At 35.8% G+C, this 1153433-nt stretch overlaps 2 protein-coding genes and 1 pseudogene across 15 annotated transcripts; all 3 read left to right on the top strand.

Annotated features, from left to right (window-relative positions):
• Positions 1 to 101908: 101908 nt before the first annotated feature.
• Positions 101909 to 124754, top strand: LOC118900551 (annotated as a pseudogene).
• Positions 124755 to 183147: 58393 nt separating this feature from the next.
• DGKB (diacylglycerol kinase beta) lies at positions 183148 to 889411 on the top strand. 6 transcript variants are annotated; one of them, XM_036862742.1, is made up of 26 exons: positions 183148 to 183301; positions 241843 to 242102; positions 341348 to 341424; positions 344857 to 344877; positions 356649 to 356802; positions 377001 to 377141; positions 388414 to 388463; positions 391690 to 391764; positions 395821 to 395940; positions 404195 to 404312; positions 406672 to 406760; positions 406843 to 406959; positions 417508 to 417606; positions 442847 to 442879; positions 450923 to 451039; positions 459472 to 459545; positions 462914 to 462988; positions 486562 to 486647; positions 488109 to 488198; positions 493734 to 493894; positions 579608 to 579672; positions 697555 to 697645; positions 707676 to 707871; positions 852663 to 852783; positions 853860 to 853920; positions 888488 to 889411. In XM_036862742.1, the coding sequence occupies exons 2-26, from the start codon at positions 242033 to 242035 to the stop codon at positions 888593 to 888595; spliced, it is 2409 nt and encodes an 802-aa protein (XP_036718637.1). In that variant the 5' UTR covers positions 183148 to 183301; positions 241843 to 242032; the 3' UTR covers positions 888596 to 889411. The 6 variants fall into 6 exon arrangements, with proteins under 6 accessions (XP_036718637.1, XP_036718638.1, XP_036718641.1 ...); XM_036862743.1 differs by lacking the exon at positions 344857 to 344877; XM_036862746.1 differs by lacking the exon at positions 406843 to 406959.
• A 168056-nt stretch (positions 889412 to 1057467) lies between these two features.
• ETV1 (ETS variant transcription factor 1) lies at positions 1057468 to 1153106 on the top strand. 9 transcript variants are annotated; one of them, XM_036863919.1, is made up of 14 exons: positions 1057468 to 1057720; positions 1057819 to 1058013; positions 1058160 to 1058291; positions 1059091 to 1059178; positions 1060556 to 1060603; positions 1069879 to 1069932; positions 1108475 to 1108604; positions 1112863 to 1113051; positions 1117399 to 1117646; positions 1134457 to 1134525; positions 1136120 to 1136188; positions 1139600 to 1139769; positions 1145381 to 1145482; positions 1150355 to 1153106. In XM_036863919.1, the coding sequence occupies exons 3-14, from the start codon at positions 1058247 to 1058249 to the stop codon at positions 1150574 to 1150576; spliced, it is 1434 nt and encodes a 477-aa protein (XP_036719814.1). In that variant the 5' UTR covers positions 1057468 to 1057720; positions 1057819 to 1058013; positions 1058160 to 1058246; the 3' UTR covers positions 1150577 to 1153106. The 9 variants fall into 9 exon arrangements, with proteins under 9 accessions (XP_036719814.1, XP_036719815.1, XP_036719817.1 ...); XM_036863920.1 differs by having other exon boundaries at positions 1058133 to 1058291; XM_036863922.1 differs by lacking the exon at positions 1057819 to 1058013.
• Positions 1153107 to 1153433: the final 327 nt, after the last annotated feature.

The following is a 1153433-nucleotide window of genomic DNA, read 5'->3' as shown; positions in this document are numbered from 1 at the left end:
GGAGAGATATACCATGTTCTTGGATTGGAAGAATCAACATTGTGAAAATGACTCTACTACCCAAAGCAATCTACAGATTCAGTGCAATCCCTATCAAACTACCACTGGCATTTTCCACAGAACTAGAACAAAAAATTTCAACATTTTTATGGAAACACAAAAGACCCCGAATAGCCAAAGCAATCTTGAGAATGAAAAATGGAGCTGGAGGAATCAGGCTCCCTGACTTCAGACTATACTAGAAAGCTACAGTCATCAAGGCAGTATGGTACTGGCACAAAAACAGAAATATAGATCAATGGAACAGGATAGAAAGCCCAGAGATAAACCCACGCATATATGGTCACCTTATCTTTGATAAAGGAGGCAAGAATATACATTGGAGAAAAGACAGCCTCTTCAATAAGTGGTGCTGGGAAAACTGGACAGCTACATGTAAAATAAGGAAATTAGAACACTCCCTAACACCATAGACAAAAATAAACTCAAAATGGATTAAAGACCTAAATGTAAGACAAGACACTATCAAACTCTTAGAGGAAAACATAGGCAGAACACTCTATGACATAAATCACAGCAAGATCCTTTGTGACCCACCTCCTAGAGAAATGGAAATAAAAACAAAAATAAACAAATGGGGCCTCATGAAACTTAAAAGCTTTTGCACAGCAAAGGAAAACATAAACAAGACAAAAAGACAACCCTCAGAATGGGAGAAATTTTTGGCAAATGAAGCAACTGACAAAGGATTAATCTCCAAAATTTACAAGCAGCTCATGCAGCTCAATATCAAAAAAACAAACAACCCAATCCAAAAATGGGCAGAAGACCTAAATAGACATTTCTCCAAAGAAAATATACAGATTGCCAACAAACATGTGAAAGAATGCTCAACATCATTAATCATTAGAGAAATGCAAATCAAAACTACAATGAGATATCATCTCACACGGGTCAGAATGGCCATCATCAAAAAATCTACAAACAGTAAATGCTGGAGAGGGTGTGGAGGAAAGGGAACACTCTTGCACTGTTGGTGGGAATGTAAATTGATACAGCCACTATGGAGAACAGTATGGAGGTTCTTTAAAAACTAAAAATAGAACTACCATATCACCCAGCAATCCCACTACTGGACATATACCCTGAGAAAACCATAATTCAAAAAGAGTCATGTACCAGAATGTTCATTGCAGCTCTATTTACAATAGCCAGGACATGGAAGCAACCTAAATGTCCATCAACAGATGAATGGATAAAGAAGATGTGGCACATATATACAATGGAATATTACTCAGCCATAAAAAAGAATGAAACTGAGTTATTTGTAGTGAGGTAGATGGACCTAGAGACTCATACAGAGTGAAGTAGTCAGAAGGAGAAAAACAAATACAGTATGCTAACACATATATATGGAATAAAAAAAAAAAAAAAAAGGTCAGAAGAACCTAGGGCCAAGACGGGAATATAGATGCAGACCTACTAGAGAATGGACTTGAGCATACGGGGAGGGGGAAGGGTAAGCTGGGACAAAGTGAGACAGTGGCATGGACATATATACACTACCAAACGTAAAATAGATAGCTAGTGGGAAGCAGCCGCATAGCACAGGGAGATCAGCTCAGTGCTTTATGACCACCTAGAGGGGTGGGATAGGGAGGGTGGGAGGGAGGGAGATGCAAGAGGGAAGAGATATGGGGACATATGTATATGTATAAATGATTCACTTTGTTATAAAGCAGAAACTAACACACCGTTGTAAAGCAATTATACTCCAATAAAGATACTAAAAAATAATAATAATAAAATTTAAAAAAAAAACAATCAAAAAACATACCTAAAGCAGAGGTATGTTTGCAGGTATGGCTTCAATGTGATCAAGTAACCTCAAAATCCTTTTTGGAAAGAAATAGGTTATTTATAATTTTTAAGAAACAGAATAATCATGTTTAGCAAGATTACATCTCCAAAAATGTAGTTTTTAGGCCTAGAAAATATTGATGCCCAGCCCTTGTTTTAAGATAAAATTTTGTTCTCCCCTCGCCCCAAATTCTTAAAGCCAATTATTTAAATTCATGTGAATATTCAAGAGATATCTCTGGCATATAGGACTTAAAAGAATGGAGGTACTTTCTTTTTTTTTTTTTTTTTTTGGCTGCATTGAGTCTTTGTTGCTGTGCGTGGGCTTTCTCTAGTTGTGGCGAATGGGGGCTACTCTTCGTTGCAGTGTGCAGGCTTCTCATTGAAGTGGCTTCTCTTGTTGTGGAGCACGGGCTCTCGGTGCGTGGGCTTCAGTAGTTGTGCTGCATGGGCTTCAGTTGTTGTAGCTCACGGGCTCTAGAGCCCAGGCTCAGTAGTTGTGGCTCACGGGCTCTAGAGCGCAGGCTCAGTAGTTGTGGCTCACGGGCTCTAGAGCGCAGGCTCAGTAGTTGTGGCACGTGGGCTTAGTTGCTCCACGGCATGTGGGATCTTCCCCGATCAGGGATCGAACCCCTGTCGCCTGCATTGGCAGGGGTGATTCTTAACCACTGCACCACCAGGGAAGCCCTGGATATACTTTTTTTTAAAGTAAAAAGTAATTTCACAGCTATCAAAAGATTAGAAATCCTAGATAAAGTGAAGTTAATACCAAAAGTAATAAGCTTTTCTGCTTGTATGTCCAATATGTTTAAATTGATTCAGGTAGTATGTAAGACTCCTCTTTACAGCAATCTAAATCAAGAAACTTTCCATCTTGATGAGCCCATCTTTACAAATGGCCTCAGGTTTTCAACCTCCCACTCCAGACCTTTCTAATACATGCTAATAATGTGCAATACTATTATATCATATCCTAGATACATAACGTCATGTTGTGTTCATTCACATGAAACACGAACCCTTATTTTGATTAGATATTCATCAACTACTTTAATGTGTACTTTTAAATGAAATCAGTAATCTACTTGGAAGAGAGAGATAAATATATGTCATGATTTATGAGTAGTAAAATGATACCTTGACTACAAAACAATTGCATCCTGATACTGACATGATGAAAATTGCCACTAACAGCAGAAAAACAAGATTATAGTATTATTAGAAAAAAAAAGTCGATGTTACCCAAAATACCAAGAGAAAAGGCAAGAAAGTATTCCACTACTCTGAGTCAAACACTGATAACACCTGAAGTATTTACATCAGCTTTCCAGTAATAAGCAAAGTTGCTTATCCATGGCTTTCAATAAAATACACAATTAAAAACCATGCAGGGTTTAATTTATTTGGCCTAAAGTGCAATAACATTTTTGGCCTTCTTTTTAAGGTGGAGCTAGTTTAAGTAGATAGCTCATTTAGGCTGAAAAGTAAATATAAAAAGTAGAACATACTAGATGTCTTAAGAGAATAACAAAGTTCTCTGAGGATCCTAAGGAAATCACATAATTGCAATTACATAATTGGAATAGGAATTGAAAAGTTTTTGTTCTTGTTTTCAGCATGAGTTTAAGAGTTGTGTGTCTTACTGGTAATGTTTCGACCAGTTAAGTTGGTGGAATGAGAGCATTGCAACCTAAAGAAACAGTGAAGAATGCCGTAGATTTAAGAGGGGGGTCAGATCAGAAAAGAGGAGGAAGTTAGACTCGAAGATTGTGTGTGTGTATGTGTGTGTGTGTGTTCATGTGTGCATGCAATGGAAATTCAAATAGTAATGTATATTGAAGCAAATAGGAGGAAAGCAGGAGAAAAACACTGATAGGTAAGTCTTAGTTTGAGAGAGTAAATGAATTTCCCCCTCTGTCTTTGGAAGATCAACTCCAAAATAATGTAGAGGTACACCAGACAAAGGAGAAAATAGAGAACATAAATTGGGAGCTGATGCATATTAGTGGCTTCAGAAGGAATTAGGATTGGATGTGTAAGTCACGGAGAATGTTACATCTGTAGATTTTTGTAATAATTTGATGTAGTTTGTTGGAGACAATAAGATCAAGGATAACAAGAAGTCTTTACAAAAAGAATGCTGAAAAAAATAGCATTCATTTCCCATCCATGTATGTTTCAGCTATGCCTAAGGCACCGTGCAAGGACTAGAGATATGAGATATACATAATGTATAGTCTCTCCACTATGAAGCATAATGTTTACTTAGGAAGATGGACAGTTAACTACAAGACAATGACGTGAATGAGAGAGGTACGAACGAGGTGCTTTGGAAACACAGAAGCACGCATGGATACTGGGGGAACATGGAGAGCTTCCCAGAGGAAAAGATAACAGGTTTTCTTCAGGTGAAGATGAGATTGTGGCTGGATGGAATTTTATGTTAAGCAGTGCTTGCACTTCTGAAACACCTGGAATATAGTGTTTTTAATAGTGTCTTTAATAGATGGATTATGTGAGATGAGTCAGGTGAGACACATAATGATCAAACCGTCAAAACTTGTATATTCAAGAGGTGGGTTTTGCTACTGATATATTTTAAGTAGGGGAGAGACATGATCAGTTTTCATTAAAAATTACTTTCAAAGAGTGATAAGTTTGAAAACAGGAAGGCTAATAGGAACGTGTCATATCAGCCAAAGGTCAGCAGCTAGAGATTGGATTAAGACAGAGGAAGTGTGAACAGAGAGGTAGGAATAGATTCAAAATGATGATTATGATAATGATGATGGTGCTGATGATAGTGATGCTGATGAGGGTGGTGATGCAGTTTCTGCTGCTCTTGCTGATGATGATTACAGATAACACTTTAAGTACTTATTATTTGATCTGTTCGGTGGCAGATTTATTACAGAAATCATATCACATAATCCTATGACAGCCATATAAGGTTAGACCTATTTTTAATCTTCATTTGAAAAAAAAGAGGAAATTAATCTTTACAAAGTTTGAGTAACTTGTTCAAGATTTTAGAAACACTAAAAATTAGAGATGGCTTTTTAACCAGGCAACCTAAAGCCGCTGCTTTAGGGTCACTTTATTATTTCATGTCTCAGCAAACACTTAGGAGTTAAAATGGTGAACTGGATGGTAGGGGATAAGTTGAATTAGGGAAGAATCTAGGATTTCTCCCAATATTGTAACTTAGGTAAATAGGGTAATGATAGTCCCATTTGTTGAGGCAGAATGTTGGTAAAAATACCAGATTTTCTCAACTATTATTAGTTTGGGGAAGAACTGTCTAGTAAGATCTAAGCTGAAAATAAATTTGGATTTTTCTGTCTACAGAGATAACCAAATCACACATTTTCTAAAGAGAGACTGTAGGGTGAAGAAAAATATTTTGCAGATGTGCATAATAGGACCAGGAACTGCCCATTACTGTATTGACAATATATTTTTTGGGTTTTCCTAGTCTTCCTTTTTTTCAGTGACACATGATTTTTTCTTATTCTATTGGTAATTTAATTTATTTTAAAAATAATCTGAAGGAATTTAACTCAACATTGCTTTATGAGTAGCTTCACTAGTAGCTGCGGTGTTAAGAACGAAATTGTTATCCAAATCCCTGAGACCTATATGTCTTCAAAGAACACATATTTGAAGAATAACTTCCCCAGTATAATGATGATAATGCCTTCTCATCCTGCAGTTCCACCTGAAATAAAAGATCCCTGCCCCTTCTCATCTAATTTCGATGCTCATCCCTGCTTTTGTACTGACATGCTGTAATAAGGGTGCCATCTCTAATTTTTACATCTTTACTAGCTTTCATGTGTGAGGAGGTGGACTGATAATTATAACTCTATTGCTTCTTTCATGGCATCAATTTTCATGTTAAAAAAGAAAAAAAACTGAGAACATCCCTTGAAAAGTACCTCAAGTACATGCAATTTTTTCCTTGTAACAAATTTATACATTATGATGATTTTTATTATTAAAATTTTTGGTGATCAATCTATAAAAGAAGAAAGCCAGTGCTTTATCAGGTAATCTTTCCATCATGCTAAAAACCTAAAGAGACTGATAATTAAGATTCAAGACTTGCACAGGAAAACCAATAATTCCGCAGTTTTACTTGAATGGCTTCTTGCATTATCAGGAACACCTTTTTGGCAGTGTAGCTAAAGAACTGTGCATCCCTGCAAGCTTGATAACGACATTCTGTCACCATGGAGCACACAGGGTGAACCACCTGGGGGGAAAGATAATGTCTTATCCTAAATGGACAGCTAATGAGATACGTAAAAGCACAGCCAGTGAAATGTGTTACTGGAACAAGGTCTATACAAATTTGCTTGAGTCCTCCGGTTCATTGATTTGTTTATGGAGATGTCTTAGATTAATATATCCTTTACTGCTGTTGCCGAGTATACATTGAAGACATATTGAACACATCTTATTTGGTGAGAGTTCCCAGAGGGAGTATCCGAATTAGCAGCCTCCATCAATAATATCTGAGGGTATCCTGCTTGAGTTTCAAAAAAAAATTAATTGTATAGTAATTGCTTCACTGATGTTTTTATGTTGCAGCCAATTCTGAATGTCAGTAATTTACCCTGAAGAAACAAACAAAACCACATGTCCTTAACATGGTCATGACTGTCCGTCTCATTTATGTGTAATTTAGCTGTGTCTAAACAAAGTAAATGAAGAATTAAGCAATTAAGGAGGGAATTTGTTTTCCACCAGCCAGACTGCATTACCACATTGATTCTCCACTTCCATTTCCTATGAGTATAAGTGAAAACACAAATTAAAAGTGAAGCACATATTATACAATTTGTAATCTTGCATTTGAGAAGAAAGCTGATTAAGATAGAGTAGGCAACGATATTAACACTCCTAGAGGAGAGTAAGTACAGCTCAACATACGTACATGTCCTTTAAATGAGGAACTGTGAGAAAACGGATATTTTCAATAAAATTTTTCACGTAAGTATTCGGATGTAGATTTACCAGAATCCCACAAAAACATTGAAAAATCGAGTTAACTACAGAGTCTGTGAAACGAGTCTAAAATGAAAAAATATAAAAATCAGTAGGAACGCAACAAACACATTTAAATATACTACAATGCTCATATCCCTAACTAGTTAGTAAAAGAGAACATTTACTGTATTCACCACATCATATATATTTCAATGTAGTAGGAAATTATTAATGGCAGAACAGATGAAAATTTCAGTGACTCACATTTTCTTCAACATATCACCTTATAGTTTAACTATCACAGTGATATACCTTTGGCCAGGTGGCTAAAAATTGTAATGATTTGCAGTTTATAGCTGGAAATTACAGAATATAATAATATAAACATTTAGAATTATTTAGAGATTATAATCTCTACTACAGATTTAATTAACGTACATTGATGATGAAAATTGGACACTTAGTTACACTTACTAAAAGTACGACTGTGTACACACCTATCATTCTGTATCTCGTTTCACCTTTGGGATCTCTGTGTTCTTCTTACTGTTCAGTTTACTTTATAAAGTGTTTCCACCAATTCACACTCTCATTTTTATCATGCAGGACACAGTGGGTTATGCTGACTTTAAAAAAATGCCAAAATCTCAGATTAAAACTAGGTTTATTTCTCATTCACTATGCATTTCTTTGGTGGGTTACTGAGGCTTTTCCTCTAGCTCTCCTCACTACAGGCCCAGGCTAGTAGGGAAGTGGCGAGCATCTAACCCATGCTTTGACAAATCACAGCCCACAGGCCACATACAACATGCTGTCTGTTTTTGTAAATACACTTTTATTGAGATTCAGCCATACCCATCTATTTACATATTCTTTCTGGCTAATTTTAACTAAAACAGCACAGTAAAATACTTGCATCAGAGACCCTAAAGCCTGCCAAGCCTAAAATATTTGCTATGTGACCCTTTTCGGAAAGTTTATTGACCCCAATCTGGTACATATTTTTGGCTGAATGTGGTAAATGGAAAGAAATTGGGTCTGGTGAGCCATTCTCTGGCTCTTAAAGTTTAATTCCTAAATTGATTGAATTTCATCACATTTTATCTTTTAAGTAAGGGATCATATGTTCTATTTACCTTGACTTATTCTCAGTTTAGCAGTATCTGCCTATTAATTTTATACTGTAAGGACAGCTAAACTGAGGATAAAAAAGTTGGATCACGTTATTTTTCCCCTGGAATATTTCAGTCTTTAGTCTTTTGTCTCATGATATTGGATACTGATGAGAAGGCTTAGACTAGTCTGATTTTCTCTCTCCCACTCCCCACAACCTCTCTCCCTCTTACTTTTGTGTGCAGTGAGCTGAAAAATTATTTTCTTTTCTTGAAAATAACAGCATTTTAACCAGGGTGTGTCTCAGTATGTAATTTTTCCTCAGTAATCCAATCAGTTTTTTTTAGTAACACCACATGCCTTTTCAATATACTTATTTAATTCTTCCTTCATTGGAAGAAACTGTTATTCTGTCATAGCCTTTAATAATTTTTTTCTATTCCATGTGTTGGGTGGTCTACCAAAGAGCGACAAATTATCCTGATATTTGATAATCTTTGTCCTCCTTACCCACTATATTCTTTCTAGTTATCTTAATTAGCTCTTTTTCCACTATTTGGCATTCACTGTAATTTTTAAGTCCTTTCTCTGGGCCATTTTATTTCAGCCGTTTTTATTCACTTTCTTGTCTCAGGCTCATTGCTTTTGTAGTATTGTTGGCTTGGTTCATGATTTTGTTCCTGTAAGTCTAAAATCCTCCTATTCATTTAATTTTGCACTTTAATCATCTCATGTTTAGTATCTCATTTCATTAAAAGTATGCTGTCTTTAAATTCTTCTATGGAAACAACCATAACGTTAGTAGGGTTATTTTTGTGTGTCTGGGTTTTGTTGAATCTCAAAATTGACTATTTCATCACTCTGTGGTCTTTAGTTTACCTTCATAGAGTGTTGTGCGTAGATGTCATTCTGCCTCTTTTCTCCTTTCACTCATTTCTAACGCGAACAATTTTATTAATGTTTTGTTTTCCTGATATGGTATGGTTAAATTCTCCTTAACTCTCTTTACTACATTATCTAAGACTTGTTTGTATCTAACATTTTATCTGAGAGATACAAATTTTATGTTCTCTTTGGTGTTCCAAGAACCTGAGCATGTGCCAGCATTTGTGTAGGGGAAGGTGTGAGTGGGTTAGGGTCAAAAGTGCTAAGTTAGAACTATGTATTCAGTTTGGGAACTGGCACGTTTTCAGGAGTTCTGTTACAGGGCTTACACCACCTGGTTGGAATATGTTCTATCCTTTTTTGAGATATTTTTGAGCTTGGAATTTTCCCCCAGTGCATTTGGATCCTTTTGCTTCTGGAAAACACACAACCCAGATATCCTCGTCAATTAATTTTGTTAGTTTTTGAGTTAGGAAATTCCAGGATCAGCCAGTCTTCACTCTGCCACATTAGTTAGGATGTTAAAAACTATTTACAAATGTCTTAGTTTTGTCAATTTTAGAAATGCCTCAAATTATTTTTGGAGGAAAGCAATATATAAATAATAAATGATAGAAATGTTAGCCCTGTATAGCTGGTTCTCTCGTATAAAACCTCTATCAATAGTTTGAGTGTGGCTTCACGTTATGCCCACAAAATATTTTGAATGAAATTTAAACAAAGCCTCTTAAACAGATTTCTAACATAACTTTTTTTCTTTTATAATCCATTACATTGCTTGATATGAAAGTGGCAAGAGTATTCGCTGGCAAGGTGATACATAATTACTCTTGAGAGTACAAAATGGAATCAAATAGACTTGGGTTCAAACTTGGTTGTTTCCGACCAACGGAATGACTTTGGGTGAATTACTTTACCTCTCTGATCTCTAGTTTCCTCTTACATTATCCACATCATTGGTTTGTTGTGACTTCAACTGTAGGTGAAGTACCTGGTATAGTCTGTCATAGAATATCCTCAATGAATAGTAGTTATTACCGTTAGTTAATAATTTACAGTTTTATTCAACTTAATAAAAGCATAAAATGACAACTATACTGTGGCTTTGCCATAAATGTAAAAACACATAGATTTATATAAATGTTGTAGCTACATCTTGCCACAGTAAGATATGAAGAATAATTTTTGAAAAATTTGAAGACCTGGAAAGCAAGTGTATAAAAATTTTTCCATATGTTTTCTTAGTATAATAGAACTGAAATAGTTCAAATAAATCTCATCTATATTAGAGGGTAAACGATTCTTTAATTATTTAATTTTCAGTTATTTTAAAATAACTTGATTCTTATTTATTGTGATTCTTTTCCATTTGGAATAGTAATTTCAGTTAAAAATCTCATAACAATTTTATATACATTTGAATTATTTAGAAAACTGAAATGTTAACAAAATGTCTTTTGGAGTCACATGTTTTCCAGCTTTTCTTCTTTGGTAGTCAGTTCTCTCATATCTTCTTTGGTGAGGGAAACCTCCATTTGTGACTTATGAATGAACAAGTGAAGTACATGAATTGATAAGTGTAAATTAAATTAACTGAGTTTATTGACTGCTGATCTTTTCAAAACCCTCAACATCTACCAAAGAAAATAATTTATAAAAAACCCCACATGTTTGGATAGAGCAGGCTTCTGCCAAAACAAAACAGTAATGGTTAATAATGTTACATTTTTCTTAGTGCATTTTTCAGTTTCCTACAGGATAATCAGAGAAAAGACAGTTTTTCAAATACTGGTTATGGGTGATTCATGTTTTCTTCCTTAGATTTATTTGTTACTTCTACATTTTAAAAAATCAATAGAAAATATTTTAAAAATCAAAAGCAAAGTTAATTTAAAACTTTTTATGGGAAAAGTACACTTAAAAATCAGAACATTTTGATTTACAGAAACCTTTGATTTTACAGAGAAAAAATGTTTTATAAACAAACCCCACCTAATTACGTTATTTCAATGTTCATAAGAATTATGTTTGTTTATTCATTTATTGCTTTATTTTGAATTTTTACCTTTTTTTAATATATTGACTTTCCACTTGTATATACATCAACAAATCCACTTGAATTCTTACAATATACACCTAGTGATCTGCTAAATCAAACTCAGAAGGACAACTCGATTTTGTTGAACTTTAATTACCTTTTTAGTATGGCCATGGCCCTCTAGGCCTGTGACCTTTAATCTGTTGTGTAAAACAGGAATACTACTTTACCTTCATATTTACAATTTCCTGTAAATTTTTTCCTGAAAATAACTTATTTCTGCCTAATAATGCAGTCATAAGGCTTTGTTCATTATAAAGTGTTATTCATCATTTTATTGAGGAACTTATTTTCAGGATTCTAATAAATCATTGTTTCTGTACAGAAAAGTTTTATAGGCGGTTCTTAATCCATTAGTGCAGATTTTTCAAGGTGCATAACTTAAATCCATAAGTGCAGATTTCACAAAGCAAGACAACCTGTCTTTAACCCTCTGAGAAATGCTTCCAAGTGATAATAGTCCACCCTTTGGTATTATTTTGCCAATGTGTATCACTTGTCTTGAAGCACTAGGTTCTACTAAGGATGTGCTATCCGTGGCAGGTTGACCTTTCACAGGGCAGTTGAGCTTCTTTAAAAATGCAATCACTAAATAAAATAAAATAAAATAAAATAAAAATAAAAATGCAATCACTATATATTAAGCAGTATAAATAATGAGATAATGCATACCTGCTGATCTAGAGAGTCTTCAGATTTTTTCATTACCTCTGTCTTTGTCTTTTCCCCCACTTTCAGAAACTGTAACATATTAAATGCATTCCATGATGGAGAGGTTAGAAGCAGCGTTCTCATAGCAATTACCCATTGACTTTAGACTTTGACACTAAGGGTAGAACTGAGCCCAACTTATGGGACTAAATGCAACCTTTCATATTGCATATGTTCAACAAAACATAACCCAAAATACAAAATAAACAAACCCAAAATACATCATCAGAAAACTGACATATAGTAATCCATTTTTTAGATCCAAGAGCCATTGCCCTTTGAAGGATCAAGTAATCACTGTTTTTCCCATTCTTTGTCTCCCTCATAGGACAATTATGGTGTCGTACTTGGAAAAACCAGAACCCTCTCTAAAATGGCTTATGGCATTTAATAATATAAACCTCCATTTTCAGTGCTTGCATAAATCTAATGATTTTTTTTCTCTTGAGCAAAGAGACTTTAATGCCTTCCTGGTGTGTTTTGCAGAGCACTGGATCAACATCACACATGGAATATATTTGTAAAGAGACAGACAGAATTATGTCATACCCAGAAGGGATAATAATCAGGTAACAAGCCTGCATTTGCTGCATTAATCATATTTTTGTGACAAAGAGAATTAAGAATAGAGTTGGTTATTATACTCAGGTTGACCTTATTCTCAGTCTCCAGTTTTAGTGTGGCAAATCTGTTGCCCTGTGTCACTGATAAAGTAAGGCTAATAATGCTTAATACCTCCTCATTGGCTTAGGGCTTTGCTTTGGAAAGTAAAATTTCACATTTCGCATGTTACTTGAAAATTTTTATGCTATTCAGGTGCTAATGGCTCTCCTGGCAAAGAAAACTAAGGCGAACTCTCTTATGATGATTTGAAGAAGATTTTAAGTGAATAATTGCATTAATATTTTAAGTCAATTGCGCTTCATATTTAAATCATAGGATTTAGGGTTATTAGCATTAAGAAAAATTAAAATGTAGATCTTAGGGGTATTAGGATTGAGGGAAGTGATAAAATGGAATTTTAAGGAGAAATCTGGTTTTAGGTAAGATAATGTCACACCTGGTAAAAGATAATTTAGTAAATTTTTGGGGTACAATTTAGCATTCAATTGCAAATGAGAGTGACTGGAAATGTCATGGTTTATTAATAAGCTTTTGGGATAAATTTGGTGGAATAAACGTATAAAACAGGGTGATTGCAATACTCGTCAACAAACTGTCAGTTGAACTAGAGTTATAAGCACTGCACTAATAAGATATTAATCATATTTGTTAATCTAAAGTCATATAATAGTGATGCTCATAATTGATAAAACTCAAAAGCATTTGAAAAGCCATGGATGAAGAGTCTTCCTATTAAGAGATGGTCAGTTTCCTAAATGATGTCTCATTGCAAAGCAGTTGCACATGTCTGTCAATGTCAGCTTGCATAGAAAGAAGAATACAGAATGGGGTAGAACCTGTGTAGACTTTATAGCCATTTCTCATTTTTCTTGTTAACAGAACTCCAATTCTGCTTAGGCACTGGATAGCCATATACTAAAGAGAAGGTCATATATTTCAGAATGTACATACCAGGGGCTAATTTTGTTCAGCTAAGCCTATGATTATAATTCAGTTTTCATGCTGATGGCTCAAACATGTGGTTCACTTCTGGCTCAATAGAGATGAGGAAAAATCTGCAAGGAGGATTCTGGAAAAGACTGTAATTCTCACTGATAGCAAGGAAAAGTAGATGCAAAATAAAAGTCTTCTCTCTGATGGTTTCTTTTGTGACACCTGAAATTTTGGCACTCATTTTGGGAACATGAGTTGAGCCAGCATGAAAGAATTGGTCAGCATACCTGTAGGCAGAGAAAAAGCATAGAAAGACTGACTCATTATGATGTTATGTATCCACTAAATAAGCCAATCATTCTGCCTCTGATCTTTTTATATGCAATATGAAATTTCTATACTGCCAAGTTAGCTTGGTTTGGTTCTTCTCTAACTTCCATATAGTTGATGCTCAATATTCAATATATTGAAGCAGTTATTTGTGTTAGACATTCTTTCTGAGTGGATTTGAAAGCATTGAAAGTTTATATCAATGGCATGGGTATGTACATTAGGGTTGCATTCATCCAAGTTTATAGGACAACTTTTAGGTAATATTATTCAAGTTTAGAGCAGAGAGGACCTAAGATAACATTTCCTGAATTTTCTTTCCATCTCACCATTTTACAGTGAATACAGTGAACTCCAGAAATGTTAATTGGCTTACCAAAGATAGCCTAGCTTTCTGTATTTAGAACTTTATTTAGATCTATGTTTAAATACTTGTCTTTATTCCTGGTTCAATTTTCTTTACATTATACTATGCTTTTTCTTGAAGCTTAGGAACTAAATCAAATGTCTGATTTTAATTATTGCCTCAAAACCTGTAATGTAGTTGAGTCTTCTTTAAAAATCTTGGTGGTATTTATAAATTTTCCATATTAACCAACAGACTGGGCTTAACTCTTGGTGTTGGCTAGCCACTGTCCATGGTGCTATCATAGTGGAAAGAAGAAAAGAACTTCCTAATAATGACTTGATTCTTACTTTTTGATATTAGACAGTCATATTCCTATGGTATCATTTATATTAAATTTATATGCTAATTATTGCCCATTTTAAAAATAACTTACTCACTGTATTTGTCTTGAAATTAAGATTTTTAAGTTGTCTTTATTATATTGGTAAGAGTTTCGATGAATTTCTTCTTAGATTCTATATGGTCTGTAGTAGAACAGTTTAAAATTATAACAGGATAATATAGTAATTACGTGATTGAGTTTTACTTAGAAGTTTTCAGCAGTGGTTTAGAAGTGGTGATTTAATATATTTTCTTTAATTTTTTCACATGTATATTGACATCTCATGCTGCCATAAATCAATTATTCATATTAAGTTTAAGGAAAGTTACATACTTTCCTCAAAGTATTGTAATTTCCTTACCGAGGCCAATGAGACATATATGATCTAGCCTCCCTAGCCTCTTTCATGTCCTACTAAGCTCCTCCTCTTTTACTTGTTCCAGCAACAATTGACTTCTTGCTGTTCCTGAAATACACCAGCATGCTCCAGTTTAGTCTTAACTCTAAATTGTTCCCCCTCATAGAGGGCTCTTTTCTTCAAGTATGCGTGGACTCACTCACCTCCTTCCTTCTGGTATTAGTTAAAATGTCACTTTCTCTGAATAGATGGCAAAAAACAGAGAATTAAAATTGATTAAAAATATTGACAACATTGTTATAAGTCATATGATAAAAGGCCCAATAAACTGTTTTCATAAACCCCCTAAATTGTTTTCATGTCGCTGATAATAGATGCACCATAAGTGCTTCTTTGACCCTAATAGCACAGAACAGCTCTCTTTGTAGTTATTTATTCAGCTCAAGTACGAAAAATTTCATGTGTAGTTTTTTATTTATACACCTCGATGTGAGAACCCACTTTAGAGATAAAGAAGAGGACAAGGTAACTTTCCCAAAGCCATCTGGCTTGTAAGTAATATAACTGGGAGTATACATGTTTTTAAATAATAGAGATTTTTCAATTTCTAAAAAGCATAATATTTATTTTAAAAATTTATAAAAGTTATAATTGAACTTTCCTTCTCTTCAGCAAACTTTATGCTTTTTTTTTTTTTTTTGGTAAGAGCATTTTAGTGCTTTTCAAAGATAGGTTACATTATTTTGCTTCAAAATGTTTTCTCTTTTTTTCTTAAACTATTTTCAAGATAAAAAAATCTTTATCCAGTCATATGCAAAATTCAATAAAGCATAACTTTACATAAAAATGTAGAATTTTGGGATTTCCCTGGTGGTCCAGTGGTACAGAATCCGCCTTACAATGCAGGCATTGCGGGTTCGATCACTGGTCAGGGAACTAAGCCCACGTGCCACAACTGCTGAGCTCACGCGCCTCAACTAGAGAGCCCACGTGCTGCAAACTACAGAGCCCATGCACTCTAGAATCCATGCACCACAACTAGAGAAGAGAAAACCCGCACACCAGAAGCAGAGAGAAGCCAGTGCACCGCAACGAAGAGCCCACACCACAACAAAAGAGATCCCTCATGCCTCAACGAAGATCCCCCGTGCCGCAACTAAGACCCTACACAACCAAAAAATAAATAAAAATAAATAATAAATAATAAATAAATCTTTAAAAAAAATGTAGAATGTTATGTCATCCAGATCTTTAAAACTCTATAGAATTTAAGCCAGCATTGTTGAGTCCCATAAACATTAAAGTTCTCACCTTGACCCTGGACTCCAGCTCAGTTTCAGATATGGCTCTATTTTTTGTAAAGGATATGAGCAAGACAATGATTTAAAAGAGAATACACTGCAAGAATCTCTAATAATGCTAAAAGAGGCAGTAAATAAACCATGAAGATCATGTCTGAGTATGACCCCAGTGGATCCAAGAAAAGATTCATGGTAACATGGGAAATTTTGAGTATCTCTGTTTCACACGAGCAAAGTGGTAACAGCCCAGATAATTTAGAAACATCAAATGAATTGAATCAACTGACTTCATTAAAACATGACAAGTTTGTACTCTGATAATTCAAGTCTACCATTAAAATGACTTACATTAGTCCATGACCATGTATTCTGTTTGCCCACAAATGTAAATACAGTTATTTGAAACCCTGTTATTTATGAAGCCTGAAATAAACATTTTTAAAAATCAAAATGAAGAAGAGTGCTTGAAAGGGAATTTTAAAAAAAACTTAGAGAATTATGATACTGGGGCAAGCAGGGAAATAAAAGGAGGAGTGGTGGGGATTTTTTATAGGAAGGAATTACTGAGGAGCATATGCATAGGTTGTTTTCCTAAATTCCATCATTATTTGATCTGAGAGACAGTTAACAGTAGTTCTTCCACATATCTACCTGTTTTGACACATTGCCTATTGAATAAGCCAGATATGTGCCAGATAAATGGTTTTCTGACCCTGAATCTGCTGGCTTGGGTGTAATTGCCCTGCCACAATTTGTTTATGTATTTCATTCTACACTTTCCTTTTTCTACTGCCTCTTAACCTTCCTGCTTCAATTTGCAATAGTGGTTGATGCTAAAATGTGCAGCCCTGAGGAGACAATCCCAAAATGAAATAAGACAGTTGGAGCCTGATAACCATCAAGTAAAACAGACTCCTAATACTTGAATTGCCTCAGTCTAAATGTAATGAAGGTTGCAGCTTGTCCTAAAACAAAAATTTAAAAAGCTGTTTTAAAAACCTGTATTAAACTGACTAAAAAGGAAAATGGCTTGATTATTCTGATAGGATATTGGACAGAAAATGTTGCCCAAGACATGGTCTCTCTGTCTATTAGCACTGATGGCAAAATGACCTTCTCTTTGATTTAAGAGATCATGTGTCTCAACTTGATGCTTCAATAATTTCTCATCTACCAGCACTTAATGGTGTTCCCAGAGTCTCCCAACATTACTAGAACAGTGTAGGTGAGACCAGATAGATATTGAATGGGAACTGACATTTTAGTAAAATCTTTAATACCACTCAGACCTAGCTAGCTATAAAACTACCTTTTCCTTTCTTTTCATCTCTTTTGCCCTTTCTTTTTCTTTTGCATTGTCATGAGAAAAGATGAGGTCACTTAATTCCATAAATACAAAAGCTTTCTGACTTCTCTAATTTTCAGAACATCATACTTTTCTGATTTTCTTCTTACTTCTCTGACTTTTTCTTCTCAGCTTTTTGTTTTTTTCTGATTTCTGTTCCTTATTTTACTCTCTAGATGGAATATATTTGGCTATGTTTTGAATCTCTCTTTTCTATATACATAATAATGTATACATGTTATATTTTCTCTCCATATGCAATGTGTCATCTCTGTATAATGCATCTCTATATCTTCTCTACATACACACAAATGTATCACTCGTTAAAATGCTATTGAAAAAAAAAGGAATATTTAATTATAGCCAAACAGATTCATGGCATATTAGTTTCTAAAAACTTGGAAAACAGTTGTGATCAATCAAATAGTATGTTATATAATAGAGAATATGCTTTCTAATATTAAGGTTGTTTATATTTTAAGAGGTTGGATAGTAATTTTTTATCATTATTATCTTATGCTATTTATTTCATTTTCTATATATGTATACATATATAGTATATGTGTATCATAATTCACATATATTTGTATACAGTAGAATAGCAAAAATATTATTCTTAAAACATAATAGATAAATGAATAAAATGATTCTTAAAACTTTTACACATTACCCCATTGTTTATTTAGCTGATTTTTAGATACCGATTTTAGCCGTTTTTTAGATACAGATTTTATTATACTCAACGGATATTCTGTGGCATTTATGATGGAATGATAAGGGATTAAAATTTTTACCATATGTATCATGTGTTAATCATATTTGGTGGTTCAAATGATCAAAATCACTAAGTTAAAATATTTCTCACTAAATATACTCATCACCTAACTATATTTTCTATAACTCTCCTACACTACTTTGGTCTTTTCCAAAGAATTGTAATTGGAGCTATAAATTGGAATCAAGCTAAAATAATTTATTGCTTAAAATGGTATATCAGCTTTCTTTGGACAATCTAATGCTGAATTATCAAATACATGAAAACTCAATGGCTTAAAACAATAAGCATTTATTAGACCATGAGCCAGCAGTTCAGTGATTTAGCTGGGGTTAGCTGGGGAGTTCTGTTCATTTTGGCTGGACTTATTCTCAGGTCTGGGAATCAACCAGCTATACTGGTGCAACTGACTCTGCTCCATGTGCCCTTAAATGTCTGGGTTGAGCATATTCTCTTAGTGAGGACAGAGATGCAAGGGCACAATTGAAAGCTTGGAAGTACTTCTCAAGCCTCTGTTTTTAAAACACTTGCTAATATTCCATTGGCCAAAGCAAGTTTTATGCCCAAATCCATAGTAAGGGTGGGAGAGTACTATTTGGTTTTAGGTCAAAAAACATGGACACTGGGTGGGGAGTAGAATAAGGTCAATAATGAAAACAGTCTACCACCTATGGTATGAACACATTGGATAGTACTATAAGGGATTATAATTATCTGTGAAACATATTAACCTAAACATACATAATATCTCTCCCTCAAAAATTCTCATTCAAAGTATATATGTGTTCAAAAATCCATACAGATGATTGAAATGTATAACCTGATTGGGAATCACTAGCCTAATAAAATTAATACCAAGAGATGAGGTGTGGCAATTTGATTGGCCTTAAGCAGAATATACTTAGATTTTTGGAATTGTCAAGCAGTTTACCAGGTTCAGGGCATCCACAAAATTTTTAGGAGAAGTAAGCCATGGATACAAGGGAAACTTTCTTCCTTATGGCTTGTGATTTATCCCTTGTGCTTTTCAAAATATAAAAATCAAGAACAGTAATATATCTAATATCAATAAAATGTTCCTCCTAGATACCTTGTTTCATGTTTTCACTTGGTTTTACTACCTACTTCATTTTATTATCCAGTTTTTTCCTTTATCCAGACTTCCCAAAGGATCTGTCTTCATTCTATGACTTGCTCTGATTCAATAGACTATTCTAATAATAACTTAGTAATAAACTCTGACTCAAGTCTGTGCCACAAAATAAATTTACCTTTAGTATTTTAGTGTCACTCGAATTAATAATATGAGAATGTTATTTTCCGATTCCATCATAAAATGTTATTTTAGTACAAATATCTTGGTATGCCAGAAGTCAGGTTGAAAATACAGAAATAAGAAAAAAATATATAAAATTGATTTATGAATACACATAATACATGCCAGGATTCCACTAAGTTTTAACATAGGAAAAAAAAAAACATAGACTGTTTTCTCTTTTAATTTTTCCATTTTTTAATGTACTTCATTGACTGGCTTTAAAATAATCTATAATCAAGAAACTTCAATTCTTATGAAAAAATAAGGTTATTTTTCGTGGTCAAGAATACTGTTGGTGTAGTTCCAGTTTTTGCCTATTTTTGCTTTTGTTGCCTGTGTGTTTTATCTGTGAAATCATTGCCAAGATGTCATGAAGCTTTTCTGCCTGTGTTCTCATCTAGAAGCTTTATAGTTTGGGGAGTTATGTTTAAGTTTTTAATCAGTTTTAAGTTGATTTTTGTTTATGGTGGATGATCAGGGTCCAATTCCACTTTTATGCATGGGGGTATCCATTTTTCTAAACACCATTTATTGACGAGACCAGCCTTTCCTCATTGTGCATTCTTGGCACCCTCGTCGAAGATCAGTTGACCATATGATGTGTGGATTTATTTCTGGGTTTTCTGTATTCTGTTCCTTTGGTCTAAATGTCTTTCCTTACACTAATACCATACTGTTTTAATTACTGTAGCTTTGTAATATATTTTGAAACAAGGACATGTGATGCCTTCAGCTTTGTCCTCCCTTCTCCAGGTTTTTGGGTTATTTGGGTCTTTTGTGCTTCCAAATGCAGATTAGATTGTTTTTTTCTACGTCTATAAAAAATGCCATTGGGATTTTGATAGGGATTGCATTGAATCTATAGATTGCTTTTGGTAGTATGGACATTTTAACAATATTAAGTATTCCAATCAAACTAAAAATCTTCTCCACAGAAAAAGAAACATGCAATAGATTGACACAACTAACAGTAGCATTAAAAAATGAACTAAGGATTTGAATAGACATGTTTCCAAAGAAGAAATACAAACGGCCAACAGGTTTATGAAAAGATGGTCAACATCATTTATCATTAGGGAAATACAAATCACAACTACAGTGAGGTATCACTTCCTACCTGTTAGGATGGATATTAAAAGAAAAAGACAATAAGTGTTGAGGATGTGAAGAAATTGGAACCCTTGTACCAGTTTGCATTTTTTGCATTTTTTGGAATGCAAAATGGTGAAGCCACTATGGAAAACAGTATGGAGGTCCCTCAAAAGATTAAAAAGAAAACTACCTCATGATCCAGCAATCTCACTTCTGGGTATTTATCTAAAATATTTGAAATTAGGGTCTCAAAGAGATAGTAGCACTCCCATATTGTAGCACTATTCACAATAGCCAGATATGGAAACCAATCTAAATATCCATCAGTGGATGATTGGATTAAGAAAATGTGGTATAAACACACAATGGAATATTATTCAGCCTTAAAAAAGAAGGAAATTGTGCAATATGTGAAAACATGGATGAACTTTAATGACGTGCTAAGTGAAATAAGCCATCCACAGGAGGATAAATACAGCATGATTCCACTTTTATGAGATATCTAAAGTAGTCAAACTCACAGAAGTAGGGAGCAGAATGGTGGTTGCCAGGGACAAGAGGGAAGAGAAAATGGGAACCTTCTAACCAATGGGTATGAAGTTTCAGTAATGCAAGCTGAATACATTCTCGAGATCTGCTGTACACTCTCATGCCTAGAGTTAACAATATTGTATTATACACTTAAAAATCTATTAGGAGGACAAATCTCATGTTAATTTTTACAGTAATTACCACAGTATAATACAAATAAAAAATAATATTATTGGGTAAATTAGAATTAAATGCCATATTTGAAGAAGCTATTTAAATGCATGATCTACAAGGCCTGGTTTCAGAAAGATGGACCAGAGAAACCCTAAAGTGCTTGAGGCATGTTTCCTGGCACCATCTTCCGTCACCTTTTTGGAGGCTGAAGCCAAGACTCATAGCTTAAAGGGTGGGATGTTGATTGTCAATGTGTTACTAATCAAAAGCTGAGCCCCTAGATTTCCAAACCAGACATATTTGCAAAACCATTGCAATTTCTTGTTTTTCTTCCTGTACCAGCTATTCATCTCATACTCCTGAAAAGCAACGCATGACTTCATTCATTATGATCTATGCTTTGGTTTGAACAATTCAGGAATATTCATCAAGATTTACCATTAATCAGTTAAAGATGTTCATAAACAAAGCCAATGAATAATTCATATTTAATCAAGTACATGTGCTCTCATGATGAATAATCATGAACTGATCTGGAATTTGTTAATGACTTATGAATATTTATCTCTCGATGGTACTCCTGTGCAATTCACAATTCCATGAAAACTGCCTCCTTTTAGATTTCACCTTGTACTTTTGCTGAAGATGCCTTTGGGACCATTAAGTATCTTTTCTAAAGGATTATAATACAATAAAAATTGTGAATGTGCTGTCATCTGCAGGACGTACTAAACAAACAAAAAATCTAATTTATTTCCATAGTCTCAATCTGGCAGATTTTTCTCAGATAATATTGTGTTTCACCATATGATCTTCTTATATGACAGGAAGATTGCTATGTGAGGCTCACTTAACTAGTCAGATGTGAAAAATGTGAAAAAATAAATCAAACTGAAAACCAAATGCCGGAAATAACATTTTCCTTAAGCAGCTGCTAATCTTATGCCAGGTGCAGAATGTGCTGCTCTTCAGTGAATGTCTTCTTCGTGTGCCCTCTGGCCACTTGCAAATTGGAAATTTCACAACAACTTTGGATTAGGTATTTATGTGACATGAGATACTTCAGCCTAGAATTGTCATCAGCTGGCCCTTCTCAGGACGAGGAAAATTAACAAGCAACATTTTTGGAACACTTCAAGTGTTCCAAGTGCTTGGCAATCATTTACCAGTTAATCCTCCTTTGAGGGAGGTCAGCCCTCTGCCCGAATTTTCGCATGAAGTATTTCACGCAGATGTGAAATAATCTCTAAAAAGGCCACAGTGCAGCAAATCTGGGGAAAAAGAAATAATCGGAGACAGACCTGGGCTAAATTGAGGAGCAAGAAAATTACACCTTTGGTCGCCCATGTGGATGTTCTTTCTGAAAGCTTCTCTTATTCTAAACACAACCAGGAGTCAATTTATTCTTCACTGCAATCCTAAGAAGTTGGTACTAGCATTGTCTCTATTACACAGATGAGTAAACTCAGGCACACGATGGGTAAATCAACTGTTCAGTACACCGCTAGTTAGTGACAGAGCTGGAATTCAAGTCCATGCAGCAGGGCTCCAGACTGGGCTTGTAACCATTCTGATATGCTTTCTCTACTTCCCTGTGATGCCTCTGCTCTCCCATTTTGTGTCCTACCAATCAGAATCATCCCACCATATCTCGTCCACCCTAGCAATCAACTGTATACACATTTCTGCAAAGTTTTCCCAACAAAGCTTGTTTTATGTCCAGTTACTCTCTTTTCTCTGTTAGGGAACTACTAAATTATCCCTACTATGCCCCTCTATTTGCTCCTGAAGTGTTTTGAAAAAGAAACCTTTGGAAATGCTTTTAAAATACCATATAAGTAGGTATGTACTGTGTCTGTTTTAAAAGACTAGCTATTCAGAAAAAATGTGGAATTTTATATCATTGTTTTCTCCAGAAAATCCTAAAATGTATCTGGCTCCTTAGAATGGTGGGGTGCTTTTGCAGTTAAGCCAGGGAGGGAATCATAACTAACTGGGTGTGCACACAGTAGTGATGAGGGCAGGATTGAACCAGCAAAGAAGATCACGTGTTCTTCCAGACCTCTTATCCATGATGCCAGGACATTTTTATAAGTGTAAGTGCGGTATTGTTGGGTGTATTCAGGCAAACTACTTTGAGACTGTAAATCCCACTGATGTCACACATTGGGTGGTTAAATTCCTCAATTTACAATGAAAGTTAATGGTTGCTATGAGGTCAGTCTCTATTCATAATTATTATTCTATTTGGAGGGAGAAGGGGGAGGTCTATGGACTATTTTGCTTTCCTTAGAGTTCAGGACAATTTCACACACTTTTAAGTGTTATCTCTGGACCAAGCTTTTAGATATGTATACACATTTTAAAAACACTTCTCCCCCATTTCATCAAAAGGTTAGTAGTGTTTTTATAAACAATAATTTTTAATGAATATTCATGGTACAATGGGAAGGATGTCTTATTGTTTCAAAAGGGCTGTTAATATACAGTGGTCAATATAATGCTATAACAAAGAAAGTATGAAGTCTATTTAAGAGGCTGAATTGAAAAAACTAGGTTCTTAGAAACATTTCTAAAGTTACCCAAAATGCTGATCTTCATAGAGTCTCTTTTTTTTTTTTTTAACATCTTTATTGGAGTATATTTGCTTTACAGTGTTGTGTTAGTTTCTGCTGTATAACAAAGTGAATCAGCTATATGCATATGAATATCCCTATATCCCCTCCCTCATGCGTCTCCCTCCCACCCTGCTTATCCCACCCCTCTAGGTGGTCGCAAAGCACTGAGCTGATCTCCCTGTACCATGCAGCTGCTTCCCACTAGCTCTCTATTTTACATTTGGTAGTGTATATATATGTCAATGCTACTCTCTCACTTCGTCCCAGCTTACCCTTCCCCCTCCCTGTGTCCTCAAGTCCATTCTCTACGTCTGTGTCTTTATTCCTGTCCTGCCCCTAGGTTCTTCAGAACCATTTTTATTTTTTTGGATTCCATATATATGTGTTAGCATACAGTATTTGTTTTTCTCTTTCTGACTTACTTCACTCTGTATGACAGACTCTAGGTCCATCCACCTCACTACAAATAACTCAATTTCGTTTCTTTTTATGGCTGAGTAATATTCCATTGTATATATGTGCCACATCTTCTTTATTCATTCATCTGTTGATGGACACTTAGGTTGTTTCCATGTCCTGGCTGTTGTAAATAGTGTTGCAGTGAACATTGTGGTACATGACTCTTTTTGAATTATGGTTTTCTCAGGGTATATGCCCAGTAGTGGGATTGCTGTGTTGTGTGGTAGTTCTATTTCTGGGTTTTTAAGGAACCTCCATACTGTTCTCCATAGTGGCTGTATCAATTTACATTCCCACCAACAGTGCAAGAGGGTTCCCTTTTCTCCACAGCCTCCGCAGCATTTATTGTTTGTAGATTTTTTGATGATGGCCATTCTGACCGGTGTAAGGTGATGCCTCATTGTAGTTTTGATTTGTATTTCTCTAATGATCAGGGATGTTGAGCATCCTCTCATGTGTTTCTTAACAATCTGTAGATCTTCTTTGGAGAAATGTCTGTTTAGGTCTTCTGCCCATTTTTGCATTAGGTTGTTTGTTTTTTTTTTGATATTGAGCTGCATGAGCTGCTTGTATATTTTGGAGATTAATCCTTTGTCCGTTGCTTCATTTGCAAATATTATCTCCCATTCTGAGGGTTGTCTTTTCATCTTTTTTATGTTTTCCTTTGCTGTGCAAAACCTTTTAAGTTTCATGAGGTCCCATTTGTTTATTTTTGTTTTTATTTCCATTTCTCTAGGAGGTGGGTCAAAAAGGATCTTGCTGTGATTTATGTCATAGAGTGTTCTGCCTGTGCTTTCCTCTAAGAGTTTTATAGTGTCTGGCCTTACATTTAGCTCTTTAATCCATTTTGAGTTTATTTTTGTGTATGGTGTTAAGGAGTGTTCTAATTTCATTCTTTTACATGTAGCTGTCCAGTTTTCCCAGCACGACTTATTGAAGAGGCTGTCTTTTCTCCATTGTATGTTCTTGCCTCCTTTGTCATAGATTAGGTGACCATATGTGTGTGGGTTTATCTCTGGGCTTACTATCTTGTTCCATTAGTCTGTATTTCTGTTTCTGTGCCAGTACCATACTGTCTTGATTACTGTAGCTTTGTAGTATAGTCTGAAGTCTGGGAGCCTGATTCCTCCAGCTCTGTTTTTCTTTCTCAAGATCGTTTTGGCTATTCAGGGTCTTTTGTGTTTCCATACAAATTGTGGAATTTTTTGTTCTAGTTCTGTGAAAAATGCCATTAGTAGTTTGATAGGGATTGCATTGAATCTGTAGATTGCTTTGGGTAGTAGAGTCATTTTCACAATATTGATTCTTCCAATCCAAGAACGTAGTACAACTCTCCATCTTCTTGTATCGTCTTTAATTTCTTTCATCAGTGTCTTACTGTTTTCTGCATACAGGTCTTTGTCTCCTTAGGTAGCTTTATTCCTAGGTATTTTATTGTTTGCTGCAGTGGTAAATGGGAGTGTTTCCTTAATTTCTCTTTCAGCTTTTTCATCATTAGTGTATAGGAATGCAAGAGATTTCTGTGCATTAATTTTGTATCCTGCTACTCTACCGAATTCATTGATTAGCTCCAGTAGTTTTCTGGTAGCATCTTTAGGGTTCTCTATGTACAGTATCATGTCATCTGCAAAACAGTGACAGTTTTACTTCTTCTTTTCCGATTTGGATTCCTTTTATTTCTTTTTCGTCTCTCACTGCTGTGGCTAAAACTTCCAAAACTATGTTGAATAACAGTGGTGAGAGTGTGTAACCTTGTCTTGTTCCTGATCTTAGAAGAAATGGTTTCAGTTTTTCACTATTGAGAATGATGCTGTCTGTGGGTCTGTCATATATGGTCTTTATTATGTTGAGGTAAGTTCCCTCTTTGCCTATACTTAGAGAGATTTTTTCATAAATGGGTGTTGAATTTTGTTAAAAGCTTTTTCTGCATCTATTGAGATGATCATATGGTTTTTCTCCTTCAGTTCGTTAATATGGTGTATCACATTGATTAATTTGCATATATTGAAGAATCCTTGCATTCCTGGGATGAACCCCACTTGATCATGGTGTATGATTTTGTTACTGTCGATTTCCCCTTTTATGGCTGTTAGCATTTGCCTTATGTATTGAGGTGCCCCTATGTTGGGTGCATAAATATTTACAATTGTTATATCTTCTTCTTGGACTGATCCCTTGAGCATTATGTAGTGTCCTTCTTTGTCTCTTGTAATAGTCCTTATTTTAAAGTCTATTTTGTCTGATATGAGAATTGCTACTCCAGCTTTCTTTTGATTTCCATTTGCATGGAATATCTTTTTCCATCCCCTCACTTTTGGTCTGTATGTGTCCCTAAGTCTGAAGTGGGTCTCTTGTAGACATCATATATACAGGTCTTGTTTTTGTATCCATTCAGCCAGTCTTTGTCGTTTGGTTGGAGCATTTAATCTATTTACATTTAAGGTAATTATTGATATGTATGTTCCTATTACCATTTTCTTAATTGTTTTGGTTTGTTTTTGTAGATCTTTTCTCTTGTGTTTCTTGCCTAGAGAAGTTCCTTTAGCGTTTGTTGTAAACCTGGTTTGGTGGTGCTGAATTCTCTTGACCTTTGCTTGTCTGTAAAGGTTTTAATTTCTCCATCAAATCTGAATGAGATCCTTGCTGGGTAGAGTACTCTTGGTTGTAGGTTTTTCCCTTTCATCGCTTTAAATATGTCCTGCCACTCCCTTCTGGCTTGCAGAGTTTCTGCTGAAAGATCAGCTGTTAACCTTATGGGGATTCCCTTGTATGTTATTTGTTGCTTTTCCCTTGCTGCTTTTAATATTTTTTCTTTGTATTTAATTTTTGAAAGTTTGATTAATATGTATCTTGGCGTGTTTCTCCTTGGGTTTATCCTGTATGAGACTCTCTGCACTTCCTGGACTTGATTGATTATTTTCTTTCCCATGTTATGGAAGTTTTTGACTGTAATCTCTTCAAATATTTTCTCAGACCCTTTCTTTTTCTCTTCTTCTTCTGGGACCCTATAATCCGAATGTTTAATGTCCCAGAGGTCTCTGAGACTGTCCTCAATTCTGTTCATTCTTTTTTCTTTATTCTGCTCCCTGGCAGTTATTTCCACCATTTTATCTTCTAGCTCATGTATTCGTTCTTCTGACTCAGTTATTCTGTTATTGATTCCTTCTGGAGTATTTTTAATTTCAGTAATTGTGTTGTTCATCACTGTTTGTTTGCTCTTTAGTTCTTGTAGATCCTTATTAAATGTTTCCTGTAGTTTCTCCATTCTGTTTCTGAGATTTTGGATCATCTTTACTATCATTACTCTGAATTCTTTTTCAGGTAGGTTGCCTAGTTTGTCTTCATTTATTTGGTGTTATAGGTTTTTACCTTGCTCCTTCAACTGTAACATATTTTTTTGTCATTTCTTTTTTTTTTTTTTTTTTGATGGGTGGTCCTGTATTCCTGTCTTACTGGTGGTTTGGTCTGAGACATCCAGCACTGGAGTTTGCAGGCAGTGGATAGAGCTGGGTCTTGGTGCTGAGTTGAGGACCTCCGTGACTCCTCACTCTGATTGATATTCCTTGGGGTCTGAGGTTCTCTTTTAGTCCAGCAGTTTGGACTCAGAGCTCCCACCACAGGAGGTCCAGCCTTTACTTTTTCTCTGCCTTCTCTCCTTCCCACTCCCTCAGGACCTGTGCAGCTGGAGGAGTCCTCAGTGGGCAGAGGATCAGGCCCAGTATCTCAACAGGTTCCTGGGGGCCCAAGTGGGCAGGGGAAACCTGGCCACGCTCCCTTTTGATCCTGTGCCCTCCCAATGGTTCCCCAATTTCCCCTTCAGGCGTCGGATCCCTTCTCCTCCCCCATCCACCCCTCAGGGACGCTAGTCCCGTTCTGCCTCCACTTCTCCTCCTCCTTCACTCCCCCCACGCCCCACGTCCTACCCAGTTGCTGGTGGTTCCTCCCGTCCCCTTAGGTGTCTGTGGTCCCCCACTTGTGCCTGATAGGTGCCCTAGTTCTCTTTCTTTTATGTATTAGTTTAACATTGTCTCCCTAAGAAAGAATATGTAAGGGCCAGTGGTCTTTTTTTTTTTTTTTTTAAAGAAATTCACGTTCTTTTATTTATTTATTTATTTATTTATTTATGACTGTGTTGAGTCTTCGTTTCTGTGCGAGGGCTTTCTCTAGTTGCGGCAAGTGGGGACCACTCTTCATCGCGGTGCACGGGCCTCTCACCATCGCAGCCTCTCTTGTTGTGGAGCACAGGCTCCAGACGCGCAGGCTCAGTAATTGTGGCTCACGGGCCTAGTTGCTCCGTGGCATGTGGGATCTTCCCAGACCAGGGCTCGAACCCGTGTCCCCTGCATTGGCAGGCAGATTCTCAACGACTGCGCCACCAGGGAAGCCCACCAGTGGTCTTTTAAATATCTATAAAATTTTATGAAAATTGTTCTATTCACCTTCTTCATAAAGATGTTGTGTGCAGTTTTCTCCAAATAAAATAGTTTGATTCAGCAGCGTGAAAAAATAGCTTTTATTATTAGAATTAATAATAATTTTAAATAGACTGATTTCATATTCAGGATTTTTCAAAATTCTTGTCTTTCAGTTTGGTAACACTTTGTATAAGTCTTAGACATTACTAATACAGATTATTCGTTTGTAAATCTATTGTAAAGATATTGTTTTCTCATTTATATTTATTAAAAACTGTAATTGCTATTTTAGCAAAGTAAAATATGTTTTTAAAATAAATGTCTTACTTGTATTAGTTCATTTACCCTCTATTATGTCTCACATGTAGTTACTGTTATTACTATACCTATATTAAGTAGGAAAAAATTTGACACAGATTTATTAATTACCCAGAGTTGCAGTTAGTAAGTGGCCAAGTTCAGGTTATACATAGGCCTTTTAAATATACAACTTGCATTCTTAAGCAATAATAGGTTTTGGTTTTATTTTATTTTACATTACTTTTTCTCCAGCTTTATTGAATCATAATTGACAAATTCTCTTTTGTTTTTAAATCTCTAATAGTAATACACAGCTGGTAATAAAAATGCCCCTTTTTTTTCCGTTCCCAGTTACTACTTCCTTTATGCCTCCATCTTCCTCTTTTAAAAACTGTCTCCACTCTTCTAACTAATGTAGTTTATAGAGCTCTGTCTTTATTTTTCACTGTTAGACATTACTTACTGACTTACATTATAGAAGAGGATTTAGCTTGTAGAGTTCGTCTTGCCTTTGGGACTCTACTTCTATAGCCATATTCCTAAAATACTAATATCCAACTTCCTGGTTAAGTCAGATTTCAATGTTTACATTTTTATGGTTTTGCAAATATTGCAGTTGAGCCATTGTCAGAACTCTCACACTTCATTGATATACTAAAGATACTAACACTTCATTTTTTTAATTGATACATTTTATTACAACAAAATTAATGATGTCTGTTCAGTGAAGGATACCATCAACAAATTTGCAGTACATCACAAAACACATTATCCTCAGAGTCCCTATAGAGTGTGAAAAGTAAGAGCAATCTGACAAGATTTTTTACATCTAAATGTAAGCATCACAATTGTCAGTTTAACACTTCATTTCTTGTATGAGTTTTTCTTTATCTTGGAGTTACTTCATTCACTTCAGTTGCTTTTTTCTATATACTTATCACTAAGTCAGCACCCAGATGCTTACAAAGAACTGTAAAATTATTTTCAGTATGGCCCAATACTTCATATACATCTATAAGTTTTATTGTTTTTCCCTTGCTGTGTCCCTCTGGGACCTCTCTGTCCCCCTGCTCCCATCAGACCTGGGTTTTCACAAAGCCTACTGCACATATGGCTTTGAAATGTTACTGTTTTTTCGTCATCCTGAGAATTTTCTTCCTCTGACTTCTCTGTTGGATCTCATGTCTTCCTTTTTGGTGCTTACTTCCTAATTTTGGTGGAGTATATTCTCTAAGAGATCAGAAGTAAAGCATTTAAAGACCTTATATGTCTAATCATGACTTGACTTTACATTAAATATATAGAGTCATAGGCTGGAATTTTTTCATCGGCTTTTAGTTTTCTATGTTTATCTTCAGAAATGTCCTGCAAATTTTCTAGGTAATCTTTTTCCTTCTCTGGAAAGGAGATCTGAATGTAGGTCTAAAGTGTCACTATGATCTTGCCGGACTTGCTGTGGTGTTTTTCTTCCTGTGTTATGTGGAATAATCAGAGAGCCCTTACAGTCTGAAAACCCATAGGTTTCAAGTCTGAGAAATTTCCCTCCCTGTATCTTTCTTTGTTATTTCTTTCTGGAACTGTTAATTGCTGGTTAAAATTTTTGATGATCAAATATTTTCTCTTGGTCAGGGGTCAGCAAATGCTTCTGTAAAGGGCTAGATATTAATATCTTAGGCTTTGGCAGGCTGTAGAGTCTCTGGTACAACTACTCTAACTCTGCCTGCAAAAGCAGCCATAGAAAACACCTGAAGGAATGGGCATGGCTATGTTCCAACAAAACTTAACAAATACAGTCAGTCGGCTGATTTGGTTTGTAGGTAATCATTTCCCAACCCTGATCTTGATCCACATCCACTTTACTGAAATCATTAATTTTAATTTTTATAATTTTCCAAATTATTGCCTTGGATTTACTAGGCAAAATAACTCAAATATAGCATTTGCATAAACAAAACAGAACAAAAATATAGATTCTTTCTTTTCATTGGTACAACACTCTTTTAAAACAACATTTTTTTTTGGCCAGATGTACCAAATGAAGGACTTAAAAATAATATTGACAGCAACATTCTAATTTCAATGTGAATGATTCTAGTATCATATTAGCTCGTAGTTTAAGGGGATTTCTTTTTTATTTTCTAAATAACTTCAAGTACAGTTTAATTGAATTCCCTAGAGACAGGCATCTATTAAGGTAATCATGATCACTTTTTCCTAGTCACCTGGGATATAATGTAGTGATTATATAACATTATTATTTAATTGATAGGCTAAATCTAGGTTAATCATGGTGTTTGATTTCAGTTGCCTAGAATTTAAGATTTTAACTTTTTTTTTTTTTTAAACATCTTGCCTGAGTTAGAATTCAGGCTTTTTTTTTTTTTTTGAAAGTTTAATTTTTATTTATTTATTTATGTATATATGGCTGTGTTGGGTCTTCGTTTCTGTGCGAGGGCTTTCCCCAGTTGTGGCAAGTGGGGGCACTCTTGCATTGCGGTGTGCGGGCCTCTCATTATCGCGGCCTCTCTTGTTGCGGAGCACAGGCTCCAGACGCGCAGGCTCAGTAATTGTGGCTCACGGGCCTAGTTGCTCCGTGGCATGTGGGATCTTCCCAGACCAGGGCTCAAACCCGTGTCCCCTGCATTGGCAGGCAGATTCTCAACGACTGCGCCACCAGGGAAGCCCCATAAGATTTTAACATATATTTTTATCTTACTATTCCTATACAATCTTTTTTAAACATATATGTAATTGATTGATTGAATCCATGCTTTGTGCATATGGAGCCTATAAGAAAAAAATTTACTCAACCTAGGTGATCAGTAATGGATGTTGACTTACCCCAAATAGTTTTACGTTTTTTTATCTCTTCTCACCATGAGACATTTGAATTCAAAGCTTACAAAGAGAAAAGAAGTCATTAAGACAAAAGTAGATTAAAAATCCAAAAGTGGTCTGTGTAAATAAGAAATGCTAGATTAGATAATAATAATAAATATCTGCCAAGGATAAGGTAAGATACATTGGTCAATTTTATGCTGAGTAGTCTACCGGTTCTTATTTTGTGAGGTTTGATTGTTCAGCTATTTCAGTTTTTAATTTCTTTATACATACATATAATAAATTCCCATCACCCAAATTAGGTTTTAGACATACTGTTAACGTAAAGAAACTTTAAAATGCATGTATGAATTATATAATGTGCAATTAGCTGTTCTTTTAAAGCTTGAAAGAACTCACTGGTGAGTTATATTATCCCAGAGCTTTATTTGGATGTAATTTTTTAATTCTTTCAACATTTTCTACAGTTATTGATTTATTCATATTTTCTCTTTATTGAGTCAATTTTGTCTTTATATATGTTTAGAAAAAACATTAACTTAATGAGATTTCAAATAAATTAACCTATGTGTGGGCATGGTATTGATATTTTCTTAAAATATTCTAAATCTCTTTTAAATATGTTAGAAATGTTTAACCATGTAAACTCTTCAAAGCAAAGATGTGTTATAGGACGTAGGGATCTAGAATGACCATGGTTTTTAATTGTCTCTGAAAGTTAAAATGTTCAGTCACCTGGAAACATTGCAAAACTCTTTTGAGGGTTGCCTGCTCAGATTACCTCACACTTGAAGGTGGTTTCTCAGTTGTTTCTTTGCAGAAATAAATAGCACTTTTCAAACCCAGATAGGTATTATTTAATTGGCATAAGTACAAAGGCAATTATAGCATAAATTCACCTTGAAGATTATTTGGAAATTCTGATATTCCTCAGTTTAGACCTCTTTGGCAAAGAGAGCCTTGATATTTTTTGTTCCCATATATATTTGTGAGTATGAATTTGCAGCACGTATGGCCATTGAAATAAAAATAAAACTGGTTAAATAGAAACAATTACATGTGCATTATCATTTTTCAAACTCTTCCACATTTTCAAATACTTACTTAAACTTCATTTTAGCATATTCATTTTGAAAATCACTTTTGACTATGATTAAATTTTACTTTTGCTTTATTGTATAACTTGTATTAATTTCCTTTTTTTCTGATGTGGTAATCAACTTTTTGATAAAAAAAATTGTAGGAGAAATATGTCTTTGTAATACTGTTTCTGTATTATATATAAATAATAACTGAATTTCAAAGGGATAAAATATGTTTCATGCAAAATTTTGTAACTTTGAAGATTATATGGCATTTTTTCCCCAGGAAAGAATAATAATTATCAGATTCCCAAAGAAAACTGATGCACAAAAAAGTTTTAGAATCACTGATTTACTTTGTGAGACTTTAATAATGTTCCCATTGATTAAATATTTTAGCTCTTATTTTTTCCTCTAATCTATATTAGCTAACACTTTTCAGGTAAATAAAAGTATTCCTAGCAGTAGTTATTACAGTACTTTTTCAGTTAATAGAAATGTCTCTGTTTTTTACCATTTAGCATAATTTTTATCATCTGATTATACATTGTGTTAAGTAATATTCTTCTACTGATATTTTAATAAGAGTTTTATTTGTTTTGTAATCAGGACTGGACAGTGATTTATATTATAGAATTTGACATTTCTTTAATTCATGATTTTTTTCCTCCTTTGAACCATGTTAGCAATGAAGCATATTCATAGATTTCCTGGTAGAAAATGAATTTCTAGATTAAAGAAGCACACAATGATCATAAGGCAAATACAATAAATTTTTCATTCATGATGGATATATGGTATAAAACAAACCCACCATTAGCTAAATTGATGAAGAGAAAACAGAAGAAGGCATAAATATTCAAAATAAGAAATACCAAGGATAACCATTGAAACATAAGAAATTTAAAGAGACTGCTTTGCAGACCTCTATGCAAATAAATTTGAAAACTTCAATGAAATGGGTAATTTCTTAGGGAGATACAGATTAACAGAATTAACCCCAAAAGAGTTAGACAGCTTCAATAAGGCAATTTCCTAATCAAGAAGATTATTAAGGAACTATCACCAAAGTGCCAGGCCCAAATGGTTTCACAAAGGAATTCTACCAAACCTTCAAAAACCAGATTGTCTCATTGCTCTATAAATCATTCCAAAGCAATAGCAATGAGGAAAAATTTTAAATTCCTTTTAAAAAGCAAGTATAACACCAATAGCTTAGGCTCCTTCTTCTCTTTGCTGTGGTTTTTCATCCTTTGCTTTCGTTCCCATAAGCCTCTTGACAGGGAGGAAGTGACATGATAGTGTGAGAGATCATATGCTGCTATGTGGTGAATTTTTTTTTTCTTTATTCAAGTTATTTTAAAGCCTCTGCATTCTCTGTCATCAAACTATAGTGAGGGTGTTATTTGTGTAGAATGTGATTTTTCATTTTGGTTTGTTGATACTTGATTATTAGTGGTTAGAGGTACATAGACTGAATTTGGGCTCATTTTCACTAGATGTATAATGTTATTGCTCCACTGTTGGCACGTTTTTAATCCTTATGCCTTTGTAATGTACACACTTGCTTATATTAGAGTGTGACTTCTTTTCACATTTATTGCTTTTTGCTGTGAATGCTACTTTGCCTGAAAATTTTAATTCACCATCTTTATTTTTCATGATTTTCTCATGTAGCTTTTTCTCTCCTTTTATTTTAAAACTTCCTAAGTCATAGTATCTATGGCATAAGGTTTGATGTGGAGTAAATGATTTAATGTATGTAATTTTCTTGTGCTTTTTTAGAACTTCCTGAGTTCTGTCCTGATTAATTGATTTCCATTGCATGATGATTTTCTGAAATAACCCATGATCACATGACTTAGTAACTCAGTAACATATAGCTTATGGATGGCAGTTTAGAACTTGCTGCAGATCCCTCTTTTCCTTTGGGATCTACTCTCAGCTAGCAACCATTCACAACTTGTGATAAATGAGCTAGCATATTATTCTCAAGTGTATTATATGCTACTTTGGAAATCTCAAAAGACCTAAAACTGTTGTCTTAGTTTTTTGTAGCAGGAAGTACAATGTAAAGGACTTGCTTTTTATCTTAGATATACCAAAGCATCATAGAACGTTGTCATCCAGACCCCCGAAATTTCACCAGTGCAGTAAACCCCTTAATATCTGTAGAGTTTCTCCAGTAGTGTACTGGTAAATGTTTAACAATCAGCTCTCTAGGGAAAAACAAAAAGTAGCGGTTTTTAAATATGTAAATTCTTTCATGGAAATACTCCCACCATGGCTGATTTCAAATTATCAAAGGGGCATTCCAAAATGTGTACTTGTGAAGAGCTATGCACATTTGGATCTCACAAGCTGTTGCAAGCCAGCTCCAAGAAATATCTTTTATATTCTGACAATGAATTACTAGGTTATCTAGGATACTTGTAGCATTCTGCTCATCAGGGTCAATGTGGTGTTATTGAGAGTAGATTGTGTGTGATATTCTGTAGACCACATGTAAGAACATCATGTGTGATTTTGTGTGGCATATCAAAGAAAATCAAAGTCTGTGTGGATATATTATGATAGAAGAAGAGATTTAATCTGGGTTCTACATTGAAGTTGTACTGCTGGCCTTAACATATAAAAACAAACTGCTTTTGGCCTCCCCATCTTGAAGTTCAAGAAGGAAATTTTTGCCAAATGAATTGCAGCATGCTAAGTGCCAAAGACTGTGCTAATCTGAGTCATTCCATATGGGGCACGGCAGTTTTAATTAAGATTACCATTTTGATAACACTGTAATTCTTTACATCGTCATCCACCATGATTCATATGGTTTTAACCAGAGGCCGTATAAGTGAACTGAAGGGGATATAATGGGGCCAACCACAATGAATCCTTCAATTTTTTTTTTTTAATGTAGGTACACTGCTAATTGCTATATTATATATTGATATATTTTATAACTAAAACCAAATACAGGTACAGTAAAACTCTGATTTTTATTTTAATTATGAATGATAATTATTTGGAAAGAAACCTATGGTTCAAAGAAGTCTATCATAGAGCTATCTTTGAAATAGTAAGAGTTACAAACAAATAGTTTTATATATTATCTTTTCATAAATATAATTCTCTCCACAATATTTTGTCTTTCTTCATTCTCATAGAAGTGTTCAGAAGACAAACTTTCATTTTTTTAACTTTCATCAAGCAAAGAACATATCTCAAGGGTCAAACTCAATGAGTATTCACCAAATTGAACACAGTACTGGAACTAGCACCCAGGTCAAGAGACAGGGCATTACTAGGCTACCAGAAATCTTTCTTGGGTGCCGCATTACACTTAATACCCCCAGCAATAAAGATAACTGCTATCCTGACTTTTAAGAGCTTAGATTAGTTCTGCCTTTTTTGTTATTAATAGAATCATACATTATGTACACTTTTGTTTCTGACTTCTTTGTCTCAACATTTTACTTGTGAAATTTATCCATGCTGTTGCATGTATTAATAGTTGCAAATCATTCATTCCTGTTACTGTGTAGTATTTTTCTGTAAGGATGTTACATTTTAGTCAATCTAGAGATTTATAAGTAACAATAAGGAATAACTTTTCAGATATTTATTGGCTTTTTAAATATCTAGTACCTTTTGGGAATATCTGCTTGAGTCTTTTGTGCATTCTTCTGTTGGATTTTCTTTCTTTCTTCTTTAGTAAATTTATTTTGGATGTCATTTTTTTGTTAGATATATATACTGCAAATGTTTTTTCTGCTCTGTGGGTTGTGGTATCTTTTGCCAAGTATTAAGATGGTAATAAAAGTTTGATTAAAAGAGGAGCTCTTAAAAAATTGTATTTACATGTATTCCATCCTTCCCTATTTATTTTCTTAAAGAGATGATTTTATCCCTTGATATATTCAAGAACGAACATATTCTTTTCACCAGTATCTAAAAGAAAAGCTTTTTCCCCATTGCCTCTCTGTTATCTGAATTATCAGGCTATTTTGCCCAAGAGAGGCCATTAGTATACTAAGTAGTTTTTTACCAAATAGGTAAAATTGAGATATATTAATTTTTAGTAAACCAGCATATTGTTGATATTGTTATCAGTAATGGTACCAACTAATTCCTAAATGTCAACACTTCAGGCAAATTATTTCATATGTTAGATTCCGTTTCCCCAAGCAAATTATTATAATTGTCTCCTCACCCTTGTTTTTTAGTAGATGAATTGAGAATTCTGTCATTTTATGGTTGAATGCATATACATATGTGTCTGTATCATGCAGTGACACACACATACATATAATTTAAAATAGTGATTTACTAGAACTACCATATGACCCAGCAATCCCACTACTGGGCATATACCCTGAGAAAACCATAATTCAAAAAGAGTCATGTACGAAAATGTTCATTGCAGCTCTATTTACAATAGCCAGGACATGGAAGCAACCTAAGTGTCCATCAACAGATGAATGGATAAAGAAGATGTGCCACATATATACAATGGAATATTACTCAGCCATAAAAAAGAACGAAACTGAGTTATTTGTAGTGAGGTGTATGGACCTAGAGACTCATACAGAGTGTAGTCAGAAGGAGAAAAACAAATACCGTATGCTAACACATGTATATGGAAATATAAAAAAAAAAAAAAGGTCAGAAGAACCTAGGGCCAAGACGGGAATAAAGATGCAGACCTACTAGAGAATGGACTTGAGGATACGGGGAGGGGGAAGGGTAAGCTGGGACAAAGTGAGACAGTGGCATGGACATATATACACTACCAAACGTAAAATAGATAGCTAGTGGGAAGCAGCTGCATAGCACAGGGAGATCAGCTCAGTGCTTTGTGACCACCTAGAGGGGTGGGATAGGGAGGGTGGGAGGGAGGGAGATGCAAGAGGGAAGAGATATGGGGACATATGTATATGTATAAATGATTCACTTTGTTATAAAGCAGAAACTAACACACCATTGTAAAGCAATTATACTCCAATAAAGATGTTAAAAAAAATAAAAAATAATAAAATAGCGATTTATTTGAGGATAAGTGCAAATAATATTTCAGGCCTGTAAAATATTTAATTACAGGTATGAGTTTGACAGCATTTATTACTGTGATTTGCAACAAGTATGTAGGATTGAAATAAAAGATGTTAAATTTCCTCTAAGCAAAGGCATTGGTCTTAAGACTTTTAACTTCTTATATCCATAGATGCATAACTATTTTCCGCTTGACAAAATAAATTGGAAAAGTGTAGGAAAGGCCATATGGAGCTATTTGCTATTAAATACTTTAAGGCACTAAGTTTTTTTCAAAGTATGCCTTAAGAATAATCATTATTAAAAGAAATCATTAAATAGAAGTATAAGTAAGAGTGAGAATAAAACACAATAGGGAATTAGTAATACCAGGATCATTTAGATTTTGCAAATTTAAAATGTCTAGTCTTTGAAAGTAGCCTAATATTTCCTGCAGATTGCATTAAAATAATTGTACAAATTATTTTCTTCTACATTGACTTCTTTTTTTGTGTGACTAAGTGATCTAAGAACCAAAACAAACGTTCCTTTGAACTATTTTTCAGTTTCAATCCATTCCTTAGGGGCCATTTTTTTCTTTCTTTCTCTATTGCTTTAATTGGGAATTTTAAATCTAAGGCCAAAATGTTCTCTGATGCATTAGAAACATATTTTCCCCCTATGCTTTTGAGTTTGCCTAGATGGATAAGATAAAGTCATAAAAGAATGGAGGCATAAGATGTTTTTAGAATTGTCTAACATACAGCTACTTCTCTAAATTGAAGAAGTACTCTTTCCAAGTAAAATTCTCTTCATATACACACATACACATATTCATGCATAAAAATCAGCTAAATAAGTCACATGAGACATTTTCTTTCTTAGAGTTTTATTTCAGAAAACATAAAAACCAGCTGAAAGGAAATGGATTGCAGAAGATATACAGCTTATTTATTGTCAAATTCATTCAAGTTAAAGGGCTCAGTGGAGCCAGCAGTCATCAAGAGGAAGGAGGGAAGTAAAGTAACAGAAATATCTACAGCGTGTTATTTAACCAACAGAGAAATGTAATGGAAGAAAAGTATTGGAGTTCTGATTGGGGGGCTCCCTCTGGAGTGTGTTAGGGCACTTGTTGTCCTTCTATTTTATAGGAGAATGCAACTGGGCCTCCAGTCAATTCATTTTGTGCTTGATCTTTTTGGGGGTGGAATGCTTCCTAATCTCTGTGATATAAAAATACCTGTGATAGTGTCCTGCTGAGAACAAATGTATACAGTGTCCAAAGGACTATACTAATCTTCATGTTCTCACATCTCGCATATTTTTTGGACATTTCATTCTAGTCATTTTGTTAGAATGAATACAGCTGGTTTTTATTCATTTAGCTAATGAATCAGCACATTTAAATTAATCTTCTTGTAGTTTAATAGCTTCCTTCTCTAAAGTTCCAAACAAGAATTTCTTCATCTCAGAATTTATTTCAGAAACTTTTAGCCCTTTAGAAACAGGCTAACCAATATCTTTGAAACATCAGAACAATTTACAGTTTCAAAAACAGCATCAACATATTATGATTTCACTATTCAACACAGCCTACTTTTCTTTCCTAAGTTTATCCTTTGAAGGTAGGATAGACAATTATCTTGTGTTTTTCTTCAAACTTTTAAATGCTGTATAAAGATCCTTCCATAAAAGACTGCTAGGCCTAACACTAATTTTTGGAAATCCTTAAAATTTCTCTAATGGTTGGTACAATTTGTGCAAACTGAAAATGTCAGCAAGGAAAAAAAGAATTACTAGAAAGAATTAGAAACTCTTCATAACCAAAAAGCAACTTAAGATACATTTTCTTTGTCTAAAAATTGAGTTCTCTTTATTTTAAGTGACAAATTTCATTGCTACAGAGAATTCATATTAAAAGCTTTTTTCTTCAGTCTTATACTCACAAACCCAACAAGCATGTAGCAAAAGATGAGGTTTCTTTTTCCATTTAGGAAATCCCTTACTTGAAGTAAAATTCTGATAAATCCATTTTTATTCAGAGTTTTCTTTTCTGCTTCACCCAAAGTAACATAGAAATAAAGTCTAAAATTGTTTCTAAGAAAATTTTTATTGCCTTTATGCAACTGGGCTTCCATTGTAATAGGGTATTTTGTAGGACAATGGAATGTAGCCCTTTCCTTCAAGGGAATGTTCAGGGTGTGGGTAGGAAAAGGTGGAAAAGTGGTGCTGAGTTTCTATTTTCAGAGTGTTTAGGATATAGCATTGATCTGTCTGTTCTTCTCCATCATTGACTTACAGACTGCCACTATCTGACAGACCCAGTCCACGTAACTTAGTAAGAAGACATGACCAATAGTGTCAGGGAGGGTAAAAATACTTCTGGTCAATGCAAGAGAACAGTAGTGCCCTTGAGCATATCTGAGAGATCGCCTGATACCACTGTATCTTGAATCTCTATTCTGTATTTCAGATATATTGCGGGGGGACTGGGTGCTCAATACCAAATAACTGTGACTATTTTTAGATATGAAAGAACAAAAAAAATGCAATTTCCTCATCTTAAAATATTATAACAAGAGAGAATGTATACCCCCTCCCCGCAAAAAATAGCTTTGCTATATCAGATACAATATAATTTAGTTCTTTGTGACTTCTTTTCTGGTAACAAAGTAATATAAAATCAATGAAAACATTAAAAAATACAGAAATTAGTAGGTCAAATTCACCTTCTCAAAGCATATTTTTCGAAAACTTGACTCTTGTACGTGTATAGAATGAACATGTCAAAGAATTTTTAACTCATTAATGAAGGAACCAGTAGGAGTTAAACTGTAGTTACCAGTGTAACTGAGTATTTTTTTACATTTTTAAAAAGAGAATATTAGAAGATTTCTAGTTTAGATATAAAACTTGTTAATGTTTTACAGGGCAATAAAATCCCACTGGGCATATCTTTTCTCCCAGACAGAAATCTCCAAGTGACCATGTCACTTCTTAGTTTTTTGAGCTCAAATTAGATGGTACATCACAACATCAAACACAGGTACATTCTTCTAGAGAATTTAATAACCCTTGACTGAAACTATGATAACAGTACTCTGGTACGACATTGAAAGAACATCATGTACTTTCTTTTGCCTTTTTTCCGAATTTTGGATAGTTTTTCTTAATAGTCCCCCCATTTTGCTAAATAGTCTCTAAAGAATGTTCTTGGTCCCAAAAGTTGACCACAAGGGAAGAAATATGGGAACATATGTATATGTATAACTGATTCACTTTGTTATAAAGCAGAAACTAACACACCATTGTAAAGCAATTATACTCCAATAAAGATGTTTAAAAAAAAAAAAAAGTTGACCACATTATGGTTGGATGACTTATTTGTATAGTTACAGTAAGAGGTGTTTATTGACAATTTAAGTCTCCATAAGCACCCAGTTTTGCACCGTTTTGAGTAACTACTGAACATCTACTGGAGAATTAAATCTGTCTAGAAATTTTCATAAAGAAGCTCAGTTTGGATTTTTACAAGCTTATATTGTTTGTTCTTTTATACCAAGGCTAGGAAACCAAGACCAATAAAGTCTCTCCTGTAAACTTTGGGGAATTTTACTTTCTTTGAGGTATATAAAATCTGTTAAGGTCTCTGGTCTGTCAGGAAGGACCTTCCTTACTGGTGAGGCTAGAAATGTGTGAGAGGTAAGCGGGCTAGTTTACCTTAGAGGCCCCTGTGAGCATCGACTCCACGTGGGAGCTTCTTCCTTAAATGTGGGCTTGACATATTCTGATTCAATGAGCAGCATTCCCAGTATGAAACTCGAGGTATGACCTTGGATTCACCATTGATATCTCCAATTAGACCTTAGTAAAAGGATAAGCGGTTTTTATTTAACTTCTGCAAATATATTTTCATGAAAAGTGCAGACACTCAGAAGAATATGTTTCTGAAATATGAGGGATAAAAGAGACTAGTAAATTGAGGATACGCATAGATTAAGAGGAAGAGAATGAGCTTACTTATATACCCATCAGAAAATAGAACAATGAAATTAAATCAGTAATATTGCAAACAACCACAAATTCCCCTTCTTAGTTCATTCAGCCCAATGGGATTAATTCTTTTACCTAGTCTTAAGTCAGCTGTCTATAAAGTTTTCTGCTTCTAGATTTGGAAAAAAAAAAAAAAAAAAAGCCTAGATATGCAGATTGACTCTCCTGGTACAGTCTGACAGTTTTCTAAATGATGGCAGGTTTAAGCTCCAGAGCCTATAACTGTGAGTCTGTCTATTCCTTGAAGTATCAGTAGTTTTAAAAAACCTTGTTTATTGCTTTCCAGGAGACTGAGCATACCTTTCTTTGCTGAAGACAAACATTTCTCTATATTCTATACAGAACCTTCAGGCAAGCATGAGATAAAAGCAGAAAACATCTGTAGATGAGTCTGAATGACTGTACTTTATTTATTACAGAATCAGTGATATCAGTGTGGAGAGGAGTGCAATGAATAATTCATTGGGGTGCAATTAATAACTCTTTCATAAGAATTTTATCAGTGTTGCCTCTGAGAACATATTAAGGACAGCGAGGGCACTGACAAAACTTTAGGGCTTTCAAATCCATTTTGAAAATTGTAAAATCTCTGAAATATTTATATAATTCACAATTTACTTGTATAAAATCATCCTTTGGTTTGAAATGTCTTTCCATGCATCTTTTATAATAGTGTTAAGCTAGCCAAGAAACATGGAGCTTATCAAATGAATCTAATTTTTTCTATTTCCCTTTTGATTAAGATGAAAAAACAAGCCTGTTTTGTTCCCAGAAACTCTCTGAGAACTCTAAACTTAGTTTTAGATATAAAAGACATGCGTTTTTTTTCGACTAAATTTAGCGTCTGATTTAAAGGAAAACAAAAAAGATTAGCAAACAAGATTTCGTCATTTGATTAAAATAGACTCCTCGGTGCCTAAGAACAATTAACCAATGTGGCAATATAATATTTTAAGTAAACATGAGAGAAGGAACCTCACTCAGCTCCTTCAGATATGAGCAATACATCTTCATTGTTTAAATATCAAGGACATGACAGAGTCAAAACAAAAAAACAGAAAATTATGTAGTTATTCTGATGAGGCATGAAAATGCAGATGTTTGGACATACTGTTTTAATACCCCTTGTTAAGAAATGACAATATACTTCACTTGTCATATTAATTGATATCCAAATTCAGTTTTGCATTATTATATGGCAATTAAAAATGCATAAGCTCCTTTTAAAATGTATTATCGATAAGGCCATCAATACTAACATTATGCCAAATTTTTCACATATTTCTTTGCTTCTTTTTAGATTTATTATTTGCAGGCAGATTATTTCCAAGATAAATAAAATCAGCTTCTCTCAAACCTTCTGAAACTTGCTATACACATTCAAGTGTTTCTCTTTACTTGATTTTGTATATTCTGAAATGACCTGACAAATTTACTTGCGGAGAAAACTACTCTCTTTTTTCTCTTAAAATAAAGAACTTATCACATACATACAGTCATTTTTTCCATGCCATTATAATTCCTGGTCTAATCTCAAAAATTAATATTAATTATAACTTTCAGTCAGTGTAGGTTCTATTGCAAGGAGGAAACTGGAAGGTAGTGATTGGTAACTGACTGTTAATGCCAAGCATGTTGACAGACAGCAAAGGATCCTGAGCAAAATAATGGGCTACCTACTGATAACCACACCCCTTTTATTCATTCTTAATTGACTAAATGGACATGTTCATTAACTTGGCCCCCAAGTATGGCCACTCTCTAACATACTAAAATAACAAAAAAGGTGTGTATATATATATGTGTGTGTGAATATTTATATATAATTCAGTCTTAATTTTATACAGAAATAAAATTCAGTCTTAATATTTTATGAAGTATCTAAATATTATTTATTAATTATTTGATTTAACATTTGTCCAGGTCCTTAAGTAAGTAAGAATATTGGATGTTATATTAAGCTTACATACCAAAATTGTACTGACTACTTATTAATTCTTAATTAATAATTAATACTTATCAATTCCTAAAATAGTAGCGTAAAGTTTTAGAAATTCAGTTGTTTTTGTTCCCAAAGTTTCCCTAATTCTTGGGTTCCCTAATACTTGGTTTATGTGACCTTCATTAGTCTCTATAAGCTAATTAAACAAAGCCCCTTCAAGTTAAGAGATTTTATAATTCAGTATATTGCTATAACATGAAGGAGGGAAGAATTTCAAACTCATATCAAGAGGTACAGGTGTTTCCTAATTATAAACACACAGATATGTAGAGCTTGCAGGTTCGTTTTTACAACCTCAGTCACAAGTTAAAAATAAACACAAAACAATAACAAAAAATCACTGCTGTCTCAAAGGGCTGTTCTTTCAGTGGGCAAGAAATGTTTTCTTCATTGAGTTAAGTTCACAGATAGAAAAGAACACAAACAAAATAAAAAACTAAATAACCAGATTTCTATCATCTCTCACATGACTGAAAAAGAAAAAATCCCCATCACCTCAGTAAATATTGTCAGATGTTCAGATTGTAAAACTAGAATCCTAATCATTGCTGCTACCCAGTTAGAAATAAGTTATTGGCCATACACAGACCAGAATCAGAAACAAACTTGATCAAGTACCTGAAACAAAATGAAAACAGAATTGGGGAGAACAGAGCAGGAGCAAGGGTGAAAGGGGGGAATGGGGGGTAGCTTAAAGTACTGTTGGCATTTTGGCACTTGGAAATAACTCTAAGGATCTACCCTACACCCCAATAAAATGTCAAAGGTTTAACAGCCATTAATGAGGAAATCACTCAAATGAAAATAGTAAAGCTTATTCCAAGAGCATTTGAGAAGCTGAGAATTTATAGGTGTATAAGAAGGTAAAGGAGGAGTAGGAGGAAGAGTAGGAGAAGAATGTTGTAAGGGTAAGATCGTTAATTAGGTACAATCCTGGTTAACGTGTTACATGGCAATAAATCCATAACCTTTGGGCTAGTCTTGTCTACCAGACGGAAATTCACAAGTTAATATGTAACATCACAGTTTGTAGACTACAATTAAATAATAAATAGAAAAGTAAAAAAACAGATACATTCTCTTGGGTCCTAGAAAATGAAAAGATCCTTATTAGAAAAGGTACACGATGACCTTAAAAGGGCATACTATATTCCATTTTGTTTTGTGTTTTCTTTTCCCATTTGCACATTTGTATATTATTCCTTAATATCTTGTAATTTCAAGTGCCAGAGATTACTGTTTGGTGTATACATTTTTTTCTTATGTATATACTTATACTTGGGAACTTTGAGTGGGATCTTATAATATGCAGTTTAAGAGCCTCACACTTTTCATGGTGGGGTATAAACTGCCTATTTCATGTTAGATCTCCTAATTCATTAATATGGCCAAATGATTTTACAGATTTTCCATTTTATCCTAATGTGTCTCCATTCATTATATTATTACATCATATATACACAGTAAAAATTTAAATTCTTTTTTTTTTTAATTTATTTTATTTTATTTAATTTATTTATTTATTTTTTAATGGCTGTGTTGGGTCTTCATTTCTGTGTGAGGGCTTTCTCTAGTTGTGGCAAACGGGGGCCACTCTTCATCGCGGTGCGCGGGCCTCTCACTATCGCGGCCTCTCTTGTTGCGGAGCACAGGCTCCAGACGCACAGGCTCAGTAATTGTGGCTCACGGGCCCAGTTGCTCTGCGGCATGTGGGATCTTCCCAGACCAGGGCTCGAACCCATGTCCCCTGCATTGGCAGGCAGATTCTCAACCACTGCGCTACCAGGGAAGCCCAAAATTTAAATTCTTAATGCTTTTAATCTTAGATTAAAGAGAAATAATTTTAGAACATAAGTATTTCTAAATTTTCAATCATTAGTATAGTGGGAGGTATTTTTCTCTAGTTTGTGTTATTTTTAGTTGAGGCATCTGTCTCAATGGTCAGTGAGTAAATGATTTGTTAATACGTGAGTCCTTGAACCACGTTCATTGTGTTTACCATTTTGTATGAAAATGACAAATATACTTGTGTTCAACTGGTTTCTCAGTAATCGTGTATATTCACTTACTTTTTCTTTAGTTTGCTTCCTCAACTAAGCAAGAGAAGCTATGTCTAGTGAGACTGTTGTTCTCTGCAAAGTTGCTATGCATATCTGAAGGCTAGCAGTAATGTTATGATTTAACTAGAAATTCTTGAGATGAATAAGGAAGTTTTGAATGTTGGAAAAGGATGTGCAATAGAGGAGTGGAAGGAGAATAGAAAGGGAAAAGAGGGAAAAGGAAAAAAATACTTCATATTGTAAAACCTCAGGAACAAGTAAAACTAAATATATCCTATCATCCCTACCTCAGTAAATTCATTATAGGTTTATTGCAGAGTCCGTTTGTAATTTCTACACATAATTTTAATCTGTAGGAAAAAAATATATTGAAAATGATAAATTTTTATTCTGCCCTTTTAATCCATAAAAGGAAAATATTTCTTAAATAGTTTTAAATTGCCACAATTACTTTAAATTTATAGAGTTTACCTCCTAATATTCTTGAAATCTGTAGGCTACTAAATGACCGAGATTTTATAATCTCTCCTTCTAAAATATGCACACATTTTTTTCATGTTATAGAATTTATTAGGATGGTTCTTTCAATTCAAATGAATAATTTTTCCCAGACATATTTATACTCACTAAATTGCTGGGTTGGTCTGATTCTGGTTCTCAATACTACCAATCCCAATCTAAAACGTTTATCCTGAACCCTGATGCTAAACTGGTCTTTCTATGCCAGACATTTTCCATTATGGAGAAATCTGTTACACATCTCACTGGTTTCCTACAGTTTGGTTTCTGTTTGTTCCTCCAAGTCTATCAAATATATCTGTATATATCCTAATGTCAATTATGGACTTGATTAAAAATAGTTTCCCTCAAAGCGCTCCCCAAAGATTTCCATATAAATTAGTGTGCACTATTCAATACTTGTAAGTTCACCTGTTAGGTGTATTCCCTCTCTGCTCTCACCCAAAACAGGCACATTGCTATGTGTAAAAATAATGCATAATATAATTTGAGCTTTTTTGATTTTTAGTATTACTAACTTTACATGATATATTCTGGGATATTATGGCTTAATATTTTGTTAGTAAAAATAGAAATATTTAAATGTTTCCATATTCTTCCTTGAAATTAAGAACCAACTCCCTCACAATGCATTGCATAGAATGTAACAAATTTACAAGTTGACATATTTCACAAAAAAGGACCCAAATCATTGAAATCTGGGAGCCTAGAACTTATTACTAAATATTTGATGAACATCAGCATGCTTGTTTACTCCAGAAGCAAATTAACTGAACAATTTCTCACTGACAAATACGCTAAAATAAAATAATTTAGTTTTTACTTGAGCAGTGTATTTTGAACTGAAGCTTCATGTTACTTTTCTACACTTTATTAATATTACTTTCCATGTTCTCTGTTATAATATAAATATCTTTATTACTTTATTATATTTTTATGTGTTTAGGTTTCAGAGATACCCTATTTGTAAAAGGCAAAACACAACTGTTGAAATATAGACACTTTGGGTTTTAGATGCTATTATGGTGTGTACAGGTGAATACATATATACTTTAATTTTTATAGTGCCTATAGTTATTTCCTTTGGGGGTCTAAAATGAGCTCTCTTATATTTTCGTTTCCTTCCTCATGCTTCATAGTTTGTTTCATTTTTCTATTCAAGAGTGATTGTATAAAATATATCTAAAACAGTGTTCAACTCTATTTGTATATGAATATATAATTAATATATGTTACACAATGTAAACAAAATATTTTTGTGAGCCTGCTATGTGCAGGTCCCTGTGAGAGGCTTTAAGGAGATTAAGAGAAATAAAACCCTCTTTAAAATATACACAGTGTATTAAATGAAATATCATTAATATAATTTTTAATTTATACATATTTTACACATTGGAAATTGAGGTAAATTGCTAGGCCTGCTTCTTGGGTCCACACTTGCCAGATCAGTCACACCCAACTTTAGGAATGCTTCATACAATTCCTTAATGCCTCACACTTTTCATTGCTCTACATGTTTCAGGGAGCTTTCAAATTCAGTGTCTTATTTAACTCTTACATCCTTATGAAGGAAAGTAGGCAGAAAAAGAAACAGATTCAGGGTTGTAAAGTGACTTGTTTGGGGCCAAAAACAGAGTAACAGGTGCCTATGAACTTACTTTTGACTTTGAATCCAGGTTCAGGTCTTTCTTCACATAACTTTAGTTCCTTTTTCAAAAATACATCGTTCATGCTGAAAATGAAACTGTTGGTGGTTGCCTGGGGCCACTTCTCTTCTTCACTCTCAATGGCATCTTTGTTCCCCAGTAGAGAGGACATTGACATGCTTGAAGGGCTGTGTGTGAGGTACAATATACAGACACATAGGAACCCAGATTTCAGATTTGATCTTTTCTCACACTAATATTGAGAATTTGGACAAGTGTAGATTTCTCTGGTCCCATTTCCCACTCTGTGATGAAATGAAGAACTGTTCAACTAAATGTTTGTTCAAGTCCATTCCAGCCAGATTATTGTTTTACAAACTGGTTATTACTCTGTTACAAAATTGAACTTGGCAGCAAATTGATGGGTCTTATTTGTCAACAGGGAGTTTCCTAGTCATGGCTAACTCTTCATTTCTGTATGTTTCATTATGCAGGTAAATATCTAAAGTGTACTTAATAAAATGATAAACCTTCATTGTAGAGAGAAGGTCTCAATGGGAGAAAAACCGTGTGTATAGTCAAAGCACTTATATATGCTGGAGAATATCTTGAAACACGTGTAATTATTCTAAAAATCAGTGTTGACCTTCTCTACAAATACTACTTCCCAACAGTAAATAGGATAAATCATTTATTTATGAAAAGCTAGTATAGCACAATTACTGACTTTTGTTACAAATTTGAGATTAAAAATGTACCAAATCTTGCAGAGTGTGTATTTTAAATATCTTGAATTGCTAGTCTTTTGAACAAGAATGTTTCTTTTCAAAATACCCTCAGCCTGATATATTGTTACTATGACATGTCAAATTGAGTTACATCATGTAATAAAACATACTCAGAAAGGTACATTATTTTACAGTACAGTAGTCTCCCCTTATCCGAGGTTTCATTTTCCATGGTTTCAGTTAACCCATGGTCAACCGAGTTCCAAAAATATTAAATGGAAAATTCCAGAAATAAATAACTCATAAGTTTTAAATTGCACATCATTCTGAGTAACATGATGAAATCTCATGCTGTCCCACCCAGGACATGAATCACCTTTTTGTCCAACATATCCTGCCCATTAGTCACTTAGTAGCATCTTCATTGTCAGATCTACTGCCTGATATCACAATGCTTGTGTTCAAGTCACCCTTATTTTACTTAATGGCCCCAATGCACAAGAGTAGTGATGCTGGCAATTTAGCTATGCCAAAGAGAAGCCATAAAGTGAAAAAGTGGAAATTCTCGACTTAATGAAATAAGGAAAAAAATCATGTGCTGAGATTGCTAAGATGTACAGTAAGAACAAGTCTTCTGTGAAATGGTGATGAAGGAAAAAGAAATTCGTGGTAGTTTTGCTGTTGCACCTCAAAGTGCAAAAGTACAGCCACAGTGCATAAATGCTCAGTTAAGATGGAAAAGGCCTTACATTTGTGCAATAAGATATTTTGAGAGAAGTAGAGACCACATTCACATAACTTTTATTGCAGTGTACTATTATAATTGTTCTATTTTATTGGTAATCATTGTTTTTAATCTCATAGTGTGCATAATTTATAAACTAAACTTTACCATGGGTACGTACCTATAGGAGAAAACATAGTATACATAGGGTTTGGTACTAGGCTCACTTTCAGGAGTCCACTGTGAGTCTTGGAATGTATCTCCCTCAGGTAAAGGGGGACTATGGTAGTATTCTTCCAAAACTTAGGAAAAAAACTTCTCTTATAAAAGATACAGATGTGCAGATCTTAAATTTCCCCACCTGCATCTTTTTCACTAGAAAAAAAATCAATATGCCCTAAGTATATAAGCAAATCATATGTAAATTGAGGTATCACATTAGCATATCTTTATCAGACTCTTTAAAACATTCCTTACTGAGAAATGGCCTGTATGAAACATTTTTTCTTAGAAAACACAAGATTTTGGTAAGGAACATTTGGAAAATTGAGTGTTTAGAAGAAAGTGTCGTCGCTTCCTTCACAACAGGTACACGTTGTCAACAAGGATTACTTTTCATTCCTTGTTTGACAGCAAGTTAATCCTGTCTGCCTCTTCAGTGCAGAGCAGTTCCATATGAAACCCATGAGGAAACGTACAAGCTTGCGCTCACAGAAGATTTAGACGTGATGACAGTTTATTTGCCCTAATTTCTAATTTGTCTCAGTAAGAAACTTTATCTCTGATTAGATTTTCTGTCTTAAGTGAGGCCAATATGTAGAAAAGATTATATACCCCCTTATCAATTTAAAATTCTCATTGTTTGGATGTACATTTGCAGTGGATTTGCTATGGCCAGATTTTACATTTCTAGAGACTCTTATCAATACTTACATTTAAGGATACAAGTGTAGAAATTTGGAAGACTATCTCTAGAAATGTAAAGAAGATAATATTGAAATAGCTTTAAACTCTTTAAGATATTGAATAAAGCAAATATGTAGTCTTGTTAACGTTGTTTAAAAATTCAAAAAATTACAGTATGTGAGGGGGAAGTGGAAAGGTTCTTCTTACCACTTAACTGTTTCCTCAAGTCCTTACTAGTCTTGGTAACTCTCTGATGCCTTTAAAAATAAGGTTTTATTTGTCTTTTATTAGCTTTGCTAATTATTCTTGACAAGAAAATTGGTCCAATATTAGCAAACCCCCCTTGCAGGATGCACATGTCTCTTTCTGAAATTTAAAGATAAAACATTAATTAAAAGAGGACTTGAAGATTTCAACTGTATCAATAAACATGTACAATCAAGGCTTCTGGTTTAATAATAGGCAAAATTGAGTAATTCATTTCAAATGACTCAACTGTATTTCAAACTGCACATATGGGGAAAAAAAAGTCTCACTACTTAAAGCCACACCGTATTTTCCGCTCAAGCCATTTGTGGATAATAAGAGGAATACTTTATTATGATAAAATGGAATTCATAACAATTTTAGATGTGTATTCACATAGAAAAATAGTCTCAAAGTATGTAAATGTTTTCAAATGTTGAGTAAAACTTGAGTACTTAGAATCAATTCCACTTGGTCATGGTGTATAATTCTTTTTATACATTGTTGAGTTTGACTTGCTTATGTTTTGTTAAGGATTTTAGTATCTATGATTGTGAGAAATATTGGTCTGAAGTTTTCCTTTCTTATAATGTCTTTGCCTGGTTTGGGTATTAGGGTAATATTGACCTCATAGAATGAGTTAAGAAATGTTCCCTCTGTTATTTTCTGGAACAGAGTAGAGAATTAGTATCATTTCTTTACATATTTGGTAGATTCACCAGTGAACCCATCTGGGCAAGGTACTTTATCTTTGAAAAGTTATTAATTAGTGATTCAATTTTTCTAATCAATTTAGGCCTATTGAGATTGTCTATTTCTCCTTGTGTGACTTTTGGTGGATTGCATCTTTCAGAAAAAGTCAATTTCTTCTAAGTTACCAAATTTGTGAGCATAGTGTTGTTTATAATATTCCTTTATTATCCTTTTAATGTACATGGGATTGGTAGTGATGGCTAGTCTTTCACTTTTGTATTTATAATTTGTATTGTCTTAACTTTTTTTTTTTAATTCTTAGCATTTGAAACACTTATATTACCTATCTGGTCTTGCATATTGTCCACTTTTTCCATTATATCCCTTAGCATATTAATCATAGGGGTTTTAAATTCCCAGCCTTATAATTCCAACATCTCTGCCATAACTGAGTCTGGTTCTGATACTTGTTCTGTCTCTTTGGACTGGGTTTTTTGGCTTTCAGCACATCTTTTTACTTTTTGTTAAAAGTCAGACATGCTGTATCAAGTTAAAGGAACTGAGGTAGGGTGTTAGCTTTATGTTTACTGGCTAGGAGTTAGGCTGGGTTTACTCTTTGCTGTAGCTATGGTATCAGAGGCTAAATTTCCTTTAATGTCCTTGTTTTTATCTCCCATGTTTTCTTTGTGTCTAGAGTCCTTAAATAAGGTCTAAGACTTGTATGTATATGTTGTAATTCCTAACTACTATACAAGAGCCCTAGTAAGGTGTGGAAGAAGGGGAAGCATTCTGTATGCCTGTGATTAGGTCTCAGTCTTTTAGTGAGCCTGAGTTGGGTATTTCTCTTCCCCCATATCAAAGGCTAGAGAAGGCTATATTTGCATATTTCCCTTCCTCCAGGTATGTTCAGCTTTGGTAAAACCCCAGACAGTTAGGCTCAGGTAAAATAGGTTCTCTTGAGGGCAGTTCTCTTGTTAAAAAACATAGGGAGCTCTAGGCATATTTCAAAACATACTTTTTCAGTTTTTTCAGCTTTTTTTGGTGTGAGGACTGGAGTGATGACTTAGAAGCTCCTTACATATTGATGGAAAATCAAAAGTCCTTGCCAGGTTTTTACTATAATTGCTCTATTATAGTGTGCTCAAATGATATCCTATCACTCTAGTCATCAGGCCCAGTGCTTCAAATATAAAGCTATTTGTGGTTTTGAAAATCACAGGTCAATTTTTTGACTATCTTTAATGTAGTGTTCTCTTTACCTTGAACACTCTATCCTCTGGTCTTAGCACTGGAATTAACTAATTTCTACTTTTCTTTCAAAACTCACTTCATTGTAATTCTCCATGGTACTGAGCTTTTGGTCCATCTCCCTAGGCTTGTACTAGCTTCTCTGATAACACTTTTCACAGTATGTTCTGGTTGTCTTTTAACTTGCTTGTCTCCTTGACCAGACTATTTTGTAACACTAGTACTTGTCACATAGGAGTTGTTCCGTTACGGATCATCAAATAGATGCATGAATGATACATGTGATAGACACTTTACTATTGTATTAAAAAGATGTAAAGAATGGGATTAGAGGATTTTTGAGTTTCATGGCCTATAGACATTGTTTACCAAGCTCTTTATTTTAATAGTGGAGGATGGGTGAGTGAGTATGTTGTCTATATGTAGAAGCAATGTAGAAGTATTTCTTAAAAACTCTAAACTTGGAGTCAGTTGATTTTTATTAAAAATCAAACCCTGCAACTTAATAGTTGGTGTCTTTGACCAAGCCATTTAACCTGTCCAAGTGTAAGTTTATCCATTAATAGAGATTTAACAGCCTCATAGGATGATGGACTTGATAGGATTTTCAACCTCATAGGATTGCCAACTTCATAGGATAGTTGGGCTTAAATAGAATACCTCAAAGGAAGATAATTTATAATCTGCATTGTGTTCCTCATATTGGTTGTGGTTTTGAAGTCTGAAGTCATGAAGTTGTTGAGCAAACAGAAACAGAGCTAGAAACCCAGTTTAATTCACTTTTAGTTCTGTAGGTTTGATTATGGCATGATTCTGCCTACATCCCCATGGTTAACCTGTGGGTCACAGCCTGTGGCTGGTCTTCTCTGGCTATAATCAGACTTTTTCATTTCCCCCAGTATACTACAAATAATAACCCTTTCTACTTGTGCAGTGACCAGAACAAAATTAAAGAGTACTAGGTTATAAACTTGCCCTCCTTCCTTGCCCCATAGCCCCACTGATGGTCTGTCCTAGTTGTTAGACACTTGTTTTAAGGTACAGTACTCACAGGGTTCTAGGCAGGAAGTTGCAGTCCACAGGATGCTGGCCAGAGGCAGTGACTTTTGGAGCCTTGGAAGGCCTGACCTGCCGATGGCCACAAACATGTCTTTCCAGCCAGTCTTGTGGCACCTGTGGAGTGCTCAGATGGTATTGTCTCAATTATAGACACAAGCCTCAAATGTGCTTGATTTTTCCCTTGGAAATTTTGATTGCTTTTGTTATAAAAAGACAATGTACCTTGAGGAAAAAAAGAGCTAACCATGAGACTTGCTGCTTGAGTTGAAGAGTCACGAAAAGTCAGTTAGATGGTTAGACCCATTACATAACACCTTTGAAGCCCTGGAGTCACCTGTGATGGAAGCCAGTCCCCTGGAGTTACAAACGCTGTGTTTGGCAGCACTTAGTAGAGGTGCAAACAGGTCTGCCTTTTCCCTGTGGGATACAGTAGACCTTCTCGATCAAGGACAGAAAAGAGAGTCCACCAAAAATTTCATTTCATGAGATAATGATGGCTAGTCTTAAAGGACAGACACAGTCACTCAAAAGAGGTGTCAAACTCCCCAGTCTCAAGTGACTGAGGCCTAAAATATCTTAAAGTCATTTCAGAACACTACAGAACAAAATCAGAAAGAAATAGTTAATGTCTTTAATGAAAATGTTCAGCTGCCTGCCCAAAAAGATGCTGAAAGGAAAAGAGTACAGAAGTTGAAGGAACAGAAAAAAATTACAGAAAATGTCAACAGACAAAGGGAACAAGAAGTCAGCCATAAAGAGAGCCAGTTAAAAATCTCTGGTTGAATCTGTCCTTAAGATGATAAACTTACCTGCTCTATTTAGAGAAGACTACACAGATGATGACAAGCTGGCATTGGACAAAAAGGATGTCACAAATGGAAACCAAGATTATTAGAGGTCAATTTGAAGAATCTCATTGATGCTGTTAACTTAAATGTCTCCTTAAGTAAAATTAAATGAAAGAAGGAACGAGTATTTAAAAAGTTCCCAAACAAAACAGCCATCTTTCTATGCAGTGAGAAAATGCACAGTTTGGAAGAGAGATTCAAAAGCTTCCCTTGATTCTCCAGACACTGCCAGAGCTAAATCAACAATATGAAATGCAATTTTTCAGAAAATCAATTGAGGAGGGAATTTACTTCTTAGAAATGGAGAAGAAATTTTACATAGTTTATGAAAACATTAACCTTTTGTATCAAAACCTTAACTTCTACAGAAAGATGGTCAAAGACCTGAAGAAACAACTGGATATTCCGTTTCCTTCAACCCAAGGTGGATCAATTCCCATGAGAAAATAGCTCAAGAAAGTTTGTTGGCTATAATATCGACCAAGAGAAAACTCAATGATCTAAGGAAAGAAAATGGTCACAACAGGCAAAAGTTGGCTGAATTAGAGTTTTAAATCCAACTTTTTCCAAGTGGCCCCTTTGTTTCTGCTGTTCTACATGCGGCCTAAGGCAGTGGCCCTAGGGAGTTTGGTTATTCCCTCTCTCATCAGGACCCCAGGAGAAGAGGAGGGGTGAGATGTGAATTCTCAGGGATCCAGGGTGGTGTCTAGGTTTGATTGAGGCTTAAAGCAGGCAAATCCCAAATATTTACACACTCAGAAGGAATATGATTTGTTTTCTCTCTTTAATTCTGATGGATCCCTTTTTGGTTTAACTTGTTACTTAATTGAAGTTGCATTTACTCTTTTGAAATTTTATACAATTATAAACTCTAAGATACTGTTTCCAGAATATAGATGGCTTTACTATAATTTTTACAATATATAATTTTATTTCCTTAAACCCTCTAGAATTAGATCATATAATTATTATTTTTTAATTTACTTAATTTATATATTATTACTTAAATTGTAACTGAAGTTGGACCTGATCAGGTGGACTTTTGAAACAATAAAGATCATTTCTATATGCAATGAAATACAACCCATCTATAAAAGTAACCTAATGTTTACCTCAATAAATATTGATCGGCCTTAAAATACTACAGGAAAAACAAAAAAACAAACAAAAAAAAACCCCAAACCAACACAACCACATCCGCAGCTAAACTTATTATTCTTGTTAGTTCAGGCCTAATTCCACAGATTAATTTTGGGAAGTTAACATTGGCAACCGTTTGTTTCTTAGTTATTCTTTGTGACTTTTGCTTTGTTGTTTATAATATCATTTACTGTTTAAACATTTCTAAATTTTATTCAGTCAAAATAAAGTGTGCTTGTATGACTCTTGAGTTTTATTTTTGTCCTGGAAACTATCTCCTCAATCTAATTTTAATTTTCTTTTTGTCTCTGTTATTTTTATGGTTACAAATTTTTATATTAAAGTTTGATCCCATTCTGCTTTGCCTAAGGAAGGAGTTAGAAACTGCGCATTATTTCCCCTCACCCCAAATTCCTATTCAGTTTTCCCATAGGGTTTATGAGGGAACTTACGCTTTCTAATTATTTAAAATATCACCTTTCTCAGGTAATAAATTCCCATTTATTTTTAAGTCTGTTACGACTGGGTTTTGGTGTGTTTTTTTTGGATTTTAATTTTTTTTTTTTTTATTGAAGTATAGTTCGTTTACAAGATTGTTTTAGTTTTTGGTGTACAGCAAAGTGATTCAGTTATACACATATGTATTATTTTTCATATTTTTTTCCATTATAGTTTATTACAAGATATTGAATATAGTTCCCTGTGCTATACAGTAGGGCCTTGTTGTTCATGTACTTTATATATAGCAGTGTTATATCTATTAATTCTAAATTCTTAAGTTATCCCTCCCTCTACTCCTTTCCCCTTTGGTATCCATAAGTTTATTTTCTATGTCTGTGAGTCTATTTCTGCTTTGTAAATAGTTCTTTTGTATCATATTTTAGATTTCACATATAAGTGATATATTTGTTTTTCTGTGTCTGACTTACTTCACTTAGTATGATAATCTCTAGGTCCATCCATGTTGCTGCAAATGGCATTATTTCATTCTTCTTTATGGCTGAATAGTATTCCATGATATATATGTACCACATCTTTTTTATCCATTCATCTGTTGATGGACATTTGGGTTGCTTCCATGTCTTAGCTATTGGAAATAGTGCTGCTGTGAACATTGGGGTGCAGGTATCTTTTTGAATTAGAGTTTTTGTCTTTTCCAGATATATGCCCAGGAGTGGGATTGCTGGATCATATGGTATCTCTGTTTTTAGTTTTTTAAGGAACCTCTGTACTGTTCTCCATGATGGCTGCACCAGTTTACATTCCCACCAACAGTGTAGGAGGGTCTCCTTTTCTCCACACCCTCTCCAGCATATTTTATTTTTTGTAGACTTTTTGATGATGACCATTCTGACTGGTGTGAGATAATACCTCATTGTAGTTTTTATTTGCATTTCTCTAGTAATTAGCGATGTTGAACGTCTTTTCATGTGCCTGTTATCACCACTGTGTTAGTGCTCGTGACAACAGCAAGAGGAGTAGCAGCGTGGAAGACGGGCAAGGATACTACTCTTGCCTAAACAACAGTGCTCCTTGATAAACAACCTGGTTCCATGCATAATTCTCCCTGGGCTGGTGGGCTCCATTTCTGCATACTTCGCAGAGAACCATACTTGGTCCATCTCCCTATCTCAGAGGTGCACAATGACAAAAAATTATCCTAATGGCTGCGCTGGGCATCCAGTGACAGTCACCAGGCTAGATGCAGTGACTAGAGAGCTCTAGCCTGACCCTTGGTAAGCAGGACTCAAGCATAGATTGATTAAGGCACTGTGTCATTGCTGCCTTAACAGTGGGAGCCTCAGAGATGACCTGCTGAATACAGTCTGAACCTGAGAGTCATATGGGGTCATACAGGGGAGAGTCACTTAACAGCAGTTCTCACCTTAGAGATGAGAATATTTTAGGATTGGAAGAGATGGCAACACTCAAAAAGACAACAAAGTGTACACGAGCATTTGTATAATTGTAGCACTTATATATGCTAGAGAAACCTGACAGCAGTTGTCCCAGGCAGGCTTCAGTGTATCACAGAGCAAGTTAGTGAGCCAAGAGCAGTTCGTTAAAGCTAACCAAGTATCCTAGGTTGTGGCTGGGCTATGCTGTTCATTATGCCAACTGTTTTAAATGCCTCCTATTCATCCCACTGGTGAGGAAGGGGTTCCATCCTAGGTTAAGGGGATGGCCAAACACATGACCATCCCCTTGGAAAATACTTGGTCTTTTATTTTATAACCAAGATGAGATTAAAGCAGTTCATTAGTCACATAAAGTCACAGCATGCAGTAGGAAGACACTGCACACCATGCCAGACCAGCCAGGTTTACACTTGGGAAGGGTGAACAGGCAAGGGCTTCGTAGTATCAAGAAGGTAGGATGACCCCTTGTTCCAATGGCTGACGTGTTTGGCTTGTTTGAATAGTTCTATGGCCTACCTAACTGAAGGCAGGTGTTTGGAGATAAGCAAGAACTGTGCCTGGTTCCCTTGGACTGTAGACTTATACATAGTATCAGAGTCCAGGGGGAGAATTGGCAGTTAGACCATTCAAAGACCTTTTGATTTCACCAGATGTCTTTAGCACATAATTTTGGGTTCTGTTTTTAGGCCTTACACCATATATGGATTCTCTCAGTTTTTGCTGAAAGTATTTTGAAACTCTGTTGTTAGGTATATTAATATTTAGTTCTATTGCCTCTTATTGGAGCATAATCCCTTTATCATAACATTTACAAATCATATATTTGATAGGGGACTCATATGCAGAATACATAAAGAACTCTTACAACTCAACAAGAAAGACAAATAACCAAATTAAAAAATGAACACAGGGTTTGAATAAACATTACTCCAAAAAGTGGCCATTGAGCACATGAAAAGATGCTCAACGTCATTATTCATTAGGCAAACGCAAATCAAAACCGCAATTAGATATCAATTAACACTATAGGATGACTATAATCAAAAAGACATATAATAACAAGTTATAGAGAATGGGCAGAAGTTGGAAACTTCATAACTGCTGGTGAGGATTTAAAATGGTGCAGCTGCTTTGGAAAAGAGTTTGGCAGTTACTCAAAAGGTTAAGCATAGAATTATCATATGACCCATCAAGTCCACTCCTAGGTATATACTCAAGAGAATTGGAAACATGTCTATACCAAAACTTGTACATGATTGTTAATAGCAGCATTGTCCATATTATCCAAAAAATGGAGACAACTCAAAAGTCTATCAACTGGCGAACAGTTAAATAAAATGTGGTATATCCATCCATACAGGGAAACATTATTTGCCAATTAAAAGTAATGAGATACTGGCACATGCTACAACGTTCATGCACCTTGAAAATATTACACTAAGTGCAACACGTGAGTCACAAAAGACCACATTTTTTATGATTTCGTTTATATGAAAAGTCTATATTAGGCAAATATGTATAGTTGGAAAGTAGATTAGTGGTTGCTTAGGTTTGTAGGGGTTGAGAATAAATGGGAAGGATAAAGGATATGGGGTTTCTTTTCAGAGTGATCAGTATGTTCCAAAATTGACTGTAGTGATTATTGTACCATTCTGTGAATATAAGAAAAAAGTTGAATTGTAAACTTTATATGGGTAGTGGAATATGAGTTATGGTTCTATAGAGCTTAGTTTTATTTTTTTAAAAAAGGCATGATACAAAGAAAACAGACTAGAGGACTTCATTGGTGAATTTAAGAAATAATTTCTATACAATTTATACAAGATAGAAAAGAAGGAAGTACTTCCCAATTCATTTTATGTGGCCAGCATAATATTGAGATCAAAACCTGACAAAGACCTTAAAGGAAATTTGCAGGCTGATCTTTCTAGTGAACATAGATGCTAAAATACAAATAAATCAACAACAACAATAAAAAACAAATGCAACAATATATAAAAGACATAACACATCAAAACTAAGTTGGATTTATTTTAGATATACAAGGCAGGTTTAACAGTCAAAAATTAGTGTACTTTACATATTTGTAGGATAAAAAAAGAGTGATTCATATACTTTTATTAATAGATGCAGAATAAGCGCTTGATAAAATTTAACAGTGAAACATGATTTTTTTAAAAAAATCCTCTTAAGCAAACCAGGGGAAAAATTAACTTTCTCAATTAGATACAACATACCCACAAATTCCTACAGCCTATATTATATGCACTAGTGAAATTTCAAAAACTTTCCCCTCCAGAGATGGAAGGGTACAAGGATACTCACTCTTACTCTTCTTGTCACCCATTTTTCTAGAAGTCCTAATTCTTACAACAAAGCCAGAAAATAAAATAAATATGTAGGAATAGAAAATAAAATGGAAAAAATAGCTTTCATTGTAGTATGTGGAAAACGTGTATATGTAGAAAATCGAAAACAATCTACATGAGGTAAAATTAGTCTGTTAATTCACCAAGATTGCAAGGCAAAGCGTCAATATATAAAATCCTATTGCATTTCCAAAATAAGATCAATTAATAGAAAATATTTTTAAATGACAGTATTTAAATTAGTATCAGAAATAGACAGTACTTGGGAATGAACATGAAAATATGTGCAAGAACTTTACAGTGGAAATCTACAAAACATTATAGCGATGAACCAAAGCCTAAATAGATGGCAGGACATACCATACTCATAGCTGGAAGGCTTGTAAGGTAAAGATGTGATTTGTCTCCTAATTTCTCTATATAATTAATACAATCCATATCAAAATTCTAGCAGGTTAATTAACAAAACTTTTCTAAAATGGATGTGGAAGTGTAAAGCAAGACTTTTAGGACCATGACTAGGTGAATTTTCTTTTCATAGTTTCTTTTCTTATTTTGGGATCTCCTTTTTCTTATGGCAGTACTCTACTTCCACAACCCCAATGCTCTTAGAGTTTTCCACAACCCCAGTGCTCTTAGAGTTTTCCACATCAAAACGTCCACATATCATTTGGTGAATTTTATTCCACTGGTGAAGCCATGGCAAACACTGGAGCCAGCAGCATTTAGAGAAAGAAAATAAGAGTAGTTGTTTTGACACCCTTTGGCAGACTACCTAAAGCAAAGAGTCCTCAGTCCCCTTCTGATGTTGATTCCAAGATTCTGTTATGAAAACTCACCTTTGAAGCTGCTTTCTGTCTTTGAGCAGCATGGACTTACCAACTCTTCAGTTATCCTAATTTTCACAATCATACTGACCCCTTTTAGTTCTCAGTCAATTCCTTTAACCCTTCAGTCCTCTTGTTTACTAAGTCCTTGCAGTCTTCTGAGGTCACTAGCACAGGTATTATTTTATTAGTATTTATTTTGGGCACTTCAATACGTTTTTCAAAAGGAGTAGAGAAAAACCTGAGTATTCAGTCACCCATCTTGACCTAAATATTTCATTAGGCAGATATTTTCTACCAGTCTTTAATTACTATTCAAATTAATTTTAAAATAATAAGCAAATTCCTGACACCCAACTGTTGACTGAAAGTCAATAGAAGAACAAAAGAAAGAGCAAAACAACTTACGTCCTTCAAAAACTTTACTAATGTTTTCTGATTATTGAGAATTTTTATAAGCTTCACACTGAATTTTTTTGTTTAATGGAATTAAGCATTTCATACTTTACAAAAAGATTATAAAATAAAGCCCTCAGCAAAGTACCTCTAATTCGTATACCTATTGACTTAAGCTCTGGAATTTATTATTAATACAGCCAAATATAAGCAAGCATACCCTGAACATTATGAAGTGCGTTTATACATTTTTATGAATTGGTTTCTTTCTTAGCTGGTTGCAGGGCCTCCATAAAATTGAATGCCTGAAGGATTTTAATAGCAAATCATTGACTTTCCATTCATTTATTACTGCTACCCCTCATTTCTATTTTCTTGGCATGAAATTATCTTAACCATAACAGCATATATTGAGTAGTTTTGACATAAGTGGAAATTTGACATATTATTTGCAAAGGGGAGCATTAGCCAGTTATAATGGAAATATTGGACTGCCTTACTATAGGTTAAATACAAACTATTGTATGTGCTCATTCAAGCACCTTTTAATATTCTTGGTTTCCCATCTCCATGTCACTACCTCAGTTCAGTTTCAGTTGTCTCCTTTCTAGATTCTTAGAAGACCTTCCCTCTGTTCGACCTATATCTATCTTGCTCTTGTCCAGTTATTTCCCTCTTAGGAGCCAGAAAGAGTCTAATAATATACAGAACAAAGCATGCCATTTTCTTGCTTAAAATTTTTCAACATATGCTCACTTCTCTTAGGAAAAAAGACAAAATTCCCTCACAGAAAAATTAAGAAACTGCAGAATCAGATCCCTTCCAAGGCTTCCACCCTCTTCACCCTCCGTGTTTCACTCAATGTAGTTTTTTCTTTTTTCTTTTTCTTTTTTTAAATTTTTGACTGCTTTGGGCCTTCATTGCTGTGTGCGGGCCCCCTCTAGTTGTGGCGAGCAGGGGCTGCTCTTCATTGCGGTGCGCAGGCTTCTCATTGAGGTGGCTTCTCTTGTTGCGGAGCACAGGCTCTAGGTGCGCAGGCTTCAGTAGTTGCAGCACACAGGCTCAGTAGTTGTGGCTTGCAGACTCAGTAGTTGTGGCGCAAGGGCCTAGTTGCTCCGCAGCATGTGGGATCTTCCTGAACCAGGGCTTGAACCCGTGTCTCCTGCATTGGCAGGCAGATTCTTAACCACTGCACCACCAGGGAAGCCCCTTTTTTTCTTTTTTTAATTTCAATTTTATTTTGGAGTATAGTTAATTAACAGTGTTGTGTTAGTTTAGTTTTCTTTTTCATAGCTCCTTCATTCAGATAAGATTCTAACTATTTCAGAGTCTTTGCATATGCTGTTACCTCTGCTTGGAAAATACTTGGTCTTTTATTTTATAACCAGATTAGTCTCATATTTATATTTTATCTTTTTACTCAAGAAACTGCTATTTACTACTTACAGAATACCAGGCTCTATGATAATATTGCAGATACAGTTGTGAGCACATAAGACACAGTCATTGGCCCCAAGGATATTAGAATCAAAATAGGAAAACAGACCTGGAGCAAATTCTTGCACAAATAACCTGACAGTTATGAAAGTGCTCCAAAAGAAAAGCATGGGACACTATGAGAACATAAAATAAGAGTGTAATAAAGATATTTCACCTAATCATAGAGGTCAGAGAAAGTTCCCATGAAGAAATGATGATTAACTGAGCTGTGGATGAGTAACAGTTAAAGAGGCAAAGTGGAGGGAACAGCCGCATAAAGGCACTAATGTGGGAAAGATCAAGCAAAAGTGAAGAAATGAATTTCACTTTGAGATTGCTAGGGACTAACCTGTGTCCCCACAAAATACAAATGTTGAATCTGTACCCCACCAATGTGACGATATTTGGAGATGGGGCTTTTAGGAGGTAATTAAGCTTAAATGAGATCATAAGGGTGAGGTTCTAATCAGATCGATTGGGGGACTTATAAGAAGAGGAAGAGGAAGGCCAAGAGAGGACATAGCAAGAAGGTGGCCATCTACAAGCCAGGAAGAGAGCGCTCATCAGAAACGAAATCTGCCAACACTTGCTGTTGGGCTTCCAAACTTCCAGAACTGTGAGAAATAAATACCTATAAATAATACTAATGGAATTTCATTATGGCAGCCCAGGTAGACTAAGTGACTGATCAAAGGCCTCCTTGACACCCCAGATCTCAAAAATCTACCCCTGTAAATCAGTTTCATTGCAACCTGCCCTTCTCTTGATCTCCTTTTTTATTTCTGTTTAGTTTGTTTGTTGTGTTTCTTCCTTCCATTGACAAACTTCTGCCCTGTGGCTTGGGAAAATGCTGCTCCAAGTTCCAAGTTTACTTTATGTGGATTAACTTCTAGAGCAGAAGTTAATCTCCCCATTGAACCCCCAATATTCATATAAAAATTCCAGAGAAGGGCACTGATTGGTCCTGCTGGGTCATGTGCCTGGCATTATTGTGGAGTATGTCTAGGCACTGGGCTCACTCTGTAGCCAGAGTCAAGAGTCTTTCCTAGAAGAAGGAGCAGGTGAGAAAACCATAGTGGGCAATCAGAAGCCATCACCATGACAGCCCAGCACTATGCTCAGGTTTTAACCCCCTCCACCACTTTTTGACTCTGTACTTTACTCATTTCTTCTTTGAGAGTACTTCACTTTGAACGGTGGCTTAGTCTTTAAATATTTAGAAAAACATGACACTTAAAGAAACTCTGAGAATCCATTTACAATGTGACTAGTGTAAATATTTTTTTACTTGATTTCAAGTATGTTACAGTGGAATATCTGAAATCACATTGCACATTAGAATTCAGAAGCATTTTATAACTGCAAGACAAACAGAAAAGTAGAAGCTAACTTTTCCAGCTTTTATAAACACCAAACCTTTTTCTTCACTCACTCGTTTGACAAGAATTGGGTGTACTAACTTTTTCATTTGTATTGAAAATGATAATTTTACCCGTGAAATCTCTCAACACCTAGTAAATTCCTCCCTAGAGAAAATAGTCTATCAAATATGGAAATATTTCACCATCCTTAACAAATTCTAATATGGATAAAAATACAAATGAAGAAAATAAACAGTTTATAGTAAAATAGATAAATTTAGATAGGTTGTAATGTTAACTGTTAATTTAGCAGCTGCCAATATATGTTGCTTATCATAAATTCTAGAATAGAGAGTGGTGTTTTGCTTTATGCTTCAGGATCCCTAGGAATCGTTCAAGTGTACAAAGAAAATAAATCCATAATTCCAAATTACTTATAGAAATCTAAATTTATCTAAAACTTATACTAAAGCTATACATAGGAACAATTTTATTTAATGAGAGTGAGTTGTTAACAATATGTAAAATGGAGTGCTTCCTTTATGCTTGGCATTGTTATAGGTACTTGGGATACATCAGTGAATAAAGCAAAGTTGCTTGCACTCATAGAGCTGAAGTTCTAAAAGATTCTAATAATGATTTATAGTATAGGTGAAAATTTCAAAGATATCTCACAATAAATGAGGGATCTGGGATTGTGTACCTATCAGACAGGCCCCTATAAACTGGCTCTTACCTTTGCAAAATCAACTCATTTCACAGTCTAGCCTTCAACCACATAGGTACAGAAACCTGATGTTACATATACCAAATGGTGCTACATCTATCTCTCAAAGGTGAAATCAAATTAAACTCAAAAACACCAGTGTCTGTAACAAGAACACTGATTTACTGGCTTACATTAAAAACTATAAAGACTGCTGTATAGGGACTGAGCTCCTGTATGCATTCTTTCTCTGTGGACAAAATCTAGAAAAGCCAAGCTATAATCAGAAGATTGCTTGTAGAGCATAAAATTACAACATGGGAATTGAAAAGATGTTTCAGATATTTGCATATCAGATTTTTTAAAATCTGCTAATATTAGCCTTCTATGAAGTGCCTAGCTCGAAATTTTTGTGCAAATTATTTTGCATTCTCTAATACACGTAGGGTGGGATAGGGAGGGTGGGAGGGAGGCGCAAGAGGAGGGGATATGGGGATATATATATACATATAGTTGATTCACTTTGTTATACAGCAGAAACTAACACAACATTGTAAAGCAATTATACTCCAATAAAGATGTTAAAAAAATGAATAAAATATACACATAGATAAACAAACACAAACATGCTTACTTCTAGTGACCAATTCTGTGAAGAGCTCTCCCTTTGTCTGGTTAGGAACATGATTCCTCAGCCTTTCCACTGTCGTTCCCTCAGATCTACTCCCTGGGAAAAGAAAAGGAAAAGGGTGCAGAAAATGTGCTTGTCTCTGCTTTAAATAGTTGCATGATCTTCATTACTTTGCAGTAGACCTGCCTTAGCAAATGTAACACAGAATTTCAATCTGGAACTCCTGCTTGTTTCTCTGAATCTCCAATTAATATCTAATATCCTCTAATTTCTAACTGATTTGTTTTTTTAATTTTTTTTTCCCCGATCTGTGACACTTTCTGTATTTCTGGGCTTAGTCTCTGAAAGTGGATTTTGTACACTTTTAATGATAGTCCTCACTTTTTCTCCACCAACCACAGGTTTATTATTTTACCAAACTTTCACCAGGCTTTTCACTGTCAACTCTACTTTAAAATTGTCCTTCTTACATGTTTCTGCTGCATCCTCTCTGGATGAATTTATTGTCTTTACTAATCTCCCCAGTTATGTGTCCTATGACTTTGTGAGGAGTTGAAGTAAGTGTGGTTTATATACAGAGCACAATAAATGCTCCCCACAGAAGACAATGGCATTTGTGCAAAGGGTGGTACTTTCAATAAAGTACAGCTGGAAAAAGCATTTGTGATATTGAATTACATATGGGTTGTTCATATCCAACAAAATCAATGGTGCGCGTGTCCTTAATGGATCACTCTGAAACTGGCTTCTAATTCACAGTACAATGCAGGCTTCTCAAATTAACATTTGGAGATCTGCTCTACATCATTGCCCAAAGTCTTCATGTCATGACCTGGAAGATAAACCTGAACTGACCTTTGGTTATCGGTATGTCATGGACTTACCCAGGACATGCTGCTTTACTAGTCAAATCATTGTTGCTGCTAGAATATTTATTTTATTTTATTCATTCATTCATTCAGTTAGTTGGTTACTTAGCTACTTATGGTAGACAGAGAAGTGCATCAAGATCCCTCTTCAAGCAAGGACTCATTGTCTAGCCGCAAGGACTTTGGAGAGCCTTATAGCTTTAACTCCGTCAAGTCCACCTCAGCTTTTGAACTGAGGACATGCTTTCTACAGGAAGGCCCCAGCCAATGACTGAGCAAGACTGTGACATCAGGACATAGTCATTTCTGCTCAGAGTGGTATTTTTCCAATTCATTTCATGTTTTGCAGACTGAGCTACACTATGGTTTGATGACTACCCCGTCCCAATCCTTCTCCTTCCAGTTTCCTTTCTCAGGTATGTCTTCCCAATATAACTTTTGTACATCTAACAACATTTTGGTATCTGATTCTTAGAGGACTCGATGCCAGAACTGGAGTTTTAGAACTGGATCACTTCCTGCCCAGCTGGAAATGATAACCATATGTCAAGAGGACTGTGGGGCATGGATAGTCCCTAGCTCAAGCTGGTAGCTGGTTATTAAAATTTCACCATGTCACTGGCGCAAATACAGAGAAAATAATGCATACAAGGTCAGTTGAATCTGTTGATTGAAATTAAATTTCACTGATACCCTAACTGAAAGATGTTGAAAGTTTAAAAGCTTTTAACAAATAATTGAAAACTAAGTGTGAAAGCCAGAGGGCTTTATCTCCTGCAGGGGGAGAGAAGAAAAAATAAACTAAGGATTTAATAGAGTTTTTAAGTTTCAGTGACATTTTAATATTCAGCTGAGCAGGTCTGTTGTGCCAAGGTCATGACCTTGGTTGGGAGAACCTGGGACCCTGATACATGGAATCTTGGTGAACAAAGCCAAATGTTCAACTCCTCAGATTTCTCTGAACCTCAGAGTCTGCATATGTGGCCAGTTCTCCCTTTTAAGAGCTTGCGATCTCCCTGTGAGGGAAGACACTGCAGAAACCTCTCCCAACCAAGGCAACAGGGGTTAACTTGAGGACCTACCCTTACCTCCTCTCCTGTCTTCAAGCCACTAGCAAGGGATAAGTAACAGCATATCTTAGGAATAGGTCACATATCTTAAGGGAGAAAAAGGGCTATATGTCAAAAGAGCTATAATGATTAGCTGCCAGGTATTGTTAGGAATTGGGGGAGTACAAGTAGGACTCAGTTTTGAGGGTGCTTGATCAAGATGGTCATAAAAGACTGGATAAGAGTGTCTTTATTTCCTTGGGACCTCTTTTGAGATACAGGATTTAACACCACAGAAAGAACCCTAAAATTTACTGCTGAGATGGTACTAGAAACCTCTAGAAAGTGATGGCTTTGCTGGACCAAGTTGAAATGCCAGAAATGCTTTGGCAGACAGTTGAGAAATGAATTAAAAAGCTCAGGGGAGTGGGCACGAATGAATATTCTGGGTAAAGCATGATGATCTACCAAAAGATTACATTTCTGGGAAGACCTGAAAGTCACCGCTGTGAAAGCTATCATATTTTATCCACATTAATATCATCCTTCTAAGTATCCCCTCACAAAGGCAAAGGCACTGAAATTCTGGATAAGGGCTCCCCAGATGTATATGGATAAGTGGATTCATGTGGCACATGGGGAGGACAGTGGCAGATTTTGAGATATGCCACTCAGCTCTTCTTCAAGAAAGGACTCGTTGACCAGTCGCAAGGACTGTGGTTGTGCCATCAGCCTCAGGTGCTAACTCCTTCAGGCCAGCCTCCACTTTTGAGCTAAGATCACACTCTTCTGGTGGTGGCCCCAGTCACTGACTGCGAAACACTGTGGTACAGAGGCCCAGTCATTTCCATCCAAAGCAGGGCTTCTCTGAGGGCTATTCCCTCCTCCGTATTGAGCTGTCAGAATTCATCATTTCTGCATTAGGGCCTGATGGCTCCCCATTCGCAATCCTGCTTCTACCTATTTCCTTTCACTGGTATAACTCGCCAACAAATCTGTTGTACTCCTAACTCTCCTAACTCAGCATCTCCTTCTCAGAGGACCCAATGCACATAGTTTTTGGGGTTTTTTTTTTTTACAAAGGAACCAAAATATCAGAGAAGGAAAATCAAGATTTGGTGTCCTTCTGAGTTTAGGTTGGTTCCACAGCCAATACCTAGAAAAAGTTTCTACTGAGATATCAAAAATAATTACATTTGGAATTTTTACTTAAAACTTTTAAAACTTTATGTATTCAGAGAAATTTCCACTTCTGGGCTATGATGTAGTAACTAGTAGCAGACTAGCCCTTCTGCACTAAACAACTAAAACCTTGGACCAAATATACTAAAAGAAAAAACTTTTCAATATTGTACAATAGGCAGAACAGGGATATTTAATAGAGGGGAAACAGATATATTATGCCCATAGTCACCTTGGTTTCTGCTTGGGGGCACTTCTGGACCATGGAGCATGAAGTGTGTACTGGTTTGAATAGCATCTCCCCAAAATTTATGTTCACCTAGAACCTCATGATGTCACCATTTTGGAAATAGGTTCTTTGCAGATGTAGTTGGTTAAGATGAGATCACACTGGGTAAGAATGGGCACTGGAACCAACACATACATACAGTATGATTCAATTTGTATGAAGTTTTAGAACTGACAAAAATAAAACAACAGTTTTCTTTGGATGATAAGGTTGTAGAGAGTACAGAGAGAAGGGGTGGAGATTTCTGGGAAGATAAATTGGGGATCTTTCTGGGGTGATAACAGTTTTTCTATATCTTGAGAGGCGTACGGGCTACACTGGTGTGTGCATTTGTTTAACTTCACCAAACTTTACTCCACTGTAATTTTCACTCTATGTAAATTGTATCTCACTTTTCAAAGTTTATTGAGAAACTTTGTGTGTGTATGTATATATATGTATATATATATGTATATATATATATATATATATACATACACACATGCATATATGTAGTGTATTATTCTGTGAATACCTGAAAAATGCCCAATGTAGTCATCATGTCTTTTCTTTTTTCGTTTGTTTTTATTTTATTTTATTTATTTATTTATTTTTGGCTGTGTTGGGTCTTCGTTGCTGTGCGTGGGCTTTCTCTAGTTGTGGTGAGTGGGGGCCACTCTTTGTTGCAGTGCATGGGCCTCTCATTGTCATGGCTTCTCTTGTTGCGGAGCACAGGCTCCAGGCATGTGGGCCTCAGTAGCTGTGGCACGCAGGCTCAGTAGTTGTGGCTTGCGGGCTCTAGAGCTCAGGCTCAGTAGCTGTGGAGCACGAGCCCAGTTGCTCCACGGCATGTGGGATCCTCCCTGGCCAGGGCTCAAACCCGTGTCCCCTACATCGGCAGGCAGACTCCCAACCACTGCGCCACCAGGGAAGCCCATGTCTTTTCTTAATCTATGAATTCTTCATGATGCCATAAACAAATTTATTTCAATGCAAATAGGTTTCTATATGTTCTATATATATATTATTCCTTTGTAATTCTACTTTTATTAATGCTTTAATAATATTTATGTTAAACATTAAAATAGAGAGTTTGATATAAACATTATACCAAATACACTGCCTTCTATAAGCACCTAATTGATCAGCAAGTATTAGTTGAGGAGCTTTGTAAACAGTCTTCTGCTAAGCACTGTGAACAGAGGAAGAAGTAAGCAGAAAACACAATTTAAAAGAAATCAATTGCTTGATCCATATGAGATGGATAATATTGCTGGTGGAAAATACCTACCATACAATGAGAAAATAAATGACGGTACCGTTTTAAATAGTACAGTACAGTTTTAAATAGTACAATACAGTTTTAAAGACAGCTGAAATTATAACAAGCAACTTTTCAGGAAAGTGGGACTTGAATAGGTTCTGGAAGATCAGTAGCATTTCCTTTTATCCAACCAAATCTGTCTCTTAAGAGCCTGACATGCCTAATTTTTGTGTCTGCATGTATGTGAAATGAATAAATAAATAAATCAGTCACCAGGAACTATTTACAGTACAATTTCTTCAAAGCTAACAAGTTTCTGTAAAATTTATGATATTTTCAGTAACTTAAAGGCCTTCATACAAACACACAAAGTTCTTTTCACATACAAAGTTCATTTAGATAGCCAAAAAATGGTGTTTTGAGGATGGATGATTTGTTGAAACTTTCCTGCGCTTACTCTTGGAGATATCTTAAAAATCTCCAGAATAGGGGACCTTCAAGATGGAGGAGGAGTAAGACCTGGAGATCACCTTCCTCTCCACAAATACATCAGAAATACATCTACATGGTAAACAACTCCTACAGAACACCTGTTGAATGCTGGCAGAAGACCTCAGACTTCCCAAAAGGCAAGAAACTCCCCACGTACATGGGTAGGGCAAAAGAAAAAAGAAAAAACAGAGACAAAAGAATAGGGATGGGACCTGCACCTCTGGCAGGGAGCTGTGAAGGAGGAAAAGTTTCCACACACTAGGAAACCCCTTCACTGGCGGAGACGGGGAGTGGCGGGGGGGGAAGCTTCAGAGCCACGGAGAAGAGCGCAGCAACAGGGGTGCAGAGGGCAAAGCGGAGAGATTCCTGCACAGAGGATCAGTGCCAACCAGCACCGATCCAGCCTGAGAGGCTTGTCTGCTCACCCGCCGGGGCGGTTGGGTGCTGGGAGCTGAGGCTCGGGCTTCGGAGGTCAGATCCCAGGCAGAGGAGACTGGGGTTGGCTATGTGAACACAGCCTGAAAGGGGCTAGTGTGCCACAGCTAGCCAGGAGAGAGTCCAGAAAAAATCCTGGAACTGCCTAAGAGGCAAGAGACTATTGTTTTGGGGTGCGCTAGGAGAAGGGATTCAGAGCACTGCCTAAATGAGCTCCAGAGACGGGCGCGAGCCCCGGCTATCAGCGCGGACCCCAGAGACGGGCATGAAACGCTAAGGCTGCTGCTGCAGCCACCAAGAAGCCTGTGTGCAAGCACAGGTCACTATCCACAGCTCCTCTCCTGGGAGGCTGTGCAGCCCACCACTGCCAGGGTCCCGTGATCCAGGGACAACTTCCCGGGAGAACAAACGGCACACCTCAGGCTGTTGCAACATCACACCGGCCTCTGCCGCCACAGGCTAACCCTGCATTCTGTACCCCTCCATCCTCCCCAGCCTGAGTGAGCCAGAGCCCCCTAAACAGCCACTCCTTTAACCCCCTCCTGTCTGGGTGGGGGACAGACGCCCTCAGGCGACCTACATGCAGAGGCGGGGCCAAATCCAAAGCTGAACCCCAGGAGCTGTGCGAACAAAGAAGAGAAAGGGAAATCTCTCCCAGCAGCCTCAGGAGCAGTGGATTAAATCTCCACAATCAACTAGATGTACCCTGCATCTGTGGAATACCTGAATAGACAACGAATCATCCCCAAATTGAGGCTGTGGACTTTGGGAGCACCTGTAGACTTGGGGTTTGCTTTCTGCACCTAATTTGTTTCTGGTTTTATGTTTATCTTAGTTTGGTATTTAGGGTTTATTATCATTGGTAGATTTGTTTATTGATTTGGTTGCTCTCTTCTTTTTTTTAAATTTTAATATATTAAAATATATTTTCCTTTTTCTCTTTTTGTGAGTGTGTATGTATATGCTTCTTTGTGTGATTTTCTCTGTATAGCTTTGCTTTTACCATTTGTCCTAGGGTTCTTTTTTTTTTTTTTTAGCATAGTTTTTAGCGCTTGTTATCATTGGTGGATTTGTTTTTTGGATTGGTTGCTCTTTCTTTCTTTCTTATTTTTATTACTTTTTTTGTTAATAATATTAAAAAATTTTTTTTATTTTAACAACTTTATTTTATTTTTTTCTTTCTTTCGTTTTATTCCCACTTTTCTTCTGAGCCGTGTGGCTGACAGTGTCTTGATGCTCCGGCTGGGTGTCAGGCCTGAGCCTCTGAGATGAGAGAGCCAAACTCATGATGTTGGTCCACCAGAGACCTCCCGGCCCCATGTAATATCAAAAGGCAAAAGCTCTCCCAGAGATCTCCATCTCAATGCTAAGACCCAGCTCTACTCAACCACCAGCAAGCTACAGTGCGGAACACCCTATGCCAAACAACTAGCAAGACAGGAACACAACCCCACCCATTAGCAGAGAGGCTGCCTAAAATCATAAGTTCACAAAAACTCCAAAACACACCACTGGACGTGGTCCTGCCCACCAAAAAGACAAGATCCAGCCTCATCCACCAGAACACAGGCACCAGTCCCCTCACCAGGAAGTCTACACGCCCAATGAACGAACCTTACCCACTGGGGGCAGACACCAAAAACGGGAACTATGAACCTGCAGTCTGCAAAAAGGAGACTCAAAACACAGTATGTTAAGCAAAATGAGAAGACAGAGAAATACACAGCAGATGAAGGAGCAAGGTAAAAACCCACAAAACCAAACAAATGAAAAGGAAATAGGCAGTCTACCTGAAAAAGAATTCAGAATAATGATAGTAAAGATGATCCAAAATCTTGGAAATAGAATGGAGAAAATACAAGAAACGTTTAACAAGGACCTAGAAGAACTAAAGAGCAAACAAACAGTGATGGACAACACAGTAAATGAAATTAAAAATCTCTAGAAGGAATCAATAGCAGAATAACTGAGGCAGAAGAATGGACAAGTGACCTGGAAGATAAAATAGTAGAAATAAGTACTGCAGAGTGGAATAAAGAAAAAAGAATGGAAAGAATTGAGGACAGTCTCAGACACCTCTGGGACAACATTAAACACACCAAAATTCGAATTATAGGGGTCGCAGAAGAGGAAGAGACAAAAAAAGGGACTGAGAAAATATTTGAAGAGATTATAGTTGAAAACTTCCCTAATATGGGAAAGGAAATAGTCAATCAAGTCCAGGAAGTGCAGAGAGTCCCCTATAGGATAAACCCTAGGAGAAACACACCAAGACACATATTAATCAAACTATCAAAAATTAAATGCAAAGAAAAAATGTTAAAAGCAGCAAGGGAAAAGCAACAAATAACATACAAGGGAATCCCCATAAGGTTAACAGCTGCTCTTTCATCGGAAACTCTGCAAGCCAGAAGGGAGTGGCAAGACATATGTAAAGTGATGAAAGGGAAAAACCTACAACCAAGAGTACTCTACCCAGCAAGGATCTCATTCAAATTTGATGGAGAAATTAAAAACTTTACAGACAAGCAAAAGCTAAGAGAATTCGGCACCACCAAACCAGGTTTACAACAAATGCTAAAGGAACTTCTCTAGGCAGGAAACACAAGAGGAGGAAAAGACCTACAAAAACAAACACAAAACAATTAAGAAAATGGTAATAGGAACATACATATCAATAATTACCTTAAATGTAAATGGATTAAAGGCTCCAACCAAAAGACAAAGACAGGCTGAATGGATACAAAAACAAGACCTGTACATATGATGTCTACAAGAGACCCACTTCATACTTAGGGACACATACAGACCGAAAGTGAGGGGATGGAAAAAGATATTCCATGCAAATGGAAATCAAAAGAAAGCTGGAGTAGCAATACTCATATCAGATAAAATAGATTTTAAAGTAAAGAATGTTACAAGAGACAAGGAAGGACACTGCATAATGATCAAGGGATCAATCCAAGAAGAAGATATAACAATTGTAAATATTTATGCACCCAACATAGGAGCACCTCAATACATAAGGCAAATGCTAACAGCCATAAAAGGGGAAATCGACAGTAACACAATCGTAGTAGGGGACTTTAACACCCCACTTTCACCAATGGACAGATCATCCAAAATGAAAATAAATAAGGAAACACAAGCTTTAAATGATACATTAAACAAGATGGACTTAATTGATATTTATAAGACATTCCATCCAAAAACAACAGAATACACCTTCTTCTCAAGTGCTCATGGAACATTTTCCAGGATAAATCATATCTTGGGTCACAAATCAAGCCTCGGTAAATTTAAGAAAATTGAAATCATATCAAGTATCTTTTCTGACCACAACACTATGAGACTAGATATCAATTACAGGAAAAAAATCTGTAAAAATACAAACACATAGAGGCTAAACAATACACAACTGAATAACCAAGAGATCACTGAAGAAATCAAAGAGGAAATCAAAAACTACCTAGAAACAAATGACAATGAAAACACGATGACTCAAAACCTATGGGATGCAGCAAAAGCAGTTCTAAGAGGGAAGTTTATAGCAATACAATCCTACCTCAAGAAACAAGAAACATCTCAAATAAACAACCTAACCTTACACCTAAAGCAATTAGAGAAAGAAGAACAAAAAAACCCCCAAAGTTAGCAGAAGGAAAGAAATCATAAAGATAGATCAGAAATAAATGAAAAAGAAATGAGGGTAACGATAGCAGAGATCAATAAAACTAAAAGCTGCTTCTTTGAGAAGATAAACAAAACTGATAAACCAGTAGCCAGACTCATCAAGAAAAAAAGGGAGAAGACTCAAATCAACAGAATTAGAAATGAAAAAGAAGAAGTAACAACTGACACTGCAGAAATACAAATGATCATGAGAGATTACTACAAGCAACTCTACGCCAATAAAATGGACAACCTGGAAGAAATGGACAAATTCTTAGAAAAACACAACCTTCCGAGACTGAACGAGGAAGAAATAGAAGATATAAAGAGACCAATCACAAGCAGTGAAATGGAAAGTGTGATTAAAAATCTTGCAACAAACAAAAGCCCAGGGCCAGATGCCTTCACAGGCGAATTCTATCAAACGTTTAGAGAAGAGCTAACACCTATCCTTCTCAAACTCTTCCAAAACGTAGCAGAGGGAGGAACACTCTGAAACCTATTTTACGAGGCCACCATCAACCTGATACCAAAACCAGACAAAGATGTCACAAAAAAAGAAAACTACAGGCCAATATCACTGATGAACATAGATGCAAAAATCCTCAACAAAATACTGGCAAACAGAATCCAACAGCACATTAAAAGGATCATACACCATGATCAAGTGGGGTTCATCCCAGGAATGCAAGGATTCTTCAATATAGGCAAATTAATCAATGTGATACACCATATTAACAAATTGAAGGAGAAAAACCATATGATCATCTCAATAGATGCAGAAAAAGCTTTTGACAAAATTCAACACCCATTTATGATAAAATCTCTCTAGAGTGTAGGCAAAGAGGGAACTTACCTCAACATAATAAAGGCCGTATGTGACAGACCCACAGACAGCATCATTCTCAATAGTGAAAAACTGAAACCATTTCTTCTAAGATCAGGAACAGGACAAGGTTACCCCCTCTCACCACTGTTATTCAACATAGTTTTGGAAGTTTTAGCCACAACAGTGAGAGACGAAAAAGAAGTAAAAGGAATCCAAATCGGAAAAGAAGTAAAGCTGTCACTGTTTGCAGATGACATGATACTATACGTAGAGAACCCTAAAGATGCTACCAGAAAACTCCTGGAGCTAATCAATGAATTTGGTAGAACAGCAGGATACAAAATTAATGCACATAAATCTCTTGCATTCCTATACACTACTGATGAAAAAGCTGAAAGAGAAATTAAGGAAACACTCCCATTTACCATTGCAACAAACAGAATAAAATACCTAGGAATAAAGCTACCTAAGGAGACAAAGACCTGTATGCAGAAAACAGTAAGACACTGATGAAAGAAATTAAAGACGATACAAGAAGATGGAGAGTTATACTACGTTCTTGGATTGGAAGAATCAACATTGTGAAAATGACTCTACTACCCAAAGCAATCTACAGATTCAGTGCAATCCCTATCAAACTACCAATGGCATTTTTCACAGAACTAGAACAAAAATTTCCACAATTTATATGGAAACACAAAAGACCCTGAATAGCCAAAACGATCTTGAGAAAGAAAAACAGAGCTGGAGGAATCAGGCTCCCAGACTTCAGACTATACTACAAAGCTACAGTAATCAAGACAGTATGGTACTGGCACAGAAACAAATACAGACTAATGGAACAAGATAGTAAGCCCAGAGATAAACCCACACACATATGGTCACCTAATCTATGACAAAGGAGGGAAGAACATACAATGGAGAAGAGACAGCCTCTTCAATAAGTGGTGCTGGGAAAACTGGACAACTACATGTAAAATAATGAAATTAGAACACTGCCTAACACCATACATAAAAATAAACTCAAAATGGATTAAAAACCTAAATGTAAGGCCAGACACTATAAAACTCTTAGAGGAAAACATAGGCAGAGTACTCTATGACATAAATCACAGCAAGATCCTTTTGGACCCACCTCCTAGAGAAATGGAAGTAAAAACAAAAATAAACAAATGGGAGCTAATGAAACTTAAAAGCTTTTGCACAGCAAAGGAAACCATAAAAAAGACGAAAAGACAACCCTCAGAATGGGAGACAATATTTGCAAATGAAGCAACTGACAAAGGATTAATCTCCAAAATATACAAGCAGCTCATGCAGCTCAATATCAAAAAAACAAACAACCCAATCCAAACATGGGCAGAAGACCTAAACAGACATTTCTTCGAAGAAGATATACAGATTGCCAACAAACACATGAAAAGATGCTCAACATCACTAAACATTAGAGAAATACAAATCAAAACTACAATGAGGTATCACCTCACTCCGGTCAGAATGGCCATCATCAAAAAATCTACAAATGATAAATGCTGGAGAGTGTGTGTAGAAAAGGGCACCCTCTTGCACTTTTGGTGGGAATGTAAATTGATACAGCCACTATGGAGAACAGTGTGGAGGTTCCTTAAAAATCTAAAAATAGAACTACCATATGACCCATCAATCCCACTACTGGGCATATACCCTGAGAAAACCATAATTCAAAAAAGTCATGTACCACAGTGTTCATTGCAGCTCTATTTACAATAGCCAGGACATGGAAGCAACCTAAGTGTTCGTCAACAGATGAATGGATAAAGAATATGTGGCACATATATACAATGGAATATTACTCAGCCATAAAAAGAAACAAAATTGAGTTATCTGTGGTGAGGTGGATGGACCTAGAGACTGTTATACAGAGTGAAGTAAGTCAGAAAGAGAAATACAAATACCGTATGCTAACACATATATATGGAATCTAAAAAAATTAAAAAAAAAGATTCTGAAGAACCTAGGGGCAGGACAGGAATAAAGACGCAGACGTAGAGAATGGACTTGAGGACACGGGGTGGGGGGGAAGGGTAAGCCGGGACGAGCTGCGAGAATGGCATGGACATATATACACTACCAAATGTAAAGTATATAGCCAGTGGGAAGCAGCCACATAGCACAGGGAGATCAGCTCGGTGCTTTGTGATGACTTAGTGGGGTGGGACGGGGGGGGGGGGGGACACAAGAGCGAGGAAATATGGGGATATTTGTATATGTATAGCTGAGTCTCTTTATTATACAGCAGAAAGTAACACACCATTGTAAAGCAATTATACTCCAATAAAGATAGTAAAAAAAAATGTCTCCAAAATATTACCCAGGAGAATAGGAATATGAGTAGAGATTTTCCAAGAACACATATATTGGGAGTGAAGTTAAGATAGAGCTAAAAGTAATGCCATTTCCTTGCTGTTAGTTGACCTGCTTTACCATCCATTGGATAGAAGGCACACGCTGTTTCCTTCCTGCTGGCTGTCCCTCTGCTTCTGTGCTTCTCACAATAGGATTACCTCGTGATTTCCTCAGATATATCCTTTGCTCTCTACTCCATTCTGTGGACTGTTGTTTAGTTGGTTTGTTTTCCAGTCAATTTTAGATGACATCTAGTGCTGTATTTCTAAAACTGCTTGCAGTAACACTTGACCTGAGTTGTATCCTTTGAACGATGAGTGGTCAGTAAAGACTGATGTAGTTAAAAAAAAAAAAAAGAAACTTTTAAAGTAATTTAAAAACAATCAGTGATTTTTTTTAAAGGTAGTGAGAATAATTTTACTGTGTCGTTAACTATAGATAGATTGAGAATGAGTTTTTAAAATTTCCTCAATTTTCAAATGTCCTATAATGTTCTTATATTTTTGCACTTATTTTTTATCAGTTTTTCCTTAGCGAGTTGAATTGTCTCTAATGTGCTAATATACAGTTTAGAATTTAATACTTAAATTTAACATTCAATCATACAAAGGAAGAAAAATGATAGAGCATCTTCTTTATGGGATATTTCTTTATTTTTTATACAATTTTTAAAGGTTATTTTTCATTTACAATTATTATAAAATATTGGCTATATTCCCTGTGTTGTACAACACATCCTTTAGCCTATCTTACACCCAATAGTTTGTACCTCCCAGTCCCCAACTCCTCTATTGCCCCATCACCACCACTGGTAACCACTAGTTTGTTCTCTGTATCTGTGACTCTGCTTCTTTTTTGTTATATTCACTAGTTTGCTGTATTTTATTTAGATTCCACATGTAAATGATATCACAGAGTAGTTTTCTTTCTCTGTCTGACTTATTTCACTTAGCGTAATGCCCTCCAAGTCCATCCATGTTGCTGCACATGGCAATGTTTCATCTTTTTATAGCTGAGTAGTATTCCGTCATATGTATGTGTATACACACACACACAATCTTCTTTATCCATTCATCTGTTGTTGGACACTTAGGTTGTTTTCGTTTCTTGGCAATTGTAAATAATTCTGCTATGAACATTGGGGGGCATATATCTTTTCGAATTAGTGTTTTTGCTTTTTTCAGATATATACCTAGGAGTGGAATTGATGGGTCATATGGTAGTTCTGTTTTTAGTTTTTTGAAAAACCTCTATACGTTTTCCACAGTGGCTGCACCAATTTACATTTCCATCAACAGTGCACAAGGGTTCCCTTTTCTCCACATCCTTGCCAAGATTTGTTATTTGTGTTTTTTTTGATGATAGCCATTCTGACAGGTGTGAGGTACTATCTCATTATGGTTTTGATTTACATGTCCCTGATAACTGACTATGTTGAGCATCTTTTCATGTGCCTGCATATGAAAATTTTTCTTTGGAAAATGTCTGTTCAGTTCTTCTGCCCATTTTTAAATCAGGTTGGTTGTTTGTTTGTTTTGATGTTGAGTTGTGTGAGTTGTTTGTATATGTTGGATATTAATCCCTTATTAGTCATATCATTTGAAAATATTTTCTCCCATTTGGTAGGTTGTCTTTTCATTTTGTTGATGGTTTCCTTTGTTGTGCAAAACCTTTTTAAGTTTAAGTAAGTCCCATTTGTTTATTTTTGCTTTATTTTCTTTACCTTAGGAGGTGGATCCAAAAAATATTGCTGCGATTTATGTCAAAGAGTGTTCTGCTTATGTTTTCCTCAAGGTGTTTTATAGTATCTGGTCTTTCATTTAGGACTTTAACCCATTTTGAGTTTATTTTTGTATATGGTGTCAGAGAATGTTCTAATTTCATTATTTTACATGTAGCTGTCCAATTTCCTCAGCACCACATATTGAAGAGATTGTCTTTTCTCCATGGAATATTCTTGCTCCCTTTGTCATAGATTAATTGATCACAGTGCATGGTTTTATTTCTGAGCTCTAGTCTGTTCTGTTGATCTCTGTGTCTGTCTTTGTGCCAGCACCATACTGTTTTGATTACTGTAACTTTGTAGTATAGTCTGAAGTCAGTGAGTATGATTCCCCCAGCTCTATTCTTCTTTCTCAAGATTGTTTTGGCTATTTGGGATCTTTTGTGTTTCCATAAAAAATTTAAGATTTTTTTGTTCTAGTTCTGTGGAAAATGCCATTGGTATTTTGATAGGGATTGCATTGAATCTGTAGATTGCCTTGGGTAGTGTGGTCATTTTAACAATATTGATTCTTCCAATCCAAGAACATGGTATTTCTTTCCATTTGTATGTGTCATCTTCAATTTCTTTCATCAGTTTCTTATTGTTTTCAGAGTACAGGTGTTTTTCTTCCCTAGGTAGGTTTATTCCTATGTTTTTTATTCTTTTTGATGCAGTGGTAAATGGGATTATTTCCTTAATTTCTCCTTCTGATAGTTCTTTTTTAGTGTATAGTTTAGAATTTAATAGTTAAAATTAACATTCAATCATACATAGGAAGAAAAATGATAGAGAAGTCTTTTGAGTGCTAGCTGGATAAATGGCAGTTTTATCATTTATTGGTTACATTGTTTTAAAGAAAGAGAAACCTTAGTGACTTCGAAGGTAGAATTTCAGAAACTGATGAGAAAGTTTTGAAGACATCAGAAATGTATGAGATGAAGATTGAGAAAAGATGATATAAAGGAAAGAAGGATGGGAGTTAAAAATTACATGATTTGGTCTTGATTCTCTTAAAAATTGGGAAGGGAAAAGGAGGTTTATCGTAATTTTTGCATATATTTATCAATTTTACCTATCAGTTCTAGAATACTCCAATGTAATCTCATTTTATATCTTCAAACTATCCTTGCATCCTGTGTCAGACTCAATCCTCCTTTTAATTTTCTTTTGTTCTCTATTCTTCCTAATAGTGCTCTCACATTTTGTCTTTTAACCACATATTTTACATTCTCATCTCCATTTATTCTAGTCACTATGGATTTTCCTCTAAGACTTAATTTAGTTCCCTCATCAACACATGCAAAAGCAGTCCACTACATTACAAAGAATTACTGAAATATGTGGATATGTAAATCTTTCTTAACTTTAAACTGTGGATATTGTTTTTCTCTTAGCGTGTATTGTTGAACATCATATAATACTCTGTAAGATCTAAATTCTTTTGTCATTATGCATTTGTTTATTGATATGATTCCTTGGTTATATCATTCATAAGTGCAAATAATCAAGGGATAGACTCTTTCCCTGTTATGTAGACAGTAACTCTCTGGTACTCACTAGGATTTTTAATTATGAGGATGGCACATGCATACTCTAATTTAAGCCTCTCAGTGATACATACATTCCAACATCATTTAGCACCATGTAATGACTGAAATGGGAATGGACTGTAAACAGGACATTTCCAAACTCACTGCTGAATAATTCATTTCAAAATTCATTGCTTTGGTAATATGCCATTTATTAAAAAGACGTGATAGAAACTAAAAAAAGTAGAATACATTTTTTTAAAACAGGGTTTAGAGAGACCTTTGAAAGTATCTTGACATTCCATCTCTTTTTTCTTTATTTTCCTAGAGCTGTTTGGCAGTGGGAAATTTAATATAGATTTCAAAACTTTATAAAAATTCTGAGGCCTACTCATGAAAAAATGCATAAAGAGAAAAGTAATTATCTCCTAGTGAGCATTGAAAATGAAAGTGAGGAACTATTTTGTAATTTAACAATTGAACTTTCAGGAAATTGAGATTATTCACATATCATTTATGATTAATTTCTTATTTTAAGTAGATGGTTGTATGACTACTTCATTTAAAACTTTAAAGCACACAAAAACCTTGAGTTTAGTTGTCCAAAGAGACTTATCAATTTCCTGAGCATATAGTTTTTAGAATTATCACATTTAAATTTTTGCAAGCTTTTATGTATTTTAATGCACAGTATGAACATTGACCTACTTAGTTATTATATCAGTATTTAATTTTTCCAAATATGTTGATACTGAAAGCAAATTTAATAATAATATGAGTATGATATTTTTCCTCTTCCATGTTTTTCTGTTTCATTTCACCAAATCAGCCACTTTTGCTAACAATGACCAAGTTATCTCTCTCCTACTTGTTCTCCCCCTCAGTCCCTCTTTTCCTTCTCCCTTCTTTTTTACTATTTTTTTCCCAGCCTCTACTGGCACTTAGATTCCCTGCTCGTTTAAAAATGATACAGAATTTTTAGATTGGCAGTCACATTCTGCTGGTTAATTATCACAGTGTTTTCCTTTGTTTGTTTGTCTTCACGTCTTCTATTATCAGTGAAAGGTGAATGTTCTCCTGGAAGTTCAACCCTTGAACTCTTAACATGGGACCTCAAGTACATTGAGAGTTAGGGGAAAAAAAAAAAAAAAAAAAACCTCTTGCAATCCTAGGCATTTAATGCAGTAGTTCCACATCAAAAATACCTACAGGGCCAGTTGTTAACCTTTGCCATCACATCACTGAGTGGGCTCACATTACCCTCCAGCGGTAGCTGTATATCTTCCAAATGTTGCCTCACGTGTGCCCTAAATCCATTGATCCATCGTTGAGAACCTCACTAAGTATCTCATGAAGAAATAGTTCTATTAATTTCAGGTCTTTTATCTTACAGAAGCAGAGTTTAAGAATGTATACCATATCATCATCTCTGTTCATCTACTCTCTCTACCCCACAAACTGTTCAAAATGGGACAGGGGAGGAATAGGGACAAAGTGGGTTTCTCCTCAATGCCAGCAGACATTGAACTTCAGTTAAACTAGATATAGGTTTTAGTTTGGTCTATTTCCCATTGGACTACGAACTCCTGTAAGAGAGCAAACTAGGAAACCTGATATATCACAATGAACAGCAGAGCTCTGTGCCCCTGTTATTCTTTTAAAATGGTTTTGGATATTACTGACAAAAAATTAAATAAACAAGTACATATAAAGCAGCCTTTAGAAAAGTAAATCCAAGTTTTCCATCTGGAGATGAAAGTTTTTGTTGTTATAAACACTTCCAAAGAATAATTCGAACATATAGTTAATTTTTAGGAAATGCTTTCACCTGTATATAAGTTATGTCAATCAATAGATTGTTTTCATCCAACAAAGGAGAAAGCGCAGAATGATTTACATAAAAGATGAGAGAGAGAAGAAAACAAATACAGATGATTTGGTAAAAGTAATTTTTTTTTTTTAGATTGGCTAGCAGCAGCTAGCAGCAAAGAGGACATTCAGAGTGTTCTGCCCTTGGGCGGCTTGATGGGTTTTGAAAGAAAACCATTTTAATTGTTTACAGGTTCTCCTGGCAATCTTTGGGACGTATCTAACAGGCTGTCTCTGTAAAATATCTGAGTCCTTTCTTAACACCTCCTTCTCAGGACTACAAGTGCTTCTCTTATCAGAATTTCCCAAACTGGAGCTGAGAATCACATGACATGGCTATACTTGTTAATGAACACTGTACCATCTTTAGAAATGACATAACTGTCATTTACTTATTCTTGGACTGTATTTTATAAAATCAGGATGAGAGTTCCACGTCCATCAGTATACAGATATGGTGTCACTCTGAAGGAATAGGTATTCCGAACTCCTGATTTCAAAACCAAACTTCTAAATGAAACACCCCCTGCTAACAATAATCTTCTCCTTTCTCAGTCTTTTCCATGCAGTTTATTTTTTTTTTTTTTTAATTGTCTGAGTAAAGAAACTTAAGAATTGTTAAATTTCTGAGCCTAATGGCGTGTTTACTGAACAGCCAGGAGGTCAGTGTGGCTGGGCCTTACCTTAACAGAAGAGCAGCAGACAAAGCAGCAGATGAAGCCCCATGACCTGTAGAGGCCCTGCTCTTGGAGGGTTTTTAGACCATTGCAAAAACTCTTGCTTTTACTTGGGTGGATTTGATGTGGTTTACATTTTAACAGGATCCCTCTGATGGGTATTGAGAATAGAATGCAGACTTGAAAGGACAGAGTAGATGGAATCTATTAATATGATTCATTGTAATAACCCAGGCAGGAGTTGATTATAGTACTAAAGCGTAGCTACAGAGGTGATGAGAAGAGTTTGGATGCTGGATAAAGGATCTGTTGATGGAAAGGATGTGGGGTGTGAGAGAAAGGAGGAAATTAAGATGGACTCTAATCTTGTCATTTTATGTGCCTTGAACATGCTATTGAAGCAGCTTTAATAGGATTGTGTGTTTGAACCTGTTGTAAGAATAGCCTAAATATTAGATCAGCTGCATTCATTCAGATTATTTCAGCCATCTATATATGGGCTATCTAGTCATCTAGATGTGTTCTAAACTATGGAAAGGATGCTCAATCCCACTCACATTTAAATAAATGCAGTTAAAACAACAAGGAGATGTTTTTATTCTATTACTTTGGCAAAAGCACATTTTGATAGTACAGAGATAAGAGTGTGGGAAGGCAGGAATTTTCATACACCGTACGAATGTGGGAGAGCAGCTTGGTAGGACCGTAGAGGGGTGATATGGCAATAGCCATAAAAATTAGATACTCATATCTAGCTTTTAACTAGAAAATTTACTGTTCAAAATTTAGGCCACAGATCGATTTTCAGATATGTTTCATGCAAATATATTGGGGCTTTTTTTTTTTTTTCAATAACAAAACACTGAAAGTGACTTAACTTCCCATAGGTCATTGGTTGAATAAAGCATTCATCCATTTAATATATTACTATGCAATAACTTTTAAAAGGTATACAATTTATCTCTAAGATATATTCTTAAGTAAAAAGTAAAAGGTAGAGAAATGTTTATACTGTACTTTTTAGTGTAAAAAGGTCTATATATGTCTTAATATACAATTACTATGTATGTATGCTTTTATACACATAGAAAATTTCTTAAAGAATACACAGATGTTTAACAGATGTAGCCATTGTGAGGAGAATTTATTACCTCAGGAGAGATCCTTATGTTTGACCTCTTTTGCAGTGCTGGATTTTTTTTCAGGTGCATGTATTATACATTTAGTTAATTTAGTTAAAAATACAAAAATTTGACCATCACATAGAGATGGCATGACCTAATATAGAGCACAATAATCTATAAATGTCCTTCTGTTAACTTTTGAATTGTTTTAATTTTAATTTATTCTGAAATATCTGCAATGTCTAAGGTATGTGGTCAAAATTACCTGAGTAATTATTTTTATTAAATATATCAAGTTCTATTTTGTGCTGAAAATGAGCATTGAGTTCCTCTTGTGTAGCTAATAGAGACTGGAGCATTGGAACACCAGTCACTTCTTATTTATTAAACATGTTTGCTTTTCAAACTTGATTAGATCTCCTTCAAGCATTGCATTGCATTGGCCACCACCTACTGGTAGTTACTGTGTTCTATCTTGACTTCAAGATGACCACTCTCTCTAGATTTTTTTTTCCCCTCCCAACTCCTTTTCTTAAGTTCTTTAACTGGCAGCTGCTTCTCCTATGTGTCCCCCTTATGGATCAATTCTCCCCAGGGTACTGTCAGTCCAAGTCAGGTATTCTTTTTTTTTTTTTTTTTTTTTAATATTTTTCATTGTTTATCTGAGATGCAAATTGAAGTGGGCATCCTGTATCTTTTTTTTTTTTTAATTTTTATTTATTTATTTATGGCTGTGTTGGGTCTTCGTTTCTGTGCGAGGGCTTTCTCTAGTTGTGGCAAGCAGGGGCCACTCTTCATCGTGGAGCGCAGGCCTCTCACTATTGCGGCCTCTCTTGTTGCGGAGCACAGGCTCCAGACGCGCAGGCTCAGTAGTTGTGGCTCACGGGCCTAGTTGCTCCGCGGCATGTGGGATCCTCCCAGACCAGGGCTCGAACCTGTGTCCCCTGCATTAGCAGGCAGATTCTCAACCACTGCGCCACCAGGGAAGCCCCGAAGTCAGGTATTCTTAACTTGAAGTTTACAGACCTAAAAGCTGTTCTTATAATTCACGGGGACCTATGGATTTGGATAAGAAGAAGCATTGCAAGGCTTCCCTGGTGGCGCAGTGTTTAAGAATCCACTTGCCAATGCAGGGGACACAGGTTCGAGCCCTAGTCCAGGAAGATCCCACATGCTGCAGGGCAACTAAGCCCGTGCACCACAACTGCTGAGCCTGTGCTCTAGAGCCCGCAAGCCACAACTACTGAAGCCCATGAGCCTAGAGCCCATGCTCTGCAACAGGAGAAGCCACCTCAATGAGAAGCCCACGCTCAGCAACAAAGACCCAATGCAGCCAAAAATAATAAATAAATAAAGTAAATAAATTTATAAAAAAAAAAAGAAAAAGCATTACAACTATATTCATTAACCTTTAGTTTAAAATTTGAAGGTAGGCAAAAACCACAGTAGTGGTAACAGTACCTGTATCTTTGTGACTAATAGAAATTGGATATTTTTATATCCCATGACACTTATTGTAGATACCCAATATACCATTTATACCCACCACTAGTTTGAAATTACAGTAGCTATTAGGTTTTCCACAGGAGTTTGTTATTGATTTGTTAGTAAAGAGGCAGATCTGTGATCATAACTCAAGTGTGTTTTATAAATATTTTGATAATTGTATTTTAATAAATGGTTTTCTTTGTGACCCTATTTATTTAATTCTTCACATTTAAATGATTTATTTAAGGCTTTCATAGACTTTACCAATCTGTCAAAGGAGTGAATAACACTGAAAAGGTAAAGAAAGTTAAGTCTTTCTATGGGTGAGCACATCACTTCCAAGACTTCAGAAATCAAGATTCTAGTGATCCTTGAACCTGTATCTTTAATAAAGACTTCTTTCCTGAACTAGACCATCCAGAAGTCTCACGGGAATGTTAAATTCCACTTGTCCCAGTCTGAACTCACTGTCTGTCTACCACTCCTCCCCCTCCTCATCTCAACCTTCAGATCTGAATAGTCCTGTATCCCCTTGATTTAGTCATATTGTCCACATTCATCTAGTTTCACAAACCAGATCATGTAGTCATTCTTTATTTGAATGGCTTAACAAAAATTTTAAAAAAAATGATTCCATCTGGCAGTTTTTGTGCCAGGAGCTATTTGGGATTTGCATCTCAATTTCATTTTATCTTCACACAATCCTACACAAAAAGAAGGTTATTGGCCCCTTGGTAGGCTGAGAAACACTAGCTTAGAGAAACTAGGTATTATTAAATGAGAAAATCAAGATTCAAGTCCAGGTTTGTCTGATTCAAAAACCATGGTCTCTCTATCACATAGGAAGTCAGTAGAGTACATTATGGCTCTTCTCATCCTAGTAGAAATGCAAGAAAGCAAGAGCCATGCTTCTCCCATTCATTCTTCAAACATTTATTGAGCCCCTGCTGTGCTTTAGAGGGTCTCACCTCTCTGTTAGGAGAAAAGATAAAGTTGAATGAGGCATGATACCCACTCTTAAGTACCTTATAGTTTAACCTTTTTTCAATTTAAACCTCCTCAGGCAGAGTGAATTACAAAAATTGGAAAAACATTGTTTTAGCAATTGGATAGGGTAATGATAATAATACCAATTTTTTAATGCCAACTGAAATAATGAAAAAAACATATAGCTTCAAAGCAGCAGTTACAGGATTTCTTCTGCTATCTTGAATTTGTTACCCAATCATGTTCTCATTTGTGAACATATTTCAAAGTTTCCAGCACTGTCACAGGTAATAAATTTGCGTACAGATGTATAGACTACCATGACAGAGACCATATATTATTATCAGTGATAAAATCTGAGTTTCTACATTTTTCTTACTGTGATTAAGACAAACGAAACTACCACACATTAGTAGGTCCTTGAGAATTCCCACTATAACAGTTATGCCTGTATTTAAATATTTGAATAATGTTTTCAAAATGAATTTATTATTTTCTAAAAATAATGCATGTTTGTTATTTTAAAACATGCATCAAATCCAAATGAAAAAAGTTAAAGATTATCTGGTATTTATATGCAAGTAAATACTGTTAAAAATTAGATTAACACAATTCCATGAATTTCTCTCATGTGTGCTAAGAGAAGAGCACATGGATAGATAGCTAGAAATACATAGATGGAAAACTTTTAATAAAAATTGGATTATACATACCATTTTAATACAAAATATAAATAAAGAGTTAAGTAAAAAATTTATTTTTCCTCTCAAAGAAGTTTAATTTCTTAGTGTTTTTCAAACAAAAGGAGAAAACCTAGTTCAGTCTAAGAATGTGTTTAGTTTCCCAATTGAGTGAAGAAAATCTGTTATAATTGCTTATTTGACGGCATCAAATATTGTTTAAAAGCCATCCAGTAACACTAATTAAAGAAGAAACCATTAGCTCAGTAATTGGGAGGAAGGAAAATCTTGTCCTTGGAAAAAACCCTAAGAGCTGATCCATTTCAATAGCTATCCTCATGCTCTCTACAGAATCACTTTTGCTGAGAGCCTGACCTTGTTGGTGGGTCTTTCTGATTCTGTCCACTACTGTGTTTACCCTTGGACAACAGGGGCATCATCATCATTCCTGCATCTATTTTCTCTTTGTGAAGCCAGACGCTGCCATCTGACAAGCATTTATCACCTCCCTTAACTTCCTCCTCCATTCACAGCCATAATTACCTTTTGGTTAAGAGTGTCTATCTTTCCAGAGACTGATAATTCACACATGAAGGAATTAATGCATCTTTGTACCCATGTAAGTTGCTTTCACTAACTGTATGTCCACACTGTACCAAAAAGAAGTCGTTGCTGAACATACTTAGTTTTACAAATATTTAAGGTGCTTTGTAAAGCTCTTTGTCTCATTAGAGTCTACTTGTCTCACAAAAGTCTTCAGAAAGAAATAAGGTATATTGCTCCCTTTTAAAAGATGGAGAAATTTAAAGGGTAGTAATTTCATAATTTACTGGAATTCATAGAATATATTATAACACAAGCAGAATCAGGAACCAAATGTCCTGGTTTCTAAAGTAGGACATTCTCCAATACATCCAAGACTAATCCTTGGATCGCTATTACTAGTGAGGATGCAAGTAGTAAGAAATTCATAAGAAAGTACAGGGAGAATACTGCTTATTACATTTCAGTATATACGAACTATTCATGCTATCACAAATTTATTAAGACTCCAACAGATTAGGGTGAATTTGATTCAGGAAAGGCATTTTACTTGATTTCTTTTAATGCACTGCAGTCATTTCCTTTGAGAAAGCTCATTAACTGAACCAAAAGTAGAAGAATCAGTTGTTCCATGCCATTTAGAACATTTGTAACTAGGTGCAAAAAATTTTTTTCACAGTTGATTCTTAATGGAACCAAATATTATTATGCCTGCTAGAAAAAGAATTTTGGGATAGGTAAATTAAGTATATTAAGTTTGATTGACTACTTTTTTATATAAGCTTATATTTTTCTTCCTGAGCTAAGACACTAATTTCAGAAACTTATAATTTGGTCAAAAACTGAACATTTTAAGTGTCCATAACCTGACAAATCAGAGATCCTTAGTCCTAACGCAGAATGATTAATGATTTGTCTTTCCGGAATATAAAAGTAGGCTTAGAAAAATTGTTAATGTAGGGAAATCATTTTAATGGAACCCCAGTCTTTCTTTTCCTGGTTCCTTTGCCCAGCTCTTTACATATTCCAGGACTTGTGTATTTGTCGTCTGGCTGTCCTTCAAAATCCATTCAGGCCAAGTCATTATCCTCAACTATGATGATGATTTGTCTGAAAGTAGGATCTATTGATTGAAGGACTTCATTTTCTTCTTGAGCTCGGTTCATTGTGATTGCTCTGTTGAACCTATATATGGGGTGAGAGCTGTTCCTCAGACCTGCCTAACCTTTGACACCTCCATACCTGCTTGAAACAGACTGCCAGTTGAAATCTAGACTTGGGTTTTGTGGCTTAATAGACTCCAAAGGATTATCTTTGCACCATGGTTTTGTTTTAAGTTTATAATCCTTACAAGACTCTAGACCATTCACTATAGCAGCTATGGGACAAATCACCAAGTTTTATATATTGAATCCTAGGATGTCAAAGTGTGTGACCTTGGCAATAATTGTTTTCGCTTTTTTTTTTTTTTTTTTTTAAATAATGGAATGAGGATGCTTCAGTAGATCTAGCCCTGAATTATCTGGGAAGTTTTTTTCACTATACAGAAGGTCGGATCTCACCTCCAGAGTCTCTGACTTAACTTGTCTAGGTTGGGCCTCAGTCACTGGTAAATGTTAAAGGATCCTTAGGTGACTGTCATTTCCAGCCAAGGTTAACGCCCACTGATATAGTCTCAGTGATGATAGATGTTCACCAGCTGAGTAGGAGACAAGACGTCAAGTAACGGTCTAAGCTAGGACTTAATTGCTTTCTCTTTCAAACAAGATCCCAGAAAAGTACACACAAGATAAAGTCAATCTCATAACCATACAAATATTGGAAAAGTAACTGGCACTAATTATTTGACTTAGAATTACTTCTCTTTTGTTATGTTTAAATTCCGAATACAATAGGTATTCACTTTATTTATATAACTGGGATTTGGCTGGTTTTTCTGTAGATAAGTAGTAGGTTGGGTTTAGTGGCTTTGGTCTCTTAGTATTCCACTATGCCAAGAATAGGAATAGGAATATAATGATTTCAACTATCCTTGTCCTCATTTGCTTTAAGGATAGTGTTGCTACCAAGTATTGTGAGCATGAGTACTTTGGGCATGAGAAACTTAGTTTGGTTTTATATATATGTATGTATGTGTATATATATATATATATATATATATATATATATATTACATGAGAACAAAAAGGATGACTTCCACATAGGTTATTTTTTTAAAAGGACCTATACTTATGTTGGAATTCTAGAGAATGAGCTCACAACTGAGCAAACAAATCTGAGGTTTTGAGATTTAAAGAATATTAGAAACTGTAAGAATGGGAAAAGACACCAAAGAAAGGATAGGAAAGCAATTGCAAAGCCAATGTGTGGTAAAATATCTCAATTCCCATTTGGGATGTGCATGTGTGTGGGCTGGAAAGGGGGAGGAGGCTGTGTATAAAAAAAGCTTTCCCAGAAAAGGAAAATATTTTGTTAAAAAGGTAATATATTTTTTGAAAGTATTAGGTGAAATGTAATAATTTAGAGGGCGGCATATGAGTTGTATTAGCCCTATTTAATACAGTGAGGTTGTAAAATGTATGATTTTGTTTGGTTAAATACAATGATCAAGTAACTATAACTCATGTATCCTTAGAACAAAGTGTTGCAATCTTCAAACTGAGATTATTTTTAGAGAATCCACTAATGCTAAATCTCTCCTCCCTCCATCTCCGTTCCCTAATTGCATGATACTTCATGCCAAGGAGACATGAAGTTTCCTTTTGGTACTCGAAAGGAGTAATACCTACATAAAGATGCATTTAAAAAAAAACCACTCATGATCGTTTACGATATCTGTCCTATCTTGAAATATAATTTGGGGGAAATTTGGCTAGTAGGTTTTATGCAAGAACTAGAAAGCTTCATATATATTTCATAAATATGTATATATATTTCTGCGTGATTCTTTCTTGGTGCCCTGCCCCGCCCACCAGGAACAAGAGCATGTTCACTGATGAAGGGTATGGTTTATACCAGATTTGGTACTGCTGTCAGCTATCATCTGGGGGGAATGGTGTGACAACTAGAGGAAAGCTGTGAAGTGGCTGCTATTATTCAGTAATGATGACATCACACAAGTCATGACTACAGTAAATCCTAGGAGATGCCACTGCTGAGTATGCATTTGAGTGTCTCTGGGTGAAGAGCCTTGTAGGGGACTGCCTTTGCCCACCTCCATGTTATTTAAACCTCCAATGATGGCTAAGCAAGCTTTTCAAGAGGTTTTAGAATCAGACTGAAATTAAATAAATGCGTAATGTGAAAAAGTGTAGTTTGTTCTTGAAAACCTTAAGTGAATATAGATATGTATGTGAATATATACATGTTTACAAATCCATTTTCTGTTACTATAATTTAGGCATGATTGGTCCTAATTAGAAACTTGACTTGGTTTAAATCATATTTCTTATAACACAAAGTGCTGTACTGAAAAGAAGAAATTGTCCTTGATTCACCTTCTATTTATCATGGAAATAAATGCTAGCTCGGGGCTTCATGGATTAATCATAGGGATGATCCTCAGAAATCCTTTCCCTACAATGTAAAATCAGATACTGTGCAAAAGGGAAGAAAGATGATTAGCTGTTTTTCTTCTAGTGTAGACAGTCCCATAGTCTAATCAATGCCTAAAAGAGAAAATTATTTTTTTCTAGAGGACAGCTGTGGATGGGCATCTGGCTTAGAATTAGAAGACCAGGTGTTGCTTCTGGCACAGCTATGTGATATCTTAGGCCCATGATTTATCTTCTCTGACTCTCTAAACTCTCACTGATAAAGTGAAAGGGGTAATTTTACCTCATAGAGGAAGTTTAAGGATTAAATTGATATCCTTTTTCAACTGTAATGAACTATGCAAATAATTGTTTTCTACTATGGTTATTAGAATTTATTAAGGGCGTATGAGGTATCAAATATGCAGCACTTCACATAGTTTTGTGCATCAGGAATTTGGAAAGTCTCAGCTGGGAAGTGTGTCTCTGACCCTCTTGGTATCAGATGGAGCAGCTGGAACCAGAGGATCCATTTCCAGTGTGGCTTCTTCACTCACAGGTGTGGTGTCTCGGTGCCCCTTGGCTTCCCTCTCTCTACCTGGCATTACATCTGTTAGGGCCTCTCCATGTGGCTCTGACATCCCACAACATGGTGGTCTCAGGGTAGTCACTCTTTTTCTGTAGTGGCTGGCTTCCAAGAGAGAGCAGCTGTCAACACCAGTTCAAGGCTGCACCCAGAATTGGTACAGCATCCTCTCCACTGTATGCTCCTGGTCAAAGCCATCTTCAGGACTGCACAGGTGCAGTGGGGAGGAACAGGTGCTATCTCTTGATAGGGTGGTGGCCAGGCCAGCTGGGCTTTGAATCAGATCTGACCCATTATCTTCTACGGCTTACATTTGTTTTTTCCGACATGCATTTAATAAATGAACACTTATAGCTTCTTACATAATACACAAAACATGCATGCACACAAAACAGTATATGCAAAGGCAGCTGTTGCCTGCTATTTTATCTTCTGGCAATATCCAGTCCCTTCACATTTGCACGTGCCTTTGTTACCATGACAATTGATAGTTGTATGATGTTGAAAGTGTGTGGAATGTCAAGGTCGAATATCTGTACTTTATTTTGGCTAGGCTAGTCTAAGTCTAAGGAATAATAGAAGTTTGATGCTTAAGACAGCTTGGTGATGAAAATATTTTAAGATGTGGGTACTATGGAGGCAGCTACGTCCTCTGCATAAGACTAGTCATCCTTTTCATAAATTTGTGGAAATACGTTTGTGGTGTATATGATATATCAACCTGGGTGATATGGCCACTTTATTCCTTAGGGTAGTTGACTATCCAGAACACCAAATTCCTTCATTATGTCAGAAAGGAGAGGATTTATTTTTCTAAAACTGTTATGAATTTTCTTTTTAGTGCTCAAAGCTATGATAGCATGAGCTCTACAATGAGCTTAGTAACCATGACAAAATCTTACTGTGGCCCTCCTTCAGTAATCTCAAGTAGACATTGAGGGACCATTTGCTGTGTGTGTGTGTGTTTGTGTGTGTTACCTCATCCTTTTCCATTCATTCTGGGGAAATTTCAATACCAGTCTTCCTCTGCTATTCTTTGCCTTGCCTTCTTGATGTCCATTTTCTTTTGCTTTCTCTTCTCATCTTCTGCTACCTCCCTTCCTGATAGGATCTGAAGGAAGATTCACATCATTGGAAAGTGGCAAGACCTTGAACCCTGTGATGGGGCCCTCTTTTTCCCTGTGTCTACATTCCCATTCTCTTCTATGCTGTGAAATCTGATTTCAATACCTGTAATTGCCTCACAGGAAACAGATGAATAAGATGAATCATGCAGGCTGGATACAAATAAAACAGGGTCTTCAGGATTACCTGTTTTCTCCCTGTTTGGTTCAGACATGAGTAAATGGAAATATTTTTCTACTATAAAAAAATTATCAGTGACAGTTAACACTCAGACTAATTGTAGAAGAGACAGTGGGGAGTGGTGGCAGATGGAAGGGCAGAAGCCCTTCAGGAGAGGCACAGGCATTACTCAGCTCCAGGTCACTGGAATCTTGTGCGAATGCACAGATAGTATTACCAGATCCCATTTTATGCGAATTCTCCCAATTTTTAAAAGTTGATGACTATTTTAAAACAAAATAAAATTCTATATAAATCAATAAAATATATCTTTAGACCAAATTTTGCCCATGGACCCCGGTCTATAAATTTGACTTGACTCTTGACTATTTTCTTCCTCTTGAGCTTTAGATTAATGTCCAGCCCCTCCTATGACATCTTCATGAAATATCTAAAATTCATCATGCTTAACATGTCCAAATCAGAGCTCTTACTATTTCCCCCTAAGTTTTCTTATCTCCGGAAATGACACCATTATCAGTTTAGCAATCTACCTTCATCATCTTTCTGTTCCTCCCCATAACCCAGTTTATCAACAAGTTATACCATTTCTAATCTCCAAACTTTAGCTACAACACATCTGCTTCTCCCCATCTTCACCACCACTCTTTTTTTTTTTTTAACATCTTTATTGGAGTATAATTGCTTTACAATGGTGTGCTAGTTTCTGCTTTATAACAAAGTGAATCAGTTATACATATACACACGTTCCCATATCTCCTCCCTCTTGCATCTCCCTCCCTCCCACCCTCCCTATCCCACCCCTCCAGGTGGCCACAAAGCACAGAGCTGATCTCCCTGTGCTATGCGGCTGCTTCCCACTAGCTATCTATTTTACATTGGGTAGTGTATATATGTCCATGCCACTCTCTCATTTTGTCACATCTTACCCTTCCCCCTCTCCATATCCTCAAGTCCATTCTCTAGTAGGTCTGTGTCTTTATTCCCGTCTTGCCCCTAGGTTCTTCATGACCTTTTTTTTTTTTTCCATTAGATTCCATATATATGTGTTAGCATACTGTATTTGTTTTTCTCTTTCTAACTTACTTCACTCTGTATGACAGACTCTGGGTCCATCCACCTCACTACAAATAACTCCATTTCGTTTCTTTTTATGGCTGAGTAATATTCCATTGTATATATGTGCCACATCTTCTTTATCCATTCATCCGATGATGGACATTTAGGTTGCTTCCATGTCCTGGCTATTGTAAATAGAGCTGCAATGAACATTTTGGTACATGACTCTTTTTGAATTCTGGTTTTCTCAGGGTATATGCCCAGTAGTGGGATTGCTGGGTCGTATGGTAGTTGTGTTTTTAGTTTTTTAAGGATCCTCCATCCTGTTCCCCATAGTGGCTGTATCAATTTACATTCCCACCAACAGTGCAAGAGTGTTCCCTTTTCTCCACACCCTCTCCAGCATTTATTGTTTCTAGATTTTTTGATGATGGCCATTCTGACTGGTGTGAGATGATATCTCATTGTAATTTTGATTTGCATTTCTCTAATGATTAATGATGTTGAGCATTCTTTCATGTGTTTGTTGGCAATCTGTATATCTTCTTTGGAGAAATGTCTATTTAAGTCTTCTGCCCATTTTTGGATTGGGTTGTTTGTTTTTTTGTTATTGAGCTGCATGAGCTGCTTGCAAATCTTGGAGATTAATCCTTTGTCAGTTGCTTCATTTGCAAATATTTTCTCCCATTCTGAGGGTTGTCTTTTCGTCTTGTTTATGGTTTCCTTTGCTGCACCACCACTCTTAATATTTGCTTGATTTCACTTTCCTGGACCAATGCAACAGCCTTTAGGTTGGTCTCTCTGCTTCCATTCTTTTCCCTTTTCATCCATACTATATCAGCACTGGAGAACTATTAGACGACCACAACAAAAACAAGAACATTATTCTTCCACTAGAATCTTTCAATGACTTCCCATTCCCATTGGAATAAAAGCCGTAATCTTTTCCATGGCCTGCTTTTTATAATAGCACTCTCTCGCTCACTGTTTTTGAGCCATATTAGTCTTCCCTGTGTCATCAAAGAGGACAAGCTCTTGTCCATCTCAGGGTCATAGTGGTTGCTTTTCTCCTGGAGCTTTGAATAGTTGGCTTCCTCTCAATTTCATGTCTCAGCCCAAGTGTCTCCTCAAAGAGGAGTTTCCTGACCATCTTATCTAAAGTAGCCCCTTCTACCCAGTTTTTCTCTATCACATCATGATTTATTTTCTCCATTAATAAACTACTGTTAATTTGATTTTTATGAATTTGTTACTAGTTATAACCTCTCCCCCTTGAATGTAAACCCTGTTAAAGGAGAAATCTCATCTGTCTTGTTTGCTCAGAATTCCTGGAAATTCTCAAATCATAAATTATTCTATGTTTGTCTTCTTTCAAAAACTTGAAATATAAATTGATATATAATGTTGTATTAGTTTTAGGTGTACCATATATTAAAAAGAATTTTTTTAATTTTTAAAAGTTTATTTTATTTCAAAGTATAGTTGATTTACAGTGTTGTGTTAGTTCATATTTTTTTTTTACAACACTTTGTTCTCACATTTTAAAAATAATGTGAGTACATAGTAAACAGTGATTCATTTTTCTGTGCTAGGGTCTAGTCTGGATCTAGCCATAGGATCTAGCCTGGCATATGGTATTTGAGAATAAATATTTGAGGGAATAAATGGTTTGAATACTTATACATATTTAGCATGAAGCCATCACTTTTTTACAAAAAGCCTCTAATTCTTAACATGCCCTGTGTTATCTGGACCTGCCTACATTAATCACTGCGGTCAGCACCAACTTTCCTCACTCTCTGTGGACCAGCCACATAATTCCCTCACTTGGCATCATCACAGCTATTGTTTCTTCTGCTCAAAATGATCCTTCAACTCAGACTCCTTTCAGCTAGCCGACTTTTATTCTGTTCTTCCTTCAAATCTCAACTGAATGTTGCTTACAGCGTAGATTCCCTTGCCTGCCTCACATCCCATCACCTGAGGCTTGCACTGGTTTTCCCCAAATATATACTTGCATGCACTTTTTATTTGAATCCCTTATCCCAATTATAATTTACCTACTTTCTTGTTATAATTTGTTTACCATCTGTAAGGACCAAGTCCGTCTTGTTTACTGGAACATTACAGACTTCCTAGAGCAGAGTCAAAACTGAATAAATATTCATTCACAAACATTTGTCAATTTATATTTGAAAATATAGAACTCACTTTTCTTCCATTTCTGTTCTCCCAGAGTGCAGATTAATTACCATTAATAGAAATTAATTAACATGTCATCCTCAGTTACTAATACAGGACCTTCATTTCCTAAAAAAGTCCTCCTCCATTACTTTCGGGAGATCTTAAGGGATTTGCACGTGGGCTGATGAACCACTCCTGTCAGCCACCATAAAGTCTGCTGTTTCCTTTCCTCCTCTCTGACCCTCTCCTCTCATTAATATTTGCTACTAGAGGACCTGTGTGAAGGGACTCTGCCACTGTCCCCCAAGCTCTCAGCAAGCTGAATTCCATTTGTTCCTTTTGGGCACCATTGGAATACCATTGAGGATTCTCATACCCAACCCTCCACATTTTGTGTCAGTAAGAAAACAAACATGGCAGCCAGGCAGGTTCAGACCTGTGTAGAAATTTAATGGAAAATGCTTTGCCATTGAAGGGTAGGAAAAATAATTTTCCCTCTACCCTTCTAAGTTCTTGGCTGGAACCACCATCCACCGCCCCCCGCCCCACAGTAATAAAAGACAGATTTAACAGGAGAAAAACAAACAGAAGTTTAATAACATATATACCTCCTGTATACATGGGAGATAACCAGGAAAACTGAGTAACTCTTCAAAATGACGGAAGTCAGCCCCTTAAATACTTTCTCCAGCTAAAGACAAAGGGAAGATGTTGGGGGCAGGGAGGCAGGTTATGGGAAGTGACCAGGAAAAACCCAGTCAGCAAGGCTATGAAGGGAATTGTGGTTAAGCAGGTTTAAGTTCTTGCCTTCTCCACGGATAAGAGTTGCTAGAGATTTAGAAATTTTCCCTTATAAATGTAAATTTCTCTTACCAAAGAGTAATTTCTACTCATGTTTCAGAGGTTTTCTTCTTTCTGCTGTTTCTTAAAAATCATCAGCCTAAAATAGCCCTTAAGCCAAGGGAGGCATATTTTGAGGTGGCAAATTCTGCTCACCTTCACAATTCCAGCATGATGAACCACCCCATATTGTTAAATATTGTGACACTATACAAAGACAAAGTAATGAATGCAGTTTCAGGATCCCAGAGCCTGTAATGGGCCTAGGTTTCAGATATATTTATAGGAAATCCATCAGAATGATCAGGGATCCCAGCCAAAGCCGCCTCCTTTCTCCCTTTCCCCATACCATCACTGATGATTGCAAGGAATTTCATAGGCTTATAAAAGTGAAAAACACTGATGTGAGACCAAAGACTAGGAATGGTGTGGAATCTGCTCTTTGGCAGGCAATGTTTTTCCAATATGTACAGTGACTAAAGTTTTCCATAGAAAAAATTTTCCACTCAGATAAATCTGCCATACTTTATGACCAAATGCAAAACAGGATGATAGACACTGAGCAGCCTAGAGACGGCCTGACCTTCCTTTTACAGCCTTGCAGGAGCCAATTTGATTTCTGAGCAGTGAAATGCGTCAGTGCCTGAGAAATACAGAAACACCAGGTGAGAATTCAGAAGAGGTCTGTTGTTAAAATGCAGGAGTTGGAACAAAATAGAAATCTTACTCTTAGAAAATTAGTAGAGATGGAACAACCTGGGAGAGCAAATGTTTAAATCAAAGGAGATAAAAATAATTAAGGGAAACAAAAATAGACTGAAGAGGTTGCCAGTTCTTAGGCTCTGCTTGTAAATAAAGATCAGAGGGAAAAGTGAATATGTCTAGAAATGAAAAGCATTAGTGTGAGCAACTTACTTCAGCATGGCTCTCACACGTATTACTTTTGAAATATTTAAATATATTGCATGACTTTTGAATGTGTCCACACAGCAGTTACAGCTGCATGCTTTGTAATGTCTTTGTTGATTTTTACCACCTGCGAAGTGATGGAAGCTATTACTTCAGTTCAGTGATGAGGGAGCATAAGAAAGCATTATTCACAGTAGGTACTGTTGTATTCAGATGTGCTTAGCCTCTCAGATTCTTGCTGTAATTAAATGAAAGCCCCACCAGGGGGAGTGAGGGAACAAATCTCCAAGCCCTGTCCAGGCACCTTTCCAACTGAAGGTACACTCGATTCCAGAGAGTGAACTGCTCAATATTCCCTCCACCCTCCACCACTTCCCCCCACCCCCTCACCACCACCACCACCCCGGTGAATCATTTGCAGCCTGCATTTCCCTGTGGGAAGTTTCTTTCAGATTTACTTTCTCTAGTTTTTCAGCTGCTTTTTTTAGTTGTAAATCCATGCTATGGTTGAGCAGCCAAGCAATATTCCAGCAAACTCCAGCAGGGAAATATTTTCCTACAGGATCTCTAAAACCTTGCATAGTCACCAGAGCCTTCCCCAGTGCCTTGGCAAAGGTAGCATTCTGGTAACTGAGCCTGGGGACTGGGAGAGGGGACAAAATTAGATGGGAAGGAGATAACACTGCCTAGGGAAGCTCTGGGAACGGCTTAATGACTCAGAATGAAGAAGTGGGGAAGCAAACAGGTCAGCACAATAGATGCAATTAGCAAATGCAATTAGCATCAGCATATAAATCCCTCTGTCTTGACTTTCTTCTTTGTATTGCCAAGGCAACCCAGGCAGGCTCCTCCTTTCCCACCCCTTCCATTCCAACAATCCCAGTCCCCTGCCCCTCTCACTTGCTGCCTCTGCCCTTGGAGTTGATTTTAAACAGGTTGCACCTGGATTAGCACGTGTCTGGGGTGGAGGAAGGGCAATATGGGTGGGGAGAGCGAGGACCTAGGCTTTGCAGCTGAGATTTTTTGTTGTTGGTTCACACTCTTTCAGGAGTGCCGGTTTGGGAATATTTTATTCCTTTTCGTGATCCTCGCCTGGCATGAAAAACGCCTTTCTTTTCATCCTAACATGGGAGTTTGCAGATGGAGAGAAGTGCACCCAGGCGCTTCACTATATGCTCCAGGTGCACCTTTTGCACATCTAAATCTGTCATTAGAGCTAGTTTGTTGTAAGATGGGCAGTGTTTCGAGTTCATTTTCATGGTCACTGATAGCCAGAAATTGCGAAGAGCAAGGTCACAACTCAGGAAAAGAAATAGGAATGACTAAAAAAAATTGTGTATATATTTATATATGCATATAAATAATAGTAACATCTGAGTGAGAAGAGGTATTGAGGAAGAACATAAGCACTTTAATTTTCTGATTTAAACAGTTTTGCCTTTTATTAAACAAATATGTAATACTTTTAAAAATACAAAACTAACCCCAAAATTAAAGTAAAATTCTCTTAAAAATAAAGACATTCTCCCAGCAATCCCACTACTGGGCATATACCCTGAGAAAACCAGAATTAAAAAAGAGTCATGTACCAAAATGTTCATTGCAGCTCTATTTACAATAGCCAGAACATGGAAGCAACCTAAGTGTCCATCAACAGATGAATGGATAAAGAAGATGTGGCACATATATACAATGGAATATTACTCAGCCATAAAAAGAAACGAAATAGAGTTATTTGTAGTGAAGTGGATGGATCTAGAGTCTGTCATACAGAGTGAAGTAAGTCAGAAAGAGAAAAAGAAATACCGTATGCTAACACATATATATGGAATCTAAGGAAAAAAAAAAAAAAAAAGGTCATGAAGAACCTAGGGGCAGGACAGGAATAAAGACACAGACCTACTAGAGAATGGACTTGAGGATATGGGGAAGGGGAAGGGTAAGCTGTGACAAAGTGAGAGAGTGGCATGGACATATATACACTACCAAACGTAAAATAGATAGCTAGTGGGATGCAGCCGCATAGCACAGGGAGATCAGCTCGGTGCTTTGTGACCACCTAGAGGGGTGGGATGGGGAGGGTGGGAGGGAGGGAGACGCAAGAGGGAAGAGATATGGGAACATATGTATATGTATAACTGATTCACTTTGTTATAAAGTAGAAACTAACACACCATTGTAAAGCAATTATACTCCAATAAAGATGTTAAAAAATAAATTAATTAATTTAAAAAAAAAAAAGACATTCTGATCAGTTGGGGAAAAAGTAAGATGTAGAATCGAAGTGAAGCCAATAACTCCAATAATAGCAAAGCCTTCCCTGAATGCTTTCTGTGTGCCAGGCAGTATTCTAAGCCCTCATTTGATTCTCACAACCACCCTGGGATGTAAGTATTTTTAACTCATTTTTGTCAGTTGAGGGAACTGAGGAACGGAGACAACTAGCCCAAGATTACTTAATGCTCTAAACTACCAAGTGATACTGCCTTTCACTTCAAAATTATCTGCTGTGATTTGTTTATAACATTGTATTTGTCCATTATTCCTTTAGAAGAGAAAGAGCAAAAGAAAGGTAGGCAGCTTGATAACATTAAACATAATTAACCCTCAGGTCAACTTGACTTTGGTCTAGCAAATAATTGTATGGATTTTTGGAGTCAGCTATAGGTAGGTGCATACCTAGGCTTCACCACTTAGTAGCCTGGCAGGCTAGCTTCTCAGCCTTAGTATCCAGATGTGTACAATGGATTGAATAATAGTTACCCGCCTTCTAGACTACCCACTTTCCTTTAGGTTCTCATCCCACCCACCCTGTACCTGCCTACACCTGCCTGCATATTTTGGATACTTTCTTCCCTCTTGATGGAGAAGAAAGGGCTGGATAAACTCATTTAGATAACATTTTAATTGCACGATGCCTTTCCGAAGGGTATTGACACGATAAAATAGAACCCAACTAGAAACAAAAATGCTTACACCAAAGGCACCGTTGATTATGAAATATTGTGGGAACGAGATCCTTTCAGCAACTACACCCTGATTTGCACCTCTCTTTGTCATTTGCATTTTCTACCTAAGGCTTAACTGTAGTTTTTCTACATTAGTCACAGATATAACACATTACAGAGACGTAGAAACGAGGGGGAAAAAGTGAGAGACTTTGTAGAACACTCCCCATACCTGCATGGCCTCCCCATAAGCGTGCTGAGTCTTGGCTCAAAAGGGTGATACGGCCCAAATAAGGTCTCTCACATTTTTCAATTGGTTTTCCCTTCAGAGGCTGTTTTATGGGAAAAAATAAAAGGCTGCCCATTTATGTTTTTCCAGCTTTATTGAGATATACTTGACATAGTAATATTACACTGATATATCGCAAAATGATCACCACCATAGTGTTAGCTAACACCTGCATCACGTCACCTAATTACTATTTCTTTTTTATGGTGAGAATATTTAAGGTCTACTCTCTTAGCAACTTTCAAGTATATAGTACAGTATTATTAACTATAACCACCGAGTTGTACTTTTTAGATTCCTAGAACCGATTCATCTTGTAACTGGATGTTTGCACTCTTTAACCAACATCTCCCCTTTCCCTCCACCCCCAGCCTCTGGTAACTACCATTCTAGTCTCTATTTCTATTAGTTCATCTGTTTCAGATTCCATATATAAGTGATATCATGCAGTATTTGTCTTTCTGTGTGTGACTTATTTCACTTAATGCCCTCAAGTTCCACCCATGTTGTCACAAATGTCAGGATGTCTTTTCTCATGGCTGAATAATATTTCACTATATATATAAAATCTCACATCTTCTTTATTCATTCATCCATTGACAGACACTTAGCACTTAGGTTGTTTTCATATCTTGGCTATTGTAATTAATGCTGCAATGAACATAGGAGTACAGGTATCTCTTCAAGATTCTGCTTTCATTTCCTTAGGATATATACCCAGAAGTGGGATTGCTGGATCATATGATAGTCCTATTTTTAATTTTTGAGGTACCTCCGTAGTGTTTTCCATAGTGACTGCACTAACTTACATTTCCACCTACAGTGCACAAGGGTTCCTTTTTTCCACATCCTTGCCAACACTTTTTATTTCTTGTCCTTTAGATGATAGTCATCCTAACAGGTGTGAAACAATATCTCACTGTGGTTTTAATTTGCATTTTTCTGATGATTAGTGATATTGAGTACCTTTTCATATACCTGTTGGTCATTTGTATCTCTTCTTTGGAAAATGTCTATTCAGTTCCTCTGCCCAGTTTTTAATCATTTTTTGTTTCTTTTTTTTGCTATTGAGTTGTGTGAGCTCTTTTTATATTTTGACTATTAACGCCTTATCTGGTATTTGATTTGCAAATACTTTCTCCCGTTTCATAGGTGCTTTTGCCCTTAATTTTAGAGACCATCCTTGAATGGGATGTTAAATGGTTTAATCTCATAGAAAAACCTGCTGCCCTCGTGGCAGACTTTGGATTGAGAGGTAAACAACTATTAGTTCAGAACAGACCCACATCAGTTCACTGGCTCAAATACCTGCTTCTAGCCACCAAGGATCTGAAACTTTCCTTGAGCTATATTCAGGCTACAACTTGATAAACACTAGGAAAAAAATACTACATAGTGTTTCTTGTGTAGATAGTGAATTTAGTTGTATGTCCCAGCTGTTCTATTGAGGCCATAGGGTTTGGCAACTCTCTGAGAACGGTGGGATTTTGGAAGTGGAAAATATGAATTTGGAGGAGAGCCATCCGCTCCCAGTAAACACACACACACGCACACACACACACACACACACACACACACACACACACACACGGGTCTCTATCTCTTTGACTTGAATTTTCAGGGAATATTAACATGGAAACTGGAGGTTACAGTAGGGACTTGGGTTTAGATTCAGAGACAGATGAGGAATCAAAGAAAGATTTTCAGCCTTGTACAAACCTCTTGACTTACCTTGTTTTAGAGAACAGACACAGGAAGGTAGGATAAGAAGCAGGGAGACCAGACAGAGGAGGACTGCTGCAATAAACAGATGAATGACGGCTACAGTTTGGATCAAGGTCGGTGAATCTTGAGAGAGAATGGATTCTGGATAGACATATATAAGTAGCCCCAAAGGAGGCAGTGACAGGATGAATATAGTACTTGAAAGAAAGAGGAGCCAGAGATAACTGCAGAGTATGGGGTACTCTTTTCTTTGAGAAAACAGGGTTTCATTGCTTTCTTGATTATCATTAGACGGCACTTAGTGGCACAGTGCTACCTGTAAATTGTCAAAATGGGTTAAATCTAGAGAAAAACTATTCCATAGTTTTTTAAGGACCATGCTTCTGTACCGATTGAGTCCCCTACTGCAAAATGGGCTGGGGTTCTGCATTTCTATCCTGGCGCTGATAGTATCTCACTCTGTTACCTTGGACAAGTCACGTCAGCTTTCTGGATCTCATTCCGTTTCTTTTGCAAAAGTAAAATGGCTTTACCAGGTTATCTGAGGTCCATTTCAGTTCAACATTCTATTAATTCTTTGTGCCTATTACCTGATGAGGCAAACAGCTCACTCTTCCTATGTAATTGAGACTAATTGTAAAAATGTCACACAGAAGATTGTCAAATGACTTTCTGTCACAATGAGTTTGGGAAGTATTTTATTTCAGAAATGAAAGCAGAATTATTTTAAAGTATTACCAGTCTGTAAATTGTAGACATTTCTAAAGGTCAGAATATTGAGCCTCAGAAATAAGTGTTTACAAATAAGATAATTGTTTGAATAAATTGCAATTTTTGCTTCCCCCCAAGAAAGACTTTCCTGTTGGTCTTTTTAGCCTAATTGTAAACCATCAAGAAGAAATGTTAATTAAAACCAGAGGCATTAGTTTTTTTCTCAGTGTTTAAGAGTTTAAAAAAAATCACTCCAAATTCATTGATAGATTCCCCAGTTTGCATTCTTCATTAACTTAGCTCTATAATATTTATTTATTAGACATCAATCAAGGATTTACACTTTCTGAGCACAAAGGTTGTATTTTATGATCAAAGTCAGCCTTCAATGAGTAATTTCAAAATAGTAGAATTTTTTTTTTTATCCTCCTGCTCAAGGATCTAATCTCCTATTTGCCAAGGAACTATTTTTTTTATAAATTATTCTATAGGTTGGCTGTTTAAAAGCTATTAATTCTTTCACTCACTCAATATATTATACTATGTGCCAGGCCCTATTTTATGTAGTAGGGATAGAACTGCAAACAAAGTCCCTAGGCCTCTGGAACTTTGCTATAGTCTATTTCATGTTCACCTTCTACGTGTCAAATGAACAAACTTAGGAGAACCTAGGGTACGATATTGTCTCTAGGTGTTTAGAATTATAATTCTTAAACAGATGTTGCTGCCTCATATGTTTAAATCCAATTATTGACTACTATTTGTCATTCTTCCTTCTTTAACTTTCAGTACGCTTAACTCTGAGTACCCTTACATAGCACTGCTAAGTAAGCTGAAAATTTTAGCTAGTTTTTCATAGACAATGGATCTTTCAACTAGGGCAGTGGACCTTGTGCATTTCAATAAATAAAGGTACCATGGTTAAGAGTAAAGAAATTGGATTGAGAATCAAAAGTTTAAGCTCTGGACCTGTCATGTACTGTGGACTCAAGCAGTTTACTTAACTTGTCTGAGCTGAGGCCTCATTTGTAAAATGGGTACCTCTTGAAGTTTTCTTAAGGTTCTAGTGAAATGATGTATCCTATTATTCTAAACTCTAAAAGGGCATCCTGTCATGCTAATGTCTAAAACACTGATTCTTAGTTTTAAAAGTAGCAACCAAATTTGTTGTAGACCTATAACATAATACATACACATTAAAGAGAATAAAAATAAATAGCTTTTAATTAACTGGAAAATTTTAATCATCACATTATTTTGTTCATCAAATATATCGGGTCAGAGAACTTTCCAAGACATATCAATTCATTTCCGTTTTCTTTAACTTGGAATGGGCAAATCAGAGCAGCACACTCAAAACAGAGCGTGACAGAAAAGAAAATGTATTTACCTCTGTTTATCTAAAAGAGGATGAACAAGGATAATTTGTTTTAAAATGAGAGTTTTATGCATTTCAAATAGCACAAATGGCTTGTGGACACACTTTTCTCATTTCTAGCGTGATATTACCCTTCAGAGATTTACTGAAAGTGACATAGGTGTTCCACAGGTACTATTGATTACTCATCAGGATGTATTAGGCTCAATGAGATAATAAAATAAGGTACTCATTGAGAGATTTTAGAGTCTCAATAGAGAATGGAAAATGAACGGCACTATCCCTGCAGATAAGTTAAAATGGTCTTTGAGCTTTCCACAGTAAATTTGAAGACTCCAATGGGCAGAATAAAATAACGGCAATGCCCGGGGTGGAATGAAGCACAGGTTACATACTAAGACCGTATCAGTCATCTCAAGCAGAACAAGCCATCATTTTTAGCTGAGCGTTAGCCTCATATTTTACTCTCTTTGTCTCTAAGAATGTCGTAGTTCTACTGTCTTACTAGGGAAAGTGTTTTATTTTAGAATATATACTTTAAATATTTGCAGGGAAGCATTTTATCTTTAACTATTTAACATTCCTCATAAATAGTAAAAAACTTCAAGGAGATATCACAGACACTGGTGCCTGAAAGAAGAAAAAAAAATTTAAATGGATGGAGCACATTATTAAATAGTGTTTCTTATTATAAAAGAAGTTGGTACCTAGTCATGTGATTCACATGTGAAAATAATTTATTAACTGTTCATGTTTGCTTGATGAAGTACTAGACATAGCCTTTATGGATCAGGAAATAGGAATATGCAGCAGGAAACAGACTAGCATAGATCAACATTGAGGTGACGTTCAGAAACTGAATGAAGGAAAAACAAAACCAATACAAATATCCTACATGGTTGTTTTACATTATATCACCAGGTAAATAAATTAATCAAATGGTAGCAGTCTCATATAGAAACCAAATAAATGTATTTGGGGAAAGTTTCAGCTCATAAATTGGTATGTGATGTATGTCTCACACAAACACCTCTGAAGCTGTTCCTTTCTTCCATGCACTAGCAATTGAATGCTCAGTGGCTGCACTTGGCAAATTGCTTGTCTCATGCAGCCTTCTACCAATTTTGAGTAAGAAGAAGAGCAAAATTAGAACTCAACTGTTATGCCATTGACAAAATAATAAATAGGAACCCACCAAAAATGTGATTAAAGAACAAAGGCATGAGCAATCCAGTTCTGAAGATGTTCATCCTCACCACGCGTAAATCTAGTTTAATATTTCAAAGAATAAATACAGACAGAAGAGCGAGGTGAAAATAGTTGTCAAACCGCAGCACAACAATCTACATGCAAAAAGGAGAAAGGGTAGTTATTTTAAGAATGTCTTATTATTGCATTTGATAATATAGACTCATTCAAACTTCTTTCCTCAGTAAATCTTAAATTAATATTTACTTTATTTCCTCAAAGGGCAAATAGAAGACCATCAGATAATATGTCCTAAAACACAAGAGTAGATAAATTTGTAAATTCACTGTAGTGAATGTTGAGGTCCACTCAATAGACCCCCCTTTAGAAACAATGCACTAGTTCCCTCCACAGCTGGGGGTGTTCCTGGCTCACAACCCTCCCAAAGAATTGCCTTCTGCCAAAGGGAGCTTTGTCTCCACAACAGGTGGGGGAGTAAAAGGGAACAAAAACTGAGCACCCTTGCTTCAATTTGGGAAATCTCTTAAGGGGAACACCAACTCCAGAGCTCCCCAGGGAACCAGGTCAGTCCTCTGTGGTCACCCTTTCACAGTCTATTTCTTCTGCTCAGTCCTGCTTGCTTACCTCTCTTTTGGTTGTTGTTCTGAAGAGCGCTGCTCAATACACCACATGCAGGCAAGTGTCAGTCTCAGAGTCTGCCTCCTAGGGCATTGACCTTGGCACTGGCCTCCTCCCTAATTAATTATAATTTGAAACTGCGTACACTCTAACAGGAAATTGGAAAATCTCTGCATTTTCTCATTACTTTACCATCATTTTATTAAATTACTGTGCTCATTTGTCTCAAAACATACTGCTTCCCTTTTATTCATCTTTCACAGTCTTGATCAAATTCTGATCACATCAAGAATGCAGGATGCTGACTTTTTCTTTTCTAAATGCATGATTTAATAAGGACAGAAAATTTTGAAAGGTCACTGAGTCCAGTTTTAGTTCTAGTTTTCAAAAGCCAATAGACTATGAACATTCTATTCAGTCCTCCATTAGCATTAGTTGTCCCTATTCAAGATGTCCCTGTCTGACAGTTCATTCAGATTTATATTCCCAGACATGGGCTACTATGAAAATTGAATTTAAAAGAAATAAACCAGAAGTTATATCAGGAGCACTGCCAATTCTATTAGGTACAATTTGTATTTTTGAAAACAACTTAAATATACCAATAAAATGATTACCCACTATCTACTCATGTTTACTATCTAGTATATATCACACTAAGTACTTTTCCCATATTGTCCCTAAACCTCACCACATACTATGAGATAAATATTATCAGTATTATACAAGGAAAGAGAAATAAGGTTCATGACTATTAAGTAACTAGGCCAAGATTGCATGTTTCATTAGTGGTAGTTTTGAAGCCCATTGGCCAAAGGCTACCAAGGATACATCTGTAGTAATACAATGCCAAGTTTATTTAGCTTGGTGTAGCAAGGGAGGACACTCCACAGGCAAACCTTGGGAGTTTCTCAATCTGAGGAAATAATGACAAGCTTTTACGGGGTATTGGGGCTTGGTTTGAGTGGTTTTAAAATGAGCTGTACACACAGTGTTCACTGCAGCACTGTTTACAATAGCCAGGACATGGAAGCAACCTAAGTGTCCATCGACAGATGAATGGATAACGAAGATGTGGCACTTATATACAATGGAATATTACTCAGCCATAAAAAGAAATGAAATTGAGTTATTTGCAGCAAGGTGGATGGACCTAGAGTCTGTCATACAGAGTGAAGTAAGTCAGAAAAACAAATACTGTATGCTAACACATATATATGGAATCTAAGGGAAAAAAAAGGTTCTGAAGAACCTAGGGGCAGGACAGGAATAAAGACGCAGACATAGAGAATGGACTTGAGGACACAGGGAGGGGGAAGGGGAAGCTGGGACAAAGTGAGAGAGTGGCATGGACATATATACACTACCAAATGTAAAATAGATAGCTAGTGGGAAGCAGCCGCATAGCACAGGGAGATCAGCTTGGTGCTTTGTGTCCACCTAGAGGGGTGGGATAGGGAGGGTGGTAGGGAAAGCAAGAGGGAGGAGATATGGGGATGTATGTATATGTATAGCTGATTCACTTTGTTATAAAGCAGAAACTAACACACCATTGTAAAGCAATTATACTCCAATAAAGATGTTAAAAAAAAAAAAAAGTAGCCTGAAGCCAACCTAAGAAAACATCTATTCCTGGGTTCCATGCCAGACTTACTTAATCAGAATCTTTGGGAATGGGCTCTAGAACCAGCATTTTAAATATGTATATCAGATCATCCCAATGCACTCCAAAGTTTAAAAACCACTACTCTACAATATGACAGCAAGGAAACAGCCAAGAGGAAAACATTTTAAAGCTACAGACATATAATTGATATAAAAATATTGAAAATAAATTAGGATTTTGATTTTTTCCTACATATTTTTATTTCCTAGGAGTGTACAAAGGATTTTAGACTGTTTGTTTCCCCTTTCATTTGAGTCTTAAACATTTTAAAATTAAATGTTAAAGATGTTAAGGGTATGAATGTCTATCAATTGAAAAGTTTCCCAACGTTGCCAAATAATAAATGATCTCTATAATAGTAAAGGGAAAAAAAAAAAAAGTTGAACTGTACAAAACAGTATCAGTTGAGACTGGTAGTTTGAGAGAAGCAGGAGGTATTTACTGATTGGTTGTGGGCTCTTAGTAGAGATATTTTAACCACAGGGAAATGTTTCCTGTAGTTTTCCTTGGTCCATAAGTCTGTCATTGTGATATATGAGCTAATACCCATTAGAGGGCCCAGCAAGCAGTTTCTCAGTTGACTTAAAACCCATGGCAGTGATCTGAAAGCCGCCAATGGATATGAGCCCCTTTTACCTATTCAACTCTATCATGCTACCTTCAACCTGGGCAGATAAGAATGTAACTTTTCCCTCTTCAGGATTGGATATTATTTACCACAGTTAGATATACTGACCAGCAGTTTATTTATTTATTTTTTATTATTTATTTGTTTATTTGGCTGCTTTGGGTCTTAGTTGTGGCCCACGGGATCTTCGTTGCAGCATGCGGGATCTTTTGTTGCGGCATGCAGGCTCTTTGTTGCAGTGTGCGGGCTCCAGAGCTCATGGGCTCAGGAGTTGCAGCGTATGGGCTCTCTAGTTGTGGTGCATGGGCTCCAGAGCACACAGGCTCAGTAGATGCAGTGTGCAGGCTTAAGTTGCCCTGCGGCATGTGGGATCTTAGTTGCCTGACCAGGGATCGAACCCGCGTCCCCTATATTGGAAGGCGGATTCTTAACCACTGGACAACCAGGGAAATCTCTGACCAGCAGTTTAAAAAAAGAGTAAATTTTGGAGTAGACAGCAGAAAATACTATAGAACTATGGAAGGACATGAAAACAAGGATAAGAAGTTGATTTTTAATATCATATATAATTAGGAATTATTGAAAGGTTTTAAGGTAGAAAACGATATCATGAAAGTATTAGTGGAATGAATTTGGGAAGATATCAAACCCATACATGGGGATTAGGCAAAGATTTTACAATAGATTTTTTTAAATGGTAGATATTACAGAGTTCTGATATTAATTTTACTTGAGCAATACAGTAGTTGAAAATGGTTCTAATGTCTTGAATCTGACTGAACAGTCAGTGTTAGCTCTTTTCTAAAGAGGAAAGTCAAGTTGATCTGCTTTAGAGCCACTGATTTTGAAGGACATATACACTGACACGTCTGCCCTTCTCAGTTTCTCCTAGACCTTGTAAAGCAGAACATGAGTGATTTTGCATGCTCATTATAACATTAGATAGTTTTGATTTACTGTGCAAGTGGTGAGACATTCATTTCCACAATTCATCACTGTGGCCACTGCAAAAAGACAGTGCATCCCGTTCTGGAGTTAAATCTGGTGACATGGCTTGACAAAGATGATTTTCAAACATATAAGGTAATTGTGCTAAAGTCAGGATGACTTACTTAGGAGACGTTATGGTTACCTATTGCCCTGGTAAACTGCCCTACAGGTCAGTGGGTGAAAAAAACAACTACTTTAATATATCTTCTGCTTTGGGGGTCAGGAATTCAGGTAGGGCTCATCTGGACAGTTCTTCTGCCCCCTGTGGAAATGATTTGGATCTCTGGGTGGTATTCAGCTGTTGGCTGAGCCGAACTGGGGAGTCTGAGGCTGTTTCACTTATATGCCTTATGTCTTGGTGGGGATTGCTGGGGGGCTGGGCTCAGCTGGGCTTCTCTTCCTTTCTTTTGTCATGAAATGTTAGGGCCTCACCATATGATATCTCTAGCTAGGTAGTTGGACTACTTATGTGGACGTTTGGGACTCCCAGAGACCATGGTGGAAGCTGCCCACATTCTTAAAAGCTAAGCCCAGAACTGGAATAGTTTCACTGTGCCAAACTCTGTTGGTCAGTTGTCGTCGGCCAGCCCATACTAAGGGGCAGGGTTGCGAGACCCCAGTTCTTAATGGGAAGAGGGCCAAAGCATTTTTGGTCATATTTAGTTGGCCATGGCAGAGTGAGAATTTGGGTGAGACCTCCACCCACTGCTGCTTCCAACCTGGCAGGTCCTCTCCCTGCACAAGCAGCGTCCACCTGCTCACCACCTTCTGACACATCAACCCTGAAGGAACCAGTGATGCTAGAAAGGCCATCCTTACTGAGTGGTACCCATCCTGAAGCCTTTAGTATTTTTGGTGAAAATATATTATTTGACCTTATCATGGAAAAATGTAGCTTGTAAACAATGTAGAGTGCTCATATTTACCAACTCTCAAAACAACTAAATTGACTTATAATATAGACAGTTGGAACTAGTGGAAATGTCTGGGATAGCAATATGTATTTAAATAGTATGTGAACTCTGCTTTTAATTTTTGTAGATCAGATAACCAATATATATTTCAATTTTATTTAGATAACTTTTACCAACCTCAATTTTAAAAAGAAATTGGATTCTTGAATGAGATTTTTTTAAAACAGGCAACATTTTTTGGAATATTTTTACTTAAAGATATCTCTAAATCTAGAATCCTATATGGGCAGTGTGCTCATTTAAACAAAATTTTATATATATATTATATATATATAGTATATATATGGTGACTAATTGAAATAACAGGTAAATAACACGTGTTCTTATTTTCAATCAACAATTCATTAACAAGGACATTAGTTTAAATGACAAACATGTTAAAAACAATAAATTTAGAGTTGCTGGTTTGTAAACATGTCACAAAGTTAAATTGTTAATTCTAATCTGTATAATTGAAAGTGAATCACAGTTAGAATACTGTTATTTAAAGGCTGTCATTGCTTTCATTTTAAGAAACATGTGTTTTTATGAATTATCTGTATTCATTGAACATAAAAATACCACAGATTAAAATATGAAGTCCAACTGGAATTGAAATGCTTTCCTTTTTTCATAATTATTAGAGGTCTACTTGCATATTTGTAATACTGTATACTTCTTCCCTGTGTATGAGAAAATAATCTCTCTCCTGCATACATCCTATAGTTACTCAATTTTCAGAAAATGATTGTGAGAGAAACATTTTCAACAACTTTTTTCAAGTTAAGTGGTAAAAAGATAAGTTATATATATGTGGTCTTTAAAATAATTGTTGTATACAAATTATCATTTATCCTCTGGCATAGATGTTATAAAGAAAAAAATAGAAGTTTCTGATAAGTAGTCACAGAAATTCACCATTTTTACTACAATCTTTGGGTAGACGATACACATATTCAAAAATGTATTTGTTTGTCTTACCAGTTAGATATGAAACAACTGTGTATCTACCACTGTTTCTCAAACTAATTAAATAGAATTAGTGTTAGTATTTAATGAGATTTATGCATCCCCTTAATTCACTTGATAAACATTAATTGAGCTCCTACTCTTATCAGTCTCTTCTAGGAGTATAATGATGAACAAGACAGAATTAACCCCCATTGTCCCGAAGCTCATATTGTTCTAGAGGGAGCAGACAATAAAATAATAAATAAAATAAATACATATAATTTGAGAGAGTAATTAGTGCCATAAAATTTAATTCAGACAAAAAGAGAGAGAAAGCTAGGTAGGTGGGCAGTGACCCTGTTTTAGATCATGTGGTCAATCAAGTCCTTTCTATGGAGGTGACATTTGACAGTGCTATATACATGGAGAGAGTGGACTATGCATGATCCTGCCCTCCCCCAGTATTCTATCTCTCCTTCCCTGCCTAAGTTCTTTAATGGCACTAATTAATATCATATATCTATAAATATATATCATAATATTGTATATAAAATGATTTTATTGTCTGCTCCCTTGAAGAGAATGTGAACTTCAAAACTTAAGGATGGCAGATGCTAAGTCAGTCTTATCCATCATTATATTTCTAGAGGGAGTGTTATAAATATATCTAGTTCTACAGATGAGGCAGCAAGGACTCTTTAGTGATCAGGTGTCTTAACCAAAATCATACAACCTAGTAAATAGGATGAGGAGGTAGAAGGAAGAAAGTGAACACATGCTGAGTGTTAATATGTGCCAGACATCACGGTGGGTACTTTATGTATATTATCTAATTTAATCCTTAAAGCAACTGTCCTAGGCTGAATGTTGGCCTCCAAAATATCCACATCCTAATCCTCAGAACTTGTAAATGATACCTGATAACAAAAAGACACCTTATACATGCGATTTAGCTAAGGATCTTGAGATGAGGAGACTAAGTTGGATCATCCAGATGGGCTGTAGTCCGTCTTTTAAGGGGTCTTAAAAGATGGAAGCAGGAGATCAGAGGGAGGCAGATATTACTTCGGAAGCAAGAGGTTGCAGTGATGTGAGGCCAATGAATGCAGCTGACCTCTAGAAGCGAGAAAAGGCAAACAAATGAATACTCCCCTAGAGCCTCTAGAAGGAACAAGCCCTGTCAACACCATAACTTTAGCCCAGGGAAACTGATTTGAGACTTCTGGCCTCCAAAGCTGTAAGAGAATAAATTTGCATTGCTTTAAGCCACCAAATTTGGGGTAGTTTCTTATAGCACTCATAGGACATTAATACAGCAGCCCAGCTGGGGAGCTCAGGTAAAGGTTAGGTAACTTGTCCAATATCACAACACCTCGGTAACAGAAAGTTAAGTGTTCTATTTCTGTGCTCTCAGATGGTGCTCCAGAGTTTCTCATTGTAGGCAGAAATTGCTCCCCTGTTTTAGAGTGTCAAGTAGTTACAAGTAATTCTTACAGTACTTAAAAAAAGATGGCACAGTAAGTCTTTGGTTTTGTTTTGCTGGGGTTTTTTGATGGGAAAATATTTATTCGTTGTAGGTTTTCACAAACTCAGCATCAAATACACTTCTTCCATATCAGAGACCACCTGCTCCAGAGGACCAGCAGCCCTTCATGAATTAGACCTCCAGTAGCACTCGTCAACCCAGAAGTGCTCTGCTTCCTTCTCTGCAAAACGGACCTAACACTTTCAACAAGGTAATTCTAACAAGATTGTGCAGCAATAACAGTGCTTACTGGGGTATGAGATCATTCCAAAGTCTAGTACTGTAGGCTTAGAATGATTGAGTATCAGTATTAGTGGGGTGAAATAGCTGAAAATTCTGTGACGATAATTCTTTTTTTTTTTTAACATCTTTATTGGAGTATAATTTCTTTACAATGGTGTGTTAGTTTCTGCTTTATAACAAAGTGAATCAGCTATACATATACATATATCCCCATATCTCCTCCCTCTTGCGTCTCCCTCCCACCCTCCCTATCCCACCCCTCTAGGTGGTCACAGAGCACCGAGCTGATCTCCCTTGCTATGCGGCTGCTTCCCACTAGCTATCGGGTTTACATTTGGTAGTGTATATAATGTGACGATAATTCTTTAGAGGAGGCCATCAAGCAGATGCACAGCACCCAGGCCTCTTTTCTGGAGGTAAGTGAGGGCAGTGACCGTAGTCCATGCGGCTTATTTTTAGTGCGTCATCCTCAATCAGATCCCTTGCCTTATATGGACTTGCCTCCCCTCTGACCCTTCCTTGTTGCTTTGATAAAATAGAAGGCGCTGTGCCATATGCTTCTTCATATTCGCTTAACACAGTTCTGTTGACCTTCACGCTCACATCCCATTCAGCCTAAATAAGGTCTAGAAGAGTTTATGGAGACAGGGAATTCATCTGGGTTGTTGAGCTAGGAGCTCAGAAGAGAATACTGGGACATGGAGGCTCTTTCCCTCCCAAGGTGAGGTGACCTAAGAAAAGCGTACAGAGACTGGCGGTGTCTTTAAGAAAAGCAGACTACGGCACACCATGGTTGAATGCTTTAAGAGGCATAGAACCTCAGCCTCATCTTGCAACTTCCCTTGTAGTTGAACATGAGACATTGCTTAATTGAATCCGGGCAGAGTGGAAGCATTCATGTACATGAAGACTTAGGCCTATTTATTGCCTGGAGTCTTCTGTGGGTAGGAGAAAGGGTAGAACAGTCCACCATTGCAGAGAGACCTGAGGGGGTGAAGTGGCTTGCATTCCTGCTATTGGAAATGACAAGGATTCATAGGCCAATGGATGCAGAATAGAGTAGCCCAGCTCGAGTCTTCTTAAATGTGCCCCGTGAAAGAGGGAAGCTGCCAGCAAGAGTCCCCAGAGCCTAGCATCCACACTACAATCCTGTGCATTGTGGAGATCCCCCCCGGCCCTCTGAAAAACCCACACATATGCCCTAAGAGAGCGAACATATAGGAATGCTGTCATGAAAGACAACAAAGGCCTGACTACAAAAATATGAGGGAAGACTGTTGTCCCTCCTCCTCCAATTCCCCCTTTCTCACCTCAGTACAAGAGGAAGCAGAAAAGGAAGGAGGAGAAGGATGAAGGAAAGTGAAAGATAAGTAAAAATGCCCTTTCTCACAGGAAGACTTTGAGCCATGGGCCAGTCTTGAGTTGTGGAGAAGAAACAAGCTTTGAATGGAATTAGAGATTGAAGCTCTGATTTAGACTAGATTGATCTTTTGAATAAAGTTGACTGAGAGTGAGTCATAATGATTGAAGAGGAAATAGAAGTGACTTGGAAGTTATGAGATTTGTATAATGTTCCATCAGGGAGCAGGGAAGGATCAAAAAGGAATGATAAGTGGAATAGTTGCTTAAAAATAAAGAGACTTCCAGAACGCATTTCCATCAAATTTAGTTCACTCCGTAAACCAGTTAATCTCGTAAGATGTGGAATGGAACAGTTAGGACTTGAGACCAGACCTCCCATATTACTTTCAGGTTTTCTCTATTACAGCATACATAATCTGGGCTCTAATATCCTTAGAAATCACCCTAACATGAGAATTTAGTCTCTCGTGTCTTTTATTTCCATTGAATGTGCCTCTATAATACATTGTACAGTGCAGTGACTTTAGTGGTCATCTGTCAATTCTCTTCCTGCTTTACAAAATCAGATTAACTTTAGACTTCCTTGGTAGGTGTTTTCTCATTTTATTGTTTCAATTTCTGGTTTGCCTAACTTGCCACACTTTGTTCTTGCTTGGAAATTTTTCCATTTTCTCATGTAATAGTCAAACGGGAGAGAGACATGGGATGATGAGAAGTTATAAGATATACTTCCAGGAGCAAAATTTAGAGTATCTTTGATAACACAAAGGCAATATTTGGGACTTCCCTCGTGGCACAGTGGTTAAGAATCTGCCTGTCGATGCAGGGGACATGGGTTTGTTCCCTGGTCCAGGAAGATCCCACATGTCACAGAGCAACTAAACCCATGAGCCACAACTACTGAGCCTGCGCTCTAGAGCCTGCAAGCCACAACTACTGAGTCCACGTGCCCCGACTACTGCAACTCACTGTAGCTGCAGTGAGCCCACGCACTGCGACTACTGAAGCCCGCGTGCTCTAGGGCCTGCGTGCCGCAACTACTGAACCCAAGTGCAGCAACTCCCGAAACCCACGCACCTAGAGCCCATGCTCCGCAACAAGAGAAGCCACCGCAATGAGAAGCCCGTGCACCGCAAGGAAGAGTAGCCCCCACTAGCCACAACTAGAGAAAGCCCGCACACAGCAACAAAGACAGCAAATGCAGCCAAAAAAATAAATACTAAATAAAATTTTTTAAAAAAGAAATAGTAAAGAAAAAAAGACAATATTTGTGTTTCTTTAGGGTTTATGCTTTTAACCTAAGGAGAGGAGTAAAGGAGACATTACTTTGTCTGAATGGTTTCTTGAAAAATTTAAGGTGTCTTGAATGTCAACCAATAAAGAGACTGTCGATTTAAATAACTCAATCATGGTTATATGAAATAGATGGAGAATCACAATGGGAAAGGGAAAACCTATGTTCAGTCATTAAGTGGCCTAAGGGCATTTAGAAGATAATTAAATAAAAGCATCTCCTAAACCTGAGGCAGATTTAAACACTAAATATTAGTAAAGCTGTCGTACAAACTGTCTTTAAAGAAGGAAAGCTCTCTTCCCTTTCCTGTACTACTTGGAAATTATAAGAATCAGCATGTCTCAACTTTCCGTTTCAAGCTTCAAATCTTTTTTTTGCCTTTTTTTAAATGTATTTATTTATTTATTTTTGGCTGCTTTGGGTCTTTGTTGCTGTGTGCAGGCTTTCTCTAGTTGCAGCAAGCAGGCTTCTCATTGCGGTGGCTTCTCGTGTTGCCGAGCACGGGCTCTAGGTGCGTGGGCTTCAGTAGTTGTGGCACACAGGCTCAGTAGTTGTGGCTCATGGGCTTAGTTGCTCCGCGGCATGTGGAATCTTCCTGGGCCAGGGATCGAACCCATATCCCCTGCATTGGCAGGCGGATTCTTAACCACTGCACCACCAGGAAAGCCCCAAGCTTCAAATCAATTTCCCCCACCAAAAAAGAAAAAAAATCCAAGGCATTTAAACTGAAATATGTCAGGTTTAAGGATGGAATTCTCTCTCTATTCTAGTTCAATGTCATGAAAAACATATATGTCCATCAAAAATGCTTTCAGCCTACTATGTATGTGCCATTGCAGGATGGTAAAGATCTATTCTTTTCCCTGTTATAAAATAAGCAGTTCAGCAACAGAGTCAGATTGTCAAATCTGGTTGGGGTCTTAGGGCTTGTCTAGATCACTCCCCGTGTGGTTGAACTCAGTAGTCCAAGGTTTCTCATCTGCTCAGTTACAGGATTTGAATCACTGACCATTTCTGCTGACTCCTCTCCGGTATACCCATTCTCTCTGGAGAGCATTTGTAATTTGTATCCTGGTTCCAGATAGCATACACATTCTTCCCCCCACCCCAGATACTCCCACCCCAAAATACCAAATAAATTTTGGAATGAATTTTATTTTTCTAAATATTTTTTAGTTTCAAAATTCACAATCGTGTTGCTTTGTGAAGTACTTTTTCCCCTCCATTTTTTGTCTCCCTATTTCTTCTGCTCCAAGCCTTAATTCCTTAATTATTTACACATTTGAGCATCTTTGGATGGTACTGTGGCCTAGAAGCTGGAGGTCAGTTTTAGGAGAAATAGGACAATCTGTAGGAAGATGACAAAACAGAGAACTTAGACAATTTGACCCATTTCCCAGTCATTCAATGTGCTTCCAAGGTTGTTGTATTTTGTGTCAAATTGGCTACTCGTACCAGCATGAAAATGAGATAATTTTGATCATGTTTCCATAATCATTTCTGAATTAGATAGGGGAAGCTTAAGTCCTTTAACATTAGACTCTGAATTTAATGGCTGAAAAAAGAGACATAAAAGACTTGTTTCTTTTTGCATAGTAGTCTAGGGCAGCACTTCTCAAAGTATGAGAAAGAAAATTGTCAGGAAAGTAGATTCTCGAGCCCCACTCTAGATCTACTGAATCAGAAACTCTGGTGTGGAGGGCCAGCAATGTGTGTTAAACTTTCCAGGTGTTTCTGATGTACATTAAAGTCTCTGGGACAATTTTCCAGCCCAAGGAGATGTATGTTTATGACAGTGAAAGGGGGTTATCTCTGCTTCACTTAGTCATTCAGAGTTCCGAGCTGACTATATCTTTGCCATCTTCGACTTGCCCCCACGAAACAGGTAAGAGCACAGAGGAGGATATGTGGGAAGTTTCATAGGACCATTGTAGTGCTTCTTACCTACCTTCGGAGGGAATTTCAGCAAATGGTCACAACCAACTGCAAGAGAAGCTGAAAAATGTAATATAACTGGGCATATTATGTCCAGTTACTACTAAAGAAGGGAGAAGGGACTTTGGTGGATAGTCTATGCAGCCATCACACGATTATCTTTGGACAATCAGGTTTGCTGGTGATGTGTTTCATCTCTTTTCTTCTTAAATTCCTACTGATGTTGCTTTCACTCAGGTACTTTAATTCTGGCATTGTACAAGAGTATTGCATCATGGGAGCTAAAGTAAGAGGGTAATTCAAGAAAGAGTAGACAGTTAACAGTGCCAGATGCTGCCAAGAAATCAATGAAATGAGCACTAAAAATGTCCCCTAGAGTTGGCATGGGGCCAAAAAATGGAGGCCACTGATGACCTTAGGAAGGATTGTTCCATAAATGAATGGTACAAAAGCTGTGTTGGCATAAACTATGTTAGTAAATGCATAGGAGATGAAAAAACAAAGACAGCAAAACATAATTTTTTAAAAGAGATTAACAGTGGAGTGGCAGAGAGATAGGGCTGTAAGTAAGGATGATATGGGATAGAGGCGTAGGAATGATTCCATATAGATGGAAAAGATCTAGTTGAGAAGGTTTGGTTGAATATTTAGGAAAGGGAAGTTGGATAATACTCCTGAAAAATTATAATGGGGTCCAAACACACAGATGGGAGGAGTTACCTTAGATAGGAAAAGAAAAACTGCCTCTAATGTAACAGGAAAGAAAGAGGAAGGAGGGAAAGAGGAAAAAAAATTGAAGTAATAATTGTGGAAATTGAGAGATGAAGTTTCTAGATTAACACAGATGGATTGCTGAGCAGTATGAAATATGTATTTGAAGTTACTTTGCACAAATCTACATAAAATCATTGTAGTAGCCTGTTAATGTTATATTGGGTTGCTATATTAATTTGGCTGCTATAAGCCCTAAAAATTACATTTATTGGAGTGTCTCTTAATTTTTTTAAAGCATTTAAAAACTAACCAAGAGTAGGGAAACTATGATATTTTATTTTTGCCTAACCCTGTTGAATTAATCTGTGGTAAGAATTCCTTAGTCAGCAGGTTTATTACAAATATAGCACTTTGTGAAATTCAGTAACTCTCTTAAGGCTTCAAAATGAACACTCATATGGGAGGATTTTAAGAGCTGACATCATTTCTCCGTATTTTATTGGAATTTTAGAAAATTCTGAAAAGAAGCTCATCAAATGAACCAGTATTTCATGTTTATAAAAAAGTAATTAAGGAAACTGTGCCTAATTTAAACATGCAGTTTATGTGCCAAGAAATGAAAAAAAAATAAGCCTTTGTCAATCATTAAACAAATTTTTAAAATTAAATCTCTAGGTGCCTATAAATTGTGAAGGGACCTGGATATTTATCCAGTGCCAGGCTTTCAGCCTTGCAGTCCGGCTGCTGTCGGCCTCTGAGTGTAGGATGCGCTTTGCTAGAGCCCACCGTGTGCTCTGAAAAGTTAACTTCGCTTACCAGGCCCTCACACTCTGGGCCACGTGGCATCACCCTAATCACTGCAAGTACCAGACTAGGGAAAAGCCGTACACTAAATGATTCAAATCAGCCAGTCCTCAGGGAAGCCTGCAAAACCTAACTAACCCCACACTGCTTGCCAAAGCTGCCTACCTAGCTGCACCCCACAACTCTAGTTTGTTGTGACCCCCTCCCTGGGTGTCATTCCCTGGGTGGCCCTGCCCAGCGGCCATCTCTCTCAGTCGCGTTAAGTAACAAAACATTCAGCCTTTCATCTGCGTGAATCAGTGTGTTGTATCCCACCATCAAAAGAATTCTTAGTCTTATAAAACAATTGGCACTATGGCCACAACCACTGACTCTTGGATAACTTCTTGCGAGACTGCTCTTGGCTCACTAATTGGCTCCAGACCACAGGGAGAGCAGTTTGGGATGGAATTTGAGCTTGGGCTTTAGTCTTGCAGCCTGAGGCCACTTGAGCTGTGCTTTCCAGGCTGGAAGATTCGGAGGTTCTGCTTTTTTGTCACAGTCTGTGTTTGGCAGAGACCTGTTCCAGGGGGCTCTCCTTGATGGTGGTGGTGTTTCTTCATCATTATTTGGGGCAGAACTGGTTGGTCTGTGTGTTTCAGGGGACTCCTGTGCAGGAAGATGTTGGTTGGGCTCCCCCCATGGGAGAGAAGTGGCAGCTGGGTGTCATTTTGATGTCGCTCAGGTGGGGGTGGCAGCAACCTCTCTTTGTTGCTGCGTATCTCCTTGTTGTCCACAGAGAGCTTTATGCTCCCTAGACTGTCAGGAATATCACAGGCTGCACCTTCAAAGACCAGCCACCCAACCTGTAATCCAAAGGGGCCCTCTGGCTCAAGGAAACAAAGATTTCATCCCAGCAACCCCCTTCAGAACACCTGCCAGGTATCCAATTACTTAAAAAATACAAGACCCCTACCCATTGTGCTTGGGCCTTAGTGAGCGCCCCAACATAACATGTGAAGGGACTGATACTTCTGACAGTGGGCTTTACTGAGCTGTCCCAGGGAGAGGCTGCAAACCCCAGTCCTCTAGTGGTGGGCTGCGAAGGCCTGGAGTAAGAGCCGGCTGCCTAAAGGCAGGCCATGAACCCCTACCCGCTCCTTTCCTATAACCACCTAGATGGTTCACACTGAGTTATGAGACAGAGACAAACTGAAACCACTGGTATAGGTGACTAGAAGCCCAAAACAGAGGGAAAATAATGGAATGAAAGGAAAAAACCTAGATACAGGGGGAGAAAATAAAAACTGAATTATATGTGTGTGTGTGTGTGTGTGTGTGTGTGTGTGTGTGTGTAATATTTTTTTTAAACAAAGGTCCATAACTTAAACAATTGAAAATCCAAAATTTACTAAAATAATTTCTATGACAAAAAGATAAAAAGGGTGCTGATTGCCTTTTGTGCCTCTACAGCATAGGTGCTAAATTAACTTTAACAACTGCTAAAATGCACCAGTTGACTTCATGGATTTAATCATACTGGATCTCATATTACAGTTTTATCAGAAGATCCTACTAAATATAAACATGGAACCCCCTATAACCCTAGGAGAGTAACTAAACAGAAAATACAGAAAAAAGAGATATTCCTTATTTTATGTTATAGCTCTGCCTAAATTTCCCATAGTCATAATATCTATTGCCCTAAAATATTCTATATTGGAAATAGACACTCTGAAATAATGAGTAATAAATTGAAGCTAAGTAAAGTCTTTGGCACTTAGAAACTGGCTTGACAAAAAAAGACCCAGTTAAACTATTAAAGTGGTCCAATTTAAGTTAAAACAGGGCCTTCAAGAATGCAAACTTCATATAAGACCTAATTAATAAAGGGGTGATTATGTCCACCGCCTCTCCATTTAATAGGCAAATTTTGCCTGTTCTTAAACCTTCAAAAATTGAAGAAAAAAAAAAAAAGAATAATGCCTCACAATGGATTACTGCAACTTTAATACTATGGTCCCATCCATTAAGGTCCCCATTCCCAATACCCAATATTATTAAAATTACTGATGTCATCCAATTAACAACCAGTAAATATTTTGATAGTAAAAGGTTTGGCTAATATGTTCTCTTCAGTGCCTATTTTAACAGCCTCTCAGCGTCAGTTTGCCTTCACCCCCAAGGGAAGCAGTGCACCTTTTCCAGCCACCTTCTAGTGTAAGGACCTCTTTGCAATTGCGCACAGTCTCTGCAGACAACATCTAACTGCATCCACTGTTCTCCATCAGCACGGATATGATATTCCAGCGATGACATCCTCCTTTAAGGACGTTTGTTAACACACTCATTAAGGACATAAAACTCCAGCATCGTTTAGTCAGTGTTGCATTCTGGAGGCAATATAGTCCTCGTGTAGAGATTCTACTTACTCTCTCTGATACTGTTACTTACTAATCAGCCCACCTTGAATGGGACCCCCTCCAACAAAAGACTATAAAACTGGTCCAAATTAACATCGATAGGCCCCATGGGGAAACATCCCAGAAAGTACATCTGGGTGGTATGTGGGATTGGTCCAGAGTGGTTCACTCTGGGCAGAGTCTCGGCTGCCTGCACATGGTGACCACAAGGGACCACACATGTGGTTGCCTTCTTGGCCCTGCACGGGTGCTCCCTGGGGTGCCAGGTTTTGATCTCGGGGGCAGTGTCCTTCCTGCCCGTCACTGACGTGTTCTCTGCAGATGCTGTTCACTGGGATAGGCAGTAGCCCAGCCCAGCCCCACCCCACCCCAGCTGCCCTTGCTCCCTCCCCCACTCCGCATGGTCCCCAGGAGGTTCTTTTGCTCCTTACCTGACTCCAGAGCCAATCGCAGTAGGCCTGAAAGCTAGATATGCACCTGTGCAAGCACATGGGGAGAGGGCATGGGTCTGTGATAATGAAGAGTGTAGCCAAGCCATCACCAGGGACTACCCTGGGAGATGCCACATCCTGCTCCACATGGGAGAATGGCTATTTATTCTTCAGAGAGTGGTGGTGATTAAAAATTCAACACAAGGGAATGCCCTGGTGCTCCAGTGGTTAGGACTCTGTGCTCTCACTGCCAAGGGCCTAGGTTCAGTCCATGATTAGGGAACTAAGATCCCACAAGCTGCGCGGTGTGGCCAAAAATTTTTTTAAAAATAAAAACTCAACAGAAAATCAAGCTTGAAGAAACATTTTGAGTGCAAACATGAAAATCAGCAAAAACAATACGTATGCTGTTTTGAAGGTTGTAAGAAGACCTTTAAGAACAGCAGCAGCTAGAAATCCATCAGTGCCAGCAGAAAAATGAATCACTGTTCAAGTGAAACCCTGAAAGAAATAGCAAGCACTTTTGTTTCACCCGGCAGTCTGAAAGGATGAGAAGAAAAGTCTACGAGAGCCACGTTGTGTCAAAAGGGATGTTCATTGTGCCAAAAACATGTGAGAGAAACCCGCTAAAAAGAAAATAACATGTGAAGCATGCCAGAAAACATTCAAGCAGAGAGGTGAGGGTAAGCAACATGTGAAAACTCGTGTCCCAGAAAGGGATGTGTGTCAGTGTCCAAGAGAAGACCATGGTGGAAGCTATGCAACATGCTTGGTCTCAAGAGCCATATTTTCTCCCTGCCTGAGGAAAAGCACCCGTTTATGTGTGAATATGCTGGCTGGTGCAAAAGGTTTGCAATAAAACACAGTCTCACAAGGCATGCCGACATGAAGAAAATGAAAATCAAAGTAAAAGCATCTCATGAAAAATCGAGTCGGGCCTTTCATCTCAGTGGATGTATCTCTTCTAAAAGGAAACACCAGTGAGGCTTCTCTTTGCCTAAATACAGAGAGTCACTGAATGGTATTGATCTCAATAATTACTCTCAGCTAAATATCAGGTTGTATTGTTGAAAGAACTACAAACCAACAAGCTCAGTTACTTTCTCTCAGAAGCACATTTCCCTTTATTAAAAACACTGATTTAGAAAAAAAAAAAAAATTGACAGGCACTCATGTTACTCTCCTCAGAGGCTCCTTCACTACAGAAGTTTTAGCAACGTCTTCTCACACCTCCAGGAGTCTCATGAAGGCCATAGGTTGCCGTTGGGCTTCTGATGTTAGAAACTGACCTTGGCTCTGTGCTGTACACCATTAGAGCAAAAATCACTGGCCACATACTGGTCTTTCCTAGAAATCGTGGTTCTGATGGATCCCTGAGCCTGTGACTTTCTATACCCAGTTGCCCATTATGCCTTGGGTCATAAATGCAGCACCCCTCAATCTGAGCACCTCTACTTAGGCCTCCTTGATAAAGAATGGAACCAAGCCTGGGCCTTCTGGAATATTCCACCTGGAGGAGGGGTTTGTCTCTCCTCTCCTCAGTTTCTTGCCAGATGCCAGGCTGCTGGATAAGGTTGCCCTTCTCCCAGTTACCTTAGCTACCTGGGGAGTCCCTTGGGATCAACTGGTGGAACAGCAGTGAAACTTCATAGACTATATGGGTGGCATTGCCACCATCATAACTGATGCTCAGTGGTATGGCACTGATTTCCATCTCCTAACTGGTATGTCCATGATAAAGGAGAGGGCCCAAGAGGCAGAAAATTTGCCATATTTCAGTCATTTTAGCACTGTATGCCCTAGTCAGCAAATTATTCCATATACATATATTTTTTTTTAAATTCTTGAGTCATTGCCTAAGAGTTGTTCCCTCTGTTCAAGATAAAGGACTCTGTGAACCACTTTGCTCACAGATACCCAAAATAGAAATCAAGGCTACACATATCTCTACATATATTAAGGCCACAATATAAGGCCCCATCAGGACACTCCTTATCTCCTTGGGTGTTCCAGACACTGCCGATAGACACTGCACATATTTCACTTCTCAGAATACACAGTGCTGGGCTCCTCGACTGTCAGACAATAAAACTCACTACCCCAGCAGGTCCAGACAGCTGGTTTAATTGAGAGGCCTAATGGGCTCCTCAAAGAACTCTCTCTTCGGTCAAAAAATGACAAACCACTAGGCAGTGTCTTTCATGCCCCCAGGCATTAATCTCTCTTAATTCAAGGCCCCTTAGTCAACTCATACCACACACCAGCTTTAAATAAAAAACCTTCCTTTCGACCTTTCCTATATTTAAAGGGGGAATATGTCTGGCTACCTGTATATAAAGATGAATTATATATGAGGCCCTTTAATAATGTCTTTTTCTACCTTTACAGATTTTCAATTCTGTTCCACCCCCATAGTGCTGGAGGCCAGATGTAGGGTACATACTCTTCTGGGACCTGTTAACCATAGACTGTCCCATGGGCCAGGAACCTGTCCATCTGACATGTGACTCATTTGAGCCTAAACTTCTACCACTCAAAAAAATCTTCATCAGTATTCAGGTTATAAGGGGTAGATAATTAATCCTGGCTCTCCATCTGATTCCCTCCAGAAAATTAAAATTATTTTTCCAGGACTATTCCCTCAGACCATGTGGGCTACTAGGGAGCTAGGAAACTGGACTTGGTAAATAAAAATGGAGATAACATTAGGAGATAATAATAAAGTCAACACCATATCCCATAATGAAGAAGCCAGACAACCCTTCATGGGTAACAATACAAGCCAGAGAAAAATTGACATCAAACAACAAAGGTCTATCAAGTGGAGCCACACACTATTTTGTTGACCATTGGTCTCATTGCTATTGGTCTGGATGCTTTCACTGGTTTGCAATCCAGAGGCTCCAACACTCCAAGTAAACCATTGTTTTAACCAAACTTGGCAGATGCTGGAGTCCACACCCCTACAACCTGAAGTCTTCACTGGCTTTTCCATTACCAACCAAGCCAACAACTGAGGCAGAGGGCCCATGGTAATTGCCTAAATTGGAGGGCCTGCCTATAGGCTATGCTGGAGCTCCAAGCTCAGCCACAGATATTTTAGTTGACAAACGTGACAAACGTGACATAACAAGATGCACCCCAAATAGGCCATGTGATTTAAAAACCTATCTGCAGTAGAATCCCTTTCATCACCCATCTGGACAGAATCTTGGACAGTTGGGAGCTTTTAGATGTGGCCACCCTTAATCAGGGATTTAATTATGTCAGTTGGGTTCCGGTGCTTCAGTTCAGTGATAGCAACTTCGTTGAGGCAAGCATCATCTTTGCTAGCTGTGCACCCACGAAACCTTTGTTTGAAAGATATTTATAAGTCAAGCTCCCAGGACCAAAATCGCCTTGATATTTTACAAGAAGCTCAGTCTTGGGACTTCCCTGGTGGTGCAGTGATTAAGAATCCGCTTGCCAATGCAAGGGACATGGGTTCAATCCCTGGTGCAGGAAGATCCCACATGCTGCAGAGCAACTAAGCCCGTGTGCCACAACTACTGAGCCAGTGCCCTAGAGCCCGTGAGCCACAACTACTGAGCCTGTGTGCCACAACTACTGAGCCCGGGCGCCTAGTGTTCCACAAGAAGAGAAGCCACTGCAGTGAGAAGCCCGTGCACCACAACGAAGAGTAACCCCCTCTCGCCACAACTAGAGAAAGCCCGCACGCAACAACGAAGACCCAATGCAGCCATAAATCAATAAATCAATAAATAAATTTTTAAAAAAAGAAGCTCAGTCTTGTTATAATACCACAGAGCCACAAAAACAAAACCCATATTCACTTGAGTGGGTATCCACTTATAAAGGATACCCCCAGTGCCATATCCCAAACCGCATTGCTCTGGACCAGGAGCTTGTTCTTGAGAAGGTATCACCCTAGATGACACTACTTGGGCCTAAGACTACTCCACTGGAGATGACTTTGCACACTGTGACAGAGAAAACTACTCCCTGGACACTGAGACCACCATACCAGCAACACCCACCAGTTGTCTCTCCTAAGATGCTGACATGAAACAGTTATTGTTTTTTTTTTTTCATTGGATGTTAGGGATTCTGTGTTTCCTGAGTTTGCTGTTTACTTAGCTTGTGGTATGCTCCTTGTTCTATAGCTATACTTGCATACCTAAAGGGAAATCTTATAAAGGTTACTGCTCTCTGTGCTATTAAAAAATTAATGGAAATTAGTTCTTCCCCAGGTAGGTAACTTCCTCACATTGGTCCACCCTTCAGTTGGACCTCCCACTCCCCAGAGCCTTCTCCTACTTCCCTTCTCGCTCTACCTTGCCCCCCACAAGTGCCCACCCTGTGTCTACGGCCACCAAAACCACCCCTTCCCCATGGCTACAAACAAATACGACTCACCTATACCTTGCTGAGCTAGCAGTTCACACTCTCCATCAACAAAACTGCTGCATCTACCACCTTGACTCAAGGGATACACCAAGATATTATTATCACAAACTACATGATTCATACTGTCACACACCTTACAAGTCCACCATGATATTGTTAGAGACCCCCAAACTTCAGATCTGTTTTTGCCATATAAACAGGAAACTTGGATACGGTTGACCTATTTATACTTCTACTTGTTTCCCTCCTTCTGACTCCCATAATAAAATGTTTTCCTAGGCAGTTTAGGGGCATTTATATGCCACTCTGTAAAAGTCTCCTCTACTACTTGGGCTACTGGAATTCTTCAAATAATTGAACTCAAAACTGATGCCAAGACAACAAGAAGGCAACTGTAAGAGAGTTTTGTTTTTGCGCTGTCTTGACCCAGTTTTGAGGGCCTGACTAAAAGCTGGTCAGTTCTCCTTCTTGAGCAGCTGATTAAGTCCACAACCCAACCACTTCCCTTATCAGGCTCTAACATTCAGGATCACGGTGCATCCATGCTAACTGCCTCAGGGTCAGGAACCAGACAAAACTGAGGACAGCCCCTATGCCCAGAGCCTGAAAAATCATCCAAATTAGCCAACCCACAGGGATCTCTCTGAACCTAGCTGACTCTCTCCCCTTTATCCCCTACAGCTATAGCTTGCTGATACCTGCTGGGGTGGTAGAGAAGGCAGTTCTTCTGTGTCCCTGTCTGGCAGCCATCTCTCCTCTGGAGTGCTAAATAGCAGACTTCTCCCTTTCATCTATCCAGATGTCCACGTGTTTTGTTCCTCTATCAAAAAAATCTTTAAATCTCATAAAACATGTAGTTAGTTTTCTTTTACTATAAATCAATTACAGGAATGTTTCACCCAAATCTGAAGTTTGTAAATTCCTAGAATTGCCCCAAAGCAAAGTCACATCAAGTTGCTGAAAAATTAGATAAGACATTTCCACCTCCAATAAAGCCGTGGAACCTAAATGTCAAAAGAACCTAAATGTCAAAAGAAGATTAAACTCTTATAGACATTGATTCATCATAATCATTTTCCTTTTTTGTCTTAGTATTTCTTCTGTCCTTCTGTTCAAATCGGTTTTATCTGTTTCCTGTAACCTCAATTTCTTTGAGTCATCGGTATTCTAGAATTCCACTCTTCAATACACTAGCTCCTAGTCAAAGTTAAATAAAATGATATTGAAAAATTTTTTCCTTAGGTACACTGACCACATTTCTAGGTCTCAGTAGGCACGTGCTACTAGTTGTGACTGTGTTGGTGGATGCAGAATAGAATTTCCTACAGAGCAGAGAGTCCTATTGGACAGTTCTCTTCTGCAATACCAGTGCCTAGTAATTCCCTCAACTACTTCCAGTATTATTTGTAGGAAAAATTTTATGGAGTATATCGGGTATTTTAGGTGAATGTTTGCTAACTGAAGGATAAGATAGGACAATTAGGGAGAAAAAGTGATGAGAAGTAAGAAACGAAACATGCAGTTAGGGACAAAAATCATTTTTAAGCTAAAGAAGACAGATATACCAATTATGATAAAATATTCTGTGCAATCTCGATATCTCAAATCTTTTTGAATTAATCTTTCTTTTCCTTTTCCTTTTTTTTTTCTTTTCTACCAGAGATAGTGTGTTATCTTGGATTTGATCTCTACTCTTCTGGGTGGTAAATGTTTTCCTGGACACATGTTTAGTAATACAAAACAAAAACAAAGCGAACCTATGCTCTTATGTAGACTTTCCTGAATGGGTCTGAAAATATGCTCCTGACAATATGGTTAGCCATCCAGACAGAGCATGTGCACAATGTAAACAGGCTATCATGCATCCTTTAGGGTTGTACTGTCTAGCAAGTCTTGCTGAGTGGAAGTATGGTGACTTTCCCAAATAGATATCCATTGCAGCAAGATACATTCAACTCAATTCAGCAAACCACATGTTTACTTACAACATATAAGAAACAGTGTCCAGCACTGGTACTGGTTTTGAGGTAGCCTGAGCATGTGTCTGAAAACTGGGATGGTTCACCACATACCATGCTTAAGATTAAACCTTGATACATTAACATTTTATAAGATGCAAATTATTTGATCTACTTTTCTGAGCAACAGTATGTGGCCATGATTATCAGCTTGTTTTATATATCCTGTGTGTGTGTGTGTGTGAATAGCAGTGTTTCTACCCCATGACACTATTGACATTTGAGGCATTTGAGACCATGTCAGTCTCTGTTGTGAGGGCCTGTTCTATGCATTGCAGAATGTTTAGCACCATCCATGTTCTCTACCTAATAAAAGCCAGTAGCACCCTCTCTTACCAAGTTGTGACAAACAAAAATATCTCCAGATATTGGCACATGCCTCCTGGGTGGCAAAATAGCCTCCATTTGGGAAGCTCTGATCTATGATAATTTCTCAAGAGTATGGATATATTCATATGTATGTTCCTATAGAGGTAAATATAGCGAGTAAACAGACTACTGACAGCAAACATTCAGCATTGCTTTTGGCCTCCAATCCCTCCACACTAAACCGGTCTGAGATGGTATGGCATAAAGTAAATACTCAAAACTGCAAATATCAATTCTGTGACTTGTGAAAATTGCCTAAATGGAAATAAAACCCTTGATTAATAATACTGAATCAAAATCAGCTCTATGAAATCTATCTTTATTAACAGAGCCCTGAGTAAACACATCCTTTTTTTAATCAACTAAAAGATATTCCTGTCAGTGCAGAGAGATTATCGTGTTTGGCCATGTCTAAGTCACTGTTTTTGAAGTGAAATTACAAGGCTGGCAAAGAAGCAATGCTACTTTTCAGAGTCCAACCAATGAGAATGATTAATGAAGCAAATAGCTAACTGAAAGTAATCCAGTTACGGTTTTCATAGTTTATCCTCCAAAAATTGATAGAGTTTTTTTTTAACATCTTTATTGGAGTATAATTGCTTTACAATGGTGTGTTAGTTTCTGCTTTATAACAAAGTGAATCAGCTATTCATATACATAAATCCCCATATCTCCTCCCTCTTGCGTCTCCCTCCCATCCTCCCTATCCCACCCCTCTAGGTGGTCACAAAGCACCGAGCTGATCTCCCTGTGCTATGTGGCTGCTTCCCACTAGCTATCTATTTTACATTTGGTAGTGTATATATGTCCATGCCACTCTCTCACTTTGTCCCAGCTTACCCTTCCCCCTCCCCGTGTTTAGATTTTACACAAACCAGAAAGTGTAAATTTAAAAAACAACAAAAAAAACTTCTGAGTCTGGAATTTGGGTATGTAAGGTCTACTTTGCCCTGAGTGCCTCTGATATCCCTTTATTTTAATTAGGATTAATTACTCATAGATAAAGCATTATGACTGGCCATATTCACACATGCATGAAGGCATTAAGGTCTCAAAATGAGGCTGCACAATCAGTTACAGAGACTCGTTGCCTGGATTGGAAAAGAGAGTAATGTTCTTCCAAATTTCAGCATGGGATCCCTTACTGGTTAATAATATTATGAATTATTATTTTTAAAATAAATCCTATAATTTTGTGTGAAAAGCCTAATTATTGTATCATAGTTTGATGTTAAAATAGTTTATAAAAAGAAGCCATTTTAAATACACAAAATTATAACCCTTTTTGTTTATATACGTTGTTTTCATTTTTAATGTGCTGGTGACCTAAAAACGGGGGATTCCTCTCCATCTCAGAGAGGTTCTGCCAATGTTCTTCTCGTTGCTTATTGTGACATTAGTCTGCAAGGCATTGGAGTAAGAGGTAATTGAACTACCAAGTGTAACATCTGAAGTTTCAGTAACAACCCTTTGGCATGAAAGGTGAGGACTGAAAGTGTTTTGCCAAGATTGTGAGGGATGGAATCCAGAATTCAGGACTATCACCACCATATCACTCTTGGAGTCCAAAGAAATTAAAAAGGATTTAACAAAATAATTAAACTGAGCCCATGACTTGAGGAGGTTTTGTGTTTGGCAAAGGCACTTGAGAGCAGGATCTTCCTTAGCAACCGGTTAATCATGATCTCCTGGCTTGTTCATCAATATCCCCTTTATCCATTCAGATGCTTTTTTTTAATGTACATTTTGCAGATACATGGATCAATCAGTCTGTCTAGAGTTTTGGTCTGCTTTACTTAAGTAAAGCCCATTTACCTGTAATATATTAAATAGTATATTTTTCAGCATTTTAAAATGTAAAACGCATCAGGAATCAGCACTAATATTTTCTCAGATAAATCGCTGCACTGATTACCATGAAGTACATTGATGTCACTATCACTATGACAACATTATGGCAAGAACTAGTCACTCTAAGCTACCTAGTAAGAGGAATTGTCATCTATATTTCCGAATAAAATGTAACACATATTAGGACCTCGACTTTCTTGCATAAATTAGTACCTTAATGGTTAGGGAATGTTGAATCACAATTGGATGAAGAAACCATTCACGTTTATCTCTAAAGGTAAGATTTGAATATTTGAGGACTGTATCCTGTAACTTTTCAGTCAGTTAGAAAGGAAGCAATTGTTTTACCATTATAAGGAACTATTTGAGGCAATAAATACCCTTCTCTTTACCTGCTTTTTTGTTTTGTTTGTTTTGCATTTAAGAAAGGACAGTGCTGTGATATCAACAAATAGTCTAAATAAATAAGTGAACTTTGGGATCTATATGAAGGTTTTTATGTGAAGTAGTATTTGAATCAGTCTTTTAGGATATTGCACTTATACTTTTAGGATATTGCTTAATTTTTAATTTTCAGCTCCTTATGATAGAAATGAGTCACCCTCTTGTACTGTTCCATTTTTAATTAAGCAAGGATTCAAAATCTTTTTTTCATTGTTAACTTTAAAAATAACTTGACTCTTATGTGTTCTCTGTTCCCCTCCCACTAAGGATGTCCTATAGAAAATATATAAAGGTGTACTAGAGCCTTTGGAAGAAAATATTAGTCATCACTAACTCCATTCATCTAGGAATGTACTGCTGCCAATATTTTTAGATTATTTATGCTCAATTTTGTACTTGTTTTAGTTTGTACAGTAGAGTGTCAGCATTCTGACATTTGTTGTGTAGAGAACTGTATCACCACACGATATGACATGGAACAGTTGACAAATGGCAATTTTCCCAGTAATGTTTGCCTTTTTTATTTGATCTGAGCCAAATAGAAACTCTGTAGAGGAATTCCTTCCTTGTAAGATATGGTTGATTATACAAAGAAAAACAAAGGTATAACCTATACTGATTTTGATAGTCTACTTTTCATCTTGAGCCGTTAGAGGATATGACAGGCAGGTAAGTGATAGGAGCTGTAATCATGGAGATGGACACTGTGTTACCTTAATTACAAAATTCTTAATGAACATTATCGAAACACTGTTTCTTTTATTGTAAATTTATGTTGTATCATTTGGTGCTAGAAAAACTGAAAGAAAAACAAACATTACAAACATTCTCGGCAAAGGGTGTGCTATTCTGAGTATATTATTTGATGCAAAAACTCAAGTATGTTTTTTGTGTTACTCAAGTATCTATTTGGAACAATTGGGAAAAATAACTGCAAAAAATTGAACATGGATAATATTTATCTATAAACAGCCTGAAGTTTCTCTGAGAAGTGATATGATTAATTCAACATTCAATATATATATATATTTTTGTGTGTGTGTGTAAATCTCTGTATTGGATCACAAATGTACATAATCTGATTATAACATTTCCCCCCAATTATACTATTTTTAGTAGAAAACTAAACAACTTTTGTTTTCTAAATTCTACTTATATAGCTGTATTATACACCATCTAGACAAAGAAGAAAATAAATATCATTTCAATAGAAGACATTTTAAATATGGTTCAGTTAGCATTTTAAACAAAAATTAAACATAGATAAGCATAGATACAGAGAAGAAAAAGAATCAAAGTCTATTGGATATGCAAAAGCTTCAAGAGGAGAGAATTTCAGACTTGTATTTTTAGTGAAAAAAAAAGTCAGATTGATTGCTTTAAGAGATTTGTTTCCATGAGTCATAATTTCCTTGCAAATTATAGTTTCTATTTTAAAGTAAGCCTTTAGCAGAGCATATTGTATATCACTAAAAAATCTGTTCAATACCATTCATCTAACCTATTTTTATTATATAATAACACAAGCATTAGATTTCCTATATCCTATATAAAGTTAACCTACTTTCTACAGCCTTCCCCGCACACACATACAGAAACATACACTTACATGGCTTTTGTGTTTATTCTTCTCTGTAATCCAAGTGATATATTTTACAATAATTTTATTTTTATGTCTCTCCTTAGAAATTCTTATAGACGTAAACAAATTTAAAATTCAGTACCCTGAGAACAGTTTTTTTTATTTGAAGATTTAAGCAACAGTAGATTTTTTGGTAATCTCTGAGAGAGCTAGGGCATCAAAATCATAAAGCAGTTCAAATCTTAAGAAATAAGGTTCAGATCTCATAGGATATTAGTCATATATTTTATTAATCATTTTAATGTGATGATTACTCCCTCACCTAGTGTTTTAAATTTATTTAAGTTCTGTGATTTTGTAGCAAGTCAGAAATAGAAGGTAGCAAAGTACTCTCTTCTTTTTCTTTCTTTAGGCTTCAAAAAGCAAGTGTTTTAGTTAATTGCTCTGGAAATAAATAAAATCTGCTGCTTATAGATTTAGGGCAAAAGGACAGCAAAATCTTTGTGTTATACACGGACTCTGATTTATTACAGTTTGCCTGCTTAAGCTACATCAAATAGCTTTTATACTACACAAGGAATCCTAACATTTAAAAAAATATTAAGTTTAAAATGGAAACTTTTTTCTAGTGTGTATGTTAGAGTATATATCAAGCCTTAGTTTATTTGCAATGCATGGTAAAAGTGGCATTTGTGACTAGAATGACAAGCATTCCAGACACTGATTTTTGTCACATCCAGTTCCTAAGGCAAAGTAGTCTGTCATTATTTTACTAAAACAGTATCATCTTGATTTACCTTAAAGTTACGTTCAGTGTTCTTTTACCAGCAGGTTTAGGCATGACTGTGACTTAAAAAAAAATAATAAAAGGGCTTCACGAATCCAGGAATTTTTCCACATACAGTATTGCATTTCATAAGCTTAATGTTAACATGCTTAATTATTTTTCCTTTCTTTTTTCTTGAATAAACCTAATTGGTTTCACAAATGTTTGTTTTAAATTCAGTTGATTCTGTCTTGTAGTTAGGAAATGGAAAATCGACTAGATATTTTTGCTCACTTACAAATTTTAAACCAAATAACCATTTAAAAAGTACTATATTTAGTGTCCACAAAGGAGATATCTTGTGGCCAGAATTTTCTGCCAGGAATACACCATAAGTCTTTTGTTAGTATTGTGAGGAAGTACGAAAGGAGGTAGGAAAATTTATTTTCTGCAATATAAATGAGATTTTTTTCCTCTACGATCTCAGAGCTCAGTAAACATAGGGACACCTTAAAATATATTTATTTATGATATTTATTTCATGAGCCCAGGCTCTTTCCAGCCTCTGAAGTACACAGGCCTTATTTATTGCTATATCACCATCTGTCAGAAAATATTTTGAGTTGAACAGAAACAGCAAAAGAACAATCTGACTTGCAGATGTTGTTCAACTGAGAAATTAATTCCAACGACTGAAATTGTCATTTAGGGAGCATGGGTTTATTTTTTGTTTTCATTTTGATACAATAGTTTACATGATCTGACTCCTTGGGATAAGGAAAGAAAATACTAATTATTTTTCATTCAGATTTGCATTTGAAATTTCACTTTAGGGCTTTACACAAAAATGGTTCAAGAGCCCTGTGACACCTCCTGTTGCCCTGTGTTCTGTGTTAGCCTACTATAAACAGCTGATCTGCACTCCAGAGAGAGATCTATAAATACTCTCCATGGCAGGAGGAGTTCAGGGCCATCTTTTGGAAGAGAGTCTAGGAATAATACACAGTGTGTTCTCAACAAGATTTGTTTCCCTGTTGAAACAAGAATAGCCCTTCCAGGGGAAAAATCACAAAAAGGCAACTTTGGGGAATGGGCAGGAAATTCTGAGGGGCAATTTTATCTGCATTTTCTCTGAGATTGATGGGTGGGCATTTTGAGAATGATTTCTGTCCTATTTGTCTTTTTCTCCTCCAAATCATTCATTCATTCATTCATTCATTTCCTTTTCCCCTTGTGGCGTTCATTTTTTAATTTATTCATTCAACTAACATTTATTAAGCAATTTAGCATTATAAGCCACTTTATTTTTATTTTATTTAACAAATTTGTTCCAACTACAAGACTTTACATTTTCCTATTACTATATTTTATTTCTTCAAAGCATTCGTCACTGCTTGATACCGTCCAAACAAATGTTGCTACATTGTCTGTTTCCCTCTCACAAATTGTACTTTGTCAGAAAAAGAAATTCTCTGTGTTGTTCAGTGCTGAATTTCCCATATCTGGGGGGCATCTAGTGATAGTAGTATTGATAGTAAATAATAGTAATAATAATTATTATTATTAATAGCAGCTACCTTTTGCTAAAATTTTTATATGTTCAAAAATGAAAAAAATGAATGAATGAAGTCATACTAGAGGAATCACTGGCATTAATTAGGTCCAAATCATGTTAATGCACTTAATGACCAATTGATCCCATAAATTTTCACTTTCAAATAACCCAGAGTTTCCTATAGTCAGAGGGTTTCTGCAATCACTCCTTTATACCGTTCCTCCAGCATATTTTTATTCAACAGGAATTAGAATTACTTTTTTTGTGTGAGATCTTAACAATGTATTAAATGAATGATCACTTGAGGCTGGGCCCCTAATTGTCTTTACATTGTTTATGATTCAAGAATCCTTAAAGAGGACTGATGGTAACACCAAGAGTCTACCCTTGCTTAGATTCCGGCATCATCTGTTCCTTGCACAGTTGTTGTTATCAGAGTTTTTGTTAATTCTTTTACAAATGGCATAATGCAGGACAGGACAGTGAAAGTTCTGGTGAGGAATGAACAATCAAAATAATTTTGACACATGGAAAACAAGTCAAAATAAAGAGCTAGTGTTTTACAAAAATTAATGGAAACTCTTGTATTTAAGTTAAAAAAATAGTTGACAATACATAATAAGAAAATGCCCAGAATAACAGTATTATTGTGAGAACAAAATACATCACATTCTTTGAATGATGCAAATGTATGGTGAATATGCTAAAAGCATGAAATTTTATGTTCTTTGATAAAAATATATGCTCAAATAAAGGATACCATACATTGCATTTATAAGATGGATACTAAAAATTTACTTCCATTTCAGCAGGGTCAATTTAATTTAGTCCCTGCTTTCCCAGAGAAAGGGGCCTGACTCTCACCACAAGGAAATCTTTGGGTAAAGAATAAATAACTGTCTCTCAGTCAGGTTATAGGTAGAATTCAGGCAATGGATGGTAGAAAGGAGTGGATGATACTCAAGTCACTTCCACGTCTGAGATTTGATTATTGGCTAAATAATTCAAGACTAAAAAACAAAAAAACCCCAAGTAGTAACAACAACAAAAACCCCTGAAGGTAAATGGGGAAAGACAGAATCTTTTATTTCCAGCCATCAAAGATAGAGGATATATTAATTTTTTTTATCAAAAGAGCTCTCTTGAGAACCTATGATTTTAGTTTCGTCTTCTATATTAAAAAGAGCTACGAATGGGTAATTTATTATCACAGATATTTTACTTCTCACTGTGAAAACAGCACTATTACATGTAGCTTGATTCAGTTAACCACACATACAAACACAATAAATCAAAGATCTTTCAAATAAAATTTTCTAAAGCCTCAAGTTAGGAGCTCATTTTTTTTTTACTTGTTCACATTCTAATTGTTGCTTATCATCTAAGAGCAGGCTTGTTATATTGTGGGTTTGTTTTTTGTTTTTTGTTTTTTAATTTATTTATTTATTTATTTATTTTTGGCTGTGTTGGGTCTTCGTTTCTGTGCGAGGGCTTTCTCTAGTTGCGGCAAGTGGGGCCCACTCTTCATCGCGGTGTGCGGGCCTCTCATTATCGCGGCCTCTCTTGTTGCGGAGCACAGGCTCCAGACGCGCAGGCTCAGTAGTTGTGGCTCACGGGCCTAGTTGCTCCGTGGCATGTGGGATCTTCCCAGACCAGGGCTCAAACCCGTGTCCCCTGCATTGGCAGGCAGATTCTTAACCACTGCGCTACCAGGGAAGCCCCTATATTGTGTTTCTTGACTATTATGAGAGTAAGTCAACAGAAGCTTGTTTTTATTATCTTAATATGTATTTAGTATCTGGTGGGGGGAAATGGAAGGGAGAAAAGAGATCAAACTTGTCTGAGATAAAAAGATATGAGAATAATAGAAATATTTGTGAATTCTCTGCTATCGGTACCATTAAGCAGAAGGTGGACACAGATATTTCAGTTCTGAATTTCTCTAATATGTGGAATATGGCTGAGTGGGCTACCACACGCTCCTCTCCATGCCTTTGTCAGAAAGAAGAATATTCCATTTACAGATCCCCAGCAACTATTAGAGTAGGTTCCTACTTTGGACTAACCTTACACCTATCTATTTGTCTGTCTGTCTGTCTGTCTTTCTCCCTCTCAGTTTCTCAAATACCTTTTGCTCTAGTTATTTTTCTGGCTAATATTCTCCAGTGGAATTCATTAGTTTTATATACTTTACTGATTTTTACGTTTTAAACAAAATTGTTCACCAGCAAAGATAATTCAAGTCTTTTAAGCTCTACAGTTACATTTTGCCCCCAAATCCTCTGAAATTGTCAAATAATTTTTATAGTTGTTTTTAAAAATTATGAAAAACATCCACCTTAAATGAGTCGTTCACAGTTTCTAAAGTTAGAAAGCACTTCTTGTTTAGGGTGTGACGTGGGTAAAAATAGTTTGTTTACATTCTGTGGGAGTTTTTCAATCCTCTTAGATTTTTCCCTAGCACATTTAGATTAAATTTTTCATTTAAAATTGTCTCCATCTTTCATGTAAAAAAAAAAAAAATTCTGTAGATAACGAGCTGAAGTTTCAGTCTAAAACTTAAAGTTAGTATTAATTCAGTAGTTCAACTGAACCAATAACTACTATGAGGCATATCACTAAATTCATTCATTTCCAATAACTGGCTCCTGCAAAAATTTGCATTATGTGTAGAATGAATAAAATGTGTCAGAATCTGTTGTAAAATGTACAATTTATGCATATTATGTCCTTAAGATGAAATTTTAAAGGGCTTTAGCTATTAAGAATCTTCTATCATTTTATTTTTATATAATGTTCTGTAACATAGATTTTATATGGTATATTTTAACAAAGTTGTGTTAGCAATCAAACGGAAGTATTTCCTTCTCTAATTCTCAGTTACTTGTCTTTACAACATCCCTGTACTTGAGTTGACCAAGAAAGAAAATTAAAAATTAATTAGACTGCCTCAGGTTATCGTGGAATGGGGCCAAGGAAAAAATCCAGCTCGATCTCTCATCTGGTCATTCTGTTCTAATAGAAGTAGCACAAACTCAGGGAGTATGCAACATTGATTGAACACCCACTTAAAAACTTCTACCATTGCTGTTTAATTAGGATTTTTCCTTGAACAAGCAAAATGATGCCAATCCATTCTGATATCACCAGCATGAATCACTGAAAAGTTATTTAGCAAAATTTTACTATGCCTTTAGTACTGTGCTATGTGAAATGTAAAAAAGCCTTTTAAGACTTAGTCCTTCCATCAAGGCGCTGTGTCTAACGAGGGAGATAAATTTAAAAGCTAAATTGTATCTTACTCCTTCACTCCTAGGAAATAAGGGAAGGAAATGATTAGCATGGGCTGTTACAGTAATAAGGCTCAAGCCAGGCCTTGAGAATTTGGGAGGATATAGTTGTGTTGACAGAAGAATGAAAGGCATGTCATGATGGGAGAAAATACAATTAAATGTATGGAGTCAGGAAGAAAATAGAGCATTTAAGAGGGAGAAGGGAGTGGCCGTTTTCGAGTGTGGCTGCGGAGTGTGAGTTGGAAATGGTTTTTAATATATGGGAGTGCTGCCAAATAATGGAGAGCATTGAAAAGTCAAATACGTGATTTTAGAACTGATCAGAAGGTTTTCTCATAATGTCTTCTATTCTTTTCATGATAGGCCTATAAAAATTTAATAGACATGGATAGTGGTGTTAATATATGTTACTATCACTCAGTTCTATTTTATTTTTCTGTGTTTTGAATCAAATTATATATTTACTTATGACAACTAAGTGGTATGTATATGTGATGAATACAAACCATCACTAAACCACAATTAAGAGACAAGTGTTTCAGTTTTGTTTTGTTTGTTTTAGTTAAGGTCTGTTCTAAAGCATTTTTCTTAGAAATCATGCTGTAAACGATGCTCAGGTTTCTATCATTAGTCTTCAATCTTGAGTGTCACTGATTTGGTTCAAGAAATTATACTTCTTGCCCCCGATCTCATTTAATGGCCAACAGTCAATTACTCATGAATCTTTTCTCCATACTCTTGCCAGGAAGATCTCTTTAAAATGCAAATTAAAAACATTTTTTTCACTGCCCTTAGCTCACCCAACTCCTGTTTAAAATTTTTAAATTATGTTAGAATAAATTCCAATATTCTTTTCATAACCTCTAAGATCTTTCTTTTTCTGGCTTTGGCTCTCCATCTAACTCTGTCTATTAAGCTTACTCATGTGCTTTTTTCTCCATTTATCTGAAACAGTTACAATTATTCAAAGTGCTGTGTTATTCTGTGACTCTATGCCTTAGCACTTTATGTTCTTATTTATAAAATTCAACTGTTAAACACATCAATTCTTCCAAATGTTCATCAGGCATCACCTCCAATGTAGAATCTCTCCTTGCTCCCAAATTTCTACCCTTTTTTCCTAAAGATAATCAAGTTTACTAATGTAAAGTTTTACATACAAATTTCTTATAGCAAATATCATATATATTTATATTTTCATTATTTTATTTTTACATTTTTTCTTCCTTATTGTATTATATACTACCTCAGGGAAAGGTCTATACTATATTTATCCACATATTTCCCGTGCTTAATGCAGTGTCTGCAATATGGTAGATTGTTATTAATATTGGTTGAATTAGAATAAATCTTCCATCTACTGAAAGGAAGAATAAAAAATTTTTGATTCATGTTAGCTGTGGAATGGGTATAGAGCACATGTTAACACCAGGAGCTCTAGAGCATGCTTATTTGGCAATCAAATCTTGCTCCATCACTCCCTAGCATATCAAACAGTTGTCAAACAATTGCCTTTGGATTTTAGTAAGGTAACTGATTCTCAAGGACAAATATACCACCCACCCCCAATCCAATGTGAATTTATGAAAAAAACAAGTAGGCCAAGAGAGGCAAAGATGAGCAATGGAGAGAGAGAGAGACACAGAAGGAGGGGCAGAGAGCACAACTGGGTCACAAGTTCTTGGTTCTGGTGGCTGTAGTCCACATCTTGCCTAAGATCATTTTGCCTGCATTTCTATCACTTGAAACCAACAGACTCCTAAATAATAAAATAGAGTATACATTAGCATCTGTGAGATTTTGTATATTTGTTGAAAATAAGATGGAAAATGAAAACCACCACTTGAAATAATTGTAGGAGCATTTATTAGCCTTGCTACTAGTACTGTCTTATTTTGTATGTATACACACACCCCCCCACATACACACCTACGCCTACATCTACTTACAAGGAATTCCATAAACATTAATGTGTTCTAAAGGGGCACAGGGAGATGTTTCATTATATTTTGAATGAGTTACATCTAGATTTGCTAGGATCATGATGAAAAGCTTGTGCTTTTTAAGGTAAACATGTACTCTCTACCCCAGAATAAATCATTTTATTCAAAACATAAAATGTTAAAGTAATTTTATCTTTGAAAAAAGCAATGCTGTGCTTTTGCTGTTGTTGCTGCTGTTATTTTAAGGTAAAATAGGATGTCCTCTACACTTCTGCAGCTGAAGTGAAGAATGACATTGAAAACAGCTCTTTTCAAACTGGAAAGTACCATATTCATTTCTGAAATTGTAGCAATAGGGGAACTTATAATATGGATGTATAATTTATTTCTCACGTTTGAGGGTCTGAAGTACCTCATAAAAATATGTAAACCATTACATACTTAATAATAAGCCAAACTGATGATTATTGATGATTATAGACTTTGTCACACACTATTCATATTGGCAAGTATTTTTTCACAATTCTAGACAAATGGTTGTATGGTTGGTGAGACTATGATTATAAAGGACTCATAAATATATCATCCCACATGATATCAAGGCTAAGAGCAGAAGTGTTTTTACCCAGTGGATAAATGTCATAATTCAGCAGCCTGCACTAATGTGTTTTCATGTTATGCAATTTGGATCCTCTGAGAAGTATATGCTGAGGATCTACTCAGACAGTCTACAGAGGTTTATTGTGGAGGAACACCTGTAAAATAAAGATGGGGGGAAGAAGCAGGATTCTGCAGGAGAAACTTTCAGGCCAGGTTTTGGATTTATTAAATTTTGCCAATCCAACAGAGAGGTCTGAATGAAAGGTTGCCTGTTAGAAGAGTCCTTTGTTAAGCAGAAATGACGCAACCTTTGTACCACAGTTTACTCAACTATCCGCTGCATCCAGAGAGTGGCCTTGGCTCAAAATTCGTGGTGAATGAGAAAGACTTAACAAGTGGAAGCTGTCATCTGAACCACACTCTCCAGAGCCAGACAGGGAGTCTATCCTTGCATCATCATGGCACATCTCCGTGACTGCCACATTGGAGATATATAGGTTAATAAGAAAGGTATATTTTCATCAAGTTAGTGAGCACAACTCTTTGAGAGACAGGACCATTGACTAGAATTCCAAATTGTGTGTTTTTAAATTAGAAAAGTTTTGCTTACTGAACTATCTAGTGGTTACCAGCAGGAAGTGCTTGAGTGAAAAATGGAAGGAGAGATATGGAAATAAAGTCAATATTCTGTTCAATAAAACTTTACTATGTAAAAAACAAGCAGTTGGGACTTCCCTGGTGGTCCACTGGTTAAGAATCCGCCTTCCAATGCAGGGGACGTGGGTTCGATCCCTGGTTGGGGAACTAAGATCCCACATGCCGCAGGGCAGCTAAGCCCACGTGCCACAACTACTGAGCCCGTGCGCTCTAGATCCCGTGTGCTCTAAATCCCATGTGCCACAACTAGAGAGCCTGTGTGCCACAACTACTGAGCCCGCGCACTCTGGAGCCTGTGCACCACAACTAGAGAGAAGCCCGTGAGCCGCAAGGAAGATCCCACGTGCCGCAACTGAGACCCGACACAGCCAAACAAATAAATAAATATTTAAAACAGAAAACAAATACAAACAAGCAGTTAACCTGCATGCACACTAATCTTCAAAACAAGTGAAACACAAGGCCATTTTCAAAATAGGATAAAAATTCAAGAATAAAAGGAAAGAGAAAACGAATATAAGTAGAGTTATGCCAAAGAAAAATGCAATAAAGAAAGAACCTAAAAAAATAATTTCTAAACTGTAACACACATTAAACCAACCATACAACCCCTAAAATAACTATCACCTCTAAGAATGGGATTGTCAGATGTGAAAGTGAGCGTGTGGAATTATATAATAAATCTTTAAGTTGGGATATCATGTTGTCTGGTGTTTGTCCTGAGCCCTTCTGCCTGAGATCCTGGGTAACGAAAAATTTACCAATGCCTTATATTTGATTTGATTTGACAGCAAAAGAAGTATTTGTTATTATAACTTTCAAAATCTGGGTAGAGAAGATAAGTAGATTCACAGTACTAAGCATACAGTATTCACATCAACTTTAGAATGAATAAAAAGACAATGCTATGTGACAGTGACAATAGTATCACACTAGTCAGTATCAATTGAAGTTTTGGAGGAAAATCGCAATTGTCATTGTCATTTTCACTCCTTGGCTAGATTTGCTCTATTAAATAAAGTAATATTTATAGATTAAATTTTCTCAAATTACAATATAAACAAGTTTATATTTGCATTCCTTTTTACTTTCAGTGATAAAATCTAACGTTTGGAGCTTTTCATTTCTTTTGACAGCAAGGATTGTGGAAGAATAGTCCTAAAATGTTTAAATTACTGAGATTTCCAGTGACCTCTTTCAGGTGGGCATATTGGAGCAGTTACTTAGTCAGCTAGCACCACAGTGTGTGATTTAGTAACAAAAATGGTTACTAGGTTACAAATGAGTTATGTTGTCCTTAATGGACTGTAGGGCTGTGAATACCCAAATTAGTTTCCTCCCCCAAATTTAAAAATATTATTCAAGAAACTGGATCATGATGGCAGATTGAGTGAATAAAGGCATATAACTCTAGTCTGCTTAAAATATCCTAAAAGGATGAAAAACGTATTTTTAAAAAAATATCTCTACTACACTGCCAAACAAGAGAGTCATGACCCAGGTATAAAATCATTCTGTCAGAATCAACAGTTTTCATATAAACCAGCTATAGGCAATTAGATAATGTAACTGAAAGAAAAAAAACTATAAAATACCTAGAAATAGACCTATCGGTAAAGGTGCACTGATTTTATGAAGAAATTTACAGTATTTTACTAAATTATATAATAGATCTGAGCAAGTGGAAACGTATTCACTATTCCTAAATGTGAAGACACATTTGTAAAGATGTCAGGTTTCATCCAGCTTCCCTGCCTGTTGATCTATAACTCAGTGCAATCCCAGACAAAATACCAAAGAAATACTGAATCAACATCAGTGATTTTTCCACAAAAAGAAATTAATCCCAGAAACAATGTCCACATTGAAACTTTGGCATTACGTAGTTAGGTTCTTTCTTGGCTTTTGATGTAAGAATAAAGATTATTGATTGAGATATGAACTGGGACATTTCCTTATGCCTAGAATTTTAGCCCACCTAAATGTTCCTTCTCAAGAGAAGCTCCTTGTTAAGGATGAAGGGACCACGGTACAATCTGCGGCAACAACATCCAGCTGTGCGCCCAGCAGGTGGCAGGAATCATCATGAAAAGAGCTCTATTCACATATGAGGAGATGAGGAGATGATAAAAATTGGCTAAGGATGTGCACGGTACTCATGTGGAGATGATCTACAGAGAGGTTGGAGTTGAAAACCCTGAAGTAATGAAAATGCAGGTTACTTTAAGAAAATGGAAATGGCATCTTTGGGACATTTGGTCATAAAACCAGTCATTAAAGAAGAAAATCAGGTAGTTTTGGCTTAAAATAGTGAAACAAATTTCCTGAGGGTTTGACTTTCCCTCCCTCTCTCTGTCTCTCTCTCTCTCCACCCCCCCTTCCCTCTCTCTCTCTTTGCTGTTTTAGTAACATCTTCTGGAAGGGGTGTGCATGTGTGCAGAGGTATTGGTGGAGAGGGGTGTTAATGTAATTAAACAGGAAGGCCATTAGACTGAGGTGGCTCTCGTGCCTCCGTAGCCTATGTAAGCAAACCAAAATCTAAGTCAGAGTCAATGCACTCAGCTCTGAGGAGATGAAACCCAAGAACAACCCATCGCAAATAGCCAACTAGGCTTTCCCATTTACGGCAACTGTCTAAGATTTAGCCAATCAATGTCCTTGCTTCCCTTCCTCATCTTCTCTCTAAAAAGGTCTCCCCTAATTCCTGTCGGTAGAGCAGTCTTAACTACATTGGGTTTCATACTGCTGAATTCAAACTGATGTATGCTCAAATAAACCCTTGAAAATTTAAATGTGCCTCAGCTTGTCTTTTAACAGGGGGTCTTAACAATTTAGGAAACCACTCAATTCCTTTTTGCATGTTCACCATCTGCCATCAACTTTGTCTAAAACTAAACTACCATGTCTCACGTAAGGGTCCCTCACGAAGAGCCCATCCTCGTGAGATCACAGGAACCTCCTGGAGACCTTCTTAGTTACATCGTGGAGAACTTTGCAGATGGAAGGGAAACTAATGCCTATCACAGCAGTTGGGGATGCTGATGGATACAGGGATATGGGTGCCAGGATTGACTGGATGTTGATTTAATTCTTACTAAAATTGTTTGAATAATATAATAACGATTTAGAAGTTGTGTAAGGGTTTCAAAACAGTGCATTTAAATTGTACGTGTACAATATAACAGATTCTACAGTTTAACAGATTCTGTGCAACTATAAAGTGTGAACTTAATTTTGAAATTTCACTGTATGTTATATTCACCTATTCATGTATAACTCTATAAATGAGACTATTTGCCTTATTGTCAAATTATATATTTTAGGCATTTTATAGATATAATATTTTGGGACAGGTATAAAATCTGTAATATATAGAAATAGGCATGGTAATAAATCATAACAGTCTCATGTAAAAAAGAGGAGCTTACAAAACACAATATATGTCAATATGTAATGTAAGGAAAGAGTATCAGGACCATTGTTAGGTGAATAATAGCTAGTCTCAGAAAATACATTCATAATCCCTCCCCATCCTTGTAGACACTTTCCTGTAGTCTTTCTCAGTCTTCCTTGGTTGGAATTAATCTCTCCATTTCTTTCTCCTCATGTTCTTTTGCTCCCCAATTCTCACTTTTAAGGTATTCTACTTTATATTACAGTTGGTTGTATAAGAAAATGTCTCCAATACTAGGCAACATTATTTATTTTATCCATCCCAAAGATGTCACAGGATAAATAACTCTTTAAGTGGGTCAAAGCAGCATTCCACACATGTCTTCTTGGAACATTTCCAAAAAGCTTCAGAAATAATATAGTTAGAAAGAAAAAAAGGAGTGTCAGCAATTTTCAAAGTTTGGAAACTAACTTTTGGAGGCATTGAAACAGACTAAGAATTTTTTAATGTTTCTTATGCCATCTTTGCTTAAAAAAATGAAGCAACATATTTAATAAGACAATACATTTAGAAATAGGAAATTTCAACCATGAAACTAGAAAACTAAGAGACTCACACATTCAGATTTGGGCCTTTGATAGCCCATGTTAGCATATGATTGGCATGCTTCAGATTAGAGATTTCATTCCTTTTGCAATGGAATTGTGAAGGTTGAATTAGAGGAAGCTAGAAAGAGAGAGACAAGAAGGAAGGCTGCAAGAATGTTTAACTTTGTTCTCTGCTCATTTGCCTTTTGTATTTTTTTTTCCATGAAAAGCCTTTTCTCCCTTTTTTTTACCTAAGCGAAGTCTCCATGCCTCAGATACAACCAAAACTTCATCTTAACATCTGCTGTGCTGCACGCATGGGTATATTTATCTTTCTCTTCTCTAAGAGCCCATGTATTTTTATGCAATTACTTTGGTCTATGATGTTACAATAATATTTCTTGTACAGGCACTGGAATGTTGTTAGAAGATAAGAACTTCTAATTAAAAGCTGAGAAGCTGTCTTATTCATGTAGCCTCTCTGGTACAGATAGAATGCATATTAATTTTTGGATAAATGGAATCAATTGGCAGCTCACTTTCACATCCCCTAAAAATTTCGGCCCCTATAATATGTTACTACTTGGCAGCAGATTTTGAATTTTAACAAAGGCTTCGTAAAATCTTTACCAGATATTGAGTGATACTAATTAAATCACAGCATATAGGTGTGATGGTAATCAACTTTACTATAACAGTACTCAGTCTTTTAACAAATTTAGTCTTTTACTATGTGGACATCAGAGTCGTGAGGAGGCAAAACTAATTTCGGTTTTGGAAAGATTTTGCTACATAAATCACTGTATTTGAAATTCTTTGAAAAGTGTCAAGCATCCTACACATGAGTGGCAATGGCAATTATTTTAATCTCTCAGTCTCTATCCAATTTTGCACTTCTGTGAAAGCAATCATGTTTCTTAAAGTTACTGGACATGGGTCTTAACACACTTTGAATTATATTTGTTGATACATCTTGTTATCACTTGAGCTTTGCCAACCTTAGTTTTAATATCTCTCTTAGAGTAATCACTTTTTCCACATTACAGGTATTACTCTCCTCCAGATGACACACATCTCATACCTGCTTCTTCAATGGAGCTTCTAGTAGTTCTTTCTAAATGGTTAAACTCTAATGACCTAAAATCAAATTAAGAGATGTCCACCTTCAGATATGCCTTCTGCTTATAGTATTTGTAACAGCAAATACTTATATGGTTATTACCTGTATATTCATGATCATATGCATCATCTGTGAATGTCATCTGAGCACAGTTTCAGTCAGATATTTTAACTGGCTATCTTTATCACCACCCTTCTGTTCTCATTGGGTGTTGAGGTTTTAAAGCATCCCTTTTTGTCCCTTCAGCTCCTGCACGCTTTCCTTCCAGCTGACATATTCTTGGACAAGCAGCTTTAGATTTTCCTGAAGCTGAATGTTCACATGAATAATATTAAATGTTTCCCTCTGATGTTCTACAGTCTTCTGAGATGTTTTAAAGATGTTTTTGGACTCAATCACTTTGGAATGGAGTGGTTTTGATGGCTTTGAGTGACCTTGACTGTCCTTCAAGATAAGCCATCATCACTCCATGAAGTAAAATTTTATAGGACTGGCTTTTCTGTTCTCAGTCAAGAAGGTTGACTCTATCCCCCAGTGAAAAGTTAGACCTGTTCACATCAATATTAAATTCTGCCAAACACAGAGTTTGCAGCATCAGAGGACTGGCCTCCACTGCAGATGGCTCAAGGGCATTAAAGGTGTATGTAATGAGTTTTTTCCTCCTACTGACTTTAAGATACTCTATCCTTTAGGCAGCAGATCCTTTGGCTAGGTCATTTTCCCTCAAAGTGCATCAACTTTTTACTGTACAAACAATCAAAGCAGCATAAACCAAAAATTTCAAGGGATGCTCAAAGAGACTTAAGCCTTGTATCCATAATTCACATAATACCATCAAAGTACCATGCAGCTGCCACAGGAGTAGTTGGAAAGACATTTTCATGACCATAAACAGGCCCTCCTTGGCTCCAAAGGGCACTGAAGCTCTGCCTCTGGCCAGTAGCTTCAGGGTTACAGCTGCCTGCCCAGAACCCTGTTAGTGTTCTACTTTAAAAGCAGTCAGTGCCTGGCAACCAGGACAGACCATCGGTGGGCAGTGGGGCTGGGGGAGGTGGACTGGTTTTGTAAGCTAGTGATATCTAACTTTGATGCCGTCACTGCACAACTAGGAAGTGTTATAATTTGTATAGTACATTGGGAAAATGGAAAAGGCCAGTTACAGCCAGAGCATATGAATTGTGACCACTCTAGGCCCACATGGCCCCACTGGAAACCTAGGAGATCTAAGCAGTGCTATGCCCAAACCAAACCTATAGAACCTAGATTTCTGGTCCTGGTTCTGCCTCTTCAATAGCTTCATGACCTGGGTCTTCAAAATTATAACCAATATTTGATAAAAGCAATGGAGAACATAAATCATTTTCTTATGCAGTATCTTATTTAAAAGCCTGACTATCCTATGAGCTTGACCATTGTGTCAATTCATTCAGGCTGCTATATCAGAATCTCAGAACCTGGGTAGCATAAACAATAAATATTTCTCACTGTTCTAGAGGCTGGGAAGTTACATGATCTGGGTGCAAACATTCAGTTCTTGGTGAGGGCTCCCTTCCTGCCTTGAAGACAGCCACCTTCTTGTATCCTCTAATGGTGGAGAGAGAGAGAGAGAGCGCTTTGGTCTCTTCCTCTTCTTATAAGTACACTGATCCCATGATGGGGCCTCACCCTCATGACCTCATCTATACCTAATTGCCTCCCGAAGGCCCCACCTCTGAATATCATCACACTAGAGGTGGGGTTAGGTCTTCAAGATATGAATTTGAGGAGGACACATTCAGTCTATAACACCATCCTATGAGGTTATAAAATCTCTTAACTGACAAACAGGTTAAATGGTTTCCCAAGGACATTAACTATTACATTGCAGTTGGATTTTGGATCATCTGTCTCCAACTATCATTTTTTTTTTTAATTATTAGCACCTTTAATTAATTAATTAATTAATTAATTTTTTTTGGCTGTGTTGGGTCTTCATTTCTGTGCGAGGGCTTTCTCTAGTTGCGGCAAGCGGGGGCCACTCTTCATCGCGGTGCGTGGGCCTCTCACTATCGCGGCCTCTCTTGTTGCGGAGCACAGGCTCCAGATGCGCAGGCTCAGTAGTTGTGGCTCACGGGCCCAGTTGCTCCGCGGCATGTGGGATCCTCCCAGACCAGGGCTCGAACCCCTGTCCCCTGCATTGGCAGGCAGACTCTCAACCACTGCGCCACCAGGGAAGCCCCATTTTTTGTTTTAAGCCATTCTATATGGCTTAATAATTTTGCCCCACTTTTACAACAAAGTATATGTTAAACAATTTTTAAGGTCTATGTAACTTTATAATTCTCTAATCCCAACAACATTCTTTTTGACTCTTAATACAATAGCAAAGCAACCATTTTTGTCACATGTAGTATTCACCCATTTCCTTAACAAGCATTAATAGAATTACTCCTATATGACAAGTACTAGTGCTTCAAAGAAAAGGAGCTCACAGTTTGGTCAAGGGGACAAACAAGTTAACACACAATTACAATTTTCAAGAAGTGGTATAATAGAAACAGTACAAGCCTGGGGAGGATGCCTAGCCAGCAGGGGTTGGGGAAGGGAGATGGGCCAAAAGCTCAGTTAATATGGGGAATTATACCTCTACTGAGTTTTGAAAGATGAGTAGGAGTTAGTTAATTTCAGATAGTGTGGTCAAAAGAGTTTTGAGCATAAAGGAAAGAATTCATGTAAAAACAGAAAGAAATAATACAGTACTTTGGGAAACTGGATGCTTTATGGTTTAAGAATTTTGTATGGCAGTAGAAGTGGTAGGATATAGTCTGACTAGATTGTCAAGGGGGAGTGATGTTTTAAAAATTGTTCATTTTGCTAGGGAATTGTGGATTTCCTCCTGGTTGCAGTGAGGAACCTCCAACATATTTCAAGAAAGGGAAGTAGATGATCAAATTTGATTCAAGTAATGCATTTAATTTGGAGAATAAATTGTGAGAGGAAGAGGGCTGTAGACTGGAAAAACAAAATTGAGGTAGATTGAGAAAAGAAAGATTGAAAAGAAAGATTGAAAAAAAAATCATATAGGTTGAAAAAAAAAAGACTGGCATAGGAATAGAATCCTTGGTAGAGTGGTAAGAGAGACACAAATCAACAGGACATCTGAATGTCTGTATTTAGTCATGGAAAAGACTAGAAAGTCAAAGATAACTCCCAAGTTTCTGACTTGAGCAACTTCACTGAAGCTGTTGCCAATCACAGAAGAAAGGAGGATGATCAAGAATGTGTATGTTTATTTGGGGTGAGGACTCGGGGTTGAAGTACCACTGAGAATTTCAAAATAGAAATCCATTTCCAGAAAGAAGTTAGGTGAATATAACGAAATAGCTCTGAGGTCAAAGTTTTGTTTAAAGGAAAAGATATAGTTCAGATAACTTATGAAAAGTGTGTAGAATGAAATTCAAAGAGAGGAATCCCAACATTTAAGAAATTAAAAGAGAATTGAGCTTGCAAAAGAGATTGAGAAGCACTAACTTTGACAAGAATTGTTCACAAGGGTTCTCTCTACTTCTCTTCTTACTGCAGTTGAAAAAAATCTGATTTCTATGCTGAAGTTTCCATTGGACTTGCTCCTGCACATTATCTTCATTGTTAAATCAAATGTGTGCTTCCAAGTCCTAAATTTATTTGACATCTCAACAACTTATCACAGTGTTGGTCTCACATTATTCTAGACACTTTCTTTTCTTGCCTTTATAACCTGATAGTCTTCTGGGAGTTCTTCCTAACTCTTTGGCTTCTTTTCTTAAGCCTCCTTTGTTGGCCACTCTTCCTCTAGAAAATCTTTTAATTTTAGACTTTATTCAGGCTCAGTTGTATGCCAGCTTCTCTTTGTGTACTCTCCCCACAGCTTCAATGTATTTTTAAAAATATCTACATACAAGTGACACCCACGTTTGATCTTGAACTCAAACTTCTCTTCAGAGCTCCAGACATGTATAGACAACTATTAACTCATTATTCCCACTTGGCTATCTAGTAGGTACCTACTTTACATATTTTGTATATTTTATACTTTCACATTTAATATATTTCATTATATATGTATTATTCATATCTCCTTTTGTCTTTACCTAATATCTAACATATCAATAATTATTGATTTTGGTTCTTCCTCCGGAATATGTCTCAAACATGTCTACATTTGCTTATCTTGCCACCATATCTATAATTCAAAAAAATCACCACACTTAACGTGAATGACTCTAATACCCTCCTGTTAATCTTCTAACTTTCACTTTTTCTTTCCTTGCAGTTTATTCTCAATTCAGTGGCTGGAGTGATTATTTTAAATGCAAATCTAATCACATCCCTACACTGCTTAAATCTATTGATGACTTACTATAACTTAGGATAAAATTCACAACCTTGGTGTTCCTTACAAGGCTTTGTGTAATTTTACTTTTTATTTTTTAGCCTCATCTCATAACTCTCTACCTAACATTTAATGTATTTCTCCAAACTTTCTCATCCTCGGTGCTCATCTCCCTGAAGTGCTCTCCACACACTATTAAAAGACTGTTCTCATAGTCAGTGTCATGGACATCAGTTGTCAGCTTATTAGAAATGCAGCATCTCAGCACATCGTGAACAATTTAACTTGGGGGTTGAGGAGTCAGAGATGCAGACCTACGTCATTTTCCCTCTTCACTCCTACTTAAAACCTGAAGTCCCAAAATAGATAAAACCTCTTTTGGAAAAACCTTCTTTGATCCCCTGATAAAGTGATTCTCAAATTAGAGCAGCGTCAAAATCATCTGGAGGGCTTAGTAAATCACAAATTGCTGGACCCCACCCCCAGAGTTTCTTATTCAGTAGGGCTGGTGTGAAAGGCTGAAATGGGTGTTTCTCGCAAGCTCCCAGGTGATGTTGGTGCTGCAGGTCCAGGGACCACACTTGAAGGACCCTTTTGCTCTACTGAGTAGTTCTCAGCCTTAGCTGCACAGTAGAGAAATACCTGGTGGAGTTTTGAAAAACCTTGATGCCTGTACCATATCATAAGTCAATTGGATAAACATTTCTAGGACCTTGCTACGGGTTCTGAAGTTCATGCCACAAGCTTCAGCTTCTTCAGATACCTGGGGGACCTGTAGATAGCATACTGATCTCCGATTGCTGATAGTTTAAGGTAAAACACTTTATGTTTTATATTTTCCTTGTCTCTTACCTCTGCTAGAAGTTAAACTTCATATTTGTTGTTTTACAGTTTGGCAATTTCCTTCACGTTCTAATGAACCCAATAATGCATTAAACTTTTTGTATGTTGTAGTTAATACAGAGACTTAATATATTTTAGCAGGGTGAGGAGGTGCGAGAGGATCGGTTTGCCAAATCACTATTTTAAATGCCATACTGCTAAGTTTGAAATTAAAAACTAAAATTTCAGTAGAAACGTAAGAGGGAAAAATTAAGAATTTTCATAATGAGTGGATTTGAAGTAAATGATCTTTTAGTCCAGATTAGGAAAAAAAATAGTGAGGATAGAAAGGGGATAAGATTAAGGTGTTTGTAATCTCAGTTTTGTTATTCAATTTCAGATGCTCTGATACATTCTTCCTACTGAATCTCATTTTCTAGGCCCCATAAAGATTATTTGTCTTCTGTTGACAAGTTTCCTTTCAGATAAAGAAAATACAATTCTCAATATGTTATACTTAGATTTGTGAACTACCTAGTTAAAGAGAATTGCTTCAGGTGCGTTGGTTGAACAAATGACTTTTTATCCTTTATTCTTTTGACCTTGGGAGGAGTATTTTTCCCTTTCACTCTTCATAATATACTTATTTTATGTGGAAGCCAGTGATTGGGAAAGAATAAGAATTAGTATGAAAAGTTCTGCCGTGAAAGCAGTAGATTAATGATAATGAGCTGAGTGGGATTATTGAACTCATTGATATAAGGAAAAAAAGTAAGAGATGGTTGGACAAAAAAAGAGTTGGAGGAACTGAGAGCATTCTCCTATGTCTGGTATATCTCTTTCAACGTTTGCTTTTCCCCAACTTCTCTTTGAATGTACATGATGAACTATATGTTATATAAATTAAGATACACACATACATATATTTTCAGGATTGTTTGATTTTAAAGCTATTCACATATGTAAACCTAGAAGAGTGTTTTTCTTATATAGGTATTATTCAGTACATACTATTGTATGATCATATAATTATATATATTTGACTCCAGTGTGCTCAGAATAATCGTATTAATATAAGGATAACAGTTAAATATACATATACATATTTTCTGTATGTTTCAAAAGGTTAAGCATGCAAAAATAAATCTTATTAGGTAAAAATTTACATTTAAACAATAATTCATCCAGAAACAAGTGGAATGCCAGAAACATAAAAGGTTCATAACAGAACAGTTTTGTTTTTCCATTTCTATATAAAGGAGTTTGTTTTACAAGCAAAGTAACAAATGGCTTATAACAATCTTCTTGTTGCTAGGCTCTTAGATACCTAAACAGACCTTATACTTTTTGGGTTTAAGCATAACAAACTGAAACATTATGAAGATGCTTAGTAAAATAAGAAGGTGACACACTACAAAAATTAGAATTTCTCTTTTCTACTAGAAGTTCTTGACATTGTATACAACAGATATTAATTTCTTTTTCAGATTTTCTCCCTTGTTTGTTAATCCTTGTCTTAACAACAACATAGCTATGTGAATTAATTTCTTTTAAAAAATATAATGCCCTTTAAATAATTTCTTAGATTATAGCTGTAAACCATCTCCATGGATAACTGTATATATTTATAAATTATGCATAAACTTTCTACAGTGAACACTCTCCACGAAATCCATTTAAGTACCCCTTAATTCTGTGAACCTCGTGATAGGAATTCTGATTTAAATTACTATTTTAGAAAATCATTTATTTTTTTTAAAAAATCATCTAAAACCACATATTGTATTCTTTTATGGATAAGGCAGTCTCTTCATAAAACCTCCCCCATACAATCTCAAGCTAAGATTCTTTTTCATTATGTAAAGTACTACTGATTCAATAATTTAATTTTTTTACATGTGCTTGAACAGATGCAAGTTTTATGACAACATCAATTCTATTTGTAATCATTCCCACTGTCCATGCCCTGTTGAAGTTAGTTGACCTTTGCTTTGAGCAAGAATAAGTAATTCATCTCATAAATTTTCATGAAAAAATATAACTCTGTCTTCCTCACATCTAGTATCTAAATCATGGTCCTTTGTGTTCTGTTTTCTCTCTTAGATGTCATTTCTAAAAGTACATTTAAAAGTCCTTTAAGGGCCTTTTGGAAATGGGCAACATAAGCATTTTTTTTTTTTTTAAACAGGTTTTTTTTTGTTCTATGTTTATTTATTTATTTTATTTATGGCTGTGTTGGGTCTTCGTTTCTGTGCGAGGGCTTTCTCTAGTTGCGGCGAGCGGGGGCCCCTCACTATCGCGGCCTCTCTTGTTGCGGAGCACGCGCTCCAGATGTGCAGGCTCAGCAATTGCGGCTCACAGGCCTAGTTGCTCCGCGGCATGTGGGATCCTCCCAGACCAGGGCTCGAACCCGTGTCCCCTGCATTGGCAGGCAGATTCTCAACCACTGCACCACCAGGGAAGCATATTTTTAATCAATTTGAAATTGTATGTGTGTTGAAGAGTTACGGACAATATGCAGTATGTCCATAGATTTCTGTATCACTCCCTGCATCTGTGTGAGTATAAACACATGTGCCTGCTTGGGTCCTAGTGTGTTGTGTGTACGTTCACATATACTATAGCTGGGCAGAGAGAGAGGCCGTGAAAACAGTAGAGGAAAGAAAAGATAAGGAAAAAATGTCTTATTTATTGCTTGTTTGTGTCAGGTTCTGTCTAGGCATATTATATAAATATTTCATTTAATCTTTGCAACAGTGCTATGAAGCTGGTATTAATCATTTTCCTATTTTACAAATGAGATAAATTAGATAATGTATGTTATATGTATCATATATGTTTTGGAGAACATATATATTATATATATTTTTTGGAATGTCATGAAAGAAACAACAATGAACTTGGAGTTAGAAAATCTACATCCATATGTACATGTGAGCATGATTGTCCAGTGGCTGGAGCTGACTTGTCCAATTATGTTAACCATAGAGTCTAGCTAGATTTTTATAAATATAGATGCATGCTGTCTCTTCCTTTCAAAGGGGAGCATCTTTCCTTAGGAAACCCTCCCTCCATATAAACTTTATATTCAAAAAGGATTTGAATACGTGTAAAAATTAAGCTGCATTTATTGATATAAACAGAAAGATGGCATTTATTTTTACCTTAACTCTATTAGTAATAAATCAGTAGATTAATGCATTGATAGTATTGTGTTGTATAAAAGCCCTGGATATATTATGTATTATGTGAAATAATAAAAAGATGAAAATGTAAGATAATTGTAAATCTAATCATATAATAATGTCATTACCGTGATACTTAATAATCTAAGGAAGAAGTCAGGTCCAGTTGATTTGGGATGAAAAATAATGATCAGATCAAAAGTGAGTTTCATAGCACTTTAGCAGAAAGTCATTATAAGGGGATATTTAACCAGCTCCAAAGTGAATTTTAAATAGATTTCCATAAAGGTAAAATTGTATTTTATCACATAATTTTCTAAAACTACTGAAAGGCAAAATTGAGCATGGAGTCATTAAATTTTGCAAACTAACATGGGAGGCTCATCATTCTACTTGCCCACATTAATCAACATTGTCCCCCAATTTTTATTTATTTTAGAAAAATTGAACCATGTATGTTACCTTTCTTTAATAACCATATGCTTTTTACCAGCTAAAGATTTCTGAGATACAGGAATATTGATTACGCTAAAATTTTCTTGAAAATTCTGAATTTGTCAGCATTGCCACTCCTTCAGGGCTGTCTGTTCTGTTAAATTTTCTCAGAATTTGAGCATTGCATAAAGAAGATTTTAAATAGAGAAAAACATTTTAACCACCAAGGTTAAGAATAAAACACTTAAGGGAGTTTTGGACATTTCACAAACCACTAACTATATGTTATCAAATATAAGTGCAAGTGATGATTTTAGTATTGAGACTAACTCTTTATAACATACAGAAAAAAGATCTGATCTATTACTATCTCTTTCATACTGTGGAAAAATGTATATTTATTGATTACCTACTGGATGATTGCCACAGAATTAAATGCACGGAACAGAAATATAATGAAGAGGTAGTCTAGCTTTGAAGAGTTAAAATTTGGTGGAGAAGGTGACTTTATATCATTTGATATGATATAAAGTATGCACACAGAATGCTAGAAAAGCATGCAAGAAGAACATTTAACTGCCTGGAGGTTTGAAGTCATCTTTCTAGTAAGAATGAGTAAGTCTATTTCTCTATATTAAATATCTCTTATTGTTGCTTGTAAGAAACTACCAAGTAAGTCAAATTGTCACCTCCAGTACTTAGTACTGCATTAGGTAAGGTTCTGTGGTTGCAAAACCAATTTTGAGCAAGTATGTTTAAAAAGAAAACAAAAAGAAAAAGAAGAAAATTAGACTCAGAGTTAAACCTTCACATCATGGGAGGAACAAAGATGAGGGCAGGGAGCTCAGTGATAGGAATTAAAGGCCAGTCTCCCATAAATCCCACAAATGGAATGATTTTACTTTAATCATCCTCTATCCTGGTGTCATACTACTAGAATATTCCTGGAAAGGCAAGTTTTATTGACCTGGCAACTTGGACACCTGAGTAATAGTTTGAGCAGGATCACCAGAATGGGCGGAGGATAGTCTCCCAAAGGGAAGTCTACATCTGCTCCCAAAAGAAGGTGGAAAGGTTGCTGAGCAGGGAGATGGGCTTGCCCTATATTTACATGCAACCCTAAACTGTGATCTCTTCCCTCTCAGTTCCTCTTTTCCTTCCTTTCATGTTTTCTTTAGGGAGTAGAAGAATGATCTGTATAGACAAATCAAAATTATGCAGGACATTTAAGGACTGACAAAGGAACAGAAAGTGCACTCCAGAAATACCTGTCTGACACTCCCCTGGTCCCCCCTGTTGTAACATGTAGAAGCTTCTGAACACTTTCTTTACCTTCATCCTCCTCTCCATCCTGCTCCTGAAATAAGAGTTCCTATTCATTCAGGTAGAGTATGTTCACTTGTGATTTTGATCCAGTTTAGTCAGTTTTTTACAGGAACTGTTCTCCATCAGTTTCCTTCATTCTCATTTGTACAGTCCCCAGCCAGTGCACTGAAGCTTGCCCTTTGCAGAGAAAGCAAAACAAAAGAAATCTTTCCTTCAACCTTGTTACCCTCTCAGTCAGTCTCTTTTTCTCCTCATTGCTTTTTTTTTTTTTTTTAATTACTCTATACCTGCTAGGTTCATTGACTCATCTCTATTTTTTACCTACACTTTGGTATCTGATACCGAATACTCCACAAATTGTTTTTAAAAAGATTTCTTAACTAGCAAATAAAATCATTTCATGTATTTCTTATCCTTTGTACTCTCAAGTTCTCTGTATTTTCTGAAAGCACCAGATTGAAACTTTCTTCTTTTCAGGCACTTCGTATGTGATTATCCTCCTACCTCTGATAGCTCCTTCTCTGTCTCTTCTGTGACATTTCTTACATTACCCACCTCCAAAGTGTGTGTTTTCTAAGCTCTGCTTTTCAACCATTTTTGTTTCATTCCACTAAACATTTCATGTTTAGACACTAACTAAATTGAGAGGTACAAGTCTGACTTCTTTTCTCCACTAAAAACTTTATTTCTAACTATTGGTTAAGGGTCTTCACCTACGATCATGCTGATGCCTCAACCATGCCAAAATGGAACTCGCTTTACAGGTCAAATCCAGTGAGAATACGGACACCTCGATTTCTGCTAATAATATCACCTTTCTTCTTGTCAACCATATTAATACCTGGAGATACTGCTTATCACTCAAGCTCGTAGCTCTGAAAAATCACTCTCCTGTCTTATAGTCACCATTCCCTGATTGGCTGCCCATTATCTTTTGCCTAGATTAACATTTCTCAGAATGAATCCTATATTCTTGCTACTCAAAGTGTGGTTGACAGACCAGCAGTATAGGCCTCAGCAGGTAATGTTTTAGAAATGAAGAGTCCCCAGACCCTACTGACTTAGAATCTACATTTTAAATAAGATCCTTTTTTTTGAAGTGACTTGTTTTGAGAAGCACTTTTCTGTCAAATATGAGTTCTGTGAAATTTTTTGGAGAAAGACAGACAGAAATGGAGAAGGAGGGAGGGAAGAAGGAAGGTAAAGAGGGAGGGAGGGAGGAAGAGAGGAGGAGGGGAGGTCAGGGGAAGGGAAGGAAGGGAAGGGAACAGAAGAAGGCAGAAGAGGACAGAAGAGGGGGAAGAGAAGAGAGAGAACATGTTGTTTTTCATCTTAAATATTCACAATGTCATTAGCCTGCTTAAAGCCTTACAACAAAGAAAGAATATTCTGCATGTAATATACTTTAGAGGTCTTATAAAGAGCATGTAGAACACTGTTCTACATTCACTGACTCCCTCATTTTCTGTTTTTATATGGAATTATTGCTCTTATTCATGATGACCAAACCCCACTATAAACAGCCAATGGAAAGATTTATGTGAATAGTTTTGGTCAAGAATGCATGTAATAGTTTCATTATATTATTTTTATGTAAACATTTTTTGTCAGGAATTACATGGTAGGATATTTTTAGAAAAAAAACTCTTGACAGGTATTCTCATATTTGAGGCATGTTATTGAGTCTTGGTGAGATTCATTTGCAGTCCATTCAAAACCTACAGAGTTCATCCTGCTGTTGCTGTAAAAGGAATTTAATTTTCCTCCTTGGTTTAAAAAAAAAAACCCTCAGTGTGACACACCCACATGTCTTACACATTTTCACAATAAATGCTGTCTTCCTTCTTTGGAGATTTCCTATAAAAACATCGTGAATTCACAGATCGATAAGACTGCCAAAGCCACTTTTAAATTGAGATCCCATTTGCAAGCTCATTAAAGCCTACAGTGATACAGGACCCTGGTCACCGCTGATTTGTCAGCTGATGTGTCTGGAATAAAGAAGGCACTGGAATGCTTTCTTGTCCAATAAAACTCAAATTGGCTTTAAGCCTTCTCTTAGCATTAGTAATATGCTTTTAGAACCACAAGACTCCAGATGTAACATTACGCTGTAGATAAAATGATAACTGCAAACAAATACTGTTATGTGGGTTTTCTTTTGTTTGTTTCAGTCACTGATGAAAATCATTAAATTAAAAAACTTGGGCAGATGTCAAGTACAGATCAGTATACCACATGGAGTTTTAAATCAAGTTAAGGGGACTGATTGAAACAGACATTTCTTATTGTAATTGTTTGGCTTTGTCTGTTTTTCATCTGCTTGAGTATTCATTCAGAAATATGCCCATTTTTTGCATATTATTTTTACATGACAAAATTTATTATATTATGCAGATTATATTTTAGAGATATAAACAGGAACAAATTATGGTAGGATATATATATAAAAAGATTCACTCTTGATTATTCTTAAAATTAGCATTTAATGATTTCCTATTGCTTATAAATTCTCTACTTTGGGGTCCTCAATCAACACATTCAAAAAGCAATAGCTTAATCTCACAACAATGACTGAAAAATAAATACATCAAAATGAATTTTTAATTCAGTGAGATAATATTGATGACTTACAGCATACCAAGCACTTCTGTACTCAAAGAATTGATAATCAGGTTATCAGATAATTGCATTTATAAATAGCATACTTTTTAATCTTATTATAAATACTTATTTAGCATATTAAAATGTATTTTAGCATATTTTCATACAAATAAATAAGGTTTGTCATTAAAAATTTTAAAGTAGTATTCATCCCCTGTGAGCTATTTATTAAATCAGTAATTTTGAGTGTTAGAGATGTTAAAAAAAAAATATAATTGAAATTATTTTTCTGTTGATCAAATGCAAGTTGAAATTATTCATGAGGTTGAAATACTGAAACCTTGTTTATTGAATCCAGAGCTGACAGGTACTTTAAATGCTCACTTTTTCCTGAGCACATTGATCATCTGCAGTTATAAAACAATGAAAGGGGATTCAGAAAGGTTGTCATTTTTTGTGATGCCATGAAGAAAAATTACTACTGACAGAACATCCTTTTTCTACAGAGTCAGGGGGTAGATTCCGGAGAGGATGTATTGAAATGTTATATTGTTAGGGAGACAGCCTTTCCCAGTTCTTCATTTATATGCCATAACTGATAAAAGAAAAAGTAACAAAGCCAATGCCTTGTAATTTTCAAATATCAACTGAATGGAGAAACTTCTGGGGTCACTGAAAGTGAGGTATGTTTGCTCTCTTAAATATTAATTATAATTAATGAGCAGAAAAGCAGAAAGTAGAAAAACTGGAAAAAAAATTGAGTTCTGAAGCTAGTTGAAATTTTGTCTTCCTAAAATTAACGTTTGTGAGTATATGAACTTTTTCTTTTTCTTCTCTTTGTATACATCAGTTTTGGAAATTCCATCAATTGATGAGCACTTAACATCGGGGACTGCAGATATGAGTAAGACATCATTTCTACCCTGAAGGAACGTGTAAACTGATAAAACTAGCACAATAATTATTTAAAGAAAAAGGTGGAATGTAGTAACCTTGAGAGAGGTACAAATGTAGCTGGAAAATGCACTTTATTCATGCAACACACAGTTCCCATAGACTATATGCGAAGCACTATGCTAAGAATAAAAATTTAACTCTGGGGATAAAGAAAATCTTTATAGACAAATCAAATTTAAGAGAGAACCTAAAGGATTGATAGATACAATTTCCAGTGATAAAGAGAGAACAGGAAGAGTCCTCCAGGGATACGAAGTTGTCATGATATGATGTGCATAATGGCAAGTTTAAGTGTGTTCAGGTGATAGAGAATAATCTAATAGAGAATAGTAAATGGTGATGACTTTAGTAGATGATTAATCTGGAAGCAAAGGTTTATCATAAGTGAAGTATACTCTGGTGGTTATTGTTTCTCATTGCCATGTTCACCAATTTTATAATATTCTCTGTGATACTGGAACAGGAATCTGCAAACTCCATTTCTGAAATTCCCTTACTGTCTGGGAAGCAATGGTGTGTGATTGGAAAGTTAGAGAAGAGAAGGGACTGTCTTTCTGCCTGTAGCTTCTGTCAGCATCCTTTCAGCATCAGCAGACTGTAGCAGCTCTAGTGCTGTTTGGTACTTCTAGAGCCAGCCACATAGCACTTTCCAAAGTGGCCCAAGAATTACCCATAAAGTTTCCACTGCATTCACTCACCTCTTGTTCTTTTATGCCAATCCCCAGCCAGGTTCCAACATGCCACCTGGAAGCCCCTTGGTCATCATCGCAGTAGCTTTGTTGAACTCCTAGTTTCTGGTGATACTTTTGGGACTTTGTTTCTCAAGTCTTAGGGGCCTCAACTACTTCTTTTATATCCCATTTTTGCTTTAGCCTTTTGGTATCTGAGTAACCAATTATTTATAGTAAATGATCTATGTTTGAAAAGCCTAGCTTGGTTCTAATTCTTGAATGTCCCTTAACTGATCTGAAAAGTGTTGGGAAATACAACAAATTAGTGAATGTAGCAGAGAAGAAACAGACTCCGAGATATGGAGAACACACTAGTGGTTACCAGTGGGGAGAGGGAAGGGGGTAGGGGCAATATAAGGGTAGGGTATTAAGAGGTACAAATTATTATGTATAAAATAATCTGTAAGGACATATTGTATAACAAAGGGAATATAGCCAATCTTTTATAATAACTGTAAATCTAGTATAACCTTTAAAAATTGTGAATCACTATATTGTACAACTGTAACTTACATAATATTGTACAGCAACTATACTTCAGTTAAAAAAGCATTGGGAGGGGCTTCCCTGGTGGCACAGTGGTTAAGAATCCGCCTGCCAGTGCAGGGGACATGGGTTCGAGTCCTGGTCCAGGAAAATCCTACGTGCTGCAGAGCAACTAAGCCCGTGCACCACAACTACTGAGCCTGCACTCTAGAGCCCACGAGCCACAACTACTGAGCCTGCGTGCCACAACTACTGAAGCCCATGCACCTAGAGCCCATGCTCTGCAACAGGAGAAGCCGCCGCAATGAGAGAAGCCCGTGCACCAGAGCGAAGAGTAGCCCCTGCTCACCACAACTAGAGAAAGCCCACGCGCAGCAATGAAGACCCAACACAGCCAAAAATAAATAAATAAATAAATTTATTAAAAAAAAAAAGTCAGTGAGAAAACTTAATTAAAATAAAAAGCATTGGGAGATTTTGCCCATGGAGGTGGCATAACCAGTAATGTGTGTTACAAAGTGTAACAGTTTGCAGGATTAATTGTATGTATGATAATCTGGAAGTGTGGTATGCATTTGGGAAACTATTAGTAATTCAGGTAAAGAGAAAAAAATGTGAGTTGATTTGACAAAAGAGAGGTCCTTGCTGACATTGTTAAGAGTGGTTTAAATGACACATAGAACACAGAATACAGAGAAGAGTGTGTTGAAGCACTGAGGATATTAATCCAGCCTGTGTATATCTCTATTTAAAAAGGTTTGCTTTGAAAGAACAGAGAAATTCAATAACATACAAAGAAATATGTGTGATCAAGGAAATTTTAATAATCTAACAGAGAAAAGAACATATTTATTTATTATTTTGAGAGGCTAATGGTTTCAGTAAAACTCTGGGAAAATTTTGATATAGTTAGAGTATTGCTAGGATAACTAGGTATTTATATGGTTAATATTTCTTGTGTATATGATGAGTCCTTACATTACCATAATTGCTACTAAATAAATTTCTATAAACTCACCTACTGGGATGCATGTTCCATGAGGCCATGGCCTTATGTTCATTTCTGAATTACTAGTGCCTGGCAAATAATAGTTGCTCACTAAATATTTGTTGAAAGACTTATTCTATATTTTAGTATATCTATTTTCGTTAACTTTTATATATAAATGCAATTTTAAATAGGTTTTTGTTGCCAAGTTGAAAGGACTTCTGCAATAACATTTTATTTAATTAGATTTCTCAAAATCCCAAGTGACTCCATTAGTTACTCTTATCATAGAATCTAGACATAGTACTTTGAGAGATATATTTGTAATAGCAATACAGGGGAGAGAGGGCAAAAGCCTAGGGCCCACTCATTGTGGAGGAGACCACCATTCTCCCCATCTTGTGTAAAATCAGGATGCACAAACTCTAAATCATAATTGAAACAGGTAAGTAGAAATATCCATCTCCCAGCAGCTCCAGCAACAGGAAACTCTAAAATTGCCTGTATTGCCACTTGATGCTTGATGTAGAAGGAGAAAAGAATCACACACACACAAACACACACACACACACACACACACACACACACACACACACATTTAATGATAATATATTCAGAAGTCTTAGAGAGAGTCACCACATGCCACAGGGGGCCAGAGAGGAGGAACCCTAAGGGAATGGGTTCAACCAAGCAGTGGCAAGCTGAGAGAGAGCAAGGACCTGTGGACAAACGCCTTTTTTGGGGGGTCAGGTGGTGTACACAAACAGAAGCTGTGAGGAGATTTCTTTGGTGCATTTGAATGTCGCTAGGTCTCACTCGTAGGAAAGTGAAAAGGGGAATTTGTGGCAGGGACAAGCCTTATCACACTGGTTCTTATCATCTGGGTGGGGTGCTCATAGCCTGTTTGTGGGGATGTTGAAGCAGCCAGAAAATATAAAGTTTTAAAAATTTACAATGCAAGTTAACGTTCCCATCATCTAATCTCAGAAGCAGAGAAGACAGAAGTGGGACTAGACAAATATGCAAAGAAATGACAGCTGAAAACTTAACAAATTTGGTTAGAGCCATAAACCTAAAAACTAAGGCTAAATTACATTTTAAAAAGGATAAACTCAGAGGAATCAAAGACACATTATAATTAAGCTTATGAAAACTAAAGACAAAAAATTCTCAAAAGTGACCACAGAGAAGCAACCCATTAATTATAGTGGAACCACTAATTTGAATGACAGTAGACCTCTTTTTTTTTTTAAATTAATTAATTAATTAATTAATTTATTTATTTATGGCTGTGTTGGGTCTTCGTTTCTGTGCTAGGGCTTTCTCTAGTTGCGGCAAGCGGGGGCCACTCTTCATCGCGGTGCGCGGACCTCTCACTCTTGCGGCCTCTCTTGTTGCGGAGCACAGGCTCCAGACGCGCAGGCTCAGCAATTGTGGCTCACCGGTCTAATCGCTCCGCGGCATGTGGGATCTTCCCAGACCAGGGCTCAAACCCGTGTCCCCTGCATTGGCAGGCAGATTCTCAACCACTGCGCCACCAGGGAAGCCCGACAGTAGGCCTCTTATCTGAAATTTATGGGGACCAGAAGGAATGTGACATTTTTCAAGTTTTGAAAGACAAATGTCAACCACAAATTCTTTATGAAAATAAATATCAGGGATGAAGAGGAAATAAAGACATTCTCAGACAAAAGAAAACTAAAAAAAATTATTGTCATTCAACATACACTTAAGATTCCACTTTAAAAGTGAGAAAGGTAAAGCATTCTAAAGAAAAGTAAGATCTTTAAACTTCCTTGAAGCAGTATATATTGTAATACCTAGAACAGTCACTAAGAAACATATACAAAGCAATATACTCATAAACACCATGAATAAATCAAGATGAAGTCCTAAAAAAATTTTTAAGTCACCTATAGGAATGTAAGAAAAGAGAAAAAGAGGAAACCAACACCAAAAAAAATAAAATGTCATACTTAAGATCTAACATGAATAATTACTAATAGGTAAATAGTCAAAATACAACAATTAAAAGACAGATTAAAATAAACATAACCCAACAGTATTCATCTACAGCAATTTTATTTTAAATATACAGAGGTTGAAAGAAAAAGAAAAAGAAAAAATACTTTGTAGATATTAGTAGAAAAATGCAGGAATGATTATATTAATATCAAATAAAGTAGACTACAGAACAAAGGTAATTACTAGAGACTGAGAGCGATTACCTAATGAAAAAAGTTTCCATCTACCAAGAATGCATAGTGATCCTAACTATATATGAAGTTGTATTCTCAACAAAGCCTCAAAATATATGGCTTCTGCTACTGGTAAGCTGATCGCAGCTGTGATTCTTTGTATTTGCTTGTCTCTCCAGGTTTGGATGGTATTTTTGCCTTGTGACCTCAAATCTCTGATAGTTATAAGAAAAGCCGTTGATTACCATTTGTTCAGATTTGTCTTGATGTGAGGAGAGGAGTGACAACTTCCAAGCTCTTTATATATCAAGGATAACATTCTAAGTCAAGAGACTACCTTTTTTTTTCATTTAGCAATTCATCCTTGAAAATTCTCCTCAAATGTCAAGTACCTAATGAAAACTTCCATGTGAATTTCTTCCCATTTTTATTTGATTTGATTTACGTCATACCCTTCTTTACTCTCCTGGCCCTACTTTTGCTATTGCTATCACCTTCATCTGTAGTCTTTGAATTGCTTGGTGGGCTCTTGATGTTAGGAAAATATGTATCATTCATCTCTGTATTTACAATGCCTAGCACCATATCTAGCATGCAGGGCATAATTTCCATGTGTAACAATAGTGAATATTATGATCAGTATGATGCCTAACCTCAAGAAGTTACATATTTTAGTTGGAGTAACAGGGAAACTAATAGGCATTTTATATACAAGGTGAAAGGTACAAGAACTGCTGAGTGCACAGGTGCTATGAGAGTTAACAGGAGGATAAATTGTATGTTTTCTAGAGGAGAGGAGACCTGAACTCGATATGCAAGCAAGAGTTGCTTGAGCCAAACAAAGCAAAAAAGGGTCACGGGGGACCAATTTTGAAGGGACAGAGAAAACATCTTGAGTAAGAGTGTGAATGTGAGTGACAGCATGGTGGGGTGAAGACTCACTGACCTGTATGTTGGAACATTATGTGTCAGTCTGGCTGAAGCTGAGAAGAATGCTTGACAGCGTCACCTTTCTTGATGAAGTGGAAGACACGGTCATTTGCTATGAGTAAGAAGGTAGTGCGAAGTGGGAATCTCGAAGAGAACCATAAAGTCTGAAATAGTTAAGGAAATGAGAGTAGTGACCTTTGACAAGTTAAGTAAGGGACAGTGATTTGAAACAAGAAGGGGCAAGTTAAAGAGAACAGAGAAGAATTTCTTGTACAAGGCAATGTGAGAGATGGTTTGTAAGTAGGGAAGAGGTAGGTAAGTGAGGGGCCATCATATATGTGGAACACTTAGCACTCTACAAAAGAAATAGAGCCTGGAGCCACCATTGAAATCATGAGAAAGATAATGGTGAGGAAACAGACAACTCAACTGGTTTCCACTAAAATACTTAGCTTTGACATTGGCGTCTACTTAGCCCTACCCAGTTGTAGCTAGGGAAAAAACAAAAACAATGATGAATTTTGTGGCTGACTCTATATAACACTAAATACCTTACATTTTAACTTCATTAAGACAGTTCTGGCTTCTCATGTAAACTTTTCAATAGCATCCTGTATTATTCTCCTGGTGCTTGTCTCTTTTTATTCTAATACATTCTACTCATGATCACCAGGTGAATCACCCTAACCATTCTCCCAGTGAGGTCATTCTTCTGATGCACATTCTGAGTGTTTCATCATTGCTTGATCTAGCTGCTAATGTTCTTGTTGCAGAAAAGTTAAACACATTGTGGCTGCTTGATGCAAGATAGTGTCATTCAACGAATAAAAAGTGGTTCATAAACTAAAATAAACCACAGTAGGACCAGGCTTAGAAAGGTTAGGAAACAGGCTGACTTGAAGATCTAGATAGAAAGATTTGAAGATGTTTCTAATGGAATTATTAACTGCAATACCTTCACATAGTTTGGGAAACTCAAATTTCTAGGGAGAGAATGCGAGTGGCTTAACTTAGGTCCCTTTACCTTAGGAACAGGGTGTCTTTACATTGCAACAAAATTGTATCCAAAGGAAAACCAGAGTTTGTTACCAAAAGACAGGGAAGTAGAGCTAAGTGGGAGTAAGCAGAAACTAAAACCAGTCCAAAAATCAAAACTCAGATGTGTTTTGAACATAGTCCAAAGAACTTAGCCTGATAGCCAACTCCTTCTTTTTATGGCTTTTATACACTGTTTTAGTGTCATACAACATTCCAATATATTGTTGTATAAATAAAGTCAGAAAATGAGTAATAGAGAATGGTCCATTAATTCAGTTACTTACTCTCACTTTTGTTTTGAATCTTTGGTCTCCTATCTTAGGTTAAATGAAATATAGTGTTGCTACAACTTAGCTTCTCTGGGTCATGGTACCCAGATGTTTATCCTGTAGCTTAAGGCACTCATGAAAGCCTCAGGTGATCATACACATCTTTCTCAGATGATTTAGGCTTAGAAAAGACAGTGTGTTTTTTGAAGGGAAACAAAGAAAAAAGACTTACCAACTCTTCCTGAATTTATTAATTTTATTTAGATGTGGGTAATTAATAGATAAAAATTAATAGATCATTAAACTTGAGTGACCATCTGCCAGGCATTGAGCTAAGTGTTGGAGCTATAGCGGTTAAAAAAAAAAAAAATTTATAATCCTCCCTCTCATAGAGCTTACAAGTTAGTGAGATTGACAAATATTAAGCAAACAAACAACAAATACACTGTATAATTATCCTAAGCCCTCAAAAGGAAAATATACTTATTTTTCAATACCAGATTATAACATTTACATAATGTAAAATCAACTGCTTAAAGTATTTTCAGCATTTGGACAGATCCTTACACAAACACATTTATTGATGCTGTGATAATTTTGGCAATGTTTCTAATTCCAACTTTTTTTCAAAGAACTAAAGCTACAAAGGCAAATGAGATATAGTCCTTCCCTCACTGAGTTTACAGTGTAATGAGGGAGAGCCACAGAGAAACTACCTGTACTACTGTACTGTGTTCCACTACATGTATGCATTGTAAAGTTAACATAGTTATTAAAATGCATAAATTAATGGCTCTATTAATTATTCTTTACATTGGTATGACATATATCTGCTACAGACTATCAGTTACAATAAATATGCATATGCTTGAAATAAATTTTAACATGAGAAATGTAAGGAATCTTGAATTTGTAGTTTAATTAAAATAGTAGGGCTTCCCTGGTGGCACAGTGGTTGAGAATCTGCCTGCCAATGCAGGGGACACGGGTTCAAGCCCTGGTCTGGGAAGATCCCACATGCCGCGGAGCAACTAGGCCCGTGAGCCACAACTACTGAGCCTGCGCGTCTGGAGCCTGTGCTCCGCAACAAGAGAGGCCGCGATAGTGAGAGGCCCGCGCACCGCAATGAAGAGTGGCCCCCACTTGCCACAACTAGAGAAAGCCCTTGCACAGAAACGAAGACCCAACACAGCCAAAAATAAATAAATAATAATAAAAAAATAAGTACATTTAAAAAAAAAAAAAGTAAATTGTCAAGAAATCTACTTCCAAGTAATTTAAAGTTAATATAAATTACTGACATTTCAAGTATTAATAACATCCTGAACTGATTAAACATAGATTAATCAATTATCTGTTATATTGCCATAAGCATTCTGATTTCATATCTTCAATGATATTTACCTGTTAGAAGTAGAGAAGCGATATTTCAGAGCTTAAGAATATGACATCTGCAGCCAACTTATAAAGTTCCAGTGCCTTTGCCATCACTCATCACTGAATCTGGTCCTTGGATAAACTACTTATGTTCTCAGTACTTTGTTTCTTCATCTGAAAATTGGAAGTTACAATAGTATCTGCCTCGTAAGATAATTCTGATTGTTAAATGAGGTGCCATGGTGTAATATATAGCTCTTTGATGAGTGGCTAGAATACTGTAAAAGGATTTGTTCTTATTGAAAATGAATATATTTTGGTGGACAAAAAGGAAACCAAAAGTTAACATAAAGGTTTATGCTCTATCAAGCTTTTAAAAAAGTATTTTTGAATAAATCTTTCCAAGAAAAAATTTGCTTACTGTAGGTGTTAGTTTCCCTGCTTTTAAAACAATATCATGTATTTTGTTTGTATAAAGTATCATGACATCACAGCTTCCCAGGATTATCATAATAGGTGAAAAATTTTCCGTAAGAGTTTGATGTCAGTTCCCATTGATGTAAAAATGCTTATGTACCAGTGTTTCACGGAACTATTCAACCTCAAAAGCCATTTTTAGATAAGTCATCCAGGGCAAATATGGTGCCTGAATTCAGGTCATGCCAACTGAGGAAAAGTGACTGATTTTTTAAAATATATTTAGTCATTGTCTTTTAATTATGCAGTTTATTTTTAGTTTGCAAGCTGGCATGTAATGAAGCCCATTTGCAAATTTAATTTTTCATACTGGCCAAGAAATCTTAGTTTTAAACATTGAGCTGGGTGTATTTGTAACTAGTAAATCTACAATGAAAAATATTGTTCTTTCTGTTTCTCCCCATAATACTCTAAGAAGATCTACAAAGCTGAATCCCAATAATGTAATGTATACCTGATATTGGTATATATAAGAAGAATAAGGCTATAAAAAGCATATAAGAATGATTAGAAAAAAACAACACTGCACCAAAACTCCCCCTTTCAGGAGATCTTTTCTTTATGCTGAGTTTTTTTAGAATCTGACATTTAAAAATATGGTTACAATCTGAAGACAAGAAATTATTTACTGTAGGGTGAAATGAATTGAGTTTAATAGACATAGCTGTTTGGGGTGTGCAGGTCACACACATAATCAACCTTTCCCTCCTTCAAACTCTTCAAGCTGGATGCAGGGAAATCATAGACTAGAAAGCCATCACAAAGAAATAAGAGTTCAGTTTAAAACAAACAAAAAAACCACATTTAATTGAGGCTTAGAATGAGCTTCTCTATTTTGTGTATATACTTAATATTTTAATATTTATATTTATCTCTCAGTATGGACTGAGAAGGTTAATTGTAAAAATACATCCTCAGTTTCTCAAACTAACTTCAAGGACAAATACAACCACAGATGGCTGATTTCACAGTAGTGAATATAAAGATAATGAATCTTGTTAAAATTTTCATGATCGTATAGCATTTGTCTTATCAATGAAGTGCTTTGTTAAATTCACCCAAAACAATTTATATGTATATGCATTTTTAATGCATAGTGCAGGTGGATATAATTACTGTTGCAAATTTTAATACAGGCTCTTCTTTTCAGGTTACCTGCCATTCTAGAAGTTACAGAAATCTAAGTTTCAGTTTAATAAAACTTTAAGGTTTAATCACATAAAGGATACAATAGAAAGCTATTCAAGCTCTACCCCCAGCTTAAGGCAGTCTTTCCTAAACTGTAAATGATATAAACCATATTTAACCAGTTAAATAGCTAAAGCTAAAGTATCTATTATCTTGAAATTTATAGCATTCAGTTTTAAATATTTAGCTGTTAAATGAAGGCTTATGTTCTCTTTCAAAAATGGCATTTAAAAGGATTATTTGTTACAACTCCATATCAATGCAATTGAAAAATCTTTGAGTGCTTTCTGTTTGTAGGCTGTGTGCAAATATAAATATAATTTGGCCTATAAGTCCAGCAAAAGACAAACAAATAAATGGCCTCTAGAGTATTAGGGAGAATGATGGGATGCTGTTCTAGGGTTAGAGAAGACAAAGGAGAATTAGTTAAATCTACCTATCTGGTTTCTTAGGAACCAGAACACAGTCATGACAGAATATGTATGCTTTGTCTTCTTTTAAACCATTGGTCTAAATAATAAAGTGAGATCATACAATATAAAATATGGCCATTTTCAGGAATTTCTCCTGAAATTGACTATGTGAATGACCATTGCTAAATGAATTATGGTGTAATCTACATCTATCATGGAGACAGCCAAATGAATGGCTAGGCTGTATTAGAGTCTGCTAATTTCCCACATAAAACTTCAGTTTCAATACTGCAGTTTCTCTGTCATAGGCTTTCTATTTTGTGCTTTAAATCGTGTTTTGCTGCATTTTCTATGGTTCCTTAAGTATGTATGCAGCTTAGGACTTCACATACTGTGGATGCTTTATAAAGTTTGATTGAATGGTTTCTTCAGTAATTCATGTTATCACTGTTCCGTCATACCTCTTTAACACCGTTTACCTTCTTTGAAGTAGACGAGGAATTCTCCCTGATTTTAGAAAGGAGAATTCCTTAGGTCAGCAATGTGCTTGCTGCCCCTAAGTGAATCATGCAGAGTCCACCATCGTTATTCATTTAAAAAAATTAAATAACTGGAAAGTCCTTTACTTAAACATTAACCTCATAAATTATGACTCCAATGAAGAGAAGTAATAATCACAAAACTGATAGTCTGCATGTGTGTGAATGTGTGTGTGTGTGAATGTGTGTGTGTGTATGCATGCACAGGAATGCATTTGCGTAGGCACATGTAGAACTCTGCCAGGCAGTGTGCTGTGTACTTTACGTGTGCCAAATTCTTTGATTCTCTCAACCACTTTATGGGGTAGGTGCTGTTACTCTCTCATTTTGGGAGGGATCAAGATGGCAACATAGGAGGCTCCTGAACTTCTTTCCTCTCATGGCTGCACCAATTGTACAGCTACATATACAGAGCTGAGAGAAATCCAGAAACTAGCTGAGTGACTCCTCCACATCAGGTGAATGAGAAAATACCCACATCAAAATGGGTAGAAAAGGTTGAGACATACTTTCCCCATAAACCCCACTCATAGCACAGGGCTGTGAAATTGGGAAGGAACCCCTAACTCTCAGCTTCTCCCTGAGGAGTGAATGGTTTGAAACACACATCTTGTGCCCCAACTTTTAAGGCTTCCACTCAAGGGATCTGAAAGCCAAAGGGGCTTGCATCCACAAGACCAGCAGGGCTATAGAAACCACACTATCCAACCACACTATCCACCCTATATCCACGCTATTCCAACCACACTATCACCCCAGGGCTCAGCACAGAGGGAGCAGGCCAAAATACCCATTTATCAGTCTTTTCTTGGAAGGTATTTTATTACGTACTTTACTTGATACTGCCTGAGCATCCCGCTAATTTGCATTAGCATCCTTCTAATTTGCATGCTTCTGGGGGCTGGCTGTGATCCTTCACGTTGCCAGAGGGAGCCAGTGGGCACTTCTGCTGCTTTTTCCCTCTAGTGCACTCCAACTATATAAAACCAGATCACTCACATCTTTCTTGAAATAGCTTGTACACATACCCTGGGTGCCAACTTTTATGACAGGCACCTGAGGGACATGACCATCAGATCACCTGGCCCTGAGAGCCAATGGGGCTTGCATTCGCAACTCCAACAGGACTATAGCAAACAGAGTAGTTTTTGTTGTTGTTGTTGTTCTGTTTGTTTTTTGCTTTTTTTTTTTTAATTGAAGTATAGTTGATTTACAATGCTGTGTTAGTTTCAGGTGTACAGCAAAGTGATTATATATATATATATACTTTTTAAGATGTTTTTACCTTATAAGTTATTACAAAATATTGAGTATAGTATAGTTCTCTGTGCTATACAGTAGGCCCTTGATGGTTATTTGTTTTATATATAATAGTGTGTATATGTTAACCTCAAACTCCCAATTTATCCCTTCCCCTCCCTTTCCCCTTTGGTAACCATAACATTGTTGTTTATGTTTGTGGGTCTATTTCTGTTTTGTATATAAGTTCATAGTTTTTATTTAAATTTTGTTTTAAATTTCAGCCTTATTGATATATAATTGACATGTAAAATTATAACATATTTAAAGTGTATATTGTGGTGATTTGATATGTGTATATAAATGAAAGGATTCCCATCTAGTTAATTAACACATTCATCACCTCAATTTTTATTCATTCATTCAGTCACTCATTTATTCAACTTACTGAAAACATTTGAGTTCTGTTCTCTTAGCAAATTTCAGTTCCATAATACAGTGTTATCAACTATAGTCACCATGTTTTACATTAGCTCCTCAGACCTTGTTCATCTTACAGCTGAAAGTTTGTACTCTTTTACCAACTTTTCTCTCTTTCCCTCACCCTACTCCACCGTCCCTGACAACCACTTTTCTATTTTCTGTTTCTATAAGTTTGACTTTTTAAAAAAGATTCCACATATAAGTGATACCATGCAGTATTTGTCTTCTTTTGTCTTACTTATTTCACTTAGCATAATGCCATCAAGGTGCATCCATGTTGTTGGAAATGGCAGTATTGTCGTCTTTCTCATCACTGAATGAGATTCCACTGTGTGTGTGTGTATGTATGCGTGATACATACATACACATTGCATCCTTATCCATTCATTCTTTGATGGACTCTTAGGTTGTTTCCATATCTTGGCTATGGTGAATGATGATGCCATGAACGGGGGTGCAGATGTCTCTTTGAGATCGTCTTCTCGTTTTTTGGATCTATATGCAGTAGTGGGAATTCTGGGTCATATGGTAGTTCTATATTTAATTTTTTGAGGAACTTCCATACTGTTCTCCATAGTGGCTTCACTAATTTATATTCTCATCCACAGTGCTCAAGGGTACCCTTTTTTCCATATCCTCATGAACACTTGTTATCTCTTGTCTTTTTGATGATAGACATCCTAACAGGTGTGAGATAATACGTCACTGTAGTTTTAATTTGCACATCCCTAATGACTGGTGATGTTGAGCACTTTTTCACATATCTATTACCATTTGTATGTCTTCTTCGGAAAAACGTCTATTCACATTCTTTTCCCATTTTGTAATTGAGTTATTATTTTTTGGTTATTGAGTTATGTAAGTATCTTTTATATTTTGGATATTAACCCCTTTTGGATATGTGGTCTGCAAATGTACTCTCCCATTCCATAGGTTGCCTTTGCATTTTGTTGATGGTTTTCTTTGTTGTGCAGGAGCTCTTAGTTTGATGTAGTCCACTTTTTTTATTTTTGCTTTTGTTGCCCATGCTTTTGGTATTATATACAAAATATCTTTGCCAGAAACCATGTCAAGGAGCTTACCCCCTATGTTTTCTTCTAGAAGTTTTATGGTTTCGGTTCTTAAATTCAAGTCTCCATTTTGAGTTGATCTTTGTGTATGGTATAAGAAAGGAGTCCAGTTTCATTCTTTTGCATGTAGTTGTTCAGTTTTCCAAACTCCATTTATTGAAGAGATTATCCTTTCCACATTGTATATTCTTGGCTCTTCTGTTGCAAATTAACTGACTATATATATGCATGGGCTTATTTCTAGGCTCTCTATTCTGTTCCATTTATCTATGTGTTTGTTTTTATGACAATACCTTACTATTTTGATTAATATAGTTTCATAATAAAGTTTGAAATTAGGAAGTGCAGTGCCAGCTTTGTTCTTCTTTCTCAGGATTGCTTAGGCTATTTGAAGTGTTTTATGATTTCATATTAATTTTAGGATTGTTTGTTCTATTTCTGTGAAAAATGCCGTTGGGATTTTGATAGGGATTATATTTAATCAGTAGATTGCTTTGGATAGTATGGTCATTTTAACAACATTAATTCTTTGAATCCATGAGCACAGGATATCTTTCCATTTATTTGTGTCTTCTAAAGAAGCAGTTTTAAATGGGAGCAGGAGCACCTCACCTGCATACCATGGTTATACACCCATACTCGGCACAGAAGAAGCAGGCAAAAATGCCCATCTGCCAGTTTTCCCCTGGGAGAGGCTTAACTGCATACTTTCCCAGCTGCTACCTGAGGATCTGGCTTCTAATTACCCTGCATCTAGGTGCTGACTGCAATCATCCCCCTTGGGGCACTGACAGGTCTTGGAACACTCTCAAATACTGGGAACCCCTAAGAACAAAGACTGCAGCTTGGACAATCACAAAGGATTGAGAGACAACCCGGAGCTTGGATCGGACTGATTGACAAGCTTCATCTCCTACAAGAGAGCAGTCTGTTAAGACTACGAGAGGTGGCTATCTTATCTCATGTTCAGAAACCAACTTGGAGAGACAAGGAAAATGAAGAAATATGGGAATATGTTCCAAACAAAAGAACAAAATAAATCTTTAGAAACCAATCTTAGTGAAACAGAGATAAGTGATTTACCCAATAGAGAGTTCATGCAGATAAGCCAAAGAAAACAGAGGTAGTTATATTTATATCAAACAAAATAGACTTTAAGCCAATATGGCAACAAGAGACAAAGAAGGCCATTATATAATGATAAAGAGGCCAATTCGTCAAGATTATATGACAATTATAAATATTTATGCACCCAAATGTCAGAGTTCCTAAATGTATAAAGCAAATATTAACAGATCTGGAGAGAGATATAGACAGCAATACAATAATAATGGGGGACTTCAATACCCCACTTTCAATAATGGTTTGCTTATCCAGAGAGAAAATCAGTAAGGAAACAGTAGACTTAAATTACACTATAGATCTAACAAGCATACATGGAACATTCATTCCAACACTAGCAGAATACACATCCTTCACAATGCCCATGGAACATTTTCCGAGATAGATCATATGTTAGGCCACAAAACAAGTCTTAATAAGTTTAAGAGGATCGAAATTGTATCAAGCATTTTTTCAACCACCATGGTATAAAACTAGAAATCAATTACAAGAAGAAAAAGTGAAAGTTCACAGATATGTAGAGATTAAACAACATACTCCTTAACAACCAATGGATCAAAAAGAAATCAGAGGAAAAATCAAAAACAACTTGAGACAAATGAGAATGGAAACATAACATACCAAACTTCTGAGATGCAGCAGAATCAGATGTAAGAGGGAATTTGGTAGTGATAAATGCCTACATTAAGAAAAAAGAAAGATCTGAAATAAACAACCTAACTTTACACCTCAAGGAACTAGAAAAAGAAGAACAAACTAATCCCATTAGTAGAAGGAAGGAAATAACAAAGATCAGAGCAGAAATAAATGAAATAGGGACTAAAAGATAATAGAGAAAAGATAAACAGAATTGACAAACCTGAAAAGATGCTCAACAATCAGTAATCATTAGGGAAATGCAAATCAAAACCACAATGATATGTCACCTTACACCTGTTAGGATGTCTGTTATCAAAAAGACAAAAGGTAAATACTGGAAAGGATGTGAAAAAAGAGGACTCTTGTGAATTGTGGGTGGGAATGTAAGTTGGTGTAGCTGCTATAGAAAACAGTATAGAGGTTCCTCAAAAAATTAAAAATAGAGCTACTATATGATCTGACATTCTCACTTCTCTGTATATATATCCAAAGGAAAGGAAATCATGATCTTGAAGACATATCTCTACTCTCCTGTTCATGACAGCATTATTCACAGTAGCCAAGGTATGGAAACGACCTAAGTGCCTGTGGACCAATGAATAGATAAAGAAAATTATATATATATATGCCCACACATAACAGGATGTGCCTCCACCTCAGCATGTGGAACTTTTCTGGCTGCTGCAGAGCATCTGCTTCTCCTTGGCCTTCATTCTGAGTTGCACTTCTCATCCTAGACTTCCTGTCCTGTGTCCTTTGATGGGTACCCTGCAGGAACCAGGGGGTGGCTCTCACTCCAGTCAGCAGCACTAACTGGGACCACTGCAAGAGTCAGCAGTGAGGTCACTGTGAGTCCCACCCATGACCTGCCAGCAGTGTTAATCCAACAGGAGCTTTCTCCTTTTTGTGGCCTCCACCACTCAGCACTTACCCAGGGGATGGATGTATGATATATATCTATATATATATAGATATATATATATAGATAGATAGATATATCATATGATATATCATATGACATATATATGATATATTTATATTAATATATATATATAATATATATATATATATAATTCAGCCTTAAAAGGAAGGAAATTCTGTGATTTGCAACAACATGAGTGATCCTAGAAGGCATTGTGCTAAGTGAAATAAGCCAGACAGAGAAAAATAAATGCTGCATGATTTTACTTATATTATATATAGAATAAAAAAATATAGTTGCACTATTAACAGCAGAATGATTGTTACCATGGGCTGGGGGTGGGGGAAATAGGGAGAGGCTTTTAAAAGGTTACAAACTTCCAGTTTTAAAATGAATAAATTGTGAGGATCTAATGTATAAGATGGTGACATAGTCAATAGGACTGTATTGTATAATTGAAATTTGCTAAGAGTATAGAAGTGTTAAGTGTTTTCACACACACAAAAAAAATCAAATATGTGAAGTGATGGATGTGTTAATTAAGTTGATAGTCGGAATCCTTCCATAATGTATGTGTACCTCAAATCATCACACTGTACACTTTAAATATATTCCAGTTTTGTTAATTATACCTCAATGAAGCTGAAAAAAGTTATCCTCATTTTACAGATGAGAAAACTGAAGTGTAGAAAAGTAATTTTCCCAAGACCATGCAACTAGTCATTGACATACCTGAGACTCAAAGCATGACTTTTTGTGCCAGAGCTTTGAATGTCTAGTACTGTGCTATTCCTCGCCAGTGGAGAAACTGGTAAATGGCCTTCCCAGCAATAAGCCATGATGAACTAAGATGTTAGTTTCCTATCCTATAAAATATGAGATTTGGACTAGATGAGGTCAAAGGGCCTATCCATATCCAACATGTTATGATTATTATTTTTTAAAGGTAGTTCCATAAGATTTTATCTTTTCTGGATCTTCCCCCACCTCCCAGCCTACATCTACTGAGTCATGGATTGGAAACCAGTGGAAAATTTCCCATGTGACAGTCTGCTCAATTTAGGAAGTAGCTCTCCTTTCATCATTTAAGTCAACTTTGGCTAGGGTTTAAATCATGTTTGATATAAATTTGAGCTATTTTATTTTTCTGAAACATAATATACTTAAATCAAAAAATTTTAATTACAAAGTAGGAATACATTTCTTTATAGGGCCATATGTCCTTTAAAAGCAGTTGCTGTGACTGGACTGTGTTTCCCTTTCCAATGCTTTGTACTAAATTGATGCTCAGTAAATGTTTGTTGAATAAAATTAACATAAGGTGTTTTTAAACACCAGTTTACATGAAAGTCTGTGATTGAATATGGATTTATATTTAATGTAAGTAATCTATGAAATTTCATTATTTAAGCTCTGTTTCTCATAATTTTTTGTTTGTTAGCTTATTTCCATTTGTAAAAGGTCAACAAAGGCCTTGCTTGTAATCGCTGATTCAGGACTATTATTTTAGAAACTCACGCACGCACACACACACACACACTTAAATGTGTAACATTCTGTTTTCTTTGAGTATCTGGTCCGGTACTCAATAGACTAGTTGCAGATCTGAGAGTCAAAAGTGGGGGAAAACCATGTGTTTCTTAGAGACTATATAGGTCCTAATGTTACCGTTTGTAAAATGCTCAGGAAATGAGGTTCTAGAGAATTTTATTGATTGAATTTGTATAGTAGAAAAAACATTTTGGAGGAATACTGGGGGAAGACATTTATTACACAGTGTTGTGGAGTCTGTGAGTGATATGCCTGAAAGGATGCTTTGAGACCACAAGAAGTGAGTCACTTGCCTAAAGTGCCACAGTTACTTACCAGCAGAGTAGAGGCTGGGAGAATTTAAACATCTTTATTCCCAGTTCACTTATCTTCCCAATGCCCTGCATTCATAGGTTAATTCATTTACTCATTCTCTCATTTATTAAAAAACTATTTGCTCTGCACACATCATATTCTAAGCACTTCGATGGATTCCAGAGATACATGAGTGAACTAAACAAACAGGGCTTCTGCCATTGTAGGTTTACAGACCTTTGGCTTTTCTTCAGTGTTTGAGTATTATTAAATTATGGAATTTAGTTTGGGAATACATGTTTCTATGATCAAAGAGATTTAGTTGAAAATTAAGAAGTTATTTCTTTCTATATTCCCATAAATTGTGGATTTTGTTGACTAATGGGAATTTATAGAGCAAGTTCATTTTTCTATCACTATTTTTTTTAGATTGATTAATTATACAATGATCCTTATGAAGTTTCTGAAAATTTAGGCACCTTAGAGAAATGGGAATGGGGTTATAAAGCAGTGATTTATAAGTTTTCCTACAAAATGGAAAATGCTGAATGTCAGGAGTCAGAGGTTAAGGGTCAGCCATTAATCCCCAGCTGAAGATTTTCTTCTTCCATTACCAAACCTCAGGGACTGTGTGATAGTTTTGTTAAGAAAGCTGTTTCTTCTTTAAATCTCAGTAATGTTGTAGACAGTGTTTTAAAAACCAGCCAAATTGGTGTGAAATGCTCATGACCAGTTATTTCAGTACTTCCTGGTTTTTCCTTCTCTACCTAGCCTGGATGTTTAGTTTCCTGCTTGTCTGTAATAAAGATAACTAATAAATTCTCTCTCTCAAGAATGTTTAAATTGTAACTGTTCTTCCTAAATATATTTGAATTTTAAAATAAGAGTAAAAGTAAAGCCAAAAAACCCCCAAAATACTAAACTATGGAATTTGAAGGGCAGGATAACCTTCACATCACATCACCTATGGATAAAGTTAACCTCTGTGTCAAATGTATCTCTAAATGGTGTATACTACTTTTGCCTACTTTCTTACATTCTGTTATATATAAGTATGAAAATGTGAAGTTACTCTTCATATTTTTAATATCGATTGTATGTTGTATAATACTTATTTAATAGACAAAAATTGAGGCAAAAATATGTGGCTATTTGACATCATTTTTCATTAGGATTTTGACATTTAAAAAGTTCTGGATACTCTCAATTTACTGTATTGCATGATTTTTAAGAGAAAACATTTTTCTGTTACAATTGTAAATAGGGTGGTTTTGGTCAATTGATATTTATTGGATAATTGAGAAGTGCTTTGCACATTAACTGGCCTTTGTTTAGCTAAAGGCAGTGATTTTCTAAGGTAAACAGATCAGGAAAAGATGTGTTATCTAATCCTTTTGGGTTCCTTTCCGTCTTCTGGGTTCTTTGTTATATTTCCAGGGTCTTTCTTTTTTCTGCATTAACATCTGTTCAGTTTAATCCTGACTATACAATTCCTAACAACTGGGAGAATGTATGGCAAATATAAAAATTGCTCAGAGCAAGGCAGAAATACTTAAAGGTGTTCATTACTAATAAAATCAAAAGGAATTAAGTTTATTTTTAGCTCAGAAAATTGAATGCTGAAAGTGGATTAATAGTACTATTCAATTAAGTGGTGTGTGTGTGTGTGTGTGTTTATTTAGGAGGGATTGTTCGTAGTCTCCCGATCTATTACAGAAACACGAACATGAAGACAAACTGTTGTTACAGCAAATGACGTTAGTCATTAAGAAGTATTCTTGTCTCTGGGGGTTTGGAGAACCTCTTTAATTTGTAAGTTCAGAATATCACCTTATGTGAGAATAATCTGGAGATATAACGGGGCAGAGAATGAGCAACCAATAAGAAGAAAGGGAGTGTTCATAGGCAGTGGTAACCAGTAGGTTTCACCAGAATTTGTAGCTGACATTGATATTAACACATGGAAATCACACTAGATGTAACACAGGGGAGCTGAGAGCCACCAAGGCACGTGTATATCAAGATACTCTGCAGTTAAGCTGTTAAACACGCTCCTGAATAACTAGCTGGCTTTGCACACATTTTGTAAAACAGGCATGGTTATTTACTGGCTTACCTTTTTGTTACCCCAATGCATTATTTTACACACAGAGCTCAAAATTTTCATTTTTATCTGTGCCCTAATTGGTTAGACATACATACAACTCTTTTAATATTCACTTACTCTCCCCCATCCTTTCCTTCTTCATCCTCATCCATCCCCCAATCTCCTGTTCCCAGGTTACCAAGTTCTAATATAGAAATAGAGTGTGCAGCTTCTACAGTTGCTACAAGTGGTTTAGGCAGGTGTTTGATGAAAAATGACCCATCAAGGACTATAGTTAGTAGAAGGGAGAGGGGAGACAGGTATCAGGTTTCCTGTTGGAGGGGAATTGTATCCTGAATGGTACTAATTGCCGTGAATCAAGCTCAGTATTTCAACAATAGCCAGTCACACCTGCACAGTCTCCTCCCATGTCTTATAACTGGTCCAGCAGTTAAATAGCTGTAAAGCACTGTCTCCCTGTCTCATTTCCCCTGAGTTCCAACAGCAATAGTAGCAATAGCAGCTGGAGAAGTGGCAGCCAGAGATAGGCAGGGCTGTTGCTTGCAGCCGCTGCGCGGCGGATTGCCTCGTCGGCACACACACACACACACACGCACCCGCACAGATTTCCAATATCAGCGCATCTTTATATAAATCAAGGACTCAAAGACAGGAGAGAAGAGCATTAGTCATGGACAACAGGTATTTCATCTCTGACAAATTCCTCCTGATGCTTGTTGGTTTGGATAACAAAATAATCATTCTTAATACCTAGCTTGAGTGGGAGACTGGAGGTGGCCGAGAAAGAGGAGGGGGGACGTGGGAGGAGTGAGGGGTGGGGAAGGGGACTGCCAAAGATGACTTTCAGGCTCCGGAAACCTACATCTTTCAGCCTCCGCTGTTTTTGAGTTGCAAATTGTCAGGAACCGGGCGATTGCAGGCAGCCCTTGTGGTTGACTGGAAATCAATTTCCATCTCTCAGACACTAGTTAGAATGGGCTGCGTGTTCTGGAAGGGGGTGGAAGTAGGGAGGAGGAGGTGCTGGGAGCAGAGTTCTTGAAGCTCCACGCCTCTGGGGAAGCCGAGCTGCGAGGGGGACTCCTGACCGAGCGGAGCGTGTGAATTGGAAAAGGATCCTGCTAGCTGGCTAGTCCCAGTTCCTCTCCAGAAAAGCAGTTGCTCTGGCTTCAGAGATGTGCCCAGCCTTCGCCTGCATCACACTGCAGTAAGTTCAACTCGACACGGTTGGCAATTTGAGTGGCTTCTGGGTATGTAGTGCGGGGGGAAGGGAAGCTGACAAGAAATGGTGAGGAAAGTTAGAAAAGCAGAGCTTTGAATTCTCCATGAGGTATTAAATCGGTTGGTCTCCTTGACTCCTGTCCTAGTTATGGCATAGTCGAATTACTCTCAGTTATTTGCAGACAGATACCGCTTGTTGGTTAGGTCTGCAAGAAGCACCATGTTCGTGGTGATTTTCGGCAACAAAACTGGTAAACGCATTCTAGATTTAATTACAAGAGTGGGCTTCTGAAAGTTACTAACGGATAGCAGCTTGCATTTTCAACACAAAATTTGTAAACAGGCTGGCTTAGATCTTCAAACGCCCAGTTAAGCTTCATTCCAGACTTATTCCTAACCTGTAAAGAAGCAATCAAACAAAACAAAAGTCTTTGATTTACTTCATTAAATTAAAATAAAACGTGAAGTAGGTCTTTAGATAATTGCTAGGCAACAGTCGAGGCGACACTGATGTTATGATAAACATTCAAGTACTCTTTAGTGGGTGCAGGATTCCCCCAGTTTCCTACTACTGCAATAATCTCCTCCACTTGCTAAACGGTGCCTTCCTTGTGATTTCTAAGTGGTGGTTTCTTACCTAGATGGCTTTATACTTAGAAACAAGCTGCGTGGTGTTCACTGGCAAAAAGTGAGGCTTAAAAAACTTTTTAAAAAATGACTTCTCCTGGTGGCTCAAATTGCAGATAACCAACTTTTAAAAGGAGGTAAAAACAGGTCAGCAAAGGCCAGCCCATTGTAAAGCAAATGACCAAATGAATGTGAATGCAGGCAGAATACTAAAGGTCTTTTTCAGAAAGGAAACTAGAAATAATTAATCTAAAAAAGTTGGGGTAATTCTAACCAGGTCCTCTTTTACACTGACTAGATTTTTATAATGGAGAAAAAAACGGGAATCTCTTAAGCAGAAAGAATATGTCACAAAAATACTAGACTTAGCCACAGGATCACTGAAGAGAATACTATATTACTATAGTTTTCTCCAAGAAATATTAATGGAAAAACAGAGGTTATCTAAAACAGAATGCAAGATTTTAAGCTGAACACTTTCATATACTTCCATAAATTCTATAGGTTAAAAGGGTGTCAAAACTTAGGAAACAACTATTGTGAAATGCAAAGTAATCTGAAATTCTCCATCATTAGAGAAGAGGAAACTGAAGGTCAATCTCCTCCAATTATTTCAGTTTTCAGTTGTGTTAATCTTTTTCTAACCCACCTAATCTTGATTATTTTATTAAAAACATATTCTGAATATAATATGAATTACTTTGCCTACTCATCTTGGGGATCTCCATATATATTTGTGTTATTGAAATACCCAACTTTTTAGAGGTAACCCATTCCACACATGCATAATTTCTTGGTGCAAAAAACTGTACGTATGACTTAGTAAATCACCAAGTCAAATATAATCCAGGGGATATATTTGTTATGGTAGTGCATGCATAATGGTGGTTAAAATTTTTAGCAAAAAAAAAAAAAAGAGAGAAAAAGAAAAGGAAACATCTATACAAAGACTAAAAGAACATGTTTGGAGTGAGTTTGCAAGCAGTTCCCTGCTACTCTAGAATAAATCATTACCTGAACCTTAAGAATTTAGCTAAAGAGAAGAAAAATCAGGCTGAGAGCCTGATTGGAATTGATAAGAATTTAGGTTGAATAGGAGTTTGTCAGAATTTCTTTAAAGATAGAAACTTAGGTAGGTGGCATTGAGTTTCGGGAATACTTTGCTTCATATCTTGGTTGTCCTGCTGGTAAACAAACCTCATGTTATATCTGAGGAGAAGATTTCCAAAACCATTTTTGAAATAAGTAATTATTTTAAAGTTTAAAACATTGGTCAGTTCTGCTGGAACAGTGTCCGAACTAGACAAGTATCCTGTGACTCATGCTTTTCCTTGCACACTTGAAAGAAGGAAGACTTGTGGCCAGACAAGCCAGACAAAGATCAGCTGGTCCCTCAGTCTAATTCTGCCTACTAATCATGACTGTGATGTTGATACATAAGCTTGAAATGACATTTTAAGAATATCATTTCCTGGATGCTTATTTTCCTGGCTACAGGAACAGAACTGGAACAGAACTGTACTTATGTATGCTTGATACTCTTGCATTATTCTCTTAAGCTTAATACCTTTAGCTTAGAAGCATCTGTCTGGAGGAAGCTCTAGATAAGATATTGAAGAAACGTCTTCCTATTGCCCCTCTCCTAACTATGGCATTTTCTTTCTCTTGTAAAACACCAACCGAAAATATGACCTCAAGTAAGAATCCCACGCACTTGTTCACCCTTAGGTATTTAATTTATTTATTTATTTATTTATTTATTTATTTATGGCTGTGTTGGGTCTTCATTGCTGTGCACGGGCTTTCTCTAGTTGCAGCAAGCGGGGGCTACTCTTCGTTGCAGAGCACGGGCTCTAGGTGCGCGGGCTTCAGTAGTTGGGCTGCGTGGGCTCAGTAGTTGTGGCGCACGGGCTTAGTTGCTCCGTGGCCTGTGGGATCTTCCCAGACCAGGGCTCGAACCTGTGTCCCCTGCGTCGGCAGGCAGATTCTTAACCACTGCGCCACCAGGGAAGTCCCCACCCTTAGGTATTGACTGGTTATCACTGCAACTCCTTGATAACTCCTTGGATTATTTGCATGTATGATTTTCTCACCACACAACGCATGACTAGTTCCTAGTTACTGTGAGTGCACAAATGCCAGGCCCTAGGTTAAACACTTCGTTTTTTAATTGAAATGTAGTTCATTTACAATATTAGTTTCAGGTGTACAACATAGTGGTTCAATATTCCTATGATTACATTCCATTTAAAGTTATAAAATACTGGCTATACTCCCTGGGCTGTATATTACATCCTTGTATTTTATTTATTTAAATGTAGTAGTTTGTATCTTCCCCTGTCTTGCCCCTCCCAAGGTTAAGCACTTTAAATATGTTTTCTCATTTATGGGATAAAAGCTACAGGAGGGAGATGGCATGCTCTCCCATTTATAAGAAATTCAACCCCAGAGGGAACAAGCAAATTACCTAAAACAGCATATTTAATAAATGGTGGGCTAGGATTAGCCCCCAAGTGTGACTAGCTCTAACTCTTAGTGACTTTGCCATATTGTTTTATTAAGATGGTACTCTACCATGGATCAAGTGGAATGAGCCTATTGTTTTGTGGATGGCGTGGGTTGAGAGTGCTTGAAAAATTGTATCAGTCAGGAGAGAACTCCCAGCTGTACTGACACCCAAGATTGGATCTACCTACATTGGAGCCTAAATTGACTCTAGATCCAAACGTGGCATACTTTGCAATTCCAGTTTCAGTGTTCTGCTCTGGCTTCATGAACCTTGGCAGTGAAGCTGGGGCATCTTTGCTGGGACGAAAGATGATGGAGTTATTGTGGGAGTAAAATAAAGAGATCGCATGGCGGGAGGCTGGGACGAGAACTTGTCCAGATTCTGTGTTCCAAGGGACTCTAGGAAACAACCTCTTCGGGCTCTGTGTGGGGTGGAGATTTTTAAAGACACACATGAAGAAGAGACTCAAAATATCTCCTTACATAGGTCTGATTATAAAAATTAGATTAGCTTGTTTTCAGATAATCTCCTTTGTGTGTGTGTGTGTGTGTGTGTGTGTGTGTGTGTGTGTGTGTGTTTAAGAGGAAAAATGATGATTCAAAGGAAAGTAGGGAGAAAGGCCAGATGATGACTGAAGAGGTAAAACAGTGCTTGGAAATATTACTGGTTCTTGCATAATCACTTTCTGAAAATTTGCCAGGAAATGAAAGGCCATCTTTAACTGGTGAGGATAAAAACAAAATAGTTCATTTAGGTAAAATTCGAAGTGTTAAGGAGAATAACATGAATACTGTCATTTGTCGTCTTATCACAGAAGACAAATACTAACAAGGAATAAAATGAAAATGTTATGGGCATAAGCCAAACAATATTTTAAGATTGGTCTTTCTCAGCATGCTAAATTTAAACAGATGAAATTCTTTTTCAAGTATTATCTGAGTCAACAGTTGGAAATGAAGAATTTGCCTTTTAGCAGGGAGTCTGTATTGCATTGTAAATTTGAAACACAGTGTCCTTGACTCAGTTATTTCATATTGGCAATATGCCAATCACTACAGATCAAGGAGCCCAAAAGCTCTCATCTTCAAAATCAAAGTATAAATGTACATGCTCCATAAGGAAACTTGATGCTACTGAGCTATTATTGTCATAGATCTATATGGTGATGGCGCTTTGCAAATACATTCACTTTGTCAGCCCTGATTCTTTCTCTTTTCTCTTGTCATTTGTGACACTGCAGGTCGAGGTTAGAAGTAGTTAGTTTCAAGGGTTGGTTTTTGAATGTGGTGCTTTGGCTCTCTTGCCCTCATAGTTTAAAAATAATGATAGTAACTTTTATTGTGTGCTTACTACATGCCAGTTGCTTGTATAAACATCTTGGGCATATAATCTTGAAAACACTCTTATGTGATAATCCTATTATCATCATTATTTCCATTTTATAAGAGAGAAAACTGAGGCATAAGAGGGTTAAAGGACTTACCACCCACAGTTAGAAATTAGAATTGAGCTGGGACATGAACCAGGCAGTCTGGCCCTAGAGCCCATGCTTTTAACCAAAAGGCTCCAAGTCTACTCGTAAGTATCACTGGCTTGTTACGTGATTTGGAAATAAGCTACGGTGCAAGCTATTTGTTCACCTCTTTTGTCTCTGCTTACGCCTATCTCTCTATAACTTCTTTCTGGACACCCAGATCCCTCTGCCCTCAGTCTGTTAGGTTTTACCTGATGATGGATCTATATCCCTTAATCTTCTGCTCTAGCATCATGACCTTCTTGAATTCTATTTGTATTCTACCACTGGCCCAATTGTCCTTCTCTGTGGTTCCACTGAAGTGTGTGCTTGACTTTAAAATTGAATATGCCACAGAAGGTTGAAATAATCTTATCTACACTGAGGAAGGAAACAAAATGTTTTTTTTATCTCTGGGACTTCAGTGCTGAGCATAGTGTCTAATACATTATTAGAGTTCAATAAACACTTCTTTTATAAACAATTCAGAGCTCTAATTCAATTCTCCGAAGAAATAAGGAGTTCCACTTTCACAGGCTTTACCACCCAAAAAGACTAGAGAATGGTCTTTCAAATGCAAGTTACAAGGTCTGAGCCACATAGTATATTTTAATACATTGAACTCTTAATTAGTATAAAATTACTCAAAAGACATTTATCACCCTCTCTGGTATTGCATATCTAGAATATAGGAGATAATGTTTTAGAATATGACAGATGGCATACTTATTTCCAAATCATAATATTGAAATTTTTAATGATATCTAATTTCTGGTACTAATGTATCTTTAAGGGGGAAAAACAAATATTAGCATAAATTGTTCATTAAAGATGTTTTGCTCTGTGGGACAATAAAGTTGTGAAACGGTGCTTTTTATAAATTGTTTCTTGAACTCTTACTTCTTTTGAGGAAAAGTCCTGAGAGTTTTATTCAGTCATAGCTGAAAACTATTGAGTCATATCAGTGAGCAGACATTAGAAACTTGACTACCACTAGAGAAAAATGAAGAAATGGTGGGAAAATCAATCCCCATTTCCCCTCCCCCAAAAGAAGCTTTTTCCGTTTATGGGATAATTTGGGTTTTACTTATTAATGATTTTGTAAATTTCTTTCAGTAAGTATTCAAGTATTATAACAATGCTAACTAGATAGACGTCATGTAAGGTTTTCCAAAATACAATATTTTTATTAAAGGTGTCATCTTAGGTCAAATAATTCTATTTTAGTCTCTTTCTAATCCACGTGAATTAGTTATGAAATATGAAATTATAACCAGGAAAAGGGCAGATGGGATAAAAAGTGTGGTAGCTATTTAAAATCTCTTTGAAATTCCATCAACAGACTAATCTCAGGATGAGGTTACCCCAGTGAGGTAGCTAGGCCTTCTTTTGTAATGTAAGTACAATTACATTTAAAGAATCTCAGCTTGTATCATGTTTGTTTTTTTTTTTTTTTATAATAATTCTTTATTTTATTTATTTATTTTTGGCTGTGTTGAGTCTTCGTTTCTGTGCGAGGGCTTTCTCCAGTTGCAGCAAGCAGGGGCCACTCTTCATCGCGGTGCACGGGCCTCTCACTATCGCGGCCTCTCTTGTTGCGGGGCACAGGCTCCAGACGCGCAGGCTCAGTAGTTGTGGCTCACGGGCCTAGTTGCTCCGCGGCATGTGGGATCTTCCCAGACCAGGGCTCGAACCCGTGTGCCCTGCATTGGCAGGCAGATTCTCAACCACTGCGCCACCAGGGAAGCCCTTGTATCATGTTTTGATGATTCATGATGAAGGTGTGGAGAAATTGACTCCATGTATAATTTCTCAATATGCAAAGATGCTCATTTGAATTTCATCATTCCGTTCTTAGACACTGTGATATAGGGGTTAAACTTATTTTTTGTGTTCAGATTGCCTGGCCTCAAATCTTTACTAGTTGTATGACCTTGAGCAAGTTTTACTTAAATTCTATGCTTTAGATTTCTCTTTGAAAAGCAGGGAGAAATGAAAATGATATCCATTTCGTAGAATTACATGATTTAATCATGTAAGGGGCTGAGAGCAGAAGGGACATAATAAATAAGCAAAAGGATTAGGTATTTATTGATTTTAAAATTTTATTTATTTATTTATTTATGGCTGCATTGGGTCTTTGTTGCTGCTCGTGGGCCTTCTCTAGTTACGGCGAGAGGGGGCTACTCTTCCTTGCCGTGCGTGGGCTCCTCATTAAGGTGTCTTTTCTTTGTTACGGAGCATCGGCTCTAGGCACGTGGGCTTCGGTAGCTGCGGCACGTGGGCTCAGTAGTTGTGGCTCGTGGGCTCTAGAGCGCAGGGTCAGTAGCTGGGACACATGGGCTTAGTTGCTCCACAGCATGTGGGATCTTCCTGGACCAGGGATTGAACCTGTGTCCCCTGCATTGGCAGGTGGATTCTTAACCACTGTGCCACCAGGGAAGTCCCATTAGCTATTTATGGTTTCCTGTTAATTTGGGATATTGCCTCAGGTAAAGAAGGAAGTATCAATAGCAGAGAAAATGTTCTAAATGAAATCTAAATCTATAAGTAGTTTTCATTTTAGTTTTATATTAATAAAAATATGACTCATAAGATCTACTAAATGTTACAATAAACACCCTCTATATAGTGTCTTCTTTACTTACTCTTTTGCCCAAAAGGGTTTTATTGAATTACAAAAGAATGATAACAGTTAACAAAGAATAATTAGATAACACAGGAAAACACCCCTCAGGAGAGTGGCTGGCACACAATCAACCTTGAGAAATTTTAATTCCCTTCCTCTTAAATGAAAAAGCTCTTATCGTTTTAGTTTTCTTCCTCTTCTTAAAATATGGTCACAGCTATCATTCATTTAAGGTACAAAATGATCTTCTGTTTTCATCTATATTGACTACTCTGCTGTTTGTACCCAAGCAGACTGGGAAAATGTGACCTCTTCTGTGAGGAAACCTATTACTACCTAGGTCAGCTCCTTTTAAATTATATGAACTGGAAAGGAGGAAGAAACAGAGGTGCTGTGGAAAAGCATTACAAGATCCTTGCCCTGAAAACAGACTTCAAGCACAAAAGATGAGTTTGTAGTTTATTCAGCAACTTGTTTTGCTGAGACAGAGGATGTAAGGAAATGTTCTTCCTGAGCTTTTGACCAAGGAATCCCTTTGCTGATTCCTTAATGAAAAGAAATAAGAGCTGGAGAATTCTCACTTGCCTGCCTCTCCTAGTGTGTGTTTTAGAGATTGCAAACAACCCTCAGCTACTTCTGAGAAATTTAAGGTTCAATAGGCATAGTTATTAAAACCATCACCTTAAGAAACGGAACTACTAACACCATGACACTATTCTGTTTCATCCCTCCGTCATGGATGGGCTAGTGTTATTGTCAGGCATGGTGCCAGGCTCAGGGAAGGAAGAGTGAAATAACAGGCAAGTTCCTACAATACTGAACTCACATCAATGAAAGAGAAAAACACAGAAGCAAACACACTAAACAAGGAAACAAGAACATGATTTGCTGTTGTTGTTGTAGTAGTAAGTGCTATGAAAGAAACAAAAAGCTGAAATAGAGAACAAAGGTCCTATTTACTGGAGGACAGACTGGTTTCAAGACACGTAGGAACTACTCCCCCCAACCATGCTTTTATTCATTATAGAACAGGTTTCTGGTGTTGACAGTGAGTAGAAGGGGATTATACCCAGGAAGTGATCCTTAAAACCAAGACAGATGAACTCATGGTGAATCAGAATTTCAGAATTATTGAGCAAAACATTTTCATTCAGTCAAAAACATGACTCCCACACTGCTTTTCCCTTTACCTTTATGTTACAGGACTATTCAGCTTGTGGCAGCTTTAAAAGATTAGAAAAATGCAAGTACTTAATGTTGCTTAGTAACTTCTCTTGCCTGTCATTTTGGGCTGCACATAAACAACTTGTAACTTCCCCACACTTGTCCCAAATTACTAGAATCGGGAGAGAGCACACAAGCTGATGAGTCACTTTGCTATCCTGTTGTTCTTAATAAGAGTTCTGATTACCAAGATGGGTTCTTTACTGTTACATAATGTTATCTGCCACACCATATGTCAGAACTTGCTGTTTGGCAAGTAGAGATTCCTTCCCTGTCACACATTGAAGAAAGCATAGCATAAAAGTCATTCAGAGGAGGACTGTTGTTTTGTTTTGGGTCCTTGGTTTTAAATGTACTCTATCCAAACTGTATTAGACAATATTTTGTGGGAGTAAAGTGGTAAGATTTTTGAGCTTCAAGTGGGGATTGTGTCTTGGAGCTATTAGTGCTTCTATCATTCAAGCTACTTGCATAAGTGCCTGGTGGCACATTTGGTTTTTAGGTAACTATATTATCTTTATAAGAGCAGTTTCAAAAAATATATAAAATAATGGTTTCAATGTGGCTATAATAATTTTTCTATTTTATATGGTCAAATTCTTGAAATTAATAACTTTGTAAAAAAAGAAAACAATAAGAATCTGTTAGTTTTGATGTATGTGTCAATAGAATGGCAATACTATATTGATCAAAATTTTTTCTCCACTAAGAAGAGTCAGAGCTATAGGACTTCCCTGGTGGCACAGTGGTTAAGAATCTGCCTGCCAGTGCAGGTGACATGGGTTTGAGCCCTGGTCCAGGGAGATCCCACATTCCGCGGAGCAACTAAGCCTGTGCGCCACAACTACTGAGCCTGCGCTGTAGAGCCCGCAAGCCACAACTACTGAGCCCGCGTGCTACAACTACTGAAGTCCTCGTGCCTAAAGCCCGTGCTCTGCAACAGGGGAAGCCACTGCAATGAGAAGCCCACGCACTGCAATGAAGGGTAGCCCCTGCTCGCCACAACTAGAGAAAACCCGCAAGTAGCAATGAAGACCCAACTCAGCCAAAAAAATAATAAAATAAAATGTTAAAATAAATAAATAAATAAATAAAAGACGAGTCAGAGCTAAACTGAAGGAATTAGCACCTGTGTCTTACCATTGAGGAGCAACCTGGGTAAAGAGGATGTGCCGTACCCTCTGGTTCTTTAACATCTGTTTTGCTGATCCTAATAATAAGTTAAAATCCAAACTGTCACAAGACATAAGGAAAAAATGTTTGAGGAATACTAATATGTGTTTTAAAAGAAGAAAAGGGGAAGAAAGCTTTCCTTATCTAAACAATAAAGTTAAATAGTTTTCTATATTAAGGACTTCTTATAGTTCTTCAGATGCAAGTGTGTGTTAGACTCCCTAGGAGTGGGATTTAGTACAAACTTCCCTGACCTTATTTAATTACAGAATCTCTCCTTCTGGGAGCATCTATTAATATATCTTTGAAAACCCCAGAACACAATTTGTTGTTCGTTGTTGGCATTCAATTAATCATTTAAAAAATTTCAAGCACCTAGCATACCTCAGATTAGTAAGTTCTGGGAAGAAAATTATAAATAGAATCTGGCCCTAACATTAAGTAACTCCTAAAGTGGGCATTGGAGGAAGACACATAGATATAGAAGTTATAACACAATGGGCTACGTGCAGCAATAAAAGTAGGTGCAGAGGATTACATGTAAGATTGCTATAGGAGATGAGGAAATAAGGCAAATATTAATCACAGATAATTTAGAATTTGAGTTGGATCTTGAGGGAAATTTGGAATATCAAAAAAAGGACAATAAAAACATTTACAAAGATATATTTAGAGAGCATTATTCTTTTGCCCTCTTGTGGAAACCAGTACTCCTTTCATTCATCCCCCATAACTCTTGAGTGAACAGTTGACTACATGAATAAAGAGATGAGAGCAGCAAACAGGGAAAGAGATGTATAAATTTTGTGATACAGATGATAATCCATTCCTTTGGAATAGATAAGAATCTGTGAAAAATAATGTGGAATGAGAAAGAAGATAATTTTAGGAATGAATCTTGATGAATTCTAATATTTTAGAGTGTATTGGAGTAGATGGGATTGTAAAGGAGGAAAATGAATTGTCACAGAGGAGGAAAACAATAACAGATTTGTGGTATATCAAAGACCAGAGAAAAACCTCCCATAAGAAAGACAAAGTAATCATCACTGCCAGATATTGCTGAGAGGTTAATTAAGGTGAGGAATGAAAAAAAAAAGAATCCTTGGATTTGAACACAGGGAGATCATTGCTGATCTTAGCTAATGATGTGATTGGGGTGAAACCCCAATGAAAATGTTTTAAGGATTGAGTAGGAGCTCAGGAAATGGAGAGAGTGACCCATTCAAAAAATTTGTCTATGAAGCTTTTGAAAAAAGATAGAGCTGGTTCTGGAGAATAATAGAATTTTGAGGGAACTTTTTCTCTCATAAAGTGGGAGCTTTTTGAGCATGTTTAAATATGTATGGGAAGTTGAGATAATTAAAAATATAGAAGCTAAAAGGGAATGTTTGTTTGATGGATACTACAGAATGTAGAATTAAATTGGTTTAAAGACATAAGAGGTATGAGTTGACTTTGACCAGGAGTAACACTCTCTATAAAGAAAGAGGAAAGGAAGGAGAAAAAGAACAATCTGAATATGTGTGCATGTTTTGTAGTGCTAAATTGAGGATATTTCTGGAATTTAAATTTGCTTTGTAGAATTTGTACAAAGTGGAGAAAGTTTGAAGTTTTTGGACAGTGTTGGAGGATTTATTGACCAGAGACATCTACTAGAATCTGGATAATATTGGGGAGCTATTTGAGTTATGAATTTACAATGATAAAAATTTTCCTCAATGTGTGACTCCCTTCAGCAGTTCAGGATATGTCATAAGAAAACAGTTTATCCAAGATACATTGTTTTATTTGCTTTGCCTTTTATCAATATATCATCATCACCTACCCTCTTTAGTATCATCTGTCATCTTCCTTATTACTCTTTCAAATTTAGAAATCTGGATGACAATTTTTCTTTATATCCCCTGTCTTGATTATGATTGATGAACGTATATAGGTTGACAAGTCAGTTAATACCCTACAGAAATTCCTTAACAACCTTACCTTCTTTGACATTTCACTCTATTCCCTGTTAACCACTGGACAGTGACTCCATTCCTGATGTGGAATGATATTACCTGAAACTTATCATCTTTGAAATAATGAATCATGAAACAATCATCACCTCATTCTCTCTACCTCCCACCAGTCTCCAGTACCTTGACCTACCTTGTTTTCTTCCAGTGATTCTTTTCTCATTCACCCTTGCTGTACCATCCAGGCAAGACCTAGTATACAACTTAAATAACTCTTTTGCCCAAGTCTTTATTCCTTTGTATTCTTTTCTTTCCTTACCCTTTCTCGATTGAGCAATCTGGCTTTGCTTTTTCACTTGGGGTATTGAATGCTATTGAAAATCACAAAACCATGAAAGCTAGCGTCATAATAAATTTGTGATCTCCCATCTTAGTCTGACCTTGGTAATTCTTCTGAGTGCCCATGTTTAATTTCCCTTGCCATTCTCCACAGCGGCCTTCTCATAAAGCCCTGCCACACATGTGCTTTATATTTCCTTAAGAAAAGAAGTGCTTGAGTATCTGTAACCTTTTCCTCTTTGTGTCATTTACTTTTTTTTTTTGTATTGGCATTTAAATATTTTAATTAAATTTGGTTTTAATGTAAAAAATATTAATATCCACAATTACTTCAACCCTCTCTCCCATTGCCACCCACCTTCTCTGTACCCTTGCTTTTAGACAAAGCCCCATGACATGGCCCCTCTTTATCTCTTCAATAATGTCTATTGCCACTCTATCCTCTTCCAATCCAGTGTTCCTTTGACATTAAGCTGCTTAAAATACCCTTTCTGTCAGTGCTCCTTTCTCACCTTGCTTGTGTTCCATTGTGTCTTGGGTTCTTTATTTTCTCAGTGTTTAGAACAGTAGCTGGTACAAAACAGGTACCTAAAAAAACCACTGAATAAATAAGTGAACTTTGAAAATGCCTCTTTTCTGACTAGGGACAATGAGTTATCTTGTAAAGCATCTCTCTGGGTCAGTGTTTTTATTCTTTCTTCTCTGAAATATACTCTTTCTTACCTCCTCTCTGTGCCTTTTTTCAGTATGGTTCTTACTAATTCTGAACAACTGTCTGTGCTTCAGCGTATGTTTTCCCCTTGATATGTAATAGTAATAAATATGTTTGCTCATTCTGGAGATAATAATCACGTGATTCTGTTTTGAGAGAATGAGATTATTTTTAATTTGACCAAGTGTAGTAATTAGAGCTTTATTTCTCCAAGTTTAGCAGCTTACGTTAGATTTAGGCATTTGTTTTATTTGTGACACATTCTGTGGATTGATTATTGGCATTCAGTTGTGAAACTGCATATAAAGAAGTAGAAGGATCAGAGTTGTTTTCAGTATTTGACAAGAACAAGCACGGAGACTTTGAGGGCTTATAGGAAGTAAACAGAACGCTAAGAGGTCACATATGTGGAGAGAATAGAAAATAACCTAGTCTGTTTTCCCCAGTACTCGGTCACTTTCTCAGAGCCTCATTTAAATGATGATGTGCCAGTGACAGAACGAAAATATTTTTCTCAGCCACATCAAATACTTATTATAAGAAATGTGGGAAAATTCTTAGAGAAAGCTTTCATTGTGATTTCTAGGTGCAATTTATGAGTGAGTGGTCACTTGTTCAGATTCTTGCTTTCCCATAACCCTGTCCTCTCTCCATTCTTTCCGTAGAAGCAGATATCAACTAAGAAGATTCATGAAGGCATTTTTTGGGGGAAACATTATTCATGTCAACTTTAACTTTAAATGAATTTATTCATAGCAGTACACTAGTCTACTTTGCAAGTGTGGATTTTTCACTTACGTGTAGCTTCAGAAATCATAGACTGAGGTTGTCCCTGAAAATATTTTTGAATTTCTAGTATTGCTTTTCTGTGTACTTTTACCTAAGCAATATAAATAAATAAGATTAGCTGTGACCTAAAAAAAGTACAGTTAGTCATTTTGCTTAGAACACAATATGGTATGTGCCGTCATTAATTTTTTTTGTGGGATTTGAAAAAAGTGTAACTTCACAAGGAAGTGAAAACTGTGTGGAAAGAGAAGCCTTTCAAACTGGGAAACTATTAGATTTTAGGATTAGGTAAATTCTGGTAAGCTGATACATCGTTAATGCATATGCTAGATTTTTTTCTCTTTTTTATTGGATTTATACATCACTGAAAGAGGTTAATGTATTTCTGTGTAATATTTATTCTAGGCCAAACAGGAAAAAAAATGAAAAACTAATTTTCGGTTTTGAAAAATGAATTCCTTGTTAGGCCTGAGTTGAAGGTGGTAGAGGTCAAGGTTCCCTCTGTCTTACTTGTCCAGATTCTGCTCATTCCACCGTTTTTGTTTTTGTCGGTTGGGGGTGGGATTTTATTTTCTTATTTTAAGAGTCTTTTTCTTTCACTTTCCACTTTATATTGCCAAGGGATTAATTACAAACTATCCATTGATGCCTCTGAAGACTTGTTCTTTCTTATACACTGAGCAAAATGTTGGTGGTCTGTTACTACCCAAGGAATGTTCATTGTCTGTTAGCTAATATGCAATTCTGTTTCTTAAACTGAGTACCGATTTAATTTGTGAGATGAGCTTCCTTTCCTCTCCCATCTATTTTGCGGCTGGAGGCGATTTTCCAAGCTGGGTTTGTGGTAGGCTGGAGCCAGGCCTGCTGAACTTTACGTTTGGTTGGCCTGATGAAGCACCAGAAAGAGAAGACAGAAGTATCTATCTGTGGTGCAGCAAGAATGCCACTAAAATGAAGAGGGCTGGCATTTTAGTGCTGACGTGGGCCCCCTACCCAGATGGTGATAAAAGACCAAAATCCCAGGTCCTGCACTGTGTTAACTGGGAGGATTCCGCCCTCTGCACGGCATTCTGGTAGTTTTGAACTTTGACTGCCCTTGTGCGGAATAACACAAAGCCTCAGGGAGCATCTACTTACCTGCATTCTTAATCCTGTGTTTATTCTCTGCAAGGATTATTTGCTAGTGTAATTGTAAATCGAAGTGAAAGCCAAATGTAGCTGAGTCGTGGTGCTAATTCTTGCCAATGCTAGAATCTGAACCAGATTTTTTTCTTTTGACCAGATAAGAGTCAATGATACAAAAGATCTTTACTGGGCTAGACATAGATTCCTTGACACTTCCTGTATAACATCAGCACTTCCTGGCGCTTGCTGTTCCATGGTGTTCCTCTTTATCCATATCATATCCGCTAGAGTGCAAGCTATATAGTCTTGTTAAATGTTACAGACATCATTAACTTTAAAAAAATTCTGACAAGCCAGTAGACATTACAGTTATCAACCCTTATTTACTTATACTTCCTAATTTCAGTATTTAAATAAGAGGGCTCAAACACTACCTACATGCAGCCAACTTTGAAGCTTAACTTTATAGCAGTGTTCTGCATTCTAAGCAATGACCTAATCTCCTAACTTTCAGATGCATGGCTCTTTATTCACACAAAGATAAAAATGAAGATGGTCAGTTCTTTCAGATTTAAGATGCCATTTGGAAAGAGGACTGGTTAAGTGTGGGGAAAAGAGGCATTAGAGTCCTAGTTGATTTAATGGTGCAGGAAATATCAACATTGGCATGGACAGTGTAGGGGACCCAGGTGTTGAGAATAATGAGCACGTACTTGGTGCTAGTTTCTATTCTAGGCATCAGAAATGCAGTGTAAAAATAGTCCATTCAAAAACTTACATTTTCTTGGAGGAGACAGAAAGTAAAAATTAAATATGTAATATAATTTTATATATGAGTGTCATGAAGAAAGGTAAGCCAGGGCAAGTGGAAAGTGATAGAGAATGGGTGCTAATTTAAATAACGTACTATTTTATATTTATTTTTAAAATGTCTCATTCTTCTGTGTACATATTACATTTGAAATGTTTTCTTTAATTGAAGTATAGTTGATTCACAATGTTGTGTTAGTTTCAGGTGTACAGCAAAGTGTTTCAGTTATGTATATATATGTGTGTGTGTGTGTGTGTATATATATATATATATATATATATATATATATATATATATATATATATATTCTTTTTCATGACCTTTTCCATTATGATGTATCACAGGATATTGAATATAGTTCCCTGTGCTATACAGTAGGACCTTGTTGTTTATCTATTTTGTATATAATAGTTTGTTGAAATGTTTTTAATGTACCCAATAGGTGCTATTAAGTAGGCAGTTGGATAAACAAGACTGAAATTAAGGGAAGTTGTTGGAGACGAAAATGTCACTGTCAACAAAGTAAATGAGCAAATCAAACTGAACAAAAACAGAGCTAGAGAGAACAGAGTATACTGGTTACCAAAGGGGGAGGATTGGAAGGGAGGGAGAAATGGGTAAAGGGGATCAACCGTGATGGGTGCAAACTAAATTGTTGGTCATGATCATGGTACAGGGTACACAGAAATAGAAATATAGTGTTGTACACATGAAACTTATATAATGTTATAAATCAGAGTTACCTCAATTAAAAAAAAAAAGTGAACTTCGTGTATAGAACTGGAACCAACAGAGGTCATGTAGAGATTGAATGTAGGTAGAGAAAGTCCAGTGCTGAGGCTTGGGGTAAACCAGCATTTCATGGGGTAGAGAAGAGGTGGAGGAATCTGCAAAGGTAAGTGAGAAGGGGCAGCAGGAGAAAGCCAGGAGAATGTACTTCCCAGGATGCCACATAAGAAAGTGTTTCAATAAGAAGAGGCTATTGAAATGTGTCAGTTGCTACTGAGAAGACCAGTGAGATGGCTGTAGATTGACTACAGGATTGGAAAAGAGAGATCTTGGTTGACCTTGCAAAGGGCAGTTTCAGGGAAGTGATGGAGCAAAAGTCAGACTGAAGCAGATTAACATGTGAGTGGTTGGTGTTAAAGTACAGAGAAAACAAATTAAACACCAGTACAAATAAGTTGGAAATTGCACATGAAATGAGTGGTCCAAATATAACAGTATTATTTGAGCTAGTCAAGAGGGTTTGAAAGGTTTTATGAAGCGATAATAAAGTGAGGTCTGAAGGTATTAACTAGATAATAAGGCAAAAGTAGAAAAGCATATAAGAAGCATATAAGAAGGCTGTATTGTATGGCAAACTTGAGGGCTGAAAGAAGTCCATGCAGTTTGGAGTGGGTATGTATGGGTTTAAAGAGGAGACAGATGGTACAAGGCTGTTTTGTCTTTAACCTTAGAGCACTGGACATAACTGATGATTTAAGGGAGGTGTAGATACGTGGACAACATTATCTGTTTTGATGAGGTTACTCTAGCTGTAGTGTGTATAGGATGAATTGCAGGTTGACCAGATGGACGTTGAGTAGCCCATTAGCAAGCCATTGTGGTAATAAAGGTTAGTGATTATTTTAGCCTAGATTACAGCCGTAACAGTGTAAGTGGAGAGAAAGATAAATCTGAGTGGCATTTATGAAGTGAATAGTGCTTATGACAATCTGGATATGAGTACATGAGGAAACGAGGTAGAGAAGTCCAAGATGACCTCTAAGCTTCTGGCATTTGTCATAGAGAAGCAGTGCCTTGGCACCAGTTGAGAGAAAATTGGAGCAGGGTTCCATGGGTTTGCTGTTATTTTTGTGGGCCATTTTCATCTGCCTACTAGAATTTTCTGTCTATTATCCCACTGACTACTCAAGAATATTATTAAAACTGAGTTTATTTTCATTCTCCCAGCTTTCTCCTTCCCGTGATCCCAGACTCAGTCATATTGAAGTGTCCCCTCTTCCTAGTACCCTCTCAGCTTCCATATCAGCTGACTCAGTTCCATCTCTTGATCTTTCCCGTCTTCTATCTCACATTTCTTCCTTCTTTGCCATTTTTCCCCCTACCAGGCAATTTCGGACTCTTAAATTTCACTCACCTGTACTCTTAACCTGCTATGTGGTCTCTTCATGTTCAATCCATTCCTTGCTTTATACTTCTTTTTTAATCCTCAGTATCAATTTTTCTGTATAAGATTCTGATTTTCTCGTGTCCTTGCTCAAAATAATTCAGTGTCTCCCCTTTTCCTTCTAAATAAGGTGTAGGTTCACCTTGGGCTGGCATTCAGGCTAAAAAAAAATAAAATCTGTTAGTACTCCTTAACCTGCCACACTGTATAAGACAGTCCTTAGGAACTGCCTGGTTTAAATCCTGACTTTAGCACTTACCAGTTGTGTGATTTGGGTTGAGTTGTTTAGTTACAATTTTCTATTTTACAAATGGGGTTAATAAAAGCAACTCATTTACATGGTTGTTTTAAAGTCAAAATTCATGAAATTCTGTTAGCACAGCCCCTGGCACAAAGCTGGCAATCAGTTAAAACAGCTTCTGTGATGATTCTGTGAGCCTCCCACTATGCCTCCTGTATGTACGGAGGCACGTTTAACCACTTCAGAGCACACCTTTTGTTTCTGTTAGGTGCCACATTAGCCTTCTCTCATGCTTCCCCATAGAATGCGTTCTCCTTCTTCTTTTTGAAGACTCCCCCCCACCACAGAATTTCCTCCTGTCTAAATTCTTTCATCTCTTCAAGGACCAGTTCTAATCTCTCTCTGTAGTAAACATTCCTTTCTTACTCAGCCCTTCCCCCTCCCCAACCCCAGGTTCTGTTCCGCCACATTTTTGTGTACTTCGACATATATCTCATCAGCTCCTTGTCTATAGTCCTCCATGTTGCTTTCTTATATTAACCACACAGTGGTCCTTGAACATAGGAAATTTATTTGTAGAGTATCCATAGTGCTTCCAATATTTGTGAACAAATGACTACAACGTAAGTGGGCAATTCCTTCAGCCACCTGTACATATTCTCTTTTTTTCTTCTCATGCAGACTGGTTTTGGCTCTACTCCCTATCAAGAAACATAAAGTTACCTGTCCCAGATCTTTTTCCTTAAGGATAGGAGCTTTCAAGTCACCAATCTTCTAAACCAATCATTGCTAATGTGCTTTCCTGTGCTTTCAGGAACTGAGTACATTTAACTAAGCCCTTTTGGCAACAGTGGCCCTGCTTTTGTGTTCCAGGTCATTAGTCTGGAGATTTTGGGGTGTTTTTTCCCTCAGTTATACATAATTTGAAGGAAGCAGTCTTAGGAGAAGTAGCCAAGCACCAAGCTTAATACTGTTCCACTCAGAGATCTCCAATAATTGGCTTCTTTCAAAAAAGAAAAAAGTGTCATAAGAAAAGAATATTTAACATCTTTTCTGTTTCCTGCCTAATTTCCTGTGGTCTAAGTTCTGCTGAGCACTGGCCTTTGGAGCCGGAGCTGCCGTTTTTTAGGATGTTCCAAAAACATGAATCAGGATTGATTCCTATTTTATTCATGGCTATACTTGGTGGTAATTTGCACAGCCTGAGATGAGGGTTTATTTTTCCCCTCTGAAGGTTTCAGGGATGTTTCTGTCAGGTTTTGGAAAATGTGCTCTAGGAGAGTGATACATTGAGTGCTGCCTTAGAAAAAGTCAGGCTGTCAGGGAATGTATTTACCTCCACGTTTGGGAAGCAGACCAGGAAAAGTACAGACCTTTTAAAAACCTGTGTGAGAACTTTCTAAGGTAAAGGAGAAGGTCAGCCTGACATGGCTTTATGTCCATTTTATTTATAATTTATGGGCTGCCTGGGCATAAAGAATAATCTGAAATCTATGATTATTCAAAGATGAACATTTTTTTCCCTGCAGTACTGCAATGCTGAGGAAGACTTGCTAGTTAAATGGTTATGCCTCTTCCTGTTTCAAGAACAGATACCATGATATAAGAGAAATAAATAATTATATTAAAAAATACTCTCCTAGGTTTTCCTAAAGCAGAGGTCTGCCTGTTTTTCTAAACAGAATGTATTGGAACATGGCTGAAGTCATTTGTTGACGTACTGTTTGTGGCGTCTTTCGTACTCCAACAGCAGTTATGTAGCTTCAACAGAGACCTTTCGGCCTTCAAAGCCTAAGTAGTTGCTTGCTGATCCTTTAAGAAAAAGATTGGCCTAGAAGGAAACTTTGTCCTAAAAGGACATTTCTATTCTGTTTTCTATAATGACATGAATAGAAAGCTTGCTCTAATTGTGACAAAAGACAGAATTGTGATGAGAGCATCTATTTATTATTGGTATCTTATTCTACTGATTCATTGGTTTGTTGGGTATAATTGGGTTTAGAATAGGGCTAAAAGTGAAAAGACAGTAAATTTACATCTGCCTCATCCAGCTAAAGCATTGATTAGGGGCTTAATTAGATATCACAGAGTTAGGTATTATTTGCAGAGTTACTCAGTCTACTGGTGTGAGCAAAATGCCAATTAAACATCTAGGTTCAGGTCACCTCTTCTAATAAGAGGTTTCCAAAAAGTGATTCTCCAGTATGTTCAAAAGTACAAATGGTCACAGTGGTTAATATGAAACCCCAAATCTTTGAGTACAGACTCCTAGAAAAGCCCTGCAGATTATCTCTATCTCTACCTGTACCTCTGTCTCTCTTTCCATCTCTGTCTCTCTCATCTCTGTCTCTAACATCTCTATCTGCGTGTGTGTATTCCTCCATCTTAAATATTTATTCAAAGAAACTAGAAATTTTATTAATATTTCTTACATCTACATATTGTGTATTCTAGTTATGTATTGTTTACAAGCACTCATTAGTAATCATCTAATCAAATATTAGCACTGTGATAGGTACTAAAGGGGAGCAAAAAGGCATAGCTCCCAACTTCATCAAGCCTTCATAATTGGAGAGGATAAATTTAATACATTGCAAACGAATTGTATATATATATATATATATATATATATATATATATATACACACACGCACACACACTCACACACATACACACATACACATATGTATAGCTTTCCTCTTTTTACCTTTTTATCTGAGAGGAGAGGCACAAATCTTAAGTGTATAGCTCCATGAAATACTCACAAGCTACACACACCCATGTAACCAACCCAGATCAAGAAACAGAAAGTTCCCAGCAGTCCCCCAGGTGTCCCCTCCTGGTCATCCCCACTCTTCAAGGAAAAGCACTTGCCTGACTTCTAACCTCAGAGATTCAAACCTGAAGTTCCTAAAACATTGAGTTTCTGATATGTATAAATCAGGAAATCTGCATGTCTGTCATCCTCTGAGAAAGCAGATTTGGATATTCTGGGTGTGTGTACTCCCTTCTTGAAGCAGTGACCTACTGAAGAGGAGCAGTTGTCCCTTAGGGAGGGCATGGCTTCTCCATGGCCACCTGGCTCACCTCATTTTGTCACCTCTTGGTCTGCTGGTTGCAACACTTGTCTTTCTTCACCTCTAGATAATAATTTCAATATCTTTGTAATTTTGACCACCCTGAGCCTTTTGTCTTTTGTACAACAATGTAGTATTAGTTGAATAAATAAGGACATCAAGTATATATATATATATGTATATATATATATATATATATATATATATATATATATATACACTAAGTACTTCATTCTAATAATCCTATTAATTTTTTTCTGGAAAGCTTGTTTTTATATGCTTAAAAATGATGCTTAACTTTTCCATTCTTCTTAAAATTTCAACCGTTACTTTTCATCCAACTCTCAGATTGTCATGACTCATATTTCATGTAGAAACATACAACAGAAATTCAAACATTAAAACAGGAAATCACTGCCTACCAAATTATAACATGATTCCATCCCCACCCCTCCTTCTTTCTGCTAGTATGAGAGAGGAAGATTTGGTCCTCCTGTGGAATCTCAGGTCTTAGTCTATGCTCTGTTAAACACTCTCCCCTTCTTGTGGACTGCCTTCCATCACTTATTCACTCTCATTCTTTCTCTCTCTCTCTCTCACCCTTCATTCCTCTTTCTCCCTTATACTCTCAAATATATTCATATATTTTGTTTTTAACCTGCAAAATCCACTACTCTTTATTTTCATCACTCTATTTGAGACCACCAAAATGTCTTGCTTAGGACACTTCTGTTAAAAATATGACTTTCATAAAAATACAAAATGAACACATTCCAAAGATTTTATTCAAGTCATCAATTAATGAACAAACTTGTAAAATGCCTGGACTGATTCAAAAGAGAATTAGACGATGTGAGGTTTACAGAGTTGGTCACTTAAAGGAATGAAGAAATGAATTTAACAAATGATACAAATGTGGTTAAAGTCATACAAGAAAATAAATAGTAACAGTTGAGTTTTGGTATAGAAGTCATTTGCTTTTCTCTTGGACAGAAACCATTTAAAATTTTCTCAAAGAAGGGTCATCAGCATTTCAGTCAGTTCTACAAGTTAACCTTTACTCATAGGTAGTTGCAGCATATCCTGATCAATAGTAAATAGGAAGTTGAACAAAGGTACACAACCCTAGAAAGTCAGAAAATCTCCAGTTAGGTTGTGTCTGGTACACAACACCCAGCCACTATACTGAAATGACACCTAGTAATCCTTTTACCTGTTTCCAAATGTAGACACAAGTGTATGATTTAATAGTTCTGTGTACACTCTTAACTCCTAATATTTTCTCTAGGAAACTGCAAAATGTTATTTTGACAGTTTTATTATATAGAAATTCACCTTTATGAAAAAAAGTATCAATTAAAATTTTAAAAATGAATGATTTGTTGGGAGAAAATACATTTTATTCATATAATGGGGAAAGTGTTAAATTCTCTAATATTCAATGCTGTACAAAAAACAACTTTAAAAAATTACAGAGCCATAAAAATGATTCAACAGGATAAGAACAATCAATTTATAAAAGTGATTCTGGGGGCTTCCCTGGTGGCGCAGTGGTTGAGAATCTGCCTGCCAATGCAGGGGACACGGGTTCGAGCCCTGGTCTGGGAAGATCCCACATGCCGCGGAGCAACTAGGCCCGTGAGCCACAATTACTGAGCCTGCGCGTCTGGAGCCTGTGCTCCGCAACAAGAGAGGCCGCGATAGTGAGAGGCCCGCGCACCGCGATGAAGAGTGGCCCCCACTTGCCGCAACTAGGGAAAGCCCTCACACAGAAACGAAGACCCAACACAGCCATAAATAAATAAAAATTAAAAAAAAAAAAAAAGTGATTCTGATATCTTAAGCCTGTGAAAAGATACCCAATCTCAATTGTCACAGAAACAAAATGATGACCATACAACTACCAACAACAGTAATATAGTCCAGAATTCACCCATTAGATTGGAGAAATTTAACAACATTTAAATACATCCAGTATTGACAAGGGTGTAATGAAATTGCTCTCTTATGAGCAATTTATCAGCAATTCTGTAAATACTGTGGAGAATTTGGAAATCATTTTGCCATAACTTATTAAAATTCAAATTTCTCATCATTTTTGGCCCAACAGCTCCATTAGTTTTTATTCAGCAAAGATACTTGGATATAAAATATTGCAGGGATTTTTTATTGCAGCATTATCTATTATAGTATAAAACTGGAAATAAGAGCAAATAGCATCAGTAGAGATATTACTGAGTAAATTATACTTCCATACTGTGTAATATTCTGTGGATATCATAAAGAATGAGTTAGAATCACCTGTATGTCTATTCTACTTTTAAAGTAAAAATGGTAAATTGTAGAATGTGTAGCCTATGATCAAATCTTTTTTTCTTCCAGTTTTATTGAGATATAATTGACATATTGCATTGTATAAGTTCGAGGTGTACAGTGTAATGATTTGACTTACATAAAGATCATATCTTTAAAAAATAAAAAACAACTACTAGAAAAGCAATATTCCCTATTTATGATGAGGTTGTATCAGCAAAGGAAAGGTATACACAAAGCTTTACCAGTGGTTAGATTAAGGTTATGAGATTGATATGAGGCTCCTAAAGACCTTTTTAATTTTGATACTTGTAGCGTTTTATTTAAAAGAACAATAATTTTATTATTATACATATAATTTTATCTTTCAAGGGGCTTCTTATGGCATTAGAATGCAATCCAAACTTCTTACCCCAGTCTGTAAGTCCTTTGTGATTCAGTTCTGCTCCAGCTTCACCTTGAGCAACTCTAGCACTCCTTAACTTCATTTAGGAACAATAGCTAGTTTTTAGTTTATTTTGAAAAAGTGTAATTCTTTCTTACCTTAAAGGCTTCCTATTTACTACCATACACTCTGGCTGGAACCACATTTCCCAAAATTTGTTTGGCTGATTTAGTTTAAATGTCACTTGCCTACAATTGTCACTTTGATCCTTCAATAGAGATTATGTCCCCCAGTCATGAACTCTCATAAGGATTCTGAAGAATGTAGTTTTTTAGTAGAAACCAAATTGACATCTTATGAAGCTCAGAATTGCTGATACGAAGATTTTAAGCATGCTGTGCAAGAAGAACTAGATAAATATTCATTAAATGTAATTATTAAAAAGTAGGATCCTATTATGAGAGAAAACAAGGATCAGGCGTACAATTGTCATTTATTACTTACATTGATAGTTTCTGGATTGTTTCACTTAGAAAGAATTTTGACTTGTCATACAAAAGTCTCATGTGGCAGGATTATTTCAACATAGGGTTAATTTACCTTGGAGAAGAATGAATGCCCTTGCTTGATTTTTAGTCGCAGCTATAAGGTGATTATTGTAAACATTTTTGTTGGATAAAAGAAAGGAGTTTTACAAGTTTGTTTACGAACATAATTATTCAAGATCATAGGCATATTCTTTGGACTTTATAGCCCTAGGTCATTTCAGATTAAAAAAAAAAAAAGTTTTGGCCATTTGTATTAGAACCTTCTAAAGACATAAATACCTAGAATGAAAGCATTATTTTAGACGTTCTGACAAGATGAAGTATAAGCTATCCAAATAACTTGGAAAAGAGTTAAGTGTTTTATACTTAGGGGGTGAACTCCCATCTGAAGTGATAGAAACAGTGTCTCTTTCAAGTGATATATCTGACCACAGTCATTTACTGAATGCAAAGAGTGGAAGCTTATCATGTTACATTGTCTCATTAGATAGGCCTGGCTAGCTAACCATAGACAAATCAGGTATCTAAACAGGATAATATCCTTTACCTCAGGTCATGAATATTTTGAAACACATTAATATAGATCATTTTTATTTGTCATTATTTGGAAAGAGTTACATTACCTTGAGCTGTGAGCCTTGATACACAATACTTCCTTAATAAAAACAAATATATCAGGAATCTGTATGATACATTATTCTGTCTGGTAACGTGAGACCGTGAGTATATCATTTATTCTTATCAAAGAAAGCATGGATTTTTGAGCCCTAAAATAGAATGATTTATACAGCTATAGGTTTTATTTTGGTGATGGTGATGTTTAAATAGTTGTTGGCATTTGATATTAAGTTGAATGGCCTGGGAGGAATCTTATGACCTACAGCTCCTAAGCTAAAATATATGCAAGGTACAAAATGAATTCAATAAGAGGAAAGCAAAATTAGTTTGTAAGATATTTTAATAGATCACATAATATAAATAATATCTCTCTCTGAGTTTTTTACACCCAAAGTGTAGTTTATAAGGCCTTTCCACCAACTTATAAACTATGCAGTAAAATGTGTACTCATATAACTAACCTAGTTGCTGACATCATTTAAAGCTTCAATGCAGGAATATTAGAGCAATTGGAAAAAAGAAAGGACAATTGGTACAAGTTTTACTCTGCACTACTATTTATAAATGCAGATAAAATAAAGAAAAAGGTGGAAGTGTTAACTTCTGGATTATTATTGACATGAATTTTTTCTGGTTAGCTTGATTTATATATTTATATGTTTAACAGTCAGACATAAAGAATTTTTGTTGACAGACTGTATTTGTATATGTGCATATTTCACTGATAAAATATTATTGGCGTTTTTCCCCTCTTATTGGACAATTCCAAAGTCACTGTAAGTTAAACTAAATGAAAAGTCTATTTTTGCCCTTCTGTAAAAATTGGCACAAGTATGAATTCTTTTTTGAACACATACTTATATAAACTAGGCACTAGAGATACAAAAAGTCATAAAATGATAATCAGTCCCTCAAAGCTGGGCTTTGATTTAATTCTCCTGTATGCGATTTTTCCTCATAACAAATCAGCATATTTTCAAAAGCTTCAAGGGGCTGTTATTTGTAGAACTCTGCACTGTGGAGAGTTATTTAATTATCCCCTGGGAAATTTTTTAAATTTGAAGTTACCTTAGTAAATAAACATTAAGCATCTATCATATGCTTGATTTTTTTCTGGAAAACATTCCAAAGCAAAAGAAGTTATATGTAAGTTATAAGCCACTGACACATGCAGACCAGCACAAGCTGTGCACAAGGGTGATGGAAATGCAATGCCAGAGTGATTGCCCAAAACAGAATTTTTCAAAAGAATATTTAAGTAGGAATGAGACCAAAAAATTTGGCCAAATTTCAGCAATAATATTGTAGAGGGTAAATCATATATGTGAGTTCTCAGAGACTGCAGTGACAATATTCAGTAGTTATGAAACTTCCCCTAGCATCCCCAGCATTGTTTCATAAGAAAAAAAAACCTCTTAATTAAATGTGGTCATGTAAGTCCTTTGAGTATACTTTTTTCACATGCAAATCTAAAAATATTAATGTCTTCTTATTATCTTTCCAGCACTAAGCACAGTTCTAAGCACAAAAAAAGCATGGCGATCTTGAAACGGCAGACATTGACTAGTTTTTATTTTCGAAAACAGAATTTGGTGGATGTCACTAATCTTCGTTAAATAATACACAGCATATGAGAAAAGTAGTTTGAGATATAGATTAAAATTTTATTTATGATTTGATTCAATTGATTACAGATATTTACATCGAATGTACTATAGTAGTGCTAGGCACAGTGGACTTGAAGTACAGAATATGTATGTAGCCTGACTGTTAAGGAGACATGCCCATGTCATCAAATGACACTACAGAGCATCATATAGTTCAATTTGAATATCAGTTGTACACAGAAGACAAGTCCAGAAATGCAAGTAAGTTATATTGAGTTGAATTTGTTACAACTTATAATTTAAAAAAACAACAATATAAAACTGATTTGGTAGCACTGATGTAAATAAGCATGAAAACCTAAGAAATAGAAGAAAAACAGTTTAGGAAGTTGGTTGAGTTCTAGCTTGACTCTTCTTAGTACTCAAGCCAAAAATGTAGCCATGATAGTTATAAAGGTCTTATTATTTACTTGAATGATGCTTAATAGTGTATTAAGAAGGATCACTTCTTTCTATCCTAATACAGGTCATTTTGAGATAAGGATATAGTATGTGTGTGCAAAATCTAACAGCATGTATATGCATATTAATTCATATAAATTTCATAATGACCTTTATTGACAATTATTGAGCAACAAGGTGAATGGTGGTCTTGATGGTTTTGCGTTATTTATTTTTACAAATAAATAAATGTGAAAACATAAGACATTATACCGACCAGTAGTTACCAAAAGCTTTTTTATTTTACAGAGGGGTGCAAATTGATATAGTTCAAATATATACTGTTGAGTTATCTTTGGTTTAATAAAAAAAAAAAAAAGCATGATGACTTCTAAAAAGTGAATAAAGTATTCCTAGATTTTAAGGTACAAACAGATACAGGAAGCAGAATTTCCCTTCCAAAATAAAAGAAATAGCATTTGGCATTCAATGAGGATGTCTGAAAAAGAATAGAAGGTCCTAGATGATAAATAGTTTTAGAGGAACGGACTTATTTTGTCTGTGGCTTGTAGAGACAGCTTCATTTCTTTATAATCACTTCTAGTAATACGACATTAATTGAACTGCTGTTAAATTATCTTATTCTTTGTATGCTGTCCTGGATTTCAGGGGAATTCATTTTGACCCCATCACACTGAAATTCTTAATGACACATTGAACTCCTCTGTAGATAATGAGTGTTATTTTCCCAAACAGAAGAAAGATCCCTTACCATGCAAAGATTCTTATGGAATTATGCAAAATATCTAATTGTTTAATTATTTTTCCTTAATCTAGCAAGATGAAAAAAGAGTTTGGGAAGGGAAGATATTGCAGAGCTATTTTTTCCTCATACTTATTTTAGAGGAACAACTTGAAAATTTACATGCAGGGGACTGTGTGATCTAAGTTTTTTATTGTATCTAATAATAAATCTGTGTGGGGGGGTTGATTACGAATAATGCCTCCAAACTCAGGGTACAGTAAATTTTGTTGCAATTGTTACTTTTTTTCAGTTTTTACTGAAAAAAGCCATATTTCAGATGACTGCTCTCTTTTGTAGCAATACTCTCCTACTTTTTAAAAATCATGTATGTGTACATAGTATCATATATTATATGTTAATATTTAGTATTATATATTAATAGTATATTATTTACTGCACTTTAAAGTAGTGTAGTATTTTTCCTCATTATAATCTCATGGTGAGATTTTGTAGATAAGAAAATTGGAATTCTCATACTTTAATCACATCTGATATAGTAAGACAAATGAATGAAAACAGTATGTTTATATTGTTTACCTTAATGGATTGAATTTGAAACGTGGAAAATATATCCTGTTTCCAGTGCTAAGCTGTATCAACTAACTTTTCTCCGCAAAAATTGCGTCATAGTGAATGCATGTCCACTGAAATGACCCATGAGTTCAGTTGTGATAAAATAAATCCTGATTAAAGAGAAGTGGATGAGGCAACTAAAGAGATAGAGCAGAGGAACTCAGATCCTTATTTTTTGAGCATTTTCAAAACAGATTTCTCAAGGACAAACGTGTGTGTGTGTGTGTGTGTGTGTGCACGCGTATGGCAGGGTAACTGGATACATCTCTATCTTTAACTAGAGAAATTCAACCTCTGATACATTGACTGTACTAGTAGAATTTTATTCAAAGAAAAAAATACTATTCCTAAAAATATTTTTAAATCACCACTGTATATTTTTGATTCATTCTTAGTAACTCAGCATTGTTTTTTTCACATTTTGACTACTTAATAAAAATCATTATTCTATATCTGTGTTTTAACCACCTATGTAATAATTTATAATTAACTTACTAATAGAATACATAAATACTGCCATTACTGAATTCTACCAATTATATTTCTTTAAAGAAACCTAATGACTTTTAAATAATTTTCACTCAATTCAGAGATCTTCAGTAATAATCTATAATTTTGGACTGTAAGGGTAACTTTGCCTAGAAATAGTGGAGCTCAAAATTAACTATGCTGTTGTACACGTACATGTCATGGAAAAGCATGTGCATATGCATATGTATGTATATATAAACGTGTGTATGCATTTGTGTGTATATATAAGCATGTGCATATGTGTATATATGAAGAATATATATAAAAAGTGGATTGGGACAGTTGATACTAGATTGGTGATATTTGTATTTGTTCTTTCCATTTGAAACATTTCCCACCAAAATCATAGGTATATTGTTAAAAAAAAAAAGCAATGTATTTGAACTTTTACTATTTGCTGTACTTGAGTAACGTTCTAAATTTATAGCAGCTTTATTATCTTCCTGCCTTATATATTTACTTTGTCATTGTGATCAGAGTATAGGGTGTTAATACATTAAATATTTTAAGATGTTAATTTTGGTACTACTAAGCAGGATACTTTCATGATTAAGAACAAAATGTGAAAATTTTTATTTGTCCTTTGTACCAGACAAGTAAAGATGGCTAAATTGAGTGAGTGCATATTTGAATGGAAGACTGCAGAGGGGTAATAGAAAGAGGTGCTGGCTGTGTTGACCTTATGTGGCAAAAAGTAATTTCCAAAACAAGAACTTCCTGAAGATAATATTTTATTCCTAAGAAGTTTAACAGAGATTTTAGAAAGTTCTATTGCTGAGCCAGGGTACTTTTCTTTGAGGGTGATTTGAATTTTCCATTACGTGAGTCAATTCTTGTAGTTGATTCTACTCTTTGATTACTTTTTTGAACTTACATTTTGGCATTAGAGGCAAGGGATTGCATTTTAGTGTGTTATGATTGTCACTAAATAGTTGTATTCCTATTCTGTTGATTATCAAATAAAATGGTGAATTCTTAATGCCTTTCATATTGGCTATTTCAAAGTTGAAGAAGCTTCTCAGAGAAATATGTATTATTTATAACATGTGAATATTTTAATAAGCAGGTTTCTTTGCTGTGAGCTAAGAGTGAGGCTGGAATAGTCTTAGAGAAAAGGCACCTATAGAGGGCACAATTCTGAAAATAACTAATGGCAGCAAAACACGCAAAGTTCATTTTCAGAATTTTTGGAGCCACTTGGGTTCTTTAAACAGTGATGATGATGTCACTACTATAGAAATATTCACCGGTAATTATATTATTAATTCAACTAACATTTATCTAGTACCTACCCTAAATCAGTAACTGTACTGGGCATTTGGAGTATAATACAATATATGACAGACGCTTTGTCTAGCTACTTCCTGTAAATTCTGTGATTTTAGAGCAGGTAAGCAATAGGTTTCATTACATATGCCAACATTAATCAACTGGTAGTATTTGCCTCCAGTGCTTTGTACAGAGGAAATGTCTGAGCCTGCCTCTTGGCTCAACAGTAAAATATTTTAATTATTTATTTATTATCTTGGCTGTTTGAGTGTCTAGTGGTAGCAGGTATATCATGTATTTGTTACCCCGGTTCTACCATTTTCTTATTTAGAATCAGCATTTCATTGGAAAAAATAGGTATACTTTATAGGTAGCATATTTGTGTAGTGAACAATATGAGCAGATTAATAAATGATAGTTCTTATATTAAACTGCAGAAATGACTTATGATGCTCAACTCTTCATCCTTTGCAAACTCATATTTATTTTTAGATCTAATGAATCACCATTTGCCCTTTGCTTCCAAAGAACTTAGGGAGGTGAATGTTCTTGAGAATCTCAGTCCTGTCTTGATGATAGCTTATTTTTGGCAAAGTGCCATATCCATGATAGAAGTTTTAGCAAAAAGCGTTAGAGAATGTTAACATTTCAAACTTCTAAAGGTCATTTAAGATAAAGGTACAGAAACTAAATGGGTAAACATTAAAATTCATTGTGATAATGATCAACTGTTGTCTGCACCATGCCATCCATCTTTATATCTCCTCATACATAGCAATTAAAATAAATATGTTAATATTATCACAAAATCTAAACAGTGCTGGGCGCTTAGTAAAGGCTCACTGAATGCTTGTTATTTGATAGATGGATGATCTGTGTGTTCCAAGAATTTTTTTCAGCACTATACTAAGCATGTTTTATAAAAAACAAGAAGCCTAGTCCTTCTGAGTCCAAATTCTAGACAGTATTAGCATACCAAGCGTTTAGGCATATTAACATTACCAAAAGCAGAGAACAGCAAGCATTTTATAAACAAATAATAAGCTGTATGGGACTGACCTTAAGGATAGTAAATCAGAATAAGGTTAATCTTGGAACCTAGAGACAAATTTTCTCAAGAAGGTCAGACTTAAATTAGTCTATGTCAGGATTTCCATAATTAGAGAAAATGGGAAAAGATTTTTTTCAAAGACGGTAGGGAAAAATATTCTCAATAGAAGGCCGAAGTATTTTCTAAAGAATTAACTCATTATTTCATGTGTTTATTTCATTTCACTCATTTATTCAAGGTCCACAGAATTGCTTGTGTACCTACAGTGCAGGTTATAGGAAGCTGCAAGATGAGATTAAACAGAGGAGTGGAGAGAGCACTTCGTATAAGTTACCTGTGGGATACCTAGATGAAAATCTCAATTTAATATATGGCTCTGTGGGCTTGGATGTCAGGTGAGAATTAGGGGTTCAGATAAGTTTAGAAGGCTTTTTTTATATAGGTGCCAGTGGATCCATAGACGTGAGTGAGGTCACTCAGGGAAAAAGTATGTAAAGCCAAGACCCCCAAGATACAACTCTGGGTCAAGGTGTTACATAAAGGGAGAAAAGTTGATAAAGGAAATTAGAAAATAGAGAGGTGGAAGAACAGTCAAAGAGTGCGTAATATAAGTGCCAGATTATAAAACATTATTTAATATTGTCTCCCAAATCATAAACTAGATCTGACATAGCATGAGCATTAGTGGGTTATCTCTTGTTTGTTTATTGCTGTGTCATGATCCATTGATAGTGACTAGACACAAGTAAATTATTATAAATGCAAAGCATAATTAATTTAAAAATATGAATATATTTTGTGTATATAATTGTTTCAAAGATAAATTAGGCATAGAACAGAGAAATGCCCATGTACAGTAAATGTATGTATATATTCTTTGCTATTAATGAACTACTTCTATATAATTCAATGAGAATAAACTTTCAGAAAAGTTTTATTGAGATGATTGATCATATTTTTTCAGAGTGAAGTACTTAATTGATATGAATTGATTGATTCATTTAAGAATGGGCATTGATGACAACACTATGAAATAGCATTGCAGCTTAAACATTTTCCTACAAGAGGAAAGAATGTTTTCTTTTGGGAGGAATGTATGCTCAATTACAAAATTGTGATAAAATGAGTTAGTAAAAAAAAAACCTTTAAATTTTAAAATGCACAGGAAATTATGGACCTAGTTAAGCCCTAAGTATTTAATTGTGAAAACATGATAAAGTCTCAAAGTCTCTAAGGTGGGCCCTAATGTGAAATAAAACCAAGACTGAATTATTAATTGCATTTTCCAAGAATTACATGGGCTGTTTTTAGTTTTTCATTACTCGTTTTGATGAGGAACATGATTTTTTTTCTTTGTATATAATATTCCCTTTGACAAGATGCCATTGCTCATCTCTGTGGGTTTGGTTATTTTAGTGATTGCCATCGCAAGGATTTATAACATTAAGTTATGAAGAATTCTGACAATGTTTAGATTATAATATCTAGAAGGACTGTCCTTGCAGTTTGATAAAAATGTTCTATCTTTACCTCTAAGACACAGAGGATTTCTTTTTTCAGTGTCTTCATGGAATTGTTTTATGTCTTCATCTTGCTTAAGGTATCTGGAATTTGCATTTGTGCAAGGAAGCAAGGAGCTAACAATTTACTAACATTGACTGAGTGCTGAATATGCAGCAGAGACTATGGTAGATTCTTAGGGTTTCACTTTAATTTCACAAGAATCTCTTGCGGTAGGTACTGTTTTCTCTTATCACATATAAGGGAGGATTTACCCTCTTTCCCACTACTAAAGAGGGAGACTGGAAAATGGAAAAATAGAGAAGTTGAAGGGAAGAGAAATGGTTCATAAAGGTAAAGTGGAGAGTTAAAGGAAGACGGGAGGAAGGCATGAGAGTGGGAGCAGAGCCAGAGCTGCTGTGCCTAGAAGGTCTCTAAAGTGAGAATCCATCGCAGAGGGGACCGGTAAGCATGGAGAGCTACAGAAGGAGCAGTGGCCAAGGGGAAGTTAAAGGAAAATGTGTGCAGTAGTTTCTTCTGTATTTTATCACAAAACCTTCCATATAGTCCACATATTGTCAGTGAAAGACTGACCTCAGGAGGGTTCTTGGTCAGATTAGAGCCAGAATGAAGTCCAGTGACATGGAGATTACATGTTGATGATGAAACGGAGATGCAGAGATGTTAAAGACAGAATTCAATACAGGGCTGTCTGATTCCAAATCTCATGATTTGTTACTACATCACGTTGCGTACAATTTGAAATCAGCTATAAATCCAAGGGGTAACACCTCAGAAACGCTGCAGTATCCTTTGTTGATGATACCTTACTTATTATTCTGTTAACGATATCTGGATAGCTGATTTGATTGTTTTGGCAGATACCTCAGAATTAGACATCAGTCAAGGACTCAGTGCTAGTGCTTCTTGCATGTATATCCTAAGAAACTGTATTTCCTCATCTCTGCTGGTATTATTTTGTTTTATTTATTTATTTATTTGTTTTCTTCTGGTATTATTAATAAGGATGATTCTCAAAGGAGTAAACAGAAGCCTAAGTTAGTTTCACGTTCTATTAAAAGTAAAGGAGAAAATATTATTCATTTCAGATATTTATCTAAGTTAATTACATTTGCTTTTAATAATTTATAAATATTCAGAGCTTTATTATTGTTTTTCACAAACACTGTTAAGCAAATGACTTTGAAAAATTAGTGTTCCAATTTCAGAAAGCACAAAGTCACTTTTTAAATTTAAAGAGTAATTTAGCAAGTACCATCATATAAAATAAAACACATTTCAAGAATGTATTATTTTTTTTTAAATGTAAGCCAAACAATATTGGCCTTAATATATTCTTTATGCTGCTGGAAATTAGTTCTTAAAGTGCTTGAAACCCAAGATACATGACATTTCAGAAAAACAGTTTAAGTAGCAAATGGGTATTTTCTGAAAGTATTTCATAAATTTATGTGACTGCGTTAAGAAACAGGACCACTCTCTTCAAATAATTAAGTGGCCTATAAAATAGTCACCAGCATCATAAAAATAGTAATTCACCTGGGATTATGCATATCAATAGGTAAAAAGCACCAGCTTACATTGCAGTGCTTTATAACAGTATTTCTCAACCTTGCTACTAGTAACATCTGGGGCCAGGACTTCCCTGGTGGCTCAGTGGTTGAGAATCGGCCTGCCAATGCAGGGAACATGGGTTCAAGCCCTGGTCCCGGAGGATCCCACATGCCGTGGAGCAACTAAGCCCATGAGCCACAACTACTGAGCCTGTGCCCTAGAGCCTGCAAGCCACAACTACTGAGGGCACGTGCCACAACTACTGAAGACAATGTACCTAGAGCCCGTTCTCCTCAACAGAGACAAGCCACCGCAATGAGAAGCCCACACACTGCAGCGGAGTAGCCCCTGCTCGCCACAACTAGAGGAAGCCCGTGAGCAGCAACGAAGACCCAAGATGGCCAAATATAAATAAATAAATAATAAATAATTTTTTTTTAAAAAAGGAAGGATAGGAAAAGTTCCTAACCTATATATATATAAAAAAAATTGGGGGCCAGATAATTCTTTGGGACTTGTCATGTGCAACGCTGGGTGTGTAGTAGCATCCCTGGCCTTTACCCACTAGATGCCAATAGTGTCCCCACACCCACCCCACAGTCTTAATCTGAACTCTCTCCAGACATTGCCAGTTATCTCCTAGGGGCAAAATTGTCACAGGTTGAGAACTATTGCCCTATCAAAATCATCATTGAACTCCATTTGAGCTACTTTCATACATGATTTTAAGGCTTAATACTTATATTATTCATAATTATTACAAAATAATTTAGACTTCCTATTTGTGCTTACTTTCCACAAGCTTTGTATAATGTTGTAGCTCAAAAGTTAGTACTAGCATGACAGTCTCCATCTCTGTCAATCAAGAAGATTATTTACTACTAATGAATGAGTGAATGAAAGTTGTTTTCTTTGAGGATGCTCTCCAGAAGACTTAAAATAATATTTGTGGAACATTCTGCATGTGACTGGATTTATTTTGATGACTGTCAGTTTCTTTGACAACTACTCATTTTACTTTTTATTTTATTTTATTTTAAAATTTATTTATTTATTTATTTATTTTTGGCTGCATTGGGTCTTTGTTGCTGCGCGCGGGCTTTCTCTCGTTGTGGTGAGCAGGGGCTGCTCTTCGTTGTGGTGCGCGGGCTTCTCACTGCGGTGACTTCTCTTGTTGCAGAGCATGGGTTCTAGGTGTGCAGGATTCAGTAGCTGTGGCACACAGGCTCAGTAGTTGTGGCTCGCGGGCTCTAGAGTGCAGGCTCAGTAGTTGTGGCGCACGGGCTTAGTTGCTCCATGGCATGTGGGATCTTCCCGGACCAGGGCTTGAACCTGTGTCCCCTGCATTGGCAGGCGGATTCTTAACCACTGTGCCACCAGGGAAGCCCCTCATTTTACTTTTTAGAAATGGACTTATTATATCTAAGGGAGCGCCCAATAAATTCAAATATAACTAAAAAATTAGGTGCCATCTGTATTCTAAACTTAATTGAAACTCATTTTTCTGCCTTTCTTGTGTGAGGTGGTTTCTGAATGGGAATTATGTCATGGTTTGCTAAACTCAGATAGCAAGAGAGCCAGGAACTCTAGTAGGAGAAACAGGGACTGGAAATAAGCAAAGACGGGAACTCACAGGTCTCAAAAATATAACGTTATTTCATTAAAGTCATTTTATTAACCATAACACAAATCCATTGCTTTTCCAGAGTCCCGTTAATGGAATTACTATTCACCTGGGTTGTTTGTGATCATCTTTTAGTTCATCTATAGGTCATCAATTCTTTACAGATCTAGCTCTAGAATACCTTTAGAATTCGCCATTTCCTCTTCATCCCCACCACAATGACTTTTGTGTCTATCCCTAACATAGCTCTACTTGTACCCCTGCAAAGCCACCTCACCAGCAGCTCTGCCTCTAGCTCACCTTTCTATTTTCATTGCCAGCACCATTCTGTCTGGAATACGAATAAAACCATGAAATTCTCCTACTTATATTTTTACAATAGTTACCGATTGCCCGAAGAATAACATCTTAAGGCCTCTGCCCGGTTTCTGACTCTTTTTTTCCCCCCATTATCATCTATCACTGCTTTGTGCATAGCCTCTCTTTAGTCCTGTTAACTGGCTTATAACACCCTTAGATAATACACGTGTTTTTCTGTCTTTATATATATCGTTCCTTCAGCCTGGCTAGTTCCTAGTGCTTCTCTAAGGATTCTTCTCAAATACCTCATTTTTTGTGAAACCTTTTCTCTAATGACCAGGCATACATAACTCTATTTGTATTTATCTCCTTGCATTTTAAGAATTTATATATATATATATATATATACATATATATATATATATATGCTCTGTCATTTAAGTGATTTAAGAACAAGTAGGAATACCTACAGAAACATATCTATTATATAAAATAAAGATGATTATAAAATAACTTCTGTAGCCAAATTAAACTAAGATAAAAAATTCTTAAATAACTTTAATTTTGCAAAGTCAATGTCCCACTTTTAATTTAGTATCTTTTTAATTTTAACATATGCTATCTCAAACTTTAAAATTATATTTTGATTCATATTATAATATTCTTAAAGTTTTTTTGTTTGTTTTTTTTAAAGATTACTGTTTGTTTTTTTTTAATGTATTTATTTTTATTATTTATTTTATTTTTGGCTGCGTTGGGTCTTCGTTGCTGCGTGCAGGCTTTCTCTAGTTGCAGCAAGCAGGGGCTACTCTTCGTTGCGGTGCACGGGCTTCTCATTGCGGTGGCTTCTCTTGTTGCGGAGCTCGGGCTCTAGGCACACAGGCTTCAGTAGTTGTGGCTCGCAGGCTCTAGATCGCAGGCTCAGTAGTTGTGGTGCATGGGCTTAGTTGCTCCGGGCATGTGGGCTCTTCCCGGACCAGGGCTCGAACCCGTGTCCCCTGCATTGGCAGGCGGATTCATAACCACTGCGCCACCAGGGAAGCCCTCTTAAAGTTTTTATACAACCATAACTATGTAGTAAATATCAATCCTCTTGGGTTTGAAGTGATTTTCCCATTTTCTCATATTAAATAGTATGTTGTGAAATTTTAGTTTTATATTTAATTCTAAAATATGTAACTTTAATAGAGATAATATTAGTTTTGTTTTTGTTTTATTTATTTATTTATTTTTTGAGGCTTGGGCTCTGGCTTTGAAGGAGCAGGTTTAGTAGATAACCTTACACATCTTCTCTGTGGTTCATCCTTCACCTTGACTTTATATCCTTTAGCATCCCCTTCAGCCTGGAAGGTGGTCCACTCAGGGTGAGGGTTCGAGGGAGACTCCCCAAAGAGGTGCTGTACCACTGCAGTGGGGCAGGTAGGAGCTGTCCTTTCAGCACCCATTGCTCAGCTGTCTCCCCAAATGCCAACAAAGCCCCCCCAAAGTCTGTCAGGTGGCTCCCTTAGGTCCTTATGTTCCCAGACCATAGAACCCAGCCACGGAATGATCTAGTTCTTTTCCTTTTACTATAATTGCAAGCTATATCCAGTATTTTTGAAATTTAAATGAGAGAAATACTTACAACACATGAGACACAAATGGTTAATACCTAGTATAAAATATTAAGAAAACAGCATCCCTGTGGGAAAATGGACAAAGTGAAAAAGAAGAGCCAATTCATATATGTACAAAAAATTACAAATGTCTAATAAATATTAAAAGTTTCACAACTTCACTAAAACTAAAAGTGTAATTTAAAGTGGTTTACCATTTCTGGACCATCAAATAAAAATAAAGAATAATTTTATTAAAATAATTTAAGCATTGCCTTAGGGCTCAGTGCCATGAGCAGGTTTGCATTTCCTGACTCTGTGCTATTGCTCTTATCATCACCTCTCGTAGTGTCTAATAGAAAATGAGTTCTATTGAAAATTATTTTAAATAATCTTCCCTGAGGGAAAGCACAGTAAAAAACAAAAGTAAATTTAATGAGTTTTGTGACCTGTGTAATCCATTTAAGGCAATAGAACTAAAGTGGTTGAAATAAAACACAAATATACGAAAATTGTAAAGGTGAGTGAGGAGATACAACTGCACTATATGTTAAAAAAAAAAAAAAAATGAATTTGTAAAGAGAAGTGATGCGGGTCCATTAGTTGTTACTTTTGCTTTTTTTCTCCATTGAATCCCAGACTTTTAAATATAAAATAAAATATTTAGTCTAGGGCTTCCCTGGTGGCGCAGTGGTTGAGAATCTGCCTGCCAATTCAGGGCACACGGGTTCAAGCCCTGGTCTGGGAAGATCCCACGTGCTGCGAAGCAGCTGGGCCTGTGAGCCACAACTACTGAGCCTGCGCGTCTGGAGCCTGTGCTCCGCAACAAGAGAGGCCGCGATAGTGAGAGGCCCGCGCACCGCGATGAAGAGTGGCCCCCGCTTGCCACAACTAGAGAAAGCCCTCGCACAGAAACGAAGACTCAGCACAGCCATAAATAAATAAATAAACAAATACTTTAAAAAAATATTTAGTCTATAAATAAGGTAACAATAAAATTTAGTGGTTACAGTTGGCTGAGAGGAGGTTCCTCCATTGGTCCCCATGCCTTTGAATTCTGGCTCCATCACTCATTAACTGTGTGACTCGAGGCAAATAACTTAAAACTCTTCATCTCAGTTTTCTTATATGAAATATGGAAATAATATTATCTCACCAGAAAGTTGTTATAACCACTAAATAAATATAAAGTGTTAAACATGTACCTAGGTTATAGAGAGCATTTCATGATGGTTAGCTATTTTTATATTTTTCTATTTATTGATCATTTACTGTATTTATTTTCTAAACCATATCACAAATTTCTTAAAAATGGATTATGCTGAAAGTTAAACATTTAAGCATATATTCTTATAAAATCTATTTAATACACTTATTTGAAAGTATAACTGAGCAGAAATATTTTTGTACATTTTATTGGCTGCCTCAGAGTCTGAGAAATATAACATATAAAAAATACAAACAGTGAAAAACCCAGTACGTTTATATGAGTCATATACTAGATATTGTGGCCAAAGAATTTCAGTGGCCTATAATTATATACATATGCCAGCTACCTTGAAATAAAATGAAATTGTGGGAAAACCATCCTGAATTTGAATTCTGAGTTTGAATTTCCCCTGCAATGATGTCCTTCATCACTGCTAAGAATCATTTTCTTACCAGGATACAGTTAATATAGGGATGTAATGTATCATTCACTGTTTATGAAGGAAGTATATGGCATCATTTAAAATTCCCAGGTGATGTCAATATTTAGAATCTTAGAACCTTTAAAGAATGTCACAAAATCTATGAATTTTCTCTTCTAAGTTTGTACACATAGTCACACAATATTGCACATATTAACAGGGTGTTCAAAGATTCCCTGACACTGTCCATGAACAATTTAATATCCTGAGGGGAAAAACTCAAGGAAGGAGATAATTTTATGTGATCCTCTAAATGTAAATAACATTTAACTATGCCATTTGAAACTATAAAACTGACAAATAAGTAACAGTAAAAGCATCCAATTAAACACTTCTCTAGATTAATGTTGTTTCACTGAAATACTCATCCCTTAGGATTTACCTATCATCCAATTTTACAGTGTAATAAAAAGAATAGAATATTTGTCTTTAGAAAATGATGCCAAAATACCATTTAAAAATCATTTTCTTTTTCTTCCTGACTTACCTCAGTTTTTGTCTGCCCTTCACGGGGTAATTTCCTGAGTACCAAATTATTAGGCATTATACACACATATAAAAGAAATAAGTAATGGGAGATAAGTATAGATGTATATGATTGTTATCAGAGTTCAGATTTTGTCCAAAAAGCAGTTATGTTGCAAAAGAGGCAATGAATTATCAAGAATGAATGACATTTGTGTTTGGTGAGAAAATATTTACTCCCTTAGAGATCTAAAATGTGAAACATTTTTAACTAAGTGCTTTAAGTTAGAAAATTTCACAATTTCTAAAATGACAGAAATGATAGATGATATTTAAAGTATTTATTATGCTGTCCTTTATAGTCAAAGAAGGAAATACCTGGCTCATTGTTGTTAGAATATATCATTTAAGCATGAAAATATAAAGCTGCTTTTTCCATATATCTATAGTTAATGAAATTGTTTCTTGTTGTCATTTTGTTTGTGACGGTGAAAATGAGTAAGATGTCATCAAAACAATAAGATGTCATCAAATTATTTCTTATTTCTTGGTACAATTTTCTGATCATGTGGCTGTTTATTGAAATCACCTAAATTTCTGCTACTAGGCCTTTGTTACAACTTTGGCTGTATGTTGCATCTCTTTGGGTGCCCTTAGAGTGTATTGTAAGTGACATAATAACATAAATGGGATCCTTGGATCTAACACAGCTATTGAGAGATGTGCATTTAATCTGTTTCAGGTGTTTGCATTTAGTCAGGAAAGGAGGTGAGAAACGAAGATATTTATTAAACAACACAGATTCCACAATTAACGGAGCAGTAATCTTTAGTGGTTTGGTAGGAGGAGATTGGAGAAGGAAATTTGTGAACTCTTAAAACAATAATGAAAGAAACAAACAAAACCAAAGATGTCTTTCCCAGCATCGTACCCCACTCGTTACCTCCTTCTCCACTCTTGTATAGTCTGAAGATAAAAAGCAGTGGTCTCTGTACTTCAGCTCTCTTGGTTCATCCTTTGAAGTCAAGCTTTCCTATCTTTTTTCTGGCTCACTTATAAGTCTGTTTCTGACTCTGAACAAATATATATTTAATAAAGTAATGACAGTATACACTTGTCCCTGGGTATCCACTGGGGATTGGTTCCAGGACACGCCCCCCTCCCCATCCGAGGATGTATTTTCACATATGACTGAGGAATCAGATCTTATTACCAAGACTAACAAGGAGACCCAGCTCTGACACTGCCCCACTTTACCTTCTTCTTTTCTTGGTATTCAGATGTCTTGTCCAGGCACCAATCTCTTTTTTGCCCAGATTCTGGTTTCTCTTCCTGACATACCCCACAACCATCCTCTCTGCCTGTATCATCTCTTGATTGCTGATCACAATGTTTCTGCTGCCTGGAAAGCCCTCTGTCATGTTCTCTCTCTCCTGGTAAACATGTAATTCAAGGTCAAACTTGGACTCTGCACTTCCTCTTTGTAGCTCTCCTTAATCTTCTCAGTCAGAATCACTCCCACCTTTGTGCTTCCAAAGCACGGTTATTCACCAGGGTGCCTCATATAAAGGTGAGTGTGTTTACGTTTGTCTTTCCAAATAGACTGTGAGGTCACTGAGATCCAAGAACACTGCCTAATCATGTTTAATTTCCCCAGAACCCATGACAGTGACATGCACTTGTCACTTGATGACTGTGTGATTTGAAAATCTGCACCTTATCTACTCTGGCTAGTTTTTATCAACTCCCTTGATGATCTACCTTGGTCATTAACTGTATCTTGGTCGTTAACTGAGGTTCCTATTCATATCTCTTGGCTTACTGCTATTCTAGTGGGTCTTTCTCTTTTCTCTCACTCCTTGATCTGTTGCCATCTGACACCATGACAACTTAATATCCCTCATGGTGCTCTGCCACCTAATTATAACACACATTTTGCAGGCCAAGTAATTATACTCCCTTCAAAGCTGCCACCTCATTTAACAAATTTTGTTTGTGTTCCACAGGGCAGGATCTTAATCTAATGTAGTTGATTGTCCACTTTTACTTATGTCTTCCATTGCTTTTACCTGTATTCCTATCTCTGTATACACATACTTTCTATTTTTACTTTCCTCAGGAGATATACATTCATATCCTAAAACGAACATGAGAAGAGTGTAATCATGCTAGTTCTTTGACTATATTACTGTTGGTCTTCAAAGTCCTTTTAACTGTAGTTATTTTTGAACATAGGGATCTGCTGTGAACGATCTCTGGAGCAGCATCTTATGGAGGCAGTTGGAAACAAAAGATACATTAGAAACAAAAGAACCTAAAGCATGGTTCTTGGGTATTTTTTTTTATAGTGTTGTAGGCCAATATTAGAAAACAGTTTTACTTCATAGTCCCAATTCTTACCACATCTTGAATATTCATTTGCATTATGTTGAAAAAATGCTATTATAGATCCCTAGAGTATGAACCTTAATTATAACTGAGAGCTCGTATCTTTTGAGTATTAATTTTAAGAGGTCACAGGTCAAGTAAGAAATTACCCATACAACAGAAGATTCATTCGCTTTGGACATTTATACTTTCTAGACTTCTGTCTCTTGAGATATTTAGAATTGCATGTGGTACTAAAAATGTATAATAAATTATAAAATAAAAATATGTACACTTATTAAAATTTAAAATCCTGATGATAAAGTTACCATCAAAAACTGAGATATACTTAAAGCAATAAATTCATATATGAACACTCCTATATATGAAAAAGAAAAATGAAAATAACCCAGTAGAAACATGGAAAAATGATGTAAATAAGTAGCTTATTGGAAAGGATATCTAACTGGCCAAGGAACACATGAGAAGGTGCTAAGTGTTCTAGAATCTGAAATATGTAAACTAAAACAAAAATAATGGGCCATCTTATAACCATTGTATTACTTTTATATACCTCCTTAACAGATTACTACAAATTTTGCAGCTTCAGATAACATCCATTTAGTATCTCTTAGTTGTGCCCAGATTCCTGATCCTGATTCATAACTTAGCTAAATTCTCTGCTCAGGGTCTCACAAGGCTGAAATCAAGGTGTTGTCAGGGCTACGTTCTCACCTGGAGGTTTGACTAGTGAAGGATCTACTTTTGTGTTGCCTCAGGTTGTTGGCAGAATTTCTTTTTGTGAGGCTGTAGAATTCATGGAAGCTTGCTTCTTCAAAGCCAGGAACAGAGAGAGAAAGAGAGACTCTGCTGCTTCAAGTCTTTGACTTCTAGACCCTCTTTCAAAGGGCTTGCTCACCTGACTAGTTTGAGTCCACTCAGGATGATCTTCCTTTTGATGAACAGCTGATTAGGGACTTCTGCAATCTATAGAACCTCTTGGCATGTAATGAAACCTAATCAAGGGAGTGACCATCGCCATATTCCATTGGCTAAAAGTAAGTCACAGTTCCCACCAAGATTTAAGGGGAGGGGATGATCTAAGGGCGTGACCCATTGGGGTTCACCCTCCAGTGTATCTCTCACACTCATGGGCAAAAACTTAATAAGCTCACTAAAGTAAGTTCATTGTGAAGAGGAATTTGGCATCATATAGTGAAGTGTACTCTACAGTCCAGCAACTGCATGTATAGTTATGTATATATATAGTTATATAACATGTATAGTTATGTGCCCGGAAAATACGTGCAAAAATGTCCAATTGCATTATTTTTTTTAATAATAAAAAATTAGGCATAAAATATAAATTCTATAAATAGACTAGATGAATAAATTTGGTACATTCATACAGTGAATACTTTTTTAAAAATTTATTGAAATATAATTGATTTATAATGTGTTAGTTTCAGGTGTACAGCAAAGTGATTCCATATATATATATATATATACTTTTTTAGATTCTTTTCCACTGTGCTATACAGTAGGTCCTTGTTGGTTATCTATTTTATATGTAGTAGTGTGTCTATTTTAATGCCTCATAATTTATCCCTCCCTATCCCATTTCCCCTTTGGTAACCATAAGTTTGTTTTATATGTCTGTGAGTCTATTTCTATTTTGTAAATAAGTTTATTTGTATCATTTTTTTAGATTCCACGTATAAGTGATCTCATATGATATATGTCTTTGTCTGACTTACTTCACTTAGTATGATAATCTGTAGGTCCATCCATGTTGCTGAAAATGGCATATTTCATTCATTCTTTATGGCTGAGTAATATTCCATTGTGTATATATACCACATCCTCTTTATCTATTCGTCTGTTGATGGACACTCAGGTTGCTCCCATGTATTGGTATTGTAAATAGTGCTGCTATAAACATTGGGGTGCATATATCTTTTTGAATTATAGTTTTCTCTGGATATATGCTCAGAATTGGGATTGCAGGATCATATGGTAACTCTATTTTTAGTTTTGTAAGGAACCTCCATACTGTTCTCCCTAGCGGCTGCACCATTTTACATTCCTACCAACAGTGTAGGAGGGTTCCTTTTTCTCCACACCCTCTCCAGCATTTATTATTTGTAGACTTTTTGATGATGGCCATTCTCACCAGAGTGAGGTGATACCTCATTGTAGTTTTGATTTGCATTTCTCTAATAATTAGCAGCGTTGAGCATCTTTTCATGTGCCTGTTGGACATCTGTATGTCTTCTTCGGAGAAAAGTCTGTTTAGGTGTTTGGCCCATTTTTTTGATTGGGTTGTTCTTTTTTTTGATACTGAGTTATATGAGCTGTTTGTATATCTTGGAAATTAAGCCCTTGGTGGTCACATAGTTTGCAATCTGTAGGTTGTCTTTTTGTTTAGTTTATGATTTCCTTTGCTGTGCAAAAGCTTGTAAGGTTGATTAGGTCCCAATTGATTATTTTTGTTTTCATTTCCATTGCTCTAGGATCCAGATCCAAAAGAATACTGCTACGATTTATATCAAAGAGTGTTCTGTCTGTATTTTCCTCTAGGAGTTTTATAGTATCCGGTTTTACATTTAGGTCTTTACTTCATTTTTAGTTTATTTTTGTATGTGCTGTTAGAGAATGTTCTAATTTCATTCTTTTACATGTAGCTGTCCAATTTTCCCAGTACCACTTGTTGAAGAGACTGTCTTTTCTCCTCGTGTGTATTCTTGCTTCTTTTGTCATAGATTAATTGATCATACGCGCATGGGTTTATTTCTGAGTTTTCTATCCTGTTCTGTTGATCTATATGTCTGTTTTTGTGCTAGTACCATACTGTTTTGCTGACTGTAGCTTTGTAGCATAGGCTGAAGTCAGCGAGCCTGATTCCTCCAGCTCTCTTCTTCTTTCTCAAGATTGCTTTGGCTATTTGGGGTCTTTTGTGTTTCCATACAAATTAAAAAGTTTTTGTTCTAGTTCTATGAAAAATGCCACTGGTAATTTGATAGAACTTGCGTTGAATGTATAGATTGCCTTGGGTAGTATGGTCATTTTTAACAGTATTGATTCTTTAATCCAAGAACATGGTATATCTTTCCATCTGTTTGTGTCTCCTTCAATTTCATCAGCATCTTATAGTTTTCAGAGTACAGGTCTTTTGCCTCCTTAGGTAGATTTATTCCTAGGTGTTTTATTCTTTTTGATGCAATGTACAATGAATACTTTTGCTCCACAGCAGTAAAAATGAATGAATCAGAGCTACATATTCATATATGTATTTATTTATGGAAGAATTTAGTGAAAAAATGCAAGTTACAGAAAAAGATAATGTGATAAAAATTATATAAAGTAACAAAACATATAAAATGGTACTTATACAGTGTTCATTATATATACCTATACACACACAGATATGTATATGTATATATATATATACACACACACACACACACACTGATGTTACAAACACAGTAAAAGAATAAAGGAAGCTAGAAATAATACACGGCAGCGTTAACATCTGGACTTTAAAAGATGTGAGTGAGTTTGTGTGATTGAAAAAAATATATGCTTACCAATTAGAAAAATGATCAGTTGTAACTGTGAACTTTTATATTTGTATTTCAATGAGAAAATTGTTTCAAAGGACATCTTGGGATCTATGTGTTATATTCTGATGAGACAGTTTTTAAAATTTAATCTGGGATTTTTCAGTTCTTAGAAATTAAGCCTCTGGAAGCTAATAAGGCAGAGTTTATTAATTGAAATTTGTTTGTTTATGAGTTCCCTTGTATAAAGTATCTTGAATGCTATCAGATTTCATATTTGATTACGGTATTATTTCTATCATTAAAACTGATAGACATATGTGCTTCAGAGATTCAGTTGTACTATAGGTTCAGGAAAAGTTTAATTACTAGTATTCATTACATCATCTAAATTAGCACATTGACACTAAATACCATCATATTTCTATAAAATGATATTTTTATATATTGTCTTCTTCATGTTTTACATTAAAATTCATGTTTTTATTACTTATTCCCTGTTCTCAGGATAAATATCTTTTAAAGTACACATGAGACGCTCTTCAAAAGAAAAGAAAGAAAATTTTGTCAAAAGTCATATCCAATCAAAATTAAATAGGGTGTTAATATTTAGAAATGAAAATGAGAACAGTGAATTAAGTATGGAAAGAATCTGATCTTTCCAAAAACATTATATTCAGAAAAACTTTGGGTAAATATCTGAGACTTTACTTAAAGAGTTTAATGACTTATATAGCTCAGGAAAGCAAAATGCTCAGTCTCTGACAAAATGTGTACGTGTGTGTTTGTGTATGTGAGTGTATGTGTGTGTGTGTTTAATTCTGTTGAGAGTCAGCTATGTCTGTTGGTCAATGGAAATACAGATTTACAGAATCAACTTTCCAGGTCTTCCTCCTTTTCAAGTATGTCATAGAAACATAATTGTAACAAATATCTCAAGATCAAAACTATGTGCCTAAGTGGGAGGAATATATATCTTCTTTCTGAAAGAACTTTGAAGATGGAATCTATTAGTTGGAAATAGATCTCATGGCTGATTTAAGCTCTCCCTGGATTTACAAGTGCTGCTATATTTAGGCCATTCTAACCAGGAGAGGCTGAGGTGTGCTATTTCTTTGCTGATCTCCAAACAGCTGCTACTGTTTCTCCATCTTTTTTGAGATAGACCTGATTTAAAATATTACAACCTCATTTCACACCTTGAATTCTTCTCAGAAAGAGTAATTTAATTTCAGTCTCTTTTTTTAGAAACCCACATTAAAACCTTTGTAATATGGTTCAGTTTGTCACTGTTTCTGGTTTTTGAAGGATGTCCTACAGGCTCTCTTGAATGCATTATACTACATCATGCTTCTACCAAGGAATTATTCTAGTTTAGAATTTGAATCATTTTTTTTACTTTTCTTTGGTTATAAAAATTTTCACATTTTTTTCCTTTAGGACAAGTAACATAGACCATAGCCTAATTTCATTAGTCGATTTGTTCTTTTGTAATTCTGAAAAAAACTTTCTACAGGCTAAGAGTAAAAGCTTAACTTGTAAAAAATAAATAAATAAATAAATAAATCCTTCTTATTCTTTCAGTCATCCACTATAATAAGCATGGTGCCCTTCCACAACATATTTAACCCTCCTGAGATTATTTGTATTATCATTTTGCCCAAGATGTGAATAGGATATAATGAAATTAAATATTGTTCAAATTGACAGTTTTAGGGCAAATATAGCTTCAAAGTTACCTTACTAAAATAGTGTTCTCTTAGCCAGTTTAGAATTTATAGTTGAATTATATATGTTTAACAATGAAAATTGGACATTATCCTATAGGTAATAAAGAACCATTAAAGGATGTCAGATGTAGGAGTCACAAATGCTGATGGATTTTTAGAAAGGGTACCTTGATTGCAGTGCTGATAATGGAATAAAGAAGGCCTAGCACAAATGAATGAGGGAAAATGGCATATAGGTGTTTCATAATGCAGTGACCAGAGGGATGGAGACAGTGTATATTTTGCTTATAGAATATCATGTGAAATTTAAACTAATCACCATTTTTTACATAAATTTTAGAGAAAAGTGGTTATATTCCAAAAGTTTCTCAAGCTCACTTCTAAAAGTTTCTGTAGTTTATGGTAAAAAAAAAATCGCTAATTTTAAAAGATGTTTAATATTCTTCTATGGCTGTCATCTATCTCTGTGTCTGTAAATTGAGTCCAGCTCTGTGTTTTTATACTGTGGATTTACTGCAAGCATTACTTGTTTCTCAGAGCAGACATCAAATTTCATTTAGTAAAAAGGCCCCTAGTGTACTTCAATAATGATTTTCCTTAGGCAGTTGTATACTGTAACTTGAAGTTGAATAACATCTTTAGAGTTGATTATTTTCTAGGGATTAAAGGCGTGAAAAGATATTAGTTCCTTACCAGCAATCATCAATTTCCAGGAAGTACCTGAGACTGAATTTATTATTTTTTTAATTAATAGAAGAAGATTGTAAACACATGCATATTTAATTCAATACAAAATCTGAATGTATTATATCAGAGGCTCTTCAGGAAAACAATTAATATTTGGAGAATTATTTTTAGTGATTTTCTGCTTTCTTAAGTTAGGCATGGAAAACAGTAAAGATAAATTTATCAACTTATAATAATCAACATTTTAGGAAGTATCTGTTCCTGTTGAAAAAGTCCCAGGCCAAATAGATTGAAAAAAGCCATTTAATGACCTTCTTCCTTAATCAGTATCCCGTCTTGGGGGTGGAAGGAAAGGGTTATCCTTTTTCATTTTCTCCTCTTTATTTGGGGTTAAATTTGTATTTGGAAAATCTTTATAGAAGATACAAACAGGCCTTCTTCCCTGTCAAAATATAACACCAAAAAAATGGCATACGAAATGGATCTTTTCTCTTTCTGGGTTCAGGATCTTTGCCTTTTTCCAATATATTCTGCTAGGTTTTTATTTTTTGCTCCAACATTCTCAGTCTTTCAGCAATCCATTGCTGTAAAGTCCAAAGTTAGAAGAAAACCTATGTTATTTATACTCAACTCCCAAAGGCTCTATTCCTCTCTTCAGAGGGAGATGGAAAATACATAGCAATATGAACTTGACCATATAATGTAAGAATGGTAAATTAAAAGTTAAACACACATACACTCACATACATTTTTCATATTTGAGCATACATGAAAATGTAATCATCATCATTCTAGTAGAATAACAATTTTTTGTACTTTTTATATGTGTCAAATATTGCTCTAAGTTACTTGTTCTTTTCATTATCCCATAACAAACCACAAAATACTCTGTGCTTTAAAACAACCATTTATTGTGCTCATGGATTTAGTGGGTCAGGCTTTTAGAATGGGCTTAATGGGTTGGCTTGTTTCTGTTCCACTCTACTTCGTGCCTCATCTGGGGAGACTACCAGCTTGGAGAAGGGGGCTACTTGATAGCTTGGGGCGGGATCATCTGAAGGCATCTTCACTCACATACTTGAGGGATGATACTGGCTGTTGACTGAGACTTCACTAGACTGTTGGCTTGTGCACCTACGCATGGTGTCTCCAAGTGGTCTCTTCACATGACTAGTTCGGGCTTTCTTCTAGAAAGTCATAGAGTATCACTTCTACTGTAATCTGTTGATTAAAAGGTAGTCATAAAGGTACTCACAAGTACATGGGGAGGAAACAGACATCACCTGTTGGAAGAGTATAGCAAGTTTCTAGAAGGGCACTTTACACTCAATATTGCATACTGAGAGAAGTTCTACCTAGTACATAATCACCATTTTCCCCTAACCTTCTGTTCTTTATTCTAAGAGGTGTCCTCCTTAAAACCATGTGTGGAAAGAAAGAGAAAATTCACTTAAAGTAATTTTCTTAAGAAGAATAAAATAAAATAATAATCCAAATTAAAAACCAGGACTACAAAATGTAGACAATACAAAGCTTGATAGATATATTTCCCTGTTTTGCACTATGAAAGCTTTCCCTTAGAAGTGTCAGCAGAGTTCAAAAATAACACAATTATGAATCTTATATTAAGCCACCCCATAACCTTCTGAAAGGTTTGTAGACTTCTAATCTATTTCCCCCATATGCATACTATATATATGTTCAAATTAAATACTATAGATATATCTTAAATCCTTAATTACAAAAGCAAGGAGAAAATAACCTCTACTGAGAATCTTTTATTTATTATGCATCGTGCACATGTTATTTCATTAAATGTTAATATCTCTGGGAGGTGGGCGGCATTATCCACTTTTCATGAAAAAGGAATTAGGTAGGTTAAGTGAATTGCTTTACCTAGGAAAGACAGCTCAGAACTTGAATGAGGATACAGATCTATCGGATTCAGAAGTGGTAGGTTAAGAATGTGATTAATTGTCCTTTAGTTGCCTTAGTCTATAAACTAATCATTTAAAATCAGGCTGTTATAGTTTTAAATAAATAGATAGCAATATCACATTAGCTTTTAACTCTGCCTGCTCTTTTTACTGTATGCCTTTCGTGAGCTCACTTTACGACATTTGTATGTAATTTTTTCATATCTTCCCACCGTTACTTTCCTCCTCCCCCATCATTGCCTAACTAATCTGTCAGCTAATAACATATACAGAGATATAAAAATTGTGAAAACCTAAGTCATCAACCAGAAATCTTCCATTTTCTAAGCACCAAATCTATAAAACCACTTGCATCTGTACACATTGGTAAGATTAATTTTGGCCTTCAGATATTTTATGGAACTTCTCTTTCTACTAAGGACTTTTAAAGGACTTTTAAAGTCCTTTTTATTTTTTAAGGTCTTTGAAACAGCAGTTAGTTTCTCTCTCCTGAAGCTTGAACCATTCCTACTATAAATTCTTCTCTTCAATTTACAAATTTTTCCAATGATTCCTGCAAAGAAACAAACAAGTGAAATCTATTGGTTCCATATTCTTCTCTCCATTGCTACTTTTAGCTCTCCACTCCCCCTCTCAATCACACTTATCAAGGAGTTGATGATATTCACAGTCTTCCCAGACTCAATTCTACCATGGAACCCATTCCAATTTGGCTTGCTCGGCCTCAGAGAAATTGTTTTGCTAAGGTCACCAGTGACCAGCGTGTTGCTTTTGGATATTTCAATTCTCTTCTCATTTAAGTACTCAACAACTTTTGAAAAGTGCCTTCTCTCTTCTCTTTAAAGGATTCTTTTCTTTCTCTTCTGTAGTCTATTTGACAGCATATTCTTCTTTTTTTTTTTTTCCCAGTGTTTTTCCACTTCTAATTGCTAATATGGGAATTCCTTGGAGCTTTGTCCTGGGCACACTTTCTCATACCACACACTTTCTGCAGATGTGCTTAATATTTCATATTTGTCCCTTCAGATTCCCTCTTTATCCTCTTCCCATTTTGCTCTGTGACTCATGGGGCAATTTTATATAGACTGCACCAACGGCTGTCTTTGCCCTCTGGCTTATGATTGGGTTTGGTCAGTGAGAGGCACTGAAGGATATTGGAGAGTTGGAAGATGACAGGATGAGGGAAATTATTTCCCCATCTCTTGCCCAGCTAAGTCATTCAAGGAGGGATACATCCTGCTACCTAAGTCCATGGCTCCTATCAAATGATCTTGTATACTCTGGGGTTTCTTAGCTGCAACATCCCTAGTCCCTTCAGGCTTAGGGTCACTAAGTTCCCAGCTTTTGCTAGATCAGGATACTGCACCAGCTTCTATTAGCTCTTTTAACCTCTGTCCACACTTCCTAAATAATCCTTTCATTAAACTCCTACTTATTCATTTTAAGGGTACCGTCTGTTTCCTGTTGGGATCCTGACACATGGGATCCTTCACCAGGAAAGAAAGACTTAGGTGGAGTTACAGATACAAAGGCTTATCCAGAAATTATTCCTGTGAAAGATAAAAAGGAAGAAAAGCAGGATCAGGCAAAAAGAGCCTTCAAACGAGGCAGAACTAATATCTGGGAAAAGAAAGAAGGTGGGAGATGCAGGGTTGGTTATGAAAAGCTTCAGATTATAATGCAGACATGACAGAGTCTCAGCCAGTCCATTGGGGTGTTCTGGAGCAAATATAGATCATTAAAGGATTCCCCCATTGGACAAAAGTAGCATGACCCTCATGCATCCATCATCTTTAATTATTGACCTCTACCTGTGAAGAGTATGACCTTGGTTCAAAAGCTGAATGTATTCTAAAGGAAAAAGAGCTCGAGGCTGTCGGTTAACTGTACTCTTTGCAGCTGAATGCAAGTTCTTTCTTGAAGTCAGAGCTTAGTAGCACAGCTTCATGGCTGCCATATCAGGCAAACTTATGTATTTCTTCCACATCTTTAAACATCGTCTGTATCAGACAACTCACAATATCATACCTTTGTCTCTCTTTTATTAGCCCTAGGCCTATGTCACTGTCTACTAATCCTTTAAACTTAGATGTCTTTTCATGAATTTAGCGCATCCCAAAACAAATATACTGATTTTTCTATTCTTCTCACACCTGATACTGTTCTAGTATTTAGGAACTTTAAACTCCACCTTTCTTGTACCCTGTGCTCAAGCCAAAAGTATAGGAGTCATTCTTGATCCTCTCATCCTGCATACAACGTATCCTATTCGTTATCAGATCTGGCTACAGAAATGTATCTTGAGTTTTGCTTTTTACCTTCATCTTTACTATGACTTTCCTAGTTAAAGCCACTACCAGCTCTCATCCAGTTACTGGAATAGCCTCCTATTTGGCCTTCCCACTTCCATTCCTGTCACCTTCCAATCCACTGATTAGAAAAAAACTTCTTAAAATATATGTGGACCATGTTTATCTCCTCAGAATTGTCAATGGCTTCATAATTTACTTAAGATAAATCCTCAATATGGCCTCTAAGAATGTCCATTATGTGGCTTTTACCTGTTTCTGTGGTCTAATCATGTGCCTCTTTCCCTCTTGCTCACCAGGCTCCAGTCACACGTGCCTTCTCTGGAGGTCTTGTAGTATTTCTATTTTTTTGTCTGTTTGTTTGTTTCCTCACTTCCGGGTTCTGCTCAGAATGTTCCTCTCACTCAAGTTTATAACTATTACTCAACTTTTATGATTTAATTTAAATAAAACTTTTCTGTGGATTGCACTTTGAATCTCTTAATCTAAATCAGGCCTGTCTTTTGTACTCTCATAGAATTCCATTACCTGTATTTCATATAACTTATCACAGTTTATAATTATTTATTTGTGTAGTTGGTTTGTTTAATGTGGATCTTTCCCCCAAACAAGATCCAGGAAATGTCTTACTTATAACTACATCACCAGCATTTGGCTGAGTCCCTAGCATGTCATTGGGTCTCAATTTAGACTTCTTTTCATGGATAAATGAACAGATAATTATAAATCAAGTGATAACAGTAATATTCCATTTAATTTCATCCTATTTTTCTTTCAGAGGTTCTATGATTGATATTTTGGGTCTCATCCTTTTTCACTTCTGTGATTTTTCCATGGGTTACCTTATATTTTGGGATTTATGACCCTTGAGACCCAGTAAATATTTTCAGTCATCATAATACCTTAAATTCATATACATAGAGTCTTCAGTGTGCTTTAGTGTGTATTAACTTTATTCAATGATTGGAGTCATCACATGCTGACTTTGAATAAATATTTAGAAATCTACACTTAATGTGACTAACATACAGTGCATCTAACCAGTCAGATCCATTTATCTAGACATTGCTTGTACCTTATTCGTGAGGAAATTGATTTCCTTTACTAACTATGGAGACTGTGTTTTAGTCCAGGTACAATAGGCCAAAGAGCCTTCTCCAACTCCTCCAATATAATTATTTCCTGCCACCAACTAACTGAAGTGGCACACCCATTCACTAGATGAGAATGCATTCCAACAGCCAGCAAAGTGGATTCTTCTTGGCTTTCATTTTATCTGCCTAAAGAAAGCCCCTTGCAGAGGAACAGGAAGTCTGTGAAAGCATCATAGGGAATCTCGACTGAATACTGTCATTTTCTTTCTATACATTTATAAAGAGGCAGAGACTATAAGGAAATGTTGCCATCATTCCTATCTCCTTCTGAGGCATAGAAAATAGCTGTGCCTCTTGATTTAATATTACACATGCAACATTTCTCTTTACAGACTTATGATATGTTAGTTCAACTAGTTTAAAAGATTTGATTAGGAGAACCTTCTCCATTTGTACCCCACCCTTAATTTTTTTCTTTTCTGGCTGCATGTCATATGATGAGAGTTGGAACTGCCAGAATTGTGAGAAACCAAAGGCTTCCAGGCACCCATTAGGAGAAGGATGAGAAGAAGTTTTATTCAAAGCATATGGGTGTTGGAATTAACCAAATCTAAGAACCAGAGAATTTACTGTGCGTGGTTCAGGGATGCCATTACTCTCTAAATACCTCTTGCTAGAATGCAAATGCATTAGATCAATCCAGAAATGCTGTTCTTGATACAAAAAGTAAAGACCTATGTCGACAAGATCACGCTAAATAAAGGAAAGCTAAGTAGTGTTTTTGTTAAATATTTACAAATAATTTAAATATTGTCCTGATGCTCATGTGTAAGTGTTATTATAAATTGCGTAACTGACATCTCAATTATGGCATTCCTTGGGAATGATTCTCATTTATACAAAGTCCGTTATATTTCACAACCCAACATAAAAACTCTGTGAAATAAAGCTTTTTTCTTTTTCAGCTGTAAAAGCTTTGTATCTCTAAGCACAACTTCTTTTATGTCCATTCAGTTGAAGGGAAGGGGTGAGGCCTCTCAGGAAAGTGAAACCCATAGTGACTTCTGTTCCTGACTCCTTCCTTATGAGCCATTTTCTCTTTATCAACCTCAGGGTCTCCTTCTAACTCTCCTACCCATGTTTTTCATTATGAAAAAAGCCTTTAAGTGAATTCATTCTATAAATATTTATATATACCAAGCACTCTTCCAAGCACTGGGAAATAACACTGAACAAACAGATAAAAATCCCTCCTCTCATGGGATGTCTATCTTAGAGCCCAGGAGAGGATGGTGGCACAAAATCTAACACATACGTTCAGATGAATATCAAGGGCAAACTCAATACGTATTTTTAGTTGTTTTGTTCTCTTTGTGGAATCCCATCAGGGCTTAAAACCACTTACGTTACCCCTAATTCTAATGTGAGGAGACAAATATTAAATAATATAAATAACTTAAATATTTGATAATAAGATATTATATTCAAAACAAATAAAAGTGTGATGGAGGGATGGTGTGTAGGAATGTTAAATTTTAAATTGAATGACCAGGTGAGACTTTACTGAAAAGATAGCATTCATCTAAAGATCTGAAGGATGTCAGTTAACCAGTCATTTTAAATTTGAGTTACTTACACTAAATTAACTGGGGAATTTTAATAAATTTCAGCACAGGTATCCAGGTGGAAAACTATAATTAATTAAGTAATGAATTACTATTCTAATTTATTAATTAACTTGTTGGTAATTTATCAGACAGACCTCTGGAATCATCTCAGTTCATGACTACCCATGGGTGGTAAGGGATAGGCCATATTAAGGAAAGGAGAGAGCTCAGGGGGCCGGTTAAGAAGCTATCACAATCCAAGTGAAAGAGAAAGAATCTGAATGAAGACACTGATATTTTTCCAAAATGACGTTTTCCCAAAGTAATCCGGTTTCTGGCCTTTTTTGTGTTCTTTCATTGCTCCTTACTACCTTTAGAATAGTGCCCAAACCTCTTTGTTTGACATTGAAATCCTTTCAAAAATTGGCTTCTTACTGGTTTCTCTAATAGGTGTGTCTGTATTCCAATAAAACTTTATTTACAGAAATAGATTGTGGGCCAATGTTTACTGCAGTCAGCTGTTTGCCTACCCCTGGTCTACTTTATGGGACTCTCCCATTCTTAGCACATAGCTTCCATTCTAAAAGTTATCTCACTAGTGTCAGAAACTGCTGAATTCACAGCCCGTATGTCAACATTCCAGGTAAGAAGTTGGAGGAAGAGAAAAAAGATTAAAAGAGCCCTTGCTAGCTCTTTCCTCAAATAGAACCTTCCTATATATCTCACCCAACATCCACTTACATCTCACTGGCCACTTCATGCAAAGAACCTGAGGAATATAGTTGTTTAGATGGATATATTTTCATTTAATAAAATTAGGGTTCTGTTACCAAGGAAGAAAGAAAGAATGGATATTGGGTGGGTTTCTAGCAGTCTCTGTCATGTCTATCAGATTTTAATCACCCAGTGTCATTTTCTTCATTTGTTAAAATGGGAGACTGTTAGCACCTCACAGAGTTGTTCGGTGAAGATTGAATGATCCAACACACGAATGCTGTTAGGACACTGCCATGCATACTGTAAGCTCTCAGTAAAACTGACACATGTTGGAATTAGCCTTATTTTCATCTTTTGTGTGTTTTGATCTTTGTTGTATTTCCAGTGCCTAGAATGCTTTCTAACACATAGGAGATCAATAAACACTTTTTTTTTGAATGAATAAATGAAGCGCCATTATCATCAGTTTAGATTTTTATTTTTTTTATTTTTTTAATTTTTTTTATTTTTTTTTTTTATTTTTATTTATTTATTTATTTATGGCTGTGTTGGGTCTTCGTTTCTGTGCGAGGGCCTTCTCTAGTTGTGGCAAGCGGGGACCACTCTTCATCGCGGTGCGCGGGCCTCTCACCATCGCGGCCTCTCTTGTTGCGGAGCACAGGCTCCAGACGCGCAAGCTCAGCAATTGTGGCTTTCGGGCCCAGCTGCTCCGCGTCATGTGGGATCTTCCCAGACCAGGGCTCGAACCCGTGTCCCCTGCATTGGCAGGCAGACTCTCAACCACTGCGCCACCAGGGAAGCCCAGTTTAGATTTTTAGATAGCAGGCAACAGAGACTGATTCTGGCCCACTTAATCCCTTATTAAAATAATGGTACTTACTTCTAGAAGTGACAAGATACCTGGAGAGTCAGGCTCAGACAGGGACAGGTATCCTATTATTGCTGTAATCGTTTAGACCAGAGCTATTTTCACACTGTGCTTGAATAACTCCACTCATGAGTGGAGTCTAATGATCAAAATGTGACCGAATCATCTGTCTCCCTTTGGATAGGAGAGAACGGAACACCTTGTTTTATAGTCCCACCAAAATGGCATGTAACTGGAGAGAAGCAAAGAATTAGGATGAAATCCATGTGAAGGATGAAATCAGCAGGAAGAAACTGGGTGGAAAGCACAAAGAAATATCCATCACATGTTCTTATTCCTTTTAGTTTGTGTTGCTTCCACAAAGTCATGGTTGTGATGTAAGAGCATCCCCTGGGAGGAAAAAACACCTAGCAATTTAGCCTCTGTTAATGCATCAGTATCTGCATTTTTTTCCATTTTAAAAGCCAACTACCACCTTGTAAAACTGATTGCAGGAACCCTGAAAAGATGAGACCAACAAGAAGAGTTTTTTTGGTTTTTTTTCTTAAGGATAAGATGACAGAATATGACAGTGAGGTTGTGGGATTGATAGAGAACAGTAAATAGATGTCGAAAAAAGGTTAGGCACTAATGCCAAATACAGGTACCGTGCCTTTAGGTAATGACATCTATATACATAATCCTTCCAGTCATTTAATTTCATAAATTATCTAAGTAATTGTTTCTAAATATTTTAGTTTCTATGATGATTACAGTGCCAGTCTGCTTGGTTACTGAGCAATTGATTACTGTCTCTGATAAAAAGTTGAAACCAGACGGTTTTTCATTTTGTTTGCCTTTATAGATGTAGCAGTGAATGTAGGTCCATGACAACCTAGGGGTTTATTTTTAAGCATGATTCACAGTAGTTCCATCTACTATCATTATGAAAGTCTGTCAGACATTTGGAATTGCTTTAATTTGGTAAATTTTATTGAGATTTTTACAGATGGTAAAATTAAAATTATTATTTTTTTAATTGTTAGGGAAAAAAAACCAATTAATATAATCTGCCCAAATTTATTTGCATAATTGCAAATATATGTGCTACCACTGATGACCATTCCAAACCATTGTTGGAAAGCTAGTAGACTAGCAGACTGTATTTATTTATTTATTTATTTATTTATTTATTTATTTATGGCTGTGTTGGGTCTTCGTTTCTGTGCGAGGGCTTTCTCTAGTTGTGGCAAGTGGGGGCCACTCTTCATCGCAGTGCGCTGGCCTCTCACTGTCGCGGCCTCTCGTTGCGGAGCACAGGCTCCAGACGCGCAGGCTCAGTAGTTGTGGCACACGGGCCCAGTTGGTCCGCGGCATGTGGGATCTTCCCAGACCAGGGCTCGAACCCGTGTCCCCTGCATTGGCAGGAGGATTCTCAACCACTGCACCACCAGGGAAGCCCCAGACTGCATATTTAAGGAACTTTAGAGCTTATTTAGCTTCATTTAATAATCTGGGTCTAAATATAACACTTGTTTAGATATTAAAAAATTGATAAGTTTAGATTGATAAAAATGACACCCTTCTTTGCTCTTGGAATGTGGAGTTTAAAAAACTGAACAAAGTAAAAGTCTACTTGTATGAAACTAGACCTTATAAAATTTTCTTCACACTGTATTTTTAATCATATTTCTTCTATGATTTGGTGTTAGAAAATGTGTATAAAATGCCATTGGAGTGAGCAATTAAAGATTATTATGCAAAATAGAATAACTGAAATATATTATTTAGGGATTAAAAATCTTTAACATTCTATAACTTGTCAATTCTTTTCTTTGTTTAATGATACTAATCTTTCAATCTTTCTTTTTCTTTCTGCAGTGCTTTAATACCTTATTGAAACTACAAACCCATATCCACAGTGGTCTCATGTTGACAGACTGCATATTTTGAAAGCTTGAGATATTTTATAATGAAACATGCCATGTGGAAACTTTGAAGCATAAATTCTGCCAAACATCTGAATAAAGAATTTCTCATCTGGTATGTAAGAGATCTCCTCACCACCACAATGACAAACCAGGAAAAATGGGCCCATCTCAGCCCCTCAGAATTTTCCCAGCTTCAGAAATACGCTGAATGTAAGTATTCATATTGATAATATGATTTGACTTGGTATTTGCGCTAAACAACGTTATTATTTACTTACCAAAACAGATTATAAATCCCGTTCAGCATTGGGATAAATACAGGTGTGTCTTTTGTGTTTTCAAGTAAGTGAACTTGAGACTACCAGTTTGGCATGAGAAAAAGGAAAAGGTAAACTTAAATCGAACATTAGATCTCGAAGAAAAAGAACTAGAACGTTAGATGCAAAAGTGAACTTGGAAACACTCCCGCTGTAAGAGATGTGAAGCAAAGGATAAGATAGTTTGGGAGAATGGAGACTGGTGAGTCTGTAACCTTGAAGAAGGATAAGCAGAAGTAAGGGGAAAAGTGAGATTTTTTTTTTTCCTGCATAACATTTCAAAAAGATTGGGAGTAGGGAGTCATAGATACATCATGGCATTGAAATTAGAGGTTGTAAAAGAAAGAAGGTGTAGGATCTTACACCATGTTGTTTAGTGTGTGTATTGATACAAAAGATAGGCCATGGTGATTCACTTTATAGTATGCAATTTTTAAATATGGTAAGCTTCTTTACACATAAACAGTAAAATTGTATTTATTTATTGTTCTTACCATGGATTTTCAAAAATACATCCGTGTCACAAATTGAGTTTCAGCAATAAATATGGGTAGCAACTGTGTCAAGGTATTGAAGAGAGAAAATGAAGCAACTAATAAATAGGAGGGAGCAAAAGGCTGGGAGCACGATGAGTAGAGAAAAAATAATATGCAGGGAATGTAATAAGAATGGTGAGTGTTAGAGAATAAAATGCAAGAAGCGGAAAGCAAAAAAAGAACCAATAGCACGCAATAGTGAAAGAGGCAAAAACTGGAACAGCTGGAGATGCTTATGCAGAGAATTGGGACATGTAGGAGAGAAGTGTCAGGAGTGAATTGAATCATATTATGAAGAGGCAGAGAAAAGGATTAAACTCAAATGGAGGATTGGAATAATAAGAAATAGATATGTGAGTGAATAATAACACTCACATTTATGGGGTACATAGTATAAGTCAGGAACATTAGTAAACAATGTATATCATCTGAAGAGGCCAATTTCATAGGTTTTCCAGACTTTTCCTAACTGGAGAGCTGAAGTGTTCTGGGTGAGGTTATCAGAGTGCTGGTGGGTATTTGTAAGGAAGATGCAAACCCATGTAACCTGTAAGTTTTCTCCATCAATAATGATAAAAATACAGCAACTATCAAATGGAGGGGAGGATCAGAAATTGTTGACATCAAAATGTGGTGCTTATACTGAAAAACTGTTTTGAGCCACTGAAAGCACAATTCATCTACTTATCACATGAAGACAATTTATCCCAGAATGGCTGAATTCTTGTCTGCATGTTTATACTCAGTGATTTCTAAACTGACTAAAAAATGATTTACCTATGTTTTGTAATTTCTGTATGCTCTTTACTGTTGTGATATATCCAATAATTAAGTAAATATTTCTGAACATCTTCTTTAGGGAGAGTATTCTGCTTGGCACTGTAGGAGATGCAAATATGAACAGATATGGGCCCTCCCTTTTTGGAATTTACAGTTTAATGAAGGCTAGAAACTAATGGATAAACAACTCTAGGATAAACGATATCTAGGTGAAATATCTAAGCGCTACAAGCAAAGTTTAGGGATCTGTAGGGCAATAGTATGCAGCTAGAGATGGAAAAAGGGAAGGCTTCATGGAAGAAGTAGAATTTGAAATGAATCTTAAAAATAGATTCATGGTAAATGCAGAAAAAATGATATAAATTAAAAGAAAAATTTAGCATACATTTGAGGAAGTGAGATGAGCTACATTTAGCCACACTACAAATTAAGGGAGTAAGTGGAGGTAAGGCTATAAAAATGAGGTGGAATTTAAATATACAATGCTCAACTTGAGTTAGGCAGTGAAGAGTAATTGTAGAATGTTAAGCGTAAGGCATCATGAACAATGCTATGCTCCAAGAAGCTTAATTTACAAATACGAAAATAGTATATGTGACAAAGAGATTGAAATTAGGCCAGTGGGCTACTGGAATAGACTAAAAAACGTGGATGGAGAAAGATGACCAGAAAAGCATAGATTCAAATATTACATCATTAAAACTAGTGGAAAAGAACTTGGGCAATAATAAAATACAAGAATTGAGAGAGAGAGAGAGAGAGAGAGAGAGAGGCAGAAAGAGACAGAGTTCTAAAATTTAGCTCTAAAAATTTGACTTGGAGGACAGGGGAATTTGGTGACATAATCTCCCAAGTAAAAGAAACATAATGGTTTGGTTTAGATTATGCTGAATTTAGCTGGATTATTAAAATATATTTTCCAGTGTTTAGGTACTTACAGGAAATATGCCTGTGGAGGCACTAGTATAAAATAGATAAATTATTGCCATGATAGCTAAATTATTATTTGCAATAACTTTTGCTCAGATATTCAAATTGTATTTGAACTGATAAACAGAATTTAGTACTAAAGTAATAAATATATTATTACAGGCTGCTACTTTTATTTTATTGGCTAAGGAATATGGAGGTACATTTAATTATATCATTAAAATGCTTGATTCAGTAATAGATTTGCAGAAATACCTAAGACAAGTGGTAATAAAAATTGTCATAAATGTAAAAGTTCTAACCTCTTGAGACAAAGATTAATGGGCATTCAATAAATTGGTAGTGAGTAGTGACACAGTGAGTATAAGAACATTATTAAAATGGATCTTATGAGAAGACATATTAACTGTGAAGGAAATAAATAGTGCTGATTCCATGATCATTAGACTTGCTACTCTTTTTTAAATAACCAAGACAACAATGAAGAGTGTTAGACTGAATCCTCTAAGAAGTTTCCTGTATAATTAAATAGCAAAGAATATTATGATTAGGATGGATCTTTGTATAATAAATTGCCATTGTGAAAACATAACAGGAGATAAACTTATTATCCTGAAGATTATAAAAGTGGTATATTTTCCATGCTATTCAGTACACGTGATCAGTTTATCAGCAGCATTTAAGGATCAGATTTTTCATGTTGCAATGAAGCGTTGGCAAAGTGACATCCCTCTGTAGTCTATTAGAAAAGTGATATATCAGATTTTAATTGTTTTGTAACTTTCAATAAGAAATTATTTATATGTATTAAATGACTAAATTTTTAAAAAGTTATTAATTTAAGTTTAAATTTGCAGCGTGCTAAGATTATATGTGATATATTTCAAATAAGTGTTCTATACGCTTTTGGGGATTGGGGTGGGGTCGTCGAATTCTTGGTTGAGATGAATGAGTTCATGAAACCCCTGCCCCACAAAACCAAATCATTCAATGTTGGACGTCGATGATACCATAAAGATCTTTTTCTCAAGTTATCTGATGTTGAGTTCTCTCCACGATTGCCACAATATATCGTGTCGTATTCTGTTTAGGCTGCTATAATGAAGTACCATAGACTGGGTGATTTATAAACAACAGAAAATTATTTCTCATAGTTCTGGAGGCTGGAAGTTTGAGATTAGGGTGCGAGCATGGATTCTGGTAAAGGTCCTCTTCTGGGCTGCAAACTGCCAACTTCTTGTATTCTCACATGGTGGAAGGAACAAGAGAAGAGCAGCAAGCTCTCCTGGGATTCTTATAAGGGCACTAATTCAGTTCATCAGGGTTCTACCCTAAGAACCTCATCTAATTCTATTTACCTCTCAAAGATCCCTCATATTGTGAGGTAAGGTTTCAACATATGCATTAGGGGAGACACAAATTTTAGTCCATTACACCCTGTAACTATACATGTTGTTTCAGTTTCTAGGCTTTCCTCATAATTAATTGGGGGAAAAAATAGTGATGTTGGCACAGCATTCCTGGCTAGGCAGCTAGCACATCAAACAGCTGTGTTCAAATCCTGGTCCTACCATATTTTAGATGTCTGACTTTCAAAAGTTATATAACCTCTCTGTGTCCCAATTTTCATACTTGTAAAATGGGAAAAATAATAAATATGTCGAATGTTGTAAGGATTAAATTGAATGAGTTAATATATGTCAAGTAATGAGAACAGTGCGTGGTGAGTTGCAAGTTATATAACTGTTTACGATTATTATTTTAATAGAGAGGGAGTGAGTGTGTTATGTTGGCTGTTTGAATATATTGTTGATGATCAAGTTAAAAAGTGCTGCATTTTAGAGCATTAAGAGCCAATGTCTTTTTTTCTGCTGTAAGACCACATTCTTCCCACAAGGTAGAAGCTTCTGGTGCTGTTGGCAGCCTCGGATCTGTGTTGTCCCCACAAATGCTGAAGGCAGCTAATGTGAAGCCTGCTGTGGCTGCCTACAGCATGCTGAGCCCATGCTCCTGTTTAGGGTTTCAGGCTGAGTCACTCTGTGGGGAGCATTTCCATTGATATGTGGGAGAGGGGTATACTTTTCTTTTCCACTCTTCATAAAAAGTCATCCAAACTGTTGTGATAAGATGGACAGCTCTCTCTCCTGCCGTGTAGAGAATTGAGCTTATCACATTATTAGTTTGTCGTTGCTTCCTGGCATCTTTTCATGGATAACAATATTTTCTATGTAAAATCTACACAGTATTTCCAAGCGATTCATTATCTGCCCAAGTATTGTCACTTAGGATTAGCTTTTTATTTGCTATGTACAAAGCGTGTTATATAGCGTGTACATTATTTTTGAAAAATACTGTGTTATTACAGTGGGAATACTTCCAAACTCTCATAAATTTCATACTGTTTATAGCAGCTGGCGTTGTAGAGAGTTGCAGAATTATTTGATGACTTGTTCTTTTCAGTAAGGACCAGCATGCCTAATATTTGGACCTAGTGTACAGTTTCTTCCATTGAAGCGAGGCATGTGGTGTGGCTTAGTGGAAAGAGCACAGGCTTTGTAAGCAAACTAATATTCGACAGTGTTGAACCGCAGCCCCAAATTCAACTTACTAGCCTTGGGACCTTGGGAAGGTTACATGTACAACCTGTGCCTCAGCTTCCTCACCTGGTAAAGTAGAATTCCACCTCACAGTGTTGTAGGATTTAATGAGACAGTAATCATCATTATCATAAATAATCAATTTTTAGTACCCTATTCTAAATAATATACAAATATTAATTCATTGAATACTCACAATCAGCCTTAGAGGTGGCAGATGATCTCCGTCAGGCAGATTGCCTGGCCTATTGCTATGGCACAATAAGCAATAACAAAGATCAAAACAGTAGTAATTCATTTATATTTCTTACAGAGATCACTTTGTTAATAAACAGATTGTTAATCATGTTTCTAAAATAGGGGAATCTGGAACCCAGGATTCAGGTCCTCTTATCTCCATCAGCCACAGCCATCTCTCAAAGGGCTTTTGTACACAGGACAAAGCAAAGAAACAAAGCTTTTAACTATGGCTTTGGCCCCAGAACACCTTTCTGCTCCCTTATCCTGCTACATGGTGGGGATGCTGTGTCAACCTCCGTGAGCAGTTTTCATCATTCTACCCACGCTGCTTTTCTCCCATCTCTGGACCCTCCTTCACTCTTCCTTATGAAAAACATAGGAGGGAAAAGAGAGGAGAATAAACTCAGGAAGCAATTATAATAAAAAATTTGGTAAAGTGCTTGGCCATTTTAAGTAGCTTTCCTCTCCCAAGAAACCCCACCCTCTAGCATGATGATCTGTGTCTTGGAGATGTATTTTGTGCTTGATCCATACATGATGGGTTAAGGAAACTGGAGGGAGAGACTAGACCTCCTCCCCTGTGCATATTCAATTTATTGTTAAGCAAATTTAGATCACATATTAGCCCTCTTTCTAATTTGTCCCACTGGGATTAGCGCTTACGTTTCTTCTAGGCCCTTTGTTATTGTACGTTGACTCTATTTTGGAAGGCCAAGCCACTTAATTACTCTCTTTGTACAAGACAGAAGAATAAATGGCACAGAGTCAATTAACATAGCGGCTGAGAACACCTAATTTGTTGTTAGATTAGACTGGGTTTGAGTTCCGGTGCTGTGATGTGCACCTCGTTTTCTTCACCGTTGTCCTAGGATTGCAATGATGATGAAGTGTGAAGAGGCCTGTAAAGTGCTCAGGACTCAATCAATTATTGTTTTGATGAGGCTCATGATGGTGGTGACTGTGGTGGTTTAATATCAAATGAGGACTTTTTGTTCTTTGATTTGTGACTACTCAGTTATACTACTTATGTGGAATGTCTTGACTTTGCCCTGACACTTGTCTGAAATCAGGATCTGTGACTCTATTTTAGATAATACATGTCTGTCATTTCCGACCCTGTTTCTTCTGATTTCACACTGATTAGCTCAGCAGTTCCTGGCTGTGACCCAGATTTTATTTCTGGAACGTATGTTGGCTGCATAATCTCTTTCGCCTCATCTCTGGCTCCAGTTCCTATTTGTTGTACTGCTTCAGACTGAATTTCCTGTTGGTGGCTTCTCTGGGTCCATATACCTTAAGTTTTTCAATACCTAAATCTGCAGTAGTAAAAGAAAGTAATAACTATGAATGTCTAAGTTTCCGTTATTTTAGTATCCTAAAAATATATCATTTTCAATGATTTTTAAACATCTTTTTCAACGTTTCAAACTTTGCCCCAAACCTTAAATTAAGATTTATGGTCAAACAAACTTTAATAGTGAAGTTAGGACTTCTGTGAAGTATTTTGGTCAAAGTGGACCAAATTAGACTATGGCTGAAAAATTCACAAAATCTCAGTGGCTTAACAAAACAGAAGTTTATTTCTTGCTCCTATTACATTTCCAAATCTGAATCAGCAAATGGTTTAATTTCACATTATCCTTGATCAAGTCCCAGTCTGATGGAGCAGCCTTCAACTTTAAAATTGGCAGATGCTGTGACAGGGAGAAATAGACTTTGTGCATTGGGTGCTAGCTCTTAAGCCTTCTCCCTGATAATGTTTAGCTTACGTTTCTTTGGCCAAAGCAATCCACATGACCACATCTAACTTCACGGGAGTAGAGAAATGCATTCCTTCTGTCTGTCCAGCATCAGGGGAGACTGAACTATTTGGTGAAAACTACTAATGTGGACAGTATCACACAAATAAAATATAACCTACTATTTACCTTGGAACATTAAGCAAGTCATCACAATCCCTTTAACCTTGTTTCTTCGTCTTACAAAATGAGGATAGTGCTCCCCACCTATAAATAATTACTCTTGTTTTTATTACTAATATTAGTATGACAAGTTGTAACAAAAGTTGTCACAAAGATTCATACAGATTAAATTATGTACTTCATCCTTAATTCAGCTGTAGATTAAAGGTTGTTATTTGCTAGAAGTTTCCTTAGATGCCACCACCCACATTATAGCAGGAAGTGCCACACACACACATATCCACACACGCACACACACAAATATGAGTATGCAGACTTAGACGGACTTAATTTTACTCGCTGGTCATTATTCACCCAACAGTATTGAGTACCTTTCACTCTTAGGCATTATGCTTGGTTCTAGATAATACAGAAATGAATATCATAGTTCTTTCAATCAAAGAGCTTAGTCTATTCAGAGAGACAAATATCATGGCAAACGATGAGAAAGCAGTGAAATACTTACTCCGGATATTATATATGCAAGATTCTTTTTAATTGAGGTACAATTGACAGAAAACGTTGTTTTAGGTGTACAACATAATGATTTGATATGTATTGCAAATGATTACCACAATAAATTTAATTAGGGCTTCCCTGGTGGCGCAGTGGTTGGGAGTCTGCCTGCTAGTGCGGGGGACACGGGTTCGGGCCCTGGTCTGGGAGGATCCCACATGCCGCGGAGCGGCTGGGCCCGTGAGCCACAACTACTGAGCCTGCGCGTCTGGAGCCTGTGCCCCGCAACGGGAGGGGCCGCGATGGTGAGAGGCCCGCGCACCGCGATGAGGAGCGGTCCCCGCACCGCGATGAGGAGTGGCCCCCGCTTGCCGCAGCTGGAGAGGGCCCTCGCGCGAACCGAAGACCCGGCACAGCCAAAAATAAAAAATAAATAAATAAAAATAAATTTAATTAACATCCATCACCACACAGGTAAAATTTTTTTTCTTGAGATGAGAACTTTTAAGATGCACTCTCTTAGCAACTTTCAAATATACAATACAGCATTGTTAACTGTAGTCACTGTGTTCTGCTATACTTATAACTGGAGGTTTGTACCTTTGGAACACCTTTACCCATTTCACCCCCTGCCCCTTGCCTTGGGAAACCACCATTTTGTTCGTTGTAAGTTAAATTTTGTAAGATTCCCCATGTAAGTGAGATTTTACAGTATTTGTCTTTCTGTTTTCTGACTTATTTCACTTAACATAATGCCCTCAAGGTCTACCCATGTTGTTGTCACAAATGGCAGGATGTCCTTCTTTCTAATGGGTAGATTATATATGTATACAAATAAGTGGTAAAGAAAATTATATAGAAAATATGTAAATTATATACCATTTATCTGTCTTTACCATTATCTTTACCATTTATTTGTCTACGGACACTTAGGTTGTTTCCATGTCTTGGCTACTGTAAATAATGCTGCAATGAAAATGAAGGTGCAGATATCTCTTCAGGATATTGATTTTATTTCTTTCAGGTATATACCCAGAAGTGGAATTGCTGGAAAATATGGTAGTTCTATTCTTAAATTTTGGAAAACCCTCCATACTGTTTTCCATAGTGGTTGCACCAATTTACATTTCCATCGGCAGTGTACAAGGTTCTTGTACATATCCTTGCCAATACTTGTTATCTTTTATCTTTTTGAGGATAGCCATTCTGACAGGTATGAAGTGTTATCGTGATTTTTAAAAATTTTTATTTATTTATTTATTTATTTTATTTTTGGCTGCATTGGATCTTTGTTGCTTCACACGGGCTTTCTCTAGTTGCAGCGAGCCGGGGCTACTCTTTGTTGCGGTGTGCGGCGTCTCATTGCGGAGGCTTCTCTTGTTGCAGAGCGTGGGCTCTAGGCTCGTGGGCTTCAGTAGCTGTGGCTCGTGGGCTTTAGAGTGCAGACTCAGTAGTTATGGCACACGGGCTTAGTTGCTCGGCGGCATGTGGGATCTTCCCGGACTAGGGCTCGAACCCATGTGCCCTGCATTGGCAGGCGGATTCTTAACAACTGCGCCACCAGGGAAGTCCCCTATTGTGATTTTGACTGGCATTTTCTTGATGATGAGTGATGTAGAGCACCCTTTCAGGTACCTGTTGGTACATGATATGCAAATAGGCATCTTTCTCTGAGACACTGGGTGTTTCAGTCTGTAGCCTCTGCGCTGTGCCCTGGGGATCAGACAGTTAAGAACGGATTCTCTGTTACAGGCTTGTGGGACCCCAGAACATAAACCCCACTGGCCACCAGAGCCAATTAATCAAGGGATGCATCCCCTGGGCCCAGCTGCAAAAGCTGGGGCACCAGACCTCTGTGCAAGCTCCTTTCTGGTATATTAAGCAACCTGGAGTGAGGCAGGGAGAGAGAGAGCAAAAAGGTGGTGCCTGCCTCTGGAGAGTATTGCAGTCAGCCCCTAGATGTGTATTAAATTAGATACTTGCTCCTCAGGCCACAGCCTTTAAGATAAGCAAGTAGTCCTTTTTAATGGAAAGACTGGACATCTTTCCTACACAAAATGTTGCATACTTTCTCCTGGAAGAAACCATTTTACTCATTTAAAATTCTGTATCGCTCCATGATGTCCTCCCTGTGGTGTTGATCACATTAATGTATACCTGTATCTATATCTCTCTATCTACAGACATCTGATAAGCTATACATAATATATTCTCATTTAGAAATTTGAGCATTACAGATTTTAACCTGCTTCCTCTGCACTGGACCTGGGGGCTTAGCCACAGGGAGTCCGCCTGAGCCTGTGAAGAACAGTTTCTCAGTTCCCTATAGCCTTGTGGGTCTCTTAGACACAAGCCCCACTGGCTTTCAAAGCTAGATGTTTTGGGGGCCCATCTCTCAGGTGGAAGTATTCGAAGTTGGGGCACCATATGTGGGGTTCAAACCCCTGGCTCCTCAGGGAGAAGCTGGGAGTTGTGAGTTCCCTCCTGGTTGTGTGTCACCACAGTAGGGGCGGGGTTCATGGCAAGCTTGTGCCTCAGCCTCTCCTACCTATTTTGATGTGGGTTTTTTCTTGTTTGCCCTATGCGTAGGGGTCGTTCACGTTCACCTAGTTTATGGAGTTCTTTCAGAGCGAATTATTCCATATGTAGCTGTAGATTTGGTGTGTCCACGGGAGGAGGTGAGTTCAGGAGCCTCCTATGTCACTATCTTGAACCAAAATCTATGCAAGACTCTCCAAGAGCTTTTAACTCTTCTTCATGTGGATAGGTATTGAAGGGGGAGTGGAATTGTAATTTTAATTGAAAGTATTGAATGGGGTTTTAAAAAGCAGAGAAACTCCAGTTAGATAGCAGAGCATGTGCTGAGGCATGAAAGAAAGTGACACATTAGGGAAGAATTGGAAGTATGTGTTGGTGTATGTACGTATTTGTGTCTGAGCATGTATGTGTGCACATGGACATGTGTATAAACACTGAGGGCAAGATTGAAGAATTCAGCAACAGTCATAAAATATGGATCTGTGAATGGCATTAGTAAAACATTGTCTATCGACATACAGTCATTGGGAGAAAGTAAAGATATTAACTGAGTGGAAAGGAAGAGAGGCAGAGAGAATACATAAGCTACTCACTATAGAATCTTAGCCGTGAAAAAAAAAAAAAAAAGAGGAAGGATCACATCTAAAGTTAATAGAATAAAAAGAGGGATTTTGTTCTTTCACATAGGAGAAAAAGACATGTTTATAGGGAACAAGGGAGGCAGCATATAAAGGGAAAAACTTGGTGCTGAAAGATTCTGAGCTTATGGCCAAATCTAGATTTTTGTTTTGGTTTTATTCAGTTTTCTTAAGTACTTCTCTACTGTTTATTTACTTAATGTATTAGGTTTGGCTGCTAGCAAGTTACATAACCTTTCTAAAGTTCAATTTTTTCTACTGTGTAATTAAGAAAATAATAAAACCTACTCACAAGAATGTTGTAAGACTCAAAATAATATGTGTGGAAATGCTTTGTAAAATGCAAACTACCATATGTAAGTTAACTGTTACTTTCATTGTTATTATCATTAGAATGTTCTGAGTTATCTTTCTACTATTTCTTTTCTTTTTCTGTAGTTCAGTATCTCTGCTTCTCCCAAATACACATTTCTAATTTTATTATTTATTGAATTTTACGGTTTGCTTCTATGAGATTATGTAAGAAATACATTCCTACTTCTTGTGGCCCAGTTTTCCAGTTTCTTTTCAAATCCTGCAGCCTCTTTCAGAGCCTTGCCTAGGCATCTTCAGGTGCAAGGATTATTTTCTCATACCCAAAAATGTATTTTATAAGGAAGAACATTGCCAAGACTGTAGCAGTCTGAGATCTTACCCTACTTACAGTGTAAGAAGTTAGCTTGCTGAGGCGTCATGATGCTAGAAGAAGATGCAAGACTCCTGGGGCAGAGAAAGAGGACTTTGTTTATCATGTCACAGAAAACATCATGTACCTCGTGCTTTTATTGGCTCCCTACTTTAGTTTTCACAGGGAAAGATGAAAAGGGCCAGGTAAGCTTTGCACAAGCAGTGGGTTGAGTCATAGGAGAACTCCAAGTTTAGGGAACCTGAATGTTTTTTAATAGACAGTATACAAACCTTCCTTTTGCTCAAGAGAGGGTCACAATCAGTGTCTCTCAAGGTTTTTCACTCCAAAAACATCCTTGAAATGATAGTTTGGAGGAAAAAAAGTAGTCTGTGCCCCTGCTTGTAAAAGCTGCAGAAACATGAAAGAAACATTGAGAATTGTCTCCCAAAGAATATAAGCTTATAATAGTCTTTACCACCATAATCAGTAGCCCAGAAGTTGATGAAAACACATATTTTCCCACCAGGTTGCCTTTCATTCCGCATAAAGGCAGCCTCAGATTTGTGCCCAGAAGTCTCCTCATCTTGGTCTCTGATCCCTCTTTTTTCCCTGTGCCCTACCACTGGGTTTTCAGATCCATCCTATTTGTGCTCTACTTTTCAAGCTAGGGAGACTCACCTACTTTTCTATATTCATCCAGGGAGGATGAAGGGGAATCCATTTACTTACAGGTATTTTAGAGTCTGCTGTGAAAAATAGGCTTAATTCTTAAATTTTATTTTAAAAAGTTAGTTTCTTAAAACACATTTACACACACACACACACACACACACACACCTTTTTCTTACAAGTAACAATCATCATTAATTTATTTTTCAGTGCTTTATATTATAGAATGAACACAGAAAGGAAGGATCTGGGAGAAAGGGACAAATAGCTCCACTCCAGGCAAAGTCTCCCCTTTTGCTGAAGGCTTTGAGAACTCCTTGCAACTGAATGAACGTTGAGGGTCCTGCCCCATGTCATAAGTGCCTTTGGAGCAGAATGTGTTACTGTTTGAGCTTCTACAGCTGCCAAATGATAAATGACTTCTAGACCTTTTTAAGGCTTAGTTTCTTGCTAGATTAGGATAATCCACTGTCCCTTGAAACCTGCCCCCAAACTGAATACAGTGGGAAATCAAAACTCTCAAATGAAAAAAAAAAAAAAAAAAATCAGGAAAAGAGTAAAATGCTGGTAGCCACAGCTTTGACTTGGACAGGAGAGTCCTCCAGATGTTTACACAATTCTGCCAAATCTTTCTCGTTTATAGTTTCCCTATGGATATCAGAGATTAGTAGTGTTTTTTTTTTTTTAATTTTTATTTATTTATTTACTTATTTATCTATGGCTGCGTTGGGTCTTCGTTTCTGTGTGAGGGCTTTGTCTATCTGCGGCAAGCGGGGGCCACCCCTCATTGCGGTGCGCGGGCCCCTCACTATCGCGGCCTCTCTTGTTGCGGAGCACAGGCTCCAGACACGCAGGCTCAGTAATTGTGGCTCACGGGCCCAGTTGCTCCGCGGCATGTGGGATCTTCCCAGACCAGGGCTCGAACCCGTGTCCCCTGCACTGTCAGGCAGACTCTCAACCACTGCGCCACCAGGGAAGCCCAGTAGTGGTATTTTAAAAATTTTGCCAAATGGAAGTCTTTCTCTAGAGATATACTCATAAAAGCTCTGCTTTAGTTAGAAGATATTCAAGGAGGTAGCCTGTAAAGAAAGGAATCCCAAAGAAAGCATAGAACAAAGGATATATTCTGATTATTGGTGGGATATGATTTGATGTGATTACTGAAATACCCTGTTACCAATATCAAATTAACTGGTTGTGACGGGAAAAAATACTGCATACATTTTTTTTAACTTTTGAGCCTGAATTATTTTAAATAAACCTTTCTGGGAGGGCACATTTTCCCTTCCACTCCCCTCGTATTCACTTCACGTGTGGCAGAATTTAAAAAAATTAAACGTCTTAAACATTTTGGGCTCTTTGGGGTCAGAAAACTTGTACTCTAGTGATCTCCAGTCTCTTTTCTCTTCTTGGGTGTCAAAGACATCAGGTGTTGCTCTCAGCGTCTCTGGGAAGTATTTCTGAAGCAGCAGTGACTGCTTCCATAGGTCATTTATGAGGCACTATTATATGGTACAGCTCCATTTAATGATAATTTCTGCCATTTCCAAAGTTGCTTTCTGGTGAAGGGAACCTTTCAGAATTCTTCCTTCTTATTCCACTATTGGCTGCCATCACCATTATATTGAGTTTTCTGCTAATTTTCCTTGTATTACCTTATCTCCCAGTCTGATCTAAAAAGCATAGAGTTGAGAAGTAAAAAACAGTACCATTAACTTAAGAGTTCCTTAATGTAATCCCTCAAAGAATCCATCTTGGAGAAACAGACATTCGTAAATTGATCACTGATAAAATTCCATGTGTCCTGAAATTGTATGTTGCTTCAGTGTTTCTGAGTCCAAATTCCACATTAAATGAAAGAACTCTTTCTCCTGCTTTGTAGTTTCCCTTTCATGTACTCTTTCAGTTCCTTGGGTATCTGAAAACTTTCAGTATCAAAAAAAGTTTGTACTTTGTGTTTGGCTCCTTTTCACTGCAGTCTATAGGCTGAAATATTTGGAACTGCTCTCATGATATTTTTGACCTCTAACTGACCATACAAGTTGGCACAAAGGTATGTAAGGAGAGCATGAGAAGATGCCAGTCAGTCTGTCCTGTAAGAGGTAAAGAATAGGGCAATACCTAAAAGAAGTTGGAATTGACCTTAGTTAGCAACATTAGTCTGCTTAACAGGTGCTGGGTCCACGTGCACCATTTTTCTGACCCCTTCTTTATCCTCTGGCAGCAACGGGGACTTCTCAGTGCAGTCAGCCCAGGTGCACAGAACCTTGTACATTTAGACCACTGAGAGTTATGTCCATAGTCTTTCTAGGGAAATGTGGACAGTAATGCCCAGAGATGAACTAAATAATAATAGTCCCCTGAGACTCTGTCCAGAATTCTTCCTCTGTTAGTGCAGACACCTTGGACTCTTTACACTTTTCTCAGGGTCTTGCAAGTCAGGGGCACCAATAGGACTCTATTACAGGAAGCCCAGTCAGATCCAATAGGATGGCATTTTGTCCAGCTCTAGGAAAGAATCCGTTCAAAACATAATTTACCAGCCTGTGCTCTGCATTCCTCCCAATTGCACTGGTAGCAGTAGGTATGGTGTCCTTTTGAAGTGGATCCCATAGTTTGCCCATGGTGTCACCTCTACTCATGAGGTGAGGTTTGGAAGTTTTTATTTCAGCCACCTAATGTGTCCACTAACATCTCAGCTCTCAATTAGCCATATCTTATGGGTTGATATATGATCCCTCCTCAATCAACTATTTCTGTTTTTTTCCTGGTTCTCCATAACCTCTGACTTTTCTTGATCCCCTTGAATTAATAAAAACCACAGAGATATCCAGACATCTTAGAGAGATTGATCGCTGGCAGAGCTTAGCTCTGGGCCATGTGATTGCTCCTACCAGGTCTTGTTTGAGTCTTAACTGGCTTTCTTTTCCTAAACCGTCCTCTCTAGCATATTTTGTAAAAACTTTCTAGTGTATCACAGAATTGCCTATATTTTATTTTCTCTTGCCCAGGTGATTAAGAACTTAGCATATGTATCTCAACATTTCCTAATTTAATGAAAATTTGCTTTCTAAACTACTGATAGCACAGAGCTCAATATACAGAGATGCTGCCACTTTCTCAAGATTTCTCCAGATTCTCCTCCATATATACATATCCATACACACACACACACACACACACACACATATCCTCCACATAATATAGCTTGCTCCTAACTTTGGAGTGGAAACAGCATTTTCAAAGCCTATGTTTCTTCTTCAGGTTCACTGCAGAGTCCAAGATGTCTCCATGTTGTCAGGACTTTTCTCTTAAAATGCTCTATGTCTCTCTACTGTCAGTTTAAATGCCACAGTGGAAGCTTCTGAAACTTTCTATAGGATGCTTGATGTAGGTGTAGCCGTTCCACAGGTTAAAAATCCTGGGCAACGCCTTCTCCAACTGTACCCATGCTATTACTCCATACAATGTTTAAAGGGTGTTCGGGAACAGTCCATGTTTCACAAAGAATGTAATACCACTAGTATCTGATCAAAAATATACCTAGAGTACAAATAAGGAGACAAAACATTTATTCATCTATTCTGCCCTTTCTTCTCCTGTTTTGCTTCTTCTTTTTGTAGCCCTTTGTAGTGTCTTGGCTCCATCCTGCCTTAGTTGCACAGGATCAAAGCTGGCAAGACCATTATTTTGGTGTCCTATGTAGTCACCATCAGCTATTATTCATGGCTTCATCCCATGAGGACAAAAGATAGCTCATTGCAGACCTTGGGTCTATTTTAGAGTATTCAGAATGGTTTAAAGCAAGCCAAATGTTTGCATGCTGACATTTATTATTACTCAGAACACATCTTGGATGGCAAATATAATATACTATCTAATACTTATAAAGAGATTATCATGAGTTCATTTTGGTCACATTTTTCTAAGTACCTATGCTTTAACATATTTAATCCCCATGGCAACTCTATGAGGCCAGTAATTATTATGATTATCTCCGTTTTACAGATGAGGAAATCGAAGCTCTGAGAAATTAAATAACTTGCCTAAGGTCATAGAGGTATTAAATTATAGAGCCATGGCTCAAATCAGGTGGACTGTGTCTTGGATCCATGCATTTAATCACTCTGCTGTACTGATTCTTTATGTTATCCTTTGGGTGATCATTAGTTTAAAAACAAAGTGTAAACAAACAAAATTGCTCTCCAACAGGAATGAGAATAGGAAGGGGAAAAATGAATAAAGGGACTAGGAAGTTCAAATTATTCATAAAGGATGCACATGTTTGCTATGGCTAAGAAGACAAAATATAAAGTTGATATTTCTTGGAGGCTGCTGGGCTGAGAAATGTATCATTTTCCAAGTGTTTTCAGTACACCTTTTAAGGCAGCCTTGAGATAGTTCCGATGGGCCGGGAGTTGGAGTCACTTTGAAAGCAGTAAGAGACTCATGAAAAAATCAGAGATTGTGGGCAGAAGCTTCGATGGAGAAGGTACATTTCTCCTTGGCAGAATCCATTTCTAGGCTTTAGTAGGGAGAAATTTGAAGAGGTCCGCCAAAGTTGTTTGAGTATGCATTTAAAGGCTTGGCTCCTTTTTATTGCAAGTTTAACACTACAGCTCTGTGCAAGCCCCTGAGCAGGGTAGGCAAAATCAAATAGGCTGCCTCAGGCAACGGTAGTTACAAGAAATGTTGAAGGTATAATCCAGTAAGTGGGCAAAGGGAAGTTTGCAATTGGAGAGTTAATGCAATTGACAAAAGTGAAATGATTTAGTCAGGAAGCCCAGAATAGCTCTGTATTTGTGTTCCTTCAGTCCTCCACCTCACAGTCTAGCTTTTGTTGCTGTAATGTAGAGGTAAGAATTCAGTTATGTTTTTGTTTTCAAAAGGTAGGAATTCGATTTTACTTTTGTTTCAAATAGAGCGTTAATTTTAAGGAAAGAAGAAATTGCCTGGTTCATTTGTTTAACTTGTGAACCTTTGAAAAAGTATTTTTGGAGGGTGGGGGCAGTGCCTTATTAGGCGGCAGCCAGTGAACAGTCTAGTATATCTGAAACACCATCCTGCTCTAGAGAGGAGCTCTTCAGTTCATGCCTGTTGGGTGCCATGTATTTCCCACCACCCAGGAACACATGCAGAACAACAGCTGAATGACTGTTCTGTAGTATCTCTGCTCACCTGTACATAGTTTTCTTAGTTTGTCTCCAATTTATACGTCCATCAAACAAGCTGTTTCTCTTGGGACTGATCCGTATGGAACAGGTCATTTATCATGAGAATTGAAAAGCCTAAAATTTTGATTTTTTATAATCAATAAAAATAGAGTCCTAAGTAATATTGTATATAAGTTTAATGTGATCTTAAATGACAAAGACTAAATCAATTTAGTAATTTAAAAAATAGTACGTGTAAATAAACTTAATATGTCTTCTAATCTCTCATGTAACTTGCCTTGGTAATTACACATCAAACCATATATACAAATTTCTCCAAGTCTAGGTTAATGAAGAAACTTTTGAGGATCTTAATAATTTTTTTAGCTATATAATGTAATGTCTGAATTCTGATCAGTAATGAAGATATTTTGCTGCTAATTTTCTTCTCCAAAATAACTAAATTTGATCCATCTCTCACCCTCCCTTTTTCTCAGTCTGTAGTCCCTCTTCATTCTATTTCATTCCTATTTTCTTCCCTCGATCACTATTTTTCTTTATCATAATCCTGAGAGAGAAAATTAGTATCCTAGAGAAAAATTAGTATCTTAATTGGCAAAACCAAAATTATTATATTCTCAGACATGGAATCTTACTTCATTTATCACTTGCTGTTTATTTAGGGAGAAAAAAAATGAGGAGAAAAAGATTATGCAACTAAAAGAAAAGTCAGTGTGGTTACAGGTTATGCTAATATAGACTGGGGAGTAAGAGTAATTAAAGGAATTAAAATTTATTTTTAAAGGCCATATATATTCTTTGCAGGTAATCTGCAAAATATGGAGAAACAGGGAAAATTTTAATACCTTTAGTTTCACTTCCTTCTTGATTGTTAATCTAGTTATTTTTGTGAGAGTTGTTTGGGGGTAATTGATTTTAAACATCGCTATTTTTTCTCAGTTAAGAAAATAATCATAAATTTTAAAATTTATCTCTGACATTGTAAAGTATTGTCAACTTTTTACATTTTCTCAGTTGAAATTAACTAAAATATAAAATCTTGTGTCCTTGTGTTTTTTTTTACCTTTAGTAAGATGCTATAATAACTGTGTTTTTCCCCCCAGAGGTTAATTTCTGATGCAACAAAAGTATCCTCTCTCTCTCTCTCTCTCTCTCTCTCTATATATATATATATAAAATGTGTTACATGTAATACATATATATAATGTATTTTATATATATGTAATGACATATATATTCAGTATACCACAGAGATAATTTTTTTTTGAGAAAACACTTTAAAAATCTGCTGGTTTAGGAATAAAAATTTATAATTGAGGATACAAGAAATGAGAAACAATTAAAAATTAAATCTTGCAGCTTATCTACGTATTTCAATATTCTATCCCTTAATTTAGTTATTTCTTTGTCCTACCTAATTTAAGTTTAGTTTGTACTGAGATTGCATTGCTTCCTCAATTATAGTTTCTGAACAGTTTTGGTTTTTTTTTTCACTTAGTTTTCTTTTAATGTACAAAGATATTTTAGGCTCTTTATACTTGTATGAAATGACATAAGTAGATATAAATTTAATTCTTAAATTATGAGATGAATTGTTCACAATTGTCCACAAAAAAATGAATCAGTTGATCTAAGGAAGAAATGGAAAATTTTATCTGAGCCAAATTGAGGATTATAACCCAGCAGCATCTCAGAAAGCTCTGAGAACTGTTCCACCCATTAGAAGTGAAAGCACAGTTGTATAAGTTTTTTGAAAAAGAGGGCTGTACATTAAATCATGTATTATTGACAGTTTACACAATCCAGATCTGCAAGTATAAAGTGGTGGGTCATCATGACCCAGCAAGATCAAGAAGTAATGTTATCTTCTTTTTTTTTAATTTTTAAAATTTTTGGCTGCCTTGGGTCTTCATTGCTGCGCATGGACTTTCTCTAGTTGCGGCAAGCAGGGGCTACTCTTTGTTGCAGTGCATGGGCTTCTCATTGCGGTGGCTTCTCTTTTTGCGGAGCACGGGCTTCAGTAGTTGCGGTACACGGTCTCTAGAGCGCAGGCTCAGTAGTTGTGGCACACGGGCTCTAGAACAAGCTCAGTAGTTGTGGTGCACGGGCTTAGTTGCTCTGCAGCATGTGGGATCTTCCCGGACCAGGGATCGAACCCATGTCCCCTGCATTGGCAGGTGGATTCTTAATCACTGCACCACAAGGGAAGTCCCAGAATGTTACCTTTTAAGGAGTTGTCTTGTTGATGCTAGGAGAATATTGTTCTTTATGGTTGAGCAGGTATTTCTGCCGATGGGGAGGTTTGGTCAATGCATAATGCAGATGCACAATGCACAGTAGTGGGGAGAGAGGAGGTTAAAGGGCAGAGAAAAATTTTTTATGTTTCAATTTTTTGTGTTTTGCCATAAAATATGAATTTTATTTCACACAATAAAAATATATAAATTGGCTTGAATCCTTGGTGAATTCAGCTGAGAATAGATTACATCATCCAACTATACTTAAAATATTGAGTAGAAAAATATTATAGTTGAAGACATCCCTGATTTCTGAGATGAAAGAAAAATCTTCCTAGAAATAAACCTTCATAATCAGAACTTCAAGTCTTTAATTTGTGGTTTTGAGCTTGTAAGAACAATGGTAGAATGCTCTAATACTATTATCTGTCATTTGGTAGTTTATACTTATCTTTTCATGAGCTCCCTTACCCTTCTGTAGTCCCTCACCTATTTAATTATTCTTTAACTATGAAGGGGAACAGAAATGTCATACCCAAATATACCTCTTCAACATAAGTATGATTTTGAGATGGTTATTTTTAAGAAACTGCAGATAAAGGAGAAGCTCTGAAAACCAAGTTAAAGTTATCCTTTTGTAGGAGAGATTCACATTTATAAGAGAAATATTCATTTGTAAAGGCATCTCCCTCTTTGTACCAGGAAGAGAAGGATGACCAAATCTCTAGCAAGTCTTGTCAATGGAGAAAGCACCAACTTAAATCTGAATAAGAAATATACCCTGCTTTACTGTGCTTTTCCTGGTAATCTCCCATAACTGGCCTCCCCTACTTCAACATCTTTCTTTTGTCTTTAACTTGAAATGGTATTTAAGGTGGTGGCTTGGGTCATTTTGGAGAGTTACTCAGTGTTCCTGTGTATCTTTTTGGAAATGTTGTTTAGATGTTAGTAAAGTTCCATCATTTAAGTTAGCAAAACTCTAAAATTTCAAATTACCAAAAATATTTGGAAGCTATTTTTAAGTACACCTACCCTAAAACATAATTATTGCAAAAGGTTTATCTAAAAACTCTTATCCTACTTACATCTATCTAAATCACTTGCTTCCAACAGTTGTGTTTAGATTACTCGTTAAAACTTCATGAGACATTAGACAAAGTCAGCCATCACCTCAAGCTAATTTTCTCGTTGACAAATTTTGTAAAAGATGAATTTATTTGACTAGTAAACTCAGGCAAAATAAAAGTTGTATGCATTGTATTTAATGCTTATAAATCTGAGACATGCCTATTTTAATTAAGCCAACAAACTTCAACTAGCTTTTATTTATCGAAGATTATCCCACATCATATGAACTTGAGCAACATTTCAGTTAGTTTCTATATTACTGAGAATTTTAGAATACCCCAGTCCTTATAAATGCTTGCCTTCAACCCAACTAAATAGAGCTCTTTTACAAATTAATGTTGGCAATACCATCCAGTTGTAGAAAAATAACACATATCTACAGTATACATATATAGACACAAATAATCTTATAGACAGACACAGAGACCTTGTATAGTTACTATTATTTGTGGAAAAGATTTTTCACTTGCCCAGTTTCCAAATGTCCTCCTCCTTTTATTTATTTATTTTTTTTGATGAGAAACAGCTCCCTAAAATTTGCATTTCAAGGAATGGTCCTAGAGAACCGGAGGGGGTAGAGAAATCTACATCAGAAAAGCACAGCGAAAGTATCCAGGTTTTTTTGTTTTTTTTTTTTCTTTTTCCATGATGGAGTTTTGGGGCATATTTCCCTATTATCAGAGGTCTAGAATACTTACCATTTAATTTTTTTTTTTTTTCTCAAGTGCAGAACAATTCTGTTTCTAATCTCCCAATACCTACAGGCATTTTGGGATGAGTAGGGGAGGTATGGGTCTTGGTAGTGCTTTGAATTGCCTGTGGAGCCACACCTCTGGCCTTGTGGAGATTTGACAGACAGGATGGTTACTTCCAAATTCTCAAAAAATTGGACTGCAGACTGAATATCAAGGGCTGACTCACCCAACTAAATTATCTTCAATTTTCTTTATTATATCGTGTAGAAGACTTCCAGCTAAGATGGAAACCAAAAGATTTATGCCTTTGTAAAGTCTGGATAAAACATTCTAACAAAGACCTGTGGGTGTTCTTTTTCTGAGGGCATAATTCAATCTAAGACCAATTCACTTTAGGGGGAAAAGCCTCTAATATGGCTTCTATCAAGCCTTGAATATCAGCCTGCAGCATCTATACCGCACTATGTGGTCTCAGGCAGTTTTGTTGATTCCCTTTAACATGTCCAGTTAATATTGCTTATATTTATATGCCTTCTATTTTACAATATTAGGTAGAGGATACATTCTCCAGTGAGCTACAGTGTTCATCCCCATAATGCAGTCAGGTAGAAGAGACACAACCACTTCACATAAAGCTTGTTCAAATAGACCATTTTTCCTACTGTCCCTGAAAAGTTAATCAGTCGGTCTAAGAAAGAAGTGGAAAATTTTGTTTGAGCCAAATTGAGGATTATAACCGTGCAGCAGGATCTCAGAATGCTCCCAGAACTGTTCCACCAGTTAGAAGTCAAAGCAGTTATACAAGTGTTTTGAAACAGAGGGCTACACATTAGATGACATATTATTGACAGTTTACACAATGCAGATCTGCCAGTGCAAAGTGGTGAGTCACCGTGACCCCTTACAAGATCAAGAGGGAATGTTATCTTTTAAGGAGTTGTCTTGTTGGTGCCAGGAGAATGTTGCTCTTTATGGTTGAGCAGGTATTTCTGCTGATGGGGAGGTTTGGTCGATGCATAATGCAGATACACAATGCACAATAGACAGGAGAGAGGAGGTCAAAGGGCAGAGAATAATTTTTTGTGTTTAATTTTTTCATGTTTTGCATTAAAATATGAATTTTATTTCACACTACAAACTTTGACCTTCATTCCATCAACTCTTACATCCTATCTATAGGAATATAGTTAGGACTACATCAACATGTTTTGGTGTCACAATACCGAGTAGGAGAAGTGCTCCTGGCCAGACATGATATCCATTCCCATAAAGCATTCAGGTAAAGTTGACACAAATTCTTTACATAAAGCCTGTTTAAACATTACAGTTTTTTTGGATCCTATCAACCTTGCATTTCTATAGTCTTTCAATCCATTTGTTACCCACATTCACCAATGGCTTTTGTGCCACAGCGCATGAGTCTCCTGTAGAGTCCTGGAAACTTTTTTTTCTTCACCTCATGACCATTTTACTCACTCCTGTGTAAAAAGCTTTGGGTACTCAGAAAGGAATTGAGCCAAGGGACCTTAGCCCTTTTGTCAGTCTTAACTTGACTCACCTGCCTAACTACTGACCCAAATGGTTGCTTTCTGCCTTCCAGTTTTTAAATTTCTTCAAGCTGGGGTAAATAGAGTAGACTAGTTTGGGGCCCTTTAATGTTGGGGGACCAGCAGGAGGTCCCTATTGGCCCACTCAACCTTTGATTGTGTTGTATCAAAACCTTTGTTTTAACCCCATCAATGTCCATTTTATTTATCCAATTCTTAATAACCATCTAAAGATGTCTACCCTGCTGGGATGAGTCCTCATATTCTCCCCTTTCTGTTTCCTCTTTGTTTTGCCCCAATCAATATTCAATTTATTCACTCTATTCTTTAATTATCATTTAAAAATGTCCAGTGTTGGGAAGAGTCCCTTTCCTCTCCCCTTGGCCTCTTCTCATTCTCTTGTTAATTAACTTAATGTTTTTATTAGCATCTGTAAGACCCATGAGGGGAAGCTGAGACAGCAAGTTTAATAAGGTTTCCCAAACTGTTTTTCCGTTTTGCAACAATAAGATTATATCAGGTGCTCCTGTGAAAGGGACCTCTTAATTACAGCATTTACTATGTGACCCGAGTAGTGAGGTCTCTGCTCTGTATCAACCTAAACGTGCTCTTCTGCTCTGCAGCGCTCAAAGCTAAAGGGCTCCCAAACAAGTGACAGTGTAACAGGGAAGAGCTAAATCGGACTCCACAATGGATCTGTTTCTTTGACTTTTCGTTGCTTTTGTTATTATAATCATACATAAAGGCCTGCCTCAGGGAACCCTGCCCACCAGCAAATGGCTGCAAGACAAAAGAGACTGACACATTCCCTCACCAAAGCTGGTCATTCCAGATGTTTTGCAAGACTGATGGCCCTTTTACTTTACTTCCTTACCTCCTCTCCCTCTCCGATTCTATAAAGAAACTGGCATCCAGACCCAGATAAGATGGTTTATCGGAGATAACTAGTCTGCAGTCTTCGAGGTCTGCCAGCTTTCCGAATAAAGTCATGTTCCTTGCCTCAGCACCTCGTCTCCAATTCATCGGCCTGCCACGCGGCAAGCAGAGCGAGCTTGGACTCGGTAACAACAGCTGACCCTTGAACAACACTGGTTTGAACTGCATGGGTCCACTTATTGCAGATTTTTTTCAATAAATATGTACAATAGTACTACAAAATCTGTAGTAGATTGAATCCATGAAAGCAGAACCACAAATACTGAGGGATGACAGTAAAATTATACATGGATTTTCAACTGTGTGAGGTGTTGGTGCCCCTAAACCCTGCGTTGTTCAAGGATCAACTGCACCCTCATAATCCATTTCAATAAAGGTTCCTCAGGAAGCTGATGATACTGATCTACAAAATGAAACGATTCCTTCACACTACACCCTCTGGTTTCAGTAGTGTTTTGAAGATCTGCAGCTGTCCAGGGAACCTGAATTATTTGCAGTGGGGATTCAGGATACATCTGCAGAGGACATTGTATAGAAATGTCTGAAGCTGGCAGAGCCTGATTACAGAGGCCTGGGAAGTAAGAGTGTTACTGAACTCAGGTTTGGCTGCTTGCAGCTCAAAAGCCAATACTCAAGAGGCAAGTGTTGGGTGAAAAGGAAGGATTGCTTTATTCAAGAGGCCAGCAACCTGGGGAGAAGGTGGACTCATGTCCAAAAACCAACTCTGAGGCTTTTGCTCGACCATGAAAACTTTTTAAAGGGAAAGTCATTTGGGTAGGGGGTCAGAGTCTTCATTATCTTCCACTGTGTGCAGACTTTCTTCTGATTGTTGGTGGTGAGGTAACAGGATGTTGCTCCAGGAATCCTGTGTTCAACCTGAAGTTACCATCCTCCACCTGGGTGGGGGCATTAGTTCCTTAGTTCCTTAGTTTTAAGAAGAACTCAAAGATATTGGTATGTATATTCCTTGAGGAGGAACCAGAACCCTGCCCCAAGCCTGCACTGTTTGTTTCTTGAGTGCTCCTCCTTTGTTTCTGCATTCCCTCCCTTTCCTGATTAGCAACTGTTTGAATCTGCCCTTTGGAACCCTGGGAAGGTTAGGGAGGCCAAATGAGGCTTATTTCCTACACACAAGAGACAGGGGACATGGAAAGAATTTGTACCTGGGAGGGTCCCACAGGGTCCTGCTCCTTTCAGGAGGAGTGGTAAGAAACAGTAAAGTGAGCCCTACTGCCTGTCCCAGGTGCTTCTGCTAAATTTATCTCCTGGCTTTCAGTATTTACATGACTAACCTGTGTACCCAGGTCATGGAGATCAGGCTGGAGTGCTTTCTGTAAATCTTGTAAGAAAAGGGAAGTTAAAACAGGCAGATGGGGTGAGATTTTGAGAAGGGAATTTACATTGGATGTTGGCCTTACTTTTTGTTCTAAGTCCAATTTTTATTGTTTCATTCTATTAAGGAACTCCTAAGGCCAGCTGTTATAATTCTTTATGTCCTCTTTCCAATTTGATCTTTCTGTAGGTACCAGTAAAAGAATTGTGCAGGATGAGAACACTCTAAAAACCTTTTAAAAATAGTCCTATCCAAAAGATCCATTGTCTGCCCATTGATGAGTAAGATCTATTAATATCAATAGTGATTCAAACTAATATGCCTTTTTGTGGCTTGACTAAGGGTGTAAGAGGCAAACCACAAGAAGAGTGCAGCCCTCCCAAGATTCAGAAAGTTCACTCGCAAAGTTAGCCTCAGAAAGCAAGGACTTTCCTTGTCACGGGCGGTTAAGAATGGTGTAGTGCAAACCGTATCTCCAGGTTCCCAGGAGAATGTGAGATACCTCCAGCAACAGACCCACTAATCTGTGACATTGTACAGGTGCTACCTGAATGGTGCTTTTCCAGGACTAACAAAACAACAAAGGTTGAAATGACAAAGGCCCATTATGGGCTGGAACCCCCTTATGACAAACTCCCCTGACAGCTGTCATGGCTGGACAAAGAGAATGCTGCTTACTGGATCCATGGCCTATTCGGCCATCCACCAAATGCATGCCAGTACGTGCATCCTCCAGTTGTTGGAGACCAGAGAGAATATTCTCACTGGAAACAAAGCCAATCTCTCAGGACACAGAACAAGATGAAAGGGAAACCTCATTAGACCTGTGGTTTTCCTCCTTACACCAATGACACACCAAACAATGACCATCTCTGGGCCATCAATAGCAAACAAGAGTACTCATAAGAAATTATTACCAAAGTCGATATACACAAATAATTAGTTTCACAAGTGTTTTCTCCTGCTAATCTAAATTTAGAAAAAGGAAAGGACTCCCACTTTCATCAGACCCTGTAGGCTGAGATTTGTGAAACTGACATCATAAGAATTCTTACCTTTTCTGGCTTTTGTCAGAGGTCCCAGGATCGCTCAGCTGCAGTAGTCTTGGAGCAAGCAGTGTCTGGACAGTAAAGGTCCCTTTGTGGGTTGCCAGCTTAAGGATGAAAACGTTTCCCATCTTCCCTTTTAGATTCTTTGGCTCATGTAATAATTAACTTGATATAAGACAGATTAATGGGAGAAAAGCAAACAAAATTTTAATAACATGGTCACCTTCTATATACATGGGAGGCACCCAGGAAAGCTGAGTAAATCTCTGAAATGGCTGAAGCCATCACCTTAAATAGCATCTTCAGCTAAAGAGAAAAGATGTTGGGAGTGGGGACTCAGTTATGGGAGGTGTACTGGGAAAAACACAGTAAACACGGGTAAGTTTGGTTTGCAGATTTAAGTTGATGCCTTCCTCATTGTAATAGTTTCTAGAGATTTGGTCATCCTCCTCTTCCTGGTACAGTGAGGGAAACACCCTCACAAGTGGAGGTTTCTCTTATAAATGTAATTTCTTTTTGTTACAAAAAAGTAACTTGTACTCAGTTTTCAGAGCTTCACTTGTGTCTACTGTTTCTTAAAAACAGCCAGTTTAAAATAATCACTAGGCCAAAGAGGCATATATTTTGTTCCTATTCACTTACCTTCTAAAACTCAACTTTCATTTCCTCTAAATGAAATGTGTGTGATAATGGCTTCCAGATGTATATTTCTAACCCAATCCTCTCCTCTCAACTTCAGCTCTAAATATGCAGCTGTCTAGTTGACAACCTCAATGGGATGTCTCCTTGACATTTCACATTTAACAGATCTAAAATTGAATTCTTGATTCCCTTCTGTTCCATCAAAATAAAACAAAAATTAAAACACAATTCTGTTACTCCATTAGGTTGTTGTATTTTGAATTTGTGCTATTATCATTCCATAACTTTAGAATTCACAGATATATATCCAACTTGTGAACATAACATTTAACACACAATGGGCACTCAATAAATATGAATCTAATTAATTAATTAAACTTAAGATAGAGAAAATTGTTCTAGACTGTATATATAGAAAGGGACATGATAGGGTGCTCGAAAATAAACAAAAGTAAACTTTTGATACAAAAATAAACTTTTCTGATTTTAAGATTCCCCTCTTCCTAGTCATGGGTATGTTATTGACTTAGATGTGAAGAATGTGAATAGACCTTTTTTATTTTTCTTCTTTTAAAAATCTCCGAGTAATTAAGTGTCTGTAGGTGGACCTTTCTGGAATCTGGTTGAATATGTTCACAGAGAGTACAGAGAGCTTAGCATACTTATTGCAAATACATGAGATGTTTCTAAAATGCCTAGTCTGAGGTTATCGTTATGAGATTTGGGTCAAAAAGTATTCAGTGGATTCACTGCAATTTTCCAGGTCTAGCTTGACTTAACAACAGAGCCATACTTTGTTCTAGACTTTTCAAAGTTCTAGTTCTGAGATAAATCTCTTTGATAATTTTAGATTAACTTTGTTAGAGTTTCTTGCCTTAAACCCAATAGAAAATTCATATCAAGGAAAGAGCACTATCCCCCATAACATTTCATGCACAATCCACTCACATTAAAAATTCTCCAACTGTCCACCCAATGATCAACTATAAGTTCATTAAGAATGTTTGCTTCTTTCTTGTGCTTGTCTTTGAAATGAAATAATTTGAATTTTTCAACAAGCTTATTTAATATAAGACTTTAGCTAATTGGAAACCATAAATGATAAACACTATTTGCTGATTATATGTGCAGTTAAAAAATTTTTTTTTGAAATGCTTTAAAACGCCCAACCCAAGGGAATTTTTCCAAGTGTTATAATATCAGGCATTGCAAAATACCACTGCCAAGTTGTTTTGATTTTGTTTTGTTTTAGGATTTTAGCACTTACTGGACTAGATTATAGAGACAGTCAACTCTACGTTGAAATAAAGTGTGGTATAAGCAATTTGGAAAACAATGAAACACTACTGTATCCCAATGTTATATAATACAAGATTGCCATATATACACTAATATGTATAAAATGGATAACTAATAAGAACCTGCTGTATAAAAAATAAATAAAATTCTAAGATTAAAAAAAAATACAAGATTGCCTGCATATTATTATACTAAAGGGGTAGGATTTTCTGGATGGTGTATAAAAAAAGGGCAAATTTAAACTGGGTTTAAAAGGTTTTTTGTTGATCCAGAATCTCTGTTGTTTATATAGAAGGTGACCAAGCATGCCGTAAAGCATAGAGAATCATTAGAGGATGGATGATTGAAGGCTACTAGGTAATTTCTATAATGAACTGGTATAGGGCAGTGTGATGAAAGGGTGGGAAAAAATTTGGTAACTTCTTCCTCTCTTCTTCCTACCTTCTCTTTCTTCTTTTTCTACCTTTCTCTCCTCCTCACAAGATCTCCAAACATTACATCAAGTGAGGGAGGAGGGTTTTCTCGCTGAATATTTCAACCTGTCCTAATCTCTGTCTTTTCAGAATTTATTACATATATTGGTTATACCATTCATTTCACTCTTCATATAATGACTTAACCTAATGTTTATGTACTTTTTTTTTTTTAACTCTTAAGGCATATGATACAGTGCTTAAGAACGTGGTCTTAGAATTATACTGCTTAGGTTTGAATTTCGATTTACAAACTAAGCAGCTTTGGGCAAATTGCTTCATTTCTGTTCCTCAGCTTCCTCATCTGTAAAATGTGGATAATTATAGTATATATGTCATAGGGACATAGGGCTAGTAAATATAATTTTTACCACTTATTGTTATTGGTCAATAAACCAATTAGTTTATCCACATAGAATACGTATAACTGGAAGTCAATGCCTCTATGTCCATTTATCCCCCTTTTGTACCATATACACTAGGTACTCCGTATGTATTACAAAAATGGAAGATATTGGTCAAAAGAAATCAAATATGGAAAGTGAATGAATCATTTGCATCTGGAAATGATAGGGAATGGAATAAGGGAAACCAAAAGGAAGAGAAAAGTGGACAGAGGAGTAGAATAAAGGAAAGAGCAAATATCCTAATGATTAGATGCAATCAGTTCTTTTAATGAATAATTTAATATTTGCTACATTATATTCATTTTTAAACTGCAGTAGAACTATGCCTGTTTTTGTAATAGGCACATTTGTCTGACTTTTTGTTTCTGCACATCATTACAGTACCATCATCTATAGTTATTTTCTCTGTGCCTCAAATAGTACCATCCCTAATACATAGATTTTGAGCATACAGTAGTCCAAATATTGTTTCAACAACATTTACATGCTATTGTCTTTATCATCATTCCCTTCTCCTCGCGTGCAAAGTGGAAACTTCCACTTGACAACTAAAAGTTGGATTTAGAATCCTGACTGATATAATAATTGGACTGGAGACAATTGTATTCTTTAGTTCTTTTTCTTCGCCAGCCAGCCATTGCCTCTGCTTCTGTTTCCCTCATGTTGCAGCTATTTTATAATTCCTTTCTTCACATTCTCTACCCACAGCCTTACCCAGAAGTTTTCCAACACTGTGGCAAGAGGGCAGGAGGCAGAATGGAAGGGGACACCTGCAGGGTTCTAATGGGCTAAGTTTCTCCACGCTGCTGGGGAGCATAGGAGGCCACCCCGCCTGGCTCTTTATTGCTCTCCTTTGATGTACGTTGGTTGGCATTCTCATCATAGCCTGCTGGTTCAAGATTCTAGAACTGCATGAGTTAGAGGGGGCAGAATTAATAAAGAATAGAAATTGGACCACCCCTGATTTAGCCATTTTATTTTTATTTCTGGAAAATAACTTTCAACAGTCCCTTGTAGGAGGATTGTGACAATGGCCCAATATCCCTTGATATTTTTGAAACAAATGTGTTTAGTTGTTAAGGGCTGCCTTTCAGTGAGCCTATAGAGGTTTCAGGCTCTTAAGAATTCATGTTCGGATCTTCTGGAACATTGGTATTATCACAGTTTCCTAGCAGAAGTCATGATTTGTATACCCAAGAGAAAATCTGGAGTTTTTCCCAGTTGGTATCTGGGTTGCTTTCTTTTATATTAGCACATAGTAGAGCAATTCAGAATTAGACTTGGCAGATACACGTGATGCCTACTGATTTTTTTATTGTTGTTGTTACCAGAATTGATTCTTGCTATCAGCATCATGCCATAATCTGTGCGCTTCTGCATGCACATGTACATTTGTATTATTATATTTTACTGGGAATTGATTAAAAATAGACTTTACTTTGTACTATATCATTATTGTCAATATCTGTGGCAGGGATATGGGAATAGACACTAAGTAGACAACTGGTTTTGACAATATAATCTAAACATTGTGTCATTTGTGCTTATTTTAGATGAAAACATGTATTTCCCTAGTAAAAAGGAAAAAAAGTATGTTAATTAACATATCTACTTCTGATTCAAATTCTAAAATCAGTATATTATTGTAGAAGTATAGATATTAGACACCTCAAAAAAGAAAATTTTTTAAAACTTTGCAAACCAAAATCTAATATTTACTCAGTTTTTTTATTACTAATTTCTCCTTGATCATTTTTGTTGTAGTTAATCCCTTAGAATCTTTTATGTTTTTACTTATATTTGGTTGTTTGATTTTTTTAAAAATATAGTAATAATATCTGACTAGATTTCATCCTTTTTTAACTAAAGTCAAATATTGTACCTGTGTTTTTTGTAATTAAATTCTTATTCTAATGTAGCTAGACATATATTATGACTGACAAATTGAAACTTGCAACATTTTCTAGACTATGAGATGCATTCTTAGTGGGACAAATGACTTAAAGTATCTCAGTGGCATTTAGTCTTATATATGTGTGTGTGGTAGATACAGATGTAAACCAATATCCTCAGAAGTGAAGATCTCCATCCCTGAGAGGGATTATAATCAAACTAAAGTAACTTGGAGGTGAACTTCATAATACTCTTAGCCCTTAGGTATTTCTTGAAATCTGAAAAATTGGAATTAGGTTTGAACTTTAGCAAGGATTTGAAATGAGGAAAATAAAAAGGCAAATATTGATGCATAATATGAAATGGAGCACATTACAGACAGAAAACTGTGTCAGTAGTCCATGAGCTTTTCTGTATTAAGTGTGTCCCATCAGCAGCGTAGAACATAAAGTCATACTTCTCATCAGGAGTTCGTCCCTGAATGATATTCGCATAATATGTCGGGTTACCTAGAGGGCATTTTTGGTTCAGAGGTTTTTTGTTTGTTTGTTTTTTGCAAACATTATTATTATAAACAATGTTGGTTCAGAGGTTTCTTTTGTTTGTTTTTTGTTTGTGTGTTTGTCTTTGCTGTTACAATAAAAGCATTCACAGTGAATGTAGGTATCATCCTATAATACCACACATCCATATGTAAAACAGTGTTCTATGTCCTTTGCTTGCACTATTTTATTTAATCTTTACATTAAATCTAGGAGATATTATTTATACTGTTTTTCAGACTAATAAGATTAAGGTTTAGAGAGGTGGCATGCTTTACCACGTAGTCAGAAATGGAACTTGGGTCTGTGATTACATAGCCCACCCTCTTTTTCACTTGCTATTCTGACTAGTGCTCACCGTTCCTTCTGCCTTACAACAAATGGACACGAAAAAACAATCATCAGTGATAGGTTCAGTAACTTCCAACCATCAACATGGTTAAGAAATCAGAAAAACTTGGGGCAAAATGGTAAGCTGGTGGGGAATGAAAAGGAACATAAAGATAATGCCTAATAAGCATGCAGAGGGACTCTGTTGCTATTCTCTACAGATAGATAGTAAAAGTATATTATAACAGCCTGCAGTGTAAGCCTTTTATATTTAAAATCTGCACCTTTCTTCTTCAGTTTAGCCCAAGGTTATATTTTATCCATTTTCTGGTGTCCAGTAAGTCTGGTCCAGGGATTTGTCTCTCACAATATTTTCTCAACTGCTTCCTTTATTTTCGTGATTGTACACAGTCTGTGATCTCATGACTCCTTTTTGTTGCTGTTGATAGAAGGAGATGAGGAAGGGGAGCAGGAAAGAGTGTAGAGCCTAGCTGGTGGGTAGTTCTGTGGATTGAAGTCCTTCGAACCCCAAGATTAAAGCCAGGGGACTGGGCGTCCAAGAGAACCACTCCTAGAGATCAGAATGGTGGAAGAAGAGATTAAGACATGCTTCTCTCTGTTAGGATCCTGTCTTAGGCAGTAGGTTTGTTCATGTGCCAGACACCTGCCTACGCAAGAGGAAAAATAATCATGTGAAATGAGTGGCTGGAAGAAGTGAGGCAGACAAGGGGCAACCTATACCTCATCTTTTGGCATGGCAGGGACTTGTGAGTTTCCCTTTGGTTAAGTGGATTTAGTGAAAGCTGGCCAGGCTTGAATTATCTTGGAAGTGCCATACCCTAGAGGGAGGCCTCCTGGTAAGGAGACCTTGGAAGAGGAACTTGACTAGCTTAGGGTGGGAGGAGAGAATGAGCTGGAGGCAGGTTTCCAGTGTCAGAAGAATGTGCAGTGGGAGGCCCTGAATGATGATTTCATACCTGCACAGGAAACTGTGGGCCCTGCATGCCTGCCCTGCAGTGAATGACAACCAGCAGCCCTAGTCAGATAGGCAGCAGCAATCAAGATGTAAACAAGAAAGCAACAAAGAAGCAAACAAACAAAACAAAAATGGATCCCCTCCTTCCTAATTCCTCCTTTTTCTGATTATAACCCTTTGTATTTATTTGTAGTTCATAATATTTCATGTATAATTCATAATGTTTTATTTTAAATAATGTAGAACACCAGGAAAATAGTAAATATGAAGACTAGAGAAATTATAAAATACTGTATGTAATTGAAATGCCAGAATAAAAGAGCAGAAGAAATTGATCATAAACATTAATTAATTATTTGTTAGAATATGCCTTTCTGAGCTGATGAAGGACATAAGTCTGCTGACCAAGGAGGTTAATAGAGTTAATGAAAAGAAACATTTACCTAGAATACTCTCATAATATTTTTGAATTTGAAGGATAAAGAAAACATAAGCACTTAAGCAGGTGATTTCTAAGTAAGGACATTTGATCTAGTTTCAGATTTCTCTCTTAACCAATTTTCAGAAGAAAATAAAGTTACATTAGTTAAATGTTGAGTGGAAAATGACTCCAAAATTCTAAACCCAACCGCAGTTCCATTCATAAATGAATACAACAGAGACCAATACCCAAACGTTTATATAAGATTTTGTGATCTTGAAATCAGTTAGTCCTTTATTAATCAAAATAGTATTACTTGAAGAAATTCTTACTGTCGAGAGTATTTTCAGCCACAATAATAAAAATCCTGGCTCAAAGTGGCTATAATACATGTATGCCTATATTTTTTCCATGTCATCTCTCTCTCTCTCACTGCTTTTCATTTATGTGGTAGCTTGATGTTCCCAAGAGCAATCCTGGCTGGGAAAGTTGAGGAAATATGCCTGATAGGTGTACTAAATATGAGAGTAGTTTTCTGTTGCAGTTGAGGCAAAAATTAAATGTTGCATTATTTACATCTGTTCAACTATATTTCCCTTCCTCTCCTACTAAGGCTTGCTAAAAGAAATAGCTGGAAGTAAGGACTACTGAATGTGTTAGAAATTCAGGAAGTCAAGTTCCTTGGAATAGTTCTGGTTATTAATAAGATTATCATATGCTTCTCACAAATCTTTGAACACTTTAAATATGGCATCGCAAAAGTAAGAGAACAGTCTGCTTTTGCTTTGAGCATCAGTTCTCAAGATTTCATGAGCTTTGTTTTCTTATTTTTAGATCATACTTGGTACATGACTCTGTTTATTTTTCTCCAAGGTTTGGATCATACGTCCTCAAAGCTGTATTTACTAGAGGGGAAGAGATTACAATCAAATCAGAGTTGTGGATTGGGGATAAAAAGGAACTGGTGATAGGAGAAGCACTTACTGATGCTGCAGAATTGCTAAGGTGCAATTTCACAAGGCTAAATTTAACCTAACCAAGCACACATGGTATTTTAGTTGTTGAAATTGTATTGCTTTAAAAATGAGATTTTAATACCAAGAATAGTTCACATGTGGGAGCTGAGAGAACTAATAGAGTGAAGAGAGTTGAAAGATTGAAGCCTAGAGTATGTGACAAGATAAATTCCAACCAAAATGTGAAACTGGGATAATTTATCTGGGAACCAGGGAGCTGTAGGTTAGAGTATTCTGCAGATATTTTTAATTTTCAGAATTCATTATGCTAATATTTCTACATGTGCAGTGACTTAATATTAAAGCATGATGACCTTAAAAGAATATAGTAGAATGAGAACTAGGGAATAAGGGGCAGACAAAATTTAAGTTTTCAGGGGAATGAATTTATCTGTTCTGTTAGGAAAAATACTGTGTATGTTACCAGCACAAAGAGGAGAGATTTTATTTATTTATTTTTTTTACTACCTTTTTTTTTTTTTTTTTTTTTGGCCCCTCCATGCGGCTTGCAGGATCTTAGTTTCCCGACCAGGGATGGAACCCGTGCCCCTGCAGTGGAAGCGCGGAGTCCTAACCACTGGAGTGCTAGGGAAGTCCCTTATCTTATTTTAAAGTGAAAGAAATATCTGCCACCATCTTAATGAAAGAAAAATAGGAAAGATAAGTGGTCCACAAACTTAGGACAGGTAATAAAAGTAAAAGCCCAGGACTCAGATATTTGTACACTCAAGTTCATAGCAGCATTTTTCACAAAACTAAAAGGTAGAAGCAACCCAGGTGTCCATCAAATGATGCATATATAAACAAAATGTGTTTCGTATATAGGAAGAAATATTAGCCTTAAAAAGAAGGAAGTTCTGACACCTGCTATTACTTGGATGTACCTTGAAGACCTTATGCTGAGTGAAACACGTCAGTCTCAGAGACATCTCTTGTATGATTCCACTTATATGAGGTACCTAGAGTAGTCGAAGTCCTAGGAACAGAGAGTAGAATGATAATTTCCAGGGGCTGGGAGGAGAGGGGAATGGAGAGTTAATATTTAATGGGTAGAACATGTCATGTCCTTGGGGGAGGAATGAAAAAGGTCTGGAGATGGTTGCTGGTGATGCTTGCAGAACAATGTGAGTGTACTTAATTCACAGAACTATACACTTAAAAATGGTTACAGCGGTAAATTTTATGTTATGTGTATTTTACCACAGTAAAAAACAGTGAAGCCCCAGTTTTAGAAACTTTAAGTGATGGGATGAAAATGATCAACTTAGGAAATTGTGATTTTAGGCTGTTTTAACAAATTACATAGCTAATTTGAATATTCTTTCATTCAGAGTGGATAGGATTTATTCATTCTCCATTTCCACTTTTATAAATATAGAATAAATAAGAAAAACAATTAAAAGGACTTTGTATCTGACTAATAAAAACTTTATGAGAAGCGTGGATTTTGTTTTAGAAGAGCCAATATTTAAAAGTATGTACTGTTCTTACTGTATAACTCTTAGTTATAATTCTTTACAATTAAACACTGAGAACAATTTAAATATTATTGAAATTACCCTTACTATTTTTTTTTTTTTAATAGAAGTATAGTTGATTTAAAATGTTGTGTTAGTTTCAGGTGTACAGCAAAGTGATTCGGTTATACATACATATGTATCAATATCTATCTTTTTTTCAGATTCTTTTCCCTTATAAGTTGTTATAAAATATTGAGTAGAATTTCCTGTGCTATACAGTAGGTCCTTGTTGGTTATCTATTTTATATAGAGTAGTGTGTGTATGTTAATACCAAACACCTAATTTATACCTTACTATTTGGTTTTAAAGCAACAGAACTTTACAAGGATTGTATTAATAGAGAGTGAGAAATACGGCATATTTCAAATAGGTCTCTTTTGGGCCTCCAGAGCTCCAGCTTTTAGTTATACCATGATAATCAAAGAGCATTTTAAAAATCTTCAAGCTCGTGGCACTCTGCTTGGCACTGTTTTTAAAGCATTTGAAACCTTAACATTCCAGAACTATATTGTCTAATACAGTAGCTGCCGGCCACGTGTGGCTATTGAGCATGTGAAATATCATTACTCTAATTGCTCATAAATGAAATGAACACTACATTTCAAAGACTTAGTAAGATAAAGGTATTCATTCATATTTTAATATATCAATTACATGTTGAAATGTTAATATTTTGGAAATATTGAATTATGTAAGTTATTAAAATTAATTTTACCTATTTCTTTTTACTTTTTTTTTAGTGTGGCTACTACAAAGTTTTAACTAACTTTTGTGGCACACCTTTGTGTCTTGCGTTATATTTAGATGACAGCAAGTGCTATCCTGGAATGTTATAACCTAAACATAGCCGAGCATCACAATGAGAAAACCAGTTCAGGATGAGACATATTCACTCAGGATAGAGATTAATTGTCAGGAGTGACTAGGTTTCACTAGAGTATCAGAAACCAGAGCATAGCTTACTTGTCTTGTTCCATAGTCATTGCCATTTTTTTGAGAGTGGCAATATGGGAGCTTCTGCCACTGATCTCTGAATACAGCCTTGGAGAATCATTTTTCCTAGTTTCAGGCAAGTTTCTAAGTATAGTAAGTCATTCATGTTTTCAGTATGGATACGTTCTTTCACTTCTCTAGGAAAAACTTAAATAAAGGACTAAAAAAAGTGGAATTCAGTCATCTAAAGGAGTTAACACAAGATCCTAAGTTACTTAACAGTGATTTGCTTGTGCGCCAGAGTTAGTGGAAAACAGGAAAGTAAGCACAATCCTAGAAGTTTCATGTTGGAAATCTACGTAGACATGTTGTTCCTGTTAATGCAGCACCCTGATATTGCTAAAATATGACAGGGGATGCTGAGTAAAGGATCTGTTGCTCACTTTCATACATGTAATCTAAAGGAACAAGATCAGAATTTTCTTGAGGAAAGAACTACATTTACTGTTTTTAATGTTCCTCATTCCCTATCCTTTTGCAGCCTAAAACTCTGCTGCATTATTGGCTCTAAATTACTATATATTTTTATTTGATATCTATTTGTCAGGCATATATTCAAGCTGATTTTGTAAAACATATTTTCTAAAACCTAGGAACGAAATACTTTTTGGCAAAAAAAAAAAAATGCCTACTGTTATGCATTCTTTACTAATGGACACTTATGAGGGGATCCCAGATGTGTTAGAATATTTGTTGTCAAAAACCCTACATTGCTTACTTGGGTGGAAGGTAAAATAAGACCTCCATGTTCCTGGGGATGAAGACACATCCCATATAATTCACATACTCCTTGGTCCTAGCTTCAGTTGAACTTGAAATCTTAAACTTGATGCTTCACTCACTCCTTTTGATATGGCCTTGAAAATATGGCCTCTGTTAGTATTTGACATGAAATATCAGATATTAACCCCTCGCCTATAGCAAGAAACCTCGTGCTTATGGGTGAATAGTTAATACTGTTGTAAATTAAATCACAATTGAATTGCACATACAAAGAAATATTTACATATAAACAGTTATTTATGAATAATTTAGTAAAAGTACTTAAATTTCTATATAGACTCTCTTATGAGATATTCTGATTTATATTTGTCTCTTAGTTTTATTACACTTTTCCACAATAGCTATAAAGAGGATGCTAGGAGAAAACTTGGCCTATATTAAAGTTATCACTTTCTCAAGTTTTGTTTCTAAAGTTCTCTTTAACTCCCATTAAAAAATAAGTGCTTTTATATCCACATCATTTGAAAACTTTAAGAAACTTTGAGTGTGTATGAAGGATGTTTGATATGGCAGAGCCACTCATTCCTGAAGTAAGAGGGACTTGGAGCTGTTACCTTAGTTGTCATCTATTTTGCCCCCTTAGATTTCAGGTGAGAACTTTGACGTCTAGGTACTTTTCCTGAGTTATACAAGGCCACACAGCTAATTAGTGACATGTCTTGGGTAAGGACCTGGAATACCTGTATCTTAGTATAGTTATTTCCACCGTTTCTGAAGAGCCTCTTGGCCTTTCCTGGCAAAATGAAGCCTATGAATTAAAAGCAAACATTCTACCCTTGTCAGTTTTCACCTGGGTTGCTGTAACAGCCTATGCCCATGCTTTACTTCATTTTTGTAATCTCTTGTGCTATGTTCATTTTTTTCCCCAGTTATTATCTTCATCAAGTTTTCATCCTGTACAAAACTCCTTCACTGGCTACTGATTCCAGCTCAATGTCCTTATACTGTCCTTGAAATCATTTAGGGTTGCAATCTCTCTTTCTCTTTTCTTAAAATTCAGTCTTACTACATTTCTTTTGAACTCTTCAGCGTTTTAATGGAGGGTGATGAACATTTAGTAGTATTTATGCATGACTTGAATAGTTCAGAATCTTTTTTTACAGCTATCCCAGCTTGTTAACCCATGTGCCCTCTTCATATTGTTAATTATTTATTACTTTTGTATAGAACTCTTCTTCTTTAAGAACTTATTTGTTTCATAGTAATATTTTCTGTGCTGTAAACATTAACATTTTTTGGAAATAGTATTTTGGGGAACGTTCAGGAAAGGATAATCTGATCTATTCATTCATAGAAACGTTACTCAACAGAAATCCCATTAGTCTACAATAAAGAGACTGAATAACCATTTGCAATGCATGAATCTAGTTTAAAAAAGGAAGCTCTAAAGGGCATTTCTGTGGCAAATGGGGATATTTGAATATGGTTTAGATACTAGATATGAATTGTCGGTTATTTTAGGTGTCATAGTGGCATTGCGACTTTGTCATTATCCTCATTCCTAGGAGTTGCATGATGAAGAATGTATAAGTGAGGTGTCATTATGTCTATAACTTACTATAAAGTAACACCAAAATACGTAAATACACAGATAAATGACAGATAAACAAATATGACAAAATACTACAATTACTGAAGCTAGTTTGAGGGTATGTTTTTCATACTGTGAAATATTTCATAAACAAAACCAAAACCAAAAAAGGACTGTTGTTCGAAGAAGATTCTCTAAAGCAGTGATACCCAAACGTTTCTTACCGTATTTGTTGGATAATATAATTCTGGAATGCAGGAGCTCTGTGAGGATGTGTGTTATGAGGCATTTCCAGGACTTTCAACACCATCCCTTTCTATATCACTTATCTCATTTCTGATACACATCAATACTGATCTTACCTCATCAGTGTGATTTGACACCATAGTTGATAACTATTTTTCTAATCTGATAATCCAGTTGTTCATAATAATCCCCCATGGGGCAGTGTAGAAGGAAAATAATATTTATTTGGTGCCAATTCAAGATGTTTAACTTGGGATTATAGACAAAATTATCAATTATTTTAAATTAATACTAACTAGTATTATAACTACAAAAATGAATGCTTATTCATTTGTTCTTTTTTAATTATTTGAGTTGGACACTATGATAGAAACTGAACATAAAATGGTTAACAAGCCATCATCTCTGTTCTCAAGAGACATAATATAGTGGGTGATACAGAGGAGAGAACAGGCAATTATATGATCTGTGAGGTAAAACTTCTGCAGTTACAGAGAAACTAAACTCTATTTGTCTACTACAAAAGAGAGAATGAGAGAAAGAGAGAGAATTTACCTAATTAACTGAAAAATTACAGGACCGTTAGAGCTTTGGGCATAGCTTCATGCCCTCAGGAATGTGCCTCCATCTGTCAGCGCTGATTTTTCTCTCCAAAAAGCATCCTTGTCTCTTCTTCTGGTAGCAGGATGACTCGAGCAGTGATTGATGAATACTTTACTGGGTTACAAATCTGGCAGAAAGAGCTGTCATTGTTTCTAATTGTTCAGGGAAATCCTAGAGCTGATGATGCTAAATGGTGTCTCAGCTCACTTGCTCATCGCCAGGAGTGCTGTGGCTTTGATTGTCTGGGCCTCGATTATAGTGTTATTCCTGTAGCTGAGGAATAGGGAGGGCTTCTGGAACAACACAGTCTGAGAGTAGGAGCAATGCGGATTCTTAAAGGAAATTGGTGTGTGACAAGTAAAGAGAGGGCAGCCTATGAATACCAAGTAGGCAAATATGACAGCCATTCATTACAGAAAATAAGATGGGACAATTACAAGGTACCCTGGGAAAGCATAGGAGGAACACTATACGTCAACCAAGGAAATGCCATGTGAATTAAGAACATGAGTACAATGTCATATTTAAAATTTTCCCTCTTACAAACTGTAGCACTGTAGGTGCCATTCATATGGCTTTTATAAAGCAGAGAATAATTATAAGTTGCCTGTTTGTGTTTACTTTTCCTTTTATTTAGAATCACATATTTACAGAACTAGTTATGAAGAACAGGGTATTGTGTCATGACCGTCACTGCATTTTAATTTATACATGTATAAGATCCAGATTCTTTTCAGGAACTTTAATATAGGATCTATAGCCATATGATCAGTAAATATAGTACAATGCTAGGCAATAATCCCATATACATATGTGAAAGAATATTAGTTAGAATTATTCAGATATAAATTGGTTAAAGAACATTTTTTGATCTTTCTGAACCTCACTTTGAATTAAAAAGTTAGCTCTTTTAAAACATAATTACAAATATAAGATATATTTTAATTAAAAAGATATAAATATACTTGAGATTCAAGTTCTATGAATTCTTAGTAAAATTACTTTGGAAGGAAGTTACAGGCTTAAAAATTGTGAGAACCAAAATGAAGCATAGGGATCATTTCCTTGGAATACTTATCAAGATGGAATTATAAGTTCACACCCTTTTGTTACAAAAGCTTACTAGTGTTGATAAATTAGGTATTTCAAAAATTGAAAACAAAATGATAGTTTATCTAAAAAAAAGCTATGCCTGACTTTATTTTTAAAATGACTAGGGGCTGACATCCTCTTCAATGAGAGATATCACAACACAATGAAAAAATAAAATGCTCAAGAAAATTAACTGTAAAACTATAATAATAATTTTATAAATTGATATTCATTGCTTCAAGAGTAGAGGCAAATAAAATACTCAGTCTCAAAGTTTTGCACAAAAAGTCCCTGAATGAAAGAACTACTAACAAAAACACCAAAAACAAAAAGTGAACTCAATGTAAAGAAACAATACAAGAGGTAAATCTAATGCACTATTGAGCGGAATAATTAATAATTAGTAATTTTTTTTAAGTTTCAAAAGAAAGTATTAATATTCTAGACAGTAGTTACAAGGAAAATAAGGGACATCTTCACTTGTGACTGAAATATGCTAACGTTCTTTTGGAAAAGTAATAGAGAAATTGAACGATTTTAGACATTGTTAGAAAAATTATATTGATTATTTGTATTAAACATGTAAGAGTAATCAAGTTAAAAAGTGGTATCTAGTTTTCTAAAGATATAAAGCAAAGAAAAATCACGATAGATAAAACATACACACACGTACTACACACACTCCCATACACCAGTTGATAGAAATAAATTTAATTAAAAAGCAGTCATAATAAATTCAAACAGATTAACTCAGTCATGAAGAAGAGATGGTGTCTAACAAATTTGAAGAAAAAGAAAGCCATTTGATGTTTTAAAATCAACCAAAAGCAAGGAAATGAGAAACAAACAAGACAGAGTGAAGTTAAAATAATGGCAGGAGTTATTTAGGTAAGTTATAATCACTCCTTGCACATAAACTCACTCACACAATTAGCTAGTATAGCAATGTTAGATAAAAGAAAAAAGCAAAAGCATTAATAAAAATAAAGAAAGCTGTATCCTGGTATTGAGAGATCCAAACCAATGTAATGATAGAGGAGGAAAATAAACCACATGCGCTTCTTAAAATGTTTGCTCAAATGACACCTTCTCCAGGAGACTTACATTCATTCCTCTATTTAAATTGCAAACTACCCCTAGCTCACACACTCCAAACCCTCCTTTTCTGCTTTATTTTTTCAGCACTGTCACTTCTAAGATTTTTCATTATGTTTATGCTAAAAAATTTATGAAAATAAAAACTTTTATGCAAATATTAAATATTTACTGTCTCTCTGTATATGGATACATAAATAAATATAATAAATAAATATGCAGCAAATGTAAAAAGAATCAGGATGGCGAAGATCCACTTCAGGTTTAGGACTGTGGTTATTTTCAGGTAGGATTGAGAGGAATGTGTATACAGGCTTTAGTGAATCTATAATTTTTTGTGTTGATTTTTGTAATTGAACTGAAGAAAAATATAACATTTTAACATTTGTTAAGTCTGTGTGGTGGGTACACAGATGTTCATGGTTTTATGCTTTAAACTTCTCCACGTATTTGAAATATTACTATGGAATGATAATTTCATCTATCAGAATTTGGTAAAATTTCAACCTTGTTTTATAAATTAATTATATTAAGAATGTTAATAACTAAAATCTAAAAAAAATATTCCAAGAGATTCACAGAAATTAAAAATAATATTCTGCAAAATTTTCACAAAATAGGCTGAGAGAAGCCAAATACCTACACTATTGACCTTGCTAATGTTAGGCTGGCTAGATTTTAATGGGTCTATCAACTTAAATGCTGTAGCCCCACATTCCTACTGATTGCAGTGGACATTTGCAGAAAAATAATTGCATTTGTAAAATTAATAACAAAAGAAAGAGAGGCAAAAAAGAATTGTAGAAATGATTGCTCCTTTAAAATTAGGTTGCAGTTATAGTAGTGGCAGTAATTTTATAAGCTGGAAATTAAATCAAGTATAGAAATTTTTAAAATCATCTTAATAGTCTTTAATTTGTAATAAAATAGCAAACACCTGATTTAAAAGGACCATAAATTAGGGGCAAGATCCCAGACTTTGACAATAATTGTAACATTAGATGTAATATAAGAATTTCTCATGGAGATTGTTAATCTTATCATAATTTTGCTTTTAAAGTCAACTTGTACATACACTTTTTGTAAAACCTGAGATGTGTGTACATCTCTCTGATTCTGGCAAGCAATATTAATCATCTTCATAAAAAACTCTTAAGTACTAAGTATACAAAATATTTGAGTGACACTTTAAAAATCATACAATCTTCCCTGATTTCTAAAAGCTGAATGTCCTAGTAAGGTTCAGACACCCAGACACAGAAGACAAAAGCAGAGTCAGTGCATTCAGGAAGCCGAAGAGGAAATGTAGTATTTGAATACCACGAGTGAGCCATGGAGGGAGAAGAGGCAGGAGTGTTTGTTTGGGACAGTAGTGGTGGATTGGCACTCCCTGATAAGGCAAGATGAAGTAAGGAATCCCATTCCAATGGTTTTGTCTTTTCTGAATGTGAGAAGTTCCACGTACCATTTCTTTTTTTTTTTTTTGAATTTTTGAATTTTATTTTATTTATTTTTTTATACAGCAGGTTCTTCTTAGTCATGCATTTTATACACATCAGTGTATACATGTCAATCCCAATCTCCCAGTTCATCACACCACCCACCCCGCACCCCGTGGCTTTCGCCCCTTGGTGTCCATACGTTTGTTCTCTACATCTGTGTCTCAATTTCTGCCCTGCAAACCGGTTCATCTGTACCATTTTTCTAGGTTCCACATATATGCGTTAATATGTGATATTTGTTTTTCTCATTCTGACTTACCACTCTGTATGACAGTCTCTAGATCCATCCACGTCTCAACAAGTGACCAAATTTCGTTCCTTTTTATGGCTGAGTAATATTCCATTGTATATATGTACCACATCTTCTTTTTCCATTCGTCTGTCGATGGACATTTAGGTTGCTTCCATGACCTGGCTATTGTAAATAATGCTGCAATGAACATTGGGGTGCATGTGTCTTTTTGAATTATGGTTTTCTCTGGGTATATGACCAGTAGTGGGATTGCTGGGTCACATGGTAGTTCTATTTTTAGTTTTCTAAGGAACCTCCATACTGTTCTCCATAGTGGCTTTATCAATTTACATTCCCACCAACAGTGCAAGAGGGTTCCCTTTTCTCCACACCCTCTCCAGCATTTGTTGTTTGTACATTTTCTGGTGATGCCCATTCTAACTGGTGTGAGGTGATACCTCATTGTACTTTTGATATGCATCTGTATTCATCAGTGCTATTGGTCTGTAATTTTCTTTTTTTGTAGTATTTTTGTCTGGATTTGGTATCAGGGTGATGGTGGCCTCGTAGAATGAGTTTGGGAGTGTTCCTTCCTCTGCAACTTTTTGGAAGAGTTTGAGAAGGATGGGTGTTAGCTCTTCTCTAAATGTTTGATAGAATTCACCTGTGAAACCGTCTGGTCCTGGACTTTTGTTTGTTGGAAGATTTTTAATCACAGTTTCAATTTCATTACTTGTGATTGGTCTGTTCATATTTTCTATTTCTTCCTGGTTCAGTCTTGGAAGGTTATACCTTTTTAAGAATTTGTCCATTTCTTCCAGGTTGTCCATTTTATTGGCATAGAGTTGCTTGTAGTAGTCTCTTAGGATGCTTTGTATTTCTGCGGTGTCTGTTGTAACGTCTCCTTTTTCATTTCTAATTTTACTGATTTGAGTCCTCTCTCTCTTTTTCTTGATGAGTCTGGCTAATGGTTTATCAATTTTGTTTATCTTCTCAAAGAACCAGCTTTTAGTTTTATTGATCTTTGCTATTGTTTTCTTTGTTTCTATTTCATTTATTTCTGCTCTGATCTTTATGATTTCTTTCCTTCTGCTAACTTTGGGTTTTGTTTGTTCTTCTTTCTCTAGTTCCTTTAGGTGTAAGGTCAGATTGTTTATTTGAGATTTTTCTTGTTTCTTGGGGTAGGCTTGTATAGCTATAAACTTCCCTTTAGAACTGCTTTTGCTGCATCCCATAGGTTTTGGATCGTCGTGTTTTCATTATCATTTGTCTCTAGGTATTTTTTTATTTCCTCTTTGATTTCTTCAGTGATCTCTTGGTTATTTAGTAATGTATTGTTTAGCCTCCATATGTTTGTGTTTTTTACTTTTTTCCCCTGTAATTGATTTCTAATCTCATAGCGTTGTGGTCAGAAAAGATGCTTGATATGATTTCAATTTTCTTAAATTTACTGAGGCTTGATTTGTGACCCAAGATGTGATCTATCCTGGAGAATGTTCCTTGCGCACTTGAGAAGAACGTGTAATCTGCTGTTTTTGGATGGAATGTCCTATATATATCAATTAAATCTATCTGGTCTATTGTGTCATTTAAAGCTTCTGTTTCCTTATTTATTTTCATTTTGGATGATCTGTCCATTGGTGTAAGTGAGGTGTTAAAGTCCCCCACTATGATTGTGTTACTGTCAATTTCCTCTTTTATAGCTATTAGCAGTTGCCTTATGTATTGAGGTGCTCCTATGTTGGGTGCATATATATTTATAATTGTTATATCTTCTTCTTGGATTGATCCCTTGATCATTATGTAGTGTCCTTCCTTGTCTCTTGTAACATTCTTTATTTTAAAGTCTATTTTATCTGATATGAGTATAGCTACTCCAGCTTTCTTTTGATTTCCATTTGCATGGAATATCTTTTTCCATCCCCTCACTTTCAGTCTGAATGCGTCCCTAGGTCTGAAGTGGGTCTCTTGTAGACAGCACATGTATGGGTCTTGTTTTTGTATCCATTCAGCAAGCCTGTGTCTTTTGGTTGGAGCATTTAATCCATTCACGTTTAAAGTAATTATTGATATGTATGTTCATATTATCATTTTCTAAATTGTTATGGGTTTCTTTTTGTAGGTCCTTTTCTTCTCTTGTGTTTCCCACTTAGAGAAATTCCTTTAGCATTTGTTGTAGAGCTGGTTTGGTGTGGAATTCTCTTAGCTTTTTCCTGTCTGTAAAGCTATTGATTTCTCCATCAAATCTGAATGAAATCCTTGCCTGGTAGAGTAATCTTGGTTGTAGGTTCTTCCCTTTCATCACTTTAAGTATATCATGCCACTCCCTTCTGGCTTGTAGAGTTTCTGCTGAGAAATCAGCTGTTAACCTTATGGGAGTTCCCTTGTATGTAATTTGTCGTTTTTCCCGTGCTGCTTTCAATAATATTCCTTTGTCTTTAATTTTTGCCAGTTTGATTACTGGGTGTCACGGTGTGTTTCTCCTTGGGTTTATCCTGTATGGGACTTTCTGCACTTCCTGGACTTGGCTGGCTATTTCCTTTCCCACGTTAGGGAAGTTTTTGACTATAATCTCTTCAGATATTTTCTCGGGTCCTTTCTCTCTCTCTTCCCCTTCTGGGACCCCTATAATGCGACTGTTGTTGCGATTAATGTTGTCCCAGAGGTCTCTTAGGCTGTCTTCATTTCTTTTCATTCTTTTTTTTTTTTTAAATGATGGAGCTGGAATTTGCTTTTTTTTTTTAAATTAATTAATTATTTATTTATTTATTCATGACTGTGTTGGGTCTTCATCTCTGTGCGAGTGCTTTCTCTAGTTGCGGCAAGTGGGGGCCACTCTTCATCGCGGTGCACGGCCCTCTCACCACCACGGCCTCTCTTGTTGCGGAGCACAGGCTCCAGTCGCGCAGGGTCAGTAATTGTGGCTCACGGGCCCAGTTGCTCCGCGGCATGTGGGATCTTCCCAGACCAGGGCTCGAACCCGTGTCCCCTGCATTGGCAGGCAGATTCTCAACCACTGCACCACCAGGGAAGCCGTCTTTTCATTCTTCATTCTGTTCTGCTTGGTGAATTCCACCATTCTGTCTTCCAGGTCACTTATCCATTCTTCTGCCTCAGTTATTCTGCTATTGATTCCTTCTAGTGTATTTTTTATTTCAGTTATTGTGTTGTTCATCTCTGTTTGTTTGTTCTTTAATTCTTCTAGATCTTTTTTAAGCATTTCTTGCATCTTCTCGATCTTTGCTTCCATTCTTTTTCCGAGGTCCTGGATCATCTTCACTGTCATTATTCTGAATTCTTTTTCTGGAATGTTGCCTATCTCCACTTCATTTAGTTGTTTTTCTGGGGTTTTATCTTGTTCCTTCATCTGGTACATAGCCCTCTGCCTTTTCATCTTGTCTGTCTTTCTGTGAATGTGGTTTTTATTCCACTGGTTGCAGGACTGTAGTTCTTCTTGCTTCTCCTGTCTGCCCTCTGGTGGATGAGGCTATTTAAGATGCTTGTGCAAGTTTCCTGATGGGAGGGACTGGTGGTGGGTAGAATTGGCTGTTGCTCTGGTGGGCAGAGCTCAGTAAAACTTTAATCCGCTTGTCTGCTGATGGGTGGAGCTGGATTCCCTCCCTGTTGGTTGTTTGGCCTGAGGTGACCCAGCATTGGAGCCTACCTGGCTCTTTTGTGGGGCTAATGGCGGACTCTGGGAGGGCTCACACCAAGGAGTACTTCCCAGAACTTCTGCTGCCAGTGTCCTTGTCCTCACGGTGAGCCACAGCCACCCCCCGCCTCTGCAGGAGACCCTCCAACACTGGCAGGTAGGTGTGGTTCAATCTCCTATGGGGTCACTGCTCCTTCCCCTGGATCCCGATGCGCACACTACTTTGTGTGTGCCCTCCAAGAGTGGAGTCTCTGTTTCCCCCAGTCCTGTCGAAGTCCTGCAATCAAATCATGCTAGCCTTCAAAGTCTGATTCTCTATGAATTCCTCCTCCCATTGCCGGACCCCCAGCTTGGGAAGCCTGACGTGGGGCCCAGAACCTTCACTCCAGTGGGTGGACTTCTGTGGTATAAGTGTTCTCCAGTTTGTGAGTCACCCACCCAGCAGTTATGGGATTTGATTTTATTGTGATTGTGCCCCTCCTACCGTCTTATTGTGGCTTCTCCTTTGTCTTTGGATGTGGGGTATCTTTTTTGGTGAGTTCCAGTGTCTTCATGTCGATGATTGTTCAGCAGTTAGTTGTGATTCTGGTGTTCTTGCAAGAGGGACTGAGAGCATATCCTTCTACTCTGCCATCTTGAACCAATTCCAAGACACATTTTCACCATTTCTTATAGAATGCACTTCCAGTAGTCTTTTGCCAGAATGACTGCCATTATTTTTCTTAAAATTCAGTACAATATTTATGCAGAGTAGCAAATGCACTTTTTTCCTCTGGGAATTCTAAGAAGCTTCTCTAGCTCTTGTCTCTGATGTTTTCACTTCCTCTTTCTCTAAGATCTATATTATACACAAGTATGGTTAGTATGTGTAGTACTTTTTCAAGCATCTCAATTTTGTGTCACCTAACTTTTTGTAACATTCATATATTTTCACATACCTGTGCTTCCCTTTTCTCCTTAATTAGAATGTCAGTGCTCTACTGAAAGAACATTTTCTTTAAATTCATTTAATTGCTGAATTCAAGAAATTTAGTTTAACATGGAAATAATTTCCTATAGTATTTCTTTTTTTAAAAAATATATTTATTTCATTTATTATTTCTGGCTGCACTGGGTCTTTGTTGCTGTGCGCGGGCCCTCTCTAATTGCAGTGAGTGGGGGCCACTCTTTGCTGCAGTGCATGGGCCTCTCGCTGCAGTGGCCTCTCTTGTTGTGGAGCACGGGCTCCAGGTGGGCATGCCTCAGTAGCTGTGGTGCACGGGCCTAGCCGCTCTGCGGCATGTGGGATCCTCCTGGACCAAGGCTCAAACTCGTGCCCCCTGCATTGGCAGGCAGACTCCTGACCACTGTGCCACCAGGGAAGCCCTAGTATTTCTTTTTATGAGATCAATATTATGTTTGTATGGGGGAAATGTTTCTAGTGGATTGAATTAAAAGTCTTTGCAAAGAAGAAGTATGAATGGCCTAATGATAATTCTGTAGATTCAATGCCTTTTCCTTAAAGCCATTTTGCTAAAAGATGAGGTGTCACTATATTAAACAAACCCACAGTATTCTGATATTACATTTACAAAGTAAGTTTTAAAGTTTGCTCAACAGATTTTTTTCTTTGTTTGCCTTAGTGTTCATCTTTTGACTTGAGTCTACCAGCCTATTTTAACTGGTACTGTTTCCCTAGCAGTATAGAAAGACCTTTCTCTCTGTTTCTTTATAGCTACATTGTATTCTTTATTACCTAATGAAGTTTTCTTCTCTAACAGTCCTTTTCCCGTGATCCCCAAAGCTATATACATTTGTTTTAGTAATTGGGCAGGATCCTTCTTTCACTCCTGGCAGTTATCAAATTCATCTTGTACTTATACCTAATTATAGAGAGAAAGTCATTTAAAATAGATATCTCAAAGATACAGTAATATGATTAAAAGAGAATGTAGTTATTGAGAAGCCAGGAAGTTAATTGATAAATTAAAAAGTGGAATTATATAATGATAGGTTTGGGAGACCCAAAAAACCCCTAAAATATAGCTTAGTCATTAGGATCAGAGACACCTGGATTTGAAGTCTTCTCTGCCACTTATTGAATCCATGGACACAGATAAGTTGTTTAGCATCTCTGATCTTTATTTACCTCCTTTTTAAAATGGAGAATATAATACGTACCTCAGAAGATCATGATGAGGATAAATGAAATAATTAATATGAATCTGAAGAGTATATGGCATATAGTAGCCATATAGTAGACATATAGTAGAAACTTATGTTTTCTTTCTTCTCTCTCTTGTATTATTCAAGTTCATATTGCAAAAATATGAGTATTGTCTGCTTTTCCATCTTCCTCATCTAATCTTGTCATTGAATGGTTTAAGATGAAAATGTCTTTCTTGGTATATATCAATGTGGATTTCTTGTGGACTGTTATGTAGTCTCCATCTTTCTATTTGGTCTCATTCTCTTTCTCTGCTGGGCTCTTAATGATTTTATAAGAAGCATCTTAAGTGATCAAGGCCACCCACTTTTTAATCAGAGCCACAGAACTGCATGTAGCTGAAAAAGCATTAGAAGTGTAGCTACATGACAAGGTTGAATGCTAATTGGATTTGGGGATTAGAGTGGCATGAATAAGCTCAGCACTTGTTCATTCTCATATATGGTGACTGTTAGAACATTTTGCTCTGGGAAGGCAAAGCAAATGATAGGTCTGAAACAAGGTGAATGACTGTACAACTATCAATCAGAATTCTGTCAAGGTTTCCTGCCACTTGTAAGCAAATCTATTCCTGGAACAGTAATAACCACCACACCCACCTACTTGGCTATTTTAAGTAATACAGTACTGAAAATGTCAAAAAATTCTTCAGACAGTTTAAACTAGCAAGTTGCCCTCTGATCTGTGATTCATCTGATTGTCCATTTTTTATTGCTTTGGAACATTTGACAGAGGAATAGCCAATAAGGAAACAGATGTGCTCATATTTAATTTCTGATGGAAACTGTTGGATGCTTTATGTTAGAGCTGAAAACAACCTCTATGAACCTTTCAGAAAAGCAGATTAAAGACAATTTTAAGGTGCACCAAATAGTTTTTCTTTTTATTTATAACATATTTATAGATATCAGCAAAATAAAGCTGATTATTCTGCTTTTCCTGTGCTTCTATTGTCTCTCTTCAAGGACTGGTTTACATTTTCTTAGGTCCCTCAGTTTTACTCTTTAACCTTCTTGCTCTCATGACCATGCCCATGAATGTCTGCCTTTAAAACATATTGCTGGATTTTTTTTTTACTTACATGCAACACTTATTCTGCTTGAGGTGTAAAGTTTTAAAAATCATATACTAGCATAGCATAGCATATTCATGTAAGGAATATAGGATATGATTAGTCAGTCCAATTGCTGCTTTACTGCCTCTACTAACTTTCCCAAGATTAGTGACCTTAGGAAAATTGTAGGTTCTCTCTGAGCTGCAGTCTCATTAGGTTTAAATAACAAAAGGATAGCATGAGCTATGTAGAAAAGTTCATATGATGATTACGTGAGATAATGTATGAAATCATTTTGCAAAGTACTTTAGACATGTAGTAATATATGATTTTAACTGCTTTGAATTTTTAATTTGCAATTTCCATCATCTCATAGAGTTCCTTCCCTGCAGCCCACTTTAAGTCAGTTCACACCTACCACATGCAGCCCGTGGTACCACTAACTTGATTCCTGTCTTTATAGTTTTGTCTTTAAGTATGTCGTGAAAATGGAGTCATATAGTTATATTGTTTTCGTTTTGTTGTTGGTTTCTTTTCTCCTTTCACTCAGCATAATGCTTTAAAATACATCCTCATTGCTTGCATCAGTAGTTGACTCTTATTTCTGCTGCTATATTTCACTGTATTGATGTACCACAATTTGTTGATGAGTTTACTTGTGAATTGAATGTTATCAGTTTTCAGCAATTAAGAATAATCCTGCTTTGAACATTTGAGTACAAGTCTTTTTATTTCTAAATATTTTCCTTTTTCTTGGCAAACTAAATGTATGTAGAAGAAATATTTAAAACAATTATATTATTAACAGGGGAGGTAAAGGCATGTAGAAGAGGGTCAGTTTCCTACATTTCACTTAACTGACAAAATGGTGACACCAGTTGTTATGATAACTTATATGTGTGTAGTATAATTCCTAGAGCAACTACTAAAACCTGTTGAAGGGATACACTCACAAACACTAAAGAGAAATCATAATGGAATTCTAAAAGATGTTCAAGTAACCCAAGAGAAGACAAGAGAAAGAAAAGGGAGAAACAAAAACAGAAAACAAAACAAAACAAAAAGGCAGACTTAAGCCCTAATATATAAATAATCACATTAAATACAAATAGTCTAAGTGAGTCAATTAAAACATATATAGTGCCAGAGTAGATTAAAAATCATGACCAACTGTATGCTGTCCACAAGGAACTCAATTCGAATATAAGGATATAGGCAGATTGAAAGTAAAAAGATGAAAAAATATATATATATAATGCAAATATTAATCAAAATAAAATAAGAATGGAAAAATTAATATCAGAAAATGTAGACCTCAGAGCAAAGAATATTTCCATAAGTAGAGAGGCACATCACATAAAAATAAAAGGAATAATCTACTGAGAAGACAGAGCAGTCCTTATGTATTTACAGCAAACAATTAGCTTCACAATGCATAAAGCAAAACTGAAAGAACTGTAAGTAGAAATATTCAAATCTATGGTTAGAGTTGGAACATCAAAACTTCTTTTTCAAAAATTGATAGAACAACTAGACATAAAAAAGCAAGGATATAAAAAACTTAACCACACCATCAACCAATAGGATACAATCATTTTTTTATTGAACTTTCCATGCAACAGTAGCAGAATACTTACATGGCACTTTTCAAGTACCCATAGAACATGCAACAAGATAGACCATATCCTGGGCCATAAAACAAAATTTAACACATCTAAAAGAATTGAAATTGTATTCCCTGGCCACAGTGGAATCAAACTAGAGATCCATAACAGGAAACTGATAGGAAATCTCAAAACACATGGAAACCAAACAACATGTTTTTAAATAAACAATGGGTCGAAGAGGAACTTCTACAGGAGATAAAAATTTAGATTGAACTTAATGAAAATGCAAATATCAGTATTTGTGGGACACAGCTAATGAAGACTGAGAGGGAAATTCACAGCACTAAATGCATATATTAGAAAAGAGGAAAAATTCAAATCAGTATTCTAATCTCTCACTTCAAGAACCTAGAAAAACAAGACCAAACTAAATCCAAAGCAAGGATGGAGGATGAAATAATAAAGATAGCAGAAGTCAATGGAATTGAAAACAAAACCAAAAAAATAAAGAAATAAATGAAACAAGAGCTGGTTCTTTGAAAAGATCAATAAAAATTCACAAATCTCTGGGAAAAGTGACAAAATAAAGAGAGAGAAGACACAGATTGACAATATCAGGAATGAAGCAGAGGATACCACTGTAGATCCTGCACACATCAAAGGGATAAGTAGGGAATACCATGAACAACTCTACACACAGAAGTTTGACAATTTAGGTGAATTCTTCCAAAACCAGAAACTATCATAACTTCCATAATATGAAGTGGATAGTTTGAATAGCCCTATAACTATCAAGGAAATTGAATTCATGATTTAATAACTCCCCTAAAAGAAATCCTTGGACCCAGATGATTTCATTGGAGAATTCTATCAAATATTTAAAGAAGAAATAACACCAATTCTACACATACTCTTCCATTAAATAGGAAGGAAGGAAATAGCAGTTTGTTTATGAAGCTAGTATTACCCTTATCCCAGAACCAGATGAAGACAGTACAAAATCAGAAAACTATAGACCAACATCCATCATAAATATGATGCAAAGTATCTTAACAAAATATCAACAAACAAAATATGTAAAATGAAGCACTATAGTCAAGTTTGGCTATATTCCAGGGATATCAGATTGGTTCAATGTTAAGAAAATCAAACAGTTCAGTATACCATATTGACAGGCTAAAGAATGAAAATCTCATAATTCTATCAATCAATGCACAAAAGTCATTTGATAAAATTAAATGTGTATGATAAAGAAAAGCTTTCAGAAAAACAGGAATAAAAAGGAATATCCTCATCTTGATAAAGAACATCTACAAAAAAGACACAACTAACATTCTACTTAATGTTGAAAGACTAATTTTTTTCCCCAAGAGTGGGAACAAGGGAAGTATGTTTACTTTCACCATTCTAATTCAAATAGTGTTTGAATTTCTAGCCAGTGCAATAAGGGAAGGAAGGAAATTAAAAAGCATATTTGCAGATGACATAGTTGTCTTTGTTGAAAATCCTCAGAAATCATTTTTAAAAACTTTTAAAATTACTAAGGGGTTTATAATGTTTTCAGGATAAAAGATAAACATTTAAATGTCGATTATAATTCTGTGAATTAGAAAAGAACATATGGACACTGAAATTCAAAACAATATCCTTTATAATTACTCAAAAATATACTTAGATATAATTCTAACAAAATATGCACAAGACTTATGTGCTCAGAAGTAAAAATTTAGATGAAGGAAATCTAAGAAAATCTAAATAAATGGACGGATATGTTCATGGTTTGGTAGTCTTAACATAGCAAAGATAGAAATTATCCCTATCATAATATACAGATTGAATGCAATTACTATCAAAACCCCAGCAAGATTTTTTTAGTAGATATAGACAATATTATTCTAAAATCTAAGATTTTATTGTATCGCCACAGTTATCAAGACTGTGTAGTATTTTCAGGTTAGAGACCTGATTAATGGAGACAGAGAACACTGAAATATACCCACAAAATATATGTCCAGCTAATTTTTGACAAAGGTTCAAAACTCAGTGGAGAAAAGAGCTTTTCAAAAAGTGCTTAAGCGATTGGGCATCCTTTATATAAAGAAACCAACATACAAATGAGCCTAAATTTTAAATCTTATTAAAAAATTAACTCAAAACAAATCACAGCCTTATATTTTAGATATAAAACCTTTAGGAAAAAAGCAAATAGAAGAAAATCATAGGGATCTAGTGCTGGGCAAAAATTTCTTAGACTTGACACTAAAAACACAGTGCATAAAAGGAAAAATAGATAAAATGGATTTCATCAAAATAAAAAACTTGTGTTGTACAGTACTTTGTTATAAGGAAGAAAGGACAAGCTACACATTGGGAAAAATACTTGCAAAATACCTGAGAAAAAGGACCACTATCTAAAATATATAATGAACTCTCAAAACTCAATAGCAGGGGAGGAGTCAAGACAGCGATGTGGGAAGATGTGGAGTTAGCGTCTCCCCACAGCTAGAGTGCCTGCCAGGCACTAGTGGGGGATGCTAACCCCCAAGGAGACAGAAGGAACCCCACAGTGAACCTGTAGGATGTAGGGGGACCAAGGGAGGGGGAGAAGTGGAAGCCAGACAAGATTGGTGCCCCTGAGGCCAGGGAGATCATGAGAGGCAGGTGGGAGGGACTCTCCGAGAAGAGCAGGAGAGGAATAGAGGGTGATCACCTGGCCCACGTGGGCTGGGGAGTCTGCTGAGCTCCCAGTCCGGTTCTCCCCCCTCCAAAGCCCCATCCAGCCTGCATGGGTTCTGGGGGCATAGGAGGGAGGCTGGGGAGGTCAGGAGAGATAGGTAGGAGGGGCACTGCAGGAGGAGCAAGAGAGGAGAAGAGGGCGTTTGCCCCGCCCACTCGGGCTCAGGGACCCTGCTAAGTGCCCAGGTGGATCCCCTGCCTTCTAGCATCCTCCAGGTTGCATGGGTTCTTGGGGGCACAGGAGGGAGGCTGGGGAGATCAGGAGAGGCAGGTGGGAGGGGTCCTCGAGGAGGAGCAGGAGAGGAGTGGAGGGTGATTGTCCCACCCACTCAGACACGGGGAGCCTGCTGGGCTCCCAGGTGAAGTCCCCTGCGCTCTGAGATCAGGGATGGGGGCCACACCTGGGCCCCTTCTGTTCCTTGAGCCTAAGCTCCACCCCCCACAGGACCCAGGGCCTTTTGCAGCACTGTGGGTCCTGAGCATTGGCCTCGCCCACCGCCCATATCTCTCTCTTGCTTAGGCCCCACTCTCCACAGACAAGGCCTTCTCCCCCGTCCTTTTTGTTTTCCTTTTCCCTCCTCTTTATTACTATTGTGGTACTGATGTACCTTCCAGTTATTGATTCATCTATATTTTTAGTTTTACATTCTTTCTAACATATCTGTTAGTTTCCTAGTCTAATTTTATTTTTTAATTTGTTATTGTTCTCTCTCTCTTTTTTTTTTGCCACCTCACGGGGCTTGCGGAATCTTGATTTGTGAGCATGGGTTCGGGCGGAAGCTCCTGTGGTGGGAGCTCCAAGTCCGAACCTCTGGACTAACAGAGAACCTCAGACCCCAGGGAATATTCATCGGAGTGAGGTCTCCGATGACTTCCTCATCTCAGCACCAAGACCCAGCACTACCCAATAGCCTACAAACTCCAGTGCTGGAAGCCTCAGGCCAAATTACCAGTAAAACAGGAACACAACCCCACTCATAAAAAAAAAATGAGGCGGCAAAAAAACATGTCACAGATGAAGGAGCAAGGTAAAAACTTACAAGACCAAATAAAGAAAACGAAATACACAATCTACCTGGAAAAGAATTCAGAGTAATGATAGTAAAGATGATCCAGAATCTTGGAAGTAGAATGGAGGCACGGATTGAGAAAATACAAGAAATGTTTAACAAAGATCTAGAAGAACTAAAGAACAAACAGAGATGAACAACACAATAACTGAAATGAAAAATACACTAGAAGGAATCAATAACAGAATAACAGAGGCAGAAGAACGAATAAGTGAGCTGGAAGACAAAACGTTGGAAATAACTGCCGAGGAGCAGAATAAAGAAAAAAGAATGAAAAGAATTGAAGACAATCTCAGAGACCTCTGGGACAACACTAAATGCACCAACATTCGAATTATAGGGGTCCCAGAAGAAGAAGAGAAAAAGAAAGGGTCTGAGAAAATATTTGAAGAGATTATACTTGAAAACTTCCCTAAAATGGGAAAGAAAATAGTCACCCAAGTCCAGGAAGCACAGAGAGTCCCATACAGGACAAACCCTAGGAAAAACACACGAAGACACATATTAATCAAACTAACAAAAATTAAATTCAAAAAAAAAATTAAAAGCAACAAGCAAAAAACAAAAAATAACATACAAATGAATCCCCATAAGGTTATCAGCTGATTTTTCAGTGGAAACTCTGCAGGCCAGAAGGAAGTGGCAGGATATACTTAAAGTGATAAAAGACAAAAACCTACAACCAAGATTACTCTCCCCAGCAAGGATCTCATTCAGACTGGATGGAGAAGTCAAAAGCTTTTCAGACAAAAAAAAGCTAAGAGATTTCAGCACCACCAAACCAGCTTTACAACAAATGCAAAAGATACTTCTCTAAGCCGGGAAACACAAGAGAAGAAAAAGACCCACAAAAACAAACCCAAAACAATTAAGAAAATGGTAATAGGAACATACATATCAATAATAACCTTGAATATAAATGGATTAAATGCCCCAACCAAAAGGTACAGACTGGCAGAATGGATACAAAAACATGACCCATATATATGCTGTCTACAAGAGACCCACTTCAGACCTAGAGACACTTCCAGACTGAAAGTGAAGGGATGGAAAAAGATATTCCATGTAAATGGAAATCAAAAGAAAGCTGGAGTAGCAATACTCATATCAGGTAAAATAGACTTTAAAATAAAGACTATTACAAGAGATAAGGAGGGACATTACATAATGATCAAAGGATCAATCCAAGAAGAAGACGTAACATTTATTAATGTTTATGCACCCAACATAGGAGCACCTCAATACATAAGGCAAATGCTAACAACCATGAAAGGAGAAATCGACGTAACACAATAATACTAGGGGACTTTAACATGCCACTTACACCAATGGACAGACCATCCAAACAGAAAATAAATAAGGAAACACAAGCTTTAAATGGCACAATAGACCAGACAGATTTAATTGATATTTATAGAACATTCCACCCGAAAGTGGCAGAATACACTTTCTTCTCAAGTGCACACGGAACATTCTCCAGGATAGCTCACATCTTGGGTCACAAATCAAGCCTCGGAAAATTTAAGAAAGTTGAAATCATATCAAGCATCTTTTCTGACCACAACACTATGAGATTGGAAATCAATTACAGGAAAAAAAAAAGTGTAAAAAACACAAATACATGGAGGCTAAACAGTGCACTACTAAAGAACCAAGAGATCACTGAAGAAATCAAAGAAGAAATAAAAAAATACATAGAAACAAATGACAATGAACACACGACAACCCACAACCTATGGGATGCAGCAAAGCAGTTCTAAGAGGGAAGTTTATAGCAATTCAATGCCACCTCAAGAAAGAAGAAAAATCTCAAATAAACAATCTGTCCCTACACTTTAAAACAACTAGAGAAAGAGGAACAAAGAAAACCCAAAGTCAGTAGAAGGAAAGAAATCATAAAGATCAGAGCAGAAACGAATGAAATAGAAATGAAGAAAACAATAGCAAAGATCAATAAAACTAAAAGCTGGTTCTTTGAGAAGATTAACAAAACTGATAAACCCTTAGCCTGACTCATCAAGAAAAAAAGGGAGAGGATGCAAATCAATAAAATTAGAAATGAAAAAGGAGAAATCACAACTGGCACTGCAGAAATACAAAGGATTATTAGAGACTACTGCCAATAAAATGAACAACCAGGAAGAAATGGACAAATTCTTGGAAAGGTACAATTTTCCAAGACTGACCCAGGAAGTATTAGAAAATATAAACAGACCTATCAAAAATAATGAAATTGAAACCATAATTAAAAATCTTCCAACAAACAAAAGTCCAGGACCAGATGGCTTCACAGGTGAATTCTATCAAACTCTTCCAAAAAATTGCAGAGGGAGAAACACTCCCAAATTCATTCTACGAAGCCACCATCACCCTGATACCAGGAAAAGACATCACAAAAAAAGAAAATTATAGACCAATATCACTGATGAACCTAGATACAAAAATCCTGAACAAAATACTAGGAAACAGAATCCAACAGCACATTAAAAAGATCATACACTATGATCAAGTGGGATTTATCCCAGGGATGCAAGGATTCTTCAATATACGCAAATCAATGTGATACACCACATTAACAAATTAAGGAATAAAAACCATATGATCATCTCAATAGTTGCAGACAAATCTTTTGACAAAATTCAACACCAATTTATGATGAAAACCCTCCAGAAAATGGGCATGGAGGGAACCTACCTCAATATAATAAAGGCCATATATGTCAAATCCACAGCAAGCATCATACTCAATGGTGAAAAACTGAAAGCATTTCCCCTAGGATCAGAAACAAGGCAAGATGTCCACTCTCGCCGCTCTTATTCAACATAGTATTGGAAGTCCTAGCCACAGCAATCAGGGAAGTAAAAGAAATAAAAGGAATACAAATTGGAAAATAAGAAGTAAAACTGTCACTGTTTGCCGATGACATGATACTATACATAGTAAATCCTAAAGATGCCACCAGAAAACTACTAGAACTAAGCAATGAATTTGGTAAGGTTGCAGGATACAAAATTAATGCACAGAAATCTCTGGCATTCCTATACACCAACAAGGAGAAATCAGAAAGAGAAATTAAGGAAACACTCCCCATTACTACTGCAACAAAAAGAATAAAATACATAGGAATAAACCTGCCTAAGGAGGCTAAAAACTTGTACTCAGAAAACTATAAAACACTGATGAAAGAAATCAAAGATGACATAAACAGATGGAGAAATATACCATGCTCTTGGATTGGAAGAATCAATATTCTGAAAATGACTATACTACCCAAAGCAATCTACAGATTCAGTGCAATCCTTATCAAAGTACCAATGGCATTCTTCACAGAATTAGAACAAAAAATCTTACAATTCATATGGAAACACAAAAGACCCCGAATAGCCAAAGCAATCTTGAGAAAGTAAAACGGAGCTGCAGGAATTGGGCTCCCTGACTTCAGACTATACTACAAGGCTACAGTAACAAGACAGTACGGTACTGTCAGAAAAACAGAAATATAGATCAATGGTCAGGATAGAATGTCCAGAGATAAACCCACGAACATATGGGCACCTAATTTATGACAAAGTAGGCAAGAACATACAATGAAGAAAAGACAACCTCTTCAATCAGTGGTGTTGGGAAAACTGGAAAGCTACATGGAAAAGAATGAAATTAGAACACTACCTAACACCATACACAAAAATAAACTCCAAATGGATTAAAGACTTAAATGTAAGACCAGATACTATAAAACTCTTAGAGGAAAACATAGGAAAAACACTCACATAAACCACAGCAATATCTTTTTTGACCCCCCTCCTAGAGTAATGGAAATAAAAACATAAATAAACAAATGGGACCTAATGAAACTTAAAAGCTTTTGCACAGCAAAGGAAACCATAAACAAGACGAAAAGACAGCCTTCAGAATGGGAGAAAATATTTGCAAATGAACCAACAGACAAAGGATTAATCTCCAAAATATACAAACAGCTCATGCAGCTCAATATCAAAAAAAGAAACAACCCAATCCAAAAATGTGCGGAAGACCTAAATAGACGTTTCACAAAGGAAGACATACAGATGGCCAAGAGACACATGAAAAGATGCTCAGCATCACTAATTATTAGAGAAATGCAAATCAGAACTACGGTGAGGTGTCATCTTATGCCAGTCAGAATGGCCATTATCAAAAAAGCTAGAAACAGTGAATGCTGGAAAGGGAGTGGTGAAAAGGGAGCCCTCCTACACTGTTGGTGGGAATGTAAATTGATACAACCACTATGGAAAACAATATGGAGGTTCCTTAAAATACTAAAAATAGAACTACCACATGAACCAGCATTCCCACTACTGGGCATATACCCAGAGAAAACCATAATTGAAAAAGAGATATGCACCACAATGTTCATTGCAGCACTATTTACAATATCTAGGACATGGAACCAACCTAAATGTCCATTGACAGGTGTATGGATAAAGAAGATGTGGTACCTGTATACCATGGAATATTACTCAGCCATAAAAAGAAATGAAATTGATTTATTTTTAGTGAGGTGGGTGGACCTAGAGTCTGTCATACAGAGTGAAGTAAGTCAGAAAGAGAAAAACAAATACCTTATGCTAACACATATATATGGAATCTTAGGGAATAAAATGGTACTGATGAACTTAGTTGCAGGGCAGCAATAAAGAGGTAGAGATAGAGAATGGACTTGATGACATGGGGTGGGAGGGCGAAGCTGGGGCTAAGTGAGAGTAGCATCGACACATATACTACCTAATGTAAACTAGTTGGCTGCTGGGAAGCAGCAGCATAGCACAGAGAGATCGGCTTGGTGCTTTGCGATGACCTAGAGGGGTGGGATAGGGAGAATGGGAGGGAGATTCCAGAGGGAGGGTATATGGGGACATGTGTATGCATATGGCTGATTCGCTTTGTTTTGCAACAGAAACTAACACGGTATTGTGAAGCAATTATACTCCAATAAAGATGTATTATTAAAAAAAAAAAAAAACTCAACAGTAAAAAACAGAAGAAACATTCCAGTTAGAGCATAGGCAGAACACCTGAACAGACATATCTCTCAAAAGGATATGCAGATGGTAAATAAGCATGTGAAAAGCTGTCAGCATCATTACCCCTTGGGGAAATGCAAGTCAGAATTAAGATGAGACATCACTACTCACCTATTAGATTAGCTAAACAAAAAACTAGTGGCAACACGACATGCTGAGAGGATCGGAGAAACTGCTCATGCTTTGCTGGTTGGAATTCAAAATGATATAGTTACTCTAGAAACTAATTTGGCAGTTTCTTAGTAAACTAAACATGCAGCTACCATATAACCCAGCAGTGCCATTCTGGGCATTTATCTGAGAGAAGTGAAAATATGTTCACATAAAAATATGTACATACATCTTTATAACAGCATTATTTATAATCACCAAAGTCTGGAGACAATCCGGTTGTCCTTTAGCTGGTGAATGGTTGAACAAACTGTGGGAGCTCCATACCACGGAATAGTACTCGACAATAAAAATGAACCGAATGTTGACACATGCAACAGCCTGGGTGAATCTCCAGGAAATTATGCTGATAGAAAAAAGCCATCCAAAAATATTACATACTGTATGATTCCATGTATATTGTATTTTGAAGTGACAGAATTATAAAAACAGGAACAGATGAGTGCTTGTCAGGGACTAAGAAGCAGGTGGGATGTAGAGGGAATTGGAAAATGGCAAGATATTACCATTGAGGAAAAAGTAGGAAAAGAACACATGAGATCTCTCTGCCTTATTTGTTACAACTACATATACACCTACCATTATCTCAAATTTAAATGTTGAATTTAAAAAATTTCCCCAGTAGTAAACTGCAGCTTTATTTTGCTGAAGGTCAGGTCTGGAATGCTGAGGTTGTTTTCTCAGTGTCCTTGCTCCATTGCCATCTTTCAGCAGACGCTCAGTACCTGTGGCACAGATGAAACTTTCTGCTGCCTCCCACTCGTCAGATGTAGACTGCTGTCGTGTGTCACTTGGTGTAAGGTGTTTCTAAAAATATATTATATTAGACAACTGATGGGAACGTACTGTATAGCACAGGGAACTCTACCTAATGCACTGTCGTATCCTAAATGGGAGGGAAGTCCAAAAAGGGAGGGGATATCTGTATGTGTAGGGCTGATTCATTTTGTGGTGCAGTGGGGGCTAACACAACCTTGTAAAGCAACCATACTCTGATGAAAATTAATGTAAAAAAATAGATTCTATTATTATTAGGTGTGCCAAGGCCAACAGATCAGGGAATGACTGCAATTGAGAAGATAGTTTGTTGCACTCACAGATCCTAAGAGAAGGGGGCATGCCCTGTGACAAGGGGCCACTTGGGGAAGCAGCAGGGTCAATCAGGAGGCAGGGGGAGTGAGGAGAAAACTTGAGTGAGAGTCTTTATTGTGATTTCTGTGGGAAAGAATGGGTGAGGCAGGGTGAGCCAGTTTAGGATTGATTAATTTGAATAATTTCAGCAGGCTGTCATTGGGCCTGTCCCTAGTTGTCTGGTACTTGGCTCTTTGGTAATCAGAGCAGATGGATTGTGGTCCAGAGTGAGAGGCTGATTAAGGATGTAGTTGGGCTACAAGCTCTGGATTGAGATGAAAGCTGCACTCACAGGCAAGACTTCTGCTCTCTCTAGGAATTAGCTAACCCTGAAAGGAACCATCCCTCCAGGTTCAGCAAGGCCCTAAGATATCAAAGCACCAGAATACAGAAAACCAAAGACACGATTAATATACATGGCTTTAGGTGGGATGGGGATGACAGCAGAGGGTTTCCTATCATCTGCTGTGTCCTCGGACTGAGAAAGATTCTGTATACCTGATCCTCAGGGCTTGTAAGGTTCCAAATTTTCCTGGCCTTCCCCCAAAGGGAACATACCTCTGCTTAGTATCCGGGCAAAGTTCTAAAGGGCGTTAGAGCTTTTCCTGCTCCTTCTCCAACAGCAGCAAGCTTTTGCTTGGGATCAGGGTACAGGAGGGCTATCCTTCCCTTTCCCAGCAGTGTCCTACTGTGACTTGTTACTCCGTGCAGTGTCCCTGGGGTCTGGGGTGTGTCTTTGTTCTGCTCCAGCCTCAGTCTTAGCCATGAATTTTTTCACAATCTGTAATCCTGTAAGGGTATGTGTGTGTGTGTGTGTGTGTGTGTGTGTGTGTGTGTGTGTGTATTCCTGAAAATTTTTCTGACCTTTGCGTCCTATGAAGTTTGTAACACAGGAGATCTCTGTACCATTGCTTAGAAATGTCATGAAGAGCAAAAAAAAGACAGATGACTCTCCCAAATGATTTTCTGCCAAAGAGTTCAAAAACTATTTCGTAAATAATTCTTTGAGCTTATGGGACAAAAAGTTGTAATATAGCTTTCTTTTATCCATTGATCTTTCAGCTGTAGCGAAAAAGAAAAATTCTTCTTCCTTTCATATCTGAATATTACACTTTCCAATACTATTCAGATAAATTTGAGTTACCTCAAATTTTGGAAAGTAAGATAAATATTTACCTTAATCTGGTATTTCAGAAATCATCTTATTTATGATTTTTTGAATGTACGGTGTCTGTATATTTTGAGATTATGATTCAATATTTGATTTTCTATTTCAGAATTTTAGCTTGGAAAAGTGGGCTTAACTTTCTTTGTGTCACACTCTTCCTGTTATGTGCTCTTTCTCACAAGTTTTTGATGCAGGTGGCCTTGGATTTCTAGTTTAGTTCTCTATTACATATTTATGTCATATATATATATATATACACACACACACATACATACACACACATATATATACATATATGATTTTAATGAACTAACTAGATCGAATGAGTCAGTATTAGAACCAAAATATTTTATTTAAAAATAAATCAAATGACAAGGCAAGGTTAGAAAAGGCAAGACCAAAACCATTTCCCAGAGTTAGTAAATTTTGCCATTTTCTATACTTTTCTTGAGATACTAAGAATAAGGTACCTGAAAATGATTTTAAAAAGCCAATTAGCTGTTTCTAAATCTTTGAAGTATCGTATTTTTATATCCTATTACTTTTTACTGTATATTTTTCTGAGACTTTGATATGATAATCATATGATAAAATAAGTGTAAACTGCCAAGGGAAAATGCAAAATAGAGATGAAAGTCACTCAGAATATTTAGATGATTTTTCTTGCTCTTTTTCATAGAAATTACATTGGTACCTTCATCTCACACTACCTAGGGATGTAGGACATGTTACTGTGACACAGCCAGAATCTTAGTTGATGACAACTGTACTCTAGTAAAAGAATGAGAGACTCTTTCATCAGTGTGGCAGTCTAGCCATATTGAGAAGTCTTTAAAAAGTAAGCATGCATTAAAATATATTGTTGTTGAACTCACAAAAAGCGTGGAAAATTCCCAAAGTCCAAAAAAGAAAAAAAAAAAAAAATCTGGCATAGGATGGGTAATAGAATAAAGAAGCCAAGTTGCACTGGGAAAAAGATTAATACCAAAAAGTTAAACCAATGTTAAGTGTATAAATAATCATGATAATTTCTTATGATGACTAATAAATATATAACTAAAACTCTAATCGATATAGCATATAATTTGGAAGGGAGGTGAATATGTTTAAAGTGTTCAGTGGCTCTCTTATTGTTCAGATTTTATATTAAAATTAGACTTTTCTAATATAAGTATGTATAGTCTTATCTCAAGTGTAACCATTCAAAGAATATATTTCAGGATACAACATACAAAGCAGAAGGGTACAAAAAAGAATGTGGGGGGGGCTTCCCTGGTGGTGCAGTGGTTAAGAATCTGCCTGCCAATGCAGGGGACATGGGTTCGAGCCCTGGTCCGGGAAGATCCCACATGCTGCGGAGCAACTAAGCCCGCAAGCCACAACTACTGAGCCCGCATGCCACAACTACTGAAGCCCATGCGCCTAGACTCCGTGCTCCACACAAGAGAAGCCTCCACAATGAGAAGCCCGCGCACCGTAACGAAGAGTAGCTCCGGCTTGGCACAGCTAGAGAAAGCCCACATGCAGCAACGAAGACTCAATGCAGGCAAAAAAATAATAATAAATTAAAAAAAAGAATGTGGGCTGAGGAGGACAAGTCAATAGATCGTGATAATTGAAAAAAATACAGTATATCCTAATCTCACTACCTTTACTCCAGGAATGAAAGAGTTTTTGACACTTAAAATGCAGTTAATTTCAATTTACAATAAGAGATTCGTGTTGAAAAAGAAACGTTAAAAGCATTTAATAAAACTCAATAGATATTCATGATTAAAAATTCTTTATAAGCCAGAAAAACAAAAAATGTCTTCAACTTGATTAAAAGTATTTAACAGAACAATATAAGTATCATCTTGAATGGCAAAACAGTACAGGTATTCCCTCTAAAATCTGGAACTCAACAAGGATGTCCATTGTCACTACTTATGTTGAACATTATAATGGAGGTTGTTGTCAGTAAAATAAGAAAAGAAACAAAAGATATAAGGGTTGGAATAGGAGCAAATTATCATAGTATATGGATGATATGGTTATCTATATTTAAAATTCATGGTAACTAGACTTATAGTGTTGATCATTTTGAAATGTATGGAAATACTAATCACCTAATTGTGTGAAAGGAATTACAGTAGTGTTGCAGGGTAATTATACTTCAAAAACAAACAGACAAATAAACAAGCAAACTCACAGAAAAAGAGATGAGATCTGGGGTTACCAGAAGCAGGGGTAAGGGGGAGGGGAAATTGAAGGAAGGCAGCCAAAAGGTACAAACTTCCAGTTATAGGATAAATAAGTACGAGGGCTGTAATGTACAGCACGATAAATATAATTAACCCTTTTGTATGTTATATGTGAATGTTGTTAAGAGAGTGAATTTTAAGGTTCTCATCACAAGCAAAACAATTCTTCTCTTTATTTAATTTTGTATCTGTATGAGATGACGGATGTTTACTAAACTTATTGTGGTCACCATGATGTATATATAAGTCAAATCATTATGTTGTACATCTTAAACTTATATAGTGCTGTAAGTCAATTATATCAATAAAACTGGAAGAAAGGTAAAAATATATACATTAACCCAAGGGAGGGTGGAGAAAATTTCTGCTTTCACTTTCTTATTGCTTTTGTATATTTATTTCCAACTAGTTTGTACAGCTTTTGTAATTTAAAAAATAATATTAGTGATAAAGGCAAAAATGCAAAGTTTTTATAAACACATTTTGAGAATTAATAATTGAAGTAACCAGGTGCTGGATGTAAGATAAATACAGAAAAAAGCTCTATATTCCATAAACAGCAACCAGAAAATATAATTAAAAAAAAAGATGTCATTCAAAATAACAACAAAAATATACTGTACCTAAAAATAAATCTAACAAAATATGTATAATGCCTAATGGAGAAAGTTAGAAAGTTTTATGAAAACTTATTAAAGCAGACATAAATAAAAGGAATAATATTTCATATTCATCCTAGGAAGACCCAATATTGAGAAAATATTAATTTTCCACTAATTAAGCTATAGGTTTAATTAATATTATAAAAAAGCATTTGTAAGTATTATTGTTAGTGAGATTTAAGAGAATGCTGCATCACAAAGCAGGAAAATTTATGATGAAATAGAAACAAAGATTAGCAAGACATCTCTAAAATTAAAATTATGATGCCAACGTTAAAAAAATGTTGAGTAATCCAATATATATTTGAAGAAGACCTTAATCCTCTGACTGTAAATAGTGGATCCAGTTTGCACAAAGGGCAAAATAACAGAGAGATATAAGGTCTAGTATTCATTTAGTAAAAACTCAGAATAAAGAAAGGCATTAAGGAATTTTGAAAAAATATTGATAAATAAAAATATCATGTTCAAAATACTATGCAAACTGAAAGGTATGGCATGGTTTGAGCTGTTGATTGAATATAAGAAAATGGAATCTACTTGATGCTTGAAACATTCTTTTTCAAGTGAGATAATTTTAGAATCAAAAACCAGGCAAAATATTGAAGTGTGTTTGATACAGTGGGCTAAGATGCTAGAACAGAGAGACCAAACTTTCTGAGATTTAAAGAACAAGGAAGTTTATATCCTTCCTGCACAAAATACGTGGGGAATGTTCCAGATCTGTGGGTGGTTCTACATCACAGAGTCATTTACTTTTATCTTGTGGCCTTGCCATTTAGGCTGGGAGTAGGTCCTGTTCATTTTCCAGGTGGCAAAAACAGGGATGACAAAGCATGAAGAATGTGTATCACTATTTAATTGTCCCAATTTGGAATTCGTACAGATGACTTTCTTGCATTCCATGCACCATTTTTACATCTAAGTTGGCCATACGCCCAACTACAAATTTAATTATAGAGGAGGAATCTCTATCACAGAATAAAAATGCAAACATAAAGGTATGGTTGAGAAAAGCTGGAAAAAGGAATAGAGAAATAGATTGTAGGCCAAACGACTTCCCCAGACTTCATAGAGAGCAGACAACAGATACTTTGAAATTGAAGGATCAAGAAATAGAGTTTTAGTGAATTATTTGCAGTTATCAGTTATAAAATGTCAATCAGGAGAACTAAAACTAGTCATATAACCAGTAAAATTTTGAATAGATCTCTGTGTTTTGGGGGAGGTGTATATAAAACATAGCTCTTTTATATCAGGTAATAAATAGATATTGTGACAAGAAACAGAAATCACTAAGCAGAACAGAAATGGTGAAAATAGTTAATTCTGGGGTTTGGGTGAGCCTTTTATTTTATACCCTGTGGTACTGATCGAATATTTTAATCAAGTTACTTTAACCATATTACTCTTAAATGATGATTATAATCATACTACTTCCATAATTAAAAATAGAATAATAGAATAATGTTAAAACAGGGCAGCTATGTCTCTTAATTAAACCTTTCAAGTTCCCTTTGTTAATTTAAGCAATTGACATAAAAATAAGAACAAATGTTTTCTTCTTTCTACTAATTCATAATATATTTAAAAGTCACAAAAATGAAGCAATACATACCTTGAAAATGCAGAGCTATCTATACAAGAGTAGAGGTTAAAGGCCAATTCCTTCTTCAATTCTCTCTTTTAGCTGAAGGCGAGAAATATAAAAACAAATGCTTTCTTAGTTGACTGAATATTTTGTATCAGTAAATGTTACATGGGACCTCAACCTTTTTCTCTTTACTTTCTAGAAAAAAATCAAGCAACTTATAAGAATGGTTCCATCTGCAAAGAGTTATAGAGTAATTAATACTGTAAAATCAATTCTTAGTTTATTTTGATACAATCCTATGAAATGAGATTTGGTTAATAAGCAGCTAACATACTCATTTACAAAGAGGTTTTAATGTAATCTGTGTAGCATATAAAAATGACTTTTATGGAAGTACTTTATGTGCCAGGTGCTATGGAAAAAAATAAGAAAGTAAGTCATGGTCATTAGCTTAATGCAGCTTGCAATGTAGCATATACAGAGTGTTTTACAAGTGGAAAAGGCTTAGAAATTGCACAGTCTATCATCTTTATGTACAGATAAGAAAAATTAGGCCCAAGGAATATATTTGCCCTAGTAGTACAGGTCTCCTAACTCTGAATGTTATGCTCATTCCACTTGAGAGCACTTTTATTCTTCAGTGCCTTTATCTTGATAATCTTTAAGAGCATGATGCTCAGTAATCACTCTGCTACAGTGCAAGAAAAAATAGAGAATTTATATACTAGTAATACCTACATCTACTTAATTATTCATAGCAATATGGAATCTGAAATTAATGTGTCATTTTTACTTCAGCACGTGATTAATGTAGTTAGAATGCAAGTAGAGTTGCACCACATTTGAATCATGTCCAGATTCTATACACATTAACAAACATCTTCTACTTACACATTGTTATGACAAATTAAATTGGTACAAACTTGCTGAAGAGCAAATCAGCGTGATGTAAAAAAGCCTTAAAATATATAAAAGCTTTGACCCATGTATGTGTCCTTCAGAAATTTATCCTAAGGATGGAACCAAATATGGTATAATGATACGTGTATATGTCATGTTTATTATACTTTTTTTTTAATTTCTGATTTTACAACGCTTATATTTTCTTTTTTTAAATTTATTTCTTTTTATTTCTTTTTAGCTGTGTCGGGTCTTCGTTTCTGTGTGAGGGCTTTCTCTAGCTGCGGCGAGCGGGGGCCACTCTTCATTGTGGTGCGCGGGCCTCTCACTGTCGCGGCCTCTCTTGCTGTGGAGCACACGCTCCAGATGCACAGGCTCAGTAGTTGTGGCACACGGGTCCAGTTGCTCCGCGGCATGTGGGATCCTCCCAGACCAGGGCTCGAACCCATGTCCCCTGCATTGGCAGGCGGATTCCTAACCACTGCACCACCAGGGAAGCCCTATACTGTTAATATTAATGTAAATTTAAAATAATTTCAGTGCTTAAATGTAAGAGACTAGTAAATGAAACACAGCCAAACAAGGACACACTGTTCAGCCAATACTAGTAATACTAATGGTTTGGAAATATGTTTATTAACATGAAAAAATATTTAAAATACATTAAATATAAAAGCACCTTGAAAATGCCATGTAACCTGTAATCCCATTTTTCATAACTTCTGATGCCAGTTTTATAAATATGTATTTATACATGCATATTGAAAATATTCCAGAAGGATATCACAATGATAATAGTAGTCATTTGCAGATAGAGACATTATAGATGGTTATATCTTTTTGTATTTAAGTGCATTCCGTTTTTTTTTTATGGCATTATTAGCTATATATTCATAAAAAATACAGTAATCTTGCCTTTATACATGAAAATCTTAATGGCAAAGGGACACATGCCACTTAATATGATATCATCCAGGGCAGTGAGAGCCAGGGCATGTAAAGTAATCTGTGACAGAAAGGGAGGAAAGGAATTGCAGAATTCTAAGACAGTAACAAATTATTGTTTTTAATATTATGAATTTGGATAAATTTGCTGCCAATTTCATGTAATTGGCCATCTGTCTTGGTTAATTCAGACTTTCTTAGAAAATCTAATAATTTGGAAAAGATTGTTGCATATGACTACATGGATTCTTTTTTTTTTTTTACAACATTTTTATTGGAGTATAATTGATTTACAATGGTGTGTTAGTTTCTGCTTTATAACAAAGTGAATCAGTTATACATATACATATGTTCCCATATCTCTTCCCTCTTGCGTCTCCCTCCCTCCCACCCTCCCTATCCCACCCCTCTAGGTGGTCACAAAGCACCGAGCTGATCTCCCTGTGCTATGTGGCTGCTTCCCACTAGCTATCTATTTTACATTTGGTAGTGTATATATGTCCATTGCCACTCTCTCACCCTGTCACATCTTACCCCTCCCCGTCCCCATATCTTCAAGTCCATTCTCTAGTAGGTCTGTGGCTTTATTCCCGTCTTGCCACTAGGTTCTTCATGACCTTTTTTTTTTTTCCTTTGATTCCATATATATGTGTTGGCATACAGTATTTCTTTTTCTCTTTCTGACTTACTTCACTCTGTATGACAGACTCTAACTCCATCCACCACACTACAAATAACTCCATTTCATTTCTTTTTATGGCTGAGTAATAGTCCATTGTATATATGTGCCACATCTTCTTTATCCATTCATCCGATGATGGACACTTAGGTTGCTTCCATGTCCTGGCTATTGTAAATAGAGCTGCCATGAACATTTTGGTACATGACTCCTTTTGAATTAATGGTTTTCTCAGGGTATATGCCCAGTAGTGGGATTGCTGGGTCGTATGGTAGTTCTATTTGTAGTTTTTTAAGGAACCTCCATCCTGCTCTCCATAGTGGCTGTATCAATTTACATTCCCACCAACAGTGCAAGAGTGTTCCCCTTTCTCCACACCCTCTCCAGCATTTATTGTTTCTAGATTTTTTGATGATGGCCATTCTGACCGGTGTGAGATGATATCTCATTGTAGTTTTGATTTGCATTTCTCTAATGATTAATGATGTTGAGCATTCTTTCATGTGTCTGTTGGCAATCTGTATATCTGCTTTGGAGAAATGTCTATTTAGGTCTTCTGCCCATTTTTGGATTGGGTTGTTTGTTTTTTTGTTATTGAGCTGCATGAGCTGCTTGTAAATCTTGGAGATTAATCCTTTGTCAGTTGCTTCACTTGCAAATATTTTCTCCCATTCTGAGGGTTGTCTTTTGGTCGTGTTTATGGTTTCCTTTGCTGTGCAAAAGCTTTTAAGTTTCATTAGGTCCCATTTGTTTATTTGTGTTTTTATTTCCATTTCTCTAGGAGTTGGGTCAAAAAGGATCTTGCTGTGATGTATGTCATAGAGTGTTCTGCCTATGTTTTCCTCTAAGAGTTTGATAGTGTCTTGCCTTACATTTAGGTCTTTAATCCATTTTGACTTTACTTTCGTGTATGGTGTCAGGGAGTGTTGTAATTTCATACTTTTACATGTACCTGTCCAGTTTTCCCAGCACCACTTATTGAAGAGGCTGTCTTTTCTCCACTGTATATGCTTGCCTCCTTTATCAAAGATAAGGTGACCATATGTGTGTGGGTTTATCTCTGGGCTTTCTATCCTGTTCCGTTGACCTACGTTTCTGTTTTTGTGCCAGTACCAAACTGTCTTGATTACTGTAGCTTTGTAATATAGTCTGAAGTCAAGAAGCCTGATTCCTCCAGCTCCATTTTTCGTTCTCAAGGTAGCTTTGGCTATTCGTGGTCTTTTGTGTTTCCATACAAATTGTGAGATTATTTGTTCTAGTGCTGTGAAAAATGCCATTGGTAGTTTGATAGGCATTGCATTGAATCTGTAGATTGCTTTGGGTAGTAGAGTCGTTTTCACAATGTTGATTCCTCCAATCCAAGAACATGGTATATCTCTCCATCTATTTGTATCATCTTTAATTTCTTTCATCAGTGTCTTATAATTTACTGTATACAGGTCTTTTGTCTCCTTAGGTAGGTTTATTCCTAGATATTTTATTCTTTTTGTTGCAATGGTAAACGGGAGTGTTTTCTTAATTTCACGTTCAGATTTTTCATCATTAGTGTATAGGAATGCAAGAGATTTCTGTGCATTAATTTTGTATCCTGCTACTTTACCCAATTCATTGATTAGCTCTAGTAGTTTTCCGGTAGCATCTTTAGGATTCTCTATGTATAGTATCATGTCATCTGCAAACAGTGACAGCTTTACTTCTTCTTTTCCGATTTGGATTCCTTTTATTTCTTTTTCTTCTCTGATTGCTGTGGCTAACACTTCCAAAACTATGTTTAATAATAGTGGTGAGAGTGGGCAACCTTGTCTTGTTCCTGATCTTAGTGGAAATGGTTTCAGTTTTTCACCATTGAGGACAATGTTGGCTGTGGGTTTGTCATATATGGCCTTTATTATGTTGAGGAAAGTTCCCTCTATGCCTACTTTCTGCAGGGCTTTTATCATAAATGGGTGTTGAATTTTGTCGAAAGCTTTCTTTGCATGTATTGAGATGATCACATGGTTTTTCTCCTTCAATTTGTTAATATGATGTATCACGTTGATTGATTTGCGTATATTGAAGAATCCTTGCATTCCTGGAGCAAACCCCACTTGATCATGGTGTATGATCCTTTTAATGTGCTGTTGGACTTTTTTTGCTAGTATTTTGTTGAGAATTTTTGCATATATGTTCATAAGTGATATTGGCCTGTAGTTTTCTTTCTTTGTGACATCTTTGTCTGGTTTTGGTATCAGGGTGATGGTGGCCTTGTAGAATGAGTTTGGGAGTGTTCCTCCCTCTGCAACATTTTGGAAGAGTTTGAGAAGGATAGGTTTTAGCTCTTCTCTAAATGTTTGATAGAATTTGCCTGTGAAGCCATCTGGTCCTGGGCTTTTGTCTGTTGGAAGATTTTTAATCACAGTTTCGATTTCAGTGCTTGTGATTGGCCTGTTCATATTTTCTATTTCTTCCTGGTTCAGTCTCGGCAGGTTGTACATTTCTAAGAATCTGTCCATTTCTTCCAGGTTGTCCATTTTATTGGCATAGAGTTGCTTGTAGTAATCTCTCATGATCGTTTGTATTTCTGCAGTGGTCCATTGGTTACTTCTCCTTTTCATTTCTATTCTATTGATTTGAGTCTTCTCCCTTTTTCGCTTGATGAGTCTGGCTAATGGTGTATCACTTTTGTTTATCTTCTCAAAGAAACCAGCTTTTAGTTTTATTGATCTTTGCTATTGTCTCCTTCATTTCTTTTTCATTTATTTGTGATCTGATCTTTATGATTTCTTTCCTTCTGCTAGCTTGGGGTTTTTTTGTTCCTCTTTTCTCTAATTACTTTATTTGCAAGGTTAGGTTGTTTATTTGAGATGTTTCCTGTTTCTTGATGTAGGCTTGTATTGCTATAAACTTCCCTCTTAGAACTGCTTTTGCTGCACCCCATAGGTTTTGGGTCATTGTGTCTCCATTGTCATTTGTTTCTAGGTATTTTTTGATTTCCCCTTTGATTTCTTCAGTGATCACTTCGTTATTAAGTAGTGTATTGTGTAGCCTCCATGTGTTTGTATTTTTTACAGATCTTTTCCTGTAATTGATATCTAGTCTCATAGCGTTGTGGTCGGAAAAGATAATTGATACGATCTCAATTTTCTTAAATTTACCAAGGCTTGATTTGTGACACAAGATATGATCTATCCTGGAGAATGTTCCATGAGCACTTGAGAAAAATGTGTATTCTGTTGTTTTTGGGTGGAATGTCCTATAAATACCAATTAAGTCCATCTTGTTTAATGTATCATTTAAAGCTTGTGTTTCCTTATTTATTTTCATTTTGGATGATCTGTCCATTGGTGAAAGTGGGGTGTTAAAGTCCCCTGCTATGATTGTGTTACTGTCGATTTCCCCTTGTATGGCTGTTAGTATTTGCCTTATGTATTGAGGTGCTCCTATGTTGGGTGCATAAATATTTACAATTGTTATACCTTCTTCTTGGATCATTCCCTTGATCATTATATAGTGTCCTTGTTTGTCTCTTGTAATAGTCTTTATTTTAAAGTCTATTTTGTCTGATATGAGAATTGCTACTCCAGCTATCTTTTGATTTCCATTTGCATGGAATATCTTTTTCCGTCCCCTCACTTTCAGTCTGTATGTGTCCCTAGGTCTGAAGTGGGTCTCTTGTAGACTGCATATATATGGGTCTTGTTTTTGTATCCATTCAGCCAGTCTGTGTCTTTTGGTGGGAGCATTTAATCCATTTACATTTAAGGTAATTATCGATATGTATGTTCCTATTCCATTTTCTTAAATGTTTTGGGTTTTCCTTCTCTTGTGTTTCTTGCTTAGAGAAGTTCCTTTAGCATTTGTTGTAAAGCTTGTTTGGTGGTGCTGAACTCTCTCAGCTTTTGCTTGTCTGTAAAGGTTTTAATTTCTCCTTCAAATCTGAATGAGATCCTTGCTGGGTAGAGTAACCTTGGTTGTAGGTTTTTCTCCTTCATCACTTTAAGTATATCCTGCCACTCCCTTCTGGCTTGCAGAGTTTCTGCTGAAAGATCAGATGTTAACCTTATGGGGATTCCCTTGTGTGTTATTTGTTGTTTTACCCTTGCTGCTTTTAATATGTTTTCTTTATATTTAATTTTTGATAGTTTGATTAATATGTGTCTTGGTGTGTTTCTCCTTGGATTTATCCTGTATGGGACTCTCTGTGCTTCCAGGAGTTGATTAACTATTTCCTTTCCCATATTAGGGAAGTTTTCAACTATAATCTCTTTAAATATTTTCTCAGTCCCTTTCTTTTTCTCTTCTTCTTCTGGGACCCCTATAATTCGAATGTTGGTGCATTTAATATTGTCCCAGAGGTCTCTGAGACTGTCCTCAGTTCTTTTCATTCTTTTTTCTTTATTCTGCTCTGCAGTAGTTATCTCCACTATTTTATTTTCCTGGTCACTTACCCGTTCTTCTGCCTCAGTTATTCTGCTATTGATCCCTTCTAGAGGATTTTAAATTGCATTTATTGTGTTGTTCATCATTGCTTGGTTCCTCTTTAGTTCTTCTACGTCCTTGTTAAATGTTTCTTGCATTTTGTCTATTCTATTTCCAAGATTTTGGATCATCTTTACTATCATTATTCTGAATTCTTTTTCAGGTAGACTGCCTATTTCCTCTTCATTTGTTAGGTGTGGTGTGTTTTGACCCTGCTCCTTCATCTGCTGTGTGTTTTTCTGTCTTCTCATTTTGCTTATCTTACTGTGTTTGGGGTCTCCTTTTCACAGGCTGCAGGTTCGTAGTTCCCGTTGTTTTTGGTATCTGTCCTCAGTGGCTAAGGTTGGTTCAGTGGGTTGTGTAGGCTTCCTGGTGGAGGGAACTAGTGCCTGTGTTCTGGTGGATGAGGCTGGATCTTGTCTTTCTGGTGGGCACGTCCACATCTGGTGGTGTGTTTTGTGGTGTCTGTGGCCTTATTATGATTTTAGGCAGCCTCTCTGCTAATGGATGGGGCTGTGTTCCTGTCTTGCTAGTTGTTTGGCATAGGGTGTCCAGCACTGTAGCTTGCTGGTCGTTGAGTGAAGCTGGATCTTGATGTTGAGATGGAGATCTCTGAGAGATTTTCACCATTTGGTATTACGTGGAGCTGGGAGGTCTCTTGTGGACCAGTGTCCTGAAGTTGGCTCTCCCACCTCAGAGGCACAGCCCTGATGCCTGGCTGGAGCACCAGGAGCCTTTCATCCACACGGCTCAGAATAAAAGGGAGAAAAAATAGAAAGAAAGAGGATAAAATAAAATAAAATAAAGGTATTATAATAAAAAATAAGAAAAAAATTATTAAGAAATAATTTATTAAGAATGTTTTTTAATTTTTTAAAATAAAGTTATTAATGTTTTTATAATATATAAGAAAACACCTAAGAAAAATTTATTAAGAAAAAAGTTTCATTTTTTAAAATAAAAATAAGAAAAAACTTATTAAGAAAAATTTTTTTTAATTTTTTAAAATAAAAAATAAGGAAAAAATTATTAAGAAAAAATTTATTTAAAAAAATTTTTTCAAGTAAAAAAAAAACCAAAAAATGGACAGACCGAACCCTAGGACAAGTGGTGAAAGCAAAGCTGTACAGACAAAATCTCACCCAGAAGCATACACATACACACTCACAAAAAAAGGAAAAGAGGAAAGGTTAATATATCCTGCTCCCATAGTCCACCTCCTGAATTTGGGATGATTCGTTGTCTATTCAGGTATTCAACAGATGCAGGCACATCAAGTTGTTTGTGGAGCTTTAATCCGCTGCTCCTGAGGCTACTGGGAGAGATTTCCCTTTCTCTTCTTTGTTCGCACAGCTCCCGGGGTTCAGCTTTGGGTTTGGACCCGCCTCTGTGTGTAGGTCGCCTGAGGGCGTCTGTTCCCCGCCCAGACAGGACGGGGTTAAAGGAGCAGCTGCTTCGGGGGCTCTGGCTCACTCAGGCCGGGGGAGGGAGGGGTACAGAGGAGGCGGGGCGAGCCTGGGGCGGCAGAGGCCGGCGTGACATTGCACTACCCTGAGGCACGCTGTGCGTTCTCCCGGGGAAGCTGTCCCTGGATCACAGGACCCTGGCAGTGGCGGGCTGCACAGGCTCCTGGGAGGGGAGGTGTGGAGAGTGACCTGTGCTCGCACACAGGCTTCTCGGTGGCGGCAGCAGCAGCCCTAGCGTCTCCTGCCCGTCTCTGGGGTCCGCGCTGATAGCCGTGGCTCGCACCCGCCTTTGGAGCTCGTTTAGGCGGCGCTCTGAATCCCCTCTCCTCGTGCACCGGGGAACAAAGCGGCAAGAAAAAGTCTCTTGCCTGTTTGGCAGCTGCAGACTTTCTCCCGGACTCCCTCCCAACTAGCTGTGGCGCACTAGCCCCTTCAGGCTGTGTTCACGCCGCCAACCCCAGTCCTCTCCCTGCGATCTGACCAAAGCCCGAGCCTCAGCTCCCAGCCCTCGCCCGCCCCGGCGGGTAAGCAGACAAGCCTCTCGGGCTGGTGAGTGCTGCTCGGCACCGAGCCTCTGTGCGGGAATCTCTCTGCTTTGCCCTCCGCTCCCCTGTGGCTGTGCTCTCCTCCGTGGCTCTGAAGCTCCCCCCCTCCGCCACCCGCAGTCTCCGCCCGCGAAGGGGCTTCCTAGTGCGTGGAAACCTTTCCTTCTTCACGGCTCCCTCCCACTGGTGCAGGTCCCATCCGTATTCTTTTGTCTCGGTTATTTCTTTTTTGTTTTGCCCTACCCAGGAACGTGGGGAGTTTCTTGCCTTTTGGGAGGTCTGACGTCTTCTGCCAGCGTTCAGTGGGTGTTCTGTAGGAGCAGTTCCACGTGGAGATGTATTTCTAATGTATCTGTGGGAAGGAAGGTGATCTCTGCGTCTTACTCTTCCGCCATCTTGCCCAGACCACTCTCCTTAGGTTCTTAAATTTAAAAAAAAAGGGTAATTGATATTCAACTGTAATCTGATTAAGAGTTAAATAACAGTTGCAAAGCGACAGTTGGTGAAAAGGTAATCTGATAACCTCATTCAGAGTAACATTCAAGCAAAACCAGTAAGTATGCCATAACAAAATGACAATAATAGTCATATATGAATAAGAGAAAACCTAAAATCTTTCACACTTTCCACTTCACGCGGCGTCTTCTCAGCTTTTCCATAATTTCAGATTTTAACTGAAACAAATATCCAAACAATTTAGAATTTTCTTTATAGTTGTGTATATGCTAGAATAATGTGCCTTAGGTAAAGCTCTTACTAGGTAGTAATTGAAGTTTATTTTAATTTCTTGGAATTCTCTTTATTTAACTTTAACTTTGGAGGAGATATTTTCCCAGTCTTTCTCAGGTTCTTCCTATCATACAAACAACATCAAGATGATTTCTCCACAGCTTATAAATCTCTTATGCACATTCAGACCTGTAACTTGTCCTTATACTCCTCCCAATTCTGTAGGTGAGAGCAGATAACACTAAAGCAAGTCAGGGCCAAAAAACTAACAAAGCATCTGGCTGTCACACATTCTAGTAACTCAAGCCAGTTTACAAAAGTCACACTGTCAGGAAAATGAGCTTACTGTCCTTTTTTTTTCTCCTTTGCAGTGGACACTACAAAAATTTTGTGAGGCAGTATAGGTTTATGAAAACGTCACTGTCTAATATAAACATGATTTTATCATGATGTTTGACAGGTTGCAACACAAAAGAATTTCCCACAGTTATTGGACAGTATAGTCATTTTTACTTAAGGTTCATTTATACCTCCTGGTGATCTCATCTTTGCCCACTGCAAAAGCCCTCTCATACTCATTTTCTGAAATTTTCTATGGTATAGATGGTTTGTTTATGCATTTCTCTGTTCCTCGTTATTGATTACTTAGAACGGGTTTATTTGGATCCTCCAATTGGCTGGGTTATATTCCAATGCTGTTCTTGGCTTTTCTCACACTTGTGGTCTCTTCCTCATTAACTTCTTGGTTATTCTTCAGTTACTTTGAATTCACTGACTTTATACATTCTATTTCTACTTAGTAGGTGTAATGTATTCATCCCTCATTATCTGAATCAAATCCATTATTGAAAATGTGTTGACTCTTGATTTTTTTAAATAGTAGAAGCTTCTATGCCATTATTTTTAATAGGAAAGTTAACATGCATTCCCAGCCTATAAGAACACCGAACCAAATCTTCCAAAGTAGTAATAAATACTGAAGCACCTATAAAAAACTCAACAGACTTTTGCATAATATAAAGCACTAATGCACCAATTACTTAATCATTTAACACCTAATTATTTAGCACTTTTTGAGCTTGTTAGTGTATATGTGTGTAGTATATAATGATACTGCTGTGTAAAGTATTAGCTACGAATTACCTTTTCCCTCTGAGCAGAAACTTGAAGAATGATTAAGTTACAGAGGCAGTAAATAAAAATAACCCTTAAAACAAAAACAACAAAGAAACGAAGTAGATTTTTAAATTAAACTCTTGCAGACTTCTTGATTGAAGTGGAAAGTGGGGTGGAAGATGTAGTTAAAGATGCTGCTTGCTGAAGGGGGAGGATGAGCAGGTGGGGGCTGGTGAAGCGGTGAGAGAGGCAGGAATAAATGCCTGAGGTTTGACCATGTCCAAGTATAAGGCCATGTCCAAGTACATGGAACCAGTGGACAGTTTTGTCCTGTTGGCTCTTTTAACTCTAGAAATGGATGGTTGTAAACTACCAGCTGATGCCAGAGACCACAATAATAGGAGGCTTAAAACTCGAATTCCACATCTGTTTCCATTCCCTTTGCTTGTGTCAATAAAACTGGTGATAATATGACAATATGAGATGCTCATATTCCTGTCATGATCACATGCACTTGTCCAATTGTTTTTAAAATTTATTTATTTGTTTATTTATTTAAGAATGTCCTTGAAGAAACATTACAAATAGTCAGTTTAATTAAATCATTGCTGTTGAGTGCATCTTTTTAATGTTCTATGTAATAAAATAGGAAGTGTGCATAAGTAATTCTGATTGACACAGAAATATGTTGTCCCAAGGAAAAGCACTTGCTTTGATTATTGGAGGTGCAAGTTGAATTATTCACTTTTCTCGTAGGATACCATTTTTAGTTGAAAGAATAATTGACAGACTATGTCTATTCAGATATTTTGCCAAATTATTTTTATCTGCATGATCTAAGATTTATTTAGAGATTTGCATCAAGTATTTATATTTTCTTTCAATTCACAATAATAATTACATTGAATGAATTTCTTACTGTAATTTCTTGCTATTGCATACAAACCAATTCTGCAACATTTTCACTGTTCACAGTAGTAAATCTGGCCTCTACAGTAGACCCAAGATGTGTGTTTGGTTAGTTCTCTTCATAAAACTTTTGGAAGTTTACCAAAAAAGTATAGAACAGTGTGTTTTTCCATACTTTATTGTTAGGCATGAGGTCTATTTTGAAGCCCAATTGATTAATATGAGTACCTTCTTGCTCTCAGGGCCATTTAACTAATCATTTGTTAGAGCAGAGTCATCTCCATTAGCACCTCCAGTAGCACCTCACTCCAGATAATGCATCACTCATATCATATAATATGCCTTCAAGGTTGTCAGTAGCCCTGGCTGTAACAGTAACAGTGGTCATGGGAGATATAAAGATCACTTGTACATTATCTGAAAATCAACAATCCTAGAAGGATGTCCTTGAGCAGGACATGCTCTAGATATATCAAAAGAGCTGTTTGCAGAATTTTCCTTCTTCTTGAATTCTTCTTGAAACTTTTGATGAATGGTGACAGAAAGCTTTTCACTGACGTTTGACTACCTCTTCATCATTCAGCATTACACTTTGGACTTACTACAGTATTGATGCTGAGGCCATGCTCTCCCTGGATTGCTCCCAGGCAGTGACCAAGCACAGTGGTGTTGGCCTGGTGGCCAACCAGGTGCTCACCACTTTCTCAGAGCTTCATCACTTCTGAGGCCTGCCTACCCAGTTTTCATCTTCTGGTCTCCTTTCCCAAGTGCTAGACCTGCTTTAGAGTCTAAAGGCTCTCCCTGCCTACTCCCACTCCCTTTTATTTTTCGCAGATGTCTCTCCAGTGTCTTTCATGAACGTCTCAGAGAATCTGAACTAACATATCTTTTTTTTTAAAATTTATTTATTTATTTATTTATTTTTGGCTGTGTTGGGTCTTCGTTTCTGTGCGAGGGCTTTCTCTAGTTGTGGCGAACGGGGACCACTCTTCATTGCGGTGCGCGGGCCTCTCACTATCGCGACCTCTCTTGTTGCGGAGCACACGCTCCAGATGCGCAGGCTCAGTAGTTGTGGCTCACGGGCCGAGTTGCTCCGCGGCATGTGGGATCTTCCCAGACCAGGGCTCGAACCCATGTGCCCTGCATTGGCAGGCAGATTCTCAACCACTGCGCCACCAGGGAAGCCCTGAACTAACATACCTTTTAATAAAAAATAACTTTACAAAATTCCATTAAGAATCCTGGGTTTTCAAAGCAATGCTTTGGCTGAACATCACCTTTAAAGTTTCTACCCAAATCTAGTGTGTAGTGAGTTGAATAGTGCCTGCCCCCACCCCACCCCCCCACAAAAGATATGTCCAAATTCTAACCCCTGGAACCAGTGAAGAAAAATCTTCTGACAGAATTCAACACCCATTTATGATAAAAACTCTCCAGAAAGTGGGCATAGAGGGAACCTACCTCAACATAATAATGGCCATATACGACAAACCCACAGCAAGCATCATACTCAATGGTGAAAAACTGAAAGCATTTCCACTAAGATCAGGAACAAGACAAAGATGTCCACTCTCGCCACTCCTATTTAACATAGTTTTGTAAGTCCTAGCCATGGCAATCAGAGATGAAAAAGAAATAAAAGGAATACAAACTGGAAAAGAAGAAGTAAAACTGTCACTGTTTGCCCATGACGTGATACCATACACAGAAGATCCTAAAGATGCCACCAGAAAACTAGTAGAACTAAGCAATGAATTTGGTAAGGTTGCAGGTTACAAAATTAATGCACACAAATTTCTGGCATTCCTATACACCAACAAGGAGAAATCAGAAAGAGAAATTAAGTAAACACTCCCATTTACCACTGCAACAAAAAGAATAAAATACCTAGGAATAAAACTGCCTAAGGAGGCTAAAGACTTGTACTCAGAAAACTATAAAACACTGATGAAAGAAATCAAAGATGGCATAAACAGATGGAGAAATATACCATGTTGTTGGATTGGAAAAATCAATATTGTGAAAATGACTATACTACCCAAAGCAATCTACACATTCAATGCAATCCCTATCAAAATACCAATGGCATTCTTTACAGAATTAGAACAAAAAATTTTACAATTCGTATGGAAACACATAAGACCCCGAATAGCCAAAGCAATCTTGAGAAAGAAAAATGAAGTTTGAGGAATCAGGCTCCCTGGGTTCAAACTATACCACAAAGCTACAGTAATCAAGACAGTATGGTACTGACATGAAAACAGAAATATAGATCATAGGTACAGGATAGAATGCCCAGAGATAAACCCACACACTTATGGACACCTAATTTATGACAAAGGATGCAAGAATATACAATGGAGAAAAGACAGCCTCTTCAATAAGTGGTGTTGGGAAAACTGCACAGCTACATGTCAAAGAATGAAATTAGAACACTACATAACATTTAACACAAAATTAAACTCCACATGGGTTAAAGACTTAAATGTAAGACCAGACACTATAAAACTCTTAGAGGAAAACATAGGAAAAACACTCTTTGATATAAACCACAGCAAGTTCTTTTGGATCCCCCTCCTAGAGTGATGGAAATAATAAAAAATAAATAAACAAATGGGACCTAATGAAACTTAAAAGCTTTTGCACAGCAAAGGAAACTATAAACAAGATGAAAAGACAACCCTCAGAATGGGAGAAAATATTTGCAAATGAACCAACAGACAAAGGATTAATCTCCAGAATATACAAACAGCTCATGGAGCTCAGTATCAAAAAAAACAAACAACCCAATCCAAAAATGGGCAGAATACCTAAATAGACATTTCTCCAAAGAAGGTATACAGATTGTGAACAAACATATGAAAAGATGGTCAACATCACTTATTATTAGAGAAATGCAAGTCAAAACTACAATGAGGTATCACCTTACACCAGTCAGAATGGCCATTTCAAAAAAGCTAGAAACAATAAATGCTAGAAAGGGAGTGGTGAAAAGGGAACCCTCTTACACTGTTGGTGGGAATGGAAGTTGATACAGCCACTATGGAGAACAGTATGGAGGTTCCTTAAAAAACTAAAAAATAGAACTACCATATGAACCAGCAATCCCACTACTGAGCTTATACCCTAAGAAAACCATAATTCAAAAAGAGTCATGTACCAAAATGTTCATTGCAGCTCTCTTTACAATAGCCAGGACATGGAAGCAACCTAAGTGTCCATCAACAGATGAATGGATAAAGAAGCTGTGGCACATATGTACAATGGAATATTACTCAGCCATAAAAAGAAACGAAATTGAGTTATTTGTAGTGAGATGGATGGACCTAGAGTCTGTCATACAGAGTGAAGTAAGTCAGAAAGAGAAAAACAAATACCGTATGCTAACACATATATATGGAATCTAAAAAAAAAAAAAAAAGTTTTTGATGAACCTAGTTGCAGGGCAGGAATAAAGAGGTAGAGATAGAGAATGGACTTGAGGACATGGGGTGGGAGGGCAAAGCTGGGGAGAAGTGAGAGTAGGATCGACATATATATACTACCGGATGTAAAAAAGTTGGCTGGTTGAAAGCAGCAGCATAGCACAGGGAGATGGGCTCAGTGCTTTGCGATGACCTAGAGGGGTCGAATAGGGAGGATGGGAGGGAGGCTCAAGAGGGAGGGGATATGGGGACATGTGTATGCATATGGCTGATTCGCTTTGTTGTGCAACAGAAACTAACACAGTATTGTGAAGCAATTATACTCCAATAAAGTTGTATTTAAAAATAAATAAATAAATAAAAGGCAGAAGAGGAGAGGACACAGAGAAATGGAGAAGGCCATGTTCTGACAGGGACAGAGATCAGTGTGATGGGTCAACAAAGCCAAGATTTCCAAGGATTTCCAGCAGCCACTGGAAGCTAAGGGAGAGGCATGAGACGGATTCTTCCTCAAAGCCTCCAGAAGGAACCATCCTTGAAGATACCTTAATATCAGATCTCTGGCCTCCAGAACTATGAGAAAATAAATTTCTGTTGTTTTAAGGCACCAAGTTTGTGGTAATTTTTTACAGCAGCCTAAGAAACTTACAAACAGTGTTAGCTTACTTTCAACAGCTTTTGTGTTCCTGGCAGGTTTTTTTTTTTTTTTCTCCCCCAAAATGACCAAGAATTTTCTCTGTAGTAGATAGAAGCACATTGATCAGTGGATTCCTGCAATACCCTGGGGTGGCTGCTACAGCCTCATTCTTCTTCTCATTTCTGATTCTTAACTTGTGCAATGGTGCACAGTCCTTAAACCATCTCTGACTGCTTTGTAACTAAATTCCTTTACAAACTCATCACCCTTAATCATTCCCTTCTTTTTGTTAGATCTCCAGAAATATTTAAACAATGTGGGAGAAGCCTTTATCGTAATAGGTAAATGGCTGGAATATAGCTAAATTGCATCAGAAATCCTCTCACTTAGAATAGCCAGCTCATTTATAAGCATTTTAGCAGGTTTTTAAAAATTTGATCACAAATTATGGCAAAGTTTGTTGGAAGTGTTATAGCAAATATACCAATGTAAAATGTAGACTGTGAAAGATACCATTAAAAAAACCACCACCACCATAAATTTCCCTTCCGAACACTGCCTGATAGGGATATTCAGAAAAGCAAGCAACAGTATCCAAACACAGTGTTTCATCTCCAGTCTGCTCTCTGATAACTTGTAAACATATAAAGATTGATTGTCACATGGTAGGTAAATTCCTCAACTTAAAATTGTCAATTGAAGGGAACTTAATCAAAGCCAATCACTTTTCAGAGTAGTAAGTATAATTCTAAATACATTTCTCGAATATAATACCAGTTCTAATATTATTAGAGGTTCTAATGTCCTGGGGAATTTGACATGCCAGAAAAACATATTCCTTTCTGAACTGGAATTCTTGCTGCTTTCTCCTTTTTTCAGTTTATCTGGTAGTGGGATTAGACATCTCCAAGTTCCTCAATCTGAACTTTCTGTTCAGAAGTTGGATAAGATTTAAGAGAAGTAAAAAGTAGAGATGGGAATATTAGGAGGGGAATATTTAGGGGGTGTGGAGCTGAGTATCCTTCTAGGGTATCTGGAGATGTTTTAAATTATGAATCATAGACTATTGTGGCTGGAAGAGTCCTAAAATATTGTGTCTTCTAATTTCTCAGTGTTAGAGGGAGAAAATGGAGGTCTGTTTTATGAGAGGACTATCCTACAGATCATCTGAGAAGCAGGGTCTAGAATAATTCCATGTATAGTTACAGCCCTCCTTTTCACATTAAAGCTTTCACAGCCTCCAGAGGCATGGTATGGATGAGTGGGTACAGAAAGCCACAAGATAAATATGGTCCCTTGCCTTGAGTTCTATTTTGAATTTAAAACTTGGGCACAGTCTTTTGGAGTTTTACCTTCTTTAAAATATGTATGTGAGCAAATTATATTCTTTGAAATATGTATGCCAGCAAAGTAAATAGTCTTCGATTTTTCCAGGTTGCATAATATTGTGTTTGTTGGTAAATGTACAGAGAGCTGGCAATTTTTATGGTCAGAAACTATTTAGAAATTTTGGTAATTTTGTATTGTCTTAAAACAGGATATTATTATCATTGCGACTACAGAATATACTATTGTTTCCAGAACGTCTGATTCCTCAGTAAATGTTTTGCAATCCACAAAAGAACTTAAAAAGTAAAACAAAACTTGCATCTTCTGAGCTAGTGTGGGTTTCAAAATTTTTAATGGTGTACAGATTTAAAATTGTAACTCATAGTTGCATTTCATTAAATATTTTGATTGAAACACATATAATGACTGCACTTAATTCTATTGCCTATGAGAGTGAATTTCCCTTAACAAGGTTAAAATTGATAATTTAAATATAACTTTAATTGAAATCATTTTACATTGTATCCTGGTTGTTGTTGCAGATAGGAAGTTTAAAGCATCTAGTGAAAATGCAAAAGTAAATGAAAATTGATAATAATCTGAAATTAAGTTTATGGTTAAAAAAAAATTCCCAGAGCTTAGTATAAATCTGACAGCAGAGATGATGATAAGGGCTCACAGTTAATATAATAATGCTTAATGTGCACCAGGTACTAATCTCAGCAGAAGCACAAGGAAGATATTTTTATTATCATCCCCATTTACTAATAGCAATATTGTCATCACAAATAGTGAATGGTGGTTAATTAGCACTAGCGAATCTAAAAATCTTGATATTTAGTTGAAAATGAGCTCATTAGTTTGAAGATGCCACATCATATTTGTGAAGGAACTACTTGAACAATACTGCATGAAGTGATCATTTCTTGCAACTATATATATGTATATGTATATATATACGTATATATAAATCTAATCTATCTCTCTGGAAAAACACAGTGAATTCAGTTTGTAAAACCTACCCTCACTAAATCTAATAAATGACTCAAAATAACTTTTAAAAAGAAAGAAAAAATTATAGGGAATAAAAGAGCAGACTTTAAGTTCAAGGAGTGGGGAAAAAATATGTAACTTCAACCATACAAGTTATAAAGTGTTCTCAAGGAACAGAAAGTGTCAAGAATTATCTCCCTGTTATTTTTCAGCCTCTCCAAAATGAATTGAGTGAGTGTGTGCCGGCATGGGTAGCGTCGTCGGACGGGAAGGGAAGAGCAGGGGTGGTGGAAAAGAGGACAAGAGGCTTATGCCTCTCTAGAGAAATAACCCTTTTCATTACTAACATGATGGGTCTACATAGAGCTTAACTACTTGGGCTTTCTATTTTATCCTCTGGACAAGGGGGAAGGCTGAAAAGACAATTATTAAACAGAACGTTATGTGTCCAAGCATAATTGGCCACTTAACAGAATGGAGAAAAATTGAAGGAAAGGGGACAAAAAGATAGACAAGAACCACCGAGGTACTGTTAGCTCTGGGGAAACACACATAGAAAGCAACCTGAAGTACCAATTTCTCTCTTTCATATCCCATTATGGCTGGTGCAAAGGAGGTTGGCGTCTGAGTAGAGGGCATAAAGCTCTGAAAAGCACAGTAACTGCCCCAAATTGTTCTCTCAGACCGAAGAGGATGACCAGCAGAGTCACAGGGGACTCTTCCTGACTTGAAGTAATGATCTAAAACCCGAGGGCAGTGCCCCATGAGAAGTCATTGAAATAGTCTCCTTGTTTCCCCCCGTAGCTCTCTTGCCCCTCTCACTCCATAGCCCTTGGATGGACAAACCATAACCCTAGTTAATTTTAACTCTCCCCCTACTTTATAGCTGACTAGCCTTCCATGTGTCCTGACAGTCATGCCCCATTTCCCTTGTCCATTCACTTCTGCTGTCCTTCTGGGTGACTTTTCAACACCTCATGCCTCTCCTCAAAGCACCATCTTTTCCTTTGTCCTCTTTGCTCAGCTCATGGCCTTTCTTTCTCCTCCATTGACTAAAGTAATCAGAGGAAAACTTTATATACACCAACTGGACATCTACCTCCCCCATCACATGAATCCATATATTGTCCCATCTCACTTAGGTAAACTGTCCATGCCCCGCACCCTACGCCAGACCTTCTGACTTTCTGCTGTGAATGAGATTGTGTTCTTTCTTATCCACTTAAGGACACCATTTTAGTGGCTTTCCCTTCTTTTCCCTTCGTTTTCAGTTGTTCCCTGTCTACTGGATCGTTTCTATCAGCATGCTGTTTTCCTTTTTCTCCTCTTAAAAAATTATCTTGAGTCCACTTCCTGCACTCCAGCTACTGCTCAAATTCTTCGCTTCCACTTGTAGCAAATCTTTTTGAATGAGTTGCCTCTGTTTGCTGCCTCCCACCACTCCCATCTTATTTTCTCTTAACTCACTGTGATAGAGCTTTTGTCTCAACACTAAACTGAAACAGTTCTTGACAGGACACGAGTGACTTTCTTCTTGCTAAATCCAGTGATCAATTTCTGCTCCTCGTCTTACTTGACATTATGTGACACTGAATTCATGCCACTTGCTTCTCCTGGTTTTTCTTGCTATTTCACTCAGTACTCATTCTTAGTCTCCTTGCATGTTCCCCCTCTTTTCCTGACGTCTGAAATTCAGAGTGTTCCATGTCTCAGTCCTTGGTATCTTTTCTACATTTATTCTCTATGTGATATCATCCAGCTCTGGATTTAAACATCATTTATACAAATAACACTCAAAGTTAGTTTTTTAGCTCAGACCCTCTTCTGAATTCCACACTTATGTAAAATTGCTTCCTTGATTGCTACACTTGGATGTCTAATAGATTTCTCAAATGTAAAATCCCTAAAAGTAAAGTTGAGAACTCTCCATCCCAAGCCTGCTCCCTCTGTAGTGTTCCCCATTCCTCTTTATCCAGTTCTTCAAACATAAAACCTTGGGATCCTCTTGACTCTTCACTTTCACAACCCATATCCAATCCATCAGGAAATCCTTTTGGCTCTGCTTTCAAAATAATCTGTCAAAAAAAAAAAAAAATTAAAAAAAGAAAAAGGAAGGGGACTTCCCTGGTGGCACAGTGGTTAAGAATCTGCCTGCCAATGCAGGGGACATGGGTTTGATCCTTGGTCTGGGAAGATCCCACATGCTGTGGAGCAACTAAGCCCCTGAGCCACAACTACTGAGCCTGCACTCTAGAGCCCATGAGCCACAACTACTGAGCCCGCAGGCTGCAACTACTGAAGCCTGTGAGCCTAGAACCCATGCTCCTCAACAAGAGAAGCCACCGCAATGAGAAGCCCGCGCACCACAACGAAGAGTAGCCCCCGCTCGCTGCAACTAGAGAATGCCCAGGCACAGCAATGAAGACCCAACGCAGCCAAAAATAAATTAATAAATAAATAAAAATAAATAATGATAAAAAAAAATAATCCATCATTCCTGCTCCATCACTAATACCTTCAAGCAAAGTCATATCTCTAGACTGGATTAATATAATAATTCCATAATTATTTTCCTGCTTTTATCCGTGTCTTCTGCAGTCTGTATTCAATATAGTAGAGTGCTCCTTTAAAAAAATATTTTGAAGTAATAATAGATTCACAGAAACTTACCAAAAAATATGTACAGGAGGCCCCATGTACCAGTTGCAGATGGTTACATCTTACATAAATACGGTTTATAAAATTCTATCAAAACACTGGTATAATGCACAAAGCTTATTCAGATTTCATTAGTTTTATGTGAACAGAGTGCTTCTTTTAAAACATAAATTAGATTAAGTGTTTTGCCCAAATCTCACCTTTTCACAAAAGTCTACTCTAACCTTGTTATTTAAAATCACAAACTGTCCTGCAAGCTGATAATCCCTTTTACCTTGTACTATTTTTCCATAATAGTTGACATCTTTTAACATTTATGTGTTATGTTTATTTTCTATCTTCTTGCACTAGACTATAAACCATGTGACCCAGAATATTTTTGGTTTTGTGCAATGATATATTCCAGGTAGTTAGAATAATACTTGTTTTAAACTCAATGCATGCCTCTCAAATATTTGAAAGAATAATTGCACACTTGCAACTGGGGCTTTTGTTTCTGCTCTTTATCTTTATTTGTTTTGAAAGACCTCTTCTTTGTCCTTAAAGTATATAAAATTTTATGTTTATTAGTTCATTAACTACTGCTCATACGAGTCCAATGTTATCATCTCTTCCCAACTCCACATTCATGATGTCATATTGAAGGCTTGAAATGGCCATGATGGGAATATTTATAAGAGCTAAATCAGCAAACATTTCAAGTCAGCACTGTGTACCCTCAGCAGTTGTTAAACATTTGCCAGCACTCCACTGAATCTAACCAGTCAATTCAGCCACCAATTAAAATTATTTTTCTTGAATTAATTTATTTATTTATTTTTGACTGTGTTGGGTCTTTGTTGCTGCGTGCGGGCTTTCTCTAGTTGCGGTGAGAGGGGACTACTCTTCATTGCAGTGCACAGGCTTCTCATTGCGGTGGCTTCTCTTGTTGTGGAGCACGGGCTCTAGGTGCACGGGCTTCAGTAGTTGTGGCTCGCAGGCTCTAGAGCGCAGGCTCAGTAGTTGTGGCGCTCGGGCTTAGTTACTCGGCGGCATGTGGGATCTTCCCGGACCAGGGCTTGAACCCATGTCCCCTGCATTGGCAGGCAGATTCTTAACCACTTCACCATCAGGCAAGTCCTAAAATTCTTAATTAAAATTGTTCTTGGGGCTTCCCTGGTGGCGCAGTGGTTGGGAGTCTGCCTGCTAATGCAGGGGACACGGGTTCGAGCCCTGGTCTGGGAGGATCCCACATGCCGCGGAGTAACTGGGCCCGTGAGCCACAATTACCGAGCCTGCGCGTCTGGAGCCTGTGCTCCGCAACAAGAGAAGCCGCGATAGTGAGGGGCCCGCGCACCACGATGAAGAGTGGCCCCCGCTTGCCGCAACTGGAGAAAGCCCTCGCATAGAAGCGAAGACCCAACACAGCCAAAAATAAATAATAAATAAAATTGTTCTCCATATCAACTTTTTGTTATTGTATAGATGAGTGGCTCAAATGAAAGCATATATTTTCCTGATGAATTTCCTATACAGTAAAATATGTATGCAATATAAATTATTTCACGGGCTCTTAGGACAGTGTCCAGCTGGCTTAGGCTTACTAACAAAATTCTCAGATATTTTGTTTATCTAAGATTCACTCCTACAGATATTTTGTCCAAGACATTGCAGTAGATGCACACATCAAAAGGTTAAGTATAGGTAGATGAGGAAGGGAAAAAATAATAGCAAACGCATAAAAGTGTTTTAAGGACTAGTCGTTTAAGAGTATTATCAGCAAATAATGAATATTAAAAGGAGAAAGGAGATTTTCTTCATGGTCTCAGATCAAGTTATTCTGGAATGAAGTAGTTGTCTTTCCAGGTAAATAGACCTAGCTACTGCCATGTGTATAGCCCTTTTCTGGAAGATATTATGGCCATTGTCTTTTCAAGTTAACAATAATCCCAAGAATTTGCAAGAACATGTGGAGAGGAAACTTATAATAAGAACACCTTAAGAGCTTATTTTACATCTCTTCCTAGTGTAGTTGTATCATTAGAATATTCTTCTTAGGATGTATTTTAAAATCCAAGTGTATAGATTTCAACTAGCATATAAAGTGCTACAGTGTGACTATTTTTAACAATAGTTACACATTTTTTTTTCAATCTCTTGGTAGTTTTATTAAAATTTTCACACAAGTAGATGTGAACTTCTGTCTCTGATGAGAGAACTGATGACTACTTCTCCAAATATCTTATTCTATACTGCTGTAGGTGTTTCTTTTCTGCTGCTGACTACAATTTAAGTAGAGCATCTTCTGTATCACCTGAGGAAGTGCATTAATAGCAATGTCAACTTCTGGAATTTCAAAATACTATTTTTTGCCATTGTGACCGGAGGTGAGAGTAGACAAATTTTTATATAAAATGTTCTAGTAAGTTTTTGTTTCCCTGATAGAAGCCCATTGAGCAACAACCAGACAAAATATATATACATATATAGGAAAATATAGCAGGAAAAAATTGCTGATTAACCCTCAGTTTCTTTGTGTATCTTTTTAAGAATCAGAGCAGTGATTAATTCAACCTTACCTGAATATGAGAATCATGTGAGAAGCTTTTTAAAAATCCTTATGTCTGAGATCCACCCAAGACCAATGCAATCTGTATCACTGTGTTTTGGGCCCAGGCATCAGTATATTTTAAAAATTACTCAGGTGATCGTAAGATGGATCCAGGTTTGAGTACCGCTGGTTTAAAAACAAAACTGTTTTGGTTAGACAAAGATAAAGCTCTTTTGCTAATTTTAAGTACTATATATAGCTAAGGGAAATGTTAATTATCAAATTTAATTTTGTGTCATTTACAGATGGTTCTCAACTTACGATGGGTTAATTTAATGATTTTTTGACTTTATGGTGGTGCAAAAGAAATATATATTCAATAGAAACTGTACTTTGAATTTTGGATTTTGATCTCTTTCCAGGCCAGCCATATGTAGTACGTTACTCTCTCATGATGCCAGGCAACAACATTAAGCTGTAGCTCCCAGTCAGCCATGGGATTGCAGGGGTTAACAACCCATGTACTTAGAACCATTCTCTACACATACAACCATTCTGTTTTTCACTTTCGGTAAATATTAGGCAAATTCCATGAGATATTCAATACTTTACTATAAAATTGTTTTTGCGTTGGATGATTTTGCCCAGTCGTACGTTAATGTAAATATTCTGAGCACATCTTCATTAGGCTATGCTATTTTATGATGTTTGCTAGGTTGGGTGTATTCAATGCGTTTTTGAGTTATGGTATTTTCAGCTTATGTTGGGTTTATTAGGACGTTACCCCATCGTAAGTTGAGGAAGATCTGTGCTAATATGTTATGCACATGAATGCTAGTTCAATATTTATATTAGAAAAGTCTCTTCTTTAAAACAGTTGCAGCTAACACAACCCTACTACTACAGGGTTAAAACAGCCACTGCAAAGATGCTTCTGACGGGGCACAGGAAAGATTTCTAGGCCACAAATATCCTTTGTGATAAGGGGAAAAAAATCTCTGCTAGGAAGTCTAGATTTTGAAGGAAACTTTTGAAATCACTCAGTTAAGAGTAGTAAAAGATGACTTTTCCATGGTCCCATGTAACATGAAGATTAAAGGCATTGGTAGCCTCTCTCAAGTTGTCAAAGCTCTCAGTTTTCCCTGGAAACCCAATGTCCTCACTGAAACAGGGACCCATGGCACTGTTTACTTTGGCAAATAAAGGACAAGATTATTCATTTACAGTCAGTTCTTTAAAAACTTGTTATTGTTAAAAATGACAAATGAATTTTATAAGTCTGATAGTCTTGTTGTTAACCAGTGGAATAGAATAGTCTTCTCATAGTGGCTATGACTGTTATTTGGGTGGTAAAACTACTGGCTGCCACCATCATGGGTGGCACTGGGGACTTGCCTTTCCAAAGGGCTCTTCAAGATCAGTAGATGGGTCCGATCCAGGCTCCTCTCAAATTACTGCCTCTGCCCTGGGTCTCAGAGCATGTGAAGATTTTGCTTTTGCCCTTTAAGAGCAGCGTCTCTGTTTCCTAAAGCCCTTCTATTCTCCTGAATGCCAGTCCCTCTAGCCTTCAAAGCCAGATGTTCGACTTTCTGCTTCAGGGCTCTTGGGCTGGGGAGCTTGTTGTGGGACCCCTCACTCCTTGGGGGGGACCTCTGCAATTGTGACTGTCTTCCAGTTTGTTGTTCTTGACTGTACCACATTTCCATCCCTCCCACAGTTTTGTGGTTCCTTCTTTATATCTTTAGTTGTAGAAGATCTTTTCTGCTATTCTTCAGGTCATTCTCATTATAGTTGCTCTGTAAATAGTTGTAATTTTGCTGTGCCCATGGGAGGCGATGAGCTCAGAATCTTTCTCTCCGCTATCTTGACCCCTCCTGTTATATTTCGTGTATACATAGAAGATATATCCTTCATCTGTTAATTTAAGTTGGTAAAAAAGCAATAGAATATTTCCATGTACTAGAAAAATAAGTAATAAAATCCTCTGAACTAACTTAACAAAAGTCATGGACTCCAAAGAAGAAGACTTGACTGTAATGGAAAATTCTATTAGTTCTTTTTCTAACATAAAGAGACCAGATTTATGTCATATACAAGAATTTGGATCACTACCTTAATCTCTTATCTGTGTGATTTTTGAATAAATAATGACTTCTTTAACCTTGATTGTATGTTTTAAATGGGGAGAAAGTTTGATGAAGTCATAAGGTAATTTTGAGTTTTAAATGACATAAGAAGGTAAAACACTTTGCAATCTCCAAAACACTCTACACATGCAAACTTTAATTCATAGTGTTAATAGTACTCAATACATAAATCCGGTATAGATTCTAAGAGAATTATTATGAGGAGTTCCACACAGGGCAAATTGCTGTCTGCTGTAGTTGAAGGTGGCCCTGAGAAGTTTTGCAGACAAGGTGGCAGGTAAACTATGGCATATATTATGCTCGAACTTCATTTGACATTAAAGGGAATGCTGGGCAAAAAGAACATCATGAGAAAAGGAAGGACTCTGGAATCATGAGATACCGTGGGAATTGGATGTCTATATATTGAATTGTAAATATGGAAGGCACAGAAAATAAATATCTGTAGGTACGTTTGGATCATATTTTGAGACATCTATGATGCCAATAGGAGGAGCTTGTGCTTCAATTCAAAGACAAAAGGAAATATTGAATGATGATGTTGTGTTTGAAGTCTGTTTAGGATGGAGCAAAGGAACAGGAATCTACTGGGCACTAGACACTTTGCTAGACACAGTATTTCAAGGTCTGTATCATTATTCCAATTTTAAGTATTAGAAAACTGAGCCACAGAGAGGTTAAATATATGCCCAGGGACATTCAGCCAAGAGTTCTGGAGCCAAGACTCAAATCCAAATTTATCTGGCTTTAAATCTTTCCATTACTCCATGGGGCCTTTGCAATTAATCTGACAAACACATGTTGAGTTTTTTGGAATAAAGAAGCAAAGAGGCAGTAAAATCACAAGGGAAGCTTATTCAAGATGCAACAGACACCTAAAGAGATAGGAAGTAAACTAAAAGTGTTCTATTTTTTTATGTAGCATTTTTTAGGACCCATTAGCTTGATTCTTCTATTTTCTAATCATTGCCAAATACACTTTTCAATTTATTTTTATGTCAGAATTATATGAAAGGATTTAAATTTTCCTTGAAAATCATGTACACATTCAGAATATTCCTAACTGAACATTTCTGAAATGTAGCTACTTTAACTCTCATGGCATTGGATATTATGTGACTCAGCCAAACATGAGAGGATTCACAGGGAGTGAGTACTTTAGAGGACGTCTGGAACAACTCATGCACTAGAGCAGGTGCTAGAAAGACAAGACAAAATCTCCTCTGTCAGTCCCCAGGTAGATTTCCTCCATTTCAGCATATATCAGAAGTGCTTGCTCAAAAAAATTACTCCTGCTTTTAGGCTTAGTACCACCTTACTTTTCAGATGATGCTGAGAGTGATGGAAAAGACAACCTAAAATGACCCCGTTCTCTTTGTTGTGGTTAATAACATTAAATTACTTCCTCGAAGATGGATATGCTAGTCAGAAGGCAGCAATTGGTATCCAGTGTTCTTCTCTAAGTTTTCTGCCCTCGTAGCCAAGGCAAGCATCGTTGACTCTGGAATTAGCCCTCTATTTCAGAATTGCCTCAAGTCATGATCCTCCTTTGCTTTCTAGGAGACCCAATATTTTGTGCTGAGCATCTGTCCTAATCCCTTATCCCAAGGGTTAAAGCAGCTGTTTTAACCTGGCTGCCTGGCATTTCAGTTGCCAATCTTTTTGGAAGCCGGACCTTTGTCCCATTACAAATACATATTAACTGTGAATTGATCTCCCAGTTCACAGCTGCCTGACTGTCTGGCTTCCTGCCTGGATTTCTCAGCCCAGAATCTGTCACTGTGCTCTCATACTTGAAGTTCCAATATTAGCTCAAATATGACTGAAACTATGTCTTTCACCCAACTACTATCTATTCATCTAGGTGTCACTTCCTTGGTGTGTCTTGTACTAGAGGGTAGGTTGGACATAGTTATGCATCCTTTCTTCTCTTTGCTACCCCAGTGTATTTTTGCTTTTGTTTTTTGGCCATGCCATGTGGTTTGCGGGACCTTAGTTCCCCTACCAAAGATCAAATCCATGCCCCCTGCAGTGGAAGCACAATGTTCCACCCACTGGGCTGCCGGGAATTCCCGTCCAATGTTGTTTTGGACAGACAGTTGATTATAATCAAAAGTTAGGAATGTTTATGATGATAGGTAATAGGAACAAATCCAGAAAAGCAACTGAGTTACAAAATAAGTAAGTGTGTGTTCCTATAAAGATACATAGAACACAGCAGTAGGTATTTCACAATCCAGTGCAATTTGGGAATCCAAGCAGATATGTAGACAGTTTACATAAGGAGATTCTGTTTAAATAATACAGGGTTAAGGCAAGATATCTGGAATCCTCTGATGTTCCATGCACAATCTCCATCTATAGAAGATTGGCTGGAAAAGTCAAGACTTTAGTCTCAGGGAGGTTGGACCCAAAAAGTTTACTGGGACATGAATAGAAGAGCAAGATAAGGCTCCAGGTTCTAAACTAGATTGTGAAGTGGGAATTGGATTGTGGGTAAACTTCAGATGTCAAGATGTTAAAAATGGAACTTGAGAATTGGAAAACGAGCAAGTTGAGTTGATGGTGATTCATCTGAATATGAATCAGAGCTTCTTAAATTGTCCCAGACCAAGATCATCACTGAGCCTCAGTTCATGGAAAATGCAGTCACAGAAATAGAGATTTTGGCTCTTAATTCATTAATTTATTCCTAGCGGTCTCCCACTAAGAATATTCCAGTGTAAACTATGACCAGTAAACTGTTAAAAAGTGACGTGAATAATTTTGAAGGCTGTTGCTTTCTCCAGGGCATTTATAAATGATTCCTGATTGTGTATTCCTATGCATATGTGAAATGAAAAGCCCATCTTCAGGTGGTATCTCTGAGGTTCTGTGGAAGTCCTGTGTATAAGAAACCAAATTTTTCTTCTTCCCCTTCAGTTTTATCATGGAGCCAAGCTATGGTTAAAATAGTCTATTGGGATATATTATTCCAGGATTTACACGTCTATATATGTATGTCTCTGTAGGTATGTACAGAAGGGTCTGAATCTACATCTATAAACAAGAGGAAGTAAAGGGTGTTCTGCTAACTTAGAATAGTGCTTTATCATCCACAGAGAAGGATTTGAGAGTAAGGAGTCAGCTTCATGTCTCTTTTTAATATAGCACCTGGTCTCTAAAGTAGCATAAGCTTCTGCCAAGGTGCACATCAAAGCAATTACTGTAATTTGTTGTATTTTAGGAATAGCTGTGATTATTTCAATCCCAATATTTATTGCAATTCTATTGTTTCAGCTTTGTAATAAATTGAATGCTGTGCAAAAATGAAAATGTGCATTTCCTTCCGTAGGGAAACCTTCAATTTAGCAAGGGACACAGAATAACAAATTAACCTTGATCACAGTATTGAAAGCGCTGGCAAGATATATAATGAAAAATATTTATATATAGGAATCTGTATGGGCTTCAAGCACGTTATAGTGCGCGCACACACACACATGCACATGCACACGCACCCAGAGAATCTCAACAAAAAGACAAACAACCCAGTTAAATAATGGTCAAATGGCCAATAAGCACATGAAGAGGTGTTCAAGATCATTAATCATTAGTAAATGACTACTCAAGTGCAAATCAAAACCATTTTATATCCATAGGATGGCTTTAATTAAAAAACTAAAAAATAACAAGTATTGGCAAAGATACAGAAAAACTGGAACCCTCATACGTTGCTGGTAGTAATGTAAAATAGGACAGCCATGTGAAAATCTGTTTGGCAGTTCCTCAAAACGTTAAACATAGAATTAACATATGACCCAGCAATTCTCCTCTTAGGCACATACCCAAGAGAACTGAAGCATATATTTGAACAAAAACACGTATACGTTAATGTTCATAGCATCATTATTCATGGAAACAACTCAAATGCACATCAGCTGATGAATGAATAAGCAAAATGTGGTATATTCATAAAATGGAATATTTTTTACCTGTAAAGAGGAATGAACTACTGACACATGCTACAACATACATTAAACTTGAAGGCTTTATGCTAAGTGAAAGAAGTCAAACACAAAGACAATACATTATATAATTCCATTTGTATGAAAAGTCCAGGGTTTTGGGGTTTCTTTTGGGGATGAAGAAAATGTTCTGGAAGTAGATAGTGGTGATGGTTGCACAGCATTGTGAATATACTAATAAACCACTGAATTGTATACTTTAAAATGGTTATTAAAGTGGTAAATGTATGTTGTGTGAATTTTATCACAATAAAAAAATACAGTCACATACATATAAAACTAAACAGAATTTATGGTATAAAGAAACAAATTTATAAATACAAATGAAACTATAATTTATAAAATATAGGCATGATGCATTTGATGGGCATCTAAGAGTGAATTTTTTAAGAGTGTTTCAAAAGCTCATTTGTAAATTAGTTTTTTGGGAACTGGAACATGTTTTATGATGATTCAAAAATCACTGAGTCTTGGGGGTAGGCAGGAAAGATTATATTCAAATGCTAGGAAATAATATCCATGCCCCATTCCCTAATAGGAAACTACAAATCTTTTGATTATTTCCCACATTTTAATTTCAAGCTCTTTTTATCACTGTTATTTAAACTGATTGAATATTTAAATGACAACAGTATTTGTTAGGTGTTGTTTTCCTCTCATTTAAATATATTATAATTCTGAGATTTCTTAGTCAAAACTATATTTTGATAACTATGAGAACATTATGTTAGTAGATTGAATACATATATTTTATTATATTTATATATAATTTTTAAGTCTCATAATATTTGTGTTCTTCCATGACATTATTTCATGCATTAATTCAAGATTCTTTTGTTACCATCTTAATATGATGAAACTCCTGAAAATTATAAAAATTTTGAAAAAACATAATTTAAAATACTTTTCATAACATATCTAAACTTTTTTCTTAATTGATATAAAATAAGTTGAGCTTTATGTATGTTTAGAAAATTCTCTCTAAAAATGCCTGCAAAATACTAAGATCTATAGTTTGCCTCTGAATGGATTCTATTTTTCTTATTTATTCAGCAGGGCTATTATTAGTTAATAGACTGATTCATGAAAAATGCACTGTGTATTGTTAAGTTCAACAAAGAATACCTTTTTTTTTTTAAACTAAGACTATTTCATTAATTTAGAAGTTATGTTATCAAAAGAAAAAGGGAAAAAGCATACTACCTATTCATTTATTTGCACATTAGTTCGTATAATACATAGGCAGTGTCCCCATTCTTGGTCAAAACATACTTTTTCCTGTTTTTTTTTTTTTTTGTGGCCCTGCAGTGCAGCTTGCGGGATTTTAGTTCCCTGATCAGGGATTGAACCTGGGCCCGGGCAGTGAAAGCACCGAGTCCTAACCACTGGACTGCCAGGGAATTCCCCTGTTTCTTTTTTTGTGATTGCCTTTTCCAGTTAGATAGCCCTTCAAAAATGGTAAAGAACATTTTGCATGTTTGTCTTAAAATTTAATACCTGGTGATATTTATTTATATTTTAAGAAGTCTTTGTTTCTGGACTGGATTATATAACCACAGTAGCATATATAAATAATTTGTGTGTTTTCTATTTCTTATAGATTCTACAAAGAAATTAAAAGACGTTCTTGAAGAATTCCATGGTAATGGTGTGCTTGCAAAGTATAATCCTGAAGGGGTAAAACCTTTTTTTCTTTATTTAAGTTTCATATAGATGTTTGGAGGAGGGATTTCTTAATAAAGAGTTCTTGGAAATAGATATTCATATACAAAATGAGATTCATAATGAAATGCTATTCTGGAAGATACATTAAATGGTGTGCTACTTTTTTCATCCAAAGACATTTTGCTAATGAAAAGAACATTTCTATATTGTGTGCCTGGAAGTGTATAGATTATTTATAATACATGCTAGGTTCTTTTCCTAAAAGTCAGGAAACAGTTTTAGATAGAACGGGAGAGAAAGTGTGCTGACTCTCACTCTATGACCTACAGTTGTTAACCCCAAATGAACATTGGCATGGGGCAGGCAGTATTCCCTTGACTGAAGAAAGATTCTGTGATGGATATAACTGGTCTCTTACTTTAATGAGCAGGCTTGGATACAAAGAGAGGAATTTTTTCTCCTTATCTTGTTTTAGCCTGTTACCAATAAGCTTATGAATCTTTCCCTATAAAAACTTGATGTCCTGTCAATTGCTTTGAAACACCTTGCTTGAATGAATGTCTTTCCCTCCCTAATTATTTGTTAATAACCTTGTCTTTAAGACAAGGTTAGCTGAGAAATGTTACATATTGAATGTTTGATCATCATTGCTGTTAAGTTCTTTTGCAGCTTCACCAAGTGACAGTTGGGTTGTATGGGAGCTAAAAGAAACTGCCCTTTGTAGAAGACTCTTTTGCCTGGATATATTATCTAGCCATTCGTCAGATAGATTTGTTTGCTGATTAAAATGTGATCTGTTTTTTGTTTTCGTTACCTTTGTGGTTTTGAATGTTTACAAAAGCACAGTTCTTGGCTATCCTTAATATTTAACTTCTCTGGGATTCATAGAACTAATATTTTAGTCAAAACCGAATCTCTAAATTCTGACCTCAAAATGTTCATATTGTTTTATAATTTCCTTTTAGTGTTTCCAATACGTACTATTCTTACTCCAATATTTACTATTTTTCCTTCCATATTTTTATTCTGTCTACATTCTGATACATAATTATACCTTTTAAAACTCTTTAACCTAAGATTTATTTTCTTTTTTAAAAATAAAGTTAATGTTTAGTGCCTACAAATGATGCAGAAAATAGACAATTTAAAGCTACTCCCATTTGCCTATATCATGAGGGAAAAAAGCAGACATCTGGCCTACATTTTCCTCACATTTTATTTTCCTAGATGCTTTAGAGTGAGAGAAAGAATGTTGGCAGATAAATTGGTAGAACTGAAAATCTCAAAGACCAAGAAAGCAGGGTTGGAAAGGTAAAGATGACAGCTTTACTGAATTGCTGTAAGACTCCAAAAATTCATTAATATTTACATTTTCCAATCATAGTTGAAAACATGCATGTTATCTAATCTACATACAGAGAGAAAAACAGTTTTTTCCCCCTAAAGATAGCTGTTGGCTGTAAATTCAGTTGGAATGTGATTTTGTTTGCAAAGTAGACTTTTTGCTTCAATTATTTCTTATTTAAAGGACTCTCACGAATTAGTCTTACTGATATTATATGTTTCATGAGGATTATCAGTCACCATGTACTGGATTTATTGAGGTAATTACTAGACTCATTGTTAGACACACATATGATGTCAGCCTTTTCAATAATGTAATACCTCTCCATAAGTGCACAGATCTGCTCTTGAAATGCATTATTAAAATAATGAACAGTTGAAAAACAAAAAAGTTAGATCTCATTAAGACCCAAAAGTATTTCTAATTTAAGAGTGAAACCACTCTCAAATTTTAAAGGCATAGATGACTGACTACCTAATTGATGTTCAGTTGCACAAGAAAAATTAGAAAAGTGATTAATCTAGTCTTGCTTTAGAGTAAATGACAAATACTTCGTTTTCTAAAATGGAGATGGCCTGTATCATCCATATAAAATGTATTTGCAAAGAGAAAACAACCTAAATATCTCTTAAATTGCTTCTCCCCTTTACATAGTAAAGCTGCTTAAATAGTAGATGCATTATTTTTCTTATGATTCACTTGAACTACTGAATTATAAAAGCTCTGTGTATAAAAGCTTAATCCAATGAAAATGTGACCTGTTTAAGTCTATTTGAATAGAGGAGAAATGTGTAATATATGGATGACTCATTTATTTTTAATTCCTGTGAGGAAATAAATGACAGAATCATAAAATATAAATTTAAACAATGGCTTTAAAGACTCTTTAAGAATAAAAACTTGAGAAAGGTGTTGAGATAACCAAACAAATATGATTATAAAGTTTTTAAGTAAAGAAACTCATCTTAAGAAAAGTAAAATGACTTTCCCAAGATTAACCATCTAGGTTTGTGACAATAACCGTAGTTAAAATCTGGTTGTCTCAGATCCCAGTTTAGGACATTTCCTCTTCACTTAATTGGCTAGGCCATTAGAATGAGAGGGAAGACCTGAGGAGATGAGAAGGATAAGGGGAAGGGAAAGGTATTTCACATGGACTGAATGACATTGCATGTCATTGCAAGCAGTACATTGCTTCTGTAATGAGCATAGCATGTTCCATTGCACATAATTATTACTGACTCATGCCCAACAAGGTAAGAGATGCCTTAGTTTCCACCTAATCTTATGTGGACAATATAAAGAGTATGATTACAGGTAGATTGTAGTGGCCATCCAGGCCACTGTGAAGGCCATGAACCTTCATACTATGAAGGCCATGAACCTTCATAGTAAAACACACTCAGAACATCTCAGATATAACTGATTCATGAGAGTCATAGAATTTTATACTATGAGAAAGAATCAGTTTGGCATTGCATATATAAATATTTTTTCCCTGGATTTCAAATTCCACACCAAATTATTTCATTGACCTCTAAAGAGATGGGAAGAAATTAAGCAGTGGCTTATGTATGGAAAGATATTTGTCTTTAAAGGGGTGGAGAGAGGCTAGGTATGTTATTCTAATAGAAGGAAATAGGAGTGGGGAATAAGTACAATCGAATATATCTTTATATATGCTGTTATATTTTCACATTCTTCTCTGGAAGGTTTTAATTATACTGTGTGTGTTATTCATTATATTTATCTCATGTCAACTAGAACTGTTTGCTTATTACATTCTAAGATTGATTGATTCAATGATTCTCAAATTTTAGCTGGCATCAGAATCAAATGGGGGGTCTTCTTAAAACAGAGGGTGTTGCCTCCTCACCTTAGTTTCTGGAATGGGGCTCAAAATTTTCTATTTTTATCAGTTTCCCAGCTGATGCGAAGCTGCTATTTTGGAACCACATTTTTAGACCCATGGCTCTAGGGTATGCTTTAAAATTAATCTGTAAACTTGACTTTTTAGTTAAATTATCAGCAATATGAGATGATAAGTATAAATTATCTTACCTTAACGCATGTATTCTTTTCTTTCCTTGCATGCGCAGAAACAAGACATTCTTAAACAAGTAAGACATTTTCTTTTCTATTAAAATCTGTCTTTTCTTTCTTTATTCTGATGTGAGCTATGAATTTCTTATCCATATCACTGAGCTATACTTCTGTACCAATAAGATTCATATAATATACAATATTAACTGTAGTACTTATAAAGTTATAAGTGACTGATATTTGTTTAAATTAAAGATTCAATTGGAGGAGCTGATACCTCAGTAGAATCAAAAAGGGTCCAGAGTGCAGGCTTCAGTTTTGTAGACTTTTGAACTTAATTTTCTAATTTCACTGAAATATAATCAAGCTCTGGTAAAATGATCTATTTAATGAAAGTCTTAAATTACTATTTTACAGCGGGAGATTTAATAATTGCTTTTAAATGAGATGGATAAGGACTTTTTAATTGGTCTACAGTGCTGTTAGAATCTGTGAAGAAAATATGAGTGAAAAGCTCTTGATTTTAGCCCTCCTGGGAAAAAGAGCAATCCAACTGTTGTTTCAACCACTCTCTCCTAGTAAAGTCCATTTTGTCAAGGAAGTTTTAGGTCCATAGTTCTGTTGGATACCTAGAATTACAATACATTTTTGAGTTCTCTAAATGGATGTTTATATCCTACTGGGAATATATCTTACGAAAATGCATGAGCTGTCTAAAACCATAACATTGTCTCCCTTGGACAATACTGGATATGTACTAGTTGCTTCTTATTCACAAGTTTCCCTGTTGTTTCAATGACAACAAGCACTGCAGTTTCATCCCCAACATGTCCCAGTACAATTGATTACATCAGAATGATCTTGACTGTCTTAGACACTGGTCCTACATACTACAGTCTCCTAGGATGAAGCACAACTGAAATGGCAACTCATTGACGGTGATGATTTTTACCAGCCCCTTTCACAGGATGACCTTTCCCTGATCTCATCCCTGACCTCTGTGGAAACCTACTAGCTCCCCCAAAGACAGTCTACATGAGCTTTATGTTATTAGGAGGCAACTCCTCAGAGTAAACATTTGCTTTTATTAAGCAGGGCCTAACTTTTAAAGGGCATTTGTTGAACACCTTACTCAACAAACACACCATTCTGCACAACCTTCATCCCTGCTCCAGGCTGTTTGAAAATTGGTGGCAAATGAGCATCTTTTCTTGGGGTCAGTAGAATGAGCTTCTTCCTTCCTTTTCCTGGCTCAGCCTTTGTTCCATATGCAGTTGTTTAGTAGGGAAGCAATTTCAGTTGCAGAGTAGAAAGAATGCGGAAAGCTGAGGGTAGCCAAAAGGAAAAAGAATGAGGGCATGCATACTTATTACTCTATGTGTGTTCTTTGTTTATCAGTGTTCTGTGAGTGTAGGGTTTTCTTTTTACATTTCCTGTCAGTAGATGATTCTTGGCCTAAGGCTGAGTTAAACTTTCATAGCTCCCTGGGCGTACTCTATCTTTGTACTCAGTACTCTGTACTGGGTTTGTGTTATTCAGACAAGTGAGTTGCTTCAACCCCTTAATAAGAAACCTGGGATTTCAGAACCTACATTTTGTAGTGCTGCTGCCTAATGTATATTTGAAATGTCTTTAACAAGGATATTGACACTATTATAATTATTAGCAATGATATAAACACCCTTGTATTGTAAGCTATAATTGTACTTCCAGAACCAACTTCAACCTTTGCCATGAAAGAAAGCACCTGGAAAGTATAACAGAGTAAACATGGTCTTAGGTTTCCAACTGAACTGAATTCAAATCCATATCTGCCACATATGAGCAGGTCTTGGACAAGTTACTTCATCTCTCCTAGCCTGAGTTTGTTCACCTATAAAATGAAGAGAGTATTGGCTCTACTGAGTTGTTAAAAGGGTTAAATCCTAAAGTATATGCAAAATACTTAAGTCTCTGTCTGCCAGGTGTTTCATTGATGTTTTGAGGCAGTGGCTGTGGATCACACTGTAAGGAGCACCATGATTTCATATGAAAGTTCTGGAAAATTTATGAAAGGTGATAGGGAGAATATCTGAGACACTCCAACCAATCCTGTAACCTTGATTTTCTCAGAGCCTCACTTTCCTCATCTATAAAGTAGTAAATATAACGCTGTCACTCTGATGTCTTTCCCAACACTAAATTAATTTCCTTCTACCGTGAGGTATGAGTGGAGGACATGACATGTGATTTGCTTCCCCTACCAGGCCTCGTTGCAATCCAGAGTGCTGTCCTGGCGCGAGTTATTGTGTCTGTTGTATTTGCTCCACCTCTCAGAACTGCATAAATGCCAGGACAATTAGTTAGCAAGGAATGGATGTAACATGTTAACCAGTATTTCTGCTTCTCTTCCCTATTACTATCAGCACAATTTCAGTCATCTTCCTCCTCTTATCAAAGCTACAACCAGAACACAGTTTTGAAAACACACCAGCAAATTGAAGAATAAAATGCCTACTACAATTGTTGTTAACCCAATTTTGACTGTGTATTACTTATTGTTGAAATACATAGTAACTTTTATTTCGCCATGTTGCTTCAGTTTTTATGCCTTGATACTCAGAGAATTGCTCTTGTATAGAATGGAACCACATCCAACAATCTGAGAAAATATTTGCATGGCTACTTGTGAGATTAATTAGTTATGTCATAATTAAACAAATCAAGTTGAATAACTTCTTGCAGGTTTCTTTTAATTGCATTGAGGATCAAATCTCAACATTTACAAAAAAACCAAACTATTTTATATCTATGAAAACATCTTGAATTTGAGAACGGACCATCTGCTACATCTATCCAAAATTGAAAGCTTGGATTAATGATTTGACTGCTTCAAGTGGCTAGGTGATATCTGTTACAGTTGATATGTCACAGTTGATCCATTTCTCCCTTAACGTTCTGTAATAAATATACAGAAATTTAACAATAGGTAAATATTTAGGGTATATAAAATACAATTATACTAATTGCTTCCAATTGCTTTCTCTACAGATGAGTTTTAAAAACAAGGTTAAATAATTTGAAAAATAAACTAGTAACTCTCCTGAGTTTAATCATAACAGCTAACTTTGATATGCAGTATTTAAACATTCTGTGTAGGTTGCTCTTTCATTTCTTTCATAACATTTATTAAATAATTTATATGAGTTAAAAATCAGGTTAGAGAAAAAGTGATGCTGGGATCTTCAGGTGATCTTTTTCACTTCTTCAGGGACAAGTAGAGCAAACTCTTTAGGTGCTTGCTACAACTAAAACTTATCTTAAGGTTTGTATGTTGTTTTTGTTTGTGTGTTTTCATCAACAGGAATAGTTTTTTTGAGCAGAAGTACATTTAAGGATATTAGGGGAAAATAAATCTAGAGATTTGTGTAGAAAGGCCTAGAGTGTCTAAGGATTTTAAGGGTTTTTTTAATAGGTAAAGGAAATCATGAATGATATTCCTAAGATCAACGAGTTAAATTTTCCACTTAGGAAAATACTTCTAAACCAATGTGAACAACAGGCTTGAGTTAAAGAGAAGACCAGGTATGAGTTATTGAAGCAGTCCAATCAAATGATGAAAACTGGGAGGGCAGTTGGGGTTGTAATAGAGGTCGGGGGCAGAGTTAGAACACATTGCAGATATATGGTCAAAAGTAATAGGTTACACTTAGTATGTCAAAAAGAGTTACAGTCAACTCAGAGTTTTCAAGATTGTGGAACTGAGTAGAGATAGTTATGCCATTACTTTTTATTTTTATACTTTATTTTATTTCCCTTTTTTCTCTAATGGCTAGTTTATTGATACACTAGTCAATACATTTGACGGTGATAAACCAGTTGTACTAGGTATGAATATTGAAAAATCAAAATCTGTCTATAGAATTATACTTTGATTAACTATAACATTGTAGCCTTTGAAGTCAGAAATATTTAGGTCCTTGGCACTAACTAGGAGCTTTTGGCTTTGGGCAATTTGCTTGACTTTTCTGAGCCTCAGCTTTCTGTCTATAAAATAGGAGTGATAGTAGCATTTACTTAAGGGGTTATCGTGAGGATTGAAGTATAGCATACATGTAACATATTAATATTTAGTGCAGTTCCTGGAACACAATAACGTTTAGAGAGTTTCCATTATATGCAACAAACATATTAAGCAACACCTAATTTTATTTTTCCACTTATGGATAGATAAATATACAGAAAGTGAGAAAAGCACTTGGAACAAAAATAATTGGGTTGCATCCCAAATGCATTTCTTGCATGTATATTATATACTGGATATTGTATCTGGAAATGTGGGAGAAATAGAAATGGTCAAGATGATCTTTGCTATCAAAAAGTGTCAAACTATTAAATATATTTTCAAATTGCTGACAAAATGCTTCAACTCAGGGAATTCTTAAGCCCTGAATTCTTAAGCCTTTACCCAGTTGTAAAGTGTCAATCCCTCACTCTCACATGCTGGCTGAGTATTTCCTAGTCTGTCTTCTACACCTTCCCATCTTGATATTTCTCCCAATAATAACCCTGGTATATTTGGACCTTGATGGATTAGAAAGAATAGAATTTATAGGATAGTATATATTTGAAACCATTCCAAATTTTTGGTTATTTTGTTATCATTAGTTTTGTTGATTTTATTTTATTTTAATCTGCTAAATATTAAATATATAGCCATATGCTATTATACTTTAAAATAATCTCGTTTGAGATTTAAGTGAAACAGTATATTCCTGCTCAGAAGCTTTTTCTATTTATTATATTTCACAAATTCTTACCATCCTACCTGAATCAATTTTCTTTGTTGCTAGATTTCCTACAAAGAGGTAACTGAGTGAAATTGTGCTATTTTCTTTTTCTTTTTTTGCTATTCCAGTGTCCATACTTCAGATATATAGGAGGACTTACAATGTAAAAGACACTGTTTTAAGCACTATGTGATGCAGTGTTGTGTTGCATCTTATAGTCTAGCAGGGAAGAAGAGATACTTGTAATTCTGCCTGCACACATACCTTCATTAAGTGAACCCCCTTTGGAAATTTTCTTTCAAAGTAAAGATGCAAGTAAGCAATCATTAAAAACTGACATTATTAATGAAAATTATATATGCATAGTTGTTCCCAAAATCTTTATTGAGTTTTATTTTTTGAGGAGAAATAACTTTTAGAGCATTTGGTGTGTGCCTCAGTAACAACTCACAGCAGTTCTAGTGACAGCACTGAAACATAGGCAAGACAACGTCCTACTCCGTGCAAGTGGATTCCTGCTAAGTACAAAATGTAGTTGGATACAGACTCTTTTTTTTTTTTAAGTAGAGGGAAGGATTTTTTTTTTTAATTTATTTTTTTATTTTTGGCTGTGTTGGGTCTCCGTTTCATGCGAGGGCTTTCTCTAGTTGCGGCAAGCGGGGCCCACTCTTCATCGCGGTGCGCGGGCCTTTCACTGTCGCGGCCTCTCTTGTTGCGGGGCACAGTCTCCAAACATGCAGGCTCAGTAGTTGTGGCTCATGGGCCTAGTTGCTCCGCAGCATGTGGGATCTTCCCAGACCAGGGCTCGAACCCATGTCCCCTGCATTGGCAGGCAGATTCTCAACCACTGCACCACTAGGGAAGCCCTGGATACAGACTCTTGATCACAAGATATACTGAAAATCACGATAAAAATAATCTGCTTAAAATTCTTCCAATCCATTATTTGTATTTCATAATTACTAAAATAACTTGGAGTAGCATTGTTTGTTATTCTTGCCATTTATCGTCTTACTGAAAAACATGTTTCTAATTTTCTCTTTACTGAGACTTAATAAATGTTACTTTTAGGTAAAGACAAGTACAACTAATAAATTATGCACCTCTGAGGTAGTACAAATAATTTCATTTGCCAAAACTAAGTTTTAAAAATCCAGTGTGAAATTCACACTTTCACTTTCACTCTTTATCTTTAACAGAAGTTTCTCCATGGCAGTTTTATGAGACTATCAAGGAGCTCTCTGAAATTTGAAGTAATGAACAATAAATTGCAATACAAAATAAGCATAAACAATGAGACATTTAAAGTGCACATTTTTCTTCTGAAAGTATTTTAATATAAAAAATATGTATTTGAAATCTCAGGAAGTTAACCATGCTACATATTAATTTATATACTTTGGTTCGATGACCTTTACGTCAATGTTCAATTTAATATAATTAGTTAATGATATAAATTAGACAGCAGAATGGAAATGGAAATAGTGAAAGAAAGCCTCTAATTTAAGTTACTGCCTACCTCATTTGATCAGAGTTCTTTTGCCCAGTAGCCAACAGTATTGTACACATAGCAGGTACTCAGTCCATACTTGCTGGTAAATGAATTAAAGTCATTTCTTTGTTAATGGTTTTAGCTAGTACCTTAATCTAATCTATAATAGTTCAATGATTCCCCTTTTCTTTTTCTTTAAATTTTATTTTATTTTATTTATTTATGGCTGTGTTGTGTCTTCGTTTCTGTGTGAGGGCTTTCTCTAGTTGCGGCAAGTGGGGGCCACTCTTCATCGCGGTGCGCGGGCCTCTCACTATCACGGCCTCTCTTGTTGCAGAGCACAGGCTCCAGACGCGCAGGCTCAGTAATTGTGGCTTACGGGCCCAGTTGCTCCGTGGCATGTGGGATCTTCCCAGACCGGGGCTCGAACCCGTGTCCCCTGCATTGGCAGGCAGATTCTTAACCACTGTGCCACCAGGGAAGCCCCCCTTTTTTCTTTTAAAGATCACTTATTAATCAGCTGTGTATACAAGTTTGTTAGAAAATGTGAAAATTGGACCATCTTTTGTGTGATATAAAAGTTATAAGATCCTATTATATAAAATGATCCTATTATATAAAAGAGTCTTATGATCCTATTATCGTCATATGATCCTGTTAAAATGTGTTAGATCATGTGATCTCCTGCTGCAATCCCTCCAGGAACTGTTCCTCTCACCCTACCTTAAAAGCCTAATGCTTTATTGACGGTCTAGTATACGTTACAGGATCAGCCCTCATCCACGCACCACCAAAGATCCTGTCTTGTACTTCCTGTCTGTGACTCGAGTCCTCCCTCAGTCCTGCTCTGGACTACTCCTCCTCCTCACTAGCTCCTACAGCACATCCTCTAAAACAGGAGCATCTTAATACCTCAGGATATTCGCACCACCTGTTTGATCTGCAATGTTCTTTCTCCAAATATGTACGAAGCTCTCTCCCTCATCTCATTTAAATCTTTATTCACAGAACCGATTCTCATTTCCTAGTCATCAGATTTAAAACTGTAAGCACCACTCCCCCATATATAAACCTTTTTCCTTCTTTATTTTTTTAGACAACATTTAATACCTTCAGACACTGTACATTTATCCTGTTTATTTTGGTGTTTCTCTTATTCCCTTCATTAGAAGATAAGCCTCCTGGTGGAAGGAGTTTTGCATATATCAGTAACATCTTTACCACACCCCCGAGAACAGAGCCCAGTACAAAGTGGATGTATGCATAATGAACGTTTGCTGATTATGAGAAAATCTTCATCCCAAGACTGCCAAAATAAATTAAAGTAATGATAGAATGACGACATTTATTTTCAATCACTTTGAATCTACTTGGATGAATGCTAGAGTTATTTCTTTAGTATTAGCAGGGATTTAAACACCAAGAAACCAGATGGTCAGATATAGTAATGAAAGGCATATAGAAGTGTGTTTTTGGATTTATGCCAACTTGGCAGCAACATCTGAGCAGCTTCCCAAGTTTGTATTCTTTACAGATTCTCTGTGTTATCTCCCTGAATAGTCTGTGCCTGTTCCTTCGGGAAAAAAAAAAAATGAAAAAGCAGTTTTCAAAATTTTAAACATCATTTGGTGTATCTGTCTTTGAGCTTACAGCCAGTTCGATTTTTGAACACTCATTCAATTGCCTGACCCTACTTTTTTCATTAGTGTTTCTATTGCTATGCATATAAATGATCTCATTCTATTTAAAGGTCACAATCTTCAAAAACCAATGCTAATGCTGCTAGATGACAGCAGTAGAAAACAAGATACTTAAATTTCAAGATATTCTGCTAAATCATGAGATAAGGAAAATGTATAGATTGAGGACATTATCCACTTACAGAAATGTTTGGTACTTTGGACAACATAGAATTTTAGAAAAGATTGGAAAATCTTTTGCTAATAAGAAAGAAATGGGTTAACCAGGAAAGGCATTGAAGATTAATTCCTCAGTGAATCTGAAACACTGAAGCAGCTGCCTTTTGGCTCTGAAGAAGTTTGGGTTTTACAGCATTGTAAGCTGTGTGTAATGACAGGAAATGTAAGAGAAAGGAAGTTTGCTGCCACCAATAATGTAAAGAAGTTGGAGGAAAAAGTTGACATCAGTAAAACTTTAGTCATAAATAGGATGACATCATCTTATGGAAATCATTTAAGAACTAAGGAAATCTTTATTTTATTCTTATGTCTACGGTAAGTTTTTATTTTTTTTTAAAGTAAGATAATCTATTTTTAAAGGCTTGCTTTCTGAAGGCAGTAATTTGCCAATGTTGCCTGACACAGAAAAATTACATCAAAATATCTAAGACCGAAAAAACAGAGGGTTAGATTGGGAATAATGCAATGAAATTCTAATTTCCTGGACCAATAAAGAGGTGGGCAAATTAAGATAATGAAAAAACCCATCTAACCTCAAACAAGTGCTTCTTTTTACTTATTCCCCTTTTTTTTTTTTTTAGTATTTTATTTCTTTTACATCCTGTGTGTCCAAGGGTGCGTTAAGTGCTTTACATCAATTTATTATTACGTTTAGGCAGCAATGCTGAACAGTTGATCTTATATGGAGGAAATTAAGGTGTAGAGATGTCAGATAATAAGACTAACATATTTTTTGATTGCTGAGCAAGGGAGAGCTACAACACTGGAGAAAATTCAGAAAGTTTTCCTGAGATCTGAAAAAAGAAGGACCAAGGAGAAATGTATTCCTTATTAAGAGGGATGTCATACATTAAGTTCACTTCTTCCTTTTGGTTGGATATTTTTCTGGTTTTCATCATTAAACCACAAGCACCGATTTCAGGGAGGTCCTATGTGGGTTATCACACTTGGGATGTGGCAGATTTTTCCTTAAAAAGAACAGATACGTTTCTTGCCCCAAATCACTCAGGTGGTGAGTGGAGGTATTGGAATATGAAACAAAATCATTTTATTCTGAAGTCCTTGTTTTTGTTTTTGTTTTTGTTTGTTGGTTGGTTGGTTGTTGTTGTTTTCCTGTGTTACCACGTCAAACCCTTGGCTTGAAATAATTCTGTTTTAAAATATAATCTTATTGTGAAGGAAGATTCAGAGAAAAAAATTTCAGCAATTATAGTCTTTTGTTCACATTTTTTTACCTGGTTTCTCAAAAAAAAACCCCAAAACAAATGAAAAACAAGTAAACAACAACAATTTTTAAAAACACCCACCAAAAAACAATGAACCATGTAATGATTCGTTAAATGCAAATGGAAACATTTAAGTTAATATGGTTTTAAGGCTCATTCATCAAATACGATTTGGAATTCTTCCTAACAAATCAAGAGGTTGGTATTATAGATGAAGAATTTGAGGCACAGAGAACTTAATAAATTGCCCACTGTCGCACAGTTGGAAAGTGTTGGATCTGAGAGTTGATCCAGGTAGTCTGACTTCAAAACCATGCTCTGTCATCTGTTATGTTTCCAAACACAGTGCTGACTACAAAAGGGTACAGGAAGAAAAGCAACTATAAGTAACTTTGATCTTAATCACAACGCTTGTGAATGTTTACCATACAAATTTCCTATAACTTTGCATATAAAATTAACTCCTGCGTTCCCCATAGCCCTTCTTACATGTTGAAGATTATTGACAAGTGTTGGTCACTCATCCAGCTGAGTGTGGATTACTTCTCTTTTGATAGGCCATCCTGAGGAATCCTATTAGTAAGAAGAGGTGCCCTGCTCAAGGCAACGTATTTGGATATACTAGTCTGGCTGCTGGCCTCATCTGTGTATTTTGAAACCTTGGCTTCATTCATTGTGGCAAATTGCTTTTTGAAAGTACTTCTGCTAATTGATGCTATTCTTTATATATTCATATTATTCACAGTTTTTAGTTTTGTGGTTCAATCCACTAGTAGAATTTACAATATTCTGTGGTAGAGGTGATTCATTAAATATGGAAGGAAATGAAGTCTTTTTACCGCCACCAATATAAACATCTGAAGTGCCCTAATGAGAATTAATAAGCAAAGCAAGACTAAGTTAAGTTTAACCAAAAATGTCAGATTGAGTTGTAGACAGAGTCTTGGAACCATTCATAAATAAGGTGAAGTTTTTGGCTTTGTTTTGTATTAGCTTGAGGTTATGTTAGGTACAAAAGCATACACAGTACATATACTTAAAGGGCATGCGATCTAATCTGCAAAATTTTACTTTCTCATAATGATACCCCTGTATGTGTGATTCCCTTTTGGGTTTATTCAAAACAGTACAATAATAAAATTGGTTGTTCTCTACCACCTTATCCCAATACTTTTACATAGGAAAAATGGACTTTTTGTATCCAAAATAGCAGTTTATGGAATTAACTTTATTCTCCTCTGCCAGGATTCTGTAAAAAATTAGGAGCATTAATCTGCCAAGTTTTATTTTTTCCTTATTTTTAGTTTCATCTCAGTTACGTTAAACTGGGTAATAAAAAAATGCCCTTCAGGGGCTTCCTATGAGGCCTATAGCCCTTGCAGTCTCTTGATCGGGAAGATGTGGCTTTATCTCAGTTTCTTCTCTGTAGGTTTCCTAGTCCCTTCAAAGGCCTACTGGGATAGTATCCAACACAGCTCCAGGGGCCTTCTCTTCCATGAGGTCTACGGCTATTTCCCAGGCAACATTTATGCGTCATTGTCACTGCAGTCCCACCAGGAGGTTGACCAAGCCCGTACAATACCATTTTCTTGTCTTTGTCCCGAGTACCTGTATCCTTGTCCTCAGTTTCCCAGGCAGGAGCAGATCCTGGCCCACTGTCCTCATCTGCCTTGGAGAAAGCAATCTCTCCTAGTAGCTCCTGTGAAATCCTCTCATAACTTGAGGATAGAAGGTGGCTCCCATCACCATTTCCCCAAGTAGACAAGGGAGATTCTCAAAGTAGCAATGGTTCTTTGCATGTAAATGTCGACGCTTTTATAGTCCTGCAATGAGTAAGAGTGGGCATGGATCTTGAAGTAGATTTCTTTGAAAATCTGCATAGGAAGATTTAGAATTTCACTTTAGAATTTTATATCCATTCGTCTTGGTGTTAGGGTGAAACTTTCCTGCCAACCACTTTCTCCAATTGTCGAAAACAATATTCACCATTAGAGACAAAGAAAGGAGATGAGAGAAATACCTTTCTTTCTGAGTATTCATGGCTGTGTTCATGATTCTGCATTGGCATCTTCACATAATTGTCTGATTTAATCACCATAACAACTTACGGGATTGGGGAATATTACACTCAATTTACAGAGGAGGAAATCAAGTTTCAGAGAGTAAAATTTTTAAGGCCACATAGATACTGTGGAAATAGAGATGTCTGAGTGAAAAGCTCCTGCTTTTCCTGCTCCGTTATTGCAGGTAAGACATACAAATCTAATCACCAGTGTCAACCTAGGACTGACTGCCCGATTTAGTTCTCAAATAGTTACCTTCCTTTTGTAGACTTGGATTTAAGAATGTTTGAGGTCGTGTCTACTACTAATGATTTTGAGCATAGCACAAAATCTTAACATTGGTTGAGTCTTAAAATATATGTTTAAATTTTTTTTTCAGACGATAGATTTTGAAGGTTTCAAGCTATTTATGAAGACATTCCTGGAAGCCGAGCTTCCTGATGATTTCACAACACACCTTTTCATGTCATTTAGCAACAAGTTTCCTCATTCTAGTCCAATGGTAAAAAGTAAGCCTACTCTCCTCTCAGGTGGTAAGTTTAATTATTTACTTTAAAATGTATGTAATGCAAAAACCTCAAAGGGAAAAATCATTATAAGTTCTCTATAAGATGAGATGATTTGTTTAAAAATTACCTTTTTTGCAGGATTTATCCTTTTATTATTAAGGACTGTGCAACTAAACATTAGAGACAAATATACTTTATCATTATTCATCACTTGTCATTTCAGTGTCTTAGAAGTCTATGTTTAGGTAATAATTTTAAGAGATACTTCCATCAAATTTGGAAAGTGCTCTTTTAAATGACTGGAAATATCTATATATATATATATATATATATATATATATATATATATATATATATATATAAATATATGTAGTCACAAGACAGTTATGTAAAAACATAGTATTTAATATCAGTTGTTCAAATTACCAATATACTTTCACATTTTAGATTTGTAAGCTCAGAACAGAGTTTTAATTTTTCTCTTAGATACTTATTCAGTTTGTCACAGCGCGATGGTTGGGTTCTCTCATTAGGTGTAGCTTTTTAGAGATGTCTGATGCATTAATCCCCGTCACTAATGTATCACTCTCCACACAGTCAGGAAAATAGAAATCTCACTCTATTACTTTAGAAAATGTGCAATAGGAAACTGGTTAAACAGTGTTGGAGAGTTGAAAAGGTGAAGATGAACACTGAGACACACTGAGGTAGAACCATAGGGAGCAGATGCGTCCCCTGGGTTGGAGTCATCAAAACCCAGAAGCTTGGAAGGAGGACCTCTTGGGGCTGGGAGGCAGAGTTGGGGGGTGGGTGTTGCCTGGCAGGTCTCGCTGTCAGACTCCTGTGGAGGGGACCCTTCCTGACTGGCTCTGATAGCTCAGGAGCTCAGGGAGGTTTGTGCAGGCCTGGAAGTCAAACCTCTTACAGCATCACCATGGTCTGTGCAGGACTCAATTGCGGGAGCTCACTGCACCTTCTTAGTGTGGCAGTAAGCTGGAGTCTAGAGCTCCTTGCTACTGGACCCAGGTGCTGGGACGGTGAGATGCTGGAGAGATCTAACAGATAAGTGCAAGTAGACCAGCAGGAACTAGTCCTTTCTCCCTCCTCCCTTCTTTTGTCTCCCTAGTGCCCCCTGTAAACCCAACAGGTTTCCATCTGGCAATGGAGAAATGTAGTCTACAGCAGTGTTTCCCAAACTCTTTGATCTCAGGACTCTTTTAGGCTCTTGAAAATTATTGAGGGCCCCAAAATGCTCTTGTTTATATGGGTGATATTTATTTCTATTTACCATATTAAAGATGACATTCTAGAAATTACAATGATCGGCCCCTCAGATGTTGACAAAAATAACATCTTTATGAAAAATGACTATTTTCAAAAACAAAAAAAAATTAGTGAGAAGATTGACATTATTTCACACTGTTGCAAATGACTAACATCCAACTTCATAGAAGACAGCTGAATAACCACATCCGCTGCTGTGTTGCCATATCATGTCAGGTAGCCCGTTGAAAACTCCACTGTACACCCATGAGAGAATGAGAGTGAAAAAAGCAAATGATATCTCAGAATCATCACTGATAGCATTTTGACCTTACAGATCCCCTGAGAGGGGATTAAGCATCCTATGGGAGCCACTGGTCGAGATTTCCTGTCCCAGCATCACAACATAGAATATCGAAGTGTGGGTAAAGAGGTGAGGAGAATTTTACTAATTAGCACTCTAATAAATAAAAAGCTTAAAACATATAATTAAGAAATAGGTGGGGCTTCCCTGGTGGCGCGGTGGTTGAGAGTCTGCCTGCTAATGCAGGGGACACGGGTTCGAGCCCCGGTCTGGGAGGATCCCACGTGCCGCGGAGCAACTGGGCCCGTGAGCCACAACTACTGAGCCTGCGCGTCTGGAGCCTGTGCTCCGCAACAAGAGAGGCCGCGATAGTGAGAGGCCCGCGCACCGCGATGAAGAGTGGCCCCCCCACTTGCCGCGACTAGAGGGGGCCCTAGCGCGGAAACGAAGACCCAACATAGCAATCAAGCAATCAATAAATTAAAAAAAAAAAACTTAAAAAAAAAAAAAAGAAATAGGTGATTGAGCCATAAACAAAACTTGGGCAATCTGATGAAGAGTCCACACTATTAAGCCTTATGTTGTGCTGCTTCCCTTTCTGTTAATGAAGTAAAATATTTTCCCTCGAGCTATCACATGTTGATTCAAGCTTTTTAACAGATGTACACCTTCCATATGCTATATTTTGAGCCCTTCAAAATATAGAACAATTAATATGCTTATAATCTTTAACTACCTATCAAATATTTTTGTTCCTGAAATATTTCCCCTTATACCATGAACTGAGAGGACTCCCCACACTTGCTGTTTTCTCTGAATGAGTTCCGTTTAGTTTGTCCTAAAGTGTGGTTTCAGAGCTTACCAGTGTTCTGGGCTGAAAATTTGTATATGAGACAGGTTTTTACTTGGATCTAGAAATTGAAACTTCTGTGTTCTCCGTTTCATGCTATAAATGGATTGCATATTCCTTAGAAATAACAAAGTTGTCCCTTATTTAAATTTACATGAAGCAATACTGTCCTTGGGAAACACTGTCTTCTTTAAGAAGACAAATACTGTCTTCTTTGAGAAAGAAGGGGGAACATTTGTTGATATGTTGTCTCTCTGAGTCAACAGACTCAGACTAATTGTGTCATACTTGGAGGAAGGAGACAATCTAATTACTTTGGTAGTTTTATAAGAAACTCAAACCTCAAGCCCTCTTTTCTTCAAGATAGCACATAGTAAGTACTACATAGAAGATACCAAATTTACAAGGAGTAGAGATCAAACCATGTTTCAAAATGGGAAAAAAAAATAAGGAATAACAGCTTGTACTTCTTTTGGGACAATCACACATCGTGCATAGACCTACTTGAAGGAATTGTAAGATAGGCTGTGTAACCCTCATGCAGCAATAATAAATTAAACTGTGATGCCTTTTCAAAGTGTGGCCTCCACATTTTAAGACATAGGTGCATAGTGTCCTTTGTAGGACTGTTTCTCATCCTATGTATTTTCAGAATTACCTTTGATAGTGGTTTCTTTTCTGGGAATAAGGAACCCTGGACAGTAATAAAATTTTCAAGGCCTGGGGTAGCCTTGACTCAGAAACTGAAAGATAAATAGATTTTTATTCCTAGAAACTCGCTTTGCAATAATCCAAGTTATCTACGCAAGATGTATTTGTAGTTGAAAAATCACAAATTATTTTGAATAAAGAGGTGCTATATAATCTGCTTTGTTTATCTGCTCAGAGAGTTCACATATTTCATTACCACATTACCGTCAGGAATATGGTAGCCATTCTGATTCTGTACATCAGCTGAATAATAAGGCTTCTCAATATGAAGACAAACTTTTTAAAAGGAAAAAAATGTTATTCTTGTTATGAACAGTGATCACATATTTGGTAAAAGTAAAGCATTTAGTTTTTATAGAATAAAACATTTAAAAATACTTATAAATAGGTATTAAAAGTTGTGTGTATGTAGTTGTGTTTTGTTGAACCTAATGCTCCATCTGGCATTCATGTAGTGGATGATGTATTGTTTTGGAACATTTTGTTTCCGTTAAGTGCCTCTTATCCCCTATTTAAATATAAGATGATTAATTCTGCTGTTCCCATGTTGGACTTTTAGTTTTGAAATATATCCCCAATATACCATCTTTCCAGCTTTCTTAGAACCTCTTCTGCTTCATTGTAAATCCCAAATCCCTAATCCTAAACCTCTCTGCTATTCCAACGTCCAATTTCTGATCTTACCTTCATCCCTAGAATCTATCACTTGAACTATTATCTTTACAGAAATGTTTAATTATTTGGAATCCTTTTTTTTTTTTTTTCCGCAAGTGGCTCACAAACCCTCAACCATGGATCACTATTATGACCCTGCTATTTGCACACTGAGCATAACCAGGGAGAAATCTCATAAATATGCATGCAGGTTGTTGCCACTACACATCCCTAACACCCAGTATTAACATGGCCTTAACACCTCTTCAGCTTTTAAAAAAATCTATTCTGAAAAGTATTTATTCTTGATACTGTCTCCTAGATCAATCAGGTTAAACTTTTTAAACCTCCTTTAGTTTATTCATATTTTTCTCCTCACTCTCAACAGATGACATTTTTTTTTCACATCATACAAAAAAAACAGGTGCTGTCTAAAATAAAATGCTCAATTGTTTCCCACACAACCGAAAACGGTTTCTTCAGCTCACAGAGAATACATATTACTATATTCCAGATGGAGCCCTTCATCTGAGTGAGCGTTCCATAAGGAATCAAACTAAGTGGTTTGGAAAATCAAATAATTACATTCTACCCAAATCTGCTTCTATTCCTATCTTCTTTCTGGTTGAAAGGAACCTGAGTATTTCTCAATTTCCCTACCCTAATATCTTGGTCCCTTCCTACCCTTCACTGCCTCACTACTTAGGTTTAGTTAATCACAAAATGCTCTCTATTACTCGTTGTAACTTCTTCTCAAACATTCTGCCAGTGTCAGTTTGATACATCATTGTTTGTGTCATAGACTATCAATTAGCATGACTCCCACCCAGGCCCTGCCCTCCCATCTGCAAAATGTTCTTTCTAACACAGGAGCCTGATGATATTATTCGTGGGTTCCCAAGTGCAGACTTTCACGATCACCTTGTGGAATGTTGTTTTAAACCTTTATTTCCCAAGTAAACGTAAATCCTTGATATTTAAAGCCGATTAAAGCAGAGTTACTTTGCTTTGGGGGTGGTGCAGGAGAGGTCGGAGTGCAGGGCGTCTTAGTAACTCTGCCTTCCCCCTGCCTCTGGAGACACCCCCTCCTGAAGTGACCTTACAGAGACTCCAGGGCCTGCGCAGTCCCGTTAAGAAGATGATAAAATCTGAGTTCCATAGCATTAAGCCCATGCCATGCAGCTTATAGAGTCTGCCTACCGTCCTCATTCTCTGTCTCCTTGCCCCATGCACCCAGATTCTTTTCATATCCATCTGTTTGCTGTGACTTAAAACCTGCTGTGCTTACTCAGGACTCTGGGCTTTTCTGCGTGATGTTCCCTCTGCCCTTATTTCACAGCACAACCCAGCTCCTTCAGGTCTCAGCTAATGCTTCATTTTAATTCAAGAGCATGTGCTGTGCTCCATGCTAGGGATGCAGTGATCAGTGAGAATGGGATACCTAGAGAGTGTAGCTGGGAAGCAACCCTGTGACCCTTGTTAAAGGCCCACCATCTGCCTCTGGTAGATGAGCTGGGACATCCCTGCCTCTCTCCAAATCCCACCTTTGACAGCTGTCACACAGAAACTCCTGGAATTAACCCTCTTCAGCTAAATTGTCTTTCTTTTTGTATAGGATAGCAATTAACAGCAGTTATTAATAACAATTACTTTCTCCAAGAATATGGCAATTAGAAGAGAATGTGATGTGATTTATTAACTGGTTCAGACACTCATACTATATATTCCTGTTGGGCTCCCCAGTGTCCAAAACATTGACTTTATAATAGGAAACATCCTTTATTAGCCATAGGTCAGTGTAAGAGTTCTTGTTATTTCTTATTAGTTGTTTTATAGCACACAGAGAGAAGATTTTCCTAGCACCGTTTAAATCAGATCGTGTAGTGAATTGACCAGTCGTACCATTTAATTATTCGTTTTATTATTTCCTTAATTTATGCATCCAACCGTTCATTTTTAAAAACACATTATGTGCCAGGAATTCCACAAGAAAACTGAGGATCCTTTAGAGTCAGGGAAAAAAACAGATAGGTGATCAATATTATTAGAATAAAATTAGTGCTGTGCTCTATGTGTCAGGAGCATGTGACTGAGATTTTAACCATAAATTGAAATTATCCAGGTAGAGGTAGGGGGAGGGATGGGTGGGAGTGGATTAGAAGGGAGTTCCAAGAAGAGAAAGCAACACATACAATTTCTGTTTAAATATTAAAATCATGTCCCATCAAAGGACAGTGCACAAACTTTAAGACATTCAATATTTATGCATTCAAAAGTATTTATGATCACTTACAATGTGCCAGATACTATTCAAATTACTGGGAGTACATCAGTGAGCAAAATAGAGCTACCCCTCCCATAGTCATTTACATTCTAGTGGTGAGAGAAAGACTACTAAAAATAAAATTTTATGGCACGTCAAATGGAATGAATGCTGTTGGCAAAAATGAATCAGATAGAAAGTGCGGGTCAAGGCTAAGGATGACTGAAAGTCCTAGGTTTCTCATGACGAACTGAAACTGGGATGCGGGTCATAAGGAGGTCATTTTTGATGGTCCCAGAGTAGATAGTAGGCATGACCTTGGAAGTATTGGGCACAGCCTGGAGGTAGAGTTGGGGGAGCAGTCCTGGCAGGATTGGAGTCCTGACTGCCTTCAGAGAGTGGAGGAAGGTAGACTTTTGGGGAGTCCTGAGAGATCTGGGGCTGTGCCTTGACTCAGTTGGGCTGGGACAGATGACATGACTGGAGGAGAGATGAGGTGGGTAGCCAGGACCCCATGGTGGAGAGTGTTGTCCATCATGCTATGTTTTGAATTTTATCCAGAAGAAATTGGAGAGCCATGGAAAGGATGTAAGCCAGAAAACTATTACACTGTCAGTGGTGTGGCAGCTATCATGAAGGCAGATGAGGCTAAAGATATAAAAAAGTTCCAAAGATATTTAAGATTGAGAATAATAAAAACTCTCTCTGAAAAAGTTCAGGTAATTTATCTTGGGTCCCCTCTCATTGCTCATTTGATGTGGCAATGGTTAGTGAATTTGTGCTGTGAAGCTACAATATCAGTAATGGTATTTAGCTCTTTTCATGTTGTCTGTACAACCGGAGAGTCATACCACAATGGCTTTTTTTAGACAGAAAAGGAGAAACAATGCCTTTTTGTCCATAAGGAAGTTAATCAAGTTAAGAACAGAAAATTGTGCAAGGAAGTGCTTAAACCTTTGGGAAAATGTTCTTTTGCCAAATGACCTTACTGAGTGTTCTTGCCAGAAGACACACTTCATTAACTGTGCTGAGAAGAAAGTATTACTCTTATCAGTACTGTCTTAAGGATATTAAAAATGTGTGTGTGTGTGTGTGTGTGTGTGTGTGTGCAGTGTAAAGTAGCTTTATAGGCCTTTTGTGTCTAATAAGCTACTTCAGTTTCCACCATACAAACAAGGGCAGGCCAGGTCCCAAAAAACACAAACTGAACAGAGTACAAGACTTATGTAACTATGTGATGCGGAGATTCTTGGCACACAGTAGGCCATTTCAAATATATTTGTGCTTTTATCGCTGTTGATATGCTTTATTGATAATAACAGTTATAGTCTGTGCAGCTTATATACCTACATACAAGTGCCCTAGAAATAAAGATACAAGAATTTCTATCTGTTGGCCAATAAGCATTTATGTATGTCAGCCATTACATTTTTTATGCCTCTATAGTACCAAATTCAGACTTCTAATCATTAGTAGTAGTAGTAGTAATCTACAAATTATTTTACTCCAATTAATTTTTTATCCTGAAACCCTGAAAGCCCTAAAAATCCTTCCCTAAAACCAGGGAAAACTTTGTAACTTAAAGGCCCCACTGATGATAAAATTACTGTCGGTAAAAGAAAAGTTTCTCCCAAATCTCCTCTTTAATTATTAAATGGGTTTTTGATATACTGAACTTGATTATATAGGTTTCTTTGTTCTTCTATCTGAATATGCTAAGTAAAATTTTGGTTTTCAAACTGTTCATTTTTACTATTAAATTTATTGACCCAAAATAAAGGGGTTTTGTATTTTGAATTGCGTCTTAATAATTACATATTAAATGATAGTGTTATCTTAAGATTGTTTCATAATATGTTCACAAATACTGATTTACAGTTTTGGAGATCCTTACGAGGGCAATATGATATTTAGTACTTTACAGTCTCAAATCAATCATAATATTATTTAATTTGTGTTAATTCGTGTTATGCTCTAAAAATACTTAGTAGAAAATGTGCTATGGTATTGAGCATTTGCTTTAATCTGCTAGAACAAAAACCCTATGAAAATGGGATTTTTCATCTGCTTTGTTCAGTACTTTATCTCCAATGCCTGGAACCTGGTTTTACATGCCTGGAACCTGGTTTCACATGACTAATATTAAAGGACCTTAATATTTATTTAGGTTTATGTTTATAAAGGCTATGTTAGTTGTATACCTATGAAAAAACACAGTTAAGCAAAAAGAAAAATCATTCATAATCCATTTCCCATAAGAAAATGCAGGTAAAGATTTGGTAAATATGTATTTTCGTGTTTGCATGTTTACACATGCAAGCAAGCACATCCACAGGCTTCTCACAAACATGTATTAAGTGGATGGCCCAAGGACTGATCTGAATGGAAGATGAATTTAGAGCTCTCAGCCATGGCTAGGATTTCTAATTTCCTTCCAAAGGTTTATGAAATAATGTATGCACTCTCAAGAGTCTTGAAAACCAGACCCTTAAAACAAAAGGTCATTTATTGAGAGGCAGGAGACAGATTTCTCTGCTTTATTTTTCTCTCTGTAGCCCCACAAAATTATACTTAAAGCATGAAATCCCACATCAGGCTGCCTTTTGAATTGTGGATGCACAACTGGTCTTTGTTTTCTTGAAAGCGAAATGGAGATAAGAAGTATATCGATCTTACTGGGTATTGTGGGACTCAAAAACATAATGTATTAGGTACCTTAGGAATGCCAACTTTTACCGTTATTTTATTTATTTATTTTTTTAAACATCTTAATTGAAGTATAATTGCTTTACAATGGTGTGTTAGTTTCTGCTTTATAACAAAGTGAATCAGTTATACATATACATATGTTCCCATATCTCTTCCCTCTTGCATCTCCCTCCCTCCCACCCTCCCTATCCCACCCCTCTAGGTGGTCACAAAGCACCGAGCTGATCTCCCTGTGCTATGCGGCTGCTTCCCACTAGCTATTGGTTTTACATTTGATAGTGTATATATGTCCATGACACTCTCTCACCCTGTCATATCTCACCCCTCCCCCTCCCCATATCCTCAAGTCCATTCTCTAGTAGGTCTGTGTCTTTATTCCCGTCTTGCCACTAGGTTCTTCATGGCCTTTTTTTTTTCCTTAGATTCCATAAATATGTGTTAGCATACTGTATTTGTTTTTCTCTTTCTGACTTACTTCACTCTGTATGACAGACTCTAACTCCATCCACCTCATTACAAATACCTCCATTTCATTTCTTTTTATGGCTGAGTAATATTCCATTTTATATATGTGCCACATCTTCTTTATCCATTCATCCGATGATGGACACTTAGGTTGCTTCCATGTCCTGGCTATTGTAAATAGAGCTGCAATGAACATTTTGGTACATGACTCTTTTTGAACTATGGTTTTCTCAGGGTCTATGCCCAGTAGTGGATTGCTGGGTCAATATGGTAGTTCTAGTTTTAGTTTTTTAAGGAACCTCCATACTGTTCTCCATAGTGGCTGTATCAATTTACATTCCCACCAACAGTGCAAGAGTGTTCCCTTTCCTCCACACCCTCTCCAGCATTTATTGTTTCTAGATTTTTTGATGATGGCCATTCTGACCAGTGTGAGATGATATCTCATTGTAGTTTTGATTTGCATTTCTCTAATGTTAATGATGTTGAGCATTCTTTCATGTGTCTGTTGGCAATCTGTATATCTTCTTTGGAGAAATGTCTATTTAGGTCTTCTGCCCATTTTTGGATTGGGTTGCTTGCTTTTTTGTTATTGAGCTGCATGAGCTGCTTGTAAATCTTGGAGATTAATCCTTTGTCAGTTGCTTCATTTGCAAATATTTTCTCCCATTCTGAGGGTTGTCTTTTGGTCTTGTTTATGGTTTCCTTTGCTGTGCAAAAGCTTTTAAGTTTCATTAGGTCCCATTTGTTTATTTGTGTTTTTATTTCCATTTCTCTAGGAGCTGGGTCAAAAAGAATCCTGCTGTGATTTATGTCATAGAGTGTTCTGCCTATGTTTTCCTCTAAGAGTTTGATAGTGTCTGGCCTTACACTTAGGTCTTTAATCCATTTTGAGTTTATTTTTATGTATTGTGTCAGGGAGTGTTCTAATTTCATACTTTTACATGTACCTGTCCAATTTTCCCAGCACCACTTATTGAAGAGACTGTCTTTTCTCCACTGTATATGCTTGCCTCCTTTATCAAAGACAAGGTGACCATATGTGCGTGGGTTTATCTCTGGGCTTTCTATCCTGTTCCATTGATCTCTATTTCTGTTTTTGTGCCAGTACCAAACTGTCTTGATCAATGTAGCTTTGTAATATATTCTGAAGTCAGGGCGCCTGATTCCTCCAGCTCCATTTTTCGTTCTCAAGATTGCTTTGGCTATTCAGGGTCTTTTGTGTTTCCATACAAATTGTGAAATTTTTTGTTCTAGTTCTGTGAAATATGCCAGTGGTAGTTTGATAGGGATTGCATTGAATCTGTAGATTGCTTTGGGTAGTAGAGTCACTTTCACAATGTTGATTCTTCCAATCCAAGAAGATGGTATATCTCTCCATCTATTTGTATCACCTTTAATTTCTTTCATCAGTGTCTTATAATTTTCTGCATATAGGTCTTTTGTCTCCTTAGGTAGGTTTATTCCTAGGTATTTTATCCTTTTTGTTGCAATGGTAAATGGGAGTGTTTTCTTAATTTCACTTTCACATTTTTCGTCATTACTGTATAGAAATGCAAGAGATTTCTGTGCATTAATTTTGTATCCTGCTACTTTACCAAATGCATTGATTAGCTGTAGTAGTTTTCTGGTAGCATCTTTAGGATTCTCTATGTATAGTATCATGTCATCTGCAAACAGTGACAGCTTTACTTCTTCTTTTCCGATTTGGATTCCTTTTATTTCTTTTTCTTCTCTGATTGCTGTGACTAACACTTCCAAAACTATGTTGAATAATAGTGGTGAGAGTGGGCAACCTTGTCTTGTTCCTGATCTTAGTGGAAATGGTTTCAGTTTTTCACCATTGAGGAAGATGTTGACTGTGGGTTTGTCATATATGGCCTTTATTATGTTGATAAGTTCCTCTATGCCTACTTTCTGCAGGGCTTTTATCATAAATGGGTGTTGAATTTTGTCGAAAGCTTTCTCTGCATCTATTGAGATGATCATATGGTTTTTCTCCTTCAATTTGTTAATATGGTGTATCACGTTGATTGATTTGCGTATATTGAAGAATCCTTGCATTCCTGGGATAAACCCCACTTGATCATGGTGTATGATCCTTTTAATGTGCTGTTGGATTCTGTTTGCTAGTATTTTGTTGAGGATTTTTGCGTCTAGGTTCATCAGTGATATTGGCCTGTAGTTTTCTTTCTTTGTGACATCTTTGTCTGGTTTTGGTATCAGGGTGATGGTGGCCTCGTAGAAGGAGTTTGGGAGTGTTCCTCCCTCTGCAATATTTTGGAAGAGTTTGAGAAGGATAGGTGTTAGCTCTTCTCTAAATGTTTGATAGAATTCGCCTGTGAAGCCATCTGGTCCTGGGCTTTTGTCTGTTGGAAGATTTTTAATCACAGTTTCGATTTCAGTGCTTGTGATTGGCCTGTTCATATTTTCTATTTCTTCCTGGTTCAGTCTCGGCAGGTTGTACATTTCTAAGAATCTGTCCATTTCTTCCAGGTTGTCCATTTTATTGGCATAGAGTTGCTTGTAGTAATCTCTCATGATCGTTTGTATTTCTGCAGTGTCAGTGGTTACTTCTCCTTTTTCATTTCTAATTCTATTGATTTGAGTCTTCTCCCTTTTTCGCTTGATGAGTCTGGCTAATGGTGTATCACTTTTGTTTATCTTCTCAAAGAACCAGCTTTTAGTTTTATTGATCTTTGCTATTGTCTCCTTCATTTCTTTTTCATTTATTTGTGATCTGATCTTTATGATTTCTTTCCTTCTGCTAGCTTTGGGGTTTTTTTGTTCCTCTTTCTCTAATTACTTTATTTGCAAGGTTAGGTTGTTTATTTGAGATGTTTCCTGTTTCTTGATGTAGGCTTGTATTGCTATAAACTTCCCTCTTAGAACTGCTTTTGCTGCACCCCATAGGTTTTGGGTCATTGTGTCTCCATTGTCATTTGTTTCTAGGTATTTTTTGATTTCCCCTTTGATTTCTTCAGTGATCACTTCGTTATTAAGTAGTGTATTGTGTAGCCTCCATGTGTTTGTATTTTTTACAGATCTTTTCCTGTAATTGATATCTAGTCTCATAGCGTTGTGGTCGGAAAAGATAATTGATACGATCTCAATTTTCTTAAATTTACCAAGGCTTGATTTGTGACACAAGATATGATCTATCCTGGAGAATGTTCCATGAGCACTTGAGAAAAATGTGTATTCTGTTGTTTTTGGGTGGAATGTCCTATAAATATCAATTAAGTCCATCTTGTTTAATGTATCATTTAAAGCTTGTGTTTCCTTATTTATTTTCATCTTGGATGATCTGTCCATTGGTGAAAGTGGGGTGTTAAAGTCCCCTACTATGATTGTGTTGCTGTCGATTTCCTCTTTTATGGCTGTTAGTATTTGCCTTATGTATTGAGGTGCTCCTATGTTGGGTGCATAAATATTTACAATTGTTATACCTTCCTCTTGGATCGATCCCTTGATCATTATATAGTGTCCTTTGTCTCTTGTAATAGTCTTTATTTTAAAGTCTATTTTGTCTGATATGAGAATTGCTACTCCAGCTTTCTTTTGATTTCCATTTGCATGGAATATCTTTTTCCATCCCCTCACTTTCAGTCTGTATGTGTCTCTAGGTCTGAAGTGGGTCTCTTGTAGACAGCATATATATGGGTCTTGTTTTTGTATCCATTCAGCCAGTCTGTGTCTTTTGGTGGGAGCATTTAATCGATTTATATTTAAGGTAATTATCGATATGTATGTTCCTATTCCCATTTTCTAAAATGTTTTGGGTTTGTTATTGTAGGTGTTTTCCTTCTCTTGTGTTTCTTGCCTAGAGAAGTTCCTTTAGCATTTGTTGTAAAGCTGGTTTGGTGGTGCTGAACTCTCTCAGCTTTTGCTTGTCTGTAAAGGTTTTAATTTCTCCATCAAATCTGAATGAGATCCTTGCTGGGTAGAGTAACCTTGGTTGTAGGTTTTTCTCCTTCATCACTTTAAGTATATCCTGCCACTCCCTTCTGGCTTGCAGAGTTTCTGCTGAAAGATCAGCTGTTAACCTTATGGGGATTCCCTTGTGTGTTATTTGTTGTTTTACCCTTGCTGCTTTTAATATGTTTTCTTTATATTTAATTTTTGACAGTTTGTTTAATATGTGTCTTGGCGTGTTTCTCCTTGGATTTATCCTGTATGGGACTCTCTGTGCTTCCAGGACTTGATTAACTATTTCCTTTCCCATATTAGGGAAGTTTTCAACTATAATCTCTTCAAATATTTTCTCAGTCCCTTTCTTTTTCACTTCTTCTTCTGGGACCCCTATAATTCGAATGTTGGTGCGTTTAATGTTGTCCCAGAGGTGTCTGAGACTGTCCTCAGTTCTTTTCATTCTTTTTTCTTTATCCTGCTCTGCAGTAGTTATTTCCACCATTTTATCTTCCAGGTCACTTATCCGTTCTTCTGCCTCAGATATTCTGCTATTGATCCCATCTAGAATATTTTTTATTTCATTTATTGTGTTTTTCATCGTTGCTTGGTTCCTCTTTAGTTCTTCTACGTCCTTGTTAAATGTTTCTTGCATTTTGTCTATTCTATTTCCAAGATTTTGGATCATCCTTACTATCATTATTCTGAATTCTTTTTCAGGTAGACTACCTATTTCCTCTTCATTTGTTAGGTGTGGTGTGTTTTGACCCTGCTCCTTCATCTGCTGTGTGTTTTTCTGTCATCTCATTTTGCTTATCTTACTGTGTTTGGGGTCTCCTTTTCACAGGCTGCAGGTTCGTAGTTCCCGTTGTTTTTGGTATCTGTCCCCAGTGGCTAAGGTTGGTTCAGTGGGTTGTGTAGGCTTCCTGGTGGAGGGGACTAGTGCCTGTGTTCTGGTGGATGAGGCTGGATCTTGTCTTTCTGGTGGGCACGTCCACGTCTAGTGGTGTGTTTTGGGGTGTCTGTGGCCTTATTATGATTTTAGGCAGCCTTCTACTAATGGATGGGGCTGTGTTCCTGTCTTGCTAGTTGTTTGGCATGGGGTGTCCAGCACTGTAGCTTGCTGGTCATTGAGTGAAGCTGGGTCTTGATGTTGAGATGGAGATCTCTGAGGGATTTTCGCCGTTTGATATTATGTGGAGCTGGGAAGTCTGTTGTGGACCAGTGTCCTGAAGTTGGCTCTCCCACCTCAGAGGCACAGCCCTGATGCCTGGCTGGAGCACCAAGAGCCTTTCGTCCACACGGCTTTTGGGAGGTCTGACGTTTTCTGCCAGCGTTCAGTGGGTGTTCTGTAGGAGCAGTTTCACGTGTAGATGTATTTCTAATGTATCTGTGGGAAGGAAGGTGATCTTCGCGTCTTACTCTTCCGCCATCTTCTTCTAGTCCCCCCCCATTATTAATTAAACAGATCATTTTCCTGTGTTTTAGTTTGCAAACACAGGATAAAGGTCAAATTCAATATAGTTTTTTTTTTCCACTAAGATGCCATACATCCTGAAAGAGTACAGTCAAATTTAAGGAGTATTATTGGGATTTCTTTTTAATGTAACAAATATAGAAATTTTGGTAGCATGTCTTCTTTTCATATGTGGTGGTTTAATTCCCATGCTTAGGTATAGTCACGAAACAGAGTAATTCAACCAACTCTCAATTCTCTGCCTGTAGACAGTGTTTCACCTGCATTATGGTTGCCACCAGCCCAATGTAACTTTGAAATCTAAATTTAAGTTAGTTAACAATCAGTCAAAACAATTCAGTTCTCCAGTCAAACGCTAGCCACATTTCACGTGTTCAACAACCATATGTGGTTAATACTACTATATTGAACAATGTGTATATAGAACGTTTCTATCATTGAAGAATATTCTACTGGACAGGACTGATAGAGCAAGTCTTGTTTTTACTGCTTTTGAAAAGAGCTCAAAGATTGGAGTTAGATGACCTGTCTTCAACTCTTAACTCCTGGGATTGCTATGTGACTATCAGTAGTTTACTCTCTGACTTTCCACCCTTTTCTCTCACAAATGGAATTGCAGGGTCAGTGCACACAGCCAGGAATGTTATCCTTGCTCTTTTGCAGAGTTTGTTCTGCTCCTAGGACATCACCCCCAAAGACCTGCTTCAAACCCTGTTCCTTATAATTGCTTGTTTCAGGTTTTTGCCAGGGGCCAAAAAGATGAAACCCATATGATGTTCTTAGAGGGATTTTGCTGACCCTAGTCTCTTGTCAAGGACTGTATCCATTGCCTGTCCTCATTTTATGAGGAATCACAATCTAGTTTACGCAGTCTATCTCATCTTGCTGCAGGTTTGTGTAAGCATAAAAAATTTTTATTTTAATTATATTATTTTAAGACAAACATAGTTAGAAGGTTAAGTCTAAAAATCATGAAATGTGTGATAATATGAAGCAACTGTTGTTATTCTTGGTTATCTGTGCTACTCATCATGACTATTAATATGAATATTGGAAGTATGATATGTGACTACACTATGTGACAAATTGCTTCATAAGCCTGTTAAATTTCTGCAAATTGAACCAGTATAAAAAAAATGGAAAAACCAAATTACCAGAGTGTTTTATTGCCTTATAAGTTTAGAATTTTAATTCATGTCATTATTTCATAATAATAATAACAGTTTTGAATATTTCATTTTAATAGATGAAGGGAAATGATGGAGATAACGCTACCATTTTCATTATCTGGAATGCAAGTGTTTGAAAATAAAATAAACTGGAGCAGAGGCAGTAATTGAACATGTACCCAGAACTGATTTGCTAACAATTGAACCTTGAGACTAGAATTAAAAGTATCTATTAGAATAAAACTTTTTAGGTCATTGTTTTAAGAAATGGAGTGTCTGTATTGGAATACAATGAAAATCGTGTGCTTGAAGAATATGATAATCGTAGGCAATATTCAGTTTGACTAATGCTAAGTCTTTTTGTAGTTAAAACTTTGAAGAGAATAATGTTTATATATATATATGTGTATATACATATATATAATCATCATAAAAACAGAAAAATGCCATCGAAGTACAAGATAATTATTCCTAATAAAACTAATAGACTCTAATTACTTTGCCTATTTTTCACTTTATTTTGTACTTTGTTGTACCTTGTAATATATATTATATGTGTATAGGTATATATGCATCACTTTTGTGGGGAAATATTTAAAGAAGCATAGCCTTGGGCAAGTCAGAGAACCTGCAAATTTGGATGTCAGTCACATGATCTTCAGAGCTAAATATTGACCACTTGAGGCAAAGAAAAACCACACTGTGTTTTACCTAGCTTCATGTGCAGTTCCAATTCTAAAGAGAGAGTTTCACCGATGCTTGGATGGGTTAAAATGGAGTTTGTTAAAGGGAAGTAGACTTTTTCTTTAAATTAATTAATTAATTTATTATTTATTTATTTATTTATTTATTTATTTATTTATTTATTTATGGCTGTGTTGGGTCTTCGTTGCTGTGCAGGGGCTTCCTCTAGTTGTGGCGAGCGTGGGCTACGTTTCATTCCAGTGCGTGGGCTTCTCATTGCGGTGGCTTCTCTTGTTGCGGAGCATGGGATCTAGACACGCGGGCTTAAGTGTTTGCAGCATGTGGGCTCAGTAGTTGTGGCTTGCAGGCTCTAGAGCACAGGCTCAGTAGTTGTGGCACATGGATTTAGTTGCTCTGGGGCATGTAGGATCTGCCCGGACCAGGGCTCGAACCCGTGTCCCCTGCATTGGCAGATGGATTCTTAACCACTGCACCACCAGGGAAGTCCCAAGGGAAGTAGACTTTTGAACCTCTTCTTCAGAGGCTATTATTGCTAAAGAGAAGTGTAGGATTCCATTTACCACCTGGTTTCCTTGAGGAGCTGCAACCAAGAAACCAGGCTTGCTATGTCCTGTTTGCCATTTGCATGGTCTCGTGTGTGTCCTGTATAAGCCTTAGCACAAACCGCTTAAAAGGAAAAGGACTTTTCTTCAGGGAAGTGAACTTTCCTAGAGGGAGATAAATACTGGGAAAGAGCTACAGCCAAGTTTAGGGACAGGAAAAAAAAAAAATTTCGAAAGGGTAGAATAGGGTGTAAAAACAACCTCTATGAAGACAGATTGAGGCCCTAGGGCCTGCTTTCAAAATATTAAATGAAAATATAAGGAAACATTTTCACCACTTAAGAGAAAGTGGGCTGATCTAGGGTAGGGGGTTAGGAGCAGGAACAAACCTATGAGCTTTTTCAATGTAACACGTCAAGATTTAGTGGTCCAGCTCTATAATTTTTTTGTTGTAAAGTAATTGTGGAAAAGGTCATTGACATTTTATTTTTTTTTCCTCTGATGCACCCTATAAATCATTGTGAAAAGTATATGTTTTACCTCTCACATTTAGCTGAAATTGGACTTAAGGAAAAACTGATTAGTTTTTCATTGTGTGTTGTCATATATGCCCATAATTTCTTTTTTAAATAACCTTTAAATTCTTTTAAATGTTAAACTATGACACAATTCAATGCATGATACAACTTTTTGTTTACAACGTATCATGAACAGAAAATGGCAAATAGTCAACTCATTTTATCAAAGAAAATAATTTTAGTATAGTAACATGTTTCTTGTTTAAAAGTAGTGTTAAGTTGAAATAATACATTAATGTTCATATTCAATATGTACATTACATACAGGAAAGGCAAACAGAAAATTATGATACTCATTTTCCAAATGTCTGTGTTTAGTATTATGAAAATTGACAATGAAATACCATAACCTTCATTTTATATATACAAATGATCATAAGTGAACATATGTAAGTGAAAACGTATACCTTTTGGCATTCTTCCAAATGAATGTGATGATACATGCTTTTTATTCTTGTTTTATGCTGAGTTTTTGTATAAAAGAGTTAAATCAAGCTGATTAAATCATTTCAGTACCATAAGCGGGGAGCATAGAAGAGAGGATTAGCTCATCAGGCAGGATGAGTTAGGTCATAGTTTATCCAACCATAATTCAAGGGCTGTGTTCTCCGAGTCTGGAAGTTATGGTCATGTGAAGGATCAGTGCCAAAATGTCTTTTATCACAAGCTGAAACTGCTTATTTCTGCAGCTGGCTAGGCTTTAGATGATTAGTTAGAATTAGTCAGGTATTTTCTTTTCAAAGCTCAGGATTGTCTTCTGTTCTCTGCCTTTGGTTTATAAAAGTGACTATGTTAGTTTGTATCAGATATACAGTGACACTTTTGCTAAGGGAGGAAATCCATTTATAATATGTGTATATGTGTGTGTGTATATATATATATATATATATATATATATATATATATATATCTTTTTCAATAACTATAAACAGAAGTGGAATTAATGTGAAGCACAGAGATGTATTTGAAATAAAGAAGACTTTGGTAAAAAAAGAAAGATGTAAAGCATTGTTTTTCAAACTGTGAATTGTGGCCCATGGTGGGTAATGAATTCAGTTTAAGGGGTCTTTGACAGAATTTTAAGACTGGAATAGAAAAGAAGAGAATAGGTTAACACAGAAAACATTGGCACAGTTATGAAACCTACTTGTGTGTGTGCATGTGTGTGTGTTATTTGTGCTGGATTAAGATGTAAACTGTTTTTCTTACTTTTCCTTACTATTGGCCTTGAACAAAAATACTCTATAAGCTGTTAGTGTAGAATAAAAAGGATAAAGTTGCTAGTTATGAAACTGTGGGCAGTTAATCTCACTAAGCCTGTTTCTCATCTGTAAAATGGGATTAATGCAATCTCCCCTCACAGGGTTAATGGGAGAATTAAGTGAAATGATACATGTTCAAGTGCCCAGCATGGTTCCTGCCACATAGTGTACATTCAATAAATGGTATATTTTATTAGTAGTAACATTGTGACTACTAAACTAATTAACTGCTGACTTTTCAGAATGCATTAAATTATACTCCGGGGTATCTTGAAATGGCTGAAGGAAATCACAGGTGTTCAATCAAAGTTATACATGGAAAGAGATAGACCAGAGCAAGAGATGTGGTCAGGTGGAGGTATGCTGATGAATGACAGGCTTGTAGAACTGTATTTGGTTAAGATTATTCCCTACATTCCAGTAACTCCTGGTTGATTAGGAATCAAGTAGCCATTCAGCCCATTAGCCATCTCACCCACATACCTTTTATACGGCCAAATAGACCTCAAAGGATAATTGGGGTTTACCTTGAGGTCTTGTCAGATACATATGATCTGGTTTCAGAGACTTCTCTGTAAGATGGAACTATTTATTGTGAAAGAGTTTTGATTTAATTATCATCAGCCAGATAATCTGCAGTCATCAGCTGTTGTGAACAGATATTCAAGTTCTCTACCCTTGTCTTGGAATAGACACAATGAATGGATGTAATAAATAAAGTATGGACCATATTAAAACCAAACTACAGTTGTATGTTCTTACCTCTCTAATTAAATCTGTCATGTTTATCCAGATTTTTGTTTATGTTCTCTTTCTCTCTTATTCATGGGCAAATTCCTTGATGGCAAAAAGGATGTCTTATTCATGGTGCTGGCAACTGTTTGACATAAATACATGTTTTTATGTATGAATGATTCCTGACCATCAATATATAAATCATATTGTGACAGACTCACATATCTTCAGTTTTTTGTGAAAGACCATTTTTCAGTCTTCCCAGCTCATTTACAGCTGTCACTGCCTAAGGCAGAGAAAAGTGGAATAGGAAAGTAGTTCTTCATGCTTTGAAATCTGTCTACCAACTAATGCTGGGCAATAGAATTCTGGCCCAAACACCATCCAGTGAGTAGGCAGAGCAGTCGCTATGTCCCCAAATCCCAAAGAACTCTCCATTACTTAAAAGAATCATAGAATGTCTGTCTCTGTTATACTAGAGACCAGAGAATTTGGTTATTTTACGCCTAAGAAATATACAGCTTCTCTACATGGTCTAGGCATTATCTCTCTATTTCCTTTGCTGGTTTTTGTTTGAGAGCACTGTGAATATTTTTAAGTATATGAAGACAGATCTTTTTTTCCAGGTCTGAGAATGAATAAAGGTGCCATCACCTCTCCCCGTACTTCTCCAGCAAATACGTGTTCCCCAGAAGTAATCCACCTGAAGGATATTGTCTGTTACCTGTCTCTCCTTGAAAGAGGAAGACCTGAGGATAAACTGGAATGTACGTGTTTCTTCATTTAGTTTACTTATCATGGTTGGGGTGGGGGATAGGACTGGATATTGACAAACTTAAAATTGTATATACTATGGTTGTTTAAATTCTTATTAAATAAAGTGACCTTGGTTAATAATAATAAAAAAATCCTCCAGTTGAAAATCAGACAATTAAAAGGTATTAAGAATCTATCAATTTTAGGTTATTATTGATCAAGGTCCATTTATTACTGAGTATTTCTTGAGCATGTTTATCAATTGATGGGTTTTTTTTTTTGAATTTGCTCAGTTTGGTAGCCAGACGATATTGAATAGTATCCTTTGTGTTGTTTTGAAAATACACTTATTTCTAGTGTGTAGGAGGTCTTCCCATTAGGCAGAAAAAGGGTTCACTATCCATAGGCAACCTGAGCCTTTCTCTCTGGAAATCTTCCTTGAAACCTTCTGCACTGACTTTCGTTGCCAGGGACAAATAATTTCTTAAATGCCAAGCATGAGAGTTTCATTTCTAGAAGTTGACTCTGAATATTATAAATAATTAAACAATAGCTTTTTTTTCTTTTACCATGTAGCAGGCGTTTCAGATAGAGAATTTCAATCTAGTTGAAAGGAAATAAGTGCTCTCTTTAATAACATACAGTGACTGAGCTCTCTCTGGTGGCAAACTGTACTCATTGCAAGGCAAGAAAATACTTTTCAAACCTTTACTGAAAACCCAATCATTTAATAATCTATTCTATCTCCAAAGCCCTTGCTAAATACAGAGCTGGTGGTTTGTTCAATAAGCTGATTAACCTGATTGTATTAGATATCATTAAAATGAATTAAATTTTTTTGCTACTGAAATGATAGTAAAGATAATGAATCCTAAATTTGACATTTCTAAAGTAAATGTAGAATATTGTGACACCTCAGAACTATGATTGGGTAGCATGTTTAGTTTAACAGTAACTTTCGATAATATTTCTCTTACTAATAAAGAATTTAATATAATATGATTATTTAATAGTAACACCTGCTTAAGTTATGAATAAACCATATTAACATCATTCTTTAAATACATATTTATTAGTTCTAAATGTTGAATATTTGCATTTCAAGATTTATTTGTATTCCTAAGAACCTACAGAAATCTCTCATTCCAAAATAAATATTAATGTTTAGTGAATTTCTATTGAAGTTATGGCCAGAGAGAAAGTTTTCTCAGGTGTTATTAGGACTGTGTTTGGGATGATTTTAAAAATATAAAGATTCTATTCCAGGTCTGAGAATAAATAAAGGCACCATTACTTCTCCCCAACATGGTCTTTGTGATCCAGTTTAATTATTTTTAGGTCAACTGCAAATATTTTGTTTCTAAGGTGGAATTCCTAATAGGTAATGTTGTAAGTTCTCAATTTGAATCTGTGTCTCAGCAGTCTTTGTCCACAGTTGCCAGGCAGAATGTTAACCCACGAGTGATTCAGAAACACTTGATGAATCAAGTTGAACCTGACCTGCCACTTACCTCTCTCTAGTGTTATCAATCCCCTTCCCTCGGGTCTTTAAGTTTTCCAGCTCTTTTTCGAGCTTATACCATTCAGTTGCATTTTCTTTTTTTCTCAACCATTTCTTTAGACTTTCCTCATAGACAGACTTGTTACCATCTGGCATTACTTCTGTGATTTTCACCAGACTCTTGAAAGAAAATGCATTTCAATTTCAGAAGCTCATTAAGGTTCTAGCTATGTTCTAGTTTTCTTCTCTACTATCCTCAAGTTTGGAGGACCTTAAACTGGTCCTTACTCATCTGGAGCTTGTGTTTGTTGGTTTGTTTTTTAAATGCCAGTGCCTGGCTTTTTCCTTACTCATCTGGAGCTTGTGTTTTTTTGTTTTTTTGTTTGTTTGTTTATTTTTTAAATGCCAGTGCCTGGCTTTTTCCTACATCAGTTAAATCAGAATCCATTTCTTTCGCCCACTTTCTTAGCCATGTACTTATACATTTTTCCCTTCTACAATTGCACATTTACAAATTCCTAACATTCATACAGTATATTATAGTTATAGATTCTAAAAATTTTTTCAATGTCTTTAAAGAAATTTAATGGTTGTTAGTTTAATATATATTTCCAAGATGGTTATGACTTATTAAACATAATATATACTAGAGGAAAGAAAAGAAGAAAATAATTAAAATTAACACAGAAGTAGATATAATCAAGCACCTAATATAGTTAACTTTTGCAGGTGAGCGATGTTTTTGAATCTCAGTTTCTAAGCAGCTAAGCAGAAAGGAGTACAGACATGTTGTCTTAGGCCAGAGGTTCTTGAACTTTATCGCACATAAGAATCACCTGCAGGGCTTATGAACACACAGCTTGCTCTGCCCCAACTTGAGTATATGTGATTTAGCAAGCCTGGAATGGGACTTCAGAGTTTTCATTTCAGGTCATGCTGGTGTTGCAGGGACCACATTTTGAGAAGCATTGGTTTATGCAATTCCTTCAGTCCAATGAAAACACACACACACACATAATTCATCTGAAACTACAATTGGTCTTGGAATTGATGGTGGCATTATTTGATACGTTCTTTTACCTGGGTTATTAGATAAATTAATGACATGTTTTAAATGTTTTTTCCCCAAAAAACAATGTTTTATAAATCTATTCAGTGCTTACTGCCACTTCTAATTTCCCCCACCTCTCTTTTCTGCCAGGCATTTACAAAATGTTTTGAATAAAGCTTTTTTTTTTTTTCATTGAAAGGAAACTAACAAACAAAAGCTTTTGAACTTTCCACTGATTATATGCCATTTCTTCAACTTGCTTTCCTTCACTCAATCTTTGACTCAATCCTAATGCCTCTCTGTGGTCTTTGCCAGTTCTGAGGCCCCGTCAAGTAGAAGGTATTTATTTACCTGTTCCCACGAACCCTTGGAAAGTATGTGTGCATGCATGTGTGTGTGACCTGAAGTTGTGGAGGAATTCTCTTTTTATGTCTCCTTGTTGGTGGAAGTTACCAACCATCGAGGTGCATAGATAAGAACATTGTACCAGGTCTGGTTTGCCCTCTTCACCTTAAGCCCACTACAGTACTTTAGTGAGAGTCATTCAATACATCCCTCTTTGAGTCTCCTTAGATTCCTCAAATTCTGTGACCTCAACTCCATTTTATTTCAGTCACCCACTTTTGTTGCAATACCCCAAGTCTTTTAATTCCCAAAGACTGCTCTTATTCTATAAATTTAAATTCTAATAGTTTACTTTGACCACAGCCTATGCTCACTTAACTTCTTAGTTTCCTACTTTGAATTTAAATATAGCATAGCACAGTACTCTTCATTTCACTAACTGAATGAATCTTAGCTTTGACCCTTACTATCTGAGTGACCCAGGCACATTTTTAAAACCTCTCAGGCCTCAGCTTCCCCAGCTGTAAAATTGGGATCATAATAATGTCTATCTTGTATGTTTGCTATGAGAATTAAATGAACCAATATTTGCTCATATAAATTGCTTCACATTTATGTGACTGTTAAATGAAATAAAAGTAAGTTAAGAATTCTTGCGCCTTGACCGCTTCACTTCCTCCTGAACTTGCTTGCTGCTTTTGGGCCTCCCACCCCTTCAAATGTAGACTGACCCCGTAATTCGTGAGGTCAATCATTCCTTCTCACTTAGTTTTGAACATCCAGTTTATTTGCTCATATACTGAGCTGCCAGAAATTTTATGAAATAATAATATAATTCTGTGGATTAGAACTCTTCTCAAAACCTCAGCTGGCCTTCAGTGCCTTCAGTGTTTCTCTGGTCATTGACTTCTCCTAGTTAAAAGTTCATTCAGATGCTTTGTTGCTTCAAACACCTACCTAATTAATCATCATCTCACTCATTAGCTGTAAATTCTTGTAACTTCCTCTCATGTTACCTAAAACTTGTCCACTTCTATACCTGTTCTTTCCTCTTCTTCTGACTCAGGAAGAATGTGTCCCTTTGGTAGTTCCCTACTGAATAATACATCAAAGTAAGCCCTTAACTTAGCATCCATAAACTCATCTGGCTCCACAATTTGACCCCAACCTACTTGGCCAGTCTTGCATTTGGCTATGACCTGCACAAAAAAGTCCCAGTCATATGAATCTACTTTTTAATCATCAGACAAACCCTGAACTTTTCCACCTTCATGCCTTTGCTTATAATGTGCATTTGCTAGGGGTGTATATCTTTCCCAGTGTATATCAGATCCAGTCCAGACTACACTTGAAACCTAGCTCACATCATGAGTCCTCTTGCCATCTCTAATCAGATTATTTTACTCTCCTTCCTTGTACCATTGCACTGTGTATAAATTTCCCACTCTAGCACCTACCACTTATATATGTGTGTTTTTCAAAAGATAGATGCTTAATAAATGCTAGTTAAATGGAACTGTATTGAAGTCTATGGGTGCTTGACAAGAGGAAGATAATGCGAATTATTGAAGGTATCAAATAGTACTAAATTTATACTTTTATTTTAAAGTATAAATGTGGCATTCACATTTGGGTTAGTGTTTATCAAATTATTAATGACTTAGCTAGAATAACTTTAAGTTAGCTTACAGTTACTGAAAATATATCACTAAAAAGAAATCAGTAGGAAAATGTCCAGAAAAATACATAATTGACATGCAGATAATGAGAACTACCCTGTATGTTAAAGTCACTGCTCTGTCTAGTATTAATCTTAGAACCACTGAAATTTAATATTGAAAAGTCCTCAAATATCATCTAGTTAACCTTCCTACATTGTCAATGAAAAAAATTAAAGCCCAGAGAGACTGGTTATTAATTATACCACCAGTTTAGCTATCTGTGACTGAAATGTATGATTTCTGACCTGCTGTATAGGTGCTCTTTTTATTTTGAAAAGCGGCCTTTCTTTGTTTATATTATTGTTTCTTTTGTGGAGAAAAGAAGAAAGTATAACAAAGTATAATAATATTAGATGTCAAAAACTCCAAGCAAATGATTTTCACCTCTGCCCCTGTGGTTTATTAAATAGGTCTTGAACTACATAAAACAGTAAAAAATTGTGAGTTAAATGAATTCTGGCTTAAATGCCTTTTAAAATATATACTTTCTAATCTTTAAAAACAATTTCCATAATAATATTTTCATATCAATAACATATTATGCAAAGTACAAAAACATATTCTATGGGAAAATAGATTAAAAACTTGTAAGTCTTTTGGAAAAGAAACAAATTCTAGATATAAAGAATTACCCTCATATTGCGTAATGTGCCTTTCCTTTGAGCTTTTAACCAAATTCATGTGTGGGCACATAATTGTTTCTATATAAAATATAATTGCATGAGCATAAAAATAGAAAAAAAGTGGGTTAAACTGGTTTGTAACTTTGTAAGAGGCACCCACCTTTGGAAGCTATCATGTTGACAGAATAATTTTAATATTGGGCTTAAATTATTTTTGCACCTAAAAATCTATATCCTTATATGTTGGTTTTAAAAATAAAACCTCTTTGTTCAATGATTCACTTGACCTTGGAGACTAACTTTACTTTTAAATTCTAAGGAAAAAATAGTCTTATTATAATGTTTGAGGATCACTATTAATTTTATCAGTATTATTCAGGTATGCTTTTACAGTGGAGGATTACTGGACTGAATGTCAATATTATGACATAGTATGAGTGTGTTTCATGTTTGGTAATTGCAATCATTGTTGCTTTTGTTGTGGTCATCCATGTACAATGCTTGGTGTCAGTCTATTTATGTCTTGTATAAATAAAATACAGTGTGTGTGTGTGTGAATAAAAAAAAAAAAAAAAAACAGGTATGCTTTTAAAAGGGAAAGGTTTTGGCTTACCAAGCCAAACAATTTTTATTTTCTGTGGTGTTAATAACTGCCTTTTTTTCTCTTTATTTGATTAGTTTCTCTATTCCTATATAACTAATTCCTAAATCCTCCACCATAAATTCTGGTTTGGAAACTTGTGCTCTCCATCTGTTCCTTCATCTTTTCATTGTTAGTTACCTTCTCCTTTATTTTACTTGTTCCGTCTTTCTGAAATCACTATTTTTAGATGTTGAAACTCCATGACAGAACTTTGAATTATTATATTTTTTTAATTTTCCTGTTTTCCAACTTCTTTTCTTTTATGCCTTTCATTTGACATCTGGGACATCTTCTACATCTAGGATGACTTTTTTTTTACTCTTTCTAGCATAATTTTCACTTCACAGAGAATCCGTTTTGTTGTCAACACCATCCTTATTTGCTATTATTCTTATTTTATGGATTGAAACTTTCTTCTTATTTATAAGGTTCCCCTCTCCCTGCTTTGCTGGTTTCTTCCAAATTACTTTGTTTTGAAACAACTACTTGGTGGTTGTGGGTAGGTGGGTGGGTAGATGAGGTTTAAGTCTGACTCATTAGAGATGAGGAAGGGGACTTACATTTGTCAGTGTTCAGTATATACATTTTCACATGATTACACTCTTTGGTATTGGACCCCTACCATCAGAATTCCTGAGCACCCTGAACACAGAGTCCCTGTGGCTTGACTGCCATAAAGCTCAAAGATCCAGTCTTCTTTAAGGTAGAGGGCTGGCATACCCTCAGGTGCAAGCTGTGAGGGGTAGTGTTTAAATGTGTAATTTCTTTTCATGAAGATTATGTTTCCTTTTCTGTGTGAATCTGTGCCTCCTCTTCACCACCAGCTTACGTATATATTTCTCAGATTTCTACATCAGTCACCATGTGTTTTCCAGCCTCTAAAATTTTATTTTTCTTGTCTCCTCTCACGTTTTCTTTGTACTTGTGTGTTTATGCCTATTTCATCCCTTACTGTTACTGTAGTGGACCTTCAATAGAAAGGCAATGTAAATATGTGTGTTCAATATTTCTTGTTTTGCAATACCCCACTACAATTTTAAATTAGGAAAGTAGACTTACCTCTGAAAATTGAAGTCCTAGAATTCCTCTCTCTCATCAGAATCAAAGGAAACTTTTATCTTTGATTTATAATTGGTGAGATTTAGACTACAAGTTACTTAGTGCTCAATATATATATACTGTTTTTATTATTGCTATAATTATTAACTAAAACATACAGTTCTCCAACTTTGTTCCTTGGTGAATTAGACAGGATTTATAGACAGCCATTAACTCCTGTTAATGTGTGTAGAAATTAATATAAAAATATACTAGGGCTTCTACTTCATACAACAGTAAAGTGTTCTCAGACCAACTTTTCTGCTAGAAACAACTAGAACATTTAAACTCAATATTTTTAAAAAAAATCTGTTTGTAAATTTTAGGAAATTATCAAGGCAAGTTGGATTTGTGGGTTAAATTTCTGGGAGCGGGGAGCTAGGCTTTTGCCACTATTTTAAAACTGTAAATTCTTAGACAACTGAGAGTCTGAGAAGGTAAGCAGCTTTGGTAGACTGGTCTTGGGGAAAAAACTTGAATTCTGGAGTCTTTCTAGCAGGCATATGATGGTCTCTAATTGTGGTTTAAATTTCCATTTTCTTTACGATTGATGATGTTGAGTACTTTGTTATGAGTGACTACTCACGTCTCTTCCATTTTTGAAGCATCTGTTCGATTTTTTGCCTCTTTCCTAATTGGGTTGTTTGCTATTTTATTACTGAGCTAGGGTTTGCTCATATATTGTAGAAACAAGTCCTTTGTTAGATATATGTGTTCTGAAAAATTTTTTTTCAAATCTGCAGCTGGCTTATTTATTTTCTTAATAGTCTTTTTTTTCTTCTTTTTGATGAGCAGAAGTTCCAATTTTGATGAAGTTTAATTTACCTATTTAAAAAAAATCTTTGATGGTTCATATTGGCTTATGTTGAGGTCATGAAGATATTGTCCTGTATTTTCTTTTAGAAGCTTTATAGCTCTGCTTTAATGTTAAAGTTTAGTTTCAAAAAAAATTAGTTTTAAAGTTAAAATTCAGTTAGACCTAATGTTCATGTTTGGTGTGAAATAAGGGTCAAGGTACTTTGTCTTATATGAATATCCATCCAGCTGTTCCATTATCATTTTTTGAAAAGACTTTTCTTATCTCATTGAATTGCTTTGGTCCCTGTTGACCATAAGTGTGTGGATCTCTATCTATATTCTGTATTTCCCATTGTTCTGTTGTGTAGCCCTTAGTCAGCATGTCACTATCTTGATTCACTTGATCTTTAGCAACTCTTGAAGTCAGGTCATGTAAATCCTTCTGATTTGTTCTCCCTTTTCAAGGTTGTTTGGGGTATTGTAAGTCTTTTTTATTTTTATGTAAGTTTTAGAATCAGCCATGTTAATATTTAAAACAAAGCTACTGGTATTTTTATTGAGATTGTATCTGTTATATAGAACAATCTGTGGAGAATTTACATTTTAATGATATTGAATCTTCCAATTCATGAACATAATATATCTGTTCATTTATGTAGGTTTTCCATAATTTTTCTTGGTGCAGTTTTATATTTTTTGCACAGAGGTCTTGTCCAACTCTTGATAAATTTATCTTACGTATTTAGGTTTTTGGATGTTATTGTAAATGATATGTTTTTTGTTTCATTTTCTAATTGTTCTTCGCAAGTATGTAAAACTGCAATTGACTTTTTAATCCTACCCTATCACTAAATACATATACTTATGTATATTTATATATAAACATGTCTTAATATTTAAACATTATATAATTTCTAATATAAAACATATAACCTATATAAGTTATATAAGATCTAATTATATAGTTATATAAGTTCTAATATAAGATATAATACATATCATATATGTTCTAATAATAAGATATAGATAACATATCAGTTACATAAGTTCTAATACATATATACATTATGTAAATTCTTATATATATATGAAATATGTATATATATACGTTCCAATTATTTTTGATGATTCAATAGAATTTTCTAAATGTACAAACATATCATTTGTAAGTAAAGATAGTTTTAATAACTCTTTCTTATACATATGACAACCCATCACTGCTTCTTTGTGGACAGACAGAGCAGCTTTCAGTGCTACCACCCCTGTCACATACCCCTTTCTTCAATTACTGCTGTTGCTGCTGCCTCTCATCACCATGGATTCTGTGAAGCCCCTTTCTTCTTGGGTCACTAGCATCTGATTGATCATCTGGGCTTGTGCTTCCGATTGGTAGAGGCTGGGTCATGTGCAAACTCTATTTTCAAGTCAGGCTAGTAAAGGAAGGTATCTGGCTTTTCATCTGTTATTGTGCTTTATAAAGTCTGGCTTTCAGAATTTAGGAAGATGTTTCAGATGCTGCCCAAAATGAATGACAGGTACCCACACACCCACCCCACTTGTGTGTACGTCTTTGAGCTCATGTTTCCAACAACATTTACCAGTAGACATAGGTAAATGTCCATATACCTGAGCTGTATGAAATGGTTTAGCAGTCATTTACTCCAATAAGGATTAACAGAGTCACAAGCGTCCCTCATCCTAAAATATAGTTAGGTTTTGGAAGTCCTTGCCTTGTTCCTGGTACTTAACCCTTCCCTGAATGGTGTATGAATTCTTGCCACTTAAAAAGGTATTTTTACCATTTTATGCTATACTAGAAAATCTTGAAATGCTTAGTATCCATGTTGTGGTAAGATTTTTTGTTTGTTTCTTTCTTTCTGAATTTTATTCTCATTTAGTATATGACAGAGAACAATTATCATGGTTTGCAAATCAAGATATTTACATTCTTTAGCAAGCCTAACATTCTATCCTTTAATTCAATAGGTATACATTTCCCCTTACATTTCAACATCTTTAAAGTCTGTTTCCATTTTACAGTGAATAGAACACGTTAGCTAGATTGGCGGCATTTTTTTCCTTTTAGTGATGTGCAGACTAGTTTTGCATCTTATAAATATCTTAGGATTTTTGAATTATAATACTTATTTTTAAATATAAAAATAATAATGAGTTACAGATTAAGGTCACTGCATAATTATGTCTCCTAGTTGTCAATGTCTTTGGTTAATATTATAGACCTCAGACATCAAGACTCTCCAGGAAATTATACAAACCCAACACAAACCCTCATTTCCACTCCTCTATTTTTACAGCTGTGTCATTCTTCTCTGTTTATCTCAAAACGGCACCTGCAGCCTCTTCTGTAGTCTCCTGGTGGTGTGTGAATTATACAAGGGAATCCTCAGGCCAGGCATGGACCTCTGCCATCCTGCTTTCCTGAGCTCCCTAGCACAGAGCCAATAGTGTCTTTTTCCTCATTTGATTAGTTCAAAGAGTGGTTACCCTATGAAACTACATCTCCGATTTAAACAAATACACCATTATACCCATGATAATAATGCCAGTTATGTCTTTGCATCCCCTATCAGGAAAATTCCCTTATTTTGCACTAATTTTTTCTTTCCCATACTGCTTAAGGATTAATCAAAACAATGGCTTATATTTGTGTAGTGACCTACAGCTTTGATACACCTTTGTGTGTATCATCTCACTTTCACAACAAATGTCTCTCTTTTTTTTTTAATTTGCATTGGAGTATAGTTGATTTACAATGTTGTGTTAGTTTCAGGTGTACAGAAAAGTGAATCACTTATGCATATACATATCCAGCTGATTTACAACATTATGTAAGTTTCAGATGTACAACATAGTGATTCACAGTTTTTAAAGATTATACGCCATTTATAATTATTATAAAATATTGGCTATATTTCCTGTCTTGTACAGTATATCCTTATAGCTTATTTTATGCATAGTAGTTTGTACCTCTTAACCCCTATCCCTAACAGATGTGTGTCTTATGACAGGGTGATTATCCTCATTTTATAGATAAGAAAACAGCATTTGACTAAGCTCACATAACAGTGGATGGTAGATTCCAAATTATAATTGATTTCCAGACCTCTGAATTAATTATTTCTTCTTATCCACTTTGTCCTTTAATATTCAGACTCTGAATGTCTGAATTCCTTCTCTTCTGTTATTTTCGAATTTCCATTTAATGATCTTGTAATACAAATTTGAACAAACAATAGCACTTTTTAGTGTTTTCTAGCTATATAACAAAAATTGGTAGAATTTATATCTGATATCCAGTATTTTTATTAATAATTAATTCATCTTTAAGCTTGAGAAATGATCCCAAAATCAATTGCTTTGAGGAGGGGAGGGATTTAGTAGTATCTGTTTTTGACAGAAAATAAATTTTAAAGAATATGCCTTATTCTAGCATTGATCTTACTGGCCTATAATCTTTTTTTCAACACCTCTTTTATTTCTAGTTATGTTTCGCCTCTATGACACGGATGGAAATGGCTTCCTGGACAGCTCGGTAATTTTTTTCTTCAAATTTTCTGTGAAAATTTCAAAGTAGTTTGTTCTGAAAAATGCAATGAATAAATTTATAGCTATTACCACAGAAGACACAATATAATTTCCATGCACTCACACAGCATTTTTATCATCTGACTTTCTGAAAGCAAGTGATCTGAGGAAACTGTTAGGATTACAGTTGTTCTACTGAATAATTTTACTACAAAAAGTGACTTTTTATATACAGAAAGATAAAAAAGACTTCAACCCTGTCTGAATAAAATATAAGAGAAAGATGAGACCATTGATCTAAAAAGAAAAAAAAGGTCTGTGTATATATATATGTATATATACATATATACATATATATATATCAATGAGATTTGACACTTAGGAAAATATCAAGAATACAGGTAGAATTTAAAGGAATTATGAAGTTGATTCAATCATTTTATTATTTTCCCACTTTTTAAGTACTGTTACTCACATATGTTGATGAAATGGGTAATTATATTTAAAACTGCTTTGGCAAACTTCCCTTCTCATCCGATTTTAAATCCAACTTGCACTCTATCTATAGTTTTACTCATAAAAATCAATAGAAGAAAAATACCGTCTCACAGAAAGTAATAATTAAATGTTTATTTTATTTGTAATATATGCAAATCATTGACAGTTTTCAGAGGAGAAGTTAGACTCTTAGTTCTCAAATCAGGGCCTCCTGAGTATATCCATCTCAGTTTCCACCAAAGATGTATTTTCTATTTAACATTTTGTATATTATATCATGTCCTGTTCTATGAAGGAAATATAAGAATATTAACAGAAGAATAAGTGTCACATTATGGAAATTTTGAAGTACATAGGTGCATGTAAAAACAAATGTTTTGATATATTTAGTATTGATTAAAATAAACATTATTTCTGATAATGAGTTTCTCTCATCATCTGATGTACCTCTCTATGGCAGAACTCAAACAGACTTTTACAAGCAAAGCAGTGAAGTTGGAGACATATTTATGTAACACTGAGTAGGATAATGGTGCATTAGTTTCTCCAGAGAGAGATAAAAATATATAATTCCTACTCTAGGAAATGACTACCAATCTGAATTGATGCTGTGATTGTGGGATTTCTTATGTTAGGGTCTTTCTAATTTTTCAAATGCTGTTATTTTTAAGTGCCTAGTAGTGTTCAGTTTGCCACTTAGGAATGTTAAGCAACATGATACATTTGCTCATTTTCTGGTGGCATTTCACGACTAGAAGTTTAGATTTCTTCTACATATGTCAATATGCTTATTGTAGCATTTCTGACTACACTAATGCAAATTATATTTTAATGCAGATTTGTTTTCTTTTCTTTTTAATTAAATTAAAACAATGTTTCTTTACTAGGCTCTTAGCCATGGGTTGGCAGCTGATTAGAAAATTCAGTCAAATGCTTTTCTTGGTCTCTGGCCATTTTTTGGTTAACATATAGTAGATTACTAGCAATATTTATAGCTATATTCCCAATATTAAACAATGAGCCGAGGATAAATAAGTTTGTTTATGATTAAATTAGTCTTTTTTAAAATAAAGATCTGGATTTAATTTCTATGATTTTCTCCATACAATTTACTGCCCCAGGATATTTCCTTCACTGTCAGGTAGGAAGTGCACCTTCTGATATCATTTGTCTTTGAAATTTAAAGGCTATGTTCATGTACTGGAGACAAAACAGAAGAAAATTAATACTTTGAGAAATGACCAGTATGTCTAATAATGCTAGTTAATGTTTATTGATCACTTGTGCCAGATAACATAAATGTATTTCATATAACAGCATATTTAATCTTGGTAGCAACTCTATGAACTAGGTACTATTAGAATACCCATTTTACTGTTGAGGAAACTGAGTCTTAGAGAGGTTAAATGACTTATCTAGTACTACATATGTACACAATAGTCCACCAAAAATAGTTTCTGTTCCTCCAAACACATCCAGAGACTTTAACGGTTCCAAACCATTAAGGCGTATATAAGCAAAGATAAAGTAACTGGAAGATTAGTTACACACACACACACACACACACACACACAATTCTAGCCTCTAATTGCAAGGGATTAGTGTTTAAATTTTTTCTCATCTGTAATAAATAAACACATTTATATTTGCATTGTTTCTGGGATGACCTGTGTTATATAACATTTTCATGATTCCATATATATATTTTTGGAGAGAGAGAGTGTAGCTTTCTTCAGCTTCTCAGAGGGATCCATGAATCCCCCTCCCCAAAAAAACCCTCTTTTACTATATTTTCTTCTTCATTTTATGCGTATTAACCACGTACATTAGATGAGAGGTTTTAGTAGAATAAATTTTTATTAATTACTTTCTCAGCCTTATTCTTTATACTTCTTATATTTTAATTATCATACTATGAAATACCACTTTTAATTGTCATGCACGGACTACCCTTAAAATTATTAGCATTCACAAAGTATGTTTAATCTTTCTGAAGATACAGAAAGTTAAAACCATTAAATAAATCGGGATGAAAAAATGTTATAATTTATTTAGCCAAGGCATATATATTAACCAGCAGTTCTTCAAAGAGCTGACGGTGAGCAGAGAATGTGAAAATTCAGACTAAATTCTAATCCCCTCATAAAATAAACTCTGCATGCACTTAGCCTCCAAACCTTGACCTGACACACACCTCTAGCAGAGCAAATTTTACCAGTAAATGGCTAGAACCGTCAGTATACCGTTCTCAGTATTCAGAATAAAAATACAACTCTCAGCTGCCCTCAAACCCTTCCTCCCACCCTTCCACACCTGTTTTTAAAGCTGTGGGTCAGGATACTCAGTACTTAAAAATCACAGCTTTTGGAAAATATGCAGGCTCCTACTTTTCATCAGATGCTGCTTTCCAAACAAAAATTTTCCTTAAAAATCTTCTCCTGGAAGAAAACCTTTCTTTGTATAGTTTGTGCCCTCTCCTGGTGAAGGTTTCTAGACAAAGTACAAAAGGAATGTATATTTAGGCTCTTCTTTTATGTATAGTTAATTAGACCTTTAAAATGAAGAGGTATATGTTTACTTTTTATATAAAATTAATCATCTCACTCCTTTAGTTTTTGAGCTACATTTTGAACAAATCAATTCCTGTAAGTCAAAGTTGAAGAACTTACTAAGACCTTGTATTCATTTTCCCTCTCCTTCCTTCCCTCCCTCCTCTCCCCCTCCCTCTCCTCCAGGAACTAGAAAATATCATCAGTCAGATGATGCATGTGGCAGAGTACCTTGAATGGGACGTCACTGAACTTAATCCAGTAGGTATAGGAATGATTTAACTGTTGGCTACATTCTAGAAGACCCCTTTCTCTTTCATCATTTTTGCAATCCTAATATATTACTGGCATTTGATTTTTAAAAAAATTTTATTGGAGTATAGTTGATTTACAATGTTGTGTTAGTTTCAGGTGTACAGCAAAGTGAATCAGTTATACGTATACATGTACCCACTCTTTGTTAGATTATTTTCCCATATAGGTCATTACAGAGTATTGAGTAGAGTTCCCTGTGCTCTACAGTAGGTCCTTATTAGTTTTCTATTTTATATATAATAGTGTGTATATGTCTTTTGATAACTCTAAGTTACTATTTCTAATCAATAGCCAAAGTGGATTCTGAACAAGAAAAAGTATATGTCGTTTTCTGAAGCCCTTAGTAATAATAACTTTTGCTTTTCTTCCTCATGGAAATTAATTTGAATGGTAGTCTAATATAGGTGTAGGTGTAGGTGAACAGAAGCTGCTGATGGCACTGCCAAGGTCATACCATGCCACAAAAAAGTCAGAACTGACATGTTTTTTATGATCGCCATGATTTTCCTTATATGGAAATAGCTAAAATATTCAATCTAAAAGAGGATGAAGGCGATTAAGAAGACGATAATGATGGTTTACTATGCACAGTGCACTGTTATCTTTGCATATGTGTTATTTAAGGCTCCTAACTCTACAAGGTAGATACTACTATTTTATTCATTTTACAGATGAGGAAATTGAGACCCCCAATATTTTTTAATTTATTTTATTAAAGTATCGTTGCTTTACAACGTTGTGTTAATTTCTACTGTACAGCAAAGTGATTCAGTTATATATATATATATATATATATATATATACATTCTTTTTCATATTCTTTTCCATTCTGGTTTATCACAGGATATTGAATATAGTCCCCTGTGCTATACAGTGGGACCTTGTTGTTTATCCATTCTATATATAATAGTTTGTATCTACTAACCCCAAACTCCCAATCCATCCCTCCCCACCCACCTCCTCCTTGGCAACCACAAGTCTGTTCTCTACGTCTGTGAGTCTGTTTCTGTTTTGTAGATAAGTTCATTTGTGTCATATTTTAGATTCCACATATGTGATATCATATGGTATTTGTCTCTTTGTCGGGCTTACTTCGCTTAGTATGATAATCTCTAGGTCCATCCATGTTGCTGCAAATGGCATTATTTCATTCTTTTTTTTTGGCTGAGTAATATTCCATTGTATATAGTACCACATCTTCTTTATCCATTCATCTGTTGGTGGACACTTAGGTCGCTTCCATGTCCTGGCTATTGTAAATAGTGCTGCTATGAACATAGGGGTGCATATATCTTTTAGAATTATAGTTTTGTCTGGATATATGCCCAGGAGTGGGATTGCTGGGAGACCCCAAAATGTTAGTTACTTGCCCAAAACTCTGCATCTAGTTAAAGATCGAGCTAGGAAACTTTAATCAAATTGTTTCAAGAAATAGTATCTAACAATGCCTATAAGAGCATTAAAAACCTCTTATTTTCAATAGATTTATACCAAAGTTACAACATTATTCAAATGTGTATTAAAACAAACATGATTCGAAACTTTTACTTTGCCCACAGGGATATTAGGGGGAGAATGTTATTGATTTTAGTTTCTCTTTGAAACCAACTAAGTTTAGCATATTGTACATTAATTAAGTAAATACAAATCAATTTTATGTAAATGGTTTATATTTTGTATGAATTCAAAGAACCTATTTAACCACATAAGTTCACATTTATGCAGTCAACAGCATGGTAATGGCATGATTATGTGATAGGAGCGGTCTGATAGCTTTTCCCTTGCTTTGCAAACTAATGCGGTTAAAGTACAACAAAGTCAACGCAATGTCATGGAAAGGGAGGGAGAGCACCGTTCTTACTGGGATTAGGGTTTTCCAAGTTTTAACTCAGCTGATTTTTCTTTTCCCTTTCTTTATTTTTGAACATGGAAACGCACATGCTGTGCACATGATGAGTGGCGGGTATCATTAACAAAATTGCAGTTTGCATATGGAATAATAAAGTAGATGGTAACGTATTTAATTCTAAGAATACTGCTTGATTCATCTTAATACTATTTTCACTGAAATCAAAGGACTCATAAGTTCTGCTGCCTTTTCTGGTTATGTTAATGTAAAACACAATATTATAAATGTAAAAGACACATGCACCCCTATGTGCATGTGCATATAATTCACCTATCAATCAAGGCTCTTGTCCTCACGGGAGTAATAGAGGGAAGGGGGTCTTTTTCAATCAGCTTTGAAAGCAGAAGGAGGCACCACCACATCACCGTATTTGGCGGTGGGGGGTTTGAGGAAAGAGGGATCTGGATGCTCTAAAGAAGGAACAGTTAGTGGTCGGGCAGTCTAATTAGGACAAATACCTACTGGAAAATACAAATAAAAAGCTATATAGCATTATTAGTCATTTGTGACACATACTGACAAGTCTGCCCTTTCTGTGGTCAGTATAGAGAGTAAAGATAAAAGACTTGGCTGTTTGCTGTCATAGTAACTGCCTCATTCTGCCTGATGATTCAGCAGCTCTCCCCATTTTAAACACGTGTGTACATTTGTACACATTGTCTGATTCCTGGTAAGTTTGCATAATAACTAAAGAGAATTGTACATTTCAGGTTGATGGCTCAGGGTAGACTGAGATGCCCTTGAAGGGAGTTTTTAAAAACTAACCCAGGTTCTACCATTAGATTTATTAAGTACAATATGAAAGTATCAGTCCTCTGAAACAAACGCTCTGTGTTTTACTTGTCTCCTCATTTGTTCATTTCTACTAGTTCATCAGAGTGTCTTCAAGGGGGAGGGCCTTTTAATGAGACCTTATGCCATTTTGCCCAATTCTAAATGATTTCCCTTGTCTTTCATTTTGAGTGTAATGAAATAATTATTTCAACATCACTTTGTTCCAAAGAGTCTCTTTCCGCTACCTATAGATAAGTTTGTTTCAATGAAGGGAAATAATCTGATTTTCAGAAACTTCCTGAGGAAAGACACCAATCCACTAAGTTCAGGGGTGTTGAGACAAATAATACTTCTGTCCACATATCAAGTTATTCCATTTATTGCACCTTTTCAAATTTTTCTTCTAATGCTCTCTGTATTTCTTTCTTTTTTCAAATTGATTAAAAGTTCCATATTAGATAAAGGTGGTGAGTTGCTTCCTTCACGGGATTCTACCATGTTTGTCACTTTGGTGCCATTAGATGGGAGGTACTTTGCCTTCCCAGCAGCCAAGGGTAATATGTTTGGGTAATATATATTAGCAAATATAATTTCTGCTAATATAACACTAACAACACCTATATTACACTTACTATATATGCTAGATACTCTTCAAAGATACTTATAATGTATTAGCACATTTGACCTCACAACAACCCTTCGAATTAACAACTAATATTAGCACTATGCAGCCGAGAGATAAATATATTACAAACAGACACTACGGAGAACATTTTAGGACACTCTGTGTAAGTCTTCCTTAGAAAAGAAATCTAATCAAAAAATTATTTGATTGTTTAACTTCTTGGCTCCATTAAGTTCTGATAGGCAATTAAAAGCAACTTAATTCCTCCACCCCACACCACTTAGCAAAGAATTATTTCAGCTCTTTGCCGTGAAGTTAATTTGGTCTGTCATTATCTGGCATATATTTGAATTTAAAAAAATAATCTAGAGATAGCAATTAAAGATCACTTTCATGCTTAGAGATACCTTCTTGTTTAAGCTGTACCATCCAGTGACAAAATAGTTAAATGTTAATCATTTATTTATAAAAGTTGATCAGTGTAAGTAATCAGGTTCTCGAAATCATAGCAAAGCTACTGTATGCTCAATAATAGGATTAACATTGTACCGAGTTATTTAGATATTTACCTCATCTCTCTACTTAGTTGCTAGTCACAGTTTATTATAACTAATTCAGTGCAATACTTTGTTGTGTCATATGAAATTTATTTTATTGACTTATTTCAAGTTTTTCCTCATCTCCTCTTCTCCAGATCCTTCATGAAATGATGGAAGAAATTGACTATGATCATGATGGAACAGTCTCTCTGGAGGAATGGATTCAAGGAGGCATGACAACCATTCCACTTCTTGTGCTCCTGGGCTTAGAAAATGTAAGCATTTACACAGAGGGGGTGGCCTGGTGGTAAGTCAGTGGGGTTCTCTCTTATACATTTTGATTATAAATTCATCTGGCTATTTTCTACCATTAAGTATATAGTGAGTGCCTACTTCTTCTAAATACGTATGTCACAGTACAAGTTAACAATAACTCCTTGTATAGTAATACTTGCCACGAATATATTAATTCATTTTAGGTATTACGGTATTATTTAATACATAATCTCTCTCTTTTTTTCCACTATTTAAAGTGCAATCTTGTTAAAAAAAACATTGACCTTATTTTATCTAATGCAAGAAACATCCCAGTGTTATTGCATTCTGTGGTTCCTGCGGTGCTCCATCCCATTCTGTACTCCCCCTCCCCATGAAGATGATCTGTTTTATTGATAACCAAACCCATACTTGGAGGAGCCAATTATATATAGAGGTGGTTGAGTATATATGCATGTGTGTGTGTGTGTGTGTGTGTGTGTGTGTGTAAATGTTTTCCTTACATAACAACAGTCTGTCAAAGTTCTTCCTTCTAAGCCTGTCGAAGTTTTCTTGTATCAGTGCCTCCAGTGGTAATTAAAACTGGTGGTTTGGGGAATAAAGTAGATCAACATAAGATCAGAATGTGATGTGATGGTGACTTTGAGTCCAAATCTTGCTGCCCCGGCTTGGTGTGAATTTTAGTAATAGTTCATTTAAAAATCCAATGAGTCAACGGTAGATGTTTATACTTAGCTTAATAAATAAGAATTAACTATAACATGAGTATAGTAAAATTTATACTTAGATTCAAAGAGCATTACCGATGGAAAGCACCCTGACACATAGACTATTTAGAGTTTTGAGATGCAAGAATGTAATGTCCACCACTTTGCTGCTGACCTCCACATTCTTCATACTTCCTGTTACCAGCTATAACGATTTTTCAGATTCAAGACTATACCACAGTTAGTCAAGATACCAATTTTTTTTAAAGACAGTTCTCAAGAGATCTTGCAGTCTGTGTTTGTAAAACATGTGAGAGTATATAAAAATAGGTTTGTACATATTTACATATGGGTTTGGGAATATATAAATGGGTTTCAGATGGTACAATTTGTCTCCAGTTCACCTGGATCTTCAAATTCGTTTAGATTCAGGTTAATCTTAGCCTTCATGAGGCCCATGGGATTTTAGACATGGTCAGAGGAAGGAAAAGAAAAATTACCAATAGATGATAAATAGGAAATTACCCTTAAAGTAAATAATTTATTAAAACAAAGTTAATATAGACCTTATTGTTAATAGATACATATTTCTACATTTTGCAAATTAATGAAGCAATACTTCTTGTATCTGATGTTCTTATACTATACATAACCTAATATGTTTTTTAATAACTTACTGTATATCTCTGTATCATAAATATGTAATTATTGTTTAATATACCTTCTGTCAAAAGCATATGTAAATCAGACTGTTGGGAGAAAACAGAAAGAAAACTGACTAAATGTTAACTTTGTAAGGTTTGGTGTATATTCTATACTGAAAAATAGTTGACAAATGACTATTCAATTCTATTGATAATGGTTCCCAAAGGGAATTTTATATTTTTCAAGCTAAAATGTTTTTATTCTAAATATTTATGGAAATTCTTGTATGAGAGAATGAAAGAAGTAAGTAAATCATTTGGTAGTTGAGGGTTGGACAGGAAAGTACGGAAATGGAGATATAGTCATCTATATTTTTAATATCACAGAAAGATTTTGAAATAATGTTTTCTTTTGGAAAATATTGCTTAGAAATTCTTTAGTTTTATTCATAAATACAGATATTTGTGAAATTATGAAAATAACATTGGTAAATATAGTCCACAAATCTATGTGGATTTAACTAAAAATATTTTAAACAAATAGAATATACCTCATCAGTTTCTAGTGTAGCAGTAACTTTATTTCAACGGAATGACAATTCTTTGCCATTAATGTCCATCAGGTTAATGATACATAATTTACTTTATATTCATATTCTTAGATTTATATTTTATGTTTTTCGTTAAAAGATTTTTTTTTTGGAGCTTAATAGGAGAAATCGATTCAGGGTTTCAAAGAAACCCAAGCTGTGTTCCAAAGTTGTGTTCCCAGTGATGGCCACTAGATGGCAGGGCTACATTGTTTAACATTTGTAGATCAACTTGAATATGAGATGGGATGGTTCCCCTGTGAAGAACAATTCTGAGAGTATTTTCTTCACTTCTTAAAAAAAAGAATACGTCAATAATGTCTCTAAAATTGTCTTTTAATAAAATGGAAAAGCTATGTAATTATGATCACAAATCAGAGCATCTATTTGTTAAAAACAGCTTTTTAATTCCCAGGCATGGTAAGTGTTTTACAAACTAGTAATGACACAATGACAACTGAGTGATGAAGGCCTTTTTTAGTAATTGAGATTTATTTCCTTTTCTGTGGCAGTAAATGTGTTTTGTTATTACCTGTAGAGAATTTGATTCATGGTGCCATTCCCTCCTACTCCGCCCCCCACTTTTGCTTATGAGATTGGAAATCTAGAAGCTTTAGGTTGAATTCAGCCATTTATTGTGAGGCCTGTCTTGTTATGTTGTCCTATATATTCTTGTCTATTGTCAATTATGAGCTCAGGGAGTAGATGCTAATTGATAGTGCATGTTAAATACCACAGTGTATTTGAAAGTGACCGTGGTGTATTAGCCCAATTACCCAGATAAGAATATTGCCCCGGGAGAGCAGTCCTCACGTGACATGTAAGGTAGAGCAGTTGTGATTTTATTGTGGTTCATTTTTCTCCATCAACAGAATTTTTTAAAGTACTCTATTTTACCTAATACCCATTGTGGTGCCAGGATCAGAATTGTAGTTTATCAGAACCTGATTCTTCATCAAATGCTAGGGAGTAGAAGTCATCTCCTTTCTCTTACAAGAAGTCCTTCAAACTTCATGAGACCCAGTATGAAATGGTATAGTCTCTTACATCTGAAGTAAAATCGAGTATTTGGGTGGCATATGTGATTTTGATTACAGTTAAAAATTTATGCCTGAGACTTGCTCATTCTTCCTTCAGCATTCATCTCAGTGAAGAATTGCTTATTAAAAAAACCGTATTTTGAATGAAAATGTTTTTCTTTTTTAAATAACTGTATCTAGCAATAAAGTCTGCTCTAGTGATTGGCAAACTTTGCCTGTAAAAGGGCAGATAGTTAATAGTTTAGGCTTTGTGGGTCATAAGGTCTCTGTTGCAACTGCTGCACTCTGCCACTGCAGTGCAAAAGCCACCACAGACAGCACCTAAATGACAGAGCAGGGCTGTGTTCCAATAAAACTTTATTTACAAAAACAGCTTGCTGGCCATGTTTGACCCAAGGGCCATAGTTTTGCTGACTCCCAAGTTATTCTATCATTAATCTGTCATACAAACAGAATGAGTGTTAACTGTTTTTAAATTATCTTGGAAAGAGAAATCTGATTTTTTTTTTTTAATTTAGCTCAATTAGACCACCCCAGCAAGACATAAGGACTAATGAAGAGATAGTAGAGTGGCAGCGAGCGTTATCAAACTGGCCTTCACCCTGGCTTGGTTACTAACTAACTAGGTCATTTTTTGCCAGTCATCTTATCTGGACATGTACAAAGAAATTAGTCAGGAATATCCCTTTCCTTTTCTGATATTCTCTCAGTTCAAACATTTGTTTTCCTCGATGAACAGGATAATTAGTAATGCTCCAATTCCTGAAATCTGTAATCTTGGATCATTATTAGATTTTTCAAGGAAAATTCCTGAATTCATATTATCATAAAAACAGGAATACACATTTAAATAGGAGCCTGGCTTAAAATAAGGATACCTTCACTTCTTGGTCTTAGATTGTTGGGCCCAAATCTGGCCTGTATGATTTTTGAAAGGTTATGTATGTTGATTTCACTATATGTTCTCAGAGTCCTGGTCTTTAATCCCTATATATAGTTTAAACTTTGCCATCGATTGAAATGTTTTAGGATACATTTTTTTGCCTGATTCAATAAAGTAGAAGTAATTCTTTGGTTTGCTTCCTGATTTCTGATGAAATGTGTCCCTTGATGAGTATGATGGAAAGCAGAAGATGATGTATTCTTAATAGACTAAGCTATATTTGGAAAACTAATGTTTCACACTCTATTTTTTTAAATTTAATTTGGTTAAGATGTTGTTCTGCTGTTTGCACAATCTAGAAAAGAGTTATGAAGCTGGATAAATGCAACAATTCTTGAGATTCCACACTGGGTCACTCAAGGAAAATAACCACGTGATGTTACTGACAGTTGAAATGGCATTTGAACCTTAAGACTATTAGGGTCTGAGCCTGACTTCAGAAAGTGGGATCTGGAGATGGGCAGTTGATTGCAGCTCCATTCAGAATTTTAAAACTTCTCTCTGCATTCTCTTTTCTCAGGCCCGATATAGTTCATCTTTTTGTCTAAAAGAACAGTTTCTTTCATATCATTATAATTTTTTGGAGACCTTGAACAGAAAAGTATGGTAATTTAATGGCACTTATTATTTCTTGAGTTGGAATCCATTTGCGACCTTAGCTCTTCTATGTGTCATAAGTGAAGTCAGTTGAAACAGGGACCTGGCTAGGCAGGGGGATGGGAGCATTTTGGCTGTGACATCAGTGAAATTTCTCCTTGAGGTCTTTTGAAAAAAATGGTATTATTTATAGCAGCCCTAGTTCACTTGAACACTGTCTGCAATCTTGGAGGTATTTACGGAAAAAACTAAAACTTCAGAAACCACAAAGATAATGAAATCGTTTTCAATATTTTCCAAAGAGCATTCTTCCCTTCAAAGCCTCCTTTTGACTTACAGGGGATTAGTAGGCGAGGACGACCCTGGCACTCCCTCTCTGTGTTAATTTGCCTGTGTTTCATTAAACATTTCTCTGACACATGCACAGAACTGAACTGCTTCATTATAAATACAGTGTTTACTAAATATCAGGAATAAATTTTTATTAAGAGTAATGTCTGGTAATGAAAAAACCAGGAGAACACAACTTTTATGAAATAAAGTATCATAAACCTACAAACATCCTTCTCAGATCTTTTGGCTGAAACACTGGGATGTTACACAACTCAACCCAATGATGGTAATAATATTTGCTGTTTATATAACACCAGTCTTCTGAGGAGCTAAATTGACTTCACAGGTATTGTATAATGAAACCTCACACCATGGCCCGGGTGAGGAAAGTGGTTACTTTCATTTTATTTCATTTTATTAGAGAGGAAGATAAGAAAGGTGAAATGGCTTATCCACATTTTCATCAGAGGCCAGGAATCAAGCCTCCCAGATTCCCTCTTCATTGCTTTTTTATAAAAATGAATTCCTCTCTATGACAATAAATATTTATTTGCAATGGAAGTACTAAGAGGTGTATGCTCTACTGGCTGATAGAATATAGTAAGGCACAGTGTCTCCCCCTTCCCCAGTAAGTTTACCATCTAAATAAGACAAACAAGACAAGACATGAAAATACATAGCGTCGGCGTTTAATTTGCGCTGCTTAGAAGTAGTTGGCTCCTGGTTTCAATTTCTTCTCTTGAAGTCACATACATATTTCATCCTCTGAATATTCTGGCAATGTATCCGGCTAAGAGCTATAAAGTGATTTAATTTGTTTTTTGGTAGAGCATTTTATGTCGGGGTAATGGATTTGTGCATCAGTGGCAGCCTGTAACATGGCTAAGTGTTCTGATTGACAGAACACCCACGTTCAGACTTGTTTATTTTTTGATAAGGAAAATGCCAGCTAACTTAGTCCATATGTGCTCTTCAACAGGAGGAGGCTTATTCACATGTAATGGACACTCATTTCAAAATAAAATGACAAGGCTTATGAGAACAGTAATACATATGAAAATTAAATTTTCTTTTCTCCTTTTCACTTAAAAATGTCTTTTTAAGCATTAATCTAATTATTTAAACTAACGCTTAATGCTAACTTTATCAATATATTTTTTAAAAATTAACCTCTTTAACTTTTAACATCAGGGTATCTTATTCTTATTTGAAGGAATAGAAATTTTAAAACAGAGATAGTTTGGAAGCTATAGCAAAATTAAACAAATATATAAAGCATTCCATTCACATAATAAAGACAGTAGAAATCATATGACTTGAGCAGACCAGAACTGGATTCAGAAATTACTATAAAATCTATTTCTTAAGCTTTGGGAAAAAAACCTGAAACACCATTGTCTTCTGATGTCCCCTCCGTGGCACCTCCTGCAGAAGTGCTTTTGCTGAGAACTTGTTAGTTCTTTGTCAGGAAAATGAAGCTGAGCATTGTCAAGAACCATGAAGGGTCTGAGAGTTACCCTACTTGCAAGTGAACAAGTGAGCTTGCCACCATTCCATGGGTGCTGGCAGAGGACGTGAGTGCCTGGGTCAGAAACAAAAACTTGTTTACTCACAGCAAAGAAGCGATAGGAGCTTCACATCTGAGCTAGTTCTTCTGGCCCATGAAGTCTCTTAGGGGTGATGGAGAGAGGTCCAAGTAATTGCCTTGCACAGCATCAGAGCTCAGAACCCCTGGCTTGGGGAAACTAAATCTTTTATAATACGCAGTAAACAAACTTGCTAAACCTTTGCTTAGAAGGGAGAAATTATCTTTATTAGACCGGACAGTAAGGAAACCTGCCCTCTGCACATCTCTGTTGTGCAAGGCTCTATGTTATTCAAACACCTTTGAAAAGATAACCTGGAGAAAAGGACAGTTCTTCTGCTTACAAAATGTGCAGAAATTCAAGAGACCCATGGAGAATTATCTCCCAGAAAGCATTTTCATTAATGTTTCATATTATGATGCAAATTTGACATTTCTGGTTCTAATGTAGGAATTAGTTACTGTGGATTTAATTGGGTACTTCAGATCTGGTGGTTTATCTCTTGATTGGGAATAGGAAAAAGTAGTTAGGAAGCATTATTATTAATATTTTATTATCCAGAGAAACAAGATGATTTGGACACGTTTATACTCTCTCACTACCACAGAATTTGTATTAGTGCCCCAGCACATAATAGGTGCTCAAAAAAGTATTAGCTCAATGTGTTCTAAGAAGTATGGCAACTTGACTAACCTGAAAAACCATGACCTGCAGTGGTTTCTATAGAATACCAATAAATGATGTCTACAATTAATCTGAGTTTGATATAGTTTGGTACATGATGTACAAGGACTACATGTTAATACAGAAAATGATGGTAATAATAGTAATGATGTATAATAACTTCATTTAATATCTTCACCTCCTTGTAAGGAATCTTAAGCATCATATTATTTCATTTTACTTCCATCTTAAACAATGTATCTAATAGAGAATAGCTATTATAATATTATATAGAGTTTTACTTAGAAGAATAAATAATAATTACAGTTGTTTTGCTAAAATGTGAATTAATTGAACTCAAGGTTTTATTGTGGCAAATAATGGTAGAGACTGTTATAAGTAAATACAGTAATATAGTTTTAATATTTTTGCCATCTTTCCATGAGATTAAAATGATTCATATTTTGTAAAAGAGAAGTAAAGAAAATAATAATGTAATTAGAGCCTTACAAAAGTTTATTTTTTAAAATTTTCTATTTGAGACATACAAAAATATATTAATGTCAATTATAACATATAAGGAATCCCCCAACTGAAGCCTTAGAATATCATGAATAACTTACTTTTAAGTGTCATTCTTTCCCATCCCATCCCACCCTTCTACCTCCTTATAAGAGCTAACCACCATCATGAAATTTGCATATTCCTACTATTAAGCAAGGGTTAACATATTCTGCCAAGGTTTTCATTTCTCAGAATCTTCCACCCAAGAGTATTTTCTCTTCCTTTATTCACTTATTTGCTTATGGAATTGTGCTAGGAGTAAAGTATACAGAGGTGAGGCAAACGCGCCTCTGTTCTGAGGAGTGCTCGGTTTGGCGGACGGTTATGATGGTTGGGACCTGCTGTTGAACTGCTGATATTAGGCAAGAATTTGTGGGTTGCTATAGCATCTGATATTTGTTAGCAGGATCTCATTCCACTAGAGCACATGTGGTTTTCTAGACTCTGTGGCAATCTTGGAGAAAGTCAGGGATGAAATAACAGATTGTCTTCAAATGCTTCAGTCCAGCTCTGAATTTTATTGGCACTTACATATTCCACTGTTTACTTCATTAAGTGAAATCTTTTTCTCTTGCGTCCCATGCAGAATGTGAAGGATGACGGACAGCATGTGTGGCGACTCAAGCACTTTAACAAACCTGCCTACTGCAATCTTTGCTTGAACATGCTGATCGGCGTGGGGAAGCAGGGCCTCTGCTGCTCCTGTGAGTATGTTTGCTTTGCCCGGATGTCATCACCTCTGGTGAGGAGGGGTTGATTTCATGGAATAGTCCTATTTGTAGACGGAGTTAAGAAATAACCTGACCCTTCCCGTACCTATGATTTATCTTTCCCTGAAGTATGTTTCTGAAGGTTTAGATCACTCTAGTTTTAACTTTCTTCAGTTTTGGAAAACCTTCTCCTTGGAAAAGAAGTAAGGACATTTCCCAATTCACTAGCCATTTTCTTTCCACTGTAGTTTAATTTATTCATGATTCCCATTTCTTCTGGGAGTATTATGAAAATATCCATTGGTCTCTCATGTTTATATCTTATGCATATTTGTCTTTTTTCCCTCCCTAAGTTATCGCTTTATTCACATTGTCTTCCTATAATGAGCTAATTCCTTTCAGTCTTTTAAAAATAATTAATTGATTATCAGTTTCCATTCAAACTAAGAAATCACAAGGAATACAAACTAATCTTATACCTCAGGCACATGATTCTTAATTCTATCACGAAGAAAATCTAATATATGGTTAATGGATATTAGAACCCAAAGTGTGGCCAGTTCATGAATTGTGGCCATTATTTTTATTTCGGTACACTTATCTTTACAATATCGATTTTATTCTATGGCATACTTTCTGGTAGTATATGTAACAATTAATTTATAAAAGGCACTTAAGAAGTTTTAAATAAACAACGTGTGCCTGAGGAACTTTTGCATTCCCTGATGCCTCTGTTAAAACAGAGGGAATATTGAGTCTTCCTTACTAAAGTGTGACTTTGTCTTGGTCCAGCACGTGGTCCATTCACACCCTTTTCTGCAGTGTATGGAGTTACTGAAATTGTCAAGTTTATTAGACACATCCCATTTTCGTGCATTTATATTAAATCTAATTTTTTAGCTGGCTTCCATATAATACATAATTTTCAGATATTATTTTTAGCTAACATCTTCTTTGGTAACATATTTGGGAGTTGACTTTCTCTCAGATGTTTTATTTCACATTAAAAACCATATTGTAGGTACACTTTTAAGTGATTTCTTACGTGTTTAAGGATTTTAATAAAGTTACATAAAATTACCTCGTGCCACTTTAGAGGGCAGTTTCTGGTGGCCACATTTAAAAGGCTATTTATACCAGAACGTTCTCCATGTACAAAGGAAGTAATTTGTTTTCAGAGTTTTATTATTTTTAAGGAAAATAATTTTTCACGGTACTTTCTATTGATGGGAGCTTATGAAACAAAATGGTAATTCTCATATAATATGGGCAATATCATATAAGAGTGAGAATCTTGCTCACAAATTTTAACTGATTAGTGTGGCAAATGTAATACTCAACATTATTGCCAATATGGACGAGAAGAGAAACTGTTTCCAAAGGAAATCACAGATGTGGATATTTGGGAATAGTTTTACTATATAAATATTATATTTTCATTCTAACTTCATGCAGTGGTTAACTTTTGTTTGTTATATTGAGAGAGCTACCTGGTTGTTTTTTACTTAATTTTTATTCTATGTATTTATGCATTTAGAATTCTTAATTTGAAACCAGCGTTTTATTAAAGAATATCTGTATATGACCCTGAGTTATATTGAGAATCAAGCCATGAAGTAATTTAAAGATGCCAATAAAGTGTATGTGTTGGTTTTTTTATATACATTATACATTTTATATACACACACATATATATGTTTGTACATGTGTTTCTATACATATTTGCAGATACATATAAAATTTTGCATATATATATATATATACAATATGCTGCCCAACAAAGGTTGTTCCTTTTGGACAAACAGTGCCATGATGGCAATGAGGGATGAAGTTTAACTGAAGGCCTGGCATGTATGATGAAATCTATTCTCTGGAAATAGACTAATCAGCCATTTAAGGTTTAGATAAATCAATAGACAAAATAGCATAAACTCATGGGCTTTTATTCCCATGCCCGCCAGCTGCTCTCATGCCTATACTTTGTAAAATATAGATCTCTTCCTTCTAGCAAATGACACCAAGCCATTTGGCAGTCATCAATTTGTCTTTAGTATGTTTGTCATCTGGGAATTATTGTGAAAAATTTGAGTGAGGCCTGATTTAATTAAGCATTTCCTGCTATTGCCATGATAGAGGAGTCTTGGTTCTTCACATGCATAATATTTCCTGTACTAATTGGCCTTTTGTATTCCATGGTAAAAACAGTCGAGTTGGACTTTTCCTTGATGTGGCTGATTGGATTGATTAGGGAGCAGTGGCTATGAAACGAGCTTCTGTTAATGTCATTCTTTCTGTATAAAATTGGAATCAGGACCAGGATTAGCTCTGAATTTGTGTACATGTTTCCTTTCAGTTTGCAAGTACACCGTCCATGAGCGCTGCGTGGCTAGAGCACCTCCTTCTTGCATCAAGACTTACGTAAAGTCCAAGAAGAACACTGATGTAAGTGTGTGGCCATGCTTGCTTTTTGAGGATGGTGTTTATGGATGCCTCCTCTTACCACAGTGCTTTTGTTGTGTTCTAGGTGATGCATCATTACTGGGTTGAAGGCAACTGCCCAACCAAGTGTGATAAATGCCACAAAACGGTTAAATGTTACCAGGGCTTGACAGGACTGCATTGTGTTTGGTGTCAGATCACAGTGAGTAACATCGGAGGATAAATCTCTAGCATTCACTCACGATGAAGATGGTATATCCCATGTTCTCTGATGAGTCCTATCCTGGAAGGCCATCCTGAATTTTAGACTAAGTCCAAGTTAGCGTAAATTCATGGGGGCCTCTTATATCATGTGTGGCTCCCAAACGGATAAATGTCAAGGTCAGATTTGTCCTCATAGAATCGAGAATTTTAGAGCTAGTGACAACCTTAGAGATAATACTGTCATAAGGTGTTCAATCTGTGCTGCATGGAGTTCTAGGAGTTCTAGGAGCCAGGAAGGTAACCAGACACCATGGCTGTGGGTGGGCCTTGAGCCTGGGATACTGACTGGGTAGAGCTCAGCTATCCCTCTGCCCGGAAACACTATTCTGGTAAAATTTTCTATTCTACATGTTCTAAATTTATTCCAATCATAGAATCTATGGGCTTAAAAAGGGTAGAACAATGAATAATGTGGTACAAAGACTTAATTTTATAGTGAGGACACTAAGACCAAGAAAAATCTATGCAAATCATCAATGACCACATGACTAGGTAGAGATGCAGGTGGGTCCATATTTTAGTTCTCGATGCTTTTAAGAACTCACTTAACCCTTCTTTACAACATGGTGTTGCCTTGCTCCTTTAGTTAAATCATAAATTGAGGGATAACAGATATGGATGTAAACGCTAGTCATTAATGGTATTGACAATCGAGAAAGAAGAGGGCACTTGGTCTTTCCCAGGAAATCTTAGCACTCTACCTAGTTTGCTTGATTGTCAAAGCTGCTTCAAGTAACTTCTGGAATAAATGCAGTTGTTAAATGGTACCTCTAGTGTTTCATGTTGTACTTCTGGAAATTAATTAGAACGCACATTTTTAAGAATAGCCATTTTTTACAATTTGGTACAAAAACGATTATGGAGCTGGGTTTTTTCCCCCATCGGTTTTGTTTTCTTTTTACCGCTAGTGTATGAGTCATCTTGTTATAGGACAAATTATTCTTGCTTTTGTGGGAATAAAACAGTAGGGAGCGTTGTTTCAGTTAAGCAGATACGTTTCTCTGCAGTGCCCCTCAACACCCCTCCCCAACACACACGCCATTTAAAAATTTTTCTTAAACACACACACACACACTCACAGGATAATGAGAAAAACAAACTGTGACTTGCATTTCAAAAGTACAATTAAGTACTGTTTTAAAATGAACGCATTTTCTTCAATCATTTTCAGCTATTACTCAGTTAAATTATATTTACATTTGAAATTTCCTCAATTATGAAAGACAGTTTTATTTTTTTAAAGTGTTTGGTTATTGTAATAAAATGTCTAACAATGATTTAAATTACACATAGAAATTACTTAAACATGTTGAGTTCTCAGTTTTAAGAAGACCACAACTATTTCATTTTTTAAAAAATTTGGACCATTAAAAAATATTAGTTTTCTTTTTTTTTTCTTGCTAAGCATCTGTAAAAATATTTCGGTTTTTTTTCTGAGCCCGTTCCTCTTACTTTCCCCATAAAGTGCATCTTTCATTAGTTATATCTTTACTATAAACTGAAGTTAGAGAATATCAGAATTTATTTCTTCATTGTATTTCAAGTTATTTTGCTATCCTTCATACATTTCAAGTGTAATGTTTTAGATCTGTTATTTTCTTTCCTATTTTTATTTCTTGAAAAAAATCCAATGTGTTTAAAGTTTGAACGCTCTAAAAATATGCATTGCTGGGCTTTCCCGGTGGCTCAGTGGTTAAGAATCTGCCTGCCAGGGCTTCCCTGGTGGCGCAGTGGTTAAGAATCCGCCTGACAATGCAGGGGACACGGGTTCGAGCCCTGGTCTGGGCAGATCCCACATGCCGCGGAGCAACTAAGCCTGTGCACCACAACTCCTGAGCCTGTGCTCTAGAGCCTGCGAGCCACAACTACTGAAGCCTGCGCTCTAGAGCCCGTGAGCCACAACTACTGAGGCCGTCTGCCACAACTTCTGAGCCTGCGCTCTAGAGCCCACAAGCCACAACTACTGAGCCCGTGTGCCACAACCACTGAGCCTGCGCTCTAGAGCCTGCGAGCCACAACTACTGAGCCTGTGGGCCTAGAGCCCATGCTCCACAACAAGAGAAGCCACCACAATGGGACGCCTGCACACCACAACGAAGAGTAGCCCCAGCTCGCCACAACTAGAGGATGCCTGCGTGCAGCAATGAAGACCCAACGCAGCCAAAAAATAAATAAATAAAATAAATAAATTTAGAAAAAAATAAAGAATCTGCCTGCCGATGCAGAAGACATGGGTTCGATCCCTGGCCCAGGAAGATCCCACATGCTGCGGAGCAACAAAGCCTGTGTGCTACAACTACTGAGCCTGTGCTCTAGATCCCGCGAGCCACAACTACTGAAACCTGCACACCACAACTACTGAAGCCCGTGCACCTAGAGCCCATGCTCCGCAACAAGAGAAGCCACAACAATGAGAGGCCCACGCACTGCAACGAAGAGTAGCCCCCGCTCGCCGCAACTAGAGAAAGCCCATGCGCAGCAGCGAAGACCCAACACAACCAAAAATAAAAATAAATAAATTTAAAGAAAAATAAATAAAAATATACACTGCTACCTTTCCTAATACAAAAGCTTTTAGAGATTTTAAGTTTCTTTATTTGACTCCTCTTCTCCTTCTCCCATTTAATCTCTATGAGGTATATCTTCTGCCCTTTTCATTCTATGGGAATCATTCTCCTCAAAGTTACCATTGCTAACGGTCTTACTGATAATCAAGGCATCTTGAAATGTTTTTCTTGTTTTATATTCCATTTTGTTTTTCTTGTTTTCTTTCTTTTGTTTTAGTGGTTCCTGTCATCTGTGACTCCAAAATCTGTATTTCTAGCCCAAGCACTCTCCAGTTACATATTTATATTTGGTCTTGATCCTGGTCCTAGTGTTGTAAGAATTTAGGCCTTTCCTTTTATAGGAAAGAAGGTGCTACCTCTGAATAAACTCTGCTTTTTAAATATAGATATAAAGGATTTCATATCTAATTCAGTTCAGACAGCATGTCCCTAACGTCTTATTCTTAACAAAAGATCAGAGTGTACATGAAGATGACTCTTTGGTCACTACAGCAAAGCACAATATAAGCTGTAAATGTATTTAAATCCCGAGTTCTACTCAGGACACAGGCAAACCAGAGACCACTGAAGGGTTTAAGGCAGAGTCAGGGAAAAGTGGCTGCCCTCTCACTAAGCTCTCCCAAGACCCAAGGCTTCTGGCTAACTTCAGCCTGATTTGCTGTAAACCATGATCTCCGGGGTTCCTGTGGGTGTTTGGTTCATGAAACAAAACTTGATATTTTTAAATAAGTCCTCATGTATCCAGAAGAATATATATAGCCTTCTTAAAAATAACTTCAGCCTCTGTGCTCTTTTGGTTTTTAATATTAAGCAATTATAAGACTATATCTATTAATTTATAGATTTTTTGCCTAGGTTAAACAGAGGATATTTACCTCCAAACATTTATGTATTTAGTATAATCTCTACTTTCTTCCTGAACTACTGTATGAAAATTTTAGTATGAAGTTGATCTGCTTTTGACTGACACTTACACTACTGATTGCCTTTAAACAAACTGAATCTACTTTCTTATGTCTTAATGCTTCCCAGAAAGTGCTATTAATACAGCAAAGAACTAGCAGAAGTCGTGATGGGATATGGCACCATCAAAGCTCAGCTTTAGTAAGGCCCATCTGAACGGAGTCCGTGAGGAATAGATTGCAGAGAGAAACAAAGAGAACAAAACCTGGCTTCATTTCAGTGGTTTTCCAAATGCCATCACTTCCTTTGTACATATGACTTTTGGAAATGGCTTGAGTTTTAACTTCGTCATAAGTTAGACTGACCAGATTCTTAAGAATGTCTCTGTCCAACCAGTAAGATAGTAGTTGTACAATCTTGGGCCAAGTATGTGAAAAGCTTTGGCCAGCTTCCTAATTTGTAAAATGGACTTAATGATACCTATCTTGTAAGAGTTTTATAAGAATTAAATGAATTTTTTAAAAAAATCTATGTCAATGTGTTTAGGGAAGGCCCCATACATACTAGTGCTTATGGAAGGACAATTATTATCATAGTGAAAACTAGCTAAAATGTCATGTGAGGACACAAAACCCATCCCGTGGCTCACAGAGGGCACTCCATGGATGTTACTCCTGCCATCTCTTACTCACTTCTGGAAGGATCTGTAGTTTCCCAGTCTAAGAATAGCACCTGCATATTCTAAAAGCACCCAGAACCATGTGGTCCCGAATATCACTCAATCCTAGACTAAACTGATTTATTTGTATTCACAAAGAACAGCTCTTCCAACTGTATTCTATCAGACATGGTAACATCATGCTTGCAATCATGGAAATAGAAGTCAATCTCTTTTATCCTTGTCTTTCACCCCTATTTCATATATTCAACCTATCACTGAGACTTTAAGTTTTCCCCTTAAAATATCTCTCTCAGATTTGAGTTTTTTGTCTTCACCATTCACAGCCCGCGTGCAGGCTCTTAGCACCTCTTAACTAGATTAGAGTCAGAAATCTTGGCTTATCTCCCTAGCAGAAGGTACTTTTCCTATAACACAGGCTGCAAACCACCTCCAGAGTCATCTTCTGAAAATACTAGTTTGTTATCATATGCCACCTTCAGCAATCTATAATAGTTCTATGATAATAAATGCAGCTCTCACCTCTTCCTACCTCAACCTGGTTTTCACTTCTCCAAATATCTGACCCAAACCTAAGCACATGACATATATAATAGCCCCCGTATGCCCAGTCCCTGCTGCAGCCGAGCGTGTCTGTTGACAGGCCTCTGGGAAAGCCATGCTTCCCCCCTATTTTGCTTACTCTATTATTGCCCTGAATGCACCCACCTCAAATTTTGACTGACTATACCTCAGGAATCAAACTAAGTTCCATATTTTCCTTGAAATTTTCCTTGATAATAATGTTTGCCATTTTCTAAACACTTTCTAGACTTTTATTCCACACCAAAGGAAAGACTGAAATGCTGTCCAGCAGTGTCACGTCTGCATGCTAACGTTGTCTACACTGTTAGACTACAATCTCATCCAGCTCCGGGTCCAGTATACACATTTTTCTTCTAATAACCCTGAATCTTGATGGAGTGCTGAGTTTAGAGGAGGTCCTCGATAATTCACTTTCATGACTGATAACACTGTTCTTCTTACTGCTAAATAGTGAATTTTAACTGCATGATTTAAATTTTTTTAAAAATCATCCTGTAATACTCAAATCTGCATCAAATATACAAGTGTAAACAAATGCTTAAAGATAAAAAAAAATCCATTTTAGCACCCCTTTTTTATTCAGAACCTGTGGCTTCTTGATATAATACTATTTGCCATTATGTAGATAGAATGTTAGGTTCTTAGAACTGGGTTTTATCTCCTTTTGTAAATCTAACCACTTAAAAAATAGAAAAATCCTAAGAAAGCCGTATAAACTACCTTCTAACATTGGGCAGCCATTTCCCCTGGGCTTTATAATTCAATCAGCCGAGCTGAATGTCATCATTGCTTCTCTCCTCCTCCTCTTGCTTACATTCTCTGATTGTTAAGATTGCACTGTTTATACCTGTTCATTTCTGCCATGAACATTTTTTCTTGACATGGAAAACCTGTATTTAAACCATGTTGTCATTTGCGCCGGTTGCGGTAAAATACCCGCGGTCAGGCAGGACTCACAGGGTAGGAGGATGATACATGTCATTTGAGCTTCGCAAACGAAAGCTTATACGATGACTAGATGACTATGGATTATTGACTTTTGGTATCATGTAGGGCTCCTACTTCTTTTAAAATAGTAACTCCTTATTTCTATTCCTGTCTTGCCCCTAGCTTCTTCATGACCTTTTTTTTTTTTTTTTTTTAGATTCCATATTATATGTGTTAGCATACGGTATTTGTTTTTCTCTTTCTGACTTACTTCACTCTGTATGACAGAATAAAGCCGCAGACCTACTAGAGAATAGACTTGAGGACATGGGGAGGGGGAAGGGTAAGCTGGGACAAAGTGAGAGAGTGGCATGGACATATATACACTACCAAATGTAAAATAGATAGCTAGTGGGAAGCAGCAGCATAGCACAGGGAGATCAGCTCGGTGCTTTGTGACCACCTAGAGGGGTGGGATAGGGAGGGCAGGAGGGAGGGAGATGCAAGAGGAAAGAGATATGGGGACATATGTATATGTATAACTGATTTACTTTGTTATAAAGCAGAAACTAACACACCATTGTAAAGCAATTATACTCCAATAGAGATGTTAAAAAATAAAAAATAAAGTGAGGCAAATATCCCCCCAAAAAAATAAAAAAATAATAACTCCTAACAATAATGTTTAACGGTTTCCGATGCCTTTAAAATAGAAAGGTTCATGCTTTGGCCAGTGCCAGCATTAAGGCAGCACCCTGAAATGGCAAAATGTTAGAGAGAAAAGAATGTATATAAACCAGCAAATGTTCCTCTAAATCTGGTCACTTCATTTTTCTGTAGGAAAATGATTTATTTCTTTTTTGACTCCAAATTCTTATGAAAATTTTTTTTCTATTTTTCTCCCTTTTGACTTCTTAGATTACATTGCTTTCTTCTCAATACAATGCCTTCACTCTTTTCTCAACTCCATCCATTAAACACACACACACACTCATTCACACATTTTCTTTTTCTTCCTAAATTGAGACAGCTGTTTTCAATAAACATAGACCTGGCTCTAAATTAGGTGCTATTGGAAATTGTCATAAACTCTGAAATTATTTCCAAGTGTTTAATTCACTTCCAGGAATAGCTGGTTTATATTTTATGAATTTCCTAGATAAGGGACTGATTCCCTTAACATGAATGGACGTTTCTGTACATACAATAAAATAACGACCTGAGTATTTTTATGCCTTACTCTTTAAAAGTACAGAGGTAACTGTGAACAAAAATAAAAACACTTTTAAAAACGTAACGATTTCCTTTCTCTGGGGCTTCATTGGCCATTTCATTTAAGAGGCAGGATTCATCAATGTTCTAGTTTATTTCTCTTCTTGATGAGGCTTTTTCTGTTTTGCTGATTTGGGATCTGGGTTATCTTTAAGACAATTGTCAGACTTCAGTATCTTATTGACACTGAGAAGGACTCAACTGTGCTGTGTCTTTTTCTGTAAAATGTCATGGTGACGAGTTTAAGCAACTTGTTTTTATTGCTGATTATATTCACTTTTTTTTCCTTTTTACAGTTTTATTGAAAAATAACATACATGCAGAAAAGAATAAATATCTTAAGGGTAGAGCTCAATGAGTTTTCCACAAATGAGTAACCTGTGTAGGCACCACCTAATCAAGAAACAGAACATAACCCGTTTTGGGGGAAAGTGCCTTTTAAATTCTATTATATGGTTTCTGTTTTGTTGATATTTGCTCTTTTTTAAAAAAGAGGCTTTATGCAGAAGTTTTAGTTTCACAGCAAAAATGAGGTTCACTATTAATCTTGATAAATAGTCCTGGGAACTCTAAGCATTTTCTCATTGGCTTTCACATTTTATATTTTGTCCTCAAGTATGTCTCTGAGCAGTATGATAAATGCACTAGACCTGCTATACACATTGTAGAATGATCAGTATTTTCCAACATGGTGTCCTCTGGTTTGACACTCCTGGTTACAAATAATCTCATGATGTTGATGGACATCCAACTATATTTAGCAGCTGCCAGATTCCAGTCTTCATAAAAGTATAAGGTACCTTGCACATTATTAGTTAATACAGGCTTCTTGGGGAGGAGAATTATTTTGCACTGCGTCTCCCTGTTTCACTGATGATGATATGGTTACTGACCTCCTTGTAGACCCTGCTATATGCCTATGTTCTTGCAAGACTGCCTTGCAGCTGCCTAGACAAAGCTCAGGAATATGGACCCCGTGACAATGAAACTGGACAATGCCATGCTGGTTTTATTTAGCTCTGCAGAGAGCAGTATTTCATAGGACCATTTGCCGGTACCTATGCTCTGAAACCCTCAAACCTCAATACGAAGAGTTACCCTTTACACACACATTCTGTTCGGCTTATCAGCTGTGTGATTCTACCTGAGTCCCCAGTTCCTTTATTTTTCCCCCCACCTGGGAAACTAGCCTAAATGCCAAAAAGCTGTCATTAAATTCATTTTATCTTTGTTATCCTTTCTTACATCTGGTAACCCTCAAATAACTGTATAGAGAGGTTAGTCATCCCCTATCATATCAGTTGCAGATTGTTAGAAACGCATGGTATGGAGGCATGGAGGAGGCTGAGGCCCTCAGCTTATGTACCTGTGGTCAGTGCCCTGTATCTCTGTCCTTCAGAGTCGCATGTAAAGCTTCACTAACTGCAGTCAAGAGTGAAAATCAGTACTTTCTCAATGTGTACACACAGAATTTTTTTCTTACATCTCTCTATTTGTAGAGGCTTCGTAGAGCCTTGCATTGTCAGTTTTAAATAGGTGGTACAGGATCAAAAAGCAGAAGCTTTTTCTCTGTGACACCACATTACAAAAGAGTCTTCAGACACACAGCCTGTCTTTGGGTTTGGGTTCAGTTTTCATAATGACTGGTATATTCGTTTCCTAGGGCTGCCATAATAAAATACCACAAAATAAGAAAAGAAATTTATTCTCTCATAGTTCTGGAGGCTAGAAACCCGAGATAAAGATGTCAGCAGGGTCAGGCTCCCTCTGAAGGCTGTAAGCAAGAATCCTCCCTCGCCTCTTCCTGATTCTGTTAGTGGCCCGCGATCCTTGGTGTCCCTTGGCCTGTGGCTCCATCACCAAATCTCTGCCTCCATTGTCACATGGCTTTCTTCCCTTCATATATGTCTCCTTATGTCCAGATTTCTCTCTTCTTATAAGGACACCAGTCATTGGATTAGGACCCAACCTAATTCAGTATAACTTCAACTGAACTTGAACACGTCTACAAAGATATTTCCAAATGAGTTCATAGTCACAGGTACTAGGATTTAGGAAATCAATTGGGGAAAGACCAATTTAATCTACAACACTTGGTAATCTATTTGTTTAAATCCAAAATTTCAGGGCCATGATTTATTCTAAGAAAATTAAGTCCAATAAATTAATATATTTAAACCAGTCACTGATTTTCTTTCAAGGAAACTATGCATTTGCATTTGCCAAATGAGTGTCTGTTAATTTATTCCTATTTTGCATGTGACTTCAACTGCTTCTTTATCTTCAATACCTCCTGCCTCATGACAAAGATCAGCAATGCCTGATAAGATTAAACCACTTTTTAAAAAGGAGTTTACATGCCACGGAGAAGCAGAACTGCTAATTATTGATGAATGTGTAAAGATACTTTTATTTCATGTAATGTGGCCTAGCGTGAGTTAATTACTGTGCAAGTAGCCTTAACTCCAAGGCAGGACGTGATAGATGTTTTAGATTCAGGGACAACAGAAATACCCCTTCAACAGTGGTGAGGTATACTATCGCTAACAGCAGATCAACCCCATTAGACGCCTATGGTTGGTTGTTAATTAACTGTTACAAAGGTAGGTTTGTTGCGGAAATTAATGTAATCATGACATAAACGGAGTGGCTTTTGGTTCAAAACTGAAAAATGAAGCAGCTCCTTTTTGGTTTTGAACAAGACATTTTATTAATATGTATCATTGTTCTAAAGTATGGATATTTCATATTAAACTGATAGGGAGTAGGGGGCAGATATACCCCTAGATGCCTTTAAACAACTACTACTTTAGCAATTCTGTATGGTTCCAATAAGAATTATCGTCTCAATTTTTTAAAAAATCAGTATTTAATGTACTATAACACCTTAATTTAAACTTGTGACAAGGTTGATAAAAATATCAGCTTAGACTCTTACATGTAGAAAAGGAAATAATATGTTACATGATTATACACATACTTAATGTAGAGCTGATAAATATAATATAAATTTTTATAATCATAATCGTCTTCTTATATTTATATCCTGCTCCTACTGAGATGAATCTCTGGTTACATTTACATATTGAATTAGAAAGTTAAAACTAATGATGGGATCAATTATGCCCCATACTGAGCTGTGCACTTTGGAATGACTTTGAGAAAACAGGAGGGTCAAAAAAAAAAAAAGCATCCACAGTGCATAGTAGTTTCAAGATTATGCTAACAGATAAGCAAAGGAAGGACTGTAATGGACAGTAATGTGTGTTTGTCAAAGAAATCAGGCTTTTTGGTAGAAACCCTAAAGCACATTTCTAATATAAACATTTCTGAGAATTGGAAAATATATAGGCTAGGTCACGGAAGTTGCTAAACAGTTTATTTAAGGTAGAATATATATAAGGGCAAATGTAATATGAATCCCTTTATGATCCTGTTGGTTTGTTCTTGTAGTTCTTTAAATATATTTGCTGTATCTCGGGCGAAATATAATCTGCTTCATGTTTGCTGTTGCCATGCAAAATTTGATAGTGTCCTCTTTCTCCTTTCCTAGCTGCATAATAAATGTGCTTCTCATCTGAAACCTGAATGTGACTGCGGACCTTTGAAGGACCATATTTTACCACCTACAACAATTTGTCCAGTGGTACTGGTGAGTTTTTCCTTCTCATCATTCTGGTGTAACTTGGGGTGTCTGTGACTAACTGGTACACTCTACCACTCAATGCTTCCAGAGATCATTTTTCCATTGATCAAGGCAGAACTCAATAGACCTAAAATACCTCATGGCTTCAGAAAACACCCCTTTGCCCATTATATTTCCTTTATCCTTCATGGCACAATAAACGTCTTAGTAAGGTATGCTGTAACTGAAGCTGACTCAGGTTTTATCACTTAGTCATGCTGTAGTTACCAGAAATTGTATGGGCAGAACACTTCCACATTTTACATGTTTTATAGATCTGGCTTCCCAGAATAATGAAGTTATTCTTATGGACAATTTTGCTGGAGATGCACATTATGTATCTGCAGTCGGGAGGTCTTTCACCTAAGTCAGAGGCTACTTAGTATGAGAACACACACCTTGAAGAGAGCTACGCACTGCCATTAGGTGTATTTTATCTTTTATTAGTGAACAATAAATTTACCTGCAAAATAATTCCTTGATTTAATAAATATACAAGGGAAAAATGTGTGAGGTAATCCTGAAAAGAAAAAATCTTGATAGAAAGAGAAGCAGCTATTCAAAGATAATATTCATGTTACATTTCAAAATCCAAATTGTTTCTAAAGTGAAACAGTTATTTTCCAAAACAAACTATCATATCTATAACGCAGTTCTCATTTTTTTAAAACAACATTGAAGTTAACTAGCTGGAACTTCAGTTTGATATAATAAAAATACAACAAGTAAGAAATGTTAGACAAATACTTTTCTAAAGGTCAACTTAGAAATTAATCAAATTACTCAATTTGCACCCACTTATGATTCATTTTGTAATTATCTGTAAAATGCTGGTTGTATTTAAATTCCTTTATTTAAAAAAATTAAAACTCTCTTCTCAAACTGCAAATATAAAGCAGAAGTAAATACCTCCATGGGGCTGAGGAGAGCAGTAACTAATTCTAAATTTCCTTTCTTCATGTAAGATTTATTATACATCCTGTAGCATGTAAGATTAATTAAAAATAATGAGAGCCATATTAAAATACACTTTAGATGAATTTTGGTATTATGTTCTTTTGTAGTGTTTTCTTAAAGAGAAAGAACTTATAAAATTTTTATATATTTGCATTCTCTTTAAGAAGTGTAGTAATTTTACTGGTTTAGATGCATCCTTGAGCTCAGATTTTAACTATAAGAAGAAATCTATTATGTCATTCTGTTATCCAGCTATCTGGGTATAAAGCCCTATTCAATTCAATGAGACTACTTCTTTGGCCTACTTATATCAACCTCTGGTCTTATAAGTTCAAACACGAGATACATTCTTTTATTATTCCATCCTTTCTTTCTTTGAGAGAATCAAAGGTAAAGAACATGGGTTAAATGAATAGTCTTGTCTCTAACAATCTTGCAAACTCTTTCATTGCTTTGGTAGATACTTTTGATTCTGAAGATTTATTTTCACTCATTAAATCTTCCTACAGTATTTATCATGATTTGTATTTCGACTTTTGTTACGTTATCATTTCCTTGGTACTATATACTCTGAAGTATTAGGCACTGTTAACCACCTCATCTTTCATGAGTGTCTACCTTACTTTGACACCCATTATACCATAGTCTCCTTACTCTTATTCTGTTTCTCTGGATACTTCCTTTTAATATCTTTCCTAGCTGTCAAGATTTCAACCTGCCTCATGTTGGCTCATCCGTACGCCCTGCCCTCACATGCCACAGCTTTCTGCTCTTAACATTTTTCCCAGCGGGATCTTGTTTGTTTATTTATTTATTTCATTACCGTATTAATTTATATTAAGTTCATCCTCCTCTTCTGAATCTCAAGTGCTGCAACCTGGAGGTTCCATGTTGTTTACATGCCTGATATGTTATCATTATTATAAGTAATCACAGTAACTTATTTACTGAGCACATATACTATACCAGCTACTATGCTAAATGTACTAATCCATTCAAAAAGTATCTATTGAATGTCTAGTATGTACCCAATAGTATTAACAGTAGAAGGAAAAACAGTAAAAACCCAAATCAAATCTTTGCCTTCATAGAGTCTTCATTCCAGTGGAGTGAAATAGGCAATAAACAAAGCAATAAGTACAGTATTTAGTACCTGGTTATATTAAATTACTGGTGGTATGTAAAGCTTAAAGGACAAAATTAAAGTAGGAAAAGAAGAGAAGAAATGCTGGAACTACAATTATAAAATAAGTAGTTAAGAGTTCACCAAAGAAATAATTGAGTAACGAGTTGAGGAATGTGAGGGAGTTATCGATGTGGCTCTCTGGGGACAGAACTTTGTAGACAGAGGAGCCACCAAAGAAGGACAAGCAAAGACTCAGAGGCAGGAGAAGCCTGACATGTCTGAAGTGCATCAAAGAAATTAATGACTGGGTTTCATTCTGCAGGGGGAATACTAGTAGAGAAGGTGAAATATGTCTTAAGATTTTCATATGTATAGGACAATTTAGGCTATTCTAAGGTTTTTAGCTTTTCTTGTAAAAGAAGTTGGAAGCCATTAGAGGCTTTTGGCCAAAAGAGAGAGTGATCTGACTTACATGTTTAAAAGAACAATCAATCTAACTAGTGTGTTCAGGGAGTAACAATGGAAAAAAAATATGACACTTAGATTTTCTTAGAAAAGTAGGAAGGTGGGTCATTGCTAAGAGCAAAGATGGTATGAGAGTTTTGAAGATCAGGAATAAGTTACACACGAGTCACCTGGGGGAGTGGGAGCTACGTGGATCAAGAAATACCATATGATTGCCAGGGAATAATGAAAAGTCTCTTCCTGTTAATAACTGTGGATTTAGAACAAGATCAGTAAGCTTTGATGGGTATATTTCTCTGGTCATATTCAGTAATATTTCTCCAGTTACATTCTAGGCCCAGAAGTAGAATAGGCATGGGCCAGCCTTAATGAGACTGTGTTTTGCCCAATATGATGAAATGAGAGAGAAGCAAAGGAGTTGAGAGTATGAGCAAGGGAGTAATTATAGGGATTGGCCATGGAATTTAAGCTGGGAAACAAGGAAGTAAGGACATGAAGAGTGAAGTACAGTAAGGGATGTTAGGAAAATACATTGTGGATTACAATGGAATCAAAGATTGTTGGAATCAAGGTTATTGGTGTCAGGTTACAAGAATGAGTGAGGTAACAAACAATTGAGATTATGAAGGGTTTGCAGTTATTGGTAATGATTTGTATGAATTAATTTAATAATCACAGCGGCACCATAAGGTAAATATTGTAACTATCTCTATTTTACGTATGAGGAAACTGAGAAACAGATAAGTAATTTTCTATGTCACATGGCTATGAAGTGACAATTCAGGACTGGAATCCAAGAACGATCATTCCAGAGCTTATACCCTGAGCTCATCATTTCTACCCTTTCTCCAAATCCCGATATAGGCCTTCTCCTATTTGCCTTATCTAGAACCTTCATTCCCCAACTTTCCCAAGCCAGAAACCTAAGAATTATAATTGGTGCCTCATCTTGAATATCAAATTAATCATTAGACAACCTATTCTGATGTTCTTACTTCTTTCTCTTTTCTTCAGCCCAACTGTAACTGTCTCATATGTCACCCAAAAATTGTTCTCCAGAATTCTCCTAGTACTAATAGTATAATCTCTGAACTTCCTCTTTTCTTTGCATTCTCGATACTACTCCCTGGATCCACTTTCAAAAATACAATAAAATATTTTCCTTCTTAAATATTTAAAGTATTTTAAAGCAATGCCAAACTCTCCAGCATGGTAAACAAGGCTCTTTAACTGGATCAACCCGCCTAATCCCTCACACACCACCTTACACACTAGAATCAAGTATTTGAACTGCTTGTAATTCTCTAAGTACACCTGCTCTTTGAAGTCCTTGTGGTTTTGCACATGTCAATAAATTAACCTAAATCACTTTACCTTGCTGCCTTGCTAAGTAGAAATTAAAGTTTACTTTCCAATCATGGAATAAGTACATTGACTCTTAAATTCATTAACTGTTTAAATACTAAAACTTTAAACAAATTAATAAAGTTGTTCTGCACACAAAATTGCTTAATATGCTACAACTGATGGGCTCGGAGGCTTTTCAATTTGTGAACTCTCATTAACTTCCCAGGAATGATTTCACACTGTATCACCTGCTGTAAATTTTTAAAATTTCATTGAAAGAAAATCGTTAGTCCTCACAAATAATATGAGTTTTTCATGATCATGTTCTCTAAGAAGAGCAGGTGAGTTTCAAACTCAATTATTGCAAAGTGGTCATCAATATCATTTCTAGCTCATTCTAGAAAATATGAAATGAAGAACTTAAGACATAAGATTTTATTGAAGTTTTTTATCCCTTGCTTTTGACCCTGTGGTCAGGAATTGGTTATTCAATGAGCAATATAAACTCATTAAAGATCCCTTTTGCTGGTTGAAGCATTTTAATGACACACTTCAAGGTCGAGGTCCATAGCAGCAGCCTTCTTATATTTTAGAACATCTCTTCAGGTATTATTTTTATTTATTTATTGTTTAAAATTTCTGTACCTCTCTTTTCAGCCCTCAATCCCTCCTCAACACTTATTAACTTTAAGTTAATGATTCAATACGTACGTGCTCACCTGTTATGAAGATTAGCAAGGTCAGCATCTTCTTTGCACTGATGACATGCTTTTATAAGCATGCACTAAAATAGGATTCCACAAATAATTAAATAGGATTCCACAAATAATTTGTCTCGATGGTGCTTATAGCCATAAAAATGGATTAAAACCAACTACTCTGAAATTAAAATAGAAATATAATCAGTGACTCCATACATCAAATATAATCACGGATTTCTGGAGTTGCATTTGGCTTCTAGTATATTTTGAGAATACTATCACAAAAAGCTTCATTGCTTAAAATCTATCAAGATTCTTTGTGACCATGTTTAGGTACTTATAATGCTTTCTTTGAGAATTTTCCAGCAAAAAATGATTGGAACCACAGTCTATTTACTGCCATATTGAAGATAATTCAGATCTGTTTACAAAGGTATTGCATAGCTCATCCCACCTCCAAACAAGTGGAAAGTGAATCTAATGCAATCAGTCAGGACTCTTGATCAACAACTTAATTTCCAGAAAAGGCCATTAACCTTTACCAATTGATTGTCAAAACAGATGTTCTGCCTTTGATGGACTCCATCAAAAATGCATTCCTGATTCTTGTTTTGGATCACACCCAGAAATCTCTGCTGTCCAATCCCAATCAAATGTCAATGCAAAAAATTGTAACAATTTCATACAAAACATGACCTGATGAGCATGCAGTTTGCCCACTTCTTTATGTTCCAAGTTTTACCCCTAACTCAAGACAGACTTGGTCCATGTTGTGTTAATCCCTCACAGATTTGCTTTAATTAAATTTGGACTCACCATTATGTCATCAACCTGCCCTGAAAGGCTTTAAAAAAAATTATATGAAATTCCCTCATTGTAACAAAAAAGGTATGTTTTTGGAGATGCCTTCATTACCTAACAGAAGTCCCTCTCTGCTCTGTTTATCATGGTTTGTTATCTTTCGAACCCTATGAGCCTTATTACTATCATGTTTTATCTTCTATCCTTAAGAAGAGTAGAGTTCAATTTATACTGACATTTGAACATGATGATGGGATGTGTGTTTATTTCTGTGTGCTAATCTATAAGTCTATTGTTGTCCTTTTCATAAATTTTTCTTCACTATAAGAAAAATTTAGCCTCATTTAGTACTTTAAAACTATTTTTGTCAGTACATAATTTTTTTAGTTTCCAGAAATCAATGGAATAAGCTAGATAGAGTCCCTCTGATTCTCAGAATCATTTTATAGTGGAAGCTGTATATTTGATCAACTTCTCTAGAGCTATGGTGTAGTCTTACATTCATTATAAATTTTATGTATTTTTTTAATTATCAGGCTAACTGGGTCTCTGTGATTACACATGTTTTTATACTGATTCTTCAATTTGGGTTAGGCTTTTATTCAATTAATTCTGCTACTGTCAACGAATGAATACTTGAGATGTCTCATGAAGAAGTAGCTTTTTAAATTTTATATTTGGACAGCAAAAGCAGATCATCATTAAAATCATTTCTATTATATTTAGCTCTGTGATTTAGTTTTCTTTTTATAAAATAATTATTTTACATTATAATTTAAAAGCAAGGTTCTATTCTGTAAATAAGGGGTTAATTATTAATAATTTTCTACATCAACATATATTAGTAAAGTTGATAAAATACAGGGATCATGTAATGTTGATTACTTTAAACTTGGTTTTTTTACATTTAAGTATCCACTCTTCATATAACTGTTATGACTATGCCTTTAAAGAATTTTTAAGATCATTACTGATAATCAATGTACATTATTTTTATTTACAATATCTGCAGTGCCAGTTTCCTTCTGTTTTTTTCTTCTCTTTCCTTCTTTCTTTCTTTCTTCCTTCCTTTCATTGTATTGGAGCTAAAAATTCAGATAAGAACAGTTCTTTTATTTACTGTAATTTAGAGTCTGTTGGGCAAGACAGTCAGGCAGGTTACATATTATGGTGAAGTAAATATTAACTTACTGAAGCTTTAGTGAAGAGAATCTTCATCTATCCTGAGGGTAATTCAAAGAGTAAATGAAAACTTTCTTGAAGATATGATGCCTGCGCTGAATCTTGAATAAAACAAGGATTTGGCCAGCAAATACAAAGTGAACTTTATATGAATAGTCTCCGAAATAAGAGTACAGAGTGAGATCTTGAAACGGCAAAATGTTTATTAAGTCTTATGAGTAAAGGTGAGGTGTGGAGAGACAGGCAAGAAAAGGTCTGAGATGGTGAAAAGCCTGACCTTTCTTGTCAAGGATTTGGGCTTTATCCAGTATAAATAAGAGACTACCTGATCAGATTTGTGTTTTAGAAAGATAATTCGGCTAGCAGTGTGAATTACAATAAATTTAAAGCAGGGAGCAGAGGCGATATGAGAATATAATCAGTGGGTTGTGAGGCAAGTAATCAGAAAACACCAACAGAGGAAGAAAATGAGGGAAACAGGAGAGAAGATTGTAGCAGAGAGCAGAATATTAGGGTTTGATGTGATTTCAGACTAGATTAGTTCCAGAGGATGGTAAAGTCCATTATGCAGCCGTGGATCTGGGTGGTTCAGCTGGTTGCAGAGAGGAGGGTCACTAGGTGTTAGGAGGTCAAGGAACTCTGGGCATGATCTATTTTATCTTGTCCATAAAACCACCTGGGATAATTACAGGGTCTTAGTGGAAAGGTTCTGTATCACAGTAATGAATAAGAGTAGAGGGGAGAACTATTAGATTCCATGAGTCTCAAATGATAAGAATTTCTACTTTGGGGCTGGAAGAATGATGATTTTAATGCAAAGCCAAGCTAGTCCATAAAAAACAAAACAAAAACAAGCAAACACAAAACGATCAAAAAAATAGAACAAGTAATGTTTGAGAGAATGAGCAACCTCGGAAGTGGTATAGGGGTAGTGGCAGTGACTTAGAAAGAAAGAGGATAATTTGTTTATTTTGAGCAAAGTTTCCAGAGACCCCAGTGAAAAGTTTTAGAAATGAAGTATGGAAGATCAATTGAAGAGAAAGAAAGCAGAAGTAAGCATGGGATGGTGAGAGCCAGAAAGGATAGAAGACCAGAAACTTAAGTTTCTAACATGAACTCTAGATTTGTAGGCAAGTTATTTCAAGTGGTTACAGCCTGGTGACAAATGATTTGTGTCCAGAATATAAAGATAATTTATATAAACCAATGATAAGCAACAAACAATCTAATCCAAAAGGGCAAAAGATCTAAAGAAACATTTGAATAAAATATACTTACACAAATCACCTATAAACATATGAATATATGCTCACCATCTTTACTAGTCAGTAAAGACTAGTGCATATTTAAATCTCAAGAGATAACACTACACACCCATCAGGATGATTAAGATAATTAAAAATCCTAAGTTTGGAAAGGACACGAAGCAATCAGATTGTTCATACTTTGCAAGTGTGAGAGTGAATTGGTTCAACCCAATTAATGCTAGCAGTATACTGTCTGTTTCTGAGTCCTGGCTTTTTCACTAGTTTTATGACATGAAGCAAGTTATTAACATTTTGTCCCTATGCATTCCATTTGGAAAATGGAATTAAGTGAATTAATTCATGAAAATTTCTTAGAACTGTGCCTAAATATAGTAAGTTCTCAGTCGATATCATCTAATATTACTACTATTGTAAGCATTATGTTGAACCAGAAAGTGAATTTTAACCCTTTATTAAAAGACTACTTTGCATTTATTAAATAAAATTTATAGAAACAATATAAAATGAAAAGGAAAAAAATTTTCAGTCTCTAAAACAGTTATATAGGAACCATTATTAATGTATAAATAGAACCACTATTAAAGCTTACCTCTTGATTTTTAAATGTATATTTTGGCATTTTTGTAATTAAACTTGACATATCATGTGACACCCTATTTTTACATTTAAACTGATATCATTAAGTGCTTATGTATTTCTATATACTATGTAACATCACTATTAATGGCTGCATAATATCTCATTAGTTGAAGATATTATAATTCAGCTGAAACAGTGTTTATATTTAGCATGTTTGCAATTCCTTATTTTGATCTCATAAGTAACACCTTAGTGAACATCTTTATGAGGAGTGGCTTCCCCAAGTTACTCTCTAATCTATACTGGAAAGTATCATTTTTTCCCAAAATGTACTTATTTGGTTGTTCAAATGAGTCAGATTTCACAGTTGTTTAGTTCTTTCTGTACTATAAACACATCTCCGAATCAGGAACACAGTGCTTGAAATGAATCCTAAAGCCAAAAGTTAGTTTTACAATAAACTATTAATTATTTAAACATTTAAAAAACTAATTTGGTGGATTATTTTATCTTACTTTTAAACAGACATAATATTATCAGAATATACAGTAAATATAGTGTTCATTGGCAGGAAGTGATATAAAACAAAGAATATGTTCAGCATTGTGCTTCTTTTGGACCAGTTGTGGTGTGTTCTTCCTGGAATACTTTCTCTTATTATAATACCCTATATTACCTTAAATTAACCTTTAAGAATGCCAGCAAGACAAATGATAAAACTTGTTAGCTCAGAGTAAGGAAAACAGAACTATTGAGAAAATATAAATTTTAAGCATAGTCTTTAGATCTGATTCAAATGATTCCAGTTCTACCTCTCTCTCTTCTTTACTGTAACTCTGTAAACTTGGCCAAGTGATGGTGTTGCTGAAGCAGCAATCTATGTATCTCTAGGTATAACACCCTCAGAGAACCATATGTCTACATTAACTTTTCCTCTTCTTCCGATCTTGCTTGCTCTTCCACTATTATAAGAATTCTACTAAATTATGCATTGTAGATATGGTAAGTCTTAAATAGCATAGAGTATGTTAAATCTTTCCTTCGAGCATGTGTTTACTCCTCAGTGATGTCAGGGGCCTGTTAGGGAGTGGAAGTATAGCATGCGTTTCTTTCTCACGGTCCAAGGATTATGGCCTCTTCGTGTCTTATCTTTCACTTACCCCTACCGAGCAACAGTTAATAATGACAACTTCAATACCAAACATCAGCTAATTAAAAGAGGGAGGGAGATATTCGAATTCTCTGTAATTCTGAAAGTTGGATATTGAATTCTCAGTAACCTTATTTCCTGAACTAGTTAGAGAGCTCCCAGAAGTGAGGAGAGCCTGGTGGAGAGGTGTGAACAGTTGGCTAAGGTTGTGACTTGCTGCACTGAGCTTCAGGTTTTATTTAACATCCATTTCAGCTGCTTCACCCTTCTTTTCCATTTACCTCTTTAACCTTAACCACAGTAACTGAAGTCATCTATTTTCTTGAAAATTCTTTATGTATGGTACCATGGGTTTGTGCCTATGCAATTTTCTTTTTTGTCTAAAGAGTGGGATAAAGCACATTGTCAGTGCTCAATAATGTTTCATCAATGTCATTACTTAATATTCATTTAATTAATATTCATTATAGATCAATTCATAATTGTCATCAGAGTAATGATAGGCAAGAAAGAATCTCATTTTTTCCCCATATTTTGAAACTCTAACTCAGACTCAATTTCATGGTATTATACATAAAGGATACCTGCTTTTTATTTATTTTTTTAAGTATGTAGAATTAAATTCTGAATGTTCTTCTATTTCTTTGCCTATGATTTTCTGCTTCAAAAATCCAGTGAAGGATATATTCAGCACTAGAGAGCGATATTGTTTATAAAATATGTGTAGATCCATTTAGGTTGGGCATAGTCTTCCATGTACATATACTTTAAAGGCACATAGTGAAAGAAATCTGAAAACACCCCAGCATCACTAAGTGATGATTCCATCATCTGCATTGTGAGATGAACCATTTATCTGTTACATTGTCTTAATTAGATTGGTTTTATTGGTTTATAACCCATCTTTATGCTAACCTAGGCTATATTATATAGAATATGTATACCCATAAGCAGGGTCTAATATAAAAGAAAAAGTTCATATATCATGGTTAATGATACTTTTTACCTAATGAATATGGTAGAATTCTATTTTTAGGACTCTAAGTAGAAGCTTTAGTTTATTTTTTAATAGGGCTAAAAAAATATTCCTACAAGCTTCTGTGATATTTTATGCTTAAAATGTTGCTGTATCCAGAGCAAGTTATAATAATTTTTTAAGGAAACAAACATGTACTTTCTTGGTTTTGTCATGATTTACAGAAGGTCAAAAACAAAAGGCTAATGTGACATAAACTGGAAGTTCAGCTAAGTGAAAATCTGATAGAGATCTAAAACATGTAGACACAAATAAGCATTATCGAAAGAAGGATTAAAAATATTCAAAATTTAAAATCTATGAAATAAACTCAAACAAAATAAAGAATATCATATATGTGTCTGATTCAAAAGTGAGGATGCAAGATTATCTATTAGTGAGTTATTCTACAACTTATTACCAACAATTTTCAAGGCAGCTTATGTGAATATACAATAAGCAGCAATATAAAACATAATAAGTTTGTGCCAAAATTAAGTTAGACTTAGAAATTCATATCACAGTATCCTAAAAAGTTGACAGAAGTGGTTTGCAAATTTGTCCCTGAGTTTCTTAGTAGCCTTTGGAAAGGGGGGGAAATATTGGCTTGACAATTGTTTTAAGTTGTGAAGACTCATTCACTTAGAGGAACACTTTTTTCTTGTTACTGTTATTACTAAGACCCAAGATTAATTTTTTCCATGTGAAATTGTATTGGTACGGGACTACACTTAAATAATATTGCTATAATTGGTATAGTATTTGTTCCCTTTGGTTTTGCTTTTTTGTAACAACTGTCATGCAGACTGATGGCTTATGCCCAAAGTGCATTTTAGTGTAAATAAGTACCTATTGCCAAAATAAAGTAGTAATAATTCTGCAACAAGAAAACAGAGAAACATGCATAGCAGTTAAAAGTTAGAAGTGTGTCATACATGAAGATTCATTGCAGCAAGCAGATGAAAATGTTAATAAATTTACATGACCAAGAATACTAAAGAAAACATCTCTTTCACAGTATACTGATTTGAAAGGGATATCTAGAAGGTTAAGAAAATATGTAGAGAAAAAAGTAAAGCCTTATCAGAAACTAAAATGTATCAGTATCTGAATAGGGAAAAATCAGCATTGAGAACAATTGAATCAGTATTTGGAGGAGAAGTTTAAGAAAATCTCCTATAGTGCAAAGGAGAATGACAACAAGGTGGAAAGAGACCTTGCTACCCCTAAACAAAAAATTAAAAGTATTCTCTTAAGTCTAAGTATACTGAAGAAAATCAAGTTGAACTAAAAAGGACCTACATTTCCTCACATTCACTCATCTACTTAATTCAATTTCTGTGTAATATTTTTTGCTTGACAAAATGATTCCAAAGTTTGCCTGGAAGAATAAATGTGCACAAACGTAAATTCTGAGAAAGAAGAGTAGTAAGAAAAGACCTGTTTTAACAGATCTTAAGAATATGTTTACTAAAGTGACAGTGATCAAAATGATGTAATAATGGCTCTAGGAGATACAAAGAACTGGTAGAAAGTCTAAAACATATTGAACTCTATGTAATGGTATGGTATATGATGAAGGTCGCATATCAAATCTGGCAGGGGCTAGTGGAGTTTAGGGGTGTTGAGATTACTGTATAACCATATGGGAAACTAAATTAAGATAAATTCTGCTTTACTCCTATTCCAAAATAAATCAAACATGGATTGAAGATTTAATTTTTGCCTTTAGAAGGCCTTTTTATCTTTTTTCCTAAAAAAGAGAAATAAAAGGTTGACAGCCTTGGTCAATCAAAAATTTCTTTAGAAAATGGTAAAGACCAAACTTTACAAATCAAGATAAACATAAGCATTATAACAAAAAAGCCCTGTTTTGTAATATTAATGCAAATAACTAAAAAATAGTTTTAAAACTTAAAGCTTAAAAATATTCAAGACTATCAAACTGAAAAATGAAATAAACTTTTTCCGTCCATTTTGGCAAAGGTTTTTTAAATGGTAATACTCAGTGTTGGCAAGGATGTACAAAATCGGCTATTCTCATTAAACATTGGTAAGACCAAATGACCCCAAACTGTCATAAAAACTCCCAAGTATACCTTTGTGTTGGTATTTCTGCTTATACCCCCCAAAGAAAGATTGGGGTTAGTGCAGGGCAAATATCCAGATCTGGTTTCATTACAGTAGAAATAAATGCTTTATATCATTCACATCTTCTAAGTTTTAAATTTTGAGTTCAGTAAAAATGAGTCCCTTCACCACTAGACATTTAAGAATAAATTCTACCTTGCAAAGGTAACCTTTGTGGTTTTAATGATTCCATATGAAATGGTGGTGCTCATGAAGTATTTAGATACATGCTTTCCTCTGTTTTACTATTAAATATAACTTGTCTATTCTCAAATTTCACTTGAAACCTGAGCCAGAATTGATATATATATAACTTTTTGTCCATACAGCAGTTTCATGCATAGTGCAGTGATTTTTGACTCAATCCTGTGTTCATTCCTTAGTTCAACCTGTTTTCCCTTTATATGGAATAAGGATAGTTTAGTTCTGTGGGAGACCTCCATGCCCACTCCTTGCTATCCAGTCTAGAGGATAAAATCTATCATTTTAAATTCTGTTCCTAATACTCATAGGAGCTTTCACCAATTCCTTCTCATTTGCCCAAGGAAACCCAAATTCTGGAGGAATACAGCTGATCACCTAGTGTTCTATTCCCTATGACGTTACTCCTATTTCATCCCAACCACCAATATTCTCAAATTATTTCATTTGGTTACCAGTTCTCCAACATCCTTGAGTCATCCAAGGCCCAAATTCCTCCAATTTCTTTCATTTGAGCATTTTCTGCCCCTCTCTCTCCTAGAACTCCCCATTTTTCTCCCTTTATGGCATTAGTCACAATCTAATAATATACCTATCTGTGAGCTTCCAATTGAAAAAACTCAAACAAGGTATAGTCCAACATGCTCATATTAGGTAGCATTTGACAGCACTATAATTTGAGTCCAGTGCTTGAACTTCTCTGTTTATACCCTTAGTTACTTGTCTGTCAAAGAACCCATACCAGAGGAAGAATTGTTCTTTCTCCTGTACAGTGTTATTTTCCATATTTGTGTATGATGTGGTCTTTGCCTGCCTCTTAATGTAGCCATAAGTATATGCAGGTGTAAAGATACCTTCACTGTGTCAAATTTCTTCCTTCCTCTTCAACCCACATTATTCTAATTTCTGACTGTAAAATGAGTCTAAAACTATTCTGGCCATCCATCCTAGATCCAACAGCACTCTTTTTAGTTGGATTCCCAAGGAGTAGAACGTGAACCGGGGATTTAGTTATGTGCGATATATAAAGAGAGGAATGTTTCTTTATTAAAAAAAGAAAATCTTTAAGGGAGGAGGAAGCAGAAGAGGAAAGAGGCAGGCTTTGAGCAAAGAAGTGGTCACGGAGAGAGTTTAAGCCTTGGCCTAAACCTTGGGGGCTCTGGCACAAAATCATACCATAGGATTTTTCTTAACTTAAAACAAGGGGCTGGCATTTTGTAACCCGTATCAGTCATTTATTAGCCGTGGCCTCCTGCAGGATAGGTGGTGCTCCCTGGAGAGCCTGCTGCAGTGAACAAAGGCTAATTCTGCAGAAAATGGGACAGATGGGAGTTCTCAGCACTGGACACTCAGAGCAGCTGAGGGTAGATTCCCTGGCCAGGTAACTAAGGATCTGCTTTGGACTACCAGCAGCATCTACTAGACACCCTTTCCAAGAATGATCTTTTTTGAATCCCCTGCAGCATTTGACAGTATTTGAAATGTCTGGCCTCATATGTCTGTCATCTAAGACATTTCTACTAGCTTTTCTTCTACCTCTTTGGCCACACTATCCATATTGCTAAATTCCTAGTCCTATTTCTGTTCTTAAATATGTTTAGGTTTCCATTTTTTAACTCTATTCTAATGTCATTATGCTCTGTATAAATTACCTTATCCAATTTCATGACTACAACTACCACCTTTGAATATATCTAAGCTTGTTCTCCCTTACACCCTCCAGATCCGAATACTCAGCATCACGTTGTAAATTTCCTCTTGGGTATCCAACAGAGATCTGAAAGCCAGCATACCAGGAACTGTACTGAACCTGTTTCTTGTTGAACTGTTCCCTGTGCTCATGGAATAATACCACTGTCATTCCTATCACTCACACTAAAATGGGGTATCTCTTTATCTCTAGCACCTAATTCAACTTGACATGTAGTAGGTGCTCAACAAATATTTCCTGAGTTCATGAATAACATTTAGTCAGCTCTTTTACTCCCAACAGTCATCACTCTTTTTCCTGAGTCAAGAAGAAAATACATCAGACAGTGATATAAATATTAAATACAAATCAAAATGAATATGCAACAGGGAAGCTTATTTTTTAAAATCACTGATAACCCATGATAATTGAATTTTATTGTTATAAGCTAATAAAATTGAGTTTAAAGTGTAAAATGATGAGATAATATTAATGAATGTCAAATTAGCATTGTGTTTAGTTTCTGGAGTAGCATTTGAAGTATTTTATACTTATTACTAAATTTTGAAAAGCTTGTGATTGTTATGTTGTTGCAGTAATATAAAGTATCCAATAGATGGTACTGTAAAATGCCTAATATTTAAAATAAAGTGATATTGCAGGTAGAGAGTTTAAATGAACAGTTCAGAATTCTGGGGAGAATTAAGACATTTTCCTCTGGATATTAAATTATATTTAAAATCAGATTTTTAAAAATATAGCTTAAGTAATACAGTAGTCCATGTGAAATATTATAAATACTCTCTTAATTCTCAGAAAATGAAAACTGATGTTTACTACAAGATGCAATTTTAAAACTGTTGGTATTATATTAGAAATTTTTTTGTTCTTCTTGTGGTGATTACCATTAGTAAATGTGGTGTTTTAGTTAATGTTACTCAGATCACAGCATTTTCAGCAAGCAACTATAGTTGCATGTCTTTGTTACTGAAGTTCTAAAAAAACTTTTCATGTTCAGAATAAATCAGACCTGTCTGCAATAATCTCCCTTCTTGCTTAGCAAGAGTGAGTTCATTATTTCTTTCAGTTTTTGGTCTTGCCTAAGACCAATCTAATATCTGAATGAAACATTATACCATTTTGTAAATATAACATACATTCAGAACGTTTAAGAATATACAATTTTATGGAGTTAAAATTTCTTAAAAAAACAAGCAAAACTTAGCAATAATTGACAGATTGGTTGGAGTTTGCTTCTAAAGCATATATTAAAAAGAGCAATTTGTAGATGGCTTAATTTATCTTAGAGCTCATTCAAAATTTCCACTGCATATTTATTTATAAGTATGAATACCAAATTTTGATTACCAGAATAAAGTTCTATAAAACCTACTTCTAAAGCTAAAGATGTCTGAAGAATTATGCAACAACACAGAAGGTTTGAAATTCTCTGTATATCTTACTGTACAGAGATGCTACATAGCTTTAAAATTTTTTGCTACTGTTTATGATATTGCTCTTGAATAATGCTGAGTATTCCTTTGTATTATGGTTATTTATTAATTTATTCAATAAAATGTTATTGCATATGACAATATGACAGGTTTAAAGAAACCAAGATAAATAGTTTTTAGAAAGAATGATTTTATGTGAATCAGCAGCTTCCCATGGGACATGGATCATATGTCCTATGGCTTCCTTATGCATTTACAATTTTTTCCATGTTTTGTGTAATTGGAATGTGTGGTGTGATACCATGCATACTGTTAAAAAGAATATATTCTTAGGTGCATAGGAATCTTCTGCTTAAAGAAAATATGCGATTGAAATAACTTGATCTAGCCTGAGTAATTGAGGCTATTTTCTCAATTAAAAAAAAAAAGTAGTTAGTGCTTTGGTAAGTCTAGACTTTCCCAACCATTATGTCCTAAGCCAGATCAGAATAAATAGGTCAGACTTGTAATAAAAAGGTATGAGATGAACAACTAATTACCTGAATACTTCAAGTAAAAATGACTTTTGTCCACCAAATATGTTCCATTTGATGGTAACAAATTTGTAGATTCATCAGGGAGTGGTGAGGCCTTTGGAATTTTACCCAGATTCTTTAAGATGTTTGTATTCATTGTGTATTATGTTCTCTTCAAAAACAATGGCACACACTGACTCATTTACTCAGATTTCCTAGCATACTGGATATATGTAACGTTACATGGCAAAGTTCCTACTTGAGCTAAATGGGTTTAAATATAAACTGTGCATGCAGATCTCAAGTGATAGTCTCTTAATAGATATCAGATACTCTTTATCGCTGCCCTCTTTTATTTCAGTAACATTTTAATTAATTCACACTGATTGAATAAATGTACATTGAGACTTGTTTCCTAATGAGGGCGCATTTAGAGGAAAGGTTTTGCATCATTCTGATATCCTGTGGGTAATTATATTCTAATTATATGGTCGGGGGAAAAGAGTCTATAACTCAGTACTGATACTGTTCGTTGGACCCAATTAATTACATGCACATAATGAAAGTTCATGATAAGGTTGACTGGCAGTCAGTGTAAAATTTTAACTCAATTGAATCTAAGCCTAATGTGAGTACAGAATTGGACTTTAACCCGGTTAGAAAATGCTTTGGTGTGAGATCAGTGGATATTTAGAGGGGCGAAGGATGAGAACAAATCTCATTATAACTTATTAGTTTTTAAATTCAAGGTCTTTTCCAAGATTGATGAAAATGAAAACTTAGCAGCATAATACTTTAATTCTAAATATTATTTTTAATATTCTTTAATTACCTTCAGTGATTTTTCTGTATTTTAGAAAGCAGTGGTACACTAACGATACAATGGTACATTTCTAGAACAGGTTCGTATATTTGTTGAGAGAAAAAATAGGCATAGCAGGGAGTATTATTGATTCATTTTATGAATGTAAATTCAGTAGGTACTAATCTATTCTATTAGGGTGCTTTTTTTTTCAAACCACCCACTGCATTTGGACTCCTGTGCCCAAAATTCACAAACAATTATATATACACACACATACCCATAAATAGGTTACTCTTAATTATCTATTTGTGAAGTAAGAGTTCCAAAGAATAATCTGAAAAAATAATAAGACATGTATGTTTCATTTTGAAATGCATTTTGGAATTATTTGAATCTGATATTTAAGAATTTTGCAGTACTTCAAACACAAAACTAAAGCCATGGTCTAAATATTGACTCCCATCCTTCCTTTACTCGTTGTTTCCTTTGCTCAGATTTTGGAAGAGACGGTCTCTAAGATTAAGGAGACTGTCTTCTTCCAACCCTCTTCTCTTCTAAGCCTCTCCGCTCCCCCTCCTTTTGGTTCATTGCTTTCTGGCTTTGATCTCTTCTCCCCACCCCCTCCCTTTCCTTCCTTCTGTCTCTTCTAATAGCCCTCACATAGATGCTTTCATTAAAAGATAAATCTGCTGGGTCCCTCCTTATTAGCAACAAAAATATTTTCAGATGAAGAAAGTGCAGTCAGTCCTTTCTTGATGAGCCCTAAGCAGGCGGTGGAAATATTTGGGTTCTACAGTTAATAAAACAATTACCATTTATTGAGAACTTATTTGCTAGACATCCTTTTAATTCTAAAGGTGGGTATAATTATGATACTGCCTCTACATTTGAAGAGAGTAAAAAGCTTAGAGAGATTAAGAAATTTACCTAGAGTCACACAACCTGCAAGTGTCAGAAGCAATACCTGCCTTACACTGAATCCCATGTTTTAAACTTATCTTTTATGTTTGTGCTGCCACCCCCCCCAAAATTGGTGAGGTATGAAATAAATTTAGGGGATCTAGACCTTCAAAAAAGGAATGGGAAGAAAAATAATGAAGTAAAGTAGAGGAGAATGGAAATGAAAAAAGAGAATAATAGATCAGAGAGTGGCGCACACTGCGTAAGTTGTCTTTGTGAAATTATTTTACAAGTGTGTAAATATACAAATATTTATTGTGGATCACAGCCAGAAAGAAATTGAAGAACACTTCCGTAACCATATTGGCTTCTGATAATTTTACGAGACCTAACCAAGTAGGATAACATTTCTAATGGCTTTATTTCACTAGATGATCAAGTGGGCAAGACAATAACATTATTCTTGCTGATTGCTTTTATATGTAGAAATCTGTGTTTGAAATGATTTTAATATTGCTATTAGACATATTTTTAACATTTTTATTGAAAACATTTGGCACCACTTAAGTCTCCAAATGTCCACTGTACTTTCCCTGATGGTTCAATGTGCTTTCTTTCTGGACAGAGGCGTGAATGTTGAGGGAGCTATTAAGGAGGGAGCCTCACACGCCCTTTTCTCTTCAGTATCTCCTGAACAAAACTCTGCAAATATGCATAAACAATCACATTAACAAGAGTAAGAATAGAACATTTTTGTGAGCAGTTATAAGAGTAGCAAAATCATCTCAGTTAAAAATGTTTTTTATCTTTAAATTTATGTTGGTGCAAGCTTCAAAATTTGGCTCCAGTGAGAAGTGGTTAGGCAAAGGATGCTGGATAAGATTACAATATGTGTGTTTTCTAAAACAATTTTTTATTGAAGTATAGTTGATTTACAATGCTGTTTTAGTTTCTGGTGTATAGCAACGTGATTCAGTTTTATATATATATATATATATATATATATATTTATTTATTTATTTATTTATTTATTCAGTTATATATATTCATTATGTATAATGAATATATATATTCAATATATGTATTCTTTTTCATATGCTTTTCCCTTATGGTTTATTGCAGGATTTTGTTTTTAAGTCCTAAAATAGCATTTTTATTTTTTAATTTTTTTCCATTTTATTATTTTTTTAACATCTTTATTGTAGTATAATTGCTTTACAATGTTGTGTTAGTTTCTGTTGTATAACGAAGTGAATCAGCTATACGTACACATATATCCCCATATCTCCTCCCTATCCCACCCCTCTAGGTGGTCACAGAGCACCGAGCTGATCTCCCTGTGCTATGCAGGTGCTTCCCACTAGCTATCTGTTTTACATTTGGTAGTGTATATATGTCCATGCCACTCTCTCACTTCGTCCCAGCTTACCCTTCCCCCTCCCCGTGTCCTCAAGTCCATTCTCTACGTCTGCATCTTTATTCCTGTCCTGCCCCTAGGTTCATCAGAACCATGTTTTTTTTTAGATTCCATACATATGTGTTAGCATACGGTATTTGTTTTTCTCTTTCTGACTTACTTCACTCTGTATGACAGACTCTAGGTCCATCCACCTCACTACAAATAACTCAATTTCGTTTCTTTTTATGGCTGAGTAATATTCCATTGTATATATGTGCCACATCTTCTGTATCCATTCATCTGTTGATGGACACTTAGGTTGCTTCCATGTCCTGACTATTGTAAATAGAGCTGCAATGAACATTGTGATACATGACTCTTTTTGAATTATGGTTTTCTCAGGGTATATGCCCAGTAGTGGGATTGCTGGGTCGTATGGTAGTTCTATTTGTAGTTTTTTAAGGAACCTCCATGCTGTTCTCCATAGTGGCTGTATTAATTTACATTCCCACCAACAGTGCAAGAGGGTTCCCTTTTCTCCACACCCTCTCCAGCACTTATTGTTTGTAGATTTTTTGATGATGGCCATTCTGACCAGTGTGAGGTGATAACCTCATTGTAGTTTTGATTTGCATTTCTCTAATGATTAGAAATGTTGAGCATCCTTTCGTGTGTTTGTTGGCAATCTATTGCAGGATATTGAATATAGCTCCCTGTGCTGTACAATAGGATCTTGCTTTTTATCTATTCTATATATAATAGTTTGCATCTGCTAGTCCCAAACTCCCAATCCAACCCTCCCCGCACATATTTATTAGATATGTCAAGGACCAGTTGAAAAGAAAAACAATTTATGTTTCTTCTAATTGATACACTTGTCATACACTGAAATAACCTTTGATTAAAGATGTTAATAAATGCAATAATAGTATAAAAATCACTTCTGATCCATTTCCTTTTAAAATTTGTATTGTGTTCAGATGTGTGAGTGTACACACTTAAGGATGTGTGAAATCATAAAAGGTTAAAGAAATTATGAAGCTTCAATGTAAAAATAAAATTCATGGAAACCAAATACGTATTTAGTTTCTATACCTAGAAATGTCCTGGATACATTTTATTATCACGTGTGAGGAAGAAACAGCTTCCCCTCTTAGACTGAGGCAGTGCACCATTTTAGGAAGACAGTTGCTCTTTTCCCAAACCTGCTTTTCTGTCTCTCACTTTTTTTAATGCCAGGGATATCCAGTTATATAAGGAAAAGAAGCTGCTTTAAATAGTCTTATTTGACCAGTTTATGTTTATCATGACACTGGAAGTTATTGTCTTCAGCTACTCCATACTGATATCCAAGCCTGTCAGAACAGGTAATACTTTGTGGTTTCTAAATATTTGGAGTGTTCATCAACATTTAAACTAATTTTATTTCCAACTCGCTTAAAAAATGAGACATGGCTAAAAAGAAACTTTTTTTAAAAAGTTCTTGTTGAACCCTGCTGTTCTTTTAATAAGTGAAGCTTGCAAAAGGAAGCAATAGATTTGGATTCTGCCACTAACTTAATTTTCTTGGCTAGTCATCTAAACTTTCTGATTCTCAGTTTTCCAATCTGGAAAATGGGATTTCTTGTTTTACTGGGAGGATTAAATGAGACCATAAACATGAAAGCAATTTTTTAAAAATATGAACATCTTTATATAGGTAGAAGGTATAATTCTGTTAATTTTTCTTGAAATAACTGATGACCCTTTTAATGTGAGTACTATACTCTTATTATAGTTAAACTAAGTCAAACCTCTAATAATCTCTCCATCAAAGATTTTTTTCTTTGTCCTATGACAATTTGAATTAAATTGTCAATTTAAAATGATTACATGTTAGGAAATATGAAGACAAGAGATATCTCAATACTTAAGAATAATAGGACTTTTAAAAATTCTTGATATTAGGTTAAACTTAATAAGTGCCCTGAAGGCAAATGCATCTTTTAAACTAATTATCTGTACTGTGTATTCTATTTAATATTAAAATGATACTGATTAAATAAAATCAATCACATTCCTCTGTAGTCACACCTCACATTTGATTAAATAAAAAAATACACACTTCCTGTATTAATTCTGATTAAAAATACATTACATTTAGAATTACACACTCGTGATAATTTTCAAAAAACTGAAACATTTACTCTGTTCATCCTTGATATTTAAAAATTATACACGGAAGAATAAAAAAGAAGTATGTAATTTCTGAATTTGTTTTCTGTCAACCTGCTTCTTTTTCTTTTGCCCAGATGCCGTGGTTTTCGTATTGTAACTCAGGGTTAGGCTACTGAAGAGCAGGTTAATTTAATGTATACTCTTTGCCTACATATGTTGATTGAAAGTGAGCTCATATATATGTTCTTCTCATCTCCCTTATTCTTGGAATGAATTTCTCGTGTTGCTCTCAGACGGCTGAGGATTACTGGAGAAATTCTCAGAGCTGGTGGCTTTCTCTCTTACATATTTATTACTTCTAGTTCCAGCTGAGCCCTTAATTTCACTTGATCCTGTTACTCATCAGCTGCTTTCCCATTCTCAGAGAAGTAGTGACAAAATCGCTACTATTTTCTTACTTTCTTCATCTTGCTACCTCTCTGCCAATTTCGCGCTCTCTCCGTAGATAACTCATATCACCACTACTCTGAGAAAAACGAAGCCTGCAAACATGAATATCTGTAAATTACAGATTCTCTATGAAAGTGGTAGCAAAATGGCAGCCAGGCTTCAATTTCATCCCATCGTGTTTCTGTGGGGGATGCCTTACAGTGGGATTTTTATTATCCAACTTGGCACAGTCTTTGCCTTTTGTGGCATTGGGCCCATTTGTATTACCGTCTTGGCCCCTGTACATTTTTGCATTTGAAACCCCTGTGAATACAAACTCAGAACTCTTTTTCCATCATTAGACACTCCCTCAAAATGAACAGATTTGGAAAAGGCTGATACCTGACTATATGAACTTCTGCCTCATCTGAAACATTATTTTTTTAAGGAACCCCTTTTATCGTTTATCTTGAAATGGTACCTCTCTGTCTCTCTCTGCTTCTTTTTCCCAGCAACCTAGATGCTTACCTATATTTCTTTATAAGATGGAAAGGAAAAACCCAAACAAAGTTTTTGGGCAGCCCAATACGTGCGCGTGCGCGCGCGCGCACACACACACACACATGTTTTATTTCGTTGTAGAAACATTTCTGCACTCTTTTAGGAATAAGTGGATGTATAAAAAAGTTAGAAACGGAGATCAGTTTTTCTCCCAAATTTCATTACAAAAATTCTCAAACAAAATACAGTGAATACAGTATATCCCGAACCTATATGAAATAATTATTATTTTTCAATCATTCTTTATATATATGTATATATATATGACTATGTATGCATGTATATACATTTTTACAATATACACATAATATATAATTTATTAAGTTGGACCTTTTGAAAGTAAATTGCAGGTAGTAAGACACATCAGCAGGCACATTCTAAGATAAGAACAATTTTCTATACATTTACAATACTATTATCACACCTGAAAATATTAACTATTCCACAATATCAGTAGTTATTCTTTCTATATTCATATGCCCATAATTAGCTCAAAAGTATCCTTTATTGATTTATTTTATTTTATTTTTTTGGTGGTAGTGGTGGGGTGGACAGGAGCTATTTGAAATTCTTGCACCGCAATTGGTTGTTAGTCTGAATAATGTGGTAACTATAGTCTTTTCACTTGGCTTTCTATTGACTTGCTCTGTACAGACATATGCACAGTGAGCATTGATGCTTCCCAAGGTAGAAGGCATCTGAGACTCATGCCCTAGAAACTGCCTGATGGGCATCTTAGTTTGATTGCTTGAGAGTCCCTGGTCAATGGCATAGGATAGGATAAGGCACTTAATCTGGATGTGAGGAGATCAAATATTTATGTATTATGATAAAGATGAAAGGGCTACATTCATGTCTTTAAATGTTTATTTAGGTCTAAACTTCAACCAAGAAATAAGAAAAAAGAAGGCTGACCAGCTTTGAGCTGGTCCCCACTGAAGCAAACACAGACATTTTCCCCACCACCCTTTGCCCCAGGTGTTGTATAGACTGGCTTGGACTCAGAAGTTGAGAATATTACTGACATCAGAAGCTTTCAACGAAAGTTCTACCAAACCTGTTGTCAGTGCATCTGAGAAACAACAGCAATGGCCCTCATAGGCTTCTCCTGTTAATGGGATAGTTGACTCGGGTTCATCCTCCCAGACTTCATGATTTTTTTTACTAAAAATCTGTTGCTGCAGTATTTTTTACTTATATTATGGAAATATATTCTAAATAGGGTTGTATTCCTGGACACTAATTTTCTCTAGGGTCTTTTCCACTTTTGGGTGCATTGGATCCTTTTACTCCATCTCTGTACAAGCAGCCATGAAGCCTCACATGGAGCTATTTATTCTTTTGGGTTTTGTTCCCTTCCTGGAGTTCTACTGGGTAAGGGAGTAAACTAATAACTGTGCTCTCAGATCTTTCATTCTCATTTTGGGAGCCTCACACACATAGCTTGGTCCAGGAGAGGAAACTCAAATATACTGACTGCTCTTTTCTTTCTAGAGACACACAATATCTAAGGACTAGCTTCCCCTCCACCTTTCCTACTCCCCGCAACCAAGGAAAATCTTTATCTAGTATTGAGTGTGATTTATCACCTATTCTTCCAAATTTGTGTTTTATGTTATGAAGCCCCACAGGACACAGGCTTTTGGAGTTTGGTAACCTTTTCTCTGCTTCTTGCCAGAAAAAAACTTTCCCAATGTGACTTAGAAAAGGAAGGGTGGTGGGGAATTGAAGACACGCTGTCATGAAGACTGGTTTTAGTGTATTTAACCTAATCTTTTAATAATTACTCTCAAGTAGAATTTTGCTACTTATTTAATTATCTTTTTATTTTTTACTGCTATTAATGGAATATATATTTTTTATTTCCAGAATATCACAAAATAAAATCAGCACCATAAGCTATGTCTACATCAAAAGACACTGAGTATTTGTAGAAAGGATTGAAAGTTGGACTAGAAAGTGAAATAGTGGGCTGTGTAAATGGGCAACTTAAAAAATTAGTAAGAATAGTTTATGAAGGATAATGGAACTTGGAGATGAGTTCTCATTCCAAAATACGAATGTAATACATCAGTATTATTGTAGAGAGGTCTGTGAAGCTGGCCAAAGATTAGTCTACTTTAAGTATATGAAATTGTATTTTGGATAAGTAATTCTACAGTCTAATCCCCTCTGCATTAGAGTGTTCCTTATTTCATGAAAGGATTTTGGTTTATTAATGAAAGTAAGCAGAAAAATTATGACAAGGAAATGTATTTGTAATGTATTCATTTATTTCATACGTGTGTAGTGATATAAGAACCTTCACTGGTACTTGTTTTCAGTTTGACTTTTTTTTTTTTCAGCTTTAATATGAACTTCTCTTTTTTCAGCAGACTCTGCCCACTTCAGGAGTTTCAGTCCCTGAGGTGCGTAAGCAAAGGTTTTCACACTTGCAATTATAGGTCATTTATATATCTCGTATTGTTATAAAGAACATTTTGGGCTGTATCAGTGACATACTAATATTAATTTGTATGCTTTATTTTTTCTCATATTTTGATATTTGGAATTGGGATCTTTGTATTTTCATGATGGGATAGACTTGCAGCCTTTATAATCAACATTTGTGACAAGCATTAGGGAAACAAGAAGTTAAATGGCACAAAGTATGCAGGAAAAAATAAAGGTTACTTTGCAGAGTTTTGACCAGTGTATAAGAATAGCATTATTCCTCTTTCTCACATTTAAACCTTGCAGAAAACCCACAGTTCACTCCTCTAAGCCATTAAAATGTAGCTTTCCATGATAGTAAATTGAGAAACTCTTGCTCACTTTGAAGTCCTCATCACTTTTAAAAGAGTACATCTACATTAATCACTTAGCATATGACATTGCATAGAAAGTCATTGGAATATATAAAATAAAAAAAATAAAATATAGTCACAAAGTAAATGACTTTGATTTTGAAAATAAATGTAGGCATTGCCGCAACATTTATTTTCAGTAAAGTGTTAACTTTACCTTTTAATTAATGAAGCAAAGCCTCCACATTGTTCTGTGACAATATCCCATTCAGTTGCTGTTATCTCTAAAGGATATCCTCAGATGGTATTGTTTCGCTTGAAGTTATAATTTGAATCTGCTTGCTTAGAAAATATTACTCATAATATCAGAATACTATATGAGTATGGTTTATTTAGAGGATAGCATAATTGCACAAAAATGTAATAACCTCTCTTCCTTCCCCCTAAAACATTTCCTAATCAGTGTAGACTGCCTCATTAAAATTTTTTAAAATTTCATTTTGTAACCATAGATATACTTACAAATATACTAGGAGCTATGCTTGAAATATAATGTTTCTACTCTAAGAGAGATATTAACCTGTTTTTATATTCTTTAAGTCAGTTGATACCATTATTATCATAATTATTATAAAGTAGACATGTTAAATTACACACTGAGGTGACAAAGGTATTAGGAAAGTTTATTATTTAGGCTAATTATTTAAGTGTCAGAGAATTAACTTTATATGTTAAGATCCTTGAGTTTATTTTTGCCCCTATCATAGCTCATCAAATGATTAACTGAGAGATTTAAAGTTTTCTCTTTAGACTTGTTAATCTCAAAATGTCTCCCATATTTAGTTAAATAATTTGTATTATTATAGATTGAATAAATAGAACAAAACTGCTGTTTTCAAAACATGCTTTTTTTATTTATCAAAAAAACCTTTTTTTTTGTCTGCTATAAAGTTTTTAAAATTCTTCCTATACTGTTTTTTGTTTGTTTGTTTTGTTTTGTTTTGGCAAGCTGTATTGGTTTACATTAACTTAAACTTTCTACCATGTCCGAAATCATTATATAAGCTTTTTTCAACTATGTTGTTCCAAAAATTTCTTTAAGCACATGTATAGATATATACATGGGTGACTGTGTGAATACACACACACACACACACACACACGTGCAAGAAGCCTTATATACCACCATCAAGAACAATTGCTTTTTGGTTAATTGAAAATGTGGTCAAAGTGTATGTGGGGGAACTTATAGAAAAATGTGTATATACCTTAAACATTTTACTTAAAATATGTAAATGTATGTTCATTGGCTAAACTTTTCACATAGGATCAAGGGCTTTTCTATGTGGATACATCTATTATTTGGAAATGGCTATACCCTTTCTTGCATATAGCACAGCCTTAACACCCTTGATAAGTTTCAATTATCAATTGTTTTAAAGTATAACAAAAGCATTCCTTATTTTGTGAAAAGATATTTGTTTATTAATGAAAGTAATTGCTTTCAATTACTTTCAATTGTTTTAAAGTATAAGAAAAACTCACAGGCATCTGCAAAGCAATTTGAATGTAAAATAAATATCTCTCAGTTTCTGTTATTAATTCTCAAATCTTTTAGTCATGTGTCATGTGTCCAGCCCAACTTGACTGCTCTTCCTACACACACACACACACACACACACACACACACACACACACACACACACACACACACACACACACACACACACACACACACATCTTGTTTTATTGTGCCTTTCCAAAGGATGCAAGTAATTTTTCATGGAAACAACTTATTTTACATTTAAAACTCAGTAGTTTGAGTGCTAATTAAATTACACAGTACCAATAATAAAATAAATTCTACTTAGAACTTGCATAAACAGATTGGGGACTACATAGAAATCACTAGGTTAAGCATTTAACTCAACTGGCAGAAAGAGATGATGAGTATGAATATACAAGAGGGATGCCTCTTGGCTTTTAAGCTTCGGCTTATTGTGGCCATCAATTATTATGGTTTACAAAGGGAATGGAGAGTGAGTAAGGTTGAGGTCCATACACTCACACATAATTTTATAGTGGCCCAACCGTATGCTAGTAAACACAGCCCAAATAAATGATTTTGACATGGACCTTCCCATTCCTAAATTTCATTTCTTCCAATCAGGATTTCTTGAACAGAAATCTTGTAAGTGGTTCACATTCAGTATGAAATTATCCTAGGAGAGAATATGCACATCATGTGTGATGTATGAAAACCAGGGCTGTGGATCAAGGTATAAAGTATACCTTCAGGCTGAGTTGGTGAGTAGCACCTGCAAGTACTTTAAGACTAGGATTGACTCTGTCTAGTTTGTTGTCTTCTATCCTCCTACAGAAGACTCAGATTATCACAACAGTTATCCCAAGTTATGGTGACATAGTGGACAAACAAATAAAATACTATAAAGTAAATAGAGTACTTCTTCACAACACCTATCTTTACTATAATCCAAGCAGTGCACCTGTGTTAAACTTAATGATAAAATATACCAATTTCTTTTATATTTTAAAAATTACTGCCATTTCCTGAGTGCCTAATTTATTCTGGTACCTTCATCGACATTTTCTCAATTTGTCATCACATGAACCCTCCCATTTTATAGATTAATTAAATGATGGCTTAGAGATAGTAAATAACATGCCCAAGTCTTTACAGAGACAAAGCTAGAATTCGGCCTCCAAGCCCATATTTTTGTCTCTGCCCAAAGTAATTTTTGTTTTTGTTTTTGAATAAGTACTTATTTAACTGATTAAAAAGAAATGGAAATCTTTATATCATTTATTACAGTTATGTTTAAAACTCTATAAAAGTATTTCTAAAAATCAAGACTACTTTGCTACTCAGCCATGTGTCACTGCAACTTCTAAGGATTTCTAGTAAATTTAGAGCCTTTGCCATTTTTGAAATGAATTAATGTTTCTCAGCAGGAAAATGTTCAAATCCCATAATAAGGTTACGATAATTAAAGGTGCAGCTGTCACTAAGTTGGTTTCTTGGAGCTCGTAACTTGTATAAGCCCAGATGAACATGGTAACCCTCCTGCTTCAGGAAGATCTTTTATATTGTGAATATCCAAGTGTTCCTCAGGTTAAAATTCTAGGGTTCCTGGGAAATCCTTGGGGCCTAGTTCCAGTGGCTGAATGGGCTAAGTCTCCATTCGGGCAAGCGGTGCAGTAGCAGAAAAAGCAAGTTCCAGGGTTCCAGTAAAGGATGCTCGTGGCAGCCAAGCACCGCCTGCCCCCACCCTTTGTGGCTTTGTACCAATAGAGGTGCTTTGCTGCTGCCCATCTCTCATGCTGAGGTTGGACAAAAAGAAGAAAACCCTGTGCTTGAGGTAATCATGACTTGCTGCTTGTCGTTTGTGAGTGATCGATAACAGCAGGCTTAAGTATCGTGGTAAGCATCCCTTTTGTGAAAGCAGTTTTCAACAACTTACAAATACTCTACTTATGAGAATCAGCATGATATAGAAAAAGACTTTTTTTAGAGCACATATTTAAAGTGCCATCTTTTTATTTCATTTATTTCATCTTTCTGTTTTCTGTGAATGGCCTTTCAGCTGTTCTTCTCTGTTCATTATGATGATTATTCTTTTGGAATTCTAATACAATATATTCCCCAGTTAAGATCTGTTGTGCTACTTGTAGAGTCTAAGGATCACAAAACATTGAATTCTGTATTTTAAATGTCTGCATAGCAAACACAAATGGTTGATATTTGAAAATGCTGAAATATCAATAACTGTATTTTATATTTTGTTGTTATATGTTCTATATTCTTTCATGATTTTTTTGTTAGAGTAACCCTTTTCAGTGTTTGAATAATTTCTATTGATTAAAGCAATCATTTTCCAACTCTTTATATTTGGGATAATTTATCTAGCAGAAGAAAATTTGCCTTAATTATAACAAAGTAATTTATTTTGTGATTTAGAGCCCAAAAACTTAGAGAAAAGAACTGACGGTGATGTGATAAGCACTGCCCCCTATTATCAGAGATCAATTTTATCCTGAATAAAGGTGCAAAATAATGCTGGTGAGCTCTTCCTGAAACTTTTCAATAACTTCAACATAGGAAGTAACTTTCTTAAATATCATCATAGAACTCAGTCAGTCAGGGTGAATTAACCCCCAGAAGAGGCCAGTGAGATTTTTGTGAACATCAGATTTTTCAAAGATGCAATTGCTTCACCCTTCCTGTCCCTCATATAAAATAGGAAAGAAGTAAAGATTTTCTTAGTGGAAATAGGAAAAAGTATCCAACTACCCTCCTGTTAGCTTATGCTGCTTAAGTAAAATAGTGAATAGCTCAGAGAGACTTCCATACAATTTGGAAATAAACATAAAACAAATGAGTATAATAAAAAGAAAACCATGGGAAAAATTAAATGATTATGAGTCTCTCCTGTTTTTAAATTGTCAGCCTTGATTAATTCCACAAATTCTACCCACTAAGCATATTTCCCTCAAACAAAGAAACCACTTGCTTTTCTTGATTGTGTGTGTGTGTGTGGGTGTGTGTTTAAATAAATGTAAGTTTTAGTATTATCCAGATTATATAATAAAATTCACCTGCCAATGGATAGACTGAAGATTTTTTTATTAACTTGGTATATACCTCTTATGAGTCTAGATTTCAAAAAGAAAATCTTATCAATTGAAAACACAATTTAGAGTTTTAAAATTTCTTTTTATATTTCACAATTACTACTAGAAAGCATTACTTTAGTTTAATCCACAATTTACTCAGAGGGATGACTCCCTGGAGAGACATGAAACCACTTAATCAAGTGCTATCTGCTAGCTGGAGATTCTCACCACACAGGATTCTCCCTAGCCATCTGCATAGCTAAGAATAAAATAATATTAATAGATAATTTGATAACTCTTTACAGACATATACTTACATGTCTTAAATCTCCAGAATTACATTTATAAATAGTCTGGTCAAAAATACCAAGTTCCAATGTGACTAAAATTTTATTTGAGTTCTTATAACCTAAGAACTTAAATTTTATTTAGTTCTTATAACCTAAGCATTTAGGAATTAAATACTAAATAACAATTGTTGGATTACATGGCAGAATATAAGACATATAACATAAGTTATAACTTTCTATAGTTATAGATTGTAGATCTTTCTATAAAATTTTCTATAAAATTTTTCTTTCTATAAAAAATGTAGATTTTTATAGAACATTGTTCCCATGTTTTATTTTATTTACCTGCATGCTAGAACCCAGAAAAAAATTATTCCCATACCCACCAACAGTGTCACATGCTTGCACTCAGCACAAGCTGCTGTGGATTTTCTAATATAAACATTGAGCTTTACTTATTTAAACATATGCCTGTTGTAACTAGTGGATTTTTTCATATATATGTATTTGGAAATATAACAAACATTTTGCATAATGGTGACATTAATGAGCACCCTAATAGGAGAACCATACCTATTTTACATAATTCACAATAACTTTCATTTATTGAGCACATACACTAATATAGGCACAATATTAGAACTTTATACATTTTCTGTCAAGCCATACACAACTTTGAGAAATAGGTATTACTAACTCCATTTTGAATAAGAGTACGTTCTCTAAGTCTACATAGTATTTAAGTAGCAGAGATGGGATTCCACTTGGGATGTCTGATTCCAAACCTCATCCTATAATTCACTCATTTATGCATTATACCCTTAACTATCTATGGACAAAATGTTATTTGCAAGCTTAGAAAAAATGATCTATTTTTTAAAATATCAATATTTTTGCCAGAAATTATGCTTATATGAAAGTACATCATTTTCCAAAGAATTTGAATTTCAGGAATCCTATTACACCATCCATTTTCAGCCACACAAAAAATATATTCAGTATTTTTGCACCATGAAATTGCAAGGACTATAAAAGGACTATACTGATTAGCATTTATTTTGGTCTGAGACGTTTTCTGTTCCATCTGGCCCTAATATATTTTAAAAGAGCTTTACTTTTCAAATATTTCCACTTAAAAATATTTTCCTAAATTACAGTAATTGAAAAGTAATCGACAAGATACATGTAAATATAGGAACAGAAATGTATATATATCTGAATAAGTGATAGGAAATAGGTGGCACTCAAACTTTGAAGCACACATGGCAGACATTGCTAATTGATCAGGACAATTTTTCACAACAAACGTAGACATGCCCCAGGAGTCCTTCTCAACACAATATTTCAGGCACTTTAAAATTTTTGATTTTCTAGTGTTAAGATTAATTTATTTCCGCATTCATTTATGGTGATTTTATCAGGCACTGATCTAGGATCTGATGTGAAACAGTACACACACACACACACACACACACACACAGAGGAATAGAGTAACCTGTGTAACATTTGACCAGGAGCAAGAAGAACAGTCCAGCAGAGTTCAGAGTGGTTGCAAGATCTTTGTGTTAAGAGCACAAATGTTGTGATCAAGAAACAAAGGTGAGGTAGTTGTAGCTGGAGTGGAGTAAAAAGGGATAAGTGTGGCTGTTATATAGAAAATTGACTGTAGGAAGACAAAAGATGGAAGCTGTTTGGTCCATTAAGGTGATGGCTACGATAATTAAGGCAAATAAGATGACGGGTGCTTAAACCATGTAATGATGGATGTGGTGAATAATCGTCTAGTTTGGGATTTATTTTTAAGGTGGGTAGGCAAGTCTTCATTATCAAAGTGAAATTGAAAGCCTTGGTTTTAAATGAAGTTACCTAGGGAGTGAGTATAGATTGTGGAGATGAGCGGTCCAAGGGAGAGGCCAAGTGTTAAATGTTACAGATTATAAAGCTGGAGGAGAAATCAACAAAAAAGACTATGAGGGAGCAGTTAGTCAAGTAAGAGGAGAGCTAAGAGAAAGAAGTGTCCCAGAACCCAGCTGAGGCATGTTTTCTAGAGGGTAGATGTCAATTCTGTCAAACGCTGCTTAAAAATTGAGAAGATGAAGACTGACCAACAGGTGAGGCGCAAATGAGCAGGTCATTGGTGATTTTAATAAAAGCTGATTTAGTGGATTAATGGTGATAAAAGTTTATTGGGTTGTGTTGAAAAGAGTGAAAAGAGAGGAAATAGAAACAGGAAGAAGACCACTATAAAAAATTTTTCTATTATGGTGAGTGTAACAATTAGCTGGGATGGAATGTGTGTTTTAAGTTATGTGCCATTCTTGATAATCAATAGTAGCTTAAGGGTCCATCATGTATTCATTTTCAATATTGCATGTATTTTTAAGCATTATTTTCAGTGCTCAGTACCAAATCCTTTACATTACAATCCTGTATTGTTATCTGCACCATTGTTTATGAAAATGATTAGCTTTAGTGTTCTTTAATAACTTTTAACATAGTCATAATTGGGTACCTAGGGATAATACAGTTTGGTTTTCTTTCACATCCTTTCTTTAACTGATATTTTGATCATACATCTATCATATATTTTGAGCCAGTAGAAAACATTAGCTTTCATATTATTCACTAGAAACCCCAAATTTGGAACCTGGGCCCAAGTTTGTAGCCATGAAATTCTTCTCTATGTTGCCCATTGTAGTGAAACAATTCAGTATTTTTATAAAAGATTTTTTCCTTACAGGAAAGACAAGCAACAGTGAAAAAGGAAAAGGGTGGTTCCCAGCAGCCAAACAAAGTGATTGACAAGAACAAAATGCAAAGAGCCAACTCCGTTACTATGGATGGACAAGGCCTACAGGTGTGATTTTTTTAATCCAAATGTTTGTAGCTTTCATATTTGTTACTTCCATGCTCTTAGAAGGGCATATGTCCAGCTATCAACATGTTTATTTAATGTGCAAATTTGTTCAGTTGATAATTTCAGAAACATTTTTATTAATTTATCAAGATGTCAATTTTATAGTTGATTGACAGTGACATTCTGATTGGATTAATCATTTATGATGTTATCTCCATTTAAACTCAACTTGGTAAGAGATCTTGTGTCAATCTGAAGTTTTTGCAAATTATTACTAAATATACACCTTTATATATACATATGCATTATTTATTTCCAAGTATACGTTCTCCGTACATATTATTATATCTATTTGGAAGTGATTTTGACTCACAAAATGTCTTCAGAAAATAATAAAATCAATTCTACTTGTGTGGAATTTTTTTCTAAATCAATAATAAAAATAAAGAATCTGGGCTTCCCTGGTGACACAGTGGTTAAGAATCCGCCTGCCAACGCAGGGGATATGGGTTCGAGCCCTGGTCCGGGAAGATCGCACATGCCTCGGGGGAAGATCGCACATGCCTCGGAGCAACTAAGCCCACGTGCCACAACTATTGAGCCTGCGCTCTAGAGCCCACGAGCCACAACTACTGAGCCCGAGTGCCACAACTACTGAAGCCCACACGCCTAGAGCCCATGCTCCACAACGAAGAGTAGCCCCCGCTCACCACAGCTAGAGAAAGCCCGCACACAGCAACGAAGACCCAACACAGCCATAAATAAATTAATTTTTTTAAAAAGAAAGTTTATTAAAAAAAATCTATTATAATTTATCCATATTTTCCAATATTTTAAGTTGAAGTTGAAACTCCATGTATATTTCTAGTTTAAGTTAACACAGGTAGCTCAAAATCATGTTTTGAGTACTTTAAAAACCTCTAAATTACCCCTAGGGTCTCTGACATCAAAAGTAACATTTCTTTCCATCTGTATTTTAAGACATCCTACAGATTGAATCTATCGTAATTATTTGCCTCTTTCTCACTCAAACGTGAACACAATCAAAGAATTTGGCTTAATCTATGGGTTAAGTTCTTTTGTTTTGTTTTGTTTTCCTACCTATACGTTTCTCTCTTCCAATTTTTAATTCCTTTCCTCAAGAATATGCTTCAAGTTTCATGTTCTCCAAGAAAATTTACCAACTTCTTACCACACAAAGATATATTATGTCACATACTTGTGTTCAGTATACATGATTTTATATCTTTTTTTCATTTATTATTGTGTCTGTGATTCTGTGGGTTATTATGTCTTTTATATTTCTTAATTTACAAGCACAGTTGAGAGCACACAGTAGTTGCCTAAATGCTTGCTTCTTCATTGTTTTGAATATCTCATTGAAAATTTAATAATTGCTTAAATATTAATAACCAGGTTACTGCTTTGTTTTGATGTAATAAAACACATTGTGAATAGAATATTATTCATTAATTATTAAACTCAAATGTAGAAAGAGGAAATTTGGAACAATAAATTTTTTTACATTGGTTAGAGAGCATAGAAGTTAATTATCGAAAGAGAAAATCAGCGTCCACACCTTTATTTATTTATTTATTTATTTATTTATTTATTTATTTATTTATGGCTGTGTTGGGTCTTCGTTTCTGTGCGAGGGCTTTCTCTAGTTGCGGCGAGCGGGGGCCACTCTTCATCGCGGTGCGCGGGCCTCTCACTATCGCGGCCTCTCTTGTTGCGGAGCACAGGCTCCAGACGCGCAGGCTCAGTAGTTGTGGCTCACGGGCCTAGTTGCTCCGCGGCATGTGGGATCTTCCCAGACCAGCTCTCGAACCCGTGTCCCCTGCATTACCAGGCAGATTCCCAACCACTGTGCCACCAGGGAAGCCCCGTCCACACCTTTTGAAAGGCATACTTGGGTGTTAAGCAATCTCATTGAAAGCCCCAAATATGAAATCTATTCATAATTTTGATAGCAAAAGCTTTTAGTTTGTTAAGTGATCCTGTGAAATTTTTAGTGGAAAATAATCAACGTTTGTAGTTTTAATAAGTCAATTGACAATATCGATTAGTTTAAATCTTTAGTCGCTCTGGGTTCCTGCAATGAAAATAACAAAAGGGAAACCTAATTTTAAAATTCAGGTATATTTTACATATGGCTCGACACATACTTCTCAACATGGAAGGGAAACACGCATCATTTGTTAAACAGTATATGCTAGGCACTGTGATAATATTTTATGTGTATTAAGTGACACCTCTCAATGAACATATGAGATAATTATGAATTCTTAACTCTCCAACACATGATAAATATTATTATTACCACTTTAAAAATGAGCATATTGATGTTCTGAAGTCAAATTATTCCTAGGGCCTCAACAGTTAGTGAGGTGTGAATGAGGACCATCTGACTCAGAGTTTGTGTGTTTTACTCCTAAGATCCCTGTCTCCTTGGTTAACAAATTTTAACAGGTCTAGAAATACTAAATTTCTGACCACCTTGCTCTTCCATGTACTATTACATTGAAATAAAAAGCATGAATGCACTAGAATTGTAACTGCTTTAGTCTCAGTTTCCTAAGATTTGTATAGTTACATCTGACTTTACTCAGACATCAGAACCAAAATTAAATGTTGCATGCAGAGTGTTCTAAAGACTTTAAACTGACATAGCAAGGTAAGTTGTGTTTTCTTTTTTATTCAAAAAGGATCCAAAATTTTCAATCTTGTTACAACTAAATTAGTCACATCAAAAACAATAGGTGATTAACTTTCTCTGTGGATGTGTTTCATTTCTCTAACCAGATAATAACTTTTCATAGCTTTCTTTGACATATAAAAGTGTCAGGTAAAGTTGTCAGTTAGCAAAGGGAAGACGTCAGCCCTTATAAAACAGCAGTAAGTAAGTACTGTAATCATCATCATTAACATTTTTAAATTAAAAAAAATTGGTATATAATCACATGCAGTGGTCTGTTTCACCTCAGCAGAATGGACTAAAATATGATGCACATAGGTATTCACATAATTTGGGAGAAAATATTTAAAAGGTAAGAGAATAAAATTATTGGATAGCCATTTCATACAAAATGGAAAAATAAGTAATTTTTGTTGTGGTAATCAATTTTAAAATAATAAAATGCTTATTCTTTATCATAAAAGGTAAAAAGATCTTACAGAAAATTAATTTTTTCTGCAAGTTTTAAAAATTATATATATCATAAAAAAGCATTGAGTTGCAGCCCAGTTTGCATATAACTCAGTGACAGAAGAGATCTACACTACTTAAAGACTATTAATCATAGTTAAGCACATTCATCTTACTTCTTTCCAGCTAACCAGCATAATGATCAGGATTATTATTTCTAATTAGAGGAAGTAATAGATCATGTATAACCTTAGGATGAGTCTCATTAATTAACCCGAGTCCTAGGGGACTTCAAATAGAGGTGGTTAGGTACTCCGTCTTTGTCATCGCTCATACCATAGGTTTACACTTAATACATATGATCAAATGTAATTGAAACTACAATTCCTTAACGTGCAATAGATGTGAAAATACAGATGGTTATCCACATGTGAACAAATAAGTAAAAAAACAGAACTGTTGTTTAAACTGTATTAAGCCGACGTTACCTTGTCCCTAATTCTTTGAAAAAAGTTTCCAAGCATAAGCATCACTTGCAAACCAAAAAGTCTAGTTTGTAATACTCTTAGCAAAAGATAAAAAGGGGAACTTTTATACTGAAATATCTAAAACTGAACTAGTGTTTTCCCCACCACAACTGCTTTTCTGTATCCCTACTGTCTTTATTATTTGTAATATCTCATTCTTATAGTTCCCAATACTGTAAACATACATATACGCACTATACAGAAATATATAGAGTGTGTATAAAATTAACTCCTTTTCTTTGATGATATGTGTGTGTGTGTATGCCCACCTGGAATCCTCAGGCCTGTTGATTCTTATAATCAGCTCTTCACTGTCATTTTAACTCCCTCTCTGAGTCCAGAATTACTATTCTGTACTTTGAGTATATAACAACCTCTAAAATGAGTCCATGTCTCCATACATATAATGTGCTAGGTTATAAATGGAATGAAAAAAATGGAACTGAATAAGATAAGATGTGTCAGGGCTGAGAGTTGGAGTTGTCTATAATTTTAAGTCAGATAGTGGGATTAGGCCTCATTAAGAAGTGAAGAGTAGGGACATCTCCAAGAACTTTGGCCCATGGAACTGAAATGATGAAGTTGCCATTGACTGAGATGGAAAAGGGTCTGGATGAATAAAGTTTGGAGCGAAATTTCTGATGCTGTTAGATATCCAAATGGAAATGTCAAGCAGGCAGACAGATATGTGAATCTAGAATTCAGGGGTGAGGACGGATATGAATTTGGGAGTGAAAGGCGTATTGATGGCACTAAGGGAGAGCGTATCTGTAGAAAGGAATGGTTGAACTGGGATCCCAAACCAGTCTGACCCTAAAGTCCTATTCTTCAATGTTTACTGTATATGATTGAAACTGCCCCTTTATGTGAGTAAATACAATCTCACGTGATTAGCTCTATTCTTTATAGAGAAGAATCCATTCCGTTTGCTATTGCAGTGTCCTTCACACCTAATTTACAACCATTCTGCGAGATTTCAAGTACCACACATGCTGTAAAATATTCCTGAACACTTTCTCCCACCGTCAGTATTTTCTTTGTTATACTGTATTACCCTATCCCGATGTTTTTTTAAAAAAAACTGTTTTCAGAAGCCCAGGACTCTGTAGAGATGCCTCAAGCACAAGAGTGGGGTGATGGGAAGCTGAGAACAGGTTCAGGGTTCTTTCACACTTCAGACATAGTAATTTGCTTTTCATCTGTTTTATATACTGTTCCACGTGAAATTACTTCAAGTGCTATAAAAATATTTACTTCCAAGATCAAATAGTTTTAGGCTAACAGAATTTTAAAAATACTTGTATTTTTGTCTAACTGCTTCCCATCCCACTAAAATCGCTAACAAAATGCATATGACATTTTAGGATGACAGTACATCACTTTCCAAAATAACTGAGTTTTACATCTTATTTCAGAATTATTGTATGAAAGTAAAAAAACAAAATTTGTCCTGTTAAAGACTATATTAGATACAGTTCAAAAGAGAATTAGTGAACTTGAATATAAAATTGATACATTAGTGCTATCTAATCCTTAGATCCCATTCAAGTTTCACCAGTTGTCTCAATAATGGCTTTTATGACAAAAGAAGCTAGTCCAGAATCGTGTTAAGTTCTCTATTTTGGTGGTCCTGCTATGTTTACATAAGAGAATGTACTCATATGTAGACAATCCTAAAACTCAGGGTTCTTTTACTAAGGATGAAGAGGAATATGAGAATTAAGTGACAAATTGCAGTCTCTACCACTAAGATGCTGCTTCTTATTTCAGGACTATTAGTGAACACAGAAGCTGTTTATTTTTAACTTGTAGATTTGAAAATGGCTATGCAGTACTGTAGGTCTTGGGCTCTCAAATCTAAAACACGCTGCCTTTGGTCTCCTGGCACCTAAATTTACTCTGCTAGATTGACCTTCTTTTTATAGTAACAAAGTTTAGCAGAATTTAAAAGCTTTTTGAATGAGCACTGAAAAAGATGCCGATTTGCCTGAAACCTTGACATTTCTTGTATAAATACCACCATTAAATGATCCCCTAACACCAGAGTTTTAGTGGTTTTGATATTGAATCACATACTACTCCTTAAATGGAGGCTACATTAGGTCAGGTGTTTTATCTGTTAGAATCATTGTCAAAGGGGCACTATTCCACAGTCCCTGATAACTTACAAATAAATATCTAAAGTTTCCAATTTTTAATTTTTATACAGTCTTATTTTACAAGCATAATTTATGTTAAGGGGATAAGTGAGGAAAAGTTTGCTAATTTGATTTTATTATTTCCTGTACTTCCATTTTGGGTTCTTGACTTTTATCACTTGTAGAGTATCATCGTTATCCTAAATTCTTTATCTAGATTCTCTCCTATTTTTCTAATCCATTTGATCTAATTATCCATCTACTCAGCCCTAAAAATGACATCTAGGTTTTTATATTTTCAGATCCTCTACAGACTATAATATAGTCTAGTGGGATCTTTATTTTTTTGTACTAGTGTTTCCTCAGAACACAATTTTCTATAGCGTGGTACTGTCCTTTATTTGATAAATCATAATTATGCCTTTAAACATTTCAATTAATAAATATTTCTGAAAGTTACTCCAAAATATATTTTCAAATGAATATGAAAATTTGCCCAAATGAACTTAATGTAATCTCATGTAATGGTAAGCTGAATATTGAATTTTGGGATGATCATCCTAATTAGTATTTGGATTCAGATGTTATGTTTTGCTAAAATATTTTATTTACCTTGAGAATCTCACCTCTCTTTAAAAATAAGGAATAACAATTCAAATTAAATGCAAAAATCAACTAAAATCCACGTTTGTTAGTCTTACTTTTTGCATGTGAAAACTTTAGGAGTTCTCTCTGATTTTGTAATAGAATGAGAAGTAAAGGAAACTGAACACTAGTAGTCAGAGGTGTGTTTTGGTGTTTATTTTAATGGGAGGAGGGGGAAGTCACATTGCAAGTTTATAGCACAATGGCTTAAGCTAGTAGGTACTTTCTGTCCAGTAACTGATTGAGCACATGGAGTTCTGGGGAGAAGAGCTGAGAAGTTACTACAGATCCAGCTCATCCATCTCATCTCCCAACTGAATGAGAGACAAATCAGGCACAAAACCCATGTGTCCTCTTTACAAGAGGAAGTAAAACAGAGTCAGAAAGAATAGATTGTAATGGGAACAAGGTAGGTAAGAGTATAAGAATTGAGAATATTTTACTCAACCTTCTCATATAGTGTGAAGATTTCAACAATTTCCCAGTGCCTATACTCATTAGAAAAATCGCATTTCACAAGAAATGGAGGAAAATATGTTGGTAAGGTATTTTAACTTATATTGTTTAAACAAAAGGAAGAACATGATATAGTGAAATGGTTGTTTTTAGTCTTCTCATTAAATATTTCAGGTACTTTCTAAGGGAAAAATACCAGAGCAATGAAGGACACTTTGACTCTACTTTCAAAAAGTAAATTGATCTAAAACTTTTCAACTTAGTATTTAGAGGACTGCATTGGTTGCATATTTTTGTTATTAAAATATTGTTTTATCAAACTGTGTTTAGATGGGAGTTACATAGGTATACACTGAATAGGAATACTCTTATTTAAAACAGCTTACCTCTTAACATTGAATTCAAGTAAAATACAAGTGTTCTCCTTTGCCACTCTATCAAAAACAATTTCTGCCCCCGACCGATGAAGTGCTAGCATCTTACCTGCTTTATTTCTGGTGATACTTTTCACTACTAAATGTATATTTATTTGTTTTTTTCTCTTTTTAAAAAATATTTATTTATTTGGCTGCGTCGGGTTTTAGTTGCAGCACGTGGGATCTTCGCTGCAGCATGTGGGGTCTTTCCCTGCAGCACGGGCTTCTCTCTAGTTGTGGCACGTGGGCTTCCCTGTGGCATGTGGGATCATAGTTCCCTGACCAGGGATTGAACCCGTGTCCCATGCATTGGAAGGTGGATTTTTAACCACTGGACTACTAGGGAAGTCCCTATTTGTTTGTTTCTTGTCTGTTTCTCCACCAGAATATAAGCTCCACTAGGACAGGCAGTTTTTTTTGGTTAAATCAAGAATGTATAGTGATGAAAGCAGGGCATGGCATATAGGGACACAATCAAATTAATGGATTCCTGTTTAGCAAATAGACTGGATTAACTGGCATCTCTTCTCAAGCAGGAAAAGAAAGCATGGAGGAAACATTGTATAGCTGGGGACTCTGACCGACAGTGGCCTCAAACCATCTTATTTAGATTCTAGTTCACAAGTGGTTGGGAAGATGGATTCCAAATGTGCTATAAAGCTCTAAAGTAGGGATTGTCTATAAGAGTAGGGCTCACTTATACTTTGATCCCTTTCTTTTCTAATCTTTTTTACCACCATAATCTGCTCTCTTCTGGATGGTTTACTCACGATCCCACGAATTGTACCTATTGTTTTCATCTCATAGCTAATTGAGAGGTTATTCCCTTTTCATAGCTGCCTTCCCCTCTGCCCTATTCCTAGCTAGAAAATCACCTCTCTTAGTGGAGTGGGTATTTATTTTGATATATATGGAGTCAAAGCACAGGATTTAATTATGTTGCTAATTAGATCTGTTATCTATCCTCTATCTCTCCACGTTACAGAACAAAAGAACCATATTCTTGAATTTGCTAATTGGCATTTCATGACTTAGAAATAACAGGGGGTTCTTTTTATATCTAATATAAATAATTTGTCCACATATTCAACTTTTCTTCTAGATCACTCCTGTTCCTGGTACTCATCCACTTTTAGTTTTTGTGAACCCCAAAAGTGGTGGGAAGCAAGGAGAACGGTATGTTTTTAAAAATCACATTTATTTACTATGTTATATATCTGTAAAAAGATAAACTAAATTTATAGTATAAAAACATCTAAAAATATTATCCCTCATGGTTCACTAATTTTAATGTGAAATAAGTGGTGCTATCATCTCTATATAACAATGTATATTGGTATGCTCTCTCCTTGTTTTTACAGTTGAAATTTTAATATAATAATGGCCTTTTGTAAATATTTTTATTATCATATCTCAGGTGTCTGAATTCTCTCTACCCTGCCTATCACCCCTAGCCATTAACAAAGAGCTTTGCATACAACACGGCTCCATAAATACTGTTGAATGAAAATTGGTTCTCTAAATGGTCAACAAGGTGACTTCAGGTAAATGATTGCCCAGTAGTTAGAAACAGAATTTATATCCAGCTTCTAGACAAAATATATTATAATGATTTTCTGCATGTTCATTTGGAGAACATGATGCCATATATCCTGGAGAAGCACAGTATATTTAATCAGAATAATAATGAGCTGCATTATCAGGTATCTCAGTATTCATGTGGACAACAAAAAATTTTCCTTTTTGTAAAATTAACGATTAAATCATAATATTTAATAAAAATCTGAAAGTCACCACATTGAAGAGTAAATCTTATGTCCTTCTAAGAAGGAGTGTCAGAAACAGGAATGCAGTTGTACCTGTCTTAATAATTTCTAGAACTCTTTACTAATTCCAGCCAAAAAATGAGCAATCAGATAAAAGCACTCACACAGACGCTATGATAATAAAATAGAAATTTACATTGTGGTTTCACCAAATAATGAAATTGAAATGTTTCCATGAATAAAGGAATTTTGAAAAGTAATTTCCTTTTCTACCATTTAACTTTCCAGCTTCATTTCAATTAAATGAAGAATGGTCATTTTCCATTCAACGAAATATTATTTCTGCTTAAAAAGTTTTCCCTTTTATCACCGTATAGTTATACTTTTAACTCTGCTAAACAAGACAAGTTATTTTAAATAACTAGTGACTTAATAATATAAACTATTTACAATGCTTTATTAAAGAGAATAGTTGCCTCACTTTTAGGTATATAAAATAATAATTAAATAATGATGCTAAAATTATTTTCTCCTTTCCTACTCACAGTTTGTTAGTTGTATATATTATGGATATCTTGAAAAAGAAGTAAACTCTTCACAAAGCATTAGATGAGACTTAAATTCATGTTGGAAATTAGAAACAAATGAAGTATCAAGTGAAAAAAAATATATTTCAAATGGAAACATTCCTCTCAAATTAAGATAAAGTTAATCATGTAGAATGACCCTTAATTGAATATCTGCCTCCCTCTTCTCCCAGTACATAAAAATAATTTTCTTTAAATTAAAAAATATATATCTACAGATAGATACACTGAAGTCATCAGTAAATTAAATTTAATGGGGGGGAGGGAGGATATTTGAGTGCTCCTATATGCACACCCACTTATGCTTTGTCCTTTATACACTAACAGGGGCCATTCAAAGTCAAAAGAATTGTAAATATGTTTAAAGGAGATCTATTATTAATGCAGTCATAAATTCTCCTGAATGCATAAGAAGCATCTTTCACAAATAATGGAATTCTTTTTTTTTTTTTAAAGGAATTCCTTTATTTTTATTATTTATTTATTTTTGGCTGTGTTGGGTCTTCGTTTCTGCGCAAGGGCTTTCTCTAGTTGTGGCAGGCGGGGGCCACTCTTCATCGCGGTGCGCGGGCCTCTCACTATCACGGCCTCTCCGATTGCGGAGCACAGGCTCCAGACGCGCAGGCTCAGTAGCTGTGGCTCACGGGCCTAGTTGCTCCGTGGCATGTGGGATCTTCCCAGACCAGGGCTCGAACCCGTGTCCCCTGCATTGGCAGGCAGATTCTCAACCACTGCGCCACCAGGGAAGCCCAATAATGGAATTCTATTCAGGGTTTTCCTTTCAAAATATGTAGGTTTTCTTCTTTGATGTATTAGATAAGCAGAAAAAGGTAACAGAATTGTATATTCACACATAGTTTCCCATACCAGTCAACAGGTGTGAAAATGTTCACACATCATTCAGACAGCAACACTTGAGGGAATCCAGTCTCTACAAGGAACTGAGGATGAGACAGAAGACACAGTCATACAAGGAGGCAGACACGTAAACAGATTTACTACAGTAACCCCAAGGCAAAAGCTAAGCTAGGAATGTTTAAAATAAAAGTGCTATGGAAGTTCAGAGGAAGAAATGATTGTCTGAAGACTCAGAAGTCTAGCTTTTGAGTTGGTTCTGATATAAGTAGATGTTTGCCAGGTGAAGGAAGAAAAAAGACAGATGTGTGGAAGGGGGTGTGGTGTTTTGGTAGGGAACCAGGAGATATTCAACGAGGTTGAAGTTTAAGAGGAAGGAGGAGAAAGATGAGACATAAACTATTTTAAATACAATAAAATATTTTATAAGTAACTTGCCACTGGCAGGAACTTTTCATCATGGAAACAACGTGACTGTACTTAAATAGAAGTACAGAAGAAGGCTGAATAGGCAAGACTTTTACAGAGCTGGTGAGAGAACTTGTAAGGCAGTGAGAATAACCAGGTGTGATGGACATTACTCAGTTAGAGGGTACAGGACTGTCCTTGATTTCAGGTGCTGGGGAAAAGGAAGTACTGAGAATGACTCTAAGATCATTCTTGAGACGGTAGGTGATATCATTATTCAAGATCTAGAATGTGAGGGTATTGCACAAGAAAGTGGAAGGATATAAGTAGATATTTGGAGAGTTTCAGTACACATAATATGAATATGTTCAGATATATAGTAATATTTTCACATGTATATATAAAAACTAATTTTAAAAACTAAATATATTCCTTCATTTTTAATATTTTGTCTCAGAATTCTGATATGGGATGTGTGTGTACTTAGAAACATTTCTGTTGCATTTGTTATGCAAAGATCGAGTTCTTTCAGAAAAAAATGAAATGTTTAATATGTGCCTGTAGAAATAGTTTAGCAATTTTGTGATCTAGCTCATCAAGATGATTGTTTATGTGAAATAATTAAGCAGCTGAAGTCACAGTCTTTACTTTCATGCATACAGTGTCCAATCCATTTTATATATGGGATAAATAACTTTCATCTCTGTTAGATTGGCCCAATAATCTGTAAATTTCCCAAGGATCTATTAAGAGAAGATATTTAACTAATTGTATACTGATATTTTAAAATATTTATTTGAAATCTTATTAGCTAAATAATATTCAAAAGCAGGATAGAGAGTGTTCTAAATGCATGTGCATATTTAGAATAAAAATTTGGAGATATCACTAAATTTTATTTTTTCCTTCCATATTTTCATCTTTATAGAATTTACAGAAAATTCCAATATCTACTAAATCCTCGTCAGGTTTACAGTCTTGCTGGACATGGACCAATGCCAGGGTAAGCCTATATATATTATTACCATTAATTCATTTAATACTGATTAATTAAATAAGCAGCCAGACAAACCTAGAAGTAATGTTATTCAAATACAGCAGCCAGATTAGTATACAAAACAACATTGAATATCAACTACATAAGAGAAACTAATGCAGGTGCTGTTTTTCAAAATGGCCTGTTTCAGTAAGATTTTCCTCCTTTCTAAATATTGTGAAGTAATTCTCATACTGCTAGTAGTAATGTTAATAAGAATAATCACACCACAAACATACACATATATTAGCTGGGTCCTTAAATTACTGAACCATCTATGTGTTAGAAGAACTGCTCTCCTTCCGTTTGTTAAATATAGGACATGGATCTACTACAGAATAAAAAAAATTTTTTTTTAATTTTTAATTCTTCTGGTTAACAAAGAATGGAAATCATAATGATTTTTTCATTTACTACTTACAAACTCTAATACATATCACTCTTTTATAAGATACTTTATTAATAGACAAGATGTAGTGAAATACAATTATTTTTCAACAGATACCATATACTTTTGATATCACAAGTATGCACTGAAATAATTCATTGTTAACTTGGCCTAGTTAACTAATTAATGTCATTTTCTTCCACTGATCTGATTTCTCTCTATCAACATGATAGTAAACATTAGACCAGATGAAGTAGAGAAAAGCTCTAAAAATAAACTTCTTGAAAAAAAAAATCAGTATGATTGAAATAAGTCTTCTAGGTTATTCTCAGAAATGAGAAACCAAATGTTAAAATTGTCTTTTAAATGCTCAGCATAAAATTTATGCCATCGTATCTCATGTTAGATAAATGTAAATAATATGCAATTAATTAGCACAGGCTCCCACAATTATACTCATCTTTTCCTTCCATTGCCTGCTACCTGTTGTGCAGGGCCAGTTCCCAAATGCTGAGCCGTGATGTGTGGAACCTCCTTGCTGTAGAAGGCAGGCTCACCACAGGAATTTAGTTCAGAGCACTGCCTTTGTCAAACTCCAGACTCCACCAGGTAGAGGATCATGATCAGATTATTGGCTAGGTGAGCCACATGCTGGAAGTTCCAGTCTAGATAAAGACAAGAAAAAGTAAAGTCTTGATATTCACACAGAAGCTCAGTCAAGATGCCTCTTTTTCTTGTTCTTTAATATTCTCTGAACTTCAAAGAAGTAGCTCTTAATCTGCAGGATTAAGGAATTTTGCATTAAGAAGTTTAGCTACTCCAAGACCTCTGTAGCTCCACCAGACCAAGTAAATCCAGGATTTGCTTGTATTTTATAGTTAAACTAAATACCTAATGACTCTGCTCATTTTAAACCTTATCATTTAACCACCCTGTGTCGTCATGGTCTTTTCCGTGAAATGAAGGAATAGTACCTGCCTCATAGGCTAGTTATAAAATTAAGTTGGGTGTTACCCATGAAGCATATAAAAATGTGCTTACCACATAATGTGTCCTCGATGACTGTTATTTGTTATCAATATCATTTATTAATTAATAATCAATAACATAATCACTTTGTGGCTCTATGTAAATTTACTGCAATAACCTTGATTTTAGCCTTGTTTTCTCATTTCATTTCATTTTTTTTCCTACTCCACTTTAAATATGTATTACATGTTTCCTTTTACTCTTTAACTGTTAGCCATCCTATTATCTTCTCTAGTTTAATATACTGAAAAATAAAAGTAATAAGTGTACTTGTACAGTTCCACGCTACAGTGAATATTATTTAGAAATTAAGTTAAGGGCCCCACTTTAAGCACTACCACCTCTCAAGGATATTATTGTGAATTGTTTGTGCGTATCCTCCAAGAACTTCTATAAATATAAAAACTACTGTATGTATAGAATGTATTCATATATATACAATGTTTTCATATATAGATACACACATATATGTGTTGCATAGATAAATAGATTTTTTAATATAACTTAGACTGTAGTTTTTTTATTACTCTGCAACTTGCTTCCTTTTACTCAAAAGCATATGGTGGATATTGTTTGAGTTCAGTAGATATTGATCAGTTTAAATGTTTTTAAGAGCTGCACAGTATTCCATAGTTTTGTTAACTATTCTGTTATTGGGAAATATTTATATTGCCTGCACTTTTAAATAATTGGCATAATTTAAGTTAATGTCTATCAATTTATCTGTTTTTAGAAGCATATTCAAATATTTTCAATTTTATTTCTCAGGTTCTGCCAAATTACTATACAAAAAGTTTGTATCAAATTATAATCCCAGCAGCAATATATAATGTTTTATTTCCCATGCCCTCCTTTAAATTGGCTATCGTCAGTAATTTTTATTATTGTTAAATGTACTAGGTGAAAATATATCATTTTTATTTACATGGCTAATCAATTATAAAGTTGAATATGGCATTAGTTAGATTGACTTTTCTATAAACAACAGAAATATAATCTGCCTTATGATCCCAAATAGAGTTTACTGGAAAATTATGAAGTAGCTCATATAATTAATGGAAAAATGAAGAACTATGTTTCAGAAAGGATAGGAATCAGGACAATTTGAGGAAATTATGACTAAAAAGACAGAGTCCGTAGGAGTTACTGCTAAGAGAAATTGATTCCAATTGCTTCTGGTATTCTTGCTTCTATATTCAAAATTTATATCCCCAGGAGAAGCATATTTATTAGCCTCTCTTGTTTCCCATGCCACAGCATTGGCTACTTTGGGACTGAGCATCTTGACTAACAGTCCTGTCAAGACTATTATCTAAATTGTTTGTCTCCTCAAAGCCAAATGAGGGTGCTATATAACCTGAGGATGAAAGATGAATTCTTGGTGGGAATAAACAATAGGTGTTCACCACGGTCCAACCATTGAGTTATCCAATAGCTCTTCTTTTCCGAACATAAAAGTTGAAAAAAAAATACCAATCAACATATTGCTACTGCTAAATATGTAGCCAAAAATACACATCCTCCTAAAATGTAGACAACTCCAAGTCTCATATTGTTTCTATATCCAGCTTCAAGTCCTGGTTCTCTAAAACATCTCTGGAGATGACTATTTTCTCCTTTCCCTTCATCCATTTGGTCTCAGTATACAGAAATGTAATGAGAAAATTACATATTTAACTATAAATATGAATTTCATTAAATGATATTCTTAATAATACAAAGAATAAAACATATGTAAAGTCTATAGTCCTGGTTTTACTACTGATTGAAAACTGTAGCTGAAATATAAAACATTTGTCAGCTTCTTGGAAATGTTTCCCCAGCGTAGTGACTCAAATATTTTTACCTGATAGGTCTGAGATTTTGGTAGTACTGCTTGTATAGGGCTGAATTTGTTTCTCGTGTGCCTTGAATGACAGGCATGGTAGTACCTGACAGTATTAGTCCTGTTTATCAAATATTTCCAGGTCTTCTGCCAGGCACTTGATCTTGATTTCAGTCCTTTCACCTTAGAGTAGCTATATGGCTTTCTCTTACAATAAACTGTGAGCAGAAAGTAAATTTTCCACTCTTTCTTTTCCTCTACCACAGTGACCAGCAGTATTCAGTATTGGCCTGTTGGTTAGCTTGGATGCCAGAGTGAAAACTGCACGAGAGAGCCCCTACCCCCAGCCCGCTTACCCCACATCCCTGTAGAATGGATGATAAAGAAGCCTCTGTAAGGTTATGCCACGAAGATTTTGGGTTGTTTGTGACTGTATGTAACCTAGCCCTTACAACTAAACCAGTGATCGGAGTAGAGGTCCTAGTAGTACTCCCTTTTCCCATTATATAGCAGCAAACCTAATTTCTCCTTGGGAATCAGAGTCAGTTATACCAGTCAACATCCTATCTGTCTTTTTGCCTGTTAGTCTAGTGGTATGAGGAGCCTCAAAATGTCCAAGTGTTAGCTTCAATTCAATGAAAATTTTACTGTCTCATATGCTAGCATTCCTCTTTGGTGTTAATACATCTCAACTATAAGAGTTCAAAACCAAGGGAATGTGAAGCAAAATATTTGAAAGTGAATGTATTAGTCAGTGTTCTTTTAGTAAAACAGACCAATAGTATATATGTATAGAGAGAAATTTATTATAAGGAATTGGCTCACATGCTAATTGAGGCTGACAAATCCAAATCTGTAATTTGATGTTCCAGTTTGAGTCCAAAGGCTGGCAAGCTGCTGTAGAACTAGGAAGAATCAGCATCCCAGTTCAAAGGTGATCAGGCTGGAGAATTCTCTCTTTCTTTGGTTAGGGTCTGCCTTTTGTTCTATCAGGCCTTCAGCTGATTAGATGGGGGTCACCCATTAGCGAGGGCAGTCTGCTTTATGAAGTCTACTGATTTAAATGTTAAATCTCATCTAAAAATACCCTCGCAGAAACACTCAAAATAATGCTTGATCAACTTTCTGGGCATCCGTGGCCCAGCCCATTTGACACATAAATTTAAGATTCACAGTGAGTATTAAGTGTAATTGTAAGTTTCATCACCAAGCTTTACATTTGGGTTCCAGAACCATGTTTTCTGAATTGGGTAAAGCAGCATCATATAGTTCAGAGCACATGATACAGCTGTTTGATCATACACCATTTAAGTGCTCCCACTATTCAGTGACTGAGTCTCTATTAGGTTATTTCAGTGTTCTATGGATGACTGTTTCTCCCTGATAAAACATATAAGAAGGCCTTTATGTCACAGGGGCATCAGCCCACTGTCTTTCTTCCTTCTCTGTGAACGGTATTCCTTGAAAGGAGACAGCAATATGTGAGACACTATGATAGTGGTTAAGGCATTCAGTAAGTCATTTGCTATGACCATTGACACAGGCATAATGGGAAAGAAAAGTAAATCCAATTGCTAGAACAAATGTCTAGTTAGTGAGGACAAATGGCTGCAGTTGCATTATGGAAAGGGTCCAGGGATTTTAGGCTACCCTTAAGTAGCTGGCTTAGGTTCCCTTGAGGTATAGCAACATATTGGAATTCACTAATTGGTTCATTTGATGACAGTTGAGTACTCCAGAGTCAGTACCTACTCTTCTTGTTGAAGATAAATTCATGTTGTTTATCCCTTCCAAAGCTTCCAACCCTACCAACATGAACATGAGTGTTTTGAACACTCACTGGGAGTGACTAAGAAAACATGCTAACTGGCATTTCTTTGGAGCAATTATACTCCCAATTATGGGTCCATTCTGAGAAATTCACTTATATAAATTTTGCTTCCATCACTAATTCTCCATTCTTATCCTTTCCGAGTCCTTAATAGTGTGAGAAATATTTGTTAGTCAGTACTATTGAATTGGTATGTTTCCTAAACTCTAAACATCTCTCTGTCCAGAAAAGGTAAACAGGACATTTTATTGTTTGAGATACTGCCCAGAGGTCAAATGGCATTCTTTTCTGTCCTCAAATTATTCCCAGTTTATTTGTACTGCCATAGCAGCCTACCACCAGCTACTTCTGATATATCATGGAGAGGCACTGGTAAATCCGTTTTTTTATCCTTAAACAGTGAAAATGGAGAACTCCCTATGAGGGCATAGGTATGGGTGGAAGGAGGGGTTGGGAGTATAGCCAGATTCAGAATATCTGAGTGGTGGACCTAGGCACTTCAATTTCTTAAAAGCTCCCCAGCTGATTATGTGGAGACAGCATGGAGAACCACTGATTTAGTAGATTAATTACTATGTAATAGGTATTATAGGCCATATTGATATGCTACAATTAGGGTAACTTCCCCATTAAATTTATAATAATTACTTTAAATTCTTAGACAAGCATTAGTTTTTTGCACCAGCAACCTATCATGATCTTTGTGTTTCACGTTTTTCAAATTTAGAAAAGAAGTGTCTCATAGGCCTAGGTTTGGCCATGTGCCTACCGCATTGTTTGGGTCAATGCAGTTGGTTTCCTTGTTTGATAGACATACCAAAACTGTATTCAGCAGCATGTTTGCCCACAGTCAAATAAGGCAAAACCAACAGATGCTCCAAACAAGCATTTTGTCTTATATATACTAAACTTTTGATTTCTTATGTAAAGCGTATGCTCTTTTTTTTTTTTAACATCTTTATTGGAGTATAATTGCTTTACAATGGTGTGTTAGTTTCCTCTTTATAACAGAGCGAATCAGCTATACATATACATATATCCCCATATCTCTTCCCTCTTGCATCTCCCACTCACCCTCCCTATCCCACCCCTCTAGGTGGTCACAAAGCACCCAGCTAATCTCCCTGTGCTATGCGGCTGCTTCCCACTAGCTATCGGTTTTACACGTATGCTCTTTTATTTGCCTATTTTCCTTTTGATTTATCTTTTTTGTGTTCATTTTTAAATCTTATTGTATAAATATTATCATCATTTTATATATGTTGCAAGTGTTTTCTTCTCATTTTTTCTGTGTGCTTTCAGTTTGTATATTTTGTTCTTTTTCTTGTCCATATAAATATATAAAATTTTCATTGCTAATTCTACACTGAATGATTTCTCAACTTTATATTTTAGAAAAACCTTTCCTCAAGCCAAAATTACTGAAATATTTTTATATCTTTTATTAATTTTTCATTTTGTTTTCAATTTCTAACCTTTAATCTTTAAAGGTTACATTTTTCTTAGAGGTGCGTTGACAGACTAGGATGAGGTAGGCATGGAACATTTTTTTCCTTCAGGTTGAAATCTAGCTGTCCCAACGAAAGCTGTTCATTTGTTCACTGTTTCACCACTGATTTGACATACTTCATATATGTTGAAATAATGTATATGTTAGACTGTTGCTGCCCTTTCCTTTGCTTCATGGATCTATTTGTTGATTCTCACTGGAGACTGTTTTATATACTGTAACTCCCTAATTATTCTTTCAAAATTTAATGACATTTACTCTCTTCAATGTGTTGTTATTGTCTTGAGTTTTTAAAGTATGAGTTTGAATGGAATTGTATTGAATTTCTACTTTCATCTCGATAACTATGAGAATGCCCTGTTTTATATCTGATGCCAGTGCCCAGGCTGCATGCCCAGTGGTAGACGTGCACTTCTGTTAGAGAACCGTTCCTCAGTTATTAGCCAGGAGGCAAACGCCCCAGGTAGCTCTTCTGAAATGGGACCCTGGCCAGGCTATGCTGTAATCCTTCACTTAATCCCATAGCTGGCCTCACGTGTCGTAACTCTTCCCATCCCTGTTTCTAGCTGTGCCATCCCTGATCCTGGGTCAGCCATGGGGGCAGAGGGTGCCTTTTGCAGCAGTTCCCTTTCAATGTATTGCTTTCTGAGTTGTTCTATTCTGTAAGGTCTCTTTACTACTCTAATTTGTGATTTAATTTCATTTCTATTCCTCGTTTATTACTTTTCCAATGCTACTATAGATACACTTTTTAAAAAATAAATATTTTATCTGCCACCCTGAGCCTGCAGTTATTCATTCTTTTAATTTCCTTTTTTTCCCCATTGTTCCTCTTTACCATACCAAATTTTTAGATCTTTTCATATGCCTCTCTTCTCTCATCCTATCTTTATTTATTTCTTCTTTTCTAACATTTTGTTTAGAGACTTTTGTTGATGTATCGAAACTCTGCTAATCCCTAGTGTAAATTATCTAGTAAATACCAAAACTCTCTGGTCACTTCCCTTTTTATCTTTGTTTTCAAGATAGAAATAGATGTTTATTTGTTTGTCTTTATTGTATCTCTTTACATAAATTCTCTCACTCTGATAATGACTATTTAAAGATATCTGAAACTAGAGTCTGTATCATGTAAGTTGTTTCTTCCTGATGAAGCATATTATGATATAATTGAATGAATGATTTTGAGGTATAAATTAGTTGCAAAAATGAAATATAAAACATATATCACTCACTGGTCTTCACAGAATGAGATTTTTTTTCCTTCACAACATTAAAATAAATATGCACATCTCTAGCTGTTATACCAACTGCATATGCTAATGTGACTTATGAAAAGTTAATATCAAGTTTTTTGTATACTCGTGATGTTGGTTGTTCCCTTCTATCAGCTTCATGAAAGTACAGATGGCTTTTTCTCATATCATCCCTAAAATATTTAAGTAAAAAATAACAAGTATTTATTGAATTGAAAAAATATATAAAATAAATATTTTAAAATTATTTTCCAGATTGTTCAGCATAGTGAACAATCACAACAATGAATTGTTTGTGAAATAGGTGCTTTAAAAAAAATCTTTGGTTTCATCTACCTGAACTAAATGTAAAACATATATAATTTAAAAAATAAAATTTAACAGTCAACATACAGATTCACATATTCCAAGTATCACACATATTTCCATAGTAAAGCCTTGGAATACATTCTCCTGTTAAAATAAATTTGTAATTTAGAAAACACATAACACATTCCACAGATTTCATTACTTTCTTAATTTAAAATATCATTTTATATAACAAAATTTCTACCATATTTTACTTAAATAAGAACCCTCTTGAATCAGAACTATGACATATTACATATGTCTCTTGTTATGAAATCTTGTTGTGTCAGAGAGCTGAACAAAATCCTCAAAATGCTAAGAAAATGTTCATCAAAATTCAATCCAGCTCTACTGCAAATTTCCAGGAAAAAAAAATCGTTGCTTTGCTAATGTAAAAACAAAGCACTCAATTGACCCTTTCAATCCTAATGATTAATCATAAAATATGATGCAGATGATTTTGCAATCCCCCCCAATTAAATATGTGAGCATAATTTTGTCTCTGCCTTGATCAACGGAGTGACTGAGTTTGAGAAACGATATATGCGTCTGTATTAAAGATCAACATGTTAAATACAAGTAACAAAATGTAACATGTTCCTACAGTTAATAGTCCTATAACTTCTAGCCTCGCGAAAGAATTTTGGGCATTACAAGTCTATAGTCACTTTCCACAAACATCAACAAATCGATTATTACTTTAAAGATGTTGAAAAATCTGAACTTTTGTTACTCATTTCACAGAGAAAAGAACAGCTCAATAACAAACTATAGATCCATGTGTTATTGTTTAGAGGTGATTGTTTATCCAAATTCCTTGAACACTCTAGAAAAATAACATTTTCTCCTAAGTTGGCTATTGGAAATAACCAACGCATTTGTGTATATCCTTCTACCTGTTTCTTATTTTATTCTACAAAAGTCAAGTTTCTAATAAGTATCATAAACTATTTTATTTGGCTATCCTCAGTTTGCTATTATTATCTAAGCCTGTCCAGCAAGCTCCCTGGCACAACTTTACCATCAGCTCCAGGGATTCAACTAACAGCATCTTACTAATGAGTGAAAATAAGAAAACTCATAGCAGATGATTATCTCAGAATCCTTTATTAATGATAATGTAGTAACCTACTCCTATAATTTAACTAGAAATAATAACAGTGGACTATTGAATGTAGTCCACACTCAAACAGAATAATGATTCAACAACTAAGTAAAAAGTGAAATGGTAGTTTAACAATGACAACAGCAGTAAATATATATAATAGTATTAGTAATATAAATTGGTTCAGCATATATTAATTCAGTGGCTACCAGGTGCCAGGAAAAAGTCTTAGCACTGCCAATCCACTATGAACAAAAGAAACATCACTTTCTGCTCTCATGGTCTTAGTGGAGGAAGGCACACATTAAACTAATAAAATATACACATGTCAGCAGGGAAGGTAAACAGAGTGTACATTGGTAGTGAGTGTTCTGTGATGGTTATTTTAAATAGGTTGAGCAGGGAAAGACTCACTGAGTATAGACATGAAGGAGATGAGGAAGCAAGCAGGCCATTTGGTCATCACATAGAATAACATTTAAAGCAGAGGGAGGAACAAGACTAAAAGCATCATGATGGGAGAATATTTGACACAATTGGGGAGCATTAGCAAGAAGGCCAGCGTGGCTGGAGCAGAGTGGATAGAGATAGCATATTAGAATAGTACTGGCGGGCCAAATCACATAGCGTCTTACAACTACTGTGACCATAATAATTAAGTTTACCCAGGACTCTTCTGGTTTATTCCTGGTGTCCCAGCATCCAACTCAATTTAGTATTAGCATAAGAATTTTGTATTTTTAGTTTAACTATTATTATTAATGGGTACATTATAATAAACTTGAGGGGTTTGAGAGCTAATTTGCACCTCCCGCTTCTGCTGTTATCCTCTAGTCAGATGTAAGACACACACATGTCCAGTGAGCACAGTTCTCACTTTAACCTATAATCATTTCATCTAAAAAAGCAAAACAACTTTCTCTTCCCAATCCTTCCCACATACAAGCAACAACTTCTTCTGAAATACAGTATACAGAGAATTCAAAGACAAAAATAAATGTTCACTGAAAGACCTTGTTGGCCAACTGGTATACTTGTTATGCCAGTCCATTATGCTGTGGCCTGTGCCTCTCCTCTCCTTGTGAGATGCAAATGGGAACAAATACAGCAATCAGCATTGTCAGTGGAGATGTGGGAAATCACGGGTTAGATGTACATGAAATGTATGTGAGGAAGAGAAGATGAGAAGTCCTGCCAAGAATGTTTAATGAAGTTTGAATACTCTTCCTTGGTGTCTTACAAATTAAACATGTAGTTTATAAATATTGTGTTATATTATGCATTTTTATTTTGCAATAAAACTTTTCAGCAAATATATCTCAAAACTGAAAATGCCTATTAAATGAAAAATTAAGTTCTGAATTTCTATGAATTTTTGTTTTAAAAAGTGTTGATGATGAATACGTAACTTCTATGAAATATTTATCAATCTTTACCATCAGCGATGGGAACTCTAGTGATATCACTGACCATGTGGAAACCAGAAACACAAAAATGCTAAAGAAGCATCAGTATCTGCCTCAAATTAATAGTGAATTCTCTGCTTGAAGGCAGTCATTTAAACTGCAGAAAATCCCTTTGTATAACACTCTTTTAAGCATGATTTTTCATTTAGATCAAATGTGACTTTTAAATTAATGTACATTTTCAATTTCAAGTTTTCTTATGTGTGTTGTAAGTGAAGTAATAGCTGTTAAGATTTTGGTCCACTAGCAAAAGAAGAACTTTAAAAAGATCAAGTAATGCCATTTTTACATTAGAGTGATCAGAATGTTTTAAATAGAAAATTCATTTATTGCAATAATTATTTGAGTGCATGCAACTTGTGGACCCCCAGTCAAGTTTTTGGAAGTTCACTTGGATGATGGTAAAGCATTGGACATTATTGATCATGTTATCACAGACTCAGTTAAAAAGTTCAGCGCTTAAGATTCAATTATTTGTTCCTATGGTGATAATTGGAATACAGAGTTTGGTGGAGCACATCATCATGACCAAAATATGTGTTTTACTAAAGTAAGAAACATACAGATAAAAATACATGCTTTGCATTGGTTTTAGTATGCACATAAATCATAATTGCTTTCAAAGACACTTTAATAGTCTATGAATTACAATGAAGGCCTTAATTGTCAAGTTGTATGCATGTGCACATGCACACACACACATTCACAAATTATTCAGTCTTTCTCTTATTGATCCTACAGGTGCTAAGGGACCTTTTGGGGGAAAAAAAAGTAAGACTCAAGTCTTAGGTCACTGAAGTAATGAAGTCTTTAACATTTCTATGGATAATACTATACCAGCTAGACTTTTTCAAATTATGCCCTGCTCTTCCATTTAAAACTCTAAAACTCAAGAAGCTGAAAGTTTAAGGCAATTTGATATAGAGGCAATCAGTTTACAGAAATCTACAATTTGATCTCATCTTTTTATCTCTTCATAAATATGTTATTCAAAATTGTTCATATGAAAAGCCAATAAATGGAAAATTTTTAAGTATATCAAGCTAATTATTATGTTTTTATTCTAGATCATATGATGTCATATCTGTGAGCTATCTTAAATTTTCAGTTTGCTGTGATTTCTTATTTTAAATAACTATTTATGTATATATTCATATGTTACATTTATATATTTATATATAATTTATCTAAACCTAAATTTATATACATTTTTTGCATATTTTTTCCTAAAGAAGGTTTCAGATTTTTCTAAACATCACATTCCACAAAATCAATATTCATCCCTGATCCTAATTTATCAGTCAGAGGCCATGGCAAGTAAATTATCTTAACTTATTTTCCTTACTCCTACCCTTACGAACACATTGATATTCATACCCATCCTGACTTCCTTCCCTCTCACTGGATGAGGCGTCTCTCCTCCTAAATAAGGTGTATTCAACTTCTGTTCTGGGTCCCTGTTCCTCTTGGTTCTTTGATACTTAATTTATTATTCCCACCCTCTTATTATTACATCTTGAGCTGTTCCTATTCTACTGGCTTTTTAGCTCAAGTATATAATCCCTTTTTAACATATGACTACTCTGTATTAAAATGACTTGGATTAGTTTATGAAAACATGTACGATGATGAAAGTGTTATAATAATCACAAATTACAACAGGAATGGATAAAGGATAGAGGTTCAAGACCAAAAGGAAAATAGAAAAACAATTCCCAGGTCATTGCGGAGTTGCAAAAACATGAGCAACATGTGAAATTGAGGATACTCTCATTTTTAATTTGAAAAATCTCTATGGAAATGTATAGCTACTTACCTTCTCAACTCTTTTGTCTCTTCACAACTACATTCTTAATAAAATGGGCTATTCTTTCACTTTTCCATCTCCTCTTCAGTGCAGTTGGGGTTTTGACTTTACTCTCCACTGACATTGCTATTGTCACTGATAAATTGCTAAGTGTTAAGTCACGTAGTTTTAGCTGTTTTCACCTACCTTAAAAGTCTCATCTCCCTTGGATATTAGAAAATCAATGTCTCCTATCTCTAAGGTGCTGCTTATTATATATCTGGATACATTCTCCTTAGTCATTTCTTTTAATATCATTTTTTCTTAGAATTTCACACTCAACTTCATTCATTTCATGTATATATGCTTTCTTAATTTTATAATAATAATAGTGATTTGTTGGTTGTATGCTAGGGAATATGCAAAACACTATCACTTTATGAGTTAAGCATTTTCTCCATTTGCCGATAAGCAAACTCATGATCAGGGAGCTTAAGATTTGCTCAAGGTTTTAGTCTCATAAAAGAGCAAATCCATGTCTGTTGTACTGCAACATGATCGTTTTTTTTTTTAATTTAAGTTATTGAAGAACAGTTGATTTACAATGTTGTGTTAGTTTCTGGTGTACAGCAAAGTGATTCAGATATATATATATATATATATATGGTTTGCATTTGCTAATCCCAAACTCCCAATCAATCCCTCTCCCTCCCCCTTGGCAACCACAAGTCTGTTCTCTATGTCTGTGAGTCTGTTTCTGTTTCATAGGTAAGTTCATTTGTGTTATAATTTAGATTCCACATATAAGTGATATCATATGGTATTCGTCTTTCTCTTTCTGACTTACCTCATTTAGTATGAGAATCTGTAGGCGCATCCATGTTGCTGCAAATGACATTATCTCATTCTTTTTTATGGTGGAGTGTATTCCATTGTATATATGTACCACATCTTCTTTATGCATTCCTCCGTCGATGCACCTTTAGGTTGTTTCCATGTCTTGGCTATTGTAAATAGTGCTGCTATAAACATAGGGGTGCATGTATCTTTTCAAATTATAGTTTTGTCCAGATATATGCCCAGGAGTGGGATTGCTGAATCATATGGCAATTCTATTTTTAGTTTTTTGAGGTACTTGCATACTGTTTTCCACAGTGACTGTACCACTTTACATTCCCACCAACAGTGTAGGAGGGTTCCCTTTTCTCCACTCTCTCTCCAGCATTTTTGTTTTATATTGGAGTGTAGTTTTTTTACAATGTTGTGTTAGTTTCAAATGTACAACAAAGTGCTTCAGTTATATATATACATATATCTATTCTTTTTCAGATTCTTGTCCCATATAGTTTATTACAGAGTATTGAGTAGAGTTCCCTGTGCTATACAGTAGGTCCTTGTTGATTATCTATTTTATATATAGTAGTGTGTATATATTAATCTCAACCTCCTAATTTATCCATCCCCCCACATCTTTCCCCTTTGGTAACCATAAGTTTGTTTTCTAAGTCTGTGAGTCTGTTTCTGTTTTGTAAATAAGTTTATTCATATCATTTATTTTAGATTCCACATATAAGTAATACCATATGATATTTGTCTTTCTCTGTCTGACTTACTTCACTTAGTATGATAATCTCTAGGTCCATCCATGTTGCTGCAAATGTCATTATTTCATTCTTTTTTATGGCTGAGTAATATTCTATTGTATATATGTACCATATCTTCTTTATCTATTCCTCTGTCAATGGACATTTAGGTTGCTTTCATGTCTTGGCTATTGTAAATATTGTGCAGTGAACATTGGGATGCAGGTATCTTTCCAAATTATGGTTTTCTCTGGATATATGCCCAGGAGTGGGATTGCTGGATCATATAGTAGCCCTGTTTTTAGTTGTTTAAGGAACCTTATGGTTTCCTTTGCTGCAACACAACTCTATGTTTCTTCTTCTTATTCTCTTTTCATGATTTTGATCATCAAGTGTACACGGATTGCTTCCGACCATCTTCTTCCATCTCAGATTTCTCTGTCCATGTAGGTTTATTTGACTACTTAGTCTACATTTCCATGTTAACGTCCCATAGGTATCTCAAATTTCACATTCTAATACTAAACTCATTTTCTCACCCTTTTCTAAACCTGTTCACTATCTTTATTCACTAACTTGATGAATGGAAAGTCCATTCACTTTCCCATCCCCTCTGACAATGCATTTATTCTCCTCTAGTTATTCTGCATTAACTGCATTAACTGTTTTCAAAACATCCCATAGCAATGTGAATCAGATGTTTCCTTGTCTGCCTTCTCAATTAAGATACTTGATGGCAAGGAGTCTTATCTTGCTTTGAGTCTCTGGACTCTAACGCAGTTCCTGATACACAGTTGTAGTTAATAAATGCATATTAAGTAAGTGAATTGATGCAGGTGCTATACCATTCATAAAATTACTTTTCTAGGTATATGGATTTTCCATGAAATGTATCTCTCTTTCTTAGGCATAGCTATTTTTTTTGTATTTGATTCTAGTCAAAGTAATTTTTTTTTAATAGATGTGTAGATGTATTTCCTAATTCAAAATAACTTCTTACTTCACATTCTAAAGTTAACTTGGTGGAATGATCTGATGCATATAAAATAAAACTCACTAAGTATTCCTTTGTTTATATTCACTCAAAAATGACTTGAAAGCATTTGATACTCATTTTAACACATTATTTTTCCAATAATTACGTGCACCAGTCAAAAAAGGAACAAATATTTGGATTACTTTACAGAGCTTATTTACTGACTTCTTTCTATTTTGTATTACACTAGGGAGAATATTGAAGTTATTTAATGACATAACATCATAGGTTTCCCAAGAGTAAATATTCACTCATTTTCTGTCTCTCATCTTTTGTCATTTTTCTCTGCCTCTCTCCCTTTTTCTTCTAAAATACACATACGTGTACGAGATGTTTTTGAGATTTCCAGAGATAACGAAATTAATGTTTCAATTATTAATGGCTCATTGGGATATATATTTTCTCAAATACTCTGAAAGTTTTTCTGAATATGATGAGAACAGCATTAAATTTTATTGGGTTCATAATGATGAGTCCAAATAACATTTTGTTTATAACCATTCCACTTGTTTACATTAAGTGCCCCCCCAAAACAGTATAAATTCATCTTTCATACAATATCCTCAAAAGACTAGCCAAATTTGTTGAAACAGGTGAACTTCCTTATTTACCTAAACTTTGTAATTTATTGGTAAAATAGATACAAGATGGCAGGACATAGTTATAATTACTTTTACTTTAAGCTGAAATGATGGGGAAGGTACATTACAGTTTATGAGTTGTCACTTTGAAGCTGACATTATCAAAATCCACAGAAAAAGATGGCATATACCCCCCCCCCCTTTTTAAATATATAGCATAGAGAAACTTTGAGGGACATAATTGCTTCATGCATAGATTTTGTCAGATTGGCTGCAGCAGCAGTAATAATATCAATGACACCAAGGTATGTATAGATACAGTTTGGGTATTAGAAAATGAGTTGGAAGGTATTAAGAATTGATTTTCTAGACCAAAAAAAAAAAAGTTTATAAAACAATAGCAACATCACAGACCAGAAAATTCTGCCTGATTTTAGTGAGACAGTTGTGAAGCCATCTAATCCTATAACTGTAAGAATAATATATAACTGTGTACATACAGGTATGACTATGAATTGAGCTGAATAATAAGAGATAAGTATGCTGTATCTGGCTCAAAATATTTAAATCAAAATGCAGACCTTTCTTAAGGCAAGCTCTTTAAGTAAACTATTTTTTCTAAACAAAGAGGAGGAAGAAGAAGAGGAAGAGAGTTGATGACATATGATAAAATCATTTTTGATCCTTCAACCTTGTGTTTCTTTAATACTAATGAATGAATATGTACAATTAAATGAGCATTCACTCTGGAGTATTATGCTAACAGTATTTATCAATCACACATTGGTTTCCTTTAAGTATCAAAGAATATAACTTTATAACATATAATGTACAATATGTACACTCTTTAGTAGCCATATATTTATTATATTTATATGCTCAATCTGGTACATCAAAATTAGATATAAATGACAGGTATCACTTATTTTCCTTGAATAATAAAATGTGCTATTGGAATAAAAAAAAATTCCTACACATTGTCATTTAAGAAATGTCGTTATAAGACACTTTCCAAGATAATGGAATCAGTACTGCAGTTTTTCTTCTGTCTTAACGAGTTGCTCTAGTGTGCTTGTTAGATACTATTGTCAGGCACTAATTTTTCTGTATCAGTTTTATCCTAAAACTTATTTAAAATGGAGAGTAGACTTCTGAATCTTAGATGAAATATTTTGATTTGCTTTTAGTGGTATTAAGCATTATAATCTTACCACCCACTCTTTTTTAGTGTGTGCTATAGTGGTGGCTGTTGAGCATATGTGATAAGAAGGCATTGGACACAGAGCTACTAAACACACATTAACATAGGTTCTTTTTTCAAATTTAGCTATCATGGATAAATTAAAAAACTCTCTAGGAGAACCAGTGCTATAATTACGAACACTGAAGACTCAAGAATCATTATCTGGTTTAAAAATCGTTTTAATTTTTTAAAATTTCCATAAAATGGCAAAAATAAATTCAGGAGCCATGAATGATTATTTCATTACAAAATGTTCATACCTACTAGTTCTTCAAGTGAAATGTTGAAATTGTTAGGTGAAACGTATAGTATACAGTACTAAAGTTTCCGCAAAGGGGAGTCTTTTCAGACACTCCACATGCCTTCATCTTCCCCATCGTTAGGATGACTTATGAAGTGGGAGCCTCACATCTGCTGGTCTTTGCAGCTTAATGAATGAAAAGTCAATGGTCACATAAAGCCCTGCATTTTGACTCTTTCCACGTCTCTTGCATTTGTTTGTTCTCAATCAGAGCTGTTTTCCTCTGAACTTACTGTCCCCAGTGCCATAAATAGGTCTCCTAATAGTATCAGCTTGGAGGTAGAAGTCTCATCACTGCCCATCCAGCTTTGCTTGCTAGAAAATTCTCTTGCTGACTATTTTGCCAGAATGCTGTGGGTGGGAGAGGTGGTAAAATAGAGGAGCAATCTGACCTATGAAATATGTTTACTACTTTTAATAAAGATAAAATAATTAAATTAATAATAACCTCTGGATAGTACAATGCAATTTACGTACGCCCTTTGTTTATTCCTTAAAACAGCCCAACGAAGTAGGTGGTATTAATTTAATTTTAAAGATAAGGAAACTGAAGCTCATAATGATTAAATAATTATCCAAGGCTACTATTCAAGGAATGAATGAAATAAGGAATGAATGACTCTCCAGGGAAAACTGCATGGATACAGTGGATTAAGAAGTTAAGATAGAGAAGTCCATTTTTCAATCCATTTAGCAATCAACTTACAGAGAGTAAGCTGATCTGACAGTCACATGGGGTTTATGTTTGGGGTTAGGATGCTGCTGAAGAACCAAAGATGACAATTTTAAAAGAAAACAGATGAAACATCATCATGGATGGAAGAGCAATGGTGAGTCATGTGGATGGTTAGGCTTTCACCAGAAACAACTATGGTAAACTTTTCAGCTCTATGATAAACTTTTCAGCTACTGGCATAATTTGAAAAGCTTTTGTAGGTTTCAGTGACAAGGTCTTTGAAAACTTAGGAGATAGACAAATTAAAGCCGAAATGTAATTGGTAAAAACTGATTTAGAAAGAATTAGAAAATAGGATCTTTTTCAGTAATAACTAAAGGAATTGAAACAATTATTTAATACCTCTTAATTTAAAAAAAAAGAAATCAAAGACTCACTAGAAATTGGATAGTTGATACGCAAGTGCTACCAGTTTTAAGGAACTTCCAAAATTATATAGATGCCTCCAAAAACTGGAAAATAAGGGCATATTCTACAATTCATTTTATGAGACAGAAAAATTTTGATAAAAAGTTAGACAGGTGGTATGAAGAAGAAAAATAGTAAGTCTATTGTGTTCATGAATGTAGATGAAAAACTTCTATACAAAATGTTAGCAAAGCAAAACCAATTCTCTATAACAATATTAATAAACAGTGTCCAGTTTGGGTATATGAAAGTATTATAAGAATATTTTAATAATGCAGAAATATGTAAGTGTATATGCCCACATTACCAATGAAATGAAATCATCTCAATATCTCACAAGGTGCAGAGAATATTAACATTGATTCATAATAAAAATTCTATATAACAGAAATAGAAGAAAACTTTATTAACTGTATGAAAGGTGTCACTCAAAAAAGAAAAGAAAATCCATACAACAAACATCATCCTAAGTTGGGAAATTCTGGAAGTATTCCATTTAAATTCAGGGACAAGATATGGATATTCTGTATAAATACTCTAATTCAATAAAGTATTGACGCTCTGGCCGGCACAATAAGCCAGGGAGAGAAATAACAATTATAAGAATTGAAGATCACTAATAGTACCATTGTTTTTAGCATATGATACAGTTGTTTACATAGAAATCCAAATGAATCTACAAACATAATATAGGCAATAGAAAAGAGGAGTAATGTGGCTGTTTGTAAGATCAATATATAAAAGTCAAATATATTTATATATACCAGCAACAAAAACATTAATTTTAATAAACAATTTAAAAATTTAAGATACCAACATAAACTTTAAAACAACCAAGAATATATTTAACAATGACCTGCAAGCAAAAAAATGTTGTAATTTATTTAAGGATATTAAAGAATATCTAAGCTGATTGAAAAATCCTATATTCATGGATGAGGAATTAACACCATATAGATGTTATTTCTCCTAAAATTGATCAATAGACTTCATGTAATGCAATTTTTTTAAACATTTATTATTTTTTTGTGTGTGTTTTTATTTTCACCCTTATGGGATATGACAAGTTAAATTTAATATGTATACAGTAAAGCAAAGAAAAAAATAATAGCTAAGATTTCATGTTCAATGAGACATAGATTAACTATAAAGCTATAGTGTTGTAAGAGTGTGGTACTGATTCAGAGATGGACAAATTCATGAATAAAATAGAACAGAGTCTAAAAAGAAAAATACCCACATATGGAAATTTGATTTATAATGGATTTGCATGATAGAAAACTGAATTATCCAAAACATGAAAAGATGGATTTAAAAATGAAGAGAAAAATTGTTGCACAACACCCAAAAGGAGACGAGAAAGGGAGGAATGGAGAAAGAGAAAGGGAGGGCAGAGGGATGAAAGAAGGCAGTGAAGAAGGGAAAAGAAGAAAGGGATCACTACTAGACAGAACCACTCTAGAATATTGTGGATATTTTATATATATTATATATTCTATTCTATTCCAATAACTCACACCATCCTACCTTGCATCATCACATAAAATTTCTATGTCAAAATTAAAACTAAGGGGCTTCCCTGGTGACACAGTGGTTAAGATTCCGCCTGCCAATGCAGGGGACACGGGTTCAAGCCCTGGTCTGGGAAGATCCCACATGCCGCGGAGCAACTAAGCCCGTGCACCACAACTACTGAGCCTGCACTCTAGAACCCGCGAGCCACAACTACTGAGCCCATGTGCCACAACTACTGAAGTCCACATGCCTAGAGCCCATGCTCTGCAACAAGAGAAGCCGCTGCAATGAGAAGCCCATGCACCGCAACGAAGAGTAGCCCCCGCTCGCCACAACTAGAGAAGCCCGCGTGCAGCAACGAAGACCCAACGCAGCCAAAAATAAAATAAATAATTTTTTTTTAATTAAAACTGAAATTTTAGGAGAGTAAATGTGAATTTTCTTCTGTCCACTGAGGAAACATTGTTTCTTACACAAAGCAGGCTAAAGTGCTAGCCATTTATCAAAAGATTGATAAACTTGAATACATTAAAACTAAAATGTTACTTGTTAAAATATACATTAAGGAAAGTAAAAGAAAAAAACTTTAAACCTATAGGAAGTATTTGCCAAAAAAAAGAAATAAAAAAAACCCAAAAGGATTAAAATCAAGAAGTAAAGAAGTTTTACAAATCAACAAGTAAAAAAGGAGTAGAGAAAAGATATGAAAAGGCATTTCACGAACGAGGAAACACATAAAATTAACAAGTATGACATTACAAGTGTTAGGATGGGCTCAGCACAGTTTTTTTCCACCTTTTTTTTTTTTTTTTTTAATTTATTTTTGGCTGTGTTGGTTCTTCGTTTCTGTGCGAGGGCTTTCTCTAGTTGTGGCAAGTGGGAGCCACTCTTCATCGCGGCACGCGGGCCTCTCACTGTCGCAGCCTCTCCCGTTGCAGAGCACAGGCTCCAGATGCGCAGGCTCAGTAGTTGTGGCTCACGGGCTTAGTTGCTCTGCGGCATGTGGGATCTTCCCAGACCAGGGCTCGAACCCGTGTCCCGTGCATTGACAGGCGGATTCTTAACCACTGCGCCACCAGGGAAGCCCTCCACCTTGTTTTGCATACATACTTTGGTACAACTTCTATAGGAAACAGTTTGGCATGATCTTGTAAAGTTGCAAAAGTGGTCACTGTCCATGAGCACTAGAAAATATGTCCAGTAATGCATTTTTTATGAGAACATAAAGCTAATCAATCCAAATATCCATTGTATGGATTTTAAAAAGCATATCCACATAAATGGTATTAAACACAGCAGTAGAAATAAAATAACTCTTCAACTACACGTGGATGGAAATTCACCTGCTACATGGAGGAATGTTAGTAACAATGCTGAGATGAAAAAGCAACATACAAACAATGTGTTGTTTATGGCATACACATGATAACCTGAAATTCAGAATAGTGGTCACCTTTATTAACGAGGAAGGGGGTGCTATAGGGAAAGAACGCAAGTATATGTAAGTTATTAGGAATATTCTACTCTCTGGGTTGGGCAACTGGTATATAGGTGTTTATTATATTGCTTATATAACAGCAAACTAACCAGTGATAGTCTGGAAGAAAATATTTCAACATGTCTAATGACAGGTAAATGCCCACAATACAATGCATGAGGAAATACAGGAAAATTTCATGTTCTAAATATTTGTGGCTCTTAGTATCAGGGGATGGGATTTTAGTTGATTTGTTTACATTTCTATTATATTTGCACGCTGTTTGTATTACATTAACCAAATGTTTTTTTCTAATGATGCTAATTTAAATAAGAATATCACTCATAATACTTAGAGTTTATAAGATAATAAAATACAACTTATGGAAAAGAAGGACAAGGCTTTAAAGATGCAGTTCACAAAGGAGGTCACACATCTGTAAACCTACAAAAATATGTTCAACCCACTAGTAAACAGGCATGTGATTATGCAATAACAGCACCATAGTATTTTTCACTTATTGAAGAAACATCATAAAGTTGTTTATATGTAGTGTTTTGGAGTTTCAAGGAAGTGGGCCCTTACATTTTCTACAGTGGGCGCCATTCAGAGGGTATCATAATGTTGTAGTGGAATATTTCCCTTATAGAAGATTAGCTTTCAGAACATAATGCACTTGTTCACATAAATGTATTCAAATAATGTTAACTACAATACCTGTTTTTTTGTGATAGTGAAACACTAAAGAGTTTAAAAGTACATGAAATTACTTATTTAATCATAGAATATACACCCTATTTAATACAGTCACTTATAATAAATCTTTATATATACACTGACACAGAAAGATCTCTGACATTTTTAAGTCAAAAAATGCACACGGATAAATTAAAAGGATGTATAGCATAATCCCATTTATGTTAAAAACGTGTGCGATAAAATTTACATGTGTACATTTATATATGTAATCCTATAGAAAATTTTCTTGTGGTATTCGCAGGGGATGGGTTCCAGGACTCTCCAGATACCAAAGTCCACAGATGATCTAAGTCCCTTATATAAAAAGGCATAGTGTTTGCGCCTACTTTAAATCGTCTTTAGGTTACTACAGTACGTAATAAAATGTAAATACTATGTAAATAGGTGTAAATACAATATAAATTGCTTTGTAAATATATAGTTGCGGCTCACCAAATTCGAGTTTTGCTTTTTGAAACTTTCTGGATTTTTTTTTAAGATTTTCGATCCCTGGTTGGTTGAATCTGCAGATGTGGAACTTGTAGATAGGGAGGGCCAACTGTATTATACTGTTACCATTGGGGCAAGAAAGGTGAAGAGACACATTCTAAATATTCTGTCCTATTTCAATTCTTTTTTTTTTTTTTTTTGCAAGAAAATAGGCATGTATGATTGTATAACTGGGTGCATTACCTGCCTTTGTAATTTTCCCCAAGGTAGGTTGCATTAATAAGCACACTGCATGCAATAGCAGCAGAAGCAGTGGACATTTATCACAGCTGACCCCGCAATTAGTCTTGAGTATTCCTGGGTGGCAAACACTGCCAACCAGGTCAAAAGACAGGGGGAAGCCTGGCTTCTAGTTGCAGATTCAGTCAGAAGGAAACACTGAATACAGTTGGCTAAAACCTCATATGCAGCCTGATCAATTTCTTCCAGTAATGGAGAAGGCAGAAAACTCTCAAAAGACATATTTACTGACCTATTGATCACATTTATGTAATTATTCAAAAGAATTGTTTATCAATAAAAATTAGTAAATGAAACAATTTTGTATATGTCACTCTGCATTATATATATGCATACCGCATATGGGAGTATATCTTAGTGAAAATTATTATAATTTATTAACTTTATTTTTTTAACTTTAGAGTTGATAAAAGAAAAAATATATTTATTATAGAATATAGAGTTTATAATGACAATGTTTAACTTAGGACATGTTAATACTTTTATTTTAGAATTTCATTCTACATAAGAATTTAATGTTTTTCAATAAAATCAAAATCTTTCATTAGATGAAATGCTAAATATACAAAACTAAAAATGTCCTAATTTTGAAATATCAATCATGTGCCATAACATGCTTATTTTTCAGGTTAAACTTTTTCCGTGATGTTCCTGATTTCAGAGTGTTAGCCTGCGGTGGAGATGGAACTGTGGGGTGGATTTTGGACTGCATAGGTAATGAAGACACACATTTAACGTAGCTGGGGTGAGAGTGGTAACCTTAAATTCTGTGTATTTTGTTTGTTTATTTAATGCATCCATATCTTTGGATGTGGATGCATTAAATAAACAAAATACATAGTGATACACTTAGACATCTGGAATGTTACACACTGTTTACTGGCTTAATTTATTCTTCTATATTTCAAATTTTTAACTGACAAAAAAATTTACAAGTAACTAGAAATCCTTCTTTTCTCATTCATTTCTCTTGGAATTTAATAAGCCCTCAAATATTTCTGGATCTGCATTGACCAATCTTTTTTAAAAATAGGCCTCTTCATAAAAAGGAAAGATTGATTCAAAAGAAGTTTTACTATCTATATATATTGAAGCAAACTTTTATTTAGTCAATGCAGTTGAGAATATTCTACCTTTTCATACCCTCAAAAATATTCAAATTAAAAATGAATACATATTGTCAGCACACTTTTGGTAAGCATATAACGACTTTAATCTACTAACATTTTTAAAAAAGGAAAAACAGGGAAAATTGTATTCTTTGGCCTTCCAATAAACAATGTCAGTAGTATTAATATATTTAAGGAGAAAACCAGAGTTCAAGAACTGCAAAAATTAAGGGGTTGCTTGAACAATGTCTGAGAACTTGTAAGAATTTTAGTGAAAACAGGAAGATATTGTTGGTTTGCATTAGCCCTCAAAATCTAAGCCTTGGTTAGTACACTGTGGCACATCCCTACATAATCTATTCCCTCCCCATTCCTACACACCCACATATGCTTACTTTGAAGGGCTGAGAAGGGAGAAAAATAAAGAAAAGTAATATATGTTTGTGAGATTTGCTCAGTGATTCAAACAAAAGCATGTGGAATTTCAGTGGCAAATATCTTTACTGGACTCAAACACTATGTTGTATAATGTTGAACCTCAAACAAAACCTGGTAACCTTTTACGTCGTTGACTCTGACACAGAACAGCACAACCATTGTTAGCGTTTTACTAACTTTTAGAATTCCACTATTTTCAAAATATTTTATTCCTTAAAGTGTACCTCGAGTTGATGTTGCAAGGGACTTTTTATAGGAAGCTACTTCTCCACTCTGCTTATGTCCTTGTATGATATTCCTGTGTTGCATATAACTGCATCCTTGAGAATTTCAAAGGAGTTAATTCAGACTCGCTACAATTTTTAACTGAATTAACATATTTAAAAGGCTTTCCTCATGCATAAGTCTTGAAAATTCCTGTCACTGTGAATTTTGGTATTTATTTGTTTTATAAATTGCTAGAAATACATACAAATTAATCAATTTATAATTGTATATAACTATAAAATAGAACGTTTTATGTTTATAAGTACCTGGTGGAATGCCTTCCATGCCAAGCTGTGTTTTTTTCATTGTTGTTCTGTCTGTGATCAAAAATTTATTTTATTTCAATTTTTCAATTCTACAGAAAAGGCAAATGTAGTCAAGCATCCTCCAGTGGCTATTCTGCCTCTCGGGACCGGCAATGATCTAGCAAGATGCCTGCGATGGGGAGGAGGTAAAATAGCTAAAACAAAAAAAAAAATCTTAAAAAACAGAGATATAGTACAGAGCACCCTTCCCAAAAAACTAAATCCAGCATTTCTTCACTGCATGACAGCTGCCATGTGATTTCAGCAAACATAATTGCTGTCAAATATGTAGTATAATTTTGAACAATAGTCTAGGGTAGAGAAACAAATAGTGGACCAAGAGTTAGACTGAGTGCTAATTATATACTTGATGGGGCAGGCAAGCTTCCAACCCTCTTTGGTTTTGGGGTTTCCAATTTAAGAAATGAGATAAGCATGGGTTAACTCTAAAATAATGTTCAGATTTGTAATCTCTGAGTGTGTGAGAAAATCACAAACAAAGGAAAAAAATTGAAAGGCTAACAAATGACTTGTCCAGGAATAAGTACAAGAGGTAACACATTTTCTGAGACCCACTGTGCACCAGGTGGTGTGTTCTGCACTTGGGGTACAGGGTTAAGAATAGAAAGAAAACAATATCTGCTTTCGACGGAGCTTTAAATTCTAGTGGAACATGAAGTCGTGTAAATTGTGAGACTTCCTACTGACAAGTAAGATGATAATCAACATAATGAACGACCTCACCTAGGAATTGACGAGGTGACATAAGAAGAATCCTAATAGGTGGATAATGACGGAGCCATATAGAACTGGGTGTGGACGTTATAGGCAGAGGGAACATCAAGTCCAAAGGCCCAGAGATACAAAGGCACTTGACATACTGAAGGAACTGAAAATGGAATAGTGTAGATGGAACAGGTGAGTAAGGGGAGAATATTTCAAGATGAGATCTTAAAATAATTTGAAGTGTCATTAACAGGCTAAACTTACCTGAAGATACCAAAGAAAAGAAAACCATATTTTGCTAAAGAAACAAGAACCTAATCCTAAATATTTTTAGCATCTAAACTCAGAGAAGTTTGAAAAGTGTCTACTAAGACAGTGTAAATCAGAAGCCCTTGGGGAGCTTGTTAAAAATATAGTGGACTGACCTTACTTCAAATATGCTAAATGGAAATCTCTAGAGATGGGACCCAGGCAGTTGATTTTTTTTTTTTAAGCAAACTCCCTAAGTAACTTGATTTACAACAAAATTTGAGAAGAATTGTTCCATGAATACCTGGGCACCTTGTGAACTCTAAGATGTATATACATGTATTTGTGTATTTGACAGAATTTGAAACCAAGTTAAAAACATGGTATATGATATATTTGTAACTTTCATTAAGGATATAACTTAGTAGAAGAATATTATAAAATACTGAGTTAAATTGTATAGAATCTAAAGATAGATATAGATAGATAGATAGAATGAACCATTGCTTACGAGATGCTCATATTTGCCAATGTTAATATACGTGTATTGATTAAAAGGAAGAGAATCATGCATGCGGCTTCTTACGTATTCCTCTGGAAATATTTTTGATATTTGAAAATTAATAATTTTATTTTGGTTTCAAGCTGGCAAGTGACTTAAATCTCAAAATTGATATAGAAGTTCCATTCAGGGCATCCTCTAATTATTTCCTTATAAACAGTTTTAAAGATATTTTTATCAGTGGCCAAAGACACATGGATTATAGTATATGTCAAAGTGTATATTGATGATGAACTCTTTGTGCATGTCTAGCATGTGCTGGCACTGTTCTAGGTGGTGGATATTAAATGAGAAAATAAATAAAGGGTTCTTACACTTTTGGAGGTTACATTTTCATTGAGTACACAGACAATAAATCACTGAATAATGAAATATATAATTACAAAATAAGGTCAAGGATATGAAAGAATCAGAGTGTATTTTCAGAGAATAACCGAGGGGAACTATTCAGCTATATGGTCAAGAAGACCTCTCTGAGGAAGTAACATTTAAGCTGGATTTAAAATATGAGGAAGAAAGAGCGAGCTCTTTGTACTGAAAGGACTGAAGGAAGGCTGATGTAACTCTAAGAGGTCATGGGGCAGTGGGTAGGTATGGCCTCAGGGAGGTGAATAGGATGACATTGGAGAGATAATCAGGAGCCAGATTATGCAGGTCTTAATGGTCATGGTAAAAATTTTATGTGATTGACTTTGAAGCACACAGTGAAACTTTGGAAGAGTTTCAGAAGCAGAGTGGCACAGTGACATTTGTGTTTTCAAAATTGGTTAATTTGGGGGCATAAAAGACTGTTAAGAAAATGTGGCAATGTGGGGAAGCATAGTTTTTGAAAGGAGAATTTGGATTACCATTGTATTTAGAGGATAAATGGGCTGGACTAGGGCGGTGGTAGTACAAATGAGACAAGTGCACAGACTGACATTTTCAGGGATAGACTGATACAACTTGCCAATGGATTGGGTAGGGACTTTGGGGAAAGTGAGGTATCAAGGGGGACTGCAAGATGCCCAAGGTGAGCAATTAGGAAAATGGAGGTACGATCTGCTAGAGTTTACTAATAAAGAAACATGCCCTGGGGTGGGATTATTTCTTGTCAGGTGTCTAACTTTGAGCAAGTTGCTTAACAATTGTGTGCTTCAGACTCCTCATCAGAACTTGAAGAAAATAATGGTATCTGCCTTGGAGGTTCTTACACCCAACTATCAAGTTGTTTCCCCAGTGTCTGGGCTGAGTCCTTCCTGTAATTATAGTAATTATCATTATGCTTAACATTTGGGAAAGAAATTACTTTATTCAACCAATAATCATTTTGTTCACGTAATATCACTGGAATCTATTGACTGGAAGCTTAATTTTTATGAGTATATTTACATATTTTGGAAAACATAACACTGTACAAATATAAGATGTTGTAGGGCATTTGAAAAAAATACTTAATTTACATTCTCTTTGCAATTTTTCTGGCAATGATTAATCTCTCAAACAAAATTCTGAAGTTTATTGCAAGAAAAATGTTTTGTGAAGAGTAAGGGGGTAGGAGGCAGAATTTCACATGGAGCACACTCTTACAAATATATGTTGTTGCTTTTCTTTATGTGATTTTAAATTTGTAAAAATTTCTATGATATTTTAGATAGAATCAGTCATTATGATAACATCATATCATTAAAGCGAAGATAAATACTAATTATGTTTTCATTTGGTTTCTTAGCCTAGAGTGATTATAGGCTTTAAATCAAAATAATGGAAGCAAAATAGCATCATTCTTTTCTGGAACAAGCTTTGTTTGCATATTTAATAAGTTTAATTTATCTTTTTTTAAAAAATATAATCTTATTGAGTTCAGGAATCCTATTTATAGTTATGGATCATTATTAAACAAGCTTGAGCACAGATAAATCTAAACAAGTAGGGCATAGATATTTGTTAAATGGGGAACTACAATTTGGAATTCTTCACCTTTGCGAATTAGCACTGAACTGCAGATATGATTCTCCAAATAGATTTATTGCCTCTCTCTTTCCATTTTTACTTGGCTAGAAGACTGATTGATACCAGCCTTTTTCATACTTAGCCATAAAAACTTTGAGAACCTATCCAGTGCTAAAGAATTTAAGTTAATTGACCCTACTTAATCTAGCTGTATTAATTCTTTCATTAAATTCAATTCTATTATGTTGTCTCCTGGTCGGTTGCCATTCCTACATTTTTCCAGTGTTATGCTGAACGGTGCTTCTGTTAACCTGAGATGTAGCTGAGGACAAGCTCAATGTTTGTTTTAGAGCATTATCATTTACTCATATTTCTGCTGAGTGGGTTTGTATATAATACTATATATTAAATATACTATATTTTCATACTATATTATACAGTATTAGTTTAATGTATATAAATTCATTTATATCTAAAACCATCATACTTATTTTCAAACAAGAGTAGAATTTGGAGAATAGGTGAATATATTTAACTGTTTTTAATTCAATGCAATAGGGAAACATATATATATATATATAATTTATTTGGGGGTGTTAAAAGAAATTAAAAATTAAAAAAAAAATAAACATTGGGAATGAGGGTGGAACTATTAAGAAACACCTGAAAAATAAGTACGCTTAATTACTATAGTCTTGTAGTTTAAACAATTCAGTGTTTTATCACTGAGTACAATTATATGTATATTATGTAAGTTCATAATTTTTGAATTATAAAATATGGTATGACATTTACTGAAATGATTTTTAATACTTTTAATGTTTATATCTGTGTAATCATTGTTTGTTGTACTCTTTGCTGTGTGTATTGAATGGTGTATAATTAGTTTTTAGACCTGTGTAAGGTAAGAAGAGATGGTAGGCTCCAAGATACGTATTCCTGGTTTCTGGCTGCTTTGCCCCTCTAATAGTTAATTCAACAAATACACCATAAATGTAATTTAATGTTGGCATATTACAGTGCCTATTCCCTTTTCTTTTAATGCAATCAGTTTTTCCAGAGTTATGTGTGCTAACACATCTAACGAGGACTCATAGCCTCTGGCATTTTCTTGTTCAACAAATAAATTATTAAAATATAGAATGAAGTTGGACACAGAAAAAAAATCTATGAAAATATTGTTGCTACTCAAAATATCATTGTAAGAATGTGTATAGAGTTAGAAAGATTATTTAACTTAGTATAACATTTCAAATTCTAATGTCATCGTCAGTATTATTGTATTGTTGAAAACTTTCTATTCTTTTGCCTTATATACTAAGACCTTTTATGCATTTTCTCATTTTTTTTCTCACTTAATTCTCACACCAAACCTAAGTTTTTACAGAGGAAGAAACTGTTTAGAATGTTAAAAGCAGACACTGAAGTAAATAACACAGCCAGGATTAGGCTACAGCCCTAATTAACTATAATGTTAGATACTAAAGGTACATTTAAGAGAAAGTATAATATTAAGCAACAAGTTTCTTTTCTGGCCATGGTGACTATCTATAGTAGATTTATTTAAAAATGGATTTGTTGGACATTCACTGTAGGGCACACCTGGTAAAAGGAACTTGTGGGGAGAAAAATGAAAATAACTATAGTGCACCATGCTAGCTCTGTGGTAGGGCTAGTTTTGAGAACTGTGTGCTGTGGTACTGTACAGAATCCATTATTTTGGGAGGGTGGCTTCTGGAAAAAAGTGTTATCAAATATAAAGCCTGCAGAGGGAGTAGAAACAAGGGACAAGTCTAACGTGGCATCCAGGCTTTTAACTATAGCAACTGGGTGGAGGGGGAAGTCAACTGTCTTTCAGAGGGAGAGTTCACAGGAGGATGATACCAAAGCACATCATTAATTCCACTTTGAATAAATACATTGATAAAAAGTTTTGTGAGGGGTATGCATTGGAGATGTTCATTTGGCAGTTGGCTCTACTGAGAATTTGTCCCACAGGAGCGAAATATGAGTTACAAATTAAAGCTAAAGATAAAATATTGGTATGAGTATAATAAGATTATAGTTAATTCTTCAACCTGTATTAGAATTTGCTTTAAAATGCATTATTTAGCTTTAGAATGATACACACATATTCACACACTTAAACATGTATAATTATAGCTTTTGTTATTTGGTTATTTTTTTCTCATGATAATTTTTTTTTCATTAGGTTATGAAGGTGAGAATCTGATGAAAATCTTAAAAGACATTGAAAACAGCACAGAAATCATGTTGGACAGGTGGAAGTTTGAAGTCATACCTAATGACAAAGATGAGAAGGGAGACCCAGTGCCTTACAGTATCATCAATAATTACTTTTCCATTGGCGTGGTAAGATTTTCCACTAACCATTCTTTTTTTACCAGTTCTGGAAAATCACTGATGTAAACTCTTATACTATGAAGATTTACTGATTATAAATAATTTATTTTATCTTTGTGTCAGCAAAACACCTCTTCTAATGGGTAATAGTAAAGCTTATGAATTTATTTAAAATCAGAGAATCAGTGATGAATTTTTCATGTGTTAAACAAAGGAAAGAAACTATATTTTATGTAATTGGCTTGACCATTTGTGTTAATAAAATGAAGCTTAGAATGGTTTATAAGGTAGTTATAAGTTTTAGAGTATAAGCTACAGTTTCACATTACTAAAAATGTGAAAACAACGCATCAAATTTTTTCTTATTTTGAAATCTACATTATAATATCATAACCTATTAGGTTTTTATTTACAGACATTATTTTAAAATTTATGGTTTAGTGTAAAGTCTAAGAAAAATGCTGCTAGTATTCTCAAGTGGTTAATAAGTCAAAAGGTTAATTTTTCACTTTCTTGAAAAATTTGAGACCAAAATTAAAATATCATTTGGCAATTTAAAGAGTTATTGAAATTTCAATCCCTAAGAAATTAATAATTTTAACAGTAATTTTACTTGTATTTATATATATTACCCAGTAATTATGAAGTCTTAAAATATATTATCTACAGCATTACATTCCATTGAACATATTTGCCCAATATTAATCTTACATCACATCTCATTTCTCTCTTATGCATGTGCATGTGCACACATACACACACAGACACAACTAGCAAACTATAAAAAGCATTGGTTGAGTCCAATAACTTAGGAGTCAAGCTACCTTTAGCAATTTTTTTCTTCTTAGTGTGCATTCATTTACCTGTATCATGGTAGTTATTATTTTCTCTCTCATAGTTGTAAATAATATGATTATACATTTAAAGAGCCTCATATAATGATGCATAATGAAGGCTAAATATACAATCTTTACTAATACTATGATAATGATTATTATTATTTGCAAGAAAAATGTAATGCATGTGATCCATTAAAATTCTATTTATATTTGATATGAATAACAATATTTTAACAGCTTTATTGGCAAATAACTTACACACAACCTAATTCACTCATTTTAAGTAAACCTTTTAATGATTTAATAAATCTATCCCATATTAGAGCGTTTTCATCACCAAGACAAGAACCCTCATGCCCACTTCTAGTCAATTCTGGGTCCTTCCCCCAGTTCCAAGCAAAGCTCTAATCTTTCTACCTCTAAGATTTGCCTTTTATGGATAGTTCATATAAAAGAAATAATACAATATATCGTCTTTTGCATCTAGCTTCTTTCACTTCACATAATGTTTTGAAGTTCACTTATATGAACTACATGAATACTGTATTCCTTTTATTGCTGAGTAGTAAGTATCCCGTTGTGTGGCTATATCATATATTGTTTATCTCTTCACGGGTTGATGTACATTTAGATTGCTTCTGGTCTTTGGATATTATGAATAATGCCACTGTCTTGAGTCCCTATAGTTAATTTTTTATTTTGGTTACTGTACTTTTTGACTCAAGAATTTCTATTTGGTTCTTTTTTATATTTCTAGGCCTTTAATTGATATTTTCTATTTGAATAGTCATTGTTCTTACACTTTCCCTTATTGTTTAAGCATAGTTTACATTAGTTTTTTTTGATCAATTTATAATAGCTGTTTTGAAGTCTTTGTCTGCTAAGTCCAATATCTAGAGTCCATCAGAGACATGGTTTGCTTTTTCCAAAGTATGTGAAACACTTTCCCATTCCTCTGCATGTTTGCTAATTTTCTGTTGGAAACAAGAGATTTTATATAATATATTGTAACAACTGTGGATTTGCATTCTCCCATAGGTGTTATGCTTGTTCCTGTGTTTGTTTAGGGATTTCCCTCCACTAATTATAAGGAGCCTTTCTCCTCTGTAGTGTATGGATATACTGATGCCTCAGTATTTTTGTCTTTGTTTCTTCTTCTTGCTTTTATATTAATGCTGGCTTCTAGGGATCACTCCTGTGTCGGCATGATTGACCAAAGTTTGTGCTTAAACACCTTGAGACAGTTCATCCCTTTGCCACTGGATCTGTATGTTCATTGGGGAACACATACAAACTGCAGGCAATTATTAATCTGATTCAGCTTTTAATATCTGCTGGCCTTTTTGTCTCTTCTGCTCATGTAGAAGGCCTGTCACTTAGCCAAAGATGTATAAATAACTATGGCCCTCTTTGGACTTTCCTGAACATATGTGTGACCTTGTACATGCATATAGCCTTTCAGACAGCCAGGAATATGTGACAACTTATCAAGACCCATTATGGCTGTCTCATTCTCAAGATCTCCTTGAATATCTGGCTAGTTGGCTGGTTAGTTGCTTGCCTTAATCATTTTCGCAAACTGAGGCAAGCTGCTACGTTTGCCACTGAGATTACTATTATTTTGGATAACTCTGGGTCATGGAGTTTTTCCAGCTTCCACTCCAAGTCATGTTAGCTCCCCCGACAGTAAAGTTGCTTGCTTTCATAACTTGCCCCACCCTGGTAGATCTGTAGTACTGATGGAGGTGGAGGGTAAGGTAGCAGCTCAAGGTTGAAACATCACGGATTGCCAGTGTTCTTCTCTTAGTTTCAGTAGTTTTTCTTGAATAAATAGTTCTCAGTTTGTTATGTGCCTTTGATCAATTTTCAGTGGTCCTCAACAGAAGTTATTTCCTTTCCATCACAGGAGACATTTGGCAGTGTTTGGACACACATTTGATAGCCATGGCTAAGAGAGGATTCCTACCGGAAGCTAGTGGGTAGAGGACAGGGATGCTGATAAACACTCCCAGTTCATAGAATAGCCCCCCAAACACACAAGGAAGAATTACATAGCTCAAAATGTCAATAGGGCTGAGGGTGAGAAACCTGATATCACCAAACCAATATTAATTACAAAACTCAAGATGTTGGAAAAGGGGAAATAGCTAACACATGAAGAAACGGAAAGCTGTAACAGAAATAAGACAGGACATACAGCAAAGAATAACAAGAGCAAAGAAATTGAGTATGTTAGTGAAACCAAAAACTGGATTATTGAAAGTAATTAATTGAATCTACTGCAAAATTGATTTTCTACAAATGTTGTAAAGAGAATTGTAAATAAATAATATAGAGTGAAAAAAGACCAAAAATCCCCCCATAAAGACAAAACATAATATCCCAACTGAAAATATATTAGGGCTAAATAAGGAAGTGTAGCAAAGTTACTAAATATAAAATCAACTTATTCAATATTATTCCATTATATAAGCAATAATCTATACATTTATAAAAACAGCAACCAAAAAATTACAACTATCCAGAAATTAATAAAGAATATACAAGACCTAAAAACGGAAACATTAAAACTCTCTACAAAGACATAAAAGATCAGAATAAATAGGGACATTTTCTATTCTTAGATGGGATAGCTTAATAATTTGTAATATGCAAATTAATGTATACCTTTAACCTGTAAGTAATCAAAATTAGAGTTGGATTTTATGACAAATTTGAAAAACTTTTTCCAAAATATATATAACAAAGTAGCTCAGTCAATTTTAATAAAAAGAAATGGAGAACTGTTTTACCAAATAAGACATGTTACAAATGAATTGGATAATTATAATAAAATAGTGCAATGAATGAATAGAGGAAGAACTCAGTGGAGAAGTAGAGAGACACATATCGAAACTCAGGATAGATGTGGCCCAAAATCTCACTGGAAAAATAATGGTGCTTAGTTGATAAGTGTTCAAAAACTACCTTCCTAGGGGGAGAAAATTTTGTTAGAACTCTACATTAGATAGGCAATTGCTAGATATATTGAAGTACTAAATTTGAAATGCAAGGTTTAGGACCTAATTCAAGAACATGTAATAGCATTCATTTATGATTTTAAGGTAGAACAGAACTAAACAAGGTAGATTTTGATTGCATTTCTTTAGAAGGGTCCTGTTCCATTTAACTTGGAGCCTCTTTCACTGAGTTTGACATGGGAAGGAGAGGTGTGAAGAGAGGGAGAGCATCATTCCCTGAAATATTTGCCTCTGTCCCAGCAAGACAGAGGATCAACACTCAGGGTCACAATCAGACTGGTAGACCTTATAGAGAGTTCAAGCTTTGGCTGTCACTCAGCCAGGCCACCTTCTATTTAGCAACTTATTTTCCTCTGCTCCAATGAGTGAATCCAGCAAACAACAAAAAGAAATGAATTGTGTACCTCAAGCTCTTCCTGAATATATTAGAAACAGTGGAACTGGAGCATTGAAAGAATAAGGGGGACATTTCAACTTTTTGCTATCACCAGCATAAGAAAGCTTAAGATGGCACATAATTTGTACTTGAAATTATCTCTAGGAACCCTCCTACCTCCTAGTTACAAGGCGGTCTCAAAACTTGACTCTACTGTCAGTGTTGTTTTCATTATTTCAATGATTGCCTTTTGTATACTGACTGTAAGTGATTTACAGTGTACATGAAACCTTCAAATTTTTAGAGAACCTGTGAGGCAAACCTCAAAATATTAGTGGTCTGACAACAACTAAAAATTAGTTCTTCCCTCACATGTTAGGACAGCAGGGGTTGACTTTTGAGGACAGGCTCTGCTCCATTTGGTCAGTCATTGACCTAGGGTCCTTCCATCTTGTGGCTCCACCCTTTTCTTGATACACAGAGCCCTCTCTATTCAACAGTTGGGCAACAAAAGAGGGTGAAGTATTGGCGTTTGTGTTTTTTTGTTTGTTTTTTTGTTTTTGTTTTTTTTAATAGACCAGGCCTGTAAGATGTTCAGCTTGTAACCCATTGGCCATATCCGAATCAATTAGCTGCACTTAATTGTAAGGAAGCTGGGAAAGGAATTCTGTCTGCCCAAGAAGAGAAGGGAAATTGGTGAATAACTAGCCAGTTTCTGCTAATTTCTTTTTGTAATGCCTTTCACTTTTAGCCAGAACAATTGGAAATAATTCTGAAATCATAATTAAATCTGAGAATAGGTATTCATCTACAGTGGTGATCCTTAAATAAAAGCACATTTATTTATTACCTTCTATGTGCCAGATACCGTTTGAGGGTTGGCAGTGAACAAGAGAGAAAAAGTCTATGTAATCACTAAACTTATATTATTGTGAGGTGAGAGAGAATTCTCATGAGAGACTTAACAGCTGGATGTTAGAAATATAGATTATAGAAATTAATAAGAAAAACTGCTACGTTCTACCTTTCATTCTGATTTTGCACTTTAATAACTATAGATAATCTCAAAAATCACAGTTAGAAAATTGTTCACCCATTGCATCACCATCAAATTCATACATGCCCATTAGTTTTATCCTCACTGTTGATTCTTCATTCATTTGCTTAATAAACAAAAAAACTAAGTACTTTTTTTTTTGGTCAGGCCCTGGAGTTATAGAAGTGAATAAAAGAGATCGCCTCATTATTAGACCTTGGAGTTTAATGGTAGAAAAAGCATTGAAAAACAAATGCACAAATACAAGTTTTTTGGAAAATTATGATGTATACTGTGAAGGAAAACAAAAGTTGCCATGAGCTAGAATAAGGGACAACAACTTTAGGTCTCATGGTCAAGTAAGGCCTATATAAAGAAGATACATTTAAGAGAGGATCTATGGAATACACGTAAGTCAGGTGGACACCAATGAGATGGAAAGAGCATACCATGCAGGTATAACTGTATGTGAAAAGCTCAAGGAGAGAAAAGGCCCGTTGTGTTCAAAGACTTATAAGGTCAGTGTGCCTGGAACATAAAGATAGAAGGTGGGAATGAATGACAAAAAAGGCAGTAGCAGAAGTGGCTGCTGCCATGTCTTGAAGACTTGGAAGCCAAGGTGTGGTGTTTGTCTTTTAAGAGAGGCCACTGAATGATTCAATGAACATAATCAGGAAATGAAGTCCAATTTATGTACAGCAGGAGTTCGTCTACCAGAGGTAATAGTTAGACATTAATTAAAAGGTAAAACAAGTGTCATAAAAAAGATACATATCGCTTTGGATATTTCATTTAACCTAAAACCTATAAATATAATTGAATTGACGAATTTTTTCTTATAGGTCCAGCTCATGTCCTTTCTTTGAATGTGCATCATCGACTGGGGTTGTACAAAGTTTGCTTGTATAAATCACATTCCATAATAAACCATCTGTGATTTCCATTTTTAGTTTCTTTTAAGTGGAACAAAAATTCAAAAGATACTTGTGAAGCAATCAGTATAAAATCCTTCTAGATTTCTATAATAGTTTAAAAAATCTTTTATGATTTTTCTTACATATGATTTTATAACAAAGAATATATAATTCTATAGCAGTTTTAGAATTGCATTTATATCAAATCTTCCCAAATCATCTTTGTTTTCATATAAAATACTTTCTTTTTGCAATCATATTTTCCATTTATATAATAGGTAATTAAATGATATAATAAAGACTAAAACTGGCATAAACAGTGTTGGGAACAACACAAATGACTGTTGGTAAGTGTAAACCTCAAAATGTGGAAACACTGCCAGATGTAGTAGCTGAGAGGGGCTGGAACTGAGTTACAGGCTGCTTCAATGTCCACAGTGGGCAATAGGAAGGATGTAGATGGGCATGTCTCCCTCTGGGTCCCTGAGGAGACAGGATCACTGGGACCACTGCTAAGAAGGACTGAGGCCAGGTTACACGGGTGCTTCAAGATCCATAGTATGCATTTTACAAAGCAGTCACCTTTTCCAGTCTTTACTGACCCGCCCGGGCATAAAAACACCTTGTCAGCGCAGCTAAGGATTCTGAGGCTCTATCAGACTTTTTCTATAGATGCACGCACTCCCCACCTCTTGTTCCCTCTTTGGGAAGGTGGGGGGAGGCATTCTTAACATCGTTTGCTTTCTCTCCATCCGCCAAAGCCAAGGTGGGTGCTGAAAGCCTTCTGTGTGTTTTCCTTAGGGCAGAGCCCTGAAATGCGCAAATCCGGGGAACTTCGGACAATCCCGCGGAGCTGAGCCAGCCGTCTGCGCGTGCTCACCAGCAGTCCGCAAGGGCTTGTCTTCCCACGCGGCACACACGCATAGCGCACGCGTGGCGCGTCAGCCAGGAGGCGGGGAGGGCTGAGGCACGCAGAGCGTTGCAGGCGCCAGGTGGGCTAGAGGCTGAAATCATCAGCTGAAGCTTCCAGAGCCGCTTGTGGGCCAGCCTCCTGAAGGAGTCCGTGCATTGGTCAGTAGGCTCTGAAGGCTCCAGCGCCCCTTGTTGAGGTCCAAGCCCTTGTGGCTGAGAGTCGTCCTCTCACCTACCTGCTCCCAGCCTCTCCCGACACCCCAGCTGTGCTGAGACCCTCGCTATTCCCGGTGAGGCAAGAAAGAAGTGGCCTTTGGGGCAGCGTCCTGGAGGCGTGGGAAGCTGAACACTCACTCCCAACGCTCCCACTTTCCCCACCCCCGGGGGAAATCTCGGGCTTAGTGGAGCCTCTCTTGGCACTGAGCTATGCCACTCTGGGGGAGAGGCCATGCAGGTAAAGGGAAAAGTGTTCTTACCCGCTTCAGTGGGTCTGATCTCGGATTTTCTGCTCAAGTGGTGTGCGGGAATTTCTCCGCTGGACTCCCTGACTCCCAACAAAGGTATTACTATCTATTTCTTAGTGGTTGTCAAAATCTATGTTCGTTTAAGAGGGGGTGGGGGGGGGTGATGGCTGAAAACGCCTCTTCCGCCATCTTGCTGACTTGTCCCTCCAAGAATCTTCTTTTTTAAACAAAAAGAAACACAGAGCATAATAAATTTGAAAATATAACCACAGCTATGGAAAATATTTAAATAATTATAAGTGTATATCCTGTGCATCTGTGCTAGTAAACTTTATCATGTGGAAGAAATTTGAGTATTGTCTGCCAAAGCTGAAGAAAGTTGAAATATGCTGAAGAGGAAGGGGTAGGAAATCTAAGGCAGTAGTTCTCAAACTTAAGCATGTATCAGAATCACCTGAAGGGCTTGTTAAAATGCAGATTGATGATCCTCAAACCCAGGCTTTCAGTAGGTCTGAACTGGGGTCCAAGAATTTGTAGTTCTAACAAGCTCCCAGGTGATCTCAATATTTCCTATCCATGGTCATACTTTGAGAACCATTTCTCTAAGCACATAGCCAAAGAGGAAGAGGTAAAAATGTAGTAAAAGAACTATTATCATTTCAAATGATCTCTCATAGAACAAATAATTCTTATATATTAAAATTTTTTCCAGAATATAGGTTAAGATGGAATGTTTTCCCATTCTTTTTACATAGCTGGCAAACCTCAGCATCAATACCTCAGACACAACCCCTAAAAAGAGCATACATATGTGTATATAAATACAACAGTTGCAAACATCAAAATTAACAAATAAATTCAGGTGTTCTATTTAAGGACTAAAACCTATTGACTGTGTAGGGTTTATTTCAACAAAGTCAAAATGGGTCAATGTTAGTATAATTATTTAAATAAAAAATAGGTTTGCTATCTTTTATAATTAAAAACTACTGAAAATGTGTAAAACATTTTCTGCAAATTAATAGTTAATATTATAGTAATAGTGGCATACTAGAGGCATCCCAAATAAAATCAGGAAGAATACAGGGATTTTTCTATCACCACTCTAGTTATCACTTTTAGAAAAGTGAGCTAATAATAATAAAAATTTAAATGTCATAAATATTGACAAGAGACAAGCTTACTGTTATCTGAAGATGATACGATGACGTATATAGTAAATATGCATCAGCTAAAAATGAAACTAGTAAATCAGCTTAAGGTGCCAAATACTAGATAAGTATACAGAAAAATGACCCTGAAGCCTTCCTTTATAAAATTACCTGTTAATATGAATATAAATTTAGTTAATGATATCAGAAAACTATGAAGTATCAAGGTTTACATCTAGTAAGAAAGACACCGAGCTTATAGGGAGAAAGCTAATTTAATACAAAGTTACAAAATAAAACCTGAATAAGTTGTCTCATGTTCCTATATGGGAAGAAATCAAGACTCCTCGAATTAATTTATAAATTTAGTCCATTGCTACTGAGAATTCTAGTAGGATTACTGGTAGTTGTTTTGATAAATGATAATTTACAATTATACAAAAATGCCTTTATATTTTTGAGATAATTAATATCCTTTAATGGTCCGTTTCCTTGCCATGTGCAGAATGCTATCAAGTCAATATAACTAAAATATGATAGTACAAAAATAGATAAATAGAAAAGAATGTAAAATTAGACCAAAAAGATGACAAATATATGCAGAGAATTTAGTATTTGTAAAATGTTGAAATTTCAGATCATTGGATAAAAATGAAGTGCACAATAAATTAGGTGACAGAATTGGTTACTCTTTTGAATGAAAATAAACTTATATTTGCATTCATATCCATGTGAAATATACATCCACTAGATTAAAAATGCAAATTATATCTTATAAATTAATATATAGTATAAGATAATGTTAATATAATAATATCTTATAAGTAATACATTTATAAGATATTAGAAGAAAATATCAAAGTATATTGCTTAGGGTAGGAGAAACCTGTGTGAGGCAAACCAGAAACTTAGAACCCATAAAAGAAAAGGAAATTAAAATTACTTTTCATAATCTTTCATTTAAAAAAGTATATGAAAACTCATTAACAAAAGTCAAAGAAAATATTTCCAACACAAGTAATAAACATGGTGTTAATAAACTAAAATATGGAATTCTTAATAAAAAGCATCTAATAGAAAAGTAGACTAAGACTATGAAAATTACAATGAATAGCCAGATAAAAAGATTCCTGTTATTAATTTATAAGGAAATGAAAAATTATACAATGGGTTATCTTGTTTCAGATTATTGAAAATTACAAAGAGTGGTAGTATCTAATGTCAATGAGTGTATGCAGAAATAGGCACATTCATAATTGTGTGATGGGTCTATAAATTTAATCTCTTGGAGAGTAATTTGATCGTATCTGTTAAAATGTGAATACCCTTTGAGCCATCAGTTCCATTTCTAAGAATCCATTCTGCAGAAGTAAATAATACAAAAACCTAAACTGTACCAATTATATTTAGTGACATACAATTGGGAACAACCTAAAAGTTTATCAATTTGAACAGGAAAAGAGGTCTCAAAATTATAATGGTAAATCACAAAAGCAAATTGTCCTTAATTAAGCACTCTTTCTCCCATTCTTTAGAGAATGAGGATAATAGCTATCTTAAGGAAGTATTGGGGGTTGAGTTAGGGACTCTTAAAACTCTTACAACAGTATCTAGTGCTGATGCTTAATAAATGTTAAGAATGATGATGGTGATAAAATATGAATGGTTTTTTATGTAGCTTTGTCTCTAAGAACATACAAAAGAGTCAGCAAACATATATGCCAAAATGTTAACAATATTGACATTCTTATGTAGGGATTTGGAAAGGGAAATGAAACTTTCTTTTCTTAATATGATTCAAAATGTTGTAAGACCATGGGTAATCTTTAAAATTTCACAGGATTATTCAAATGTATCTAAGTCTCTAAACCTGCTACCATGATGCTTAAATTCTCCTTCAAATATTCACTCTGACCAGTTCTATATCCCTGCCTCTTATAAAAATTGTTTTAATAATGATTTGAGATTTGATGTGGTTTTATTTGCTTATTTTAAGTGGATAGACTTTACTAAATTATACTTGCTATTCTGTTGGTTCTTGTTTCATACATTCTCATCTTTTCCTTTAATTTCTTTATGTTCACTGTGTGCTGGACATTCTTTAAACATTGGGTACTATAGTGAAAATCAGTATTGGAGAATAGAGCAGACACAACTTCAGTTATTCAATCTGCATTTTCATGGGGGGTGAGACAAACAAATGAATTTGAAGTAGTGGTAAGTGTTATGAAGGAAAAGATGCAAGGTACTATGATAGAAAGTGACTAAGAGTGTGCATGGTCTTTATTTCACTGCTGGATGAAAAATATTTTTTGTTTTGTATGATATTATTTGGTGCACTTTGCACAGTGATTTCATCTGTACTGGGCTCCCTGTACCAGACCATAACAAATGCTTCTGTTTCAAGTGTTGTTGCATTTGCTTCCTCTTCTTTTCTTTCTTTCTTTTTTTCTTTTTTTATTGAGGTATAATTGACATATAGCATTACGTTTGTTTCAGGTGTACGATGTGATTCAATATTTGTATACACTGCAAAATGAACATGGCAGTAAGTCTAGTTAACATCCATTACCATACACAATTACACAACTTTTTTCTTTTTTTTTTCTTGTGATGAGAACTTTTAAGACCTACTTTCTTACTTAGTACCTTTGAAATACGCAGTGTGGTGTTACTGACTGTAGCCACCATGCTGTACATTACACTCCCATGACAGTTATTTTATAGCTGGCAGTTCATACCTTTTGACCCCCTTCACCCGTTTTGCATCCCCTCTCCTGGCATCCACCAGTCTGTTTTCTGTATCTATGAGCTTGGTTTTGTTTCTACTATTTTTTTAGATTCCACATACAAGTGAGATCATACAGTATTTGTCTTTCTCTGTCTAACTTAATCTCACTTAGCGTAGTGTTCTCAAGGTCCATCCGTGTTGTCGCAAATGACAAGATTTCATTCTTTTTATGGCTAATATTCCATTGTGCACGTATACCACATCTCCTTTATCCATTCATCCGTCAGTTCAACTTAGGTTGTTTCGATATCTTGGTTATTGTAAACAGTGCACGAATGAACTCGGAGGTGCATGTATCTTTTCAAATTAGTGTTTTCTCCATTTGCAACAGCTCCACTTTCTCTTTGGCTATCTCCCCTTTGCCGATTTGGCCATCTCCCCTTTGCCGATTTGGCCTTATGCATCCCAAAGGTATCAAGGCCCTCATTGTTAGCCTTAAGACCACTGGCTCATTAATTTTATTTTTCACCTTTCTGGTTTTGTTGATAACTGTGACTTTCCCAGTCCATAACTACACTGACCCTGACTTCTCATGTTATTGTCCTTGTGGCTTTGAGCTGGAGAGTCAATTTCTGGAAAAGATACTGATGGGAAACTTGAACATCTGGGAACTGTAGAACCCAGGCTCCATGAGAGTTCCCTGTTGAAAAACATTCACTTTTCTCACCAGTACAGAAAGCAAGAGAGATTATATATTTAAAATGCAAAGGGTATAGTTCAAATTAATAATAGCTGCCTCACATACACAAAGGATCATTTTAAGTCCGTTTAACCATTAACTTTTTCCTGTCCTGTGAGTAATCACCCACCCAAGCAACACATGCCATATTGCAATAAGGAGAGTATGAATGTGTAATGTCAGGGAAGGAAGAGTGTTAGTACACAAAGGTACTCCTAGTGGAGGATCCAGTTTAACAGAACAGCGAAATATTCCTCTTATGGGCCATTTACCAGGATTTATAAATGGCATTGTTGAATAAATATTTGTTAGCTTCTGATGGTGTATACTGTACTTACATTAATATAAAAAATTCTAAAATATTGAGTCATCGTGGTCATTTAGTACTCTAGTTCAGATTAGTATTTTAGTCACAGAAGAGTTCATTTATTAGATTATTCCACAAATACTTATTCAGTGCCTGCTGTAATTCCTGGATAAGCGTTAAGAGTGGATACAAAGATTAACATCATGCCAGAAAGAAGTGTGAATTCCAGCATATTGGACGTAAAAGATTACACACATGCATCTTCCCTTAAATGTGGCTAGAAGAGGTACAAATAAGTAACGTTTCAGGGAATTAATTTTTGTCCCTTTAAACTGTCAGCATATTTATCTTGTTATTTTAAATTTATGATATTAAGTTATTATAAAGAGCATAATTATTATAAAGAACACTTAGCCTTAGAAGAATACATATAAAGGATTTTTAGGATGTATGTCAGCCATTACCTTACTGTTAATTGGGGCATCCGTGTATAATAAACCAAATACACAAACATCTGTATTACCTTTCAGTTAAATTTGTGGAGAAAAAATTTTAAGACTCATTTTGAGTCAGACTGCAGTAGCAGTAGTGTGACATAGTATTTCAACCATAATAAATGTGAAAATAATAAAAGATTTAAGTAAACCTATTTCTCACTAAGTATATCAGTGATCATCTTTGCAACTGAGAATATGCATAATGATGCATAATTAAAACCTATGAATCCCCACCCCCTAGGTCTCTGAGGCTGACTCTGAAAAGCCCATGGATTATATCCATGGAAATGCTTCTACTAACATAAATTATATCTGGCTTGCTGACATCGATAGATATTCGGCCACAGAATAGTGCTCATGTAAGATTGTCTTAGCCCAATTCTGTTTTCCCTACATAGAGTATTGATTTTGTAGCAGCTGTTAATCATCCCAGTAAGTTCCAATTTGGATACTCTTCAACACAGACGTCAGCACTGTGAGCAGAAACAAGCAAGGCAATAAGAATTTCAAAGGCTTCTGGAAAGGTCCTCAATTTTTTGTAGAACATATCCAGAAACAAGTTAGTATCACACGCTGTGTAGAAAGCGAAAGCCAACATGAAATTTAAAACCTTTTCCATATTAGTACTTCTGAAATTGGAAATGGGTCTGTGCTGTCTGTGGATTTACTCTCTGAGTCTGGAAGAAACCTGACAAAGACTAGTGGACTTCTAGTGCACCATTTATATTACCACCCAAATGTCCTATTAAAAAGATATTTGCACAGCTACGATTTAATATCCTTCAGCCTTAGTCAGTCACTAAAAGCCTCTTACTCCTCCAGTGTAGGAAAAATGTGACTACTGAATTCTCATAACTATAAATTTCAAGTTAGTGGAATAGTTAGCAATCAGAATTCCTTTAGTTATTAGCCCTTTCTTAGATTACTTATTTCCCTGTGCCTTTACTGAAAATACAAAGGAAGTATCTTAACCGTATAAATTTAGTTATGATCACAGACTGGTTAAGAACATAGAGTGTTTGGTCTGGTCCTGAAATCAATAAAATTAGACTCTGGACATGATCAAATCTATTTTTTTAAATCTCATTTCCTTTTCTGTATCCACTTGATCTACGTTTTTATTATAAACATATAATTTTTAAGCTACCACCCTTTTATTACTTAACTTTAAATATGTTTTGGCCAAATTCTGTTGGTCTAAAGGTAATTCTGTTATTAAGCCAACAATAATTTATGTGTTTTCCTAAGTGAGGAACTTGGATTATACATTTGAGAAATTGAAAACAATCAAGTAAAGCCTATAATTCTCATTATAGAAAGACATTGTTTTCAAATGTATTTTTCCCATTTTATGACAAGAAGAAATTTATAATGACATTAATTCTGTATTGGATAATATGTTTTTCCTGGATAATCTACTTCATACTTTTATTGGAAGATTCTGTTTCATAGGACATTTGTTTCTGAAATAGGTTATTTATCTTAAGAAAGAGTCACGGTATTTGAATAAATTGTCAATCACCAAAAGATTACTAATCTCAAATACTTGATAATTTTACCTCACAGCAGTTTATTTTACCTCCAAAATTTTAATGTAAATTCAGTTCTAACCATTTTCTCACGATTACATAGTGTTTCTCTTTTATTGGCTAGGCCACATTAAACTCTTCAGTAAATTATTTAAAAAATAATGAACTTACTCTTTACTGAATGATAAATAAGTTATTCATTAAGGATCAAGCAAAATATTGAGAATTTTTTCAAAACAGATCCGTCATATAAAAACCGATAATGAATACTATCATTTGATTTTACCCCCAAAACCAAAAACCCCAAACTAGAAATTTGAATCTGAAGCTGAAACAAAATTGTTCATGTTTTATTAATAAATTTTCAAGTATTGCTCTTTCATTAAGCAACTGATTGCTATATTTTCCAATTGTCTTTTTTTTTCCCCACCAGATATTCTGGGTTTTTTTTTTCTTTTTTTTTTTTTTTTAATGTGCAGACTTAAATACTTTTGAGTTACTTTTCCTGTACTTTCTTTATCACTCAAGAAAGTTTATAGTGGGTTTTGATTATTGACGCAAATTTTTGATCTCTGAAGATGATACAATGCAGTGTTTAATTTAAAATATTTAATTAAAATATAAAATATTTGGGGGAAGAAGAAAGTGCAAAACCCACATTACATTTAAAAAAGGAAATATTTATTCCTAGATAATTTCTGAGTCCAAAACAATTAATTTTAGTTGTCCCCACTTCATCTCGCATTTGCTGAACCAACGCAAGCTGGCTTTGTATCTTGCTACTTACTGTCTCACATACTAACGTTCCTGAAACTTCTTCTGTTGTTACCCTTGACCTTCAAATTTACCAGTTCAGTAACACTATCTTGCTCAATATTTTGCTTCATTTAACCTTGAATCACTTTCTATTTCTTGAATTTCTTTTCTCACTTCCTTTGGCTTCCTCAACCCCATACCCTCTCGAAACTTGTAATTCTTTTCTGACCACCTTGCTGAATATGTGTCACCTTCACGTGCTTTTCTGACTTCATCTGCCCTTTAATTGTGAATGATTACCAGGACTGTTTTTCAGTTCTGCTCTTTTCCTCTCCATATCTGCCTGGGTTATTTCATTCCTCCCCATGATTTCAAACATCATCGGAAAATAGGCCAGCATTCTCTGTACCACTCACATAGATCTCATCTTGGAGTTTCACAAATCTCCATACCTAATGGAGGACTTCTGATGATTCTGTATCTGAATATTCTCTAAGTATTTTCTTTTCTTTTTTTTAGCCCCGAAGGAGCTCAAACCCTTATCACCTCTAATTTTCACTATTGCAGTGCTTCCTCGTGGTTCTTCTCTGCCTCCAGTCCTAATTCTTCAGGTCCATGCTCTGCTTAAACAGCCATGCCTCTAGTGGCCCACTATTTCATACAGATGAATTCCAAGCTCCTTATCATGTTCTGGCCCTGACACACCTTCAGCCTCATCTCCATTTTGGAAACTGCCAGTAGTTTCTAAAATGCTTCTTCGTGATCTGTAGTTTTACTCATGTCATCAAGTCTGTCTGGGTGAAACCGATCCCCTTCATCCCTCCCCCGGCCCCGACCACTAACTTCTCACAAATATATCCACCCTTTTCTAGTTAACAAATTATAAGGTCAGCAGCTGTCCATTTGTGAATAATCAACTCAGGCTATTTTTCCCTTAAAAAGTCTTTCCTGAGCTATCAAAGTGGGTTTCCCACTCTTTTTTGGTACCTCATGTTACTCTTCACAGATCTTTATTTAACATTAATCACATTTTCATGTTTTTATAGTCATCTGTTTGTCTTTCTTTCCCTAGAATCTGAGCACCTTGAGATCAGGAATGTAAGTTATTCAAGTGTGCCTACTCTTTGCACATACATTAGCATACAGCATTTCCCAATAGATAATTAAATGATCATTTACTGTGAATGAATAAATGTTCCACTCTCTTCCAGGCTACACACAGATCTCTTTGGTTCCTCTTCTCGCTCGTATTTAATTAAGAACATTCTCATTGTTAGAGAAAAGCAAGCATTATAAAATTTCCATCATAATTTAAACAAAACTTTCTATATGTGTAGAAAGGTTAGCATGTTATTCTTTTGACTATTTCTAACAATTTTAGAAAATAGGAATATTGAAAAGCTGCTTAATGTGCATAAAGGAATTCATAATGTGCTGTACGTTTTCTGTACATATATTTCAAAGCGTGGGATCTTCTCAAAAAAGCTATAAACGTAGGAGAGGCCTTTGTCTGACTTGAATGATTTTTAACAGAATTTTTATTTTATTTTTTTTTACAGTCATTTAATTTCTGGGACATGGACTTTCCTAATGTTCCATAACTAATTTAATCTCACCTGATTTTAGCTGTCATGTGCTTTTAATGACTAAACTTGCAAAATGTATAATAGCTAAGGAATTTTTTTTAATATTAAAAAAAAAAAGCCCTACACACTTGCTAAGAGCTATAATGCTGCAAGTGACAATGATAAATGAGAGTGTATTCTTGAAGATGTAATTAACCTGCAGCAGGGTCAGAACAGCTCCTTAGGTAAATGAAACTAAATCAGCTGTGTAGTCTATAATTAACTTACAACCATATTAGTCCAAGTGTAATGTTATTCATTATATATGTAAGGTATTATTTTCTCCATACGAAAGTGGTAATTTGCTAAGTAATGATTAACAATCCATCTTAATACTTTAGTCATATTATCATAATATAATTGTCATACATTTGCATTTTATTCCATTTACCGTTTCTGTTTGAAAGGCAGGAGTAGATGTCTATTCTTTATATTGTATGTACAGAAATGAATAAATTGAAGATAAAGCCTGATTTCTTGTGATTAGGTTAGTTCTCACTTGCACTCTATGCATCAGGTCTATTTTGGATTATTTGAGAATGTGGAGATATATACAATAAATATTAAAGCAGAGGTATGGTATTCAGTCTGCACTGAGTACGTGTAAGAAAAATTCAAAGAAATAAAGTAAGGAATTACTGACTTTTCAAACCCATAACCAGATTTTTATTCCATACGTATCATTCCATATTGAGCCCTGAATCTATAACAAGTTCAGGCATTCAGTGATTGTCATGGATATCAGTTAACCAGGAAAGAGCTTACTTTATGCAAAGTATAGTGCTTTTCCAAGACCATTTTAGCAAATTAGGAAAACAAAGGAGACTCAACACAGAAATAAACCATGTTTTCTAAGGACTGCTTGGGATTCACATGGCCAAAACCCCAGTCATGCTAGTTTAAGCTAAAATGGGAACATGTTGACTCACATAACTGATCCAGGAGTGTTTCAGGCTTCAAGCTGGGTTTGGAGGCTCAACACAGTCATCAATACCATATTACTTATTCTGTCCCTTGGCTCAGTTGATCTTTGATTTATTTTCTAGCTTGGGTCCAAACAGTATTGTCTGGATTCAGTTTCTCTGTTTTCGGGTCTGCTTATTTACTTCAGACTCGTCCCATCTAGTGGAAGAAATCACTTCCTGAAATTCTACATCCATAGTAGAAAGGTGCAGTCTTACCTCACAGTTCCAGCAGCAAACCCTAGGGAAGTATTTGACTGAAAAAGTTTTGGACATACATTGAAGATGGGCTACATAATTTGTAAGGCCCAGTGTAAAATGAAAAGAAAGAGCTTAACTTGTTCAAAAGTTAAAGAGTTTCAAGAATGAAGCAGTAGGACCTATTGAAAGGCCATCCTGCTGGTGAGGCTCCTTTTGATTACACAAGTCCTATGCCCCTGAAGCCCAGCCCTGCATAGACTCATTCCTAAAGGAATCACTGTGTCCTGAGGTACTATTGCATCAAAGAAGGGTAGTCCTGATGGTGATGAGTTTATTTCTACTTGAGTCACAAGGAATAAGTTGTCCATTATAAAGAGAGATTTTATTCTGAAAAAGAAGGAAGGGATATTTGATAGGCAAAGCCAGATATATGCTCACCAGAAGTCATTAAGAACTTGGGAAGTCACTTAAGAAGGAAACTGAAAGATTAATTCAAGTAAAAATTAATTCAAATCCTTGGTTTCTATATACATGAAAGTAATTGTCCTAGTTGGTAAGAATATTACTTAAGTACCATAATAAGTGATATTTCCTCTAAAGAACATTGCAATATAGCTGAGAAGATTTGAAAAACTATGAAAAAATTGAGTTGTTATTTTTGACTTTAATTTTTCTTTCTTTCTTTTTTTTTTTTAAATATACCATTACAATTAATTTCATCTGCCCCCTTCAATGTGGCTTTAGTATTTTTTTTTTAATTTTATTTATTTATTTTTGGCTGTGTTGGGTCTTTGTTTCTGTGCGAGGGCTTTCTCTAGTTGCGGCGAGCGGGGCCACTCTTCATCGCGGTGCGCAGGCCTCACTATTGTGGCCTCTCTTGTTGCGGAGCACAGGCTCCAGACGTGCAGGCTCAGTAGTTGTGGCTCACGGGCCTAGTTGCTCCGCGGCATGTGGGATCTTCCCAGACCAGGGCTCGAACCCGTGTCCCCTGCATTGGCAGGCAGATTCTCAACCACTGCACCACCAGGGAAGCCCTGACTTTAATTTTTTACAGATGCAGTTACTAGGTAAAAGCAGAGTAACAAGTTAAATAAAAGTAATATGTGTATTTGCCAAGATAGACTAGGTTATGCTGAGCAAACAAACCCTCAAAATCTAGGAGCTTAAAAAAAAAAAAATCAAAGGTTTGTTTCTTGCTAATGTGTTATATATCCCTCATGGTCCAGAAGGCAATGTATTATGGATCTGCTAATTCAGGGGACTCAGGCTGATAGAGTCTTCCCCTTCCGGAACATCTCCTTTCACTATGACAGGGGGAGATGGTAAATTCAGTATTGGATTTTAAAGGCTTTTACCCAAAGCTGGCACAGAAGAGCTTTACATTTTATTACTAAGGGAAGTATGCAGCCACAGGTAACTAACTACAAGGGGGCAGGGGAGTTTATTTTTACCGTAACCCATTAGAAGAACAAGAATATTGAGGGATATGTCCAGTGATTATCAGAATCAGGTCTTTTGGTTAGAAAATACTCAGTTTAATCTCTGCCCCACACCCAGTACACTCGTGCCCTGATCAAGGATGCCAACCCTATACTCCTGGTCAGGCATGTCCAAACCGGTCGGAGCCCACCATCTCTGCCTAATCGTACTTTTCTTCAGGAGGTGAGAAAGTAGTCTACCTCAGTTCTTTGAGTGACCTCTCTTGAGTTAGAAACGTAGAATTAAAAATAACAATTGTCTGCCCTCTTTCTCACCTGATCTATGGTGAATCAGGAACAGGATAACCACAGTACATGCTCCCAGAAAGGGAAAGAATGGAAGTCACCCAACTGAGCCTGATTTTTAGCATTTCTTAAAGGTTGCTGAGCATATAACTGTGAGGATTCCAACCCTGGGAATGTGTAATGGAACCTAATTAAACCTTTTTTCTGCTTTCTGGGGACCCCGTTGTCCATTGTTCACATTCCCTTTGCTTTAGTCTTTTTCGTTGTCCTATTTGTCTACACCTGGGATAGGCATTTGGAAACTGGTCTCTCTTGAGAGATGATATGTTTTCTCAGCACAGATTCTACTCATAGATTGTTGGGGCCTCATGGGTCATCTCAATCTTCTAGACTTATCTCCTTTAGTTCATGCTTTTTAAAATATTTTGACTACTTAGTTGACTAGCTGTTCGATTCCAGTCAGCAACATGGTGTACTACCTACACCCACAGTTCCCTTTAATTGGAGGTACTTTATTTATATAAACTTCAGCTATAGACATTCAACCTTAATCTTCTTTTCCTCGAGCCATCTTTTGCAATTAAAAGAATTTACTATGTGCCACACACATTAGCCTAACTTTTCTCTAATGAATGTTAATCTTTCAGAGGTTCTAAAAATGTGGATGAAGACAATAACTTGAATCACATCTTTATCCTGAGCCAGTTTAATAAATTGAAAGTTTTTAATAATAGCTATAAATCCATATTTTTTTCTTTACAAAAGCTGAGTTTTAATCTGCTTTTGTGTCTCTAAAGCTGTCTCAGTTTTATCTTGTACTGTTTGAGAAGTTTCCTCTTCCTGCCCTAATGAATTCTCTCTTTATATTCTTTTATTCTTCATTGGAAAAGCTCCAGTTCTTTTTTGTGCTCATTTCTTCCTTGAAATACCTTGCCAAATACCAGCAGTGGCAACTGACACACAGTACTTACATATTTTTTTAAAATTTTTCTCCTGTAGCTCAAGATATTTAGTACATGATCCACTTCACTTTCACCAAAGTATAATATGAATCATCACCTTGTTTCCTACTACCTCTGATAATAGTTTCCTCACTACATAGCATCCTACGCCTAACGGCTAAGCCAATGTCATATGTGGTTTTTTTTTTTCTTTACTTAAAAAATCATGATAACATCCTCCATAAGATAACAATTTCTGTTACAGTGTGGTAACAAAAAGCCCTCCAAATCTCAGTGGATTAAAAACAGTTTATTTTTCATTCAAGCTGTGTGTCCAGCATATGTTGCCAGGATTCTCTGATGCATATCATCCTCATTCATGGACCATAATTGAATGTTGTCTCCACAACTTGGAAAGTTGATGGTTGCCTTGGCAGCAAAAAAGAGATAGAGTGAATTACACACAGGCTCTTCAAGGGATCTGACTGACAGTGATATGTATCACTTTGGTTCACTTACTATTTTTTTTCCTGTAGCAAGTCACGTGTCCACTGCTAATTTCTGATAGTGCCCAGAGAAAGGAGACTGAAATATGGATAAACAGTCCTAATGACTATCCTAGCATGAATGCATAAAGAGGAGTAGAAGTAAATGCAGTTTAAGGAGAATCTGTGGAAGAGATAAAACATTTAGCAATAGAGGGAGTTAGAAGGGATTGTGATAGAAAGGGTAGAATAGCAGGTATAAAGGAAATAGGAAATGTTCAAAAGCTGAATTGAAAAAAAATACATATCTTGGCATGAACATGAAGAAGCATCTGACAGTAGAAATACAAGTGGGAGTGAATGAAAGGGAAAATTGACATTTGGGAGCAAGCCTAGAAAGCAAAGAAAGAACTGACTTATAGGGGGAAAAAATAGTGTGATAGGCCTGAAAAGCAAAAATGGAGTTCTATAAAAGAGAAAACGCCACTACTGAGGAATTTATTAACACCCTTGTCCTAGAAGAATTTTCCCATCAAAAACAGTGTGTGAAGTTTCATCATTACTATTTTCATGCCCCAGTATTTTTGACTATCTGTATAATCCAAATAATAAATGTGCCAGATAATCTGGATATTCTTTGAAAACTAACCTGAATTGTTTTCCATTAGACACAAAAATTTGGCTTGCGTATCAGCTATGTTAGGGGTCCATGAGGATAAAAGATGTTATTGACACTTTTTATACACAAAAATGAGTGACTCCAAACGTGTTAATGAATTTTAAATTCCTATCATGAAGATTTTTGTATTGTTTAAATGATTCTGTATGTTAGGTTTATTCACTTTGTTTTATAAGCATATATCACTTGACAAATACCTTCAAGGCTTATGAAAACCACTGCTGTTCTACTAAACATTTACAAATACAAAATTATATAAATTTTTCCAACTTTACTGAGATATAAATGATATCACATTGTCAGAGTTAAAGATGTACAGCATGTTTATTTGATACACTTATATAGTACAAAATGATTACCACCATAGTGTTAACTAACACCTGCACCATGTCACATAATTACTATTTCTTTTTGTGGTGAGAACATTTAAGATCTACTCTCTTAGCAACTTTCAGTATATAAAACAGGGTTATTAACTATAATGACCATGTTCTACATTAGATCCCCAGGACTTAATTCATCTTATAGCTGGAAATTTGTACTATTTGAAAAATGTCTCTCCATTTCCCCCACCCTTCAGCCGCTGGTAATTACCATTCTAGTTTCTGTTTCTATGAGTTTGGCTTTTTTAGATTTTATATATAAGTGATATCATACAGTATTTGTCTTTCCCTGATTTATTTCACTTAGTGTAATGCCTTCCATGTCCAACCATGTCACAAACAGCAGAATGGCCTTTCTCATGGCTGAATAATATTCCATTTTATATATATATATATATATATATATATATATATATATATATATATATACACACACACACCATATCTTCTTTAGATGGACATTTAGACTGTTTCTGTATCTTGACTATTGTGAATAATGCTGCAGTAAGTATGGCAGTGCAGATGTCTCTTCAAGATCCTGTTTTTATTTACGTGACATATATACCCAGAAATGGGTTTGCTGGATCATATGGCAGTTCTACTTTTAATTTCTTAAGGAATCTCCATATTGTTTTCCATAGTGACCACACCAATTTACATTTCCACCAGCTAAATATTTATAAATACAAAATTATAAAAATTTATATTGTGTAATTTTTATTAGATGAGGTTAGTCAGTTAATACTCTCAGTGACTGCACCTAAATAGAGGGAATTTTTTTCTTTCATTGTTATAATCTGTACCAACACAAAGACTTTCTTCTGATGTTCTGCTGAAATTTCCTAAATATATATGATTACATATCTGATGGTTATCTTATAACTGTAACTTGAATATTTTTTAATTATCTCAAGGTCATTTGAAATTTCAGAATTAATGGCTAGATTATAGAGAAGTAAAAATTCTATCCTGAAAGCAATGTAATGTGTTTAATAATATATTAAAAAAGAAATTTTATTTAATATCTTTATTTTTTTATCAAGATGGAATTTTAAAAAAATGCTTATGGTGTCCTACACTTAAAATGTTCTTTGTGTCCTTTTGAGATCCCTGAGGTATATGCAGTTGTGTCCAGAAAGAATCTGTGGAGCTTTCTCTCTAGCATGTACAACCAGTCATTACCTTCTGAGCTAGCGATATCTTGAGTTTTAAATTTATTGCCATAATAATGAGCTGTTGTTTATTGAGCTGCTACTATACGTGAGCGTACTTGGTACTAGATGCTTTACAAATTTTACTTCATTTAATTATCTCCACATCACTGTGAGCTAGTCACTACTACTCCTGTCTCGTTCCTGCTGATGAGAAAACTGAGGTCCAGGGAGGTCAATTTTACCATCTTCATGCAGCTGGTAAGGGGGAGGGCAATATCAAAATTCAGTCTTTTTTTTCCATTCTTTCAGGTAGGTTTTCTGACTCCATGAACTCTAAAGTTAGTTATTTCTTTGTAAACAAACCCTTTTTAAGTACCGTAGCCTTGATAAAACGGAAATTTGTTCATCATTGTGTATTTAGAAATTATTTTAATTTCTGACCTTTTTAAGACAGAATAAAACATGATGTGGACCTGTAATGTGTTGTGGCCCATAGCATGAAACTGTGCAAATAAATCTTTATCTCAGATTCCTTAAATAGTTCCAGTGGACCTATCCACACTTTTTTCGAAGCCATCACAGCAAAGTCAGATAAACACAGATTTGGGAGCAGTTTAGCTGTAGGGACGGCATTTTATTTGCGCACCGGAATCTCCTGAAGTACCTTGACCTCAATGGTAACTTAGCTGGCAGTCTGCTGGGGGAGGGGATGGGAGGGGAGGAGAGGCGTGATTGACGTCTCAGGAAGATAGTCCCAAGCAGAATCTTCCCCAACAGAAAATCCTCCAATTGTGTGCCTGGACCACTGGCAGGCAGAAGTGTTATATTCATATTTGAATATCTGAATCTTTTGCCTCTGCAAGAGAGAGGCAGCTACAGCTTGGTTCAGGTGACCAAGCAAAGTAGTGAAATGCAAAACTGGTAAAATTATATGGAAAATCTTCTCCTGGATTATTCAAGGGCGTGTAGGAATTAAATAGGAAAATAAAGTATGCAAGAGTTTCCTGGACAAGAAGAATGATGTGAGCAAAGTTATGAAGTGGGGAATTTAGGTAGCATGAACGATGTTTAGGGGAGAGTGACCACCGTGACTTGACAGGTGTTTGCAGGTAGATGATCATACGAGGGTTCAAAAACGGCAGTCTGGTTCACCATGAAAAAATTGATAAGGAGTTTGGAAGTTAAGATATAGTCTATAAAGAACCATTAGAAGATTTTGGAAAAACATTTGAAAGGAATGGTATTTTAGGAAGAATAATCTGACTTCAGCCAATAAAATGTATTTAAAAGCTCTGGCAGGGAGGCCAATAATGAGTTCAGAGGCTAGCAGTTTCCATGGTATGCAATGATGATGTGATGAAACAGAACAGGATTTTTAGAATGGGAATATTAGGAATCAGACTGTGCTAAGGACCGCAGGAACAATTGAGAAGTTTTGGTGATGGATCTGAATTGAGGTTGACATGGCTATTAAAAATGTTTTGACCTCAGAAACACTCTGGTACTGATTGAGTTGGAAATTCAGGTCTGTAACGCAAAAGAGGATGTGGTGGTAAAAATTTGGGAGTAGATTAATGTGGATGTGATTGGGAAAATCCTATAGAATGTAAAAGAAAGTGGCCTATGACAGACAATAAGTCATTTACGTACTTTGGGAAATTTTTAAATCTTTAGGTTGCTTCTGTATAGCTCTCTTTAAATATCAGTCTATTGTTTCTTAATATAAGAACTCTAAAACACAAATAATTACTTATTCCATACATGTATTCATGGGGAAATATCAGTGATATTTTATCTTTTATTACTTGTTTACCCTCAGTGGGCTCAGTTCATTCTTGCTTCATTTGTTATATTTAACAAGTAGCAAGGTATATTTCCTACAGTTCCACATTTAGATTTTCCAAGGCACTGCCAAATCTTCTAATCCAGTTTGGAAGCACTTCACTGTGCCTCACAAGTGAAATAGTACTATAACTGACCTATGTTTGTGAATCATTTTTATTTCAGTGTTCATTAACATAGAATCATCGTTTTCATAATTCTCAAGTAAATTGCTCTTTACTTAAGTTATTGTCTGTTCCCATGAATGAAGGAATATCACAAATCTTTGGACAGGTTATTGCTTGTAATATGAGTCTATCTGGAAGAAAAGAGACACAACATTTTTAATGCCGTATTTTTCAAAGTGTAAACCATGGACCACTAGTGGATCTTTATAACCTATCAAATGTCAACCAGGTGTCTGGTGGCTTCGAAGAAACCACAGTGAAGTTTTTTTCACACGTATTGCACAAATTTGAAAATAAGATTAATTACTATTTTCATAGATACCCTATTATACTACTAAAAATAGTTGCATTTGACAGGGTATATGCATGCTAAAAGGACAGTGTTGATCAGTTTATCCTAGAACATGTTAGGATAACAGGGTAAATTTCCTTTCACCTAATATTTTCATATTATTTGCATTTATTGCTTGTGTGTTTTAAATATGCATTTGTCATTTTTACAGTTACATTGAGTTTTATCCACAATTCATTGGAAATTAATCAAAGCTTCAAAATAAACCATTCGAATATCAATATGATGAAATCAGTCATGAAGTTGTAACTCAAACTGTGAACCAGACTCTTACAGGTGTAGAAGGTAAAACTGAATATTGTCAGGGAAGCAAATTAACAAGTGTGATGACTTTGCACAAGTAGCCAAAACAGAAAATGGTATGATAGGAATTATGAAGATAAAAATCTTTTAAAATTAGATTTTATTGTATTAATGATTTTTTTTTAGCTCACCCTAGAGCTTTTTAGGTCAGATGTCTCTGACAATTGGGGGTATGAACTTTTGCTTAATTTTCAAACAAAACACAATAACCTCTCTGGTAAACCAATTGAGTTATTTCAGAACAATCATAATACAGTGTTTACAAAATTGATTACTATTACTTTTGCCAAAGGCAAGGAAAAGACCAACATTTCAAAGGCATCATTAAAGTCACATTTTCATAGTAAATATGTCACATGGTTGCTGAGAGTATTATAACAACATCTGCAAGGTTAGTAAATTTTATACCCCAAAAATGATGTATGGGAAAATTCCTTTATCAAATGATACTGTTGACTGTGGCATAATGTCATTGGCCTACACCTTGCAAGAGCAAACCCAGGGTTTTTGTATATTATCAAATATTTCACTTAAGTGATGCCAATGATGTGATAAGGGAAACGGGCTCGATGTTTTTTTCTGCTTATCACATGAAAATTCATGCTATAGGAGATTATTCAAAATTATTTTACAAATTATTACAGAGAATTAAAAGTATATTGTGATCAATAATTTAAAAGCCTAAGTATTACACCCTGAAGGGGTTAACCCTGAAAGACAATCAATCCACATACTGTGACTATTTAATGGTCAAATATACATCTCTGGATCTTGATTAAGTGTAGAAGCAAATCAGTAATTTGAAGGTGACCGAAAGACATGTCCTAAGTATAAACCGTTTTAGTGTGCTGTTTGAGGAATTGGGATAGCAACTCCAGGATTGAGCTTTTTATTACTGAATTACCATTGCTGTCAAGAAGAATGAGCATTACATGAGTCTTTTTGAAATTAAAAATGAAAAATTTAAAAATTCTTGTGGATAATAGTTGTAAGTAATTTACTCAAGTTTCATATCTCAGCAATATTTTAAAAACATTTAGGATATATAATTTACACCCCATAGAATTAGCCCATTTAAGGGTAAAGTTCAGTGATTTTTATTAAATTTATATAATTGTGCAACCATCTGCATAAAACAGTAGTAAAACATTTCTGTCATCCCCCAAAGTTCCTCGTGTTCTTGCGGTCAGTCTCTGCTCCCACCTCCAACCTTAGGCAGCCATGAGTCTCCTTTCTCTCTCTTTTGTTTCTTACTTTATTGCACTGGCTAGAATCCAGTGAGTAGGTATACTTTCCTTGTTTACAATATTAAGGAAGAGACACCCAGTCCTTGGCAATTAAATTTGAGTTTAGCAGTTAAATTCCAGTGTCTTTTCCAAAGCTGAGGAAGTTCCTTGTTAATGCTAGATTGTTGATAGATTTTTATCCTGATGAGTTTTATTGCATTTTATCAAATGATTTTTCTGTATCTATAGAAATGATAGTTTTAGATACCAGTTTCCCTCTGTGCACTGCTTTACCTGCAACCCATACTTTGTTTTTAATGTTTTGATATGTGTTCAGTTCAGAAATTTTCTAGTTTCCGTCTTGATTTCCTTTTAGCTCAGTGGGTATTTAGAAGTGTGGTGTTTAACAAATGTTTGGGGATTTCCCTTTTTTTTTTTTTTTTTTCCATGTGGTTGATTTCCGGTTTCACGTCGTTGTAGTGGAAGTGCATCCTTTGGTCCATTACAGTAAATTTAAAATTGTTGATACTTTTTACTGGTTTAATGTATAGTTTATCTTGGATAATACTCCTTGTGCACTTGAAAAGAATCTGTAGCTTCTGTTGGGTATAGTATTCAAGAAATGTCAGCTTAGTCGATATGGTTGGTAGTGTTGTTTTAGCCCTCTATTTTTGAATTGTTTTACCTAATATTAAGAGTGGGGTATTTGACTCTCCAAATATAATTGTTAAATTGTCTGTTTTTCTTTCAATTTTGTCGCTTTTTATTTTATGTATCTTGGGATCTATTGTTATGTGTGCATACTTTATGATTATTGTATCTTCCTTATGTTTGACAGTTTATCAATGTGACACCTCATTTTCTTGGCCTCTAACAATATTTCATGTTTTAAAGTTTATTTTCTTACATATTACTATGTTGACTCCAGCTCTCTTGTGGTTATTATTTACATGGTATAACTGTTTGTCACCCCTTTGCTTCCAACCTATTTGTGTCTTCGAATCTAAAGCCTGTTTCTTGTAGACAGAATATAGTTGGATCTTGTTTTTTATCCAGACTGACCATCTCTACTTTTTGATGCAAGTGATAGTCCTTTCGTATTTCTATAATTACTGATTGGTTGTTTTCACATCTGCCATTTTGTCTTTATTTTCTGTAGGTCTCATGAAATTTTGTTCCTTTGTTCCTCGTTTACTGCTCTTTTTTTTTTTTTTGGATTTTAACAAATTTCTGTTCTGTATCATTTTTATTCCTCTAATGTTTTTTTAATAGCAATTGACGTATAATTTACATGGTCTGAGATTCAGTGTTTTTAAGTGCACAGTTCAGTGGTTTCTTAGTGTTCATTTGAAGTTACTACCAACTCCCATCTTCAGTCACAGACTATCACTGATATACTTTCTGTCTCTATAAATTTGTCTTTTCTAGACATTTTATTGAGATATAATTGACATCCAGCACTGTGTACGTTTAAGGCATACAGCATAATGATTTGAATAATATACATCATGAAATGGTGACCACAGTAAGTTTAGTGAACATCCATTATCTCATATGGATATAAAGTTAAAGAAGGAGAAAAAAAATTCTTCCCTGTGCTGAGTTCTTCAGATTTATTCTCAACAACTTTCATATATAACATACAGCAGTGTTAATTATCATGTTGTACATTCCTAGTACTTATTTATCTTTTAACTGGAAGTTTGTACCTTTGGACTGCCTTCATCTAATTCCCACTCTCCCCACACCCACCTCTGGTAACCACAAGCCCGATCTCTTTTTCTATGACTTTGTTGGTTTGTTTGTTTTTGAAGTATAATTGATCTACAACAATATGGTAGTTCCTGGTAAACAATATAGTGATTTGATATTTCTATACATTTCAAAATTATCACCACAATAAGTCTAGTTACCATCTGTCACCATACAAAGATATTACATAATTATTGACTATTTTTCCCACACTGTACATTTTATAGCATGACTCATTTATTTTGTCAACTGGAAGTTTGTACCTCTTAATCTCCCTCACCCATTTCTCTCCTCTCTCCACCCCTCCCCTCAGGCAACCACCTGCTTATTCTCTGTATCTGACTGTGTTTCTATTTTGTTGTATTTGTTCATTTTCTGTGTTGTTTAGATTCCATATGTAAGTGAAATCCTACAGTATTTGTCTTTCTCTGTCTGACTTATTTTACTTAGCATAATACCCTCTAGGTACATTCATGTTGTTGCACAGGGCAAGATTTCATCTTTTGTGTGGCTGAGTAATATTCTATTATATATATGAGTATATTTTTATGTGTATATATGTATATAAATTATATACACACACCACATCTTTATCCATTCGTCTATGGATGAACACTTAGCTTGATTCTGTATTTTGGCTATTGTAAATAATGCTGCAAGGAACATAAGGGTGCACATCCTTTCTAATTGGTGTTTTCGTTTTCTTTGGATAAATACTCAGGAGTGGAAGTGCTGGATTTTATGGTGGTTCCATATTTAATTTTTTGAGGAATCTCCATACTATTTTCCATAGTGACTGTACCAATTTACATTCCACCAGTAGATCAAGAAGTTTCCCTTTTCTCCACATCCTTGCCAACACTTGTTATTTGTTGTCTTTTTGATAATAGCCATTCTGACAGGTGTGAGGTGATATCTCATTGTGGTTTTGATTGGCATTTCCTTGCTGATTAGTGAAGTTGAACATCTTTTCATGTGCTTGTTGGCCACCTATATGTCTACTTTGGAAAAATGTGTATAAACATTTATAAAATTAGAATCATAAATATGCAGTCTTTTGCATCTGGTTTCTTTCATTTAGCATAATGTTTTAAGTTCATTAATATTACAGCATACATCAGTAGTTTATTTTTTTTTAAATATTGAATGGTGTTCTACTATATAGTTATATCAAGTAGTATACATCCTTTCATTAATTAATGTGTATTTGGATTATTCCCAGTTTGGGCTGTTAGTATCATAAATAATGCTGCATTCACATGCATTCCTTTGTGTAGACATATATCTTCATTGCTATTAGATAGATTCCTAAGAGTAGAATTGCTTAGTTGTTTGGCAAGTACCTGTTGAACAGTTTAAGAAACTGTGAAACTGTTTTTCACAGGGGCTCTGTGTGCCATTTTACATTCCCTGCTTACATGAACAATTCAGTTTCTCCATATCATCACTAACTCTTGATATAGTCGTTTTTTGAGCCATTGTGGTAGGTGTGTAGTGGTATCTCATTATGATTTTAATTTGTATTTTCCTAATGACGAATGATGATGATCATTTATTCACATGCATGTTAGCCATTGATATATATTTTTTGATAAAAAATCTACTCAAATCTTTGTTCCATTTTTAAAACTTGGGTCTTTACTGTTGATTATAAGAGATCTTTATGTATTCTGGATATAATCCCATTATCAGATATATGTTTGAATATTTTCTTCCATTCTGTGACTTGTCTTCCATTTCTGAATGGTATCTTTTGATGTACAACAGTTTTAATTTTAATGAAGTCCAATTTTAAAATTTTTTGGTGGATCATTGTTTTTTTGGTGTCATGTCTAAGAACTCTTTGTCCAACCCAAAGGCCATGAAGATTTTCTCCTATATTTTCTTCCAGAAGTTCGGTAGTTTTAACTCATCTACTCAGATGTGGGATCCATTTTCAGTTAATTTTTGTATATGCTTTGAATGAAAAGCCTAAGTTCTTTTTTTTTTTTTTTTTTTTGCATATTGTTATCCAGTTATCCCACGGCCATTTGCTAAAAATTCTGTCCTCTACCCCATTTGAACTAATTTGATGTCTTTGTCAAAATTCTATTGACTATAAATGTAAGGGTTTATTTTGGGACTCTTAAATGTGTTCTGTTGGTCTATATGCCTATCCTTATACCAATACCATACTCCCCATTGCTATAGCTTTTTAGTAAGCTCTGAAATCAGATAGTGTTAAGTCTTTCAATTTTCTCCTTTTTAAAAATTGTTTTGACTATCCTGGGTTCTTTTTATTTCCACATAGGTTATAGGATCATCTTGTCAATTTCTCCAAAATAACCTACTGGCATTTTGATAAGAATTTCATTAAATTTATAGGACATTTCTGTAAAATTGCTATCTTGACAATACTCAGTTTTCCAATCCATGAACGTAAACTATCTCTCACTTTATTTACTTTCTTCAGTTCTCTTAGCAATATTTTGTACAGGTTTTCCCCTTTTTATTAAATGTATTTTTGAGAATTTAGTCTTAGGAACTATTATAAATAAAATTATTTTCTTAATTTTACTTTAAGATTGTTCATTACTAGTATATAGAAATAGAGTTGATTTTTCTAGATTGATTTTTGCATCTTGTTTTAGTAATTGTTTGTTGGGCTTGTTGGATTGGAATTTTCTATATACAGGATTGCATTATCTGCAAATAAAATATAGTTTTCCATTCTTCTTTCCAATTTGGATGTTTTTAATTCCTTTCTTTTCTTTATTGCTCTAGCTATAAACTCCAGTGGAATGTTTGAATATAAGTGGTGAAAGTGGATATTCCATTTAGTGTAGCAATTTTTCAAGGGATGGATTCAAGTGTATTTGAGGACGTAAACTTTCCTTTGTATGTGTTTGCCAATATAAAAATGTAGAAATAATTGCAGCATTTTTTTGACAATATTTGATATTATTATTATACAGACTAAAATTACTTTCTTTTTATTCCATATTATATAGCAGGTTTTTATATGGTTTGCTTTAGATTTAGATTCTTTAGCTCTACTATATGTTTTCTTAAGATACTTTATAGGGGAAACAGCCTAGATAAAATGAGCTGGAAAACTTTGTATCCATTTATGACATTTTCTGCTAGCTTCTTTGTTTTCTGAGAAACGCCATTCTGTACTAGAGCAATGAATTAGTAGGGGAAAATGAAAACAAAGAAGAGGTTTAGTCTAATGGTAAATTACATAAATGATTCATGGTGCGATTGTTAAGAAGTCAGTTTGAGCCACCTTTGCTGTCTTTTGTATGATGGCACATTTCTTCTCAGGAACTTAATGTAGTGGGTAGCTTGATCTCATGGATGTGTTCATGAGACGCCCAGTACTGTATGGTAAACTCACTTAAAGCATCTTTTCATATTTTATATATGCCATTCACTTTTCAACTTCCTTTCTCATAAAGGAGACAGGAATTTTAAATTGTAGGCTGTAATCAGTTGACAAGTGATCAAGGAAGGAAGGCGACTTGATATGAGTTATTGTGTACACAGAATGGCTAGCCATGTTAATTGCTTACTAACATCCCTTCCTCAGCCTAAACCAAAAGCATTACCCAATGCATGATCTTTATTTATTACCTCCCCAATTTTTTAATGCTTCATGAAACAGTGTATAGTATTATTTTTAAAAATTAATAGTGGAACGATTCACTTTGGAAAAGCAATTATGAATAAGTTTTGGTTACAACATGAGAAAATATAGCCTCAGTAAAATGGCATTCCTGTCTTTGAAGGATTATTGACGTTTTTATATAAGACAGAAACCTTTAATGAGATCTCAATCAAAGAAAATACTTCATTAATGATATGAGAATTAATCGATGCTGATCAAATAAATCTACCCCAGTCCATTTTGGATTTCACTTTATGATTAGCTGCTCAGGTCAAAAGATTAACAAGTTCATAAGTGACTACTAATAGCATTTCACTTGACTATGCATTTGTATCTGGCTAACTATACAAGACAGTATTTGAAAGTACTTCAGATTGCAGTTTATTGTAGTGTAGAATTCCTTGGAGTAGCAACATAGCAGGCAAAAGAATATAAATCAAGGCTTAATCTAAAATAAACCACGCAAAAATACTTGAAGGTATATATTGTATTTCATGGGGCTGTGGCAGAAAATAGAAAAATACTAAAAAATAGTAGCATTAAGACTATGTTGAAAAATTTAGCAAAGAATTTGAAAGTAACCAAGCTCCATTTTGATAGCATGATCATTTCTTTGGATGCTGTCAACTCACCCTTCTCCTTTAGAGAAGGAATTTTTATCTATTGCTGAAAGACATTTTTTCATGGCAAATGATGGTATTAACACATTCCAGAGCTCCGTGCCAACATTACATACAAAATGTCATCATAATTACTTTGTAATGGAATCAACATGATCTTTATTTCAGGGCTCATATTATTGGGTTTTTAATCATATTACTAAAGAAGAAATAGTTCCTTAAATGGTTTTACAGATTATTAATTTTTAGCACCATTCCTCAGCGAAATAGTTGATCTTCACCCTCAGCAAACACATATGTAAACCATATTCCATGAAATCCTTCTCCTGGTATATATCCTTGCCACTCCACAGTTTTTGTATTTGTTTAGGTTTCTGAGTTCAGCCTATATCAGACAAATTTTCAGGAGAGGATCCTTCATTATTCCCTTTCCAAACTTAAAGTTGAAGCTTAGAAAATAATTTTAAGTAAATACCTTTAGTGTGTTTCAGTACTATTTTAAATAGTTATCCAGACAGTTCTCATGTCACTTAGTAATTTCAGGAAGAGAAGACAGTGAGGGTGTATAAATGATTCCAACTTGGGTCCTACCAGTTAGTAATGAATTTAAGCTACACTCTTCATTTGGATTAAGCCACTAAACCCCAGTGCAAATGATCAATTTCTTAACTTTGTCTCCTTTGACCTTAATAGTATTCATTCCCCTTCTCTATCCCTGTCTCAATTATTTGCCCTATCACATTTTTTTGAAGTAGTGTGCAAAGAAGCAGTCACATAGCACAGGGAATTAGCTCGGTGCTTTGTGACCACCTAGAGGGGTGGGATAGGGAGGGTGGGAGGGAGACGCAAGAGGGAGGAGATATGGGAATATAAGTATACGTATAGCTGATTCACTTTGTTATACAGCAGAAACTAACACGACAATGTAAAGCAATTATACTCCAATAAAGATGTTAAAAAAATGACTATTAAAAGATACAATAGTATTCTGTATTTTATAGGTAAACCATAACAATTCCTATTTCAGAGACTGATTACCTATCTTGTAAAATATATATCCCCATTCACATGTTTTTCTAATGAGTTGTGTAATATTTTTGGTTACCCATATTTATGCTCTATTAGTATAAAGTATTGATTTTTTTCTGTCATCACTTTATAGAATGTATATTACAATATAGGTATTCTGCAATTACTGTTGAGAACCACAATGCAAATACAATTTCTACAGATTACTTCATAATTATACTTCAGGTTAGCATGTAGCTCAATGACTAATCATCATGTTACTTGCAATTTTTATATCTTGTAAGCCTACAGTTTAAAAGACAGAAATAATCAGATAATTAGTCTTTGATTACATAGTACTCACCCTGTTCTTAAATGTACTTAAATGGCCAGTAATTACCATGTAATTACAGAGCAATTATTGTAGTGCATTCACACCAGCATATGTAAGGCAGCATGTCAGTGATTTCATCCCCTATGTTTAGCGATTTATGACTCAGGCATGGAAAGGTCACTGCAGGCTGCGTTGGGGAAGAACTGCCTGAGCGAGTGGGCCATGTTGTAAAGGCAAGAGCAGGTGGCAGTGCAGTAGAAAAGCCTATTAAAGTAAAGTAGTGGTGACTGCTTTTTGAGATTTTTGACATGGATAATAAATACAAATATGTACAGAAAGAGAAAATCCAGAGTTTATATTAACTGTTGAAATTTTTGTAGTCCATCAGTTTGTTCTTTTCAGCAAGTCATTTTTGCTAAAGTATCTCTTTTCATTTTACCCAAAGATGCTTTTTGGGAGGCTACTAATAGACCATTTTAAATTACACAGTACAAGGTTCACACACTAAAAATTTCCATCTCACTTTCTTATAGCAAGAAGTTTTAAGTGCCAGCACCTGGCACTCAGCAAAAGATCATAGTTAGCACATTTTCTTTTTATTGAGTTGTTGCATGGCAAGAATTGATAATTTTCCACTTTGAGAGTTAAATAAAAGTTGATGCTTTAAAAATAGCTTTACATGGTTGAATTTCCTACTGAACTATGTAATTCTTTTAATTCTGTAATGCTTTATTTTCTACATGTTTATTTTAATTACAGTCATGTTTGATTAAAAGAAATTGGCATTATTGGTGTTAACAGGGAAAACTATATCTTAAACCGAACCAAACTTATAACATTTACGGTAATATTGTCCTGCACTTTCTTTGAAACTCCCAAAAGTAATTCAGACAGAGTCAGGCATGTATAAAAATTCCAGGAAAACTTTGAGTTGAAATCTGTTCTAACCTTAATTTGCTGGTGCCAAAAGTTGCTATTTCACCAGCAGTTGTGGATATTTACTTTTACTATTTTTTAATTTTGGCGTTTCTTTCATGGAGACGCTAAAAGCTAAGATGACTACAAAACAGGAAAAATGTTCCTCAATTTAAGTCTTAAGTATTTACTCAGGCTTTATTCTATTCCCAGTGCTTTTCTTTATACAGTGGACAATGCTAACAAAACGAGCTTCCTGTGTAGTTGTAGAGATGCAATAAATCAACCAGAGATCAACGCTAAGATATGCAAGCATATTCAAGGTAGTTCAAGGCTATCTTTGAACATAAATGTTGAGTATATTTAGAATAAGATAAAGATCCTCAAAAGCCAAATAAATGAATTGAATATGTTATTACTTGTAGGCTTCATAAATACATAAGAGTAAGTTCAGTTAGCTCTTCAAGTAACCATATTTAACATTATCACTTGATATTTTAAAAAGGATGGTGGGAGAAACAGGTGAAATGCTAGGTAAGTAAAAAGTCAGTTTACTCATATCAAAGTGTGTTTGTGTATTTACCGGTGACCAATTTTGGCTTTTATGTATGAAGGTTTAAAATTCATTCCTTTTCTGTGATGAACTGTTCTAGATGAAGGTATATCAAAGCAAATTGATGAAAAATGCATTGCTTGCCATCCTACTATTTCCCGGGCTTTGTAAGCAACTTAGACTCTCAAGCAACAGCTCATTGTGGCGCTCTCTTACAGATCGTCGTCACATTCAGTACACATTACTTGAAATTATTTTGTTTAGAAATGTTTTTAGTTGAAAAGCTATTTCTTATCGCAACGCCTTTCTCAAAATTCTTCATTTCTTATTCTTGTTTAACTCTTGCTATTTTCTGACTTATAATCCTTTGGTAGTAATTAGAATTTAGGTAGATGCAAAGCAATATGCACCTTAAAGCATTGGTTCTCAACAGCGGGTAATTTTGTCTCCCCAGGGACATCTGGCAATGTCTGGAGACATTTTTGGTTATCATAGACTTGGTAGGAGGGATATTACTGACATCTATTAAGTAGAAACCATGGATGTTCCTAAATATCCAACAATACAATATCTACAGTATCTTCATTGTAGAGGGCTGTAGACAGCCCTCTATAATGAAGAATTACTCAGCCCTAATTCCATAGTCCCAGGGTTGGAAAGCCCTGCTTTAAAGGAATGAGTACATTTATCTTAAAATTTATAATTAATCTTATGGAATTTTAGCAGATTTTTTTTTTGCTCAGAATTATTTAAAACATACACAGATGAAAGAAAAATTACATGAAATTGAGTTTGAAAAAATATTACATAAAATGTAAAGTAAAAATTAGTCTGCCTAGCTTTTTGGAAGTGGGCAGATACTTTTTAGCATATGTAAAAAGCTATACTAAATCATTATTTTAAATGACATAAAAATTCTAAAATTTTCCCTTCTTAATTCTAATTTTCTTCAAATACTTCCTTCATAACCAAACTGTGTACCTAATTGTTATGATGCTATAATAGAGATAGTAACTCCTGGAAAGTATGTTGAGTTAGGTGGTTAACATGGTAAATAATAAATAAGATTGAAATATTTTTACTATTGCACATATAAAACTATTTTACTCTGCCTACTGATTATTTCCTTCAAGTTGTCAATGTCTCTACATCCATTACAGCAATTGGATCATCAAGTCTTGCCTTCTGTGAACAATGTTATGGCTTAAAAAATTTAAAGGTCAATAGACCAGGTCACTTAAGTGACCTGCCAAGGGTATGTACCCAATCATTAAAATGAGAGAGAGTTTCCAAATGAGAGAGAGTTCCTTGTTGGGCAGAATGATTTTTCCTATGCTGCTTAAGGGAGACAACTTGATAACACTCTTTTCAAGACATGGTAGAAATGTAGCAAAAGAGTTTAATTTCCAGAACAGTCATTCTTGTTTCCAGAAGAGTCTAACTTTTAAACTGCTGGGAATGTCTTTTTTTTTTTTCATCTTGTTCTAAGGTCACAAATGAACCTTAGAGCTGCCCTGAAACAAATGAATATGAAGTTTGGAATCAGACACAAAGAAATTTTTAACTGGAGTGGGAGAAAGTTACCAATATCAGGGTTACAGAGTGGACAAAAGAGGAAATTACTAAGCTACTTGTCTTAGAAATGGTTGTTCTGTTTGTATTCATGGCAGGACCACCAAACCAGAGATAATGTTAAAACTATGTTATCAAAGGGATTCAAAGAAACAATAGTTACCCAAAAAAAGGAAAAAGAAAAGCAAAGTAGCCATAGGGGGGAAAAAAAAAATTAACTTTTTACTCTGGAAACGTTCAACTATACCAGAAAATGGAGAGAAAAGTATAATAAAGGTTATGTACATTTAAGCAGCTTCAATAATTATCAGTCTTGCCAATCTTTATTTTACCTGTAAATATTTTAGTATGTGTCTCTAACTGCTAAAGGCATTATTATACAGTTACCATACATTTATCATATCTAACAAAACTAACAATAATTCCTTAATATTTTAACAATCCTAATAGGAAACAGATGGCACCATTCAAATTGGAGTAATTGAAAGTAGAGTTTAATGAATGAACTATTGTGAAATATGTAGGTGGGATCTGGGGATTTCACAAGTAACAAATAGCCTGGCTCATGTTTGGGAAAAGAGTGTTGTTTTTACAATTCCCTTGTCTGGAATTCAGAAAGGAGTGAGAACAGTTACCTACACTCAGAGAAAGGAATTATAACCAATTCACTGGGAATGCTATTTCCCAAGAACATTGGTTTTTTTTTTTTTTTTTCAAACTTAAATTTAAACTGCTTGTTTGTTTCCTAAGAAACTATTTTGGAATGTGAAATGCATCTTATATTTTGAATATAACACAATAAATATACAGTACAAAAATTTAATAGACAATCATTTCTCAGCTCTTATTAAATCAGTGTGAGATATTTCCAAAATGGCTATTTGAGGAGGTACAAAACAATTGATTTATTCAGTATGCCTACATGCCTCCATTCAGAGCTGGGGGATGTAGAGAGAAGGGCAGTTATTACCTCTGGTCTATATGTCAGATACTTTAATAAATATCTCTATATAGTGTAGTATATCATTTAGTTATTAGAGAAATACAGTATAGATAATATTGCAATCCTTGTTAATATGATGAGGAATCTAAAACAGAGAAGGGCTAAATCACCCAGCTAATAGGTAGTAGAATTGGGATTCAAACGCTGATAAGTCTGACTCTGAAACTCAAGGTCTTTCTACTACAGTATGCAGTGTTTCATATGAAACATATTCAGCAGCAGTTTGATATCTTATGACTCATAATTATTTGCAGAGAACATTTGTATGTAATAATTATATCCAAACAAGATGGCATATGACTGTTTTATTGATATTATTCATATTACACTATGTTCTAATATATAAACATTTATATTTTGTATGTAGCCTTAGATTTGGAGTGTAGTTTTAACACAGATATTCTCAGGGATCCTGAGCTTACTGTAAGTCAGTCTACCTTCTGGACTGTTAACTGTATAAAGGAAGCAGTTCTTCAGAACAGAGGAATAACCTATTTTTTGTCCATCAAGAAGGCTGTACGTGTGACAAACGTGCATGTGGAATGTCTTGTACCAGCTATTAGAAAGACTAATCTCTTCAGTTTAAACAACTTTCATGAACAAGGGAAATGGAAGTCTCTCTTCTCAGATGGTTTCCATGATACCTTCTGTCAAAGGAGATGTTATCAAAATTAAGTGATTTTTAGAGAACTTGTGACTGATAACTTAGTTTTTACCTTCAAATATGTTTTTAAAGAGAATTTATTATTTAGCAAAGAGGGGAAAGGATGTTATCCATTTGATCTGGATTCACAGCTTCCTATTATTGAAGGTTATCTTTTATTTTAGCATCAACAGCTATCGACTATAATAGTTCTGACTCCTTTGGCTCAGGAAGCATAATGAGATAGATGGTATGGGGCTGTAAATCAAAGTTGGGTTTAGATTCAACTTGGTCAAAAACTTTTAGTTCAGATCTGGTCAATTTTATACTTTTTTTGGTCTCAATTTCTTCTTCTGCACAAAAAGAGGTCAGTTTCTTGATCTTAAAAACTTACTTTATTTTTTAGTAATCCTGTATAAATCAATCAAAAGTCAATGGATGGCATGACCAAGTGAGGGGTCAGCAAATCCTTTCACCCCCAAAACAAGTATAAGGCTGGATGAACCTAATAGCAAACAGTTCTTTGCTCTAGGATTAAACCAAAAATATAAAGCGAAGGGTGCTGATTCATGAAAAATTTGAACTTCAGGCAAGAAAAATTCAAGTCTATCATATTATTGCCTGGATATGCTATCACTTCCTTCCCCAGCTGTATCAATCTGGTAGTTAAATCAGGAGGGGCCTGCCTTGCTGCCACTGCCAAATGTGGCTCATTTAATTTGAAGTGTTGTCAGTTAAAGTGCTCAGTAGCAAATGAACAGGGATGATTTAGTACTTTTCTAAGACTTAGTGTGCAAGCCCGTATGGCATATGCAGGGCCAGTAGACTGTCCAAAAACTTGACAGAGAAGTATGAGAGGGACAGACGTAAAGGGCTTGGTAAACTTGCTATGTATCACAAGTTGACAAAAACTTAAATGCATACTCTTAACAGAATAGTCCTAAGTGACCCACAGTCTGGCCTGTAGAGCCTCTGTCTGTGTGGCAGAAATGTCTAAGAGCCTTATAAGAAGTAAAACCCTGGACAAACTTGTAAACACAGTCTAAAGTTTAAATGTACTATCTGGGTCACAAATAGATCCATCAGCAAAAAATAAAAAACTTAATGGTTGAGGTAGGTGAGGACAAACTTTGACCAAGCTTCATTGGAACACTGAGATATATGATCACAAAGGTGACTATTACAATGCCAGGTTTAAAATAAACAAACAAACAAACTGAAAGGTACATTATAGGACATCAGGCATTGCTGGAAATATAGATTTCACAGATTTAGTCCAGGCAAGTTAGTTAAACAAACTAGCAAAACAACAATAACAATAGCCTTAAGGACGGAAAGGCGTAATCCATGATTGTTTTATTATCTAAAAAGTTCAGTATTCAACAAAATTATGAGATGTGTAAAGAAATAAAATGTGACCCATTCTTAGGGAAAAAAAAGTCAGTAGAAAGTGCCTGAATTTTCCCAGATGTTGAAAATAGTAGACCAAGGTTTTGAAGTAGCTATTATAAATATGTTAAAAAATAAAATAAACTTTAAAGAATTAAAATATATATGAAAATAATGACTCAGTGAATAGATTATATCAAAGGAGAAAAAATTATTAAAAAAGCAGTGGGAATTGTGGAATAGTACAATAACAAAGATGAAAAATTGACTAGAAGGGCTCAATAGCAGATCTATGTAAAAAGAGAAGGAAAAAAGAACCAGTGAACATGCAAACAGATGAATAATAATATTCTAATCTGAATACACAAAAAGACTGAAGATAAATGAACAGAGTATGAAACTTTTGCGACAATATTACACATACCAATATACAGGTAATGAGAGTCCTAGAAGGAGAGAGAGGAGAGGGGCGGGGGGGGTAATTTGAGATACAGTGGTTGAAAACTCCCGAAACTTGATGAAAAAGAGTAATCTACAGATCCTGGAAATCAACAAATAAGCAAATAAGATAAATACTAAGTGAATCAAACTGAGATATGCCATATGTCACACTGTTAGAAGACAGTGAAAATCTTGAAAGTAACAAGAGAGAAACAACTCATACAGGGGAATGACTACAGAAAATGGCTGACATCTGACCAGAAACAATGAAGATGAAAAGAGTGGAATAATGTATTCAGACTACTGCAAGAAAAAAAAAACCGTCAACAAGAGTAATATATTGAGCAGTATTATCCTTTAGTAATAAATGTGAATAAAGATCTTTCCAGATAAACAAAGACTGAAAGATTTCATATAGGATTTCTTGCCATACGAAAAGTACTACAAGAAGTCTTTCACGGTGAGAGAAAGTGACACCAGTGAATAACTCATTTACAGGAAGAAGTTAAGACTGCTGGAAATGATAAATATATGAGTAAATATAAAAGATTCTATAAATTTGTTTTTTTCTTGTTTCTTCTGTTAATTACGTTAAAATACATAATATGGCATAAAGCAATTATTATAATATGGCATTATTATATAGAGATTGTAATATATTGATTATAACATAAAAATATATATGGCAATAATAACATAAAATGGAGAGGGGGAAAAGGAGATATATTGGTGCAAAATTTCTGTATTTTAGCAGAATTAAGTTGAATTAGATTTTGATAAGCTTAGATACATATTGTTATCGCTAGCAAAACCACTGAGAAAAGTAACATTTTTTAAATCAGAGAGACTAAACTGATACACTGAAAATATTTGTCACAAAATAAGGCAGTAAATGAGAAACAAAAGAGTAAAATGTCATGAGACAAGAAGAAACAGTAACAAAATAGCAGACATAAATTCAGCCTTATTAATACTTACATTAAATGGGAATGGACTAAATACCCAAATCAAAAAGTAGAGATTGTTAGACTGGATTTTAAAAATCCAATTATATAGGGCTTCCCTGGTGGCGCAGTGGTTAAGAATCCGCCTGCCAATGCAGGGGACATGGGTTCGAGCCCTGGTCTGGGAAGATCCCACATGCAGTGGAGCAGCTAAGCCTGTGAGCCACAACTCCTGAGCCTGAGCTCTAGAGCCTGCAAGGCACAACTACTGAAGCCCGCACGCCTAGAGCCCATGCTCCACAACAAGAGAAGCCACTGCAATGAGAACCCCGCACACTGCAACTAGAGAAAGCCTGCGTGCAGCAACGAAGAGCCAACGCAGCCAAAAATAAATTAAATAAATAAAGTTTTTAAAAATCCAATTGTCTATATGTTATATATAAGAGACTCACATTAAATTCAAATGCACAAATAGGCTATAAGTAAAAGAGTAGTAAAAGAAATACCATGCAAACAGTAACCATAAGAGAACTGGAGTGTTAAAGATGACAAATGGCAGAACATCAGGACTATTTAAAACTTACAAATGTACATGCGCCCTTGGAATATAGGATGTAAAGGTACATGCACTTCTAAATGTGTAGAACCCCTATATATATGAAGCAAGAACTGAAAGATTAAAAGAAGAAATGAAAACTTTAACAACATTTGCCTGGATTTTTCGATACTCCACTCTTCATAATTTATAGGAAAACTAGACAGAAAATAGCAACGATATAGGAGTCTTCAACAACACTGTCAACCAACTATGTTAAATTGGCATATAGAGAACACTCCACCAAATGACTGCAGAATACACATTCTGTTCACTCACTCACACACTCACAGAACATTTTACAGTAGAAACAGTTTGCTGTTCTGCAAAACAAGTCTCAATGAATGTAAAAATATTGACATACAAGGCGTTGCTTTGACCACAGCAAAATTATATTAAAAATCCACAACAGAAGGAAATCTGGGAAAACCCCAAATAGTGGAAATTAAACGAGACACTTCTAATCATACATGATCAAAGGAAAAAATCACAAAGAAAATTAAAAATATTTTTAACTGAATGAAAATAAAACCCCAGCATATGAAAACTTATAGGATGTAGCCAAAGCAGTGTTTAGAAGGGAATTTATAGATTTAAATGCCTATATTAGAAGAGAAGAAATGTCTCAAATCAATAACGTAAGTTTCCACCATAAGAAACCAAACTAAATCCAAAGCAAACAGAAGGAATGACATAATAAATATTAGAGCAGAAATCAATGAAATAGAAGATAGAAAAGTAATAGAAAAAAATCAGTGAAACCAATCAAAGATTTATTCTCTGATAAAATGAACAAAACTGATGAAATCTAGCTAGACCAAGAAAATATGAGGAAAGATACAAGTTACCAAAATCCAGAATAATAACTAAAAATATATTCTTATAGGGGAAAACTGGTGAACATCTTTGTGACTTTGGGTTAGGCAAAATGTACTTAGACACAGTAGTGAAAGCATGACCCATAAACTAAAAATTGATAAATTGGAGTCCAATAAAATTAAAAATGCTTGCGCTTTAAAAGACACCATTAAGAAAATAAAAAGACAAGCTATAGTGGGGAAAATATTTGCAAATCATATGTCTGATAAATGACTTTTATCCATATAATATAAATAACTATCATCCAAGAATAATAAGACAACTCCATTTATAAAAGGGACAAATGACTTGAATAGACATTTCACCAAAAAAGCTATTTCAAAAAGCTAATAAGCAGATGAAGAACACAACATGATTAATCATTAGGAAAATGCAAAGTAAAATTCCAGTAATATACTGCTGCATACCCACTAGGAAGTCTGTAATCAAAAGCCAGATAATACTAAGTGATGGAGGGAATATGCAAAACCTGAAACCCTCATTAATTTCTGATGGGTTATGTGAAACAGCCACTTTCCATAAGTTAGGCAGTTTCTTAAAAATTAATTCATTCAAGAGAAATGGAAAGTTATGTCCATGTAAATACTTGTATTTATATTTACTTCAGTAACATTTAAAAATTTTAATGGAGTCTTATGATTTGTTACTTTTCATTAAAAAAGAAGATAGGACAATGTACATCAGTGTAGCAGCAGCAGCACCATCACCTGGGGACTTGTTGGAAATGCAAATTATCAGACCTTACCCCAGACCTACTGAATCAGAAACTTTGGGCAACGGATGCAGCAATCTGTGTTTTTAACAAGACTTCTAGGTGATTCTGCTACATGCTAAAATTTGGGAGCCACATACCTTCCTATTCCAATAGTAGTGTGGTTGTCTCTCTCTTTCGGAAAAAATTCGTATCTCCTGAGTCCCTGCAACCCAAATGCTATTTTTAGTTGTTTTTTTTTTTTTTAATGTTGAATAGGCAAACATTTTTTAAACAGAAGTATTACATATAAAATTCTAAATTTCATGTTTCTCTTGGAAAATCACAAGATGAGGCAGTACTCGTCTGGTCTTCCCTACATGGCAGTATTGAGCTGGAGCAGATTCTGTGTATCCCTTGAGACAAAATGGGCTCTTCAGTGTGCGTCTGTCCCACACAGCTTTCTTCATGCATCTTCATTATCTGCATGGCCTATTTGGGTCTAATTTGTTTACTCTTAATCTTCAATTAAACCCCAAACTACTTGAGTGCAAATTACAGATTTTGGAAAGTACATTGAATTCTTCAAGTATGCAAGAAAGTATTTTTAAGATAGTACTGTTATAATGGTTCTGGAAGAATATGTAGAGTTTGATTTTATAGCTGTATTTTCAGTTAGTTCAATGACTTTGTTCAAATTATGTACTCTTTGGGGGGGGATTACTTTTTGTTTTATGTCCCAGGAATCTCAATAATAGTTTACTTATTCCTAGAGTGGATAGATTGTTTTTTTACTTGTGTTGTAAAACAATTGTTTTTGCCTTTAAAAAAATAGGACCTCTGTGGTAGCAATTTGAAATGAGAAATCTTCTTACATCTCTGCAGTAACCATGTCATTTATTTATAATCTAAGTAGCTTTAAGAAAAATAGCCACGGTAATTATTCAAAGAATTTAGTGATAAAGTTCTTATTTCTAGATGAAAAGGCAGAAGGTTGAGATGTTGCCCAGATTGTAGCAATGCTGTGTGAATACTTTGGTATTAGACACTTGAAATGTGAAATTTATAGATTTTTCCCTCTCCCCCATTCATACATTTTTTGATAAAGTGCCTAAGTTCTTTTGGAAAACAGTGATATTCTAGTTAATAGACTAATGAAAAGATAGTTTAATAAATTTAAATTATTAAACATGTTAGCTTGTTTGAATCAGTTTCTGATTTGTTCATAATAATGGGGGTGGGGGGGGGTGTCTGATCTGCCCATCAGGAGCACCTAAGAGACAGTCCATCTCAAAGCAAACAACTCCCTTCCGTATTTTGAGATCTTGAACACTGCCACTGCTGATTTCATTATTTTCCTGGCAAATAGTCACAGAATCTGCTATAATCAATTTCCTCAGAGATGTTGAATAATTTTCCTGAAATTGCTAATGAAATAGAAAAAAATGAAACAATATATTCATGTCATAATGAGTGTTCCCATTTTTTATTTTTGTTACCTGATTTTTATATTTTAACTGACTTTATAATGCTCTAAACATGAGAACCATTAGTTAAGAAATCTTTATTGTTGAGGGAATGTCCCACCTCTGAGTGGGAAGTTAGTAGCACCTTTCTTGTAAAGTTGTAGTAAAAATTAATTCAGAGCATTCTTTTTATTACTATACTTGATACAGGGTAAAATTAAAAATAGGTTCATTTGATTAAAAATAATAGCTCAATATGTTAATATCTTTGAGATTCTGATAAGCACGTTTTGCTCATAAATATTTAATTACTTGTTTTATAATTAGATTACCAATCCATAATACATTTTATATTCAGATATTTAAATAAAAGATTACTTGCAGTTATAATCAGATTCTGTGGAGTGCAAGTAATAGTTGGAAATGTCCATACATTGTTCAAATAAGGCAGTTGATAGTTCTACTTGTGTATAGCTTTTAAGAAAGTCAAGTTAATGTCCTATTTTTTAAGTTATTTTCAGGTGGGAATGTGATCCTTATATATTTTCATTTGTCAATTCTGAACTAAAATTTTTGAATTTTGGAAAACAGCTTTTTTTTTTACGGTGGGAGGGATACCTGCATAATTTAAAAAGAAGATCAAAGTTTGGTTTATTATTTACATCACAATTTAGAAAGATGTTATAGGAGTATTTCATTGGCTAGAACTATAAAAGCGTTGTGATTTAAATAGCATCTGAAATATAATCAGTTCTCATGTTAATTAGTAGGGTTTTCATTGGCACTTTTATACATTTAACATTTATAATTTATCTCATGAGTTTAAAGATTTTAATTTGCCTTGTAAAGAAATGAAACTTTAAAACAAGAATCAGATTACTTTTTGGTAATTAACTGCCTAGAAATGTCTGTAGCCCAAAAGCAGAACCAACAAATTTAGGCACAAAATAGCAGGTAGAACATTTTAACCACTAGTAATCAGTGGAACATAGTAACTGCATAGAGGACTTTTATATTTAGAAAATCATCCATATGTTCACCATTTTAATTTCATTCTAACACTCTTTTATTAAGTGAAACATTATGCTATGTCCCAAGGAGTATACAAAGATGAACAACATGTAGTTCTACCTGTAAAAACAGTTACAACCTAGTAAAAAAATGTATTTCAATATAAAATTTTGACAACACTCATGATAAAAAATTGGCCTTCAACTATAGTGTTTAAAATCCAGTAGGTATGTTGAAAAAATCTTGTTTTAGTAAAACCATTGTGTTGGTATAATAGGAAAATACAGGTAATAATTATTTGTCTTAACTGCTTCCAGAATTAGACTGTGTGACTGTGTCTTAAAAGTGAATAAATTCTCAAAAAACGTCCCCTCATGCTCACAGAGCTAATTTATTTTGTTATTTTTTTAGTGAGAAAGTGAAAATTACACAACAAATTTGCATTCAATAAAAGCAGAATAAGCTGTTGACATAAATATGATTGCTCTAAATGGACACAGACATCTGCTATGTCCTATAGAGATTTAAAAAAATGTTTTTTAGTTTTATTCTTAATTACATGTAATACCCCCAAATGTGGTCAAACCTACTTAATACATGTAGAAGATAGAATAATAAAGTATGGATTCTGTCTTAATCACTCTGCTCTATTAAATATTAAAGGTCTGTTATTAATAGCACTTTTGTAATGGATGGCATTTTCTACCTTGAATGAAAATCTCATCTCCTTTCATGTATTCATTGCAGAAGTTATATAATCTTTCAATTCTGATCTTGTACCAAAGGAATTTTCTTTTGACTACGTACTGTATTTTCTTCGTATTCAATAACTGCCCCAGTTCTTTACATGTAATAAATGCTCAACAGTTACTTGGTGAATGCATAAATGGCCATATGAGTGAATGACGGAAGGAATAAAAAAGAGAATAAATGAATTGTCACAGAGCAAAATCTCTTTGTTTAGTTCAAATAAACTGTTTTCAGGTTTTGGTGTGTAAACTTCTGCTGTCAGGGAGATTTTATGATTTGTGGTCTTTCAGCACCTCTGTAATGGTTAGCTGTGTTATAATTGAATTCTGCAATATATTAATGGACAGGGAGTCTCTTAATTACATTTAGTAGGGAAAATTGATGAAACAGTAAGTTTTTACCAGTTGTATACCTTAATTATAATTTGAGAAATCTGTAAAGTACTCTACTAGCTTCTTTGTTTGAAGAATGGCTGTAAGCCACTTTCAAAAATCTGAGCTATCTATAGGAATGTTTTAAGACAAATTAAAAATAAAAGAAACTGAGTTTTCAGGGTGAAATTGTAGAAGATTCAAGCAATCTTAGGGCATTCTAATCCTGTCTCATATCCAAGTAAACTTCAATAGTAAACCTATTTCTTAACATTTTAGTATCTTTTAAGAAAAAACAAAGTTATGATTGCGAAAATTTTACTTGCTGGGTAGGCTCTGAATATATGTCACTTATACAAATCCTCTTTGGTAATCAAATGTAGCCAAATAATTCCATCTTGTAGGAAAATAAGGATTAAAGTAGACTTCTCAAACACCAGTTTCTATGACTATGTTTGATGTTCTGCAAACATGAATATGTTGCACTGGAAGTATGTATTCATTATTTGGTAAACAAAATACATCTATAGACGATGGACATAAATTGACCTGGAATCAAGATTAAAACGGTAGTGAGATGTCTAATCATAGAAGAGACTAAATGTCTGTGCGTACTATATGCTATGGAATTTAAGAAAATTACGGAAATGTAACATGATTTAACCAGCCACTTAGAAAGGACAGTTTATTTTCTCCATGCTCGTTTGAAATCTTGCACTTATATGCTAGTAGTCATTTAATAAATGGTCTCTTGAAAATTGAATGTAATATTCCTATTCACATCTTAAACTCTAAAAGTTAAATAAATGAACTAGTTCAACTCTGTAAAATGGCAGGATGATAGGATAATAACAATAGCACTGGATTTGGGCTCAAGAGACCTGAGTTAAATATATTACTCACTCACTTTGAACATATTAAATAGGTTATCTAGGTCCTGAATTAATTTTCTAAGTATTTTCAACCTCAAGAAGTTCAGTATCAACTTATTTAATAGATGTTCTCTCTAAAACCAATTTAATAGGAATTGTCCTTAGTATAGCTTATGAGTAAGGTGAAGGGATTCTGGGGGTCTTTCCCACTAGGTCCTGAGGGCCTTTGCTGCAATAATTACACCTCATCTATCCCCCAAATCCAAAGTCTTCTGTTCTGCTTTCCCTAATAAAACATTTTCCTTCTAATAGGCACCTTCAGGAGATAAAATAACTTAACTTAACTAAGTGGCAATAATTTAAGAAATTTCAGGCAAGCTGCCAAGACAACAGGGAAGACATTCTTTAAGTGGATGATCCACTTAAAGATCCTCAAATCATGTACTGTCCATTTCTTGTGCTCACAGGTCCAATCCTGATAATAAAGTTTACTGGTTTTAAAACAATACAGTTTTGATCACACAGACATAAGGGTCAAAGATGAGTATTCAACAGCCACAATTTGAAGCCTGCTGTGCAGTCTTTGGTCCTAGCATATAGTTTATTGACATTTGTCTTCTGTTTTTATTGCACAGTATATATGAATAAAGCCAAGGTACACTTTTTCCATTTATTTAAAAATGATTTAGTTAGAAACAGGTTTTTTTTAAACGTCTTGCCTATTTGTCTTTTGAAGAGTCACCTGGGTAATGACAAAAGATTGAACACCAAGCTTTGTGGAGTTATTGCCTTGTAGCTATCCTCAGCAGCCAAAGGTGGCTTTAAAAAATATTTTATAAAATTAATCTGTCAGTGCTAGATTATTGTTGACAAATCTGCGTGTCTGTAAGTATGTACTGTAAGCTTAGGATGGACAAGTGTTTGGACTTTCATGTCTGGGAATTATGCCATCAGTACCCACAGTTGATTCACATGTTTTTTTTGGCTCTTTCCCCCCATACCATCTGTGTGTTTGGCATTCTGCCTGCTTGCAAGTTGGTCAGACCTGTGCCAACATAATGGAATGTAGATAGATGGTACGTAGAATGCTGCAAAATGTAGCATTTTAAAGAGGAAAACTTACTTCAGGGGGTACCACGTTGGTTCAACATACGGCCTTCCATGGATACCTGAGGAGAAAGGGTGAACAAAGACATGGAATCCACAGATACTCCCAAATGGCAACAAAAATAAGAACACTGTGAAAATCTCTATGCAAGTACAAAATGAAAACATCCTCACACACCTTATGGCTTGACATATTTAACATTAAGTCATATGTGGATTCTCCATGAAAATGCTGATTAGTAATAGACCATTAAGGATTTTACATGGCACATTTAATATTTCAGGAGCATCTCTGACAGTATGCTCAGGAGAGTTATGTATTCCATTAAAATTGCAATATTCCTTGGAGAAAATATCAGAACTTAAATGCTTATGTTTTGAGGGCCAGAGAATAAGATGCTAGGTTTTGGAATTGTCATGAAGAGCACTGACTGATCTTAATTTTTTATGTCCGTGAGTGAGAATTTTAATATTATATAATTGTTTGAATTAAGCATGTTATGCTAGGTTATGCTGCAACAAAAAAACAAGCCTTTAAATCTCTATGGCTTAACCCAATAGAAGTTATATCTTGTCCATGGGTTAGGTAGTTGTCCTCTAAATAGCCCAGGTACTTGCAGCAAGTACCTGTGCTATATCGTAAGTACAGTGTCACCTTGGCATCATCTGGCCTACAGATGGAGTGGGAAACAGGGCAAAAAGAAGGAATCCTGGACAGGTAACTACTCCTGGCTACAGGTGATACTTATTACCCCTGTTTCCTCCAGTTACCATCTACTGGCCAGAACTAGTCAATGGTTAAGCTGCTAGGAAACACAGAAGAGAACAGAGTATCAAGGAATATCAACAGCCACTTCTACAGCAGAGGATGTCAGCAGTAAATCTTTTTTGTGTAGAAAATCCAAGGGAGTAATGATGTTCCTACCCATTCACCTACTAACAGAATCTTAAATTTTCAGGTACCCTAGGCATCCCAGGTGTGATCTCCTCAGAGGTCTGTGTATTGGACTTCTAATTCTGCGTTTCCAGTGCCTTGCACAGCCTATGGCATATCTTTGTTTTGTGAATGAATGAAATCTGAACTCCTATTTTAGTAATCAAAAGCGATTAAGTGATTCTCATAAATTCCCAGACTTAAGCAGATCTTCTGACTCCCGGTGTCACGCTGTGCCAATAGAGGGACACTTTATTTGCATATTTTCTACCTTTTTTTTTTTTTTTTTGCGTAAATGTTTTGAGACTAGAGGACATACTTGTTACCTTTAAGAAGTTTAAAGACAATTAAGAAGTAGTTGTTGACTGTAGGAGTTTGCCGTTTTGCCTCCCCAAAATGTACTTTGTGTGGAGGTCTGGACTTGCTTTGAGCATGCTCTGTGGCATCAGGACAACATCCGTCCTGTGGTGAGTTTACATTTATTGGTTTGGGGAAGGCCTGGAATTTTGTTCTTCCCTAATAAGAGGATTCTGCCAAAATCTTTATTCCGAGTTACCAGGAAGTGTGGTTGGTCATAGTGTTAGTGCACACTGTAAGCTAGAGAATATGCATTTAATAATGCCATAGGTCCTGCCTTGTAGCACTTACACTTGAAAATATGATGCAGACCTACAGAAGTATCTGGCTGTAGCTAAAAGCGAAAGCATTTTAAGTCACACTGCTGGCAGGGGAAGAATGTTGCTCTGTCTTTAGAATCAGCAGTAAAGAGATCTAGAAATTAAACAAGTACACTGCAGATCAGAGAGAGGATAGAGAATTTATATGAGGACATTGTAAAGCAGCAAATAAACTGGGGTTTTGAGCTTCATTCACATTTGTACTTCACCAGCACTTTTCTATTTCCATATCTTGAGGAAGGTCTGCTAAAGATTTGTTTTCTGTTTCAAGAAGAGGAAGAGTCTACAGGACATTTAATCAAACTCCAAAGCAAATAATTATATACATATACTTTTAGGAGGCAATTTTAAACTGATTTTTGGAGGTGGAAGTTGGAAAACATGGACTAAGCATTTTTAACATCTTCACAAAGGCAGTGAACCTGTGGCAAGTAGAAGGTAGTCTACAGGATAAGGGAGGATGAGGATGAGTGTGGGAAATAAGGTTAGGCAATCCTGAAACAATGCAACAAAAAAATTGAGTGCATGAAATAAATAGTTGACCAGTTCAAAACATAGGATATTATTTCTGAGCTCTATGCCTTGACTGCAGCAGGGGGTAAAGGAAGAACATTGGAGAGCTTTACTGTAATGTGAAGGCTTGTTTTCTGCCTCTGATCTTTAGAGAGTAACAGGTATTGAATTCAAGTTCTTGTTACCTTGAGGATTTGAAAATGTTTTAACATGTTCAAGGGATGATTACATACAGAATTAACTAACTTACACTGATACACTTTATCTAGTTTGTTAGGTTGAAAGAAATTTAGTTTGCAGTGACATGTAAACTAGTGTAGCTACAGTCAAATCTTGGGAATTATTCACTACAATACTTGCAAGGAAGAGTCTTTAAATAAAAATCAATTTCAGTTCAACTGTAAACTTTTTCTGAGAATCATGTCTTTCTCTGTTTGGTTTAAAGAAAAACAGTACTTTTGGGTGATGCTTTTGTTTTCATATACTGATAACTTCTTATTGATGCATGTGACTTCTCGCTTTGGAATATTTGTTCACTTTAAAAACAGTAATGGAAGAGTACTTAAAATTTTATAGTACATTAGTAATCACACATCTCAAATAGATGAGTGATACCCTGTGAATCACAAGGAGAAAGCTATAGGGAAAAAAAGTCAACAAGTTCATTCCTAGATACCTCTTAGCTATAAACCTCTAAGCACTCTTCATTTGTCAATACTGAACTTTAATGAGTCCGGATAAGAAGCTAGTCAATGGATATCCATTTAGCTGGAGATAATCTGAACTCCAGCTGATTGTCCTAGCAGCTGTGTGACTTCATTACCATTAGAAAGGCATACAGCCAAGCCAGCTGGTACCCAAACCGGCTACTCAATACACAGAGCATATCTATTTGTTGGTTTACATATCAGAATTACACAGGCTCCATGAAAAGTTTGGAGTATGAAATAGAATCTGCATAAAGATTTAATTTAAAGGGCTTATCATTACTATGCCAAGTACAGCTAGTTTGTTTTGTTTCTGCGACGATACAGTATATTGTGGTTGTTTTTGGTTCTTCCATAAATGCAGCCTACATGCAGAATTTGTATTTAGATACCAAACATAACTGCACATCATAATTTCCCAGTTAAGAAAACATCTTTTTGGTTGTGTTTGCTTTAGTGCTTACCACAGTGCATTTTCATTTTTTTAAGGCAGCTTTAATAGAAAACAGTTGCAGGAACGTATTAATAGCTAGTTTAGCTTCCATCTGTCCCCTCCTTTCTATCCCCAGTTCCACTGTCTAGATCAGGCTTCTGGTGGCTCTCCTTTGCACTTTTGCAAAGGTTTTCTAACTGGACCTGCTCTCTAGTCTCTCACCGCTTTATGTTACTATTAGAAAATTGTCTTGACTCTCATCCTCATTGCACAGAACAGTGTTTATAGTATAGTCTGTGGACCAGAAACATCTGGAGTGCAGATTTTAACCCCATTCCAGATCTCCTGAATAAGTCTAGGAGATGATCTTATTTATATTAGTCTTTGAAAATCACTCTATAATAAGCATACCACAGGTAATTCTTGCTTAAAATGTACTCCCAATTTAATAAGATGATTAACACTTTTACTTAAATAAAAACGAGTCAAAATATAGATCGTAAGTTCAAAGTATGTGAAAAATCAGTATATGTAAGTAATCCATGCAGTGTTACAGTAGAGAGAAAGAGGTTTGTTCATCTCCTCTTAAGGGTAACACAATATATAAGGATTGATCAGTTCCTGGAGGAGATAGTCACACAAATATGGAGTTTGTGCAAGCATGCAGATGTTTCTAAAGCAAGGAGTAACAACAACATACAGTCACTTACATAAATTAAATCCTGGAGAGGCACAAAATCACAAGGGAAAAAAAGACAGGAACTTAATTGCTGGAGTGAAAGTAAAAAATCAAAGAACAGCACAAGCCCTTTGAAATCTTAAGCTGTCTAGTGGTGCTCTCATTGATTCTCGTTTTCTATAAGTAAACTGATCCTTGAAGGGAAGATTGGAGGAGTTCAAGCTGAGGGTAGTAGAAAGTTCTTAAGTGAAGGAGAAAGGAAGTCTGAGAGTCAGAATACTAGGTAAGGTTTTTCAAAGATGGTAGGAATCGTGCTGGGCTTTGAATGATAAGTACAGGCACCAAGAGGGTTTTTTCAGTTGGGACGCACTGTGATGGGAGTAGTGGTATAGGTCGTATCGTATTTTCAAGGACTGTGTATTGGCATTTTAACTGCAATTATAAAACCCAAGACAATCGAAACCAAACTTTGAATTAAGTTGTCAATCTAATGTCAAATTTTATGATTTTTTATTTCTGTCAACTGCATTTAAGGCTCCAACTTTTATAAATTACATTTAGTGCCCGAAAAACAACTATTTACCAAAAGTATTTCAGAATCATACATGAATACTATAGGTGTGTTTGGCTTGAGTTATTTATTGTTGTGTCACACACTACTTCAAACTGTAAGGACTTAAAACGACGATTTTATCTTGCTCACAGTTTTGTAGGGCAGGGATTTGGAAAGTGATCAGTGGGTGATTTATCTCCGATTCATGGACATTAGCTCTGGCAGCTGGGGCTGGAGGATCCAATTACAAAACAGTTTCTTCACCCACATGTCTGGTACCTTGGTACTTGACTTTTCTCTCTCCCTCCAGGATGCTTGACTTATCTCTCTCCCTTCAGGGTGGGAAGGCCTCTTCTCTCACTTCTCACATCATGGAGGTCTCAGGTTAGTTGAACTTCTTCCTTTGGGTCCTTTGCAGGGTGGGTCCCCTGCAAAGCACACATTTCAGAAACAGCTTTCCAAGAGACAAAGGTGGAAGCTGCAAGGCCTAGATTGTCACTTCCACTGCATTCTGTCAGTTAGGCCCAGGTTCAGAAAGATGGAAATAGACTGTACCTTTCATTGGGGTATGACGTGTGATCAGATAGGAATAGAATTTATTGACAACTGCTATTGAGAGAAGCTGCAGCATTCACCCTCTCCCCCCCCCCCCCAAATTTATGGCCATATCACACACAAAATATACTATCTCCCAACACCCTCAAAGACCTCATCGACTATGACATCATCTCAAATTCCAGAAGCTTGTTATTTAAATCAGGTGCAGGCATAGGTGAGGTTCCTGAGTGCACTTCCCCTAGTACAGCTCCTTGAGTATGATTTATCTTGAAATAAAGATCTATTAACTAAAGAGACAAATTATGTCTATGCTCTATACACGCCCAACATACAATGGCATGGGGTAATAGGCCATAGACACTTCCATTCAAAAAGTAAGGAAATGCAAAATACATACCAGTTACTGGTTCTTAATAATTCTGAAATTCAGCAGAGCACATATTGTCAGTTTCTTGTTTACTACCTAGTTCAGCTTCCTGGAGATGATTCTCTTAACTCTTGGTTCTGCTGTCTGAGACACTATGTCTCTTCCAGAAAAAAATAGCCCATGTTTTCTGTTAAACAGTTTTCTCAGCCTGCTACCTTCCCATAGTACGTTGGAGCTTCAACAACTTCTTTTCATTTTGTACTGTCTCTGTCCCCATCAGTCCAATTGGAAGAGTTCCTTTAAAAACTTTTCATGCTTCCTGTGTGTCAAATTATAAATCCTCTCCACTAGACAACAGACCATACCCCTATATATCTTCCTGATAGACTTTTTTCTAACTTGGGTTGCCTAAGAGCCTGCTGTGGGAGGATTCCCTTAAGATTCTTAAAAACCCTATTAACTGAAAGTCTATAAAGCATACTCTTTAGAAGATCCACTAAGCAAGACCTTAAAATTTTTTAGATCTTAACAAACAATCTTAGTAACAACTTGGTGATCTTAAGCCTGAGTTCACGTATTATTTGTAGTGCCTGGATTTTATCTTCTCTCTGCTCTGAAGCCAGTTCTTGAGACTCTTTTGATGGGAGGGGCTGAAAATGAGAAACAGTTTTTTCAAACCCATCAAGTCCTGGCTCCTTAATTTTTTTCTTTAAATTTTGCTTTAAAACTTAAGTTCCTTTGTTATTTGATCCATCTTTCCCTCCCTCCCTCCCTCCCTCCCTCTCGTTCTCTCTCTCTCTCTCTCTCTGTGTCTTGCATTTTACTATAGGCAGCTAGAAGATGTGAAATTGTTTTTTACATTTTGCCTAGAAATTTTCGCAGCTGTATTCATGAGTTTATTAGATACCGTTCCTATCTTACATGTAACAAGAAGGAGAAATGTTGCTAGACATTTTACTGCTCTGCAACACAGGTCCTCTTTTCTGCAGTTCCCAGTAAAATTTTCCGCACTGTATTCAAATCCCCACTAGTAGACTCTCTGATGTCCTTTGAGCGTCTGCCCATCAGCCGGTCCCCAGACCAACACTTCCAGGCAAAATGCTTACAATACCTCTAGATTGCTTATGTTTAGGAGTAGTATATATCATTTAGTTTTAATTTATATTATTGTTAACAATAATAAAATCAAAAGGGTGGAGTTGAGATTTTACAAAGTATGCAGAAATGCTACTAGAGTTACTTCTTGTACTTCTGATTATTCCACTTTAGGAAAGTTATGATAGCAACAGGAAAGCAAGGAGCTTTTCAATCATGTCTGTTTTCTTATCTCAAGCCCTTACTCTGGTACCAAACATTTATTAAAAATTAAATGAATAAGTGAATTAATAGTAAAAAATGAGCAATTTTTAAATGCAGAGAAAGGTAAAATAATTTTATTTGAAGGGTTGATCAATAAAAATATGAAAGTCTTAAGAACTTTTTATCCAAAAAGATGAAGTTTAAGATAACTTGTAGTCTAGGTCGGTAAAGTTTTAAGGGCAAAGATGTTAATCAAACTAAAAATACAAGAAAATAAGCCATTGTTTGAGTCTTAAAAGTTAACATTGACTTATAGCAAATAAACAGTCAAGAATATTTATAGGAGCATATAAAATTGAGAAACAAAAATATATAAAAATATCCAAAAAAGCTAGAACAAATTCATGAATAATAACTCCCCAGGGGCAGACAGGCTGTTGAGTTATAGTCTCAATTCAACTTATTTTCCAATTTTGAGATTGACCTGTGGGAGAAGAAATGTGTCCTCTTCTTATTGCCATGGCCAGAAAGAAAATACTGCGATGAGCTGGGTGTCTGATCCACTTTGACAGTTCTTAGGTTATCTGTTTTCAGTATGTGGAAAAGTATTTAATTGTTCTATCCTTTATCTTAACTGCACTCAGCCGTGCTTTGAGCAACTTCTGCCACTCACTTTTCAGAAGGTATTTGATTTATTTATTTACTACTAGGCATTAAAGTTAGATTATGTAGTATAAGGGTGTACACTAGGAATCAAGAGACAGTTATCTCTGCCACAGCTCATTAACTATTTGCAAATCATTCCATTCAGGGCATTTCCCTCAGTTTTCTTGCTTGTAAAAGAAATTCTCAAACAAGATGTTCTGTGAGATTACATCTTTATGATTCAGTTAATCTATCCCTGATCTGGGATATCTTAATTTCATTTTTGGTATTCAAGAAGACTTGGACCAGAAGACAGAGGAGTCAAACCAAAAATGAATCTTTCAGAACTGATATTGATAACCAGTAAAAATCATGATGGAACCATATATTATTTTAATCAGATGAAGCCTTGCGTCCCACCAAAGCTGGTAATGCTCTGCCTCAGACAACTACTTCATGCCATCTCAGATCAAACTGAGTTATATTGCTGGGCAAAAACCAGTAAAAAGGACAGAAAATGAGTTTGAGCATAAATACATTTGGAGCATTATTTGCTACATGTTGCCGCTTCAGAACGTGTAAAAACCTTTTATTCATGTAGTAATAAGGTAAGCTTTCCAAAACAGAATCACAGCTGTCTTTTTAGGTTGAGGCGCATCTCTAAGATATACATTTTCCCTCCCTCTGTTCAAGAAATTATGATGAGGACTCAATCATCAATCAAATCAAATTAAAACTCTGCCTTCACATTGTCAAAGCCTTTTATGTTTACACAAATGTCTTTTCTTTCTCTTCAAAATCCAGTTTTTTTCTAGCTTCATCTCCAAGTGATTCCTCTCCTTCCCTATCAATTATAATTTGTTCCCCACATGGGAGCAATGAATACATTTAAGTATTAATTAAGGCAAGTAAATAGATATATCACTATTTAAAGTAATTAGTAGTTTGGACGTTTTCAGTCTGTTGGGGTGAATGTTTTCTCATTGTACAGTCCAAATTAGTTTGGTCCTGTGTGTCCTTGCTAGCAAAAAGCTGACAGGTGCTTACGGATAAATCCTAGTACTCGTTGATAGAATTTTACACTTTTTGAGGCCAAAAAAACCCCAAAACACAACAAATTGATAATTCCCTGAAGTTACATTAAATGACTAATTCAGATGATTTAATGTAAAATAGAAAGAATGCCTGCATTTTAATTTAGAAGACTTCTGTTGTACTCCTGGTTCAGCACTAACATTTAGACAGGTTATTTTACTCTCTGAATCTCTGAGTTTGAATCTCTTAAAACTCTTCAGGTTTTTAGAATTCAATGGCTTATTACCTGTGCTGTTTTTCTTTTCAATTTGTATCTCTATAATTTTATAAAACTGTGTGTTAATTAAGTTAGCTATATTAATGCATCATTAGTAGAGCAGTTTTTAAAAATGGAACACTTATATTTGTGAATGTATTTTAATGAGCTTTAAAGACATTTAAGCAAGGTAAGCATCTTCAACAAATGCTATGAAGGAGAATGCGTAAGGCAGCAAATTTGCTTTACCAAGACAATGTTTATTTGCTTTAAAAGATACTTTTCACAAATTGAGGAATAGATATAAATTACATGCCTTTTGATAGAAAATATTCCTGTACTGACCTAAACCCTTCAAATAGAGTAAAACGTGATTATTCTCCCATGTATTTTAAAAGTATAAGAATTTAATTCAGTACAAATGGGATGTAAAAATCTAAAATAAGTAAAAATATATGTTTTTATTAATAAAGTTAAATGTACAACCAAACTTTTGCTTTGAGGTTTAGTAGTGATAGAACGTCAGTTGTCCTTCCTTCAGTGGCATTTGGTGATAGCAGTTCTTTCAGTGCTCAGTGATATTGTGTAAATAAGATAACCAGCCATCTCCTAGAAGAGAGCTGAGTTTGAATACCATTTGAAACCAGATACTGATTTTGCAACATTGCATGATGTACCCAGCATTGTTGAACGTCAGTTTGCTCAACTATATGTATAGTAATATCCAACTTTCGATACCTTCAGTAGATTATTTTTTTATTCTTATTTTTTAATTAATTTTTATTGGAGTACAGTTGATTTTCAATGTTGGGTTAGTTTCAGGTGTCCAGCAAAGTGAATCAGTTATACGTATGCACATATCTACTCTTTTTTAGATTATTATCCCATATAGGTCATTACAGAGTATTGAGTAGAGTTTCCTGTGCTATATAGTAGGTTCTTATTATTTATTTTACATATAGTAGGGTGGATATGTCAATCCCAATCTCCCAATTTATCCCTTCCCTCCCCTTACCTCCTTGGTAACCATAAGTTTGTTTTCTACATCTGTGACTCTATTTCTGTTTTGTAAATATGTTCATTTGTACCATTTTTTTTTTAGCTTCCACATATAAGCAATATCATATGATATTTGTCTCTGACTTACTTCACTCAGTATGGCAATGTCTGTGTCCATCCATGTTACTGCAGACGGTATTATTTAATTCCTTTTTATGGCTGAGTAATATTCCCTTGTATATAGGTACCACATCTTCTTTATCCATTCCTCTGTTGATGGACATTTAGGTTGCTTCCATGTCCTGGCTATTGTAAATAGTGCTGCAGTGAACATTGGGGTGCATGTATCTTTTTGAATTATGGTTTTCTCTGATTATTATTCTCAGTGATCCTGCCAAGTTCCAATTCTTGCCTATAAGCTCTGGGTCATTTGGTGTTCTCTTATTGTAGCAGAGGCTCTTTAAGCTCACTTGTACCTGTCTAGATGTGTACTAGGGAATATAGTGACAAATTGTGTTAATTTGCCCTGTTTGAAGAACCCAGGAGCATAGTGTTGACCAAAGAAGACATTCTCTGTATTGTGGGGAATGCAATTCAGAGTTTGGTGTAGTTTTCCCAAAAGAATAATGTAATGTCAACATGGAGGGCTAGTGTTGAAAACTAAAGATTTTCACTTTTCATACCACTCTCCTGCCTTGTACAGTCTATATCTTGAAGCACCCTCACACATTTTTAGAAATACATTCCTATTAGGTATATTGATTTTTGATACCTTACCTGAAAATAGAATTGCATAATCACCGACATAATTTTAGTAGTAATTGAACTTCTGTAAATATCTGAAGCAACTCTGCTCATCTTCTTTTTTCAGTTTTATTGCAAAAAATACTGCTTCTCCTGTTCCCAAGAACTTCAGAGTATTGTTCCTGCCTCTTTGTCACTGTTGCATCCCCAGTGAGGCTCAAAGAAAAATAAGACAGGGAAGTAGTGATTTACAACTCTTGTGATTTTCCTAAGCACAGGTCTAAGTGTATTTAATGTTGTCAGCTTGGAACCAAGCACAATGTTTGGCCAATAGTACGTGCTCAATAAATATTTATTCAAGAAATGACTTTGAAAGTTAGTTTTATGAAAATGGTCATTTTGAACAAAATATCTATAATAATATACCACTGCACCATTCTTTTTTTGCCTGAAACACTCTGATTTGAATAAAAGAACCCAAAAGGTGCTCTGTTTGTAAAGAAATAAAAGCCATTTGTAACTGAGAGACAAATACTCATCCATCGTACTATCTTATCCCCTTTTATATTTTTAATATGCCACTGAGGTTTATCTTTAAAAATCCAAGAACAAATTGCTTCAGGCAGTTATTATAAGTTTGACCATATGGGCATTACGTCTGCAATCTACATTTGAAATAGGAAAACAAATCTTTTGCACATGTTTGATAAAACATGAACTATTTATTGAAGGTAAAGGAAGAAAATGCTACTTCAATAAATTTAAAAAAATTGCAAGTCAGTGCGTTAAATATTAATTTCAATGTCTACAATAATGGGTACCTCTCCTATTTAAGGAAGTCATTATTCTACTGTGTAGTCAACAAGCATATTGATTAGAATTAATTCCCTGCAAAAAGTCTCCAGTCATTTTTAACATAAGTTTTTCCTCTTTAACAGTAGCCTGAAGCTTGTCTCTTTTTTTGAGTGTGGTCAATTTAGCAACAATTTTGCAATTAATCATTTGCTGATTGCAATGAATGGTCTGTCAGTAATATGCAACTCACATTGCTAAAAGGATTATACTGAGCTTTGTTGTTTTCTTTTTGTCTCGGGAATGCTTTGTCTAGCTATATTTCCTAGAATGGATTTAAATAGTTGTTTTGAGGTAATGCATGCCAGTTTTAAAGAGACACCACAGGCTGCTCTGAGGGTATTAATCAAGATATGCCCTAACTCTCTTTTGGCATTACAATATTTGGACATCTGTTCTGACTCCTTATATGTGAAATAAAACTCATACCAGATAGCAGAATAAATGAAGGGTTTCATTATCTTAAATGTCATAACATTTGTTTGAATTATCATTTGTAAATTTTAAATGCTGAAATTGTCATTTTGGTTTTGTTTCATCTATTTTTCTGTCCTTTCAAAAGACTATAAGCCTGAAAAATTCTTTTTTCTATCGAATTAATAATTTAAAAGAAATAATTTACTATTTTATGCAATAACAGTGAAATTGTTGTGGATGAGCTATATAGTCTGGTAATTTATAAAAACATAAATATTTTACTGAGAGAAACATACCCTTTTAAAGCACAAAAGGTTTTTTGTTATAATGGCAGTGTATTTAGCGACAAATAGTACATTTTTAAAAAGCCATTTGTTGACTATTATTATAGTTCTCTTTGTGTAATGGTACTATAGATTCTTAGGTATTCACTTATTAAAGTCTTTTCCATTGTGTGTATCAGGAAAGACTTGTTTCTGAATTCTGTGGTGCCACTAATTAGTGGCAACTGCATCTAGATGTTCACAGGTCAACTTGAAATATAATAGGAATGTATTTGGACTTTTCATTTAAACAACAAAAATAAATAATTTGATTGTGGTAGATATCAAGAATAATATCAAATTTGACTTAAACTACCTCTTAATACCTTTGCCTTTCTCAAGAGCTGTTTTTTGTTTGTTTGCTGTACCAGTATTGCTAATTATGGGAAGATAACTGTTTATCATGAAGCCATATCACATACATCCACTAGCCTTGCAAGCGCTAGTAGTACTAGATACTGGTTTAGTGTCTGTATTTTTTTTTCATTTCACATTAGAGCAAAAGAATAGCATATAATTTGACATACAGAAAATGATTTAACTAAATCATGGAAGCAAAGTACTGTTTTACAAATGTATAATTTTGAATATCTTTAGAAAGTCATACGCGCTTTCATTCTTCTGTTCACTTTGCATATTTGATGTCAGAGAGTCAGTGATGTTATGCCTAGCAAAACATTTCAGTCCAAGGTGCCCCATAATATTTTGTTTATGAGACTAATTTTAAGTGGTAATAATTCTTAATTGAAAACCATTTTTATAAATATTTATTTGAAAAGAGGTGAACAAAGTTTAGATTAAATTTGTATTCTTATGTTGGCAAAAACTGAGAAATTTTGTACCTCTTTTAGATAGTGGGGTCCTGAATTAAGATCAGCACAAAGCAGGAAAAAAATTATCCCATTTGAAGTATTAAATATGGTTTGTCTTAAGCTGTGCATACATTTTGAGTGAGACATCAAAAATCTTGTCATTTTATAAAGCACTAAATAAACTAAAATGCCACATTACCATATAAGATTAAATGGTAAATACTAAATGAGATAAAATACTGAATGTAGTAGAAAATTCATTCTTTAAAGGAAAACTTTTATAAGACAGTACATTTTAGTCATACATCTTCTCTAAGCAGGGAGAATATATAATTTTAGTTGAAGAACATTTTTATATGTTTGAACCTTCAAAGCCCTTAAAAGATTGACACTAATATGTTGGTGCCAAAATACTATGGAACTTTTTGCCCATTCATGTATTTATAGATCTTGTATTGGATTATGGCATTTGATTAAGATCACATTTCTGTTTATTTGCCCTGATAAGTAAATAGCCACAATATGTAATTCTGTGATGATTTTTTTTGTACGTAGAGTTAAAAGTGATAGTTTTATATGTGGAACTTTTCATGGTGAATAGGTCCAGAGACATAGAAAGTTCTTTTTAGTTTTCAAACAGCAATGTGGAACATGAAACTCATTTTTAATCCATAATTTATTCAAATAAACATAATTGAACATTTATTTGTCTGTTTAATCATAGAACCATTTTGCTAAACACATTGATATAAAACGATTTTATCAGAAGTAGCAAACTAAGCAAATATGTCTCTAAAAGTGTTTGCATAGGTTAAGCATTCAAAGTAGATGTATTGAAAATGGTTATGTCTGTATATGTGATAGTTTTACTTCTGCAAAATTTGACTGTGGTTATTACTATTCATTAAACATACAAAGAATATAATTAACATTTTTTTTACTTTTTCAACTCAAGTTTATTTCCATGTACTATGAATATAGAATTGTTATGATTTTTATTGCTATTGAATGTGAAATATCCAGGTGATTTAAATTTCTTGTCACCTATTTCTTTTTGAGGTGACCCATGTTTCTTCATTTTGCAGGGTCAATAATTACATGGGGTATTCAAAACAGTTTTGTGTTCGTGAAGTTACTTTATAATGGCATAATGATATAAGTACTTGTTAATTGGAAACAGAGGAGTTGTGGAAGTAGAAGTATACAGATTATATTTATTTATTTATTTATTTTTCCAAACTTATTTATTTATTTTTATTTATTTTTGCCTGCGTTGGGTCTTCGTTGCTGCACACAGGCTTTCTCTAGTTGCGGTGAGCGGGGGCTACTCTTCGTTGCGGTACGCAGGCTTCTCATTGCGGTGGCTTCTCTTGTTGTGGAGCATGGGCTCTAGGCGTGCAGGCTTCAGTTGTTGTGGCACTTGGGCTCGGTAGTTGTGGCTCACGGGGTCTAGAGCGCAGGCTCAGTAGTTGTGGTGCACGGGCTTAGTTGCCCGTGGCATGTGAGATCTTCCCGGACCAGGGCTTGAACCCGTGTCCCCTGCATTGGTAGGCGGATTCTTAACTGCTGCGCCACCAGAGAAGTCCTTACAGATTATATTTAAATATTTGTAAATATTGAATAGATTCCTAGAGGCTAAAGTTTTAAATGTTAGAGTGGGCAGAGGATGAACGGCCTTGAAAACTAAGCCTCAGATGTGGAACTTTGAGGGCATAGAGTAATTATCACGTTTGAATGTGTACTGGTGCTTAGGATGGATTGTATTAGTGTGTCATCTTATTAGCAGGAAAAACCATTTGGAGCACGCTTGTAGTAGTTTATGTGGGATGTGATCAAACCTGGACTAAGATGAGGACAATAGAAATGAAAAGCTTCAAGTAGATTGACAGCACGGGTTATTGTTTAGAAGTGGAAGAAAAGGGAAAAATCCGAAATATCTTGAACTCTGAACCCGGGTAGCTAGGGGTAGGATGAGGACATCAGTGATGGAAATAACAGTTTGAACTGGATCCATTTTTGGGGAAAAGATGATGTTAGATTTGAATTTTCAGCATGACACCTGCGTGACAGAATAAAATATGGATTTGGAAACATGGAACTGAATAGCAAGAGAGCAGTCAAGGCTGCAGATATTGAACTAGATTTTATCAGAATAGTTGAAAGCTGTAGAAAAGAGTGTAACCAAAGGTGGGGAGATTTTCAGACTATGAATTTGGAAGAAGTAGAAGGCAGTGTTGCAGGGATCAGGAGAACATTCCTGAAAAAGGCTTTGGAGTTCAGTGACTTGGGGTTATTTTCTCATGTTGTGTGAACTTTCTAATAACTTTGATCTCTCATCACAACTGTCATTGAAATATGTCTCAGTGTCACTCAACAAAGTTCTTGAAACAAATATGTGGCATATTTTTAAATGCTTAAATTTTAAGAATTTGTGGAAAGATAAGGAAGATCCAGGGACAATCCAATAATTGTATCAACTTTTCGTGTATGAAGTTACTTTTCTAAAGGAAACATTTTATTTTTTTAAATTTAGATCCATATATTGTATACAACATGCAAGTGAAGAGTATTTTTAATTGATATATTTAAAAGATAATAATACATGTATGTATTTAAAAATCTTATGAAGTTAGAAATCTTACACTTTTCTTATAATTTCCAGTAACCACTTTTACATTAGCAAATCGAAATATGATGAATAAAGAAAATAATTATCATTATCGAGTACTTTCTGTATTGCAGGTATTAGCTTGATTCTTTCACCAAACTATTGGGTTGGCCAAAAAGTTCGTTCGGGTTTTTCTATAAGATTATTGCTTACCATAACTTCAAAGAGTAGAAACAATTTCCCCGGGATTCCACTGCTAGTAAATGGCAGAGAAAAGGTTTAAAGTAAGAATTATTTTATTCCAAATCATGTTTGATTTTTTTTTTCCCAGTGAAAAATTGGATGATTTTCTATTTAACCTATATCAAGTAATATAAGAATAAACACTGTTGGAATAATGAAGTAGCAAAATCTGAATTATTCATAATCATATACATATAAACATTCCATAAATTTATTCACATATTTTATTTTAAATTTTTATCTAAATATTGATGATTGCCAATTTTCAAAAGGAAGATAAATTCTAGAAAGAAATCACTTTGTTAATATCATAGCAACATATCACATAAGTTTTGATTTGAGATTCTAATATTCTTCTTAATATTATCTAGTTAACACAGACTCTCTAAATAGTCTCATTAACCATCGATCTAGTCCACTGTTTGTTTCATTATTTAAAAGTTATTAACACACACCATCACATAATTATAATTGCACATAAGTTCATGAATGCCAGAAATAACTTTAAATAGGCTTTTAGCCATTCAGCCTTTCAAAGACATAGGCAGTGACTCTAGTCAAATCTCATATTTTACCATAATATTTAGGCAAGGCTATTATTCTTTGTGTTTGTGTGTGTGTGTGTGTGTGTGTGTGTGTAATTTTAATGTATGATCTACACTTGAGTCAAGTCAAGACTCACTAGAAAATGTTATAGGACTAAAACTCAACTTCTTATGATGGGACTGGACTTTTGGAGACCACACAAATGTGCTATTTTTTTTTCAATCTGGATGTTGGTTACACAGTTGTGTCCATTTATTCATTGTATACACTTTTTTAAACTAGATGTTAAATTTCACTGAAAAGTTGAGCAAAAAGCTTCAATGTGACCAAAGAAGACTTTGTCATCTCTGATGAACTTCCAGTTCTTATTCTATCTCACTTGGAGGCACCATGTTAATCAAATTACTCAAACCCAAAACCAGCGAGTCATTTCTAATACTTTCCTCCTGCTTAGCACTCAATCAGTCAATGCCCAATCAATCATCAAGGCCAGTATTTATCTCTTAAATATGTCATGAATATTCCTTTCCATCCACACTACTACTGTTCTAATTCAGCAGTTATTTTATATCTTCCTAACATTGAGCCCACCAAAAAAATCATTCATACAGTGTCCAAGTGATTGTTCTAAAATGCAAATAAGATGCACTGTTTAAAACATTTCTGTAGTTTCTTGTTTTTAGAATCAAGTCTCATCTCCCTAACATGAGTAGCCTTTCCTTTTCAGACCCACTTGTGTAGAGTTAGAAAAAAAAAGTATGAGGACAGAATTCCAAGGAAAGCCATTATTGAAGAGATAGGCAGGAGAGTAACCAAGTAAACCGAGATGAAATGGCCTGGAAAATAGGAGGAAAACTAGGAGTTGGTCTGATCCTAGTCAAGGAAAGAGAGTGTTAAAGAAAGGAGGGAAACAAATTAGAGTCAAATTTGCCTCAGGATCGAGGATATCAGTTATAATGGAGTGATAAATTACACTCTAGATGGCAGTAGGATAAGGAGTACAAGTTAGTAGAGAAAGCAAAGAGAGAAATCATAGTTGAAAATTTTAAGTTGTGATGTAGAAAGCCAGACTTCAGTAGGGTCAGAGGGAGTGAGGAAGTGAAGTCAGAAATTCTAGTCAGTATTTTTAAGAAGTTTGGGTGAAAGATAAAAAGGAGAGTGCCAATATTTTGCAGGCACAGAAGGTTAAGGGATTTTTGTTTACATTATAGATACCTGAAGAATCTTAATGTTATGGAAAAAGAGCCTATAAAGAAGCAGAGGATGAAGTACTGGAGAGAAAGGATATAAACTCCTAATGTATTGTGATTCCTAAGAGATGGATAAGGGATAGGATCCAAGCACGGGTCAGGGGACTGGTCTTGGAATGGAGGAAGGGGACCTGTGATGTAACAGAGGGAAGGAGAACCAGGTATGTTTGGAAAGTTCCTTTGGTTAGCTGTGTGTGTGTGTGTTTGTTTGTGTGTGTTTGTGTTTGTGATGAAGGTGAGGCCACCTTCACAGGCGTAAAAAGAGTGAGAAAGTCTAATATGTCCAAAAAGTCGAAGTCTGTGTGTGAAACACTATTGACCAACTAGCTTATTTTGGAGCAAAGTTTAATTTAAAGGATGACCCAAACAGAATCTTTCATCTATATTCACATTTCCCTTGAACACAACTCATATGAACATTGTTGGTCCACTCCCATTCTCCAGCACCTCTAAACTCTCCAATTCCAACAGCATTCACTGGTTTCCCTTCCATTATGTTGCCTTCTCTTGATCTTTTCACTCTTTTTGATGACACACCCCCACAAGGTGTGCATCAGATGTATTATATTCCCTTTCAGATGTGTTATATTCCCATTCAGATGTATTGTATTCCCCCTCTGGAGATAGTAATTATTTGTATGTTATTATTTTATTTTATTGTGGAAAGAACACTGAGATCCAGCCTCTTAACAAAATTTTAAGTGTCCAATATATCATTGACTCAGGTACAGTGTTGTACAGCAGATCTCTAAAGTGTATTCATCTTGTTTGACTGAAGCTTTATACCCTTTAATTAATAACTGTTTTTTCCTCTCCCCAGCCCCTGCCAACAACCATTCCACTGTTTGATTCTATGACGTTGACTCTTTTAGATATCTCATAAGAAATGTAATTATTTTTTTTATAGTGCTTTTCTCCATAAAGTCAATTTAAGAGGCATCTGAACTTTCTTTTTGCAGTAGATAGGGGAAGAGGGAAAAAAATCAGTGCGCAAACAGCAGAGGAGGAAGTTGTGAGTCCTTGTGTGTTAACAGTTTGTGTTCTATCACAAATAGTGTTGTATACATTATAACATTTAAGGGTTATATGTCTTTATTTGCCACTGTGATAAATCTTGTAGGACACACAGTACTGAATCGTGTGTAATAACTGCTCAGGAATGGCATGTGGAAGATATTTAGGAGTTTGAGATTTTACTACCTCTCTTCTTATGGACATCCCAGGAATACTTCACAGGGGTTCATGATTTGTGCAAGGCAGAGATTAAAGTAATGTCTCTAATATTCATTAATTCTATACATCTGTGTAATCTGTAATACACTAATAAATGTGACAACTGTGTTTACTTATCTTCAAACAAGCCAAAATGCAAGATACTTTCCCTTGCATAAGGATTAGGCCTTTACTTTTAGGTTGGAAAAGCATGACCAAATAGTTTAAATGTTACTGAAGCAATTTTGATATGTGTTCTTTTATTTTTATTTATGGATTTTCCTTTGGTGCTTTCAACTAGAGCTATCGTCTCTGCCCCAGACTCTAGCTCCCCCCTCCTTCCCAGTAGGATTGCTCCTTCCTTCAGTAAATAAAACCTGTTGAAAAGATTGCCCCTTTCTCTGCTGCCCATCACAAGGCCCTTAATAGACTATTTACAGCCCTCTTTTGGAGTTGTAAAAAGCAGACAGACAGGAATTACTTTCCCTTATAATTTTAATTTTTTCAAGATACTGAGTAGACTTTAATTTTTATATTACATTAGAAGGAAAGTAATTTTATCTCTGAAATCTTTTGCAAATTCACTTACCAATATTATTCATTCATAAGGGTGATGTATATAGCGTGATGTATATAGCCCTTTATCCTCTTTAAAGTACTGGTTTACTGATGTGGGAGTTCTGTAGTCACTTTGTAGGATGTTCTTTGTAGCATCAAGGCTTGAGGTAGTTTTGCTGAGTGATTTTGGAGTCAAGTTCTTCTAACTTAAGTTAGATAAATTAGGAGCCTCTGATTATGGTCTCAAGCTACTGACTTACTGATTTTATTCTCTTCAAGGAGAAAATATGAGTTTTTATTCTCTTCGAGAAAATATGATTACAAGAAAGGACAGTTAACGTTATATTTGTTCTTGAGGACAAATAATAAGGACAGATGTATTTATTTAACAATTACCAGTCAACATCATTTTGTTTCCTAACATCACCTAGGAAATACATCATTAATTAAATGAAACCTACTATTAGATTACAAATAGAATTATGGATGCAAGCAGCTTCTCCTGATTTTCTGAATAATATTAGTTTTTTTAGGAAATATGATATGCTAATGGCATTAACAGCAGCTAATGTTGAAACACCTCTTGACAAGAACGTGATCAAAAGGAACATTAAGTGAATATCCATATTGCTGGGTTAAATAAGGGAGTCACACCCTGAGCCACGGATTGCCCTTCTGGAGAGCTGCACAACCTCAGGAAAGTCCATTAAACCCAGACAGATCTTTTCATTCTGAAATAAAGATATAAATATCTGTCTCTTTCTGTCAAAAAATCCAAATATCTAATTTAGCAGAAGTAATCAGGTGAAAACAGAAAATTTTCCAGAAATCCTTTAGAAATCATGTCTCTGTATAAATATAACATTGTAATTTTAAGCATAAGGAAAAATTATTGAGTGAAATATTTCCCAGAAATCACCATTACAGAATCTGCAGACTCCCTGACTTTGTGTTTTCAGAGGAATGAGTTGCTAGGGAAGTTATCACCTATTTTTTCGTTATTTTGTGTTTGGCTTCATGGAGCAATAACAAAATTACAAGTTAAGGGATCCTTTTCTCGGGAGGACAACTGGAGGAAGTCACTTCAGAGCTACTGTGGCCATCAAGATGTTTTAAAGGACCAGGCTCCTTATTTTTTCCCTTGCAAGTAAATTGGTGGTGGTGGTGGTGGTGATGGTGGGTAGATAGGAACTATATCTATATCACCATTCTTTGCTATAAAGAGGAGCCCTGAGGACTTAGGGTTTGTTTGTTTGCTTACTTGCTTACTTGTTTATTAGCTGGGTATATGGCTGGCCAGATGAAATAAGAGTTCTGTTGGTTAAAAAGAGGAGGGAAATAGATATTGGGAAGGCAACAAGCAGCATCTGCCACAGCCCAGTTTTACCCTGTTAGAACCAAAATCCCTTGGGTAGGTATACAGTTCTAGGAAAGGAATATTTTACAGAAAAAAAGATGAAATCTATCTAAGGAACTTTCCTATGTGATGACAGATAGATAGGAAGGAGAAGGTGGAGGGACAGGAGTGGGAAAGAGGAAAAGAGAATGAAATGTAGTGCAATACTCTTCAATGAGTTTTTCCCCTAAGATAGACCAAATAAAAACATATGCTGTCACTTTCAAATACCTTATTGAAATCAACCAACTATTAGTATCATCATTTTTCAGATATAAAGAATATAATCTTATTTGGAAATCATTCCTGTAATAAAGCTAGCATGATTTTGGAAGCAATTGGCCTTTAGAGACAGTGGGCTACATGACTATAAACTATTTATGTGTATGTGTGTGTGTGTTTGTGTTTGTATATGTATGTATATACGTATGTATGGCTACTCCAACTTGATGACTTATGATAGGTTATACAAACTGATGAACCCTTCAGTATTTTTTTTATCATAGTATTTACCTTATAGATTTAAATGGGATAAAGACTATATAATTGCACCTTGTACTTAATGCTTGGTGCATCACTGGGACTATTGGCATTCATTGACTTTATGAATGTTTTATAGAGAGCCTTACTTTTATACTTTTTCCATGAAAATCATCCTAGTTCTCTTTTTGGTTTTGTTAAACTACTTATCTCCCAGCATCAGTGTTGTCCTCCAGGGGACTCCCCCCACCTCCTGTTTTACATGCAGGCTTACTTCCACCCTCACCTCTGACAACTACTCTCTTCCCTACTTACAGACAGTAAATAAAAATCCTGTTGTTTTCTAAACTTCAGTTCCCCTCATCCTTCGTCTCCACCTCAGCTCCTTCTCCTGCCCATTTCACTCCATCTTCCTTCACCCCATCTCACTCCAATTTTCTTGTTGCACTCATATCAGCTTGGTCATTCTCACGTTCAGTTTCATTACTGGTAATCATACACCAGGTGTCAAATTAGATTTATTTTGCAAATGCAAGAATTATTCCTTATTTGAGATATTATGGAAATGGTCCCTGTCTTGTGTCCTTATGCTGTAACATCATGTGCAGTATTCCAGGTTCTCATGCCCTGGAGTCCTGGCCTGCTTTCATTGACTCTGGTCCTATCCTACACCTTAACTGTGAAACAAGGGTTGACTTCTTTCTTGTCAGTCATGGGGAGGGTATCTTCCTATTATACTAACTCATATTCCCCTCTGTAGTCCCCTCTGACTCCATCTGAACCCTCTGAAAGGGAATATCTAGGGTTTCCCTTTCCAGGACGGCTCTATAACACTACAGTACCTCTTGAGAAGTTCAGGTTTACATCAGGTTTTAGGCACGTTGATTTTCTCTACTAGAGTAATTTAATCAGGGCATCACCAAGACTGTGAAAGTTGATTTAAATATTCCTGTGCTACTTAGGTATCAACGTCTGTGTCTTTATTATATAAACTGCACACTCTTTCTTTAGTTCTCATCTTAGGCTCTATAGAAAGAGAGCTCCTGATCTAATGATTAACTGTTACTAAAACTGTTATTAATTGGGCTTTCATGGATTTTTATTGAAGTATAGTTGATTTACAATGTTGTGTTAGTTTCGGGTGTACAGCAAAGTGATTCAGTTATATATATATATTATATATAAAATATATATATATACATATATATAATATATATATAATATATATATAATATATATATTCTTTTACAGATTCTTTTCCCTTATAGGTTATTACGAACTATTGTACTATACAGTAGGTCCTTGTTGGTTATCTATTTTGTATATAGTAGTGTGTGTATGTTAATCCCAAACTCCTAATTTATCCCTGCCTCCTTTCCCCTTTGGTAACGATAAGTTTGTTTTCTCTGTCTGTGGGTCTATGTCTGTTTTGTATATAAGGTCATTTGCATCATTTTTTTAGATTCCATATGTAAGCAATATCATATGATATTTGTCTTTCTCTGTCTGACTTACTTCACTCAGTAAGATAATCTCTGGGTCTATCCACGTTGCTACAGATGGCATTATTTAATTCTTTTTGATGGCTGAGTAATATTCCATTGTATAAATATACCATATCTTCTTTATTCATTCATCTGTCGATGGACATTTAGATGCTTTCATGTCTTGGGTGTTGTAAATAGTGCCGCAGTGAACATTGGGGGTGCATGTATCTTTTCGAATTATGGTTTTCGTGGATTTTTCAAGATCTCCTTATATCATTTCCTGTTAGGAATCAAACTGAAATTATGAAAGCAATCATTTGGATTACACTTCAGTCACCATTATGTTATCTATACTGTTTACTAAATTTGAGATTTCTTGGCCTTCAAACTTAGGAATTTTTAATCGAAAGAAGCACTTTGAGAGAAATTTCGTTTTTTTTCTTTCAGTTAAAAACCAGTCAGGAATTGGCGAAGGAAGTAAAACAAAATTATATATAAGGGAACATTTTGACCATAGAAATCATACAGTTGTGATACTAGTAAGTGTATAGTAAGTTTATTATTCTTTCTACAAATTTGTTCACAGAATTTAAGGTTAATGTAAACTGTTCTAGAAATTTTCTGGCACTGCTAATCCCATGTATTGTGTGTGACAAAGAGCAGGATCAGGACTTGTGATTTAAGTTCTCTTAGTGGCATGTCTCTCTAGATTCCCTAGAGTCAGATCTTCTTTCCAGTAACCTGATCTAGTCTGTCTGGTTTCATGAGCTCTTCTGTATTAAATACATGTAAACAATAGGAATTTTCAGTAAGATTGTTAAAATTTAGATGAAATCTTCTCATTTTACTACATAATTTTAGGTATGGGTGTTCTGTTTTGGAATTTAAACTCAGACTAATCATTTGTACTTTTTCTTTCACTCTTGTCAAAATCTATTACAATTTTAACAGATTTTTATTTATAGGAGATGAAAAATATAATACTTACATTCCAGTAATGTTTATCAAAGATAATTTTAAATAGCTTTGGCTTTTTGGAATAAAATGGCAATCTAGGAAGTTGAGTATAATAAAATGCTTAGGAATAGTTATAATAATGAGCTGTAATTTCATGCACAAAATTCCTGAAATTCACTTATAGGAGAACACTATAGACTCTTCTACCACCTTTTATCCTTATTGACCATATTCCAGACCTGTATTGGCTTTGTTTAATTTACTTTGCTCATCTAGGCTATGAGCAGTATTTAAGGTTAATTCTATATTTAAAATTCTAAGGTTCTATTTCTTCTCAAAATATGAAAATTGAGATTATGAAACAGAAGGAAACTGCTAGGGACAGGCATGGTTTTTGGAGCAAAGAGTGAAAGATAATAGTTTAACATGATAGAAGAGGAAAGGAATGAAAAATCCTAAGAAAACTAGGAAACACCACAACATAGCAGTCTGGAGTCATTCAGTGTAGAGTGAACAGCCCTTCACCCAAGGTCTGTGATATTTAATAGGGTGACCCTAGCCATTAGGAGTAGCTTAAAGGTGATGCTATATATCAATTTCAATGAGATAAAATATTAAATTAATCTATAAGTTAAATTTATGTATTTCATAAAATACTTTTTATCCCAAATTAATAAAATTTAAAAGTCTAGTGTATAACATATGGTGGTAATATATTTATGTGGAATACATCATTCTTTGATAAAGCCAGAAAATTTGATAAAGCCAGGCATGTGACTTTTTAAAATAAGAAAGTTTAGTGTTTATTTTCAGGTACCATATAATACTATTTTATTTAATTAACCCCAAATTTTATATATCATTTTGTAATTATATGTATATTATATACATACATATATAGACACAATTTATACTCTATAGTCCAATGGACATCTTAGTTGTCAATTATTTTTTATATATTTGGTGCTTATGCTTCTTAGACTTCTGTGTTCTCACACATAGTTTTCCATTCTGCTATAAGCATTGAATCTTTAGGACTAAGTCCTCCATTCTGGACTGCTTCTGTGTGCCTCTCTAGATTCTCTCTCTGCCTTTCTCCATCTTTCTTTCTGCTTGAGCAGTATCCTATATAGACATCAGATTCCTTTTGCCCTCTTCCTTCTGATTCGCTTGGCCAGTTGCAAGCCCCAGGGAGAGATGGATGGGAGGAAAATACGGTTAGGGTATTTATATTCCTGCTTACCTCAATGAAAACTCACCTGCAACTGGATGTCTTTTTCTTTCAAGGCCATCTTCTCCAGGTAACTCTCTTCTTCTGGGTCTGGTAACTGCCTCCTCACATTTTCTGAAGGACTTAGGTGTGGTAACAGCTTCCATTTACTTATCCCAGTATTCTGCATGAGGCTGTTAGTTTTCCAAAGACTTTTTGATAATCATTTAATGAGAATAAACTTTCCTTCATTTAGGATAAATGTACCTTGTCAGATTAGTGTGTATCATCTCTTTTTTGATGGAATGCTGATGATGCACTTTCTTTCAATGTAAAGCTGCCATTTCCCCAAGGGTCTCTTCATAAATGGGAGACAGAGTGGAAAGACGCTGAAGTGGGAACGGGCCTCATCTCACTTACAATTCCAAGTCTCACCTCCCTCTGCAGCAGGGTCACCTAGAGTGGCATGACTCTCTCCAACTTCATTAAATAATTGGGGAAAAAAAAGAAAACTAAAGAGTATTATAAAATTTGAATGCAATAATTTAAGCTAAATGCTAAATTTAACATTTGTCATCATCCAAGAGAAAGTAATTTAAAGAAATTTCTTAATTTAAAAAATTAAGTAATTCACGAGAAGCCAGCTCAAAGTGAAAACTTTTTGCAAAAGTCTCCCATTGAAAACTCTGCTTTTGGATCTGTGTCTACCACTTAGCAAATCCTGTATCCTACCCCAAGGACTGACTTTATTCTAAGACCTTTCTTCTTGCTCTCAGTCATGTATATCTCTAAGTCTGAGTTTTTAATTCTAGAAAAATGCCCTGGTTGTCCCAGGAATGTAATCCAAAGCTAACTAACAGAGGTCCACAATGGGTTCCATCTAAAGTACTCACAGCAGGATAAGTTGCAGATACACAGCTTGATGCCCCTGAGTTCCTTTGGAATCACATACACATATGCACATGCACACACCTACATACTAAAAACCAGTTCCAAGACAGTAAATGCAATCTAATAGAGAAAAGTCCACCTGTTTCCATTGATACTCAAGTTCAGAAGAAACTTACCACCCCTCACATCTTTGAACCCCAGCTCCTTAAGTCATTGCAACTCAGGATGGTATGCATTTCCATTGATTGTTCTTCTGTTTCCTTCAGTACTTCTCATTTTCTTCTGTGGGACTTGCAGTGGTAGGTTTTTTTTCCCCTTGATATTTGTAATTGTTGTTGTCGTGAATGGGATAATTTTCCCTTACTTTGTTTTAATGTAGTCAGTTCTACTAATTTTATATGCTATTCGTATATGTGGATAACTCTTTAAACTCTTAACTTATGTGGATTTCAAATAAGTCCTTTGGATTTTCTATATAGGGCATTATGTCATCTATAAATAATTATAGTTTTTCTCTTTCTTCGTAATACATACACCTTTTCTTATTTTTTCCTTGACCTATTGCATTTCTAAAGACCTCCAGTGCAATGTTAATAAATACTAATCAGGGTTTTCTAAGGTTGAATTCTTTCTTGTCCAAGCAAGAGATTCTGCTTTTCTAAGATTTTTCTGTTTGACTGTTTCATCCCACTGTATGTATTTGACATACAGAATTTGTTATGCCTATTTGAATCTTCTCATATGCCTTTTTGCTAAATTACAGGTTCCAAACATCATGTTAAATACAAAAAATAATGCAATTAGAATTGAGAGAATAAAAATAACTGGATTCAGACAAAATTAAAATATTGTAAGATAATCCTTTTCTCAAAAAACCTGTAGGAATAGACGATGTATTAGTTTCCTATGCCTGCTGTAACAAATTACCACAGACTTGTGGCTTAAAACAACAGATATTTATTCTCTCACAATTCAAGAGACTAGAAGTCCAAATTTAGTATCCTTGGGCAGAAATCAAGGTGTCAACAGCTTTGTGCTCCTTTTGGAGGCTGTAGGGGAGAATACATTCCTTGCCACTTGCAGCTTCTGGTAGCTGCCAGCATTCCTTGACTTGTGCTTGTATCACTCCAGTCTCTGCCTCATCCTCTTCTGTCTGTAAAATCTCCCTCTGTCTCTGTCTTACAAGAACATTTGTAAGGGCATTTAGGTCCCACCTGGATAATTCAGAATAATCTCCTCATTTCGTGATCCTTAGTTGAATCACATTTGCAAAAAGTTTACCATGTAAGGTAACATTTCTAGGTTCCAAGGATTAGTGACAGATATATTTAGGGGTTACCATTCATCCCACTACAGTCTGCGTTCTGACCCCAAAAGATTCAGTTCTGTCCCACTTGCAAAATATTTTCACATCATCTGAGTATCTCCAGTGTCTCAATCTGTTATGTCATCAACTCAGGTCAAAAGTCTTATCTGAATATCATCACCTCGGAGTCCCAAATCCTATCTTCTAAATCATCAAAATCAGTTATAGGTGAGACTCAGTATTATACATTCCGAGGAAAAATTATTCATTGTGAACTTGTAAAACTAGAAAACAAGTTATCTGCTTTAAACAGTGATGAAACAAGCATAGTATAACAGTTAGACATTCCTACTCTAAAAGAAAGAAAGTGTAAGATAGAAAGGAGTCACCGGCCCCAAGCAATATGAATACTTGACTTGATCACATCTGCAAGAACTTTACAAGGTTCCAAGGATTAGGTTTTGATACCTTTGGGGGGCCACCATTCAGCCCACTGCAGATGAAATCATGAAAAATATTAACTTACATATAAAGAGAAAACCTAAATAAATCATAGAAATTTTTAAAAATTGTCATAATGTTGCTTCCAAAAACCACCGGGCCAGCAGTTCACAAATGATTCTTTAAAACCTTCAAAGAACAAATCCTATGCATTATTAACTATTCTGAACCATAAAAATGGAAACCTTCTGATTCCCTTTATTAAGCCAACACAATAAATATCAATATCTGACAAAATCTGCCTATGAAACAATCCCATTTGTAGCTATTGGTGTAATTTTCTTAAATAATGTATTAACAGAGAGGACATTATGTAATTCGGACATTCAGGTAAAGATTGTCAGGAGAGCAAAGATTGTTTATTGCAGATGGGAAATATATTATGGGACTCTAATCTCATATTTAAAATTTCAAAATCTAACAAACCTCGGAAAACCAATTTTTTCCCATTATTTATTTGGTGAGATATATAACCAGAGCTGACATGTTCTTTGTAGCGTTTATTTATCTTTCTTTAAGTCAGTATTCGTATGTACTAGTACAGAAATATGTGAATTTTACAGTGTGCTTTTCCCTCTGGGTTTGTTATTTAATGTGTCACATATGCACGGTATAGCCTTTTTAAAGTCCCCAAAGTTTTAAATAGCAAAGCACAGCTGTCTCTAGGTACTTCATCCAATGCACATAGGAATTTATTTAATTTACTATATCAATAAACCAAAAGAGAAAATCATGTGAATCTCAAAATGATAACTATATTTCTACAATAATAAGAGCTAACATTTATTTCCTTGCTTTATACATGCCAGATGCTGTTTTAGCTATCTTCCCGGTATTAGAACATCACGTCTTCATAATAAAGCAGGTACTATTAGTTTCACTCCTATTTTAAAGATAGGAAATTAGAAACACTGATAGCCTGAACAACTTTTCAAGGTCAAAGATCCAGTTAATTTTAGAGCCAGGTCTTGAACCCAGACATTTTAACTTCAGAGTCCAAGTTCTTAACCTCTCTGCTATGCACATTGTCAGTCAGTATCCGGTGGTCATTTTAATCATTTGTCCATTCATTCAGTCAGTCACAATTTGAGTGCTTGGTCTTTCCTAGGCTAGTGAAATGGTATGATATCTAGTTCTGTGATATGGAAATGAATAAAACATGTCATGTCCTCATAGAGCTTACATAACCTTACACAAAGCTTAAGAGGAGAAGATGATTAAAAAGCTGCAAAAGAAAAATACATAGCATGCCAGATTGTGTTAACATGCTGTATGTTAGGATGGTAATTGATATGGAAAAATATATCAAGAAAGGGAGACGAACTCTTAATAAAATATAACTGGATGAATTATTTCCAAGCCTGATAAAAACTTAATTTCTCAAAAGTAAAGACAGCATTTTGATTAATAATAATATACTGCATACAGTCTCATTAAATTAAATCTGCAAAAGTGTACCAGCATTTCCATTTGGTATTGTTCTGGATGTACTATATAAAGCAATTAGATAAGAAAAAAAGACTTAGAGATGGAAATGTTTGAATGGAGCCAGAGCATGTATCATTATTTATAGATGATAGGACTGTATTCCCAGAAAAAAATGAATCAATTGAAAGGAACCATAAAATAACAGAATTATAAGGTTTAAAAGATTAGTAATAATCAAAATGTTTTCTATATAAAACATAGCCAGTTAAAAAGATAAAATAAAAGAGGGGTATATTACAGTAAATACAAAAGTAAGATAAATATGTATGAAATGAACATAAATAAATACATTGGACTTAATATGAAGGAAACTTTGGTGCCCACTAAGAATCATATGAGAAAACATAGTAAGCAGGAAAATATATCTTTTAAAAGATAGGACCTGATACTATAAAATATCCCAGTTCTCCCAAAATTTATCTATCAAATCAGATCGAATTGCAGTACCAAAGGATTTTGCCTGGGTATTCATAGCAAGGTAATTTGAATAAAAATGATGTCAAATTTTACCAGAAAGTACGAATCTTCTATATAACCATAAAATTTTTTAGAAGAGTGAAATAAATGGGGAATGTGACTCTTGCCCATCCAGATATGAAAATTGATTACAAAACTACATTTAAAATAGTTTAGTATACTGGTTCAGAGTAACAGAGATGCAGAGATGGAAATTTATTATGTAATAAATTGTGTCTTTCAAACAAAGAGGGAAAGGTAAATTATTCAAAAACTCCTATTAATATACATAATATGTATTTTGGCAAAAATTAGGCAAGATTTCTACTTTTATGCCAAAATAATACAAAATGATTCAAATATTACACTGTAAAATATGAAGTCATAAAGGCCAAAACATACAAAAAGTAGTAATATTCCTAATTCTGGAGAAAAGAAAGATGTTTCTAAGCATGACTCAAAACTCAGAAAGAAAATGTTGATATATCTGAAATATAAACATTTTAAACTCTACAAGGTAAAACAAAGTCAAAAAACAAACTTGTAAAATATTTGCAATGCATGACTTTGTCTACACTAGTAAAAAGCATAAAATGCCTGGGTTCTAGAGGCATTTTCCTGTATTGAACTGTTAATTCCACAACCTCTTCCTGTATGGTCTAGAATGATTCTAAGATCCATAATCCTCAGATTTCTCATTCATAACACATATGTAACAATAGACAGCTCATAAAATTTTGTATGAGGTTAAATGAAATACTAGATGTAAAGCTTTTAAAACAGTGCTTTAACAGTAGTAAATATTTAATTATTATTCATTGTTATCATTATGGTTATTAATATAAATAAATGTTTCCTTAATGTACACAGACAAAATGGATAATGTACTTGAATAGGTAGTCCACATAAGAATAAATATGAACAAAAGCATATGAAAAGATAGTCAATTTCAATCAACAATAATGAAAATTTATTTAAACAATTGTGACATACCTTTTAGCCCATCAAATTCAGAAACTGATAAACTTAATGATAACCAGTCATCTTACAAACTACTAGTGGGAATATGTTAACTTTTTGGAGAATAATTTTTCACTCTATAATGAAATGTAATATTTACATACACTTTTAGCCAGGAATTCCACTTGAGTATTTGTTGTAAAGAAATATTCACAGAGCTGCATAAAAGTTGTATAGAATTTGGTATCACAATATTAAACAACATCAAATTTGGTAGCAAAATATTAAACCCAAACCACTACCCGTAGGAAAATAGCTACATAAATAATGGCACATCCATTAAAGGGAAGAGGTTGCTGACATTAAAAACTTCAGGAAAATACCTGTTTACTGATATAACAAGATGTCTGAGCTTTATTTATAAGTGAAAAAAACCCCAGTTTCAGCACAGTTTGTATAATATAAACCTATTTTTGTAAATATACATATGTGCATATATATTTTCATACATGTATACTTTATATATAGACAATTTTCAAAATGATGCATGAGAAAGGATCTTGGTTATTATCTCTAGGAATTAAAATTGGGGAAATGTCAGACTCGCTTTTCATTTCATATACTTTTATATATATTGAATTTTTTAACATTACTTTTATTTAAAGTATAGTTTAACCAAAGAAAAAGATCATAATCAGTTTGAGAGCTCAGAGTTCTTCAAGGGAGACCCTAAGCACATATTCTCTGAATATCTTTTGGAGGAATTTAATAGAAAAAAAAATTATTTGAAACCCTTGAGGTTGTGCGTGGGGTGAGTGTGGGGTTGAATGCACAAATGGATTTCCAGAGACTGCTCATTGCTATTTTGGAATTGTTGGACAGCATAACTGAGAAAATATACTAAAAGCTGTGAGGATGAATCAATTGGGATGGAGCTGGGAACATTTATTAAGTCTGTACCAGAACTTTCAAATCGTATAGTTTCATCAGAATTGGCAGACCTCTCTGCCGAAGCAGATGGTGCTGGCTCATAAGGGTTAAGGTTCCAAGAAAGGATACCACTGCATATTTATTAGGATGGTAAAATTTAAAAGACTGTCAAGAGTTGGAGTAGATGTGGAGTGTTGGTAAAGATGTGGAGTAACTGGAACTCTCATACTTTACTAGTAGGAATGCAAAATGGTACAAGTACTTTGAAAAATAATGTGGCAGTTTCTTATAAAGTTCAATATACACATACCATATAACTCAGCGGTCTCCTTCCTAAGTGTTTACCCAAAAGACATAATCATACATGTCTACAAAAAGAATTGTGCTGAAAAGTTCATAGCAGCTTTATACATAAAAGCCAAATGTCAGCAACTAATGAATAAACAGATTGTAGTATACTTATTTAATAGAATACTACTTAGCAATAAAAAGGGACAAACCACTGACACTGGAACAAATGGCTGAATCTCAAAAGCATTATAGTAAGTGAAAGAAGCCAGACATAAGAGAATACTTTTAAATTCCATTTATAGGAAATATTAGAAAAGGCAAACTATAATGACAGCAGATCAGTGATTTTTAAGGGTGGAGGAGTGTTTGTGTGTGTATATATATACACACACATGCATGCATATACACATACGTGTGTGTGTGTGTGTGTCTGTGTGTATATAAATGCAAAGGGCCTTAGGGAACTTTTGGGGGTGATGGAAATTTTCTGTATCATGATTATGAAAGTTGTTATTGATACCTCTGTCAAACATTTAATTGTACACTTAAAATTGCTTTATTGTATGTAAATAATACCTCAAAAATTCAGTTGGAAATCTTTAGAAATATTCAACAAATAAGACACCACAAACTTCAGCTTTTGAAGCTCTTTAGCAAATTGCAATTATTAAAGGAAAAAAAGCTCACACACAGGAAGACATTGTGGTTTATCCATCCAAAAGTAAGGAGGAACTGAACTATTTCAAGAAATCAATGAAAATTCATTCATCTAGCATACAAGGTTTAATTTTAAATTCCATAATTGCATTTTGGAATAATTCTTGATAATACTTATTTGTAATTAGCTAGATTTATATTCTATCCTAAAATGGAATGAATTGAGAACATATTTAATTTGGTATAATAATAATGCAGTTTCCAGAAATACAAATTATTTGGCAAGTTTTGTAAAAATATTTGTCAAAGAAAGTTTCTTTAAATGGATTAAAAAATATAGTACGTATGACATATTTAGGCAAATATATTTTACATTTCAAGAAAAAGATTAGTATTGATAATGTCCTCCTCTTAGTAGAAATCACTGTATATAGGTATCTCAGCACTTTTACTTTCTCAATTTAAAATGTTATGATCCACAGAAAATAATAAAGTTTTTCAAATTAATAACTTAAAATGCAACTTTGGGGATTTAGGGTAAGTTTATGATAAGCCCTTATAGGAAAAGAAAAAAATCAGTCTTTAGAAAAATACCAGTGCAGAGTATTAAAGGCAGATGTGGCTAAGAGGCTGATTCTCTGATATATGTATATTTGTGTGTGTGTGTGTGTGTGTGTGTGTATACACACACACATATTTGCATATATATAAACATACAAATTACTACACAGACTACTTTGAAAATGAACATAGTGGGATTTATTTTTTTTGCTTTAATAAAGATGGATATGTTTTAGTTCTTCGATCTGATTTTATTTTTTAAATTAAAATGAAAGTATAAATTCAGGAAATAATAAAACCAAATTGAGAGTCAGTAAATACATCTTTCAAATTTATGCAATTCAACTATTTTTTAGCACCCTCTTTTTACTTTAAATAACATTCTAGTATGGATATAGAATATATGAACACCCCAGCTATAACAGAACACTACTGCAATTGCTATACAGAATAATCTCAGAAAATCTCACTACAATACTATAAAGGAGTATCAGTATCCTCTTTTAAAGATAAGGAAGCTGTGACTCATGGTAAATAAGCAATTTGCTCACAATCACAAGTCTTGGAAGTGAAAGTCTGTCCGAATTCAAAGTTTATCCGTTCTAGGATATGAAAGTGATGCCAATTTAATTTCTGTTTCCTACAAACCGCAATGCATAGAGACCGAAAGGGCAAAGTTTATGTAAAAAACCAACGTTACTTTAGCTTTTTCTTATTTGGTCTCTTTTTAGAGACCCGTTAGTGCCCCTGAAATATGGCTGCTGGATAAGTTTGCAGGGTTTGGCAGTTCTCTTTCAAGCCTCTTGGGGTTATGCCAAAAGGACAGGGTCCCATGGGAATTTGGTCTGAATTTTCATCCAAATGAACACCTGCTGTCATTGTTCCTTATCCATTCTGTAGTCAGCAAGGCCAGCTCTCTCTTTGTGGTGGGACCCATTCAACACAAGGAAAAGGCATACCAGTGTTCCTCACTAGTTTTTATTTTTCCCCTCTCTTTCCTACATGATTCTTTGCCGGAGTATCTTGGAGATAGAGGAGCTAAGGTTAAGTTTATCTTTGGCTATTTGGTGTTCTGTATTTCTAGGAATTTAGGCAATTATAGTCCAGTCTACATAAATGGTCTTCTTTTGATACTCTTTCCTCCTTCCTCCTCTCTTTTCCTTTCTCCCTCTCTCTGTACTATTTGTGTTGCTTTGGAAAGGAAGAGATCTGTTATTGCAAAAGTGTATGCTTATAAAGCAAATTATCTGACACAATCTACTTTTAAAAGTTTCAGTGCTATAACTTACAGAAACAAATAATTCAAGCAGAGGTAAATTCAATGATAGTCTCCCTGTGGATAACTAATATTGATCATTCATTCTTAGTACTTGATTCATATTTCTTTACTTTTGTTTAACTGGTCTGTTGGATGTATGCATTTAATTATAAGGTATTCCAGATTGATTTTGAACCAGATTAGGGATAAAGTCAAAATAAGTGATTTTTAAAATTAATGATAATGCCACATAATATACCATACTCAGATTTTTTCTATAATTTCATACCACAGTAAGACAACTGCACATTCTCAAAAAAGTATATTTATGACTTATTAGTGAGAATTTTTTAAAAAGGAAGAAACTCTGTGACTGGGTTTGAGAGCTATTGAACCAATAAAGGTGAACACCTTGATATTCTTACTTAGCAAACCAGGAAATTGACCACACATATATAACAGAGTTATATCTTAGGATATCAAACCATAGAATTTTTAAATAACTTTTTTATTTTACAAGTGTTGTTTCAGTACGCACCTATCTATACCTTTGTGTCCTTTACACGTGGATTAATTCAATTACTCAACAATTTTTAGAGGATAAAATTGTACAGAAAACACTAGAGTTCTACCACAGCTCTATCTTGCAGGGAAAAGCAGCTCCCGGTCTGCCATCTGCGGCGGGCATTGGTCCCTCTCTTGTTGTGCCTCATGCTTTGTTATGCATGAGTAAGCACATTAGCCTTTTCATTTCATTCATTAGACTTTTAATCCTTGATTAGTGTTTTCAGGATTCTCTCAAATACACAACTTCTTTATTTCCTTTGTGTTTGGTTTTTCTTTTTCTTTTATCTCTACTATGAAACGAAATTAACCGTTAATCGCTAAAATAGCCCCATTTCCTTTGAGATTACTGGTAAATATATTAGTTTCTCATTGGAGTGATTAATCATGTGTAGATGAAGAATGGGAAATTATCTCCTTGCTTGGAATAACAGGGCCAACTATTAAAAGTCAGCAAGAACAGTCTGTACTTGAAAAGCTTGAATCAAAGTATTCTACCAATCTCACATGTTGTGTGATTCTGTATCATAGAAACTCTGAATGAATTTCCTAAAAGGGAGAAACATCCATTAGGGTGCAGAACTGGTGCATTTGAGGTCTCAGAGTTCAGTTACACTTGTCCCCAATTCTCCAAAAATAAATTTTTCCCTTTGTTGTTTTTCTCCATTAAGCAAGATATGTCAGAAAGTGGCTTGTGGAATGAACAGTTAATAATTACACATCCAGTACACTCTTAGCCAACTTTGAAGCCACGTATTATACTTACCTTTACTAGATATGCACCCTCAAATTATATTTTTACCCATAATTAATCTCAAAGGACTAGGAGCTTCTCCACCTGATCATTTCTCCACTTAAGCCATTCTTCTAGTTTTTGTGTAACAGTATTTTCAACTACTTTTTGACATTTATGTTCATATGAACTATCTTAAACATACTTTAAGCATGAGGCCAAAACCAGTTATTAAAGGAGATATATAAATTAAATAGAAATCAATTCCTAGAAGTAAATATGAAAAATAACCAATGGTGACTAAATCACACTTGCACGGAATTTATGTGGATTACACATTTCTGCCTAATTGCAGAATATCTTCTTTGCAATGACATTGTTTAGGAAAAGTTAATTTAAAATATTATTCTTCAATTTTTTTCTCTTTTAATCGTTATTTCCACAAGATAATAGGATCATAAACTGTCTTGTTTTTTGTTTCTGTTTCTCTTCTTAGGATGCTTCCATTGCACACAGATTCCACATCATGAGAGAAAAACACCCAGAAAAATTCAATAGTAGGTAAGATAACATATTATAATTATGGTTGCTGTTGATGAACTATGTCATAAAAAGGATCACTATATGGTTTAAAGCATTTTACATATAATGACTGAATAAGGCTTGGTGTATGTGTAAGTATTAAGACAAAAGTGTAAACGAATTTGATTTTTCTTGTTAGGTTTTAGTGAGGTTATAATGCGGAATACAGTGTGGTCATATCTAAGCCCATTCTTATGTGATGAGAAGAAAGATTTCAAGTGTAAGGTGAAAATAGTACCTTATTAAGATATACTGGAAGTCTTTACATGGCTAAATATGTGAGGAGTGATCATCCTAAATCCCAAGGAAAAACATGAGGCTCTGATTGGATCATGCTGAGTAACTAACTGTACATTACGTAGGTATCATACAAGACCTCTAATCTTTGTACCGTCAGTCCTATATTGGCCTCAGCTAAATGGAAAATAAACCAGAGAAATATCAATTCTGACAAAAACTACTTTTAATGACTTTTTCTTCACAGTGAAAAAGCCTTGAAAACCAAAATATGCAGAAATTATTTCCTCTAAAATGTAGATGTTGACTTTTTTCTGATATTCAGGGAAGTAGAGAAAGCTTTGGCTTTGTTATCTTCCCCATTTCTAGAAGGAAATATGGCTCTCTCCACCCCACTACCCAGGAAAAATTGGGCAGAAGCAGTGAATCATCTTTTGCTTCAGTTATACCCATTTGTACTCTGTTCATTTCACAGAGGTACAAAATCATAATCAGCATTTATATACAGTTATTTAAGTGCTTTATATATTAATGTTCAAAGTCAAAGGCCCTGTGGTCTCTGTATTTGGCTAGATTGACATTGTACCATAAATGTTACAGAACACATAAGACAACTGCTCCTGGAAATTCTTATGTTTATTTCAGTTTTGTCATACACTAGTAGATTGACATAGTTTTCTTCCATGTAGTTTCATAATAAATAAATGCTGTTAAAATGTATTTTTAAATCTGTTTTAGATTTTTCTTAACTATAGACTTTAGTGTACTACTTTATACAAGAATCATCATATTAAATAGTTTCATGGTTAGTGAGACCCTATCTGATTTTTCATTATATTGATCTATTTAAATGTTTTAGCAAGACATATGAAAACTTATTTGTAAAATGTGCCTTAGGTATTGCCTTAATGATAAATCATGATGCTATGGTTTGCTCTTTCTTTCATAGTTCAGACATCTCTGATTTTTGTTTTAAGGAAAATGGAAAAAGTGTATAATGAATATGTGTATGTGCACATAATATCTTTAGAAGGATTCACAAAAATCTTTTAACTTTGGTTTCTTCTGGAAAAGAGAACCAAGTGGTTGGGATGGATACTGAATTTTTATTGTACTGTTTGAATTTTATGCCATGTATATTACAAAATTAAGTCAAAAGTAATTTCATTAAAATTTTGCACCTGTTTTCTTTATATCTAGAATAGACACTTTCGTTTTACAAGATTTAATTTTATTTCATGAAATCTATGAAAAAAATTGACGTAACAATGAAATTATATTCACTTTGTAGTATATTTCAGCACTTGATGACCCACCCACCTTGAATGTTCTGGAAATGAACATATTTATTAATGCACATAAAGCCATATTATAGAATCAGCTATCCTATGCTTACCCCACTGCCATTCTGTGAAGCATTCATGTGTTGATATTCATATATTAAAATAGGTTTCTAGCAAAAAAAAAATGCTATTTGAAAAATGCTGCATGCAGTGTGCCCCACCAGGAGTTTTACAGTTTAAAAGCCCATTAAAGGAATTAAGAAATGCTTAAGGAGGAAAATTTTTGTCCCAAACTTATTCAGCAGAGGGAGGAGAGAAGAGAGAAGGAGGGAGGGGAGAAAACCAGGGAAACAGAGAGAAAGAGAGACATGGGGGAGGGGGAAGGGAGAAAGGAGAATTAAAAATATAGAGTAGTGTATCAGTATGTTTAGGTGATGCTCAAATTTGACAGCCTATATTTAAGAATGCCAATACTTATGATCCTCCCTCAAGTATAAAAGGTAATCAGTTCTGTTCTCCAGAATAATTTTAATTCTTTTTAATAAGACTTCTGTTATTTACATATATCTATTTAAGTTTTTATTATCAATTGCAGTACTAATTTATGACATTGCTCACTGCCCAACATGTGGTTAGATGCCATTTACTACAATGTGTTTATATACCCCGATGAATTTATAATATGTAAAATTACATCTTAGTGAAACTTACTTGTAAATTTAAGTCACAAGTAGATCTTGCTTACATAGTTTAAAGGGGATATTTCATTTGGAACAGTAATAACATAGAAAACACCTTCTAGATTGTTACAGGTCACATGTTTCTGTTGTGAGTTCAAAGAATGCCAGGTATATCAGTAGATGCTCAGTGAATTATTGCCAACTGTTTTTTAAGATAACAATCAGCCCTAAAATTATACACATCACCAAGTTAATTATCCATATACATTTCAGTCTGTACTTTTGTAGGTTGTCTTCACTCAGAGCTACAAGCATTTAGGTAATTCTCTGAACTGCAATACAACATATTCAGATTATGAAAATGTTCTAATAAATTTCTATGAGGAAGACATGCCAGATATTGTGCACAAGCAGTTTCATACTTACAAGGACAGATTTCCAGATTTCAACATTGAGACAGGTTCAGCTATAGCACTTTCATATTTTCAGGAATTTGCAAATGGATTTTTTTAAGTACTCCGAATAATGGTGTTTCAGATCAGATCTCTTGTCACAATAAATCACACGCCATTAATATTATCCTCTAGCATGCTCACCTTGAAATTCATTTATATTTTAAAGAACATGATGTTTCTAACATTATCTTAAGGAAATTAATTACCAAAATATATAGTTCTGCTCTCTATGCTTCTTATGACAGAAATTGAAAGAACTGGGAAAGATAATGATTTTTCCGGTGGTGCTTAAGAGAGTGCTAGTTGAGAAGTTTATATCATATTCTTTTCCAAATTTCTACTTAAATCTAAGTTAACTGTTAAAAGGAAATATGCTATTCAACTTTCTAAACTTTAAGATAGTCTTCAAACTGAATTTAAATAAATATTTCTGTTGTTTTAAGCTGGAAAAAAATAATTCTTAAAGTATCTATGCTAGTATTATTTAAAACCATTTATTATATAATATTGGTGTTTAAAATATTTATATAACTTGACTGTTACTATTTACCATCATACTGATGCTCATAATTCAAATATATTACACCTTTCCGGGTTTTATTTAGTAACAGCATTTTAAGTTCTTGCTTTTTTAAAAAAAAGATATTAACAATTGTACATAAACACACTATAATATCTATCTATTAACATGATAATTATGAAGGGTTATAATAATTTTGGAAAAAATGCAAAATGGTTGAATTCCATGTGTAAATCTGTGTAACATTGACAAGGACTTACAGGTAATATGCAAAATGGAACTAACTATAGAAAAAGTATCAGTGGTTTACAAAGATTTCTTAATATTGTAGTCATAGCTTGTTTTTAAAGAACCAGTTCAAATTCTTAATACACAACACTAAATACACCTGCTAGCAAACACTGAGGGCTAGCAATACTGCACAAAGATACTATTTCATTGTCACATTGATCACTTAAAACTATCTGGTCTCTAACTCCCTGAATGAAACAAAGATCGTTTTCTTAGCCCCCTGTTCAAGAGGTATGTGCCTTATTTCTGTACTACTTTCTGCTTTTTTGTGAAGACATCTACAACTAGAAAACTGAAATGGATATGTAAATTTAAATAAGGCAGTTTAACTCAGAATCTAGGTAGTGATAGAAGATATGACAGAGGGCCTTGCCTTCTAAATGTGTGAGAAGAAACAAAACTGAAAAATTGGTGTTCCAGACTGTTAATTTGATGTTACTATATTAATAAAACCTAATTTTGAAAAGATTCTGTGCTCTGCACATTACTCAAGAAATTAGTAGTCTACATGAATTTAGAAAATTTGCCTATGCCTTTAAGATCACACTCATTCTGTGGAATGATTCTTGATTTTTTTATTTCTGACAATAGGCTTTAAGAGATTATGGAATGAGACTCTCTTTGGGACGTTAGTATCTACACAGTGCATGGAATATAATGAGCACTCAATAGATACTTGCTAAATGTATTCATTAAATTATTTATTAGTAAGTGGTATATCTGTTTTCGAAATATCTTACTACTTTTATAGTTTGTGCTTTTTATAGTGCCAAAAAAGATAATAGAAAGAGAGTTGAAATATGCCTAGAATGACTCTTGATTCTAAATAACTATTCTTTTAGGTACTAAAAGTTTTTTTGATATTCTTGTATTTAATATCCAAGGACCCCAGCCAGCAGTGTTAACAAACAAAAACTTTACAATATAAATCCCTGAGCTCTGTGAATGCCTTGCTAATGAATGCTTACTTACAGATTTGTTTTAGCACTTGTATTATCAACTTTATAGGTTAGCAATAATTCTTAACAATTATTAATTATTTATTAGTCAAAACAGGTTGCAATATATTCTTAGAATTCAGCAAAATAAATGTTCAGAGCTTCACAAGCAGTGTTGAAATTCTGTGTGGTGTTTGATTTTAGGCATTTGACCTCACTTTTGCATCCATCAGTCAAGACAACTTCATTATTGTATAGTGAAGCATTTTTTTCTATTTAAAAATGTAAATTATGCTTCATTGTAAACTTCCACATTTGTAAATGGTACCATCTTTTATAAACCAACTAGGGAAATGGCACTGTTGATATTAAGAGTTTAAACATCTGTCATTTTTAGTATTTGGAATAAAATCTATATTCATTAGAATTGTTTCACATTGTACAGGGACCTTTTGGACAAAATTATATACTCATGAGACTCCCATGAGCTAAAGCATTTTTTATTTCTTTATTTTCTGTGTACCTACCCAACTTTGGTCTATTTTTAAAAATGAAACTTACTCATTTTTCATTATCACTTAGCATGACTACTCAATTATATCCTTTAAATAACGTTTCTTGAATTTTTTTGTGTAAGCATTATTAAGTCAGCTTTTCCAGATGACGAAACTATTATCGTCATATAAGCCATATAGTGTGTAGATAGATGGGTAGATAATATATAGATTTATACATGTGTATACATATATATATTTGTGATGCATAGATTTATTTATTTGTGTATGTATATGCTACATATATTTTCTGTGAGTTTCAGCTTTTCATATTATATTTATGTAAGCTTTTCACAATTATATGTATTCTTGCTACAATATAGTTCTAATATAAGACCTTTAAAATAATTTACTAACTATGCTATTCTCTCCATATAGTTTCATTTGTATGTTGAGACTCATTTAAATATGTCTGATCTGAGCAGATGAAAATATGGTTAAGTGAGTTAGAGCTGTGCGCACATTGATGCAAGGGATTCAATTCACCTGAATCTTTCTGCATTATTTCCTGGTGTCATTAAACCATAATGCTCACTTTTAAGTCCGAGCTGTTCAAAATCATGTTTGTAAGATAACTCTTTGGAATAGAGTGCGTGAGAACTGGAGGATAAATTAGGAAGAGATTCAGTAACTTTTCTTCCTTCTTTGCCTCTCACTCCGTCTTTTCTTCGTTCTCTCCAGATTTCTTATTCCTGCTCTCTTGTTTTCTTTCCTTCATTTTTGACACTGCAAGGGAGTAACAAAAGGATCAATGAAGGTCCTGAAATTTGGATAAAACATTGCTATCTGCTATTGATTTGGCTGATTATTCTGCAGACATTTAATAAGGAGTTCTTTTTATATGATGGGCATCCAGCTAGACACTGTATTTTTTGACTCTCTAAGGCAAATGAGGAAAATGAATTTGGGGTTACTTAGAAACCTTAGATGGTTATAGGTTCTGCAGAAGAATGTAAACTGGAAGAAAAGTCTACATTGTAACTGTACAGATGGATATTTTCTGGAACTCCTAAGTTAAGGTGAGCATTGAGCTCTAAAGGGTATATGTTGAAGTAAGGGTTGCTTATATATTCTCTGATTTAGCCGAAGAAGAAACATTTATTTCTAGTTTTTGTTTGCAAGATACTTACATTTTATTAGTATCATCTCCAGGCAAATATTCTAAATTTTTTCTTCCTTGATTTTGCCTTTGTATTCCCAGGATTTGTGTTTTTGCTTTACATGAATTTGCAAGTGTTTTATGCAAAAATTTTATACACATACACAAACACATGCACACTCACTTCCTAGGATACCAAATTAAGAAACAAGATTTGTGAAGTAACAGCAGTTAATTCAGAAATGTCCGAAAAATCACAACTGAATAATCCAAGATCTAGAGTGTTTTCTTATAGGGAAGAGTACTAAACAGAAGGCAGTTTAAGAAAAAAATTTCTGCTCATTATTATAGGTCCTATGCCTACATGGAAACTTACAGGAAATAATTATCAAATTAAAAGTAAATTATTTCTTGTTTATTATAAGCTGACAGCAAATATATATATAATATATAAATTTATACATATTATAGATATATAATTTCAAGTAGTCTTTAATGAATTACCACTTTTAAGGGAAAAGCCAAAGATAAACTTAGCCAGCAGTTAAAGCTGCTGTTTCTTAGAAGCCTATCCTCAATTTACCAAGTGTTTTTGTGTTGAAAACACTGAAGCTTCTGTTTCCTTTGTGTTCAGGCCTACTCCCTGGCTTAGCATTAGTCTCTCTAACTGTAACAAGAGCCAGGTGTGCTCTGGGGGCTGAGGGGATCCACTAAAGTAATTAGACAGTGGACAGCTGACTTTGGGGAATGAGCCTGTAACACTGACCAGTGTGAACAACAGGAATGTTTTTTCCTTTGATGTCCGTAGATAATCTAGAGGCTAGCATTTGTAATTTGTTAGAGTTCAATTGTTACATTCTTTAGTATAAAGTTAGTTCCATATAAGTTAGTTAATTTGATATGAAGTTTAAATGCCTAATTTATAGTCTCTAGATGCTTTACGATTTAGTCCATCAATAATGTAAGTATTTTGGGTTCTTCTAGAATAAAATCTATTGATTCTTGTTAGAAATTATCCCTGGCATGGAACCTTGAGGACCCTTGTTATATCACTTCTATATAGGATATATTAAGTATAAGTCTATCTTGAACTCTTTCCAAAGAGGTTAATCACCTCATTATAAGGTAATTTTACCTGGAAAGTCATCCTCTGGCATGGCTAATTGGAACTAATTAGGTGCTCTCCATTGCTTCTTGCTCCACCTAAGCCTTAGTTACTCATGCTTTTCCTTTTAGGATACATGTTCTTATAAGGATATGTTCAGCATTATTTTCTGACTGAATATAATAATTCTAAAATATTAACCTTGAATGGTAGGTTTACTTTTTATAAACAGGCTTCCTCACATATATTTTTCTTTGAAGAGAAAGATAATATTCTTGAATATGCAGCATTTTGAAGTTTGTATTTTCTGCTTTGTATTTCTACATGAGCAATGTTTTCACAAAGTAGGGAATCTTATTTAAGCCACCCTCATAATTCTATGTAGTAGCCCTAAAATATGAAGAAACTATTTCCTTAATGGGTAAATTTCTGAGGAGACTTAGAAAGTAGAAATACAAAATCTTGATTTATTATGAATTTTTAATTTTAATATCTTAAAAATCTCTTCCTCCCCACCTCAGCTTCTAGCAAGAAAAACAGCAGACATGCTATAACTTTATTGTATTTTTAAAGATTTTATTTGACACACACTTATAAGGGGCCAAAAATATGCTAATTGCCAGGGTATTCCCTTTACTATTGCTCCATAACAAGCTTTTTGCCGCCATATAATGAGTTCAGTTTCTTCCCCTCCCCCATAACATTGTTCCTATGTTGTTCAAGCCCTCGCTAGCAGTAAGCTAAGGCTTGTCAGTATCCTCCTATCTCTTCCAGGTTCTTCTCACCCTTCAGTTCCAAAGCAAATGTCACATGTTTTCTGTTTTTGTTGTGGCGGCCATTCACTTCCACATATCAAAATCTCTTTTGCTTACTATTGCTAAATAATAAACTACTTGAGGGCTTGGCGATGTAAGACGATCATTTTATTACATGCATAGCTTCTGTGGGTCAGCAGTTCAAACGGGGTGAAGCAAGGATGGCTTGTCTTTGCTTCCTCATGTCTGGGCCTTCAACTGGGAAGACTCACTGGTTGGAAGTGATCTGATAGCTAGTGGATGGAATCTTGGTTACTCTCATGTCTGGTGGCTGATGCTGGACTAAAAAGTCCAAGAATCTACCATCTGCAATCTGGAGACCCAGGAAAGCAGTGGTGTAATTCAGTCTGAGTCCAAAGGCCTAAGAAGCAGGGGAGCAAATGGTGTTCATCTCAGTTGGAAGGTCAGAGAAGATGATTGAGATGTCCCAGTTCAGTCAGTGAGGCAGGGGGAAAGGGGACAGATTCCTCCTTCCTCTGCCTTTTATTCTATTCAGACCCTTCACAGCACGGGTGATGCCTACCCACACTGGGGAGGGTAATTTACTGAGTCCAACAATTCAAATGCTAATCTCATCCAGAAACACTCTCACAAACACGCCTAGAAATAAGGTTTAATTTGAGCACCCTGTGGCCAAATTGTCACGTAAAATCAACTATCACAAGTCCCTACAAAATGGCTTCTCCATGTGGCCTAGGCATTTTCAAAGTGTGGTGGCCTAGGATAGCCAGACTTCTGACATGGCAGCTCAGGCCTCCAAAAGTTAGTATCCTGAGAGAACAGGGAAAAAAGCTCTATGGCATTTTCTTCACTTAGCTTTGGAAGTCACAGAGTTTCATATTCACTGTACTTTTTATTGATTGAAGTGGTCAAAAGCTCACTCAGATTCAAAGGGAGGGGACATAGATATCACTTTTCAATCGGAGGACTGTTAAAACATGTTCTGTAACGTTCACAGAGGGGATTCAATGATGAATAATACTAGGTTCCTGTTTCAAAGGAGCTTAGAGTTTAATGGCAATAATATTGCAACATACAATTGTAATAAAGGCTACTATTTATTTAGGAATAACACTTCCACATCATTAAATCATTTTTATCATATGATGTCTTCTTTAATCCTCAAAGTAAGTCTACTCTGTAACAATTGCTATTTTCATTTTATGGAGGTGAATACTGTCCACATAATACTTCATAGTAGGGAAACCAGAAGCTCTTGCTCTTAATACATATGCACAGTCAGGAGTAAACTGTGCCTCTACAATGTCTCCTTGTTTCTCCATGTCCTGCCGTTGTTCCTATGGCACTTACTTTCTTTTGGTTCTTGACTTAAAGCTTCTGTTGGAATTCCCAGTTGTCTTCTTCATTTTCTGGGTCCCTCTGCATCTGGTAGCATTTAAGTAATCTTAATGCTGGTTGCATTTCACTAACACCAGCTACTGCTAAACACTGATGCTGACCTTGAGACCTGTCCTGTGCACCCATATCCTCACCGTGCTAGGCCTGATCATAGGGTGCCTATAATTTGCTAAGGATTGGTGAGGGTGGCAAATGGAATGCTAGATTTTATGTATAATCATCTTTAGATAGATGATATAAATGACATAGAAACTGATTCATCTCTATAGACAGAACTGAAATGATCTGGTTTGGAAAACAGGCTACTGTAACTTAAAGGACAACTTAAATTTTAAAAACAACTTCTTATTTTGGGGCAATTACTGGCACTTTATCCCCAACTGTATTGGGTTAATGACTTTCATCTCAGACCTTCTGAAGAAGGAACAACTACTTCAGTGATCCTAGGCATAGAGTCTTTCCAGAAACTGAACAACTCTCCTCCACATCAGTGCTAATCCTGTTTTGTCAGATGTTCCACCAGCATGACTCTGTCATGTAAATTGTGGCCATTGGTGCCATTTTGTCTTATCATCTGGGGTAAAAATATACATTATATTTTATATAAATACAAATGTATACATATGTTTATATATTACTTATATTTTATCTAAATAAACATTGTTATAATAAATCATATATAGATAATAAAAAATAAATAAAAATTAAATATATATTTGTCAAAAATAAGCATATAATAAATTTTTAAGTTTATGTAGATCTGTATATAATAATTATAAGATATAAATAGGTAAATATATAGTATACTTACATACAAGTTTTTGTCCTTTTATATTTTTATTTAACAGGTTTAAGATACTGTCCAGAAGTCTTCATTTTTGATAAATAAATCTAGAAATTGTGAAAGACATGGTCTAAGAGCTACTCTTTAAGGAACACAACTTTAGATTACTCCTTAGAAACTTCTGTAGCTCGACTGTTCAAAATAAATTAGCTTGATCACAGCAATAAGGTACCAAGCAGAATTTATCCAGCTTCTGTGTATGAACACCATCGTATGTGGTATTTGCTGTTTGAAAGTTTGGACCTCAGCTGTATGGATACCTGCTATATCCAGAGTAGGCACTGGATCAGAACTTGGCAATATGTTTTGACTGACTTACTGACAGATGAAACCAGTTTGATTTTCTCATTCCTATTCTTTGTCCACCTAACCACTGACAACTCCTGCCTGGTTTAAATTCCCTTGGGTTTATGGTCCCTGGAAGTAGCTTTGGAGCTGAAATAATTAAAATTTAAATAATAATACCTTGTTTATTGAGAATATTTCTTTGGAAATGGTACTTAAGCTCTCCAAACCCGTAAGATCTAAAGGAGAGCTATATGGAAAAGATCGACCTCAGGGTTCCTGAGGCCACCTTGTGCATTCATTCATGGTCTTCTCCCAGTTGATGGCTCAGTTCTGTCCTTAGGCCAGCTTGTGTGAACATCCAAACATCTGTTTCCAACTCATGAAAATCCCGTGGATAATGTCTCATATAAAGTCTTAATATTTGTGGTGTATGCGAACAGCTAGGAGTGGCACTCTTTATATATCATATGAAGCAGTGAGCCGTATTTCACCATGCACTTAGAACTAATAAGCAGGGAATCTTAATGAAAAGCCATATGTGGATCTCCTTGACTGAATTCTTTTCTCCCCCAGACAGACATATATGTGTGCTAGTTAGAGCTCTGGAGCCTGTCTTCCTGGCTTCAGATCTTGGCTCTTCCCGTTCAAACATCAGTTGTGTGACTTCTGAAAGACTGCTCATCATTCTGTGCCCCAAATTTCTAATCACGTAACGAGGATTGATACTAATAGTACTGGTTGTGGGGGGTTGTTTCTAGGTAAGAAACAGTGGATGAAGAGCACTTTGAAAGTGACTAGTGAATACCAAGTTCCTGATAAGTATGAGCAGTTATGATTCATGACCTTTTCACTCACTGCCTACAACTCCCACAGGACACGTCAGCGCTCTCTCTCACACTTTCTTCACCTCGCCTCTCTGATTGTTCTTAGAGAGTCTGAATTTACCTTCAAGGCCTTTCTTGCAGACTCCTATTCCTGGTGAATGGCAAGGAATATGGCCTCTAATAAAGCCAGACCTGGACCCCTGCAACACGTATGCTCGGCACCTCTTAGTGTCTGTGTTCAGTTACCTGAACTTCAGGCCAAGTTTGATCCAAAGATAAAGAAAACTGTTAGGTCCCAATTTCATTTTTCTTTTATTTTCTGATCTTTGCCCTGCTTCGTATGTTAACTTAGTCCTCAGATGGACTTAGGTTATAGTAGTCAAATATTTCCAAGATTTACATCTACAAACCCACACTGTCTAGAGAGAAAGAGAGAAAGGAAGTTCTGATTGTCACTCTTATTGGCTCTGCATCTGTTGTTGCATGCCTGCCGCTGGACCGGTCACTTTCACCAGAGGATGGAAATCACTTCCTTAGAACCATGTAGATCTCTAGATGGAAACAGAGTGATTGGGGATTGGGAAATAGATGCTGCTGTGTTCACTGTACATACTAATAAGCAATTATAATCATCAGTTACTAAACTTGGATCCTTATGTTACAGCATTTTTACTTTCTTTTTGACTTTTTCTAAACCTGTTCTTTTGTACATAAATCTTAATACTACCTTACAGAGTCTGGTCTGAAAGTGTCATTCACTAGAAAATACCTGATGCTGTTCTTACATGTTTATTATTTCAACCACTGTTGCTAATAAGCTAAACTTATTTCCTCTTCCGCTGACTTCCATTGGCGAAAGCTTAGCTCTTTATTTACCCAGTTGACTCCCTTCCCCATAACTCATTGGGATGTTGAACTTTACTGCAGAAAATCACAAAACAAGACCAAACTTATCTGAGTGTTCAGTACTGAATGGTAATCCTACATCTATTTGCTTATCCAGTTCCTTCTCTCCATCTCCACACCACCACCCATTTCCAACATTACTCACTCTATACAAACCTTTCCTCCTGGTAATGATTCTGATTTATACTGCAATGAAAAAAATATTGATAGAAATAGAAACCACAAGTTAAACAGTGATTAACGCAACTCCCAAATCACAAACCAATAGTCTATCTACATCAACATCCATCTTTCCCTCATCCTTTCTAATGTAACAGATAAGTTAGCCATCCATTAACCTAGGGCCAATCCCTACCTCTTGTGAGCCATATCTCTTCCATACCACCACCATCTTCTCTTTCTCTATACCTTGAAGCATACTTTATTCCTCTCTCCCAGATCTTTTATATCCTACTATTTCAAGCTCTTTCCTAACATCTTCCCATCAAGTTCTACCTAGCTTTTCTCTTTATACTTAAAAAAAAAGAGAGAGAGAAAAAAATCAGTCTCCTGATCTTCCTTTTTTTCCAGCTATACCTGATCCAGCTTAATCTCTTTATAACCAAACTCTTTTAATAAATTTTATACACTTTCCCATTGTCCATTCATTCCCTTATGAAAACCAATTTGATGTGGATTCTCTTTCCATTTGAAGGGAAACTGTTCCCATTAAGGTCACAGAAGATCTCTAAGTTACTATATCCAATATATAGTTTTTGTTTTTTTTTTTTTACCTCTACAGAAATTGACTTTGAATTTGTCAGTTACTCTCTTTCTAAACCTTGTGTTGTCTTAATCCATAAAACACACCATCTTACCTACTCCTACTAAGTTTTTAGTTTTATTTATGGCTGCTTCTGCTGTCTAACCAAGCCGTAATTGTTAGCGATCCTCAGAATTCTAAGAGTTTACACTCTCTTCTCTAGTCTCTTGCAATTTCTTTGAGAGTGATCTTTTTAATAAAGCTAACCTACCTTCCTTTATCAAACTCATTAATTTCTCAAACTTTAGTAGTTTACAAGGCGATCTAAGATCTGGTTCCTGGCCTGACTTTTGACCTTTTCTCTGTCCTTTGCCGTTTCTGCCCTTCCCTGAGTTTTAGATTGGCTCTTTCTATTCATTAGAATGAATCCACTAAATTGCTGCTTCCTAAGGATCGTTCGCTATCCTTAGAAAAAAATTTTTTATTATAAATTTATTTATTTATTTATTTTTGACCGTGTTGGGTCTTCGTTGCGGCGTGCAGGCTTCTCATTGCAGTGGCTTCTCTTGTTGCGGAGCACGGGCTCTAGGCATGCGGACTTCAGTAGTTGTGGCACACAGTCTCAGTAGTTGTAGCACACAGGCTCAGTAGTTGTGGTGCATGGGCTTAGTTGCTCCACGGCATGTGGGATCTTCCCAGACCAGGGCTCGAACCCATGTCCCCTGCACTGGCAGGCGGATTCTTAACCACTGCGCCAGCAGGGAAATCCTCCTTGAAGAATTTTGGTTTAACTTCCTGGCCTTTCCTTTTCCCAAACTGTATTTTAATGCAACTACTACTTCATGATAGGGTTAAAAAGGAAGGGATCACAATTCTCAGTTATTAAATTTCAAAAGACTTGAAATTCACGTCAGAGACAAAAGTTTGAGAGTAGATTTGAAAATTTCATAATTCTGGTTTGTGAATATCAAAAGTGGAGGCCTGAAGGACTCAGGGCATGAAATTTATGTTATAATCATAATTCTCATATTACAGAGTCTCTGAAGTGATCTCAAACAATAGAAAAGCTTTATTTAAAAAATGTATGTATTTTTTATGACCCTTCAAAGGAATTTGGCAATAAAGAGCAAAGTACTTAAACAGGAAACTAATGTTGGAGTTGGTGGTGCACAGGGAAGAATGCCAACTGCGTTAGGCCATAAAAACATTAAAAATAAAAGAAGATCTTACTGATTGCTATTTCCAATGTTCTCTCTAGTTGTTAGAATTTTCTATTTTTACTTTTTAAATCTGATTATGGTTGTTTCAGAATTCCAAATTTTCAAAGTTTTCAAACTTCAGTTTTTTAATGTAAGCTTCATCATATACAAAACCTAACAACTTTGTAGAATTCTTTATGCAGAATAAAAACTCTTTTTATTTATGTAGACACATTTATATGGCTTTTATTAAAGCCATAGGAATGAAGCCAGATGTTTTTTTTGTTTTAGGGAATTTTTTTCAAAATTTGATTGATATTTTGTATTTTAACTATTTGTTTTTAATTGTGGTAAAATATATATAACAAAAAATGTACCACTTTAACTACTTTTATGTGTACAGTTTAGTGGCATTGGGTACATTCACATTGCTGTGTAGCCATTACCACCACCCATCTCCAGAACTTTTATTTCTTTCCAAACTAAAGCTCTGTACCCTTTAAACAAATAACTCCCCTTTCTCCCCCCCTCCAGTTGTCCCTGGCAACCACCATTCTACTTTCTGTCTCTGTGATCTGACTACCTCATGTAAGTGGAACCATACAATATTTGTCGTTCAAATTTGTCCCTTCTTTCACTTAGCATAATGTCTTCAAGGTTAGTCCATATTGTAGCATTTTGTAGTGTATTGTAGTCAGAATTTCTTTCCTTTTTAAGGCTGAATAATATTCTGTTGTATGTATATACTACATTTTGTTTATTCATTCATCTGTTGATGGACATTTGGGTTCTTTTCACCTTTTAGCTAATGTGAATAATGCTACTATGAATATTGGTATATAAATATCTGTCCAAGTCCTAAGCTCATTTATAAAAGTACTTGTAAACTTTCTGAAAATTTAAAAGCAGTTACGATCTACATTAAAATAATTTTATTCTATAAAAGGCGTTGGATAGGGTCTAGCATACCTGGATCCGCAAATAATTAGGTAATGTGGATCTTCAAATAATTAAGTAAATGTGTATTCTTTGGGTTTGATTTTTTTTCCTGATCTCTCTTTCTGTTTCTCTCTCTGTCTCTCCTCTCTGTCTTTGATGTGGAACAGAAAAAGAAGTATTTATTCAACACTGATTTTTGTTTATAGCTTATATTTTATTTTAATATTTATTTGACTTGCTGTGTAACACATCTTTTAAAAGTAGGTTTCTGCTCTGCTCTTCTCTGAAAATCTTTCTAAGTGCTGAGGGAAACTTGAGTATAAGTATTCAAGAAACTGTTTAATCATCAAATAGATTTACCGTATAACCAAAATAGAAATGTTTCAGGCATACACATCAAATATGTATCATTTTCTTAGGCAAATATTGACCTCAGAAAATTAAGCAATTCTTAGTTTATGGCCCAATGTTTTAATATTCTAAGAATACTAATATATTATTTATTCAGTAAAGAGTTGAAGTTTTACACAATTATATCCTTTTACTTATAAAAACAAAATGATTACTACCAAATTTTGAAAAACAAAAGAACCCCACAACTTTAACACAAAAACCCTTAACACAATTTCAAAATTTTTCCGTTATTTTTAGCGTGTAACATGAGAGAAATATTTACTACAGGCAGGCCTATAATGTAAAAGTGCTTGGAAGATAAATAAGGTTAATAATTAAATATCCTTCCTGCCCTTGAAAACCTTCAGGCCAGTGGGGAAGACAAACCAAACATGTAATCACAATAAAATGTGGTAAAAACTATCACTGAAGTTAAGTGCAAAATTAAGTACATTGTGCTACCAGGAGGACGTGTCTATTTCTGAGGTGAGAAGGAAAGAGGCTATCCCCCCAAAAAGATAGTCTTCTCATACCCATGTCCACTGCTTACAGCATCGTCACCAAGTTCCTCCACTGAAAGTCACACATGTCACTTCTGCTCATGTTATGACTTAGTGAAGCAGCCATCCTGAAAGGCAAGAGCTCAGGAAAATGTGGTCTCCCACTGTGGGGTCATGGGCCCACCTAAAGCCTGGGAGGCTCTAGTATACACAGAAAGAAAGGAAAATGGAAGTTGATCAGCAGTCTCTGCCAAAATAGTCACGTACTGTGAAAGTGAGTTGGGCTGTTCATAGACTTTAGGATTCTTAGTTCACTCTCTTGGGTTTAGGAAGCCACTTACATCTAAATTTCTGTGGTCCTCATCTTCTATTGCATCTGTTTAATGTAGTAAAAATACTTACAGATACTATGAGAAAACGTTATATAATAAAACCTGTTTGTAATGCAAGCAGTCAGTCCCACATTTATCACCTTTGTAACTTTAAATCTTTATATGTCCATTTATTTCTAGGCAGGGCACATGCCACTTATGCCACCCTTCTAACTTGCTGATAAGTTTATTATTCACTGTGTTGGCATAATTTGTTTTGTTTTTACACACAGACCTAATCAATTCTTTACATGTGTTTTTTGCATATTTATTTTCATTCACTTTTTTCTTATTTAATTCATTCTGCTTTAATTTTTAAGACATTCAAATTACAAAGGTCATTTGTAATTTCTGTAACTTCTAAGGTATAGAAACATTCATGTCCTGTAATTCATGTAATCTGTGAATTTATTAATATGAAATATATTTACATTCATACTCAATTATTTTACATTATCAGCTTTTTTACATTTCAAACTAGATGTTTTAGCCTGTTTTTTATTTGCTTAATGATCTAAACTATATTCAAATATACATAAACTAACTGAAACTATTATATGAGGGAAAGAATGCAAAGTCTAATGAAAACTCTATTGCTTTCTCTTTATCTGTTAATCTTATCAATCTTTATGAGAAAAATTATTTCATTAAGGAAAAAACTTTGGGTTACCATGACCCCTTAAAATAATGTCACGATAGTTAGTACCCATCTTATTTTCATTATGAATTCTTGTAGCCTAGTAGTTATAAATCTAATAGTTGTCTTTTCTAACAATGTACTATAATAAAACTCATCACTAATATGTTTTAAAGGCTGCACTATGTTCCAGATACTCTACCAAATTGTTTTCTTGTATTATTTAAGTCATATACAACCCTAGGAGATGGTTACTATTATTATTCCCACTCTGTAGATTAGAAAACAGAGTTAGAATTTTAAGGAACTTCTCTAGGTTACCTATGCAGCAAGTTGCTAACCATTCTGTCCAGATGAACAGTCATTTAATACATATCTACTAACCAGAAAATATTTTTATTGTTCAGGGTAACAGATGAGTTCGATACCATTCCAGCCTCTTAGAGTTTGTGGCTTAGTAGGGGAAAGATACATGCAAACAATACGTGTAGTACTGTGAGATGAATGCAGTAACCAGAATATCATACCTAAGGATACAAAGGAGAGAATAATTTTCATGTGGTGGTGGTGTGGTGGTGCGAGGGAAAGCTTTGTAGAAAACGTAATTCCTGAGCATGGTTCTAAAAGATGATTAGGTGCTTTACAAGTGACTGTGGAGTTAATAGAAACAATGTCATGTATTAAGGTAAAGCAGCATAAAACATACCAGTATGTGGTGGGAACCATAAATAGTTCCAGGTAGGTAGGTAGGTAGGTAGGTAGGTGGATGGATGGATGGATGGATGGATGGATAGATGGATAGATGGATAGAGAGATGATAGATAGATAGATAGATAGATAGATAGATAGATAGATAGATAGTGTTTGAAATGTAAGAAATGGAAAATTGAAGGGGATTTGTTGATCATACTCAGATCACAGAGAACTTGAGTAGTCCCATTGGAAACTGGGACTTATATCCCTTGAGGTAATATGAAACAACTGTAGGGTTTAAAACAAGGACATAAGACTAAGGAAATGGATTTTTAGAAGAGAAAGGTGACTACTGTTATAAAATTTAGTAATTGATATGGCTGTGAATGTGGATGTGAAGGGAATGGTGAATGAAAGCAGAATGGTAGCAACACCAACCAAGAGGTGAACGTAGGAAGAAGAGGTGGTATGTGGGCAGAAGATTATGAATTTGATGCTGTGCTTGTCGAATGTGAGGTATCTATCTGTGGAATATCCAGGTCAGTTCCATAGACAGTAGATCCTTTTACTGGCACGTGGCATTACGTGGGATGTCTGGGATTGAGATGAAGAGCTAGTGAAATAAAAAGAGTCTTTTTTGCTCCATCATCTGTAAACTGGAGCATTGGTAAAATCCAGGTTAGTGAAAACTGGGTTTGGTTATTTTGAACTATACTTGTTATAATCAGCTATGCTTTTTGAAGACACTGACTTAAGTCATTGGTGAATTATATTTTCATATATTATGAGATAAAATTATATTACATATAATTATAGTAATATATGTAATTGCATATATTATTATTAATAGTTTTATCAGAGGCATTTATTTAGCATTTATTTAGATTGTTTTATTTATTTGCTTATTTAGACTGTTTTATCAGAAGCATTTATTTATTATTTAGGCATATTAACTTATTAAATTGTTTCTTTAACTTTTAGGATAAGGAATGTAAGAATCTACCTTTATTGTGACCCTCACAGAAAGCTTCCTTTTATTAGAATTCTTGGAATTAAGTTTAAAGTTCAAATTCTTATATAGTTTCCATAGATCCTTAATTACAGAAAGAAAGAAGCTTTAATTTTATTTTATTTTTATTTATTTATTTTTGGTAGAAAGAAAGAAGCTTTAGGACATCATTATAAGCAAGTCTTGAAAAGATTCTCTAAGTACTTTAAAGAAGTTGAAGAATCCAACCAGCAGAGGGCGATGGCCTACATGCACTCAGTCATTGCAGCAATCCTTGAGATCAAGACAAAGCAGGAAGTCCTTTCTTAATAAGCACACTGGCAAAGTAATTGTTTTGCTGAGTGTTGCATTAATGGCAGAAGGTAGATATTTATACCAGTAGCCCTTCTCTTGTGTAAATAGGCATCTCTTTTAGCAAAGTGTAATTTGAGTTGTATTTGAATGCTGGCCAACACACTTGAGAGTTTGTTACAAAAAGCCAAAATCTGAGCAATCTGTGTTGAGAGGTCAAAGGCCATTTGTGTACCATAGTCCTGCTAACTAATTAAGGAGGTTTTGATCACATTTGACAGACAAGACCAGTTTTAATTTGATATGGGAAAGACATTACTTAAGTCAAACTAAAAGTCAGAGTTTTGATACTTTCTTAATTGTAGCATTACTAATTAAATAAAAGCCAAAATGTCTGTAACAGTTTTCTTATTGGAACTGAGGGCATTCTAAGAACAAATTCTTATTTAAAAAAAATTCTTAGATAATTAAAGCTAGGAATAATAACATTACTATGATATAATACATTAATTATTTATAAGACTTTTTCAACATACCTCTTTGGTTTAGAATATTTAATGATCTTGCAAAAATTTCATTTTATAAATATTTTAAAAAGTAATACTATATTTCTTCAGAATGTATTTTAGCAAATCTCTTATTTTACATATATTTATTATTATAATTTTCTTAAATTTTCCATTTAGATAAGAAAATAAGGAAAACAGTTATTTGTTAAGCACATAGAAGCTTTTTAATGTACAGAAATTATTGGCAACTGTGTATTTTAGGTAATTGCTTAATAATATCAATTAGTTTTTAATGATGCAGGCCCTACATGCCATCTTTACTAGTACATGATGATTTCTTGTTATTGTAACATGCAGCATACTTTTAAACTGTGTACAATTAAATATGTGATATATCTGTGTAGTGTCTGAAATCTGTTTACTTTTAAAAGCTGTTGTGAAATATGTTTGCTTTGTATGTTATAAAGAGAACTTAATGCTGTCATTTCTACTTTATGATCCAACACAGTGAAAGTGTAGTAAACTGTTTAGAAACCTGTGGGAAGTTAATTTTAATGTTTAATAGTGTGAGGGGGTCCCGTCTCTTTTCTTCGTTTGATGAAGCTTATAACAATTTTATTTGCCAAGATGATGATTATTTAATAAAGTGACAAACTGTCCCACTGATAGGATACATTAATTTGCCTCTAAAGCTGTTCCTTGTCCTCCATAATAAGGTGATAATTAGGTTTTCAGATTAGAATAAAATAATCGTGTCAGTTATGTAGATGCTTGTTAAAATATATTTAATCCTTTATATAAACTTGAAACAGTTAAAAGCTGTAAAATATTTTTCTATGTGAACTTTCAGGTGAATACAGCTAATATACCAAGTTAATTTTAAGCTAGCATGACTCATTGGAAGGTTAGCAATTGAAAAAATAATGTGAGAGGTGATTAACTTTTCAAGTAAAGCAATAGTATTAGGCTTTGCTGGCACATCTACGTAGTAAAACTGCACTCATTCATATCCTAATTTAATTTCTTGCTCTGTCCACAAAGGGTGTGCAGTTTAATCTTTCAGAAGTCACATAGAATCAGTTTGTGCATGTATATTAGCAGCCTCAATTTCTAATATTGTTGAGGGCTTAAATTGCTGTCAGATACTACAAATGATTACATTTCAAGTTTAGCTTTATATTACACAAAATTAACTCATTCCCACAGGTAAGAGTCTAAAAAATACTATACGGTGTTTGAATTTCCAACAGTGAAAACACAATTTACAAAAGCAAAACACTAAGTGACTTTTTTAAAAGAAAGACTCTTTTCATTGCCTTAGGCTTGATGATAGCACATTGTCTTAAAGTTCTAAAGCCCAATTTTCTCTAGCTTTAAATAACGAAAGGTAATTTCCTCTTAAAATTTGCAGGGTATTAAAAACTTTCCTAAATCTATTTCCTGAACCAAGTTGGAGACTGTTCGGTACACATTCATTTAAAATACCTTTAAACGTTCTGATTCGATTACTTTTAATAGAGTGGAGAATGTTTGGTGTAGCTTTGAGTGCACAGCATGAAAGGTGGGGTTTTAGTTAGGAAACATACAGAATTAGTTCCTGTGCAAAGGTAATCTCTAGAACACTGTAAGTAACCAGAAAACCTTGTTGGAGACCATTACATGTACTGGAAATGTCATGTACTTTCTTTGTACATGTTATGTACAGAATTACGACATAAATGCAGTTATGGTAAGACATTGGCAAGATAAAAAGATACTTTTGTTGATAATATGCAAAAATGCCACATCTGTTTTTATTCATTCTGCAATTATTTCTCTGAGGGAGCTTTTATATAGCTGTGAAAACCTAGAGTTTTGTACAAAACAACTTGACAAATGTTCATGATTCCACACCAGTGAAATGCATTTTAATTTCATTCAGAATGTTTCAAGCTCTTTAGCTCATAAACAGTAATAAAACTCATATTGAAGTTATTTCTGTGATTTTTAACTTTATTGTTTAAATGACACAAGCAAGTTTTCCTGGTCCTCATTAAGAAATATAGAGAATTCTAAGCAGAGTTTACATAAGAAAAAGTATATTGATGATTTGGAAGTTGGGAACTGGTATGTCATGATGTCATACAAAGTGCACACAATGTGTGAATTCTGATTCTGCTTCTTACCAGCTCTGAAACTTTGTGCAAATTATTTAGAATTACCTCCATTTTATCACCTGTAACAACAGAAGCATTTCCAGAATAACAACAGAATTCCTAGTTCTCAGGGTTGTTATAAGATAACATTAAATTGAATAATGCATAGGATATAGCTAAAGTAATACCATTTTCTTTCCTTTTTATCCCCATCAGAAGGTACTGTCAAAACTATCATTTGAATGAAGTGCATGAGGAACAATGATGTCCTCATTACAGGGGCCAATAATTCTTTAGGAATTTAGGAAGGCAGGTCAAATACTAAGTGACTTGTAGAAAGTGGAAAATGGAGTAGGAAGTTTTTGAACACCACTTTAGTATTTAAGAGGTAGCAAGTATCTGATAATAATCACATACGATTTTTCTATGTAATGCAAAAAGTATGTTCTATAGTAACAAGAGCGGAGACTTTAGATTAAGAAGCTATATTATTATTCCTGATTGTGGAAGTAAACTCCTCTGTAAATTGGAAAGATTTTGGTCAGGCACCTCACAGGGTTATTGTAGCTATCCAGTGTGATAATGTTTGTGAAAACACAGGCTATCCAAGAACTGGCCCAAGATGATTTTCCAGTAAAAATCATGGTCAAAAGAGAAGATAAATTTGATAGAGACATACAGGGAATGCTTAGAATTAAGTGGCTTCTCTAGATGGGAGAGCATTTTCAAATTATACTTCCCTCCCAAAAGGCAGCACAAGATACAAACACTTCCCAATGTAGCATAGCAAGATAGATCAGGGATCAGAAAACTATGGTACACACACCAATTCCAGTCCTCTGCTTGCTTTGTGAAAAAAGTTTTGTTGGAACACAGCCAAGCTCATGGGTTTTCCTGCTCTCTATGTCTGTGTTCAAACCACAAGGGCGGAGTTGAATTGTGACAGAGACCACGTGATCCTCATAGCCTAAATATTTACTATCTGGTCCTTTACAGAAGAAATTTACCCGCTGGAATATATGGAAAACTGTAACTATGGAGAAAATGTTCAAAAGAGTGTGGACAGATATCAGAGCGTATGAAAGGAGGGGAAATCTCAAGTTCTAGAACATAGGGACATAAACAATAGATATAATTGAGAAATAAAGGTTCCCCTCGATATCCAAAAGTAGACCATTTGTATGAAATCTTTTGTAAGCCAGAATAGTGTAAAGCGAAGAGGCTTGCTAGTGGATGCACAAAATAATTCAAGATAAAGCACAGCTGCTCACGCACACAGTTCAAAGCTATGGTGACTTGATACTGAGATGCTGAGTTCAGTTCCCAGGGAAGGAGCTTGGAGGTGTTACTCTGCTGCTAGGGTGCCTGCTTCTTGCTGCAAAACAAACCTGAACGCTATTTTTGCTTTTGTCTTTTTTTTGTAAAAGTGAAAATCCTCTTAGTCTTTCTTTAGGTTAGGGAAAACAGGTACTCATATAGGTCTTTTGCAAAAGCGAAGTGACATAAAGCAAACTTTCAAAAAGTGGGGGCTACTTGTACAGTGGATGAGGAATTTAAGTAGACTTCTCATCTTAAGTAGTGTGTGAAATTTGAGCAATTGTGGAGAAACTGAGATTCTCTGCAAAAAGTGACACGTTCTAGTTCAGATCTATGTGTGTTACACAAAATTGTGAACTAGGACAATATGTGAAATAGATAATCCTGAGTGTTCAGTCCGTGTCTGTGTCAGCTTTGTTTATTTGTTTGTTAGGAAAAGCAGTATATACCAGAACCATTTAATTTGATCTTTGAAATGGCTATAGTGGTGACAGGGACACACTCTGGAACCTGACAGCCTAAATCTAAATCCAGGCTTCTTTGCTTACTAGTTGGGTGACCCTGGGCAAACAGCTTAGCCCTCTCTGTGCCTCAGTTTCCTTCTCTGTAAAAAAAAGCATGACAGTAGTTCCTACCCTGGAGAGTAGAAAGGAGTATGTAAGTTAATGTAAAACTCAGAGAACAGTGACTGGCATGTAGTAACCATGATATGCATGAACCATTACTACTTCCATTTCTGTGCACATGCATATATTAGTTTATGTTAGCTGTTTCATTTTTATTTACTATTTATGATTTTCATTGTGTAGTGTGAATTCAGTCAGTCTCATTTGGTCCGTTTTTTTGTCTTCATAGGGCTCTGATTTAAATTTACCTTCAGATAGATATATCTGTTTGGACAAATGGACTCTTATCTAAAAATTTCAGTTAAGGAAGTGTATTATAAAATGATTTGCAAACAATAGTTATCCAAATGTTAGTTGCTATATAAATATTTCTTTGGGGCCTTAATAAATGAAGTGAAGCATAAATACTTTTGTACTAAAGGACACAATTTGCAAATCAAGGGTCACAGGTTTTCCTTAATTTCAAATAAATATTATCTTGTAATGCATAGTTGAATAGTTTGGAATTCATATGAGAATAAAGTTGTTAACATATCCTAAGTAATTATCTGCTTGTTTTTTGTGTTCTAAGAAAATTTTTTGACCGTTATCGTTATTGTTTAAATAATAAAACACATGTGCCTACTGATTTACAGTTTTAAATTTGCTTTTTATGCATTATTTTATGTGATCTTGAGATGTTTACGCACAGAGATGTATGCCATGCATGCTCTTTTCTATTTGGCAGGAAATATTGCAAGCATATTGATGGTGATAATTAATATTTTCTAAACAGTCAGAAAACAGGTGTACCTTTCCAAATAAATCCAAATAAATTTCAAAACAAACTTGTTGAAAGACTTCAAAAAGAACTTTAAAAAAGTAGAAATTGTCTTTAAAGTCTTCAAATTAGGAATATTGTTAGAAATAATTACTATGTTAAATTTTTAAAGATGAATCATGCTTTATTCATCTTTGTATCTTCTCTGCTTATCAGGTGCCTAACACACAGTAGATATTCAACGGGTATTAAATGATACACATTTTAAACTTCTCTTGTTATCTTTCAGTGGAAGTTTTAATGATCTCTAAATATTTGTGGGCTAGAGGTAATGGTAAGAGTAGCTAAGTTAATTTCACATTATTATATAAAAATTACAAGCCTTGGCAATAGCCATATTAATACAAGCAGTAAAATATAAAGCGATCATAAACTACATGTGCAAAAGAGTGCCTTTCTTTAATTTCTATTATTGATCTCATCTTGTTTTTGAGTCCCCATTCTCACTGATGGAATAAACAATTGGTTCTGTCAATTAAAATGCTTGTCTTTTCTGATTTAAAATTTTTTTCTCTTTCATTTAACAACCCAGTTTTTAGAGGTATCATTCTCTATTCACTGGCTTTGCCCTGCCTGTTTACCTTCCCAGAACAATATTTGGATGCAAAGGGCATAATACATTTCCTGTTAACATAGGAAAAATCTCTCTCTCTGCTCTCTATCAGGCGATCTCTATCTCTGATGAAGTGTAGCAGAAGTCAGGCGGTCCTTGGGCATCTTCCCCTGGTATCCTCTGTGGAGACCCACTTGGTAGTTTAGACATCTGGCTGATACCTGCTCTTCATGACTGTGGACTGTGTAAGTGCCTTCTTTCTCAGTGGTCCACACTCAACCACCAACTTGTCCTAAATCTGTGGCTCCTCCTCCTTCATCCTCTTAACACTTTGGAGTCCACGTTGTGGAAGGGTCTTATAATTCCAAGATGCTTATTCACCATAATAAAGTCTCTGTGACCCTCAGGGGCTTTCTCCAGATCCATTTGACTGGACACCTCCTTCACCATTGCTACTTCACTGAGCCTATGCCATGTAGGGCACAGAATTATGAAAACATTGTTCTTTCCACCCACAGGTAGGATATCCCAAGGTTATTCTTAGGTTCTTTGTTTGTCTCGTCCTACTTAGGTATTTTCCTTTTCTACTCTGAGGGGTTGACCTGAAGAATGAGGGGGCCAACACTTACATCTAATCTCTTGTCTTTCCATTACCAGCATTTTGGCTCCCATCTTGTCACCCATCACTATCACCCAGCAATACCAGGGCTTTGCCCTTCTAGTTTAGCAGAAATCCCCACTGTGTATCCTTATTCTATAGCTTCCATGCATTAATTCTTCTCAGTTTTCTGGCACCTGTCTCTTGATCTGTAAATCCCAGCTGTGTAAATACAAAGAAGGCCCTTTATCTTTCAGCTAGGCCTGATTTTTGCAAAAGTCAAAAATACATGTCTTTAGATTAGATTATTACCTGGATAATGCCATCCCCACAAAGTTATGCATATTTACATAAGTAGTAGGGATTCACAGGCATTCAGGATTTTGTTATTAGCCAGCATGACAATACATGAATTTCATATTTCAAAAATTAGAAGAAATTCTCTGTTGTATCTCTTTTGCATAATCATAAAATGTGTTCTTATCAAATTTTTATTTTTTATTCTATGAAACTGTTTATCAAAAATATCATAAGGTCACAATTAGTTGTTGTTGCCTAGAAAGTAAACCATACTGAACTTTGAAAATCGAAGTCCACTGACTTAATTAAACAATTTACTACATTGTTTACTTTCTACGCTATATAGTATGTCCATGAAGCATCCAATTAGATAGTTGCACTGAGTGTTCTCCATGAGAGTTTGGCACAACACCGAGATCAGAATAACTAACTGGGTTGGCTAAACATTTTGATCCAAGAGCCACACACAAATTCAAAGTTAATTCTCTTACTCTTCTGAAGCTGCTATTTCCTTAATCTGTTGTGAAAGAAAAGCTTGCAAGAATATGCATTAAGGGAATGTAGATGTTTGAGGGGAGGTTAAATACCACTATAAGATATTTAGAAAATATCTTGTCTTGGGGATTTTGTAATGGTAAAATATGTCAGCTGTGCTCAAGAAAGTGGATGTAGAGATTACAGGCAACTGAAAGTAGTAGGTGGTTATTTTAGCTGGAATGCCTCCCAGAACAGATGGTTTTTTAGGAGTTTTTGAAGGAGAAGAGCAAGGTGGCCTGCCTGCCTGGCGTATATTAATTGAGTGCCTGTTCCAAGTGTAGGGGGTGGTTGGAAGAATGTGTGATATCTTGAGTGGGCGAATGATACAAACAGGCATAACTTCAAAATAACCTGGAATTTATATCCCACAAAGCGTACAGACAATTCACAAAGACACAGTTTCGGCCGTAAGGAATCAGTAAAATGCAGAGTTACACAAACAGAAAGTTAATGCCACGTAAAATAGAACCTAGCAAACCGTGGTCAGTATTTTCACATTTAACACTTGGCTATTGCTTTTCAACAAAAAATAATTTCCTAATTAGGAAAACCATGCTAAAACTACTTCTGAGTTTGAGTTTTAAAAGAACAGATTTTATCAAGCATTTAAAAGATATGATTATTAACTTCCAATATTTTTATGTATATTTGTACACATAGATTCTTTGAGAAATGACATGGTTTAACGTATCATATAGTCATTATATTCAGTTTTTTGAGTTCATAAGGACTCTTGAATTTATCCCATTCAGCCATTACTTACAGCCCCCGTTCTGGTTTAAATCACATTACCCCATGCAGGTACTGCTGAAAATTCTTCTAACTGAAGTCCATTCCCAGCCTTTCCAGTTCTTTAAAGACACCTTTATGTTGCCCTCAGATTGATTTTCGTAAAGATTTGTTGTGCTCATTCACTTGATAGAGTCATGGGTGAGAACACAGAACCTGGTTGAGTCCCAGTCCTGCCTCTCCTAGTTGGGACCTTGGGCAACTTACTTAACTTCTCAGTTTCTTAGCTCTCTAACTATGTATCACATACATGGATGATAAAATTAGTTACCTTACAGAGTTTTTTTTTTTAATTTAATTAATTTATTTATGTATTTTTGGCTGTGTTGGGTCTTCGTTTCTGTGCGAGGGCTTTCTCCAGTTGCGGCGAGCGGGGGCCACTCTTCATCGTGGTGCGCGGGCCTCTCACTATCGCGGCCTCTCTTGTTGCGGAGCACAGGCTCCAGACACGCAAGCTCAGTAATTGTGGCTCACGGGCCCAGTTGCTCCATGGCATGTGGGATCTTCCCAGACCAGGGCTCGAACCCGTGTCCCCTGCATTGGCAGGCGGATTCTCAACCACTGCACCACCAGGGAAGCCCCAGATTTGTTATTGATGCGGAAAACTCGGCCTCTGTGCCCCAGTGCCGAATCAAATCTCGGAGACAGAGTTTCGAGTGAAGTATAAAAGAATACGTTTATTGCTTTGCCGGGCAAAGGGGGACGCAGAGGGCTTGTGCCGTCAAAAACTGTGTGTCCCAACCTGGGGGCGATTTGGTGAGGAGTTTTATAGCAGTGGCTGGAGGGCAGGGTTGCTCATAAGGATCAGGGTGTGTTCAGGGCCTGCATTCGTCTAGTCTGGAGTCGGGTTGTCTCCTGATGAGCTTCTGTGATTTTCAGGGTTATCAAAGTGTGACCTTCTCTCTGGAATGAAGAAGGCTTCATCAGGTAGTTAATGTCTTCCATCTGTTGGGGGTTTTAGTTCTGTGGAAGAGCTCAAAGGTAGTGTTATGTATATTCCTTGCAGAGGAACCCAAGGCTGCGCTGTTGTTTCTTGACTGCTCCTCCATTGTCTCTCCATCCCCTCCCTTCCCTGATTAGCAACTGTTTGAACCTGCCCTTTGGAACTCAGGGAAGATCATGGAGGCTGAAGCCTATTTTCTACAAACAAGAAACGGGGGACACACAGAAAAAGGCTTCTGTGCCCAGGGTCCTACTCGGTTTCATTGTGAATAATACATGTGTTATTATTTGCAAACGATTTTAAACAATGCTGGACACCTCACGAGTGTACTGTAAGTGTTTAGCTAAAGGTCATGATCATGCTCAGAAAACTTTAGGACTCCCTGTTGTATAACAGAAAGTTCAGAATTCTTAGTAAGGCATTCAAGGTCTTTTCAACTGTGTTTGATTTTCCTGTCTTAACCAACCTTGTTTCCACAGGCAAGCATTCTAGTGTCAGTATTCCATTCCTTTTGTATTTTCTTGCTTGCACCTTTTAACCTGTAGCTTCCTCAAACTAGGATGCTGATCAGCATTCCAATACTACACCCATATCCACCCACAAGCTATATATTACATCAGGCACAACATTCACATGTCTCCTTTAACCCATCTCCTGTATAATGGTTTTCTTTTTCACACTCTTCCTATGTGATCTTCCCCTTCCAAATTCCTCCAACACTAATAGCCTAAACTACACATATAAAAACATTAAGTTGTTACTAAGTTGTTTCTGTAATTCATAGTATCTCTCCAGCTAAGTTGCTAAATTCTTAAAGAGCATAGCATCAACACTTAGTGTATATCCTTGCCCCCAAAAGGTGCTCCTAAGTATATGGTGAATGAGGAAATGAATAAGCAGATAAGTAAATGCATGCATAAATTGGAGTATCCAACAAAGGGATTTCTTGTGTTTTAAAGAGATTAGATGGTCTAAGTTTCTTGGAATTTCAGTGTCACTCTGTCAGGCTTTAGATAATATCTCTTTAGTCAAGAGCCTACTAAAAATCAGATACATAGTTTAAAATTTCCAGTGAAGGCACAGAATTAGTGTTGCTTGAGATGACCAAAGTCAGGGAAATGTTCTAATACACATAGAAGCTTAGAAACAGCTAATGGGTTTTATCTTCTAGAATGCCAGTGGGTGTGCTATGACAGAAGCAGCTGTGGTAGCCATTGCATGATTATCAGCACAGGTCTGTTCATATCTAGAAGAGTTTTCAATATTTCAAGTCTGAGAACTGGATGTGTTGGTAGTTGTACTTTTAGTACCCAGTGACTGAGAAAATACAAAGTTATACAAAGTAACATAAATATACCAATGCTTTAAAATGAGTGCATCTTATACTCTAATTAAAATAAATATCTCTGAAAATTATCAGTGTATATAGGTGCAACATAGTATTTCTACAGTTGTTTTTCTGCATATGTGAATTTTCAGACCCATTGTAATATATTGATGTACCTGACCCATGATCCACATTTTGGAAGCTTTTAGAATTGAGCCTGGCATTAATGAGGCCAAATTTATGAGCTTTTTGTTTTCTTTTTTTTTTAAATTTAAGTATAGTTGATTTACAATGTTGTGTTAGTGTTACTGAACCCAAGTTTGTGTGCCCCACACACAGTGAGGCCAAACAAACCACAACGTTGGAGCTTGGAGCAGAGAAAGGTTTATTGCAAGGCCAAGCAAGGAGAATAGGTGTCTTGTGCTCAAAAACCCTGAACTCCCTTATGGTTTTCAGGGAGAAGTTTCTTATGGCAAAATTTGGTGTGAGGGCTGCAGGGTGTGTGACTTTCTTCTGATTGGCTGGTGGTGAGGTAACAGGGTGGTGTTCCAGGAATCCTGTGTTCACTGTGTTCAGCTTGCAGTTACCATCTTCCACCAGGGTGGGGGCCTTAGTTCCTACAGAAGAGCTCAAAGATAACCTTATGTATGTTCCTTCAGGAGGAACTAGGACCCTGCCCCAAGGCTGTAATTGACTGCTCCTCCTTTCTTTCTGCATTTCCTCCCTTCCCTTATTAGCAACTGTTTGAATCTGCCCTTTAGAATGCAGGAAAGGTCAAGGGGGCTGAATGAAGGCTATTTTCTACAGACAAGAAACAGGGGACATGGACAGAATTTGTACCAGGGAGGGCCCTTACAGGGTCCTGCTCCATCTCATTAGTTTCTGGTGTACAGCAAAGTGATTCAGTTTTATATACATCAATACACATGTATATTTCAGATTCTTTTCCATTATAGTTTATTACAAGGTATTAAATATAGTTCCCTTGTTGTACAGTAGATCCTTGTTACTTATCTATTTTATACATAATAGTGTGTATCTGCTAATCCCAAACTCTTAATTTATCCTTCCCCCAACTTTTCCCCTTTGGTAACCATAAGTTTGTTTTCTATGTCCATGAGTCTGTTTCTGTTTTGTAAATAAGCTCATTTGTATCATTTTGTTAGATTCCACATATAAGTGATACCATATATTTGTCTTTCTGTGTCTGACTTCATTTAGTATGATAATCTCTAGGTCCGTCCATGTTGCTGCAACATTCTTTTCTATGACTGAACAATATTCCCTTGTATAAATATACCACATCTTTATCCACTCATCTGTCGATGAACACTTAGGTTGCTTCCATGTCTTGGCTATTGTAATAGTGCTGCTATGAACATTGGGGGTGCATGTATCTTTTTTAATTAGAATTTTCTCTGGATATATGCCCAGGAGTGGGATTGCTGGATCATATGGTGGCTCTGTTTTTAGTTTTTGAAGGAACCTCCATACTGTTTTCCATAGTGGCTGCACCAATTTGCGTTCCCACCAACAGTGTAGGAAGGTTCCCTTTTCTCTGCAACCTCTCCAACATTTATTGTTTGTAGACTTTTTGGTGATGGCCATTCTGACCTTTGTGAGATGATATCTATGAGCTTGTTTTTATTTGACCCTCTACATGTCCTTGGACAAATTCTTACCCAGAACCCTGGAGGAGGGACTTCACATGTGTCCTTAGATACAAATTGAGCAAATGGTAAGCTGGGTAAGAGAGAAATATAGAAAGCTCTTAGAACACATGGAATAGAAGTTGGTGTTTTATCATAATTTATTGTATATAGCATTAGTCAAAGATCTGATCATTTGTCAATGTTTAGTTGAATTGTTTTTTAAATTGGCATTCATGATAACACTCAGTTTCTGGCTGCATGCCATGTGTTGAAGTAATATGTGGAGTGTGTAAAAGCTAACAAAGCAAGTTTCTATTAAAGAAAACTATACCTCTTTTCCCTATTGTATCACTCTTAAGGAGTTAATAGAGCAGCTGATAGAAAACTAAGTAAACCAATTTACCTAAGTTCTCAGGAAGGTTTGATGAGGATCTTAGAAGTGGTTTTAAGGATGTACAAATAACTGTCCTAGAAAAGAACACATTTTGTTTGAGTGGAACATTAGTTGAGCTTTTCAAAACACAAAAAGTGCGTATGGCTCTTGGGTCCACTGTTGACAGGATTTTCTCCATGCCTTTTAGAGCACAAACTGACTTCAAAGGGAATCCTTTCATGAAGTATGGAGAGACCCTATACCTTTACTAAACAGGAGATTGCTAGAAGTGTTTGGAGACAATTTTGGTTGTGATGTGTATAAAAGACAGGCTAAACAGCCAAGGAAGTCAGTGAAACATGGCTTTTCCTCATGTTACAAATTACGGTGATTGAAGTTTAACTTAAAAGTAAAAAGAAAAAAAGCCTCAACAATTCAGTGTAGACATCCTCTTCTGATAGGACTTTGAACTCTAGGGAATTTCTGCAGCAAAAAGTAGTTGAGTTTCACAGAAGGCATTACTTTTAGGACTTGCTTTTTTGGAAAATCACAATTCTAACCAAAAAAAAATAGCATTTTGATAGATGCCTTGGTTTATAAGAAACATGAAACTTGTGGCTGTGTTTAATGTATATATGTCATTAGGGATACTTTACCTTTTAAGATGCAGGGTTCTCTTTATGATCCTTAGAAACAGGTTCCACCTTTTAAGATAAAAAATGATTTATCTAGTCTTGTAATCACAGTTAATTAAAGCCAAAATTCATGCATTTTAACCTCATTTTGGGCTCCATTATTATGGCCTTCTCTCCATTATTTCCTTTGTGCTGGTTCTTCTTATTTAAGTATATTTCTGAATTTTGTGTGTCCTAGTAAAACATCGTTAAATAATTTGGAAAAATAAAAAGAAATATGGTTGACAAATTAAGAAAAAAGACTATAGCAAAATCGGGATATTTCTACTTGGATTTTTTTTTTCAGTATAGATCAACTTTTGCTTTAATAATGATTACTAATTTCACCTTGCACATAATAATGCAATGGAATGTGGGCAGTCTTTGAGACAGTGTATCCAAGATATATTGTGAAGATACAGGAAGTTAAGAGATCAGAGGATTTACTTCTTTATTTTCTTAACAGTTTGTCATCCTAGAAGACATGCAGGGTTTTTTTTGTTTTTTAATTAATTTATTTATTTTTGGCTGCGTTGGGTCTTTGCTGCTGCGCACTGGCTTTCTCTACTTGCAGTAAGCGGAGGTTACTCTTCGTTGCAGTGTGTGGGCTTCTCATTGTGGTGGCTTATCTTGTTGCAGAGCACGGGCTGTAGGCGCACGGGCTTCAGTAGTTGTGGCTCGCGGGCTCTAGAGCGCAGGCTCAGTAGTTGTGACACACGGGCTTAGTTGCTCCGCGGCATGTGGGATCTTCCCAGACCAGGGCTCGAACCCGTGTCCCCTGCGTTGGCAGGCAGGCTCTTAACCACTGTGCCACCAGGGAAGCCCGACATGCAGGTTTTAAAAGACACATCATGACACGGTACCACAAAGAAAAACAGCAAGAATTAAGAAACAAGCTAGGGAAAAGATTAGTTCAAATTTTTAAGAACTATTTTCTCTGAAATGATTTTACCGTAGGTAATGAGTTGATGTTAAACAGAGTTTTTGTACAACTGGGGCATTAGTACTTGGAAACTTTTTCCCAATTTTCTTTCCTATTAAATGTCTGTACAGAATAGTCACCTGCTAAAAGATGTTGCTAAAATTTGCCCTCACAAATTTTTCCTGGAAATGTTTAATGAATTTTTTATTAAATTGGCCATAATAACTTCTGATGAGCATTCTAAATGCTCATTTATCTTTGGACAATTCCCTGAAAATAGTCCTCTTGATGAAGATCCAGTGTAGTTTATATGATTATATGATCTTAAAGTAAGGAATCATTCAAGGATTAACATTGTGAGTGACTGTTGATAGTTGCTTTGTTTTCTATGATAAGTTTTTAAATTCTTCAGATGTGTGATCCTATGTATTAGTCAATCTTTCTAATTAAAATTTTATTTTCTTTTGTCGTCCATGTTTTGTAATTTAAATACCTTCATTTTATAACCAATAGATATGTATTTGTTTTGATATGTTTTATAGTATTTTAAACTCATTCAGTGAAGGAAAAACAATAAATACAGTCCTTTTTCATTTATAACATGGAAAATATGAGATGATACTTTTTATAAAAATCATCCTAATTTATAGACCCTATCCTTTAGAAAAATAAGATTAGCCTTAACTTCTCTCCTTGATTTTTATTATTTTGACCTTCAAAATATACTCTGCTATTCATTTTTTTGTTAGTGTAAGAAAACCTAGGAATTGGTATCAGGTAACCATAATGATCAGAAAAGAAATTAGTCTTGGATCTTATAGGCAGAGAAAGCAACCATCATGATGGCTAGTAAAGGAAGAATTAAAAGTATACAAATGACAGAGGTGTGGGAGACAATAGTAGTACTGATAGATAGTCTGAAATAGATTAAGGATTAATGCCATGTCTCTATCACTCATTAATTAGAAAAGAAGCATTTTTAATTTAGTAACCAAAGAGTTAATTATTGTATTTCTCAAATGAATTTGCTACAGGGAATAAACAGGTATATTCAGTGGTGGTTTAGGGCATTTCAGATATGATAATATATTATTTATTATGTTTATGCCTTTTTAAATAGCACTCCTAAGAACACAGTATTCATGAGTTTATCTGGAAATTGTAGAGATTTAAACTTAGTAATACTAGCTATAATAATACATAAGAATAACAAATATTATTTGTTGGGGCATTTATAATGTAGTAAGTATTAGGCTAAGGGCTTTACATGCATCATATATATTTGTAAAGTGGGAGTAACAATAGGACCTCCTTTGTAGTCTCCTGTGAAGATGAAAATGTCTGATCAATATCAAATAGTGCAGTGTTCAGTAAATGTCCAGTGTTATCTATTTTGTTGTTGTTGTTGTTATTGTTGTTACTTTAGCACTTAATGCTACAATATTTACTGTCCAAATTTTCCAGATTAGGAACTGAAGGTAAGAGAGGTCGGGTAAGTTGTAAAACTTGTATTGTTGGATACAACATCTGAATTCTTATCTATCCGTCTTTAAAGTCTATCCATCTTCAAAGTGTATGCATTTGGCAACCATGCTATAATGTTGTTAATGAACACATACCTTATCTTTTTGTCACACATGATATTGCTATAACATTTAAGTTTTACTAAGAAAAATAGTATAAAATTATCAGTAAGAAAAAAATAGTACTAATACATTCCAACTGAATAACACTAAAAATTATAACTACCATATACAATATCAAAATCTGACACAAAAATTTAGAAATTTTGGGGATGGAAAATTTAAAAATCTCATGTGACTTTATTACATCTTACAGATGAGTAATCATTATGAATATTGTTGAGAACCATTATTATCAAATTGCTACAGTTGTAGCTATAAAAAGGATTTATAAAATTTGGCAGTATGATAACCAAAATTGTTGACATCATCATCTAACATATATGCATATAAACGAGAGTATTTTCAGTGAACGAGGTGATTTTTAATTATATGTATAAAGTATAATTATTTTATAATTATTTTAATAATATAATAATTATTATTTATAATAATTATTATTTTAATAATGATATAATAGCCAATGTTTATAAACTTCTTTTCCAAAGTCAAAAATGCAAATAATTAAATGTAGTCTTTTATTTCTTGGCATTGTGGTGGATAGATGTCCTGAAAACCCTCAAACCAAACACTTAAAAATGCTGGGTAAAATATAAATGCCTAACTATGATAAAATGCAAAATATAAATGCATGGCTATGTTGCAAGTAAGAGGGAATTTCTCAGCGTTCAAAAACTGAGAGAGGGGGCTTCCCTGGTGGCGCAGTGGTTGAGAATCTGCCTGCCAATGCAGGGGACACGGGTTCGAGCCCTGGTCTGGGAAGATCCCACATGCCACGGGGCAACTGGGCCCGTGAGCCACAATTACTGAGCCTGCGCATCTGGAGCCTGTGCTCTGCAGCAAGAGAGGCCGCGACGGTGAAAGGCCCGCACACCGCGATGAAGAGTGGCCCCCGCTTGCCACAACTAGAGAAAGCCCTCGCACAGAAACGAAAGACCCAACACAGCCATAAATAAATAAATAAAAATTTATAAAATAACACCAGATAAAGCCTTAAAGTCCATTGTTTAAAAACAAAAAAAACTGAGAGAGGAAAATTGGTGATCTAAGTTTAACTGTAAGCAAAGCTGCTTTGGGCATGTCTACAGAATTTAGTTTTCTCAAATATTTCATTTTATCAGTTCCATTGGGGTCATAAGACAAGATCCTCGGCCCCTTTAATTTGGTGTTAGAAGGTTACCTTCACACAAAGCTAAGCATTTGAAATGCTCTAAACTGAATGAAAAGACAGAGTTGAAAGAAAAATCCATCCTCGGCAAGAAGAAATGATAAAAGATACTTGTTTCAGCCTGGACGCAAAGTTGGTACAGTAAAAATTCATGTAGAAGTAAAAACCACAGACTGAACTTCCTGCAAATTTGGAACTGAAGTTTCTGCTATCTCTGGAGGTATGAAAAAAACCCAAGGTGAGAATTTAAAGTAATTCTGGGTTGATATCACCACTGGTTACCTTGCAGAGCCAAAAGCAAATTCTACCTGGAGACATTAACTCTCAACGTAAGACTTGTACAGTTCCCACGCATAAAATAAGAAGAAGCCTCAATGAATAAGAAGTCACAATAGAAAATTTAAAAGTGGTTGAGAATATAAATTGTCATGAACAAAAGACAGAAGAAACAGAATGAAGCAGATTTATACCAAAAGAAAAAAAACTCCCAAAAGGTATAATACTAAAATTAGCAGAAATTAAAAGTATTTTTTAAAGGTTAACAATTAAAAAAAATAAAAACTTGAGAAAGAAACATGATTATTTAAAAAAATACCAATCAGTCTGGAAAACAAACTGAATGCAATGTCTATAAATGTAAAATATGATTATTGAAATTTGAAAAAGAACTCTCAATGGAGGATTAATAAGCATATTAGAACACAGCTGAAGATAGTATTAGTGAAATGGAAGATAGAACAACACACGGGGAAACAGATTTTAAAAATGAGAGATAATTAAATGTTAACTAGAGAAGCATGTGATTGGATTCTAGAAGTAGATAATAAAGAGATGAGAGAACTAATATTGGTAATGATAGTGCAAAAACATTTTGTGGAATTAACAAAGAACATAAATTCTGAATCCAGAAATCATAATAAATTCTTCGCAGGATAATGACAACACAAAAACAAAGAAAGAAACAAAACTTCCAGATTCATCTTAGTTAAAACTACAGAGTACCAGAGAAAGAGAAACAGAGAGAATGAGAGAACCTTAAAAGTGCCAGAGAGAAAGGACAAATTATCTTCAAAAGAACACCACACAAGGGACCCTTGATTATTCAACATCAACAGTAAAAGCCAGAGTACTGCAGAATGTCTTCACATTTCTGAGAAAGTAATCGTCAACCCATGATTTGAAAATCAGCTGACTTAACATTTTGGCACCAGAAAGCACATGAAACCATGTTTCTACAAAAGATAAGAGAGCTTATCTGCATAAACTTTCATTTCAGGAAGTTCTCAATTTAATTTATTCTCAGAATAAAAGATTTAGCATATGAGAAGAAAAGAAATTTGTATAAAAGTAGACACATCTAAATAAGCATTGGATGAATAAATCAGTAATGTCTAACAGAGAGGTAGACAACAAAGTATAATTCAAACGTGTGAGTTGAGAGAGAAATGATGGGATTTAAAGGTTCTAAGTTTACCGTATGCTTTAGAAGTAGAACCCTACTTCCAAACCAGTAAAGGAAAAAATAAGGAAATAAATGTCAAGTAAAGCAAAGGAAGGTAACAGGATTTGTAAAAGATCCCTAGAAAAGGCGATAAAAATAGAAGACACAAAGGCATATCCAACATATCATTTTAAATTTGACAGATACAAAACAGGGATTGGTAATTTGTGTTTATCAAATTGACCAATATGTAAATGATGCTATGTTTTCAAGAATCATTATCATGTAAACTGTCTTCATACAAAAAGTTAATCATCGAAATCAATTACCATATAGAACAGAAAGAAAATATGTAAAACCCTTATTTAGAAATTCAAACTTACGCATAAATTATAGATCAAAGAAAGTAGTCATATGGACAGTAGAAAATATTTAGAAATGAAGCATAATGAAAATATATATTAAAACTTTTGTGATAGAGTTACTGTGTAATTAAAGGAAAGTTAGAGCTGTAAATGCTTATTTTAGGGGAAAAAAAGGCAAAAAATTAATGAGCCAATCATTTAACTTAAAAAGTTAGAATACACTCAAATAAATTTGAAGATATCTTAAAATATTTGTAAGAGATGGTATTAAAGATATAGAACAAAACCTAAATTCAAAAAAAAGTTAAATATTTGCTTATGGAAAAGACAAAAATTCTAGCAAGATAGGTCACACAGAAATAATAAAGAGGGCTTCCCTGGTGGCGCAGTGGTTGAGAATCTGCCTGCCAATGCAGGGGACACGGGTTCGAGCCCTGGTCTGGGAAGATCCCACATGCCGCGGAGCAACTAGGCCCGTGAGCCACAACTACTGAGACTGCACGTCTGGAGCCTGTGCTCCACAGCAAGAGAGGCCGCGACAGTGAGAGGCCCATGCACCACGATGAAGAGTGGCCCCCCGCTTGCCGCAACTAGAGAAAGCCCTCGCACAGAAACAAAGACCCAACACACCCAAAAATAAATAAATTAATTAACTAATTTTTTTTAAAAAAGAAATAATAAAGAATTTCAGGAATTTTATAAGAGAATTAAAATGCAGAAATAAAAATAATAAATATAGAATAATATTATAGTAAAGAACTTTATTACAGTGCATTTGAAGAAAAGAACAATTTGCAAGAATAATACAATTTTTGAAACTGTTAACCAAAGAAAATTTATTAGACATAAAATAAAGAAATTAAATCAGTAGTTAAAAATTAATACACCCTTCATTCACTGATGTTTTTTAAAACAACTGAATAAATACTCAAGGAAGTGTTAATTTAAATAGCATGCATACCAACTAGAGGGTATATGAGAGGAAACTCTTACCCATTCACTTTATGTTTGAACATATTGATAAACATAATCTAAGACAGGATGAGAAAGCAAAATTAAATCTAATTTCAAATATTAACATAGATGTAAAATTCTAAGAAAATACATGGAAATCAAATCCTAAAACAAATATGTTTTAAAATATCAACTACATCATAATCAAGCTGGATTATCCCAAGAATACAAGAACAGTTCAAAATTAGGATATTATAGTAGACATATATCAAAAGTGAACATGTTTTAAAATAATTTATTAAATAGCTCATTAAAATGAAAAAAGAAAGGCAGTAAATAAAATTAAGTATCTACTAATTAAAATTCTTAGCAACTGGGAGTAAAAGATGAAGAATAAATATTAGAAAATTTAACAAGCCTGATACATAATGATGAAAATTGAAGGTATATCCTTATGATTGAGGAATGATACAAAGATGCTTACAGTCTAATTATTTCTGTAGAACACTGTACTGGAACTTATCAGTAGGTCAGTAAGTCAAAAACATGAAGTAAAACAAAACAAAATTTATTATGACTGGGAAAGAAGAAACTAGAATGTCCTTATTTGTCATCTCTCATATACATGACTCTGGAAAACATTAAATAGTCTACATTCAAATTATTAGAAATAATATGAGCCATCTGATATTTAACAGGTAGCTATCATATATAATTGAAAGGAAAGAGAATTAGGTCCTATTTACAAATATGCCAGAAGATACAAATTACATTGGAATAAATCTAACAAAGTTGCATAAGACCTTCAAGAACAAAACAATGATGCATTTATGGAAAGGTGTTAAAACCCTATTCATTAATAAGAACACTATCATCAAAATGTCAGTTCTCCTCAATTTTTAATTCATTTATAATCCTAAAAGAGTATTTTTTGAAAGGAACTGGGCAAGCTTATCTTAAAATGTATGTGGAAGGCAAATGTTTAAAAACAATCAAGACAGAGAGTTTTTCTTACCAAATACCAATATGTATGATGAAGCTATGATAATTAAGGCAATACAGAATGTGGCATTGATGCAAGCATAGAAAAATACTATTAGAAAGGAGTGCCTGGAAACACGCCCCCTCCATAGGAAAGCATGATATATGACAGAAATAGCACTGTAAATCAGAGGAGATTATTTAAATTGTATTTTGAGATTTTTAATCTATTTTGAAAAAAAGTAAATCAGATCTCTCTTTCATATCACAAAACTTTTAAAAAGTTTAAAGTTAATAAAATTGACTTCATAAAAGTTGAAAACTTCTGTATATGAAATAACTTCAAAAGATAAGCTGCATCTAGGGAGAAAATAATTGTAATGCTATAACTGACAAAGGATTATTATTTAGAATATGAAGAGGCTTTCTGTGGTTATAAACAGAAAAGTGAGTTTTTTTAATTAAAATGAGCAGAAGATATGAAAACAGCATTTCTAAAAGAGGAAAAATGAATACCAGTAAACACAAGAAAAACTATTCAATTGATTTCAATTAAGAAAAAGGAAATGAAAAGCTACCATTTTATAGCTATCAGAATAATTAAAATTAAAAGTCTGACAATACCAAGTGTTGGCATGCATGAGGAGCAAAGGCAAATCTTAAACACTGCCTATCATGTTTTTGTTGATAGAAACACTTTGAAGAGCAGTTTTTCAGTTAGATATAAAGTTAAAGATGTGCATATGCTAAGACCCAGCACTTCTGTTCCTAGCTATGTTTTCTAGAGAAATTCTCACATATGTATACCGTGAGACTTGTTTTAAAATGTCACTCTTTGCATTGTTTATACTTGCAAGATAAATTCGAGTCATCCTACTGTGCCATTAACAGTAGGTCAATAAGTAAACTGTGGTAACAAATTCGAACAATGGAATATCATTCAGCAATGATAATGAAAGAATTTGAGTTACATCTGTCAACCTGAATATATCTCACAAACCCCAGTGCTGGATTTAAAATAGCAAAGTACAGAAAAATACATATCTCTGATAACATTTTCAGAAAAGTTTTGAAACTTGCAAAATTTTTTGTATGTTTTAGAGATTCATACATGTATAGAGATAGCATAATTCACGGAAATGACAAATGCCAAACTAAAGAAAGTGGTTATCTTTGTGGAGAGACGAGGGGAACTATGTGAGGAGAACACAGGTATTTTCATATTATTTTCATTTATCATTTTATATCTGAAATATTCTGTGATAATCTTTCAATAGAAATAAAAATATTTATTGCCTTTATATTGAAATTCTTCTTTAACAAACATTTGCAAATGCCGTAAAAACCTCATTTTCTTCTCTACTGAAGTAGGAGTAATATTAACAGTACATCAGTTTATACCAGGAATGAGTGTTATGAAGAATAAATATAAAGAGGCAGTTTGGATATAAGTACATGTAATAAAAGCAAGCCTACCTTAGGAAAACCACACACCCCCCCCTTTCATATTTGTTTCCCTTAAACACACTTTAGTGGGAGAAGTCTCATCTGGCTATGTTTTCAGTGAAATATAAGGCACTCTTGCCTTGGAAAGAGCCTGGATTAAAAAAAAAAAATAGTAAGGCTTTCCCTACTATTATGTAATTTCTTCATCATTATAGGATTTGAAATGTTTTAAAAATCCTAGAAATTGTTAAAGGTTAGAGAGTATATTCAGGTCACTGTATTTTTTTCTCATTACTTAGATTTTAGAACATGGAAGTGTTAACCTTTCAAAAGCTATAGAGAAGATAATTAGGTGATACTTAATTGTCTGTTTCTTTAAGGAATATATTTCTAGATTGAAACCTATTCTTGCTGCCAACACTTACTTAGATTGCTAGAAGGACATCTTGCTTCACAATGTCAGCTCTAATTTGAGATAAAATAATGCATCTAACTATGCTGTCATCTATAATTCATGGCCACTTCTAAGCGTAGTTCATTGAAATCTCACGCATGCCCCAACCTCTGTCACTCCAGGAAGCAAGATTCACTACACTTTGGTTTTTATCTAAATTACTATGTTAACTGTATAATGGGTTTGGGTAGTAAATTGTTCTCAGTAACACATAAGTCTAGCTTGATAGTATCCCTTTGATAGTATCCGTTGATAGTATCCCTTTAATAGTATCCCTTGATAGTATCCCTTTAATAAGAGAGTCTGCATTTACATTTTTTTTGCTTTTTAAAACATTAATACAAAAATAACACAGTGTTTTGATGGTTTCTCTACTAAGTCCTCTTCCAAATGTCACATGTTTGGTTAGACTGTTTAAAAAAAAAAAAAGACTGCCTTTGCTCTCTTGACTTACTAATGTGACTCCATCAGGCTCACTAAGCAGCAATGACAGGGTACAACCTGATACCAAGGCAGAGAGCTTGAGCCCCGTTTTCTTAATCCTGGCTCTTCTAGTGTTAGACTGACAAGTTGGATCAGCAATCTGTCAAGTTTGAATTAATTTGTCCTAGTATCCCTGAGTTTCTATTTCATTTAGGTACATACTTAAAGAATAAAATACTTAAGAACTTCACAAACTTCAGGCTTGATAATAAGGCTTTGCCATCTAGGTACTATCACGTATTAATGGTTTTAGTCATTTTGGTATCTTGCAATAAACGATTTAATTTTGTAATTTCATCTTTCCTATGCTGAGGGGAAAATATTAAACTCTTAGCTTCAATTTCTTTGTCTTATTTTTCAGTTACTTAAAGGCCAATAAATTCTGCCTTTAAAATGCTTTCCCTAGAATTCTCTAAGGCACAATCTTCTTATTTCCTAAGAAGGGCTTAAAGGAGAATGCTAGGAGCAATTTGGGGGGTTATAGAGTAAGTTGGGAATTAACTTTTGAAAATCTCATGATAAATTGTTGAAAATATTTTAACTCCCCAGAGATTACCTTAAAGACAATTCTGTCTTGAAGATTCCCTTTAAAGATGCCAATTAACATAATTATCTTAGTTGAAAACGTATTTGGGAGATACGCAATCAAAATAATAAATCAGTTAAAGAAAGCTGGCATGTGCAGTCACATTTGCTAAGTAAATAATTTCTAATGAGAAACTTTAAGGAAGATGTTTAGCATACTTTTAAGAGTGGAACATATTTTCTGTAGAGTCAATATTGCTCCTCAGCTTAAACTAAATTTTACTTTTCTAATCCAGAAACCAGTAAATGTGGAGAGAACTCGAAATCAGTATAAAATAGTTTTTTTACTTTTTTTTTTTACAGTATGAATAGTTTTAGGATTATCAAAGTCATTATGTTAATTCTGCAATACTTGAGTAATGTAAAAATTGATTCTCTACTCTCATGGATTTGGTTACTGAATCAATCAATCCAGCTTAATTTTTAATTACAATCACTTTTTCTGGGTCTTAATATAAGGGTATTTTTTTCTGTTGTTATCGTTTCAGCTCCCTTGTATATTTAAAAATGAAATGCATCTCCATAAATCATAGTGTCTTGGTTCCCAGAAAAGTGTTTTGTGTATAAAAGTGAAATTTATGGTTTGCTGAGGTTGCAGTTCTTTACTGCAGAAACACACAAATAAGCAAAAAGAAAATCGGAAAAGAGATAGAAAAGCCTACATGCAAATTGAGTTAAGTTCATCAAGGAAGGTGAAATTAGTTGTCTTAGTAAATTCTGTGAAAGCATTTTAACAATGATATAGTTGTTAATAGTTCACTTAAGTAATTTCACTCTGAGATTCCATTAAATATTTTCAAAGATTATGCTCGCTTTTTTGTTTTCCAGTACTTTTTATAATATAATACTGCAAACCCTCTACTTAAAACAAAGGTCAGCCTCCTAGAGTTTGAGCTAAGGCAAGACTACCTTAAATGAATTTTATTGTAGAAATAGGTATACAACTTGCAGATGAATCACTAGGAAGTCACTGAGTGAAATGAAAAACTTAGTTTAAAAACAAAACACTGTATTTTTTTAAAAAGGGTGGCCTCTCTGACAGAAGGCTAGAGAGCGGTCAGGGCTTTATGGCACCCTTTTCCCCAAGTGGATGACATGCCAATGTAACTATCCAAGGAGTCAGAAATGCCTATGAAGACAGGGAGCAAGAATTCTTAGTCCTCAGCCAAACAGGAGGTGTGATATCCATTCTGTTGCTAAATAAATCCAACTATTGTAATAAATACTAGTTTGATGAATTTCATTTTTAGCTTCTATTTATTTTATAATGGTCTTTGCTCAGAGTTAAACATTCAGTACTATTAAAAATAAATAGGAAATAATGATTGGTATTGGGAATTAATATTTTAAATTCTGCAATTTCTAAATAATATGCTAATACATGTAATGGGGACAGTTAGGCATTAAATTCCATTTGAAATACTCTCTGCCTGAAGAACACTGATAATTTCTGTTGATCTTTTCTTTGATATTTTTCTAAATCATAATCAATAACAATACTCATTTGCCCTGTATTTCCAGAAAAGAAATATTAGTACAATATGTGCCAAAAATTTACAACTATACCTTATTCTTGGGAGCTTGGAATACATTTTCAGAGATTGCTCTCATAAGTAAATTCACAAAACTTGCTTTCTGTCGTGATTTACAATAGAAAATTGAATATTATTTTCAAACATAATTAAATGTTCCAATTGATAAAAGCAAGTAATTTCACTTTTTTTCTTGCACAAGAGAAATAGCATAAATTAGAAAAATATGTGGACATGAGCAAATAAACCATTGAAGACAACATGACATTCAGTATCATGTTGGGAGCATTGTCAAGGCATTATTTATTAATGTCATTGATTCTTATAATAAAAAATAATTAAAAATCATTTATTAATAAACTATAAGTTTATTTTTCTATTTAGTTGCCACAGTGCTTTAATTGCATTTACTGTACTCAAAATCACCCTGTTGGGTCAGTGCATCCTGCTTTTCAGAAGAGATAATTGTGACTTAGACATTGAAATAAACTTCTGGACATCAGATACTGACCAAACAGGGGAGCAAAAACTGAACTTAGGTCTGTCTGACTTCACTTAGTCCTATGCATATTGCCTCCTTATCCAGAACTTTGTCTTATGTTCACATCACATACAAACGTAGAGATTTCTTTAATTGTGATTGATCAACAGGTGGTTAGTTAAGATTATAGTTTTTCTTTGTGATACAAATAAGCAACAACAAAAAGGAAGTGAGAACAATGCTTATTTCTGGAGAAATATGAAGAGAAACGTTAACTTAGGTAGGGGTTGATAAGAGCTAAAAATCTAGATCAAGAGCTAATTTGAATTAACTGGGTGCTGATATTAAGCCCCCCCCAAAATAAGTAAAGTAACAAACAAAAGTAGGGAAATAAACTTTTCTGATGTTCCTCCATGTGATAGTTTTATAGACTGGGGACAACATCACTTTTCTGGTGTATGTGTGAATTTAAAGGGAGGTGGGGAGAAGAGGGCACATTGGAAGGGCAAGAGAATGGAACTGGCCAAACAAGCTTAGAGTGGGAAAAGTATGATGCAGATTTTATTCAACCATTGGCGTAGAACAAATATATTTTAGTCCAGTCATTTATGTTGTTCTTTCACTGTTTTCCCAACCTTAGTCCCTACATACAGACCTAGACCTGGTTTACTTCTTGAGAATCTTACCGTGAGTCGTGAAGGTTGTATTAGTTTTCTCTTGCTACTGTATAAATTACCTCAAACCTAGTGGCTTAAAACAACACAAAGCTTTATTATTTATTATTTTGCAGTTCTCTAGGTCAGACATTTTTGACACATTGTGTTAAGGACAAGGTATTGGCAGGGCTGCATTCCTTTCTGTAGGCTCTAGAGAAGAATCCATTTCCATGACTTTTCCAGCATAACCCCCTTTCTCCATCTTCAAATCCATCAACGACAGGCTGAGTTCTTCTCACATCACATCTTCTAATCTCTTTTGTAGTGTCACATATCCCTTTGATGTTCTTCTGCCTCCTACTTTTAAGAACTCTTGTGATCATAGTGAGCTCACCCAGATACCCAGAATAATCTCCCCATCTCAAAGTCCTAAATTTAATCATATCTGCAAAGCTCTTTTCATTAAGTAGAGTCACAAATTCATAGATTCAGGGGGTGAGGACATAAAAAGATTGGACAACTTTGGGGAAGGTAGGGGTTATTCTGCCTGATACAAAGAGTAAGCTTTCCTGGTCAAAATAAAGATAACTCAGCAGTGTCAAACTGCTTGTCTAGCTTTAGTTTATTGGTCCAGTTAAAGTAACTGAAGATCTTTTTGATTCTGAGATGACTATCTTATCTTATATTCCAAAAATTGTAATTAGTTGTTTTTAATTAACTATCAATATATGTGTTTGATTGCCCTCTGATTTTCTTCAACCTCTCTAAAGTTAGAAAGGGATTTTTTTTTTTTTAATTATTGAGGATCGCTTCTGCAAAATGATGTGTTTTAAATATATTATTTAATTTTTCACTTAAGTCATTTTTTTCAGGTAGTCAGGTTACACAAGTCCATGACGTCATTCTCATAAAATACAATACCATTGCCTTCATGTTACCATTTTTTGTTGATAGAAGCTGAGGAAACTAAAAAGCCCAAGGTCACAGAGCAAGTTAAAAGTGCTTGGTTTCAAACCCAGATTTCTCTGACCCCAAAGCCTATAGTTTCAAGTCAAGTTCCCTAGGAAAAAAAATTCTGAAATGGAGATTTGTTTACAGGAAATGCATTGGTATCAACATTGGTGGGGGAACAAAAGAAATTGGATTGGGAAGAATTGAATTTTAATTAAATCTCAAAAAGGCTTCAGCTGATCCCATGGAGAGCTCTACAGCAGGAATGGCCCATGAGAATCATTCTTAAAACAAAGGGTGAAACTTTTTTGTCTTGGGTTGACCAGTTATCTTCTTCCCTGGGAGAAGCTATGATGTAGGCCTAAGAGGTTCTTCCCTGCCCAGCTGTTGTCAGCTGTCAGTATTTCCAGCCGCTATACAGCAGAAACTAGGACAACATTGTAAAGCAATTGTACTACAATAAAGATGTTTAAAAAAAATAAAAATAAATACATGAAAGAAGGTAATGGTTAAAGTTGAAAAAAAAAAAAAAAGGAATGAAAACTTTAGTCTTCAAAGGTGGGAACTGGGAAGATCACCAAAACATCCACTGTACTCATGTTCTCTTTCTATCTGTGCTTATTGGAGTTCCTTCCATTCGCTGCATTTGATTTTCTTCTCTAGGACTGGTTTCTGGGCTTCGTATTTCCTTATACCTCCTAGATGGCACATCTGGAATGTGTCACTTGAGAAAGAAAAATGGCTCTGGAGCAGACTGTAGAAAAGGAAGGAGGAGGAGAGGTGGAAAGGGAAGTATGAGGTGAGGGAAATGGAGGAAATGAAATCAGAGCAAGGCTAAAGAAATCAAAACTTTGGCAGTGGGTGGAAGCACATGGGAACCACTCCTGAAATTCCTTCTTTGGGTGATTATGGTTAATTGACTGGCTCTTAGAGGTCAATTTCTGTATATACCTTTTAAAAGTAGTAGCAAGCCAAGAAATCTAGTGGGTAGAATTAAAGCCAAAGGCCATGAAGGGGAATTGAAAATCTTTCGGGACATGAGAGCCACAGACCAAACCTGGGGACGTAGTCGAATCACGAATAAGAAACAGAGAAGAGTTGGAAACAGTTTGGGGCTGAATCAATTTACAAGTATTTCCTGAAAGAGCAAAGACATTTGGAAAAGACTGCCACACACATTGGTAGTGTTTGCAGCCTGATTTTTCACTGAAAGGACGTGGTGGTGGTACATGAGTACGTGACTCAAGGAAGGGTTATTATATGGGCTTCTCATTACTTTCTCTTTTGAAAATTGTATCAATTCATAGTCAAAGTGACAAAGAGAACCTTTTATAGGAGCCATAGTGCAACAACAAGGACAGAAAGTTACAAAGGGAAATATTTCTGATTTGATGGTAGCAATTTCTTTACCTACTAGCGAGAAACCAATAATTGCAACGGATTTTGCAAACTGGGAATTTTGCATGCATATATGAAAGCATATTGAAGTCTGTTTTTATCAACAGAAATAAAAATATGTAACTATTAGGAGAAGAGACATCATCATTTTTATATTTCTGTGCAAGCACTTGCATTTTCCACTGAAGCATATCTGGCATAGCCTTTCACAGTTAACAAATGTCAAGACATTGCAAAATGTACACTTATAAGTAATAATATAAATGTGCAAGTGAAGAGCATAATAAAGACGTGATCTCTCATACCATGTATTCATGTGGCCTTCCCATGATTACATACATATAAATTTTTTTTGCTTCAGTATAATTTTTATGAGCAATCTCATATAAATCAATATATACATCTTTTTCCTCAAGAATTTATCAATACTTTAATAATATATGTATAACTTAATCAATTTAATTATTGGATTAAGTATAAAACTATTTGAAATATTGTCAGAAAATTTGTGGTTAATAATTATAGATAAAGCTTAACGATTAAGGCTGCTACAGCATTGCCTTAAAGAAAGTAAGTACTTAATGTTATCTGAAGATAATGTAAAAGTCTACTATGTAAGAGCTATCAGATTGTTCCTTTTAGTTCATGAAATGGTTTCAGAGAGTTGAAGTAGAGCAGTTTGAATTTCCAAACATTTTCAGCAGCACAGTTTACATCTATCCTGAAGATTAGGTTGATCCAATTAAATTCCTGTTATTCAGCCACTTTTTCACTTTTTAATTACAACATAATGATTCAATACTTTTATAGATTATATTCCATTTAAAGTTATTATAAAATACTGACTATATTCCCTGTACTATACAATGTATCCTTGTAGCTTATTTATTTTACGTATGGTAGTTTGTATCTCTTAATCTCCTATCTCTACGTTGCCCCTTCCCCTTCCCCTCTCCCCACTGGTAACCACTAATTCATTCTCTGTATCTGTGAATCTATTTCTGTTTTGTTATATTCATTCATTTATTTTACTTAATTTTTTGGCCATACCAAAGATTTCTTTTTTGTTGTTTTTTTGGTCACACTGTGCAGCATGTTGGATCTTAGTTCCCCAACCAGGGATTGAACCTGTGCCACCTGCATTGAGAGTAGCGTGGAGTGTTAACCTCTGGACTGCAGGGGACATCTGCATTCATTTATTTTTTATATTCCACATATAAGTGATAGTATACAGTATTTGTCTTTCTCTCTCTGACTTATTTCACTAGGCACAGTACCATCTAGGTCCATCCATGTTGCAAACGGCAAATTTTCATTCTTTTTTATGGCTGAGTTGTATTCCATTGTGTATATTTACCACATCATCTTTATCCAGTCATCTGTTGATGGACACTTAGGTCGCATCCATATCTTGGCTATTGTAAATAATGCTGTTATGAACATTGGGGTGCATACATCTTTTAGAATTAGTATTTTCTTTTCTTTGGATGTATACTCAGGAGTGGAATTGCTGAATCATATGGTAGTTCTGTTTTTAGTTTTTTGAGGAATGGCCATGCTATTTTCCACTGTGGTTGCACCAATTTACATTCCCACCACAAGTGTACTAAGGTTCTCTTTTTTCCATGTCCTCACCAACACTTGTTATTTGTGTTCATTTTGATGATATACGTTCTGACCGGTGTGAGATGATCTCATTGTCATTTTGATTTGCATTTCTCTGATGATTAGTTGTGTTCAGCATCTTTTTATTTGCTTGTTGGCCATCTGTATGTCTTCTTTGGAAAAATGTCTATTCAGGTCTGCTGCCCATTTTTTAATTGAGTTGTTTGTTCGATATTGAGTTCTATGATCTGTTTATGTATTTCGGGTATTAACCCCTTATTGGTCATAGGTCATATCCTATGCAAATATTTTCTCCCATTCAGTAGGTTGTGTATTCGTTTTGTCAATGGTTTCCTTCGCTGTGCAAAAAGCATTTATATTTAATTAGGTCCCATTTGTTTATTTTTATTTTTGTTTCCTTTGATTAAGTAGACAGAGCCAAAAAAATATTCCTGCAATTTATATCAAAGAGTGTTCTGCCTACATTTTCTTCTAGGAGTTTTATGGTTTCCAATCTTACGTTTTGGTCTTTAATCCATTTTGTGTTCATTTTTGTATATGGTATGAGAAAATGTACTAACTTCATTCTTTTACATGTAGCTGTCCAATTTTCCCAACACCACTTACTGAAGAGAGTGTCTTTTCCCCATTGTATATGCTTGCTTCCTTTGTTGTAGATTAATTGACCATAAGTGCATGGGTTTATTTCTGAGCTCTCTGTTCTGTTCCATTGATCTATGTGTCTGTTTTTGTGCCAGTACTATAGCTTTGTAACATAGTCTGAAGTAAGGAAGTGTAACGCCTTCAACTTTCTTTTTTCTCAAAATTGCTTTGGCTATTCAGGATCTTTTGTGGTTCCATATAAATTTTAGGATCATTCTAGTTTTGTGGAAAATTGCGTGGCTATTTTGTTAGGGATTGCATTAAATCTAGATATTGCTTTGGGTAGTATGGACATTTAAAAATACTAGTTTTTCCAGTCCTTGAAAATGGGATATCTTTCCATTTCTTTATATCTGCAGTTTCCTTCATCAGTGTTTTATAGTTTTTCATAGTTTTTCAGAGTACAGGTCTTTCTTTCACCTCCTTGGTTAAGTTTATTCCTGGGTTTTTAAATTTTTGATGCAATTTTAAACTGGATTGTTTCTTTGTCTTTCTCTCTCAGATAGTTCATTATTAGTGAATAGAACAGCAACAGATTTCTGTTTATTAATCTTATATTCTGCAACTTTACTGAATTCATTTATCAGTTCTAATAGTTTTTTGGTGGAGACATTAGGGTTTTCTATATATGGTATGATGTCATCTGCAAATAGTGACATTTTTACTTCTTCCCTTCCAGTTTTGATGCCTTTTATTTGTGTTTTGCCTGATAGCTATGTAGGACTTTTGATACTATGTTAAATAGAAGTGGTAGGAATGTGAAATATTTTTAAAAGACTAGTGTATATTAGGATATAAAGGCGTAGGTCTTGTTCTGAGTCTTACTTCATTTTTCTCAGAAAGGTGCCATTGATATGTGGAAGTGCAAGCTAACCATCATCCTGCCAGGGGCCAAAATCAACCAAAAAAAGGACTTCGCATACTTTAACAACAAAATACAGTCTAAGCCAACCCAACAATGAAAGAATGAAAGTAAGAAGTGTAGAAAAGGCAAAGAATGAGTAAAACCAATGGCTTACTAAGGGAAGCCAGAACAATATGTGTTAAAACTAGTAGGCTTGCCGTTATTTCCCCCAAATAGGTTTTCTTATGTACTCTAGAACCCATCAGAAAGTAGAAAAGTCCCAGGGTGAAGCGTAGATTATTAAATATCTTTAATATGTATATTAAATATCTTTAAGATATTTATTACATGTGACAAGGATTAAAGACATCCATAGCATTCATAAATTACTATCATTAATAACACAAAAATTCCTATTTTTCCTATCAAAATAGATTTTTTCCTTCCCAAGACAGCTGTCCTGGTTATTAATTCTCTGAAGGTCTCTGGCTACAAGGCTCAATTTCTTTTGCTCTCAGGTCTTCCCTTAATCTGAATCAGTAACTATCAAGATTAAAGGAGGAGGGGGTTTATAATGTAATACACAAATGCATACATGCACACGCTTACACAAATATCTATTTCTGCCCTAACAAGCTTTCTCTAAATCAGGACAAAAAGGTCTCTGCTCTTCTGCGTAGAATCTGCAACTCATCCCCATGGTCCAAATGAAGTAAATACTTCATTTAAGATGAATAATGAAGAAAATGTACCAGTACAGACTATACAATGATACAGGAATAGAAAAAGGGAGAAAAATACAGGCTGAGAAAACCCACCAGGAAAATATTGCATGAGCAGAAAGTAATCACATCTGTCTTATTATCATGAAACATCCACTCACCCAGGCCCATCAAAAGCCTCAGTGCAACAAGTCAAGGGAAAAATTCAATATCTCAGGATGTACAAAGATAAAATCTGAACTGGAAGAGGGAAATTAAGAAAGGCATGAAAGATGTATATAAAACAATTACAGAAATGAAGCCAAAATGAGAGTAGCACAAAAAGACACTGATGGAAGGAGTAAGGGATGCAGAGAACAGAATTAATTAAGCAAAGCAAACTGAAATGAAATAAAAGTGGAACTGAATAAGACTGTAGTGAAAAGTTTTTCCATCATGTATATATATATGTATATATATATATGTGTGTATATATATATATATATATATATATATACACATACACACACACACATACATACATACACAGAAAAGGTTATAAAACAGAGTCTAGAACAGTCAGTGCCTAGTGCATAACAACAGTAAGTCCTTATTATTGCTAATTGCCAGTTGAACAAATGAATAAACCAATACAAAATTGATGTTCTGAAAGAAAACAACTGCATACATTAAAAAAAAATTAATACAAATATATACTTTAAAAAGTTCCCAGAAATGAATGTAAATTTGAATTTATAGTTTTAAAGGGCCAAATGTGTTTAAAGACAGTTTAAAATGAAATGACCGACACTAAAACATATCATATTACATTAGGTTTGAAATACAGAAAAAGACTCTCTGGAGTATCTGGGCCAAAAATTTCAAGTTGATCCTAAAGATTTTTGGTTGGTCTCAGACTTGTCACAAAAAGCATTCATTTTTAGAAGATAGTAGGAAAATTTACCTACAAAATTCTTAAATATGCAAAGAGTGAGCCCCCAAATTTTTAACCAGCTAAAATGTTGCTTGGACACAAATATTTTTGAACATGCAAAAAACATTCCTAACAATACTATAATGAAAGAACTACAAGTTGCATACAAGTAATTTAATAAGACTGATAATTAAATTCTGTAAATATTATTTATAAAACAAATGAAAATGTAAATAAAAACAAATAGAAGCTGAAAAGTTAATAGATTTTGTTTAAGAAAATTCAGCTGAGTGAATTTGAAGATCTAATCAGCTTTATTCAGCAATTCATGAATCAGGCAGCATCCTATCTAGCAAGTAGAAGGGCACTGGGAGGTGCTGTACAAAATGGAAGGCTTTTATAGGCAGAAACAGGGTGAGACAAGAGGGGTATTAGCAAAAGTAAAGAACAGATTGTTTCAGACAAGATCACCTTCCCTTAGGGAACAGGAAGTACAGGGGTCTTATCAGGCAGATTATTTCACTAATATGGATCAGGAAATTCCAGACTGATAGGTTTAAAATTCTACTGGGAGAGGCTAAAACAAAACTGCAGTTAGGTTAGGTATTAAGTCTTGATGGGGCTAAGCATAAGTGACTCCATTTTGGGTCACTTGTTTCTCTTTAACAATTTTATTTAAATAATGAGGAAATATAGGTGTTTACATTTATTTAATAATATATGAAGTACATTTATTATTATTTATTATAGTATATAAAGTAATTTATTATAAGCTTAACTATTTTAATTTATCTTAGTTAAAATTTTAGTTGAAATCATAAGCAAGTCAGAAAAGTCTTCATACAGAGACTTCAAGAAAGTTGTTCAAATAAGTGCTTTTGAGAAATGAAAGTACTTAGTTCCTTTGTCTTAGCCAGCTGCATTTAATCAATCCTTATTGAGAAGAATTGGATCTAAGATGTCAAGATTCATGTAAATATGCATAATAAAATAATTCATAGGGACAGCTTTATCATTAGAAACAGCAAAGTGGTCACCGATTTATATTAACCATTGTTTTAGTGTTTATATGAACATTATGGTCAGTTTTAATTTTCACATTGGAGATATGTGAGTTATTCAAACTAAACTGTCAAACAGAAATAAAATACTATAAAACAATTCAAGCCGAAACAAATGCAAGAGAATGGAAACTTGAATAGATCGAATTAAAGTAAAATAAATAAAGAATAAGGAAAAGGCTTAAATACCTTAAGTTGGGAAGCCTCTTAAATGATACCTTTTAGTGATATAAGAAATATTTAATTATTTCAGGCCTTGAATCCTTACATTTTTTTTTCTTTCTGCAGATAGATTTGTTTCAAATCACTTTTTTATAAAAAAAGATCAGGTAATTTTTCAGTCATTAAACAATAAAACAATGATGAAACAAACAGATTTAGAGGTATGACTGTCCTTAAGTAAAAATAAAGTTTCAATAGTAGTATTGCTTAATACAGAGTTGGTAGAAGTAATTGTACTAGATTCAACAAACTTTAAACTCAAGACTCAGTGATAGCTTTCATGAGGATCTGTAATCTGCTTAATAGTTTGTCTTTACTCATAGTTTGAGGAGAAATGACTGGAATACTTCATTACCAAGAAATCACTTAAATCTGAGGCAGGGCAGAGGGGTGATGGGGTAAGGTGTAAGATCTTTTAGTCAAGTCATTTTGCAAAGGCTTATTATTTCCCTCTGTGCCCTTAATTATTGTGATGGATGGCTTTCTTATGCGATGAAGTCATGCCATCCATTCATACATTCATTTAACAAACATTTATTGACCTCCTACTGTATTCTAGGGGAAGTTTATTTATACAGTAAAGCATCAGGTTTTGATTTCATATATCTCACATGCAGATTGCATGGCTTCAAATCATTCAGCTTAGTATACAGATTTCTAAGTCCAGTTTTACCCTTTAATACACAAATAGCAAATTTCTATTGCAATGAGCTTGTATTGCCAAAAGTAGACTGAACAACCTTCTCAAATGCCTACAGGTAATTTGGGTTAGGTAATTCATGAAACTACATATGAGGACTACACATGAAACTGGTATTGGTACCTTCCCTCTTGAATCAAATATTCCTTTTTCTATTTATATAAATATGTCCACAATGGTGGCTTAAATCTAGATTTAAAAAACAACAACAAAAGGAGTTTGAGGTTAAGATAAAGGTCCAATTTCAGTAATCCTAAATACTTGTAGTATTTTTTTTTCAAACTATTGCAGAAAAATTTAGATGAAAATGTTGTTATTTGGGATGGCTTTGAGAGGAATGGAGTAAAATTATTATTACTAATACTAACTTAAAATGATGTAAAATATTGCTTTTTGTATGCTGATATGGGACTATACTTATTAGGCACCAAAGACACTTGTAATCATCTTTAATGCAAGTCTGATTACAGCATAATGTTAATGACACACTGCAGAATGTTGTCACAAGACAGCTTGTCTTCTTTCTCCTGCTATTGGATAAATGTTGAGAAAGCAGGAGATAACTAATCTGGTAACCAAGTTCTAGTTTAATGACTTTATATGTAATAGGGACTATCAGACTATTGTTTGTAGCTGATTGGTTCTGTGTGTTGGATGTAGATGGACCAGGTACATCTCAGTATATCTTTGTTTAAATTTATAAATGTATGCCCTTTCTGTTAGATTATGTTTGATTCTAGTGTATAAATGGGATTTTTCACCCATGATAATTATTAAATTCAATGAAATATGTAAAGGCTGATTTATGTATAAAACAAATGTGTGGCACAATCGATCTTTATCTTTCACTAAATATACAAGCAATAAAAGATAATTTGTGTTATGGCCTTAATGCCGGTGGTACATTACAAAGATTCTAAAAGAATATGCTTTATATTATGGTTAAAGGTGTATTTAAAGGGTTTCCTAGTTTTTATTTTAGAGAAATTTTAATTCAGTTGCCCAGTATGGACATTGAAAAATGAGAAGTTTAGCAGTTATGTTATTCAGAGGGTAGAATGAATTAGCCAATAAAAGAAGGAAAAACCAATGGGAATCGTAAGTCTCAACTCTAAATAATTTCTGGGATAAAGTCAGTATTAGTAATGTTCTTTATAATATGAATACTTTTCTTACATTTCTACCACAACCAAACCATAGAACTGAAATAATCATTTACTTCCGTGAGACTTGGGTAAGTAAGTAAAAAGCCCAGAAAACGTGCAGAGTGAACACATTTTATCTTTAGATGTTGATTGCCAGTAGTGACAAAGTCTCCTCTTCCTTAAGAAGGCAGTGTGATGCAGGGGAGTAATTGCCAGGTTTGTTCAACCTGGGTTTGAATCCCTTTTCTACCATCTACTTGCTGTGTGATCTTGACCAATTACCTTAAACTCTTCACCGTCATGCCCCTCTTTGTAAAACTGGGAGAATTCTGAAGAATAAACAGGATTGGGTAGTTGATAAAGAGCAAGGGCTGAAGAATCTGGAGACCCAGTTTGAATCTTAGCCGCATGTCTGGATTATTGTGTAAATTTTAGAAAGTTACTTAAGTTCTCCAGTCTTCTGGTTGAAAGAGAAAGAATAAAACCTACTTCTTCGAATTGTTCTGAACATTATGAGATAGTGTAAATAATACATTTAGCAGAGTGCCTGGAATATTAATATAATAAAGCTTCCAGATAGAGAGTTGATGGAGCTTAACTCTTTTATGTAAGGGAGGTCAAAGAAGGCTTTTTGCTAAATGGCATTTGGGCAGAAACTTAGAAAAAGGAAGGGGATGTGACATACAGAAGATCTGGAGGGAAGAGTATTTTGAGCAGCGAGGAGAACTGGTATGAAGGTCCAGGAACAAATCCAGGCTTGGTATATTCAAGGCAAGTGGGCAATGAGGTAGGAACAGAGTGAGCAAAAGGAAAAATGGGGGTGGGGAGAATGAGGACAGAAGAGCAGACATCCAGGCCACTTACGGCCTCATAGACAGTGATGAGGATTAGGTTTTACTGATTGGTGGGGTTTGGCAGGTTGTACCAGGTCAACTCTGGTTTCTGCATGGAATGATGACTGAATGGGAGTAAGGATTTAAGTGGCAAGACCGGTTAGGAGACTGTCACCAAGTCTAGGTAGGGAGTGATGCTGGTTGGAGTAAGCTGTGATGGTGGTGGGTGAAGGGGATGAGATGAGGCTGGATTCTGGATATGTTTTGAAGGTGATATTAATGGGATTCACTGATTGATTATATGTGGGGTATGAAAGAGAAATAGTAGTAAATTTTAAAATTTAGGCCTGAACAACTAGAAGAGTAGAGGAACCATTTATTAAGGGGAGAATATTATAGGAGAACCAGATTGATGAGGAAGAGATCAAGAGTTTTATTTTCAGTTTATTTCCATGTACCAGATTCAAAGATTGGAGCAGTTATAAATGTTAAATGTATGTCAGTGGTTTAGATGTAATCATCATTGTGTGAAATGTCAACGATTTCAGTTAACTTTTTTCAGAAATTCTCCTTTCTGAATTTTAGTTCAGCTTTATATGGAATAACATTCTTGTGAGTTGAAAGATGCAAACCTATTACTAATTCTTTCACAATATTTCCAAACCAATTTAATGAACTACTAAGGAGTAATTACACAGTTAAATAAAAAATTTATGCATAACTAGATTCATTGGCTTTTATATACTAATTATGGACCAGATGATATTTGAGCACCTATTTGGTAAAGACTAAAAGTGTAAGAGTTATGAAGCCATTTAAAACTTCTTAAATGTCAGATAATTTTATTAGTGTTCATGTAATTAATATTCCATTGCTGATTTCAAAAGGTAAATAGCATTATTCTTTTCGACAGTTATTTTAAAGATAGGCCATTTTTTTTCATCTTACCTTTCAGACTGGAATACAAAGGTGTGTAATAAACTTAAAGACTGATTTCTAGAATGACGAAAATATATTATGAATTTGAAAATCACAAAGAGATATTGTATTATTTACTGTCTGGCCATCTGGCTATCTTGTCATCTAGTTATCCATCTATTACTTGGATCAGCTGTACTGTTCCTATTGTTAGGACCTTTAATTTACCAAATCATAATGGTGTTCTTCTAGAAGAGAGATAGGTAGAGCATGATCATGAAATACAGGCTTTATCCTCAGAATAAAATTTGAGTCCCAGCATTTTCCAGTGTTTAGCTATACAATACTGTATCAGTCATTTTGTACCCTAGAGCCCCGTTTTCCCATCAAAATATGCATTGACCTCATAGAGTTATTTTGGTAATTTAATGAGATAATGAATATAAAGAACTTTAACACTGTACCAGAGATATAGAAAGTACTCAATAAAGTGGCTTGCTATTAGTATTCCTTGTATTGTTATTAATCATCATCATCATTATTATTAGATTTTGAAGATTCTGTTCTATCCATAGAATTTTTAATGGCCCAAACTCATACATGAATAACACGGCATTAAGCACTAAAAATGTCTTAATGGGAGAACTTTTTAGCAGTTAAGATTAAAAATATCCTGTGAGAGAAATAGAATCTTAAAACTGTACTATCAAATAAAATACAACAAAGGCATTTTCTTTTCAAGAGGGTCCTTTGATATTTGAAATAAATAAAGCCTGGGAGTTCTCTTTGTTACCTTGGTGCTGTATGTGAGTGACTGTGGGAAAATTGGATGGTCTTTTACCTGAATAAAATGTTTATGAATTTCAAGTTTTTCTGATTCTAAAGTAATCATCTAAAGACAATATATATATTTCCTATTATGTCTCTTCATTTATTTAATAGAATAACAGAGTTTCTGTTTGCATACAAGTTTTGCAACGGCAGTGCTCAACAATAACGACACAAAAATAAACTTCAAAAAAATATATGAGTTTATTCCCATTGGAGGGGATTGGTCCTTCTCTTGATTTTTCTAGAGGCCAGAAAGCAAATTCTGAAGTAGTACTTTGTTGACACTAGATTAATCATATTTAGAAACAATTGAAAGGACACTGAATTTAATCGTATTTTTCCTTTTAGGTTAATGGAACTGAAGAAGGTAATATGATTCAGCAAATTGATAAAGGAGATTAGTTGTCACAAGTGCATTTTTAAAAATAAGTAAACATAATATATCAATATTTATATGTATACATTCTATAAATATTCTTACTATTTTCCCAGGAGGCTGTAATAGCTTTTTTGGATGCTAAGTAGTGCCTGAAGTGAATTTTTATGGCCCATTATAAACTCCTAAAAGAAGGGTTTATAATGGGAACATGGTGAGACATTTAATATCAGCACTGAAATAGGTACTTTTGAGTTCCATATTTGTTTGAGAATAGTAACAGCAGTCACAGTTTCTCCCAGAGGTATATTTTCTTTAGCTGCATGTCTAAGTATGTCTGATTACAGGAGTATGCTTTTGCCTATTCAATGTTGATACTAAACATTGTTTTCCATTACAACAATATTCTTATTTTAGAGCTTTTAAAATATACTCTACCCAATAAAATATCTGTGGAAATTATATTTTGAGATTGAGTGAAATGTTTTCCATTGATAAAGATTGAAAGGCAAAATGTTTCCTTCTTTTTTAAACAGAAATTCTAGAGACATTTGACCCAAGACGTTTGAATAACTTATTTTAGAACAAATATCTACTTTCTACTTTATCTGACTGGAAAAAAAAAAAGGTCAATAACAACTGATAAATTATGTAATAGTTTACAGTTTACTAAGTACTTTTAACATAAATTATTTTATTAAGCCTGAACAAATTCCTGTTTAATGTGTTATCTTTATCATTCTGTCGATCTATCTACCTGTCTATCTATCTATCTATAAAAGTCATTTGTTTATGGCGAAACAGCTAGTAACTACCAGATACAAGGCTTCACTATTTAAAGCCATTTGAATATCAGAGTCCCTGTTCTTTAGAGTTGTATTAACTTTTCCAAAATACCATGAAACTTTTCAGTGACTGAACAAGTAAATTCTGAGACACTAATTTAAAAATTAAAACAAGCATATACATTTGTAAAGTATGAGTGATTGGCTTCTTTCTCATCAGCTAGATAAGGATTTAGTTACTTAATATCTGAATTGAAATAAGTCAACATCTTAGCCGTATGTAGTTGAAGCCTAAATTTAAAGTTTAAGGTAAATGAAATTGTGTGCAGTATGCAATGTCTTTGAGAATTTCTACCTGAGGCTTCTGAATTTATATCATGGATGAGGTAGAACATTAAGGACAGTGCAGTCACTTTCACATTCAAATCTACTGGGGTGATTCATTTTTCATTTCAGAAATACAGAGAAAAAACATTCTGAAAGCTGTATTGGTATAAATGAGACAGAGACCCCAAAAGCCTGCTCATTGAATTTATAGTAAGCAGACAGGTATTTTACCTAGATTCTCTCTAAAGTGATTTTCTAGAATATATATTGGCAAATGAATTGAAACTGAAATCTGAAAACCCTCCTGCATATTATCTTTGAAAGAGTGAAGGTCAGTGAGAAAAGGATTCTTCACAAGATTCAAAATATATTTTTTAGTCATATCACAATGAAAATATTGCCACCTAAATTCATCTTTGATATAGAGTAGATAATATATATATTTTTCTCCCATGAAATCATTTTTAGGAGCTTTACTCTCATTTAGCAAGTCTAGAATATGAACCTTTTTTTAAACACCAGTTTTCTGTGCCTAGGGCTGCATTTTAGTTCAAATTTTTTTAATATATAAAATAAGCAAAAATATTGATGGTTGTCCCTTGAAGTTTCAGTGTGGATATATTTAAAGTGTAAAATGTATCTGTCAAGTAAAAGTGCTGCAGAACACGACATTACTTAAGAAGTCGCATGATCTCCTCCCTCACCCCCACCCCATGTTCCAAGTACCATGTAGAATGTCCATTTCATTTTTTGATCTGGCCAAGTATGTATCTCTTTGGCAACACATAGACCACAGTTATGGAGCACAGGGAGGACTTTTTGGACTGCTATTTGATATTTGGCACTCTTTTTTCACATACTTTGTATCTTGATAGGGAGAGGGCCATTTTTTAGAGCTAACTAGGAGCCTCTAAATCTAATTCAGTTGTTAGTGAACCACTTCCTGGTCATGGTTTCATTAAAATTTGTAGAACACCATCAGTGCTTCTCCAATGTTGTTTTCAAATTAAATATCTTTCCTTTGAATAATTTCAACACAGTTTCAAAGAGAACATCCAGTTTAGTGATGATCACCAAGCCCAAACCAAATAACATTTTTTTCATTTTGTCTTTGGTCACATAGCAAGTATCAACAAATAGATGATTACAGTCTCCTTCATCACGACTAAAAGCCAAAAAGGAATTATGATCTGAGCTTTTGCCAAACCGAAGTTTGTGTCTCCCAAACTCAGTACTTCTATAGTTGACAAGAACTGGATAAAAAATATTGTAGAATGTCTACGTATATATTCCTAAAGTTTTTTTTTTTTTCATTTTTGTCATTTTTTAATTTTTATTTTTTTTATTGAAGTATAGTTGATTTACAATGTTGTATTACTTTCTGGTTTATAGCAAAGTGATTCAATTATACATATTTATAACTATATGTATATTCTTTTTTCATAATTTTCCATTATAGTTTATTATAAGATATTGAACATAGTTCCCTGTGCTTTATAGTAGGACCTTGTAGTTTATCTGTTTTGTATATAGTAGTTTGTATCTGATAATCCCAACCTCCTAATTTATCCTCCCCTCCCCTCCTGCCCTTTCCCCTCTGGTAACCATAAGTTTGTCTTCTATGTCTGTGAGTCTTTTCCTATTTTGTGAATAAGTTCATTTGTATCATTTTTTAGATTCCACATATAAATGATATGTGATATTCGTCTTTGTTTGACTTACTTAGTATGATAATTTATAGGTCAACCCATGTTGCTGCAAATAGCATTATTTTATTCATTTTGATGGCTCTGTGTGTGTGTGTGTGTGTTGTGTGTATACACACCGCATCTTCTTTATACATTCATCTGTCAATGGACTTTTAGGTTGCTTCCATGTCTTGGCTGTTGTAAACAGCGCTGCTGTGAACTTTGGGGTGCATGTTATCTTTTTGAATTAGAATTTTCTCCAGATATATGCCCAGGAATGGGATTGCTGGATCATATGGTAGCTCTATTATTAGTTTTTTAAGGAACATTTATACTGTTGTCCATAGTGGCTGCACCAATTTACATTCCCACCAACAGTGTAGGAGAGTGTGTTTCCTTTTCTCCACACCCTCTCCAGCATTTATTATTCATTCGTAGACTTTTTGATGATGGCCATTCTTATTAGTGTGAGGTGACACCTCGTTGTAGTTTTGATTTGCATTTCTCTAATAATTAGAGATGTCGAGCATCTTTTCATGTGCCTCTTGGCCATCTGTATGTCTTCTTTGTAGAAATATCTGTTTAGGTCTTCTGACCATTTTTGATTGGGTTGATTAGTTTTTTTTGATATTGAGTTGTATGAGCTGTTTGTATATTTTAGAAATTAAGCCCTTGTTGATTGCACCATTTGCAACTATTTTCTCCTAGTCCATAGGTTGTCTTTCATTTTGTTTATGGTTTCTTTTCTGTGCAAAGGCTTCTACGTTTGATTAGATCCCATTTATTTATTTTTGCTTTTATTTCTGTTGCCCTGGGAGACTGACCTAAGAAAATATTGCTATGATTTATGTCAGAGAATGTTTTGCATATGTTCTCTTTTAGGAGTTTTATGGTGTAATGTCTTATATTTAAGTCCTTTGGCCATTTTGAGTTTATTTTTGTGTATGGTATGAGGTAGTATTCTAACTTCATTGATTTACATGGGGCTGTCCAGCTTTCCCAGCGATTGCGATATAAGTTTATTCACCTTTTCAGTAGGTTCTGAACTAAGAAATGTTTTGTCTATCATATTAACTGTAGAGTTTACTCAGGCTACTGTCTCACTCTATTTTCTTTTCATTTTCCATAGGAGAGAGAATTTTGCAGAGGTTTATTTTTTATTAGATATAATGAATTTATTTTTTCAAGCAAAATTATTTATTATAATAATGTAAATGATTTTTTAGAATAGTAAAGACAGTCTCTTGCCCCAGAGTAGATTCTAATATACTCCTCCCTCTGCTGTCTCAGTTACAGTAATCAGATTCAATTATGGGCTTCTTAATGGAAGTGGGCCCTGTCTCTGCGATGAGCTATGCAGAACGTATTACCTGGAATGTTGTGAATGTTTACAGATGTTTGTAGTTCAAGAAGCAACCTTATTTCCTGATTTCAGGTTCAGCTAGCTGTTATTGAATGCCTTCTATGTTATTAGACCATTTCATGTATTTTTATCACATTGATTTTTTATTTCTCATAAATCTGTGAGGTAAATATTATTGTTGCTACTTGATATCTAACAGAAGTTCAGAGGGATAACAAGGATAATGAATCTAACACAGCTAGTAATTAACATACCCAGCATTAAACCCAGGATTTTTTTTACTCCAAAACTAATCATCTTCAACATAGTTCAGAGTTGTTTGTGTGTTTATTTGTATTTACAGCAGAACAATAGATTAAAAATAAATGAGTGGATTGATATAAACTTTCCATAGTTATTTAATAGTAATAATGATAACCAACAATTATAAAGTAGTTGCTGTGTATCAGACACTGTTTCGCTTTGCATTGTATGCTTTATTATTTTAATTAGAGGGAATTGAGATTATATACCCTGCCATAAAGGAAACATAGAGATCTTTCCCTCCCTGCCCCGTCCCCCCTACCCATGTATATTCACACACACACACACACACACACACACACACACACACATACACACATACATGTATATGTACATTTATATGTGTATATATATATATAATTTAGACATATTTTAAGGAAACATCTGGAAGCATTATAGTCTGTACTTAATGCGGAGACATAGAGACCTACACGGGGTGCTACAAACACCACTGTGCTGCAGAAAGCTACATTCATTCATAAACAAAGATGACTTGGCATAATCAAGCCCAAGTTTACTTAATGTTTGTAACTCCCTGATTTTTCAAAAAACATCAAATGAGTACATAATATATTCAATGTTTGTATTCAAACTAGGTTAAAAGTTTTTTGTTTTCTTTCCTTTGTTGCTGAATGTTATATACCCTCAAATATCCAGAAGACACAGCTATCCAAACCATCCTACTCATCCAAAATTCTGGAGAAGATAGCTTTACTGACGTTTACTTTGAATTTCTTCCTAGCATTCTTGGCAGGATAAATGTATAGTATGCACATAAAAAAGTAAAATAATTACCAGAAAAATTTATTATAAGTCCCAATTGTCACATGCCGATGCAGAATTTTCAGCAAAATTGAACTGTAGATCATTATTTATAAAGTTCCTTAAATTGAGTGAATGATTTTTAAAAAATTTTTATTGGAGTATAGTTGATTTACAATGTTGTGGTAGCTTCAGGTGTACAGCAAAGTGAATCAGTTATGCTTGTACATATATCCACTCTTTTTTTTAGATTCCTTTCTCACATAGGCCGTTACAGAGTACTGAGTAGAGTTCCCTGTGCTATATAGCAGATTCTCATTAGTTATCTATTTTATATACAGTAGTGTGTATATGTCAGTCCCAACCTACCAGTTTATCCCTTTCCCCTTATCCCTGGTAACCGTAAGTTTGCTTTCTACATCTGTGACTCTACTTCCATTTTGTAAATAAATTCATTTGTATGGTGAATGATTTTTAATCATTGTAAATGTTATTTATCAAACCTCTTTGTTGAAGTTCAAAAATAATGTTTCCCAAGTGAAGTAAACAAGGAAAACATTCAGAAACTATATCAAAATTTTTATATTCTGAATTAGTAGATACTTCCTAATTCCAATGGCTCTTACCACTCAAAAATTTCATAGCTTATCTCACTGAACCAAGATAACTGTATGTTTTGTTATGTTACCTGAAGTGTTGTATGTGAATATTGAAGTTGCTGGTTATTTCACAGTTTTTGTTTTATTCTAGTACAGTGTCTACATATAACAACATCAAAATACGTGTAAACAAGGAAATCTTTGATATTATGGAATTAATCATCATAAATATAATATACTCAGAAATGTAGAATCCTATAACTTTAGAGGGAATGGGATTTCAGAAAACACTTAATCTTTACTAAAAACAGTAGGGGAGCAGAGAACTTAAATGTCTTCCCCAAGGTCATAGAGTGCTTTATTGGAAAAACTAAAATATAATATCTGTTCCTATGATCCTAGTCCTTTCCATTAGATATATGTACCTTTCGTATCAATGATATGCATAGTAACTGTTACAGTGCAATAGTATCGGATACTTAGCATGAAGGAAGAAAGTCATCCCATGAGTGATGCCTGGTGAGCAGAGCATAACCTTGACCACTAAAGGCATGAGTTGCAGCTTAGAAAAGTTTTCAGTGGGTCACCAGAGGAAATGTTGAGTAAATTTACTTGGAGCTATAGAAGTGAACTAATTTAAACTCTTCAAGAACGAATTTAAGGCTAAGAGCAAGATTCTGGTCCTGAGACATAATCTTAAGAAAATTTTAAAGTATATACTTTCAAACAGTATATAGTTTACAAAGTTAAGAGATAATTGTTAAGAATGGAGGTGGATTCCTCTTCCAAAATTTCAGAATTTACCCAGTTCTATGAAACATAGCTGAGAAGAAGCACCACAGAATTTTATTCATTTATATATAATGAAATCAAAGTAAAGCCCTATTTAAAAATACATAAATATAATGTGACTCTCAAAGTTAATCATTATTTCATGCATAAAGCCAAACCAGTTTTAATACTTACTAGAAAATAAAAATTCCAAAGAAGAATAGATGTATTTGCTCATAATTACTTTATATGTCATCCATTCAGTATTTTTTACATGCTTATTTTAACATGTTTACTTCAAGAAATACATGTGTTAGCTTTTTAAATTCATTATTTACTGATACTCTGTTGTAGCATTTTGTTGGTTTAAACATAGATCACATTTAAAAAGTCTTAAAATGACTAGCTGGGGCTTCCCTGGTGGCGCAGTGGTTGAGAATCTGCCTGCCAATGCAGGGGACACGGGTTGGAGCCCTGGTCTGGGAAGATCCCACATGCCGCGGAGCAACTAAGCCCGTGAGCCACAATTACTGAGCCTGCGCGTCTGGAGCCTGTGCTCGGCAACGAGAGGCCGCGATAGTGAGAGGCCCGCGCACCGCGATGAAGAGTGGCCCCCGCTTGCCACAACTAGAGAAAGCCCTCGCACAGAAACGAAGACCCAACACAGCCATACATACATACATACATACATAAATAAAAAGAATGTAAGCAGACAAGAATAGCATTAAAAAAATAAAAAATAAAAAATAAATTAAAAAAAAATGACTAGCTGTCTTATTCAGAGTATTTAAATTGTATGTAGTTGTAAAATTATGTGCACAAGAGATAGGATTTTAATGGATAAAGTTACACAAGGGATAAAGTCAAATGACTCAGCTTGTCAGAAATGTGAAGTACCCTTCACACATCCCTAAGTCTGGAGAATGTCATTTCACACCTCTATTCAGAATTAAGTCAAGGAATGTGTGGAGCTTTTATTCCCATTTACACAGGGACCTACAATAAAAAGTTCTGCTATAATATCATGCTATACAGATCCTTAAGGTTACACCAGTGTTTTTTTGTTTGTCTGCGTGCGGGCTTTTTTTAGTTGCGGCGAGCAGGGGCTACTCTTTGTTGTGGTGTGCAGGCTTCTCACTGCGGTGGCTTCTCTTGTTGCGGAGCTTGGGCTCAGGCGCGCAGGCTTCAGTAGCTGTGGCTCGCAGCCTCTAGAGCGCAGGCTCAGTAATTGTGGTGCACGGGCTTAGTTGCTCCGTGGTATGTGGGATCTTCCCAGATCAGGGCTTGAACCTGTGTCCCCTGCATTGGCAGGCGGATTCTTAACCCCTGCACCACCAGGGAAGCCCTCTTGTTGCAATTTTTGTCAAAGACTGTTCTGCCTATGTTTTCCCGTAGGAGTTTTATAGGACCTGGTCTTACATTTAGGTCTTTAATCCATTTTGAGTTTATTTTTGTATCTGATGTTAGAGAATGTTCTGATTTCATTGTTTTGCAAGTAGCTGCCCAGTGTTCCCAGCATCACTTATTGTAGAGACTGTCTTTTCTCCATTGCACTTCTTGCTCCTTTGTCGTAGAGTAATTGACGACAAAGGAGCTTATTTCTGGTCTGGATTACTGTAAATTTAGCCTTTAACTTCTAAGAGCAAATCTCCATTCTTAATATGCCCAAATCTCTGTCATTAAAAAACAAATTCTTTTCTTTGCATAGCGTGTGCCCTTCTAGCTAATATTCTTTATTGCCTCTCTTCTTTATAGCTAAAATGCTGAAGGTGTTTTCTACATTTTCTGTTTTAACTAGTCAAGTCTCATCCAATCTTGTCTACATGGATCTCTCTTGCTCTGGGTGCCAGTGACCTTCATGTCACTTTCTTCAGTGAGATTTCTTTTAACTGCCTCTTACATGAGCTCTCTGCAGGATTCATTACAGTTGGATACTTCTAGAAACACTTCTTTTTTCACTTGGCTACTATGATACCATATCTCTAGCCACTTCTGCTCTATCACTTCTTCAAGATTGTTCTCCTTTTATCTGGAATAGCTCAAGACTTGTTACTAGGCCCTTTTAACTTTACTTTATTGACCCCTTATGTAATTCCCAAATCTATGTACAATCCAGATATCTCCTCAGAACGAGGCTAATTTATCCAGCTGCCTCATTGGCATCTGCTCTTGCATATTTTGAAGGTAATTCAAGGTCAGGATATGTAAAACTGAATTAATAATTTTCCTACTGAAACTTGATGCTCTTCCAACATTTCCCAGCTCGTGAATGGTAGCACTGTTCTCATTATGCAAGTTAGGGTCCTATAAACCACCTTCATGGGCTCCTTCACACTCAGAATCAGTCCCTTTCTGTGCCTGGCCCTGTACTGAGCACTTAAGTGACTTATTGTTTTTTATTTCTCGTAACTCCAGAAGGAAGATATTATAATTTTCTTTCCTCTGTACTCTCCGTATCCAGTCCATTGCTATATAATTTTAGTTTTGCCTTATAAGTGACTTCTAGATCCATCACTTCATTCTATTTCTACCAACCCCTTCCTGATCTAGGGTCCTGTAATCTCTTCCTTGCATTACTCAGATAACTTCACAGTTCTCTTCACTGACTTGCTCACCTTCAATGTGTAGCCAGAGTAATGTTTTTCAAACAGATCTTTGATCATTTCATCTATATGAACACCTCCTTAAATCTTAATAACGGCCTATAAGCCCTGTGGGATCTGTCACTCACCTGACCCTCCAGCCTCACTGGATACCATGCTTATCTATTAAAACCATGCTGAAGTCCCTTGCATTTTTCCAGCTCGGGGCATTCTCTGAGCTATCTTTCATCCAGTTTTTACTGTGTATATCCTGTTCTTCCTTCAGATTTCAGTTTCATTCTGTCTTTAGTAGGGAAGCCTGATCTGACTTCCTTTTAGAAGTCAATGTCCCTGTTACATGCTTTTCTATATGTCTTTGTAGCATTATTCTAGTTACAATTTGAAATCTTTTCATGAGATTATTCTAACAATATCTGTCTTCTCAATATATTGTTTGCTGTTACACAAGTTTGTGTCTGTGTTTGTCTTTTCCGAGAATTTTATCACCAGAAATTAGTGTGGTATCATTATATATTTTTGGATAAATGAATGTTTATAGACATCTGGTTTTTCTCTGTGCTTATACATACACACTGTGACATATGCATACACATCATATCATGTCCAAACACGACCTACACACATAAATGCCTGCTCTTACCCATATCCCATACACACGTAGACAAAATTGTGATAATAAAACATATTATTTATACAATCTGATATTATTGTTATACCAATATGGCCTGACTATTTTTACTAAATAATTTTATTATTTTTTCTGTAGTAATACTGAAGTGGCTGTGTATTATCCCACCATATGAATGCAACAAGATGTATTAAATCAACATCCTCTTATTTTACTGTTAGAGATAATAACTTGGTTAACATCTTTGTATATTAAGCTCTGTTTGTATCTGTAATTAGTTCCAGAGGAAAATAAGGAGCTAGAGGAGAATAATGAGATACTAGCAGTTTTTACCTGAAGAGTAATTATTGTTTGTCAGATCTATATGTTTATTGTTTATTTGACAACCATCCTGTAAGGTGTTATTATGATCCCCATTACACAGAAAGGTAAGTTAAAACTCATGGCACAAAGTACGTTACTGTGATTATATAACAAGCAAATGGCAGACCAACAATTTGAGTCCTAGACTGTCTGATTACACTGAGACTTATTAATAATAGGCTATACTCATTTTAAACTTCTTGATGTTTATCGTCATGCCCTCAGAGAATTTGTATTAATCTATACTTCTCTATTTCTGTATCTGTGCTCTCATTACTATTGCTCTTTCCGTTGTTACTAAGGAAATATATTTTTTCCATTTAAAGATATATGAATTTATTTTTAGTACATCATTGTATGTTTGAATGCAAGCAAGTGAGGTTCAGTATATTTGTATCTTTCTCTGAGTTGTCTAGTCTTTTATCATTTTTATTGGTATAATTTTTTAATATGATTCATTCTTCAAAGCTCTTTCTATATTAAGGGCATTAACTGTGTACCTCATATATTGCAAGTATTTTCCTATTTTGTCAATTTTAATTTTGTTTATGTAGTATATGTGTGCGCGTGTGTGTGTACTTTTAATGTTGCAGTCATTTTTACTCTTTTGTTTAGCCAAATAATTTAAAACTATGCTTCTATCATATTCAAGATTTGACTTTTGAAAACATTTTGATGATGGATAAAGGTTAAATAATTCTTGAAAGAAATGTGCTTTTATAAATATGGTTGGTTATATAAGCGAATGTAGATGAAATTTATTTTAGATGTGTCTTGCTGAGTAAAAATGTCTTAGAGATAGGAATAGCAAAAGATTTTGGAAATAGAATGAATGTACACATGAAATGAATTTGGAACAAAATGAATAGAAAGTTACCCATAACCAGACTTTGTAAAAATATACAGCTATTATACATTTTTAAATCTGTTAAAAGATTCTGCTGAAAGATTATTTTCAAAAAGTATATATATGTATATGTGTATATATGTATACATATATATATATATATGTAAACAGCCCTGGTGTGATTAAAATGTCAGAAAAATTGATGGAAGAATAGCTAAGGGATTTGCATATGGATGGGATTTTGTTCATTGTAGTATCATAGTGTTTGTTGAAATTCAATGACTATTGCAATAATGAACAACAAAAATGCAAAATGTTTAAAAATTAAAACTAAAAAAATGCAGTGAACTAGAAGAATAGGATTATAAAATAAGTTAGAAATGGCAATTGTTCCATAAATTTTGAAGGTTATTAGGTGTACCTCCCCAAAGTATTTTGCCCTCCCCTCAGTATAATAATCTAAATGTTTCCTGTTCACCTAAATGCCTGGTAACTTTAATGATGTCGTCAACTTCACTCTGATGTAACCTGTGAATGTGAATGCTTTGTTTTATAATCCTTCCATATTCCCTATTGTAACAAAACCATACTGGTCATATAGTAGTAAATAAATATATAATTATTTGCTTATTGCTTTGAAAAATTTCTTTATATCTGTGCTTACTCTCCCCGAGATAAAATTCGGAGTACTTCCATGATAATTGACTTGTCCCCGGATGCTTCTGACACCCAGAGGTTATTAATAATGCCTAGCTCTACAAAGTCCCAACCAATCATAGTTCCTCTAACACTCATACCTTCAGAGACCAAAACTTCAAATGATCACTGCACTCTGGGTGAGGGATATGTTTACTTTGTCAAGAACCACTGTATTCTTTCTTCACAACTTTATGTGCTAAAATGTGTTCTGCCTTCTTAGAGTATGTGTTATACAGTGTTAGCTCCTGGTTACTAATAATTATCAATATGGACTCCAAGACTTGAAAAGTGATGTCTTCCAGACTTGTTGGATTTTGTGTTCAGTGCAAAATTACTTTAGAGTTGATGATTTTCTCCCCTCTAACATCTACCTGTGTCAATACCCATCCTTTTCAATAAGTATATACTATTGATCATATACTGTTTATATACCTGCGAGGAAAATACAGAGGACAAAGTTAACACAAAGTTAGTCACACACACCCTCTGGCTGCCTCCCAGAGGATGGGAGCTTCTATTCTTAACATTGCCTTATTGTTCTATCTAGACTGTTATTCTTCTGTTTTCTTTTAGAGGAGGGTGAGAAGGGGTAATCTTTGAAATTTACTACCTAATTCTATTTATTCTATCTCTCCTTGGTGGTGGTGTGTGTTGACCTCTCATTCACTTCCCTTTAGTCTCAAGGAACCATCAAGGCACCTGATTTATACTATTTGTCTTCATTCTTATTGCATCATCGTTTGAATTCTTCACTCACTGTCTTTAATCACAGATTTTGCCTTATCAGTTTGTAATACAACTCATTAGAAAAAGTGGATTATTTTTCTCCACCTCATTAATTTCAGTTTGAGTCATGCAGTTTATTTTGGCCAGTGGAATGTTAGCATATATTAATTGAGTTAAGGCTTTAATTTGTTTGTATGGTTAGGCTTGCCTCTTGTGCTCCTGTCACCCAAAATGGGAAGAGCATGCCCAGGTAGCTTCTTTTCCATCAGCCTGGCCTTTTGAATGAACAACATGGAGGAGACCTAGATACTGGAGCAAAGCCCCAGCACACAGGCACCTTGCAGCAGAGCAGCCCAGGTGAGCCCAGCCTTGATCAACTAAATACAGTCAAACTGAAGACCCATGGGCTTAAGACAAAATGTTTATTATATACCAGTGAGACTTTTGAGATTGTTTAGTAATCAGACATTATAAACACGTAATACATTTGATGAATCCAAATCCATTTGGATTCAACTTTTTAGCTCCCTAAGATTATAGTTTCTGAAACCTATGAACTAGAAGAACTCTCCTTTCTATGGTGTTCATCTACTCCCTGTCATATTCATACAGTAAACTATATCATTGCCCTCACTCTCCAACTTCTTTTTCTTATCCTTTCAGCTCTCTCCCTCCTGCACTCCTTCTTAACTGCTCTTTGACCTCGTAAATACCTCATGTACTTGACTCCTGCATTTTCTCCCAAAACTATCAGCATCTCCTTGAACTAAATTTTCTGTTCAGTACCGAACCCATAGTCACTCACTTGACTATATCCTCAAGCAATCTGTTCCTCTTTCATTTGCTATATATCTTTCCTGAAAACTGCAAACATAGATCAAGCCACAATTTATCCTCTTTACTTCTTCATGCAGCCTAGTAATATAACACTTGGGAAATTGTGTGTAACTTAAATAATTCCACAAAATGAGATGCAAATATGGTGATATCTCATATCATATAGATGAATTATTCAAGATGTCACTTAGCTTAATAGCAGAAAGTTTAGCATCTTCTGGAGGTTTCTCTCACTCTGTGCATTTACCAGAGTGAAATGGTTTAGACAGTCCCAAAGTGGGCCAGTCGTCTGCACCCTAAGAGCTTGTTTTTCTTTTAAAGAAATAAAGGTCACCATCAAAATTTATTTCTAGTTTTTCATCTTTCTGGAAGTCAGCCAGATAGGGCCTGTAAGTGTGGTCTTGACCAGGAGTATACCAACTCACAGACCCCAGTCTTTTGTCTGAGTTTGCCAATTTCTTATATCAGGGATAGGCAGTATTTTTCTTTAAAATGTAATATTTCCAGATCCATCCTCTTTCCCTTCACAGTAAGGTCCTTTTCCCAAAGTATTAAATGAGGTGAGCCTTAATGACCTGAAGAATCTTATGCCACTTCTGGCCCAACATGTTCTCAGATCAGTTCCTTGTCCTTTGCTTTTTCTACTGGTGTATCGGGGGCTGAATTGTTAAGGTATATTGTGTCACCTGGCATCTGATTTGGTTCAGCCACTGCAAGTCATTGATAATGGAGACTTTATTGATAATGGGATAATGGAGGAAGGGGTGAAGGGGAGTTTTAAAGCTCTCTCTCCTTCCCGCTTTCTGAGTCAGCATCCCTAGCAAGTGGCTTTCCTCACTGACTCCAGCTTCCTTTAGCAGACCACCTCAGATTCCATCTTATGGTGAGAGTGAACCTTTGCCTGGGCTCTGGTCATCCTGTGTCTCCTTTTTGTCCCTGCAGGTTAGAGGTAGTAGAGACAGCTGCTCTTGCTAATCTTGCATTGCCTCGCCAGTCCCAGTTTGTAGTTGCATCTATTCCTAAAAGATAGCAATTTCTTTACTGCCACAGTTTCTTTGTCCTTCTTATTGCTCTGATGTAGAATGCCTTTTTTCACTTTTTTCATGGAGAGCTTTTTCTCCTTTATGTCCCATCTTAACCACTGCATTGGGAAGTTTGTTAATGAAATGAGGCTGCACCTCTGTTTTCATCACTGGGCTCAGTTTCTGGCATATAGAGACTACCCAGTAAATGTTAATTTCACACAACAAAGATTGCCTTGAATATTGAGTTACAATTTGATTTGAGGAATAATTTATAGCAGAGTGAGCAATTGAGTACATATGCTAATTTGCTCTTAGGGAGAATGAATAATGAAATAAAGTCCATTTGTGGATTTGCTCTTTTAAACACTTGGTTACAGCACATTGGAAAGATATGGATGACATAGCATAGTATTCAATAAAGAAAAGGGAATGGTAACATTTTTGTTTCAGATGTTTGAGGAGGAAGGAAGGGCATTGCATCTGAAGGAAACAGTAGGTTAAATGGAGATATCTGAGAGTGCGTGTGGATGCATCTCACAATATCAGCATTCAGCAGTTTCTAGCCTATTCTACTCTTACTTTTGGTCTAATATCTGTGTTTGACTCTAAGAGGAAATTAGGTATTTAACCTTTGTAAATCAGCTTTGCATATCACAATAAGCATGCCTTTGGCCAAAAAGCCACCCTCTTCTTTCTGACATGATAAAATGGATGAACTTTCTGAAAACTATCTTCCTCAAAGGAATCTCTTACTTCTTTCTTAAAAGGAGGTCTCATTCTCCTGGCTAAAGAATTAAAATAATTAGATAAGTGGGGTGCTACTATAATGTAATCTTACTTTTACATAAGAGAAAAGTAAAGAATATAATCACTAAGCAAATTAACAAAGCTTAGATGAGTGTCACTGGTCCTGATTTGAGGTGTCTTTATCCTGACAGATTCCATGATTCATGTAGGGTTTAGTGGTTTAAATAACAATCTTTATCAAAGGATATTTGAAAAGAGCAAGTCACTATGGTGATTAGATAGATGGCAAAGCAGTCATATGTAAATAGTTTCCAAGGTCTTTACATGAGTTTACTTCCTTATTGAAAACTAATGGATACTATGGGACACTAATTAGTGTTCCCTAAGAGTTCTCCAAGAGGAGTTGCATTGGAGTTGATGTGAATTGGCAGAAAGCATCATAAATTGACTTGATCACTAAAAGGCCTTACATTTGGGGCTTTTTTTTTGAAGTGGAAAATGGTTCCCCAATGAAAATATATCATAGGAGAATGAGAGGAAGAGAAGATAAAGAAAACTGAATGTTCATCACTAATCAATTATTCAGAAACAATTATGGTTTGCTAGGGAAAGCATGCTGTGCCGAAGCCAAACCAAACTCAAGTAGGCATGAGAATTAATTACTTTCATGCTTGCATAAGGCTAGAGGAAGGAGGACGTGGTATCTGTTGGCAGAAATGTCCTCCTCTCTAGGAGCAGGAAATGATGGTGACACAATGAGAGACCTTACTCCAAAATGTCAGACATTTTCTTATCAAGGAAAAGATTCTGAACTCAGTTTATAAGAGAGGTATTAGTCAGAGTTCTCTAGAGAAATAGAACCAGTAGGATGGATGTATATTATAATATATATGTAACATATGTAATAAAATACATAAAAACATTACATATATGTACATTATATATATGTATGTATGTGTATATATATGAGAGAAAGAAAGAGATTTATTTTAAGGAATTAACTCAAGCAGTTGGATTGTGAGGGCTGACAAAATTCACAAGGCATGCTAGCAAGCTGGAAATTTTGGCTAAAGTTGGCATTGCAGTCATGAATTCAAAGACTGGAAACTCAGGCAGTATTTGTGTTGCAATCTGGAGAGCAGAATCCCTTCCTGCACATAGACCTTTGTCTTTTCTCTTAATGCCTTCAACTGATTGGATAAGGCCCACCCACATTATGGAAGGTTATCTACTTTATTCCAAGTCACCTGGTTTAAATGTCAATCTAAAAAATACCTTTACAACAGCATGTAAACTGCTGTTTGACTGAGTATCATAGACTGGCCCACTTGACATATAAAATTAACTAGCACACTTACTGTACCTACTTATGGCCCAGGTCTGTGCTATGGATAATAACCTCTCACATTTTGATAACTATTTTTACATACTATCACAGTCATACATTTCATATTCTGACAACATTATTGCAAGTTAAGCAGGGAAGCAAATTTGACTCCATTGACACAAATAAGGAACCAGAATCATTAAAAACATAAAATTCTTAAACTTTATATTGAAGTTCACATCCAGTGTCATAAAGAATATAATTAGCAGCCAATAAAAAAATTGTTAGTAAGAAAATATGTTCTTGGAATTAAAATTAGGTGTTATTTGATGTGGATAGGAGTGTCATCTTTATCATTAAATTAAAATTATTCTATATATTTGATTTGTAAGCAACTTCAGTTTAGCTTGAAATATTTTCACTTACAGAAACTGGTAAACTGTGATAAAACAATTTTGACGATGAGAATGATACTGTCTTTTCTTCTTTTGAAAAACATTAAAATCATACAAGAAACGAAATAGATCTACTTCTCTCAGATAACCTATATCTAAAGAGAAGAAGAGAGAGAGAGAATTAAAGAGAAAGTGGCAATTATCAGTCCCTGCAAAGGAATCTGAAGTCCCCCTCCCATTGAGGGAGATTTAAAAGTTTTTTCACCACAATTAAAAAGAAAAAGGGCAATGATTCATATTAGTTGAACAGGATGTGTGTATGTGTGTGTGTATATAAATTATTGGGTTTTTTCCCACTTGAGATAGGTTTTTTCCCCCCTATGGAATTGCTCTTAGTCACAGGTGTCATACATAAAGGGAGAAAAAGTTTGATCAGTATTTAAAAAGTCTCCCCCAGTGAGGCAGTGTTTCCCTTTCACTGCCATGGAGTTGAATTTTTTTGAGCTGAGAAAGTTTGAAGAGTCTCTCCATTTTTAGAGAGTGAATTGGTTAACTATAATGCTAGAAAGAGACTATTATACCAATTATTTAAAACATTTTAAAACTGGCCTAATGCAAGCGATTATGTTTGGAGTTAATGAAGCACTGATTCCCCTAATGTAGTTGAGTAAAGGAAAGAAAGATCTTTTGCCAATAAAAATCTCATCAGGTGATGGCCTTGACAGAACATCCCACTATTCCTGTCAGCCAGAGCTGTCATAAACAAACCACTGATGAGACAATGACAATAATTAACACTGTGTTAATGGGATATGGAGCCTCACAGTTATTTTTTCAGCTACAGTGAACTGAATGAATGCCAAGCAGTGCACATGGCTTAACATCATAACATGTTTCTCTTTTATTTACTGTGGTTACGTTGGCTCTCTTGTGTTACAAATCAGAGATATGCTTTCTTAGGTTCATGGGATGGTAGATAAGGATATTAAATGCTGGAAATCCAACAACTATGTTCATATCACCATTAAAGGTTAAGAGTAAAGAAACTGGCTTAATCTGGACTTTGTTTTGATAAGACTATGGTAGTTTGACCCAGCACAATGGAAGACATTTTGGATTATGATTGTAACTCTAGGGGAGAACATTTTTTTAAAAATCAGAAATTTGAACCCACAAGTAAAATAATCAGAGGCAATGGGTTTTGTTAGAGATGTGGCCACTGGCAGAATCAGGTTACCAAAGTCAGGAGAGGTGCTGGCTACTGCTGATACAAGCAGGCATTTTTGGTGGCAATTTTTGTAACAAGATATCACATTCTAGTACAGGGCAGCAAATTGAGTTAAGAAGTGGTCAAGGATGGCCTGCCACATAGGTTCCCTGAAACTCCCTTTACTGTGCATCTCTAGAGCCATCACTTCAGTCTAACCTGTTTATACTCTACTGTATTTTCAAGTGTATATCTAAAATATCTCTCCCTCTTGGCATTGCGACTTTTCAATAAGATATTTATGGAACACATTTCAGGCTTAATAAATTTCATCTTACACAAGGAACAAACATGGTAAGTCTAGACAATTTTTTTTTCATTTTAGCTTCCCTGCTTGAACTCAAATCAAAGGAAGTAACTGTATTACATAAAGTGCATTCACTTGTAGAAATGGAAATGTTTTGATCTCTATTAAATACTGGATAATTAAGAAAAAAGTTTGAATGTACTCTGAAAAGTGAGATTATTTTTACCATCCTGAATGACAAATCTTTCTGAACAGGCTTTCCAGCAATTAGTCTTGCTCTAATGCTATTTCTACACTGGCAAGATGAAGTCTGTTACTTGCCAGATATCTGGAGAATATGGTGCTTTCTGTACAGGCACCAGTATTTGTCCAAAAGCCAGAGTAGACGCTTGTACTTGGCCAGTGTAGAAACAGCAGAAGAGGCCTGAAGTACTCAAATTTTGACTGGATTAGTTGGGTGATTTCTCTAAGGAATCACTGCTTTACTTCTCTGAGAGTCACAAATTATTAAACATAATGCAAGGAAATCTGTGGGTTATTCTGACTGTTTACTGAATATGCATTATGTTTGGCATTACTGACAGTTGGAAGGAAGTAAAATCATGATCCTGACTCTGAGGGAGACCATAAAGGGTGTTTTTATCTTAGACTTACAACTTAATTGAAGAGATTTATATGGTATTTCAAAATGGATTTTTAGAAAACTATTATTATACACACTGTAGTGTACAAATGCTTTTTTTTTTTTGATAATCTGTTAAATATTTGTGTAGCCCTTCCCTTAAAATAGATTAAAAAGAAATTCTAGTATTCTTGTTAGAATTCATGGTTGTTTTCATAATAATCTAAATTTTTTGTTAATATTGTCATCGTGTGTCTCTCCTATTAAAAGGGAAAAAAAATTGGCAGTCTGAGCATTGTTAAAAATTTTTTCATTTTCTTAAATACAAAGGCTTCAAAATAATGTTTCGTGTTCTGTCTCTCTTTGAGAACTTCAAGAGAAATGGATTTTTCAAAGAACATGTTGAAGCAGATTTTCTTTGCCATTCTAGAAACACATACTTTGAATGTCACTCCATAGTCTGTCTCAGTTAAAGTACTGTCACCTTTAAGTTTTCTCTTTTCTTCAGCCAAAATCAAAGCTCACTTTTTCATGGGAGTAAATGTATAGGACAGTCACTGTACAATCACTGTACAATCATGGTAATCAATCTACTTGTTTTCTCTAACCTTAGTGCTTGGCTGTGGAATTAGTTAAAGGTTACAGTGTGGTTCAATATGGAGTCTAAATGTTCATTTTTGTTTCCATTATAGAAATATCCTTTTTTTTAAAATTGAGGTACTCAGTAATCTTAAGTGTTAATGATAAAATATAATTATTCTGGATTTACTAATATCTTAAATACTTCTGTCTAACATTTAGGTTGATGGCATAAAATGGAGCTATAGATAATTATTGAAGAACTGAACACTCAAGTGGAGTGCTGGATTCTTTTTTTTTTCCATAGTTAGATCCATATCCAAAAACATGGTGGATATATAATTTTTCTTATGTATTTATAATAATAGATACTAATATACTGTTTTATGTACTAAAGTTCTTTCAAATATATTCTCAAAAGCTAGAGACTACTTTTGTTTCAGGAGTAGTAATGGTGGTGATGATAACAGTGGTATTCCCATTTTACCAGTGAGAAAATGAGGCTTAGAGAAGTTAAAATATTGGTTTAGATTTATATGTTTTATAAATTGCAGGGCAAACTCATTAGATTCATATTTCTTGATTCAAAATTTCTTACTGATTTCATCATACCTTTCTTCTGTGTCCACCAGGTGTAAATGGGAGTAGGATTCCTGGATCTGCAGGATTTGCAGGCATGTTTCAGGACGACTTGCTAAAGTTGTACTGAAATAGTCCCTAGATCTTACCTAGCCTCAGACTGGGCCCACCACTGACAGCCAGCTTAGAAACCTAAATGGCTTTCAAAATCAAGGCCTTTCAGAGACCATTATCTTTTGTTCTTGCATTTTTTTAGTCATAGGCTATGGGTTAGAATCTAAGCTCACATTACTTCATAGATGATTCCAGATAATAAATGTCAACCTGTGTTCATTATAATTCCATTCCCATGATGTGTTTCTAACCACTATTCTGTCTGCACCCTCATTCTAGCTCATCAGAGATAAATTACTACTAAGTCTTTTACTTCGGTAGATGATTTTCTTATTTGAGAAGAACAAAATAGTAATAAAAACAGAGTCCAAGGTTTTGCCTTCACACATGCCAGTTAGTTTTTCTTTTTATGAAAGTAGTCGTAGCTCTGCCTCACTGTTCATTTTCGAAATGATAGTGTGAATTTGTCAAAATCATAAATGTGAATTTGTGCTCAAAGCGTTGATTGTCAGTTGCTCATCCTTTGAATGAATTATACCTTTAGAACCATGTACCAATCATACTGATGTTTATTATAAGGTGTCTTTCTATTTTCCTAATTACACATTTCGTATTTGCAAGGACATTTTCAAAGCCTCAGCTCATAGGAAACATAGGAGACTATTTATTGGTAAATACCGTTTAGCATAATGTTTCACAATGGATACCATAAAACTGGGCATTTCTTCTTTTTACCATCTTTAAGCTTTCAACCAGTCATTATCATTTATCAAAATCATTCAAGAAGTTGAGATCAAAGTAGATATTTAGGTAGTTGCATGCAGTATGTGAGCAATTTATGGTGCTAATGTCACATTTTCTGCAATGCATAAAGCATTCTTTGAAGTGAATCCAATATTTATATCAATGCTAAGTGTTCAGAGATTGCAGTCAAATTTTGGCTATCTGTAACCAGAATTCTTGTTCCCCCATTCATCTTGAAAGAACATAAATACATGAGGCTTCCAATTCCTTGAAAACAAAGTCTAATTGTTGGGCAACTAGGAACAATTAAAGTTATCTAAAAGAAGTGGAACACTCAAAGATTACACATGATATAAGAAAGCAGCCAAATAGTAAATACTTTGATTAGCTGATGAGAACAATCCACTTTTTTCACATGAAAGCTAAGAAGCAAAATAGTAGCAGCATTAAACAAAACATACCCAAATAAAAGTGAAAATGTGTAGTGAAAAGGGAGGACACACAGCAAAGAAGTGTCCATTGGACCATCGTGGTAATGATGCAGGTCAATGATAGTGATGGAAGTGGTGAATGAGACTGTAATGCTGAAGAAAATGAACCATGAAGAGGCACAGTAGGAAAAGCAGCTTTGTTGGTAGAAGGCAACAGTGGTTCTGGACTCCAGAACTCAAGGAAAGCATAGCCTAGAGGTGAGCTACCTTAAAAGGAGAAAAGGAGCAAAGAGCTAACTAACCACATTAGAACCTGAAGATACACCCATAGATTATTTCTAATGACTGGGTAATGGAAAGGGGGAAAGATGTAAATGTGCAAGAACTTCTGTGCCCCCCAAATAGTCTACATGTTAAAAGTAGGCCAACCACTATGGTTAAACAGTCTGAGGGCAGCAAACATCCACAGCTAACGCACTGGCAGTTCTTATCCCCTCTTCAGGGGATAATACTTATATACAAGTATTAATGCTAGTAAGGTAATCTTCTGTCATCAAGAAAGTTTAAGTCATGTTCTGACTACCTATGCAAAATTGAAAGAAAACATATAATTCTTATGGAGATTTCTGTCCCCCAGTTTGTGTAAATAAATATAAAACTCAGAAAACTTGAAAAGTTCCTTGTACAGAATATTATATTCCTCCAATATTTTCATGTAGCATAATTTTTACAATAAAAAGCTTGGGGATTGATTAGTAGACAATTTCTCAACCCAGTTCAGAGCTGGGAATTCTCCCTGCTCTGAGTCAGTCAGATGTAGAAAACAGGGCAACATATTCTGCCTCTTTTATTCAGTGAAAAACCTGTACGGTTTTATTCTTTCCTTGGTCTTCAGTGTTCTCTTATTCTATCAACTTAGTAGATATTTGCATAGCATGGCAGCTTCCGCTATGGAAGAGCTGGGTGTGAATTAAAGCATATTGTCACCCTAGGATGAAATGCACCAAGAAGCACTATAAAGCACAGTTCGTACAGCATTTTGAAAATAAAATACTGATTCTTTTTAAATGTGCTCTCTGCTTTGACCTACATGTCATCAATGTTGTTAAATATTATGCTATTTGAAAAATCCCAATCAACAAACAAAAGCTCATAACAGCCTTTTGGCCCATAACAACATAGAGCTGGGGTTCTTCCTGCTTTGGGGTGAGCTTGAGTATTGTCTTTGTACTAGATCCCGGTATGTAAGGTTTAACTAATAATGCCTCTGAATCCATAACTAATGAGATTCCTAATGGTAAGCCAACATACTTTACTTAGAAAAGATCATCTTTTAATAATTGAGAAAAATGGCGTAAAATATTTGTTCTATGTAAAGTTTTGATCACTTATACACCATGCAGAGCTAGACTTCTCTGCCTCTTATTTCCTGTAAGATATGCTATTGTATTTTCACCTTGACACTAATTGTTTTTTTTCAAATAAATAAATCTTCAGTAAAATTTAGAATAACATTTGGGATTTCTCAGGTAACATTTTGCAATCCTACTAGACTCTGGGAATTTGTTTTTACTTTCATTTAGTTATTATATTTAAAATATATTATTTCCTAAACAGTAAACTTACTCTTCATATAAAGAAGAAAATAGCATCCTTACAGATATGTAAGGTTGACCTGCTCTGCCTTTGGTGACATAGTCACATAATTACAGTCTAGGAGAGCAAACTTTCATATATTGCTGACTCACAATGGGAAAACTTATATTGAAGGTAGTTCTTCAAATGCATATTTTATAACCAAGAAATTTCATGTTATTGAAGTGATATATAGAGTAGCTTGTATTGCTTACAGTGAAGTCATTTTTAGGGGGAAATATTTACCCTTTTTCTTGGAGAAATTCAATAGTTTAGGCCTAAATGTTCAAGGACTTTACTTATCTTAAATTCACTGAGTTTATTATCAGTTAAATAATTTATATATTGGTTTCTTTCAGATAATGTGAATAATAAATTAATTAAACCTAAAAATGACTTTAATAGATCCAAGTATCTAAAATATTGCATATTTGGAATTTGTACATATTTATACATATGGTAAGGTACATATGGTAAGATATTATTTAGACACGATGGTTCTCTAAAATGTTTTAATCTGGATTTCAGAGTGCTGCAATTCTTGTTTAAATCTTACATGGTAAATTCAAACATCAACATTTTATAATTAGCTACTTTAAAAACTTTACCTAGATCTTTATAAAATCAGATTTTTAAATTTTCTTACATTTACTCCAGAAACATTATCAAATTATTAAATAATAGATTTATCTATTGTAAATAAAAAAGCGTAGTAATAAAATTATGAAGAAATAATTTTAACCAAAATTTCCTTTGAATTACAAAGATTAAAGATTTTTCTAATGTGTGAGCACGGAAAAGAGCAAATGGTGGGATGGGAGTGAGTAAGAGGTGCTAGTGAAAATCATTGTGTTCATTACCATAAATCAAAGGCACTGTAAGATTTGCCTTTATGTTTGGAAGAACAAGCTTTTTATTGACTGTCTTTCATAATTAATAGCATTTACTGTTTAAATCAAATTAGTCCACTTTTCCTATTAAAGCCTTACTGTAGGATCATTTTTTAAAGCACAAAATGACCTTGACAAAAATGAAGAATCGATAATATGTTGATTAGGAGTCTATTTGCTCTAATAGCAAATGTTTCCTTGTTATTAGTTCCTGTTGCAACACTCTCAGAGGTCATAGTTCATTACTATCTCCTGGCAGGGGTATTTTCTCAGTGGTATTTTATAGAGAAAAAGGTGATCCTACTGAACAAAACACTGATGGATTGACTTAGTCATATATATGGATCTTCTTAATACTTCTTTAATCAGCTAATTTTTGGATTCAAGGTTGTGTTACAGGATATCCATCAATTGGGCAGGAAGAAGAGAACGATATGCTGGGGAACCTAGCATCCTCAGAATTTCTTGAGTTAGACTTAATCAATGAAGGGTAGAGGGGCTGTGCTTTACTGCAGAAAAAGAAACACTTAATGTGATTGAGGTTTCAGAAAATCAAAACGTGAGCATTGATGGGGAAATGGATAGCAGGAGGAAAGTGCACATGTATAAGAAAGTGCAAGTTACATAGGTGTTCATGGTTTGACGTGTTGAAAAATAAAGCTAGAAAAGGTTGTATATAAGCCCCTGGAATGCTTGCTGAATTTAAGAAATTTTCCTATGAAATGTGGTAATTTTTAATACAAAGGGGTCTCCCTTTTGCAGTAGTTTGAGCAAAGGGACACAGATGTTTATGCAACAACACAATAAACAGAAACCATTACTGATACATTCTTTATCAATAATATATGTGGACTTAGCTGGTGTAAAATATAGTCAAAGAAAAAATAATAGTTTGCTTTGGGTAGCCAAGGGGAATAAAGGAAAAATGAGATGCAATTAAGCATAGAACAATTTAGTATAATTCTAATAGCAAAGTCTTTAATGATGCTTTGGTACAGATGAATTTGATTTAGAAATATCTCCCAAGTTAAGTTGTGGAAACCTATCTCTTCAGTCACATAAATTTGGACAGGCCAAAGTTATTATGCTGAATGAGAAAATTGGAACCTTGGAAGGGAACTAAATGACCTAATTGATCTTCTTTTCCATCACTGATTTCTAGATACTACTATGAATTAAATGAAAAACGGTTAATTTTGCTATTTAAGATAAAAAGAAATGAACTGAACTTACAAGTGCTTACATTTTTAAAAGATTCAGCATAGAGCTGTGTCTATAATCTCCTTTTGGCCTGTGTCATTGGACTCATATTGTTCTTAGTCATGTGGCTCTGAGGTGGTATACACAAGATTCATATTATATAAATCACTTCAGAGAGCTTGCTTATAGTTTTTCTGTAACAGAATAGTAGTCACAGTTTCCTGTCTTGATTTAGAAACAAATAAGTCATTAGAAACTATAAAAACATTATCCTTGGCTGCTCCATAAGCAACTGGTAGACCAATAAGACAGGTAAATAAATGGTGAAGGAAACGCAGAAAACATGAAGGCCCAAAGATGTTGTATCAGGTAAATTAGCAATGTAAATATTTTATGATCTTTAGGGAGTAGAGCAGTATCCTGAAAAAAGGGTAGGCAAACTTTTTCTGTAAAGGCCAAATGGTAAATACTTAGGGGTTTCAGGCCAAGATGCAAAACTAAGGATTTTATATACATTATTAAGTAGCAAGAAAGAAAACAAATTTTCATACATTTTTATTGATAACATTAAAATATAATATTTATTGAGTGCTATATTGGTAATACATGTTTACTAATGAAAAGAATGGATTTTCTCTTTTGAGGGAGTAACATTTTGCTTTATTGGGGTTCAAATTATGTGTTCCTTGTCATCAAATCAATTGCAAATGTACAGGCTATACAGAAACATATTTGTTTTGATCTGTAAGCCAAAATTTGCCAAGACCTTTATTAAAATACTTACAGGGTAGAGCTATATCTGTAGAAGTTTTATCTCCTATATAGGAAAATTAGGTAAATTCTTAGCCCAAAGTTATCTAAAATATCTATATTTGTACTCCAAAGTAGATCTGTACCTAAAGTGTAGAATAGAGGTTTTTCTGGTCAATTAAATGTGATCAAATATCCTTGAATTCTTATTTTTTTTAGTTGTAATTGTGTATCGGAACCACTTTTTGCCAATGTGTTTTGGAATGTCCAATAGAATTTGACCCAAATCATTTATTTTCAACTACTCTTCACTCCCTGAGTGCAGACAAGAGCACCACATCTGTTTCACTTGCTGAATTCACTCAGTGTCTCTTGATGCCCAAGTGAAACCCAAGGGGTCCATGGATAAATGGCCTAAGCTTCTGTTACGGAAACAAAATAATTGTTAATTTATATTTATATACATTAATTTACTTATTAATTATTTATATATTCTTCAACAGTCACGTTGAATACATAGAATGTCCCACTCACTGGTAATTATGAGGACACAGATATTTTGTGAATATTTTTGTTAGACGAGTGATTACATCATGATATTAACTACATAACAGAGTAAACTAGACCCTTGCTACCTTTTTATAGCACTGTTCTCTAGTATTCACAGTTCCCAGATGAAGGTTACAATCGTATAATCTTAAAAAGTTTTGCCTGACATATTCAACCATGTTAATATAGCAGTATTTTCTATATAAATTAGTTTTTCAGACATCAGAATAAAATGAAGCAAATAAAAGTAGAAAATTTACATGCTTTAAAATTTCTAAATCAGTTAATATCAAAAGTATAGAGAAAACTTTCTTGACAAACAGAATGTGCTCAGGTACCCTTTGGCGCTGTCAGGCTATTCATAACCATATTCTTTGAGGAAGCACATGAAATTTGGCACTGTCAGGCTATTCATACCATATTCTTTGAGGAAGCACATGAAATTTATATTAAAAATGTACTAGGAGGTATTGCTCTTATGTATATTTTCAAACGATTTTAATATAACTATTTTAACAGAGATGTTCAAGTACAGTTAGAGATAAAAATCAACTCAATTTTCTAAATCAATTATTTGTCTAATTCTCATTCATATGTTTACTAGAGTTTCTCAGTATTATATCTTTCCAATACAATGTTGCAATGAGAACATAGTTAGAATTTTTCAATCATTTTATCTTTAGCATATGTATATTACTAAAGAATTAGAAGTATGAATTTTAGGTATCCATATGTCATGTCTGAAAGACACAAAACAGCCATTTTTCATTATCTTTCAACTTACCTTCTTCTATCCTCCTTAGAACATCATTGCTCAAGTGGGATGGAGAATATGAAAGGTTGTGGGGAGAGAAAGTGGGCTCAACTTTCAAGTGGCAACATTTCAGTCAGACTCTTACCATAGACTTACAAAACACAGCGAAAAACAAAATAGATAAAATTATACATTTCCATACAAAATTAATTTTGTCAATTCTTAGAAATGAATTAATGTGATATTGTTACTAAATTTAATATTTTAATCACAGAAATACCTCTAACTAGCAAGTAGAGAGAATAAATATGTCAAACTGAATATACGCTGGTTTTATGTTGATTTTTCTTGAATTAATTTTTACTAAAAACAAATTTCTAAAGACTTAAATATTTTGTCTAATTTAAGATATAATTTATTTGAAGCTAAAACAAACATTCCAGAAATTGAAGAGGTGTGTTCTTAAAGAAGGAAACAGCAAAGACCTCTCCTCAGAGTGAGTCATTTTACCTCCTCTAAATCGATACCGATTAATTGGTACACTTTCTCTCCTAAATGAGTATATTTTCCATGCTTATTCCATCTTCTAAATTCTTCTGCAATATTTTACTCAAATAATTGTATTTCCCCTTCTCAATTCTGTTGTGATAATTTTAGTTAAATAAAATTGTGGAAGAGATGTCTAAATGAAATGTAGACCAAGATATAATGAAAGATACCTGTGACTCTTGGATGCATGAAAAATAACCCCGAATTTTTTCTGTTTTGTTGTTGTGGCTGTCATTTTGTTGAAGAAATGCCTTGTGCACTCTAAATATCTATGTTTGAAATTTCAAATGATTATAATTCATGTTTTTCTTTGTGGTTCTTATCAAGAAATCAATACAATGACATAAGAATTAAGTGTATAAAATAGTTCAGAGAAAAATTATTCCTTCATTATAACTTTCTCAGGTTAAGCCATGGATGGCACTTAAAGGAGAATTTTAGTTTATCAAGCTGAAAACGACAAGTAAAAATTAATTTCTTCAAGGAAATCTCTTTTCCCCAAGATTCTCCTCTTCTAGAATCCTCAAGAACTTTATTATCAAGCTATTAAAACAAATTATTAAAGTGAAATTAATAAAAGTATGAGAGATTTTCATTTGCTGACATGAAGACAGGGAGCTAGTTTGGGTTGCAGCATCAGCCGGGAAGGAAGTTCTGAATAGCTCTTACCATTTGGAATCACACCAGTATTTAAATAGAAATATTGAAGAAACATTAGTAGGCATAGTGAAAGATTCTGTTACCATATAGCTTTATGTGTATATCATAGTTTACTCAGAAATGGGTACGTAGTGAGTTTTCTCTCTGGAAACAGCTGTGATATATGTCTCCTCACACTCAAATTGCTACCTGCACCCCACTTAGGGTTTGGAGGTCATTTGCCAACCAGTTATAATGTCCCCCTATATATGTTGGAAGTGTTTCACTGTAAAGGGGCTTGAATGGCATGCCTCATCTTTTAACTTTAACAAGGGCCATTGATGGATGTGGTCCATTTAAATGTACAACAGAGAGCTGAACTAGATAACGAACTTATTATTCCTCTCCGAGGATTATAGGTTAGTCCCGAAGGAGAGCAGTAAGCCAGAGCAAATCCATATCTACTGGCTAAACAATAGCCAGAAGGCTGACTGGAAATATTGATTTACTTTCTAGGCCATTTAGGCCTTAATGGCGGAGAAAAGCTGAAGTGCTGTTTACTTTTCTGCCTGAATCGACCAAACAACCAGTCCATTTTTTACAGGTTTTTGATTGATTTCGCTTAGAGGAATTAGAGGTGATTTATTTTTAAGCTGAAAGCAACTCGTAAATATCTTCAACTGCATGGGTTCCCTGAGAGGAAATGTTAAGTGGAAATGCTTATTGAGAAAGACTTTGTTGCAAATCAATGGAAACAGGTATCATGCCTCACTATGAGCAGTCAGATGTCAGACACCTTTCCAGAGCGCTGTCAAGACTATAATCTCATCCCTTCAGCTACTCTCCTTTTGAAAGCTCTCAAGTTCACCAAGCCTGAATAAATTTAATCGCCTGACTGAATTTCAGCCAGATGCACCCTGCTGACTTTCAAAGGGTCCTAGATGGGACAACATAATGGTGTGCAAGGCTCGTATGGAGCATTTTCAAAGTTTGATGGGTGAAAACAGTAATTTATCACACAAGTGGCAATTTTCCATGATTCTTCAATCCCACGCACAGAAAATGTGGAACTCTAACAAAGGAATGAAGCAGACACACAAAAGAGGGCTCATCCCAAATGCTACCATGTTAGTCTGACTTTTAAAAAAGATGTCAACTCTTAAATCAGTAGTAATATTGAAAGACATGCTTCAACAATAACAACAAAAAATTGTTTGTGACTTGCTGTTCACTCTGGCAAGGTGTGACAACGCTGTAATGAAAAGGCAGTTAGTGTTTTAAATGATCTTCCCAAGAGTGCTTGCCTTCATGTTTAGAATGAGTTAACAAAGGGGTAAAGGACAACAGTTGAAATTCTATGTAAAAGTTCTCTATTCTGTGTTGGCAGCAGAGGGAGAAAAGAGTTGAATAAGCTTCAGATTTCATCTCTGTGCTCTTCTTAGTTGTCATCACCATATCCATTGTCTTTTAAATTTTTTGAAATGGTGCTGTTTGGGAAAGTTGTCAGTGATTCTTTTTTCCCCACCTTACTGAAAGAATTTAAAAAATCATATTATCAGTAAAAAAATCAGTTGAGAACTTTGCATTCATCAATCTACTTATTCTTATAATTTTCAAAGATATACAATTATCTTTATAATGTTTTCTTTTTCTGACAATAAAACCATATTTACATGTTGTAGAAAATTTAGGTAATACATAAAATTTTAAGTATTAAAAAGATCACCCATAATTCCTTCAGCCTGGAATAAGCACTGTTGTCTTTTTAGTATTTTCCCTTTCAGTCTTTTTTTCTGGAGGGGGGGAGCTAGGTTTTTATGTATATTTGCTTAATATTAAAAACAAAAATTTGGAAAAACTGCATATTGTTTCACAACATTATTTCAAGAGCATTTTATATAATCTGTAAAAGAATTTTCCTTCAAATAATAGTTCCACCGTTTTCTAGCGGTGGGTGTTTGAAAAGGACACTTCTCCATCTGACAATAATAACTTGTAAAATGGGAATAATAGCAGAAAACATACCGCGTGAGATTTTTGAGAGGATGAAAATATTTTAAAACGTCATAGCAGTGGTGATCAGTCATTTGAGTTTGTAGCTTAAAAACTGTTTTCTCTGATTTTTTAATTTATTTTGATTTCACAGTATAAAATTTAGCTCCCTGCCTGTTTTCTGTTATATCTATCAGTTGTCATTAAAATGGCAAGCACCAGTTAGAGAAATGAAAAAAATAGAAGCCTCCTATTAGATAGACCTTTTAAATATAACAATTGCAAAAATCTAATTAATGTTCATAATCTTTTTGTTTCTCTCCCCCTGCCCTTTTGTCCTTTATTTCCTCCATCAAAATATTTGATCATTTAAAAGATACTGGGCCTCCTGGGAGAGGAGCTATACATGTCAAGCTGATAAGCTTGAAAAAACCATGCTTGCTGGAGTTCACCAGAGGGACAGTCAGCTACCACTTTGCTGTAATTACTGTAGACCAGGGGCAGCAGTAATTCACGGACTGACAATTTACACTTTCTTTCTCACTTATCTTTTGCTTTTTACTAAAATCTGTGCAACTGTTTCAGCAAATGGCCCATAGTTGTGTCACAGTTCGTGTGCCAAAAAATACCTTCTCACCACAGATCTTTCTTGACGAATGAGGTTACTGAATTAGAAAGGAGTCATCTTTGATACATAGTCATGTGTTGGGGCAAAAGGTCACAATCAGCCTAGAATCCCTAAATGTAGAGGTGTGAAACAACTCATTTTTCCTTTTATCCTGGGAGTTTAAATGGAGATACTTCATACGAACAACTGTGAAGCTCAAAGAAATTTTTAAAAATTTATTTCTGAAAGTGAAATAGTAAAGAAAACAACAGCTGTTGTCATGGAGTTGAACTGGATTTGAAAATGCTAGTTTAAAACAATGATTGTAAATGCAGTACTGCATTATGACATTAGAAGCTTCCAGGTTCAGAGCAGAATTTCCCACATGCCATGTGGAACTGTGTTTTTGAAATAAATTAATAGTTCCCATATTGTTGTATTCATATACAAGTTCACATAAGTCCTACAACCCTCACTCTTGGAAATTCACAATCAACATAACATTTTAAAGGCTCTGTGATGTTTTATATCTTAGTTTTTACTTCTCACTGAAATTAAGTATTTCCTTCAATTCGCATGAAGACAAAAAACTCCAGTAGTAACAGCCATACCTGAGACTTTGTCTCCAATTAAAAATCACAGATGTTTTCATATCAAATTATAGTTGTTGTAACTATTATGAAAAGTTGTTTATACTCAAGCCTATTTCAAAATGTTCATAGTTATTAGACCTACTACTAGGTCTTATTTGATGTGTTAATAAAGAAATACTTGCATTAATATGCCACACATTTATTTTTATATTTTGATAATTGTACTTCGATACAATTCATTTCCTTTGAAGCCCTATACATTTTGTTTTATGTATTTAATAACATTATTCTGAGAAGGGATCTATGACTGTCAAAAGGATTTGTCACATAAAAATGGTTAAAACCATTGCTATAATATAAATAAACTTATTAAACTGTGTCTAACCTAGTAATCTCCAAACTTATTTATTTAGGAATCCTTATTTTTCCCACTGATGACCAAGTTGGAATGAGTCATCCTGGGAACTCTGTTTAGAAAATTCTGGCATGCCCTTTGCTCCACTGATCTACTGTATTTATTCTAGAGCTCTGTCCATAACTGGCTGCCTCAACAGGATCCACATGCCCAAAGTTCATAGGTTTCTCCACCACCGGACTTCTCAGAGCCTTTTCCTTGTATGTGGTGAAACTCCAAGGTGGTGATATTGTGATATTATTAGCATCCTTCCCCCAGTTCTTTTGGCCATGGAATCCTTTTCTCTTTCAGAACAGAACTTAGGAGCTAGCATTTAACACGATACCCTTTGTGAGAAACATTGTGTCAGAACGTTTTAAGTGATGAATGGAAGACATTGAGTTGATAAGTGCAAGTAAAAATGGTGTTTTAGTTCAGAGAGAAAAAAAAAAAAAGATGAGGGAACATAGCAAAGCTACCGCCACTGAGATAGACTACCACAGGACACTTTCTTTCAAGGGACGTGATTGCTAATTGGCAACCACGTGTTCACATTCTCACTTGCCACTGGGTTTCTCAACATTAGCACTACTGAGAGGTAGGGCCAGAGAGTTATGGTGGGCTGCCGTGTCCTGTGCGTTGCAGGATGTTTAGCAGCACCCCTGGCCTCCACTCACTAGACGCCAGTGGCAGCTTCTTACACCCTTCCCTGCCCCAGTTGTGACAAATAAAAACATCTCCAGATATTGCCAGATGTCTCCTGGTGGGCAAAATTGCCCCCATTTGAGAACCACTGGAGTAAACGTTTTTAAGAGGAAGGAATTTGTCATTCTTTAAGAGCAAGTGAGAGTCAAGGTAAAAACTGATGAATCTGCTATATAATTAAATGATACAGCTATATAAGCAGTTTTTCAAGAGAGTTCTGTGGGCTCTTCTAAGTGTGAGGAAAATTCAGTACGTCCTGTTATTTATTTTGTTATGCCTTTACCAGGATTAGCACACTTCTTTCTATATCAGTCTAACAGTAAATATTTCAGGCCTTGTGGGTCAGACTGTCTGGCACAGCTGCTCAGTTCTGCCATCATACAGTGAAAGTAACCACAGACAATATGTAAACATTTGAGAGTGTTCCAGTAAAACTTTATTTACACAAAAACATGGTAAGCCAAATTTGGCCAGCAACATATATTTCTCACCTTTCCTTTAAATACTATTATTAATTTTAGGTCTAGAATAAGGAAAGATGCTTTTTAAGAAACTGTTATGTATTTGATATACGTTCAACTAATAATTCAGTCACACTAATTTTCAAAATTGACACTGTGTCTTATCTAAAAGTTTATTTACATAAATTAATGGATCAGTTTGGCCTATTCCTCACAGATTTGTTAACATTTAGGTATCTAGTGCTTGAAAGTAAGGTGGAGATGAGTAAGTGGGTTGTTACAGAAATGCTAGGTAGTGCATACCTCATCTTTAAAAGCCTCTCAGTCCATGATTGATGGTAACCAAAGACTGCCACACAGTATAGTCAATCTTGGTTCTTATAAACAAACTACATGCTTTATTAAAACATCAGTATGAAAGCCAATTAGCATGTCCTCTATGAACAGCCTATGTTAAAGGATACCACTCCATAGCCATGTTCCCCTTTCTCCTTAGAATTAGAACCCTGAGTTTAATTCAGGGTGATAATGCATTCAGCTAAAAGACTATATTTCTCAGCCTCTTCTGCAATTTCATTGACTGTGTGACTTAAGTTATGGCCTATGAGACATGTACAGATATGTTGTATGGGACATTCAGGAAGGATGCAAAAAACGTTGACTAGCAAGGAGCCTCTTTTTGCTCTCCTTGGCATCTTCATTCTCCTGGCCTGGTATGTTGATATGAGGGCTAGAGCAATAGAGGCCATGCTGGACAATGGGCATAGAAACCACACATTGATGATGGCTGAGCAAAAAGATAGAAATCTGGGTCCCTGCTGGCACTGAGAAGCCAGCACAAAAGACTATGTACCTCCTGATGTCTGCTACATGAAAAATGAACAAAATCCTGTCTTTCTAAACTGATGTGGTTTTGGGTTTTATATTATGTGCTCTAAAATATCATACTTGATTGAATTAGTCATAAGTTTGAAAATGATTCTAATATTCATTTGATGATTGTGTGAAATTCTGACTTCCTGAGTACTTTAGGAACTGGTATACCTCAGATAAACTACCTGGGCATCAGTCCCAAAAGAAAAGAGGTAAGGAGACATGAAATGATATTTAGAAACCCTGTGTTCTCCAGAGATGTTCTTCCCCGAGAGTGAAATAAGCCATTATAAATAGGAACTGTTACTGAAAAAAAAACTTTGCTGTTGAGTTTTGTTTCTACCACAGATCTTACTCTTCAGGCTACTCTAAAAGAAAAGGAGAAGGAAGTTCTTTTTGCCAAGAACTACCAAAATGTTACCAAATTGGCAGTCAGAACAGGAATGAGATTATTCAGTTTCTTGTCTGACCAGCACATTGTTATTATATTTTTCATAATTTAAATTTCCTGAAGGCTCCCCTCTTGGCTCTTCTTCACTGTCCGTTCCACAGTCACTGCCCATTCCACAGTCACTGCCCACTGGGCCCTGTGGCTGCTGCATAAGCCACCTAGCTGAGAGTCGCCACCGTTGTCCATTCAGACGCAGAAACATGTCCCAGAACCCCCAGGCACTTTCTGTTATTTCTCCTCAATGTCTAACTACAGAGGAAAGCCCGTGGCAATAAAAACTCATAAGCTTTATGATCCTTCCTACTGTAAACACTCTTCTTTTAAAAAATACCTTTGGGTCCTCTCAAATGCTTAATCTCCTAAGAGTTGTTTTTCTGGTTTTAATACTCCCTTAGTAAGTGTTTCTTAACTGATCATACCTATCAATAGAACGTATAGAAATTACTTTTGTGAACGGGATCAAACCTTTTTCTCGCATAAGTCCACCTATACTTTATGTTTTAGGATGTGTGTGTTTATGTGTGTGTGAGTGCGTGTGTGCATATGTACACACAAGTACTTAAAAGATCATTGGGGATGGTTGATGAGAAAGTAAAAGGAAAGTATATATGAATGAATAAGAGGCATATTCCTCTCTATATGTTGTATTTGCCTCACTGAATAACACTTTGGTGGACAAAAATGCTACCTTCTGTGTATCTGTGCGCGAGAACTGTATTAATTGTGGATAAGAAAATCGTAGACAGTGTACTCCAACACTCGTTTTCTAAATTGCTCTTTCCTACTGCATCCATGTGCAACTCCATTGTCCTTGTCTGTAGAGCCATTCAGGCAGCTGCTACCAGACTATCAGAGGTGAAATCTGATATGAAGGCTGTTTGCAGTCTAAGACTAAATTGTCTTGTAAAAATAAGTTGGAGAAGAAAGATGGCTGAATTTGAACCCATGTGAAACACATACTTCAGGATCCAGAAAGATATCACACTGATAAAATGAAAAGATTGCATTATTACAAAGAGTTGGCAGAATCAGTAACTAAAGCTAAAGATTGCTTGAGTTTGGATGCTCTCCCACTTCAAGCACAGAAGAAATTGAAACTGGCAAACATCATCACCAATCCTCTAAGACCAATATATTTTGGGAAAAAGTTTGTGATTAGGCCATGTCTAAATACAGGAAGAAATTGAGGAGGACATCCACTTCCTGAATGCCAAAAAAAGAAGCATTCCTACAAACTGTGACTGAAAGGAAAATCTGAAAAAAAAAAGGAAAATCTGTTCGTAAGATAGATTTCTACTCCTATAACTTCCATTTTCTCATCTCTAAAATGTGTGTACAAATTGTTCCTATCTCAGTGGGTTGTTATCTGAATTAAAATAGTACACGTAGAACTTTTTACATAGTGTCTGACACATAGAAGCCATTCAGTAAGTCTTAGTCGCTGGAATTATTATTCTCAGGGTTGTACCTGAGGTTTTTAGGACCTGGAAGAAAAGTAAAATGGAGGTCCACATACCATACATATATCTAAATATTTAAAAGTTTTAAATCAATCCAACCAATCTAATCAATCTAATCTATTTTATTTAACATCAACTTGTTTATGGATGTTAAGTAAACTAGGCTGTATCTGATTACCTTGGTACAACAATACAGAGGGCCAGGTTCCAACTCTTTGACGTTTCTCACCTGGAGATGACAGCGCAGAGAGAATGAGGCCCTGGCCGCAGCTCTCAGCAATGGCCTTTCCTCTTCTTTTCCCACGCCCAGCTCCATGGTGCATTATAAGGAGCTTAGCTTTCATCTACAGGACACCTCAGTCTGCACATACCTCCTGTACACGGCATCCCCTTGGACAACCCTTGAGCCTAAGGGTGCACACTGCACATTCTGTCATCAGGAGAGGGGATTGTCCAGTCTCTAGAGGTAGGCATAGGTCTATTTGGGAAGAGATTAAAAGAGGAATTATTGTACTAAAATCAATTGCTTAAAGCCAACTGAAGTCATCAACTAGCCAGACACTTGACATCAGTCAGGACTCCCCCCACTCTCTTTCCTCTTTCCCTGAATCATCAAATTTCCAAGTATGGGCAAGAAATGAAAGTGGGGAAAAAAACAACTCCATAATTTCTTTGAGGCACCTAATGATGGATTTCGTCTTAGACTTTCTAGTAACTGTGGTGTATGAATAGGAAAGTTGGTGCGAAGAAAGTGATTTTGTACATGGAGGACTTACAGATGATGAAAAGAAATAAGAGCTCTTATTTAAAGAGGGCTCAAAACAAACACTCACTGAATTTGGCTTAATGAGACAAGAAAGTGAAGCCAATGAAATGAATTTGACTTACAAATAACAAATTTAGAAAATGAAGATATCTATTGTAATGGGAAAAAAAGTCTTAAAATGTGTATGTGGCATAATTGTCTCCAGTACTCTCCAAAAAGGATGTTGGTAAAAAATAAAAATTAAAAAAAATTCTTCCTCAGATGACATTTTCCTCAATGTCATTATGCTTTATTTTTAACCAACATTTCCTCCTATTCTTTCAAGCCAACTTTGCTAACAACTGTTTTTCTACTTCACCAAAATGTGTAAATATTTACAATGGGCAAGAACAAATACAGGGTTTTTTTTTTTTCCTCCCCTTCTTAATTCTGTTTGCATAATCACTTAGTAAAAAGGAGGTCTGAAGAAAATAAGTAGGTAAATGTTTTCAAGTACACAGTTTATTTAAAATAAGAGTTGGTTTTGGTCCTTTTGAGTTTTTAAGTTTTCAGTCCGTATCCCACTGCATGCATTCCCCTGGATCTCTTGAGTGTGTTATACAGAAATATTTCCGTTGAGGATTTTGATGTTAGTCTCTAATGAAAACAGTCAGTATATCTAGGATAGGTATTAGATAATTTTCTGTCCTTTATATGGACCGATTGCATCATTCCCTAGTGTGTATTTGACTTTTTGAATTACTGGAGATCACTTTTATCACTAAATAATTTTTTAAGTAAAATATTTATTTTGGAAAAAGTTTTGATTTACAGAAAGGTTGCAAAGATGGCATAGAGAATTTCTATATACCTTCTACCCGCTTTCCCCTAAAGTTAACATCTTAGGTAGTCATAATACATTTGCCAAAATAAGAAGTAAACATCCAAAACTGAGAAATTAACATTACTATATTTTTTTTACTGTGTTTATATATGCAAATGGATTAGAATGTCCTTCTCTTCCCCTAGAAATGACTGAATCTCCAAAGAGAATCAGTGTTCATAAAGAGGTCAGCTTCAAAATTAGTAGGGAGGAAAAGGGGTGTCATGAGCGTCAAATGAAATTCATTTGTCTTTCATTATTTTCTGCTTTCAGTAGAAGCCTTTCTCCTGTGCAGCTACACAATTTACACAATTTTGGCTGGGCCATTCTGAGCAAAATCTAAACTATCTTGAGACTGTTTGACTGAATAACTTTGAGATTCTTCAGCTGCACTGCAGAATCACAGGAGGCACTGAGTAGTCTGGCAGATCCAATACATTTCCATTCAGGAAAGCCCTTTGTGGATTGAAAAGACAGAAATTTTAGGACATCATGCAAGGAGCACTGTGAAGAAGGAAAAGTATTGTACTATCTACAGAGACACTTCAGAGGGAAAATCCCTGGCTGTGAACAGTTTTGCACATGGCAAGGGGAGCACAACCTACCATGGGAGCCGGGAACTGGATTTGGCAAGAATCTCCGGAAGATCCCAGGGATCCGGGAGAGGGGCCCAGCCAATGTAAGGTACATGATTATTGATGGGAGACAAGGTGCTTCGTTGTTACCACCGATAACTTGGGGTCCTGGTTAGGTGTGTTGTTTTGATATGCACTGTTTTTATACGCATCATTTGGGGCTGCATTTGTTCCCAAGTTTGAAATACATATTACCAGGTTTTTTTAAAGTCACTTAAGTGTTTTCATACCTGTTCTTAGAAAGATAAGACTATACACTGAGGAAGACAAAAGCATGGCCCTCAAGAAAAGCAAGTCCCTACTTTAAATCATCAAGCAAATCAAAAAAGTTTAAAAGACTACCATCATTGCAATTTTTCATCTTTCATTTTAAATTAAATCATGGGAATAAAACAATTTTCTTTTTTCTTTCTCTCTTAAGAGCTTAGTACATTATAATAGATATGACATTGAGTGATTGCTAAATTAATGAAACCATTGTTAGAGTTCTCTACAAGTTTAGAGATAGATTTATAAAAGGTACATTTGGCTGCTGGCTGCTCGGCCCTATTTTTGTCCCTTTTAGCTTTGAAAGAGCCTAATTAGGAAACAATTCTGTACAGTGGGTCAAAGGATAAAATCCCTTGAGAGAGAACTCAGAATATCATGGCACAAAATTGTCTCAAATTTAGGGGTTCTCGTGGTTCAGAACCCCCTATACTGTAACCCAAGTGCTATAACATCATTACTTGAACCTGCAAAATGCAGACAATCATGCACTTAGGCTTCCTAAATATTGGCTTAAGTTACAGAGGCCATGGGCGGCCTTGTGCCATGGGTCTCCTGGAAATTTTCCCCATGGCTTTGGGGGCCAGGAAGAGGCCCCAGACTATCATACCAACTGCGGTTTTCTCTTCCAAGTTTGGTCATTTATAGAAAGACCACTTCTGCTTTAAGAAACATTACAATTTGAGTATTCGATCAACCTCTCACCAATCTGCCTGCATGGAAATATCTGGGTATTTCTTTATCACCTTAGAAAATTATTTAGCACAAAAGTCTTCATAAGTTTAGATTTGAATAAGCAACACACATACTGCTGAAAGGGGCAGGGGGCAGGGACAGTCTTGGTTTTTATAAGGCTTTTATAATTCTATTTCCTAAAGTTTAGAGCACTGTTAACAATGGTTTCATTAATTTGTGAATCATTCAGTGTTATCTCTGCTATAAAGTATTGGACTTTTAATGGGTTTAGGGAGAAAGGAAAATTATTCCTATGATTTAATTTAAAATGAAAAATTGCATCGTTAGTAACTTTGTTAAATTGAGGGGGGTACTGGTAAAATCTTCATCTGATGTAAGGTTATTTTTGTGATGAAAGTATACATCTGTTTTCATAATCTTTGTGACAGGAAAGATAGAAAATATATTTAAAATACTGCATGATGGATTAGGTTACCTATGAAATTAAAGAGAGTTTTGAGAAATATGAATGGTTATTATGGTGCATTATCATAGTAAGTGACTTTGGTGCCTTATGAAGAATTCTCTCTGTCCACCTCCAATTTCAGCCACAGCTGTCTTGGATTTTCTGTGTCAGTTGAGACCCACCTCAAGCGGCAGCCTTCCACAAGGGCAAGCCCGGTACCCACCTGCTTTCTGCCTAGGAGCCTAGCTCCCTGGGCAGAAACGAGAGAGGTAGAAGAGAGCCACTTCTTCTCTCTCCCATCCTAGATTTTCTGTATAATATTTGTACAGCCGGTATCCTGATTTGTAGAAAATTGAAAGGAAGTCATTCTTGAAACAAGTCTGAACCAATATTTTAACCCACGTCTCTGTGCTGTCTGGTCTGGTTCAAATACTAAGACCCCCCATGTTGAACTGGAAATGTATTTGTGTATTTATTCAATAAATATTTATGGAGAACTTAACAAACGTGAGACATGTTGTAGGCACTGAGGATATAGTCATGAAGCAAAATCATTTTCCTCAAAGAACTTCTAGTCTATTTGGGGAGGCAGATAATCAACAAGTACAACATCAGTATTTCAGAAGGTAGGAAGTTCTATAGAAGAAAGCAAGACAGGGAATACCAGTTTAGGGTCAGGGATTATAATTTTAAACAGAGCAGCCAAGAAGTTCTCTCTAAGAAGGTGGCATTTGAATAGAGACCTGGAAGGCATGTGGTTGTTCGGGGGAAGAAAATTCAGGGAGAGGGAACAGCGAGTATAAAGAATGAAGAAAAGTCTCTGCCTGGCCTGAGCAAAGTTCAACAATGAAACCAATGCCTGACCTTGAACTAATAATTTATTCTCTGTGTCTCAATTTTGTCTTTTGTAAAATAAAGGTAATACCATTAGCAGTATCACTGTGAGAACTGAATGTATCATTTTACATAAGACGCATAGTGTATGTTCAAGAAATGCTAGCTCTTACTATTATTGCTTACTCAGTTTCATCTATCCCACTTCAAAAGGAAACATTAGTGAAAGCTTTGGATTCAGCAAATTGCGTATCTAAAAGAAAATTAAGACTGTTACACTGGCCTGGAAGGCTCTCCCAGCAGAGTCTTGGCTTCCTCCTCAGCCTTCAGTTGCATTAGTAATGGCCTCATTTTGTTGTTCTCACCTTGGTGTGTGGTGTATGCCACATACCAACCATTGAAAAGTGGCCAGGAAGGGGAGGAGATTATTTAAATAAAAAAAAAACAAAACCAATCTAGTCACAAAGGAAAAATGAAGCACGGGATGCTTTATAACAAGAAGAGCTGATTTAGTTTGGGTCAGCCAAGTCTAAGATGAGTAAGAATTTTCTAGGTGAAGAATGAAAAGAAGAAACCTTGGCAAAGAAAGTATCCTATGTGAAGTTTCTACGGCAATGGGTAGACGTGTGTCCCTTCGTCAGGCAACATTTAGCCGTGTCTGGAGACATTTTTGACGGCCACAAGGGGGAAATGCTACTGGCATATAATAGGTAGAGGCCAAGGTTGCTGCTAAACATTCTGCAACACACAGGACAATCCCCACAACAAAGAATGATCTGGCCCTTACGCTGCTGTAGGGCAAGAAAGTGCTCTCATGTAAGAATAAAAGAAGCCCCCTATGACTAGCTCTTATTATCACAGCGTGGTTAAGACAAGCAGTCACGCAGGACTTTATAGGCTTAACTAGATTGTATCCTAAATTCAGATGAAGTCACTGAAGGAGTTTAGTCAGTATTTGGGGGGTGGGGGTGGGATGAGGTTGTGGAGGAGCAGGTGGATTTGGCAAAACTCGACTTATATTCAGAACAGATTATTATAATGGGAGTTTCAGCTGAGGCACATTCAGTCCAAAGAGAGGTGCTGATACAGAACCAACTTGTGAATTGTTAAAAATAGTCTACCACACCGAAGTATAAAAGAGCCAGTGGGTATAAACTGGAAGATTTTTGAGGCGGATTTCCTTCTCTGGAGGAAGATACGCTGTCAGGATCTCTTTACCCTCCTCGTGAAGTCAGCCCCTGCAAAACCCACCTAACCTAGCGTCGGGAGAGTAGGTTTCAGGAGCTTCCTTGGAGATCTCTCTGTGTCTCTGCCTCCTTGTAGGCCGTGGTGTGTGTGATTCGTGTCTGAGAGAGGTAAAGGGCAGGAGACTGACTGAAGGGGCTACGGATAGCAGAGCAGAGGGCTGCAGTGTGAGAAGCGTTGTGGTCTCCGAGTCCGCCAGGGCCAAACGTGCAGCCTGAGGGCGAGATATGTGCGCTGTGTGAGGACAGGAGGAGGGGTCGCAGAGGGGAGAACAGAAGCTGCTTTGGGATTGTTTTAGATCCTTCAAAAAGGACACAGTGGCGTCGGCACAAGGAAATGGAAGTTAGATGGACAGCCATCCAGAGGATGTGGAGGAGGGCAAGATGAGCTGGAGTGGAAATGCACTTGACCATGTCAGGGGACTGTGGTCGAAATATCTCCAGGGTTGGGGGGAAGGGGTAGAAGGCAGGGCTGGGGGAAATCTCTGAAGAATGAAAGCAAGGGCCGAAGGGAGAAGCGAATTTTTAAACTATGACAGAACTAGAAAGCACTAGTGGAAGTTTTCCCACTGTGGTACAAATCAACTAATAACTATCTTACTCTCCTTACCTCTTCCCCTGCTCCATGCTGTAAATCAGAAAGGCCAGAGAACGGCGTAGTAAGATAGGGCAGGAAGAGAATAAGTCCTAGGTCAGAAAGGAGTGAAGAATTTGCCTCCCCTTCCCTTACCATAGGCATTCTGCTTACACCAGCCACTAGCTATGGCTGGGAAGAAATTTCCACTTTAAGTTAGGAGTCTTGATGAAACCAGCATTTTAATTAATGAAGTAAAACTTTATTTTGAGTAAAGAACTAATTATAGAATAAATTCAAAGACAAATTTCAGAAATTAATTTTTGTGATAACATCACTTTAATCATTTTAATTCAATATAACAGTTTACTGTTTCACAAATTGAAACAAATGAGCAAAAACATGGCTACTTTTTGGAGAATAGTTTGGGAGTAGAACAACATGTTTGAAAATATATGTTAGAGCATGTTTTGAACATGTTAGGAAGTATTATGCTAAGATAATAACCCCAAACTAAGGGTGACTGAAAACCACAAAAGACTCCTCTCCATCACGTTCCAAGTTCTTTGCAGGGACGGGGGAGCTTTGTTTACTCTATTCAGTCAAGGATCCAAGTTGATAGCACAGCCATGTATTTGTACTTTGTCATTCAATGTGCAAAAAAGGGAAGAGAGTTCCAGAGGAGCTTACTTTGGCAATTAAATGTTCCAGTCCTGAAATGACCTACATCGTGTTCATTAACATCTCATTAGTCAGAAGTCACCACATGGCCCCATCCCACCATAAAGGGGCCAGGAAGTATAATTACAACTTGTTCCCAAAAGGAAAAATATTTATCAAATTGTGTGATGAAATAAGGCAATTGATGATAATGACTTAAAGTAATAGAAATAAAATTTAAATGGCCAGATTTGAAGGATATACTTGAATAAATTCTTCTAGAGCCATAACTTTTAAAACATATTTACCATTTATATTTTGTCTAAGGTAGTATATAAGCACCTAAAACAATGTGAATATGTAAAGTAATAGATTCATAACTTATTTTGTTACCTTCTAATTGCTCTAAGAAATGCATTAGGAAATTGTCATTATCTTTAATTCTTCCTATATATACATTGCTCTAATGGTAAAGATATCACAAAACAAGTAGAAGCAAAGTAACAAGGATGCAGATATTTCTGACTGCAATGTTTTGGCATGTTTGTGAACTCTCTGCTTCTTGTTGCCACAAGTTCTGATGTACTTGCATTATAGGCTGTATCACCAACTCTATGTTCCTTCACATTATGCTTTAAAGAATTTCTAATATTTTTAACACAATCAGGGATATAATTATAAAAGTATATTTCTTTCTAGAGGAAATCTTTGAAGAAAACTTTAAGTTCAAAACTAATATTTAGCTTTTACTATCATCTCTCTTTAATAATAATTGATTATTTTTAAAATGTTCCTAATTACAACATTAGATGCCATAAAATTGCTTTGCACTTCGTATTATTTGTGGAATTGAGACTAGACTAGGATTTGGCTTCAGGTATAATAATTTGTAATATGAAACAAAGATTATTAGTCAGTTCTTTGCTATGTATTAAAATAAATGAGAGAAAAAGACAGATCAAAGTGGAAATAATACGATATGTTTACAATGCTCCTCTCTAACAGCACATTAGGTTCTAATAAGTCAAATGCCAATGTATTTGGGATACAGCAATGTAAATTTGAGTGAGACACAATTACAGACTGAGGGTTAAAACCCACTCATAAAATGAAATCAATTCTAATTTTGTGACTTCTTGTTAGAATAGTAAAACACTATATAACTACATATCTAATATGATGTCCTCAAATCTACCAAATAGTAAAATGTGCCTGTCTTCTCAATTTTAAATGAAAACAACTATCAATTTATTTCATGTAGATAATGGGAAAACACAGTTTGAAAACTGCATTTGTGATCTAACATGCTGGTACCAAATAACTTTGAATAAGAAATTTAAAATAATTTACAAGGAATTCCTTGGCAGTCCAGTGGTTAGGACTTGGCGCTTTCACTGCCTTGGCCCGGGGTTCAGTCCCTGGTCAGGGAACTAAGATCCCACAAGCTGTGCGGCACAGCCAAAGAAAAAAAAAAAAAATTTACATTTAAGGTCTGTCATTTATAATACATACTACCTAAGATTTTTGTCAGTTCTCAAGGTTGCAAATATGACCATAGTTATAACTTTTAACTTGAATTTACATAGTTCTGGGCACTGTGAGTAGAATTCAGGAAGACTGTAAAACTTCTGAAATTTTAGGCATAATCTTTACATATGTGTCATGTGTGTATTTCAGAAAAGGTTCATGACTCATCAGATTCTTAAGATATCCATGACCCACAGATAATTAAGAACCATTGCTCTTTGTATCCACCCCAGTAATTCATAAAGCTAGTTACAGACTAATTGGCTGTTGTGTCTAGATTTCTTTTTAGTGCTTTCTAATTTATTTTTACAAAAGTGAGAGAAAAGACTTTTTAGCACTTCACTAGAATTCCTGCATACGTGGTAACAAGTGGAGAATGATGAAGCCATGTTACGCTGGGGATGGTAGGGAATTCAGGTTGACTCAAGTGTCACTAGAAATCCCACACCTCATTTTTACCTGTGATTCCAGGTCCTTGCTTTTGTTATTATTTGCAAAGGGTTAAGAATATAATCATTAATAATCATGGGCATAGATATGATCCATGTTTTACACTAACATGTAGAAAAAGGTCAATATTTTGTCCAGTGCTGAAGACTTGAATCCTTTTTTTGTGACAGAATTTGATTGATTCTGTAGATGGTGAGCTGTCCTTGCCCCTCTATTTCTGTCTTGATCCATATTGTGGATATTACCCCAACAGTGGTTGAGTGAGGCATGAAGTGGAGGATAATGATGACAGAAACAGAAAGTCTTAGAAGACATTGTCATATTGGTTAATTCTCAAAAGACTTGACTCTAATCCTATGTCTGGCACAAGTTCTACCCAGTTTAGATCTGGCTTCCTCATTCACTGGGAAAAAAAATCTGTAGTACTTTTCGGCTCTAAAAGTGAGATTCCACAATTAATCAGTTTATTTCCATCACTGATTTTCTAAGTATTGAGTACTTCTAAGTCACTTTGAAGACGATTAAAATGAAATTAGCATGGGGAACTCCAACCCTTAAAATGGTGACTCTCTAGGAGGGAACTATAAATGAACATAATAGTTTAGAGTGGTCAAGTTTCAAAAGAAATGTATATATTTGATGTTTATAGCCAGTGTCACAAAGTGGTATTAGGACTACCAAATATTTTCATTTATGTGACACATTTGCAGACGGTGACCTTCTATATGATAATCTTGGTACATTTCCGTAGAAAATTCTGTTTTTCTGAAGTCTGTTGCTCCATGACTTTTGGTTCTTGAGATTTATGCTCCCGTGCAGCCTGGGCCTGAGCTTCATTAGCACCTGATTTACCACGAGTGCAGATGGTTATTGGAAATAAAAAGTCAGCCATTTCCTATGATTAAATCTCTCACGGGCTGCATCTCCCTCTTAGCTATTTCCTTACTATTGCATATGATTCATTCGCAAGCAGAACAGTGATTATTATATGATTGTTAAATCTAAAGTGGAAAGGAAAGTAGATTATTAGAAAAAGTCTAGTAGCTTATTAATATATATTATGTGCTACAATGAAATGATTTTACCGAAGTATTAGCAGGATGATAGATTTATAGATGATGAGACAAAATTACTCTATTGTGACGATTGAATGTAACAAAAAGAATTCAGATTTTTTTCTTTTCTTTCTTTTTTCTTTTTGCTTGCCTTGCTTTAAGGGCCTATTGCTTAAACCAATAATCTCCCCAAATGCCTCCTCATCCTTCTGAGCAGTATTATTGTGAGTCTAATAAGCAAAGGAGGGGAACTCCAGGAATATTAATTTGCTATGTCTGTATTTTTTGAGCTGAGAGGAAAGCAAGACTTTGTTCCCAACAGAAATATTTCAGTAGTTTTATCTGATTGGAAATAATTGACTGTTACTTTTTCACTTGACACTTTCCTTTTATGTGAACAATAAGAGTTTGAGAATTTTTATCTCCCCTTCAGAACTTTGCATACTCTTTATATTATACTGAATTAATGAAATCGATGACCACATAGTACAGAGTCAACTTGTACAACAGAGACTTGTTGATTTGCCTGGTTATTACCGTACTTAATTGACCTATCATATTCCTTTTCTTCTATGTGAAAGTCTAAATTGTTCAATTGAAAGATGAATACAACCACAATTACCAGAGCTCTTTTCTCTCTAATTCATTTCCATCATTAAATTTATTTAGGTTACTTAGTTTCAGCTCTGAGGCTTTAGATATGCAAGGAGTTTTAACAATAAAATTCAAACATTGCTCTGCTGATCTTTTAGGAACATATTGTGTTGCCATTTCCTGAATGCTCATGCAGCAAATTGTTGCATCAAAAAGAAATAATACACATAGATAAAGAAATACAAATTCAGTATAAGCACTGCTACTACCAGTATTCATCATAAGACAGACGTGCTCTGCAATGAAGTGTTTGGCCCTAATCTAGCAGCACTTACTCACACTGAGCTAACATTCTCTCTATTCTAGGTTCTTTGGCCTCCTTAACATGGCTTTAGGTATGTTTTCTGCCACAGGGCCTTTGTGCTGACAGTCACCTGTGCCAGAAATGTGCTTCCCTCCCAGGAATTATAACCTCTCATGAAATATTTCCACTTTTCCTCCTTCCCATGGTACCATAGCAATTTCACAATATTTGTGTGCTTGAGGAATTACTATCTTTCCCACTACACTGTAGGGCAGAGTCTATAAGGCAGAATTGATGAAGCTTTTGCTGACTTGTGTATATGTTGTGGTTAGCATGTTGCAAGACACATAATAAATTTGTGTGTCTTTCATCCATTTTTACACAGCACACCACACCAAAACTTTTCGCCTGAAAATGACAGCAGTTTATTATTTTTCTTACTTCTTTGGGTGAACTAGGCAGCTCTTCATATGCAATAAGTTAGTGGATGAGCTGGACCTGGGCTCAACTAGGATATTAGATCTTCCTCTTCACGTCATTTTCCACTCTGGATGTCTCACAACAAGGAGTTCTCAGGACGGTGCTCCAAGAGAGGGAAAGTGGCATTTACAAGGCCATTGAGGCCTAGGCTGTGGAACTTGCACAACATCACTTCTGTTACGTTCTGTTGGTCAGAGTCACTAAGGATAGTCCAGATGCAGGGGGGTGAAGAAAGAGATCTGCCTCTGGAAGGGAGATGTGGCATAGTCCCGTTTCATAATGGCTTGCATACAGGATTGGGAAGAATTTGTGTCCATTTAAACAATCTACTGCTGTATTCAATAATAATTTAATTAATTATAAATGCAATTATAATTTAGTTTTGAAAACTAGTCCAGGAATTGGCTGGTATAAATGTTTTATAATTTTTTGTGTTTGTTTGGATTTTTATTTTATATACGCTTTGCTCTAAGAATGAGAAGAAATGGAGAGAGAGTGGTTCATCAATTCTAAGTGATAATAGGCAATCTAATCTCACATTTAAACAAATAAAAGCTATTAGCAGTATAAGAGCAGGAACTTACTCACTAATGAATTGCCAGCAACTAGAACGGTGCCTGTCACATAAGAGGTATTCAGTAAATATTTGTTGAATGAATGAATGAACAAAAATAATAGGCATCCCTTTCTTTGGTCTCCCCTTTTATGTTCCTAAGGAAGTCGCTTTTTGTTTTCATCTGTCTCAAATGATGAGGTTCTAAATTTTGGGGGGAAATAGCTGAATGAAAAGTAGTGTTCTTGCTCACATACGTATTTCCATGAATCCATAATAATGAACTCTGGCAAGATTTAGCAACACTGAAACATATTATGTAGGTATGAGTAATCTTATGATTATTTTACATTTGATGACTTACTAAAAAGAGCCTCCAAGAGATTTTGTTTTCGTACTGATAGATAAAAATAACAAGGAGTTATCCTCTGCAGTCTCTATAATCTGTTCATAATAGGAAACATCTCTGAGTCGCTAACCTAAATGAGCGACTGTAAATATCCAATAATATTTTGGATGAAATGACTTCGATACTGTATCTAGGTTCAGATTATATACTACTTTCTTGAACAAGAGTATCATTTTGTTCTTCCTCAAGTGAAAAATACAGATGACTTTTTATTTAAATTCTGGAAAGCGATGAAACGTGTTGCTAAGTATATTAATATAGCAAAAAATGTTGGTTTATTGATTTGTTGATGGTCATGCAAATTGATAAAGGTTTTCTCTTATAAAACATCTTCAACTATAATTCATCTCCATTTATCATCTGCTTATTTGGGCATAATTTCAAACAGGAGAAAATAGTATATGGGCTAGGCATATTTTTAAAATAAAAAATAAATAATACTAGAGAGAAAAGGAAAGGAAATGTTTGTTAGAATTACCCAACATGTACTTGAGTGTACCAGCACAATGATTAATCTCCAAATAATAATGCCTACATCTGTCAATTAGTTTATATACAAGTCAGCCTGAATATTTTATATAAATTATAGCATCTTGACTGGAAACAAAAACAGATCATGATATTTCAGGGAGTCATCTGGGTCCCTCAGGATATAAATCAGTGACAAAAAATGCAATCTAAATAATAATGGCTTTACTGATTCGTATGTTAGACTAATATAATACTTCAGTTTGATTAAAAATATCAATATTTTCAAAATAACTCAAGTAGTCTGATTGTTATCCTTATCGTTTTTATACAAGATAATTAATGTGTGTGTAAAACCACTCCTCTGTAGATTGGGAAAAGGAGGATTGCCCCATTTTTTAGTTCTAGTGTGAGAGAAGTTTTAAGGTGAACAGCATTTTCAAAATGCAAAGTTGTGGTTCTTGTTACAAAATTGGAAAAGGACTGCTGATGTGTGAAGAAAAACAAAAGGTAAAACACTTAACTAATTTTCAAAGAATAGAAACAAGTTTTATTAGAAGTTTTTTTTTTTTAAGTTGTGAAGCTGTGTTAGTCGTCACAGAATATAGGTCAGGAAAATGATGTGTGAAGTAGCTAGAGAGGTGTAATTTTTTTCTTTATTTTTGTAAGTTTTACAAAACATAACATCTAAAATTTGGTTAGGAGAAACACTTAAAATGCCGCAAGGTATAATATGTTCTAATGATTCATAATTATTGATTTTAAATTATTCTATGACACTGAGGGTAGTAAGAGAAAAGAATTAATTGGCCTTTCAGTAATGAAAAGTAGATATGTTTTTCAAAACTATTTGTATAATCTCCTTTTTCACATGTTGAATTCCTTGTGTTTGAAACCGCTTTGTGTAGTGATTTCAGATGTCATTAATATTTTAACATGCAAAGCAAATGCCGATAGACAGAGTTACTTGTTTAATAATGTTGACTCCTTCTCATAGTCAAATGCAGAAAGTTACCAGTTAATTCATATTCTAGTTGTAAAGAGTTGTCCATGGGTCAGGTCAGAAAACTGGAGCTGTTTTTCCTCTAAGTGTACCTGAACTATTACATTTAATTAACTTCCCTGAAGCTAAGTAGGTGCTCCTTAAATATCTGTCAGACTATATATTAACACTAAAGAACCTTTATATTCTTATATCTGGTGCTTAAATAATTGATTGGTTTAGTACATTCAGTAAAAGCAAATAAAAAAGACAGAGAAAGAGGGAGACAGAGACAGAGAGAGACAAATATAACCAAGAAAGTCAATTGGTAAGTGGTAGAAAGAGAGGGGATGTCGCAAGCAATTCTTTCACAGTCTAGGTCAGCATATTCAATTTATTATCCAGCTAGTTGTCCCAGCTGCCTGTGAAGGCCTTCCAGCTGTCATCCTAGGGAGCAGTATGTTGAGTGTGTGAACATAGTCCAGTCTCGTCCTCATTTTTAGTAAATGGAAAAACATCATTGTATCATGGCACCCAGAAGTGATCAGGCTCTTAATCACTTGCTCAAGTTACCAAATAGTAAAATCTATATATACCACTTAAAATGGGGGGAAAGTGGTGGTGATTCCTTTCCAGAGAGTAGAATGCCCACAATTCCATAGTTCAGGACATCATACCAAAATCCATGGAAAGCAAAATTAACTCCACATTGCTTGGTAACTGTGGAATTAGAGCAAAGGAAGGAGGATGGGTTAAGGAACTCTGTTACCTAGACTCTTTGAAAAATCTGGCCAATTTCCTTCCTTAAAGAAATTTTGCTGTTCCCTTTTATTGTGTTCACTCTTAACAGCATCCTATAAACCTCCTTTTTTAGAACTTATCACAATTGATATTAAATCATTTTGTATATGTTTTCCTGACTAAAAATTAAGTGTAATGTGAGCAGAGACTTCTTCTGTCCTATGTACAAATGTAATTCCGTTGCCTATCACAGTACCATGTCTAGAGTAGGTGCTCAGAACGTTGGATAAATGATTTCTTTACCACTAGAGAGGAGAACAGTCTAGTTTCCCCTGACGTTCAGAGTTAGGCATGGAGACTTGCTAATTCCTGCATTTGTGGTGCCTTCCTCTTTTTGTTTTTATACATACTGAAGACAGTTTTTGTGTTGTGGATGTTTTCTATTTATGAATACAATAATCCATTTAAAAGAAGTAGAGCTTTATTTTATATTGATGCATACAAACCTTCATTACATTTTCACTATCAATTTTGGCTAGGTTCTACATGTGTCTATTTATATTAGTGAGAAATACTCTACCTTAAATATTTCTGTACATCATCTCAGACATCATGGTATATTTTATTAATTCAAATATCACCTACTGACTCTATTTCTAAGTTTTTGGATATGGAACAGGGGAAGGTGAGAAGTATGAACTTACCAACTGCTAACTAGTATGTGACTCTGATACAAGCATCAGTTGCAAATTTGGGACACTTCAAAAAGGGATGTTTTGTGAGTTTTTTCCCAAGATTATTTCAAGTATATAAACATGGAAATAATTCTTTAAAAATTCAGGGGATAGCAAGTCAGATGAGGAAAGCATATTCGGTGATATTTGCATATCTAGTCACAAGATAAGCACAGGGAATTATGCTGAACAGAAATTCTCTACCTTAACTCCTTTATTTCAGTTACCACCAAATTTCACATCTAGAAAAATAGTATTGTATAACAAATATATCACCTCATTTGGATTTTCCAAATATCTCATTGATAATAATATATGTGAAAATTCTCTTAGAACTATAATGGACAGTGCTGTCAGTGTGCTTTTGGCTGCAAGAAACAGAATACACAAAATAAATAGTCTATTTATAAATCTCACATGAGTAGAGATCCAGAAATGGACTGTTTCGGAATTGACTGATTAGGAAGTTCAGCTCTCTTCAGGAATCTGGGTCAGCATCTCTGGATATCCCTTGCCTTTCCTTTCATGGTGGTAAGATGGTTGCTCCGTTTCCAAGTAGAATCTCCTTCCTTGACAACATTGAAAAACAGGGGAAAGAATGGACCTAGCTTTCCCATTGTACATGTCTCTGTTTCAGAATGGAAAATCTCTCAGGTCCTGTTTGTCAGCGCTAGATTACATTGTCATCCTTAATTGACTTATTTCAGGAGAGGGGAATTAAAAATACTTCTAAAGTAGAAATATGAACAAAAGAACCATTTAATGATGATCACCTATCTGACCTATAACATTTCCCTTATGGCTTAGAGAAAAGTTTCATGTGATGCTGCATTCATTATTATATTTAATGAGAGACAGTATGGGAAAAAAGCTAGAATTTCTGAGTTACATTTTGCTACTTCTCATATGATGTTGGGTGAGTGACTTCTAAACCTCATTGGGTTCACCTGTGACAGTGCCATGCTCAGTAACAACAGAAAACATGGCTATCACAAATTTCATTTAATCTCCCTAACAGTTTTCTTAAATAACTTTTTATGATTATGAAATACTTATTTTAATAATAGAGATCTAATTATTATTGAAAGATATTCAGGTCTAAACATCTTGGACACTGTTTAAACATTTTATAGGTTTAGTTTTATATTTCATATAATTATTAATTTATCATTGTTCTTTGGGGACTTACTATGTATGTATACGTCTTTAGACTCTGCAATATGGCATTAGTACTGCTTTTGTACTTTTCCATAAGACTATCCATCTCTTTTTACATACTAAGGTGGAATATTTTATGATTCTGTCTGAAGTTTCTGTAGCCTGTTTCATTGTCTCTTGAGGGCTTAACAAGCATACCTTAAGAATGAACATTAGATACAAGCATTTTTATATGTCATTTAAAAAAATATATCTTTACCTGTTGTGTGCAAACATGAAAAATGTTTGCTGTCTTCGGTGTGAATATAAAGTGTCTCCACTGTAGTCATTACAGCCATGTTCCTTCCTTATGAAATAATGTTATCAACATTATTCTTTTGCTATGAAAGAGTATAAATTGCTATTTTAAAAAAACATAGATTTGAGGGTTTCAATAAAATGTAGTTCTTTTTATAAAATATAATCATATTAAGAGTAATACCTCATTACATTTAGGAATAAATGAGTAACCCTATAACCAATGTCTGGTGTAACGTCTCTTGGCAATGAAAAACAAAACTGAATTGAGTTCTATGACATAAATGTACCATTTTATTTATTTATTTATTTTTAGTTTTAAATTTTATTTATTTATTTATGGCTGTGTTTGGTCTTCGTTTCTGTGCGAGGGCTTTCTCTAGTTGCGGCAAGCGGGGGCCACTCCTCATCACGGTGCGCGGGCCTCTCATTATCGCGGCCTCTCTTGTTGCGGAGCACAGGCTCCAGACGCGCAGGCTCAGTAATTGTGGCTCACGGGCCCAGTCGCTCCACGGTATGTGGGATCCCCCAAGACCAGGGCTCGAACCCGTGTCCCCTGCACTGGCAGGCAGACTCTCAACCACTGCGCCACCAGGGAAGCCCATAAATGTACCATTTTAAACACTTACCCTATTGCTGTAAGTCAACAGTGACACATCTCTCATCACCACTATTGTTAGCCAAATTCAAAATTCCTGCTGTGTTTCTAGAGTATTCCATCAAATTGTAAGACTAAATTTTGTATTAAAATAAAGTTATTGACAAAAAAACGAACAACCCAATCCAAAAATGGGCAGAAGACCTAAATAGACATTTCTCCAAAGAAGATATACAGATGGCCTACAGACACATGAAAGAATGCTCAACATCATTAATCATTAGAGAAATGCAAATCAAAACTACAATGAGATATCATCTCACACCGGTCAGAATGGCCATCATCAAAAAATCTAGAAACAATAAATGCTGGAGAGGGTGTGGAGGAAAGGGAACACTCTTGCACTGTTGGTGGGAATGTAAATTGATACAGCCACTATGGAGAACAGTATGGAGGTTCCTTAAAAAACTACAAATAGAACTACCATACGACCCAGCAATCCCACTACTGGGTATATACCCTGAGAAAACCATAGGTCAAAAAGTGTCATGTACCACAATGTTCATTGCAGCTCTATTTACAATAGCCAGGACCTGGAAGCAACCTAAATGTCCATCGACAGATGAATGGATAAAGAAGATGTGGCACATATATACAATGGAATATTACTCAGCCATAAAAAGAAATGAAATGGAGGTATTTGTAATGAGGTGGATGGAGTTAGAGTCTGTCATACAGAGTGAAGTAAGTCAGAAAGAGAAAAACAAATACAGTATGCTAACACATATATACGGAATCTAAGGAAAAAAAAAAAGGCCATGAAGAACCTAGTGGCAAGACGGGAATAAAGACACAGACCTACTAGAGAATGGACTTGAGGATATGGGGAGGGGGTGGGGTGAGATGGGACAGGGTAAGAGAGTGTCATGGACATATATACACTACCAAATGTAAAATAGATAGCTAGTGGGAAGCAGCCGCATAGCACAGGGAGATCAGCTCGGTGCTTTGTGACCACCTAGAGGGGTGGGATGGGGAGGGTGGGAGGGAGGGAGATGCAAGAGGGAAGAGAAATGGGAACATATTGTATATGTATAACTGATTCACTTTGTTATAAAGCAGAAGCTAACACACTATTGTAAGGCAATTATACTTCAATAAAGATGTTTAAAAATAAATAAATAAATAAAAAATAAAGTTATTGAATTGTTAGAAACATTGTTCTCCATGAGAAAATAATTTTAAAACCAGTTTTGAAATGACTGTTGAAACGCTTTCATAACAGGACAAAAATGAAAGCAAACTAATGTAAATGATGAGATTTTTGAAACATCTTTAATGAGTAAAAAATATTCATTTAAAGTCCATTTTAACTAAGCTACTTAGGACATTATATTTTTGCTTTCATTTTAAAAGCAAAGGTTGGGGCTTCCCTGGTGGCACAGTGGTTAAGAATCCGCCTGCCCATGCAAGGGACACGGGTTCGATCCCTGGTCTGGGAAGATCCCACATGCCGTGGAGCAACTAAGCCCGTGTGCTGCAACTACTGAGCCTGCACTCTAGAGCCTGCGAACCACAACTACTGAAGCCCACACACCTAGAGCCGGTGCTCCGCAACAAGAGACACCCCCGCAATGAGAAACCCACTCACCGCAACTAGAGAAAGCCCGCTCGCAGCAATGAAGACCCAACGCAGCCAAAAATAAAATAAATTTTAAAAAATAAATAAATTTTAAAAATAAAATAAAAGCAAAGGTCGGGGCTTCCCTGGTGGCTCAGTGGTTAAGGATCCGCCTGCCAACGCAGGGGACATGGGTTTGAGCCCTGGCCCGGGAAGATCCCACATGCCGCAGAACAACTAAGCCCGTGTGCCACAACTACTGAGCCTGCGCTCTAGAGCCTGTGAGCCACAACTACTGAGCCCATGTGCCACAACTACTGAAGCCCACACTCCTAGAGCCCATGCTCCGCAACAAGAGAATCCACAGCAATGAGAAGCCTGCGCACCGCGATGAGGAGTAGCCCCCTCTCGCCGCAACTAGAGAAAGCCCGCACGCAGCAACGAAAACCCAACGCAGCCAAAAATAAAAAAATAAATAAATTTATAAAAAAATAAATAATAAGCAAAGGTCAGAGGATTTTATTATCTGATGAGCATGTTATTCATACAGTATAGATAGAATCAGTTAAGGATGCTTGAAAAGGGATTCAGGTGTCTATTAGAAGAGTTCAGTTTTATACACATATAAATGGTCTTCCAATAGCTGCTATATCACCACTAAATACATGAAAATAACAAAAGAAGCACACCTGTGAGAAAAAGTTGACATTTAATTTAAGAGTAATTTCATTGCATTAAAACTTTCTGTGTGTTTATGACTTTAGAGCTTTCTACAGTAAGGTAAATGAGGCAATTTCACCCTTTTTATGTTGCATCTTTGTTAGGAGTGAGCGTCATATCTAATTAGGTTCTTTGGTATTATTTTTGGTAAATGCACTGGCAATTCATGTTTTGTTTGTTTGTTTTGTTTTATGTTTGCTGCATTAATATTACTTAGCAGATAAAGTTTAAAAAAAAAAACAAAAAACCTTTGTAAACCAGGAAGAAAAGTTCCAAGGAAAATATATTGCTAGAAATTAAAATGCCTATTTGAACAGAACTTGTAGAACTAAATATTAACTAAATTTCATTATGACAAGAATAATTTTTTTACCTGAGCAGTATCTCTGACCACATTTTCCTGAGGATATATAAAAGAAGCAGAATTATTGGTAGTAAGAAAATGCCTGGTAAATGGGAGCTAATTTTATTTTTACCTGACCATCTGGTAGCCAAGCACTTTACATATTAAACTGAAGCCTGTAGACTTACAATTAAATTCATTGAAATACGGTTTAGTATATTAATGACTTAAAATTATAACAGTATGAATAACTTTTTTTGTAGCACATTTGTCATCATACCTGTAATCACAAAACCTGTATAAGAACACAATAAATTTGACTCTGGTGTGAACATTTCATAGTGGGTTAAATGTCCAGTTACCTTGTTCTTAAAATCCACAGCTATATGTTTTCTCTGACAAATCTGAGTTTGAATTATTTGGATCATTTTCTAATGTGAGCCATAAAAATAAATAGCATACATGCTTAAATGTGCTTTTTTGCATTGCTACAACCTAAAGACCAGTTTGGTTGAAAAAAAATAAAATTTAACAGCTTTTAATTTGTCATGTGGAATCTGATTCTATGTGCTTTTTATTACCTCCATATATTTATCTAAGTGAAACATAAAATGGTTGTAATAATGGAGAATTTAAAGCAGCTTTTGCACATGAGCAGTAATGCTAACTAATATGGTGAATAAAGACTGAATGTAAATTCTCAGAATTTCTGTTTCTTGTGATGTGTTTGCTAAAATGAGTATATCTTGGTTAGCTGATACAAGCTCCTCATCATCCTGGTTAAGCTATGAAGAACTTTGATAGACAGAATGGAAAAAAAAAATAGGGAGTAACCATTTACATGCAGTTGGAAGCCATATGTGTGTGTGTGTCTGTGTGTGTGTGTGTATGTATGTATATATATAATTTTCAAACTGTAATACAGTGTACATTACATCATTACATCACAGAACCTGTCAAAATGTAAACTCATAGCCCTTTCTTTGCTGGAGTAATGCTTTGATATTCCCACATATACCTCTAGAGATAACCTAGGTATGGCAGAAATCAGTATAATCTAATACCAGCAGTTCCTATTGATTCTCCCTCATTTATGTCTCTTAAATTCAGCCTCTCCTTTCCATTTTCCTTGCCCCTTGGTTTCGGCCTTGAATTCTATTTCATTTGTACTATTCCAACAGCCACATTTCTGTCCACAGCACCAACATTTCGCCATTCCAGCCCAATTATTCATTTCTATGAGTTTTATTTATCCAACAAAGCTGGCTATGTCGCTTCACTGCTAACAGACTTCTTTCAGACATCCTACAAATCTATAATATCAAGTCCAAACCCCTTAACTTGGCATACCCATTCTGAAAAAGACCCTAGTTAGCCCATACTTAGGCAATCTGTTAAGTCACACTGCACTCCTAAAAACACCAGAACTTGTCTCGCCTTCCTCCTGTTTGCCTTCTACTTATCCATTATAATGCTATCGTCTCTTCTAAAGCTTTCTGGACCTCTCGAGGTAAAAGCAGGTGATTCACTGAAGTGTTTTTTCACAATATTTTGCTCATATTTAATTTAGAGAATTAACTTTTCAATGATTTTATATGCCCATAATCTTAATCATTCTGAGCTCCTTAGAGACAAAGATAATCGTGTTCATATTTGTATCTTTAGAACTAAACACAGCATATGGAAGTGAATGTTCTCACTAAACATTTGTTGAATGAATGACTGGATGAATAAATGAATCCAGGATGGTCTGGATAAAAGGCCAACAGAAAAATATTATTAGAAAACTTGTTGAATGTAGAAAGACAATTTCAAACAGTCATAAAACATATACTATGTATTATTCTGATTGTCTGGAGACCATTTCACACAGAACAATATTTTCCTCTCAATTTATTGAATGATATATTTTTCATGATAATGATGAATCAATAGGAAAATATTTTTAATTTTCCATAAACTAAATTTTCCATTAACTTCAGCCATTGTATAAATTTGTAAAACTACATTTATTCTGTAAAGTACATTATTTGCATTAATTTAATATAAACTTACATGTAAACTCAGGCCCACAGATCTTACTGTTAAATGTTTGCCCTGTTCTATCTAACTAGCTATCATCTATTTCTGTCTACTCAGATATATTAAATCAGGCCATAATCCAAGGAGATATTCTCCAGAAAAGAATAATGATTCATGGTGCTAGAGTCCTATAAAACTTATCTTGGTTTTCAGATTATTGGCCTTAATATGGTGATTAATGCAAGAAGGGCTAGTGAAAATTTTATAAGCAAATAAAACCTTGTATGAGGCTAAATATTACTGGGTATGTCTAGATAGATAAGATTACTTCTATAGTTTGTAATTTTATATCAGAGAACTCTATACAACACAGCTTAATAATAAGCACTGTATTAGGTTCCATGTCATTTTACATAACAAGTAAGAGGGCTGCATTAAAGAGTAAGGTCCTTGCCAAGTGTCTTTTTTAATTGTTGAAATGTTTTACATTCTAATGTGAAAAGTACATATCCATGTTTATAAGGAAAAAATAATTTGTTGTGAGAGAGATATTTGAATATCATTATAAAAATTTCTTTTTGTTTTGCCTTCATGTGAGAAAGCATGTATCCCATTTTACCTGTATTTTCTTCTAATTGAGGGCGTGATAGCTTGTTAGACTATGTATAATTAAAAACTGCAGCTTTTCGTGAGAATGAATTTTTAAATCCACTACTGGCTAATATAAAAATCTAGTCAGCCTTTGTAAAATTACATTAAATGATCATTAATTTAATTATCTGGTACAAAGAAACAAAGATACAGTCATTGAGTTGTGGGAGAAAATAAATTTTGAGCATCTTACTTCCAGATTAAATACTGAAATAGTTTAAACTATATTTTCTTTGTAACTGCATGTTGATAAAATATATTACTTCTTTAGTTCTTTCATGCTGTATCATAATTTCCCACTATTGTTCATATAACAGAGGACAGTATCTTTAAAAAATAATTAATAGTTATCCAAAAATTACTAAATTTTATCTTATGGATAACTACTATTTTTTCTTTTTAATATACTTTCCAATAATGATAATTTCTAATGAATGCATAGACATCTAGAAAAATTGAGCATATTTAAGTTTGGTCTCCTTTTCCTCATGAAAAGCCTAGACTTTTCTTTTTTTTCCTCTCTCTTTATGATTACAGAGTGGCTGTTCTAAAATCAAGTTGTCTAAGAACAAGCTAAGAATCATAAGCACTAAAACCATATTTCAAAATCTGAGCAACCAATATTATAGAAAAGGCAAAGATAAACTTGAATCTGTCAGATCAATACATTCCTATAATCCCCTCCGGGACAATCATATAATTTGATGCTAACAGTTAAACTCTGAAAATTATGTGACCATCTGTTACATAATGGATGGTACGTGTCCTCAAACCTTTTCTATCACTTATAATACAAGACAGGCCTACCCCATTTTTAAAAATCCCTTCTGTTATTGATAATTGCCTAAGTTGCTTCTTCCTTTCCTTTTTCAGAATGAAGAACAAATTTTGGTATTTTGAGTTTGGCACATCTGAAACTTTCTCAGCCACCTGCAAGAAGCTACATGAATCTGTAGAAATAGAAGTAAGAAAATGAATTATCTTTATAATACTATGAAATGGCTTGAGTTTGATTATTAATATGTTGTGCTAGCCCATGGAAGGAGTTAGAATTTTAGTGACTCATATAGCTTTACCCAAGATTCTAAAACATCATTTCTGTCACTCATTGAGAATCTAGCACATCTGAAATACTAATATAAAGTTAAGTTTGAATATGAGTTGTTTAATACAGCATAAAAGAATGAGAGGTGGAACACAACTTTAGAAATCAATGGGCATAGTATGGACAGAAAAATGTAAGATGAAAGTACTTGAAGGGAAAGAAAAAAAGTTGCAAAATACATTTTTTAAAACTTATTATTTTCAGGTCTCAATATCTTATAACCTTTAAAACACAGTTCACTAAAATTGTACTTACTTTTATGAATAAAGTTTTAAAAATATACTTTTCCATTCCCATTCCCATTCATTAACTAGGTTTTTTCTCAGTTCCTGAGGTTGCCGTTTCCCCATTACATTTGTAGGAAGTGGAAAAGCCAAGAAAGAGAGCAAAGATAGCAAGAGAAGATACACTTTAAAAAGATTTAGAGCAAATACGTCTACCAAAAATATAGACATTGTAGGACTAAAAATTTTGGAGACAAGTCATAATAGAAAATGAGTTAGTTTTATTGAGAGATTTTTAGGGGTTAAAGAAAAAGGAAAAGTTATATTTTGTTAAGTTGTAAAGACAAATCAAAGGAACAGAATTATGAAACAAGGACATCTAATGACTAGCTGATATGAATTGAGAAATACTGGCTCTAACACTTTTCTTTTTAAAAGAAATAAATAACTTGTCTACTGAGACCTAAGTCATTAGTGGCAAATATTAGGGTAATAAGTTTGGTAGACAAAAGTAGTTATGGACCACAGAGAATCATAATAATGGTCTGGCTAGGTTCTTCATTATCCCAGCTTTCTAACTTACTGTTAATGATAATAACAGCAAAAGTGGTAGTATTTCAGAATGTAATCTTTTTGGACTTTTTCCTCATCATGATTGACAAATAAATTGAAGTATTAGGGGTAGAATTGATTGTCATGGAACGGAAAAAGCCCTTCATGACTGAATCAGATCATAACCCTGAAAAGGGGTATAATCACAAAAGGTGAAGGATTTGGGCTCCATAGGCACTTACCGTGATTGCTATTTGTGATGATAAATATGTGTATGTTATTTATATATATAAGTATATATATACTTATACAGCTATATGTACATATATATTTATAAAAATCATCTAAGATCTCCCTTTACCTTCAAAGCTCATTATTTAAGAAATCATTATATAGTAGATTTTGAGCATTTCTGCCCTCAGAAACCAATGCTTGAAGAAAATCTGCAGCAAAAGACAAAAATGAAAAAAATTTAAGGTATGGCTTCTGGTTGAATATAGGGTGGATACCCTGAAGCCTCTTGCACCTCTCCTTACTTTCGCCTACCACTGAACGTAGATTGAAAAAAAATTATCTAAGAGAGGTATTTCATGTTCATGGATAGGTAAACTCAACATTGTTGTGATGTTAGTTCTTCTCAACTTCAGCTAAAGATTTAGTATAATCCCAAAATTCCAGTAAATTATTCTATGAATATCAACAAACTGATTCTAAAGTTTATCCTGAGAGTCAAAAGACTGAGAATAGCGAACACAATATTGAAGGAGAAGAACAAAGTTGGAGGACTGACACTACCTGACTTCAAGACTTACTGTAAAGTAGTCAAAACAATGTGATATTGGTGAAAGAACAGACAAATCGATGAAACAGAATATAGAGCCAAGAAATAGATTCCCATAAATACAGTCTGCTCTTCTTTGACAAAGGATGAAAGGCAATACAATGGAGCAAAGAAGGTTTTTTAAACAAATGGTGCTGTGATGACTGGACATCCACAGGCCAAAAAAAAAAATCTATTCACATTTCTTCACCCTTAACAAAAATGAACTCAAAATGGATCACAGAGCTAAATGTAAAATGCAAAACTTTAAAACTTCTAGGAGAAAACATAGGAGGAAACCTAGATGGCCTTGGATATAGTGATGCTTTTTAGATACAACACCAAAGGCACAATCCATGAAAGAAATAATTGATAAGTTGGACTTCACTGAAATTAAAAATGTCTGCTCTTTGAAAGACAATGTCAGGAGAATGAGAAAACAGGCCACAGACTAAGAGAAAATATTTGCAAAAGACATACCTGATAAAGGACTTTGTATATTCAAAATATACAAAGAACTCCTACAACTCAACAATGAGAAAATAAACAACCGTCTTGAAAACTGGGCCAAAGACTTCAACTGATACCTTACCCAAGGAGCTATACAGATGGCAAATAAGCAGCTGAAATGACACTCCATATCATATTTCATCAGGGAAATGCAAATTAAAACAGCAGTGGAATACCACTACACACCTGTTAGGGTATTGAAAACCCTAAAAGCTGGTGAGGATGTGGAGCAATAGGAAGTCTGATTCACGGCTGGTGGGAATGCAGAATGGTACAGCCACTTTGGAAGACAGTTTGGAAGTTTCTTACAAAGCTAAACATACCCTTACAGTATGATCCAGCAATCATAGTCCTTGGTATATACCTAAAGGAGTTGAAAACGTATGTTAACACAAAAACATGCACATGGATGTTAGTAACAACTTATTTAATAATTGCCAAAACTTGGAGGCAAACAAGAGGTCCTTTAGTAGATGAATGGGAAAATAAGTTGTGGTATATCCAGACAATGGAATATTATTCAGTGCTGAAAAGCTACCAAGCTGTGAAAAGACATGGAGCAACCTTAAATACATTTTCCTAAGTGAAAGAAAGCAGTGTGAAAAGGCTACATACTGTACGATGTGAACATATGGCATTCTGGAAAAGGTGAAACTATGAAGGCAGTAAAAAGATCAGTGGTTGCCAATTAAGGGGGACAGAGGAAGGAATAAGCAAAGCACAGAGGATTTTTAGGGCAATAAAAATACTCCATGTGATGCAATGGTGGTGGCTACAGGTCATTATACAGTTGTTCAAAGCCATAGAATGTATACCAAGAGTGAACCCTAATGGACACTATAAACTTTGGGTGATTATGATGTGTTAATGTAGGTCCATCAGTTGGAACAAATGTACCACTCTGGTGGGGCTGTTGATAATGGGAGAGGCTGTGTATGTGTGGGGACGGGGTATACAGGAAATCTCTGTACCTTCCCCTCAATTTTGCCATGAGCTTTAAACTGCTCTAAAAAGTAAAGTCTCAATTTACAAAAAACAAACATCGATCTATAGTATAATATTATGTATGTCACAAAGTGAAAAATGTCCAAGGAAAAGTTTTTGTCATATAGCAAAAGACGTGTGATAAAACTAGGTATGGAAAACATTGATTTTAACATTACAAGTGATAAAATTCGGTGATTTTGTTCCACTGAGCTTTACGTCTTGAGAAAAACTCTTTCGGGTCATGTTTCTACATGCCCTCTAAGTCTGGCTTCCCAGCTCTGCATTTACTGCCTTATTCTATGCACCACTGGAGTGGCATTTATAAATCAGAGACAGCACTGTGCACTCCCCATTCTATTGTTTCATATCTTGAAATACTGTTATAATTTTATGAATTTATCTTAATTCTAAAGCTTGTTTTGTGTGTGTGTGTGTGTGTGTGTGGATGGATGGTAATGTAAAATCTGCTTCTCTACTCACTTTTTAATGAATCCAGTCTATCATATTAGCAGAATATGCCTTTCTACCCTCAAGGTTACTTCATAATTAAATATAATAAAAACAGCAGTTTGGAAATTTGATTCTGTTTGCTGTTGCTTCCTGGCCTAAAATTATACCAACCATGGTTTGAAAATATATGAGAGAATAAAACCACTTCAGTACAAGAGTACCTCAAGTAATGGATATATGTTTTAATGACAACTTCTTCCAAACAAAGCATTTGCTGTGTGACCCTTTACTTCATATCTCTCTTTCATTTAGGAAGCTTTTTTCTGAAAAAGGTGTATATTTGGAATAATATTAATATCACGGGCTAATAGTTGATGAAGATAATAGCTAAGATTTATCTATTATTAAATATACCTCATGCTTGGTGCTAAGCAATGCACATCCATTACCTGACTTAGTCTTCCTCAAAATCCTATGATTTAGAGAGATTCTGTTGCATCTCTATTGCAGAGACACACATATGAGCATTTTCTTTCATGATTTAAAAAAAAAAAACACAAGAATTGTGTTGCTTGCTGCCAAAATGTTTAAGGAAACAAATCGACCGGAGAATGGAAATATAAATATATACATAGAGAGATTAACAAAGGTGAAATTTTTAGTTTTAAGAATTTCAGTTATCTTTTAACTTTGTAACAAAAGATAAAGAAATAAAAAGAGAGGACTTCCCTGGTGGCGCAGTGGTTGAGAATCTGCCTGCCAGTGCAGGGGACACAGGTTCGAGCCCTGGTCTGGGAAGATCCAACATGCCGCGGAGCAACTAGGCCCATGAGCCACAACTACTGAGCCTGCGCGTCTGGAGCCTGTGCTCCGCAACAAGAGAGGCCGCGATAGTGAGAGGCCCGCGCACCGCGATGAAGAGTGGCCCCCACTTGCCACAACTAGAGAAAGCCCTCGCACAGAAACGAAGGCCCAACACAGCCATAAATAAATAAATAAAATTAAAAAAAAAAAAAAAAGAAAGAAAAAGATAAAATGAAAAGCTTTAAATTTACAAGATAATATATTAAAAGCAAAGTTTGTATTAAACTACCTGGGGCATGGATATGTACCTGAGAATCTCAGTTCAACATCTGGGATTGAAGCTTACAAAGTTTATGAGGTTTTAATTTGTTCCATGTGCCAGGCAAAGTTCATGAGAGAATAAAATGGCCCATTCTCCAAAGTATTTGAGTCTTTTGGTATTCGGTAAGACTTGGGAGGGTGGTATATTTTAAGGCCAGGAATTTCCATCCTCAGATACTGACCTTTGTCTTAATGATTAAGTATTTCTACAAAACCTAAATGAGCTCAAGAATTAACAAATTGCAAGAAGAGTGTCAGGGACACAAAATAAATTAGCAGAATTTGAAAGATAAGATTCTGATTGCCCAGTAACCTGGAAAGCACAGAGTTATTAAAGGCAGTAGGGCAGATTTTCACAGCTTAGTCTGTGCTCCACCTATATCAAAATCATCCTGGATGATCTCTCAGTATGTATTTAGAGAACCTTAGCCCATCCTTACCCCTACCAAAACACCATCTTGGAGTAGTAGAAATGAAACGTGTGAATGAACATTTCTTTTTTAAACCCTTTATTGAGGGTTGACCTACAAAAAGCTGTACATATTTAATGTAGACAACTTAAGGAGTTTGGAGAAAAGAATATACCCATGAAACTATCATCATTATCAAAGCCATCAACATTCCGTCACCTCCAAAAGTATCTCCCTGCCCTCTTTCTGTGTGTGCGCGTGCATGTGTGATAAGAACAGTCAAAAGATCTTCCCTCTCTTCTAAAGCTTCCCAGGTGATTTCTTTTTTTTTGCAATGAAATTCTAGAAACAATGATGAAGGGAGACATTAAAGGTGTGGACCTCAACAAAGATGGTCCTAGTAAACAAAAATTGGACTCATTAAGTCCAAAGCAAAAAAAATACCTCCCTGTTCCAGGAAAGTACAAGAAATGTGGGGTTGAGGTACTGTTACCATTTCATTAAGATAAATACATTATAATTTTTCTTACTGAGGAGAGTGAGGAAGAAATGAGACAGATGAAAGGTGACCAAAGGTGAAATTTCTCTTCTATAGTTACCACAAGTTATTTTTAATGAGATAACTTTTGGTAAGAAATTTAATATTCCAGCAATAATTTCTGGCTTTCACAGAATCTCCTGAAAGAGAGAAACATGTAAAATTAAAGTGCTTTTCTGCTGATACTTACGGCAAATGCTTGATATCTTGAACCAGCAGTGCTATTGTTGCTATCAACATGTTCAGCAACTCTGTGTGTGCATACATGGTACCAGTTTCAAATATTCCTGTTTTCCAGGTGTGCTTCCATCTTCCTCTCCTTTACCAGTTATCTCCCATTCCACTCTAAAAAAAAATCTTGCAATTATCTGCAATCAGCACTTTTGTCACCATCACTGGACTGCCAGCTAACAGTAAAATCACCTAAAAGGCATGTTCTGAGTCCCTATATCACACTGTGTTTTGTGGATAATACTTTTCAAATGCATTTCAGAAAACACGGAGCTTAATCACTGGGAAAATATAGAGTACCACAGCCTTCTAATAGCAGAAGAGATCCCATTAAGCCATTTATATGTACGTTTTAATTTGTAGGTTTGCTGCTGTAGTTTTCTGCAAAACATAAATAATTTTATCCTATGAATTACGTATGAATTTGCAGAAACTCTTCTAAAAGCAGGTATATTTCAGTCATTTTACACCATACCATTTTAAACAATGAACAAAGCAATGTTTTTATGTTTCATTAAGTAAAATTATGAATAATTTTTATCTGACCTGGGCATAGAATTAGACTCACTATGAAAAAATATTTACAGTTTATCATTAATCATATCTCATCAGATTTATTATCCACACTTTTATGGCTCTCCAAAGTTCTTCACATGTTTTAAATATTTCTGTCAAGTGATATGTTAACTGAATCTAAAACACTAAATTCACATATAAAAGTTTGTCTTTAACACTTCTGTATAATGTGGTGCAGGGTATATTTATAAACTAGGATTAAAATATATTGGAAGAAATATTTAAACCATATTCTTTTAGGTAAATTTGTCTCTAGAATAAGATCTTCCATTTCAAAACTGAAAAGAGTGGACAATGGCCTCACAACATTGCACTCTGAAAATAGCTCCCATAGTAGTATACGTAAATGACTTCTCTTCAACATAATAAAAATATTCAGGATTTATTGACTAACCAAGGCTGTTAGCTTTTAAGCTTTTATATTCTTTTCCTCTGTAGCTACCTTTTTAAAAATCATAAATCTTCAAAGTGGATGAAAATATTATCTGACACAGTATTATAACTTGTTTATATTTCATAGCCTTCACCTCAGCTTTTATTTCCATGCACTCAACTGGTGTGCTACAACTCCTGGTCTTCATCAGAACCAGCACTGGAAATTTCCAGACTAACGAACATAACGTTAAAGCAAACAGAGGAAGGTAGCCTGGGGTCAAAAACTAGTGGAAACAAATTATTAATAAGTAGGTATTTATGTAAGTACACTGTCCTCCTTTCACAGGAACTTCAGTGTTCTTCATTGGTCCTTCTTCTTTGGAATTTCTTAAGGATTTTTTTCACTTTTCACAGAGCTGCTTACTGTTTCCTTAAAACTACACGTGCCAAGACTCTGAAGAGTGAAAACATGAATAATAGTATGCACTGATGTTTTTCAGTTGTCACATGTGATTCCCCTAATTCAGTTTAAAAAAAAAAAGCCTGTTTGCAACATGCTCTCCTTTTTTGCAGATGAACAAAGGAATACTCCTTCACTAATTCTGAAAGTAACTTGTCACAGTGGGGTTCGAAGGCCTAGTCAAATAATTGTCTTAGTGTACTACCTGCTGTGTTCAATATTGAGTGAAAATGGAAGCCAGGCCCCAACTCCAGCTTATTTCACAATTCTTCTGTTATTTAAATGATTTTAGTCAGTTTGGGGGAAGCCAGACCTTTATAAATTAACAGCAGGGAAATACCAAAGGTGTCAGATTGCATATTTATCGTCTTTTTCGTGTAATACTTAAATATGTATTAAGAAGTGACTGACATAAATTAGGCAGATTTCAGAAGCCACAGGCCGTGGCTTGTAGAGGACCCCCTTCTGCTTGACATTTCATCCTTGTCAAAGATCAAATTATTTTAATTTAGGCTGCAAATTATAAGGAATGAAGACTTCTTTGTGGGAATTCCCTGTGGTAATCTGACTTTTGTTGTTACTGCTGCTTGTCAGTGTGCAAAAGATATAATATGCATGCAAATAAGGTTAAAAAATATGTACTATCTAATTATCCAGCCAGTACATTCCACTTGAAGACAGTGGGAGGCCTGACACACAGTATGTGTTTGATTCATTGAGGCCTGCAGGGTATTTACACAAGATTACTTTTAATTATGAAATTAATATCTGTTTATCTAGAATATATAGCAGTAAGTGAGTATACACATGAGCAGAATTCTTTAGTAAAAAGAAGTCATCTTAATTTAATACATGAAAAGAAGGGGAAAAAAATCAGTTGTTTCTAGGGGGGAAAAAGGCATCATCCAGACCTTGGTTTCACCCTCGTTGAAATAAATTGAATGAAAACTTGGCACCTTCTCTAGAATTTGTTTCTAGCCCTGCCAAGTAGGCTCAAGATGTGTTGCTTTATTTCACAGTTTTTATATTTTAGTGAACAAGATACAGTATTAGATTCAGTATGATGAGGAAAATGTAGAAAAAGAGAGGGTTTTTGTTTGTTTTTTGTTTTTATAATTTTGGTGAAGGATTATCTCTTCCAGTTTCAAAAATCATGATTACGGTGAGAAAGAGAATGATGAAATTGTATCCACCTTTTTTTTTTTTTTTTTACTGTAATAAAACATACAGCAAATAAAACAATCCCACTGCAGATATACTTTAATTGATGAAATGCATATCCCTAACAAAGTTTGTTTGTAAAGCATAGTGTTACATATTGACATCTCTGCTCATATTGACATCTAACTGAAAATGGGAGGACAGTATCTGGGCTATATTTATAATAAGTACCATTTTAGAAAACTCAAAGCAAATGAATAAATCATAATTACAAAAATACAGTTGGCCTTGTCACTTTCCACACATGCGCATCAGTAGAAATGTATGGAAAATTCAAAAAAGTAAAAAGTGATCACTCTGAGTATTGCAAAGCATTGTCTGGTAGAGTGTTCCATATTTTGCATAGTCAAAGCGTGTCTTGTCACCAGGCAAACAAACAAATCTGGCTGACTGATTTTACTTTTCATTTTTTCGTTAAAGCAGCTATAAAGTCATGATGGGTTGGAGATTCCTTTTACTGCCGCTGCTCTTGGCATTTCCTTCACTCAGCCGGCCTGGTTCTCCATGTTCATGTAGATAACCATGCCTCTCATTGCCTTTGACACTGTGCTTGGAACTTAATCTAGTCCAAGAAACCATCCTTGGCCACTTTATTGTAATTCAGATCTCTCTGAATTGCTGTTTTTCTTTTTTCAAAAGTCTCTTAAGCCATTTCTTTCTCTGCTTCCCAAAAATGAGACCCTAATTATGAATTCTGTTTCTTTATTTTCCCCCAATAGTACCTTGCAGTGTGTTCTGAATAGGAGCAGTCATTAAAATTTCTGCCTGAAATTTGACAAAACTTCCCAGAATCAACCTCTTTGTAACACATTGGAAATTTGCAGCTGGTTATATATGCAGAGACTAAATTGTGCCCCTTCCAAAGGTTTTCTGTAAACAAAGATACACTGATGATTTAATTTGATCATTTTTTTAAATTAATTTATTTATTTTTGGCTGTGTTGGGTCTTCGTTTCTGTGCAAGGGCTTTCTCTAGTTGCGGCAAGTGGGGGCCACTCTTCATCGCGGTGCGCAGGCCTCTCACTATCGCGGCCTCTCTTGTTGCGGAGCACAGGCTCCAGACGCGCAGGCTCAGTAGTTGTGGCTCACAGGCCCAGTTGCTCCGCGGCATGTGGGATCTTCCCAGACCAGGGCTCGAACCTGTGTCCCCTGCATCGGCAGGTGGATTCTCAACCACTGCACCACCAGGGAAGCCCTTAATTTGATCATTTTTAAAGACTATTTATGATGCCTGGTAAATGTTATTGGCTGCTTTATCTTTTATATTGACCTTTAGGGTAACTGTTTAAGTGTTCTTGAAAGGTTTATTTAGAAAGTACAAGATTATAGATTTTAAAATTCTTATTAAAAGATAAGGAAATACAAAAGATGAAATCAAATTGTTTCTGTTCTTTTCATTTTTCTAATCAGTGTGATGGAGTACAGATTGATTTAATAAACATCTCTCTGGAAGGAATTGCTATTTTGAATATACCAAGCATGCATGGAGGGTCCAATCTTTGGGGAGAGTCTAAGAAAAGACGAAGCCATCGCCGAACAGAGAAAAAAGGGTCTGACAAAAGGACCACGCTCACAGATGCCAAAGAGTTGAAGTTTGCAAGTCAAGGTAAGTTTTCTAACATTTAATTGTTGCTTCTTAATCGGCTCTTGAAGACTACTTTAAATGAAAGAGTTTTCCATTGCACTCTGCTCTATATATTTATGCAGTTGTATTTTTTATATCAGATATTCAAGTGTGATTAAATTAATATTATAATAGATTCTAAAATCATGTATAAACTGGCTATATTTTCATGGATTTTTTTCTCCTTTATCCTCCTTTTTGTGGGTATAGCTCTTTACACAGAAAATAAAATATACATGGGTATTTAGTGGATAATAATATAGGATGTATTGTACATTAAATTCTGGAATGTGATCATCTTGGTCAGATGTTTGAGTTGCTATAACAAGGGCCTAGTTAAGGCTTTTCTGAGGTGTGTTGCAAGTTTTATTTTTGGCTTTCTTCAGTCAGGCTATGATTAGGAAGCTATCTTACATGAAACTGTTGTCCTAAATATTATATATAATGGCATTTTAAAATATCTCACGATCAGTTTTGGTTATCTGCTTCTATTTTTTCCAGAAATTTAGTAAAAAGTAGAATACCTGGGAAACAAAGAGCAAAGGACTAACAAAATAGGGTAGAATAACTATGGATCAATTTTCAACTCCATTGAATTATACTTCACATTGGGACATGACAACTAATTCTTGTTGATAGATTGTACAAAGATACCAAATTGGTATTATAATCTTTTGGTATTATAATAATTGATCATGCCCCAATTTATAGTATCCATACTATTTTTTTTAACATTCCAGAATCTATCTAATACCTTTGATGGCATTCAGATGGCCAAGAAAACGTATTGGCTCAGCTCAGTGTAGCAAAGGCAAAATATGAAGAGATCACAACCTTATGGGCTCAATAAAAATAAATATTTTTTTAAATAAAATAAAATGTGAGGATGGTTGATAGGCTTGGCGGTGGTAGGAAATAGCTTTATGTTTTGGTGTCTTCAGTTATCTGAAGGTATCTGATTTAAGTTTCAGTAGCAGGCAGTGACTTCTGTTAGATGGAACTTGGTGACCATGAAGGTGAAAAAAGATTGACAGAGGGAGTACTAAGTATCCACTTGAAAGAAGTGCTTACTACAGCCTGCCAATAACAGAAGGCTTTGATGCCCACTAAATGTATGGGTGATCCTAAAGAGGCAAATCCTGAAGAGTTGTGTAATTTAATGCAAGAAAGTTATACCAAATTAATTAAGATGCTTTCTATTCAGAACAAATATAACTGTATGAAAACATGGAGGAAAATGGTTTTTTGAAGGAGAAGTATATAGAAAAAATGAGTAGGTTTGTGCTATATGAATTTTAAAATGAGAGGAATTAGGTATAATTACTAATTTCTAGGATTTATTGACATTAATACTGCATTTATATTTAAATGTAAATGCAGATTTCTAAAAAGATTCCTGAAAAATTTCTAAGTTTAAAAATTAGTTCAAGGACCATACTAAGACCAAACCTAAAAATCTCTGCTTCTGTCCCTAGGGAAGCAATGAGTACATATAGTAATATAGTCCATATAGTTAAATAGTTTTACATATATTATATATATAAAATGATAATTTCTAGGTTTATTTTTCTGTTTGGTCACTACCTATTAATACTTGGCATGTCCTTTGCATGTAGACATTTCAGATATGTATCTGAATTGATTCTCGGTGCTCAGCTGCCAACTATGTTCGCCCAATGAGATGTTAAAGTTTGTAAAACTCATGGCTGTGCTCCACCAGGAAAAGTGTTTGCATACTGTGGAGCTACTGCAGACATGCTGTCTGTTGGCCTCACTCATCCCCCTTTGTAAGCTGAGGAATACACGTTTGGAATGAAGCACACACAAATCAGCCCATAACCCTAGGAAAAGGTCTCTCTTCCCATTCTGTCTTCTTGCTTTGTACTATGAAACTATTGGGACCAAGTTTCCATAAACTTGGGAAAGAAGAAGGAAGGAAGTGAGAACCTATAGGGTTTGTGACTTAGGGATACATTTTTGTCAGTACAAAGATTGGGGAAAACATTAGAAATCAGAGTTTTTGAAGGTCATTGTATGAGTAATAACAAAAGCATGCTTTATAATTGACTTGGCTTAACTTTTTTTTCCCTCTCTAAACCAACTATGCTTGTAAGTTTGGGTTTAGTTTTATTTCAAGATCAGTATAATTGAATGCTTAAAATGACTTTATCAGCTGAATATTTTAAAAAGACTTCTATATTAATCAGTCTTTTATTAATTTTATCAAGATTTTTTTCATTTTGATGTATTTTACAACAAAATAGCTAAAAGTATCTCAAAATGCTTCAAAGTTTTGATTTCACATTTATTCTGTTAATTCTTAAATGTTACACTTAATAATCAGAAATGAAAGAAATTTACTATTTAAAATATCTGCATGTATCCCTTCCCGAAATGGGTAAATGTTTCTATCATTTGATCTTGTTTTCAATTTCTTGACACAAAGACAATAGTATTAAATGTAAGGGTCAATCAGTATTTTAAATCTAAATATATTTTCAAATTTACACAGAATGGTTACAGGTATGGCCTTTAGAATGAAATAACAGGAACTGTAATTCTAGTCCAACAAGTTTTCTTAACCCAGATTCAAATTAATAACTTCACTCTTGGAAAAATATAAGTAAATAAATGAACAAATTAATAATGTAAATTTCTTCTTTTTAAGTTGCACTTTCTTGAAATATTAACTAGCAACTTTTCTGATATAGCTCTGTAAAAATTTGAAGTTTAAACTGAATGTTTACTATATTAGAATGGATGCTTGTTTCCATAAACTTTAGAAAGCTTTTGGTGGTGGGAAGAGTGGGGAAAGCATACCTAACTATAGATTCTTGAAGTAAAGATAATTTTTTTAATTTAGTAGAAGGATTTAAATTAAGAAAAAGTTTACAAGTTTGTTTTAATTTTTAAAATGTCATAGATCAAAGGTACAAGATCAGGTTTGGAGCATTACATACTCATTTATACTTCACCCTACATAAACTGGAACTCCTGCACAATTTTTTTGCTTGCGGTCTTTGAGGACATTCACAGCATAAAATCAGAGTATCTTCAATTAATAAATTCACTGGTTGGAAATTTTACAGTTGATTTAATTCGAGTTGATCAAAATTATAAGTAATTAATTTAATTACATTATTGTTCTAGCAAAATACTCTAAAACAGATGCAGTTCTGAAACATACGCATACTCACATTCATCTAATTCAGACACTTTCTTTGTGGGTTTGTCTTTTTCTTTTGTTTTTGTTGTTGTCTGTTTTGTTTTACTTCTTTTGGAAATACAAATGAGTGTATCATATGTAGATGTCATGGTCTTTAAGCAAAATTGTAAAGTAGGCAAATTAGATCTTCAGTGCTCTTAGCCTTAATATTCAGTCTTTCCCATTTCTTTCAGTTGCTGAGTTAATCTTTGCCTCCTCTTCTTCTGCATTAAATCCAAGTCTCAGAAAGATATCTAATAAATTTATTCACATAAATATATAAATGACTGATTGCAGATGAAAGTAGAGGTATTTGCATTTTAAAAGAAATAAAAGCCTTCAGATAAACCATTATTTTTCAAACTGTGTTCCATTGAGCTATAACTGCAGTTCTTCAGAGTTTCTGTAAAAACTTGGTTCAAATTCATTTCTGTCATATTTTGGAACAATAACGTAAAAACCTATAAGAAAAACACTGTAAAGTGTGTTCTATAAAAACATTTTGTCATACTGACAATTCCCGAATCATCAAATTGTGTTACCAGACAAAAATAACTTCCTTCCCTCCTCCTGTTCCACCTCCTCTTCTTCCTGATGGGTGGATTGATCCATATATAGATGGATAAAATGATAGTTATACCTTTCCACACATATGTTTGTAAGCATATACACATCTAAATAAACAAACAACTCAATAACTATGACATTAATTGGAAAGTCTGTAGCTCTGCAGTGGTCATTTTAAAATACATCTTTGTATATCTCATGATGTACCAAGGGGAACATTACCACCACAGCGTATGTGAATCACAAGGAATTAAAAGGCCTGCAAGCTCAGGTACTTTTGTTTGACACAAGCAATAAAGAGTGCATAACAATCAATGGAAGTGAAAACAAGGTGACAATACTAATATTTGTTATGAAAATGGAAATCACTCCTTAGAAAAGTTTTTGCCCATAAAAAATTGCATTAGTTAACTAGCTCCCCAAAATAACAGGCTTGTACTAGTTTGTATATCAAATGCACTTTTAACAGAGATGTAGGATATAAACACGTGCACAACTCCTGGTAAAGAACCAGTGATAAAATTGAAACAAAGTTTCAGCTAAATATGCAGAACAAGGTAAATTGAAACTTCTAGTTAACATCTGAGGCAACCAGCAAGTAAATTTGTATTGACGAAGTTGAAAAACTATATTAAAAGTACACCTGTGAATGTGCTTTTTGACAGCGAGGATCTCTCAAGTAATACGAGCAGTTTTTAGGCATTCTAATGGTTTTAAGCTTTGATGATACAAGTCCAACTATACCATTTTCCAGTAATGAATGCAGAATGGTGCAGGACTGCCAAGTGAGATGTAAAAAGTTCGTATCATTTATGATTACATAGCTGTCTGGATCAGGATATTCCCAATATCATACAATAAAAACAAACTGCAGAGATCGTTGAAAAATAGGCTGCCTATAACACTACAACTATCCTCATCAAAATAACTCTGTTATTCTGATAGATTGACTATATCACAAGTGTTAGCAATTTAAACGTCTAAAATATATTTGCACAAATAAAATTCTAATTTTCTCTTTAATTTACTGGTTTTAAAAATATTGCTTCATTTGAAAAACAGAAAAGGTTGACTGCTTTAAAAAGTTTGAAAACCACTGAGCAAAAGTAATTACATTCAAGCCGTAGAATTTCAAACATTTGCCAGAAGCTAAGGGAGGTACAGTCGGGAACAGCTGGACTTCCTGCTTGAAACCTCATTAACTAGGTGAACGTCTACTCCACATACGGATACAGATAGAAAAGTTTATTTTAAAAACTAATTAACATATGATATTGTCCATGAAATTTTCAGTGATTTCATTCCCATTTACCAATGCAAATTCTTTTCTTTGGGCAGAATTTCTCAAAGTGTAGTATACACTCCACTGATGGAAAATTGAGCTACTTTAAGCAATACACAGATGAATATTTTAAAGTGTGACAGTTTTTTTTATGTACTATTGCAGTTGTTTTCTCTTTATGGTAAGGAATGCTTTTTTCTTAGTTTGTAATTTTAAATTATTTTATTTTTGAAATAAATTTATTTAAGTAAAAAGAGAGTAAAAGCCAAAATTAAAAAATAATAGAGAAGTACATGGATATGGAAAACATTGTGACAGTGGGACCAGAAAGGCTAAAGTATAGAAAACTCCATTAGGCTAATAGTACAGATTCCACCACTTTGTATAATTTGCATAGCCCCAATTTTGAATACTTAGTGAACACATTATTTTTATTCTTCATTATCTTGCATAAAATGTACTATGTATAAGTTCCCCCCAAATAAACTTACACTGCACATACCCCTACCCCACCTTATTTGATGTCTGTGCTCTGTACTGGGGAAGACTAAAATCCTGATTCTTTTTAGGAGCTAGAGGGGAGAGACTATAGATCTGATTGACTGTCAAGAACTCTGTCTATATCAAATGACTTTATTGTTTTGAAAACTCTGAAGAAGTAGGAAGAAAAAAAAGGTCAATCCAAGCCAAACTGATCAAAGAGAACAAATGAGTTGATGTCTATGAAAGCTTGGCCAAAGATGAATGTCTTTTGCCGCTGAAGAAAAATCAGGTTATTGGCTTCAAGGTCTTCATCTTTAAAATGGAGATTGTGAGTTCTGGAAGAGTTGAGATTAACTTATGTGTGCTGTCCATTCTGTTGGCTGGAAAATTGCACAAAGAGCATTTAAATAGTAAGAGTCTAACACTTTCTACTCCTTGTAAAAGTTATACTTACCTGAAAGTTGGTGGTAATGGACATTTGTCATGCACTATTATCAATTTTTCTAGACATTTCTGTGGGTTATTTAGGGTAATTTAGAAGGCAGTGTTTTAAGTTGTCTAAATATAACTGCAACATTCATCTTAGAACTGTAGATAATGTATTTGGCATTCAGACACCAGCAAGCAGAACAATTTCCAAGCATTTAAATTCAGTGATTAAATCAATTAAATTTAGAAGCAAGAAAAGGATTTCATGTTACATTATTATACCTGGAAGTTAAAATTGTTGAAAAAAGATCATGGCATATGAGATGTTGCATTTTACAGAAATATATGCATATACTAATACCGTGATAATTTCATTAGTGGAAAATACATAGATCCAAACATTTGTTATCTAGTAACCTTTAAGGAGATATCTCAAAATGAATTTCTAATTGTATGTTTTTAAACTACCTTCCTTGAAATTTTCCAGGACTGGATAATGCAAATAATAGCAAGTACTTGTTAAAGCTATCTAAATATCAAAATTTCTGTTTGCATTTGAAGATTGCATCATAACCTGAATATCTTAATGTGATAGCTCTCGCTCTTTTTTTTTTTTTTTACAAAAGGCATGCCTTTAAAGTTTATAAAACAGCAGTAAAAAGAAATTAGAAAATACAAGACATATTTCTTGTATGTAAAAATAAAAATATATTTTCAAAATATAAGATCAGGTACTCTTATATTTGGCCTAGCTGTCCTATAAAACCATATATATTTTGATGAAGCATTTATGAAATTTCTATTTGTCATGACACTATAAAGACTTCACAGAAACTGCTAGCCTCCTAGAGATTTGAAAACAGAAACCATAAATATGAATAAATTAATATTTTAGTAACAAAACAGATGACAGTCTTTAGAATATTCTTATATTCCTTCTGGAGCTATATAGAATACCATTCTGTGGCTAGGATTATTGACAAATACCCCATGTTCAACAGTCAGATTTTCAAAATCTGACATACGGTATAATTCTAGAAACAAAATCTGACATGCACTACAATTCTTGACTTCTTATAGTGAAATTGGTAAGGCCAAGAGATCATTTTGGATATAATATAGTAAGTAAGTAATCATTTAAACAGGAAAGTGGTGTTTTCTAATATGTGAATGAGATCATTGAAATTAAAGGTTTATTCCTGAAAGCAAATTGAAGTTAGGAAAATGGAGAAAAGTTCAAAAAACAGGTAGGTAGGAATGGCAGAACAAGGAGCCGCTTGCTTTCACCTAATGAATCTGGGAAAACTTGAAAAAAAAATGAGTTTTTAGTAGCAGTTGCATTTTGAAAAATATATGCTTTGGCAATCGATTTAATAGATGCAAGGGAAGAAGGAAAGGAATTTGTTTACTTGAGGTTTTAAATTAAGGCTCATCTGTTAACCTTCTCTGACTTCTGAGGCAGAATACCTTCTTTATTTTCAAAATGCTAATACTATTCTGAGACTCTCCTACATTTGTAACTATTGATTTTAATTGTAACTTCAGAGAAAGATGTAAAACATAAATGCTTTAATGGGTCATTTTCTCTATGATGCTGATGTCTAATATCAGTGATAAAACAACCATCTTACTTGTTTCTGTAATATCCAATCCAACGTAATATCCAGTCCTGAGTCTTTTGAAGATAATGGCAGGTCATTTACACAGGCTAAAACTGCATTATAATTTTTAGTAAATTTAACCTACGCATGGTAGAAATATAAAACATATTTCCAAGTTAAATAAATATTGGCTGATTATATAGGCCTCAACTATGCACTTGTAGAGCATCTTTCAAATAGTACTCACATAAAGTTTCCAAATATGAGGGCTATCACAGAAGTGTCCTAAATATAAAGCCCTGTAGTAACTTTGTCAATTGAGGGTGATGGTTTGGAACTCAGGTAATAGGTGTGTCCCAGGGAAGTTAAAATAATTTTCCTATAATCAGGACATATGAAAATAATTTAGGGAGGATTTTTTTTAAAAGAGTAAACATGAAAGAACTATCAAAAAGACATGAAATCAGCTACATAAATTGTTAAATATAAGTCATGATTCTATTTTTTCCTATTTGTATTAAAAACCATGTTTTCTTTTCCATCAAGATAGAAAATAGCCAAGAAAAACTATAATCTTATTGAGAATGAAACTTTAATTGCACCATCTTTTGGAGTGATTTCTTATTTAGAGATTTCATGTCATGCCAGGAGAGATATTGAACTTTTATTTTACCCCTCTTTATTTATGTCTTTTTTTTTTCTGGTTACCTTAATGGATGTAATGAAAACACCACAGTCTAGCACCTGGTACTCCTTGCACTCATTTGTCTTACTACCAAAGGCTTCCAGGTGCGTCCAGCAGAGAGCAAAGAGACTTTTTTCTTGAAAAAATCAAATCCCACCATCTACTTAATTATCTTTGAGCTGTATGTGCCTTTGAGTTAACCAAAACAACTAACCACTAGAGTTCCATTGCCATGAATTTAGTATTTACACATACAGTCTTTTATTGTATAGAGCTAGTTAACGTAGAAATTATAGCTTCTTGGACAGTATCCAGCCAACTCTGTTCTTGTGGAAATTGATAGAGATTCATATAGACCACCATTCCCTCCAAGCTGAATAATTATTCCCCTGGTTTAATAAAAATAGTTATATTGCTCTTCCTTTGATAAATTGGAGATTTATAAACTGGGGGGGGGGATGTTAGTGTCTGTTTTAGGCAGTGTCTATTGGCTACTGTACAGTACAGCTATTAATTAGAGTAAGCTAAAGATTGAGGCTTGAGTGTTGTAAGGTGACAGTCATTTGAAATAAGACTAAAAATCTCTATGGATAAACATAACTAATTTAAATGAGCCCCCAGGGAGCTTTTTTGAGGAAGTTCAAATGCCTGATGAATGCTGCACTGTTATTCTAATCACCCCGTAATATGGTATAAAATAACAACCTCATTTTACCCTTTTATTTATAAAGCTGCTCCCATTATCATTATATTTTACCTGTTCAAGTTCTGAACGATTGCTACTCATTGAGAGATTCATTAAGAGAATAATTATATTTCACAGATTGGCAGAAAGAAGATGTATCTTTGAACAATTCCATTTCCCTGAACAGTTGTTCATTTCAAGGTCGAAGACAAGTCTATTAAGTATCTTCTACCCTTTTTAAACATGTCAAAGCTAACCATTAATAATGAAATTAGCAGTTTGGTTCTGATTTAATGAAAGAATCAGCTGCTATTTGTAGAACTCAATTTCTGTGAATGAAACAAACATTTTTTTAATATCAAATAACAAAAAGTATTTAAGAATCCTTTTATGTACAATGATTTAAATCCATGTCTCTTCGGATAGTTAAAGCCCTTAGCATACTGACTTTTTCCCTACTGATGTTTGAAAATACATACTTCTTCATCCAAAATATTACATCATACATTTTCTTACTAAGTGTCATTCACATTTTCAGAATATCTTTTTAGAATAGTAAGAGGTAGAAAATCAACCAATATCAAAGAACATTCCATTTTTAAATTTACTGCAAGAAAGGTTCATGGGATTTGTGACTAAATGTCGTTTCAAAATTAAAAGCAAATTCATATGCACAAAAATGTGACTTCAATAGAAAATAGGTCTAAGCTATATCACCTCATATTTGAACATGTTGGTGCTGTGAAATAAGCCTACCCATGGTCATATGCAAGTAAATACCTTAACTCATCTTAAATCTGTCTGGTAAGTAATTGAGCAGTGATAAAATAATATATTAATCTTGGATGGTTTTGCCAAGCCTTCTATACTTGATGATAAACACTTTCTTCCAAAGAGTTCTTATGTTGTCTTTTAACATCATCCAGGCCAACTCACTAAGACTGAAGTACAGGATATCTAGTGAGCTTAGTGAGAAGCAAGGAGTCAGTGCATCTTTTATTCAGTATAAAAGTATGAAAGATGCTGTTTGATTTTTTAAAGATAGTAATTGAGTCAAATTTAAATAGCAATTTTAAACATGTGTAGGATTTGAAGAACTGTCAGAGCTAGGAAATGAGTTAATCTGTATGTCTCACTTTAAACGTATGTAGCTAAAATATGCTGACATATTAACAATGCTATTTTGAGTCAAAGGTTGAATATGAGGTTTTGTACAATTTTGTAGTTAGGTATTATTTTACAATTCTTCATTAATATATTTTCTGTCCTTTTTATTAATGAAACCTGTTTCTTCTAGAGGGATTATATAGGTCTTCATCTTTTTTGTTTTGTTAAGATAGACTATTTTAGATTTCTATTGCTTTTTTTGGCTTCATTTTTATTTTTGGTGTTTGGTTTCTGCATATTTTATATATGTAATCTTTGTAAACTCTTCATCCAAATGTTCATCCAACAGTTAGGAATTAACAAGGAATTATAATAGGTGTTTTCATTCTTGAGGAAGGGAATGAATATTTTGTTTATGGTAGATACTGAAATTTAACTTCCATTGCAAGCCAAGAAATTAAGTTATCCAAAATTGCAAACCAAAAAAATGAAATAAATGTGTTAGTTTAGGCATAAAAATTGAATTAAATTTTTTTAAAATCTGACATTTTAAATACCTCTGGCAGACTTTATAGAAGAGTGTATTTATTAGTGAGTACTCAGATAAAATGCCTTGATCATGTATATGCTGTGACAGAGTTTGTGTGTGTGAGTGTGTATCTGTGCAGGTGTGTATATATACTGACTTCACTTATGGGGAAAAACATACGGACATGCAGATATCAAAATGATGCATGGAAGCAAAGCATCACTTAAACACAATTTATTCTGGAAAGTCCCAATCAGAAAGAAAACCAGGGGTACCCAAGCATTGTTTTAGGAAAGGAAGGGGAATTTTATTTTTGTTTTAATAGCAGTAGAGAGAAGTGTGATAGAACAAAGTATTCTCTAAAATACAAATCATTATCCCATTTTTCAAGGGAAAAAAGAGATGAAAATAGGTAGAAGGGAGTTCTTCATTCTGACTTCCTTTCCTTTTTTTCCACTGCGTGTCATCCTTTGGGAATAATGCTTTCTTCAGATTCCGTTACTCTTCCTCCTTCAGATGAGAAGGCCCATCCCAGAGTGACCCTGCTAAAGCAGCTCACTCTTGATCGATCCTTATAGCACATTTACACCTACTTATGGATCAGAAGACAGTAGCTTCTGGAGGTCTGTAGGAAAATTGTGTACCAAGACAGTATTGACATTTCTTTTTCTCATTTTTAAAGTTGAGATATAATTGACATAAAACATTGTGTAAATTTAAGTTGTACAATGTGTTGATTTGATGCATTTATATTTTGCAGTATGATCACCACCATGGTGTTAGCTAAACCTCTATCATGTCACACAATTATCATTTCTTTTTTGTGTTAAGAATAATTAAGATCTAGTTTCTTAGCAACTTTGAAGTTCATAGTACCATGTTGTTGACTATACTGTATTGACTTTTTTCTTTTTTGGTTTTATATCTTCCCATGAGGTGTATGATAAAAAGAAGTTATATTCCATGGCAAGAAAAAAACCAAGCAAAATAATATCACACCAATTGTCTTACACAGAATTCTCTCCCAATCCAGGCTGTCTTCCTCCTACTTTCTTTTCAAGTCAGCAGCCCCTGAGGGAAAAGACTTTTGACGTGGACATTGTAGGCCAGTGGATTTCTTAGAGATAGGCTTTAGTTTTTAGTTTTCTGGACTCTAAGAATATGGTTATAATAAGTTCTATGGTGAAAAGAGAAAGAAGTCTGTGACCTCAGACCAAGTATTAACTTGGCAAAGTCTGTTTCCTAACCTGTATATAAGTGAAAATAATCTTTTCGGAATTTTTTTTTTACCTTATGGAGTGATTTGTGGATCTTAACACATTTCATATAATTTACTATAGAAATGGAAGGTGTCATATTTATTTCATCAACTTAAGGATATTCACAAAGCTATCACACTAGAATATATGAAGCACTTCTAACATTTGGCCCACATTTGCGAGAGAGGAGGCAAAGGTTAAGGGGTCATTCTCCAGGTATGGAAAAAATAGCCCTTCTAAGAATTAATCCTGACTCCACAGAATTATAGAAATAAATAGGACTCTTACTTCAGATTATGACAAATTTTTCCTTTCCTGGGAAACTATTTTATGATTAAATAGTAGAATTCTCAGTACTTGAAATCTTTAAATGAGATCTGATGAGGAATATAATACTGACTGCATTCTGATCCAACTTTGAATTAAAACGGTTATTTATCATCCTTTCCCAAGAAAGGGGCAATTCCTATTAAAATATTAGTGCCAATGAAAGTTGATTAAAATACAGTTCACTCTTTCCAGGTGTTGGGATGATTGAAATATTTTGTTTATGCTGCTTAGTTTCTTGGTGTCTCATCTGCCCATTCTTTCCTCTCTTCCTCATGGTGAATCATGGAACACATTGTTTGCTTTCTGCACTCCCTTTGGTTGCACACCTTCCATCTCTCACTTTCTCACAAAGATCTTAAGATTGTGGTGGCCACGGTACTGGTTCCCTGGGGACCAAATTAGCAAATTCCCCCACGACCACTCCCCATTGATTTTGCAGCCAAGACCAAGTCACCTGAGCCATCAATTCAGATTGTACTCACTGCTCTGAAATTTCGGTTTCCCTCCTGGCGGCATTACTCGTGATTCACAGAGATGTTTATAAGAGCGCTCTGTTAAGTAGGCTGTACTGGAGAGTACAAGCTGCCTGACAAATTACCGATGTTGTGAGGTGCTGCCTGCTGGGGTGAAAATAAATTCTAAGAGAGTACAGGGGACAGGTCATGGGCCCCAGCTAGGCTGCAAAACTCTTGTCAAGCCAGTACTGTGTGCCAGTAGATGTGGCAAGAACTGACAAGTTTTACGGCCCTTTAACATAGACTCAGTAAGAAGGGGAAGGTCGGAGTTTTGTGATTTTCTTTAAAGCCTCCTGCTTTTGAGCAACTCTTTCTAGGCAGAAGGGGTATAATCTCATTGCAGGCCATTCACAATTCTCAGGGAAGCTCTTTGTATGGTCTCAAGACTTTGAATTTTTATTTTGTTGTTCTTGCATGTGTTGTTTTACCGTTGTTGGTAATGTTGACACTAGTATTTTTAAATTAAAAAGGAAAAATTCTTACAGAGTTGGAGTGTGGGATGTGTAGGTTCTCATAAAATGTAGAAAGTATAATCGTTGTTCACATTCTTTTGCCCTCAGAATAAGTTTCAGTTGTCTCAAATGTCATTGCCTGATATTCCTGGACTACCCTAGTATAAATTGTCTTTAAGAATAATATGTCCCTTTAAAGAATGATTTTCTGTTTTTCTGTTTCCATTATTGCTGGTGTCGGGTCTTAAATCTAGCATTATCTCTATGTCAACCCTTCATATGTATGTATAAAATGTGCATATAATCCTTTTTTCCATAAATGATCAGTGAATGAACAGATTATGCTTTTATCAACACTTTTTCTCAATCTAGCTATTTTCTTGATTAACTGATGGTTTCTGTCTTCATTAGGAATTGTGTAGGATGGACAAAACTTTAAAGATTGAATGAAACAGGAATAAGCTCTTAAATTGAGCACATTTATTACCCTCATTTTGAATCTGTTTTTCTAAGGTTAGTAGATAGGGTTTTTTAAATCATTTTACAATGTGCTCTGTATAGTTAATGGACAGATAACAAAGAACAATCATGTTAAGACCAGAAGTGTCAATATGCACATAAGTTACTCATTCAGTAGTTTAATATGTGCCCAGCCAATCTGATTTGTGACTATCTCTTTCTCACTTCCTCCACTCAAGCCAAATTGACCTTTTTGGTGCTCATCGCATATAGCAAGCATGGTACCATCTCAGAGCCTTTGCACTGATACTCCCCCTGCCTGGAATATTCTTTTTTTTTTTTTTTTAATTTTATTTATTTATTTATTTATGGCTGTGTTGGGTCTTCGTTTCTGTGCGAGGGCTTTCTCTAGTTGCGGCAAGTGGGGGCCACTCTTCATCGCGGTGCGCGGACCTCTCACTATCGCGGCCTCTCCTGTTGCGGAGCACAGGCTCCAGACGCGCAGGCTCAGCAATTGTGGCTCACGGGCCTAGTCGCTCCGTGGCATGTGGGATCTTTCCAGACCAGGGCTCGAACCTGTGTCCCCTGCATTGGCAGGCAGATTCTCAACCACTGCGCCACCAGGGAAGCCCTGCCTGGAATATTCTTACCTTAGATCTTCACATAGTTTCACGTGGCTTCTTCCTCACTTCTTTCAGATTACTGATAAAATATGCTCCCCTGGGAATGGGTTTCCCTGACCACATATCTAAAATGTCATGCCATCCCCTCCCACTCCCTACTCCCTGCCTTACTATGTGTTATCCTTTTTAAAAATCTGAACACTTTATTGAACTATAACGTTTGTACAGAGAATTGTAAACATCATAGTTGTACAGTTGGTGAATTTTGACAAGTGAACACATCTATGTAGCTACTCTTCCAGATCAAGAAATAGAGTATTACCAACCCCACAGAACTCTACCCAACAAGCCCATGTCCTCCTCAATATCCTGGCTTCTAAAACAATAAGTTTTGCCTGTTTTTAAATTTTATATAAATAGAATCATGTAGCATATATTCATCTATGTCTAGCTCTTTAATTTCTATTTTCTTTATTCAAGTGTATTCATTATATTCGTATACAGCTTTTTTCCAGTGTGGAGCTATTATAAACCCTAATGCTATGAACATTATTGTACAGGTCTTTGATGTGGATATGTATTTCTTCTGGGTATAGACTAAGAAATGAAAATTGCTGGATCATAGGGTATGTGTATATTCAGCTTTCGTAGATACTGTTAAAAGTGGTTTTGCCAATTTACACTCCAGTCAGCAGGCAAGGCTTCCAATTGGCTCTGTATCCTCACCAACACTTTGTATGATGAGTCTTTTTAATCTAGCCATTCTGGTTTATTGTGTTTTAAATATGCATATTACTGATTGACTAATGATGTGGAACACCATTTTATGTGACCAGGTTATTTGGATATCCTCTAGTCTCTTGCCTATTTCTTACTGGGTCGATCTAGCTAGCTCACTATGTATTTGTATTTGAAAGAACTAGAGTCTTTTGTTGGTTCTATAGGTTGCAAATATATTTTCCCACTCTATGGCTTACCTCTTTATTAATGATGTCTTTTGAAAATCAGAACATCTTGATTTGATTTTATTGAGGTTTAGTGTATTAATTTATTCCTTTTTGATTATTGCTTTTTATCAGCAGTTAGTTTTTTAAAAGTCTTTTTAACATCTGTGTTATTTTGAAGAAACTTTATTTGTTTGACTTTTAAATGAAATTGGTTTTTGTGCATGGTTTAAGATTGAAGTCAGGAATAATTTTTTCTTGCATATCATTATTCAATTTACATAGCACTATTTGTTGAAAAGGCTCCTACCCCATTGCTTGGTGGTAACATAATCTTGATTCCAGGTTCCATTTATGTATTGATTTATTTCTGGACTCTATATTCTACACTAAAAATAGGCAAACTTCTCTAGTGTCAGATAGTAAATATTTTAAATTTTTGGGTCAGATGCTCTCTGTCGCACCTACACAACTCTATCACAGTAGCACAAAAGCAGTCAAAGACAATACATAAATGAATGGACATGGCTGTGTTACAATAAAACTACTTACAAAAACAGGCAGCAAGCCAGATTTGACTCACAGCTACAGTTTGCTGACACTTGTTCTACACCACCGGTCTATTTGACAATGTTTATGTCAATACTACACTGTCCTAATTAATGTCTTATTTTTCAAGAAGAACATTTCCTTTAAATTTTTCTTACACATTTTAGAATCAGCATGTTAGTTCCTCTAATCTAAAAATAAGTAAGTAAATAAATAAATAACTGCGGGGACTGTGATTGGAATTGCATTGGTGAATTTAGGGAAAATTAATACCTTTACAATCTGTGCCTTCCAATTCATGAACATACTAACTCTTTCCATTGATTTAGCTTTTTAAAAAACTTTCTCATAATAATGATTTGTAATTTTTGATGTAGTAGTCTTATGCCTGGATATTTAATGTTTGGGTATGCTATTCTAAATAGTATCTTTTCTAATATTTACTTTCTAATTGTCACTGTATACAGATACAAAACTTTCTGAAGCCACTTATCAGTTCTGATAGTATATGCATAGATTCTGTTGGATTTTAAATATCTGTAATCATGTCAGATATAAGTGATGACAGTTTTATTTCTTCTTTTTCTACTCTTAGACCTTTTCATTTTCCTCTTCTTAGTTCCCTGCTTAAGGTTGACAGTACAACACAGAATACGGGTGGTGATAATGGATATTGATTTTGGAGGGTGAAGAGGTGGATTTCAGTATTTCACCATTTATCTGATGTTTGCTGTATACTTTTATAAATACATCTTAGACTAAAGATTTCCCCTTTATTTCTAGGTTACTAAGTTTCTACTATAAATGGGTGTTGAATTTTATCAAATTCTGGTTCTGTATGTATTGAGAAAATCATACAAATTTTGTTTTTCATTCTGTGAATTACTTTAATCTTCAAATTTTAAAGCAACCATGTATTCCGTAAATAAATCTAACTTGGCATGATGTGTTATTTTCTCTGCGTAGCACTGTTTTGAATTTACTACTAATAGATTTAGAATTTTTCATCTATGTTCATGAAAATCATCACTACTTACTTTCTTATAATGTTATTATTTAGGTTGAATTAACAAGGTTAACCAGATTGAGCTAGTTAGCTAGGTTAACTAGTTTAAAGTATTATGCCAGCCTTGTAATACACGTTAAGGAGTATATTATCTTACTGTATTCTCTTGAAGCCATCTGCACCCAAAGTTTTTCTTATGATGTTTAAAAATGTAATTATCTTAAAAATATATATAACGTTATATAAATTTTCCATATTTCCTCTTTTGTCAGTTTGGGAACTTTTTCTTTCCCTTGGAATTTGTCAATGCCATCTGCATTTACAAATATCTTGCTATAATATTTTTCCAGATATCCCTTTATTTTCTTTTTCATCTCTATATTATCTTTAATGACACAACTTTTCATTACTCACATTTGTAATATCTTTTTCTTTCTCCTACTTTCTTTGGTTTTAGTTTGCCGTTCTTTTTCTGACATTCTTAGTTGATTTCTTGGCTGATTGATTTTAGTTTTTCTTCTTTTCAAATATATGCATTGACGGCTCTGCATTGCCTCCTAAGCATGGCTCTAGTGGGATTCTGTAGATTTTGATATTTTATTATTATCCTGTTATCTAATTCTAATTTCATTTTTTCTTTGACCCATGGTCACTTCGTGCCTCATTGCTTTATTTCTAATAGCTTTGAGAATTTTTGTTTGTTTATTGTTGACTTCTAGCTTGATATCACTATGGTCAGGAATATACTGTCAAAGATTTCAGTCTTTTGAAATGTGACCAGACTTGCTTTATGACCCACCGCATGATCAGCTTGGGCACATATTTCACATACATGTGTTCATCAAAGCTTTTTAAAATTATATTGATTTTGATCTACTATTCCTATCAGCTATGGATTGAGGTATTTTCTCACTATGATGATGTTCTGATGTATTTTCCTTACAGTTTTGTCAATTGGTTTTTACTCATATCAGTGCTATGTTTTGGGTTCATACATATTTTGGACATGCATATTTAGAAGGTTTCATTGTTCTTATTGTTTGTTGGTTTACTCTTTTCATCACTATGATGTATCCCTCTTCGCCTATTGTAAATATACTTCTTACCTTAGAACGATTTTGCCTTATATTAACATAGATAAAAACAGCTTTATTTGGTTATCTTTGCATGGCAAATCCCTTTCTATCCTTTATTCTCAACATTTTTATATAATTTTAAGGTATGTCTGTTATGAGCAGCATGCAATTAAGTTTGTTTTCTCAAAAAGACAAAATTTTTGACGCACCTGATTTGTGTGATATTTTTGTCACATTTTAATTATACATATATTTTCAATCCCCTTAAATATTATTCTATTATCAATCTTCCTATATATTTTGTTTAATGCAGGTGTACCAATGTCTTGGATTCTTTGGAAACTGTGACTTTGAGGCAGAGAGTTTCATGCAAAAAGTTTACTGGAGAAAAGTCTCAGGAGTGACACATGTAAGAAGTGAGGAAGTCAGGTTTGGGAAGACAGAAAAGCAGATCCACAAATGTATTGCAACTGAGACCTCAGAGTGATCCTCCAGGGGCTGGGACAGCCATTTTGAGTTGTCCTGGATTGACGGTTGGGCTTTTGAATATTTCCATCAACCTCCTTCTGAATACATGCCTCCTGAAAGGGAGAGTAGATATCATTGAGTCAGTTCCCTGGGATAGATGACAAATCCCAGGATGGGGGTGCAGCTATGAAGTGGCCAGCAGCCATTATTCCTAGAAGATGGGAGCTGGGTGCTTTGGTCATGACATAAGGCAGATTTGCATGGAACAACAGAATATCTAATTTACCTATTGAACCACTCATTCAAATTGCTTCTTATAGTTTGCCCCACTTACGGGCAACTTCTCCAGGATTCAAGGCAGGCTTTAGTTCCTGGGGAACTTACAAGAGATGTGTTAATGAGATTAACAAATTCTCTGCTGCAGCAGTTGATCTCAAGGCCACAATAATTCTTATCCTCCTCCTCCACCACCACCATTCTAGCGCCCTCTCGCTCAGCTAGTACCTCTGCTGAACTAGGCAGCTTATCTGATGGATTTGCTCAGATCCTCATCTTTCCTGGGCTATGGCTGCCGTACTTATCCCTTTTTCATTAAATCGGGTCACGGAAGCATCAAGATACAATCCCGTAGTAACCTAAACATCAGACATATTGTTCCCTGCTCCCTTTGTGTAGCAGCATCCATTTTCCCCTTGGATACCAGGGTCTCTAGATCCATAGAGCCTGAAGCTGCAAGGATGAGAAGCACAGATTCCCAGCGTGGGTCATTAGGAAGCATGGTAAATAAGACCAATTGTGCTTTCTTTCTTTTGTTCCCAGATCCATGCATTCTAAGTATTGGGAGCAAAGCACCATACAATAGTTATTAATTTAGGATATATACTGTGTCTAGAGGGTGACACTTCATCCTTGCAGGGTATCATCTCCTGATTGGTGCTTTGGCTGAGTCTTCAAATAGCATTCTATTTTTCTATCAGTTCAGCATTTTCTTGGTAGCTGAAGTAACTGGACTAGTGTATTCCACAATAATATTCCCTCTGCTCTACTTCTTTGCTGAAAGAGGGGTCCCTTGGCAATGTGATTAGTTTCCCCTATCAGCTAGCAGAGTCATTCTGTCTATCTGGTTATATTGTAGAGGAACCTCTATGGTGGGTGTTCATCTATGATACAGAGATCTTCAGACTTTGTTCCCATTCCTTTAAATCTATGCACAAGCATCTTTGGAACTCCTTGTCCAGATATACATGAGTCCATGTAAATTCTAGCCTTCCACAACTCCTCTTTCCACACAAAGGATGACTAGGTACGCTTCCCAGAACTCTGCTCATTGGGAGAAGTTCCCTTTACCTCCATCCTTAAGAAGCATTTTAGTAGAACAGCAGCCCATTTTGATGCATACTAACATAACAAGACAAACCATATATGAAACCTGCTTAAACTTTTTCCTTCTTTGACATCTAGTCCTAAGAGTTATAGGAGGGAGCTGAAGGAGAGGTGCTGGTCCAGCAGTGGTAGAGACAGAGCCACCTTTTCATGCAACTTTCCATACTTTCTGACCCTACTCGTGTCTGATCCAGGTGTACTACTTCTATCTTGCAATGGGTTTCTGAGCTTATGACTCAGTGGGTCCTTCCATATGCATTATGACAGAGGTCAAGAGAGTTAACAGGGCCCCAGACTAAGACTCTGTAGTTTACTGTTGTCTGTTCCACATGGATCTAAACTTATTTTGATTCTTCTTTCTGAAAGAGATAGAAATGAATACATTTTCCATACCTCACTCTGAAGGCTGTGTTACTCTGCTCCAGAAAAATACTGTATCTTGTAAAGCAAATGCAGTTGAGATTACTATTTGGTCAAGTTTAGTTTTCCACTGTCATATGCCATAATCCATCCCTTATTTTTAATAAGTCTAGACTGGTGTCATAAATGAGAATATGCCAGAGACTACTACCTCTGCTTTCTTTAAATCTTTGTGGATGGTATTAATTGATAGTTCTTATATACAGGACAAGAAACCAATGTGAAGGATCTGCCAGTTTGCAAGGGTGTGCAATCCAAAAATACATTTGGAGGTCTTGGAAAAGACCACCTGATGGGTCTGCGGACTACCATGTGCCAGCTGCAGGCCAGAATTCCATTTATTATCTGGCTCCCTTCCATGTGCTTTCTTTCTATTAGGAGGACTGTTGGATCAGTTTGGGCCTCAGTGTATCAGTTTTAATTTTGACTCTGAATTAACAGTCCTCAAAAGTTCTGGATATTTCTCTTTACCTAGTGCATAGTCACTTGAGTAAATGGCCTTTAGTATCTTTCAGAAAGGACTGGGGGAATTACTGCCCCATGCTCTCATGGTATTGCTAGGTACTCTGTCTTAGAGATCTGCCCTGTCCTTCAGTAAATAGTCTTCAAACAAAAGTCTGAGACTCAACTCAGATCTACAAACTGGGCAAGAGATAGTGATTGGGGAGCAGGAGCAGGACAGAGGGAGGAACAGAGAAAGGATTTATTTTCATTGTATAAATTGAGCAACACCCTGCCCATCTATCTTGATTTAGGGGCTCCATATTCTATTTATTTACTCTATCTTTTTTCTTAAGGTTATATCCCAGGTTTGTCACTCCTATGTTCTTGTTCATTGCAATGATTGCACCTGCCTTTCTTCTGGCCATTAAGAGCCACTTCTTGGTATTTATTGTTTAGAGATTCTGTCATTCCCATTTTTATGAGGAATCCCAATTTTGCAATGTCATTTCCTACCCTGCCTACAGAAGACAGCTATCACTGAGCTTCTCAGTGATACTGACGTGTCCCTCTCCATAGCACATTCGTTACTGTTTGGTAAATGGAGTGTCTGATGGGCTATCCTGTAGATTCTAGTTAGCTGGTGGGGTTTCTAGCCTTACGTATGTATTTTTTCTCAGGCATGCCCACTGCACTGTGTCTTTTGATCTCTTCCTCCTTCATCTCCCATGGCAGTTCTGGAATTTCCACCCACTTAGCATAGGTCATAAATTTTTCCAGGCTTACAAGAACCATCCTGGCAGCTGTTAATACCATCTCCTAGGATATGTGCCAGGGTTTTAAATTCTGTATCACAGGAGAGTACTCTCATATCAATTAACTACTGTATCTAAATGTAGATTTTATCACCTGTTGACAAGGACCGCAGGACCCACGCTGTGCATACTCTCCCAGCTCCTGCAGATCCTTCAGCAATTTCAGTGATAGCCCCTCTTCTCTCTTGGCAGCCCCATAGCATCTCTGTTCTGGTTGTGCTGGTATTTGACCATTAACGTTTGTCTGGTTGTCAGGGGGACTAATGTCAGCAAATCCTGAGGGAAGGCAGGATTATTTATAAGAAACCTGCCTCTTGTCAGGTCTCTACATGATCTTCAAGTTGGGGTGTGGAGAGTAGTATCTAGTAAAAAGAGACATAGAGCCACTTTTTACAAGCCCAGAGAGAATCTAGGAGATCTAATTTCTGCATTGCATCTGTCCAGGTAACCGTATATCACTATTGCAAGTCTCAGGGTTCTGATCATGGAATAGGAGACCAAACTTCTCTGAAGTCCGATGCTTTCATGACTGAGTGCCAGGCCTGGTCCTTTGCTCTCCTTGCTCTCTGGCTACAGAAGGTTAGATCTCCTTAAATCTTGCAAAAGAAGCCCTCTGGCTTTCACTTTTTGCCTGGAATTGGTGATTAATCAGTATGGTATTTGCTTTCATTTAAGCCATTAAAAAAATTGTATGCAAGATTTAACTACATGCTAGCCCCTGAGTATACATGATGAACAAGAGAGAGAGTGCTCTGCCTCTAGCAGATCATTTCGTTTAATCCTAACAACAGTCCTACAAAGAAAGCAGTGTTTTGCCAATTTTTAAGATGAAGAAACTCAAATCATTTATCTATAGTAGAATAGAGAGCATAGAGACTGTTAGAGACCTACTTGTGGAACTGAGAAAAATGTGTCCCATATTTTTAGCTTATTCTAGAAACGAGACCTCATTCTACCCTGGCACAGCCTCTAAGGGTTTTCTCCCCTTAAGTTTCCCATCAGGTTTAATATTCCCTTGTTCCTCCCTCACGTAGCCCATACATTTCCCCTCTATCTACATTAAGATTTACAGTTTCACACTTGTTTCTAGGTTTACCTGATTTAAACTACTGTTTAATGTTTGTCATCTTGTAACTAATTCCATATCCTCACCTCATACATGTTAAAAAAGATGCTTAGACCTCAATATTACTTTCTCTTTTATTACAAGACTCAACAAAGATGTTTGTGATTAAAAGAGAAATTACATTTCTATGTTGGCTCTTCTCTGAACATATATTTTTATACCATTAAATAGCATGTTAATATTAACAATATACTATAAAAAAGATTTAGGTCCTTTAATAAACATTATTAGAGAAATCTATTACAAGCTAATAAGCAGAGAAATGATTTGTATCTAAATACATTCATTTCATAAAGAGAAATTATGTAAATGTCCAAATTTAGGGAAAATGTTATATTAATCATGGCATAGCCATTAAAAGCATATTTTATATGTATATAGGGGTGAGTACTGGTGATACAAATATATGCTAGGAGCTCCAAAGCTTGTGGAAGAGATTAGGGAAGTTAGAAAATATATGATACTAAGCTGAGACTTGAAGAATGAGAATGAATTAGGTACCCAAAGAGGGAGAGAAATGTTTGTATTATTCTAGGTTTCTGGTGGGGCAAGAGGACACATTTGAAGAGCTAAAGACATTCAGCAAGAAGTCACAATAGAATTAGCTAATTATTGGCCTGATTACTTGGACTGTGTTCCTTTCTCTCCTACTAAACCGTAAAAATTATGAGGGCAGGGAATATATCTCTTTTGTTTCTTTTTGTATTCCCCAGGACTGAGCTTGGTTCCTGGTACACAGTTAGTAACCCAATGATTATGTGTGGGGAAAAAAACAAAACAAAACAGCGGAACCAGGGGAGAACTGGAAACCCATGAAGCTGAGGACAAACTGTGCACATCACAGGATACTTCAATGTTAACCTTACAGGTGATGCAACTGACGCAGCTTTTAAAATAGTGCTCAAACTTCAAACTTATAAAGTGGCTATATAGTGAAGTGAGGTTAAGAACTCAATTCTATCCAAAGCCAATGTAGTTTCCAATATACATGATAACTCTTAGAAAACAAAAGCAAAAACACAGACCTAGTTCTGAAGTATGGAGCCAACGGATCCAGGGAACATTTCACTTTAGTTCTCTGCTCTATCAACCCAGCCAGCCAAAAATTCTGAGAAAAAAAATCACTTCACTTGATGAAAGCCGAAATATAAACATATAATAACCAATATCAATATCTATTTTATTCTTATAAATATTGGCCAAAATAAAAAATCACTGTTCAAATCACAGCTAAATTCTTGCTACGTTAATTAACAACCCCTTCTTAGAAGCCAAATGTAGAATCATTAATTTCTCCACTATTTTGCTTTTCACCTAATATCTTTTATTCCCTTTTTGCTCACTTTATTTTAGTCGTATACATTATTAAGCTTTTTGTTGATTCTAGTCTGTTTAACTTCTTTATCTTGTTTTACTGACAATATAATACATATATAGTATATATATATATATGGGGGGGCAGAGAGAGAGAGCGACTCTGACTGACTCAATGCCACTGGGATAAAACTGAATGATTCCAAATAAGTAAATAGTTTCTCAAAAAATTTAACTGCTTTAAAATGAATTAAATCCTACTTGGGACTGTCACCTCTAAGGGAAAAAGAAAAAAAATATCACTTAGATTTCAGGCCAACTAGATGAATAAATCTAATCTTCAAATTTAAGTCCTAGAATTAAGCTAGGTCTTATCCATTCATTTTAACCCTCGAAAGTTCATCTGCTTTTGCTCTCTGCTTTTCTCATACAAACTGACATTAATCATTTAGGTAAAAGTTTAAACATGAATGTCTGAAAAAATAAAGTCAAACAGACTGGCAATCTAGTCATCTTGTCATGCTGTGGAAATTACTATGGAGTCTTCTGCTTTCTAATATTTGTCTTTTTTTTTTTTTTAATTTATTTTTGGCTGTGTTGGGTCTTCGTTTCTGTGCAAGGGCTTTCTCTAGTTGCGGCAAGCGGGGGCCACTCTTCATCGCGGTGCACGGGCCTCTCACTATCGCGGCCTCTCTTGTTGCAGAGCACAGACTCCAGACATGCAGGCTCAGTGGTTGTGGCTCACGGGCCTAGTGGCTCCACGGCATGTGGGATCTTCCCAGACCAGGGCTCGAACCCGTGTCCCCTGCATTGGCAGGCAGATTCTCAACCACTGCGCCACCAGGGAAGCCCCTAATATTTGTCTTTTAAAATAAGAAACCTGAAAAGACTATAATGATAAGTACTATGGTAAGATTGTTAGCAAATCAGGATCTTGAAATTACACTGACGCAACGTGTAGGGACACTGCCAAGAAGACCTTCTAGTCCCTGAAGCTAGTGGCAACTGTGCCATTTGATGGATCACAAACCACTAGATCTATAAATGAATGCTGTCGTTAAACGTGTTCAGAAAGCTTTGAATTTCAACATTTGAACAGTGATTCCGAACATATCCTCTATGTCCACATACATGAGAGAGGTCACTGTCTTTAAAATCAGTTCATTCTAATCATGACTGCATTACTGTCCCCCATGTCAACCTCACACCTAACTACCAGAGATTAGACCTCTACTTAATATCATTAGAAATGAGGTAAAAAAAAACACCAAACAAGCAGATAAAAGAAAAATATTGTGCAAGTAGATTAAGTTAATTAAATAATAACAGCTAATAACAACAACAAAAAAAGAAATGAGTTCATAATCTAAAGTAGTATTTTTGCGATATGTATGTACTTTGAGTGAATAGTCACAGATAATACAGTAATAACCTGTATAAATTTCAAAACTGGAGGCTGCTTCTATCTTGGAAATAATTCTATAGTATTGCCAAAGCTAACCAGTGTCAATAATCTAAATTCCTTAGTGGTTTTCACTAGGCTTAAAGTAGGCCTACCGTGTCATAAATGGACAAATTTTTACTTTATCGAGAAGTTGAAAAACTCCACAAATTTTCCATTAAAATTCACAGTATATTAAAATAGACATTTTATTTCTCATTTTAAAAATCAAAAGTCAAATTACATTTATGAACTCACTGCTGGACACTAAACTAGCAGTGATTGCTTACCAGGGGAAGTATCTGTGAACTGAGCTTTGGCTAACATTTGAAGAGAAAACAATCTGCTTGGACTCTAATGTAAAAAACTAAACCAGCAATTTCTTTTCTCGAAGCTCATCTCATTACCTGGCCTTCTGAGGCAGAAAACTGGATGTAAGTGAATGCTATGAGGCTTAGCACAAAGTGAGACAGTGAAATGTTATGTATTATGACAAGAAAATCTGGTAATATTGCAGAAATCAAAATGCTCTTAATGGTGCAATAAAAAAATCTATAAAACACCACACTATAAAAATAAGCTATCTTACATTAACTGGGTGTAATGATGCCAAATGTAGAACCCTGACAGCCTAGGCAGATCTCAAAAAAATAAATAAAATCTAAAAAAGATAATTCATCCAAAAGTTAGTCATTTTAACTTGAAGCAAATGCATAAACCTTACCTTTAACGTGAAGAATTACAGGTTGATTTGTTATTTTTGAAAAAGAAAATTTGCAACCTCCTTCTTTACTTAAGGTTTGTGTATGTATGAGTGTGTGTGTGTGTGTGTGTGTGTGTGTGGTGTGTGTGTGGTGTGTGTGTGTGAGATGCTAATTCTACAAGAGGAAGCTGTATAGACTACAGACATATAACATAAAAAATAAAATAAGAATGAAGAAGCTCATTTTCTAAGTTAGGATTTCATTACAACATTAAATTATTTGTGTGTATGATAGCATATCCCCTCTAATACTTGATAGATTTTTCAGTCCTCAGGTGATAAATAGCTGGGATAAATAAATATCTTTTTTGCCTTGCAGTATATCTATGATAACCAAATTATATAATGAGATGTTAGGCTTCTCCTAACTTCGGTAGTCTAGTAGACTAATCTCAAGAATCTTTTTTTTTTTTTAATATTTATTTATTTAGGCTGCACCGAGTCTTAGTTGTGGCATGTGGAATCTTCATTGTGGCGTGTTTAGTTGCAGCATGCAGGATCTTTAGTTGCAGCTTGTGGGACTCTCAGTTGCAGCATGCATGCAGGATCTAGTTCCCTGACCAGGGATGGAACCCAGGCCCCCTGCATTGGGAGCGTGGAGTCTTACCCACTGGACCACCAGGGAAGTCCCTAATCTCAAGATCTTAAAGATATTTTTTCTTGGCCAAAGATTCATTCCGTGTTGAGAATAAAGACCAAAAGAATACCTGCCATCATAGATCTTAAATTATAGCAAAGATTTTACAGTAAGTAAAAGATAAAAAATATATACAAACACTTCTAAATTCAGTGTCATCATATGGAGCTTTCTAATATGAGGGAAATAAACAAGGTGATATAGAGTAATTGGTGGGTGGCTTTGCATTTAGAATGAGTGGTCAAGGAATGCATCTCTAAGAAAGCTACAATTAATTTTAAGCTGAAAAACGAGGAAACGGTTATGTGACAAGCCAATAAAAGTGTATTGCTGGAAGAGAAGGAGGTTCAAGTGCAGAGACTGATGTGGGTAAAATTTTTTTGTCTCTTTGAGCAAGAGCAAGGAACTCTGTTTGCCTAGAGTGATGAGCAGGGGGAAAGCAGGCTATTTCCAGGTGAGAGTAGGAGACAGACAATGGCAGATTATTGGAAGGTTTTCAGTAGGGAACAACATGATCTAATAAACACTTTAATAGTCTTGGGATAAAATGTAGCACTCATGTATGTACACAAGTGTCAACAAAAAATACACTTCAGTGATTTGTCACAGAGTGATCGCCTGTGTAAACATCACCAAAAAATAGAACATGCGGCAGCATCCCAGAAAATTTCCTTATGTCCTCTCTTCAATTGCAAGCCTCTGCTCACCGCATTAGAGACCATTATCCTGACTTTGATTGTAAATGCTTTCTTGATTTTCCATGTAGTTTTATAATAATCTTTTATTTATTTATTTATTTATTTTATATTTATTTTTGGCTGTGTTGGGTCTTCGTTTCTGTGTGAGGGCTTTCTCTAGTTGTGGCAAGCGGGGCCACTCTTCATCATGGTGCACGGGCCTCTTCACTATCGCAGCCTCTCTTGTTGCGGAGCACAGGCTCCAGACACGCAGGCTCAGTAGTTGTGGCTCATGGGCCCAGTTGCTCCGCGGCATGTGGGATCTTCCCAGACCAGGGCTCCAACCCGTGTCCCCTGCATTGGCAGGCAGATTCTCAACCACTGCACCACCAGGGAAGCCCTTCTATGTAGTTTTAATACCTAAGAATGCAACTCTAAACATTATAGTTTAATTTGCATGTTGAAATAAATTCAGTTATTTTTATTCTTCTATATCTACATTTATTTATTCGAGATTATATTTGTGAAATTTGCTTGTTTTGTTGTCTTTGGCTTTAGTTTGTTCATATTTGTTGCTATGAAGTATTACAGAGACTGAGAGAATTAAAACAGAACTGGAGTCCCTGTGAGAGTCTGCTTAATTCCAGTTGGCTCTTATTGCTAGAGTACTGCCATTTGGGGTCCCAAATGAAGAAAAAGAGTGTTTCCCAAGCCACCTACTTTCCTGGCCTGGAACTCAGTCCCATGAGTGTGACAGAAACACTCTTTACTCTATCAGCCACCCCTCCTGGAATGAATGAAAGCCCACAGGGCAAAAGTCGTCCACCCACCCTGGGGATCTCCATCCATAGTCAGATGGTGGCCCAGTTTCTTTACTCTCTTATTAGCTTTCTGAGCCTTCAAGTAGATGGATATATACATACACACACACATGCACACACATACACATATATCTGTTCGTGTATATGTACATGAATATGTTTATGTATATGCATGCATATGTATACAACAGCACTAGTTGTTCTCTTTGTAGGATTGGCCCAAGTTACCTAGTTCTTATTACAATAAGTAAAGTCTCCCTAATTTGTACTTTAAAAAAAATACTGGCTGCCTTAAGGAGAATGGATTTATTTAAGTGGTAAGAGTTGAAGACAGGATATAAACTAGACCAGAAATGCTGTTGTTTGTGCAATAGATGAAGATGTCTTTGGCTGGATATGATAGCTGTGGAGAGAGATTTTTTTTCTTTACGTAGAAATCTCAGGACTTGCCAATTGTTAGGATACGTATGATATGGGAAATAGAGGTTTTAAAGAGCTTGACTGCCAAGCGAAAATTGTTTCTAGGATCAACTATTCCTATTCCACTGCAACTAGGTATCTTAGTCAAATGAGATTATCTTCTTTGGTGTTATTCTTTAACATTATATTTTTAAAATATATTCTCAGATTTTAGGTTTTGGAAATATATTTGTAAGATGATACATGTGTTAAAACAAATAAAATTTCAAATACCACAAACAGATAAACTAAAGAAAGAGTAGTACAATCTTTTATTTTTAAAACCTTGGCTATTAAAATCATATCAAGTATATACAAATATATTGCAGGCTGCGTGTGTTATATGAAACTCTGATGCCTAATAGTGTAGGAAAGCTAAAATCCAATCAAATCTGCATCCAGTTAAAGGATTTCCTTAAGAAAACCCATCTGGCTCAAAACAAATGTAGTCTTTGATAAACTATTGTCTAATGAGTTTCTCTGCTGAGTGAGTCATTGAATTCAACAACCATTTGCTTTAGTTGAAATGAGGTATCTGAAAGTTCATTGTTGAGACTAGAAATAAAACTATTCAAAACCAGGAAATTAAAAAAGAGTAGAGCCATAGAGGAGACATTTCTATGAATGATATATTTGTTAAAACTGGATTCTGGATGTCTAAGAAAGTCAGGATTAAAGGCAAGAAGGACAAGTATTAAAAAACAAAAGAAACGTCTAATATAGGAAAGAAATATAAAGTCAAGAGAAAATTTTAAATTTGACTGGAAGTATTGAGAGATATATAGAAGAGTTAACTTTATCGGGTAAGTTTATAATTACTAATTACTAATAAAATAAATGATCATTTTCACAAAGGGCTTTTAAATGTGGAGTAAGTGATACACTGGGTAACTGTAACAGTATCATTGTATGTATCAATCTGTGAATCATATCATTGACCATTTAAGAAATATCATAATAATGATTAGTGGAGAAAGAAGTGAAACAGGACAAATAAGGTGTACTTTGCTATCATATTTAAAACAATGGTGACATCTAAATAGAAAGAAACATTTCTTGAGTTAATTTTATTAGGAAATATTTACATCACATAAGATTTGAAAATATTGGTGGACTTTGGAAATTACACTAGAGATATTTTATAATTCTTGGTAGATTTCTTTTGGCAATCATAAAAGTGCAATTATGTTCTTCTCTGTGAGTTTGGAAGTAGTTAGTATACGATTATCGTGACCTTATGGTCCTGTATTATAGGGGATCATGCCATTTTAAAATATATTCTTCCTATGGTTGTAAATGCAGGGATTTTGGGGGATGTTTTGTTTCTGTTTGGGCTCAGTAATACTAATAATTATAACACAAATTATTAACAATAGCTCTATAGACAATACTTCTCAGGAGTGAAGAGTGGAGGGTATGCCCCATTGAGACCTGTAGTAACACAATATAAGAGAGGTAGCAAGTGTAAAAATAAACCCCAAGTGAGTTTATAACTGTGGCCCCTTTTCTGTCTTTCCCAAAACCCCTCATATACTCTCCTATCCATTTAGTCAAACCATGTGACTCAGTTTTTGATTCATAAAATATTATCACCATGGGTATAACATGGTGTGGGGGTGTGGGTGTGGAGAGAGACAGAGAGAGAGAAGGAGGAAGGGAGAGGGAGAGAGAAAATATGAGAATGAATGATGAGTTGAAAATGCGGATAACACTTTGCAGTTGTTGTTGTCTAAATGAAGCACATTAGTAGTTTTGTTAACTTTATTTAGCTTTCTGTATTGAAACTAATCTGGCTTTTTCCCCAAAACTTTGGTTAATATATTCTGTAATTTATTCATTCACCCTTTTAGTATTGAGTCCTTAAAATGAATCAAAAACTACTCCAGAAGATTATGATACATTGGTCAAATGACTTGTTATAGAAATGTAATTCTACATTTATTTAGGCTTTTCTACATGGGGCTTTTTTCCTCTACTTTTCTCCCTGGAAACTGTACATTGTAGCCAGTCTGGAACTACTATAAAATGTCCCTTTACTTTTTCTACCTGCTACTACCTACCTTTCCTCCAATACTCTACTTCCATAGCCAGTGCCTCCACTAACTTTGGATATAAATTAAAATTTATAAATTTAGATATAAATTAAAATTATGAGGATTGGTTAGAAAATAACCAATTATAGAAAAGAACATAAAGCTCATGAAACAAGGTAGAGGGAGGGTTAAAGATTCAGATACTTATTTACTGGGAAGGAAGAGTAAGCTCTATGTTTTTGAGAGCATGTATTGAAAATAAACTACTGCAGAAAACCATGTCCAAGAAAAAAAAATAAGTGAAGTTGCAGGTCCCATAACCCTGAACGCAGACAGAAAATGAAGATAAGTAAAAATCTAAAGCACACAGGCCTTTTAACAGATTCCTGTTAGCTACATGCAGTTTTGGGCTTTGGAAAATTATAATTCAAACACATTTTTGGACCCTGAAACACATTTAAGAAATAAAAGGAGAAGGACCTTCAAGGTGGCGGAGGAGTAAGACATGGAGATCACCTTCCTCCCCACAAATACATCAAAAATACATCTATATGTGGAACAACTCCTACAGAACACCTACTGAACGCTGGAAGAAGACCTCAGACTTCCCAAAAGGCAAGAAACTCCCCACGTTCCTGACCGAGTGGCTGACAGGGTCTTGGTGCTGCGGCCTGGTGTCAATCCTGAGCCTCTGAGGTGGGAGAGCCAAGTTCAGGACACTGGATCACCAGAGACCTCCCAGCCCCATGTAATATCAGTCAGCGAGAGCTCTCCCAGAGATCTCCGTGTCAATGCTAAGACCCAGCTCCACTCAACGACCAGCAAGCTACAGTGCTGGACACCCCATGCCAAACAACTAGCAAGACAGGAACACAACTGCACCCATTAGCGTAGAGGCTGCCTAAAATCACAATAAGTTCATAGACACCCCCAAAACACACAACTGGACGCAGTCATGCCCACCAGAAAGACAAGATCCAGCCCCACCGACCAGAACACAGGCACCAGTCCCCTCCACCAGGAAGCCTACACAAGCCACTGAACCAACCTTACCCACTGTGGACAGACACCAAAAACAACGGGAACTGTATACCTGCAGCCTGAGAAAAGGAGACCCCAAACACAGTAAGTAAGACAAAATGAGAAGACAGAGAAATATGCAGCAGATGAAGGAGCAGAGTAAAAAGTAAAAACCCACCAGACCAAATAAATGAAGAGGAAATAGGCAATCCACCTGAAAAAGAATTCAGAGTAATGATAGTAAAGATGATTCAAAATCTTGGAAATAGAATGGAGAAAATACAAGACACGTTTAACAAGGACCTAGAAGAACTAAAGAGCAAACAAACAATGATGAACAACACAATAAATGAAATTAAAATTTCTCAGGAAGGAATCAATAGCAGAATAACTGAGACAGAAGAACGGATAAGTAACCTAGAACATAAAATAATGGAAATAACTACCGCAGAGCAGAATAAAGAAAAAAGAATCAAAAGAATTGAGGACAGTCTCAGAGACCTCTGGGGCAACTTTAAAGGCATCAACATTTGAATAATAGGGGTCCCAGAAGAAGAAGAGAAAAAGAAAGGGACTGAGAAGATATTTGAAAACGTCACTAATATGGGAAAGGAAATAATCAAGTCAAGGAAGTGCAGAGAGTCCCATACACGATAAATCCAAGGAGAAACGTGCCAAGACAAATTAATCAAACTATCAAAAATTAAACACAAAGAAAAAATATTAAAAGCAGCAAGGGAAAAACAACAAATAGCATACAAGGGAATCCCCATAAGGTTAACAGCTGATGTTTCAGCAGAAACTCTGCAAGCCAGAAGGGAGTGGCAGGACATATTTAGAGTGATGAAAGGGAAAAACCTACAACCAATATTAGTCTACCCAGCAAGGATCTCATTCAGATTTGATGGAGAAATTAAAACCTTTACAGACAAGCAAAAGCTAAGAGAATTCAGCACCACCAAACCAGCTTTACAACAAATGCTAAAGGAACTTCTCTAGGCAGGAAACAGAAGAGATGTAAAAGACCTGCAAACACTAACCCAAAACAATTAAGAAAATGGTAATAGGAACATACATACTGATAATTACCTGAAAGGTAAATGGCTTAAACACTCCATCCAAAAGAAGTAGACTGGCTGAATGGATACAAAAACAAGACCCGTATATATTGCTATCTACAAGAGACCCACTTCAGACCTAGGGACACATACAGACTGAAAGAGAGGGGATGGAAAAAGATATTCCATGCAAATGGAAATCAAAAGAAAGCTGGAGTAGCAATTCTCATATCAGACAATATAGACTTTAAAGTAAAGACTATTACAAGAGACAAAGGGCACTACATAATGATCAAGGGATCAATCCAAGAAGAAGGTATAACAATTGTAAATATTTATGCACCCAACATAGGAGCACCTCATTACATAAGGCAAATGCTAACAGCCATAAAGGGGAAATCACAGTAACACAATCATATTAGGGGGCTTTAACACCTCACTTTCACCAATGGATAGATCATCCAAAATGAAAATAAGTAAGGAGACACAAGCTTTAAATGACCCATTAAACAATATGGACTTAATTGATATTTATAGGACATTCCATCCAAAAACAACAGAATACACTTTTTCTCAAGGGCTCATGGAACATTCTCCAGGATAGATCATATCTTGGGTCACAAATCAAGCCTTGGTAAATTTAAGGAAATTGAAATTGTATCAAGTATGTTTTCCGACCACAATGTTATGAGACTAGGTATCAATTACAGGAAAAAAACTGTAAAAAATACAGACACATGGATGCTAAACAATGCACCACTAAATAACCAAGAGATCACTGAGGAAATCAGAAAATACCTAGAAACAAATGACAGTGAAAACATGACGACCCAAAACCTATGGGATGCAGCAAAAGCAGTTCTAAGAGGGAGATTTATAGCAATACAATCCTACCTCAAGAAACAAGAAAACTCTCACATAAACAACCTAACCTTTCACCTAAAGCAATTAGAGAACGAGGAACAAAAAACCCCCAAAGTTAGCAGAAGGAAAGCAATCATAAAGATCAGATCAGAAATAAAAAGAATTGAAGGAAATGATAGCAAAGATCAATAAAACTAAAAGCTGGTTCTTTGAGAAGATAAACAAAATTGATAAACCATTAGCCAGGCTCATCAAGAAAAAAAGGGAGAAGATTCAAATCAACAGAATTAGAAGTGAAAAAGGAGAAGTAAAAACTGACACTGCAGAAATACAGAGGATCATGAGAGATTACTACAGGCAACTCTATTCCAATAAAATGGATAACCTGGAAGAAATGGACAAATTCTTAGAAAACTACAACCTTCTGAGACTGAACCAGGAAGAAATAGAAAATATAAACAGACCAGTCCCAAGCACTGAAATTGAAACTGTGATGAAAAATCTTCCAACAAACAGAAGCCCAGGACCAGATGGCTTCACAGGCGAATTCTATCAAACATTTAGAGAAGAGCTAACACCTATCCTACTCAAACTCTTCCAAAATATAGCAGAGGGAGGAGTACTCCCAAACTCATTCTACGAGGCCACCACCACCCTGATACCAAAACCAGACAAAGATGTCACAAAGAAAGAAAACTACAGGCCAATATCACTGATGAACATTGTTGCAAAAATCCTCAACAAAATACTAGCAAACAGAATTCAATGGCACATGAAAAGGATCATACACCATGATCAAGTGGGGTTTATCCCAGGAATGAAAGGATTCTTCAATACATGCAAATCAGTCAGTGTGATACACCATATTAATAAACTGAAGATAAAAACCATATGATCATCTCAATAGATGCAGAAAAAGCTTTTGACAAATTCAACACCAATTTATGATAAAAACCCTCCAGAAAGTAGGCATAGAGGGAACTTACCTCAACATTAAAAAAGCCATATATGACAAACCCACAGCCAACATCATTCTCAATGGTGAAAAACTGAAACCATTTCCACTAAGATCAGGAACAAGACAAGGTTGCCCACTCTCACCACTATTATTCAACATAGTTTTGGAAGTTTTAGCCACAGCAATCAGAGAAGAAAAAGAAATAAAAGGAATCCAAATAAGGAAAGAAGAAGTAAAGCTGTCACTGTTTGCAGATGACATGATACTATACATAGAGAATCCTAAAAATGCTACCAGAAAACTGCTAGAGCTAATCAATGAATTTGGTAAAGTAGCAGGGTACAAAATTAATGCACAGAAATCTCTTCTATTCCTATTCACTGATGATGAAAAATCTGAAAGCAAAATTAATGAAACACCCCCATTCACCATTGCAACAAAAAGAATAAAATACCTATGAATAAACCTACCTAAGGAGACAAAAGACCTGTATGCAGAAAACTATAAAACGCTGATGAAAGAAATTAAAGATGATACAAACATATGGAGAGATACACCATGTTCTTGGATTGGAAGAATCAACATTGTGAAAATGACTATACTACAAAAAGCAGTCTACAGATTCAATGCAATCCCTGTCAAACTACCACTGGCATTTTTCACACAACTAGAACAAAATATTTCACAATTTGTATGGAAACACAAAATACCCCAAATAGCCAAAGCAATCTTGAGAAAGAAAAACGGAGCTGGAGGAATCACTCTCCATGACTTCAGACTATACTACAAAGCTACAGTAATCAAGACAGTATGGTACTGGCACAAAAAACAGAAATATAGATAAATGGAACAGGATAGAAAGCCCAGAGATAAACCCACACCAAAAGGGCACCTTATTTTTGATAAAGGGGGCAAAAATATACAGTAGAGAAAAGACAGCGTCTTCTTCAATAAGTGGTGCCGGGAAAACTGGACAGCTACATATAAAAGAATGAAATTTGAACACTCCCTAACACCATACACAAAAATAAACTCAAAATGGATTAAAGACCTAAATCTAAGGCCAGACACTATAAAGCTCTTAGAGGAAATCATAGGCAGAACACTCTATGACATAAATCACAGGAAGATCCTTTTTGACCCACCTCCTAGAGAAATGGAAATAAAAACAAAAATAAACAAATGGGACCTAATGAAACTTAAAAGCTTTTGCACAGCAAAGGAAACCATAAACAAGACGAAAAGACAACTCCCAGAATGGGAAAAAAATATTTGCAAATGAAGCAACTGACAAAGGATTAACCTCCAAAATTTACAGGCAGCTCATGCAGCTCAATATCAAAAAAACAAACAATCCAATCCAAAAATGGGCAGAAGACCTAAATAGACATTTCTCCAAAGAAGATATACAGATTGCCAGGAAACACATGTAAGGGTGCTCAACATCACTAATCATTAGAGAATTGCTAATCAAAACTACAGTGAGGTTTCACCTCACACTTGTCAGAATGGCCATCATCAAACAATCCACAAACAATAAATGCTGGAGAGGGTATGGAGGAAAGGGAACCCTCTTGCACTGTTGGTGGGAATGTAAATTGATACAGCCACTATGGAGACAGTATGGAGTTTCCTTAAAAAACTTAAAATAGAACTACCATACAACCCAGCAATCCCACTACTGGGCATATACTCTGAGAAAACCATAATTCAAAAAGAGTCATGTACCACAATGTTCATTGCAGCTCTATTTACAGTAGCCAGGACATGGAAGCAACCTAAGTGTCCATCGACAGATGAATGGCTAAAGAAGATGTGGCACATACATACAATGGAATATTACTCAGCCATAAAAAGAAATGAAATTGAGTTATTTGTAGTGAGGTGGATGGACCTAGAGTCTGTCATACAGAGTGAAGTAAGTCAGAAAGAGAAAAACAAATACTGTATGCTAACACATATATATGGAATCTAAAAAAAAATGGTTCTGAAGAACCTAGGGGCAGGACAGGAATAAAGATACAAACATAGGGAATGGACTTGAGGACACAGGGAGGGGGAAGGGTAAGCTGGGATGAAGTGAGAGAGTGGCATTGGCATATATACACTACCAAATGTAAAACAGATAGCTAGCGGGAAGCAGCCCCATAGCACAGGGAGATCAGCTCGGTGCTTTGTGTCCACCTAGATGGGTGGGATAGGGAGGGTGGGAGGGAGATGCAAGAGGGAGAGGATATGGGGATATATGTATACATACAGCTGATTCACTTTGTTTTACAGCAGAAACTAACACAACATTGTAAAGCAATTATACTCCAATAAAGATGTTTTAAAAAAAGCATTAAAAAAAAGAAATAAAAGGAAATTATAAGTTTTTATTCCATAATTATAAATAAATAAATCTAATTTAAAAGGCCTGGTTAACGAAACATTTACTTGGGTTGAATCTTAGCCAAAATGCCATCAGACAATGATGGTGACATATTTGCTAACTGAAAGCAAAATATGTTACCAAATAGTTCATCCAGTACAGTGCCTTTTTCATAATGAAAAATTGTCCATTTGCTATACATATAATTATACTTATTTTCATTAACTATTTATACAGAACTTACTGTGGGCCAGGAACTAGCCTACTGCTGAGGAAACACTTATGATCAAGAGAAGTAAGATTTTTTCTCTCACGAAGTTCTTGGGAGGAAAAAGACAACAAAGAAAGAAATATAACCATTGACAAATCCCCTCCCTCAACAGCTGGTCTGCTCCATTTGGAAAAATTTCTGAAACTTCCCTGGTTTAGTGGTTAGGTGACTCTTTCTGGTTACTCTCTTTTGAGCTCCCGTAAGATTCTTTGAAACCTAAGCTTAAGTTCTTCTTACGCTATCTTTTTCTCTCATTGAACTGGTGAGTCACTTGAAAGCCAATCCTGGATCCTATTCCCTACTGTATACCCAAAGCCATCCGATAATAGGTTTTTCAATCATCTTTGAATGGCTGAAAGCCACCAAAACACAAGTTGCAATAAAACACATCACTGATTTCCAAATAAATTATATAAAAAGAAAAGTCTCTATTTGATAAATCACAATAAACAGATATCAGTACAACAAAACAAGTATTTTTATTATCTCTCATAAACTTTCGCTGAATAACCTTACCCTCATCCTGATGTTCTTCTCATCTTTCACCACTTTCCATTTGCAGTATTCCAACATTTCCAACTTTTCAAGTTATTCGTTAGGCACAATATGGCACTCTTCACATCGGAGTGGCTGTCCGTGGGCAACCACAGGGTCTGCATGCTTGATGCTATCGAGGGTAGTGGGTAGCCGGTTTTGACTTTCCAAGAAATGCTTGAGAGTGTAGTAAACAGAATAATGCTTCCCACTCCCCAAGATGCCCACATCCTCATTTTTGGAATCTGTGAATTACGTTGTTACATAGCAAAAGAGAGGAAGGTTGCAGAAGGAATTAAGGCTGCTGATCAACTGACTTTAAAATAAAGAGATTATACTGGATTGTCTGGTTGGGCCCAGTGTAATCCCAAGGTTCCTTATAATTGGAAGAAGGAAGTAGAAGAGTGAGAACCAGAGAGATGGTAGCATGAGAAAGACCCAGCTGAAGGTTGCTGGCTTCGAAGGGGGCCAAGGAGCCAAGCAATGCAAATGGTGTCTAGAAGCTGCAAAAGGCAAGGGAATGGATTCTCCCCTAGAGCCCCCAAAAAGGAGAGAGCCATTTTGGACTTTTGCCCTCCAGAACTGAAAGATTAAAAATTTGTCTTTGCCACTGAGTTTGTGCTAATTTGTTTCAGCAATAGAACGCTAATAAAGGGGAGGAGAGTCAGAAAAACAGACTGTACAAAGTCAGAGAGGAAAGTTGTAAAAGATTCAGCAAGAACAGCATATAAGGACTTTGAAAGTTATTCAGAGTGAAGTAGGAAACCATGGAGGGTTTTAAACTAGAGAGTTTTAGAAAGTAAACTCAGTCTGCTCTGTGGAGGATGGATTATAGGCAAGCCAGAAGGATATCACGTAGAAAAACAGGCAAATAGAAAAGAGAAGGAAGCCCAGGAAGAGACGAGGAGTAGACAAAGAAAAAAGTACTAGAAAGCCAAACCATTTGTTACCATTACCTATTTTGAATGGTGACAGGTCAGGTGATTCATATGTTTTCTTTTTTATTTTTTTCTTTCTGTTTTACAAGTTTCTTTATTGAGCACATTTTACATTAAGTACTCTTAAAAAATAGCAATATATGGCATAGGACATGGAGAATAAATCAGCCACAGATATGAGATATTAGTTCCTATCCTGTGAAGAGAAAAGAAGATGACATTGGGTAACGCACAATGGAATGAAATACAGAAACCATGGGAAGATTTTATGGTTTTCCCTGTTTGCCTTCATCTTGGCAGGTACAAATAGAAGTTGGGCACTGAGATATTTTTATCATGCACCTGCAAACTCAGGTAAACTGTTTTTCTTGACATGATTTCTCAGGCGTTTTTATATTTTTATGTGAGCAAATTTATAAAAGAACCTTTATTTCCAGACTATTCAATGATTGCTGTTTCTAAGCTTAATGTATGTACTAAACTAGTAATGTGCATATTCAACAAATAACAATATCTCTAATTTAAATATAAAGAAAATTATTTTTTAAACATATATATTCAAAGGGACACGTCAGTAGGTGTCTACTGAACTTTTTTCTTTTTTTCTTTTATTCTCTCATCCAAAGAATGATTTACATGAGGCTTCCCTGGCAGTGCCGTGGTTAAGACTCCGTGCTCACAATGCAGGGGGCACGGGTTCGATCCCTGGTCGGGGAACTAAGATCCCATTTGCCACACAGTGCTGCCAAAAAGTAAAATTAAAATAAATTTTTAAAAAATTACCAATAAATTCTAGTTCAAAAAAAAAAGAATGATTTACACACAATCATTTGAACTTTCTCAGTCTTTGATTCAGCCATCCAGAAAGCCCAGAACACTAGTTCACTAATTTTTGATCTGGCATTTTGCATCATGCAGAGATGGCCCAAAATGAAACCAGTAGTGGCCAAAGCTCTGCATACTTATCTTATACGTTCTTTAATGAAGTAGGAGCCACTGTCAAGACCAGCACCTCTGAGAAACCTGATTTCAAAACCAGAAACCTCTCATCTCATCATTTGAAATCAGACAGAAGGTATGCAGAGGTTCTCTCCAAGTGCAGATAGGTTAAATAGTTTTCTTAGGGTGGCAGTACAATTCATCCATAAGTAAGACCACCCAGGATCTGAATTGAATGAGCCGTTTAATAAAATGTACTTTTCACCTGCTGGTTTAAGTATTGATACTCCTAGAGAAAGAATGGTATAGATCTGTCCAAAAACTGGTTCCCTGTTTAGGAGTTCCAAAACACTGCTGAAATATACCTTTTACTTTGGGACAATTTATTAAAAAAAAAAAAAAACCAGGTTTGAATTGTAGTCAATCCAAGATATGAATATGAGCAAATAGAGTTCAGCTGACAGAGAATGGGAATATTGCTGTGACACTTTTCACAGCTTGAATACACTTAAAATACTGTGAGAAAGACAGGCTTACCCTGTTCTGCATTCTTAGTCAGTGCTGACGGTGCCACGCCATTTTGCAAGGGAAGATCCAGCAGCAGAAAGAGAAGGCAACATAAGTGAATCATGTCATATCCACCATAGACGAAAATGCAGTGAAAGAGAGAACTTCTCATAGAGAAGGACTTTTGAACTTTAACATTATAATTAATATCTTCCCAAAAGACATTCACAATTACTTTTTAGAACCAAAAATATTAGACCAAAGTGACCTTTCACGAACAGAATGAATAAGTTGTCATAATTTCTACTGTTTCCACTGCATTGATAAATATAACATTCAAACTTCAAAAGTGAGCATTTGTCCCTCAGAGATTGTGCCTCTTTTGTGAAGAAATTGAAAAGAAGGTAAATAGTAGATGTTACTAGCAATTTCCAGAAGTTAGTCTATCTGAAACTCCTGAGATTAGCTCTTGGCTCTCTATGCCAATGTTTGCTTTGTTGTCTAAAATGACATTGTGGTCTGCTGCTTACAGAAGCAAAACGTTTAGTGCAACAAGATGTTTGTTGCCTACATATAGGGTTTGTGATTTTTTTTACTAGTAATGGCAGAATTTTCTGCTTACATTGAATAATTTACCTGGATGTATTCCTGCCGTTTACTATTTACTATTTAGAAATCTATAAAAATTTCTGAGAATGAAATTTTAAAATTGGGACTTTTATCTGGGTCACATAAAAGGAATTACACTGAAAATTCTTCTCATCAAAACAAAAATGGTAGGGGCTTCCCTGGTGGTCCGGTGAGTAAGACTCCACGCTCCCAATGCAGGGGGCCTGGGTTCGATCCCTGGTCAGGGAACTAGATCCTGCATGCATGCTGCAACTAAGAGTCTGCATGCCACAACTAAGAAGTCCGCATTGCCACAACTAAAGGTCTCACATGCCACAACTATGACCTGGCACAGCCTAAATAAGTAAATAAAGAAATATTTTTTAAAAAAACTGGTAGAGAGAAACAGTTTCAAGCTTCCATTAGGTCTAGGTCTTCAAGTACCAAAACTATAGATTCCTGTAAGACTGGTTGGAGAATTTACTCTAAGGAGGATTTAAGATTCCTGAACCCAAAAAAATTGGGATTACCAAGGAAAGAGCCAAAATCTGAGAAGACATTTTAGGACCCATTTCACTTCAAGCTCCTGTCTACTTGAGACATAAATGAAATTCTTTCATGTACCTGGGCCAATAATAAAGAAATTCTTTGAATTTACAAGTTAGGAAATTAATATTTCATCTCTCTGTCTTTAACAATGAACAGCATTTGTCTACTTTTAGATAGTGTGATATTTTGGCACTTCCTCCCTAATATTTTAGGGTGGGGGGCACAATGGATCTGTTATTTGTGATCATTTTCCTTGACCACAGAATGACAGTCCATCCAAGTGTCTAACATACCCTGATTTAGTCCACCATGGCAGGCAATTCCTCTATCTCACTCCTGGAAATTACGTTGCCTGATGCCATCTGTGGTAAACTGTATTATTGTTCACAGACTTTCCCCTGATAGAAGAAAGTGTTACATTTGCTCATATAACTTCTTGACTTCCGGTGTGACCTGAGACTGTCACTGCCGAATAGCAGTGAGCAGAAGTAGTTGGTGTCTCCTCTGGGCAGAACCTTTAAGAACCAGTGTATAGTTAGCATGTCCTTTCTCCCCCGCCGTTGCAACAACTAGCAGTGTTCCAGGTAGGTTGAAGGAAATACGCAGCCAACTTACAAATTCATCTTGGATGTGTAGCACGAATAAAAAATAAAACGTTTTGGTTGTAAGTCACCAAGACCTTAGGTTCTTTGTGCAACAGGATAACCTAGCCTTTCTTGACTGGTACAGCATTCATCTCTCAGAGTTTGTAGGTTTTCCAGGGCCAAAAGTAAAGTCCAAGAAGTCATTCTTATACAAGATGTTCAAATTGTAGAAGACAAAATAATTAACTTTCAGTCTCTGGAATTCAATTTCATATCTTTCACAAAGAGAGATAAGAGATGTAATGCTCACTCTTACATTTTCCAAATCACTTTCTTGGAATGCAGTGCCTTGAAAATCTGAGGTTGCTTGGAATAAGGAATACAGCTTTTCACCCAGTGCCTGTGTTGGGCTTTGGGGTCAAGCCAGAGTCTCCCTTTCCTTCACTGTGTCTGTGAGCATCCTTCCATACATGTGGTTCCATGTTGGTTGTAATGTATGCCAGATTTATAAAAGTGCTACATACACTTTGGATTGGGTTATAGCATTTGATTTTGTACATTTCTGAAATGTCAATTAATGAGTTTGTAGTTCAGGCTGACCACCCTAGAGTAACAAACATAAAGGACAGAAAAATACAGCTGGGTTTTCCTTGATAATAATCATACAGATTTGCAAAGCCCCACTTATATCTTATCAAGGCATTTACTTAGAAGAGTCTAAAGATATGTGTCTCTAACCACACTACTCTTACAGAATTGCTTTTGTTAGAGATTTATTTTTTGGAATTTTTCTTATTTATTTTTCTTTTATTTTTAAAGTATAGTGATAAATAAAGAAAGGGGTATTTTTAAAAACTAAACCTAAGAGAGTGTTTTTTAATGGTATTATCCTTTTTTTGTTATGGCATGTTACCATGACTTAGATAAAAATTTGTAAATGATTAATCTTTCAAATCACTTTTAACAAAACATTTACTGATTAAATGTGTGTTTATTAGCCCGTATCTATAATATTCAAAATAGAATATGTAAATGGCCAGAAGTGTTTAATTTTTAAACAGGATTTTAGTATGGTATGTAATATAAATGCATACTTATGCAACTATATTAGTTTTGTTCAGAAATTGCCTGTGTTGTAAAATGCATTCAAATATATTTGCTTCAGTTTTTAAGTATATTTTACATTTGTTGATAAATGTTCACCACATTTTTTCAATTAGAGACAAAGATCATTATATTTGTCTCATTAATATTCCTCTTTCCCCACTCTGAAAAAAAACTAAAAATTAGGTGGTTTGTTCAAGCAGGAGTCTCTGTTGCAACATTTCAAAACAATTTCTAAGACATCTACAATAAGTATTGAGTTTAATATTAAATCGATCAATTGCCTCCAAATCTATAGACATTTTTAAAGACTGATTCTATAATAAACTATGTGTCTTGGGAAATTAGGAGAAATATGTTCTTCAATTCTGAAGAACTATGCCAAAGAACAGCATGCTACAAACAGTACTCCAAAACTCTGTCATCGTCACATCTTTCTGTATCACTGTATGTGCTAAGGGCTAAGTGTTGGCTGAGACCCAGACCGTGTGGATGCTCTCGCAAGCCTTGCATTCAGGAGCAGCAGTGCATATGGGTGTGGGCTGTTCTTTCTGGTAGCAGAACCAGCCTGACCCACCGCAACACATCAAGGAACCTCCTGTTTGGATGCGTCTGTCTGTGGGGAGGTTTCCAGCTGGTCTATTGGCTATACATTTGGATGCTTTCATGTAAACAGTGAAAACATTGAGGGACTTGCCCATGGAGACTGACTAACAAGCAAAGTCTGACTTTGGCTGCTCTACAAGGATAAAATAATGAAGGTAAAGAGAGTAGAAAGAGGGTGTAAATAAGGTGGACGGTTAAGAGGGAAACACAGAAAAGCAGGAAAAAAGTTGCAAGGAAGAAAATAGGAGAGGATAATGGTTAAAAGTGCAAGGGGCACTTTATTCCTGGGAAAATATATAGTTGGTCAGAAGTAAATAATAGCAATTGTCAATTAGGCCTAACTACTAAAATATATTCTTACAATCAGTTCTTGAGTGAGTTCTTTTCAAATTAGAAATTTGAACTTAGTATATTAATTCAATGCATGAAATATACCACAAACATGGCACTAAAAATTATTGCAAAAATAAATGTATTATAATCTTTCTCTCCCAGGCCAAAGCCATCTAGGACTATAACAGTAAAAACTCAGATAGAGGCCTCACTTATAGAATGTCAAGAATTCTAACACCTTCAAACTCTTCCCAACCAGTTCAGGAAGTTCAAGGTATGATTTCTCATATACCTGCAAACATGATCTTCTTGGCTCAGACATAGTATTTGCCATTTTCTCCATTTCTGATCCTGATAACATTAGAATCATAAGAATCTTAAGAAAATTTGCAAAGAAACCTTCTATCATTCCTGAAGTGTCACAGCCTCAGCTGCCTCTGCCATTTCCTTCCCATTATATATTCCAGTGTACCCCAAAAGAACCAAGGTGCAAATGAGGCAATGCCATGGGATCAAATTGTGTTTAAAATTCTCACCTTTCAGATATACTTCACAGTAGCTTCTGTGAGGCCAGGATGCCCTTCTATTAAAATAAAATTATTAAAATGCCTTAGATCTAAAAAAGCATGTTAATGAAATATGATATAACAACTTGGCACCAAGTTCTAGAAGGTCCTATGTCAGCACCATTTTAATTTTCAGTTAAAATGTACCCTGGGCATCTACTTTATACCATAAATATATTTTAATAGAATTTCAGTGGTGTTTAATATTCTATCATGTAGATCTACTGTAATTTAACTTATGTTTTATCATGTCTTTATTAACTAAAAAAATGCTTTTTGGAAAAAAGTGGATTGTCAAGAAATCCTTACCTATTGAAAGAAGTTTGAGGGGAGGAGATAGGATATAAAAATATATGTAGTTCTACAATTCAGCAAGAATGATAAACAGGTTTACTTACCTTTATTATAGGGAATAGGGAGCTGTGTGGTATCATTGATGAAAAAAATTTCTGTCACTAAATAGCCTATAGTTCTTAGTGGAGGCAGATGTAACTGTGCTAAGTTAGGAAACAATAAAGCTTCAACTACTACATCACAGTAAAACATGAACTTAATACATTCTGAATTTTAAGTATTAAAAAAAAGAACAAAATATTTTCTGTATACTAATAGGTCTAGTACTATAGTATAGAATTCTGGCTAGCAACTAAAATTATGAATGAGATTTCAGAAATTCTTGCATTCATATTCATAAAGAATAAAGAAATTTCTCTTTATGAATGAAGAATTAGATAAGTACTCACTTTAAAAGACATGATTAAATGACAGTTTAGTTTGTTACTTACAATTGGCATTGTCCTAAAATTTGATTAGCTTCATCATCATGATGAACTAACTTTGGAGATGTGTATCCAAACTTCTGGAATTCTTCTAATCTTTACTGGCAGGACATCGTTGACATTGTGGATTTGGTAAGGGCTATTAAGAATTGCTAGTTGATTTTGTTAAGAAACTCTATTTTTTCTTAGTTGTTTCTTATCTTCTGTCAGATGTCCGAGGCAGAGACAGTATGGCTGTTCCAGAGACAGAGACCCTGTATGAATTGAAACTATTAAAATTTACACACATGGAGTTCATTTGACTCATTCTATACATGCTGCAATTAAGTGCTTGCTAAATGTTGCTCTCCTCTCTCTGAATGAAAAGCAATTAAAGGGAAAAAATGTGGAAAGATTTCAGCGTAAGCCTGGTTTAGCTGAAGAAATAGGCTCATGCTGAATTATAACCAAGTACCTTGTGTTCTGTCGCTGGGAAAAGAAAGCTTGTAATTAAATGTTAGTTCACCAAGTTTTCATACGAAGACTTTTTATTGATTAACAACTCTGTGTCAGGGTGTGTGGTAGGAGTTGGGACTACAAAGATATATGAGCTGTGGTGTCTGCCTCAAGATTCAAGAAGATATGCACATTTAAAAACAGAATAAAACAAAGCAAAACTATGGAAGTTAAGTATATTCAAAGCCATGGTAACGTAAAGAGTGTTAATTACTTCTGCCCAAAGGTGGTAGAGGGAAGTTTCAGAGGCAGTGATGCTTAATCTGAATTTTAAACAAAGAAGAGAAATTTATCTAAGGCAACGGAGAAGGCCATTCAAAGTAGAAGAAGCTGCATTTGTAACACACACACGCAGGCAGAAACAGCATAGCATGAGAAACTGGAAGTCTGATGTTAACGAGAAAAAGTATCAAGTGATAAACACAATATAAAGTCAGGTAGGGAGCAGTCAGTTCATAAAGGGTCTTTTTTGCTGTACCAACAAATCTGAATTGGGGTAACTAGAAATCACTGAAGATCTTTTATAGATTAGAGGAGGTATGCATCTTAGTAAAAAAAAACTCTGGCCAGGTATAAGAAGGTAGGATTAGTTATTACAAGAGAAAAGGTAAGGCAAAATTTGGAGGCTATTGCCAAAAACAGATCATTGCATATTACCTGCAAGGAACCATCTGGATACAGTGCCAAAATCCAAAGGAAGAAAGTGAAGCATGGGACTGTCAGATTTCGGGGGGAGCTACTCTGGAGCAAGCGGGCTGTCAGTGACCACACAGGCAGGTACCTCTCACTTCAAATCCTGGACTGTTCCTGCACCCAAGCAGGCAAGTCATGATACTCTCGTATTAGCCAAAGCCCCTCCCAAGAACATTGCTCAAGCCCTCGGAAAGGGACACAGATGCTCAAATCTAGGGCAGTCTTCCACAATACGATGAAATATAAATATGCTTCCAATAATTTAAATCCCTCTAAAAATCACTCTGCAAGTAAAATTTTAAAATAATTAACTCCATATATTATCCTATGGCTTATCTGTGGGTGCAAAAAGAAATTACTAATATGCAGATATATCTTTATACAAATGTACACACACTCTCCCCAACATGAACAAAGGAAGGAAGGAGGGAAGGAGGGAGGAAGGAAGGAAGAAAGGAAGGAAGGAAGGAAGGAAAGGAAGGTAGGACCACTTACTAGTAACAAATGAGTAATATCATGTCTGTACAATTTTGGAACATGCCTTTTCAGAACAAGAGAAATGAATTTTACCATGAAAATTTATACACAGCATTTGTACGTAGAGTTGTCAGTCAATTAAAATCTGTTCTCTATGCCATATTACATGAAGACCCACCATTATAATATTATACTATGCTAACCAGACCAGTAAGATCCTAATCAACCCCAAACCCAGCACTCTAGCCTTGCTGTCATTATAAGCGCAATGTGATAAACCAGAGAGCTCACAGTGCTTGATAGAAACATACTGGCTACAAGGATCAAGCAGTCAAACTGAATCCATAAACTACACGTGCACATCAGTTTCATGGTCTTACTCTATTATTGAATCTCATCTGAAACGAGATTGCCGAAGTATCATCACATCTCCTATTGAGGAAAATTGTGATCCTTGTTATGAATTTAGACTAATAGGGGGACAAACATATTGGCTTGCATTATCTTCATCTCCTGGTTCTGCTGTACCAGATATCTTATTATCAGAAACATCCATTCATTCATCTATCTACCCCCCAAAATAGGCTCCCTAGTCTCAATACTACCATCTACAAACTATATTCTTCTTTCCCTTTTAAATCTTTTATTATTCACAAGGAATTTGCAGTTGGAATCTTTCATTTAAGAATGCTAGGGCAGCAGCCATTAGTAGAAGATAAAAATTGTTAAATGTCAACATTGTGCACTATGAACATCTCCTGGTTCTTATGTGATTTATTTTGTTATATGGAGACGCTAAGGGGTCAGAGAAAAAAACGTTTTCAGTCGTGGATAACATCTTGTTTAAACAATAAAAGTAGAGTGAAAATGGGCATAGTGAAGGAGGTTCTAACAATGTGGCAGATAAAGAAACTACTGTACAATGTAATCTTCAACCTACTATGTGCATAGCTTCTTCAAAGACATAAATCTCAACAAAAAGTGATTGGAAAATATGTTTTTCTGATCTAAATCTTTAAAAGTTCTTTCATAGTTTATGGTCATCCATATAGATTTAGAAAACACATTCCTTTTTTATCATATGAGATTTTTCTTCCAACTAATAATTTTGCATATATGTATATGGCAGTAATAATGCCTGGCATTTGTATAGAATTTTTTTATAATTAAAGAAATTTAGTACTGAGAATCTGTGAACAGATTGGGATATTAAAAGGTTACTTTCACATGTATCTTTTATATGTGCCAACCTGATTTGGATATTAAAAGGTTACTTTCACATATATCTTTTATATTTCTTTAAATTGACAGACCATTAATTCATCTAATTCTCCAAATAAATATACTATCATCATATGTTGTTTGTGAAAGGTAATATATAAATGACATAATTAACAAGAGTTATTAGCTTTTTAGTCTCATTGCTGCCCTTCAAATCAGATTAAATTAAATCACATCTGCACGTATAGTACTGTATGCTTGTTTACTTGTTTTAAATCAAAGTGTCAAGGAAAGTAGAGGCCAAAAGACATGTAACCTAACACACTGAAGGGGTATGGTTGTATGCATGATCTTTCAATAACCAAACAGGCAAGAGCACCATAATGTCTCTTCTGCTTTCTTTATCTTCATTAGCAAAATGTTAAGGTTTTCTTCTAAATAAGAAACATAGTATTGTTAGATTTTTGGCAAATGATAGTTTGCCTATATCCTCACCTGCTCAGCACCAGCATACATAACAAAAGGAAACCAATTTATTGGAAGCTGTTTTCTTTTTTCCTTATAAATCCCAACTAAAAGCTTTTGTGTTTGGGGCATTTAAGCAGAGAATACCTTTTCTGTAGTGCTGTCTTTCACAGTACTCAGGCCATGTGCTCTACCATTATTTTAGAATGGTAATGCTTTCCCTTTAAACGGTGCTTCCCTTGCCCCTCAAAGGCACCATTGTCTGCCTGAGATCCTTAGTTCGGTTGCTTTTAGCCCCTGATAAATTAGCGATGGAACAGAATAGGAGGCATTGTGGCTTCTGTGCCCTGTTATTAAATTGTGGTATGGTGCTAAAATGTACACACCACAGCCTCTGTAATGACAGTTAACTGTTTGACTAATTGCATCAGATTCAATAGAATCACAGAGGTACACGGATCTTCAAATTCTTTGGTCTAGTCATTTCATGTTTTTACGGAAGACTGAGGCCTTGGAAATTAAAAGACTTGTACAAGAACATAAAAACAGCAAGCAGCGTAGCTTGGACCATGGCATATTCTGTTTCTCATATTATTTTCCCTTTGAATGGAAGTTCTGATATCTGTTAAAGTATTAAGAAAATGAATTTAAATTTGACCATAGACTTTTTTTTAAAAAAAGGTCTGAGAGGCTTATAAAATATTTTTCAAAGGTCGAGGCAGCTTTTAAAAAAATTTTGGTCAGTCATCAATTCCTAAATTACTGTTTACTCACAAGAGAGCCTGTGTTGCCATAGGAATCTATTCTTTTCAAAACTTGTCCCTTCAGTCCTTTCCCTTCAAGCTTGTACCCATTTTATGTCAGTTGAAATATTATATTTTCTATAAAGGAGTTAAGGAAGATATTATCTATGATTTATCTACTTCTAATCTGAACCCTAATAGCTATAGATTTAAATTCTCTCTCTTTTAAAAAATCGCTTTCTACCTCATGTTTATTTGTTTACATGCTTCATCCCTCCTATTAATCACTTTTGAAGGTAAACAAACTTCTTAAGCATCTTTCAAGACTCCACAAGTTTTAGTCATAGCTTCACAGCAATAAGCCTTCAGTATGTCTATTTAGTTAAAAAAATTAATTTCTCTTTGACAGATAAAACATGTATAAAAATATTTTCTTAAGGTCATATAGGAAATTAGTAGAAGAGATAGGACTAAAATATTGTGTTCATTTATTCACCTATTTATTTAGCATTGTACTACTTGGGCAAGACCTCAGAATGAATGCCTTTATTACCAAAAAACCCCTACTGAGAGGAGCAAATTTTCCAGGTCTCTTCCTAAAGAGGCAGCATTTTGCAACCCCTGTGCCCACGTGTGCCCCAGTCAGAGCTGACTGATTGAAAGGATGGGTGGGGTCCTGACCCAAATTACACAACATAGAAGCTAGGCTGAGGAGTGCCTTAACAGCTGAAATGCATGGTTTACAGAGGGGTGAGAGCAGCCAGGATACCAGCGGCCAGGTAAAGTTGGGAGGGAATAGAAACTATGATTAAGCAGAAGAGCCTAGTTAGGAGGGAGAAAGAGATGAAAATGTAGCGTATGTGCAGTAAAAAGTGAAAATGCCATGAGAGACAGAGTGTGCAGCCTGTGAGAGAGAGACAGAGTAGCCCGACGCTGGAGCTGCATCACTTTTGACGGCTGTACTTTTCTGTTTCCTCTCTTATCCACGTACATCTTGAAAATTAAACCCCTTTCCCATGAGGTAAATTGATGGATATCCTTCTCTTGTAACAGCAACAATAAAAGCCTTATAATAAACTTAGTTAAAGGCGTAGGATTCCTTGACCCCTGATTAGAAAAGTCAGTATATTTCCATCTTTCCACAATGCCTACCTATTAATTATCTTATGAAACGTTACAGAAATTTTAATACAGATAATTAAATATTTGCGACCTATCTTAAGAAGTGTCGTAAAACCTTCTCTATGTAGTTAATTCTAAGATGTATTTTAGATTCAACTCACATCCCGATATTTCTCAGGAGTAAAACCAAATTTCCCTAACAAGTAAAACAAAGAAGAAAAATGGATTGCATCTAAACAAAAAGTTTCTAAATCTATGAACTACAATTCAGTGCTGGTTGTTTTCCTCTGATCTAGCTAGTACCTTGACCTGGATTGCTCCCACACTGCCAGAATGTGAAGTTGCATTTCGAGAGAATATGTTTGATTTTTGTGACACTCAGTGGTGGAGCTGGAGAAATGGTGAATTCAGAGAAAGCCCCTGATCGTTCTCTCTGATCCCTCCCTCTGCCGTGTCATGAGGCCCCTGAAGTAGCCCTATGGAGAGAGATACCGGGCAAGGGACTAAGGCCTCTGCCCACAACCAGTGAGGGACCGAGGCATCCAGCCAATGGCCATTTGAGTGAGCCATCACAGAAGCAGATCAGCCTGGTAAATCTTCAGATGCTTGATGACAGCTTGGCTGCAACCTCATGAGAAACTCTAAGCCAGACTCATCCTGTTAAGCCACTCCCAGATTCCTGACCAACAGAAACTCTGAGTTTATACATGCTTGCAGTTTTAAGCTGCTACAATAGGTAACTAGTATATTACCCTTACAGCCTACAGAGAGACCATCAAACTCAAAGATACTTAATGTTCTGATATTCAGATTGTTTTTCAATAACCCCTTCCCTATCAGAAGTGATACATGAAGTAACATATTTTCCAAATGTTCAGTGTGTGTTCTAAATATGTTATACTTTGTATACTTTGTGAATGTTATACTTTTAAATTGTTCAACCACTGGAAGATTTGCATGTTTTTCTTAAAGGAAAAGCAAAATTAACTTTCTTCAAAACTGATTAGTAATACTAGGAATTCCCAAAGATTCTATGTCCTCTAACATTTTATTTTATTTCTTAAATTGTGCTAGCTTCATTTTTAAATTTTAAAAGAAACCAAGTAGAAGAAGAATTTCTTCACGTGTTTTTACGTTGTTATTCTGAGAATTCTTTGGGCACCTCTTCATTTTGAATTCTAAACCAGTAACCTTGCATATGCCTGAAGCATCTCTTTGTATTTATATACATATATATGAGTACTAAAATGTGCATGTTGTTTTTCATTCCATTGTTTTATTTATTTATTTATTGCTGTTGAAGATTAATTCCTCCCCAGAAGCAGCTGCCTGTGGGTGGTGGGTGAATTCACTGCTTAGTTCACAGAATCTTTACAAGATGACTTACAAAACACTTTATAATCTGGTGATATGAAAGAAGTATTTGGAGTGTGTGTGTGTTTGTGTGTGTTATTTTAATGTTTAAGATAGACATTTAAAATCTACAAGTCAGATAGTTCTATTCAGTGGTTAGATCAGCAGGCTAGAAACTAACAGACCTGACTTATCTCCAAAACAAACAGAAAAACCGGGTAATACTTGGTTGGCAACCCTGATTTTTTTTCTTTAGCCCTGGAATTATGGACTTAATTATTTCAATATTTCTATATATTCTTGGAGTGAGTTATTTTCTGATATTTAGATGTTTGGCCTATTGTAGCCTAGTTAGTAGAATAGTTCTGAAATAGTTTCATGAAAGAGAATCACAAAATGGAGTGTCAGCCCAGAGAATCACACCATTTACCCTATGTTCTGATTGTTTATTGTTCTATAACAAACACTCAAAGCTTAGTGGCTTAAAACAGCAACCATTTATTAAAACTCATGGTTTTGTGGGTCAGTAATTTGGTGGGTAATTCTTCTGCTCCCTGTGGCATGACCAGGCTCACTTGCTGGGCTTCAGTTTGGCACCTTAGCATAGAGGGCTGAAAGCCTGAGTAGATGTGGGTCCATCTAATGGTCCATGTAGTTCCAAGAGACAGGAGGTGGAAGATGCCAGTTTTTCCTAAGGGCTGGCCCAGGAATTGGCACAGTATCACTTCTGCTGTTGTCTTTTAGTTTAAACAGTCACAGAACCTTCTAAGACTTGATAGGAAAAACATCAAAGAATTGTGGCATCTTTAATCTGCCACACCCTGGAAGACACGCAAAGACATCCGCTTATGCACCAGTATATCTCATATACAACATATATCTCTAGAGGGAAACCAACTTGTTCATAATCTATATTTCAAGTGAAATTGGCTTTAAAATATAAGGTAATGTTCATATGACAAAGAAATTAAAACACAAAAACTTCAGTTACACTGAAGCACATCAGCTTGCTTAAGTGCAGGTGTGTTGTAATGCCGCTGGTGATCATTAATATCAAGGAAATTGATTAGACAATGATGATTTTAAATTATGAGGCTATATTAAAATGAATAGCATTGTCCATTTAGTTAAACCAATGTATATTTCTTTGTGTATTAAAAGGCAACTGAACCATTAAAATAATCAGAGGGTAAAAATATATAAAGATATGAATTGATACAGTGGAATGTTGTCATTTTATTTTGAACATGTTGGATAAATAATCGTGGATATATTTTGGTACATTGGTATTTAGAATCTCAATAGAAATACTTAAAAGGTCGAACACACAGAAACCTCTTTACCTGTAGCAGCAAAATGACATCATCTCTAGCCTTTATAGCTACAAACATTTTTCAAAGACAGCAATTTATGATGCGCTTCTAAGAACCAGTCGATATATTAGCTTTCTTTAAAATATACAGCTGCAGCAGTAAGCCACATATATTTTATTTGGCCTTGCTAATTTTCTCTGAGTTCTAGGAGCTATGGATTTTTGAGATATTTGGCTGAAACTCAAAATGAAAAATCATTTTAAAAAATAGAAAAGCATTTCATTCTTTAAAAATGCTAAAAATATATGATGAAAAATGTCATAGTTTGGCTGTAATAGCAAAATTCTTAGAATCAATCAGTCAAAAATAACTGTGTTATTTAAGCGTAATTTGAAGGCATACAGACTAAAAACAGTATTTTAAAACCATCTATAAGAACTTGATGGCTTCTCTACACACTGATAGCTATTTGCTTTGTAAAAATAACAATTGAATGAGCACAGAGAATAGACCACCATAGAAAAGGTTGCCTTTTATGTAGCACTAACATGCACTCAGTAGTATTTACCTACTTAATCTTGGCCAAGGGCAAGAGGGTACTTCAACAACAACCCAAACTCCCCTATTTTAACCACCATTCTCACTATATAATCCCCTTGCAGTAAAAGCAAGAAGCACACTAAAACTCATATAAACACCCCAGATTGGAAGACGTTTTATGTATGTTTACTTTGCCAGAAAGAAAATTATATTTAGGAAAAAGTACAAAAGTAGTTGGCTTGATCATTTATTCATTTTTACTTATTCATTTATTCAGAATATATTTATTTAAATACCCTACTGTGTGCCAGATACTATTCTCAACCTTGGGGGTAGAGAGAAATAGACATAGCTCTTGCCTTCAATTTAGTGAGAATCTAAGGGGAAATATACATATAAAACAGACAGTTTAAAAATGCAGTTACTGGGGCAAGGATGGGATATCATAGGATCCTAACTCAATTTTGGAAAAGTGGGGAGAGATTTCCAAAATGAAGTACCAGAAGAACATTTGGGAATTAGCTCAGTCAAGGAAAGGATTTGGAAGGCACAATATGAAAGGAATATGAATATCAGGAGGTTAGAAAAGTTGTGTTAGGTGGAGCAATTAACACAGTATGGGGTGGGTAGCAGAGAAGTACGGAAGTTTAAGTACTAAGATGAATAACATCTGAACTGAAACTACAGCGGAAAGAAAAAAATAGGAGAATGCAAGAGAAAGGGAAGCATTCGAAACATAGAGAAAAGTTCCTAAAGCCAGAAAGTGTGTGCTTAATGATTAGCACCAGAGAAATAAGCACAATCATGAAGTACCAGGTATGAAAATGAAAAATTGTATCCAATTCCTAATGAAGTTACTTTGAAAGGTTTTAAATCTGACGTCATCAGATTTATTTTTAGAATGAACTCTGGCTTGGGGGTAAAAAATGGACCAGAGACAGGAAGATGAAGTTGCTGCCGCATAATGGGAGTCGGGGATGGAAAGCTGAAAGAAGCCGCCTTCCAGCTCTCATAACAGTCTTCTCAAAGTCCTTCCAGATTCTGCCCAGTCCCCATCACAAAGACAATGCCACATATTTTTGGTTTGTGTTTCAGCAAAACCCTACTTCTGGTAAAGTTTCAGCTTTATTACCTATTGCTGTATGATAAACCAACCCAAATTTGAGTGGCTTAAAACAACAACCATTTTTTTCTCTCATGATTCTGTGCATTTACTGGGCTCAGCTTGGCAGTTTTTCTGCTCCTGGTGATGTCGGCTGGGGCTATGATCATCTAGGTGCACAAATGGGCTGAAACGTCCGAGATGGCTCGGCTCACTCACACCTGTACCTCTGCTGGGACACTTGGACAGCTTGGCCTCTCTTTCTTTCCATGTAGTCCTGAGACTCTCATTCTCCACATGACCTCTCTAAAAGTCAGTCCATAAGAATAGCCAGATTTCTTATATGGCAAGTCAGAGTTCCCAAAAGTGCAAAGACAGTAGCTACTTGGCTTTTTTAAGGGTTGGGCCCTGTTCTTTGATGATCTCTGCCACCACAAGTATAGTTGAGCCTATACTCTGAGTGAGAACCTTAATTACGATCAGGACTTACGAACATCTTTTTAGGATTCCTGCCTGGAAAACAAAGCAACGGGAGCATCCCTAGATGTCCTACTGAGGTCCCTAGAAGCAGGTGTTTTCATTTGTCTTTGGGCTTCATTAATGTAGAAAGTCTGAACTGAGAATATTTGTTATGGCTATTTCAGAGAGATTTCTGTTAAAATATATGAATACTAAAAAGTTGGTCTTTTCATGGTTTCCTCCTTCACCTAGTTGTAGGATACGTCATTGCAAAATAAAGAACATGATAGTCATAACAATACTGCCTCCTTTTTGTACGGTTGCAAACTCACAGTTTACTCAGGTATGTAAAAGACTTTTAGTTTATTTTACCAGTAATTAATCAAGTCTGATTTACTGCCATCTGCCAAGTAGCAGGAAAGAAAACATATAGTCCTATCTATTTTAAACTGTGCTTGTTATGCCACTTAATGAATCTCTTTACCTAATGTTCAGTTATTCTAAGATAAAATGTGCAGCCCCTCAGAGTTCTTAGCCACCTGGCCCCTTCCTCAGATTTCCAAGATCTCATCTGGACGTGTGAAGGGAGGGGTGCAGCCTAACTCACCTCATGATGGTAAGGGAAAGTTTGACTTGTTGGATAAAGTGTCTTCTAGCTCCCTTGGGTCTGAGGGCAGTAACCCTTGTCAGGTTCATTGCTGCTTGCCCAGTTGGTGTTCTGAGCTATAGTTTGATTCAGTTTAATGCGGTCTGAGTAGTAGGAGCTGGTTTGGCCAGAATTCTGAGTCCATCATCTCATATCCAGTCCCTATCTGGGTGTTTCACCTCGTATCTGCTTGAACTATACTTTGCAATAGCCCTGTAGTAGGTTTCTGACCCTGAGCCCAGAAGGCTTCCCAGCCATTCCTCCAGGGACAGTGTATACATGTGGGTTCCATCCATGCTGCAAGGTAAGAGAGAGAGCTCTTTCCACTCAACACCATTGGATATTAAGTTTATTTTGTGAAGCTGAAAATTCAAATTCTGTGTTATCATCTGGGGAGCTGTTACTCTCCAGAGGGCTCCCTCTGCCCTCACTACACCTCTCTTAACCTAAGGCCAGAGAAGATAAATCCCTGTTATTAATTGTTCACCACAAAACTCAGGATTTATTCAAAGTCTTCTGTAACATATAAAGCACAGTTTCACTAAGCATAATCTTATTCTCACAGTTTGTTCTTAAGTTGTTTAATTAAGAAGCTTTACAGGGAAGAATTTATTTCTGCTTTGTGTTCTAAGGACATTTAATGCCAATTGCTTTTCAAAAAAGAATATAGTATAATATACTATAGAATATAGTATTCTGTACAGAATATAGAATATAATTATAATATAATATAGAATATAGTATATAAGCTTTTCAACTACATGTCTAGTTGAAAAAAAATCAGACAGACAGTTAAAAAAGAATCCTGGTACTTAAAATTTAAAAGATACCACCAGATTATTGTATCCCTTTTTAAAACATCAAAAGTTATATTCTATGTTAGAATAAAATATAGCTTTATAAAATATGTTTTGGTTTCTTCTTACATCCATTTTAAGAAAGAGGACCTTGCTCAATCTTATTTTATATTTGATCATGTATATACTACATGTTAAATTTATTATGGACTAGTAGAATCTAAATATAATGTCTATTTTAATTCCTAAAGAGCATATCAAGTCAAATTATTGAAAAAGCAAAAATATCAACTCAACTCTAGGTGGTTTTGAATAGATGTGTCCCAAACTTCCGTCTCTCATCCTTCACCATTGAGCATATAATATCTAAAGTTTACAAAGGGAGAATATTACATTGCTTCAAATAATTCATGCTAGCACTTAGTTATGTCTGCATAAAAATATGAAGCCGCTAGCTATACATTTTGAAAACATTGCTTGAAAAATAACAAATCCAGCCTAAGCACTAGTTGCTTTATTTCTATGATACCAAAACATTTATATTTGACTTTTTTTTTACTGAAATGACAGGTTTTCGCCACTGTAAATAAATATTTATCTAAATTATTTTGGCATCGAGCAACCCAACATGTTGAACAAGAGAATGAAAACAATTCCTTGCATAATTTAAAGCAGTTAAAACATGGTTAAAATCATCTAGCAATTGCCCGGTTCATTTAGTTAATTTTCTTACATTCTGCACGTGTAAATACAATCATTCTGAAGAAGCTTTGTCATTTATTTAGTTAATTTAATCAAGTAAGCCATTAGCTTCACTTAGTGAATAAAGTCCCAGACCTATTTTTTTTATAATGGTTTTCTTGACTTTTGATTGCATTAAATGTATAGTTGACAATATTCCCCTTTCTATTGGGTAGACAAAATCTTAATGAGCGATAAAACATCTCTTTTTGTGGGCTTAAAGCAAGTTTTAATCATAACCTTACCTGAGTTAAATGTTAACATTTTGGTTAGTAGTCAGGTTCACAAAAATGAAATGTTACTGTAATTCCATGGTATTACGTGGCCACACTTAGACCGAAGAGTTGCTAAAATTAACTAAAAATGCCTAGTTGCCTGACCTTTAATAAGCTGAAGTCTCACTTTTAATTATATTGGTTGAAAGTTCCTAACCTAACTGATGAGATAAGAATTGAAAGCTAGAGAAGCTGCCTTATTTTATTATTTGTAATAATGCCTATTGTTTGAATGATGAAAAATGTCTAAGAGTTCTTATGAAATCTTGAATGTCATGAAAACAACAGCCTCGTCTAGCTCTGAGCCCATTGGCTTGTGTTGCTGGATGATCACCAGCAAGGTTTAATTTTAAACTTGCTAACACAAAATAGTAACTAGAAAGCAGTTTGTTTCATTTTTTTCTTAGTAAAATTATGATGGAAAACTGTTCACCTGGGAAAATCCAAATTCATATCATAAACATAATGCTGCTTATAAGAAGTACTAATGATATACTTTATGAATTTTAATTTCTGTTTGGAAGTCAGCAAGTGTGCGTTCTATAAATGTAAACCATCTGTTGGCACCTCCTAAAAGACTAGATTTCAGTCCATCCCAACATGAATTATTTATTTTGATGGATTTCTTTCCTAAGCAAATTCAAGGTTGTGTGTGTGTGTGTGTGTGTGTGTGTGTGTGTTTTAATCTGTTTTTAATCTGCAATAAAGTTTCAAAGTCAGGACATGCATATTTGCCAACCAAGAAAATAAAAGTGCTCAACAATTTAAAATGTATTTATTTTACATAATAAAATTCTTGTGAAATTAAGGCACACCATTTAACATTAGATCAAAGGTGAAAAGAGAAATAGGAGGAAACAACTTAAAATTTCTTTAATATTAATGTTTCAGTGACAATATCAGAAATTCCTATTACTTACCAAAAGAGAGAAACCCATAGCTTTCCATTGACAGTATTAGGTGCTCCAGAGTTATAAGGCAAATGCAATGACAATGAACAGTTTAAATATATTCACTTAACTAAATGAACATTGACTGTATTTTGAACAAATAACAAAAATATCTCATTGGGATTAACTTAACAGAACTTGTTACATTGCCAATATTGCATTTTTTAAAAAATAATTCTTGTTGATAAATACATAAAATAGCCCTTATATGTCAAAGATTACTGAACATAGCTGTACTTTTCTCTTTTGAATTTGCATTAACTTTTTCCTTTCAATGAAAATTTTCATTAGGTAGGACAGAGACCGTCAATGCACATTAGTGAATCTGTACTCTACTCATGGTAGGAAGGAGATGTCCAGGGGATTTCTCAAGGTAGGAAGGGTGTCCAAGGGATTTCTTAAACCACATTCAACAGGGAATGGCATAGAGTTCAAGGGAAAAAAAAGTTGTGCTATAGCATAGTTGCTTCAAACCTGTTGAACAAATGTCATAGACAAATACATAAGACATCTACGTTACAAATTAGCAGGACTGGAATCAGGCTTTAAGAATCAAAAATTTCTTGGTTTAAAATAAATGCCTCCTGATAATAATTTAAAAGCTGCAGATTTTCCTAGGGCTAATCACATGTTTTCTAGAGAGGTGGATCCTGGTTGAAGCAACACACCCTAGAGCTAGGGATCCTTTTTTCATTCCTTATAGAGTCATTATTCCATTTTGTAACAAGGGGAAAATTAAATCAACTGTGAAAAGTCTGTTCCTCTTTGTACCAAAGACCAAGTTTCTGCTGTACATAGACTTGATTGTGCTTATGTGTATTTCCACAACACTTGCTGCTATTGGAGAGCTACAGCTGCAGTTGCCATCTCTGGTTTGTCCCCTCCCATCTCTTTCACCCTCCAGCAATTTTTGTTCTCTTCCATTCAGGCAAATTTGAACTGATTAAATGTTCTTGGATTATGCAAGGAAGCTATAGGACAAAGTGTCCTGTTGCATTTCACCCTAATTTCAGCAGTCTGTAAATTGTATCTGTTGTCTTTGAAAATATATCTTTAGTTATTCCTCTGGGCAACAAGTCTAAAAAGTATTTAATTCAGACTTTTTATTAATTCTTGACTATGAAAAAAATCTTAAGACACCAACAAAAAGAATCTGTATTCCTCTTCTTATCCAAAGTACCTTCGCCAAGCACGGTCTTCCTATCCCTAATACAAACACGCAGTCTTCTTATTCTGGGTGCCCATTAAAAATTAACCTCAACCAAGTATATCAAGGAAATGATATCTAACACAAAATCTTACTGGTTTTCAAAAACGTGAATGTTGAACAGGATTTATTAATATAAAGACTTTTCACAAAGTTCTCTTACTCTTATGCATGTCAGCTTATACTCATCATGGTCCTTTGGTTTATTTTATTTTTCCTACTCAGAGACTTTCAAATAAAGAATGTCATTATTTTATATTGACATCACTTAAGGTCTGTTTACTAAGATAATAAAAAATATATCATCTGTGTTTTTGTTAAAAGTGGAAATCATTAGTGCAGGCTCAGATAACTTAAACCTTAGACCCAATATGAGTTACTCTTATTATTTAATTAGAAAGGACTCATATTGAGAACGCAGAGAGCAGGACTCAAATAAAGTACTTGCTCCTGGCCCTTGCTTACCCTTTACACACTTTTTTCTTAATGTTTTTCATGATGCCGCTGCTTACCTTGTCTGTTGTAATTTCAATTTTATTTTGTATCTGTCCACTCCTTCTCTATCTTCACTATGTATATCCTTATAAAAATATCATTCTTTCTCAAACTACTGCAATAACCTCCAGTTTACCTCCCAACATCCACTCTGGCCACTATCCACTATCACCACAAAAGCCAGAGTTATCTTAAAACACATAAAGCAGATCATTTTATTCTCCCACTTAAAATCTTTTTTAAAAAAATAAAAAAGTTACACTTGAAATATCCATAATTTGGAAAATTTAAAACATCAAAATGAAATTAAAATACCAGAATGAAATTAAATATAAAATGCTATAGATTAAATTTGAGTGTCAGCTCAAGTAGTAGAGGGAAAATTATCTAGCTATAATGTAAGTACTAGGAATGAAGAAAGATTGAAAATAATGAGCTAATAAATCAACTTAGAAGGTTAGGAAAATAGAATAAACGCAAAAAAACACGAAAGGGTGAAATAATATAAAAGATAAGAGTAAAAATTGATTTAATAGAAAACAAAGATTTAATAGCTAAGCAAATAAAACAAACTGGTCCTTTGAAAGTGTAATATAATGGAAAAAACTCTGCTAAGATTTAAAAGGAATGATAAATAAGGAAGGAGAATCATAAGAGGACATTATGATAAAGAGATTGAAACAAGAGAATTTTTGGAACGTAGTTGTTCACAAGCCTCCAAAAGGTCAAGAGAAGAGGGACTGAAATATATGTGCATTATGTCTCGCACTTAGTAGGACCTCCGTGACCTTTGCAGGCACAGATTCAGTGGGGTCAGAGCACATGATCAAAGCTTGAATGCAATTACAGAAGGGTGAATGGCAGGTGAGGAAGTGTAGAAAATAAAGCACAAGTCACTGTGCTAAAAGCTTAGCTATGAAGGGAAGAGAAGGAAAAAAAGCTGGGAGGATAATGCAATAAAGAAGCAGAGCTTTTTCACAAACTACGGTGAAGGGATTAGTAGAGAGAGGTAAGTTTGGGAGCTAGAAGTTGGTAGCCATACTGTTATTTTGTGTGTGAAAGTCTTTGGAAAGGGCATTATTTTAGCCTTGTTTTTCACTCTTACCTTCACAACAGCAGAGAGGTCTCCAAGTAACCTCTGGCTATGCTTCCTCTTTACAGGTCTCTGAAAATATTTCAAGACCTTTTTATGCTTTTTTTTTTTCTTCCCACTTAGTTAGGGACCAAGGGAGATGCTTCGAGTAGAGTGATATGTCTTTAACTGAATTCTGTGTCTTGGTTTTTCTCATCATAAGAGTATACATGCATTGACTCTCCTGATTGCATTATGTGTAGTAGCAGTAGGAGAGTGATTAATATTAAAATATTTTAATCATTAAAACACCTCCAATTAAATTATTTTATTTTTTCAAGGCTTAATATGGGAATGTTTTCATCTTTGTTGCAACGTTTATATCTTTCAACAAGACTTTTTCAAGTTTGTTGATTGAAAATAATTCTTAGCCCAGCAATGGGTAACAGCTTTAAGAGAAGACGAATTTAATTGGTTTGACACCACACTTAGACTTCATCACATTGTCCTCATTACCGTGTTCAAAACTCTAATCCGGCAGGAGGGGAAAAAAAAATTGGTTGCCAGAGAGACTTCAGACATAAGAGCATTAAGGATAGAGAAATAGGGAGCTGTAGCTATTTCAGTGGTTAATAATCAATTATTACGAGTAGATAATATGGGCTTTCAAGGAAATGTTAGATAATCCAGTGCTGATAGCCAGGGCCAGACAGCTGGGACCCAGAGGAGGGTATAGGCCCAAAACTCACGGGACTGATCTCTGTGCCACACTTCTTAAAGTTACTCCCAGTTCCTTAGCCCAAAACAAAACAAAACCAAAAAACAAAAATATAGAACTTGATTTTAAAAGCTACTGAATGTATTCTTTTGAATTATAATTTGTTACATAGTTTTATAGTAAATTATATGCCATTAGCACAGAAGATGAATTTAGGCATTTTCGGTAGTCTGATAAGCAGTTTGATACAGTGGTTATGAATGTGCCTACAGAAGCTTGATTAGCTGCTTCTGAATTCTGGCTCCTCCACTTACCACCTGTGTGATGGTGGGCAAGATTCTTAACGTTTCTGTCCTTCAGTCCCCTCATCCATAAAATGAGATTGGTTTTAAATTCATAACATAAAGCCATTTTCAAGATTAGATGTGAAGTACTTAGAGCAGTACCTGGCAAATAATCATCACCCAATAAACATTAGCCATTACACTTAGATTTAATTTTTCTAACATCTAACAGGTACTGATATTTTTAAAAATTCAAGCAGTGTTACATACAGATCCCTGGGCTGATTGAAGCCGTTGTGAACATTGCAGACAAACCAGCTAAGAAATGTCCCTTAAGAAGTCCTCTTTCTTTTGATATATGGAAAGCCAATTTATAACCAGAATGTCAGTTCTTATTTAGGATGAGATATAATTGTCAAATAAATCTGTTTTCACTCTGATGTAGCCAGTACATTTTCTTCACGAAGACATATTAAATGGAGAGTAAAATTATTATAATTTTTGTTGGCAAACTTGTTCCTTAGTTAAAATAGCTTGAAGCACTCTTACTCATTAAACCACTGGTCTTGCCAAGAAAACCATAATGTTTGAACATTGGAGGCCGGTTGGATAGTCTCCTCACCTTTTGGCCAGCACCAGCTTCTAGGATTCCCCTTTCCCTATGCTTACCTGGCTTATTCACCTCCTTTCTTTTAGTTTGTGAGATTTTTCCCCAAAGGGTGTGATGTAATTAAACATGTCATTTTGTTGTTGTTGTTTTTACTTAATCAATTTCAGTCAAATTTCAATCTTCTTTACCAGACCTTATCCCTAAATAATTATAATTAAAGTTTGGGGCTTCAGCAAAGTTTTCAGTAGGATATTTACTGTAGCAGATAGCCTTTTCTTTTATTATTACCAAAGATTATCATGGTGTGTGTGTGTGTGTGTGTGTGTGTGTGTGTGTGTGTGTGTGTGTATTTCCCTCGTATAAATAAATCCGATGGATAAATTAGTTTCAAATTTTGGGAAGACTCCTCTATGACATTTCCATGAATCTCATTCCTCCCTCCATTCAAAAATTGCTCCCTACATCTCTTTCTCTACAGGTGAGTAAAGGTAATGAAAGTTGTGGAAAAATGAGTGGTTGGTATTTAGTGACACTGTGCTCAAAGATTTTATGAAAACATAATTTTGAGAAAACTATTAACAAGCACAATGATGGTGGGTAAATTCATTCTTACTTCCTTCTCTAGCTTTTTAACATTCTTCTCATTATTCAGACCTGGGTCATGTTCTGTTTCCTCTTTATGTCTTCTGCAGTCTTTCTCATTTTGCCAGAAGTCACCTTATTCTCTTTATGTAATAATAAGCACTTGTAAAGTAGATCTCTGCTCCCCTATCACCCACAAAATCTCTCATCATACCTTATGCATGTAGAAGGAAAATACCAATAATAGAAATTTAGATTTAGCAATCTTCAACTCCTCCATTTAATAAATAAAGAGTAAAGTTAGAAGATTTGACCAGTATCAAAGATGGGACTAGAAATCAGTTATTATGACTCTCAGTTTAGGTTCAGATTATGGCAATGCCTGTAGAAATAAAAAGGAAAAAGTAAGCGCCATTTTGAAAGAAGAATTGACAGTATTATGGGCTAATTTCAGGAAGAAGCTACAGTCAAAGGTGATTGTAGTCTCAGTTTTATTGGGAGGATAGTAGTAATATTAAGAGGGGAGATTTTTATTTATCAGATGCAGTGTGCTAAGGAAATAATCCAACTTGAATATTTTCTGTCTAAATGAAGTATTTGAATAGCAGTGTGCTTTGATGTGCTAATGCTTCAAAAGACATTCCTTAACCTGTTTGTTTTGGAAACCGAAATGCCATATCAGGAGCTAAAAGTGTGCTTCCCCTACTTTGAGTAAGTCTTAGGTGGATGAATTGCTGGTGATTTCAGCATATGAACTTGACTTCTAAAGATAAAAATCAGGATATCTGTGTTAGTTACTTGATATTTAAAGCAAATAAAAAACATCCATCTAGCTCTGGGAATTTTTAAATGTCTCCGTATTGCTTGTTTCTCATCAGCAGTCCATCACCTCCTTTGATTTGCCTGTGCCTTGAGGGAACTAAAAGTTCTGTTCTGTCCACAGGAGCAATAGGTTTCCAGAGTTTGGAGTCACAGCGCACAACACTTTCTTAAGTGCCAATTCCGTTTCCCACACATTAGTAGGTGCTGGGCACAGCTTTGGCAACATTTGTACAGCCTCAGAGCAACATGTAAATTTCTCTCGAAGTCTCTCCTTTGCCATTTTAGTTTCTTCTTTTCCATCTCTTTTTTTCTTTGTCTAAGAAAAGGTAAATTGCCTAAAAATAGGTTTAATGCTCATGGACTTTCTCATTTATTTGCATTTAACGTCTGAAACAGCATTTTTTAAAAAAGATTATTCTATCGCTGCGATTCTTTCTCCATTGTATCCTCTTCCGATCGCCAATCTTCATATTGTCACCTTTATTAAGGAATATGTGTCTGCTTCCTATTTGCATGCAGTGCAAATTCTGAACATTTGTAGTATTTCAGGAACACCCAGAAAGCTTCATATATATATGTGTGTGTGTGTGTGTATATATATATATATATATATATATAAAGGCTTCATATATTTGGATGTGGTTCTTGTATATTTACTGCTGCTGACACTTCTATTGAATTTAGAAACACATCATCTTCAGTTATTATTATTGACTTGGAAGTTATGAAGGGTATAGTTGAATTTAAGAACTATGACCTTTCTCCAAGGTCACCAATTAAATTTTATAACTTACCTTATGAAAAGCTGGAGTCAAAAAAAGAACAGAATAACTTTTTCTTCCTTCAGGTTGTAATATAATTTATGAACAACCGTCAGGATTTGCTCAAAGTATTTCCACAATGTAAGATATTGCTTTGAAGGGCTTGGGTGGCATTACTGGATGAATTCTGACCTAGATTCCTAAGAGAAGCAGGCCTCACAGCTCTCCGCTCCTTCTCAGACAAACAGTAATCTGATTCTCAAGCACAGAAAACTGTCATGATTTGTGACCTTTACTGTGAGTGATATAAGCTACACCAAAGTGGAGACAGAATTACCTCTTACCTCGTGGAAAGTCATTCTTGAGGTCATTTTCAGGACAATGTAAGGATAGGTGCCCTACTGCTTCTTTGCCCTGTTAGGCCTTTCTGTTTGGCTGATTTATCCATCCTAGGGTACACCCCGCTCCAGTAATTCAAAGAGAACTCATCCTCCACTGGATGAGATCAAGTCTGGTAACCACCAGAGACTGGTTTCTGTGAAGGAAAATTATGTCAGCCTGCAGGCAGGTCAGAGACTCATGGAATCAAATGAAATCAGCTTAGGTTTTCTTGTTCGTTAGGCATCATCTGCCTAATAAATATGGACCAGAGAATGTTGATTTGCTTCATGGTGGCCTTTTTGTATAGATGTATTGAAATACATAAATTACTGCAGGTCAGCAACCTAATGCAATTTGTCCTATTGTCCCAACTAGCTATTTTATATTTGTTACTTCTAAAAATAATTTATTGCAAGGAATTTTCTTTATACTTTATTATTTAATCATTAATTTGCAGTCATTTTATAATATTTGTGAAATTTGTTTCTTTCGTAATATTTTCTCCTGGAGTTCACAGGTTATATCTCTAATACTCTCCTTCTTTCTGTTCTTATATCTTCATAAATGTTCTCATGATATATTTATAAGTTCCCTGGAGTTCAGGCAAATCACTTTTACTCATTCATTTTATTTTGCTTTTCTACTTTCAGGTAAAAGTCAACTAGCTAAAACAAAACATTTTTAATTAAATTAAATTTTTGAAGCCTTTTAATTTGCACTGTTTCTTGTTGAAGTGCGCATAAGCTGCTTAAAAGTCAGCTTATTTCTTAAGGACAATTTTAGGGCATGCATAATAAGTGTTATAGGATATTACTTATATGTCATTTTTCATAAGTGGAATGAGTTGGGTTTAGGAACATAACATTCACATACGTAATTTTAATTTATTAGGATTTATGTAGGACTCCTCTTCACGTGGTCAAAGTTATTCAGGATTTTGATAGCCTTTATAGAATAATGGATCACCATGGAAGAAAACGCTAAGGTAAAAATCTTAGGTAGGAAAAATTATATGTTTGACCTACTAAGTGAAAATCAGGCTACTGATTGTTTTTATATTGTGAGCTTTTATCTGATATACAGTATGCGTAGGAATTATTAATGTTATAATTTATAACAGTAATAATAATGAGCATTTACTTTAATTAGATGCCCATGAAGTGAGCTTAGAAGAAGAAAGATCCATACATTTAATTAATGATCTAAGTCAGAATGCAGTTAAGTCACTTCGGACGATTTCCTTATGGCGCTTGAGTTTCTAACCACTAGTAGGCATTTATTACCAAGAGTCAAAAAAAGAGGACAAAAGTCACATAGACGTTAAGGCCATATCTGTGGTCATAGCTACTAGAAAGAGACTTGAAGAGACCCTCCCTCAAAGGTTTGTGAAATGATTAACTCACAGATTCTACAAATTCACTAAGAGGCACATATAAAAATTTCCAGGGACTTCTTTGGCTTATTAAGTTTTTTTTTTTTAAATAGCACCTCTATTAATCCTTCTAAATTGTAACCATTAACTGAAGATGTCACTTAGCTTATCAAGAGTTAATTACTGAGCGACTGAAAGACAACAAAGAAGAGCAAGATGGCAGGGCAAAGGCAGCTTCTTCTCACCACTTGCTTTTTGTCTCTTTTTTGCTGAAAGTAAATAGGAGACCCAAATGGCAGAAGTTAAGCCCTTTCACCAAGGATCTTTCTTTTGGGAGGGAACAAAAGGTAAGGGGCACTTTCTGACATTTCTGGTTGAGGGCACTGAAAGAGGGAAGTAGTTTATTTTTTCTTACGAGTCATCTTGTGCCACAGTGACAGCACTGATAACAATAAGGAAGCATGAACGTAGGTTTCTGAGGAGAATCCTGGATATCACGGGCCAAAATAAAATCATTTTGCCACTTACCACTTAATGATAGATTAACCACTCCAAAGATAATAACTTTTTAAATAATTAAACAACTATATAAACGTTGACATTTCTTGGTTATTTTGGATGCAATACAAATGGCTTGTTAAAATTCTGTGATTTTTCACAAGTGCTACTAGTTACCAAAGAAAAATTCTTTTAAACTGAACCTTGGCTTTACAGGATTGCTTTGTTATTTTCTTGCAGCTACGGGATGTAGAAGGTTGAAATAATTTAACAGAGAGTTAATAATGAAATCTCCTAAGCATAGAAGTGTTTTCTGAATAATGGCAGTATATTAGCAATACATAATTGATGAGGGGGCATATAGAACATTTGTGTACCTCTGCTGTGCTGTCTTCTCCCCTTCCTCACTTTTCCCTTTCCATTAATGTTTTAAACACAACTTATGTATGGTGGCTGGTCAGGTAATCACATTATTTTAAAATTATATCTCCCGTCAACATTAAATGTGTTCCTCCTGTAGGGTCTATAAACTGTAATATGGTAAAATGCATATATCTCTATAGATTTAACTTTAAACTCCAATCTCATATTAATCCCCTATACCAACTAAATTTCAATCTCATAATAATCAGGCCAACTGGAGGGATGGTCTCATCACCAATGACCCCAACTCAGCATTGTTTTATTTATTTATTTTTTTTTTTTTTTTAATTTTAATTATTTATTTATTTATGGCTGTGTTGGGTGTCCATTGCTGCGCGCGGGCTTTTCTCTAGTTGCGGCGAGCAGGAGCTACTCTTCATTGCGGTGTGCAGACTTCTCATTGCAGTGGCTTCTCATGTTGCGGAGCACAGGCTCTAGGCACGCGGGCTTCAGTAGTTGTGGTGCACGGGCCCAGTTGCTCCACAGCATGTGGGATCTTCCCAGACCAGGGCTCGAACCCGTGTCCCCTGCATTGACAGGCAGATTCTTAACCACTGTGCCACCAGGGAAGCCCTCAGCATTGTTTTAGAAATCACAACCTATCTTTTTTTTTTTTTTTTTAAACATCTTTATTGAAGTATAATTGCCTTACAATGGTGTGTTAGCTTCTGCTTTATAACAAAGTGAATCAGTTATACATATACAATATGTTCCCATTTCTCTTCCCTCTTGCATCTCCCTCCCTCCCACCCTCCCCATCCCACCCCTCTAGGTGGTCACAAAGCACCGAGCTGATCTCCCTGTGCTATGCGGCTGCTTCCCACTAGCTATCTATTTTACATTTGGTAGTGTATATATGTCCATGACACTCTTACCCTGTCACATCTCACCCCACCCCCTCCCCATATCCTCAAGTCCATTCTCTGGTAGGTCTGTATCTTTATTCCTGTCTTGCCACTAGGTTCTTCATGGCCTTTTTTTTTTTTTTTTTCCTTAGATTCCGTATATATGTGTTAGCATACTGTATTTGTTTTTCTCTTTCTGACTTACTTCACTCTGTATGACAGACTCTAACTCCATCCACCTCATTACAAATACCTCCATTTCATTTCTTTTTATGGCTGAGTAATATTCCATTGTATATATGTGCCACATCTTCTTTATCCATTCATCTGTCGATGGACATTTAGGTTGCTTCCAGGTCCTGGCTATTGTAAATAGAGCTGCAATGAACATTGTGGTACATGACACTTTTTGACCTATGGTTTTCTCAGGGTATATGCCCAGTAGTGGGATTGCTGGGTCGTATGGTAGTTCTATTTGTAGTTTTTTAAGGAACCTCCATACTGTTCTCCATAGTGGCTGTATCAATTTACATTCCCACCAACAGTGCAAGAGTGTTCCCTTTCCTCCACACCCTCTCCAGCATTTATTGTTTCTAGATTTTTTGATGATGGCCATTCTGACCGGTGTGAGATGATATCTCATTGTAGTTTTGATTTGCATTTCTCTAATGATTAATGATGCACAACCTATCTTAATAGGCTCCAGTAGAAGTCTTTGGAATTTAATGAAAGAATTAGTACTGTTTTCAATTTGAGAAGTCCTTTAGGCTTCCCAAACCATGGAATATTTTGCATCATTCGGATAAAATTCCTGCCCTAGTTAGATCCAATTATGTGTGTCTTTTTCAACATTTTTAACTCAACCAAGCCTAAATAGTACACAAGGACTTTATCATGATTTTCATTGTTTCTTTTATTGTGCTTATCAAAATTTAAGGAATTTAATATTGTCACGATTAACGGGCCTTGCATTTGAAGGAATAACATTGCAGTTACCTTTGAATAGTTCTTCATGTTCTCCATAGTTATGAAGGCTTATTGAACAGATTAACAAGTATCTGAATAAGGAAAATAGCAATTACTCCTAATAATCTGCAGATCATCTCATGTAAACATATGAAGTTTTCACAAAGAAACAAGTGTTAAGCATATTCTGAATGCATGGGTTTTTACAGATGTCTTGCTTTTGTTATTTGAATTGGTTTTATGTACCTTCAATTTTTTTGTCTGTAAATAACCTAACATTATGTTGGGCTCAACCTAGCATGTTGAATCAGATTCTTAAGAAACAGTATAGTTTGAGAAGACCAAATTAATCATACAGAGTTTAAGTTTTTATTCTGGGGTGAATGGAAGGGCTTCAGAGAATCCATTATCCCTCTGATATAAAAGGTAAAATTTTTGTGTTCTGGGATAATGGACCTTAATTACCAATAGAGTCTTATGGAATTTGGGAACACAGTAATAATTTAAAATCACACAAAGAACTATGCTTACATAATCTAAGCGTTCCAAATTATTTCACTCCCACTGGCACAGAAGAAGCCTGTGGCAACTTTACTGTGAGGATTCTCCTGGCCCACACCAGGCTGGATGGGTGTCAGGTAAATGTAGATTCTAGTCTAGGCTCAGAGATTCATTGACCTTTGGACCTTAGCACGTAATTTAACATACTTACTCTCCTTTTTTGCCTTAATATGAAGATGCTAATTATCTACCAAGAAAGTTCAGAGGACATAATGGATGAATAAACACATAATAAAATTATGAAATGCTATATAAATGTAAGGAATTACTGTGACTGCATTGCTTGAGATTTTGATATGAAAATGTACAGTCAACAGAAAATTGCACAAGGCAGTCTGCCGTGTCAAGATCAAACAATAGTGAGCTGTTTTAGAAAGCATTTTTTAAATTCATTTCTCTCAAATTTATCATACCTATGAGCTTTAAACTTTGCTGGATGCATTTTAACATTTTTTTTAAACTTTTTGAAATCAGCAATAACGTTCCTAGAGCTGTAAAAACATGATGTTCCAACTGCACTTTTTTATAAGCTTTGTACCCTTTTCTTAGTTTTATTGCCAAAACAACCCATGGAAACAAAAGATGCAGAAAAGATATGAAAGGAAGTAACGACTGCTGAGCAGTTATCCTGTAGATGAATAATAGACAAGTACATAAACAGATGCAAGCCTAATATGGATGCAAAATGAATGAGAGGAAACAAACAGCAAAAGCAGTTACAAAGTTAGGCTTTGGGAGTGGGCATTCATCTGTCTCCCTTGGAAGAAGCTCTATTGCTGACAGAACAAAATCCCTCTTCACTGTAATATAATCATTGCTCTATATGCCTCTATCTTCTTTTGACAAGTTAAAAAAAAAAAAGAAAGAAAAAAATTTTAAGACCTAAGACAAAGCACGCTAACTTTCTTAGGCTGTTATTCCTATGGTACTTCAACAAGCATCTGAAAGTTAATCACCATTTATACATAGGTATAATATGTAGTTATCAACTGATATTTTCCTCAAATAGTACCCAGCTACTGCTTTGACGTATGTTTTTACTAGGAATTACCTGTTTTGATTAACTGAGTTCACCTATTCTGTGGTAGAGTTTATTAAAATGGTAGAGAGTTGAGAAGGAGAAAAACTTCTGTAAACTCCTGCCATAATGTGATGAATCCAACTGCATAAAATGTAGCATTGTGTCATTGTGAAGTTAATTAAGTCGCTTTGGTTGCTTCTATACAGCTACCCATCTGGGAAACCACAGGTGTGGGTACATCATCCTTATCTCTCTGTATTTCAGTCGGGTTTGGTACCTGGAGACAGTTGTCTCCTCTGGTTTAAAATATCAGCAGGGATAGTACAGGTCTTGTAGCTCACTGCAACTTCCAGGCCAGTAGCGGTGATGCCAAGAATGTTCCTGCCCACCAGCCTAATCCAGGGAGATTGGGCCAGAAGGCTCTGAGGACTCAAGGACCAACCCACCACCACCCAGACACCCAACATAGAGAATGTTGCCTTTAACTTCTCTGCCTGAGTTCAGGTTCTATTCCACTTCTCTGCTCCCTTCGGAAGATAAAAACTTGAACCTTTTGTCCTATACTCTTTTGAGAATGGTTATTTGCTATAAGCATTGCTGAGTTTTGTTCTTATTAAATCAGAAAATACACTCCAAGAAAGGTTATTATAGTTGAGCCTGAAATTTAGCCCTGGGATTCATGGAAACCAAGGTAAAAATAACAGTTTTCACTAATTTTTATTTCTGATAAAAGGAAGTTCATGGGTTTAAAAGAAACTTTTTTCTTTCACCAACCTCTGAGAGATATTTATTATATGATTGCATATATAGAGGATACCAACCGATTTAATAGATATATTCAAAATATAAATTATTTTGTTAGGTTTCAATGGCATACATAGTAATTACAAATAGCCTTTAATAATTATAAACTCTTAGGGACCACAGAATTCTTGACTATGTGTTTAATAGTGAATGAATGATTAACATTCACTAAACACTACAATGATTATTTTTAAAAAATACATGAAATTAAAAAACCTTTATATCATCTTTAAAAGGTGAACTTGATGATAATTTCTAATCTTTGTTGCCAAATTAATGATGTATTTTGATGGCTTGTACCACATCTCAGGTAATCACATTGTTGATTCCTTCATATAAACTATTGCATTGCTGTCAGACCTGCTTCTGATTCTTATTCAAAATATCTTGGGTAAACTGCATGAACCTTATATGAATTGAAATTCAAATGGCATTTTAAGAAGTTATCTTTTGAATAATTATAAAATATTAGAAAAAAATGAAGTATATATTATTTATACTTACTCAAGACAATATTTTCTCACATTAGTGACTATTTGGTGGCTACACAGGCACATTAGTGGACTGACCATACTACCTTAAAGAGTAAGTGCCTCATTTATTAGCGTTTTTCGCAGCTGGTCACATTGGAGGAAGAAAAAACAATATACAAACCAGGAAGTAATGAAAAATAATGGGAAGGAAAGAAGGGACAGAGGGAAGGAGGAAAGCATGGACAAATTGAGTATAACGTTCATGTCCATGTTCCTTGTTCCATTGGAGTCAATTTCAACTTTATTGTTTGTATTTATACATAAGTAATATATACACATAGATAGATATTTTATATCTGTACATATTTTTAAAAGAGTAACAGGTTATTATGAGTAATTAGTGTAGAAAAATGTTAGGCAAGTGTAATGCTGGACTGCAGGATGTTACCTATGGCTTTAAAAATAAACCTTATTTACAAGAAGAGAATAAATGTAAGAAATCTCAGAAAGATGTTTCTCTATACCCCAAAACTGATTACTAGGGTTAGTATACCAGATTGATTTATTAGTCTTCTACCATGCTGAGAAAAAGTTCAGAAAGTGGAGGGTAAATATTACATTAAGACTTAAGAAAGGAAATAAGAAAAGTGACCAGGAGGGAAAAAAAATAAGACGTAATATTCTGAAAATGTTTAGTGACCCACATGCTTATTTTCGTTAAAACTTTTTTCCATTTAGTTTCAGTTTTTGAGATTTCATCAAGCTGTTAGTATTGCTGGTATAAGAACTAAATTGGCTTAAGTGTGTTGAGTTGATAAGTTAAGGTTGATAAATCTTTTGCTAATAACTATGTCAGAAAAGAGAAATCTGGAATTAAATTACTTCTTTCTCGTACATAGTTCATAGTTGGGAAAAGTTTAATTGCTTTGATTTTTAGAAAATTTTATGAACTTTTTTTTCAGATAAAGATTTCCCACTATTTCTAAAATCACTTCATTAAAATTATAGGAACTGTGTTACATTTATCAGCTACATGAAATTTGATTCTCAATTTGATTTTTATTTAACAGCCAGAATTGTCCTTTTATCACAATATATATTGTTTTATTTTTTTCCTTTTTTCTTCTTCAGTGACATTATGTTAAATTATATGTTCTGGAACAATAATGATTGTTCAAAGGGTCTCTGGTTCCTCTTAGCTTTGCTAATATTTTCCCAGTTTTTTGGCAGAAATAATAGTTTGTTATTACTTTTCTTCCTTAATTGTACTGAATACTCTCTTCACTTTTCTAAGAAAATTGCTGTGCCTTCCCTACTTATTTGGGAAGTGATAAGCTGCCTTTTTTGTTGATAGTTACTTGTTCTGATGCTTGGTTAAATTGTAACAATTATAATTCATTTTAAATGATGATTATGAAGTATTATTGGTTCTTCAAATGATATCTATAATTTGAAAAGTCAGTAACTGCAAAATAGTTACATCACTCTTTAAATTCTATTTTAAAATCAGAATTAAAATTCATATTTTGCAGTAACATTTGAAAAAAAGTATCAAATAAGTAAACGAGCTCATTTTTATTTATTTTATCTCAGAACTCATCCTGACTTAGTAGTATCATAAATTGCATATGTTTGTGTGTTGTGTGCACTGCATGTGTTCATATATGTGTGCACATGCAAGGGGTAAACACTCCAGAAATGTGGTTTGCTATTAATGCACATCAGTTATATTGCCACAAAATTTTATAGATTCACATAACATCCAAATTAGCTTCAGGAAGCTAAACATTAATACATTGTTTTTAAGTATGCAAGGATAGATTTGCTTTTTAGAGGGTTTCCTGATTACACTTTTAGCAACCACCATATACTGCAATGATATTTAATTATAAAATTTTATTAATGAAATTATGAGCCCCTGGTTTTCCAGGGATTAGTGATCAAATACTGGCATTGTACTTCACTGATGTTGATAAAACCCCTGATAAAATTGACATTCACTCCCGCATCCTGAAATAGGGTCCCATCTCTGAAGCCTTTCTTCTGTTGTACAGAATGACAGTTTAGTTTCTTAATATCAAATTCTTTTGCCTGTTCCAAGCAAAACAGATGGTTAAGATAATTATAATGGAAATGGCATGCTGAGAAAACTGTGGGGAGACCATTCCATTCTTCTGTCCTTCCTTTTTCCTCTTTCTAAATGCAGTGGATAAAAGTATGGGACAGTAAACAAAATATGCAAGTCAAAAAAAAGTGAGTTCTAGCCTTGACTCTGCGAAGATGACCTGTGAGACTCAGATGGAGTCAGCTGATCTCTGTGCCTCTCAGTTTCCTCTTCCATAAAAATCAAGATAAGAGAGTTATTTACTTAGGTGGAACCTCAGCATCCACCTGGCAAAGGCTTCCTAGAGGAAGAGGAGGAGGAGTCGGCTTGAGCAGAGGGATGGCTCCTTCAAAATCAAACCCAAGTTACTTTTTTGTTGACCAAAAGAATTTTTATGCAAAAGGCATTTCAAGTGCATTTAAAACAGAGAGCAGAAATGAATCTGAAATGCCTAACGTATGCTTTTTCAGCACTTTCTAGCAATTACGACAATTTAGGTGGTTATGTAAATTACACAATTCTTGTAAAATGACATAATTATGAAGTGTTGGGGCAGAAACAGAAAAGGATTACATTGCTTTAAAGTGAATACTGCAATGATATAAGACTAGGAATACACCCCCTCCATCACCTTTTCTGTCTTCTTTGGGATTTTACTGTTGCCAGTGGAAAAGTATCAATAGGAAGTAACTTTCCAAGGGTGTAAGTATTGATAAAATCTGGATAGGGTGGTGTAATATAATGAGGCTATTTTAAACTGAATTTTATTGTTTTGTTTCAGATATTAAATCTATGTATAAACAATCCATTCACATGAAAATTTTTCCAAAACAACATTATCTTTTTTTCTAGTAATTTATTTGGCATTTGGAGCATTTAAAACACTGGAAAAATGTTTGCAGTAAGTATTTCACTTAGCATTGTGTGGGTCACGTTTTCAAGAAGAGGAATATTTTATTGGGGAGATATTGCTAAGATAGTTCCAAATAGTCTAAGAACCAAAAAAATACATATGTGTATTTGCAAATTTCAAGAAATCATACTTACTTTTGGAGAATAGTATATGAAATTTATTTTCCTTTTAAATCTGTGGTTAACACCTTATCCTTAATTCCCCAGTTACCTAACAATGACAAGTATGTATGTGACTGTGTTTGTGAGGGGGAATAGAGGATTTTTTTTTTTCTTTACCGTTTATGTAATATGTTGAATTTCAAAGTCTATCACAAAGTTCCCTACTTTTCCTCCAGGATGGAAAGTTTCATCCCAAGGAAAGGTAGAAGAACGAACATGCAGGCAGAGGTTTGTAGCTCACAAGGGCTGTTACTTGCCTGACAAAGAGTACTTTGAAGATACCATGCCTTCTAGGCATCTTGGGTTTCTTTTTTGAACCCAAACTAGGTGTACTTCTCACTCGGAGGATCACAGTTAAAATTGCCCTTGCCAGGCCTTTCGTCTAGTTGAGTGCAGTTGTGATGTGGGGAGTGACAAACAGAAGCTTTATTTCCTGCTTTCTTTCCCTTTCTGGGGGTAGGAGCAGGGATGGCAGGGAGAGAGGTAGGGGGCACTCTTCTCTCCATCTACCTAAGGATGCACCTCACAAACTCTCCCTCTACTCTGGTTCCTATTTCTTGACGTTTGGTTCTTAATTATATAGGCAATTTTCCTCGGGGACTACCTGCCCCTCTCCCAGCTCTGTATAGCTTATACTTCGTATTCTTAGATAATGATCATCATCTTTAAGCAGTTTATAGAGGAGCATAGAATATTTATTTCAGTGGATACCATGCATATCTACATTATTTTAGCAGATGGAATGCATGTCTACGTTATTACCTTTACCTCAGGGATTTATTTTCAGGCTCTCTGACTAAGAATAGTTATTACTCCCTCTGAGCCTTATGAACCTCTGATGAGGAAGGATTTTTCCCCAATCACACTCTCTCACACTTGCTAAGTAGACAAAGACAAAAGGACACAAGGAGCAAGTGAGTACATTTATCTTGTTAAGTTTGCAACTTAAAGTGGTGAAAAATGAGGCCTGGGACTCAAAGGAACATCAAAAAGGAGATTCTGGGACTCAGTGTATGGGAAAGAAGAGACCTTGGCATGAATTCTTTACAAAACAGCAAATACGAGCATCCTCCCTTGGCTAAGATGTAAAGTACAAAGAAAAAGAAAGACAGAGAGACTTTTACACTGCTCTTCACTCAGTCGCTTCAGATAGTCCAACTTGTCATTGGCTAACCAGACTAGGGTGGAGAATTGTCTGAAAAAATCATTCTCCCACTACTTCCTTTCTATGTTCCTTTTCTTCTTTCTTTGCCTGCTCATAGCTTAAGGCAAGCCTGTTTTATACATAGGCTCCCATTGTCTTGAGTTCCCTTCCTGTGTTCCCCTCTGTCTTCCAACTCTAGCCAAGACACCTCAAGAAATCATTCTTCCATTTTTAGACCACTAAAGCAAAATATCAAGCATGGATAATAAGCTTGAGTTGTCTGTGTGTGGCAAGGACAAAATGCTGTTTTTAAATGGCCAGCAGATTCTTCCTGTTGCTCTGGATGTAGTCTAGATCTTAAAATTGTTGGGAGCTTGGAAACTGAGGTCTTAGGGCTCGTGAAGAATTTTTGCTTGTCAAGTGGAGCCTGGAATTTGTCCTTAAAGCGGTTGTGCTCATCATTCTGGGAGCTGCACTTTACAGAGCACTTTTTAGTCATACAAGTACCTTTTCATGGCTTTGAGATAAACCTTGAACTAGTAAAATGATCAGACAATTCACAGTAACTATTAAGTTTTCTTAATGTATTTTGGGTGCTTCCTTAGCAGGACTATGCCCTTAAAGGGTTACTGTTTTGCTTTCCAAATTAGGAATTTGAGCTCATCCTGTCTTAGTGCATGCTACATGCCAGGTAGAAGAAGACTGAATCACACAGATTTTGAGAAGCAATTGGTCTTCTTTAAAGATTCACTTACCTTTGTCTCCAGAGTCTGGATCACCCTGTATGGTGGGATGGGAATTTTCTCCTATAGTAAATGCATAGTCACACTGTTAATCTTACCAGCTTCATACACACACACAAACAGAGAGAGAGAGAGAGGGAGGCAACATTGGGCTCCTGAGGGAAAGAACTTTCTTTTTCTCTCCCAAACTTCCCTGGACTGTGAAGGGAAGGGATTTTGAGCAGTCATTTGTCTACTGAAGACACGTGGCTTCTGAAACTTCCAAACACTGAAGGATTGAGGATAAAGAGGGCCCAGAGGTTGGACTTCCTGGGGAGGAAGAGGGGATATTTAATATCCACTTTAACCTTTTACTTTTCTTCATTTAATTCCCTTCTCTTAAATCTTTATTTAATTGTATCATAGATGGGAGGGGAATTAAAGGAGAGGCAGAAGGATGCAGAAGGAATACAGCAATCTGAACAAGTGGTTCAGAGCTAGCTTGAGTGGACCAGCAGAAAAATCTGGGCAGTGGTTACCAGGAGCTAAGCACCTGGCAGATTTGTGTGGCATGAAAGCATTCCTAAGAACTCTTAAGAATATTAATAGGAAAATTCAGTAAAACCTCATCAACTTCTCTCCAACTCAGAAGATGGGGCTTCAGCCAAATTGAACATTATAAGACAGACTTGATAACTTCGGGATATTTGAATAATATTTTTTAATAAAATTATTTATTTATTTATTTTATTTATTTTGGCTGCGTTGGGTCTTCATTGCTGCGCACAGGCTTTCTCTAGTTGCAGCGAGCGGGGACTATTGTTCGTTGTGGTGTGCGGGTTTCTCATTGCGGTGGCTTCTCGTGTTGTGGAGCATGGGCTGTAGGCACGCGGGCTTCAGTAGTTGTGACACATGAGCTCAGTAGTTGTGGCTCACGGGCTCTAGAGCACAGGCTCAGTAGTTGTGGCGCATGGGCTTAGTTGCTCCGTGGCATGTGGGATCTTCCTGGCCCAGGGCTTGAACCCATGTCCCCTGCATTGGCAGGCAGATTCTTAACCACTGCACCACCAGGGAAACCCACTGAATAGTATTATTGATATACTTTCAATAGTATGTACTTTTCTCCTTAGAAATGCACATCAACTAAGTTTTTCTTTTTCCTTTTGAAAACCAGTAACCATGTTTTTCTGTCATCAGAATTACGGTATAGTGAACCTGAAGGCATTGTCAGAGAATATAACACAGTAATTAGTTTAAAGCAATATTTTTCCTGAATAGCAGAAAATTATCTTCCATTCCATACCAAGAGACTATATATATAAACATATATATGTACAACACACACATATATGTATATATACACCCATATATGTATATACACACAGATATAGCATATATGTGCAAATACACACAAACATATATACACATAATATTTAATTAATTTTCAATATGCCAAAGTATTCTTTTGTAGATGTTAATTCATTAATTTCTGATATAGTCAGTTCTTTAAAATGCTAATAAATTACTTTTTTATGGAATAGTTTCATTTTATAGAATAGTATTTAAAAATATGGCATCACCTGAATAGTCCTTAAAAAGTACATTCTTGTTTAATCCAATCTGTCATCCAAAAATGAACATCACAGAGACTTTTGATACATGTCCTCCAGGAGGATTATAGCATAATAACGAAGATAAAAATAATTACATAGTAATTAATTGTTTTAAAGATGTTTATAATAGATCTGCACGTTAGGGACATGTCTCATCTGGTAGCAGAGGAAGGAGGACTGCCCTGAAGTATTTGGACTTAGCAGGAAATAGGGAGAAGGTCATTTTCCAGACAGATATAATAGCATGTATGAGAGCTACACTGCGTAGAGGAGGCTAGTTCTTAATAGGAACTGAAATAAAGAAAGTAAACATCAAAGAGAATGAAAAGGGAGAAGACTAGTGAGGATGGTCTACTAATCTAGCAAGTTTGTTCTGAAGTTTTAGTTAACATTTTAAAATACTTGTGAATCGATGTTGCTATATGAAATGTGGTAAAGTTGTTACTGTTACAGTAATTTTCTGGTTATACCAGTTTTTCAATTGAAATAGTTTATTGTTCTGTCTTATCTTGGTGTCATTAATTTCTCCTTTTTCTTAATTTGTGGAAGATATTTGACTTTACAGATTACCTCACATAATAATTCTTCAATTAAGGACTTTCCACAACAGCTTTTGAAAATATATAACATTTTTCAGACTAGATTTCTCTTTTATCATAGTGAAATGACTTTTTCCCCAAGAATATACTATGTGACTAGACCATAAGAAGTTTTGTATTGACATTAGTGTTTTAGGCAAAAATGCATTCATCAATTTATGGGAAGTCACATTTTCTAATAAAATAAATCATGCAAAATAAATTTGAATTGTGTGAATTTGCCAAGTGAGGGCTTGAAGAGAAAGAATCTTTTACAATACTTTGAGCTAATCCTCCTGTTTTGAGGCAAACTTGTGTTAAACATTTTTTTGTCCCAATGTTTTCTGGCTCCTGTTCTATAACTTTATTTTTTAAACATATTTTTAGTGCAATTTTAGATTTACAGAAAAATTGAGAGGAAGATACAGAGATTTCCCATATCACCCCTGCTTCCCACACATGCAGAGGGTCTCTCGTTATCAGTATCCCACACCAGAGTGGTACACTTGTTAAAATCGGTGAACCTCCATTGAGACATAATAATTACCCAAAGTTCATAATTTACATTAGGGTTCATCTTGGTATTGTACATTCTGTGCATTTAAACAAATGTATAATAACATGTAGTCAACATTATGGTCTCATACAGAGTATTTTCATGGCCCTAAAAATCCTTTGCGCTCCACCTATTCGTTTGTACCTCCGCACTAGTATCTGGCAACCACTGGCCTTTTTACAGATTGGCTTTTTTCACTTAGTAATATGCATTTAAGTTTCCTCCATGTTTTTTCATGGCTTGATAGCTCGTTCCTTTTTGCTACTGAATAATATTCCACTGTCTGGATTACCATAGTTAATATACCCATTCACCTGATTAAGGACATCTTGGTGGCTTCCAAGTTTTAGCAGTTATGAATAAAGTTGCTATAGACATTCATGTTCATATTTTTGTGCAGACCTAAGTTTTAGACTCCTTTGGATTAATACCAAAGAGCATGATTGCTGGATTGTATGGTAAGAGTATGTTTAGTTTTATAAGAAACCTCCTAACACTCTTTCAAAGTAGCTGTACCATTTTGCATTCCCACCAGCAATGTATGACAGTTCTCATTGCTCCACATACTTGTCAGCATTTGGTGTTGTCAGTGTTCTGGATTTTGGCCATTCTGACAGGTGTGTAGTGGTATCTCATCGTTTGTTTAATTTGCATTTGCCTGATGATATATAATGTGAAGCATCTTTTCATATGCTTATTTTTCATCTGTATATCATTTTGATGAGGTATCTGTTAAGGTCTTTGGCCCATTTTTTAATTGGGTTATTTGGTTTTTTACTGTTGATTTTTAAGAGTTCTTTGTACATTTTTAACCGTCTTTTATCAGATGTGTCCTTTGCAAATATTTTCCTCTTGTCTGTGGTTCCTCTAATTCTTTTGATGTGGTCTTTTTCAGAGCAAAAGTTTCTAATTTTAATGGAGTACAGCTTATCAACTGTTCTTTTATGGATCGTGCCTTCAGTATTGTGCCTAAAAAAGGCATTCCCAAAGTCATCTAGGTCCTCTCATCTTGTGATGAGAGGATTGTGATCCATTTTTAGTTAATTTTTGTGACGAGTGTAAGGTCTCTGTCTAGATTCATTTTTTCTTCATGTGGATGTCCAGTTTTTCCAATGCCATTTGTTTAAAAGACCACCTTTGCCCCATTGTATTGCCTTTGCTCCTTTGCCAAAGATGAATGGACTGTATTTATGAAGGTCTCTTTCTGGGTTCTCTATTCTGTTCCACTGATTTATTTTTCTGTTATTTCACTAATATCACACTGTCTTGATCGCTGTAGATTTATAGCAAGTCCTGAAGTCAGGTAACATTAGTTTTCTAACTTCAGTCGTTCTTCTCCTTCGATATTGTGTTGGCTCTTCTGAGTCTTTTGCCTCTCCATATAAACTTTAGACTCTGTCAATATCCATAAAACAGTTTGCTGGGAATTGGTTGGAATTACATTGACTATATAGATCAATTAGGGAAGAATTGATACTTTGACAATATTGAGTTTTCCTATCCATGAACATGGAATATCTCTCCATTTATTTAGTTGGTCAGCTTTGTTTATTGAAGTTTTGTAGTATTCCTCATATAGATCATGTATATATTTTGTTAGATTTATACCTAAGTGTTTAATTTTGGAGATGCAAATGTAAATGGTATTTTGTTTTTAACTTCAAATTTCACTTGTACATTGTTTTTATATAGGAAAGCAACTGATATTGTATGTTAACATTGTGTTCTGCAACTTTGCTCTAATTGCTTATTAGCTCCAGGAGTTCATGGGGGTTTTTTGCCATTTTTTTCAGATTTTCTCTGTAGATGATCATGTCATCTGATAACAAAGACAATTTTATGTCTTTTTTCCCTATCTGTGCACCATTTCTTTTCCTTTTCCTGCTTTATTGCATTAGCAAAGACTTCCAGTATGATGTTGACAAGGAGTGATAAGAGGGGACATCTTTATACCTGATCTTAGCGAGAAAGTTTTGAGTTTCTCACTATTAATATATGATGTTAGCTGTACGTTTCCTGTAGATAGTCTTTATCAACTTGAGAAAGCTCTCCTCTGTTCTTAGTTTACCGAGAATTTTTATTAAGAATGGGTGTTGGATTTTTGTCTGTTGATGTGATGCAAGACATAGTTGATTTTCCCATGTTAAACCAGTCTTGCATAACTGGGATAAATCCTACTTGGTCATGGTGTATAATACTTTTAATACCTTTTTGGACTCAATTTGCTAGTATTTTGTTGAGGATTTTTTCATCTAAGTTTATGAGAGATGGTGATAGTTTTCTTATAATGTCACTGTTCAGTTTTGGTATTACAGTAACACTAGTCTCATAGAATGAGTTAGGAAGTATTCCCTCTGCATCAAAGAAATAATATAGAATTGGTATAGTTTCTTTCTTAAATGTTTGGTAAAATTCACGGTTGAACCCATGTGGGCCTGGTACTTTCTGTTTTGGAAGATCATCTATTTCTTCTTGTGTGAGTTTTGGCAGATTGTGTCCTTTGAGGAATTGGTCCATTTCATTGATGTTTTCAAATTTGTGAGCACAGAAGTGTTCATAATATTCCTCTATTATCCTTTAAATTTCTGTGGCATCTGTAGTGATATCCGTTCCTTCATTTTCTGATATTAGTAATTAGCACCCTGTCTCTTTTTTCCTAGTTAGCCTGGCTCGTTGATTTTATTGACCTTTTCAAAAAACCAGCTTTTGGTTTCATAGATTTTTCTATACTGATATCCTGTTTTCCGTTTCATTAGTTTCTGCTCTAGTTATTTTTGTTTTCTTCTACTTACTTCGAATTTAATTTGTTCTTCTTTTTCTAGTTCTTAAGATGAAAAGTTACATTATTGATTTTAGATCTTCTGTTGTAGTGTATGCATTCAATGCTGTAAATGTCCCTCTAAGCACAGCTTTTGCTGAATCCCAGAAATAAGTTGTGTTTTCATTTTTATTTAATTCTTTGACCCATGTATTATTTAGAAGTGTATTGTTCATTTTCCATGTACTTTGGAATTTTCCAGTTATCTTTCTGTTACTGATTTCTAGTTTAATTGCATTATGATCTGAGAGCAGATGTTGTATGAATAAGATTTTTTTTAAATTAAAGTGTGTTTTATTGCACAGAATGTAGTCTACTTTGGTGATGTTCCCTGTGATCTTGAGAAAAATGTGTATTCTTCTATTGTTCAATGACATAGTCTGTAGGTGTCAATTATATTCAGTTGATTGATGGTAGTGTTGAGTTCAGCTATGTCCTTACTGATTATCTGCCTCCAGGATCTGTCTGCTTCTGAGAAGGAGATGTTGAAGTCTCCAACTATGATAGTGGATTCATCTATTTTTTCTTGCAGTTCTATCATTTTTTGCCTCATGTCATTTGACACTCTGTTATTAGGCACATACACATTAAGAATTGTTTTATCTTCTTGGAGAATTGATGCCTTTATGATTATGTAGTACACTTCTTTATCTCTGAAAAATTTCTGTGCTTTGAAGTCTGCTCTGTCTGATATTAATATAACTACTTCTGCTTTCTTTTGATTAGTGTTAACATGGTATATTTTTCTTCATCTATTTACTTTTAATCTATGTGTCCTTATATTCAAAGTGGTTTTCTCATAGACAACATACAGTTGGGTTGTGGTTTTTGATCCTCTCTGGCAAGCTCTGTCTTTTAATTAGGGCATTTAGACCCTTGACATTCAAAGTGATTATTGATACAGTTGGATTAACAAGTACAATATTAATTACTGTTTTCTATTTGTTGCCCTTGTTCTTTGTTCCTGTTTTTGTCTTCCACTCTTTTTCTGCTTTCTGTGATTTTAATCGAGCATTTCATATGATTCCATTTTCTCTCCTTAGTGTATCAGTTATAGTTGTGTTTTTTTTCTAACTTTCTCTAGTGGTTATTAAAAGTCCACTTTCAAATGAAACCATACCACTTCACGCATAGTGTGGGTACCTTACAATAACAAAATAATTCTAATTCCTTCCCCTCATCCCTTTTATCATTGCTGTCATTTATTTTACATATATAAGCACACATAAGCATATATATGAATACATTGTGGCAATTATTTTGAATAAACTGTTATCTGTTAGATTGATTATGAATTGGAAAAATAAAAGTTTTTCTTTTACCTTCACTTATTTCTTCTTGTTGGTCAGCCCTTTCTCTGTGTAGATCTGAGTTTCTGGCCCGTATTATTTTCCTTCTCTCTAAGGAACTCCTTTTGACATTTCTTACAAGGCAAGTGTACAGGCAATATATTTCCTCTATTTTTGTTTGTCCAAGAAAGTCTTTATTTCCTCCTCACTTTGAAGAGTAATTTTTCTGGGTACAGAATTCTAGGTAGGTGGGGTTTTTTTCCCAGCAATTTAGGTGTTTTATCTACTCTCTTCTTACTTGCATGATTTCTCAGGAGAAGTTGGATGTGATTCTTATTTTTGTTCCTCTATAGGTTTAAGGTGTTTTTTTTCCTCTGCCTTCTTTCAGGATTTTTTTCTTTGTCTTTGATTTTCTCTAATTTGAAAATGATATGCTTGGATATAGGTTTTTTCTGGGCATTTATCTTGCTTGGTGTTCTCTGTGCTTCCTGGATCTGTGGTTTGATGTCTGACATTAATTTGGGAAAATTGTCAGTCATGATTGTTTCAAATATTTCTTCTCTTCCTTTCTCTCTTTCTTCTCCTGATATTCCCATTACATGTATCTTACACCTTTTGTAGTTGTCCTACAGTCCTTGGATATTCTGTTCTGTGTTTTTCAGTCTTCATTCAGATTCTTTCCTCAATTATGTTCAGTTAAGCCCATAAAAAGCATTTTTAAAATTTTTGTTACAGTGTTTTGTTTTGTTTTTAACATCTAGAATTTCCTTGGGAGTTCTTTATTAGGATTCCCATCTCTCTGCTTATGTTCTCTGGTCTTGCATACTGTCCTCATTAGAGCACTAGCATATTAATCACAGTTGTTTAAAATTCCTGGTTGGAAAATTCCAACATCCCTGCTCTATCTGGTTCTGATGCTTGCTCTTTCTCGTCAAATTTTGCTTTTTGCCTTTTTCTATGCCTTGTAAAATTTTCTTGATAGTGGGATGTGATGTACCAAGTAAAAGGAATGGCTATAAATTGGCTTGTAGTAATGTGGTAGTGAGTTGTAAGGGGAAGGGAGCACTCTATAGTCCTACATTAGGTCTCAGTCTTCTAGTTCTCTTGACTGTGAACTTTAGAAGTATTTTTGCTTTTTTCTCCCTTCTTGGGTGGTTCAGGATGGCTACAATGGGCTGGAGTTGGGTATTTCCCTTTTGCTGGCCGGTTAAGCTCTGATAATACTGCAGCAGGTTAAGCTGTGACTAATTAGTCCATCCCGTCTTCCCAAGACAGGTTTTGTTAAAAAGAACAAAACACTCCACAGAAATCTCTTGCATTCCTATACACTAATGATGAAAAATCTGAAAGTGAAATTAAGAAAACACTCCCATTTACCACTGCAACAAAAAGAATAAAATATCTAGGAATAAACCTACCTAAGGAAACAAAAGACATGTATGCAGAAAATTATAAGACACTGATGAAAGAAATTAAAGATGATACAAATAGATGGAGAGATATACCATGTTCTTGGATTGGAAGAATCAACATTGTGAAAATGACTCTACTACCCAAAGCAATCTACAGATTCAGTGCAATCCCTATCAAACTACCAATGGCATTTTTCACAGAACTAGAACAAAAAATTTCACAATTTGTATGGAAACACAAAAGACCCCAAATAGCCAAAGCAATCTTGAGAAAGAAAAACGGAGCTGGAGGTATCAGGCTCCCTGACTTCAGACTGTACTACAAAGCTACAGTAATGAAGACAGTATGGTACTGGCACAGAAACAGAAATATAGATCAATGGAACAGGATAGAGAGCCCAGAGATAAACCCACGCACATATGGTCACCTTATCTTTGATAAAGGAGGCCAGAAAATACAGTGGAGAAAAGACAGCCTCTTGGATAAGTGGTGCTGGGAAAACTGGACAGCTACATGTAAAAGAATGAAATTAGAACACTCCCTAACACCATACACAGAAATAAACTCAAAATGGATTAAAGACCTAAATGTAAGGCCAGACACTCTAAAACTCTTAGAGGAAAACATAGGCAGAACACTCTATGACATAAATCACAGCAAGATCCTTTTTGACCCACCTCCTAGAGAAATGGAAATAAAAGCAAAAATAAACAAGTGGGACCTAATGAAACTTAAAAGCTTTTGCACAGCAAAGGAAACCATAAACAAGATGAAAAGACAACCCTCAGAATGCGAGAAGATATTTGCAAATGAAGCAACTGACAAAGGATTAATCTCCAAAATTTACAAGCAGCTCATGCAGCTCCATATTAAAAAAAAAAAACCCAATCCAAAAATGGGCAGAAGACCTAAATAGACATTTCTCCAAAGAAGATATACAGATTGCCAACAGAGACATGAAAGAATGCTCAACATCATTAATCATTAGAGAAATGCAAATCAAAACTACAATGAGGTATCACCTCACACTGATCATAATGGCCATCATGAATAAATCTACAAACAATAAATGCTGGAGAGGGTGGGGAGAAAAGGGAACCCTCTTGCACTGTTGGTGGGAATGTAAATTGATACAGCCACTATGGAGAGCAGTATGGCGGTTCCTTAAAAAACTAAAAATAGAACTACCATACGACCCAGCAATCCCACTACTGGGCATATACCCTGAGAAAACCATAATTCAAAAAGAGTCATGTACCACAATGTTCATTGCAGCTCTATTTACAATAGCCAGGACATGGAAGCAACCTAAGTGTCCATCAACAGATGAATGGCTAAAGAAGATGTGGCACATATATACAATGGAATATTACTCAGCCATGAAAAGGAACGAAACTGAGTTATTTGTAGTGACATGGATGGACCTAGAGACTGTCATACAGAGTGAAGTAAGTCAGAAAGAGATAAACAAATACCATATGCTAACACATATATATGGAATCTAAAAAGAAAAAAAAAGTCATGAAGAACCTAGGGGCAAGACAGGAATAAAGATGCAGACCTACTAGTGAATGGCCTTGAGGATATCGGGAGGGGGAAGGGTAAGCTGGGGCAAAGTGAGAGAGTGGCATGGACATATATACACTACCAAACGTAAAATAAATAGCTAGTGGGAAGCAGCCACATAGCACAGGGAGATCAGCTCGGTGCTTTGTGACCACCTAGAGGGGTAGGATAGGGAGGGTGGGAGGGAGGGAGATGCAAGAGTGAAGAGGTATGGGGACATATGTATATGTATAACTGATTCACTTTGTTATAAAGCAGAAACTAACACACCATTGTAAAGCAATTATACTCCAATAAAGATGTTAAAAAAAAAAAAGAATAAAATCCTCTGGTATATTTTTAAATGGTTCCTTTTACCCCCTGCATGCGCAGAGCTCAACGGGATTTTTCTCTGATATTTACTGTGGGAATCTGGTGAAGTTCTTGGAGGTAAATCTTACAATATTCAGAGGACTCTCTATGACTGGAGGCCCCTGGAATTTTTAACTTTCTGAGTTTTTCTCACTGAGCCTCCAGCAATTCATCATTTACCATTTAGCTTTTGCTACCCCAGCACTGTTTCCCACAGCAGTTTTTGCTTGTGAGTTAAGTTCTGCCCCAATAAGCCTAGACTCCCTACATTTGCCTGTCTCTCCAGTCTTGGAGACCGATTTGCTCTGTGTTCTCCTCTCACTTAGGGATCCAAGAAGAGTTGACTTTTTCAGTCTGTTCATGTTTTTACTTGTTGTTAGGACAGAGTGGTTGACATCTTAGCTCCTTATATATGGAAACAAAAATCCCCAACCTCTGTGAGTTTATTTTAAGTTAGTTTTAGTACAGGAGAAGCATGAGCCTGTATGAGTTAAAAGTATATATATGGTGGAAGAAAATGGTGCAGTAAGAATGAACTTTCCAAGAACTAACTTTTTCATACCTCCTCCACCAACCATCTCTCACTATAAAGTTACTCTGTTTTTTTGGCAAAGAAAATTAAATTTCATTACATTGTAGTTTATGCACAAACTAATGTTTATTTACTTTTGAATTATCATTAATTACATATACACTTCTTTCTATTATTCAGTTCATATATTTTTCTAATAGTGAAAATTATTTGTTTATCTTGGCTTAGGATGGAATACAGCATAATTTATCTCACTACAATTAATTTTTTAAAATTATTTAAGAACTTTTCACTTAGCAACAGACTTCTTGGGAATGAATGATAGTCATTGAACAAAAGATAAATATACCTTGTAGTTATTGATAAAGCAATAGTCCGTAAAAATTAACCCAGAGAGTCTTCTCCTTGGATGATTTAGTTTTCTTGCATTTCTACCATGGTGTAAATTTCATAGAATAAAATAAATGAATGATATATGCATAAATATGTATATACATATCCATATATATATTATATATGTATATATCAGTAATGATGAGAAAATTTTATGAACAAGTAAAATAATGTAGAATGATTAAAATTAGAAAACATCTTTAACAAATAAATAATAAAATCTGCTGATTTTAATATAGAAAATAACTAAATTTTTTGGGGATAAATATAAAATGTGTTATACTGCTGTTTTGTGCAATATACAGTATAAAATTATACTTTTACACATATATACCTTGATTTTCTCCTTTATAAAATGTAGGAACCAGACTACATTATGTCTAAGCTTCCTTTAAAATCTTCATTATTATACCAAAAAAATTATATGTGCGTGTGTGTATATATATGTATAATTTCACATATATACATATACACACACACATACATATATACACACACATATATATGTGTGTATATATGTATGTGTGTGTGTGTATATATATATATATAATTTCAGTACCAACTGATCATTTTCTCAATTTCTTAATGAAATTTGTGTGGTCAAACTTACTATAAGTTATCCTAAATGCTTTTCTTCTTAATTCATTGCCACTATTCATTGGAAAATATTTGAAAACACACATACACACAAACAAAAAAGAAAGAAAAAACTGATGTCAGGTGGTTTTAAGCTTTAATGTTCTTTGTAAGTAACGGAAGTAATGAGTTTTGAAATAGAAAATTTTTTTTAATTTTTAATATGTTCTATACAATGGCAGAGGTTGAATGTTCATTTGTCCCGGGAAACCTTACTGTCATTTTTCTCTTATGATTTCTCTGATTGCCAGAAAAGACAAAAGCATCTGACAATTATACTTCTGCTCAGATCTACTGTGACGAGTAAGGCTACTTTTCATTGTGGGTAGTGCTGTTTGGACAACCATCATCATGATGCATTCAGTGTAGTATTATACATTGTGTGTGTGTGCACATGCGTGTGCGTGCACTTATGTGAGCATGCTATCAACATAGCTCTAAAGATGTTTTTGGACTACCCATACTAAATTTAGTGTCTATTCAAATTAGAGTCTGCAGTTTTACAAAAACATAATGAGATGAAACTCCCAGTCACAAGAGACAGGCCACTTCAGAAGGTTGAAGTATTAAAATAGTAATAAGTACATTTTCTACATCAACTTAGAACAACTTAGCAATGGGAAGTGGACTGTGTACCAGAGTATGTCCACTAACAACTTATTCGTTGTCCTTCAGTGTTGTCAGCCTCTATATTTATTTCCTTCAAATTGAGGAAATAATCAGTAGCATGCACTCTAGCTGTTTCTATCCTGTGGTCGCTAGGCAAACAGGCATCACTTATAAAATAAAATAAAAATAAATTACAAAGAACCCTGTTGTTCAGAGGAATTAGTGAGCCACAGAAGCTCATGACATAATAACCTTAGTCTTCAAAGCCAGAAATTCTCTATGATGCTGACATTGAGAGTTCTGAGCCTAAAGAATATGAGTGGTTAAATCACTCTTTACAGTAGCTAATCAGCATAGACGGTGGCTTGATAAATGCTGTCTTTTTTTTGGCTGTGTTGGGTCTTCGTTTCTGTGCGAGGGCTTTCTCTAGTTGTGGCAAGCGGGGGCCACTCTTCATCGCGGTGTGCAGGCCTCTCACTTATCACGGCGTCTCTTGTTGTGGAGCACAGGCTGCAGACGCGCAGGCTCAGTAGTTGTGGTTCACGGGCCTAGTTGCTCCGCGGCATGTGGGATCTTCCCAGACCAGGGCTTGAACCCGTGTCCCCTGCATTAGCAGGCAGATTCTCAACCACTGCGCCACCAGGGAAGCCCAATGCTGTCTTAACTGATGATATTCTTGGCAGACACAACTAGCAACAACAAATGAAATTTGCTAAATTATTTAATATTTTTCAGTAGCACACATAGTTGTCCAGAACTCTGAAGACAGATGTGATCTTCTATGCAAGACGTGAAAAAGAGTAGATCAAACTTTGACAGAACTTCAAGTTTTAAGTGTCCCATTGTTTTTCCTGTGGTTTTCTGTTTTAATGAAATGATGAATAAATATTACATATGTTTATATGAGATGTATATAAATCATACACGCTTGTTCCATGCATTTGGTATTTGAATATTTTTTTCATGGAGTCCAGCATAAAGGACTGGAACAACAAACAAGATTACTGATTCTCTTTCTCCCTTCTTTCTCCTTCCTTTTCTCCTCTCCTTCTTGTGTAATTTTATCAGGGTAGAACCCAGTGAGCCTTAGTTATTCCATACTTGAAATGGAAACTCAGTTGACTCTTATTTCCTGGTGAATTGACCTTAAAAAAACATTTTTTTTAATTTTTATTGTAGTCTATTTTTTTAAATTTAAATTGGCTAGTTTTGTTTGGCTATTTGCTCATAGATTTCTCTAGTAGCTTGCACATTTCGGAATTGTTTTGAAACTCAAACAGCCATTGTGATTGAGTAAAAATTTAAGAAAAGGGAATCTTTTTTAAAGTGTAAATCTAGTTTCAGTTTCCAGTGTGGTGTAAGTGAGAATGAAGCAACCATATATATCTCAAACCCTCCAAAGTGAGATTTTCTGGACAGGAGTTCATCAAGGTTATGAAAGAAGCATAGTAGGGTTCAAAGTAGAATGGACCAAGACTTTGGCAACCTGTAGTCTAACCCTGGTTGCCTCACTAAATAGCTGTAGGTCTTTAGATAAATTATGTAAACTGTAGACCTCAGCTTTCTTGTCTTTAAAGTTAAATATTTTAACCACATGACCTATTAGCTACCAGCTTTGAAAGTTTATGATTCTAAGTAAATGTTAAAAACAGCAGAAATTCCTCATCTAAAAAGTAATCATAGAAATTAATTCCAATGCCATAATGTGTTTTTCACATATGATTCAGCTCATGTATTATAAGTAAAACTACTGGATATTGATAAATATTTGCTAATTATCTGGAAAATTTGGCCAACGTAGATTTGGTGAACTATGGATTCAGTTTGACATGTGTATACATCATAAGATAATTATAAAAATATTTACATTATCATTTGCTTTGTGAGGGCTTGATTTTAAATCTTTCTTCAAGGAAAATAGTCATAAGGCTAAAATTTAAAAGAGAATTACAGAATGCCAATTAAAATATTTAAATGTGTAATTACTTTAAAAAAATTGATACTAAAAACTATCCTATCTCTTTATCAATTTGGTTGTAATTCACATTTCAAACCTAAATAATCTACATGCCTGTAAAAAGTCTTAGAATCAGAAAGAGAGAAAATATCTATTTTGCTTACATATGATCCTCTTAACATTCACATGCCAGATGGTGTTTCATATCAGGTCAGAAATAATGAAGGAATCTGGCTTTAAATCTAAGAATCTGGGGGAAAATAAGAAACTAGGGATTACATATTTGTAATAGCATTTTTCCCTGAAATTCAACCATTTGTAATAATTCTTGATATGCTTCTGTCTGTGTGGGGGGGGTTTATTTTTACTTATTTCATTTCTATTATACTTTGTTTGGATTCTGAAAGGTTATTTATGTTGTGATTAGACATTTTTTCAATCCTTGGATCACTATAGCCAAGTAATAATTTGACCTTCAGATATTTCAAACCAAAACTCAGTGACTAGTCTAGAAACTAGAAAATCAGTGACTCATGGAGAGGTAAAAATAAATAGAAATTCTATTAAGTATGGAGGAGAGTAATATTTTTCTAATTCATTTCAGAGAAACTAATTATAAAATTAAATGGCCTGAATTCTTCTGCTAAAAAAATAAATTCCCTTCATATAACAATAGCACATTTCATAGGCATAAACCTGGCTGACTTCAGAGAATAAATTTAGGCCTTTTTTGTAGGGAAAACAGAAATTTGTACTCTTAGTTAACTCATTTTTATTATTGTCTTGATTTCTATCACCTCCTCTTAATAGATCATGTGATTGTCTTTGTCTTTAGCTAACCTGATCAAAACTAATTCATCACAATATTCTACTGGTCACTCTCTTTTTAATGTCTATATATAATAATTATCTGGTTCTGTGGCTTGACTGCATCCAAGCTATAAAAAAGGACAAACATTTCAAGTAATAAATGTGGCTGGATTATGTAAATCCAGTCCCAAATCTCAACCAAAAAAAAAAGAAAAAATGAAAGTTTCACTTTTGACATGATAGCACAGAAAGCTCTGTGGACTCACTCCCTAGTGAAACTGATAAAAATTGTTTTAAAAAAATTAAGTCTCCAGAGATGATCCTAGGGGAACATTCAGAGTCTCTGAAGTGGTTCTAAGGAAGGCAAACACAGGTCATTTAATGAACAAATTAAGAAACACTCCACAAAATCTGCTAGAACTACTGTGCCCTGCCCCATCAATTGAACATTCAGCTCACAAAGTGGAGGTGTTACTCAGAGAGAAGTATCCTATTGTCCGCACTTCTGCTTCAGAGCTGTAGCTCAGAGATTTTGCAGTAGGAAAAAAAAAAACACGTTATAAAATAGAGAGCTCCACATCTCTTCCCACAGGAACTGACTTCATTTGCAATATAATGTGGAGAAGTTTAGAGTGAAGGATGGTCTCAGAAACAGTGGTGGTTATGATAAAAGGCAGTTGGGAGGAGACTGATAGCTTCATTGGGGATATAGACTAAACTTTAAGTTGGGTACTTTGCTGGGGAGAATCAGGCATAGATGCATCTGGGAAGTAGCCTCCTTGGATCAGAACAGATTTCAAACAGGAATCTCAGGAAGTGTCTTTCTGGATGGTCCCAAGTTTGATTGGATCAGTCCATCAAGCAGTTCATGCCTCAGGGAAAATAAAAGCACAAATAAGCTTACCAAGTATTAGACCTTGTTGTGGGAATGGAAGGAGACAAAGAGAACCCTGCAAAAATCATTGTCATCCCAGAGTGTTTATAGGTGTATCCAAGGTTGTGTTCTCTGAGGAGCAACATCAGAGGCTGCATGCTAGAGGGTGGGAGTGGGGGGTTGGTAGTAGTGGGAAAATTGACTTCACTGAAATAATCACTAAACAAATAAATAAGCAAATAACAATAACAAGCCCCTAGGGTAAGAGGGAAGTACCCAGAGTTGCCGAAGCATATTATCTAAAGTGTCAAGTTTCCAGTTAAAAAAAAAAAAAAACTAGAACTGCAGAGAAGCCAGAAAGTATGATCCATACACAAGGGGGGAAAAGCGGACAACAGAAACTGCCTGTGATTGCAACCAAATGTTAGATTCAACAGACAGAATCTTCAAAGTAACCATTATAAATATATTCAAATAAGTAAAGAAATCATGATAAAAGAAGTAAAGGTATGATGACAATGTTACATCATAAAGACGTCTATTTAAAAAAATGGACAACCTAAAAGTTGAATATTACATTTTATTCAGCGGACTTACTAAGGACTTAAGCCTGGGAGACAGACTTTCAGATAGCTCTGAGGGACTGTTTCAAAGAGGTAAGGGATATATAGGAGTCTCTGCAACAAAAACCAGGTAGGCAGAACATCAAAAGATTACTGTTAACTAAAGAAATACCAGATGTCTCAAGTTGATGAATTTAGCACTTTTCTATGTATGGGAATATGCAAGTTTCTGGGCTCACTGAAATCATTTCTTTGATATGCACCTTAACTGTCCTGTTTCTTTCCATCCTGAATCCCCTCCGGGTGCACAGTCAGGGCGGCTGCAGTGACTGATGACTTGATGGCCAGAACACCCTTTGTTTACCTATATGGCAGGCGACATTCTTTGTCCACACAGACAATGTCTATAAGAGGTAGAAATTGTTTTTTTAAAAGAACCGAATTTAAATACTGGGGCTAAAAGATGCAGTAGCTGAAGTGAAAAATTCAGTAGATTTGAACTACATTAGTGACTTGAAAATTGATTGATCAAGATTATGCAATCTGAAGAATAAAGAAAAAAATTAAGAAAAATGCAATGCAGAGAAATAATGAGACATTATCAAGTACACCAAAATAAGCATAATAGGAGTACCAGAAGGAAAGGAGAAAGAAGCATAAAAACTATTTTAAAAAAATGATGGCTAAAAACTTACCAAATTTATTGAAAACATTAATCTACACATCTAGGAAACTCAACAGATTCCAAGGAATATAAACACAAACAGATCCACAGTCAGACACATCACAGTATAAATATTGAATCCAAAGATAAGGAGAAAATCTTGGAATCAGCAAGAAGAAAAACCACTCTAATTTACAGTGGAATTCCAGTAAGATTAATAGGTGACTCTCCATCAGAACAGTGGAAGCCAAAAAAAGGGGGGGGATAACATACTAAAAGTGCCCAAAGAAAAAAATGTCACTAAGAATTCTGTATTGAGCAAAACTGTGATTTATAAATGAAGGCAAAATAAGCATATTCCCAAATAAAAGCATGAGGATTTGTTGCTAACAAACCCACATGATATGAAATACTAAAAGAAAATCTTTAGGTTGAAAGCAGTTGACCCCAGACAGTAACTTGAGTTCACATGAACATATGAAAAACAATAATAAAGATAATAATGTAACTATATAATATAGCATATTTATATATTTCTCCTCCTTTCTTAACTGATTTTAAAAGCTATTGTATAAAACATACGTGTAATGTATTGTTTGACCTATAACATATACATATGTGATACATTTGGCAAAATAATACAACAGAGGTGAGTAATCTAAGCTGTTTTGGCTAGGAAGTTAATTCCAAATAGTAGCTTGATCCACAGGAACAAATGAAGAGATCCAGAAATTATAAATAAGGTTAATTAGCAAAAGCTATACTTATTTGCTCTCCTTTTTTCTCTCAACTTCTTTAAAAGACAGTAAATTATATAATGTAATAATTTTAAATGTAATGTTAAAATATTATTAACATTTATAGATATATAATATAAATAATATGAAAATAATATCACAAAAGGTTAGAAAAGGGAATAGAGTTACAAGAGTAATACTTTTATGGCTCACTGGAATTGAGTTAAACTAAATTTGAAGCTGATTCTTATAAATAAAGATGTATGTGGTAGGCCTTAGGGCAAATACTGACATCACTCAAGAAAATATAGTGAAAAAGTCATTGAAGTAATTAAATCATTAAATTAATTGAAATACTATATTAGAAAATATTCACTTGCAAAAAAGCAGTAAAGAGGTACAAAAAAGATATGAGACATACCAAAAAAACAAAAACAAAAAAGTAAGATGGCAAACATAAATCCAACTATATAAAAAAGATATTAAATGTGAATGGATTAAAAGCCTAATCAAAAGACAGAGATTGTCAGAAAAGAAAAACAAACAAACTAAAAAACCATAATCTAACTCTATGCAACTATAGAAGATATACTTTAGATTCAAAGATAAAAATAGATTGAAAATAGAAGACTGGGAGAAGATATACAAACAGCGATCACAAGACAGCTGGAGTGACTATACTAATATCACAAAGAAAAACAGACTTTACAAAAAGACTGTTTATTAGAGATACAGAGGGACATTTTATAATGATAAAGGATCAACCCATCAGTAGGATATAATTATTATAACCGTATATGCACATAACATAGTGTACCAAAATATGTGAAACAAAAACTGACAGAAATTAAGGGGGAAATAGACCATTCAAAAATAGTCAGATACATCTGTACTCTACTTTCAATAATGGTTGAACAGCCAGGTAGAAGCTCAACAAGGAAATAGAACATTTGAACAATGCTATGAACTACTATATAACATCTGAACAAACACCTATAAAGAAAAAATCTATATAATATATGTACAACACTCCATCTAACAACAAGAGACTATACATTCTTCTCAAGAGCACAAGGAACATTCTCCAGGATAGACCATATGCTAGGCCATAAAACAAACCTCAGTAAAATTTAAAAGGCAGAAATAATTTGAAGTATGATTTCTGACTACAATGGAACAAAATTAGAAATTGATAACAATAGACATTTGAAAACCCCACTAATATATGGATTAAACAACATACTCCAAAATAACCAATAGGTCAAAGAAAAAAATCAAAAGGGAAATTGAGATGAATGAAAATAAAGACAAAAATTCCAAATTTATAGGTTGCAGTGCTTAGAAAAAAATGGAAAAGTAATAACGTTGAATATGTATTTTTTAAAAGGGGGAAAGATCTCAAATCAATAAACTCACCTTCCAGCTTAAGACAGTGGGAAAAAAAAGAGCAAAGTAAATTTAAAGCAAACTAAAGGAAGGGGAAAAAAATAAATGTTAAAGCAGAAATTAGCGAAATACAGAATAGAAAATCAAGGAAACCAAGACCTGGTTCTTTAATTAATCAACAAAATTAATAAACCTTTAGACTGACCAAGAAAAAGAGAAGATTCAAATTACTAGACTCAGAAATGAAGGAAGGGATATTAGTACTTTCCATACAGAAAAAAAAAAGACTATAAAAGAATACTATGAAAAATTATTTGCCAATAAATTAGATGAACTAGATGGAGTGGATAAATTTGTAGAAAGACACAAACTACAGAAATTGACTCATAAAGAAATAGATAATCTGAATTGATAAGTAAAGAAATTAAAATAGTGTTCAAAATCTACAAAGAAAAGTGCAGGCCCAGATGGCTGCATTAGTGAATTCTATCCAACAGTTAATGAATTAGTATTAATTATTCACAAACTGTTCCAAAAAATAAAAGAGGAGGGAGTACTTCCTAACTCATTCTGTGAGGTCAGTATTACCATGACACCAAAACCCCACACAAAGACAGAACAAGAAAAGAAAACTACAAACCAGTATCTTTTATGAATACAGATATAAAAATCCTCAACAAAAAACTAGCAAAGCAAATCCAGCAACATATACAATGAATTATACACCATGACTAAGTGTTATTTATCCTAAGAATGTAAGTTGGTTTAACAACTGAAAATCAATTAAAGTAATACATCATATCACTAGAGTAAAACCAAAAATCACATGATATTCTCAACAGACACAGAAAAGACCATTCAGCAAATTCTAATATCTTTTCATGATTAAAAACATTCAACAAACTAGTATAAAAATTTTCAACATGATAAAGGGCATCTGTTTAAAAAAATCGACAGCTAATATCATATGTAATGGTGAAAGACTAGATACTTTTCCCCCTAGGAACGATAAAACAAGGATGTCCACTTTCATTATTTCTATACAACATTGTACTAGGGGTTCCAGCTAGGGCAGTTAGGAAAGAAAAATAAATAAAAGGCACCCAGTTGGGGAAGAAAGTAGTAAAATTATCTCTATTCTTACATAACATGATCTTGTATTTATGAATTTTTATAAATCTACTAAAATACTATTAGAACTCATAAATGAGCATGCTTGTCAGATACTAGAACATTATATAAAAATCAGTTGTATTTCTAACATTTGCAATTAAGAATCAAAAAAATGAAATGAAGGAAACAATTTCATTTATATAATAATAGCATCATAAAATACTAGGAATTAAACAAAATTCACACCTCAACTAATACTCTGAAAACTACAAAACATTGTTTAAAGAAATTAAAGAAACTCTAAATTAAATATTTCATGTTCATAGATTGAAAAATTTTAAATTGTTAAGAAGGTAATGCTCCCCAAATTAATCTATAGACTCAGTGTGATCACTGTCAGAGCACAGCTGGCTTCTTTGTAGAAATTGACAAGCTGATTCTAAAATTCTTATGGAATTGCACAGGATCCAGGACAGCCAAAACAATCATGAAAAAGATGAACAAATTTGGAATACTCACACTTCCCAATTTCCAAACTTAGTATAAAGCACTAAGTAATCAAGACAGTGTGGCACTTGGATAAGGATAGACATATAGATCAATGGAATAGAAATCAGAAACCCATGTGTCTCTGGTCAACTGATTTTGACAAGGGCACCAAGACCATTAAATGGGGAAATGAGTCTTTTGAACAGATAGTGCTGCAACAACTGGACAAGCCACCCACATATAAAGAATGAAATTGGAACCTTACCTTATACCATATACCAAAATTAACTTGAGTCAAAGACCTGAATATAAGATCTAAAACTATAAACTTCTCTGGAGAATACATAGGGGTAGATCTTGGTTTCTTAATTTGGCACTGAATTCTTATATAAGACAGCAGTAGGAGAACTTCAAGATGGCGGAGGAGTAAGACATGGAGATCACCTTCCTCCCCACAAATACATCAGAAATACATCTATATGTGGAACAACTCCTACAGATCACTTATTGAACGCTGGCAGAAGACCTCAGACTTCCCAAAAGGCAAGAAACTTCCCACGTCCCTGGGTAGGGCAAAAGAGAAAAGAAAAAACAGGGACAAAAGAATAGGGACGGGACATGCACCTCTGGGAGGGAGCTATGAAGGAGGAAAGGTTTCCACACACTAGGAAGCCCCTTCACTGGCGGAGTTGGGGAGTGGTGGGGGGGAAGCTTCGGAGCCACAGAGGAGAGCGCAGCAGCAATAGGGGTACAGAGGGCAAAGTGGAGAGATTCCTGCACAGATGATCGGTGCTGACCAGCACTCATCAGACTGAGAGGCTTGTCTGCTCACCCGCCGGGGCATGCGAGGGCTGGGGGCTGAGGCTAGGGCTTCAGAGGTCAGATCCCAGGGAGAGGACTGGGGTTGGCTGCGTGAACACAGCCTGAAGGGGGCTGGTGCACCACACCTAGCCATGAGGGAGTCCGGGAAAAAGTCTGGAGCTGCCGAAGAGGCAAGAGACCATTGTTTCGGGGTGCACGAGGAGAGGGGATTCAGAGCACCGCCTAAACAAGCTCCAGAGACAGGCGCAAGCCGCCGCAATCAGCATGGACACCAGAGACGGGCATGAAGAACAGACGCCCTCAGGTGACCTATGCATAGGTGGGGCCAAATCCAACGCTGAACCCCAGGAGCTGTGTGAACAAAGAAGAGAAAGGGAAATTTCAACCAGCAGCCTCAGGAGCAGCGGGTTAAATCTCTACAATCAACTTGATGTACCCTGCATCTGTGGAATACCTGACTAGACAACAAATCACCCCAAAATTGAGGCAGTGGACTTTGTGTGATTTTCTCTGTATAGCTTTGCTTTTAACATTTGTCCTAGGGTTCTGTCTGTCCAGTTTCTTTTTTGTTTCTTTTTTTGTTTTTGTTTTTTTTAGTATAGTATTTAGCGCTTGTTATCATTGGTGGATTTGTTTTTTGGTTTGGTTCCTCTTTTCTTTCTTTCTTTTTATTTTTAATTTTTAATTTTTTAATTTTTAATAATATTTTTATTTTTTAATAACTTTATTTTATTTTGTCTTTTTCTTTCTTTCTTTCTTGTTTTCTCCACTTTCTTCTGAGCCACGTGGCTGACAGGGTCTTGGTGCTTCAGCCAGTTGTCAGGCCTGTGCCTCTGAGGTGGGAGAGCTGAGTTCAGGACATTGGTCCACCAGAGACCTCCCGGCTCCACATAATATCAAATGACGAAAGCTCTCCCAGAGATCTCAGTCTCAATGCTAAGACCCAGCTCCACTCAACGACCATCAAGCTACAGTGCTGTAAACCCTATGCCAAACAACTATTAAGACAGGAGCACAACCCCACCCACTAGCAGAGAGGCTGCCTAAAATCATAATAAGTACACAGACACCCCAAAACACACCACTAGACGTGATCCTGCCCACCAGAAGGACAATATCCAGCCTCATCCACCAGAACAGAGGCACCAGTCCCCTCCAAGGGGAAGCCTACACAACCCACTAAACCAACCTTAGCCACTGAGGGCAGACACCAAAAACAACGGGAACTACAAACCTGCAACCTACGAAAAGGAGACCCCAAACACAGTAAGTTAAGCAAAATGAGAAGACAGAGAAACACACAGCAGATGAAAGAGCAAGGTAAAAACCCACCAGACCAAACAAATGAAGAGGAAATAGGCAGTATACCTGAAAAAGAATTCAGAGTAATGATAGTAAAGATGATCCAAAATCTTGGAAATAGAATGGAGAAAATACAAGAAATGTTTAACAAAGACCTAGAAGAACTAAAGAGCAAACAATGATGAACAACACAATAAATGAAATAAAAAATTCTTTAGAAGGAATCAATAGCAGAATAAATGAGGCAGAAGAATGGATAAGTGACCTGGAAGATAAAATACTGGAAATAACTACTGCAGAGCAGAATAAAGAAAAAAGAATGAAAAGAATTGAGGACAATCTGAGACACCTCTGGGAAAATATTAAAGGCATCAACCTACGAATTATACGGGTCCCAGAAGAAGAAGAGAGAAAGGGACTGAGAAAATATTTGAAGAGATTATAGTTGAAAACTTCCCTAATATGAGAAAGGAAATGGTTAATCAACTCCAGGAAGCGCAGAGAGTCCCATACAGAATAAATCCAAGGAGAATCACACCAAGACACATATCCATCAAACTATCAAAAATTAAATACAAAGAAGAAATATTAAAAGCAGCAAGGGAAAAACAACAAATAACATACAAGGGAATCCCCATAAGGTTAACAGCTGATCTTTCAGCAGAAACTTGGCAAGCCAGAAGGGACTGGCAGAACATATTTAAAGTGATGAAAGGGAAAAACCTACAACCGAGATTACTCCACCCAGCAAGGATCTCAGTCAGATTCAACGGAGAAATTAAAACCTTTACAAACAAGCAAAAGCTAAGAGAATTCAGCACCACCAAACCAGCTTTACAACAAATGCTAAAGGAACTTCTCTAGGCAGGAAACACAAGAGAAGGAAAAGACCTACAATAACAAACCCAAAACAATTAAGAAAATGGTAATAGGAACATACATATCGATAATTACCTTACATGTAAATGGGTTATATGCTCTAACCAAAAGACATAGACTGGCTGAATGGATCCAAAAACAAGACCTGTACATATGCTGTCTACAAGAGACCCACTTCAGACCTAGGGACACATACAGACTGAAAGTGAGGGGATGGAAAAAGATATTCCATGCAAATGGAAATCAAAAGAAAGCTGGAGTAGCAATTCTCATATCAGACGAAATAGACTTTAAAATAAAGACGATTACAAGAGACAAAGAAGGACACTACATAATGATCAAGGGATCAATCCAAGAAGAAGATATAACAATTGTAAATATTTATGCACCCAACATAGGAGCAATTCAATACATACGGCAAATGCTAACATCCATAAAAGGGGAAACCAACAGTAACACAATCATAGTAGGGGGCTTTAACACCCCACTTTCACCAATGGACAGATCATCCAAATGAAATAAATAAGGAAACACAAGCTTTAAATGATACATTAAACAAGATGGACTTAATTGATATTTATAGGACATTCCATCCAAAAACAACAGAATACACATTCTTCTCAAGTGCTCATGGAACATTCTCCAGGATAGATCATATCTTGAGTCACAAATCAAGCCTTGGTAAATTTAAGAAAATTAAAATTGTATCAAGTATGTTTTCCAACCACGACGCTATGAGACTAGATATCAATTACAGGAAAAAATCTGTAAGCAATACAAACACGTAGAGGCTAAACCATACACTACTAAATAACCAAGAGATTACTGAAGAAATCAAAGAGGAAATCAAAAAATACCTAGAAACAAATGACAGTGAAAAGACGACGACCCAAAACCTATGGGATGCAGCAAAAGCAGTTCTAAGAGGGAAGTTTATAGCAATACATTCCTACCTCAAGAAAGAACAAACATCTCAAATAAACAACCTAACCTTACACCTAAAGCAATTAGAGAAAGAAGGACAAAGAAAGAAAAAAAACCCAAAGTTAGCAGAAGGAAAGAAATCATAAAGATCAGATCAGAAATAAATGAAAAAGAAATGAAAGAAACAATAGCAAAGATCAATAAAACTAAAACCTGGTTCTTTGAGAAGATAAACAATATGGATAAACCATTAGCCAGACTCATCAAGAAAAAAAAGGAGAAGACTCAAATCAATAGAATTAGAAATTTAAAAGGAGAAGTAACAACTGACACTGCAGAAATACAAAGGATCATGAGAGATTACTACAGGCAACTATATGCCAATAAAATGGACAACCTGGAAGAAATGGACAAATTCTTAGAAAAGCACAAACTTCTTTTAAATGGGTGAATTGTATGGTATGTGAATTATATTTCAATAAAGCTGTACAAAAAAAAGTCTCTGTCCCAGGAATGGTGGTTTAAATACTTTCTCAAAGGATGTAATGTAATATTTTCGTGTAGGATCTCCATAAATGGACAAAAGTATGATCAGCTTCCCTTATCTTCCTTCAAGCCATCTCTGATTCATTATGGGCAAGAGCCACTTCCAAAGCAGATCAGGTCTTCATTCCCATTAGCATTTGGCCTTTGGTCAATTTACAGCACAAAAAGAGCTTTCTTTGGCAGACAGCTTTAGACCACCAACAAATACACCTACGAGGTTGAGCAAATATCATTGTGGTTTTCACAATTTTTTTCTTAGGGTGATATTTTTATATAACTATTGAGTGCTTTTTCAAAATGATTTCAATGTTGAGACACATAATCTTGGTCAAGATTTATAACTTTTTAAAACTCTAACCTTGTAAATATGATTTCAAGTGTTATAGCTAAGTTAGGCCAGAGCTCAAATTTATTATCTATTTGGAAAAGATTTCAAATTCTTTCTCCATTTCCTCTCAGTAAACCAATACATTCCTTTTTCTGTTCTCTATTTTGAACACATAAATATTAAATACCTCATATTGAAAATGATTTTTCTTTTTGCTCAAATTCTCTTTGAAGACTGCAGTCTTAGCAACACGAAGCCATGTCTGATAGGTATATCTGTGTTTATATGAATCTACACTACCAAATAAAACTTATTTCAAAGTCAAATGAAATCTAACATTTGCACATTAGTAAGGGTCCTAACAGGAGACAGATTAAAAACACTCAAGTAAGGATACCTTGAGGTGGGTTTATTCACAAAGGACTTATTACAGAAGTACTATGGGTAGGACTATGAGATCAGATGCAGTGAAGTTGTTACCACCTAGACCTCAATGGATAAAGGGAGGAAAAAGGAAAAGGAAAGTGGGAAAAAGAATGATGGAGAATCAGCTGCCTTGAGAGGAGCATAACTTTCCGTCAAGGCTCAGTCAGTCCACCTGGCAAACTTGTGGTGACTTCATAAGGAAAGAAGGAAATTGATAGCTTCAACTGTAAATGGAAATTTTCATACGTCTATACATGGAGGAATGATGCCATTTTTAAAGACTTGTGTATACATTTCTTTTAGCTTATTTTGAGATCTGTTTTGCTGTTTTCCATTTATGTTCTAGCCAGATCTTTTGGAATTTCCCCTATGACCTCATCATAGACTTTTTTTCTTCCAGTTTTATTGAGATATAATTGACATGTAGCACTTTACAGGTTTAAGGTGTACAGCATAATGATTTGACTTACATCATGAAATGATTATCACAGCAAGTTCAGTGAACATATCTCATATAGATAAAAATTAAAGAAATAGGAAAATTTTTTTCCTTGTGATGAGACCTCTTAGGGTTCAGTCCCTTAACTTTCATATTGATATATAACATACAGCAGTGTTAATTACCTTTATCATATTGTACATTACATCTGTAGTATTTATTTATTTTATAACTGTATCATCCAATTCCCCCTCCCCCGACCCACTACCTCTGGTAACAGTGAATCTGATCTCTTTGAGTTGTTTGTTTTTGAAGTACAATTTACTACAACACTATGTTAGTTCCTGTTACATAGTGATTTGGTATTTCTATACATTTCAAAATGAGCACCAGGATAAGTCTAGTTACCATCCGTCAACCTACAAAGATAATACATAAGTACTGGCTATATTCCCCACACTGTATATTTCATACTCATGACATTTATTTTGCAACTAGAAGTTTGTATCTCTTTATTTTGCTCACATATTTCTCTTCCTCCCCCACTCCCAGCCCCTCTGGCAACTAGCTGTTTGTCCTTTGTATCTATGAGTCTGTTTCTGTTTTGTCATATTTGTTCATTTGTTTTGGTTTTCAGATTCCATGTGTAAGTGAAATGATACAGTATTTGTCTTTCTCTGTCTGACTTATTTCACTTAGCATAATTCCCTGTAGGTCTATCCATGTTGCTGCAAATGGCAAGATTTCATTCTTTTTTATGGCTGAGTAATAGTCCGTTGTATATATATACCACCTCTTCTTTATCTATTCATCTACAGATGGGCACTTAGATTGTTTCCATATCTTGGCTATTGTAAATAATGCTACAGTGAACATAATGGTGCACATATCTTTTCTAATTAGCATTCTCAATTTCTTTGAATAAATATCTGGGAGTGGAATTGCTGGCTCATATAATAGTTCTATTTTTAATTTTTTTTGGAATTTCCATACTGTTTTCCCTAGTGGCTGCACCAATTTACATTCCCACCAACAATATGTGAAGTTTCCCTTCTCTCCACATCCTGGCCAAGACTTGTTATTTGTTGTCTTTTTGATAGTAGCCACTCTGATAGGTGTCAGGGGATAATCTCATTTTGCTTTTGATTTGTATTTCCCTGATAACTAGTGATGTTAAGCCTCTTTTCATATATCTGTTGGCCATCTGTATATCTTCATTGGAAAAACGTCTATTCAGATCCTCTGCCCTTTTTTAATCAGGTTCGTTTTTTTCATTATTGAGTTATATAAGTTCTTTGTATATTTTGGATATTAACCCCTTATCTGATATATTGTTAGCAAATATCTTCTCTCAGTTAGTAGGCAGCCTTTTCATTTTGTTGATAATGTCCCTCACTGTGCAAAAGCTTTTTAGTTTGATGTAGTCCCACTTGTTTATTTTTGCTTTTGTTTCCCTTGGCAGAGGAGACATGTCCAAAAACGTATTACTAAGCCCAGTGTCAAAGAGCAAACGGTCTGTTTTCTTCTAGAAGTTTTATGATTTCAGGTCTTACATATAAGTCTTTAATCCGTTTTGAATATATTTTTGTTCATGGTATGAAAGAGAAGTCCAGTTTGATTCTTTTGCATGTATCTGTCAAGTTTCCCCAACACCATTTATTGAATAGGCTGTCTTTTTCCCGTTGTATATTCTTGCCTCCTTTGTTGTAGATTAATGGCTCTTATAACTGTGGGTTCATTTCTGGGCTCTCTATTCTATTCCATTGATCTACGTGTCTGTTTTTGTGCCAGTACTGTATTGTTTTGAATACCATAGTTTTGTAGTATAGTCTAAAATCAGCTTTGTTCTTCTTTATCGAGATTGTTTTGGCTATGTTCAGGTTCTTTTGTGTTTCTGTACAAATTTTAGAATTATTTGTTCTAGTTCAGTGGAAAAATGCCATTGGTATTTTGATAAGGATTGCACTGAATCTGTGGATTGTCCTGGGTAGTATGATTATTTTAACAATATTAATTCTTCCAGCTCATGAGCACAGTATATCTTTCCATCTGTTTGTGTTCTCTTTAATGTCTTTCATCAGTGTCTTATAGTTTTCCAAGTACAGTTCTTTTGCTTCCATAGTTAGATTTATTCCTAGGTATTTTATTCTTTTTGATACGATTACAAATGGAATTGTTTTCTTAATTTCTCTTTCTGATAGTGCATTGTTAATGTATAGAAATGCAACAGATTTCTTTGTATTAATTTTGTATCCTGCAACTTTACCAAATTCGTTGATGAGTTCTAGTAGTTTTTTTGGTGGTGTCGTTGGGATTTACTGTGTATGGTATCATATCATCTGCAAACAGTGACAGTTGTAGTTCTGCCTTTCCAGTTTGGATTTTTGTTATTTGTTTTTCTTGTCTGGTTGCTGTGGCTAGAATTTCCAATACTCTGTTGAATAAAAGTAGTGAAAATAGGTATTCTTGTCTTGTTACTAATCTTAGACAAAATACTTTCAGCTTTTCACCGCTGAGTATAATGTTAGCTGTGGGCTTGCCATATATGGCCTTTACCATATTGAGGTATGTTCCCCCCCCACCCACTTTGTTGAGAGGCTTTTTGTTGTTGTTGTTGTTGAGAGGCTTTATCATAAATGGACCTTAAATTTTGTCAAAAGTTTTTCCCACATTTATTGAGATGATTATATGGTTTTTATTCTTCAATTTGTTAATATCCTCTATCACGTTGATTGATTTGCAGATTGAAAAATCTCTTCAGCTTTAGTGATTTCCACTATTATGCTTCCAGTTCCCTGATCCATTCCTCTGTATCATCTAATCTACTCTTGATTCCTTCTAGTGTATTTTGTATTTCAGTTACTGTATTCTTCAGCTCTGTTTGGTTCTTCTTTATATTTTCTAACTCTTTGTTAAAAACTTCTAACTTCTTACTCTGTTCAGCCATTCTTCTCCCAAGCTCTTTGAGCATCTTTATCATAATTACCTTGAACTCTTCTTTGGGTAGACTGCTTATCTCCACTTCACTTAGTTCTTCTGTACTTTTATCTTGTTCCTTAACTTGGAATATAGTCCCCTGTTACCTCATTTTGCTTGATTTACTGTTTTTATTTCTATGCATTTGGTAATTTGGTTATGTTTCCTGATCTTGGAGAAGTGGACTTTTGTAGGATATGTCTTTTGCATCCCAGCAGTGCATTCCCCTCTTGTCACCAGAGCTGTATGCTCTAGGAGTGCCCCCTATGTGGGCTGCATGGGCCCTTCTGTTATAGCAGTCTGACTACTGTGGTCAGTCAGATAGGCATGGCTGGCCCCTGGTTTGGGTGGTTGCCATACCCTACCTTGTGTGGAGGCTGTCTGGCCACTGGTGGGTGAGGAAGTCTGTGGAGCCCAAGGGGTTCCTGGGGCTAGTGCTGGCACACTAGTGGGTGCAACTGGGTCCTGAGGTGGGTGGTTGCAGAGCTGGATGTCCCAGATCTAGTGACGGCCTGCTGGTTAGCAGGCCAGTTCCCGACATGGCTGGCTGCAGGGTCCAGGTTGTCCCAAAGCTGGTATTGGCCCACTGGTGAGTGAGGCCGGATCCTGGACCTGGAACAGGGTCCAAGGTGTCTCACAGCTGATGTTGGCCTGCTGGTGTGTAGGGCCTGGGCTCTGGGGTCCCGGGTTCGTCCTGGCTTGATGGTAGGTGGGCCTGTGTTCTCATCCAGCTAGCTGCTTGGCCTGAGTTGTCCCAGTACTGGTGTAGAAAGGCTGGTGGGTGGGGCCCAGGCCCAGTACTCATAAGCTAGAAGAGGATTTTAAAATGGAACTTGCTAGCTCCATTGTCTTCATGGTAGAACAAGCTCCTCAAAACAGCTGCCATCATGGTCTGTGTCCCCAAGATGAGCTTCACTTGCCTCCTGCCTTTCCTAGAGGCTTTCTAAGATCAGCAGGTAGATCTGACCCAGGCTATTTTCACATTACTGCTTTTGTCCTGGATCTTGGAGCATGTGAGATTTTGTGTGCATCCTTTAAGAATGGAGTCTCTATTTCCTACAGACCTCTAGCTCTCCCAAAAAGTACACCCCACTGGCCTTCAAAGCCAAACATTCTGGGGTCTTTTCTTCCCAGTGCAGAACCCCTGGGCTGGGGAGCCCAGTGTGGGGCTCAGACCCCTTGCTCCTTGGGGAGAACCTGTGCAGTTATAATTATCCTCCCATTTGTGGGTTGCCCACCCCCAGGTATGGGTCTTGACTTTACCATATCTCCTTCTCCTACTCATCTCGCTGTGCTTCCTTCTTTATATCTTTAGTTGTAGAAGGTCTTTTCTGCTTTTCAAGTCTTTCTCATCAATAGTTACTCTGCAAATAGTTGTAATTTTGGTGTTCCAGTGGGATGAGGTGAGCTCATGATCTTCCTACTCCGCCATCTTTACCACTCTTTTCCAGCTCAGCAGAGTACTGTGTGTTGATAAATTTTTCAGTGCTGCATGTAAAAATAGATCTTTTCTAGGTTCTTGAGGCACCTGAATTTCTTGACTCCTGGCACCCTTCTTCTCACTCTGATACTCTCATCATAGACTTTTATATAAACCTGGTATGTTTAATCATTTCAGAAGTTGATAGTGGTCACAAAAGATTTGTCAGTATTTTAGACTGCTAGTCCAGATTAACAACAAAGAATATTTGTGATATTGCTTTCCTCATAGGTTAATGAAAATGGGAAAAGTAAAATTGTAGAGATTGCAACTGGAGTACAAGCTTCAGAGATTTGGTGTCTAGAAAAAAATCCATATTACCAGGAAGCAAACAAAAATCCAAGCATTAAATTTAATTAAGGTAGAGAAAATCAGTAGACAGTTGCTCACAATTATTAAAATTATTACTGGAAAAGATGATATTATTTATAAATAAAACTTTGAATTATTCTCACTTTTTAAAATTTAATATCCAAGTAGTACTTTAGAATCCTCACGTATATCCTTTAGAAATACAATGTGCTTTGTATCTGTAAGTTGCCTTAGAGACCCTCTAGCCTTTTCTCTTGTTGTTTGATGCATATGTTGGAATGTAAAGAGAAAAATGACTTCCTCAACCCCTTCAAGTTCTCATTCAGTGGGCAAGATGAAATAAGAATCTAGGTTAGAGGTTCAGAAGAATTTTTTTATATAATACATTGTGTGATTTTTTAAATTAAATGTAATATTTAAAATTGATAAAATGTATAGAAAATATGTAGTTTTGAAAAGTAACAAAATATCATTCATAATTCCATCTTTCGAAGGTAACCGTGACCAAAACATTGGTACAAATCCTTCAAATTATTTTCTGAACATGCACCTCCCTCCCCAGACCCCTCCCCCACATGCTCATTGATGAATGTGGTAACATACTGTCTGTAATTTCATAACCACCTTTTCCATTCTGTAGTTTGTGTTTATAATAATATTTTAAACAAAAGTTATCACTCATGACATAACCAATACACTAGCATAAGCTTAAAGTCCAAAATGTATCAGGCATGGCTGAGATTTGAGTAATATTCACCATATTTTACCAATGTCATTCTATTTTTTCCTAAACACATTCCTTACCTTCAACTTCCAACCTGATTAAAAAGGTAAAGGAACAACATCAAAATTGTCCCTTATTATTCTTTCCCATCATTGCATATTGTTCATTTCCTTCATAGTATTGATTATAATCTGTTATCCTCATTAGACAGTAAACCCCCAGAAGGCAGGAATGGTATCTAATTGTTTTCAACCATTTAAAGTCCTAGCACAAGGCTTGACACATAGTAAGAGCTTGGTAACGATTTGTGAGTGAATCTGCAAATCAGTCTGCTTAAAGAAATAATATCCAGGCCATATGTACACAGTGGCACACTTATAGAGAAAACAAGTTTAGCATTGTATAAACAAATATGTTTGAAAATGTTTGACTTTTGTGAATAAAATATAGGCCTTCCAAGTATTTTTTTCATATATATATATATATATATATATATATATATATATATATATATATATATGATTTCAGTATACAGAGAAGTAACATTAGTACTAATCGTATTAGATAAGACCTCAAATCCAAAATCAGAATGCCTGCTTGCAAATCCCAGCTCCACCATTAATTAACTAGGCCAGTTAATTAACTCTATCTCAGTTTTCTCATCTGTAAAATGGAGATACTAGTACCCTCCTTACAGGACTATTTGAGGATTAAATGAGATAAAACATATAAAACAGTTGCACTTATTAAATGTTGTAAATAGTAATGATTATATTGTTATCATTACCATCCTTATTATTGTGGGCTCATCTGCATGCACAGACTGCTGTGAAATTTGAGAGAAAGGAGATGTGCATATAAGAGATGGAAGAGAAAGAATACTAACATTTATGCTTATCATGGGCCTGCACTTTGTGAGGTGCTTTTAATATATTATCCATATTTTACTCTTGAGAAAAATGTCTCAGAACTTTAATTTTCTCCCAGGTTTGTCACTAACCAACTTGTCACGCATGCATACTGATACTACAGGTTCCTCTCTTACGAAGTTGTTTTTATTTGCTCTAACCTGCAGTATTCTTCTTGTTTTCCCTGTATGAAAAATCTCACTGCATCCCTCAGCCACCAAACAAGTGTCCACATTTTCCTCAAGACTCCACTCAACTAGTACCTCTCATCATAATCATTGCCTTCATGTTTTTGTTTTATCATTTGCCATCATAGTGAGGGTAGGTGTTTATAGATCAACTCCTCCATTTCACCATGAACTCCTTCGACTGGATTAGCAGCATTCTTGCACTGGGATAGTGATTATTAAGTGTTGAGTGGGAGGAAGAGCAAAGGAGTGCGAGCAAGGGGGTGGGAGACATAAATGGAAGGCAAGACAGTACTATGTGGCGCTAAAACCTGTGAAGCAGTCGACAGAATTTTCTCTCAACTTCGTGCTGTGTTTCCTTAGTTCTTACGAATTTAAAGTTAGTTTGGGTGAGGATAAAGAAGCAGTTCTTACACTTAATCTTCTCTTGGTATTTTCAGATTTGTGCTACGTTCTTGCAGGTAGAACCATGTACCACATTTGAAATTTCACTGTTTTGTTGTAATGATGTGATAGAAGAGCGCAAAATAGAGGGAAAAAAACAGATTTTGAGAAAAATATTTCTAACTAATAGAGTAAAATGTGTTTGTTGCAGAAAAGGGAAGAATACAGATATTAAAATAACTATTGATAAAATAAAAAATATGTATTGATCCTACTACCCAGAAATAACTGCCATGTAGCATTTCCATGTGTGTTCTTCCTGTACTTCTTTTTTTGTTTGTATTAAATGTACAACCAAAACACATTTTTTATTTCTTATTTCCAAAACATGAAATCATAATAAATTTCTTTGAAAACATGAATTTGAAATAGCATATTGCATTTGATTTTGTAAATGGATGAACATTCCCCAAACAACACTGACATATTCGAGAAAGTGAAAAGCTATGTTTGCTGTAGAAAATGATGACAAGAATGGCAACAGATAGAGCTAGAGAGGTGAGCTGGGAGAAGAAAATATGAGGCTATGTTGGCCCTGTCAAGTGTTTGGAGTTTTGTCCTAAGGATAATCAGAAAGACTAAGTGTGTCTAAGCAGGGAAGCGATGTGATCAGATCTGCATTCTGTATTTGAGGGAGACCGAATGATGCGAGGCTACCAGTTAGGAAGCTATTACAGTTACTTTGGACTAGGATGTTGGTATCAGAGAACGAAAGTAAAAATAGTATGAGGAGTAATTGGGAAGGAGCAAATGGAAAGAGAGAGGGAGAGAGAAACATGTACAACCTCACTATACTAATAACCAAGGAAACGCAAACTAAAACAGTGAGATACCATTTTTCTCCTGTGTGGAAATAAACTATAAGCTATAAATCATTGGCTACAATATGGGGAAGATTGTATTCTCCATACCCTTATGATGAGAATATAAACTATATACCCATTGCCACAGTTTTATTAAAATGCTGATGGAAGACACAAGAATCCTGAATTACAGATGAAGTATAGTTTTATACTCATAACAATAGAGTAGCCAGAACATCAGCAGCTTTGCATTGGTTTCCCAAGTCCTAATTCCCACAGGACAACTCAGAGAAGGCCAGATAACATTTGCCCATGCAATGAGTTAAGTTATAGGGAAGAACTCTGCGCTTAGGGAAAGCATTATTATACTGTAGGGTAAGCATGCCTTCCTTTTGCTCTGGAGGGAGACATGTTATCTTCCAAGAATGTTCACTATTTATGCTTGAAAAGATAGCGCAGAACAAAACAGAAATTGGGAAATCCGAAAAGAATTGTCTCCCAACACTACTTGGGAGTATTATCTCTATTCTTCAACCTTGAGAAACACTCATATAAGGAGTCATGTACAATGATACTCATTGCAGCATTATAATTGAAAAAGGAGAAAGCCTAAGTTTAGACGGAAGAAGGTCTAACAGTGGGACATTTATACTGCGATATTTTGTGCATTAACTAAAGTGAGACAAATTTTTATATACAAAAGTAACTCCACAGGACGTGTTTTTCTCTGAAAAAATCAAATTACAGAGTATGTTACAATTTTTTTTTTTGTAAAAAACTGGCATACAAACTAATCATATATTTGAAATTGAACTGGTACATACATGAATACATATAAGAATAGACAGAAGATTTGGATGAATATACACCAAATTCATACAGTTTTACTTTAGATAAAGAAAAAGATGGACAAATATTGGAAGTAATGGAGAATGGACATTTTTGCCATTTTTTATAAAGTACATATTCATGTATAACTTGTTTAATTTATGAAAGTTAGCTGACAAGTCTTGGTAATTGTTAGATTTTGGGAAGGAGAAAGACAGGTGTCAAAAATGGCCTAAGTTATCTAGCTTAATTAATTGGGTGGATGGTAGTGAAATTTGGAAGAATTGAAGAGTTTAGAAAAGAAGTAAGTATTTGGGGGGTAATGGGAATGATGAGTTAACTTCAGAAGTGTTGGGTTTGGAATACTTATGAGTCATTCAAATTCAGATGTTGAATGACTAGTTTGTTGTTAGGGCCTGAATTTTAGAAAACTGGAAATTAAAATGAGTAGGTCAGGGCTTCCTTGGTGGTGCAGTGGTTGAGAATCTGCCTGCCAATGCAGGGGACACGGGTTCGAGCCCTGGTCTGGGAAGATCCCACATGCCACGGAGCAACTAGGCCCGTGAGCCACAATTACTGAGCCTGCGCGTCTGGAGCCTGTGCTCCACAACAAGAGAGGCCGCGATAGTGAGAGGCCTGCGCACCGCGATGAAGAGTGGCCCCCGCCTGCCACAACTAGAGAAAGCCCTCGCACAGTAACGAAGACCCAACACAGCCAAAAATAAATAAATAAATAAAATGAGTAGGTCAGCTACAAAATGGTGGTAACTGAAGCCATGTTGGTGAATGAGAATCTCTAAAGAAAGAGTATAGTGAAAAGAGGACTCAAGACAAAACCTTGCAGAATTCCATCCTTTAATAGTTAGAGGAAACAGGGAGAGAAAAGGCAACTAGGACTAAGTGGCCAGGGATGTAGGAAACAAAACAAAATATGAGAGTGTGTTACAAAGCAGAGGCTAGGTGACTGCCTGAGAAATAGTAGTCATATATGTCAAACGCTGCAATGTCTCTATTAGGATGATGAAGTCCTTTGATTTTTAGCAGCATAAAGAGTGACTTATGAAATCAACATGATGAATGTTAATGAAATGTTAAGGAAAACAGCCAGAGTTGAATGGTTTGAGAGGTGAGTAGGAGGGGAAGAAGGTAAGGAAACTTATAAAAATGTTTAGTTGAAAAAGAGGAGAGCAATGGTGAAAGGTGACCATTATAGAGGAACAAGCATCTATAGAGGTTTCTTTTAAGAAGAGAATCCTGAGTGGGTTAAAATTCAGATGGCAAGGAATCCAGTGGAGAGAGAGAGAGAGTGCATGCATGAAAATTCAAGTCAAGGTGAGGATATAATGCAGGTGTAAATGGGCTTGTTCTATAAAGATAAAGAGCCCACAAATCTATTGTAACAGGAAACAAAGGGGAAAGGGTGGGTGCTGGTTTGTGTAGGCTCTAAAATGGTGGAATGTTGAAGCAGTGCCCCTCTAGTGACTTCTAGTTTCTCAGCAGTAGGTGGCATGGTCATTTCTTGAGGGTAGGTGAGATTTGAAGACTTGAAGAGAGGGACATAATCTGTGTGAAGCTCCGTGCTGTGGAGACTGTTGGATGGAGGATCTCCACCATCCTCACCCTGCCGTACTGATTGATTCTGAAACGAGTTGTATGTAGAGACTCTGCATCGAGCCAAGTCACATTAAAACTCTCTTATGATTCTCACGACACATTAAAATTCTGTTCTTTTCCTGGCAATAATATTTAGAGACAGAAATTTAAACTGAAGAGTTAACCTTCTCCAGATTATGCACATGGATACATATCTAACTAAGCTGAAAGGCCAGAAGCATCCATCTTTCTGGAGTGCTGTCTGCTAATCAGTATCGTAGAATTGGCTGGCTGCCCTTGATCCTAAAAAGAAATTCCTGTTTGCCTTTGTGTTGAGTTAAAGAGTCAGGCATTTGCCCCCCAGTAATGGAGGCGTCTCTACTTTGTGCTTGGCCATTGCACCACCAGATGTATCACATAAATACTGTAACGGATAGTGGTGGACCAGGAACACAGGAGCTAATCTGATGCAGGCAGATGCTAGCAGTCAAGATTACTCAAGCTGTATTGAAATTTCCTTTGCACCTGGCACTGGAGGTGTTAGCCATGCCAGTTCAATCCCCCCAACACAGATGTTCTTGTTGTACCACTTTGTATGTATAACATTTAGGTTTCTGTTCAGCTTTGCCATAGTACACATAAATACTGTAATCCAAAGACCACCCATTTATTAGTGCACCTGCATCTTCAACCAGATTTCTTTCATTCTTTTCAATGAATGCTCAACATTTTTTAAAAAATGAGACAGCTATAGGGTGAATAACCTTCTGTATCTGCCAGATAACTTAACAAAATGATGATGATGATGATGATAATGATGATAAAAATAACAATACCAGATCCCTCCCCTCCTAAAAAAACAATAAAGTAAAAACGTCACTAAGACATGGAAGTAAACTGAACTATGTTTAAGCAAAGATATTTTATTAACTTTTTGAAGCTTTTATTTCTGATTAGTGAAGATAGTTTATATAAATAGACTATTTTGTTCAAAGCTAAATTCTCCGGTTTTTTCTTCAAATGGGAGATTGGTAGAGCTTACCTCTTCAGGAACGGATTTTCCTGTATGTGAACCTCTGAAGCCCCCATTTTAAATTAACAGGAGTGGGGCTCTGTGCAGCTGGAGACTGGCTATGACCTCCTGAATATGGGATAAAAAAAACCTTTGGAGGGAGGCAAGATCATTACTCTAGAGAACAGACTTGTGTAGTTGCTGTCCCACTGAAGTAGGGAAAGGGCATCAGAATGTTTTGATCTTGTTTTTATAGTTGCAAGCTGTGTCTGTATCCTTCCAAATACCTAATTTTGAAATATCTCTCCATGAAAAGGAATTTCAATGCTACTTAATTTTGGTTTAGGGGGAGATGGAACTGCCTTTCATTATTCATTTGAAACAAATAAATGTTTAAACATGAGCTACATTTTAAAAATTGATGAGTGGTGATGGTTTTTAAAGTTTTTTTCATCAGTAGTAATAGTTTCCCAGGTTTATATTCATGTCCTGCTTACTTCCCACTCTGCATATGGCCACAATTATATTCTGTCTGAGATTTATACATGCGCCCACAGAGAAAAAGGGAAGCAATGCATTCCATTATATTACCCTGGTAATTTAGGAATTCATTGTGCAGAATATAGAGGCTATCAAGAAGCCAGCTAATTAAGGGGTGAAGTGGAAAGAAGAGGAGAATCCAAAAGGAAGAATGAAGAAGCAAAAGAAAGTAAATGAAAAAAATTAAAACTAGTCATATCCAGAAGGCTGTGAATGTCCTTTTGTTTATTTCTGACAACTCTTGGAGCACTAGGATAGGATTGAACAAACACTAGCAGTGTATTCAGTGAATAGGTAGAGAATCAGGCTAGCTGCAGAGGTTACCTAGTAGTGCTGTATTCCAAAATTAAAGACATAAAGCTAGAATGCAGAAAAATGAAGAAGAAAGCAGTAAAAGCCAGTTTCCAAAATATTCTAAAATTAGTGCACTATTTCCATTTAGAACTCTTTGATTCAATACAAAAATGCTGGCATATGTGTACACACAGGCAGAAAGAAACATGAATCCATAACTTAGAAGAAAGAAAGAAGAAGAAGATGTATAAAGAGGAAGAAATCAGGGCTCTCTGGCAGTCGCTGTCATCCAGTAAAATGGATGGGAGATGCTTGAAGTAGAGCTTGAACCTCCATTAATCCTTCCTGCCTCCTACTTCAAAAATGAGGATAAAATAGAATGTATTGTACTTATTTATCCTAGACTAGTCTTTGTGCCTTTTGACTTTTTTAAGGCCTTCTAATACTGCACTCCCAGTCTAGAATCTAAAGTACTAGTACTCACTACTCCTGTTCAACCCTTGGAATGCTTTCCTAGCTAAATGAAATGTTTTTATTGCTAATGATACTAAAAACTATTGAAGACCTGTCTTGTACCAAGCATGGTGCTCTTCTGAATATACTCCCTTATAGGTACTTTTATTTTATTTTACGAACAAAGGGACAGGTGCTTGCAAAGATTAAGTATTTTTTTCGAAGTCACACTATTAGTAACTTAAGGAGCAGCAGTGTGGTCTCAGATCTCACAAGGTTTGAATGTTTAATCACTAAAAAAACTTTACTGAGAAGACAAACAAAATTCTGTAGACATATTCAAGGATCACATGAGAAATTGTGTTGATAAGTCATGCTGAAATTTTGACAACACTAATTTTTTTTAAATAAATTTATTTATTATTTATTTTTGGCTGCATTTGGGTCTTTGTTGCTGCGTGCGGCTTTCTCTAGTTGCGTCAAGTGGGGGCTACTCTTCATTGTGCAGCTCGGGCTCTAGGTGCATGGGCTTCAGTACTTGTGGCTCGTGGGCTCTAGAGTGCAGGCTCAGTAATTGTGGCGCATGGGCTTAGTTGCTCCGCGGCATGTGGGATCTTCCCGGACCAGGGCTCGAACCCATGTCCCCTGCATTGGCTGGTGGATTCTTAACCACTGCGCCACCAGGGAAGCCTGACAACACTAATTTTTAAAAATATATTTTACTTTACTTTGAGGATGTAGTGTTGGGATGCATTTTTTTCTCCTTTTGTTCCACATTTACACTCTCACCCTAGTTCCCAAGTACAGTAATACAGTAGCACTAAAAAGTTGCCATCGCAGGATAAAAATCATAGTTTTACTTTGACGTATATATCAGGATTTTCAGTTGCAAACAACAGGATTCAGTCTAACTTGTGCAAGAAAGAAGGAATTTATTTAATGGTATTAGTAGCCCCAGAGTCTCTCGAAAGGACAGAGAATCAGGCCTAAAAGCTGTACTGCCAGGAACCAGAGGCAAAGTACATCACCTAACTTTTCCACAGGGAACTTGACTGTCACTGCTTCTGTGTAGGAGTACAATACCTTACCATAGAGATGAAGGATGCAGGATGCTACACTCTGACACTCCTCCCACAGGAAACACTATCTCCATGCCATCCTGGCCAGAGTCATTTCTGCCTGGCACCTCCTTCTTCAAGCCACTGCATTCCAAGCGAAAGCCTCACGTTGGTGCACCTGACTGGGGAAGCCCTTGTCACAGGCTGGTGGATCACATTCTGGTGGATCACACTGCGATGGGTCACATGCAGATCAGTCATGTGCTGGTGGGTTACGTGCTAATGAATCATATGCTGACTCCAAAGAAGGCAGGGCAAGTGAGCTTCTGCTGTCTTCTAAAGGCAGATTTTATATTCCCGAAACATGGGGAGATTACTTTAAAAGTGGTAGGAACAAAAGAGCATAACGAATGTCTTCAGCACCCAATAAGAGAAACAATATAAGAGAAAAGGTTAATTAAAAGTTCTTGTCAACACCTTTAATCTCCATCTCATACTTTTTTACCCTAATATTTATGTTTTCTGTAAATATATGTCTTTCTCTTAGTTGAGTATTTGCTAGTAACTGCTATAAGTTGTACTTTACTACTGTTGTCTAATAATAAAATTTAGTTACCCATCAGAGATCTTGCTACAAAAATAGTTGAAAGAAATGAATTTTATTCAGTATGAGGTTTACTTGTATCTTAGAGTTTGCTGAACTTTAACATGTATTATATTATTTGATCTTTGCAATAATCCAATAAGGCAAGCATGTTAAATGACATTATTTCCACTTTACAGATTGAAGAAACTGGATTTCAAGAGGGGTCTCAGTGCCAAAAACCTGATTATGCTTTGCTACATAAAATATTTCAATGGAGGGCCAACAGCCCTTCAACATAAATTCAAGCTTTTTAAGATAGTTTATAAAACCACGTGCCCAGCACTTGCTTACTTTCTGAACCTAATTTGCCTTTTCCCTCGTAACCCTTGAAATTCCATGCTGCAGCCATATTGAACAATTTCTGAGTCATTTTAAGCATCAGGATTTATCTCACCTTTCTTTGTGCCTTTACACATGCTGTGGCTCTGCCTGAGACCACCATTGCCTACCTGTTCGCCTGACTGAGTCTCATTCTCAGGTTGTTGCTGACACGTGACTTCCTCTGGGAAATCTTCCCTTAAGGATTTCCCTTCTGACAAGCTACCTAATTAGCCCTGTCTTAATCCCTGTCACCTTTTTTCATTTGGTGTTTTAATGAACTGTTTGCCTATATGGATTCCCCACACCACCTCCTCTCTTTATTAGGCTGGAATCTCTATGAGGACATATACTATGCCTTTCTAATTCATCTCAGAAATGCCACCTCTTTAAGGAATTGACAGCTTTTATTTAGTACACACATTTTTCTTTTGAATATGTGCATTATTAAATTAATTATCACCTGGTTAGTATAAGATAGCAAGAATTACCTTATTCAAAGTCTATAGTTTTTCTTGCTTACATCTATCTGCCTATTCATCTTTTTGTCTGCATTCTGTAAAATTTATACACAATATATTATTATTTGACTTGTCTGCCTGTATTTTGCCATTCCCAGTTTTACAGATATAGTAAGACTTCCACATTCCAGCCTGGGACTTTTTGCAATTAGTATTCTAAGCTCAGAAGGCAAAGACACAAATGGCAAGTGGGGCCAGAAGTGAAACACTCTGGGCAGGAACTTGATTGAACTAGACAAGGAGAGTTGCAAGGAGGGCAAGTCAGCCCAGTGTTGCCAGATCTTCCAATCTTTCAAGAATCTGAGAATTACATGTTTATGTGGACTCTACTTATTTTTTTTTAAATGTTAACCAGAATGGAAGAAAAATATTTGCAAACTATGTGTCTGATTAAGAGTAAATATCCAAAATGTAGAAGGAACTCCCACAACTCATTAGCAAAAACAGAACAAAAATACAATAGGCATTTCTCCAATGAAAGCATACAAATGAAGAATAGGTATATGAAAAGGTGTTCAACATTGCTGATCATCAGGGAAATATGAATCAAAACCACAGTGAGATATCACCTCGCACCTGTTAGGATGGCTATTCTTTAAAAAAAAGAAAGAAAAAAGTGTCGGTGAAGATGTAGACAAAAGGCAGCCCTTGTAAACTGTTGATGGAAATATAAAAATTGGTGCAGCCACTATGGAAAACAGTATGGAAGTTCCTCAAAAATTAATAGAACTACCATATGATCCAGCAATTCCACTTTTGGGTGTATTTCTACAGGAACTGAAATCGGAATCTTGAAGCAGTATCTGTATTCTCATGTTCATTGCAGCCTTATTCACAATAGGCAAGACATGGAAGCAACCTAAGTGTTTATTAATGGATGAATGGATTAAGAAAATGTGGTATATACGTACAATGGAATATTATTCGACCTTAAAAAGGAATGAAATTCTGCTATTTGTGACAGTATGGATGGAATGGAAGACTTTATGCTAAGGGAAATAAGCCACAGAAAGAAGAACAAATACTGCATGATCCCACTTATATGAGGAATCTAAAATAGTCAAATTCATAGAAGTAGAGCATAGAAATGGGGTTACCAGGGGCTGGAGGGGAAGGGAAACAGGTAGGTGTTGTTCAAAGGGTGCAAAGTTTCAGATGTACCAGAAGAATAACTCCTAGAGATCTAGTGTACAGCATAGAGCCTATAGTTAACTACACTGTATTGTATACTTTACAAGTTTGCTAAGAGAATAGATCTTAAGTGTTCTTATCACCAAAAAAGAGGGGAGGAAACTTTTGGAACTGATGGATGTTTGTGGCATAGATTGTGGAGGTGGTTCCATGGGTATATACTTATTTCCATACTCATCAAATTGTATACATTAAAATATACAGCTTCCATATGTCAATTATACCTCAACTGAGTGGTTTAAAAAAAAACAAGAAAAAAATTTGAGAGATTAATAAAAGATGTTAGCAACAATTAAAAAATTTAGAACATGTTATAGTACGAGTCAAACAAGTCTGTGTAGCAGATTCAGCCCTCTGGCCAACAGTTTGTGACTTTTGCTCTCTGAAGAGATAATATGAGATGTTCCAAAGAAAGAGGAACTTTTAGGGGAAAGGAAAGAGAAAGGAGAGGTTCTGCTAGGCTAGCCAGGGGAAAGGGTTGCTGTGGGTGGGTCCTAAGAACAGTATAGCACCACAGTCGGCTCCCTGGAAGAGTCCTGAGAAGGTGGTAAGATGTCCTCAGATGGAAGAGCTGGGAAAAAGCCCCAGAACAAGTCTGCACAAGTTTCCTCAGTCCCACATGTTCATGGCATCAGAATGCAAACTTGTACGCTGTGAATAACAGTGGCAAGATGACACTAGGAATGAGAGGCTGTTTTCAAATTTTCCTGGCTATTATACAACCTTTAAAGAGGAAATTGTTCTTTAAAATACCTGAGATGAAATTTACAGAGAAGATGGAGTAATGGGAAAATGGAGACAGAATTAAGTTGATTAACAGGAAATAAAGACTATGATATTTTTGTTGAACACCTGACATGGGCTGATACACACACATATATACACAGACAGAATGCTTTATTCAAATGATTAAAATTTTTCCAAATAAAACTACATCCCCTAATTTCAAAGAGTTACATGAAAATAACTACCAGAGATAAAGAACAGAAACAATTCACGTGACATATTTCTTTTTCTCCTTGAATCGATCCACTTGAGCATATGTTCCCCTTCCATACCCATGACCCTGCTTTTAATATCCTTTTTTGTGTGGAAAATAATCGCTACCCTTTTGTTATAACAAGGGAACTGGCTATCTCATGACGTTTCAAAAACACAATCTCCTTTTAGCCAGTTCATTAAGAACTTGAACCTTTTAGTTCTCATGGGCAAAGAGCCAATGAAGATTTTTATGAGACAATTTAGATCATATTAACTCTTCACCAAATTGTAAACCGTGTATTTTCTCAGCAGTTTTATATTTCCCAATTTAAAATGTGTGTGGGGAATGGGTCTCATGTAATGGACTGAAGTATGGTCAGTGACTTAACCAGAAACCTCAGGCTAATCACTTCCTCGCTCATATTTGTCTAGATAGACACGCACACACAAGACACACTTAGAATGTTCAGTTTACCGAGGCTACTTGTAGATATGTGTAGAAGAGCTGCAATAAATCAGAACAGTTAAGCCTTATGTCATGTCAGAGTTGAACATGCTTGCATATATTAGGCCTCCGTATACAAGTTTCCATATGAAGCACTTGCACCTCATTTATTCCATCTAAATAAACCCCTTCACATTTCCTACAGCTTCACGACATTTTCCAGCGCCCAAGTGTTTATGATAGTAGAGGATGTGCTCTGTAAAATCTGAGGAGATACCATTCACTTGACAGGGATGTGAATGGTCACCCTAGAGAGATGTGGTATACAACCTGGACCGCTGCACGCACTGGCCTACACCTTTAGTGACCTCTAGGATCAGAAGCTTTTCTTTTTGTTACTGTATCGTGGCTGGCTCACTCCAATTTAAATGCTTTAATGCTAAATATTCTGGTTTATACATATGAAACTTCTCTAAACATGGGTGAATCATTTGCTGCCCTTGGAATTTATTCATTATCAGAATAGAGGAGTATAAGAATGAGATAAAATCAAAATATATATCCATCTCTAAGTGCTATTATTGATTTTATAGTTTATTATTTGCTCCTCATTCCAATTTATTATTGGCTAATCCAGTTATCAGTATTAGGGAAAATCCTGAGAATGTTTTTGTGTGTGTCCTCTAATGTGGTACAGAAAACTTTAGAGTATAGAAAGAATAAAAGTTGGAACTTTTTTTTTTTTTTTTTTTGCTACTGTTCTTTCTCATACTGGCCCCAAGAAGAGATTATTCGCACATCTGTTGGTTTTTCTTTTCACGTTGCACACATTTGCACCTTTTTTTTAATGTTGACTGAATCACTTAATTATAGAGGAGCATTCATTTTAATGTAAATCTTACAGTATTACATGAGTGAATGTATGAAAATAGCTTGGAACAGTTTAAATTGGGCAGAATACTGCTTTGATCATAATGTGCCTCTTCAGCATTAAAATAAACTTGCAACATATGCTGAAAAACATGTGTAATAAGTAAGTGCCTCTTGCATGGTGACTTATCTGGAAAAAATAAATCATCATTTAATAGAATTCAAAATTCATAAAATACTTCTAACAACTAACAATATGAGGATATGATTAGCATCTTATAATGACAAGTACCTATTTCTAATTTAAAGAAAGAATTTTTAAATTTTAAAAATGTTATCAAATTATAATCATTTTTGGAGGAGCTTCAAGATGGCGGAAAAGTAAGATGTGGAGATCACCTTCCTCCCCACAGATACATCAGAAATACATCTACATGTGGAACAACTCCTACAGAACACCTACTGAATGCTGGCAGAAGACCTCAGACCTCCCAAAAGGCAAGAAACTCCCCACGTACCTGGATAGGGCAAAAGAAAAAAGAAAAAACAGAGACAAAAGAATAGGGACGGGACCTGGACCACTGGGAGGGAGCTGTGAAGGAGGAAAGGTTTGCACACACTAGGAAGCCCCTTCGTGGGCGGAGACTGCAAGTGGCGGAGGGGGTAAGCTTCGGAGCCGCAGAGGAGAGCACAGCAACGGGTGCAGAGGGCAAAGCGGAGAGATTCCCGCACAGAGGATCGGTGCCGACCAGCACTCAGCAGCCCGAGAGGCTTGTCTGCTCACCCGCCGGGGCGGGCGTGGGGCTGGGAGCTGAGGCTCCAGCTTCGGTCGGATTGCAGGGAGAGGACTGGGGTTGGCGGCGTGAACACAGCCTGAAGGGGCTATTGCGCCACAGCTAGCTGGGAGGGAGTCCGGGAAACAGTCTGGAGCTGCCGAAGAGACAAGAGACTTTTTCTTGCCTCTTTGTTTCCTGGTGCATGAGGAGAGGGGATTAAGAGCACTGCTTAAAGGAGCTCCAGAGACGGGCGAAAGCCGCGGCTATCAGCGCAGACCCCAGAGACGGACATGAGATGCTAAGGCTGCTGCTGCAGCCACCAAGAAGCCTGTCTGCGAGCACAGGTCACTCTCCACACCTCCCCTCCCGGGAGCCTGTGCAGCCCGCCACTGCCAGGGTCCCGTGATCCACGGACAACTTCCCCTGGAGAACACATGGAGCGCCTCAGGCTGTTGCAACATCATGCCGGCCTCTGCCGCCTCAGGCTCGCCCCACATCCGTACCCCTCCCTCCCCCCAGCATGAGTGAGCCAGAGCCCCCAAATCAGCTGCTCCTTTAACCCCATCCTGTCTGGGCGGAGAACAGACGCCCTCAGGTGACCTACATGCAGAGGCAGGGCCAAATCCAAACCTGAACCCCAGGAGCTGTGCGAACAAAGAAGAGAAAGGGAAATCTCTCCCAGCAGCCTCAGGAGCAGCCGATTAAATCTCCACAACCAACCTGATGTACCCTGCATCTGTGGAATACCTGAATAGACAACGAATCATCCCAAAATTGAGGCAGTGGACTTTGGGAGAAACTGTAGACTTGGGGTTTGCTTTCTGCATCTAATTTGTTTCTGGTTTTATGTTTATCTTAGTTTAGTATTTAGAGCTTATTATCATTGGTAGATTTGTTTACTGATTTGGTTGTTCTCTTCCTTTCTATATATATGTATATTTTTTTTCCTTTTTCTCTTTTTGTGAGTGTGTATGTGTATGCTTCTTTGTGTGATTTTGTCTGTATAGCTTTGCTTTTACCATTTGTCCTAGGGTTCTGTCTGTTCGTTTTGTTGTTGTTGTTGTTGTTGTTTTTATTACTTAAAATTTTTATTCTTAATAATTATTTTTTATTTTTTATTTTAATAACTTTATTTTATTTTACTTTATTTTATTTTATTTTATTTTATCTTCTTCTTTCCTTCTTTCTTTTTTTTCCTCCCTTTTATTCTGAGCTGTGTGGAGGACAGGCTTTTGGTGCTCCAGCCAGGCGTCAGGGCTGTGCCACTGAGGTGGGAGAGCCAAGTTCAGGGCACTGGTCCACAAGAGGCCTCCCAGCTCCACATAATCTCAAACAGTGAAAATCTCCCAGAGATTTCCACCTCAACGACAATACCCAGCTCCACTCAATGACCAGCAAGCAACAGCGCTGGACACCCCATGCCAAACAACTAGCAACACAGGAACACAACCCCAACCATTAGCAAAGAGGCTGCATAAATCATAATAAGGCCACAGACACCCCAAAACACACCACCAGACGTGGACCTGCCCACCAGAAAGACAAGATCCAGCCTCATCCACCAGAACACAGGCACTAGTCCCCTCCACCAGGAGGCCTACAAAACCCACTGAACCAACCTTAGCCACTGGGGACAGACACCAAAAACAACAGGGACTATGAACCTGCAGCCTGTGAAAAGGAGACCCCAAACACAGTAAGTTAAGCAAAATGAGAAGACAGAGGAACACACAGCAGATGACGGAGCAAGGCAAAAAACCCACCAGATCTAACAAATGAAGAGGAAATAGGCAGTCTACCTGAAAAAGAACTCAGAATAATGACAGTAAAGATGATCCAAAATCTTGGAAATAGAATGGAGAAAATACAAGAAACGTTTAACAAGGACCTAGAAGAACTAAAGAGCAAACAAACGATGAACAACACAATAAATGAAATTAAAAATTCTCTAGAAGGGATCAATAGCAGAATAACTGAGGCAGAAAAACGGATAAGTGACCTGGAAGATAAAATAGTGGAAATAACTACTGCAGAGCAGGATAAAGAAAAAAGAATGAAAAGAATTGAGGACAGTCTCAGAGACCTCTGGGACAACATTAAACGCACCAACATTCAAATTATAGGGGTCCCAGAAGAAGAAGAGAAAAAGAAAGGGACTGAGAAAATATTTGAAGAGACTATAGTTGAAAACATCACTAATATGGGAAAGGAAATAGTTAATCAAGTCCAGGAAGCACAGAGAGTCCCATACAGGAAAAATCCAAGGAGAAACATACCAAGACACATATTAATCAAAAATTAAATACAAAGAACAAATATTAAAAGCAGCAAGGGAAAAACAACAAGTAACACATAAGGGAATCCCCATAAGGTTAACAGCTGATCTTTCAGCAGAAACTCTGCAATCCAGAAGGGACTGGCAGGACATATTTAAAGTGATGAAAGAGAAAAACCTACAACCAAGATTACTCTACCCAGCAAGGATCTCATTCAGATTTGACAGAGAAATTAAAAGCTTTAGAGACAAGCAAAAGCTAAGAGAATTCAGCACCACCAAACCAGCTTTGCATCAAATGCTAAAGGAACTTCTCTAGGAAGGAAACACAAGAGAAGGAAAAGACCTACAATAATAAACCTAAAACAATTATGAAAATAGTAATAGGAACATACATATCAATAATTACCTTAAATGTAAATGGATTAAATGCTCCAACCAAAAGACATAGACTGGCTGAATGGATCCAAAAACAAGACCTGTATAGATGATGTCTACAAGAGACCCACTTCAGACCTAGGGACACATACAGACTGAAAATGAGGGGATGGAAAAAGATATTCCATGCAAATGGAAATCAAAAGAAAGCTGGAGTAGCAATTCTCATATCAGACAAAATAGACTTTAAAACAAAGACTATTACAAGAGACCAAGAAGGACACTACATAATGATCAAGGGATCAATCCAAGAAGAAGATATAACAATTGTAAATATTTATGCACCCAACATAGGAGCACCTCCATACATAAGGCAAATACTAACAGCCATAAAAGGGGAAATCGACAGTAACACAATCATAGTAGGGGACTTTAACACCCCACTTTCACCAATGAACAGATCATCCAATATGAAAATAAATAAGGGAATACAAGCTTTAAATGATTCATTAAACAAGATGGACTTAATTGATATTTATAGGACATTCCATCCAAAAACAACAGAATCCACATTCTTCTCAAGTACTCATGGAACATTCTCCAGGATAGATCATATCTTGGGTCACAAATCAAGCCTTGGTAAATTTAAGAAAATTGAAATCGTATCAAGTATCTTTTCCAAACGCAACGCTATGAGACTAGATATCAATTACAGGAAAAAATCTGTAAGAAATTCAAACACATGGAGACTAAACAACACACTACTTAATATCTAAGAGATCACTGAAGAAATCAAAGAGGAAATCAAAAAATACCTAGAAGCAAATGACAGTGAAAACGCAACAACCCAAATCCTATGGGATGCAGCAAAAGCAGTTCTAAGAGGGAAGTTTATAGCTATACAAGCCTACCTTAAGAAACAAGAAACATCTCAAATAAACAACCTAACCTTACACCTAAAGCAATTAGAGAGAGAAGAACAAAAAAATCCCAAAGTTAGCACAAGGAAAGCAATCATAAAGATCAGATCAGAAATAAATGAAAAAGAAACGAAGGAAACGATAGCAAAGATCAGTAAAACTAAAAGCTGATTCTTTGAGGAGATAAACAAAATTGATAAACCATTAGCCAGACTTATCAGGAAAAAAAAGGGAGAAGACTCAAATCAGTAGAACTAGAAATGAAAAAGGAGAAGTAACAACTGACACTGCAGAAATACAAAGGATCATGAGAGATTACTACAAGCAACTATATACCAATAAAATGGACAACCTGGAAGAAATGGACAAATTCTTAGAAATGCACAACCTTCCGAGACTGAACCAGGAAGAAACAGAAAATATGAACAGACCAATCACAAGCACTGAAATTGAAACTGTGATGAAAAATTTTCCAACAAACAAGCCCAGGACCAGATGGCCTCACTGGCGAATTCTATCAAACATTTAGAGAAGAGCTAACACCTATCTTTCTCAATCTCTTCCAAGATACAGCAGAGGGAGGAACACTCCCAAACTCATTCTACAAGGCCACCATCACCCTGATACCAAAACCAGACAAAGATGTCACAAAGAAAGAAAATTACAGGCCAATATCACTGATGAACATACATGCAAAAATCCTCAACAAAATACTAGCAAACAGAATCCAACAGCACATTAAAAGGATCATACACTGTGATCAGGTGGGGTTTATCCCAGGAAGGCAAGGATTCTTCAGTATATACAAATCAATCAATGTGATACACCATATTAACAAATTGAAGGATAAAAACCATATGATCATCTCAGTAGATGCAGAAAAAACTTTTGACAAAATTCAACACCCATTTATGATAAAAACCCTCCAGAAAGTAGGCATAGAGGGAACTTACCTCAACATAATAAAGGCCATATATGACAAACCCACAGCCAACATCATTCTCAATGGTGACAAATTGAAACCATTTCCCCCAAGATCAAGATCAAGACAAGGTTGTCCACTGTCACCACTATTATTCAACATAGTTTTGGAAGTTTTAGCCACAGCAATCAGAGAAGAAAAAGAAATAAAAGGAATCCAAATTGGAAAAGAAGAAGTAAAGCTGTCACTGTTTTCAGATGACATGATACTATACATAGAGAATCCTAAAGATGCCACCAGAAAACTGCTAGAGCTAATCAATGAATTTGGTAAAGTAGCAGGATACAAAATTAATGCACAGAAATCTCTTGCATTCCTATACACTAATGATGAAAAATCTGAAAGAGAAATTAAGGAAACACTCCCATTTACCATTGCAACAAAAAGAATAAAATAGCTGGGAATAAACCTACCTAAGGAGACAAAAGACCTGTATGCAGAAAACTCTAAGACACTGATGAAAGAAGTTAAAGATGATACAAATAGATGGAGAGATATACCATGTTCTTGGATTGGAAGAATCAACATTGTGAAAATGACTCTACTACCCAAAGCAATCTACAGATTCAATGCAATCCCTATCAAACTACCACTGGCATTTTTCACAGAACTAGAACAAAAAATTTCACAATTTGTATGGAAACACAAAAGACCCTGAATAGCCAAACCAATCTTGAGAAAGAAAAACGGAGCTGGAGGAATCAGACTCCCTGACTTCAGACTATACTACAAAGCTACAGTAATCAAGAGAGTATGGTACTGGCACAAAAACCAAAATATGGATCAATGGAACAGGATAGAAAGCCCAGAGATAAACCCATGCACATATGGTCACCTTATCTTTGATAAAGGAGGCAAGAATATACAGTGGAGAAGAGACAGCCTCTTCAATAAGTGGTGCTGGAAAAACTGGACAGCTACATGTAAAAGAATGAAATTAGAACACTCCCTAACACCATACACAAAAATAGACTCAAAATGGATTAAAGACCTAAATGTAAGGCCAGACACCATCAAACTCTTAGAGGAAAACATAGGCAGAACACTCTATGACGTAAATCACAGCAAGATCCTTTTTGACCCACCTCCTAGAGAAATGGAAATTAAAACAAAAATAAACAAATGGGACCTAATGAAACTTAAAAGCTTTTGCATAGCAAAGGAAACCATAAACAAGACGAAAAGACAACCCTCAGAATGGAAGAAAATATTTTCAAATGAAGCAACTGACAAAGGATTAATCTCCAAAACATACAAGCAACTCATAGAGCTCAATATCAAAAAAACAAAGAACCCAATCCAAAAATGGGCAGAAGACCTAAATAGACATTTCTCCAAAGAAGATATACAGATTGCCAACAAACACATGAAAGAATCCTCAACATCATTAATCATTAGAGAAATGCAAATCAAAACTACAATAATATATTATCTCACACCTGTCAGAATGGCCATCATCAAAAAATCTAGAAACAATAAATGCTGGAGAGGGTGTGGAGAAAAGGGAGCCCTCTTGCACTGTTGGTGGGAATGTAAATTGATACAGCCACTATGGAGAACAGGATGGAGGTTCCTTAAAAAACTAAAAATAGAACTACCATATGACCCAGCAATCCCACTACTGGGCATATACACTGAGAAAACCATCATTCGAAAAGAGTCATGTACCACAATGTTCATTGCAGCTCTGTTTATACTAGCCAGGACATGGAAGCAACCTAAGTGTCCATCGACAGATGAATGGATAAAGAAGATGTGGCACATATATACAATAGAATATTACTCAGCCATAAAAAGGAATGAAACTGAGTTATTTGTAGGGAGGTGGATGGACCTAGAGACTGTCATACAGAGTGAAGTAAGTCAGAAAGAGAAAAACAAATACCGTATGCTAACACATATATATGGAATCTAAAAAAAAAAGAAAATGGTCAGAAGAACCTAGGGGCAAGACGGGAATAAAGATGCAGACCTACTAGCGAATGGACTTGAGGATATGGGGAGGGGGAAGGGTAAGCTGGGACAAAGTGAGAGAGTTGCATGGACATATATACACTACCAAATGTAAAATAGATAACTAGTGGGAAGCAGCTGCATAGCACAGGGAGATCAGCTCGGTGCTTTGTGACCACCTAGAGGGGTGGGATAGGGAGGGTGGGAGGGAGGGAGATGCAAGAGGGAAAAGTTATGGGGACATATGTATATGTATAACTGATTTACATTGTTATAGAGCAGAAACTGACACACCATTGTAAAGCAATTATACTCTAATAAAGATATTAAAAAAATTATAATCATTTTTGGAAATATTTGAAAACAAAACATTTAGTTGGCAGTTATATAACACTTTATTGTATTGTTATAGACTTAATCCTAATTTACTTATGCTATTTAACATATATCAAAGAAAGTGGCCAATTGATTTCAATCTTTACAGTAGTCAGTAAAAATAATGAAGTTATCAATATTTTGCATCATGATGAAGGTTGAGAAGAATTAGTAATGACAAAGGAGTTTCCAAAAACAAAATGGCTAGATAACAAGAGCTTTTGTCTTTGAAAATTACCTTGATATTATTAACTAATGACAGTTATCCAAAGATTCCAAAGAATCTTTCCATCAGTATCCTTGAGATGCAGGGCGGAAATGTAATATCCTGAGAAGAACCCTAGACACCCTAATTTATCTTCTGTGACTTTTCTTCCTCTATAAAATTGTATCAGTAAGAAATCTTCCATTGCAAGTTAAAAAAAATTCATCTAACAATGGCTTAAGCATAGTTCTTAAATACTATGAGTATATTAAATCATGAAAAAATGTGGGAAACATAACAGAGGCAGGTACATGTAAGAAAGAACTACTACATAAAAGATAATCTATGAATATTTATCTTTAATCAAAAACAGTATGTTGTCACTTCAAGAATGTTTCTCTAAAATCATGAGCCTTTTTTTTCCCAGCGAGTACTCCTTATAAAACAAGTTCAAAGGTGAGTCTGTCTTTCTATTGGAGGACTTATAGGGGACTATCAGAAAAGCTTCAAGTGTACTTAATACAGTACATTTTTACTAATTTAACATATGCTTATTGATTGTCTGCTGTGTGACAGGTTGTACATTTGGGGATCTAAAAACAAAACAAAACAACAGCAAACTCCAAAACAACACAGTGTATGATTCTCAACCTTAAAGATTTTAAGTTAATTTAGAGATAAGTGTTCATATCTATAGATATGTTTTCTCCAAGCAGTCCTCTCTGGATTTTCAGAGGGCTCTTTGTGAATGTCCCACAGAGACCATGATATCAGCATATCCTAAGCCAAACTCACCACGTTCTCTGCTTTCCCACTGGCTTTCCCCCAGCTTTCCTCATCTTGGTTGATGGCATTGCCGTCGGCTTGCGTCACGAGTATGAACCTGGACATCATCGTCCCTTCCAACACTCCCCCTCTCCCAGTTCATGACACTGCCAGGGCTACCTTCTACGCAACTTTCCCTTCCATGCACATGGTCATGGCCTTATTTAAGTCTTTGTCATCCCTCACCAGGGTTATTTCAGCAGTGCTCTAACTGACCACTGTGCTTCTCACCTCCTTTCTTTATAGTCTATCTTCCACATCACTCCCTAAATGTTACTTTTAATTTTAAATGTAATCAATTCTCGACTTAGTTTAGAAATCTTAACTGGCCCTCAGTCAAATGCAGGGAAGACCAAGGATCCAGTCAAGGTTTATAAGGCCCTGCATGACTGAGTCCTCATTACCTCATTTCTCACAACTCTTCCTCGTGCTACTAACAATCCAGGAAAATGGAGACTTCTATAATTCACTGAACATACCATGTCATTTTAAATGCCATTGTGTTTCCATACTCTTTTCTTATCCTGGAAGAGCTTCACTTAACCCAGCATCAGAAAACTAAAATTTACCATCAATATCATCAGTCCAGAAAGACTTCCCCTAAACTTCTCCTATCCAAATTCTCCCCACCCCAGCTACCATCCGTAGAATTAAACACTCAACATTTTTGTCAATGTATACATAGAATATGTGTCTATTGTAGCACTAAGTATACTACGTTACAGTTTTTTGTTTTTGTTGGTTTTTTGTTTTTTGTTTTTTTTTTTACTCTTTTTATCCTTTCTCTTAAGGATACTAACCTGTTTGAAGTTAGAAACTGTAACATCATTCACATCAGTCTCAGTTGCTTTCCACAGTACCTGACATATATTGATCTACTGAGAATCTATTTGGTATTCAGTGTAATTTTGTCGTATGAAATGAATGGATAAATGAACAATGAATGTTAGTTATTCTGAAACAATATGTATGATATATCAAAATACAGAGATGAAATTTAAACCAGTAAAATAAAAATTCTTGCCAAAATTCCTAATCAGGATGGAACAAAATGAGATCATCAGAAATTCATAATAGCTATGTAAAAATTGGGATTACTTTTGTGAGTAGTGGGGGGGGATCATAATTGGACTAAAATATTGATAATGATTATGCTCAACAGTTAGGAGCTCTCATATAGTCCATTAGGCAATGAGATGACCAAAGTGAAAAGTGACATGCGTCATTTTTTAACTGCTAGGTCTTGCACTCCAGGTCCACCTTACGTGAATCTTTGCTACTGTGTTTGCTGCCTCACAGTGTGGGTTGAGTGTCAAAAGGGTCATAAAGATAGAGTGTTTTTATAACATTTAGCAGCGGGTTGGTGACATAAAAGAAAGCATTACAGAAGAGGTGTTATTAAACTGAACCTTAAAGGACTAACAGAGTTTACATAAGAGAGGAAAAAGCTTTCCTTAATGTTGAGGAGCAGAGTAGTAGCAATGGGACCTATTTTAGGGAACAGAAAAATAGTAGTTTGAACAAGGTGTGAAAATTTGCATAGAGGAACATTGGAAATAAAGTTAAGATTATGGCTAGCTGAATGCCAGGGTTCTTGCACTTTAGTGAATACAAATCAATAAAATGTGTCAGGGAAGGAGAATGATACCACCAGAGTACACTGAGGAGGGTGAATCTGGCAATGCTAAGAGCCGGAAGTCATGACACTCAGGTGCCATTCAGTTGTAAGTGAGGGAAACCCAATTCAACTGGCTAAATAACACTACCGAATGTAAAATAGTTAGCTAGTGGGAAGCAGCAGCATAGCACAGGGAGATCAGCTCGGTGCTTTGCGATGACCTAGAGGGGTGGGACAGGGAGGATGGGAGGGAGGCTCCAGAGGGAGGGGATATGGGGACATGTGTATGCATATGGCTGATTCACTTTGGTGTACAACAGAAACTAACACAGTATTGTGAAGCAATTATACTCCAATAGAGATCTATTAAAGAAAAAAAACTAGACTGTTTTTATTTTAAATGTTTGAAATGATTTTGAAAGATGCAAAGTGTATATATTTGCTCATATAGCCAAAAAAAAAAAAAAAAATCAGTGGCAAGGTTCAGGAATGGCTGAATCTAAGTGCTCAAACAATTTATTAACCAGAATGGCTCCTCCCATGTAGTGGCAAGTTGCCCTCTAGGAGTTCCAGACTTATGTTCATTTTTGAACCTACACTGAAATGTGAACTTCTGCTTTCCAAAGATTGTATTCAGTCTTTGTTTATGTTTCACTCACCCACTGTATCCTTAGCACCTAGCTTAGCAACTGATATGTATGATTTTAATTTTTCTTTGATATTTTTTGTTTTGACATTTTTGTTTTTGTTATTCCTGAGATTATGATAAGCATGTGGTAAATAACAAATGTCTTATTTTCTAATATTCTACCCAGAGATCTAAGATATTGTATACTTTATTGTATACTTTGTCATCACTACTATTTTTATTTCAAAAATCATAAAGAATAACAGTTAAATTATTGTATTAACTTAATAGAGTAATAAAGTTTTTTTTTTTTTTTTTTTAAGATATTCTTTACAGTAGACTGCCCCTAACCCAGTTATGGTACAGCTTTGTTCTACAAACCAGTTCAATCCCCCTGAATTTTTGGTTCTATGTGTCTTGCACCAGAAACATCGGGGCATCATCTCTTCATCCTCATTCCTTGTGGAAATAACACGAGTCTGGGTTTTACTTCTGCCCCTGGGTTTACAGTGAGCCCAATCCTATCCCAAGAAGCCTGCAGAATGCTGACCTAGTTTCTCTGTCCCCCTTTGACTCTAAGGTGGAAATGCTCTTTGCTTCACCTTTTGGAAACTGAGGTTCAGGGGACTGACAGCAGTGTTGTGGGTAATAAAGTCTTGGATCTCTGACTCCAGAAATTCATGTTTTCTGCCAGACTCTCCCAAATTGTGGAAAGCTAACATGTTAGCTTTCAAGAAAGGTAAATCTTGGGTGCTTCACTTCTTGTCAGTGATGAGCATTCCGTAATGAAGAGTCCTCCTCTCACGTGGGTTCTCTCTAGACACCTGCTCTCTAATTCTTCCTTATTATTCTCATTCCTTGGCTTCAGAAATTTCTTCTTTTTTATTGATGATCCTTGCAGAACAGAGTCTTTTTACTTGCAACTTAAATTAACATTCCATTATGAATCTGTTTAGTCCCAAATGCTAGTTTTATTGAATCCTTTGCTAAAAGAAAAAAAAAATAATAAGGAAAGAACTGAATATCTGAGTACAGCTCTGAGATTCTACCAAATAATTCAACTCTTTGACCTGATCCCCACATACTTCAAGCCCAAGAGTATGAATTTGTCAGTCCCGAATGAGTCCCTGGGCTCATTTCCCTTGCATACATTGGTCTGTTTCACACCTAGCGACCTTAGTTAGGTAGCCTAACTAATCAGAGAGAAGTTGCGAATCCTTTTGTAACGTTTGCTCAGTAATATGTACCTTTCCACTGGATGGATGCATACCTACCAACTTGTCCAACAGAAGCCACTAGTAGGTATTCTTTGAAATGTGAATCTCAGCTATACAAATACTATTTGAGGAGTAGAACTTTCTAATAATATTTTTCCAGTGAAATTGATACTCATTCTGCATTTTTACCCAACTAAGAGAAAAAAAATGAATAGGAAGGTTCTGCACAGGAGCTTTAAACTATCGGGTAAAAGTGGCAATTGGTCCAAACACATTAAAATTCTATTTTCCTTTCCAAGTGTTTGCTGCAGATGACCCCCACTGATCTTAAATATATTTCTGTATCTGTAACTGAATAGAGGTTTTCCGTACAGCATGTTCTAATGGCACTCTGGCCTTTAGCCAACAAGGCACTGAATAAGGCTATTTTTAAAATACAGAAACTGGGAACAGCTGCAGCAATCAAATTTGATAAAAACAGAGAGGAACTTTGCTTTTTTTTTATGATTTGTCCAAGTTTAGACTTCTTTCATAGAACTGCTTTTGTTCAGTTGTACGAAGGGCTACAAGACCAATACAGTGAAGCCCTTTTAAATAAATAACTTTTAAAAGTATACTACTAAATAGAATAAATTTTCTTTGTACCAAGAGTATCAACACAGTAGTACTTTAAACTATTTTTTAAAAAGGATATATCTCTTACATGAGGAGGTAGGAGAAGAATGAGTTATATTTGTAAATTTTGTACTGTGCAAGAGGTTTTGGCTTCCACCGCCCCCAAAGGCACTCCTTGAAAGGGGAGGTAAAGTCCTGAGTTTCTCAGTTTGGAAATCTGAAAGTTTACATTTGAACTTCTCTTACGTTCTCAAGTGTTGTTAGGGATGAACATACTTTGAATGTTCCATTTCTGCTTTTCATGTTACTATTAGTCATGAATGTTGTTGCTGTATTTCCTAAAAGATGAATTAGTATCAGTGTAGTTCTTTTATTAAGATAAAATGACATGCTTTTTAAAATGTAAAGAAAAACTTTTTCACAGAGACCTTTTGTACTTATTTGAATCCCTCAACATGTCTACAAACAAGGGCTTATTCTTTATTTTTTAAAAATTCAGGCTCTTTGGAAACTTGTCAGTACATGATTAATAAGCGTCATGAGGTGAATAGACACTGAAAATCTACGCAGTAGTAGGTTACAAGTTCTCTCTTCTGAGTGATTTCATGTGTGGAATGGATTTCTCTGCTAACTTCGTAATTGACATGACAAAGGATATTGTATTTCTTATAAGTATTTACAAATGAGATTAATTTTAAAATGCCATCCAAATAAAACTACTTATGTCAACATTAATTCAATTTAGTAATCCAAGATGTAATATAATTCTTCTTCTGTAGCTATAAAGTCATGAAACAGAATTCTCTTACAGCATGAGAAAGAAAAGAGGGAGGATATGTACAAAACAGAAGAATTCAGGTGTGTTTATTAAATCTATAGTAACTTGTTAACAGGTAGCCTGTTAGAGATGTTGGCCCATCTGTCTATAATCTACCATAAGCCTAAAAGAATGAAAAGCCAAATGAAGCAGTGTCTTCTCTGACTTGAATGAGTTAAGAAGCGTTCATCTTTAAGCGGCGAGGCAATGACGATGTTAAGTGTGTTTTAGTGCCCGAGGCCATCACACTTCCTGTCTCAGTCCTGCCCTCGTGCCCTGTCCACAGTTGTGGGGATTGGGGTGGAGTCCTTGCTCCTGCATAACATTAAAACTCCTTAAACCCACACTGTTCTCATCAGAAACTGGCACTCCTGTTGTGCAGAGCCTTGAACTCAGCAGGTTTTCAAGGGCTCTCTGGCAGGACACCAGATTTCAGGATATAATCCTATATTTTAACCGCTATCAAAAAGTTCCAAAGAAGATTACTTGGATTTCATTCTGTCTAGTCATGTAAGCTCTTTTCTGAAGACAGACTGCCAGAAGAGTAGGATTTACTTCTGACCAGCAGTGCTTTTATGCAAATGGCCTGAGAAAGCACAGTAACCCCAGTATATTAAGAGTTCCTCAGTCTCTTGCTAGGGGTATAATATTTATATGTTACCAGGCATAATTGGATATCAAAACCAGCTCTTTTATACAGGATGAGTTTTAGTATAAATCACTATTCTTCACAATTATATTTTGTCTTTAATTTATAGCCTTAAGTTTATAAATGAGTTCAAATGGATTACCATGTTTTAAAATTTTTACCTTTTCACAAGTGTGTTTCATATTTTGTTGAAATTAAAATAAGGAGACAGTAAATCTATACTATTATATTCTGTAATACATTTCAAGAAAAAACTGGTTTTCATAGTGCTTCTGGAAGTTGAATATAAAGATCACATACATAGCCATATGTAAAATAATATTGGCACTGCCCTCTATTAAATTGGATTTTAAGTTGTTTTTTTAATTGTTGGAACTGCTTAATTCTTTTCTTTTTTTTAAAGATGGTAGCCAATTCTTTTTTTTTTTTTAATTTTATTTATTTATTTATTTATTTATTGGCTGCGTTGGGTCTTCTTTGCTGTGAGCAGGCTTTCTCTAGTTGTGGCGAGTGGGGCCCACCCTTCATTGCAATGTGCGGGCTTCTCATTGCAGTGGCTTCTCCTGCTGCAGAGCAAGGGCTCCAGGCGCGCAGGCTTCAGCAGTTGGGGCACATGGGCTCAGTAGTTGTGGCTCGCGGGCTCCAGAGCGCAGACTCAGTAGTTGTGGCGCACTGGCCTAGTTGCTCCACGGCATGTGGGATCCTCCCGGACCAGGGCTCGAACCCGTGTCCCCTGCATTGGCAGGCAGATTTCTAACCACTGCACCACCAGGGAAGCCCTGGAACTGCTTAATTCTTAGGAGAGTAAGGATTGGTTGTGACTTTAGCCCCTTAGCAGGCATCAGTGTTATGATGCAGGATGCCCCTCTAGAAGTTACTCAGAATTTGCTGACATCAGCCTTCATTCATGAGCACAAGCTTTGTTTAGTGATGGCACTAATATGAGGAGACACGTGAAGTAGCTTGGTTTATGGAAGAGGGCAGGGGAGGCATGGTGCTGTGAAAACATCCCCTCACACACTAATGGCTCATTCACACAGAAAACAAGCGACAGCCTTCACTCCCTCCACAAAGCTTAACGAGAGCAAACTGACTCAAGATCCCAGAAGCAGCAGTGTTCAGAGTCACTGCTAGCTTGTGCTCATAAACTCTCTGCTTACATTTACTGATAATACACGTTGCCAGTTGTAATAGACTGCTGTGGGAAGTCTTTAAGCTGGCTCTTTATAGCCTTGTGAATGAAATGCGTATGATTTCTTGGGTTGTGTGTCCTGAGGTGAAGGTCATCTTTCAAGTATGCCATAACAAAGCGATTGCAGGCCCTGAACTACTTTGGTCACAATAGAGAGGTGTTGACAGTATGCCACACTATGATTTCTGGTCTTTACTTTTTTTTTGGATCCATTTAGGGAAGTTCAGAATTTTAGAATGAAAATACATGAAGTTATAGTCAGCTCTAGCTGGTTGTTTTTAAAAAACAGATGGCTTTAAAAGAGATGATGAAATCTATTCTTTAAAAGTCATTTTTAAAGTCAGGCATGTGATTCTGCTGTATATATATTTATGTATATACCTTAACTCCTTATTTTTCAGATTTCAGCAAAGAATGGGATATTTCACACTGCTGGATTTTCCAAATAACTCTCCTTAATCCATTTGTACTACATTCTAAACTTTTTTGTTTTTATTTTCTGACTAGTTTGGATAGAAGTCCTTTCAAAAAGTATTTTGTGTTTCTCAGCCTTCTTATAGACTCTTCAGAGTATAATTCATACACATGACCTGGAGTAGTCATTGTGAATGTGAGTTTTATACTGTATTATAATTTGGTGACAGCATCTGAAATGGTTTACTGGTGGAATTATTAATGGTACCATTTTAAGGTATCATATATTTCTTTGTCGTATTTTTTCTTTCAATTACTGATAACATTTAATTGGTTAGTTCTTACTGATGTCAATATGTACAATAACATGGATTTTGGAGTCAAGCAACCTAGCTGGAAAACCAGATTTTCAACTATGTGTGAAGACTTGAACAGGTAGCATAGTTTCCTCATCAATAAAATGGGGAGAATAATACCAGCCTCAAGGAATTGTTGGGAGTCTTAAATGGAAAAAATGCCTGTAAATCCCTTAGCAGAGAGCCTGCTCACGGTAGGCGTACCATATATATAATCTCCATTTTCTTGATAGACCTGTAATTGTATAGTAGGTTCCCTGAGGTGCTAAAATTTTGTTTTAAATATACTTGTACTGTGAAACACAGAGTTCCTATTAATACAGTTTTGCTTAGCTCTGTCCACTCGGGCCCTTTGCTAATTTCATTTTCTAACTTATGGAGGTAGGAGAAAACAGCTATTTATGTTCATGGGGAGTACATCTAAATTAAGAATCAATGGGCAGGGCTTCCCCGGTGGCGCAGTGGTTGGGAGTCCGGTTGCCAACGCAGGGGACATGGGTTCGAGCCCTGGTCCGGGAAGATCGCGGAGCAGCTGGGCCCATGCGCCACAGCTGCTGGTCCTGCACTCTAGAGCCCGCGAGCCGTAGCTGCTGAAGCCCGCACGCCTAGAGCCCGTGCTCTGCAGCAAGAGAAGCCACCGCGATGAGAAGCCCGCGCACCACAACGAAGAGCAGACCCCACTCACCGCAACTAGAGAAAGCCGGCGCCCAGCGACGAAGACCCAACGCAGCCAAAAATAAATAAATAAATTTATTAAAAAAAAAAAATCAACGGGCAATAGGTGGACATGTTAGAAAAGAATCCTTGAAGCATTTGCTTTGGTGGAGGAATTTCATACATCCCTTGGCTTTTTAAAAGTTTATTCTGGATCCTCAGGCATGTTTCAAATGTCTGCTAGATAAAACAAGCATCACTGGAAGGCATATAATCTTCCCACAATCAGAAGGTACAACTCTATAGCTAGCTTCGTCTCGCCCTGGCCAAATAAGGACTTCATTGTTGGTGATATAATTAGCAATTTAGGTGATGACAAAATGTCCTTAATGAGTCAATCAATGACTGTGCCCCAGGACATAGCTGCCCCCTGTGTTGCCGTGTGTTGCTGGACTCCATGCATGAAGGAGGATGTCCTGCCCTGCCTCCACCCCATTCCTCTCCCTTCAGTACACACTATATTCAACGAAATGCCAAAATGCTACAACCCACATTCAGTCTGTGTTTGTAATGCATCCTCTTCTGTTCCCTACATATGGCAGTCTGAAACAATTACATAATGAGACATATTATCAGGGTATAACTGTCAAAAATGAAGAGCCTAAGCTATGAATAAATATTATCCATTTATTAGCTGTTCTGCTCCTGTGTTCTCAAATCTATACTGCACCCGTGACTTTCAGATTTTACGTTCATACCCCTGATTCCCTGTGTAACACTAATGCAGCACTTACAATGCTCAGGAAAAGATATCCAAAGTCATAAGGCAAATTAAACTCTAAAGTGGAGTTTCTTATCATTTTTGAGTTGCGGTCCTCTTTGCCAGTCTGGTGAAATCTACTGACTCTTCTCAGAGTAATGTTTTAAAATTCACAAAAAAATATGCAGGATTACAAAGGAAATCAATGATATTGAAATGTTGTTAAGGTTTTGATTTAGTAATATATGTGCTTCTTTTCAAAATATTTTTATTGGAGTATAGTTGATTTACAGTGGTATACAGCAAAGTGAATCAGTTATACATACACATATATCCACTCTTTTTTAGATTCTTTTCCCATATTAATAAATTACCTTTAGAAATCTAGGAGGGGCTCAATAATTATTAAGGTATCAGTAAAGATTAGTATAAATAGAATTTTGAAATATTGCAACAACTGTAATGTGATATGGAAATATCTATGATATCGGTCAGTGACAAAGTCAGAGATATTTCTACTATGACTGTGGTTTATTGCCTAAATTTATAATTGAAAGAAGTGCTTAATTTCAATTACATGTTAGTGAAAAAGTTACATTCTTCTGCATTCAGAGTCACTGCCCCGTGTTAAGAATCTTGCTCTACTATATGCCAGTTTTGGTTATTTCATTAAGTTTCTTCCCTCTGAAGTACCTCTTCTGGACTCTCTATTTTAAATATGAAAATACCAAATTTGGCAGATTCTCTTGCCTCTGTTGTACCCCTGGAGCAATTTGGAAAGATATGCTAACTCTTTCAGAAACGTACTATTTTTCCCCTTCAGTAGTATATCTCATATCATTAATTGATCAAAAGCACTGTCTTCCTTGGAATAGACACACTTCCCAATATCAGGAGGTCAGGCTTTCTCAGTGCTCAGCGCATGACTCCCCCAGGGGGAGCTCTCACCTGCATCTCCTGGCCCAGATGCAACTTCTGCCTTCCTACCTATGATTCTTCTTTCACACGCAAGAAAGCCAACCAGATGCAATGACTGAGCATGATGCTGAATGTTCAGCTGCTCTAGTTTCTTTTGTAACCAAGTTACTTAGAAACTTTGGTATTACACGATTGATAACAAACTGATTATAAGAAACCCCACAGTACATGAGTGTGGTGAGATGCCATGGTTGAGAGCAGCTCTTTTACGCACCAATACACACACTGAGGAATGAGTGCTCGGACATTATGTCTTTCAGGCCACTGTGATGCCATTAGGATTTATAGTGGCAGTACTAAAGTGAAAAAGTCAGTGGCCCAAAATAGTTAATGTTTCTCTTAGGCAGAGTTTGGCACTTTCTCTCTAAAGGTCCAAATAATAAATATTGCAGGTTTTCTGGGCCATGTGATTTCTGCTGCAGCCACTCTCTTCCGCCATTGTAGTGTGAAAGCAGACATAGACAAAACCTAAACGAATGAGTGGCTGTGTCCCAATAAAAACTAATTTGTGATTGGTGACATTTGAATTTAATGTATCTTCAGATGTCACAATATGTCATTTAAAATTTTTTTTCTATCTGTAAACATGTAAAAACCATTCTTAACTTGCAAGCCATACAAAAACAGGCAGTGGGCTGGATTCGGTTCATGGGCTGTAGTTCACTACTCCTACTTTTAAGTATGAAGGCAATAGCCAGGTAGCAGACCAATTAAGGAGGTGAATCTGGTTGGTTATGACATCCTAAGGGACCTGCACTTAAAGTAAATTTTAGCTAGAATGTGACGTGAGGAAGTCTTTGATGTTTCTAGATGATACCACATGTAGAAACAGAATTCAAAATTGTATAGAAATTATCTTTGTCTGAAATCAGTCAGGACCCTGACCTCAAAGACAATATGTAAGAGGCAGCAATTGTACACAGACATTGCAGGCTTCTGTATAAAAAAATGTCGAAGTGTTTATGGGAGCAAATTTATGCAGCACAAATTAGAATTTCTTTTTTTTTCTGAACACTTAATTAGAAGGAATATGGTATTTATTTGCTTTGACCAGAGCTAGTAAATAGACCACCATTTCTCTACAGTTCTTTGTGTTAGCAAGAACGTGAAAGTTTGAAAGCCTAGGTCTTCTAAATCTGTAAGAAATGTCTTCATTACCAATTATTAATGGTAGAATTGATTTTCATGGCATTTTTGCAGGGAGAAAAACAAAGACAAATTAAAAGAAAGAAAAAAATCAGAAGGAGGGTGGTAGACAGTAGCAATATGGTGTGGGTGTAGACAGTCCCTGTGATTCATGGAGAAGTTAGGGCTTATACAGATTAACTCTCCTGTGAGAAAGTATTTCGCTTCTTGTAGAATAGTTTCCATCACCCAGATCCTTACAGAAATCAGCATAACATTTCACCTATTTAAGAATCAAGCAGTGGAAGATATGTAATACTAAATATGAACTTCACTTTTGTGGTGGTTGTTGTTTTATAAATATCACCAGACACACATCTGGGGTTTTAGCGCTTGCCACAGTGCAGTTTGCCGGTTGACATGTATCTAAAAAATGCGTATATTAACACCCAGGCTATAGAGCCAAGCACATTTTAGTGCCGGCTACAGCTGAAAGAATATGTTTCCATTCCTTGTCCATCTGTTCTTGGCAACATAAATTTAAACTAGAAACACAGAATAAGTTTCATGAGAAATAAGTCTAAATAGGGTTTAGAACAGCAAGGTGAATGTTCTCGGTTATTAGGACTTGTTAACATTTGATCTGGTAGCTGGGTGATCGTGTCCACGTGAAGAAATCTCATGCTGCAGCTAGAGCTTAAAGTTTAAAAAATAATAGTTTTTCTAAAATCAGTTCTCTTCAAAAAAAATACAGTGGATTGGTTACACTTTTTGTTTTCAGGGCCTATATAAAATTTGCCAAAGATCATGGGCCTAGCAAACTTTGAGATTTCAAAGTGCTGTTCACCACACATTTGAACAGCGCTGAAAATATATCGTTTATTTTTCTGAACTTCATGCTAAAATGGATTCATTAGCGGGGAATGAGGGCTTTCTGTACAAAATGGAGTACATACAACACACACATGCTGGTTTTTCTTCAAGTGCACCCTCAGCTACGACTAGCTATTACATGGTTATCTGTATAATCATCATGCCCTACCCTATGCCACTCTATGCCACCCCCTCCAGCTTTTGTTGCTACTAAAACAATATTAAACAATTTATTGACATTTGAAAATACATGGGATTACATGAAAATATCAGTATAGAAAAGGACCATATATGTGCACCTAGAATTTTACCTTCAAATCAAAGGTTCAGGCATTCTGAGCCAAATAAGTAAGCGAACGGGCTGTGTGCTGAGACTGCGCTCTGTCGGCGTTTACTGATGTGAGTACTTGCTCTGCTTTCCTGCTGAGTGAAAGTCTTCAGGTTGAAAAGGGACTTTGGAGCTCACACAGAACACTCTTACTCCCGAAATAAGAAATATTTCTATAAGTTTTAAAAGTATGTCTCTTTGGTGTGGCTCGTTTATCAAATACAGCATTGTGGTTATGCCTCAGAGTGATTGGATTCAAATTTTGGCTCTGTCACTTCCTATGTATGTTAATATGAATAAATTAGCTTCTCTAATTTTTAGCTTCTCTATCTGTAAATTCTAATAATCATATTTGTCTTCAACTGGTTTTGCGGGGGGGGAGCACGGGAGGTGATATACAGAGAGTGACTAGTCCAGTGACAGGCACTTAGGAAACACTCGACAAGCAATATGTAATGCTATTAGCCTCTTTTTACTGTTCTCTGGTAAAAAAAAAAAAAATTATGATTGTATTGTGCTAATTATCTAACCTACTCCCAAGTAGAATGTGGTAGCACATTCCTTATCATTAAAAAAAAAAAATTTCTGTTTTCAAGTTCAAGAAAAACTTGACATCCTGCTCAAGTTTACTTATGACTTTGGACAATTTACTCAATGATTTAGGGCCTCAAGTCTTATCTTTAAGTTGAGAAACTTTAATTCCATGATCTCTAAGGTCTTTTTTTCGAGTAATTTAACAAAATCATGTTTGACAGCATATCCTCATACTTTATTTATAGTATTGAAATGTGTATTTGCTGCCAAATGTCTGATGTGGGATGTAAAATGTTCCATATATACATGTGGAATAACGTTAAGTTTGTTGATGTTAAAAACTACTGGTATATTTTTTGGCATTATTTGGCTCAGAATCCATTCTTCCCGTTCTGTTTTAGAATAAGCTGACAGCACATCTTTTTCCACAGCACCTCAGGGTCTGGTTAAACTGAGAGTTTCAAAAGTAGGCCATCTTTTCGTTACTTTTAGTAGAGTATCCAAGACAGAGAAGCTTTCTTTGTGAAGTAGCTTTCATTTTTCATTTCCATAACACCCAATGACATGAAATTGTGCACATATGCATAGGCACTGTAATTTACAAGGTTTCTGTTTTCTTTCAGATCTGAGTGATCAGCTGCTGGAGGTGGTTGGCTTGGAAGGAGCCATGGAGATGGGGCAAATATACACAGGACTGAAAAGTGCTGGGCGGCGGCTGGCTCAGTGCTCCTCTGTGGTCATCAGGTAGCTCTTTCTCTATAATTGAGAAAGGAGGTTGACATGGCATAACTACAAATTAATTAAAGCCATACAAGACTCTGATAACCATGTTTGTTTTATCTGTGCCTCAAGTTATCAGTGATTAATGCTGATATATTTCAAAATAATGAAAATGGACAGTATTTACAAAGTTTTGGTTCACTATTACTTACCATGTCCATTGGAATTTGATTCTCTTTTGTTGAGACCGTGGATACAATTCTAACATACAAATTCTAACCCCTCTAATCTGGCTCACACTCCGTTTAATTTACTGAGGCATCAAAATATCCACTGGGCAAATTACCCAATGAAAACACTTTTGACGCACCGTTAACTTACATTCTTTCATGGACTAAAGTCTACCATTGCTTCTATAAATTAAATAATGGATTATTATAAAGTAGGATTTTATATGTGTATTACATTTAAATCTTTAAAAAAAAATTTTTTCAAAATTTTACCTGTAGAGAAAAGGTCTATTTTTACCCTAACGTGAAACCACAGATTATAGCACAGATATAATTGGTGTTATATATATGAAAGTTGATACTGGAAAATCTGAGGTGTCAAACACTTTTTCTCCATGTTTACAATGTGGATTTGCATGAAAACAAGGGAGGCCCTTTTGGCTGTAGGAATTCTGATTGTGGCATTAAACATAAACCCTACATTTGTCTTTTGGCGTCCAGAATTTTTGTTTATATCACGACAGTTACCAGGAAGCTCTTAACATTCCTGTAACTAAGATACCTTTCAAAGTATTCATTAATATCAAGAGTTGAAGTTCCAGGACTTCCCTGGTGGTCCAGTGGTTAAGACTCCGATCTTCCGATGCAGGGGGTGCGGGTTTGATCCCTGGTTGGGGAACTATAGTCCCACATGCCACGTGGTGTGGCAAAAAAAAAAAAAGTTGAAGTTCCTTTCAAAGAGATAACTTGAGAGCAGAGCCCAGCTATTACCATATTTGCATTCCCTGGTCTCATAATTTTTTATGGGACGTATAGTCTGTTGTATCAAGTATTTCCATGTTAAACTTAAAATGAAATATTTTTCCCCAGGACTAGCAAGTCTCTGCCAATGCAGATCGATGGGGAACCATGGATGCAGACCCCATGCACCGTGAGTACAGAGTAATTAAAATGCTATGTCACTTTCAATGTTGCTTCCCAGATACTATATATTCCCATAACTAACTAATCACATACTCCTATAAGTAAATAATCACAATACCTAAGCTTTGGACCTATCACCCAGTACCGTTTTTTTTTTTTTTTTTTTTTTTGTGACAGAGCCAATGCGTTCAGGTTTTAGGCATTATATGCCCTTGGCAATGATTAGTATTTGAATGTTTGTGTTAGCAAAAGTATAATCTTTGGATACCGTAGATCAATTATAAACTCTGGAACTAAACAAGATTGATAAAGTTTCTCTTAACCTTTCTTGTACTTATTTCAGAACGCCTTATAAGAAAAGTATTTATGGGGTCTTCAAACATAATTCTCCCTGAATTTATTACCTATCTGTTCGTTTGCCTCCATTTGGGGATTTGAGGTCTTCCTTCTCTATAGAAAAGCTACCATTGTAGTTGTTCTCTGCATAACGAGATATTATTTAACTCAGACATTTAGATCTCCCTAAATTTCATTTGTATAGTGAACATTTTATTGCATTTCAGTAATATGCTAGGCACTTCTCTTGGCACTAAGAATAGAAACCTGATCAATAATAAAACATTGGAATAATAGAACATGGAATAGAATGTATTCCATAATATAATTGTCCTCAAGGAACTTACATTCTGATAATAAGAGATTAAATAAATTAATAAATATAAACAAACAGATGCATAATCAATATAACTTTTGATTACTAGAGTTATGAAAAATGACAGAGAGGAACTGGGTGGAGTATGAAGAGTACTACTTTAGATGAGTGAGTCTGGGAGGCCTTTTTGAAAGAAGAGTCAAAAGCTCAGTATGTTAAACAGTAAGAAGGATGATGGAACCAAAGTTTTTAGAGGTTGGGTGAGAGTGTAAGAGGTAAAGTAGAAAAGATGGGCAGGGGACAGATCAAGTAGAAAAAATGATGGTAAAGAATTAACATCTGATTCTAAGTGCAATAGGAAACTATTGAAAGATTTAAACACTCTTCTCAGGGAGAAGGGAAATTTAGTCCCTGTGCCATGTTTTAAATCAAGAAGGATTCATGGCAATAAAAATATCGAACATTTATTAAGCTTTTAGTTTGTGCCACATAGTTTGAGACACTTTGACCTGTATTGACAAATTTAATTCTCACAGAAATCCTATAATAAGCTTCATTTTGTGGATAAAGGCAGACAAAGGTTAAATAGTTTGCCTGATTCCACCCAGATAGTAAGTGGCAGGGTAGAACTGGAAACGCAGGTAACCTGGCTCCACTGTCTGCACTCTTCATGGCGACTCCCCACCCTGGATCTCCACCTGAGAAGGCCCCAGGCCATCCCTGTGACCCTCCGCTCCAGAGTATGGCCTTTGATAAATCACTTACTGCCTCTCCCTAGCTTTAAAAAGTCTGTATCTATTAAAACGTAATTAGTGCATTATAATACTTGTAGCTTATTTCACACAAGCTCTTCTGATGACTCTTTCGTTAACTTTTCTCTCAGCGAGTAACAGGATATTCATTTCACCTATTAATTATCATGATCTAAACAATTGTGAAATTAATAAGTTTTATATAACGACTATTTAGTTTTCTCTCCGTGTAAACTCTCTTATTCATTTAAAACATTTATTTCGTCAACACAGTGGACCAAGAACTGTACTAGACTATGGCTCATTATTGTTATTTCACATTCTGGCATACTATTCTTTTCCTAGAACCACATGGAGTTCTGAACTTTAAATTTCACTTTAACTAAAGAGAATATTTAGTATTCATAGCGTTGGTATGGTTGAACTTAAGAGTGTTCTTTGCTTCAACTGAATAACACGTTTCTCTTACAGAACATAAAAATGGTAGAATGTTAAAATTCTTCGCTGAATTTAAATATCCATAAGCTGATACTCAATTTATGAAGAAATTGCTCTAGATATAATTTTAGAGCACAGCAGAAGTTCTGCTTTTCTTTAAGTGGAATATATAAAATAGAAAAGCATGTGATAAGTGGGTCTTGATTCTTACATCAATTAATATTTGTTTAAGAATCAGAGTAATATAAATTCTGAAGATAGGTGTGTTGATGGTTGCACGACAGTGTGAATGTACTTATGCCATTGAACTGTATACTTAAGAATGGTTAAAATGGTAAATTCTATGTTACATATATTTTATCACAATAAAAAAAGTAATTGAAAAAAAATTAAGGTAATATTTACATACAAATTTCACTAATCCTAAGTTCCAATTACCAGGAAAAACAAAAACCAAAAAGCTTAAAACTGTCTCTTCACATGTTGTAATTATTTTTATGACCTTTTCAATTATCTCACTATAAAGTAGTCAACAGAAACTTGTTAGATACTCCTCTGTTCACAGTTTTGTAATAGTCACTGAGTTAACAGAGAATGGATTTTAACCATTTAACAATTAGCAATGTTAATAAGCATAACAAACTAAAGACACAATTAATTCTAGAAGACATTATATTGAAACAGTTCATGAAGAGCCTTTCTTTAGGGTGGACTCCAGAGCCTAACTCTGTTCCCTTTCCTATCTTCCTCCCCATTCCTTCCTCCTGACCACTTCGAACATACTGACTCTGTTGTCCATATGTTCCCATTGTGGGGAGAAAAAACTGAGCAGCTTAGGGCGGAGACAAGGAAGAGCAGTAATATATGGGAGGTCATACACTAGGTCGGATTTCATTTTGTATCTGCACACCCAGCCCTCCCACCCCAATTTATTCTGAGTGATGGGTGTCTAGTAAAGTTTCATTAAGTGAGGAGTGACCATACGAAGCCTCAAATTCAGTGTAACCAAAATGAACGCATCATGTACCTCCTTCCACCTCCTCCCTACCCACCATATAATGACTTTTTCTTACATTCCAAAATTCCTGCTCCTCCCTTTACCATATTGAGTTAGTGGAGCCCAGTGTTTCCTAAGCTAGAAATCTGAGAGTCATCCTATAATTCTCTCCATACCCTAAAATTCACTAACTGTGCCCACTTGATAATATGTCATATTTCTGGACTCTTTTCTTTTAATCCCTACCACCATTGTCCTAGATTTGGCCCATTTCATTTCTCCTCTCTCTCAGCAATAGCCACATCAATTTTTCCCCATCCCCATTTTTTTTTTTTCTATTTAGATCCATCCTTCACTCTTCTACCAAAATGATCACTATAAAATGCTAATCTCACCACGACACTCTTCCAATTAAAACATTTAATTACTTTCTATCTGATAAAATATAGTTTGAATCGGGCTTCCTGTTTCACTGCTATCATCGCTTACTTCTTTTTCATATTTTCATATACTTTCCTCTTGCCCAAATAAACCTTTCTCCTTCTTTAGTTGAGTTACACAACTCATCTTTTGAGACTCATTTCATGCTGCCACTCCTCCATAAATTCTGTTTTGAATATCACCCCTCCCTTCACTCTATCCCGTCCCTGACCCCAGCTAGTCTAAAAGCTCAGCCCCAGTGCTTCATAGCTTTATCGAAGAACTAACTACGTTAAATTGAAGTTATCGGCTTTTCTGACTAGCTTCTGGGTAGACGTAAGCTTATTAAGGTCAGGCACTATGATTTTAGCCATCCCTGTACCTGCAGAGCATAGCACTGTGCCTCGCACATCGTTAGGCTGCCAACACCACGTGCATTTTGAATTTGTGAGTTTCTTAAATAATTCTTGGGGTAGTATAATAATTTTAAAAAATGCTTTCTACTAAATCTTTCACTGAACATAATGTAGGTTGGCTAGCAATTCATTCACATATTTTTCATATATACATACATGTAAAAGTTATTTTGAGTTATCTTTATTCATTACATTCTCAAAGCAAAGAATTTTGAATGTATCGGAGAAGAAATACTTTCTCAACATTAAAAGATTTAATCTCTCTGTTTCCTGAAATAGGACGATTAAACTTTTGGGCCACTTCCCTCTGCATTATCAATTATGTATTCATTTTACACATTGTATAGGCTACATTCTGTTAATACATTGAAATATTAATAGTCATGTACTAGTTGTTACTTGTGTTACTTTTATGAAAAGTAATGCCAAACAGGTTGTAATGCAATATCACTCTGGGTGCTTTGTCTATGATTAAGTCAGAAAAGATTCCTGAAACTTTCTTCCATGTGGTAGAGAATGGGAGGGAAGTCATGAACAGATCATAAGCTAAATGGTGAAATGACCACAGGTAAAATATGAAAGTGATAGCTGAAGTCAAGACAACTTCTGGAAGGCATTTACATGTGTTTTGGTCTCTCTTTGCCTGTTTTAAATACCTTCCTTGGTATAATACTTCTCAGGACTCTGACCCACTTACCCAGTCTCAGCCTCTAGTATTAAATACCTTCAACACTCAACTCAGCCCTGAGCTGGTAATTAGCCAATCCCCGCCAAGCCTGGTAGTCTTACTGCTTTAAGTGTGATCCCTAGTATTCTTGGGACACATACTTGGTCGTTTAGTGCCCTAAGAGCCACTGCCTCCTTCAGTCCCCATTTCCACTGAGTGGACCATTCTATAAGATGCTGCTTTCTGCCTTGCATGCCACTTTCCTTCTCTGGCTCTAGCTTCTAGTTGATTCAGACATCGGCTAGTTGCCTAGCTTTTGCTCGTACCCTCTCTTAGGAAGGCTGGATCTTTTTCCCATGGCCCTAGACACTGCAGTTACTTGGAGTTTATCTTCATTTTGACGCTCGTTTTTGCAAAGAGAATATATTCAGCACAGCTTTAAAATGTAAGCTCTTTAAAAAGAGGAACAGTGTTTCAGGGCCTATTAAATTTTTACTTATGTGTTTGTTGTAATCATTTAAAATAATCATAATTGTAAAGTGTTATTTAATCTTAAATCATTTGCTGAAATACAATTTAATCTCAGGACATTAAGATAGAAAATAAACATTTTATAAATGTAAGATCTTCCAGTCCCAGGAATTTAGTGATATGTAGATGAAGGCTAACTGAATTTACAAAACACTGAGGTGTCGTTGAGATGTTTGGAAGAAACCATGGTAATAATGCTTAACAATATTTAGCATCATTCATGATATACCAGTTTCTGTTCTGTATATTCATATTTATTTTTATTTAATCCTCAAAACAACCCTAAGAAGTCAGTAAAGTTATTATGACTCCCATATCATAAATTAAAAAAAAAACAACCTTGAAGCAGATAAGCCAAGCATCTTGACCAAGGCCACACAGTTAGAGGTAGTCAGTGGGCTCTAATGCCTTTTCCCTTAATTATGATGCTTTGTTGCCTCACTCAGTGGCTTGTACTCGTAATCAGTTACAACTCTATCAGTTATAACAGAATTCAGTTCTTTTTCACCTTATTTACATTTTTTCTCTTTACTTAATACATTATATTTTCCTTCCCAGTATAGCCAAAGCCATCCATCACATTGCCAGAATTACTACTGAACAACATAACTATGATCAGCCAACTCCCTGATCTCAAAGTTCATTGCCTCCTCATTTCACACAGCATAGAGTTCAATATCCTTGTCATGGCATTAAATCATTCTCCCAAGGCTTCCATCAGCCAACCATGCTTCATAGGGACCACTCTCCAAAGGCTTTCTACTCATACTGCTTAATTATGTACCTGCAATCTCCATCCCCTATTTTGTGGTTTAGAAATAGACACATTTTTCTGGCCTTCAAGCAGGCTCCCAGGAAATCTGTGGTTTCTTCCAGCAGTTCTGTAGGACCCATGGTTTGCATTTCTTTCATTTAATCTTACCTACGGTTTATTATTTTGCCTGAGTTAATTATCCTGTGCTGTTGGGATATATATATATTTTTATAAGTTACTTCAAAATCTTTCTGGAAAGTGATGGGATATAAATACATATATACTAAAAATAAAATAAAATCCCTTCCTTCAATGCCAAGCTTAGCAACAATTTCCTCACGAAACCTTTTAACTCCCCATCTGTGTGAAATAACTGCCTGATCCTTTGTACTCCTGTGACTCTGTTAATATCTTCTTAATGCCATCCCAGTGCACAGCTTTGTATTTCAGCAATGCATGTATGTGTCCAGCTCTTCTGACTTAATTGTAAACATTTTATGATTTCATCCTTAATTCCTCATCATACCTCACATAGTGTCTTTTACATAATACGGTTTCGGATGAGAAGTCCACATGTCAATCATTGCTCTGCAATATGTAATGCATTATTTTTCTCAGGCTGCTTTCAGGAATGTTTCCCTCTGTCTTTACTTTTCAGTACTTTGATTTTGATGAGTGGGCATGGATTTCTTTAAGCTTATTCTGTTTTAGTTTCTCTGAACTTCATGAATCTGTAGGTTTATGTCTTTTGCCCAATTGGGAAGTTTTCAGCCATTATTTCTTCAAATACTGATTTAAGCACCACAGTCTTTCTCCTTTCCTTCTAAACTCTGATGATATGTTTTAGATATTTCTGTAGTATCCCAATATCTGAGTCTCAGTTAATTTTTTCTTTCCTCTTTGTTCTTTCTATTGCTCATATTGGATAATATCTATTCATCTATATTCAAGCTCGCTGACTTTTTCCTCTCTTATCTCCATGCTGTTCTTGAGCCCATGCAGTTAACTTTTATTTTGGTCGTTGAGTTTTTCCGTTGTAAAATTTTCAGTTGGTTCCTTTTTTTTTTTTTTTTTCATATCCTCTATTTCTCAGCTGACCGTCTCTATCTTACCTTTCATTTCAAGAGTGTGTGCCATTACTTCTTGGAGCATGGTTATAGTTGCTGCTGTAAATTTCTTGTCTGGTAATTCCAACACTTTTATCATCTCAGAGGTTGCATCACTGGCTGTCTTTCCCCTTGGGAGTTTTTGAGATTTTCCTGGATCATCATGTATTGAAAAATGTTGGATTGTATCCTAAAAATGATACAATCATGTTATTAGACTCTAGGTGTTGTTTAATTCTTGTGGGGAATGTTGATTTGTTATTGTTGCTATTTTAGCAGGTAACTGACCCAGTTAGTTTCAGGCCACAAATCCAGATCTGCTGCCTGTGAGCTGTGGTTCTAATGTCAGTTCAATTTTCAAAGTTTTTGCAGTGTTATTTAGATTTATCCTACATGTACAAGATCCACAGGCTTATGTGGAACCTGGGTGGTGGTCTACCCCCTAATTCAGTTCTCTACATTGTCAGTATGCTTCATAAGGTCAAATCTGTGCATACACTGCTCAGGGGTAAACTCAGGAGATCACATACAACTTTAAGAGATAGTCTTTTTGAGGCCCTCTCCACTCTAGGATCTCCCTGATGTTTTTTGACTCCCAGGGCTCCTCTGACTAGAAATAGAAGGCTTTCATTTCTCTGAACTACCATGTACTTCTTCATATAGTATCTGCTTCCAGGGCCCTGTGGTAAGGGGATGAAGAGAGAAAAAAATCAGCAGGTATTTGCCCATGCTTTTGGGACCATAGTTTCACTGACCAGAGAGAAGGGCTTTCCTTCAGTGGAGTTGTAGGCACCTGCCACTGCTATGGAATTGCCAGGGGACAGGGATGGGAGAGATTGGGGTGGCGGGGGGAGGGGGAAATGACACAAGATACTTCTCTCACACTCTCTGACCTCTCCCTGTATGTCCTTCATTTCCTACCCCAGAAACACAGGACTTTTCTTGGAGGTTTCCATCTGTACTTGGTGTACTGTTCCAGGTTTTGAGCTGCCTTTAATTCCAGACTGGGGAATATGAGAAGGGAGAAAAAACAGGAAGGTCATCACTGGCTCAGTGGCACTTCATGCTCTGGTTTCCTTCCCCAATCTACGTACTGTCATTTGCTTTTCACCAATCCTCAGTTAGCTGCTCCGTGCATTCTGTGCAGGGTTGGTAGTTGCCTTCAGCGGGAGAGACAGGGTAGCATGTGCTTACTTCTTCTTGACTAGAACTGAAAACACCACCACTCTCCTTAGATTTTGTATATGGACATTTTGAGATCTGCATGAATAGTCCCCATCAGATTGGTATATTATTAGCCAGAAGTACTTATCTGCCAACTTACAGATTTCACAGTACAGTCCCCATTTACATATATTTTACAGAAATTCTAAATAAGTCTGAGAACTGCTCTAAACCTTGAATTATAAATCTTATCCATTTTGAGAAAACTTCATTAATTTTTTCCCATTTTTGTGTCCTGCATTTAGGCAGTTGAGACTACATTTACCTTGTTATTTGAGTGAAAATAATTGACCAAAAAGGCAGAGATTCTCTACTCACCTATAAAGATAAAGTTAAGTTTTATGTATTTCTCTAGGCAGTAATGATGTGGATGACCACACGAGATTTTTTTTTAGATTACTTTGTCTGTAGGCAAACATTTTAAGAGTATTGCAAGTAAGTTATGTGATTATATGGGAGGCTTTTAGACTGTGGAGGTGAGGTTAGGTGAATGTTCAAGGTCATGAAGCAAAGAGTTATAAAACTGGGACTGTTTCTAACTTGTTTTTCTACTCCCAAACCTGTCATCAGTTCATTAGGCTTATTTGCCTAAGGATAAAAAGTTGAGAGAGAAGAAAATACAAGGTCTCTGAAATTTTCTGTGATGCATAGCAGTGAGCGTAAAACAGGCAGCCAGGCACTGAGACTTTCTCGGGCAGCTCTAACCACAGCAAACCAAGCATAGGGCACTTACAGTTGAGAAGCAAATTAAGCAATTTTAAGAAAGAGATTGTTTTAACAGCCCTTTCAACTCACTTGTAAAGCTGAATATCATGAAAATTCTTTCTGCTTGGGAATACCATTTGAATGAGAATTTCACATGATATTATATTGGGAAGTACAAGGATATCAGACAGATTACTTGTTTCCGTAGTTTATATGCTTACATCTCTCTTGATTACTAAAGATACAGCAAATACTTTTAAAGGCAAATTGTGGCTAGAACAATGTTTCCTGAAAAGAAGCTACTAAATCCTAAATATAAACAGAACATTAAAAGATTTATGGGGAGAATGGGAAATTTAAGAAGTAGGAAAATAGCTAGAATTTGCTTATCTTTATGGCAGGTGGGTCTCCTTATACCTACTACCTGGATTAACTGATCACAGACCTGGGAACTGAAAACAGGTTAGAAATTACAAAACCTTACCACTCTTTAATTATAGAATCTCAACCATTTTATTACAGCTTCTGTATGTCAGCTTTTTATTTGAAACCCATTCTAGGTTTTAATATTTTAGAAGTTAGTTTGAGCAAGCTGGCATCCACAACTAAAATGGTCCACTTCTCTAGCCCATTAGCAGCAATTCAAAGTAGTCTGAGGTTAAAAATATTTTTCACTCCTTGAAAACAATGTTTTATGGGATTTCTATATGAAGGGGAGGAAAAAACTGCTTAGTAATAGTACTGTGCAAAATAACTAGATCCCAATGGGTAGAAAACAGAAATAAAGGCCAGAATCCAGTGTCTCATATTTGTTGTATCAGTGACCTCTGGACTTCAGAGAATTACTTAATCTTGGAACTATTTCCTTATTCCTAAAACCAGCTACCTACAACTCACAAGAGAGTATTGAAGGGTTGTTGAAAATTACTTTGCATCACATGTATCAACACTGAGAAAGTATTAATTATTTTGTGGTGTATATTAAGTATTGTTATATTTTATAATGCACCTGAATTTTCTTCTTTTTCATTGTTTAAACTTTCTTGTTATCCTGAATCATACAGGAAAAAAATAGTTAAACTCATGTTACTTTATGTTGGGATAATATTTGACATCTATTTGAGATTTAACCAAAGTACTATAGAAAATGTAGCAGTGATTTTTACTGTTTTCCTATAATCACAGATAAACTCGTACTGGAAAAAGATATCATTTCACCATAATATTTAACTTCTTTAGTAATTATCTAAAAGGAAAATTATATTAAAACTCATGCAGAATAGAATAGTGCATGAAACCTGCAGGTTACCTAACTCTTGAATCTCTCAAGACCCTTGCATTAAGTCTATTAAGTTTAAATAATATTAAATAATAGCTAATGTAACAGGTTGATTTCCTGGAAATTAGTCTTATTTTGAAAATTTTATAAGAATATTATTTTCTCATTAAAAGTTACACAGCTATTGAAACATGACACTTGCTGCCTTTGCAGACACACCATATTTTTTAACCCTCAATAGATATTTATTAATAAATTAATAAGAAATTCCTATTGAGTTATTGTTGCATTTTCAAAGTAAGTTATACCATTGAACTAGTAGTACTTGCTTAAGCCATTGAAATCAGAGAAAATTGGCACTCTTTTTTTTTTTTTTAGGTAAGAAGTAGATTTATTTAGAGAGATACAAATTCCACAGACAGAATGCGGTCTGTCTCAAAAGGCGAGAGCAGCCCTGAAATATGGGGTGGTTAGTTTTTATGGGCTGGGTAATTTCTTAGGCTAAAGAGTAGGAGGATTATTCCAACTATTTTGGGGAAGGGGTGGGGATTTCCAGGAATTGGACACTGCCCACTTTTTGGCCTTTTATGGTTGGCCTCCAGAACTGTCATGGCGTCTGTGGATAAAGAATCATAAGCCGCTTTGATGGCTTACTTTAGAGGGGGAAAAAAGCAGGCAAGGTAACGTGTATTTTTAGTGATAAAAGAAAAAGAGTAACCCATAAATTATCAGTAGGAAAATTGTTAATAGGTAGGTGTAGACAGTGAGTATTTTCTTGATATGCCTGGAAATTGCATTTTGCCTAATATTTAAATACAAAATAAGAATAAATCTTAAGAAAATACTGCCATTTGTTATTCCATGAGTCTAAATCTTGACATTTTGAGGAACAGAAAATTAACTAACAGTCTTCTGTCATCTTGAGACATATTTGGATAATCAGATTGCTGTTCTGGTGGGTATACTTTTTAAGGTGTGAGTGGTAGTGAGACTCCAAAAGCAGTTAAATAGAACATAAAGTAAAAGCGTCCTGTTACCTAAGACTTAATTGGTAAATACTCTTACATAATTTTGCATTTCTAAGCCTTTTTTCCCCAAAGACTGGCACTTTAGTGTTTAGTGGCATTAGTTTGTGTGTTCCGTTCCCCTGTTACTTATGCATTAATTAGTTTTGTTTACCTGTGCATAATTTTTTCCTAATTTCACAACAGTTGGGGTTTTTTTTTTGTTTTTTGTTTTTTGTTTTTTGTTTTGTAATTGACAATGCACTTTACTGCATATGCGCTTTCTGGCCCCCAAACAGGAATGTTAAGGTGTAAAGCACCAACCTCTTCATCTCAGACTGTTAAAAAAAAGGATTGGTTGTGACTAATTTCCAATTAATCTGCAGTGGTTACAGGGAACAAAACAATTGCACCTACTAATTAAAATTTAAAATATTCCAAAGTGTCATCTTTAGGTGTCTTTGGAATATATAATTTCCATTTTGGTTCATTGCTGGATCTGTTAACACCCATGAGCTTGACAGCTCTATTAATTTAAAGACTCAGTAATACCTATTAGTACAAAACATGAAAAAAAATACCATTAATCATTTATTTTAATTTTGCAGCTCTGTCATTTTCTCAGTATGTTTTAAAATTATCATGACACCATAATGTGCACAAATCGACCTGGATGAAGGGGAAACGGATCACACTACTTAGGAGAGATACTGAAGTATGTTATTAGAGCTTAATTAATGCCAAACTGATTAGATTTGATTGCATTTTACACAAAAATATTTTAAAGAATTTTTTCTTACTGTATTATATTTTAAAAGTTATCCCAAACAGGTTATGTTTACAATTATACTTACCTTTTTATAGCTCTTTTCTTTAATACATTCTATTTAAATATTATGAAATAAACCTACATTGTTCTCTTGTTTTCATTGTGAAACCTGAATTAATCTACTCAGTTTTAATTTAGAAAAGTTCATTTCAGTTTAGCTCAAAGAAAATAGCATCTCTCATAGATATGTTCTTTGATAGGAACTCCTAACCCAAAGTGGACACAATGTCCAAAGACATGAAAGGGCAAAAATTGAAATGAGAAATGTACTAAGTATATAATACCTTATGCATTTATACTGATGTGATCCAGGACTGCTAAACACACTAAAAGTGATAAAATTATATGCACTTAACAGAATTATGTCATTAGCTTTCTAGAATACCAATAGCTATTTTATTTATATTTACATCTGGTTAAAAATTGAATATATTTCTCTAGAATGCGTAAAGTTAATAGTCTCTTAGTTGATGTGCATCATCGTACTAGTATGTAGATTTGATTTCTCTCCAGAGCAGTTAGAGGTCTCTCTTCTGGTGGCTACAAACTGTAGAATCGTAAGGCCTGAGCCTGACTTTTCTCCCACAGTCTGCCTTGTGGAAGACCTTATCTAGCTCTTCATTTCTTCTGATTTTGTGTATTATAATTAGAAAATATGGCTAACATATTCTAAGCTTTTCCTCAAAAGGCAACATACTGTATTGTTGAAATTTTTTTTTTTAATTAATTAATTAATTTATTTATTTATGGCTGTGTCGGGTCTTCGTTTCTGTGCGAGGGCTCTCTCTAGTTGCGGCGAGCGGGAGCCACTCCTCATCGCGGTGCAGGCCTCTCACTGTCGCGGCCTCTCTTGTTGTGGAGCACAGGCTCCAGACGCGCAGGCTCAGTAGTTGTGGCTCATGGGCCCAGTTGCTCCGTGGCATGTGGGATCTTCCCAGACCAGGGCTCGAACCTGTGTCCCCTGCATTGGCAGGCAGATTGTCAACCACTCCGCCACCAGGGAAGCCCTGAAAGTTTTAAAGAGTAAGCCTTCTTATCCACTAACAGAGCACAGTGTTTCATAGAGATATTCCCAGGATGGGTTACCAATTTCAAATCAGAATTTGAATGAAAAAAACTTAATAAAAATACACTGAATAGAATTTAATAATTTATTTTTTTATTTCCTTGAATAGTCAGAACACAGTTGCACATGTCTTATTTGAGACGACTTTTAAAAATGAGAGGATTTTAACATATTACAGACATACCTCGGAGATATTGCAGGTTCAGTTCCAGACCACTACAATAAAGCAAATATTGCAGAAAAGCAAGTCACATGAATTTTTTTGGTTTCCCAGTGCCTATAAGTTATGTTTATAGTATACTGTAGTCTATTAAGTATACAATAGCACTGTTTCTAAAATAGAACGTACAAACCTAAATTTAAAAATACTTTCTTGTTAAAAATTGCTAACTATCACTTGATCCTTCAGTGAGTCATAATCTTGCTGGAGGAGGATCTGGCCTGGATGTTGATGGCTGCTGACTGATCAGGGTGGTGGTTGCTAAAGGTTGTGATGGTTTTGGCAGTTTCTTAAAATAAGACAGCGATGAAGTTTGCTGCATCGGTGGACTCTTCCTTTCACAGTCAATTTCTCTGTAGCATCAATACTGTTTGATAGCATTCTACCTACAAGAGAACTTGTTTCAAAACTGGGGTCAATCCTCTCAAACCCTGCCGCTGCTTTATCCACTAAATTTATGTAATATTCTAAGCCCTTTGTTGTCATTTCAACAGTCTTCACAGAATCTTCACCAGGAGTAGATTCCATCTCAAGAAACCATTTTCTTTGCTCATCCTTAAGAAGCTACTCCTCATCTGTGAAAGCTTTATCATGAGATTGCAGCAATTCAGTCACATCTTCAGGATCCATTTCTAATTCTAGTTCTTCTAGTTCTATTGCTATTTTCACCACATCTATAGTTACTTCCTCCACTGAAGTCTCGAACCCCTCAAAGGCATATATGAAGGTTGGATCCACTTCTTCCAAACTCCTATCAATGTTGATATTTTGACCAGTTCCCATCAATCAGGTATGTTCTTAATGGCATCTAGAATGGTAAATCCTTCTCAGAAGGTTTTCAGTTTACTTTGCCCAGATCCATCAGAGGAACCACTATCTGTGGCAGCTATAACCTTACAAAATGTGTTTCTTAAACAATAAGACTTGAAGGTCAACTTTACTTCTCTATCTATGGACTGCAGAATGGATGTTGTGTTTGCAGGCATGAAAACAACAGTAATCTCCTTGTACATCTCCATCAGAGCCCTTGGATGACCAGGTACATTGTCGATGAGCAGTAATATTTTGAAAGGAACCTTTTTTTTCTGGGCATTCGGTCTCAACACTGGGCTTAAACTATTCAGCAAACCATGTTATAAATAGATGTGCTGTCATCCAGGCTTTGTTGTTCCATTTAGAGAACACAAGCAGAGTAGATTTAGCATAATTTTTAAGGCGCCTAACATTTTCAGAACGGTAAATGAGCGTTAGCTTCAACTTAAAGTCACCAGCTGCGTTAGCCCCTAACAAGGGACAGTCAGCCTGTCCTTTGAAACTTTGAAGCCAGGCGTTCACTTCTCCTCTACAGCTATAAAAGCCCCAGATGGCATCTTCCAGTGTAAGGCTGCTTTGTCGACATTGAAAATTTGTTGTTTAGTATTGCTACCTTCATTAACTATCTTAGCTAGATCTTCTGGATAATTTGCTGCAGCTTCTACATCAGCATTTGCTGCTTCACCTTGTACTTTTTTGTAATGGAGATGGCTTCTTTCCCTAAACCTCATGAACCAACCTCTGCTAGCTTCAAGCTTTTCTCCTGCAGCTTCCTCACCTCTCTCAGCCTCCATAGAAATGAGGAGAGTTAGGGCCTTGCTCTGGATCAGGCTTTGGCTTAAGGGAATGTTGTAGCTGATTGTCTTCTGTCAGACCGCTAAAACTTGCTCCATCTCAACAATAAGGCTGTTTTGCTTTCTTATTATTCATGTGTTGACTGGAGTAACACTTTTGGTTTCCTTCAAGAACTTTTTCGTTGCATTCACAACTTGGCTGTTTTGCACAAGAGGCCTAGCTTTTGGCTTGTCTCAGCTTTTGACATGCCTTCCTCATTAAGCTTAATCATTTCTAGCTTTTGATTTAAAGTGAAAGATATGTGACTCTTCCTTTCATTTGAACATTTAGAGGCCATTGTAGGGTCATTAACTGGCCAAATTTCAATATTGTTGTGTCTTAGGGGATAGGGAGGCCCGAGGAGCAGGAGAGAGATGGGGGAATGGCCAGTCGTTGGAACAGTTAAAACACACAAAATTTATCTATTAAGTTTGCCACCTTATATGGGCACAGTTCATGTTGCCCCAAAACAATTACAATAGTAACATCAGAGGTAACTGAGCACAGATCACCACAGCAAATAGAATAATAATGAAAAAGCTTGAAACATTGTGACAGTTGCCAAAATGTGACACAGATACATGAAGTGAATGAAAGCTGTTGGAAAAATGGTGTGCACAGACTTGCTTGATAGAGGGTTGCCACAAGCTTTCAATTTGTAGAGAGAAAAAAAAAAAGCAATATCTGCAAAGCACAATAAAGTGAAGTGCAATAAAAGGAGGTATGCCTATACATTGCTTTATCCTTGTCACAATTTCATGGGGTAAACAAACAGATATTTACTATTAAATGTGATTCTGAAATCAGTAAATAAGAGTACAACTATTTAATCCAAGTCAGGCACATCAGTGATTGATTTCTCCATTCCTTCAGCAAATTCTTACTGAATTTCTTCTTTATAAACGTGCTGAATTTTGTCCTAGAGTGTTATAATGGAGAGAAAACAAAACAAAGACATGATCTCTGAACTCTTTTCAGGTATTCATTACTCAAAGGATCACACAAATATAAAAATTCAAGAAAGATGTAAGGTCCGTGAATGAAAGGTTCATGGTACTGTGAACTGTGACACTATGGAACTATGGTAATAAGAGAGGGTGCAGTAGAGAGATTTGACCTTGTCAGAGGAGATCCAAGAAGACTTTCAAAGAAACTCAAAATAAACCTGAGAACTATGGGATGAGAAGCATATGATTAGGCATAACAGAGGGAAGAGTGTTCGATGCAGAGGGAACAACATGGGTGGGAGGGGGCATGATGTGTACAAGGATTCGAAAGATGGCATGATGGCTGTGGAACAGAAGGAAGGGAGGTGTGGGGTAAGGCAGGTGATTCCATGGGAATCTGAGCTGCAGGACCTTCAATCACACAGGAAGAATTTTTAGCTTTAGTTTAAGAGTCAGGTGGAACTAAAGAGAGTTTAAGCAGGAAGGTGATGTGATCAGATTGGCATGGTGATAAGATCATTGTAGGTGGGGAATAGATTGGAAGGGAAGACAACCAGTTAGGAGATTTCTGCAATTGTTCAGGCCTTAGAATGGTGGTGCTAGAAAGACCCCCCCAAAAAAGTCAAGAGATACAGAAAATATTTGAGGGATAAAATTGATCAGACTTTGTAATAGATTGGTTATAGGAGGTAAAAGGGAGATGCCAGGGATGATCCATATTTCTGGCTTGAACAACTGAATAAATGATGGAACAATTATCTGAAATAGAATTTGGGAAGTAATCAGGTTATGTCCTCTCTACTCCAATTTAATTCAAATAATTATGCTCCCTAATCAATATCTTAGGCACATGATTAGGAATATCAATTATCATTGCATTATGGGATTGCAATTTTTTATGAGTAACATGTCAACACGTTGACTAGATTACCATGAAATAGTTTAACGTTGATGAGAAAGTCTTTCGGTCAATGCTGTGATGCTCCAAATAATGAAGGATATAGCTGAGAGTGGAAATTGGGTCATTAAAGAAGTTTCTTCTCACAGTTTATCAGTATGGGCTTTTGGTCTCCCTTGGTTTAAAACACCCATACTTTCTGTGGGTTAGTAAATACCTGACATGGATTTTTTTCTAGTCTTTCCTTTGGGTAGACCTGGAGCCTGGCATGTGACTGAAATCCTACCAGGTGCTTTTGGCCTCCTCAGAGAGAAGGCAGTTGGCCATAAATGTCATCTCTCAGTGTCACCCAAGGGATCCCAAAAGCCTTGTTGTCTCAGACGGGAGAGAGGTTAGCAGAATGTGTTTTCCATTGGACCAAACATAATTATGTTAAAAATAAGAGGTAACAGTTATTAAGCACATAAATGACAGGCATAGCCTCTTTTGGTACTTGTAGTGGTCTTTTTAAGTAGGTGTATCATTATCCTCATTTAGTAAATGGAGACTGAGGCTCAAAAATGTTAGATCCTTTGGCCAGTGGCCAAGCTGGCACTCAAACCCTTGCCTCATGTCCTGAATCCATAATCTTAACCCCAATGCTATGTGAAAAAACCATGAAAAAAAGGATATATGAAATATTATGAAGAAGTAGAATCACAAGTTGTGAATATATTGCTAATATTCTCTGGTTGTAGTCAAAGAGGAGAATTTTTTTATTGTTTTCTTCTTTTTTAAAGTTTTTGTTTCTTTTTTTCCCACATGACAAAATATTTGGAGAGACCCTAGGCAAAGAAAAATAGTTACTGTGTTAAAGTTGTGGATATAATTTTTCTGTAAAGACATGAAAATTATAAAAACATTTTAAAAAATGTCATTGACCTTCCCTGGTAACCAACTTACAACCATAAAATAAAAGGAGAACCAAATTTATATCTTAAAAGAGATTTCAAATCCAGGTATGAATATTTCCCGTGCAGTGTGGTCAAATAGCCCATCACTTTCAGGAGAAAGTTTCTCTTTCTCATTACCATACCTATTTAAAATTCCTGTGAATTTAATCAGCAAGCAAACCTCTCAAACCCATTTGTTAGAGATTTTATTGTACATCTTCACAATGATTTCTTTGAATCTGATGTTAGATCAAAGACTTTGACATTAAACTTGGAAATTACTATCATTCCAGAAAATAATGGCTGGAATCATAAAGAAGCTGGCACAGGGATTTTAGAAAATTGTTATGTTTCATTGCTTTGCTTTTTGGCAGTTATGGACCTGAAAATTTTAGCGTGCTCTTTATTCCTGCTGTCATATGGCTCAGCTACATGCATGCATTCAAAATGGTTTCCATTATTGGAAAGAGACAGTCTTACTCCAGAATCAAGCTAGGTAACTTTTAATGTTCCAGGTAATTGCTAAATTAAGCTTTCCTTCCCCACAGATATTTTATGGCATTTATTTTGCTCTGAAAACCCCATTCATTTTTAAGGTAGCTGAATAAATCCAGTGATAATAAACTCTTAAAGAAGTGAATCAAGGAAAGAAAATTTTGGCTAGATATGGGGAGAATATTTAGAAAGGAAAATGCTACCTGCTGATGTACTTTCTAAGAAACACCATATTATTAAGCCCACCCTGGTGCAAAGCAGTAAAGGGATTAAACATTTAAGCCAAATTTGATCAGTTGATATGTTACCAAAATTGGGAAAGCTAGTATATGTTCTAATTCAGAATTTTCACAGAAGGAATTCTGAATGGTGGCACTCAGTATAGCAAAGACATGCCATTTGAAACTATTTCCACTTTTTATTCATCTTTTAGCTATTGACCAATTAAGTCATAATTTTAAATTAAAATTGCTTTCTTCCACCTTATGCCTCATAATTCTAGATGCAATTTTCAGTATTTGACTGTAATTGCATCAGAGGTCAGCAGGTAATGATCTTTGGGTCAGATCTGCACAGCTACCTGTTTTTGTATAGTCAAAGACTTAAGAATATATTTTTGCATTTCTAAATGGTTGAAAAAAATCAAAAGAATAATAATAGTTCATAATGTTAAAATTACATGAAATTCAGATTTTAGTTTCCATACATAAAGTTTTACTGGAACACAGTCACATCCATTTATTTACATTCAGTCTGTGGATACTTTCGTGCTACAGTGGTAAAGACCTCATAGACCACAAAGCCTAAAATATTTACCATATAGACCTTTACAGAAAATGCTTGCCAACCCCTAAATTGCATAAACATCCTATAGTATATAACTCTCAAATATGATTTCTAGATTTAAAATTAATATAAACAGTTTAGTAGTTTACATCACTTATATGCAAACGATTGTGACAAATGGAGGCATGCCTAGCCTAGATACATGTAATTTGAAGGTCTCACCCTCATTAATAGAAGAAGAATAGGCCTCTCTGAAGATTGATTGGAAATGTTTGTATGATGATACTTCTTTCCTTTTTTTTTCTCCTACCTCCCTGGCTACTTGTCTGCATATTCTTTCATAGTATCTCACTCCTACTTCACTATTATATGTCCATGTTCCCCCGTTATGCAGTCTAATGTCTGATATTCACATGTGATACACATTTGTCCTTTAGTAATCTCTTTTCAATGGATGATGTTATTTATAGGATTGTTACACCCAAATCTGTCTCGAGACCTGTTCTCCCTTCTGAACACCAGACTTTCATATCCCGAAGACACTAAGCAGCTCCTTTAGAATGTCACACTCAACAGAGTTCACTAACTTCCTGGTTCTTACTCCTGCCAAATATACATCTCTTTCTATAAAAAACCACCACCACACACACACAGCAAACAAAGCTAAAAGCATGAAAGTCATACTAGAATCTTTCTCTTTTCCAATACTCCACACATCCATCATGTCCTGCAGATTGTACCTCCTTGCTATCTCTCAAGTCTGCCCTGTATTCTATCCCCATTGCCACTGCTGCAAGTAAATTCCATTTTACTTCTTTCTAGATTATTTTATTCACCTCCCATCTGATCTCCCTGTCTCTGTTATGGCACACAGCCCCTAAGCTACACTTCCAGAGTAATGCTGCTAAGACTCAGTTTAATTATGTCCTCTTCTTCCCCCATGATCTAAATGGCATTGTTTTGTGCTCGCATTGCACTCTGAGAATATCTCCATAGCACAATGCATGTTACATCCTACCACTGCATATGTTACCATCATTTGACTAGGTGCACCTCAGTTATGTTTTAAAAAGTATCTGTTCAACTTGGAATCGCCAGTACTAAGCTGAAATAAGCTGGTACCTAGTAGATTAACAATAAGGCTATTTAAATCTGAGTTAAATTAGGTTATTTGGTTCCATTGATACTAGCTTTCAGCCATATGTTTGGGGGGTGAGTATAAGAAGGTGCTGGTCATTCCTTTAGTCAGTCAGTCAGATTCTGATAGGTCTTACCCCTTAGAAAGAGAAGTAAATGACAAATAGACCAGGGCTTCCCAAATTTAAGCATGCATGTGAATCACCTAGGGATCTTGTTACAAAGTAGAATCTGATTCAGGTCTGGGGTGGGACTGGGAGTCTTCATTTTTAACAATGAAGTCAGTGTTCCTGGTTTATGAACCACATTAGGAGAACCAAAGCATTAGAGAGGAAGACAGTTCACTGCAGAGGGATTTTTGCTTTTGCTGTTGTTAATTTTTTTTTTTTTTTTATTGTCTGTGGCTCTATTTTTTCTTCCTTTTCAATTTTTTTATTTTTATTTTTAACATCTTTATTGGAGTATAATTGCTTTACATTCCAATGTTCTCTTAGTTTCTGCTGTAAAACATAGTGAATCACCTGTATGTATACACATATCCCCATATCCCCTCCCTCTTGCATCTCCCTCCCACCCTCCCTATCCCACCCCTGTAGGTGGTCACAAAGCACTGAGCTGATCTCCCTGTGCTATGCGGCTGCTTCCCACTGATATCTGTTTTACATTTGGTAGTGTATATATGTCAATGCTACTCTCTCACTTTGTCCCAGTTTACCTTTCCCCCTCCCCGTGTCCTCAGGTCCATTCCGTACATCTGCATCTTTATTCCTGTCCTGCCCCTAGGTTCATGAGAACCATTTTTTTTTAGATTCCATATATATGTGTTAGCATACGGTAATTCTTTTTCTCTTTCTGACTTACTTCACTCTGTATGACAGACTCTAGGTCCATCCACCTCACTACAAATAACTCAATTTCGTTTCTTTTTATGGCTGAGTAATATTCCATTGTATATATGTGCCACATCTTCTTTATCCATTCATCTGTCGATGGACACTTAGGTTGCTACCATGTCCTGGCTATTGTAAATAGAGCTGCAATGAACATTGTGGTACATGACTCTTTTTGAATTATGGTTTTCTCAGGGTATATGCCCAGTAGCGGGATTGCTGGGTCATAGGGTAGTTCTGTTTTTAGTTTTTTGTTGTTGTTTTTTTTTTAAGTAAATCATCACCTTTTTTGACCAGGATTCTTTCTTTCTTTCTTTCTTTATGGCTGTGTTGGGTCTTCGTTTCTGTGCGAGGGCTTTCTCTAGTTGCGGCAAGTGGGGGCCACTCTTCATCGCGGTGCGCGGGCCTCTCATTATTGCAGCCTCTCTTGTTGTGGAGCACAGGCTCCAGACGCACAGGCTTAGTAATTGTGGCTCACGGGCCTAGCTGCTCCGCGGCATGTGGGATCTTCCCAGACCAGGGCTCGAACTCGTGTCCCCTGCATTGGCAGGCAGATTCTCAACCACTGCGCCACTAGGGAAGCCCTATTTTTAGTTTTTTAAGGAACCTCCATACTGTTCTCCATAGTGGCTGTATCAACTTACATTCCCACCAACAGTACAGGAGGGTTCCCTTTTCTCCACACCCTCTCCAGCCTTTTTTGTTTGTAGATTTTTTTGATGATGGCCATTCTTACCTGTGTGAGGTGATACCTCATTGTAGTTTTGATTTGCATTTCTCTAATGATTAGTGATGTTGAGCCTCCTTTCATGTGTTTCTTGGCCATCTGTATATCTTCTTTGGAGAAATGTCTATTTAGGTCTTCTGCCCATTTTTGGATTGGGTTGTCTGTTTTTTTGATATTGAGCTGCATGAGCTGCTTGTATATTTTGGAGATTAATCCTTTGTCAGTTGCTTCGTTTGCAAATGTTTTCTCCCATTCTGAGGGTTGTCTTTTCGTCTTGTTTATGGTTTCCTTTGCTGTTCAAAAAGCTTTAAGTTTCATTAGGTCCTATTTGTTTATTTTTGTTTTTATTTCCATTTCTCTAGGGGGTGGGTCAAAAAGGATCTTGCTGTGATTCATGTCATAGAGTGTTCTACCTATGTTTTCCACTAAGAGATTTGTAGTGTCTGGCCTTAGATTTAGGTCTTTAATCCATTTTGAGTTTATGTTTGTGTATGGTGTTAGGAAGTGTTCTAATTTCATTCTTTTACATGTAGCTGTCCAGTTTTCCCAGCACCACTTATTAAAGAGGCTGTCTTTTCTCCATTGTATACTCTTGCCTCCTCTATCAAAGATAAGGTGACCATATGTGCTTGGGTTTATCTCTGGACTTTGTATCCTGTTCCATTGATCTATATTTCTGTTTTTATGCCAGTACCATACTGTCTTGATTATTGTAGCTTTGTAGTATAGTCTGAAGTCATGGAGAGTGATTCCTCCAGCTCCGTTTTTCTTTCTCAAGATTGCTTTCACTGTTCGGGGTCTTTTGTGTTTCCATACAAACTGTGAAGTTTTTTGTCCTAGTTCTGTGAAGAATGCCATTGGTAGTTTGACAGGGATTGCATTGAATCTGTAGATTGCTTTGGGTAGTAGAGTCATTTTCACAATGTTGATTCTTCCAATCCAAGAACATGGTATATCTCTCCATCTGTTTGTATCATCTTTAATTTCTTTCATCAGTGTCTTATAGTTTTCTGCATACAGGTCTTCTGTCTCCTTAGGCAGGTTTATTCCTAGGTATTTAATTCTTTTTGTTGCATTGGTAAATGGGAGTGTTTCCTTAATTTCTCTTTCAGATTTTTCATCATTAGTGTATAGGAATGCAAGAAATTTCTGTACATTAATTTTGTATCCTGCTACTCAACCAAATTCATTGATTAGCTCTAGTAGTTTTCTGGTAGCATCTTTAGGATTCTCTATGTATAGTATCATGTCATCTGCAAACTGACAGTTTTACTTCTTCTTTTCTGATTTGGATTCCTTTTATTTCTTTTTCTTCTCTGATTGCTGTGGCTAAAACTTCCAAAACTGTGTTGAATACTAGCACTGAGAGTGGGAAACCTCATCTTGTTCCTCATCTTAGTGGAAATGGTTACAGTTTCTCACCATAGAGAACGATGCTGGCTGTGGGTTTGTCATAGATGGCCTTTATTATGTTGAGGAAAGTTCCCTCTATGCCTACTTTCTGCAGGGCTTTCATCATAAATGGGTGTTGAATTTTGTCGAAAGCTTTCTCTGCATCTATTGAGATGATCATATGGTTTTTCTCCTTCAATTTGTTAATATGGTGTATCACATTGATTGATTTGCGTATATTGAAGAATTCTTGCATTCCTGGGATAAACCCCACTTGATCATGGTGTATGATCCGTTTAATGTACTGTTGGATTCTGTTTGCTAGTACTTTGTTGAGGATTTTTGCATCTATGTTCATCAGTGATATTGGCCTGTAGTTTTCTTTTTTTGTGACATCTTTGTCTGGTGTTGGTATCAGGGTGATGGTGGCCTGAAGAATAAGTTTAAGAGTGGTTTTCCCTCTGCTATATTTTGGAAGAGTTTGAGAAGGATAGGTGCTAGCTCTTCTCTAAATGTTTGGTAGAATTCACCTGTGAAGCCCTGGGCTTTTGTTTGTTGGAAGATTTTTAATCACAGTGTCAATTTCAGTGCTTGTGATTGGTCTGTTTATATTTTCTATTTCTTCCTGGTTCAGGAAGAACCAGGAAGGTTGTGCTTTTCTAAGAATTTATCCATTTCTTCCAGGTTGTCCATTTTATTGGCATATAGTTGCTTGTAGTGATCTCTCATGATCCTCTGTATTTCTGCAGTGTCAGTTGTTACTTCTACTTTTTCATTTCTAATTCTATTAATTTGAGTCTTCTCCCTTTTTTTCTTGATGAGTCTGGCTAATGGTTTTTCAGTTTTATCTTCTCAAAGAACCAGCTTTTAGTTTTATTGATCTTTGCTATCGTTTCCTTCATTTCTTTTTCATTTATTTCTGATCTGATCTTTAAGATTCTTTCCTTTTGCTAACTTTGGGGTTTTTTTGTTCCTCTTTCTCTAATTGCTTTAGGTGTAAGGTTAGGTTGTTTATTTGAGAGTTTTCTTGTTTCTTGAGGTAGGATTGTATTGCTATAAACTTCCCTCTTACGACTGCTTTTGCTGCATTCCATAGGTTTTGGGTCATTGTGTTTTCATTGTCATTTGTTTCTAGGTTTTTTTTGATTTCCTCTTTGATTTCTTCAGTGATCTCTTGGTTATTTAGTAGCATATTGTTTGACCTCCATGTGTTTGTATTTTTTACAGATTTTTTTTCCTGTAATTGATACCTAGTCTCATAGCATTGTGGTCAGAAAAGATACTTGATATGATTTCAGTTTTCTTAAATTTACCAAGGCTTGATTTGTGACCCAAGATATGGTCTATCCTGGAGAATGTTCCATGAGCCTTCAGAAGAAAGTGTATTCTGTTGTTTATGGATGGAATGTCCTATAAATATCAATTAGATCTATGTGGTCTATTGTGTCATTTAAAGCTTGTGTTTCCTTATTTATTTTCATATTGGATGATCTGTCCGTTGGTGAAAGTGGGGTGTTAAAGTCCCCTACTATGATTGTGTTACTGTCAATTTCCCCTTTTATGGCTGTTAGCATTTGCCTTATGTATTGAGGTGCTCCTATGTTGGGTGCATAAATATTTACAATTGTTCTATTTTCTTCTTGGATTGATCCCTTGATCACTATGTAGTGTCCTTCTTTGTCTCTTGTAATAATCTTTATTTTAAAGTCTGTTTTGTCTGATATGAGAATTGCTACTCTAGCTTTCTTTTGATTTCCATTTGCATCGACTATATTTTTCCATCCCCTCACTTTCAGTCTGTGTGTGTCTCTAGGTCTGAAGTGGGTCTCTTGTAGACAGCGTATATATAGGTCTTGTTTTTGTATCCATTCAACCAGTCTGTGTCCTTTGGTTGGAGCATTTAATCCATTTACATTTAAGGTAATTATGATATGTATGTTCCTATTACCATTTTCTTTACTGTTTTGGGTTTGTTATAGTAGGTCTTTTCCTTCTCTTGTGTATCCTTCCTAGAGAAGTTCCTTTAGTGTTTATTTTAATGCAGATTTGGTGGTGCTGAATTCTCTTAACTTTTGCTTGTCTGTAAAGTTTTTAATTTCTCTATAGAATCTGAATGAGATCCTTGCTGGATAGAGTAATGTTGGTTGTAAGTTTTTCCCTTTTATTACTTTAAATATGTTCTGCCACTCCCTTCTCGCTTGCAGAGTTTCTGCTGAAAGGTCAGCTGTTAACCTTATGGGGATTCCCTTGTATGTTATTTGCTGCTTTTAATATTTTTTCTGTGTATTTAATTTTTGATAGTTTGATTCATATATGTCTTGGCGTGTTTCTCCTTGGATTTATCCTGTATGGGACTCTCTGCACTTCCTGGACTTGATTGACTGTTTCCTTTCCCATGTTAGGGAAATTTTCAACTAAAAGCTCTTCAAATATTTTCTCAGACCCTTTCTTTTTCTCTTCTTCTTTTGGGACCCCTATTATTCAAATGTTGGTGCATTTAATGTTGTCCCAGAGGTCTCTGAGACTGTCCTCAATTCTTTTCATTCTTTTTTCTTTATTCTGCTCTGAGGTAGTTATTTCCAGTATTTTATCTTCCAGGTCACTTATCTGTTCTTCTGCCTCAGTTATTCTGCTGTTGATTACTTCTAGAGAATCTTTAATTTCATTTATTGTGTTCTTCATCCTTGTTTGTTTGCTCTTTAGTTCTTCTAGGTCCTTGTTAAGTATTTCTTGTATTTTCTCCATTCTATTTCCAAGATTATGGATCATCTTTACTATCATTATTCTGAATTCTTCTTCGGGTAGACTGCCTATTTCCTCTTCATTTGTTTGGTCTGGTGGGTTTTTACCTTGCTCCTTCATCTGCTGCATATTTCTCTGTCTTCTCATTTTGTTTAACTTACTGTGTTTGGGGTCTCCTTTTCACAGGCTGCATGTTCGTAGTTCCGATTGTTTCTGGTGTCTGCCCCTTGTGGGTGAGGTTGGTTCAGTGGCTTGTGTAGGCTTCCTGGTAGAGGGGACTGGTGCCTGTGTTCTGGTGGGTGGGGCTGGATCTTATCATTCTGGTGGGCAGGGCCATGTCCGGTGGTGTGTTTGGGGTTTCTGTGAAGTTATGATTTTATGCAGCCTCTCTGCTAATGGGTGCGGTTATGTTCCTGTCTTGCTAGTTGTTTGGTGTGGAGTGTCCAGCAGTGGAGTTTGCTGGCTGTTGGGTGGAGCTGGGTATTAGCGTTGAGACAGAGATCTCTGGGAGAGCTCTCGCAGATTGATATTACATGGGGCTGGGAGTTCTCTGGTGGTCCAGCGTCCTGAACTTGGCTCTCCAACCTCAGAGGCTCTGGCCTGACACCAAGCTGGAGCACCAAGACCCTGTCAGCGACACGGCTCAGAAGAAAAGGGAGAGCAAAAGAAAAAAAAATAAAAGAAATTAATTTAAAAAAGAAAAAAAAATTTTGTAAATAAAAAATAATAATAATTTTTAAAAAGAGAGCCACAAAACCAATAAAGAAATCCACCAATGATAATAAGCGCTAAACACTAAACTAAGATAAACATAAAAATCAGAAACAAGTCAGTCGCAGACAGCAAACCCCAAGTCTACAGTTTCTCCCAAAGTCCACTGCCACAGTTTTGGGATGATTTGTTGTCTGTTCAGGTGTTCCACAGATGCAGGGTACATCAAGTTGATTGTGGATATTTAATCTGCTGCTCCTGAGGCTGCTGGGAGAGATTTCCCTTTCTCTTCTTTGTTCGCACGGCTCCTGGGGTTCAGCTTTGGATTTGGCCCCGCCTCTGTGTGTAGGTTGCCCTCAGGCATCTGTTCCCCACCCAGACAGGAAGGGGTTAAAGCAACGGCTGATTAGGGGGCTCTTGGTCGTTCAGTTCAGGGGGAGGGAGGGGTACGGTAGTCATAATTGGAATGCAGGGCGAGCCTGTGGTGGCAGAGGCCAGTCTGACGTTGCAACAGCCTGGGGCGTGCCCTGTGTTTTCCGGGGAAGTTGTCCCTAGTTTACGGGACCCTGGCAGTGGAGGGCTGCACAGGCTCCCGGAAGGGGAGGTGTGGATAGTGACCTGTGCTTGCACACAGGCTTCTTGGTGGCTGCAGCAGCAGCCTTAGCATTTCATGCCCATGTCTGGGGTCCGAGCTGATAGCCGCGGCTCACGCCTGTCTGCGAAGCTTGTTTAGGCAGTGCTGTAAATCCCCTCTCCTCGCACACCCTGAAACAATGGTCTCTTGCCTCTTAGGCAGGTCCAGACTTTTTCCCAGACTCCCTCCCAGCTAGCCGTGGCGCACTAGCCCCCTTCAGGCTGTGTTCACGCAGCCAACCCCAGTCCTCTCCCTGGGATCTGACCTCCGAAGCCTGAGCCTCAGCTCCCAGCCCCCACCCGCCCCAGTGGGTGAGCAGACAAGTATCTCGGGCTGGTGAGTGCTGCTCGACACTGATCCTCTGTGTGGAAATATCTCAGCTTTGCCCTCTGCACCCCTGTTGCTGCGCTCTCCTCCATGGCTCCACAGCTTCCCCCCTGCCCACCCCCAGTCTCCGCCGGTGAAGGGGCTTCCTAGTGTGTGGAAATTTTTCCTCCTTCACAGCTCCCTCCCAGAGGTTCAGGTCACATCCCTATTCTTTTGTCTCTGTTTTTTCTTTTTTCTTTTGCCCTACCCAGGTACGTGGGTATTTTCTTGCCTTTTGGGAAGTCTGAGGTCTTCTGCCAGCATTCAGTGGGTGTTCTGTAGGAGTTGTTCCGCATGTAGATGTATTTTTGATGTATTTGTGGGGATGATGGTGATCTCCACGTCTTACTCCTCTGCCATCTTGAAGGTCCCCTCATAGTTAATTTTTTTAACTCTCATATCAAAATAGTATGTGCACATTAAGAAAACCAGAATGTATAGCATTCCAAGAAAAATGGCTAGCCTCTCTCCCATCATTTCTGTGTCACCAAGTCCACTCTTTGATTCTTTGGCTGTCTCTTCTGATTGTTTACTGCCTGTCTGTAAACAATGTGCTTTGCTGTAATTTTTTTGACTTAATAGTTTTAGGTATATTCTACTTAATTTATGCAATAGAAAGTGGTTTTTAATACTCTTACATTACTCCATTTAACTCTTACTAATAGTTAATATGTACTGAGTGATTTTTATGTGCCAGGTAACATTCTAAGCATTTTGTGTACATTGATTCATTTAGTCCTTACAAGAAACCAATGAAATGGACACTATATTAAAATCTCTATAGTATTTTTTTTAATGGAACTTTATTTTATTTATTTATTTATTTATTTATTTATTTATTTTTGGCTGCATTGGGTCTTTGTTGCTGTGCGCGGGCTTTAGTTGTGGCGAGCGGGGGCTACTCTTCGTTGTGGTGCACGAACTTCTCATTGCAGTGGCTTCTCTTGTTGCAGAGCATGGGCTCTAGGTACGCGGGCTTCAGTAGTTGTGGCATGTGGGCTCAGTAGTTGTGGCTCATGGGTTCTAGAGCACAGGCTCAGAAGTTGTGGCACATGGGCTTAGTTGCTCCATGGCATGTGGGATCTTCCTGGGCCAGGGCTTGAACCCCTGTCCCCTGCATTGGCAGGCAGATTCTTAACCACTGTGCCACCAGGGAAGCCCAAAGTCTCTACAGTATTGATGAGGGAAATGAATTATAGTCATCTGCCCAAAGTCTCCAGATAGGAAGTGGTGGACCCTGGCAGTCTGATTTTTAACCAGTATGCTGTTCTGCTTCTGAAGAAAAATTTTATTTAAATCAATATAAAACATGTAATGATTGAGATTATGAAAATGTTGTCAACTGTAGAACCAAGTACTGACACACAATTACATTTTCTTTCCTATAAAGCTTTTATAATCTCTTTTTTCTTTGTTTGTAAAGTCATCATTATAATAATTCTCATTTTTTAAAAACTACATGGTATCAATTAATCTATTATCCCCACTCCCTTCTTTATATGGCAGAAGCCCTTCCCTGCAGATTTCTTGCTAGGTTTCTTGCAGATCTCCCATCCTGGGTCTCAGTTGGATACTCTTTTTGTTGTTATTGTTGCTTTTAATAAACTTAATTTTTACAGCACTTTTAGGTTTGCCATAAAATTGAGATGAAGGTACAGAGATTCCCCATATACCTCCCACCACCCGACACACATAGCCTCCCCACTAGCAGAATTCCCCACCGAAATGGTGTCTTTGTTATAATCGATGAACCTACATTGACACATCATAATCATCCAAAGTCTATAGTTTGCACTAGGGTTCACTCTTGGTGTTGTTCATTCTATGGGCTTGGACAAATGTGTAATGTCTTGTATCCATCATTATAACATCCTAAAGAATATTTTCGCTGCCCTAAAAATCCTCTGTGCTTCATCTATTCATCTCTCTCCCCCATAAACCCTGGCAACCACTTATCTTTTTACTGTCCCCATAGTTTTCCCTTCTCTAGAATGTCATATAATTGGAATCATACAGGATGCAGCCTTCTCACATTGACGTCTTTCACTTAATAATATGCATTTAAGTTTCCTCCATGTCTTTTCATGGCTTGATAGGTCATTTCTTTTTAGCACTGAATAATATTCCTTTGTCTGGATATACCACAGTTTATATATCCGTTCACCTACTGAAGGGCCTCTTGGTTGCTTCCAAGTTTTGGCAGTTATGAAAAAAGCTGCTGCAGACATCTATGTACAGGTTTTTGTGCAGACATAAGTTTTCAGCTTTTTTGGTTAAATCCCAAGAGTGCAAACACTGGATCATAGGATAAGAGTATATTTAGTTTTGTAAGAAACCTCCATACTGTCTTCCAAAGTGGCTGCGCCATTTTGCATTCCCAGCACCTATGCATGGGAGTTCCTGTTGCTCCACATCCTCACCAGCGTTTGGTGTTGTCAATGTGACCCTCTGTTTTTTTAACCTTTCTTAGCTCACGCATCTGTTCTGCTGGAGAACACCCTCAAATATGTTTTAAGGGACATATAAATGGTAAACTCTCTAGATCCTTTTATGAATGAAAATATCATCATTGTACCCTGGCATTTAATCAATCCATTGACTAAGTATAGAATTCTAAGATAAAATTAACTTTTCTTCTGGGGTTTGAAGGGTTTCTCCATTTTCTTCTACCACTCATGTTTTTGAGAAGCTTAATGCCATGCTGATTTTTATTTTTCTGTAAGTGACCTGTTTTTCCTCTCAGAGGACATTTAGAATCTTCTTTATCTCACTGTGCTTTGAAATCTCAAAATAATGTGCTATTTGAGCTGGGCAGGACAGGGGTCAAAGTTTGAGGGAAGGTTCTCCAAAGCACTAATTGACACAAAAGTGCAGAGGTGGGAATTAACAAGGAGTGCTTGGGAGATTTGAGAGTCAGCTTTCAAAACCCAGCTCTTGCCCTTACCAACTTGAGTGGTGTAGTGCAAGTTACAGAACCTAAGTTCCTGTCCTGTATTGTAAAATAAGGGTGTTGACACCTACCTCCCAGGGTTGTTGAGAGGGTAAAATTAGATAATATATTTTAAAAATTATGAAAAAAATATTCTTTTGATATTAGGTATGAGAATTCCTTGAAGATAGAATAGATCCACCTTTATTCCGATCTTATCAGGATGCTTTGATGAGCACTTGCTTCGGTAGATGTGGCATTCAGGGACTGGGTGTTAAGTAGGGTGTTCCTATCACATGAGGAAGAAAAATAACTACTCTTCACAATGAAGAGTATTAGGAATATTTGATGCTGAGAGACAGGGAGCTAGGAAGGAAAATAGCAATGAGCTGGGCCAAATACTGCTTGGAGAATGAGTGCAGGAAGACCTTCCAGTCTTCCTCAATTTTAGTTGAACTAAAAGTCTTCAGAGAGAACACAAAAGTCTAGTGGGACTAGACACTGTTCACCGTGTACTGTAAGATATAAACCTCTCTTCTGTCCCTTTTAGGACATCGTTTTTCAATTCTATGTTCTTTGATAGTATTACTTTTATGGGAGTAGACTTTTGTCAAGAGCACCTCAAAGAGGTGGATGAAACAGGTAGCATGTGAATAACGTCTGTAAAGCACTTAGCATAATACTCAGCACACAGTAAAAGCCAAATCTTGTTATTTTTATTCTTGTTATTATTGGTCATATTACAATTATGAGGTGGAGCTGTCTATCACACCATGCAACCCTGACAATGTCATAGAAACAAGAAAACTGTGCCTTATAATCCTTCATCTGGTTTCTATATGTGAATTTTTTTTTCATATTGAATAATTATAAAACTGAAACTGAATCATTTTTTTTCTGTTTATATTTTTAGATGTGTCCAATCTTAATTTGAAATAGGAAGATAGAAATAGAAAGAGTCATGAGACTTTTGCTGCTGTTGTTTTCCAAAGGAATAGATGATAAGTAGAAATGAAGAGTTTTTAATAGAACATCATTCTAATTCTGACAATATCTATCTTGCATTTTTAGCAATGCTCTTTGACCTTCGTACAGCCATTCCAGCTCCTAGGAGCCCCATCACCATTGCTTATGAGTGCCCACAATTCTCTCTCAATTATAATCTCAGGTTCTCTTCCAAACTTAACAGTCTTGCCAACTGCCTTGCCCATAGCTGGTGCTCCATAAATATTTGATGTATTGAGAAACAACTAAGAAGTAACTACCTGACTCTTAAAAAAATGGAAACACTCAAAGAGAACCTAATGTTTGGTTCATGTTTTCAGATTGCTGAGACTTAATATAATAGAATCTTTAGGGGATAAAATCTGCTCCTTACTCCGCATTGTTTTTCTTGTAGATAACAGGTTCTCAAAAAGAGTAGTAATAAAAATATAAGGATGTGGAGTTGAAACAGGCATCTGAGTCATTATCCCGTGCCTGGTGAGGCGCCCTTAACCAGGTTCCCCCAGCACGGGCCATCTGAACCTAAATTACACTTAAGTCTCTACAGCTTCCTGAAACCTCACCTGGACTTTCTGTGACTACAGTACCAACAGTTCACCTGGACTAGAATTTTTCTCATCCTTAATGCAGTAGTTTTTGCTCTGCTCAAATATACAAAGACCTATAATTATCCGATGAGGTAATGTATGCACAGAGCCTGGATACATACTAGACATCTCATGAGTGCGAGTTTCCTCCATGTAATCTCCCCTAAGAGGAGAACAGCCAATTGTTTCTCATTTTTATGAATAACAGACAGAAAGATGTAGATTGCATTTTGTACGGAAATAATGTTAAATTAAAGAAAGAGTTGTGTACCTTGACCATAGGAGTGCTTAAACAACCAAGAAGATAGATTACAGATAGTTTTTAAAATAGGACCATTATCCTGCTTTGAAACTATAACCTAGAATTCGAATTAGTCAGTAGCATGGATTAAGGGTCCCACTGTGTCAAGAGCACTGAATGAGATACTGTGCTATTTTTCAAAGGAATAGCAACATGTGATTTCTTTTAAAAGGGATTGTTAATAAAAAGATAGCTATGATCAAACAAAATCCAAATAACTTTAAAAATACAAAGGGCAAACAAAATCTCATACATAATAAGTTGTGGTATTTTGGCTATGCTTTGTCATAAATTGATGCTAATCTTTTGTAAGTGACTAGAATGATATATTTCTTCCAACATCTTAACAACAATAATTTGTTAATAATGATCTTGTTTTCCAAAAGGCCCTAATAGTATCATACCCTCTAAAGAATTTAGTCCAGCAACTGTGAATCAAAAATCTTTATTTTCTTACCTTAGCTACTTACGTTCTCTTTGAATCTAAGGTTATTACATAAGTAATATGTGTTAACTGCATCATCAGGTACTCATTTTAAACTGACATTTTTGTATAAAAAGATTCATTTTTATTTTCAGCATTAAAAAAAAAATAGTGCCTTTCTGCTTAGCCTCGTATTTCAGCATCTATAACACTATTGAACGTGCTTGTTAAATTTCTCTTTCTTACTTGACTGTAATTTACTGGGAGTAGAGATGGTGCTTTGTCTGTTTATTAGAGGTTCATGGTACAGTGTCTGAGGCATAGTAGGGGCTTGATACATTTTGTGAAATGAATAAATGAGTGAATGATGGTGTATTAGGTTTTATACGCTAGAGGAGTATAAAATCAATGGCATAAGGTAGGGTGTAATCTAAAAGTGAATTATTAGGAGAGAAAATCTGGTAGAGATCTTTTTCAATCTACATAGATAGGTGCATTCTAGCATCTTAACTATCTGGCTATTGATTCCCCAATTCATAAGATAAGAAAAATAAAATAAAATGAAATCAGATATCCAGAGAGTTTGAGGCTGGTTTAGCCTGGTGGCCTTTTACAGGTGCAATTTATTTTTACAGTACAAAGAACACTGAATCTTCCCAGAATAACCTGATTCCAACAGAGTTAAATAAAGAGTTGTTCATTTATCCTGATTTTTAACATAGTTCTGTCTTTCTAGACTGTGAAGGAAATCTCCATTTCCCAACAGCCCCAGTGACGATTTTAATGATCCTGTCCACGTGACATCCACTTTTTTTTTTGTTTCATTGCTATTAGTCAATGACAAGTGAAGGATATTCATTTTAACTTGAAAATGTCAGCTATGCACTTTAAGAGCTATATTTTTGCAGCTTTTAATGAGGTGGTGTTTCTTTTTGAAAGAAATGCTCATCTCTGATGCGGGTGCTGTGCTGGTGACAACTGATATTTAATAAGCGATGGTTCTTATCTTAGTGGCAGTTCTCTAAAGAAAATGTCTCAGATTGCTTTTGAAAAACTCTTAGCGTCACTAGCCCAAAGGCAAGATGTGACCTTTTTATTACATAATGAGAATCATTTATTATCTTACAATGTATCTTAAAGTCACAGACAAAATGCCACTTTGATAATTGCTTTCAATTAGCTTTGAGCATAGCGTATATTCATAAAATGTCTTCTCTAATTTAGACTTGAATTAGAGAAAATTGCAGACATCATCTACTTTAAGGTTGTCTCATTTAAGGTGATTCGTAGTTTTAGTTCAAAGAAATCAAAAAGAGTAGCTCTAGAACAGTCTCTCAGAATGTTTTAAGCAGGCTTTTCAATATTTGATTCTATTCTATTACCAATTAATTAACAAATTAGAAAGCTAGTTCATCATTTCTGACCTTTTTTGCACGTTAACTTTTGACTTTCATTCGTAATGATTGTTTTGAAATTAAGCCTTGCAGTTCATATTGAAAGAGAGAAACAATCTGATTAGCAGAGTGAATAAGGCTTGCCTTGATATCAAGTACATCTTGATGTTGGGCTATAACTGGGATTCTGAATACTATAATGGTGCAACCTTTCCTATCTTAAGTAAATAATACATAACTAATGGTCAATAAATTATACTAGATAATCATGTGGCATAAACAAGGAATTTGGGGGTGTTATTACAAGTGAGGTTAGAAGTAATATGATATTTAAAATGTAATTTCAATTAAATTTAATTTCTTGGTAGCACCCTGAGCATTGGAATATAGTTTAAATACATACCTTATCTTCCTTAAAAATATTTTTGAAATAATAGAAACTCTGAAAATACATTTTACACTTGTGCTGTTTCAGTAATTCAGGGGATATTATTAACCTTAACAGAGATTCTCAGAAATTGGTGTTGTATCTGGAGATTACTCTACCCTCTTTCTCTTTTTTTCTCCTAGATAAAAATTATGCACAAGAACCAAGCCCCAATGCTGATGGGCCCTCCTCCAAAAACTGGGTTGTTCTGCTCCCTCATCAAAAGAACAAGAAACCGAAGCAAGGAATAATCCTGTATCTTTTCATTCTTAGAGATTTAATTAGCATAATTGGGCCATGGAACACTTACGCTGGAAATCGTTGAACAATTTCAAGTCTCCTGCTCATGCAAAATCATGGAATTGGTTTAACAGTTTTTGTTACTGAGCTAATGTAAAATTCAGCTATTAGAAAATTTAATGTCTCAGTTTTTATAAGCATCTTTGCATGAAGAAAGCAGAAGTTTACATGAAGTGATACTGCCTATTTTTGTTGCATGCATTCCCATAAATTTTTTTGTCTCCTACCCATTCCTTCTCCAATTTCCATTTACTAACCTGTAAAAAAAATCTGTACAACAAAAAAAGGAAATATCACGGGAAATGTGATTCCAGTTATTAATAAGCACTACTTAATAATGCTACAATAATCATAATTGCAGATTGCTATACTTTTCCCTTTAGAATCAAACAGGATATCAATGATCTTTGACCTGTGAGTTGAGGAGAAGCTTTTAATTGAAAGGTTTTGTTAAATAGTTGTCTACTTGCTGTATCTAAATAGTTTTTCTTCGACATCTTGATGCTTCTGAGTGGAATTTAAGATATCAGGTATAAAGTATTCTTGTGCTAAAAAGTAGGAAGTGGTTTTTAGTTTGTTTGGTTTTGTTTTTAATTCCAGACATAAGTGAAAACATGTTACTTGGCAGTAAAGTGTGTTAACATGGCAAGCCTTATTCCCTTCTGCATGTGAATTTAGAAGAAAATTCTTAATCACAACAGTAACCAAATAGATGTTTGAAACTATGTGCCTAATAAACTGTGTTTCCCACCAAAGATTCAGAAAAAGATGCTTCGAGAGAAATGGGTTAATGCATAATTAATTAAGCATTGTGGAGAAAATCTGTGGTTCTAATGTGCAATTTTGTGATGACTAAAACTCTGGAAGAGAGTGAATTACCCATTAATTATAATTAAAATTCTCACTTTTCACAGACAATAAGCCGTACAACACAGTCAAAGCTCAATGGCTGATTTCTTGCTTTTTTGGTCATTTATAAGTATAGACGTCTGTAATTTTTAATGGATCAGTTAAGTGCACTTGAGAAAGTAAATGATTGTATAAGTTCCTTTCTAGTATAAATTGATACCTGTAATAATATTGAGCTCATTGAAGGTAATCATGCATGCATTTGCGCCCTCCCCTTCACGTACTCTACTCCCATCTCTGTGACATTTCAAATATTTATTTGGAAATAATGGCCTAGATTGTTGTTAAAGTATTTCATGGCATGGGTGGATTCTCTGATTGTTTGAAGAAATTATGGAATAGTATTTTTTAATACTGTTTCATTAAGCCTATGATATAAAATGAGATGCTATTCTGAGCAGATTTGGTATTGTTCATTCATATTGACCTGCATCTTATCATTGTATGTTTTATGTTTTCAAACATGCCATAAGGAAAACAAGTGCTTGAAGTGCATGATTTATTAGTTTCTCTCTCCACTCTGCATTAAAGTACTAATGATTTATCAGTTCTCTTTTTCTATTGATTCATTCATCTTTGAATTACAAATAGCATTTAGTGATTCTGTTGAACATAATCCTGAGCATGGATTTATGGATTTCAAGTGAAATTGCTATAATTTTTGTTCTTTAATTTGAAGACTCAACTGAATGCTGTTATATAAAATAGCTACCCTCAAGCATTGTGCTATAATGGAAGATTATGTATAAAATGTATTCTTTTAGTGTTCCAGGAACATTGGATGGTAAATATCAATCAACAATAAGTTTAATTGCTTTGAAAATAAAAGCTTTTGAATAAATTAAGACATAATTTAACATTCTCAGGAAAATTATCATTACAATTGCAAATGTAGCACAGCAATCACTTGCCCTAGTATAATAAAAAAAAAAGTTATTTGGCAGAGCTGTAATCAAGACCAGAAGAAATCTCAAAGCAGTAACAAATGCATTACTGATGTAATGTTACATAACACACATTGATTTTGTGTATCTATGGTTACAGGTAATAAATATTTTCACATAAATTGACAAAATTTTCTACAATGGGCAGGCAGGCTTTGTGTCAAAAACATATTCTGAAGCCACAAATTATTTTATGTTCAGTACAACATACAGTTATTTCTTGGCTACCTTTTATAGTATATAGTTTGAAGGCAGCAACAGTTTGTGAATCATTTTTAACAATCTGTGCAATGAAAAGCTGTTGAATAGACAGTGGGATGAGAGAAATCAAACAACCGGCCTATAAGACTTCAATAGTTGAAATAATGGGATGCAGCTTTACTTCATTGTAGCTATATTATAATTAGTGATAATCGTAGTTACATTTTCAGTCAGTAGGATTCATTGGTACCAATAATAAATATTCAAATAGGAATCAAATTTTACTTTTCCCAACTCATTTTCTAAAGATACTGATGAGCTTGCCCTTCGAGTACACTACTCCTGGGGTTTGGAAAGTAGTTTTTAAAAACCTGCTTTGATGGTTTTGAAATCAGAGAAGGTGTTCTCCCCATTTTTATGACAGCTTCAAGAGAAGGATATATATTTTAAGAAAAACTCCAAACTGAAAGCTCCATGGTATATAGGAATATTAAATAATGTTAGCTTTGTAAGATGGAAACTTTTCTTATGTGTGTGTGTGAGTGTTTGCGTTGTTGAGTCAACCTCTTTTAAATACAGTAGATATAGTTGTACAAAGTTTTAAGTGGATGAAGCTCTTGAGTAAAAATTAGACTGGGATCGCAGGGGGTCAGAGGAAAAGGGGAAAAGAGATATGCATTTTGCTAAACATTGCCATACACTGAGGAGATAAATAGAGATTCCAGAATAAACCTGGATATCTATGCTTCTAACAGGAAAGGAGGTGTCTGTGTAGATCCAGGAATTTTAAAGGACATAAGTGTATTTCTCCACTTACATGTGTATACCATGTGTATCTGATGCTAAGAGTGATGGTCAATTTATTGTGGCAGGAGAAGATATCTGGTAGGAAGTGAAGAAAACAGAATTTTAAAAGTTTTTATTTTTTAAACAGGTTTTGTGATTATAGCCAAGAATAAAGCAAAAGACTCAGATATTTAGTGTATTCTACTGCAGGGGGAAATTTAAATCCAATGAGAATTAATGAATGACATATATTTTTTTGCATTTTGTTCTTTTTTCCTTATTTAGGAGGATGGGAAACAACTGCAGTTTTCAAGGAAGAATCTGTTTTGAATGTTAGACTGTATTCTACTTGAATAAGACGAAACTTATGACCCCATTCCTTTTTGTGTCAAAGTTAGTTTGTTTTTAATGGGTTATAAAAAGGACAGTGTACCTTCCTTGGCACGTATTAGTCCAAAGAGCTATTCAAATACACTACGTATGTTCTAAGTTAAAATATTAAGCCCTTGTAATATATGTTGAGGATGTAAAATTTAAATAAATAAATAATCAAACAAACTTGCAGAAGAACTTTTATTTTGTGAAATGCAGAAATCACCCCTTAAATCTCTCAATTAAAGTGCATTCTATTTAAAGTTTGAATAAACTCACATTTAAAGATTCTATACATCTAAAAAAAAAAAAAAAAGATTCTATACATCTGTATTGTGCTTAAAAACATGGAATTCATTTCATTATACTATCTTAATTATTTTCTCAGAAAGTGTTATATACAGTATCCTGCTTTTTTGAAATAAAAATGTTAACCATTCAGTTGTGTCATTCCTTACCTCCATTTTGCCCTGATTTTTTCCATAAATGAACTCTCCAAGAAATTGACAGTCAGTCTACCCCAGTGAATATCCACTGGGGGTACCAGACAGACCACCTGTCTTTTGTCAGAGAGAAAGGAGTCTGGGTATTTGAGGGCTGAATTTGTTGTCATTAAGAATCAAACCATTCTACTTTGTGGTGCTTTGGCCCCAAGGTGCTGCTGTGAACATTATTCCACCAATTTCAGAGATTCCAGGAATGCCAGCAAACCAGATGATAGAATTATGGGGACTGAAAGACTAGGCTGGGGGTTCTGTAAGGGCTTACATTGAATTTTCTGGATGAAACTGATTTCTGATTTTATTTTGTGTAACTGACTTCAGCAAATATCTCATGGGCACTGACTAGGTACACGGTATTTTACAAAGGGGCTGAAGAAATTAAAGAATTTTTTTAATGATACAATCTCTTCTCTAAGTGTCTTTCCATCTATTGGAAGAGTTAAGTAAATTACTGACCAAGGTAAGAACCAAGGTAAGCAAAATATGATACGTATTCAAATGAGGAAAGATGATTTGTTGAAGGAATTTTTGAAAATCCTCTAGAGAAGGTAAATCTGTAAATGGCTCTTCAGGGTAACTAGACTTTTACATGAAGAGAGAAGGAGAAAGAAGGAGCTCCTGAATCAGAGAAGGTGAGTGAGGACATAGGGATAGAAACCAGGTCCTGGGTGCTTCATTGCCTCAATTCATTAAAAGTTTAGGGAGTTCATAAATCAGGCATTTGAATAGTGGGTTTATTTTAAATTATTAGGAAGGAGCAAGAGAAGAGGATGAAAAAGGGGGAAGCAGGGAAAAAAATAAAGAAGGGAAGTAATGAAGGAGAGAGAATGAGGCAAAACCCCAAATTAGGATTAAGTGACTGTCAATTTTCATTCTGGAAGAGAGACAAAACAACAACAACTACCCAGTCTGACTTAGAAGGCCTCAAAGCAATATCTGGCCATTCTACATTTTCGGAGAGTTTTGTTAAAATAATGTAAGTAATTTTATAAACTCTCTAAAACTTACAGAAAACTAAAGTAAAAGAGAATACTAGTTGTAAAATGTGTTAATGCTAAATGTATAAAAATTAAATAGAAAACCCATATAAAATAATACAAGTTAAAAATTCATAATATAATAATAGACTAGAATAATAGAGAAAAATCCTAGTAGAATAATATAGTCTAACATCTTACAAATGGAAGCAGAGTCATAGCAGGTTCAAAAGTCTCTCTCCCTTACTCCATTTTTCTATCCAGATATCCAGTTGATCTCAGAAAACACATTGAGTCAGTTGCTCTAAGAGAAAACACATTCAGGGTCGACTAATGACTGCAAATGTATAAAGGAGTTGTTGGAAGGGTTTGATGTTGTTCCCATGTCAGAGCACAGCTCAAGGACCAGAGTTATTCAACTAGCAACAGCTACATCAGATGAAACAAGTGACTTGAAAATCATTGGAAAAATTTGATAGATTACTTGCACCAAAATGTATTCCATTAGAGGAGTAGATAGATATTAGATACATAGATAGAAATCTTCGGAGAATTAGATATTTTCTTTGAAAAATTAAAGGGAATTTTTAAATATTTTGATCCACTCATACTTTTATATAGGCTATTAAATATTTTTAATTTCAGCCCTGCCTCATTGGCTTCTCTCTCTCCATCTATCATTGCCTTCCCCAACCCTGTTTTACTCATTATATACGTTTCCTTATATTTACTGGATAAACATCACCGAAATTTATGGTTTTAAATATCCCTATACACCTAGGACTCCCTATTCTGTATCTCTAATTCAACTGTTTTTGAACTCAGTTTATATTTTTGCTGGCTATTTACTTTTCTTGAGTACCCCACAGGCATATCGAACTAAAAATCTCCAAAATAATACCAATCTTTTTCCACCTGCTGTACAAATTTCTAGGTGAATTGCACCAGTTTGGTCTCTGAAGTGAGAATTGAGGGAAAGGCTCAACCATTCCTAAATACCACTCCTACCCGTCTCCTCATTCCCATCCCCTCTACCACCTAATACTTATCAAGTCCGTTCCCTACTCATCATCCCTATGGTCTTTGTCCAGATCCTCATTTCCTACCTAAATTATAATTGTAGTTCAGGGTCGATCCAGGTCCTTTGTGTCCTGAAGCTCATAAAATTTAGTGACATCTCATTAAAAAAAAAAAAATACAAAATTACAAAGCAAAATATCTTTTTAGAAAGAGAATTAATTGCCCATTCCACTTCCCTATTTTTCCCTACACTTTTTGGCTGCATCCTCTTTGGTCCTCTCCTTGTAGATAAACAGTTTTGTAACATTTTTCACAGAGCAAATAGAAAGATAACTCAATCTTTTCTCTAGGATGGTTGAATAAGTTTTTTAATTTATTGTTTCAAAATTTATTTTGGCTTCCTAACTCCCATTGATAATGTTCCAATGTAATTTCTCCAAAGTAACTTTTTTGTGTGGTTGAATTAATTTTTTTAATTTTTATTTTATATTGGAGCATAGTTGATTAACAATGTTGTGTTAGTTTCAGGTGTACAGCAAAGTGATTCAGTGATACATACGCATGTATCTATTTTTCAAATTCTTTTCCCATTTAGGTTGTTACAGTATATCGAGCAGAGTTCCCCGTACTACACAGTAGGTCCTCGTTGGTTATCCATTTTTAAATATAGCAGTGTGTACATGTCAATCCCAAACTCCCAATTTATCCCTCCCCCCCCCACCCTTCCCCCCTGGTACCCATAAGTTCGTTCTCTAAGTCTGTGAGTCTGTTTCTGTTTTGTAAATAAGTTCATTTGTATCATTTTTGTTTTAGATTCTCCATATTAGCGATATCATCCCAGGTGGTTTCTCAGAGAATTCCAGCCCTTTGACCCCACTAGTCGTGGTCTAGCTCATTCAGGTCCTCATAGGACCCAGAGGTCAGTAGGCCAAGGTGAAAATGGCCTCTAAGCTTGGAGTAGAGCAGCATCTCTTGGGGTTCATTTTACTTGAGGTCAAGATTGTGGATGCTCCCCTAGGCTACACAGGGTGTTGTCTTGTGTCCTGGTGGGTGTGGTGGTCCCCAGAGTGAAGCAGCGCTCTGTGACTCTGCCATGTGACTGAGCAGGTTGCTGCTTCCTCCCTCTATTCCTCAAGTTTTGGGATGGGCCCATGCCAGTAAGATAACCAGAAGATTCAACGTGAGAACTTCAAGATAAGTCTGCCTTTGGGAACTGTAAGAGGGTTCTGGGCACAGAGGTATAAATTTTGATCCCAGCTGCTTGTTTTACAGAATATGTTTCAGGAGAAAAAAATCTCTCTAAGCCTCAGTTTTCTCACCTTTAAAATAGGGATAAACATAAGACCTGTTTCAGGGTTACTGTGAGGATTAAGTAGAGATAATTTTCAAAATCATTTTCTATTGGCAAACATTCAAATTACTTTTCACCTTCAATGGAAATGTAATAGTATTAATTGTAGTAGTAGTAGTAGCAACGGCAGGAAAATCCTCTTTGTCCCTACTTCAATCCTTCATCTACAATGCCAACTGTATTTTTCTAGAAATAGATGATATTCCTTATTGGGTCACCCTTTTTTTACATGATAGAAGCTCAAAACCCTCATGTACACAAGGGCTTTCATAAGCTGGACCTTGTCAACCTTTCCGGTATCCTCTTCCCTCTTATCCCCGTGTGCAAAACGTAGTCCCAGCTACACTGTTCTACTTATTCACTAGATATGCCATGTTCTTCCATGACTATGAACCTTGTAAGATTTTATAATCATTGGCACATTCCCTTCCTCAAGGGTTTGTTCACCTCCATTCGGAAGGATTTCTGGAACCACCCTGGTCTCCAATGCATTAGAATGAGTTTGTCTGGTGAGTCTTGTTTGTGCTCCTTTAAGACTCTGACACCTATGCTAATGTTCTTTTGCTTGTATTTTAAATGGTTACTTATCTGATTCTCTCATTAAACTTGTGAGTCCTTTGAAAGCCAGTCTTGGGTCCTCCTCACTACTGGGGCCATCCCATATCAGATAACCAATAATCTTTGAATGAGTAAATAACAGCCACTGAAACAAGTCCCAAGTCACTATAAAATGCATTGCTTGTTTCAGAAGAAAATATATAAAAAGGAAGGAAAAAATAGTCTGTATTTAGTGTAGCTGCCTTCTGTTCTCCAGGGAATGGTGAGGAGCTGATAGGCAGAATAATGGCCCCCTAATCTTTGGAACCTGTGACTATGTTATGTTACACAGCAGCAGGGAATTACGGTTTCAGATAGAGTCGAGAATGCCAATCTGCTGACTTTAAGATAGAGTGTTCTGAACTATCCAGGTGCCTGTAATGTAATCCTAAGGGTCCTTTAAAGTAGAAGAGGTCGGAGGTCAGAGTCAAAAAGGGATTTGACGGTGCTGTAGTGCTGCGTCCGAATCCACAGCAGGATGGAGATCACAAGCCGAGGAGTGCGGAGGCCTCTAGATGCTGCAAAAGGTAAGGAAACGGATTGTTATCTGTAGCCTCTAGAAGGAACAAAACACTTTGATTTTAGCCCAGTGAGACCCATTTTGGACTTCTGATTTGCAGCACTGTGAGATAATAAGTTTGTGATGTTGTAAGCCACTAAATTAGTGGTAATTTGTTACAGCAGCAAGAGGAAACTAACAAGGAGGTAGGCAAGTAGAATAATCATGTTCAGAGCTGTTGCTACAAGTTGATGCCTTTTAAAATAGAGTAAAAGTTCTCTCACTTTAATCCTTGATACATTTGAATTGCTTAATCCTCACTTAAATGCATTTGGATTACCAGAATCCAGTACACAAGTCTCACCTTGGACCCTATGCATATAAATTGATTGGGGGGGGTGGGGAAGGGGAAGAAGGGGAGAGCAATGTTATTTCTTAGTTCATTTGTTTTTGAGTGATGCCACTCTAGCAAGGAAAAAGTGAAAAAAATAGAAGCGTCTGCTGTGATGAGACCTATTTTGCTGAAGACAATGATATCAGTAATTTCTTTCTTTCTGGTGATACGCTTGATCCTGGTTTTAGTTTTGTGGAAGCCTGCAATATAATAATTATTTTTTCTCCTTCTCTGGACACCTAAGACACTTTCTACTTTGGCCGGTAGGAATAAGAAATAATAAAAGGTGACTGTAAATGAGAGGTTTAGAGTACTCCTCTCAAGTTAAATTATTTATGTTATGTCTGCCCCACGTGTTCCTGCACATTCACTTTGCAAATTCAGCTGCAGCGGGAGCAATAGCTGAATACAGTCGGCTAATGAAGCCGCCCCTACCTGCTGGGTCAGAGCCTTACGTTTGCTTTTGGTTTGCTGTCCCAGTTTGAAGCTTTTGAAGAGTGTGCTTGGCAAATGCTAATGAATTTAAACTGGTTCATATGAAAATTATTAGGTGTTTTGAGGGGACAATTAAGGTACTTTGCAAATATTTTACAGCGTAAAAGACGTTCCGGGCCTCTTATTCATAGATGAGAGTTTCCCAAGTCAAAGAAGGTTGCCAGCCAGATGAAAACTTAGCATATCTTTAACTTGAGTGCTTTTCCTATTCCAGAGTCTTTATTATTGTGAGTTTCACACATCGCTATTGCCAGCCACACAGCTGGGAGAAATTAATAAATTCGGTGGTCTTCTCAGTACATTTTAGTGACAGAAACTCCCTCCTTGAACTTCAGGCTCCCCTGAATGCTTTTCCAACTAGGCCTGAACTTTTGGACTTCTTTGTCTCTGCATTGTCCAGTTTTAGCGAGAATCTTGCTAAGTCAGTTTGGCCAGATTCCCCAAACTCCATAGCTGATCACTCGATAGCTAATCATGTTTCTCATCCCCCACTACTGCCCAGGTGATACTTGTTTACCCTGCCTGCCTTCAACAAGAATGCCCCCTTGCCCTGGATGGCGCCTCTGAGTAATTTTCCATCCACTAACCCTGCTCTTTAGGTATAAATTCCCACTTGCCCATGCTGTATTTACAGTTGAGTCCAATCTCTCTCCCCTATTGTATAATTCCACCGCAGTTTTTCTGTTACCGAACCAAACTTGGGTCCGCTGGCTTGCACAGTAAAGCCAATCTATCAGTACTAACACTGGTTTGTGGTGAAGGAAAGTGCAGCTTTTACTACAGGGCACCAAGCAAGGGGTCAAGGCAGCTAGTGGGCAAAAGGCCTGAATTCCCTGATGGTTTTCAGGGAAGGGTTTTTAATGACAGGGTAAGGCAGAGTTACCAGGTGTGTGACCAGCTCGTGGACATTGTTCTGACGGGTTGCTGGTGAGGAAATTGGGAGTCAACATCATGGGGACTTCCCTGGTGGTGCAGTGGTTAAGAATCCGCCTGCCAGTGCAGGGGACACGGGTTCAAGCCCTGGTCCGGGAAGATCCCACATGCCGTGGAGCAGCTAAGCCCGTGCACCACAACTGCTGAGCCTGCGCTCTAGAGCCCGCGAGCCACGACTACTGAACTCTGTGCGCCCAGGGCCCGTGCTCTGCAACAAGAGAAGCTACTGCAATGAGAAGCCCACGCACCGCAACAAAGAGTAGCCCCCCACTCACCACAACTAGAGAAAGCCCATGCACAGCAACGAGGACCCAACACAGCCAACAATAAATAAGTTTATTAAAAAAATCATGAACCTTCTGGTTCCAACCGGTCTGGGAACCGTGGGTCATGTGCTTGTGGGCAACATGCAATTAACTTCTTACACCTGGTGGCGGTTTCAGTATCTGCAAAGCAGCTCAAAGTATATGGCTCAGCATATTATCTAGAGCCCTTGAGGAGGCAGTAAATGTCCTTGACTTTGTTAATGGCTAAATTATTATTATTTTGTCTTGCTTGACTGTTTTCCTTTGTTTCTGCATTTTGTCACTTCTCTGATTAAATTTATCCTTTGCAACTTGGAGGAGGCCTAGGAAGCTAAGGTTTTTCTACAAACAAGTGGCAGCTGGAGGCCATGGGTGGGGGAGGTCTGTCCCAGGAAGGGTCATAGGGTCCTGCTCCATTACAGTTCCTGTACCTATCCCCCAGCCCCTCCCCCAGTAAAGTCTTCCTTAGCAGGCTTTAGCAAGTGTCAGTGAATAATTTTTTCTTTAACATTAGTCTTCGGTATAATGGAAAACTGGTATAATATAGGCAGCATATTACCAGTCTAAGGACTGTCTCCAAGTTCCAGCCGTATAAAATAATATTCCCTATGGAAATTCACCTTGTATTCCTACTGATGTAGATTAAATACAATCAAAAAATAATTTGAAAAAATCAGAAATTAGAAGTGTTATTGCCCATGCAAAGACTTAAGACATTGATCGTTTGCAATTCCATAATACAGGTGGTTGTAAAAGCGCCATATCCCCCAGATCCTACCTGAGTTTACCTGCAGCTCTGGAAAGTTCGCTACACGCTGATCATTCGCTGCCAGAGAACACTCTCCTGCAAGGAAGCAAACATCCTGGGGGGCTCTACCCAGAAGTGTGTGCTGCCCAATAATATCCACCAACTCAACTTTCATCCAATCAGGGATGGAAGTCCCCTGATAAGTGTCCCAGCCTCCCTTGTCCTTTTAGGTCTGACAATTCAGAGGTGTGGTTTCTTAGAGGGTTCCCAGTGGGACTGAATCCCATTTGCCCACACAGCAGTAGCCTCCTTTATGAGCTTGTCTTGGGTCTCTTAATTTTCCCTGTTTCTCACTTGTTTTTCCTGGCATTATCTTCCAGATGAACAACTAACACCCAACCTCAGGCTCTGCTTTGGAGGGAACCTTGTTTTGAGGGAGCTTTTTTGAGCACAAAGACAGCATTAATGTCCCACCTAAGCCCGCCATTCTTGTAAAGAGAACTAGATATCAAAGGTGAAGGGAAAGGTGGCAAATCAAATGACTAAGGGCGTTAAAAGATAAACTGAGCATGTTAAAAATGTTGAGTTTATTTGAGCAAAAATCCATTAGAATCAGGCAGCATCTAATTTAGCAGGTAGAAAGGAGTTCCAAGGATCTGTACAAAAGGAAAGCCTTTCATAGGCAGAAGGGAGCAGGAACAAAAAAGTAATTCCAGGCAAAAAAGCTCAGTGGTTATTGCAGGTTCCTTTCCTTGAGTGAATGGTAGGGATCTATTAGGCAGTTACCTAACTACTGCTGATTGGGAGATTCCTGACTGACTGGTTTAAGATTCCATTTCTGCGAGAGCCGGAACTACATTTAAGTCTCTGTTTGGTGATGTGAAGCTTAGCATAAGCAGCTCCATTTGGGGCCTGTTGTGTTGTTTTTTAAACAAGGGTAACATAAGGAGTGTAGCCCACTGGGTAAACCTCATGAGTGGGCATCGGATAACAGTGAGCATTTTGTTGGAACTAGCCCACTCAAACGTGGTTTATAGGGGCTGGAGCCACTCGGGGCAAGCAGATTTTTACCAAATGAGAAAGGTATTATACACCGGCATCGCCATTTCTTCCACTTGCCAAGAGAAGTGGCAAACTAAGATTTTTGTATGAAGTCTTAATTTTAAAATGCTGTGTGGCTAACAGATAAGCACAAACACTTGTGTGAATTTTGTTCGGCTCGTGGGCTCTGAAAGGTACTCACTACCTTTTATTGAAGAATCTTTTCCTCTGTAAAATGTCACTTCTGCAGTCAGAAGGAGAACTACTTGTCTGCTTGGTAATGATGAGACTCACGACTGTCCTACCACTCTCCCTTTCTCTGCTAAGAAGTCTGGATCATTGTTTACATGAATTGTTTCAACCGAGATGAAATATGCCGAAATACTGAGACAAAGATGATGTCTGTCTCTTACTGATTCCTTTAACAAGTCTAGTACCTGTTTACAAGATGCCTGTGAGCTCAGGAAACATCCGTGACTAAAATAAAGGCCGTTGCCCTCATGTGGGTTATATTCTAGCTGATGGGACCCTTAAGCCATCTCTGTAAGCCATTTGAAATGGCAATATCTAAAAGTTGTGATGAGAAACTTTCATGAGGCTGTATTAGGGAAGTTTATAAGCAAGTATTTTACAGCAGAAGTAGTAACTTACATATTATATTATTATTAGGTTTAGGAAATTTTTCATTCTTTACTCAATTTTCCCAGTCAATTTTTATTGACTCATTTTTTCACTCAGGACTTTTACTGAAAGGGCTTTACATACTGAAAGCAAAGGGACAAAAAAAATCAATATGGTAGATGTTTTGTTTACATTACGTGATGTTGCTATTTTTAATTACTGAAGATAACCTCCTTATGGTCATATAGCTGAAAACTAGGAATTGAGTATAGGGTTAAATCACTACAAAGTACTTTTCATGACTCAATGTATACATGCCTTTTAAGGTAGGGTAGTAACCACGTGCCAAAGAATGAGCATCTTTGGGATTCACACATTTACCTAAGATTTGGAAAAAAAAAATTTTATGTAAAATCCAACACAAATCCATATACATGTTTAAAACGGAACAAATATTAAAGTGAAACTTAAGGTTTGCAATAGGTCACTTCAAATAGTCCCCCAAGTTCCCTGGTTTATGTAGCCAGAACTTTGGAAGATGCTTTGGGGAAAGCACCGCCCCATACTCAAATCTTGATGAACAGCCTATCTCATTTCTAAGTTGCAGTCCGATATGCAACTGCCTCCTGGTAATTCTACTTGGATGTTCCCCGGGTATCGCAGACTCACTGTGCCCGAAACTTGCCTCCTCTGCATTCTCACGTGACAGCCTTCTCCCCTGTCTGTGTCTGCTTTTTCACTTAATGGAAATGACACGACCCACTCTTCCATATCTAACCAGTCACCCCGGGTTTTCTATTTGGTTTATTTCGCATCTTTTCCTTCATCTTCTACTTTTCTATTCCCCCTGCTGTTGTCTAACTTTTGGTCCTTACCTCTTATGTGAACTTTTTTCAATAATTACCTAACTGATCTATGTGCTTTCGCTTTGTTCTGCTTTCAATGATCCTACCACACGATGCAAGGGTTTTTTCTAAAACACCAATATATTACTGATACACTACTAATAACATACTGAAAAATGACTATATACTGAATAAAATGAAGTTATTTTTCATATAAATATGAATAGCTTTCAAAATTCTTAAATGATAATGCCTTTACTCGCTAGAATTAGAATAAGCTAGTTTGACTGAAGGAGGAAAGAACGAGAATAAAAGAAATATGCAGCAATCATCTCATCAAAATCACAATCCAGAGCCGAGTTAGGTGTGTGATAGTGATGAGGGGACTTTAACTACCACATAGATAGGAAAGCATTGAATAATAGCTGACCTAGAAGACTTCTAGGAGCCTTCTCAACAACTCGGAGCTCTCCAAGGAATTCCAAGGCCTCGACCCTCAAATTTCCTTTACCCTCTAACATCCTTGCAATCTTAGAAAATGCAGGGCTTTTACTATCTTATTATTTATTAGAGAATTCATTGATGTATTCCAAACTTGTTTCCCTGCCTCCAGTCATTAAACGAATTGTGACTTATAATGCAATCGGTGCAAGAAATAATGGATAAAATAGCAGTTTAAAGCACTTAGCATCTATAAAGAGCTGCAGAGGGGCAAAATAATATTTTCAAAATGTTTATACATATTTGTAACTTTTTCTATGTTCTCTAGTAACTGCTTGCTGGGAGCTCTGTTGGGTTTTGGCTTGTAATATTTTAGATTACCTTAATGTATGCAGCTCTAAATATCTGGCATTTCTTTTAACGTTGTTGCAGCATAGATATTTTTTTCTTGTTCTCAGTATGTGTCTTCTACCTTTTAGAGAGCTTCTGAGAGAAAGACAAAAGTTTTGTCTACCTCTCATTTATTCATACACATAACACGTGCCACCTCACGCACAATTTGGCAGAGTAAATCTAATTGAACAATGGGGGAGTCAGGTATAGCCTATATTAATTTCAAGGCATTAAACTTTATATTGCAGAAAGGAATTTTGAATGTTATTGGAAAATGCTCATTCAATTGTTAGTTTATTTTCATATAAGAAAACAAATAGGCCAAATAGAGGTTCCCTTTTGTTCATGCAGCTGGAAGATCAGTGGTGATCTTTGGTTTTAAAAAAAGAAAAAAAAGTGCTATTGCTTAACAAATGCATAAGTTAAGGTTTCTAAATGATCCTTTGGTTTCAAATAACTTTGCTGCTAAACACATAGTATTGACATTTAAGAACAATAACATTTATAAATTCAGGAATAAATTCTTAACTCTTTTGATTTTATGTTGATTTTATTCTCCTAGTTTATAAATGCTCCTACAATGGAAACCTCTGTTGACTTTAAAGAAGGGGTAATAGGCATTTGAAAATAGAAAACAATAACATCAAATCAATATTCCTTGCTAAAACTCAACCTTCCATTGGTTTGTAGTCCGTATATTTTTTAAAAAGCATAACAGCATCTAATTTTATAACTCAAATTGTTGGAAATTTCCATTTCATTTTTGAGCTATTTTGGAATTTGACTTTTTCAAATTTGAAAAACAATTTTTAATAACTCATTTTAGTTTTTAAATTATGTATTCCTTTTCTAAGTCTTGGGATTTGTACTTCAGATATGTGAACAGAATTCTCATTCTCTGATGTCTTTATCTTGTCAAAAGTATCATTTAATTTCTATCATATTGTTAATTTCTCTAAGTTAGTCCCAGTAATACTTTGCACATTTTAGAAGCAGATATTTAGGGCGGTAAGAAGACCTCATTAAACACACCTTGAAAAATTATGCCTGCATAGCTTAAGTTCTTCGGCTACATTCTCACAGTTAACTAGGAATAAAACACCCACCTATTCCAAAACTACTCCCATCTCCATAAACAGTTCAAACTGGTAAAAAAAAAAAAAAAAAAAAAAAATACTATGAGACTTTTAAAATAGAAGGATTTTCAGTTAAATCTGAATTCTCCAATAAAAGTATATGGTAGAATAGTTATTTCCAAAATATTTGGCTTTAGAGAATATTTAATTTTAGAGGCAATTTGCATAATTATGTTTTATTAGGCAAATATTAAAATTTACTTCTCCTGAATAAACAATGCCTGATAATAGGGATAATTGAGGAGTGGGGTTGACAGGAGTTGGCAAGGTTTTTCAGAGTTTTAATATGTCTTGGGTAAAATGCAAAACCCCAAATCAGGTAGGTAATTGAAAGTTATAATTGAAATAACTAAGAATAACAACAACAATAAGAGAATCTAATCATGCATATACTTATATTAAGTATTGATTATTTGTTATTTTAAAAGTTTAGACTTCCAGATTCTTTCAAGATTTTTTTTTTCTTTTGGTTTAGAAAAATTGGTTAAGAAACACTACAGCCAGGTATGATGTTATCTAATCATAATGGTAAGAGCAAAGTTATAACATTATTTGATTTTTAGATTAGAGAAGAGCATACTTTTCTTCCTTTATTTTAACTTTAAAAACGTATTTCTTTAAAAACTGATTTGAAGCAATTTTACCAATAAAACAGAGTCCTTAGTTCAACACTTTAAAGAGTAAATACCTCATATATATTTTGTAGTATATGCACTCACTTTTAGCTTATCTCTACCAACTTAACATGGATTTTAAATTAAGGTCAAAGTCACTCCCAAGGCTTGTTATCAACCTTTGGTTGCATGGAAATGACAGGAAAGTGTCTCCTTCTCTTCCACCATTGCCTATGCTTACATGGACATGCATTCTTAGTCTGTTTCTCTTCTGCTGATGGTGTCTGGATCACTTGCTCATGCCCTTTCAGTGGATTAGCAGAGTCTCTGGCAGACAGAGAAGAAAAGGGGTACGTGTTCAATCTTTGACCTTCTCCATCAACTCAGGATTCAGATATAGTCACATAGCATTTATTTTTATAATTGATTGCTCATGTTTTCACATATCCTGTTCACATGAAAACCAAGTCATACCTCCTTCTGGTGCAGGAATCACCAGGATCCTGTAGTATGAAGAGAAGGAGGCATGGGGGGATGGCACAGAGAGAGGCCAAGATGAGTCTTGATGCCTGCAATTGTGCCATTGTTTGTTTCAGCCACTAGGTGACACCGCTAAAGGGTGTCCACAAACTCCTGAAGGTGATGCCTATGCTGGTGCCCATTCCTGAGCGCTATAAGAGTGACTGCACCCCAAGCACAGGTTCTAAAGTTGTGCTTCCTTTCCTTTACTCACAATGTTTGGCCATTTCCCCAAATATAAAACATAACGCCATGCAACGTTTGCTCTGCCGGGGTATGCTTCCTCCTCCAAGTGAAAGTTGTGTTCACACCAACTCTTCTTCAAGACTGCTTAGATCTTTGTCTTAATCTAAACACCAGCTTAGATTTTACCTTTCCTCACAGCTATTTTCTTTTAGGAGTGAAGTTTACTTTCCCTGCCAGTAGGTCTTTCTGAAAACATCCTGTTCTACTCGGGTCTCTTTACCTTTAAATTTAAGGGAGCCAGGGGGTCAAGATTTCTAATCTCCCACAATTATACCTATTGCTTCCTTCTTTTTTCCTGTCACCGGTGAGGAACCTCAGGAAATACGTCATGATGAAGTCACAAGAGGTTCTATCCTACCATTTTGTAGGGTTCCTGCTCTCTTAGCTCCTCCCTTTCACAATTCCATAATGCATATCTACTTATCTGCAGCTCTTTTTGGAGAAGCCATACATACACACCTATACACATGCATAGATGCAATCATAAATGCTGCCTGATCAAGCACCTTTTATTCTGGCATGTGTATACTGATCTGGCCTTGGTCAAAATTTCAAATTCAGCAGAGTTTACCTTCCTTCAATGTTTGTCATCTTCTTTAAGGGTCCCCTTGCCAATCCCAACTATAAATGGTTGCATTCTACCAAAAACGTGTAGTGTTTCCCACTGAAACAGATCTTACTTGCCTCTGGGATCAAGAAATTGATAACACAATCCATGTCTGTAGGGACTGTTTATAACCACATCTTTAGATATTTAGGGATTTAGTTTTTATAAAGTGCTTCCTTTGAGAAACAGCCTTGCGTAGCAGAAAGTTTACTGAGTTTTCAGTCAGCTTGACTCAACTCCAAATTCCTAAGAAAAATAAAATAATGAGAGAAGGAAAATAAGGAACCGAGTAAGAGCCCAAAGATGAATGAGAAAAGGAAAAGCTGCACTCATGCTCTAGTTATTAACTGTATTTGGACTCTACCACTTGGAAACTAAAATGAATAATGTGGTATTTATATTTAAAGGGAGTTTGCCATGAACTTGAGCAGTATAAATAATAAATACTGAATTTTTAAGAAGGTATGCATAGTGAAACTTTAAGGGAAATGCCAGGAAAAAAGTATGATGACTTCAACTTTAACAAAAAAAATCCTTGTTACATAACAAATAAACCAGATGTCATCAGGAGCAGATGCCAATGAAAATGTTCACTACTGAATTTAATAAAAGGAAGCATCATCTGTGACCGTTTCCTTCCATGAAAAAGGAGGTTGATCAAGTCCTTAGGATTCAAGCTCATGGTGTCAAACGAAATCCACAAGTCGAAGCCAGTTTAAATAAAAATTATAGAAGTATTAAAAGAAAATGCTTTAAAACTAAGGGTAATTACTTGCATACCATAGGGGATACTGAAATGCATTAAGTGAAAAAGATAATTCAAGAGATCAATTTTTCTATAACTCTAACTTGGTTTGGAATAGGTAGACTCTAATTCATGGTATTTGACACAAAGTGTTTGGATTTCATTGTTGGCTTTTGTTTCTTTAGTCAATACCTTTCTCAAATTATATACATACATACATATATATACACACACATATATAAAATGTACTTACTTACATCTATGTAACAATTTATACACACACCTAAACTTCCAACTTTCTTGTGAGTATTTGTTTGCTGCCCTGGTAGTGGTATATTGCATTTCATGGACACATGCCATGTTAATTTATACTGAAAAAAGATAGGCTATTTGTCAAGCATTCATCAGTTTTAAGAAAAAATATCTTCAGATTCCTGGAATCTTTGTACAATTTGTTTTAACATCAAATCAGAAGAATGATTTTTCTTTTCCCTTGTGAAGTTTTTTTTCAGTCATTTGCTAATGTCCTACTTTTTTTCCACCAGAAATGTAACTGTTCTTTGGGAAGTAATTCAGAGTAAATAAATTATCGCTAGGCTTGGGTTTTGGGAACCCAAGTGTTAATGTTAGCAAATACCACAATCTGCATTTGATTTCTAAGCTTTTCCTGTTATTTACCGAGTGTCTCCTTCTGTGCCATAAATAATTTAGAGTTCAAAGTGAACTTTGCCACTAAGTGCTAGAAAGCCCCAAATCACGTTGATTTTCTTTGTTAATGTTTCCCTCATATAACCAAACTCTGAAACCATTGCACTTGCCCTCTAATGTTAGACAAAAATCTTACAATGCCAGCTGTAAGCTTACTTCTGGCAAGGAGTAGAAGAATAAATCCAATAACCAAAGTGGATTGATTATAGAATAGTTCTTATACGTATTATTAGTAATGATAATATAATTTTCATACTATATGCAAGTCATATAGGAAAATCTACATTTAATGTGACCAAAACAAAGAAGGATATGAAAACTCAACATGGATTGATTTGGAAAAGGTTTTATTGATAAGCTATTCAACAGTGGCGTCTAAAATAAAAGAATTAAATTTACATGTATTTTGAGTCAACGTGTATATAACCAAACTGCAACACTTGAAAGAATAAAATTACAATTTTAATTGAGTATTTCTTACAACATTGTCTCATGAATAATCTTAAATATTCACTTCAGCTTGTTTTGAAAAATGACACAGCAGATTCTTCACAGTAGTGGGAAACATTTTGCTACTATACTGTAGTGATTTCCTTATGTCAAAGAGCAGTCATTTCAAATGATTTGTTTGTTTTATTTATATGACCTTGAAATGCTTTTTGAAGGAGAAGAGATGTAACAGAAAATCAAGATCATACTTTCATTTCAATGATCGTGTAAAGAGAGGTTCAAAAAGTTTGCACTTTGCCAAAGTTAGAAAGTTAAATTGCAGCAGGTTTGGAATGAAAACCCAAGATTGTGGTGGTCTGCTTTGGCCTCTCTACTGCCTCTTAGGAAGTTTGTGAAGTTCTAAACCTTTTACAAATATGTACCACAGACAAGTTTAAGATACTAATAGTAAGGTGTCATTATAAAAAAAAAAAAAAAGTACTTCAAAAGAACATCTAACTTTGTCAGTAATTTAAATGTCTTACTTGAAACCGAAATATAGAAAATTCTTTTTTCTCTTCCATTTTAAGTCAGATTAGAAAATAATAGTTTTTAAAAATGAGCTAGAGCTTATTACTTGTGTATGGGGGGTTGTACCTGCGTTTTATCTCCTACATGTAACAAGAACAATAAGCACTACTGCCAACTGTCTCTAAGATTGTTTGCTTGTTTATAAGATGTTTCCTATTATTTGAGGGCTTTTGTGCAGACTGGCAGTCAGGATGGATGTAAGAAACTAACCTAGTACCTGTTTTGGTTTCAGTTAGTGTTACTAAGTGAATGGCTTTACTGAATCATCATCCCCTAAGATTATCTGATTCAATTGCTCTTTTACATGAAACATCTTTTCTTGTTCATGTCCATAAACTCTTTAGCTACCACAACCCACAGTTAACATCAAGAACTCCATTATGAAAGGGAAAGAGACTAACACAATCTCTCTCAAACATCTACAACGAGGCAAGCGTGGTCCTAGGTGTTTCATAGATTATTCACTTTGATTCTCTCAAAAATCCTATAAGATAGGTATAAAGCCCCCCAATGTCTTATCATGGACACTCAGTTCAAAGCAATTGACTTAACTAAAACTCCATAGTGATATAAGAGAAGCTGAATTCAAATTTAGCTGTGCCTGCTTTGAAGTCTATCAATTTTCTAGTCTATCAGGTGACTTCAAAACCCAAAAGATCATGTAACTTAAAAGCTAAAAGAGAACTATGTACTCCTCTAGTAGAAAAACAAACATTGTTTAGAAGCACATCAAATTCCATCCCAATATGTCATCCAACATCAATGTACAACAGACTGAGAGTCAATTTCTGAATGTTGTTCCCAACTCCCCTGTGCTGTAAATTTTGAGGTCAGACTTAGAATTTTGGAATTTCTGTCTGCTATAACTTCACATGCTTTTGAATTCTCTTTTCCCCTCGAATGCCAAAAGCAAACACTGTACACACACACGCACACACACAGACACAGAGTCATCTGCCTCATTTCCTTCATGAAAGACAAAGCTTTCTTTGTATGATAAGAATCATGCCTCACTATACAACAACACCTGACCTCCTGCCATTTTCAGGGTGTCCCATTAGAGCTCTCAGGACACTTTCTCAGCCCCTTCATAAGCCCTTTGAAAGTGAGTCCTAGTTTCTGAACATTGAAAATCAATTCATAAAGAAATTTCTCCAGCTTTCACACGAATGAGAAGATCAATTGCCTTTCTTTAGGAATATGTTCCAAGTAATATGCTAAGCACTTTGCACACATTATATTGTCTAACAGCTAGAATAACTGAATACAATAGACGCTGGTCCTCATCCCTATTTTTCAAATGGGTAAACTCAGAAAGCCAAAACAAATAAAGCAACAGAATAAATAAGAGAAGGTTCAGGAATACAAGCCAGAACTAGCAGGGATGCTTCCACAGTCTACCTTCCAAGGCTTACATTGGGTAAGCCAACTCCCGAGATACTCACATGTGAGCTTAGGAACATCACCTTGGAGAATCTCCTCAAGCAACAGGGGGTATTTTCTCATTTCCATATCCCCCAATTTTTCCAACAAGCAAATAAAAAACCAGGTATTCAAACCTGTGTGAATGGAGAATAGGAAGCTGTGATATGTGATCATTTCATTTCCTTGACATTGTTGGGTCAAGTTACTGTTACTACCCAATGTCTCTGTAACAATATCAGGTAGTTTGCTTCATGAAAGAAACTGTTGCCATCTTAATCCCCATGTATTAAATGTGCTGTCTTTGGAAACCATAATGTTTACATAAAACGAAAGGAATAAAAATCTCCACAAACTTTACACTCTAAAATATATCATACATACTGTCAAACTTTCCAACTGATGATAGAAAAACCATTTTCAAGTTTAGTTTTGATGCACGTTGTCGGGGAAATTTTGGATTTGTTCTATTTGTGCTCAGATGGCTGTAATGCAGACAGCTGCTGGGGAAATTTGGCAGGTGTACAAATGAAGTTAGGACTGTACATGTTTGTCACTTAGATGCTGCGTATACCTACTGTTCTGCTTCACCCAAAGATAACACTTCCACATTTCGTAGGCAATTGTCTTTCCTTTTTTGTCCCAGGGGCTCACCAAAATTCAATACGTTTATTTTAGTGAAAACCACCTCGCTGCGCTCAGCATCTTGCCTAAGCAAAATTCCTTCAAATAAAATGAGCAGGAGCCATTTAGCAGAGTAAACAAAGCCGAAATGATCATGAGCCCACTGCTTTCCAAATGAGCTCATTACTATTAATTTCTCCTGTCCTTAGAGAATATTTGGAATAGCAAGTTCATCAGCAGAGTGAACCAAATGTAAAAACAAAGTTGGTAAAAATATCTCTCCTCTTTAAAATTGCATCCTAAGTAAGGTGATCCCATAGGGCACTAATTCTCAAGGGCACAGGCTCTGAATACATATTTTAGATGGTGAGCTGTGCATGATGCCGGGATGTTTTGACACTGGTATCAAACAGGAGTGAAATGTTTGCAGAACCACCTCAGTAAATACACATAAGGCAACAGATTCCATTTTCAAAGACTTAGGACTTTCCCTCCTTGGAAATCTAGAGGGACTCTGTCATAGGAAAGACTATTAGTAACAGAGACCAAGAGTTAAAGAAATGATGACATTTAAAGACTTGCTTACTGTGAGTCAAATTCCCAGCCGTCCCTACCCTGCCCTAAGGAGGAAAGGTGGGTGTGTGGTATGCAGGATGGGGCGCACGGCTTGAGGTGGGAAGAGGGAGGTGAACAAAGCATTGTCTTTCTTTGATACCTCCTCACGCTTCTCTTTTGAATGCCAGCTCCACCACTTACAAGCTGTTTGACATTGGACTTCTACTCAAATCTTAGCACTCTCGGTTTTTAATCTATAAAATGAGAATACTAGTAGTTCTTAGGTTATAAAAGTAAAATAGTAAATGTAAATAGCCTAGGACAGTACTTGGCATGTGGTAAGATCCAAAAAAATGTTGATCATTAATTTTATGGATTTGGACAGCATTCCCCGTCTCCTCTGTTTCTTTCCAAGTGGAGAGTCTAGGAAGGTAAGCATAGACCTGACTCTCTGCCTTTGGAAAGTTGAGCAGGATGCGGTGGGGTTTGGAGCCACAAAGGAGGTGAGGTGCAGCCTGTGCACACAAGTTTTTGAGGGAGGGAGATATTCTTTTTCTGTGAGTTGAATCTTCCATGGTTTCTTACCATATGAAGGGAGTCAACCTTCAGATATAAGCTTGGGAGGAAAATCATGGTAGACTGTATGAGTTTGACTTAATCTGAGCCTTAAAGAAGCAAAAGGATTTTTCTTAGTTCTCACAAGGTCCAGCCTACTTTATGAACATGCACCACCAGCTAGGGATTTGGAGCTATTAGCGGCATTCTCTACTACATAAATGTGCTCCTCCTGGGGGCCTGTAGCAACACAGGGAGCCACTGAAAATCAGGAGCTGGGGATTCTCGTTACTGACTTTAAGAAAACATGTTTAATCCCCCTCCCCACGCCCCACCACCTCTGCTTCCCTATCATGTGTCTATCTAGCTCCAAATTATTATTTCTTTCCCAGCAGAGAGAATTGTATCATTATCAAAACTTCTTCTGGCTCTTTTCTCTGATGAGTTGACTTAATATTAGACCAGATGAAGTACCAACACACCCAAAGTTAGAATGAAACTGGTTAGCTGTCTATGAGTAGTGCTGTCAATGATTTCAAGAACAGAAACACACATTTCAAAGAACTGGCCGCTCCTCTTTAATAGCATTCAAGCCATTAAAGCTAGTAGAAAATGGAAACTGAAAAAGTATTATTTCATTTAAAAGCTAGGGATGGCCAAGGATTAAGTAAGAAAATGTCACACTAATGAAACATGCTTGTCAAAATCCAAAGCAGAAAGTTCAATTTGACTTCAAGTGCTTGAGATGATAGTTTAAATGTTTATATACCTAGACATCACTAATACAAGATTTTCAAAGCAGATGCTCCAAACCAAACAAAGATGAGGTGATCATTGAAATGTATATACATTTATTTTTATTCTATAAGACTGAAAAAACTTAAGTCGTAAATGAACTTTTTTTAGCCTACTTGACAGAGATTGAATTACCAGTTAGATCAAATACGTTAAGCACGAAATAGAAACTTCCATCCCAGGCTACACACTTCCCTAAACTCTACAACATTTCCCTGAGGAAGGCCTTGAAGAACACCTTGCAGGAAAAGGCTCTGCTACTGATCATCCAAAAAATAGAGGGGGTTTTGAATCATTTATCCAAAGCTGTCAATTCACATGCCTTAATACAGTCTTTCAACATAAATGCCATAATAGGTGAAAGATCCAACTCATTGCTTTCATCTGTGCTCAAACATTGTACTTCTTGAAAATATCCTAACAATAGCTAAAACCCTTGCATGAAGGAGGAAATCGGGCAAGATCATCTAATAATCAAATCTCTGAATTTTTTTTTAAAAAGATGGTACCTTATTTGTAGGCCTCCAAATATTATTTAGTTTTTCTCCCTCCTTGGGCATCAAGCAAATGCATAAAATGAGATGCATTTTATAGAGGTCAGTTTCAAACTCCAGAAGTTTAATTCTTTTTAAATTCAATGCATTGCCCACATTTTATTTGATTGATTTTCTCATAAGTAGATTCCCAGGTGCAGCCATTGTTCCTCAGCTATAAACAAAGTACAATATAAAACTTTTGCCTAACTTCCTGGGGAAACCACAATCCAGTCCAAATGCTTTCTGTACATGATTCAAGATGCTCAAACTACAAATTAATACTCAGTCATAAATGGTAGAGGATGAACAATGTAGGAAGTGCTCTGTATGGTTCTGTTTATTAGACATTATGATGGTTCAATATAAAATGATCACAGAAGAAGTAAGGAAAAAAAATCTGGGTTCTAGAGAGGAAAGTCAGGGTATCAATACGTGCAAGAGTAGAAGAGCATGGCCCAAGTGGCTTTCAAACTTGGACCACAGACCAAAGCCAAGAAATATATTTTTTACTTCATTATCCAGTAACACACACACAGTCACATGCACACACATGTGAGGAAGAACTGAAATACCACCTTAATGAAATAACACTTGCCATTATTACCTGTGACATACCTGGTATTTTCTGACCTATCCTAACCCATGTCATCTCATCCCATCCTATTCTATTCTGTTTACTTGTGTTGGAGCGACTTAATATTCTCCACCTGTTTATTATGGTCTTTGCTGTGCATCCAGAAGCTAGTATTTTCCTTGGTTGCATCAGGTATTTCTTGCTTTCTGCCCTGGGGCTTCTCAACCACCTCTGCTTAGAACTAGATGAGAACGCCATCAACTATTCTGATGCATGATACTAAAAGTGTGAGGTAATTAATTCATTTTTGGAGTATCTTTGATTGTGAGGGGACGGGAGTCAGTGGAAAACCATCTCTCTTCCATGCCTCTCCTGAGGCACATGACTCATGGCTTTTCAGAGTCACTCCGGTGGGCTCTAGCCCCTGGTACCTGTAGTAATGACCAAGACAACACACCTGGGGGTTGGTTTTTCTCTTCTTGGTTTCGCAACTCTTAAGTCCCCGACTACTATTTCTTGGGATCAAACCCCAAATAAAGCACTTGCACATATACTCAAGACTCAACTTCTACTTTTGGGGGAGAGAGGCATGGGAGGGACTCCGGCTAAGGTATCACTTGATTTAAGAAATGTTAATTGTAAACTGATTTCCTGATTCATTAGTATTAGTTTGTAAAACAGTGATCCAGGCCTTGGGAAGAAGGAGAAACCAAGTGGAAAGGATGATTCTTAGGGGACGGGAGAGGGGAAGAATTCTCATTTTAGTCAGAGAATTTGTCAAAATACCCATTGGTGAATGGTACTCAAGAGTCAAGTGTAGCTGGGCTAGTAAGAAAGTATCTCTCTACCCTGTGGTATATATCAACTCTACTCACTGCTACCTTTTTTATGACTTCATATGAAGATAGAATATACATCATGCATTTTAATGCAATGTAGCAAATATTTATTGAGTTTCTATAATGCTGAAGGTTGGAATGTTTCTAGAAGAGAGCTGAAACATAACTTACATATCTTTGTAATAAGACATTGGAAGTCTCCTGGGCACTGCTGGTGCTTTTGAACTTTTCGTTAGGAGAAATAAGGGGACTGGAAAGGAAATAAAGAAATTAGAGATGACTGTGTGTGTGTGTGTGTGTGTGTGTGTGTGTGTGTGTGTGTGTGTGTTTATGATTAGGGAAAAGATTGAAATAAAATTTGATGGCTTAGGTTAAAATTCACAGAAAAAGAAATACATAGAAAAAGAAAATAGAGTAGCCAGTACAGAAAAAAACTGACAAGTGTCAGGAACACAAATTTTAGCTTCAGATTCTTAATGTACATGAATACCCAGGGAATGGAAATAAGATACACGTGAAAAGTAACTACATGTGTCCACATATGTATTACAGGGCTTCCCTGATCATTGAGGAGGTTCACTGGCTATGCACATTTCCTCTTCTGTGAATGGTATCGTCTTATCATTGCCTGTCAGTCTGATTGTTAGTTCCTTTCTATGGATCTGTAGAATTTTAATATATTCTGTCAGTCACGTGTGTTACAGATGAAGGAATCTTACTTCATTAGTATTCCAAAAGAGTCCCAGTAGGATCTAACAAACTCTTTACTTGCCAGGCTGAATTTAAGTCAAAAATAGATAATGAGCCTAAAAGAGGGCAGTGACTGTTTCAAGTTTTATCTCTTGTTGGTCAAAAGGGTTCAAACTTCCAGTTATAAAATGAGTAAGTTTTGAGGATCTAATGTACAGCATAGTGATTATAGTTAACAATACTGTACTGTATATTTGAAAACTGCTAAGCGAGTAGATCTCAAATGTTCTCATCACAAAAAAGAAATGGTGATCACGTGACACGATGGAGGTCGTGGCTAGCACTGTGGGGGTCATCATTTTTCAGTAGAAATGTATCAAATCAACACATTGTGCCCTTTAAATTTGCATAGTGTTACGTAAATTATATCTCAATAAAACTGCAAAATAAAGTTTTATCTCTGGTCCAGAAACGTAATATCCAAGGGTTCTAATCAATCTCCTAGAGCCCCTATCATTATATTGGAGGCAGTATGATGACCAGTGGAGAGGCCAAAGGGTGAAAACTGTGCAGAAACAGTGCTGGTAGACCAAGGGGCTTATCCTCCATCTTGAGCTAAATTTCAGAATATTTAAAATAATCTGTGAACACTTACAAGGGAAAGGAAAAAAAACAAAGAAAAAGATAAAGCACCACTTATACTTGCCCTGGTAGAGCACAGGGCTTACTAGTGCCTTGCCCAGTGCCTTGGCATGCAGTAAGTGCTAAATAAAGACTTACTGCACAGTAGAGTGCTACTGTGGGCATTGCATCTTAAGAAGGATGCCAGCAAGTGGGAGCGCATCCAGTGATGGACGATGAAGGTAACGAACGGTCCAAAGGCCATGCCCTGGGATGAGTCATCGGAAAAAATGAATTTATTTAGCCTGAGAGAAAACATGAAGGTAGTGGCATGGTGGTGTGCCATGACTACACGGTTTGGATTTGGAAGTGATACTAGAATACTAGTCTCCCAATGGCAGGAGAGGCCCATGGAAGGAAGTTCAAAGGGGAAGATAAACTTTCACATAAATTCAACAGCAACAAAAAAACATTGAAGCTTTTATTATATGCTGAACAATGCGCCTGATGCAGAGGTAAAAAAGTACATGAGACAAAATATCACGTCTCAAGGAGGTTTCAATCAGGCAGAAGAGACTAGTGTCTATACTATTAAAATTAATCAAATGTGATAAAGTAATGCAATATACTAAGGGAGAGCTGAGGATGTAGTGATTAATTCATTTAAATACAATCAATCTGTTAATGAGTTACCTCAAGAGATACTGAGATCCCAAATACAGAGGGCCTTTGAGCCAAATGTGAACTGGACTCAAATGCACTTGGACGTGGGCAATCAACAATTGTTTAAAAGTTGACTGAGTTTGAAACAACAGAGTGTAAGATGGCTGTGTTTCCAAGAACATGTTTGCTTAATGGATTTCATTCTTAAAAACAAAACAAACAAAAAACACACATGAACTCGATAGTAATCGAAGGAAACTACTATTGTTTTCATGTAGGCCTGGGTTGCCGGTGTATGATCCATAGTCTAAATCAGGGGTTGGAAAACTATGGCTCATGGGTCAAATCCAGGTATCTGCCTGTTTTTGTAAATACAGTTGTACTGGAACACAGCCATGCTCATTAATTTATGGACTGCCCATGGCTCTTTGAGTACTTGTGGAAGAATGTCTTGTCCTCAGATCTAAAATACTTAGTATCAGACCCTTTACAGAAATAGTTGGCTGAGTGCTAGTCTAGATGACTACCTGTTACTTATGTTGGACTAGGTTATTTTGAACTTTACATGATGCCTTAAAATTGTGATTATTCTGTATTTTTCTTGTTAGATCTTGAGCAAATTTTTTTATTAATGTGGATAATCATGTTCTTTTCTGTTAATAAGTAAAAAACAATACTAACTCCCTGAGAGTTATGAAATTCTCAGTTTAATCAATCCAGTTCAATTGGATCGTGTGTGTTTTTTCCTCCAACCTAAAAATTACGTTATAAATCTACAGATTACTTGGGTTACACCACTATTTCTGCTCAAAAATACATTTAAATTGATTAGAAGACAGTTGAAGTGATAGTGCTATAGCAACAGGACCTATATGATGAGGTAATGCTTGCTGGACATTTTATGTGAAATTAATGAGAATTACGCACCCATGACTACTCTTAGAGTGCCAGTAATAGATGTTTTATTATGATGTGAGCAGAGAGATTCAGTCTTGTCACTGTTTTGCTCTTACTCTGATTGATGTGGCCAAGCTTCCTGAAGAATTGAATGCTGAGATATATTTTGAAGGCAGGCAGGGAAGTATGAATTGAAAACTATTTTTTAAACATAAACAGCTAAGTTAAATATTTTTCTAACATTAGAAAAGTCCATTTATCCAGGCCTCAGCATTTAGACCCATCCTCTCAAAAATAGAATGCTCTTGCTAGAAATAAGAGACCTGGTTCTCCCATGGGCAGCTGTGGGAGCCAGCCTCCAAAATGGTCCCTGAGGGTCCTCATCTCCTGATAAACACACACTTTTATTGGGCCCTCCCATTTTAAGTGGGGCTGACATGTGCAATCAACAGGCTACTGCAAAAATGATGGAATGTGGTGTCTAAAGCTAGGTAACAAAAGACATTGAGACTTCCACCTTGTTCTCTTGGATCACTCGATTACAGAGAAGCCAGGTGTTGTTAGAGAAGGATACTCAAGTAGCCTTGTGGAGAAGAAGTGTCACCAGGAAAGGAGGCCTCTTGCCAAGAGTCAAGAACAACTTGCCAGCTACGTGGGAGAACAACCTTAGGAGATCCTCCAGCCACAGTTATGCCTTCAGATGATGGCAGATATCTTGACTGTAACCTCATGAGAGACTGAAAGCCAAAACCACCCAGTCATGATGCTCCCAAATCCATGAAATAAAGAAACGGAAAGATGATAAATGTTTATTTTTCTAAGCCATTATGTTTGGAGATAAATTGTTATGTACAGTAGATGGCTAATATAGCAGCAATACCCTATGTTGAAGCAGTTACGGATCCTGCTTCCATAAGGATCGAGCCACGCTAAAGAGCTTTTGGCACCTTGGAAGAGAATGTCCCATGCCAGTGGCTGTGCAGCAACTTTGTGCCCTAGAGATGAAAGCCTCCTCCACTCTGTGTAGATTCAGCCCAATCAGGATGCCTGGCTTGTTGCTGGGAATGATGCAAAGCGAAGTGTTTTGAACTGAGAGACTGGCAAAGATACCAGTTCTACTCATTTAAAGCCATATGACATTAGCTATGGCACATAACTTTTTTTTTTTAACATCTTTATTGGAGTATAATTGCTTTACATTACAATGTTGTGTTAGTTTCTGCTGTATAACAAAGTGAATCAGCTATATGTACACATATATCCTCATATTCCCTCCCTCTTGCGTCTCCCTCCCACCCTCCCTATCCCACCCCTCTAGGTGGTCACAAAGCACCGAGCTGATCTCCCTGTGCTATGTGGCTGCTTCCCACTAGCTATCTGTTTTACATTTGGTAGTGTACATATGTCAGTGCCACTCTCTCACTTCGTCCCAGCTTACCCTTCCCCCTCCCTGTGTCCTCAAGTCCATTCTCTACATCTGCATCTTTATTCCTATCCTGCCCCTATGGCACATAACTTCTAAACTTCATTTCTGTAGTTGAAATGACTCTTTGCCTTTTTCCAAGTCAAATAAGGGAACACGTGAAAATATGTTTGAAATTAGTAAAGAGCTATGCCCCCATCAGTGATTGCTAGTCCTTAGCACCTTATTTAAAAGGTGAATGCTGGCTCCTGCTACTTTATAAGTGTTGATAAAACTGTGCATTTTTCTTGGTCTGAATTACTGGATACATGGGTAGCTCATAAAATTATCTTCCATACCTTGATCTTCCCACCACGTGAGTACCTGAATTTATTCACTCTCCACTTTAACTCTGAAGCCACAGAAAATATTCCTTTCCTGTCCTAATTGTCCTCATGTTTCCCCTTCTAACCATTTTCATCCTGGCCTGCCATATCTATCCAGTCTTAGAAGACACTGTATCTCCATTCTTAATCATTTCTGTATTGAACCACCCAATGCTAAACACCTCTAAAGGAATAAAAGGAACACACTTTTAGTATATGTTGCTCATACCATCATGAATGTTAAAAAAAAAAAAACATTTTGCAACATTAATTCATTCATTTTGTAACATTACTTTGTGTAATATAATTAACATAGATACCACTAATATTTATATTCTGCATCAGGCTCTATTCTAGATGCTAGAAATATAGCTGTGAACAAAGCAGAATCCATATTTTCACAGGGCTTTTAGTTTATTAGTGAGTGAATGCAGATTGTAAGTAAAGTATATGAAATACATAGTATATTAGATGGTGCTACTGGAAAAAATGAAAGAATTGTAGGGAGTGCATGGAAGGTACTATTTTATTTTATTTATTTATTTATTTATATATATATATATTTTAAATCAGTCATCAATTTTTTTTTAAATTTTTTTTTAAATGCATTTTAAATTTATTTATTTATTTATTTATGGCTGTGTTGGGTCTTCGTTTCTGTGCGAGGGCTTTCTCTAATTGCGGCAAGCGGGGGCCACTCTTCATCGCGGTGCGCGGGCCTCTCACTATCGAGGCCTCTCTTGCTGCGGAGCACAGGCTCCAGACACGCAGGCTCAGTAGTTGTGGCTCATGGGCCCAGTTGCTCCGCGGCATGTGGGATCTTCCCAGACCAGGGCTCGAACCCGCGTCCCCTGCATTGGCAGGCAGACTCCCAACCACTGCGCCAGCAGGGAAGCCCAGTCATCAATTTTATACGTATCACTTTATACATGTCAATCCCAATCGCCCAATTCAGCACACCACCATCCCCACCCCACCACAGTTTTCCCCCTTGGTGTCCATACGTTTGTTCTCTACACCTGTGTCTCAACTTCTGCCCTGCAACCCGGTTCATCTGTACCATTTTTCTAGGTTCCACATACATGCGTTAATATACGATATTTGTTTTTCTCTTTCTGACTTACTTCACTCTGTATGACAGTCTCTAGATCCATCCACGTCTCAACAAATGACTCAATTTCGTTCCTTTTTATGGCTGAGTAATATTCCATTGTATATATGTACCACATCTTCTTTATCCATTCGTCTGTTGATGGGCATTTAGGTTGTTTCCATGACCTGGCTATTGTAAATAGTGCTGCAATGAACATTCGGGTGCATGTGTCTTTTTGAACTACGGTTCTCTCTGGGTATATGCCCAGTAGTGGGATTGCTGGGTCATATGGTAATTCTGTTTTTAGTTTTTTAAGGAACCTCCATCCTGTTCTCCATAGTGGCTGTATCAATTTACATTCCCACCAACAGTGCAAGAGGGTTCCCTTTTCTCCACACCCTCTCCAGCATTTGTTGTTTGTAGATTTTGTGATGATGCCCATTCTAACTGGTGTGAGGTGATACCTCATTGTAGTTTTGATTTGCATTTCTCTAATAATTAGTGATGTTGAGCATCTTTTCATGTGCTTTGTGGCCGTCTGTATGTCTCCTTTGGAGAAACGTCTATTTAGGTCTTCTGCCCATGGAAGGTACTATTTTAAATAGAGTTGCAAAAAGTCTTCCTGGGGAAGGTGACATATGAGCCAAGATCTGGTGGAGGTAAAAAGTGACATATGGGTCCCTAAGAAGAACATCGCCATCAGAGGAAACAGAAAGAAGAAAGGCCCTCATGTGGCAGCATGTGTGATTTGTCTCAGGGAGAGAAAGGAGGTTAATACGGCTTAAATAAAGTGAGAGATTGTAACAGGTGAGCCCAGAGGTTTTAACAGAAGGCCAGATCTTTTCCAATGACTTGGCTTGTACATGGAATGAGATGGGAAGCCTCTGAAGAATCATGAGCAGAAGGTTGATCTGATCTGATTTACATCTTATAAGAAGCATTCTAGGGGCTTCCCTGGTGGCGCAGTGGTTGAGAATCTGCCTGCCAATGCAGGGGACACGGGTTTGAGCCCTGGTCTGGGAAGATCCCGCATGCCGCGGAGCAACTAGGCCCGTGAGCCACAATTACTGAGCCTGCGCGTCTGGAGCCTGTGCTCCGCAACGGGAGGGGCTGCGATAATGAGAGGCCCGCGCACCGCGATGAAGAGTGGCCCCCGCTTGCCGCAACTAGAGACAGTCCTCACACAGAAACGAAGACCCAACACAGCCATAAATAAATAAATAAATAAATAAATAAATAATTTTTTAAAAAAAAAGAAGAAGCATTCTAACAGTTGGGATAAAAACAGAGTAAGAAGGCCCGTGGCAGATTCTGGGTAATGCGTGAGAAGGTTTGAGCATTAATTTGAGTGAATAATAATGGAGGCTTGGACTAGAGAGGTTTAAAAAAAAAAAAGTGGTGGTGAGAGGTGGTTAAATTCTGGATATCTTTTGAAAGTAAAGCCAAAAGAAGTTACTGACAGAATGAGGAGGTCAGAGGATGATTCCGAAGATATTTGGCATGAGCAACTGGAAGAATGTGTTTAAATGATGATAAAGATCGCAGGGAAATGCGCTGTGGAAGGTTAGAACCTAAGGAGTTCATTTTATAATATGTTAACTTGACTACTCCCATTAGACATTCAGGTGAAAATGTCAAGTAGACAGTTTGTTGTTCAAGTTGGGAGTTGAGGGATGAGGTCTAGGCTGAAGATGTTCACTTAGAATTCGTCAAGATTTAAATGATCTTAAGGTTGAGATTTATGAAAAAAAATATGTTGGTTAAAAAGAGAAGTGGTCCAAAGATTGAGCCCTGGAACACTCTAAGTTTACAGATAGGCAAAGAGAGGAGAGCCCAGCGTAAAAAAGCTTACGAGAAGAGCAACCTGTTACACAGGAGAAACTCCATGACAACTGGAAGCCAAGTTAAGACAGTGTTTTAAGGATGAGAGACCCATTAACTCTGTCAAATGCTGTTGATAGTCCAGTAGATGGGGACTAAGAATAGAAGCAATGCAGAGATTATTGGTGACACTGACAAGAGTCATTTCAGTGGCATTGGAAGCATGAAAACCTGAATGAGGTGAGTTCAAGGTAGAAGAAAGGAAGAGAATTTAGAGAGTGCTAGTGAGGATGAGTATTCTGAGAAGTTTTTCTGTAAAGTAATGGAAAAAATCTGATGTAGTATCTAAAGAAAGAAGAGCGCTCCAAGGAAAATTGTTTTAAGGTGAGAGTTAATAGAGAATATTTTGTGTTTATGAGAAAAATCTCAGAGAAGAAACAATGATGGGGCAGAGGGAGAAGATTGGCCGAAGCAATGTGCTGGAGTGGTTGAGGAGAAACCAGCACGTATATGGAAAGGTTGGTCACTGCTTGGAGTACAAACAGTTTATAGCAATAGACACAGTTCATAGGCACAAGGACAGATAGTAGGCATATGTATTTGTTGGGGCTTTTTGAAATTCTCTTCTGTTGCTTCATTAGTCTCAGAAAAACAGCATGCTATGTCATGGACTAAGAATGTGCATAAAAGAGTAGGTGCTGGAGATTTGAGGAGAGAGAAGACGATTTGAAATAGTTATCTAGGAAAATGGAAGAGACACTAGATTGGGGAAATACAATGTTAATTCCAGGCATCATGAAAAACTCATTGGTAGTCATATTTAAAGACATGTGGCATGTTTTTCTCCAGTGTGTTCAGCTGTACGTGTCTGGGCAGGACTGGAAAATGAGACAAGTTGGATGTAAACAGATGCATATAGGCTTTGTCAAGAGAGCAGAGAAAATGAGTGAAAGGCAAGGTAGCTAAGGGTGGAGGTCAGGGAGTGGTTATAGTGACTGAACATGGAATTTAAGCAGAATCAGGAGAGAAGTAGAAATATGAGGATGGGTGAGGGATAATCAAAGGTGGTGGAGTCAATGGGTTATAGACCCATGAGTTAAAGGGATTGTTGGAGTTGGAATTTTAGACTAAGTGAACTGGAAAGATAGGATGTGGTCGCTGGGGGAAAAAAGAATGCTTGTGAATGGAATGTGGAGGGACTGTAGTTCCTGGCTATGACAAGCTTTAGGGAGTGGACCTTGAAAGTGAATAGCTGGAGACACAGGCATCATTGGAGGGAAGGATGTCAAAGAACTCTAGGCAAAGATGTTGAAAGGACCATCTAAGTGGATACTGAAATTCTTTACAAGTGTGGCAGAAGTAGTGGTGGAGAGAGTGACCATGAACCAGGAACTAAAATTTTCCAGGAATGAAAGAAAGTGATGAGAGAACCAAACACCAACTGCAGCAAGGAAGGATACTTGATAGGATAGTCTCATAACATGGAATCATGGGCGTAAAAACTGGATTTTTTCAAGAATAAGGAGCAGGAAAGTGGCTGATTGTACCTCCGGGAGAGGAACATGCAGTCTGTGAAGAAGCAAACCTATGCCACTTGAAACGATTCCAGGGTAGGCAGATTTCAACTTCTGCAAAAAAAGTGAAGAATGTGAGGGATTTCGCTGATGACCTATTGTCGGTGGAACAAGCAGTTAAAAAGTTTTCATAGTCCATTCTTTAGTAACTTGATTATACATTCAAGAAAATAGGTGTAGAAGAGAAATAACGGGTACACATGCAGGTACTACTGAACCAGAGCACAGTTCGATTGCATCAATTATTCACCTGCAACTATGCACTAGTGACCCAGGTGATGGATTCGAGGGCGCAGAGTCAGAACAGCCTCTGGTCTTTCTGAACCATTTCTAGTTCTCTAGCTTCATAGTGTTTTTATGATAGAGAAAAGCATGTTCCTTTGGGTAGTCAGATGGAAAGTAAGAAAACCATATAAGATTTTGAGAATAAAATAGTAACTATGATATCAAATGTAAATTTGGCACGCTGATAAAAGTATGTCTAAAACAAGCAGCAAGACGATAAAGAAGTGGGAAAAACCTCTACTAGATGAGTTCTAGCATCATTTCCCCCACTTTTTGCCCAATCTCGTTGGGCTTTGATTTTTCGATAGGAAAAATATATACAGTATAAACTGAGAGGGTCAGACCAGGTAAATCCTAAGATCCTGGCTCTAAAATTTGTGTCTTAACCTACTGACAAGGAAAATAATTTTAAAATGTTTCACTGTAATAACTTTCCTTTATACCACTCTGCTTTAAACTATTTGAAAATTGTTTATATAGTTTAAAATTGGAACTCTCAATAAATAATATTAAATAAGCATTGTTTTTGTTATAGAAAGCAAGTGGAAAATGTAACATAAATGCCAATACAGAACAAAAAGAGTAAAATTTATTATCTTTCCCTAACCCCAGGCAAAGGAAAACATTTTCTTAGATATTTCTCTCTCCTAACCATTTCCATGATATTTAATGATCAACATTATAACTAATTTCCTATTATATATGTAACCAATATAAATCTTAGAACAGAAAGATAAAAGGAATAATGGATGATACAGATGAAAGGGAAAATGGTAAACATTAAATTTAAAAAAGAAACCATTTCTCTAAAAATTATAGTTGTAAAATTTTAGCCTTCATCTACCACACATGACAGGTATGAAACAAACAAGCACTATGCCCCCAGAGTATACTCTTCAATGGGATTTTTTAGGGACCTTTTATACTAAGATTTAGTCTTTCCTTATGCATGCAGTCAAATTACAGCTTTTGTGAACTGAGCTACAGTTGATAACTCTTAATAAGGCTGGAATATAGTCTAGAGCAGTGCAATCCAACGTGAGGTCAGAAGACCGGCGGCCCATCTGCAAACTGTTTCTTGCTAGTCTGCAGCAAGATAAGGACCTTGGTAGAATGTGCGTGATGAGATAAGGAGCTTGTACCAGAATATAAGTTACCTATATCATGAGGCACACTCTTAACTTCAGTTGCTATTTTTTTCTTAGTAAGACTTTTGCAATGAAGGCAACAGTGTGTTGATTTCCATTCAGGCACACTCATGTACCTCCTCATAGACAAGAATTTTGAGTAGCACAGGCAAAGAGATTAGATGTGGAGGGCCTTTCTGCTAGCTACAATGTGAATATGCTGAATCACGCCAATTCTTCATATTATAGCATAAATTAATTTTATACGATACAGATTAACTTCTCTGTAAAGTCCTTAGTGTCTATAGTATTCACTGCTATGTTCCCACTACCAGGCACAGAGCTGGACTTCAATAAATGTCTGTTGAATGAATTAGCTGCAAAAAAGAAAAAGAGAGAAATTAGCACTATCCTTAAGACTATTTATTCCATCATATTAAAGCCATCTTTAATAGGAATTCATATTTGTTTCTATTACATTATTTATCTTTTGCAATTTAAGCAGAGAAATATAAGAACCAAGTTCATAGTAGAATATATATATGTGTATATATATATATATATATATATATATATATATATATATACATTTATCTCCATCATTAACTCAAAGGGTAGATGCTAACGAATGAAAATATATCATGCCTAAGTATTATCTATTGCTGTTACTAGGACTTCCAATACTAAGTTGAATAAACATGGTGAGAATGGGCCTTGTCTTGTTCCTGATCTTAGAGGAAAAGTTTTCAAATTTTCACCATTGAGTATGATGTTAGCTATGGGCTTGTCATATATGGCCTTTATCATGTTGAGATATGTTCCCTCTATACCAATTTTGTTGAGGATTTTTATCATGAAAGGATGTTGAATTTTGTGAAATGTTTCCTCTGCATCTATTGAGATGATCATATGCTTTTTATCCTTCATTTTGTTAATGTGTTGTATCACATCAATTGATTTGCAGATGTTGAACCATCCTTCCATCCCTTGGGTAAATCCCAGTTGATTGTGGTGTGTGATACCTTTAATGTACTGTTGAATTCAATTTACCAATATTTTGTTGAGGATTTTTGCGTCTATGTTCATCAAAGACATTGGCCTGTAATTTTCTTTCCTTGTAATGTCCTTGTCTGGTTCCCCAAAACTTTAGTCTCAAAAAAGCAACACACTTTTAAACTCTCATAGCTTATATGGGTCATGAATTCAGGAGCAGCTTGGATGGGCAGTTCTGGCTTGATGTTTCTCATGATATTGTAGTTAGATATTGGTCAAGTGAGAAGTTATCTGGTGTCTTTGACTCTGTCAGAAATATCCAGTTCCAAGGTGGCTCCCTTATATGATTGGCAAGCTGGTGCTGGCTGTCGCTGAGAGGCCTCAGATCTCTGCATAAACCTTCCTCAGGGCTGCTTGAGTATCCTCATATTATAGCAACTGGTTTCCTCTAGAAGTGATACCAAAATATTTGTCCTTTTTGAGGCCTAGCCTTGGTTTTCACCACATTCTGTTTACTAAAAATGGTTCACAAGTCCAGCCCACATCCTAGGGTAGGGAAGTTAGACTCCTTTTGAAGAAAGGAATGTCAGTGAATTAGCAGAAATATTTTTAAATCACCAAAGATTATTTGGGAGATTAAAATTTCCTCATTTTTTTACTTAAAAGACTGATTACTTTAGTCTAAAAGCTAGTAAATTTACTAAAACATAATTGGCTTTTTCAATAAATTGATCTTTCTTTCTTTCTTTCTTTCTTTCTTTCCTTCTTTCTTTCTTTCCTTCTTTCCTTCTTTCTTTCTTTCTCCTCAGCTCCTCCTCTCTTTTCTAAAATCTGCTATTTTGCTCAGTTGGCCACCTCAGTTGTCTGTTTGGAAATCTAGTTGGTATAACTTACGTGTTCTTTCCAAGGTCACCCAGCAGAATGTGGAACTCACTCTAAGTTTTCCAAGTGACAGATTCACTCATATTATTTTTAGTTATTTTGAAATAACCTATCAATGACAGCAGCTTTACTTTTTTCCCAAGGCTCTGTGATTGTGAATACAAGATTCAAGGAAGCGAGTTTCTAATGACTATGAGACAGATACTGGGGTGGGGGAAAAAACTTAAAGTGACAAGGTCAGAAAGAATTTTTGTCACCCACATCGTTTAAGTCTGGAAGCATGATGTGGTAAAAAGAAACTGAACTGATGACTAGATAATGCACTACAGACCTTTCAAATAGCAGGAGCAAAAGTCATTTTTTCTTTTATTTCTTATTTATTTCAATTAATAATGCATGATGGTGATCTCAGCAGTTTAGCACAGCAAGTTCCAATCCTCTCATTTTCTATCTGCAGTAGAGAGATGTTACTCTGTCTTCAGTGCAGGTTGTGGCATTTGTTACATAATAAAAACCAGAATCATATTTAGTGTGGCTAACTTTTTGAACCTCTCTATAACAAAAGGATACATGGTTGTCTTAGGCAAAGAGATGATGTCATGTCATGTCTTGTTTGAGATAAGGGCGTAAAGTTTATACAGTGAGCAGAGGTGGGGGGTTGAGAGAGCCATTCTCTGACTATCACTTCGGAGTTTCATAGAATATCATAGGTGAGCCATACTAAAGCAGTAGAAAATACTTATATAACTACTATACGTATTAACATATTTCATATTTAATTTCTAGTAAATTAGGTTTTGAAAGCTAAAATGTTTAGCCAAGACCAGCAAAACTTTTCAAACCTATAAATAGCTTTGCTTCTCTCAAGCTAGGTTTATGTTGTATTTCCATCTGAATTTCAGTGCACATGGATCAAATACTGGCATCACGAGAACTTTCTCTGATACTGAAGGTCAGAAACGTCAAAAATAGTACTAATAGAATAAGAAATAACAGAAAGGTGCTATCCAAGAATGTCTGCATTTAGTATACATCCAGACAGCTGAGTAATTTTCCCATAGTTATGTTATAAAGTAGATATCCTCATCCCAACTTGCATTCGAAGAATTTTTCAGTGGTTTCCAATGATAAAGAACTTCAATCCCAGTTGTTGAAAAGCAACATGATTGTCAGTGTTTATTCTATGCAATTTACAAGAATAGGAATGACCTGTGAACAAGAAAGCAGTGCTAACTTGTATTATAGCAGAGTGCCTTCTAATACAAGATAGTTTAATATCATAGACAGTTTTGATACTTAAGGAAAAGAAATTACCAACTGCTAATGGATTTTTAGACTCATCCTCTCTTTTAGGGCTCTAGATTTTAAGACAATTGTGGGGAAATTGAAAATTTTCATTCAAATGTTTCTAAACAATAAAAGAATAGTAGCATTTTTGAGCAAAGGGCTAGAGCAGACTATTGTAGGAATATATCACTGAGTTTAAATTTGAATATTTGCCAGAAGATGCATTTTAGATAGTGCAAAATTCTGAGAGAAAAGCCTACCTAAATTACATAATTTAGTCACCCAGAAAATTATTCTAGCATAAAAACAAAAATTTCAAAATCTTAGGTAATTCGTGAATCCCAAAGAGCTAATTAGCATTGTTTTTTTCCTTCTGCCCAATCTTTTTTCTAACATGGAAGAAAGAAAAACCTAAGAATAGGTGATTTAGGAAAGACAAGAGAAGCCCTCTCTGAGTTTTATCAGACTAGGTAACGGCAGAGTTTGTTGCTAATAGGAGACATTGCTACCATTTCTTTTTTCATAAAGAGAAGAAAGTCAGCTGATAAAATGGAAGCTTTCCTTGATGAGCCTAAGTTCTAATTAAAATCTTTTCATGATTTGGCTGAATATGGAAGCACACTAGAATCTCTTGACGTAGCCTACAGGGCGGTGGGCAGGAAAGAGTTAGGCTGTAAAATTTTGTGCCATTTCAGGTGGAGTAGAGGATGGAGATGCTGTTTGAAGCTTCAATTCAAGACGTATCAAAGAAGGCTGAGGGTCAAAGGCGATCTGAAAGCTTCTTTCTTTCATCTACAAGACAGCCTGGACCATACTATTCCTCCCAGTTTTTCTGAGTAGGAGAAGAGTATAGAAGAGAGCAAAGAAAATATTCAAAGTAAAGATACAGTCAGACAAAGAGAAAGGACCTTATACTTTCCAAGGGTCAAAGTCAGGAGAATTTTTAGCAGAGTAGACAATGCAGGCGCAGATGGCGTCACTAATACCAGTAGAATCCAGAGTGGCTAGAACCATAGAAATATAGGTGACAAAGTCTGAGAAATTGCAGAAATAAATGGTTGTGGAACATTGGCACTGAGAGTCACAGACGTGGGACCAATAGTGCAAAAGAAGGGGACACAGTGCAAAAGGGATTCAGATAAGACTACCGTGTTTACACAGAAATTCTTCCTTAAGATGTTGATTTCACCACAGTAAGGGATTGAAAGAATGAAAGGGGTGTGTGTGTGTGTGTGTGTGTGTGTGTTTTACCCTCTTTCCTTAGGACTCAATTGTTTTAGGGGTCGAGAGCAGAGATCTTCCACCTCTAAAACAATATTATTCCATCATCTGGATTTAAATATATAGTTTATACGTGTGTGTGTGTGTGTGTGTGTGTGTGTGTGTCTGTGTAGGAAGGGAATGGAAGTGAGCAGATGCTATTGAGCATAGGTGGTGGACCCGAAAGGCAGCACTTTTCATCTTCCTTGACTAGGAAGGGAAGAGGTTTTGGTGAAGTTCATGTAGTTTTCTCAGTGATGATGTAGGGCCCCTGTTTGTTCTCGGCAGGCAGGAGGCGGGGTGGAGGCAGGATGCTTGGGAAGCCTGGATCCCAGACATGAGCCCTGCAGAGCAGCAGCAGGTTTCTTTATGGCTAAGTCTGCTAGGAGTGAGATTCGTCTTTGAGCCTCTCAGAGGCATCATTGCTTGACAGAAATAGGAAGAGAAGGTGTTCATTAGTTGTGATTGGAAGGAGAAACAGCAATGATGGGATTTACCGTGATTTAAGGAACAAATCCTCCCATGTTCCAAGCACCTTGTAAACCTCAAAGATTCTGCTGTAGGGTGGCAGAGAGATCCAAACTTCTCATACTGGGAATCTCAATTTGCTTTTATTTTTTATTTTTTTATTTTTATTTTATTTTATTTTTTTTTTACAAGAGATAAATAGACTGACACCAAGCATTGTACATGGATGACCACAACAAAAGCAACAATGATTGCAATTACCAAACATGAAACACACTCATACTATGTCATAATATTGACATTCAGTCCAGCAATCCTCCACTGTAACAGCTCCTTTACTTTGCAGTGAAAATTGATTTGTATATTCTTTGCCTCTGAGTCCTTGTGGGATTTTTTTTTTTTAATTCAGACAGAAAGTAACAAAAATTATACTCATCCTCATCAGTTCACTCAGTCCCATGTAATTGATTTTTTTTTTCATCTTGATCTTTTGTTAGCACTTTTATGAGTTCATCAGTTTTTCATTAGAGTTCTGAAAATGCTTATTCATTCAGTTCAGCAGTACAGTCAGTTACCAGAAACCTGTACTTGTCAGAGTCTTTCCCATGAATTTCTTGAAGATGAAAGCCTTTTATAGGAACATATTTGCAAAATCATCAGAGTACACCCAGAACTGTCTGTAAATGACAAAAGACTTAAAAATGACCACTGTTAAAGATTTGATGAAAGTTCATAATAATGCATTTGACAAGAAAATTAGTTTATTCTGAGATATACATTTTAAAGTAATAACTAGGATTATTACTTATAACATTATACCAGAACATATAAGATTTTTAGAAATTTCATGTAATGTCTGAAACATTTATATTAACATATTTCCATACATATTTCCATACAAATACAAATATAAGATTTTTAGAAATTTCATATAATGTCTGAAACATTTATGTTAACATATTTCCATACATATTTCCATACAAATACAAATATAAGATTTTTAGAAATTTCATGTAATGTCTGAAACATTTATATTAACATATTTCCATACAAATAACCCAATGAAAGTTTAGTATTAGTTGTTTTGTTTGTTTGTTTTTTTATACAGCAGGTTCTTATTAGGCATCAATTTTATACACATCAGTGTATACATGTCAATCCCAATCGCCCAATTCAGCACACCACCATCCCCACCCCACCACAGTTTTCCCCCCTTGGTGTCCATATGTCCATTCTCTACATCTGTGTCTCAAATTCTGCCCTGCAAACCGGCTCATCTGTACCATTTTTCTAGGTTCCACATACATGCATTAATATACGATATTTGTTTTTCTCTTTCTGACTTACTTCACTCTGTATGACAGTCTCCAGATCCATCCACGTCTCAACAAATGACTCAATTTCGTTCCTTTTTATGGCTGAGTAATATTCCATTGTATATATGTACCACATCTTCTTTATCCATTCGTCTGTTGATGGGCATTTAGGTTGCTTCCATGACCTGGCTATTGTAAATAGTGCTGCAATGAACATTCGGGTGCATGTGTCTTTTTGAATTACGGTTTTCTCTGGGTATATGCCCAGTAGTGGGATTGCTGGGTCATATGGTAATTCTATTTTTAGTTTTTTAAGGAACCTCCATATTGTTCTCCATAGTGGCTGTATCAATTTACATTCCCACCAACAGTGCAAGAGGGTTCCCTTTTCTCCACACCCTCTCCAGCATTTGTTGTTTGTAGATTTTCTGATGATGCCCATTCTAACAGGAGTGAGGTGGTACCTCATTGTAGTTTTGATTTGCATTTCTCTAATAATTAGTGATGTTGAGCATCTTTTCATGTGCTTCGTGGCCATCTGTATGTCTTCCTTGGAGAAATGTCTATTTAGGTCTTCTGCCCATTTGTGGGTTGGGGTGTTTGTTTCTTTAATATTGAGCTGAATGAGCTGTTTATATATTTTGGAGATTAATCCTTTGTCCATTGATTCGTTTGCAAATATTTTCTCCCATTCTGAGGGTTGTCTTTTCGTCTTGTTTATGGTTTCCTTTGCTGTGCAAAAGCTTTGAAGTTTCATTAGGCCCCATTTGTTTATTTTTGTTTTTATTTCCATTACTCTAGGAAGTGGGTCAAAAAAGATCTTGCTGGGATTTATGTCAAAGAGTGTTCTTCCTATGTTTTCCTCTAAGAGTTTTATAGTGTCCAGTCTTATATTTAGGTCTCTAATCCATTTTGAGTTTATTTTTGTGTATGGTGTTAGGTAGTGTTCTAATTTCATTCTTTTACATGTAGCTGTCCAGTTTTCCCAGCACCACTTATTGAAGACACTGTCTTTTCTCCATTGTATATCTTTGCCTCCTTTGTCATAGATTAGTTGACCATAGGTGCGTGGGTTAATCTCTGGGCTTTCTATCTTGTTCCATTGATCTATGTTTCTGTTTTTGTGCCAGTACCATATTGTCTTGATTACTGTAGCTTTGTAGTATAGTCTGAAGTCAGGGAGTCTGATTCCTCCAGCTCCATTTTTTTGCCTCAAGATTGCTTTGGCTATTCGGGATCTTTTGTGTCTCCATACAAATTTTAAGATGATTTGTTCTAGCTCCGTAAAAAATGCCATTGGTAATTTGATAGGGATTGCATTGAATCTGTAGATTGCTTTGGGTAGTATACTCATTTTCACAATGTTGATTCTTCCAATCCAAGAACATGGTATATCTCTCCATCTGTTTGTATCATCTTTAATTTCTTTCATCAGTGTCTTATAGTTTTCTGCATACAGGTCTTTTGTCTCCCTAGGTAGGTTTATTCCTAGGTATTTTATTCTTTTTGTTGCAATGGTAAATGGGAGTGTTTCCATAATTTCTCTTTCAGATTTTTCATCATTAGTGTATAGGAATGCAAGAGATTTCTGTGCATTAATTTTGTATCCTGCAACTTTACCATATTCATTAATTAGCTCTAGCAGTTTTCTGGTGGCAGTTTTAGGATTCTCTATGTATAGTATCATGTCATCCGCAAACAGTGACAGTTTTACTTCTTCTTTTCCAATTTGTATTCCTTTTATTTCTTTTTCTTCTCTGATTGCCGTGGCTAGGACTTCCAGAACTATGTTGAATAATAGTGGTGAGAGTGGACATCCTTGTCTCGTTCCTGATCTTAGAGGAAATGCTTTCAGTTTTTCACCATTGAGAATGATGTTTGCTGTGGGTTTGTCATATATGGCCTTTATTATGTTGAGGTAGGTTCCCTCTATGCCCACTTTCTGGAGAGTTTTTATCATAAATGGGTGTTGAATTTTGTCAAAAGCTTTTTCTGCATCTAGTGAGATGATCATATGGTTTTTATTCTTCAATTTGTTAATATGGTGTATCACCTTGATTGATTTGCATATATTGAAGAATCCTTGCATCCCTGGGATAAATCCCACTTGATCGTGGTGTATGATCCTTTTAATGTGTTGTTGGATTCTGTTTGCTAGTATTTTGTTGAGGACTTTTGCATCTATATTCATCAGTGATATTGGTCTGTAATTTTCTTTTTTTGTAGTGTCTTTGTCTGGTTTTGGTATCAGGGTGATGGTGGCCTCATAGAATGAGTTTGGGAGTGTTCCTTCCTCTGCAATTTTTTGGAAGAGTTTGAGAAGGATAGGTGTTAGCTCTTCTCTAAATGTTTGATAGAATTCACCTGTGAAGCCATCTGGTCCTGGACTTTTGTTTGTTGGAAGATTTTTAATCACAGTTTCAATTTCATTACTTGTGATTGGTCTGTTCATATTTTCTGTTTCTTCCTGGTTCAGTCTTGGCAGGTTATACCTTTCTAAAAATTTGTCCATTTCTTCCAGGTTGTCCATTTTATTGGCATAAAGTTGCTTGTAATAGTCTCTTAGGATGCTTTGTATTTCTGCGGTGTCTGTTGTAACTTCTCCTTTTTCATTTCTGATTTTATTGATTTGAGTCCTCTCCCTCTTTTTCTTGATGAGTCTGGCAATGGCTTATCAATTTTGTTTATCTTCTCAAAGAACCAACTTTTAGTTTTATTGATCTTTGCTATTGTTTTCTTTGTTTCTATTTCATTTATTTCTGCTCTGATCTTTATGATTTCTTTCCTTCTGCTAAGTTTGGGTTTTGTTTGTTCTTCTTTCTCTAGTTTCTTTAGGTGTAAGGTTAGATTGTTTACTTGAGATTTTTCTTGTTTCTTTAGGTAGGCTTGTATAGCTATAAACTTCCCTCTTAGAACTGCTTTCACTGCATCCCATAGGTTTTGGGTCGTCGTGTTTTCATTGTCATTTGTCTCTAGGTATTTTTTTATTTCCTCTTTGATTTCTTCAGTGATCTCTTGGTTATTTAGTAACGTATTGTTTAGCCTCCATGTGTTTGTCTTTTTTACGTTTTTTTCCCTGTAATTCATTTCTAATCTCATAGCGTTGTGGTCAGAAAAGATGCTTGATATGATTTCAATTTTCTTAAATTTACTGAGGCTTGATTTGTGACCCAAGATGTGATCTATCCTGGAGAATGTTCCTTGCGCACTTGAGAAGAACGTGTAATCTGCTGTTTTTGGATGGAATGTCCTATATATATCAATTAAATCTATCTGGTCTATTGTGTCATTTAAAGCTTCTGTTTCCTTATTTATTTTCATTTTGGATGATCTGTCCATTGGTGTAAGTGAGGTGTTAAAGTCCCCCACTATTATTGTGTTACTGTCAATTTCCTCTTTTATAGCTATTAGCAGTTGCCTTATGTATTGAGGTGCTCCTATGTTGGGTGCATATATATTTATAATTGTTATATCTTCTTCCTGGATTGATCCCTTGATCATTATGTAGTGTCCTTCCTTGTCTCTTGTAACATTCTTTATTTTAAAGTCTATTTTATCTGATATGAGTATAGCTACTCCAGCTTTCTTTTGATTTCCATTTGCATGGAATATCTTTTTCCATCCCCTCACTTTCAGTCTGTATGTGTCCCTAGGTCTAAAGTGGGTCTCTTGTAGACAGCATATATATGGGTCTTGTTTTTGTATCCATTCAGCCAGTCTATGTCTTTTGGTTGGGGCATTTAATCCATTTACGTTTAAGGTAATTATCGATATGTATGTTTCTATGACCATTTTCTTAATTGTTTTGGGTTTGTTTTTGTAGGTCCTTTTCTTCTCTTGTGTTTCCCACTTAGAGAAGTTCCTTTAGCATTTGTTGTAGAGCTGGTTTGGTGGTGCTGAATTCTCTTAGCTTTTGCTTGTCTGTAAAGCTTTTGATTTCTCCATCAAATCTAAATGAGATCCTTGCCAGGTAGAGTAATCTTGGTTGTAGGTTCTTCCCTTTCATCACTTTAAGCATATCATGCCACTCCCTTCTGGCTTGCAGAGTTTCTGCTGAGAAATCAGCTGTTAACCTTATGGGAGTTCCTTTGTATGTTATTTGTCATTTTTCCCTTGCTGCTTTCAATAATTTTTCTTTGTCTTTAATTTTTGCCACTTTGATTACTATGTGTCTCGGTGTGTTTCTCCTTGGGTTTATCCTGTATGGGACTCTCTGCACTTCCTGGACTTGGGTGGCTATTTCCTTTCCCATGTTAGGGAAGTTTTCGACTATAATCTCTTCAAATATTTTCTCTGGTCCTTTCTCTCTCTCTTCACCTTCTGGCACCCCTATAATGCGAATGTTGTTGCGTTTAATGTTGTCCCAGAGGTCTCTTAGGCTGTCTTCATTTCTTTTCATTCTTTTTTCTTTAGTCTGTTCCGCAGCAGTGAATTCCACCATTCTGTCTTCCAGGTCACTTATCCGTTCTTCTGCCTCAGTTATTCTACTATTGATTCCTTCTAGTGTAGTTTTCATTTCAGTTATTGTATTGGTCATCTCTGTTTGTTTGTTCTTTAATTCTTCTAGGTCTTTGTTAATCATTTCTTGCATCTTCTCAATCTTTGCCTCCATTCTTATTCCGAGGTCCTGGATCATCTTCACTCTCATCATTGTGAATTCTTTTTCTGGAAGGTTGCCTATCTCCACTTCATTTAGTTGTTTTTCTGGGGTTTTTTCTTGTTCCTTCATCTGGTACACAGCCCTCTGCCTTTTCATCTTGTCTATCTTTCTGTAACTGTGGTTTTTGGTCCACAGGCTGCAGGATTGTAGTTTTTCTTGCTTCTGCTGTCTGCCCTCTGGTGGTTGAGGCTATCCAAGAAGCTTGATGGGAGGCTCTGGTGGTGGGTAGAGCTGACTGTTGCTGTGGCGGTCAGAGCTCAGTAAAACTTTAATCCACTTGACTGTTGATGGGTGGGGCTGGGTTCCCTCCCTGTTGGTTGTTTTGCCTGAGGCAACCCAACACTGGAGCCTACCTGGGCTCTTTGGTGGGGTTAATGGCAGACTCTGGGAGGGCTCACGCCAAGGAGAACTTCCCAGAACCTCCGCTGCCAGAGTCCTTGTTCCCACAATGAAACAGAGACACCCCCTGCCTCTGCAGGAGACCCCCCAACACCAGCAGGTAGGTCTGGTTCAGTCTCCCCCAGGGTCACTGCTCCTTCCCCTGGGTCCCGATGCGCACACTACTTTGTGTGTGCCCTACAAGAGTGGGGTCTCTGTTTCCTCCAGTCTTGTCGAAGTCCTGCAATCAATTCCCACTAGGCTTCAAAGTCTGATTCTCTAGGAATTCCTCCTCCCATTGCCGGACACCCAGGTTGGGAAGCCTGACGTGGGGCTCAGAACCTTCACTCCAGTGGGTGGACTTCTGTGGTATAAGTGTTCGCCAGTCTGTGAGTCACCCACCCAGCAGTTATGGGATTAGATTTTACTCTGATTGCACCCCTCCTACCGTCTCACTGTGGCTTCTCCTCTGTCCTTGGACATGGGGTATCCTCCTTGGTGAAGTCCAGGGTCTTCCTGTCAGTGATTGTCCAGCAGCCAGTTGTGATTCTGGTGCTCTCGCAAGAGGGAGTGAGAGCACGTCCTTCTACTCCACCATCTTGGTTAATCCTCACAGACCTCAGTTTGCTTTTAGATAACCATAATGGTACTTCTTGCTCTTGAGTGTGGAGCAAATACCTATTAAATACATAAATTATGCTTAGTACCTGGCAAAAGTTTGCTGTCTGAGTTTTATTTGTACATCGGTTTGTTTGTACAAAAAACAATGTTAAAACTTTGGTGACTTGAAATGGACAACCTGAGGTTTCCCTTCTAAACGAAAGGGAAAAAAAAAAGAGTAAAATGGCAATATAAGCATGAGAGTGTACCAGAAATAAAAAATTTCTGTGATGTGCTGTAGAATGAAAAATAAAATAAAAAGGAGTGACAATCAATGATTCTATTTCTCACATCTCCAAAAAGAATGTGGAGAAAATGAAATACATAGTAGAATACGATATTCCCAAAGAAGTTGGAGAGCCCTCAAAATCTTTCCATAATGGACTTCCCTGGTGGCACAGTGATTAAGATTCCATGCTCCCAGTGCAGGGGGTCAGGGATGGATCCCTGGTCAGGGAACTAGATTCCACATGCATGCCACAACTAAGAGTTCGCATGCCGCAACTAAAAGATCCCACAGGCCGCAACCAAGATCCCGAGTGCCGCAACTAAGACCCGGCGCAGCCAAATAAATAAATTAAATAAATAAATATTTTAAAAAAATCTTTCCATAATACACAATGCCTGTCTCCTTCTAATGCTTTTTTACTTTTTTTTTCTTCTCTTCTGTTAACTCTCAACTCTGTTTTTTCAAATTGTTAAGAATTTATCAATTTTATCTTTTATCTTTTGGCTATCAGATGTATCTCAACTTTACCACTTAAAAAAAAAAATCTCCCTGACTTTTAAAATTTTCCTCATTTTGAGTATTATTTTATTCTAACTTACAAATTCTTAGTCTTATAGTTTTCCAAATTTTAGTCTCTGGTCTTACTTTTTGGTTATCTCTTTCTCATTAAATCAATTGTTAGGTTTAAAATTTTGCTTTAATACCGGTTGAATGTTTTCCCTTCCTTTTAATAACCATATTTCCTTCTTAAAGTTACCCATTCCTTACTTTTATTTTTATGACTTATCTTGATCATAGCTGAACAGTGAAGAGAATGGCCATCATGTGTAAGAGGATGACACCTTTTTTTGATCTTTCTGTTCTAATGGGTGCCACCCCTGTTTCCCAAACCTTGTTGTATTTATGTGTTTGTTTTAAATAAACAGTGATTTTTGTATGAGCAGAGTGATACAGAAATCCAATTTAGCTTTTTCCATACGCATAATTGTCCCAGTGCCATTTATTCCATAGTTTTGTCCCAATGATCTCTTAATACCATCTTTGTTATATATCATATTTTCATATAGGTGTTAGCTTCAGAACTCACTATTGAATTTTCATTGGTTAATTTTTCTAAAATAAGGTGTATATATATATGAGTATATGTATATAAACATATACATATATAGTTATATTCAGACACCTACATACATGCAATAACCATCAGAAAAATTGAGAGCAGTCAGGATTGTGATTACATGGGAGAGTTGGGTAGGAGATGCATCTGAGAGGGTCATGCAAAGAACGTCAAAGTTCCTAATATTAATCTATTTCTTAGGGTCAGTAGCATGTACCTATGTATTCACTTTGTTAATAGTCATTAAATTGTACATATATTATGTACCTATATATCTTTTGTACATCTGTTTTATTTTTCAACAGTAAATAGATGAGCAAGATTATGATTTATTTTTCATGTTTGCTAAAATGCACAATCACATGGAATGCAAGGTAGAGATCTGAGACAAAAGTAAACTTCTGTTTTGTTTACTTAAGTTGCAGATAGTTGTGAACTATCTAAGCACAGACAGACATTCATTTTCTGGAGCTCCAAGTAGAAGTTCATGCTGCAGATAACAGTTTGGAAATCTTAGCCCCGGTAATAGGTACGTAGCCAGGAATGAACGAGTGCAGAGGAAATGAAGATGGCTCAAGACTGTAGCCTGAAGGCAACTTCCCTTCAGAAGACAAGGAGAAGCATCCAGCCAAAAGACAGCAAAATCCCTGCCAGTGAATTAAGAGCAGTTTGTTTCACGCAAGCCCAGAGGTGAATATATTTTTTTAAAAAGCCAGTGGACAGTCTTAGTAAATTATGTTGGGAGATCAAGAAAGACACATTCAAAGAATTGCTTGTTTTTTCCACAAGGAGATTACTGTACCCCCGATGCAAACAGAGGAGTGATGGGAGCAGTTCGGAAGGATTAGGAGTGAATAGAGAATTTTACCCTAAGAAATTCCTCACAAAATCTACCTCTTGTCTCCTAGAGTAAAGCCCATGATAAAATTCATAAATAGTAGTCAAACAAGCAATGATAACCTAAATTAGTAAACTGGGAAAAGGAAAAAGTATAGGACTCTATACCAGAGTAGAAAGAGAGAGCATGGTACGGATCCTGTCCCTCCCTGTGATGGTTGATTTTATGTTTCAACTTGACTGGGCTAAGGGGTACCCAGCGGACTGGTAAAACATTATTTCAGGGTGTGTCTGTGAGGGTGTTTCTGGAACAGATTAGTATTTGAATCAGTAGATTGAGTAGAGAAGACGGCTTTCACCAATGTGGGTGGACCTCATCCAATCCACTGAGGGCCGAATAGAACAAAAAGTCAAAGGAGGGGCAAATTGTCTTTCTCTTCTCCAGCAGGGAAGTCCATCTTCTCCTGCCCTTAGACATGGGAGCTCCTGGTTCTTGGGCCTTCAGACTCTGGGTATACCAATGGCCTCCCCATTTCTCAGGCCTCTGTATTCAGACTGCATTATACCACTGGCTTTCCTTTTTCTCCAGCTTACAGACAGCAGATCTTAGGACTTCTCATTTTCCATGATGACGTGAGCTAATTCCTAAAATATATCTCCTCATGTGTATATTATCAATATATGTATCTTACTGGTTCTGTTTCTCTGGAGAACCCTGACTTAGACATGCTGACATTTGCACAGACAATCCCGAGCAATATGGCAAAATCTTGAGTGAAGCCACCAAAGGTGGTACACTCTCTTTTTCTTCTTGTGATCATGAAACAAAGGAAACAGCATCTGGAAAGTGCTGTAGAGTTACGTAAAGTGGGGAAAGAAAACAGAAGATGACTCTGATAGAGAGAAAGGCATCAGGACTATACATTGCATAAGAAAAATAATCTTGAATCACATGGGTACGGAGTTAAGGCAGCACCTAGTTAAGGCAGATTTACTATAGGGTAATAAAGCTTAAGCTTCAGGTTTCCCTCACTTACGTGAGTCTCTTTTAAGGCCTTGAACCTAATTTTATTTTCATAATTTTGCCTTATGTTCCTTAACAAGGGCCCTAAAATTTGTATAAGCTCACTAAACGTCAGTTTACACTTGCCTATAACTAACAAGAGGAAACCTTGGTAGTGTACATAAAAAATTCATAAAGGAAAAAGCAGAGATTCTGTTAAAAGTAACACCACCATCTCTACCCTCTTGACTGTTCCCTGTCCCACAGAAATTGAATAGAGACAATTATTCAGCCTTCACACCATATCTCAGGGAGAAAATAAAGCAGTGCTGGCCTCGATACTGCAGGAAAATAGCTAAGTTACTTTCACGATTAGGCAAGCAAATGTAGTGTCTAGATAGGCACAACCAGGAATAAGAAAGAAAAAATTAACTGTCATGGCATCTAAGCAAATACACTATGGCAAACAAGTTAAGAAAGAAAGCATGGGAAGAAAGAAAAAGAGCTCATCCAATAGGAAATCATTACTTGAAGAACAAAACGAAATTCTTCCTAACTGCTTCACGTTGTAGAACAAATTAAGAAATGTGGTTTCTATAAAAAAGCTCCAAGAGGAAATGATAAGATAAAAAATAGTTTGAAAAGAATTGCAAATGTAAGAGGGAATGAGGATTAAAGCATCATAATAGAATTAATAAATTAATTAGAAACAAAGAACAAAAATGACAAAACTAAAAATAAAATTGCTGACATAGAGGAAGTGTTTGAAATAATCACAGATTTAAAAAAAAGCTTAAAGAAACAGAATGAAACAATTGGACACGGATGATAGAGCAAGATAAGCTGAAATTAAGTATAATTTTTCTCTTAATGTTGAAAAACTCAACATTAGAACAGAAGATTATTTTTAAATTTAATACAAGAGGAGTTCCCTGAGATAAAGAAATAATTAAATCTGATAATTGAAAGAGAACCCTCTTCAAGGATTTGATATAGAAATCTCAAGACCAACGTATATTATAAGTCAGCTATTTAAGTGGTATTTTAAAGAAGTCTTTTTAGAGCATCTAGACTTAAAAATCAACTCACCTACAACAGGAGAAAATCAGGCTCACATCAAAATTCTCCTGAGCAAACTGCAAAGCCAGAAGACAATGAAGTAGTTTCCACAACAGTCTTAGAAAAGGGTGACCCAACAATATTATGCCCAAAGTATCATTCAAGTATAAAGGCAACAGGGATATATTCTCAGCTGTGAAAAATATCAGGGAATACACAAGCTAAACACCCTTCTTGGAGGGAAACAATGTTTGACAAAGAAATTCAGAAAATTAAAAGAAGGATGAAAATGAAGACAAAAGCACAAAATAATTAGTGGTAAACATTAAACAACAACAAAAAAAACCGCACAGAAATCCAACTGTAAACAACATTGAGAATAATTATTTTTATAAAAGAAGTAAGTCATAGGTTTGCAGAATATAAAATATTAATAGCAAAATTCAAATGAAGTATCTTATTTAAAATATGTACAATATGATTCCATTTCTATAAAAAATATCAATCATTCATTTTTACATGTATTGAATGATATATGCATTTGCTTTGTATAAATGAAGATAATTTCAGGTGTATTTGGAGATGTATTTGGAGATTTTTTCCAAATCTTTCATCTTTATAATTTCTCTGCAAAACTTAAACATTATAACTTGTATTTATCACTTTGAAAAACAAAGTTATTTTAAAAAGTAAAATAATAAATTTCATAATGTTGTCAGCATTAAGGGTGGTAGACATGTGAGTGATTATTTTCTTCTTTGTGTTTTTTTTTCTGCTGTGTTCTGAATCCCTTCACCCCACTTTACTGTCAAAAAATTATAAAACATGCATGTAAGGAAAGTGGTAAAATGAGTAAATGTAAGAAAGTATTTGAAAAGGTTTGGTTAAGTCAGAGAAAATGCTATAATTGAAAGGAAATGTGGACTTAAGGCAGGGTTTTTATTAGAGGATTAGAGCATGTTTCTACGCTGATGTGAAAGATCCCATGTAGCTAGAGATAGATGCTGTGGGTGAGATGGAGATAATTAAGTGAAGGGCCATGTTCCTTGAAGAGGTTATAAAGGATGGAACCCAGAACGTCAGCAGAGTGATTGTCCTTGGAAACAAGGAGGGCTAATCATTCCACTGTAACAAAAGAGAAGAAGGAAAAAATGGGTACTAATATAAGCAAATTGTTTAGGGATGGAAAATGGAGAGAATTTGCTTCTAATGGTTTTAATTTTTCTTAATGAATTGTATATTACCTGACAATACACTAGGAAGAAATAATATTCTATTAGAATAAAAATACTAGTTATTATAACAAAACAAATCCCAACTTCTCAGCAGCTGAAAACAACAAAAAAACCCACCTATTTATTGTGTACGCAAAACCAATGTGAATATTCCTGATAGACAAGTTATCTTTTTCGTAGTCACTCATGACCCAGGTTCTTTCCAACTTGTGACTTCACCATCTTCTAGGCCCTCACTGTGCTCTTCCATTCAGCCCGCAGAAAGAGAAGGATTGTATGTAGAAGATATTTACGGGCCAGGTCCCAAAGTGATGGATATATCTTCTGCCTACATTCCATTGCCCAGAACTCAGGAACATGACTACTTCCAGCTGCAAAGGAGGGCAAGGGGAGCTTGTGAGTCCAGGAGAAAACCAAAATGATTTGGAGAGGAGTGAACCAATTTTTGCCCCAAGATAGTGGTATAAAATAATTTCAGGTAGTGGGGCAATAAGTCTATTTGTGATGTAATATGATTGTGGGGCCACACTGAGTGCAAATCAAAACATCTTAAATGAATCATGTTAAATTTGTAAATGTGAATGTCAAAAGTGTGCAGCAAAATCTCCTTGGCTCAGGTGGGTAATTTCCTCAGTAGCTATTCTGCAGTTCAGTTCACATACAGAAAAGAGAGCTGTTAGGGCTCATCCAGACCTACTAGTTGAGAAAAATAGAGGGAAAGCCGCACAACCAATTGAGAATATTTGCAAAAGCGAGATGTTATTTATGGACCATAGAAACCAGGCTGATCTAGGAAGCAGATGGATATTGAAAAAAGTGATGGAGTTAACATATCGAAGGTCTCAATGAGGTCAGATATTTGTAGCCATAGAAATGTTTGATAGAAAAGCTATAAAAATGAAGTTGTTGACCTCACAGTGGATTACTTTGTCTATTTTAAAAGTTTCTAGTGATAACAAGGTTTATTCATATTATCATAAGAGGTAATGGCAGCACTAAAATGGATGGAAAAGTCATTGGAAAAGAGGACGGCAGAAAACTGAAAGACCAGGGGAGAGGATTTGTACATGTTGAAGTTGGAAAGAAAAGTGACATGAGTAGGGAGAAAAATTATTAGCTAAGTTCTAGCGTTCAATGAATGAGCTGGGTGAAAGGAAGACTGTTAGATGACAGTGTGAATGAGAAGGATGAAGTAATTTATCCAGAGGAATAAATCTGAAAAAAATGAAGTTGAAATAATGGATTGCAAGGAATATTGGAAAGAGGAGAAAGGAAACAACCTCAAGTGAAGAATAGGAAGAAGTTACTCCAGTAGATATCTGGCGTTTACATGAGGCAAGGAGAAGAGAAGAAAATTCCAAGAGGAGGTTAAAGGTACTAGGGAGCTTTGTAATCACAGTGGGCGAACTGGTAATTGTGGGGTTTTTGTGAAGAAGACTGTGTGGGTGCTTGGGTCAGATGAATGGATACCAAGCATGGAGAGGAAAGTAGAATGGTAATACCTGGAAAGCTCCCACATCTGGTCGTGACTGGGATGAGCAGAGATAGAAAGTATGATGCAATCATAGGACTGTAAGTATTATAAGCGATATTCTTAGTATTATTCTGGATTCTTCTTTAAGGAAGCTGCTCATGGAATGAGGGGAGAATGCAGAGAAAAGAAATAAGACAAATGCAAAGTTCTGCCATCATCTGTTGCAGAACTTGAAGCAAAGAAATTCCAGAGGATGTAACTAGTATCTGGGGAACATTACTCATAGGTCAAGCCAACAAGCATTTAGTAACAGCCTACTAGGTGCCAGGTGGCTCCTAGTTGCTAAAGTAGAAAAAATGGACAAGTCTTTGCTCTAGGACTGCTCCCTCGTATTTGCAAACATCTAAGGAGGTAGATTGCGTCAAGAAGTGATGGGTGCTAAGGTGCGTGTTCACCATGGAGACTGGGCGTAGAGAGTGGTGGAGTCTGCTCAGGGGAGGCAAGCAAGGCTCAGAGGGGGTCCCGTGTGGACAGAACCTGAAGCCTGACTACAAACTCCAGCCTATTTCAGTGATGACACATCTTAGCTCTCAAGGAACATGGTAAAAATCTCTGCCCTTTAAAGTTAAATGTGTAATTAACTTGACCTTAGCATCTCTCTTGCAATTTTAGGTGAAGCCATATGGGGTTCACACCAGCTCCAGATGCCTTGCTCCTCTTTAATTCCCTGTCACAAAAGTCACAGATGAGTCCAGAGCCTCAGTGATTTATATGAGGAAACCCATTATTTCCCCCTCCTTATATTTCTTCACAGATAAAATGCCACAAACATTATTCTCAAGGATAAAATGCTGAGGTGGCAGGGGGGAACACTATAGAAATATTTGAATATAAAAATGGATTTAAATGACAGAATACTATCATTGAACACATAGTTAAAGCGTAGATGGAATCATAGACAGTTGTCAGAGCATTTAACTTTTCCTGTGTTTTAGGCTAATGTTCAAATCCACAGTTTCATCGTGTTTGGATTGGCAGGCACATCCCACTCTGAGGGCGTGTGGCAGGGAAGAGGAGCCAGGCTGCTCGCAGAGTAGATGGATCCCAATTGCTTACTCATCTCATGACAGAAAGGCTTTTTTTAGTTGTAGTGCTGCCAGCATGTAAAGTGAGGAGCAGCTGAAATGACTTATAATCATCTGCAGATACTTGGGGACCTTGGTACTTAGTGTTTAGACAAAGAACATCAGAGGAAGCATGGCAGCCTAGAGTTAGAAGGGACCCACTTGAGTTTACTACTCCACCCTTCACCCCTACAGTTAAGAGAGAAAGGATCCAAACCCAGGAAAGAACAAGTGCCCTGAACAAAATGGCACATCTATCTGGTACCAATATCAAGGCTAGAATCCAGATTTCTTGGATCATGTTTTATTTCCACTACACCATGAATTCTTCCTGATAATTATGAGTGAAATACAGTAGAGCCTTCATATTCTGGTAAAGTGCTTTCTGAGACTTTCTCAAATTTGAGAACACAGCTCTAAGCATATATTCTTTCAAATGCAATGGCATATAACTGAAAAATGCCAATGATATCTTTGGACTTTTCATGCACGTGTTATATGGGACTACTGTTTGTTTATACAGCTATTAAAATATGTGTCTCCAAAAGCAGGTTTCCTTATGAAGTTACATGTTTCTTACTAGGAGTTAATTGCTTTTTCAGATTTTACTAAAGTTTTATCTTTCACAATAAGAACAAATTTTGGACTATTTAGAACATTTGCTGAATTAGATTCACAAATCACTTATTCTTGTTTTCATGTAGAACTTATGGTGGGCTTGAAAACTTCAGATTTCCAAGCCAACATATAAGATGACAATCCACTTTGAATTTATCCAAAATGTTAATTTATGGATAAAAACGTTAATACTTTTAATGAATATCTGCCACTAGCAGCTGGATTTCTTTCGAGAGTCATTTTTCACAATAAAACACAGTTTTATAGCACTTCGTTAGGATTTTATAAACTATAAATGTTAGACAAGAACTCAAATCTACAGTGAATGTGGGTGCTCAGTGGTCATCTCACTCACTAGCTGAAGTTCATTTCTGTCCATCAGCCTTGGGCTGTAAGTCACTCTCACAATTAGCAAAAGTAAATATTGCTATATAAAACAGATGTGTACAATGACTCAGGAATCTAAAGCAGTGTGTTAAATGTATCATGTCAAGATATCTTTTACTCTTACTACGTCCATCTTCTAGCCTGTACCTCAGAGTGCAGTGTTTTCCCCATTTCACAAGTGGAAACTGAATTAGCGTTAAGTTTGATTACGTAAAGTGTGTCCCTGTGCACCTTTCTTTTTTTTTTTTTTTTTTTTTAACATCTTTTTTGGAGTAAAATTGCTTTACAATGGTGTATTACTTTCTGCTTTATAACAAAGTGAATCAGCTATACATATACATATATGACCATAGCTCCTCCCTCTTGGGTCTCCCTCCCACCCTCCCTATCCCATCCCTCTAGGTGGTCACAAAGGACTGAGCTGATCTTCCTGTGCTATGCGGCTGCTTCCCACTAGCTATCTATTTTACTTTTGGTAGTATATATAAGTCCATGCCACTCTCTCACTTCATCCCAGCTTACCCTTCCCCCTCCCCATGTCCTCAAGTCCATTCTCTGCATCTGCATCTTTATTCCTGTCCTGCCCCTAAGTACTACAAAACCATTTTCTTTCTTTTAAATTCCATATACATGTGTTAGCATACGGTATTTATTTTTCTCTTTCTGACTTACTTCACTCTGTATGACAGACTCAAAGTCCATCCACCTCACTAAAAATAACTCAATTTCATTTCTTTTTATGGCTGAGTAATATTCCATTGTCTATATGTGCCACATCTTCTTTATCCATTCATCTGTTGATGGACACTTAGGTTGCTTCCATGTCCTGGCTATTGTAAATAGTGCTGCAATGAACATTTTGGTACATGACTCTTTTTGAATTATGGTTTTCTCAGGGTATATGCCCAGTAGTGGGATTGCTGGGTCGTATGGTAGTTCTAGTTTTAGCTTTTTAAGGAACCTCCATCCTGTTCTCCATAGTGGCTGTATCAATTTACATTCCCACCAACAGTACAAGAGGGTTCCCTTTTCTCCACACCCTCTCCAGCATTTATGGTTTTTAGATTTTTTGATGATGGCCATTCTGACGGGTGTGAGGTGATACCTCATTGTAGTTTTGATTTGCATTTCTCTAATGATTAATGATGTTGAGCATCCTTTCATGTGTTTGTTGGCAATCTGTATATCTTCTTTGGAGAAATGTCTATTTAGATCTTCTGCCCATTTTTGGATTGGGTTGTTTGTTTTTTTGATATTAAGCTGCATGAGCTGCTTGTAAATTTTGGAGACTAATCCTTTGTCAGTTGCTTCATTTATAAATATTTTCTCCCATTCTGAGGGTTGTCTTTTCATCTTGTTTATGGTTTCCTTTGCTGTGCAAAAGCTTTTAAGTGCGTCGAAAAGGATCTTGTTGTGATTTATGTCATAGAGTGTTCTGCCTATGTTTTCCTCTAAGAGTTTTATAGTGTCTGGCCTTACATTTAGGTCTTTAATCCATTTTGAGTTTATTTTTGTGTATGGTGTTAGGGAGTATTCTAATTTCATTCTTTTACATGTAGCTGTCCAGTTTTCCCAGCACCACTTATTGAAGAGACTGTCTATTATCCATTGTATATTTTTGCCTCCTTTATCAAAAATAAGGTGACCATATGTGTGTGGGTTTATCTCTGGACTTTCTATCCTGTTCCATTGTTCTATATTTCTGTTTTTGTGCCAGTACCATACTGTCTTGATTACTGTAGCTTTGTAGTATAGTCTGAATTCCAGGAGCCTGATTCCTCCAGCTCCGGTTTTCTTTCTCAAGATTGCTTTGGCTATTCAGGGTCTTTTGTGTTTCCATACAAATTGTGAAATTTTTTGTTCTAGTTCTGTGAAAAATGCCAGTGGTAATATGATAGGGATTGCATTGACTCTGTAGATTGCTTTGGGTAGTAGAGTCATTTTCACAGTGTTGATTCTTCCAATCCAGGAACATGGTATATCTCTCCATCTGTTTGTATCATCTTTAATTTCTTTCATCAGTGTCTTATAGTTTTCTGCATACAGGTCTTTTGTCTCCTTAGGTAAGTTTATTCCTAGGTATGTTATTCTTTTTTGTTGCAATGGTAAATGGGAGTGTTTCCTTAATTTCTCTTTCAGATTTTTCATCATTAGTGTATAGGAATGCAAGAGATTTCTGTGCATTAATTTTGTATCCTGCTACTTTACCAAATTCAATGATTAGCTCTTGTAGTTTTCTGGTAGCATCTTTAGGATTCTCTATGTATAGTATCATGTCATCTGCAAACAGTGAGAGCTTTACTTCTTCTTTTCCAATTTGGATTCCTTTTATTTCTTTTTCTTCTCTGTTTGCTGTGGCTAAAACTTCCAAAACTATGTTGAATAATAGTGGTGAGAGTGGGCAACTTTGTCTTGCTCCTGATCTTAGTGGAGATGGTTTCAGTTTTTCACCATTGAGAACGATGTTGGCTGTGAGTTTGTCATATATGGCATTTATTATGTTTAGGTAAGTTCCCTCTGTGCCTACTTTCTGGAGGGTTTTTATCATAAATGGGTATTGAATTTGGTCAAAAGCTTTTTCTGCATCTATTGAGATTATCATATGGTTTTTCTCCTTCAATTTGTTAATATGGTTTATCTCATTGATTGATTTGTGTATATTGAAGAATTCTTGCATTCCTGGGATAAACCACACTTGATCATGTTGTATGATCCTTTTAATGTGCTGTTGGATTCTGTTTGCTACTATTTTGTTGAGGATTTTTGCATCGATGTTCATCAGTGATATTGGCCTGTAGTTTTCTTTCTTTGTGACATCTTTGTCTGGTTTTGGTATTAGGGTTATGGTGGCCTTGTAGAATGAGTTTGGGACTGTTCTTCCCTCTGTTATATTTTGGAAGAGTTTGAGAAGGATAGGTGTTAGCTCTTCTCTTAATGTTTCATAGAATTCACCTGTGAAGCCATCTGGTCCTGGGCTTCTGTTTGTTGGAAGATTTTTAATCACAGTCTCAATTTCAGTGCTTATGATTGGCCTGTTTATATGTTCTATTTCTTCCTAGTTCAGTCTTGGAAGGTTGTGCATTTCTAAGAATTTGTCCATTTCTTCCAGGTTGTCCATTTTATTGGCATAGAGTTGCTTGTAGTAATCTCTCATGATCCTTTGTATTTCTGCAGTGTCAGTGGTTACTTCTCCTTTTTCACTTCTAATTCTGTTGATTTGAGTCTTCTCCCTTTTTTTCTTGATGAGTCTGGCTAATGGTTTATCAATTTTGTTTATCTTCTCAAAGAACCAGCTTTTAGTTTTATGGATCTTTGCTGTCGTTTCCTTCATTTCTTTTTCATTTATTTCTGATCTCATCTTTATGATTTCTTTCCTTTTGCTAACTTTGGGGGGTTTTTTGTTCTTTTTTCTCTAATTGCTTTTGGTGTAAGGTTAGGTTGTTTATTTGAGATGTTTGTTGTTTTATGAGGTAGGATTGTATTGCTATAAACTTCCCTCTTAGAACTGCTTTTGCTGCATTCCATAGGTTTTGAGTCATCGTGTTTTCATTGTCATTGGATCCTAGGTATTTTTTGATTTCCTCAGTGATCTCTTGGTTATTAAGTAGTGTATTATTTAGCCTCCATGTGTTTGTATTTTTTTACAGATTATTCCCTATAATTGATATCTAGTCTCATAGCATTGTGGTTGGAAACGATACTTGATACTATTTCAATTCTCTTAAATTTACCAAGGCTTGATTTGTGACCCATGATATGGTCTATCCTGGAGAATGTTCCATGAGCACTTGAGAAGAAAGTTTATTCTGTTCTTTTTGAATGGAATGTCCTATAAATAACAATTAAGTCCATCTTTTTTAATGTATAATTTAAAGCTTGTGTTTCCTTATTTATTTTCATTTTGGACGATCTGTCCATTGGCGAAAGTGGGGTGTTAAAGTCCCCTACTATGATTGTGTTACTGTCGATTTCCCCTTTTATGGTTGTTAGCCTTTGCCTTATGTATTGAGGTGTTCCTACGTTGGGTGCATAAATATTTACAATTGTTATATCTTCTTTTTGGATGGATCCCTTGATCATTATGTAGTGTCCTTCCTTGTCTCTTGTAACATTCTTTATTTTAAAGTCTATTTTTTCTGATATGAGAATTGCTACTCTAGCTTTCTTTTGATTTCCATTTGCATGGAATATCTTTTTCCATCCCCTCACTTTCAGTATTTATGTGTCCCTGGGTCTGAACTGGGTCTCTTGTGGACAGCATATATATGGGTCTTTTTTTTGTGTCCATTCAGCCAGTCTGTGTCTTTTGGTTGGAGCACTTAATCCATTTACATTTAAGGTAATTATCGATATGTATGTTCCTGTTACCATTTTCTTAATTTTGGCTTTTTTTTTTGTAAGTCTTTTCCTTCTCTTGTGTTTCCTGCCTAGAGAAGTTCCTTTAGCATTAGTTGTAAAGCTAGTTTGGTGGTGCTGAATTCTCTCAGCTTTTGCTTGTCTGTAAAGGTTTTAATTTCTCTGTCGAATCTGAATGAGATCCTTGTTGGGTAGAATAATCTTGGTTGTAGGTTTTTCCCTTTCATCACTTTAAATATGTCCTGCCAGTCCCTACTGGCTTGAAGAGTTTCTGCTGAAAGATCAGCTGTTAACCTTATGGGGATTCCCTTGTATGTTATTTGTTGTTTTTCCCTTGCTGCTTTTAATATTTTTTCTTTGTATTTAACTTTTGATAGTTTGATTAATATATGTCTTGGCATGTTTCTCCTTGGATTTATCCTGTATGGGACTCTCTGCACTTCTTGGACTTGACTCACTGTTTCCTTTCCCATGTTAGGGAAGTTTTCAACTATAATCTCTTCAAATATTTTCTCAGTCCCTTTCTTTTTCTCTTCTTCTGGGACCCCTATAATTTGAATGTTGGTGCATTTAATGTTGTCCCAGAGGTCTCTAAGACTGTCCTCAATTCTTTTCGTTCTTTTTTCTTTATTCTGCTCTGTGGTAGTTATTTCCACTATTTTATCTTCTAGGTCACTTATCTGTTCTTCTGCCTCAGTTATTCTGCTGTTGATTCCTTCTAGAGAATTTTTAATTTCATTTATTGTGTTGTTCATCATTGTTTGTTTGTTCTTTAGTTCTTCTAGGTCCTTGTTAAACGTTTCTTGTATTTTCTCCATTCTATTTCCAAGATTTTGGATCATCTTTACTATCATTACTCTGAATTCTTTTTTAGGTAGAATGCCTATTTCCTCTTCATTTGTTTGGTCTGGTGGGTATTTACCTTGCTCCTTCATCTGCTGTGTGTTTCTCTGTCTTCTCATTTTGCTTAACTTACTGTGTTTGGGGTCTCCTTTTTGCAGGTGGCAAGTTCGTTGTTTTTGGTGTCTGTCCCCAGTGGCTAAGGTTGGTTCAGTGGGTTGTGTAGGCTTCCTGGTGGAGGGGACTAGTGCCTGTGTTCTGGTGGATGAGGCTGGATCTTGTCTTTCTGTTGGGCAGGAGCATGTCTGGTAGTGTGTTTTGGGGTGTCTGTGACCTTATTATGATTTTAGGCAACCTCTCTGCTAATGGGTGGGGTTGTGTTCCTGTCTTGCTAGTTGTTTAGCATAGGGCATCCAGCACTGTAGCTTGCTGGCTGTTGAGTGGAGCTGCATCTTAGCGTTGAGATGGACATCTCTGGGAGAGCTTTTGCCATTTGTTATTATGTGGAGCTGGGAGGTCTCTGGTGGACCAATGTCCTGAACTCGGCTCTCCCACCTCAGAGGCACAGGCCTGACACCCGGCTGGAGCACCAAGACCCTGTCAGCCACACGGCTCAGAAGAAAAGAGAGAAAAAAAGAAAGAAGGGAACAACCAAACCAAAAACAAATCCACCAATGATAACAAGCACTAAAAACTATATTAAAAAAAAAAAAAGAAAAACGGACAGACAGAACCCTAGGACAAATGGTAAAAGCAAAGCTATACAGACAAAATCACACAAAGAAGCATACACATACACACGCACAAAAAGAGAAAAAGGAAAAAAAATATATATATATATATCTGTATATAAAAAAGAAAAGGAAGAGAGCAACCAAATCAATAAACAAATCTGCCAATGCTAATAAACTCTAAATACTAAACTAAGATAAACATAAAACCAGAAACCAGTCAGTCGCATACAACAAACCACAAGTCTACAGTTGCTCCCAAAGTCCACTGCCTCAATTTTGGTATGATTCGTTGTCTATTCAGGTATTCCACAGATGCAGGGTACATGAAGTTGACTGTGGAGATTTAATCCGCTGCTCCTGAGGCTGCTGGGAGAGATTTCCCTTTCTCTTCTTTGTTCACACAGCTCCTGGGGTTCAGCTTTTGATTTGGCCCCACCTCTGCATGTAGGTCGCCTGAGAGCGTACCTTCCCCACCCAGACAGGACGGGTTTAAAGCAGCAGCTGATTAGGGGGCTCTGGCTCACTCAGGCTGGGGGAGGGAGGGGTATGGATGCAGGGCGAGCCTGCAGCGGCAGAGGCCAGCATGACGTTGCACCAGCCTGAGGCGTGCCGTGTGTTCTCCCGGGGAAGTTGTCCCTGGATCACGGGACCCTGGCAGTGGCGGGCTGCACAGGCTCCCGGGAGGGGCGGTGTGGACAGTGACCTGTGCTCGCACACAGGCTTTTTGGTGGCGGCAGCAGCAGCCTTAGCGTCTCACGCCTGTCTCTGGGGTCTGCGCTGATCGCCGCAGCTCGCGCCCGTCTCTGGAGCTCCTTTAAGTGGCGCTCTTAATCCCCTCTCCTTGCACACCCCAAAACAATGGTCTCTTGCCTCTTAGGCAGGTCCAGACTTTTCCCCAGACTCCCTCCCCGCTAGCTGTGGTGCACTAGCCCCCTTCAGGCTGTGTTCATCCCGCCAACCCCAGTCCTCTCCCTGCGATCCAACCGAAGCCCGAGCCTCAGCTCCCAGCCCCCGCCCGCCCCTGCGGGTGAGCAGACAAGCCTCTCGGGCTGCTGAGTGCTGGTCGGCGCCGAGCCTCTGTGCAGGAATCTCTCTGCTTTGCCCTCCGCACCCCTGTTGCTGCGCTCTCCTCCGTGGCTCTGAAGCTTCCTCCCTGCCACTCCCTGTCTCTGCCAGTGAAGGGGCTTCGTAGTGTGTGGAAACTTTTCCTCCTTCACAGCTCCCTCCCAGTGGTGTAGGTCCCGTTCCTGTTCTTTTGTCTCTGTTTTTTCTTTTTTCTTTTGCCCTACCCAGGCACGTGGGGAGTTTCTTGCCTTTTGGGAAGTCTGAGGTTTTCTGTCAGTGTTCAATAGGTGTTCTGTAGGAGTTGTTCCCCATGTAGATGTATTTCTGATGTATTTGTGGGGAGGAAGGTGATCTCCACGTCTTACTCCTCCACCATCTTGAACGTCTCCCCCTTTCTGAACCTATATATATACACAGTAGATATTTCAAGACCGGTAAAGTTTTTCAAATCAAGCATGGCACATTACATAACAAACTCCTTTTTTCTCCCTCTTTCAACTAAAGAACTTTTAGCTGTTAGATAGATTGAGTCTCTGAAGAAACCCTTTTGTGATGTATTCAAAGTATTTTTGGAATGAGGCAACAAAATTTCAGCAAGTTCATTCCAATAGGAGAGAGCTTATTTCTTTTTTTTTTTTTTTCCACTTTTTGTAAAACTTTAATTTCTGAGCATTTGGTGCCAAAACCCAGGAGAGAGCTTATTTCCATGATCACCTCCCCAAATTTTCCTTTTGCGGTTTTTCTCTCTGTTCTTAGGGCTTTGATCCTTTTCTGAAATAGGCTTTTTTATCTCTAGATTACATGTCTTCAATGCAGTTGTCCCAGGTTCCTGCTGATCTTTATGGTTCTTTATTCTACTTCTTACTGGTTGGTAGTGATCTCTTTGTACTTAAGATATTTCTCTTTCCAACAGGCAAGTCCTCCTCTTCATGTCAGTACAATTTAATCTATAACTATTGGTGTTTTGGATAATTTATAGATTTGGTAGTACATGGAAGAGATTGTGCAGAATAACCTTTCCTTGAGGACATAAGTTATATGCAATCTTTTAAAATTTACAGGACTCAAACAAAACACTATAATAAATTTGAGCTTATATGCAGTCTTTTAAAATTTACAGGACTCAAGCTAAACACTATAATAAATTTGAGCTTATGAAACAATCACAGTAAAAATAATTGCTTCTTAGATTTTACATTCTATATTTGTGCTAATATTCCATATATGTTCAGAAATGAACTCCCAAATTTCGAAGATGTAAAAAAAAAGTAACATTTTACATTTTCACAGGGCCTCACCCTTTCATTTGTGTTCTACCAAGACAGCTGTCCAATCTATTGGTATTTATTCTAATAGAATGAAAATCTTCCTTATGATTTCATAGTATTGTGTATCAGAAGGCAGAATTTTGAAGCCTTTAGCTACATGGGAAAGAGCAATTTTAAAGTGAAGAATTTGCCTTTCAAATGTCATTAGAAAAAGTAATTGACTTCATATAACCCAAAGCTTTGAAAATATATATATATATTATAGTTTGAAATAAGAGCAAGAGGTCTATTTTTAAAAAGAATATTATGTTTAGACTGAAATGTGTTATAACTAACATGTATTTCCTTGGTAATTCTTCAAAAATGGACTTAAGATATATGATCTAAATCAGGCTAAACAAATTATTTTCTGGGGCATTTGCTGAAGTTTTCAAAAGTAAAGCTAGTGTTTTGGGACTGAAGGTGGTATTATTAACCTGGAGTTGTTGTAGCCATCTCTCTACTGGGAGACTGTTGCCTGAAAATAAAAAAGAACCTATAAGAAATGGAGATTAGAAATGGAAGAGAGAGATCTTGCTGATTCCTAGACATTTCATTTATGAAAGTCAATATATTCCATTTATTTCTTAAGCAAAAATAGATGATTAAGATTTATCTGTCATGGAAAATTGACAACAGAAAAGAGAAAGACCAAAGTGAATGAATAGAACAGTTAAGCCCACAGAAAGGAATATAATACAAGAAGTAAAAGAATTTAAGAATTATAATATTTTCAGAGTGTTTGGAAGTTACTGTACCTAGAAAAATAAAAAAGAGAAAATGGGATTGTAGGAAAGATTCAATGTATGAACAAGAAACAGTTAAAATGTCATTGCCAAAATAAAAATTTACTAGAGTAAAATCATAAATAGATGAAGAATAAATAGTACTATACAAGATAAAATCAAATTTCTGGACTACAGAGTGAAACCAAAAAAAGTTTAGGTATCAAGTCGAAAGACATAATGTTTTCAGAAAATACAGCATCTCATCCCCAGAGGGTTAGAAGGAACAGAATGCAAAGGAAGAAATTTGAAAAGAAGGAAAGAAAATGAGAGAGAGAACAGTTAAAAAACATTTTCCCAAGATGAAGAAAAGACTCAAGTCTTAAAATGGAAAGGAAATATCAAAGACAAAATTGAAATATAAGGAAAAAAACATATACAGATACATACTACATGGAAGTTCAGAATAAAAAGCATAGAATATCTTAGAGGCTATTTATTACAGTTCACCCTCTGACATCCAAAATTCACAACACTTCCACAGGCAAAATATTCTCATCCCCTCCCAAGATCCCTCAAATTCTCATCCCAAAAAAGTATATAAGCTCCAGAATCCAGAATCTCATCTAGATCAGTTCCAGGTAAGGATAAAGCACCTCTGATGTAGTTCCTTATTCAAATCACTTAACTACTATAACCATCCCATTTCATGGAAGGAAACAGAGATCTTAACTATTTATTGTAGCCACACAACAGGTCCTGGGAAGGCACTGGTAGCCCTCTGTAGGAGGTGATACAAAGATCTAAGGCCACTTAAGAAACTCCCAGGTCCTAGACCAAACCAATCATGTGTAAAAAAGAGGAGTTCTAAAATCTTTTAAAAATTAATAGTGTGTGATTCCTTCAAAAAAGAAGAAAAAAGGAAAATAAGAAATCAACCTCAGGCTTCTCATCACAAGCAGGAAGTCAAATGAAAATGAAAAAAGAAAAATTCACAGACATGAAATCTATATAATCATCATCTTTCTTTAACATGTTTTTGGAGGTCCTGGCCAATGTAATAGAGTAAGAAAAAAATCATAGGGAAGCAGGAGTGAGTTAGGAAATAAAAAACAACCAGTACAATTCCTGAGCTGACCATCACTTGGTGTCAAGCACAATTAGTTGCTCTGTCTCATAGAACTATCTTTAAAAAGTCTCGTCTGGGAGGAAAATTAAGCTAAAGATTTAGCCAATGACTTCTATGACCCTTTGGTCTCCCATAGGGAGCTAACACACCCAAACTTTTTGTTTTTAAATACTTGAGACTCAATAGGGTTTCATACCTTCATTATTAAGAAGGAAGTACTGAAGTCTGTGGCTGGGGTGAACAGTGGGAGCCTTGGCAAGACTAGAGATAGGTGAGTGAAAGAGGATCTAAAGCCTCACGTAAGATGTGTGTAATACAAGGAGTATAAATGTTAGAAAGTAAGAGATAAAACTGCAAAACATATGATTGCCTTCTTTGAAATCTAAGGCACATCAAACTCTGATACATGGTTAATTTTGAGGAGAAGATGGCAATTGGTGGGGACCAAGAGAGGATTTTTATATTTTATTCTAAACATGTTGGTTTCAGTTCTATAATGGACAATTTCACTGTATAATCATTATTAAATATGAAAAAGTTAATGTATTTTAAAAGGGTACAGTCTTAGGGGGATTGCCCACATTTTTTAATGAGTTTTACCTTCAGGATCCTCACCAGATTCTCATGGTAAAGATCAGAGAAAAGTCCCCTTGTGCTCCAGAATGGCAAAAGGAGGAAAGTAACCATTTCAAAATATGACTAGAGCCTTCAGGTCTCCATATTGAAGGTGGATCCTCAAGGCAAACTACCCTGGCAAAGCCTTATCTAGCCTAGGGCGAGAGCTATTAGACAACTCCAGCCATGCTAGCCTTCCTGTCTACATAAAGGAAGGAAAAAAATGGTTAAGAAACTCTTCTGAAAGTCATATACCAGAAATTAAGGCCTCTTTAAAAAACCCGAGATTTAAGCAAAATATTATAGAATACTTCATCTCCCCAATGCCTACCAACACATCAACAGACCCTAAGACAATAACAGTAGATTACAACTAAGAGAGGTGAAAGACACCGACTTTAAGATGGCGTTTCTATGGAAGCCCAAAGGTAATAACAAGAACACTAGAAGATAAACATAAAACCTCAGAGTAAAGGCCTATTTATCTCAGTTCCTGTTACCTGATACATCTTGTCTGGCTTTAAACAAAAAAATTGCAAGGCATGCTTAAAGCTAGAGAAAACACCATCTAGAGGGACAAAGCAAGCATTAGAACCAGATGCAGACATGGCAGAGATTTTGGAATTATCAGGCTGGGAATTTAAAACAGGATTAATACGTTAAATGCTCTAATGGAAAAAATAATTGACAATATGCAAAAACAGATGGGTGATATAAGCAGAGAAATAGACACACTAAGGACGAATCAAAATGGAATGCTAGAAATCAAAATCACTGTAACAGAAATGAAGAATGCATTTGATGGCCTGTTTAGTAGACTGAACACAGCAGAGGAGTGAATCAGTGAGCTTGAAGATATGTCAATAAAATTTGTCTAACTGAAAAGCAAAGAGGCAAAAAGAACAACAACAACAAAAAAAAGAAGATCCAAAAACTGGGACAATTACAAAGGTGTAATACGCACATATGAGAATAACAGAAGGAAAAGAGAGAAAAAAAATCAGGAAAAATACTTGAAGTAATATGAGCTAAAAATTTTTCAAACTCAATCACAGACACCAAACCACAGATCTAAGAAGCTTAAAGAATATCAAACAAGATAAACACCAAAAAATCTACACCAAGGGACATCATGTTCAAGCTGCAGAAACCAAAGACAAACAGAAACTCTTGACCTATGCAGGCAGAGGTTAAGAATTACATCATACATCTCTTCAGAAACCATGCAAGCAAGAAATGAGTGGAGTAAATTATTTAGTGTTGAAAGAAAAAGAAAGGCTGGGTCTGGATGAGTTTGACTTTCAGTCAGACCTTCATCTGGGTTTTCGATTGAGAGCCGGGCAGATCTCTGCTTCCTTGGTCCTGAAACACTGGGAGGGATTAATTTCCACCATTATTAGGTTTTGAGAAAAGCTTTTTAAACTTCTACCCTGTGGAGGTTCAAAATATGACATATATCTAGAGACAGAGATGGCTGTGAATTTGAAGCAGTCCCTCTAGGAGAACTTTCTCTTAAGCACCACAAAGCTACAGAATATTTCACTCTGCCTTTAAAATGTTTCTCAGTCCCCAGCTTCCCACACCACCATAGAAGTCAGCAAATATCCCAGGATGAAAGCCAGTCATGCGTTTGAGATTCCTCAAATATCAATCCATAATTTAAAAATGTACAGTTGTTTAAAGCTCTGCTGGTTTCCCTTTCCCCCCAGTAGGGACCCTCTCCCTAAACCAAGCTAACCTCAGCTCATACTAATATTTGGCAAATACTCCCAGGAAAGGAAACAGCTAGAGGTCTGGAGCTCTCTCAGAGAATCCTTTCATTTCTGGAATTTTATTTCACTTAGTCTTTGCTAATCCAGAGTACTCTGATGTTCTCAAAATTAGTTTTCTTTATGATATCCTTTTTAAGTTTAGTTGTTATATGTACCACGATATATTACATCCAACACAGAAACCACTTAATCCTTTAAAATATCCTTAATCCTTTAAAATATAGATATAAATTATATATAATATATATTTTACATATATTTTATAATGTAGTTTGAATGCTAGAATAAAAGTACAGGTTTATTCTTTATTACCAAAATTAATACACATAGACAGGGTGTACATACATTAAAATGTTTCACTAATATTGATCTGTGATCAGCAGTGTTTAGAGATCAGTTTATGAAAATTATCCTGTTACACTGCTCCAAAAACCACCCGTATTTGACTTCTTAGCATGTTCACAAATCTAATCCAGAAGAAATTAAGCTTTTCAATGGTCTTTGCTGAAAAATTTTGATACATACATAGAATCTGATTTTATAGGACATATATATCCACAGAAATTTGCAGCTGTCCTTAAATAAAGATATAGCAATGTTCTGCATTGGAAGAATTTTTTTCTTGAAAGAATGATGAACTATAGGAACACTTTAAAAAAAGAAGATAAGAATCATATTCCTTTTGCTGAGAATCATTTTACTTATTAAAACAAGTAACCAATATACTAGTTTTCTTCTTGTTGAATTCTTGGTGTTCACAACTGATGGCCTAGTAAAAGAAGTATATTATGTTTCTTACTATTCAAGTTAAATAAATTATGATGAGCTTTATCTTTCATGAAGTGAGCCTAAACTGGTTGTTCTATTTCCTAGTGCGTCTTCTACATATCTTCCAGATGTTCCCATCACCAAGATTTTTTGAATATCCACTCCTTTATGGTGGGTTCATATTTCTCAAACTTCAGTAGTGTTTTTTTTTTTTTTTTTAATCTCTTGCCTTACTTTACTTTCTTGGAGTTATTCTGTGAATCTTTTTCTGCTGTTTGAAAAGCACTCAGCTATCTGAACATCTGGAACTAGAACTTTGCAATTAACAGTCACATTTTCATCGCTGGAAGCCTGATAGTTTGTAAACATCTTGTTGTTGCCTTTTTACTAGGTATGTTGAGAAACTGCACCATCTGGGTCTAATGAAGAAAATGAAAACTGAGCATCAGAATACTCATGGCACGGTTGCCCAAAGCATCCCTGTACCTTATTTCACCTTTGCATTTATTTTACCTTTCTTGGGCTAAGTGTTTTTTTCCTCTATATTGCTGAATTACCATTGACACAAAATAAGTAACAATGTCCTTTCAACAATTATTTAAAATTTAAATGCTTTGATAAAACTGGGGTTCTTAAACTGAGTTCTGAATTTTAATAAGACAACATATTTCTTTTGTGTATCTAGTCTTGTTTTGACTTGAACTAAATATGATTTGAGTATGAGATTTAGGAATCTCATACTTTCTCTTGGCTGTCTCACAAAAAAATGGGATCTACTTTAATTTATGAGGCTCTAGGCTACTGTATCTCAAACTCTGACCCCCTCACTACAGAAATATAAAATATCACTTTGCTGTATTTTTATGTTACTTTGTCCTGAAACCTTGCAGGGACAAATTAGAAATGACATTTAATTCCTTTAAATAATTAGAAATTTGCTAAAATATTAGACTGATTTTAGGTGAATCATTTACATGTAAATTAGGTTTTGTACTTGGGATTTTAAGTCAATAAATGAAATTGAAAAAGTTGAATCCGTAGGTTTTTCAAATTGAGGTAAGTGGATTTCCGGTAATTTCAAAGAGTCTCTTTGGGTGGGGATTTAATGGAAACAAGGGTGGGGAAATGTGGATAATAGAAGTAAGCAGGGTTCCTCTAGGCCTTATCATGATCAGAGAAGCTTGACTTTCATCTGTTTTTGCATATTGTTTCTTTGTAAGATTTGATTTGAAAGAACTTTCCAGGACCTTAAAAAAAAAAAAAATTGAAGTCATTGACATTATCAATGTCTCACTCTGGAGTCTAAAAACAAACAAACAAACAAAAAGGAAACCTAGAGATGAAGGGCTTTCCCAGAGGCTAATTCACAGCTAACCCATGAGAGAATTTTGACAGTTTCTCCTAACTTTAAGTTTTATGGTTATTCAAATGGACCAAGTAGAGAACTGAAGAAAGTACACAAAAACAGGAAAACACCAAATTTATAACATCATTTAAATTAATAGAGAATTTGCAGAGACATTTATAAAATGTGCCATTTTTGAGGAAAAGAGTTGTTAATGACTATAGACAACTATCTATAGCTTCACTTCTGGAAATCTATATGTATGTGTGTGTTATTTCCTTAAAAATAGCCAAATAATTATATATGTGGTAAGATAGCTGGTAAAAATATTTACATCACTCTTTACTCAACAGTTCTTTTTTTCCTCAAAACTGTTCTGAAAATCCCCAATGTGCTCAATAAGCATCTTACCAAAAAACATTTTAAAAAATATGTTATAGTTAATATTTATTATCCAATATGGTACTAACTATTCCAACTTGGGATAAAGGTCTCAAAACCATTAAGATAAACTGAACAGACAAGTCCTTCAGTGTAACTGTAGAAAAGACAATAATAATTGAATACTGTAACTCCACAGTTGATGTCATAAAAATTATATAATAAATGGAAGAAGTATCAGATTTTAAAATAACTGTTATACTAGTTTTAATCATTTAGTATGAATAAAGGAATTGACCTTTCCTCTATATTCCTTAAAATCTAACAAATTTTTTAAAAATCTATCAGCATGTACTGTTCTTTAGAAGAAGAATAGAACTAAAAAGTAGAAATCTCTTTGGTATAGGAAGACAGGCCACAAATGACAATTATTCCTGTGTATATGTCATTTCACAAAACCTACTAGTAGTAGGAAACAAAGTATACAATTTGGGTCAAATGTGCATGTATTATGGTGAAATAATAGATTCAGGAGTGATAGTGATTCCATTAGTCATTAACTGTTCCCTTGTCTGACAACACTGCATAATTAAATACACAATTAAGATGTCCTACAGATTACATTTTGTACTTTTGTAATAGTTGGTATGGATTTAAACAGACAGCTGAATCATCCCATAACATTAGCACAAACTTTCTTGTAGTTTTGTACTAACTTTACAATTCTTTTGCATCTCTGATCTTCAGCTATCTGTACTTTATGGTACACATTTACTGAGTGATTAACAACTATAATAAGTCTAAAAAAATATATCAGTAGTCAAATCTGAATCTTCTTCAGGGCAATTCTCCTCCATAGGTGTAAAGACCTGGGGAGGTTTTCATTTAATCTACCCATGCATTTGACATCAATATCAGTGGTTTTTAAAAAATTTTTAATTGTGGCAAAAAGAAAAATATAAAATTCACCCTCTTAACCATTTTTAAGTGTACAGTTCAGTAGTGTTAACTGTATTTAATTGTTATAGATCTCTAGAACTTTTTCATCTGGCAAAACTAAAACTGTATACCGATTTCCCCCTCATTGCCCATCCCCCAGAAACCACCTTTCCACTTTCTGTATTCATGATTTTGACTATTCTAGGTATCTCATATAGTGGAATCATATGGTAATAGTCCTTTTGTTACTGGCTCATTTAACTCAGAATAACGTCTTCAAATTTCAATGATATTGTAGCATGTGACAGTATTTCTTTCTTTTTCAAGGCTGAATAATATTGCATTGTATGTATATACCACATTTTCTTTATTCATTCATCTGTCCATGGATATTTGGGCTTCTTCCAGTTCTTGGCTATCATGAATAATGCTGCAATGAACATGAGTGTACAGATATCTCTTTGATATTCTGCTTTCAACTCTTCTGTATATATGTGTATACCTAGAAGTGGAATTGCAGGATCATGTGGTAGTTCTATCTTTAATGCTTTGAGGCACCTCCATACTATTTTTCATAGTGGCTGCAACATTTTGCATTCCCACCAACTGTGCACCACCATTCCAATTTCTCCACATCTTCATGAACACTTGTTGTTGTTGTTTTATAGTGATCATCCTAATGGGTGTGAAGTGATATCTCATTGTGGATTTGATTTGCATTTCTCTAATGATTAGATTTTAGTGTCTTTGCATATATTTGATGGCCATTTGTATATCTTCTTTGGAGAAGTGTCTGTTCTGGTCCTTTGTTAATCTTAAAATTGGGTTACATGTTTTTGTTGTTGTTTAGTTGCATTAATATCAGTTTTATCTTAAGTTTTATTAAATTTTACAGTATTAGTTTCTACCCACAAAAACAGGGCAATTACCTATTTTTATATATAATATTATGACAGTTGGGACATGCAGCAGATAATCTTACATGAGCAAATCTCAGCACCTTTTTAAACTTTTACCCTCACAATTAATGGCCACACAGTGTTTATTCAGATTATTATGAATTTGTGTTCTCCAGATTGCACTGAGTAAATATTCCCTGTAAGTTTCCTCCTTTCATGTCTCTTTGGTAATAGACACATCCCGGAAAATGAGAGTCAAGATACATAACCATATTAATATTATTTCATATGATCATAGTCAGAGCTCCTATCATTTTATCCATTTTGAGCACACAGACAACTCCTGAATGTGTGTATGTTAGAATGGCTGTCATCCAGCTCACTACTTAGTTCTTTACTTGAGGAGGAAGTTTCAACAGAGTGCTTCCCTCCAAGTGCATATGAGTCAAATCTAAGGGAGCTATTATTTTTCTCCAAGTTTCTCTCAAGGCACCAAAATTATATTAGCATTTCCCTTTTGTTATATGAGTTCACTGACTCCTTCTCCCTCAGTTTACAATCTCTTTTTTCTTTCATTTATCATTAATTTTCATCTAAACCTTTTCTGCTGAGATAGGTTCAGGCACTGACCCTTCATATTGCTGGTAGCTAGATGAAACATCTCCTTTATTCCATTTCTGCCTACGGAGGGTCAGATTGAACAAATACTCGGAATGAGACTATCACATTCACTAGGCAACAAAACATTTACAGCCATCAGCCCCAACTTGGCAAGGTATGGAGAAGAAATAATCCATCCCACCCATCCCTTTGGAATTTTTTTAGATAGGTTCAGATTAGTAGATATAATTTCTCATTTTGGGCATTTCACGCTCTGGGACAGTAGCTCTAGTCTAGGAACTACTAAGACTGGCGTTGAAAAAAATTGTGCTTAAATATAAGTCTTGAATATAAGCTCCTGTATCCTCCCTCATTCCCTTTTCCCCAATTTCACCACAAATGCATAACAATTTAGCAAATGAACACCCATAATTAGACCTCTTGATATTAAATTGCAAAACATAAGGCCGGAAGTTTGTAGACTAGCCCTTTAATCTTTTGTCACCATCAATCATTTTAAACAGGTATTTTAATTGACCATGTCAGTTATTATATAAAGAATATGAAATGTTCATTGAGAGTGATGTTTCTATACCCACTGTTGCATTAGGTGGATAGAGAAGTGAATGCCTTGATCTGATGAAATGTAACTGGGAAGGCCAAACTGGTACAGTATTTTTTTGTCCTAGTCTTTTTATAGTATTATCAGTGACTCCTTTTTGCCCCAGTCTTTTAATAGTATTAACAGCATTGGCTTCAGTTTACTGGGTATGGAAATCCAAACCCGAAACATGAATCAAGTCCTGTCAGTGTCCATTTAAGTACACTTCCCTACCCTCAGCCATAAGTAAAAAGCAAAAGTAATCTACTAGCCCACTATGTGCTGGCAAGGGTAAACTTTAGACTTTGCCTTTTCTGGTTGTTAAACGTTTGACTTTGGTGGGGGCTACCAGTACATATCACCATTTGGCACATGGTTGCATGACTTGAGTTCCCTTACATCTGTTCCTCTCACGGACCTAAGCTGTCACTTCAAGAGATCAAACTAGAGTGTCAACTTCTTGACTGTGATCATCTTCAGATCCTGGCATAGGGTTGTTTTGGTTAAGTCTCAGCATACCTTACTTTGATTTTATCTCAGAATTTCCATAGAGATTTTCAAAGAGTAGTATCCCTTATAAAGGTCCTTTTCATGACCCATTTTGTCCATTTTGCAGAACAAATTGCAAGCCCAAGAGTCAGTATACCCAAATAGTAGGGCTTTTTTTTTTTTTTTTCCAGTTCTTTTATCATTGCAAGGAACAGAGCCTGTAATTCGGCTCTTACATGAGGATTTTACTGTTTGGTGTTTGCAGGGTAGCTGATTTTTACACTGAGTCATGGCCCAGCCATGGTTCTGGAATTGCACTCTCTAAACCAGACCAATTGCCTGGCATCTTTAGGCACCCGGTCAAAAGCATGCCCATTAAGCAGTAGCTATCAGTAAGTCCTCAGGCAGCTCTACAGTAGGTTATAGGAGAAATGAGACTACTTGCTTATGAATGCAGTGACTATTTCTTGCAGAAAAAAAAAAAGCATGTTCTTGTACATACCATTTGCATTGCATCTTATGAGGGAGCTTCTTTAGGTGTTGCCCTCTGTTGGAATGCTTTCCTGCTATCACCTATGGTTATAGGTACTTCAAGTCTTAATACAATCTCAAGCATTTACTTATTTTGGCTGTCTGCAAAGGTGCTCAATAACAAGTCAGTAACTGTCTTTCAAAGGGAGTACGCCAAAGAACCTCATCTGATAATTTTCTAGTCCAGAAGACTAGATAGGTTGCCATTAAGTAGTAGTAGTAGGTATAGACTTTTGTGAGAGGCTCCAGTTGGCATGAGTGTAGGTGGCCAACACTTGTTAATGTCATCTCAACATTAGGGCTATGTAGTCATAAAGAAATAGCTTGATTTACAACCGTCTGCTGTTCTAAGAACACTTGTTTTTGCTCAAGCTCCCAGTTAAATATGAACTTTCTTTCAACGGTTTTAAGGATTTTAGCCAACAGTATCCCAAGGCAAGGAGTATGAATTCTCCAAAAGTCAAGAAATTCCAATAGGCATGGTTCATACTGAGATACAGGCAGTGAAAATGATTTATTTTTAGTGATCTGTGATAAGCCATAGGTTACTCCCATCCAAGTAATCCTTAAGAGCCTCACAGCCTATGTGGGGTTCTGGATTTTTGTGGGGTTAATCAGTAATCCCTGATTATCATGTGATTTATGACCATAGTAAGGTTGCTTTGAGTTTGATCCTCAATTTCAGAAATAATTATAATATCATCAGTATAGTGTATTATAATTTTGCCAGTTGCATTAGACTTGGTCCCACCTCATTAGATTGTGACAGTATAAGGGAGAGTTCAAATATTCATCAGTTGAATAGTGTATATCATCTCACAAAGTGAGGATATTGAGAATGCTGAGTTGTTGAGTCTCTTATAATTTATTGTTGGTGTCTTAATTCCATTGGCTTGCCTCATTGTCCACACCAGGCTATTATACAATGAGTTTTTGAGCACTAATATACCTGAATCTGATGTTTTCTGATTTGAGTTGGCTTGGGTAATTCTGAATCAATTTTGCTTGTCTAATTAGCATTTGACAAAGGGCAGATATCTTTTCATGTGTACCTGGTTAGGAGGAATTTTCATTCAGATATTATGTCTATACCAATTAGCCACTCAAGTAATGCAGATGCCACCAGGACATACATTTTTTAATCATACATTCCAAAATTTAACCAGACATTTATTTTTCCCAACTACTGTAGTATCTCCATATCCCCATACATTAATTCTACACCTGGAAGAGGCTTACTAGGAGGTCTAGGCAGTACTATACACTGTATTCCTTTATTTAATAGGCTTAAAGATTTTTATTCAGCCTTCAAACCATTGCACCCAATATTGGGGTAACTTATTGGAGATTGGGTCAAGGGACCCTGACGTTCATGTCAATTTTCTTCTTATATTACAAACTTAATGTTAAAAGAGGACATTTTGACAACCAATACTGGAGCCTCATCAGAACTTTTCTTAGTTATTGGTCTAAGCTCAGACTGAGCGTATATGCCTTGAGATTTTTATATCCTAGAAATTTCGAGGTTAGAGAGTTGTAAGTTCCTAAATTTCCTATAAAATTCCACCAAGCTTTTGGTGAACACACTGTCAATTTTCTCCTTTTACATACCATTTATAATTAACCATCTCAAGACTTCCATGTAATTATGCTCTGAATAGCTGTCTCCTTTTATTATGTTAAAGTCCCTTATGAGGAAGCTGGGAAACAAGATCTGTGATAGCTGCTTTTACATTTTCCTACGGTTCTCACAGCAAAAGTCACTTATAGTGCTTTCCTAGTAAGAGTCCCTTTATTACAGTATAATTATAGTTGGGTGGGGGACAAGCATCCATTAGGGATTTCATTTCCATAGTGGTAGAATGTCACAAGCAGGAACCTGTGGGCCTGAGACTTTCGTACTGAGCGACACAAAGGAGACTGCTTTGGTTAAATCCCTATCCCATCCATTCCCCCCCCCCTGCAATACCAGCAAGAAGCAGTGAGAGCCCCAGTAGCATAAGATGAACCAAGAAGACCAAAATAAAACCATGAAGGCAAAAAAACAAAACAAAACAAAACAAAAAACACCACAAAATTAAACTGTCAATGGAACAAAACTAGGCTTAAATCTGCATGCTAAACAGAGTGAATGATTGCTAAAATAGAAGATTTAAAGATCTGATTGGAACCAGAGCCTCCTGACACAATGGAAAAACTTATAGGGTACAAGCAAAACTTTTACGGTATAAGCAAAAATCACTTATCGTAGTAAGAACTAGGAAAATAAAAACTAGAATGGAAAAAAGACAATCAACTTATGTCATCACTGAGATAAATCAGATGTTGGAATTGCCAGCATTCAGTTTAAAGCAGTTCATAAAAATACTTCAAGATCAATTATAAATTCTCTTGAAACAAAATAGAAAACTCAGGAAAGAAAGGAAGTTATAAAAAAAAGAACCAGTGGAAGAAAATGGAAAATATAGAACTGAAAATTTCAGTAACAGAAATAAAAATCTTGCTGGATCAGTTCAATACTAGATTAGAGGTGACAGAGGGTAAAATCAGTGAACATAAGGACAATTAATAGAATATACCCAATCTTAATAACAGTCAGAAAAATAGACTGAAAAAAATTGATCAGAGCTTCAGGGACCTGTGTGACAATAACAAATATCCAATATTAATATCATTGGAGTCCAAGAACAAGAAGAGATAGACTAAAAGAGTGTTCAGTGAAATAATGACTGAAAACTTTCCAAACTTGGTAAAAGACACAAACCTACAGATCTAAGAAATCAGATGAATCTCATACAGGATAAACCCAAAGAAATCCACACCAAGGTAAATTATAATTTATTTCTAAAAACAACCAGAGAGAGACAACATGTTACATTCAAGGCAACATCAGTTCAAATGTTTCTGATCTATATCCTTGAAGGCCAGAAGTAAGTGACACAATATTTTTCAAGTGCTGAGAGAAAATAACTGTTAACTATGAATTATATATCTAGCAAAATTATCCTTCAGGAAGGAAAGGGAAATAGAGATTTTTCTCAGGAGAAAGAAAACTAAAGAAAATTTTCACCAGCATATCTACTTTAAGGTTGTCTAAAGAAAGTCCTTCAAACAGAAATAAAGTGATAAAAGAGAACATCTTGAAGGGTTAGGATTGAAGAAAGAACAATAGAAAGAGCAAAAATATGGGTACACAAAATAGATTAGCCTTTCCTCATGAATTTTATAAGTTATATTTGATTATTGAAGCAAAAATTGTGATACCATCCAGTACTCTAGGCAGTGATATTTAAAGTAAGGAAAGTAAAGGGACCTAAGAGGAAGTGAAGATCCCACACTTCAAGATAAGTGGTAAAATATTTATACTAGTAGACTGTGTTAAATAACATTTATATATTATAATACCCAGAACAACCACCATGAAAGCTATACCAAAAGAACAATTTTAAAAACGTATAAATAAGGTAAAACACTAAAAATTGTTCAAGTAATCCATAGAAAGGAAGAAAAAGAGAAATAGAGAAATGAGAATCAGAAAACAAACAATAGAAGGAAAGACTTAAGCCCTAACATATAATTATCCTAAATGTCAATCAAACGATAGTTTGGTAGAAAAGATTTTTATTTTTATTTATTTATTTAATAATTTTATTTAATTAATTATTTGGCTGCACTGGGTCTTCATTGCTATGCGCGGGCTTTCTCTAGTTGTAGCGAGCAGGGGCTGCTTTTCGTTGCAGTGTGCGGGCTTCTCATTGTGGTGGCTTCTCTTGTTGTGGAGCATGGACTTCAGTAGTTGTGGCACACGGGCTCAGTAGTTGTGGCACATGGGCTTAGTTGCTCCACAGTATGTGGGATCTTCCTGGACCAGGGATTGAACCCGTGTCCCTTGCATTGGCAGGCAGATTCTTAAACACCGCACCACTAGGGAAGTCCAGAAAAGATTTTTAAAATAGCCTGTTTAACCAGATTAGACTTTCTTCTCAAGTGCACACAGAACATTCTCCAGGATAGATCACATTGTGGGTCACAGAACAAGCCTCGGTAAATTTAAGAAAATTGAAATCGTATCAAGCATCTTTTCTGACCACAATGCTATGAGATTAGAAATAAATTACAGGGAAAAAAGTATAAAAAACACAAACACATGGAGGCTAAACAATACGTTACTAAATAACCAAGAGATCACTGAAAAAATCAAGGAGGAATCAAAAAATACCTAGAGACAAATAACAGTGAAAACACGACGATCCAAAACCTATGGGATGCAGCAAAAGCAGTTCTCAGACGGAAGTTTATAGCAGTACAAGCCTACCTCAAGAAATAAGAAAAATCTCTAATAAACAATCTAACCTTATGCCTAAAAGAACTAGAGAAAGAAGAACAAACAAAACCCAAAGTTAGTAGAAGGAAAGAAATCATAAAGGTCAGAGCAGAAATAAATGAAATAGAAACAAAACAATAGCTAAGATCAATAAAACTAAAAGCTAGTTCTTTGAGAAGATAAACAAAATTGATAAACCTTTAGCCAGACTCATCAAGAAAATGAGGGAGAAGACTCAAATCAATAAAATTAGAAAATAGAAGTTACAATGGACACCACAGAAATACAAAGTATCATAAGAGACTACTACAAGCAATTCTATGCCAATAAAATGGACAACCTGGAAGAAATGGACAAATTCTCAGAAAGGTATAACCTTCCAAGACTGAACCAGGAAGAAATAGAAAATATGAACAGACTAATCACAAGCGCTGAATTTGAAACTGTGATTAAAAATCTCCCAACAAGATCAGCTCGGTGCTTTGTAACCGCCTGGAGGGGTGGGATGGCAGGGGGATGGAGGGGCGCATGAGGGAGGAGATGTGGGGATGTATGTGTATGTATGGCTGATTCACTTTGTTGTAAAGCGGAGGCTAACGCACCATTGTAGAGCAGTTGTGCTCCAGTAAAGATGTTTAAAAGAAAAAACAAAACTCTCCCAACAAACAAAAGTGCAGGACCAGATGGCTTCACAGGTGAATTCTATCAAACATTTAGAGAAGAGCTAATGCCGATCCTTCTCAAACTCTTCCAAAAAATTGCAGAGGAAGGAGCACTCCCAAACTCATTCTACGAGGCCACCATCACCCTGATACCAAAACCAGACAAAGATACTACAAAAAAAGAAAATTAGAGACCAATATCACTGATGAATATAGATGCAGAAATCCTCAACAAAATACTAGCAAACAGAATCCAACAACACATTAAAAGGATCATGCACCATGACCAAGTGGGATTTATCCCAGGGATGCAAGGATTCTTCAGTATTCACAAATCAATCAATGTGATACACCATATTAACAAACCAAAGAATAAAAACCATATGATCATCTCAATAGATGCAGAAAAAGCTTTGGAAAAAATTCAACACCCATTTATGATAAAAGCTCTCCAGAAAGTAGGCATAGAGGGAACTTATCTCAACATAATAAAGGCCATATATGACAAACCCACAGCCAACATCGTTCTCAATGGTGAAAAACTGAAACCATTTCCACGAAGATCAGGTTGCCCACTCTCTCCACTTTTATTCAACATAGTTTTGGAAGTTTTAGCCACAGCAATCAGAGGAGAAGAAAAAGAAATAAAAGGAATCCAAATCAGAAAAGAAGAAGTAAAACTGTCAGTTTGCAGATGACATGATACTATACATAGAGAATCCTAAAGATGCCACCAGAAAACTACTAGAGCTAATCAATGAATTTGGTAAAGTTGCAGGATACAAAATTAATGCACAGAAATGAAAGATAAGAAAGAGAAATTAAGGAAACAATCCCATTCACCTTTGCAACAAAAAGAATAAAATACCTAGGAATAAACCTACCTAAGGAGGTAAAAGACCTGTACTCAGAAAACTATAAGACACTGATGAAAGAAATCAAAGATGACACAAACAGATGGAGAGATATACCATGTTCTTGGATTGGAAGAATCAATATTGTGAAAATGACTACACTACCCAAAGCAATCTACAGATTCAATGCAATCCCTATCAAATTACCAATGGCATTTTTTTACAGAACTAAAACAAAAAATCTTAAAATTTGTATGGAGACACAAAAGACCCCGAATAGCCAAAGCAGTCTTGAGGGATAAAAACGGAGCTGGAGGAATCAGACTCCCTGACTTCAGACTATACTACAAAGCTACAGTAATCAAGACAATGTGGTACTGGCACAAAAACAGAAACATAGATCAATGGAAGAGGATAGAAAGCCCAGAGATTAACCCACACACCTATGGTCAGCTAATCTATGACAAGCAAGGCAAGGATATACAATGGAGAAAAGACAGTCTCTTCAATAAGTGGTGCTGGGAAAACTGGACAGCTACATGTAAAAGAATGAAATTAGAACACTCCCTAACACCATACACAAAAATAAACTCAAAATGGATTAAAGACCTAAATGTAAGACCGGACACTATAAAACTCTTAGAGGAAAACATAGGAAGAACACTCTCTGGCATAAATCACAGCAAGATCTTTTTTGACCCACCTCCTAGAGTAATGGAAATAAAAACAAAAATAAACAAATGGGGCCTAATGAAACTTAAAAGCTTTTTCACAGCAAAGGAAACTATAAACAAGATGAAAAGACAACCCTCAGAATGGGAGAAAATATTTGCAAACGAATCAACAGACAAAGGACTAATCTCCAAAATATATAAACAGCTCATGCAGCTCAATATTAAAGAAACAAACAACCCAATCCAAAAATGGGCAGAAGACCTAAACAGACATTTCTCCAAAGAAGACATACAGATGACCAAGAGACACATGAAAAGCTGCTCAGATCCTTGTCCTCACGGTGAGACACATCCACCCCGTGCCTCTGCAGGAGACCCTCCAACACTAGCAGCCCACGAGGTAGTATTGTTTCAATGTCCATCTCGGATTAAGCATGTACTTGGGTCTGAGCCAATTAGTATATCACATTTCCTGGTTACAGTGATTTGTTCAGAGAAAGTCATGAGATCAGATTGGAGAAGAGGAGACACAATGAATTCTTGGTTAGGGGGGAATGCTGGGACAAGAATTCTCACTCTTTGCTACTGGACGTGAATGAGGAAAGTTGCAGTCCTGGGACCTCCATGGAGCTATCTTGAGACCACTGTGGGAGAGCCTTTATGAGATCAATATCTATGCAGAGATGCAGAGAGAGGAGCTAGATTTGGATGGCTTTGTTTGAGCCCTTGGGTCCAACTGTGCCTAAAGTCAGATTTACCCTTGGATTTTTCAGTTGTTTGAGCAATTCTCATTTTGCTTCATCCAGTTAGGGTTGGAGCAAACAACTGTACATCATATGTCATCAAGAAAGTGCAAATTGAAACAGCAATGAGATACCACTTCACATCTATCAGAATGGCCAAAATCCAGAACACTGACAACACCAAATGCTGGCGTGGAAGTGGAGCAGTGGAAACTCTTATTCATTGCTGGTGGGAATGCAAGTGGTACAGCCTCTTTGGAAGACAGTTTGCCAATCTCTGACAAAACTAAATACACTTCAGGACTAGCCCTCAGTTTTTACCCAAAGGAGTTGAAAACTTATGTCTGCACAAAAACCTGTACATGGTTATTTATAATAGCTTTATTCATAATTGTCAAAACTTGGAAGCTAATAAGATGTTCTTCAGTAGGCGAATGAATAAATAAATTGTGGTACATCCAGAAAATGGAATATTATGCAATGCTAAAAATAAAATAGAGCTATGAAGCCATGAAAAGACATGGAGGAAACTTAAATGCGTATTACTAAGTGAAAAAAGCCAATCTGAAAAGGCTACATACTATATGAGTCTAACTCTGTGACATTCTGGAAAAGGCAAAACTTTGGGGACAGTAAGTATATCAGTAGTTGCCAGGGGTTATAGTGGGAGGGAAGGATGAATAGGTGGAGTAGAGAGAATCTTTAGGGCAGTGAAAATACGTTGTATGTTCCTATAATGATGGATACATGTTATTATACATTGCTTCAAATCCATGGAATGTACAACCCCAAGAGTGAGCCCTAAGGTAAGCTATGGACTTTGGGTGATAATGATGTGTAAATGTAAGTTCACCAGTTGTAACAAACATACCACTCTGGAGGATGTTCATTGGGGCAGGGGAGTGGCAGTGGCTATGAATATGTGGGACAGGGAGAATATAGGAAATCTCTGTACTTTCTGCTCAATATTGCTGTGAACATAAAACTGTTCTAAAAAGTAAAATCTATTATGAACAAAACAAAGATATGTGCACTTCTCTATATGTGTATTTCACTAATTTTTTTTTAAATCCTGGTTATTACAATGTCAAAACCAAATATAATTAACTGAACATAAAAAAAAAAGCTGCTCAGCATCACTAATTATTAGAGAAATGCAAATCAAAACTACAATGAGGTATCACCTCACACCAGGTAAAATGGGCATCATCAGAAAATCTACAAAAACAAATGCTGGAGAGGGTGTGGAGAAAAGGGAACCCTCTTGCACTGTTGGTGGGAATGTAAATTGATACAGCCACTATGGAGAACAGTATGGAGTTTCCTTAACAAACTAAAAATAGAACTACCATATGACCCAGCAATCCCACTACTGGGCATGTACCTAGAGAAAACCATAATTCAAAAGGACACATGCACCCCAATGTTCATTGCAGCACTATTTACAATAGCCAGGTCATGGAAGCAAGCTAAATGCCCATTGACAGACAAATGGATAAAGAAGATGTGGCACATATATACAATGGAACAGTACTCAGCCATAAAACAGAACGAAATTGGATCATTTGTAGAGACGTGGATGGGCCTAAAGACTGTCATACAAAGTGCAGTGAGTCAGAAAGAGAAAAACAAATATCATATATTAATGCATACATGTGGAATCCAGAAAAATGGTACAGATGAACCGGTTTGCAGGGCAGAATAGAGGCACAGATGTAGAGAACAAACGTATGGACACCAAGGGGGGAAAGTGGCAGAGGGGAAGGCGGTTGGGGGATGAACTGGGAGATTGGGATTGACATGTATACACTAATATGTATAAAATAGATAAGTAATAAGAACCTGCTGTTTAAAAAATAAAATAAAATAAAATTCAAAACAAAAAAGCCTGTTGATTGTTTACAGAATCTCATCTCAAGTTCAGTGACATAGCTAGGTTGAAACTAAAAGCATGGAGGAAGATATACTGTGCAAACATTTACCAAACAAACAAAAAGAAGTGGATATGTAAATATCCAGTAATATGGACATCAGAACAAAGAAAATTACTAGAGTCAAAGAAGGGTGAGATCTAATGATTTTTTAAAAAATCAATCTACCAGGATGATGTATGATCCTAATTGTATATGCACCATAAAACCGAGTCTCAGAATACATGAGGCAAAATGCTAATTAAGCTGAAAGGAGACATAGACCAACAATTATAGCTGCGGACTTGAGGACCCTCGTCTTAGCAACTAATAGAACTACTAGGCAGAAAATCAGCAAGGATATAGAAGAACTGAACAGCGCAATCAACGAAGAAGATTCAGTTCGTGCATGTAGAACATTCCAAACGAGCACAATGCACATTTTTTTTCAAATACCCATGGGAAATTCATTAAGTTGGGCCATAAAAAAAAACCTTAACAAATTTAAAAGAGTTGATATCATACAGAGTATGTTGCCTGACTGTAAGTTTAACTAGAAATCAATAACAGAAAGACAACAGGAAAATCTCTAAGCATATGGAAATTAAACAACAAACTTCTTAAAAAATTCATGAATGAAAGAGGAAGGCTCAAAGGAAAGTTTTTTTAAATACATAGAACTGAAGGAAAATTAAAATATAGCAAAATATGTTGGATGCAGCAACAACCATGTGAGAAAAATATATATAGCACTAAACGCTTACTTTAGAAATTAGGAAAGGTCTCAGATCAATTTTCTAGGTTCCCACATGGAGAATCTAGAAAAAAGGAAAGAGCAAAAGGAACCCAAAGAAAGGAGAAGGAGGGAAATAAAGAAAAGAGCAGAAATCAATAAACTAAAAACAAGGGAACAATAGAGAAAATCAATTAAACAAAAGTTGGTCTTCAAAAGAAATCTATAAAATTGACAAACCTCTAGCAAGACTGACAACAATAAAAACAAAAGGACACAAATCACTAATGTCCAGAATGAAATAGGGAATGTCACCTTAGATCCTGTAGCCATTAAAAGAATATTAAGGAAATAGGACAAACAACTTTATGCTCATGAATTTGACAACTTAGAAGAAATGTACCAATTCCTGGAAAACGGCAAACTACCTAAACTGAACTGAGGTGAAATAGATCATCTGAATAGTCCTATAACTATTAAAGAAATTGAATCCATATTTTAAAATCTCCCAAAGTGGAAAGTGGAAATCACCAGCACCATCTGGTTTCACTGGAAAATTCTACCAACACTTCAAGAAAAATTAACACCAATTTTACAAATTTTACACTATCTGTGTCAGAAATAGAAGAGGAAAGGACACTTCCCAACCTATTTTGTGAATGAGAGAATTATTCTGATACCAAAGTCAGACAGTACTAAAAAATGACAGACCAGTGTCTCTCAAGACTTTCTACATAAAAATCCTCAATACCAACATTAGTGAAACTTACCCAACCAAGTATTAAAAGAACTTTTTCCATGACCATGTGGTAACTATTCTGAATATACAAGGCTAGTTAAATATTTGACTATCAATTAGTATAATCCATCATACTGAGGCAGGAGGCAGACGGGCCCCGGGGCAAACTGTTTGAGTTCGTTCCCTGTGGACCAATACTCCGAGATGTGAATAACAGGACAATAGAGAGAGGAGGCTGGGCCCTGCCCAGATAGAAGATAAAGAGACCACATATTCCTCACTCTCAAAGTCAGGAGACCTCCCTGACTACACATGGTGCAGAAAGCCTCCTTGGCGGTCAAAAGGGGAATGATGCCAAGTGACTAAACCTACCCATAGGCCTCTTCCTTAGAATCCATCTTGGCTAAGAGATGTGCGCGCACACATGGGAAAATCCTGAGCTATACCAAAAACGGACTTTGAACCAGGCAAATCAAAATGATTGGCCAAAAGAAACCCAGAAGAAATACCCCATATAAGTGATTTAAACTTCCATGAGGGTGTGACTCTCTCTATGAGCTTGCCCATGTGTCTATCCACACGTAGTGTACTTCTTTTTTCCATAATAAATACTTTACTTATTTCACTACTTTCTGTATTTGTGGGAATTCCTTTATGCAAAGCCGCAGGGCCAGGGCCTTGTCACTGACCACTGGTCTAGTGGCTAAGATTCAGTGCTCTCACCGCTGCGACCCAACCTCAGTCACTGGCTGGGAACTGAAACCCTGCTTCAAGCCGCTGCAGGCCGAGGCCACCCGAGATTAATATCAATAGTTTGAAAAGGAAATCATATGGATCACATCAATTGGCCCAGAAGAAGAATTTAACAAAATCCGACACCAATTCAGGAAAAAAATTTCAGCAAACTAGGAATAAAAGATAGTCCCCTGAGGGCTTCCCAGGTGGCGCAGTGGTTGAGAATCTGCCTGCCAATGCAGGGCACACGGGTTCGAGCCCTGGTCTGGGAAGATCCCACATGCTATGGAGCAACTCGGCACGTGAGCCACGACTACTGAGCCTGCGCGTCTGGAGCCTGTGCTCCGCAACAAGAGAGGCCGCGATAGTGAGAGGCCCGCGCACCACGATGAAGAGTGGCCCCCGCTTGCCACAACTAGAGAAAGCCCTCGCACAGAAACGAAGACCCAACACAGCCATAAACAAATAAATAAATTTTAAAAATTAAAAAAAAAAAATAGTCCCCTGAATTGCTAACAAGCGTCTATACAATAACTTATAGCCAACATTACAGTACCTAATGGTGAAAGACTGGATCATTTTCTCTTAAGATCAGGAAGAAGGAAAGAATATCCACTCTCATCACTCATATTCAACATATTACTGGAAGATATAGTTACCGTAGTAGGATAAGAAAAGAAAATAGAAGGCACACAGTTTGGAAATGAAAAAATAAAACTGCCCTATTTGCAGCCAAATGGCTGCAGCAATTCCAGACTTCTTATGTGTATACCATACCGTCCAGAGCAAAAGAGAAATCTTTTCTTCCCTTCCCCTTCCAAACATTTGACTCTGAGCTGTACAGTTGTGGCCAGGAGGATGTCTTGCACTGAATAGCTTAGGTCTGGGTTACTGACCTTTCCTGAACCATTTACTCTGGCAAGGGTGGAGAAATTATTCTGTTGAATTTGTGGCCATCAGGACCCACACTGGAGCTGAGGAATATCAGTGCCAAGAAACAACATCACTATTGTTAATGGATAATTGGGGGTTTGGGCTGGGGGACAGTGCAACTCTCTTCTTGACAAGTAAATCCATCTGTGTAAATGACATTTTAAGATAATGTAAATGCTATAAAAATTATTCAACAGATAATGAGACAGATACTGACTGTAGGTAAGACAGGTGCCGTTTTTAGACAGGATGGTCAAAAAAAAAAAACCATCTTAGAGAAGGTACCATTGGAGCTAAGGCCAAGATAAGAAGGAGCAGGTCTTGTGAAGAGCTTGGGCAAGAACAATCTAGGCAGATCGATTATGGTCTGGTTGCTTATTTCGTTGTGTGTCTCCTATACAGATCGTCACTAAAGATCATTGGACCATGCTGGCTAACTCCCTGCTATACCTAGCAGGGCCTTGCAAAGGTTAGGTATTCAAATGTTCCTGGTTAAAGAATGAGGAGGAAGGGAATTCCAAGCACAAAGACTCAGTGAAATGCTTTGGAACTGTTTCTGAAAGAATGGAAAAGAGAAAGCTGATTTAGGCCAATGGAACAGATCAACAAATCCATGTTACTTGTAGGAAAGAATGGGTAATCTCAAGTGCAACAGATGTGATGTAATGTGGGGTAAAAAGGAAAGGAGCTCAAATAAGTAAAATGGGCTTCAATTACAGAAGTTTTAGAATCCAAATAGAACTTAGCTCTGTTGTCCTATGCAGTAGGGAAGCATTATTAGTTGTTGAACAGTGAAATAGAATGATGAAAAATTAAATAAGACTCTTCTGGAAGGAATGAATAGGCTGATTGAATCGATAATTATGATCTTTAATTATCACTGTGTCATGTGTGAATAAAAATCAATGCTGTTGAAAGGGTACTAAATAAATCAGACTGTAGGGACTTCCCTGGCAGTCCAGTGGTTAAGACTCTGTGCTTCTAATGCAGGGGGCATGGGTTCGAACCCTGGTTGGGGAATTAAGATCCCACATGCTGCGTGGAGCAGGATAAAAAACAAAAAACAAATAAATCAGACTGTATTCTAATAATATTGAGTGGCTACTATGAGTTATACACTGTTCTAACCACTTTATATGCACTTATTTGATACTTACATCACCTTACAAGACAGGTATTATTTTCCCATTTTGCAGGTGGCAGCTAAGGTACAGAGAGCTAAGAAAATTATCCAAGTTCAGCCAGGTAATAAGGTGTGGAGCTGAGTGGAACTGTACGCTTAACCAACATGTGATGTTACCCTTCCAGAGTCCTGTGTAAATAAAAAGCTTTTAGAGTTTTCAAAAGAGCAGGAATGGACAACATTTGGACTCATATGTTGACTATTTCAATTTTGGCTCAGTATCTCTAAGGAATAATTGAGTTGTTTTTCCAAAAGTCATCTATTAGCTCTTGAACTATGTTCTCCAGAAATTCAATTATAAAAAAACAAGGCATAAGGGTTTCACTTTTCTGTATATATTTTCATTTTGTTCTTTCCACAAGTTTATTTTTATCTAGAGCCTGAGTTAGACATTTAATATTTTCCCCTAATATCTTTTTTTTCTTTTTGCATTCAAGTATTTTTCACTAAAAATCTGTAGTTCTTACTTTTCGGGGAGTTTTCTTTCAATCTTTTTAATTTAAATTTTGTTGAACACTTAAAATTTCTGAACACCTTTGATTTATACCCAAAGTATGTAATTCTACTTGTAAGTAGTATGTTTAAGTTAAGAAACATCCCCACAAAATACTGCGTGTTCTTCAGAGCAAGAGTACTTGCATTAGAAATGTATTATTCTGTACGTTCTTAAAATCTATAGTTAAATAATATCTGTGTGCTTAATTCAGGAGAAATAATTTCTCTGATAATCCAGATTGGTACTCCACTTCTCAACAAAAATGCTCATGCCTTTATTCTTTTTATCTTGAGATAGTACAAGTGTTGATCTCAGTTAAATGTTATTTCAACAATATTTTTTAAGGCATTTTAAAAACTTGTTCCTTACATTTTACTATGAAAAAGTAAATTATGCAGAAAAACATTTTTCATGAGTTCTTTCAAGGTCACTCTCTAATATGGCATGACCGAGCCATAATTTTCTATGAGGTAGTTAATATTTCGGTACTAATTTTTGATGTGCTGCAAATATCGTATCGATCGCACACTATAATGTTTAATCAGATTTTCTAAGCAGAAATGCTCTTCATCTTTTCATATTCTATAAGATGTTTTACCTGTAATTAAAGAGTCAGCTATACTGAAAATCACTGTACTTTGCTCTTTCCAGTATTATTACATAATTATTGATTATCGGACTACTTTTAATTTTCCCTTGTTAGTATAAACTACATCACTTAAAAATATTATATAAAAATCCCCCAAATATTGTGTTATATACATTTTTCCTAAAACGATTGAATATTTTTATATCAGCGCTAATTTTAAAAAGAACAAATTGTATAGCAAATTTTTAGCTTGTTAGTTGATGTAATTAATGACTAAGCATATTTAAAAATAGAAAGGGTTGATATGTTATAGGAGCTTTGTTCCAAATCACCACCTTTTAAAGTTTTCTGTGCCAAAGTGGACCAACGTCTATGAATCTAATTTTGCAGAAATTTGTTGGGCATACATCTTAATGAGATCAATCATTGATAATTATTGAAGGTATTTTGTCATTTTTTTTTCTTAAATGAAAGAATTGACCTGCAGCCCCAGAGCATATGGGTATATCAGGAAAATTACTTGCTTTCTCAAAGGATACATTAACCTGCATGACTAACAATTCATCTGGGGAAACTTGAGCAAATCCTGTTTGAATATTTATTCTTTCTGTATGTCTTTGCTTTAGCTCATTGATTCATGAACCTGAACAGAGTTAAAATAGAAATAAGGACACACTAAACTTCTCTCAGTCAGTTATTCCACGTACCCTTAACCTTAATTATATTGGTTTGCTCTTCTCCTGTGGTTGTTAAATATTATAGTATGCAAAACTCTTCCTGGTACTATTGACAAATATGTCAAACCTTGTGTTCATCAAAACTGATCTAAGTGTTCTATACCTTGGCATGTACAGTCAGATCTAGGCCTTGAGGTCAGTTTCATGAAATTCCGTGGGAGTCAAAGAAAAGGGCAGAAGCATCTGAATCTCAGAGTGAATTAAGTGGTGTGTCCTGGCCATTTGAATCCAGCTCTTGTGATCACAAGATATAGAAATTGATTGAAGTTAGCCCGAGAGAAATGGAATTTACTATAAAGAAGGTGAATCCATCTGAGTCCAATAAGGAGAAAAAAGTCACAGCAGTTTGAGTGTGTACAAATTTTAGTATAATGAATGATTAAATTAAGATAGGGGAGAAACTACAAGGATATACAGAGAACTCTATGGGTTAATTAAGGGCAGAGGAAAAGTATGCAGTGAAGGACAACGTTGGACAAGGGGATTCCAAGGTAGGCGCTGAATCTTGTTGGAGAAGTTGTGGTTGCAGCCCCCTGGAAAGTTTGTGAGGTTACTTAGGTCAGAGATAGTCTCCCACAGCGGCTGGGCCAGAAGGATATAAGGTCGCAGCTAGCCAAGATTCCTAAGTGAGGGTATACAGAGGGAATGGGGGCAGCTTTCACTGGAGAATTAGAGCCTGTGGTGTCTGCGTAGACAGGGCCCTGGGAAGCAGCTTTTCCAGGTGTGCAGACAAGCTGATGCTGGAGTAGGTGCCCAGAGTGCTTGAGGGCTGCCGTGAGTCCTGAAGTGCTTGGTGTTCATAGGCAGGGCTGTGGGAAAAACTGTCCAAGGCGCAGGCCAGTGGGCAAGCACGCAGAGCAGGGAACATTAAGTACATGGTGTGTTCCAGGAGAGAAGGCCACCTAGATGGTCACCAGAGAGCCATGGTTGCGTGGTCACTGAGGGCCCTGAGTCACTGAGTTCTGGGGGTGCAACTGGGACAGTATCAGTGGATATCCGTACACGTCCACCACTGACAGAACATACAGCAGGAGCCAAAAATAAAATACAAACAACGGGCAGCACCCCAGAGTCAACAGCCTTCCTCCTCCCCCCATGCCTCGCCCGTGCCCTCTACTGACAGTCTATTCTGTGTTCCTGTAAGGGAGAAATGCTTGACGTCAAATCCATTATTGCAGAGCAGGTACTGAAGGGTGAATTTGGAGCTGAGAGGCACTCAAGTGATAAGTGGCACGATTGTGAATGGAATGAACCTATAACTGACACTAGAAAATCATAAGCAATCAAGTCTGCAGTTAGGGACCCGTTCCTTTTTTTTTTCTGTTTCTCCTGACTGTAAGTCTTGTCTCCGGATCTCTCTCTTAAATCTACCCTTCTCTCCTCTTTCTTGGGTTCCTTCTTTATCATTGTAACTTGCATGTGTTCATCATAGTCTCTCTAACTGCCTTCTGTGTGAGACATTTCTGCTTCAACTTACATTTCTAACAGGTGTATTCTACCAGGACCTAGTGTCCAAGTCCTTAAAAGAGGGAATCTGTTTAGCAAAGTTCATTGTTTTGCTCCAGACATCATTAAGCATACAGATTAACTGTCCTCGAGACCATTCCTAGTCTAATTGGTTCTGTACCTGGGGATTGGGTCACATGGTATAAACCATGGCTCCCAGGAAAGGCTTCAGCAGGAGTCATAGAGAAATAATTCCCCATCGATTGCAAGGGGAGGAGCCACATACTGAGAGACATAATGATTGATGATATCGCTATTAAATTTGGTGTATATTTATTATATACATGGCAAAATTTTCCTAGAAAGCAGTCAACCATATCTAAGCACTTTTATATCTTATTTCCTCTAGATATGTTACAAATCATATTCATAAAATTCATTTTCCTACCTCATAAAACATTTTCACTACACCATCTTCAGTGCTTTTATAACTTCTCTTTGTGGTATGCAAACATCAAAATAAATCTAAGAAAGTTAATTTATAATGAAAGAATTATATCCTGATCTTTCTTTGATGTACCTTTCTGCATTGCTGAGGATCTTTAGAGTTGTGAAAGAAGGAAACAACTAAAATCAGTCTAAGACAGAGAGGGAGATTTGTTATCTCAAGTATCTGAAAAATACTGACTTCAGTTCCTGCTGGATTCCAGACTCAAATGGTGTTACCCATTTCTCAGGTCAGCTTTCCTCTGTGTTGGCTTCATCCTCTATAGTTTTTCTCTACATGAGGGCCCTCACTACTCTCGACTTCTATCGTTTTTAAAAGAGTGTCAGAGCAGTTTCAGGCTGTGATTGCTGCCCACAGGAGTGACAGCAATGTCAAGGAGGACAAATGTCAAGCTGCCCAAGTAAAAGCAACAGAAGTGTAAAATTTGGTTTTGCATATGTTCTTTTCTTTCTGTGGATTTCTTTAGCTTATATGTAAACATGTGATTATCTTTTTAACTGAAAGGGCGGCTAATTTACAAATAAATAAATACCCATTATTAATTTCCCTTTGATAAATTGGATGCACACTTTATGTGATCTAAATTGGTTTAGAAAACATTTGGTTTACTTATTGCTACTGTGCCATCCCTTGCAAATATCTCTATACCAGTGGTTCTCAACCAAGGGCAGTTTTGCTTCCTAGGGGATATATAACAATGTTTGGAGACATTTTTAGTTGTCACAACTGGGTGGAGAGTAGAGGCCAAAGATTCTCCTAAACATCCTACAATGCATAGAACAGCAGCCCACAGCCGACAACAAAAAATTTTCACCACTAAATGTCAGTTGTGTGAGGTCGAGAAGCCCTGTTCTACATGATCATGCCCCCTTCTCTCTCTCTCTCTCCTCTCTCTCTCTCAATCAATCAAGTATATATACCTCAAATTCCCTCTCAACCCAATATCCCAGGCAGCTAGTTCCAATAGGGACCATAGTTGGAATTCAAAATGAAACCTGTTGACTACTATCTAGAGCCTGCTGGGAAAACAGTAATTATACTGGGCCGGAGTCTTTTGGTTGCATGCGACATCAACAATATTTCGTCTCTCATAACTAACAAAAAAAGATCATTAATATAAGATACTATGTCTCATGAACTCAAGAACAAGAACGTGCCTGGGTGAGAGGAACCACTAGATACAGGGATGCAAATGTCACAGGATATTCTCAGCATCTCTCAACTCTGCTCTCCTTCTGTTAGCTTTATTCTTCACTCTTCTTCAGATCAGCCAAAATAGAGCTCACACTTTACATGTTACAGTTGTCATTAGAAAGAGACAGACAGTATTCTGGATGACAATGCTGAAAATCCCGAGACAGGGTTCTGGAGAACCAGACTTAAGTCAGATGCCCATTTTTGGATGGATAAACTATGACAAGGGGGACAGAGAGAGACTATCTCAAACTGCTCACCCACTCTCCCCGTAACCATACTTATGAGGACAGAAGGTAATTTTCGAAAGTAGGGAGTATTGGCCATCAGTCTCATGGAGGGAAGTCAGACACCTGGAAAATCACACCTACCTGTCCTCATCCCCTTATGCTCACTTGATCAAAAAATTCTGATTGTCTTGGATAAAAATATTCTCAAAAAAAAAAAAAACCCCCTCTGGTAATTACTCTTCTAAGTATATCACTTCTTTTCTACCATATCCTCCCACACACAAAAAAGAATGGCATTAAAAAAAAATTCTGAGTTCAAAGAAATTGGAGAAAGCCTATTCAACTACTATAAAACTTGAATTCTTGATTGTTTTTAAAAGATACAAATAATCATTTCTGAACACACAACAAGCTTAAGCAAATAATGTAGATATTTTTCTCTAGTAGGTAGAAAATAATTTAAAATGAGGATGGCAAAGAAGCAAGCTAAATTGAACAATACCTGTCTAAGACTAAAATTAGATGCTTTATAATGAAGGTATAATTCAGATTACTGAAAAATTTATCACGCGTTTAAAGCAGCTAATTCTCTTAAGAGAGAAGTATTTTCCTCTGTAACATAATGCATAAGGCTCACTAGTTCAGTAAGTCCCTTTTTTTCCTTTGGAAAATAAAAATAAAGTTCTATCTAGCCATATTTGTCCAACTTATCTCAAATTCTAATACAGAACTTCGTTAGCAACTGTAGAAGAACCTTTACCATGACTTCTCAGTATAGACTCTAAGGTGATAGAAGGTAGACTGCTACCTGAAAAACTAAAAAATGACATGGCAAAAATTCCCCCAGCTACATCAATTTCACATATAAAGAAGAGGAAACATCTCAGGCAAGTATTGTGTTCCATATACATTAATTGAGAGGCATGTATTTAAGCAAACCAACATTCATGGCCTGATGGAACTACTGAAAATGAAATATTCCAAAATTATCTTAATGATAATTATCAATAATCATTTAAGATAATAATAATTATCTTAATGATCATTATCATATCATTTCATTAGAAAGGAAAAAGACTCCAACCAAAATCTTATAGCTATTTAATTGAATGATAAAGTAAAAGGTCAGTTCAGTGGAAGGCACATGGTAAGAGGCAGATTAGGTAGGTGAATAAGTTGGGATGGAGGGCAGGCAATCATCTATTTCAAGTTGAGCTTCCATTGTGTGCAACCAAAGGGTCCGACTGAACACAATTCCCAATTAAGATGATCGGAGTGTAGACTTCAACAAAGTCTATTCAGTGTGGCATACTCAATTATTTAATACATCAAATACATAAAAAACAGCTTAGGGGGAATAGAAATATTTTCCCATTGTGTCTACTTCACGTTACATTCATTCCCTCAACATTTATTGGATGTCCTCTCTCTTTCTGACACCGTGTTTCTACTGGAGATAAAGGAGGGAACATAATTTTCTACCCTATTTTGTAAACTCATTAAAGTTTTTACGTTCTTGTGTGCTGCTCATATGCCCCTCAGGGTGATCATTCCCTCATCTGCCAGAGGTTTTCGCCCCCTGAAGGCCCAGACCTCAGTCCTTCTCTGGGAACTGCCTTTGGTGTAAGGAGGCTGCCTTTTTAAAGTTATAGCCCCTCTAGCCGCTGCACTGGTGGCTGGTTGATGTGGCAGAACAAAGCCCTGGTCCTTAACCCAACTGGGACTAGTCTGCATGGCCTGGCTTCCAGAGTGCCTCCTTGGAGTCACCGAGACCTCTGTTGTGATTTCCTCACCGTTCAGCCTCTCCCTTTGCCCACTCCAGCTACTCTCACCCCTCACAGATGTTCTTCCCCAAATTAACCTCTTGTCAAAAAAACTCAGAGTCTTTCCCAGGGAGTCTAGCCCACAGTACTTATTTTATAATCAGTAAAGTTTTATATGAAATACTTTAAAAGAAAGTAATATTGATTTATTCTAGAATTATCCATACAAAAGTTGGCTAAAATAAAAATGTAAATGTGAAAAGTAAAACTACAATTTTATAAGAAAACAGAAAATAATTTTTATAAGCTTGAGGTAAGAAAAATTTCTTACTAACGACTCCAAAATCACTAACACTAAAATGATTCTGAAGTAAGAATGTCTGTTCATCAAGAAATACCGGGCTTCCCTGGTGGCGCAGTGGTTGAGAGTCTGCCTGCCAATGCAGGGGACACGGGTTCGAGCCCTGGTCTGGGAAGATCCCACGTGCCGCGGAGCAGCTGGGCCCGTGGGCCACAATTACTGAGCCTGCGCGTCTGGAGCCTGTGCTCCGCGACAAGAGAGGCCGCGAAAGTGAGAGGCCCGCGCACTGCGATGAAGAGTGACCCCCGCTTGCCGCAACTAGAGAAAGCCCTCGCACAGAAACGAAGACCCAACACAGCCATAAATAAATAAATAAATATTTTTTTTAAAAAAACAGCATGTGCTATTTGTTAAAAAAAAAAAAAAAAAAAAAAAAAATACCACAAAGAAAGTGAAAACAGAATCCACAATCTCGCAGAAAGTGTTTCAAATCATGCTAATAGTAAAGGATTATAGATAACCAGATTAAAGCTTTACATTAATAATTTTTAAAAGTCAACCCATGAAAAAGGACAAAAATAGATGATCTACTATTGATACTTCACAGAGAAGTTTCACAGTAAATAATACGAAAACTTTTCAACCGCACTAGTACTCAGGAAAACACATATTAAAATCAAGATGATGTTGGTTTTACTAACTACACAGGCAAAATTTAAGAATTCTAAAAGTTCTTGCTTTGGTAAAGATGTGCTACAATGGGAATTCTAATAAACTGCTAGTGGGAGTATTAATTGGTATAATCACTTTGATAAACAATTTGGCATTATTTTGCACAGTTGAATGTGATGATAACCTATGATCTAGCAATGTCATTCTTTGGTTAATATTATAGACACTCTTCTACATGTGTAATAGGAGACACATAGTTAATAATAGGAAAAAAACTAGACAGAAACAAAATGTTCATAAACAGGAGAGTGGATAAATAAACCATGATAGTCATTCTATGAAGGATTACACAGCAGTGAAAATGAATTAATTGCAGCTACGCAAAACAATACGGACGAAGCTTAGATATATTATGTTGCATGAAAAGAAAACTACAGTATGCAATATTTTCTTACAGCTTAAAAACTAGTAAAACTAGACAACATATTGTTTAAGAACACATATATATGTGGTAAAACTATTTTTTTAAAGAGGAGTAAAGCAAGGAAATGATAAATATAAAATCGAACATAGTGCTACTTTTTGATACAGTGGCACAGGGTTTGAACAGGGGAGAGGAAAACAGGTAGTTTCATCAGTGTTGATAAATTCTAGTTCTTGCGTTGGGATTTGGGGTTCAGAGTGTTGTATTATCTGCTTTGTATCTTTCCTATATGTTATATGTATATTCTTCTGTGGGTATTAACATCACATCATGTTTTTTCCAAAGAGAATTGTCCACATAATTTGGATACTAATTCAAACAAACCAACAAAGATATATGAGAAAATCAGGGAAATCTGAACTCTAAACATCGGACTGACATCAAGGAATTTTTTGTTAATATTTTAGTTGTGCATGGTTATGATTTTTTTTGAGTTCTAGAGTTACATCATAAAATATTTATAGGTTAAATGATACCATGACTGGGAGTATAATCAGTATAATCTGGGGGCTGAAGGGGAAGTTTAATGAAACAAGATCGGGCATGTGTTCTTTCTTGTTGAAGTGGATTTTAAAAACACAGAGATTTATCAGATTAGTCTTTCTACTTTGCGGTAAGTTTGGAACTTCTATAATAAGAGAGCAAAAGAGAAAAGCAATTTATTTCCAAGTAAAATTTTTATTCAATGAATTTGAACTCTGTTTCTGTTGAATGACAATTATTCTCTGTTAAAAAAAAAATTGCCACTTTTACAGATAAGGCAGAATCAGTTCCTTCTCCTAACTTCCCTCTTTGTCAATAATATTATCCTACTCTTAATCAGTCCAACTTAAAACTGCCAACAAGCTATTTTATGTCAATGATCAATACCATCAAGACCTACTAAATGTCTTCTATTGAAAAGCCTCTTGCTTATTTCACCTTATGTTTTTCAACAGCCTGCCCCACCTATAACTTTCACCAGCTCTACTGGCTCTCATGTTTCTTACACCCTACTCCATCCACAAAGACCCTGTATACACCAGCATTTCTGTTCCCATGCTCAAACTCTTCTAGCTGTCTTCAGTAAGTAGCTAAAAATTGTTCCTTCTAATTCAAAATAGATTTACCTTTCAAGGCCCTTCCTTTCCTACTAAACCATCCCTGACCATTCTAGACTTCAGTAACCTCCCTCCTCGTTGAAACATCTTCTTCCCTTGGCATTTATAATGCCATGCCCATCTGAGTATCCTTTTGATTGACCGACCTCTCCTGCTCAGTATTCTTTTCTGACTTCTGTTTTATTTGATGCCAGCAGATGTGAACCCACAGGATGCTTTCCTGCCCTATTTCTTTTATCTACTAAGGAAGCTTGTCCTGTCCCATGTTCATTATCTAAACACCAGTGACTCCAAAATCTATATCTCCAGCTCTGATCTTTTTCTCTTGAAATCCAGAAAGTAGAACTCTTGATTGTTCTCCCTATATTAGTCAGAGTTTGTTCAGGAAAATATTAACCACTCTAAGCATTTCATACAGGAAATGACTTAATTCAGGCAACTAGAGAACTATACAACCATTACCAAGTCTGGGGAAGCCCCAAGGAGGGATGAAATTAAAGTAAGCAGGAAACTACTGTTACCAATCTTAGCTGCCCAGGAAGCTGAAAGTCACTGGGAAAGTTCTGTACCTGCTGTTTCCAACGGCCATGCAGCTGCTTACAGCTCCCACCGAAAATTAACGATGCCTCCTCCTTGTCCGCCTTCCAAACCACACACAAGAATCCCTCACTGGCAAACCTGAAATCAGTACCTGCTGAAAAGTGAGTTGGAGTACTGTTGGTTCCATGTTTTCAGTCATTGCAAAACAGAACAATTTAAAAGTGTAGAGTTGACTGTGAGACAATAAATAATATTTAGGTGCAACCAAACTTCTTACTCCCCAGTCGTTCTAATTTAGTAAATACAATTCATCAGCACGGTCCATCAACTTAATCCCTAAAACTATGCTAAGTCTCCCCACTTTTTGCCATCTCCACGGACACCTTCCTTGTCTAGGCCTCCATTTCTCACCTGGATGATTGCTAATTGCGATAGTCTACTGATTTGTAGCCCATCTTCCACTTGTGTCTGCCTACAACATATGCAACCAAACTGATCTTAGTAAATAAGATCATGCTGCTGCTCTTCTTAAGAACTTTCTGTGGTTTCCTATCCCACCTAGAGTATAATCCAGAATCCTCAATTTAAAATGTCTGGGCTCTACATCTCAACCATTATGCTCTAGTCACACTATCATTAAATTTCCTCAAATTTACCAAGTTTATTACACTGACCTGCAATATTGCCCCCTCCCCAGTATTCACATGACTGGTATCATTTTGTCATTTACATCTTAGCTTAATACCTATCCCTGAGAGACTTTCTTCCCCAATCTAGAATAACAACCAGCACTTTACTTCTCTTCAATGCAGTCATTGCCATCAGAAATTCTTTTATTTACTTGTTTATGTCCATCTTGTCCTCCAGCATTAAGTATCATACAAGCAAGGACCTTATGGATTTTGCTTACCACTATGGCATAGTGCCTAGAACAGTGTATGGAGATAAAAATTGCTCCATAAATATGTGTTGAATGACTGACCACTCTAGCATGCATTGTGATAATTGTTCTATTTTTAACATGATAATGATGTTTCTTATGCCATTACATTTTACTGAATACATCGGTCTTGATGCCAACCATTCCTTGTTGATAGCCTCTGCTAAGGAGTTAGTCCTTAGGACTCAGTCTTGGTCTTCTGTATATTCCATTTTCTTGCATAAATATTGGTAAATATTTTCAACTGCATGAATTAACCTAAAATTATTATACTGAATGCATGAGATGAGATAGCGGTATTTCTGACATTATTTTCTGAAAAGTGTTGTGAGGAAAATGTTAAATCCAAATTACTGATAGTAACCATTAATCCTGAAATAGAGATTTGTCGAGAGAGTCAATGGAATATTATTTTGTCTCCAATTAAAATTGACATGTTAAACATTTTTTTTTAAAGAAGGGTTCGTCCCTAGGAAACCATTTTGTAAAGTAAGACACTGACTGCCATTGTACCAGATGATATTCTAAGAGTGTGTCTGAAACAAAGACAGCCAATTCTTAGACTGACCAGTTACGTAAATTGTAAAAATATCCACTAGAGGATTATATCTCTTTTGATTTACATGTAAGAGAGAAAAGTAAACAGCAGTGAAGCTGAAAGTTCCTGATATATAAAACCAGAAGTGGGGTGGGCGTGGACATGGACTATGTTCAAGCCAAAGGCATGAGAGAATAAAACTCTACAACGCAGAAAAGAATACATTGTCTGAAAGTAGGTTAGCAGGATGGGAGAAAAAATGGTGAGACCTGCCCAGAGTTTCTGAATCAAGTTAATGTTTCAGTGCTTAAGTGAGGATTCACAAATTCTTACAGCCCATGTCCCCTGAACTGACTTGGAATTACCTGGTAATAAACCTCAGAATTCCTAACTTCCTGGTATATATACCCACAATCACTACCTCGTAACTTGGAGAAGCTTGGCTGAACTTCCCTTCTTTATATCAATATAAGCATAACTGGATAGTTCGCGGCTCTAATTTCCATATTTTTTGTCTTGTCATTTAATCTTTTATTCAACAAACATTTGTTGAGTAACATTAGGCACTGTTTTAAGTTTTAGGATAAGGTGTTGAACAAAAAAAGACAAAAATAAATTCCTGATCTCCTGAAAATTATGTTACAGAAAGTGATATTCCGTAAAGAAGATGAATAAGTTAAACATACTTTATAAGATAGTGATAATGCTAAGAAAAACAGAAAATAAGACAAAGGAAGGGGATATGAAACACTGAAGTAGGGAAGGCGGGGTGTTGAATTTGAAAGTGGCCAGAATAGGCTGCAGGGAGACCATTATTTTTGAGTAAAGACTTTAAGTAAATAAGAGCATTACTATGAGCACACTTGGAAAATCCTAGGCAAACAGAGGGGAAAACAAACACAGAGGCCTAGTGCCAGGTGTTTCAAAGACTAGCAGAATAAACAAGGGGAAGAATGTTAGGAGATGAGGTCAGAGAGCCTTGGGCATGGGGAGGTGAGACCAGGAGGGAGTGAGACGTAGAGCCACAGATCACAATGAGCCTTTTCCGTCCCAGAACAGATTTTGGCTTTTATTCCAGGTGAGGTGGGTTATTGGAAGTTCTGAGTAGAGAAGTGGCATGTTCTGACAAGTTTTAAGAGCGTCACTTTGGTTACTGTGACAGACAATAGGTACCTAAGGGAAGAGAGAAAGGTGAGTTAAGAGGCCTTTGCTATAGTCGAGATGAGAGCTGAACAGTCACTTTAGACCAGGGTGGTGGCAACGGGGGTGCTGGGAAGCAACCAAATTCTACATATATTTTGAAAATATTACTGAAAGAATTGGCTTTTAGGTGGATTTGGGGGGGTGAGGGAAAAAAAGAATCAAGATTGGGGTTCTGAAATGGAAAGACTGTAGGAAGAGCTGATATAGCACTAGGTAGCAGGCAGGTATATCAGGAACTCAGTCTTAAGCTTAAGGCATGTTAAATTTAAGACGTCAAATCTGAGTGGAAATGTCAAATAGGTCAGTGAGAGATAGGGATCTGGAGTTCTGGGGAGCTTTCTGGACTGGAGATATATAAATCTGATAGGTAGTCAGAAAGGTGGATAAATAGACAGATGGACAGACTATAAAGCCATAAGACATGGTGAGCTTCCCTAGTCACAGCCCAACACTTGGAGGTCAGTGAGATGAGAAGGAAAGCAAGTGAGACACTGCAGTCAGAAAGGTAGGGAGAAAAACTAGCCCACAGTGATATCCTGGAATCCCAGAGAAGGAAGTGTTTCAGAGAAGAGCAGTCCTCACTATCAAATGATGCAAATAACTCACCTAAGATGAGGGGCAGACGCAAGGAGATAGATCACACGTGGCTGAGGGAGCTTGAGTAAGTTCTCTCCTGAGACTTTCTATGTTCTTGATGGAGTGGAGAGCAAAGTCATCATCTGAGAGTAAGGATGGAGGTGGTGTTGGGATTTCCCTGTAAATTTCCAGTTATAATGCTTTTCACTTATTGATTAGTGCTCACTATTTTTGGCTTATGGAACTGACACAAAAAAATTAAAACGAGAGTGAGAAGATAGGGGTTAGAAGCCCCACTCCAGTCCCTATTGTGTTAAGTAAGTCACTTACTTTCTCCACTCTGCAAGATTCAGTTTTCCCATTAATAAAGTTAGGCTAATAATAGCTACTTAGTAGAGGAAAAAAATCCCTGATTGATAGAATTTGTGGTAAAGTAATTAGGAAATGATGAGTCTTGAGTATTTAGTACCTTTGTTTCAAGTATAATTTATGTGATTATAAGCTATATAGCTTAATATTTAATTTTATTAAACTTATTTCTGAAAATTTAGCAGTTGGTTCTCAGGAGCTGAGACAGGCTGGCTCCAGAACACTGCTGTATCTACTCCTGAGTTTTAGTAAGAATTGAATAAAATAATGTATGAGGGAGAGCTTACATTTGTTAAGAATCGATTCATACAAACATCAAGGATCATTATTATTGTGAGATGTTTTAGAGAAAGTAAGAAAAGCAAAAGTTACAGTTCTCGCCTTATTTGTGTTGGAATTTACGATGCATCCTCAGAGAATAACTAACAAGTTAATGAACGAGTTAAATTTCCCTAGGTGAGAGAGAGAAAAGGCTTTCTGATCATAAAAACGGAGGGAGATTTTAACCTCTTGTTCACTCAAGGTCTAAAAAATTGATCAATTTAGTCGTTCTTTCTTGTAACTTTACTGTTTTAAACCTGCTTCTCTCTATAGATAGAAGGACCAACTATAAAACTTCTGAAAGATTTAAGTTATGAGTCAGTTTTTTCTGGAATACTGGGTAGCCTTCAATTTCAAGACTCCTTTCTATTTGGTAATAAGAGACATGGTGAAAAGGAGTTAACTAGTAACACTTCAAAAAGTGACATCTTTTTCATGGTACGTAGAACGTACCGCATGTTGTTCAACTCTCTATATTTTATTGTCAGTTTGTGGCTCATATGTTGTTTTCCAAAGTGGAAAAATAAATATAAACTAGATGGTTGTTGAATACCTGTGGCTCTAGTTTCATAATTTCTGAATTAATTTACCCCATTTTTTAAAAAAGGAATATTTCTGGTTTAACCTCTCATAAAACACACCTTGAAAACATCTCAATGGAGAGATTAAAGGTTGTCATAATATCTATTTTGGTGTATTATGGTTAGATTATGGTTAGAAGAGCTGGTATGCACTGTACCATTAACTTTTCAAGCAAGATTAAAATATCTCGTTATCATTCTTCCTCACTCCTTCACTTCACCCCACAAGTTCAAGAAAGATAGATACAGAGAAAAAGAAATTAGAAGATATTAGGGTCATGTTCATGTACAAATCGTGACTAATACGCAAATGACTATGTAACAGAGTATGGCTTTCCTAAAATAAATAATATTTATTTACCCTATTTTCAAGCCCAGTATTTTTTTGAATTAGGTTTGTAATGCCTTGACCTCACAATCAATTTGTTATTGATGTTGGGGCTTATTTTTGTTTGTCAGTATGCTTCCTTTTCATCTTCGGAACCAAGCTGGTGATTTCTCACTGCCTATAGAGTTTTTTCAAATGCTATGGAAACATAAAAGACATTTTATGTCCACTTAAAAAAGCAAAACTCAAGGAAAAAAACAACACCTCAATAATTCCTCAGAAATTAAAAAAGAAAATGGAAAAATTTCAGTTATCTCTTTCTAGAAGTTGAGATGCTCTTAAGAGTAAAGATTGATGGAAATCTTATTCTTGGGGATCCAAATCCAATGTTACATTTAAAAGTTTTTTTTCTTTTAGGTTTACAAAAAGACACCTGTTTTTTTGGTATATTTCCGTCACAAGGACAATAGTGTCTAGAAAATTTCTCAACAAAAATGTGCAAACAATACGGAAGTTGATGTTAAATATATCAAAAGCTCTGTGAGAGAATTTTCACACATGTCTCTTCAAAGGCAATGTCAAAGTAATGGAAAGTGAGTGTTGTCTTTTCTCTGACAGACACATATTCATACTACAGAAATTGTGTGTGAGAGATAAGAAAGCTTTCCTTTTCTGGCACAGGGTCAGCATTTTAGGATTGTATTAGTATGCTTTATTGGAAGATATTTACCCTCCCACCATTTAATAATACATATAAACTTATAAGTTTAATTTATATTCTTTTCAATATTGCTTTTTTAATATTGACATTATTATACCATTTTGATAATTTTAAGGAAAATTTCCCCCAATTCTTTTTATTTTGTCCTTGAAATTGGTTTAAAACACAAATCTTAGCAGATTATACAAATTTAATACAGAATATCAACCTATCAGAGATTCTTAACCTTTTTTTGTACCATGGACCTTTTTGGTATTCACTTATTGACTAAGTTCTAAGAATGATGTTTTGAAATGCATACAACAAAGCATATAGGATTATTAAAAAAACAAAGCCAATTATATTAACATGCAGCTTTTTAATTTTTTTTAATGGTGTGACTCTATTAACATTAAATAACTTAGCAATATGTAAAATCACTGTCAAAACAGTGTGAGCATAAACAATAGCTGGTGATATCACCAACAACTGTAATATGATTTTAAATATCTCTGATTTCTATTGATGATTAAATTATATGTAGTGCTACTTTGGTTGCCTGCATTTATAATTGAAGGAAATGTAAATTTCAGTTGGAGGATAATGAAAATAAAGGTGTAATTTTTCCTCATACAAGTTCACACAGCCCTTGAAATTTGTTTATGGATCCAGGGGTTAGTGGATGTGAGGTTAGGAACCCCTGATGTAGAATTTCATTTTAAAATGTCGTTCTTGTAATAGCTGCAATTTAGAATATCTTCCAACAAGTCATTTAGTCTTTTAGATTCCTTTTGCAGTGGATGTAGATTTGATTCCTTCCTTTTCTTTCTTCCCAACCCTTTAGCATCTGTTTGACTCAAATGCAAAACTCTGAATGCTACTTGAGTGGCCAGTTCGAAAGGAAGCAAAAATGTCTCAGTTTTTCAATGTACATGGCATGACTAGGACATAATGTTTAGCTGAGGAAACCATAGCCTAGATTCCCTACTGCATACTAGTTGCATGTGTGCTTAACTGTTCATCTTAGGACTAGTTGTGCCATGAATTTTTTATTTTAAAGAAAGGGCTGAACCTTCACACACAAGTATGAATAAGACCTTGTTAAAAGAAGAGAAAAATGAGGCTTCCCATTTATTTACCTTGATGAGATGCTTTGAAGATAATATATAAGAAAGGAAGCTGAGATGCTAAGAATTTAAGTCATTTGGTTCTAAATCACAATTACTATGCAGTTAAACCTCAATCTGGTTTTCGGAAATTCAGTCCAGGGACTTTTATGTTCCCATTATGTAAAAGATTTTCTAAAATATTTTCCCAAATGATAAACATTTCAGTGAAATTATGTATATTCTTTCTTCTCTGATAAGTGATCATTACTTGTCATCTATATGATATCAAAACCTAGTATATTATGATTTTCTTTTGTCCATAAAGAACAAAGTTATAATGATTAGCCAAAAGGATTCCATAAGAGACTATTCCATTACTTAATTAGATATAACTTATCTGCTATGAATCTGAGAGAATTATGGAAATGTTAGTAATTTTTGTCAGTACTACAATATCCCCAGATAGAAAAACCGGTTGCAGTACAGACCTGAAATGTGCTCATTCATTTGGATATTTCATACAATTAATATTATAGCATGTCGAAACTGAAAATATAACATGAAAAAAGATAAGAAAGCGAAATAACATAACGTAATAGCAGAAAAAGTAAAGACTAACTTCAGAATCAACAATTTAAGAGGTAGACACTCTTCTGATACCCAGTAGTGTAGTGATCCAAGGTTTGAAACAAGACATACTGCTCATGGAACTGAACCCTCATACGAAAATAACTTCAACAAGTAGTTTTTGAAAACCTACTGTATTGAAGGCCATTGGTATTATTAAAAAATGTGAAATGATGCCTGCCTTTAAAAACCATTCTCCCTGTGTGTCTCTGCTTCTTCATATGGTGATCTTTTTACAAAAACACCAGTTATATTGGATTAGGGGCCTATCCTACTACAGTATGACCTAATCTTAACTCACTATATCTGCAAAATCTCTATTTGCAAATAAAGTCACATTCTGAGGTACTGGGAGTTAGAACTTCAACATATCTTATTTTTTGGGCTAAGAATATACAATTTAACCCATAACATGTCAATTCTGTTGATGTAAGAATGCTTTTTTCCTCATGGAACCATATGTTCAATTTTATAACAACAGTCAAAAGAATAGTCAGTATTCTTTTAGCTAAAAGTAACTGCAACCCTACTTAAAAAGAAAAAAATTTTGGAGGGAAGCTCACAAAATTAAAGAGAGTCGCTGAATCAAAGGGCAGCTCTGGGACTCTCTCTCTCTGCCTCTCACCTTTACTTCTCTCTGGGTACCTGATGACTATGGCTGTTATAAGGTGCTAGGGTCACAACCTAGCCTAGTCATAAGCTCAACCCTTTTGTCCAACACAGTAAGTCTGAAACAAGAGGAGAAATTTGGGGAGATATATAGGACTGCCATAACAAAACAGCACAGGCTTTAATAACAGACATTTAATTCCTCATAGATATACAAGCCAGATGTCCAATATCAAGGTGCCATCATGGTCGATTGCTTCTGTGGCCTCTTTCCTTGGCTGGTGAGTAGATGACTTCTCTCTACTCTGTGTGCTCACACATCTGTGTCAAAATCTCTTCTTTTGAGGGAACATCATTCATATTGGATTAGGGCCTACCCATATGACCTCATTTTACTTTAATCGCCTCCTTAAAGGCCCTATTTCCAAATACAGTCACATTCTGAGTTACTGAGCATTAGGACTTCAATATAGGACTTTTGGGGGAACATAAATCAGCTCATAACAATAGATAAAGTCTGATAAGAGCCAACAAGCATTTGCCTGAAAACCACTGTCTCCTGTGAGGCAGCTGCTCTGCTAAACAGACTATATCATGGAATCTTTCCAAGAATCTCACAAGATTGACACTATCATTGCCCAGAATTTTACATATAAATTGAAAATTTAGAAAAGCTAATATTTTGTTCAAGGTAATACAGGAAAGCTGAGATTCAAACCTGAGTTTACCAGGTTCCAAATTCTCCATGTTCCACAACTATATTGTAATGACAGAATTTGTTTTGGGTTTTTAGTTTTGGATTTTGGCTTGCATTCGTGTTACTTTTTGTAATCGCGGAGAGTGATACTAAAACAAAGAACACATTTAATTCCTATAGTATTTTGCATTACAGACTTTTGGGGGCCTTAGAGAAACTCTTAAGAATTTTCAAATTGTCTCTTAATAAATAATCTTAGTTCACAGCTGCAAATGAGGCTGATTATTTCAGGGGAAAGTTGATAAAGTTATTTCTTAAGAAAATATGAAAAGTTTAAAGAACATATTTAATGATACTGTGGCAAAAAATTATTTTAAATGGAAGCTTATCTCAATCTACACGTTTTTACTTGGAGAGCTGTATTAACTGGCAAAATATATCTTATCTTTTGGTCTGTGAATAAAGACCATTTCAGTTCGGTGAATGAACTGAAATGGTGGCATCTATAAAATGACCTTACATTCCAACGGCCAAAATTCAGTATATTGTATTTCAGGTGGAGCATTTCTTACTGTTTATACTTGTATTTCCCAAACACAGAGCTATAGGAAATCTTCTTATAAAAAAAGGTAATTTTAGAGTCTCATTGCAAAAATAAACTGCACATTAATGATATATAATAATAAAAAACACTTTTTTCATAGCGCGCCTATGCTAATCTTTTGGGGGGCAGAAAGAAGTTTGTAGCTGGCTATAATATCAGGCTAATCATTATGGAGACTAAAGGGGGGAAGAGGGCCACATTCATTTGTTTGCTTGTTGATGATGTATGCTCCAGATCAATATCTGAGACCTCACATAAGGTAAGAAGACTAAGCAGTTTTATTTCATAATAGGTTGTGGAAAGCGACCACAGTTCACATTTCCTGACTTTGTGGTGATTTGGGGCTTTCAGTGGCTCCATCAACATAAAGAAAATGAGAGTCTAGTGATCTTCACCTTCATAGTTCTGCAAAAGTACATGGAAAAACTAACAATCAGGAGGAAGCAGACAGATCTATATGGTAGTTCAAGTTTCATTCCAAACTCCATCTGCATCTTCACATTATTTCAAAGTGCTTGAAACTTGTAAATATTATATAGGCCAAACTATTAGCACTTGGAACTTATCAGTTCTCTGAAAATTAATGATGCTGCATTGTCTTTGAGCAGAGGGAATGTTCTCTTGAATTCAGTGTGTTGAACTAACTACACTGAGTTCCTTTAATTGATGATCACTTACTATTAAACTAGCTTTATTTACTGAGAAACATTAAATTCAGAATTAAGAACTTTATGACCTTCTCAGAATTAAGTTCAGCAGTAAGAACTTTATAACCTTCTCAGCTCAACCTTTTGAAAGGGTGGAATTGACAAATCTGTCTGATCATTCTTTTTTCTTCTGCAGCTTTATCGAGGTATAATTGACCAATGAAATGATAGTGTACTTTGTGAAGCGATTCCCACCGAGTTAATTAATACATCCACTAACTCACATATTTATGTGATTTTTGTTTGTTTTTTGAGAACTCTTAAGTTCAACTCTTAGCAAATTTTAATTATACAATACAATGTTGTCAACTATAGTCACCATGCTATACATTAGATCATCCGCCCCAATTCATCTTATAACTAAAAGTTTGTACTTTTTAACAGCCTCTCCTTATTTCCCTCACCCCCAGCTCCTGGCAACCACCAGTCTAATCTCTGTCTCTATTTTTATTTTTTATTTTTTTCTGATGCCACGTATAGTGAAAACATGCAGTATTTGTCTTTTTCTGTCTGGCTTATTTCACTTAGCATAATGCCCTCCAGTTTCATCCACAAATGGCAGGCCAATAATATCCATATTCATATTCATAAATACATCACTTTTTCATTATTAGTTCATCCATCGACAGAAACTTAGGTTGTTTCCATACCTTTGTGAATAATATTGCAATGAATATGGGACTACAGATTATCTCTTTGAGATTGTGATTTCACCATATATATATGGTAAAAGCTCTCACTTTGTCCCAGCTTACCCCTACCCCTCCCTGTGTCCTCAAATCCATTCTCTATGTCTGCATCTTTATTCCTGTCCTGCCCCTAGGTTCTCCAAGAAGTGGACCTACTGGGTCATGTGGTAGTTCTGTTTTTAATTTTTTGAGGAACCTCCATACTATTTCCCACAGTGACTGTACCAGTTTACATTCCCACCAACAGTGTACCAGGATTGCCTTTTCTCCACATCTTCACCAGTATTTGTTATCTCTTGTCTTTTTGAAGGTGTAGCCTTTTGAAGGTGTAAAGTGATATCTCATTGTGGTTTTGATTTGAATTTCCCTGATAATTAGTGATGTTGTTTTCTCATGTACCTGTTGGCCATTTGTATGTCTTCCTTGAAAAAAAGGTCTATTCAGATTCTCTGCCCATTTTTAAATTGGATTATTTGGTTTTTTTGCTATCGAGTTGCATGCGCTCCTTGTATATTTTGCATATTAACCTCTTATCAGACATGTGGTTTGCAAATATTTTCTCCCATTCGATAAGTTGTCTTTTTGTTGATGGTTTCCCTTGCTGGGCAGAAGCTTTTTAGTTTGATGTAGTCCCATTTGTATATTTTTGCTTTTGTTGCCTTTGGTTTTGGCATCAAATCCACAAAAATCATTGCTAAGACCAATGTCAAAGAGCTTAACCTCTATGTTTACTTCTAGGACTTCTAAGGTTTTAGATCTTATGTTCAAATCTTTAATCAAACATTTTGAGTTGACTTTTCTGTATGGTGTAAGATGGGGGTCAGTTTCATTATTTTGCATGTGGATATCCAGTTTTCGCAGCACCATTTATCAAAAAGACTATCCTTTCTCCATTGTATATTCTTCGCTCCTTTGTTGAAAATTAATCACACATATTTATTTCTGGGCTGTCTATTCTGTTGCATTGATCTACATGTCTGTTTTTATGGCGAAACCATCTTATTTTGATTACTATAACTTTGTAATATAGTTTGAAATCAGAAATTGTGGTGCCTCCAGCTTTTCTTTATCATGATTGCTTTGGCTATTCAGGATCTTCTGTGGTTCCATATGCTGTGTGATCATTCTTAATATTCCAATAATCTAAGAATCTGATTAAACCAAGAGAACTGCAAGGATGGCATAATGGAATATTATACACATACATATATATCAGGATTTGATGTTGGAAAGTTAGTAAGATATTAGCCAAAGAGTAAGACACATGGTGTTAATATTAAGATAAAAGTGTTAACATGTTGACTTTTATTACAAACCAATGTAAGATAACTAGTATTTGATTTCTTTTTTACTGATGTAATAACAGTTAGATGGCAAAAAAAAATTCTAGAACACCCCCGGCAGTACAGAAATAATAGAAGTGAATGAAATGCCAGCACACTGCATAGAACTACACAAAGCACAACCATTTCAAGCCCTTGAAATAATTATACTTGATAATCCTTATGTCTGGGAGCATACTAATTACTTAGCTTTCTAGGCAGAAAAAAAAAAAGAAAGAAACATCTCTTTTGGGGCTTTTTAAATTTGGTCTCCGGCTAAAATAGAGAGTTTCTAGCTTTACGTTTCCAAAAAAAGTTGTAGCTACATTGTTATCCTCACCCAAGAGCAGCATATTCGCTGCTGCTAATAAGAAAAATGTAAGAGATTTGGATCATCGTTGATCAGCCTTGACTAGTGGCAAAAACTCTGAGGCTTGCATAACCAAGGTGCTGTATAGTTCTTTTATTTCCTGGTCCTACATGTTAATACAGTGACACAACATTTAGATATGTATTACCCCAAGCAAACTTTAGAATCTACTAAAGTTTATTATGGCCATAACTGAACTTTATATATGACCTTTGGTCTATACTGGGAATAAGCAATAAAGGGCCTTGTTTCCATCTATTTTAATTTTATTTCATGGTTCCACCTCAGAAAGGTCTAAACCATATTTAAGTGCCTGATGTACATACCCTATATTGTTTTGATTAATATGTTGGCAGTTTTACAAAATGTTTGTTTTTAATTACCAAAAGGAACCAATCCATATTAAAAATTAAATGGTTGAATTTTTTTAAAGCTCTGGCTGCTTCTTAAGCTAGAGTTAGCCATAAAAACATTTTTGGCTCCCCTACAATAGAAGAGAGATTTATCTAAGCTACACTATTAAAAAATCCATTTAGGCTGTCAACAAGTATGTCAAATATCAACCGAATATGATTTAAAGATTCAAAGCCATAAAAGAGAAATATTCCTTGGATGGCTTTAGAATCTGTATGGTTTCAAAGAATCAGAGGAGAGTGACAGGCTGGCGCAAGGACAAGAAGATGATTAACAGTTACCTAGGGTAGTAGAGTTTGAGGGCTGGCCACATCCTCCTGTGTGTGCCTGTTGTCTGGCCCAGCTGGGCTATGACCTCCATTTTCCCTGATTCTGTTTCCTCTGTGTGTGCATTCCTGTCGAGCTTCTATGCCAGTTTACCTTCACAATTATGGCTTTATTAGTCTCATTTTAAGTATATTTTGTATTGTAATTCCATTTGTATTTTCCCCTAGTACCACTTTCCTTCTATCAAATACAGAGGCATTGATCATTTGCCATAATTTCTAGGAATAATAAGTGATAAGGATTTGATTCCAGCCCTTAGAGAGCTCACAAACTAACAATCGTCTGGTAAAGCTATTGAGGAAAAGCTAGACCATGAATAAACCTTTACAATGTCACCTTTTCAACTTCTTTTATTCCCAAATTCCTCTAAATACATTACTTAACCCTCACAGTCTCTTTTTCCATAGGTCAAAATTATTAGTCCTCGTTCGTAGATAAATAAAGTAACATGCCTTGATTTTCAGTCTACTGCCATATCCATTAAATAAATAGCTATATAATAACAAACATGAATGTATTATCTTAGACATTAGGTAAGATAATAAGAAATCTTTGACTTCTTAGTGAAATCAATACTGCTTCATTCTCTATTAGACTCTAAAATATTTTTAAGGAATCAACCTTACATTTTGGCAGTAATCCCACACCCAAACAAGAAGGAGGTAAACTGAAAAGAAAATTCAAGAATTTTTATGTATACAGAAATAAAGCAGTGCAAATTTAGTGTTTACAATTGAATTGCCCTTGTGAAATCAAAATATGTACTTAATAATGGTGTTCAGTACTCTTTCCCTAATGTATTACAAAAACTATAATATGCCTAGTATACAGAATTATACTCAGAGTACCATTCATATTGGATGAATAAACACCTCTTGATACAGCTACCGAAGTCATAACAATGTTGTCCTCTTTTCAGAAAAGCTTCAATTCACGTGAAATGCTCCAATTCTTGCTCCTTTTGGCCTCTTGTTCCAGAGGTGGCTGGAGACTCAAGTCAAGTCAAGCTAGTCCAGATACTCCATCCTAAGAACATGCAATTTTGAACCCAGAGACAGGGAAAAGGGAAGTTTAGAAGGCTGAATCATATCAATGGCAATACTTTGCTAAGCAGCCCATGGCTGGCTACTGCTGAGGCCACTGATGCTGCTATGATCACAAAGCTTTTAAAATATCAACGATTCACCTCTTCCGGAAAAGGCAATGATGTATTACATTATCCTTCCAATACATTGCTGTGTTTGAGCTAACAGGAAGTAATTACTTTGAGAATATAATAAAATAGTAGACTTTTAGAGCTGAAAGAGGTCTCAGTTATTCATACTTGCTGTAAAAGATGAGGAAATTGAAGCATAGAGAGAATAAGTACTTTGCCCAAATTTATGAAAAATATGTATATGTATACATATGTATGTATATGTGTATATATATATATATATAAAAGTTTATATTTAAGTTAGCATTTCCTGCCTCAGTACAATGTGATAACAGGAAAGCTGGTATATTTCATCTTTTAAAGAATATTATCCACAAATTGATATAATTTGTTATTTGACTGAATTGAAAAATTGACCTCATATGACATGATAAAATATTACTTTCTTTGATTTAAGTTGCTAGAAATAGCATTTGAAAATGGCATTTGGTCATATGTTTGAGAGAACATATAGACTTGGTTGAAAATTTGCCAAATTGTTTCTGAAGTTCATCAGACATGAACCCTTATGTCTGATGTTGAGAAAATGGCCAAGATAGTAAGTGAATAAAGGCAAAGTACATCACAAATGCTATTATTTTATGAGAATAAAAGGAAAATATATTATGTGTTTTTTTTTAATTGCATAGAATGTCTCTAATAAGAGGAATTGTCTCCAATAAGAGGTTAAAGGAGCTGGCAGAGAGGTGTACAAAGAGGCTTTTCTCTGTATTTCCTTTTGTAAATTTTGTAACACATGTACATATTACCAAATCCTAAAAGGAATAAAGTTCATCAAGAAACATAAGTGTGCGAAAATAGCTAAGAAAATTGTAGGAAAATGACAAAAATTATTAGAGGGGACTTTATTATTAAATGTTAAAATAATCTATAAAGCTATTATCATTAAAACAGCATATTACCACAAGACAAATAAATAACTAGCTAGGTAGCATGGAATGAAGAATCCAGACAGAGAGGGGAATTTAATATATGGTTTTCAAAGGAGGATATCAAACTTTGAAAGCATTTATTAAACCTTGATGGGACAATTAACTGTCAGTTTGGGAGAAAAATAACATACCCCATAACAAAAGTAAATCCCAACTGGATTTAATACATAAGTAGCAACAACAAAGAAATGATAAAAGTACTGGAAGAAAATATCTGATACCACTTTTATTACCTTGGGTATGTTAAAATACACCATGAATAAATTTATTAAAAAGTAGGTAAAAACTAAAGAACATAGAAGAAATAATAGATACAAGCAGAACTTAATAAAATAAAAACAAATTTACAATAGAGGCTCAACCAAGAACAACAAAATTTGTTCTTTGAAGAAAACTATGTAATGTACAATCTTCTAATAAGACTAATAAAGAAAAAAAGAAAAAGACAATTTAGAAATGGAACATAATTAGGGATAAAATAAAGGATAAATGGTAGTAAACACTATGAAATACTTCATTAATATTAAAAGTATACAAAAAATGGAAAATTCCTAGAAAAAAAATCTTATCAAAAGTGATTAAAACTTATGGAGAAAAACCCTGAAATTTCCTATATTCATTAATTAAATATCTTCTCACAAAGAAGGCACCAGTCTCAACCAGCTTTTTAGGAAAATTCTACCAAATATTTCTGGAACAGATAATTGAGAACATGTATAGACTCACCCAGATAAAGAAGAAAAGTTTCCCAAACTACATTAAGACTAACTAAGGGTATTATATTGCCAAATGGTATGTATAAAGTTAAACTACCACTTGTACACAGATACAATATCCCTAAGAAAATACTAGCAAACTACATCTAACATTATGTAAAGAAGATAATAGATAATCACCAAGTTAGGTTACCAAGGGAATAAATGGTATCAGCACAAGAAAATTTCTAAATTTCATTTACATATTAACAGATAAAGGAGGAAGGAAAAAAAATCATCTCCCTAGGTGCAGAAAACCTGCTGGAATATTAAAAACCTATGATGAGAACTCTTAGCAAACTTGAAATAGAAAAGAATGGTCTAACCTATCAAAGGTATCTATTAAAAAAAAAACCCCACAAGAATAAAAAAACTTACAGCAATCATCTGATTCAATGACAAAAAGAAGTTAGGGGCCAGACTAAAGTGCCTACAATATGATGGGCTCATGGACCCTGCTAGTACAGGCTCAAAGAGAGTCCTTTAGGTACGCCTTCTTCCTCTTCCCATCTCCAAGATACTATTGGTAGCTTGAAAATGGCTATGGTTATTTGCATTACTGAAACTGGCAAATACTACAAATCAAGGATTTCAGAGTAGAGGGTAGGGGGAAAGTGGGGCTCAGTAGGAGGGATCTGGTTTGTCAAAACACGACCTAGTAGAGAGGGCTGGGTAAGATCAGTTAAAGAAGAAAAACGAATGAGATAGCAGTTGGGGTGGAAGAAATAAAACAGTCATTACTTAATGGTGTTATGATCGCCCACATAGAAAACATAACAAAGTACATGGATCATCTATTATAATTAAAAATAGGGTTTAGCCAGTTTTTTGAACATAAGAGTAATACCTGAAAAGAAATGAACTTCAGCTACAAATATCAACGTGAATTCAATTTTGGAAATATATCATTGAGTGAAAAAAGCAAGATACAGAAGAATATAAACAGTACAATTCCATGTTTTTAGAGTTCAAAAACAAGTAAAATTCAGCACCATGTTGTCTAGGAATACATACATATGTGCTAAAATTATATTTTATGAAAAAGAGCAAGAAATGAGAAAAGAAATTTCTAGACAATTATTATCTCTTTGGAGTGGGAACAGGTAAGAGGATGTGATTAGGAAACAGCACACAGAGTTCTTTCATAGGAAAAACGACCACACGACCCAGCAATTCTACTACTGGACATATACCCTGAGAAAACTGTAATTCAAAAAGAGTCATGTACCACAATGTTCATTGCAGCTCTATTTACAATAGCCAGGACATGGAAGCAACCTAAGTGTCCATTGACAGATGAATGGATAAAGAAATTTGGCACAAATATACAGTGGAATATTACTCAGCCATAAAAAGAAACGAAATTGAGCTATTTGTAGTGAGGTGAATGGACCTAGAGTCTGTCATACAGAGTGAAGTAAGTCAGAAAGAGAAAAACAAATGCCATATGTTAACATATGTATACGGAATCTAAAAAAAAAAAAAAATTGTTCTGAAGAACCTAGGGACAGGACAGGAATAAAGTCGCAGATGTAGAGAATGGACTTGAGGACACGGGGAGGTGGAAGGGTAAGCTGGGACGAAGAGAGAGTGGCATGGACATATATACACTACCAAATGTAAAATAGATTGCTAGTGGGAAGCAGCCGCATAGCACAGGGAGATCAGCTCGGTGCTTTGTGTCCACCTAGAGGGGTGGGATAGGGAGGGTGGGAGGGAGACTCAAGAGTGAGGGGATATGGGGATATATGTATATGTATAGCTGATTCACTTTGTTATAAAGCAGAAACTAACACACCATTGTAAAGCAATTATATTCCAATAAAGATGTGAACAAAAAAGAAAAATGAATGGAAAAAATAATAGGCAGGTGAAAAACATTTGCAACAAATATAACAGATCTACTGTTGAGACATAAATATAGAGATATAAAATTTGCCAAATCATTAGATACAAAATCAATGCAAAAAAAGATGGCCCAACTCAAAAATGGGCAAAGGTTATGTAGCAATTGTTATTCCCACTAAAAATTAAGTAAGTACCAATTTAACATTTTTCACCCATTATAGTTTAAAAATTTAAAAATATTTTGGCATGGATTATTGAAGAAAAGATACTCTCAAAAAATGTTGATGAGAGTACAAATTTGATACAGTCTTTTTTAGCAGGTAAATTTGTTTCTTATTACTCAATAATTCCACTTAAAAAATTATGCTCTATAGTAAAAGAAAAAAAAAAAGTGTAAGTTTGTGCCTCTGTGTTTATGTTCATTGCACCATTGATTGTAATAGGGTAAAAAAAAAAAAAATCCTACGTGTCTGTCAATGAAGAAATCAATAAATAAAATAGAGGAATATTCTGTAAGCTATTAAGATTAATGAGAAAGCTATGTATGTTGATCTGGAACAACGTCAGTGATATATAATTATCAAAATCAAAACATATGGCACGATGCCTGTTAATGACAGGAATAAAAGAACAGAGTGGTGGGAGCTGGGAATTCTGGTGGACATAAAATAGTTAACAGGAATGGACTATGAGACTTGGGGTTAGAGGAAAAGTGTAGGGAATTTCCTCCTCTTACTTGATCTATTTCCTGCAAATGTGATGTGAATATGAATCAGTAATAATACATAAAAACATGGATCAACAAAAATAATAATTAGTGATTTCTCAAGTAAGTGAGGGGTGTTCTTGCTGATTCTGAGGAATATGCAATAAGTGTTCTAAGCAAGGATTGCTTAACTATTGGAAAAAGAAATACATTAGGACCTGAAGTTATTGAAATGTGAGCATATTACTTTAATCCCAGTAATTTTTTTTTCTGCTTTGGGAATATAAATAAAATGCTGGGCATTTTTGTTGTTGGTAACTGAGGACAAATGCCAAAGCTAACATCTGCCAGGAAGGAAACTCTACTTAAAGTATCCTAAAAACCTTATTTTGATTTTTTAAAACCTCATAAGATACAGAAAGAGAAATTGGAAATAATTATGCATATATATGAAAATATATATGGGCATATATTTATGTCTCTAAATCAATGTTTATATATAATACATAAAAATTTTTTCTTATATACAAGATATATTTAAGTAAAATTTATATAAATATAAATGTCCAAATTTGAGATTCATTTAGAAAGCTGGGTAAAAGGGCACTATGTGGGTTACCTAGTCGTAAAAGATTGCCATAGTAAAATCCAGAAGAATTTGGAAGGAAGAATATGAATTTCCCAGACATAGTCCAGTTTAGACGATGTAGAAAAAAATTAATGATGGGTGTAGTAGGACAAACATCTGCATTGCTAGAAATACCGCAAGGAAATGAGTGCCACTTGTGCCAGCCAGGGGATTTCCAGATAGGAAAACCCAGACGGAAAGCATACATTCTCATTGCTTGATCATGGTCTGCTCTCCAGCGAGGCTGGAGGAAGGCACAGGGGGAATCCATGGATTCTTCCAGCCCAGCAGTTCCCTCCTCATTCCTTAAGCCGCCTCAGTAAAGGGACACACCCACATCAAATGACATCCAGTGCTAACTCGAAGTCTGGAAGGAACCCCATTCTTACTTTGAGCATAATGTCTACTGCATATACTAAGTTCCTCTCTTTTACGTTGCTCCAATATACCTGCAGGCTTCATGATTCTATTTGAAAACTTTCTCATAATTAATCTTTTATCGACAGCTTTGCTTTTATTCTTTCTGTGGTCTTTCAGCTACTAAATTTATAAAGGTCTTGCTGCTATATGAGTAGGGAGGGATTCATAAGAATGTAGGTGTCTCTGTATCACCATTATCATACTAGAGTCAGTCCCAGGTAAGAGCTAAATAGAGAAGTAGGAAACACAAGAGTCTCCAGGAAATTGTCTACCTTGCTTATTGGGGCTAGAGTTTGCTTTTATCCTGCAACGAATGTACAACTGGATTAGGTAATGCAAACTTCTCCTGGTTGTTTAGTTGTGTTTCTCTCAGAAGAGGCCAAATATAAACTCAGTTAAAAATGCAGGAGGTTGGAAGGTAACCATAGATTTTTCAACCCACAGCTGTGGTAATTTATCCTCCCAGGAAAGATATGCTAGTTAGGATGCTATTATAAATGGAAAACTCTGAGGGGAGGGAGCCATTTGATTCTGGGTAACTCTGAAACCGAGTAATAACTTCACAAATAGGAATTTCAGGTGAAAAAGATTTATGTATCATAGAGGAATGAGGTGAAATAGATATTCTGAATACAGCACAAAATTTTACATGTGAAGATAAATGCTGAGGTAACATACTTTGTTAAATCAGTGATGCTGATCTTTTTTTTTTAGCTTCCTCTGCTACTCCTTTGTTTGGCACTGCTTCTTTTTCCTCTCCCTAGAGTTTCAGTATCACCCAATGTTCTGTTCTGCCTCTCTTTGGCTCTTCTCTCTGTTTATAAACGTAGGTTACTGAAGTGAGTCATTTATTCACAGGCTACTCCCAAATACAATATTTAATCCTGACTATTATACTCTCTAAAAATTGTAAAGACAGGTAAGAGTCTACTATTGGAAGAGACACTAAAAGCCATGTAGCTGTCATCCTATAACAAATCCCTTCTGCCACATCCCAAAGAAGCAGTGCTCCCACATACACCTGACTCCTTCCTGTTGATAGAGCATTTCACAAGTTTTAAAGAGTTCTTTCTTGTATTTGACGGAAATTGACCCTCTGAAACTTCTGTATACGTATTTCATTTGATCTGTAGCATCCATAAAAAATAAGAGTAATGTCCCCTCCACATTACAACACTTCAAATGTCGAAAATAATGACCATAGCTCCTGTACTGTACTGCTCCTATACTGTCATGCCTAATTTTTTCAAGCATTCTTCACGTGACATGGTTTGGAGTGAATATAGCAGATTGCAAAATAATGGTTACAGCTTCTTCCCATCCCTGTATGCACGTGCCTTTGTAGCTTGTCAGAAGAAGTGAGAGATAAGAGTTGCTCCACCGCTTTGAATCCGGGTTGGCCTTGCAGCTTGCTTTGACCAATAAAGTACGGTAGAAGTGAAGTTATGAGAGGCTTGAATATAAACCTAAAGAGGTCTTGTTGCCTCTACTCTCACTTTCTTGGAATCTGAGACATCCGTGTGAAGACGCCTGGGCTGGTCTTCTGGAGGATGAGAGTGGCTCAGCTGTTAGCCATCACAAACTGTTAGACACATAAAGGAGGTCTCCAGTCCTAGTTTAGTGACCAGATGACTATAGTTGCATGAATGACCCCCGACAAGACCAGCAGAAGATCTGCCTGGCTGAGCCCAGCTCAAATTGCTGATTTCCAGAATCATGAACAAACGAAATGATTGTTGTTTGAAACCACAAAGATTTGGTTTCAAATCTACCTACCAATAAATAACTGATACAGTAAATTGCCCATTACTCATTCCATTACTCCATCCTTGGAGTATCTATCCCTTGAAAGTATGATACAGAATACAGTATTCCCATTTCCAATCTGACTAAAGCAGAATAGATCAAAATTAGCCTCTCCTACATTATACATAATTCATTTGTCAATGTTTCAAAATTGCTCTAAATTTTATAGTATCACATTTTCTGATCTCTATTATACCCATTCTTTATATATAAAAGTACTATAGACTAGAAAATGTTAAAATATGCTCAATACTTTATGATTTTTTTTTTAAGTATTTATAATTTCTCAAAATTTTTCTTTTGTTGCTTCTTTGGTAATTTAACTCCCTTCTCTTTTGTGTCTTTCCAGAAAACTCTCTTTGTTGGATGTTTGTCACTTGGGATCAATCCTTTGATTTTATTTTTTCTTTATTTTTCACTTCTTGCTTCATTGTTCTAATTTATGAGATTTTCTCTTTTTATCTTTCTACCTTTGATTTATAGTCACTGTCTTACTTTTAAGAGATTTCCTTTCATTCTATCATTGTTCCTTTATTATAGCATTCCGTTCCCATTTTGGAGATGTAATAAATATTCTTATACCTCTGACGCTATTAAATGTAAGTATCCTTCTATTTCCTGTGTTAGGTCTGTTTCCTTTAGGTTCCTATTCTGGAGTTTTCTTTTTTGTTTTATTTGGTGTCTTTTTCGTTTGTGTCAGACTTTCTTGCAGTAACTGGTGATCTTTAGCTGACAAACCACATATAATAATAAAATGCTGAAAAGCTGAGAGGAGCTGGGGTGGGGAGGAGAGATTGGAAAGGAGAGACAGGGAAGTGAGGTTTGAGAACTTTGTTTACAACACAAAATTTTACTTCCTTGCTTATATTTTATGTCATATGCATTCTACTCTGTTTCACATGCTTTATTTATACTGGAGCCAGGCTGAAGGAGAAAATCCTATCTTCTGGAAAAAGGAAAAGAACAATAACAAATTCATGTGATTGTTCTTGAAGTTTCTAATTGAATATAGCTTACGTATATGTCTAGGGTAAGTCATATAAACAAGTATGACGCTCATGATCTGCAAAAGTATATTCCTTCCTCAGGGAGGCATTGCAAACAATACAGCAAGGAGCAGACATATATAATCCTTCTACTGGAAAGGAGTTGGGAACAATATACAACCTGTAAAAATTACTTTTATAACAGTAGCAACTCGCCTGTATTTTTTTGTCTCAGTTTAGTAATTGATTAATTGAAGATAACGATAATCATTCCACAAGATTGTCATTGAGAATGAATCAGTATGTACATGTTTCAAATGCTTGTCTTACCACTTGATGCATTGTGTTTAATTAGTATTGAATAATTATATTCTTCTTTTCCAATTTTAATGATCTTTATCCTGAGCTCTAGGACCCAGATTTTTCATTGTTTGATGTTTTATTCTCACCATATCATTCCAGTATGTCATAATCCACTTGCCCTTAGTCTGAGGTTTGAGAATTTAGGGTGAATAACTGAGACCCTCATATGTTAAGACATAATGGGGTTTTTTTTAATTAATTAATTTATTTGTGGCTGCATTGGGTCTTCATTGCTGCACATGGGCTCTCTCTAGTTGTGGCGAGCAGGGGCTACTCTTTGTTGCGGTGTGTGGGCTTCTCGTTGTGGGGCCTTCTCTTGCTGTGGAGCACGGGCTCTAGGTGTGCGGGCTTCAGTAGTTATGGCTCGTGAGCTCTAGAGCACAGGCTCAGTAGTTGTGGCACACGGGCTCTAGAACGCAGGCTCAGTAGTTGTGGCGCATGGGCTTAGTTGCTCCACGGCATGTGGGATCCTGCCGGACCAGGGCTCGAACCCGGGCCCCCCTGCATTGGCAGGCGGACTGTCAACCACTGCGCCACCAGAGAAGTCCTTTAGTGAGGCTTTTTTGTTTTCTCTTTTCTTCTCCGGGACTATTAGTTTCTCAGGAGAAGTCTCCTTGGGCTTTATGGCTGGTGTTCTGGGAACAAGGTACAACGAAGCCTAGAGGGTCTCGAATTCACTGTGCTGACTGGAGCTTGATCTCCTTGCTTTCTGTCCCATTCCTCTCCAGCTCCCCATCAGACTGGATGTCCCTGAGCCCTGAGCTTCTCTGGCTCAGTTACTTCCAAGTAAATGTCCAGTACCTACTAATTATGGAGGCATTGAAGGGACGTAAGGCTGTGAGACAGTTGGACCCTGGGAGTGGGAAAAAGGCAACTACACTTTTTATATGCAAACTCTAATCCAATCTTTGCTTCCATGCCTCACATCTTAACTTCCTTGTCAACTTGCCCTGATACTTGCCTTCAAGTGCTGAGTCTCCCGGTACTTTTCACCCTGAAGCTGGGATCAGCCCTCTCCCCTGCAGGGCCTCCCCTGCAGGTACTTTACCCTGAGCTTCCTCCACTAATCTGACTTAACACCACTCCCTCTGGTTCCCTTCTTCCAAAAATGGGCTTAGAATTTTGGCCCATCATTTTACTCCTCTGGTTCTCAGTAACCTTGTGAATTTATACCTTTTTAAATTCTTTATATAACACTGAAGTATAGTTGCTGTGCAATATTATTTAAGTTTCAGGTGTACAGTAGAGTGAATCACGATTTTTACAGGTTATGCTCCATTTATAGTTATTATAAAACATTGACTATATCCCCTGTGCTGTATAATGTGTCTTTGTAGCTTATTTTGTACCTAATAGTTTGCACCTCTTCATTCCCTCCTCCTATATTGCCCCTCCCCCCTTCCCTCTCCTCACTGGTAACCACTAGTTTGTTGTCTATATCCGTGAGTCTGCTTCTTTTTTGTTACATTCACTAGTTTGTTTTCAATTCTTTTATTGGCGTTTCACTGGGATTCTGAAGAGACAAAAATGAGTGATGAGACACATGGGTGTGAGGGTCAAAGGTTTGGAAAGGTTCAAATTAAGATAGAATATAATGTGTTATTTAAACTCTGTAGGGAATTCTCTGGTGGTCCAGTGGTTGGGACTCCACGCTTTCACTGCCAAGGGCGCAGGTTCCATCCCTGGTCGGGGAACTAAGATCCCACGAGCCGCACAAAATGGCCAAAAAAAAAAGTTTAAACTCTGTATATTGTCTAATTCTCTCCTAAAAATAGGATGCCAGTGATAACACTAAGATAACTATTAAAAAAAAGAAATCTGAGAAAGGTTAAGATATTTTATTTTTTAAAAGTTATGCCAACTCAGCAGTTCTCTAGATATCACTTAGGAAAACCAGAACTCTCAGACTTTGATGGTGCTCTTATTACAGAACTTGAAATACTCCTGAACTGAAATGCCATAGCATATCACCAACTTGGTCCTTCATTCTGCAATCACCATGCTTTAGATAGGGTCAACAAACTACAGCCCATGGGCCAATGATCTGTTTTTGTGAATAAAGTTTTATTGAAACATGGCTACTTCCGTTCAGTCGCCTATTGTCTGTGGCTGCTTTCATGCTACAAACCCTGGGGGTTACACCAGAATTGTGTAGTTACAAAAACATTTACTGCCTGGCTCTTTACAGAAGGAGATTGCTGACACCTGCTTTAGATGGCTAAGTTGCAGGAATATAAGAGTTGGTGGCTATTTTGTTAAAAAATAAATAAGTGGAAAATCAGCTGTGAAGAGTAGCAAATATTTTCTTGTTATTTCTGAATTAGGTAAAAATGATTATTAAATTTATGTTACCTCTTAAATATAAAAGGCAGGTGCAGTATAATGCCTCATGTGCAGACTATATTTGAAACATACTAAAGTCAAAAGCAAAACTCTGTATACCATTAATCTAATTACATAAAGGATCAAAGTATTGATATCTGGCAACCCGAATAAATTCTTTCATTTTAATCATAGTGGACACAGGACTATACAAAGGATAAAGGACACCTGAGTTTGATTCTTGTATGTGCTATTTACATACTCTGTGGTCTTGAGCAAGTCACAATGCCTCTAAATTTAAATTTCCTTGTCCATAAATACAGGGGATTAAATTGCATGGTTTTGCATCAGCTGTGATTCCATAAGGTTGTGAAAACAGGGCATTTAACATCTTCCTTGCTTGCACATGATGTTATTAGGCTGTTTCACTGGTTTTAATATTTAAAAGAAAAGCATCAAGCACTAAAATGAGGAATACTGTGGCTATATTATGATTCTTCTACCCCTATACTTTATTTGGGTTCCCTTCGAAAAATCATTTATGCAATTCCATGCTCCAGTTTCCTTTTTACTAAAGCAGCAATAATAGTGTTTGTATTTTTAGTATATCAAGATATACTATTCTTTTTGGAAAAGCTGTTTGGAAAGACTTGAAAGAAAAGAAGTACATGAATATTAAGTTTTGTTTTGAAATTAATTTAGGTTATTATATTATTTCAAAAAGTACTTACCCTTGCCCTTTAAAATATTGTATACAGAATGCAACTTAAATGCTAAATTTTACATAGTCCTTACTCATGTGTGAAAAAATTAGATATTCTGCATCGTAGACAACTCTTCTGAAATAATGTCACCATGTAATATCGCTGTTAGCTTTCCCAGCTGAGAAATGCTGTTTTCATGAATAGTGATAAGAGGGGAATTTGAATGGAATTTTACATTCTCATGCCTTGTTACATAAAATTGTCACTCAGGACTATAAATTTTATCCCTTTTATACCAAATATAAACTATCAATTTCAAACGTGTAGTATAGATTTAGATGCATTTCTTCCCATTTTTATATGTCAGATAAACAATGTTAGGTAAAGAGAATTCTGAATATGATTAGCTAGCATTAGAAACATTTAATCTAAACCATGACCCCTTTCCATTACCATATAATATTAAAAACCTTACTGTTTATGTGCTATAGAGCAACTGGGAATGTTTGCCTTAGTAATCTAACTTACAGTGAACTTTTTACAGAATAAGAATTTTAAAAGGTCTAGAACTTTTAATACTATGGTAAAATTACTTCTCTTTAAGTATTCTTTCTTAGTGTTTGATACTTACACTGGTAATTATAATACTCAAATTTTACCTGATATTTAAATAGAAAATATGAGTTCATAATAAATACACTATAAATGTTTTATAGGAGATGGCAACTTAATGAAAAAGATATACTCGAAATAATCATACTATTGTTTTTTTTTAATTTGTTTATCTGTAGATAATGTAATGGGAAAATGTAGTGCTATTGTTGAAGATCCTGTCATTGTTTTCTGAGTTGAAATTAATTATTTAATACTTATTAATCATCAGTAAAGTTCCATGGAAACCCACAAAGCCTGATCTTTGTCTGAAGGAGTATCTGCTAATGTAGCCAACCTTTATAAGGAGTTACTAATGAAAGAGCTGGTGGAACAAAGGCAAGATATTGTATCAAAATGGAGTTCTTATAATACTATTGTCCTTTAGACTTTCTCGCTTCCTCTCACTGTTCCATCAGAACAGATTAATGATGTGTACTATTTCACAGTCACAATTTAGGTACACATCTCTGGCCTTGCTTCTATAATAATGGTATATTTTACCCCTATCCTATCATATTCACTTTTCAGTTCATTCACAGGCTTTCTAGGTTGTCTGTAGCCTTCGCTTCAAGTCCTGTGAAGCTCAACCTGGTAAACTTTCATAATAGTTTTGTTCTCCTCTTGGTTTTTTGTTTGTTTGTTTGTTGCTGTTGATCATTCTGATCATTCTGAACATTGCAGCCACCATGACATTCTTATCTTAACTAATGAACAAGCTCTGGGATAATTGAGATTCACTTCCTACCTGCTGATAAAATCATAACTGGTCAAGAGAATCCTGCAGTTCACAAGGCCAGCTTCATATGATTTCTGAGATACTTTCCATCATGCACGATGCTGTGAATTCATGGTAATACTTCACATAGCCTACTCTCAGCAGCAAGATACTAAACATGCTCCTGATTTCAGGACAACAGTGGATTCCTATGAAGCTGAGATGAGATAACTACCATCCTTGTTCCTCCAGACAACTTCTTAGGATTTGGGTGCAACGTTTAAAAATCAAAAATCTCTTCAACCTGTCTAGCCCAAATGGCCTGAGAGGGTATAGCTCACACATGGGATATCCATGGAGCCAATGTAATTAAAGCAGAGCGACCGAGATGAAAATGGCAAGAGAAAAAGCCATATGTGTAATGGAAGAGGGGCAGTCATTTGCTGTGGGCCGCTTTTAAGTTGGCTCCCAATGTTGCCCACCTGCTGGCATTCATGCTCGTGTTTCATTACCAACGATTTAGTGTGAGCTGGACCTAGTGACTTGTTTCTGGTAAAGAAAATAAAACAGAAATCCTGGGATATCACTTCCAAGGTTAAGTGTAAAAAGACTCTGGTTCTAAATTTGCTTGAACTCTCTTACTTTCTTGCTTGCTTGATCTGATGGAAGCCAGCTGCCATGTTGTGAATTGACCTAAGGAGAGGCCTGTGACAAAACTAGGAGAGACCTCCATCCAACAGTCAGCAAGGAACTGAAACCTTCCAACAACCACCTGAGTGAGACTAGAAGTGGATCTTCCACAGTGGACCCTTTCTATGAGACAACAGCCCTGGCTGACACCTTGATTACAGCTTTCTAAGAGACCCTGAGCCGGAGGAACCAACTAAGTTGCCCCCAGATTCCTGACCTACAAAAATTGTGATTTATAAGCATTTATTGTCTTAAGCCTCTAAGTTTTGGGGTAAGTTGTTATATAGCCATAGATGACTAATATACCATTTAAGATCCTATAGGCCATTGTGGTGACTTTTTATCTCTCTGGGTGAGATGAAAAGCTCTTGCAAAATTTTGGGCGGAGCTGTGATGACTTACATTTTGAAAGGATTCTGCTTGCCGCTCTACTGGCAGTAATTTTAGGGGAATAAGGACATAAGCAAGAAGAAGAGTATCTTAGTACTTTCAGGCTGTTATGACAAAACATCATAAATTAGGTGGCTTATAAACAGCAGAAATATATTGCTCACAATTCTGGAGGCTTTAAGTGTAAATGAGGGTACCAGCATAGTTGGTTCTGGTGAGAACCCTCTTCTTCCAGGTTGTAGACTGCTGAGTTCTTGTTGTAATTTCACATGCTAGAAGGAGCTACAGAGTTGGGCAGGGCCTCTTTTATAAGAGCACTAATACCTTTCTTAAGGGCTCCACTCTTGTGTCCTAAGCACCTCTCAAAGACGCCACCTCCTAATATCATTATATTGGGCACGAGGTTTCAACATATGAATTGAGGGGACACAAACATGCAGTCCATGGCAAAGTTGTAAGAGGCTTTTGCTTGCTCTAGTTCAAGTGAGAAGATGCAGGCTTAATCTAGGGTGACAGCAGTGGATGTGTTAAGAAGTGATCAGAATCTGATACATTTAAAGAAAAAGCCAAAAGACTTTGCTGATGGAATAGATGGAGGGTGTGAAACGGAAAGAAAAATGTCAAGAATGTCTCCAAAGTATCTGGCAAGATGGATCTGCCATCTACAGAGATGGGGAAATGCTATGAGAGAAGCAGGTTTGGAGGTGATGGATATAGGAGCTGAGTTTGACGACTGTCCATTGACGATGCCTAATGCACGTCCAAGTGAAGCTTCAAGTCATCAATTGAATGTATGAGTCAGATAATCAAGGGAAAGGGCCCAATCGCAAACATGAATTTGGGAATGTTCAGAATACCTGTAGGTGGTATTTAAAGACTTGAGTTTGGATAAGACCACCTAGAACTTATATATCAGCAGAAAAAAGATCTAAGGACCAAACTGGGAGTCACCCCAAAATTTAGAGATCAGGGAGCTGAGGAGGATCCATAAGAAGGAGGCTGAGAGGAAGAAGACTGTAAGGAAATAGGAAGACTAGGAGAGTGTGGTATCCTGGAGGTCAAGAGAAAAACATGCTTCAACTCTCTGTGTTTAAGGAGGCTGACAGGTCAAATACAATAAGGACTGGGAAAAGACAATTAGTTTTAGTAACATGGATGTTGGATGTCATGTTGCTTGGTGACCTTGATAAAAGCATTCTGGTGGGGAGTTAGGGTGAATTGAAGAAAGACTAGATAGAGGGAAACTTTAAAAACATAGACAAATCTTTGGTGGAGTACTGCTGTAAAGAGAAAGAGGAAACAAATGGTAGCTTGCGGAATACGTGAGGATGAGAGAGATTTTTCTAAACTGAAAAAAATAAAACGAGTATTGCAGGCTGATAATTCAGTTAAAGAATATAAGTTGCTGCCAGAAAATGAAACAAAAGTTGGAGATAGAAAGTCATTCCATCAAAAAGAAGATGCACTTATTTATTTTTATAAGAAAAATCTAATGGGGATATTGAGTGGAATTGTGCTAAATTTATAGGATTCACTTGGAATGGATCAACATCTTTGCAATATTGAGTATTCACATCTGCTATCTATCTCTTCATTTATGCAAATGTTACATAAAGAGGTAATAATTTTCTAGAGATTTTTCATATAAGTTCTGTCCATTTTTTAGGTTTATTACTTTGTATTTTTTTGTTAGGAGTGGGATATTCTTTTTATCATTGATGTATTTTTTTGATAAATGTAAGATCATTGATTTAGATGTATTCATTTTGTATCTGCTTTTCATATTTATACATTGGTTTTAAACAGTTTCAGTTGATTCTCTTTGGTTTCACAATAAATAAAATCATATCCTAAGTAAATAACTGTGGCACCCTGTTGTCAGTCTTCCATTTCTAGAACTACTGCCAGGCTCTCTCCACATTATCAAGTAATCAAAAAGTTTATACTGAAGTATAAACCAGAGGACATATGTAAAATGGGATCTTAAAGGACTATCTGATACATCTTCTGTCAGCCCCAAATGTCTAGCACCTCTGATGAATGATTCTTTTAAAGGAATTAAAGAAATTCAGCCACTCTCATTTGATAGATTTTTCAAATATACATACTTTATCATATATCAAAATTTCTGTTCATGGTACTGAGTAGACTTTAATTTTTCCCTTATGCTTGAAGGGTTAATAAGTTCCTGGAGGATAAAAGAAGATACACAGCAAGCTGGATACAAATGGAAAGGAAAGCAGAGAAATCAGTACCCACGAGGGCTGTGCATATAGTTTAGCACAGTGTCTGGGACATAGTTGGTTCTGAATAAACTTTAAATAAAATCTCCCGAGGAGTCAAGATGTCAGTGTGGGAAAATGCGGAGTTAGCGTCTCCTCACAACTAGGGTGCCTGCTGGCCGCTGGTGGGGAACTCTGACCCCCAAGGAGATGGGAGGAACCCCAGAATGAACTGGTAGGACATAGGGGGACCGAGGTGGGGAGAAGTGGAAGCCAGACAAGATCGGTGCCCCTGAACTTGGGGAGATCAGGAGAGGCAGGTGGGAGGGACTTTCCAGGAAGAGCAGGAGAGGAGCAGAGGGTGATCGCCTGGCCCACTCGGGCAGGGGAGCTTGCTGAGCTCCCAGGCCGGTTCCCCCACCTCCAAAGCCCCATCCAGGCAGTGTGGATCCTGGGGGCATAGGAGGGAGGCCGGGGAGATCAGGAGTGGCAGGAGGGAGGGGCCATCCAGGAGGAGCAGGAGAGAAGTGGAGGGCGATTGCCCTGCCCACTGGGGCCAAGGGAGCCTGCTGAGCTCCCAGGCCAGTCCCCTGCCCTCCAAGGCTCCCCCTTCTCCCCCACGCCCGCATTGGTCCTGGGGGCATAGGAGGGTGGCCCAGGAGATCAGGAGAGGCAGGCAGGAGGGGACTTCCCAGACCCCAGACCAGAGGAGCAGGAGAAGAGAGGAGGGTGTTTACCCCACACACTTGAGCCCAGGAAGCCTGCTGGGCTCCCAGGTGAGGTGCCCTGCCCTCTGAGACAAGGGGTGGGGGGCACGCCTGGGCCCCTTCTGTTCCTTGAGCCTAACCCCCATCCCCCACAGCTCCCAGGGCGTTTTCCAGCACTGTGGGTCCTGAGCACTGGCCCCACAAACCACACAAACCTCGCTGTTGCTTAGCCCTGCTCGCCACAGCCAAGGCCTTTCCTGCCCCACCCCCGCCTTTCGTTTTTCCTTTTCCCTCCTCTTTTTTACTATTGTGGTACTGATGTACCTTCCAGTTGTTGATTTGGCTATATTTTTATTTTTACGTTCTTTCTAACATATCTGTTAGTTTCCTGATCTAATTTTATTTTTTACTTTGTTATTCTCTCTATTCTTATCTTGCTGCCCCACGTGGCTGGTGGGAACTTGATTCATGAGCCTGGGGTCGGGCAGTAGCTCCTGCAGTGGGAGCTCCAATTCCGAACCACTGAGCTAACAGAGAACCTCACACCCCAGGGAATATTCATCAGAGTGAGGTCTCATAGAGCTCCTCATCTCAGCACCAAGACCCAGCTCTACAAAATAGCTTACAAACTTCAGTGTTGGAAGCCTCAGGCCAAACAACCAGTAAAACAGGAACACAATCCCACTCATAAAAAAAAAAAAAAGAGAGAGACGATAAAAAAATATATCACAGATGAAGGAGCAAGGTAAAAACCTACAAGACCAAATAAATGAAGAGGAAATAGGCAATCTACTTGAAAAAGAACTCAGAGTAAAGATAGTAAAGACGATCCAGAATCTCGGAAATAGAATGGAAGCATGGATTGAGAAAATACAAGAAATGTTTAACAAAGATCTAGAAGAACTAAAGAACAAACAAAGAGAGATGAACAACACAATAACTGAAATGAAAAATACACTAGAAGGAATCAATAAGAATAACGGAGACAGAAGAACGAATACGTGAGCTGGAAGACAAAATGGTGGAAATAACCACTGAGGAGCAGAATAAAGAAAAAAGAATGAAAAGAATTGAAGAAAATCTCAGAGACCTCTGGGAAAACACTAAACACACCAACATTCGAATTACAGGGGTCCCAGAAGAGGAAGAGAAAAAGAAAGGGTCTGAGAAAATATTTGAAGAGATTATAGTGGAAAACTTCCCTAACGTGGGGAAAGAAATAGTCACCCAAGTCCAGGAAGCACAGAGAGTCCCATATAGGATAGACCCTAGGAAAAACACACCAAGACACATATTAATCAAACTAACAAAAATTAAATTCAAAGAAAAAATATTAAAAGCAGCAAGGGAGAAACAAAAAATAACATACAAAGGAATCTCCATAAGGTTAACAGCTAATTTTTCAGTGCAAACTCTGCAGGCCAGAAGGAAGTGGCGGGATATACTTAAAGTGATTAAAGAGAAAAACCTACAACCATGATTACTCTACCCAGCAAGGATCTCATTCAGATTTGATGGAGAAGTCAAAAGCTTTTCAGACAAACAAAAGCTAAGAGAATGCAGCACCACCAAAGCAGCTTTACAACAAATGCTAAAGAAACTTCTCTAAGCAGGAAACACTAGAGAAGAAAAAGACCCACAAAAACAAACAGAAAACAATTAAGAAAATGGTAATAGGAACATATATATCAATAATAACGTTGAATGTAAATGGATTAAATGCCCCAACCAAAAGACACAGACTGGCTGAATGGATACAAAAACAAGACCCATATATATGCTGTCTACAAGAGACCCACTTCAGACCTAGGGACACATACGGACTGAAAGTGAAGGGATGGTAAAACATATTCCATACAAATGGAAATCAGAAGAAAGCTGAAGTAGCAATAGTTGTATCAGATAAAATAGACTTTAAAATAAAGACTGTTACAAGAGATAAGGAGGGACACTACATAATGATCAAAGGATCAATCCAAGAAGAAGATATAACAATTATAAATGTTTATGCACCCAACATAGGAGCATCTCAGTACATAGGCAAATGCTAACAAACGTGAGAGGAGAAATTGACAGTAACACAATAATAGTAGGGGACTTTTAACACCTCACACCAAAGGACAGATCATCCAAACAGAAAATAAATAAGGAAACACAAGCTTTAAATGACACAATAGACCAGATAGATGTAATTGATATTTATAGAACATGCCACCCAAAAGTGGCAGAATACACTTTCTTCTCAACTGCACATGGAACAGTCTGCAGGATAGATCACATCTTGGGTCACAAATCAAGCCTCAGAAAATTTAAGAAAATTGAAATCGTATCAAGCATTTTTCTGATGACAATACTATGAGACTGGAAATCAATTACAGAAAAAAAAAACTGTAAAAAAAACAAATACATGGAAGCTAAACAGTGTGCTACTAAATAACCAAGAGATCACTGAAGAAATCAAAGAAGAAATAAAAAAATACACAGAAACAAATGACAATGAACACATGACAACCCAAAACCTAGGGGACATAGCAAAAGCAGTTCTAAGAGGGAAGTTTATAGCAATTCAATCTCACCTCAAGAAACAAGAAAAATCTCAAGCAATCTACACTACACTTAAAACAACTAGAGAAATAAGAACAAAGAAAACCAAAAGTCAGTAGAAGGAAAGAAATCATAAAGATCAGAGAAGAAATAAATGAAATAGAAATGAAGAAAACAATAGCAAAGATCAATAAAACTAAAAGCTGGTTCTTTGAGAAGATAAACAAAGTTGATAAACCCTTAGCCAGACTCATCAAGAAAAAAAGGGAGAGAAAGCAAATCAATAAAATTAGAAATGAAAAAGGAGAAATCACAAGTAACACTGCAGAAATACAAAGGATAATAAGAGACTAGTACAAACAACCATATGCCAATAAAATGGACAACCAGGAAGAAATGGACAAATTCTCGGAAAGGTACAATTTTTCAAGGCTGAACCAGGAAGAATTAGAAAACATAGACAGACCTATCACAAGTAATGAAATTGCAACTGGAATTAAAAATCTTCCAACAAACAAAAGTCCAGGACCAGGTGGCTTCACAGGTGAATTCTATCAAACATTTAGAGAAGAGCTAACACCAATCCTTCTCAAAATCTTTCAAAAAACTGCAGATGGAGAAATACTCCCAAATTCATTCTACGAAGCCACCATCACCCAAATACCAAAACCAGAAAACGATATCACAAAAAATAAGAAAATTATAGACCGATATCACTGATGAACATAGATGCAAAAATCCTCAACAAAACAGAGATCCAACAGCACATTAAACTGATCCAACAGCACATTAAACTGATCATCCACCATCATCAAGTGGGATTTATCCTAGGGATGCAAGGATTCTTCAGTATATGCAAATCAATCAATGGGATACACCACATTAACAAATTAAGGAATAAAAACCATATGATCATCTCAATAGATGCAGAAAAAGCTTTTGAAAAAATTCAACACCCATTTATGGTAAAAACTCTCCAGAAAATGGGCATAGAGGGAACCTACCTCAACATAATAAAGGCCATATATGACAAACCCACAGCAAGCATCATACTCAATGGTGAAAAACTGAAAGCATTTTCACTAGGATCAGGAACAAGACAAGGATGTCCACTCTAGCCACTCTTATTCAACATAGTTTTGGAAGTCCAAGCCACGGCAATCAGGGGAGAAAAAGAAATAAAAGGAATACAAACTGGAAAAGAAGATGTAAAGCTGTCACTGTTTGCAGATGACATGATACTATACATAGGAAATCCTAAAGATGCCACCAGAAAACTACTAGAACTAATCAATGAATTTGGTAAGGTTGCAGGATACAAAATTAATGCACAGAAATCTCTTGCATTTCTGTACACTAATGATGAAAAACCTGAAAGAGAAATTAAGGAAACACTCCCATTTACCATTGCAACAAAAAGAATAAAATACCTAGGAATAAACCTGCCTAAGGAGGTGAAAGACTTGTACTCAGAAAACTATAAAACACTGATGAAAGAAATCAAACATGACATAAACAGATGGAGAAATATACCATGTTCTTGGATTGGAAGAATCAACACTGTGAAAATGACTATACTACCCAAAGCAATCTACAGATTCGATGCAATCCCTATCAAACTACCAATGGCATTCTTCACAGAATTAGAACAAAAAATCTTACAATTCATATGGAAACACAAAAGACCCTGAACAGCCAAAGTAATCTTGAGGAAGAAAAACGGAGCTGGAGGAATCAGACTCTCTGACTTCAAACTATACCAAAGAGCTACAGTAATCAAGAGAGTATGGTACTGGCACAAAAACAGAAATATAGATCAATGGTACAGGATAGAATGCCCAGAGACAAACCCATGCACATATGGGCACCTAATTTATGACACAGAAGGCAAGAATATATAATGGAGAAAAGACAGCCTCTTCAGTAAGTCGTGCTGGGAAAACTGGACAGCTACATGTAAAAGAATGATATTAGAACACTCCCTAACACCATACACAAAAATAAACTCAAAATGGATTAAAGACCTAAATGTAAGGCCGACACTATAAAACTCTTAGAGGAAAACATAGGCAGAACACTCTATGACATAAATCACAGCAAGATCCTTTTTGACCCAGCTCCTAGAGAAATGGAAATAAAAACACAAATAAACAAGTAGGACCTAATGAAACTTAAAAGCTTTTGCACAGCAAAGGAAATCATAAACAAGACAAAAAGACAACACTCAGAATGGGAGAAAATATTTGCAAATGAGGCAACCGACAAAGGATTAATCTCCAAAATTTACAAGCAGCTCAATATCAAAAAAACAAACCAATCCAAAAATGGGCAGAAGACCTAAACAGACATTTCTCCAAAGAAGATATACAGATTGCCAGCAAACGAAAGGATTCTCAACATCACTAATTTAGAGAAATGCAAATCAAAACTACTATGAGGTATCACCTCACACCAGTCAGAATGGCCATCATCAAAAAATCTACAAACAATAAATGCTAGAGAGGGTGTGGAGAAAAGGGAACCCTCTTGTACTGTTGGTGGGAATGTAAATTGATACAGCCACTATGGAGAACAGTATGGAGGTTCCTTAAAAAACTAAAAATAGAACTACCATATGAGCCAGCAATCCCACTACTGGGCATATACCCTGAGAACACCATAATTCAAAAAGAGTCATGTACCACAATGTTCATTGCAGCTCTATTTACAATAGCCAGGACATGGAAGCAACCTAAGTGTCCATCGACAGATGAATGAATAAAGAAGATGTGACATATATACAATGGAATATTACTCAGCCATAAAAAGAAACAAAATTGAGTTATTTGTAGTGAGGTGGATGGACCTAGAGTCTGTCATACAGAGTGAAGTCAGAAAGAGAAAAACAAATACCGTATGCTAACACATATACACGGAATCTAAAAAGTAAAATGGTTCTGAAGAACCTAGGGGCAGGACAGGAATAAAGATGCAGATGTAGAGAATGGACTTGAGGACACAGGGAGGGAGAAGGGTAAGCTGGGACGAAGTGAGAGAGTGGCATGGACATATATACACTACCAAACGTGAAATAGATAGCTAGTGGGAAGCAGCCACATAGCACAGGGAGATCAGCTCGGTGCTTTGTGACCACCTAGAGGGGTGGGAGAGGGAGGGTGGGAGGGAGGGAGACGCAAGAGGGAGGAGATATGGGGATATATGTATATGTATAGCTGATTCGCTTTGTTATAAAGCAGAAACTAACACACCATTGTAAAGCAATTATAGTCCAATAAAGATGTGAAAAAAAAAAAGGAATCTTTAAAAAAAAAAAAAAGGTACTGATGAACATAGTTGCAGGGCAGGAATAGAGAGGTAGACATAGAGAATGGACTTGATGACATGGGGTGGGAGGGCGAAGCTGGGACGAAGTGAGCGTAGCATCGAGGTATATATACCACCGAATGTAAAATAGTTGGCTCGTGGGAAGCAGCAGCATAGCACAGGGAGATCCGCCCAGTGCTTTGTGATGACCTCAAGGGGTGGGATAGGGAGGATGGGAGGGAGGCTCAAGGGGGAGGGGATATGGGGACATGTGTATGCATATGGCTGCTTTGCTTTGTTGTGCAACAGAAACTAACACAATATTGTCAAGCAATTATACTCCAATAAAGATTTATTAGAAAAAAATAAAAGAAGCTCCCTCTACATGGCCTAGAAAAAACAATGAAAACTTTGTAAATGGACCTTGATTAGTAAGTCTGAAATTAAAAGGAAATTTTTCTAACACTATCTTCTTCACTTGCGGAGCAAGGGAACTACCGGAAAGAATATCATTGATAAGAAAAGCAAATAAAAATTCTGTTATCAGTTTAAAGTGACAACATACTACCATCACCTTTTTCTCAGTCACCATCTTCAAGAACAAATAACAATGAACACTTGTTGGGTTTGAAACTGGAAAATTACAACTGATAACATATCAATTGCTGCTCCAACTCTGGAAAATTTTTGAGTTCATTTCTCCTTAAATTTTTGGAGGAAAGAATCTATTAATGATTCCCACTTTAGGCCTTTTTCTCAGTGTGTTTGTAAAGTCTGTTCTGGGTTGATTGGACTTCAAATAGTGGCACATAACATATTTAACTCATTTCCTTTACTTCAAGCACCATAAGCTACTACTGCTTCCATTATCATAAGAAATGTAGATAAATGACTGGCCCTTCAGTCTTAAAAAAAAAAAAAATAGTAGCTTAGGTCAAGAGATAGTTAAGAAGAATAAAGTTAAATCTGACTTTTAGCATGTTTTATCGTGGACCATTCCTTTCAACAATTAATGCTTCGACTTCTAGATGATGGATTTATTTTGAGCTGTCAGTTTTAAGATGGAAAGAAAAATGAGAGAAAAATGTTCTAGGCAATGATAACGTCCTACTTTAAAGTTCTTATGTGTTTGCTTAAATAGTTACAATAACACATGCTGCAGAAATTTCCTATATTTATTTTAGAATTACTGCTATGCACATATGTATTATTCTTGGTAGGATGGGCATCTTCATATCTAGGGCATCCCACTATGATGACTGATTATGTTCCAGCTGGTCTTTCTCTACTTAGGAATGAAATTTTTTACTGGAGTAAATTTAATCAGAAAATCCTGTTAAATGTGGCACTCGTCCCAATCAGTTGAAAGTTTCGAAAAGAGAAAGTATAAGAAGAGAGACAAAAGCTACAGTCTTTAATAACATGAACTTATCCAATGTGAGTTCTGAAGTTGGACAGTCTTTGACTTTTATTCTGAATTCATCACTTATTAACTCTATGACTTTTAAAGTGCTGTAAAACCCCTCTAATTCTTGGTTTTCTGTGACTTGGAGAAATAATATTAATAGCTACATTTTAGGCTTCCTAAAAGGGTAAAATGAGATACTGTATACATGCATTTAGCCAAGTGGGCAATAAGTGTTTCCTTTTATTGTTACTGTTATATATTCCATACAGTGTCAAAGAATGATTTGCAAACCATCTGCATTGTTATCTCTTGAGGTACTTATTAAACTACAAATGCTGGGTCTCTCTCAGCACCAACTGTTTCAAGATCTCTAGGGCTGAGACCTGGAAATCTGCATTTTTCACAAGAACCCCCAGGTGATTCTTATGCATATTAAAACTTTTTTTTCCAATTTTAATCAGTTTTTTTTCGATTTTTAAAATTGAAGTATAGTTGATTTACAATGTTATGTTAGTTTCAGGGGTACAGCCTAGTGATTCAATTATACATATATATATGTATAATGTGTGTGTGTATATATATGTATACACACACACACACACACACACATCTGTTCTTTTTCAGATTCTTTTCCCTTATGGGTTATTACAAAATATTGAGTATAGTTCCCTGTGCTATACAGTAGGTCCTTGTTGGTTATCTCTTTTATGTATAGCAATGTGCATATGTTAATCCCAGCCTCCTAATTTATCCCTCCCTCCCCTCATTTCCCCTTTGGTAACCATAAGTTTGTTTTCTATGTCTGTGAATCTATATCTGTTTGTAAATAAGTTGATTTGTATCTTTTTTTTTTTTTTTGGATTGCACATACAAGCGATAGCATATTATATTTGTCTTTCTCTGTCTGGCTTACTTCACTTAGTATGATAATCTCTAGGTCCACCCATGTTGCTACAAATGACATTATTTCATTACTTTTTATGGCTGAGTAGTATCCTATTGTGTATATGTACCACATCTTCTTTATCCATTCCTCTGTCAATGGACATTTAGGTTGCTTCCATGTCTTGGTTATTGTAAATAGTGCTGCTATGCACATTGATGTTTATGTATATTTTCTTTTACTTAAGTTTTATTGGCGTATAGTTGATTTACAATGTTGTGTTAGTTTCAGGTGTATGGCAGAGTGATTCATTTATACATATACATATATTCATTCTTTTTCAAATTCTTTTCCCATATAGGTTATTATAGAATATTGAGTAGTGTTGCCTGTGCTATATAGTAGGTCCTTGTTGGTTATATATTTTATATATAGTAGTGTGTATATGTTAATCCCAAACTCATAATTTATCCCTCCCCGCCATGTTTCCCCTTTGGTAACCAAAAGTTTGTTTTCAAAATCTGTGAGTCTGTCTCAGTTTTGTAAATAAGTTCATTTGTATTATTTTTTAAATTAGATTCCACATATGAGTGATATATGATATTTGTCTTTCTCGGACTTATTTCACTTAGTATGATAATCTCTAGGTCCGTCCATGTTGCTGCAAATGGCATTATTTTGTTCTTTTTGTATGGTTGAGTAATATTCCATCGTATATATGTACCACATCTTCTTTATCCAATCCTCTGTCAATGCACATTTAGGTTGCTTCCATGTCTTGGCTGTTGTAAATAGTGCTGCAATGAACATTAGGGTGCATGTATCTTTTTGAATGATGCTTTCCTCTGAATATATGTCCAAGAGTGAGATTGCTGGATCATGTGGTATTTCTATTTTTAGTTTTGTAAGGAACCTCCCTACTGTTCTCCATAATGATTTTACCAATTTACATTCCCACCAACAGTGTAGGAGGCTTCCCTTTTCTCCAAACCCTTTCTAGCATTTATTCTTTGTAGACTTCGATGATGGCTCTTCTTACTGGTGTGAGGTGATAACTCATTATAGTTTTGATTGGCATTTCTCCAATAATTAGTGATGTGGAGCACCTTTTCATGTGCTTTTTGGCCATCTGTATGTCTTCTTTGGAGAAATGTCTATTTAGATCTTCTGCTCATTTTTTGATTACGTTGTTTGTTTGTTTTTTTTTGATATAGAGCTGCATGAGCTATTTGTATATTTGGGAGAATAATCTCTTGTAGGTTGCTTCATTTGCAAATATTTTCTTCCAGTCAGTAGGTTGTCTTTTTGTTTTGTTTATGGTTTCCTTTGCTGTGCAAAAGAGTTTAAGTTTAATTAGGTTCCATTTGTTTATTTTTGTTGTTTTTTTATTACTCTAGGAGGTAGATCCAAAAAGATATTGGTGCAATTTATTGCAGAGTGTTCTGCCTATGTTTTCTTCTAAGAGTTTTATAGTGTCTGGCCTTACATTTAGGGATTTAATACATTTTGAGTTTATTTTTGTGTATGGTGTTAGAGAATGTTTTAATTTCGTTCTTTTACATGTAGCTATCTAGTTTTCCCAGCACCACTATTGAAGAGACTGTCTTTTCTCCATTGTATATTCTTGCCACCTTTTTCATAGATTAATTGACCATAGGTGCATGGGTTTATTTCTGGGATTTCTATCCTGTTCCATTGATCTATATTTCTGTTTTTGTGCCAGTACCATACTGTTTTCATTACTGTAGCTTTGTAGTATAGTCTGAAGCCAGGGAGCCTGATTCCTCCAACTCTTTTTTTTTCTCAGGATTGCTTTGGCTATTTGGGGTCTTTTGTGTTTCCATACAAATTAAAAATTTTTTTGTTCTAGTTCTGTGAAAAATGTCATTGGTAATTTGATAGGAATTGCATTGAATTGGTAGATTGCCTTGGGCATTTTAGTTATTTTAACAGTATTGATTCTTTCAATCCAAAACATGGTATATCTTTCCATCTGTTTGTGTGGTCTTCAGTTTTTTTCATTAGCATCTTAGACTTTTCATGGTACAAATCTTTTGCCTCCTTAGGTAGGTTTATTCCTTGGTATTTTATTCTTTTTGAGGTGACAGTAAATGAGATTGTTTCCTTAATTTCACTTTCTGATTTTTTGTTGTTAGTGTATAGAAATGCAACAGATTTCTGTGTATTAATTTTTTATCCTGCAACTTTACCCAATTCACTGATGAGCTCTAGTAGTTTACTGATAGTGTCATATTTTCTATGTATAGTATCATGTCATCTGCAAACAGCGATAGTTTTACTTCTTCTATTAAAGTTTGAGAAACATTACTTTAATACTTGAATTTCCTTTTTAAAAATGCTGTTTTCTTATCATCTGGCAGTAGTTTAAAGTCACTCTTTAGTAACTCCATTTTATCTTATCAATATGCTTTCTTCCTGAAAGAAAATACATGCACATTGCTGGGGTTTGTATTTAAAATACCCCCTTCCCTGAATAGCCAAAATGATCTTGATAAAGAACAACAAAGCTGGAGGTATCAAGCACCCTGATTTCAAACTATACTACAAAGCTACAATAATCAAAACAAAAACAGATATATATATCAATGAAACAGAGTAAAGAGTCCAGAATGAACCCATGCTTATATGGGCAATTAATCTAGGACAAAAGTGGCAAGAATATATAATGGGGAAAAGACAGCCTCTTCAATAAATGGTGCTGGGAAAACTGGACAGCTGTGCAAAAGAATCAAACAGGACTACTTTCTCACACCATGCACAAAAATAAATTCAAAATAGATTAAAGACTTAAATATAAGACCTGAAACCATAAAAATTCTAGAAGAAAACATACGTAGTAACTTCTCTGACATCAGTAACAGTAATATGTTTTTGGATTTATCTCCTCAGACAAGAAAAAAAAGCAAAAATAAACAAATGGGATTAAATAAACTAAACAAACAAATGGGACATCAAACTAAAAAGCTTTTGCACAGTGAACAAAACGAAAAGTCTGCCTACACCTTAAACTTACACAGAGCTGTAGTCAATTATATCTCAGTAAAACCGGAGGAAAAAATTAAATTAAATTAAAATGCCTGTTCCCTCCCCCCCTCACCTTAGCTCAGACCCATTGAAAACTGCTTCCAATTCCCCTTGAGTCTTCCTCATCTCTTTTCTTCCTGCATATAACCCGTTGGAACTTTCTAGCACTCACTATGCACACTTCAAAATTTTTAGTTGTTAATCATCCTCTACATGATAAAGTCTAAGCTTCTGAACATAGAAATCAAAATCCTCAAAATATAGCCCCTACCTCTCTTTTCAGCCATATAGCTACCCTGTCCCTGACACAGTATACTCTACTGAAAGAAAAGAGAAAGAAAAAAAAACCTCAGCATTTCAAATAAATAGTTCTGCCCTGTTTCAGTGCCCTTCCTTCAGTCAACAAATGACTTAAAATTTCTTCCCGTTGAAATCATGTCCACCAAGATCCAGTGTGAATGGCGCTTCCTCCCAAGAGCTTTTCCTAATCTCTTCAGCTGCAAGAGATTACCTTCTTAAAACCCTTAGTTTGTAATACTCTTAAAACACTTAGATTTTTCTTTTTTGTATTATGTCACCTATTAAGTTTTTCACTTCTTACAGACAAAAAAACACATCATCATCTCTTTCTCTTCGTCCCTTGTTGTGCTTGGCATAAATACTGGACTCAGGATGGTTGTTTCAAAGGAACCACTGAATGAATTAATGATCGTAACATGTAAATTGCAATAATAGTTTTCTAGAGACTCTCAACTTATGAAATATTTATCTTTGGAACTTTTAATTACTCTTGGAATGCAAGGGTGTTCTTGCTTTATCGACTGTATATGGACCTTAAAAACTACCCCATCCAACACTAGCACTACAGTTGAGAAATATGAGTAACACAATGACTTGCCCAAATCATACTGTTAAGGATGACACTGGATCCAGAAGTATATTGGACTAATTCTCTGTTCAGATGATTTATACACTTATTTCATTTGTATATATGTACATTTATACATTAGTGTATTTATTTTTCACATTTCTATAAGTGTCCTGTATAAGCTTATTCTATTGTTTCAACAATGCTGTATAATCATCAGAGTTCTACTGGCATACAACAAGAAGCATTGATCCTCATGTTTAGGAGACTGATGTCCACTCGTCTTCAGCTGAACTACACTGAATTCTGCATTAGGCTACAATTCAGCTGGGCTTAGCTACAGACTGACGGTTGGGTTCAGGTTTTCTTCATGTGTCTTCTTTCTGATGGGAAGCAAAAGGGGCAGCAGCTACCTAGGGCATGCTGTTTTGCTTTTTTTCTGATTTGTCAAACTATCATTTCTGCCCACATTCCATTGGCCAAAGGAAGTAATTTTTATTATGTTTACATTTATATTTAATATCTGAAATATGTATATATGTCAAAATGGTTTACTTCTAAAGATACAATTCTAAATATTCCTTGTAACAAGGGTAACTTGTAAGAAAATCAATGAAAATTAACCAATATAGAAATTTAGTTTCTGTATCTCCATTATGAAACTGAAAAATATATATATATTCAGTTTTGTCTTCATACTTGAAAAAATGTTTATATGACTGGCCTATACTGATTATTCTTGATTACTCATATTTCCACTAGTGTGAGAAATTACAATGACTTCATTTAAATGCTAGCAATTTAAATGAGTAAAACTATGTTTTAAAATATTGAGGGATTTGGATTTTGTTTTCTGTTTGCACCAAACAGAAGAATGAAAAGGTACAATTTTTAATCTGCAGTAATAAAATTCATGAGAAAATTGCTTAAGATCTGAACTTTTAACAATTACTCAGGTTAATTCTGACACACGTTACCCAAAATCAGTTTCAGTCAACCCTTCCTTAAAAGGGAAACCTCATGAATCATGTTTATATAGATACACTCCAGAATATTTTACACATTTAAATTGACTTCCATGTGAAAATGACATCATTAAACAAAATATCCAGCATTTATTAATTTTACCAAAACTTTGCCTCCCTGAGTGATTGCTAGTGATTGCCTATAGTCTAATCAAAATATTATATGAGAAGCAAAATACTATATATCATACAATTTTATTTCAAAATTCCTACTACTTTGCCATGATACTTTGTAAGATCTATCACTATGCATTTAGCTATATTCTTCATTAATAATACTGAGATGGTCAAACCCTCAAATTCCTTTTAAGTCCCTTATATACAAGGTGGAACAGTTTCAGAAAGCTCAAAATAATGAGAATTTAGGGATTAGATAACTGTTTTTTTTCCCCTTGGAAATTAATATGCAACTAGTAATGATTGTACAACACTCACACTGAAGACCTGGGGTCTGAAAACTGAAAATATAAAGTTGTTTAAATGGTGTTACTGTAACTTAAAGATTCAATACTGAAATTTCTCTAACTCTCAGTTATTTTATATTTGTTTGGGTTGGCTATCCAACCCAGAAATCCTTTGCCCAGTTTTATTAGAAATTTCATGTCAAAAGGGGCCTAACAATTCTGACTTTTTTTTCCCTCACAGTTTAATAATTGCTGTTCTCTCTCTCTCTCTCTCTTTTTTTTTAAAGAATTCTGAAGAGGGTAACCCATCAAGTATGTTATTTGCCCCCAGCTGCCATGGTTAGAGAAAAGGTAAGGGAGATTCCATAAGAAAGTGGGGCCTCCAAACTATCATTACATCATTAAAGAGGAAACACAACCACCGGTGCTACCTATAAATGTGTTCATAATTCAGCTGCAGTAAAGGGATTGACTAGATGACCGTGTAAAAGTGGTTATTTTCTATTCCTATCTGTATTTTTTGAAAGACCTGGATTTTTGTGACCTATACTGTATGAATATTTGTTTCAATTAAAAGATGCTTTCTCTTTAAAAAAAAAAAGAGGAAACAAACACAAAAAATTCATTTATTCATGCCTATCCATGTTGATTTTCTGCTGTCTCTATAAGGTGGGGTGGAGAGGCAGGAAGAATGTTCTAATTTGAAGTAATTTGTAATGAAAATTAATTGTCTATTTCTATGCATTTATTCAATGTTTTATTGATTGGTTTTGTTTTTTTTTAACTTTTGGGTTTATTTATTTATTTATTTATGGCTGTGTTGGGTCTTCGTTTCTGTGCGAGGGCTTTCTCTAGTTGCGGCAAGTGGGGACCACTCTTCATCGCGGTGCGTGGACCTCTCATTATCACGGCCTCTCTTGTTGCGGAGCACAGGCTCCAGACGCGCAGGCTCAGCAATCGTGGCTCACGGGCCCAGCTGCTCCGCGGCATGTGGGATCCTCCCAGACCAGGGCTCGAACCCGTGTGCCCTGCACTGGCAGGCAGATTCTCAAGCACTGCGCCACCAGGGAAGCCCTATTGATTGGTTTTAACTAGAGTTTAAGTCTGTATCAGGGAAGAGCTATGTGCAAATTACTCTGAAACTATTGTCAAGTTTGGCAGTGTTGGTGCTTTAAGAAATTCTTTGGTTTTCATTGGAGTCATTTATTCCTATTGATAAGGAAAAGTGTTTGAATTTCTCTAATACAAAGTCGCTGGACCAGGAGTTAATACTAACTTTACCAAAGTATACGATGGTAAGAATGAAGATGTCTCACTCTGGATCTTAGTTTCATTTCCTATAAAATGGGGAATTGATACTGTATCAGCTTCAGAGTCCCTTCTGATGATAGGATACTGGAGTAGTAAAGAATTGTGCTTAGCCATTATTTTTATATACCAGTGTTTATAATGATCAAAATACAATGTACGTTCATGGCAGAACGTGTGATAGGATAATTTATTGAAATATTAATTTGTGTTTCATTTTCACTGCTATGGAAGGATCAGAAAGAACAAGAATTATTTTTACTTTGACATCTCTATTACATTCCCATCCTCATTCCAGTAAGTGACCAGAATTTGTGTTCCTTTTGTTACCTGAAGATACACTCACTCCCCAGCTTTTGTTTTCAGTGTATTGAGGGGTTATACTAGAGATTGGAGAGACAGAGAGAGAGAGAGAGAGGAATGGAGGAAGATGCAGGGTAGAGGAAGCATCAAAGGAAGGAGATGGAAGACTACCGAACCCTTGATTTATAGGGATCCAGGCCTCAGGCCTTGCAGAAACCCCAAGAGTACGGAAGAACCTGGGGGAGGTTGGTTGAGTACATGGGACTTCTAGGGAGGTTGCTCTTGAAGGACTTAACAAAGATTCCTTTCACTGGCACTACCTACCTTCAAGAAGAAGTGGACTTGGTCACTAAATCATAAAAGAAGAAAGCAAGAGAAGAAGAAAGGAACAGAGAGGAACTTCAAAAACAGCCAGAAACAATTAACAAAATGGCAGTAAGCATAAATTGATCAATAATTATTTCAAATGTAAATAGATGAAATTCTCCAATCAAAAGCCACAGAGTGGCTGAATGGTTTTAAAACAAAAACAAAAGCAAAACCCATCTATATGCTGCCTACAAGTGACTCACTTTAGATGTAAGAAAACACACAGACTGAAAGTGAAGAGATGGAAAAAAGTTATTCCATACAACTGGAAACCAAAAGAAAGCTGGCATAGCCATATTTAATCAGACAAACTACATTTTAAAACAAATACTATAATAAGAGACAAAGAAGAGCATTACATAATGATAAAGGAGTCAATCCACCAAGAAGATATAACATTTGTAAATATTTATTCACCCAACATAGTAGCAACTAAATATATAGAGCAAATATTAACAGACCTAAAGAAAGAAATAGACAGCAATACAGTAAAAGTAGGGGACTGTAATATCCCACTTACATCAATGGATAGATCATCCAGACAGAAAATCAATAAAGAAACATCAGCCTTAAATGATATAGACCTAACAGGTACTTACAGAACATTCCATACAAAACCAAGAGAATACAGTTGATCCTTACACAACATGAGTTGAACTGCTTGGATCCACTTATATATAGATTCTTTTTAATAAAGATATTGGAAAATCTTTTGGAGTTTTGAAACAATTTGAAAAACTCACAGGTGAACTGCATAGCCTAGAAATACCAAAAAAATCAGGAAAAGGTATGTTATGAATGAATAAAAGTGTAGATATACAAAATACAGGTCAATCATTTGTTTATGTTATCAGTAAAGCTTCTGACCAACAGTAGGTTATTAGTTAAGTTTTTGGAAAGTCAAAAGTTGTACAGGAAATTTTGGCTGCACCAAGGGGTCAGCACCCCTAACCACTGTGTTGTTCAAGGGTCAATTGTATATGTTCTTCTCAAGTGCACATGGAAAATTTTCCAAGATAGATCATATGTTAGGCCATAAAACAAGTCTTAGTAAATTTAAGAGGATTGAGATAATATTAAGCATCATTTCTGACCACAGTGTTATGAAACTAGAAATTAATTACACAAGAAAAATTGGAAAATTCATAAGTAGGTGGAGATTAAGCAACATGCTACTGAACAACCAATGGGTCAAAGAAGAAATCAAAGAATACCCTGAGACAAATGGAAATAGAAAAGTAACATACCAACATTTATGGCATGCAGCAAAAGCAGTTCCAGGAGGGAAGTTCATAAAGATAAATGCCTACCTCAAGAAACCAGAAAGGTCTCAAATAAAAAACCTAATGTTACAACTCAAGGAACTAGAAAAAGAAGAAGAAAACCCAAAGTTAGTGGAAGGAAGGAAATAAAAGGTCAGAGCAGAAATAAATGAATTTAGAGACTAAAAAGAAAATAGAAAAGATCAATGAAACTAAGAGCTGGTTCTTTGAAAAGATAAACAAAATTGACAAACCTTTAGCTAGACTCACCAATAAAAAGACTCAAATTAAAAAAATCAAAAATGAAAGAGGAGATATTATAACTGATACCACAGAAATACAAAGGATCATAAGAGACTACCATGAATAATCACTTACAAATTGGACAACCTAAAGAAATGGATAAATTCCTAGAAACTTACAACCTACCAACACTGAATCATGATAAAATAGAAAATCTGAACAGATGTTGATTATTAGTAAGAAGATTGAATCAGTAATCAAAAACCTCCCAACAAACAAAAATCCAGGACCAGACTGCTTCACTGGTAAATTTTACTAAACATTCAAAGAATTAATACCAATCCTTCAGAACTATTCCAAGAAAAATTGAAGTGGAAGGAGCTCTTCCAAACTCGTTTTACAAGGCCAGTGTGACCCTGATACCAAAACCAAACACATCACAAGAAAAAAAATTACAGACCAATACCCCTGAGGAACACAGATGCAAAAATCCTCAACAAAATATTAGCAAAGTGAATTCAAAAATACGTTAAAAGGATCATACGCCACCGCAATCAAGTGAGATTTATTCCAGGGATGCAAGAATAATCCAACATCCACAAATCAGTCAATGTGATACACCACATTAACAAATTGAAGAATAAAAGTCATAGGATCATCTCAGTAGGTGCATAAAAAGCATTTGACAAGGTTCAATATCCATTTGTGATCAAAGCTCTCAACAAAGTGAGTAGAGAGAAAACATACCTCAACATAATAAAGGCCATGTATGACAAGCCCACAGCTAACATCATACTCAGTGGTTACAAGCTGAAAGCTATTCCTCTGAGATCAGGAATAACACAAAGATGTGCACTCTTGCCACTTTTATTCAACATAGTTTTAGAAGTCCTAGCCAGAACGATTAGGCAGGAAAAAATAACTCACCCATGGAAAGAAAGAAGGAAAAGTGTCACTATCTGCAGGTGACCTGATGTTATATATTAAAAAACTTGAGAGACTCCATTAAAAACCTGTTAGAACTAATAAAAAATTTAGTAAAGTTGTAGTTATAAAATCAGTACACAAATCTGTTGTGTTTCTATACACTAATAATGAACAATCAAGGAAATTAAGAAAACAGTGCCATTTATAACTGCATCAAAAAGAACAAAATACCTAGGAATAAATTTAATTAAAGAGGTGAAAGACCTGTATATTAAAAATTATAAGACATTAGTGAAAAAAAATTAAAGAAGACCAAATAAATGGAAAGATATTCCATGCTCATGGATTGGAAGAATTAATATTATTAAAATGCCCATACTACCCAAAGCAATATACAGATTCAATGCAATCCCTGTCAAAATTCCAATGCCATTTTTCACAGAACTAGAACAAAAAAATCTTAAAATTTGTGTGGAATCATAAAAGACCCCAAATAACCAAAGCAATCCTGAAAAAAAAGAGCAAGGCTGGAGGCATCATGCTACCTGATTTCAAAGTATTACAAAGGTATAGTAATTAAAACAGTGTGGTATTGGCCTAAAAGCAGACACATAGATCAATGGAACAGAATAAACCCATACATATATGGTCAATTAATTTATGACAAGGAGCCAAGAATAAACAATGGGCAAAGGAGAGTCTTTTCAATGTGTGGTATTGGGAAAATTGGACAGCCACAAGAAAAAGAATGAAGCTGGAATACTATCTTATACTATATACAAAAGCTAACTCAAAATGGATTAAAGACTTACAGAATGTAAGACCTGAAACCATAAAACTCCTAGTAGGAAACATAGGCAATAAACTCCTTGACATAGGTCTTGTTGATGATTTTTGAATCTGACACCAAAAGCAAAAGCAGCAAAAGCAACAAAAGCAAAAATAAACAAGTGGGACTACATCAAACTAAAAAGCTCTGCACAGCAAAGGAAACTATCAACAAAATGAAAAGGCAACCTACTGAGAGAAAATATTTGCAAATCATGTATCTGATAAGGGACTAGTGTGCAAAATATATAAAGAACTCATACAACTCAAGCAAACAAAAACAAAAACAATTTAAAAAATAGCAGAAAAAATGAACAGACTTTTTTCCATAGAAGACTTACAGATAGCCAACAGGTACATGAAAAGATGCTCAATGTCATTAATCATCAAGAAAATGCAAATCAAAACCACAATGAGATACAACTTCGTACTTGTTAGAATGGATATTATAAAAAAGACTAGAAGTAACAAGTGTTGGCGAGGATGTGAGAAGAAGGGAACCATTGTGTATTGCTGGTGGAAATGTAAATTGGTGCAGCTACTATGGAAAACACTATCTCAAAAATTAAAAATATGACTACTATATGATCCAGCAATTCTACTGCTGGTCATTTATTTAAAGAACACAAAAACACTACTTCAGAAAGATACATGTAGCCTCATGTTCATTGAAGCATTATTTACAATAGCTCAGATATAGAAGCAACTTAAGTGTCCATCAGTGGATGAATGAGTAAAGAAGAGGTGGTGTGTGTATACACACACACACACACACACACACACACACACACACACACACACACAGTGGAATATTACTCAGCCATAAAATACAATGAAATCATGCTATTTGCAACAAAATGGATGGAACTCAAAGACCTTATGCTAAGTGAAATAAGTCAGATAGAGAAAGACACATACTATATATGTGTGTGTGTGAGTGCATAAAAAAGAATAAACCTAAAACTAAGTTTATAGGTCCAAAAACAGAGTAGTGGTTGCCAGAGCTGGGGATGGGGGTGGGATAAATGAAAGAACTGTTTGTTTGTTTTTAGTTTAAATAAGTTGACTAAAAAATAAAATTAGGGCTTCCCTGGTGGCGCAGTGGTTGAGAATCTGCCTGCCAATGCAGGCGACACGGGTTCGAGCCCTGGTCTGGGAAGATCCCACATGCCGCGGAGCAACTAGGCCCATGAGCCACAACTACTGAGCCTGCGCATCTGGAGCCTGTGCTCCGCAACAAGAGAGGCCGCGATAGTGAGAGGCCCGCGCACCACGATGAAGAGTGGCCCCCGCTTGCCGCAACTAGAGAAAGCCCTCGCACAGAAACGAAGACCCAACACAGCCAAAAATAGATAAATAAATAAAATAAATTTTAAAAAAATAAAGAACCAGCTTAACAACTAATGCTTCCATAAAATACACAATTGGAGAGATTTTTAAAAAATAAATTAAATTAAATTAAAATATAATTTATTTTTTAGGAAAAAAACTGGGCTTGGTTATTGAGCATATCACTAAAGTTATATTTGACTAAAGAACTGAGGCCTTCTTCCATGTTCCAGTCTTCCTGTTAAATACGTGGATTTCTGTGCGGTCCTAGAGAGGCAGATGGATGTTGCCAAAATGACTGAATTTGGATCTCTTACCAGCCAAACAAGGAGAGGCTTGGAGTCAGATGCAATTTGATTTAACGACAAGAAAGATAATGTGACATTTCTTGCTCATGTACTTAGAAACTGAAAATTATAATGGCTGCAAGTATTGAGCAATAAAAATTCCTTTGAAGATTAACTATAAACATAACTCTGAATAATTAAATTAGAATTACTTTCCTCTGCTACAAACATCAAAAGGCAAAGTTCAAACTATATATATCAAATAAACATATATGTTCCAGTAGAATGAAAGTAGTGTTCTGTTTGTTAGAATGCATCCTCGTAGGTAAAAACTCTCTAGGACTCTTCAATGCACAGAAAAATTTAAAGCTCTCAAATTTGTTTTTACAAACTCAAGGGGTGAGACCTAACATAAAAAAAATACAGCATTCTTTAGCCCTTATCTGTGTACATCACTACACATTCAAGAGATTTGCCTCTACAAAGCTTTGTTATTTTGAGAGACAGCCCAGTGAACTTGTCACCATTCATGATGCAGTGGTGCGAAAAAAAACTCTACTGTGTGTCAAGTATCCTAACTCTAGTCCCAGTTTCTGATTTTACATCTGCGGACTTGGTTAAATTGCTTAACTCTTCTGATTCTCAAAAGTGTCCTCTGTAAGTGAAAAAGATTGTGATGAGAGGCTCCAAAGCTTCAGCCAACTCGAATTTTCTATTATAATGGTAATTTTTTCCAAATACTTTGTTTCCCTGGCCTTTAGCCAAATATCCTGAGAACTGCCATCTTAACTGCCATTCATGTATTAATGTTGAAAGTTAAAGGAGTCACTACAATGATTCTCTCATCAGCTAACACTTTTGGAATTCCCTTTTCTTATTGTCTTCTGAGTCCATCTGAGTTACACAACAGAGTGAGTCTCAATACTAGTACGTTAAACTCACATCAGTGTTTGAACAAAAGCAACATTACCCACTTCGTTTTATTCACAAGATGCGCTCCAAAAGGTTTTAGTTGTTTCAAAGAAAATCCATACTCAAAGACTCCCTTATGTTAAAATTATTCAATAAGAATATGCTGCTAGCATTGATACCAGCAACAAAGAATGAAATCTGAAAGTGTTTTAGGTGATGGCGGTGTCTTTGAAATAAACATCATCCTTTAGTCTATATATTGTATTCAATTCACTAAATATAAGGAATGTATATTTGCCTTATTTATGATTTTCTTCAAGAAATGCCCTTTTCTAGAAGCATCTGTTAGGCATGTGCCCACTGCTAACCAAAGAGCCAAAATATCAAAGCGCCAGCATTCTTTTGAATTGAAAGGTCTAGAATGTTTGCTGGAAATCAGCTCAATAATGACACAACCACAATATGCATACATATTTTTTGTACATTAGCCTTTATCAATGGGAATTGTTTGCAATACTTTAACGAGACTAAAACAAGGGCATTCATTTGAACTCAATACTCAGAGGCGTCCACAGGATTTGAGGGCAGGAAAGAAAGCAGAGAAAGGTAGTAATTCCATTTTATAGTTGGGAAAACTGAAGCAGAGGCATAATTGAGTTCCAAAAGTTATGGAGGAGGTGATGTTAAATCTAGAACATAAAGAATTTTTTTTCAAGTCATAGGCAGTTTTATTGCAAAGGACCCTGTACACATTTATCAGTTCTAGTACCTTAATAGCTACCCAACGAGTCATTTTTTTGAAAAATATATAACTAATAAAGACATTTAAATTAACATAGCTCTAATATTGACTATGGCCTTTTTTTTCTTGTCTTTCTATCTGAGTTGAAGATCAGTGTCCGAAGACACCTTAAATAAAATCTATGTAAGAACAGTAAGCTTGTGAGGCAAATGCAGCTGCATGTTCCACTGCCCTTCCTCTCAGCCAGGAAAGATTATTGTCTGGTTGTTGTCTCAAATCCTCCCATTAAGACATTCTGGAGCCCCTTTCATGTATCAGGACCAAAATATAAGACTCCGAGAAATCAAGAGCAATCAATGTGGACTTCAGTTAGCATGTGACATCAACAGAACTGCTGAAATTTTCAATGGAAAATCCACAAAAATGTTGTACAGCAACAATACTTCCGTTAAAAAAAAAAAAAAAAAGAATCGTAAGCCATTTATCTTTCATTGGATGAAAAGAAATAAAGTTAGATTAAGTCTCGCAGTAAAACTTTCTGGCTATACTTTGTACTTACTGAATTACAAGAATATTTAGCCAATAAGGTGAGTTTTTGCCCATTCCCTAAAGGAAAATTCTACGAATAGCTAACACAAAATAGATAATATGGGGGTGGGGTGGGGGGAATGCAGTCTGTCTTGTGAAGTGTCTATAAAATTTTTACATCTAAACAGCAAAGAAATCATATCTTTGGTTTCTTTAACCCACAGAAAAAAAGTTAAGCAGTCAAATTGTAGAAACTTGTATGAATAGACAAATGTCACAAATATTTTTCTTTCTCCCCATATTTAAAAAATGTCTTTATATTTATATATTTATCTATGCACACATAGACTTACCCTAAAGTACCCATATTTTCAATGTCTGATTTAAAATTCTCACCTCATGGGGACTGCCCTGGCAGTCCAGTGGTTAAGAATTCGCCTTCCAATGCAGGGGTGAAGGTTCGATCCCTGGTTGGGGAGCTAAGATCCCACATGCCTTGGGGTCAAAAAAACAAAACATGAAACAGAAGCAATATTGTCACAAATTCAATAAGGACTTTAAAAATGGTCCATGTCAAAAAATTTAAAAAAAAATAAGTAAACTTCACAACTCTTTTTTTTAAAGACTTAAAAATTATGTCTGTATGTATGATATTATTTGGAAAACCATCTTTTGTAATAGTATATAACTACCTCCTGACAATATTAGCAGTCACTTCCTAAATTCTATATATTGCATTCACTTTACCAAACAGGAAATGCAAATTGCCCTTCTTTGTTATTCTTCCATTAAAGATATGCCATTTCATTGAATTAAAGACTTTTGTTGAACATAAGCCAACCATTAGAATGAGGTTATGAATACCAAATATACATACGCGTCCTACGCCATTTCATTCTTAAAAGTGTGGGAGAATAGAAGGGAATAGAAGAGACTTATGAAGCATCCAAGTAGTTCTGTCCTTAGACAAGAGGGGACTCATACTTGACAAGGGTCCCACACTTACATAGGCCATCACATGTATTTTTGTCCCCAAATATAATTTTGCCCTGAAAAGATTGATTAGCTTGCATTTAAACGTCACTTCAGCCATTCTTGGTAATGATCATATATCAGAGATTTTCTTTAGAACCAATGATGTATACAGCAAATGTCATTGGAAGTTACACTTAATATTTCTCTCTTAGATCCTCATTCCCCACACTCCACCACTTTTGTATTTTAGTAATGGCTAAATTGATAATACAAATCAAGAAAGGATGTGTGCTTGTGGAGATCGGTGAGAAAATGGAGAGAAAGAATTTTTTAATGATAAAAAATTTGTATTTATACTGTAGGATTTCCTTAGTTTCATAGTTCCTTACACACTTCGGATCAAGGAGGCTACTCTGGGCTCCCCAACTACAGCTACAGCTGTCACTCCATAGAGTTGAGGCCAAGACTCTGGATTCCAAGGAGAGGTGGTAGTAATAAGGGAGAACTAAAGTGCAAAACAGCTGGTAGGAAGTTACGAAATAAAAATAATTGTTGATAGTATGTAGCTGTTATTATAAGTGTATCATAAACTGGTCATTTCAATTAACAAAAACCTTATAAACTGGATGCTATTTTTATCCGCATTTCAAAAATGTGGAAATAGGGCTTAGAGAGATTAAGAAACCTGCCCAGGATCACACAGCTATTAAATGGCTGAAGCAAGTTTGGAATCAGGCAACGTAGCCCCAGGAATTCATCCTTCTCAATGTCCACCTCCTCTCCCATCTTCTCTCAGCTGAATGCAACACATTTCTTTATTATTATTTGTTTTCCTGGGCAAGGAGGAGCCTGTTTCTATTCAGAAGAACTTCAACGCCAATATCAGCTATTTTTAATTTGATAAAATAAATTGGTATAACCTACTAGAAAGTGAATGTGCCAAGCATTGATCTAAGCGCTTGACAAGAGATAATTCCTTTTATCAACTCTGCGATGGAGGTATTTAATTATCCCCATTTTGCAGAAGAACAAATAAAGGCACAGAAAAGTAAAATAACTTGCCCAAGGTCACACAGCTGCTAAGTAGAAAAGCTAGGATTTGCAACATGGCAGTCTGGCTTCAGAACCTACATTCTTAAGCAGGGCTGACTTCTCATTAGGCACATAGACATAGAGCCAAGGGCCTACCATATTTTAGAGGACCATAAAAAATGTTTCAATTTAAGTTTCTTTTAAAATCAGAAGCAAAAAATGAATTTAATAATAACAAGTAGATAATAAGTATAATATCGAGTGTATAATGTAACTAATATCATAACACTGAATATATAATTTCAGATTTCTTATGCCAAGACAGTCTTAAAATATAACAATATAATTATATAGTTTTACTATTAATTTTTAATGGAGGAAGGAGCCCATGAAAGCAAAGATATTCAGGGTTCACAGAAGTCAAATCTAGCCATGTTCTTAACCATTGTGCTATGCTGCCTCTCATTAAAAAATAAAGTTCACAGTCAAACACTCTTAAGTTTTGTTGTAGAAATAACTTTCCCCAATAGTTATCTGCCTATTATTTAGCATCCTTCATATTTCCCAGGCAATGGCATGCCATTATCTTTTCCCAGCCAAAACAAATTAAGAAATAAGAATCATCCTTTTCATGCAAATATCACTTATTACTTTTAAACCCATACTGACAATCACAAGGAAAAGTAGACACAATAAAAGGTAGCTGAGGTCAATTTCACAAAGCCTAGGACTCAAGTCAAACAAGTTCATTCTCTAAGTGTGTGAGCCTGTTTCTCTTTCATAAATAAGTTCATTTGTATCATTTTTTAAATTTTAGATTCTGCATGTAAGTGATATCAGTGATATTTGTCTTTGTCTGTCTGACTTACTTCACTTAGTATGATGATCTCCAGGTCCATCCATGTTGCTGCAAATGTCATTATTTCATTCTTTTTAGTGGCTGAGTAATATTCCCTTGTATATATGTACCACATCTTCTTTATCCATTCTTCTGTTGATGGACATTTAGGTTGCTTCCATGTCTTGGCGATTGTAAACAATGCAGTGAACATTGGGGTGCATGTATCCTTTTGAACCATGTTTTTCTCCGGATGTATGCCCAGGAGTAGGATTGCTGGATCATATGGTAGCTCTATTTTTAGTTTTTTAAGGAACCTCCATACTGTTCTCCATAGTGGCTGTACCAATTTACATTCCCACCGACAGTGTAGGAGCATTCGAAAAGGGCATCTTTTGTGTTCACGTGGTAATATTGAATCAGTATAATTAGCAGCCCTCATTGTAAACTCCTTCAGAATTGATGCTTTTTTTTTGCTCTAATAATTTAAGCAAGTATTTTACAAACTGTAACCCATAGGGCTTTAGTCCTAAAAATGTTCTAGGAGGGAAAAATGTTAGATGATCAACTACTTCTGGAAATTTTATTGTACTGTCTCAATCCAGGTCCCCACCTTCCCCATCTCTAGGAGGCTCTAAACCACCACCATGGAGATTTAATTCACCCAGAGCATTAGTGCGTTGAAGGTTCTGATAAGTGCCAAAGGGTTATTTGCGTTCTTTTGTTTTGTCTTAAATTGATTTAATTGTGTTCCCCTCAGCATTTCTCAAACTTTCAAACCTACCCTGGCAACTTTTTCCTCTCCAGATATCTATTAGTATTTCAAGATCAAGTCCTTCCCTCAAGAAAAACTTTGGGAAACTCTGTTCTGTTTATTGTGTAGTCACATTTGTCCCGACTACACATTAGAAAGTGTAGACTAGACTTGAGCAATTATTCAGCAGCCAATTATTCATGGTCTTGAGGTGCCTGGGAGTCATATGAGCTGAAGTTTGCAGCTCTGTTCCTCCAACTTGATGGCTCTGTGACTTCGGGTGATTCCTTTTACTTTTTTTTTATCAGTTTCCTAGACTGTAAAATGGGACACCAGTACCACTGTTGCAGTATTGTTCTGAAGATCTAGTGAGAGAAATCATGCAGTATATAATATGTCCAGTGCATAGCTTAGCACAGAGCAGAACTCAATGTTTTTTTTCACAAATAAACAGTTAAATATTAACCAAAAAAAATTCTGATTAAAAAAAATCCTTTCCCATCCCAGTTTTATAAGTTCCTAGGTAATGGTAAATTTACTCATCTTGCGTTAGTGGGCTACCTGGCAATTTCCATGACTACTGAAAAATAATTTTACATGAGACTAATTATAAAGCAGATCAATTTTTAGAACAAATGCCCTTGAAAACATCTCTTTAATTTCCATTTAATTTGAACAGATTCATCTTCAGCCCTTATTCATGCAAAACTCCCATTGATGTCACTTCATTCCAAACTAAATTAGGTGATCCAAAGATGAAGTAGAATCACTGAACAGACACAAGAATATTGTGCTTGTACTGTGGCTCCACAGCTTAAAAAGCTGGAAGAAGAGGAGGCAGTGAAGGGAAAAAACAATGATCAAAATATTGAAAGGCCAGAACTTAGGTGAAAGCGTAAACGAACAAAATAGAATTTTAGGCCTTGTCACGGACAGTTTGAGACAGGATTTTTGAAAAGCGTAATAGATCCCATCTTGCCTTGAATGTACCTCTAGTTAACTGTATTCATTCAGTGTGTATTTGGTGAATGCTTTGAGCTAAGTACAATTCCAGGCAGGCTTGTAAATAAAATAATCAACAAGACCACCAGGATCCACCCAACTTTCCTGGAGCTTACATCTTGTAGTGGGGAAGGAAGAGTCAGGGAACAAACAGAAACCAGGGCATATATGTAAACAAGTGGGAATATTTTAAACAAGCTAACTCCTATGATGAATAAAGCAGATTAATATGCCGGAGAAACAGTGAGTTAGGGGAAACATGGGGTGAGTCACAGAGGGCCCCTCTAAATGGCTGCTTGACTGGGATATCTCTCCTTCTAGCTTATGCTTTTCATCTATTGGGGGTGCCATGTTGTTTGTGTCTTCCTCATATAACACAGTGCCTGCTATGCTGTGATGATGAGTGCTGAGACCTGCTGGTAGCAGCTGCACTTCTCCATTTGCTGAACAGAGAATTTAATAAGAAGAAATAAGTTTCCACTTCAGCATAAGGGATTTAGTTTAGCTATTACTAAGCAAATCCCAATCCTGAAGAGTTAAATCCCTAAATGGTGTTGTAATTTCAAGTTCTTGATTTCCTTTGGCTCTTGGTTTTCTCGGGCTGCCACAACAAAATACCACAGACTGGCTTAACAATGGAAATTTATTTTCTCACAGTTGTGAAGATTGGAAATCCAGGATCTGGGTGCCAGCGTGGTCATGTTCTGGTGAGAGCTCTCTTCCTGGCTTGGCTTTTCACTATGTGCTCAAGAAGCTGTGAGTGGAGAGGGAGGGAGGGAGGGAGGGGGAGAGAAGGAGGGTAGGAGGAAGCGGGAGGGAGGGAAGGGATTTGAGAGAGAGAGAGAGATCATGAGAGTTCCTCTTTTCCTTCTTCTTCTTCTTATGAGGCCACTAAACCCATCGTGAGGGCCCTACCCTCATGAACTAATCTAACCCTAATTACCTCCCAATACCATCAGATTGGGGGTTAGAGCTTCAACATAAGAATTTGGGGAGGGAAGACGCAAACATTCAGTCCATACACGCATCTTTAACAAGAGGATGTGTTTAATAAGTCTTTTAACAGTCATCCCTCAGAGATGACTGAGGTGATAGGAATACAGCCATGAGTAAGACGAAGTCCCTGTTCTCTTGGAGTCTTGGGTCTAATTGTGGAAGGCATTTTGCATAAATTAGAATGGCAAGTAAATCTGTGTTCAATCTGTGATAGATTGGACATTTGAAAAGAAAAGAGTTCTTATAGTCAGCCTCTAAGATTGTCACCAGTGATCCCAGCTTCCTAATAGTCACACCTTTGTGCCGTCTCCCTCTCACATTGTATTAGTCTGTATGACCAATAGTCTATGGCAGAACTGATGGTTTGTCACTTCCGAGATTAGGTGGTAAAAGACTGATTTCCATCTTGAGCTGTCTCTCGTGGATTATTGGTACTTGAAAGCCTTGTCATCTGCAGCCCTATGGAGAAACACACATGGTGAAAAACTGAGCTATGTGGCCAATAGTCCCAAGGAACTGAGACCACCAGCCACCACATAAGTGAGCTTGGCAGCAGAATTCCTAGCTCCAAATCGCAGCTTGACTACAGCTCCGGGAGACACCCTGAGCCAGAAACACCCAGCTAGGTTTCTCTTAGATTCGTGATTCACAGAAATAGTGAGATAATAAATGTGGATTAACTTAAGCCGTTAAATTTGGAGATAGTTTGTAACTCAGTGATGGATCACTAATGCTGGTCTTTCACTGCAGATAATTTGAGAGACAGTGATCTAGAGTGTTCTTGATCAGTGATCAGATATGGAAGGCTTAAGTAAGAATCGACAAGCTCTAAATAAGTATGGCTCTATGTGTTGGAAAATAAGAAGAGTAGTGATGGCATTGATGACAAACTTGATGAGCTACTGATGCCCCTTTGAGCTCTAAGACTGAATTATCTAGAAACCAAGAACGGATATCTCGCATTACGTCACGAATGAGTCAAATAGCAAGAGCTATTGATAATGAATGTCATGGCCTTTTCCTCTGTTTTAACTGATAACACTTATTATTTTAAGAATTCTGATATTTCAGTAGGAGTGGGTGTGAGAATATGTATATGTATAGGAAAGAATATCTTTGTTTTAACTCTGAATGCAAAATTATTTTTAGGTCTCATCCATATACATACCTGCTTCCTGAATGCCTTTCTGATAATGCCTTCCTTTATGGACTCAAATGATGTCAAGAGTGTCAGATACAAATCTTTCCTAACAAAGGTAAGACTCTCATCATAAATAACTTATTTTTCTGGATGGACCGTGTTGCTCCAAGATATATTTGATAAACTTATGAGCATTGATATTATTTGACACAAGAGAAACAGGGAGTAATTTCAATTTAGAATATAAAAGTGAACCAAGAATAAAAACCTGAGTTGTATTTAGAGTGTGTCATACAGATCCAAAGAAGATTTGTAGCTTTCTTTGATGTGCTCACATGAAATGCCTGTAGTCAAAGGGCTATTTTTAAACTTGAGAAGAAATTCAGGACAAAAGGAACATTTTAAATATAAAAGAGAATTCAGGAAGATCACAAAGAAGTGAAATCACTATTACAAAGTTCAAAGACACATTGTTCTTCAAATACCAAGAAACTGACTTAAGGATCATTGGTGACCCTCATTCAGGGAAGACTTTCTAGGTATTAAGGAAGTGATGGATACGAGGCTGTTCTTTTGCCCCCTTTGCAGAAACTGCTCTGTTTGGACAACTTTTCTGTTTTACTTTCTTGAGACTAATTCCTCTGCTGTGCACTGCCGTCAAGCAACATTTTCTCTCTCCTTCAACTACTATGCTAGAGTTTTTGAACTCAGCAAGGAGACCTTAACTGCAAGATAATTGGCATGTGGTGTCAGGCGTCACGTTGGCTGATCACTAGAGACCAGGGAGAGGAATCTGATGTGTCAGTCCCCTGCCTGAGCAGGATAAGTATTGGAGACCAGGAATTGACCTCCACATTGATGGGAAGCTAGAAAATTATTTTAAACATGGGCAGGAAGTCAGGCTGACGGTTCTTAGGTATTAAGGACAGTTCTAAAAGTCATCTGGAAGGTCACAGGGATATATCTGTGACATCAGGCCAAGGAGGACTGACCCAGAGAGGAAAAATCTTTTGTCTTATGTCAGAGAAAAGCTCTAACACACAGGACAAGAAAGGCAACTTCTATGAGTACCAACTCTGCGAGGCAATTTACATACTTTAGCTCATTTCTTCCTCACAGCAATTTTGGAAAAGAGGTTTTATATCCATTATATAGATGTGGAAACTGAGACTCAGAGACATGACACAATTTAGCCTGTGTTGGACCGGCATTCAAATCCATGACCGTCTGATACCAAATCCTCTTTCCACTACACCACTGTTTTTTTTTCTTCTGAGTGACTTTAACACAGCCATTGACTAAAAATAAGATCAGGGGACTTCTTTCATAAGGGATCTCAAGGGCATCTATTACAAACCCTTCATGTAATACATTTAAAAAAGAAAGAAAGGTTACATTAGTACAAGTTATGATTCTGAATTATATACTTCAGATACTTTGCTGTCGGTCACAAATATCAGATCCTTAGAAATCACAAAGAATGTTTTTCTGTGTCAAAAAAAAATGAAAGAAACCTATACATAGGAGAAATATATTTAGCTCAATGCAGCTTTTAATTTTCTTTCGATAATAATTTAAGAGCAAACTTTTATCAAAAAGCCATTTGTACTCAGGTAAATCGGCCCTTTTCAGTTGTCCAGCAAATTTTTATTTGTTTTCAGAACAGTCATTGCCTACAACATTGCTTAGTTAATATTTGAAATGTGGGGGCTTCCCTGGTGGCGCAGTGGTTGAGAATCTGCCTGCCAATGCAGTGGACACGGGTTCAAGCCCTGGTCTGGGAAGATCCCACATGCCGCGGAGCAACTAGGCCCGTGAGCCACAACTACTGAGCCTGTGCGTCTGGAGCCTGTGCTCCGCAACAAGAGAGGCCGCGATAGTGAGAGGCCCGCGCACCGCGATGAAGAGTGGCCCCCACTTGCCGCAACTAGAGAAAGCCGTCGCACAGAAACGAAGACCCAACACAGCCATAAATAAATAAATAAAATTTAAAAAAAAAAAAATATTTGAAATGTGTTTATATTTGTAGAGTGAGGCAGTTCAGTAGTAGGCTATCCATTCACTGATTCATTCATCCTACAACAAGCATTAAACACCTTCTATATGCCAGTGGCTAAGATACTTGTAATCAGGTCCTAAGTATTGAATGAAGGACAGTTATTAACATTTACACAGAATTTAGAGCTATGAAAAAATGCCAGCTCTGAGAAGCCACAAGAAGAAATTCTTCTGAAGCTACCTTGGGATTCAGAACTGAGGAAAACAAACTATTTCCAGGAGGACCACCCAGAGGAGGTACTTTGGGAAGCCAGCCTGGAAATAGTCCTCGCAATGTGTGATACACATAAAAGATTAACTTTATTGTTAGTGATTTAGATTGTTCTAAATCAAGTTGTGTTCCAGGAGAATAAAATTCCATTTCTAAAGTGGACTTTTAGAATCATTTTTTCCCTTTGTTACTAACCTGTCTTTTACATGAGGAAAGCACCTCCACCAAACCTGCATCTCTCACAGTGGTCCAGAAAACAACTACAAGGGTAGAGATTGGTGAACTCCACTGATGTCTTACTGTTTAATGTTACCAATGCCATGCCTTCAAATGCAAGTAGTCCTCTTTCCAAAGAAAGGTAAAAGATTTGTTTTGTTCCTTGTTCATTATTTATTCTAAAATTTACAAATCACTCAAAGTTAAGATCCATGACTATCTAGATATATTGTTATTCTATAAATGAAAATTTCTATGGTTCTTACAAAATTAACTCTAAACTGTGTTAGAGTTAACACATGTGTTCACCCCTTAAATGGATTAAAAAATGACTATGATACATGCATGTTGCAACAAACCATTCCACGTGCTAAAAAAATATGATTATCTTTTTTTTATAAATTTCTTTATTTGTTTGGTTTTTTTTTTTTTTTTTTTTTTGGCTCCGTTGGGTCTTCGTTGCTGCGCGTGGGCTTTTGTCTAGTTGCGGCGAGCAGCGGCTACTCTTCATTGCGGTGGCTTCTCTTGCTGTGGAGCACGGGCTGTAGGCATGCAGGCTTCAGTACTTGTGGCACGTGGGCTCAGTAGTTGTGGCTTGCGGGCTCTAGAGCACAGGCTCAGTAGTTGTGGCACACGGGCTTAGTTGCTCCATGGCATGTGGGATCTTCCCGGGCCAGGGCTCGAACCCGTGTCCCTTGCATTGGCAGGCAGATTCTTAACCACTGCGCCACCAGGGAAGCCCCCTATGATTATCTTTTACCTCACACCTCCAATCAGACCTACTAGAGGTACCTGTAACTAATAATAAGAGATGGATGTGTATTCTTTTGGAATGATAAAAATCAATATTTTTAGCTAAATACACTACCTATAGAAAGAGAAAATAAAGGTATATATTATACATTCTCAGTGGGGGTGATATTGCCCCCAAGTGTTGAAAATTGGTTCTTGGAGGGATAGATGTTAGATATTACACTAATTTGTGACCTTCCAAAGGATTACAGGATATAAACAGGTATACAGTATATCTGTAGTATTAAAATTTAATGGGAGGGGGACAATCAGAAATAAAAAATGTCCACAAAGGCTCTTTGGGGGGCAGTAATGAAAAAATGTTGAGAAACACTGGTGTATAGGTATATATACACATATGTCTCCTATATGTGTATACAGGCACCTTTATGCACACTATTTTTTCTTTTGTACAAAAACAGAATATATGATACTCTATATTCTTTCCCTTGCTTTTATTAACATGCTATGTCACATGTAATTCGGGATTGACACATGCAAATGCTTACAGGGGTCAGGTGGGTAACATAAATAACATAACATAAATAAGAAAAACAGGGATTAGGGAAGAGTGTGGACCATGGCAAAACTGAAACCCATGCTCCTTCACAAGAGCTTCACAAGCTCCAGCTGATGGTTGCTATTTGGGAATTTGGTCTCAGTGTTATCATATTCTCTGATTTGTCAAGCAGTAGTGGAAATCGAAATTTTACATGTTGATGATGAAATGTCCAAGCATGTCAGCATTATGTGGGTCAAGCAAAACATGTCCAAACTAGTAAACATTGCAGGTCTCCCTTTGGATTTCTGGTAGAGGTCCAACCCAGGGTTTCCCCAGAAAGATTCAGAGGCCAACTACAACAAAATCCTCTGCAACAGAATTTTCATGTGATGTGCTTGCTGGGCCCAAGTTCAGGTCTACTGAATCGGAAACTCTATGGGTCCACCCAGGAATCTGAATTTTTAACAAGGAGTTTCTTAAGTAATCTCAAGTTTGAGAACCAAGAACACAGCATACTTTTTAACAGCTATATAAGCACCATAATTGAATTCCAAAGTATGAAATGATCATACTATGTTAAAAACCATGTCCTTATTGGTGGGTATTGAAGTTGCTTCTAAATTTCCCCCTCTATACATAATACTTCATTAAATGTCCTTATGCACATTGCTTTTATTTTTATAGAATAGATTTCCCAAATCAGGATTATTGGGTCTAATTAAGGTCTAATAGATACTGTACATTTTAGGGTCTAGTAGATACTGACTTCATACTTACTTTAGACATTTTAGGGTCTAGTAGATACTTGCTTTATAAAGGTTGCAGAAAGTCACATTCCAACCAGCAATACATGTGAGTGCCCTTATCCCAACACTAACATCCCTGGACATTAGAATTTTTTTCCAACTTGATGGGATAAAGATGTTTTTAATTTTTTTAATGAATAATGTCTTGACTTCCAATGCAGTTAACAATTTTTTAAATCACATTTCCTCTACAAGGGAATATTGGAGGTATCCTCGTGCTGAGAATGGCAGGGTTAGAGTGGGAGCTAACACCTTGTACACAGTGTCAATTTTCTTGATACCCTTACCTTCTTCCTAGGGTCTACCCTCCTCTCAAATCCCTGCTTCTCTTCCCACAGGGAGCCCACTATAGCCACTCATTATCTTTCACTATTCTGGCAGGTTTCTAAGTTTTCCTTTAAAATTATATTCACCTGTTCATTCCTATGCCCACTTGTCTATTTAATGGTCTATCTTTTCCTTATCTATTTGATGTAGCTCTGTGCAAACTAGGCCATTAACAGTTTGCTTATAAAGAATTAAAAAAATTATACAGGTTACTATTTTACTTAATAATCAACCCAATTTGAACAAATTCCATTTAATTCTAATCATATTAACCATTTCAAACTATCAGTACCATTTTAGTTTCTTTCTGCTGCTTTTAGAAATGTGCTTTAACATCAGGCATTTTCAGTATAATGCTATAATAAGTTAACTGCAGAAAAGCCACTAATGAATTTTATTTTATTAAATAACAGCAAAGGAACTATAAAGATTTAAATAGCTTTTTATGCAATCTAAAAACTTTCCAAACTCAGAAATGGATTTTTATGGGGGGCGGAGGGGGGAAGGTGGGCTTTCTCTCAAGAGCTCTAATTTCAAAACCCAAATGGAATTTCAAAATACAAGTAAATAAATGTCAAAGCCTCTTGGCCTCTGCTCTGCCATTCTATGCCTGAAATCCTGCCAAAATGAAATTTTCCATTCAAGAAGGACTAGCGTTTACTAAGCTGATTTTTAAAGACTCACTTTCAAAAGTAGTGGAAACTCTGTGCAACTTTTGATGTTCCTCTCTGTGGATAGAACAGCTGCCTCTGTAGACATTTTCCACAATGGTAACAATTTCTGAAAAACGAATTTTTAGCCCTTCCAATGCTTTCAGCCACTAGGTCTACTGGTTTTTCCCGGCGCCAAGCAGAGAAGATAAACAGCAGCCAAACTACAAGCTAGTGTCTAAGTATCACGGCACAAAAAGGACAGAAAGAGAAAGGGCAGAAGAGAAAGTGGGAGGGAGGAGGGAGCATGGTCCCACAGTCCACTTGCTAGAGGGAAACATTAATCTCGAAACTGTGTGCTGTTTCAACAAAACTGAGCTGTAGCGAGACTGGCTTGTCTGCTTAGTCACATATCATCATATTCAATTACTGTTAAGATCAAATAGTTAGAAAAGCTGAGTTCGTTTAAAGAATCCAAAGGGAAAATATGGAGCCCCTGCAATACGTAGTCAAATCCGAGGATTAAGGCTCAGCTTCTGTTGGTCAGTCCAGCGTAGGTGGGAAGTAGGGGTAGTGCTTTTGGGGGCCTGTGAAAGAGTGACGTCTTGGCAAATGGAAACTAAAACTGTCAGCCAGTGAAACCTGCAGCGTGCCTGAAAGAAGCTTTAAAAAGTTAACAAACTATGGGATAAATCTAAGGTAGGAATGAAAATTAGAGTTGTGAGAAAACTGAAATCCATTTACTCTTTGACAGTCTAAAAGCAATGACTTGAAGCAGCAAGCCTAAGTTCCTAGCTTGTCCTTAAGGCTTTCTCCCCACTCCTTTATTCTCTTCCTTTCCTCTTTCGCAGCTTTTCTCATATGCAGTGTATGTACCCCGTAATTATCTCCCTGTGAGTCTTCCTTTAATTTCGGACTTATTTTTTTCCCCCCTCTTTGTTGCTCCCAGACCCAAGCCTCCTTTTCCTCATCTTCTAGTATTTGTTCGTTGACGGAACAGAGAGGAGGTAGCGAGGCAGAAAAAGTTTTGTGGTTTGGAAAACTTGGGCCTTTATTGTGTCATTTCCCTTGCCCCGCCACGCCCCCAACCACGTGACCAAGAAAGGCCTGAATTTTGTGAATGGAGCCGAAAGGTGGCTGCAGGGGCGGGAGAGGCTCCGCCTCTTTTCCTAAAGCGGCCAATCCCCTAGCGGAGCGCTGCGGGGTCAGCAATAAACAACAGTGGGCTGGGAACAGACGGTAAATTATTGGCTGCCGGGAGAACCTCGCGGGGGCTGAGTCTGAAGCTCCGCCCCCTCCCGGTTACCATCGTTACCCGTCAGGCTCCGGCAGCAGAGAAGGTCTTTGGAAACTGTTGCTCAGGTTACGGGGGCTGGGTTATCCCGGGAGTGCTGGGCGGCGGGACACCCTTGCCGCCTGACTGCACCCTCAGAAAGTACCCTAGAGCCTCACGATGCCAGCCTCGAGGCCAGGCTGCGCCCGAACCCCTCCCCGGCTCGTGTAAATGTGCAGTTCCCGCTCAAAATGCTTGTAGGTGCGCGCCTTAGGACAGGCTGACTCTGATTTATTACTTTCAGGGAACGCACGGTGCGTGTCCTTGCTGTCCACAGTTATTGGGTGTTTCCCCAGTAATAAGTTTTTTTTTTGTTAATATTAAAAATTGTTTTGACCCATGACCTCCATGGGTCCGGAATTGAGCCTTGTGCGCTCACACTCCGGTTTAACACGGCTCCATAACGTTTCATTTAAGGAAGGAAACTTTCAATTAGAAATTAAGAACTGCAGCACGTTTCCCAAAGGGCTGAACAGCTGCCGGAAACATCGTTTGGTCTCTAGCTCTGGTCGCCACCAGGATCACAAATGAATTTCAACACCACTGAGTCCCTGGTCCCATCCCCGAGGCCTCTCATCCCCGGTTGGGCCGAGGCTTCTTAAGTGACTCTTTTCAGCTCTAAGCCCCGTAGGAGGGTCAGGGCAAGTGGTTTCAGAATTGCAGCCCTCACTTTTTAACGTCCTAGTCATTGTCCTTGAAACCCGACGCCCCTCGCCTCTCTCCCCCAACTCCCGGCTCTGGCTGTTTAAAAGCTGGAGAGGAAGTGAAAGCGTCAAGTACAGTAAGTGACACCCTCCGCCTCCGTGTATACATAACAAAAGCTCAGGAAACGTGCGGGTCGCTAGGATATCCGAGCCACCCCAACCTATCCCTGCTCCTCCCCACCTCCACCAGGGACTGGAAACACCTTGTCCCAGTGCACACGTGAGACAAATTTTATTTAAATACTTTCCCTCACCTAGATCGCTCTGTAGTTCTCCCTTCCAACGCAACCACTCCTGAAGCAATTCCTCTGCTTCTCCCAGGTGCTTTCCCCATAGATTTTACTGTCCCATGAAAGATTTACTTGAGGATGACGTTAAAAAAATAATGTTTTTGATGCGCCATAATGGTTATGGTGGGTGTTGAAAAATGGGAAGAGAACCTGGGCCAAAAACTTAGTGGGAACGAGGCTATAGTGTGAGGTGGGCTCCTTATCAGGTTCAAAGTAGAGGGGCTGGAGATCTTGAGGGAGGGGTGGTGGGAGACTAAGGAGGCACGGTCTTGGTGGATCGCGCTTCGGAGTATATATCTGACCCGAACGAATGTGCTTTAGGAAATCAGACCAATTAGTGGACCAAACACACCAGTAAGGAGAACTGGTGACTCGAAACACATGGCTTCGGTGTCCCCGAGCGCCTTAACAATAAGCAGCTGGTTAGGACGGCAGTCGATTTGCTCTGTGGCGTTTCCAGGCAGTGGTCACCGCGCCAGCCGGTGGAGCACGGGTACGGGCAGAGGGGCGCGGGAGATTCACGAGCAGGGGCAGCAAGCCTCCTGATTGACAGCCCGAAATCCGATCTTGTGAAAGAGACGCGGAGCCAATGGGAGGCAGCGATCCATCAGTTTGGATTGGAGGCCCCTGGAGGAGAAGTAGAGGAAAAACCACCGAATTGAGCTCTGTCAGAGGCGCTTTCGGCTTCCAAGGGGGAAGTGCTGGGCAATAATTAATGTTTTTATTAAAATTGGAGGGAATTTTTTGCAGCCGTTCGCCTAGCGTGGCCTTCAGGTGGGTCTATCCAACAACTTTTTATGTCTCTCCAGATAATTGCATGGTTGTGGGTTGCAAAAACTATCCTTATGAAAGAGGTGTCTCCGTCTCTTTAGTCCCGTTAGGTGCAAAGCAAGTCTCGTTGATCGCCATTGCTAGTTTTGCACACGTTTGCGAATCAGAGCTGCCCGGTACACCGACCGCGCAGGGAAACATCGAGAGTGTAAATAAATACATCGCCTCTGGTTCGGATTTTTGCTACTGCCGAAAATATGTAAATTGTGAACTCTCTTGGCTCTCTTTGGATCCAGGTGAAGGAGGCGGTGTAGGGAGGGTTATTTTTGTGAATGGGACTGTCGGAGGGTAATTAGCTATGCAAATTCAAGAGCTTCATTCATGATTTTTTTTTTTTTTTTTTTTTTTTTTTTAGCCTAAAAGCCATCTTGTTCCCCTCTAGGTTGATAGAAGTCCAGATCCCGAGGAAATCTCCAGCTAAATGCTCAAAATATAAAACACTGAGCCAAGATTTGCGAAGAGCAGCAGAATGGATGGATTTTATGACCAGCAAGTGCCTTACATGGTCACCAATGTGAGTGATCAGTTCGAAAGTTGCTGTTTATAAACTTGACTCCGACGGAGGGGGTGGGGTGGGGAGGAGGGAGAGAATGAGAAGGGAGGGGGCAAGGGGGCTGGGATTGCAGATACTTTATCTGCTTTGTTGCCACTGTAGGGCGACTCTGCTTCTAGAAGCCCAATCTTCAAAATGAGCTTACCTTTCAGTGATTTGGATAAGGCATAGTTTTGTTTTTAAGACTCCTTTTTCTGATTAAAGTGCTCAAGATGAGTGGAAGAGGAGATGGAGGGCAGCAGCAGCTGCTGCTCTCAAAGTTTTTGGCTGGGTTTGTCTGCCACATTGAAAAGAATGAAGTTGAGACAAATGCTGACACTTTTTGTTTATATGGGGTTTTTTTTTTTTCATTGTCTCTTTTATATTTTTCATTTCACCACTCTGTTTTTGTTCTTTTTTTAGGGGGGTATCAGAGAGAATAAAATTCACTGTGTTTTAATCTAGCTTTGATCCAGCCTAAAACGACTTTAAGTGTAATTGCTTAATGTTGTTTTGATGTTGAGATACCATGAATATATGACTGATAAATAGTGTATTACCATCGGCACAGGGAAGCAACTCTCCCTGGCTGTTGAGTTCTCAGCATAAGCTTTCACTGTCAAATGAACACAGAAAATGATTATTGGAATTGATACGATGGACTTTTATTTTGCTATTTAGGGAGAAGATCCAGTAGACTTTTGTATGCATGTGTATTTCTATGTGTGTGTGACATGTGAGGTTTACATTCTTTTAAAGGATTTTATCTTTCCCTTTGTAGAATCAGCGTGGGAGAAATTGTAACGAGAAACCAACAAATGTCAGGAAAAGAAAATTCATTAACAGAGATCTGGCTCATGATTCAGAAGGTGAGGTTTGATTTTGGGCTGAATCCCCCCTCTTAACCTATACTTCCCACCCTCATAAAGAAGAGAAGCACTTCAGTCTTACCTTAAGAATAATACACTTTCAAATTACTGCGTTTAACCAAGACTTTTATTTGGAGCAATTAACATGATGTGACAGTTTGCATTGAGGGATATTTTATGGCTCTGTCACAAACTAATGCAAGAAGGAAATAAAAACTTAACAGTGACATCCTTCTTTTAATCATTCTTTTGTGTTTAAATACCTTTGTCCATATGGCATACAAGTAATCCCATACACTAAGGTAACAATTTTGAAATATCCAACACAGTGGGGCAAATTAGGCAGCTGTGCACACTGCTTAATTTCTCTTTTCTCCTCTATTAGAAGTTGAGCAATATAAGTGATTGTTTGATTTCCCATCCCCTTACACTAAAACCATATACTGTTATCAAACTTTTCATTGATGATTTTGATGACCACATGGTGAGGCCTTAAAATGTTCAATGAATCATAATCAAGGCCTAATTAATAATTATAATACCTATTTGGGAAATTGGATTACAGATTCTTTTTATGAACTGTTGGTAGGAGGTCAATATATTATAAATTATTCCAGCCCTATGCAGGCATTCATAATAAACTTACCATACTTAGATTTAATTACCAAAGTTCAGTTTGCCATTTAGATTAGGTATATTGAATTCTGAAACATCCTCAAATCTTCATATAAGTATAAATAAGTTACACATGCCTCTCCCTCCCCACTATGACAGAATACACAGTTTTGGACTTGATAATAAACAGGTACCAGAGAATTATCTCTCTGACTTTTGTAAACCTATTACTGTAGAAATTTTCTTCTAAAATCTTGTATTTAAAAGTTGTCCCTTTTAGTTTTGAGGCATTGAACTTCAAAACATATAGAACTTTGAGAATTATACAATGTACTGCTACATATTTTATATAAGATTCGGAAGATAGAAATAAAACGTTTTTCAGTCGTTCTGATTTTTCCCCTACTACTGTTTTAGCAATCGTTGAATATATTTAAGAAAGGTTTCTGTGGATGGACATGCCTTTTACCTCAGCCTTTTTGAGTTCTAGTGTATGCGTGTTGTTTGAGGTCCCTAAGCTTATTTATTAAGCTAACTGTTAAAAAGGGGGAAAAAAAAGATATTGAGAAGTATTGCTTAATAGGCATCAAAATGGGCAGGATTATTGATATAATTAAGTTATAAATCCTGATTTCTTTTTATATTGATGCCCCTCCTCAAATTAAATTGATCTATAGTACTAATTTCATGACAAACATTTCCATTTAATGTAGGCTAAAGGTTTGCCAATCTTTTGTTTATGTCTTTGACTTGTTTTTTTAGAACTCTTTCAAGATCTAAGTCAATTACAGGAAACATGGCTTGCAGAAGGTAAGGCAAAAAATTGCTTTCAAAGGAGGGGAAAAGCAACTCTAGAAGGGGAAAAAAAAAAAGTCCTGAACTTGCTGTCTTAATGTTCAGCCCAATTAATTGAGCTCTAAAAGAGCCACCTCATGTGTCATGCATACATTAGAGCCTCTGATGAGTTTGTCTTCGGGGAATCTGGGACTGCACTACCCAGTGTCATCACAAATTACCAGGAGAAATTGCTTCCAGCTCACAATCACATCTGCTTTTGGCAAGAACTAATGCACCAAGACTTCAAGTTCTAAGCCTCTGTTCAGATTTTAATTGCAATTGATCAGGTTTATATTATTGTACCTCGAGAGACCTCCTAGAGCCAGAACTCAGCTTGCTGTTTCCTTTAGAACAGCGCATATCATTATTTGGTGTTCTGGTGGAGGACTTTTCTGATGGCAGAAATTAGTTTCTCTGGGTTCATCAGGACGGGATGCTTCAAGATTTAAGTGCAAGTGTCTTCTTTCCACCTTGTTCACAACACAGAACGTTAGGTGTGTATCCAATGCTAAGGAAATCCATGGCTTTAAAATAAATCTTGGGGGGATTGGAGGATTTTAAAAATGTTTTCTGTTTGTTACTATGATGTGATGTTTGTTGAAATTGACCTTTGCTATTATAACACTTTTATTAGGATTTATTTAATATAGCAAGGAGATATTTAAAGGCATTACTTTTATTTTTGATTGCTTTTTGATAAAATTTGTGTTGCAGTCTATTGTATCTTTTATTGTGAAACTTTATTTTATAGGAACAAGGAGATATTGCTTCAGTACAGCTTTATACAACTTGAGAAATGTCTAATGTTGAGGGACTTTTGTTGGCGTCTATAATTTGAAATTTTTCTTTTGGATTTGTTATACTAAATGTGAAATAATAATTTTATCCTACGATGTGTTTTGTGGGAAATACAAAGAGAAAATTATAGATATTTAGGTATTGAGTATAGTTGTGTTATTTCTGTCTTTGCATTACATGGGAAACATGCAATTTTTGGAACAGATTTTTAAGATGGTTCAAAGAAGAGAGAGGGTCTCTTTAAATGGAACCCAAGCATTGCTGTTGCTACTTTGAGGCAGACTGCTGTGTTTTTTCTAGTGGTCTTGCTTGCAGTTGATCAAGTTGCTGTTAGCATGTAAAATAAGTTTCTTTGTTTTGCTGATATTCTAGTTCTTCCAAAGGGCTTCTGCAATCTTTATAAAGCTTTTAAGTTAAATAGCTTTTCCAGTATCCCTTTGCAAGGGTGATTGTATTTGTATGTTAATGAAAGGTAAGTATTAATGAAAGTTTTAGTTACATTTAAAGGTCATTTTGCTTGTCACTGTAAATGAAACTTATTGCAGTAGATTACTTATTATTGCAACATAAGCCATATATTCAAATGTAACTTTCTCAAGAAAAATCTGCACAGAGGCTCTTGCATGAATTTTATCTGTTAGTTTTGCAAAGTTAAATGTTGTGAGAACATTATGTTTATGAGGGAATTTATTCGCTTATCCAGAATACCTTCAGATATCTATTTTAATTGTTCTGGAAGGTTTGTTGGTTCTTAAGATGTTGAAGTCTCATTGATTCCAAGTCAGTGCACTTGCTGGCAGATTTTGAATGTGCACAGCAACTCTGTTCCTGGAATTTAAAAATGTGGAATCTGTGACAGACTCTTACCATTTTATAATCAGTTTCAGTGCAGTGTTTTACTTTTGACTTGTTTTGTTTCTTTGTCCCTCAGATAAGTGATTTGGTAATTCATCCAAGTTTATTTTAAAACTCTGCACTGAATATTCTTACCCATGATAATTAACTTAACCTGTAAATCAGATCTGAAGATTTAGCTTTATATAAAATAAACCTAGAAAATGATTGATGTATTTGAAAGAACATGGACTTTTACTTAGAAAAGAATTTATAAGCTTAAATAAGTTCAGGAATTAATCCTCGGAGTGTTTTATTGAATACCCAGGTGGGCTCCTATTTACAAACCATGAGTAAGATTGCATTTTAGGATAATTTAAACATTTTTCCAGAATACTTTACAAATTTATCCTATCATAATATAAGCATAACATTAATTTTATTTTTAAAAATCTAAGAGTAAGAAGAGAGGTGGGTTTTTAAAATTGTCTGTTAATGGACTGCACATTTATTTTTAGCAATTTTATATAATTATGCTATTTGCATTAGCATTTTAACTTATCCCACATCTTGAACAATATTAGCTAAGAAGAGATCTCAAAATTATACTAGTTTATTTGTAGCTAGATCTGTTCATTTATGTTCTTCTGGTCATCCAGAAATTAAAACATTGCCAAACTGGCAGACTATAAACGGTTTACATATTTCTTTTCATAATTCTTTATCGCCAAGAAAGGGACCATGGAATTTTAAGCCATCTTGACCCTTTTTAAAAAGACCATTGGCAATTAACCAAGTTTCTCCCATAAGAATCCCACTGGGAAGTTAAACAGGTCTAAAAATGTTACTAGGCAGGAGAGTCAAGGTAGTCGTAATGTGTCATATGAATTTTTAAAAAATTATCAAAGTCCCTAAATACTTGGGAAATAATATATTGTTTCAGGTTTAATTTATTTTTTTCCTGTAAAAATTTTTATAAGGTAGACCCGAAGTGTAACATGGATTGCTCATAGGTAAATTATTATGGATTATGAAATGTGTTTTATGTCCAAGGAAAAATTTGGATAGATAAGGCAGGACTTATTTGAGGGTGGGGTTGGAACCAGTATTTTCAGTTCACTAAAGTCCTCTCCAAAAAATATGCTTCCATTCTTCCACCAAATTTCTAAACAGGGATCAAAAATATGTTTTTGAAGAATATAACTTTATATTAGTATCACTTTTGAAGTACTAACACTGCAATTTTAAGGTTTTTTAACATATATGCCACGATTTAAAATAATCACATCATATTCTGAAAAAAATTGAAAACGTAATGTTTTCAGTGACCACAGTAGCAGTTAAAAAAGTGAAGAATGTGCTTATTTTAAATTTTGCCATAGCCACTGTATATTGTCATTTTACTGTGTACAACTCTTTATTGATTCTTTGACTTTTGAATTAGATTGCCACTGACAGAAAGGCAATTCCAATTATTTGATCCCATGAAATAATGAGTTCAAATATCAATTCTATCAACATCCTGGTAACGTCCTGTTTTTTTAAGTGGTGCTTTAAGGAAGGGCGTCCTAGAAATTCATAGTTAAAATGGAACCTTTTGTGTGTGGGGGGGGGGACAGAAATAGAAGGATGTAAAATTGAGTTAAAAGAGGATCACATTCTTTTAAAGTTGCTTGTTAAAGTTTACCTTTAACACAACTTAAAGAAAAATAATACATTTCATATGTATCTAATATAAATACATAGCAACTTTTGAGTGTTATCTTTGATGTTGGTCTAGATGTCCTTGAGGTTTCTTTTCATCAGTAATATTAAGGAAAATTGTCGACAGTGGTTCGCTGCCATCAGGGTAGAATGTTTTTCAATTGTGTTGTAAGTCAAGTTTCATGCTGCCAGGACACTTGAGTCAAAGTTGTGCCTCCAAGAATAACCTTTCTGCACTAAAGATTATTCTTACCTCATGCCCTCATGCTGATAAGCTTTTTTCCTTTTGTTATATGTGAACTTCTATTAATAGTCAGGTTTGCTGAAAAGTAGAGATGTCATTCTATCTCCTCAGTTCACTTTAGTGGCTGACACTAAATTTATAATCAAAATCATTTATTATGAATTTCCTCAAATAATATGTGCTCTTGTTACTCAATATACATAATGCCACCCATAATACACAGTAGTCATAATGTACTCATTTTTATTTTTTAAAAACTAGACTGTTTCTTTTTGAAACGGAACATAAATTGGGTATGTACTCATGATTTTTTTTTTAAATGTGAGGCAGTAAGGAGAAAAGGCTTTAAAAACTACATTATTTTGTGTGGTTTAAATAAAAAAGGAATTGAGAATTAGGCATTAAATTACAGAAGTTCATACTATTTCTTAGACTTGAGCAAGAGTCATTGTATGGGGGGAGGGGGGAGCTACTATCCATCTTTTTCTTGTACCAGGAAATACTCTAAACTATGAAACAAAGACTTCTTGTTTGGACTTGATTAAAGGATAGCAGGTAGAGTAGATGTATTCTATTTCTCAACATTTATTGGAAGTATATAAATGCATTTTCATCTAGGGTCTATTTGCAAAATAGAAAAATTTGTTAAAAATAGAATTCGGATTTGGTGTAGCCTAGATATCGGTTTTCCAGAGGGTCCTAATACATGTTAATGAAATATTGCTGAGCTTTTCTAATTCAGTTACAGAAAATGTATAATTTCTTGAATTTCATAATATAACTTTATTTCCTTTGATCTGTGCACAACATTGTAATTAAAATAATAATAATAATAATGATAATAGTAATAGAAGTCAGACCTCAGTAGCATTAGAGAAAATATATGGGTAATAACAACAGCTCTGAGCTACACTTAAGTTTTCAAGCCTCTCTATAGGTTAGAGTTAGGAAATTGAAGTTGATTTGAGACTAAAGACAACTAAAACTTACTGTTTTCTTTCTTTTAGAGCATACAGAAAGAATGCCTTTATCAATATTAAAGATGTTTTTATCATGGGGAAAATGCCCCCTTTTTTCATCTGTTTAAATGTATTTATACTTCTGCATTAATTAATGCTTATACATTGGTACAATCATTTTAATGTTAAAAGCGATGTGGTATAAAACCAGGCTTAGTGGCCTCATGATTATTTTCTTCCATGGCCTGAAGCTTCATTTTAGGATTAAACAAAATACGACTGTGTGAAGGTTGATTTTCTTGTTGTTTTACTTTTATTTAAAAGAAAATTTAAATTTCTTTAGAGAAACTTGTTTCTTAACCCTGTGAGAGTGAAATGCTACTAAGTTCAGCAATAAACTATTATAATCTTAAGATAAAAAGAGCATTTGAATAATAAGCAAGAAAAATAAGGTATTTCTTTAATGGTTTGGCTTTTTTTCCCCCTTCCTTCTTTCCTTACTTCCTTCCATCCATCCGTCCATCCATCCATCCATCCGTCTATCTTTACCTCTTTTCTTTTTTCCTTCTTAGTTTTATACATTCAAGTTTCTGTGACAAATTACCCTATAAAGCAGGATGGGTTAAACATATGTAAATACATATATGGATTTAACTTTGTCATTTATTTAAACGTGTACCTTAATGGATTTGAGCTGTATTTGAGACAGAGCAATAAAACTGGTATGTTTATACTGCAAGTTCAAGTTGACTTGCTTTAGCTCTCTGGAAGGGTGTGACATGAAAAGATTGCGGTTGGGCCCCATGGCTCATGCTGGACTGTGTTTTTGTGAATGGAGGCGGAACTCCAGTTCTGCCTGCTCGTCTGGAGGAATTGCTGAGGAGATCAGCTGTCTCATTCACGGGCAGAAAGAATGACTCATACATCTTCCGCCTTGTTTGGCTCCAGGTCATTGTTACAGTGGATAGAACTGGTTTTAATTAAATATTAACCCCTTTTCAACTTGACATTTGTTTCAGTTGTAATTTTTCCACTTTTTCCCTAGCTTTAAAAGAAAACCTGACAGGCGCCTGGTTTGTAAGAAAAAGGGGGTTTTTACTTGTTTGCAGCCAAACTTAGAAAATATTTCAACACTCACCTTTCCTTAAGTAATGATTATTACTTTATTTGAAGGTTTAAAATAAGCACAAAAGACAGACAAACTCTTGTTTAAAAATTGTCCACTCCCCACCCCAGCCCCGCCCAAGAAATGTTACTTAAGAAAGTATATTAACATTCAAAATAAGGGTTAGTGATTCTGTGACATCAAGATTGTGATTAATATTTTCATGGGTTTCTTTCTCATAATATGTATTGCGATGTAGTAGAACGAGAGAGAAAGAGAGAGAGAGAGAGAGAGGAGAAACAACTTTGGATAATAATCTAGGTAAATAGCTGAGAGTGCAAATACTTCCCTTTTAAAGGCGAAGTCCTGAGACTTGATGGCAACTTGTCTATTAATGTGTGATGAACTGATAGAAGCGCTCCAGCTATTACCAGTAAAATCCACATGCTTCATCTTCTTGAAAGCCTTTTATTGGTCTTTTGGTATATACTTTCTCTTCTCCTTTCGTACTCCTTCCCCTTCCTCTTTAATTACAGAGTGTGGGGAAACATTTTCATTCCCCAAAGGTGATTATTCCAAGCAGAGTTTATTATAGATAGCAGTGAAAAAACTAATTTATTTTTAGGTTGGCCTCTATTGTTAATTTTCCACTTTGGAGTTGGTGTGGCTTGCCGCAAATTTTCAGGAAGCTGTAGTTTGCTACTTCACAGAATTCCCCGTGAATGGAGGAAAAAAAAGGAAATGTACGATACGAGTGTGGCAATACTTTGTCATATTTTCCTTGCCCAGATCCAACTTGTGTTTTTCGTTAGCTGCTTTCCTTTGACTCTAACTTGAAGTTAGAGGTAGACTTCAGCTTTTGTCTATTTAAGTAGCATGCTGCTTCATTTGGTCTATTCAGTTTCTTAAGATTAGCTTCTGTGAAAATGTGAGTCATATGTTTTTTGTTAAAATTCTGGAATATGTTCAGGCATAAGTGTGAAGTATTTATTCAGTATGTTAAGGAGTTAGAACAGAAATAGCAGTTCTTATTCTTTTTTACAAAATTGTTGGTATGTAGCTATTTTCTGTATTTGTGAGGTATAACTTCTGGTTTCTTCTCCTCCTGAAGTTTTGCCTCCCCAACTCCCATCTCCCAACATACACTGCTTATCCATCATCGATTTTTACGCCTTTCTTGCAGTGATATATATCATTGAATTGCAACTTTGTCTTTTGATAGTAAGAAAAAAAAAGTCTGGCCTTTGGGACAGTCATACCAGCATATTCTGTTACAAATACATTTTTGTTACTCACCCGCTATTTTTAACTATTCCTGTAAAGGGATATTACGTTTTTATTAGATTCTTGTAAATGTTGGCTTTTTAAAAGCATAGTGATTGCTGTGGTTGATAATTTTGCATCTCAGTAGTTATCTGGGTTTAGCTGTTAATTTCAAAGGAAAACCAAAACCTGTGGATATGGTGGGAAAAATGTGTAAGATTTGATTCTGTCTGCCCACTGTTATTTATTAAATAGATATTAAAAACATTTTTGTAATTTTTTTGGTGAAAAGACTTATTTTAATGGATACTCCTCCACTTATAATTTGTGAGTCTTTGAGAAAAATCAGGTTTACTGTACTGTCAAAAAAATGTTTATAGCTAAGAGAATGCTAATGTACAAATTTTAGCTGCGATTTTGATCCGTCTCCAATATAATTCATTAGCAGTAATGATAATAAACTTGCATTGTAATGATTTGAGTAGTACTTCGTGTGTGAATTGAAATAAAGGGATGGGTGGTGGAGGTTTGGAAAGAAGAATATAGGTAACGTTTCTTGAGTATCTGATATTGTGTCTGGCGTTGTGTTTAGACTATTCCATTTAATCCTCATGAAAAACCTATATTATCACTATTAAACTGATGAGTAAAATGGAGTTCAAAGAGGTTGAATAATGTTACGCAGTTTACACAGCATAACATAGAACAATGATTTGAAGTTTGTTGGCCTTTAGTTAACCTTGGTATCAGGTATTAGTGGAATCGGAAGAAAAAAGCACCTCTTCCTCCAGTACAGGCTGATCAAATAGGTATCAGTTCTAATTTGGAAAAAAGTGCTTAATTTGTTTGGTTTCCTTAAGTGGCAGAGGATGGAATTTGTCTTCAATAAACTTAAGTATTGGTGTACAGAAGAAAGTTGTTAGAAAATAATTGAATGTCAAACTGCATATGTCTTGGTAATAGGCAAGATTATCATTTGTTCCGCTCTTAATAATATAACATAAATTTTATTCAACCAAATATTTGTTTTTTTAAATCCTATTAAATAAGCTGATACAACAGACATTTTAATTCTATGTATGTTGTGTTCCTTTTTTATATAGAATTTTTAAAATGTAGAATTTCTTTTTATATGAATTTTTTTTCCTAACTCAATTACCAACACAAAACTTTTTCAACAAAGACTGATTATGTTAATAAGAATTCCCCATGCAGAATAGGCACTTTTAAAAAAATTAATTGACATCTGTTTTAGTATGACTTGATTGGATAAAAAGTTTCACTATTAGATAGTACTAGTAAAGTAATACTAGCTAATCAGGTTATAGCTAAAGTTAATTAGGATGATAACTCATTATAAACCCAGCTTTTATATAGTTTGTATGTGTGTAAGTGTGCATATTTGTGTGTGCAGATGAAAACTCATTTGTGTAATATGTCAATTTGGAATAGGTTATTTTGACGTCTAAATTAACTGTGATGAAAATATTCTAGAAGTGAAAAATATACTTGTGTTTCGATTGCCGAATACATTAAGTACTTGCTCTTCAGAATTTTTTTCCTTTCCTAAAAATAGGGTAGTCATTTGACATTAGGACTGATGAAATAGTGATATTCTTTTGTTAGTGCTAAATAGTCAGCTGGAAAATATTTTGCATGAAAAGATGGAGTTTGTTTTTATTATTTATTATTTTTATTATTGTGACCATAATCATTGAGATATAATATTTTATTATATATGACCAAAATCAATGATAATCTTTTCATGTAAAAAACTTTGTCACATATTTTGGCCAAATTTAGGGCAAACGTTTTTAATTATGGTAGTCTAACTGGCAGTAGACCGAACATATCAAAAGCAGACGTTTCTAAAAAGCAGAGGGATATGTGTAGTAATTACACATCATTTGAAAGAATTGTGTGGTTAATTTAAATGGGCCGCTTAAGCACCGGCAGTAGGTGAATTGAAATACTTCTTACTCCATTCTTGCAAAAACAAAAAACAAAAACCAAAAAAAAACCCACTGCATCTAATGGAATTCCTATAGCTTCTTTTATTTTGCATGTTTCTTTTATTTCCATGTGGCAGGTGAAATTCACAGGGATTAGAACTGCCACCATTTTATTTCTGACATATGTGTTTTCTGCTTGACATTGATGATGGCTTCTATTTCTCCTCCCAAATATTGCTGTCAATGCCATTTTAAATAGGAGCTCATTGGCAAATAATCATAGGTTTGGTCTCAGTCTAAAAAGCTCTTCCATGAGAGATCTTACTTGACATTCTTTATGCCTTGGCAGTTTCTCTCTTAATTTTGTTTTCATTTCTTTTTTTCTTCAGCTCAGGTACCTGACAATGACGAGCAGTTTGTGCCAGACTATCAGGCTGAAAGTTGTAAGTATAGTATGACTCATCTCTTGAACTTTTCTTTGTCTTTGTTTCCTGCTTTTATCCTTTCTCTTTGGTTGGTCTCCACTTCCAGTGTCTTTTCTTGCATTGTGTCCGTGCCTTTTTAGCTTACAGTCATGAGGTGATTGTATTTGTCAGGTTGTGACATCAGTAGAACCCCTGTAGGATCTGAGCAGAGCTTAGGAAAACTGATTGGATTGAAAGAGGGTTCTGTTCTCTATTTCGTTGATATCCTTGGAGAAGAAACAGGGTGTGATCCACGAATGTGCAAGTGTTTACTTCCAGCTTTTCAGTATGTTCAGCAGGAAGAAGTGTGTGTGCTGATGGGAGACGGTCAGTAGTTCAAATCCTTATGAGATTTATTGTATAACATAAAAATCTTAGACCACACATCCTCTGGCTTATTGTATTATTTTACACTCATGAACTTTCACCTGCTTGGATTTGATTTTTAGCCTCATTATCTGCTTCCTGGTTGCAGTCACACAAATGCAAGTAGCCATTGGCTTCTCTTAGGATCCCTTCTGTGTTTCTTTCCCGGAGCCTTGCTCCAGGGCCTGTCATAGCATGCGAGAGGAGTGATTCAGGGGTTCTCCCCTCCTCTAATCGCAGAATGAGCATTTTGCCTGTATCAACATGGTTGCTTCGGGGTTTACTTCCCATATTTATGGTTTGCCTCTATCAGCAAACTGCAGCTATTGACCCGAGGTGTGAATAGTAAAGAAAAGGGTATAAATGCCATCCTGATTATCAAACTGACCTAATACATTTTTGTTCTTTTAGCACCAATTAAAGCTCTAACTTGTTTCATTTTTCCAAGCTATTGAGGGTTTCACAGGAGGCGGTAGCAACAGCAACAACAGAGGCTTAATACCTTACAACTTATCAAACCCATATTTTCACACCTAATATCATAAATCTAACACAAATACCTACGTTACTTTGAGTAACAGATGTTCGTGTGCAATGTTTTCAAATTTTATGTTTGGTATCTTACATTTCCCAGTTGTCAAGGGTTGTAAGAGGTTTCTTCCAGATTCTCTCCCGTGTTACATATTTTAGCTCGGCGTCATTAAAAAGTTTTTTTCATTTGTGGTAAAATATATTTTACAGAAAATTTGAATCATTTTTAAGTGTGCAGTTCGATGGCAGTCACGTTGTTGTGCAAACATCAACACCATCCATTTCCAGAACTTTCTTATCATCCCTACTGAAAGTCTGTACTTACTAAAAAATAACTCCCCACTTACCCTGCCCCCAGCACCTGGTAACTGCTGTTGTATCAGCTTGATTTTTGATCTGAGAAGAGAATTTTCTGTACTGTTTGATATATTTATTAGACATAGGATTTCAAGAAACCTGTTCAGCTAAGGTTTAGACCTTAATTAGAGACTCTTAGAAATTCCCGGAAGGATGATGGCTAAGGATGACAGCTGGGCAAGGTCTCCCTTTCTTCGGTAAAGTGTGGGAAGAGAATGGTCACATTTCCACATGTCCGTTCCTGTGAGGCACTGGAGTTTTTTTCTAAAAGCTAAACCTGTCATCTGAGTGGGAGAGTTAGTCTCATGGAGTCATTTTATATCTGAAGAAATTGGTAATGATTTTAATACTCTACCAAATGCCTAAAGGTATTTTTTTACTCCTTTTCTTATTTGCCCTCTTTTTGGTTTTTCGTATTCTTGATTAATTCGTCTCCTTGAACTCACTTCTCTAGGTTCACAGCCTATGATTTTTTCTTTCTTTCTTTATTCCTTTGATTACTCCGCTTCTCAAGTCACTCATCTACTTTCCCTCTCTTTCCCAGGGTTCTGTCCCCAGACCTTTCCTCTTCTTTTTCTTGTGCCATGCCAGCACAGTCCCACAGAACTTTCTGCGATGATGGGAATAATCTATGTCTGTACCGTTCAGCATAGGAGCCACTAACCACATTCCTCATTGAGCACTTGAACTGTGGCTAATGGGACGGAAGAAATTAATTTTTAATTTATTTCATTTTTATGACTTTAAATTTATGTGAACACATGTGGCTATCGGCTACTGTGGTCAGCATGCATCTGTCGAGCTATGTCTCCTACGTCGTTTTCTCTCGTGCGGGTCTCCAGTCTGTCCCTGTCTACTGAACATCTAATGTCCCTGATCCACCACTGGGGTCCTTGTGCAAATAAGAAAAACGCAGCCCCTCGGGACTCGCCCGCCCGCCCTCAGCTGAGCATCAGCATAAAATACCATGTACATAGCACCCCCAGTTTTCTTTTTTTTTTTAATGGGGCAGAAGGAAAGAAGCTTTTTTTTAAAATTAATTAATTAATTAATTAATTTATGGCTGTGTTGAGTCTTCGTTTCTGTGCAAGGGCTTTCTCTAGTTGCGGTGAGCGGGGGCCACTCTTCATCGCGGTGCGCGGGCCTCTCACTATCGCGGCCTCTCTTGTTGCGGAGCACAGGCTCCAGATGCGCAGGCTCAGTAGTTGTGGCTCACGGGTCTAGTTGCTCCGCGGCATGTGGGATCTTCCCAGACCAGGGCTGGAACTCGTGTTCCCTGCATTGGCAGGCAGATTCTCAACCACTGCGCCACCAGGGAAGCCCCCCCCCCCCCCGCCCCGGTTTTCAATGTGATGCTCCACTGACAGTTCACTCTCAGCGAGGCCAGTGGTGAAATCTTTACTTTTTTTCTGCCCAGCATCTCTCTTCAACTTCTGTTGACTTTCTAAGTTGATGGCATCACCAATCCAAGCTGAAAACCTTTAATTTATCTTCAGTCCGTCCCAGTTCTTTACCATTAACCTCCCTTTGCCTACCAAGTTGTTAATTCTACGTCTCAAAAGTATCTTAATTTCATGGCTTCGACTCCATTTCTAATATTTCACTGCCTTAGTTCACACCCACGTTCTGCCTCCACGGAACTTGTGAATCAGCCTTTCTGTTGGTGTTCTTGCCTTCAGGTTTCCCTCCTTCCAGTCTGCTCTCTGCAATGATACTAACACACAGCCGTGTGACCTTGTTAATTTTCTCTTTAAACTTCTTTCAGGACAAAGTCCTAATTCTTTAGCTGTACGGACATTGTTCTATAACCTGGGCCTTGGCTGTCTTTTCAGTTTTAACTCTTGCTATCCCAGCACCCTGTGTCTCTCCGTTCTCTAAACTTGAGCCTTTCTAATTTTTCAGTTCGCCGAACAGAGTGAGCTCTCTTATGCCTCTTTACCTTTGCACGTGTTCATTTTGCTTTAAAATTTTTTTAAATTTTTCTTTGCAGTCTGGTGTACCTCCAACTCCAGACTCAGCAGCGAGTTCACCACTCTGAGGTCTTTCTTGACCTTTCTTTGCATCCTTACCCTGCAGAGTTAGACTCTATAGCATCTTGTATCTTCTGTTTATTATAATATTTTAGATACATGTCAGTAAGGCTGTGAACTTCTTGAGGATTAGGAGCATGTCATAGTCAGTATGCCTGGCATGTTTCAGAAGCACGATAAGTAAAGTTGTTGTCATAACCGTGATCAGCTTCTTAGTGCTGATTTTCCCCTAAGTATTTTCGAAGTCCTAATTCCCTTCTTAAGGTAGAGACGTCTGATCATGCCTTAAAGCATTATATATCGTGTCCTTCTGGAAAAACATCCTAAAACCATGAATGTTTAGCCAAGCACTTTCAGAATGCTGAAATTTTATTTTACTTCAGTTAGTGAATATTTACAGTTTAACAAATATGGCTCTGTGACTTGTGAATAAAACACCTAATTATAAAGGGAAACCTATGAACACACGTAAAAATAAATCTGAAATAGTCTAATAAGAAGAAAGTGGAGGTGTGATTTATTTTAAGTTTCACTGACTTAAAGGACTATTGTTCAGATAATGGTGACCAGCTAATTTCAGTCTTCACTGAGGATGGAACAAGAGGGAAATAATTTAAAAAGAGGAATAGGGCATATGGATTAGATTCTAAAGAGCATTTCTGGATGGAGAAGGTTATCAAATATTAGAATTGAAAGGCTATCTTGTCTCCTAAATGCCCTTTACAAATGTTTGATACTTGTCTGTCTGGAAAAGCTTAGTGGGGCATAGGGATCCTATCTCTAGGAATAGAAAGAAACTCCATCCCCTCTGTGTGGCCCGTCTATAACTTCTATGGGGCTATTTTTTTCCAATGGGAATAATCAGATTTCCTTACATACCTCAATCAAATAAAATGCTTCTGTTTTTGCTTTTATTGCTTTAGCCCTTTGGTAAATGTAGGTTAGGAGAATGAATGGCAAGTTTCTGCCCAGCACTGTATTACAGAACATACATTTGACTGTAACGTGTATAAACATATGTAGAAGAGTGGTGAACAGAGCATTCAAAAAAATCTGAAAAATGAAATTAAACCATAACACTGGGGTATTTCCTAAAAATTTTCCTGAGCATTTCTTGTTTTTATTTATAAAGATTTTATGTTGGAAACCTGGAATCTTAATGATGTCACGCTATAGTTTGGTAACCTTTGAAGGATGCTGACGTTTGAAGCATGTATAGACATTAAAAACAAATGAAAACAAACAAAAACATCATACAAGCGCATCCTAGGAATTGAATGCAGGCTAAGAAAAACAATTACGTGGCTCAAACAAACTGTTTCTTAGAAATGAATCTTTTCAGAATTCAGACACTGTGGAAAAAGATAGAATAACTTTAGGATACGCTTTAGTCCGGAGGAAGTAGAATTATATCTCTTCAGAAAAGAGAATTAAAAGAGTATTTAGAATAATAGATGAGCCTTATCTTTCCAGAGTAGATACGAGTTTAGACTGAATTTTTGTAAATCATGTGTTTTAAATTCAATACATCAATAATCTTATATTTTAAATCATATACTTTGAATTTAGTTATACCACTAGTCTTTTAAAATCTACCACCCCTCATTTTCTTCATTTACAAAGTTGTGTGTTACTATTTTTCTAACTTGTTCTTTTGCATTTGATTACATTAGTTCCTTTCCATGTCTCCTCTACAGTGATTCACATGATAGATGATATTCACATTTACATTTTACATTCTCCCAGAACATTCCCAGGGGTTTAGCCAGGGTTATGCAGAATTCCCAGTAGGATAGATCCTTGTAACTCTACACCTTTCTTTCACACCCGAGAAAGAACACTGGAAGGCAAATCAATTAGAATGATGTCATTAAAGGAATAATAACCTTGACTCTTCTCTGATATATTTATGAAAGTAAATATAAAAAGTTTGCAAATTTCTCTACTTTAACTGAAGTTTGTAACACAATACTAGTGACCCATTCTGAAAATAATCAAGACAAACCAGTGTGTGCAGACTCAACTGTTTTTTTTTTTTTTTGACTCAACTGTTTAAAGCCATTATTACACGGGTGATACGTTGTCTATGTAAATGAAAGTCGTAGCTGCACTTCATCTTCTTAGGAATTTTTTTTAAAAAGAATAGCACTTGGGGTGCTTTTTGCAGTGAAGTGGAGAAAAAAAAAAATACCTTAACAGATTCATGTTAAAAATCTGCTTCTGAAAAAAGCTGAAGTTAGGTCTATGCAGACCCTGACTGAATAATTCCTTTTATATTAACATGCGTTTGTCCTGGGTTGGAAAGTTCCACTTAGGGTTTGTGTTTCTTAATTTCCTTCCTTTCTACTAAGCTACCTTCCTGCATTCTGTTCCTTTCTACACAGACAGTGAGTACTTTATAAAATTTACTTTTTGTTACTAATTTTGAAACCTTTCTTACCTGATTCATGTTTTGGATGTGACTGGTCAGGAAGATTTTGTCTTTTATTTCTCTAACTGCTTTTACCAGAAGGTGAGCACACATTCACAGAGGAATTCCGTTTCTGAGATTTGAGGAAATGAGTTTGTTACTGTGTTTTGTCTTCTTTTTAAACATTTTTGGAGGTAAATTTAAGCATGTCACTGTCATCAGACTTAAACTATCCATTTCAAGGTTGAAGTGTCTTCTGCCTTTCTTACCTGAGATCATACGTATGTCTACGATCTCAGCCATTGCCAGCCCTTGAAGGTTGATTCCTTTGTGTATGGTTTTTGTTGTGGTTTTGGTTGTTTTTGGTCTGTTTGTTGCTTTGTTTTTTCTTTTTCTTTTTTTTTTTTTTTACAGTTTAAATATTTTATCAAAGCAATATATTGATACAGTGGGAAAACACAAGTAAGATCATTCCCCATTTTTCACAGTTCTCTTCTCTAGAGGCAACCATTGTTTTTTCCTTTGTAGTTGGCTCACATACTAAATAATGTAATTGTACTACAACTTATTGATTTTTCAGTTTTAGGTTTTTTTTGTTGTTCTGTTCAGATAGATAATCATTTTGGGTAAGTTTAAATTATTTTCCTGAAAGTCACCAGCTATGTAATTTTACATGAGTCCAGTAATCTTACTCACACTTGAGTGTGAATATGAATTATTTGGGAAGCTTATTCACATGCAGCTTTATGGTCCCTATCTGTGAGAGTTTGACCGTTTAGGTCTGGAATTGGGCCCTGTAATTTCTAACGAGCTGTTAGGTGATTCTGATGCAGGCCTTCCAAGAAACACAACGTTAGACATTTTACTATCCTGTTATTTACTTATTTGTAGAATAAAGATAGCAGCATCAATTTTTTGCAATTAAGTTGTAAGATGGACTTGGCTATTCATACACAATTCATTATGTAATAGATACAGTTTCTGAAGTTGTTATTAAGTAATATATTGTCATCTTATTGAAATATACTAGGGATTAAATCTATATAAAAATGATACTGTTGAAGTGGTTTCTTCATTTTTATCATTTTTACTTGAGTTATTTGTGTTTTCCAATTGCAAAGACTATTTTCTCTTACCTTTAGCTATAAGAAAGTCATGGCTGATTGTAGATCCCTGTCATCCTTGAATCAATTCTGCTTTAGAAGGCTACCTAGTAAATTGTGAATTTTCCCAATCTGGTTAGAGAGAACCAAGCATTGGGGGCCCCATCCTTTTCCAAGTACATTCATTAGGGATTCTTATTATTAGATAGTCTACTCTTCCATTGGTAGTGCACATCTGCCCTATCTATGCCAGTTTTGAGTCCAGCAGCCACATTTTCAGCAAAAAAAATTTAATTTGGTGCTTGATTGTTTCACAAGGAACGTAGTTTTCAAACCAAAATAGAAACCCAGTGAAAAATAAGCTGCATCTTGCAATAATTTTCATTTTAGATAACCTCCCAGGAATCCACGAAGTTTTAGAGAAGAAAGAAAATCTAAATTATACACCTTGGGCCTGTTTTCTTAATCTGTATTTACTTATCCGTAAAATGACAAAGAAATAATCTCTCAGGCCCAGGCCACGTTGTGATTGTGACTCTTTTTCCATGCTCAAGGGAAAAAAGGAAGGGTAACATCTAAATATGGTAAATGCTTGCTTGAATTTGAAAGTGGACTTTAGAAAAAACATAATTAATGGGGAAATGTATAAATAGAAATGACAATAAATTACTATGTACTTATAAGTAAACAGTTGGATCAATTTTATTAAGATCTGCTCTAGGAGATAGATCCCTTTCACAAATTTTGGTTCTACCGGTTTATTCTTCATAAGGTAGATAGTTCAGACTCAGTGCCAAAGTGAAAACCAAAAGACAAAGGAAAACAACCCCACCTTCCAAAAAAAATTGGAGTTCGTTGTTTCCTTATAGCTGAAAGCTAAAATTATGTATCTCAACCCAAGATTTTAGCTTTTTGTTTCCTATTTTATCGTTCTTTGATTTTGCCTTTAGTATAGCAAATTATCCTAGAAATTAACTTCAGAAACATGCTCAAAGGGAGTACGTCAACAAATGCTTTCCACTTAGCCTGCCTATAATTAGTAACAAATTATTTTTGTTAATATAATTATTAACAAAAATGAAATAATGAAAAGTGATCTGTGCCTTCTTTGGTTGAAAGTTACTCAATATTAAATAAGTATATCATTATGCAGTAACTGGATTTATTAGTCTGAAAGCCAAACAGTATTTACTGGAAAATTTAGGTAAGGGATGAAGGTGGAAAAGTATTTGCAGAACCAAAGTTATGTTCTTTGTTGTAGTATTTTTAATATATACACAGATGCGTATATATATTGATGAATAAAAAAAGCAAAAACAACATTTATTAGTATTTGCAAATAAAGCCAAAGCAGTCATGAAAATGAGTACATTTTGGGGCCACCAAATTTATGTAAATTCATGAAATCAGATATAAAGGACAGATGAAGCGATAATCTGAGCTAAACTAGTACATGAGAATCTTTATGTTATAATTGTATGTTTAGTGTTCTTATGGGGTTTTATTTATATCATTCTTTTTTTCCATTTTTTCCCTTTTATAACATTAAACGTCTACATAATATGCATAGTGCTTATTTGCTTCTGTCTGTTAATGAATTTTCTCCCAATGAGAGTTTGTGCTGTGTCTCACTAAGTAAAAATGGTTGGTTTGATGTGGTTGATTTTTAAATCTAATGAATTGTGCCCCAACAAGCACTACTTTGCTTTGGCATTAGCTGAGGCTTTTGTTAACTCAAGAATGTATTTATCGACAATTTATCAGGAGTGGCTAGATTAAAAATCCTACTTATATAATGTCTGATTAAAGTTTAAGAAAAACTACTTTTGTGTGCTAATGATTTTGTATGCCATCTTTAAATCTTATTTAAATCTAAGGTTAGCAGAGTTCATTTTGCCATGGATGCTACATTGTTAAACCGTTCAGGTTTGTTTCATAATCACTCCTAGTTGTTGAGTTTACAGTGCTTTTAAGAGCGATTTTTAGATCCCATGGAAGAGGTTTGAATTGTGATTGTTCCTTTATGTTTTATAGGGAAATATTATATTCATATTTCTGTTTGCAAAATTGGAGTGCTATGTATGCTTACAAATATGAGCCATATCCATTATCTTCATTTTTATTATTTAAAATATGAATAATAAATCTTAGTAGTATAAACATTTTTATTTTACTTATGAGATTTTAATTTAACTTATTTACTGATACATATGTCTATACAGTTGTATATTAAGGATGCTAAGTAAGTTTTATAAGACACTAAAAGTTTATTCATTCAGCAAATGTGTTTTGAGCCTATTATATGCCATGCTTTGTTCTAGGCATTGCTGATACAGTGGTGGGCAAACCAGAAAAATACCTCTGCTCTCATGAAGCTTTTGTTCTTATTGCATGTAACTGATAAAGTCTTATTCATCCCTTGTTGAGGGATGTGAAATTGTATCGGGGTCAGTGTGTATTCATAGTCATTGTCTGTTCAGACTCTGATCTATTATGTTCTGAAGAAAATGTACTTAGGTGTTTTTTTCAAATTTTATGTTTATTTCCACAGAAAGCACTCTGCTTAAAGGTGTAGCCACTGGATTTCCCAGTGGATGACTCTCTGTGTTCATACCTCTTTAGCCTAAGCCTAAATTCCTGTGATGGTTGACTAAGAAGAATATTTTACAGCTTTTTAAAAATTATGTACTCTCATGTTAATATTGGGTTGGCCAGGAAGTTCGCGTTAACATCGTACGGAAAAAGCCGAACGAACTTTCTGGCCAACCCAATACTATACGTTGTATATTACTATATACAGTGTATTAACCTCTACATTTTGAGATCATACTCGTTCTTTAAGATTCAGTTCATATGTCATTTATTCCTTAATTATCTTAGGATTAATGACTTCTGTGTGCCCATAAATGCTTTGTGTGCATCTCAATTTAAACACTATTTCAATTGGCTTGTAGAGAATGGATCATATCCTACTCATCCTTGTATGATTCACATGTTGTGGGGATTGAATGAGTATTGAATTGAATGAATAGCTTCTTGGGTGCTTAGACTCTTTTTAAAAACATATTCATGCACAGGTGGCTTAAGTTGTTTGAAATCTAACGCAGATATCTTCTTTCGTTTTCCATGTTTCATTTTTATTTGAAGGATAATGGAAAGCTGTTTGCATTTGTGTAACATTAGAGCTAAGTCTCAGTTATCAGATTAGGGCTCTCTGATAAGTATTATTTAAGACTCATATCTCACATTTCTCCGTAATCTCTATTTAGCACGAATACTCTGAAGTAGCTTGGTATTGTTCCAATTTTATACAGAGGGAAACCTAGGATGTAAAATAATTCAGTAGGTAAAGCATGTGATGACTGATATGACAGAGGTCAGACCCCAACTCCTACTTGCTTTCTCTGTGGAAATCTTCCTTCCCTGAGAGCCCTTCCTTAGCCCACTTGTAAAGATTTCAAAACTGTTATTACCCTTGGGAAAAAACCTACATTGCTAAAAAAGAATGTTCTTCATATGGGACATCAAAATTGTTTGAAAATTCTTCTTATCAAGGTGTGATAAATTTACAGAGACCAAGAGAGCCAGGTGTTTGTCCCAAGAAAGATATTCTGTGAACTGATATGAGCTAATTACCTACAGGAAAGCAAGATGGGAGGACTTGGTATTCGGGGACTATTGCCAATTCTTATCTAGGCTACAGTGCTTTTTTTCCTCTTCCTCAAATATTTTATCTTACTTTTCCAGCATTTGAGAGGTTTATGACAACACTATATATTTTAATGTTTATGTGCAGGTTTTGACTTCAGAAATGTTTCAGACCTGGCATATTTTCCTCACAGGAGGTGGAGGGAGAAGAATAGTTTGGGTAATTATGACAGTAGTAGTGTTCATGGAATTGCCAAACTAGTAGTAAATATTCATGAAAAACCCGAAGCTGCAGCTTAAAGAGACATTATAGATTAGTGATATCAACAGTCTTATTTTAAATATGAAAAACTGAAATCCAGAAATATTATTGGGCTGTCTCTGATTTTAAAAAGAGTATATGCTCTCACTTGTGTGTAGGTAGAACAGCAAATAAAAATTATATGAACCTAGACGCTTTCACTTATATGTGACCTTTTCTTTATCAAATTTTCTGTTTGTAACCCTGGAATAAAAAATATTTTTCTCAACCATTTTCTCATTAAAGAAGGTACTTTTAAACTCTGCAACCTTATTAGCACAAATGTGTATTTTTCAGATAGAGGAATGAATTTAATTCAAGACATCTTTATGGTAGGCTTTTGTTTATCTGCTTTACCAATTTTAGTGTGTCTGTACATAATTCTTAGTTTACTATTATTTAGGTTTTTCACATTAAGTATGATCAAAATCTATAAACTGCTATAAAATTCTGGGTACATTTTGATCAGAAAGAAATATATACCCTGCTCTGTCCACTTTTCCCTCTGAACTTTTCAACACTGACATTTAATCCTAAACCATAATATGCTCTTCTTAGATTGTCTTGCAGCTATAGAGCTGCCGGAAAAGTTGTGTCAAATACTCTCAAGGCAACTGGACTTGGTTAAAAGTGGCTCTTTCCTATCAAGATGTATGGATAATATTGAAGCAGACCCTTCAATAGTGTTAGCTTTTCCTTTGAAATGGAGGTCATGCTGTGAAGTGAGCTCTTAATGCTGTTTGAGGTTGTTTTCCTGCATCCTCATGGACACAACAGCCTTATTATGTTGATTTGATTTGATTCTCTAGTCCATGGCACTGGGGCTAGAATGTCAGGTGACTCAGTTGTCTCAACTGACAGGGCTGCAGGGAAAGCCAAGTAACTGGATGTCATTGCTCCCTTTTTTCTGAATGTTTTTGCCTTCCTCAGTCTCTCCACATTCTTGTTTTCTTCTAGGGTAATCGAACCTTATTTTCCTTTCTGAAAGCTCTACGTTCATTCACTGTTTTATTGCAGATTAAAGGCTGGTGCATTAGAAGGTTATCAGCTAATCAATAAACTTCAGTCATCCCATCTTGTGATAAAACTGTTTCATTGATCAAAGTGGAAATTTAGGCCCTTAGCCTTTAAATGGCAGTTTCTGAAGGTTTGGAGAATGTGCTTATGGAATGTATAGCCCAATCCTCTTATGTATATTGAGAGGTAGTCATATGAGTTTATGTGTGTGTGATGTACACAGAAGCAGATCCACATATAAAAATGTCTTTCACTGTATTTTATTTAAAATATTGTTCTCACTTTTCTTAAATTTTTTTTTTCAAATTTTGATCAGTAAGTCTCTCTCTCCCCATCTCTCTAAATATATAAAACCTATTTTTGTTAAGACTGGTATTAAGATGTCTTCTAAACCCCTAAAGTGAATTTTCAATAATTGCACACATAGTAGAAAAAGGTTCAAATGCTGTGATTGTGAAATCAGAAAAAGAATACTCTTATTTTCATATTAATTATGTAGTTAAATAGATAATAGTTTAAGAATCTTAAGATTTCGCTTCTTTATTTTGGTAAATCGAAGCTTGCTCTTTTGGTTGAGTTCCTACCATTGCTTTTTTTTTTCCATAATGAAAAGTAAGTTTTGCCAACAAATATTCATAGTGCCAGGCATTATGCTAGGTGCTATAGAATGAAATTTAAAAACAATATTTGTGATAATACTAACCTCTATTTGTTTAGCAATTTAGAATTCATAGATCATTTTCACACCCACGTCTCATTTGTACCTCGCAGTGGTCCTGGGATGTAGGCAGAGCAGACAACGTCATACAGGTTTAGTGAGATTTCCAAAGTCTCATAGATAGTGAATGTCAGAACCAAGACTCATCTTGTAGCATTTTCTCTTATACGCATCTGAGCAGAATGTGTTAACCCGTCATTCCTTGAAATGCTAAGACTAGACAAGTGAATAAAAAACATAAGTATTTTTTCCATTTGCATGTGTACATATATAAATTTATGTTTGTATAATATAATAAATTAAAGGAAAAATGGAAAACATCCAAAAGTTTCTTACTGTTTATAGATTTCTTCTAATTTATAACAGTGTACAAAATAGCATATATGGAAAGCACGGGTGGAGTAGACAGCCCTTTAAGTTCCCTATTACTCTATGAAAATCATGCTCATACTTCGAATTGTAGAGGTATGGTTAAGTCCTGTGTATACATAAGGCTTCAGCTTCAGGAATCCTGAATGTTTGATTAACAAAATAATGAAGCTCTCAAAAGAGAATTTTTAAATTTTGGTTTGGAACACTATTTCTCTTTGGGCATTGTATAATTTGGCCAGAAATATTTCCTAATATTGTGCAGAAATTAATTGAACATTATATTTGACATTTTGTCTGGTACAACTTTTTTATGTCTATTCATGCTGTTTCATAGTATTAATGCTAAAGCCATGTAATATAAACATGCGATCCTTTCAGGGGACCAAGGGCAGTGTACTACATAAGAGCAAGGCATTGGACCTAGGATGCTTGAGTTGAAATCTCTATTTACTAGGTGTGTGGCTTTGTATAAGCAACTTAAGGTCATTGTGCCTCAGTTTCCTCCTGTTTAAAACCTGAATAATAATGTTCCCATCCCTTAGGGTCACTTGTGTATGTTTATATAAAATATGTAAGTAATAAACAGTGAGTAATAAACTACTATGCCATTTTAAATAAGGAGTTGAGCATTGGGATTTTGGTATCCATGTGTGGGAACAGATCCTAGAACTAATACCCTGAGGATGCCTAGGCAACAACTGTATATGTCTGGCACATAGAAAACACCATATAAGCTTTTATTCTATATATACACAAATATATATGAAATACACAAAATACATAATTCATATTATATTTCACAAATGCATTTATTTTGATCAACTTACTTTTCTGTGTTGTTTTTGTTTGTTTATTTGTTTGCTTTTGCCATATTCAGAAATTATCTATACCTCCCAACTTACAGGCTTATCTACACATATTGTAAAATAGTATAAGAACAATTTGACCTTTTACTGTTGGTCACACTAAGCAGTTCAGTGCATATCCACAGTGATACTGTCAGAAGACACTCAGAAGTGTTGTTTGTTCAGACCTACTGTCATTTTGACTCTAAGGATTCATAAACAGAAAGTTGACCTGGAAACATTCGGTACTTGAAAAACAGACCTGGTTATAGGATCAGTTAACATCTTACGTTTAAGATTATGGGTTATGCATTCTGGTTGATCAAGGACACCCTGATTTGTGGGTCTAGCAAAATTGCCTGCATCTTCAATGTTTTTGTTGACTTTGAAGTTGATGTATTCATTGAAAGGGAAAAAAAGTGTTGACTTTTCAATTAAGATGCAACCTTTACAATGCAAAGCGATAATAATTATAGTGTTCACTCAGCCTGAAGAAAAAATTTCACCAGTTAAATAGCAATAATCAAGATGAGAACTATATTAGAAGGGTGCTAATTTTATGATCCTCTCTTATTTAAATAATAAAAATTAATCCCCAGGACCTTTGCTGTAACACTACGTGCAATGAAAGGGTATTCAGCTTTAGATGTGGCCTCTGGAAGCCCATTTAAAAGTAATTGGTTGCTTAAGTTGTGAATGACCGAAGATCATCCTTATCAAATAGGATGAATGAATTAGTTAGGCAGTGGCTGGGCTTCTACCAGACCAGTTGTGTTCGACCTAAGAATTGGACTCTGCATGCTAAATTTAAGAAAAGTTGATTCTAGCTGTACCTAAAACAGAACTGGAATTACTAACATTGGATGCTTGTTCAGCACTGAAGTAAATAAAGATCTTAAAGTAGCTATAATCTCACAAGGCAACACGTTGGCTTTAGGTTCAAATCTTAAGTTCCACAATTTACCATATTTGTGATCTTGGGCTAATTACTTGTTTAACCCTTGTAAGTAAGAGGAGAAAGTAAATGGATTGGTGTAATGATTAAATGAGATATTTTATGTCAGGATTTTGGCATGCAGGTTAGTATTTGATAACTCAGTAACTCTATAGAAGTAAGACATTATCGATGTCTATACTCTTTTGAGGCCAGAGGATTTCATAAGCTACAGTGACAGTTTCAGAATAGTAATGCTAATAATACAGTTAAAAACAATTGAAAATGACTGCATTTGATTGACCTAGCAGTGAAGAAGTTTGGTTTGTGTTGTCATTCCTGCTACCTAACCACCTGTTGGTAATATACCTACTCTAGCTAGAGATAATGAATAGATTGTTCTTTAAAGAGTAGACCTCACCCTCCTTTCCATTATGCTCCATTACCAACCCATAAGGAAGAAACACTACAGCTGTAGCAGCGTATACATTACAAAATTGTGGAAGATCCTGCTCTTTCTCTAGTTGGTGTGGTAGGTTGTCTCTGCCCAGTGCTTGAAGTTTTTCCTGTAGGAAAGATAAACACTGTATTCGTGACTCACAATTGGAAAAAAAAAAAAAAAAAAAAAGGTGGTTTGACAGACCCAACCATTTTTATTTATTTTATTTTATTTTTTTTTGGCAGAGGCACATTTAATTTACAGTGATTATACTATCTATTATTCAGCACAGGTTTAAGTACTACAAGCTCCCTGGAGAACAGGGGGGAAAACAATGCATGTAAAAAGGACCCAACCCTCTCCAAAATCACACAATGACAGAAGAATCTCAGTGACGAAATACAGTTCATGGCACAATAGTGTATTTTAAAGTACTTTACATTTCTTAATTCTCTATTTCATTCCCATGAGGAACTCAGTTTATTTATTGTTTTTTTTGAATTTTTGAATTTTATTTATTTTTTTATACAGCAGGTTCTTATTAGTTATCCATTTAATACAGATTAGTGTATATGTGTCAATCCCAATCTCTCAGTTCATCACACCACCACCACCATCCCCCGCTGCTTCCCCCTTTGGTGTCCATACGTTTGTTCTCTACATCTGGGTCTCAATTTCTGCCCTGCAAACCAGTTCATCTGTACCATTTTTCTAGGTTCCACATATATGCATTAATATACCATAGTTGTTTTTCTCTTTCTGACTTACTTCACTCTGTATGACAGTCTCTAGATTCATCCACGTCTCTACAAATGACCCAATTTTGTTCCTTTTCATGGCTGAGTAATATTCCATTGTATATATGTACCACAACTTCTTTATCCATTCGTCTGTCAATGGGCATTTAGGTTGCTTCCATGACCTGGCTATTGTAAATAGTGCAGCAATGAACATTGGGGTGCATGTGTCTTTTTGAATTATGGTTTTCTCTGGGTATATGCCCAGTAGTGGGATTGCTGGGTCATATGGTAATTCTATTTTTAGTTTTTTAAGGAACCTCCCTACTGTTCTCCATAGTGGCTGTATCAATTTACATTCCCACCAACAGTGCAAGAGGGTTCCCTTTTCTCCACACCTTCTCCAGCATTTGTTGTTTGTAGATTTTCTGATGATGCCCATTTTACCTGGTGTGAGGTGATACCTCATTGTAGTTTTGATTTGCATTTCTCTAATAATTAGTGATGTTGAGCAGCTTTTCCTGTGCTTCTTGGCCATCTGTATGTCTTCTTTGGAGAAATGTCTATTTAGGTCTTCTGCCCATTTTTGGATTGGGTTGTTTGTTTTTTTAATATTGAGCTGCATGAGCTGTTTATATATTTTGGAGATTAATCCTTTGTCTGTTGATTCGTTTGCAAATATTTTTTCCCATTCTGAGGGTTGTCTTTTCATCTTGTTTGTAGTTTCCTTTGCTGTGCAAAAGCTTTGAAGTTTCATTAGGTCCCATTTGTTTATTTTTGTTTTTATTTCCATTACTCTAGGAGGTGGGTCAAAAAAGATTTTGCTGTGATTTATGTCAGAGAGTGTTCTTCCTCTGTTTTCCTCTAAGAGTTTTATAGTGCCTGGTCTTACATTTAGGTCTTTAATCCATCTTGAGTTTATTTTTGTGTACGGTGTTAGGGAGTGTTCTAATTTCATTCTTTTACATGTAGCTGTCCAGTTTTCCCAGCACCACTTATTGAAGAGACTGTCTTTTCTCCATTTTATATCCTTGCCTCCTTTGTCATAGATTAGTTGACCATAGGTGCGTGGGTTTATCTCTGGGCTTTCTATCCTGTTCCATTGATCTATATTTCTGTTTTTGTGCCAGTACTATACTGTCTTAATTACTGTAGCTTTGTAGTATAGTCTGAAGTCAGGGAGTCTGATTCCTGTAGCTCCGTTTTTTTCCCTGAAGCCTGCTTTGGCTATTCGGGGTCTTTTGTGTCTCCATACAAATTTTAAGTTTTTTTGTTCTAGTTCTGTAAAAAATGCCATTGGTAATTTGATAGGGATTGCATTGAATCTGTAGATTGCTTTGGGTAGCATAGTAATTTTCACAATATTGATTCTTCCAATCCAAGAACATGGTATATCTCTCCATCTGTTTTTTTTTTTGTTTTTTTTTTGTTTTTTTCATTTTTTATCTCCATCTGTTTTTATCATCTTTAATTTCTTTCATCAGTGTCTTATAGTTTTCTGCATACAGATCTTTTGCCTCCCTAGGCAGGTTTATTCCTATGTATTTTATTCTTTTTGTTGCAGTAGTAATTGGGAGTGTTTCCTTAATTTCTCTTTCAGATTTTTCATCATTAGTGTATAGGAATGCAAGAGATTTCTGTGAGTTAATTTTGTATCCTGCAACTTTACCAAATTCATTGATTAGCTCTAGTAGTTTTCTGGTGGCATCTTTAGGATTTTCTATGTATAGTATCGTGTCATTGCAAACAGTGACAGTTTTACTTCTTCTTTTCCAGTTTGTATTCCTTTTATTTCTTTTTCTTCTCTGACTGCCGTGGCTAGGACTTCCAAAACTATATTGAATAATAGTGGTGAGAGTGGACATCCTTGTTTTGTTCCTGTTCTTAGAGGAAATGCTTTCAATTTTTCACTATTGAGAATGACGTTTGCTGTGGGTTTGTCATATATGGCCTTTATTATGTTGAGGTAGGTTCCCTCTATGCCCACTTTCTGGAGAGTTTTTATTATAAATCAGTGTTGAATTTTGTCAAAAGCTTTTTCTGCATCTATTGAGATGATCATACGGTTTTTCTTCTTCCGTTTGTTAATATGGTGTATCACATTGATTGATTTGCATATATTGAAGAATCCTTGCATCCCCAGGATAAATCCCACTTGATCATGGTGTATGATCCTTTTAATGTGTTGTTGGATTCTGTTTACTAGTATTTTGTTGAGGATTTTTGCATCTATATTCATCAGTGGTATTGGTCTGTAATTTTCTTTTTTTGTAGTATCTTTGTCTGGTTTTGGTATCAGGGTGATGGTGGCCTCATAGAATGAGTTTGGGAGTGTTCCTTCCTCTGCAATATTTTGGAAGAGTTTGAGAAGGATGGGTGTTAGCTCTTCTCTATATGTTTGATAGAATTCCCCTGTGAAGCCATCTGTTCCTGGACTTTTGTTTGTTGGAAGATTTTTAATCACAGTTTGAATTTCATTACTTGTGATTGGTCTGTTCATATTTTCTATTTCTTCCTGGTTCAGTCTTGGCAGGTTATACCTTTCTTAGGATTTGTCCATTTCTTCCAGGTTGTCCATTTTATTGCCATAGAGTTGCTTGTAGTAGCCTCTTAGGATGCTTTGTATTTCTGAGGTGTCTGTTGTAACTTCTTTTTCATTTCTAACTTTATTGATTTGAGTCCTCTCCCTCTTTTTCTTGATGAGTCTGGCTAATGGTTTATCAATTTTATTTATCTTCTCAAAGAACCAGCTTTTAGTTTTATTGATCTTTGCTATTGTTTTCTTTGTTTTTATTTCATTTATTTCTGCTCTGATCTTTATGATTCCTTTCCTTCTGCTAACTTTGGGTTTTGTTTGTTCTTCTTTCTCTAGTTCCTTTAGGTGTAAGGTTAGATTGTTTATTTGAGATTTTTCTTGTTTCTTGAGGTAGGTTTGTATTGCTATAAAGTTCCCTCTTAGAACTCCTTTTGCTGCATCCCATAGGTTTTGGATCGTTGTGTTTTCATTGTCATTTGTCTCTAGGTATTTTTTGATTTCCTCTTTGATTTCTTCAGTGATCTCTTGGTTATTTAGTAACGTATTGTTTAGCCTCCATGTGTTTGTGTGTTTTTTACGTTTTTTTCCCTGTAATTGATTTCTAATCTCACAGTGTTGTGGTCAGAAAAGATGCTTGATATGATTTCAATTTTCTTAAATTTACTGAAGCTTGATTTGTGATCCAAGATGTGATCTATCCTGGAGAATGTTCCATGCACACTTGAGAAGAAAGTGTAATCTGCTGTTTTTGGATGGAATGTCCTATAAATATCAATTAAATCTATCTGGTCTATTGTGTCATTTAAAGCTTGTGTTTCCTTATTAATTTTCTGTCTGGATGATCTGTCCATTGGTGTAAGTGAGGTGTTAAAGTCCCCGACTATTATTGTGTTACTGTCGATTTCCTCTTTTATAGCTGTTAGCAGTTACCTTACGTATTGAGGTGCTCCTATATTGGGTGCACATCTATTTATAATTGTGATATCTTCTTAGATTGATCCCTTGATCATTATGTAGTGTCCTTCCTTGTCTCTTGTAACATTCTTTATTTTAAAGTCTATTTTATCTGATGTGGGTATTGCTACTCCAGCTTTCTTTTGATTTCCATTTGCGTGGAATATCTTTTTCCCTCAGTTTATTTCTAGTGGAGGAAAAAAAGTATATCAACAATTTAGAATTCTGAGACCCAGCCATTTTTAAACCATGGTTAAGAGTCATTCCATTTTAGAAATTGTGTGAATTATTTGCATAGATGTAGTGCCAAGATAAAGATAGACAAATATTTAAGTCTTTATTTACATGGAATACAGTTCTTGTGCATAAAAATATGTTAAAAACCAAAACCATGATCCTTGAATTCAAATAACATAGTGGGAAGTTTGGAAGAAGAGGGTGAAATATGCCTGGGATAGTTAAGATACAGTAGAGAGAGGAGTTAACATAGCAGCTAAGAGTACAGGTTCTGGGGTCCTACTAGTTAGGCTTATGCCTTGATCTACTACTTTCAAGTTCAGTGATCTTGGTAAGTCACTTAATCTCCCAATACTTCCATTTCCTCAGCTTACAAAAAGGCTCTCAATGGTAAGGATGCTATAGATGTGGAATAAGGGAACAAGCATGCAACTAATCAGGGCATTCATAATTATTGACACCATTACTATTATAAAATTAATAATAAAAGTCCTGCATGACTAACAAATTAAATAAATGTTACATAAGTTCTGTAGCTTTTTTAAGAGATTAATGTAAATTGGAGTAGTTGAGAATGGCTTCATGAAGCACATGAAACATGACCTGGAACTAGAAACCCAGATTCATGGAATGAAAGGATCCATGAAATGAAATGAACCTAGAGATTATCCACCCTTCATGGGCAGTAGTAGTGAATACTTGCTTAGTGCTCCCTGTGTGCTGGGTACTTTTCTAAGCATTTTATATATATCTTCATGCATCATCCAATCTTGACAACAACCTTGTGTACTGCAAACGATTAGTTCCTTTTTTTCAGGTGGAAAGATTGAGGCACAGAGTGGTTGAGTGGATTGTTTCTGATCACACAGCGACCAAGTTGCAGGTCTGACTCTAGAGTTTACACCCATAACCACTATCCTATGCTGTTCCAGATAGAGTTTTGTGCCAAAACTAAGGTTGGTGGGGGAAAACAATTTGCTCAAGGTGACTAGTACTTAGTGCCCAAGAAGTTAGGCACTTAATCCTTCTTAGCGCCTAATTTGCAATACTTCTGTGCATCCGCCACCTCAACTGACTCTTCATGACTTGTGTGATTTCCCCAGTCATGATGGGAGGGCCCGTTAGGTGAGATGAAGGCCAGGTGTTAATTTCTCTGAAGAAGGCCTGAGCATTTTCTGTCCTTTGGGGAGAAAGGCAGCAGTATTTGGAGATCAGGTGGGCCTTGGTTAGTGGGAAGATGAAGTTTGATAGGTCACAGTCAACATTTGTGAGTCAGCAAAAGTCAATCGGGTACATTTGGGATTTATTCCTAAGGACAAACAGGCCAGCCTGGAAATGTCTAAACATGAAATCAGATGTCATGTTATTGAGGAAGAGAAAGCGGAGAGAAAAAAACAAAGGTGCATAATATATATATTTTTTGTACATATATTTCAGCATATAAGCACACTGTAGTTAACCATATTTAAAAGAGATACATACTAAGTAATGCACCTGTATCAGAAATGTTACAATTATGTCAATGGAATCTAATGTGGTAAATTGAAGAAATGTGCAGTGGCTAAGAATTTATATGCATGCAATTATAAAGGGAGAGGGGAATCAAGCTTTATCTGACTTAATATTTATCCCTATGCACACCCTCAATTTACAAAGCTTCTGTTAACTTCAAAGGAGCGAGGTGGAGAATGCAAACCAGGCCTGTTTTTTTTTTTTTTTTTTTTAATTAATTAATTAATTTATTTATTTATTTTTGGCTGTGTTGGGTCTTCGTTTCTGTGCGAGGGCTTTCTCTAGTTGCGGCAGGCAGGGGCCACTCTTCATCGCGGTGCGCAGGCCTCTCACTATCACGGCCTCTCTTGTTGTGGAGCACAGGCTCCAGACGCGCAGGCTCAGTAGTTGTGGCTCACGGGCCTAGTTGCTGCGCGGTATGTGGGATATTCCCAGACCAAGGCTCGAACCCGTGTCCCCTGCATTAGCAGGCAGATTCTCAACCACTTCGCCGCCAGGGAAGCCCCACCAGGCCTGTTTTGTTTGTGATCATACACTTGTTTTGCGGGTGGTATCCATGTGTTTCTCCAAAGTTCATCTTTTCCATTTGCACACACGGAAGGAGAGCCGAGTCCTCTTTCATCTTCATATTTTTCTAGTTTCTTGGAAATGTCAATTACAAAGGAGGGCTGTATAAATCTCCTTTGTGTGGTTTAAGTGCTAATATAAGCTGCCGAACGTATCAGCTGGCTACAGTATTTGACACACTTAATACTGACTTTACACCTGCAGTTATAGCAGATGCATTGGTAGAGCTCTGTGTTCTAAAGAATGAGATTATATTTCAGAATACAACATAAAAAAGAAATATAAAAAAGTCCATTCTACTCATGAGTTTCCTACATTGTGTTACGTCGGTAAAACATTAAGCGGCTTGAAAAAACGCTGTTTGTTTTCATTGTCTGTCATCCTCTTTGATCACTAAGTTGTAGAAAAATGATTACTCCTGTATAATTTGTGATCTACAGTAGGCATTATAATATCCGTTTATTCACATGGGCTTGCTGTTAACATCTAAGCGTCTCAAGAGGCAAATTTTAAATAGGTGCTTTAGGTTGACACAGCAGTAAATATAGTTTTGACAGTTTTAAAAGAAAGCAGCTAAACATGAGAATACATTGATTGTTTGGATATACCACCTCATTTGAGCATGGAGATCCATTTATATATACCTTACATCTTTAATTTTTAAAATCCACAAGGATTATTAGTAACTAATATTTATTTAAGTGAAATTTATGTGAAAATATAATCTAGTGCAGAATTTATTTTCCAGTTAGTGCATCTATATATTATGAATAACATAAAGACTTGCATTGTGCAAAGATTAGTATGATTTGATATGTATCTTGATGTTACCACAAACCGCTTTGTCCAAAGTAGAAGTAAAAAGATTTGTAATATACAAATATTATTGCCTCTGTGCTGTGATTTTCTATTTCCAAAAACACCTGTACAATACTGCTACCTAGTTATTCTCTACATTTTATGTTTAATGTGGTAATCTAATTTCCCCTTATTTGCAATTAGCAAGTCAAAGTAAAAAATGTACATTGGAAAGTTGCCATGACACTATTGCTCTGGAGCCAAATTTAGTAACTGGTGAGAAGTCTTGGTTCCTATTAGACAGGGCTGGTTCCTGAAGGACCAAGCAGAATGATCTTATTACATGGCGTTTTCCCCTGTAATGTAACCTCAAGGATGCACTTGTGAGCTCATGCAGTAGGAAGGCTCTAGAGTAGGGGAAAAAAGGAACAGACTTCCTTTGAACTAGCAGCTGGGAAGTTACATCAACAACTCTATGAAGTGTAATAAAAATTTTGGGATAATTTTCTACACATTTAAGAAGCCCTTCTGCAATACTGTGAATAGGGTGAAAATTAAGGAAATTTCTAAGGTTATCAGTGTGTGTAATTAATGAATAGTTGTATAATACTTGATTTCATATTTTCAGCTATTCTCATGATTATATATCCCTAGATCATAGCAACTAAGTCACATATAATTGTAAATTTATATAAATATGTCTTGAGATAAATTGGGCTGCAGGGTATAAAAATCATATTTAAAAAGTTGTATATCCATGGTTAAAGTCTTTCTCAACAACTGTTCATTGTGAAGATTGTGAAAGTGGACAAGAGTAGTCTCTTAAACTCTATGTAATACCATAAACTGACTTGGTTCATTTGTGATTCATAACTCTCAACTGTTATGCCAATTAAAAATTAGAGTTGTCTTCCTGTAGAAAAAAATTAATTTAATCTATAATACATTTTTTTTAAAAACTTATATTCAAAGGAAGCAATCTATTTTTAAATAAATTTATTTATTTATTTATTTTTGGCTGCGTTCGGTCTTCGTTGCTGTGCGCGGGCTTTCTCTAGTTGCAGCGAGCGGGCTTCTCATTGTGGTGGCTTCTCTTGTTGCGGAACAAGGGCTCTAGGCGCGCGGGCTTCAGTAGTTGTGGCACGTGGGCTCAATAGTTGTGGCTTGTGGGCCCTAGAGCACAGGCTCAGTAGTTGTGGCGCACGGGTTTAGTTGCTCCGCGGCATGTGGGATCTTCCCAGACCGGGGCTCGAGCCCATGTCCCCTGCACTGGCAGGCGGATTCTTAACCACTGCGCCACCAGGGAAGCCCTGGAGGCAATCTATTAAAAATAAGTATGTTAAGAAATCACAGAAACCACTTAACACAATGCTAGTGTAATTCTGAAACTCTTCATCCCAATAACAGTTTTCTTGGGATGATATCCTTTAGCTGTGGAAATGCGATCTGTGTATACACTGATTGTTTACATTTGCTTTCTGAAACATTTGCAAAGTAAAATCAGCTCCTTATATACTGTAGCTTATGTGGTATCTCTTGACTGTTTATTTCATGGCCATGGTTAAGCCTATCCAAAGCTCTCTTGGTTGGTTTTCTTTATCATCCTTTGGCTTGTTTGCTTATTTTATTTATGAAGGCTGGGCCTGTGTCAGTAGAGACTTTTTATAGTTATACTGATATCACTCGTGCTATAGATTTTTTAAGTTAATATTTATTGTTAAGAAATGACAAAAGGGCTTGATTGGCGTCTGGAGGTGCTGATGGTATTGTCACAGTTTAGGAAGCAAACACTCTACTTAGCTATGAGTCTCATTTTTTAAGAAAATCTTATGGTTTTTCATAAGGAAGTTTGGTCAGCAATATTATCTGCTGTATGAAAAATAACCTGCACTTTTCTAAATGTTTCTACATAATAATGAAACATTTTTTTCTTCATAAAGGCTATTTTGGGGTTAAAAATGTGGCTCCCAAGTCATAGTATTTACTTTTGTATTTCATGAATCTCCCTTTTCTTGGAGAGAGTTCTTAATCTGGTACAGTTAAATAACCATTTTTTCAAGATGGGCAAAATAGTTTGGATAAAAGCTTTTCTTTAAGAATGGTAATTTCTCATGGAAAATGCTGTAGTGTACATTGAATTAAATATTTCAGGGCATATTTAAAGAAAATTCCCAAATTTATCTTGGGGAAGAAATTCTAAAAATTTTGTACCAAATTAGTAGTTGGTTTAAGTAAGATGTGTTTGTGGGATTTATCCTCATTAGTATTAACAGCTGTAACAATTGAGGCCAAGTGACAGATAATTTCTTTTTTAAGAAGGTGTTTATTGTCAGGAAAATTACAAAGTTTCCTTTGTAATTACTCTTTGTTATTTTGGCAGCCTGTAAAGTTTTATTGGCATTTACTGAAAGGTACTTTTTTTGGCTCTAGCCAGCTGCCTTTCTTTTTGGGGTAAACTTTTCTAGCTCTGGTATTCACAACATATTTTCAACTTTGTCTACCGATGGTGTCTTTTTGAACAAGGAGCCAAGTGGCTAATAATGTCTGAATTGTTCTCAATCATGTCTTCAGGAGAGTGACATCAGAATACTGCAGGTGTACTTCAGCCATTTGAGTGTTGTATCCTACTTATCCGGTGTATCATTTTGGTACTAAAGTGGTCAATTTAAGACCATGCAAATTACAGCCTCTTTCACATACAGCCTGGTGGAAAGGTATGTTGAAATTATGAATCGAAAGTGAGGATTCACTATTTTGAAAGAAAATAGAATCTTTCAAGCAGTACCGGGTCACCAAATCAGAATTGAAAGATTCTTTTCAAGAGGTGAATATTAAAAGAAGTAAAGCCCAAACATTGAAGAAATGGTGCTATAATAGAATTTTGTTAGACTTGGGAGTGTGACATATACATTTGGAATTTCAGTTGTCTTGGTGGTGGTATTCACTCTGTCGCCCATGTACCATTTCTCTTACCTCTGGGCTTATTTAAAGACTTTTCTAGTTCAAGCCATTACATGTGAGATGAATTCTAAATTTAGAATTATACTGCTCTAGTTCTGAAGACCACCAAATTCATTTAAGCAAGTCTTTGCATCACTAATTACTTATTTCATTGCTTTGAAAATAATACTGGAGAAAGTGGTTATACTTTATTTCATAAAAACTTATTTATTTGACTACTTGTTCTTAGTGAGTAATACTTACAAATCATAGAAAACTGCTGGTCTTTTTACTAATTATTATTCCAAAGTGATGACAGGCATGTTAGTAATTGGCAGTCTTCTTTGGCAATGAAATATCATCTTAATTTTGTTTTTTATGTTACTATGGTCTATAGAGTAATTAATGTAGAATTTTAGGTTGGAGCTTCATATTTGTGATTTAATAAAAAAGGAAAATTAAAGATTACATTTATCGTTTGCTACTTCTAAGTAAAAATATCCTTAGATGCTACTATCTGCCTTGGTTCTTCTCTACTGTCTGTTGTCTACTTTGTTTTTTTTTTATCAATAGATTTCAAAGAATGTATTTACCACCTTTTTTCTGAACCACTTGTTAGAGATCTATACAGATAGTTTGCAGAGGGTGGTACTCTGAGGTTTATTCTGGAGAGCTGGACGAGGCAGGGGGGTGCAGGATAGAAGAAGCCCACCTTTTACATGTCCTTCCTATGGGAAGGACCTGTCTTCATGGTCACACAGTATCGAGGACAGAGCACTCTTGGTGTCTGGGTATTCTGCAGGGCCCATCTGTCATGGCCTTCTTCAGAACTTCTTCATGCTAGACTGAGAAACACCAGGTATTGTTGGCATCTTCCAAGTCAGCTAAGAATAATAATAGATACCGGTCAGCCTTTTCCAAGACAGTATTGTCCATTATTTGAAAGAAATTACAGAATTACAAGGTAGAGAAGTAATATTAATTTTTGTAACTGTATAGGTCTTAACGAGTATCCATATCAAAGCACAATGGAACAATTTCTGCAGAAGAGGTATCTTCTGTATTTATAAAAGGTCGTAAGTAGGCAATTGATGAAGTAGGGCAGTTTTTGAGGGGTGTGGGTTTGGGTGGGCATCTTGATTCAGAACTTCATTTCAGTTTATTAGATCTGTTTCTCAAATAGCTGCAGCTTGTTCAGGTTTGATTCCTGCCAGCTGGATATGAAGTACTCTCTGTTTGGGCTCGCTGTACAGAATCTCTTTCCAAAAAAATAGTGTCGTGCTGCTTTCCATCTACTGGACCAGTAGGGGAAGGAAGATCTGATTTGAAGCCAGTGCAGAATGCAAAACTGATTAGATTTGGATTGTTTTTACATTAGGTCTTCTTTTCCCTGTTCTTACCCTTTTCCAGATGGAAGAACCAGTTTCCCACCAGGACACTTTCTCCTGGCAGTTAAATTGTGAAGGTGAGGATCATTTAGCACCACTACTGCTGAAGTACTGTTATAGTAAGATTAGGCTTTAAAATTTAGAGGAATGAATCAACACTGTCCGAGGTCTCTCTGTTTTTAAATTAATGGTGCTTGTGATGCTTTTAAACTAGGAATATAACTTTTTGTCTTTTGATTCTGCTTTTTATTTTGTCAACATAATAACATTACTTTTCATAATCAGCTGGAAAGAAGGTGGTCCATGAAATGCCTTTTAAAGCATCAAGTGTTTTAAAATGTTAACCATATGTACACCTTTCTAATGTGCATTATGCACCCTCCTTTCTTGAATATAGTAGATTACACCCAATTTTGCCTTTTCTTGGTGATTAAGTCTCATTATGAATTTCAGTGACCACCATTTGCTAAAATGCAGTAATGCCCTCAGGGATTATTGAGGTGCTTAGAGCTGTGTGGCCTCAGAATGTTATGCCCTCTGAATTCTTGCATCAGATTTTTACATTTTTCTTTGACATCAGTAAGCAGGTACTTACACCCAGAGTTACATTTTAGAACTACAAGATTGCTTAGTCTGATGCTTTCGTTTTGGAGATGGGGAACAGAAGCCCAGAGAGGTTGCACACTATGCCTGAGGTCACACAGCTGGTTAGCAGTGGGGTAGGAACTAGGTACAGATTACTTGACTCCTTATCCAATGCTCATTCTGCCAGGCCACACTGTTTGCTTTTGCCTTGTGTCAAGGTACCTTCCTTATAGATTCTTCTCCGTGTGTACATTTTTTGTTCTTGAGTGAGTAGTTGACTTGACATACTACTGTGAAGTAGTATGTGTAGTATGTGTGAAGTTTCCATGTGAAATTGAAACAAGATGAAATAGAAAACTTAGTATGGTAACACTCTAATGGTTGAAGTCCCGTTCCTATCATTGGTCACTTTACTTTCTTGAGTTTCAGTTTATCTTCTGTGAAAGGAAGTGCTTGGAGTAATAATGGTAATAACTAACGTTTCCTGAGTTCTTACCACATGCCAGGTACTATTCAAAGTTCTCCTGTGCATTACCTCATTTAATTCTCACACAAACCCCATGAGGAAGGTCTATGGTAAGCCCCATATTACACAGGGAGAAACTGAATCCTGTAGCAGCTACCTAGTTGACCAGAAGTCCTTAAGCTAGTAAGTAGCAAAGCCAAATTTCATCTCCACGCTGTTAGCCACTGCTGTTATGTTTCTGGGTGATCTACGTGTTCTCTTTTAGCTGTCATGTCTAAATATTCTGGGTTTGAATCATAACAATGCCAATAGCTAATATTATTGAGCACTTACGTACTTTACACGTAGCGTCCCTTTTAATCTTAACAGCAACTCCACGAGGCAGGTGCTATTATCATGCCCATTTTATAGAAGAGGAAAGTGAAGTACACAGAGGCTTGCCCAGTCTTACAACTGGTAAGTAACAGTGGCAAAATTTGAAGCCAGGCAGATTTAAGTACTTGTTACCTTCACTGCTCTGCCCTATTGCCTGAGAACGAGTACTTGAGTACCTAAGCCAGAGCGTGTTATGAGTTTTGTAATAGTTATTTTTGCTGATTAGAGGTAATGTGTGTGTGTGTGTGTGTGTGTGTGTGTGTGTCTGGACACATGCACATCCACATCCACATGTGGAAACACACTGACTAATGATTTCTTAGCTATGTGTTTGATGAGGTGTAGAAAACTCTCATGCCAAGCATAGAAATGAGGGAAGTGAATTTAGTGCCAGAGATAATGGGGTGTGGAGTGGTAGCGATGGTGGGAACTGTGACAAATAGGAAAACACGGGTTGTGGCCAAAGGGGAAGCTGATATAGGGCTCAGTCAACTGTTGTCCTATTTTTCAGGCTGGAAAGTGGATTCAGTGTTGCTGGATATTGTGTTTTTTTCCTAGAGAAGCCAGAATTTTGGATTTTTAAACCAGAAAAAGATTTTTCAGCTGATTTTAAATGATCACAACTAATTGAAATTATTTGAAGCCACTATGTGAATCAAACAGAAACATTGGCAACCTCTGGTTTAGACCATCAGGACTGCTAGATAAGTGACCTTCAGATGAATGAGAGTTGGTTGCATCTCGCTATCACCACTGGTTTTTGAAGAGGGAGGGTTCCAAATCCAGAATACTTGTCCATTCTGTTCTGTCTATTAAGATGGCATAATGGTAGTCTGCGAAGTAGAGAAAGTTGAATTATGAAGTGTACTTTTAAGAAATAACTGTCTTGCGTGAGGCTTTACTCCGTAGACTGTGAGGATTCCTGGCTTCTGATTTTGGCTCTGTCCTCAGCACTGGTTTCCACGTCTGTAGACACCACACCAGATTCTGGATGGGGCTGTGAGGTGCAGGATGACCTCTGGGACTTTTTCAAGCTCCATCCCCTCTTTTGTTCGGGTATGTACACCCCTGGCAGGACCATTCAGGAATCCCTGCAGTGGAGCGTGCAATCCCTGTTACTGATAGGAGGAGTTTGGTATTAGGAAAAAAAGTTTGATATGCCCTTCTGAGAAAAGTGTGGCTTCTCTGAGATTCAGTTCTGGTTTCCAAACTGCCCAGGAAGTTCCTTGCATGTGCTGAGCATTTACTTCTGGGAGCAATGCAGGGGCAGTTTGATGACTGTTTGCCTTCCTCCAATTAAAGTAGCTCCTCTTGTTTATATTTTTACCCATAGGGCATCCACTTAATGATTCCTTTAGCACAGAGGTTTCTGAGTACAAACGCCGGCTCAATCCCTAAAACTTGATCATATCTAATGTTTTCAATTTAAAAATTCTGAGATTGATAACAAGAGGTGAGAGTCTCCCTTACTTTACCTTTGTGATTACTACGGAGCAGCATTCTGTGTGTTGCCAAAATAACATCAAAGGACCAACTAGGTATGGGATCTATCCCCGCTGATAATATTCCTTTAAAAAACATTGTATCATCTTTTTTGATAACTGCTCTACTCATAGAATATTCTTTCAGAAAAAATATATATCAACTTGCTGTGCAGTGGTCTAAATTTTTGTCTCGGAAATATTATAGGTGAATCTATTTCCAGATGCTGCAAATAATGGAAAATCATGGAAAGTGGAATCAGGGTCTCTGTCCTTAAATGTGTTTCAGTTTGCATTTTGATAGCAGTTTAGAAATGTTATCGCTTGTTTTGTCACAGACATAATTCACATCTTTCTTCGGGCACTGTAAACAAGAGAAATGGTTTAATGGCCCCATAAAGGCACTCTGCTGATAGCTGAGATTAGGCCCTTTAGTAATGGATGTCGGTGTGTGTATGTGTGAGTGGTATGTGTACACAGTGGGGGTGGGGAGGGCTTGGAAGAAGTAAATGTACTGGAAAAGAATCTTTGAGAGGCTCAGATACAGCAGAAGTGCCTGCCGATTTTCTGTAAGACTTGGAAGATGGATTTACGGAGCATGTGACACTATTGTCTTTATTTGTACACAAGCCTTCCCCTTTGCTTCTGGAATTTAACCCGGTACTAATTGAGGTCATTGCCACCCATTTATCACCTGAAATTGAAGTGATGTTAACTTAAAGTGAATGCTTTTCATCTAGTGAGTGTATTCCCAACTATATATATTTGTATAAAAGGCTACATGCATTTTTCATGCCATACTTGTATCTGGTCCTAAATAACCTAATTTATGTATACCATTTACTTTTTCCCCTTTTTACAGAGTTTTTTTTAATTTGCTGCTATAGCCAAGTGAAATTATTTTACAAACAGTTTTGTGTCCACAGAATGATTTGTTTTGACTTCCTCAGCTATATTTTGTAGACAAGTGTAAAAAACTCTCTGCATTATACATAACCATGGTCTAAGTAAATGCCTTGAAATACCTCAAAACACATAAATTTCTAGTGTTTTAGAGCCTCAATATCATGTCATTTTTTTCACCATCTTTTTTGTGTATATCCCTTTAAATTGGCTACACAGGGCTGTACGCTTGATCCTGGCAGTCAGAGTAAACACAGGGTTGGTGAAGCAAAATTAAATATCCGTTGTTAACTAGTTTAGCTGTTCCCTATCACTAGCAGGGGTCACTGTGCCAGATCTTTCTCCTTTCTCATTGCAGACCATAATCTAGACTAGTGATCAGCAGACATTTTTTTCTGTGAAGGGTCATATAGTAAATATTTTAGGCTTCGTGGGTCAAAGTGTTTCTGTCACAAATATCCCATTGTTACTCAAAGTAGTCCTAGACTCTACCTAAATGAATGGGTAGAACGGTGTTCCAATAAAACTTTATTTTCCAAACAGGTGGGAAGCTGGATTTGACCCATGGGCTGCAATTTGCTAACCCTTGTTCTAGAATACTGTACAGTAGACTATTCTAAAACAGACTTTTTGAGCAGACTAGAAATCGCAACATCAAACCCAGGAGACTCTTATCAAGGCTGTAAATTCCCAGCTAATATTGATTCAAAAACTACAGATGTGATTCAAAGACATAGTTTTGTGTACAGAAGAAGTGGTTAAAAATGTGATGTGCTTCTCTTTGCAGGGTAATTGTTTTGTACGCACAGAAATTACTGCTCTATTTCACTCTTAGGATAAGAGTTGGGAAGAAAGCAGAGTGAAAGGTCAGAGCTAAGACAACTTATCACTGTTTTTTACGTTCACGGTCCACATAGAGAAGGGGACCCATCACTTGTGACATTTTGGTTATCAGAATCAAGGGGAAGCTTTAGATGTTGGATAGCAATGTTTTTCCTTCAGTGGAATACGAGTGGTGTGAATTTTTAAATGCCTTTGGCCCCAGCAATAAATTGAAAGAAGGCAGAATGCCTAAAAGCAAGCATGAATGCTCCGTTTTCATTTAGATACAAGTGCAAGAATATATTATTAAGGTCATGTATACAGAAATATGCATAGCATACACATGAATTGATCAAACTTAAAGAAGACTGGCTAATATATTTATTAGAACTTTTCTTAAAAAAACAATGAAATAAAGCTCTAATTGGACTTCTGTGACCTCTTGATGGTTAGGACTGTGCCTTACTGTTCAGCTTCTTCTATAGCTCCACATTCCCTGCCCCTCAGCAACTGGCATAATGTCTGCGCTGTAGTAAATGAATGAATTAATGAAGAAGTAAATGGATAAAGAAACATCTGATATAATGTTGTAGTGGTGCTCATGCATGAAGGAGATCTTAAGTGTGCTTATTCAAAAATACATTTGAATTGTATGCTCAAGGGTTCAAGAGTTGCTGCCCAAAGCCCATGGCTTTAATTCCTAGCCTGTTATAAGTTAGTCCTAGGTCTTTAGTTGGACATGAAGCTTAGCTTCTACATGCCTTTAAAAAATTTTTTTGCAAAATTGGAATGCTAATGTCCTTATCTTGAATGAGGAGAATCGAGAGTTGGTGAAGATTCTTTGAAAACTTTATAATACTATGTAAATTTGAGTCTTTTTTTAAAAAAAAGCATTATAGCTGGTGTTTTCTAGCACTAATTCCAAACTCAACCAGAGTTCAGTATGTTAACACCTACAGTTTAGCATATTATCTTTCTTAAATTTATATCATGTTCACTATAGAAATATAAACAGAAACTCAGTTCATAAGTTCCATTGTTTATTCTCTGGACTAACATGAACCAGTAAGTCATAACATGGTCTGTTTTCAATTTAGTGGTACCAAAAAATACTCCAGGGTCATGATTGTTTAGGAAATTATTCTCCTATGAGCAAATTTTTAAATTCATTATCTCCGTCTCTAATATTGTAGGTGTTCACATATGACTGATATGTCTACCCTGAGCCAAAGACTTGGTTGTATACCAGCATTGTTGCATTTGTAAAGCCAAGGGCATTGCTGTGCTCCAGGGGAATGATGACAAGAGTGGGCCTCTGGTCAAAAATGTGGGCAGAAAAAAATGGAAGCCAAGATGATTCCTCATACTTCTAAAATGAAAACAATCACTAATCTAACAGATACTTTACGATGAATACCATAACCCCAAGTAAACTGCGTGAATTAAGAAGTGGTTAAGTTTATTTTGGAAGTGCATTTTTTAATGTCCTGGTACTTTGGAGCGCTTACATTTAACCATTAGAGGAACTCAGTCATTGTGAGTCAGCCTTAAGATGTGGTTTTAAAGGTCAAGCCTCCATCAAAGAAAAAATGCAAGATGCATCTCTTGAGAGTTCTCTTGGCTTCTCCTCCTAAAAATCTGATTGTCCAGAGGAGTTGCAGGTCATAAAAGTTTGCATGGTAACAACGTGTTTGAGGAAGACGGCAGATTTCATAGATAAATGATGTGAACTGTCTGAAGTCAGGGATAAGTATGTATTATAATATCACTGGGAACCATCACTTCTTTGTAAATGAAATGAAGGAGTTAACTCACTTGATTTGATACACTTGAAGAAGGAAAGATTCACTTTAATTAAAACTACAACAATGCCGATGCCTGTAGCCCTGGTTCCAGAGCCAGCAGGACGGTACAGTAAGCGAGATGAAATGTACCCTAAGCAGCCTCGGCAGCAGGCTGGAGCATGTTCAGCGAAAGTAATTTAATTAGTGTTGATCATGACTCCAGATGATGGTGATTTGATAAGGAATAATTTAGTACTTAACAGCCTTTTACATGCACCAACTCCATGTGGGAAGGTAAAGCAAATTGCACAAAATGAATGTGCTGCTTCCACTTGTGACTGTGCCAGTGAGCTGGAAAACTGCCTGTTCACAGACGCTCAGGCTCTCAGCCCTGTGATGAAATACCCAACACGGTCTCAGCTCAGCCCTCTCTGGTGGGAGTCTCTGTACTACCCTTACTGAAGAATAATAAATAAGAGAAGTCATTTTTGTGGTCTCAAAATCTCGAGGAAGCAGAAAAGTGAAAATGAGGAAAATAAAGTAGCTCTGGTTCTTGTGCAAAAGATTGACAATCTTAGGCTGGCTTCTTTTTTCCCCTCAACACAGCAATTAAAAAAAAAAATCCTAGCATTTGGCTTACGATTAGAAAAAAAAAAGTCATGATTCCAAGGGCACACAGTGATTAAGAGGCCCACACACAGAGAGAGTAGGGGAGCCCTAAACTTCTTGGAGAACCTGTGAGAATCCTTGAGTGTTGGTATCTAAGAAAAAGGAAGTCATTGTTAGTTTTTTTGAAAACGTCTCTTCAAGTACTGGACCTGTTTCAGTGCAGCACACACTGGGTCCAGGTGTTGCCAAGCATCATAGTGGATTTGAAATTTGCCCGGTTATGAGAATCACCTAGAAAATTTTATAAGATACAGAATCCTGATCTATATACCAGCTTTAGTGAATCAGTTTCTGGGAACAGGGTATGAGTTTGCTAGGGCTGCCATAACGAGGTACCGCAAACTGGGTGGCTTAAAAAATGGAAATTTATTGTCTCACAGCTGGAGGCTAGAAGTCTGAGATGCAAGTGTTGGCAGGGTTCTGAGGGCTGTGAGAGAGAATCTGTTCTATGCCTCTCCCCTAGATTGTGATGGTTTGCAGGTAATTTTTGGCGATTCTTGGCTTGTAGAAGCATCACTCTAATCTCTGCCTTAAACTTCACATGGCGTTCTGTGTGTCTCAGTGTCCTAACTCCCCTTTTGTACAAGGACACCAGTAATACTAGATTAGATCCCACCCTAATGACCCCATCTTAACTAATTTTCCAAATAAGGTCACATCTGAGGTGGGGGTTAGGACTTCAAGATAAAATTTGGAGGGGACACAACTGAACCTGTAACACATGGAGTATGGGAATGCCTGTTTTTGGGGGTTTTTTTTCAAAATTTCCCTCGGTAATCTGATGATTGGCCAAATTTGGGGGTCCCCTGTTTAGGGATCTACTTGCCTCTGATAGCACTTTGGGAATCCTTATGTTCTTTCTTCTAAAGTCACTTCGGGAAATTCATGGGGCCAGTCTGAAAGCACTAGAGCTCCAGATGGTGTATCTACAAGGATGGGTCATGCCTTTTGCTTCTAGGTTGATATTAATGGACATTTTGATAGGAGGCTACTGTCCTGCTAGCAACCATTCCCAGTGGTACCCCAGACTCGTCATGCCTCCCGTGAGTCATCTGGAATTATTTATTATGTGAAGTTGAAGCACATTATCAGATGTCTGTGCTGGAAGAGGAGGCCACTAGACATTTTCAAACATCTTAATTTGTATAGCATTGCTTGATGCTTCTCATACTTTTAAATCTTTTTATGGAGATACACATTCATTACAATGCAAAAATCTTAAGTGTATAACTTGATGAATTTTACATAGGTATATACTCATATATACACCGCCAAGAGCAAGATATAAAATAATTACAGCTCTGTAGTAGGTTACGAGTGCCCTTTCTCAGTCATTAACACTCCCATCCACCAACAGAAGGAGATTCGTTCACTATCCATTAGTTTGGTCTGTACTTGAAATTCATATACTGTGTACTCTTTGTATACTCTTTTGTGTTTGTCTTCTTTTACTCAACTTACCATCTGTGAGACCATCCACGTTTCTGCGTGTGTCATCAATGTGTTCCTTGTTAATTCTTGTGGAGTATTCCATTGTATAAATAAGCCATATTTTACTTATCCATTTTTCTGCTAATGAACGTTGGAATATTTCCAGTTTTTGGTATTATGAATAAAGCTGCTATGAACATGTACTTTGGTAAACATATGCAATCCTTTCTCTTTGATATCTACCTCAGAGTATAGTTACTGGATCATAGGGGAGATTTATATGGAGACTTGGTAGATACTTCAAAAAGTTTTCCAAAGTGTTTTTGTCAGCTTATACCCTTAGCAGCATATATAAGCAGTTCTTATTGCTTTAGGTCTTCTTCATATCTTGGTAATGCCAGTCTTTTTCAGTTTAGCCATTCTAGTGGGTGTATAGTGAAAACCTCATGTGATTTTATTTGCAGTTTCCTGATGAGTAAAAATGCTGAATACTTTTTCATATATGCTTGCTTTGTTGCTCATTTGTTTGTTTTGTCATTTGGGTATCTTCTTTTATGAACTGCCCGTTTTGAGGTCTTTTGCCCGGTTTTAATTGGGTCTCTTCTTTTCTCTTATTAATTTGTAACAATTCTTATTATGTTGAATATGATTTCTTTGTCAGATCTTTCTATAGCAAGTATCCTCTTGGTGTCTGTAGCTTAGTGTCTTGATGAAGAGAAGTTCTTAATTTCAATGAAGCCTAATTTGTAGATTATTTTCTTTTATGGTTAATGCCTTTTGCATCCTGTTTACTAATCTTTTCCTACTCTATGGTCCCAAAGACTTTTAAAATATAGTAATGTTGAATATGGCAGTCTCTGGTATGTTTGATATTTTGATAAATATGATAAACTTTGCATCATACTAGCAATTTATTAGCTTTTAAGTTCTTATCCATTTTCATTCATATAATTTAGATCTCATTTCTCAGGTATAATGATTTGTTACTTAGTTGAATGGCAAAGTGAGTTCCTTTGATGTTGCTACTGCTTTTTCTTAGGAAAATATAAAACCTACTACTTAATCTAAAGTGCTGAACTAAGGTATACACATTTTGTTGTATATGTTCAAGTAAGTAATAAACAGTGGAAAACTATTTGTTAAGAAAGCAACAGATGCCTGGTTAAGATATTACAAGATTGCATGATGCAATATTTGTCATTCTAAGAAGTAGCACACACACACACAGAGGGAGAGAATTTTCTTATAGAATACTACTTTAAATATTTTGTGATTTTTTTTCCCCCACGTTTTAAAAACATTTCATCTTGCAAATTCAGGTAAAAGTAAATAATGTAATAAACTCCCACCTATCCATCAGTCAGCTTTTAACATTTATCAACATTTTTCTATTTGATTCTTCCCTCATACATTTTTTTCTAGAGTATTTTAAAGGAAATCCCAGAGCTTATTTTTTATCTGTAAATATTTTATGAAGCTTTAGCTTTAAACCTTTCTTTTTGGTACAACTGCCATTTCATTATCACATCCAACAAAATTAACAATAATTTCTTAAACATCTAATACCTAGTCCACATTGAAATATATCTTATTTGTTGGAAAGGTGTCTCTTTCAGTTGGTTTGTTCAAGTCAGAATCCAAACAAGTCCTCACGTTACAATTGATTCTTGAGGTTCTTAAGCCTCTTCTATCTTAACGTTTTATAAATTATAACTTTCTGACTTGGTAAAGTTAATGAACATACGTACCCTTTGAATATGAAGAGACATGTAATTTCCCCTTTGTTTCTATTCCTCTAACTCTCTACTTTGAGTAGATATATTAAACACAGATTCAATTAGAAAAAAATACTTTGAAATAGACCACTCAGCGAAATAATTGTATTATTATTTATTAAGTGTTCCTTAGGCAACTAATTTAGGTGAAATTTGTTTACTTCTGTTTTCTACAGTGTTACAGATGTCTCTTGAGTACCAGAGAACATTTTTGTCAAAATTATGTGCTTATATAAACAAATAGCATTTATTTTCCTGGAGCTTGGTAGCTCTTGATATCAATTTCTTATACTAAAATTATATATGACTTTCAAGTTAGTACAAGTTCATAATGCTGCAATATCATAATCAAGATTGAATGGCATCATAAGCCACAAAGTTTCTCTTGTAGTATCTTCCTTTATAGTATATACACTTAATATTTTGTTTTAATCCCAGGTTTTATAGGACTTGGAGTAGCTATTCACAGTGTGTCCTTCTTGTGTTTATCCTTGGTAATTCATACCTGTGCAAATTGTATGAAAATAAAATTCATTCTCATGTCTATTTCCCCCTTATCTTTCTATTCATTTTCCATTTATACTAAAACTTCAGTTATTCTGAGGATCTCTAATATGCATTTTTTCAGTTTCATATAGAAGAATAAAAATATATAATCTTATTTATTTATTGGTTTGAAAGCTATGATTCCACCCCAAATATACATATTTCTTCATATTTTATGATATTGTCTTTATATTATATTGAACAATAATGACATATGACACTAAGTCATATGGAAAAGGAGGAAACATCATTTCATATAGAATAATTGTTTTATGGTAGATTATATATGAAAAATAACTTTAACATATTTCTCACAATGTATCTTCACACTTCTGGTAAGTAGTTAGGCAAATAGTTTTATCTGTATTTTTATATATGAGCGCTGGCCTAAAAAGAGGTCGAGTTTTTTGTCCTTTTGTCCAAAGTATCATTAGTTACCCTGAGAACTGCATGCATCTGGATTTTCTTTCCCATATCCAGTTGTTATTCCATTAAACCATTACTATTGGTGCATTTGAGATATTTTCCTTTCAATAATACTTAAAATTATGTTCCTGTCTTCAGTTAATTCTTGGATAATCAGTTGTATTTTTTCTGCTTTAGTCATTGGAAACCTTTCTGAAACATTTTCAAGCTTACTTTCTGAAAACTGAGCTTCTAGTGTTGTCAATATCAGCTAAGCCAATTACAAGCAGTTCATTTGACTTTAAGTAATGAGAGAGAGTTGAAGCATGCATTTCGTTATGCAATAAAAGCAAACAATGAGTATATGGAGATTCTCCAGAATCTTTTCTTGCATGAAATTCATCCAATGTGATTTTTCTTATGTATGAAAGTTAATATGAAATGTTAGTGACATTTTAACCAAGAGGAGTAGAACAGATTAGTGTACTTAATTCCTAACTGTATTTCATTTTTGTGGGTATTTGTGTTTTGTTTTCTAGTGGCTTTTCACGGCCTCCCACTGAAAATCAAGAAAGAACCCCACAGTCCATGTTCAGAACTTGGCTCTGCCTGCAGTCAAGAACAGCCCTTTAAATTCAGCTATGGAGAAAAGTGCCTGTACAATGTCAGGTAAAGCAATCAGGTGTATAGAGAAGGCCTGATGGTTCTTATTGAAACACAATTCCAGCATAATATAAAATCTCAAGTCATATTTTATGAGTTACATCTTCAGCATATAACAAGCTAATTAGGTTATGTGTTTAGCAGAACTCGGAAGGACCATTTACTGTCTGATTACATACTTTCAGAATCATTTTAATTAAAGGTCAAGTCAGAGACCTATCTTTTTTTTGGGAGGGGGGTCTTTGTTGCTGTGCGCGGGCTTTCTCTAGTTGCTGCAAGTGGGGGCTACTCTTCGTTGGGTTGTGCAGGCTTCTCATTGCAGTGGCTTCTCTTGTTGCGGAGCACGGGCTCTAGGCGTGCAGGCTTCAGTAGTTGTGGCATGCGGACTCAGTAGTTGTGGTGCATGGGCTTAGTTGCTCTGCGGCATGTGGGATCTTCCCGGACCAGGGCTCGAATCCATGTCCCCTACATTGGCAGGCAGATTCTTAACCACCGCGCCATCAGGGAAGTCCCCAGAATCATTTTAAAGCAGTCATTTTTATCCAAATCATGAGTTGCTTTTCTACTGTAGTGGTGCACTATGGGATTGAAAAGAGGGTCTGGGGACTTCCCTGGCTGTCCAGTGATTAAGAATCCGTACTTCCACTGCAGGGGGCACTGGTTCAATCCCTGGTCGGAGAACTAAGATCTTACATGCTGTGCGGTGTGCCCAAATAAATAAATAAACAAGTAAAAGAGAAAGGTGCTTCCTGTGTCTATCTTCACTTAAAAAAAAAGAGAGAGAGAGGTTCTTACTTTGCATGCATGAATAGCTACTGAAAGTTCTCATTAGAAAGAAAGCATTATGCACTTTAGATAGAGTGTGTAGGAAAAAATGAACCATTTGGCAGGTCTAAGCAGTACATTAGTTATCTGACAGGTTTTGCAGATGATCTATAAGATGCATTCATGGACAATTGCAGTAAAGTTAGAATTTTATAAGGCTTAGCAGAGGCTATTATCTATTAAAAAGCCAGTTGTTCCTTCGGATGATAATAAAGGGTGGAGCAGTAGAAGTGCATTGCTCATTTGTTGGAAAATTTGATAACATGTATGTTCATTAAAAACCCTTCATAGTAAATTGCATTCTGCTGCTTTTCATATCGGTCTCTAATTGCGTTCGGAAAAAGTTGCCTCTGTATATTGTATGTTATTACTCTCAATTATAGTAGAGACGTACGTAGTTCTTTAAAGGAGTTAGTTTAGAAACTTATAAAAATGATTGCAAATATTTGTGGTCTTATAAATTATGTTGATTCAAGTTCATATTACATTATAATCCAAAGAAGTCTTCTATTTCCTCAGATTTTTTTTACATATATTCTTTTTTCTTTTTGTGGAATAATTTTTTTTTCTTTTTATTTAAATTGAAGTATAGTTGATGTACAATATTATATAAGATAGAGGTGTACAAGATAGTGATTCACAACATTTAAAGGTTATACTCCATTAATAGTTATTATAAAATATTGGCTATATTCCCTGTGTTGTACAGTATGTCCTTGTAGCTTATTTTATGCCTAGTAGTTTGTACCTCTTAATCTCCTAGCCCTGTGTTGTCCCTCTCAACTTCACTCTCCCCACTGGTAACCACTCGTTTGTTCTTTATATCTGTGAGTCTGCTTCCTTTTTGTTATATTCACTAGTTTGTTGTCCAAGATATTTAAGATTTGAGAAACTTCGATTTGTGCAGTCTCACAGTACCTGACCAGTGCTTGGATATTCTATTACTATTTGTCCTTGCAAACTTGTCTTTTATATCTGCTTTTCTAGGAGGTTCACCAGAGCCTGAAATGGTGAGGCAGTTCAATTGAACTGCAAAGCCTTTGTAAAACAGATCTCTTGTAGAAGCCAACTATTAAAACATACTGAGTTCAGATAAAACAATATTGATCAATCTGAGTTTTATTTTTATCGTGTTTTTAATTTTTGCATTTTCTCCTTAAGAGTACTGTGTATTCTCAGAGTAATTATTTAACATATGGAGGAATTTTTAATTAATAAACCAAATAGGTATAGAATTGCCATTGCATTTTAGCATTGATCGGAAGTCTGACTATGAAATAACTGCTGCTTTATGGACGTATAAAGAAGAAAGACATATCGGACTTTCATAAATTAACGGTAGAAGAATTACCTGAATATTTTGAGGTTCTTCTTGGGGACCAATAATTCCCACAGTGATATATGGATTAAATTTTGTTATTTCCATTTCTATACAAACAGTGTGACTCAATACAGCATTTCATAAGGGAAAAAAGTAATATTCTAGGACAGGAGATGTATCATTTTTTTCTTTTTATGTGGGAATGAGACAGGTGAACCATTTTATAAAAGAAGTGGGCTCACATTCAGAAATATTGGTAAGGGAAATAGGTAGAACCAAACATAATATGAGTTCCACTGACTTTGCTTTAAAGCAAGCAAGACTTATGCAGCACATACTCCTTCACTTCTATAAAGTATTTTTGCACTTGGATGTTATTCTGTTGTGTAGATGGTGCAACAGGGTAAATTATTACGTAAGTCAGTTTTTTTTTAAAGTTTCTTTTTTAAAGAAAAATACATATTAATGAATGCTTTTTATTTTAAAATGAAATACGGTATTTTAATCTAGAACATCTTTTTTTGTTCAGAAATTTAAGTAAAATTTGTTTTCAATAAAGTATTTTTTAGATTACAAAAATTAGTTAAATCATATTCCTGAGAGCTACGCTAAAGAAAGCAACTTAAATTCATAATGTATATAAAAACAAGCTTACTCATTTTATTATTTTGTAATTGTGTTCAGAAGTTAGACGATGATAACAGGATTTTACTCTTAAGAACATTATTTTGTACCTATTCTTTTTTTTTTAATTAATTAATTAATTTATTTATTTATTTTTGGCTGTGTTGGGTCTTCGTTTCTGCGCGAGGGCTTTCTCTAGTTGCGGCAAGCGGGGGCCACTCTTCATTGCGGTGCGCGGGCCTCTCACTATCGCGGCCTCTCTTGTTGCGGAGCACAGGCTCCAGACACGCAGGCTCAGTAGTTATGGCTCACGGGCCCAGTTGCTCCGCGGCATGTGGGATCTTCCCAGACCAGGGCTCGAACCCGTGTCCCCTGCATTGGCAGGCAGATCCTCAACCACTGCACCACCAGGGAAGCCCCCTGTACCTATTCTTATACTCCAAGAAAGTTTAAAGATATCAGAGACATAAATCTTTATTAATTTGCCTCATAAACCTTTATTATCCTATGTGAGGAAATTAATGCCAGGCGTCATTTATTTTACATTAAAAAAATGACAGTAAGGCAGAAGCATGGCCTTCTTAGAGTTCTACCACAAATAAAGGCGAGCCAGGTATGATCCGCATCTCGTTAAACTGATGTTAGTTCTTATTCTAAAATCTTATTTAATATAGAAGGATTGGGCTTCCCTGGTGGCGCAGTGGTTGAGAATCTGCCTGCTAATGCAGGGGACACGGGTTCGAGCCCTGGTCTGGGAAGATCCCACATGCCGCGGAGCAACTGGGCCCGTGAGCCACAATTACTGAGCCTGCGCGTCTGGAGCCTGTGCTCCGCAACAAGAGAGGCCACGATAGTGAGAGGCCCGCGCACCGCGATGAAGAGTGGCCCCCGCTTGCCACAACTAGAGAAAGCCCTCGCACAGAAACGAAGACCCAACGCAGCCATAAATAAATAAATAAGCAAATACTTTAAATATATATATATATATATAGAAGGATTATAATATCAGAAATATTTAATGATCTAGAAAAGATCTATGAAACTTGCTTAAGGAGACATATCAAGAATAGATGGATGCTGAACTGGGCGATTGGGATTGACATGTATACACTGATGTGTATAAAATTGATGACTAATAAGAACCTGCTGTATAAAAATAATAATAATTAAAAAAAAGAATAGATGGAAATAATATGCTACTGCTTTCATTGACAGAGATGTTCCTTATACTGTGTTGTTTGTATGTGTATTAAAAATAGATGTTTTATATTTATGCTGTTGCCAAGTTATACATTCATTATCCTATTTTCTTTTTAAGTGTGTGACAGTTTCAAAGATTACATGTTCTAGAGCTATGGAAACCAAAAAATACGAAATTCCAACTTCCTTAAGACTTCAGCCAAAAATATTTTTTCTTCCCTTGGGTTGGGGGAAAAAAAAGTTTTAATTGCTCCCAAGAAGCACATGTTCTCTTTTCTTTCATTCCTTGGGTAGTGCCTATGATCAGAAGCCACAAGTGGGAATGAGGCCCTCCAACCCCCCAACACCATCCAGCACCCCAGTGTCCCCCCTGCACCATGCGTCTCCCAACTCAGCTCACACTTCGAAACCTGACCGCGCCTTCCCAGCTCACCTCCCTCCATCGCAGCCCATTCAAGACAGCAGCTACCCCATGGACCACAGGTAACTGCAAGTACCATTTTAAAAAAAATTTTGGTTGGAGTATAGTTGATTTACAATGTTGTGTTAGTTTCTGCTGTACAGCAAAGTGGTTAAGTTATACATATACATATATCCACTGTTTTTTTAGATTCTTTTCCCATATAGGCCATTACAGAGTACTGGGTAGAGTTCCCTGTGTTATACAGTAGGTCCATATCAGTTATCTATTTTATATGTAGTAGTGTGTATGTGTTAATCCCAGTCTCCCAGTTTATCCCTTCTCCCACCCTTACCCTCTGGTAACTGCAAGTACCATTTAAAAAAGCAAAAAACAAACCAAAAAAACAACTGTTTTTAGCATTCTTGGAAGAAATTCCTATTACTACCAATTTCTAAGACCTATAGTAAATTCAAGGGGAGTGTATTAATTTTGCACATCTGTGCAAAATATTTTTAGGAAGAGCTTGCTCTATCTTTAGCTATAAATAATTTGTGGAGAAGGTCATTTATAAACATTCCTTTATAAACATTTAAATTGGTTGCTAAAATGGAAAATTAATCTATATACTGACATTTGAACATTTCCCTTTCGCTTTGCTTGAATTAAATTGCTTCACTTAAACTTTAAATCAGATCATCCCATTTTTATGAGCATATGTGTGTACTTTTTCTATAAAGTTAGGAGACTAATTTTAGTAGGTGGCTTACAGAATTAGGTTCTTTACCTTAGATGAGTGGTTTAGCTGTACATAGTTTTGCAGAAGAAAACTTATTTGATAGAACTATCTTTCCTCCTTTCCAAGTGATGAATATTTAATGTCAGTAGAGGCATGACCCTGAACACTGAGAATATAAAGAGGTAGAGACTGAACTAGTATTACTTAGAAAGGAACAAGGCAAGACACAACATAGAGCTAGAGAGAATGTTACGGTGGGTAATTCTCGACTCCTAGAGATGAAAAAAATTCGTATTGAAATAAAATATTGGAGGACATTTAGAGGCCTTAATAATACAACTTAAAACACAAGTCAATTATGTATAGCATCCTTTCTTCCCCTTCTACCTTGTACTTATATAGAGTGAGTGGTGTGCTGGTAAATGGTTAACAACGGGCTCTCTGGGAGAAAACCCAAGGACCTTGATCTATAGCATTCTCTCTATGAGAGAAAACCCAAAGACCTTGATCTATAGCATTTGATGAGTCTGGATGTAAATATTGCCCCCATGGCAGACTCCAGGCTATCACTGTGATAACCCTGAATGTGGAATTGCAAAGAGATGTATAGTAACATGCCATGAAACAGTATTTCTACCAAACAGATACAATAGACATAACCTCTAGAGCATAATTAGTATAATTAGCAGTAAAATGTAGTAAAAGAATTAGGAAGTGATGAGTGTTTTCTGCCTTTGTTTTAAATATAATTTTTAAATAATTATAAATTTACATAATTTAATTGTTAACAATGGCTGTGTCTAAGAGTTGGCTCCCAGAATTCCTGAAAATTTAACAATAAGCCCGTGCAAATTGGCTCTGACACACCATTATAAAAATAGCTCAGCCAGAGGAATCTCCCAGATCAGCAGAGGAAACCAGAAGATGTGCCACTGGCAACTTTCTGAAAATAAGGGAATACTCAGATCTGCTTTTTATAGGTTATTTAATGGGACTCAGTCTCAAGTTCAGTAACTCTTTTGATATGAAGGTAAGATGAAAGCATTCTTTCCAATGTGAGACCAAGTAATAACTTTCCTACCTTGGTTTCCATCCCTGAGTCCTCTTGTGCTTTAGTTATGAAATGCTTCCCATTATCTTTCCCTTCTCACCCTGTGGACTTGAGACTTTGTCCGAGTGTAATGGTATGTGCATCTGTGTAAACAGTTTTGTAAATACAGATGAAAGACATCTTATTGCCGGGTGGGCCATTTCAACAGATGCACATTGTGCAGGGCTGAAAGGGAAAAAGAGGACGTCAAAAGAAAAGCAAGTTTGTTTGTCTACTTCTGGTGACTTCCCAGAGTTCTTGATCGCTCGTCTCACACCTCAGATGAGGGCCAGAATTAGAGATTGCCTAGTCGGGTGCTCTGTGCAGAATAGTTCTTTCCTATGGAAGGTGATTGCTGAACAAGCAGTATGGCTGTTTTTAGGTGACCTAGCTTGAAATGCTGTAGCCAAATCCATTTTAGTTCCTCTACTTGAAGTCAAATATTTGAGACTGAGAACAGCCGGCCCGGAACTAGGAGAGGGAAGCTCAGGGTCTTTTCCCACTGCCCCCCACTGAGTGTTGAGGACAGCACCAGCTGGCCGATCCCAGGAAAATCTCTGAAGCCGTATGCTTCTGAGGAGGATTTCTTGGAGAGCTCTAGCCAACAAATGACAGTCCCTCAGTTATAATTGGCAAATTTGCTCTGGGAACAGATCCTTTCCCCCAAATAGCCCCATCCAGCCGAGGCACCCCACCTCACTCTGGGAATGCGTCATGGCCAGCTGGGCAGCACCCCGCTTCCTTTCCTCAGCCTCATTCTGTTCCTTGGGCCAGCCCTTTGGCACTTTTTCCTGAACCCACTGTGCAGGAGCCCTGTCTCTCTTTCTCAATGTTTCCCACCACTTAAGACACTGTTTTTCTTTACCCAGGAGTTCATCAGCACGCTCTCCTTACCCATGAACTCTCTCCAGAAAGCTTCCGGAGTCGCTTTCTCTTTACAATTGGTCATAAGAATGATACCACAAACTTGTAGTTTCTTATGAAGCACGTGTGTTTGATATATTCGTGGTCCTCAGTGAGTACCAACTGGAATCATGTTGACTTGTGAAAACAAATGGCTTGATTTTTTCAACAAAGCTTTTAGTAGAAGTCTTATTATCTTCCTTTGAAGGCTTCCCAAGTGAGCTGGATTCTTTTTTTAACTTCAACTTACAGTTTTCGGATTCATTCCTTGACAGTTCTTAATGATAACTTGTTTCTTTTTTTGGCTAGTGAAATAAGCAAGAGAAGGGAAGTGAATGCAATGCCAGTCAGCCCATTTTGCTAGATCTGAGTTTCTAAGTTTATTTTCTGCAGGTGTAGGTGGAATTTCAGTGCTTTCCATGGCAGCCAGAGAGGCTAGAGTTAAATCACAGGATGGAGTGTTCTTAGAAATGCTAAAGCAATTGCCTTGCCATTCTTTCACTTTTACCTTGTTTTCATTTAACGTTACCAAAATTAAATGTTAACTTTCCAAATTAAAGTCTGAGGAATGCTTTTGGGGGCGGGTGCGGGGGAGTTAATAGGCTTACATTTGCTCATAGAGATGTTGGGTAGGTTATTTTTAGGCACTCCTGGGCATTTTTAGAGCTGTTAAATCTTTAATTAATCCACATCTTTGTGGTGGGTCAATGATATTAGGATGAGAAACACAGAACTGAATGAGGAAGTAATTAGCCAATCAGTACACAGGATAACCAAGAAGGAAGGAGCGTAGAGACTCACTCTCAGCCTTCTGCCAAGGCCTCAGAACTTCCTTATGACCTAACAGCACGACCTGTCCCAAAGCTAAGTGATGCATGCGTGTTCCTTCCATCATTGGAGGTCTGCTGTAATATTTTATGCTTATTTTTATCAACCTGATATTTTGTTTGAAGCTCTTGGAAGCCAGTGAGTTCTGTGTTGCTGTTTGACAGTAAAGAAGTAGTCTTTTAAAACTAGCTTGGATTTCGGTCTCTATAATATTTCCCAGTTTAATTTCTCACTAGAATACAGTGTTATTTAGGACATTGTTGAAGAGGTAAGAGTCCTGCACACTTGAGAAGAAAGTCATTCCCTTCTTGCTCCCTTGATAACTGATGGTAAGGGAAGGAAAACCAATAAGGAAGTTTTTATTTGGTTGATTTTGTTTGTTGGTTGGTTGGTTAGTTTGATAACAGAATTAAAAGTTGGAGGCTGCAGTTTGAAATCAGATTCTTTCTGGTTCCCCTGTTTTGTTTCGTTTTGTTTTTCTTGTCTATAATTAATTTGAGACCCTCTTAATAAGGAAATCTGGCAAATGATCCAGTTGATTTCTAGTTGGGCATTTTAACTGTTAGAGTGTGTATTTCTTGCAAACACTACAATGCTCTCCTAGCCTTCCTCGAAGCACATCTTTAACTTTTTGTCGTGTACTGAAATGGTGCTGAATGGAACTAATTAGAAGGGGAACACAAGATGTATTATGATTAGAAAGCACAGTGCTACTGACCCAGGAAGGAGATATCTAGTCTTTGTTAAAGATTTACACTTCGGGTCAGCTGGTGTCATGTTCATTAACTAAGCAGTTAAAAATCGTGCCAGTATTTTTAAAGGGTATTCCTTGTTACTATTTTATTTGAAACATGCTCTCTTATTTCCCAGATTTCGCCGCCAACTTTCTGAACCCTGTAATTCCTTTCCTCCTTTGCCGACAATGCCAAGGGAAGGACGTCCCATATACCAACGGCAGATGTCTGAGCCAAACATTCCCTTCCCACCTCAAGGCTTTAAGCAGGAGTACCACGACCCAGTGTATGAACACAATACCATGGTTGGTGGTGCGGCCAGCCAAAGCTTCCCCCCTCCTCTGATGATCAAACAGGAGCCCAGAGATTTTGCGTATGATTCAGGTAGGCCTGTGCTTTAAGTTATGTTTAAGATATCTTTTCACTTGCTTGTCAGTTTCATTAGTGTTGGCCACAGATTGGGTGGCTCCTGACCATTTTTTGGTGGAATCTTTCTGATTTATTCCTTCTTTGAATCTTTCTCTCTATGTGAAGGGTTGGACTGTCAAATCATTTTGGTATGAGCCAATGGGTGAAATAGTGTCTAGAAATGAAACCTGTCCAAAGAAGAGTACAATTTGTAAAATTACGTACACTCTCAGCCCAAGAGAGTAACATGATCATTCTTTTCTTGATTCTGGGCTTTCTTTCCATTTGCTCCTGCTGCACTGTTTAATAGCAATATTTACAGAAAGCAATATTCTTCTGTACTGAGTAACTTGTTGCTTATAACTGTTTGTTTCTTTATTCTTGTGGCAAGATTCCAAGGGTCCAGAAGTAAGGATTCTTCCATATTGGGAGAGGAATAGCAAAAATAGCAATAATAAACTTAGCTCTAGTCTCACTGAGCCTGAAAGATCTCAGTAAGGAGTACATCAAGATGGAGAATTGGGGTTTCCCGAAAGTAAAAAGCACTTATGTCTATTGTTAATGTTACCACCAACTTTGCCAATATTTGACCTTAAGAACTCAGAAAAATTACTTAACTATTCTGTGCTCATTTCTCTTGTTATAATCTCAAAATCAGGACACCTGCCTTTCAGAAATCTCAGGAATTTGGGGAAAAAGTATGAAATAAAAGCTAATGCTTCTAAGAAGGGCACCAGGCAAAATATTACTAACGTTATTGTAAGCATGGTCAATAGATGGTTGTGGACTTAAAAATATTTGAAAACAATGTGACCTCCTTTCATCTGGATGCAAAGTTATGGATGTTCTTTATGAAGGAACTCTTGCTTCTCTAGGCATAACTCTGCTGAGTTTTTCTATCGGTTCTACTTGACGAAAGAAAATTGTCTCCTAGTCTTAAGTTTCCAACTTGCGTAAAGTTACCTGTTTTATTATAAACTGGTCTTAAAGCTCAGCAAGAAGAAGCCCTACCACTGAGAGTCTCCCTCTGGCCACCCTTCCTCATTGGGCAAGAAGTTGAAAAGGACTAAGGGGAATTGCCCACTGAGAGGCTATACCTCTACTTCTGGAAGGTACCCCAGCTACCCAGGACCCATGAATTCCCTGCCCAGCCAGCCATGAGTCCACTTCCAGGGCCTGAGCAAGTCTATCCCAGGCCTAGTTTTCTGAAGGCAGATCACACTGTTCCTGTGTGTACCTCTAGGTCCAAGGAGGTGGCCAAGGGACAGCTGTTTGTGGGAGGATGCGGATGAAGCTTGGTTGTGCCCATATGTTTGGTGTGTGAGGCCCCCATGGTGTGGAACAATGTGGGGTTGAGGGATAGGAAGAGAGGCAGGAAGGGGGTGGGGTGGGCTTGGGGTCTGAAGACTAAAAACTGGCTCCATAATCATCCTCGTTCAGCACTCATCCTAGAGATTTTCCCAAATTCTAGGTTTGGCCTGGCCTTCCAAGTTGTTATTTTGTTATAGGTTCAAGGAATAGGAGGAGAGAACATATTTATTTATCGGTTTGTTTGGCTGGTTTATAGTTTAAAAATTTAAACATATGGTGTGAGGGACTGTACTTGAGTGCTTGTCCCAGGCCCTGTAATTTGGAGGCGGTCCTAGAATGTACCATAGTGTTTACACTTTAGAACCTTTTATGTTTGTCCATGATTTACGGGCATAATTAAGAACCCTGCACTACAATGGGCTTTATTATAGATACGATTCATTTCTCTCTGCAAGTTTCTAGTCCTGTTAACTGATGTTATCCTTACTCTCCAAACCAAATTTTAATTTGCTGCACAGTTTTTTGAATTCATCGTGATTTCAAGAAACTTTACATGGAAATCAGTTAAAATAGCCCAAATAATTGATTCAAAAGGACTTGTAAGGCATAGCATTTTTAGAAATTTCTTGGTGTTTTTTAGAAATGTTTTTATATGTATAATCTCAGAAAGATTATCATTGAAATCATTTTCTTGATTCTGTGGTTTTCCATACATATATATATATATACATATACACACGTATATATATATATTTTCCTTATATTTATATTGTATATAAAATTATATATAACATGATGTTGAAGACGTGTAACTTTTCTTAAGAAGATGTGAACCAAACAAGAAAAAGATTTAAATAATCCATTGAGGGCAAAAAAATAGGAACTGGGGCTGTGAGGTTCAATTGCATTATTTGTGGACCATATATAATATGAATTTCAGAGTCAGCCACAGTCTGACCCTCAAAAGCACAGATTCAGTCACTTCTAACCTAAAGAAGGATAGTCCATTCCTTAGCTCAATCTGCTATAATAAAATACCATCATTGGGAAAGCTGAAGTAACAGACATTTAACTTTCACAGTTCTGCAGGCTGGGAAGTCCAAGATCAAGGTGCCAGAAGATTCATTTCCTGGTGAGGCCTCTCTTCCTGGCTTTGCAGATAGCTAGTTACTCACTGTGTCCCCATGCAGCAGAGAGAGGGCTCTGGTCTCTCTTCCTCTTCTGTTATAAGGACACTAATTCCACCATGGGGGCCCTACCCTCATGACCTAGTCTTATTCTAATTACTTCTCAAAGCCCCCACCCCCCTCCAAATACCATCACTTTTGGCATTAGGGCTTCACAATGAATTATGGGGGACACGATCATTCAGTCTATAACGGTCCAGTATCCTATTTTAAAGGTACATAGGACATCTCTTTTGTAAGTTGCCATAAACCTTGCAAATGACTTGTGGAATATTTGTTTAATATTTGAGAAGCTGTTAATTTATGTTACTTTCTCCCCTGTAAATTATATTTCAGATTGCTAAAGTTGGACAACACCTTTGAATTCTAATTTCCATATTGCCAATAAGATACACTTCAGTTTCACTTGAATAGTTAAATATAGTAAAGTTGTATCTTCTGGATGGATGTGGTCTAAAGAACTGTAGTTACTGTGTAACCAGGGCAGATGAAAAATTAACCTGTGTGTTTCAAAATATGTTTTACTGGCCACCAAATTGCTGCAATTAAGTTGACGCATCTGTATACGTCATACATTGCCGTCAACAAGTACGATCTCCAGATGTTTTGTTTTGTTGTCATTAGTTCTTTCATCCTTGCTGACAGAATATTAAATAACCTTTTTAGGAAATCTAATGTATTTATCACTGAATCATTAAGTTCTTTGTTCACTTATTGAAGTTGAACAAGTAGCACATTAGAAAGTACTTTATGTGATTTAAAGACAATGCAAAAAACATTTCATAGTCCATTTGCTCAGCATCTGTGATCCAAAGGCTGTCCTTTAAGAAGGCCTCTAGAGCTCGTTCTTGCTTAATTCAATATAACATAAATGTTGTGAAAATAAAAGAAGCTTTGTAAGTGAAAAGGTAGCATGATTATGCTCTAATAAAGCCTGACATTAATTACGATATGGGAAATGGAAGGTCTATTAGTTATAATTATAATTACAGGAATGCAATTTCAACTGCTGAGTATTTAAGCTAAAAAATTGCAAAATATTATGTTAGTAGAGTAGAAATTTTTATTCAGGAAAAAGGACCCATCTTGGATCAGAAGACATTGAGGAGATAAAAAAAAATTGATATTTAGGGCCAATTTGGTGAACCAGTACAGTGTGATCATGATTATATGATACTAAGTTCTCAACAGTCCGATTGCATCTATTATTGTTGTTTTCCTCCTCTGTTTCTCTAGCCTAATGGTGCTGCATAAAGCAAGACACAGGTTTTTTGTTGGTTGGTTGTTTTTTCTTGACTCCAACCTGATTCCCCTCTTTTGCCCCTATGGCCAAGTGACTACGTAAAAAGCGTTGAATAAGCATTGTGCGCTTCATACGGATGCAGTGCTCCATTTTCATAAAATCGTGGCTATTTTCCCATTTTCATGCTCGCATGTGAGGTTTTGCAGATTCAAAATGCCCAATGAGGTAAATATTTAGATACTCACAACAACATATTTTATTAGAGTTGTACGTGTTCGTTGATTCGTCTTTTGTTTTGGTTTTGGTTTTGCATAGCTTCGGGTAGTATTTTTAGGAAGGTGGTGGGCACATGAAACTAAGGTTTGACTCAAGAAAATATCAGCACACAATGTTCACGTGCTTTGATTAGTAGGTATTTTCACTCTCAGAAAATTATCTTAAGGAAGGGGAGACGCAGGATGAATGTTTAGTGGGGGGAGGAATATTACAGAGTAATTGAATGGTAATGTGAGTTATGGCTATCAATAACAAATATTATGCAGCCATTAGAAGTCGGGTTTTTAAAAAATATTTAGTGAAATCAGACTACTGAATAAAAAAAATTATACGTGTAAAGCCCGACTCATGCAAAATAAGACTCAGGACAGAAATAATGTGGTTATATATGCGTGGTGCTATTATAGGCAATATTTATTTTGTCTGTAAAGTGCTTTGTCTTTCAATAGTGCTTACGTACTGCTTTCCTAATCAGACATAGTACGTATTATATTTTAAAATATCAACCAATTTAGAGTTGAAGAAAAAAAGTGTCCAAATTAATCCCATCAGTCCTATAAGTGAAAAGGATGCTAAGTTAAGGATGACATAGTCGCATTCATTGCAAACCAGACTTTCTATTCGTTTGTTTCCAGGACTGCCTTAGAGAGGGAAGAGAATGAATGTGCTACTTGGTGGGTTTCAGGTTCATCCCTGCACTGTCCTTGCAGTCCCATCATTTAATGCTATTACGTTCCTTTGCATTTTGGGGGTGTCTTAAAAATCTTAACTGAGGAGTTGATTGGAGGGGGTGATACATTAATAAGGTGTTTTTTAACACTCAGCGCCTATTCTATTACTTTAATTAGTTTAAAAGATACCTCCCAGCCCTGTGGTGGAGCAGTTTAAGCTAGGAGCTGGGAAGGAAGAGGGGAAAGAGAACTTTCAGGGACAGAATAAGGTTTCTGAAATAAGAAAAAGGGGGAAAGCGTGTGCTTGGAGCTTCGGGAGAGGAGGAAGTAGTTGTAGAGGGTAGGGGAGAAAGCTGACATCATGTTTTCTCAAGAAAAAGTTTCTGTGTTTTTTAATTGTGTTTTTCAGGGCCATGAGTCCTGGTACTGATGAGGCCTTCTTTCGGTTTGGAGGCATGTCGCATGTATGTGGTAGTAAATGTTAGCATTATTTTCAGTTGGGAAATTGACGCAAATAGCTGTTTCATAGAATCATAAATCTTTAAACTCATGAAAGCTCTGGGGTATCACCTAATTCACATTCGTTCTTTACGCCCTATTGTACAGATAAAATGTCCGAGGCTCATTCAAGTTAACTTACCATCAGTTACACAGGTGTTGTGTGAAACAGCCAAAACCAGAACCAAGGTTTTCTTTTTCTTAGTTTAGTGTACAGTCCACAGCCTATCTCTATATATAATTGTCCAAAATAAAGTACAATATATCTAACAATATATTATTTATCCTTTTCTCTAATTTTTAGAATGAGTATTTGCGTATGTTTTTTAAAAGCTCTATGTGACCCAGGACAAAGAAAGCATTTGCCTTAAAACTTAAGGTGTGCTTCTCCTAATGTGGGGGTATTTGTTTCACATTAGACAGTCCCCAATTTTATTCTAACTGTTAGGTGCTCACTGCTGTAAGATAGGAAAATATAAAACTTCAAATCATATTTCAGATTAAAATGCGTTCTATTTCCTTTTTAAAAATATACCATAAACATTATCAAAAATTGAGATTGTCAGAGAAGTAACTTTTCCTAATAGTTCTTCTGGAAAAGGCTGAACAATAATTAGAAGGAAAAGTAGCAAATTGATGGCCTAGCCAGCTCTAAAATTCTTTGATTGATTATATAAACTTGGAGTTCGTCTGAGCCTTCTTTCTTACTGGACTTCACTCTTTGTTAAAACACTTGATAGCTTGACGGCTTAAAATTTAACTGTAAGAGTCATTTTCAAACTTTTGTCAGATGAATCTATTTTTCAGCAGAAAGCTTATGAAGGACTGCGGTATCTAAAACAGATACGGGACTTCCCTGGCGGTCCAGTGGTTGGAACTCCACGCTTCCACTGCAGAGGGAGAGGGTTCGATCCCTGGTTGGGGAACTAAGATCCCACATACTGTGTGGCATGGCCAAAAAATTAAAAAACAAAACAAACAAAAGAACATATAAGGAAAGCTTACATTTGGAAAAATAAGACGGGCTTTTTCTATGTTTCATTTTTAAATCCTAGCAACCCTTCCCAAGTTCTCCATATACTTCATCACCTTAGGACTTGGATGAAGGCCAATAGACAAACCTTCAAATTTAGAGAGTAATTATCTGTACTTAGCATGTAGAAAAATTATATGTAGGCAGAGAAATGATAAAATAAATGCACAATACTTAGCTCATGTTAAATATGTTAAAACTAGGAATACATTTAACTTTCATCTGTGAGAGCTGACAAATATATCTGGTACTCACATAGGTCCAAGCTGGCACTGTAGTCATAAGAGTTAAATAGTTTTGCGTTTCTGAAATGGCGAGAGAAGATTTTTATGTTGTAAATGTTATTCTGTGTTTTGCTGTGTTGATGGGTACTCATCTTAAATAGCAGAGAAAATAGTGAAGTAATTCCTAATGCTGCTCTTAGTGAGCATTGCTTGGGATTCCCCTTGCAGAATTTAGAATATGGTTTTAAGGTTAAAGTTATAGGATGAAATCAGTAGATAACAGAGCAAGAAAAACATAATTGTTTTCTGCAGCCACATAGAAATATGAGTAAATAGTGCTTTATGTGTTTGGAGATGATTTGTCAGGGCCTCAATCAACTGGCTCAACTTGCACAAAATTACAAAAAAACAAAAAACAAAAACCAAAAGACACCAAAATTCAGAAGGCAAAATGTACTCAGTAGTTTATTTCTAAACTGTTACTATTATGATTGTTACTACTACTACTGTAGTAATATCTCATCAATTCTGTCATCAGGATATATTATTTTTTAATGATTTCTTATTATTTACTTTTTAAGAGGAGATATATATTTTAGGGAAACTAACCTCATATATATTTTATAATAAATGTTTTTACATGTTTTCTGAACAATTGAGTTATACATAAGTAAACAACCAAAAATATTGTTCAAGAAGTACAAGGAATGCAGTGATGAGAAAAGGAAACTTGAAAAATGCTCATTAAAGTTGGATGGAACAGAGAGAATAGAAGTAAAGGCTACTGATATTTATTTTGAACTTCCAGGCTTGCTATAAACTAGCTTCTTCATTTCTGAAATAGAAGGCCCCATGATTGATAATTATAACTTTAATTTTTAAAAATATGAAATAAAAACATTTAGAAATATTAAGCTTTACTTCATCACTTTTACTTACGTATCTTTGAACCACCTTAAAAACTAATTCTTAAAAGAATACTGAAATTTTTTAAAGCCAAAAAAAGAGAATGTTATTTAAGAATTAATAATTGAATGTACGTTGACTCTTCAGTGGTCTTTCTCTGTTCCATGTTTTCTCTGGATGATAGATTATAGGATTCCTTATCATCTCCCCTCCTGGCTGTGTCAAGTATTTTAATTTTAGTTTAATTTTAGTTTAAAGTTAAATATGGTGGTAACTTGATTTATTCTCTATCATTTTATTAGCCAGATATTAGAAATTGGAAGATAAATATTAAATTATGACACCATAGTAGAAAATCTTGCACACATTTAAAACCAAAGACCATGAATTTTTCATGTTTCTCCTCATTCCTTCTTCTATAGGCATAGCAAAGATCCTATGAGAAATCAGAGATATATTCAGGGATTGTTGACTGCAACCATTTCCCAATATGGCTTCAGGTCACTGGAAGAGAAAAGTATTTTCTTCCCTCTGGAGTCAGGGACCAAGTTACAGATGGGTGATAAAACCCATTATATGTTTTAACAGTGTTTGGTATTGAACTGACTCTTTACTTTACTCTTTACTCTAGATATTTTTAAGCATTACCATCTTTAGTAATTTCCAGCACAGCGATGATTATGGTTCCATGAACTTTGGCTTTTTGTACCTGATATTTAACACTCCCAAAGGCCAAGCCTTGGCCCTACTCCATTACTAAGCGTCATTTGCTTATGGCCACATTTTCTCCTAAAACATGGCAGCTGATTTTTTTCCCTCCTTACTTTGAAACCATTGCTCCAAGAATTTCAAGTGGAGAATCACTTGGGAATTTAAAGGAATGAGCTATTGATCCTTCAGAAAAAATTAACATCTTACCTGTTTCTCTAGCATCCAAATATAATTTTCTTTTTCTCAGTGTGTGATTTGTGGGCTAGTAGATCACTTAATCTCTGATTTTTAGGTGCTTAAATAGTGAAAAGTGACGGTGATGCCTTCCTAATTGATTTTGTTATTATAATAGAGCTCACAATTTGACTTTGCTTTTTATTGCTTAGCAGATCTCATATGAGTTTTCCTCATTCAGTTCTGGGCTAAAATAGCAAATCTCCCCAAACAGTACTTTGGTCCACTATATCAGTTTTTCTAAGAAATACTTCAGTATGCTCTAAATCTACAGTTACAGTAAGTGGCATTGGCTAGTGATTTGATTTGAGAATTGAGACTATGGTCTGGATGTACTCTTTATGCATTAACACAGGTCAAACGGACAGGGACTGTATTTTAAGTCAGTAATGGAAGGCTGAAGGCTGTCTTAAACCAATCATATCAGTTTTACCCATGACTGATTGATCCCTAGGGGCAGAGCCCTGTAAGCATTTCTCTTACATGAATGGACTCTGTAGAGCCTGGAGTTTCATTCATAAAATGGAGACTGAAAGGAAACACACACACACACACTCACACACACACTCTTACTCTCTGGAATGTCCATTTATACAGAGCTGAAGGGTATAGTGTTCCATCAGCTGCTGCTTTTGCCGGTTGACTGGAAGTAATGATTAATGCTCATTGGTCCTGCCTGCATGTAACCTGACACTATTTATGGCCTTGCAGTGTTCCTAATGTATAGTGAATGAGAAGACAACATTCTCAAATCAGAAACATAAACAGGAACTGGTGGGTCTGAATTCCATTCAAATATGTCATTTCAGCCACACAGTGTTTGTCTAACTTGGATTTTACAGGCAGGAAAGGGGGAAGGGAGGGATAATCTGCTTGTGAGTTGAACGAGCATGAAAAAAGGGAATTAGAACAGGGAGGGGGGGTGTACTTTTTTAGTGTGGGATTTTTAGTTTCTTTTTAAAGAAAACAACCAGGATGCTTAGGCCCAGAACTGCTTATTGTGAGTGGGTGAGATGAGCATACAACTGTTTTCATATGTGCAACTAAGATTTGCAATTAAATGAGACAGTTTAAGGATGCGCATTTGGATTTCTCCCTCTGTGTGTGTGTTTCATAAATGTGAACAAGAGAGGGAAGATAAATATTTATTTTTTACAAGTATATATCTGAGTATATATGTTTAGGTTTAGAATATTGTTATAGAATATTTTACACTTAAAGGATCTCTATACTTAAGTGACTTAACTATTTAATAGTTTAGAGAAAAGGGAGACTTTTTATTTCATAAAATATTTTTACCTAACATAGGCATAACTTAATTGAAATCTTTTCAAGGAATTTTTTTCAGATTAAATAGATTATTGTTTTTATCATGTGTGTACATGTGTGTAAATTTTCTATTTAATTGCTTCTAATACAGTCTTGAAAATTTTACAAAGATAGCTATTCAAAAACACATGTGAAAAACAAAGCAAGGCAAAACTGAAAGAATGACACGCGTAAGTCATTATGATTTATTTACTATTCTCTTAAGTTTAGAAAAGTATCTTTGAACATTCCATTCTGCTAACCCTTCTTTTCAGTGTGTGGGCCCTCACAGTTCACTGTTTTCATCCACATGTTTTTGTTATTCTTAGCATTAAAAAATAAAACCACCCACTTGGTATGACACTGGAAACATTATACTGAATCCTGGACCTGTTACCTCTTTACTACTAATGTCATTTTGAGCATGTTTTGTTACCTCTTTTGTCCTCAGTTTCCTCATTCATGGAAAGGGGAAAATAATTCCTATACCTTTTGTGTTTTTGTAAGGATTAAATATGACTATGTTTGTAAAATTGCTAATATAGTGTTAGGGGTCCAGGCAATTAGAATAAGGATTTCTGTTGATATGATTTTATCTTAACTTCTAGAGATTTCCTCAGACTGTTGCTAGTTCTTGAATGAGATGCCACTATTATTTCTAATATTTATAAATACACTTTGGTGCTAAAGGATAAGACAAAATAAGAGAGATATTCTTATGTTAAAACAATCATATTGTGCATGGCCAACAAGATAGTGTACAATTATGCTGTTTCTGACGTAGTGAAACAATCATACTGAACTTACTGCTAGTGTTATTCATGTCCAAAGCAAGTAGACTAAATCATCTGAATATTGAGGTGATCCAAGGAGAAATGAGTGAGAGGACAAAGCAATTCATGATGTATTTGTTTCAAATTGTGTAGGTTCCAGAAAGGGAACAATTCAGTTTTGAAGCTCATCATGAAAAATTCCCCCACTTCAGAGTTTTTTTTGTGGCCCGTTTTGGCAACTAATGGCATCTTTTCTCATATATTTTTTTAAACTTCCGTTAATTGTCAGAGTGCAATAATATCTAATAAGTAGTCAAAGTTAAAATTGTGCTTATTTTGTGCAATTGTGTTTCCTATCATTTCAACTTTATTTTCAACTCTAGCTTACTGAAACCTTCACAGGCTTGTAAAACTTGTAAAACTGTGAGCCAGCTAGATCATAATAAGCTAATCCTCTTTGAATGTGGTGGTTATTTGTGTAGGATACTGTCCCCTGCAAAAAAAAAAAAAAGCAAAAAAACCCAGATGCTTACAAGAGAAGTTTGTGGTTTCTTAGGTAAAATTCTATGCTGTTATTTTAGGTTATGTAGCCTTTAAGTTTTAAAAGCATCTGAATGCAGATAACTGTGTTACCTTTTTTTTTTCTTTTTTAAGGTTTTGCAAGCACTATTCTAGGCATACAAAGACTGACATAGTTCTCTTTCTGTCCTCAAAGTCTGTCAACAGTAGATTCAGTACATCTGATCTGTGGCAAAAGAAGTGTCTCTGCACATTTTACATTACTTATATTCACAGTTTACTAAAAATCCTAATGACAGAGCTCCCATCTAAGTGTGAATGAAGTAATACCAAATGCACCACTCTCTTAAGATTTCAGCCACCTCCAGCTTTTCTGCCTTCTTCACATGAGTTTCAGTGACTAAGTTGTTATATTCACATAGAGCTTTTGTGACTGACAACGGGTAGATCTTATAAAACTTGACTTAAAGCCTTCACACTTGAATTCAGACATATTAATACCGGGCCTTATTTTTTAGAGTTAATTACTTTCAGGTTTGTTCTATAAATAGATGTGGGTGTAAAAATAAACCCTCAGGTTAGCATCCTTTTTAGAACACTTTATAAAAATATATTTTCTTGATTAGCTACACGAAATCTCTTCACGTGGCAAGTGGAAATGCAGAGTACAAGGATGCTACACTAGTATGTATGTGAAGACCTGTGCATTTAAATACATCTTTATGAAGCTCATTTATTTATGCACTCTGGAAAACCTTTGGATTTTAAACATTAAACTGAGTTTGCTAGGAAATGAGAAGAAACAACAAACTTAAGTTTAAGAAAGACAAAACTTAGGCAAGATCTGTCATAATGCTCTTCTTTCTTGAGTGAGATTGATTCCTTTAGTTCTTGGTACAGCTCAATATTTGTTTAGATGATAAATAAATGTCTTTGAAAACTTGTTTACACTCCTTTGTTTACATTGAAATACACACACACACACAAGCACATTTCTCACCAAGTACCTGTTAATTTCAGATATATGTTGACACACACATTTTGGCCCTGGAGTTTTAATTTCCACCATCATCATTATACCATAAACAAGTTTAGGTGGACTTGATCTTGTTACATCACCTCCTCAAGGAGTTAGTTAAGTGTGTAATCAATCCATCTGTGCAGTGCACACTCACATGAAAGCAAAATCACATTAAAATACAACATCGAACTTATTTCTATTTTACTGGGATTTCTCATTTACTGTCAGAGATTTGAATGCTTAATTAAGTTATCAGACTGATTGTTTCTCCAGGAATTTAACTAGAAGCATCAAATGAAAGCAAGGTGCTTTTCCCCCTTATTTAGAGTTTACAATCTGAAGTGTTTTCAGCTTTGTACACTATTTGATAACAAACAATTTCAGCAAATTATAGGGATGTCTCATACAACTGTGGCAAATAGTTTCTCTCTGATCCGGCCTGTTACAGCTCCTAGAAACTTTAGGCAGACCATGCCCTAAAGAAGAAACTTCATCCTGTACTATGGGATAACGCATATGCAAATCAGAAAAGTGCCTAGCAAATTCAAAACTGCACTTTGTGGGCAGACCTTTGGTAAAGCTTCCCAAATCAGTATTATGTTTCCCAATACAGTTTTAAAATGCAAGTCAAGAAACAGCTTTTTAGTTTCATACTTGCTTATCTTAATTTAAAGGAAATTTTAACTGCGTTACTAAAGGTGAAGAGAAATCAAATCAGGTAGTTTAGTGTGTTAGTTTACTTCTTCTTAACTTCCGCCACAGTGACTATGGCTAGCGCATTAAAATGACAACAGTGTTTTGCTGCTTTGAATTTTTGCAGCATATTAGATCAGCTTTCATCACCATGAACTCATCTGTGACAAATTATAGGCAGTTTAGTTTCTGCAAGCTGATTTGGCCCCGTCCTAAGGTCATGCTGAAGAGCTCTTTGATCCATAAGTTTCCAAATAATAAAAAAAAATCCTTTACCCTAAATTAGATATACATAATTCAATTTACAGATTGAATTTTAAACTTTTTAGACTAAAGCCATTTAGCATCAAATATCAGGGAGTAATACTGTAAAAAGAAGCTCAAAAGAGGTACCTCCAAATATTTTGAAAATATAATGGAGCTTCTCACTTAAACCTTATAAATCATAAATTTATAGTGAATTTAAAATCAATATATTTGAAATATCATAGGTTAATAGATTTATGAAGAATACTACTGAATAAGTACACGAATAAGCAATGTCAACCATCTCAATAGATACATGATTTAAGAATAGCAAATTAAGTTACAAAAATAATTTTGATATGTAATTATTTCTAGTTTTAAGTACGGTGATTCACACAGTTTAAATACTTGTGAGGTTCACTTAAAAATAGATTCTGTTAATAATAAGTACCTTATATTGAGTCCTTAGTGTTAGCAGAAAGTGGGCAGAATGTTGCCCGTGGCTTACTCCATACGGTCTTCCAAAAACCCTTTGAAGGAAATCACTGTTATTCCCATTTTACAGATGTGGAGGTTGAGAGTTAAGAGGTGTTAAATAACTAACAAAATGTTATACTCCCATAAAATATCAGAACTGAGATTCAAAACCAGGTCTCTTAGATGACAAGGTGAATGTTTGTAATCACTGCTGTACTAATGATCCTAAGATTATAATTATGGATGCATATTAAGACAGTGTAAATATGCTGTCATCTTAACGTTTGTGAATAGGATAAACTGCAGCTTATTATTGTCACTGAATTATGTAAGTTTTATTTCATGGATAAACATAAACGAATACGAATGAAATGCCTCCGTTCCCTGCTACAAAACATTTCCCTTTGAAGTCGCCACTTAGCTAGTTTGGATCTGAGTTGAGCATTTAGCAAAAGTTAAAATGTAATGCCAAACTTCATTGGTTGGATTTTTTATTAGATAAGGTAGAAATGAAAGCAGCAGGCAATTTAATTAGCAGTAATTTTTCTGGGCAAGTCATTACTTTGATGAACTTCAGAGCAATGTTTATGGCTCCTAATTAACCATGTTAGTCATCTGATTGAATAATCACTTTGGAAATGTTTCTACAATTTGATTAGAGTCTGACCCACTCTGATGGTCATAAATTAACTGATATCGCTTTAGGATAACATGACTTTAGTTACTTTAGGGGAATAAACTTCTCCTAGCCATATTTTTTTCAGGCTTCTCTGGACCATATAGAGGACATCAATTTTAAAGATAGACTGGACTTAAACAATGCTGGCCAAGTGTCTCAATTTCAAGAGCTAGATGTTAATTTTATTTACTCTGGGGTGTAATAAATAGTATTAAGAACTGGCATAATCACAAATATATTCTCATGTATGCATTTTTTTCTAAATTGCTGTTCAGTGATTTTTTTGTTTAGAACTTAGACCACAAGTTGAGCCTTTGGAAATGTAATGGAGGTTCCAGCATTAGCCATATTTTATGTCATGAATTTATGATGAATTTTAAATCAGGATACTTTAAATATCATAGAATAATAAGTAGAATTTATGAAGAATATTACAGAGTAAGTACAACAAAAACCAATAAATCAGCTAGTTCAATAGATGAGTATTAGTGAAATTATCCATCGAATCCTATCTTTGATGTCAAATGTCTAGTTTTCCAGGATTATGATTATTTCGTATGATGTTAGGGCACTTTTATAAGCCGACCCTTCAACTTTGAATAGTGGGTTTCTCAGAAACGCTTGCATTTTCTTTCTTCCGCTTTTTCTCCCCCTTTGGGGAGGAAACTACATTTAGTCACACTTAATATATAATAGAGTTTAACCTATACATTTCCTAGCTGCCTCCAGAGCCAGCCAGCTGTTTTTACAGCCACACTCCAGCTGGGCAGCAGTCAGTAAAAGTATTTTGTGGCAGGGTGTCAACATTGGTACAACAAAATGCTTGCCTCTAAGCAGCTGGGGAGCTGATGGCAGAGTCATTAACACTCTCCCTTCCAGGCCCAGCTGCATGAGGGAACTTACGCCTTGGTAATAAATCAAAATAACATTAAAAATTAACTTGAAGTACCATTGGTTAAAGAGTTGGGATAAAATGCATTGCTAATCATTTGGTAACCCAGAAGATCAACTCCACTGCAACCCTATTGTAAGCACTGATATCAGAAAGCAAGGTTTAACCCTGTAGGGTCAGAATTATATACTACATAATACTTTATATAAAGAAGGCGCAGTGTAATAAAGTGTTTGAAAATGAGTTTTACACTATTTTCGGCTTGTAAGCTATTGATTGCTACATACTTTTCAGTATTACTGCTATTAGGGATCGCCATTAAGCTATTTTTGACTAAAACCACATAAGATAAGCTTTTTTCTGTGAAATAATATCTCATATTTTGGTTGATATTTATCACTAGAAAAAATTTTAGAACATCAGGTAGACTTCAAAAATGGAACATACCAGACCAAGAAAGAATGACATCTGGGCTAAATAGTGCTCATTATCTATTACAGCATGAAAGTCTATAGATGGATAGTTAAAGAGAGATAAGGGCCTTTGGATTCCCATTCATTTAAATGTTATTATTACTTGTTCAGAAGTTAAGTGCTTACTACAAGTGGTGGAAAGGAAGGTATATTCTTATATTAAATAGCACACTTGTCATATATATTTTATACATTTATTTTTGTACACGTTGTTTTAAAAACTTAAGTAATACATACAGAAGATAGCATCAACTTAATCACATGTGTATATATTCCTGTGGAACCTATATATGTTGTATGTGGGGTTGGGCCCAGGTTTTTGGTACCTAAAACTTATAAAATTTGGGGAACCCTCTGAAAGAAAAAGAAAATGAAATGACATATACAAAATTAGGCGTAGGATTTCAGTAGGGCTCTTGCAAGTAGAGGGTCTTGAGGTTGAAACTTCACTGTCTTCACCATGAATAGACCTCTGGTTATGTGAGTGAACTTCTATATTCAGAGTTAAATAACTAGGGACGATAATAGACTCAGATAACATCTCACCCAACCCTTTGTTTTATATAAACTTAGACACAAAATGGCTTATCTAAAGTCATGTAGCTTTATTAGTAGTAAATGAAAGACTTGAATTTTAATCTTTTGTCTCTTAATCTGTATATCTTTCCTTTTCTCCATATCTAAAGCTACTAAACACATTAGATACACAGCCATCACTATGACTCAAGTTTAACCATTAACCAAGTTTATTTCCTCAGGGATGAGTTAACTTGGTCACACAGGCAAGGCCTCACTCTTAAGGTAACAATGGTGTTTGCTATGAAGTTGTTGGCTTTCTCTTTTATAGCCTCACTGGTTTTGAATCTGACCTGTGGGCTTAACAAAATGAAAAGCCAGTCATGTTTCTATCTGAAGAAAAAATAGCAGTCACCTTAATAGGCTGGAGTAATTTTAAGAGATATAACAATTTCGTCTTCTCATAATAATTTCTAGCCAGTGTTCATGAAATAAACTATGAATGAGTCTTCTATTGATCTTTGCTTTGGAGGACATTGAGTATACAAAGTTATTCCATACATGTCCTGAAATATTTTTAAACTCATGACACTGTTTGAGGGCACAATCACATTTATGCAGGGTTGCTGGTAGAGCCACCTTTACTTTAGTAAGGTTGGTGTGGGTAAAACTTTGAATTCACCTGCCTGTTCAGGAGAAACAGTATTCACCATGATATGCTTCTCAACCTTACGTTTCTTGTGTGGGCCCTGCCTGAAATGTTAACTATGTGTTGACAAGTTCCCCTCAAGAGACTCGTGTCAGTTTCTGTTACTTTCCTTTCTGCACTCTGTCCACTGATAACAGCACATTTTCAGCTCCAGACATCTTTGACCGATGTTGTTTCCTCTTGCAGAAGTGCCTAGCTGCCACTCCATTTATATGAGGCAAGAAGGCTTCCTGGCTCATCCCAGCAGAACAGAAGTTAAGTTTTCCACTATTGAAATTCTTGTAAATACCTGTCAACAGAATTGGACATCCTAAGGATGCTGTCAGATTATCATTATATTACATGGGAAAAATCACTTATGTCCACTAAACCATTATTTTAAAACTTTTCTTTTTAAAGTAAAAGGAAGATTTTTCAGGTCATGATCTCTTATATTTGGTTGTTAGCATGAGTCATGTGCATATAAACAGCTGAAAAGTGGACTTCTCTGTTCTTTTTTGCCAAGAACTACATCCTTTTGAAAGAGAACATGTGCTTTTATAAGATCACCTTACCTTACTGCTTTCTACTGAAATGTATCTTTGAGGAATTTTCAGTTTTGCTTTAGAGACCTAAGTCATTGTTTTGAAATAAAGCACCGTTGATTTAAATACATTCACCTTTAAATATCCTAGATTTTACATTTTGGGACAAGTAATTGTTAAGAATGGACTTTCACATAAGAGACTTAGAAAAGGAGTTTCTGTTGTGGATGTATTATGGTAACCGTGGGGGGAAAGTTTTGTTCTAATGGGCATGATACCTGCAAAGTAATGAATGAAAATGATTTTATCTCGGTAGACTCCCCTTTAAAGTATTTCCGGAATTATGTGCATGGTCCTTGATGTCAACACTATGTATCTTCAGTGAATGACTTACATCCATCCTTCTAGGTTGAGTCCAATATTGGTTGTTTTGTTTAAATAACATTAATAGAAGTAAATCCCCATGTTTAAAGGATAGTATTATGAGATGGTAAATCCAGAAAATAGGAGACCAAAAATTTTGCACAAATGCAATGTAATTATTTTTGCTATTTTTAGTATTATGTACCTACCACAGAGACCAATACTTTCGAGAAAAAGAACTGTGACTAAACTATGGGAAATTTCTTCCTGGTGATGAAAGATAACAGCAATTAAATGAAGGTCCCACAGTCAAGGATATTTGGGGGAGAAAATGATTGTGAAAAGCTGTCAATTTATTTTGCATTTTTCCTATGGACTTAGTTATGTTACAGCAAAAAAGGAAAGTTTTTTTTTTACTGCCTTGGCTATTGAAGATGAAAACATGAGAAGGTTAACCTGGCTAAATATTTCTCCAAAGAAGTAAGGGGGTAAACCGTACCTGTTTCAGTTCATCAGGGTCATAATGCAAGGTACATGGCAGTAATTCACTCTGATTTCCCTCTCATCTGGTTGAATAACAAAATTTGGAAGAAAATGGAAAAGGAAATGATTCGTTATACATCCCAGGTTTGCCAGTGTTTACGTAAGCTCTATGCTTCTGTTAGTAATAATATAAATTGCTAACTCTCATGTATTACCATGTGCTAGGCAGTGTTCTAAAGTTGCATATATTAAATCATTTAATCCTCACAACAACCCTATAAGGTAGATGCTTTATTATCATTCCCATTTTATAGATGAGGAGACTGAGGCACAGAGGTTAAGTAATGTGTCCAAGGTCACGGAGTGGAAAAGTAGAAGAGTCCTTTTCTACCTCCATTTTTGCATTAATGGTTATATTTTGATTTATTTGTGAGTGTTATTTCTGTCATGAATAAATGTATTTCATTTACCCCCCACAGGCTGCATGTTTGAAAAGGGCCCCAGGCAGTTTTATGATGACACCTGTGTTGTCCCAGAGAAATTCGATGGTAGGTTTTTCATTGTGTATCAAGTTTTGATTTCTGTAAGAGGGCGTGGAGAGATCACCTTCGCCTCTCCTGAAAGCAGTCAACATCGCTACTTAACGATTTTTATGCCCATCACTTACGATGCACTCAAGTCTCGCTAAACTTTGCCTCTTATAAATTCCCTTTCCTTTGCCCATTAAGAAGCTTTTTTCTTTTGTCCTATGAGAGATCCCATTTTTAGAGTTAGACAGAGTATCATTCTTGCTGAGCTTTATGTAGAATGAGGGCCCTTTCCATTGCCCGGCTGAGAACATGCAGCTTGTTGCTCGAGATTTATTGAAAGCTGATCCCGTAATTAACAAAGCAGAGGAGAAAGCACGCTACTGTGGATGCATGGATGACTAATGCAGGCTCTTGCCTTTTATTGTTCATGAAAAGATGCATTATGGAACACAGGAACAATACAGCTGCCCATTTAGTTAGTGATTGTGAGTCCCCCTTTTTTTGTTTTTTCCCTGGGAAGATGTTCATTACTAATGTGACATTACTTTGTAATTGCTTCAGATGGAGTTGGGAAAGCATCACCATTTTAATATCACTCGCTGTGGCAATGAAAATGAAAATATCACCCCCCCCCCCCACACGTTAGAAAGGGGTGTCAAGTTAGAATCTTCTTTTCTTAACAAACGTGGCAGCAGTCAGCATCTACACAGAGGCTTGGGTAAAAAGTGAACAGCTGATTGACTTAGTGGTTCTTCAGAGTGGTCTCCATATTTCCTGCTTTGATTGTTTAACAGGAAACGAGCAGGGGCCCTCTGATTAGCTGATTGCACAAACTTTGGGGATCATGGCTGTAATGACCTGGTAGCTCTCAGGAGTTTTTTTTTTTTTTTAGCACTTTTCTTTTTTTTATAGCTACTTTATTTATTTATTTTATTTTATTTTTGGCTGTGTTGGGTCTTCGGTTCATGCGAGGGCTTTCTCTAGTTGAGGCAAGTGGGGGCCACTCTTCATCGCGGTGCGGGGACCGCTCTTCATCGCGGTGCGCGGGCCTTTCACTATCGCGGCCCCTCCCGTTGCGGGGCACAGGCTCCAGACGCGCAGGCTCAGTAGTTGTGGCTCACGGGCCCAGCCGCTCCGCGGCATGTGGGATCTTCCCAGACCAGGGCTCGAACCCGAGTCCCCCGCATTAGCAGGCAGATTCTCAACCACTGCGCCACCAGGGAAGCCCAGGAGTTTTTAATTGTCATTATTTAAACAGCAAAGTGTATGCGCAGACTGCTCCTCAGTCTCTAATTAGTTGCTTGAAGTCTACTGTGTTCCCCAGGCTTTCGCTACAGGTAGACTTTTCAGAAGGGGTGGTATAAGTCTTGGGAAGATCTGTTTCCTTAGCCTCCCTTTAAATTGCTAAATTCATGCCAAGGTCACAGGGTTAAACTACAATACAGATCACTTTTTCAGCCTTACTCTATAATAGATGTTAGTTTTAAGCTTTGAGTTTCAGAGGTGTGATCTGTGTTATTTGATTCAGCATCATTCGCAGAGCATCAAAATCCTTAAAATCCAGCTTTTTCTCTTGAGATAAAGCATAAAGTCTACTTTTTGGCATGACCTTCATCAGTTTCTTTCATTCTTAGTGAGCTTAACATTTTAAGAAATCTCGATAATTAGTATGGGCATGTAAGGAAGGAAAATAGCTCAAAACTGTAGACAGGATTATGATATAATCTAACAGGGCAAAGTCGAAGTCACTTACATGTTTGAGGAAGCTGACTGTCTTGATTATTTTTTCCCTTTGGCTTTTAAATACTCCTCAATTTTATACTAAGAAAATATTTTTGGGAAGATAGTATTGGGCTTACATTTTATAAGGAATAGAGAACAAAAGAAAGAAGAACAAAGGGTTATTTTTTCATTGTACAAGGCCAGTATGATCAGTCACATTTATAGGCAGAAGCAATCTAAAGGTTAGAAAATCTGACAGTGTTTCACTCTATCTGCATAATTGCTCAGTTACCCCCATGAAAATTTCTAAATCTCAGAAGGAAAAACTGAGATAAATAAACCTGTCATTGAAATCAGTATGAAGAGACACTTCTATATTTTATAGCTTAGACCAAAACAACATAACGATTTTTAGCAGCTGTTGAGTGAATAATTTTATTTTGGTTTAGGTTTTTAAAGTGTTCTTTCTGTAATTATTTTAAGAGGTGTATTTCTGTCTCTTGACCAAAGGAAATTTTTAAAAAGCTTGTGATTTGGTCTGGTTTGTAATTCACACTTAATGTCAGAAGATCGGCTCGAATATATTCCGTCTGAATTGTTTCTTTAGTGAAGGAGAGAAATTCATGCATTAATATTAAGTGATATGCTTGTAGAGCCCTAGACATTCAATCCCCAATGTGACTAATTCCACATATTTTTGAGACAGTTTGCTGGAGATAGAAGTAAATAATCAGTAGTCATGAAACTGAGTTGTGGTTTTTTTTTTGGTTTGTTTGTTTTTTGGTAAAATCAAAATATCTGGCCAGATATTCCAAAGAATTGGAAACTAACACCTTTGCTACTGTAATCTATTTAATAGAGTTTTTTACACTTTGTATGAATAACAAATAAATGTAGCACAAACAAACCTTTCTTGTTTAAAAATATAGATAACAGAAAACTCTGGTGTATTCTTTTTTGTGTGTGTATATACATTATAAAATTGGACTTTTAGAAAAAGAATAGCAAGCTAAACTCAAATAAGTGCAATACAAACAAGAGAAAAGGAAAAATGAGAGAATTTTCATTTGCTGCCAGTTGAGAAAGCAGAGTGCCAGTGAAGGTGTGGAAGAAAGATGGTATACCGGTAATCCAGTATGCCCTGAATTACCCATGACATTGTCCTAGTTTTTACGTAACTCACAGAGTCTAAGATGCTGTTAACTTTGCTTTGAAGTATTTGCATTAAAATTTTCACTAGTTTGTCATGTGCAGGTCAATGAGGTATTTACAAATTGCAAAATTTACTTTGTGCAAATAAAATGCACAGAGCTTAAAATTGATTACTCCCTCTGCATTGTTACTTAGAGCAGTAAGTAATGGCATTAACAATGAAGGAAAGAAGTATGATCGGATACTATAGTTTTTAAAATAGTATCTAAAGAAAAAAAAGTTGTACAGCATTTTTATAAGTAAATGACATCCATGGATTTATTCTGCCCTTTGTGCATTTATAGTAACCTTTATATATACAGTTGTGTGTAAATTTGTAGATTCCTGGGTTATATTCACGCCTTTACCTATTTTAAATCCCTATTTAATGGTAACAGTATATTTCATAGAAACCCTTAAATTGGTTGTGGTGTAACCATTTTAGTGATCGGTTTAATATAAATTTTATGTAAATATCATTGCTAATCATAGAAACTTAAAATGTTTTTAATTTAGGAGATATAAAACAAGAGCCAGGAATGTATCGGGAAGGACCCACATACCAGCGGCGGGGATCACTTCAGCTCTGGCAGTTTTTGGTAGCTCTTCTGGACGACCCTTCAAATTCCCATTTCATTGCCTGGACTGGGAGAGGCATGGAATTTAAATTGATTGAGCCTGAAGAGGTGAGTTTAGTAGATTCTAGTTAGGAAGATCAGATATGTTCTAATATAAAGAAACATATACTTGATTAATATGCCAAAAAAGTATTTTTTAATTTTAAAACTATAGGGAAACATTTTGAATTAAAAGGCGGGCCAAAAAAAAAAAATAAGCAGGGATATATTTAAAATAAGACATGAATATGTTGCAGGCTTTTTCCAGTTGAATACCATCCTACAGGAATTGAAGGAAATCAACCAGATTATTAGCATAATCCTTTATTCAAGAGAGCAGGGCTTGGGAAGTCTCTAAAGGTGCATCTAAGTTGGGCATGTTTGATGGTCTTTGAGGAAGAGAGGAGATGTCTATCAAAGTTCAACTAGTTTTGGGTATGGAGGAATTGTTCTTGAGAATTAGCAGTTATTATTTGGACAATCTTGATTCTTGTCAAGAGGGTTAGAGAGGAACATTTAGAGAACAAAGTCATGTGTAAGAGGGTGTAGGGGAGACACAGCTGTGGGCGATAAAGGCACACAAGGGCCACAGTGGGAAATTCTCACTCCTTAAGTGTTTCTTAGGAGACACAGACCTGTACGACCATTGTTTTCCTTTGATTATTGGTGACATCTGTTTTGAATCAGCTGGGCTGTGTACGCTCCTTTGGAAGGTAGGAATAAAGTTTAAAATGTCACCATAATACCTAAGAAGACTGGATAGAGATAATACAGGTAAATGGAACACCTTTCGTTCTGTTCAGCTGTCTTACTTCCTCCAACGCTCCCCCATGCACATACCAATGGAGTGTTTTCCTGAAAAACCTCTCAGTTCAACTTTTATTCTTCCCAGGGCTAACTTTAGGCTTAAGCCTACTATTTTTTTTTGGTTGCGGCCCATGGGATCTTTGTTGAGGCATGCAGGATCTTTTCATTACGGGGCGGTCTCTTCGTTGCCGTGCTCGGGCTTCTCTCTAGTTGTGGCATGCAGGTTTTCTCTCTCTCGTTGAGGTGCGTGAGCTCAATAGTTGTGGCACACGGGCTTAGTTGCCCCATGGCGTGTGGGATCTTAGTTCCCCAACCAGGGATCGAACCCGCGTCCCCTTCATTGGCAGGCAGATTCCTTACCACTGGACCACCGGGGAAGTCCCAAGCCTACTATTATTATTACAACATAACCTATATTATTACAACATATATTACAACATAACATACAATAGCATTTTGGACCTCAAAAGAAAGGTGACTTTTATATGAAATGTTTGTGTCTTATTAAAGATGCTTTCTCTGCTACTGTTAAAATTGACTTCAGTTTACGTTAGCTGAGAAGGCAATGGAAGACTTTTAGCTAACATGCCTATGACTGATCACATTGGCTATAGGATCTGAACACCTCAGAAAAGTCGAAAAATTCAGAGAGATATCCAGCTATTTTTTAACTCAAAGTGATTAGTTTCACGTAGACTAGACATCTACAAGCTAGACTAGGCTAATGGGCCTATACATCTTGCATTTTCTGCTCTGTGAGACCATGTATTTAATCATAATCAGATAACGTGTCCTAATTTGATATCCAGAAGATAAGGTGACATTACTTATTAAGATTTAAGAGATTATCCGATTCGAATATGTATTAAATAAAGTATGAAATCAGAGGAGATGGTTAGCACAATTAAGTGTACTCCAGGTTACATCAATACGCTGGTAGCATTCGAGGGCTCAAGTTAAATCAGAAATTCAAAGTATCCATTATTGAGTATAGGCTAAATGTTTGGGTGTTTGAATTTTGTACTGCATCTAAAACTTAATTTGGCTGTCAAAAGAAATTCATTTTTTATGTAGGTGTACTTAAATGATGTAAGTGAAAGAACCACAAAAATGTGAAGGACTAAAAATTGAGACTAGAAACACTTAACGTAAAGTAATTTGAAAGCCCTTTAACGTGATGGGAATGTGTGCTCTTCACCTCATGAAAGATGTTAATAATCTCTGCAAGAGTTGGTTCATGCTAGAACTGAGGACATTCAACAGGGATTTATATCAATTACTTCCGTCCATCTGTGATGAAAATAAAGCGAGCAGAGACAGAATTTTTATTTTTGCCATCTATCTGTTAAGATAGGGGAAATGACTGAATTATGTCAGTGATTATTGATCCACTCAGAAGTGTAAAAATACTTAGGCACGTGATTAAGTTCTTTATGTAGCAATTGTTGATTTTTAAGCTGATCATGTTTGAACAAGTAGAATAGGAGACTTGACCAGGGGACCATTAAGTTACATCAAATTACGAATTTCTGTGATTTTTTTTTTTTAAATGCCGGGAAGGAATACAATTACTTCTGTTCCATACAACAAACCAACATTTAGACACCTTTTCTGTATCAGACTCAGAAAGTAAAAAAGGACCGGGGAATTGAGAGTCAGCCTAACTCCCTGGCAATTGTGCAATAAGCACTCAATGTCTCCTAAGGCCCTTTGTTCAAAATGAAACATTCCATTTCTGATTGCTGCATTGCTCACTGCTACAATTGCTTCCATCAGGCAATGACTGTGCTGTTTATGTTTAAATTTCTTCTTTGGAAAATGTTTGTGAAATTTCCTTAGTCTCTGTGGCCCATGGTCACCCTCTTCTTTCAACTACACAGCAGTTAATTGAGGGTCTGTGACAGCACAGCTCATGAAAGGTGGCTCTGAAGCCATCCTTGTTGGAATTACTCATGAGTTCCACTTTTTATATTTCCTCTTGCAGTTTAAAATGATACTGAGTGAGACTGCAGTCTTGCGCTGATTATCTGCTCAGTGTGTTTGGATAACTTTAGCAAGCACATAATCTTTAACATCTCTCTTTTTGAGATATTTGAGATAACGAGATGTTATTTTTTAATTAATCATGGGTTCTGGGGAATTGTTCCAGGGAACAGTTATTGACATAGCGAAGCATCTGTAGGATGCAGAGTAGAAGTCTTCTGATAATATTCAAGCTTGTTGAGCTGGAAGAGTTATCGAGAAGTCTGATAGCCAGGCCCTGATTGTGGTTTCTAGCTTTACTGTTGCATATTCAAGCGTGATTTTAAAAAATAAATTGAATAATAATTGAACGATTGCGTTTTCCTGTTTAATTCATTTGGTAATAAGGGTAAATGCTAGAGTGCTATAGAGATCTTTTCACTCTCCTCATTAACAGCCGAAGTTTTCTTTTGAAAGAGTGTTAAAAGGAAGTTACTGGAAGTATTGCCACCATCGTACCTACTCCATGTTGAAGATGGTACCTTGGCTTTTTTTTTTTAACATCTTTATTGGAGTATAATTGCTTTACAATGGTGCGTTAGTTTCTGCTGTATAACAAAGTGAATCAGCTATACATATACATATATCCCCATATCCCCTCCCTCTTGCGTCTCCCTCCCACCACCACCCCCATCCCACCCCTCTAGGTGGTCACAAAGCACCGAGCTGATCTCCCTGTGCTATGCAGCTGCTTCCCACTAGCTCTCTGTTTTACATTTGGTACCTTGGCTTTCAGTGGCACTGGATATAGCGGTGATTGATGGGTCATATGTGAGGGCTGAATGGACTTTCTTAGTTGTTGGATGGTCTAACCTATCCTGGAAATTATTTATGTTACCTGTTAATTTTAAGTTTCAATCTTTTAAAAAATTTTTATCATGATAGGAACACAACATGGGATCTATCTTCTTATCAAATTTTTACACGTTCAATCCAGTATCATTAACTATAGGAACAGTGTTGTACAACAGATTTCTGTATCTTATTCCTTCATCTTGCACAACTTGTCTGCATCTCCCAGGCATATGAGTATGTCCCATTTCCCTCAACTTTGTAATGAATGTGATATTGAAACAGTTCTAAGAATAAATTTGATTGTTTTAAAATGTCTACTGATACCCATGGTGCTGAGAATTAACTGGCATCCTAAAAGTCAAACTCTGCTTATGGTATTAAAAAAATATCTTTCTCTCCCCAAAGGCTTCCACTGTGTTGTCTTGAAGTTTGTTGCAGGTATTTTACTTTCTAGGTGCCTCCTGGTGAGCCTCTAGAAAAGTATCATTTACAAATGCGCAAGTGTTCAGAAATTGTTGTTCAATTTAAGGAGATACTAATAATTTATTTTCACATCCCCTCCAGGTTCGCAGGCTGTTCAGTTGTCATGTCTATTAAAGGTTCACTGATGTCCATTGTTAGCTTTTTAAAAGATATTTTATTTAGAAATTATTGCTTTCACTTCTTATTGCCATCCGCCCATTTTGCTATTGCTTAGAACATTTACATTAAAATGAAGTTTATCTTTGGAACATTAAGATGTACCTGTCACAGTGACTCTCTGTTTTGATATATAGTCATGTCCCTGTGAGGTTACATCTCTCTGCTCTTAAAAAATTATACTGATATATGTGACTAAATTACATTGTATCTTCATTCAGGAAGTAGAAATTAGTGAGAGAGAAAATAGCAAGGATCAGTGTTTTTAAAAGAGAAAAAAAAAAAAAACCCTGGAGAAAGGTTATTGCTAATGAAGTAGAGAGAGACAGAATGATCTCTTTGCAAAGCATTCTGTTTTAGTATATTACACGTAGCAACAACTTGGAATTCTGTGAACATGAAGGAAAACTCTAACCCTATTTAAAAATGCTGTCTCAGGGTTACCTAGGTATGCATGGCAGCTGCAATTTCTGCTCAGATGAAGCAAAAGTGGAAATAAATGCGAAGGTGACTTTAGCTGGGGTCACAGAAGCAGGCCACCCTGTTCTGGATAATGCTGCAGCTAGCCAGGGTAGTGGTGAGGTAGGGGATACAGATATGTTGAGGAAGGAGGTTTTGCTGAAGCTCTGTTGAAGAATTCTCCCTTTGCCAGAAAAGTTGCTCCTCCAAAGCCACATTGTAAAAAGCTCGGAGATTGTTCACTAAACAACAAAAGTGGATATTCTGCTTTAGAGATTTTCGTCTGTGGACTCATATACATGGTGACCTTCTTATTTTTAGCCTCTGATTACTGTTCTTTAAATGAATGCTTAATTCCCCAGTGTAGTATTGGCTACAATTTTATTCTGATGCTGCTTCAGGCAATAAAAATTATTTGCAGTTCAGCTTACTAACTTGTATACTGTTTCCTCTGCTGTACACACTGTGCCACTTGTTCACTTTTATTCAGTGTCATGCAGGATATCTGTTTTCCTTTGGTTTATCATAACCTCAAAAACACCTTTACAAAGAGATCGCGAAGCTGCTCTTGATCTATAGTTTTTATCTGAAAAGAAAAAATAAGAAGGAAAAAAGAGACAGGGTACCTCAGAATGCGAAGCATGCCTCATTTTGGTGAATTGCAGCCTGTCCATTACCATTGTAAATACATTCCCTTATTTCCATTTAATTTTGTATCTAAAACAGTAGTGACAAAGAATTCTATTGTGATGCTTCAGAATGATCACTGAAGGCCTGGTTTAAAAAGCAAACCAGGACACAGGATATGCAGATCATGATAGCTTTTGTGTCTTTACTTATGTTTTTGATTTGGATGTGTTTTAGAGTGTTTGGAAGTAATTAATGAATTAACTAATTTTTATGAGATATGTTGATACGTTAATACTTAACACTAAATGTAATTCTGTTTTGGTGGCAGGTGGCCCGGCGTTGGGGCATTCAGAAAAACAGGCCAGCTATGAACTATGATAAACTTAGCCGTTCACTCCGCTATTATTATGAGAAAGGAATCATGCAAAAGGTGAGCAGCTAATACAGCATTAAAATTCATTGAAATGTTGCACATTCATCTGCATGTCATACTTTAAAGCCACGTATCATTACACTGCTGAAGCAAGGTTTTCGCCCACTTTAACGTATGCTTAGCTGTTGGGTTTGCTATTACAAGCCTTTCTGTTTATAAATTCATGGGCATTATAGACAAATGTGTAATAATATCATATACAAAGTAGTAGACTTTCTGGAAGTCCCCACTTTCCTGTGTTTGGTAGAAAAAATGTTGTTTTAGTACTAATATGGCAAGCATATATCCCCAGAAGTTGTTGATATTTTGCTACATTCTCCACAAGTACATAATTTTGAATACTAACCGAACTGTTACCTTTTCCCTCTTGTTCTGATTCTTAAAACATTCAGAACATTGCTTGTTCTCATTCTGAAAAACATTTTTTCTTGGCTGATTTCATTACTTGACAGCTTAACATCTTAAACCATTGGTTAAAAATAAGTATTTGATCTTATTTCATTGGTATAATGAAGTTAAATTTATTTTATTTCAAATGAGTGTCTCGTAATATTTCCAGGTAGCTTTTTTAAAAGGTGTGAGATAAAAACAAATGAATTACACCTAGAACAAAATATAAAATTTTTGAAGAAGGTAATGAATAAATGAATAAATAAAGATAAAACATTTGGGTATTTGTTATTGTTACATCCTTCAGCCTTGCATGCATATTCAGTCTAATAGTCTTGACTGTGAACAACGTTTAGGATTTATTCATCGTGAATATTACATTATAGTTTTATTATGCGTCCTTGGTTCATTTGGGGGGACACAGACGAATATTACAGATTGTGGCATAGTTTTATGTCACCATGGTTCTGCCAAGAAAAACTAGACCAGTTGGCCCATGAAACTTACTAGAAGACAGGGAAACGGCATCATTGAGTTTTCTAGACCAAAGGGAATCGTGCTCTGGAGTTGGCCAGCCTGGAAGTTCGAACTTCGAAGATCCTTAAAAGTTAAGGATGAATTAGATTCTTAATTGCTTCCTATTTTCCTGAATCTCACCTTCAAAATGTAAAACCAGTTCCTATCTGCTCTGTCTTCTCCATCTCAACCCTGGAGTCTTTTTTAATTCCTCCCTTTCTCTCATCCACCACTCCCATTTGCAGCCAACCTCTTTCAGATACATCCCATTCTTTTCATTTTCATCACCATCTTCCTAATTGGGCACATCGAGTGGGATGGCACAGTAGGTGCTCTGCAGGTCCCCTGGGCAGTGTTACACAAAATGCAGTCATGACTTTGGTTTGCATGCTATCTTCTCATTAGATCACCTTTTTTGAACAGATTCTTCTGCTACTAAGCAGTGGTATTCTTACCTCGTGAAGCTGCTGTGATTATTAAATGAAATAATGTACTTGAGACACTTGCATTGTACCTGGCGCAAAAGTCTTCAACAAATGGTAGCTGTGAATGCATCTCACACCCCGAAGCCAAGGCATATTTAGCTTGTGTGTCTTGACCAGTTAAGTCCCTTACTAAATGGAGCAGTCACAGAGAGCTAAAAAGTATCTTAAAATGTCTAATCATACCTCAGGTTTTAGACACAGTGTTTGAGGGGGTATCTGCAGGATGACATGTCTGGTCTTAAATATTCTCAAAGATGTTCAAACTTAACGCTTATTACTGATACCATCACTTCCATGTTCCTATTTATTTATCCAGTTATCACATATCCTATTTACTTACCTCTTTAATAAATTAATAAGGCAAGATGCTATCAAATAATCAAATGACAGCATAGATGTTGAAAAAACAAAGAAAAATGTTATGGCTCCTCACGTTTTTTCTATTAGGCTGTAATTGCCAAAGGAAACTATTAGCAACTATTTATTTGTCAGCTAATATAGGAGAGCAAAATGTTGTACATCCCAGGCCTTTTGGGGTATTGCATATGATATAAGGAAAAACAGGTCGTTTAGAGGTGAAAAATGCAAAAGTTGAAGTCTACTTATAACTAGCACAACAATCAAGACTTTTGACAATTTTTACACACATACATACTTATTCTTCCTTCCACGTGTTGAGCTGGTCTACTTGCTACTCTCTGACACACCTGTGACTCTCTCACTGCTTCACTCTTTTTAGAATGTCCTGCCTTCTTATCTTTACCTGTTAACATAATGGTTAAGTAAGTTCTAGTATAGTCATTCAGAGGAAAATTATGCAGTCCTTTAAAAAAAAAAAAAAACTCTGATGTAGAATTATATATTTTAATGTATGGGGAAAATGTTTATCTGACCATGGTTGTTCATGAACTTAAAACTCTGTGTGTATGTGGTGTATGTAAAAGAAAATTAAATGGAAAGATTAGAGAACAAAATAAAACCCAAGTGGATCTAAACATCAAAGAAACCCTGATTATTTTAGTAGTCATGAAAGAAATAAGAAATGAAGTAATGAACATTATACCTTATAGACAGTACATGTATGAATTTCAAAATTTAGAAATGATGGGAAAAGTATATACAAACATTTAAGCATTGGTTATTTCTGGTTGATATAATCAGATTATTATTTCTTTTGGCTTAATCTGTAATTTAAAATTTTCTTCCAATATCCCTGTATTACTTCTGAAATTTTAAAAGTTAACACATAATTTAAATAGCTAGTCTTTCAAAATTCATGTTTTATCTATCTAAGCATTGCAGTTTGTGTATACTAAATGTATAGCATTTTCCATACTGTAACTGAATAACAGAAGACGTTCTGTCCCTTGGTTGGTTATCAGCCCTTGTTCTAAACTTTGTGGCATTTAACATAGTCCAGTAATTATAGTAGTAGCCCTAAATATGTTTACTGTAAGGAAAATAAAACAGTGAGTCAAGGCAGAGTCCTTAAGAGGTTTTATAATCTTGATTGCGTATTATACATTTTAATTCCCCACAGTGATTTATCGAATCATTTCTAATTATAACCAATAGCAACAGATTGTACAAAAAAACTTCCAGTATCCTAAAGCAAATGCCTCCTTCTCAGTGGCTGCAGACAAAACAAAGCAGGTTATTAAATGCTCTGAGGTATGCAGGCCATTTATTTTATTTTTATTCTCAAAGTGCTTTGAGCAAAGAAAAAAGGGAAACGAGGATTTAGTATAGTTAAGCTTTGTTTCTGATATGGTCTATTTTTACTTTTATGGCAGTTTCACCATTTCACCTTTAGGAACTTAATTTCCTTTTTATAAAGGACTAAAGTGAATAAATTTATGCCAGACTCCTCTGTTTGCCATGCCCTGTGCTAGAGACTTCCATCTTAGTCTTGCAACAGGCTTTCCAAGAAGCCATTCCTGACTCCATTTCACAAAAAAAAAGGGGAACTGGGGGCAGTTTAAGAAACATGTCCAAATTCATAAAAACTAAGTCTTGGCTATTTTCAAGCCTAAGGATATTAAGAGTATTTGAATTCTCTAAATTGATTCCTCTTACAGGGTAAAAAAAATCCAGGGTAAAAAAAATCCAGGGCAAAAAAACATTCTAAATCTGAGTCCAGAACAGCAGTGCTCTTTGGTAATTTTTTTTTTTCTTCCCAAACATGCACAGATAGTTTATAAACTATGAACTCACCATATCCCCACGTCACACAGCAAGTAGCAGAGGAGTTGAGTAATTTTCACCTTTCTAAAATTACTGAACTCTACATAGACACAAAAAGTTACTGCCAAACTTAATACAAAGAACTGTATTCATCCACTCCCGCCCCGCCCAACCCCCCTGGGTTTTTGAGAAGCTCAGCATTGTCTATTAATGGCAGCAGCGGCAGGGCCGTATTTGTTCCACTCAATTGTTTATAATTTCCTAGAGAAGCATTACTCTTCAAAATTTAAGTTTGGGACATGTTATTTCCTACAAATTAGGCCACTTCTCCTTTATTTCAGGCAGCTGTCACATTTCTTTTTTTCATTTCCTCCCTATGCATTGTGTATTTTAAATGCCTTTCACTTTTTTACACCTCTTACTTCAATTTGACACTTTATATACATCCTTAACTTCTGTCTAAGGCATCTTGCTTTCATTTTTAAAAGTGATGTACCCAGGATAATGCTGCCCTCTTGATCCATCTTTCATTTAAATGAGGCTATGTATCTTTTTTTCAGGTGAGAATATACAGTGCAAAAGAAAAATAAATAAATAAAAAAAGAACAGTTCACCCTGCGAATCAGTGAATCACTAGTCTAGTCTTATTAGGAACACAATACATTTTTCTTCTAAGGTTTGGAAGTTTAGTTTTTCTACAGTTTCAGAAATATAATGTTAGGAGGGAGGCACTACACTTTAAAGGCCTGGTTATTTTTTAAGTACTATAGATATTACCTTTTCAAACAGAGGGGAAAAAATTGTAATGTGAAGATGCCTGCATGAAATCATTGATTTTTTTTTTTCCCCAAATAGCAATGTAAGTTTACACTTACATGAAAACAAGCAAACTGCTAAGCTTTCTAGAATATATCTGGAATGAATGTAATTATTACTCAAGATCAACATTTTGCATTTCCCTCGATTGAACCGTAGTTTATCCCACAAAGTGAGGATTATTTTTCTATCTGTTAACACTTAATTGCTTCTTCTTTTGTTATTCATCCTTTCTGGAGTATTAAATCATGTTTTTGTTTATTTCTTTCTCTGCCCTTCCAGTCTGGGATGGTGAAGATGAGTTGTTGTTTTTTTTTTTAAGCTGAGATGTAGTTGACATAACAACCTCACATTAGTTTCAGGTGTACAACACAACGATTGGATATTTGTATCTCTTGCGAAATGCTCACCACACTGAGTCTAGTTACCATCCGGCACTGCACATAAGGATGGGATTTCTCTTCCATGTTTCCCTTAGGTGGCTGGAGAGAGATACGTCTACAAATTTGTATGTGATCCAGAAGCCCTCTTCTCCATGGCCTTTCCAGATAATCAGCGCCCACTGCTGAAGACAGACATGGAGCGTCATATCAACGAAGAGGACACGGTGCCTCTGTCCCACTTTGACGAGAGCATGGCCTATATGCCAGAGGGGGGCCGCTACAACCCTCACCCCTATAACGAAGGCTACGTGTATTAACACAAGTGACAGTCAAGGGCCTTCTCGCGCTTCTCCTCTTTTGCAAGATGCAGAGAATCTCCGCATTCTCTTCAGTCTTTGTCTGATTTTTGTTGTTTGTATTTTATTTTTAAATAATAATACACAAAAAGGGGCTTTTCCTGTTGCATTATTCTATGGTCTGCCATGGACTGTGCACTTTATTTGAGGGTGGGTGGGAGTAATCTGAACATTTATTCTGTGTAACAGGAAGGTCATGGGTGAATGGGAGGGGGGGATTGGGGGATTACTTTTTACTTAGGCTTGGGATGGGGTCCTACAGGTTTTAAGTATGATGAAGCTCTATCATGTTGATCTGATTTCATAACAACCTAGAAAATGTTCATTTCCTCTGGGTGTCTATAGTACACAGTTAATTCACATTGTGTAAATATCCACTTGGAGACTATTTGCCTTGGGCATTTTCCCCTATCATTTCTGAGTCTCTGCAAGGTGTACAAAAAAAAACTACTGTAAAAGGCAGTTTAATTGTTAGAAATGACTGTTTTTGCACCTCTTGTAAAAAGGTATCTAGAGATTGCATTTGCTGCTTTTTGTTTCGTTTTGCTTTATATATGACTCATAGAGGATAACCATAAAATGGGTAATTCTCTCTGAAGTTGAGTAATCACCATGACTGTAAATGAGGGGCACAATTTTGGACTCTGGCTCCAAACTGAGTCACAGGCCAGTAGCAGTATACGTATCTGGTGCCACCTTGCTCTTTAGGTACAAATCATACTGTTGTTAAAGTATTTTGAAGCTCATTTCAGTTAAATAATGATATTTTTCATGGTCCTTTGAGATCTTCATTTAAATGTTAAATCTGGGATCACAATGAAGCAAAAAATATCTTGTCTCCTTTTGCTTCCTTCAGTACATAAAAACATTATTTAATCAATAAGAATTAACTGTACTAAATCACATAATATGCTGTTCTAGATACAGCAAGCACTCCTTAAGAAAAATATCCAATACACTAAATAGGTACTATAGTAATTTTTAGACATGGTACCCATTGATATGCATTTAAACCTTTTACTGCTGTGTTATGTTGAAACATATATAAATATTAGATAATGCTAATGCTTCTGCTGCTGTCTTTTCTGTAATATTCTCTTTCATGCTGAATTTACTATGACCATTTATAAGCAATGCAGTTAACTACAGATAGTATTTCAGGACAAAATAGATGACTCGAACCATTTATTGCTTAAAAAATAGCTTATGCCATGCTATGCTATAAGCAGCTTTTATGCACATTGACAAAATGAAGAGTAAGCTTCAGCTTGCTAAGGGAAACTGTGGAAACTTTTGTAACTTTTGGTGAAATGGAAAATTATTTACAAACTGTCAAAGAATATGAGGAAGTTGCTGTATGACATAGTGCTGGCACTGGTACTAGCCATCATCTTGTTTTGGACACTCGTGTAAATGTGATTGGATTGTTTGAAAGAAGATTTAAAGACTTAAAGTTTCAAAGGTTTTTGTTTTGGTTTTGTTTTGCATTTGGAGAAAATACTGAAAGCAGGGTATAACAAAACCATAAGTAAATGGTGTTACAGTATCTCTGAAGAGCTTGCTAAAATGATTCAAGAAAGAAACACGAATTTTGTTCAATCCATCAGTATCCCAGAGGAACAAAAATTTTTAAAGAGTCAATAGCAAAATTTTAAAAAACTCCTAAACACAAAGCCAAAATCGACTTATAAAAGCTTTTCATGATGAACACAGGAAAAATTGTTGAAAGATGATCTCCTGGCTACCCATTTTCCAGCATGACATGGATCACAACTCATGTCTTTAAATTGAACGGTTATTGGGAAACCCACATACCATAATCAATACTACTCACATTTAATCCTACCAAAAAAAAAAAACCACATTCTAATTTCAACATATCTATGTAACCTGTGATTTCAATGCTTGTTCTACATTTACATTATATAGCATTAGGCCCATTATGGGCTAATAAATATGCCTTAAAAATCAGAACTTTTTTCCCCCACTTTGCTCATGTGGCCATTTACAGCACTTAGAATAAAAACAGATTTTAAAATATTCAGCTAAAGTTTTACTGGAAAGAGAATTGACACATTTGGAGAAATTGAAAGTGGGTCCTTAAAATATGATCTAAATGAAAATTATATTGAGTATTCTTTTTTTTCTCTCTTTTTCTTTTATTCTATTAAAAATTCTAGTTCTAGTTTGACAGTGAGAAAGAATTGGGCTATGAGTTATTTTAAGGAATCAAGGAAGAATTGGTATTGATTATATAATATTTAAGGACAAATTATATATTTTGCTGTTTACGGTAGTAACTCACTGAATGAAGTAAGTAATTGGCCAACATTAAGTATATTTCTCATACAGAAGGGTTCAAGACATTGCATTATAAACTCTTGGGAAATGTATCTGAATTTTTTTGGGGGGGGGGTTCTGTTCTTATTCTACTTTTTGTTTGGTTGTATTTTTATTTTCAGATAGATTAATAAATCTGGCAGCTGATTTCTGCAAGATTCTTGTGTTTTGAATTTCTAATTGAATTGGCTATTCAAACATAGAAATCAACAACATAACATCTTCCTTCAACTCGGTAAAGGAAACTAAAAGAATTATCTCCCCTCATGTTTGCTGCCTTTTGATGCTAATACCCAAGAGACTAATTACAACAAAGAATGTCACCTCTCCAATAACTAATGAAAGATGATTTTCTTTAAGTTATGCCTATAAAAATGCTTAAAAATAAAAATTCACACAGCTGACAGTGCAGAGCAGTTTTCTCAAATTATAGAAAGTTCTTGGGGGTCACTTAATTGAGACTCCTTTTTATAGATTT

The sequence above is a fragment of the Balaenoptera musculus genome, chromosome 9 (assembly GCF_009873245.2).
Source record: "Balaenoptera musculus isolate JJ_BM4_2016_0621 chromosome 9, mBalMus1.pri.v3, whole genome shotgun sequence".
In the NCBI taxonomy this organism is placed as follows: domain Eukaryota; kingdom Metazoa; phylum Chordata; class Mammalia; order Artiodactyla; family Balaenopteridae; genus Balaenoptera; species Balaenoptera musculus.
The sequence above is the reverse complement of the archived record's forward strand: the minus strand, read 5'-3'. Positions and strand labels throughout refer to the sequence as shown.

Bases quoted from the DNA above. Each gene is read 5' to 3' on its own strand.
- ETV1 (XM_036863918.1), top strand. From the start codon at position 1,058,543: ATGAGTGGAAGAGGAGATGGAGGGCAGCAGCAGCTGCTGCTCTCAAAG. The intron at 1,059,179-1,060,555 runs GTGAGGTTTGAT...TTGTTTTTTTAG, and splicing joins TCTGGCTCATGATTCAGAAG to AACTCTTTCAAGATCTAAGT. The intron at 1,139,770-1,145,380 runs GTGAGTTTAGTA...TTTTGGTGGCAG, and splicing joins AATTGATTGAGCCTGAAGAG to GTGGCCCGGCGTTGGGGCAT.
- DGKB (XM_036862742.1), top strand. From the start codon at position 242,033: ATGACAAACCAGGAAAAATGGGCCCATCTCAGCCCCTCAGAATTTTCC. The intron at 356,803-377,000 runs GTAAGTTTAATT...CTTTTTTTCCAG, and splicing joins GCCTACTCTCCTCTCAGGTG to GTCTGAGAATGAATAAAGGT. The intron at 395,941-404,194 runs GTAAGCATTTAC...CGTCCCATGCAG, and splicing joins TGCTCCTGGGCTTAGAAAAT to AATGTGAAGGATGACGGACA.